This window comes from Tachyglossus aculeatus, chromosome 11 (genome assembly GCF_015852505.1).
Source record: "Tachyglossus aculeatus isolate mTacAcu1 chromosome 11, mTacAcu1.pri, whole genome shotgun sequence".
NCBI classification, from domain to species: domain Eukaryota; kingdom Metazoa; phylum Chordata; class Mammalia; order Monotremata; family Tachyglossidae; genus Tachyglossus; species Tachyglossus aculeatus.
This window is the reverse complement of record NC_052076.1, coordinates 65,660,784-66,814,216: the sequence shown is the minus strand read 5'-3', so window position 1 is coordinate 66,814,216 and position 1,153,433 is coordinate 65,660,784. Positions and strand designations below refer to the sequence as shown.

General features: G+C 43.7%; 9 protein-coding genes, 8 non-coding genes and 1 pseudogene across 24 annotated transcripts; 11 read left to right on the top strand and 7 right to left on the bottom strand.

The window, feature by feature from the left end:
* Positions 1-57,498: 57,498 nt before the first annotated feature.
* Positions 57,499-57,632, bottom strand: LOC119935421. Its single transcript, XR_005453304.1, has one exon. It is a non-coding gene; the product is annotated as a small nucleolar RNA SNORA7 (small nucleolar RNA).
* Positions 57,633-87,076: 29,444 nt separating this feature from the next.
* LOC119935437 lies at positions 87,077-87,214 on the top strand. Its single transcript, XR_005453321.1, has one exon. It is a non-coding gene; the product is annotated as a small nucleolar RNA SNORA7 (small nucleolar RNA).
* Positions 87,215-165,071: 77,857 nt separating this feature from the next.
* On the top strand, positions 165,072-165,209 carry LOC119935396. The gene has a single exon (XR_005453281.1). It is a non-coding gene; the product is annotated as a small nucleolar RNA SNORA7 (small nucleolar RNA).
* Positions 165,210-193,142: 27,933 nt separating this feature from the next.
* Positions 193,143-193,280, bottom strand: LOC119935363. The gene has a single exon (XR_005453248.1). It is a non-coding gene; the product is annotated as a small nucleolar RNA SNORA7 (small nucleolar RNA).
* A 4,345-nt stretch (positions 193,281-197,625) lies between these two features.
* PHKB (phosphorylase kinase regulatory subunit beta) lies at positions 197,626-458,767 on the bottom strand. Of its 3 annotated transcripts, none has more exons than XM_038753617.1 (33): positions 458,690-458,767; positions 451,427-451,521; positions 444,622-444,633; positions 400,096-400,185; positions 397,303-397,441; positions 386,144-386,243; positions 378,119-378,226; positions 376,006-376,086; positions 348,759-348,874; positions 331,362-331,425; positions 315,583-315,678; positions 314,363-314,560; positions 313,095-313,152; positions 309,981-310,058; positions 302,984-303,142; positions 289,078-289,172; positions 259,665-259,720; positions 259,299-259,392; positions 246,915-246,998; positions 246,324-246,428; positions 245,734-245,816; positions 245,562-245,652; positions 237,320-237,381; positions 237,063-237,225; positions 230,572-230,653; positions 228,326-228,383; positions 226,624-226,714; positions 223,710-223,912; positions 211,202-211,336; positions 205,509-205,638; positions 202,144-202,251; positions 198,957-199,097; positions 197,626-198,162 (listed from the first exon to the last, which is right to left on the bottom strand). In XM_038753617.1, the coding sequence occupies exons 2-33, from the start codon at positions 451,479-451,481 to the stop codon at positions 198,025-198,027; spliced, it is 3,273 nt and encodes a 1,090-aa protein (XP_038609545.1). In that variant the 5' UTR covers positions 451,482-451,521; positions 458,690-458,767; the 3' UTR covers positions 197,626-198,024. The 3 variants fall into 3 exon arrangements, with proteins under 3 accessions (XP_038609545.1, XP_038609546.1, XP_038609547.1); XM_038753618.1 differs by having other exon boundaries at positions 451,427-451,516; positions 458,690-458,733; XM_038753619.1 differs by lacking the exon at positions 444,622-444,633.
* On the bottom strand, positions 288,416-288,512 carry LOC119935458 (annotated as a pseudogene).
* Positions 332,784-332,924, bottom strand: LOC119935300. Its single transcript, XR_005453185.1, has one exon. It is a non-coding gene; the product is annotated as a small nucleolar RNA SNORA7 (small nucleolar RNA).
* LOC119935406 lies at positions 339,204-339,338 on the top strand. Its single transcript, XR_005453291.1, has one exon. It is a non-coding gene; the product is annotated as a small nucleolar RNA SNORA7 (small nucleolar RNA).
* Positions 458,768-459,039: 272 nt separating the features above from the next.
* On the top strand, positions 459,040-698,000 carry ITFG1 (integrin alpha FG-GAP repeat containing 1). The gene is made up of 18 exons (XM_038754317.1): positions 459,040-459,232; positions 462,333-462,405; positions 469,723-469,868; positions 470,806-470,863; positions 472,514-472,588; positions 492,615-492,709; positions 527,415-527,476; positions 534,387-534,471; positions 564,809-564,903; positions 569,704-569,876; positions 607,903-608,053; positions 610,220-610,328; positions 629,883-629,926; positions 643,617-643,695; positions 683,714-683,838; positions 687,728-687,810; positions 691,145-691,262; positions 696,699-698,000. The coding sequence occupies exons 1-18, from the start codon at positions 459,055-459,057 to the stop codon at positions 696,756-696,758; spliced, it is 1,809 nt and encodes a 602-aa protein (XP_038610245.1). The 5' UTR covers positions 459,040-459,054; the 3' UTR covers positions 696,759-698,000.
* Positions 475,750-475,887, top strand: LOC119935303. Its single transcript, XR_005453188.1, has one exon. It is a non-coding gene; the product is annotated as a small nucleolar RNA SNORA7 (small nucleolar RNA).
* LOC119935379 lies at positions 603,977-604,114 on the top strand. The gene has a single exon (XR_005453263.1). It is a non-coding gene; the product is annotated as a small nucleolar RNA SNORA7 (small nucleolar RNA).
* Positions 698,001-710,628: 12,628 nt separating the features above from the next.
* On the top strand, positions 710,629-745,288 carry NETO2 (neuropilin and tolloid like 2). Its single transcript, XM_038753470.1, has 9 exons — positions 710,629-710,681; positions 724,767-724,823; positions 725,979-726,119; positions 728,686-728,934; positions 729,395-729,439; positions 729,542-729,669; positions 731,828-732,056; positions 740,865-740,978; positions 742,973-745,288. The coding sequence occupies exons 1-9, from the start codon at positions 710,648-710,650 to the stop codon at positions 743,551-743,553; spliced, it is 1,578 nt and encodes a 525-aa protein (XP_038609398.1). The 5' UTR covers positions 710,629-710,647; the 3' UTR covers positions 743,554-745,288.
* A 95,648-nt stretch (positions 745,289-840,936) lies between these two features.
* On the top strand, positions 840,937-859,987 carry DNAJA2 (DnaJ heat shock protein family (Hsp40) member A2). Its single transcript, XM_038753396.1, has 9 exons — positions 840,937-841,100; positions 847,747-847,806; positions 848,083-848,306; positions 850,511-850,591; positions 850,838-850,971; positions 852,667-852,863; positions 856,708-856,852; positions 857,076-857,203; positions 858,198-859,987. Exons 1-9 carry the CDS (start codon positions 841,023-841,025, stop codon positions 858,384-858,386), a joined length of 1,236 nt encoding a protein of 411 aa, XP_038609324.1. The 5' UTR covers positions 840,937-841,022; the 3' UTR covers positions 858,387-859,987.
* An 18,909-nt stretch (positions 859,988-878,896) lies between these two features.
* Positions 878,897-940,980, bottom strand: GPT2 (glutamic--pyruvic transaminase 2). Its single transcript, XM_038754706.1, has 11 exons — positions 939,280-940,980; positions 915,079-915,168; positions 911,481-911,589; positions 907,633-907,766; positions 903,604-903,847; positions 894,970-895,049; positions 890,110-890,246; positions 886,435-886,609; positions 883,685-883,840; positions 881,684-881,796; positions 878,897-879,375 (listed from the first exon to the last, which is right to left on the bottom strand). Exons 1-11 carry the CDS (start codon positions 939,481-939,483, stop codon positions 879,285-879,287), a joined length of 1,533 nt encoding a protein of 510 aa, XP_038610634.1. The 5' UTR covers positions 939,484-940,980; the 3' UTR covers positions 878,897-879,284.
* A 31,498-nt stretch (positions 940,981-972,478) lies between these two features.
* On the top strand, positions 972,479-990,170 carry C11H16orf87 (chromosome 11 C16orf87 homolog). Its single transcript, XM_038754760.1, has 4 exons — positions 972,479-972,618; positions 981,533-981,629; positions 985,754-985,936; positions 989,113-990,170. Exons 1-4 carry the CDS (start codon positions 972,553-972,555, stop codon positions 989,229-989,231), a joined length of 465 nt encoding a protein of 154 aa, XP_038610688.1. The 5' UTR covers positions 972,479-972,552; the 3' UTR covers positions 989,232-990,170.
* A 29,962-nt stretch (positions 990,171-1,020,132) lies between these two features.
* Positions 1,020,133-1,090,278, top strand: MYLK3 (myosin light chain kinase 3). Of its 6 annotated transcripts, none has more exons than XM_038754600.1 (13): positions 1,020,133-1,020,270; positions 1,055,276-1,055,366; positions 1,058,640-1,059,018; positions 1,067,408-1,067,982; positions 1,071,232-1,071,337; positions 1,071,582-1,071,675; positions 1,074,096-1,074,205; positions 1,076,181-1,076,322; positions 1,077,686-1,077,756; positions 1,083,316-1,083,444; positions 1,086,005-1,086,157; positions 1,088,268-1,088,400; positions 1,089,903-1,090,278. In XM_038754600.1, the coding sequence occupies exons 1-13, from the start codon at positions 1,020,223-1,020,225 to the stop codon at positions 1,089,960-1,089,962; spliced, it is 2,091 nt and encodes a 696-aa protein (XP_038610528.1). In that variant the 5' UTR covers positions 1,020,133-1,020,222; the 3' UTR covers positions 1,089,963-1,090,278. The 6 variants fall into 6 exon arrangements, with proteins under 6 accessions (XP_038610528.1, XP_038610530.1, XP_038610529.1 ...); XM_038754602.1 differs by lacking the exon at positions 1,020,133-1,020,270 and adding an exon at positions 1,020,711-1,020,737; XM_038754601.1 differs by lacking the exon at positions 1,020,133-1,020,270 and adding an exon at positions 1,020,789-1,020,817.
* Positions 1,090,279-1,092,963: 2,685 nt separating this feature from the next.
* On the bottom strand, positions 1,092,964-1,101,861 carry ORC6 (origin recognition complex subunit 6). The gene is made up of 7 exons (XM_038753782.1): positions 1,101,797-1,101,861; positions 1,099,722-1,099,851; positions 1,098,495-1,098,658; positions 1,097,756-1,097,845; positions 1,095,190-1,095,302; positions 1,094,635-1,094,703; positions 1,092,964-1,093,672 (listed from the first exon to the last, which is right to left on the bottom strand). Exons 1-7 carry the CDS (start codon positions 1,101,859-1,101,861, stop codon positions 1,093,545-1,093,547), a joined length of 759 nt encoding a protein of 252 aa, XP_038609710.1. The 3' UTR covers positions 1,092,964-1,093,544.
* Positions 1,101,862-1,102,127: 266 nt separating this feature from the next.
* Positions 1,102,128-1,146,010, top strand: VPS35 (VPS35 retromer complex component). The gene is made up of 17 exons (XM_038753969.1): positions 1,102,128-1,102,183; positions 1,115,544-1,115,642; positions 1,118,667-1,118,763; positions 1,119,303-1,119,426; positions 1,121,296-1,121,478; positions 1,122,804-1,123,017; positions 1,123,798-1,123,881; positions 1,126,135-1,126,244; positions 1,132,006-1,132,102; positions 1,132,224-1,132,372; positions 1,132,957-1,133,164; positions 1,135,772-1,135,927; positions 1,139,782-1,139,904; positions 1,141,178-1,141,357; positions 1,141,963-1,142,202; positions 1,142,910-1,143,053; positions 1,145,049-1,146,010. Exons 1-17 carry the CDS (start codon positions 1,102,181-1,102,183, stop codon positions 1,145,226-1,145,228), a joined length of 2,391 nt encoding a protein of 796 aa, XP_038609897.1. The 5' UTR covers positions 1,102,128-1,102,180; the 3' UTR covers positions 1,145,229-1,146,010.
* The last annotated feature ends 7,423 nt before the right edge of the window (positions 1,146,011-1,153,433 follow it).

The following is a 1,153,433-nucleotide window of genomic DNA, read 5'->3' as shown; positions in this document are numbered from 1 at the left end:
CAGTACTGACATCAGGGACAATCAGGAGCTGCTGCCGCATTTACAAAGCATTCAAAGCAGAGGCAAAAGACATATTCACCTCCTTCCCCCAACTTGATGTGAACTGTGAACAAACACCTGGTAAGGGAATGCAATGGCTCTGAAGTAAAGAGGAAGAAAGGGATAGGGGTTCCACCTAGAGAAACACTCAAGATGTTCATTCATTCAGTCAGTCAGTCTGTCAATTGTATTTACTGAGTGTTTACTGTGTGCAGAGCACTGTACTAAGCGCTTGGGAGAGTACAGTATAACAATAAACAGACACATTCCCTGCTCACAACGAATAAACTCCTCCAAGCTCTTAGTACAGTGCTAGAACCGTGTTCTGTTCACAGTAAGCACTGAGTAAGTATGAGTGGTTAATTGCTTGGTTGATTCAGGGGCTAGAGCTGATTTCTGTATGATGTCACTGAGATAAAATACTCAGGCAGTGAAAGGTAGTGATGTTAGGCAGAACTCTGAACCCACATGGAACATAGCATAATGACATTATTTGGAAGGGGAGGGCCACATGGGACCAGAACAGTGTCTGACTTTTTTTTTGTATAATAATAATAATAACTATGGTATTTGTTAAGCACTTACTATATGCCAGGCACTGTACTAAGTGCTGGGTGGATACAAACAAATCGGATTGTACACAGTCCCTGTCTCACGTAGGGTTCACAGTCTTCATCCCTATTGTACAGATGAGGTAACTGAGGCACAGAGAAATGAAGTGACTTGCCCAAGGTCACACAGCATACAAGTGGTGAAAACTGTCCTTCTGACTTCCGGGCCTGTGCTCTATCTATTAGGCCACACTGCTTCTTGTCTCTAGCAATTGGTACAGGGCATGGTATTTAAATGATATTTAAGTGTTTACCATGTGCCAGACACTGTACTAAGAGCTGGTTGCTTAAGTACCACAATTATTATTACTATTATTACTATTATCATTATGGGGCAGTATACTTCAAGGTGGCCATATGTCCGAAGCCAGCCCTGAATCCAAAATTTGCTCATGGGATGCAGGAAAGAGGTTCAATATATGATTCACAGCTTAACCTCTTGCTCCATCATTTGTCAGAGTCCCAGATTTGGAGGAAGCCTAGTTTCCTCAGGCTTTTGTTGAAAAGGAACTAGGTCAAAAGGCCCAAGGGTTATGATAGGGCTCCCTTCATGCAGTTATGCTTGTGTTTCGCTCTCTTTTCAAGCACCCAAAATTGTCACAAGGAGGTGTTTTTCAGAAATCTAAAAGGAACAGATCAAGTCTTCAGTAGCTTTGTCCCTCTCCCTCAATGCTAAGCAGAGTCAGGAGAGAGAGAACAGATTCAGTGTCAAGCTCAGGAACAAACTCTTCACCCTCCTCTGCAGGTCTGGAGGAAAGCTGTATAGAAAGAGGTGTGATTATTACTTAGGATTATCCTCCCCTCTGCCTTCTTTGGGCATTTCTTAAGGGCTGGGGACTGACCAATCAATCAATCAGGCATATTTATTGAGCACTCAGGGTGTGCAGAGCACTATACTAAGTGCTTAACCATGTCAGAAGTGATGACCATGTATAGTTCCCAGTGCTTAATCCGGTGCAAGCACTAGACTGTAAGTGCATTATGAGCAGGGAATGTGTCTGTTTAGTGTTGCATCGTACTCTCCTAAGCGCTTAGTATGTTTAGCTCTGCACACAGTAAACACTCAATGTGGGCAGGGAACATGTCTGCTAACTCTAGTATACTGCACTTTCCCAAGCACTTAGTACAGTGCTGTACACACAGAGAGCACTAAAAAAGTACAATTGATTGACTGGATGATCATATTATTGTTATCCTGAAAACACATTGTTTCTCTATTCCCTTAGAGTCTCCTCTCTGTCTTGAAGACTTCAAAACACCAAGGCAGAATTCAATTTCAGCCCACGGTGATTGTTTCTGGGATCAATCTGCCCCACACTGCACCACTCCTGAGAGATGTGAGGAGTGGGAAGCTGATCCTATTTCCCATGGAAGACACATCCAGTCGAGGACACCCTGAGGTCTGAAGGGAATGTTTGTAAGAGTAGGAATTAGCACATCAACTGGGGTGATATTAAGTAGGGGCAGGGAGAGATGATACAGATATTTGCTCAGTTTTAATGAGGTTTCCCAGGTCTCTTGTTATGTTACAAAAAAAACCCTGCCTCTTTGAAAGGTCAGAATGGAGCCGAGCTGGTATGAGAGAGAAACTGCCAACTGCAGCATCTTTGGGAACGCCACGTCTGCTGTTTAAATCCTGTGGCTGGCTGTTCAAAATGAATGTTATCTTGAGGCCTAAATTCTGCTGATTCAATTGCTCTTATTTGGATTTTAGAATCATTCCTGACAAGACAATAAGTCTCTTTAAAAACATTAACTCAGATGAAACTCTGCTGGAGGTCTCTGGTTCGATTTAATTTTCCACAGAGTTCCTGTCAAAAGATCTAAAAAGAAATCAAATGAAAGGTTTTAATTGAAATGCACCTAATTCACTAACACAAGGCTCCGGGTTAAAATACAGTTTGGCTAATGGGTATTTTGATGCAGATATTCTCTTTTTGGGCTTAACACTAAAAGTCAGACTCCTGACCTTTCCTCTTCCCACAGCAGTCTATTGAGTGTTGAGCATTAATTACAGGGCTTGACTTTAACTTGTTTCAATGGATAATTGTGATGTACTTCCCAATTTACCCTGGTCCTATTAAGGATGCCAATCAAATCTTCAGCAGTGCCACAAAGGTGCCTATCATATCTTCAGCCCTGTTGGCATACCATGTAGACTTTGACAGAATGTATGGAACTAAGAGGGAAAATGTTTCTGAGAAACCCCATAAGGGTAGAGGATGGAGAAAATACTTTGATCTTTTAAGTCCTCTGACTCCTATTTACCTTTACCATTCCTTCAAGTCACCTAAATGATATTGGATGGGAGTTCTGAAGGAGTAAAGCTTTAGATTCCTGAGGGTAGTGTCTTCTTCTTTGAATTGATTCAAAACATTCTCAAAAGAATAATAATAATAATGATGGCATTTATTAAGTGCTTACTATGTACAAAGCACTGTTCTAAGCGCTGGGGTGGTTACAAGGTGATCAGGTTGTCCCACGGGGGGCTCACAGTCAATCCTCATTTTACAGATGAGGTAACTGAGGCACAGAGAAGTTGAGTGACTTGCCCAAAGTCAGCGAGCTGACAACTGGCGGAGTCAGGATTTGAACCCATGACCATTGGCTCCAAAGCCCAGGCTCTTTCCACTGAGCCACGCTGCTTCTCAATTATGAGACTCATATTTGCTTGAAGGAAATTAGATTTTCCTTTCTGGCTGATGGGACATGATCTCTCCAAATGAGGTGATATGGCTACCTGACAAAACCAGAAGTGTTGGCCAACTACCAAGTTTGGAGCAAGAAGTGGGAATGTTATTGCTTTGCCATTATGTTCCCACTGGCACAAAGGTCTGCTTGAAAAGAGCAAAGAAATTCATGTCCATTTGCTTCCCTCAATAATCATGAGATTAATCTCACTGGTATTTTTTTTTTTTGATGTCTCTTTCTCCCTCTAGACTGTTAAGCTCCTTGTGGGGAGGGATCAGGTCTATTAACTCTGTTGCTTTGTACTCTCCCACATGCGTAGTACAGTGCTCTGCATGCAACACGTGCTCAGTGAAAACGATTGATTGATGGATCAATTGGTCATCTGAAAAATATAGACTAACCTAAACCCTGAAATTAAAGCAAGATTGGAGATCAGAATCAATAAGAGAAAGATGCCAGAAGGTGCAGGGGTAAGCTTGCGTCTATTTACTGAGGAGTCCATACTCTGTCAGCAGAAATGGATGAATCCATAAATAAAGTGTCATTCGGGGAGCATGGAATTAATTGAATCAAGAAGATATCAAGGGAATGGCCCTTGAGGCATGGAAAGCAATTACTTTTTTTGGTAATTTGAATTGCAACGTTTGCTTCTGTCTCTGATCTGCCTGAGTCTTTCAGTGCTGGAAGGACATTGCTTCAGCAACACCTTGGCTTGCTGCTGCCATCTGAAATAAGGCTGCCTAAAAGTCTCCTTGCAAAGATGAAGAAGCTGTTACCTTGCCTCTAAGTCTAGAAAGAGAGAACAAGATTACTGCTGCCTAATCAGCATCCAAAGTTGCAAAATGAGAAGTTTCTATCACTCCTCCATGCAAGACATCAAAATAAAGGGGGTGGTGGGTGGGCAAGAATACAGGGATATCCCACTTTACCGCGGTTTGCTTAGAGTGGACCCCAGAATAGACCAGGCCTTTCCAGCATCAACCCCAGTTTTTGTTTCAACGTTCAGATCCCGGGATGGTCAGTCAGTGGCATTTATTGAACACCTACTGGATGCAGAGCACAGTTTGCACATAGTAAGTGTTTTTATTAAGTATAAGTAGTATTTATTACTCTATTTATTTTACTTGTACATATCTATTCTATTGATTTTATTTTGTTAATATGTTTGGTTTTGTTCTCTGTCTCCCCCTTCTAGACTGTGAGCCTACTGTTGGGTAGGGACTGTCTCTATATGTTGCCAACTTGTACTTCCCAAGCGCTTAGTACAGTGCTCTGCACACAGTAAGCGCTCAATAAATACGATTGATTGATTGATTGTACTAAGTGCTTGGGAAAGTACGATATAATCCAGCTGATAGACGCCATCCCTGTCCACAGGGTGCTGACAGCCGAGAAAGGGAGATTGACATGAAAATAAGTTACACATAGGGAAAAATAGAGTACAAGGATATTTCCATGGGAGAAGCAGCATGCCCTAAGGAGAAATGCTTAGTGCAGTGCTCTGCATACAGCAAGAGCTCAATAAATACCACTGAATGACTGAATGAGAAGCAGTGTAGCCTAGTGGAAAGAGCCCAGGCCTGTAAATCAGAGGTCATGTATTCTAATCCCGACTCTGCCGCCTATCAGCTGTGTGACTTTGGGTAAGTCACGTCACTTCTCTGGGACTCAGTTACCTCAACTGTAAAATGGGGATTAAATCCTCCTCCCTTCTACTTCGACTGTGAGCCCCATGTGGGACAGGGACTGTGTTCTACCTAATGAATTTGTATCTGCCTCAGTACTTAGAACAGTGCTTGGCACATAGTAAGCACTTAAGAAGTACCGTTATTATTACTATTATCATTATTATTATCACTATTATTATCATTATTATTATTGTTACATAAGTGCTGTGGGCTCACAGTGGCCATGCTGGACTGCCAACTTCAGGGAATGTTTTCCACCTTGGGACTCTCCTGGGTTTGGAAATCTTGAGGATCTTGCTGCAGATGAATTTACCGATCTTGAGGAAGAGTGGCCATTTGTCTGGTTTCTGAATGGACAATCCAGTGCTCAGCTGATCTGTCCCTTGTCTCGAATCTATACGGTCCTGGGTGTTGCTTGCTGCCCGTTAATTTACCTTAGTGACTGTGTCCCCATTAAATTGCAAGATTCTTGAGGTGAGGGATCATTTTTATTTCCATTTTACTTGTTCCTAGTAATCTCCACCGAGTAAGAGCTCAAAAATTGATTTTATTGCTTATACTGTCTGTTTCCATTGTATCTCCCCCAGGATTTAGCACAATCCTTGACACATTAGTAACCATTTAACAAATATCACAATTTAATGTTCTTTTTAAAATGTTTCACCAAGATTGTAAATTTTTGAAGGGCAGTGCCTGAATCAATTTTTTTAAAGGAAGCCCTTACAGTCTATACTCTGAAGTCAAAATGATGGTGACCAAGAAAAATAAAAGATTAAAACACACACACAAAAAAACAAAAACAAAAACGAAAACAAAAAAACACTACCACTTCAACCCAGTGGAATATCTCCCCTGACACCACAGCATGCCAATTCCTAGAGGCTGTCTCTACGGTTTTTCTACCTAACACCTAAGATCAGCAGAGAAGCGTCATAACAACATGCCAGGAACACTGGTCTTGTAGCTTAACAAATTTTGAAAGAGAACTGAGGGCTAGATTCAGGGTTCAGGCATCTTTGTTAGATGGGACTCTGTGGGGAAAAGGAAGATATAACAGAGGACATTTAAACACAAGGAAAGAGGAGCCATGGGGGTCAAAAAGAATACAGACTTCAAATACACCATTCTAGGAAATTAAGAAAAAAATGGATACAATCCTCTGGGCATTTTTATAGACCATCTGATGGAAATAAGGAACTGCAGGAGTTACAGCTTCACAACAAAGTCAGTCTCAGAAGTGCTTTGCTTCATATGGAGCTTCCCAGGACTAGATTCCCATTTTTCACCCCAATCCTGAGAAAACCAGATTTCCCCCTTTACCCAGGTGGCATTTTACTTTCAACAATTCATTTCTTCATGCTTAAATCACTTGACACCAAAACAGCCAACAAACCATCTGATCTGTCCTGCTGTTTCTTTTTCCTCTCAATTGTTCCAGCCAGACATTATTGGTGAAAATCATATGCTGCTTGTCCCTCACTTATTTTAATGTATATTAACAGCTCCCTGCTATCACATCAGCTCAGCTGTCTGTTTACTCCGAAACATTCACCTCTTTACTCTCAAAGGCCCAACGACCTACATTCATTTCAGCTGTTAATCAATGGAATTACAAATTGTTATTAATGATACAGACAACCTCTTTCATAACCCTTAAACATCTGTGATTTCACCATAGCCCCTCAATCCCCTTCCTCTAATCAGCCCATTCCTATCCTTCTTTCCTATCACCACTCCTCATTCCCCTCCATCAAACCAAACCCTCCCCAACTCTCAAGTTTACCCCTCCCCTAATCCCACTGCATTCTTGTCCTTCTTTTCTAGCACAGTCCCTCATCCCCCTCCCTATCCATGCCAAACCTCTGCCCCCTATAAGCTCACTTCCATCCATTCATCTCAACCCTTCCATCATCCCTTCCTATTGCTCAGCTCTCCCCTTCCAATCTCACCTCACTGTTCTCCTACTACAACCCAGCCTGCCACTTTTCCCCTCTAATTCCAACCTATTCATTTTGCTAAATACGTAAATTCATTCAATCAAATTTATTGAGGGCTTACTGTGTGCAGAGTACTGTACTAAGCACTTGGGAAAGAACAGTATAAGAATAAACAGACACACTCCCTGCCCACAGTGAGCTTACCATCTAGAGGGGGAAGACAGACATCAATACAAATACATAAATTATGGATCTGTACATAAGTGGTGTGGGGCTGGGAGGGAGGAATGACAAAGGGAGCAACACAGAAGGGAGTGGGAGATGAGGAAAAGTGGGGCTTAGTCTGGGGAGGCCTCTTGGAGTAGATGTGATTGATAATAGCTGGGTTCTAATTTTGTGTTTGTGAATGCAGACTCAAAGTTTTAATCATCTCAGTATCTTGAGATTTATGTGCATTAAAAATATGTAGCAGTTGGAAAATGGATCTTGAAAAAGCCTCATTGCCCAGGATTTGACTATCTTAACTAATACAGCATTAGTAGTGATTAAAAGTCATCCCCTTCTGATCCTTTTGGGAAAGGGTACTAAGAAACTTTTATTTCCAGGATTACAAGACATTTCTGGGTTACTATCAAAAACCAAAGAGATGGATGACCCTCTAGTTTTTATATATGTCTGGATTTTTCCCCACTGTGGATGAGCTCTGGTGTCTGCTTATTTAATATTTAGGGAAGGAGATCCTGGACTGTTTACAGACCAAGAAAATCTGTCACCAAATCCTGTCAGTTTTGACTTCACAACATTGCTAAAATCTGCCATTTCCTCTCCATCCAAACTACCACCAAGCTGATCCAAGCACTTATCTTATCCCAGCTTGACCACTGCATCTGCCTCCTCACTGGCCCCCCTGCCTCCTGTCTCGCCCTACTCCAGCCAAACTTTCATTTATTCATTCATTCAAACGCATTTATTGAGCGCTTACTGTGTGCAGAGCACTACACTAAGCACTTGGGAGAGTACAATACAACAATAAGCAGGCACATTATCTGCCCACAATGGGCTTACTATCTAGAGGGGAAGACAGACATTAATATAAATAAATAAATTACAGATATGAAAATAAGTGCTGTCAGGCTGGGAGGAGGGATGAATAAAGGGAGCAAGTCAGGGTGATGCAGAAGGAAGTGGGAGAAGAGGAAAGGAGGGCTTAGATGGGGAAGGCCTCTTGGAGGAGTTTTTCCTTCAGTAAGCTTTGAAGGAGGGGAGAGTGTCGGATTTGAGGAGGGAAGGTGTTCCAGGCCAGAGGGATGTGGACAAGATGCAGGAACGGTGAGAACATTAGCATTAGAGGAGCCAAATATGTATGCTGGGTTGCAGTAAGAGAGTAGCAAGGTGAGATAGGAGGGGGCAAGGTAATTGAGTGCTTTGAAGTCAATGGTGAGGAGTTTTTGTTTGATGTGGAGGTGGATGGGCATCCACTGGAGTTTCTTGAGGCATAGGGAAATTTGTTCTCAATGATTTTGTACAAAAATGATCTGGGCAGCAGAGTGAAGTATGAACTGGAGTGGGGAGAGACAGAAGGCTGGGAGGTCAATGAGGAGGCTGTTACAGTCATCAAAGCAGAATAGGTTAAGTGATTGTATTAACGTGGTAGCAGTTTGGATGGAGTGGAAAGCAAGGATTTTAGCATTGTTATGAAATTGGAACCTACAGGATTTAGTGATAGATGTACTCTCCCTAGTGCTTCGTATAGTGCTTTACTGAGCGCTCAATAAATACTATCGAATGTGTGAATATGTCACCTTGCTGGCTAGATCATTTTTAAATGACATATTCAGTCCACATCTCTCCACTCCTCAAGAACCTCTAATGGTTGCCTGACCACCTCCACATCAAATAGAAACTCCTTACTGTTGGCTTCAAAGCAGTCCATCACCTTGCTCTCTTCTGTCTTACCCCACTACTACTGCCCAGCCTGCACGCTTTGCTCCTTTAGCACAAACTTGCTCACTTTCCCCTGGTCTTGTCTATTTCATCACTGACCCTTTTCCCACATCCTCCTTCTGGCCTGGAACTTCCCTCCCCATTCATAGATGCCAGACCACTACCCTCTCCACCTTCAAAGCCTAATTAAAATCACAACTCCAAGAGGCCTCCCCTAGCTAAGCCCTCATTTCCCCTACTCCCTCTCCCTTCTGCTTTGCTTATGATTTGGACATTTGGCATTCACCCGACCTTCAGCCCCACATCACTTATATGCAAATCTGAAAATTATTGATTCATATTAATGTCTGCCTCCCCCACTCTAGACAGTAAGCTCATTGTGGGCAGGGAATGTATCTGCCAACTATGTTGTATTGCACTGTCCCAAGTTCTTGGTACAGTGCTCTGCCTACAGTAAGTGCTCAATAAATACCATTGATTGATTGACCAAAGTTTCAGCAATTATTAGGAGCTCTGTTGCCTGAGTCCCATCTCTTTACATTGTCATCTGACCTCATACCCCTCCCACAGAATAGGGATGCTTAGACTAGTCAAAGGAGCCAAAGGAATGGATCTGTGATTTTCTGAAGTTTCTTGGTTCCAGTTAACATTTTAGCTACTTCACCTGAGAGCTTGTCCACTCCAGCCCCTGCCTTGTTGGGTTCTGCTTCTGGGCCCCTGGACTGTAAACTCACTGTGGGCAGTGACTGTGACTGTTTATTGTACTCTCCCAAGTGCTTAGTACAGTGCTGTGCACACAGTAAGTGCTCAACTGTGGTAAGAGTGAATCCATCTTGTGGCAGAGAAGCCACTTTTTTAAGGGACTGTTCTTTGACCCTGTGAACAACATCAAAGAAGGAATCTGAGGAGGAATTGAATTGTCTTGCTATCGGGCAGAATAAAGACCATCAGAGGTGTGGGCTACATAGGCTATCTTGCACAAACACCCTGAGGGATCGGTCCAGAGGGAAGGGTAGCCCCCTTGACCTTACCTGGCTTGAGATGGCAGGTAATCAGAGCAGTGAATCAGAACCCGCTGCGGCCCCCCCAAAGCAAAATTGCCCTGAGTGGATAAAAAGTGGGGAAAGAACCAGACTCTGTGTGGTGGAGGTGGCTGTGGACAACCTAGGAAACATGCTGAGATGCCTAGGTTATGGCTGCCAGGAACTAGCTAAGATTTGAACCAGGATGGCATGCTGTGGGCAGCTGGACTCTGTGAAGCCCTCCAACATGAAACTACTTGTATGAACTTGGTGCGGGCAGTAGGTGTGTTGTGCATGTGCATTTTTCCCCTTCAATTAGACTAAGAATTGAATCAAACTTGCTGCTGTCTAAAGTGGTGGTTTGGTTCCACTTTGAACTTGTCTTTGAGTGCCTGACAAGAAGCAGGAGTGAGTTCCCAGTGACAGGCTCACAGACTGAGCCCCTGACAAAGTTCAGCTCCATGGTGGAGGCCCAAGCAGGAGGGTAATACTCAGAGTCAGATTCACTGAGTGCCTGATGGTAAGGGGAGGTAAATCTTTAGCAGCCTGGGGGAGGCTAGGATAGGCAAGGACCTCAGAGACAGGTTCATTACACTCAATAAATACAACTGAATGAATGAATGAATGAAAGAAGTGCCTTATCTTACATCATACCATCCATGTGTTTGGGGATATGGTGATATGGGGAGGGGTGAGAGGAGGTAAGATCTCCCCATTCAAGCAAACCATCCAACATTTATTTTCTATTGATTTTTTTTAACCTTTTTGGGTAAGAGACAAAATAATATTTTTCAGTTTTCGGTAGCTATGTTGAAAATCAGTTACCATACAGGGCTGGTTATAAAACTGAAAAACTACCTTTCTTTGTCTAGATTTGCTCTGGAGTTAAATCAGAGCACAGTTCCATGAGAATGAGGAATTAAGAATGGGATCTGAGCAGGAGAGCACAATAATCTGTACTCAGGGAGAAATGCATGGTAGTAAAGTGGAGCAGTCTTACATCCTAATGGGCATTTGATCTAAGTCAAAAGCTGGAGAGAAAAATTAGAAATACTGCATTTATTTCTATCTAGTGAGGCATTACCAAATTCTAATACCACCTTGAATTATTTAAAGGCAAGACAACCTGGTCTCGGATAGGCATGGTAGTGATTGTGTTAAACTTTCACTTCAGGTAAAAGTTCATCTGGGGGACAGAAAGTCCTAAAACTAGCTGTTTTCTTTCCATTAGTATTAATGCACAACAGGCTGGAAGTTTGAACCTAGAAATGATGGCACACTAGCAAAAACAATGCCAATTTTGATCAGGTTGTCCAGCCTACTGATTACTAATAGTGGCAATCCACCATTACCCAAATTCATTTTCTAAGTGCTCAGAGAATAATACAGGCCAGAGGGAATGTGCTGCTTGGACATGGGGGTCATACATTTCCTTTCCCTGACTATACCGTGGCCAGTGCATCACTCAATAAAGCTGAAGGACCTTTTCTTGGAGTAAATAAATAAATGAACAAATGACTATCCCTATGTGTGAAGATTCAGCACTTTGGAGAGGGAGATCAGAGGGCCGTTTGGATCCACGGTCAAGCTTACAGAAATCAGCACAGATAAGCTAACCCAAGAGCATGAGACTGGAAGAGAAGGACATTGGGATTCTAGTCCTGGCTCCACCACCCACCTGCTGCGCCGCCTTAGGAAAGTCACTTAACCTTTCTGGGCCTCAGTTTCTTTGTCGGTATAATGAGAATAAAATACCTGCTCCCCTCTCACTGTGACACCTATATGGGACACGGATTTTGTTCGATCTGATCATCTTGAACCTACCCCAACTCTCAGCATACTGCTTGACACATCGTGAGTGCTTAATAAATATCTTTATCACTATCAATCGGGGATCTGGGGATATGGGGAGGGGTGAGAGGAGAATAGTGGAGGAAGGAAAGGGAGATAAAGAGCAGGAGAGAGAGTTTGGATAGTCAGTCTCAAATCGCTGAGGTAATTGACAGCATGGAGGGTTTGCCTCGGTGATCTTGGAGGTGTGGGATTTGGGGTTATTCCTGAGAGCTGGCAACAATGCCAAGAATCAGGACTTCTAGAGAAGCAGCGTGGCTCAGTGGAAAGAGCACAGGCTTTGGAGTCAGAGGTCATGGGTTCAAATCTCAGCTCCACTAATTGTCAGCTGTGTGACTTTGGGCAAGTCACTTAACTTCTCTGTGCCTCAGTTACCTCATCTGTAAAATGGGGATTAAGACTGTGAGCCCCCCGTGGGACAACCTGATCACTTTGTAACCTCCCCAGCACTTAGAACAGTGCTTTGCATGTAGTAAGCACTTAATAAATACCATCATTAATTAATTAATTAGGATCCACTTGTCTCAAAGCCAAGGGGAGTGATGCACAACATGGCCTCTGTTTGAAAAGGACTAAATCCCTGGAGGCTCTTGGCACTATTTCACCTCTGTCTTAGCCTGCACTGACTAAAGGCAATAGAAAACTAGAAAGAAAAAAATACCGATCCCTTTTCTCTAATAGGGCACTTCATTCTGAAGATCTCAAATGCCTTCCAAAGAAGGTTATCAGTAATATTGGTATAATACATCTTCACCTAATCAACCATAGCCTCCCAGAGTTCAAATTAATTATGGATAATGAGTGAGGGACTCATGAAGGAGGGGATATCTCTGTATTATATAGTTCTTCACTGCTACAGTATTCTAAATGATATTGTAGCAGCCAGGGAGAGATCATGCAACAGCCTTGGAGGTTAACATGTCCTGGGAGAATCAATTTGTATGGATTCCTTTCTTCTGAAGAGTCAAAGAGCTTTCACATAGATTACCTCATTCATCTTTAAAACTTCCGTGATAAGCAGACACTTTGATCATTATCCCCATTTTGGAGAATTTTAGGTTCAGAAAAATTAAGCCACTTGCCTGAGGTCACACAGGGTGTCCTGGATGGAGTCAGAACAAGAATTCAAGTTCTCTCATCCCTAATCTAAGGCTCTTTCTACTTGGAGATACACGTCTTTACCCAGCCACTAAATGCCACACTACTGGAAGTCCATTTCCTTTTGCATTTGAGGGAAAGAATGAAATATTCTCCAACCATATCTCCAAAGGCCAAGCAAAATGAAGCTTTAATACAATAATTCCTAAGGCGAAAAAAAAAATCTGTTCTTCTTGAAGGCTTCACGTAACCTAAAAAAAAATCCAGGAAAAGGAATAAAAGACCTTACAAATAGCCTCCTCCAAAATGTGGATTATTAGAAAGTGGCAAAAAGCAAATGAAAAATCACAGTTTGGTTACTGTATAAGAGGTAAATTAGGGATTCTAAAAATATCTCCCTAATCAAGTAGTTAAATGTCTCCAGTCTCTTCTTCCTCCTTCTCACCCCTGACCTGCTTCTTAGCAGCTCTATCCCTGTCCTCCCAAAAGTGACCCAAAATCTGCTCATCTTAATCCAATAGTTCTTTAGTCCAGTGTAGGCAACAGAATACTGGACTGGATGCATTGGTCTGACCTCTCCGGTTCTGATCTCTCCCCTTATCTGCAGTCTCGCGTTTCCTCCTGCCTTAAGGAGGCTGTTTATTATTGTATTGTACTTTTCCAAGCACTTAGTACAGTGCTCTGCACACAGTAAGCGCTCAGTAAGTACGAATGAACAAATGAATGAATGAACCTATGAAGCCCTTGATATTCACCCTACCCTCAGCTGCATGTCTCCCCCTTTTAGACTGTGAGCCCACTGTTGGGTAGGGACTGTCTCTATATGTTGCCAATTTGTACTTCCCAAGCACTTAGTACAGTGGTCTGCACATAGTAAGCGCTCAATAAATACGATTGATGATGATGATGAAATACGATTGATGATGATGTCTGTCTGTCTGTTTTCCCCTCAAGAAGGCTAATTCTTTATTGGCAAGAAATATGTCTAGCAACTCTGTTATACTGCACTCTTCCAAGTACTTAGTAGGGTATTCTGCACACTGTAAGGCTTCAATAAATTGAATTTCAATTTCAATTTCAGAGAAGCGGCATGGCTCAGTGGAAAGAGCATGGACTTTGGAGTCAGAGGTCATGGGTTCAAATCCCGGCTCTGCCACTTGTCAGCTGTGTGACTTTGGGCAAGTCACTTAACGTCTCTGGGCCTCATCTGTTCCCTCATCTGTAAAATGGAGATTAAGACTGTGAGCCCCCTATGGGACAACCTCATCACCTTGTAACCTCCCCAGCACTTAAAACAGTGCTTTGTACATAGTAAGTGCTTAATAAATGCTATTATTATTATTATTACTACTATTAATAATAATAATAATAAATACCAGCAATTGATTGATTGATTCATTCATTCATTTAATTGTATTTATTGAGCCATTACTATGTGCAAAGCACTGTACTAAGTCCTTGGAAAGTACAATTCAGCAACAGAGAGACAATCCCTACCCACAATGGGCTCCTGACCCAATAAAACACTGCTGATGGTCTTGGGTAATCAATCAATCAATCATATTTATTGAGCGCTTACTGTGTGCAGAGCACTGGACTAAGCACTTGGGAAGTACAAGTTGGCAACATATAGTGACAGTCCCTACCCAACAGTGGGCTCACAGTCTAAAAGGGGGAGACAGAGAACAAAACCAAACATACTAACAAAATAAAATAAATAGAATAGATATGTACAAGTAAATAATGTAATATATTCCTTGGCTCTAACTCAATGGATTTTTCCAAGAAAAAACAGTAGAGTTTTTTTGGTCTGAAATATCAAATTACTGAGGCTGACATGCACTTAGGGAGGGACCCTGAAAAATCTTCAGGTATTTTGTCTTTACGGAAGCTTGGACAGCAGCTTAATCAGGAAGTAGTTACAATATTATAGTAATGAAATCTTAAACTTTCGATGTGCTAAGTGCTGTGGTAGTTATATGATAATCTCATTGGACGTCGCCTCTGTGCCACATGGAACTCACTATCTAAGAGGTAGCGGTTTCTCAATATCATTTTACGGATGAGGAAACCAAGGCCTAAAGAGGTTAATGATCTTCCCAAAGTTACCCAGCAGATCAGGGACAGAGCTAAGATTAGGACCCAGGGCTCCTGATTCCCAGTCCAGTGCTATTTCCTCTACGTCAGGCTTCCTCTAGTTGTGATTCATGTTGGACCATTCGTTAGACAAGACTGGTGAGCGGGTTGGGCACCAGATGTAGTAGCTGACTAGCCTCATTTTAACTAGTGTTTTACTTGCCACTGAATCAGATTATTTCCCCCAATCCCAAGGCACTCCTCTAATATCAGACTTCTGACACATCAGAGGCCTCTGCTCCTATGTATTCTGAACACCAGGTTTATCTATATAGTTCATAGGCAAGCTGAGTTTGTATTTGGTGCTATTCTGCTCACAGAAATGATTTCCAGGGCCTTCCCCGACCACATCATAACTGGATAGCCATGCATACAAATCCAAACTCCAACTACAGCAACAAGGTCGGTGCAAGGGTCTTCAGCATATGCCTCCCCAAACCAGTCCCCACTTCCTGCCCACCCGAAAGGTGACGTGGGAAGAAACGTTTCTCATTACGACTTGAATGTCTTTTGAAATCATATCAAAGACAGAGAGGGGGCTTCGACTGAAGCTGGGGTGGAAGTTGGTGAGAAGGGGAGACCCATTAACATGCAACTCACAATGGGAACCATTATCTTAGCAACAGAAAGCACAAGAGTGCTTCCAGGATGAGGGGGAGGGTTACCACAGCAACAGATAAGTGCAAGCAGCATTTCCATAGCAACAGAGGGGAGGTGGGCACTCTTTTAGTTGGGATGGATAGGTGAAACTATTTCCAACAGTCTCATCAAATCATGAGACGTGTCACTGAGGAGAGAGTTGGAATCATGTCCTTTTCCAAAGTACTTTCTTTTGGTATGACAGGCCTATAATGAGGATTTCTTCAAAGGAAAATTCACAGGGGCATGCTAAACAGATCACTAATCTAGCTGACCTTAAACAAAACATCTGTTTAGGAGCTCAAGTAGCTTAAATGTTAATTCTGAGAAGACAGAATAATGGACGCTAAACCTTCACTAAATTAGTTATCTGGCTAGCATCTTCAGTGTTAATATAGCTTTAGACAAGTTAAAATGCACATTCTAATGGATTTATGGTCCTCTGTGATTATAATCTACTTTAGGGCAGGAGTAACAAACATTCTTTAAAGTTCTCTCTATCCCTAGCAAAGGGAGGTGCACTACTGGAAAGTGTCCAATCTGATTATCTCCTATCGACCCTAGCATTCAGCACAGTGCTTGGAATACAGTAAACATTTAACAAATTCCACAATTACTATGCTCCATAAATATTCTGGTACTACTAACCTTATGGGAGAGATGTTCAAGGGTCTCTATTGAACTGAACAAACCTTGCACAAAAAGGAAAGTTTAGTGAAGCATGACTGCATTTTCTTCTGATTTCACTTCTTCGCCAAATTGAGTTTCATAGTTTTGTTTTTTTTGTTAAGCACTTATTATGTTCCAAGAACTGTACTAAACATGGAAGCAAGATGCAGGATAATCAGGTCAGATACAGTCCCTGTCACTCGTGGGACTCACAGTCTAAGTAAGGGGGAGATCAACAAATGAATAGCTCCAAGTTCATGGTAAAATTGGTGAAAATTCTAGGTTTCTTTAGAAAACATTGCTGATCTCACCCAGAATCTGCATCAAAAGGGTCACGATCTCTGAGGACTATTTGTGCCATCAATGGTGTGAGGTATCTGGTCACATTGTGGACAAATGATGTGTCTGTTTATTGGTTTTTTGTTGTTGTTGTTTTTTAATGGTATCTGTAAAGCGCTTACTATGTGCTAGGCACTGTACTAAGTGCTGGAGTGGATACAAGCAAATCAGGTTGGACACAGTCTCTGACCTGCATAGGGCTCACAGTCTTAAGCCCCATTTTACAGATGAGGTAACCGAGGCATGAAGAAGTGAAGTGACTTGCCCGAGGCCACACAGCAGACAAGTGGCAGAGCCAGGATTAGAACCCATGACCTTCTGACTCCCAGACTTGTGGTGTATCCACTATGCCATGCTGCTTATTGTTGTATTGTAGTCTCCTGAGCTCTTTATACAGTGCTCTGCACACAGTAAAAGCTCATTAAATACAACTGACTGACTGCCTCACTCATAGCTAAATAAAGAGGTGCTGTTGGTTCTGACCCCACTCTATTCTGAGGTCCCCTACCCACATTCTTAACATTTGAGGGGGACGGCAGAATGTCAGGGGAACCACTTGCAGAATGTAGGGAGAACCACTCTCAGTATATTTATAGTAAAAAGCAAAAGCCAGGGATAACTCTTCCATCTAGCCCTCCAGTGAAACTTGGGCAGCTGTGATATGCTCTGATCTCCTCTGATTCAAATGTTAAATAGTGCGGACTCATGGGTATTAAATGCATGGTAGGTAAACTATGCTAGGTAGCATATCCCTAAACAATAACAATAACAATAATAACAATAATAACAATAATGGATGACAAGGAGGGCAGCCACACTGTTCCTCAAAGTATCTCCTTGCCATTATCACAAGGCTGAACACTAGTTTGGATGGACCACTGGTCATTCATTGCTTATGGGTTCTTATACCAAGCGGCAATTAAAGCAAATACGAGTCCAATTCAACATTCCACTCAAGAAAGAGAGAGGGGGTAGTGAAGATTTTCATTTCATTGATGATTCTTGCTCCAAGAATCTGGACTTCGGGGGAGTAATTAAATCAGGCTGGAATCACACTTCTTTTCATCTAAATCTAGCCATCCCAAACCAATGTGATGTGAATAACTAATGACAAGTCCATCTGTTATGAGATTATCTGTGGAAAGATCCTCCTGGGCTTAGACTAACCTGTAACAAGACTCTTTTATCACCGTGAGGTTGTAATAAAGGCTGGGGGTCAGGAGTGGAGAGGGGAGCTTATTCTTGTTTCTGATAGTAAAGTCGCATAGAAGAGCCGTGAATCCAAATTCAAAAACTTCATAAAATAGATATTTCTGAACAAAGGTTGATATCTTGTCCTGTCCCCACCTGGACTCAATGTTTAGGAGGACAGGTGTCATGAAAAGTAATTAAAATGGGCTTTAAAGAAGGGCAAAAATCTAAATGAATGTAGCTTCACAGCTTCAAATAGAACATTACTATCAAGAATTGAGAACTGGAATAGCAGGTGGATTTCTGAATTGATGATCAAATATGTCATTCTTAATTAATTAAGGCTATTGAAGGAGGATTTCCAGTCTTGGGAGTAAATAGAAAGCCTCATAAGGGGTGGGTGGTTGCCAGAGAACAACTGCCCACTTTGGGATGCTGACGTCTCTCTAGACTGTAAGCTCCTAGTGGGAATTTGTCTATCAACACTGCTGCATTGTAATCTCCCAAACTCTGCACAAAGTGAGCACTCAATAAATATCACTGATGACTGATGGATTGATTGGCTGGCCTCAAGTTTAGCTCTTTATGAGCAGGGAACATGTCTACCAGCTCGGTTATTCATTCATTCATTCAATCATATTTATTGAGCACTTACTGTGTGCGGAACACTGTACTAGGCGCTTGGGAAGTACAATTTGGCAACATATAGAGACGGTCCCTACCCAACAGTGGGCTCACAGTCTAGAAGGTTATATTATTACAGTCAGGCAGTCAGGCAGTCAATCGTATTTACTGAGCGCTTACTATGTGCACAACTCTTAAGCTCTCAGGAGAGTACAGTATAGCAGATACATTCCCTTCCCACAATGAGCTTACAGTCTAGAGGGGGAGTCAGACATTAATTTAAATAAATAAATTACAGATATGTGCGTAAGTGCTGTGGCCCTAGGAGGGAGGATGAATAAAGGGAGCAATACATAAAGGGCATGGGAGTTGAGGAAAGATATTATATTACGTACTTCCTCAAGCATTTAGTACAGTTTTCTGCACACTGTAAGTGTTCAGTAAGCTTGATTGATTGATCAATTGATGGATTGATATTTTGCACTAATTTGGGACCATGCTGCTCTGATTTTCTTAGCAAGAGGATTAAAGGTCAAAGGAGAGTCACCCCATGAAGTTGTACTTTGTGGTTTTCATCCTTGGTCCCTATGGGGCCATCGGGGTATGAGTGGCATCAGTGATGAAAACATACTAACACATTCGAGACAGAGCCTCAGTCACAAAATTGGGGAATTAGGTTACTTGCCCCTAAAATAATTTTTGTAGTTAAGGGAGAAGTAAGTTGCATTCAAAGGCTAGAAGAAAAATAGAACAATTGGCAAAAGAGAAGCCTAGGTTAAAAAGGCTTAATTAATGGAATCAGTCATTTCCTGTCTGCCTCTTCTTTTACCACTGACAAAATCTCCCCATCCCAATTCCTAGGGCATAAATTCCTAGGGAAGAGAAGGGAAAGGGATAGTGATACAGAGTGGTAAAAGGAGAAAAATGGGAAAGGGAGAGGGAAAGGGAGAGAATAATTGAGGGGCATAAATTATGTCAGAAAGACAAAAAGGTAGGTGGTGATTTAGGGGAAAGCCTTGTCAGAAAGAAGGAGCATTTTAACTAGAGGAAGACAAGATCTCCCAAATGAGAAATACAAATGAATATGGAGAATATGAAATTGAACCAAAATGAGCAGGGAATTGAGAAACTAAAGTGAAAGATACAGTGAAGAGGGGAAATTATAGTCTCTGTGGGCAGAATAGGACATTTCAAAATGTAAGAAATGTAAAATAGAAGTATTATAATGTCACACCAACAACACTGTGCATAGGGAAAGAAAGAATGACTTGGAGGAGGGAAAAACAGTGGGGTAAGAGAAATTACATTTTTCTTTTCATTTGAGAGTAATTATTCTGCCAAATGCTATTTGGCAATGAGTAATTCATTTAGCAAAAACAATCATTAGTGATGTGTTGAGTAACATACACCCAGTTCGTGAATCTTCTTAATAAATTTGCCTCTGGGCTGGGTCAGGGGATGTGCTCCAACCTGTTCTTTCAGGGGGATCAAAATGATGATAAAGCAGCTTTTCCACTCTGATTGCAAACACACTGAAAAAGTTCCATCCTCAGGAAATGATGGAGATATTGAGTTCCCTGCCGAAAGGGGATTGAAAGGAGAAACGGCTTTCTCTTAGCCTAGAAATAAGAATGGTTTCCCAGAGAAGGGAATGTAAGTCTCTGAAGTACAGTAGAGCATCCTCTTCTCCCACTCCCTTCTTCATTGCCCTCACACTTGGATTTGAACCCTTTATTCACTTCGCCCTCAGCCCCACACCACTTATATACGTTTATTTATTTATTTATATTAATGTCTATCTCCCTTTCAAGACCGCAAATTCCTTGTGGTCAGGGAAAGTGTCGACTAACTCTGTTATACTGTACTATTCCAAAGCCTTAATACAATACTCTGCACATAGTAAACTCTCAATAAATACGATTGATTGGTTGATTAAGTAGAATCCATCAGATTGAAAACTCCTTGAGGGCAGGGAACATATGTCTTTCTTTTATTCATTCATTCATTCAGTTGTATTTATTGATTGCTTAGTGTGTGTAGAGGATTGCACTAAGCTCTTGGGAGAGTACAATATAACAGTAAACAGACACATTCCCTGATACTGATTATACTCTCCCTAGCACTTGGTTTATGGCTTTACACTGAGTCAGGTCTCAGTAAATACCACTGAGTTAATCTCTAATACTATGTTTGTTGTCTGCCTGAAAGACCAATAAACTTGGGAGGGTAAAAATCTACACAACTACATTTAAAGTACTGAATCCCTGCCTAGGGAGGTCCTATTCCCATCTGATTTTACAGTTCACCCAGTTTTTTACAGTAAAAGTGGGGAAAAAGGAGAGCATTGACATGTCACAGAGATAGGAACAGATGGTTTAGATCTTTCTTCCTTCATCCTACATCTGAGTGGAAGCCATAATAATAATAGCAGTAATTATGGTACTTATTAAGTTCTTACTATGGGCCATGTGCTGTACTAAGTTCCAGGACAGATGTAAAATAATCAGATTGGCCACAGACCCTGTTCCACATGGGGCTCACAGTCTTAGGAGGCAGAAGTAGGACTGAATTCCCATTTTAAGGATAAGAAAACTGAGGCACAGAGCAGTGAAGTGATTTGCCCAAGGTTACATGGCAGACAAGTGGTGGAGCCGGGATTAGAACCTAAGACCGCTGGCTCTCAGGCCCATGCTCTTTCCACTAGGCCTTGCTGTTTCTGCTGAATCCAGGAAAGTAAACCCTTCTCTTTCAATAACTTTCTTCCCACTAAGCTGATTAATCACACTCATTTAGGCACTGTTTACATGCCTTGCTCTCTGGCAGTGGGATTTTAGCTTCTCGATATTAAGAAGGGAGCCAGAGCAAGAGGGAGGAAAAGTTATGCTGTGGGATTCACCCAGCCACTCTGGTTCTTTCTCTCTAAGAATAAATAAGCATAGAATATAATAGAATAGAGAATAGAGAAGCAGCGTGGCTCAGTGGAAAGAGCACAGGCTTGAGAGTCAGAGGTCATGGGTTCTAATTCCAACTCTGCCGCTTGTCTGCTGTGTGACTTTGGGCAAGTCACTTCACTTCTCTGGGCCTCAGCTACTCATTTGTAAAATGGGGATTAAGACTGTGAGACTCATGTGGGACAACTTGGCTACCTTATATCCTTCCCAGCAATTAGAACAGTGCTTGGCACATAGTAAAGGCTTAACAAATCATTATTATTATTATTATTAAATAGTCCAGGCTCTCCTTGTGCTCTTTGTGGTGCTGGTGTGAGCCAGAAAAAGTGACCAGATTTAAGCAAAGCCTCACGCTTAAGTATGTATGCCTTTTCCTTACAGTTGAGTGGCTGAAGGCCCAGTGTGAGCACAGGGTTTGCTTCCAACAGTGACTGCCACGGGGCAAAGCGGTGGTGGGAAAAGTGGGATGGTGCCCCGGTGGGAGTAGCAGCACAGTACGATGGGGGAAGTAGCCTAAGTGTCAGGTTGGAGGGGGCAGGATCAGGGCCGGCAGCGTGACCCCTCAAAAGGTGGCAGAGGCAAAGACTAGGTATCTTCCGGCCGTTTTCTAAGATGGCAGCAGCAGTGTTGTTGGAAGTGACGTGCTCATGGGGCAGAAATCAGTGTTGCAGAGCCAAACGGTCGGGGGAGGTCGGTTGAGGGGAAACAGTTGGATGGGGGTATGACAAAGGGACTACCCTCTTCTGATGAACATAAAACCTTGTGTCTGATCTCTTGGCCAGGGAGGGGGGAGAGCTGGCAAATTTCTCCTCGCTTCAGGGTGCTCAAATATGAGAAGCCTGTCCTGGCTAGATGTAAAGCTTGTGAATAGGCATTTACAGCAGGGCAGGAGGGGTGGTTCCTCTTAATTGGTGGAGCCAAAGCATTCTAAAATTCTGGGTGGTTAATTGTCCTCCCACAAAGGGTATTTCACCTGAGTTGCTTAGTGCAGGTTCCTGCTTTTTTTTTTCCAAGGGTGAAAGGCAGAAGTGAAGAGATTAGATTCATCCTCCAGAAACTCAACTGGGATGGGGATACTCAATAAGTATCACTGATTGAGTCATTGATTGCATGGGTTTGGAGGCACCCTATGGAAGGTAAGGTCTTTTTTAAAATTAATTTAACAAATTCAATTTCAAAGGAATGCAAGTGACACTTACCCCGCCACATTAGAGAAGCAGTGTGGCCTAGTAGAAAGAGCACAGGCTAGGGAGTCAGAAGGTCATGGGTCCTTATCCCTGATCCACCACTTGCCTGCTATGTGACCTTGGGCAAGTCTCTTAACTTCTCTGTGCCTCAGTTACCTCATCTGTAAAATGGGGTTTTAGGGACACGTGGGGCAAGGGACTGTGTCCAGCCTGATTTGTCTGATTCCATCCCAGTATTTAGTATAGTGCCTGGCACATAGTAAGTGCTTTAACATATACCATAATTATTATTATCATTATTATTATTATTATTGCTATTATTATCTTTAGCAGCATAGAGATTTATCTAATAAGCAATATAGTGGTCTAGTGGAAAGAGCATGGCATGGGAGTCAGGGGACCTGGGTTCTAATCCAGGCTCTCCCACTTGACGGCTCTGTGATCTTAGTCCAGTTACTTAACTACTCAGTGCCTGCTTCCTCATCTGTAAATTTGGGAATTCAATATCTGTTCTCCCTCATATGGAGACCGTGAGCCCATGTGGGACAGGGACTGTGTCTGACCTGATGGAGTTAGAGTGGAGGGATAAGGAACTCCAGCATTTCCTCTTTCCCACTTTAGAAACAGAAGAGGACAAATACAGATTTTCTCCAACTGTGTCACAGGCCTGTGAGTCGGAGGGCTTGCGTTCTAATCCCAGCTCCGCCACTTGTCTGCTATGTGACCCTGGGCAGATCACTTTACTTCTCTGTGCCTCAGTTACTCATCTGTAAAATGGGGACTAAGGCTGTGAGCCTTATGTGGGTCATGGACTATGACCAACCTGATTAGATTGGAGAAGCAGCGTGGCTCAGTGGAAAGAGCCCGGGCTTTGGAGTCAGAGGTCATGGGTTCAAATCCCGGCTCCGCCACTTGTCAGCTGGGTGACTCTGGGCAAGTCACTTACCTTCTCTGTGCCTCAGTTATCTCATCTGTAAAATGGGGATGAAGACTGTGAGTCCCACAAGGGACAACCCAATTACCTTGTATCTACCCCAGCGCTTAGAACAGTGCTTGGCGCATAGTAAGCGCTTAATAAATGCCATTATTATTATTATTATCTACTCCAGCACTGAGTATAGTGCCTGGCATATAGCAAGCACTTAATAAATACCATAAAAGAAGCAGACAAGTAGAGATCAGGGTCACTCCTGGAGAGTTTCCAGTACTCTACCAGTCTTGACTATGGGAGGGAGAGTCAAGCAGTGGCTTACCCATTCCATTCCTAGGTTGGGCAGTGGCTAGTGTGTGGAAGGCAATCTGCTACAAGTCAAAACTCCCCTGTGCTGGGCAGTGGTGGCATGGGAGAGAGTCGAGGGTGGAGACTCAAGTTACCACACAGACGGAGGCAATGATAAACCACTTCCAGATTTTACCAAGAAAACTCTAAGGGTACACTACCAGAAAGATTGCACATGGAGGTGGGGCATTCTGTTGCTGACTTGTACTTCCCAAGCGCTTAGTACAGTGCTCTGCACACAGTAAGCGCTCAATAAATACAATTGATTGATTGATTCTGGGGTAGGCGTGTCTGTGGTGTCGCTATGGGTTGGAGACGACTGGACAGCGTAAGACAAGAGATCATAGGAGGTGGCAGTAGTAAACTAAGCACTCAATCAGAGAGACACACAAACACACAATCGAAACACTGACGCTGAATCCCAGGGAGACCCCACCACAAACTCACATAAATTCACATATCGGAAGGTTCATAAGGATAGAGGAACACGCAGGACCACAAAGCTCAAAGCAAGAAAAACACTCCAATAGGGAAGACTCAAGCACATAAACCCAGACATAGAAGGAATTGAAGAATAATGATATTTTATTTCAAGCAGGTACTGTTCTTAACTGCTTGTCAAATTGCTACCATTGAAAAGACATAATAAACTTGAGACTGCAAAACCTCACTCCCCATTGATTTGGTGACTCTTATAACACCAAGGCCAAAATCGAACGCATATCAGAAGGCCAAGTAGAGTCCATCCATGGACCAAGAACAGAAAACTGCTTTCTATGCAAATGATTTTCATCGTGCGGAGAGTTTAATGGACTGTCTCTTCTGATCATCCAACTCTACCTTTATGTTTTTTCTTCTGTTTCAGAGGCAGAGTTTTCCTGTTGCTCTTTTATGTCTCCTAATAGCAACAAGGCCCAGAAGGCTGAAATGTTTTCTGGGCGTCCAGACGTGGGAACTGTTGATATGTTTCTGATTGCTATTTAAAAAGAAGCAGCAGCCTCTGTCTCAGAAATGTGCTAGCAGGAAAGTCAGGAAATGCAGAGGCCCATTGATTTCCTCTCCTTCTCCTTGCTGACCAGAGTTACCCTGTCAGCCTTCAGACTTTAGCCCAGAGCCAGAACGCAATGTGCAAACACTTTAAAAATAAGTTTTTTTCCTATCAAAGAACATTTCTGACTTTCTTATGTCCAAAGATAGCTCCCCAGAAAGCTCCACAAGAGATCAGAAAACTCAGTAAATCCTTTGCTAGCACCTGCAACAAAACAGCAGGAAAGAAACACTTTTCTGTGCCGGAGATCTGGTCTGAAACTCCCACGACCCTTAAAAATTCACCCCAGCCCAAGCCATCTTTAATCAATTAATCAATGGCAATTTTTGGAAGCTTACTGAATGAAGACACTATACTAAGCAGTTTCTAGACTGTAAGCTCATTGTAGGCAGGAAATGTGTCTATTTATTGCTATATTGTACTCTCCCAAGCGCTTAGTACAGTGCTCTGCACACAGTGAGAGCACAATAAATATGACTGAATTGAATGGAATTGATGGCATACAATGGAAACCAAGCAGATGTTCCCTGCCCTACTGGAGTTTTCAATCTAATGGGGGAGACAGATAAAAAATCTTATTTACAAACAGTAGGGAGGAGGAGGAGGAAGAGCCAGTATATAGTAGATTGGAGTATAACTATACCAGGATGAAATCTTGCAATTATTTATCACACTCTAATTAAGAGCATTAACTTAGGAGACAGATTGAATCCCAAAATCTTCCTAAATAAACCCCACCCTTTAGCTGATACATGAGAAACATCAAGAGGGAACCATTCTTACACACCTTCTATAGGAGCTGACAACTTTCGGGGCTCATGTGAATTCCCCTAAGTGCCTTGACAAGGCTGAATATTTCAGTAAAACAATGAACTGTTGGAAAGGGATTCTGGGCAAAAACAATTCTCTGGCCATTGGTATCATGAGTTCTGACAGTAATATGCTCTGCAATGAAAACAGTCATGATTTCCCACCAAACAGAATCTTCTTAAGCTTTGTAAATGAGAAATGATTCATGCATGAAAAGAGGCACTCGATGGGGATATTATTAAAATGCTGATCTCTTTGCTATTTGGAAAGCAATAAACACTGAAGAGAATGAAGGCATGTCTCCTCATCCAGAGATTCATAATGCATCCAAGAATGACCTTTCTTTGATTTATAAAACATTTCCCTTTTCACACAGAACGAGCTATAATAAGTAGATGGCTAGCAAGCTATATACACGTACGTATAGGCAGTGTAATCTTGGAAAGTGAATTTTCCCTGCTGTAGTTTCCTAACTGGTCAAAGTAGAGAATTATCCATCTCCCAGAATTGCTGAATTAGGGCTCCTGAAAGCACGAAGAGGTTAGCCCAAAGAGCCGTGAGTCATGAATCTCGCAGAACAAGCCCGTTGTGGGGTGTCAGGAGACCTGAGTTCTAATTCCCATTCAAACAGTGATTCACTGTACTATCTCAGACAATCATTTACATGATCTATGACTCAGTTTCCTCCCACATATTCAGGTGAATGAGCTTAATGCCTCAGATTTATTGAGTTAGAGCTGTACCACTTGATAGTGCTAGTTCCAGAGCACTTATACACATTTTCATACATTTTCATAATTCATTTTGGTGCCTGTCTCCTCCTCCAGCTTGTGAACTCCTTGTGGGCCAGGAATATGTCTGTTTATTGTTCTACTGTACTCTCCCAAGCGCTTAGTACAGTGCTCTGCACACAGTAAGCGCTTAATAAATACGAACGAATGAATGAATGAATGAACTTGTCTACCAAGTCTGCATGTTATGCTCCCCCAAGTGCTTGGAACAATGCTGCGCAGATAGTAAGTGCTCAATAAATATGATTGATTAATTGATTTATAGAGTTTCGGTTTATTCGATCAGTCTCCTTTCCATTATATCAGCCTCCTCCCTGGTCTCCCTTCCTCCATACTAAAGGGCAGGGATTGTCTCTCTTTGTTGCTGAATTTTACTTTCCAACCACTTAGTACAGTGTTGTGCACACAGTAAGCACTCAATAAACACGACTGAATGAATGAACTAAACTAGACACTGCTGCATCTTGAAATGTCACTCAATTCAGATTTCTCCTATGCTCAAAACCCTCCAGGGGTTTCCCATTTCCCTCCTGATAACCTTTTTTTTAATGGCAATTGTTAAGCACTTACGAAGTGTCAGGCACTGTTCTAAGCACTGGGGTAGATACAAGATAATCGGGTTGGACATGGTTCCTGTCCCACACGGGGATCACAATCTTAATCCCCATTTTTACAGATGAGGGAACTAAGGCACAGAGAAGTGAAATGACTTGCTCAAGGTCACGGAGCACACAAGTGGTGGAGCCAGGATTAGAACCCAGGTCCTTCTGGCTCCCAGGACCATGCTCTATCCACTAGGCCATGCTGCTTCTGGCTTTCTACCAACTTTCCCTATATTTCATATCAGCCCTATAAAACACAACCTTCCAGGTTTTTTTGTTCCTCCTGACCACATTCGATCTCACCTCTCCCACCCCTGGCCCCTCGTTCACACACTTCCACTAGTGTGGAACTCTCCCTATCCTTACCAGACAGACCACAGCTTTCCCCACCCACATATCCAACAACAAAAAAATCCCACTTACTCCAACAAGCCTTTTCTGATTAACTTCCAAACCCCAAGTCCTATAAACCCATCCATCACCTCTAGCACGTACATATTCGTTTATTCATCCCTTCCCTCAGCACTGATCTGTACATGTATAATCAACTGGATGGTAAATCCATTTATTCCAATTTCCCATTTTTATCCCATTAGTTTGTAAAATCCTGTGGGCAAGGAACACGTCCCATACTTCTCTGGACTTCCCCATTGCACTTACAATAATGCACTGCACTCAATAAACATTTTTACCTCAAAGAAGAAAGGTGCTAAATCACTCAAATATAGCATTACTTTAACAAAAAAAAAATCCATCAGAGTTATTTATTGAGTGTCTACTTTGTAGAGAGCATTCTACGAAGGGCTTAGGATATTACAGCAGAAACAAGACATGTATCCTCTGCCCTTTAGGAGTTACAGTTCTAATGGGAGTGAAAGATAGACATTATTTATAAATTGCAGGAGAGTATATAAGGAAGTAATTCAACTGTATTAGGGCGAAAGAGGGAGGAAAAGGAGGAAGGGAGAAAAGGGAAGGGGAAAAGGAGGGAAGAAGGAAAGGAATCCTTTGATTTTCCAAGGAAAAAGTTATCTGTTCCATTACGGCTTCATTCTGAAACTATTTCTCAACCAAGAAACAGTGTGACAGTGGAAAGAGCACGGGTTTGGGAGTCAGAGGTCGTGGGTTCGAATTCTGACTCTGCCACTTGTTGGCTGTGTGACTCTGGGCAACTCACTTAACTTCTCTGGGCCTCAGTTACCTCATCTGTAAAACTGGGATTAAGACTGTGAGCCCCACACGGGACAACCTGATAATCCTGTATCTACCTCAGTGCTTAGAACAGTGCTTGGTACATAGTAAGCGCTTAACAAATACCATCATTATTTATTATTATTCCCTCATGTTTCCCTTCTGTAGGACTTTTTCAGATCATCAGAATTGCAAAGAAGAAGGCTCTCCCATGAATATAACTAAAATTGTAGCAAAGATTTATACAAGATAAGCCTTAGAAAGGTAGGAATTTAAAACATAGAGAAATATGAAGACTTTTTTTTAAATTTGAAACACAGAGAGTACCAAGGTTTATTCGAATGATATGAGCCAATTTATAGACGCTGATATGTTGGATGCTGTAAAAGAAACAGCTTTAAAGAGATATGGTCCTCTCCTCATTTCTAGGAATTTCTGTGGAATTGATTAACCACTTACCACAGTGTAAGCCCTGAGGTAGACACAAAGTTAAGGCACAGACTGAAATTCTGCAGGCGGATCTGGGACTATCACTACCACTGTTCCCCACTTCACAGATGTGGAAACTGAGGCCCAGAGGGCTTAAGTGACTTCCCCAGAGCTGGGACTAGAAGTGAGATCTCCTGACTCCCAGATTTATGTTCTTTCCTCTAGGCCACTTGCCAAACTTATCATCTGAAATGTGTGCAGATCTTGCTTTATATGAGGAAAGCCAAACAGGACCAGTGTGATGTACCATCAAAAAAAAAATTGTCAGTGTCGATTTCCACGGTTTCCCCATGAATGCCTCCAACACAAATGGGCCCTAAATACAGACGTCTAAACCCATCACCCTGGGGAGCAGCTGAAGCCAGAGGGTGATTACAGATAGAAATGACCAACCAGGATTTGCAACGAAAAGCTCCACAGTGTGCGGAGGGAGGGAGAGGAGGAGGAGAAAAAAAAATCAAGGTTTACCCTCCATCTCTGAGTATTTTGGCAGATGATGGGGGGTGCTGGGGGCTGAGGACAGTTTGGAATTTGCAAGGCCCTGCCATGCTTTGCCAAGGAAGATGACCCTACCATGGTAAATTATGCCACCACCACAGGGAAGTGGGCATCAGAGGTCTGAAATGGAAAGCAGAGTGGCCTACTGAAAAGGGCCTGGGCATGGAAGTAAGAAAAAGCATTTCAACTGCAATAATAATTATGGTATTTTTTAAGTACTCACTATGTGCCTGGAACTATGATAAGCTCTGGGGTGGATACAAGTAAATCGGGTTGGACAGTCCCTGCCCCGCATGGAGCTCACAGTCCTAATCCCCAATTTACAGGTGAGGAAACTGAGGCTCAGAGGAGTGAAGCGACTTGCCCGTGGTCACACAGCAGAATAAGAGGTGGAGCTGGGATTAGAACTCATTACTGCCAGGCCTGTGCTCTACCCACTACACCAAGACAGGAACAGTGACTAAAATTTAAAAAAACAGAGACCTGCAGTCTCTACTGTCTTTCTCTGCTGAACCAAGATCATCTGGAATCTGAAATATTCCCCTGCTTACAATCAATCAATCGTATTTATTGAGCGCTTACTGTGTGCAGAGCACTGTACTAAGCGCTTGGGAAGTACAAGTTGGCAACCTGACATTTATTTTAATGTCTGCTTTCCCTGCTAGATTGTAAATTCCTTAAGGGCAGGGATCGTGCCTTCTAACTGCACTGCACTCTCTCAAGGCACTTCGTAGAGTCTTCTGCACAAAGTAATTGATTGACTGATGGATTAACTGATTGATCTCCCCTTCTACTGTTATACTGTAACTGCAATTGGGATTAAATTTGGGGTGGTGGGGAGACTCTAGCCTTAGAACTAATCTAGATGCAGTTTTCTCTATACAGTAAGTGTCTTATCACTAGCAGACATAGCTTGACTAACTAGCCCTGAACTCAGTTTAACACCACAGACATGTCATTGGGCTGACAATAAATTATTTTTTATCTCTGGTGTTTCTGCTATTCTGTTGCTATTAACATGATGCTAATGAAACATAATAAACCGTGGCTGGGAAATGGAGTTCTTTATGCATTGGAACTGCCATTAATATGATTAAGATATAGCTGGTTACTATCCTTTTTTACACAATAAACTTGCATTTGATGCTCATTCTGTGTTTTATGGATTATAACTGCATATATAATGCAGCCAAGTAAAGTTAAGCTGTCCAATTAACATTTGAGTCTCGTTCAGAATGCAAGAACTCAGAAAAATTGGGGATGCTTGTAAACACCCTGGGATTTACTGTCTCTCTTCATTTGCCCAACATGTCTTTCACCTCAGCAAGTCAGGAACTTTGGGGCAGCAAACAGAGATTTCTATGACTTCTATCTCCTGATCTTTCTACCGAACATCTATCTGAGTAATCAGAATAAACAATGACTTCCTCTTCTGCCCTTCAATGGGACCCATGACCTCTCAACCCCAAAGGGGTCTACACTCTTCAACCCAAGGAAGACACATGGTGCCACCCCAGGAAGCTAGCCTGAGAGAGAGTTAGTGTGACAATTGAGGTGATGTTCAAAATTGCCCAAAACTGTCCTCTTGGGAACCAGCCTCAGACCTGTTAGAGTCATCTTGGAAGGAAGAAGGCACTGGCGTCCTTCGTCATAAACTCAAACTGGAATGACCAAAGGGATGAACAAGGCCCCTGCTCAAGGCTGACTCACAAATTCTTGAAGAATTCCGTACTTTAAATTCCTCCACTCCAGGTCTGGTCATCCCAACATCCACCTTGGCGATTATGTGCCTACAGCCATCCTTAGAACATGCAGCTATATTGGTTTATTTATTCTACTCATGTATTCACTTAATTACTCCCCTATCCCTATTTCCCAACATTTGCTCTTCAGGCTGTACCTCTTTATCCTTCCTCATGCCCCCAATAATTGTCAAATAATTTTTGCTCACTTATGGGCAAGAACTGTGTCTGTTTATTCAATCAATCAATCAATCGTATTTATTGAGTGCTTACTGTGTGCAGAGCACTGTACTAAGCGCTTGGGAAGTACAAGTTGGCAACATATAGAGACAGTCCCCACCCAACAGTGGGCTCACAGTCTAGTTTATTGTTATACTGTACTCTCCCAAGCACTAAGTACAGTGCTCTGCACAAGTGCTCAATAAATGCATTAAACCACATTTAGTGAGTGCTTACTGTGTACAAAGCATTGTACTAAGTACTTGGGACAATAAATGTAACTGATTGACCGACTGATGTCTTCCATGTTGGACTATAAACCCCCTGAATGCTGGCACTGCTACTTTTCTTGCCCAAGAGCTTAGTACAGTGCTCAACACATTGTGATGGAGATGACGATGATGATGGAGCATCCCATCAAGAATGACAAAAGCCTCGGCCCACAATTTTTGAACAGGAACCTAAGGGAAGGAATTGATTATAGTAATAATAATGATGGCATTTATTAAGCACTTACTACGTGTAAAGCACTGTCCAAAGTGCTGGGGAGGTTACAGGGTGATCAGGTTGTCCCACGGGGGGCTGACAGTCTTAATCTCTGTTTTACAGATGAGGTAACTGAGGCACAGAGAAGTTAAGTGACTTGCCCAAAGTCACACGGCTGACAAGTGGTGGAGCCGGAATTTGAACCCATGACCTCCGACTCCAAAGCCCGTGCTCTTTGCACTGAGCCGTGCTGCTTCTCTGTAATAGTAATGGTGGCTAGGGTAATGCCACTCGCATTCTCTTGTAGGTGTTCAATAGATAGTATTAACTAGATTTCTTTTTTTAATGATATGTATTGAGTTCCTCTTGAGTGTTACGCATTCTACCACGTGTTTGGGAGGGTACAACAGAAGTAAGGTACAGACATCCTCCTCTCAAGGAGCTTACGGTTCAATGGGGAAGACAATCAAAACTCCCATACAAATAGTGAAAGCAGGAAGAATAAGGATATAGCAGGAAGCAGGACACAGGACCATTCAATTTCCCTGGCACCAGCAGAAGCAGCAGATGTCAGGGAAATTTAAATCATACTAATTCTCCACCTGCTGCCCATTTCCCTGGGCCTTTCCAGGAGATGGTGTTCCAAGGAATCTTGTAGATCTGGACTCACTTTTATTCTCAAGATTCCCTGCAGAGGAACAAGGGAAGTGCACATGTAGGGGAAATAATAATAATAATTGTATTTGTTAAGTGCTTACTATGTGCCAGAACTATACTAAGCTTTGGGATAGATACAAGATAATTGGGTTTGACACAGTTCTCATCCCATGTAGCACTCACGGTCTTAATGTCCATTTTACAGATGAGGTAACTGAGGCACAGAAAACTCAAGTGTCTTGCCCAAGGTCACCCAGCAGACAAGTGACAGAGCCAGGTTTAGACCCCAGGTCCTCTATTTACTCTCTCTATCCACTAAACTGCAAGTAGACAAAGGAGTCAGAAACCTTTGAAAATGGCAGAAATCAATTAGGAAAATAAGAATTATTCACCATGGAGTCATTACTGGGTTAATGTGTGGGACAACCATATAGGCCAACTAACTGATGGGTATTATCAGGTATAAAACTAAAGACATAGTTTGGCCTCAATTATAATCATAATACATTGCAAACAGTAAGTATGACAACATAAGGTACAACATTTTTGCGTGTACAATGCATACAATCATCCTTGGAACTCAAATGTTTGTGTGGCTAATACAAGATCCACAGTCCCGGCCTCACTGTACACACAAGAATGGTGTACCTTATGGTGTCATGCTTAATGTTCACAATGTATAATGTTATTTTCTTTTATGCCACCTTATCTTTCATTCCTTTCAAAGGAAGGAGAAGAGTGACTTTCTGAACAGAGCAAAAGCCTGGGAGACAAAGGACCTGGATTCTAATTCTGGCTTCACTACTTGCCTTCCCTATGAACTTGGGCAAGCCCCTGAATTTCTCTGTGCCTCAGTTACCTCCACTGGAAAATGGGGATTAAGACTGTGAGCCCTCTGTGGGACAGGGATTAGGTCCAACCTGATTATCTTCGATCTATAGTGCTTAACAAATACCACAAATATATCTACCTTCTATCTATAGTGCTTAACAAATACCACAAATATATATGGTTTATATATATGTACACACACACATATATGTTTGTACATATTTGTTACTCTATTTATTTTACTTGTACATATCTATTCTATTTATTTTATTTTGTTAGTATGTTTGGTTTTCTTCTCTGTCTCCCCCTTTTAGACTGTGAGCCCACTGTTGGGTAGGGACTGTCTCTATATGTTGCTAATTTGTACTTCCCAAGAGCTTAGTACAGTGCTCTGCACACAGTAAGCTCTCAAATACGATTGATGATGATGATGATGACACATACATATATATATAGATATAGATATAGATATAGATATCATGTTGTCACCAGGAAGAACCTAATACTTGGCCAGTTGGAATAGCAGCCTGACCCAATAATTATCAAGTTCTAGTAAGAGAAGAAGTCCAGTTCATGAGGGCATTTTCTGGTTCTGTAGGGAGGACGGTGGTAAAAATCAACAGAATTGGAGGCAGGGGAAGAAAAGGGGAGCCCTGGGTTGATGGTACCTGAGGTGGTATTTCAGGGGGCAGAGTGCCAACACAGTAGCAAGTCAGGGCAAAGAAATACCGCAGGATGTGAGAGCACGGGGCTACGGAGGGAAAACCTAACCACGGTCTCGGGAGGTTTGATGTGCAAAGATGCATGGACATTCCAGCTGACCAAATCCGCTCTGCCCGACCCGCTGCCAAGTCAGCCCTTCCCAAGCCAGTCATTCCTCTCTGCATGGGCGCTCATAAATCATCAACTGACAGAAGGCAGGTCTCTCTCCAGCCAGGACCTCGTGCAGGAGAAACAGATGGCCGAGCAAGTCAGAAGGTGGATTTTAAATTGCTAAGGGAAAGAGGTGTATGTGTGTGTGTGTGTGTGTATGCAGGCAAGCACACGCATGGGTCTGTTGGTATGTTGATGTCCTCGTGTGGGTTGTTTGAGCCTGCCTTTGGGGGTGTGTAGGGGGATGCATGAATCAGTGTTTGAAGGAGTTTGCGCAGCTGTTCACATGTAGTAATGTCTGGGGATGGGGGTGGTAATCGTGTATGTATTAATCAAGTTGACTAATTACATGCTGCCATCACTGGGTCAGGTCCCACAGTGAAATTCCACTTTGCCATTTTTTTTTTTTTTTAATGGCATTTATTAAGCGCTTACTATGTGCAGAGCACTGTTCTAAGCGCTGGGGAATTTACAAGGTGATCAGGTTGTCCCCCTTGGGGCTCACAGTGTTAATCCCCATTTTACAGATGAGGTAACTGAGGCCCAGAGAAGTTAAGTGACTTGCCCAAAGTCACACAGCTGACGAGTGGTGGAGCTGGGATTTGAACCCATGACCTCTGACTCCAAAGCCCAGGCTCTTTCCACTGAGCCACTCTGAGATTCTATTAAGCCCCCACTGCAACTTCATCTTGAAGCCCCCGGACCCTTTTCTCCCCAAACTGAATACTATATTATACTGCAAAAATGTCAGAGACCAGAAATAGCTGCCCAGTTCAACCCAAATGTCTGACTCATGGAATATGACAATGATTCACCTCGGTCTTTTCTTTGTCTAGGTTTATTTATCTGCTTGACATCTAAATTCAGAGGATGTGCCATCAAAATGCTGGAATTCAAGCTCAGCCGCAGGAGAATGATAGCAGCAGAGGCGTGCGATCTGTATTTCAAGGAACGTTGCTATTTCACAGGAGAGAGAGTCTAGCTATAGCCACACAGCCAAACCACCTCCTGGGAAAATCATCAGGGATTGTGTCATTAATGGGAACTGGTAATAACTCCCCTCCCTACTCCCACCGAAAAAAGGCTGGGAATTCATTCAATTTGGGAGGGATAATAACCACCTTAATCACCAGTGAGATAGCAGAGGAAACAATCGGTTAATCGATGAGCACTTACTATGTGCAGAACACTGTACTACGCACTTGGGAGAGTACAATACAACTAGCAGACACGTTCCCTGCCCGTAATGAACAGCATGGACTAGTGGAAAGAGCATGGGCCTGGGTGACCGAGGACATGGGCTCTGATCCCGGCTCTGCCGCTTGTCGGCTGTGTGACCTTGGGCAATTCACTTAACTTCTCCCTTGTCTGCAAAATGGGGATGCATTATGGTGCTCTCTCCTACTTAGAAAGTGAGCTCTAAATGCGATCTGATTACCTTTTATCCATCCCAGTGCTTAGCACGGTGCTTGCAGAGAACATCTACCAACTTTGTCATATTATACTCTCCCAAGTGCTTAGTAAAACGCCCTGCTCACAATAAGCACTCAATAAGTCTGACTGATTAATTGATTGACACAGAGTAGACTAAGCTTGCTATGGGCAGGGAACGTATCTGCTGATTTTGTTGTATTGACTCTTCCAAGCGCTTACAATCAATCAATCAATCAATCGCATTTATTGAGCACTTACTGTGTGCAGAGCACTGTACTAAGCGCTTGGGAAGTACAAGTTGGCAACATATAGAGACAGTCCCTACCCAACAGTGGGCTCACAGTCTAAAAGGGGGAGACAGAGAACAAACCATATTAACAAAATAAAATAAATAGAATAAATATGTACAAGTAAAATAAATATTCATTCATTCATTCAATCGTATTTACTGAGTGCTTACTATGTGCAGAGCACTGTATTAAGCGCTATGTGCCAGGTACTGTACTAGGCACTGGGGTGGACAGAAGCAAATCAGATTTGACACAGTCCCTGTCCCATGTGGAGCTCACCATCTCAATCCCATTTTATAGATGAGGTAACAGAAGCACAGAGAAGTGAAGTGACTTGCCTAAGGTCACACAGCAGACAAGTGGCGGAGCCGGGATTAGAAACCATGACCCGCTGACTCCCAGCCCCGTGGTCTATCCACTATATCATGATCTGGTGGGCCATTGTGGTCTTCTCCTTCTGGGAAAGATGTCACTGGGAGGTAAGAACAGCCCTGGACTGATGCCAAGCAATCTTCCCTGGACATGTCTGGCTGATGGTGAACTGGATTTGGACTTCACCTGCTCCCCCATCCTTATCTGGGGTGTGATCGCAGTTCATACCAGTCGGCTTCCCGTGTCTCTAAGGAGACAACGTTGTGATTCCCTAGCCTCCATCTCTGTTTGGCTGAAAGGCAAATAAATCAGTTTGCTCCCTCACAAGTAGTGCAAGGGTGGAGCAAGAAGATCAATTACCTTGGGGGCAGTTGAGAAAGGGGTGCAAGAGAAGTGCCCCCTCCTCACACCCAGCCGGCATTCCCACAGGACCTGGTTGTCCCCACTCTAAGCTTCCCACTCCAGGCTCAGCGGAAAGAGCCCGGGCTTGGGAGCCAGAGGTCATGGGTTCTCATCCCGCTCCGCTGCTTGTCAGCTGTGTGACTTTGGGCAAGTCGCTTCACTTCTCTGTGCCTCAGTTACCTCACCTGGAAAATGGGGATGAAGACTGTGAGCCCCATGTGGGACAACCTGATCACCTTGTATCCTCCCCAGCACTTAGAACAGCGCTTTGCACATAGTAAGTGCTTCACAAATACCATTATTATTCTTTCCCCCATCCTTGGGCCTGGCGGAGGGACACAACCCTCAGGCTCTGGATCACCCAGCCAGATTGATAATTCTCCAGCTCCATCCCACACCGCACCCAATCCCCAACCCACCAAGCCACTGCCACCTTGGCTATCGGGATCACTGTGATTTAGACCTACTGCAGTAGCTGTGGCCACACCGATTAAAAATCTCAATAAAGAACCGAGGCCTAGGACTGCCCTGGCTAAACTCTTCCCAGGCCACTGCTGGGCTGCGGATCTGCCCCCAGATGTCTGGAGACTTGTGTTGTTTTGTTGTCTGTCTCCCCCTTCTAGACTGTGAGCCCGTTGTTGCGTAGGGACCGTCTTTATATGTTGCCGATTTGTACTTCCCAAGCACCTAGTATAGTGCTCTGCACACAGTAAGTGCCCCATAAATACGACAATGAATGATTGAATGGAGACCATCCTGCTTTGAGGCACCCTGAGTGCAGCCAAACCTCCTTTCAGGGGGCATTCATTCATTCATTGATTCATTCATGTTTATTGAGTGCTTACTTTGTGCAGAGCACTGTCCTAAGCTCTTGGAAATCAATCAATCAATAAATCAATCATATTTATTGAGTGCTTACTGTGTGCAGAGCACTGTACTAAGCGCTTGGGAAGTACAAGTTGGCAACTTATAGAGACAGTCCCTACCCAACAGTGGGCTCACAGTCTAAAAGGGGGAGACAGAGGACAAAACCAAACATACTAACAAAGTAAAATAAATAGAATAGATATGTACAAGTAAAATAAATAAATAAATAGAGTAACAAATATGTACAAACATATATACAGGTGCTGTGGGGAAGGGAAGGAGGTAAGATGGGGGGATGGAGAGTGGGACGAGGGAAAGTACAATTCGGCAACAGATAGAGACAATCCCTACCCAACAACGGGCTCACAGTCTACAAGAGGGAGACAGACAACAAAACAAAACCAGGCATCAGTAGCACCTGGATAAAGCAGTTTGCAAGAGTAGTCCAGGAGGCTCATTCCCAGAAGACATTCAGTTAATAATAGTAATAATTATAGTATTTGTTAAACGCTTACTATGTGTCACGCACTGTTCTAAGTGCTGGGGTAGACACAAGGTAAGCAGGTTGTCCCACTTGAGGCTCACAGTCTTAATCCCCATTTTACAGATGAGGCAACTGAGGCACGGAGAAGTTAAGTGACTTGTCCAAAGTCACAGAGCAGACAAGTGGGATTCAATCAATCAGATTTGTTGAACACTTGCTACGTACAGGGCACTGTACTTTACCCACTCAATCACATTTATTGAGCACTTACTGTGTGCAAAGCACTGTACTTAGAGCTTGGGAGAGTACAATATAACAAGAAACAGACACATTCCCTCCCCACAGTGAGCTTGCAAGCAGCATGGCATAGTGGATAAAGCATGGGCCTGAGAGTCAGGTCATGAGTTCTAATCCCGGCTCCACCATTTCTCTGCTGTGTGACCTTGGGCAAGTCACATCACTTCTCTGGGCCTCAGTTTCCTCATCTGTAAAATGGGGATTGAGACTGTGAGCCCCACTAGGGACAGGGACTGTGCCCAACCAAATTTACTTGTACCCACCCCAGCACTTAGTACAGTGCCTGGCACATAGTAAGCGCTTAATAGAGAGCTGCTTAATAGAGAAACAGCGTGGCTCAGTGGAAAGAGCCTGGGCTTTGGAGTCAGAGGTCATGGGTTCAAATCCCGGCTCTGCCAATTGTCAGCTGTGTGACTTTGGGCAAGTCACTCAACTTCTCTGTGCCTCAGTTCCCTCATCTGTAAAATGGGGATGAAGACTGTGAGCCCCCCGTGGGACAACCTGATCACCTTGTAACCTCCCCAGTGCTTAGAACAGTGCTTTGCACATAGTAAGCACTTAATAAATGCCATTATTATTAATACCATTATTATTATTATTATTATTATTATTATTATCATTATTACAATCTACAGTACTTAGGGGAGCATAAGAAAATTAGCAGACATGTTCCCTGGCCATAACAAGCTTACAGTCTAGATGAGGAGACAGACATCAACATGAATAAATGTCATTTATATATAAATTAAAGATATGTACCTAAGTGCTGTGGGGTTGGGGGTGAGGAGAATAACAAGTGTCCAAAGGTCACAGATCGAGGTGCGTGGATGACACAGAAGTGAGAATGATCTGGGGGAAAGAGGGCTTAATTGGGGAAGGCCTCTTGGAGGAAATGTGACCTTAGGAATGTTTTGGAAACAGAGAGATGGGGACAGGGAGTGAGACGTGTCAGCTGAGTGAAGTGATGTCAGCCTGTGCCTTGAGTTCTTGGTAAAAAAAATCTCTAAAGTACAAGCTCACATTTTACAAAAGGATACAGAACTATTATCCTGGCCAGAATCCCTTGTAGCTCACTCACCTTACTGAGAGGTCAACAATTCACGGTCCAACTCATATAATCAAATGGACAGCATTCAAAGTCTTTTTCCAGACAGATGGCACAAGTACGGAAATATTTCACAATGAGCCCATTGAGTATTTTCAAGTAAAAAGGACACAGGGGACTAAAATTCAAGTCAACCTGTCATTTTTCATTAACATACCAGGGAGACCGTAACAGTCTGTTGCGTCCAATTCGTCTTTTGTTCTTTGGCATACATTTCGTTAAGCGTCTTAAATTCCTCCGGTAAATATGAGATATTATGGGTTCTTTATTAAAACCTGAAAGCAACTAAGCATAAAATCAAACCAGTCCAGTTTTCCAACAGCAAAGAATATCTCTTCATGGAAATGTTGCCCCCAAATAGGACACATTGGTAGATTGCTGGGTTATATTCTTATACTACATCTGTGTGATTTGGGGGAAAACCTCTATCAGAAACCATACTATAAAACAAGAAGAATGCAGCCGGGCAGCCCAGACTGCACACAGTGCTGTCTCCTACCTGAAGTAGTCCACTAATCCCCATCTTTCTTCTCATGTCATCCTATGAGCCTCTCTTACCCATCATGTCTACTGCTGCTGATTTTCTATCAATCAGTAATATTTATTGAACATCTTCTGTATGCAGAGTACCGTGCTAAGCTCTTGGGAGCTTCTATTGGAGGTAAAAAGACTTTCCTTGCCCTCGAGAAGCTCACGCTATAACTGGGGAGATGGGCAGCCCTAATAATAATGATGATGATGATAATAATCAAAATGACATTTGTTAAGTGCTTACTATGTCTCAAGCGCTGCGCTAAGCAATGGAGTAGATGTGGCAATAATCAGATAAGAGGCAGTATGGCATAATGGATAGAGCACGGATTTGGGAGTCAAGGTCATGGGGTCTTATCCTGACTGTGCCACTTATCTGCTGTGTGACCTTGGGCTAGTCACTTTAATAATAATAATAATAATAATAATAATAATGATGGCATTTGTGAAGCGCTTACTATGTGCAAAGCACTGTTCTAAGCGCTGGGGAGGATACAAGGTGATCAGGTTGTCCCACGTGGGGCTCACAGTCTTAATCCCCATTATAATAATAATAATAATAATGATGGCATTTATTAAGCACTTACTATGTGCAAAGCACTGTTCTAAGTGCTGGGGAAGTTATAAGGTGATCAGTTTGTCCCACCAGGGGCTCACAGTCTTAATCCCCATTTTACAGATCAGGGAACTGAGGCACAGAGAAGTGAAGTGACTTGCCCAAAGTCACACAGCTGACAATTGGCGGAGGCAAGATTTGAACCTATGACCTCTGACTCCAAAGCCTGTGCTCTTTATATTAAGCCGCGCTGCAGATGAGGTAACTGAGGCACAGAGAAGTTACGTGACTTGCCCAAAGTCACACAGCTGACAATTGGAGGAGGCAGGATTAGAACCCATGACCTCTGACTCCCAAGCCCGGGCTTTTTCCACTGAGCCACGCTTTACTTATCACTTTAGTAAAGTAAATACTAAAGTAAATACTAAATTAAATACTATTTAATTAAATGAATTAAATAAGTAAATACTAAAGTAAAGTAAGATACTAAAGTAAAGTATCGCTTTACTTTACTCATCACTTTACTTATCTCGTGACTTGACTTATCTGTGCCTCAGTTACCACATCTATAAAATGGGGATTGTGACTTTTGAGCTCCAGGTGGGACAGGGACTGTGTCCCACCCAATTTGCTTGTATCTACCGCAGCACTTAGTATGGTGCCTTGCACAGAGTAAGCACTTAACAAATATCATTATTATTATTATTATTATTGGACATAATTCCTGTCCCACATGGGGCTCACAGTCTAAAGAAATGGAAAATCAATCAATCAATTGTATTTACTGAGCGCTTACTGTGTGCAGAGCTCTGTACTAAGCGCTTGGGAAGTACAAGTTGGCAACATATGGAGACAGTCCCTACCCAACAGTGGGCTCACAGTCTAAAAGGGGGAGAACAAATACTTTACTCCTATTTTTCAGATGAGGGCATAGAGACATTAAGTGACCTCCCCTAGGTCACATGGCAGGCAAGGGGTAGAATTGGGATTAGAACCCTGGTCTCCTGACACCCGGGACCTTTCCACTACAGTCCCTTTCCTCTTGGCTCCCTTTCCATTAGGCTGTGCCACTTAATCTTTATTCCTTCTCCGTGTCAAAAGCATTTACAGCAAGGAGCCTATGCAGAGATGCAACTGATAACAAGAGAGATAACAGAGAAGCAGTGTGGCTCGGTGGAAAGAGCCCAGGCTTTGGAGTCAGAGGTCATGGATTCAAATCCCGGCTCCGCCACTTGTCCACTGTGTGACTTTGGACTTAACTTCTCTGTGCCTCAGTTCCCTCATCTGTAAAATGGGGATGAAGGCTGTGAGCCCCACGTGATACAATCTGATCACCTCGCAACCTCCCCAGCATTTAGAACAGTGCTTTGCACATAGTAAGGGCTTAATAAATGCCATCATTATTATTATTAAGAGAAAGGAAAGATGGATAAGGGAAAATAAGTGCATAAAGAGTAGAATGTATAAATCAATATGTATACAAGGGCTTTAGATGGCTTTATTAAGCATTGAGGTGGCTTCTTTAATTGCCCATTTTTGTATTTATCTTCTGATTCCCTACTCCTATCCTTTAACTTACAGCATGCTAGCAATTTATATCTGCTCATCTCCACCATTACATTATCTGCTCAGTGTACAGGGGCCATGCCTTTTACTTCTTTTGAGTGTTCCCAAGAGCTTAGTACTGAACAGTACTGCCTGGACACTCAAAAAACACTGCTGCCATTGCTGAGAAATACAAATCAATATATTTAATTAGAGCTGAGAATCCCTGCATATAAACCTCAACCTGGATATGGGGGATGGAAATCTTTCAATAAGCTCCTAACTCCTCCTCAAACTCCCTTCTATGGAGCAGCCTCTCCCATTCCTCCTGAAGATAAGGACCTCTGCAAAGACTGGAGTGTAAGCTCATTGTGGGCAGGGAATGTGTCTACCCACTCTGTTCGAAAGTCATATTGTACAGTGCTCTACTCACAGTAAGTGCTGTAGCAATACAATTGATAGGAGAGGGGATTGGGCCGAGTCTCTGACTTCTTATGCACGTCATCTCCGTTGCCTTCCTAGAAGGCAATAGATCTGCCATTCACGCCAGTTCATTTCATTTTACAGGTCAGAAAACTGAGGGATGGAGACCAAATGAAGTATCTCGCCCAATGTCACTCACATTCAGAGAAGCAACATGAGGCCAGAGATAGCCAGTTCCATTCTGCTTTGTCTCTGGAGGTACCAGTCTCATTGTCCGTCGTAAATCAGAAAACATGCCTGGATGTAATGTTAGATGAATTTTGAATTTTATTGACAGACATTTTAAATAAAATTTAGGTTTCTTTCCTAACTCAGCACTGCGTAACCAGGGAGGGATCAAATCCACTGGACAATGAGGGGAGGTGGGGCAAAGAGTATAATCTGGGCCTCAGAGGGGACTGCAGGGTTAATGAAACTGTCATGGTTGTGCAAATTAAGTGGAACATCTGAAAGTTCACAGGAGGGAAGGAAAAAATCTGTAAACAACACTTGCAGGTTTATTAAACAGGGATTAAGCTAAGTATTCTGCACCTTGACAATCAAAATTGACATCTGCACAATGGAATGTCACTCTTTTCAGTAGATCCATTGTTTCTTCCCTAATAAATGCTGTCATCACCTGGCAGTCACTTTTAGTTTAACCTCTGCCGCATAATCACACACTAACCACCGGGAGAAACTTAGACCTCATCGACGCTCTTTTACTGGTAGATTAATAAACTCATTCGGAAGCCATGTGTCTCTCTTCCCCGCTGAGGGCTGTAACTCAGGCTCTAAATTCTGCAGACAGGCAGGCCTGATAATATTTTCCCGCATCAACTTTTTGTGCCTCTTGATGAGTCTGCCTGAGCCTTGTTATGCCTGAATATCCCACATCCCTGCTCCCAAGTGCCCTGAGGAGTAGAGGGTGGAGAACCACTGCACTATCAAATTGCAATTCTCATTCTCAATTCTCACTCAGAGGAGTGGCTGGGATCTCCCCCTCCAGGTGTTCCTCAAAGCTCAAGGTTTACGAGCCTCAGGTTGAACTGGGCATCTCCTCTGGCTGCCATTTTCTACCCTCATCAACCTGGATGGTCCAAATCAAGGGTGACCTCATTTGGCACACGGCAAGCACTTAAAAAACACCTCTATTATTATCCCTCTTAGTATTATTATTATCACCTCATCAGCTCCTTGTGCAGTGTGCCTCAGTAACGAGAAGATCCAGCTTGAGGGAAGTCAGGCCTTTGAGGATGCTTGGGGAGCTGGTTTAGAATAATAAATTCACAGTTCTTTACTGTCAAGAACTGAGACCGATCTGCTTGCCACACACTGTGCTGAAGACTCTCCTAATAATAATACTTTTTATATTATTATTTAGAATTTTATATTATTATTGTTACGGTATTTATTAATTGTTCACTATGGTATAAATACTGGGGAAGATACAAGGTTTTAAGTTTGGATACAGCTCCTGTCCCACATGAGGCTCACAATTTATCTTTTTATTTTATTTTATGGCATTTGATAAGCACTTATTATGTGCCAGGCACGGTGCTAAACACTGGGGTAGACAGAAGGCATCAGGATGACCACAGTCTATGTCCCACATAGGGTTCATAGTCATAATCCCCATTTTTCAAATGCGGAAACTGAGGCCCAGAGAAGTGAAGAGTCTTGCCCAAGGTCACACAGCAGACAGTGGTGGAGCCGGGACTAGGTCCCAGAGGTCCTTCTGACTCACAGGCCTGTACTCTACCCATTAGGCCACGCTTCTCATTTTCTAGATGAGGAAACTGAAAAAGGGGGCTTGCCCAAGGTCATAGAGTAGACCAAAGTGGGAGCTGAGACTCACATCCAGGTCTCATGAACTGGATCCAGAGCAGAAAACTGAATTTCTCTGGGACTTTTCTGCCCTACTGAGGCATCACTTTAAAGCTGGTTGTAAATAATTTTTATTTGATGGGCAAGCACTGGAGGTTTTTTAGGAGCTGTGGATATGCCCAGTCCTGCTTCCATTTCCAGGAAACTATCTCCTTACTGTAGTGGAAAGAGCATGGGTTTAGAGTCTAAACACCATGCCAACCTCGTTCACTTCAAGTTTATCCTTTCCTGCCTTAACTCAGCCCTCTCTTCTGCCAGACAAAACTATTTCTCCTCCCTTATTGACACCCATGCCCATCACCCCCGCCAGCTCTTCCGTACATTCAACTCCCTTCTCAGGCCCCCGGTTCCTCCCCCTCCTCCTTCCCTCACCCCCAACGATCTGGCCTCCTACTTCATTAACAAAATTAAATCCATCAGGTCCAACCTCCCCAAAGTCTCTTCCCCCCTTTCTCCAACCCCCCGGCTCTCAACACTCTCTGCTACTCTCCCATCCTTCCCAGCGGTATCCTCAGAGGAACTCTCCTCCCTCCTCTCAAGTGCTACTCTGGCCACCTGTGCTTCTGACCCCATTCCCTCTCATCTTATGAAATCTCTCGCTCCATCCCTTCTCCCCTCCTTAACTTCCATCTTCAACCGCTCACTCTCCACTGGTTCCTTCTCCTCTGCCTTCAAACATGCCCATGTCTCTCCCATCCTAAAAAAACCCTCTCTCGACCCCACCTCACCTTCTAGTTATCGTCCCATATCCCTCCTACCATTCCTTTCCAAACTCCTTGAACGAGTTGTCTACACGCGCTGCCTAGAATTCCTCAACAACAACTCTCTCCTCGACCCCCTACAGTCTGGCTTCCATCCCCTTCATTCCACGGAAACTGCGCTCTCAAAGGTCACCAATGACCTCCTGCTTGCCAAATCCAACGGCTCATACTCTGTCCTAATCCTCCTCGACCTCTCAGCTGCCTTTGACACTGTGGACCACCCCCTTCTCCTCCACACGTTATCTGACCTTGGCTTCACAGACTCCGTCCTCTCCTGGTTCTCCTCTTATCTCTCCGGTCGTTCTTTCTCAGTCTCTTTTGCAGGCTCCTCCTCCCCCTCCCATCCTCTTACTGTGGGGGTTCCCCAAGGTTCAGTGCTTGGTCCCCTTCTGTTCTCAATCTACACTCACTCCTTTGGTGACCTCATTCGCTCCCACGGCTTCAACTATCATCTCTACGCTGATGACACCCAAATCTACATCTCTGCCCCTGCTCTCTCCCCCTCCCTCCAGGCTCGCATCTCCTCCTGCCTTCAGGACATCTCCATCTGGATGTCTGCCCACCACCTAAAGCTCAACATGTCGAAGACTGAGCTCCTTGTCTTCCCTCCCAAACCTTGTCCTCTCCCTGACTTTCCCATCTCTGTTGATGGCACTACCATCCTTCCCGTCTCACAAGCCCGCAACCTTGGTGTCATCCTCGACTCCGCTCTCTCATTCACCCCTCACATCCAAGCCGTCACCAAAACCTGCCGGTCTCAGCTCCGCAACATTGCCAAGATCCGCCCTTTCCTCTCCATCCCAACCGCTACCCTGCTCATTCAAGCTCTCATCCTATCCCGTCTGGACTACTGCACCAGCCTTCTCTCTGATCTCCCATCCTCGTGTCTCTCGCCACTTCAATCCATACTTCATGCTGCTGCCCGGATTATCTTTGTCCAGAAACGCTCTGGACATATTACTCCCCTCCTCAAAAACCTCCAATGGCTACCGATCAATCTGCGCATCAAGCAGAAACTCCTCACCCTGGGCTTCAAGGTTCTCCATCACCTCGCCCCCTCCTACCTCACCTCCCTTCTCTCCTTCTACTGCCCAGCCCGCACCCTCCGCTCCTCCACCACTAATCTCCTCACTGTACCTCGCTCTCGCCTGTCCCGCCGTCGACCCCCGGCCCACGTCATCCCCCGGGCCTGGAATGCCCTCCCTCTGCCCATCCGCCAAGCTAGCTCTCTTCCTCCCTTCAAGGCCCTGCTGAGAGCTCACCTCCTCCAGGAGGCCTTCCCAGACTGAGCCCCTTCTTTCCTCTCCCCCTCGTCCCCCTCTCCATCCCCCCATCTTACCTCCTTCCCTTCCCCACAGCACCTGTATATATATGTATATATGGTTGTACATATTTATTACTCTATTTATTTATTTATTTATTTATTTTACTTGTACATTTCTATCCTACTTATTTTATTTTGTTGGTATGTTTGGTTCTGTTCTCTGTCTCCCCCTTTTAGACTGTGAGCCCACTGTTGGGTAGGGACTGTCTCTATGTGATGCCAATTTGTACTTCCCAAGCGCTTAGTACAGTGCTCTGCACATAGTAAGCGCTCAATAAATACGATTGATTGATTGATTGATTGATTGACTTGGGTTCTAATCCCAGCTCCATCACTTGTGTCGCTTTGGGCAAGTCACTTAACTTCTCTGTGCTTCAGTTACCTCATCTCTAAAGTGGGAATTAAGACTGGGAGCCCCACGTGGGACAACCCGATTACCTTGTATCTACCCCACTGCTTAGAACAGTGCTAGGCACATAGTAAGTGCTTAACAAATGCCATAACTATTCCTCTTATTATTGTACTCACCCAAATGCTAGCACAGTGCTCTGCACACGATCAGTGGTCAATAACTACCACTGATTGATTGATGGACAGCAGGAGAGCCCTATGCATGGCAGGGACTATGGCCCACTTAATTAACTTATACCTACCCCAGCCCTTATAACAGTGTTTGACACACCCTAAGTGCCTAACAAATACCATTAAAAAAAAAATTCCATGAAATGCCTTCCATACCCATCTGGAATCTTGGGATTTCCACACGTAGAAAAAAAGTGTTCCACCCCTCATCCTGTTCATTTCTCACTATAATGCAGTGATCTTTTGGAAAGTAGAAGCATCAATCTCCCTAGCTCTGCTTTCTCCCCAGTTCTCAGTGAGATATTTCACCCATCTTGCAAAAAGAACTGAGTTGGGCCTCTGTGCTATGGCTGTCCTGGAAAATATTAAGGAAAAATGTACTCCGTGAATTCATAGAAGCCCCTATTCACTTACCTATTCCTATTTATTAAGACTCATCTCCTCTCCCCAGCTGCCAAGTTCCTTGAGCCTGAGATTGGGTCATGGGCGGAGTTGCTGGCGTGTTCCTCCGGAAATTTATTCGTTCATTCAATTGTATTTATTGAGCGCTTACTGTGTGCACAGCACTGTACTAAGCACTTGGAAAGTACAATTCGGCAAAAGATAGAGACAGTCCTTGCCCAACAACGGGCTCACAGTCTAGAAGCGGGAGACAGACCACAAAACAAAATAAGTAGACAGGTGTCAATACCATCAGCCCTGGCAAATTAGACATGATATTAAAGCCGAAACCTTGGGCAGGGAGTGGGTGAGGAGGGAGGTTTCAACCATGCCAAGCTGGACACAGTCAGAGAACGGAGAGAGAGCTTGAATCACCTCCAGATTTTCAATGAGCTGCAAGTGCTTCTCTGACAAGGAGCCAGAGGCTTCTCTCTTTCTAGCCATGGAATTTCTCCAATTTCCCCCTCCTTAATGCGGCCATCAGCATCCATTTCCCAATAAAGAAAAATAATTAAAAGAAACTAGATTCTCTTTCCCTAAACCTGCCTTGGGGACATTTTACCAGTCTTTTCTCCCCCATTTCCAAAAAAAAGTTCAGTCTCCCGCTATGCAACAATCAAGAAACTGAGTCTTGGGAGATTTAATAATAATAATGATGATGATAATGGCATTTATTAAGCGCTTACTATGTGCAAAGCACTGTTCTAAGTGCTGGGGAGGTTACAAGGTGATCAGGTTGTCCCACGGCTCACAGTCTTAACCCCCATTTTACAGATGAGGTAACTGAGGCCCAGAGAAGTGAAGTGACTTGCCCAAAGTCACACAGCTGACAATTGGCAGAGCCGGAATTTGAACCCATGACCTCTGACTCCAAAGCCCGGGCTCTTTCCACTGAGCCACGTTAAATTGGGGTGACCTCCCTTCCCACCCAGTTGCCTTTGCCTATTTTGCCTATTTCCTCATTCCACGTTGGAGCAACATGAACTTTCTGAAGCAGAGAAGTTTGACGGTTCCCACTGCTACCTGTTAATTGGAGATGCTCGTGAACCAGCACTGTCTTAGGCTGATCAGGTCAGCACGCACTGGGTGGAAATACATTTCAAGAAGAAAATTCATTATGTTTATGAAAAATCTTGAATTTTTTTAGATAAAAAGCAGATGGAGAGAATGCATAATCTTCTTACATTTCAGCACGGTACGATTTATTTGGAAAGAATGCAACATAACTTATTATGCATTATTTTCTTCCATCTGATTTCTCACAGGCCTTCCCAGACTGAGCCCCCTCCTTCCTCTCCCCTCCTCCCCCCTCCATCCCCCCCGGCCTTACCTCCTTCCCCTCCCCACAGCACCTGTATATATGTTTGTATGTATTTATTACTCTATTTATTTGTACAAATTTATTCTATTTATTTTATTTTGTTAATATGTTTTGTTCTCTGTCTCCCCCTTCTAGACTGTGAGCCCACTGTTGGGTAGGGACCGTCTCTATATGTTGTCAACTTGTACTTTCCAAGCACTTAGTACAGTGCTCTGCACACAGTAAGTGCTCAATAAATATGACTGAATAGACGAATGAATAAATTCAGGGTCATTACTAATGTAATTAATTCACTTTGCATCTCTTCACTTTTCCATTAGCCTGCAGTCCCATAACTTTTTCAATCCAGGTGATGAATTTCCCCAGTCCTCCTACAACTGGGATGATCACCACTCCTATGGCTAACTTTACCTGTGTGAATTGTCCTAATCAAATTACAAACTTGACTGATCATTAAGAGATTTTCTAGACCCTCCTGATCCCTGAAAGGGCACTTGTATAGTATCAGACTCCCAGGGCAGATTTTTCAATCATACTTGCATATCATGACCCATAGTTGGAAGGCAACAAGGTCAAATCAGTGAGTTTTCTTGCTTCTGATGGCATCAGTGTCTACCTAACTTCACCTGTCAATGTCATCCACTCAAAACAAAGTTCGTCGAGTAGTAAGGCTGGAAAGTAAAACTTAAGTGCTAACTCAAAGGTGGAATTTTGATTTTAGCCCAGTAAGCAGAAACTTACATTTAAACCTACAGGAAACCATTTGAGTGGGGCACGATGGAGCAAGGCAAACTCCCCTTGCTGGACCAGAAACAATATTCCCAATTCAATGCAGGCAGATTAGATTATAAAGATTATCTACTCTCATCCTTTCTCTCATCTTTGCTAAATGTGTTTGAGTGTCTACTTAGTTATAAGCATTAAACTAAGGTCTTTCATTCATTCAATCATATTTATTGAGTGCTTACTGAGTGCAAAGCACTGTACTAAGCCCTTGGGAGAGTATACTACAACAACAGACACATTCCCTGTCCACAGTGAGCTCACAGTCTAGAGGGGGAGGTAAACAGTAATAAACATAAATACAGCATGGCTCAGTGGAAAGAGCACGGGCTTGGGAATCAGAGGTCCTAGGTTCTAATCCTGTCTCCACCACTTATCAGCTGTGTGACTTTGGGCAAGTCACTTAACTTCTCTGTGTCTCAGTTACCTCATCTGTAAAATGGGAATTAAGACTGTGAGCCCCACGTGGGAAAACCTGATCACCTTGCATCCCCCCAGTGCTTAGAACAGTGCTTTGCACATAGTAAGTACTTAACAAATACCATTATTATTATTATTATAAATTAGTTAATAATTATAATGGTATTTTTAAGCGCTTACTATGTGCCAGACACTGTACTAAGCACTGGGGACTTAGAACAGTGCTTTACACATAGTAAGTGCTTAATAAATGCCATCATTATATACAAGCAAATCTTGTTGGGCACAGCCCCTGTCCCAAATGGGTTTTACAGTCTCAAATCCCCTTTTTCCAGATGAGGTAACTGAGGCATAGAGAAATGAAGTGACTTGCCCAAGGTCACACAGCAGACGAGTGTCGGAGCCGGGATTAGAAGCCATGACCTTCTGACTCCCAAATCCATGTTCTATCCACTATGCTATGCTGCTTCTCAAATTACAAATATATGTGCTGTGGGGATTGGGGGGGAAGATGAATGAAGGGAGCAAGTCAGGGTGATGCAGAAGGGAGTAAGAGGAGAGTTTAGTTAGGGAAGGCTTCCTGGAGGAGATGTGCCTTCGATAAGGCTTTGAAATGGGGAAGAACAATTATCTGTCTGATATGACAGATATCAGTTGTTGCCAACTTGTACTTCCCAAGAGCTTAGTACAGTGCTCTGCACACAGTAAGCACTCAATAAATATGATTGATTGATTGATTGATTGATATGAGGAGGGAGGCCATTCCAGGCCAGAGGTGGGGAGAGGTTGGTGACAAGATAGGTGAGTCCAAGGTATAGTGAGAAACTAACACATTAAGATGGGTGAAGTATGCAGGCTGGGTTGTAGTAGGAGAGTAGCAAGGTGAGGAAGGAGGAGGCAAGGTGATTGAGTACTTTAAAGCCAATGGTGAGGAGGTTGGGTTTTTTTGTTGTAAAGTTGGTTGGGCAATCACTGGAGTTTCTTGAGAAGCGGGGAGACATGGTCTGACTGTTTTTGAAGGAAAATGATCTGGTCAGCAGAGTGGAGTATGGATTGGAGTGGAGAGAGACAGGAGGCAGCGAGGTCAGCAAGGAGGCTGATACAATAATTAAGGTGGATGGAGAGGAAGAGGTGGATTTTAGCCATATTGTGAAGGTAGAACTTACAGGATTTAGTGATGGTTTGAATATGTGGTTTGAATGAGAGAGAAGAGTCATGGATAATGCCAAGGTTACGAGCTTGTGAGACAGGAAGGATAATGGTGCCATTGACAGTGATGGGAAAGTGAGTAGGAGAATGGGGTTTGGGTGGGAAGATAAGAAGTTCAGTTTTAACCATACTAAGTTTGAGGTGATGGGAGGACATCCAAGTAGAGATGTCTTGAAGGCAGGAAGAAATGCAAGACTACAGAAAGGGAGAGAGATCAGGGCTGGAGATGTAGATTTGGGTGTCGTCTGCATAGGGGTGGTAATTGAAGCCGCGTGAGCAAATGAGTTCTCCAAGGGAGTGGTTGTAGATGGAGAGAAGAAGGGGACCCAGAACTGAACTTTGAAGGACACCCACAGTTAGGGGATTGGAGGCAGAAGAGTAGCCTGTGAAGGAAGCTGAAAATGAGCAGCCAGAGAGATTGGAAGAGAACCAGAAGAGGACAGTGTCAGTGAGGCTGAGGTTGGATATGTTTCCAGATGTGGGTGATTGACAGTGTCAAAGGCAGCTGAGAGGTCAAGGAGGATTCGGGTGGAGTAGAGGCCATTGGATTTGGTGTTTGAGGGCAGTTTCTGTGGAGTGAAGGGGATGGAAGCCAGATTGGAAGGTGTCAAGGAGAGAATTGGAGAAGAGGGACTTGAGACAGTGGGTGCAGACAGCTTGTTCAAAGAGTTTGGAGAGGAATAGTAGCAGGGAGTTGGGGCAATAACTGGAGGGAGCTGTGGGGTAAAGGGAGGGTTTTTTTAGGATAAGGGAGAAATGGGCACGTTTGAAAGGAGTGGGGAAGAAGCCACTGGAGTGTGAACGATCGAAGATGGCATTTAGGAAGATAAGAAGGCTGGCATGTGTTTGGGGTTAAACAACTAAGTATACATCACAATCCCTTCCCCCAAGGAGCCCACAGTCTAATGTAGAAGGCAAGGAGAATAATTCCAGATAAAATATAAGTAATAAACACAAGAGGATAGATAAATAACAAATAAGTATTCAAATAAGAATTCTGTTTGTATGGTATTCTCCCAAGCACTTAGTACAGAGCTCTGTTCACAGTAAGTCTCAAAAATACCACTGATTAAGAACGTGGACATGTTAAAGTGATGAAAAAAATGATGTGATCAGAAAGTAGGATTCATCAAGGAATGCTTTTTAGGAGATCTTTGAAGTTGGGTGGGGTCAGGGCATTGTTTGGTGAAGCTGGTAGGCGAGGCTGAGCTAGACTTCTAGTAATATTTTCTACAAAGGGCGCAAAAAATCCAAATATTAGAAAAGACTACCTTGGGAGACCTCTGGAAGCTGCACCCAGTAACCCTGGATGAACATGTGCCAGACTTGGTCCAACAAGGAAGACTTATACCAGTGCTTTGTTCGTGGGGAGGCTCAGTGAATATTTCTGAAAGGCAGGCTGTTTTCCAGATCCGGCTGGAGACAGTAAACAAGATAATCAGCCTCCTCGGAGTGTGATGTAGCAGGGGAAGTGGTGCAACAAGCGCTTAGTACAGTGCTCTGCACATAGTAAGCGCTCAATAAATACGATTGATGAATGCTTTGGAAAGATGGCGGTGGTGGAGCCCCTCACAAGACAGCGGCAGTGTGGCGGCATGGTCCCTCATACAAATGGTGGAGGGAAGGGCTCTGGCTTCCTCAGTCCCTCTTCAAGATGGGGGCAGCAGGGTTGTGTGGAAGTCAAAATCTCAGATCTTAGCTGTCTGGTGCATGTGGTTGAGGGGTGGCTGTGGAAACACAAGGGCCACAAGGGCCACAGTGAGAAGAAGTGAACAGCAGCACCAGTGGGGGAAGGTTCTTAGGACCAACTTCCTCAAATTGTTGTCAGTGATGTCATATAGAATGGGGGGGGGGGGGGGGGGTTGGCGAGTTTTCCTCTGCCCCAGGATGGACAAAAACTTGAATCCAGCTCTGCGGATATCCTGCTGATTACAGAGCTTAAAGGAGCAACTAGTCCATAAGAGTATATTCTCAACAGTTGAATTTAGGGATTCTGCCAAATGGATCCATTTTCTATGAATTCAGGAATCTTCATCCTGGGGTGAATGAAAGCAACAGGAGGGAAGAAATGCCAGCAGAGTAGCCTAATCTAAGACAAATCACTGACACTCCTTATTCAAAGCCTCGGCTTCCCGGAAAAATTCCTTTTTCGGATAATTGGGGCAATGAAAATCAATGGTATGCGACTCACCAAGATTCTTGAGACTAAGAAACTATCTCTGGGAATCTCTTTACCATCAAGGTACTAAGCTAGTTCTGCTCATTTTAAAGCATTACGAAGAACAAGAAATTTTCCTTTGATGTAGCACCTGAGTGAAAAACCTCAATTATTATTTAAAATGCTAATTCATGAGGTGAACATATTGACGAAAATGAAAAAAATAGTCCCTTAGAAATATTAATTTGCTGAGTTACATAAGGACTGGTGTTCAAGGGGAAATAACTAACGGGAAACAGATAACCATTCACGATATCAGTTATTTGGAGGCCAATTCACAAAATATCAGCAAAGAAGTATTTTCTGCTCTTAAATGCCCAGAGAACCATCTGCCCCAAATGATAATTATTGAAGTTGACAGACAATACCATTAAGCATAATCTTCACATTGAGGCTTTGAAGAAAGGCTCTCAGGAACAGGGTCTGTTGAAGATTTATTATGCTATTTCTGTACAATTATGCCCAACTGGGTGAGTGTAAATTATTTTCATAAAAATTACTTTAAATGAGTGTGAACGTTTAAGTTTTTTAATTGCATGCATTTATTAAAGAGCTCATAACAACATCCCATCATATTTTGCAAGCAGCTTGAATTTGAAAATGCCAATTCTATTTGGAGACTTCTATTCCCTCTACAGTTCACTACATATCCGACTACTTAATAAAATGAAAAACAATATCAAAAGAATATCAATCCACCAAACAAGAAAAGGCTGCCCGTACCATTTTTATAAAGGATAGTTTTGGCGGATAGCGTTGCAAAGTAGTAGTAATAATAGTAATAATAATAATTGTGGTATTTGTTAAGCACTTATTATGTGCCAGGCACCGTACTAAGTGCTGGGGTGGGCACAAGCAAATTGAGTTGGACACAGTCCCTGTCTCACGTGGGGCTCCCAGTCTCAACTCATCATCATCATCATCAATCGTATTTATTGAGCGCTTACTAAATACGATTGATGATGATGATGATGATGAGTTGAGACTGGGAGCCCCATGTGAGACAGGGACTGTGTCCAACTCAATTTGCTTGTGCCCATTTTGCAGATGAGGTAACAGGCACAGAGAGGTAAAACGACTTGCCCAAGGTCATACAGCAGACAAGTGATGGAGCCAGTATTTGAACCCATGACCTTCTGACTCCCATCCCCGTGCTCTATCTACTATGCCATGTAGTAGTAGCAGTAGTAGTAGCATTTACTGAGAGCTTACTGTGCACAAAGCACAGTGTTAAGCCCTGGGAAACAATACAAAGGTGGGAATTGAACATGGTCTCTGTTGCCTCAGGGGGCTCACAATTTAAAGAGCAACATGGATTTTAAATGAGTAAAATTGTTACTGGTGCATATCACATCACAGACAATGCCTCTCCACCCCTGCTTTTGACTTGCATCCCTTGCAAGCTTTCATAATGTTTACCCCGGACCAGCTCTGGGAGCCGATATGGTGTCAGGAAGTTTTCCGGCTTTTGTTTATTTCATTCTACTCTGTTCAACCTAGTGGATCCAACTCGATTTCCCACATTCTCAAGGGCATCACCCATCCTTGGATCCAGGAGGTTTCAGCTCCTTGAAGATAGGGAACTTTTTTTTTTAACCAACTCTTATAGTGCACTCTCCAAAGCACTTAGTACAATGCTCTGTGCACAATAGGCCCTCAATAAATATGACTGACTGACTGATCACACACTCTTTTTGTTCCTTCAACCAGTTATTCATTTTGATCAGGGTACAAATCCAGGTTAATTAATCCCCAATCATGATGGTAATGGTATTTATTAAGTGTTTATGATGTACTGAGGACTGTACTAGAGAAGCCGCTTGGCCTAATGGATAGAGCGTCCCCCTTTCCATCCCACCCATCTTACCTCCTTCCTTTCCCCACAGCACCTGTATATATGTATATGTTTGTACATATTTATTACTCTATTTATTTATTTATTTATTTATTTTACTTGTACATATCTATTCTATTTATTTTATTTTGTTAGTATGTTTGGTTTTGTTCTCTCTCTCTCCCTTTTAGACTGTGAGCCCACTGTTGGGTAGGGACTGTCTCTATATGTTGCCAATTTGTACTTCCCAAGCGCTTAGTACAGTGCTCTGCACACAGTAAGCGCTCAGTAAATACGATTGATGATAGAGCATAGGCCTGAGAGTCAGAAGGACCTGGGTTCTAATCCCAGCTGCATGACCTTGGGCAAGTCACTTCACTTCTCTGGGCCTCAGTGTCCTCATCTGTAAAATGGGGATTGAGACTGTGTGCCCAATGTGGGACGGGGCTGTGTCCAACCAGATTAGCTTGTATCCACCTCACCACCTTAGAACAGTGCCTGGCACATAGTAAGTGCCTAACAAATGCTACAATCATTATTATTATTATTACTAAGCATGGGATAGTTACAAGACAATCAGGTTGGACACAGTCCCTGTCCCATAATGGTAGTTGCAGTCTAAGTATGAGGGAGTAGGTCTTAATCCCCATTTTACAGATGAGGTAACAGACACAGAGAAGTGAAGTGGTTTGCCTGAGGTCACTCAGCAGGAAAATGGCAAAGCTGTCAGTAGAACCCAAGTCCTCTGACTCTCAGGCTTGTGCTCTTTCCTCTAAGCAATGCTGCTTCCTTTTCACCCTTCCTATTGTGAGCCAACATAGTGACTCACTTTGCTCCCTAACATATTAGCTGCATTATTCATTATTAAGTGACTTTTAATAACCAGAATCTCCTGGAGCCTCTACTCCTCCCTGGTTGCAAGTTGGACACCCAGCTAGAAACTGCCTTCATTTTAGAGCCCACTAGGCTACTCTTTAGTTAATTGCTGCTGTGATGTATAAATCAGATTATTTCCATCAAGTTAGGGGGCTTTCTATGGTGGGCCTTCAGTGTTTGGCAGAATCACAAACAGTGAGGTCCAAAAAAGACACCATTCCCCCTACCCCGGAGCAATACTTGTCACATCTCGCCTTTGCCGGGTGGGATGCATGAAGAGAATAGATGACAGCAGGCTGCATGAACAGCTGCTGTGTGGTGAGCTGGAATGAGGAAACTGTAAACAAGGGAGGGCGAGGAACGGTTTCGAGACTTAACAAGCAAAACCTCAGATGGTGTGGCATGCCATGCACAGTTGGGAGACAGCCACTGCACACAGATCAGCCTGGTGTGCAGTGATTAGGAGTGGGCAGCCGTGAGGAAACATCCCCGCAAGAGACGGGAGACAAAACCATGCTGGGAATTGCAACTAGCAAATGCAGCAGCACAGTAAAGATCCTGCAACTCTGGTAAGTGGTCTTATGTACCTCCCTTAAAATAATGCCAGTAGTGTCTTCTTTCAAACCCTGAAGGTCAGCTATATGCATGTGCTTTTGTCAAGTCTGATGATGCAAGCATCATCATCACCATCATCATCAATCGCATTTATTGAGCGCTTACTATGTGCAGAGCACTGTACTAAGCGCTTGGGAAGTACAAATTGGCAACATATAGAGACAGTCCCTACCCAACAGTGGGCTCACAGTCCAAAAGGGGGTCCAAAAGGGTCTAAAAGGGGGGAAGCAGCAAGCAGCATGGCCTAGTGGATAGAGCATGGGCCTTGGAGTCAAAAGGTCACAACTTCATGTCTACTGTGTGACCGGGGACAAGTCACTTCACTTCTCTGTGCCTCAGTTGCCTCCTCTGTAAAATGGAGATTAAAACTGTGATCCCTAGTGGGACAGGGACTGTGTCCAACCCGATTATCTTGTACCTATCCTAGTTCTTACAACAGTGCCTGGTACATGGTAAATGCTTAACAAATACCATAATAATTATTGTTATGTTTAACCATCTAACCAAAAGCTTCAAATCTGTAAATTTATTTCTTGCTGTTGTTGTTGTCTTATGCTGTCGAGTCATATCCGACCCATAGTGACACCCATAGACATTTATCTCCCAGAACGCCCCACCTCCTTCTGCAATAGAGTTTTCTTGGTAAAAACACGGAAGCGATTAACCATTGCCTCCTTCTGGGCAGTTAACCTGAGTCTCCACCCTCGACTCTCTCCCATGATGCTGCTGCCGAGCACAGGTGAGTTTTGACTTGTAGCAGATTGCCTTCCACTCGCTAGCCACTGCCCAAGCCAGGACTGGAATGGGTAGGCCTCTGCTTGACTCTCCTGTAGTCGAGACTGGTAGAGTACTGGAAACTCTCCAGGTGTGACTCCGAGAAGTAAGTTTGCTTCTTCCCTCTTAATGATAATTGTAATAATAATTGTGGTATTGTTAAGCACTTATTTGTTAATGATGGGACACTAAAGATGAATGAATAAGAGAAGACCATCAGGAGCAGAATTTTTGTGTCTCAAAATCAAAATGCCTCCCTCAGTTGATGCTACAAATCTTGTTAGTGCAACCTTCACAACATTGCTAAAATCCACCATTTCCTCTCCACCTAAACTGCTACCACATTGATCTATGTATCCCACCTTGGTTACTATATCTGCCTCCTTGCTGACTTCCCTGACTCCTGTCTCTCCCCACTCCAGTCCATATTTTACTCTGCTGTCCAGATCATTTTACTAAAAACAGAGTTCAGACTGTGCTTCCCCACTCCTCAAGAACCTGCAGTGGTTACCCATCCACCTCTGTATCAAACAGAAACTCCTTACCATTGGCTTTAAAGAACTCAATCACCTTGTCCCCTCCTATTTTACCTCTCTGATTTCCTTCTAAAACCAGCATGCTCACTTAGCTCCTCTAATGCCAACCTACTCCCTGTTCTTCCATCTTGTTGATTTTACCCCGGACCCCTCATCTCCAGCTTGCCCCTGGCCTGGGACTCCTTCCCCCTTCACACCTGAAAGACCCTCACTCTCCTCACCTTCAAAGCCTTAATAAAATCACATCTTCTCCAAGATGCCTTCCCCAACTAAGCCTTCATTTCCCTTATTTCCTCTAACCTTTTGCATCACCCTTGTACTTGTGTTTGTATCCTTTAATCATTCCACCCTCACACCCACATCACTTATGTACATATCCATAATTTATTTTAATATCTGTCTCTCCCCCTAGATGGTAAGCCCTTTTGGGGCAGGAGGGGATAGCACACTCTCCCAAGTTCTTAATATAGTGCTCCGCACACAATATGCACTCAAGAAATACCACTGATTGATTCTAGAAGAGGTAAAACCACCTACAGAACAGACAGGTACATTCTGATAGAGGGCTGGCTAATGGGTGGAAAGGAATGGAGATGTTGAGTCTTGTTTTCATTCCAAACAACATTGAAAAATGTTTTTATTATTGCTTCAGTTCTTACCACATTTGGTATGTTTAATTACATTTTCTTCCTAAACAGTTTCAAGCTCTCTTTCTCGCATGCATACACGCCCGCACACACAAACGCACACACGCACACATCATCTAAACTATGAAACTGGGTAATCAGCTTGCAATTTAGCCCAAGAGTCTTTTGGAAATTATATCCATTAAGATTTAGCTGAGTTCTGAGATTACTCTTAATAGCCATGCACAGCATTTATATCATAACGAATGCCATGTGGTACAAACAAGTATTGTTGGTAGTACATCTCTTGGTTTATGAATCCACAAAGCAAACCATGTTATTTCCTTTATTGTGTTAATATTCATTCATCAGTTCCCCTGAAGCCAGCTGGAACAGAAAACACCTAAAGATGTGAGATCTGAAGTTGGAGCTGCTACTCAACGAAAGAGACAATTACTTCCCCCAAATTCAAAACGTTGCTGAAGGCACCTCTCCTCCAAGAAACTTTCCCTAAGCCCTCCTTTCCTCTTCTGCCACTCCCTCCTGCATCACCCTGACTAGATTCTCCCTTTATTCATCCCCCCTCCCAGCCTTATGTATGTATCTGTAATTTATTTATTTATAATAACGTTTGTCTCCCCCTCTAGACCGTAAGCTCACTGTGGGCAGGGAATATGTCTGATCATTGTTGTTTTGTACACTCTAAGTATTTAGTACAGGGCTCTGCACACAGTAAGTGCTCAATAAATACGATTGAATGAATGAATAAAGGTGCCCTCCTTCTAATGAAAGAACAGCCTGATATAGTTCAGTACAAATCTCTAACAATGAATGAATATCATTTCACTTGGGGGTAAATTCTACTAGTCTGTACTAAATATTAGGAAAATATGTCTCACATAAACATGATGACAGAGCTGTTGGGGGGATGTCCACTTTCCTGCTGCACAAAGTTGGAGTGTTGGAGTGTGAAGAGTATTTTCCTTCCCACTCAAATAAACACTGAAGAGTTCTGTGTGACTTTTGTGGCTGAGAATGTCTGCTGTGTGACAGCAAAATTTGTTTCTATCACACAAGCTCTTTTCATTTCAAAGAGCTTTTACTAATTGCTGTTTCCTGAGAAAGCATCACTGATCTACCATCTACTGCAGTTGAATAGATATAATAAGGAAGGAAGGAGGGGGGAAGAAGCCTGTTTGGGAAGACAAGAGAAGCAGCATGGCATAGAGGAAAGAGCATGGGCCCGGGAGTTAGAGGATCTGGGTTCTTATTCCAGCTCTGCCACCTTTCTGCTATGTGACCTTGGGCAAGTCACTCACCTTCTCTGTGCCTCAATTACCTCATATGAAAAATGGGGATTAAAGCTCTGAGCCCCATGTGGGACATGGACTGTGTCCAATCTGATGACCTTGTATCTATGCTAACACTTAGGTACAATGTCTGGCATATGGTAAGCACTTTAAAAATGTCATGGAAATAATGAAAACATCTCTTTTGGTGCTAGTGCAGTAGGTGTTCAAAGATTTTGTCCCTTCATTTTATAGTCCAGGTAAATTTTACTTCGTTACTGATCTCATTATGACCCCCTTGCCCCCATATTTTCTGGGTTTGTAGAAAAAAGAAACAAAGCAATAGCCCAAAGAAAGAGGTAGACTATTATTTAGTCTTGTAAAGAGTAAGAGAACAGATGTTTCACTCCAGTAACAATTGATGACAATTATTCACAGGACAGAGGTAGCACACTGCTTGATTGTCCAGAAGGGCTTACACAATAACCAATATCTGGATTAATTGGCCCGCATTAAGGTAAACTCATTATCCTAGATCTTTGGCTCTGGACGCAAAATGACTGTTGGACACTACTCAAAAAGATTCCAGGTTTGATTGTTTTTGTTTTTTTTTAATGGCTTTTGTAAAGTGTTTACTATGTGCCAGGCACTGTACTAAGTGCTGGAGTAGATACAAGCTAATCAGGTTGGACGCAGTCCATGTCCTTCATGGGGCTCACAGTCTTAAATCCCCATTTTACAGATGAAGTAACTGAGACACAGAGAAGTAAAGTGTCTTGTTCAAGGTCACACAGCAGACAAGTACAGGAATCAGGATTAGAACCTAGGCCTTCGGACTCTATTCAGTGTGCCACTCTCATTCTCTGTTATCCTCAGTACTTTGCTAATGTATCTAAGTGTGGACCTGGTGTGGGGTTGATAGGTCCTTCGGATCCAGGTGGAGGAGTAAATTCAATGGAAACTCTTGTGAGACGAAACCTTTGTCCTAGACTATAACCTCTTTGTGGGCAGGGAATGTATCTACCGACTCAGTTGTACTGTACTCTCCCATGTGCTTAGTACAGTGGTCTGCAAATAGTAAGGGTTCAATAAATACCACTGATTGATTGAACCCCTTTTCTTACAGTTGTGGCACCCAGGCTAATGAATTAATGCTATTTATTGAACACCTACTGAATACCAAGCACTCTACTAAGCACATGGTAGAATTCACCAGAAACAAACACATTCCCTGTCTTCAGCATATAAAATATAATGGGGTAGAGAAACCAGGCATAAATGATTTACAAACAGTAGAACCAGGAGGAAGAAAAAGGTAATAAGCAGTCATATGGATGTTGAGATGAAAGAGCAGAATAAATAATTGAATTGCGAACTGAATATATGCATATATATATATATGTATATGCACTGTGTGTGTATATATATATATATATATATATGTATGTATGTATATATGCACTGAGAATGGCAGGTGACTGTTGGGTTGATGTGACTTGGGGTGTTGGGAATTAATCAGGGAAGGCTTCTTGGAAAAGGAGCAAGAAAAGAAGGAAAGGGTTAGGTAGGAAGGAAGAAGAGGAGAAGAAAATGGAATCAATCAGTGGTATTTATTGTGTGGTTACTGTGCACACAGCACTATACTAAGTGCTTGGGAGAGTTCAATATTTGAGTTGGTAGGTGTGTTCCCTGCCCACACAGAGCTTACAGTTTAAAAGTCTTGAAGAGAAGGTAGAGTTGTTGAGGAGGAGGAGGAAGAAGAGAAAGAGGTGGGAAAAGGGAGAAGTGAAAGGGAGGAAAAAAAGGAAGAAGAGGAGAAGAGAGAGAAGGGAGAGAAGGGGGAGAGGGAGGAAGGATTTGATGGGGAGCTGTAAAGATGGGGAGAGTTGTGATTTGAAGAGGAGGGAGTTTCAGGCAGAGGGAACAGCATGAATAAAGGATGGGGCAGGAGAGTCAAGATCAAATACAGGTACATTTGTTGAAGTAATGTAAATGCTGTGACTCAGATTTAGATCTTAGTTTGAATCCACTGTACTTTGAAGGTCAGCCAAAAAAGGCTGATATGATATCATCAGCTGATGTGTTTGCCTTTAGCGAGACCCTCTGTGATTAAACAAGTGAATGGTCTCTCTGACAGAATCTGAAATCCCCTAAAGCTCCCAATGAGTATAAAAGCTGCTCCTCTGGAGATGGAAGGAGTGGCAGTGTGCTGTGAAGCGGGAAGGGAAGGAAATTTGAAAAATTGGAAAAAAAAATCTGAAAAAAAGATCAATAATACATCTTCCGATAAGCAATGAATTCAAGAGATGCTTACAGAAATGAGACCGATTTTCACGTTTCTCAGCTCAAAATATTTGAAACAAGGAGATTTCATCCTTCTCTCTACACTATTGGCTCTGTCACTGAGGTATTATACTGGCTTCCTTCTCCTTACAAACTGCACTTCAGAGACACATGCATGGGCAAGGAAATCCAGCACAAAACCCATCAGTGAGGTGTTTGAGCTGAAGAGTAATAAATAGAGCTGGAAAAGAATCCTCCCATCAAGCTCGTAATGACCTTGCCATCTATTTCACCAAAACACTGAAACCATCAAGTTCAACCCCTCAAAGAAATCTTCCCAACACTTCGTCAGTCCTACCCTTCTACCCGCTCTTTGGCTTGCCCATCCTTCCCAGCAGAATCTATGACAAGAGATATACCAAGTCCTCTTAAAATCATCTCCCTCTAATCCCATCCATTCGCTCATTCTTTTTTTCATGATACTGGTTAAGTGCTTACTATGTGCCTGGCACTGTACTAAGCGCTAGGGTAGATACAAGCTGATCAGACTGGATACAGTACGAGTCTAACATGGGGCTCACAGTCTTAATCCCTACTTTATAGATCACGTTAGTGAGTCACAGAGAAGGTAAGTGATTCGCCCAAGGTCACATAACAGACAAGTGGTGGAGCCGTGATTAGAACCCAGGTCCTCTCACTTCCAAGCCTATGCCCATTCCACTAGGCCATGCTGCTTCCCTATTCAAACACTTGCCCCTCCCTGACCACGGCTTTTAATCACTTTCTTTCCAATGGCTCCTTTCCCAATGTTTTTAAACATACTACTACTACTACTACTACTAATAATAATAATAATAATTGTGGTATTTGTGAAATGCTTACTATATGCCAAGAACTGTACTAAAAGCTGGGTTAGATATGATATAATCAATGCCCACATGGGCCTCACAGTCTAAGTAGGAGGGAGAACAGGTACTGAAACCCCATTTTGGGGATGGGGGAACCGAGGCAAAGAGTAGTGACAAAGACAGAATTAGAACCCAGGTCTTCTGATTCCCAGGCCAATGCTCTTTCCCCTAGGCCATGCTGCTCCGTGTATCCCTTATCCTATAAAAAAACCCTCCCTTGACCCATGGAACCCCTTTTTTGCCCAAACTCCCTCCTAACTTCCTTTCCAAACTCCTTTAGCAAGTTATTTACAGCTCCTGTTTCCCCTTCCTCTCCTCTAATTTTCTCCATGACTCCCTCCAATCAAGCTTCTGCCTACTCTACTCCATAGAAACTGCCCTCTCTAAGGCCACTAATGACCTTCTTCTATCCAAATCCATTGGTCTCTACTCCATCCTAGCCTTCCTCGACCCCTCAGCTGCCTTCAATACTGTGGACCACCCCCTTCTCCTGGAAACCCTATCTAACTTTGGCTTCAAGGACACTGTCCTCTCCTGCTTCTCCTATCTTTCTGGTGGCTCCTTCTCAGTATCTTCCTTTAGTTCGTCCTCTGCCTTCCACCCTCTAACTGTGGGAATCTCTCAAGGCTCATTTCTGGGTCCCCTTCTATTCTCCATCTACACCCACTTCCTTGGAGAACTCATTCACTCCCATTCCCCTTCTAAGCTGTGAGCCCGTTGTTGGGTAGGGACTGTCTCTAAATGTTGCCAAATTGTACTTTCCAAGCACTTAGTACAGTGCTCTGCACACAGTAAACAGTCAATACGATTGAATGAATGAATGAATTCACTCCCTTGACTTCAACTACTATTTCTATGCAGATGATTCCCTAATCTACCTCTCCAGACCTTACCTCTCTCCTTCCCTGCAGTCTCACATTTCCTCCTGCCTTCAGGACATCTCTTTTTCGATGCCCCACCAATACCTCAAACTCAACATGACTTAACAGAACTCATCTTCTCAAACCCTGCTCTCCCCCAGACTTTCCCATAACTAGAAACACCTCTGTCCTCCCAGTCTCACAGTCCTGTAAATTTGGCATTATCCTCAACTCAACTCAAATTCAACCCACATATTCAATCTGTCACCAAATCCGGTCAGTTCTTCCTTCACAGCATCTCTGGAATCTGCTCCTTCCTCCTCACCCAAAACACTACCATGCTGATCCAAAGCACTTATTTCCCACCTTGACTACTGCATCTGCCTCGTCGCTGACTTCTCTGCCTCCTGTCTCTATCGTCTCCAGCTCATGCTTCACTCTGCTGCTCAGCTCATTTTTTTCTAAAGAAATTCAGCTCACATCACTCCACTCCTCAAAAATCTTCAATGATTGTCCATCCACCTCTGTATCAAACAGAAGCTCCTGTCCATCAGCTTTAAGGCACTTAATCAGCACTCCCCATCCTACCTCACCCTGCTGATCTTCTACTATATCCCAACTTGTATACTCCACTCCTCTAACATCAATCTACTCACTGTACATCAATCTCACCTTTCTTACTGCTGACGCTTTGCTCACCTCCTCCCTCTGGCCTGGGACTTCCTCCCTATTTCCATCCAAAACTCCACTCTCCCCAAATTCAAAGCCCTGCTAAAATCACTTCTCCTCCAAGAGGTCTTCCCTGATTAAGCCCTCACTTTCTCCAATTGCCCTTTTTACTGAGTCACTTTCCCAAAGTACCCTCCCTTCTGTGTCACCAATGAAGTTGGGTGGGTAACCCATAAGCACTTTGCATTTCACCCCACCCCCACAGCACTTAAGTATACATTGATCTGTAATTTTTTTTAACACCTGTCTCTAAATTAGACAACTTAAAGATGTCTCCAGCGCTTAGTACAGTGCTTTGCACATAGTAAGCGCTTAATAAATGCCATCATTATTATTATGTCTCATCTCCTTGTGGCAGGGATTGTGTCTACCTACTCCATTACATTGTACTTTCCCAAGTGCAGTGCTCTGCACACAGTAAGTGCTCAGTAAATATCAATGATCGATTGAATGATTGACAGTCACTTTGTGCTGTTTTAGGATTTTATTGTTTCATCCCTCCTTATGTGTCTATCACCAGTGGCCTCTTCCCCTTTTATTTTCATATTGTGAACCCCTTTGATGTTCAGGGTCCTTAGAGGAAAGAGCGCGGGTTTGGGAGTCAGAGGACATGGGTTCTAATCGCTGCTCTGCCACTTGTCAGCTGTGTGACCTTGGGCAAGCCACTTAACTTCTCTGTGTCTCAGTTACCTCATCTGTAAAATGGGGATTAAGACTGTGAGTCCCACGTGGGACAACGTAATTACCTTGTATCGACCCCAGAGCTTAGAACAGTGCTTGGCACATAATAAACACTTAAGTGCCATAATAAATGATAATTGTCTAATTCCCATCTCTGTATACTTTCCCAGTGCTTAGTATAGTGCTCTGTACACAGTAAGTGTTTAATAAATACTATTCTGCTATTACTCCTGGTGTCACCCTGGGCAATTTGGCACGAGTTCTACAACACAGCCCATCTGCTAGAACAGTGATGTAAGATCCTTGCACTGTTGAAAAGTACATGAGTCATACAAATGAATCCCATGGCAGCTGTTGGAAATGGAGGCTTTATTTCTTTTGATCTGCTTAGGTGATGACTATTCTCTTAAATGGATTGCCGCTATCTAATGGGACCAAACTCCCGGAAGGAATGAATCAGGCTCACAGTTCAGAGAACACTAGAGATGATTCAGACCCTGTGACTCACAAACATTTATCAATCAGTCAGCAGTATTTATTTGAGCTCCTAATAACAATAATAACAAAAATAATAATAATTATGGCAATAGTTAAGCACTTAGTAAGTGCCAAGCACTGTTCTAAGCACTGGGGTAGATACAAGTTAATCAGGGTTGGACACAGCCCCTGTCCCACATGGGGCTCATATGCTTAATCCCCATTTTACGGATAACTGAGGCCCAGAGAAGTTAAGTGGTTTCTCCAAGGTCACACAGCAGACATGTGGTAGATCCAGGATTAGAAACCAGGTCCTTTTGACTCCAGGGCCCATGTAAGCCACACTGCTTAAATTAAAGGACTTTACTAAGCACTTGGGAGAATACAACAGAGTTGGTAGACACATTCCCTGCCCACAATGAGTTCACCGTCTAAAGGGAGGAGACAATCTAAAGAAGTAAATTACAGTTTTGTACTTAAGTTCTGTGGCGCTGAGAGAAGGGTGAATAAAGAAAGCGGATCAGAACAACACAGAAGGTAGTGGGAAAAGAAGAAATGAGGCCTTAGTCAGGGAAGGCCTCATGGAGGAGATGTGCCTTCAATTAGGCTTCGAAGGTGGGGAGAGTCATTGTCTGTCGGATATGAAGAGGGAGGGTGCTTCATGCCAGAAGCAGGAAATGGTAGAGAGGTCAATGGTGAGACAGACGAGATCAAGGAACAGTGAGTGGGTTGGCATTAGAGGAGTGAAGTGTGCCAGCTGGGTTGTAATAGGAAAACAGCGAGGTAAGATAGGAGGGGGTAAGTTGATTGAATGCTTTAAAGTCAATGATAAGGAGTTTCTGTTTGATGTAGAGGTGGATGGGCAATCACTGGAGGTTCTTGAGGAGTGGGGAAACATGGACCGAACATTTTTATAGAAAAATGATCTGGCAGCAGAGTGAAGTATGGACTAGAGTTGGGAGAGACAGGAGGCAGGGAGGTCAGCAAGGAGGCTGATACATTAATCAAGGAAGGATAGGATAAATTCTTAGATTACCGTGGTATCAGTTTGGATGGAGAGAAAAGAGCAGATTTTAGCAATGTTGTGAAGGTAGAATCAAAAGGATTTAAATATCAAAGGCATGGCACTGAGGTAATTAAAAAGGATTGCTAAGGAAAGCTCCAAGTGAAAGTCAAGGATCTGGTTAGAGGCTGGAATTTTCCTTATGTTGAATTTCCAAAACATTTTGCCATCATGAAGAAGGCAGTCCTCCAATTTCCCACTGTTGCAGGAAACCACCAACTCAATTGATCAATATTTCTCTGATGGCATAGTAGTAAGCATGAATGCTCAAGTCACTTCAGAATGCACTGGTTAAAGGTGGGAGGAATTAAAGTGAGTAAACCCTGGAAAAGGCCAACTTTGGTGTTGAAAGCTGGTATCCTTTGTGGGATCTCATCAGAACACACTGGTAATGTCATCAGCAAAGGAAACTATCTAGGCAAAATTAACTGATGCGTGACTACTAAATGACCATAAAAGATTTCCAGAAATGAAGGAAAATAAGCTCCTTTAGAAGCACCAACTTAGGTTGGTACAAAGTGTTGCCTGAATTCTATACTAAGGACAACACATTTCCTCTGTTGACTGCTACTAGCAACCACATTTCTCGATTACTTGTCTTCTTGACATGACACAGATAGCCCAAGAAATCTATAATCTAACTGATATCCTATCAACAGGAGAGAAAAATAAAGTCATCCCCAAGTGAATTGTTTCTCATGTAAGAGAATCGATGGTGACAGGGAAGATTGAGAGTGCTCCTATAATTATATATGTTTCCACCACTTCAGCTTTTTCATAATACTCCTGGAGGAAAAGCTGATATAAATGACCTAACAAATCAGTACAGCAAATATAAACCACAGCAAAATCCTGGATTTAGAATGTAAAATCAGTTCACTTCTGATAAATATTGGAAGGGTTACTGGCACTAAATATATTCCCCATTTACCCATCCACTATGCTTTATAATTGGCTCTGGACAAACCACTAGTGCTATAATCCATTCCTTCATGCTGATTCTCAGTCCAGAAGTCTGAATACCTGGACTGTGGCCCATTTGTTGTTTATGACAAGAAACTCCATCACCTTTTATTGGCTTCCCTAAACAGTAAGACACCATAAGAATGAGGGACAGTTCCATAGATAGTGAGCTCAGAAGTGATATACCACTTAACAGTGACTGAGAAAAATATATCTATGTACCTATATATACTACTATATACACATGTATGTCAAAGTTTGTGGACATGTAGTATATTTAGTAGTAGTATATAAATAGTAGTGATGATGATAGCATTTGTTAAGGGCTTATTATGTGCAAAGCACTGTTCTAAGTGCTGGGGGATACAAGGTGATCAGGTTGTCCCTCATGGGGCTCACAGTCATCATCCCCATTTTACAGATGAGGTAACTGAGGCTCTGAGAAGTTAAGTGACTTGCCCAAGGTCATACAGCAGACATGTGGCGGAGTCGGTATTCGAACCCATGACCTCTGATTTCAAAGCCCGTGCTCTTTCCACTGAGCCATGCTGCTTCTCTATAGTAGTGTGTGACTATAGTATAGTATATATATAGAAACACACACAGTATATAAACTACTACTATATATATCTGTCCACAAACTTTGAAGATGGACTAAATTGAGCCTTGTGACATTTCCAATATTACTATACAGTTCCGGAAAGAAAAAATTCACAGGACATGTCAAAGCGAGTTTTGTATTAGCTCCAAATGATTCTCTGTTGGTGTTCTATCAAAATCATTTTTCTCATTAATAGGGGAAACTAGGGAAATGTGTAGCCAAGATGAAGTTGGAGAGTATGGGTTTGTGGCTTTTCTTTCATTTTCAACTCTTCCTGCTGAGTAGACGCCAGAATATTCCCAAAGAAAAGCAGAGATGAAAGTAAACTGGAACAGGCTCAGTTCTGATAAAAGAAAAACACCCACAACAGCCATATCGGTATGAAAAGTTTTTTTGTTCATTTGTTTTATAGCAGAAGCATTGCCTCTTTCCCTCTCCTCCCACCTCCACCAAATGGGTCTGGGCTGGGAAGGAGATGGGATGGCTGGCCCTTCTCCCAGCTCCAGGCCCTGCTGTCTCATGTTCACCAGGCTCTGCTGCCCCACCTCTCCCATTCTGATTCCACTTCAAGGCCCTCGGCTGAGTACCTGGTAAACTTTTGAAAGCAGAAAGGGCTGGAGTTGGAAATAATAATAATAGTGGTGTTTGTTAAGCGCTTACTAGGTGTCAGGTACTGTACTAAGCGCTGGGGTGGATATAAGCAAATCAGGTTGGACGCAGTCCCTGTCCTATGTGGGGCTCACAGTCTCAATCCCCGTTTTACAGATGAGGTAACTGAGGCACTGAGAAGTGAAATGACTTACCCAAGGTCACACAGCAGACAAGAGGTGGAGGCGGAATTACAATCCTTGACCTTCTGATTCCCGGTTCTGTGCTCTATCCACTAAGTCAGGCTGCTTCTCTAGTCAAGGTTATGGAGTCAAGGTGATGGTTCCCCTCCATCAATCAATCAGTGGCATTTTTGAGCACTAATTGTGTGTGGAATCCTGTACTAAATGCTTGGGAAAGTACTCCTTGCCTTCTGCAGGTGTGACGTGGCTCCCACCCAGCCCAGGAACCTGGAGGGGTGATCCAGGCCTTTCATCCCTTCTCAATTGTCTCACTTGAATCAGTTGTATTTATTGAGCACTTACTATGTGCAGAGGACTGTACTAAGTGCTTGGGAGAGTACGGTCTAAAGGAATTAGCAGCCATGTTCCCTGCCCATAACAAGCTTACAGTCTAGAGTCTCTTTCTCTCTCTCACACACCCACACACTCCTCCTACACTATGTCTTCTTCATGCGGCTTTTCATGGCCACCACTGCCACTGTCACAATTGATGGCAGCATGCCAGATAGAAAACGTTATGAGGATGCACAATTAGCACTTTGAATTCATTCATTCATTCAACGGTATTTATTAAGCGCTTACTGTGTGCAGAGCACTGTACTAAGCGCTTGGGAAGTACAAGTTGGCAGCATAAAGAGACGGTCCTTACCCAACAACAGGCTCACAGTCTAGAAGGGGGAGATAGAAAAACAAAACAAAACATGTGGACAAGTGTCAAGTCATCAGAACAAATAGAAATAAAGCTAGATGCACATCATTAACAAAATAAATAGAATAGTAAATATGTACAGGTAAAATAGGGTAATAAATCTGTACAAACATATATGCAGGTGCTGTGGGGAGGGGAAGGAGGTAGGGCGGGGGGGATGGGGAGGAGGAGAGGAAAAAGGGGGCTTAGTCTGGGAAGGCCTCCTGGAGGAGGTGAGCTCTCAGTGGGGTTTTGAAGGGAGGAAGAGAGCTAGCTTGGTGGTTGTGCGGAGGGAGGGCATTCCAGGACCAGGGGGAGGACGTGGGCCGGGGGTCGACGGTGGGACAGGCAAGAATGAGGCAGAGTGAGGAGGTTAGTGGCAGAGGAGTGGAGGGTGCGGGCTGGGCTGTAGAAGGAGAGAAGTGAGGTGAGGTAGGAGGGGGCGAGGTGATGGACAGCCTTGAAGCCGAGAGTGAGGAGTGTTTGCTTGATGCGTAGGTTCACTGGCAGCCACTGGAGATTTTTGAGGAGGAAAGTAACATGCCCAGAGCGTTTCTGCACAAAGATGATCCAGGCATCTCACCCCATCTCCATCTCCACCACACTTACATACATCTTGTACTCTGTTACATTGCCTTCACGCAGTTTATGTTAATATCTGCCTCCCCCACTCAATTGTAGGCTCTCTAGTGGCAGGGATCATGCCTCACAAGTCTACTGTAATCTCTCAGGTGCTCAGTACTGGGCTGAGCACACAATAAATGCTCTACAAATCACATTGATTGATTGATTTTAATTTTGCCCCTGCAGAAAAGTCACTACTTTGACGTAGAACCTCTATCATAAATATTTATTTTCCATCCAGAAGTTATCTGCACTGGGAATTTTGGAGATGTATATGCTCAATCTTGTGAAAGTCAAATGCAGGTTAACTTTCGCAGGGAATTAATTTCAGGGGATTCCTCCCCCTGAGTGACTGAAAGAGTCTCCTCAAGGCCATGTAGTTTTTCTCCTTTATGAGTTGGTACTCTGTAACTGTTGGGAGTTCAGTGCAGGACTCAGTCCTGCCTTTGTTAACCTGCAAGTGTTCACTTGTACTGCTCATTGTCTGACTAATCGATGAGAAGACACAGAAAGGAGGGAGCATTTCTCCGATGGACTGAAACATGGGGGAATCAAGCGAGTCCCCTGCATGCTTCTTGTGGTCTAAAGGTATTGTGGCCCTTCAAAGAGAAATGGTGCCTATACAGCTAGATTTAGCAACAAAAAAGGGAAGATTATTCAGGGAAAAAAGCAGTGTCACTTTTCCCAGATGACTCTCTCCCAACACCACATGGAAAGAATATGCAGCTAAGAAAGTCATTAAAGCTTAAAAAAAAAAGCTCTGCAAATGCTTCACCACATCAGTGGCCAAAAAGCATCCCTCAAACAAAATGATTCCCTTGTTCAACAAAATCTAATTCTTTATTTTCTCCTCTTACCATAATATAAACCTTCCCCAACCCTGCTGAAACATCTGCAAGAAAGCGTCACCTAAATACTTGTCACACTTTTTTTGGCAAATTATTAGGGTTCCCTGAAATATTTTCCTAAAACATACCTAAGACTGGAAACCAAGCTCTTCAAAAATAAAACAGGACATGTGTGTTGGCTCAAGGATCTATACAGCCAAACACCTTCCCTTCTCTTTTTTTCAATAAATTTCCTCCTGGAAGAGTAATGAACCATATTTTTTTCAGATGCTGACTGAAATGACTGTTGATGTCATTTCAAACTGATGGTCTCCTGCAGCAGCTGTGGTTGGCCTTATTTACTCTGCTCTTGATAGCCGCATTGTTTTCCTCTAGTCCTTATTCATTATCAGGACAGGACTCTCTGTTGTTACAGGAGCTTTCAGTCAATTAAATGCTCTCCAGTGTTGCAGACCTAGGATTTTGCCAGCATGAAATTGCAGGTTTGTCTGTGAGAAAGGAGACCCTGAGGGTGGTAGAGAAAGAATGTCTCCAGGGTTAGAACCGCCCTGCCAAAATTGGACCTCGTGTGAATTGGATGGGGACGTGGAGAGGACAGCACAGCCAAAATGCGCTCTCGTTTAATTTCCATTATTATTTTTATTCTTTCAGTCAGTAGTCTGGTGGTCTTTGTTGCACATTTTCATCCTCCCTTCTGTTTCTATTCCTATTGTCTCTCTTATTCATAGCCATCTCTTTTTTTTTTCACTCTCTGTCTCTCTCGACCCCTGGTCTCTGTCTCTATTTTTGTCATATGTTTTGTATAAGTTCATTCCATTTAACTGACACTTTTTTATAGTGCAGTGTTTTGTTTGCTCAAGCTGTTGTGTTTCTAAAAGAGAAAAATACCTACTTTTTGCCATGTTCTCCTGTGTGTGACCAATAAAAACAGAAGAGTTGTGAGCAGGACATTGGTATTCTTAGAAAGTTTAAATGAAGCCCGTTTTTAATATAACAATCCCACTTGCAAATGTTCTTGCTGCAAAAACATACAAAGCTAAAGCAAAGTACCATTATTTGAATTACAGACTTCTGGAGAAGCCATGCTGCTAAGGATCCTTCTCTTCATCCCACTTTAGAACCTTTATCATTTAGATAACGAAGCAGTGTGGCCTAGTAGTAAAAGCACCAGCCTGGGAGTCAAAGGACCCGAGTTTTAATCCCAGCTCTGCCAGTTGCTTCCTGTGTGACTATGGGCAAGTCACTTCACTTCTCTGTGCTTCAGTTAACTCATATGTAAAATGGGAATTAAATCTTTCTCCCTTCTACTTAGATTGTGAGCCCTTTGTGGGACAGGTATGGTGTCCAATCTGATTATCTTTTATCTACCCCAATGCTTAGAACAGTGCTGGACACATAGTAAGTGCCTAACAAATATCGTTAAGAACACAACAACAACAAAACCTAAAAGTAGAGCCTGAAGTCACTGGGAATTCCTTCCTAAAGGCCCAGATTTGTGAGCTGAGTAGAGAGAGAGAGAGAGAGAGAGAGAGAGAGAGAGAGAGAGAGAGAGAGAGAGAGATTTCTCTTACTCATGGAACGCTTTCACATGGAAAAATGCCCAAATACTAACCTCCTCTGGTCACAGGAAAGCATAATATAGGGTGTCTTTGATTTTACTAATCTTTCTCCTGCTTCTAAGTGTTGCTTTATCACATCTACCTATCTTCCTAAATCACAACAAATGGAAGAGTGAAAAAAACAGTCTGCTTCATGTGGGCCATTCTTAGGCAATTCTGCCTTCCCACATTCCCAGGTGAGGGGTCTGGAGAGGGAATGGCATTCAGGAAAATAATGAACTCTACCATTTCAATACATATCCATCTTCCATTCTCGTCTCCTGTTTCTGCCTAAATTATTTTGTGTCTGTCTCCTCTGCTAGATTACGAGCTTCTGGAGGGCAAGGGATGGTTTCTTCTATTTATGTTGTGCTCTCCTAATAACAATAGTACAGTTATCTGCAAACAGTTGGCTTTCAAAAAATACAAGGATTGACTGATTGATTGATTGATTGGTGTTCAGAGAGAGCATAGGGTTTGTTACTGGGGTTCTCCTGCTTTGTTCCCGAGATGCAATTTAGAGAAGAAAACATGCAGTCATGAGGGGAAAGCTCATTATACTAAAATTCTACTTGGGGTATTAAGATTGTGGAACAAGATGAACTGTATGACCGTGGCACTCCCCAAGATAGTAATAATCTTCCAAAATCTGGGCTTTCAAGAGGCTTTTTTTAATCTTTACTATTTATTATTTTGAATCCATTAATGTGCATAATTAAAAAGTCTCTCATACAATTGCACGCTATGTTGAAAATTAGAGACAACTGAAAGACATTTAGAGGGATATAGAAAAAAAGTTTTGTGGTTTTGAAGGGTTTAAGAGATTTTAATGAACCTGAAAATTGCCTTGAAAGAGTGACTAAGGATAAGAAAATTGGGGACCAGGATAGCTATTTGATATGAATCAATAGCATTATTTGGCAGAAACATGAAACAAGCTTTGGGGCCTCTAAAATAAATAGGGATTATTGGAAATCGGAAAGAATACCAAACTAACCCTTCAGCCATAAAATATTTCCATTGTCTACTCTAAATAGAGTCAAAGGGGTACCAAAATAAGGCATTGTAATTAATGGTCCTTTTCAGTTTTATCATCAATGGTTCTATTGTTTGGGAAAATGTATGTTTATAATGAATCTGCTCCTTCCCCTATCTATAATTTATTTTGTCTGCCTACCCAACTAAATTGTTAGCTCCCTGAGGGATCATTTCTACCAATTCAGTTATACTGTAAGCTCACTGTGGGCAGGGAATGTGTCTATTTATTGTTATAGGATACTCTCCCAAGTGCTTAATACAGTGCTCTGCACAAAGTAAACACTCAATAAATATGATTATCTGCCCAAGTGCTTAGTACAGTGTTCTGTACACAGTAAGTGCTTAATAAATACCAATAATTGATTGAAAGCTAAAGTACTGCATTCTTTCCTCCAAACAAAGGTAGGATACTTAAACAGTTCACATTCAAACCGTCTGAGACAACAGAAGAATTCTGCTAATCTTTCAAGAGGAATATGGGATCAAAGTTTCAGGTTCAATCCTACCTTCTGATTCATACTCTACATCATTTTTAGAAACCGCCATTCGCAGACACACCTAGGTTGAGGAATAATTCACACCATGTGAATAAACAAATCATTGAGAAGCAAACGCTTAAAGGTTAGCTGTTTTCAAATCAATCACAATGTTTATTTGTCAACAGTTCAATCATCAACAAAACCCGACTCTAACCTCAAAGAGATTTCCCTGTGATTGAGGCTGTCAATCAAATCATTTGCTTCTTGGAACACGACTGAATTTTCAATGAGTGAGTGAATTTAGCCAATGTGACATTTTCCTGCAGGAGGTTGCAGGTATCACTCATTTCAGCTTAGAGGATGGGGGCAGGGGGGATTTAAATTAAAATTACTCACAAGGCTGGATAAGTTGCTAGTACTGAAGAAATCTTGCTCTCTTCCTCTTTTCTGTGGGCTTCTCCTTCTTTATTAGAAGACATGAGTATCCACCCAGTTCCTAAAATGCATTTTAGAAAAGAGAATATGCAGTTGTAAGGGGGAAGCTAAAGTCTTTCCTATAAACAAAGGCAGGATACTTTACCTGTTCACATTCAGCTCTTTGAAATTACTGAAGAACTCTCCTAATTTGCCATTAGATTTTAAGAATCTTGAGAGCAGGGATCATGTCTAACAACTCTATTGCATTGTATTCTCCCAAGGCATAGTACAGTATTTTTTTCTCACTTTCATTCCTCTCAGATTCCCGCCAAATGACCTGTTTTTCAGAACCAGAGGACAAAGCTTCAATGGCCCTGCTTTTCAGGCCCAAAATGTAGGTCTCTGTAGTCCTTTCACCAACTTATGAATGGTACTTGGTTGTTTGTTTTTGTTTAAAGTTGTATTTGTTGTGCACTTACTAGGTATCAAACACTCTTCTAAGTACTGGTGTAGATACAAGATAATCAGGTTGGACACTGGTACTTTTCCCACGTAGGGCTAACAGTCCAAGTAGGAGGGTGGAGGATTTAATTCCCATTTTACAGATGAGGCAACCAAAGCTCAGAGAAGTTAAGTGAGTTGCCAGAGGTCACATAGCAGACAAATGATAAAGCTGGGATTAGAATTCAAGTCCTCCGACTCCCAAACCTGTGCTCTTTTCCACTAGGCCATGCTGCTTCTGTTTTCTATGACAAGTCAGGTCCCCATACTTGAAGGCACAGCAGCCTCAACATGAGCCAGGCCGTTCCCTCTTTCCATCTTTTGCTCCTGCCCAAGGTGTTTCAGCAGGAAGCATCAAGAAAAGAGTCTCCAGGAACAAAGCTTAGATCCTTGAGTGGGCCCTCCTCGGGATTTATAGCAATTTTGCAAATCAAGCTTGAATACCTCCTAGTATGCAAAGCAACAAGCCATATTGGAGGCCTGGAGGGGGTCCAGCAATTTTTCTTACAGAAAACAGCCATGTTAATGAGTTTCTAATGTAAATTAGGGGCGAAGTGGTGAAGTAAAATGGTCTCTTCGGCAATAACAAAGACAAAATGCATTTTCTGTGTTTATATATGATGATCATTCACCCATGAAACTGAAAAAAGCAAAGCAAGTCCAAGAGGAGATTCTTTATTAAATAACTTTCTTTGGGTTGGGGCTTTTGAATCATACCTATAACACTTGTGTAGATAATTCTTGGCAGGGAGAAAATTGATTCCTCCACTACCTTCCTCGGCACTAACAGGGGATTCCTGATCAACAAATTGGAGATCAACACATCTACACTCCAGACATAATGCAATGTTGCTTAGGAACCTGTAGCAAGAGAGATGGCATTCCATTTCATATGAAAATGGTTTACTCCAATTGAACCAGTAAGGGAAAGTTGGCTCGTTTCAAGGTTTCATCAGGTACATGGCCTTAGTTTCAAGTGTAAGCCCCTTGATGACAGAGAACATGTCATTTCTTTATTCTGTTCTGCCCAAGCACCTAATACAGTCCACTCCACCAACTGGGCACTTAACAAATGCTACTACTACTACTACCACCACTTGGATCTGTGACCTTCTGGACGTTTAAGATTTGCCTCACCCCCTGCCCCACAGCATGTGTGTATAGGTCTTTAAGTTATATAATATAAATTATTTATATTAATGTCTGTCTCCTCTACTGGACTGTAAGCTTGTTGCTGGAAGGGAATGTGCCACTAATTCTGTTGCACTGTACTTTCTCAAGTTCTTAGCACAGGGCTCTATGCAAAGTGCTCAATAAATATCAATTATTGATGGATTACTGCTATTATTCCTCTGCAATGCACTCTCATTGGCTCCGTCTGATCCTCTGGTCTCTGAGGATCTATTCATTCAATTGTATTTATTGAGCACTTACAGTGTGCAGAGAACTGTACTAAGCTCTTGGGAGAGTACAATATAACAACACATTCCCTGCCCTCAACGAGTTTACAGTCTAGAGAGTCCTTCAAGGATGGAAGGAAAGGCAGGACTGTCATAGCCTCTGACCAGAAGTTGAGCAGGTGCTGGAACCCAGCTGAAAGCTTTCTTTGGCCACGGGTGAAATAGGTCCAAGGAAAAATTTCTGATAGTGACCCTCTGGGCCCCAAATCCTAGAAAGGTAGGTGTCCCATTTTTGGGAGAGAAAGCATCTTCATTGCATTTATTCCAAGGCAGCTGGAAAGAAAACCCGCCTGCTGTGCTTTAGATTTCTAAGGAGGAAGCCTTCAATCCAACAAAGAATTTTAAATTCAAGACCTTCCCCCGCACAGCCCGTGAAGCGTGCCTGAGCTGAAGATAATGAAACCAGTGTGTTGTTGAAAAATTCAATTTAAAGTAATTAGTCAATGGAAGTACAATAGGGTTTCAAATTGGAGGTCTCACAGATATCTGCATCAGCTATTCCTGCGGGTGTCTAAGCTGGGAGGAAGCTACAATTATTTGTCAGGGGTGACAAAGGGTCCAGGAAACTCGCATTCTTCTTTTTGCCTTAATAAGCTTTCAAAATATTTACAGAAAACTGCTCACTTGTGACCATGAAATTTTCAGAGTCCATACCAAAGGGAGTTTTTAAATACCTAATGGTCATCAGATGAGTGAAAAATGCATGCTCCAATTATTTGCAGCCCCAAACTCAACTAAGGTAGATGGGGGGAGCCATCTACAAAATGAAACATGGGACAATCACTGCCGAGATGATGTCTATGAAAAGTTGAGGTCAATCGACCTCCTGTATTCAGTGAAATGCTGAGCACCTTTTCTCGCAACCCAGCTGTTTCTCTTTCCATTTGATGATCTTAAGAGTGTGAACAATGTTACTTCACACTATGGGTACTTTTCACCCCCACCGACGAGCACGGGTAAAATTCTCCACCTTCAAATATTCATTCAATCATATTTGAGTGCTTACTGTGTGCAGAGCACTGTACTAAGCACTTGGAAAGTACAATTCAGCAACATAGACAATCCCTACCCAACAATGGGCTCACAGTCTAGAAGCGGGGGGTGGACAGGTAACAAAACAAGTAAACAGGCATCAGTAGCATCAATATAAATAAATAGAATTATAGATATATACACATCATTAATAAAATAAATAGAATTATAAATATGTGCATATATAAACAAGTGCTGTGGGGCAGGGAGGGGGGTAGAGCAGATGGAGGTGTTGACTTGATGGGAGGAGCCTGCTCCTCCCCTGTTCTCTGTCTGGGGCAGTAGCAGGATTTTAACACTCATGTGGGAGTGTCAGTGGTAGTGGTGGCTCTCCCACACCTGGGCGGGAGAAGCCATATTAAGTAATTAATCAATCAATCATATTTATTGAGTGCTTACTGCAGCGTGGCTCAGTGGAAAGAGCACGGGCTTTGGAGTGAGAGGTCATCGGTTCAAATCCCAGCTCCGCCACTTGTCAGCTGTGTGACTTTGGGCAAGTCACTTAACTTCTCTGTGCCTCAGTTACCTCATCTGTAAAATGGGGATTAAGACTGTGAGCCCCATGTGGGGCAACCTGATCACCTTGTAAACTCCCCAGCGCTTAGAACAGTGCTTTGCACATAGTAAGCGCTTAATAAATGTCATTATTATTATTATTACTAAAGTGTTTGGGGGAGAATACAACAGAGTTGGTAGACATTCCCTTCTCATAACAAGCTCACAGTCCGTAGGGGGAAAGAGACATTAATATAAATGATAAATATAAATGTAAATAAGTGCTATGGGGCTGATGGAGAGAGGAATATAGGGAAGGAATCAGGGAAATGCAGAAGGGAATGGTAGAAGAGGAAAGGGGAGCTTAGTCAGGGAAGGCGTCTTGGAGTAGTTGTGCCTTCAGTAATGTTTTGAAGTGGGAAAAATAATTGTCTGTCAATAAGAAGAGGGAGGACTTTCCAGGCCAGAGGCAGGACATGGGCAAGAGTTCAGCTGTAAGACAGGCAAGATTGAGGTACAGTGAGTAGACAGACATTAGAAGAGCAATGTGGAATGGCTGGGTTGTAGTAGGAGAGCAGCGAGGTGAGGTAAGAGAGGGAGGAGGGAGCAAGGTGATTAAATGCTTTAAAGCTGATGGAAAGGATTTTCTGTTTGATGTGGAGGTGGATGGACAACCACTGGAGGTTCTCGAGAAGTGAGGAAACATGGAATAAACGTTTTGGTAGAAAAAGGATCCAGGATTGATTGTTTGATTGATTTATATGAGTGTGGTAGACCAACAGGGCTGGGGATAGGGAAGGACACACACAGCTCCAAGCAAGAGATTCTGATTTTTCACAAACATTCTCTCTGCCTCTCTCCTAGTCTATATTAATTCTAGTCTCCTAGTGTATTACCATCTTGATGTGAATGACTTCCAAATCCCTAACTCTGTCCTCTCTCTTTCTCTGCAATCTTGCATATCTTCATGCCTCCAAGACAGCTCTCTGTAGAAGTCCCTATCGCACATAAAACTCAGTATATCCCAAACCACATCTTTCCTCCCAAATCCTCTCCTCCATTTAACTGTCCCACCAAAATTGACAACTCCACCATTCTCCCCACTTCTCAAGCCTATAAATCTGGTATTATCCTTTACTCCTCCTTCTTTCAACCCCCATATTCAGTCTATCACCAAATTCCGTCAGCTCTTCCTCCAAAACATTTGCAGAATCTGCCACTTCTTCTTCATTCAAATGGCTTCCACACTGGTACAGTCTATAGTCTTAGCTCACGCTAACTAGAACATTAGCTGGCTCATTGATCTCCCTGCCTCCAATCTGTCCCCTCTCCAGTCCAGACTTCACCCTGTTGCCTGGATCGGTTTTTAAAAATCATCATTCTTTACATGTACCCCACTCCTAAAAACCTCCAGTGTTTATCCATTTGTCTCTCCCTCAAGCAAAACTTCTACCATTCAGCTTTAAGACATTCAATCTCAGTTCTCTCTGTTGTATTTATCCAACCCATTCTCCCACTGCATCCCATCTCCTCCCAAGCTAATAATAATAATAATGGCATTTATTAAGCGCTTACTATGTGCAAAGCACTGTTCTAAGCGCTGGGGAGGTTACAAGGTGATTAGGTTGTCCCACGGGGGGTTCACAGTCTTAATCACCATTTTACAGATGAGGTAACTGAGTCACAGAGAAGTGACGTGACTTGCCCAAAGTCACACAGCTGACAATTGGCAGAGCCGGGATTTGATCCATGACCACTGAGCCACTAATCTACTCACTCTGCCTTGATTTCAATTCTCCCACCCTCAACTCCTTTCTCCTTCCCTCCCCCTTAGCATCTGACAGATGATAGACCATTGCTCTCTCCAGCTTCAAAATCCTTCTGAAATCACATCTCTTCAATGAGGCCTGTCTGGATTCATTTCTAATTTTTTTATGGCATTTATTCATCATCATCATCAATCGTATTTATTGAGCGCTTACTATGTGCAGAGCAGTGTACTAAGCGCTTGGGAAGTACAAATTGGCAACATATAGAGATAGTCCCTACCCAACAGTGGGCTCACAGTCTAAAAGGGGGAGACAGAGAACAAAACCAAACATACTAACAAAATAAAATAAATAGAATAGATATGTACAAAGTATAAGTGCTTACTAAGTGTTTACTTCCCCACTATTGGCAGAGGAGTTACCCTCTTCCCATAAAGTTCCAAAAGATTCTGCAGGGGATTGTGAGCCCACTGTTGGGTAGGGACTGTCTCTATATGTTGCCAACTTGTACTTCCCAAGCGCTTAGTACAGTGCTCCGCACACAGTAAGTGCTCAATAAATACAATTGATTGATTGATTGATTGATTGATTGGCCTTCTGCCAGGCCTATGACCTTTCTAATACAGGACATCTATTAATTCCATTGCAAGCTCATTGTGAACAGGGAACCCATCTACCAACTCTGTTATATTGTACTCTTCCAAACACTTAGGACAGCACTCTGGACACGGTATACACTCAATAACTACAAACTACAAATCAGTCTTAATCCCCATTTTACAGATGAGGTAACTGAGGCACAGAGGAGTGAAGTGACTTGCCCAAGGTCACACAACAGACATGTGGCGGAGGCAGGATTAAAACCCACGTCCTTCTGACTCCCAGCCTCATACTCCATCCACTAGGCCATGCTATTTCTCCCTTATTACCTGACTGGCAATAAGGGACTGGATTGGACAAGACATTCCCTGCTGAGAAATGGCCAGTTATGCCATCATGAAGTAGTCTTAGAATCTTAACGAACATTATGGAGTAGCCAGATTTGCCAACTAATACCCAGAATCCATATCTAGTAATGGTATGAAATGCTTTCATAGGTTATTTGAAATAGAAATAGCTGTTTTGGAGCAGTTCCATGCAATTTTCCTGTATCTGATGTGCTGAAAATATGACTACTGGGCCACACTGTGATTTGAAGTCTCACTGTGATTTCAAGAACATTTCTTCAGTGATATTTTTAGTTGCTGTTTTAGATTGTAAGCTTCAGAGGCTGTTTCATTTCCTTTATATGGAGTCCAGCCCAGAGTCACACATGGACGCATACAGAACCGCTCTCACAGTACTTGGGAAACTTTCAATTCTTACTTTCTTTCAGCATTCTTCCAGAAGGTTTGGTTTTATTAACAACAACAATAAAAATGATGGAGATAATAAAAGCACCACTCCATATGCCTATAAAGTACCTTTGCTTGGAGAAGCCCAGAGTTCTTTGCACTTTATGCCACATTAATCTTCTCAAACTCCCTTTGAAGAATTATTTTTCTCACTTTACCAGTGGGGAGAAATCAGAGCAACCAGACCACCGGTGGAAACAGCTTGCCAAGACTACAGTAGAACCAGAAGGGAACCTAAGTGTTAGGATTCCCAGTTCTGGATTTGAGCCTTTGCCTAGAATTACTCTTGTTTGACAATTTGAAAGCCTCCCATAAATTTGCTCTTGACACTTTCCTGGAAATGAAAGCAGCACACACCCCTCTGTCCTCTCCTGGTTCTCCTCTTATCTCTCTGGCGGTTCATTCTCTGCCTCCTTCACGGACTCCTCCTCAGCCTCACACCCTCAAACTGTGGGGGTCCCTCAAGGTTCAGTTTTGGGTCCCCTTCTATTCTCCATCTACACCCACTCCCTTGGAGAACTCATTCTCTCCCATGGTTTCAACTACCTCTATGCCGATGATAACCAAATCTACATCTCCAACCCTGATCTCTCTCCCTTTATGCAGTCTCGCATTGCCTCCTGCCTTCAAGACAGCTCTACTTGGATGTCCTCCCATCACCTCAAGCTTAACATGCCTAAAAAAGAACTCCTTGTCTTCCCACCCAAACCCTGTCCTCCCCGACTTTCCCATCACTGTAAATAGCACCACTACCCTTCCTACCTCACGAGCCAGTAACCTTAGCTTTATTGTACTTCCCAAGTGCTTAGTACAGTGCTCTGCACACAGTAAGCGCTCAATAAATACAATTGAATGAATGAATGAATCCTTGACTCGTCTCTCTCATTCATATTCAATCCATCACTTCCTTCCTTCTCTCTTCCTCCCTTCAAGGCCCTACTGAGAGCTCACCTCCTCCAAGAGGACTTCCCAGACTGAGCCCCTTCCTTCCCCTCCCCCTCGGCCCACTCTCCATCCCCCCATCTTACCTCCTTCCCTTCCCCACAGCACCTGTATATATGTATATATGTTTACACATACTTACTACTCTATTTATTTATCTTACTTGTACATATCTATTCTATTTATTTTATTTTGTTAGTATGTTTGGTTTTGTTCTCTGTCTCCCCCTTCTAGACTGTGAGCCCGCTGTTGGGTAGGGACTGTCTCTATGTGTTGCCGACTTGTACTTCCCAAGCGCTTAGTACAGTGCTCTGCACACAGTAAGTGCTCAATAAATACTACTGATTGATTGATTGATCACTAAATCCTGTCGGTCCCACCTTCACAATATTGCTAAACTCTGCCCTTTCCTCTTCATCCAAACTGCTACCACATTAATACAATCACTCCTCCCATCCCGCCTGGATTACTGCATCAGGCTCCTTGCTGACCTCCAGCCTCCTGTCCCTCTCCACTCCAGTCCATACTTCATCCTTCTACCTGGATCATTTTTTTACAAAAATGTTCAGGACATGTCACGCTTTTCCTTGAAAAACTCCAGTGGTTGCCCAACTGGATAACTGGTCACTGGATAAAATGCACTATACTGAGCCCAAGAGAAAGTATAGCACAAAAAAGTGAAGCATTCCTGCTCACTAGGAGTTCATTCTCTACTGAAACAGACATTGAAATATTTACTGGTGGAATATTCAAAATGAGTAATCAAATATTCAACTGAATGAACATATTTACACATGCTAAGAATGGGCATAAAATAAATGTTTAAGTGCTGAAAATGGCTGGTGGTTTTGTACATCTTTGGGTATTAGGGAATCAATGGGGAAAGTCTGCTAGAGGACATGGGAGTTTAGCAGGATTTTGAATCCAAGCTGGGTTGTCAGCTGACAGATTTAGGGAAGGAGGACATTCCACACAGGGCAACAGTAAGAGCAAGAGGATGGAAGAGGGAGACTCAGGAATAAAGTATAGCTAGGCATTTGTCTATACAAACATGCCAAATAAGCAGCGCTGTCATAGAGCAGAGTACCGACTCAATTTTTTTTTTTACCAATTTTAGGGTGTATTAAGTACTTATTATGTACTAGGCATAGTACTAAGCACTCGGGTAGATACAACTGATTCAGGTTGTTCACAGTTTATATACCAAGTGGGGCTCAGAGTTTTAAGCCCCATTTTATGGATAAGGGAACAAAGGCACAGAGAAGTTAAGTGACTTGCCCAAGGTACCCAGCAGACAAGTGGTGGAACGAGATTAGAATCAAGGTCCTCAGTTTCTCAGGCCCATGCTCTTTCCATTAAGCCATGCTGCTTCTGTCCCTGATGCAGCAACCAAGGATGTTTGAAGAGGTACAGATGTTGAATTCTTCACCAACACTCCAAAATGGTCTGACATAATAATAATAATAATAATAATAATAATAATAATAATGGCATTTGTATAGTGCTGTGCACACAGTAAGCATTCAATAAATACGATTGAATGAATTTGTTACGCACTTACTATGTGCAAAGCACTGTACTAAGCGCTGGGGAGGATAAAAGGTGATCAGGTTGTCCCATGTGGGGTTCACAGTCTTAATCCCCATTTTACAGATGAGATAACTGAGGCCCAGAGAAGTGACTTGCCCAAAGTCACACAGCTGAAAATTGGCAGAGCCACGATTCGAACCCATGACCTCTGACTCCCAAGCCCGGGCTCTTTCCACTGAGCCATGCTGCTTCTCTGAGATCTTTCTGAAATGCGATCATATTGACAGGGGGTTGTTCAGGGACACAAACTTTTAAAAACACTTCCCTGTTTTGGGGTGGTCATAAAAAAATCTGTGCCCCGTTTGATGAGATTACCTTTCTTTTTTCTCAGAGGATAAGATTACGGCAATAGTGTTAAAATAATAAATATATTTTTCCTGTTTCAAGGCTCTGCCTTTTTTGAACTTTGTATTTGTGGAATCTTTCCAGTGATAAGGACAAATGCAATTTTCACCATCAGTGGATCTGAACAGACAATTACATTAAAGCAAATTGGACTGAGTGAAGGCAGCGATGAAAATCATATTGTTCTTCTCTAATGTGAAAACAAACCACACACAAAAAAAATAGAAAACTCATCAAAAACATGTGACTTTTTTCACATCTACATCACTATCATATTTAGTTTAAATATGCTAATGGCTCACTTCAGAGGGAGCTGAGATCACGTTTGAAGTGGTCTTTTAAAATAATAAGAATAATCAATCAATCAATCGTATTTATTGAGCGCTTACTGTGTGCAGAGCACTGTACTAAGCGCTTGGGAAGTACAAGTTGGCAACATATAGAGACGGTCCCTACCCAACAGTGGGCTCACAGTCTAGAAGGGGGAGACAGAGAACAAAACCAAACATATTAACAAAATAAAATAAATAGAATAGATATGTACAAGTAAAATAGAGTAATAAATAGATAATAGAATAAATAGATAGATAGAATAATAGATAATAGAGGTATTTGTCACATGCTTACTATGTACCAGACACTGTACTAAGTGGGAAAACAAGCCAATAGGCTTCATTCATTCAATGGTATTTATTCAGCACTTACCGTGTGCAGAGCACTGTACTAAGCCCTTGGGAGAGTACAATACAACAGTAGACAGACACATTCCCTGGGTTGGACACTCCCTGTCCCATGTTGGGCTCCCAGTCTTAATCCCCATTTTACAGATGAGGTAACTGAGGCACAGAGAAGTGAAGTGACTTGTCCAAGGTCACACAACAGGCAAGTGGCATCATGGCTCAGTGGAAAGAGCCCGGGCTTTGGAGTCAGAGGTCATCGGTTCAAATCCCGCCTCCGCCACTTGTCAGCTGTGTGACTTTGGGCATGTCACTTCACTTCTCTGGGCCTCAGTTCCCTCACCTGTAAAATGGGGATTAAGACTGTGAGCCCCCCATGGGACAACCTGATCACTTTGTAAACTCCCCAGCGCTTAGAACAGTGCTCTGCACACAGTAAGCGGTTAATAAATGCCATTATTATAAAGTGGCCGAGTGAGGATTAGATCCCATGACCTTCTTGACTTCAGGCCCTTGCTCTATCCACGAGGTCATGCTACTTCTCAAGGCTGCTGAAATGTGGTTGGGGAGTTATAGTTGGCTTTTCGGTGCGTGAGGACAGGTGTTTAATGAGAGTAAGGCATCTCCCAACCCTTCAGGGGCAGGGAACCTGAGGGATTTGAGGAAATGGATAGGAGTGAGGGGGTCGCATCCCTTTCCGTTCCCCTTACCTTACCACAAGACTCAAGTGCCTTCCCTGGCTCCGGCCACCCTGGGTTGCTTCTAGCTGATCCTGCTTTAATCTAATGTTGTCATGGGTTCATCTGGCCCTATCATCATCATCATCATCATCAATCGTATTTATTGAGCACTTACTATGTGCAGAGCACTGTACTAAGCGCTTGGGAAGTACAAATTGGCAACGTATAGAGACAGTCCCTACCCAACAGTGGGCTCACAGTCTAAAAGGGGCCCTATCACTGCATATGGTGCCCAGGGGTTTCCCTGGAAGTGGCCGTGGAAGGGGAAAAGGAAAAAAAGCCCTGCTAGTCAGGGTCGTGTGAAGCTGGGTGCCCCTGCCCGCAGCTGACCTGAAGATAGCTGCTTTCCACCTGCCACCCTGAAGGTCCTAGCCTGCTTGACTAGGTAGTGGGCTAAAATTGCCCCTTTCATTCCCTCCCTGCTTACATCTTAATAAAATAACTGTGGCATTTGTAAAGTGTTCTTAAAAATAGTATTTGTTAGGAGATTACCATGTACACAGGCACTCTACTAAGTGTTAGGGTAGATTCAATTCAATAGCTATTCTATTTATTTTATTTTGTTAGTATGTTTGGTTTTGTTCTCTGTCTCCCCCTTTTAGACTGTGAGCCCACTGTTGGGTAGGGACTGTCTCTGTATGTTGCCAATTTGTACTTCCCAAGCACTTAGTACAGTGCTCTGCACATAGTAAGCGCTCAATAAATACGATTGATGATGATGATGATTCAAGATAATAAGGTTGGGTATAGGGAGGAGGACTTAGTCCCCATTTTAGAGATGAGAGGACTGAGGCAAGGAAAAGTTAAGTGCTCTTTCACTGTTGGCGGCGGCAGCGGTGAGGAACCTCCAGTCAAGAAAACCTTACAGGATGAACAGATGTTGAAAAAAAAATGTGCTAGAAAAGTAGAAACAGAATAGGGGATACAGCAGGACCATGGAGATGAGGAGTGAATTTGGGATACAGGGAATGGGAACGGGAAAGCTATGGGCTGGGAGAGGGTAGGAGGGGTCTGAATGTTACTTCCTGGCTGCTTGGCAAAAGCAGGTAATTCTGTTTGGGTATGAAACCGGCCTCTTAGGGTCCCACCTGGAGAGTTTCCAATACTCTACTAGTCTTGACTATGGGAGGGAGAGTCAAGCAAAGGCATATCCATTAAATTCCTAGCTTGGGCAGTGGCTAGCGAATGGAAGGCAATTTGCTACAAGCCAAAACTTACCTGTGCTGGGCAGCAGCAGCCTGGGAGAGATTCAAGGGTGGAGACTCAAGTTTACTGCACGGAAGGAGGCAATGGTAAATTGCTGCCGTATTTTTACCAAGAAAACTCTATGGACACACTACCAGAACAATTGCAGGTGGAGGTAGGGCATTCTGAGAAAGATCATCATCATCATCAATCGTATTTATTGAGCGCTTACTGTGTGCAGAGCACTGTACTAAGCGCTTGGGAAGTACAAGTTGGCAACATATAGAGACAGTCCCTATGGCATCACTATGGGTCAGACACGACTCAACAGCATAAGACAACAACAACAATATGAAACCACTCCCAACCTATCTGAGATAGGGGAATAAAATCACAGAAGAGATCCTGGACCAGGGATCTGACCCTTGTTCATCCATCATTCATTCGATCATATTTATTGAGTGCCTACTGCATGCAAAGCAATGACCTAAGCGCTTGGGAGGGTACAATGCTACAACAAACAGACACATTCTCTGCCCACAATGAGTTCACAGTCTTATGGCTGCCCAAGGAACTCAAACCCCCTTTCCACCCCCTCACTGTTCTCACCCACAGTCCAAGGAACCTCCTCTTCCTTTAAGGGAGAGGAAACCTGTTTTCCAGCCCCAGTGGTTAACAGAATCCTTGGGAACAGGATCCCGTTTATAAGATACTGTCTTCCCAGCCTTCCACTAGCTGAGATTCCCTCCTTCCTTGTCCCCACTATGGGCAACTGAAGAGCGGATACTGCGCCCGCTCGATTTTTGCTAGTGAGTCACTCCTCTTCAGTTACACTTCCCCCTGCAAGGTCAGCTTGTCTCTCATTCTCAGTCTCTTTCCCAGGCTCTTCCTCTGCCTCCCACCCCCCAACTGTGAGTGTCCCTCAAGGCTCAGTTCTGGGTCCCTTTGCGGGGCTCAGTGGAAAGAGCCCGGGCTTGGGAGTCAGAGGTCATGGATTCTAATCCTGCCTCCGCCATTTGTCAGCTGTGTGACTTTGGGCAAGTCACAACTTCTCTATGCCTCAGTTCCCTCATTTGTAAAATGGGGATTAAGACTGTGAGCCCCACGTGGGACAAACTGATCACCTTGCATCCTCCCCAGCGCTTAGAACAGTGCTTTGCACATAGTAAGCACTTAACAAATGCCATCATTGCACAGTGCTTAGAACAGTGCTTTGCACAAAGTAAGCGCTTAACAAATACCATCATTATTATTATTATTATTATCATCTACAGCCACTCCCTTGGAGAACTCATTTTCTCCCATGGCTCCAAGTATCACCTCTATGTGGATGATTCCCAAATCTACATGTTCAGCCCTGATCTCTCTCCCTCTCTGCAGTCTCTCGTTTCCTCCGGCCTTCAAGACATCTCTACTTGGATGTCCTGCCATACAATTGATTGATTGATTGACTGTCCAGTCAGGATTCTGCACTGCCTGAAACACCCCGACCACTGGACAAAATTTAATGATCAACCATAATGTGAAGAAGCACTCCCCCTAAAATGAACCTGCTACCCTGTGGGAGCCGACAACTAAGTGGACAAAATGGAGCTATTGGTGTCAGCTGGAAAACAAATGGGAGAAAAGCTGTAAGAGCTCTGCAGTCCCACAGAGAGTTGGCCTTTAATGTTGCTGAGAGAAATGCCTCTCAGTTCATTAAAGAAACAGAAAACATGTGGAAACTAGCAGATATTGTGAAGAGCAAATCATGTCAGAGAAATATTCGCCGTCTATGATGCAATGACAGGCCAAATTGCCAAGGGAGAAGCAATAGATTTTATCTACCTAGAAATCAGTAAAACTCTTCATTTCATCCCTCATGACAGCCTCAGTGACAAATTAGGAAAGGAAGATTGTGACCAAACTTCAGTTAGGTAAGGATATAGGGGTTATACCCACAAGTTAGTCGTTTCTGGTTGGTTTGTTTTTTGTTTTGTTTTTAATGGTATTTGTTAAGCATTTACTATGTGCCAGTCTTTGGACTAAGAGCTGGGGTAGATAAAACTAATCAGGTTGGAAACAGTCCCTGTCCCACATGAGGCTCACAGTCAATCCCCATTTGGGAGATGAGGTAACTGAATAACTGAGAAGTTAAGTGACTTGACCGAAGCCAAACAGCAGATATTGGGATCTGTTATCCCGGGAGAACAGATTGGGCTGGTCATGGATCAGATCTGGAAATGGTTCCTGTTAAATATTTGTGTTTTTCTAACCGTTCTGGGACACTCCAGTCTGGCCTGGTACAAGAGGACTGAACTGAGCTGGAAAGGAAGCAAGTCAACCTCAAACTGAAATGATTCATTTCCAGTGACACTTAGGCACTCGCTCACTTATTCCTAGGGCTGGGGAGATGTAGTTGGTTAGGCTATGTGTTCAGCATTGAGCTAAGTGCTGTCTATCCCTCCTGTGACTCATAACCTAAGAGGTAGGGAAAGCAGGTATCATCCCCATTTTACAGATGTGGAAACCAAGATGCAAAGACTTACCTAAAGTTCCACAGCAGGTCAGTAACTGAGCCAGGACTAGAATATAAACCTTTCAACTCCCAGTATTTTGATCTTTCCATTAGGTCATCATGCTGTCCCCCCATAATTCCAGCAGCCCAGAAGCAAGTGTTCATATGTGAAACTTCCATCCATGTGCCCAGTGGAAAAAGCATGGCCCTAAGAGTCAGAGGACCTTGGTTCTAATACGGACTCTGCAGCTTGCCTACTGTGTGACCTTGGGCAAGTCATTCAATCAATCAATGAATCATATTTATTGAGCGCTTACTGTGTGCAGAGCATTCAACTTGTTTGTGCCTCAGATTCCTTATCTGTAAAGTGGAGATAAGATACCTGTTCTCCCTCTACTTAGACAATGAGCCCAAGGTGGGACAGGTACTGTGCCTGACCTTGATTATCTTGTGTCTACCCCAACACTTAGTACAGTGTTTGGCATATCAACTATCAGTGGTATTTATTGAGCGCTTACTATGTGCAAGAGCAGTCAATCATATTTACTGAGCTCTGACTGTGCGCAGAGCACTGTACTAAGCACTTGAGAGAGTACAATACAGCACAATTAGATATTCCCTGCCCACAATGAGCTTACAATCTAGAGGGGAAGTCTTAAATTATTATTATTACAACCCCTCAGGTGCAATACTCTGAATAAAAATTCTCAAAAAAGAGAAAAAAGCTATAGGAGAATTGGAAGCTGTCCAAATCTGCCCAAACTCAACTAATCTGAGTTCAGTGCTTGCTCCACCCAGCAGTACAAGCTCATGACCTATGGGACCCATAAGCAGAGCCTGGCTTGGGTTGAACTCTATTTTACAATAGCTCAGGTTCAGTTGCCCTGAACAGGAAGAAGACGACTCCCCTCATATCTCAAAACCACATATGCATGAATCTCCATTTCCCAGGGAAGTGCGGAAGAAATTATATTGAAATTTGTTCTAGTGGCAATGCACATTTTTACTGATTTTAGCGATCTGGGACGTACAAACTGTGCTCTCAGAGGCAGTTTTGCCTTTTCCACATTTGATTTGGAGGACTGCAAACAATTTCTTCAAACCAGTTTTTTTTTTTTTTTTTTTGCAGAGGGAAAAGAAGGAAATGAGCCTCTAAAAAGCTCCTCCTGAGATCCAGACAGAAGTCCATTAATATTAAAGCTCACTACCTCTACCCTTGGATGCTTTTGGAAGAGATTTGTATGCTGGCTCTTAGAGACCCTGGTGTGCCATGGTTTTCTTTGAGTATTAGGAATAAAATCCACAACCTCTAGGTTGGGGGGAGAAAAAAAAGGTCCACTCTCTTTTGTGCATATGTATTCAGAGGAACTTGCCCCAGGCGCAGAAAAGCCATGAGGATTCTTTACAGTAGGATATTCCTTAGCCAATAAAGATCCTGATTTAAGATGCTTGCAAGTGAAGGATGAATAGAGGGCAGTGAAAAGAAATTCCAACTAATCTTGGAAAACTATTTTCTCATTGGCTAATCACTACTACTGATATTGTTTTGATTATATTATATTACTTGTACCCAAAGTACCAGAAAGCAGGCCTCTGGGGTTCACATGAGAGAGAATAAAAAGATCTGAGGAGAGTTAAGAATAGTAGCTAAAGAAGTTCCCTTGGAGACAGTTTATTGAGCTCTGGAGATTCAATCCAGGTCTCTCTGAACCTCAAGGATTCCTGGCCCTCCTAAGACAGAGAGCGCGAAGCTGGAGAAGCAGTAGGGCCCAGAGGATAGAGCATGGGCCTGAGACTCAGAGGATCTGGGTTCTAATCCTGGCCCCACTGTGTGACCTTGGACAAGGCCCTTACTTCTCTGTGCCTCAGTTCCCTTATCTGTAAAATGGTGACTGACACTGTGTGCTCCACGTGGGACATGGACTGTGCCCAACCTGATTAGCTTGTATCTTCTCCAGTGCTTAGTACACTGCCTGGCACACAGTAAATGCTTAACAAATGCCATTAAAAAAGATAGAATGGATTGAACATTGTTCTAGTTTGATTCTGGAATGCTTAGACTGGGTTCAGAAAGGGCACTCTCTCCAGGGGCCAACTAAGTCATGCCAGGCTACTTTTCCATTTATGAACATTTCCTAAATAAGAAGTTTTCTTTGGCAGTGTCTCAACAGCAAAAACATTCCCTTCCAAGAGAAAATGTTTATTTCAGCAGCAAATGTTTCCAGAAGGGAAATGAATGTGTCAGTTGTTGCAGTTGAAACAAAACCTTTCTTTGGGGTCGTGAACAGAGGCAACCGTTTTCAAAGCTCTAACCAAACTTTTCCACCTGGAAGTTTAAAAGGAGGGGGAGTGTCCACTCAGAGAAAGGTTTGCAAACATCTGGCCAACATTTTGGATATTGAGGTGGTGAATTTAGATATAGTTGTCTTCCAGATTTGAAAAAGATACCATTGATGGTGAGGTTCACCTGGGCGGACCTGTGTCCTGTGTGGGACCCATTCATTCAATAGTATTTATTGAGCACTTACTGCATGCAGAGAACTCTACTAAGTGCTTGGGAGAGTACAATGCAACAATAAACAGTCACATTCCCTGACCCCTGCTCTCTGCCCCTGCTCTCTCCCCCTCCTTCCAGGCTCGTATCTCCTCCTGCCTTCAGGACACCTCCATCTGGATGGAGATCTCAAACTCAACATGTCCAAGACTGAACTCCTTGTCTTCCCTCCCAAACTCTGCCCTCTCCCTGACTTTCCCATCACTGTTGATGGCACTACCATCCTTCCCGTCTCACAAGCCCACAAACTTGGTGTCATCCTCGACTCCGCTCTCTTGTTCACCCCTCACATCCAAGCCGTCACCAAAACCTGCAGGTCTCAGCTCCGCAACATTGCCAAGATCCGCCCTTTCCTCTCCATCCAAACTGCTACCCTGCTCGTTCAAGTTCTCATCCTATCCCGTCTGGACTACTGTAACAGCCTCCTCTCTGATCTCCCATCCTCTTGTCTCTCCCCACTTCAATCTATACTTCACGCCGCTGCCCGGATTGTCTTTGTCCAGAAATGCTCTGGGCATGCTACTCCCCTCCTCAAAAATCTCCAGTGGCTACTAATCAATCTGCGCATCAGGCAGAAACTCCTCACCCTGGGCTTCAATGCTGTCCATCCCCTCGCCCCCTCCTACCTCACCTCCCTTCTCTCCTTCTCCAGCCCAGCCTGCACCCTCCGCTCCTCTGCCGCTAATCTCCTCACCGTACCTCGCTCTCGCCTGTCCCGCCATCGACCCCCGGCCCACGTCATCCCCTTGGCCTGGAATGCCCTCCCTCTGCCCATTCGCCAAGCTAGCTCTCTTCCTCCCTTCAAAGCCCTACTGAGAGCTCACCTCCTCCAGGAGGCCTTCCCAGACTGAGCCCCCTCCTTCCTCTCCCCCTCCTCCCCCCTCTATCCCCCTGCCTTACCTCCTTCCCTTCCCCACAGCACCTGTATATATGTATATATGTTTGTATGTATTTATTACTCTATTTATTTATTTATTTTACTTGTACATATCTATTCTATTTATTTTATTTTGTTAATGTGTTTTGTTTTGTTCTCTGTCTCCCCCTTCTAGACTGTGAGCCCACTGTTGGGTAGGGACCGTCTCTACATGTTGCCAACTTGTACTTCCCAAGCTCTTAGTACAGTGCTCTGCACACAGTAAGCACTCAATACGACTGATTGATTGATTGACGACAACAAGCTTACAGTCTAGAGTTAGGGTGGGCTCCACAGTCCCAGCCACAGAGGGCATAGCAAAAGGTGATTCATTCATTCATTTCATTCAATCGTATTTACTGAGTACTTACTTTGTGCAGAGCACTGTACTAAGCGCTTGGGAAATACAAGTTGGCAACATATAGAGACGGTCCCTACCCAATAACGGGCTCACAGTCTAGGAGGGGGAGACAGACAACAAAACAAAACATGTGGACAGGTGTCAAGTCATCCGAATAAATAGAAATAAAGCTAGATGCACATCATTAACAAAATAAAGAGAATAGTAAATATGTACAAGTAAAATAGAGTAATAAATCTGTGCAAACATATATACAGGTGCTGTGGGGAGGGGAAGGAAGTAGGGCTGGGGGGATGGGGAGGAGGAGAGGAAAAAGGGGGCTCAGTCTGAGAAGGCCTCCTGGAGGAGATGAGCTCTCAGTAGGGCTTTGAAGGGGGGAAGAGAGCCAGCTTGGCGGATGTGTGGATCCCTTGTTGTGCTGTACATAATGTTTGCAATTCCTCCTTTTCTCTCTTTCCATATGGAACTTTAACTCAAAGAGAACTACTTCCTCCTTGAGGGCAAAGCACCATACAGGTCTATCCCCAGCAACTGACTTCCAGTTTTCAGTTGAATGTAACCCTCCATCGTCTAAGCCTTTGTTTAACTGCATCCTTAAAATGCTTCCTCTGCCCTCCTTTTTTTAAATGGTATTTGTTAAGTGCTTACTTTGTGCCAGGCACTGCACCTAGCAGTGGGGTAGATACAAGCTAATCAGGCTGGACGTAGTTCATTTCCTACATGGGGTTCACAGTCTTAATCACCATATTACAGATGAGGGAACTGAGGCACAAAGAAGTGAAGTGACTTGCCCACGGTCACAACACAGACAAGTGACAGATCTGGGATTAGAACCCAGGTCCTTCTGACTCCAAGGCCATGCTGCATCCATTAGGCCAATGCTTCTCAAACTTTGCTTACAAATCTTGCTTAAACAGAAGCCTTGCTTTTGGTTTCCTGATTTCAGTTCTCCGTAGAGCAGCTGTTCAGATATCCTGTGGCCGCTCACTCTCCTCCTATGTCCCACCAGAGCAGCTGTATAAGATGAAGGATGGGATTTAAGACCCATTTTGCAAAGGCTGGTAACCGAGGTACAAAGTGAAGTGACTTGTGGACATGAGGCCTGCAATTCTCACCCTGTATATATGTCCTGTATATATGTTTGTATGTATTTATTACTCTATTTTATTTGTACATATTCATTCTATTTATTTTATTTTGTTAATATGTTTTGTTTTGTTCTCTGTCTCCCCCTTCTAGACTGTGAGCCTGACAGCGGGCTCACAGTCTCCTTCCCCTCCCCACAGCACCTGTAGATATGTATAGATGTTTGTATGTATTTATTACTCCATTTAATTTAATTGTACATATTTATTCTATTTATTTTATTTTGCTAATATGTTTTGTTTTGTTCTCTGTCTCCCCCTTCTAGACTGTGAGCCCGACAGCAGGCTCACAGTCTCCTTCCCCTCCCCACAGCACCTGTAGATATGTATAGATGTTTGTACATATTTATTACTCTATTTTATTTGTACATATTTATTCTATTTATTTTATTTCATTAATACGTTTTGTTTTGTTCTCTGTCTCCCCCTTCTAGACTGTGAGCCTGACAGCGGGCTCACAGTCTCCTTCCCCTCCCCACAGCACCTGTAGATATGCATAGATGTTTGTACGTATTTATTACTCTATTCATTTTATTTGTACATATTTATTCTATTTATTTTATTTTGTTAATATGCTTTGTTTTGTTGTCTGTCTCCCCCTTCTAGACTGTGAGCCCGCTGTTGGGTAGGGACCGTCTCTATATGTTGCCGACTTGGACTTTCCAAGTGTTTAGTACAGTGCTCTGCACACAGTAAGCACTCAATAAATATGCTTGAATGAATGAATGAATGAACCACAGCTCTGTAGACTTGTAGTTTGGTGTGGAGCCTGATACCAAGCTGCCACCATACTCTGTTAGTCTATCAACTGATTCTGCTTTCTATTCCCCTGTTATTCATTGCATCTTTGGTCGGCCTGCTGTCTAAGTAGCAGAATTCTGCCATAGCTTTTAGCTCTGCATTGCCAATGAAAAAATTGTATATGGTTTCTCTGGGGTAGGCTGTTATATCATTTCATCAGAAATTATTCTGAAATCATAAGACACAAAATAAAGTAGTATAATAATGGTATTTGTTAAGTGCTTACTATATGCCAAGCATTGTCCTAAGTGCTAGAGCAGATACAAGGTGATCAGGTTGTCCCACGTGGGGATCACAGACAATCCCCATTTTACAGGAGAGGGAACCGAGGCACAGAGAAGTTAAGTGACTTGCCCAAAGTCACACAGCTGACAATTGGCGGAGCTGGGATTTGAACCCATGACCTCTGACACCAAAGCCTGTGCTCTTTCCACTAAACCACTCTACTTCCCATATTTCTATAAAGTACAGTCAAGTGTCTATACCTTGGGTTTCGATGATTGAAAAGAATACCAAACACATTTAAATTTTACAACAGTTTTCCTGACAACTTCAGTGGGTGGAGGGCAGAAATCAAGATACCTGACCTGGGGTAATTCCTCCATGAAAAGATAAGTTGTGATCTATGTAATTAAGATCTTAAATATTGTGATATATTGTAAATATTCTAAAGAAAAAGTTTTTATAGACGAGATACTGCAACCACCGGACAGAGTTTCAGGGCTCTACCCTGTCTCTTTCCAGACCAACTTAGATGAGGGAAGAAAAAAGAAGTAAGGAAAGTGACTTTCAGATGCTGCAGTGAACATCTGCTCTTAATTTGATTTAACATGCTCTTGATTATGGTTAGGAGATAATCTTTAATAAAATGCCTTCGATGTGCTGCAATTCTTCATATATATAGGCGAGTAATTTTTTTCCTGGCAGATGGAAAGAATGCTATTTGTCAGCGATGTAATTTACACTAATTTAATGATGGTGTTATTTGTTAAGCGATTACTATGTATCAGTCAATGGTATTTATTGAATGCTTACTGTGTGTGGAGTGCTAGAACAGTGCTTTGCACATAGTAAGCACTTAATAAATGCCATCATTATTATTATTATTATTATTACTGTACTAAGCACTTGGGAGAGTACAGTACAACAGAATTAGCAGACACATTCCCAGCCCATAATGAGCTCACGGAACTGTATTAAGCACTGGGATAGATATAAATTAATTCCATTGGGCACAGTCCTTGTCCCATATGGGGATCAAAGTCTTAATCCCCATTTTACAGTTGGGAAAACTGAAGCAGAGAAGTTAAGTGACTTGCCTAAAGTTCCACGGCAGGCAAGTGGAAGAGCTGGGATTAGAGCCCAGGAAGCAGCATAGCAGATAGAGCACGGGTTTGGGAGTCAGAAGGTCATGGGTTCTACTCCCAGCTCCGCCACTTGTTTGCTGAGTGGCCTTGGACAAGTCACTTCACTTCTCTGTGCCTCAGTTAGCACATCTGTAAAATGTGGATTGAGACTGTGAGCCCCAAGTGGGACAGTGAGCCCCTTTTAGACTGTGAGCCCACTGTTGGGTAGGGACTGTTTCTATATGTTGCCAATTTGTACTTTCCAAGCGCTTAGTCCAGTGCTCTGCACACAGTAAGTGCTCAATAAATACGATTGATGATGATGATGATGACAGGAATGTGTCCAACCCAACTGGTTGTATAATAATAGTGATAGCATTTGTTGAGTGCTTACTATGTGTGCAGCACTGTTCTAAGCGCTGGGGGGGATACAAGGTGATCAGTTTGTCCCACGTGGGGCTCACAGTCTTAATCCCCATTTTACAGAGGAGGTAACAAAGGCACAGAGAAGTGACTTGCCCAAAGTCACACAGCTGACAAGTGGTGGAGCTGGGATTAGAATCCATGACCTCTGGCTTCCAAGCCCGTGCTCTTTCCACTGAGCCACGCTGCTTCTCTACCCCAGCACTTAGTACAGTGCCTGGTACATAGTACACACTTCACAAATACTGCAATTATTATTAATTATTATTATTAGGACCTCTGAATCCCATGCCCATGCTCTTTCCACTAGGCCACGCTGCTCTCCAGGTTTCAGAACTTGTGCGCTGCAATGTTAATGTTCACAGCCCTGCTGGTGGACGTGGCCAGAGACATACAATATTGCGAAGAGGGAGCACACATCCTTGAGAAACAGCATGGCTCAATGGAAAGAGCACGGGGTTGGGAGTCGGAGGTCATGGATTCAAATCCCGGCTCTGCCAACTGTCAGCTGTGTGACCTTGGGCAAGTCACTTAACTTCTCTGTGCCTCAGTTACCTCACCTGTAAAATGGGGATTAAGATTGTGAGCCCCACATGGGACAACCTGGTCACCTTGTAACTTCCCAGCGCTTAGAACAGTGCTTTGCACATAGTAAGTGCTTAACAAACATCATTATTATTATTATCCTTTTATGAACTTCCTTTTTAAAAGACCAATCAATCAATCACATTTACTGAGCCCTTAACATTTGCAAAACCCTGCACTAAGCTCTCGGGAGAGTACAATATTCCTTGCCCACAGTGAGCTTCTCCAGAGTTCTGATTCCTGCCCCAGGAGAGGCAGGAGAGTCATAGATGGGGCACAGGGCAAAGGTGAACATGGGAGGAATGGAGAGTGAAAGCTGGTATGAAAGAAGAGAGTGTGAATAAATAAGAGCTGACAGGGTCGCACATGGAGAGTTTCCAGTACTCTACCAGTCTCAGCTATGGGAGGGAGAGTCAAGCAGAGGCCTGCTCATTCCATTCCTAGCTTGTGCAGTGGCAATCTGCTACAGGTCAAAACTCACCCATGCTGGGCAGCAGCAGCATGGAAGAGAGTTGAGGGCGGACACTCGAGTTTACTACGTGAAAGGCGGCAATGGTAAACCACTTCCATATTTTTACCAAGAAAACTCTATGGATACACTACCAGAGTGATTGCAGATGGAGAGCGGGGCGTTCCGCTAGAGATGTGTCTGGGGTGTCTCTATGGGACAGAAAAGACTCGATGGCTTAAGACAAGACAAGACAGAGTGTCTTAAAGCCAATAATCAAGGGGTTTATGCTGATGTGAAGATGAATGAGTACCACTGTGGGCAAGGGAACGTGTCTACCAACTCTGTTGTACTGTACTCTCCCGAGCGCTTAGTACAGTGTTCTGCACACAGTAAGCACTCAAACAGTGCTTTGCACATAGTAAGCGCTTAACAAATGCCAATTATTATTATTATTATTAAATACAATAGATTTTTGAGGAGTGGAGTCAAATAATTCCGCCCCTTCCTCTTCATTCACACTGCCACCACACTGCTCTAAGCACTCGCTCTGTTCCGTCTTGATTACAGTATCAGATATTGTACTAAGCATTGAGACAGATGCAAGTTAGGCATAATCCTTCTCTCACATGGGGCTCACCATCTGAATCACCATTTTACAGATGAGGTAAATGAGGCCCAGAGAAGGGAAGTGACTAGCCCAAAGTCATACAGCAGACAGGTGGCGGAGCCGGGATTAGAACCCAGGTCCTTCTGATTCCCAAGCCCAGGCTCTATCCAATGGATCACGCTGCTCCTCCAAGTGACTTGCTGAAGGGCACACAGGAGGCATGTGGAAGGGCGGGGAATAGAAGCCAGGTCCTCTGGCTCATAGGCCCAGGCTCTCTCCACTAGGCCACGCTACTCCAATGTGCCATCAACTTTGTTCACACCCTCCTTCCTGCCTGGAACATACGAAGGGTAATGGGTGGGGACGAGCAGGGCACCTCTAGCCAGCTGAGAACCCCCAGGAGGGCCTCATGGAGAGTCAAACTTTACGGGAGTAGCCAGGGGGTAGGGCGGACAAGTGAGAAAAGCTTGTGTCGGGGGCTGACTTTAAGTAGATAGCAGAAAGGGAGATGCTCTGCTACATAATAATAATGATGGCATTTGTTATGTGCTTACTATATGCAGAACACTTTTCTAAGCGTGTCAGCTGTGTGACTTTGGGCAAGTCATTTAACTTCTCTGTGCCTCAGTTACCTCATCCGTAAAATGAGGATTAAGACTGTGAGCCCCCCGTGGGACAACCTGATCACCTTGTAACCTCCCCAGAGCTTAGAACTGTGCTTTGCATATAGTAAGCGCTTAATAAATGCCATCATTATTATAAGAAACTCCAACCCAGAAGCACCTGGGAGAGAAAAATGTAGCAGAGTTGGTAAACATGTCCCCTGCCCATAGAGAGCTTACAGTCTACAATAATACACTGACCGGGAATGATGATGGTATTTGTTAAGTGTTTACTATGTGCAAGGTAAGCTTGTGCCCAAATTGGTATGAGATGAGGTGGAGTGGAGTAGGAGGTCTGCCCAGCTGGAAGGTGAGAGGAAGCCAAGAATGGGAGGTCATTGGGAGCAGCCCCTGAAGTACCTGAGGATCAGGGGAGGGGAGAAGTTAAAAAAAGAAAGGGCAAAAGGCGACAAAGTTGCTCAGGAAAGCAAAGAGTCGGTGGTAGATGACTGTGACTTGTAGTTATAGCAGATGGAAGAGGCTTTTGATGTGGGGGAACCAAAGTAGGGGAAGGTGAGGTTCAGGGTGGAGTACAGGAGAAGAGTGGGTGAGTTCCTCAAGAGAGTAAGTGGAGGGTGAAAATAAGACCCAGCACAAAACATTAGAGAACACCTACACTAAGGGGAGGAGATGAGAGGCTGAGGAGTCAAGGAACAAAACAGAAGGAAAGGTCAGAGAGGAAAAGAAAACCCATTAGCACTCGATCATCAAAACCGAGGCCAGCTAGTGTTTTAAAGAAGAAGGAGTAGGCCCTAAGGGCAAAGGCAACTGAGAGGACAAGGTCAAACTCATCTCAGAACAATATGGCTCATCGGATTTGATCGCACTCCAACCCAGGCCCAGAGGAGGGGTGAGAAAGCCTGATGAACCCGGAGAGAGGTGAAAGAATGTCAGCCTGTTAGAAAGTTCGAAAAGATTTCCAAATTCAGCTCAAAGTTTGTGCGAAGATTTGAACTGAGCCTTGTTGTATTTCACCTTGAATGGAAAGTTTGGCAAAAGACCTGATTCTAAAGCCGAGTAAAGAGCCCCAATAATATTAATAATAATGGCATTTATTAAGCACTTACTATCAATAAATTGTATTTATTGAGGTGCTTACTGTGTGCAGAGCACTGTACTAATCAATCAAGCAATCGTATTTATTGAGCGCTTACTGTGTGCAGAGCACTGTACTAAGTGCTTGGGAAGTACAAGTTGGCAACATGTAGAGACAGTCCCTACCCAACAGTGGGCTCACAGTCTAGAAGGGGGAGACAGAGAACAAAACCAAACATATTAACAAAATAAAATAAATAGAATAGATATGTACAAGTAAAATAAATAGAGTAATAAATACTACTTATACTTACTTAATGAAAACACTTACTATGTGCAAAGCACTGTTCTAAGTGCTGGTGAGGTTACAAGGTGATCAGGTTGTCCCACGGGGGGTTCACAGTCTTAACCCCATTTTACAGATGAGGGAACTGAGTCACAGAGAAGTTAAGTGACTTGCCCAAAGTCACACAGCTGACAATTGGCAGAGTCGGGATACGAACCCATGACCTCTGACTCCAAAGCCCGGGCTCTTTCCACTGAGCCACACTGCTTCTCTAAAAGACCAGGTCATGGGGGTCAAGCAACATTAGGAGTTGGACAAAGCCCAAACATGCCAGATATTTGCTAATTCATCACTTCATCATAGTTTGGTGGGCTCAGCAGGGGGCTAACTCCAAGCACAACCCTGGCACCCATGGAACAGTTTGGTGAAATCCAACATGGCTGTTGGGCATAAATTCCGCTTTCCCATTCACCTAACTTAGGCTAGGATTGTGGGTAGGGAAGAGGGGGAAAGGAAGGAATGGCTAGGTCATCTGCTGCTCCTCAAACCCTGATCATCATCATCATCATCATCAGTCGTATTTATTGAGCGCTTACTGTGTGCAGAGCACTGTGCTAAGCGCTTGGGAAGTACAATTTGGCAACATATAGGGGTGCCTGATCAAGGCACCCCACCTCCAAATCCACCTAAAGGTGCCCCAGGGCAGGACAATCTATTTTCCCCTTCAAGTTACGTTCCATTTTTCCAACCCTCCTCTTCTATGAGAAGCAGCGTGGCTCAGTGTAAAGAGCCTGGGCTTTGGAGTGAGAGGTCGTGGGTTCAAATTCCAGCCCCGCCAACTGTCAGCTAGCTCTCTTCCTCCCTTCAAGACCCTACTGAGAGCTCCCCTCCTCCAGGACGCCTTCCCAGACTGAGCTCCTTCCTTCCTCTCCCCCTCGTCCCCCTCTCCATCCCCCCATCTTACCTCCTTCCCTTTCCCACAGCACCTGTATATATGTATATATGTTTGTACATATTTATTACTCTATTTATTTTACTTGTACATATCTATTCTATTTATTGTATTTTGTTAGTATGTTTGGTTTTGTTCTCTGTCTCCCCCTTTTAGACTGTGAGCCCACTGTTGGGTAGGGATTGTCTCTATATGTTGCCAACTTGTACTTCCCAAGTGCTTAGTACAGTGCTCTGCACAAAGTAAGCACTCAATAAATATGATTGATTGTCAGTTGTGTGACTTTGGGCAAGTCACAACTTCTCTGGGCCTCAGTTACCTCATCTGTAAAATGGGGATAAAAGCTGTGAGCCCCCCTTGGGACAACCCGATCACCCTGTAACCTCCCCAGCACTTAGAACAGTGCTTTGCACATAGTAACCGCTTAACAAATACCATTATTATTATTAAAAGGGAGATCCTCTGTATATCAAACAATTCCTTGACAACTCTAGACAACCCCTCTAGATTGCAAGTTCATTGTGGGCAGGGAATGTGTCCGTTTATTGTTGCACTGTACTCTCCCAAGTGCTTAGTACAGTGCTCCGCAAACAGTAAGCACTCAGTAAATACAGTAGCATGAATTGAATACATGAAGTTGACATTTAATTTTCTCTGCTCCACTTATCCTGTGGACCCCTCCCCTCACTCAACTTCCTCCTCCACCAGTACCTTCACTGACCAAAACTTTGATTTCTCCCTTAAAGATTCTTTCTCTGAATTCCCAGATCCATGCGTGCTTCTGCGGAATGCCAAGCTTGCTATTTATTGACTACCCAAATTGGCTTTTAGAGCCATGTAACTCTGACTCTGGAAAGGTCAAAGCATTACATCAAACACGGACTCTCAGCAACTTTATACAAGCTCCCATCGAGTCATTAACATTTAACGTGCATTTTTGCCCCCCGAGTCCCAATTCTCTTCCTGTAACAGATTTTTTTCAGACCTGCCTGAGCAGTTCCAGGAGACCGGAGCTCATTTCAGCTCAGGCTGCCGTTGTGCGCAATGAATCAGGAAGGCCGGAGGGAACAGTGAAGGGGAAAAAGTCAAAAGCACCTTGTGTTAGTCAGTGTGACTAAACCTGACCACTCCTGTTTGGGGTCCACAGATTTAGTATTTGGTGTCAGACTCTGAACTTCAATGATTGCTCCTTGCTTGTTTATTAGTGAGCAGAAGCGGTAAAGAAAAACATAATTCTCTACCCACACCTGAAACTTCCGATTGACATTTTTTATGACTCTGGATGATGCTGCTGTTTTCTGTCACGGTTGGTTCTGAGGCAACTTTGGTGAAAAACACAGCTTTTTGTCTCCAAGAGGGACTGTAACCAGCAATCTTGGAAGTAAATTCTCTCCAAAGTCAAGCACTTTCCCAGCCCCCTGCTCTGCTGTCCTTTCACTGATTCTCACAGTGGAATCCCTCTGTAAGAACTAAACTGGGCTCCTTGAGGAAATATCACTTCCCATCTCCCTGTGATCAACTGCATAAATGGGTGCGGCTGATTGACACAAATTCATAGATTATGAGCCCCTTGAGGAACAGGGTCAATGCCCAATTCCCACTGGCATCTTTTCTCACTGCTTAGTACAGTGTGCTGCAAATAGTAAGCACTTAATAAAAATTACTACTATTACTGCTATTTGTTTTGTTGTCTGTCTCCTCCCTTCTGGAGTGTGAGCCCGTGGTTGGGTAGAGATTGTCTCTATTTGTTCCAGATTGTACTTTCCAAGCGCTTAATATAGTGCTCTGCACACGGTAAGCACTCAATAAATACAGTTGCATGAATGAATGAATACTTCTATTACAGCATGGTGTAGTGGATAGAGCACGAGCTGGGCAGTCAGAAGGTCATGGATTCTAATCCCAGCTCTGCCCCTTGTCTGCTGTGTGACGTTGGGCAAGTCACAATTTCCCTGTGCTTCAGTTACCTCATCTGTAAAAGGGGGAATAAAACTGTGAGCCCCATGTGGGTCAGGGATTATGTCTAACCTGATTACCTTGTATCTACCCCAGGGCTTCCCCTCTCAGGGTCAAACCTGGAGAGTTTCCAGTCCTCTACCAGTCTCAACTACAGGAGTGGGGTCAGGAAGAGGCATACCCATTCCATTCCTACCTTGGGCAATGGCTAATGAGTGGAAGGCAATCTGCTACAAGTCAAAACTCACCTGTGCTGGGCAGCAGTGGCATGGGAGAGAATCAAGGGGGAAGACTCAAGTTTACTGCACGGAAGGAGGCAATGGAAAACCACTTCTATATTTTTACCAGGGAAACTCTACGGATCCACTACCAGAATGATTGCAGATGGAGGTGGGGCGTTCTGGGAGAGATGTGTCCATAGCATCACTATGGATCAAAGATCACTCAATTGCATAAGACAAGACCTCATTGCTTAGAACAGTGCTTGGCACACAATAAGCACTGAACAAATGCCATTATTACTAGTAGTAGTGCTTGAGTGTGTAGAGCATCCAGATATTATTTAGAGGCACCTTACTTCTCTCTCTCTCTCCCCCCCCCCAACCCCTCTGCCCAAGTCAAAGCTCTGGGGTGGCACCAACTCCCAGCTGAACATGTTGTGCTCACCCCTGTCTCAGGCATATCATTTTGAGGGCAACTACAAAGACTTCTCCAGCTGCGACCAATCCAGGACTCGATGTTGTTGAGCTGCTATAAAATTTCCAATAATAAAAATACTAGTATTTGTTAAGCACTTACTATATGTCAAGCACTGTTCTAAGCACTGGGGTAGATACAAGTTAATCAGATCAGACATAGACCTTGTCCTACATGGGGCTCGCAGTCTAAAGAGGAGGGAAAAAGGCATCAAATCCCATTTTACAGATGAGATACCTGGGCCCAGAGAAGTTAAGTGATTTGCTTAAAGTCACACAGCGGGCAAGTAATGGAGCCACAGTTAAAACCCAGGCTTCTGACTCCCAGCCAATGCTCCTTCCTTTAGGCCATGCAGATTCCCTAATCCAAGGCCATCTCAGGGCCCAGCCACTTCCAAAGTGAAACTTGGAACCATTAATCATCAATCTCCAGGCTATGGGAAACTTTCCCTCCTACTGGTTTCCTGTTGCATATTTTAATGGGGATAAAGATATGGAGACAAAATCCTCAATCTGCCTCTCTCTCTTCTAGTCATTCTTTAATGCTCCTCAAATATAAAATCCTCCACCTTAACCTTCTACTGGGATAACATATCATGTTTGGAGGATGGAGACTGACAGAATTTTGTCCACCTACTTGCTGGTCTCTCTCATTTCCCCTAAGAGACACTTTAGGTTTGCCAGAGATTATTCCCGGGAGATCTGACTCTGAGCACTGTTCCAATCAGCACATCCTCCCTCTCCTCACTCCTGTAACTCCCACCTGCACAAGCCAATATAGGTGGAACCACCTGTATCTGAACCTGCAGGGGGTCATTGCCTAGGAAAAGCAAGGGACACGACTGCTGGAAGGGACAAAAGAGCCAGTCTCTGGAAAAGTGGACACCTGGGGGCTGAGCGCAGTTTGGATGTGACCCGCTTTACTGCTCTGGAAAGTAGCAGTTCTTAGTGAAAAGAGCATGGACCTAGAATTCAAAGGACCTGGGTTCTAATCCCAGCTCCACCACTTGTCTGCTGTGTGACTTTGGGCAAGTCACTTAACTTCTCTATGCCTCAGTTCCCTCATCTGTAAAAGGGGAATTAAGTCTATGAACCCTCTGGGGGACAGCGGCTGTGCCCAACCTGATTATCTTATATCTACCCCAGCACTTTGAACAGAGCCTGGCACATAGTAAGTGCTTAATAAATACCATAATTATTATTAATTCTCATTTACAACCTTGCCAATAATTATGGTTTTACTCTATCAGATATTGTAAAGTCACAAAAACATACAGCAACATGAAGTCCTATATGGAACAGCACAGCAAGGTTGAGGCAGAACTGTGGAAGTGAACCACTACACTCTTCGACTAGCTGCACAAACAAATTCTTTTCTTCCTAGTCTGAATCTACTTGCACCAATTTGTGGATCACGTTATACCAAAACAGACTCAAGGTTAGGAAAGAACATTCCCTTATATTTCCAGCATGTTATAGCCAAATCATGTAATGAAAACATGTGCTAAGAAGGACTTGGTGTCTAGGGTCGACTAGAGACAAAACATTCTGTTGGACTGAAATATTTTTTCTCAGGCCTAAAGACAACAAAGCTGACCTCAATAAACAGTGTGAAAACAAATTCTCTCACATTCCCTGAAATGGGATAAGTCAGTCACTTGAGGTCAAGGGATACAGAAGGATACAGACCATATAGATTGTAGGCAATAATGACTGCAGTTTTAATTCTGGGGCACATATAAATGCTTCCAGAGGCTATTAAGAAATGAAAACCTACGAGTAAATAAAAGAACAAATTTCATAGTTGCAATTATCTTATGTTGGCATTCTCCTTCTTTACCACCTAGTAATAACAGATTAATTCAAACATGATTAATGCAGAGAGTGAATATAAGAAGTAAAAAAAACAAAAATCACAGCAGCATACAAGTGCATTGTTACAGGTGGGGCCATAAGAAATCTCATTTGGGAATTGGACCACTTCCATCTAGCCCAGAATTATTCTACACTGAGAAAGTCATCCCTTTCCAAGGAGCAGTTTCTCCCAGGGGAAAGAACACAGACCTGGGAATCAGAGCACCTGAATTCCAAACCTGGCCCTGCCACTTGCCTGCTGTGCGACCGATTTAAAAAAAAAAAAGTTGAATTTTGCATGTGGCTCTTGGGACATGAGGATGTTGGAAGAAATGAAAAACACTTCAGGTTCACAGATGGATTTGGATCCTCATGTCCCCATTCTCTTTCAAGTTTCCTAAAGGACAGGGGTTGTGGTATCCCACTTTCTCTGCATGCTCCCTCGGGGCTAATTCAATGCTCTGCATACAGTAAGGTCTAAATTATTAACTAAATTGTGATGTGATGTCAACAACCGCAATCAGGAAGAAACAGCATGGCCTAGTAGACCTGGGAGTCAGAAAAAGCTGGGGTCTAATCCCAGTTCTGCCACTTCATTCATTCAATCATATTTATTGAGCACTTACTTGTCTGCTGGGTGACCTTGGGCAAGTCACTTTACTTCTCTGTGCCACAGTTCTCTCATCTGTAAAATGGGGATTAAGACTCTGAGCCCCATGTGGGACAGTGACTGTGTCCAACCTGCTCTGTTTGTCTCCACCTCAATACTTAAAACAGTGCCTGGCATAGAGTAAGCGCTTAACAAATACCACAATTATTATTATTATCAAATCAATCTGCCAGTCAAGCCGACAGAAATTAGAGGTGAAAAACTGAGCACGAGAGAGGGTGCTATCTGTACAGGCAAGAGGCCTTCTTGGGGCATTTGTCTGCATATTTTCTGAAAGATACCCTGTTGTCAGCACAACCCTCCATTTCTTTGGGGGAATTCAGCAGATTTATTTTCATCTTACAGCTTCCAGGTCACACCCTTGCACGTACATTGGAGAGGGTCAGCACCACTGAATTCTGAAAGGGGGCATGACGGGTGTCATCTGACAGGGTAGCTAAGCCGGGAAAGTAAGAAAAATGCAAAAGTGAAAACCTGTCATCTCCAGAATCATAAGGAGGAGGCAACCAGGATTGGAGGAAAACACTGTTACTAGCACAGTAGGGCTCTCCTTATCGTGGTGGTAACCTCCCTAAGCACTTAATATTCATACCAACTGCGACTCCACAGCACTTATGTATCTTTGCTACACTCCCATTTCCCCTGTCTGTATTTATTTTAATGTCTCTCTCCTCCTCTAGACTGTAAGATCTTTGTGGCCAGGGATCGTGTGTTCCAAGTCTATTGTATTGTACAATTCCAAATGCTTAGTACAGGGCTTGGCACACAGTTAACACTTCATAAATGCTACTGATTTATTGACTAGGCAACTCATCCTGAAATCCTCTCCATCCTCCAGTCCTGGCTCAGGACGGCAAATCCATGGGTAGTTGTGGCCAACGAGATTCATTCAATCATATTTGAGTGCTTACTGTGTGCAAAGGACTGTACTAAGCACTTGGGAGAGTACAAGATAACAATAAGCAGACCCATTCCCTGCGCATAACGAGCTTACAGTCTAGAGGAGTCAAGGAAGGGCACAGGGATTGGTAATTCTCTCAGGGTTTTGTGTCTGGTAACCTCAGACACAATGGTAAGATCCCATTTTATCTGGCTTGCTAAGATTCTGAACAGAACCAAGCCTCAGATGAGAAGCCTCTTGGATTGCTGACACTGCATAAGCAGGATTAATAAAGTGCAGAACACTGTTCTAGAACTTGGGAGCATACAATAAAAGAGGAAGACAGGGTCCTAGCCCTTGAGTAGCTTGCAATCTAATGGGGGACACAGGTAAACATGGCTAGAGTATAAATTCAATAGGAACAAGAGTAAAAACAGTTGCAGCTGATAAAAACCAAAGCAAAAACGGAATAAATTGCTGAATAAATGGAATCAATAAAGAGACATTACACACCTTGAGAAGCAGGGTGGCCTATGGATAGAACATGGGCCTGGGAGTTGGAGGACCTGAGTTCAAATCCTGTCTCTGACACTTGACTGCTGTGTGACCTTGGTCAAATTACTGACAATTTCCTCATCGGCAGAATAGGGATTCAATCCTCCCTTCTAATTAGATTGTGAGCCTCATGTTTGAGAGGGACTGTGTCTGACCTGATTAACCCATATCTGTTTTAGCTTAGAACAGTGCTTGACTCATAGTGGGCCCTTTACAAATACCATTAAAAAAAGGACAGAGGAAATGATTTAGAGAGACAATAAAGTCCAACCTCCAATAAGGTGGCATAGATAGGGTCTGCCGGGAAGGAACACCAGTCATAAATGGGAGGTGGAGGGAAGAGTTCTCTTTGGCAAAGGCTTTTGATATCCTGAGTGAAAGAGGTAGACTCAAAAATAGTGCCCAGGGAGGTTTGGTGTGACTGCATCCACAAATCAAATATGATATTTATGGGGACCAAGCGTGGAAAAGAACCACTAGGTGATGATAGATTTATTCAGGGACACACATTCACATTGCCACAGGCAGATTTGTATGTGTCTCTGATTCCCCATCAGTGATGTCATCCCCAGATCTGAAGGATGTCTGATACATAAATCACTCCTCCTTTATTTGTTCCTGTTTCCAGCTCTGTAGTATGGAGATGACTACAGTATCTTACTCCACTAGCTATGTAACAGAGGAAGCAATTTATGTCCAGGCTGAAGGTCCCAGGGAAAGGAGGTGATAATAATAATAATAACCATGGCATTTGTTACACACTTTCTACATGCTAGGCACTGTACTAAGTGCCGGGGTAGATATCAGCAAAGCAGATTGGACAAGTCCTTGTCCCAGGTAGGGCTCAGTCTCAATCCCCATTTAACAGACACAGAGAAGTAAAGTCATTTGCCCAAGGCCCTACAGAAGAGAAGTGGTAGAAGTGGGATTAGAACCCATGTCCTCCTGAATTGCAGGCCCATGCTCTATCCACTACACCACTATCACTATTCAGGAGGTGTGCTGAAGGTAGGGGAAGAATGTGGTCGATGTACAGTGCTCTGCACACAGTAAGCACTCAATAAATACGATTGAATGAATGAATGAATGTAAGGACCAAGCTTTGTACTGGCCTGTCCTTTGTCAAGCAGCTTTTACCTCCATATGTTCTTTGCCAAGGCCCCTTTTCTCCCTGCTTGTAAAATCAGCACAAACCAATACTCCCTACAGAGATATGCTCTAACTGGACAATTCCTGCTAGACAGCCAATACGGTTAATTCAGTCATATTTATTGATTGCTTACTGTGTGCAGAGCACTGTACTAAGCACTTGGAAAGTACAATTTGGCAACAAAGACAATCCCTACCTAACAATGGACTCACAGTCTAGAAGTTCAATAGTTTCACCTGACTGAACGCATTTGTGATCTACAAAATTCTGCCTTAACCCAGAACATCACAACCTTGCAGTAAAACAGGCCCATCAATAACTCGTTACCTAGTGGAGGGAACACGGGCTTGGAAGACAGAAGGACCTGAGTTCTAATCCTGCCTCTACCACTTACCCTCTCTGTGACCCTGGGCAAATCCCTTCCCTCCTCTGTGCCTCAGTGACCTCGTCTGTAAATTGGGGATTTAGACTGTGAGCCCCATATGGACTGTGTCCAACCTGATTAACTTGTATCTACCCCAGTGCTTAGTACAGTGCCTGGAACATAGTAAGTGCTTAATACCATAACAAATTCTATAACAAAATACCTGGACAAAGAGCTTAATCAAACAACAAATTTCCATTTGCCCAGGTTATGTCACCCCAACAGTGCCCACCAGAACTCGTATGTAGACTGAAGCTCTTCATTTATGTACTCATTAACTCATTTCTCCTTATTCTTGTTGTTGCCATTATAACTAGAATTTTTCCCACCTATTCCCATTGAAAGTATCAGATTCCCCCCTAAGATCCTTGAAGGCTTGGATGGAGTCTACCAACTCCTCTGTTTTCTCCCAAGTGCTTAGTACCATAATCTGCACATGGCAAGGACTTAGTACAATCTGTGGATTGAGAATGGGGCCACTTCTTTTTCATGCTATTTGTTAAGTGCTTACTATAAGCCAGACACAGTACTAAACTCTGGGGTAGAAACAAGCTAATCAGGTTGGACACAGTCCATGTCCCTTAAGGGACTCATATTCTCAATCCCCATTTTACAAATTAGGTAACTGAGGCAGAGAGAAGTTAAGTAACTTGCCCAAGGTCACACATCAGCAGCATGGGAAGCAGCATGGGCTTGGAAGTGAGACGTCATGGGTTCTAATCCCAGCTCTGCCTCTTGTCTGTGTGTGACCTTGGTAGAGTCACTTCACTTCTCTGTGCCTCAATTCCCTCATCTGTAAAATGGGGATTAAGAGTGCGAGCCTCATGCGGAACAGGGACTGTGCCCAACCTACTTAGAACAGTGCTTGGTACATAGTAAGCGCTTAACAAATACCATAATTATTATTATTATTAAGTGGTGGAGCAGGGATTAGGACCTATGACCGTCTGACTCATAGGCCTGTGCTCTATCTAGTAGGCCATACAGCTTCCCAACTAGGCCATGCTGCTTCTCATTCTTTACTTTTGATAAACCTTCCCAAGTGCCCAGCATACTCAGTTTTAGCATCATGTGGGTTTTCACAACTCATTTTGAAATTAGTTATAATTGGAGGATTAGGGAATCTTCTTCCAATAGGCTCAGTTTACCACGTTATTGAAAAAAGCTGTCTGAGCACAGGCGTATACCATGGGAATGGGTGAGAAGCTGTATGGCTAGGAGAAGCAGTGTGGCCTAGTGGATAGAACATGGGCCCAGAAGTCAGAAGGACCTGGGTTCTAATCCTGGCTCCACCACTTGTCTGCTGTATGACCTTGGGCAAATCACTTCACTTCTCTATGCCTCAGTTACCTCATCTGTAAAATTGGGATTTAGTCTGTGAGCCCCATGTTGAAACAGGGACTTTGTCCAACCCAATTAGCTTGTATTCATCCCAGTGCTTAGCACAGTTCCTGCACATAGTGAGTGCTTAACCAATCAATGTATTTATTGAGGGTTTACTATATGCAGAGCACTGTTCTAAGCACTTGGGAGAGTACACTAGAAGAGAAATTGGCAGACACACTCCCTGTTCATAATTAGCTTACAGTCTAGATGGGGCTATGCTACAATTACTACCACAGCATGAGTTTTCTTGAACACCAGATTTTGCAGGAACACAAGCCACACATTATAGAAAAACTGGGTCTACAAGAACTATGGGCACTCAATAAATACTACTGATAAATAACAACTTATTCTTGGGAGGGGTTCAACATGTTCCCCACCCTTTACCTTAGTATTATATGTGCTAACATTTCAAGCATTTGAAATACTGAAGTTTTCTCCCTCTCTAGACAGTGGACTCTCCATTCACAAGATGGTGTCAATCCAGTGTGAGGTGGCTAAATCTGCTAATAAATTATCCTTCCAACAGCCTGATGGGAAAGTATAGGAGGATGTATTTTTGCACACAAATACAACAAAGTTCAATCTCTATGATGACACAGCTGACTACCTAAGCAGCAGGTCAGATTGACAAAACTGCCGAGTCCTCAAAAGCAGTAAAATGCTTTATTAAAACTTTATTAGAACTCAAGCAATCCCCATTAATATAGATTTCCTGACATGTGGGTTGTTAAATACCAGACAGGATTTTATAAATAGGCTGTAGAATCTAGTTTTCTGGAGATATTTTAACACAGGACAGATAGGATCTCTTACGGCCAAATCCAATGGCCTCTATTCCTTTGTAGTCCTCCTTGACCTCTCGGCTGCCTTCACTGTGCAAAACTCCCTTCTCCTGGAAACATTACCAACCTTGGCTTCACTGACACTCTCTTCTCCTGGTTCTCCTCCAATTTCTTTGACTGCTCCTTTTCAGTCTCTTTCACAAGCTGCTCCTCTGACACCCACCCTCTAACAGTGGGAGCCCCTCTGGGGTAAGTTCTAGGTCCCTTTCTATTCTCCATCTACACTCACTCCCTTGGAAAACCCAGTCACTCCCACAACTTCAACTACCATCTCTATGTGGCTGATTCTCAAATTTAGCTCTCCAACCCTGACCGCTCTTCTCTGCAGTATCACATTTCCTCCTGCCTTCAGGATACCTCTACCTGGTTGTCCCGACAACACCTCAAACTAAACATGTCTAAACAGAATTCATTTTCCTACCGAAACCCTGTCCTCCCCTTCTTTCTGATCACCTTTAAAAGCATCACTATCCTCCCCATCTCACAAGCTCGTGACTTTGCTTTTATCTTCAACTCATCTCTCTCATTCAACCCACATATGCAGTCTATTACCAAATCTTGTCATCCTACCTTCACAACATTGCTAAAATCTTTCCTCTCCTCTCCATCCAAACTGCTACTATGTTGATCAAAGCACTTATCCTGCCCTGCCTTGACTACCGCATCAGCCTCCTGGCTGACCTCCCGCTTCTGTCTCTCCCGACTTCATTCAGCTTCCCGGTTCATTTTTTTTTTTTTAAGCTGTTCAGGTCAAACCTCCAAGCTCCTCAAGAACCTCCAGTAGTTGTTCACCCACCTATGCATTAGACAGAAACTCCTTACTATTGGCTTTGAAGCATTCAATAAGTTCATCTCCTCACCTTGCCCCCTCCTTCCACACCTTGCTACTCTCCTACTACAACGCAGCCTGCACACTTCGTTCCTCTAATGCTAACCTTCTCACTGAATCTCAATCTCGTCTATCTCACCACCGATCTCTCGCCCATATCCTACCCCTGGCCTGGAATGCCCTCTCTCCTCATAGCAGACAATTTCTCTTCCACACTTCAAAGCCTTATGGAAGGCACATCTTCTTCAAGCAGCCTTCCCTGACTAAGCCGCAAGTAGGATACACACAACAGACCACTAAGAAAATATCTGGTGGTATTATACTCTCTTAGGTGCTTAGCATAGTGCTCTGTCCACAGTAAGCTCTCAGTAAATACCATAAGTTTATTGATATGTTGGCAACTTGTACTTCCCAAGTGCTTAGTACAGTGCTCTGCACACAGTAAGCGCTCAATACGATTGATTGATTGATAGTTTGTTTATGTGTCATAAACATTGATCAACCTACAATAGAAATAACACGTCTTTTCATTACAAAGATAAAAGTCTTCTTTTGCCTTCTTACTCAGTGTGAAGGGGTAAAAGACAAGTCCATAATAATAATAATAATAATGGCATTTATTAAGCATTTACTATGTGCAAAGCACTGTTCTAAGCTCTGGGGGGTACAAGGTAATCAGGTTGTCCCATGGGGGGCTCACAGGGTTCATCCCCATTTTACATATGAGGGAACTGAAGCCCGGAGAGGTAAAGTGACTTGCCCAAAGTCACACAGCTGACAACTGGCGGAGCCAGGATTTGAACCCATGACCTCTGACTCCAAAGCCCGGACTCCTTCCATTGAGCCACACTGCTTCACCTGCTGGTAGCACTGCAGTTTTGATTTGGGCTCACTTCGAACTTTTCTTGGGTCTCAAGTCAATGCATTTTTCAGATTCTTCCATTTAGTGCTTAGCTTCAGAAATCTCAGTCTTTTTTCATGAGCAGCTGCTACAGCTGTTCTATGCTTGCAAGATCTTAGAGCACAAGGTCACCTATGAAATAGGATAAACAGGAAAACTGTAATATAGCATCTTATGAGATCAAACTATTCATGACTCTGGGGCTGTGTCTGTGGTTGAGTCAACTTATTCCAGACCACAGTACTAAAGCAACAAAGGAACTCTCTAAATTCCATTTATGGAAATTTCACCCGAAAATCTGTTGAGTTAAAGTATGCAGTCTAGATTTCCCTCTCCCTTCCCTTCCCCTTGATATTCGCTCCTGAAATATTATGTAAGGGAGAGGAAGATAATTTTCTCCTTTTTTTTTCTTTTTTAGTTTTAGAACATCTGAAAACTTACACTTTCCTTCTAAGTGCAGCTTCTAAATTGCCGCATTGCCTGCTTCGGCAAGTTCTCTAACCTCTGATCATTAGGATGGCGGTGGAACCAGGGGTACTTTAGAATATACTTCAATTTCCCATACAGAGACATGCCAAATGCCAAAGATTATCCCTTCACTACAAATAACCATATGATTAAGGAGCTTGACGTAGATTAAAACCACTCTGCAGCACTCTATTACACAATCTATTTGCTACTAAAAATCTTTATCTTACATTTAGAGTGCCAGCCCTTCAGGGGCAGGTATTGTGTCTGCCTTCTGTTGTATTTTCCTAACACTCGGCACCATGCATTCCACACAATGGGCACTCAATAAATGCCATCACTATTATTAGCCTTACCAGATTAATCCTATCACTTCCCTGTCTGTGGCTGTCACTTTGGCTGCCTCCCTATTTAGGTATATCTTTGAAAGTGTATGTATGGATTTCTGTAATTTATGACAGTCTCTGTGTATTTATGTTATCTGTTATGTATGATGGTGCCTATATCCCTAGTTAAATTGTAGCCTCCTTAAAGGCAGGGATGGTGTCTTACTCTTTGTAATTCTCAGTACTCAGTATACTGATTTGCGCAAAATAGATCCTCAGTAAAATATTACTGATGGTGAGGAAATATGATTAATGAAAAATGGCAAGTGAAAAAGTAGCTCCTGAAAGTGGGGAAAGATATGCTGCAAGTGAAAAACCTGCAGTATAGATTTTGCCGGGAATGATGCAATTATTGGCCTGCTGAAGTGTTTTATTGCTAAAGCTAACTCTGGCATGCCAAGCACCTTAAAAGTGTAGGGGTGTGAGGGGGTGATTAGGCTGAGGGAAAAGAAATTTTAAAATCTGGGAGAGAAACACATTTTGTGTGTCTGTGCATGGTGGAAGGACTCTCCCATCAGGAATGATGCCTGAACCTCAAACCTGAAATCTTAGAACTTTGTGAGTGACCTATGAGAATATCTTGGTGCAAATTAGAAATGTCACAGATCAATCACTCAATACTCTTGGTTGTATGCAGAGCACTGTGCTAAGCACTTGGGGAAGCTGAGTAGAATTAGTAAACACACTCCCTGGCCTCAAGGAGGAATAGTGGGGAAGGTTGAATCTAGAAATGTAACAATTAGTGTATAGAATCACCTCAGTAAGTAAGATGTGAATAAAATTTTGCTACTCACTGATTTTGAAATGTGACTTTCAACCCTAATTTTAATGGATGTTTGTTGGGTAGGGACCGTCTCTGTATGTTGCCAACTTGTACCTCTCAAGTGCTTAGTACAGTGCTCTGCACACAATAAGCACTCAATAAATACAATTGAATGAATGAAATAAGCATTACTAATAATTAATTCTTTGGGAGTATCCACTAGCTCTATAAGAATTTTAGTTATTAGTTACCACTGATAAGCAATCCCATGCTTTAGCAAAGTGTCTTTGAAAAAAGAAATGTGACTGGGATTTTAGCAACTTCAATCATATTTTTTGCCTTTGTCATTATGCGGTAATTCAACACATGTTAAAATGATACGTCCTGTGGTCTTCTAACATTCTCAGAATCCAACCTCCTGATAATCATCATCATCAATTGTATTTATTGAGCGCTTACTGCATGCAGAGCACTGTACTAAGCGCTTGGGAAGTACAAGTTGGCAACATATAGAGACAGTCCCTACCCAACAGTGGGCTCACAGTCTAAAAGGGGGAGACAGAGAACAAAACCAAACATACTAACAAAATAAAATAAATAGAATAGATATGTACAAGTAAAATAAATAAATAAATAATTATTTATCCAGGTGGGAAACATTTTCTCACCCTCTTCTCCCTAGAAACATCTTTGACTGAACATTTCATTGAGTAGAATAGTTTACAAGGTAGTTTAAGAAATATTTTGTCCCATAAAATCAATTACAACATTGAGTTTCCCCTATCATGTCACCAAGGCCATAACGATTACCATCATGTGACAAAAAAACAGCAGAGTGGCCACTTGTTTAGATCCCATTCGCAACAGGTCTATCGCCTGACCAGTACTGTGTTGGGGACAGGGGAATGGAGGGAGAAGTGCCTCCAAAAGTGCCGTCAATAAACTGAAAAGATACCATGGCAAGCAAAAGCGTGGCTTAATGGAAAGAGCAGGGGTTTGGGAATCAGAGGAACTGGGTTCCAATCCTGGCTCCACACTTGCCTGCTGTGTGACCTTGGGCAAGTTATTAAACTTCTCTAAGTTTCAGTTTCCTCAGCTGTAAAATGGGGATTATCCCATTTTATCCCCTTCCAGCCTCACAATGAGGCTGTACATGAAATGAAATGTACATGAAATGAAATGTACATATTCATAATGTATGTTAATATCTAGACTGTAAGCTTGTTATGGTTAGGGCTTGCATCTGTTTTATTGTTATAATGTACTCTCCCAAGCACTTAGTACAGTGCTCTGCACACAGTAAGCACTAAATAAATACAGTGACAGATGGGATTCAATCAACTAAATTTATTGAGCATTTACTGAGTGCAGAGCACTGTACTAAGCACTTAGGAAACAATATAACAGAATTAATTGACATGTTCCCTGCCCACAATGAGCTCACAGTCTAGATTCAATATTTGTTCTCCCTCCTCCTTAGACTGTGAGCCCAATGACTGTCTGACCTGATTATCCTGTATCTACCCCAGTGTTAAGTAGTGCTTAGAACAGTGCTCCAGTGCTTAGAACAGTGCTTTGCACATAGTAGGCGCTTAATAAATGCCATCATTATTATTACAGTTCTTGCTACATAGAAAGCTCTTAACAAATGCCACAGTCATCATTTCTTCTGGAGTAATGTGATCCAGACTACATTCTGGTGGAGGGGAGAGGGAGATAGAGAGAAGCAGCATGGCTTAGTGGATAGAGCACAGGCCTGGGAATCAGACGGACCTGGGTTCTAATACCGGCTCCTCCACATTTTTGCTGTTTGACCTTGGACAAGTCACTTAAATTCTCTGTGACTGTTACCTCATCTGTAAAATGGGGATTAAAACTGTGAGCCCCATGTGGGACAGGGACTATGTCCAACCGGATTAGCTTGTATCTACCCTAGAGTTTAGTACAGTGCCTGGCACATAGTAAGCGCTTAAATACCATAAAAAAGGTGAAGCCTATTTCCACTGTCTCTAATAATAATAGACAGTGATGATAACAATAATAATAATAATAGTGTTTGTTAAACACTTATTATGTGCCAAGCACAATACTAAGCATTGTGTTGGACACAAGATAATCAGGTCACAATCCCTGTCCCACATGGGGCTCACAGTCTAAGTAGGAGGAAGAAGAGGTACTGATCCTCAGGTGAGGAAACTGAGATAGACGTTAAGTGACTTATCCAAGCAGGCAACGTGCAGGACTGGGATTAGAACTCACGTCCTCTGACTCTCAGTCCCATGCTTTTTCTACTAGACCACACAGCTTTGAATTCTGCTCTCCCAATTCCTTCCCTCTCCCTGAAACCAGGGCATCACATTGCACTTCTGGGGCTTCTCTAGACAGCCAACATCTCACTCAGAGGTTCAGTAGATTTGGAGAGGGCATGATTTTGGAATGGCCCATTAAATCCTGGAGGCCCCTTGCAACCCAGCCTCATGGTAGACAATTATATCAGCACCAATTCCTTAGTAGCATCCTTTGTTACTCTTCATTTCTTACTTTTTCCAAAGATAAAGGGGAAAGGAAGAAAAGAGGGAGAAGAGAGATGGCACTGCAAATTCCCAACTCAGCCCTCCCATGCCTCCTGACCAAGATCCTGCTGATGATAGTAGTAATAGACTGCAAGCCCAATGTGGGCACATATTGTCTCTCTTTATTGCTGAATTGTAGTTTCCAAGCACTTAGTAAAGTGCTCTGCACACAGTAAGCACTCAATAAATGTGACTGAATGAATAGTAGTAGCAATGAACCGGGGTCCTTCTTAGCTCACTATGACTGTTGGCACCTGTGAGGAATGAGCCTTAAGTGGAGAATTGATCATTCTTGGAAAGAAGCCAGAAGCAGGAGCAGGTGTCAGATTTCCCAGAGTTGACTCAAAAGCATAATGCTTCCTTAGCTTCCATGGATCTCTGACTCAGAACTCCCTGTCAGTTATCTGCCAATATTTCAGGAGGTTCAAAACTCCAGGGTGCTGTTTCCTTTTAAATATCGTGACCTTTGTAAACCCAATAAGAGTCATCCTTCTCTGCCATTTCTGGCTAAAAACCCCCCACAAAAATATAGCCTTCAAATTCAAGCAACCTGTCCTCTACCTTGATCAATAAAAGATCTCCTTAATAACTAGAGTGTCTGGCCTCTCCTCAGATAGCAAACTGTGGAGAGGGGTTCGGAGCCCCATTAACCCATTTTAGGAGGTGGACTGGATTTTAATTTTTGGGTTGGTCTTGGAGACACCCCTGATGTACTAGACTGTGAGCCCACTGTTGGGTAGGGACTGTCTCTCTATGTTGCCAACTTGTACTTCCCAAGTGCTTAGTACAGTGCTCTGCACACAGTAAGCGCTCAATAAATACGATTGAATGAATGAATGAATGTACTGGAAAGAGTGTCCTCAAAGGAATGGCAAAAGCACAGTCTGTTTTCCTTAAACCCAGGGACTTGCATTCACATGCAAACTCCTATGAGGGAAAAAAGGCACTGTAGTCCTCCCATCTTGCCCAATGCTCTCCTCAGGCACACAAGCATTTCTTCCAATACTGCTTTGTGTTCTATCTGGACAGACGGACACTTCTGGAATAATGTTCCCTAATTCTTCAATCATCTTCTCAATAAAATGAGGAGTGACAGCATGTGTTTTCACAGAACTGACTGGAAGACACTTTAGGGTCAACAATCAGGTGGTCAATGGTATTTGTTGAGCACGGCAGGCATTCCACATTAGGTACTGTGGGATTTAATCATAAATTCCTCAGAACTATCACTCAATCAATCATATTTAGTGAGCACTTACTGGAAGCAGAACTAGCTTGTCTCCTGGAGCATATTCAGGGTCTCAGGACTTGGAAACATAATTTGTGCCCAACACCCTATAGCCTCCAGAGAATAGGTTGGCTTGGATATGGCCTGGCATAGCCTGGACCACTCTGTAGGGACGAAGACAGCAAGGTGGACTCAACTGACAGTGCTACTTTGAAAACTGAAAAAAATCTCTGAGTTATCCTGGTTCCTTCAACTTCTGAGTGGCCCAGTGTCCCCATCCTTCCTGCCCTGAGTTGGAAGAGATCATAAAGCACAGACCCCTGCCTTCAAGCAGAACGATAGTCCCTGGAAATATGGAGGAAGGAGATGGGATCCTTTGGCCCTGCTCTTGAGGAATTTACTGTCCAGTAAGGGTAATAAGGCAGTAGAAATAGTAGTAGTAGCAGTAGTAAAAATAGTTTTTATTAAGCATGTACTGTGTGCAGAGCACTGCACTAAGCACTGAGAAGGATTACTCAGTTTGGGAATTAAACCAGTGGTATTTATTGAGCATTTACTATGTGCCTGTTTACTTGTTTTGATGTCTGTCTCCCCCCTTCTAGACTGTGAGCCCATTGTGGTCAGGGATTGTCTCTGTTGCTGAATTGTACTTTCCAAGCTCTTAGTAAGGTGCTCTGCATACAGTAAGTGCTCAAAAAATACGACTGAATGAATGAATCTGGCAGAGCACTATACTAAGCAGTGGCAGAGCACAACACATCAGAATTAGCCGATACGTTCCCTGCCCATAATGAGCTTACAGTCTTGGGTGGGGGGGGGAGGGGGGGGGAGGCATAAACTAGAAATGACAGAACCATAGATGGAAAATAGAGAGAACAGCATAGATGCTAAAGAGTTACTGGAGTAATTTCGTCAGTTGGTTCCTTTGGCATAAGAATGTATAATAGACCCTGATCACCAAACACAGACTTTCCAAATGACAATAGAGTTGGCTTCAGATTTCTCCTCTTTCCCACCTTCAGGCTGTCTGCTTTCTCATCCTGTTCCTAATCCTGTAAGGCTTTTTATCCTCTGTTCCCATACCAACCAACAGCATCCTCAGTGAAAGTTGAATGGACACTTTTGTGTAGACTAATCTTTATGGTTTTGTTGCTGCATTTTTTGTTGCTGGGGCTTCTGGTGTAGTGGATAGAGCCCAGGCCTGGGAGTAAGAAGGACCGGGGTTCTAATTCCTGCTTCTCCAACTTGTCTGCTCTGTGACACTGGGCAAATCACTTCACTTCTCTGTGTCTCAGTTACCTCATCTGTAAAATGGGGATTGAGATTGTGAACTCCATGTGACACATGGGCTGTGTCCAATCTGATTTGATTATATCCACCCCAGTGCTTAGTACAGTGCCTGGCACATAGTAAGCACTTAAATATCTTTTTTTTTTTTTTAAGTCTCTATGATTCCACTCTAACCTGGGTTTTTGCTGCTGGGGCGTCTGGATTAGCTCACTGGGGGCAGGGAATGTGTTTGTTTATTAATAATATAATAATTATTATTCTGGTATTTGTTAAGGTCTTACTATGTGCCAGGCTCTGTACTAAGCACTGGGGCAAATACGAGTAAATAGGGTTGGACACAGTCCCTGTCCATGTAGGGCTCACAGTCTCAATCCCCATTTTACAGAGGTAACTGAGGCACAGAAAAGTGAAGTGATTTGCCCAAGATCACACAGCAGACAAGTGGTGGAGCTGGGATAAGTACCCATGACCTAACTCCCAGGTTCATGCTGTATCCACTGTGCCATGCAACTTACTGTTATGTCTACTCTCTCAAGAGTTTCGTATAGTGCTCTGCACTCAGTAAGCACTTGATAATAATAATAATAATAATAATAACATTTATTAAGCACTTACTATGTGCAACGCACTGTTCTAAGCACTGGGGAGGTTACAAGGTGATCAGGTTGTCCCACGTGGGCCTCACAGTCTTAATCCCCATTTTCCAGATGAGGGAACTGAGGCACAGAGAAGTTCAGTGACTTGCCCAAAATTACACAGCTTAGAAGTTGCAAAGCCCGGGCTCTTTCCACTGAACCACACTGCTTCTCGTGCTTGATAAATACAATTGTCTGACTAGTTTCTATGTTTCCACTCTAACTTGGGATTTTGTTTCTGAAGTTTCTGTCTAGTCTCTATTGTTCTACTCTAACCTGGGTTTTTGTTACTGGAGCTTCCTATCACAGGGCCAAGGCCCTTTCCCATTCCACCAGCCAAAGTCCCCAACTAATTAAATGTGCCTCCAGCAAACACAGAACCCTCTCTGGAACTGAGATAGGATTGCTGAGGGGAGAGATTTGGGAGGAATGTATAAAGCACACCCAGACATTTGAATAGAAACACAGCTTCCCAAATTGGGAGAGATCCATTGTTCTGGGTTTCTATTTTCCCTGGGAGGGGAAATGATATGCTGTGTAAGTTACCCTGACTGCAGGGCAGGATTCAGTGGCACCAGCTGGGTAACAGTTCCCTACTGCCCTGAGGGAATGGGATAAAATTTAAGGACTCAGAGCATACGCATTGTCAGAGAGAAACAGAGCAAACCAAATGAACCATTTAGCAGTCAGATGGGCAGTCTGTTAGTACAGGCAGGACCAGGCCCATGTGCCCTTCTCACCAAACACGGCCTGAAACATCATTACCAGTCCTCACAGAGCCATTACTGTGGGCAGAGCACGGCACTAGGTGCTTGGGAGACAAGGAGAGAAGCGTTTGACACCATCCCTTCAGGCCCTCGATCGGTTCACGATGTAAAGGGGATGCTGAGCAGACATAACTTGATGAAGCAGAAGCTGAGGGAGAGCAAGAGTAGGCAGAAACAATAAACAGACCGGGCTGTCGATCTCACTCAGGAATTGGAAATGGACAAGCAGAGGCCCCTAATTGTAGTCCGTGGAATTAAACGGGTGGAATTGATTTAATCTACAAAAAGTGAGATGTAGCAACAGGAACGCTGCCCAAGGGCCACTTGACAGCAGGGGTAATTGGCATATTAAAGGAAAGTAAAATGAGGATGGAAAGTAGAGCTCTTCCAGTCATTTGGGCTAGCTGGAGAAAATGGGACCCTGGAGATGAGGAACTGGAGGGGTCGGGAAGCATGGGTAAGGAACCTGGGACATTTGAGAATTGCTGTCTTTTTGAAATTGATAATAATAATATCATTATTATAGTAATAATAGTAATTATTATTATTATTAATAATAATAATAATAATAGTATAGTAATAATAGTAATTAGAATAGTAATAATAATGGCATTTATTAAGCACTTACTATGTGCAAAGCACTGTTCTAAGCGCTGGGGAGGTTACAAGGTGATCAGGTTGTCCCACAGGGGGCTCACAGTCTTAATCCCCATTTTACAGATGAGGCAACTGAGGCCCAGAGAAGTGAAGTGACTTGCCCAAAGTCACACAGCTGGCAATTGGCGGAGCCGGGATTTGAACCCATGACCTCTGACTCCGCTGAGCCATGCTGCTTCTCAATAATAATAATAATAGTGATACTTGTTACACACTTACTGTGTGCCAGGCACTGTACTAAGCACTGGGATGGATACAAGCAAATCAGGTTGGACACAATCCCTGTTCTACACGGGACTCAAAGTTTCATTTCCCATTTGATAGATGAGGTAACTGAGGCCCAGAGAAGTGAAGTAACTTGCCCAAGGCCACACAGCAGACCAGTTGGAGAAACTGGAATGAGAACCCAGGTCTTTCTAACTCCAAGGCCTGTGCTCTATCCCTTAGGCCACACTGCTTCAATATCATCCTCTCCCTCATTCTCATGATGTCCCTTGCAAGGAGAGTCTAAGGAAGAGATTTTGCGTGGCACAGAAAGGGGTGGTGGACCTGTCCCAAGCCTTGTAATAATGAAACTCCAAGATGGCTGGACCATAGTCAGACTTTCCTGAGAGTCAGTAGGGCTCTTCATTGTTTCTCTGGCCCAGTCCGATCAACTGGAGGAGCCTCATAGGGCAAGAACGACCTTGGGCTAGGCTGCCACAGTAGAAAGAAAACACTATTGCTTTTTTTCCCCCAGTGATGACCATCTTTGAGGCATTTGACTGCTGGCTCTTTGTCACTTGATCCCCAGTTATCAAAACAAAATAAATGCTTTTTCCATCCCGCCAACTGGGAGTAGCGTGGCTTAGTGGAAAGAGCACGGGGTCTGGAGTCAGGTGTCATGGGTTCAAATCCCAGCTCCGCCAACTGTCAGCTGTGTGACTTTGGGCAAGTCACTTAACTTCTCTGTGCCTCAGTTACCTCATCTGTAAAATGGGGTGCCTCAGTTACCTCAACTGTAAAATGGGGATTAAAACTGTGAGCCCCCCCGCCCCCGTGGGACAACCTGATCACCTTGTAACCTTCCCAATGCTTAGAACAGCACTTTGCACATAGTAAGCACTTAACAAATACCAAAATTATTATTATTATTATTATTAACTCATCAATGGTGGTAGCCTTTACGAATGTCTTGGCCACCTAAGCCATCCATTAAAGCTGCTCCACAGTAAAAACGAGCTGGTGGGACTGTCCCAGGAAATGGTTTGGTTGGAAAAAAAAAAATCAATCAACCATATTTATTGAGTGCTTACTGTGTGCAGAGCACTATACTAAGCACTTGGGAGAGTACAATACAAGAGAGTTGTAAAATTTAAAGGTGGGATGGGTAGGGAGGCATTGTTGTTAAACAGGCCGAAGAAACTAACAGGCTGAATTTCCAATAACTGTCAACTATGTCAGTGTCTAGAGTCTTTATACCCAATAAAGCTGCTCTGGCCCCTGGGATCGCTTTCATTCATTCATTCATTCATTCAATCAATCGTATTTATTGTGTGCTTACTGTGTGCAGAGCACTGTACTAAGAGCTTGGGAAGTACAAGTTGGCAACAAATAGACACAGTCCCTACCCAACAGCGGGCTCACAGTCTAGACGGGGGAGACAGACAACAAAACAAAACATATTAACAGAATAAAATAAATAGAATAGTAAATATGTAGAAGTAAAATAGAGTAATAAATCTGCACAGAGTTCTGCTTAAGTCAGCAAGGAGGAGGGATGGGCTCCAACTTTATCTTTGCTTTCCTCCTCTCCCCTTCCTCACCCATCCCCAACTAGTAGGGCCCTCCCACTGACCAGAAAAAAAGGCTTTAATACTAAACTGGAAACGTGACTGATGTTACCTGCCATGGCCTTGCAGCTCTAATGCAAACCCATGGGATAGGTAATCTGAGAAGAGTCTTGGAAGCTTTCTGTGCCATGTACTGCTGATATCCCTGCCCAACAGAGCTCAAGACATGTAGTAATAATAATAATAGTAAGGGGATTTCTAAAGCTTACCATGTGTCAAGCACTGTTCTAAGCACTGGGGAAAATACAAGGTAATCAGGTCAGACACCATCTCTGTCCCTACAGTGTACATAAGGAGGAGAACATGTGTGGAATCCCCATTTTACAGATAAGGTAACTGAGGGATGGAAGTGAACGGGTACTGTTTACTTTTCAGTCTGTTCCCTCCCAAGTCCTTCCCAGGATTTACACCCAGACTCAATCATAGAAACATGATTATAACTTCTCACTGGCACTTCAAGCTTTTCCAAGTTAAAAACTTCGAAGGTTGGATATGCCTTAAGACAGCACACATGAATTTTCCCCCCACCACCTTGAATTTGGAAGGTTTATATCTATTTAATTGTGGCCTATGGACACACAGATGATTCCCAAGTTTAGCTCTACAGCCACGGCCTCTTACTTTTACTGCAGTCTCACAGTTCTTCCTACCTCCAACACTTCTCTACCTGGATGTCCTACCAACAACTCAAACTTAACATGTCCAAACAGAACTCCTCATCTTCCCTCCCAAACCCTGTCCTATGTCAGACTTTCCCATTACCACAGACCACACCACTATCTACCCTGTCTCACAAGCCCATAACTTTGGCATTAACTGCAACTCCTCTCTCTCGTTCAACCCACATATTCAGTCTTTCACCAAATCCTGTTAGTTCTACCTTCGCAACATCTCTAGAATCAGCCCCTTCTCCACCCAAACTATTGCTCCATTGATCCAAGCACTTATCCATATCCTGCCTTGCCTATTGCATCAGCCTCCTCACTGACCTCCTTTTCTCCAGTCCATACTTTGCTGTACTGTCTGGATCACTGCTCTCAAAAATCATTCAATCCACAACTACCCACTCCTCAAAAAACCCCAGTGGTTGTCCATCTGTCTCTACATCCAACAGAAACTCCTTTCCACTGGCTTTATGGCACTGAATCAACTCTCCCCCTCCTAACTTGCCTCGCTGATCTTCTACAAACCAGCCCACACACTTCAGTCTTCTAACACTGATCTACTCACTGCACCTTGAGCTCATCTATCTCACCGCCAACACTTGCCCATGACCTCCCTCTGGCTTAGTGCTCCCTCCCACTTCATTATCCAACCACCACTCTCCCCACCTTCAAAGCCCTCCTGAAATCACATCTCCTCCAAGAGACCTTCCCGGACTAAGCCCTCATTTTCCCTATTTCCCTTCCCTCCTGTATCAACTATGTATTTGGGGTTATACCTCTAAAGCACTTGATATTCACCACACCCCCAGCTCCACAGCACTTAAATACATATCTTTATACTCTGCCATTTCCCGTAGTCAATAATTTATTTTAATGTCTGTCTCCCCCACTAGACTGTAAGCTCCTTGTGGTCAGAGATCATGCGCTTTCCCAAGCACTCAGTACAGGGCTCTGCACCCAGTAAGTGCTCAATAAATACCATTGATCAAATTTCAATTTTCAACAGAAAATTCATTTGAATAGCGGGCTCACAAGTGACAGCTTCTCTGGCCAGTAAGGGCATTCCAATTAGGGTAACACCAGAAGAGACAATCAAACCCCATCCCTGTTATGAATCCAATCTCTCCCTCCCCTTAACCAAGCCAAAACAATTGTTACCATTGTGTTGCTGAATGTCTACCCCCCATAGAGAACGAAACACATTTTCTCCCTACAAAGTCCAAAGGACTGGGACCTTCGAAGAACGTTCCTCAGGTTTGTGGCGCTAAAATGTATAAAAAAAAGTCCTAAGACAACTTGGTCACTAGCTGCCATTTCCATGGAAACTGTGATTCAAAATAATTAGTGTTTTAAAGCTCCAGTTACCTTGTTTTGACTGAGCCGATGTTCATTTCCATGGAAACAGGGGTGGTAGCAGCAGATGGGGGCAGAGTGGTTTAGAATTGACTTTGGTGAAAGCAGTCGCAATGGGGGCCTGAGAGCTGGAAGAATCGAGAAGCAGCCCCAGGAATCAGTCTTCAACCAGCTGCCGGCATGGGATTGAAAGACTTAACTTATCTGGAGATTAAACAGAAGGTTTGCCCCCATGGGACTAGTTGGACACCCTGTTTGCCCCATTTGTAACATTATATAAACAGGGAAGTTGCACGGGGAAAGCAAAATAGGGAGGTCAGGACCAATCAGGTGAATAATCTAGAAAATTCAGGGAAAATCTGACTTTTTTCTTCCTTAAATTGGCCAATCCCCACTCCTCAAAAACCTGAAATGGTTGCTCATTCCTCTCCACATTAAGCAGAAACTCCTCACTTTTGAATTAGGCACTTATTCATTCATTCAATTGTATTTATTGAGCGCTTACTGTGTGCAGAGCACTGTACTAAGCGCTTACAGCCCAGCTCCCACTCAGAATAATAGTGGCCACGGATGGGCTGCAAACACAGCAGGGGGCAAGATGGGTCCTGAAAGCCCTAAGCACTGATCACAGGCTCCCAGACTTGCCAGGTCTGGAAACAATTAAGTAGCAGAGGGAGCATAAGGAAACTGCTTCTCATTCTCTCTCTCTTCTCCCCCTGCTCCCCTCAGCAGGGTAGAACAGGTACTACTAATCTTACCAAATTCCTCCACTCCCTCCTCTCTCAGCTCCTCCCACTGGCACTCATGCAGGTGATGAGGAATTTCCAAACTGGCACCAAAAATGCCTTGCAGGTGGAAGCAGGATCAGCAGAGGCCCACAGTTATTACCCACTCCTCTCCTTCCCTCCTAGTTCCAGCAAACTGTGTCCTGCAGCAGGGAAAATGCTGGCACATAACTTTCTCTGCCCTCCCTCCATCCTTTCTTCCCTCCCACTCTCCTTCTTCTCCTCCTCTCAGTCTTACACCCTCATGTCTCTTCTCGCTTCCCAATTTACCCCTCCTGTTTACTACCCTCCCCTTCTCTCTCCCTTTCCTCACTCTAACACTGAGCTCCTTATCTCCCAAACCCCCTCCTCCCTTCAACTTTTCTATCACTGTTGACAAAGCCATAATAATATTAATACCAATAATGATAATAAAAATAATGGCATTTTCTAAGGGCTTCCTGAGTGCCTGACACTGTATTAAGCACTAGATTACATATATGATGCTTCAGTCAGACACAGTCTCTGTCTAACATGTGGCACAAACTCGAAGGGGGAAAACAGATATTTAATCCCCATTGCACAGATAAGGAAACTGAGGCACAGAAAAATTAAGTGATTCGCCCAAGGTCAGACAGCAAACAAGTGGCAGACCTGAGATTAGAATCTGGGTCCTCCGACTCCCAAACCCGTGCTCTTTCCACTACGCCACACTGCTTCTCGCCATTGCCCATTTCACAAGCCTACAACCTTGACTCTGCTCTCTCCTTCAAACCTGCATATTAGGTGCTTCATCAAATCCTGTTGGTATTATCTTGATAACATCTCCAGACTCCATCACTTCCTCTTTACCTTAACTGCCCCCTGACTTGTCCAAGCACTTGTTATTTCCCACTTTGGCTACTGATTCAATCTCCTCACTGACCTCCCTGCCTCCAGACTTGCCCTCTTAGCAATCCATACTTAACTTCATTGGCTAAATTATTTTTCTAAAGCATCGTTCTGCACACGTCTCCCCACTCCTTAAAAACTTCAATCCATCGATTGTCCATTCCTCTCCACAACAAATAGAAACTCCTCACCTTTGACTTTTAAGGCACTCCATCCGCTCTCTCCCTCTACCACCCAGCCCACACATTTCTGTCCTCTAATACCAACCTACTCACTGTACCTCACTCTCATCTGTCTCTCCATCAACCCCTTGCTCATGTCCTCCCTCCCACATCCCTCCTCCCCCTTGACATCTAACAGATAACCACCTTCCCCATCTTCAAAGTTCTCCATCCAAACTGCTACCCTGCTCATTCAAGCTCTCATCCTATCCCGTCTGCACTACTGCACCAGCCTTCTCTCTGATCTCCCATCCTCGTGTCTCTCTCCACTTCAATCCATACTTCATGCTGCTGCCCGGATTATCTTTGTCCAGAAACGCTCTGGGCATATTACTCCCCTCCTCAAAAATCTCCAGTGGCTACCAATCAATCTGCGCATCAGGCAGAAACTCCTCACCCTGGGCTTCAAGGCTCTCCATCCCCTCGCCCCCTCCTACCTCACCTCCCTTCTCTCCTTCTACTGCCCAGTCCGCAACCTCCGCTCCTCCACCGCTAATCTCCTCACTGTACCTCGTTCTCGCCTGTCCCGCCGTCGACCCCCGGCCCACGTCATCCCCCGGGCCTGGAATGCCCTCCCTCTGCCCATCCGCCAAGCTAGCTCTCTTCCTCCCTTCAAGGCCCTGCTGAGAGCTCACCTCCTCCAGGCGGCCTTCCCAGACTGAGCCCCTTCCTTCCTCTCCCCCTCGTCCCCCTCTCCATCCCCCCATCTTACCTCCTTCCCTTCCCCACAGCACCTGTATATATGTATATATGGTTGTACATATTTATTACTCTATTTATTTATTTATTTTACTTGTACATTCCTATCCTATTTATTTTATTTTGTTGGTATGTTTGGTTCTGTTCTCTGTCTCCCCCTTTTAGACTGTGAGCCCACTGTTGGGTAGGGACTGTCTCTATGTGTTGCCAATTTGTACTTCCCAAGCGCTTAGTACAGTGCTCTGCACATAGTAAGCGCTCAATAAATACGATTGATTGATTGATTGATTTTAAAATCACGTCTTCTCCATGACTAATCTCTAATCTCCCCAGCCTATTTTTCCTCCATGGTATTTATTGAGGGCTCATTGTGTGCAGGGCACTGTACTAATCACTTGGGAGAGTACAACCGAGTTGGTAGACATGTTCCCTGCCCACAATGAGCTCCTTATTAAGTCACCTGTTCCAATCAATCGCTGGTATGTATTAGGCACTTACCGTGTAATTAGCACTTTACTAAGTGCTTGGGACAGAACAATACAATAACGATAGTAGATATGATCCCTGCCCACAAAGATCTTACAATCTAGATGATCTAAACACTCAGGTATTCACCTTACTTCCCAGGATCCAGCACATACGTATGCACCTTCATACTTGGTGGCTTCCCTTACTTGTAATTTATTTTATTCTCATTCTCGTTCATTCTCAGTCTCCTTTGCGGGCTCCTCCTCCCACTCCCATCCCCTTAAAAACCTCAAGGGGTTCCTCAAGGGTCAGTTATTGGTTCTACACTCACTCCCTCAGTGAACTTATTCGCTCCCACGGCTTCAGCTATCATCTCTATGCTGATGACACCCAAATCTACATCTAATCTGCCCCTGCTCTCTATCCCTCCCTCCAGACTCATATATCCTCCAGCCTTCAGGACATCTCCATCTGGATGTCTGCCTGCCATCTAAAACTCAATATGTCCAAGACTGAACTCCTTATCTTCCCTCCTAAACCCTGCCCTCTCCCTGACTTTCCCATCACTGTACATGGCACTACCATCCTTCCCGTCTCACAAGCCCGCAACCTTGGTGTCATCCTTGACTTCGCTCTCTCGTTCACCCCACACATCCAATCTGTCACCAAAACCTGCTGGTCTCACCTCCACAACATCGCCAAGATCTGCCTTTTCCTCTCCATCCAAACTGCTACCTTGCTGGTTCAATCTCTCATCCTATCCCAACTGGATTACTGCATCAGCCTCCTCTCTGATCTCCCATCCTCCTGTCTCTCCCCACTTCAGTCTATACTTCACTCTGCTGCCCGGATTATCTTTGTACAGAAACACTCTGGACATATCACTCCCCTCCTCAAAAATCTCCAGTGGCTGCCTGTCAACCTACGAATCAAGCAAAAACTCCTCACTCCTGGCTTCAAGTATCACCATCACCTCACCCCCTCCTACCTCACCTCCCTTCTCTCCTTCTACAGCCCAGCCCGCACCCTCTGCTCTTCTGCCGCTAACCTCCTAACTGTGCCTTGTTCTCACCTGTCCCACTGTTGATCCCCAGACCACGTCCTTCCCCTGGCCTGGAATGCCCTCCCTCCACACATCCGCCAAGCTAGCTCTCTTCCTCCCTTCAAAGCCCTACTGAGAGCTCACCTCCTCCAGGAGGACTTCCCAGACTGAGCCCCCTTTTTCCTCTCCTCCTCCCCATCCCCACCGCCCTACCTTCTTCCCCTCCCCTCAGCACTTGTATATATTTGTACAGATTTATTACTCTATTTATTTTACTTGTACATATTTACTATTCTATTTATTTTGTTAATGATGTGCATATAGCTTTAATTCTATTTGTTCTGATGGTTTTGACACCTGTCTACATATTTTGTTGTCTGTCTTCCCCTTCTAGACTGTGAGCCCGTTGTTGGGTAGGGACCATCTCTATATGTTGCCGGCTTGTACTTCCCAAGTGCTTAGTACAGTGCTTTGCACACAGTAAGCGCTCAATAAATACTATTGAATGAATGAATGAATGAATTTTAGTGTCTGTCTCCTGCACTAGATTGTAAGCACCTCAAAGGCAGAGACTGGGACTATCTACTCTGTTGAACTCTCCCAAGCCCTTAGTTCAGTGCTCTGCAAAGAATAAGCACTCAATAAATACCATTAGTTAATTGATTGATGTCCCATCCCTGCAGACGCCAACAGTACCATCTATTCTATTTATTTTATTTTATTTTATTTTGTTAGTATGTTTGGTTTTGTTCTCTGTCTCCCCCTTTTAGACTGTGAGCCCACTGTTGGGTAGGAACTGTCTCTATATGTTGCCAACTTGTACTTCCCAAGTGCTTAGTACAGTGCTCTGCACACAGTAAGTGCTCAATAAATATGATTGATGATGATGATGATGATGATGATGGAGTAATAATAATAAGAATAATAGTTGTGGTATTTAAGTGCTTATTCTGTGTCAGGCACTATACTAAGCACTGGGGTGGTTACAAGCAAATTGGGTTTGATGCAGTCCCTGTCCTACACGGGGCTCCCAGTCTTAATCCCGATTTTCCAGTTCAGGGAACTGAGGCACAGAGAAGTGAAGTGACTTGCCCAAGGCCACAGAGCAGACAAGTGGTAGAGTAGCCATAAGGTGCCAGGATATCAACACACTGCATTATGGATGATGTTGAAAGTCTCATGGTGGACTTAAATTGTCCTTGTGCACAATGTCACATACCACGAAGGGGGCCCAAAATTGTATGGCTCTTTGTGTGCCATAATGGGTCAGGGCCAGTGCTTAGAACTGTGTTTGACACAAAGTAAGCACTTAACAAATACCATAATAATGTTTCATTTGGTCGGTCAGTCAATCATATTTATTGAGCATTTAACTGTGTGCAGAGCACTGTACTAAACGCTCGGGAGAGTACAATGTAACAATAAACGGACACCTTCCCTGCACCAAATCCTGTAGGTCTCACCTACCCAACATCGCTAATATCCACCCTTTCCTCTCTGCCACATCTCTGCTGTGTGACCTTGGGCCAATCACTTCACTTCTCTGGCACTCAGATTCCTCCTCTGCAAAATGGGGATTAAGATTGTGAGCCCTATTTTGGACAGGTACTGTGTCTAACTTGATACAGGTCCCGATCTGCACACAGTAAGCTCTCAATAAATATGACTGAATGAATGAATCAATCAATCAATCGTATTTATTGAGCGCTTACTGTGTGCAGAGCACTGTACTAAGCGCTTGGGAAGTACAAGTTGGCAACATCTAGAGACAGTCCCTACCCAACAGTGGGCTCACAGTCTAAAAGGGGGAGACAGAGAACAAATCCAAACATACTAACAAAATAAAATAAATAGAATAGATATGTACAAGTAAAATAAATAAATAAATGAATAGAATAATAAATATGTACAAACATATATACATATATACAGGTGCTGTGGGGAAGGGAATTAATTAACTTGTATCTACCCCAGCAGTCAGAACAGTGCATGGCACATTGTAAGTGCTTAATGAGTACCATAATTATTACTTATGATTAATTGATTACTAATTCTAATTATTACTGAATGATTAATTGATTCATTCAGTCACATTTCATACTGACTGAATGGTAGGTGGCTACCACTTCTGGCTGCGGTTAAAGCTTAATAAATACGATTACTAGCTATGAGCCAACCTCTATGCCAAACACTGAGGTAGATTGTGAGCCCACTGTTGGGTAGGGACTGTCTCTATATGTTGCCAATTTGTACTTCCTAAGCACTTAGTACAGTGCTCTGCACACAGTAAGCGCTCAATAAATACGATTGATTGATTAGTTACAAGCTAATCACAAAAAACTCAGGCCCTATCCCAGTCAAGCAGCCAATCAGTGGTATTTCTTGAGCACTTTCTGTGTGCAGAGCACTGTACTAAGCACTTGGAAAAGTGAAATACAATAGCGTTGGTAGAAGCGATCCTTACCCACAGGGACTTGACAGTCTACTGGGGAGATGCGCACATAAAAATAAATTACAAATGGGCCCATACGGGTCTCACAATTTAAAAGACAGGAAGAAGCAGGTCTCTTAGTCACATTTCACAGGTGAGGAAACTGAGGTCATGGGTTCTAATCCCAGCTCCGCCCCATGTCTGCTGTGTAACTTTGAGCAAGTCACTTCTCCGTGCCTCAGTTACCTCATCTGTAAAAAGAGGATTGAGATTGTGAGCCCTATGTGGAATGGGGACTTTGTTCAACCCGATTTGCTTGAATCCACCCAAACACTTAGTACAGTGTTTGGCACATAGTAAACACAAACACCACAATTATTATCATTATTATTATTTTTAGGTACAGAAGGCAATGTGGCAGAGATGGGATTGGAATACAAGTAGTCCCGTGCTCTTTCTATAAAGCCAAATTGGTCGGGAAGCATAAAACACTAAAATATATAATATCATAAGGCACAGAAACCTGGGATTAAATCATTCAGAGAGCTACAAGAGGTAAAGACAATCCAGGCTGATGGCCTTCACACTTCCAAATTCCCTGGTAATGCCCAATGTTCCCCTCCAAGGGAATTCTGGTTAATGACCAGTATAGGGGCATTTTAAGGTCAGGCTTGGAAGCTGTCTCAACATTTACGCCTTTCAGCCTTTTTGTTCATTACCCAATAAACCACTTACAAAACAAAGAACAGTACTTACAAAATAATTGCATTTGCAGGTGTAATCTAACCATGTTGTTCAGTAAATATGTTTTAAAAACAACATCAGAAAGTATGGTTGAAAACTAATTCTTGTACATAGCTACCCAATGTAACATCTGTCCCAACTGGGGCTACATTAATTCGTTCGCTTCAATTACCAGCAATCTTGAATTTAAAGTATTCCCCAGTCCAATCATTTAGTCTTGGGACCATATCAGAAACACATATCCATGATCGTGTTCTACTAAAATGAAAATCACTGAACCTCCCCAAACTCTGAGACTTGTCTCCTATCCCATCAGTCAGTCAGGAATTATTCCATCCTTAATCATGCACTAGGAGCTTGGGACATTGTCAGGAACGGACACAGACCTGACACTTTAGGGAACTTACATTCTAATAAGGGAGACCAGGGAAAACAAATGATCTATTAGTTCTATTGGGACCTGGGTACAAATCCCCTGCCTCTGCCATCTGGTTGGTGTGTGCTCTTGGGCAAGACACTTAACTTCCTTGTTCCTCGGTTTCCTCAATTGCAAAATTCAGATTGAATACCTGTTCTCCCTCCGATCTAGACTGTGAGCCCCACACAGAACAGGGACTGTTTCCAAATGGATCATCCTGAATCTACCCCACTGCTTTTTGAACCTTTGGATCCCTTTCTCATATTCATTCATTCATTCAATCAATCGCATTTATTGAGCACTTACTGTGTGCAGAGCACTGTACTAAGCGCTTGGGAAGTACAAGTTGGTAACATATAGAGACGGTCCCTACCCAACAGTGGGCTCTCATATTCCTTCTCTCTTCCTCCATTCCTACATTGATCATTGCAGACTGAAATATCCATAAAGACATTCCTGATGATCCTTCCACTGCCCACTTTCTGTCACTGCTCAACTCCATTGACATCATACTCCCCCCCCTCCTTGCCCACTCACCAACTTGGATACACACTTGATCTCATCATCTCTAGTCACTGCACCATCTCTATCCTCACCAACTCTGAAATCTCTCCATCCAACCACAACCTCTTCACCTGCCCTCTTTCTCACATACTCCCTCTGTGCAAATCTGCTCTGATTTGCAGAGACCTCCTATCTTTTGACCCCATCCAGTTTTCTCAAGTCATCATGCCCATTTTGTCTCCATAACCAAACTACCTTCCCTTGATGACCAAATTGAGGCCCTCAATACCACCCTCTCTACTGAACTCAGCACATTCGCTCCCCTATCCCTTCGTCAATCTCATACCACTAACCCACAACCCTGGATCGCCTCCACAGTTGGCATCCTTTGTTCCTGTGCACAAGCTGCAGAGTGCTGCTGGTAGAAATCCAGACATAAGTCTGATTCCCGTGGCTCAGTGGAAAGAGCATGGGCTTTGGAGTCGGAGGTCATGGGTTCAAATTCCGGCTCTGCCAATTGTCAGCTGTGTGACTTTGGGCAAGTCACTTAACTTCTCTGTGCCTCAATTACCTCATCTGTAAAATAGGGATTAAGATTGTGAGCCCCCCGTGGGACAATCTTATCACCTTGTAAACTCCCCAGTGCTTAGAACAGTGCTTTGCACATAGTAAGCACTTAATAAATGCTATTATTATTATTATTATTATTATCCATCTCAAGTTCATACTTGCCTGCTTTAACTCAAACCTCTCCTCTACCTGGCAACATTATGTCTCCATCCTTATTGACTCCAATGTCCACTGTCCTTGCCAATTGTTTCAGACATTTAACTCCTTCCTCAAACTTTCTGTCCTTCATCACTTGTCCCTAATGACCTGGCCACCCTCTTTCCTGAGAAAATTGAAACCCACAAGGTGATCACTCTCTCCCCTGCTCCTCTCCAGTCTCTACCTCCTCCTGCCTCTTCTTCAACACTCCCATCTTTTCCAGCAGTACCTCACAGGGAGATTTCCTGCCTTCTCTCAAAATCCAACCCCTCCACCTGGGCCTTTGACCTCATCCTGTCACACCTTATCAAAGCACTTGCCCCATCCCTTCTTCCCTCTCTGACTTCCATCTTCAACCATTCACCCTCCAATGTTTTTTCCCTACTGCTTTCAAACATTCCCTTGTCTTCCTATCCTAAAACAACTCTCCCTTGACCCGTTTTTTCCTACTGCTTTCAAACATTCCCATGTCTTCCTATCCTAAAACAACTCTCCCTTGACCCATTTTTTCCTACTGCTTTCAAACATTCCCATGTCTCTCTTATCCTAACGCAACCCTCCCTTTATCCCATGACTCCCTCCAGTTATCACCCCATTACCCTCCTACCATTCCTCTCCAAAGTCCTTGAGTGAGTTGTCTACAACTGCTGCCTCCACTTTCTCTTCTCCAATTCTCTCCTTCACCCCCTCCAATCTGGCTTCTGCTCCTTTCACTCTGCAGAACCTACCCTCTCAAAGGTCATAAATGATCTCCTTCTTGCCACATCCAACAGCCTCTACTCCATCCTAATCCTCCTCACCTCTCAGCTGTCTTCAACACTGTTGACCACCCCCTGCTTCCAACCTTGACTTCACTGCCACTGTCCTCTCCTGGTTCTCCTCCTATCTCTCTGGTCGCTCATTCACAATCTCCTTTTGTGGGCTCCTCTTCTACCTCTCACCCTCTAACTGGGGGAATCCCTCTAGGTTCAGTTCTGGGTCCCCTTCTATTCTCCATCTACACCCACTCCTTTGGAGCACTCATTTGCTTCCATGGCTTCAATTAAAATCTCTTGGTGTATGATTCCCAAATCTACTCTCCAGTCCTGATCTCTCTCCTTCTCTGCAGTATCACATTTCCTCCTGCCTTCAAGACATCGCCACTTTAAACTTAACATGTTCAAAACAGAACTCCTTATCTTCCCACCCAAACCCTCCCCTTGATTTTCCCATCACTGTAGACAAAAACACCATCCTCCCTGCATTACAAGCCTGTAACCTTGGCATTCTCCTCAACTCATCTGTCTCATTCAACCCACACATTCAATCTGTTACTAAATCCTGTCAGTTAAACCTTCACAACATCGCTAAAATCCACCCTTTCCTCTCCATCCAAACTGCTACCACATTAATCCAAGTACTTATTCTATCCCACCTTGACTGCTGTATCAACCACCTTGCTCAGCTCCCTGCCTCCTGTCTCTCCCCACTCTCCAGTTCATTCTTTACTCTGCTGCCATGATCTTTTTTCTACAAAACTATGTAGTTTATGTTCCCACACTCCTCAAGACCCTCCAGTGGTTGCCCATCCACATTTGCATCAAACAAAAACTCTTTACCATCAGCTTTAAAGCATTTAAATCACCTTGTCCCTGCTACCTTTCCTCACTGCTTTCCTACTACAACCCAGCCCACACACTTCACTCCTCTAATGCAAACCTACTCACTGTACCTCAGTCTCATCTATCTTGCCATTGCCTCTGGCCTGGAATGCCCTCCCTTTTCAAATCTGACAGATGATCACTCTCTCTACCTTCAAAGCTTTATTGAAGGCACATCTCCTTCAAGAAGCCTTCCCCGTAAACCCTCACTTCCTCTTTTTTCACTCCCTTCTGCACTACCCTTGCACTTGGATTTTCACCCTTTATTCACCCCTCCCTCAGCCCCTCAGTACTTATCCATAATTTATGGATATCCGTGGATATCCATATAATATCCATAATTTATTCCTTTATACTAATGTCTGTCACCCCCTCTAGACTCTAAACTTGTTGTGGGCAACTGTTACACTGTACTCTCCCAAGCACTTAGTTCAGTGCGCTGCACACATTAAGTACTCAATAAATAAAACTGATTGATTAGTACAGTGCCTAGTACATAGTAAACACTTACCAAATATGACAATTTTATGAATATTATTATTCTAGTTAATAGTGAATCAAGGGGAGGCCTCTTGCCCGTCAATCTTATCTGTAAAACAGGGAGCAATCCAGGCCCTTCTTACCTCCCAGGAATGATGCAAACATAAATGAAATGACTGTAAATTTGCAGACTATTCTGGGTTTCCTTAACATCCTAAATATCATACATGTTGAGATAAGTGCAAAGGGGATTATAAATATCTGAATATAAAGGGAAAAGGATATTCTGACTTTACTCTGCAGAGACTGCCACAAGAAAAGGAGATCTAGGGCCACAGCTGCTTTGACTCACTCCTCTCCTGTTTCATTTCACCTGCAGAAAATCTAACCGGCTTCACTTGCCAACTTGTACTTCCCAAGCGCTTATTACAGTGCTCTGCACACAGTAAGTGCTCAATAAATATGATTGATTGATTGATTGACTTTGGGGTCATAAAATTTTCTGGAAGAATCTCTAGCCGAACGGCCTTCATGGTGGGTTTGCAGAGACACCAGAATTGTCCAGGGAAAGTAGTTTTTTAATGGTATTTGTTGAGCATTTACTATGTGCCAGGCACTGTAGTGAGCAATGAAGTAGATACACGCTAATCAGGTCAGAAACATTCCGTGTCCCATGTGGGACTCACAGTCTTAATCCCCATTTTACAGATGAGGTAACTGAGGCCTACAGAAGTGCTTGCCCAAGGTCACACAGCAGACAAGCGGTGGAACCGGGATTAGAACCCAGGTCCTTCTGATTCCCAGGTCCACGCTCTTTCCATTAGGCCACACTACTTCTTATTGCACATTCATGTTCAGAAATTTATCAAGGGGCAAGGATTCGACAGGATCCCCTTGGAAAGGCATTTAGTGTCATCTCCTGGTAGTCCCACACGCTAGGGCTTGGTGGCCCCAGCTTGCCCCCATGTGCCTTTCAGAGCCCAGTGGCTGCTACTGCTGAGACATGGAATCATGAGGAATATTGAGCTCGGAGAGTGAACTGTCACAGTGCTCCCACGCCATCCAAATCTCCCATGTCGACGGGCAGAGAGTCACGTTTTCACATTCTGTATGCCGTGGGAATGTTCTCCCTTTTCTTATTATCCCAATATCCATCTCTCCTGTCAACACATCATAAATTGTTTATCATGCATAAGCTCAAAAGCTGTACTGAAATGAGAATAAGGAGATGCTGGTAGACATATTGTCATCCCCTAAGATTGAATTATTAGCTTGTTAACTTGGTAATGGATCTTGAAATGTTACCTCACCTCTCACTTCACAAGGTTTGGGCATATATTACCATTCGGTGGAAAGAGTTGGATGGCCTGGATCTGGGCTTTTTGCACCCAGAGGAGGTCTGGCTTGTGCGTTTGAAATGAGATTAATTACAATTCCATTCCTAAAATCCCATTATTCACAGAACCCAGGGAAATGACTCTTCTCCTAGGTTCAGGGCTAAGGAATCCACAGAATACAGATTCCATGCCCAGAGCCATCCAGAGAATCAGATGAAGTGGCCAAAGTCAAAAACCCTACGTCCTTCCCTCAGCCAATGCTATACAGTCTCAGTGAGGGTAACTGGACATAGCCAGCCCCGTTTCTCTGAGCTATCAATTTCTTCACCTGTGGGGCCTTTCTGTGTCCTCGTGAGGTGGTAATAAGAGAAAAGTCCTTTACCTTCAGCAGATGGGGTCTACAATTCTACTTCTTTTCAACAAGTTCTGTCCTTCCTCCAGAGTCCAGAGGACAGGGCTTTTTCTGTCAATTTTAGGCCCTGCTGTGATGGAGAGAAAAATCAGTCAGTCTATCTAGAGTTAAGGTCAAGCCCGCCCATGAAACCCTTGTAAATGTCTGCTCTCCAAACTTGGCCTGTTAGTTCTCCTCAGCCTGGTCCCACCTCCATTCCAATTAAGGGAGTTTTATGGGTGTCTTGGTCATCATCATCATCAATCGTATTTATTGAGCACTTACTGTGTGCAGAGCACTGTACTAAGTGCTTGGGAAGTATAAGTTGGCAACATATAGAGACAGTCCCTACCCAACAGTGGGCTCACAGTCTAAAAGCGGGAGACAGAGAACAAAACCAAACATACTAACAAAATAAAATAAATAGAATAGATATGGACAAGTAAAATAAATAAATAAAAAGAGTAATAAATATGTACAAACATATATACATATATACAGGTGCTGTGGGGAAGGGAAGGAGGTAAGATGGGGGGACAAGGGCAGAAAGCCACACTCCTAATCCGCACTGCACCATCATTTTTTTGAGCACTTACTTTGTGCAGAGCACTGTACTAAGCGATTGGGGGAGTACAATATAACAGTCAGTAGACACGTTCCCTGCCCGCAATGAGCTCACAGTCTAGAAAGGGAGACAGGTATTAATATAAATAAATTGTGGACATGTACATAAGCGCTGTGGGACTAAGGGAGGGGTGAATAAAGGGTAGAAATCCAAGTGCAAGGGTGACACAGAAGGGAGTGGAAGAAGAGGAAATGAGGGCTTAGTTGAGGGGAGATGGTTATCAATACAAATAAATAAAATTACAGATTTGTAAGCTCATTGTGGGCAGGGAATGTCACTGTTTGCTGTTGTACTTTTCCAAACACTTAGTACAGTGCTCTGCACACAGCAGGAGCTCAATAAACACGATTTAATGAAGGAAAGTCTCCTGGAGATGTGCTTTGAAGGTGGGGAGGAGTAAGGTCTGTCAGATATGGAGAGAGGGGGAGTACCAGGACAGAGGCAGGACGTGAGTGAGGGATAATCAATCAATCAATCAATCAATCAATTGTATTTATTGAGCACTTACTGTGTGCAGAGCACTGTACTAAGCGCTTGGGAAGTACAAGTTGGAAACATATAGAGACAGTCCCTACCCAACAGTAGGCTCACAGTCTAAAAGGGGGAGACAGAGAACAAAACCAAACACACTAACAAAATAAAATAAATAGAATAGATATGTACAAGTAAAATAAATAAATAAATAGAGTAATAAATATGTACAAACATATGGCGAGATACATGGATCAAGGTACAGTAAGTGGGTTGACATTAGAGGAGTGTAGTGTGGGGGCTGGACTGTAGTATGATTCATCTTGCTTGATCGAGAAGCAGTGTGGCTCAGTGCAAAGAGCACGGGCTCGGGAGTCAGAGGTCGTGGGTTCTAATCCCTGCTCCGCTACTTGTCAGCTGTGTGGCTTTGGGCGAGTCACTTAACTTCTCTGTGCCTCAGTTACCTCATCTGTAAAATGGGGATTAAGACTGTGAGCCCCACGTGGGACAACCCGATCACCTTGTATCCCCCTCAGCGCTTAGAACAGTGCTTTGCACATAGTAAGCACTTAACAAATACCATCATTATTACTATTATGAAGCAATGAGGTAAGGTAAGAGATGGCAAGGTGATTGAAGGAGTCCTAGCCAGATGCAGCAGGACAATTGCCTTCCCATTTGGAACAACTGGAAATATTGACATTCCTGGATTATTTTTTCCTCCAATTCTCATTTGCCCATTTCGAGGACTCCTTTCTAAAGGAGAGAACATTCATTTTCCTTTGGATAGCAGCTTTTTACCAGAGGGCTGTAGGATGATAATTTATTTGAATATATTTTAAGGACCCAAAGAGTAGAGTGATTATGTGGCTTGTAATACCTAATTACCTCTAATAATTACATGGGGAATGGCAATGTGGAAAGAGTTACCGGAGTAACACGTTGTTCTGACAAAATGAGAGGGAATTGTAGCCTCAACCCTGGCACGAACATCTGTCTGTCCTGCAGATGTCTTCTTGTCCATTCATCCCTGCCTGTAGTCTGGAAAAGTAAGCAGTGGGTGGTGGAACGGCTGTGCGAGAAAGAGAGAGCGCTGTTTAGATGTGCCTTTATGCTTTCAAAACATTATGTTCAGTGTGACTGTGCCTACTTTTCTGCATCTGTCAGTCATTTCAGCATGAAAATAGGGAAACGGTGCTACAGATGGGGACTCCTGTCAAAGATTTTGGTTTCTTGGGATAAAGAGCTACCTGCGGGGAGGGTTGCCTGGTAGTTACATCAGCAGGATGCTGTCTCCAAGCACCTGCAGAAAGCGATTATGACTGCAGGGACCGACCAGAAGGAACTCAACATTCTGCCAACTTCGTTTCACAGCGAGAAAAATAGCTCAGAATCATTTCAGGGACAGGATGGGCAAATGTCTGGAAAATACTGGCTTGGGGCATCGTAACCGCCTGGCAGTACAGAGAAAAAGCTCAGCATTTGTGCCTCCCTGCTGTAAAATGGGGAGACCCAATCTCTCATGGGCAATACCTAGTTTTCTAGACAGAAGTGTCTTCACGATGGATCCCGGCCTTGTGAAGCGTTTGTTCCTCTCACTAGGGGAAAAAATTTCACAAAGGTGTGCGTTAGTTACCCAACCTCTACCCCTCCTTACCACTGTTCGTGAAGGCAAATCCTACCAATCGATGATCAGTCATATTTGAGCACTTACTGTGGATGGAGCCCTGCACTGAGCTCTTGGAAGAGTACAATATGTAGACACATTCCCTGCCCACAAGGAGCTAACCAATTTCCCCTCCACCCGTGATCAGGGAACTCTGTTACCAGCCTATTGACCAAAGTGACAGAGAGGAACTCATATAGTCCCTCACTCCTCGAATTGCCCAGAGTTTGGCTCAACTGGTGGAGGAGGAGGGAGGCAGAAGGAAAGTCTGCTAGCATCCCAACCATCTGCTGCCTATTATGTTCAGTCTCTCATCATCATCATCAATCGTATTTATTGAGTGCTTACTGTGTGCAGAGCACTGTATTAAGCGCTTGGGAAGTACAATTTGGCAACATATAGAGACAGTCCCTATCCAACTGACAGGACATGGAAGCAGTGCCACAGATAGTGGCTTTATAAATCCAAATGAGTGGTTTTAAGGCGAATCAGCTTTATTGGGGATAAATCATCACCAACACTGATGAGCCAGGGAGAGTGCTGTATTGATGCTTGGGGAACATAAATGGGATAAAAATAATAATAACTGTGGTATTTGGTAAGTGCTTACTATGTGCCAGGCACTGGGATGAATACAAGCAAATCGGGTTGGACACAGTCCCTGTCCCACATAGGGCTCACAGTTTTAATTCCCATTTTACATATGAGATAACTGAGGCACAGAGAAGTGAAGTGACTTGTCCAAGGTCACACAGCAGACAAGTTGCAGAACTGGGATTAGAACCCATGACCTTCTGAACCCCAGGCCCGGACTCTATTCACTAGGATGTGATGCCTGCCCTTGAGGAGCTTATGTTCTAAGAGCTCTCACCACTCACCCACTCCCCATTTGTCCGAAGGAAAACAAGGCTGGAAGTGCTTGGGCTGTTAGTGCTCACTTGTTTTGAATTTTCGTGTGGTTTTCCTGGGAAGGTGTGATGTTAGAGCTTTCCAGAAAAGTCACATAAATATGGGGTGGGAGTATGTTAAAATCTGTTTGGGCCTTCCATTAGACTCACTGCCTGATTTCATTTAGGCCCCAGTCATGAGAATTGGTGGTTGTTTTTCAGGGCTGGTGTGGATGGCCGGGTTCCGCACAAAGAACGGTAAAGCCAGCGTGCTTCCAAGCGAAAGCTGGCAGGCCGAGAGCTGCGTTCGGAGACCGGCTTTCCGATCCGGAAGTTTGGCAGTCACAACGGGAACTGCTCATCAACTCGGCGAGGTGACTGCGGAGTGATTAGGAATTCTGCTGATTCATTAAAACAGTCCCCCATCCCCTGCTAGAGTATCTGTTCCTTCTCCCTTGGATTCCTAACCCACACTTCACAGCAGAACAGGGGAAAGCTGGCAAAACCCCCTTCTACACCTGCCTCCCAAGAACTCAGAATCAGAAAGAAGAGGAGGCTTCTGAGGAAAGCCATCTGTTCAACAACAGCTGCGGCAACCATAAAAATCTCACTTTTGTTCCATTGTCCTTCAGCTCCTGGCTCCAGCTGGTGAACAGTAATAATTATAATAATTACGGTACTTGTTAAGTGCTCACTATGTGCCAAGCACATAGCTTCTCTGTGCCTCCATTACCTCATCTGTGAAATGGGGATTAAAACTGTGAGCCCCCTGTGGGACAACTTGATCACCTTGTAACCTCCCCCAGCACTTAGAACAGTGCTTTGCACATAGTAAGCGCTTAACAAATGCCATCATCATCATCATCACTGTTCTAAACAATGGGGTAGGTACAAGCTACCTTGTACCCACATGGGGCTCACGGCCTTAATCCACATTTTACAGATGAAGTAACTGAGGCACAGAGAAGAGAAGTGACTTGTCCAAGGTCACACAGCAGGCAGGCGGCAGAGTTGGGATGAGAACTTTTTTTTTTATAATCGTCATTGCTAAGCACTTACTATGTGCCAGGCACTGTCTTAAGCACTGGGGTAGGTACAAGCTTATCAGGTTGGACAAAGTCCACGTCATTCATTCATTCAATTGTAATTATTGAGCACTTACTGCGCACAAAGCACCATCTGAGCGCTTGGGAGAGTACAATCCAACAGCAAACAGACACACTCCCTGCCCACAACGAGCTGGGCTCAGAGTCTTAATTCCCATTTTACAGATGAGGTAACTGAGGCACAGAGAAGTGAAGTGACTTGCCCAAGGTCACGCAGCAGGCAAGAGGTGGAGACAGGATTAGAACCCAGGTCCTTCTTACTCCCAGGCCCATGCTCTATCTACTAGACCATGCCGCTTCATTCCTTCCACTGGAATGAAGAAGAATTTCTCAGTTGTAGCTCTGGCCAGCTACTCCTGGAAATTCACACACAAGCAAATCCTTGCGGCAGTTGGGCCTTGACAGCCTCCACCAAAAGGCACCAGATTCCAGATGACTATGGGAAAAGATTTTTGAGCACAGCGTTCTGCGGGGAAAACTTTCCAGGGAACCAAGTGAGTGAGAACTTTCCTACAGAGGTGCAGAATAAATGTGAAACCGCACGAGTTCAGAGTCAGCGGGAAATCCGAACTCTTTCTTCTTTTTCCCTCGATTCCCAGTCAGCAAGCTGCAGTGCCTCCCCCGGCTTTATCGACCACCACTTTTCAGAGCTATTCAAAGCAGCACGAGGAGCTGCAACTTAAGAAATCCAGCCAGGGGAGGGTTTTTTCCCCAACCAATAAATATCTGACACAAACAGACGTTGGTTTTGTTCTCTGTCTCCCCCTTTCAGACTGTGAGCCCAATGTTGGGTAGGGACTGTCTCTATATGTTGCCAATCTGTACTTCCCAAGCGCTTAGTACAGTGCTCTGCACATAGTAAGCGCTCAATAAATACGATTGATGATGATGATGATGATGATGATGACGTTTTCCCAATTCCGAGCCACGCATAAGTCACACCTCAATAACAACTGTGCCCGACACCAACCCAAAATTGACATTTTGTATTTATTCCTTAATCCCGCGTTCAATCTGCCGAGAGTGCCAGGACTTAGGACCAGTTGCGTGTTTTGAACTAATTAACGGTGCATTGGTATTCATATATGATTCTTTAGGGTTTTTGGCAAGATGGCAGTGACGTAGCAAGTGCGAATCGTTTACAACCGATGGTAACGATGCTCATTTGATTTAATGTGTGATGTGCTGTTCGATTGCTCTGGGTTTTTTTTTCTCCTAATAGTCAATCTTGTCCATAATTGCGGTTTCTTTGCCTCTGCCTGTCTGCAGAATAAGCTCATAGATCGGAGAACTCTGAAGGGGAGAGGTTTGAGGTTGGGGCTTGCTGTGCGGTGACAGGAGACAAGACAAGTGGCGGCTGAGCCCACAGCCAGAAAGGCTCGTACACTCGTCCGGCCTCACGTCCTTCGGCCAACACACAGCATCCAGGTTCTCAGTACGCTGCGCCAGAAACCTTTAGCTCCCCAGAGAGTACTTGTGATGATGATGGTGGTCTTTGTTAAGCACTTACTATGTGTCAAGCACTGTCATCATCATCATCAATCGTATTTATTGAGCGCTTACTATTTGCAGAGCACTGTACTAAGCGCTTGGGAAGTACAAATTGACAACATATAGAGACAGTCCCTACCCAACAGTGGGCTCACAGTCTAAAAGGGGGAGACAGAGAACAGAAGCAAACATACTGACAAAATAAAATAAATAGGATAGATATGTACAAGTAAAATAAATAAATAAATAAATAAATAGAGTAATAAATATGTACAAACATATATACATATATACAGGTGCTGTGGGGAAGGGAAGGAGGTAAGATGCGGGAGATGGAGAGGGGGACGAGAGGGAGAGGAAGGAAGGGGCTAAAAAGTGCTTACTATGTGCAAAGCACTGTTCTAAGCGCTGGGGGGGATACAGTGTGATCAAGTTGTCCCACGTGGGGCTCACAGTCTTGACCCCCATTTTTACAGATGAGGTCACTGAGGCTCAGAGAAGTTAAGTGACTTGCCCAAGGTCACACAGCAGACTTGTGGTGGAGCCGGGATTCGAACCCATGACCTCTGACTCCAAAGCCCGGGCTCTTTCCACTGAGCCACGCTGCTTCTCTAAGCACTGTCCTGAGCACTGGGGTAGATAGAAGCTAATCAGGTTGGACACAGTCCCCATCCCAGATAGGGCTCACGGTCTTAGTCCCCATTTCACAGATGAGGGAACTGAGGCACAGAGAAGTGAGGCGTTGTGCCCAAGGTCACGCAGCCAGGACTGGAACCCGGGTCCTCCTCCTCAGTGCTTCGACCTCTTTGGAAGTACTGCTATGGGCAGTGGGGCAAGGGTTGACCCAGGCAGCCAAACAATATATCTGTTGCCAAATTGGACTTTCCAAGTGCTTAGTACAGTGTTCTCCACACAGTAAGTACTCAACAAATACAATTAAATGAATGAATATGATAAAATAGTCCCATCTTTGGGACCTGTCCATTGCTGGGACTTTATGCTAACAGACTGAAGGAAGCATCCTTCAAACTTCAGTCGAGTAGCTTGGCCTCCTGCAAGAGAGACTATTCTAGTTCACTTTAGCATGGGGAGAGAGAGGAAGGATGGGTGACGCGGCATTTGGGCTGAGCCTGTCAAAGAAACCAGGCTAAGCCGGCCAAATTGCCACAGGGTAGTGAGTTGCCCAGGGAGCTCTGAAAATGGGGTCTGCCTGAAACTAAAAATGAAAGCTAGTAGAGTCACTGCCATTTGTCTGCTGCGTGACCTTGGGTAAGTCACTTCACTTCCCTGTGCCTCCGTTATCTCATCCAGAAGCCCCATGTGGGACATGGACTACGTCCAACCTGAATAGCTTGCATCTATCCAAGCTCTTAAAACCATGCCTGACACATAGTACATGTCTAATAATAATAATAATAATAATAATTACTGTATTTGTTAAGCGCTTAAGTGCCCATCCTCCCCATGTACTATGTACATGTGCTATGTACTCCTCCTCCTCATTCATTCAATCATATTTATTGAGCGCTTACTGTGTGCAGAGCACTGTACTAAGCACTTGGGAAGTCCAAGTTGGCAACATATAGAGACGGTCCCTACCGAACAACGGGCTCACAGTCTAGAAGTCCTCCTCATCCCCCAACCCTACCTCCTTCCCCTCCTTACAGCACTTGTAGATATATTTGTACAGATTTATTACTCTATTTTCCTTGTACATATTTACTATTCTATTTATTTTGTTGATGATGTGCATATAGCTTTAATTCCATTTGTTCTGACGATTTTATTATTATTATTATGGCATCTATTAAGCGCTTACTATGTGCAAAGCACTGTTCTAAGCGCTGTGGAGGTTACAAAGTGATCAAGTTGTCCCACATGGGGCTCACAGTCTTAACCCCCATTTTCCAGATGAGGTAACTGAGGCACAGAGAAGTGAAGTGACTTGCCCAAAGTCACACAGCTGACAATTGGCGGAGCCGGGATTTGAACCCATGACCTCTGACTCCAAAGCCCAGGCTCTTTCCACTGAGCCACGCTGCTTCTCCAATAATAATAGCATTTATTAAGTGCTTACTATGTACAATGCACTGTTCTTTGTACAGTGCTTGTACTGTGATTTGGACACCTCTCTACGTTTTGTTTTGTTGTCTGTCTCCCCCTTCTAGACTTGAGCCCGTTGTTGGGTAGGAATCGTCTCTATATGTTGCCGACTTGTACTTCCCAAGTGTTTAGTACAGTGCTCTGCACACAGTAAGCGCTCAATAAATACGACTGAATGAATGTGTCACACACTGTTCTAAGCGCTGGGGTAGATACAAGGTAATTGAGTTGCCCCGGGTAGGATTCACAGTCTTCATCCCCATTTTACAGATGAGGTAACTGAGGCACAGAGAGGTTAAGTGGCTTGCCCAAGGTCACACAGCAGACAAGTGGCAGAACCAGGATTAGAACCCATGTCCTCTGACTCCCTGCCTGTGCTCTTTGCAAATACAATTAAAAACAAAACCAAACAATGACAGGAGGCCAGAACAGATCCTCCAAAGGGGGCAAGCCCACATCGGCTTCAAGGAGCTGTGCTGGGCTTCAAATGGGAAGCTGCACGCCCTAGTGGGTAAAGCACAGACCCGGGAGGCCCGAGGACCAGGGTTCGAATCCCAGTTCTGCCACTTGCCTGCTGTGTCATCTCGAGTAAGTCCCTTCACTTCTCTGTACCTCAGTTACCTCATCTGTAAAATGGGGATGAAGCCTGGGAGCCCCACGTGGGACACAGACAGCGTCTAAGATCTGCCACTGCCCTTCTGTGTGACCTCGCGACCTTGGACAAGTCACTTCACTTCTCTGTGCCTCAGTTACCTCATCTGTAAAATGGGGTATAGGGCTTTGAGTCCCACGTGAGACAACCTGATTACCTTGTATCCATACCAGTGTTTAGAACACTGATTGGTACATAGTAAGCACTTAACAAATACCATTATTATTATTATTTTGTGTGTACGCCAGGGCTTAGTAGAGTGCCTGGTATAAAATAAGTACTTCACAAATCCCACTGGAAAGAAAAGTGTGTTTTCACAGCTCAGCTGTGGTCGGGGAGGAGGAGAAGGAAAAGGGGGATTGTGTCTACTGAGAGCCAAGGGCTGACTTGACTTTTCTGGGATTAAATCAATCAATCAATCAATTGTATTTGTTGAGCGCTTACTGTGTGCAGAGCACTGTACTAAGCACTTGGGAAGTACAAGTTGGCAACATATAGAGACAGTCCCTACCCAACAGCGGGCTCACAGTCTAGAAGGGGGAGACAGAGAACAAAACCAAACATACTAACAAAATAAAATAAATAGAACAGATATGTACAAGTAAAATAAATAGAGTAATAAATCTGTACAAACATATATACATGTGCTGTGGGGAAGGGAAGGAGGTAAGATGTGGGGGATGGAGAGGGGGATGAGGGGGAGAGGAAGGAAGGGGGTCAGAACCTCTCCCTTCTGCTTGCCCTCCCCTCCCTTCAACCTTTCAACCTGAATTAATTGCACCAATGGCTTAGGACATAGGCCCCAAATTAAATGGATCAATTCCCACCGCAAACTTGTCTTCCTCTCTTTTTCATGTCTCTTTATGTCTAAAAGTTTATTTTTAGCGAGCGTGTTTTTCGGAAACCAAAATTAAATGAAAAATCCTTGCAGAACTGGTCGGACTCTTGTAATATTTAACGACACAAAAATTCCCTTGCATTATTTATGCCCTGATATACTGCAGTCGAATTTCACATTCAAATGCTTCGAAAACCTAGTTTCCGTGACTGAAAAAATCTCTGTTCATTGCTGCTTGCTCCTTTCTCAAGTCTTTCATTGAATAATGATAATAATTGCGGCATTTGTTAACCACTTACCATGTGCCAAGCACAGCGCTAAACACTACGGTAGAGTCAATGCCGGTCAGACAGTCCCCGTTCCACATGGCAAGCGCAGTCTAAGTAGGAGGGAGAGCAGGTATCGAATCCCCATTTTGCAGATGAGGAAACTGAGGCCCAGAGAAGTGAAGGAACTTGCCCGAGGTCACACAACAGGCAAATGTCAGAGCCAGGACTAGAATCCAGGTCTCGGGACACCCAGGCCTATGCTCTTTGCACTAGGCCACGCTGCCTCTCTAACACTTGGAACCACAACTCTGCTGGGTTTATTCCCACAGGGGAAAAAAAAAAATCCAACATGGCTTCATGGCTGCTTGAGAAGCAGCGTGGCTCAGTGGAAAGAGACCGGGCTTGGGAGTCAGAGGTCATGGGTTCTAATCCCGGCTCTGCCGCTTGACAGCTGTGTGACCTTGGGCAGGTCACTTAACTTCTCTGTGCCTCAGTTACCTCATCTGTAAAATGGGGATGAAGAGTGTGAGCCCTACATGAGACAACCCGATTACCTTGTAACTACCCAGGCCCTACTGAGAGCTCACCTCCTGGACTGAGCCCCTTCCTTCCTCTCCCCCTCGTCCCCCTCTCCATCCCCCCATCTTACCTCCTTCCCTTCCCCACAGCACCTGTATATATGTATATATGTTTGTACATATTTATTACTCTATTTATTTTACTTGTACATATCTATTCTATTTATTTTATTTTGTTAGTATGTTTGGTTTTGTTCTCCGTCTCCCCCTTTTAGACTGTGAGCCCACTGTTGGGTAGGGACTGTCTCTATGTGTTGCCAACTTGTACTTCCCAAGCGCTTAGTACAGTGCTCTGCACACAGTAAGCGCTCAATAAATACGATTGATGGTGATGATGATTTAGAACAGTGCTTGGCACATAGTAAGCGCTTAACAAATACCAACATCATCATTATTACTATTATTATTCAGTATCACATGGTTGATGGGCAAACACACTGGCAGAACGTCTGGCAGAAAATCTGTGCAGGAAGCAGCTAGTCCAAAACATCCTTCCCTCCTCTAGAGTACCAAAGTCAATAATTTATAAGCAGGCTCCTCCCTCCCTGCTGTGCTTTGGGGAAGAGCTGGGAAAGTGCAATCGTAACGGAGCCTCTTTCACTGCATCCTTCCTCCTGACCTTCCCATCTCGTTCGGGAACACCTCCACCCGCTTTGAGCCAGAAGCCTGCAACCTCCATGCCGTCCTCAACTTTTCCCTCTCTCTGAACTCTCTCGTTCAGTCTACTGACAAATCCTGCTGGTCCTTCCTCTCTGGGTCTGCCACATCCCCCCCAACTGCTAACACTGTGATACAGGCTGTGGTCTTGCCTCGGCTAGGCTACTGCATCAGCCCCCTTGCTGCTCTCTCAACCTCTGGCCTCCCTCTCCGCCCTCCGGGCTACACAGCTGTAGTAATTTACTTATTTATTGTTTATTTATATCAATGTCTGTCTCCTCCTCTAGATTGTGAGCTCACTGTGGGCAAGGAATGTGTCTGTTTATTGTTATACTGTACTCTCCCAAGCACTTAGTATAGTGCTTTGCACACAGTAAGCGCTCCTTAATACGATCAAATGAATGTGATTGTCATCTTCCTGACGTTTCTCTGGATCCACATCTTTCCTTCCCCCTGAAGTCCTTCTCAGGCTGCCTGGGTCTCTTTGCCTCAAACACAAACTCTTCACAATCAGCTTCAAGGCTCACCCCCATTACCTATCTGGCTCCCTTCACCTGCTATTCCCCAGTTCAATGACTTCATGGCACCCAAGCCAACCTTTTAGCTGTACCTCACTCTCAACTCTCCCGGCTCCATCCCCTCGCTCACACTTTCATTCATTCATTCAGTCGCATTTATTGAGCCCTTATTGTTCATTCATTCAATCATATTTATTGAGCACTTACGGTGGATGAAGCACTGTACGAGGTGCTTGGGAGAGTATAATACAATAACAAACTGATGCATCCCCTGCCCATAACCAGCTCTCAGTCTAGAGGGAGAGACAGACATTGACATAAGTAAATAAACAAATAAATAAGATATCTATTTTGCATATGTGTATATATATCTCCCCCTTTTAGACTGTGAGCCCACTGCGGGGTAGGGACTGTCGCTATATGTTACCAACTTGTACTTCCCAAGCGCTTAGTACAGTGCTCTGCACACAGTAAGCACTCAATAAATACGATTGATGATGATGATATATATGTACATGTAAAATATATGCACATATATATATGCTGCAGGGAACTATGTGCACACTGAACCTTGGACTTAGAATTTCTCCCTCTCCCCTCATCGGATAGACTGCAGATCTCCCCACATTCAAAGCCCACCAAAAACATCACCTCCACTTCCAAGCCTTCCCCACTTAATTTTCCAGCCCCTTAGGCCTTATCATTCCATCAGCCAGTCCTAAAATTTATGAGTTTATACCCATCTTCAGGATACACGTATATAAGTTTAGTCATGTAGTTAGTTTGTTCACTCCAGTCGTAAATTTGTTTAATGTTAGAATCTAAGCTTTTGGTGATCAGGGAATGTGGTGACTTGGAGATTCTGTCCTTTCCAGTGCCAAATACAGTGTGCTGAACCCAGTGGGCGCTCAATATGTTGTTGCTTCTGCTGCTACTATAGTAAAAGGGATTGATTAGTCATTCAGAGCTAGTCTGTGGAGGTAGCGAGATCTGGTGGAAAGAGCTTGGGGCTGGGAGTCAGAAATCCTGAGTGCTAGAACCCAGCTCTGACCTTGGTCATACTACTCCACTTCTTTGGGCCTGTTCCCTCATCTCCAAAATGGGGGATAATAGCACCTGCTTCTCCCGATAGCTCGAAGGGACACTGTGAGGATAAAATAAGAACTGACATGAAGGCCCTGCAGAAAAATGAAAAACCCCGTAGAAGGAAGAGGTTAGGGTGATCCCCAAATGGTGGCTGATATATTCACTCGGGCCGGGATGGCCACCTGGAGGGACTCTCTGGATCGAAAGGCTTAAAAGGTCAAGGCTGTATTGGCTGTCATTGCCGGTGTTTACGAACCACTTTGTTGGGTGGGGGAGGGGGGGGTGCATATGTGTGTGTGTGTGTGTGTGTGTGTGTGTGTGTGTGTGTGTGTGTGTGTGTGTGAAAATGACAGCACTGATGGGGCTTTTGGCTGGTGGGTGAGTGGGGGGCAAAACCCAACAGGTGTTTTTGCCACCTTGGGTTCAGACCCAAGCTGGTTCATGTCTGCCGGAGCTTTCGGCAAGCCATGCTGCTTTTCACCTCCTTGCCCCATCTCCTTTTGGACTGTTGCCATCTTTCCTGGAAAGGGGCCCACCCCACCTCTAATCAGAACCCGGCACGCTGGCATGTCTGCGGCATAGCCCATTTTATGCAGTCACGTACGGCGGTTACTCTGTCAGAATTAAGATCAATCTGTCCCTCTAAAGAAGCAGCGGAATGCCCCCGTGGATAAAAACACCAGACTGGGAATCCAGAGATCTGGGTTCTCAGCTCAGCCACTTGCCTGCTGTGTGGCCTTGGGCAAGTCACTCAACTTCTCCGTGCTTCAGTTTCCTCGTCTGGAAAATAAGGATGAAATACCTTTTCTCCTTCCTGTTCCAGTTGTGAGCCATGAGCAAGGGACACATTCCCTACCCACAAGGAGCATGGAGTACAGTGTTGTGCACACAGTAAGGGCTTAACAAATAATATCACTGCTACTTTCAGTCTAATCAGAAGAGATCATGTGCTTTAGTGCAAATTTCCAAATTTCCTTCTTCATTGCTGCAAGTCTCTCTCCCTTCTGGTTCACCGGGCTCTGTTCGATGTTCACTGTTGATCTTTATCCCAGGTCATCCCCATCCTGCCTTTTCAATCAATCAATCAATCAATCGTATTTATTGAGCGCTTACTGTGTGCAGAGCACTGTACTAAGCGCTTGGGAAGTACAAGCTGGCAACATATAGAGACAGTCCCTACTCCAGGTGTTTTTCTGTGGTCAAGGCAGCATCTCGCCTGGGTTCTTACTAGAAATAACATCTTAGGGATGACTATTATAAGCCCACAGATTCTCTTTAAATTGAAGAAAAACACCAACTTCTTCCTTGGTCTGAGTCTAGTAGAAGCTCTAGGAAGAGGGGAACTAGAACAGTCCGACCCGCCCACCCCTAAAGTCAATGATATTTATTGAGCAGTTACTATGCGCAGAACACTTTAAATACATGGGAGAGTACAATACAACAGAATTAGCATCATCATCATCAATCGTATTTATTGAGCGCTTGCTGTGTGCAGAGCACTGTACTAAGCGCTTGGGAAGTACAAGTTGGCAACATATACAGACAGTCCCTACCCAACAGTGGGCTCACAGTCTAAAAGGGGGAGACAGAGAACAAAACCAAACATACTAACAAAATAAAATAAATAGAATAGATATGTACAAGTAGCAGTTATGTTCCCTGCCCATCAATAATAATAAATAGTGGTGTTTATTGTGGGGATTAAGACTGTGAGCTCCATGTGGGACGGAAACTGTGTCCAAACCGATTTGCTTGTATCTACCCCAGAGCTTAGTACAGAGCCGGCACATGGTAAGCGCTTAACAAATACCGCAAATATTATTATATGCTATGTATATGTATCATTATTATTTCCCAAGCTCTATTAAGCGCTATGGTAGATATAAGATCATCAAGTTAGACACAGTCCCTGTCTCATGAGGGATTGTCACAGCCAGTAACAGCCACTATTTGGGCAGAAGAGCTGGCCGTCTTCTCCCCACTGGCCAGAGACGTTGTCTTGAATTAATGGAGTTCCCCCAAACCCCAAGGCTACCTTGGCCAGAGGCCAAGCCAGCATCTCAAACAGAGGCCCTGCTAACTGTTTCCCTTTGACGTGAGGCCACACGGGGAAAGCCCGTTGCTGACAAACCAGAACTATAAAACACTAAATTCAGAGAGAGCAAACAAGCAAGAGTGAGTGATCCACACAGCCAGCACAGAATCTGTTCTCCATCCATCCATCATCCATCAATCGTATTTATTGAGCGCTTACTATGTGCAGAGCACTGTACTAAGCGCTTGGGAAGTACAAATTGGCAACATATAGAGACAGTCCCTACCCAACAGTGGGCTCACAGTCAAAAAGACCTGCCGGTCTCAGCTCCGCAACATTGCCAAGAATCTGTTCTATTTATTTTATTTTGTTAGTATGCTTGGTTTTGTTCTCTGTCTCCCCCTTTTAGACTGTGAGCCCACTGTTGGGTAGGGACTGTCTCTATATGTTGCCAACTTGTACTTCCCAAGCGCTTAGTACAGTGCTCTGCACACAGTAAGCGCTCAATAAATTTGATTGATTGATTGATTGATTAGAACTGAGATGATCAGGGGGAAAATCGCTGTTTATTTCAACCCTCTCTATTGTACTCTCCCAAGCCCTTAGTGCTATGCTCCGCCCCAAGTAGGAGCTCAGTAAATACCACTGATTGTTTAATTAAGCCTGGAATGCATGATCTATTTACCAAGGCAAAACCCTTTGGATCCAGCCAGCCAGTCAGGTGAAAAGATCCTGGGGGCAGAAAAAGAGAAAGGACTTTCCTGTTCTCCTCAGTGTTTCATAACAGCTCATTCTGTTTCTCCTTATTCTTCATCATCATCATCATCAATCGTATTTATTGAGCGCTTACTGTGTGCAGAGCACTGTACTAAGCGCTTGGGAAGTACAAGTTGGCAACATAATTCATATTCTTTCCCACCTCAGCCCATACAGCGGAGTTTACAAGGGGGTAGACTCCCTGTTCCACTCACTCTCCTGCATCCACAGTTAATAATAATACTAATGATTACGGTATTTGTTAAGCACTTACTATGTGCCAAGCATTGTTCTAAGTGCTGGAGTAGATAGAAGGTAGTCAGATTGTCCCACGTGGGGCTCACAGTCTTAATCCCCATTTTACAGATGAGGTAACCGAGGCACAGAGAAGTTAAGTGGCTTGCCCAAGGTCACACAGCAGACAGTGGCGGAGGCAGGATTAGATCCCGAATCTGCAAAGCAGTGTGGCTTGGTGGAAAGTGTATGGGCTTTGGCGTCGGAGGTCATGGGTTCAAATCCCAGCTCCACCACTGTTGGGTAGGGACTGTCTCTATACGTTGCCAATTTGTACTTCCCAAGCGCCTAGTACAGTGCTCTGCACATAGTAAGCGCTCAATAAATACGATTGATGATGATAATGATGATGATGCCAGCTGTGTGACTTTGGGCAAGTCACTTAACTTCTCTGTGCCTCAGTTGTCTCATCTGTAAAATGGGGATTAAGATTGTGAGCCCCCGGTGGGACAACCTGATCACCTTGTAGGCTCCCAGCGCTTAGAACAGTGCTTTGCACATAGTAAGCACTTCGTAAATGCCATTATTATTATTATATCCCATGTCCTCTGACTCCCAAGCCTGTGCTCTTGCCACTAAGCCACACTGACGGCAAGGGAGATTCATTCATTCATTCAATCGTATCTATTGAGCGCTTACTGTGTGCAGAGCACTGTACTAAGCGCTTGGGAAGTACAAGTTGGCAACATATAGAGACAGTCCCTACCCAACAGCGGGCTTACAGTCTAGAAGGGGGAGACTGACAACAAAACAAAACATATTAACAAAATAAATAGAATAAATATGTACAAGTAAAATAAATAGAGTAATAAATATGTACAAACATATATACAGGTGCAGATGCAGGTCCCTAGGTAGTACTTCTCCAAAGCCTCTAAGAAAGGGGGAGAAAGGGGGTGTGGTGGGGTGTGTGTTGTTGTGTGTTTGTGTGTGGTAAGTGAGAGAGAGTCAGAGAGATAGAGACAGAGAGGTGGGCTGAGGGGAGGAGAGAGAGACTCTTGAAGGAAGGGAGATGGAAATGAACAGAAATCATTGAGATAAACACAGCCCAGTAGAAAGAGCATGGACCTGCATGGCAGAGGAGCTGAGTTCTAATCCCAGCTCTGTCACAGCCTGTGTGGGACCTTGGGCAAGTCACTTAACTTCTCCGGGCTTCAGTTACCTCCTCTGTAAAATGGGGGTTCAATACTTGTTCTCCTTCCTAAACAGTGGGCCACGTACTATATAATAATAATGACAAAGCACTGTTCTAAGCGCTGGGGAGGTTACAAGGTGATCAGGTTGTCCCACGTGGGGCTCACAGTCTAAATCCCCATTTTACAGATGAGGTAACTGAGGCACAGAGAAGTTAAGAGAAGTTAGAGAAGCACCATGGCTCAATGGAAAAGAGCCCAGGCTTTGGAGTCGGAGGTCATGGGTTCAAATCCCTTCCCAAGCGCTTAGTACAGTGCTTTGCACACAGTAAGCGCTCAATAAATACGATTGATGATGATGATGATGAAATCCCGCCTCCGCCAATTGTCAGCTGTGTGACTTTGGGCAAGTCATTTAACTTCTCTGTGCCTCAGTTCCCTCATCTGTAAAATGGGGATGAAGATTGTGAGCCCCCCATGGGACAACCTGATCACCTTGTAACCTCCCCAGTGCTTAGAACAGTGCTTTGCACATAGTAAGCGCTTAATAAATGCCATTATTATTATTATTATTATTATTATTATTAAGTGACTTGCCCAAAGTCACACAGCTGACAATTGGTGGAGCCGGGATTCGAACCCATGACCTCTGACTCCAAAGCCCATGCTCTTTCCACTGATCCACGCTGCTTCTCTGTATACAACCTGGTTAACTTGAATCTACCACAGCACTTAATACAGTGCCGGGCACCTAACGAATACTGTAATAATTATTATTATTGATAAGAATCCTTTGAGTCCAAGAACTCTAGAGTCATTTGGAGAGAGGGAGCTAGTTTGTTCCCTCACTGGAGAGCAGATAGTTGGCCTTCCCTGAGCCCCACAGAGGGGGTCACACCTACAATACCCACCTCCTGGCAGACTGAGGGGATTCAGGAAGAGCGAGGAGACAATCAGGCTCCAAGGCTGCCCTGCAGAGTCGGAGAACTTGAGTAAACTGTATCCCCGCCCAGACTGTAAGCTCGCTGTGGACAGGGAAAGTGCCTGTTTGTCGTTGTATTATACTCTCCTGAGCGCCTAGTACATAATCTGCACACAGTAAGTGCTCAATAAATACAACTGAATGAATGAATGGGAGACATCCATTGACCCTTTGAACCCTCGAAGCCCACCCACCCCCGATGCTGTGCGAATGGACCAGCGACTCTTTACTGAGTTCCGCATGCATCCATTCATTCATTCAATCGTATTTATTGAGCACTTACTGTGTGCAGAGCACTGTACTAAGCGCTTGGGAAGTACAAGTTCCCTTCAAGGCCCTACTGAAAGCTCACCTCCTCCAGGAGGCCTTCCCAGACTGAGCCCCTTCCTTCCTCTCCCCCTCGTTCCCCTCTCCATCCCCCCATCTTACCTCCTTCCCTTCCCCACAGCACCTGTATATAAGTATATATGTTTGTACATATTTATTACTCTATTTATTTATTTATTTTACTTGTACATATCTATTCTATTTATCTTATTTTGTTTTGTTTTATTTTGTTAGTATGTTTGGTTTAGTTCTCTGTCTCCCCCTTTTAGACTGTGAGCCCACTGTTGGGTAGGGACTGTGTCTATATGTTGCCAGTTTGTACTTCCCAAGCGATTAGTACAGTGCTCTGCACATAGTAAGCGCTCAATAAATACGATTGATGATGACGATGATACAAGTTGGCAACATATAGAGACGGTCCCTACCCAACAGTGGGCTCACAGTCTAGGCTTCTCTACCTCGACTCCCCCATTTCCCTGCTCCCCCTCCATACCTCCACACCTCACTTCTTGAAGGGCGGGGGTTGAGCACGGAGGTGGCCAGACTCCACTTCCATGCCAGGAAAGATGTGGGCTAATAAGACATGTAAGGCCTCACGAGAGCAATAGCCCATTGAAATCCTCCACCAGAAGCAGCGGATTTACAAGGAGGACACGGGGAGTGTCTGCAGAGGATGTGGGAGCGGCTACAATTAATCATTCAGTTGGCATCAGTGTCAAGCTCCAAATCTGTTCCTTAGGGACAGGGAGCAGCTCTAAATGATAATAATAATAATGGTATTTGGTGAGCGCTTATTGTGTCATGCACTGTACTAAGGACTGGGGTGGATACAAGCAAATCAGGTAGGACAACAGTCCCTGCCTCACTTGGAATTCAGAATCGCAATCCCCGTTTTCCAGATGAGGTAACTTCAGGCCCAGAGAAGCTAGGTAACCTGCTCAAGGTCACGTAACAGACAAGCGGCAGAGACGGAATTAGAACCCATGACTTTCTGACTTCCAGACTGACGCTCTAGCCACTACGTCATGCTGCTTCTGCAAACAGGTGGGATCTGGGAATGCAATGAGAGACCTTGGGCAAGTCACGTCGCTTCTCTGTGCCTCAGTTACCTCTTCTGGAAAATGGGGATTAAGACTGAGAGCCCCGTGTGGGATAAGGACTGTGTCCAAACCTGATGTGCTTGTATCCACTCCAGTGCTTAGTACAGTGCCTAGCACCTAGTAGGCAGTTAGCAAATACCATGATTTTATTTTTTATTTATTCATTTTTTTAAGTGGGGGAGCTGAGATTAGAACTAGGGTCCTTCTGACACCCAGGCCCACGCTCTATTCACTACCATGCTTCTTTCAAATATTATTATTATTACTATTATTATAATTCATATTATGTTTGCCGAAAAGGTTGATGGGACAGTATGACCGGATGGGTGATTGATCAGGGAAAGCCTCTTGGAAAAGAGGTCATTGAGAAGGCTGTCAAATTGGGGAGGGACATGGCTACATAGAGTGGAGAATGGAGGGTATTATATGCCAGGGGAAAGGTGTGAGCAATGGGATAGAGATGGAAGAGTCCCCAGTGAGGAGTAGTTAGAAGCTTAGTAGGAGTGAAGAAGAGGACAAGAGGGAGACAGCTAATGGAGAGTCTTGAAGACAATGTTTAGGAGGGGGGTTTTGATTTATGCAAGAAGCAGTGGGGAAACCAGTGGGGATTTCTGAAGAAGGGCATTACATGTTCTGTTCAGTGACTTAGAATTATGTTACTACAGCTGTACTTGAGAGGGACTGAACAGGGAAAAAGCGTGAAGTGGCAGGGTCAGGAAACAAGTGGTCCAGACTTAGTGATCCAGACTGGCAGAGAAAAAGTGGCAGAACCAGGAAATATTGTGAAAGAAAAACCTGCAAGGCTCTGAGACACTGAGGGTGCAAACTCAAAGAAGCAGAGAGGAGTCAAAGGTGACATCCAGACTGGCAGAGAAAAAGTGGCAGAACCAAGAAATATTGTGAAAGAAAAACCTGCAAGGCTCTGAGACACTGAGGGTGCAAACTCAAAAAAGCAGAGAGGAGTCAAAGGTGACATCCCTATTGCAAGCTTCTGGGACAGGGGTGATGTTGATGTCAGCAGTGATGAAAAAGTTTGGAGGCAGAACCGATTTAGTAGGGGAGAAGAGTAGCCTGTTTTTGGTCTGCCGAGTGTGAGGCCAGTTTTCCTAGTGGAGATGTCACTTATGGTTTTGTATGGCATGGGAGAGGACAGAACTGGAGATTGCTTCGTGGCCTGAGCAGTTCTGGAGTGGGTAGCTCTCACCCGCCCTCCCTCTCTCCTTCTTTCCGCTCTGATGGAGATGATATTCTCTGATGATCAGCCTCAGCAGCAAGCTGTCTCCAAACCAGTTCCTCGGGGACACAGAAAGGCTACTCCATATTCCCTGTAAATGGGTGGGGGCCAGGAATGCCACGAGAAGCAACATGGCCTAATGGAAATCGATCAATCAGTCATATTTATTGAGAGCTTACTGTGTGCACAGCACTGTACTAAGCGCTTGGGAAATACAAGTTGGCAACATATAGAGATGGTCCCTACCCAACAGTGGGCTCACAGTCTAGAAGGGGGAGACAGAGAACAAAACCAAACATATTAAGAAAATAAAATAAATAGAATAGATATGTACAAGTAAAATAAATAAATAGAGTATTAAGTACATACAAACATATATACATATATACAGGTGCTGTGGGGAAGGAAAGGAGGTAAGGCGGAGGGATGGAGAGGCGGAGGAGGGGGAGAGGAAGGAGGGGGATCAGTCTGGGAAGGCCTCCTGGAGGAGGTGAGCTCTCAGTACTGAGAGCCTTGAAGGGAGGACGAGAGCTAGCTTGGCGGATGGGCAGAGGGAGGGCATTCCAGGCCCGGGGGAGGACGTGGGCCGGGGGTTGACGGCGGGACAGGCGAGAACGAGGCACGGTGAGGAGATTAGCCGCAGAGGAGCAGAGGGTGCGGGGTGGGCTGGAGAAGGAGAGAAGGGAGGTGAGGTAGGAGGGGGCGAGGTGATGGACAGCCTTGAAGCCGAGGGTGAGGAGTTTTTGCCTGATGCGTAGGTTGATTGGTAGCCACTGGAGATTTTTGAGGAGGGGAGTAACATGAGCAGAGCGTTTCTGGACAAAGACAATCCGGGCAGCGGCGTGAAGTATGGATTGAAGTGGGGAGAGACAAGAGGATGGGAGATCGGAGAGGAGGCTGATACAGTAGTCCAGACAGGATAGGATGAGAGCTTGAACGAGCAGGGTAGCGGTTTGGATGGAGAGGAAAGGGCGGATCTTGGCAATGTTGCGGAGCCGAGACTGGCAGGTTTTGGTGACGGCTTGGATGTGAGGGGTGAACGAGAGAGCGGAGTCGAGGATGAAACCAAGGTTGCGGGCTTGTGAGACGGGAAGGATGGTAGTGCCGTCAACAGTGATGGGAAAGTCAGGGAGAGGGCAGGGTTTGGGAGGGAGGCACAGGCTTTGGAGTCAGAAGCCCTGGGTTCTAATCCAAGCTCTGCCACTTGTCTGCTATGCTACTTTGGGCAAGTCATGTTACTTCTCTGTGCCTCAGCTACCTCATTTGTAAAATGGGGATTAAAGCTGGGAGCTCCATGTGGGTCATGGACTGTATCCAACCTTATCCTCTAGTATCTCCCCCAGCATTTAGTACAGTGCTTGGCACATAGTAAGTGCTTAACAAATACCACCAAAAAATCCCACTACACTCTGTTAGATTTTTAAATTGGTATTAGCATTTTCAAAATTTTAGGAGATTAACTAGTTCCTACTGCTTTCCACTTGGAATTTTTCTTCTCATTGGAGGGTAGAAGATGGGAATCACCTTACGTGTCAGACAAGGGCAATAAGACTGAACAGACAGAACTATTAGGAAGATGGTGATAGAGCCTAAAGGATAAAGAAAATCCCTATGTTAGAGTAGCAGGCTGGGTGGTGTACAGAATTTGGCTAAAAATGGAAAGCAGGAACAAATTTATTACCAAGGCATCATTTTTTAAGACAGCAAGTGTTTGACTGAACTCTCAGGGCTGTGTGAACTATCGACAGGAGCTTCCTTCCATACTTCAGAACTCAGCAGTTTCCAGAGTCTAATGTTTGAAATTCACAGATTCTCTTGTGAGTGGGGTTTCCGCATCTGGAATTCCCCGATATCATCCACCCACACCAACGTCTCCCAAAGACTGTACAACAGTTTAGTGAGGAACCAGGCAGCCAGAAGTGAATTAAAATGTGAGTTCCTGGACTCCGCTCATCGGAAAAATCAGATTTCTGAACTTTATTCATTGATTTATACTAGTGCCTGCCTGCCTTTACAGGCTGTAAACTCACTGGGGGCAGAGATCATGTCTACCAACTCCATTATACTGCATTATACTGTACTCTCCCAAGTGCTTAGTACAGTGTTCTGCCCGCAGTAAGACCTCAGTAAATACTATTGATTAATAAAAATAATAATAATGATAATAGTACCAATAATAATAATTGTGGCATTTATTAAGCACTTACTATATGCCAAGCACCGTTCTAAGCACAGGGGTAATATTAATAATAATAATAATGTTGGTATTTGTTAAGCACTTACCATGAGCAAAGCACTGTTCTAAGTACTGGGAGAGATACAAGGTAATCAGGTTGTCCCACGTGGGGCTCACAGTCTTAAACCCCATTTTACAGATGAGGTAACTGAGGCCCAGAGATGTTAAATGACTTGCCCAAAGTCACACTGCTGACAAGTGGCGGAGCCAGGTTTAGAACCCACAACCTCTGACTCCCAAGCCCGTGCTCTTTCCACTAAGCCATGCTGTTCCTGCTGCTGTAGATACAAGGTAATAATAATAATTATGGTATATGTTGCTATTGTTCTTATTTTTATTTTTTCCTATTTCCTCTGTTTTGCTCCATGCCAAGCATAATTGTCAGAGTGTGTATTTGTGGGTGGGTGTGTTGCTTCTGCCACTGTGTTGGCCTCTACCTGTGGAAGTGAAATACTGGACTCTCCTGTCATCATCAGTCGTATTTATTGAGCGCTTACTATGTTCAGAGCACTGTACTAAGCGCTTGTCAAATGCAGAGATGATATAAAGCGATCACTACACACATTCAACTCTTCAAAACAATAATAATTGTATTTGTTAGGCGCTTACTACTGGTCAAACAGTGTACAAAGCTCTGGGGTGGATGCAAAATAACCAGGTCCCACAAGGAGCTCACCATCTCAGTAGGAGGGAGAACAGGTACTGAACCCCCATTTTGCAGATGAGACAACAGAGGCACAGAGAAGTGACTTTCCCAAGGTCACACAATAATAATAATAATAATGGCATTTATTAAGCGCTTACTATGTGCAAAGCACTGTTCTAAGCGCTGGGGAGATTCCAAGGTAATCAGGTTGTCCCACAGGGGGCTCACAGTCTTCCCACAGGGAGCTCACAGTCTTAATCCCCATTTTACAGATGAGGGAACTGAGGCACAGAGAAGTGAAGTGACTTGCCCAAAGTCACACAGCTGACAAGTGGCGGAGTTGGGATTCGAACCCATGACTCCATTCGAACCCATTCTGACTCCAAAGCCCATGCTCTTTCCACTGAGCCATGCTGCTTCTCTAATGATGGTATTTGTTAAGCGCTTACTATGTGCAAAACACTGTTCTAAGCGTTGGGGAGGTTACAAGGTGATCAGGTTGTCCCACGGGGGGCTCACAGTTTTAATCCCCATTTTACAGATGGGGAAACTGAAGCACAGGGAAGTTAGGTGACTTGCCCAAAGTCACACAGCTGACAAGTGGTGGAGGCGTAATTCGAACCCATGATCTCTGACTCCAAAGCCCTTGCTCTTTCCACTGAGCCACGCTGCTTCTCTAATGATGGTATTTGTTATGCACTTACTATGTGCAAAGCACTGTTCTAAGCGCTGGGGAGGTTACAAGGTGATCAGGTTGTCCCATGGGGGGCTCACAGTTTTAATCCTCATTTTACAGATGAGGAAACTGAGGCACGGAGAAGTTAAGTGACTTGCCCAAAGTCACACAGCTGACAGTTGGTGGAGCTGGGATTTGAACCCATGACCTCTGACTCCAAAGCCTGGGCTCTTTCCACTGAGCCACACTGCATGACGTAGTGGATAAAGCACAGGCCTGGGACTCAAAAGGTAATGGGTTCTAATCCCACCTCCCCCACTTGTCTGCTGTGTGGCCTTGGGCAGGTCATATGACTTCTCTGTGCCTCTGTTACCTCACGTGTAAAATGGCTATGAAGACTGTGAACTCCATGTGGGACATGAACTGTGTCCAACCTGATTTGCTTATATCCACCTCAGCGCTTAGTACAGTGCCTGGCACATAGTAAGCACTTAACAAATACTATAATTATTATAATAATAATTATTATTATTAATAGACATGTGGTGGAAGTGGAATTAGAACCCAGATGCCCTGACTCCCAAACCAGTGTTCCTTCCACTAGGCCATAGCACTTTTCAGGCCTATTAACTTCTCAATTAGTGCTTCTTCATCTCCAAATATGGTAAATTGTGGCAAGGGTAAGAGAAGCTAAATACCATCTGTACGATTTTGCAGTCTTTCAGTTTTTATATGCATCTTAATATACCGCGGTTCAACAAAGGCAACTTTAAATCAGTAGAAAAAAATAGAAAATCAACTATTCAGAATACTAATTCATGTATCTGGACTGACTTTAGCCCTGTTAACTCCGCCTAATTGAGTTTTGGTAGCAATTATCCACGCCAGATGATATGTAGAGAATGAGATTTTATTAGCTTTAGAGAAGCACCGTGGCTCAGTGGAAAGAGCGCAAGCTTGGGAGTCAGAGGTCATGGGTTCTAATCCCGGCCTGCCTCTTATCAGCTGTGTGACTTTGGGCAAGTCACTTAACTTCTCTGTGCCTCAGTTACCTCATCTAGAAAATGGAGATTAAGACTGTGAGCCCCATGTGGGACAACCTGATTACCTTGTATCTCCCCCAGCGCTTAGAACAGTGCTTGGCACATAGTAAGCGCTTAATACCAAAATTATTATTATTATTATTAGCTGAATATAGCCGGGTGAGAGGGTGAATTGGGAACCATATTAGTTGGTGGATTTTTTTTCAATATTACCAGTTAAATTAGGATTCGTGGAGACTGGCTGACCCAAACCAGAAAGCCTTTATTTGACAGAGTTAGAAGTTCCCCATCCCCTCTCAGGGTCACACCTGGAGAGTTTCCAATACTCTACCAGCCTCAACTATGGGAGGGAGAGTCAAGAGGAGGCCTACCCATTCCATTCCTAACTTGGCCAGTGGCTAGAGAGTGGAAGACAATCTGCTAAAAGTCAAAACTCACCTGTGCTGGGCAGCTGCAGCATGGGAGAAAGTCGAGGGCAGAGACTCAAGTTCACTGCGCAGAAGGAGGCAATGGTAAACCACTTCTGTATTTTTACCAAGAAAGCTCCATGGATACACTACCAGAATGATTTCAGATGGAGGTGGGACACCCTGAGAGAGATGTGTCCACGGTGTTGCTCTCGGTCGGAGATGATTCGACAGCACAAGACAAGACAAGTAGTTCCCCCAGACACAAAGAACTTTCATCTGGAGTTTTCGTCAGCTTGCATTTGGAGAGAGTGCCTCATTTCTCACGTCTTATTCATGACTTCTGTAATTTGCTGCTGTACACACTCCTGACACAAATGGCAGCACTCCGAATGAAGTGGTTAGTGTCAAGTTGCAGGCCTCCAAATGAACTGGAAAACGTAGGGCATGGTGCCTTTCCAGATCTAAGCCCCCCAAATCAAGCTTTTAAAGCCTGTGCAATGGTGAGTGGGAAGACAGGAAGCAGGGAGGTCAGCAAGGAGTCCGACGTGGTAGTGAAGGTGGGACATTATAACTGCTTGGATTGGTGTGGTAGCAACTTGGATGGTGAGGAAAAGCCAGGTGAGGAAACTGAGGCACAGAGAAGTGACTTGCCCAAATTCATTCAGCATCATCATCAATCGTATTTATTGAGCACTTACTATGTGCAGAGCACTGTACTAAGCGCTTGGGAAGTACAAATTGGCAACATATAGAGACAGTCCCTACCCAACAGTGGGCTCACAGTCTAAAAGGGGGAGACAGAGAACAAAACCAAACATACTAGCAGGCAAGTGGCAGAACCAGGACTAGAACCCAAGTCTCCTGATCCTTAGCCCTGCCTTTTTTCCACTAGATTATACTGAGTCTCTCCTCCTGGTAAGAAAAACCTGTGCTTTGCAACTTGGAGATAGGTTTTTGTATGACCAACAGGAAGAAGTAGTGATACCAAGCAGTTTGGCCTAGTGGAAAGAGCATGGTCCTGAGAGTCAGAGGATCTTATTCTAACCCCGGCTCTGCCAGTTGCTTGCTTGCTATGTTTGCTGCTTCAGACAAATCACTTAACTTCTCTGTGCCTCAGTTACCTTATCTGTAAAATGAGGGTTGAGTCTGTGAGCTCCATGTGGGACAAGGACTGTATCCAACCCGACTTGCTTGTCTCAACCCCAGCGATTAGTACAGTGCCTGGCACACAGTAAGTGCTCAACAAATACCACAATTATTATCACTATTCTCATTCTCCTGTTCTTCCTCCTACTTAGACTGTGAGCCCCATGTGAAACAGGGACTGTGTCCAACCTAATTAACTTGCTTCCACCCCAGTGCTTAGAACAGTGTTTGACACACAGTAAGCACTTAACAAATACCATAGAAAAGCACAGCCCATCCAATTCAATCTACTTCCAGCAAGCTTCTGACCATCCTGTCCCACAAGAATGAACACACCACAGTTCTGAGGAAGGAATGACCATGTTTCACTAGCTTAGCACTTCCCGTGAGCCAGGTAAGGCTCACATGAGCCAGGATTCAGGTCCTGAAGAACCACAACATATTTCTTGCTATATAGTCTTTCCCTCTTTCTTCTCCTAATCCAACAGGCAGAGATCATCATCATCAATCGTATTTATTGAGCACTTACTGTGTGCAGAGCACTGTACTAAGCGCTTGGGAAGTACAAATTGGCAACATATAGAGACAGTCCCTACCCAACAGTGGGCTAGGTGGCTTCCCCACACTTCGGCCAGCGCATTTGCCATTGTGAGGTCTGGCCTGATATCCCAGCCGTATAGCTCAATGCAACAAAAAAAAGATTCAAGCACTCCTGCAGCTAGGGGTGAAACCATCCTCATGAAAGACTGAGACCCTAGCTTCAGGGGGGACGTGTAAATAAGCGGTGAAGGCTTCAAACAAAACAAACACACACACGCACCCATCTTGGACCTTTAATGGACAAAAGCCATGATTCCTATGTCCCCACCCCAGGTGTCTATCCTAGGATCATGGTGAAGAGAGCAGAAGGAGAAGATTGCAGAGAGGAGAAAGAAGAGTCATAACAGAAGGTAGACCTAAGCAGGACACCCTTTGGTGACCTGTGCCAGGCCAAGCTGAGCCTGTACCTGCCTTCTTGGGTCCAGAAGCTTCAGCAGTCTAGATGGACAGTTTCTTTTGTGGAAAAAACTCTACTGGCTCTGAGAAATCCTCAGCCTGAAAGCCTGGACAGTGGGCGGGGGCGAGATGCTGAAAGTTGTCAACAATTCCACCCCCTGCCAGCTCATCCCTCGGGGCTTTGAACACAGAGAAGGATTTGACTGCCAACCAGGCCTGTGAGTGACAGCCATTACCACTCCATCTCTATTTATCTCTCACCGCTCCTGGACCTGTCAAGTCATACCTCTGTCGGATCCTTAGACTTTCTCTCCCAGTCAAGAAATCATCCCCTCCATCCAGACTCAAGGAAAGAGTGCTAAGTGAAATTACATCCCAAAGTGAGGTTGAAGTCTACTGGTGGGTTTCAAGGGACAAGGAATAATTAAACATTTACAAAAGCCACTTTCTGCTCGGCGATTCTCTGCCTTGGTGGAATTCTTGAAAATATCTTTGGTCTTGAAGAAATCTCTCTCCCACGTACAGTGTCTGGAACTCCATCTGCCTTCCCCTGCTGAGAAATTGTAATCCCATGTTTATGATCCCTGGCTGTGTTGCCATGGGAATGATTGTGTCAATATAATTTTGGTATTATAAATTCTAGGTAAGGGATAGAAAATGGATTATGGGAGGAGGAACCTCCTATATATGCAAATAACTCTCATAACATGCAACCCCCCCACAAAAGGCTGACTCTTGAATAACAAGATGAAGAGTACATTGACTTGTTCTAAGTAGGGATATCATTTTTCTCCACTGCTACTGTTGTTATTTTCCCCTCTCCCCCTGCCCAGCCTTTATTTTTAGACTGTGAGCCCACTGTTGGGTAGGGACTGTCTCTATGTGTTGCCAATTTGTACTTCCCAAGCACTTAGTACAGTGCTCTGCACATAGTAAGCGCTCAATAAATACAATTGATTGATTGATTGATTGATTGATTTCTTAGTTAATTTTATTTTTAGGTTTTAATTGAAGGAAAATCCCATGTTAGAGTCTATAATGACTTTCCTCCATTATGTCTTACTGCATGTGTACACTTTCCAACTTGGGGAGTGAAGACCTGTATTAAGCTTCTAGACTCTTCTGTGCCACTCGAGTATACGGTGCTACTATTTAGCTCCTTTGCACTATGGAAGCTAGGCTACCAATTTACCTATAGATGAGCAAGCTCTCTCCAGGAAATCAATCGATGGTATTTACTGAGTGCTTCATGGGCACAGAGCACTGTACTAAGCACTTGAGAGGGCATAACAGACTTGGTTGACATGATCACTGCCTGTGAAGCTCGTTTCCTAAGGAAACAGGTGACAGTGACATCCTTGCAGGGCTCTTTCACCCCAGAATGAATCACAGCAGACAGACCAGCCTGGTGCCTGCAGTCTAGAAGTGATGGGGGGAGGATTCATTCATTCATTCAATCGCATTTATTGAGCACTTACTGTGTGCAGAGCACTGTACTAAGCGTTTGGAAAGTACAAGTTGGCAACATATAGAGACGGTCCCTACCCAACGGCGGGCTCCTCCACAAGTAGAAGCTTCCAGTGGATCCAGTGGATAATGAGATCAAGAACCAAAGCTGAAAAGCACGGCACTCGCTGCAAACGGCAAGGACGTAAGCACAGCAGGGGGCCAACTTTGTATGTGCGGGGCTGGGGGTGACTGTCTGCCCTGCTTAGGCCTTTACTAAACACTGGGGAAGATACAGTCAGGTTGGATACGGTTTCTGTTCCACACGGGCCTCATAGTCATAATCCCCATTTTACAAATGAGGTAACAGAGGCACAGAGAAGTTGAATGACTTGCCCTAGGTCACTCAGAAGAAAAGTGGCAGAGCCGGGATTAGAACCTTGGTCCTCTGATTCCCAGGCCCATGCTCTTTCCATGAGGCCAGACTGCTTCATTACTCTTCAGGTGAGTGTCACCAGCAACAGCCTTCTCTTTGAATGCTGAGGACAACTAACTACACTAAATCCTGGGATCAGTACAGATAAACAATAGATAAGGGTCAACCTTGCTCTCAACCCCAGTGTCATGGAGGTTTTATATTTGAAAATAGCTTGTTTTGGTTTTTTTCCCAGTCTCTCTGATCCTTACCCTTTCAAATGAAACTCTCCTGACACCCCAGGGCTGTGGGAAACAGCCTTTCCCTGGGGAAGCCAATGAAATCTGATCTCCAAATTTCTTTGGCAGCATCCTTGAACCACCCCTTGCTCCCTCCCTCTCTGTTATGATGAAAGCTTGCAACTAGCTACAACCCAGTCAGCCCCGATCTTCTCTTGGCTTTGGGAGCTCTTAGAATTTTGCATTCATTTTTTTACTCTTGGCACTAAGGAGAGGCTGTGGTGTCAGCTCTAACCTCCTTCTCTATGAAACATCTGTGGGAGGCCATCTCACTTTATTGACTGTCTATTATGGGTTTTTCTTGGGATTTTTCACTTGCGGTAGAAAGTGATAATCACAGACCTTCCACAGTAACACTTTCCTCTTTCTAAAAATCTCAGCACTTAATGTCTCTTCTGAGGATCTCAGGGCTTATTGTAATATTGCCCAAGATTTCAGGGAGGAGGGGACACCACTCTTCTTCCCTCTTTTTTGGTTGCCAATAACACAGTTAAACAGACTCTAACCTCCCCAATCCCTCCTTTTCCTCCACACCAATCAGTCAGCCTTATTATTTTCTTCCCTCTAGGAAGCACCTGTGCACAGCTCATAATTTGATGTGAGACATTATGGTCAGTGACTAGAACTTCAACCCAAAAAGGGTTTGGATAAATAAATAGAGAAAAGGTTCATAATAAGTAACTGCAGTATTTGTTAAGTATTTATGTGCCGGGCACTGTACTAAGCACTGGAGTGGATACAAGAAAATCGGGTTGGACACAGTCCCTGTTCCTTATGCGGCTCATAGTCTCACCCCCCCATTTTACAGATGAGGGAACTGGGGCCCAGAGAAGTGAAGTGACTTTCCCAAAGTCACACAGCAGACATGTGGCAGAGCCAGGAATAGAACCTTTTGACTCCCAGGCCTGGTCTATCCATTATCCATCTATCCACTACTGCTTCTTAATTGAGGGAAAGTTGGATACATGGCAAGAAAATGTAAGGATGTTAGATGATTCATTCCTAAATGTTAGAATGGATGACAGCCTCTCTCAGCCTCTCTCCACCACACAAAGCAGTTGTGAAATACGCAGAGCAGGGGCAGGAGAATTGGGAAACATGGGAGAAAACAGAATCACCAGGGCTTCCTCCCAGTGGCCATGCCTCCACAGAAAAAAACAGCCACTACAAAGCCTCCGAGCCTTAAACCTGATGCCACTTGTCATTCTTAAACTGCAGTGTATGAAAGAAATAGCTTCTTAAAATACATAAGATGCTCTGGGCCTGAAGAATTTTAACCTCCTGGAAGAGAATGCCACAGGGCTCAGAGAAATAACAGAAATGGAGACAGCACACTCCAAGGGACTAGAATAACCTGAACTGTAAATAATCTTTCTAGCAGACCTTTGCTCCTCCCTCAGGCTAAACTGGAACAGATCTAGCCGGATCTCCCCAGATCTCCCCAAGCTCAGCTAGGATATGGGAACAGATGAGTTTTCAACTGCCTACGTTCACAGACAGTGTAGGGGAATAATTTTCTGATATGAGTTATTACAGCATCGCAATGGCAAGGAAAAGCATCTGGGAGAACCTCATGAAAGCAGGCTGCTGGACTTCTATAGAGAGGGCTTCCATGCCTGGATAATCCCCAAATTCAAGCGGATGGGAGGCTAGGGGGATAGATGTCTCTCTCTTTATGGGGTCTGTTCCACCCCAGGGGGCAAGCCTCCCAACTACCCAACACTTAGTCCTCTATACCTTTTCCACCCACCTCAGTCAATCATTCACTGAGTGCCTACTACATGCAGAGCACTGTACTAAAGCACTTGAAACCTCCTGAAACCTTCTCCTGTACAAACACTGTCCATTTTCCCAGATGTTCACCCCCAATTCTTGCACTTCAGCTCTCCCCTCTTCCTTTCAAGCAGTTTTTATTCCCTTTGATTTTTCTTGTGCCTGACCCTATGGTCTTGAAACTTTCTCCCTATAATTCTGATTTTATTCCAGTCCACCCTGATAAGCATAAAGTGTTACAGCTCTCACCCTCCCTATCAAACTCCACATTTTGGAAGGAGGAAAACGCTATCGGACTCTGATCCCAGCTGAGACATACTGGATTGGTCTCAAAGTCAGGACTCACGGACCTTAATTAGCTAAAGTCCCCGCTCCCTTCTTTCCCAACTGATTGTCTCTGGTCATGAATAAGGTATGAAATAAATCTGGTGAGCAGAGACTCATTCAGTGGCCATGCCTGAGAGAGAACTCCTCCAGGAAAGCTTCATCCCTTCCTTGGAAACAGACTGAAGCATCAGAGAGAGAAATAAAACAAGTTCATTGGTTCTCTGCCCTGATCACCTTTGATTATCTGATGCCAGAAACAATCCTACCTTGAAATCCATGATGGTGTTGGAGTCTCCTGCCAATCGACAGATGATCTGTCTTTTAACTTCTCTGTGCCTTGGTTACCTCATCTGTCAAATGGGGATTAATGCTGCGAGCCCCATGTGGGACATGGATGATGTCCAACCTGGTTAGCTAATACCTACTTCAGCGCTTAGAACAGTATTTGACACATAGTAGGCACTTAACAAATACCATCAGCATCATCATCTCTGGTCCCACAGCAGATACCTGATGATAGCGATGGCTGTTTGCATGTTGTGACCCTTGGTTAGTTGTCTCTCACTCTTCTCAGTTGTGTTCCTGCTGGGGCACAGAGTATATGATCAAGTGTTCAGCAAAGTGCATGTAAGAGTCTTATGTCCTGAACTCAATTATGGCTGGACAGTCTCTAGACTGTAAGCTTGCTGAGGGCAGGAAATATCAATCAATCATATTTACTGAGCACTTACTTTGTGGGGGGCATTGTATTAAGTGCTTGGGAGAGTACAACACAACAACAGACACAATCTCTGCCCACAATGAGCTTCCATGTCTATTAGCTCTTTGGATTGTACTGTCCCAATAGTACAGTGTTCTGAACACACACCCCTCCCCACAGCACTTGTGTATATATGTACATATTTATTATACTATTTATTTTATTAATGATGTGTAGATATCTATAATTCTATTTATTTATATTGATGCTATTGATGCCTGTCTGCTTGCTTTGTTTTGTTGTCTGTCTCTCCTCTTCTAGACTGTGAGCCCGTTGTTGGGTAGGGATCATCTCTATTTGTTGACAAATTGTACTTTCCAAGCACTTAGTAAAGCGTTCTGCACACAGTAACTGCTCAATAAATACAATTGAATGAATGAATGAATGAGCACAGGAAGTGGTCAATAACTCACACTTTAGAGGGGGAGACAGACATTAATATAAATAGATTAAATAAATAAATAAATTACAGATGTATACATAAGTCCTTTGAGGCGAGTGATGGGGTGTGGGATTTGTACAAAAGTGCTTAGGGGGAGGATGTTCATTCTCCTGTGTTTCTTACCAGATGCTCCCATCCATGGAAAGAGACTTATAGATACCATTTCACCAGACTGATTATCCAACCCAATCAAACTAATTCTGCTGGTGACCAAAAGCCAGCGGCACCGTAATCAACCTAATGTGGGTTGTGTCTCTGTTTTCATTCATAGTGTCAATCACCCAGTTACCCTGTGTGGTTTCTCAAGGCACCTTGGTAATAAATCCCCAGGAAGCTGGGGAAAGAAACAAAGGGCAGGAGAGACACAAAGTCCTGGATTGGAGTCGACTTCACACTCCCTCCCCTTGGTCCCTGCCTTGGAGGGAGTAAAGGAGTTGCCTTAGAAGGGGAAACCAAGTCTAGAAAAATCCATTCTGGTTGCATTAGCTGCTGCTGGGGAGACAATTTCCCAGAGGCCACAGATAGAGAAACTTCTCACACCCTGAAATTGAAGAAATTTTTAAGGAAATATCCATAGACTTCTGACCACATAGGATTCTGGAAGGTGACATGAGAACAATAAACCAGTTACCCCAGATACTAAGATACACCAGATTCTTCGTCCACTTCAAGTTCATCCTTGCCTGCTTTAACCTTGCTCTCTCTTCTGCCTGGAAACATTCTTTCTCCATCCATATGCCCATTGCCCTTGCTAGTTGTTCCAGACATTTAACTCCTCCCTCAAACCTCCTGTTCCCCTCATCCCTCCACATTTCTTGCCCCTAATGACCTGACCATGTTCTCTGAGAAAATTGTAACCATCAGGCATAATCTCCCTAAATTCTCCCCTGTACCTCTTCAGTCCCTCCCTCCTCCTGCCCCTTCTTCAACTCTCCCATCTTTCCCAGCAGGATCTCAAGAGGAGAACTTCTGCCTCCTCCCAAAATCCACACTCTCCAGCTGGGCATTCTACCCTTATCAGGGTTTGCCCCCTCCCTTTTTCCCTCCTTGACCACTTCTTCATCTGCTCACTCTCCAGTGGCTTCTTACCCACTGCTTTCAAACATGTTTGTATCTCCCCTATGCTTATTCATTCAATCGTATTTATTGAGGGCTTACTGTGTGCAGAGCACTGTACTAAGTGCTTGGGAAGTACAAGCTGGCAACATATAGAGACGGTCCCTACCCAACAACGGGCTTACAGTCTAGAAGGGAGAAACAGACAACAAAACAAAGCATGTGCTTAAAAAACCCTCCTTTGTCTCTATAGTTAACTCTCGTTATTGTCCCATCTCCCTCCTACCATTCCTCTCCAAACTCCTTGAGTGAGTTGCTTACACCAGCTGTCTCCACTTCCTCTCCTCCAATTCTCTCCTTGACCCCTTCCAATCTGGCTTCTTTTCCCTTCACTACAATTAAACTGTCCTCTCACAAGTCAGTAATGATCTCCTTCTTGCCAAATCCAACGCCCTCCACTCCATCCTATTCCTCCTAGACCTCTCAGCTGCCATCGACACTATCGACCATCCCCTCCTTCTGGAAATATTATCCTACCTTGGCTTCACTGACACTGTTCTCTCCTGTTTCTGTTCCTCTGTCTTTTAATGTTCACTCTCAACCTCTTTCATGGGCTCCTCCACAGCCTCCCACCTCCTAACTGTGGGAATACCTCAAGTCTCATTTCTGAGTTGCCCTTCTATTTTCCATCTTCACCACTCCCTTGGGAGAACTCATTTGCTCCCACAGCTTCAACTATCACCTATGTGGATGATTCCCAAATCTACGTTGCCAGCCCTATTCTCTCTCCTGCTCTTCAGTCTCTCATTTCCACCTGCCTTCAGGCCATCTTTACTTGGATGTCCCTCTGACAACTAAAACTTAATGTGTCCAGAACAGAACTCCTCATCTTCCCACCCAAACTCTGTCCTTCTGCTGGCTTTACTGTAGAAAGCACCATCATCCTCCCTGTCTCACAAGCCCGTGACCTTGGCATTATCCTTGATTCATCTCTCTCATTGAACCCACACATTCAATCTGTCTCCAAATCCTGTCAGTTCAAACTACACACGGCTAAAATCCTCCCTCTCCTCTCCACCCAAACTGTTAATCCAAGCATTTATCATATCCCTCCTTGATAACTGCATCAGCCTCCCTGCTGACCTCCCTGCCTTCTGTCTCTCTGCACCCCAGTCCACACTTCACTCTGCGGCCTGGATCATTTCTCTACAAAACAATTTAGTCCATGTCTCTCCAGTAATTGCCCATCCACCTCTGCATCAAACAGAAACTCCTTACCACTCAATCACCTTGCTCCTTCCTGCTTTACCTCCCTGATTATCTACTGCAACCCAGCCCAAACACTTCGCTTCTCTGAATCCGCATGGCCTAGTGAATAGAGTCAGAAGCAGCGTGGCCTAATGGGTAGAGCATGGGCCTTGGAATCAGAAGGACCAGAGTTCTAATCCTGGCTCCACCACTTGTCTGTTGTGTGACCTTAGGCAAGTCACTTCATTTCTCTGCACCTCAGTTACCTCATCTGTAAAAGGGAGATTAAGATTGTGAGCCTCACGTGAGACAAGGGCTATATCCAACCTCATTACCTAGTATCTAGCCCAGCGCTTAGTACACTGCCTGACACACAATAAGCGCTTAACAAATACTGTTTTATAAAAAAGGATCTGGGTTTTAACCCTGACTTCCTTACTTGTCTGCTGTGTGGTCTTGGTCAAGTCACTTAACCTCTCTGTGCCTTGGTTACATCATCTGTAAAATAGGGATGAAGAATGTGAATCCCATGAGGGACATGGACTGTGTTCAACCTGATTAGCTTGTATCTAACCCAATGCTGAGGACAGTGCCTAGAACCCAGGTCCTTCTGACTCCTAGGACTGTGCGCTATCCACTAGATCATGCTGCTTCTCACTGCTGTGTGATCTTGGGTAAGTCATTTAACCTCTCAGGGTTTTGGCTTCCTCATCTGTAAAATGGGGTTGCCAATAACTGCCTCTACTTACCTCACAGGGATGTTGCTAAATCTGATTATGTTATATTTACACAGTACTTAGTGTAGCACTAGGACCATAATGAGTGCTTAACAAATGTCATTATAGTTTAGACCTGACCTGTTTACCTGGGTAACAACACCCCAACTGCTGAATTAGCCTGATCTTGTATTTGTGGTGGTCATCCTCTATCCGTGACATTGGAAACCTTTATATGGCCCGAACATCTTGCTTTGATAATTTTCAGAGCAAGCCATCTTCTGTGATCAGTGTCCAATGTAACGGAGCAGAAACGAATATGACATCAAGTGTGCAGAGTTGTATTTTAGGTTCTCCAAGAAGGGATGTGGAAAAATCACTGCACACTGCAAAGAGAACAAACTGAAGTAAAGGCAGGACTCAGGAAATTGTACTTTTCCCCCTTCTGGGTTTTCTAACTAAAGAGGGACTTGGGGGATTTAGGCATTTTAGGATTGGAGAATTAGAAAATTAGGCCTGAGATTATTCATTCTGGCAAAGAGAAAACTGAGGGAGAAATGAGTAACTGCCTCAAAATATACGAAGGACTCTCTCCCAGGGATGGCAACCAGCTATTCTACATTTCCTTTGATGGAAAAATGAGAGGAAATAAGCATAAACTGTAGAATAAGAGACTAAGTTAGGCACAAAGAACTTCCTGATCAAGAGGGTTGTTAATGACTGATATTAGTTTGAGTGAATTTACGGCCTCTCATCTGGAGATCTTTAAACACATCCAACTGGGATGATTTATGGGTGATTATTGAGGTGAAGGAGGAACAGGATTGGGTGACCTCCCAAGTAATAATAATAATAATAATGACATTTGTTAAGTGCTTACTATGTGCCAAGCACTTTTCTAAGCACTAGGGGGGATACAAGGTAACCAGGTTGCCCCACATGGGGCTCAGTCTTAATCCCCATTTTACAGATGAGGTAACTGAGGCACAGAGATGTTAAGTGACTTGCCCAAAGTCACACAGCTGACAAGTGGTGCAGCTGGGACTAGAACCTTGGTCTTTCCTGACCTTGGAATTTAATAATAATGATGGCATTTGTTAAGTGCTTGCTATGTGCAAAGCACTATTCTAAGGGCTAGAGTAGATACAATGTAATTAGCTTGTCTCACGTGGGGTTCACAGTCTTAATCCCCTTTTTACAGATGAGGTAACTGAGGCACAGAGAAGTTAAGTGACTTGTCCAAAGTCACACAGCTGACAAGTGGCAGAGGCGGAATTAGAACCCACAACCTCTGACTCCCAAGCCCGTGCTCTTTCCACGAAGTCACACTACTTCGCTAAGACAACTGAAGAGGTAAATCAATCAGTCATGGTATTTACTGAGTGCTTACTATGTGCAGAACACCATATTAAGCACTTGGGGAAGTACTTACAACAGAGTTGACAGATGTAATCCTGAATGAAAATAGGCAAGAGAAACCTCAAACCTCAGTTCTAGGTCCCCTTCTATTCTCCATCTACACCCACTCTCTTGGAAAACTCATTCGCTCCTACAGTTTTAACTACCATCTCTACGCAGATGATTCCCAAATCTACCTCTCCAGCCCTGACTTCTCTCCTCCTCTGCAGCCTCACATTTATTTCCTCCTCCTTCAGGGCATCTCTACTTGGATGTTCCACCAACTCTCCAAAGTAAACATGTCCAAAACAGAACTCCGTATCTTTCCACCCCAACCCTGTTTGGGTGACTTTTCCCATTACTGTGGACCCCACCACCAGCCTCCCTGTCTCACAAGCTCATAACCTTGGCATCATCCTCTACTCATCTCTCTCATTCAACCCAAAAATTCAGTCCGAGACCAAATCCTGCTGGTTCTGCCTATCAAACGTCCATATGAAGAGTTTGGGAAAATACAGTAGAATGAGTAGGCCTAATCTCTGCCCACAAGGAGTTTAGAAGGGGAAACACTAAAATAAATTCTAGATGGGGGGAACGGGAGAAAATAAGGATATGTACATTACTGCTTTGGGACTGAGGGTGGGGTGAATATCAAGTGCTTAAGGGGTACGAAAGTGATGCAGAAGGGAGGGCAAATAAGGGACGATATGTTGCTGTCTTGTACTTCCCAAGCGCTTAGTACAGTACTCGGGACACAGTAAGCGCTCAACAAATACGATTGAATGAATGAGGGCTTAGTCAGGGAAGGCCTCTTGGAAGAGATATGATTTTAGGAGGACTTTGGAGCGAGTGGAGCGAGCAGTGGTCTTGACATGGGGTGACGTTACTTGGGTGAAGTGTGCAGGCTGGGTTGTAATAGGAGATCAGTGAGTGAGGTAGACAAAGAGACATGACTGACAGATTTAAATTTTATCTTAAGCCATTTCTGTTTTGTTGCAGAGTTGGATGGGTAACCAGTGGAGGTTGTTGAGAAAGGGGGAGACCTGAACTAAATGTCTTTTTTTTTAAGCAAAATGATCTGGACAGCAGAGTGAAGAATGGACTCTGGAGTGGAGAGAGACAGGAGAATGGGAGGTCAGCAAGGAGGCTGAGTCAAAAAGGGGTATGTAAAGTCTTTGGATTAGCATGGTAACAGTTTGGATTGAGAGGAAAGGGTGTATTCTAGAGATGATGTGAAGATAGAACTGACAGGGTTTGGTGACAGGCTGATTATGTGGGTTGAATGAATCTTTTACAGATGAGGTAATGCTTCTACAGGCTTTCAAGACAGTGAGGATGCTGCAGTCTACAGTTATGGGAAAGACAGAGGGAGGGGAAGTCATCCAGAAGAGATGATTGAGTCAGCAGCTCCCCAAGCAGGGCTTCCCCAGTCATTAGCTGAGGTTTATCTGTGTGTTTGTGTCTGGTTCAAGGGTCTTCAGTCCATCTTTCCCCTTCCTGGTGAAACCATTGTCAGTGCACATATACTCAACCACTCATACACCCAACCTCCACGGGAACCATCTCTAAGGTCACAACAAATTACCAGTTATTCTTTAAACCTGTGTCTTTTCTAATTCAGACAGCTCATTTCTGTAACCTACACTTTCTCGTTAGTTTCTGGAGGATTCACCTCACATTTCTGGGAAATTAGGGGCTCTCAGTTTATAAAAGCTTCTCAGCTGCTAGCACATTTCCATTGACAATGATTGCTAACCCCACCACATGGCCTTACCTCCAGCCCCATTCAAACCCAGTCTCCCATTTCAATACTCTATCAATCACAAAGACAAAAGCAATTCCACAAACTCCCCAGTCCAGATGTTCACTAATGGACAAAATATTTCACTTGTGTGCTAACTTTGTAGAAAAATAAATCTATTGAGAGGTGAAATGCAAAAGGGACAGATGAGAAAGCTTGAACACCCTGTGCTGGAAGAACTTTCGTCCTTTGGCCTGTTTCCCCTTGCTCTTCTGATAACTTGTATTTTGAAAACACATTCGTTTCTATGGTCAGAAGTGTGATCTATTGCAGAAGGAAAGACGTTGACAATTACTAGTGCTTATTTGTTAAAGTACCCAGGACCTTCTTTCCTTTCTGGATGACAGTGATGTGCTTTGGAAATCTTCCAATCCTTTATCTGCAATAAGCAGGAAAGAGTTTTGATTTAGTTCAACTTTAGCACGTGATGTGGAGTCTGAATGTCAGAGAGACTGCTCATCATTGGTTTTAAAGCCCTCCGTCACTTTGCCCCCTCCTACCTCACCTTGCTTCTCTCCTTCTACAACACAGCACACACAGTTTGTTCCTCTAGTGCTAACCTTTTCAGTGTGTCCCATCTCGCCTGTCTCATTGCCGACGCCTGGAACATGTCCTGCCTCTGGCCTGGAATGCCCTCCTTCCTCAAATCCGGCAATTATTCTCCCCCACTTCAAAGCCTTATTGAAGGCACATCTCCTCCAAGAGGCCTTCCCAGACTAAGACCCACTTTTCCTCATCTCCCACTGTCTTCTGTGTAACCCTGACTTGCTCCCTCTACTCTTCACCCACCCCCACCAGCCCCATAGCACTTATGTATATGTCTGTAATTTCATGTATTTGTATTGATGTCTGTTTCCCCCCCTCTAGCTGGGAACTCTTTGTGGGCAGGAATTGCCACTGTGTATTATTACATTGTACTTTACCAAGCACTTATAGTACGGAGTATAGAGTATAGGCTCTGCACATGGTAAGCGCTTAATAAATACGATTGGATGAATGAATGATAACAATGGGAGTAAACATTCATTCATTCAATTTTATTTATTGAGAGCTAACTGTGTGCACAGCACTGTACTAAGCGCTTGGAAAGTACAATTCAGCAATAGAGACAATTTCTGCCCACACCAGGCTTACAGTGTGGAAGAGGGGAAACAGACAACAAAACAAGGAAACAGGCATCAATATAAATCAATAGAATTATAGGCATATACACACGAAAACAATTAATGGGCATCATCATCATCATCATCATCATCAATCGTATTTATTGAGCACTTACTGTGGGCATCAATATAAATGAATAGAATCATAGCTATGTACATATAAACACAAGTGCTGTGGGATGAGAAGAGGGGGGTAGAGCAAAGGGAACAAGTTGGGGTGATGCGGAGGGGAGGGGGAGCTGAGGAAAAGGGGGCCTTAGTCTGGGAAGGCCTCCTGGAAGAGGTGAGCTCTTTGTAGGGCTTTGAAGGAAGGAAGAGAGCTAGTTTGGCAGATGTGAGGAGGGAGGGCATTCCAGGCCAGAGGTAGGACGTGGGCCAGGGGTCAACAGCCGGATGGGGAGAACGAGGCCCAGTGAGAAGGTTAGCACCAGAGGAGCAGAGCACGCAGGCTGGGATGGAGGAGAGAAGGGAGGTGAGGTAAGAAGGGGCAAGGTGATGGAGAGCCTTGAAGCCAATAGTGAGGAGTTTTTGTTGGAAACAGAGGTTGATAGGCAACCACTGCAGATTTTTGAAGAGGGAGGGTGACACGCCCAGAACGTTTCTGCAGAAATATAATCTGGGTAGCAGAGTGAAGTATAGACTGAAGTGGGGAAAGACAGGAAGTTGGAGGTCAGAAAGGAGGCTGATGCAGCAATCCAGTCGGGATAGAAGTGATTGTACTAACGTGGTAGCAGTTTGGATGGAGAGAAAAGGGCAGACCTTGGTAATGAGACTGGCAGGCTTTGGGGACCGATTGGATATGGGGGTGAATGAGAGAGTGGAGTCAAGGATGATACCAAGCTTGAGGAATTGGGAGATGGCAAGGATGGTTGTGCCGTCCACAGTGACGCACAGTGGCACATAGTAAGTGCCTAACAAATACCACGGTTATGTCACCCCTCACCATCCACAGATGGCTATTCCATTACTGGAGGTAAGGGGAAACAACACCTCTGTTCTTGAGCAAGTATTTGCAGATTTCAGGGAGTTATAGTGTTTTCTGCTGTGGCAGCCAATGACTCCCTTCCTTCAAAAGGAAAAGAAATTGAATTTTATATGCTGTCGCTGAGTCATCTTAATTAAAGCCAAAGCCTCTTCATGAAAAGAAACGGCTCTTGAGCTCTAAAATCTGATACTGCACTCTGGCAGCGATCCTCCACACTGTGGATGGCTGGCTGACATGCGAAATAAACAGGCTTGAAGACTCACATAGGGACTGCTGTTGGGCTGCCTTTCTTAGCAGGGCTCTCAGGATAAAAGTCATGTAGCTGTTTGCATGTCTTTTTGAACATGCATATTCTGAATGCAAAGTTTTATAGAAGCTGAATTATGCATGGGCACATGTGCTTGTTGTGGGCAGAGAATGTATCTACCAACTCTGTTGTACTGAACTCTCCCAAGTGCTAAGAACAGTGTTCTGCACACAATAAGCACTCAATATATACAACTGATGATGATGAAACACACATAAACATGTAAATACATACATACACGCATACAGACCAGCACATCCTTTGAGGCTTCTCCAAGCATTTGCTATGAAATGAGAAGCAGGGTGGTTTAGTGGATAGAACACAGACCTGGGGGTCAGAAAGTCCTGGGTTCTAATCCTGGTCTGCCACTTGTCCGCTGTTTGACCTTGGGCAAGTCACGGAACTACTCTAGGCCTCAGCTTCCTCATCTGTAAAATGGGGATAAAGACTTAGAGCCCCATATGGGACATAGACTGTATCCAACCTGAACACCTTGCATGTACCCCAGTGCTAAGTACAGTGCCTGGCACAAAGTAAGCACTTAACAAATATTAAAAAAAAAATGGGCCATCCACTTTGGAACACAGGAAGCCAGACTTCTGTATAGCCAATATCAGAGAGATCTAGGTTTTGTATTTACACTGCTCTCTCCCTTTAGATTACATCTAAAGAAGCAGCATGGCTCAGTGGAAAGAGCACGGGCTTAGGAGTCAGAAATCATAAATTCTAATCCCAGCTCCGCCACTTAGCTGTGTGACTTTGGCCAAGTCACTTAACTTCTCTGTGCCTGAGTTACCTCATCTGTAAAATGGGGATTAAGACTGAAAGCCCCATGTGGGAAAACCTGATTACCACGTATCTCTCCCCACCCCCCGAGCTCTTAGAACAGTTTTTGGTACATAGTAAGCGCTTAACAAATACCATAATTATTATTACCTCTAAAGGGTGGGACCACACCTAAAATTACCCCGCATTTTTTGAAAGTCTCGCGCTAGGGCGAGAGTGATCGTACAAAACCAGCTTCACTTTCAACCTGGCTAACCATAGGGGCCCCTCCCTCTCTGTTCCCCTCCCATTGCCAACAGGGCAGACATATAAATCATCACTTGGCTGCCCTGCAGTTGTCATTATCGATTACAAACCCTCTTCAGGGATTTCCAAGAGTCCGTGAATCACTCCTCTCCTCTCCCTTCATTACTCTCTTTCCTACCACAGCTACTATGAGAGTAGTAGTGGCATTTATTGAGCCCTCACTTCGTGTGGGGCACTGCGCTGGTGGCTTCGGAAGTATAGAATAATAAAATGATACATTCCCTTCCCACAGGGAGCTTACAAAGGCAAATTGAAAAATATTTCCCACTAGCGTGGTCAAAATAAACTGAGTTGACACATATACATAAGGGATTGTACTCCCCCAAGCACTTAGGACAAGTCTTCTTCAAATGCTGTCAAGTCGCTTCCAACCCATAGCGATTCCATGGCTACCCCCTCTTCAGAATCCCCTGTCTTCTGTCATAAAGTCGTTTTGGTACGTGTATCCGAAGAGCCTTCCTGGTAAAGATACGGAAGTGGTTGACCATTGTCTTCTTCCACACAGTAAAAACTTGATCATCTGCCTTTGACTCTTTCCCATGCCACTGCTGCCCAGCACAGGTGAATTGAAGCCCTTAGTACAGTGCTCTGCACACAATAAGTGCTCAATAAATACAAGAGAATGAATGACGGACTTCGTTTGAATCTTTGGCTTAGACCTTTCCATTATAAGTAGCCCTACATGGGCTCTAAGCTTCATCAGTATACACAAACTCTACTGCCATGATAAGGCAACAATTCACAGGGAGGCTTAACATTTTGCTTTGCACATAATAAGCACCTAGTAAATACCATTGATGACGACGATGAGTGCTAAAGAGTTCATAGTGCCAGAGGTGGCTGAGAGGATGATGTGGTTCAGGAGACTGGGAAATCAATTGGGAGAGGTAGGATTTTAAAAGGGTTTTGAATGTGGGGAGAGCTGTGGTCTGTTTGATCTGGGGAGGGAGGGATGGAATTCCAAATCAGGGGAACAAGGGGCCAGAGGTGAGAGAATTGAGAGTGAAAGGATGGTTTGGGAGAGGAGAACACAGCAAAATCATGATATAAATCATGGAAGCCTCAGTTTTGGAGTTGTGTTATATGTATATATAAGAATTTGGCTTTACCTGAAAATCATTAACACTTGCAGCTCATAATAATGACCTTTGCATGCATAAAGGATCCATCCATATAATGCCCCCAGGTGATTTCTCTGGTTTTTAAAGAAAATATAAAAGCACTGTGTGGGAAGTCCCACTGTAGCAAATTTAAACATGCAGAGATTTTATTTCCCACCCCAGAAGCCATTTCCATCAGCAGTAGGTGTTTTTACCGGGAGATAAACAGCTCTGCAGTGGTGCCATTTATATTTTATGGAAATAAGCCTCAAGGGGCAGCAGCTGGGGAGCTGGGAGGTCTGTAAATAGACATTAATTTGGGGGAAAACTGCAGTGAGCTCCCGCCAGGAGAAGCAGGATGAAGTGGGGAATGCAGTCTATCTCCCTGCTCCACCTTCAGGGGGGCATCCCAAGTACCCCTCCCCTTCTCCTTCCTGTTCTTCCCACTCCTCTATTTTAAAGCGCACTTCCACCCAGAGGAGTAAAACAGTCCCAGAGAGCACATATCTTCTTCCACACTGGCTGCTGGACCACTGACACTACCCAGAGATGACATTAGGTTACCCTAAATTGTACTCTCCCAAGTGCTGAAAACACTGCGTAATAAAAGCACTTAATAAATTTGATTGATTGAGAAGACACCTTTTTAAAGTTCTTGGCAATAGGAAATTCACCCCACTGGGAGCAATTTTTGAAAATGCAGAGAAGCAGCAGTTTTTGAAATTCAGAAAATGGATAGAGCACGGCCCTGGGAGTCAGAAAGACCTGGGTTCTAATCCCAAACTCCACCAACTCACTTAACTTCTCTGTGCCTCAGTTACTTCATCTGTAAAGTGGGGATTAATGTGAGCCCCCTTTGGGACACGGGCTGCGTCCAACCTGATTACCTTGTATCTAGCTTATATGAGGTAGATGGAAAAGTAGAACAGTGCCTGGCATACAGTCAGTATTTAACAAATACCATTTTTTAAAAAAGAGGTAAATGCTTCTTGGGGAGAGTGAAGAGGGGAAATGGGAGGGTCAGATCAAGCGAGCAGCCTCACAGTCGCTCTGGAATTACCCTATTGCTACCGGTGATCGAGTTTCATTTAGAATAACACCGGTCCTTGGTGGGATCTCAGCAGGACTAAGACCCAGCCACGAAGCTGAGGCTTTTAGTATTCATAAGACGTTAAAGTCACAGCATGTACTGGCTCTCCCTCATTTATTTTCCCTGGGAATTTTACTTAATAATCATAGGCGGCAGAGTGGGTTGTGCACAACAGACCATTGTATCTCGCTCCGATTGCCACCCCTGTAGATGGACTGAAGGATTTTCCAACTTGAAAATTCTTTGGACGTTTCCGATGTTTTGATTCAGAGAGATCCATTTGCAGGGGACATAAGGGGAAGGTCTTAAATGGGTTTGGGGGAAGCAAAGAGACTCCGAAGGCAGTAATGAAATGCCGCCCTGCTTCCCTCCTGGGTCACTGTCCTTCATCTCTTGTGGGTCAGGGGCACTTCAAAGCTATTAACATTAGGAATAGACGAAGAGTCTCACACAGAAGAGAGCTGTAGATGGATCTGAACAGAGGCAAAACCCAGCCAAGGACTCCCAGGAGAAGGGAGACAGCTTTGGAGGAGGGAACGGTCTCACTGAGTCTGAAGCTGTATGTAGCGGAGGAGATGGAAAAAGAAATCCAACGAGAAAGGTCAGATCAAAAAACCCAGAGGCTCTGAGAAGGCTTACTGGAGTCACATTTGCTATTCAGTGGTAAGGAGGGGCTTTTGCGAGATAGATACGCACTCCCTCCCACTTTTTTAGGCAGGAGATGTTTAGAATTGACATGACCAGACTTGATCTTTATAGATTGAAATGCAGCAAATAGTTAATGGTTTCTCTGACACTGGTCAGAATGAATGAATGAATGAATGAAAATGAATGGTTTCTACTTGACAGCCCTAACCTTAAATACGGATCTGGCTCTCCTCAGGCAGGGACCCCTCACGAATAGCCACGACTTCAACTTGGAGGGCTGGGTCTTTGAGCACAGAGGGAATGATGGAGCAGTCTGGCTAAAATGGATCTTGATGGAAACTTCTAGAGAGGGAAAAATGACTCCATTTGACACTTGGAGGTATTTGAGGCCCAAAGTGGTCAGGCCAGACCACCAACGCAGCCCCTTCTGTAAGGGTTTTTTTTAAAAAACATACAAAACTCTCCTTCCCAGAAGGTATGTTGCTGCTACCACTCAAATACAATGGCAGGGCAAAGTAAAGGACGCACAGTCTGTGATGATTCAGAACATGTTTCAGAACACTCCAAGTTCACACTGACCTTCTTCATGCCAACCCGACACTGTAGACCACTGACTTTTCATGGAAGCACGATCTAACCACGGCTTTTCCTAATCCTAACTCTCTGGCTGATCCTTCTCAGCATCTTTTGCTGGCTCTTCCCTTACCTCCTCCCAACTCAGGGAATTTCTCACGGCTCCATTCTGGGTGTCTTCTCAATTTACTCTCACTCCCTTGGGGAGGTCATCCGCTCCCATGGCTTCAACTACCACCGCTGTACGAATGATTCTCAATTTTACCTTCCTAGCCCTGACCTATCTTCATTGTTGCATTTTCACATCTCCTTTACTCCAGCACTTTACGCTCCTTATGCGTAAAATTGAGCTCCTCACCCTCCTCTTCTCCACCTGACTTCCCCTTCACAGTTGACGACACCACCATCCTTCCTGCCTCTGAAGTACACAACTGTATCCTCTCTTGCTTTCTTTCAACCCCTGTATTTAATCTTTCTCCAAACCCAGTCAGTTTTTTTAAAAAATATTATTTGTTAGTGTTTTCTATGTGCCAGGCACTGTACTAAATCCTGCGTAGATAGAAGTTACTCAAAACATGGGGCTCACAGTCTTAACACCCATTTTACCAATGTGGTACCTTAGGCACAGAGAAATTAAGTGACTTGCGCAAGGTCACCAAACATTTCCAGGACCTGTCCCTTCCTCACCATTCAAATGGCCACCATCCTGGACCAGGCACTTGCCATACCCTAACTTGACTATTTATTTATTTATTTATTTTATTTGTACATATCTATTCTATTTATTTTATTTTGTTAGTATGTTTGGTTTTGTTCTCTGTCTCCCCCTTTTAGACTGTGAGCCCACTGTTGGGTAGGGACTGTCTCTATATGTTGCCAATTTGTACTTCCCAAGTGCTTAGTACAGTGCTCTGCACATAGTAAGCGCTCAATAAATACGATTGATGATGATGATGATGATGATCAGCCTCCTTGGTGATCACTCTTGCCCCTGGTCTCTCCCCTCTCTAGTTCACACTTCACTCTACTGCCTTTATCATTTTTCTGAAATGTTGCTGGACACGTATCCCCACTCCTGAAGAAACCTCCAACGGTTGCCCATTCCTCTCTGTATCAATTTACAGATTGATTTGAACTTTCCTTCTAGACTGTGAGCCCACTGTTGGGGAGGGACTGTCTCTGTATGTTGCCAACTTGTACTTCCCAAGCGCTTAGTACGGTGCTCTGCACACAGTAAGCGCTCAATAAATACGATTGATTGATTGATCAAGCAGACCTGACTTCCCGCTTTCAGGCACTCAGTCAAAGGATTCTCCAAGTCTTCTCCCAATCTGTCTTCTCCCAGTACACCCCAGTTTACATGGTCCATTCTTCTCAAGATAACTGACTCTGGCTAATGCCCTTCCCTCCTTCATATCTGGCAGACCACTGTTCTTCCCATTTGCCAAGCCCCCCCCTGAAATAACATCTTCTCTTAGAAAGTTTCTTCAATTAATTTCAAATTTCCCCAATTTATATCTTCCAAACTGCCACTTCAACACTTATGACCTTCCGTAGCATTTAACAACATCTTTCATATTCTTTGTAATTTACTATTATATATACCTCTCCCACTGGAATGCAGGATCCTTGAAGGCAGCATATAATAATAATAATAATGATGATGGCATTTATTAAGTACTATGTGCAAAGCACTGTTGGGGAGGATACAAGATGATCAGGTTGTCCCACGTGGGGCTCCCAGTCTTCATCCCCATTTTACAGATGAGGGAACAGAGAAGTCAAGTGACTTGCCCAAAGTCACACAGCCGACAATTGGCAGAGTCGGGATTTGAACCCATGACCTCTGACTCCAAAGCCCGTGCTCTTTCCACCGAGCCACGCTGCTTCTCCACTCTTTTCTATGGATTCTATTATACCGTCCCAAACACTTACTACAGTATGCTGTGCATGGCAGGAGTTTAATAAATAGAAAATGACAAGCTAAATAGCCTTTCATACCAATGTCTGAGGCAGGGTTGGAGATCTCTCTTCCTAGGAGTCATTTTCTGGCAGGTAGTTTCAAGTGGAGTCCCCATTTTCCTGCAGGGGAGAGGTGGATGAGTGAAAATGCTCTCTCAGCAACACCTGGGCAGTTGTAAATCAGGATTAGTGCAAAACCTCCAAGGATGTCGTTCATTATGGTGAGAAAAGACGTCATTTGCTTCTGTTGGACTCTCCCAAGCCCTTAGGAGAGTGCATTGCAATATTACCACAATGCAGTACTCCAAAATCAAGATTCAAGATCTTTAAAAATCTGAGGTTTCATGAGGGAAAAGCTAATGTATCCACACATCTCTCGTCTCTGCACATCACCCTTGATTTCCTTAACAAAAATCAAGGGGGAAAGCAGCATGGCTCAGTGGAAAGAGCACGGGCCTTGGAATCCGAGGTCAGGGGTTCAAATCCCGGCTCCACCAGTTGTCAGCTGTGTGCCTTTGGGCAAGTCACTTAACTTCTCTGTGCCTCAATTCCCTCATCTGTAAAATGGGGATTAAGACTGTGAGCCCCACGTGGGACAACCTGATCACCCTGGAACCTCCCCAGCGCTTAGAACAGCAAATGACCTGTATATATGTATATATGTTTGTACATATTTATTACTCTATTTATTTATTTATTTTACTTGTACATATCTATTCTATTTATTTTATTTTGTTAGTATGTTTGGTTTTGTTCTCTGTCTCCCCCTTTTAGACTGTGAGCCCACTGTTGGGTAGGGACTGTCTCTATATGTTGCCAATTTGTACTTCCCAAGCGCTTAGTACAGTGTTCTGCACATAGTAAGCGCTCAATAAATACGATTGATGATGATGATGATGCTTTGCACATAGTAAGCGCTTAATAAATGCCGTCATCATTATTATTATGTTTCTCCTGTGGAAAACTCACTCACATTCATCCTCACATAGGAGTCCAAACACCCAGTGAAGGGTAAGGAGAGACAGAGGGACAAGTGAGATGCCAGAGCAGAGAAACTCCTTGTACTTGTACAACTTGCCAACTTGCACTTCCCAAGCGCTTAGTACAGTGCTCTGCACACAGTAAGCGCTCAATTAATATGATTGATTGATCCTATGGAGAGATTAGGGGCAGGGAAAAAGAAGAAACATAAGCACCTTTCCCTTCAAGTTATAACCTTCTAACACTGGTTTCAAGGTGGCGAGGGGGCCAGGGTGGGGAAAGGAAGGGAGAAGTGGGAGGAAAGATGAAGTGAAAGGCCTCAGCTGCTCCAGCGTTTGAATGCTATTATTGAGGCTATTTTCAGGTTTTGGTTTTTAGGGCTAAAAATGGCCTGGAATCGCCATTTAGTTTTGGAGAGCTAGTATAATGAATTGGGAAGGGTTTCTCATGAGAAGCACCTACAGAAGCTTATGACATACAATGGACTCAGTTACCTGAAGGGATTAGGCCTTTCTCCTCTGGAGAGACGATTGCTTCTCCCGGAAGGATCCTCTCAGCGCCGCCATAGACGCCCGGGACTCCGTTCCCGAGAGGCCCGTCCGCCATCACACCACGCGGCCTTGCTGCTCCAGGAAGGATCCTCTCCTCAGAGCGCCGCCGTGGAAGCCCGGGACTCCGTTCCCGAGAGGCTCGCCCGCCCGCCCGCCATCACACCGCGTGGCCTTGCTGCTCCGGAAGGATCCTCTCGTCAGGGCACCACCATAGACGCCCAGGACTCCGTTCCTGAGAGGCCCGCCCACCCGCCATCACACCACGTGGCCCCCTCTTCGCCTGGAAGGATCCTCTCCTCAGAGTGCTGCCATTGACGCCCGGGACTCCGTTCCCGAGAGGCCCACCCGCCATCACACCGCGCAGCCTTGCTGCTCCCGGAAGGATCCTCTTCACAGAGCGCCGCCATAGACGCCCGGGACTCCATTCCCGAGATGCCCGCCCGCCCGCCATCACACCGCGCGGCTTTGCTGCTCTGGGAAGGATCCTCTCCTCAGATCGCCGCCATTGACGCTTGGGATTCCATTCCCAAGAAGCCCGCCATCACACCGCGCAGCCTTGCTGCTCCCAGAAGGATCCTCTCCTCAGAACGCCACCATAGACGCCCGGGACTCCGTTCCCGAGAGGCCCGCCCGCCATCACACCACGCGGCCTTGCTGCTCCCAGAAGGATCCTCTCCTCAGAGCGCCGCCATAGACGCCCGGGACTCAGTTCCCGAGAGGCCTGCCCGCCATCACACCGCGTGGCCCTGCTGCTCCCGAAAGGATCCTCTCCTCAGAGCGCCGCCATGGAAGCCCGGGACTCTGTTCCCAAGAGGCCCGCCCGCCCGCCATCACACCACGCGGCCTTGCTGTTCCGGGAAGGATCCTCTCCTCAGTGCGCCACCACTGACGCCCGGAACTCTGTTCCCGAGAGGCCCGCCCGCCCGCCATCACACCACGCAGCCTTGCTGCTCCGGGAAGGATCCTCTCCTCAGAGCACTGCCATAGAGGCCCCCTGCTTCCACCCCTCATCGCTAAAGCGACCATCCTTAAAGATCCCCCCAATCCCCCCCTTCCTGGTCCGGACCTGACTGATTCTCTCCCCTCCCTCGGGCAAAAGGCCCTTGTTATCACCAAGTTACATTAACGACAACCTCCATAAATACGATTGATGATTGGCACCTACTCAGCCCTCCCACGCTATTTGGCTGTTCACTCCTCTCAATCAATCAATCAATCGTATTTATTGAGCGCTTACTGTGTGCAGAGCACTGGACTAAGCGCTTGGGAAGTACAAGTTGGCAACATATAGAGACAGTCCCTACCCAACAGTGGGCTCACAGTCTAGAAGTCCCTCCCCAGGCATCTCCACTCCCTGACCCCCCTTAACAGGTCCACCCTAATCCAGCACATAATAGTTTGTATCTGCTCTCTATGACATCATTATCTGCCTATTTTATTATTGCCATTGCATGTCAATCATTAACTACCCTCTGTGATGCCATCACCCCCTTCTAGACTGTGAGCCCACTGTTGGGTAGGGACTGTCTCTATATGTTGCCAACTTGTACTTCCCAAGCGCTTAGTACAGTGCTCTGCACACAGTAAGCGCTCAATAAATACGATTGATTGATTGATTGATCACCTAGACTGTGAGCTAGACTCTGAGCCCACTGTTGGGTAGGGACTGTCTCTATATGTTGCCAACTTCTACTTCCCAAGCGCTTAGTACAGTGCTCTGCACAAAGTAAGCGCTCAATAAATACGATTGAATGAATGAATCGCCTACTTATATCATTGCTACTGTTTTATCGCTTCTGCTTTTCAATTGCTAACCTCCCGCTGTGCTGTCCTCAGTTACCTCATCTGTAAAATGGGGATTAAGACTGTGAGCCCCCTGTGGGATAACCTGATCACCTTGTAACCTCCTCTAGTGCTTAGAACAGTGCTTTGCACATAGTTAAGCGCTTCATAAATGCCATTATTATTATTATTATTATTATAAAAGTTCTGAGGCTTACAGAATGATAGTTCGAATTCCTGAGGGTTAAAACTGTTGATGCACAGGATGGTGCCTGATTCCCAGAAGTTAATCACCAGTAGTTTGGCCATATGAGCACTTAAGAGTTTTCTTTGTGTTTTTTTTTAATAGCATTTATTAAGCACTTACCATGTGCAAAGCACTGTTCTAAGCGCTGGACAGCTTACAAGATGATCAGGTTGTCCCACGTGGGGCTCACAGTCTTAATCCCCATTTTACAGATGAGAGAACTGAGGCCTAGAGAAGTGAAGTGACTTACCCAAAGTCACCCAGCTGAAAGTTGGCGGAGCTGGGATTTGAACCCATGACCTCTGACTCCAAAGCCCGGGCTCTTTCCACTGAGCCACGCTGTTTCTCCCCAAAGTTTTGATTTGGGGAAGTAGCTGGAAAAGGGTTTGCACCAAAAATGGCTCCAAATTAGTTCATCCTTGTTTCCTTTTTACCCCATACGTAATTTAGACAGAAAGAAATATGTTACCACACAGAACTCCTGGCTAGGTCCCAAGGGAGCAGCCAGGCAATGCGAAACTGAAATGAAACCGTCTCCAAGGTCTTTCAGAGGAAACTGCCCCATCTCCCAGGGCTGGAAAGCTCTTCCACTACTAGCAGAGAAGCAAACCTCCTCATTGTAACATCGCAGTCTCCCAAGCACTTAGTACAGTGCTCAGCACACAGTAAGCACTCAGTAAATACGACTGACTGATTGACTGATTTCCAGAACGTCCCACGTAGCTCTGGAAAGTTGGTGAAACCAATTCCACCGCACTATGGGTTTTGTAGTTTGGGCTTCTTTCCCCACAGTTCTCCAGCCAGGTCTATTTGTAAGGGTTTGAAAGAACACTGCTTGGGCTGTGAACCACTCCCACACGGAGGAGATGCCATTCCTACCTGATTTCCACCATCCTGGTGGGAAAGAGAACAGCACTTGTAGCATGTTGGCCTTATATAACCTTGAGGAATGTCTGCAGTAGCCATTGCTGTGGCAAGTTATACAGTGGGCTTTGAATCATGAGGAGCCTGAAATTCGGGTCCTCTAGACACAGCCCCCTACTGACTTTTGTTTTTATTAATAATAATAATAATAATAATGGCATTTGTTAAGCCCTTACTATGTGCCAAGCACTGTTCTAAGCGCTGGGGAGGATACAAGGTCATCAGGTTGTCCCATGTGAGGCTCACAGTCTCTGTCCCCATTTTACAGATGAGGTAACCGAGGCCCAGAGAAGTGAAGTGACTTGCCCCAAGTCACACAGCTGACAATCGGCAGAGCCGGGATTTGAACCCATGACCTCTGACTCCAAAACCCGGGCTCTTTCCACTGAGCCACGCTGCTTCTCTGTGTATTCTGTGTGCTGTGTATTTGTTCTTGTCCCTTACGCTGCATCAATGTCTTACTGTTTCATCGCTTCTGATAGTCTGTTTCCAGTCCTATTGTCATCTTATGCCGTTGAGATGTCTCCGATCCACAGCGACGCCATGGACACGTCTCTCCCAGAACACCCCACCTCCACCTGCAATAGTTCTGGTAGTGGATCCATAGAGTTTTCCTGGTAAAAATACAGAAGTGGTTTACCATTGTCTCCTTCTGCACCATAAATTTGAGTCTCCACCTCGACTCTCTCCCAAACTGCTGCTGCCCAGCACAGGTGAGTTTTGACATGTAGCAGATTGCCTTCCACCTGCTAGCCACTGCCCAAGCTAGGGATGGAATGGGTATGCCTCTGCTTGACACTTTCTCCAGTAGTCGAGACTGGTAGAGTATTGGAAACTCCCCAGATGTGACCCTGAGAGGGATCCAGTCCTCTTCCCCACCTATATTCTTATATTGTGAGTCCCTTGCTCTGTGTCCAATTCTCACCTGCATATTCTTTCCCAGCGCTCAGAACAGTGCTCTGCACACACTATTTGCTTAATAAATACTACTACTACTATTTTGAAATCAAACTTACCAATTGAAACAGACAACCCTAAATCCAGAAGGGTCCAAAATTAGTTCATTATCAAAAGAAGTGTAAAAATTAAAGAAGGAAAGTGTTCTTTAGTAAGTTCCTGGTGGGAAGGAGTTGCATCTATCAACGTTATCCTATTGTACTTCCCCAAGTGCTTAGTGCTCTGCACACAGTAAGCCCTCAATAAATACCTCTGATTGGTCTTGTCCTATATCAAGGGGCTAATGAACACAAAGCAAGGACGAAAAATTATTTAAATGTTAAGCTGGAATCCTGAAAATGGAGAGCAAGTTAATGATGTCTGCATCTGGAATTTCTCAAAACTGGCTTTACAAATTATACCCCTTCTTCCTGGGAAAAGAGGTGGCTGAAAACCATTTGCCACAGAACATTTCATTTCTGATAGGATTCATCATGTCAGAGAGAGAAAATGTTCTTTTTAGCTTGATGGCTTATAGGTTTTGAAGTTGACTGGGCTGGAAACTTTTGAACAGTCCAATTCTTGGGTCATGAGCTGCACTCCTGAAATCTGCAGTATAAACCTCAAGAGCTGGCTGAAACCAAGGTTCTGGCATGGTTTGCTGCATGAAGGACTTCTGATTACCTCATAGAGCTCTCCCTCTCAGAAAATGAACATTTCTCAAAATGGCCTGAACTCCATTTGAATCCATCATTTTTCCGAGTGGCTCACCAAGTCCTGGAACCAAAATTGTCACTTACATCGGCTGCTGTAGTTTATGATGGTGATCCTGAAAAAGGGCAGCGTTAATGATCTACTTAGACTGCATTACTCTATCAAGCATTAGCAATGCCAGGATGACCACTTGATAGAATGTGGCTGTAACACTAGTGAGTTTCTTCCTTTTCTTTGTTTTGAGTGAAGCCTTTTAAAAACCACCCCCCAAAACCTGGCATACTAATTTCTGATCTCTATTTTCTGATACCTAAACATGCTTTTCGGCTCGACAGAGCCATGATTTGTTGTTCTGTAAGGGTATCCTTCAAGTTAATCTTTTTAAAGGGCAGAAAAAGGAATCAATCTGTGTACTAGATTAAAAATATTTCCCCAACTGCAAATCTCTCATTTTGAAACAATGTGAGCCCGTGGTATTTCTTTTGGTCCCTTGCCCCAGCTTGGAAAAAAATCCCAACTCCTAAAACTAAAATACTATGTATATCTTTTTTCTGTCAATGAGTTCTGGAAATTTACCCCTGCTTTTACTCAGTCCCATTTCCTCTGGGTTTCATCAGTTTGATGTGCTTGTATTGATATTCTCTGTTCACATGGCCAACTCCGGGAGGGTCTGTCTTTTTACCTGATCTGAACAGCACATTGCACTATGTTCATATAGGTTACAACAACTATAGAAAAGCAGTGCAGACTAGTGCAAAGAGCACAGAACTTGGGTTCTAATCTTGACTCTGTCTCTTGACTGCTAGTGACCTTGGGCAAGTCACTTTATGCCTTTATGCCCCAGTTTTCCCATCTGTAAAATGAGGATTCAATACCTGTTCTCCCTCCTACTTAGTCTGTGAGACTCATGTGGGACAGAGACTGTGTACTGACCCCATTACACTGTATCTACCCCAGTGCTTAGTACAGTATACTAGTATACTGCAGTTAATATTATAACTTAGTAAAACACCCTAATAATAATGTATTATTACTATTTATGATGATGCACTGTAAATTTACCAAGGTTTAAAAAAGCAAGATAAAGAGACTTCAAGGAAACCAATTCTGTATCCCTACTTTTTCAATTTCTAAACCAGACAGTGAAAGATACAACTGGAATGGCTGAACATCTGGAAGGATGTTCATTCCTTAAAGTGACGCTTGATACTAAAATTAAAGTTGCTATTCATTCAGTAGTTTTCAACAGACATTGCATATAAAATAAACTTGAATTCAGTGAAGCTGTCATTATGATAGAAGTAGCTTTGAGTTAGCTTTAGATCTTGGCATGCTTGGATAGGCATGCTAATATTCCCCCTATTCTCTAGAGCAGCTGTTAAAATATTTTGACATGGCAGGTCAAATTGGATTTTCTTTCTTACGATGTCTATATTCTTGTCCTTGTTGACTCTTGGCTCTCTAATTAGTAGGCAGAATCCAGTGCTTAGAACAGTGCTTGGCACACAGTAAGCGCTTAACAAATACCAACATTATTATTATTATAAAGGGTCTGCGGTGAGATAGATGAGATCGAGGCACAATGAGAAGGTTAGCATTAGAGGAGCAAAGTGTGCAGGCTGTGTTGGAGTAGGGTTTTAGCAAGGTGAAGTAGGAGGCGGCAAGGTGATTGAGTGCTTTAAAGCCTATGGTGAGGAGTTTTTGTTTGTTGCGGAGGTGGATGGACAACCACTGGAGTTTTCTGAGGAATGGGGTGACGCGTCCTGAATGTTTCTGTAGAAAACTGATCCGGGCAGCAGAGTGAAGTACAGACTGGAGTGGGGAGAGATGGGAGGCTGGGAGGTCAGCAAGGAGGCTGATGAAGTACTCCAGGAGGGATAGGATGAGTGATTTTATTAACCTGGCAGCAGTTAATACAACCCACAGGCCCTCTATTTAAGAGCTATTCCATCCCTGGTAGTCAAACACACCCCTCATTATTTTCACAGAACCTTCTTGGACTCGAGAAATTTAAATTTGGATTGGGAATTCTGTTCCTTGTGATGTGGCCAGTCTTTGATCTTTCAATCGGCTCTTCAAATTGCTCAGAAACACAAAGCAGTGAATGAATGTTCTTGCCCCTGGATATCTTGAATAATAGTTTTTTAATGGTATTGGTTAAAGGCTTACTATATGCCAGGCACTCTACTAAGCCCTGGGGTAGATACAAGATGCTCAGGTTGGACACAGTTCCTGTCCCACATGGGGCTCACAGTCTAAGGGACCTATGACCAAAATAATTGGGTCTGTAAAATCTGGAAAGGAAATTGTATAATTAAAAGAAAATCCAAATATTTAATTGACTTCCTAGTTCCAAAGACTAATGGAGGAGAAAGAGAAATGTGCTTGAAACATTTTGAATCAGTCTGTCTTAAGGCTAAGAAATTTAGTCTTTCAGTGTCCCCTTCTAGACTGCAAGCTCGTTGCAGGCAGGGAATGTGTCTGTTTAATTGTTATATTGTGCTCTTCCAAGCACTTAGTACAGTACTTTGCACATAGTAAGTGCTCAAAAAAATGACTGGATGAATGAAAAGGAGAAGAGAAAAGTAACAGAGTTTCAGCAAATATGTTCATCGTATACTGTAGTCTCTCAGTGAAACCTCCAGATTCAAAATCAATATCAATTAAATCAAAGTGTGCAGTTCTGACATCCAATTACTTCATTAACTTTGGACAGACAGTTGCTGCAACTAAATTTATTATAGTTGGAAAGCAAACTTAAAGAGCTTTGATTCATTTTCAGTTCTAGCACTTCTATAATCAGGTGGGCTGTTAAACAACCCTCAAGAGAAATTCTCAGTATAATTGAAGTTTAAAGGTAATATTTTAGGGAGTATAACTTATTATACTCTATACTAGGAAATCAATTCAATATTTTGATTTTCTTTTAATTATACAATTTCCATTCCAGATTTTATAGCGTGGCTTAGTGGAAAGAGCCCGGGTTTGGGAGTCAGAGGTCATGGGTTCTAATCCCGGCTCAGCCACTTATCGGCTGTGTGACTTTGGGCAAGTCACTTCACTTCTCTGTGCCTCAGTTCCCTCATCTGTAAAATGGGGATTAAGACTGTGAGCCCCACGTGGAACAACCTAATCACCTTGTACCCCCCCAGCACTTAGAACAGTGCTTTGCACATAGTAAGCACTTTAAAAATACCATTATTATTATTATTATTATTATTATTATTATTATTATTTTAGACTGTGAGCCCACTGTTGGGTAGGGACTGTCTCTATATGTTGCCAATTTGTACTTCCCAAGCGCTTAGTACAGTGCTCTGCACATAGTAAGTGCTCAATAAATACGATTGATGATGATTATTTTGTGTTTAATTTTATCCCAATGCCAAAAGCATACAAATATACAATTGTAGTAGCTTTTCCTGGGTGAAAACTTTACAACAGCTTTTGCACACTAAATATGGAATATAGGAGAAAGTCACTGACAATTGCGTTTCCAACATTTACAATGAGATCTCTTCTAACATGATAGTGCAAACAGGAAGACAACTGATCATTCTTGCAACATCTTTTGATCTACACAAAAAACTTTATTGGTGAAGAAATCCTTTGTAGCACAGGACTAAGTATAAACGCCAACCAGGGAATTAGTTCAAAGACCAAACACCTCTTTTTCATGAGCAGTCTCTGTCATGCATCGTGCAGGGTTTAATTTTTATTCGATGCGATTTCTGCCATTGACATCCCTTCTGACTCTCCTCAGTAATGGCAGCTTCAAGAATGTTTTGCTTGATCAATAACTTTTCTTATTGCTAACAATCAACTGCAGCACTAATAAGCGGAGACCAAGATCTCATTGGCAGTCAGGTGCTAATTGCTCAGTGTGAGTTTTCCAAACAATAATTCATCAAAGCTGGAAAATGCAGGGCAACTAAACTACCTTTTCCCTCTCCTTCTAGCTAACCATGCAAGGATCGTCGCTGTTTGGTTTCACTTCTCCTTCCAGCAACAAATTCATCACAACCTTTGTCAGGTAACTGCAAGTTCCTCTCTTTCCCAGTGGGGGGGTGTTGTAGAAAGATGTCATATCATCCTAAGGAAGAGAGAAATGAGAGTTTTGGTAAGACATTAAGAGAAGAAATAATTGGGTTCAACCTAAGGTGAAAAGTAAATTTATAAAAATATTTCTGCAGACAAAAGTGTGTTCCCAACGCTTCTGGCCTCTGTTCCTCTTTACACAGTAGATTAGCCAATCTCTTTGGCTCCTTGCTTACCCCTTATTTTATTTAGATCGTGTTTCTGATGATGAGGTAAAATATATTATACTAAGATAATAATAATAATAATGATGATGATGGGATCTGTTAAGCACTTACTATGTGCTGAGCACTGTTCTAACCAGTGGGGTAGATACAAGGTAAGTAGGTTGTCCCACGCGGGGCTCACAATTCTTAATTCCCATTTTACAGATGAGGAAACTGAGGCTCAGAGAAGTTAAGTGGCTTGCCCAAGGTCACACATCTGATAAGTGGTGGAGCCGGAATTAGCACACATGTCCTCTGACTCCCAAGCCTGTGCACTTTCCACTATGCCACTCAGGGGTTATGAATCTAATGATAACCAAAACATTATACAACTGTAATAGTCCCAATTCCCACCACTACCCAGAAGTGAATTTGTTAGCCCTTAACTTTCTCCAAATCTATGATTATTCCTTTAATAAAAAATTGTAAATGTTTTCCATTAAAAGACACCTTTCCTTATTTTGTTTCTTTCATTCAAAATTACACAGGCCAGCTGACTACTGAATAAATATAAAATAGCATTAATTCACAATTTGGGAGATTTGTTTAATGGAGGAATAAAGAAGTCGTTCATTATACTCACTTGCTTATCGACTTCTTTTAACCCACTCTGGTCTTTTTGAAAGACACGAAATGCTTCTTTCACCAATTTGTCCAAATCCACTTTATCTTGAAATTCTAGCTCCGGATTTCTTTCCAGCACGATGGACACAACCATTAATAACTAGAAAGGGCAGACACGTTAAGCCAGCTTTGGACAGCCCCAAATTTGCCCTCTCTGGATACATTTTCAAGCTTGAGTCAGGCCACTGAAAACTATAAATAAAGTGTGTTCATATATACAAACCCTCCATCGTTTCTGCCTAGTGATCAAATATACAGTGTCACCCGTGGAAAAATGAAATATTTCTAAAGAATAGAAGTGGGCCTATGGTTTTTCAGGATCATTGGAAAAACTGGGTAAATTCGTCGGTGGAACTGCTTGAAACCTTGAAGACTGTTAAGTGCACAACCCCTGAGTCTGCAAGAGTTCATTATATTCTTCAGGGATTGTCTCTGTAGCTGCTTCAAAATAGTTCTCATCCACTTAAAATAAAGGATGGTTTAGAAAGACTAGTTAGTCTGATCCTTCAGTCAGAAAGCTACTCTCTGAGAATAGACAGCTCATTCAATACCAGGCCAACAAATGAACAATTACTGGGCATCTGGGCCCCATCTAATTAGTGCCTGGGAGGAGGGCATTCTATAAATGGTTTCCGAGTGTCTTGAAAGACTGTTTGCTTACCGTTGAATTAAGCCATTTCTACAGCATTTCACATCTTTCAAGGAACATGATGATCCTCCCCTATTGTGAAGGGTGGATAAATTTAGCTCTGTGAGAATGCATGGGTAGATATATTATATACATGTAAATCACCCCCTTGCTAAATGGGGTGACATTTTCGCCTGGCATGTATCCTGAAATCTGATTTCATGCTCTCTCCAATTTAGGGGAGAATCCAACTCAGTGTGATTTACTCTAATTATGAATGTTGCTCCTCATGGTGCCGAGTGAGGTCAAATATCTGTAGTTTTCAGATGAGGAAACAGCCTCAGTGAGAAGAAATGGTTTCCTGGAGGACCGAGTGTGAAAATGAGAAACAGAGATAAGACCTCGAAATTCCTAGTTTTCACTCAATCAATCAATAATACTTATTGAGCTTAGAACAGTGCTTTGCACATAGTAAGCACTTAATAAATGCCATTATTATTATTGAGCATTTACTCTGTACGAAGTACTTAAGAGGATATAGCAGAATAACCAGTGCCATGTCATGAAGGAGCTTACACTCTAGAGGGGAAGACAAGCACTAAAATATATTAGAGGTAGGAGGCATGAAGCAGAGTATAAAGATATGTACCCAGGCGTTCAGATGGAATGGAAAATGCTGAAGTGATAGCAAGGGGGAAACAGGATAGGAAAATAGGGTAGAGGAGATAGATTACTCAGAGAAAGCCTCCCAGATATGTAACTTCAGAATCAATCCAACGATTGGTATTTATTAAGCGATAATATGTGCACAGCACTGTTCTAAGTGCTTGGGAGAGTACAATACAAGAGAATTAAGAGACACGTCCCCTGCCCATAATGAGCTTACAGTCTAAAAGGAAAGATCGACATTAATATGAACAAATAATTTATAATAAATAATTTAAAGAAAAGAGAATCAATCAATGGTATTTACTGGGCACTTGCTCTGTGCAGAGCACCGTACTAAGTGCTTGGGAGAGTACAATATAACAGAGTTGGTGGAGAAAGCCTCCCAGATATGTAACTTCAGAATCAATCAATCGATTGGTATTTATTAAGTGATAATATGTGCAGAGCACTGTTCTAAGTGCTTGAGAGAGTACAATACAAGAGAATTAAGAGACATGTCCCCTGCCCATAATGAGCTTACGGTCTAAAAGGGAAGATCAACATTAATATGAATAAATAATTTATAATAAATAATTTAAAGAAAAGAGAATCAATCAATGGTATTTACTGGGCACTTGCTCTGTGCAGAGCACCGTACTAAGCGTTTGGGAGAGTACAATATAACAGAGTTGGTGGACACAGTCCCTGTCCACAGTGAGTTTAGAGGGGCCTTAAGGATGGAGAGAGCAGTGACTCGCCAGATTTGAACTGGAAGGAGAGTCCAGGGAGAAGGGAGGGCCCTGAGCAAAAAGTCGGCAGTGGGAGAGATGAGGATAAGGCACAGTAGGTGGCCTTTAGAGAAGTGAAGTGTGTGTGAGCTGGGGGGTACTGGGAGGGCAGGGAGGGTATAAAGGGGTGGGGAGAAGATTACCTGCACATCATTCACTCACTGTGCCTAATGAAAACCAATTCCTAGAATCTAAATATCAAAAGCACCAGGAGCAGAGATTGTGAAGGAATGAGCGGGAGTCAATGGGGCAGAAGTTCTAACCCTGAGGTAAAAATAATAACAATACTAATAATAATGATTATGGTATTTGTTCAGCACTTACTATGTGCCAGGCACTGTACTAAGCACTGGTAATAGGCATGACCACTTTTACTGTAAGAGTGAGCCTCACCCTCACCTTCAAAAGTACTTAGTAGTCGTGGGCACACTGTGCTGTTCTAAGTAGTGGAAGTTGGAAGTGCGGGGAAGAGCCAAGACTTGGGATGCTGGGTTCACTTTCACATGCCATGGCCAATCCCCCCAGGGGAAGCAGATGAATCCCACCATCCCCACCATCCAGTGGCTGCCCAACAGTTCAGGCCGAGGGTCTTGGCCCTTATTTGCTTCAGAACTGACCAGATGAATAAACTACAATGTTCCAATGGCAAGACACAGAGTTCACTGTCTTCCAAAACCCCAGTTTATTGTCCTGCCTTTAACTGCATACCCATCTCTCAAAATGATGTTCCCTGAGCTGACACTTTAGTGACATTCGGTGCTAGTTATTCTACTCCTTGGGGAGATTTAGCATACTGTCACTGTATTATGCATTTTCAATTAGATCTTCAGGATGCAAAAATATAACATTGCCTAGCTGTCCTTTACATTTGAAGATGACACAGTTGTCACTACCACTGAAAGACCAGTGAATGGCCAGCAAGTCCTTTCTACCTGCCTAAAATCTGTAAGATGGCTTTCTTTCCTAAAAGCTTTTCTTTTTTTATGCTAACACCCCACCATTCACTCAACTCTCCATCGATCTAGTCTTCCGAAACGGAACAGAAGGCACTTCCTCGGTTTGTTAGGTTTCACAGCACAAACCTCCACAATGATCTGTCTGTATTTAGGCTGGTCAATATTTCCCAACATGTCTTCCACCAAGAGGGAGAAATTCATTTCGTACATAGTCATATCTGACAGTGTTGGTTGCTGAAAAGAGAAGCCAATATTCAGTCAATCAATCTGTATTTATTGAGATCTTACCGTCTGCAGAGCACTGTACTAAGCACTTGAGAGAGTTCAACGTAATAGAGCTATCAGAAAGTTCCCTGCAAAATTGCACACAGTTTACCTGTGGTTCTCATTTAATGACAGAATGTCATTCTCTAGCCATTTTTTTCTGAAATTTCTATGAAACCTAGAGAATATTGCCCTTAACTTTGAAATCCAAATACTGTTTTATATCCATCCAGTGATCAAAGCCAACTTGTTGGTGGCTGTGATTAATCAAAGCTCCTCTTTAAAAAGAGAATTATACCTTTCTTAACGTTTATAGTTGAAAAATGTCTTAAATCTCAGAAAACAATTTCAGCAAGTGAAAGAAATCCTTGGAAATTAAGGAGCCAAGAACTAAATGTGTACTGCTTTCAGAATTAATCATCAGGGTTGAGTATGCTCCCAACGTTTGGTACACGAGTCATTTCCCGAATATACTATACAGAAATACAAGGGCAGAAACATGAGTCTTTGTAGAAGCATCAGACACAGAAAAACAAAATTTAAATACATTTATTTCCCTTACCTATTGCAATATATAATTTTGCTCTATTTGATTTATTAAGAATAAACTAATAGATAATTGATAATAGGAGAGGGGCCTAAGGACAGTCTTCCCTCCTGTTTACAGAAAACAAAATGAACTAAGAAAATACATCCAAACCAAAGCATTCGTTAAGGAGAGGGGCTCTGATTCAACATATAAGACTTAGAGAGCAGACACATCCACAAGGATCGTTATTAGAGATGAGACATTGCATTCACTTGCCCAGGTTTCCAGGGATCATTCACAGTGATTGAAATAGAATCAGGCCCCCTCTGTAATTGGGACACATATTCTGTTAAAACATGACCCATGGAAAAGGCCAAATTCAAATTAAAATGTGGCTGGTTTGCCCAGGCGCCAGCTTCCCAGAGTCTAAATTCTAGACCAACAGTTAATTCCTATATGCAGATATTGAGCTCCATTATTCTCTTCAAGGTGCAATGATGAGTCTGAAGGGGGAGGAACCCCTTCAATAATCTCTGCTTAAACCAGGCTCATGACTGGATCAAGCAGGATTGGTCTGCTGTTCTTTGCACCAGTGGCTCTCATTGTTGCCAGTGACACAACTACCAGATTGTCTTCAGGAGATGGAGAAGGGTAAGACAGGGCTGGCATATGAATTTCTGCGATTTAAATCATCCTTCTTGAACCTTGGAGCCAACAATAACCTCTGTCCAGGAAGGATGGTTTAAGGAGTGGAACTACTACTTCGGCTTTCTAACCTCCCCTATCTCTCGAGCTTGGGGATCAAATGCTTATACAACCAGAGAACCAGGGGATTCAGCCACTTGAGGGGAGATGGTAGGACAGGACTCGAATCCAGCCCCCCAAATAAGAGGCCTTAAGGGCTGTCCGGGCTTGCCACAGCTCTGGGAATAGTCTTCTAGCCCCACCATCAAAAGGCACACAACAAACACCAGCACATTTGTGTGGAGGAAAGCTGCACACATCCTTGGTGTTTGGCAAGGTTAGTTTAGGATGTCTTGTTCTCCAGTTATGGCAAGATAACTAAGCTCATGGCCCCCTAATGTGCATAGGAAAGCATTTTAGCTGCTATAAATTTCCAATAATAATAATAATAATAATGATGGCATTTGTTAAGCGCTTACTATGTGCAGAGCACTGTTCTAAGTACTGGGGGGGGATACAAGGTGATCAAGTTGTCCCACGTGGGGCTCACAGTCTTAATCCCCATTTTACAGATGAGGTAACTGAGGCTCAGAGAAGTTAAGTGACTTGCCCAAGGTCACACAACAGACATGTGGCGGAGTCGGGATTTGAACCCATGACCTCTGACTCCAAAGCCCGGGCTTTTTCCACTGAGCCACGCTGCCTCTCTATAAATAATCCAATGATTATAAATTAAATGTTTAGACCATCCGACTTGTAAAAAGAGGGAAAGCACTCTGTATGCATGTCCCTGATAAAGACATTCCTTTTTTAAATGGTATTTGTTAAGCGCTTACTATGTGTCAGGCGCTGTACTAAGCTCTGGGGTAGGAACAAGATAAGTTGGATACAGTTCATGTCCTATATGGGGCTCACATTCTTAATCCCCGTTTTACAGATGAGGTAACTGAGGCAGAGAGAAGAGAAGTGACTTCCCCAAGGAGACACAACAGACCAGCAGCAGAGCTGGGTTTAGAACCCAGTCTTTCTGACTTTCAGACCCTTGCTCTATCCACTAGGCCACACCGCTTCTCTAAGTCAAATTTCATGTGAATCGCCTGTCTAGTAAAAGTCCACATAAAACTTCAGAGCCAAAGACATGATGACACTGCAGAAAGTCCAAACTCTCAGGAACTCCTGTCACTCAAAAAGGTGCCAGGTATATTAGCTCATTAACTTTTGAATTTAAATGGCTCTTTCTCTGCCCTTTGGGCTCAGGTAGGTAGAGCAGAGACACAGTAAAACAAACAAAACTATCGCATGCTTCACTGGCCAACAGGAAGGAGATTAAGAATGGCTACCTTGATGAGGGTTGCTTAAGTTACTTCAAATTTGTAAATAAATCTTCTGGAAGAATTTTGTTTCAGTTTAGAGACTAGATAGGAATGGTATATCCTGCGTTCCTAATGGAAAATGACTCAATATTGTGGACAGATTTCCAAGATTTGGCTTTAAATAAATTATTTCCCCTTGGGGACAGATCTTCCAGATGAGTAAATCACCTTGGGAGGTACAGAGAGTCACTCTTCCAGGCCAATAGGAATTTACTGCTTCAGCGCATTAGATTTATCCTGGAGACTGGAAAGAGCAAATTCATTCTCAGTTAAAGTCAGGGAAGAGTTTATTCACCCTTAGGATCTGGCTTCTATAGGTTTCTTGTTTTATTTGGCTTTGGTTCATTACTGGGCCTTATTATTTAGACCGAGCAAACTGCCAAGAATTCAAAGAAAGGCTTGGTAGCAGGGAGACGATTATCTTCCTTCAAGTACACTTTCAAAATCAAAATGACCGGGTTGGGAAGGGTCAAATAGCCACAGATAGATTGGACTGGGTTTCCTACTCCTATATAGTCAGTTATTTGGAGCATTCCATGAAGACAGAGCATAGGGTGGAAGGAGAATGAGCATTCTATTGCTGAATTCTCTATTCCCAACTCAAATACTGTTTGAGAGACTATAAAACCCCATACACGTACCTGTGGCAAGTGCTTTTCTGCTACAATGATCCCATTGGGTGTTCGCTCCAGGATCTGCCACACCCTGTCATAGAAACCAGCAGGCGTTCGATTTAGGGAACCATCAATCTGACGCCTGTTCAGCCAACACCTGTGAACAAAAGAAAAATGATGAGGGATCAGAAGGCAAGCTTGTTCTGTTACAAAAGAAAGCTGGCTTTATGGATTAACTGCACCAAATATCCTTCTACAAAACATATCCACTCTCTATTATGTTGGCTGATCGATATTTCACAGGAAAAAACTAGAGCTTGAAGCAAGACAACAAGACCAAAAATTTTAAAGATTTACTAAGTAGAATGTTATCTTTTATTTAGGATTGATTATCCCCGCAGGCTTAAAGATTTTCTTAACATTTAAAGCAGTTAAATACTAAAGCGGAAAAAAGATAACAATTGGAAGGTGTATTTAAGAAACTAACTTGGTAATTTTTTGTTAGTTTTCTGCTCACGGTTTTCAATGTGATCTTGCAGCTTTCTTACCAGCTTTGAGTAATCATGATAGTGAGAGGGAAACTGAATCCCTAGAAACCATTTACTTTAACTTAGCTACCCTGGTTGAAAAAAAGAGACCAAGAGCTAAGAGAAAGAAAAGGCATGAGGAAATGCGGAAGAAAAACTCTGGGCAATTTAATCAAGAGCTGCTTATTGTTACTGGAGAGAGGGATTCAATACATCACAAATTGAAAATTCTCCATCAAGAATTGTCTGTTTAAATAAATTCACCACTTTCATTGTTAGAAACGTGCGCCGCTGGCATCTTTGCATGTACATTTCTAGTCTTTACACAGTCACTTCTGTAAATAGTTCTTTTTAACATTAACAATAGTTCACAGCCACTGAATAATATCTTTTGCGTTACCATTCAAAGGTAGAAAGGGAAAAAAACCTCAAACGCAAAAAATATGGTGCTCTGTCTGCTCTTCTCTTATTAAATTTAAATTAGCACCTCTAGGGGATCCTCTGGGCTGGATCCTGCTGATGATTCTTTTTGCCTTCATGCTGTCTTAGTGTTTTGTTTCACCTCTCCTTATGTATGCGTAGCTAGTCCCCTCTCCCTCTTTTTATTTTTAGACTGTGAGCCTCCTGAGGGATGGGAACCATGTCTAATTCTTCCCCCGTGCTTAAGACAGTGCTCTGCACAAAGTATGTCCTAAATGAATACTATTACTACTACATTTAGAAATATTACATATCATGCCACGCTTCCTCCTTGTAATATAACACATTTCCCTTTGCAATCTCTTGCATAAAGAGCAAACCATGCAGAAGCAGCATGGTTTAGTGAAAAGAGCACTTGCTTGAGAGTAAGAGGTCATAGGTTCTAATCCTGTCTTTGCCACTTGTCAGCTGTGTGACTTTGGGCAAGTCACTTAACTTTGCTGTGCCTCAGTTAATTCATCTGTAAAGTGGGGATTAAGACTGTGAGCTCCACCTGGGACAACCTGATAACTTTGTATCTTCCTCAGTGCTTAGAACAGTGCTTGGCACATAGTAATCACTTAATACCATCATCATCATCATCATCTGTTTTTGATTTGACTGTCTGGTTAAGTAATAACTTTTCCAGTACAGTTTTACTGAATTCCCCAGTGTCTTATCGTGTTGGGGAGAGATGTGAACACCATTCACTGCACCCATATTGCCTGCAAAATCCTAACCAGAGTTCTCTTGGACCGATTACTGAACAAAATCATTAAGCAGCGGCAGCGGTAAGATTTGTCGAGCTCTCATCGTATGCCGAGAACCGAATTAGGTACTTGGAGTATCACGCCCGTTGGGTCTTTCTCCAATCCCATTTCCCCACTAAAACTTTTATATTGTGAGCCCCATGAGGGACAGGGATCATGTTTAATTCCCACCTGTCTCCCAGTGCTTAATACTGTGTTCTGTACCCAGTGAACACTTAATGAACACGATTAAGAGAAGCAGAGTGGCCTAGCGGATACAGCATTGGCCTGAAAGTCAGAAGGACTTGGATTCTAATCCTGGCTCCACCACTTGTCTGCTGTGTGACCTCAGGCAAGTCACTTCACTTCTCTGGGCCTCAGTTACCTCATCTGTAACATGAGGATTAATCAATCAATCAATCAATCAATCGTATTTATTGAGCACTTACTATGTGCAGAGCACTGTACTAAGCGCTTGGGAAGTACAAATTGGCATCACATAGAGACAGTCCCTACCCAACAGTGGGCTCACAGTCTAAAAGGGGGAGACAGAGAACAGAACCAAACATACCAACAAAATAAAATAAGTAGGATAGAAATGTACAAGTAAAATAAATAAATGAATAAATAAATAGAGTAATAAATATGTACAACCATATATACATATATACAGGTGCTGTGGGGAAGGGAAGGAGGTAAGATGGGGGGATGGAGAGGGGGACGAGGGGGAGAGAAAAGAAGGGGCTCAGTCTGGGAAGGCCTCCTGGAGGAGGTGAGCTCTCAGCAGGGCCTTGAAGGGAGGAAGAGAGCTAGCTTGGCGGATGGGCAGAGGGAGGGCATTCCAGGCCCGGGGGATGACGTGGGCCGGGGGTCGATGGCGGGACAGGCGAGAGCGAGGTACAGTGAGGAGATTAGTGGTGGAGGAGCGGAGGGTGCGGGGTGGGCTGGAGAAGGAGAGAAGGGAGGTGAGGTAGGAGGGGGCGAGGTGATGGAGAGCCTTGAAGCCCAGGGTGAGGAGTTTCTGCCTGATGCGCAGATTGATCGGTAGCCATTGGAGGTTTTTGAGGAGGGGAGTAATATGTCCAGAGCGTTTCTGGACAAAGATAATCCGGGCAGCAGCATGAAGTATGGATTGAAGTGGAGAGAGACACGAGGATGGGAGATCAGAGAGAAGGCTAGTGCAGTAGTCCAGACGGGATAGGATGAGAGCTTGAATTAGCAGGGTAGCGGTTTGGATGGAGAGGAAAGGGCGGATCTTGGCAATGTTGCGGAGCTGAGACCGGCAGGTTTTGGTGACGGCTTGGATGTGAGGGGTGAATGAGCGAGCGGAGTCGAGGATGACCCCAAGGTTGCGGGCTTGTGAGACGGGAAGGATGGTAGTGCCGTCAACAGAGATGGGAAAGTCAGGACTTTGAGCCCCATGTGGGACAGGGATTGTGTTGAACCTGATTTGCTTGTGTCCACCCCAGTGCTTAGCACAGAGCCTGGCACATAGTAAGTGCTTAATAAATACTATTATTATTACTACTACTACAATTATTATTATTATTACTACTACTACTACAACGCTCTCTGCCCTTAAGGTGCTTACAATTTATTAAAACATAGTTAACTACGAATTCCCAGAATTGCAATGTGACTTCAGGTGACAAAGAGGCACAACAACAAGACTGTGGCCATCTGAGAGGTAAATGAATAGAAAAATATCAAGAGAAGCAGCCTGGCCTAGTGGAAAGAACAAGGGCCTGAGAGTCAAAGGACCTGGGTTCTAATCCCACCACTGCCAACTGTTTGCTGGGTGACCTTGGACAAGTCACTTAACTTCTCTGTGCCTTAGTTCTCCTGTTCTCCCTCCTATTTAGACTATGAGCCTCATGTGGAACAGGGGCTGTGTCCAACCTAATTAACTAGCATCTACGAAAAGTGACACATCGGCACACAACAAATACCATAAAAAAAGAGTTCTGCATAATGTGCATAACCTTAAAAAATATTTGTCATCATCAATAGATCTGGGCCTCAAACTATTAAAAATTTGGCTACAGGACTCTAAGATACTCCAGGATGATATGGCTGGCTCTGAAAGAATTGTTATTGCCTATTTATTAATTTATACTAATGTCTGTCTTCCCCCCTCCAGACTGTGAGATTATTGTGGGCAGGGAATGTGTCTACCAACTCTCTCCTCTCCCAGGTGCTTAGCACAGGCTTTGCACACAGTAAGCAATAAATACTAATACATATGACTGATTGATTGATTACTGTATTCCTTTCTGCCTCACCAACAAGGTAGAGCTGGATATTTGGTCCATTTCTGTTCAACTCTTTCAGGAATCCATGCCCAAATAAGCAACATGGAATCTGGAGCTGGAGGCAATATTTTAATAACCAGACCGGCAAAACTGCACTTAAAAAAATTAGAAAGGCTGGAATCATTCTTTGGAACTCTCACCAACCAACACGGGCTGTGAATGTACAGTCAATATGTCTTGGGATAACTGAGCAAAAAAAAAAAAAAAAGGAATCAGGATGCGACACTGCAGACACCAAACATTTATCAGCCGCTCAGTGTAGTGGAATCACTTTGCAAAGGGCTGACAGGGAATGTCACACTTTAATTACTTCAAAAAGAACTAGGTCTTTATGCTCTTAAGTTAGTTTTATGGGCTTTTGGGAGGCTCAAGGCCTCTTGGTCTTCTCTAAGGGAATTGGCTCTCTTTGTATGCTTGTTAGTCACTTAATGCCTTTGCGCCCTCTCTAGCCTTCATAATATGGAGTCAAAGCGCCTAAAGAAAGGTTAGTGACTAGAACTGCCAAGAAGGCTGAGGTAAATGCACTTACTGACTTAACTGGGACAGAGTCCCATGAAACCGTAGGTTTAAGGAGAAATATCACACATTTCACTGCAATGTGGGCGATTTCACTTTGGCATCCACCGCTGCACACTACCATATATACGATCAGAATTTTCTAAAGATGGCTGATATTCTGGGTGGGACTTGGCTGTACTGCCCATTTACCCTTTCCCATCTCTTCCAATAAACGGCCACTCATTGTTCCCACAGAAGTTTAATCATCGGAAACAGGCTCGAAGATATTACTGAAGAGCGTCCTATCTTTTCGTATAGAATTCATGCACATAACCAACGCTTGCTTGGGGGCCCGCACATCCAGAATCCCCAAAGATTGTTTTAAGAGAACCCTAAATTGGTGTTCATATACTTTGACAAATATCTTCCAGGGAAGAGGATAGGAAGAATACATTGGTAATATCCTATCTGAGAGTAAAAAACATGCAAGCATAGAACTGGAAGGGACCAGGATGATGACAGATGACTGTGCTTTTTAAAAAGATCACCGTGTTAAGAAACAGCAGAGCTTCTTCGGCAGCCTGTTGAAATATTCTGTTATTACGCTGACAGGGAAGCAATCTTCTCAATCAATCAATGATATTTATTAAGCGCTTACGGTGTGCAGGGCCCTCTACTAAGCACTACAAAACCATTATTTTATTATTACTATTATATTTTAAGCCAATTAGTGTACTTTCACCAATTTATGCCTGTTGTCCATCTCTGATCACATCTTTTACTTTTTTGTATGTCCAAGTATCTCCAACAGTTATCTGCACAATGCAGGAGCTCCATGAATACTGTTGATAAATGATGATGATGATGAAGATAATGATGTTGGTCATGAGATGAAGGAGGCAGGGGAAATGAGAGAATTCCATGCTCTGGAAACCTAAACAGGTTCCAAAAGACCAATCCTAATACCACTCTCATCATCGATAAGGTTTGGCACAAGATGAAAATCATGGCCTACCCAAACCATCAAATAAATAAATGTGCCTGAACGTCTCTGCGTCTTTTAAGCACCTCTGGTGAGAAACTTTCCCTCTGTAAGATACCTGAAGATTATGAATGTGAAACTGATGTAATTTTGAATCCAGAATCTCCTAATTGTGAGAAAAGACTCTCATTACCTCCCATTTTGCTGAGGCTGAAGAATGTCCAACAGAAGCTGCTTAACTTCACTAGGGGAAAGCTGGTATAAGTCCAAGGCCGGCATGTCTCCACTACGAATTTTGAGCTCATACTTCATGGCATGGATAATCCACCTGAAATATACAGAAGGGAATCATTTATTCTTAGAACTAGAAAATATGACTTTATACTCAAACTGTGCTTTAACAGCACAGTCCCATCAAAAGACAAAACAGAAAAGCTGCAAAGGCTGAACTGCTTTCTCTGACAGTTGGTGTAATCAACTCAGCCATTTAATCTGACATCATAACCCAAATAAACAGAGTCAGATCTCACTGAGGTCACCAATAATTAGGAAGAGCAATGGGGTTTTTAACCAATAGAGATTATTCCAATTTTGTACTCTCATTAGATGTAACTGGCACGTACCCGTTCATATCTCAGTTCATATTGGAATCAAAGCAGTGCACAAACAATTCATTTTAGAAAATGATTTGGTAAAGAACATTAATGCTAATGTTCCTTTCAGAGCAAGGACATCCAAGCTCAATATGTCTCCTATTTTCTTAGTAATTTAGGGAAAAGAAATCTAAGTGGGGACAATCAGTTATAACTAAATGCTAAAACACATTTTGCTGGTGGATTCCAAGAGAGACAAAACTCTGTTTTTTAAAAAACTTTTTGGTTTAATATCATTTTAGCCTTTGAAAAGCATTTCAAAGCATTACAGTTTCATCTCATTTCTTTCATTTACTGAATTCTGGAGTAAGAATCGAGGTTAAATCAGTTATAAAAACCAGATAGCACAGGACCTTGGGGAAACGGAACTCTGTACACCATTATTTTCTTATACTCTATCCATTCACTTTATCTTTAAATCCTTTATTGACTAATGAATAGTAAATAGACACAGTACTGTTAGGTCACCTGGAAACAAAGTATCACCTCTGTTCCCTTAATAAGTGTAGCTAAAGCTCACTCAACAGCCAGGGGTAATACCTAGCTCAAGTAAGAAAGAATGGGGCACCAGCTAATTGAATTGCCATATTCCACTTGACAAACTAACTTGAAAGATGGAGCGCAGACTAGGAAATTCAGTTTGAAGAAAGGGAAGATGGTAAACAGGATTATAGCTCTCCGCTTTGCACAGCAGACTCTTCAAAACTGCAGTAGCAGCAGAAGCCTTTTTAGAAAATGACTGCCATGTGCCTTAAAGCACTATATAGCATCACTAATGAGGGATTCTCAGAACTTTAGCAGACCCAAGACTGAAGTGACATCAGCTGGCATTTCACAAGAGGTTCGATTTACAGGTTGACATGACACGGCTCAACAGGGACGTGATACAGGCCGAATAAGAGGCATCGTTTGCTTCTTACATTACCCAGCACACAGTAAATGGATGAAGGACCAATAGAAAGGGTATCTGACAAACGACAGATTGGGGAAAACAGAATGGCTCTGTTCTTCTTAGGAGAAGAAAAGTGAACAAACAATTCCCTGATACTGAAAGAGGTGAAACATTAATATACAGATCAGACTCAACATGAAAACAAATACATTTCTTTGTTCATGGGCTTTAAATGCTGGGTATTTGTTCTTCACATAACGATGGTCTTTTGGCACCTTTAATAGGACATAAAAATAATCAACAATCAAGAGACAAACATTGTGGCTTAGTGGATAGAGCATGGGCCTGGGAATCAGAAGGACCTGGGTTCTACTCCCAGTTCTGCCACTTTTCTGCTGTGTGACCTTGGGCCAGTCACTTAACTTCTCTGTGCCAAAGTTACCTCACCCATTAAGACTGAGAGCCCCTTGTGGAGCATTGACTATGTCCAACCTAAGAAACTTGTATCTACCCCAATATAATAATATAATATATTATAATATATATAATATAACATAGTACAGTGCTCTGCACATAGTAAGCGCTCAATAAATACGATTGATGATATAATGCTGTGAGGTGTTGATGAGATTTTTCTTGCTTTCCAAAAATTGTTTTGCAGCTCTGGGTTGTTTTCACCTAAGCAGTTGTGGTGGTACTGTTTCACTGCATGAACAGATTTGCAGGCTGCTTTTGATAAGAATGGAGTCTCCTGTTGGGAATGATGGATATGTCTTGGTCCTGACACTTCCCCCATGAAGAAGCATCAGTGTGACCTAGTTGAAATCATCATCATCAATCGTATTTATTGAGCGCTAACTATGTGCAGAGCACTGTACTAAGCGCTTGGGAAGTACAAATTGGCAACATATAGAGACAGTCCCTACCCAACAGTGGGCTCACAGTCTAAAAGGCGGAGACAGAGAACAAAACCAAACATACTAACAAAATAAAATAAATAGAATAGATATGTACAAATAAAATGAGTAAATAAATAGAGTAAAAAAAATATGTACAAACATATATACATATATACAGGTGCTGTGGGGAAGGGAAGGAGGTAAGATGGGGGGGATGGAGAGGGGGACGAGGGGGAGAGGAAGGAAGGGGCTCAGTCTGGGAAGGCCTCCTGGAGGAGGTGAGCTCTCAGCAGGGCCTTGAAGGGAGGAAGAGAGCTAGCTTGGCGGATGGGCAGAGGGCAAGAGAACTTGGTCAAGTTCCTTCACTTCTCTGTGCCTCACATTCCTCAACTCTAAAATGGAGATTCAATAACTGTTCCCCTCCTACTTAGACCATGAGCCCCATGTGGCTGCATCTGACCTGATTAACTGGTATTTAACCTAGAGCTTAGAACTGTGCTGGACTCATAGTAGGCACCTAACAAATACCACGATAACAGTGATAATAACAAAGGAATGTATTTTACGGTAAGTGGTTCGCGCGGTGTCACTCGTTCTTTCTCTCCAAGTCCTGTTCCTGGCTGGGGTACAGAGTGTGCATTGAGCAGGTAGGGATGCAGCACCTGGCCAGGAGCATGTGAAGTTGCTTTACTTTCACAACCCCTTTCCGGCCAGAGTGACCGCTGCTTAGTGCCAAAGCGGTCCTGGAAGGCCATGGTAATAAAAATAATAGTAATAATTTTGGTATTTGTTAAGTGCTTACTATGTGCAAAGCACTGTTCTAAGCGCCAGGGAGGATACAAGGTGATCAGGTTGTCCCATGTGGGGCTCACAATCTTAATCCCCATTTTGCAGATGAGGTAACCGAGGCACAGAGAAGTTAAGTGACTTGCCCAACGTCACACAGCTGACAAGCGGCGGAGCCAGGATTAAAACCCATGACCTCTGACTCCCAAGCCCGGGCTCTTTCCACTGAGCCACGCTGTTGCGATCTTGACCACCCAGACTGGCTTGCTATTTTTCAAGATTCCCCATATTTAAAGCCTTAATCAAATATGAAGCAACGTGACGTAGTGGATAGAGCACAGGCCTGAGAGTAAGCTCATGGGCTCTAATCCCGGCTCTGCCACTTGTCTGCTATGTGACCTTGGGCAAGTCACTTCACTTCTCTGGGCCTCAGTTACCTCATCTATAAAAGGGGGATTAAGACTGTGAGCTCCATGTGGGACAGGGACTATGCTGTATCCACCCCAGGGCATAGTACAGTGCCTGGCACATAGTAAACACTTAAATACCATTACTATTATTATTATTATTAAATCACATCTCCTCCAAGAGGCCTTCCTCAACTAAACCCTCATTTCCCCTACTCCCCATTCCTTCTGCATCACCCTTGCACCTTTTTTAAATGGTATTTGTTAACCACTTACTATGTGACAGGTACTGTTCTAAGTGCTGGGATCGACACAAAGTAATCAGGTTGGACACAGTCCAGGTCCCACATGGGGCTTACGGTCTTAACCCCATTTTACAGATGAGGGAATTAAGGCTATTTTATGAGGAACTTACTGTGTGCCAGGCACTGGAGTAGAGTCAAGCTAATCAGGTGGGACACAATACATGGCCCACGTGGGGCTCACCGTCTTAATCTCCATTTTACCCGATGAAGTAACTGAGGCACAGAGAAGTGAAGTGACTTGCACAAGGTCACATGGCTGACAAGTGGCAGGGCCAGGATTAGAACCTAGGTCCTTCTGAATCCCAGGCCCATGCTCGAGCCACTAGGCCATGTTGTAGCTCTTTATTCACCTCACCCTCAGCACCAAAGCATTTACGTACATATCTGTAATTTTCAAGGACTGATGAGTTTCAAGCAAGCCATTACTTGGGGAATATCAACGTGATAATAACAACAACAATGTGATAAAATCAGGCCTTTTATGAAGTTAATCATGTTGCCATTATAGCAAGTTATCACCTGGAAGGAAAATACATGTTCAACGAAGGAGAATCTCTGAACTGAGTCCCCTGGTTTTTACTTCCCAGACTAACCACAGAATTAAAGCTTGGTTTTACTGTCTAATTAGCTTTAGAGCTAATTTACATTTGACATCTCTTAGATACAGTTAAGACATAAAGTATTGCATTTGCGGCTTCACATCCCTAGCTAATTACCAAAATGCCAACATCACAAGAACTTCCAAAAAAAGTCTATTTAACCTGTCTCTTTAATGGGGCATTATTGTTTTAAAAGGCTGACACTTTACCTAAAAAAACCCAAAGAAAAACACCCTAATCCTTCAAGTGTACTAGACTGTAGGCTTGTTACAAGCAGGGAACGTGTCTGCTAAATCTGTTGTCTTGTACTCTCCCAAGTGTTTACTTCAGTGCCCTGCATATAGTAAGTGCTTCATAAATACAATTGATAGATTGATTACTGCAAATCGACTCGATTTCCTCTCCTTTATTTTGGAAAAGCCTCAATACCATGCCATGCAGAGATGGGGTACAAAGTGTGCTGGGCTGTAAGCTTCTTATAGGCAGGGAACATGTCTGCTGATCCTGCTGTATTGTATTCTCCCAAGCCTTTAGTTCAGTGCTCTGCACATAGTAAACACTAAATAAACAGTGTTATTTAGTGTTTAGCTAAATCAATCACAAATTGATTGTTTGATTGATTACTGCAAGTCAACCAGATTTCCTCTTTCTTTTCTTGGAAAAGCCTCAGTACCAGGCACAAAACTTGTGATGCCTCTCGAGTGCTTTTATTATAGATAAAATAAACTCCTGCCCTCAATTTACAAATCCTTACCAATAATAGGCTGAAAATGAGAGTAGTTTTTCGAGATCACAATAAGCTGACACAGGTCTATTTAGAAAAAAATTGGTGCTCCACAAATTCTATTCCCACGAACACAATTGAGTTTAATGCTATTTGCCATAGTAATAAAATGCACACCCTTAAAGATTTCACTTGCATTTACAGATTATTGACTATTTCAGTGCTTTTTAGATATTGTTGAGCTCAGCATTCAGATGTAACATTCAAAATAAAGACTTTCAATACGTCCGACGCTATTGTGTTTTCTAGTGTAGTGTTGAAGCTATACCTTAGAAATCGTTTATGAAAACAGTTTAAGACATCCGGAGAAATGGTGCAGGTGGGATGGGAGGTAGGGGAGGGAGTGAAGATATCCAGATATAGGGGTAACCTAGTTGGTATCCTAGTGTTATGGGATTATACGAGGCTTTGAAGGAGCAGGGAGAAGGAAACATGGAAGACTGATAGGAAAGAAAAATAGGAGTTAAGCTGCCCCAGCCACAATCCTGAGATTCACCACAGAGAAGATGGCTGTTTCTGCTTGTGCCTTATTTTTGAATCCTAACAATGGGGGCCTATAACAATAATAATAATAATAATAATAATAATAATAATAATAATAATAATAATAATAATAATAGCATTTGTTAAGCACTTACTATGTGCCAAGCACTGTTCTAAGCCTAAGCACTGGGGGGGGGGGGGGCAACAACAAGGTGATCACGTTGCCCCACGTGGGGCTCACAGTCTTAGTCCCCATTTTACAGATGAGATAACTGAGGCACAGAGAAGTTAAGTGACTTGCCCAAGATCACACGGGTGACAATTGGCAGAGCCGGGATTTAAACCCATGACCTCTGACTCCCAAGCCCGGGCTCTTTCCATAGGGAAACTGGGGAAAACTCTTGTAGGCTATAATTGCTTTGTGGGCTTTTTTCAGCTATGTGATGTGGCGAGGTACTGTTTTTACTGCATGATTTACTTTAAAATCCACTGCACGCCATGAATAATAGTAAAAGGATTTTACCGTAATTCTGAAATCCACAGACACCAAATGGGCTCAGACAGACATAACCCGATTCTGGTTGTCCAAATTGGTTTCATAAGCTTGAAGAAAGTGAATTACCAGGAAGAGAAAATAAATGTGAACAACAAAAGGTATTTTTATGTTTTCTTGGAGACGCTAGTACAAGGACTTGGCCAGGGCTTTGTTCTAAAAGTCCGGCCATTCATACTATTTGCTGACAAGTTCATATCCCTAGGTCAGACAAGTACAGGGGAAAAAGCCCTGGATGAAGGAAGAAGAAAGGAGAAGTAAAAGACAAGCAGGGCAGACAGAATGCAGGTTATCCTGGGCTCATATCCCCCAGAATCTGGTATGACTTCAGGGTGTAGGCTTTACTTGTCATCAGTAACATGGAAAAATAGCAGGAATAATTCTAGTCATACCAACCTTCAAAGTGTAAAGACTACTTAGATGATTATTGCTACCTAGACTTGGAAGCTTATTTTTATGTGTTGGTTTGTCATAAAAGCAGGCATGTTTCCTCAGTGTTGGAGAAATATGGAAACCTACAGAACCTTGTTACACCACTATATTATGGTATTTATTAAGCACTTACTATGTGCTAGGCATTGTACTAACTGCTGGGGTGGATACAAGCAAATCAGGTCGGACACGTTCCTGTACCATGTGGGGTTCAGTCTCAATCCCCGTTTTATAGATGAGGTAACTGAGGCACAGAGAAGTGAAGTGACTTGCCAAGGTCACACAGCAGACAAGTGGTGGAGCCGGAATTGGAACCCATGACCTTCTCACTCACAGGCCTGTGCTCCATCTACTATGCCACGCTGCTTCCTAAGACACTACCATCAGAGTAGTCAATACTTGCTCTCACAAATTCCAAAAATAAAATAATTCCTTCTTATAGCTATCCATAGGGATAGTAAAAAGAGTGGGCTAGAATTAGGGAACTAGAATTCTGTTTTTGTGCTCTGGCATAGATTTTTTTCTTTTAACTTACTGTGAAAATGGGGTTAAAGAGTTTGCATACTACCCAGTGGTGGAGTGAAGAAAAATAATAATTTGTGTGAAATGTACACATTCTTGGATAAAAAGGTCTTGCGGTACTAGAAAGAATATTTGATTATTCAGATGAGTTAAGAAATTAAATGTAGCACCTGCATATATGTATATATGTTTGTACATATTTATTACTCTATTTTACTTGTACACATCTATTCTATTTTATTTTGTTAGTATGTTTGGTTTTGTTCTCTGTCTCCCCCATTTAGACTGTGAGCCCGCTGTTGGGTAGGGACTGTCTCTATGTGTTGCCGACTTGTACTTCCCAAGCGCTTAGTACAGTGCTCTGCACACAGTAAGCGCTCAATAAATACAATTGATTGATTGACTGATTGATTTGTATGGCAGTGCCTTATTCAAGAATGCAAAATCTATGGATCTGTCCTCAAATGTAGCCCCATTGTGGGCAGAGATTGTCACTTTTTATTGGTGTATTGTACTTTCCAAGTGCTTCATACAGTGCTCATCACTGTACGATTGGATGAATGAATGAGTGAAATGTAAGATCAGGAGAAGTTTTGTGGCCTAATGGATAGAGCCAGATCTGGGTTCTCATTCCGGCTCTGTCACTTGTCTGCTGTGTGACCTTGGGCAAATCACTTCACTTCTCTGTATCTCAGTTACTTCACCTGTAAAATGGGGGTGAAGACTGTGGGCCCCATGTGGATCATGGCTCTTATCTACCCCAGAACTTAGAACAGTGCCTGTCACATAGTAAGCACTTAATAAACACCATAATAAAAAAGTTCAAGAATGGCAGCAAGCCAGAAGTCACAATTGGTTCCCGAAAGGACAGAGATGGGGAGAAAAGGGGCAGACTGAAATTCTCTATAGTTTTTATCTGAAGTTAAAGTTGCTTCTTGGGGATTTTCTGCCTTTATTTTTTTTCCAGGCATGGTTCCACAGGGAAAATCTCAAAGAAACACCTTTACCCAAAAGCAGAAAGCCATGTTTTGCCTTCTCCTGAGTTTGCTGCCATTTATAGATGACGGCATAGTGGATTGTAAGGGACCCACTAAGACTTCCCCATTGATCTGACTGACCAAAAAGTAATTTGCATCATCAGAAGATCTAAGGCCTAGCAAGCTACTATGCTATTTTAGCTGCCCTGAGACATTCATGGCAGAATGGCATTCATGTTGCACGGCAGAAGTGGAAATATTTTAGAGTTTCTTCCCATAAGGATCATAGGGGCTTTTCACCTTTCAAACAACATGCAATGACTTGAAATTTTGATTTAATTTTTGGTTGACTGGAATTTTCAATTCAGCTTTATATTCCCCACTGATTGATGGGTCTCACACTGTTCCTTTTATCTGAAGCTAATGACATACACTTGCCAGCTTGGCTGACAAATAAATAGGAGTGCGCCCGTATCTACTTTACTGAGAGACACAGAACGGGGAAGCTGAGTTGGAAAGAGGGACGCTTTTCTGGCTTCATATGCATTTATACTGAAAAGCTGACAGTTTGATCTGGCAGAGTGAGCTTCGTATAATGGAACTGGAAAAGAGTGACTCATGCATTCCTCTGCCTGATCTGATGATTAAAGATGAGAATTAGGAAATGTCCATCAGTAATGCTAATCTTTCTCACCAAAGGTCAAAAACAAACTTGAAGGAAAGAATGACCTTGCAATTGAGAATCTGGCTATTGAATGTGAGCTCAGAGCTGAAATTACCTTCCTTTTCTTTGCCTGCACAAAGCAGCCTTGTCCCTATAAGGACTAGCCTATACAATCAATCAGTGGTATTTACTGAGCACTTACTGTGTGCAGAACACTGTACTAAGCACTTGGGACAGCACAATACAAAAGAATTAGCAGAAACATTTCCCGCCCATAACGAGCTTCTAGTCTAGAGGGGAAGACAGACAATAGTATACTAGGAATCGGTTCTGTGATCATCAATCGTATTTATTGAGCACTTACTGTGTGCAGAGCACTGTACTAAGTGCTTCTGTGATGCACAAGCACACACTGGGTATCCGACAGCCAACGACTAGCTTGATATTTCTGGCTCCAAATTGCTTATATGAGATCTACTGACAGCATGAAAAGCGGAGATGAAAAATGCCTTATAAAGTAAACCTTCCAAGGTCTCGCTTTACTAAAACCCATCTGACAGAGCTGGGCTAGAAAGCAGCTGATTAGAGGTCTTTAGAGGAAGGGGTCTGTCAGGAACTTGATCTATTTCGACATGAAAGCTGGGGCACAAATCAATAACGAAACAACAATCAAATCATGATCAGTCTGGAATGCTATTCTTGTAGAAGGTTAATTTTGTTCGTCGGCATGGGCGATGATGGTCAAATGAAAGAAACCGAATCTGTGGGATTAAACCTTGGGAAAAGAGACTGAACCCAGGTACACTATTAGGATGGTGAGGGTTGGGAGGCGGGGAGAGAATGCAAACATGAAGACTCCTGAGTATTCTAATAATAATAATAATAATAATAATAATAATAATGGCATTTATTAAGCAGAGAAGCAGCGTGGCTTTGAGAAGCAGCGTGGCTCAGTGGAAAGAGCCTGGCCTTGGGAGTCGGAGGTCATGGGTTCTAATCCCAACTCTGCCAATTGTCAGCTGTGTGACTTTGGGCAAGTCACTTAACTTCTCTGGGCATCAGTTACCTCATCTGTAAAATGGGGATTAAGATTGTGAGCCCCCTGTGGGACAAGCTGATTACCTTGTACTCCCCCCCCCCCAGCGCTTAGAACAGTGCTTTGCACACAGTAAATGCTTAACAAATGCCATTATTATTATTATTATTATTAAGCACTTACTATGTGCAAAGCACTGTTCTAAGCGCTGGGGAGGTTACAAGGTGATCAGGTTGTCCCACTGGGGGCTCACAGTCAATCTTCATTTTACAGAAGAGGGAACTGAGGCACAGAGAAGTGAAGTGACTTGCCCCAAGCCACACAGCTGACAATTGGTGGAGCCAGGATTTGAACCCATGACCTCTGACACCAAAGCCTGTGCTCTTTCCACTGAGCCATGCTGCTTCTCTGCTTCAAACTAGAAATGAAACATAAATATTGGTTCCTATTCTTCCCCTGGAGGTGGGGAAACCGGGTTGGAGGAACATCCCTCCGTAGCTACAACTGAGGTTTGGGAGAACACTTCTCTCTACCATGTTCTGAATCAGAGCTGCTCAAGTCCAAAAAAAATTCATTCATTCAATCGTATTCATTGAGCGCTTACTGTGTGCAGAGCACTGTACTAAGCACTTGGGAAGTACAAGTTGGCAACATATAGAGATGGTCCCTACCCAACAATGACACAAGGGCCCGCTGAAGCTGGGAGTTGGAGTGAGTAGAAGTGAGTAAGTGTAGGAGTAGTAGTGAGTAGGAGAGGCTACTAGACAATCCGCTACTTGTCTGCTGTGTGACTTGGGCAAGCCACTTAACTTCCCTGTGCCTCAATTACCTCATCAGTAAAATGGGGATTAATAATAATAATAATGATAGCATTTATTAAGTGCTTACTATGCACAAAGCACTGTTCTAAGCGCTGGGGAGGTTACAAAATGATCAGGTTGTCCCATGGGGGGCTCAGGGTGCCCATTCCTAAATTTAGAGCCCTCAATAGCTCATGTTCCAATATTATGGACTGAACATGCCACCAGCATGAGCTGAAGATATCCAAGGTAAATGTTCATAAAAATGTAAGGTGACAGGTCACTACCATTAACTCTAATATCGGAAATGTACTGTAGCAATTCATTCTAAAGTGAACCCCAGAAAAATGACAATTTAAGATACATCATTTTTTGCAAGGCTGAGACTCCTATATCAGATACAAATATCCAATCAAATCCTACGAAACTGATATCTTCATCTTTGGGGGCACAAAATTAAAGGGAAAGATTAATATTTCTCAAGAAAGTCAAACTGAGCAGGAGAAAGCAATAATAATAATGGTACTTGAGAAATACCATGTGCCAAGCACTGTTCCAAACACTGGGATAGATACAAGTCAGTCAGGTTGGACACAGTCCCACATGGGGCTCACATTCTTAATCCCATATTACGGATGAGGTAACTGAGGCACAGAGAAGTTAAGTGACTTGCCCAAGGTCACACAGCAGACATGTGGAGGAGCTGAGATTAGAACCCAGTTCCTTCTGACTCCAGGGTCCATGCTGAATCCATTAAGCCATGCTGCTTCTCACATTAAGTAAACATCATGGGAATATTTCTAATGAAGCCTAAGAAAGAACCTTCACATCAGATTAAGTAATTCAAGGGAAGATAGAATGGCAGGTTTTGACATCCACTGTCCCAAAATTTGTACTGGCCATCTTTGTAAAGTTGCTAGAGACTAAAAACAATAACAAAATACTGGAAACAAGTTAAATAAAGTTCTATGATGAAGGTTAAGACTCTGGAGGGATGACTCATCCAATCCGGTTCTCTTAATTACAGCACTCATTACACAATGTGTACTTGTAACAGCAACTCACACTTCACTTCTATACAGCTTCTCTAAGGAGAAATTCTTGACTTCAAAAATAAAGCGCTTTGTAACTGTACTATCCTACACTGTAAGGTCAAGGACATCAAGATATTGGAGTTGAACAGACTGAAGAAAACAGAGCTTGAAAAACACCCAATTTAGATCGGATCCATTGTACTTAAAGATAGTTTTCTAAATCTTCAATGGAATAATTTTAGGGAATTTACATAAAGGTTGTGCTTTCTGTTTTGGGAAGTACTATTGTTTAATTCACCTATAAAAAGAAAAAAGAGACGTGAAACGTAACCATTAATAGCAGAAAAAGTCTTTTTTCATGGCAGTACCGCCTTAGTAAATCTTCAGTTAAGCTTCCCAGGGAAGCATAGACTTGCCCTTGTTTTTACATAAAATTAAGAATGAAAAGTGGCAAGAGCCTTGACAAAGATGATCTGAGAACAACAGATTTTGCTCCGTGACATCAGCATTAGATCCACATCTTTTTGCAGGTGATGCTCTGTGGGAATCCAGATTCGCTGAGCTAGAAGAATCACATCCTTCTCATGAGAACATGAAACTTGAAACACAGAAAAACACAGTGCTGAGTATTTACGTGAATCACGCTTGTTAGATTCTACCGGATGAGTGAACCATTTCCAAATTAGGCATGTCCTGAGATGTGCTGCATCTTTGGGTTATTACTATTCCCTTATTTCTCATCCTAATGCAGTAAGTGGAAACCTTCTGGCTCCGAAGCGTCACTGTATCTCCAAACATCCTCGGACGTAGCTCACTCACCATCTACAATCTGGCCCGCTGATTTGGAACATCAAAAGGAAATGTGTTTAACTCACCCAATTCGTATTTTCAGCATGCCACTAAATAGCTCGGGGTTGTTGGAGATGATCCAGCCAATGTGAATGACAAGTTCTTGCTGAATGACGGCTTCCCTCTCATCGTGGGTACTACACTTGTGATAGATGATGTTCTTAATCACTCGAGGAGACAAGGGATTGGAGATCACCTCTTCCTCATGCCCAAAGGCCCCAAGAGTTACCTAGAAACAGAGCAGAAGATCTCCTTTCGATCCAGTAGCCTCCTGACTGATCAAAGGAGAGGAGAGACAGTTCAAAGGTGTGGGTGTCAGAGGGGCTAAAATTCCGGTTTAGAGGATCCGGGCCATAACTGATTTCACTGCTGATTTTATCACAAGAGGTTCATGCTAGTTAAACTAATAATTGTGACGATTAGTAAAAACAAAAAAAATCAGTGAGAAAAGGGAAGACCTGGCAAAGGAATGTGTCAACCTAGTTGGGGAGGTCAGAGTTAAGCCAGCACTGCTTCACTGAAGGCTGGGTGATAAATTCGGACCAGTAAGTGGGTTGGGGTTAATAGCTAGTGGGGCTCAGATTTATGCCCCATCTGGCTTAGCTGACCTGATATTTAAACACCATGCTGCCAGTATTTTTGTTTTTTGAATGGTACTTGTAAAGTGCTTACTATGTGTCATGCGGAGTGCTCTGCATGCAGTAAGCACTCAATAAATACAACTGAAGGAACAAATTGCACGGCACTAAGTGCTAGGACGGATACAAGGCTGGACCCGGTGCATGTCCTATATGGAGCTCACAATTTTAATCCTCATTTTACAGACGAGGTAACTGAGGTTGCCCAAAGCCACATAACAGGCGAGTGGTGGAGGTGGCATTAGAACTCAGGTCCTCTGACTTCTAGGCCTGTGCTCTTTCTACTACGCCAACCACTTCTCTTTTGCTGTTAGTGCCTCACATATACTGTGACCTGGCTGAATTTATAGCATTAGATGCTGAAATTTTACTAAACATCCATCCATTTGTCGTCTCTTTGTAAGCCAGATCTCTATGGAGAGGGCTGGAATGAGATGATGGTAGTCTGGTCTCGCCCAGATGACATGCTGGTCAATGAGATGACTCAGGTGGGAAGAGGGGGAGGCATCTCTAATACCCTCTTGAAGAAAACTACAGCTACCAGAGCAGAAAATAACCATAAAGGCAAAGGCTGGAATAACATAATAATAATTAATAATCATGGTATTTGTTGAGTGCTTACTATGTGCCAACCACTGCTCTAAGCGCTGGGCTAGATACAAGGTAATCGGATTGTCCCATGTGGGGCTCGCAGTCAATCCCCATTTTACAGATGAAGTCATTGAGGCACAGAGAAGTTACATGGCTTGTCAAGGTCACACAACAGACAAGTGGAACAAGTAGCGGAGCTGGGATTAGAAGCAGCGTGGCTCAGTGGCTCAGGAGCCAGAGGTCATGGGTTCTAATCCTGGCTCCGCCACTTGTGAGCTGTGTGACTTTGGGCAAGTCACTTAACTTCTCTGTCTCAGCTACCTCATCTGTAAAATGGGGATTAAGACTGTAAGCCCCACGTGGGACAACCTGATCACCTTGTTCGCCCCCCCCCCCCCCGCTGAGAACAGTGCTTCGCATATAGTAAGCACTTAAATACCATCATTATTATTATTATTATTATTAGAACCCACATCTTCTGGCTCCCAAGCCCATGCTCTTTCCACTAAGCCACGCTGTTTCTCATCTCCTGGGTTCTTCCAAGTCAGCCATACCTCTATTTTCCTGACAGTCTGGAATCTAAAAAATCCCAGAGTGGGGGTTTATTCTACTGATATGTAGCAGTAGTAGCAGCAGCAACATTCAACAAGAGCCCACTATGTGAAATGCACTAAAGGCTTAGGGACTGATATGGAGTGCTGGCATTTTGCTATATCACAATGCACATGGGGGTCTCAGAAATCTAACAGTTTTTTAAAAAATCAAAAATTCAGTATTTTCCTTTTGTTCCTTGGAAAGGCAGAACAATCCAAGGGAAAAATAAACCCTAAGCTAGGAAACCAGAGACTTGACTTATAGTATAGGACTGACTGTGAGAACTTTCACAAGCAACTTAACTTCCTTGCTTCAGTTTACCCATCTGACAAATGAGAAGAATGTTGACTGCCCTGGTTTGTTGTGAGGACAAACTGAATAATCCAGAGATTCTCTGCAGATCCCCATTTTGAGCAGAGAGGAAGAGGAGATCTTGGGAATGGAGGATATGTCTCTTCCTGGAGCTTGGACAAGAGCCCATAAAAAGTCTTTAACTATGGGGCCCACGTTACTTCTACCACACAGATTCAATGGTTCTTATTGAAATTTTCTTTCAGGAAAGCTCAGCAATGCACACAGTTTCCCAGCGAGGAAATGAAAACAAGCAAATAAATCATCACAATGAAACTGAGATCAAACCAAGTGAGTAAAATGCAGATTAAAAAAGGAAAAAATAAAAAATAAACAGCAGCCCCACTCCATGCTCCAGGCACTGGTTCCTCACAGCATTTAAGTATTTCATGTCTATTTCTTTAATTTGGAGGAAAAATTTCATTTGGATGAAATGACCAAGCTATTTTGGAACCCCAAATTCTCATATCTTATTCTTTTTGAATGATGTAGCTTCTAATTTTGTAAGCACTCAGTGGATGAACAGAATAGCCTGGCCCCGGCCTCATGACGTTGCCCTCTGAGAATGGATGTTACTTCGTAATTCTCCATCTCTAATTTTGTTTGATGATGGAAACCTTTTAGTATTATCTGCTCTGAGAATCACTGAGACCCTGCCCTCTCAGCGATGACAGAGAATCCAGGGGTTTGGAAATGAGACTATCCCGTGTAAAAAAAAAGCTTCTGAATTGGGTAGGTCTGAAAATTCTGAAAAGTGGGGACTTACCTGTTTGCCCTGAACCAAAACATTAGTAATAGATGGTGCAAGGCTGTCCACTACTTTACTTAAAAGGCTTGCAGCAGAGCGCACCACTGACCTGAGGGCAAAGAACAGAGCAATTCCACTGGAAGTCATTTAAATGAATTCAAAGAATGTCTGAATGCTGTCTTGGAATAGCGATAGCTTTCTAACACATTTTAAATCTGACAAGATTTCTCTTTCATGGCATATTGCTTAACCGTGTGGCTGACTTCTTATTCTGTGGAGTAAATGGTTCCTTGCAGAGAGGACACAAGGAGGGTAGAGTTGGGCATCTCAAACTACCCGCTGTGATGGAAAGGACTGGCCGCCCTTATTCCTGTCAACCACGTGAAAAAGAAACTGGCCAGCATAACCATTATTAGTTTTTAATTAGGCCATTATCGTGACCCTTCTGGGGTCAATACCATGACTGACAGTCCGAGTACTTTTCGAGTTTTTCAATAGGTGATTTTGCTTCTGAATTTGGGCAGGACGCCCATTTTTTTTTTTTGAAAAATCATTAAAGATGCTATTCTGAAGAGGAATGAGAATGGCTTTATATAATGTATAAAAACGCTCATTCTTTAGGCTTGGCTAGAAGAGTGGACTAGATATTAAGTTGAAGTACATGCAACACAGCACAAGGGGACTCGTGTATAACGTAGGGACCAGAACCTTAACTGAACAGAAGGGTATTCCGTTAAGTTAGTAAAACAACGAAGTTGACTCCCGTTTTGGAGAAGCTATTCAAGACCAAGCGCCAAAGCGTTTCAAAGTGAACGTTGTTCATATCACCAAAAATGCAGAGTCAGTCACACATTTCGAGCAGTAGCATTTTCAAATGGGATACATTTTACCTGTTTCCCAAGTACCAGTAAAGTAGTAATATGTGGGGCTATAGAGGAAGAAAATTTCTGTGTAAATGCAGCACCATAGCGTAACGCCAACCTAGGTGTGGTACAGGATTACCACAAGAGGGAAAAACAAAGGAAGTAAGACTTCGTGTGTGTGGAGGGGAGGTTAAAATAAATAGAAATATTCAGCATTTCTGCTCCTGTCAATTATGAAACACAATAAAAATGCTTATAGGATGGAAATTAAAAGCTGCGCTGCTAGCTACAACAAGCCACTCCAGCGAAAACAGAAGTGGGATACTCATATGTGGAAAGAGAGCTAAAATAATTCCAGAATATTGCCTTAATGTGTTCGTAACTTTTAAAGGGGAAAGTGCTGTTCTATGACAAAAAGAGCATACCTGTTTAATGTTCTTTTATGCTAAAATAATTAATGAAATAAAAATTCTCTATCCTACCTTCTAAATTCTGCCAGACTTTTCAAGTAAAAATTATTAAGCTTAATAATTTCAAAATGCAATAAGCAAGAAAGAACATTTTAATAGCTGCATCTCTACTTCCTCAAATTAAAGCCAGATGCTCTACTCCCTACGGTTGAGACCACTTTGACTAACTCCAGCTAATTATTTTTCAGACTACTACCATCTTCAGTACACTACAGAACAGGTGAGGTGGGTAAAAAAAATTGCTATTCTTTCCCTTTCCAATGAATTCATTTCTAAGAGCTTTAATACCACTTACCAGGATCAGTTCCTCTTCTCTAAATCAATAACCACAAGCCAAGAAAAATTAAGTTTTAAATTAATTTTTTGAGAAGGATACTGAATACGAACCAAAGTTTTTTACTGCCAGCTCTTCTATAGACTCTTTCAATATGATCAGAAACAGTTCCTGAACAGAGAATAATAGTGTTAACTGGTTATTTATGACCATCAAATTTGCCAAGAATCTGGAAGTTTGTGGTTAATGTACATCTACTTATTTCTACGCTTTTTAGTGAATGCAATTTAACTTTTGAAATTTTATGTGTGTGTTGAAGCTTAGAGATAGATGTTCCTTAAGCCTCTCGCTTATTTTACAAGAAACTCCCTTCTCATGTATAACCAGGAGCCTGCCACTCTTCCCAACTTGGAAGCCCCACTAAATAAATCGTATCTCCTCCAAGAGGTCTTCCCTAATGAAGCCTACGGACTGTAAGCTTCTTGCAGGCAGCGAACATATCTACCAAGTGCGTTACTTTGTACTCTCCCAAGTGCTTAGTATGTGCTCTGCACACAGTTAATGATCACTAAATATGATTGATTGATTGACTGATCGAAGCCTTCAGTTCCCCAACTTGACCGGTCTTCAAAATGGGAAATGTGGAACTTCATATTTCTGAAGAAAATTCCTGAAGCTAAGGATTATTCACATTTAACTATATTAGGCATTATTTTGTGGTTGAAAAACATGTTCTGGGAGTAATGACTTGGTTTATTGGTATCCTCACCCTTCTGACCCAGGATAGTCACAAATGGCCGGGGCTCTTAGCCCAAATTTTAGCACTACCCAGGATTGGACTAATATTGGCCACTTGAATGTCCTTAAAATGCCATCAACCCTTCACTTATGCTTACTCCACTGCCTGGAATCCTCTCCTTTCACATCCACATGAGAAAAAGCATGGAGGAGAGGACAGAGGACTGGCCTTGGAGTCAGAAGGACTTGGGTTCTAATCCTGGCTCCGCCACTTGTCTGGGGTGTGACCTCAGGCAAGTCACTTCACTTCTCTGGGCCTCAGTTACCTCATCTGGAAAATGGGGATTAAGACTGTGAGCCCCATGTGGGACAGGGATTGTGTCCAACCTGATTTGCTTATGTCCACCCCAGTTCTTAGTACAGTGCCTGGCACAGAGTAAGCATCTAACAAATACCATAATAATAATAATAGTAACAATAATAATAATTTATCATTACTATTATTATCCAACTAACCTGCACTCTACCCCTCTTCAAAGCCCTACTAAAACCGTATCTCCTCCAGGAAGCCTACTCTGATTCAACTCTCATCTCCCCATCCTATTTTCCCTCCCAACTGTGTCACCCATGCCCTTGAGTCTGCATCCCTTAAGCACTTAGGTACTCACTACACCCACTGAGCTCCCGGATGTACCTTTAATACTTGGTTGCTTCCCCCACCAGTAATTTATTTTAATGCTTGTCTTCCCCGCTGGACTGTAGGATCCTAGAGGGCAGAGATCATGTCTGCTTATTCAACTGTCCTCTCCCAAGTTCTTAGTAAAGTGCTTTGCATTCAGGAAGTGTTCAATAAATACCACTGACTGATTGCTTAATAGGTGCCTTGACTGCTCTTTCAACAGTGGTGATGAAGGTTCCTTTTTGGCTTTCAAAACAGAAGCATTTCAAGACCACATTGGTTAAAAATGTGTGTGTGCGTGTGTGTGTGTGTGTGTGTGTGTGTGTGTGTGTGTGTGTGTATGCACATAATTACATATCAAAAGTTCAGTAGCCTATAAACACCATCCAGTATATGGCTGGGCATGATTAGAAATGATTTATTTTCATCACCCCATTAATGCATTCTTGGAATACAATTTCATTAATGTTATACTGCCTTCCAGAATCTGTGGCAAAACAAGAGAAGTCTAATTCTTACTGACATCTCCCCTCGATACCGATCTTGAAAAATTAAAGTAAAAAAAAAATAAATAAATAAAAGCCTGTCAATATGTGACTACTGAGCCTTTTGGGGGATAACATGCCCAGGCTTGAAATCATGTGCTGTTCCATTTGAACATGGGAGATTAAATACATTATCACCCAAAAAACACTTGTGCTCAGAATTAAAATCAAGCAACCCTGCATGAAAACAATTTAGGAGTTGATACATTAAACAGCTCATTCCACTCTGTGGGGTATGAATGTGAATTTTCCATTTAAAAGTGAAAACTGCCTTAATGGAGAGGAAAATAGCTAGGCAACTTCTTCCGTGTATCCCCATTATTCATGTTCATTAAGAGTACATGGGAAACTGTTTCTTCTACTACCTAGAAAAAAAAACCCCAAAAGGCAATCATACCTTCCTTTGTGATGAAAGTGGGGCCTTCCCTTTTGAGTAGAATGCCCAACAGTATGGCTTGACTTGCCAGGCAGTTGCAGTCCTGTAAGAAGATAAATCACCATGTGTCACTAGCAAGCAGCGGGCACCAGAATTCCCTCTTGTATCAAAAAAATAAGTTAAATGGTAGAAAGAAGGAAAGTGTCACAACGGGGAAAGGAAAGTGAAATACAGAATAAATGATTAGTACTTGGCTATATTTACATGGCTAAATGACTTTTCACTGGAAAAGACAATTTTTAACAAGCACTCTAGAGTAAAGCACTAATCTATTGGGCTAACCCAATTTGGCAAATGGAATACTTGAAGTTCACCTTCAATTAAACATGTTCAAAACAGAACTCACTATTCACCACCCAAACCTTGTCCTCCCTTTGTCTTTCCCATCACTGTAGACAACATCTCTATCCTCCGTGTCTCACAGGTCTTTCACGATGGGAATGCCCTCCATTCATCTCTCTCATTCAACCCACATATTCAATTTGTTGCCAAATCCTGTAGGTTCTAACATCACAACATCACTAAAATCTGCCCTTTCCTCTCCGAACTGCTCCTTTGCTGATCCAAGCGCAAAGTATATCCTGCCTTGACTACTGCATCAACCTCCTCGCTGACCTCCCTGCCTCCTGTCTCTCCCTATCCCATCCTTACTTTACTTCATTGCCTGGATCATTTTTCTAAAAAAGATACAGTCCATTCTCCTCACTCCTCAAGAACCTTTAGTGGTTACCCATTTGCCTCTGCATCAACCAGAAACAGCTTACCATTGGCTTTAAAGCACTCAATCAGCTCTTCCCCTCCTATCTTACCTTGCCGATTTCCTACAATCCAGCCCACACCTTCTCATTGTACCTAAGTCTCATCTATCTCACTGCCTACCCCTAGTCCACATCTTCCCTCTGGCATGCCTCTTTCTTATATGATACATCACAACTCCCTTCAAAGCCTTATTTAGATCACATCTCCTCCCAGAGGTCTTCCCGAACTAAGCCCCCATTTTCCCTATTCCCTCTCTTCGGCATCACCTATGCACTTGATATTCACCTCATCTTCCGTTCCAGAGCATTTTTGTACATAATATGTAATTTATTTTAATGTCAGTCTGCCCCTCTGAACTTTAAGCTCCTTGTGGGCAGGAAATGTGTCTATTGTACTTTCCCAAGTGCTTAATACAGTGCTCTGCACATAGTAAGCTCTCAATAAATTAATTGATTAAGCCCACCCAGAGAACCCTGACATCAGCACTGCCTCTTGATCAACAGATTGCATTTCAGGCTTTTCACCCCATCCCAAACTAAACATGTCCAAAACAGAACTCCATATCTTCCCACCCAAACCCTGTCCTCCCCATGACTTTCCCATCACTGTAGACAATACCGCTACCCTCCCTATCGCACAAACCTGAAGCCTTGGTGATCTCTTTGAGTCACTTTCTCTCATACAACTCACATATTCAATCTGTCAACAAATCTTATAGTTTCTAACTCAAAACTGCTAAAATACGGTCTGTCCTCCATATCCAAACAGTTACCGCATGGATCCAAGCACTTATCCTATCCCACTTTAACTACTGCATCAGCCTCGTCGCTGATCTGCCCGCCTCCTGTCTCTCCTCAGTCCAGATTGCTGCACGGATTGCTTTTCTTAAATCAGTTCAGTTCATGTCTCTCCACTCCTGAAGACCCTTCACTGGTTGCCCATCGATCTCCGCATTCAACAGAAACTCCTTACCATTGACTTTAAAGCACTCAATCAGCTCGCCCCCTTCTACCTTACTTCACTGATCTCCTACTACAGCTCGACCCATCTACTCTGCTCCTTTAGCTCCAGCTTGCTCACGTGTCCCGATCTCATAGTTTTCATCGCTGAGCCCTTTCCCACATCCTCCCCCAAGCCTGGAACTCCCTCTGCCTTCACAGATGCCAGACCACCACTCTCCCCACCTTCAAAGCCTTATTAAGGTTATATCTCCTCCAAGAGGCCTTCCCTGATTAAGCCGTCTTTTCCCCACCTCCCTCTTCCTTCTGTGTTGTCTATGCACTTGGATCTGTGACCTTTGGGCATTTGGCATTCACCTCATCCTCAGCCCCATAGCACTCATCTACATATCTAATAGTTATTTATATGTATGTATATATTAATGTCTGTCTCCCCCTCTAGACATCAATCAGGCACATAGCTATACATTATTCATTGCTCTTAATTTCTGTCTAGAAAACTGTACGCTCGTTGTGGGAACGTGGCTACCAACTCTTTTGCATTGTTCTCTCCACTCAGTAAACACCCTTGATTGATTAATTCCAAGTCCTGACCCTTTGCTTTGCTAATGTCCTTGGAAGCTCTAAAAAAACAACAATCCTATCAATTATGAATGGCATTAAGAGGAAAAGGAAGGGTCTTTGGCTAATTAGCTTTAAAACATTTGCATACTGAAAGAGAAAAAAAATGGTTCACAAAAAGAAGATACTATCATATAAAAATAATTGGCACATTAGCAAAACTGAAATGATATCTGGTAAGGAAAAATCAGTATTCCTGAGCAACACCCCGAGGTTTGAGGATGCAAACGCAAAGGAAAACTACAGCTGTTGGGACCTCAAATGAATGGAGTTTGGTTCCATCCTATAAATGATCAAGATGCTACCACTGTAAATCCTCTATTATTTGCATTGTAAATTCAACTAAAACATTTCTGTTACTAAGAGCTATGGGATTCGGGGACTTTTTTTGGATCTCCCCCAGCCCCTGCAGATTGACCCAAATCAGGCCATCCTTTTTCTGATAGGGTCCTTAAACTGACCAGACACTATGAACTCAGAGGGACCCATTTAACCCCAGTTTGTCACAAAAACCTTGCTCATTGTCTCCATTCATTCATTCATTCATTCAATCATATTTATTGAGTGCTTACTGTGTGCAGAGCACTGTACTAAGCACTTGGGAAGTACAAGTTGGCAACATATAGAGATGGTCCCTACCCTACAGCGGGCTCACAGTCTAGAAGGGGGAGACAGACAACAAAACAAAACATATTAACAAAATAAAATAAATAGAATATGTACAAATAAAATAGAGTAATAAATATGTACAAACATATATACATATATACAGGTGCTGTGGGGAAGGGAAGGAGGTAAGACCGGGGGGATGGATAGGGGGACGAGGGGGGAGAGGAAGGAGGGGGCTCAGTCTGGGAAGGTCTCCTGGAGGAGGTGAGCTCTCAGTAGGGCCTTGAAGGGAGGAAGAGAGCTAGCTTGGCGGATGGGCAGAGGGAGGGCATTTCAGGCCCGGGGGATGACGTGGGCCGGGGGTCGATGGCGGGACAGGCGAGAATGAGGCACGGTGAGGAGGTTAGCGGCAGAGGAGCGGAGGGTGCGGGCTGGGCTGGAGAAGGAGAGAAGGGAGAGGGAGAGTCTCCCTCCATGACTTAGGTAAGAGGTATGTCAGCATGCAGCCATTCGGATGAGAGAAAGAGACTCAGAGAAAGAGACGCATATCCCCACTGTCCTGAGAAACTGGGGTGCAGGAGATGGATGCTTGCTCCTCCAAATCCAACCCATTGAAGTCAGCAAGTTCTACCTCCCCTTTGTCTGCACAGCTGTCAAATGAGTGGGTGGAGCTAACTGCCTCCTTTCCCCAGCTTCCCTTCCCAGAACAGCTCTGGCCTGCACTTCTGGCTCCCAACTATCCATCCGGTTGGTCTTCTGCTCTCTGTTCACTTACTGAAGGGGAATTAAAGAAAGGACTTGGCACAGAGCAGGTGAGGTGAGAGGGAAAACCCCATCCTCAGAAAGGATGGGGTGGGGGTCATAATCTTGCTTGGGAGTGGGAAGTTATACCAGAGTGCCTTCTAATGTTGCTTTCAACTTAATATATTTCAGACTACATTAGCCAGGAGGCAGTTTAAGCGATACACTGCCAACACAGCCTCAATGAGTTCTACTACTGTTTCTGTAAGTAAAATGTCTTTGAAAGTCATTTACTCTATTGATGCCTCACTTTCCTCGTCTGTAAATGGAAAGAGGGACACCTACGTACCTCACAAGCTCAGACATTCAAGACATCATGACGCTGCCTGACCCAGAGTAAGGTGAGGCAGAGGACCCAAGCACATGGGGAGGTCCAAGCTCACCCAACTCAATCAATCGATATTATTTACTGAGCACTTACTGTGTGCCGAGCATTGGACTAAGTGCTTGGGAAAGTAGACTATGACACAATTGATGGTCTTGATCCCTGCCCAGCATGACCTAGCGGGACTCAGAAGGACCTGGGTTCTAATCCCGGCTCCGCCACTTACCCGCTGTGTGACCTTGAACAAGTCACTTCACTTCTCTGGGCCTCGGTTTCCTCATCTTTAAAATTGGGAGTCAGTTCCTGTTTTCCCTCCTATTTAGACTGTGAGTCCCACATGGACAGGGACTGTGTCCAACTGCATTTACCCCAGAGCTTAAAACAGTGCTTGGCACACAGTAAGTAATTAACAAATACTCCCATTACTACTACTGCTACCGCTATTATTATAATTATTATCATCATTATTATGATCACAGCAGCTCTGACCTGGGCTCAAGGAAGGTAAGTGGCTAGAGTAGGGATCCAGGCCACAGAAGACTGTCAGGGTGGCAGCAGCATGAAGAGGTTTGTAGGGTTAGTTACTCTTGGGTTAGAGAAGACCACCCAACCCACCATTGCCATTAATTTCCCCAGGCCCAGCAACGGCGATGACCCCTATCAGGAATTCTGGCCCAAGGCCCGATGATAATGGCAGTCCACAATCCTGGCTGCACCATCTCGTGAGCTGGCCACCAAGGTGGATTCTGGAAGCCTCTTCAATGGCCGACTCAAAAAATGGCCTCCCTCAGCCTGTTGGGGTCCCTGGACCACTGCTCCTCTCTGATTGTTCTCCTTTCTCTCCCTTTGGTCACTGATACATAGTACAAATAATCAATTTATTTTCCTTTCTGGTTCTTCCATTTAAAATGGCATTGATTTAACTGCTCTGTGCCTCAGTTACCCTATCTGTAAAATGGGGATTAAGACCGTGAGCCCTGAGAGGGACCAGGGACTGTAGCCAACCTGATTTGCTTGTATCCACTCCAACGCTTAGTATAGTGCTTGACACTTCCTCCTTCCTTCCCTTCCCCACAGCACCTGTATATATGTATATATGTCTGTACATATTTATTACTCTATTTATTTATTTATTTATTTTACTTGTACATATCTATTCTATTTATTTTATCTTGTTAGTATGTTTGGTTTTGTTCTCTGTCTCCTTTTAGACTGTGAGCCCACTGTTAGGTAGGGACTGTCTTTGTATGTTGCCAACTTGTACTTCCCAAGCGCTTAGTACAGTGCTCTGCACACAGTAAGCGCTCAATAAATACGATTGATTGATTGATTGATCACTATTATAAATGGTTCAAATTCCTTCCTTTGGTCACTCTGAAGTGGAGCTTTTCAGGGCTACTCAGTGCTAAGGTCAAATGACAGAATATGGAGAGGATGCGGTTTGAGCAGAGAACCAGCGTGCAGGGAGATCCCAATATTAGCCCCAACTCTCCTACACTCCTTTCCTGGCCTAGAGCAAGCTACTTAACCACTGAATCTCAGTTTCCCCATTTGGGAAGTTAGGCTGATAGCACTGTTTGGGCACTTGCCTCAGAAGAGATCTACGGGGATTGCTAATTTGCATCGGGAATGTGTCCTGAAAGTGAAAATCGCTAATCATTACTGATGACACCAGTAACTGCCTGGTGCAGTGAGACAGGACATACCTCAAGGCTGATTACAGTAGTCCCTTGGTATCTGAGGGGAATTGGTTAGAGAAACTCCTGCAAATGAGGGGACACGGTGAATACCACCTGCCCGCAGTGGGGGCTGCACTTACGCACTGGAAAGTTTATTCCACAACTCACAGCTATCCAGGAGTAGGGAAGTCGGGAAGCTGGGAGATGAGGTGTCCTGCCAGTCTGTGAAACAGCACGGCCAAGTGGATGGAGCAGGGGCCTTGGATTCACAAGGTCATGGGTTCTAATCCCAGCTCTGCTGTGTGGCCTCGGGCAAGTCACTTCACTTCTCTGGGTCTCAGTTACCTCATCCGTAAAACGGGGGATTGAGACTGTGAACCCCATATGGGACCGGGATTGTGTCCAACCCGATTTACTTGTATCCATCCTGGTACTTAGTACAGTGCCAGGCACATGGTAAGCACTTAACAAATACAGCAATTATCATTATTATTAGTATTATTACTATTACTGTTATTATTTTCAAAGTGACAGTGGAAAGTATCACCATCCGGAATATGGGTACAGCCAACCACAAACCCAAAATCCACTAATGCCAAGAGACTCCTCATATTGTGTTCTCCCCAGAGGGCAAGCGGCGGGAGAAGTGATCCCCACCCAGACCTTGACAGAGAACACTCTGCCTCACTCGATCCTCACACTTAGTTTTTGAAGAATCTCGTGTGTTGCTCTGTTTTTCCACTCAATTATGTTTATATCGGGTTGCTGTTCCAGTTCAGGAGCGTTTGGAGTACTGGCTTGCCTCTTGACCTTTGAATGTTTCGGCAATTCTAATTCCTCAAAGCTCTTAAACTCTGGAAGCCTGAGAAGTTAAAAAAATTTTTTTCAATTTTACACGTTTACAACATCATCTAAAAAGAGTGAAAGAACACCCCTAGATATCTCAGAGTACTCACTCTTCCGAATCATTGATTCTCAGGAAGTCAAGTTGTTCGACAACAGCTCCTGATATTAGTGTCTGAAATAAGCAAGAAAAGATTCACATTTAAATAATGCTCTGCAAATTGTAAGGCTGGTGTAACTGGATCAAAACCAGAGCAAATATGTAGTCTTCACATACAGGAAAGGGAACATAAGAAGCATGAGAAGCAGCATGGCTTATAATAATAATAATAATAATAATAATGGCATTTATTAAGCGCTTACTATGTGCAAAGCACTGTTCTAAGCACTGGGGAGGTTACACGGTGATCATGTTGTCCCACGGGGGGCTCACAGTCTTAATCCCCATTTTACAGATGAGGGAACTGAGGCCCAGAGAGGTTAAGTGACTTGCCCAAAGTCACACAGCTGACAGTTGGCAGAGCCGGGATTTGAACTCATGACCTCTGACTCCAAAGGCCGTGCTCTTTCCACTGAGCCACACTGCTGAGTGACAAAAGCACGGGCTTGGGAGTCAGAGCTGTGGGTTCTAATCCCGGCTCCACCACTTATCAGCTGTGTGACATTGGGAAAGTCACTTAACTTCTCTGTGCCTCAGTTATCTCATTTGTAAAATGGGGATTAAGATTGTGAGACCCACGTGGATCAACCTCATTACCTTGTAGCTACCCCAGTGCTTAGAACAGTGCTTGGCATATAGTAAGCGCTTAATAAATACATCATTATTATTATTACTACAAGATGACTGCATTTTATTCCAATATTCATGAATTCTCAATGGCAGTCCTGACACTGTAAAACCAAAATAACTTACGGTGGTCTCCTATAAAACATCAAATACAATTATTCACCCTTGATGACACGCAAATTCGTGAAGCGTTCCATATTTTTTCCCTTCTAGACTGTGAGTCCACTGTTGGGTAGGGACCGTCTCTATATGTTGCCAACTTGTACTTCCTAAGCGCTTAGTACAGTGCTCTGCACACAGTAAGCGCTCAATAAATACGATTGAATGAATGAATGAATGAATGACCGAGGAAACAACTGCTTATTCCCATGTATCCATTTCAGGCTCTTTCATTTAACCTTAAAATTGTTCATTTTGGAACAAGGCAATAGGAGACTGATTTTTTGCCGTCACTTCAGAAATGAAAGATTGCTGTGACATTCAAAAGAATAAAGCCATCTCTTAATTATTAAGACTCATCATCTAGTTTGCGTACTACCAAACTTTTGCTACCTCTCCTCTGTCTGGATAATTACCTCTGGGCATTTCACCTCCATCAGAGGAATGGGGAGGGAAATTCAAAAGATATGGAACTCAAACAGCCCGTCTCGTGAATTGTCACAAGTTTAGCTGGTAAGGAGGGTTACTCTTAATGGACAACGTGAGTGCTTTGTGCATGGATTTTACTCATCTGGGCTATTTTGGCCACCACCATTCTATAGATAACAGAAAATTATATGTAAACAGATCTGGTTTTTGTTTTTGTTCTTGTTGCTACTGTTTTGTTTTTACAAAATAGGTCTTCCCTTCAATCTAGACAATATTTTTGAGACACTTTACTCATTCATTCATTCAATCATATTTATTGAGCGCTTACTGTGTGCAGAGCACTGTACTAAGCGCTTGGGAAGTACAAGTCAGCAACATATAGAGGCGGTCCCTTCCCAACAACAGGCTCACAGTCTAGAAGGGTACTGTAGAAACATACTCCCTACGCTTCATGCTTATTGATGAAACTTTGCAGACCCAATAGATGGATGTATGGATTTCAGAGCACCTGTGACTTCTCTACATTCTTTATAGCTGTCCTTCATAAGAAGACACCTGAGGGTGAAATTTGCCTAATAGTGCACATTTGGCTGAAAAGACTAATTACTGTAGTATTTGTTAAGCTCTTACTGTTCTAAGAGCTGGGGTAGATACATGATTATCAGGTTGGACACGGTCCCTGTCCCACAAGGTCTCAAAGTCTTAATCCCCATTTCACAGATGAGGGAACTGAGCCACAGTGAAGTGAACTGCCCAAAGTCATACACAGTCTGACACCGAGGCCTATGCTCTAATACGGAACCCCCAGTCCCAGCAACCCTGGACAACAAAAGAAGACAGTCCCTTGTGCTCTTGTGTTTAATATTTGCCGTGCCTGGCACTGTTTTCTTTTTTGCCTCCTTGTCTCTTTGTTTCTTTTGAAAGTTTTTCCAAAAACAGCCCCTTCCTTATTGAGAGTGGCATGTCATATCAGTGTATCCTCAGAAAATAACTCCGGGTTTTAAGGTGAGATGCAGGATTGTCTAAGGCTTTATTTTACTGTGGCCAAAATGAATCTCTTCCACTCTCCTTGCTCTCATTTTTCCAATTTCAGGTCTCCATATATTAGTAGTGTGGTCATCTTGCTGATTCGTTTATTCAATCATATTTATGGAGCACTTACTGTGTGCAGAGCACTGTACTAAGTGCTTGGAAAGTACAAATCGGCAACATATAGAGACGGTCTCTACCCCACAACGGGCTCACAGTCTAGAATGTTCACTCTCTTCAAGTGTCTCACCCAGTGTAGCCGTGTTCAGATCTGCGAACCAGATTGTCTCTGTTGCTGAATTGTACTTCCCAAGCGCTTAGTACAGTGTTCTGCACAGAGTAAGTGATCAATAAATACAATTGACTGAATGAACGAATGAACCCCACATTCTAGAACTTCACATTTAGAATTTTTGGGACCTAGCATAAAGTGGGTGATCAATAATTACCTGTTGCTAATGGAGAATGCTGTAGTGGAGCCATAGTCAATGTGTGGAAATAATGTGAAAATGGTTGGAATCGCTAGAGTTTTGGTTGATCTTTCAAAATTTGCAACGGCCCCATGTACTGATAGACAAAGCCCAAATATCATACATATATACATATTGTCTACATTTATATAAGCACACATTTGCACCTCTCACCTTTGCTCAAGTCTTTTTCAATGGCGACTACAAGCCAAATAAAGAAGATGAGTTTGATATTCTCTCCCCCCACCACTCCCAATAATTTTCCCTAGATACCGAGGCCAGATTCTAATTGGTCTGACTGTGAGCCCACTGCTGGGTAGGGACTGTCTCTATATGTTGCCAACTTGTACTTCCCAAGCGCTTAGTACAGTGCTCTGCACACAGTAAGCGCTCAATAAATACGATTGATTGATTGATTGACCAAAAATTCCATTTGCTCTCAGACAAATGGGAGAGAGTTCATTTTTGTGAACAGCTCCCTGAATCCATGCTTCCAAGTAGTCTCTGGCTTTGTGGACAAGACAACATTAATGCCAATAACATTAGAATTAATGTTAACAATTTACTAGTCATCACTTATTGCCATAGTTTGGGTTATCATTAAATCATATATTATTAATACAAATTTAATAATAATAATAATAATAATGGCATTTATTAAGTGCTTACTATGTGCCAAGCACTGTTCTAAGTGCTGGGGAGGTTACAAGGTGATCAGGTTGTCCCACGGGGGGCTCACAGTCAATCCTCATTTTACAGATGAGATAACTGAGGCCCAGAGAAGTGAAGTGAGTTGCCCAAAGTCACACAGCTGACAACTGGCGGAGCCGGAATTTGAACCCATGACCTCTGAGTCCAAAGCCCGTGCTCTTTCCACTGAGCCACGCTGCTTCTCTAAATTTGTTATGTGCAGCAGGATATATCCAGAGAAACTGTAGGTAATTGAAAGGGGACTTTAATTCTTAGAATAGCAAATGCATGTGATAATTCTTAGACAATGGCAAAGAGATGAAAGCTGCAAAAATTTTGAATTTATGTATTTTACATTCCATAATACTTAAACTACTAATGTCAGTAAAAATAAACGTCCATTTTTAAATGCTGACCAACCCCCTTCTCTAGTTTGCTTAGTTCCTTAAGGCAGACTACATATAAAAGAAACAACGTATAATGGAAGTGGAAATTAAAAATAGTGTAAGAAGGCACATAGATTATGCTGCAGAAACAGACAACTACAATTCATGTAAACCTCACCATAAAACTCATGCAACACTTCCTTGTATTAAGAACATCTAACATTACTAGATACACGAATAGTTTTGTGTACTTATAGGCAAATTGAACATATCTTCTTTAAGGGTATAAAAACACCATTTTACCCAGGTTTTTTCATAATCCTTTCTCATACAAAATGGAAAGTTTCCAAAATGGCCCTCTATTATTCTAAAAATTCAAATAAAATGATATTGATCTAAAATCCAAGCCACTTAATGATCTGCTTCAAAAACTGCAAATATCAGAGGTTGAAAAAATGAAACAAATGACATTTTGAAGGCAATGTTTCCTTTTACTTATAAGCATAAACCACACCCTTGATAGCTAAAACGTTACTGAGCGGCTGAGTCAGGGTCAAACCTAATAGCATCCTGGAAACAGCTGTCACTTTATAGATGAAACAATTAGAGCTGCTTTTTGTTAAAATTTAGAATATCTAATGTGAAAGTATGGTAAAAAATCCTCAGAATATACACAGTTGTTCAGGCAAACAATTTTGGGTGGAAATGCTAAAACTAGTGTGTGTCTTCTGGGCACAACTTAATTGGATTTACTGGTGTGGAATTATGTGACCTGATTAAATGCCCGTTTGTGTTAAGGATTTGGTATGTGCTTGTGTAGAAGCACATAACCTAATAAAATAAAATACCCTAATATAACCCTTATGTGTGTGTGCTGTGTATCTTTGTGCCAGCAAGCATTTATGTAATAAGAATGCATGCTTTGTAAATCTCACTGACACACACACACAGCGATGGAACAGAATATATAACTTACATATGTTTTATAAATCACACAGACATAGGGACATATATGCTATAGATTCTATATTTGTCATCAATATATATGCGATTTACAAAACATAAATTTGTATTATGTAGACACTTGATAACACATACAATGTTTAGCACATATATTTGTTTTATCTGAGATACATATCTATAAATGGGCCTATCTATCTATAGATATGTATCTCAGATAAAAATGAATTGGAGCCTAGAGATGTATGGCATGGGATTGGCAAAATATACAGTTTTATAACATTGGAAAATTTAGAATTACACTGTCAACTACCCCCTTCTCCTTGAAATATTACCCAACTTTGGTTTTACTGACACTGTTCTCCCATCTCTCTGATGGCTCATTCTCAGTCTCTTTCCGCGGGCTCCTTTCCCGACTCTCACGCTTTAACGATGGGAGTCCCTCAAGGCTCAGTTCTGGGTCTTCTTCTATTCTTCATGTACATCCTCTTGAGAAGCAGCATGGCTTAGTGGAAAGAGTATGGGCTTGGGAGTCACAAGTCATGGGTTCGAATACCAGCTCTGCCACTTCTCAGCTGTGTGACTTTGGGCAAGTCCCTTAACTTCTCTGTGCCTCAGTTAACTCATCTGTAAAATGAGGACTGTGAGCCCCATGTGGGACAACCTGATAACCTTGTATCTACCGCAGCACTTAGAAGACTGCTTGGCACATAGTAAGCACTTAACAAATACCATCATTACTGTCCACTTCCTTAGAGAGTTCATTCATTCCCATGACTTCAACTACCATCTCTATGTGGATGATTCCTAAATTAACCTCTCCATTCCTGCAGTCTTGCATTTCCTCCTGCCTTCAGGACATCTCTTCCTGGGTGTCTCGCCGATACCTCGAACTTACCATGTCCAAACAGAACTCCTCATATTCCCACCCAAGCCATAAACTTTCCCATCACTGTAGACAGCACCACCATCCTCCCTGTCCCACAAGTCCGTAAACTTGGCATTATCCTCCATTCATCGCTCTTATTCAGATCACATATTCAATGTCACCAAATCCTGTCCGTTCAACCTTCACAACATTGCTAAAATCTATCCTTTTCCTGCTACACAAACTGTTACTATTTTGAACCAAGCACTTACTCTAACCCGCCTTGATTACTCTATCACCCTCCTTGCTGGCCTCTTTGCCTCTTGTCTCTCCCCACTCCAGTCCACACTTCACTCCGTTGCCTGGATCATTTTTCTATAAAAATGCTCAGTCCACATTTCCCCACTCCTCAAGAGGCTCTAGTTGTTGCCCCTCCATCTTTGCATCAAAAAGGAACTTACCATTGGCTTTAAAGCACTCCATCACCTTGTCCCCTCCTAACTAACCTTGTTGATTTCCTACAGAGAAGCAGTGTGGCTCAGTGGGAAACAGCCCGGGCTTTGGAGTCAGAGGTTATGGGTTCAAATCCCGGCTCCACCACTTGCCAGCTGTGTGACTTTGGGCAGGTCACTTAACTTCTCTGGGCCTCAGTTCCCTCATCTGTAAAATGGGGATGAAGACTGTGAGCCCCACGTGGGACAACCTCATCACCTTGTATCCCACCCAGCGCTTAGAACAGTGCTTTGCACATAGTAAGCGCTTAATAAATGCCATTATTATTATTATTATTATTATTATTACTTCAACCTAGCTTATGCTTTGCTCCTCTAAAGCCACCTTACTGAAATTTAACCTCATCTATCTCATCGCTGACCCCTTGTCCACATCCTCCCTGTGGCCTAGAACTTCTTCCTTCTCCATACATGACTGGTGACCACTCTCTCCACCTTCAAAGCCTTATTTTTTAAATAGTATTCCCCAAGTGTTTATTATGTGTCAGGAACCGAAAGTACTAAGCACTGGAGTAGATACAAGTTAATCAGTTTGGACACAGTACCTGTCCTGTGTAGGGCTCACAGTCTTAATCCCCATTTTACAGATGAGGTAACTGAGGCACAGATAAAATAAGTGACTTTCCCTAGGTCACAGAGCAGATAGGAGGCAGATAATAGGGCAGAAAATCACCTCCAAGAGGCCTTCCCTGATTAAGCCCTTTTTCCCTCTACTCCTCCTTCCTTTTGTGTCGCCTATGGCTATACTCTGTAAGCACTTGATATTCAACCTAATTTCAGCCCCACAACATTTATACATATATATATCCATAATGTATTTACTTATTCTAATGTCTGTCTCCCCTTCTAATCAATCAATGGTATTTATTGAGCACTTCTTTGTGCAGAACACTGTTCTAAGCACTTGGGAGAGTAGAATACAATAGAATTTTTAAAAATAAGGGTACTTGTTAAGTGCTTACTATGTGCCAAGCACTGTTCTAAGTGCTGGGGCAGATATGAGGTAATCAGGTTGTCCTTCATGGCCCCACAGTCTTAGTCCCCATTTTACAGATGAGGTAACTGAGGCATAGAAAAGTTAAGTGGCTTGCCCAAGGTCTCACAGCAGACAAGTGGCGGAGTTGGGATTAGAACTCACGTCCTCTGACTCCCAAGTCTGTGCTCTTTCCACTAAGCCATGCTGCTTCTCTAATTAGCAGATATGTTCCCTGCCCATAACGAGTTTACAATCTAGAGGACAAACTTACAACCTGGACTGTAAGCTCCTTGTGGGCAGGGAACTTGACTACTAACTCTGTTGTACTCTCCCAAGTGCTTGAAACAGTGCTCTGCACACAGTTAGTGCTCAATAAATACAACTGACTATTAGAAAGTAAGCATAAGTGCTTGCAAATTCTGGAGATGCTGAAATACTGAAATGGTGTAAAAAGCACAGGTCCTTGAGCTCCTGCCTATTTTTTTTGTATTAGATATATCACCAAATATAAATGTGATGAAAAATAGCTCTCCAAATGCCACAAACTTAAGCCAAATCACATTTTCTGGATTGGCAATGGTTTCTGACACAATGAAAGGAGATAAAAACCCAGAGAGCCAAATAGTAATTAATGGCAAGAGCATGGCAGGATTTCCAATCATTAACACTTGGGGAGCAGAAAGACAGTTTAAAACTCATCACAAACCTTCTCCTGAAAGTTAAGAGCACAAACTAAAATCTCAACAGGAAAAAAGAAATTCAAATCCTGTTATTAAACTCTAGTACCGTAGAATAGTGAGTCGTACAAAGTTATTACATTGAACAGAGTAGTAACGCTTTAAAATATTAATTCATTCAATCATATTTATTAAGCGCTTACTGTGTGCAGAGCACTGGACTAAGCACTTGGGAAAGGTCAATACAGCAATAAAGGGTGACAATTCCCGCCCACAACCGGCTCACAGTCTAGAGGGGGGAAGACAGACATCAAACAAATCCAAAATATCTTTGCATAACACATATCACAGAATCAAAATGAAGAGCTAATACCCCTAGAAAATACCCCAAATTTTACTTTAAAAAGCATACCTGGAGTCGATCAACATGAACTTTGACCCCTCCAACCACTCCCTTCTTAAAAGCTGCCAACATATCCAATATGGGATTGAACCGGCTTCCCCTGATAATAAATGACATCAATAGTGAATTTATGTAATAGCACACTGCAAGTGACATTCACACTTGTCTATCAGATCCCTACCTGATATTATCCTCACGAATGAGCACGAGGAATAATGGCCGACCATGCATTCTCCAGTATTGTTTAATAAATTGCAAGGCATTCTAGGAAAAAATAACAGCACAACTAGGCATAAGCACCCGGTACTGAACAAACCGAAGTAATAAATAAAGAGCTAACAATACATTCAGCAAGTTATTTTAAAATGCCAGCTTCTCCTACTGCTCAACTGAAGTTTTTCAAGATGATAGAAACCCATCTTTTGTGAAATCTTCTTTCAATGGCCCAACTTATATTTTCTCATAAGGATGTACAACAATAAAGAGCAGGAGAAGAAATCTTTTCAGCTCAAAAGATGTCCTTTTTTTACGAGATACATTTACGAAAGGATATCAGTGTTTAAAGATGACCACTTAAGTTATCGGGTCTACATCATTTGAGCACAAGGTTCTAAAAAGTTGGCAACCTTTTCATTATTAAACCGGTATTGCTCAATATGTTAACTTGCCCATTCTCTACTGTACTGGGCACCTGCACCATGAACCCCCAGGATCTTATAATGCTGAGAATAATCGCCATATCAGTTTGAGAAAAAGCATGTTTTAAAATACCTTAATGTCATCAATTAGGAGCAAGACATCTTGGGACATGTAAAAGTCACTTAGGTCAAAGATGATAGGGTAACAAACCACAGTTTTTCCTAGGATTCGATAGATCTGCAAAGAATTAATGGACATTACAGTTTTAATGAAGTCTGTAAAAGGCAATTATGAAATGGGTTAATCACATAAAAGGCAAAAATCCAGATTTCAACATGCAGAAATACAACATGGACTACATACAATATATGCAAGGCTGTGTATTAAGAAATCCTTGACTTCACCAGGTATTAATTTACCTTCTTTTTTAATTAGAGTAGGTCACCTCTGACACCTTGAAAACAGTCTGTGTTAGTAAATATTGCTGTAATTAGGTGCTGAGGAAGCCCTGAAATAATTTAACAGTACAATGGTTATGTAGTATTCCTGGAGGGTTTCCATGGTTCAATATAAAAACAAACAGGTAGATTTACTCGCAGAAAATAAGCCTACACATAATTAGTTCAGCCATTTAAAGTAAGGTAACAACAGTTCAAAGATATTTTCGTTTGCGCTGTCTGCAATGCAAGTAACATGATTTTCCAGTGATATTTTTGCAAGCACCTTTGATGTGCCCAGACACCCAATAGGCCTGTCTGGTCTTCCAGACAGTCCTAGTTTTTCATTGATGCCCAGCTGGAAGTAGGCCTGCAAGACACAATTAATGGAAACACAATCATATATGATTCATTCAATCACATTTATTGTGTGCTTGTGCACTGTACTAAGCACTTGGGAAAATGTGATGTAACAATAAACAGACACATTTACTGCCCACAATCAGCTTACAGTCTAAAGCACTTACTATGTGCAGAACCCTGTACTAAACATTTGGGAGAGTACAACATAACAGAGTTGGTGCACACATTCCCTGCCCATAGGGAGCTTATAGTCTAGAGGGGGAGACAGATATTAAAATGAATTATAGATACATATATACGTTCTTGAAGAAGATGGGATTTAAATAAAGTATTGAAGATGGGAAGAATGATGGTCTGTTGGATAGGAAGGGGGAGGGAGTTCCAGCCCAGACACAGAATGTGGGCGGTGAGATGGATGAGACTGAAGAACAGTGAGTAGGATGGCATTAGAGGAGTGAAGTGAGTGTACTGGATTGTGGGGGGAAATCGGGGAGGTAAGATATGAGGGGGCAAGATGATGGAGTGCTTTAAAGCCAACGGTAAGGAGTTTTTGTTTGATGCAGAGGTGGAGAGTCAACCACTACAGGTTCTTGAGGGATGGAAAGACATGGACTGAATAGTTTTATAGAAAAATGATCTGGGGAAGCAGAATAAACTATGGACTGAACTGAGAGAGACAGAAAGCAGGGAGATCAGCGAGGAGGCTTATGCAGTAATCAAAGGCAGGATAGGATAAGTGCTTGGATCACTGGCATAGCAGTTTGAATAGAGAGAAGCAACGTGACCATGAGAAGCAGCATGGCCTAGGGGATAGAGCAGAGGCCTGGGAGTTAGAATAATAATAATGGCATTTGTTAAGAGCTTACTATGTGCCAAGCACTGTTCTAATCAAGGACCTGGGCTCTAATCCCGGCTCTGCGACTTGTCTGCTGTGTGACCTCAGGCAAGCCCCTCAACTTCTCAGTGTCTTAGCTACCTCATCTGTAAAATGGGGATTAAGAATGCGAACCCCATGTGGGACAAGGACTGTGTCCGTTGTGATTACCTTGTATTTACCCTAGTGCTTAGAATGGTGCCTGACACATAGTAAGTGCTTAACAAATACCATAAAAATAGAGAGGAAAGGATTTCTTTTTATCAAAGTTATGAAGGGTGAATCGACAGTATTTGGTGACACATCGAATGTGTGGCTTGAATGAGAGCGACGAGTGGAGGATAAGGTCAAAGTTACGGGCTTGTGAGACAGGGAAGATGGTAGTGCTCTCTACAGTGATGGGAAAATCACAGGGAGGGCAGGTTTTGGGTTTGAAGATGAAGAGTTTTATTTTGGAATTGTTTAGTTTGAGGTGTCACCAGGAGAGCCAAGTAGAGACGTCCTGAAGGCAGGAAGAGATAGGAGAATGCAATGATGGAGAAAGATAGGGTTGGAGATGTAGACTTGGGAATCATCCACATAGAGATGGTAGTTGAAGTCATGGGAGTGAATGAGTTCTCCAAAGATGGAGAATAGAAGGGGACTCAGAGAACTGCACCTTGAGGGACTCGCAGAGGAGCTCCTGAGAATGAGTGGCCTGAGAATAGGAGAACCAGGAGAAGACAGTGTCAGTGAAGCTGAAGTTGGATAACGTTTCCAGGAGAAGGGGCCGGTACACAGTGTCAAAGGCAGCTGAGAGGAGGAGGATTAGGATGGAATAGCGGCTATTGTATTTGGCAAGAGGTAGATCAATGGTGACCTTGGAGAATGTGGTTTCCATGGAGTGAAGGGGGTGGGAGCCAGAATGGAGGGAGTCAAGAAGAGAACTGGAGGAAAGGAAGTGGAGGCAGAGGGAATAGACAACTTACTCAGAGTTTGAAGAGGAATGGTAGGAGGGCAATGTGGCAATAACTGGAGGGAGCCATGGGTCAAGGAGGGGTTTCTTCAGGATAGGGGAAACATGAGCATGTTTGACAGAAGTGGGGAAGAAGTCACTGGAGAGTGAACAATTGAAGATAGTGGTCAGGGAGGGTAGAGAGAGGGGATAAATTCTTTGTTAAGGTGAGAAGGTATGGGATCAGAGGTGTAGATGAAGAGGGTAGATAATAACAATAATAGTATTCATTAAGCACTTACTATGTGTGCCAAGCACTGTTTTAAGCGCTGGGGGAGATACAAGGTAATCAGGCTGTCCCACATGGGGCTCAAAGTCTTAATCCCCATTTTACAGATGAGGGAACTGAGACACAGAGAAATGAAGTGACTTGCCCAAAGTCACACAGCAGATAAATGGCGGAGCGGGGATGAGAACCCACGACTTCTGACTCCCAAGCCGTGCTCTTTCCACTAAGCCATGCTGTTTCTTTGTAGATGAAGATGTTAAGAGGAGGGGGGAGATCTGCTTCTGAGATACTGCTGGGAAAGATGGGCGAGTCAAAGAAGGGGCAGGAGGAATGGGGGCCTGGAGAGCAGAAGGTGAAATTTTAGGGAGATCACGCCACCTGATGATTCCAATTTTATGAGTAAAGCATGTAGCCAGGTCAGTAGGGGCAAGAGATGGGTGGGAGTCAGGGGGACAGAGGGTTTGAGGAGAGAGTTAAATGGCAAGGGCAATGGGAGTCAAGAAGAATGGAAAAATAATGTTGCCATTAATGTTTCAACAATTCTGATACCTGGCACATCTAGGTAGGTTTGGGCAATATATACTTTTTATATCTTTATAAAACAGGATCAATTCTTAATGATTCTTGGGCTGGTCACACAATTGGATTCATATATTATATATTGAAGCTACAGGCTGCATCAAATAACCAGGAGGTTTCTTCCAGCCCTTTTTGCTCACATTCCATGTTCTTTTAAGGGAAAACCTTACAAAACTGATCTTTTTACCCCATAAGAGATGCAAGAAGTCTAATACAGGAACTGGAAACTTCCTGCTGGGGCAAAAATTTCCCAACTTATAAACCTGTTATCAACAAAGGTGTGGAAAGCATGCTCTATATGGGTTGGTCTGGCCAGATCACTCTACCATTCTCCAGCTCACTGTCTGCTTTAAATATTGCTCTTGCAACACTGGTTAGTAGGTAGAATGTGGGGAGGGTGTCTGAAAGGTCAGCTGGCTACAAAAATAGCCTAAAATCAGGACCATGTTCTGCAAAAAAACATTTTTGAAGCTTTCCTGGAAAGTTCTGGAAAGCTAGATAACTCATCATGGAAGATCAGCTGCTTCGTGGGTACTACTACTCCCCAGCCTCCAGAAAACTGAAATAAGGCAAGGATTGCCTTATTTCACACAAAAATAATACTCACACAGAACCATCACACACTGCTTCTCTTCCCAACTTCACAATCGATTGTACATAATTTGGAAGACCCCAGGGTGGCTGTTCAGCTGCTTCATTTTGTCTCACACTGATTTGAAAATGTAAGTTTCCCCGATACAGGTCAATTCTGTGTGACCCTGAAGATCTAGAAAAATGTTCTTTACAAAATATCTGCTCTTTACAAAGTATCCTTCTGTTTTAAACTCTTTGTGATCCTAGTAGGCTAAGGTATGGGAAAATTATTCTTAAACTGTTAACACAGCAACTGTTGCCATACAACTGATTCTTCTGAGTAAAAACATATTACAAATAAGCTTTTAAGCGGCTTAACACAGTACGAATGACAATTTAGAGACATTCTAATACAACACAAGGGGGAGCTCCTTTTCCCTTAAACAGCCTAAATTTTTCCAAAATACAGGAATCCATTGACACTATTTTAAATTAACTTCAAAAAAGCAATCATTAAATTTATTTCTCGCCCTTGTACAAGTAGATAAAACAATGATCTAATCACCTCTTTTCTTGTAATATAGAAAGAGAAAATACCCTAACCCTGATGGCAGTTGAAACATCCTGGATTAGACATTTTACCAGGCGGAAATGAGAGAATTCTTCCTTGACAGGCTCAGACTAAGATGCAAAAATGCAATGCACTTCACTACTATACCATGCATTTTACGGTGGTGATCAGATGGAAGAGGAAACAAAAGCTCACTAACTCATGGCAGGCGTGAAGCGCAAGAAATACATATACCCTCTATCCCAGACGCTTTTGGTTGAAGGAGCTATATTGCTGATGTAGTTTATGGCCACTACCTGCATGACTTTTTGTGTTCACGTGGAGCCTCCCTCTGATTAGCACTTCAGTTGCTATTTTGGGGAACCTGATGTTGTGTGGGTCTGTTTCTTCACCTCACGGACTGCATGTGGCCTTCTTTCAAAATGAACCACCCCCTCTCTGAGGGCAGTCTGCCAGATGAGCTACAGCTGTTACTTCACAGGAGTTCACAATGAAGGTGTGTGGTTTGAGGTTGTGCTTTAGCATTTCTTCTGCATGCTCTCACTGGGCACATATGAACTGGACTGGCATCTCCCACATATGCCAGTCCAGCAGAGCTGAGTTTCCAGGAAACATCACTTCATACTGGAAGGCTTGGCTGAAGTCTAGGCTTTTTTTCTTTTTCTAATGGTATGTGTTAAGCACGTATTATGTGCCAGGCACTGGGGTACATATGAAGCACTCAGGTTGGGCACAGTCCCTGTCGCTCATGGGGCTCACACTATTAATCAATCAATCAATCATATTTATTGAGCGTTTACTGTGTGCAGAGCACTGTACTAAGTGCTTGGGAAGTACAAGTTGGCAACATATAGAGACAGTCCCTACCCAACAGTGGGCTCACAGTCTACACTATTAATTCCCACTTTACAGATGAGGTAACTGACACACAGAGAAGTGACTTACCCAAGGTAACAAAGCAGACTAATGGTGGAACCGGAATTAAAACCCAGATCCTGACTCCCAGATAAATGCTTTAACCACTAGGCCATGCTTCTTCTCTGCTTTCATTAGGAAGTCAGTGTATTTATGGAGCTCCTGCAGAGCGCATAGCACTAGACTAGGCCCCTCCACTTAAAAGCTTTTTTGCTGTTGATCTTCTCTGAATGTCTAATTCTAAGCCTGCCTCATGGATGACCCTGGTGAAAATGCTCCAGAAGCCAAATGGGACTTTGGTAACAGATTCAAGTCTCACCCTCTATGAGAGATTGGGTATTCTACCCAGTGCTTATTTGTGTGGGGGATCACTGGGACTCAGCCCCAGAATTTATAAGATAATCCAGGGTCCTAGACCGGTATCTTGGACTCCTTCCAGAGAGCCTTGGGAGCTACTTGGTGAGCACTGTCAAGGAGAGGTTCATATCCACAAGCTAATAGGTCAGCAGACCGGGGTCAGAAGCTCGGTTGGACTAAAAGCCATGAAGCTGCTGCTTCCCAAACCTCTTATTCTTAAGAGTTCCAGTCAATTGTATCTACAGCTTGGCTCAGTGGAAAGAGCATGGGCTCTGGAGTCAGAGGTCATGGGTTCAAATTCTGGTTCCACCAATTGCCAGCTGTGTGACTTTGGGCAAGTCATTTAACTTCTCTGGGTCTCAGTTACCTCAACTGTAAAATGAGGATTAAGACTGTGAGCCTCCCGTGGGGCAACTTGATCACCTTGTAACCTCCCCAGTGCTTAGAACAGTGCTTTGCACACAGTAAGTGCTTTATAAATGTCATCATTATTATTATTATTATTATTACTGAGCACTTAGTGTGTGCAGAGCACTGTACTAAGCGCTTTGGAGAGTACAATATAACAATAAGTAGACACATTCCTTTCCCACAATGAGTTTACAGTCTAAAGAGGGGAGAGAGGCATTTATCTAAATAAATAAATTTCAGATATGGACATAAGTGAAGTGGGGCTCGGAGCGGGGATGAATAAAGGAGCAAGTCAGGACATCACAGAAGGGAGTGGGAGAGGAGGAAAGGAGGACTTAGTGAGGGAAGGCCTCTTGGAGGAGATGTGCCTTCGATAAGGCTTTGAAGTGGGAGAGAGTAACTCTCTGTAGGATATGAGGAGGTAGGGCGTTCCAGGGCAGAGATGGGACATGGGCCAGAGGTCGGCAGTGAGATAGATGAGATAGAGGTGAAAGTGAGAAGGTTGGCATTAGAGGAGCGAGGTGTGTGAGCTAGTCTGGATGAGCACCGCTCAACTACTCATGCTCGGGCTCTTCTCCCAATTCTAACCTAGCATTGACCAACTTTGACTTTGGTTTAGTCTGAAGCTTGAGGCTATCCTTACTGATTGATTTCATGCTGGCAGCTGCCAGGTGGACTAGTGCATTTCCTCATTCATTCATTCAATCGTATTTATTGAGCACTTACTGTGTGCAGAGTACTGTACTAAGCACTTGGGAAGCACAAATCGGCAACATATAAAGATTGTCCCTACCCAACAATGGGTTCACAGTCTAGAAGTGGGAGATGGACAACAAAACAAAACATGTAGACAAGTGTCAAAATCATCAGAACAAACAGAGTTAAAGCTATAAGCTTTAACAAAGTAAATAGGGTAGTAAATATGTACAAGTAAAACAGAGTAATAAATCTGTACAAACATACACAAGTGCTGTGGGGAGGGGAAGGAGGTAGGGCCGGGGGCATGGGGAGGAGGAGAGGAAAAACGGGGCTCAGTCTGGGAAGGCCTCCTGGAGAAGGTGAGCTCTCAGTAGGGCTTTGAAGGGAGGAAGAGAGCTAGCTTGGCGGATGTGTGCAGGGAGGGCATTCCAGGCCAGGGGAAGGATGTGGGCCAGGCGTCGACTGCGGGACTTGAGAGAACAAGGTATATTGAGGAGGTTAGCGGCAGAGGAGCGGAGGATGCGGGTTGGGCTGTAGAAGGAGAGAAGGGAGGTGAGGTAAGAGTGGGCGAGGTGATGGACAGCCTTGAAGCTGAGAGTGGGGAGTTTTTGCTTGATTCGTAGCTTGACAGGCAGCCACTGGAGATTTTTGAGGAGGGGAGTGACACACCCAGAGTGTTTTTGTACAAAGATAATCCGGGCAGCAGAGTGAAGTATAGACTGAAGTGGGGAGAGACAGGAGGATGGGAGATCGGAGAGGAGGCTGATGCAGTAATCCAGTCGGGATAGGATGAGAGATTGAACCAGCAAGGTAGCACTTTGGATGGAGAGGAAAGGGTGGATCTTGGCGATGTTATGGAGGTGAGACCGGCAGGTTTTGGTGACGAACTGGATGTGTGGGGTGAACGAAGAGCGGAGTCGAGGATGACACCACGGTTGCGGGCTTGTGAGACGGGAAGGATGGTAGTGCCGTCTACAGTGACAGGAAAGTCAGGGAGAGGGCAGGGTTTGGGAGGGGAGATAAGGAGTTCAGTCTTGGACATACTGAGTTTTAGATGGCAGACATCTAGATGGAGATGTCCTGAAAGCAGGAGGAGATACGAGCCTGGAGGGAGGGAGAGAGATCGGGGCAGAGATGCAGATTTGGGTGTCATCAGCATAGAGATGATAGTTGAAGCCGTGGGAGCGAATGAGTTCACCAAGGGAGTGAGTGTAGATAGAGAACAGAAGAGGACCGAGAACTGACTCTTGAGAAACCCCTACAGTAAGGGGATGGGAGGGGGAGGAGGAGGCTGCAAAGGAGACTGAGAATGAATGGCCAGACAAGAGGAGAACCAGGCGAGGACAGAGTCTGTGAAGCCAAGGTTGGATAGCGTGTTGAGGAGAAGGGGGTGATCCAGTGTCGAAGGCAGCTGAGAGGTCGAGGAGGATTAGGATAGAGTGGGAGCCATTGGATTTGGCAAGAAGGAGGTCACTGGTGACCTCTGAGAGGGAAGTTTCAGTGGAGTGTAGGGGACGGAAGCCAGATTGGAGGGGGTCAAGGAGAGAGTTGGCATTGAGGAATTCGAGGCAGTGGGTGTAGACGACTCGTAATAGGAGTTTGGAAAGGAAGGGTAGGAAGGAGATAGGGCGATAACTAGAAGGGGAGGTGGGGTTAAGAGAGGGTTTTTTTAGGATGGGAGAGACGTGGGCATGTTTGAAGGCAGAGGGGAGTGGAACCAGTGGAGAGTGAGCGGTTGAAGATGCAAGTTAAGCTGGGGAGGAGGGAAGGGGAGAGATATTTCATAAGATGAGAGGGAATGGGGTCTGAAGCACAGGTGGATGGAGTAGCACTTGAGAGGAGGGAGGAGATCTCATCTGAGGATGCTGCTGGGAAGGATGGGAGAGTAGCGGAGAGGGTTCGGGGGGGGGGATGGAGAAGGGGGAGGGGTGACTTTGGGGTGACTTTCTTCAGTTTGCTCCTACCCATTTACCACCTGGGATGTCATTTGAGATGTCCAAGCAAGTTAACTGAGTTTTGGTGAATTCTGAAAAACGAGTCACAACGGCTTCCCTGAACTTTGCCACTCCTAGTTATCCTCAGTAGGAAGAATTTCTCTCAGCAAGGGGCAAGTTGTTATTATTACTATTAGCGATATTCAGCACTTTCCACGTGCAAAGCACCATCCTAAGTGCTGAGGGAATTAGGTCACAATGAATGAAAGCAGAGTCACTGGTCTAGAGGTGAGGGCACACATACACAGGGAGCAATGAGAATGGAATTCAATTCACAATGAAAACAGCTAAAATTCAACAGACACATTTTCAAAGGGCAGGAGTCTTTAACTTTTATTGTACTCTCCTAAACGGTTAGCATAGCGCTCTCCCCACAGTAGGTATTTGAAAAATACAACTGACTGACTGCCCAACGATAAAATATTTACGTAAAATACTTCTTGAGGGGGCTTTAATTTGTGACCCTCACAGTTCCAGACTCCACAGCCCTCAGAAAGAAGGTCACAGCCTTCCCAGTGCTTTAAGTTAGGGCAGATAGTTTCTGCCTGTGCTCTGCTTGGGCAGGGATGGTACTTCATTTGCCATGTCAGGGGGAGGTGGGAAAAGGCTGCCACCTTACAGACCAGGGAGCTCTGATAATAATAATAATAATAATGTTGGCATTTGTTAAGCGCTTACTATGTGCAAAGCACTGTTCTAAGCGCTGGGGGTGGATACAAGGTGATCAAGTTGTCCCACATGGGGCTCACAGTCTTAATCCCCATTTTACAGATGAGGGAACTGAGGCTCAGAGAAGTTAAGTGACTTGCCCAAGGTCACACAGCAGACATGTGGCAGAGCCGGGATTCGAACCCATGACCTCTGACTCCAAAGCCCGGGCTCTTTCCACTGAGCCACGCTGCTGATAGCATGAAGGCTCCAGGCCTTATGGGTTCCAGGCTATGTCCATCATCCGCTCCGGTAGCCGAAAGACCTTAATTCCCATGGGATTGGGAGGAAGGCCTCTCCGTCCTTGCTTTCTTCTGCTCTCCCACATGCAGGTTTTTTCCCCTCATTTCTTTCACATTACAAAGAACAGTGCTCTCAAGTACCTTGAACACAAACTGAGAAGGGTCTCTTATCTGGCTTGGAAATCAGTGAAATAAAGCTGAAAGCTTCTGAATTTACACTTGGAAACAACAGTTATCCCCTCTTGTACTAGACAAGTGAGAACACTACCAATTATGAAATCTTTGGAACACTTTTTCCAGGCAGCTCAAATGAAAAGTGCCCTAAAATACACCTTATAAACTGTGAGTGCCATAAACAGATTAGTAACAGCTGCAAAAAACTAACTGAACATAACCATAGCTTCGTAATGAAAGTTTTTTAGTCTGAAAGCCACATCAGGAGGAATTGTTGCTGGGCAAAAATTCTTAGCCATGTTAAAAGGGAAATCTCCCTCTACATTAGAGGGAAAAGGGGGTCCTAGTTTTGCCAGAGTCACCCTCTTCCATGGGCCTGAATAACCTCTCTCAGAGAAGCACATCACCTGGGTACTGTGCCAGGCAAAGGCAGAGAGGGGCATGATCCTCACACATTCCTAAGCTTCAACATAGCCCCCTAGTTCAGAAGAAGAACTGAACCTCAAGCGGCCTCAACAGATTTAAAGGGAATAGAGCAGGGCAAGGCGAGACTTGGCCCTTGCCCACCTGCCAGATATGCCCCCATGAGTGCAGGGTTGTGGCTTATATCCTGAAGAAGAAATGGTTGATTCATTCATAAACTCACTCACTCATTCATTCAATCAATCATATTTATTGAGCGCTTACTACTACTAATAAGAATAATGATGGTATTTATTAAGCACTTACTATGTGCCACACATTCATTCATTCAATCGTATTTATTGAGCGCTTACTGTGTGCAGAGCACTGTACTAAGTGCTTGGGAAGTACAAGTCGGCAACATATAGAGATGGTCCCTACCCAACAGCGGGCTCACAGTCTAGAAGGGGGAGACAAGGAGTTAAGACAGTTAAGTACCAGTTATGACAGGAGCCTTTTCTATGGGGATGGAAACCTGTCAGTTCCAAGGCAACTTTTCTCAAGCAGGGGGTCCAAGAGGATATTCTAAAAAATGCTCAGCTGCCTCCCAACAGCAGATGAGCTAAAATTAGCCCCTCTGCTGCCACAATACTGGGGATGTAGCTCACTGTGGATCCATCTGTGTTCTAGATCCCCGCCTCGCTTGGCTTGGGAGTTTAGGGAAGAACAAGGGTCAGTAAAAAGAAGGCCCTCAGGTTACTGGAGCTTAAGCATGCTTTTCCAAGACCATAATAATTCTCAAGTTCAAGACAGATCAGTTATGACTGTAAATAATTGCTACTTAAAAGTTGCTTGGTAGCCTGTAAGAAATGAGGTATTTGCATCTTATGAGGCTGAAACGCTGTTCTAAGTGCTGGGGTAGGTACAAGTCATTCAGGTTGGGCAGAGTCCCTGTCCCAAACTGGGCTCACACTCTTAATCCCCATTTTTTACCGATGAGGTAATTGAGGACCAGAAAAGTGAAGTGACTTGCCCAAGGTCACACAGCAGACAAGTGGTGAAGCTGGGATTAGAACCCATGACCTTCTGAATCCCAGGCCTGTGCTCTAGCCACTAAACCATGCTGCTTCTTCGTACACTGTACACTGTACTAAGTGCTTGGGAGAGTGCAAGTTACCAATAAACAGACACATTCCCTGCCCATAACAAGTTTACAGTCTAAAAGTGGGGAGACAGGCATTAATGTAAATAAATAAATTACAGATATGTACATATGTTCTGTGGGGCTGGGAGGAGGGATGAATAAAGGGAGTAAGTCAGGGTAATGCAGACGGGAGTGGGAGAAGAGGAAAGCAGGGCTTAGTCAGGGAAGGCCTCTTGGAGGATAAGTGTCTTCAATAAGGCTCTGAAGGAGGGTAGAGTAATTGTAGGATTGGAGGAGGAAGGGCATTCAATCAATCAATCAATCAGTTGTATTTATTGAGCGCTTACTGTGTGCAGAGCACTGTACTAAGAGCTTGGGAAGTACAAGTTGGCAACATATAGAGATGGTCCCTACCCAACAGTGGGCTCACAGTCTAGAAGGGGGAGACAGAGAACAAAACAAAACACATTAACAAAATAAAATAAATAGAATAGATATGTACAAGTAAAATAAATAGAGTAATAAATACGTACAAACATATATACATATATACAGGTACTGTGGGGAAGGCGGGGAGGTAAGGCAGGGGGGATGGAGAGTGGGAGGAGGGGGAGAGGAAAGAGGGAGCTCAGTCTGGGAAAGCCTCCATTCCAGGCCAGAGACAGGATGTGGGTGAGGGGTTGGCGGTGAGATAGATGAGACTGAGGTACAGTGAGAAGGTTAGCATTAAAAGAGCGAAGTGTGCGGGCTGGGTTATATAGAGTAGTGAGGTGAGGTAAGAGAGGGCAAGGTGAATGGGTGCTTTTCATTCATTCATTCAACTGTATTTATTGAGCACTTACTGTGTGCACAGCCCTGTACTAAGCCCTTGGAAAAGTACAATACAAAAAAACAACCAACATATTCCCTAACCACAACAAGCTTACAATCTAGAGGGGGGACATCAATACACCACTGGAGTGTCTTGAGGAAATATGGCCTGAATGTTTTTGTAGGAAAATGATCTGGGCAGCAGAGCGGAGTATGGACTGGAGTGGGGAGAAGTATGGACTGGAGTGGGGAGATATAGGTGGTTTGGAGGTCAGCAAGAAGGCTGATGGCTGCCACCTTACAGAAGAGAGAGCCCTGATGGCATGAAAGCTCCAGGCCTTATGGGTTCCACGGAGGGGAGCTGGGAGGAGAGCTAGAGAAAAAGAGAACAGTGATCAGTAAGAGAGCAGAGAGAGAAATGCAAAAGGAAGAACCCAAATTGCGAACAAACAGGTCAGAGGAAGGAAGTGACAGGCAAAGGAGTGGGAGGAGAGTCTCAAAACAGGACAAAGTTTGTTGTAGATCTGGGCCAAAAACGGAATCTGATAATATTTTTAAAAAATCCTGGGTGGACATGCTATATGGCCAAGAATTTTAATGAAGGAAGAAATTAAAATGCAGGACCACTTACTTTCACAAGTTCTTGTTGAGGCCATATTTGAATAGGTTCCACCTGTTGTGGAGTTTGAGTCTGGATACCATACGTATTCAGAAAAACCTGTAGGCTAGAACACAGAAATAAAACAGGCATTTTAGCACAGCGTCCAAATAAATCAATTCTTAAAACTTGCCTCAACAGACACAGTTTCTGAAAAGTAGAAGAGGTTTTGTGTTGACGATTAAAACTGCCTTCACGTCCCCCCTTTCAGGCTTTCTCGGAAATCTTTAACGAACGGTTTAAGAAAGAAACTCCTGCCACTTCAACTTGTGCTTTCAAGGTTAGAGAAACCTTGACTAAGCGGCAAAAACAAACCCAAAAGAGATGTAGATTACATACCGCTGGCTTTCTGCTATCAGGGCTACATGAACCACCAAATCATTTTCCAGGGGCCCCTAGAAAACATAATGAATGAGGAAACTTTAAAAATTGCTGTTGAGAGCTGAAATGAGAAACAAGGACATTAACTCTCTTTAAGCAGTTCATTAAAATGATCGACATCAACTGGCTGTGTATTGCCGCGACTGCTTCTCTCCCGTTTTCTCCTGCCTACTAATCAATTTGACGGTGTAGACAGGGAAATGGAACACTGAAGGATCGAATGCCATAAATCTTGCCACGACCAGAGGGGCCAGACTGTCAAACTACTCTGAATGATGGCTAATGAGAAAGTGGGGATTCACATTCTTCTGGGGCCATCAGTTAATCTGGGAGGAAATTGAATTAAAAAAATATAAAAAATGCATTGTATTAGTAGAACGGTGATGGGGTAGAAATCTTCATTTAAAATCCAAGCCCAAAGAAAAAAGCTGCTCGACTGCTTTATTGGCCCCGCTCCCTTTGGCACTTTGAAGATCAAAACAGTTATTTTGGTATATGGGCCCTATGGAGCAGAAAGAAACATTTAGCTGACTAGATAATTAACAGTGGGTTCATTCAAAGTTAGCAGATTTAACAGTTTCAATCAAAGATAGTGCTGGATATCTCCTAATATATTTTGTGGATGAAAGGACTCGGTGTAAAAAATACATTCTATATTAGTGCTATAGTTCATATTGGCAAAAGACAACATGAAAGTTCAAACAAATGACAGTTATTTGGGACACAGAAAATAATGGATAAACCCCTGGACATTGCAGAGTAATTAACTTAACGTTCTTCATGCTAGAAAAGTCTATCAGCTTGTTTGCTAGATGCCTGACTTATTACTAGCCAGTCCCTCTCTATAACACTTACCGGGCTGTATGAATATGTGTAAGCATAAAAAAAGACAAAATCTACAATATATATACATATGTATTTTATATATATCACTAATAAACATAGCTCTCCCCATATCTAGAAGATAAAAACGCATCTTCTGATGGATTGATTTAAGAACTGAATATGAATAAACACTGCTGTGAATACCTGGAAACAAATTACACATTGAAAAATGCTGTGAATTTTTCTTATATCTGACAGAACTGTAATTTCACTAATGATAAGATTTGGAAAAGAAGTAGAAAAAATACAATTACATGGGTCCCCATCCTGCCTTCCCAAGAAAGGCAGGATGTATGCTTTTGTGTGTGTGTGTGTGTGTGTGTGTGTGTGTGTGTGAAGTGATTAGTACACTGCTCTGGATATACCAAGTGCTCAATAAATACCACTGATCGATTGTATATTTATACACACAGGATTTACCTCTCTTGAATTTTTTCCCATTTATTCTTACTCAAGGTAGGAGTAACTCTGTACCATGCCTTTATGCACAATATCTTCTCCACAAAAAAAATTCTTGACACTGAAAACATGGCTACATTTTTTTTTTACAGGACATTCATTACGGTGTCTTGATGATAAATTAGAGTTCACTCATCCTATTTGGAAGATTGGTCTCTTCTTTTTGGATCAGTGGTCCTGGTTCTATTTAAACTTTACTTTTTCCATTAGGAAATGGCACTCATATCTCTAATGATGGGCTCAACATAAATCAAACCCAAAGGAGCACCTGGTTAAGAACATGCTTTGAGTTTCAGGAAATTAGCCAGTTGGCAAAACTACAAATTATCAGTATAGCGACTTTTTATATCGCGCATTAGAAAAAGCATAGAATTAAGCTGTATGTATACATTTTTCTGTAATTTGGTATCTAAATTATGCAATAAGGTCAACATAATAAGTTTAGAAGATTTATAGTTGTAAGATATAAATATAACAATACAATATCAGCTTTCATTTAACACTCGGAGAAGTCTTAATGGCCTCAATACAGCTTTCATTACCCCACACCAGTCAATATCATACACTAATCCTGAAACATATCACACGGTAGAATTATCAATGTCATGCTGCAATAAATTTGGTAGTTAAAGGAGGCAAGCAACTTTAATTCTTCAGAATGATTGACAGTGAATAATTAAAGTCACCACTTTAATTTTATTAGGACTGAGATTTTCACTGTTGATTTTTTTGAGAGGAAACTCACATCTAGTAATAATGATAATAATGATGGCACTTGTTAAGTGCTTATTATATGCCAAGCACTGTTCTAAGCACTGGTGTAGATACAAGGTAATCAGGTTGTCCCATTTGGGGCTCACAGTCTTAATCTCCATTTTACAGATGAGGGAACTGAGGCACAGAGAAGTTAGGTGACTTGCCCAAGGTCACACAGCAAAGTGGTGGAGCCGGCATTAGAACCCACGTCCTTATTCCCAAATCCACGCTCTTTCCCCCACTAAGCCATGCTGCTTAGAGATCCAAGAGACTATTTTAAAAAAATAGCCAACTGTCAGTTTCCACTCAAATGAGGAAAATAATATGATTATAAAAGGCAAGCTACTCAAATCTATTTCAATGAGTAATTTTAATTTGTATTTCAATTAATCTTCACTAGATAATTTGCCATTTTGAAACATGATTAATCCCATCTTCCCAGTGATGTCCTCATCCACTTCCGTGTTCTCACGCACGTTTATTTTTTTGTTATTGATCTGTTTACCCACTTGTGCTTATCATTTACACCTACTCATATGCTCTTTAAAATACTGCACATTCATCAATTTTGGCTGAACTATTTCCCATTATACTGTAAACTCCTTGGAGGCAGAGATTATATTTTAAACTTTCGCACATCCTAAAAGGCCCTACTATAATACTGTGCAATTAGCTGACATTTGATAAAAACTACTAATGATGATGATTTAACTGACTGCAAGCTATTACAATAGGCTGTAAAGTCTCATAAAAGCAGCCTGGTCTAGTGGAAAGAGCAAAGGCACTTGAGAGTCAGAGGAAAAAGGAAGAGAGTTGGGATAAGCGCTTAGTACAGTTTGTGAGCCCCACATGGGACAACCTGATTACCTTGTATCTAACCCAGTGCTTAGCACATAGTAAGCGCTTAAGAAATACCATTATTATTATTATTATTATACAGTGCTCTGCACAAAGTATGCGCTCAATATATATGATTGAATGAATGAACTGGGTCTAATGCAGGCTCTGCTGCTTGCCTGCTGTGTGACCTTGGGCAAATCACTTAATTTCCCTTTGCCTCGGTTTCCTCACTGGTAAAATGGGGATTTAATACCTGCTCTGCCTCCCTTTTAGACTGTGGGCCTCATGTGGGTCAGGGTGTCCAAACTGATTACCTTGTACCTGCTCATGTCCATCAATCAACTGTACTTACCGAGCACGTACTGTGCACTGTACTAAGAGCACTGTACTAAGTGCTTGGGAGAGTACAACAATAAACAGACAAATTCCCTGCCCACAATGAGCTTACAGTCTAGAGATGTGGAACTTAGTAAGTGCAAAACAATGCCACAAAAAATGTTCATTTTGTGGATTTCAGAACAAAGTTTAGAAACAGCTCACTTCTGATTCCTGCCAGCTTCCATAAATGCTCCTTTACAAGATGTTTCAAATGTTTAGAGATTAGAAACCCATAATAGTTGCTTATGTATTTGGACATTTGCCATTACTGAAACCAGATATATAGTTTTACTATTTTGCTATGTGAATATTGACTTTACAGATGGAAGAAAAGACATATTTAGAGATTAGAAACCCATAATACTTGCTTATGTATTTGGACATTTGCCATTACTGAAACCAGATATATAGTTTTACTATTTTGCTATGTGAATATTGACTTTACAGATGGAAGAAAAGACATATTCAAAGATGAAGGTACCGGGAGCAGTTTGTCCACATAGAGGAGGTAGTTGAAGCCACGGGAGCGAATGAGATCTCCAAAGGAGTGGGTGTAGATGGAGAATAGAAGGGAATCCAGAACTGAATCAATCAATCAATCAATCAATCGTATTTATTGAGCGCTTACTATGTGCAGAGCACTGTACTAAGCGCTTGGGAAGTACAAATTGGCAACACATAGAGACAGTCCCTACCCAACAGTGGGCTCACAGTCTAAAAGGGGGAGACAGAGAACAAAACCAAACATACCAACAAAATAAAATAAATAGGATAGAAATGTACAAGTAAAATAAATAAACAAATAGAGTAATAAATATGTGCAACCATATATACATATATACAGGTGCTGTGGGGAAGGGAAGGAGGTAAGATGGGGGGATGGAGAGGGGGACGAGGGGGAGAGGAAAGAAGGGGCTCAGTCTGGGAAGGCCTCTTGGAGGAGGTGAGCTCTCAGCAGGGCCTTGAAGGGAGGAAGAGAGCTAGCTTGGCGGAGGGGCAGAGGGAGGGCATTCCAGGCCCGGGGGATGACGTGGGCCGGGGGTCGATGGCGGGACAGGCGAGAGCAAGGTACAGTGAGGAGATTAGTGGTGGAGGAGCGGAGGGTGCGGACTGGGCTGTAGAAGGAGAGAAGGGAGGTGAGGTAGGAGGGGGCGAGGTGATGGACAGCCTTGAAGCCCAGGGTGAGGGGTTTCTGCCTGATGCGCAGATTGATTGGTAGCCATTGGAGGTTTTTGAGGAGGGGAGTAATATGCCCAGAGCGTTTCTGGACAAAGATAATCCGGGGCAGCAGCATGAAGTATGGATTGAAGTGGAGAGAGACACGAGGATGGGAGATCAGAGAGAAGGCTGGTGCAGTAGTCCAGACGGGATAGGATGAGAGCTTGAATGAGCAGGGTAGCGGTTTGGATGGAGAGGAAAGGGCAGATCTTGGCAATGTTGTGGAGCTGAGACCGGCAGGTTTTGGTGACGGCTTGGATGTGAGAGGTGAATGAGAGAGCGGAGTCGAGGATGACACCAAGGTTGCGGGCTTGTGAGACGGGAAGGATGGTAGTGCCGTCAACAGAGATGGGAAAGTCAGGGAGAGGACAAGGTTTGGGAGGGAAGACAAGGAGCTCAGTCTTCGAAATGTTGAGCTTTAGGTGGCAGGCAGACATCCAGATGGAGATGTCCTGAAGGCAGGAGGAGATGCGAGCCTGGATGGAGGGGGAGAGAGCAGGGGCAGAGATGTAGATCTGGGTGTCATCAGCGTAGAGATGATAGTTGAAGCTGTGGGAGCGAATGAGGTCACCAAGGGAGTGAGTGTAGATTGAGAACAGAAGGGGACCAAGCACTGAACCTTGGGGAACCCCCACAGTAAGAGGATGGGAGGGGGAGGAGGAGCCTGCAAAAGGGACTGAGAAAGAACGGCCGGAGAGATAAGAGGAGAACCAGGAGAGGACGGAGTCTGTGAAGCCAAGGTCAGATAGTGTGTTGAGGAGAAGGGGGTGGTCCACAGTGTCAAAGGCAGCTGAGAGGTCGAGGAGGATTAGGACAGAGTATGAGCCGTTGGATTTGGCAAGCAGGAGGTCATTGGTGACCTTTGAGAGGGCAGTTTCCGTGGAATGAAGGGGACGGAAGCCAGACTGGAGGGGGTCGAGGAGAGAGTTGTTGTTGAGGAATTCTAGGCAGCGCGTGTAGACAACTCGTTCAAGGAGTTTGGAAAGGAATGGTAGGAGGGATATGGGACGATAACTAGAAGGCGAGGTGGGGTCAAGAGAGGGTTTTTTTAGGATGGGAGAGACATGGGCATGTTTGAAGGCAGAGGGAAAGGAACCAGTGGACAGTGAGCAGTTGAAGATGGAAGTTAAGGAGGGGAGAAGGGATGGAGCGAGAGATTTAATGAGATGAGAGGGAATGGGGTCAGAAGCACAGGTGGCCGGAGTAGAACTTGAGAGGAGGGAGGAGAGTTCCTCTGAGGATACCGCTGGGAAGGATGGGAGAGTAGCAGAGAGTGTTGAGAGCCGGGGGGTTTAGGGGATGGGAGAGGCAGAGGAGGAGACCATGAGAGAGACTGAGAATGAGCAGCCAGAGGGATAGGAGGAGAACCAGGAGAGGACAGTGTCAGTGAAGTGAGGCTGGATAATGTTTCCAGGAGAAGGGTGTTGGTCAACAGTGTCAAAGGCAGCCGAGAGGTCGAAGAGGATTAGGATGGAGTAGAGGCTGCTGGATTTGGCAAATAGGAGAACACTGCTGATCTTTGAGAGGGCAGTCACTTAACTTCTCTGTTCCTCAGTTTCCTCCTGTGCCAGATGGGGACAAAATATCAGTTAGCCCCCACCCTTACACTGTGAGCCTCTTATTGGACTGGAACTGTGTCCAATCTGATATCTTGTTCCCACTCCAGCACTTAGCACATAGTAGCGCTTATTATTCATTCATTCAATCGTATTTATTGAGCACTTACTGTGTGCAGAGCACTGAACTAATCAATCAATCAATCAATCCTATTTACTGAGTGCTTACTGTGTGCAGAGCACTGTACTAAGCACTTGGGAGGCAACATATAGAGACAGTCCCGACCCAACAGTGGGCTCACAGTCTAGAAGGGGGAGACAGAGAACAAAACAAAACATATTAACAAAATAAGTAGAATCAGTATGTACAAGCAAAATAAATAAATAGAGTAATAAATACGTACAAACATATATACATATATACAGGTGCTGTGGGAAAGGGAAGGAGGTACGGCGGGGGGATGAAGAGGGGGAAGAGGGGGACAGGAAGGAGGGGGCTCAGTCTGGGAACGCCTCCTGGAGGAGGTGAGCTCTCAGTAGGGCCTTGGTTGATATTATCAACATCATCATCATCATCATTATTATTACTGACGGTATAATCCTATCTCTGCCTGGAGGCAAGGCAGAAAACTACCCAGGAAAGACGGACAATTTCATGGACTCTGGAAGCACACATACCTATAGTTCTTTGTCAAGTCGCTGAACATGCTATTGGCAGTGCCAGTCACTGTTTTAGATTCTGCTTCTTGGTATCCCATTCACTCTTCTTAAGGCGTCTAATTTTAAAGGAGAGTTTTTCCTCTCTTGGATTGTTACCACAAGGCTGGCCTATCTGCTACCAGGGCTCCTTAACTGACTACTGTTATACTGCATGACTGAAATCATGCTGGTGTAGTGGCTAGAGCAAGGGCCTAGGAGTCGGAGGGTCATGGGTTCCGATCCTGGCTCCACCACTTGTCTGCTGTGGGACCTTGGGCAAGTCAATTAACTTCTCTGGGCCTCAGTTACCTCATCGGTAAAATGGAGATGGAGACTGTGAGCCCCATGTGGGACAGGGACTGTGTCCAATCTGATTTGCTTATATCCACCCCAGTGCTTAGTACAGTGCCTGCCACATAGTAAGTGCTTAACACCATTATTATTATGCTTTACAGTGCTGCTAAAACTTTTGTTCTGCTCTCCCTCCTTGGGCCTGCCTCAACAACATTAGCTGAACTCACCAATCTAACAAAATGCCATTTTAATTTTCTCTGGCTCCATATTTATATTCATGTTGCTTGGTTTTATATCCCATGTCTTCTCTCTACATTTCAGGTCTCCTATTCCTGAATTTGCTCATTACATATAGGAGGAAGGGACAGCACTAATCTCAATTTTGAACTTCCAGTATCCTTGTGGTCTTCTGTTGATCCTTGGTTATCAGGTCCTCTACATGGCCTATAAATAAAATTGTTCTAGTTAGGTTCTACCATGTTTTAGGGCCTTAGAGTAAGGGATTTTATGTTGGAGTATAACCATGACAAGCATTTCCATGTGTTGATGCAAACTAATCTTTTAGGTAACTACTTTGTAGTCCTTCATTCTTACATAACTGGACAAAACTAAAAATACTTTTAAAAATGAAACCACCTTCATATTTACATAACCAGGAAAAGAACACTGGTATTGGTCCCATGAGACAATTCAGGTTTTAAGAATTTAATGCTTTTGCTTTCTGGGCCTTATGTAACACTCATTAATGCTTATTAGGCTTCATCAGTTCAACCTGCCAACACCGAACATTTTTCATTATGCTCATTTTTCAATAAAATCTCATTAGCAAGAGAAACTGGGCTCATGTTTCCATATCTTAATTCCAGGCCTGAGACCAGGTTTCTACAATATCTCTAAATAGGCACCAGTTCATTATAGGAGTTTTAACTGGAGAAACATCCTCCATTTGGACTTATTTGGTACCTTAGCCTGTCATTTATAATCACCCCAAAGCCCTAATGCAGACCTAATGAATACGTAACAGATGGGGTAAGAAATAGAAATGTTTCAGAAATAATTACATAAAGCATGGTAATTGAATGAAAATTCTGGTTTCCAGTTGGGCTGGCAAGAAAGATGATACTCTCAGATGCTTTAATTTGTAATTTGTAATTTCAGAAGCCTTGAAGTTTAGAGGAAAACAAATGAACAAGAGGAAGTAATACCAAATGCTAGTGAAGTTTTAATATTAAAATGACTAAACTAGGAAAATTCCTTGACAGCAATTCTTTCAATGTTTGCAATAACCAATCAATCAATGGCATTTATTGAGCACTTTCTGTGTGCAGAGCACTGTATTAAGCGTTTGGGAGAGCACAACAGAGTTGGCAGACATATTCCCTGCCCACCATGAGCCTATAGTCTAGAGGATGCTAGAGAACTATGCAAAATGGCTTGACCCGAATAATTCAATTGTTCTTATGCCTTTTCCTCCTCTCATTAACTCTGAAAAATGGACTTTTCTGTACTTTAATTGTATAGAATGACAACATTCTACTACAAACAATTCAAAGAAATATCCCTTAAAAGTTAAGGGCTGGATTCTGCCCTCTGATCTTGCAAATACTTTGGCCAAAAATCAATGGGACAAGCATAAGACTGGAAATCCATGAAAACTCAATAGAAAAAAGAAATAGGGCGGTCATTGTTCCCTCACTTTGTGAGGTGATTAGGACTTTGACTCTCAGTGATTCTCTATCATAATAATGATAGTATTTGTTAACTGCTTATTACGTACCAGGCACCGTACTATGCGCTGGAGTGGATATAAGTAAATAGAGTTGGACCCAATCCATGTCCCACATGGGGTTCAGTCTCAATCCCCATTTACAGATAAGGTAACTGAGGCACAGAGAAGTGAAGTGCCTTGCCAAAGGTCACACAGCAGACAAGAGGCAGAGCTGCCTTGGCAGAATACTTGGCTTTGTTTATAGCCCCATTGAACATAATTATGGGCAGGAATTCTGTCTACTTACACTATTTTACTGTAATCTCCTGAGTCCTTAGTAAAGCGCTCTGCACATAGTAAGTACTCAATGAATACCATTAATTGAAATAAGCTATATGTTTTCACAGTGGGATTAATAAGTATATTTTCACTGTAGGATGAATAAGTACCATGCTAAATGCTTTCTGGTGAATTTTAGGCTAAACTGTCCTTTTTCTAATAATAGTAACCGTGGTCTTTATTAAGTGCTTACTATATGCCGAGCACTGTACTAAGTGCTGGGGAAGATGCAAAATAATCAGGTACTACACTGGGCTCACAGTTTAAATAGGAGGGAGAACAGGTATTAAATTACCATTTGGCAGATAAAGGCACTGGGGCACAGGGAAGGTAAATGACTTGTCCAAGGTCACGCAGCATGTAAGTGGCAGAGCTGGGACTAGAACGCAGGTCCTCTGATTCCCAGGCCCAGGCTCTTTACACTGGTCCACACTGCTTCTAACACAAAACTTTCTGTGCTTAGATAAACATCATAGCCTAGTAGAAAGAGCATGGGTCTGGAAATCAGAGGATCTGGGGTCTAATCCCTGCTCCACTGCTTGTTGTGAGACCTTGGACAAGTCACTTAATTTCTCTTTGCCTCGGTTCCCTCATGTACTAAATGGGGATTCAAAACCTGTTCCCTCTCCTACTAAAACTGGGAGCCCCAAGTGGGACCTGATTACCTTTTATTTACCCCAGATTCTAGTACAGTGTTTGACATATAGTAAGTGCTTAACAAATACTATTATTATTATATTTACAGTTGACAGTGAAATCTTAAGGAAATGTGCATTTCTGAACTCTGGGAAAATGATTATTTCTGTTTTTCTGTGCTCGTGCACTTGCCTCAGTTCCCTCGTGTACTAAATGGGGATTCAAAACCTGTTCCCTCTCCTACTAAAACTGGGAGCCCCAAGTGGGACCTGATTACCTTTTATTTACCCCAGATTCTAGTACAGTGTTTGACATATATTAAGTGCTTAACAAATACTATTATTATTATATTTACACTTGACAGTGAAATCTTAAGGAAATGTGCATTTCTGAACTCTGGGAAAATGATGATTTTTTTTTTCTGTGCTCGTGCACTTGCCATTTATAATGTCTAATGTAGTTTCTCAAAATTCTGCCTTAATCATTAAATCTCAGCAACTATACAATTTGAGCTTGAGTTTTCCTGTGCTGTCAAAACCTTTATCCCACCTTTCCTGCACGTGATTGCTTGCCTAAGTTTTCGTCCAGCTGCTTCGAAATTTTCTTGTCATCCATTCCATTCGCATATGCTGGCTAGCAAAATGAGTTCATGAGCATTGTTTGATGCTGGTAGAATGAATGTGTTACTGGCTCTTTCTTTTGTGATTCTACCTTGCTATCTAATGTTAAATATGCAAAATATGTGGAAATGGAGATGAAACTTCCCAGGAAACCAGGGATAAGGCCAGGGATGACCCAGAAGCAGTGAGGCCGAGTGGAAAGAGCATGGACCTGGAAGTTGGAGGATTTGGGTTTTAAATTCCAGCTCCACCACTCATCTGCTTTGTGACCTAGGGCAAGTCACTTCACTTCTCTGTGCTTCAATTATCTCACCTGTAAATTGGGATTAAGACAGTGAGCCTCAAGTGGGACATGAACTGTGTCCAATCTGATGATCAGATTATTTATTGAATCCCTACTCAATTGTTTTTATGGAGGGCTTACTGTGTATAGAGCACTGTGCTAAGCACTTGGGAGTACCAAATAATTGGTATACATCAATCAATGGTGTTTATTCACAGCTTACTATGTCCTGAGCACTATAGCAAATAATAAATAATAGTAATAATAAATGATAATGGTATTTGTTAAGTGCTTACTATGTGCCAAGCTCTGTACTAAGTGCTGGGGTGGGTACAATAATAATAATAAATAATTATGGCATTTGTTAAGTGCTTATTATGTGCCAAACACTGTTCTAAGCGCTGGGGTAGATACAAGGTAATCAGGTTGTCCCACGTAGGGCTCAAAGTCTTAATTCCCATTTTACAGATGAGGGAACGGAGGCACAGAGGAGTTAAGCGGCTTGCCCAAGGTCACACAGCAGACAAGTGGTGGAGTCTGGATTAGAACCCTCATCCTTTTAGACTGTGAGCCCACTGTTGGGTAGGGACTGTCTCTATATGTTGCCAATTTGTACTTCCCAAGCGCTTAGTACAGTGCTCTGCACACAGTAAGCGCTCAATAAATACGATTGATGATGATGATGATCCTCTGACTCTCAAGCCCGTGCTCTTTCCACTAAACCACACTGCAAGCAAATCAGGTTGACACAGTCCCTGTCCCACATGGGGCACACAGCCTCAATCTCCACTTTACAGATGAGGGACCTGAGGGCCAGAGAAGTGAAGCGACTTACCCAAGGCCACACAGCAGACAAGTGGGCCTTCTGACTGCTAGGCTCGTGCTCTACCTGCTACACCATGCTGCTTCTCAAGCACTTGGGGGAGTACAATCCAATAGGGTTGGTAGACAAGTTCCCTGCCCATGATGAGCTCAGAGTCCAGAGGAGTATACATGACTTTGAAAACCTCAGGTGCAGTGGAGGGTTTTCCTGCCACGGGCTATTATTATACAGCCTTCCTATCTAGAGGCTAGTCTTCAGTTTAGAGGGCTTTGGTGATATTGTGAGGGAGCTCCTGATCAGAGAAGCAGCATGGTCTAGTGGTTAGAGCACGGACTTGGGAGTCAGAGGTCGTGGGTTCTAATCCCGGCTCCACCACTTGTCCGCTGTGTGACCTTGGACAAGTCACTTAGCTTCTCTCCGCCTCAGTTACCTCAACTGTAAAATGGGGATTGAGACTGTGAGCCCCATGTGGGACAACCTGATTACCTTGTAACCTCCCCAGCGCTTAGAACAGTGCTTTGCACATAGTAAGTGCTTAATAAATGCCATCATTATTATTATTATTATTATTACCCCGGTGCTTAGAATAGTGCTTGGCACATAGTAAGTGCTTAACAAATACCATCATTATTATTGTTATTTGATGAAGTGCCCACTGGGTGCAATGTTGTTAGGTTATTCCTTGGGTGATTCTAGAGTAGATCATCATCATCATCATCAATCGTATTTATTGAGCGCTTACTGTGTGCAGAGCACTGTACTAAGCGCTTGGGAAGTACAAGTTGGTAACACATAGAGACGGTCCTTACCCAGCAGTGGGCTCACAGTCTAAAAGGGGGAGACAGAGAACAAAACCAAACATACTAACAAAATAAAATAAATAGAATAGATATGTACAAGTAGAGTAATAAATATGTACAAACATATATCATATATCAAACATATATATATAAACATATATATCAAACATATATGAGTAGATCATCCCTTTATTCACCCCCAGCCCCACAGCACTTCTGCACATATCCGTAATTTATCTATCTATAATAATGTCTGCCTCCCCCTCTAGACTGTAAGCTTGTGTGGACAGGGAATGTGCCTGTTATACTGTTGTGTTGTGCTCGCCCAAGCGCTGAGTACAGTGCTCTGCACACAGTAAGTGCTCAAGAAATACAACTGATTGACTGATTGATTGATCACTAGGGCAGAAGCTAGAGGTGCCAACATTTTATTTTGAGAATAGGGGTGAAGCTCTGAAGTGACTGGAAGAGGAGAGGAGGAAGGAAAAGAGGAGGATCTTGGAGAAAAATAGAAAAGAAGGTGGGGAAGCACGCAGAGGAGGGAAGAGGAGAGGAGGAAGGAAAAGAGGAGGATCTTGGAGAAAAAAGGGGGAAGAGAAAAATAGAAAAGAAGGTGGGGAAGCATGCAGAGAAGGGAAGAGAATTAAAGGAAATGGTGGGAGAGGAGAAAAAGGCATTCACAACGCTTCTTCTCCTCCATTGCCCCTTTTCAGGTTTTCACCCAAGTGAGGTACAATAGGCTTCCTGGACTCTGGAGCTGCCATGGTAGTGGACGGTGCTCCTCTCAAGTCTGCCGAGAAACCACCTGCCATCACCTCTGCTCAAGGTAACTAACCTGGGTGTGTGAGTCGGAGGAGGACAGGGCGAGGGGCAAGTCTGCTGGGGACAAAACAGGGGTGAGCACAACAGGGTCGCTGTGGCACAGGGGCCACATGGGGTTGCCCAAGCTCTCTCTTTCACTTGTGCTACATTTGGTTGGGGTCATTGGCTGTGGGCAATTTCTGCTAAGAAATTGCAGTCTTGGCACCACCCTCCGGAGCTGCTGCACTCTAGAAGAGCCACCCATCCCTAGGCCCATCTTTGCACAAGGAGCCTCGTGTCCCTGGCTCTGGGGAGAAACTGCTGCTGAGTGGCAGTAATGGCCTCTTGGGTGCCACCACCTTGACCAAACTCCTAGGTTCCTCTCTGGCATCACGGTAGGGAAAAACTTAGCTAAGTCTGCCTGCTGTGTCCACGGATTTTCCCACTTTGTGCCTTCCCCAGGTGAGCTCTGGTTACTGTTTCACTCCTGTGGAACAGGAAGACTCCTCCGGAAGCCCAGACTGTAAACTTGTTGTGGGCAGGGAATGTGCCTACCAACTCTCTCAAGCGCTTAATAGAACAGTGCTTTGCACATAGTAAGCGCTTAATAAATACCATTATCATTAATACAGTATTCTGCACCCAGTGAGCACTCAGTAAATACAACTGATTGTTTGAAGTGCATTCTTAAACCAACTCCCAACATCCTCCTTATTTTACTTAGACATTAATGTGTACATTCAGTTAACTGTTCAACTAATTTGTCTGGATGTAGCTGTACTTCCTAATCCTTGTTCTTCCTCCCACTTTCATTATCTGCGGAAAAAAAAAGTATCTGGAATTTAATCCCACTGAGGCCAGGGAATGTGTCTTGCTATTGCCGTAATCGCCAAAGTGCTAAATATAATGCCTAGCACTGAGCAGTCTATTAATAAATACCACTGAATGGGTGATTCTTGTTTTGGGCAGGGAATGTGACATCCAAAGACAAAATATAAAGTGATACCAGGTGCTGTTGGTGGTATTTGCAATGGCTTCAAAAAGGATGCCCTTTAGATATGCCCAGTGCAAACGGGAATGTCACTTGCACTTCAGTCTTTGCTGTCACTCACATATACGAATAGTTTTGCAGCCAGTAGAAACATGTAATACGAAAGAAATACATGTATATTAATTCATTCAATCGTATTTACTGAGTGCAAACTGTGTGCAAGGCATTGTACTAAATGTGTAACCATATAGATTCACACATACACACCCCTGTTACCCTCACTCTCTTTCTCTCTGTGGTTTTATATTTTTGTCTCTATTTTCGTAGATAGTGAGGCATTTAGAAAACCAGCAATTCATTATAAGGTATTTTTGTGGCCTGAAACGATTAATGCTCACACCTAAGGGTCTAATTTACTATGAGAGAGAGAGAGAGAGAGAGAGAGAGAGAGAGAGAGAGAGTGTGTGTGTGTGTGTGTGTGTGTGTGTGTGTGTTTGAAAGACACAGGTACTGGGAAGAATCTGATTCACTAATGCAAAACAGATAAGGAAACAATTACAGCTCTACCACTGTGAGAGTCCTCAAAGCGAAACACACTTTTGACCCTTTGGTATGAGTGCGTTGAATCATTTTTAATCATTACGTGTCTTTGAATTTTGTGATTTCTGCCCTCATTTTTTCTAGGTGATCCAAGCATTTAATATCAGTAAAAGATACACTTAAACTATAAAACAGGGAGATAAATTAAAGATTCTATTCTTACAAATATGAATGTGAAAACTAAGTTTAAAATACATGTAGTCTCATAACATCTATGAAAATAGAATATTAATACAATACACAGGTGATAAAACATGTAGTTTTAGAAGCAAAGGAAGAGATAAGGCCATTTATATGTCCTCTAGATTGTAAGCTCATTATGGGCAGGGGATGTGTCTGCTAATTCTGTTTGGACTCTTCCAAGCACTTAGTACAGTGCTCTTCACAGAGTGTAGAGTACAGAAGCTCTTGAATTTGGAAAGGATATCACTGGTGACCACAGAGAGGGTAAGAGACAGGGCAGTTGGAAGCACAGGAGTGGTTGCATTCCTCAAGAGAGAGGGTGCAAAAAGAGAACAGAAAAGGACCTCAAACTGAGCCTTGAGGGCACGCTCCCACTTTCCCTCAACAGCTCAAGGGTGGAAGGCAGAGGTGGAACCAGCTAAGTGAGAGACCAAGGAGTGGCTTAGAGATGTAGGAGGAAAACCAGGAGAGGAAAGTGTCAGTGAAACCCAGGTTAGATCATCTTTCCAGGAGAACGGGGTGGTCCACAGTGGCGAAGGCAGCTGAGTGTTCCAAAAGGTTTAGGATGGCATCACAGTCCAGTCTGTTGGGCTTGGCAAAGAGATCATTTGGTGACCGGAGAGAGATGTTTTGGTGGAGTAGAAGCTGAATTTGGTGGGGCAGCGGTGGCCAGGAAAGAGCAACTAAGGAGAGGAAGTGGAGGCAAGCGGGTATGAACAACTAGTTGGAAAAAGTTCAAAAAGAATGTAGGAAGGAGGTGGGGTGATATCTGGAGGTTACAGGGACATCCTGGGACAGGGGTTTTAAGATAGAAGACATCTGGGCATGTTTGAACATACCATCCTCAAGCCCCTTCATCTGAATGTGTAGATTTGGTCAAAAAACAATCCATAGTCATGCTGTCCACATTCTTTGTGCCTGACTTCAACTATACCTCTTCAGAGCCTCCATCTTTCCCAACTGAATTTACTCCTTCAGATTAACCTAAGTTTCTCTAGTACCTTGATCCTTTTTTTTATGGTATGTGTTAAGTGCTTACTATGTGCCAGGCACTGTACTAAGTGCCGGGGTAGAGAGCAGCTAATCAGGCTGGACACAGTTGCTGTCTCACCTGGGGCTCAGCTTTAATCCCCATTTTACAGATGAAGTAACTGAGGTACAGAGAAATTAAATGACTTGCCCAAGGTGACACAGCAGACAAGTGGCATTAGGACCCAGGTCCTTCCGGCTCCCAGGCCTGTGCTCTATCCAGTAAGCCATGCTGCTTCTTTGTAGTATTAAGCATTCACTGTGGGCATAGCACTGAGCTACAGGCTGGGAAATAGCATACAAGGGAGAATCAGACAAGGCTCTTGGGGCCAGATCATGGTTTTCTGTAATGACAGAACTATTCCTTTTTATTTTCCTATCCACCACCTACCGTTACCAAGCATTCAGTCGACCTTTAGGATATTGCGGCCCCCAGGACCAATGATTAACAGCTATCTTCTTTTTTATAGCATCCCGGCTTCCAGAAAAGAAAAAAAATCCTTGTCAATGCTTGTGACTGGAGCATGGTACTAACTCCAGTTTCAGGCAGTTCTAATTTTCATTCTTGGAACATACCGTTTTCTAAAGGCTGCAAGGTTTTCTTCCCTCTATTAACGAGTTGGGGCTAATGAGCACATGGAAGTTCTCCCACTCCTCTAAATGGGAGTATTCACTCCATACTACCACCCGTAACTCGTATCCTTGAACTGACTTTTTATTAGTTTCTCCAGACTCTGATTAATGATGTGATTAGAACAGCTATAAGCAATATTCGGTTTTCTGACCACGTCACACTATCACTTTCAATTGATCTTCATGAATCATTTCAGCACTTCAAACGGCTCTCGGCAGGGCCGAACATCAGTAAAAGAGCCCCCAAATGTAGTAGGGAGAAAAAAATGATAAAATGAAATAATCTCAAAAACAAATATGGAAATCCCGAAGTGCAGAATAAAAGACTACATTATCCTCTTGCACTGCAAAGTGTAAAGGTGCATAAAGTATGTTTAATTAAATAGCTAATAGGCTCTTCTTTTATAAACTCAACGTTGAATGGAAATGTGTTATTTACGGTAATTTTGTAAGGTAATTGATAAGCGCTTACTATGCGTCAAGCATTGTTCTAAACACTGAGGGATATCGGATAGGATGTAGCCCATGTCCAACAGGGGGCCCATAGTCTAAGTAAAGGGAGAACATGAATTGGAACCTCCATTTTTACAGATGAAGAAACTGAGGCACAGAAGTGACTTGCCCAAGTTCCCACAGTAATAATAATAATGTTGGTATTTGTTAAGCGCTAACTTTGTGCCAAGAACTGTGCACTGGGGTAGATACAAGGCAATCAGGTTGTCCCACATGGGGCTCACAGTCTTCATCCCTATTTTCCAGATGAGGCAACTGAGGCACAGAGAAGTTACGTGACTTGCCCAAGGTCACACAGCTGGAAAGTGGCAGAGGTGGGATTAGAACCCACAACCTCTGACTCCCAAGCCCCTGATCTTTCCACTGAGCCATGCTGCTTCTCAATGCACAGATTAAAGTGAATAGATGATATTGAAGGGAGAGTGAACCAAGGACTCAGTCAATCAGTGGTATTTACTGAGCACTTACTATGCGCTTAGTACTGTACTAAGTGCTTGGGAGAGTACGATACAAGAGAATAAGCAGACATACTCCCTGCCCAAAATGAGCTTACAGTCCAGGGGGGAGTCAGATAGTAATATGAATAAAAAAGTAAATTATAATAAATAACTTAAAGATATGTATATGAGTGCTGAGGGGCTGGAGGTGGGCAAATATCAAGTGTTCAAAGATTACAGATCTAAGTGTGCAGACGATGCAGAAGGAAGAGCAAGCCAGGGAAAAATATGATTTTATAAATATGATTGAATGAATGAATGAATGAAAAGGGGGCTCAATTGGGGAAGGCCTCTTGGAGGAGATGTGACCTTAGTAATTCTTTGGAGGTGGAGAGAGTGATAGTCTGGCATTTATGGAAGGGGAGGGAGTTCCTAGCTAGGGGGAGGACATGAGAAAGGGGAGATAGATGAGATCGGGGCACACTGAGTAAACTGGAGCTAGAGGAGCCAACTGTGTAGGCTGGCCGTTTTACAATATTAGTGAGGTGATGTAGGATGGGGCAAGCTGAGTGAGAGTTTTAAAGCCAGAGGTAAGGGGTTTCTGTTTGATGTGAAGATGAATGGGCAGCCACTGGAGATTCTTGAGGAGTGGGGAGATGTGGACTGAAGATTTTTGTTGGTAAGTGATCCGTGCAGCAAAGTATGGATTGGAGTGGAGGGAGACAGGAGGCTAGATGGTCAGCGAGGAGGCAGATGCAGTAGTAAAAATGGGATCGGCTAAGTGCTTGGGTAAGCATGGTAGCAATTTGGAGGGAGAGGAAAAGGTGAAGGTAGAAGGTAAAATGGACAGAGAATTTGGTGACAGATTGAATATGTGGTGGTGAGAGAGATGAGTCGAGGACAACACATAGGTTACGGGCTTGTGTGGAAGGGAGGATAGTGGTGTTGTCTACAGTGATGGGAAAGATACGGAGGACAGGGTTTGGATGGGAAGATAAATGATAATAATAATAATAATAATAATAATAATAATAATAATAATAATAATAGGCATTTGTTAAGCGCTTACTATGTGCAAAGCACCGTTCTAAGCGCTGGGGAGGAAACAGGGTGATCAGGTTGTCCCACGTGGGGCTCACAGTCTTAATCCCCATTTTACAGATGAGGTAACTGAGGCCCAGAGAAGTTAGGTGACTTGCCCAAGATCACACAGCAGACATATGGCGGAGTCGGGCTATGGCGGATAAAGACTTCAGCTTTGCACATGTTTGATTTGAGGTGTCGGGAGGACATCCAAGTAGATATGTCTTGAAGGCAGGAGGAAATGCGAGATTGCGGGAAGGAGGGAAGTCAGGGCTAGAGATGTTGATTTGAGAATCATCTTCATCGAGATGGTAATTGAAGCCAAGGGAGCGAATGAGTTCTCCAAGGGAGGGGGTGTAGAGGGAGAATTGAAGGGGACCTAGAACTGAGCCTTGAGGGACCCCCTAATGTCAGAAGTGGGAGGCAGAGGAGGATTCAGCAAAAGAGACTGAGAAGGAGCGGTCAGAGAGGTAGGAGGAGAACCAGGAGAGAACAGTGTTAGGGAGTCCAAGAATGGCTAAAGTTTTGAGGAGCAGGGGGTGGTCTGCAGTGTCAAAAGTGGCTGAGAGATCTAGGACGATTAGGAGTAGAGGTCACCAGACTTGGCAAGAAGAAGATCATTCCATTCTAGTCTACAGTTTGCATAGTACAATTTTGGTGATTTCAGATGTTAAGAAATTCAATTTCCCTAATTATAAAGCTGAATAATAGGCTTTTTAATTTTTACTCTACTTTTACTCTACAAAAGAGTGCTTCTCATTATAAAAATGGAAGCGCACTATCCACTTTAAGAATGCAATAGTATGATTCCCAAGGGCTCAGTGATAAACTTAACACTGTTTAAACATAGCATAATGCTTTCCAAGAACATCACAACATTATCAATTTACTGCATCCTCAAAATCGACCGATTCAATTATTATGAACGGAATACGACATCGAAGCCCCGATTTTCAATTTCGAGAAAAAAACATTTGCCTTGGGTGTTTCTGTCCCCTCCCACATACACTAGCTTTGGGTAACATATCAAAATATAAGATGAAAGGCTCAGGGAGTCATAAAAAGCCAGCAACTTCAATGCTATGCTGCTTTCAGGGCATTATCCAATTGCTCCCACCAAATGGATCCAATCCCCTATCTCCTTGTACTTCATTAATGAAGTTTCTAATATATCTGATTATAACGTTAACTGAGGTCAAGCAGGGTCGGCCAATTCCGTAATTCTGTCCACCTTCTCTTTTCCATGATTAGTACTTTATTTGGCTTCATTCAGTTACGTACCTACAATGCCTAAGGTGTTACATCTCTAAACCTTGATTGTCTGAATGAAGCTAAAGAATGCACTCTCCCAGAAGGAGCATTATCATCATAAGCATTTGTTAAGTTCTTACGCTGCACAATGTACCATATGAAACATTGGGATGATGAACTGAAGCTCCATGAGGAGCTCGAAGGCAGACTCAGAGAACATGGACAAGGGCATAGTACAGTGCTTTGCACATAGTAAGCGCTCAATAAATACTATGGAATAAAGGGCTGTACCCAGTCTGCTTGGTTTGTGTCTACCCCAGCATTCAGCATATTCAATGTATACAAAAGCTACGCCGTCTTTGACCGACTCACTACTTTGATGAAAGCGACCCTGAAAACAGCCTCAACCTCCCCAATATTTGAATGTCATGGAAGGGGAGAAGGGGGATTCTGAGGTGTTAGGCAGAGGGCTGGTGGATGGGTATAGCCACCATGGACTACAGAGTAAAATAAAGAGAAAGTTTCACTGTCAGCTATAGGGTAGACCTGACAATCAAAAGTCTATACTTTCTTAACAAAAGTGCTTTAAATGAGCCTGGTCTTACATTCTGTTAAAAAATTTAATAGTGTGGAAAAAAAAACTCTGAGAAAATTGCAATTTCAGTATCTTTCTAAGCAAACTGCCTCTCTAAGATGTTGGATATACAAGATTCGTACATTCCTGCAGCCCAAATTTTGATCAAAGAAGCCAAAAGAGAGGGAACAAGGTTGGAAAAAGTATTCTTCCTGCCATCAGTCATTATTCCATAGACTGAATGAAAATCTAAATCAATTCAGGTTAAATTGACACATCAGATACCCTGATCTAAGACACATAATAGATGCCAAAGAAAATGACAAATGTGAAGTTCAAATTCTCTTAAGGGAATTTCAATAAGCATGATTTGGTCTGGCATAGTAATTATGCATTATTGTACATTAGTGCCCAAATAATATAAGCATAACTTAATATTTTACTCTGCTTCACAAATAGCAAAATGCATAATACACATAACTCTACAAGGCTACATCGATATGCATTTGACAGGAATCCATTTCTTGAGGGTGCTAAAAATCTAATTCAATCTGCTTGGAGAAATGAAGTGACTGCTAATAGAGATGACTGAATAAATGCGTTATTAGACCATTGAATCACAGGTTTTCCCAGTCAAATTTGGGATTTAGAAATGATTTGTTCTCTCTCCTGGAGGTAAATTGGGGTAATGTAGATTCATTAGATTGCTACTGAACATAATGGTTCTGAAAAACAGGTACAAGGGATTGAAATATCATCCACATCATTATGATCATCGATACTTATTGAGCACTTACTCTGTACAGAGCATTCATTCATTCATTCAACCGTATTTATTGAGCGCTTACTGTGTGCAGAGCACTGTACTAAGTACTTGGGAAGTACAAGTCGGCAGCATATAGAGACAGTTCCTACCCAAAAAATGGGCTCACAGTCTAGAAGGGGGAGACAGGCAACAAAACAAAACATGTAGACAGGTGTCAAAACCGTCAGAATAAATAGAATTATAGCTATATGCACATCATTAACAAAATAAATAGAGTAGTAAATATGTACAAGTAAAATAAATAGAGTAATTAATCTGTACAAATATATACAAGAATCATCTGTAATACTGTCCTCCAATCTCCTGAGTGTGGAGAAACTGAAAGGCAGGGAAATTCCCATTTTAGGAATAGCTTCAAGCTCTTAGTACGGTGCCCAGCACACAGTAAGTGCTTAATAAATATGACTGAATTAATTAATTAATTCTGGACTCAATTATTGATCGACGCATTACAGTTCTTTCTTTTGATTTAAGGAAGAAAATGAGGAAGAAAATGAAACACTATAAAACAAGAAATAAAAATGCATTGGTTCTAAACCTGGCCTCTTTCCAGAAGTCATACATTAAAGACAGGTGAGAGTTATTGCTATTGATGTTCATCTACTGATTCTTCTAAGAACCAGGCCCTGTAGTCATGAAATTCATGAAAAACATGAGCCGTGATCAAATAATTAAGGCTGAGAGAAGGTTGACACAGGAAGATTGTGTTGTAAAACTGTTCAGATACGTCCTAAAACAGGGCTGAAAACTGAAGCCCCCAAACGCTGGGAAGGAAGCAGAGAGATGATAACCAGCTCTTGTGGAATATTTGGAGTCTCAAACAATTAGTCAATAGCAATAAGAGCTTATTAATAAGTTTACTATTATAAATCGATGCCTAATGTGTGCAGAGCACTTTACCAGAAGCCTGGCAAAGTTTAGTGAATATTAGTATACATAATATAGAATTATTGAGAAGCATCATGGTGTAGTAGAAAAAGCACATGCGTGTGATTCAGAGGACCTGGGTTCTAATTCCAGCTCTGTTATTTGTCTGCTGTGTGACCATGGGAGAGGCACTTCACTTCTCTGTGCCTCAGGTTCCTCATCTGTAAAATGGAGATGAAATTCTACTCCCTCCTAACCTACACTGTGAACTCCATGCAGGATGCAGGACAGGGACTGTGTCCTATCGGATAACCTTGTAGCTACAAATGGGGATTAAGACTGTGAGCCCCATGTGGGACAACCTGATCACCTTGTATCTCCCCCAGTGCTTAGAACAGTGCTTTCCACATAGTAAGTGCTTAACAAATGCTATTATGATTATTATTATTATTATCATACTAGCGCTTAGAGCAGTGCTTGGCATATGTAAGTGCTTAGCAAATTCCACTGTTTTCCAACATGATCCCTACTTTCAAGGAGCTCACAAACAAGCACGAAGAAGGCTGGAAAGGAAACTGCAACCCCCTACCATGGCTGTTAGCTCACTCTTGGCAATTCCCACCCAGAGCGGCACTTGTAAAAGCAAAAACTCCGGGAAGCCAATGGCGGCAGAGGCTTTATTTTTCTCCTTACCTCCTTGTTCTTGCTGGGCTTCCAGTCACGTATCACCATCATGGTCACCGTGGCTCAAAGCTGGAGAGAGGGCTAAGGCTGCGGTAGCAGCCTGAGAAATTGGAGAAGGAATGCTAGCAAACTGCCTGTCAATCAATCATATTTATTTATTAATAGCTGTTCGACACTTTCTATGTGCAAGGCGCCGGGGTAGATACAGGTTGGACACAGTCCCGGTTCCACATGGGGTTCATAGTCTTAATTCCCATTTTACAGATGAGGTAACTGAGGCCCAGAGAAGTTAAGTGATATGCCCAAAGTCACACGGCAGACAAGTGGCAGAGCCGAGAACTCAACCCAGGTCCTTCGGTCTTCCGGGCCCATGCTCAATCCACTAGGCCGTGCTGCTTCTCCCTCCCTTCTTTCTTTCTGTCTCTCCTTATCACTCTTCCTCAGCCCCCTCTCCATCTTTCTCTCTTCCAACCTCTCTGGGGTGATCCACGGCTCGCCTTCCGGAGAACAAGCAGCTCCAAAGACAAGTGGGCTGGATGAGCTCCTGGAATTCTTGCCCTGCTACGACCAGCGTTCTTGCAGCCAATCGATCGCTTGCTAGTTGTTCCCAAGTAGCGTTTTTCTGTTGCAAATCACTATTACATTTAGTTTGCTAATATCGAAAAGCGAGATAACGTACTCACTTCCTACGCTTTTTATTCATCAAAAGGTCCTGTCTTATGGACGGTGGGGGACAACGTTGGGAGGGATAAGGAGATGCAGTAGTGGAGAGGGTGGTGAGAATGTTGCAAGAGGAAAAGTGGTTAGCGAAGCATGGCCTAGAGGAGTTTGTGGAAACAGAGGCAAGAAGGCCATTCAAACCCCCAGCCAGAGAGAGCCCAGCTAATCATGCTGATAATGTTGATGATAACAACAGTAATAGTGATAAGATGATAGTTTTAAGTGCTGTACTAAATACTGGGGTGGGCTTAATAAAAGCCGGCTGGATGCAGTCCCTGTCCCACATGGCGCTCCCTGGGTAAGTGGGAGGGAGACCAGATATCTTATTCCCATTTATACTGAAGAGGAAACTGAGGCACAGCATTAGTTGATTTGCCCATGGTCCCACAGGCAACTGGTGGAGCAGAGATTAGAGGTTAGTTCTTCCAACTCTCAGGCCCGCGCTCTTTCCACTAGGCCGTACAGGCTTCCTAGCTCCTAACAAATGGGCCTCTCTCCAATTTGTCTATCACTCCTGCTTGAAGCTACTCTGGCAGCCCTCTTTCTCAGTGCTTTTGCTGAAACTCAGGAGAAGCAACAGAAAGGCTGCTGATAGGTCAGGGACTAATGACAAATGGTCAGGAATTTCTGATAACTCAGCAATGTTCAACCTACATTAATATACTTATGTGACAGAACAGAACCTAATCCCTCAAAATTTTACTTCGAAATGAAAAGAGGGAGCACTTGTAAATTAGACTTGAATGCAAATTGAACCACGTTCACTAACTTCAACCGATCCCACAAACAACTGAAAAGGAATTCTGATCCCCTTCGTACATAACCGTGAAGTTTGCCTATTCTATACTTTATAATACTTTGGAATAAAATATGAAACGAACCCTATCTGGAGCAAATCTTCTGAAATAAACCATATGGCTCTCATAAATAGATGTCCTTGGCAAAGGCAATCCCTCCACACTCACCCCCGCCACTCCCCCAGTGGACAACTGAAAGGCTGAATAAAATGAGTTCCATGAAATTCTACCATGCTTCCTGCTACATGCAATATCGGTCAGAGTCTTAGACCCGCTGGAAGTGTGGATAAGCAGCACAGGCTAGGAACAAACACAATTTCAGGCTACCGTTATCACACATTAAAATAGCAGAGGCACTGCAAGGTGAACCGTGAAAAGTCTTGATAATCAGGGGGTACCCAAGCATTTGAATTACCTAGGCAACAGGAAACGGCAGGCTCCTAGGAGGCTGTAGGAAGCATCTGGAGGAACCCGCGAAACATTTAAATGCCTCAATCGTGAAACCTTCTCATTCCTCTGCAATTTCACCTTGACTTTCAGAGGCAGGAGCTCACATGCTAGAAACCAAATCTCAAGGCACTTAGGTTTTGGACTTAATTACCACTGGAGAGTGAACAATGGATCTCATGATTTTTAAGAGAATTTGCTCTGGGTGCAGACAGAAGGAAAGTCTTTTAAAGCAGGTTCACAATTAACAATTCACAATTTCCCCCTCTCCATCCCCCCATCTTACCTCCTTCCCTTCCCCACAGCACCTGTATATATGTATATATGTTTGTACATATTTATTACTCTATTTATTTATTTATTTATTTTATTCGTACATATCTATTCTATTTATTTTATTTTGTTAGTATGTTTGGTTTTGTTCTCTGTCTCCCCCTTTTAGACTGTGAGCCCACTGTTAGGTAGGGACTGTCTCTATATGTTGCCAATTTGTACTTCCCAAGCGCTTAGTACAGTGCTCTGCACATAGTAAGCGCTCAATAAATACGATTGATGATGATGATGATGAACAATAAAAAACATATTGAAATAAAAACATAAATATTGCTAGCTCCACAGTTGAGTTAATTTTTTAAGTACCTAGTCCAGATATTTGCACATGAATACTGCCGACAATAATGGTCCTGTTGCCACAAGCCTAGAAGCGCTAATTAAAAATATTAGTTAATGGGGAGCCGACACTGATGATAATGATGGTGATAATGAATGCTGGGAAGGCTCTCCAGTTATCAAACAAATGATGTCTAAAATCTTGCGCCCCACAGAAAATTCCTGCATCTGTGAATCTCCTGGTGGCCTGAAAAAGAGAAGCAGGGTTGCCCAGTGGAAAGTGCACGGGTCTGGCTCAGTGGAAAGAGGTCGGGCTTTGGAGTCAGAGGTCATGGGTTCAAATCCCGGCTCCACCAATTGTCAGCTGTGTGACTTTGGGTAAGTCACTTAACTTGTCTGTGCCTCAGTTACCTCATCCATAAAATGGGGATTAAGACTGTGAGCCCCCTGTGGGACAATCTGATCACCTTGTAACCTCCCCAGCACCTAGAACAGTGCACACATAATAAGCGCTTAATAAATGCCATCATTATTATTATTAGTTCTACTCTCTGGTCTGCTACCTGCCTGCTGGATGACCTAGAGCAAGTCAGGTAATTCTTTGTGGCTCAGTTTCTTCATCTGTAAAATGGGGATTAAACACCTGCTTTGCCTCCTACTTCATTCATTCAATCGTATTTATTGAGTGCTTACTGTGTGCAATGCACGGTACTAAGCACTTGCAAAGTACAATTCGGCTAGACTATGAACCTGAAGAGGGACAAGGACTGGGTCCAAACCAGTTATCTTGTATTTACGCCAGGGCTTAGTACAGTGCTTGGCACACAGTAAGCACTTACCAAATACCACCATTATTAGAGAAGCAGCATGGCTTAGTGGATAGAGCACTGCCTGGGAGTCAGAAGGACCAGGGTGTTAATCCCAGCTCTGTCACATGTCTGCTCTGTGACCTTGGGCAAGTCACTTCACTTCTCTGGGCCTCAGTTTCCTCGACTGCAAAATGGGGATAAGAGTGTGAGCCCCATGGGACAGGATTAACTTATATCAACTCCAGCGCTTAGAACAGAGCTTGGCACACAGTAAGCTCTTAACAAGTACCATAATAATAATTATTATTATGAGATCAAATTTCCAGAAAGCCTTCTCCATTTTCTCATGATCACACTGACTTAGAGAGCAATTTTCATTCCATGTTGAATGCAAGGAGCTGCGAGGAGTTTGCAGGGGTCCTACAGCCGCCTCTCTGGTTTGAAGCATCATAAGCCTTCAGCGGGCCCGCCCAGCCACACCAGACACCACCAGAGCCACCACTGTGCCTCACAATGCAGGGTGTCCACACAGCTCGCCACCCTTGAGGCCAGATTCTTGCTTATCAACGGCTTATCCTCTTCACAGTTCCACTGTCTGGAACAAAAGCTTATTGGGAACTTACAAGGGAATTAGATCAAGGCCCAACCTTTTTCAGAGTGTTATTAATAATTATAAGAACAACTGTTATTGCTATTATTACTAGGGTTTTTAATACACATGAACTTTGGGGCACGCACTGTTCTAAAGTGCTGGGGCAGATACAAGGTTATCAAGGTGGGCCTACTCCCTGTCCCTCATGAGGCTCACAGTCCAGGTAGGAGGATGTAGGATTTAATCCCCAATTTACAGATGAGGAAATTGAGGCGTAGCATTTGAGGGGTGCATGCTCTTTAATGCAAAAATACCCCCCAACTGCAACCTTACAGAGTCCTCCTGATTGACAGCTGTTGCCCTTGAGGTACTTCACCGCACGCCCCGGCTTTTGGCTTTTACCCTGCTATCAGCCGGCCTGGACTCAGGGGATCACCCAGCTGCCTTCCTCCTCCTTGTCCAGAAATAATAACATACGAAACAGGGCTGGAGGATGAACATTCCCCACCTACCACAAAAGAGGTCTGCCCATCAAGAAGTCAGCCAGTCAGTTAACTGTATTTACTGAGCGGTTACTGTATGCAGAGCACTGTACTGAGCACTTGGAAGAATACAATACGACAATAAGCAGACCCATTCCCTGCCTCCAACGAGCTTATGGTTTAGAACGGGAGACAGACATTAATATAAATACATAAATTACAGATATGTACATAAGTGCTGTGGGACTGGGATGGGGGATGAATAAAAGGGAGCAAGTCAGGGGGAGGGAGACAGAAGAGGGAGAAGAGGAAAAGAGGGCTTAGTCAAGGGAGGCCTCTTGAAAGAGATACACTTTCAATAATGCTTTGAAGGAGGGGGAGAGGAAGATCAATGGACTTTGGGATTACCAAAAGGGATGTATATGTGGGACTGTGGCTTGAGGCTCCAGAAATGCTAATCCTTTACGCGAGACACATCCCCCACTAATGCCTTGTGTTGCTTTGGGGAGATGGAAAGTTTCCTGCCGACAAATCCTTTCAATGGGCACCTTGCCCACGCTGACTGGAGTAAAAGTCAATGCTTTCTAGCTAACTGCCTCTGCCTCACTCAATTTGAAAACTGATATTTTAAATGCTAAAAGTATTGTGGCCGCTTAAAGAATAAAAAAATACATTTTCACTGAAGGTGAGTGTTCTTTTTCAAAGCTGAGAGGATGACTGCTTTGAATACCAGTCACAGTCAGGTTGTTTCTCTCTCTCTCACACTTGGAGCCATTTTCCAGTTCACAGAGCTTTCATTCTACATGAATTCATTACAACGAATATTTGATACTTGAGGGTTTGCCTAAATCAATATCAATCCTCTTGATTCAGAAGACATTTATTCTGCAGACAATATACTGAACGACTGCAACTGTTAAATATTTTACACTTTTTACTTGCGACTTTTTACTGCCCACCACAGAGTAAATAACAAAAATTGTCATTCTAGATTTTGTCAGGAATGTATCTGTAAAAGCAGATTTGTCCTCTCTGTAACTTACTTTAATGTCTGTCTCAACCTGGAGACTGCAAGCTCCTTCTGGGCAAGGATCTGTGCCTACCAACTCTATTGTACCGCATTTAACCCAAGAGCTCAATACAGTTTTCTGCACGCAGCAGGAGCTCAGTAATTACTATTGGTTTACTGTATGAAAGCAGAGCGCATGCTGATCTTGCTTGTAATAATAATAGTAGCAATCTTGGTATTTGTTGAGTGCTTACTGTATGCCATGCACTGTTTTAAGTGCTGGGGTGGATACAAGGTAATCAGGTTGTCCCACACAGAGCTCACAGTTTTAGTCCCCATTTCACAGATGAAAGAACTGAGGCACAGAGAAGTCAAGTGACTTGCCCAAGGTCACACAGTAGATAAGTGGCGGAGCCAGGATTAGAACCTCTGATTTCTAAGCCCAGGCTCTTTCCAATAAGCCACACTGCGTCTCATGAAAAATCGCTTCACGAGTTTGCGTGTCATCCTTGCACAGGGGCCAGGCTAATCTTCTCTGTACCATTCCAATTTTAGTATATGCGCTGCTGAAGCAACCACGCATCCACTTCAGTGCTTAGAACAGTGCTTGCCACATAGTAAGCGCTTAATACCATCATTATTATTATTATCTTGGATCTGAGCAATTTTCAAGTGTAAGCCTCTTCCCTCCATCAGAGGGACTTTCTGGACACACACCTAAATAACTCAAATTTGAGGACTTTGAATTGGGTGACCTCTATAAAACCCCAAAGAAATAAATCTTGTACCCATATTGCCAGGTGTTTTCAAAAACATCATTTCCTCCTAAAGTGAATTTAACTGCAAGAATTAGATAAAAAAAATTCAGCACCACATTTTTTTTTTGAGACGTTTCAGGTGATGCCAAATTACAAAATAAATAAATAAATAAAAAAGAAGTAGAAAAGTTAACCTTTCCAAATATATATTGAGGCTCCTTCACTTGAAATCTTATTTTTGTTTACGAATCCCTGAAGGACAGGAAATGTGTGTTTTGCTCTGTCTTCTCCTAAGTGCTTAGTATGGTGTTGTTCTCAGTAAACAAGAAAACATAATAAATAAATAATAAATCATAATAAATAAATAAAACGTGTCCTTTACCTGGTTAGAGAACCGCATACTAACATTTCGTTGATCCTGGACAGGGACGTAACGCTGTATTGGATCTATGTCTTTTGGGATTATTAATTCATCAACTGAAAACAAAAAACAAAAACGAGTAAGGTTAAGCTGCCTTTAACTTTCATTTGGTTTTTGCAGTTGGACATTTGGACTTACCGTTTGGTGTACTCTTAACCTATAGTTCACATTACTCCTAATCTATAGTTCACATTTTTATTTTATCCAGTAACATGGAATACCTATTGTGGTCTTGATATTTTCCTTAAGAAGTTGAAATTTTCATTTCTCAACTGCTCTACAATTCATTTCAAAATTGGAGGCTATAAAGAATCCAAGTGGCCTAGAAACTGTCAGCGACCAAGACTACCTGCCACATGTCACATGTCATCCTTTATGAAGCAGATCATCTCTCATGCAGCAAGGGTGAATGAGGAGATTGAGATCTACAATACAGGAGGTCATTTAAACTCAGTGTCTAGTCAAGGGAAGAGACAAAAAGTGTGCATAATAATTGCATTCCAACTCTAAAAAACTGAATAATTATGAAATGTGAGGCTCTTCGAAGGGAAGTCATCTTTAATATCGGTACAGATCTGTAATTACTGCAGAGGTCCTGCCATTAACTTGCTAAATTGCAGCTTTCTACAGCACTGAAAAACTGAATTATTGTTAAAAAGGCATGTCTAAATAATGAGTTTTTGACTAGGTTAAAAACCAGTGTCACTTCCTGGTAAAGCAAAAAGTAGCCATGAACATAAAATGGGGTTCTAAAATCCTATTACAAGTATTTTGAATGCCACTTGGCATTCAGATTTGTGATTTTGCCTTTGAAAATGCTAAGTCTTGTAGCTGTATGTCTGCCACTTGAGGGCAAGGACTACATGCTTTCCAAATTCTATAAAGTGCCAGCTAAAATGCTGAGCACTCAAAAACCACTAATTGACAGCGATGGTGATGACTGACAAATTTCTATGGGCTGCATAAATAATCATTCTCTGGGATAAGAACACTCAGTTGAAAGCTAAAATAATTTTTTGGTTGATGTAGTTGAAATTACATTTCCAAAAATAGTTAATGAGTTTCCAAAATGCAATGATAAATGGGTTGGGCAGTTCATATTAAATTTTCACTTTGACAGAAAAACATATTCACACAGTTTTTTTCAAATTTTTGCATCTCAAGCGAATCCACAATCCGTTAGTAATCATAAATGTTTTCACTTATTATTCTCCACATATAAGACTGGAATACGGAGCAAATTCTCTTTCGGTGCTCTTTAAAAGCAAGCCATATTTTCTGTGAATCCACATGCAATTCTTCATTTGAAAAAAAATATATAACTGTTCCTAGGCAACAATGACTGCTGGAAAAATCAGAGAAAATGATAAAGTGGTGCCCTGTTCAATTGTTATCTCCATTTTTTGAGACTTGGGAGGGCGTTTCTGACACATTTTTTATGTCTGTATGCGTCACCAAGGTGGCATCTGGAGATGGGCCTGGTCTTGGAAGGTCTCTCAGACCTCACTACTTGGCTGGCATTTCAGGCATGGTGGTGACAAACAGAAAGTGCTGAGGGGCAAAAAAGAAGCAGCCACAACTGGAGGGGTCTAGTGTGCACAGAGCACTGTACTAAGTGCTTGGAAAGTACAATTCAGCAATTAAGAGAGTCAATCCCTGCCCACACCGGGCTTACAGTATAGAAGTGGGGAGACAGCCATCAAAACAAGTAAACAGGCAACAATATAAATATGTAGAATTATAGCTATATACACATATGCATAAGTGCTGTGGGGTGGCGATTAGAGCAAAGGGAGTGAGTCGCAGTGACACGGAGGGGAAGGGGAGCTGAGGAAAAGGGGGGCTTAATCTGGGAAGGCGTTCAGTACAGCTTTGAAGTGGCGGGAAGAGTGATTGTTCGCCAACCATCTCTGCTTAGCTTCAGAAGAACAGCCAAGCAGTGTGTCACGGCTTTACTGTGGTTTATCCTCTCCCTCTGCACAAGTGGTAATAGCATCTATAAAATGCTTACTGTGTGCCGAGCACTGTACTAAGCCTTGGGAGAGAGAGTACAAGTGGGAATTTGTCACAGTCTAGACTGGTACTTATTGGACAGGGCCGGTACTGGGCCACATCTGAGCAGGAAACAGGCTAGTCCAGTCTCGGCCAGGCCCTCAATTTATGCGCTGTACAAGCTATGAAACCAAAAATGGTCAGAACGTCCACTCTCCGAGAACTTGCAACTAAACAGTAGCCTCCTGTTGACACTAAAGCCTCGTAGTGTATAAAAGGATTTTACAGCCTTTCAAGAAATTATTATGCCAAGTATAGACACAGGATTTCAATTTATTAATTTCAATTTAGCTCCGGATGCTGGCTTGATTAGTACACCAACATCCTATGTAAGCAGCAAATTATTTTCCCATCTCATTTGTAAAATCATCAAGATGTGAATGGATTTCCACTACCAAAGGGCAATCCAAATAATTACCGCTATGTTGCTGCTCTTCAGAAATGAGATCGTTAATTTATTATTTTGCTGTTAATAAGTACAGACAGATAAACTGAAAAAATTTGTAGCTGTACAAAGTATTCTGGCCAATCCAGTAAGTCTTGAAAAAGGTGTTTTAAGGACCAAACTTCTCTGATTCATCATTGTCTGCTCTAGCTGCTCTTAACCACTTTGGCGTAATTAAAAATGGTTTGGGGGCTCCAACTTAAACAGTAAATAGATAGGATTGAACCATTCACTTTTATTTAACACACATACTTGCCTGAAAAATAGGTTTTGAATGAAAATAACCTACATGTGTCTTTAAATGGCCAGCAAAAGGAATGTTTTAACCTGTCAACTGAATAAAGGGGGGACAAAAGACTATAAAACATAGGTGCCAGCTTATTCCCCAGGGGCAAACGGCCTCCACAGCTGTTTGCACTGGACTCCCAGACTTGTTCACTCCAAGTCTGACGAGACTAGAAAGTTTCCCATCAGGACTGAAAGGACAAAAAATGGTGGCTTTATGGACTGTGAGCTCTTTGAAATTGGTCCTCTCCCAGTCCATCTACCCTCTTTCCTATAACCTCTGTCCTGCAACCGCCATTAAAAATTCACATTTATGCTGGGAAGATTTTGTCACTTACGATTGCCTCTCCCTGGGTATCAACAATCAGGGAGAAGCAGTAAGGCCTAGTGGATAGAGCATAGGCCTGGGAATCAGCAGGACCTGCATGCTAATCCCAATTCGGCTACTTGTCTACTGTGTGACCTTGGGAAGTCACCTCACTTCTCTGTGCCTCAGTTAATGATCTGTTAAAATGGGGATTAAGACTGTGAGTCCCATGTGGGACATGGATTGCATCCAACCTGATTAGCTGGTGTCTACCCCAGCGTTTACAACAGTGCCTAGCACATAGGCAGTGACTAACAAATACCATAAAAAAATGAACAACGAAGAAAAGGATCAAGTTTTTTTATGGCCAGGGTTTTCTGAGCATAAACCTAATATGATACTGTGGAATGCCTTTCATCTCTAAAAATCGTGTTTTAGAGCTACAACAAAAATGGTGAATTAATAAAAACGAAAAATGTTTTAAAAGGAAAAAAATAGGTGTACAGGTCTCTAAAAAAAAATAAACTCAATGTAAATTAAAATAACTGGTTTCAAATACAGAATTCCCTGGCAATAAAGGATGCAGAATATCCAACCCTGGAGATCTTGAACAACTAAATATACTGTATAGGCATTTAAGCGTCTTAAATGGATGTGATGGGTTGGAATGGTTGGTCATTAAGATTCTTCTCCGGTCCTGAAGTGCTAGAACTGGGTTGCTGAGTGCATGTCGGTGCCGTCTGTTTTGGATCAAAACACTTTGAGGGCTGAGACTGTGGCTGTGATGACTATGAGTGCTTTTTTTTTTAGCAAGCTCAATAATATGTCATGTAGCTCCTAGGTAGGACACAAAAGATAACTGCTGCTGCTCTGGCTGTTAGAAACAGTGAAGGGATATTTTCTGTGGGATTTTTTAAAAAAAGATTATTTTAAAAGAAAGCTAGTTCAATGTCAACCAATCTTATTTATTTAGCACTTATTGGGTTTAGAGCACTGTACTTAGTGCTTGGGAGAGTACAGCATGAGAGTTGGTAGACAAGTTTCCTGCCCAACTGAGCTTAAAGTCTAGAGGGGGAGACAGGCATTAATCTGAATAAATTACAAATATATACATAAATGCTGTGGGGCTGGAGGGGTGAATAAAGGGTGCAAATCCAAGTGCAAGGGTGATGCAGCATGGAGTGGGAGATAAGGGTTTAATCAGGCAAAGCCTCTTGGAGGAGATGTGCCTTCAATAAGGCTTTGAAGGTGGGGAGGTAGGAGGGGGAAATGAGACTCAATGCTTTCAAGGAGAGAAATGGAGGAGAGGAACAGGAGACAGTGGGTGTAGAAGGATCGCTCAAGGAGTTTGGAGAGGATTGGTAGGAGGGAGATGGGGTGGTAAGTGGAGGGAACTGTGGCATTGAGGGAGGGTTTTTTTAGGATGGGGAGAGATGATCATGTTTGAAAGTAGTGGGGAAAAAACCATTGGAGTGTGAAGTGTGGATGATGGCAGTTGGGGAGGGAAAAAGGAGGGGGCAAGTGCTTTGATAAGGTGGGAAAGGATGGGGTTGGATGCGCTGGTGGAGGGGGTGGATTTTGAAAGAAGGCAGGTGACCTCCTCTGGAGGTACTGCTGGGAAAGGTGGGAGAGTTGAAGAAGGGACAGAAGGAGGGAGGGACTGGAGAGCAGCAGGGGAGATTTTAGGGAAATCACGCCTGATGCTTTCCATTTCTCAATAAAGTAGGCGGCCAGGTCATTAGGGGCCTGTGATAGGGGAGATGGGGGTCGGGGCTTTGAGGAGAAAGTTAAATGTCTGAAACAACTGGCGAGGACAATGGGCATGGGAGTCAATAAGGATGGATAAATAATGTTGCCGGGCACAGTAAAAGCAGGCAGGGACGAACTTTAGGTGGATGAGGTTGGCCTGATATCTAGATTCCAACCAGCAGTACTCTGCTCCTTGTGCACAGAAGCAAAGGAAGTGGACAGTGTGAGCTGAATTCAGCAGAGAGGGAAGGGTTGAGGGCGTCAGTTTTGTAGTCAAGGGTAGGTAGCTTGGGTATGGAGACTAAATGGGGCACGATGACTTCAATTCTCTCTTGCAACACCACATTATTTGGCACAATATTCATGTGAGCATTATAAACAGAAAACTGAAATCAGAAAAGATGGTGGGATGATGAGACTGAATAAATAAAACTATGGATAGATATGCATCCAAAGCATATCAAAAGCATTATGCAAAGCATTCCATAAGCTTCTTAAAAACTTCAAAAACTACAACATAGGTGATAAAGCAAGGAATGTCTTTAAGGATAATGGACCTCTAACGCCAACTTACTCGCTGTTCCTCAATCTCGTCTATGATGCCATCAAACCATTGTCTAAACCCTCCCTCTGACCTGGAACTTCCTCTCCGTCCATATAATAATAATGATGGCGTTTGTTAAGCGCTTACTATGTGCAAAGCACTGTTCTAAGTGCTGGGGAGGATACAAGGTGATCAGGTTGTGCCACGTGGGGCTCACAGTCTTAATCCCCACTTTACAGATGAGGTAACTGGGGCCCAGAGAAGTTAAGTGACTTGCCCAAAGTCACACAGCTGACAACTGGCGGAGCCGGGATTTGAACCCATGACTTCTGATTCCCAAGCCCGTGCTCTTTCCATTGAGCCACGCTGCTTCTCTGCTGCAGTCATAGATGACTGACCACCCCTCTCCCCACTTTCAAAGCTTTATTAAAATCATATCTCCTTCAAGATACTGCCCCCCATTAATCCCTGTTATACCCTACTTCCTCTTTCTTCTGCTTTTTTTAAAATGGCATTTGTTAAGCACTTACTATGTGCCAGGCACCATACTAAGCACTGGAGTAGATACAAGTTACTCAGGTTGGACGCAGTCCCTGCCCCACAAAAGGCTCACAGTCTTAAGTCCCATTTTACAGATGAGATAACTGAAGCTCCAAGAAATGAAGTGATGCAGACAAGTCACAGAGCTAGGATTAGAACCCAGGTCCTTCGGACTCCCAGGACCATGCTCTAGCCACCAGGCCACACTGCTTCTGTGCTGCCTGGGCATTCGGATCTGTATTCATTCATTCACTCAATCAATCAATTGTATTTATTGAGTGCTTACTGTGTGCAGAGCACTGTACTAAGCGCTTGGAAAGCACAATTTGGCAACAGAGACAATCCCTACCCAACAACGGGCTCACAGTCTAGAAGTGGGGGAGACAGAAGACGGCCTCAGAGTCTCAGTAGGAGGTAGGATAAGTACTGAACCCCCATTTTACAGTTGAGGAGACAGAGGCACAGAGAAGTTAAATGACCTGTCCCAGGTCACACAGTGGACAAGAGCTGGGATTAGAACATAAATCCCCTGACTCCAAGACCTGTGCTCTTTCCACTAGGCCAAGCTGCTTCCCTGCTATTACGATCAGTACTTTCATTTTCTAACCCAAAGAACAGCATTACACACCCGTATTATGCCAAACATGCCCTCTGTGCATAAACACTAAAACTACCTGCAATCTTCAGGTGCCACAAAACAGATCATTAAATGGCTCAGAAACGAAAAGCCTTTTGCTTCAGTACTTGCCCTTTATTTTTATCTTTGATTAATCAGAGAAATATAAACCAAGAAAACAACTTGAGCGGTCATTTGGCTCAGCCCCTTCCCTCTAAGCAAGATGAACGACTAAATCATCCATGATAAAACGGATACCTACTGCCTTAAATCTCTAGGGACAGACATGCCACCTCAATAGTTCCAGCATCATTATCTCTAACAATCAAGAGGTTTTCTTTCTATTCATCCTCTCTCCTTATACAAAACCCTTTTCCTCTTGTTTGGTCCTCAGTGGACGTGGAAAACAATGAATCTGAATCCTCCCCATAAAAATCCTTATGGTCGTGAGGAGGCTCATGAAAAGTGCTTTCTGAGGCAGTATGGTCTAGTGGAGAGGATACAGCTCTGAAAGTCAGCCAACCTGGTTTCTACTCCCAGATTGGGAGAGACAGACATTCGAGATGCTGCCATGTCTTTTAGACTGTGAGCCCACTGTTGGGTGGGGACTGTCTCTATATGTTGCCAATTTGTACTTCCCAAGCGCTTAGTACAGTGCTCTGCACACAGTAAGTGCTCAATAAATACGATTGATGATGATGTCAAACAGTGTGTCCAGCAGTTACAGCACCAGCCTGGAACTCAGAAGGACCTGGGTTCTAAACCCAGCTCTGCCACTTGTCTACTGTGTGACCCTGGGCAAGTCACTTAACTTCTCTGTGCCTCAGTTACCTCATCTCTAAAATGGGGATTAAGACGGTGAGCCCCACCAAGGAAATGGACTGTATCCAATTTGATTATCTTGGATCTACCCAGTGCTTCGCACAGTGCCTGGCATTTAGTACGTGGTTAACCAATACCATAAAAAAAAAAGAAATCCTTTTTGATGACCAAAATTGGACACAATACTCTAACAAAAATTTGGGTGATGTAGAGGATTTCATACTATGGTTAATACACCCAAGGTCCCTGTGGGCTTCTTCAAAAGCAGCAGTACATTACTAACCTACTTAACTTGCAGTCAGCTATGACTCCAAACCTTTTCTGTAGTTCTCCATCCTGTATTTGTCGAACAAGAAGTTCATTTCGTTGTCCTTGCCCCTTCTAGAATTTCACTGCTTTTTTGGGACCACTTTGCAACCCTGCTCAATTTGCTAACAACCGCAAATGCGATGAAGATGATTTCAATTTTATCATCCAGTCATCATAAGCAATCCTGAGGGGCACTACACATGACTCTTCCCCAAGCTGACCTTTGGATCGGCTTGAGCCAGCTGTATAACCACCCAGCTATAGAATAGTCAAGACTGCAATTTCCTAGCAGGTCAGTAAAAACAATAATGATCACACTGCAAGCTTAGCTGACACATATAATAATAATAATAATAATGGTATTTGTTAAGCGCTTACTATGTACCTAGGACTATTCTAAGCACTGGGCTAGATACAAGGTAATCAGGTTGTTCCACATGGCACTCAGAGTCTTCATCCCCATTTTACAGATGAGGTAACTGAGGCACAAGGAAGTGGCTTGCCCAAGGTCACACAGCAGATGAGTGGCAGAGCCGGAATTAGAACCCACGTCCTCTGACTCCCAAGCCCGTGGTCTTTCCACTAAGCCACACTGCTTCTCTGAGCAGATAACAGTCCAAATCAATCGATTGTATTTATTAAATCAATTAATGGTATTTATTGTGTGTTTACTGTGTGCACAGCACTGTACTAAGCACTTGGGAGAGTACACTATAACAGGGTTGGTAGACATATTCCCAACCAACAACAAGTTTACAATCTAGAGGGGGAGTCCCATAGTTATTGAACACTTTCTGTGTGGAAAGCACTGTATGAAGCACTTGGGGGAGTACGGTATAACAGAGTTGGAAAACACGTTCCCTGGCCACAAGGAGCTTACAGTTTAGAGGGGGAATTAATTAATTAAAAATGGCATTTATTAAGCACTTACTATGTGCAAAGCACTGTTCTAAGCGCTGGGGGGGGGATACAAGGTGATCAGGTTGTCCCACAGGGGGCTCACAATCCTAATCCCCATTTTACAGAGGAGGTAACTGAGGCACAGAGAAGCTAAGTGACTTGCCCAAAGTCACACAGCCGATAAGTGGCAGAGCCGGGATTCAAACCCATGACCTCTGACTCCCAAGCCCGTGCTCTTTCCACTGAGCCACGCTGCTTCTGTTTTGGGAATGAAGTTCCCAAAACAAATTAAAAAAACTGTTAGTGCTGCACAGTTGCACATGTACACAATTTGGATCTGAATTAAACATGCCTTAGGTTTCCACCAATCTTGCCTTATTCAACATTTCTACTGACCAAACTATCATACTGGGCGGTAAAACGTAACAGGCCAGTTCTTGCTGGGTGAACCCTTATAGCTCAGGGTGTTTGGCTTCGCTTTTAGTCTCCCCACAGACATCCATGAGTTTGAATCTCCCTTACTATTGATGCTGTACTAGGGAGTAATATTACACTGATTATTTCCGCTCTTGACGGTCAGTTCGTTACGGGCAGGGAATGTGTCTGCTAATTTTGTTGTACTGTACTCTCCCAAGGGCTCAGAACAGTGCTCTGTGCACAGTAAGCACTCAATAAATCTGTCAATGTACCTCCTGGCGTGGCATCTTTAACTCCTTAAGAGGATCACCACCTCAGTAATCAACTGCAACAGCAACTGAAAAATATTTATCAAAGAAATCCTTATTAATTGTAATTAATTCCCAATCCCAGCTTCTGAGTGTGAATTACTTTACTAATTACTTACTTTAATAATATAAATGCACTTGTATTTGATGTTACGATCTTTAACGGAACTACTAAAATTTAAGTGAAAACTAAGACTATGGTCATTACTACTTTTGAGGATTTTGGTAGGAGATTATTAATATATATTGCTCACTCAAAACACAGCTTTATTTTACAAATATATTGAGTCCTAGGTCTCTCTAAAGGGGTGCTGAGTGAGGTGGAAGCGCAATTGTAAGGTGTGCAATTTTGCTGTACTCCCTCCGTGACTTGGTGATCTGAATGCCAAAGAGCGGGCTGCCCTCTTGTACTCTCTCAGCCTTAAATGAGGCTAATGAAGAGCTTTCAGTGTTCCCAGAGCCAAGTTCTCCGGGCCAAGAATTCCTAATATAGCAGGGTTCCAAGACATTTCCCTGGAGCTGCCTCAGGCCTTTTTGACAGTAAGCAAGGTTTTAGGAATCCACCCCGACTCTGTAAAATTGGGGAGTGTCCAGTAATGTGTTCATAACTCTTAGAGGAGAGCTGAAGGGCTCCTGAGACCATCCAAGGCTGCTCCGAACCTTCCAGGTAGGCACCTCGAGTAGCCCACCTGCTCCTAGATTTGGGGACTCCAACTCTAGCTTCTTCAAATAGCCCGCAACTTCCCGTGACTACTGATAGTAAGGCCACGTTCCAGAAAATGGCAGTGTTTTTTGGTTTTTGAAATGGCATTTGTTAAGCGCTTACTATGTGCCAGGTACTGGACTAAGCCCTGGGGTAGATACAAGCTAATTGGGTTGGACATAGTCCCTGTCATCATCATCAATCGTATTTATTGAGCGCTTACTGTGTGCAGAGCACTGTACTAAGCGCTTGGGAAGTACAAGTTTGCAACACATACAGACAGTCCCTACCCAACAGTGGGCTCACAGTCTAAAATAAACTCACATAAGCTCATGAGGTTCAGTGTTAATCCCCATTTTTCAGATGAGGTCACTGAGGCCCAGAGAAGTGACTTACCCAAGGTTACACAGCAGACAAGTGGTGGATCTGGGATTAGAACTCAGGTCCTTCTTACTCGTGGGCCCGTGTCCTATCCACTGGGTCATGCTGCTTCTCAAGCATTTTAAGGATTTTCCCCAAAACATCCAGACATACTGCTGGAGTAGATACTGCCTCCTTTTCCCCAACAGACTACAAACTAAGAGATATCTGAGAGAGTAACATCCTGACTTGAAAGTAACATTTTAAGTTTACACTTGAAAGCACTTTACATTGGAAAGTTACATTTTAAGGCATAACTACTGACACACAGACTTTTCTTTTTGCTCTGCTTTATTTATGACAAAAGAAAACAAAACAGACAAAAGCTAGTATAAAAGCATTTATCCTCAACCTCTCCCAACCCCAGTAAAAAAAAAAATTTCCAAGCCCTTTGATATTAGCATTATGTGAAAATATAACAGGGATGAAGGAAGAAAAAGGCCAAAGAGTGCAACATTAACTCAATTTTTTCAACCCTAGTGGGTTTGAGATAGCTCTTAAACATTATTTCCCACACAGGTATGTAATGCAGAAATGGGAAACATGGGCTGTGAAATATTATTTTTCTAATGGAATGCAAAGAAGAAACTGAAGAGACTATCATTCTTAAACCCCAAACAAATCAAGAACTTATCCTAATATTGGAAAGAACATAGGAGGCAATTATAGTAGTTCATAGGGCAAGTAGTTCCATGGTCCAGCTATTGTATTTACTAAATAGTCTCCTTGCTTCCTAATATCAAATTTTTAACAAAGGCATGTGGCTGCCTAAAATGACAAAATGGTATGCTCTTGTTTCTGATAAAAACATATATAATTATTAGAATTATTTTCATTTGGAGCCAGTCAATACATGCTTTTAAACATGGTATGGGGTACTGGGGGAAGATGAAGTGTGACGCATGAAGTTTTTCAGCCCTTTCCATTTGAGTTCTGATTCACTTCCTCTGATTGTTAAGACCTCGGAAGCGGCAAGGCCTAGTGGATAGGGCATGGGCCCGGGAGTCAGAGGGCCTGGGTTCTAATCCTGGTTTGCCCACTTGTCTGTCGTGTGACCTTGGGCAAGTCACTGTGCCTCAGTTACCTCATCTATAAAATGGGAATTAAGATTGGCAACCCCATGTGGGACACGGACTGCATTCAACCTGATTAGCACGTGTATCTACTCCAGGGCTTAGTACAGTGCCTGGCACATAATATTCACTGAAATACCATCAATCACCCCTCCACTCCCCCCCCCCAAAAAAAAAAACCCTTAAGAACAATTATTTGCAATCATAAATGCTATCCTTACCAATCCTGCAGGTACTAGGAAAATTGCTAAGATGGCATACAGTCAACTCATGGTATAATGAACGACAAGAGACCCCCCCGCAAAATTCACCAGTTATTTTGAAAGTTCTTAGTACTGAAATGGATCCAATTAGTATCCACATCATGCACACAAATCCTCACAATGTCCATGTGGCCTTGATCTATGCCATCATTAAAATGTGGAATGGGCAGAGGAAGAATGTCTCAGTAGCCACCTAGTAGAGCTCTCAATACTTCTTTGCAATCCCTCGCCTGCACAACTTTATTTCCACTCCTCAAAAGTCAGGGTGGGGCCAGCTGGAATCAATCAATAGAATTCATTGATGATGATAATAATAATAATAGTATTTGTTAAGCGCTTACTATGTGCCAAGCACTGTTCTAAACACTCCTTCCCCCACCACAGCACCTGTATATATGTTTGTACATGTTTATTACTCTATTTTACTTGTACATATTTATTCTATTTATTTTATTTTGTTAATATGTTTTGTTTTGTTGTCTGTCTCCCTCTTCTAGACTGTGAGCCCGCTGTTGGGTAAGGACCGTCTCTACATGTTGACAACTTGTACTTCCCAAGCACTCAGTACAGTGCTCTGCACACAGTAAGCGCTCAATAAGTACGACTGAATGAATGACTGGCGTAGATACAAGGAGATCAGGTTGTCCCACGTGGGGCTCACAGTCTTCATCACCATTTTACAGATGAGGTAACTTAGGCACAAAGAAGTTAAGTGACTTGCCCAAGGTCACACAGCAAAAAAGTGGCAGAGTTGGGATTAGAACCCACATCCCATGACGCCCGAGCCCTTGCTCCTTCCACTAAGCCATGCTGCTTCTCTTATTGAGCTCTTATTGTGTGCAGAGCACTGTACTAAGTGCTTGGGAGAGTTCAATACAACAGAGTCGGTAGGCATGATCCCTGTTCACCAGGAGTTTATAATCTTTAGGGGGACACAGACATGAAAATAAATTTTGGATGTGTAGGAAAGTCCTGTGGGGCTGAGGGTGGGATGACTGTCAAGTGCTTTAAGGATGCAGATCCAAAAGGATATATTCCTAAAATACCCCAAGTTCGGTTAGGTTCCAACTGGGACCCGGAATTTTTGCCCATGCCAGGTTCAGGGGATATGAAGTCAGACTGTAATCTCCCTCTAGACTGTAAGATCCTTGAGGGCAGGAAATCATGTCTATTTAGTATATTATTCGCTCCCAAGTGCTCAGCACAGTCTTCTGCACACAGGAAGTGCTGAAATATCTTTGAATGACTGACTGTTCTCATTGCCCCGTCATCAAAACAGAGGACCTCAGGCCAAGGTGGAGATGACAGGGGAATGTATTTGGAATTTTTGGGATAGAGAGCTCCTGTATTAAGTTTTGGCTGCTGAGTGGGGTCCGGTAGCTCCCAGTTTCTTTCTCTCCCCTCCCAACACCATCTGCAGGTCAAAGATTTCCACTTAACAGCATCATCATCAACCACACTTATTGAGTACCGAGTTGGTTCCAAGCAGTGACGATTACAAGTTTCTGAACTTGGAAAGGTGGCAGCTGCCCCAAGAGCCCCATTGGTGTGGAAATGAGAACCATTTTTCTTAAATTTGAAGGGTTCATTATTTTGAAGTCAGTTGTTATAAACAAAAATATACTGCAGAGATAGGATTCCTCTAGAGATTTTGAGAAAAGTTCTTAGAAGTGAATATTGCTAGGAAATGTGTTCGCCCAAATGAGAGTTGGCTAAGTATTAAAAAGTGAATGGTAGACACTCAAAATCCTCTTGGCATTTGGTTTACAAAAGGTACAACCATGCAGAACTTGCATTAAATCAGAAATTCATTTCATTTTACAAAGCTGCAACTTTTAACTATTCCATAAGGTCTTGCTGAAGTCTATTTAAAGTGCTGAAGTTAGTCTACAAAGCTTAAGTGATTACTATTTTCCTCCAAATTGTCTCTCGTGAATTCACTAGAATTGAAATGTTGATACTCCCACATACTAGGAAACTATCCACAGATCACTAAGAACTAGGAAACAGTGCCAGAACCAAGAAACGTGTTGACAGGGAATATGCCTTCTGGTTTCCAACAGTTTAATAACAAGAATAAATGTTTTTCACTTTTCTTCACTCCTTCCACTTACCCAGTAGTTTTGCAATGACGTAAAGGGCTTGTCCCCAAAGAAAAAGCTTTCCATCACGTCCACAGTTGCTAGGAAATCGCTTCTGACTACCAGGGTTTCTCTTCTCTGATTCCACAAAGTCAGCGGGCACATAGTAATACTTGGGAATAACCGGATACCCTGCAGAGTTTTAAAATAAAGGCATTAAAGCAGATGACTCCACTTTCCTCAGATGAAAGCTAAGTAGCTTCACAAGGAGGATGAGAGAGAGGGAGACTGTGGCTGGGGTTTGCGTAGCACAACTGTACAGGAGGGTAAATATACGTCACACAATCCGGCTACTTAGTGGGCCTCAGTATCTAACTAAAAGCTGCTGATTTTTGCTCGAATTTAGCATAATCCCAAAGGGTGAGTGGGTGCAAGAAGGCATTGTTTCCTGGAGACTGCCAACTCCTGCATCCTTTCTGATGGATGCAGGAACTTGCCCATTTGGTGGCTGCTGCCTGTGGGTCTGGTTGGTTCTGGATTCTCCGTCTCCCCGCAGCCTGTCTGGCTCAGGCTTGAAGCTACTCTGAGTCATTCCGAAATGGCAGTAGGATCAGGGAGCAGGACAGGACACCCTGACATCCGGGAAGGGCTCCTAGCAGAGTATCTGGGCAAAACTGGATAGGGGATTAATCCCTCCTAACATTTCCTTGGTGTCTTCTATTAGGTCTGTGCTGCCCTACGCAGCCGCAGATTTGGGACCGATCCAATTGTTTTAGATTAAATTTCATTTCAAAACATAGGCCTGCTTCATGCAGATGTGACCAGTGTCAGATAACATGAATCTAATGAACTTCTACCTGATACCTCAAAAGTACTGAAGACTGTAAATTATGTAGCAGCCCAAAGACACCTAAAAATACTGGACATGGGGATTCACTATGTTTGTAAAATGCCCTTTAGTTTGCGTTTCTGAGCCTATCCACTGTTCTTCGTTCCCATCTTTCCCACCGCCCGCCTCTTTCTCACTCTGTTTCCTCAAACCTATTCTGTCTGAAGCTTCCTTACTCTTCATCTTCTAACAAACCACAGCTCCCCCCACCAGCACCTCTCCTCCAGGAAGCCTTCCCCAATTCATTTTTAATCTCCCAACTCCACATCCCCCAAATGCCTTGCAGCACTTTTGCACCACCCAGATTTGTAAGTTTTCAAAATATCCAACAGCACTTAAGTCCATATCTTCTCTACTCTATTACTTCCTTCCAGTAGACTGTAAGCTGAGGGCAGGGACTGTATCCACCAGTTGTATTGAACTCCCTCAAGGGTTTAGTATGGTGCTTTGCACAAATTAAGTGCTCAATTAATATCACTGATTAATGGTTTCTCTTTGTAATATAATTTAGGATCTGTCCCCACTGTTAGATTATAAATTTCTTGAAGGCAGGGGATGTAACTACTAATTCTACCGGAGTCAGAAGGTCATGGGTTCTAATCCCCGCACTGCCACTTGTCTGCTGTGTGACCTTGGGTAAGTCACTTTACTTCTCCATGCCTCAGTTACCTCATCTATAAAATGAGGATTGAGACTGGGAGCTCCATGTGGGACAGGGACTGTGTCCGACCCGATTTGTTTGTATTCACCCCAGCACATAGTACAGTGCCTGGCACATAGTAAGCGCTTAACAGATACCATTATTATTATCTTCAGACCTGACCTCTCTCCTTCCTTGCAATCTTGCATCTTCTCCTGTCTTCAGAACAACTCTATCTGGGTGACCTGCCAATGCCCCATATTAAAAATGTTCAAAACTGAATTCCTTATGTTCCCACCCAAACCCTGTCCTTCCCCTGTCTTTCCCATCACTTTAGACAACACACCTACTCTCCCTACCACACAAGCCCATGAACTTGGTGTTGTCCTCTACTCACCTCTCTCATTCCACCCACATATTTAATGCCACCAAAACTTCAGATGGTTGGTGAGTGCCTCTCAGGGAAAAATCAACCCACTTCAGGATATTTCTGGTCACAGCTGCTATCTGCCTAGACTGTAAACTCGCTGTGGGCAGGGACGGTGTCAATTTATTGTTGTACTGTACTCTCCCAAGCACTTAGTACAGTGTTCTGCACACAGTAGGCACTCAATAAATATGATTGAATGAATAACAGAACTTCCAGAAAGTTCTACCTCCAGAATGTTCCTAAAATCTGTCCTTTCCTCTCCATTCAAAATGCTACCATGCTGATCCGAGCACTTATCCTAACCCACCTTGATGGCTGCATTAACAAATGCCATCATTATTATTATTATCTTCCTCCTCGCTGACGCCCCGGCCTCCTGTCTCTCCCCACTCCAATCCATATTTCACTCTGCTGCATGGATCATTTATCAACAAAAACACTCAGTCCACATCTCCCCATTCCTCAAGAACCTCCAGTGGCTGCCCATCTTCCTCCACATCAAACAGAAACTCCTGACCACTGGTTTTAAAGCAATCAGCTCGTCCCATCCTACCTCATTTCACTGATTTCCTACTACAGCCCAGCCCGCACACTCCACTCCCCTCCTGCCAGCTTGCTCACTGGTCCCCAGTCTTGTCTATCTTGCCACTGACTCCTTTTCCACATCTTCCCCCTAGCCTAGAACTCCCTCCCCATTCATATACGCCAGACCACTAATCTCTCCACCTTCAAAGCACTCTTAAGGTCACAACTCCTCCAAGAGGTCTTCCCTGATTAAACCCTCTTTTCCTGGGCTTGCTCTCCCTTCTGCCTTGTCTATGCACTCGGGCTTTGGACATTTGATATTTGCCCCACCCCAACCCCACAGCACTTATGTACATATCTTTAAACTATATATTATAAATTACTTATTCATATTAATGCCCATCTCCCCCTCTAGACTGTAATATCATTATAGTCAGGGAATGTGTCTGTTAATTCTCTTGTACTATACTCTCCCAAGCATTTAGTACAATGCTCTGCACAGAGTACATTGATTGATTGATTACTGTGAGAGATCACAGGCCTGGGAATCAGAAGGACCTGTGCTCTAATCCCTGCTCAGCCACTTGCCTGCTTTCTGACCTTGAGCAAGTCACTTCTCTATGCCTCAGTTACCTCATCTGTAAAATGGGGTTTAAAACTGAGTCCCCTGTGGGAAATGGGCTGTATCCCACCTGATTAACTTGCATTTACCTCAGCACGTAATACAGCGCCTGGCATATAGTAAGCACTTAATAAATACCATTAAAAAAAGTGGGCACTTAGAAAGTGCTATTGTTTAATTAAAAAGCATTAGTGACCCAGGCTTTGAACAGTACTCAGCGCTTAGAACAGTGCTCAGTGCTTAGAACAGTGCTTTGCACATAGTAAGCGCTAAATAAATGCCATCATATTATACCTGACCAATCATATATCACTATGCATCCTTTGAAAGGGTGAATATGAAAACAGACTGTACACTCGCTGTTGGAAGGGAACATATCAGAGTTGGTGCCCTACCAACTCTGTTATTCATTCATTCAATCGTATTTATTGAGTGCTTACTGTGTGCAGAGCACTGCACTAAGTGCTTGGGAGAGTACAGTACAATAATAAACAGACACAGGCCCAGCCCACAGCAAGCTTACAGTCTAGACAGATAGCAGCTGGGTCCAGGAATATCCTGAAGTGGGCTGATTTTTCCTTGAGAGGCACTCACCAAAATCCCAGTGACCTCCTCTTAGCAAAGATTATTGGGCCTAACTCTGCCTTGGCCTCTTGGCTGTCTTTGAAAAAACTGCCCACTCCTTGCCCATTTTTTAAAATGTTCTGGTATCTATTAAGTGCTCACTATGTGCCAAGCATTGTACTAAGCACTGGGGTAGATACAAGGTAATATACTGTACTCTCTGAAGTGCTTAGTATACAGTGCTCTCCACACAGCAAGCACTCACAATAAATATGACAGAGTGAATTTAATAATTCCCTCTGTATCCCCGCTTGTATTTGATCATTTATATTCTGCTACACCAAGACGGTGGCAGGGCAGGACAGGGCAGTAGCCACTGTGATCTTCACCTGTGTTAGTCAGCATTTCTGTCTTGTCTTCATTGCAGACTGTCCTAGGTGTCTCTTTGGGCAGAAACCTTCACTATTATGGGCAGAAATCCACTGAGTGTTTCCCAGAGCTCTTTCCAATGGGCCACAATGAAGAATTAAGAATGAAGAATGGAAATTCCCATGAAAACATAGTCATCATCCTCAGTTCAATAGTTGTAAAGACATTTTTCCTTGTGGTTAACTACACCAACACATTCAAGAATATTTTTGAGTATGAAAACTAGTTATTCCTGAAAATGTAGGATCTTTAGCTATCACAAAATGGAAAAGGAAAGCAACATACCCGGATAGTCCTGCAGAGTAATAACTGTAACCCTCACAAACATCGCATTTAATTATCTTAATAACACAAGCACATTTCTGGCATCCCCTAAAATTCTCATGGTTCTCCGGGAATGCAGATATTTATCAATACTGGCATTTTAGTTCTTGCTCTCTAGCATGCAAAGCAATAATCCACAAGGACAGTGCACGATATTTGGTAACTCCCACGTAGATTACTCAGGCTAGTTTGGACCAGCAAAGAAGTCTGACAAGAAGTACTAGGCAGTTCTGCTCCTTAAAATGACTCCCCTCGACTGAACCCGAGGCTCCTCACTTCAAGGAGTCACATACCAGACAATTTTTCATTGACTAGTGGACTCCGGCAACTGACCCTATAACCTACCCCTTAAATCAGCTCTGAGAGTGCATGTGGAAGTTATACTTGTAAGATTAATCATGGGATGTGACCCATTTAATGGGAAATAAATGAACAAATGATTGAAGTACATAGGAAAGGGATAGTTGTGATGGTGATCCCCAGGTTCAAAATGAGGACACTGATGGTTTACTGAGATTACTCAGTAAACGGCTCAGATTACTGAGCCGTTTAAAGTCAGAGGAAATACTGAGTCTTACTTTCAACCCTAATATCATACACAGAATGCATCAAATCATTTCACCTTGCTTCAGTCCTACCTTTTATATATAATTTGATTAGCTGAACACTAAAACCTTGGTTATCCCACTTGGTATCAACCGGAAAGCTGTACTAACCAGCTTTGGTAATATTCCCTCAGAGGGGCAATCTCACAAGCCCTTGGGGAAGAGGTTTCAATCTGTGAGTCTTCCCTGGTGGGAATGCAGGCGAATATCATTATCATCATCATCATCATCATCATCAATCGTATTTATTGAGCACTTACTGTGTGCAGAGCACTGTACTAAGCGCTTGGGAAGTACAAGTTGGCAACATATAGAGACAGTCCCTACCCAACAGTGGGCTCACAGTCTAAAAGGGGGTACCAGATCCCAACTACTATGAGATTCTTCCTCTTCCTGATCTATGGCTTATTGCAAAGAGCATAGGCCTGTGAGTCCGAGACCTGGGCTGTAATATTCCCTCTGCCCACTTGCTTGCTATGTGAACTTAAATAAGTCACTCTAATCCTCTAGGCCTCACTTTCCTCATCTGCAGCATGGGGATAAAATACCTGTTCTCCCCCCGCCCCCGCCCCCGCCCCCCCCCCCCCTCGTTAAACTGTGAGCCCTAAGTGGGACAGGGACTGGATGACCTGATTATCTTCTTTCTGATCCAGTATTTAGTAAAATATTTGGCCCCTAGTAAGCGCTTAAACACTAGTATTATTACTACTATTTTATATTCAGGTAGGACACAGTCCCTGTCCCACATGGGGTTCACAGTCTACAGGGAAATTTTGCAGTTGGAGAAACTGAGGCCCAGAGCAGTTAAGGGACTTGCTCCAAGCAATTGCCAGCAAGCTATTGGCAGAGCCAGGATTAGAACTCAGGTCCTCCAACTCCAAGGCCCATGCTCTTTCCAGTAGACCATGCTACCACAGCTTTATTTTTTCTTTTCTCACTTGAACAACAACAAAAAAAATGAACAAAAATAGTTTACCAGAGTAAAGTCTCATGTGGGATGGGAGGTTGGAAAGCAAATGAGACAGGGGAAAAAATTAGAGGATTCATTCATTCAGTCATATTTATTGAGCATTTACTGTGTGCAGAGCACTGTCCTACACGCTTACAAGAGGATCTACTAAGAGGATCTACAGAGTGCAAAAATTTGTTCCAGCCCAATGAATAGACTGTAAGCTCGTTATTATTTCCAGCTCTGTAATATTATACTGTACTCTCCCAAGCACTTGGTACAGTGCTCTGCAACTGGGTTCTCTCCACCTCTTACAAAAGCAAAATCTTCCTGGGGGCTTGTAGATGCATGATGGAGTGGTATCCAATGTGATGTAGTGGAGAGAACACAGGACTGGGAATCAGGAAACATTTCATTTCTTTGCCTGTTTACTTGTTTTGATGTCTGTCTCCCCCCTTTTAGACTGTGAGCCCATTGTGAGCAGAGATTGTTTCTCTTTGTTACTGAATTGCACTTTCCAAGCACTTAGTACAGTGCTCTGCACACAGTAAGTGCTCAATAAATACGATTGAATGAATGAATGAATATTCCTTAGGCAAAAGAGATCCTGGAAATTCTAGCAGGGTTTGCTCTTCTGCTACTGTACTCAACCTCTTCTAAAACTATACTTACAGGTAATCTCCTAATTTGATTAAAAATTTGAAGAATGTAACACAGCCAGGGGTATTCAATCTTACCTAGATTTGTAGCTATACATTACTTGAGACTCCCAGGTGATTATGCATAGCTTTCAGTAGGCAACCCTGACTCTGAGATAACTGGCATTTTTGATTAATCGAAACCTCTCATTCCCCAAGTGTGCCAGATAACAAAGCTTTTACCATAATTAAAGAAATTAATGGGGAGAGTCATATTTCCCTGGAAGCTTTATTCACATCCAAAAAACAAGTACATCAAAGATTAGTGCTTTTTATATTCAATTACACATTGTTAAAATATATCCCCGAAATGTCGATGATAATAGCATCTTTAAAGAAGAAAGCCTGAATGTACCTTCTGCTGTCTGATGAAGTACCGGAGTCAGAAGATCCTGATAGTCCTTCACTTGCTTAGGATTTCCTCTGAAAACGCCTAAAATATAAAACCAAATCATTTTTGAACACCTAAAAATATCAGATCAGATTTATGCAGTTTTCAGTTTACTAGTCCACTTCATTCATAGTAATTTCGTACAGAGTATAAAAGGAATATTTAACTACGCTGAAACCAAAATCTACTGCAACTAATGGATTTTAAAAATTGCATTTTCGAAACCAAAATTCTTTCTTCACAGTAGATGTTCTCATTAAAATACCTCTCCCCTTCAGGGCTTCAAACTATTTCATTTCAGGTTTATATGTATTCTAATCATTATTCATTTGGCTTATTGCAACAGAATATGATATTGAGCATCCAGAGAGAGTGCCTAGCTGGAGACTGAAGCTCCTCAATGAAGATGATGGGTGTCGTGTAAATTTCTATAATTTTTTGAAGTACTACAATCCATGTGCTATCCTCCGAGTACGATTTTCATATCATCCTAACTCGTTTTGGGAAAAAAAAGAGAGGACCTGCTATTCAGCTCTTTCAAGCTATTCAGCTGTTTCACTTCTTAACACCAGCCTAGCCAAAAAGGGCCCTCCCATCCCTGATGCTCTGCATTTTTTATTGGATAAAAAAAAAAGTAGCTTTTGCCAATGGGGCCTGAAACACTTGACTCTTACTTTCCCAGCTAGGAACTTATTTTCCCTTAATATTTATGCCTCTAGGATTTTTTTTCTTTTTGAACTGTTCTTTTTTATATATATTATGGCAGTCTTGTCCTTTACTTGAAATTTATATCTCTTATTACAGAAATGGAGGAGTGAGAGACTGGCTAAATTAGTTGACGGATAGGAGAACAGGGTCCTGGAGAATAGTAAAAGAGACAAATGCCTTAAAATAGGTTGGGAAGAGGAGCAAAGGGGAAAATAGGAAACTATCATTTCTTCCACAGGGTGTTTTGAGCAAGTGGCCAACAGAATTTGGACATGTGGATGATACTGACTAGGTTACTAACATCTTCACGCCTTCTTCATCCTCAGGTTATCACACATCCACAAATACAGAATAGAAAGTCAATATGCTGGGACATCGGAAAATGCGTGTAATAGATTCATAGATGCGGAAGTAATCCTCAGTAAATCAGTAAGACACTCAATGGGACTTCATCATCATGCAAGAAAATAATGGGAAAAAACCTTGGAAATAGCTCAAGCTGTGTTGATTACTTCACTCTAACAAGAGAGAATATGTGCCTTCAGACCTCCATCTATTACATTTTGGTGCTGCCACTTTCACCATCTTCTGGAAGCAGTTTCTCTTTCCTGGTTACCAGAAGATATTTCTTTTCTTGGCTGCTGCTGCTGATGTCTGTAAAAGTTTCCACCCTCCATCTGGTAGGAGTTTCCACCCACCATACTTGAAATACTTTTCCCAGACTCACGATAGCAGAAAGTTGGGGTACTAGATGGGGAAGAGGGGGGTGGGTGTGGATGTAAAGCAAGGCTTTTATTAACTAATGTTTATTTTCTGTAAATTTGGAAAGCCATTCTGATTCTAACACTGTGTGATTTGGAGAGCTGAACACTAATTAACTTTCTAAAGTCTCAACATGATTTACATACAAAAAGTGATATTTTTTGCTCCCTCCCTTAAAATAAAATTGGAATTATGACACTGGAATGAAATACCAATATGTCCATACAGGCTTGCAAGTAAAACCCAAACCAACTGCATTATTTTTACAAACAGTCTCTTTTTCTTGCCCAGTGAGAAAAGCAGCAGTTGTCTTCCTCCCTCCCTCTGACCTATTCATAAGCAAGCCAGCTTTGATATGTTTTAAATCTGCGGGTTCTTTCCTGAAACCTACTCTGCTTTGCTTGCGTCCCTCCATGTCTCCCCACTTCTCCACCCCCATGTTAACACTACTGGTACTCAGATTGAAAAAAGGAGGTTACCTCTACTACATGAATTAAGATTAACAGCTAATCCCATTTAATACTCCTGTCTAATATGTAAACATGGTGCTTTGCAACAATGACTACAGCTTTCCCAAAAAGATGAGGGATGAGAACATGAATTGACTGGTTTTTTTCCCATTTTCCCCTTTCTCTTTATTATTGTTTCAAAATTGCACCCCCACAGTGAAGTAAGCTAGGTTACTTTAATACTTTTTTTAATATCTGTGACTGACTTTTGAGCACCAATGGCTTAAAAATTCATTTCTGGCACTTCCGCAGGAAAAAATTTGTAGACTTTTATTATCATTACCACTTTATTTATTAAGCACTTAACATATGTTGAGCATCAGTTTAAGCACTGGGGAAGATAGAACTTTTTGTAAATTAGCCCTCTCAATAGTTTTAGAAAAATTTCACCCTTTCCATTCACCCTCAGTGAAGACTGAAAAGGACCTGTTTCAGTTTTGGAAATACTTGAGAACCGTTCTCCAAAAGGCAATCATTTTTTCCCCTCGAGGCTTTCTGTCATCTCCCCTACTTAAAATGTCCTACTTCATGTGAGCTTGTGTTTAGGCTTCCTTTTCAAAAGGAAAGTTCTTGGTGAGCAGAGACCAAGTCTTCAGTGGCTAAAACAGCCATGCACACCTTCATGAGGATGTCTAATAAATAAATTGTTACTTACACACACATAAATCAAGTAGTCGTAATGGATTAAATGGGTGTATATCTTAAATACCATTTGAATAAACGTTATTCACATTCTTAAAACAAACCAATGAGGCTAGCAGGAAAAAAATGAGAGAGGAACGATGACTTTCAGAAAGATCCGAAATAATTTGAAACAGAATTCAAAAGTCTATCTAATCTAGCATCATTAATTTTAATTTATGGAAAAGTTAACATTATCAGATTAAAATCTGTAGTTGATTTTGTTGAAAATTCTAGAATAAAGTTTCATCTATGAAGTATTAGTCCATGATATTACATAAACTTAGTAGAATGTTAGTGTTAGGTTCATATCACTAAGTAGTGTCTACTTTTCTATGCCAAAAGACCTTAAATTCATTCTTTCTCTCTAGGAACCATGTCTGGATGCTATATTGAAGAAAAAAAAAGGCCTACTCACCATCAATCATCATATAGAGGAAAAAAATTGGGAATTCACATTCAATGCCATCAAAGAGCTTTAATAAAAGAGAAATATTTTAAATTTTAATTGAAAGGCAAGCCTCCAAAAATAAACACTTATTCCAATAAACATTTACATAATAAATATGTATTAAATGCATTCAATTTTAAGACTGGACCATTTTAGGCAATACAATTCGGTTATCCTCTTAATTATTTAGACCTCTGACAAGTTACAAGAGGCGTAATGGTTTCTGGAGCAACACCAGCTCTATTTCAAAGACCAAAAAAGAATTTGAAAGAAATGGAAACTATAGGCAAAGTGAAAAGAGAAAACATCAAGTCCAAAAAAGCAAACCATGAACAATGCTTAATGCACTCACCCTGAAATCAACTGTGAAATTAAATACGACAAATAACAATCCTAAGTATGCACCTAAGTGCATACTGAATTTTCCAGTAAAAAGGCATATTTATCACCAAGCAAACCAAATAATGAAAGGCTGACTGAGCACTTTGCCAGAATGAGTCTGCATGGGCTCAGGAGGCTAGAGAATAATAATAATAATGATGGCATTTGTTAAGCGCTTATTATGTGCAAAGCACTGTTCTAAGCGCTGAGCACTGTTCTAAGAGAAGCCCTGGAGAGGCTACAAGAAAAAGCTGGTTGGCCGGGGGGTGGCTGGCTAATCCTCTGAACAACAGTCAACATCTTGTCATCTGAAAGCAATCATTTTCTAGCTCTTCTACAAAGCCCTTGGCAATCTACCATTAAGGACTCCAAATCCTCCCAGTTTCGGTGGGCTACAGTAGGTCTGATGGGGCTTATAGTTAGGAAGAAGTGGCAGGAAGGGCAACAATCAGCCAACAAAGAAGAATGAGTTTGATTTTGGATAAGAGACAGGTGGGAAAGCTAATTGCTATTTTTGCACCTGTTTTAAGCAATGAAAGTGATTTCAAACCTGCACTTCAAAGGCTGGATTTAGAAAGAAATATTCAACATTCTTACAGAAAAAGGGAATTGGGATGTTGGTGTATTTGAGTCACAGAATAATAGGACATGGGGTCTCTAGCAGCACTCAAAATATAACCATCATCTTCCCTATAGACTTATGACCAAATCTAAGTGACTGGAAATCAATCATTTTTTAAAAATCAAACAACTGTACTCATTGAATGCTTCACCATGTTTGGAGTGGAGCACTGTACTAAGCAGTTGGGAGAATACAAAATAACAGAACACTGTTTATATTGCAAGGATCCTACCTTGATTTCTGCTGGTTTATAATACCGTCTATTTTGATCTTCCAAAGATGTTCTGTACCCATCTCTTAAGAAACGTTTGAAACCATACTTTCCTTTCAGCTTCCTCACAACTTTATCAAGTGTTTGACTGAACAGAGCATCATCATCCAGAGCAAAGGCAGGGTAACTAATGCAGGGAAGGAGAGCTGCATCTGTGTTCTGAAGAAATAGAAAAAAAAAAACAACACAAAATTAAACCCAGTTTCCCATTATTGCTAAAATATTCTGTGCATGATGTTCCTAGCAGACTTTGGAAAATAAATCAGAATGCAGACAACCAATTGATTTTCTAAATTTCAGGAAAGAAAAGGAGATAAATATGCATATGGAGTTTGACTGACAGGCCATGGACCTTTGAACAATACTGGAAGGACACTTTAAATATGGACACAATCTGCTTGGGACAAAAACATGGATCTCTTAATTGATAAGTGAGTATCTGGAAATTTTTGTTAATGCTTATGAGTCACATTTTTCAAAATTAATTGTCAGGAAGAAATTCAAATTGGAGATTAGGTTTGTCCTCTGGTGTATCCTTCAAAGAGCAGAAATAGGACACAGAGGGGTGTAACTTCAGTGTTTGATGGCAGGCTGAAAAAGGGCTGGGACAATTAGGAAGGAAAAGACTTGAAGAAATGGCAGAATAAAGGGACAGGTTCAAGTACCTTATCCTCTTAATTCAAAGAAACATGAAGTTTGGCAAAAGTATTCTTAAAATCCCCCAACCCTCATGTTACTCATATTGAGGCAAAATGGCAACTATGTGGCCCTGCAAAGAGATTAAAAATATTGATTTGATGGTCTTCTAGATCCCTGCTGACCTTGGGAAATCTTTTCAAGATTGAATTGTCATATCAAAAAGGAGTTTATGAAGCTGTTCTAAAGGACAAATACTTTATGAAGTCTCTGAGAAAGCTGCAGTCAGCCTATGTGAGAAGGAGAAAGACACCGAAAGAAAGAGAAAACTGGAGTTTTCTTCTTGAATTTTCACAGTTCCACTGAACTAGGAGGATGCAACATTTCAATTTGTTTTCTTAAAATACTGTTTCTACAAGATACTGAAACATACAGATCTAGCTTCTGATGAACCAATTAAAGCTACTAGAATACAAGAAAAAAGAAGTACCATATAGCCTTTTTTCCCCTAAATTAATTCCTCAAATATTTTCCCAGCTACTTACGTGAGACCTGGATTCTCTGGGTAACAGTGAACAAAGAGTTTGTCTATTTCGATTATGAGCATCGAGATCCACAAATATAACAGACCAAGAACATCCCTGAAATAAAAGAAGGATGGTTTGAAGTAAAGACAGAAACCACTATGGCCATTTGAATACAAGATTTGGACAAAGACACCAATTTCTCCTATTTAGGGATAGATGGCAAAGATTCTCTCTATGCCAAACCCTCTCCTTTTTAATATCTTGGGTATATGTGGAACTGGTTCGCTACCATAAGGGTACTCAACTGGCGGTTTTATAGTTGGAGGTAAAGGCAATCAGAATGAGCCTGTGAGTGGGGAGGGCCAGAAGCAGTCCTTCTCTGGTGGTCCTGTTCTACATGGGCTCAGGTTCCCCTTCAAATATCACCTACCTTTGCTAGCCCAGCAAGAGGGACAGAGGCCCCGCTCTTTCATGGGGAAGCTTCCCTTCATCCTTAACCTGTTCCTGACTCAGTCACTCCTCCTCCTCACCATCAATGGAACCTGGCTCTCCCCAAATGACACGGTCTCCCCTGTAGCTCTCTTCAGAGTGGGCCTCATACTCTCACTCCCCCAGATGCACTGAGAAATGAGGAGGTGTTGGCTTCCTTCTCGCACCCCAATGTTGCCTTCGCACCACTCCACCTCCCCTATCCCTTTCTTTCCCTTCTTTAGAAGCCCATATCATCCGCCTCTACCACCCACTCCAGATTCTAATAAATGTCATCTTCCACCTCCTGGGTGCCACTTCCATCTTCTTTAACCATTTTGATCCCTTTCTCTCATTCCTTCTCTCTTTCTCCATGCCTTCAGTGATCCTTCGGGACTTCAATATTCACATACATGTTCCTGATGGTCCTTCTGCCTTCTATGACTCCTCAACTCCTCTGACCTCCTGCTCCACCCCACCTTGCCCACTGACCAACTTGGACACACACTCAATCTCATCATCTCTAAGCATTGCAAAATCTCTTCCCTTACCAACTCTGAAATCCCTCTATCTGACCACAACCTCCTCTCCCACACACCTCCTCCCTGTGAATCTGTACTATTCCCCCATAGAGACCTCTGATCTTTTGACACCATGCAATTTTCTCAAAACATCATGCCCCATTTAGCCTCCATACCCAAACTACCTTTTCTTGAAGATCAAACTGATGCTCTCGACACCACCCTCTCCACTGAACTCAACTCACTCACTCCCCTAGCCCTTCGTTGATCTCGTGCCACTAACACGCAGCCCTGGATCATCTACACAGTCTGCCTCCTACGCTCTTGTGCACGAGCCACAGAATGCTGCTGGCGGAAATCTAAATACAGGCCGACTTTGTACACTTGAGATTTATCCTTGCTTGCCTTAACTCTGAGCACTCTTCTGCCCAGCGAAATTATTTCTCCACCCTTATGGACACCTATGCCCATCGCCTTCATGAGTTGTTCCAGACATTTAACTCCATTCTCAGACCCCCTGTCCCTCACTTCCCCCATCCTTTGCCCCCAATTACCTTGACACTATCAGGTGTGAGCTCCCTAACTTTTCTTCAAAAACATTCAGGACATGTCTCCCCACTCCTCAAAAAACTCCAGTGGTTGCCCATTCACCTCTGCAACAAGCAAATACTCCACACCACTAGCTTCAAAGCACTCAATCACCTTGCCCCCTCCTGCCTCAACTCACTACTCTCCTACTATAACCTAGCCCACACACTTCATTCCTCTAATGCTAACCTTCTCACTGTGCCTCGATCTCACCTGTCTCACTGCTGACACCAGCCCACGTCCTGCCTCTGGCCTGAAACACCCTCCCTCCTCAAATCTGACAGACAATTACTCGCCCACCCTTCAAAGCCTTACTGAAGGCACATCTCCACCAAGAAGCCTTCCCAAAGCCCCCCTTTCCTCTTCTCCCACTCCCTTCTGCATTGCCCTGACTTGCTCCCTTTGTTCTCCCCAGATCCCAGTCTCACGGCACTTATATACATAACTGTAATGTATTTATTTATATTAATGTCTGTCTCCCCAACCCCTGTAGACTGTATGCTTGTGTGGGTAGGGAATATATCTGTTTATTGTTGTATTATACTCTGTGTATGGTTGTATTATTGTATTGTACTGTACCTTAGTACAGTGCTCTGCACACAGTAAGCGCACTGTAAGTACGACTGAAAAAATAAATGAATTCAGGACTCTGGAAGGGAGCTTTTAGAAGAGGAGAGATGCAGCAACCACTAATTTGGAAGGAATGGCAGCTCCTGTAGCTTCCCTTCCCTTCCCATGACTTCCCTCTCCATTTCCCCAAGTCAATCCAAGTCATTCCAAGCTTTGGGCCCTGGAACACTGGGATCCGTTCACCTCTGCCATCCGCTTCTGGCTGATGGAATCTCATCAAGGCACATGGTTTCGGGTGCAATTACACCCAATTGGCTCCCAGTTGCCTTTCACACCAATGAGCAGAAGTTACGGGGAATGGAAATTTCTTTGGTACTCAATAATTCTTTAGGTGCTAAAAGCAACTTTCTTTTTGAATTAGAAAATCAAATCCTGACTCAGGCCATTTTTTCCAAAGGACAAAAGTATTAAATCGTTTTACTATCTCTGCCTATTGACTTTTCAAGCTTTTCAATTATTCTTACCAGAATTTGGGAAATTCGAACAATACTTGATGTAATATAATATGACTAACTCTTGTAAAATGTATAATGTACTCAAAGCCTTTACGGCACTCAACAGGAGGGTAATGGAATACTGCCATGGCATTTCATCAAACTACTCTGTAGGTGCGGATTCCCAGAAACATGACACTTTGTCCCAGAGCCCTCCTCTGGAGGCTGACAGAGCGTCATGTTGCTGGGAATTGGCTCCAAGTTGGGATTCAAGATGGTATTGGGAGTTACACTGTGGAATGGTAGCTCAGGGGAAATCTCCACCTGGCCAGGTATAGTTTCCAGTTTGGAGACCCTCACCATAGTTGGATGAAATCTGGGAAAAGGAAGATCCTGGAGAGGGATCAATCAATCAATCAACCGTATTTATTGAGCGCTTACTGTGTGCAGAGCACTGTACTAAGCGCTTGGGAAGTACAAGTTTGCAACATATAGAGACAGTCCCTACCCAACAGTGGGCTCACAGTCTAAAAGGGATAGATAATAATAATAATAATGATGGCATTTGCTAAGCGCTTACTATGTGCAAAGCACTGTTCTAAGCAGTGGGGAGGATACAGGGTGATCAGGTTGTCCCATGTGGGACTCACAGTCTTCATCCCCATTTTACAAATGAGGTAACTGAGGCACAGAGAAGTTGTGACTTGCCCAAAGTCACACAGCTGACAACGGGCAGAGCTGGGATTCGAACCCATGACCTCTGACCCCCAAGCCCGTGCTCTTTCCATTGAGTCACGCTGCTCAAACCAGAATGATTAAAACATTCTGCTGGAACCACTCCAACAATGTAGAAATCTAGATACTTGACATTTTTGTCCTCTGGAAAGTTGGTCTGAGTCAGGATTTAATTTTCTACTTTGAAAAAAAGTTGCTTTGAGCACCTAACGAATTATTGAATGCCAAAGAAATTTCCATTCCCCGTAACTCCTGTTCATCGGGGCCAAAGGCAAGTGGGGGCCCAGTTAGGGTAATTGCACCTGGGATTCTGCGCCTTGATGAGATTCCATCAGCTAGAAATGGATGGAAGTGTTAAATGGGTCCCAGTGTTCCAGGATCCAAAGCTTGGACTGATAGTTGGGGGCAAATGGGGAGGAGAGTGATGAGATGGGAAGGGAAGCTACAGGAGCTGCCATTCCTTCCAAACTAGAAGTCATCACAGATACCCCGAGTGACCCAGTTTGTCCCTCTTCTCCCTGAAGTTTTGTAAGATCACCAAGCTGGCACAAGTCTCAGAAATCCCAGTAAAGGCGAAAAACAGATATTGGACTTTGGGGAATCAACTTAACTAACGCACGTGTTTCTCGTAAAATCAAAGAAATCAAAAGTCCCATTAACACTCATCATCACTTTTAGTAGAATACAAAATCAAAACCAAACACCAGAATGCATCGTGGTCTACTGGAAAGAGCATGGACGTGGGAGCCGGAGGACCTGGGTTCTAATCCCTCATTCACTCATTGAATTCATTCATTCATTCCACTGTATTTATTAAGCGCTTACTATTTGCAGAGAACTGTACTAAGTGCTTGGGAGAGTACAATACAAAAGAAAGCAGACGCATTCACATTCCCTGCAGACAATGACTTTACAGTCTAGAGTGGGGGGAACAGACATTAATATAAACAAAGATATTACAGATGTGTAATACCCTCATTACTATTAAACTTCATGGTTAAGATAGCTATCTCAGCTATTTCTCAAAGTTAAATTAGCTTCATTGGTATTTATACAGCAAAACTGTAAGGGAGATAGGATTATCACTTCTAAATTGGTGGGAAAAACATTTCAGGAAAGAAGCAGGAAATCTTTTATCCGTTCTGTTAACAGAAACCTTACAAAATCCCAATATTATAAAGAACCGAATTATTTATTAAATTAAAATTCCTCAATAGTGACAGTGTCTGAACTCTCCCATGACTTCTCTATCATTAATGGTTTGCCTCCTTTACTAAATTATCCCCTGGATTATACCAATCTTATTGAGGCTCAGGACCTTAATGTGTGATCCGCACTTGATTTAGAATGCAAATTGAGTCAATTAACAAAGTCATTAAAAAAGTAAATGAATTCAAAATACTTGGATAATTTAATTATAGGTGTTCCTAAGATGGCCATCATTTCAGTTTTCTCCTTAAAAATTTCCATTGAAGGAGACTTCTCCAGCTCCATTTGGGAACCCATTCAAATGCTTTCTCATCCTATTAGCCAAGACACTTATTTAATTCCAGGTATTCAGAAATCAAACCCAGGATACCCACGATATCCCCTGTAAAACATTTCCTTAAATATAGTCTTTGCACAGCTCACCCACAAGGAAAGGAAAATGACAGCACAATTTAAGGAATTCTTGTCTGGACTTCCAAGAAAATTTTATTTGCTTGAACAAAGCTTTCATACTTTTAAGGGGGATTTGATAGAAAAAACTTGGGCTTATCATAAATTCTGAATTCCCAAAGAAGCACCATATCCTAGGAAAAAGAGCACAGGCCTGGGAAGTAGAGGATCTGGGTTCTAATTTGGACTCTGCCACTTGCCTGCTGTGTGACCTTGGTGAGTAACTGAACTTCTCTGTGCTTCAGTATCTTCATCTGTAAAATGGGGACTCATTCATTCATTCAATAATATCTGTTCTCTCGCCTCATTTGGGACAGGGGCTGTGCCTGGCCTGATTATTGCCTGGCCTGATTATTTTGCCCCTCCTCTACTCTTTAGCATAGTGCTTGGCACATAAGAATCACTTAACAAAACTGCAATTATTATTATAATTCAACTCCTAGGACAAGGATAGAGGTTCCAACTAACCTCTTTGACATAAATGGAAATAGAACATAGCTAACGAATATGATCATCTTTTACTTTATTGTGAGTGGATTTTACATTTTGGAGAGAATTCTACCCTGATTTGTCCCCAGATAAGATAGCCACATACACATAACTAAAATTGCTATTAAAAGGCCCTTTAAAGGACACAGGACTACATATCTTCTCTAATGGATGCATCCCATTTCATGATATATCATCAGATTACTTAAGGTCTCGGCTAGCAAATGTGCTAGATAACTGTCAAAATACTACTTCTGAAACTCTTTCATTACCATGACAAACTACATGTCGCCAATTTTCTAATAATTTCAAAGAATCTTTACAACATGAGTCCATGAATCCACTCATTTCATGCCTGAGACATGAATTTCTAAATTAGGTGATGACTGTGAAGTAGGCGAGAGCTCATTCATTCAACTGGGAATGGCTGTTATTCTTTACATCTAGAGCACTTTACATGACATTCAAACAATACAGCTGAACAACAATATCCTTGGTTTCTACTACTTAAAGATCAAGGAGGAACACAAATACATAATTTGTCTATTATACTATGTTATTAAATATTTCCATGAGGAACTGCACCAAGAATATCTTAGAATCAAGTAACATGGGCTTTAAAGTCCATCTGGGGACTATTTCTAATATTCCCAATATATCCCTAAGCAATGCCAGGTTGAACATCACAAAAAACCCCAAATACTAACAAAAGTTGCATCTTTTTGAGAAACCAGCCCCAGCACACTCTTTACCATCCATCCAGATTTTTCCTCTGAATTTTTAAAAGGGAAGTTTACAAAAATACATAAATAATAACAGTAATAATAATGGCATTTTTTAAGCACTTACTACGTGCCAAGCACTGTTCTAAGCACTGGGGGGATACAAGGTAATCAAGGTGGTCCCACTTGGGGCTCACAGTCTTCATCCCCATTTGACAGATGAGGGAACTGAGGCCCAGAGAAGTGAAGTGACTTGCCCAAAGTCACACAGCTGACAAGTGGCGGAGGCAGGATTAGAACCCATGACCTCTGACTCCAAAGCCCGTGCTCTTTCCACTGAGCCACGCTGCTTCTCTAAATGACTGTGCTTCCTTCTCCAACAGTGCTCCTCTCCCTGGTTATGACTCCTGAAATGTGAGGGTGATGGGAGAGAAAAACGTTGCCAAGAGACAGGCATCCAAGGAGATATTTTTTGTCATCAGCTACACCAAACTGCCAGTGCTGCAATCCAATCAGCTACAGAGTTTCACAAAATGACTAAATATAAATTAAACTTCATCGACTTACTGTGCTTTCATTAAAAGAGAAGTGTGGGTAGCTGCGCAGCTTCATTTAATGCTTATCGATCCAAAATGAGGTAATTTAAAACATCTGATTACTGACAGAAAAAAATGCCATTTATTAAAAATGGGGTCTAATTCCCACCCACATATTCTTTCCAAGTATTTAGTGGGATTTACTTTTTGAAAAATATAGAAGTCTTGTCTTCAATGAAGTTTCCATGAACTCAGGAAGTGTGAAATGTTTGATATTTTTGAGACAACCTGTCCTGCATATGAATGTATGTGTGTATGAACATGTGTATCTGTCCCATATATAGCTGGAGGACACTTGGAGAGATAATCTGGTTCGGAACCCTGATTTTGGGCAGATAAATTACAAAAATGCCCAGGACAACTAGTCAGCTATTCTTTCCTTAGAGAATACAAAAGACTTTACATATTTGAAACAGATTGTAAGCTTCTAGTGGCAAGGGGTCATGCCTTTTAAATATTCTATTGAGTGGATTCAAACTGCGAGTTTTCATCACGCTGAGATACTAAACACAAGAAAGCTTGCATAGCTTTTGCCAGTCTACAAAGAGGTGACTTTTTTAGGGTCTTTGTTAAGTGCTTAAGTGCCTACTATGTAAGCATCCAGTGCATTGTATTAAGCACTGCTTAAGGTACACCCTAATCTGGTTGGACACAGTCTCTGTCCCACAGTCTTAATCCCCACTTTACAGATGAGGTAACTGAGGCACAGAAAAATGAAGTGCCTTGCCCAAGGTCACACAGCAGACAAGTGGCAGGGCTAGGATTAGAACCCAGGACCTTCTGACTCCCAAGTCTGTGCTCGATCTACTAGCCCACGCTTCCTCTCCTTTACTTGACAGAAAAAGTAATCTTGAAAATATATCTCCAGGAAAGTGCTTTTAGACTGTGAGCCCACTGTTGGGTAGGGACTGTCTCTATGCGTTGCCAGCTTGTACTTCCCAAGCACTTAGTACAGTGCTCTGCACACAGTAAGCGCTCAATAAATACGATTGATGATGATGAAAGTGTTCCTGCTCTAGTCTTTAGAGGTTTAAATATCCAAAACCAAAGCTTTCCCTTTCTGACTGTTTAAAAGCCATCTCCTACTGAATGGAGTTCGTTGTGTAAATTGAACTGAAAATAAAGCAGAGTATCTTAAAAGAGAGATGTAAATAGGCAGGGGCTATCACTTGGCATTACCATCCTTCTTGGTACTAATCCGGAATTCTTTTGAAACCAAGTTCTCCCGGCAAAGGTCCCGAGGAGGTTCGTGGTACCTAAGTTGGATTCACCAAGCCTTTGTAATGTGTTCTTCCCAGGCACTGATTTTTAATTAGGCTACCACGCTTTCACCCATCTTAGGATAGCACCTGGAGAGTTTCCAGTACTCTACCAGTCTTGTTTACAGGAGGGAGAGTCAAGCAGAGGCCTACCCGTTCTATTCCTGGCTTGGCCAGTGGCTAGCAAGTGGATGGAAAGCCATTTGCTTCGAGCCAAAACTTACCCGTGCTGGGCAGCAGCACCACGGGAGAGAGTCGAGGGAGGAGACTCGAGTTTACTGCGCGGAAGGAGGCAATGGAAAACCACTTCCATATTTCTACCAAGAAAACTCTACGGATCCACTACCAGAACGACTGCAGACGGTGGTGGCGTGTTCTGGGAGAGATGTGTCTATGGAGTCATTATGAGTCGAAGATGACTCAACCATTGTAAGACAATAATAATAATAATGATGGCATTTGTTACATGCTTACTATGTGCCAAGCACTGTTCTAAGTGCTGGGGGGATACAAGGTGATCAGGTTGTCCCACATGGGGCTCACAGTCTTAATCCCCATTTTACAGATGAGGGAATTGAGGCACAGAGAAGTGAAGTGACTTGCCCAAAGCCACACAGCTGACAAGTGGCGGAGCCAGGATTAGAACCCATGACCTCTGACTCTCCAGCTCATGCTCTTCCCACTGAGCCATGCTGCTTCTCAAGACAAGGCTACACTTCCAATAACATAAAGCTACATTACGAAGTGATTCAACACTACAAGAATCATAAGAACTTTTTAATAAACTACAGTTTAGCTGCAACATTTTTAATTTAACTGTTGAAGCTAGAAAAAAATATATTTCCAATTAATTCGGCGCAATTTTCTGCAGCCCAGGAGAATACCTGTTCTGTTAATTTAAAAATGAAGAAGTTGGGGGGGCTTAATTTATAATGGTCAACCTTTGCTTGCCTAAACACAGTGTTAGGCAATAGTTTTATCTGTTTCCATTTCTCCATTCAACAAACTAGTTTTTCTGCTTGACAACCCCTTTGGATGATGATTTTGACACCTGTCTACATGTTTTGTTTTGTTGTCTGTCTCCCCTTTCTAGACTCTGAGCCCGTTATTGGGTAGGGACCATCTCAATATGTTGCTGACTTGTACTTCTCAAGCGCTTAGTACACTGCTCTGCACACAGTAAGTGCTCAATAAATATGACTGAATGAATGAATAGGCAATCGCCATCCTCTATGCGCCGGAAAAATCTGAATCTACATCTGGGGAGGTGAAATGGGAGCTAAATCTCCTCCAATTTGCTCTGTCAATGGTCTTGTTGTGGCATTTTCGTTGAATCACTTAATTCCGCTAGGTTTATTTGGTTGAAACGTCAATTGTTTCAGCTTTTTTAAAGAATGTAATTATGCTTGTAAGATACTGAAAAGGCAACCGGATAAACCAAAGCAATCTATCTATTGATTGAAAAGGTATAAAGGATTTACTCTTTTTTTGAGCCAACAATGCCTTTCCCTGAATCTTCCCTTATCAACAATAAACAAGTTTCTCAGCTAAAGTAACACCAGACCCTCTCCTTCTCCCTGAGCCTCAGTTTTTCCACCTGTCAAGAATCATGTTTGACTTCTGCTTAACCAACGAAGATGTTACCACTTGGAATAAAGAAGCAGTGTTGGCTAATGGATAAAGCACGGGGCTGGGAGTCAGAAGGACTTGGATTCTAACCCTGGCTCTGCCACATGTCTGCTGTGTGATCTTGAGCAAGTCACTTCACTTCTCTGTGCCTCAGTTACCTCATCTGTACAATGGGGATTAAGACTGTGAGTCCCATGTGGGATAGGGACTGTGCCCAACCTGATTAGGTGTACCTACCCCAATACTTAGTGTCCTGGAACATATTAAGTGCTTAACAAATATCATAAAAATAAATACATAAATAGAAAAAAGTCTGCAAGTTGAGGACCTACTTTGAGGACCTACTATGATCCACTGTAAGCTCTTTGTGGACAGGGAATGTGTCTGTTTATTGTTGTATTGTACTCTCCTAAGAGCTTAGTACAGTGCTCTGCACATAGTTAAGTGCACAATAAATACCACAAATTAACAACCCCGAAAGACTTCCAAGTACTAAATATTTAAACCCTCCTGATGTGTGCAGGCCTCATGCAGGTGGAGAAAGAAATGCTTTGCAATGTGTCAGAGCTTTTCAGAGTTCTACCTCATGGGTTCTAATCCTAGCTCTGCCACATGTCTGCTGTGTGACTTTGGGTAAGTCACTTCACTTCGCTGGGCCTCAGTTACCTCATCTGGAAAATGGGAATTAAGAGTGCAAGCCCTATGTGGTACAGGGACTTTGTCCAACCTGACTACCTTGTATCTATCTCGGCACTTAGAACAGGGTTTGGCACATAGTAAGCACTTAAGTACCATAATTTTTATTATTATTATAACAAGATTCCTGAGGGACAGGGACCAGGTTGAATCCCCACCACTAATAATAATAATAATAATAATAATGATGGTATTTGTTAAACGCTTACTATGTGCAAAGCACAGTACATTCTTTCCCAGTGCTCAGCAGGGCTCTGACACAGTAATGAATGCTGTTACTATTGCTACTACTGCAAGTAAACTGGAAAAGATCAGAATAAGGCTCCAATCCAAGAAAAATTCCTGGAAGTGGCTTTTCAGGTTTGAATATGGTTCTGTGGTGGTGGTGGGCCCCTGCCCCTTCCTGCCGTTTCTTGGTGAAGCTTCTTGTGGGCAGGGAACGTATCTACCAATTCTGTCGTACTGCACTCTCCTCAGGTGCTCTGCACGCAGTAAGCGCTCAGTAAATACCACTGATTTAACTGACTAAATAGCAGCTGGAGAAGGAAGCCGGAATGTTGGAGGTGGCCCTCGTGCCTACCAAACTTGAGCCATCTTGTGCCACTAACCCACAGCCCTGGATCGTCTCCACAGTCCACATCTTTCGCTCCTGTGCACGAGATGCAGAGTGCGGCTGGCGGGAATCTAGGTATCAGGCCAACCTCGTCCACGTCAAGTTCTTCCTTGCGTGCTTTAGCTCTACCCTCCAAAATTATTTCTCCACCCTTACTGACACCCATGCCCATTGCCCTTGCTGGTTGTTCCAGACATTTAACTCCCTCTTCAAACTGCCTTTCTTCCCACCTCCTCCATCTCTTGTCCCTAATGCCCTGGCCAACCTACTTGGAGAAAACTGAAATTATCAGGCTTGATGCCCCCCAAACCTCTCCAGTCCCTTCCCCCTCCTGCCTCTTCTTCAACTCTCCCATCTTTCCCAGCAGTACCTCAAGAGATTTCCCGCCTTCTCTCAAAACACTCCTCCCTCCACCTGTGCACTTGACCCCATCCCTTCACACCTTACTCAAGCACTTACGCCCTCTCTTATTCCCACCCTGACTGCCATCTTCAACTGTTCACTCTCCAGTGTTTTATTCCCCACGGCCTATTCTTGAACAGTTTACATTTCTTCCACTCTATGTACAAAATGGCTCTTGATATTCCTGTTTCTGGCCCTGTCCAAGTCATGTGACTTGGGTTTTTGTAACATACTAGAAGAGGGCTGGGAGTTTATTACATGTCAGACTACTCCTGGGGTTGCTCTACCCTTGTCCTGTTCCCTTTTCAGCTGGATTGGCTGTCTTGAGGGCTCCAGGCTATCGCATCTTGATCTTCCTGACACTCCAGCTACCCCTTCTCCTCTTTCCCTCTGCTCTTCCTCCTTCTTTCCTCTTCCTTTCATTCATTCACTCATTTAATCATATTTATTAAGCGCTTACTGTATGCAGAGCACTGTACTAAGCGCTTCGGAACGTACAGTACTACAATAAACAGTGACATTCCCTGCCCACAACGAGCTCACAGTCTACCTGTTCTGGACCTCGCTGTGGCGACACAGCCAATCATCACCAACTAGTGATCCTGAGCCACAGTGCAATGCATAATAATAATAACAATAATGGCATTTGTTAAGTGCTTACTATGTGTAAAGCACTATTCTAAGCGCTGGGGGATACAAGGTGATCAGGTTGTCCCACGTGGGGCTCACAGTCTTAATCCCTATTTTACAGATGAGGGAACTGAGGCACAGAGAAGTTAAGTGACTTGCCCAAACTCACACAGCTGACAATTGGTAGAGCCGGGACGTGAACCCATGACCTCTGACTTCAAAGCCCGGGCTCTTTCCACTGAGCCACGCTGCTTCTCGTCATGCATGAGTCTAGACCAAGATAACCTCTACAATCAGCCAGCCCCAATTCACACAACCCACATAGTCAATCTGTCACCAAATCCTGTCAGTTTTTGTTTCAGTTTTTGCTTCTCCACTCCTCAAGGACCTCCAGTAGTTGCCCATCCTCTTCTGCATTGCATAGAAACTCCTCTCCATTGACTTTAAAGCAATCATCTTGCCCCCTCCTACGTCACCTTGCTGTTCTCTTACTATAACCCAGCCCGCAAACTTCGCTTCTTTAATGCCAACATCGTCACTGAACTGCGATCTTGTCTATCTCACCGCCGACCTCTCACCCTCCCTCCTCTTATCCGACAGAAAATTACTCTCCCCACCTTCAAAGTCTTAATGAAGGCACATCTCCTCCAAGAGAGAAGCAGCGTGGTTTAGTGGAAAGAGCACAGGCTTGGGAGTCAGAGGACTTGGGTCCTAATCCCATCTCTGCCTCTTGTCTGCTGTGTGACCTTGGGCAAGTCACTTAAATTCTCTGTGACTCAGTTACTTCATCTATAAAATTGGGCTTAAAAGTGTGAGCCCCATGTGGGACAACCTGCTTATCCTGTCTCTACCCCAGGGTTTAGAACAGTGCTTGGCACATAGTAAGTGCTTAACAAATACTGTAATTATTATTATTATTACTATTCCCTGACTAAACCCCCATTTCCTCTTCTCCCACTCCATTCTGCACTGCCCTGGTTTATTCCCTTTATTCACCCCTCCCTCTGCCCCATAGCATTTAGGTACGTATCGGTAATTTATTTATTCCTACTGTTGTCTGTCTCCCCCTGTAAGCTTGTGTGGACAGGGAATGTCTCTGTTTATTGTCTTAATGTACTCTCCCAAGCGCTTAGTACGGTGCTCTGCACACAGTAAGCGCTCAATAAAGACGATTGATTGATTGATCCTCCATCCCCTCTCTCCACATTGCTACACACTGGCCTCTCGCCAGACAACAGAATCAGTCCTTTGGTCGATCGTATCTACTGAGCACTTACTGTGCACAGAGCGCCCTGCACTAAGTGCTCGGAAGAGTCCAACGCGACGATATAACAGGCATATTCCCCGCCCCAAACGAGTTTACAGTCTAGACGGGGAGACAGGCATTTACAGGAATAAATTACAGATATGCACATTATGAGAAGCAGCATGGCTCAGTGAAAAGAGCCCGGGCTTTGGAGTCAGAGGTCGTGGGTTCAAATCCCGGGCTCCGTCACTTGTCAACTGTGTGACTTTGGGCAAGTTACTTGACTTCTCTGTGCCTCAGTTCCCTCATCTGTAAAATGGGGATTAAGTCTGTGAGCCCCGCGTGGGACAACCTAATCACTTTGTATCCTCCCCAGTGCTTAGAACAGTGCTTTGCACATAGTAAGCGCTTAATAAATGCCATCATCATTATTATTATTATTATAAGAGAATGGGTACAGACCCCCACCCCCCCATCTCAGAGACCCAGAGGGAGCACGCACTGTCAGAGCAGATGATCAGAAGCAGCACTGCATGGCCCCTCCCCAGACTGATCCAGCCCGGACAGTTTAGCCACTGGCCCTGCCCAGCCTTCTACCCGGGAACCCACTGCTGCTATCCGACCTCCGCTCTGAGCCTGGTTTCTGGGGTGATGATGGTTTCCTTGGATTCTCCCTCCATTCACCCTCCTGCCGCTGCCCTTCGGGGGGGTGTTCTGGGGTGGAGAAGGTCGAACTGGGGAGCAAACTGGCTGGGTCTGGTCCGGCCTTACAATTGCATGAATTGAACCGCAGGCCCAGGCTCCCACCAGAATGTTATATCGTACTCCACCAAGTGCTTAGTACAGTGCTCTGTGCCCAGGAAGTGCTCAATAAATATGACTGATTGATGGTGGGGACATGGGGACATTCCAACTCCGCCACATGTCTGCTGTGTGATCTTGGGCAAGTCACTTAACTTCTCTGGGCCTCAGTTACCTCATCTGTAAAATGGGGAGCCCCACGTGGGACAACCTGATCACCCTGCATCCTCCCCAGCGCTTAGAACAGTGCTTTGCACATAGTAAGCGCTTAATAAATGCCAATTATTATTATTATGGGGGCTGAGGGAAGCAATGTGGCCTGGTGGAAAGGGCACGGACTACGAGTCAGAAGACCTAGGTTCTACTCCCGGCTTCGCCACTTGTCTGCTGGGTGACCTTGGACGAGTCACTTCACTTCTCTGTCTCTCAGTTACCTCATCTTAAATTGGGGATTAAGACTGCAAGCCCTATGTGGGATTAGGACTGTGTCCAACCTGATTACCTTGTACCTACCCCAGTGCTCAGAACAGTGAAGCACTGTTTTTTACCTTAAAAAAAAAAAAGGAAGAAGGGCAACAGCCCCTTTCTGGGGACCCTGAGCAAGCCACTTAACGTCCCCTTTCTGGGGACCTTGGGCAAGCCACTTAACTTCTCTGTACCTCAGTTACCTCATCTGTAAAAGGGGGTTTAAGACTGTGAGCCCCACGTGGGACATCATGATCACTTTGTATCCCCCAGCGCTTAGAACAGTGCTTCGCACATAGTAAGCGCTTAACAAATACCATTATTATTATTATTATTTCTGGCCCCTGTTGAACAAGCCCAGACTCTAGCCTAGGCAGTGACATCCATCACATCATATTGCAGGAGATATCATGGCCAATCCAGGTAGAATTTATTTTGTAATTTCACCTCTGGCGATGTGTTACACCACTAAACTTCCCCTTTCATTTTTTATGTTTTTTATAGGTTCATATTTTCGTTTTTTATATTTGAGATTTAAATTCAATCTCCAGCCACAGACTGTAATAATGAAGACAGGAGGGATAATGTATTTAGTAGAAGTAAAAAAGCAAAGGAAAAGTTTCTAAACTTGAACTCCTAAAAGAGCAAAGGCAAAGAGGGTCATGGTTTCATTTTTTATATTTGAGATTTAAATTCAATCTCCAGCCACAGATTGTAATAATGAACACAGGAGGGATAATGTATTTAGTAGAAATAAAAAAGCAAAAGAAAAGTTTCTAAACTTGAACTCTTAAAAGAGCAAAGGCAAAGAGGGCCATGGTTTCATTTTTTATATTTGAGATTTAAATTCAATCTCCAGCCACAGATTGTAATAACGAAGACAGGAGGGATAATGTATTTAGTAGAAATAAAAAAGCAAAAGAAAAGTTTCTAAACTTGAACTCTTAAAAGAGCAAAGGCAAAGAGGGACGTGGTTTCTGAATAAAGAAAAATGAACCCTTTTATTAGGCAATGATTCTCTGGCCAGGAAACCGGAATTAATTCACCATTTCTTTTATTTTGTACAGTGGGGAAAAAAATTCCTTAAAGATTGAACTGACTTCGCTACATGAATTTTGGACATTCTTTGATCTGCAGTGAAAGCAATTTGTTAAAGAATAACCAGAGTTAATTGAAAAAGTAGAACGAATGAACACTGAAAATGTTTTCACTACCTGGTTGCCAAAGAGGTTGAATCCGTTAATTGCTTCTAAAACTGCTTTTGCTAAGCCGACAGAGCTGGAAGAGGGGGGAGAAAAGGGGGGGGGGGGGGAGAGAAAAGAGAATGTTTGTTACTCCGATTCTCCCGGTATATGAATAAATAATGAAAAACACCCCAGAAGACTCTTTAAATACAATTCTCCTTGGTTAATATCTGCGGCAATCTTAACAGGAAGACTAATGGTGCCAATGGACAATTCTGGCACTTTCCCATTTTACTTGCTCTTTCTCTCAGTTAGTGATCACCTGGGAAAAATATTTCCGTTCTTACCTTGTTTCTAGGCATTGGCTAAGCTACTTAAAGTGGTGGCTTCATTTCAGTATCATTACTGTTCACCAACTCTAAAGAAAGTTCACAAGACAGTGCTGAATGATGAGAAGTGTCTGTAATTACCACGTCACAGATCATTAATTTCAGATCGCTGTAATGGAGCCATCAACTCTACGCGTTAAAAAAAAAAATCATACCCATTTCTGCTTACCATTGTGTGGATGAATGTCTATGTTCAAATACATGTAGATATGTTTGTACATATTTATTACTCTATTTATTTATTTTACTTGTACATATCTATTCTATTTATTTTATTTTGTTAGTATGTTTGGTTTTGTTCTCTTCCCTTTTAGACTGTGAGCCCGCTGTTGGGTAGGGACTGTCTCTATATGTTGCCAATTTGTACTTCCCAAGCGCTTAGTACAGTGCTCTGCACATAGTAAGCACTCAATAAATATGACTGATGATGATGATGATGAATTCAATATAATCTATATATATTTTTTGGCATTAAGTGGATGATGAGCATCCCTTGTGCTATTTCGCCATTTCTTTTGGGGCACCATGTCCATCTTAATAGGCAATAATCATCATCATCATCATCAATCGCATTTATTGAGCGCTTACTATGTGCAGAGCACTGTACTAAGCGCTTGGGAAGTACAAATTGGCAACACATAGAGACAGTCCCTACCCAACAGTGGGCTCACAGTCTAAAAGGGGGAGACAGAGAACAAAACCAAACATACCAACAAAATAAAATAAATAGGATAGATATGTACAAGTAAAATAAATAAATAAATAGAGTAATAAATATGTACAAACATATCTAATAATGCAAATTGTATTTAAAATACCAAAAAGGCTTATATGTTATACTCGTCTGATGCTGTCGAGTCGTCTCTGACTGGTAGCGACTCCATAAATACATCTTTCCCAGAATACCCCACCTCCATCTGCAATTGTTCTGGTAGTGTATCCATACGGTTTTCTTGGTAAATATACAGAAATGGTTTACCACTGCTGCCTCCCACGTGGTAAACTTGAGCCTGCACCCTCGACTCTCTCCCACGCCACTGCTGCACAGCATGGGTCAGTTTTGACTTGTAGCAGATTTCCTTCCACTCGCTAGCCACTACTGCCCAAGCTAGGAATGGAATAGGTAGGCCTCTGCTTGACTCTCCCTCCCATTGCCAAGACTGGTAGAGTACTGGAAATTCTCCAGGTGCAGGCCTAAGAGGGCTAAACTATTGGCTTTAAATCCCTCTAAGCCCAGTTTTTGCCGCAACTCTCCTGCATCGCATAAAGCTTTGTGGTGAATGTTTTCTTCAAAGTAAACACTTCACTGTAATCACTTGGAAAGCAATGCTTTTCTCATCAATTCAGCATTTCTCTAAATCATTCATATCAAAAGGTACTTAAAAGCTACATTTTCCTAGGGAACTGTTCATAGCAAAACATCGATGCAAACTTGTTTTACCTATCTTACCACATGAATTATTAAACTTGGGGTACTGATGGACTGATTTGGTGTGGGTGCTCTATTTTTCTAAAAGTGTCTAGGTAAGGTTTAGCTAAACTGCACAATTTTTTTCACCTGGATTTTCGTTTGATCCCAGATAAAAAGCCTTAACTCAGTGGATGAAACTTTATGAATTTATTTAATAAAAAAATAAAATCAGCTAGTGAATAACTGCAATGTTTTTGCCTCCCTCCCCTCTCCACCACTATGACGAGGTTCCCAGGAACAGCAGAGGGAACACAAAGGTTGAGGGGATTGACTGTGAGCCCCACGTGGGACAGGGACTGTGTCCAACCTTATTTACTTGTATCCACCCCAGGGCTTAGTATAATGCCTGGCACATTGTAAATGCTTACCAAATACCACAATTATTAGCGTGGCTCAGGGGAAAAGAGCACGGGCTTTGGAGTCAGAGGTCATGGGTTCAAATCCCGGCTCTGCCAATTGTCGGCTGTGTGACTTTGGGAAGTCACTTAACTTCTCTGGGCCTCAATTACCTCATCTGTAAAATGGGAATTAAGACTGTGAGTCCTTCGTGGGACAACCTGATCACCTTGTAACCTCCCCAGTGCTGAGAACAGTGCTTTGCACATAGTAAGTGCTTAATGAATGCCATTATTATTATTGTTATTATTATTATTATTATTACAAGCACTCGGGAGAATACAATATAATAAGAAATATTCCCTGCCCACAACAAGCTTACAGTTTAGGGCTGGGGGAGACAGATCTTAATATACATAAATCACAAATATGTACATAAGTGCTGTGGGGCTGGGAGGGGGGAAGAATAAAAGGAGCAAGTCAAGTCATCACAGAGGGGAGTGGGAGAAGAGAAAGGGGGGGCTTAGTCAGGGAAGGCCTCTTGGAGGAGATGTGCCTTCAATAAGGCTTTGAAGCGGGGGAGAGTAATTGTCTTTTGGATATAAGGAGGGAGGGTGTTCAGGCCAGAGGCAGGACATAGGCAAGAGGTCGGCAGTGAGAAAGACAAGATCATAGTACAGTGAGAAGGTTAGCATAAGATGAGCAAAGTGTGAGGGCTGGATTGTAGTAGGAGAGTAGCGAGGTGACTCTGGGCAAGTTCCTTCACTTCACTGTGCCCCGGTTACCTCATCTGTAAAATGGGGATTAATGCTCTGAGCCCTTTGTGGGACAGGGACTGTGTCCAACCAGATTTGCTTATATCCATAACAGCGCTTAGTACAGTACCTGGCTCACCTTAAGCGTGCAACAAATACTACAATTATTATTATTGTTATTATTCTGAACCCTTTGATCCCTTTATCTCACATTCCTTCTCTCTCTCCATCCCCACATTGATCTTCGGGACTTCACTATCCACGTGGATCTTGTTGCCGCCCACTTCCACTCACTCTTCCACTCCGCTGACCTGCTGCTCCACCTCATCTCACAAACTCACCAACTTGGACACATGTTCCATCTCATCATCTCTAACCTCACCAACTCAGGAATTCCACACTCCAAATACAATCTTCTCACCTGCCTTCTCTCCCACATGCCCCTACCGACAAAACTTTTCTGTTCTCCCAGAGACCTAGATCCCTTCCAATTTTCCAAAATCTTCACGCCCCATTTCTTCTAGATACCCAAAATACCTTCTCTTGATCGATCAATTAATCAACAGTATTTATTGAGTGCATACTGTGTGCAGAGCACTGCACTAAGCACTTGGGAGAGTACACAGAGTTGTACAAGTACCCTCATTATTATTATTATTATTACTACACAACCGAGAAGCATGTGACCTAGTGGATAGAGCAGACCTGGGAATCGGAAAGACCTGGGTTTGAATACTAGCTCTGTCACTTGCCTGCTGTGTGACCTTGGGCAAGTCACTTCACCTCTCCGTGCCTCAGCTACCTCATCTGTCATATGTGGATTAAGACTGTGAGCCCCAGGTGGAATATGGACTGCATCCAACCTGATTAGCTTATATCTACCACAGCAATTAGTACAGTATAGTAAGCCTTAAACAAATACCATAAAAACAAACATAAAAACAAAAGCAGAGTTGAAAAACACATTCCCCTGCCCAAAACAAGCTTACAGACTAGAGGGGGGCAGTCAGACACTAAAATAAATATATAAAATATGGATATCCATATCCCTAAGTGCTGTGGGGATTAGGGTATATCAAGTACCCACATGGTCCTGGACCCAAATGCATGGATGACGCAGAAGGGAAAGGAAGTTGGGGAAAGAGGGCTTAATTGGGGATGGCCTTTTGGAGATGTGACCTCAATAAGGCTTTGAAGGGGTTGGGGAGAGCGGTGGCCTGGTGTATGTGGAAGAGGAGGGAATTCCAGGCCAGAGGGAAGATGTGGGAAAGGGCTCGGTGGTGAGATAGACGAGATTGGGGATACAGGACTGAATTGTGCAGGCTGGGCTGTTGCGGGGGTGGGGGGGGGGGGGCGTTTAAAGCCACTGGTAAGGAGTCTCTGTTTGATGCAAAGGCAGATGGGCAACCACTAAAGGCTCTTGAGGAGTGGGGAGATGTAGACTGAATGGTTTTCAAGAAAAATGAACTGGATAGTCGAATGAACTAAGGACGGGAGTGGGGAGAGACAGGAGCAGGAAGATCGGTGAGGAGGCTGAAGCAGTAGTCAAGATGGGAGAGGAAAAATGCTTGTATCAGCATGGTGGCAGTTTGGATAGAGAGGTAGAACTGAAAAGATTTGGTGATAGACTATGTGGATTGAATGAGAGAGCTGAATTGAGGATGATGCCAAAGTCACAGGCTTTGTGAAACAGGGAGGATGGTGGGGTGTACCGTGACGGGAAAGTTAAGGGGAGGACTGGGTTTGGGTGGGAAAATCATGGGTTCTGTTTTGGACATATTAAGTTTAGGTGTCACACAGAAACTCATTAATATCGGTTTTAAAAGACTCACCAACTCTCCCTCTTCCTACCTCACTTTACTACCAAAACCCAACGCCACACTCTTCTTTCCTCTTCTAATGCAATACTACTCATTGGAACTCTCTCTCATCGTTGACACCGCCAGCCTCTGGCCCATATCCTCCCCCTGGCCTGGAATTCCCGCCCGTTCAATATCTGACAGACCATCACTTTCCTCACCTCCAAAGCCATCTTAATATCATAACTCCTCCAAGAGGCCTTCTCTAAGCCCACATTTCCCCTAATCACCTTCCCTTTTATACACCTGGATCTATAACCTTTAAGCACTTGATATTCACCTAATCCCAAGAACCCCTAGGTACTTATCCCTAAACTCCCCCATTTCTCCTATCTGAAATTTATTTTAAAATGTCTCCACCTTTAGGCTGTAGATTCCTTGTAGTTGGGGATTAGGACAACTCTCATTGTACCCTCTCAAATGCTTAGTACAGTGTTCTGTGTACAATAAGCACTCAATAATGTCAACTGATTGACTCACTGATAAAATAAGGCAGTGGGAAGTAGTGTGGTCTAGTGGACAGAGCACGGGCCTGGGTGTCAGAGGAAGTGAATCCTGGCTCTGCTTCTTGTCTGTTATGTGGCCTTGGGTAGGTCACTTCACTTTTATGTCCCTCTGTTACCTCATCTGTAAAATGGGGATTAAGACTGTGAATTCCATGTGGGAAAGGGACTGCATCCTGCCCAATTTGCATGTATCCACCCCAGCACTTAGTAAAACACCTGCATATAAGCACTTAACAAATATCACAATTATTACCATCATTAGTGTTATTATTATTATAAAGTATTGTAAAAACATGCTGTTAAGAAAAGGTCTGAATGTCTAAAGTCTTGGGCTAGTACACCAAACCAAGAAGTTCTGTTGCTGTTGCTTTTTCTTTGGACTAGTTTCGATTTTTCTTCAAGTTTCATTTGCCATATGTTTTTCTCTACTTTCCTGAATGGTTATATTTTTCAACAGATGAGTGTGAGTGTGAGTGTGTGTGTGTATACATGCTGTCTCTCACTTTGTAAATTCCTGGAGGGCTGGGATACTGTCTCCTTTTTTTTTAGATGTCGATGCATTTATCCTCAGCATTTAGAAAAAGTGCTCTCAAACAATAATGGGAGATTTATGGTAATGTTTGACAAAGAACAATGAAACACAAAATGTCTAAGCCTGCAAAGACAAAACGGATATCCTTTTTCAGAAAAAAGAATTGTGAAGTTAGGTTTCCAGTCGAATGAATGGCCTACTGAAAGGAGCATTTTGTCTTAGTACCTGAAAATGAATTAAAGATTTCTCCCCTCTCCCCCAGCCCCCGCCCCGTGGAAGAAGTGTTTCCTTATTCGTGGTTCCTGACTGAGTCAGTCTAACTGATAACCGCCGCCCCCGGGGTTGCTGGTAATGTCAAAAAATCTTCTAGAAAGGTAGGACATTTAAGTTTCACCATTTTACTCTTCCTATTTGCTAAATGTTTGTTAGAATTACAATTCAGAGTGAATAATCAAGTAACTACAGAATCCTTTCTGGGACGAATAAAGTCATACTTATAGTGACAACAGAGAAAGGAAGCAGGCTGGGCAGAAAAGCCCAAAATGCAGCCTGGAAGCTGGGAAGACATGATAATGCCAGGGTTCCCAGGGAAGACTCTGAGGGATTAATGGAATTTAACTCCAAAAACATTCCAATTGATTTCAGGGAGCAATCTCCACAGACGTTTGATCCTGGGCAGTTTGAGGTAAAAACATGATTTTTCAGTGAATAGATCCACTTTAAAAAAATACACTAATCCTCTTGTGACACGGTCAATAGGTTAACTTTTCACTTGCTTTCACATCAGAACAATCCATTTATCAACAGGCAGAGCAATGGACTAGGGCTATTTCTCTCTGGAAGGCAGAGTTGTCTGAAATTTAGAACACTGCATGGTCTTCAGAACTTCTCCCTTGAGTAGCGCATGCTGAGGTGAAATCCAGTTAAAAGGGACATTTATCGATATGTAGACCCAGCAATGCTTCAAAATGTTTCCTTATTTAGATTTCTGGAGATATTTTGTAACCTCTTAAAATGCAAAAAGATAAGTCTACCTTTACTTCCAGGAATCAGACCCTGTATTATCATTGTGTGTGGGAAAGAAATGAATGGCAGTTGTTGCCATAATGAATCAGATCATGAGGATGGTATTTCGCTTCCAGCAGGAGCCAATACTTGATGCTTCCAAAGGTTAAACAAATTCCGCAGTGATTTAGTCAATATTCCTGGGGGTCTTTCCAAGCTTCAAGCTGCAGCCGCTAGCTCATGGATCCAGCACCATTTCAGTGTCACTTTTTTGACAACGGATTCGTGCCCTGACTCTACAAACCTATGCTTACAAAGAGGGCATCTTGGTTATTTTTTAGAGGTTACATGGTCTATATGGAGTCAGGATAGGCTTTCTGAAAGTGTGTTTTGGGTTGGGTGGGGGGGGGGGAGTGTTAAGCCTCTGAGAAACTAGACTCTTGGAAGAGTACAAAATCCAGTTGTCTTTGTGGCCCAGAAATAAGGTCCATGACTTGTGGAGGATGGAACTCAGCACTGCCAAATGAAGACCAAAATAGGGATAGTTCCATTTTGGCCTAAGAATTAAACAATACTGGATTACAACAGACTAGGTCTACTGGCTTTAGGGTCTTCAATCAGCTCGCTCACTATCTCTTTCTCTCCCTCTCTCTTCCCCCTGCTTAATCAATCATATTGATTAATAAATAATAAATAATTTATTTATTGGGGATCGAGACTGTGAGTCCCACGTGGGACATGGATTGTTTACAACCTGATTTGCTTGTATCCAGCCCAGCGGTAAGTACAGTGCCTGGCACATAGTAAGTGCTTAACAAATACCATTATTACCATCATTATTACTATTATATATATCACCCAACCCTCAGGAGAGGGACCCTGGATTATCTAACTGCCCCGAGCTAAAATGCAAGGTGCCAATGTCCAGGTGCTTTGGCTCATGAAGCCAGACATCAGGATACTACTCAGGATCCTAAGCAAGAACAGACTAAGCAAAAATGCTGGTGTAGATGTGGGGTCTCCTCTCAAGGTCACATCTGGAGAGTGTCCAGTACTCTACCATTCTTGACTACAGGAGGGAGAGTCAAGAGACCTTTCCATTCCGTTCCTAGCTTGAGCAGTGGCTAGTGAGTGGAAGGCAATCTGCTACAAGTCAAAAGTCACCTGTGCTGGGCAGCAGCGGCATGGGAGAGAGTCGAGGGTGGAGACTCGTTTACTGGGCGGAAGGAGGCAATGGTAAACCACTTCTGGATTTTTACCAAGACAACTCTACGGATACACTACCAGAATGATTGCAGATGGAGAAGACGCGTTCTGGGAGAGATGTGTCCGTGGTGTCGTTATGGGTAGGACACAACTCGACGGCATAAGACAACAACAAGATGTGGGGTGGGGATGGGGAGGCTTGACTTGTGGTGAACTGAGGGTCTCAGTGCTTGTAAAGCCAGAAGCTTCCTGGAATATGGGTTCTTATTATGCGGCAAATATAACTTATTGAACCCTACCAATGACAACTAGCTCCTCAGCTGGAGTGCTAGGGATCACTACTGGGCTGGCGAGCGCGTTTCAAAATCCTATCAGCCTGAGGGCAACAAAAGGAAAGACCTGAATTTCCAGCAGGAGAGGAAATAACAATCCTAGGTCCTCAGACCAATCAGTGAAAATAAGGAAATGATTCCTTGGAGGGTCAGCACGGCCTAGTGGACAGAGCCCGGGACTGGGAGTCAGAAGGTCATGGGTTCAAATCCTGACTTTGCCACTTTCCTGCTGTGTGACCTTGGGCAAGTCACTTCACTTTTCTGGACTTCAGTTTCCCTCATCTGACTGTGCGCCCTATGAAAGGGATGGGGACTATGTCCAACCCGAATTGCTTGTATCCACCCCAGCACTTAGAAGAGTGCCTGGCACATTGTAAGCACTTAACGTATACCATAATTATTATTATTATGGTTGTTTTTCAGGAGAAGATCAATTTTAAGACTATCAGCTGGCTCCCTACTACTTAATTGGTTCTTTTCTACCTCTGCAACTAAGTCTATGTTTCATCCCTTAGAACTCTATCTGCTACAGAAGATTGTGAGCCACATGTGGGACAGGGACTGTTCTCCAAGCTGATTAACTTGTATCTACCCCAGTGCTTAGAACAGTGTTTGTCACAAAGTAAGCACTTTAACAATTACTATTATTATTATTATTGACTATAAGATCACTGAGGATACTTCATTTCCAAGCCCCTAGAACAGAGCACTGCTTACAGAAGGTATTCAATAAATGCCATTGTTGAGGATGCTTAAGCTTTTTCTTTTTTCTTTTTTTTTTTTGGTGTTTGTTAGGCACTTACTATGAGCCAGGCACTACATTAAGTGCTGGCTTAGATACAAGCTAATCAGGTTGGACCCAATCCATGTCCCACATGGGACTCAAAGTTTCCTTCCCCATTTTCCAGATGAGGCAACTGAGGCAAAGAGAAGTGAAGTGACTTCCCTAAGGTCACACATCAGACAAGTGGCAGGGCTGGGATTAGAACCCAGGTCCTTCTGGCTCTCAGGCCCTTGCTCTATCCATTAGGCCATGCTGCTTCTCATTCATTCATTCATTCAATCGTATTTATTGAGCACTTACTGTGTGCAGAGCACTGTATTAAGCTCCTAGGAAGTACGAATCGGCAACATTATAGAGACGGTCCCTACCCAACAACGGGCTCACAGTCTTAAAGGGGACGACAGATTAAAAACAAACAAACAAGTAGACACGTGTCAATACCAACAGAATAAATAGAATTATGGCTATATACACATCATTAATAAAACAGAGTAATAAATTCATTCATTCATTCAATTGTATTTATTGAGCGCTTACTGTGTGCAGAGCACTGTACTAAGCACTTGGGAAGAACAAGTTGGCAACATATAGAGACGGTCCCTACCCAACAGTGGGCTCACAGTCTAGAAGGGGGAGACAGACAACAAAATATATTAACAAAATAAAATAAATAGAACAAATATGCACAAGTAAAATAAATAGAGTAATAAATAGGTACAAACATATATACAAATATACAGGTGCTGCAGGGAGGGGAAGAAGGTACGGTGGGAGGGATGGGGAGGGGGAGGAGGGGAAGGAAGGAAGGGGCTCAGTCTGGGAAGGCCTCCTGGAGGAGGTGAGCTCTCAGTAGGGCTTTGAAGGGAGGAAGAGAGCTAGCTTGGCGGATGCGCGGAGGGAGGGCATTCCAGGCCAGGGGGAGGACATGGGCCAGGGGTCGACGGTGGGACAGGCAAGAACGAGGCCCAGTGAGGAGGTGAGCGGCAGAGGAGCAGAGGGTGCGGGCTGGGCTGGAGAAGGAAAGAAAGGAGATGAGGTAGGAGGGGGCGAGGTGATGGACAGCCTTGAAGATGAGAGTGAGGAGTTTTTGCCTGATGCGTAAGTTGATTGGTAGCCACTGGAGATTTTTGAGGAGGGGAGAAAAATGCCCAGGGCGTTTCTGCACAAAGACGATCCAGACAGCAGCGTGAAGTATAGATTGAAGTGGGGAGACACAGGAGGATGGGAGATTGGAGAGGAGGCTGACGCAGTAATCCAGTCGGGATAGGATGAGAGATTGAACCAGCAAGGAAGCAGTTTGGATGGAGAGGAAAGGGCTGATCTTCGCAATGTTGCGGAGGTGAGACCAGCAGGTCTTGGTGACGGATTGGATGTTAGTGGTGAATGAGAGAGCAGAGTCAAGGATGAAACCAAGGTTGCGGGCTTGTGAGACAGGAAGGATGGTAGTGCTGTCAACAGTGATGGGAAAGTCAGGGAGAGGGTAGGGTTTGGGAGGGAAGATAAGGAGTTCAGTCTTGTACATATTGAGTTTTAGATGGCAGGCAGACACCCAGATGGAGATGTCTTGAAGGCAGGAGGAGATACAAGCCTGGAGGGAGGGAGAGAGAGCAGGGGCAGAGATGTAGATTTGGGTGTCATCAGCGTAGAGATGATAGTTGAAGCTGTGGGAGTGAATGAGTTCACCAAGGGAGTGACTGTAGACAGAGAACAGAAGGGGACCAAGAACTGACCCTTGAGGAACCCCCACAGTAAGGGGATGGGAGGGGGAGGAGGAGCCTGCAAAGGAGACTGAGAATAGTGCTGGGGGGTGGGGGGAAGGGCAGAGAAAGGGAGGGGAGGCGATGGGGAGAGGAGGAAGAAGAGGAGAGGAAAAATGGCGGGGGGGGGGGGGCTCAGTTTGGGAAGGCCTCCTGGAGGAGGTTAGCTCTCAGTAGGGCTTTGAAGGGAGGAAGAGAGCTAGTTTGGCAGATGTGTGGAGGGAGGGCATTCCAGACCAGGGGAAGGATGTGGGCCAGGGGTCGACGGCGGGACAGGTGAGAATGAGGTACAGTGAGGAGGTTAGTGGCAAAGGAGCAGAGGGTGCGGGCTGGGCTGTAGGAGAGAAGGGAGGTGAGGTAGGAGGGGGTGAGGTGATAGAGGGCTTTGAAGCCAAGAGTGAGGTGGTTTTGCTTGATTTGAAGGTAGACAGGCAACCACTGGAGATTTTTGAGGAGGGGAGTGACAAGCCCAGAGTGTTTCTGTACAAAGATAATCCAGGCAGCAGAGTAAAGTATGGACTGAAGCGAGGAGAGACAGGAGGATGGGAGATCAGAGAGGAGGCTGATGCAGTAATCCAGTTGGGATAGGATGAGAGATTGAACCAGCAAGGATGGATGGAGAGGAATGGGTGGATCTCCTCAAAATCCTCCTCACTTTTGGTTTACTAAACCACCTTCCTTCTATCTTTTAAATCCCATCTAAAAGGTCGCTTCCTATTAGCACCCTAAGAGCTGATTTTTTATTTCATATTTGTTCTTGATTTATCCATCCACCTGCATATTTTGATTCTATCTACCCTACACCGATAACTCTTGTTTTTTTGTCAATTATGCCTCCTCATTTTCCCCATTAGATTATGTGTTCCTGTAAGGCAAAGATCCTGCTTTTCCTTTTCAAAGTCCCCAAGGACGGCGTTCCTCAAACAGAAGACTCTCTATAAATATTATTGGTAATGATTTTGGCCTACAATTTTCTTGTCATATTTAATTGGTTTCAGGATAAATATAAGCCACGTGTTTGCCTGGGCACAAGCTCACAGATAATTTTGTTTAAAAAAAAAAAGCGGATGAGTCAAACACTAAAAAGTGCCGGAACAATGTCTAACACATAAAACATATTATTTAGAGAAAAACTGCAACCTTCAAAATGGTCTGCTGCAATTCAAAATGTTACTGCAAGTAAAAGGTAACTAAAAAGGGAACACTAATGATTTGCCAAACCATAAAGGAAGGTCACTTATGAAGTGGAAAGACTGGCAGCTGTTACAATAGAATAAATCAAGTTCATATTTTTCACTTGGGATACTATGACGCACGAGCTCTGATGGCAACATTTACTGATGGTTCTTTCTGCTTTTAACTACCTCACTCCAAGTACATCGGAGGGAGACAGAAGTCAGAAGCCCAAATATTTTCTAACCAAAGCAATGCGTGAAAATATACCAATTCATACTAAATGGTCTGATGGTATCAGAGTTGAAGAACACGTTCTTCATAAATACTGAAAGAGTAAATTATTTTTTGTCATTTAATCTGACAAACTACTTTTCTCATAGTAATTTGTTTGTCAACTGAATTCGGGAGGTTGACAACTTAATTAGGGTGATGTTCAGAAAATAGAATCACTTCAATTTTTTTTTGTATTTGGCAAAAATTGCTCAATGCCTGAGGATAATTTTCCGAACAATCATTTCTTCTGCAAGCAGAATTTGTTGAGATTGTTAATAAATGTGATTCTCCTCTGGAGGGATCTATCAATTCCTTTATTTTTACCAAAATAAGCTTTCCATTATCTATATGACTTTATTCTACAGAAAGGCAATTAAATGCCTCTTAAATTGTGGTTATCTGTTAAGCGCTTACTATGTGCCGGGCACTGTAATAAGTGCTGGAGTAGATATAAAGGTAATCAGGTTGGAAACAGTGCCCGTTCCACATGGGGCTCACAGCCTCCAACCCCATTTTACAGATGAGGTAACAGAGGCCCAGAGAAATTACATGATTTGTCCAAGGTCACACAGAAGACAAGTGGCAGAGCTGGGATTAGAACCCAGGTCCTTTTGATTCCCAGGCCCCTGCTCTATCCTCTAGGCCACGCGGGTGCTAAAGAAATATTACCTTAAACTTGTTTATAGTTGATAAAATTAGTTTAAATTCAAATATCAATTTTTCAGTACTTTGAGGTGATCTGTCTCCCCTGTAGACTGTGAGCTCCTTGTGGGCTGGGATCCTAACAACTAAATCCACTATACTGTACCTTCCCAAGTAGTATGCTCACAGTAAACAATCAATATATATCACTTATTGACTGATTAATAAATTATTTCTGGGGTCTATATTTCAAACTAGGATGTGCTTTAGCACTTTTACAGAATTAATTGGGCTGGAACAACCATATCATAAAATATACTACATGTCTAAAGGAATTGACTGCTCTTATCAAAGAATCTGTTACCTTGCTTCAAAGCCAATGCCCTAAAATCTCACATTTCCGAGCATTCACCTTCGCCCACATCTGCGGGTGTAGGCATACTACTTTCCTCTTGTCTCTAGTCAATCGGTTGGCCACTTTTTTTTAATGGTATTTGGTAAGTGCTTACTATGTGCCAGGCACTGTAGTAAGTGCTGGGGGTAGATACAAACTAATCAGGTTGGACGCAGTCCATATCCCACTTGGGGCTCACAGTCTTACTTTCCATTTTATAGATGAGAAAACTGAGGTACAGAGAAGTTAAATCAATCAATCAATCAATCGTATTTATTGAGTGCTTGCCCCAAGGTCACACAGTAGACAAGTAATAACAGTAATAATAGTGATGATGGGTTAAGTGCTTACTATGTGCCAAGCACTCTTCTAAGTGCTGGGATAGATACAAGGTTATCAGGTTGTCCCATGTGGGACTCACAGTCTTAATCTCCATTTTACAGAAGAGGTAACTGAGGCACAGAGAAGTTAAGTGACTTGCCCAAAGTCACGCAACTGACAAGTCGCCAGGATTAGACCCCACCACCTCTGATCCTCAAGCCCATGCTCTTTCCACTAAGTCACGCTGCACTCTGCAATAAAGCTCCTCTAGACGTAAAGTGAGCAAAACTAAGTGGAGAAGCAGTGTGGCCTAGTGGAATGAGCATGGGTGTGGGAGTTGGAGGTTCTGGGTTCGAATCCCAACTCCGATTACATTGGCTCCTACTCTCCACTTCTGCCTTACTACTGTCTTCTCACTCTCAAACTAGGACTGAGTCTTATCTGATTCTACTGCCTCTAACCCAGCACTTAATGCAGCGTTTGGCACACAGCAATTAAGTACCACAATTATTCTTTAAAATGATTCCTTCCACTCTGCCTCCAAACATACTCATGTCTCCATATTCTAAAAATAACAAACAAACAAAAATCCCTCTGGATTTCGCATGCCTCTCCATTCACTGGATTTTCATTTGTATGTTCAATTACTTAGCCTGCCACTGCATCCTGAAATAGGTGAAACACCTCCTGTTACACCCTCTAAAGCACACTACACACACATTTTTTTAGCCTCTCTCCCTCTTTAAATTATTACCTCCTTAAAGGCAGGAAATATGTGCCTTGCTTCTGTTTCTCAAGTTCTTAGTACAGTGCTTTGCACTCAGTAGATGTTCAATAAATATCACTAACTGACCAACCAACCTATCTAACCATGATCTGATATTTAATCTCGAGTGTTCTCTTGTCTCAGTGACATCGTCATTTGAAGCACCTCAAACATAAGATCCTTAGAACGGAATTTCTCGTCTTCCCTTCTAAGCCCAATTGTCCTAATTTTCTCATCCTTTCTGATAATACCACCATCTTCCCTGTCCTGGAAGCTCACAATTTTGACATCAACTTAAAACTCCTGACTGTTTTTCAGCTCTCACATTTAATCAACTGCTAAATTCTGCCTGTTCCTTCCTCCACCACATTTCTCAGATCTGCCCTTTCCCCTCCTCTCACACGGCCTGACACCAGATTCAAGTTTGCATGATTCGGTCTCTCCCTAGTTTTTTCCTGCATAAATGCCACTGCCTAGATCACCTCCCTAAAGTGTCATTTTTGGCACATATCTCTCTGACTCCTCAAAAACCTCCATTGGCTGCCCATTTCATTCCACATCAATCGAAGACTACTTAACACAGGCTTTAGGTCCCTCCACTAGCATTCCTCATTCCATCCATCAAATCAATCGAAGATATTTACGGAGTTATGACTTTGTGGAGAGCTGTACTAATCACTTGGGAGAATACAAGAGAGAGCTTGCAATCTAGTGGGGGAGACCGATGCTAAAATAAATATCCGATAGGGGAAGCAAAAGATTTGTACATGAATGAGAAGCAGTGTCGCTTAGAGGAAAGAGCATGGTCTTGGGAGTCAGAGAACTGACTCCGGATCTGGTCCCAGCTCTGTCATTTGTCTGCTGTGTGACCTTGGGCAAACCACTCAACTTCTCGGTGTCTTAGTTACCTCATCTGTAAAATGGGGATTAAGATTGTAAGCCCCACACTGGATAACCTGATTACCCTGTATCTACCCCAGTGCTTAGAACAGTGCTTGGCACATAGTAAGCACTTAACAAATACCATAATAATAATAATAATTATTATTATTATTAGGGATGGGAATGGGATGAGTACCAAAGTGCCAGATGGCTAATGATGCAACTGCATAGGCAATGCAAAAGTTCTAGACTGTGCGCCCGTTGTTGGGTAGGGACCGTCTCTATATGTTGCCAACTTGTACTTCCCAAGCGCTTAGTACAGTTTTCTGCACACAGTAAGCGCTCAATAAATATGACTGATTGAATGAATGAAAAAGGGAGGGGGAATACTGTGGGGAAAAGAGAAGTTATACAGGGAAGGCTTCTTGGAGGAGCTATGGTTTTAGAAGGGGTTTGAAGATGGGGAGAGTGGTGATCTGTATGATAGGATGAAGGAGGGAGTTTCACGTCAGAGGGAGACCGTGAGCAAAGGGAAAATGGCAAGCAGCATCTGTGGAGTCTCTTCAATCGCTGTTCTCCAGTGTGTACTCTTTGTCCCTCCCAACCTCAACTTCTCACTGTACTTTGGTCTCAACTCACTCCGACCTCTTCCTCAGGTTCTTCCCCGGGGCCTGGAGCTCCCCTCAACACAAATCCTGACAAATTCATTCATTCATTCATTCACTCATCACATTTATTGAGTGCTTACTGTGTGCAGAGCACTGTACTAAGTGCTTATCACAGGGCTGGTCTTTTTCAAAGCCCTCTTAAAAATCCCTCCTTCTTCAAAGCCCTCTTAAAAATTTCCCCACATCCAGCAAGGCACAGTGACTAATTCCCAACACCTCAAGTCACGTCAACTTAGCAGGCCCCCTCAGCTCTAATGCATTTAGACCCATTCTCAGCCTATATATTCAATTGCACAATGAATTGATTATTCTGATATTTCATCATTATAGACTCATACTTTAACCAGAATGTCCTCCTGCTCCCACTTTTGGGAAACACTTGTGTGCCCATCTCTCCGAATAGATTGTACGCTCCTCTGGGCAAGAAATAGGTGTTTCGCTTTCTTTGTACTTTCCCAAGAGCTTAATATGGGGCTCTGAAATTAGTAAGCCCATAAATAAATGCAACTCATCAATCGGTTTGTTTCTTAGTGAAACCAAACAAAAACTACCTCTTCCCAATCAGGCTATGTGCTGAAGTCTTCAAAACAGCATTCAATTCTTTGAGGTTAGAATAATAGTATGTTCTGCAATGACAGAAGAAACTACAAATTCCATAAAGTTTGGGAATTTTCCAACCCATTTTGATATCCGTAATAAGGGTGAAGTTCACTTATAATTAAACTTAGAGAGCCAAGCCAAGTTTTGAAATAACTCTTTAATATAATTATGGTATTTGTTAAGAGCTTACTATGTGCCAGGCACTATACTAAGCTCCGGGTAGATACAAGACAATTGGGTTGGACACAGTCCCTGTTCCACGTAGGGCTCAGACTCTTAACCCCCATTTTACAGATGTGTAAACTGAGGCTCAGAGAAGTTAAGTGACTTGCCCAAGGTCATACATCAGTGTCCTTCTGACTCCCAAGCCTGGGTTCTCTCCACAAGGCCATGCTGCTTCTCTTTGGCTTTTCGAGACAGGTAACTCTAAAGAGAAAAAAAAATGACTTTGATGGCTTTGGCAGAAAGGCCAACGGCTTGAATGGACTGTGAAGAATGACGTCCATTTGTTTTGAAGCTGAGGTAAGGGGAGGCTGGGCCAAATTGCTGCTCCCTGGGTGAAGTCAGTCTCAAGACATTGAACTTCAGCTGCCAGAGCCATCAACTTGGCTCTCTAGGTTTAATTATAAGTGAACTTCACCCTTATTATGGATATCAAAATGGGTTGGAAAATTACCATAGAAACCATTATTCTGATCTACTCCTTTGATTTCCTATTCAAATTCAAATTAAGCCCTGCGAAATCAAAAAGCACTTAGAGCTCTGCAAATTACCTGGAATGTAGCTCTGTGCTGCCATTGTTGTATTTGCTTCCTCTTTCCCAGACACCAAAGTCAGGTACCCGGTAGACTCTTTCCACACAAAATACAAGGTTCTGAATGAAGGACACCTAGAATAAAATGAAAAGAAAACCCACAAAGAATGGGCATTTTAACACATCTTATGATTTATTTATTATTAACAGTGCAGTTAGATTTTTCCCTCCAAATGGCTGCTGTGAGTTTTAAAGCTTACTTTTCCTAAACTACATTCTAATAAACACAGCTTACACTCATTCTTACATTGTAAATTTCCTATTATACTGCTAGAGTCACATGACACTCCAAACAATGTTGTTCTTCCCCAAACCTAACCTCTCCAATTCTTTAAATTCTCCTCCTCGGTGATAAGCATCAGTCACTGTGTGAAGCCAGTTGCTCTGTGCTTTCTAGTACCAATCTGGACAACCTCAGGCCCTGTACCCTGGGGGTACCGCCAAACTGACCAGTGGGGTTCTGTGGACCTGTAATAATGATGATGATAATAATAACAATAATAGTAATAGTAGTAATAATAATAATATTTGTTAAGCGCTTACTATGTGCCAAGCACTATACTAAGTGCTGGGGTGGAAATAAGCAAATTGAGTTGGACAAAGCCCTTCTCCCACATGGGGCTCAGTCTCAATTCCCATTTTACAGATCAGGTAACTGAGGCCCAGAGAAGAGAAGTGAATTGCCCAAGGTCACCCAGCAGACAAGTGGCAGAGTCAGGATTAGAACCCATGACCTTCTGACTCCCAGGCTCACAACAAATAAGCAGGTAGTAAGAGGGCTCAGTCACTCAATCACATTTAATGAGTGCCTACTGTGTGCAGAGCACTGAACCAAGTGCTTGGGAGAATACAATATAACAATAAACAGACTTATTCACTGCCCACAATGAGCTTACAGCCTGGGGGAAGGCAGAAATTAATATAAATAAATGAATTACAGATGTATACTTAAGTGCTGTGGGGCAGGGAGGGGAGATGAATAAAGGGAGCAAGTCAGGGCAACACAGAAGGGAGCAGAAGAAGAGAAAAGGAGGGCTTAGACAGGGAAAGCCTCTTGGAGGAGATGTGCCTTCAATAATGCTTTGAATTGGGGGGAGAGTAATTGTCTGCTGGATATGAGGAGAAAGGGCGTTCCAGGCCAAAGGCAGGATCCGGGTGAGAGATTAGAGGTGAGATAGACGAGAACAAGGTACAGGGAGAAGGTTAGTACTAGAGGAGCAAAGTATGCAGGCTGGGTAGGAGAGTGGCGAGGTGAGGCAGGAGGGGGCAAGGTACTGAGTGTTTTAAAGCCCACAGTGAGGCAGCAAGAGGGCTCCTTATGGCAGTTCCCTTTCCCCTGACCTTTCTCCCCCAATGAGTATTCTCTCTGCGCAGATGTACAGAGGACTCCCTTTTGTAGTAGTATTCACTGGGCCTTGGCTGTTGTTCCGTTGTGGCCCAGCTGGCCTGTCCTCCTATAGCCTCTGACTATTTTGAGGTTTCAGGAGCTGGCTGATAGAACTCTGCCTGGGGCCTACCAGCCCAGAATTGGTCCCTGCCACATTGAGCTGGCCCAGAATTAGATGCACTGTTGGCCACTGCCACAGCCAGATGGTTCAGGCTTCCCTTCCAGGGGGTCTGCGGCTAACCAGGTCCAGCTTGAGTCAATCCAACCCAGAGAGTTTCAATCCTATGCAGAGATCTACTGGATGAAGAGGGGCTGAGATGCGGCACTTTTCATTCTAGAGGGGCACTCTGGTGCCTGGGCCACTACGGAACATATCCTGCTGATCCACTGAGAGTTCCACTGCTGGCTGCTGATTTCACAGTTCATTCATTCAATTGTATTTATTGAGCATTTACTATGTGTAGAGCACTGTACTAAGCGCTTGGGAAGTACAAGTCGGCAACATAAAGAGATGGTCCCTACCCAACAACGGGCTCACAGTCTAGAAGGGGAAGACAGACAACAAAACAAAACATGTAGACAGGTGTGAAAATCGTCAGAACAAATAGAATTATAGCTATATGCACATCATTAACAAAATAAATAGAATAGTAAATATGTACACGTAAAATTAATAGAGTAATAAATCTGTACAAATATATACAAGTGCTGTGGGGAGGGGAAGGAGGTAGGGTGGAGGGATGGGGAGGAGAAGGGGAAAAAGGGGGCTCAGTCTGGGAAGGCCACCTGGAAGAGGTGAGCTCTCAGTAGGGCTTTGAAGGGAGGAAGAGAGCTAGCTTGTGGATGTGTGGAGGGAGGGCATTCCAGGCCAGGGGAAGGACGTGGGCCAGGGGTCAATGGCAGGACAGGCGAGAATGAGGCACAGTGAGGTGGTTAGCAGCAGAGGAGCAGAGGGTGCGGGCTGGGCTGTAGAAAGAGAGACGGGAGGTGAGGTAGGAGGGGGCGAGGGGATGGACAGCCTTGAAGCTGAGGGTGAGGAGTTTTTGCTTGATTCGTAGGTTGACAGGCAGCCACTGGAGATTTTTGAGGAGGGGAGTGACATGCCCAGAGCATTTTTGTACAAAGATAATCCAGGCAGCAGAGTGAAGTATAGACTGGAGTGGGGAGAGACAGGAGAATGGGAGATCAGAGAGGAGGCTGATGCAGTAATCCAGTCGGGATAGGATGAAAGACTGAACCAGCAAGGGAGCAGTTTGGAAGGAGAGGAAAGGGCAGATCTTGATGATGTTGCGGAGGTGAGACCGGCAGGTTTTGGTTATGGATTTGGATGTCTGGTGTGAACGAGAGAGCAGAGTCGAGGATGACACCAAGGTTGTGGGCCTGTGAGATGGGGAGGATGCTACTGCCGTCTACAGTGACGGGAAAGTCAGGGAGAGGACAGTTACAGGTACTCTATAAATGAGAGCCAGGAAGTACAGAGCCCAAGGATACAGTGTGGTCTAGTGGAAAGAGCTCGGAGACCGTTGTTGAGTAGGGACCGTCTCTATATGTCACCAACTTGTACTTCCCAAGCGCTTAGTACAGTGCTCTGCACACAGTAAGCGCTCAATAAATACGACTGAATGAATGAATGGGAGTCAGAGGAACTGGGTTCTAATCCTGGCTTGGCCATTTACTCCTGTGGGTGACCTTCACTTCTCTGGGCCTCTGTTCCCTCATCTGCAACATGGGGATTTAATACCTGTTAATAATAATAATAATAATAATGGTATTTGTTAAGCACTTACTATGTGCCAAGCACTGTTCTAAGCACTGGGGTAGATACAAGGTAACCAGGTTGTCCCACTTGGGGCTCACAGTTTTAAGCCCCATTTATAGATGAGGTAACTGAGGCACAGAGAAGTTAAGTGACTTGCTCAAAGTCACACATCTGCCAAGTGGTGGATCTGGGATTCGAACCCATGACCTCTGACTCCCAAGCCCGTGCTCTTTCCACTGAGCCACGCTGCTTCTGTTCTCTCCTGTTCTCTCTCCTACTTAGACTGTGAGTCCCATGTGGGTCCTGATTATCTTGGATCTATCCCAGGGCTTAGTACCTTGCTTTGTAAGCACTTCAATACCATTATTATTATCACTGTTATCACTGGCAAAAACGGACAGAAGTGGACATCAGGGGAAGCAGTGTAACACAAAGGAAAAGACCAGAGGTTTGGGAGTCAGAGGACCTGAGTTCTAATCCCGGCTCTGCCACTTGCCTGCTGTGTGCCCTTGGGTAAGTCACTTGACTTCTTTATATCTCTGTTTCCAGAAGTGAAAAATGAGGACTCGATGCCTGTTCTCCCTTCTACTTGGACTGTGAGCCCGATATGGACCAGGGACTGTGTCCTACTTCTATCTACCCTAGTGTTTAGAACAGCGTTTTACACATAACAACTACCATAATAATCATTCAGTAACCATTGGGGAACAGGACAAAAATCTAGAATTGATTCAGTATCAACCAATAGTATTTATTGAGAGCTTACTGTGTGCAGAGCACTCTAATAAGTACTTGCAAGAGTTCAACATAGTTGATACCACATTAATAGACAGACATTAATATAAATAAATAACAGAGGTACATAAATGCTATGGGGTTGAGGGAAGGGTGAATAAAAGGTACAAATCCAAGTGCGAGGGTGACACAGAAGGGAGTAGGAGAGGAAATGAGGTCTTAGTCAGGGAAGGCCTCTTGGAAGCGATGAGTTTTTATTAAGGCTTTGAAGGTTGGGAGAGTGATAGCCTGCTGGGGAGATAGATGAGACTTAGGGGATTTAATACCTGTTAATAATAATAATAATAATAATAATAATAATGGTATTTGTTAAGCACTTACTATGTGCCAAGCACTGTTCTAAGCACTGGGGTAGATACAAGGTAACCAGGTTGTCCCACTTGGGGCTCACAGTTTTAATCCCCATTTCCATCTGCACATGTCATTTGAGTAGCAATGGAGGTTGGCCTTAGAGGAACAAAGTATGTGGACTGGGTTGTAGTAGGAAATCAGAGATAAGATAGAAGGGGGCAAGGTGATTGAGTGCTTTAAAGTCTATGATAACGAGCCTCTGTTTGATGCTGAGGTGGATGGGCAACAATTGGAGGGTCTTGAGGAATGGGGAAATGTGAACTGAATGTTTTTGAAGAAAAAATTATCTGGGAAGCAGATGAAGTGTGGACTGAAGTGGGGAGAGATAGGAGGCAGGGAGGTCAACAAGGAGGCTAATGCAATAATTAAGGCAGAATAGCGTAATTGCCCAGAATAACGTGGTAGCAGTCTGGAGAATATAGGGCAGATTCAGAGATTCAATACCAAAGGGACCCTAGTTTTCAGATCAGCTGAATGAATGGCTTATTTTTGGGATGTGCATTAACTCCTGCAAACCGGTAAGCTACCATCAGTAGTACATTGGGAAAATTTTTATCTAAAATGATCCTAACTGCCCAAACTTCTAAGTGCAACCCTGAAAATGACACATTTCATGTCTTTTCACAGCCAGAAACAAAGCTCCCAGAATTTTCAAACTATTAAGTCTCACCGACCACTGGCCACATACACTTTTAATAATGCATAAAAACACAATTATAGAATTACATTATGAATAGCATAAGATATTCTTTGGTAAATTGTGTTAGCTGGCATGCACAGGTTCAATAAAAACAACAAGAACTGGGCATGCAGCTCACAGTAACACGGTGTGGCTCGTTGTGGGCAGGAAACGTGCCTATCAACTCTGAGGAGCAGCATAGCCTAACAGAAAGACCATAGGCCTCGGAGTCACAGGACTTGGGTTCTAATCCTGACACTGCCATGTGCCTGCTTTGTGACCTTGGGTGAGTTACTTACCTCTCGACTATAAGCTCATTGTGGGCAGGTTATTGTTGTACCATACTCTACCAAGTGCTTAATAGAAGTGCTCTGCACACAATAAGCTTACTGTGTGCAGAGCACTGTACTAAGTGCTTATTCTCCCTCATATTGTAAGCCTCATGTGGGAAAGGAGCTGTCTGACATTACCTTGTATATTCCCTAGTGCTTAGAAGAATGCTTGCCATGTATTAAGCGCTTAATGTATACCACAATTATTATTAACTCTGTTGCACTGTACTCTCCCAAGTGCTTAGTATAGGGCTCTGCACGTAAGTGCTCAATAAATACCATTGATTGATTTCCCAAAGAGTAAAGACACCCCCTTAACTCTTCAAATATTTGTCATTTGAGTAGCGATGGAAATACCTAAGACGGTATGAAAAACTGTACGCTCCACCAGACTCTTCCCTACCTTAGCCAAATGCAACCAATCTCCACCTGTTGTGGCGGCCCACCCCCTTTTAAAGTCCCTAAAAAATCCACAAGACAATGCCTTCTCCTCTCCTCTCCCTTTCAGCATACTTGCCCCTGCTCTCTGGCTACTCCATCTCCCCTTTCCATCTGGGTGTTGGGAAAAGGATAAAACAGACTCTCAATCTCCATGACTTCCAGCACACCATTTGGGGAACTCTGCAGGAAGTCAGGAGATGAGGTATTCCCTAGGATAGACCTGTAGGATTAAATGAGCTTGGAACTTTGTATTTTCATTCATTCTTTCAATGGTATTTATTGAGCACTTACTGTGTGCAGAGGAGTACAATACAACAATAAACTGACATGTTCCCTGTCCACAATGAGCATACAGTCTAGATGGGGGGGCAGGAGTGGGGACATGACAGACATTAATAAAAATAAATAAATTACAGATTTGTACATGAGTGCTGTGGGACTGGGAGAGGAGAAGAACAGAGGGAGCTAGTAAGGGTGATGCATAAGGGAGTGGGTGAAGAGGAACGGGGAACTTAGTCAGGGAAGGTCTCTTGGAGGAGATGTGCCTTCAATAAGGCTTTGAAACGGGGGAGCGTAGCTCTTGGATTTGAGAAGGGAGGGCATTCTAGTCCAGAGGCAAGACGTGGGCGAGTGGTCGACAGCTAGATAGATGAAATAGAGGAGTGGTGAGAAGGTTAGCATTAGAGAAGTGAAGTGTGTGGGCTGGGTATTAGTACGAGAGTAGCGAGGTGAGGTACGAAGGGGCAAGTGATGGAGTGCTTTAAAGCCAATGGTGAGGAGTTTCTGTTTGATGCGGAGGAGTTTTTTTTTGAGGAGTGGGGTGAAATATTCTGATTGTTTTTGTAGAAAAATGATCCAGGCAGCAAGAGTGAAGTATGGACGGGAGTGAGGAGAGGCAGGAGTCTGGGAAGTCACCCCATTACCACAATCAGTCACATCATACCAACACAGGGCAATGATGGGGCTTCCTTTGTAACTTTAGGAATTAGCTATAACTTGGGAAATCATATGTGGTCTGAGAGATGCGGGTGAGATTTCCTCCTCTGTAACCAATGCCACCTGGGGGTCTACTACAGGCTCCTGCAAAGGTCCTACCATAGGAACTATCAAAGACGGGGTGAAACATGCTTCCTCACCAACCCAGGCTCCAAATAGCGTGCAGGGAGGGAGGATTTTGGCCAGGGAGAGTTCTCCTACAACCGTTCTCTCCCCAGAGCCCAGCAGAAACACCACTGGGTGGCTATTCAAACACTTCCAACAAAGGTGATAATCAAGCACTCTGCTGAAGGCCAACTAGCCTAGTCTGTAATAAACACACTTTCTGAGACAATCACAGAATTTACACCATTTAACAGCACCGACTAGAGAAGCAGCATGGCCTAGTGCATAGAGCACGGCCCTGGGAGTCAAAAGGACCTGGGTTCTAATCCCAGCCCTGCCACAGACTGTCTGCTGAGTGACCTTGGGCAAGTCATTTAATTTCTTTGTGCCTCGGTTACCTCATCTGTAAAATGGGGATGAAGACTGTGAGCCCCATTGGAGGACATGGACTAGGTCCAACCAAACTAGCTTGTAACTACCCCAGGGTTTAGTACAGTGCCTGGCCAATAGTAGGCACTTAAATACCATTAAAAAAATACCATTAGTCAGGCAGTGAGTAAATTAATTTTTTTTCCACTCTGTGCCACACACTTTACAAAGTTACTTCCTACAAAAAGATTGGGCACTCTATATAGCGCAATAATTCTTTCAAGTAACTTGGGATACTTTCTGGAGTACCTGCAGCCATCATTCAATAATGGTTTATTAATGGGTGTGAAAAAACAATTTGCAAACATTAAAATGAGAGTAAAAAAAAAATACCCTGCTGAAAATTACTCTAATAAACACTCCAGTGTTTCCTGTTCCTAGGCAGGAGATGAAGAGCAGAGTCACAAATACGCTGCCCGAAATTTCAGTCAGACCGATTGCTAAAGCACTGCATTCACCTCCCCAACCAGCATGTGGGAGAGAAGTCAAAAGGACTATACTGCTTTTATTTATATACAGCTGCTATTAATCAGGCCCTTTCACTGCTTTTATTGGTGGAAGGTTAAAATTAAGTTAACACGGATCTAGCAGCCTTGATTTAAAATACCCCACCTGTTTAGAGTAATCTCAAACCTGCAAGAAACCCCCAAGGAGGGGTGGGTCATCCAAACTAATTATGGGAGCAGCTTCTCTCCCGTTTCAAGGATGGTTTGTTACTCATCTTCTTTCAGGTCTGTAATAAGTGTAGCCCTGGGTTCTTCAACGCACTTTCACGTCCCACTGAGGTTTTGTATGACTCAGCCAGCCCGGGCAGTTCAGTACAAATTGCATTTTTCCTCCCTGAAGGTTTCATTGAAAAGGTAGAAAAATGAAAGAAGGCCTGGGCCACAATACTGTTAAAATTATAAAATCCTTGGGGACATACCTATTCCTTCTCCTTCAGTCCACCCTTTCATCTGTCTTAAAATGCATGAATAAAACTTGCCATGAAGATTCCTACCGTTACTAACAGGTGATGATATAGACTTCATAAAACACTTCTAACCAGAAGGAGCCCTAGAAGGGATCCAAATGGGCTCGCTGATATTTGCTGGTTCTACATATTCATTTTTAGTTTCTCCAAAACGTTACAAACATTAAAAATCACCTCAATATTTATGCTGTTACTAGAATGCATTAAAACCCTAATAGGAGAGGTCAAACAATCCTCTTGTCACAGTAATTTTCGTACTTTTAAATCTTCATACAACTAGAACCAGGAGTTTAAAAAAAAATGCTTGGGTGCCACAAGAGATTCTGGGTGTGAAAAGATTTCCCTGTGAAATTGGGAATTGAGAACTAGCTAACTGTACAGTTCTGACTCCCCTTACTACAGAAGAAAATTTAAGATTATTTAAAGAACTCCAGGCCCAATGGAAAAAAAAAACAAGTGGTGAACCCTTCATTTAGACAAAAAGTACATTTCTAGGTAAATGTCTGCATTAAAAGTGAAAATCAGTCACTGTGAGCCCTCAGTTTCCCCTCTATCATACAGCCACGCTGCCTCCTGGTAACTTTCCTCAGGTCCATCAAGGGGACTCTATCCCATCCTGTCTTGCACCACCCCGGTGGGAAAAAGAACAGTCCCCCAGCATGAGGTCTCCATAAAATCCCAGGAAGGTTGGGAGCAATAACAGTATATATGCACAGCACCTGTATATATGTATATATGTTTGTACATATTTATTACTCTATTTATTTTACTTGTACATATCTATTCTATTTATTTTATTTTGTTAGTATGTTTGGTTTTTTTTTCTCTGTCTCCCCCTTTTAGACTGTGAGCCCAATGTTGGGTAGGGACTGTCTCTATATGTTGCCAATTTGTACTTCCCAAGCGCTTAGTACAGTGCTCTGCACATAGTAAGCACTCAATAAATATGACTGATTGATTGATTGATTGCTGTGGCTGTAGGTGTGCTTTGGACTATGAGAAGACTGAATTTCTGCTCCTCTAGCCACAGGACTCTCCTGATTGTTTAGTTTTAATTTTGTGTAGTTGCCCTTGGCTCTTATGTTGTTTTGGTGTTTTATCACTTCATTCTTCCTTATAAGCTTGTCCCCAGTCCCTTCTTCCCGAATACTGCTAGATTGTGAATCCCGTGAGGGCCAGAGACAATGTCTACTTTCCATCACTTTTGTTTTTCCCAGTTCATAAGTAAAGAGTTCTGCACACTGTAGGCACTTAGTAAATACTAGCATTACTACCTCTGTAGGCCTGATCTCTTCCCCACAATCCAATCCTCCTCTTGCCTCCAGGATATCTCAACTTGGATGGCAGATGCTTAATGATGATAAGGAAGTGTGGTCCAGAAGAAAGCACCTGAGACTGGTAGTTAGGAGACTCGGATTCTCAGATGATCTCCAGGTCACTTCCACCCAGCGATCCAAACACTTTTAGATCCACAACCATTTTTTCCTTTGTTAGCAAAGAGCAAATTGGATAAATGTTTACTATGTTTAAAGTCCACTACTAAGCACTGGGGTAGATACAAGATAATCGGGTCAGACCATCACTGTCCTACCTAGGACTCACAGATGAGGAAACTGAAGCCCGGAGAAATTAAATGACTTGCCCAAGATCATACAGCAAGAGACAGAGCCACGACTAGAACCCGGGACCTCTGACTCCCAGGCTCTTTCCACTAGTCATCATCATCAATCGTATTTATTGAGCGCTTACTGTGTGCAGAGCACTGTACTAAGCGCTTGGGAAGTACAAATTGGCAACATATAGAGACAGTCCATGCCCAACAGTGGGCTCACAGTCTAAAAGACTAGGCCACAGAGTTTCTGCTACTGTTTGCACAACAGCCTAGTACAGTGCACCATACTATTTGAGCACTCGCAGAATACTACTACCATTACTAAAAATTGCTCCCGATTAAGTTCCAAAATATACTATGGGCTCCCAATTTTCTCTACTGTTAAGTTTTTTGGAACGACGATAACTTTCTATGCCAGGAATCTTGTAATAAGTGGCACCCTACCACATCTCAGAAATTCCATACCTAAAAGAAGGGCCAGGAAACCACAATCTTCCTCTTCTTCTAAGACCCTAATGCAACTTCACTGAAAGAAAGAATCCACCATACTTAACCCATGGTAATATAAAAAGACACCACTGAACCCCATAAAAGATCAAAACAGTTAAAGTGCTCATACAAGCTTTTCTTTTAAAAGTGCTAAATGGGACAATATATGTTAGCTCCCCTCATTCACTCATTCATTCATTCATTCAATTGCATTTATTGAGTGCTTACTGTATGCAGAGCACTGTACTAAGCGCTTGGGAAGTACAAATTGGTAACATATAGAGAATTGGTCCCTATCTGCTCCTTTAAGATGAACAAAGCATGGCAAAAAGAGAATATATCAAAAGAGTAAAGCAACTAATTCCCAAGTGGATTTTTAGCAGAACGGATCATTGAAAGGCTAAATTTAGTGCTCTCTCCAATTATCTGTGATCAGGACCAAGTTCACATTACAGTTGAGAGTCTTGAGTTGATAGGAACATGTTCAAATTGCCTTGGAACTGCTGTAGACACGAGGGTTTAAAAATAGATGACTTGGGTTATGGGTAAACAACCTTTCCTGTCACACTGGTAACTATAAATGTTTCCTTTCTGCATAACACCCCAAGAAATCCACAGCAAGCCTGCTTAAGCATAATTTAAATCAATGACCACTTAAGAGGGAAGGGAAAGAAACTTAGGACTTGTTAGGAATGTCTCAAGAGTCCCCTTTTCTGACCTGATGGATGCTTTTCTAGGTTTGTATGAAAATCCTGCAAATCATCCATTTTTCATCTTACAAATCTTAAATTAATATAACACACTTCATCATAAAAAAGTGCCGTATCTTTTGAACCTCCCAAACGGCTGTAAATTCTATTTTAACTATGGAAAGCATTTTCCTGTCTCATTAGACATTTCTGTGCAACAACACAGTTTCCAAGCAAGAATCCTTCATCCTCTTTAAGGGTTTAGTTACTTAAAATGTTAAAGTGATTGTCATCTCAGTCTCACTGATTAATGGTACAGTCTAAATGCAAATTGAAAATCAAAAACCAAAGTTGGTGCTGGTTTTCTAAATATAGGACTGAGAGTAATATTTTCTCAAAGCAACTGCATTTGCAAATTTCTACCTTGATACAGAAAGCAATTCAAATGCCTAATATATTTAATCTAGGCCTTACATTGTAAGTCATTTTACTATCTAGAAGCCACTTTGTCCTCAGTCCTACTATGTATGCACAACCAGTGCTAAGACCATTTTCTTTCTCACACAGCAGGTCACACGGGAGATGAGTTGGGTAGCTGGGTTTAGAACCCAGGTCATCCGACTCCCAGGCTCCTGCTTTAACTAGGCCATGTTTCTTCCAGAATTTCTTAGGAACATCCCTGCCTGGTTTTGGTTGAAAGCCCTTCACCAACTTGCATTTGAGGGTTACCTACCTCGCACTGTCTTGCGAGAAAATTACTGGATATAGAACGTGCTTCTTCATTTACAAAATGATTTTTTATCAGTATACCACAAAAACTTAAAATGAGCCGGACTCAGACTCTGAAAATATTCCCTAGAAATCCCAGGTCTGTAATGTTTTGCTGCTGTGACAAACTAATACCTTTCATCATGCAAGGTACTAAGTGCTAGGCCCCTTCCCTCAAATGCCCCGCAAATACCCTCCATCTTCCCCACAGCACCTGTATATATGTATATATGTTTGTACATATTTATTACTCTATTTATTTTACTTGTACATATCTATTCTATTTCTTTTATTTTGTTAGTATGTTTGGTTTTGTTCTTTGTCTCTCCCTTTTAGACTGTGAGCCCACTATTGGGTAGGGACCGTCTCTATATGTTGCCAACTTGTACTTCCCAAGCGCTTAGTACAGTGCTCTGCACACAGTAAGTGCTCAATAAATACGATTGATGATGATGGAAAGAATAGAGGTAGATGCAAATTCTTGTCTTGGATGCATGTGTATCTTTGCATGACTCAATCATGCAAAATGGGGATTAAGAATGTGAGCTCTATGTAGGACAGGGGCTGTGTCCAACTCAATTATCTTGTATCTACCCCAGCACTTAGAACAGTGCCTGGCATAGTAAGCGCTTAACAAATGGTATAATTATTCTTTGATCCTCTTAACGTTTGAGAAAAAGGATGCTTGCAGCTGTGTGGGTAGAATAATCCTGAGAAAGGAGAAGTAAGTGAACCCATCAAGGAGATTATTAAAGTAACTAGTCATGGACTATGTTTAATATTAGGGCTGACATCATAAGAGTGGAGAGAAGAGGTGGATATGTGAGATGTGCTGGGGGAAAACTGTCAAGTCCTGAAAAATTGAATGTGGAGGTGGAATGAGAGAATGACTTGAAACATGACTCCAAAGTTAGGAGCAAGAGAAGAAAAAGGACGGTTTTATCACAGACTTGGGAAAACTAAGAGAAACCGAGGCTTTACTGAGCTCACTTTAAAAATAATAATAATAATACTTATGGTATTTGTTAAGCAATAATTTGTTACAAGCAAATTGGGTTGGACACAATCCCTGTCCTGCATAAAGCTCACAGTCTTAATCCCATTATCCAGATGAGGTAACTTTGGCACAGAGAAGTGAAGTGACTTGCCCAAGGTCACAAAGAAGACAAATGGCATTGCTGGGATTAGAACCCATGACCTTCTGACTCCCATGCTGACCCACCATGCTGCTTTAAAATGTCGTCGAGGCGGCAGCTGGAGATCCAGGTGAAGTGTATCGAAATTTCATGTTCCTATTTTAATAACACGTAAAATACGGCCCACTTTAATTGACTCAAGCTGCAAAATCTCAAATTAAAAATATCTCTGGTCTTTGTTAAATGTATAAAATGTGCCATGCACTGTACTAAGCTTTGAGATAGATACCTTATAAGGAATCACACAGTCCCTGTCCCAAATAGGGCTCACAGCCTAAAGGGGAGGGAGAGCCCAAATTTTACAGGAGATGAAACTGAGGCACAGGGAAGTTAAACGACTTGCCCAAAGTCACACAGTGGGAAGATGACAGGCAGGATTAGAACCTGGGTTTCCTGATTCCAAGACCTGTACTCATTCTATTTCATCATGTTGCTTCTTTACTACCATTAATACCATTATTATTATTTCCCCTTCTTGTTTGTGGGCTCTGTTTCCAGGAAACTATGCTCCCTGGTCCCATTAAGCCTTCTATTTTTTATATATTATTTCTTGAATTGATCATAACTTGCAAGTCCGATCCTATCTTTATAGGTGTTGGCAATCCATCTGCTTTAGTACACTTTGCGGTGTTTCTTGGGATGGCAGCCTGGCCGACTGGAAAGAGCCAGGGATGGCATTCGAGGAGACCTAGGTTTGAGTCCCAGCTCTGCCACTGGCCTGCCCTGTGACCTCAGTTAAACCACTTAACTTTCCTGGGCCTCCGTTTCCTTATCGGTAGGAAATGCGAAAGATTGTGGGGCAGAGATGGTATCTGATCGGATAACTTTGTATCTAACCCAGTGCTTAGAACAGAATAAGCATTTAATAAAGGTTGGCGGAAGGGATGCTGACCTAATGTAGATCTGATTATCTTGAGTCTAACCACAGGCTTAGCACAGGACCTGTGACATAGTACGCATTTATGGCATTCTTCTTCTTAGTCTTATTTTAATCACTCAGTAAGCACTCAATAAATATGATTATTAATGATAACTACCACAATTATAATTACTATCAACATCACTTTCATTACAAATTGCCTTATTAAGGGGAGCATCAGTAGAAGAACTGTGGTCTTAAGCCCCTCATTCAAGAACATTTTGGGGTTTTATCTGAATCAGACCACCTCCAACCAATAGGCTGTATACATTTCCATGTATATATGTATATATGTTTGTACATATTTTTTACTCTATTTATTTATTTATTTTATTTGTACATATCTATTCTATTTATTTTATTTTGTTAGTATGTTTGGTTTTGTTCTCTGTCTCCCCCTTTTAGACTGTGAGCCCACTGTTGGGTAGGGACTGTCTCTATATGTTGCCAATTTGTACTTCCCAAGTGCTTAGTACAGTGCTCTGCACATAGTAAGCACTCAATAAATACGATTGATGATGATGATTTCCATGCCAATGGATGAAGCTTCTGAGGAGGGCTTTGGGGGCCCCTCCTGCAATAACACCAGGAAGTAAGGAAGCAGCATGGCCTAGTGGATAGAGCCCGGGCTTGGGAATCAGAGGTCATGGGTTCTAATCCCGACTCCTCCACTTGTCAGTTGTGTGACTTTGGGCAAGTCACGACTTCTCAGAGCCTCAGTTCCCTCATCTGTAAAATGGGGATTAAGACTGGGAGCCCCACGAGGGACAACCTGATCACCTTGTATGCCCCCCAGCGCTTAGAACAGTGCTTTGCAAATAGCTAGCGCTTACCAAATGCCATTATTATTATTAGCTTGTATCTACCCCAGTGCTTAGAACAGTGGTTGGCACATAGTAAACACATAACAAATATTATTATCATTATTGTTGTTATTAAATAGGGACAGAGACTGCTCTTTTCCATCCTCTCATTGGAAAAGCTCCAAATGTAAAGCTTACTCCAGAGGCAGTAGGCAAATGCCAAAATGTTACCAGGGTTTGCATGACCCTGCATAGGGTAACAATGTCACCACTTAAACCAGTGCTCGTTTTTTTCCCCCACAATATTACTGAAAAAATGCAGTGGCAAAATTGCCAGGCCACTAATTCTTGCCAGCTAACATCATTCAATGTTATTTATTGAGCGCTTACTGTGTGCAGAGAACTGTACTAAGCACTTGGGAGAGTAGAGAACATCAGAGTTGGTAGACACTTCCCTGCCCACAATGAGTTTACAGTCTAAAGGATGAGTTTATGGTCTCAAGAACTGTATCTGTACCGAGTATGTTTAGATGCATACAGTTATAAATTTGAAACTTGAAACAAAACCGAGAGAAATGATCTGCTTCCATTCATCAGTTAAATTGGAAAATGCCTTACAGGCAAACAGGGTTGGTGAAATGAAAAACCTATTGTTATACTGCACTTCCCCAAATACTTAGTACAGTGCTCTACACAGAGTAAGTGCTCAATAAATACGAATGGCTGATTACCCGTGTATATTAACATCATGGACTTCGCACATTTAAACATGATTAGTATAAATAATGAAAACTAAGAAAGGGAGAAGAGGGAAAGCTAAACTGTCATCAGATTAATAAAGTTCCACATTGTAAGCACATTCAACTTGAGGGTGGTTTTGTTTCTCCCATGGCAATAACTCTATAATCATTCCCATAATGTTAATAACTAGATAGTCTCTCTTGCACACACAATATGTTGCAAAAGGATGCCAGATACTTATGAAAACCAGTTAGAGTAAGGACTGGGGGACACAAATTTAGAAAAAACTACAAATCCAGTCATTTGGCTGGTAAGAAATAAAGCCAATTTCAAGGTAATAACTAAAATATGAAGCATTTAAAATACCCTTTTCCAAAAGCACTCCTCTGAAATTAAGGCGGAAATAAACTCATTTCCACTAAACAATAAGTATTGACCATATAAATTCCTTCCTGAAAATGTCCTAGAATTAGCTTTAAGGTGCAAGACCAAATGCAGTTTGCACAGAAATCAAGGCCTATAGGATAACAAGTTGAAACCCACGAAGATTTTACAAAAAAACTGAACAGTCTCTTCGCTACCTGTCCATGTGCAACCTTTTCTGTTGTTTTTCATCACCGCCCCTCACCGATGCTGCCCCTCAATTGCCTCCCCTGGTTATTTTAAAGTTCCCCTCAACTCTCTGGGCCTTGTACTGTCTTCCTTGGGCACACTCTAGCTAGGGCTGACTACTTCACATGACCAGTGAGCGGGGAAGACTTCATAAGCCCTCCTCAAAGATGGTTTGTTTTCTTAAAAATGGTCATTTCCAAATCCTTCTCAAAGATGGAGGCCCCTTACACTTCTCGAAGATGGCCACCACATGGCTTCTCTCAGAGATGGCTCCACCAGGGCCTTCCTCCAACATGATGGTGGGATCAAAGGGATTTATTCGTGGAGCATAAATTGGGGGTCTCAGATCTGAGCTGTTCACAGTGCTCAGCTGAATGGTGGCGGGGGCTGGGCCAGGAATGACACGTGGTGGAGAAATGTTGTGGGCAAGGCAACATCACATTATGTTATATATACAGCGTGAGCTGATGTCATCATGCACAACGTGGGGGGGTGACGTATTTGGCTCTGTGTCGGGGCGATTGAATGTCTGAAGCTGGCCCTTCCTGCTACCTTGGACATTCCCTCTCCCAACATTCCCTGCCATTCTAGATCTTTCATTCGATCTCTCACTACAATTCTGATCTCCCTGCTTCGCTGTTTATGTCAGGTATCCTTGAGCTTGCGCTCTGACCTTGGACCTCCCAACACCACCGCCAGAAAGTCAGGGGTGATGCCCTTCTTTCAGTCCCAGCTATGCTCCTCGTAATAACAATGATGGTACTTGTTAAGTGCTTACTATGTGCGAAGCACTGTTCTAAGCACTGGGGGGATACAAGGTGATCAGCTTGTCCCACGTGGGGCTCACAGTCTTAATCCCCATTTTCCAGATGAGGTAACTGAGGCATACAGAAGTTAAGCGGTTTGCCCAAGGTCACACAGCTGACCAGTGGTAGAGCCAGGATTCGAACCCATGACCTCTGACTCCCAAGCCCGTGCTCTTTCCACTGCTTCTCCACACTTCCACTGCTCCAAACATCCTTGGCTGCCCCCGCAGAAGGCAGAACAACATACTGGATTATGTAGACAGAATGCTGAGCCACCGTGATTTTGTTTATGTTCTCTGCTTTGGAATAAGTTAGCTAAATAAGCATTATGGAGTATATTTCAAGTTTCAGTGCAAGAACTACTTTTTAACAAAGTAATGAATCACCACAGTATTGTACTTTAACTATAAAGCTATATTAGTCCAATTGACCCTTTTAACTTAACTGGTAATAGGAATTGGGAAACTTATTTTCTAAGTCCATCTCCATGTGGTATGTTAGCGAACTGTTCATATTTGCTCTGTACAGATATTTTCACCATAGATTTGTCTCCTTGCTGTGGTTATATTTGCAGTTGGCACGTTCGTTAGCAAGTAGTCAGGAAGACCTTCCGGCTTAATGAACAGGGAAACTCCTGGAAGCGCAACCTCCAAAAGCTGATGCATAAAACATGACTTTTTCCACCTCCGTGGATGCCTTCCCTGAATGAAAGGGCTCCTCTGTCACTGTCTCCGAGAGACACTGAGAAAGAACGCAGAGTCAGTGATCCAGAACCTTGTAAAAATTAGGAGTGAAATGATGCAGGCTTCAGCTGTGAGCCAAACTCAGGAGGGAAAGAAAAAAAAAAGTAATAAGATGAAGGGACTAGAAGCCGAATTCTGACAACAAAACTGTAATTTGAATTGGACTCCGGATCAGATATTATCTGACGTTCAATTAGTGCTTGAAAATCTCCCCTACAGCTGCTCAGCATTTGGCACTTACAGGGGATGCTTTTTCCCTTTCAGGTTGGTAAGAAATGAAAGAAAATGCTGATGGCCCTTCCCAGCTTTTCCTCCATTCCCTAGCTATTCTGAGAAAGTGTCTATAGGGGCAACAAAAATCTAGCAATACTTAGTAAATGTATGTGTACAGTTGCCAAGTTTCTTCAATAAAGCAAACTAGAATATGATAAAATGTTCTTTCATTTTCAGAGCCGTGACAGAACTGCAGCTGACGATTTGCAGAGATGGGGTTACATCTCTTTCGTGGGTTGTTTGCTGAAAAAACACCTATTGGTTTGCTTTCATAAGTCATTAAAAAGTGAATATTTAAAATTAAATATTTAGATTTAGAAGTAAATGTGCTGATTTGGTCTTGTGTCTACACCACCTCTCAAATTCACTTCTAGTTTAATCCCAGCTATTCTTGAAGAAAGAAGCTCTACCCACTATAGGCAGAACACTACCTCTCAAATTCACTTCTAATTTAATCCCAGCTATTCTTGAAGAAAGAAGCTCTACCCACTATAGGCAGAACACTACCTCTCAAATTCACTTCTAATTTAATCCCAGCTATTCTTGAAGAAAGAAGTTCTACCCACTATAGGCAGCACACTACCTCTCAAATTCACTTCTAATTTAATCCCAGCTATTCTTGAAGAAAGAAGTTCTACCCACTATAGGCAGAACAAATAAAATATTACTGGAACTCCCTCTTGTATTTTTGCTTGCCTTGTCTCTAGAGAGAAAAAGCTCTGGAAAATTCCTAAATCTGCAAGCTGCAAGCTATTTAATCCAGTTTTTCAGTGAAATTAGAAAAATTATCTAAACAAAGAAAGGAGCCAATTTTCCAACTGTTCAAAAAAAAACCACAAAGTTCTGCTCAAGACTGGGCCAAAGTAGAATAATATAAACACATTCATTTATCGATCATATTTATTGAGCACTTACTGTGTGCATAGCACTGTACTAAGCACTTAACACAGCTAACTATGCAAGTAAAATTAGGACAAAGCAGTTTTATTTTTTAATGAAATGCATAATCCAACATCTGTCAAAAATCCAGTCAAATTTGGAGACCAACTGTACAAAAACCCACAAATATGAAACATTCCCAAAAGGTTTGTTAGGCCAAATATGTAAATTTTTCTATTCCCCTTAGTACTCCATACTGTAAGCTCATTGTGGGCAGGAAATGTGTCTGTTATAGTGTTATGTGGTACTCTCCCAAGTGCTTAGTACAATGCTCTGCATACAGTAAGCACTCCCTAAATATGATTCAATGAATAAAAAAGAGTTCATCTTTGAAGAAAATTAAATGGAAAGGGAGGATCTGGTTCTGAAGGTGGTTAGAGGCGTAATATCACAAGGGTTAGAGAATAACAAACAAAATGGCTGAGCAATTTAAAAGGCCGGACCAAGAGGGTAATTAAAGGAGATTATTGTCACAAGCCTAATGCGTGAAACAGGGCCCTGTAAAAGGCACCATGGTTATAATGAGAATGCCTGTTTCTTAAAAATAAATAATAATAATCGTGATATTTTTTAAGTGCTTACTATGTACCAGGCACTGTTCTAAGCTCTAGTGTAATTGAAGATAGTTGGGTTGGACACAGTCCCTGTCCCACACACCCCCATTTTACAGATAAGGAAACTGAAGCACAGAGAATAATAATAATGGCATTTATTAAGCGCTTACTATGTGCAAAGCAGTGTGCTAAGTGTTGAAGTGAAGCGACTTGCCCAAGGTCACCCAGCAGACAAGTGGCAGGCTCTCAGACCTGTGCTCTTTCCACTAGGCCATGCTGCATCATGATAATAATAATAATAATAGTATTTGTCATGTGTCTATATGTTTGCTATATGCCAGGCACTGTACTAAGTGCTGGAGTGAATACAAGCAAATCAGGTGGGACACAGTCCCTGTTTCACGTGGGGCTCAAAGTTTCAATCTCCTTTTTACACATGAGGTAACTGAGGCCCAGAGAAGAGAAGTGGCTTGCCTAAGGTCACACAGCATTCATTCATTCATTCAATCGTACTTATTGAGCACTTACTGTGTGCAGAGCACTGTACTAAGCGCTTGGTAAGTACAAGTTGGCAACAAATAGGGACGGTCCCTAACCAACAACAGGCTCACAGTCTAGAAGGGGGAGACAGAAAAAAAAACAAAACCTGTAGACAGGTGTCAAAATCGTCAGAACAAACAGAATTAAAGCTATATGCACATCATTAACGAAATAAATAGAATGGTAAATATGTACAAGTAAAATAGAGTAATAAATCTGAACAAATATATATACAAGTGCTGTGGGGAGGGGAAGGAGGTAGGGCAGGGGGGATGGGGAGGAGGAGAGGAAAAAGGGGGCTCAGTCTGGGAAGGCCTCTTGGAGGAGGTGAGCTCTCAGCATGGCTTTGAAGGGAGGAAGAGGAAGAGATCTAGCTTGGTGGATGTGCAGAGGGAGGGCATTCCAGGCCAGGGGAAGGATGTGGGCCACAGGTTGATGGTGGGACAGGTGAGAACGAGGTACAGTGAGGACGTTAGCAGCAGAGGAGTGGAGGGTGTGGGCTGGGCTGGTGAAGGAGAGAAGGGAGGTGAGGTAGGAGGGGGCGAGGGGATGGACAGCCTTGAAGCCCACGGTGAGAAATTTTTACCTGATGCGTAGGTTGACAGGCAGCCACTGGAGATTTTTGAGGAGGGGAGTGACATGCCCAGAGCGTTTCTGTACAGAGATAATCTGGGCAGCAGAGTGAAGTATAGACTGAAGTGGGGAGAGACAGTAGGATGGGAGATCAGAGAGGAAGCTGATGCAGTAATCCAGTTGGGATAGGATGAGAAATTGAACCAGCAAGGTAGCGGTTTGGATGGAGAGGAAAGGGCGGATCTTGGCGATGCTGTGGGGGTGAGACTGGCTGGTTTTGGTGATGGATTGGATGTGTGGGGTGAACAAGGGAGCGGAGTCGAGGACAACAGACAAATGGCAGAGCCAGGATTAGAACCCATGACCTTCTGACTCCCAGCTCCGTGCTCTCTTCACTATGCCACGCTACAGTTCTATCCTCAAGCTTCCTAGCACCCATTCTGACTTATACTACTCATTTTGCATTCATAAAGTGTAACAGAATAGGCTATTTCCTAAGTGTTTTTATAGCCTTATTTAGAAGAATTGTAGTTTATTTTTCTCACAATGCTTAGAAATACTGGATTTTGGAAAGAAAAAAGAAACTGGGCACATAACCTGGCATGCATTTAGTGAATTCAATTGCTGTATGCAGCAATTTGTAACTTTAAGATAATCTCACAATTCAGAGAACAAGATCTATATGGCGAGCTGCAAAAAAAATGGGGGGGGAATGGAGGGGTTGTGGTGTGGGGATTTCTATTATATTACCTTAAACAGGCTTTGTTAAATCAAATAAAGAAAAAGCAAAATTATTCCTCAAACTGATTAATTTATATCTACCTCACTGCTTAGAACAGTGTGGCTTAGTGGAAAGAGCCCAGGCTTGGGAGTCAGAGATCATGGGCTCTAATCCTGACCCTGCCACTTATCAGCTGTGTTACTTTAGGCAAGTCACTTAACTTCTCTGTGCCTCAGTTACCTCATCTATAAAATGGGGGTTAAGACGGTCAGCCCCACGTGGAACAACCTGATTACCTTGTAATCTATCCCAGTGCTTGGCACATAGTAAGCACTTAACAAATACCATCATCAACAGTGCCTTACGCATACTAAATGCTTAACAAATACCATAATTAATGCTTGAAAACACCTAATTTTAAAGATAGCAGGGACAAGGTGACCCAAAATTCTGAAAAAAAAACCAAGGTTACCAAATCACAGTAGGTCTCTTAAACTCCCCTCTCACAGAGATTAACAAAACCACATAATCCCTAAGCAAATTAGTGATTTGCCAAGCCTCCTGTGGTCTCATTTGCCCTGAACAACTGAAGTTGTTCTACAAAGCAAAGTCTCTTTACATTATTACAGGAACAACTAGAGACTGCCTTAAGAAATTTATTCTTTTTTTATTCCATTTTCAGAAATGTCTAGAAAGGATCATATTGAAACTCCCTCAAGGGAAAGCATTCCATTCCATTGTCCTTAGCCAAATGACACCCTCAATCAATGGTATTTACTGAGCACATACTATATTTGGAGCACTGTACTAAACACTTGGGAGAGAACAATACAACAGAGTAGTAATAGATGATCCTGGCCACAAGGAGCCTGTCAAATACATTTAGGAAATACAGAACTAAAAATGGGAAGATTGGTAGATTATTTTTTTATTGACCTGTTACCAAAATAAGGGAGGGGTGAGGAGAAAAAAAAAATCTTTAAAAATGGACTTGTAGAATAAATATCCCTTTATAAAAATAAATCTGCTGGCCTAACACAAGCTGATAAATTTCACCTTTGGGTATTCATTTTCTATTAACTGCCTAAAGGTTTCTATTTTTATAAATAGAAAAGAAAGCCCAAACATAAAAAAAAATAAAAGGGGCCCAAGTCTTGAATTTACTTACTTACTTTTCTTTCTTTCTTTCTCTCTCTCCTCTCTTTCTTTATCTCTCTCTCTCTCTCTCTCTCTCTCTCTCAAACCAGACTTCTGTGGATGCTTCGTTCATTTCACATTCAGACAATTCATTTGGGGAGAACCTAGCTTACAGAGTGCAGTGAAGTAGTTCATTACCACGTCCCCTCCTCGTATGTAAATAACTAAGTTCTATTAGGAGAGGGAAGAACAGAACAGCTAACAATTTAACAACATTATGTGTAAATTTAATGTACAATAACGGGTTTGTTTCCAAACTAAGACAGACAAATTATAAAACTCGGGCAAACAATAGAATGCTTCTCTATAGAACTTGCCTCATTTTCATCATAGCTTTTGCTAGACTGGGCAGCAATGACACAAATTATCAGCTCACACCACGTTCATTAGCTTATTTTACTCACTGTCAGTCAGGAATGAGCTGGACACAATTGGCACTTAAAAACAGAGCTGAAGAGGCCTGGCTTTCAGTGAATAGCCACTATCCATTGGCTTTATAGCCCTCAGTCACCTTGTCCCCCTGACCTCACCTCGCTACTCTCCTGCTACAACCCAAGCCCACACACTTCATTCCTCTAATGCTACTTTTCTTGCTGTACCTCAATCTCGTCGCCGACTTCTCGCCCACATCCTGCCTCTGGCCGGGAACAGGCTCCTCCTCATATCAGATAATTGGTCTCTCCCACTTCAAAAGTCTTTCTGAAGGCACATCTCCGAGAAGTCTTCCCTGACTAAGCCTTCCTCTCCTCTTCTGCCAGTCCTTTCTGAATCACCCTGACTTGCTCCCTTCAATCATTCTCCCTCCCAATCCTGCAGCACATATGTATATATCTGTACTTTATGTATCTATTCATTTGTGTATATTAATATCTGTCTCCCCCTCTAGACCGTGAGCTCATTGGGCAGGAAATGTATCTGTTCATTGCTGTATTGATCTCTCCCAAACGCTTAGTACGCTGCTTTGCACACAGTAAGCGCTCAATAAATACGATTGAATGAATGAAAAATGGTCATTATCACAATCAATGTCATCATCCCCACTGATGACCAGCATTTGAGTATCCTGGGGGTCAGCTTGGCTGTGGTCCAGTAGAATGACTTTTGGCATTGGGAGGCTTGGTCTGCAAACAAGGGAAGGTCTCATGGGGCTGGGCCGTCAATGTTTAGAGCTTCCGATATACCCACCATCTAAGGCACTCTGTAAGGAGGGCAGGTCCAGCAGGAGTCCTTACAATAATAATAATAATGATGTTTCTGTTAAGTGCTTACTATGTGCCGAGCACTGTTCTAAGCGCTGTGGTAGATACAAGGTTAACAGGTTGTCCCACGTGGGGCTCACAATTTTAATCCCCATTTTACAGATGAGAGAAATGAGGCCCAAAGAAGTTAAGTGACATGCCCAGTCACACAGCTGACAAGTGGCAGATTCAGGATTTGAACCCATGACCTCTGCCTTCCAAGCCTGGGCTCTTTCCACCAAGCCACACTGTTTCCCACTAATTGTCCAGCATGGGCAACAAAGCTACTAAGCAACTACTAAGGCTGAGCTATGCTACTTTGGCACAGTACTAACACTATGCTTTGATCAATTTGGTCAGAAATGGGTCCCAAATGTTAAAAAAAAACAAAAATAAGAAAAACTCTCAGCGTGCAATTCGTTATGATGATGATGGTATTTGTTAAGCGCTTACTATGTACCAAGCACTGTTATAAGTGCTGGGGTAGATACAAGGTAAGCAGGTTGTCCCTCGTGGGGCTCACAGTCAATCCCCATTTTACAGAGGAGGTAACTGAGACACAGAGAAGTTAAGTGATTTGCCCAGGGTCCCACAGCTGACAAGTAACAGAGCCGGGATTAGAACCCACAACGTCCTGGACTGCACCCTTGGCTGCTTACCCACTCGTGCGCTCTGCCCTACTGGGAAAGAAGAAAGTCTGAGAGTGATGTTGCACAAGCTGCTATCCTAATAATCAATTTTTTGGCACCGATTCTGGATCTTGAATAATAATAATATTTATGGTATTTTTTAAGTGCTTACTATATGCCAAGCACTGGTCTAAGCACTAGGGTGGATATGAGCAAATCTGATTGAACACAGTTCCCGCCCAACTTGGGACTCACACACTTGTCCCCATTTTACACGTGAGGTAACTGAGGCACTGAGAAGTGAAGTGACTTGCCCAGGGTCACACAACAGACAAGTGGCAGAGCTGGGATTAGAACCCATGACCATCTGACTCCCAAGCTCGGGCTCCCTCAACTACTCCATGAAGGTTCATTTGCTGTTCTTGATGACAGACTCCAATATCATCAGTCAGAGGGTAAGGCATGACAAGAGGCTCACAAAATTTGGGTTAGAAGTGGCTCTTGCCACCAAACTACTTTAGCAAGTCCCTGGCAGGATAGTCCTTGAACCTTGTCATGGCAATTCCGTCCGCTTCGTATCCTAGACGGAACCTAAATCATGACTGAGCCAAAGGCACCTACATCCATTTGGACAATCAACTGAGCAGACCAAAGCTTTGGAGAGGGAGGTGGCATTGAATTATTAAGATAATAACGGTGGTCTTGTTTTGTTTCATGCTGTCGAACCATCTCCGATCCATAGCAACTACAGGGACTTCATCTCTCTCAGAACACCCCACCTCCATCAGCTATCATTCTGGTAGTGCATCCACAGGGTTTTCTTGGTCAAAATATGGAAGTTGTTTAGCGCTGCCTGCTTCTGCGCAGTAAACTTGAGTCTCCGCCCTCATCTCTCTCCCGTGCCACTACTGCCCAGCACAGGTGAGTTTTGACTTGCGACAGATTTCCCTCTGCTCGCTAGCCACTGCCTAAGCTAGGACTGGAATGGGTATGCCACTGCTTTACTCTACCTCCCATAGCCGAGACTCGTAGAGTACCGGAAACTCTACAGGTGTGATCCTGAGAGGGGAATGAGGGCGTAGGGCCCCCAAAACTAACTACCACCTTGAAATTATGTACACAGAGTCAAAAGATAGCCCTAGTTCCTTGGAGAACCATATTTCTTCTCTTTCTTCCTAAAGTGTCTCACTATCAGCAGTCTGCCACCTCCTCTGCTCTATGTTGCCCGTACCGGCCTCTTACAGGGCAGCTAAGCCGAGGCCTGGACTGGGTGAAGCCTAAGGGACAGCGGCTGCAGCGGTAGGAGGATGCTAAACTTCTCTGGTGCTAACCTTCTCACTGTCCCTCAATCCCAATCTTGCCTGTGTTGCCGCCAACCCCTGGCCCATGTCCTAACTCTGGCCTGGAATGCCCTCCCTCCTCAAATCCACCAGACAATTAATCTCCCCTCATTCAAAGCCTTACTTAGAGCACATCTCCTCCAAGAGGCCTTCCCAGACTAAGCCCACTTTTCCTCATCTCCCACTCCCTTCTGCATCTACCTGACTTGCTCCTTTTGCTCTTCCTCCCTCTCCCCGCCCCACAGCACTTATGTATATATCTGTAATTGTATTTATTTACATTGATGTCTGTTTATTTGTATTGATGCCTGTCTCTCCACCTCTAGACTGTGAGCTCCTTGCGGTCAGATGTTGTCACTCTTAGTGGCTATACTGTATGTTCCCGAGCACTTAGAACGGTGCACTGCACAAAGTAAGTGCTCAATAAATACACTTGAATGAATGAATGAAGGATGGCCGCACAGTGCACTCCTCCCACCCTCCCCACTCCCCTCCCATGTCCTGCTTCAGGCCAGCCTGGGGGTCAGAGGACATGCAGGAGACCGCAGGCAGTGCCGGGAGTTGCCAGTAAGTACTTTGGACCAGTGACCTCTTCAGAGAAATCAATCCATACAAAGTAGTTACTTCACGGGTTTGCTTTCCACCCCAGTTCATCTCTAATTTTATGCCTGTCCCCCCCTCTAGTCCGTAAGCACATTGTGGGCAAAGAGTGTGTTTGTTTATTGTTCTATTGCACGCTCCCAGGAGCTAAGTACAGTGTTCAGTCCACAATAAGTGCTCAATAAGTACGACCGAATGAATGGATGAATTAAACGAGCCACATGTTCTTCCCCTTCTTCAATTAGTCTTTCCCTCGAAAAATATCTCACCAGGCCTGTGACCCTCCTCCGAAAACCCCCCCGCTGGGCTTCTGTCCCTCCACATCCCTCCCTCCCTCTGCACTCGTGGGGTTTGACCACCCGGATCTCAATAAGCCTTCCTCTCCAGCAAGTCCTTATGAGACAGTGGTTTCCAGATTACGACAGAGTTCTCAGGAACCCATTGCCTAAGTCCAAGGACTTATAATACCATCAGACAATGAAAAAAACATTATAGACCTAAGACTAGGAACTGGGCATAGTATTATTTTTTTCTAAATGACACAGCGCACTGCTGGGGCTCGAGTCAGTAAAAGTAGCAACTATTTAAATGCCGCAATGAGTTGAAATAATTGTTTTTAGCTTTTAAAGCCTGGACTACGAAAATGATGGAGTTTAAAATAATAGAGAAAGGAAAAACTCCTAAAGACATTACCCTTTTATCACTGCTGATATTTTTTGGCAAATAGTAAATTTTCATTTCCAAGCACATTAAATGCAGCCTTTGTAGCAATAAAATCTTACAACCTGCTACGTATTCGTTTATCTTTAAAGTGCCTGGCTCTAAAAAATAAAGGGCTTTCTGATGTATCTTTTGATGACTGATTACACGAATCATAGAGATAACTCACTTTCATGATGCACACAAAAATAAATAAATTCAAACAATAGGGATATTTCAGATATACTTTATGAGCCAACGAATTCAGGTAATAATACCTCATCTGTGTTGTAGATAATCTGGAGTCCTGAGGAGATCATCTCCACGAGATAAAGGAGGTATAGTGACACAGCATTTATCTAAAGGAAAATGAAAAAAATCAAAAGGTCAACAGAGGCGAAAGGGAATCTTAGTCACTTGAGTCAACAACAAGCTGCAAGTCATTTCTTAAAACAGGGGCTTAGATGGACTGTTTTCTTCCATGCTACTATATAAGCTGATGGTTTGGTTTGGAGAAGAAGGCTAAGTGCCTCTTCCATAAAAGCACTAGAAACATAATGATGGGAGGAGATACTGGAGAAGGAAAACTGCTGCAAGCAGTGTGGCTAACAACTGTTTCTACAACATTTGTTTTCAAAGGCTTGCTCTCAAACTCTGGATTTAAAGCATATTTGCTAGGGAATACAGTTTTAGTCCATAAGCAATTATATTATGTCAAGCCATCTCAAATTTATGTCAGTGATAAAGTTACTGGCAAGTAAGACAATAGAACCATGTCAGTAATAGCATGAACAGTAGGCAGTATATCTTGAAAAAAACAAAACAACAAAAAATCCTCTCTGACTCCCAATGAGGAAAGCATTAATGCAACCACCTACAGGGAAGTATTAATTTTAATCAACAGTTCCGCATATCATTTAAATTATAGTTATGAAAAAAATTATTTGTTTTCAACTTCTGGCTTAATAGGCTATTAGAGATTGTCATCTTCATATGGTGAGCCATAACAAAAGAATCAGAGGCACGGCAATGAAAAAAAATCATTTTTACTGAACAGTTTTATAAGAATGCATAAGGGGGTGGTTGAAGCAAATGACATAAAAAATGTTCAATTTAACATGAAAAATGATTTCCAAAGTGAAGTTTGAAACAAGAAAACACAAGAATACATTTTGGAAATAGTACTTCAAAAGGCCTTTCATTAAATAGCTGATGATTGGAATTTGTGTTTCCTCCATGTTTGACCCTTCTCCCATTTGTCCCTGACGATAGTGCTGAATGCCCTGGATGACACCATGTGGTTACCCACCCGTGACTCCTTGGGCCGGGGGGTGAATGTGATGGGATCTGGCTATTCCTAGAGCCCGGGCTGATCCAAACTGACTTAGGGAGGATCACTGTTCACCTAGAGTCCCCATTTCAGGCATGAAACTCATCTCTGCCAAAGACCAAGTTCCCTGACAGAAGAAATTCTTCACGTGAAGCACAGTGTTCTAGTAACTACGAGAGAGTCATCAGTGCCCTGTCAGTGGCTCCCTGAGGAATCAAAGCAAGTGGCTTCCTCTTTTGGGTTTTCCTTCTAGGAACTACAGAAAATGCCCCTATGCCTTCTTAGGAAGAATATCCAGATATTAATGAAGACTCCCAAGCAACCTGGAGTAGGATTGAAATAGAAGTAGCTATTAGTTTAGGGTGGAGTTTATCTAGTTCTTTTAGTACATACATAGGCTTAATAAAGTCCCCAAATCAGGATGTAGAGGTCATCAGTGCATGATGGCCTCTGGAAGCAATATTATCCCTTCTGCATTACCTATGCCGTTAAGTGCTTAATACAGTGCTCTGCACACAGTGAGTGCTCAAAAAATATGGTTGAATGAATAAAAGTCTGTAATCAATAAATGGCACTTATTGAGTGCTTACTCTCTGCAGGGCACTGTACTGTTTGGGAGAGTACAGTACAACAGAATTAGCAGACACATTCCCCGCCGATAACGAGCTTCCAGTCTAGAGGGAGGTGAGCACAAACATTTTGATTGTCACCCGACCTCCACAGCACTTGTGGACAGATTCTTTTACTCTATCGCTCCCTGACCTGGATATAATAATAATAAAGGCATTTGTTAAGCGCTTACTATATGCAGATATCTGCCTCCCTTGTTAGATTGTACTTGCCCAAGCATTGAGTTCCATGCCTCTGCACCACAGTAAAGACTCGATGCGTACCACTGACTGACTGAGAATCAGAGCACGGCGCAATAAGTTCCTGCAAACATTTTCAGATCTATAAGATCATTAACCGGTAAATCCATCACTGAGATATTGTATGAGCAGAAAAGATGTGAAATGACCAAACAGTACTAGACACAGGATGATTTCCAGCAATTCGTTTACCTGAAGGTGGCCATATTCGTCATAGGAGAAGACTTCATCTCCAGTATGCACGTTGAATATAGAATGGAGGCATGTTGTTGGGCGGGGATCTTGCTTGAACTGCTGAACCTAGAAGCCAAAAATAAACAAGTCATGGATGCCCATAAGCACACAGATCCACACTTTGCAAACGAACCCTCCCTGGGAAGATATTTCCGATTCGCAGGAGGGATGCACCATCTAAACCAAAATACAGAACACAAACAAAATATCATAATAAAGAAAACAAACAAAATAAAGTGAGCACTACAAGACCTAGAGCTCATAATTGATCATTTAAAATGAACAGTAAGCATGCCAGTTGAATATTTAATAGATATTTAGTAAACATAACACTTCTAGAATGGTGCAAGTTAATTCAAACGCAATGGCTTTTCTAAACTTAACTTTATTTCCCTATCATCATCTAATAAGGTTCTCCATGATCACATGAAATCCTCCATGGAATTTCAGCCAATTCTGTCCCCCTGCTTTGCTCTTTGTATTTACAAAATACTCGCTTTGAAAAAGTGCTTCAGGCAATAGTTAGGGTGACGATCCAATACATTGGGTATGCTCAATCTCGCAAAAGTACCATAAATGAAAAATGCTCCACTTGAACAAGTAGATTTTAAACCATACTTGGGTGTCTTTTCTTTAACTGCATCCTCTTTATTACACTTCGTTAATAATAAAGACATACAAGTTCCTGGACAGTAGGAACAGAACTGTTATTTGTGTTAATTAGAACACCGAGTCAGTTAGAGGCACTCAATCTATCAATCCACAGTAATTACTGAGTATCTACTACGTGTCATCAATCCATGGTATTTATTGAGCACTTACTGTGTGCAGAGTAGTGCACTAAGGGCTTGGGAGACAATGCAATAAAGTTGGTAGACACCTTCCCTGCCTACAATGAGTTTACAGTCTAGAGGGGGAAACAGACATTAAAATAATATACAGATATGATTATAAGTGCTTAGAAGCAGTGTGGCCTAGTGGACAGAGCAGGGGCCTGGGTTTCAGAAGGACCTAGGTTCTAATCCTGCTTCCACCACTTGCCTGCTTGTGAATTTGGGCAAGTCACTTAACTTCTCTGTGTCTCAGTTACCTAATCTGTAAAATGGACATTAAGACTCTGAGCCCCATGTGGAACATGGACTGTGTCCAACCTGATTACTTTGTATCACCCCAGCCCATAAAACAGTGACTGGCACACGGAAAGCGCTTAATGAATACCATAAAAAAGTGCTGAAGGCTGAGTGACTATCAAGTGCTTAAAGGGTACAGATCCAAGTGTAAGGGTGACATAGAAGGGAGAGGAAATAAAGGCTTAGTTGAGGAAGGCCCGGTGGAGGAGATGTGATATTAATAACACTTTGAAGGTGGGGAGAGTAGTGATCCGTCAGATATGACGGCCAGGCCAGAGGGAAGATGTGGGCAAGGGGTTGATGGCGAGATAGAAAAAGTTTAAGTACGAGTGAGTAGGCTGGCATTAGAGGAGCAAAGTAAGAAGGATAGGTTGTAGTAAGAAATGATTGAGTTAACATAGGAAGGGAAAAGCTGATTGAGTGCTTAAAAGCCAGTGGGGATAAGAACTTTCTGTATATTACAGAAGAGGAAATAAATTTATGTATTACAAATTATTTACATATATCTATGTTGCCTTCCCCTTCTGACTGCAAGCTCATCTTGGGCGGGGACCATGTCTAGTACTGTTGTATTGTACTCTCCCAAGTGCTTAGTACAGTGCTCTGCAAACAGTCAGTGTTCAATAAATACCATTGGTGGATGGTGGACGGAGGTTTTTGAGGAGAGGGGACTGAACTTTTTTTTAGAAAAATCATCTGGGCAGCAGAGTGAAAGCATTTAGACTGTGAGCCCATTGTTGGGTAGGGACTATCTCTATATGTTGCCAACTTGTACTTTCCAAGAGCTTAGTACAGTGCTCTGCACACAGTAAATGCTCAATAAATATGATTGAATGAATGAATAAATGAATTTAGTACAGATTGGAGTGGGGAGAGACAGGAGGCAGCGAGGGACTGATGCAGTAATCCAGGCAGATTTTTGCGATATTGTGAAGTTAGGACAGGAATTGGTGTTAGATTGAATATGTGTGTTGAGTAGTAAGATGAGTTGAGGAAAATGGCAAGGTTAGATGGGATGACTGTGGTGCACACGGTGACGGGAAAGTCAAGGGGGAAAACAGGGTTTTGGTAGGAAGATAAGGAGTTCTACTTTGGACATGGTGAGGTCAGAGTAGTTTAAGGCCCAAAAGAGAAGTTGTGAACATCAATAACTGCTCCATCAGGTACTTCCATTGATGAACTGCTGAACTGAACGCAGGTCCTTGAGAGTGAAGAAGCTCTACTACTAGGCTAATGACCCTTGGTCTGACCCAGTAAGGTCAATACTTATGTTACATCATGAGCAGAGTACAGTGCGCTACGCAGAGAAAACAAAACACTCAAAAAATATGATTGAGCTGGCCACCTAGGCAATTAAACAATACTTTAACACTTCCTGGCTTTAGCACTCAATCAATCTAGCAGGAAGTCAGGGCTAGTAGGAATGAAAAGAGAGATATGCCAGAATACATATTAAGGTGTCACCCAGCAGGACCTGGACAGATCAAAATTCGAGGCCACGCTGATTGCACCCTGCCAATGTAAGACTTTTTCCTGACCCCTTTAGACCGAACCATGGTTTTGGGTGAGGCAAAGAGTCATAAAGAGTCAAAGATTGTCTTTGACAATCCTTAGTCTAGAGGTCTGCCCAATGGGCAGCCGATGCCTGGGGATAACAGCAGTCAGCCCGACATCAAACTTTTCAATGCCTAACTCTGGTTCCATGGGAACTGGAAATCGGGCAGTTGGGTTCAGTGATTCTGATAATGTACAGAGTCTGCCTGCAAAGAGGAAGAACCATAAAACCCTTTCAGCTACCTTTATCTCAAACCATGGCTGGTTGTCACTAGCAAAGGCTCATTAGTAGACATAGTCCTAAAAACCCAAGGGGAAATTAATAATAATAGTGGTGGTATTTGTTAAGCACTTACCATGTGCCAAGCAATGTTCTAAATGCTGGAGTAGATACAAGGTCATCAGGTTGTCCCACGTGGGGCTCACAATCTTAATCCCCAGTTTACAGATGAGGAAACTGAGGCATAGAGAAGTGAAATGAATTGCCCAAAGTCACACAACTGACAAATGGTGGAGCAGGGATTAGAACCCACGACCTCTGGCTCCCAAGCCCGAGCTATTTCCACTAAACCACGCTGGGAACAATAGCTCAAACCCAGTGCCACTTGGTTTGGAAACAGAGAGTTTTTTCTTTATACTTCCAGAAAGTTCCCAAATATTTGTACTGTCATATTATGAACCATAGTGGACATATCTTGTGCTTTCAGATATCCAGAGAGAAGCTAATTTGTATCCTCCTCTTAGGTTCCTTTAGTTATATTCTCCCAAGGTCTTTCAGGGTACTTCAGATAAAAAAGACTAAATTGCAGCAAAATACCTTATTTCTACCATTTTAGAAAAAGAGTAAAAATCTTATCACATTAATAAAATAATCACCACAGCTGACATTTTGGTACTTTGTCATTTACATCCATCCTCAGAAAATATAAAAATCTAGCATAAGGAGATATATGCAATCACTTTGAAGGGGCCTATCACCTGATAAAAGATTGAAGAATCTTAAAAAGGAAATCACATAACTGTGCTTTGCGTTTTGAAGCTGTTAAAACATAACTAATGTAAAAAAAATCAGAGAAAATAAAACTCCAGTTCTATAAACTCTGAAGCTTAAAGGGGAATGTTTTCTGGGAATATAAACAACTTCATAGCAATATTCACAAATAAGAAGAAACACCTTAGAAGCAATATTCACAAATTAGAGGACTTTATGAGGTTCTGCCATTTTGGGTATCAAACAAAAAGGAAAATCATGATTAGGGTAATCGTATTTTAGTCTATTCACACTTTATTTGCCTTTTGCAGGAAAGCTGGAATTCTAAGGAAACAACCCATCTTTTGAGAAAATGAATGGAATATATTTACATACATTCATAATTCACACACAACTAAAAGAAATTTTTCAGTTACAGTTACACAGAAAGGTTTTCTTTTTTTTCTTTAAATAAAAATGATCCCTTTGCTTCCCAATATACTTTTCAGGGAATCTAATAAATGGCCTGTCATCATTATCAAATCACCACCACAGAGTCTGCATTTTTCAAATAATGAAATATGGTGTCAGGAATTCCCCCCCTCATCCTAAGAAATGCCAGAATGGGTGTATAAATTTAGATTATTAACAAAAAATCTGAAGACTATCTGTAGTTGGCAGATGTTCAGAAGATAGGTGATTCACAGCAATAATTCATGTTAACACAGTAGATGTTGCAAATTTCCACAGCATTGCTATGCATTTTGGAGTATATCATACGGCTTATACATGAATTCTCCAACTACAGAACATCACATGTAATGTTTTAGCCAAAGCAAGTAAGTATGCACAGTTAAAATTATGTTTCAGACACCTCACATTGCTATCAGCTGAATTATTTTGCCTAAAAGTCCCCAGAATCCACTTTTGGAACTAAATCCAACTGCGAGAGTAGGCAGATAAGGGTGAAGGGGGTAAAAAGGAGTGGGGACTGAATTATGATATAAGCACATACAAAAAACAAAGTACACTATGAAAATTGTACATTGCCATGCATAGGCAGCCATCCTGGAAGACATAATAGAAAATAAATGGAGAACTAAGATTCCCAACTCTGTCCTGGTATATCTCTGTGTAGAAAAGGATGTTATGTTTTTGCATCAATTCATCATGCAAAAAACCATAGGGACACTTAGGTATGGGGAAATTAAAGAGCAGGCTGAAAATATTTCACAGAAACCCTGTGTCGTCATGTCATTAGTGAAAAATGATAGGCTGGGGTTGTAGAGATATGGAGGCATTTGACAATGGGTTACATTTTGTAAATACCTTCAGGTCGACCCAAGGGTCCACCCAATTGCTTTGCGATACTAGCAGCCAGCTCTGCACTGATCTTTTTAACTCACTGTCACCTTGCTTGGACCTGTGGATTTCACCCAAATCGCCTATAGGAGTTATGGGGTTCAGATGGTGAGGAACTGGGCTCAAATTAATCAATTAACCAGTTAGTCATATTAACTGAGCACTTACTGTGTGCGGAGCACTGTACTAAGCACTTGGGAGAGTACAATAAACAGAGTTCGTAGACCCATTCCCTGACCACATGGAATGTACAGTCTAGAGGGGTTTTTAGACTGGGCTCATTATCAAGAATTGGGCTAAGTGATAGGTGGGCACCTAATTTTCACTTTGTTTTCAAGGTTTAGGAAAAGAAAATGTTGGCACTGAATTTGGAAATTAGGCTTGCTCTTGTGCAGAACTATATTCCAGATTTTCAGCAAAAAAAAAATCCACTTGCCTGGGTAGGAAGGGCCTGTGTCAAGAGGGAAAAAATGCAGTTCCAGTTTAATTAAGGTCTTAAGACTAAAATGAAGACAAATGTTTGCAAGTTTACCTAGTAATCCAATGGAACTCAATGGCAGTAAGTGGAGAAAAGACAGGGAAAGGTGAAGGAGAAGGGAAAAAAAGAAAGGGAAGAAGAGACAAGGAAACAATAAAAGATGAGAAAATCGAGCAAACACCACATTTTAGAACATTCAAGTGCAGTTCCAGAGAATTGTGTGGTTAAGAAACAACTAGAAATTCTGTTTTGACACTGTTGTCCTTGAGAAATGAGTAAAAAACCTCAGCAGAGATTTATAAAGATTAAGTTAAATGCAGAGAATTAAAACAGTTCATGATATAACCAATTTTTACTTGCTTTAACAAAGTTAATGTCAGACTGTAGTTTCAGATTGAACATAAATTCTCACCAGATAAATGGCTTTAATAACTGTTACTTCAATATGCTCTGGCAGTAAAACTTATATATATTTTTTGGAGTTTTTTTGATTTGTAGTGTCGAGTCTTGCTAGACAAATTATTGCTTTATAATCTCTTCTATCAACTAATGAATAAAATTTATTTTTCCTGTCAGCTAACGTTTTCATGTTGTTTTCTTACAGTGGAATAGTGTATTGAACTATTTTTAAGCTCTTGTCTTTTTTCACAAAGCAAAGAAGGACGGGGCAGACATGTTTTCGGAAAATAGGTTTTATGTGGGAAACTCTGTTTTATCCAAATCTGCATGGGGTAAATGTAATGACAGACTCCAATGTAATTCATTCACTCATTCATTCAATCGTATTTATTGAGCGCTTACTGTGTGCACAGCACTGTTCTAAGCACTTGGGAAGTACAAGTCGGCAACATATAGAGATGGTCCCTACCCAACAACGGGCTCACAGTCTAGAAGGGGGAAACAGACAACAAAACAAAACATGTAGACAGGTGTCAAAATTGTCAGAATATAATTATAGCTATATGCACATCATTAACAAAATAAATAGAATAGTAAATATGTACAAGCAAAATAGAGTAATAAATCAGTACAAATATATACAAGTGCTGAGGGGAGGGGAAGGAGGTAGGCCTGGGGGGATGGCGAGGAGGAGAGGAAAAAGGGGGGCTCAGTCTGGGAATGTAATGTGAGTAGGGAATGCATCATGGCCACAGGAATAATACTCTGGAAGCAGAGCAAATAGCCTTTACAGTCAATATGTAGCTGCTGCCATCTGGAAAGACAAAATCCTCCTGCCTTTCTCAGGCTAATCAAGAAGCACCTAAGAGTGCAAACGTTCAGTGGGCTAGAAGGCATACTTAAGTTGTGTGGTACAGGGGCTGGTGCATTCCTGAATCTTCATCTCCAGCAAGAAATCCTCTGGAGAGAGAAATTCTTTTACAATCACAAATCATACAAAAACCCAGACCCTCATATGCTACCTCCGCTTCTTTTTTTTCTTTTTTTTTTCTTTTTTTTTAATATGGTAAAATCAAAATGACAAATGTGTGCGAAGTAAGGTCACATCCTATAATCCCCCAGTGATTTTTACGAAGGAAGTGCTTTTTTTCACAGACTAGTATGATGCTGAACTGGGACTCTGATACCTTGTATTATCTAAGAAGTGTACTCTTAAGGGCCCATTTCAGCATAGACCCACAAGTTAAAATGCTAGCTGGTACATCTCTAACATTCTAATATGAAGTGGCCATTTAGAAGGTGAGTCCACTTTGAGATACAGACATTTGGATCAGTATACAAGTTCTTGCCTAGCTAGGCTCACTGGTGTTTAAAAGCAGCTTTCAACCTTCACCATTTTCTTTTCCTTGCATGTGCACACCCAAATTTACATTTTCATAATGACTTTTCACCACCACTTTTAAAACCTATGATTTATTTTGAAGTAGACTGGTGAACTTGGCCTTACCTGCTGAACTCTCATTTCAGCACCTTGACATGAATGTTAGAACATTGATGCCGAGTTGGAATTACACTGGTCACTTGTTTCTGGGCTTGAAATGCTCAGTTATTTTATTTATGTTTTTCTTAAATAGTAGTTGTTAAGCACTTACTATGTGCCAGGCATGATGCTAGGAATTGGGGTAGATATTGCTATTCTAATTGGAGACAGTCCATGTCCCACATGGGATTCACAGTCTTAATCCCCAATTTACAGATGTGGTAGCTGAGGGACATATAAGATACGTCTAAATACGATTAAAAAATAAATAAATACGATTGATGAAGATACGTGACTCACCCAAAGTTACAGAGCAGACAGACAAGTGGAGAGCCGGGGTTAGGACCCAGGTCTTTCTGACTCTCAGGCTTATGCTCTATCCACTAGACAGCTCTGCTTCTTCTTTCACAGGGCAAGCTGTGGGTCCATCCAATTGGTTGCACTATAATTTTGCACTACCTTTATACATTTTTAGAAGATGCTTTGGCTTACGGTTAAATTAATCCTTCCAAATTAGTTGAGAGTTTCTGTCCCCACTGCTATGTTTTACCTTATCAGCCTGGCGCATATAGCAGTAGAGAATTCCTCTCATACATTTTATAGCAGAATGCTCCAGCTCATGGGTTCTTCCCTTGTCATCATCAATACGCCTGGGTGAGAGAGATAACATATGAAACAAATTAGAAATGCATTTGAAAAAGCAGCAGTGCTTTTGGTAATTAAGTATTTAACTATACCGTTAATCCCACGTTAAAGCAAAACTTCAGTTTTCTAGCAGGGCAGAGACTTGGTAAGAACAACCCAGGTTGAAACTCTGTAAACAGATTTTTTTTTTCCCCAGACATCAATTGTGTTTAAGGAAATTGGTTTATCTCTTCAACAAGCGTAAGCAAAATTCCTTGTTTGGATTGGTTTGAAGTAAAAAGGTTGTTCCAGTTCCTGGCAATCCAGTAGATTCACTGGGGTGAAAAGAAAAATTTCCTTTGAACATACTGGCAAGTGGGGGTCATGATGGGCCGCCACAATTGCCTGGTCCAGGCCAAGGGCTACATCCTGCTGGCCCAAAGGGTTGGAGAAAGGGGATGGTGCATGACTTGCCCAAGGTCATTCCCCCTACCACTCCTGGCTCCATTCCCCACTGTGGAGAAGTTACGCACTCCACCTGGAGTCGAGCCAGGTCACTGGAGGAGCCAACGGGGCTCCTGATGGAAAATTCTAAAAGCAATAGAACTTTTAAAAATGGAAGATTTAATAGAAAGAAAACAGAATGAAATAGAAAGAAAATTTAATAAAAGCCCCTCTTTTAATAATGATAATGATGGTATTTGTTAAACGCTTACTATGTGCCAAGGACTGCCTTTTCCTCTGCTCCTCCTCCCTTCCCCCTCACCCCGACACCCTCCCTCTGCTCTACCCCCCTCCCCGCCCCACAGAACTTGTGTATATATGTACATATTTATTATTCTATTTATTTTATTAATGACGTGGATAGATCAAGGCCCTACTGAGAGCTCACCTTCTCCAGGAGGCCTTCCCAGGCTGAGCCCCTTCCTTCCTCTCCCCCTTGTCCCCCTCTCCATCCCCCCCATCTTTCCTCCTTCCCTTCCCCACAGCACCTGCATATATGTATATATGTTTGTACATATTTACTACTCTATTTATTTATTTTACTTGTACATATCTATTCCATTTATTTTATTTTGTTAGTATGTTTGGGTTTGTTCTCTGTCTCCCCCTTTTAGACTGTGAGCCCACTGTTGGGTAGCGACTGTCTCTATATGTTGCCAACTTGTACTTCCCAAGCGCTTAGTACAGTGCTCTGCACACAGTAAGCGCTCAATAAATATGATTGATTGATTGATCTATAATTCCACTTATCATCATCATCATCATCACTTATATTGATGCCTGTTTACTTGTTTTGATGTCTGTCTCCCCCCTTCTAGACTGTGAGCCCGTTGTTGGGTAGGGATTGTCTCTATTTGCTGCTGAATTGTACTTTCCAAGCGCTTAGTCCAGTGCTCTGCACACAGTTAAGTGCTCAACAAATACGACCGAATGAATGAATAGCTTGGCCTTATAGGATTGTGAGAAGAAACGTTTGGCAAATATTAACTTGAAACCTAATCCCTACAGCTTTTGGTTTGGGATTTTTACCTTTGAAGAAGTAAAACTATAATGAAATATAAGAGGTACAAATTGGAAGACTCCTTCCTTCCCCTTCAACCTCTCTGCTGCCTTAGACTTTGTGGACCACCCCCTTCTCCGGAAACATTGACACCATCCTCTCCTGGTTCTCCCCCATCTCTCTGGATGTTCATACTCAGTCTCATCTTCTCCAGCTCTCCCTCTCTCTTCTGTGTTGCCTATGTACTTGGACTGCATCGGTAAGCACTTAATATTCACCACCTCTTCAGCCCCACAGCACCTTCGTACATATCAGTCATTTATTTATTTTAATACCTATCTCCCTCTCCAGAATGTGAGCTCCGTGTGGGCAGAGAACATATGGTGCTCTCCCAAGCGCTGAGTATAGTACTTTGCACACAATAAATTCCTTTAATAGATTTACTGATTGACTGTATTTTGCACTTCAGGCTGTACGTAAAAAGTGAGTTTGTTATTCATTTGCCTTTTAGTTCTTGACTAGCCTTTTCAGCAGCTCGAAATGGTTACTAGTGATCTAAAGATGACAGGACTTTCCAGAAGAAAAATATGCTGTTTTTCAGGTTGGGCATTATGCATGCCAGGGTTCCTAAAACCAGTATTTAAATACCACATTCCCTTATTTGTTTCCTCCTCATGGAATGTCATTTTCCTCCCTTCAATTGTTTTTTGTTGTTCTGTTCTGGACCATCAGCAATTCCTCTATAGTTTTATAAAAGTTGAGTGAACAAAATTGAGCCAAATTCTCTAAGAACCAGCAGGGCCTACTTATAGGAACACAGGCCTAGGAGTCAGAGGATCTGGGTTCTAATCCTGACTCTGTCCATTGCTTGCTGTATGACCTTGGGCAAATCACGTAACTGCTGTGTCTCAATTTCCTCATCTGAAAAATGGGGATTAAACACCTGTTCCCCTTCTTATTTAGAATGTGTGCCCAATGTGAGGATAGGGACTGTGTCCAACCTATTTAACTTGTACCTACTTCAGCACTTTGAATAGTCCTTGATGCATAATAAGTGCTTAATATTCATTCATTCAATCATATTTATTGAGCGCTTACTGTGTGCACGGCACTGCTTGGGAAGTACAAATTGGCAACATACAGAGACGGTCCCTACCCAACAATGGGCTCACATTCTAATATGATAATGATAAGCAGAGAATATCATTTAACTTTTTTAGCAACAGCACCATATTGTTGAGAGATTCAGATTATAGTCCACTACACCATCCGGATCCTTTTCTGGTAGGCTTTCCCCACTTTATATTTATTGTGTTGGTTGTTGACTCTCTGTCTATACCACATTCATCTCTTTCAAATTTCATTTTGCTTTAACATACCGCTTTTCTAACTGATCACGGACACTTTCAATTTTAATTCTTTCTTCCAGGGTAGCATCAATTTAAAGGTACCTATAAGCTTCTTGAGTTCACTGATGCCAGATACTGAAAAGTAATAATCTTGGACGAGTGCCACTCCTCTACGTTCCCCTCGATTGATACCGAGCAATGGTAATTACATTCTGGGTGCCGCTCTCAAATAAAGGTATCTAACACCTGTAAGGTGAAGACCATACTTTCCCAATTAGTTGATGAGGATGACATGTGGGTCAAAATCAAAAGCCCTCCTTAAGTGTCAATATATTACCTAAATATTGCTTTCGACTTAAATAAATAGAAATAGATTAGGTTGGCCTGGCACAAAGCCATAACATAAAACCAATTTTTATGATATCTGATGTTATGGTATTTGTTAAGTACTTGCCAGGTGCCAGACATTGTACTAAGCACTGGGATAGATACAAGGTTGGACACAGTCCAGGTCCCACATGGGGCTCGAAGTTGTAATCCCCATTTTACAGATGAGGTCATTGAGGCACAGGAAGTTAAGTGATTTGCCCAGGGTCACCCAGAAGACATGAGGCAAAACCAGGAGTAGAAACCAGGTCCTTTGGACTCCCAACCCTGTGCTCTCTCCACTAGGCCACACTCCTCCTCCACTATCACTTGGTTACTAAACTTCATGTTCAACTAAGTTTTTTGCAAATTGAGAAGGTTTGATTAGGTGTTCTGTTTTGTTTTTTTTTTAATCCAAGGTATGTTCTTTGGAAGTTTAAGCAATTTGCAAATATTTAGGTTATCTTTACATTCCCTTTTTTTTCCAAAGTTGAGCACACTTGCCCTTACCTAAAACTCAGTTGCTTTCTTTGCCCTCCATGAATTCTCAAAAATACGGTCTGACTGATGGTTCCATAGTAAGACCTGCCAATTCCTTAGGGACATTTTTTTTAAGAGCTAAATATGTTCCAGCCACTGAATTAGGCACCGGTGCCGGTACAAGAGAATCAGGTTGGACACGGTCAATGTCCCACATGGGGCTCATAGTCTTAATCCCCATTTTACAGATGAGATAACTGAGGCACAGAGAAGTTAAATGACTTGCTCAAGGTCACACAGCAGAAAGACAAGTGGCAAAGCTGGGGTTAGAACCCAGGTCCTTCTGACTCCCAGGCGGGGCCTAGTGGCAATAGCCCAGGCTTGGAAGTCAGAGGTCGTGGGTTCTAATCCCGGCTCTGCCACTTGTCTGCTGTGTGACCTTGGGCAAGCCACTTAACTTCTCTGTGCCTCAGTTACCTCATCTGTAAAATGGCGATTAAGACTGTGAGCCCCACGTGGGACAACCTGATTACCTTGTATCTCCCCCAGTGGTTAGAACAGTGCTTGGCACATAGTAAGCACTTAAGAAACACCAACATTATTACTATTATCAGTCAATCATATTTATTGAGCCCTTTTGTTTATTCTTTCAATCGTATTTACTGAGTGCTTACTGGGTGCAGAGCTCTGTACTAAGAGCTTGGAAAGTACAATTCAGTAACAAAGAGAAACAATCTCTGCCCACAATGGGCTCACAGTCTAAAAGGGGGGAGACAGAGATCAAAACAAGTAAACAGGCAAACAAGTAAAATATTTCCTGATTCCCAGTCCTGAGTTCTCTCCACTACATCACATTGGATACCACTCCATCATCCAACTACAAGCCCCCAGGAAGGTTTTGCTTTTGCAAGAGGTGAAGAGGAACCCAGTTGCAGAGCACTGTACTAAGTGCTTGGGAGAGTACAACATAAAATTACAGAGCTGGAAATAATAACGAGCTTACAGTCTACTCATTAGGCTGGAAAAAATATTTGCACTCTGCAGATCCTCTTACTAGATCCTCTAGTAAAGGTTTAGTATAGTGCTCTGTACACAGCAAGTGCTCAATAAATATGACAGAATGAATGAATCCTCTAATTTTTTCCCCTGTCTCATCTGCTTTCCAACCTCCCATCCCACATGAGACTTTACTCTGGTAAACTATTTTTGTTCATTTTTTTTTGTTGTTCAAGTGAGAAAAGGAAAAAAAAACCTCTATTAGCATGGCCTACTGGAAAGAGCACGGGCCTTGGAGTCGGAGGACCTGAGTTCTAATCCTGGCTCTGCAAATAGCTTGCTGGCAATTGCTTTGAGTAAGTCCCTTAACTGCTCTGGGCCTTAGTTTCCCCAACTGCAAAATTTCCCCTTAGACTGCGAACCCCATGTGGGACAGGGACTGTGTCCATTCATTCGTATTTATTGAGCGCTTGCTGTGTGGAAAGCACTGTACTAAGAGCTTGGGGATAGTGCATCTACTCTAGTGCTTACAACAGTCCTTGATAAATGCACTACTACTACTACTACTATTACTACTAATAGTAATAAATATGACTGAATGAATGAATCCTCTAATTTTTTTCCCCTGTCTCATTTGCTTTCCAACCTCCCATCCCACATGAGACTTTACTATGGTAAACTATGTTTGTTCATTTTTTTTTACTACTAATAGTAATAATAGTAGTAGTAGTAATAATAATAATAATAAAAGGAAGAATAATATCTTTTCCCCATCATTATCATCACCACCACCAATGGTGTTTGCTGGGTGCCTATTAGGCGTGAAGCACCTATGAGTTTGGGAAAGCACAAAAGAAGCCAGGCAGATCATCACTGCCTTCCAGGACCAAGTATCTGGGAAGGATTTTCCCTACCTGCCCAGTAATAATAATAATAACAATGATAATAATAATAATAACTTGTCAAGCACTTACTATGAGCCAAGCATTGTTCTGAGCACTGGGGTAGGCACAAGGTAATCAGGCTGTCCCACGTGGGGCTCACAGACTTCATCCCCATTTTCCAGATGAGGGAACGGAGGCACAGAGAAGTGAAGAGACTTGCCCAAAGTCACACAGCTGATAAGTGGTGGGGCCGGGATTAGAACCCACGACCTCTGACTCCCAAGCCCAGGCTCCTTCCACTAAGCCATGCTGCTTCTCTAGTAGAGGGGGTGGGCGAATTAACTCCATTTTGCTTTTCCTCTTTTCAGGCCTAACCTGATGGAAAAACGTTTTCACATTTTCACATTATGCTGCCCCCCGCCATCTCTATGCTGGCTTTAGTTTTCCTAATGTTGCGACTAGTTAAGCTATTCTTCATATTGCTCATTAGTGAGATGGCTTAATTTCCTCCTTCTCTACAGTTTTCCATTTTGTTCCTCAAATCTCCTTATAGTGTTGGGGTTAGCTGAGTGGGTCTGTTCTTCCTATGCCCCGATGTGATCTGCTCCTGCACTGACCGACTATGATTACCTTTATGCTTTCTCCCCCTGGGCCTCAATGCTCTCAGCCTCTAAAAATGTGCTTATCTACATGACTTTTCTTCTCACTTTCCTTAGGAAAATAATGGTGAACAATGTGTGACCATTTCTGTCCAGGTTTCCTTTAAGATTTGTCACATTCTTTTCTACTGGAAATCGCATCAGCGTTCTCATCTGTGTTTTCCCAAGCGCCCTGAAAATAAAGGTGCTCCATTAAGGAAACTTCCAGTTGATTCATCTATTTTCTGCACTAAAACGTGTTCCCAGTACAATCTACAATCCTGCTAGACATCGTACGACTTGCCAAACGCTTTCCAGCAAAAAACTGAACACTGACAGCATCCTACTATTACCAGATCCTGGCCCCAAATTACCTTGGTGAGTCGCCCAATGAAGACTATGCATTTTCTTCCTGGTTCTAAGGTCTATAATAAGCTACCATGATGTCATCCTTATTTCTTTCCTCTTCAATTACCCTAGACAGAGACCAACTGGCCTGTTTTTTGGACTTCTAAGCCTCTGAAAATTTCCTTAACCAAGAAGGCAAAAGCACTTCGCTTTCCACGCTGTCTACATTTTCTGAACAACCTTCAAGAAATGACACCAGCCCCAAATCTGGGATTTGCTGATCTTACCACTTTTGGATAGGAAAAGAAAGTATACTGTGAAGAGAAGCTTGGAAATATTTTTCCTTGCTCAAAGTTTTCTATAGTTGTCTATTTTACATCTTTTTCTTTATGAAAATAAAACTTTTGATTTTTATTTGAAAATATTTACTTTTCAGTTTCAATCAAGAACACCCTCATTGTAGAAATAGAGTATAATTTTTTTTAATGCAGAATCCTTTAATGGCCGTCTGATGTTTAGTTTGGAAGATTAATCGATGTACTGCGCAGTAACTACAGAAATCAATACTGGTGCCAAAAGGAAGACAGCCAATATTAAAAGAGGACACATAACTATGCACATGAGCCCCCAAAAAGAGTAATGTGAACTTGTTTACAGGTTGGCAATTAAAAACAACATTCATGGTTAATCACATAGTAAAATTTGTTAAATTATTCAAATCCATTCATTTGAAAACCCCAGAAATGTGCATTCAAATTGATATTTTTAAAGAATGTATCACTATATTAACATCTGTCAGCATGTTAAGGGCAGGGAATGTGTCTGCTAATTCTTCTGTATTGCATGGCGCAGTGTTTACAGAGAAAGTCATGAGTTCTAATCCTGGCCCCATCACTGTCTGCTGTGTGATCTTGGTCAAGTCACCTCACTTCTCTGGGCCTCAGTTCCCTCATCTGTAAAATGGGGATTGAGACTGCGACCCCATTTGGGACGGGGACTGTGTCCAACTTAATTTGCTTGTATCCACTGCAGCACTTGGTACATAGTGAGTGCTTCACAAATATCACAACTATTATCATTATTATTACTCTCCCAAGAGCTTAGTACAGTGCTCTGCACATATTAAGCGCTCAATAAATCCCATTGATTGATTGATCCATTTGTCTTTTTCAAAAAAATAAATATCAAATATGGCTGGAAAAAATTCAACAGAAAGCAGCATAGCCTAGTGAACAGAACACAGCCTGGAAGTCAGAAAGACCTGGGTTCTAATCCTGGCTCCGCCATGTCTGCCCTGTAACCTGGGGCAAGTCACTTCACCTCTCTGGGCCTCAGTTACCTCATCTGTAAAATGGGGATTAATACTGTGAGCCCCTTACGGAACTTGGACTGTGTCCAACATGAATAACGTGTATCTACCCCAGCTCTTAGTACAGTGCCTGGCACATAGTAAGCACTTAACAAATACCCTTAAATAAGCAAAACAAAAAGCAAATGTAATTTCAAGTTCACTGCAAGTGTAAAGTATCTTGTACCACTAACCCGCGACCCTGAGTCATTACCACAGTAAACTTCCTCTGTTCCTGCACAGGAGCTGTGGAGCACTAATGGAAAAAATCCAGACAAATGCTTGATCTCATCCATCTTCAATTCACCCTCACTTACTTTAACTCCACCCTCTCTTCTGTCAAGCAACAATACTTCTCCATCTTTATCTACTCCCCTACCCATTGCCCCCACCGGATGTTTCAGACTTTTAATTCCCACCTCAAATCCAACGTCCTCACATGGGAACAGGCCATGCTGCTTCTCTTGTTGTTCCAATTTTATGTGTTTTCCCTTTTGTTTTCACTGAATTTATACTGTGCAACTCTGTTTCTCATCTGCCCACAGTAGGGGCTCGATAAATATGATTGACTGCTTTTACTTTTATTGCAAACTCCCAAGTGCTTAGTATGATGCTCTGCACACAGGAGGGAAATACGGATGATGATGCTGATGATCAAATTACCCTTCCTGTAATTATACGATCATGGAAAAGCAGAGGCCCCACTCTCGTGTCAAATGTGTCCAATTAAGTTAAGCTTAATTTTCATTTTGGGAGAGGAAACACAGATTCATGACCTTTCCCTCTTGTGAATGACACACAACTTTTCCCTTTCTAGAGGCACAGAAAACCTCTTCGCAATACATGAAAAGCCACATGTCTAGGGAATTGCTGAACAGATGATCTGCCCATTACAGAAAGAACTTAGAGGCTTTTAAGTTTCTAGGAGAGGTCACTGCTGCACTTTTCCATGCTATTTGGCAGTCATACTAATAGGCTTGCAGGAGCTTTGTATTTCCAGGTGTTGAAGAAAACTGTCTTTACACTTAAGTCTAAGAAACCTGGCTCTTTAGGCTGGTAGTGTTGATACATAATTTTCTCCCATTGTTTCAACCAAATAAATTGTTTCAAAAGAAATCAGAGTCAGGTTATGTTCAGAGAGACATAATTTTCAAGGAAGCCTCTGAAAAGCAACTAGTCTCCTCCTCCAAAACCTTTCTCAATATGGCCAGTTTCACACCTCAATGATTTACTTTGTACTGCTAAAGGTCCTCAGATAACAATGATAAATGCTATCATCATTATTATAACAATGGAGCTTTGCGCATGAAAAGTTAGGATTAAAAGAAAATATATACAACGAACCCCAAAGTCTAAACCTTTGTTTGGCCAAGTAGAGGGGAAAGGAAGAAATAAGAAACTGAGAAGAAGCATGGCTCAGTGGAAAGAGCACAGGCTTGGGAGTCAGAGGTTATATGGGTTCTCATCCCGACTCTGCCACTTGTCAGCCATGTAACTTTGGGCAAGTCACTTCACTTCTCTGTGCCTCAGTTACCTCATCTGCAAAATGGGGATTAGGACTGTGAGACCTATGTGGGACAACCTCATCACCTTGTATCCCCCCAGTGCTTAGAACAGTGCTTTGCACGTAGTAAGTGCTTAAATATCATCATCATCACCAAATAACTTTCTCATCTCCCTTTCTCAAGGAACGAAAGCCTCCCTTGGGCTACATCAGGGCACAAAGGGACTGCCTCGTATCTCCACAGTTCCATGGCAATTCCCTCTGCCCAAGGAAACTTCTCTAAGGCCTCCTAGGAGGTTCAAGGGGAATCCCATTTTTATTGATTTCAGACAGTGTGCTGCCCAATTAAGGGTTTATGTTCTTCCTACCACTTTGAGGGAACAAAGAAAGCAGGGTAGGTGAGGGTTATGCAGACCAGAAAGAGAAACTGAGGGAAGCAGTGTGGCCTTGAGGAAAGAGCAAGGGCCTCGGAGTCAGATGACCTAGGTTCTCATCCTGGCTCTGCCCACGTACCCATACTGTGTGGTCCAGTTGCTTAATTTCTCTATATCTCAGTTTGCTCAACTCTAAAATGGAGATTGAATATCTGTTCTCTCTCCTATTCCTAATACATGAGCCCCATGTGGGACAGGGACTCTGTCCGACCTGACTGATTTGTATCTAACCCAGAACTTACCGCAGTGCTTGACACATAGTAAGCGCTTAACAAATGTCATTAAAAAAAAAAAAGAGTAGGAGGCGGATGTGGTGGAAAAGCAGAGAACTTTCAGATGGGCGACTCCAGGATTCTGAGGCTTAACCCTCTTGATTAACTAAGGGAAATTAATTAAAACAGAGGAAAAAGGTCCAGAGAAGGAGGGAGAAGAAGAAGAGTACAAAGGTGAGGCCAAGCAGATCCTGAATGACCTTCTCTCCCATTTCCCTTAGTCTTACCTCTGGAAAATCTGGGAAAATTTGGGAAAAGGTGGATATCAATAAGAGGCAACAAAGCCAAACCAGTAAAGCATGGCCTGGGAATCAGGAACACCTGGGTTTTATCCCTGTCTCTGCCGCTTGTCTGCTGTGTGACCTCGGGCAAGTCACAATTTCCATATGCCTCGGTTACCTCATCTGTAAAATGAGGATTTCCCACCAGGAGCCCCATGTGGGATATAGGGTTAGTCCAGGCCAATTAGCTTGTATCTACCCTAGCGCTTAGTACACTGCCTGGCACATAGAAAGCGCTTAACAAATACCACACACCAAAACAGCAATCAGTCAATCACTGTATGCAGGGAGAGTAGAGTTGAGTTGGTATAGGAATGATTCCTGCCTCTAGAAGCTTACCATCTTGTGGGAAGAGCATCCTAGTGCACTCCAAAAGAGAAGAGAACCTCTTGTTCTAGCACCAGAGGAGAAGACGAGGCAAAGGCAGGAAGCAGGAGTAGGGCATTAAAAATTCTAAGACAGCATGGAAGAGGGGAGTGCGTGCTTATTATCTGCTGTGACTCTTTCTTTCGGGATTTGACAGGTAACGAGTGAGGTTGAAAATGTCTGGAAAAGGTCAGGCCAATTTGGCTGGGTAAGGAATAGAGATTTCCACAACAAATGCAGATTCACGCCCAATGTAATCTACCAAAAGAAAACAGAGATTGGACTCTGTGACAGAAGGAGAACGTAACAGCTTACCTATAAGCAAGTGCTAATGCCCAGGCACTTGCAGCACAGTAAAGGCTATCTTGCACCTTGGCTTTCCCATCATCACCACAGGTTTTGGTGGGAAAGAGACCAGTGGTTGGACTTTGGTACTGTAGAACTGTCGCCTTCACTGCAACAGAAAACCCAATCAATCAGTCAGTCAGTGGTATTTATGTGAGCGCTTACCATGTGTGGAACATTGGACTAGAAGCTTGGGAGAGTCCAATACAACAGAAGTAGCAGATATGTTCCCTGCCCAAAACAAGAATGAAACCCTGTCTCTGTTTAACTCCTTTAGTCAAGAGTGGCTTTATCCTTTTCTTAATCCACCCTGATTTCTTTGGGTATCCAAAGCAATATTCCAAGGGATTTGTCGAGATTTGTTAAGACCTAGCTCTCTGAGAAGTGAAAGACTTAATGCCACTCCAACAATAAGCAATTATTCATCCCAATCTACAAAAATAAGATTGACACTTTTCAACTTTTTATCATTTTAAAGAGATTCTAAGGAATTAGTCACTAGGTGGACAAAACTAGCTTTTTTTTTTTGAGTGATTCCTACAAAGGCCAATATTTTTTTTCCTGGGATCAATGCTCAATAAGAATCCATGAAGGACTACTGGAGCTTTTTGAAAAGGATCCCGGTTTTTCCACTTGCTTGTTGTGTGACCTTGGGCAATGTACTAAACTTCTCTGTACCTCAGTTTCCTCAACTGTGAAATGAGGATTAAATACCTAGTCTCTCTCCTACTTAGATTTTGGGACAGGGACTGTGTCCAACATAACTGACTTGTATCTATCCCCAGGGCTTGACACATAAGTGCTTAACAAATACAATAATGATAACAATAATTATAATAGAAATGAGTGGCAAATAACACATCTAAAGCAAGTCTATCACGAGCACTATTTTGAAACAGAGAAATCATTTTCGAGCCAAAGGGCTTTTAAGATTATGTGGGATAACAGATCACAACTAAATGAGTGAATTCGTTTCAACTTTGCTGGCCCATCCCCTCCTGGAATGCTGAGTTTATACCCCTTTCAAAATATGTGGAAAAACAAGCATAATAATAATAATAATAGTAATAATTATAATAATTATACTAATAGTATTTAAGTGTTTACTATGTGCCAGACACTGTCTAAGCACTGAAGTGGATACAAGCAAATTGAATTGGACAAAGTTCCTGTCCCATGTGGGGCTCACAGTTTCAATCCCCATTTTACAGAGGGAAAACTGAGGCCCATAGAAATTAAGTGACTTGCCCAAGGTCACACAGCAGACAAGTGGCATAGCCGGGATTAGAACCCATGACCTTCTGACTACCAAGGCCCAGGATCTATCCACTTTGCCACTCTGCTCCCTCAACATTAACATTCCAAAAATCAATGGCCCTCACAGTTAAAAATTTAACACGACTATGCTGGCCTTTAAAAATCTTAACTGTGGAATTTGGTAAATGCTTGCTCTGTGTCAAGCACTGTAATAAGTACTGAGGTAGATATAAGATAAACAAGTTGGACACGGTCCTTGCCCCACGTGGAGCTCACAGTCTATGTAGTATGGAGAACAGGCACTGAATCCCCATTTTACAGATGAGGAGACTGAGAGAGAGTGAAGGGCAGCCAAGCTGCAGAGCCAGGATTAGATACCAGGTCCGTGATCCTTCAAATAGGATTCTTAAGCTTCTTAAAACATCCAGGAAAAACAACCTATCTCAAAGCATGCAGTGGAAGATTAGTTCAGTATTACTTTTCCACTAAGGCAACTAATCAGCTTCAATTGAAAATTGTGGGGTAGACAAGTGGCAAATGGTAGCAGAGACTTGCCACTGCCATTGCCAACTACTAAGAGAAAATTGAACTGCCACCTACTCCGTAGGGAAGGCAAAACAAATGAACCAACAAAACCATAAAACACCACCAGATAAAGTAAGGGTCTGGAAATGTGTTCATGTAAGGTGACATACAAACAGGAGCACTGTGTCCCTATTTTGCAGACCAAAATACTGGTTTTGGTATATTATGCAGAACAGGCGCATTATCACATGCTCACACTTAAGCACTGAATCCTATCAGTGTGACTTTCTCCAAAGCATAAATCATTCTGAAGCACTTTTTGCTTTTCAACAAGGAACATTGAAAAAATGGGAGAATAAATATGTTTTAAATAGCTTGTCCCAATTCATCCAGCCTTTTCTTTTATTTTCTTTCCAATGTTTTTCACTGCTTGAAATTGTATCAAACCCAGTTAAACCTAGATTCTTTTATCTAAACAGATTTTGTAGGGTTAGTAGATTCCCTTATGAGATCTCAGCCAAGCAATCTTTTTCTTTCCTTTTTAGATTGAATTGAATTCAACTGGTTAGAAGGAAATAAAGCACCTACCTGTAAGGGAATCATCAAATAAAGTCCAGGGGAGCTAAACTCACATCTGGCAAAGAACGTGGCTTGGCTGAGGCTCCAATTCATCCATAGATAAGGGAGAGAGTGGATTGTGAACTCTTTCAACTGTGCTTGTGACTGGGGAACTTTCCTGAAACTTACAATGTGAGCTTTTTTTGCAGTCCAAACAAACAAACCTGGTATGGGATTTAGCGCTTAAGTGTGAACGCGTGATAATTCTCCTGTTTGGCATAATATACCAAGACCGGTACTTTGGTCTGGAAAATAGGGACACGGCAAACAAAACAGCCAGTTGCCCACATTAATGCCCTGAAATAATATGGAAAAAGAGTTACAGTAAAGTAACTACAAAAACTAATTCTCTAATGTGCTTACCAATTCGGTAGTAATGATCCAGTTTATCCCACAGAGTTTCATCCTCTGGCCTCCGGAGATCAATACTCTTGAGAGGTTCATAAACTGAGCCTAAAGAAAATGTCAAAAGTTATCATCCCAAGTTCAATAATGAAAATACTGGTAAAAGCATTGATGCAAAGCCATTAACACTGATGCAAAGCCATTAAGCACCCTGTGCCCATTTTCTTCTCATCTTTATAAATAAGTCACCAATTTCCAGTATAACTCATCTGCTACCGTAGTCAACCAAAACACTTCCTGTGCAGACACCAGCTAAGAGTCTGCCTAATCAACTTGCATCCTGCTGTTCCCTCTGTGGCTGAAAGGCCAAGGGCCAGAAAGGGAGCCTCTCTGGGAAGCTTTAGCCGGAATATTCAGAGAGACTGGTGAGCGACTTGGTTTTGGGAAGCCAGGGAGAGAACGGCAGAGCTGATTACTCTGCAGCTGGGCCTCTCGCCCCCAAACCCTGTCAGTGACCCCGTCTGAGGACCTGGGTTGCATCAGGGGTCGTGGGGAGCCCTCGGTGACTTCCATTCATTCATTCAAATTCTGCCCTTTCCTCCCTCACCTCTCGAACTGGAGATTTCCTGAGCCAGCCGGGAACTGGACACTGATCTGTCTCCGGGTCTTGCCCTAGGCTTCCCTGGACTAGCTTTCTCTCCAGTCACCACCCCAACCCTGGCTTCCTCTGCCCTTGCCACAGTTTCCCTCTTCCTCCCATCCATCTTGCCCTGGTGCAGGACTCTCTTTGTCAGGAAAGGCGATCGGTTGGGGCTGTAGTGTCCCCGAAATGTCCCCAAATTTCACGCTAGAAAACCTTGTATCAGCTAAATATTTTCTAGATTTCATTTTAGGAAGACATCTCTTTATCTTAAATTCAAACAATGTAGCCCTCCTCTCCACTTGGTTCTGTTCTAGAAAACTAAAGTTGAAAGGGGAAGTTTTAAAAAAACCCAACACAGGAGATGATAAAAATATTCCAAGTTGATATTCTGTGTTGGCATTTGGTCCTTTCACCTAATTTCTTGGATTCCAAGCAAGGATAAAGCCCGCCTCTCTGCTACATGCATTTCTACCAGGAAATGCCTTTGGAGCACTGTTGTTGAAAATTTCAGAATACTCAATAATAATGTTGATTTGCCACAAAATGGAAACAAGATTGTACAAAACTGCTATACTTTTCACTTTCCGTTGACTGCTACGCTTTTCACTCTCCTGTTGAATGGAGAGAATTCATTTAAATGTTCTGTCACAAGTCGAAGTACCATATCACTTCATATTAAAAGCACTCCAAAATACCACAAAAATCTTTGGGTCACAATTCACCTCGAGTTCAAGTAATGGCCTGTCTACAATCTAACATAACATAACCCCAGTGAACCTGCAATTTAAGAAGAAAAATCAATCTTATGTCTAGATGTATAAAAAGCTTCTCTAGCAAAGAAAATAAGGTTTTTCGACTTGCGTACCTAGCCACTGACAGCAAGCAAAGAGCTACACAACTTTACAACTGACCCAACATCTTCTGTTGTATGGCTGGATAATTTGTAGGAAATACCTCTTCCACATTCACCCTCAAATTTTCCCAGTTAAATTCTCTATTGAGGACTATCAGACACTCTGTAATAAAGGTTAGCATGTTATAACTAAAAACTGTAACTCACAATGATGAATAAAAGTATATTTGCTGATGCTATTGTAAAGAGTCCCAACAGTCACTAAAAAAATGATTTCTCAATTCAGTGATATTGCTGAGGTACTAATCAATATTTTCTACACTTAGAATGAAATCCCACAGGGCATTCAGTACTAACTTGCAAGATGAACTTTAATTTACTTTACCGACCATCATGGAATTGTGTCTTTATAAAACTGTTTCTTATAGTTAAACTTAAAGTAAGTCACTCTGATGGTGGTGAATACAGAGATGAAATTTCAGGTAACATAATCAATGAAAATATTTTTTCATGAAAGTAAGATACTTGGTGACAGGAGCGAAAGAAGGCAGTCAGTGGAGAATTAAAATGCCAAAGGGAAACAAAATGAAGAAGAGCTACCAATAATTAAGATTGAAATAAAGTGACTTATATGAAGAACTTAAGAGGAAAAATGATCGATTATTGGAGAATTCATTCATTCATTCAATCATACTTATTGAGTGCTTACTGTGTGCAGAGCACTGTCCTAAGCATTCAGAAAGTACAATTCAGTAATAGAGACAATCCCTGCCCACACAAGGCTTACAGTCTAGATAGGAAAGTGTGGGGCTCGATATTCACACCTATGCCCCTGAGGAACTGAGTGATGATGAGACCTGGAGAGGAAAAAAGGACCATGTCCCAATAAGGTAGAGTCAAAATGTTAATTAGAGTATTAAGTAACTGAAGCTTAATAAACTTTAATATGCTACTGAAAGATGCTGCTTTTAGGTTAACACCACCAATGAGTTCCCCAAGCCTTCTCCCACTCTTTCAACACCCATATTCAGCCCATCACTGAACCCTGTAGGCTCTTCTCCTAAAATATATCTGGAATCCACACCTTCCTTTCCACCCAAAATGGCACCACCCTGGTCCAGGCCACTTGTCATAACACAATTTGACTACTGAATCGGTCTCCTCGTTAACCTCATTGCATTCTCTGGGTCTCTCCTCTTCCTAGCCTACACTTCACTCTTGCGAGATCAGGTTTTAAAAACACTGTTTTCCTTTGCCCTCACAGTGACTTTCTCTTAAGCAGTAAAAAGGCTCTTTGATAGCACACTAAGACAAGAGGGAGCCTGGATGAATGCCACTCCTCAAATTCCTCTCCACATCAAGCAGAAACTCTTCATCACTGGCTCTAAGGTCAGCTTAGAAAGCTGAGAGCCATCAGCTGAAAGCCATCAGCTTTCTCCCTTTTTTTGGGGTATTTGTTAAGTACTTACTATGTGCCAGACACCTCATTAAAGTGCTGGGTAGTTACAAGGTAATCAGATGGACCTAGCTGGGGAACCACTGTGGCTCAGTGGAAAGAGCACAGGCTTGGGAGTGAGAGGTCATGGGTTTGAATCCCAGCTCTGCTACTTGTCAGCTGTGTGACCTTGGGCAAGTCACTTCTCTGGGCCTCAGTTCCCTCATCTGTAAAATGGGGACTAAGACTGTGAGCCCCACGTGGGACAACCTTGATCACCTTGTATTCCCCCCCCAGCGCTTAGAACAGTGCTCGGCACATAGTAAGCGCTTAACAAATATCACCTAGCCCCTGTCCCATATGGAGCTCACGGTTTCAATCCCCATTTTACAGACAGAGTAACTGAGGCACAGAAGTAAAGTGAGTTGCCCAAGGCCGCAGAGCAGATGAGTGGTAGAGCCGGCATTAGAACCCAGGTCCTGCTGACTTCCAGGGCTGCGCCCTATCCACTAGGCCATCCTGCTTATCCTTGCTCCTCTCCCACTTCACCTCAGCTCGCATCATCATCATCATCATCATCATCAATCATATTTATTGAGCGCTTACTATGTGCAGAGCACTGTACTAAGCGCTTGGGAAATACAAATTGGCAACATATAGAGACAGTCCCTACCCAACAGTGGGCTCACAGTCTAAAAGACTGCATGCTTTGCTAGTCTCAAGGCAACCTAGTCACAATGCCCCATTCTCATCTCTCTTGCCCCCAACAAGCAGCTCACATACTCCCTTCTGCCTAGAATGCCCTCCCTTTTCATATCTGACGGACCCTATTTTGAAAGCCCTCCCGATATCATGTCTCCCCCAGGAAGCCTTCCCTGATTAATCTCTTTTATTTCCCCTACCTCTATCACAGACTGACCCGTGTCACCTCAGGGTACTCACACTCCACCATGAGCAATTATCTTTACACCCTAGTGCTTCCCCTCCATCATTTATTTTCGTGCCTGTGTCACCTCCTTGAGGGCGGGGATCATGCCCACCAGGCTCCATCCCTGCAGGAGGAAGAGCTGGGACTGTGATGGTGAGTGGCAGGCAGGTTTGGGAAGGCAGTAGAAAAGATCTGGGGCTGGTGACCAGGTTTTCCTCAAGGTGACTTCCACCGCAGTCCCACTGGTTTAGGAAGAGGGGCTATAATAAAGGGAGAGAATTTCGTTTCATTGGGGTGTGCAAAATTGAGTCAAATAGCTTTGACACTGTGAGGATTTTCACTAATCTTTCACGGCACTTGTGTAAAAATGCCATAATGTGAATTTTTCCAAATGTGGTGCTTAATTGGGTACTATTCATTAATTCACTGATCATTATGAGGGAAAAAATATATAAAATAAAAGCATGTTTACAAACTTTAGATTAATACAATTGGAAAATTGTTTTATAAAAGAATATTGGAGTGATTGTAAATGATGGCAAACCACTGTGGAAAGAGCATGGGCTTGGGAGTCAGAGGTCATGGGTTTGAATCCCAGCTCTGCTACTTGTCAGCTGTGTGACCTTGGGCAAGTCAACTTCTCTCGGCCTCAGTTCCCTCATCTGTAAAATGGGGACTAAGACTGTGAGCCACTAAGACTGTGAGCCCCACGTGGGACAACCTTGATCACCTTGCATTCCCCCACCCCCCAAACCTTTTACCCTTGAAAGCTGTACGTATATTTAAAATTCTCTTAAAGGGTATACTGGGTATTCCAGGAAAAATACACAGCAAATCATGAGGTTGATCCTGTTTTTATAAAACAAAATCAATATGGTGGTGGGTTAGAAGGTATAACAAACCTGTCCTGAGGGAAAGACGAGGAATTTCAAAGTTTAAAAGCTTCAGACAGTCACAAACGTCTATAGCTATCAAGCTACTAGAAAACTTAATAGTAAAAGAGTCATTTACATTTTTAAAAATAAGTTTATTTTAAAAACTACTAGTTCCTTAATCATTATATTATTATTAAAATATTTACTAAGCAATTATTAGGTGTCAATAACTGTTCTAGGTGAAGGAGTAGATGCAAGTTAATCATGTTGGACACAGTCCCTGTCCCACTGGGGGCTCACTGTTTAAGTAGGAAGGAGTAAAGGCATTTTATAGATAAGGAAACTGAGGCCCAGAGAAGTTCCATGCCTTGCCCAAGGTTACAGAGCAAGGATTAGAACCCAGGTTTCCGACTCCCAAGCTCTTGTTCTTCTCTCTAGGCAATGCTGCTTCTTAATACTCTTTAAGAGCCACCTAAGATTGCTTAACTTTTAGCATGGTAAGATTTATCCATTATGAAGGCCCAATATAATATTTTGCATTTAATGTTCCAATAGTTATACTCTTCCCTATTAGACACTTTCATTCTTAGGGATAAGGTATACCATATACTTCTCTCTGAAGTGCTTTAAGTGAGAAATTTTAAAATGAATACAGATCACTAAGGGTAAGAATGCCCAACCACCTCAAATGAAATTAATATGATTGGAAACTTGTTTCATAAAAGAAACTTGGGAGTGAGTGCAAATGATCGTTTGAAAGATATAAGCATATTGAAAATTATTTTAAAGGACGTGCTGGGTATTCCATGAAAAACTACCCAGCAAATCAGTTGATCCAGTTTTTATAAAACAAAACCAATATGGTGTTGGGTTAGAAGGAATAACAAATTTGTTATTGAAGGAAAGATTAGGAATTTCAAAAGCTACCATGCTCTAATGAACTTTAAAAAAAATCTTATTTGAGAAAACTATACACATTACAACTTATAGCACTGTTTGGGTGACGTGGCATTCAGCCCAATTACATCATCTGCTTGTTCTTGGAAACGGGAGGAAAGAATCAAATTGATTTCCAATATGATCAAAGACTATAGGGCATCCACTTATATCTTAAATAATACTCACACTTTTTATGTTGCAATGTTAACAGCATTAAAATCCTTGCCTACGGCTATATTGACTATAAAGATTCACTCTCCCTGATACTTGATGGTGATTGTGTTTCTTTCTTAAAAGTACCAAGCTGAAGTAAACAGTATACTCTATCTTGGAATAATATGACCAAAACTTGTCAATACAGAAGTGTTGCCCAAGTAAAGAATCAATCTGTCCACCATCTGCTTTTTATTAACACTTCAGTAAACTTTGGGATTCAGTGAGACGAGGTTCATCAATTCTAATTATTGTACTACTGGAAACTATGAAGTCAATTAATGCTGAATAACTACTTGTACAGAAAATGATTTAAGTGGACGTGTTAAGCAATTACTATTTTAAAAGTTAGGAACAAAACAGGCTAACAGATTCCGACAAGCACACTGGGGTTCACTGAACACATGCTAATGATGAGCTTCTGAGTTCTTCAACATTTCATCTCAGTGAGCTCCCCATTTCCCCCAGTGCCAAAGCTAAAATGATACAATAATCCACATGGTAATTTTCATATAATTCACAAAGAGACTGCATAGTCCATTTTCAGGCTATTTCAAAATGAAATTTGATCATATCTCCCCTGAAGGATATCATTTTTTTTTTATTTTTCTTGATTCCTCGACTCCTCCCGATAGTAAACGACCTACAGCTTTGATATCAGAAAAGAATAGTTGGGGAGGGGCAGGAGGATGGCAGAGTGTTGAGAATCTCCAGAAGCGTTTGCCAGGGTCAAATGAATCAGCTAGGGCACATGATGGAAAAAGCCAGTCTCAACTGTCCCTCCAACCTCTCCTGTCCAACCCACTCATTCTCTGCAGTCGGGCAAAGTTGCTTATTATCCATATGCTTACTGGCCTGGTTGCCTGCATTTAATAATAATAATAATAATAATAATAATAATAATAATAATAATAATGGCATTTATTAAGCGTTTACTATGTGCAAAGTACTGTTCTAAGCGCTGGGGAGGTTACAAGGTGATCAGGTTGTCCCACGGGGGGCTCACAGTTTTAATCCCCATTTTTACAGATGAGGTAAGTGAGGCCCAGAGAAGTTAAGTGATTTGCCCAAAGTCACACAGCTGACAAGTGGCGGAGCCGGGATTTGAACCCATGACCTTTGACTCCAAAGCCCGGGCTCTTTCCACAGAGCCACCCTGCTTCTCTTATTTCTTATTTCTGAAACAACTCTGCTCTGTCTCTCCAATGGGCTATAATCTCAAAGACTAACTCTTCTGAGAAGCCCATCAGTACTAAAGATGTGTTGGGACTTCGTCTGCTTCCTCCAAATAAGCGTGGTTATTTTAATACCTACTCTGGAAAATAGAAATGGGTCCACCAACTCTGTTGTATTGCACTCTCCCAAGCGTTTTGTACAGTGCACTGCACACAATAACCATTCAGTAAATACCACTGATGATATGAGAAGCAGGCTTAATGGAAAGAGCAAGAACCTGGCAGTCAGAGGACCTGGGTTCTAATCCCAGCTCTGCCAAGTACCTGCTGTGTGACCTTGGGTATGTCATTTAACTTCTCTGTGCCTCAGTTCCCTCATCTGTAAAATGAGGATTCAATACCTGTTTCCCCCTCCTACTAAGACTGTGAACCCCATGCGAGGCCTGATGATCTTGCGAGCTAGACTGTGAGCTCACTGTGGGGAGGGAACATGTCTGTTGTATTGTACTCTCTTGGTGTTTAGTGCAGTGCTTTGCACACAGTAAGTGCTCAATAGATACGACTGAATGAATGAATCTTGTATCTACCCCAGCGCTTAAAACCATGCTCAGCATCTAGTAAGGGCTTAATGAATACCATAATGATAAGACGATAGTACAACAATTCATCTCTGGAAGTGTCTTTAAGGACAACAGTAAAAAAAAAAATGGTTTTATTTTTATTTTTTCTGTTAGTTCCCAGATTGCACATCACTTTCTCAAAAAATAGAAATTAGGAACTAAGCACTAGTTTACATACATTTAAAACAAGACCAGGAAAATGTCAATTTTAACTGTTTGAGGGGGAAGAGGAGGAATAAATCATCTGCCACATGTAATCCACAGTGTCTAAATTCTTCTATGTTACTTCTCGTATCCTCCCCTTCCTCTCCATCCTTAGAGGTACCCCTGGGACAAACCTCATCACCTAGATGGCACATGGCATTGTAACTAGTTTTCCTGATTCCAGGCTCTCCCTTCCTCAATCCATCCTATGCTTTACTGCCAGGATCATTTGCCTAAGACACCACTCAGAACATACCCTTCCACTCCTCTAAAACGTCCAATAGCCACATAACTCTCTTTTCAACCAAACTCCAGAAATTTTGAAGTAATTGTTCCTTGTTCTTTCACTACACCCCAGCTCGTATTCTGGATTTTTCCCACGCTAACCTTTTAATTATAACTTCTACTTGGCTCTCTGGTCTCCAGACCATTGTGTAACTTACTTGGACTTCCTCTCTTTTTGAATTCACCAAAATATACCCTTCTCCACCTACAAAACCCTCTTAAGAAGTCACTCCTCCAAAACCCTTTCTCTGCCTAATCCTTAGTACCCTGGCCATGTCATCCTATCAGTTACCCTAAGCATTTATGCATAGATTTGTTTATTTATTCCACTTATTCATCTTTTGCTTACTTTTAGTGTAACAAATCACATCTATGCCTTTCCTCTTGTTCCCACCGAATGCAATTGGTCTCTCCCTTTTTGAGGGCAGAGACAAGTCTTCTCTTTTTATTACAACCTTCCAAGAATTTTGCAAAGGTCTCTGCACACAGCTATTCAATAAATATGATGAAATGTATGAATTGGATAGATTGGAATATCCACAGCCAACACAACCAAAGTAAAATGGATTATTTTTATTTTACAAAAGTATTCATTTATACTTTTCCTCCTTTGGTGAAGGAAATGAGGTCCAGTTTCAGAAGCAGCATGGTATAGTTGCTAGAGCAGGGGCCTGAAAATCAGAAGGTCATGGGTTCTAATCCTAGCTCTGCCACTTGTCTGCTGTGTGACCTTGGGCAAGTCATTTCACTTCTCTGGGCTTCAGTTATCTCATCTGTAAAATGGGGATTCAGATTGTGAGCCCCATGTGGGACAGGGACTGTGTCCAACCCCATCTGCTTGTATCTACCCCAGTGCTTACTACAGCACCTCGCACATAGTTAAGCGCTTAACAAATACCATTATTATTATTATTATTGTTATTATTATTATTATTGAGACTACTCCAAAAGACGGTGTCATTAAATAAAAAATATAAAATTGCAAGCATGACAATGACAACTCCTCACCAACTAAAGGCTGACTTCCATTCTATCTAACCTGTCTGGATAATGTTTAAAGGCCACAAAACCAATACAGGTTGCATTTTTAATAAAAAGGCATTACTTCTTCCATTGACCTTTATAAAAGAATACGGTCTACAAAATCTACTCATGCTGGCATCTTGTGTGTTGACTTTATGCACTCAACTCCCTTGATTCTTTAGCTCCTTTCTTTACATACCCAAAAGATATCTTTTTGTAATGTTCACAACACATTAATGTGACAATACACTGTAAGAGGCAATTCACAGGTAAATAATCTGCTACAAAATAATACAACCCAAATGATCCTGAATTCATCTCTCATTCAACCAGAACATTCAGTCTGTCACAAACTCCTTCCCAGTTCTACCTTCACAAAAACCACTAAAATCCGCTCGTTCTTCTCCATCCAAATGCGTATTTCCCCCCTTGATAACCGCATCAGTCTCCTCACTGGCCTCCCTGCCTCCTGTTTTTCCCACCTCCAGTCCATACTTCACTTTGCTTGCCCAAATCATTTTCCTGAAAAATCTTTCACTCGCCATTTCTCCCCGCTCCTCAAAAACCTCCAGTGGTTGCCAATCCACCTACGCATCAAACAGAAACTCCCTACCGTTTGGCTTTAAGGCTCTCAGCTCTTTTCCCTCCTATCTTACCCCACTCATTTCCTACTACAACTCAGCAAACTCAGCCAGCAAACTTCACTCATCTGATGCCGATCTGCTCTCTGTACCTCAATCTCGTCTCTCCCACCCCTAACTCCTTATCCATGCCTCTGTCCTGGGACTTCCTCCTGCTTCGTAACTATCCCCATCTTCAAAAAGAACCTAAAAAACGCATCTCCTTCAAAAGGCCATCTCTGACCAAACCCTCATTGCCCCTCCGCTCTGTGTCACCTATGTACCTGGCTGCCTACCAACTCTAGCGTTCTGTACTTTCCCAAGCACTTAGTTCAGTGCACACAGCGCTCAGTAAATACCACGGATACGTACCGTCGATCTCCCTCTTTAAAGAAAGTGTTGTCTATGCAGTACGTATTATAAATTATTTACTTATATTGATGTCTGTCTCCTCCTCAATATCATAAGCTCATTGCGGAAAGGGAATACGTCTATCAACTCTGCTGCACTGTAATCTCCCAAGGGTACAGTGCTCTGCACTCAGTAAGAACCCAATAAATACGATCGATGGTGATGTGGATATTCAAAACTGGGCTTTCTATGATGCAGTTTCATCAGAAACCCTAAGCTAGTCATTCATTCAATCATTTATTGAGTGCTTACTGTGTGCACAGCACTGTACTAAGCGCGTGGAAAGTACAATTTGGCCACATATATAGACAGTCCCTACCCAACAACGGGCTCACAGTCTAGAAGGGGGAGACAGACAGCCAAACAAAACAAGTAGACAGGTGTCAATACCATCAAATAAATAGAATTATAGATATATATACACAGATATGTCACATAATGATCCTATCAGTACCTTTTTAATACTAATTAATTAAATCCATTAGCTTCATTTTGTCAAAAAGCAGCAATATGTTTAATTTGACTATAACATTAATTACTTCTAATTTATAAAGTTTAGAAACACTTGTGCAGGCAATATAAATACAAGTAGAGCCCTGATTGTTAACTGGAAAAATCATATTGAACAGGGGATTATCAAATTAAGCTCATAGTTGGGACAAAATCATTCACCAAGAGAATTGGAAATCATTCTGAAAACTTTACATTAGTCACGTTCTAAAGGCAGAAAAAGTTATCAATAAGATTTGCTCTTTCAATTAATTGCTCAGTTATAACAATTTCCCCGCTTTTTAGGTAAGGATTTTATGTCAGCCTCCCTAGTTTATCAGCATTTTCTCTGGGCTCCCTGCATGCAGCATCTCTCCAACCCCTATCTATACTCCACAGTATTGCATCAATCATTTTTATTATCATTAATGTTATTAATAATAACAATAATAATTGTATTTGTTGAGCATTTACTATGTGCCAGGCACTGTACTAGTAAAGCACTGGGGTAGATACAAGCAAATGGGGTTGGACACAGTTCCTGTCCCATGTGGGGCTCACAGTCTCAATCCCCACTTTACAGAGAGGTAACTGAAGCCCAGAGAAGTGAAGTGACTTGTCCAAGGTCACAAAGCAGACAAGCAGTGGACCCAGGATTAGAACCCATGACCTTCCGACTCCCAGGCTCGTGCTCTAAGCACTACGCCAGGCTGCTTATATTTGCTAAGCACTTACTATGTGTCAGGCACTGCTCTAAACCTTGGGGTAGATACAAGTTAATCAGGTTGGACGCAGTCCTTGTCCCACGTGGGGCTTGCAATCTAAGGAGGATGGGGAATGAGTATTAAATCCTCCAATTACAGGTGAGAAAACTGAGGCACAGAGAAATTAAGTGACTTGCCTAAGCAACTGATGGAGCCGGGAATCGAACCTAGGTCCTCTGATTCCCAGGCTCATGTTCTTTGTGCTAAGCCATGATGTTTCTGAAGTGTTTGAGCCCACCACTGGGAAGGGACCGTCTCTATATGTTGCCAACTTGTACGTCCCAAGCGCTTAGTACAGTGCTCTGCACACAGTAAGTGCTCAATAAATACGATTGATTGATTGATTGCTTAGTACACATCCCTTCACTTCTCAAAATTTTCATCCAGCTTCCTGTCACGTCTCATTCTGCCGCTCTCTTTACGTAACCGCTATTCAGAACTTATCTTTCCACCCAAACCGTTTTCCCCATCACTGTAGACAATACCACTACCCTTCCTATCTCACAAGCCTGTAACCTTGGCATTATCCTCAACTCATCGCTTTCAACCCAAATATTCAATCTGTCACCAGATCCTGCCGGTTCTTCCTTCACAACATTGTTAAAAACACCTTTTCCATCTACTCGCTCTACTTCGATCTCATCTCTCTCACTGGCAGTCCCTTGCCCACATCCGACCTCTGGCCTGAAACTCCCTTTCCTTTCAAATACGACAGGCCACCACTCTGTCCGCCTTCAAAGCCTTATTAGAATAACATCTCCTCCAAGAGGCCTTCCCTGATTAAGCCACTTTTTCTTTTACTCCCTCTTTCTTCCAAGTCGCCTATGCCTGTAATTGATTTATTTCAATAACTTTTCTCCTGTAGACTGTAGGCTTCTTGTGGGCAGGGAGCATGTCTATCAATTCCATTTTATTGTGCTCCCCCAAGTGCTTATTACGGTGTTCCGCACACAGTAAATGATCAATAAATATCATTGATTGATCGACTGAGAGGCACGGCTGCAGATGCTGGCAACCAGACGAAAATGGTGCTAGGGCCGGAGCCGAGTGCTCTGCACGCAGTAAGCACTCAATAAATACAACTGAATGAATTGAATGAATGAGTGCTTTACCTCGCCAGGGCCGGCCTGGGCAGGGATATGACAGCTATCATGACTACACTATTTCCATAGCAGAAAAGCTACTTGCCAAACTTTTTCTTTTACGAGAACCTAGTTCTGACTCATACTGGGCACCTTCTCTCACTGGTTGCCTAAGAATATCAACGAGACCATTACTGGATCAAATCAATTGTCCATTCAGCCTGGTAGTCTGTCTCTGACAGAAGCAATAAAAAGCTTACAGGAATAACCTAACAGTTGCCCTCATTGACCATTCTGGTTCTGGCTGTTGCATTAAACCCCCCTCTAGATCCCTACTTTTAATCAACTTTCCCTTCTAGATCCCTACTTTTCCCTGTAGAATGCAATTAAACATGCCACTTCAGGTGGCTCAATCAAGAATTTTAGGATTCCATCAGTTTCGCAAAGACCCGGGGGCAGAGGCCCCAAATAACTGTGGCATTTGTTACATGTTTACTGTGTCAAGCACTGTTCTTAACGCTGGGGTAGATACAAAGTAATCAGATTGGACACAGTTCCTGTCCCACATGGGGCTCACTGTCTTTATCCCCATTTTACAGATGAGAGAAGTGAGGCACAGAGAAGTTAAGTGATTCGCCCAAGGTTACACAGGAGATACGTGGCAGAGCCGGGATGACAACCCAGGTCCTCTGACCCCCAGGCCTGTGCTCTTTCCCCTTGGTCAAGTTGTTTCCCAAGCCAATAAATCCTGCTTTCAGTAGGGTGCCACACGGGAACCCACCCATCCTGATGGACGCATCCCAGAAGCAGCAGCAGGGATGTGCCCCAGTGCAGTCTAGAGAAAGTAATATGGGCCTGGAAGCCAGAGGACCTGGGTTCTAATCTCTTCTAGACTGTGAGCCCACTTTTGGGTAGGGACCGTCTCTATATGCTGCCAACTTGTACTTCCCAAGCGCTTGGTACACTGCTCTGCACACAGTAAGCGCTCAACAAATACGATTGATTCTAATCACCACTTACTGCTGTGTGACCTTGGGCAAATCGCTTCATTTCTTCGTGCCTTAGTTACGTAATCTGTAAAAATGCAGTCTTCCTCCCTTAGACTATGAGCCCAATCTGCCAGGGAACGTGTCTACTAACTCTGCTGTATTGTACTCTCCCAAGTGCTTAGTACAGTGCTCTGCCCACTGTAAGCGCTCAATAAATACAATTGATTGATTAATATTGTATCTACCCCAGCTCTTAGTTCACACTTGACATTAGTAAGCACTTGAATACATTATTGTTATCATTATTAATTAGCGGAGTGGAATTTCTTCCTTAGCAGAAGCAGTCTCTGCATCCACCCAACTCCTAGAGTTCCTAGTGCAGCCTGGGATTCTCGCAATATTTCTAGAAGATTTGATGGTGCTGGGGACAGCTCAACATCTGTGCTCTGGGAACCCTCACTTCTACCACCTGGAATGCAATCAATCAATCATATTTATTGAGCGCTTACTGTGTGCAGAGCACTGTACTAAGCGCTTGGGAAGTACTAGTTGGCAACATATAGAGACAGTCCCTACCCAACAGTGGGCTCACAGAATGCAGTGGTGGGCAGTGCAAGAATGGAGTTTCTCTTGCCCTAGCAGCAGCTGGAGATGCTCCTTCCCCTCCTTCCCTCCCCACAGCACTTGCAGCACTTGTATATATTTGTACAGATTTATTACCTTATTTTACTTGTACATATTTACTACTCTATTTTGTTAATGATGTGCATATAGTTATAATTCTACTTATCCTGATGGTTTTGACACCTGTCTACATGCTTTGTTTTGTTGTCTGTCTCCCCCTTCTAGACTGTGAGCCTGTTGTTGGGTAGGGACTGTCTCTATATGTTGCCGACTTGTAGTTCCCAAGCGCTTAGTACAGCGCTCTGCACACAGTAAGCGCTCAATAAATACGATTGAATGAATGAATGAATGAATGAAGGCCCCTTCCGCTTTCCCCCTTCATTCACCTCTACCCTTCAACCTCATTCCCTTAGACCCTATGCCCAATGCACCAACGCTGATCATAATTCAGGTCATCTTACTCCAGTTCTCAAAAGTGACACCACTGACAGGGAAAATATGTGGGAATTTATTCAAATGTGCCTTGAATCTGTTAATATTCTCACCCTCTGCCACTACCTGTGGTTACAAAAGCCACAGACGTATTTATCACCTGCTTCATAAAGAACTATTTTTTGTTTGTTTGTTTTAAATCTACCCTACTTAGGCTTCAAAGGGTACCCTTTTGTTCTGTTGCTGTGGGATTTACTAACAACTTCCTCTCAGCCTCTGTCTTTCAAGATGTGTACATGCTAATCTTCTCAGCCTCCCCACCTACACCAAAGCTTCTCCATCCCCTGATAATCTTGCCTGGACTTCTCTCAGTTGCCCTGTACTTTGTGAACCCAATACCTGTTCACCTTGCCCTATGCTTTCTCCAGCTCTACGGCCTTCCGAAGATGAAGTGATCAGAACTACCAAGTTACAAGGCAATCAGGTCGGGCACAGCGCCTGTCCTAAATGGTGATCCCCAATGGGTAATAAATCCCCATGTTACTGATGAGGTAACTGAGGCACGGGGAAGTTACATGATCTGCCCAAGGTCCCAGAGCAGGCAAGTGGCGGAGGCTGGATTAGAATCCAAGTCCTCCAACCCCTAGGCCAGGTTCTTTGGTGTACTGTGGCTTTTTGTTAGAACAAAATTGGGCCTTTTGTTTAGTTTTCCAACCTTCCTCTGATAATATAGCCCAGCTTTTTGCCTGCTGCTGTACACATATCTCAAAATTCTGAAAACCAAAGAAAGAGCACAGTTTGGAGCAAATTGGAGAGCAGAAGAAAGGCTAAGGCTGCTGCCAGGTTTTAGCCTGTGCTACCCATGCCTGAAAGAGGGATTTCTGTTACAAAAAGGATATTTTGTCATGACAATAATTAACTTCATCCTGTCAGAAAAAAGTCATTATCAGAGGAGATGTCATTCAACAATCTGTCATGACTGACCAAAGTTCTTTCAAACAGCTCACATACATACTTTTCTCTGGTTCACAAGGCTAAGCAAACATAAGTAGTCGATCCAGCAGAATCAAATGTTTCATTAAGCAATACAGATCAAATATTAAATCCATACTCATTTCATAATAATGTTATTAAGAGTTCCATAATAATAATAATACTAATGATGATGGCATTTATTAAGCACTCACTATGTGCAAAGCACTGTTCTAAGCACTGGGGAGGTTACAAGGTGATCAGGTTTTCCCACGGGGGGATCACAGTCTTCATCCCCATTTTACAGATGAGGTAACTGAGGCTCAGAGAAGTTAAGTGACTTACCCAAAGTCACACAGCTGACAAGTGGCGGAATAGGGATTTGAACCCATGACCTCTGACTCCAAAGCCCATACTCTTTCCACTGAGCCACGCTGCTTTGATATCTACACCCACTACCTCATTTGCTCCCATGGCTTCAACTATGACCTTTACACCGACGATTCCCAAATTTCCCTCTCCAGCCTTGACCTCTCTCCTCCTCTGCATTTTCTTATTTCCTCCTGCCTTCAGGACATCCCTACCTGGAATGCCAACTTGTTCTTCCTAAGCGCTTAGTCCAGTGCTCCGCACACAGTAAGTGCTCAATAAATATGATTGAATGAATGAATGAATGACCGTCTCTAGATGTTGCCAACTTGTTCTTCCCAAGCGCTTAGTCCAGTGCTCTGCACAGTAGGCGCTCAATACAATTGAATGAATGAATGAATGACCGTCTCTAGATGTTGCCAACTTGTTCTTCCCAAGCGCTTAGTAGAGTGCTCTGCACAGTCAGCGCTCAATAAATATGATTGAATGAATGAATGAATGACCATCTCTAGATGTTGCCAACTTGTTCTTCCCAAGCGCTTAGTACAGTGCTCTGCAAACAGTAAGCGCTCAATAAATATGATTGATGATTCCTCTCCCCCTCCCCATCCTCCCGCCTCACCTCCTTCCCCTCCCCATAGCACCTGTATATATGTATATATGTTTGCACTTATTACTCTATTTATTTATTTTACTTGTACATATTGATTCTATTTATTTTATTTTGTTAATATGTTTTGTCATCTGTCTCCTTTTTTTAACATTTGTTAAGCACTTAGAACAGTGCTTTACACATAGTAAGTGCTTTATAAATGCTATCATTATTGTTATTATTATGATTATTATTTTATAATTATTATTATTATTATTATTATTATTATTTGTTTGCTAAGCACTTACCACGTGCCAGGCACCATTCTAAGAGCTGGGGTGGAAACCAGCAAATTGGGTTGGACCCTCTCCCTATCCCACGTGGGCTCACAGTCTCCATCCCCATTTTGCAGATGAGGGAGCTGAGGCACAGAGGAGTTGAGTGGCTCGCCCAAGGTCATGCGGCAGACAAATGGCAGCAAACCTTGTGACTCCCAGGCCCGTGCCCTGTCCTCATGCAGCAGACAAATGGCAATCAATCAATCAATCGTACTTATTGAGCGCTTACTGTGTGCAGAGCACTGTACTAAGCGCTTAGGAAGTACAAGTTGGCAACATATAGAGACAGTCCCTACCCAACAGTGGGCTCACTCTAAAGACTGGGAGACAGAGAACAAAACCAAAACATACTAACAAGATAAAATAAACAGAATATATATGTACAAGTAAAATAAATAGAGTAATAAATATGTACAAACATATAGACATATATACAGGTGCTGTGGGGAAGGGAAGGAGGTAAGATGAGGGGGATGGAGAGGGGGATGAGGGGGAGAGGAAGGAAGGGGCTCAGGCTGGGAAGGCCTCCTGGAGGAGGTGAGCTCTCAGTAGGGCCTACGGGGTGGGGGTCTGCTGTCCCTATGCAGCAGACAAATGGCAGCAAACCTTGTGACTCCCAGGCCCATGCTCTGTCAATCAATCAACCAATCAATCAATCGTATTTATTGAGCGCTTAATGTGTGCAGAGCACTGTACTAAGCGCTTGGGAAGTACAAGAGGGCAACATATAGAGACAGTCCCTACCCAACAGTGGGCTCACTCTAAAAAGGGGGAGACAGAGAACAAAACCAAAACATACTAACAAAATAAAATAAATAGAATAGATATGTACAAGTAAAATAGAGTAATAAATATGTACAAACGTATAGACATATATACAGGTGCTGTGGGGAAGGGAAGGAAGGTAAGATGGGGGGATGGAGAGGGGGACGAGGGGGAGAGGAAGGGGCTCAGTCTGGGAAGGCCTCCTGGAGGAGGTGAGCTCTCAGTAGGGCCTACGGGGTCGGGGTCTGCTGTCCCTATGCAGCAGACAAATGGCAGCAAACCTTGTGACTCCCAGGCCCGTGCCCTATCCCTATGCAGCAGACAAATGGCAGCAAACCTTGTGACTCCCAGGCCCGGGCTCTGTTAATCAATCAATCAATCAATCAATCAATTGTATTTATTGAATGCTTACTGTGTGCAGAGCACTGTACTAAGCACTTGGGAAGTACAAGTTGGCAACATATAGAGACACTCCCTACCCAACAGTGGGCTCACAGTCTAAAAAGGGGGAGACAGAGAACAAAACCAAAACACACTAACAAAATAAAATAAATAGAATAGATATGCACAAGTAAAATAAATAAATAAATAGAGTAATAAATATGTACAAACGTATAGACATATATACAAGTGCTGTGGGGTAGGGAAGGAGGTAAGATGGGGGGATGGAGAGGAGGACGAGGGGGAGAGGAAGGAAGGGGCTCAGTCTGGGAAGGCCTCCTGGAGGAGGTGAGCTCTCAATAGGGCCTACGGGGTGGGGGTCTGCTGTCCCCATGCAGCAGACAAATGGCAGCAAACCTTGTGACTCCCAGGCCCGTGCTCTGTTAATCAATCAATCAATCAATCAATTGTGTTTATTGAACGCTTACTGTGTGCACAGCACTGTACTAAGTGCTTGGGAAGTACAAGTTGGCAACATGTAGAGACAGTCCCTACCCAACAGTGGGCTCACAGTCTAAAAAGGGGGAGACAGAGAACAAAACCAAAACATACTAACAAAATAAAATGAACAGAATAGATATGTACAAGTAAAATAAATAAATGGAGTAATAAATATGTACAAACATATAGACATATATACAGGTGCTGCGGGGAAGGGAAGGAGGGAAGATGGGGGGGATGGAGAGGGGGACCAGGGGGAGAGGAAGGAAGGGGCTCAGTCTGGGAAGGCCTCCTGGAGGAGGTGAGCTCTCAGTAGGGCCTACGGGGTCGGGGTCTGCTGTCCCTATGCAGCAGACAAATGGGAGCAAACCTTGTGACTCCCAGGCCCATGCTCTGTTAATCAATAAATCAATCAATTAATCAATCGTATTTATCGAACGCTTACTGTGTGCAGAACACTGTACTAAGCGCTTGGGAAGTACAAGTTGGCAACATATGGAGACAGTCCCTACCCAACAGTGGGCTCACAGTCTAAAAAGGGGGAGACAGAGAACAAAACCAAAACATACTAACAAAATAAAATAAATAGAATAGATATGTACAAGTAAAATAAATAGAGTAATAAGTATGTACAAACATATACACACATATACAGGTGCTGTGGGGTAGGGATGGTGGTAAGATGGGGGGATGGAGAGGGGGACGAGGGGGAGAGGAAGGAAGGGGCTCAGTCTGGGAAGGCCTCCTGGAGGAGGTGAGCTCTCAGTAGGGCCTATGGGGTGGGGTCTGCTGTCCCTATGCAGCAGACAAATGGCAGTAAACCTTGTGACTCCCAGGCCCGTGCTCTGTTAATCAATCAATCAATCAATCGCATTTATTGAACGCTTACTGTGTGCAGAGCACTGTACTAAGCGCAAGGGAAGTACAAGTTGGCAACATATGGAGACAGTCCCTACTCAACAGTGGGCTCACTCTAAAAAGGGGGAGACAGAGAACAAAACCAAAACATACTAACAAAATAAAATAAACAGAATAGATATGTACAAGTAAAATAAATAGAGTAATAAATATGTACAAACGTATACACATATATACAGGTGCTGTTGGTAAGGGAAGGAGGTAAGATGGGGGGGATGGAGAGGGGGACGAGGGGGAGAGGAAGGAAGGGGCTCAGTCTGGGAAGGCCTCCTGGAGGAGGTGAGCTCTCAGTAGGGCCTACGGGGTGGGGTCTGCTGTCCCTATGCAGTAGACAAATGGCAGTAAACCTTGTGACTCCCAGGCCCGTGCTCTGTTAATCAATCAATCAATCAATCGCATTTATTGAACGCTTACTGTGTGCAGAGCACTGTACTAAGCGCAAGGGAAGTACAAGTTGGCAACATATGGAGACAGTCCCTACTCAACAGTGGGCTCACTCTAAAAAGGGGGGAGACAGAGAACAAAACCAAAACATACTAACAAAATAAAATAAACAGAATAGATATGTACAAGTAAAATAAATAGAGTAATAAATATGTACAAACGTATACACATATATACAGGTGCTGTTGGTAAGGGAAGGAGGTAAGATGGGGGGGATGGAGAGGGGGACGAGGGGGAGAGGAAGGAAGGGGCTCAGTCTGGGAAGGCCTCCTGGAGGAGGTGAGCTCTCAGTAGGGCCTACGGGGTGGGGTCTGCTGTCCCTATGCAGTAGACAAATGGCAGTAAACCTTGTGACTCCCAGGCCCGTGCTCTGTTAATCAATCAATCAATCAATCGCATTTATTGAACGCTTACTGTGTGCAGAGCACTGTACTAAGCGCTAGGGAAGTACAAGTTGGCAACATATGGAGACAGTCCCTACTCAACAGTGGGCTCACTCTAAAAAGGGGGAGACAGAGAACAAAACCAAAACATACTAACAAAATAAAATAAATAGAATAGATATGTACAAGTAAAATAAATAGAGTAATAAATATGTACAAACATATACACATATATACAGGTGCTGTTGGTAAGGGAAGGAGGTAAGATGGGGGGGATGGAGAGGGGGACGAGGGGGAGAGGAAGGAAGGGGCTCAGTCTGGGAAGGCCTCCTGGAGGAGGTGAGCTCTCAGTAGGGCCTACGGGGTGGGGGTCTGCTGTCCCTATGCAGCAGACAAATGGCAGCAAACCTCGTGACTCCCAGGCCCGTGCCCTATCCCTATGCAGCGGACAAATGGCAGCAAACCTTGTGACTCCCAGGCCCATGCTCTGTTAATCAATCAATCAATCAATCAATTGTATTTATTGAATGCTTACTGTGTGCAGAGCACTGTACTAAGCACTTGGGAAGTACAAGTTGGCAACATACAGAGACAGTCCCTACCCAACAGTGGGCTCACAGTCTAAAAAGGGGGAGACAGAGAACAAAACCAAAACATGCTAACAAAATAAAATTAACAGAATAGATATGTACAAGTAAAATAAATATATAAATAGAGTAATAAATATGTACAAATGTATAGACATATATACAGGTGCTGTGGGGAAGGGAAGGAGGCAAGGGGGGGGATGGAGAGGGGGACGAGAGGGAGAGGAAGGAAGGGGCTCAGTCTGGGAAGGCCTCCTGGAGGAGGTGAGCTCTCAGTAGGGCCTACGGGGCGGGGGTCTGCTGTCCCTAGGCAGCAGACAAATGGCAGCAAACCTTGTGACTCCCAGGCCCGTGCCCTAACCCTATGCAGCAGACAAATGGGAGCAAACCTTGTGACTCCCAGGCCCCTGCTCTGTCAATCAATCAATCAATCAATCAATCAATCAATTGTGTTTATTGAACACACTGTGTGCAGAGCACTGTACTAAGCGCTTGGGAAGTACAAGTTGGCAACATGTAGAAACAGTCCCTACCCAACAGTGGGCTCACAGTCTAAAAAGGGGGAGACAGAGAACAAAACCAAAACATACTAACAAAATAAAATAAATAGAATAGATATGTACAAGTAAAATAAATGAATAAATAGAGTAATAAATATGTACAAACGTATAGACATATATACAGGTGCTGTGGGGAAGGGAAGGAGGCAAGATGGGGGGGATTGAGAGGGGGACGAGGGGGAGAGGAAGGAAGGGGCTCAGTCTGGGAAGGCCTCCTGGAGGAGGTGAGCTCTCAGTAGGGCCTACGGGGTGGGGGTCTGCTGTCCCCATGAAGCAGACAAATGGCAGCAAACCTTGTGACTCCCAAGCCCGTGCTCTGTCAATCAATCAATCAATCAATCGTATTTATTGAGCGCTTACTGTGTGCAGAGCACCGTACTAAGCGCTTGGGAAGTACAAGTTGGCAACACGTAGAGACAGTCCCTACCCAACAGTGGGCTCATAGTCTAAAAAGGGGCAGACAGAGAACAAAACCAAGACATACTAACAAAATGAAATAAACAGAATAGATATGTACAAGCAAAATAAATAAATAAATAGAGTAATAAATATGTACAAACATATAGACATATATACAGGTGCTGTGGGGAAGGGAAGGAGGCAAGATGGGGGGATGGAGAGGGGGACGAGGGGGAGAGGAAGGAAGGGGCTCAGTCTGGGAAGGCCTCCTGGAGGAGGTGAGCTCTCAGTAGGGCCTACGGGGTCGGGGTCTGCTGTTCCTATGCAGCAGACAAATGGCAGCAAACCTTGTGAATCCCAGGCCCGTGCCCTATCCCTATGCAGCAGACAAATGGCAGCAAACCTTGTGACTCCCAGGCCCGTGCTCTGTCAATCAACCAATCAATCAATCAATCGTATTTATTGAACGCTTACTGTGTGCACAGCACTGTACTAAGCACTTGGGAAGTACAAGTTGGCAACACATGGAGACAGTCCCTACCCAACAGTGGGCTCACAGTCTAAAAAGGGGGAGACAGAGAACAAAACCAAAACATACTAACAAAATAAAATAAATAGAATAGATATGTACAAGTAAAATAAATAGAGTAATAAATATGTACAAACGTATAGACATATATACAGGTGCTGTAGGGAAGGAAAGGAGGTAAGATGGGGGGGATGGAGAGGGGGACGAGGGGGAGAGGAAGGAAGGGGCTCAGTCTGGGAAGGCCTCCTGGAGGAGGTGAGCTCTCAGTAGGGCCTACGGGGTGGGGGTCTGCTGTCCCTATGCAGCAGACAAATGGCAGCAAACCTTGTGAATCCCAGGTCCCTGCCATAACCCTATGCAGCAGACAAATGGCAGCAAACCTTGTGACTCCCAGGCCCGTGCTCTGTTAATCAATCAATCAATCAATCGTATTTATTGAATGCTTACTGTGTGCAGAGCACTGTACTAAGCGCTTGGGAAGTACAAGTTGGCAACACATAGAGACAGTCCCTACCCAACAGTGGGCTCACAGTCTAAAAAGGGGGAGACAGAGAACAAAACCAAAACATACTAACGAAATAAAATAAATAGAATAGATATGTACAAGTAAAATAAATAAATAAATAGAGTGATAAATATGTACAAACGTATAGACATATATACAGGTGCTGTGGGGTAGGGAAGGAGGTAAGATGGGGGGATGGAGAGGGGGACGAGGGGGAGATGAAGGAAGGGGCTCAGTCTGGGAAGGCCTCCTGGAGGAGGTGAGCTCTCAGTAGGGCCTACGGGGTGAGGGTGTGCTGTCCCTATGAAGCAGATTAATGGCAGCAAACCTTGTGACTCCCAGGGCCGTGCCCTAACCCTATGCAGCAGACAAATGGCAGCAAACCTTGTGACTCCCAGGCCCGTGCTCTGTTAATCAATCAATCAATCAATCAATCGCATTTATTGAACGCTTACTGTGTGCAGAGCACCGTACTAAGCGCTTGGGAAGTACAAGTTGGCAACATATAGAGACAGTCCCTACCCAACAGTGGGTTCACAGTCTAAAAAGGGGGAGACAGAGAACAAAACCAAAACATACTAACGAAATAAAATAAACAGAATAGATATGTACAAGTAAAATAAATAAATAAATAGAGTAATAAATATGTACAAACGTATAGACATATATACAGGTGCTGTGGGGAAGGGAACGAGGCAAGATGGGGGGGGATGGAGAGGGGGACGAGGGGGAGAGGAAGGAAGGGGCTCAGTCTGGGAAGGCCTCCTGGAGAAGGTGAGCTCTCAGTAGGGCCTACGGGGTGGGGGTCTGCTGTCCCTATGCAGCAGACAAATGGCAGCAAACCTTGTGACTCCCAGGCCCGTGCCCTAACCCTGTGCAGCAGACAAATGGCAGCAAAGCTTGTGACTCCCAGGCCTGTGCTCTGTCAATCAATCAATCAATCAATCGTATTTATTGAGCGCTTACTGTGTGCACAGCACTGTACTAAGCGCTTCGGAAGTACAAGTTGGCAACATATAGAGACAGTCCCTACCCAACAGTGGGCTCACAGTCTAAAAAGGGGGAGACAGAGAACAAAACCAAAACATAGTAACAAAATAAAATAAACAGAATAGATATGTACAAGTAAAATAGATAAATAGAGTAATTAATATGTACAAACGTATAGACATATACACAGGTGCTGTGGGGAAGGGAAGGAGGTAAGATGGGGGGGATGGACAGGGGGACGAGGGGGAGAGGAAGGAAGGGGCTCAGTCTGGGAAGGCCTCCTGGAGGAGGTGAGCTCTCAGTAGGGCCTACGGGGTGGGGGTCTGCTGTCCCTATGCAGCAGACAAATGGCAGCAAACCTTGTGACTCCCAGGCCCGTGCCCTAACCCTATGCAGCAGACAAATGACAGCAAACCTTGTGACTCCCAGGCCCGTGCTCTGTTAATCAATCAATCAATCAATCAATCGCATTTATTGAACGCTTACTGTGTGCAGAGCACCTTACTAAGCGCTTGGGAAGTACAAGTTGGCAACATATAGAGACAGTCCCTACCCAACAGTGGGCTCACAGTCTAAAAAGGGGGAGACAGAGAACAAAACCAAAACATACTAACAAAATAAAATAAACAGAATAGATATGTACAAGTAAAATCAATAGAGTAATAAATATGTACAAACGTATAGACATATATACAGGTGCTGTAGGGAAGGGAAGGAGGTAAGATGGGGGATGGAGAGGGGGACGAGGGGGAGATGAAGGAAGGGGCTCAGTCTGGGAAGGCCTCCTGGAGGAGGTGACCTCTCAGTAGGGCCTACGGGGTGAGGGTGTGCTGTCCCTATGAAGCAGACAAATGGCAGCAAACCTTGTGACTCCCAGGCCCGTGCCCTAACCCTATGCAGCAGAAAAATGGCAGCAAACCTTGTGACTCCCAGGCCCGTGCTCTGTTAATCAATCAATCAATCAATCAATCGCATTTATTGAACGCTTACTGTGTGCAGAGCACCGTACTAAGCGCTTGGGAAGTACAAGTTGGCAACATATAGAGACAGTCCCTACCCAACAGTGGGCTCACAGTCTAAAAAGGGGGAGACAGAGAACAAAACCAAAACATACTAACGAAATAAAATAAACAGAATAGATATGTACAAGTAAAATAAATAAATAAATAGAGTAATAAATATGTACAAATGTATAGACATATATACAGGTGCTGTGGGGAAGGGAAGGAGGCAAGATGGGGGGATGGAGAGGGGGACGAGGGGGAGAGGAAGGAAGGGGCTCAGTCTGGGAAGGCCTCCTGGAGGAGGTGAGCTCTCAGTAGGGCCTACGGGGTGGGGGTCTGCTGTCCCTATGCAGCAGACAAATGGCAGCAAACCTCGTGACTCCCAGGCCCGTGCCCTATCCCTATGCAGCAGACAAATGGCAGCAAACCTTGTGACTCCCAGGCCCGTGCTCTGTTACTCAATCAACCAATCAATCAATCGTATTTATTGAACGCTTACTGTGTGCAGAGCACGGTACTAAGCGCTTGGGAAGTACAAGTTGGCAACACATAGAGACAGTCCCTACCCAACAGTGGGCTCACAGTCTAAAAAGGGGGAGACAGAGAACAAAACCAAAACATACTAACAAAATAAAATAAACAGAATAGATATGTACAAGTAAAATAAATAAATAAATAGAGAAATAAATATGTACAAACGTATAGACATATATACAGGTGCTGTGGGGAAGGGAAGGAGGCAAGATGGGGGGGATGGAGAGGAGGTCGAGTGGGAGAGGAAGGAAGGGGCTCAGTCTGGGAAGGCCTCCTGGAGGAGGTGAGCTCTCAGTAGGGCCTACGGGGTGGGGGTCTGCTGTCCTTATGCAGCAGACAAATGGCAGCAAACCTTGTGACTCCCAGGCCCGTGCTCTGTTAATCAATCAATCAATCAATCAATCAATTGAGTTTATTGAACGCTGACTGTGTGCACAGCACTGTACTAAGCGCTTGGGAAGTACAAGTTGGCAATATGTAGAGACAGTCCCTACCCAACAGTGGGCTCACAATCTAAAAAGGGGGAGACAGAGAACAAAACCAAAACATACTAACAAAATAAAAGAAATAGAAGAGATATGTACAAGTAAAATAGAGTAATAAATATGTACAAACGTATAGACATATATACAGGTGCTGTGGGGAAGGGAAGGAGGTAAGATGGGGGGGATGGACAGGGGGACGAGGGGGAGAGGAAGGAAGGGGCTCAGTCTGGGAAGGCCTCCTGGAGGAGGTGAGCTCTCAGTAGGGCCTACGGGCTGGGGGTCTGCTGTCCCTATGCAGCAGACAAATGGCAGCAAACCTTTTGAATCCCAGGCCCGTGCCCTATCCCTATGCAGCAGACAAATGGCAGCAAACCTTGTGACTCCCAGGCCCATGCTCTGTTAATCAATCAATCAATCAATCAATCAATCGTATTTATTGAGCGCTTACTATGTGCAGAGCACTGTACTAAGCGCTTGGGAAGTACAAATTGGCAACACATAGAGACAGTCCCTACCCAACAGTGGGCTCACAGTCTAAAAGGGGGAGACAAAGAACAGAACCATACATACCAACAAAATAAAATAAATAGGATAGAAATGTACAAGTAAGATAAATAAATAAATAGAGTAATCGTATTTATTGAACGCTTACTGTGTGCAGAGCACTGTACTAAGCACTTGGGAAGTACAAGTTGGCAACACTTAGAGACAGTCCCTACCCAACAGTGGGCTCACAGTCTAAAAAGGGGGAGATAGAGAACAAAACCAAAACATACTAACAAAATAAAATTAATAGAATAGATTTGTACAAGTAAAATAGAGTAATAAATATGTACAAACGTATAGACATATATACAGGTGCTGTGGGGAAGGGAAGGAGGCAAGATGGGGGGGGGATGGAGAGGGGGATGAGGGGGAGAGGAAGGAAGGGGCTCAGTCTGGGAAGGCCTCCTGGAGGAGGTGAGCTCTCAGTAGGGCCTACGGGGTGGGGGTCTGCTGTCCCTATGCAGCAGACAAATGGCAGCAAACCTTGTGACTCCCAGGCCCGTGCCCTAACCCTGTGCAGCAGACAAATGGCAGCAAACCTTGTGACTCCCAGGCCCGTGCTCTTTCAATCAATCAATCAATCAATCGTATTTATTGAGCGCTTACTGTGTGCAGAGCACTGTACTAAGCGCTTGGGAAGTACAAGTTGGCAACATATAGAGACAGTCCCTACCCAACAGTGGGCTCACAGTCTAAAAAGGGGGAGACAGAGAACAAAACCAAAACATACTAACAAAATAAAATAAATAGAATAGATATGTGCAAGTAAAATAAATAGAGTAATAAATATGTACAAACGTATAGACATATATACAGGTGCTGTGGGGTAGGGAAGGAGGTAAGATGGGGGGATGGAGAGGGGGACGAGGGGGAGAGGAAGGAAGGGGCTCAGTCTGGGAAGGCCTCCTGGAGGAGGTGAGCTCTCAGTAGGGCCTACGGGGTCGGGTCTGCTGTCTCTGCAGCAGAGAAATGGCAGCAAACCTTGTGACTCCCAGGCCCGTGCCCTATCCCCATGCCATACTGCTTATCTATTGATGGTTATCGATTGATCTCTGCTATGTACTGAGCGCTCGCTTGCTTTGTGGAGGGCCCCGTACAAAACGCTCTGGCGGGTACACTACAACAGAGTCGGTAGATGTGAACCCTGCCCAAAAGGAGTTTAGAGGAGGAGTTGGGCGTTAAAAACAGATTATTGGATTGGTTTCATCACCCCCCACAGACAAATGTTTTCAGTCAATGCCTGCCAATGACAAAGTAAGAAGTCATCTTTAGGAGGCGTGAAGACGGAGCCATCTAGTCTCGGCTTGCTACCGCTTCAGCAGAACCCTCATGATGGCTTCTGCTTAGTTACTCGGTTTTATGAAGAAAAATTGGATCTCGCCCCTGCAGTATTGGGGAACATCCAGCTCCTCAATTTTCCTCGCTTTTGGCCCGCTACACATCCGCCATACACCCCCTGGCCTGGAATGCCGCCCCTCCCCACATCCGCCAAGGTAGCTCTCTTCCTCCCTTCAAGGCCCTACTGAGAGCTCACCTCCTCCAGGAGGCCTTCCCAGACTGAGCCCCCTCCTTCCTCTCCCCCTCCATCCCTCCCGCCTTACCTCAACATCTAGAGACGGTCATTCATTCATTCAAACGTATTTATTGAGCGCTGACCATGCAGAGCACTGTACTAAGCGCTGGAGAAGAACAAGTTGGCAACATCTAGAGACGGTCATTCATTCATTCAATCGTATTTATTGAGCGCTGACTGCATGCAGAGCACTGTACTAAGCGCTTGGGAAGAACAAGTTGGCAACATCTAGAGACGGTCACTCATTCATTCAGTCAATCGTATTTATTGAGCGCTGACTGTGTGCGGAGCACTGGACTAAGCGCTTGGGAAGAACAAAAGTTGGCAACATGTAGAGACGGTCCCTACCCAACAGTGGGCTCACAGTCTAGAAGGGGCTAACAGAGAAGCAGAGTGGCTCAATGGAAAGGGCACGGGCTCTGCCCTGGCTCTGCCAATTGTCAGCTGTGTGACTTTGGGCAAGTCACTTAACTTCTCTGTGCCTCAGTTATCCCATCTGTAAAATGGGGATTAAGATCGTGAGCCCCCTGTGGGACAACCTGATCACCTTGTAACCTCCCCAGCACTTAGAACAGTGCTTTGCACATAGTAAGCGCTTAATCGATCAATCAATCGTATTTATTGAGCGCATACTGTGTGCAGAGCACTGGACTAAGCGCTTGGGAAGTACAAGTTGGCAACACACAGAGACGGTCCCTACCCAACAGTGGGCTCACAGTCTAGAAGGGGGTGACAGAGAGCAAAACAAAACATATTAACAAAATAAAATAGAATAGATATGTACAAGTAAAATAGAGTAATAGGTGTCTCACCGACACCTCAAACTGAACATGTCCAAAATGGATCTCCTTACCTTCCACCCAAACCCTGTCTTCCCCATGACTTTCCCATCACTGTAGACAATACCACTATCAGTCTTATCTCACAAGCCTGTAATCCTGGTGCTGTCCCTGACTCACCTTTCTCCGACAACCCATACATTCACCGTCACTAAATCCTGTCGGTTCTACCTTCACAACAACGCTAACATCTGCCCCTTCTTCTCCACCCAAACCGCTTCTATGTCGATCCAAGCACTTATTCTATTCCGCCTTAACTACTGCATCTGCCTCCTCACTTACGTCTCTGCCTTCTGCCTCTACTAACTCCAGGGCATACTTCGCTCTGTTCATGGTTCATTTTTCTAAAAAAAAAAGTTCAGCCCATCTCCCCACTCCTCGATAAAACCCAGTGTTTGCCCATCCACTTCCCCATTAAACAGAAACTCCTTACCATCAGCTTTAAAGCATTCCATCAGCTTGCCCCCTCCTACCACACCCCCCTGATTTTCTACTGCAATCCAGACCTCCCACTTCTCTCCTCTATCAACCTACTCACTGTACCTCGATCCTTTTAATCTCACTACCAACCCCTTTCCCACTTCCCCTCTCTGGCCTGGAACACCCTCCATTCACACCAAACCACCACACTCCCCGCCTTCAAAGCCTTATAGAGGTCACAACTCTTCCAAAAAACCATCCCCAATGAAGCCTTCTCTTCGCCAACTGCCCCTCCATGTGTGTCATCTATGCACTTGGATCCATACCTTTTTTCTGGTCTTATGCCTTGGAGTTACCTCTGACCCATAGTGACTCCACACAGTCATTCAATCATATTTACTGAGCGCTGACTGTGGGCAGAGCATTGTACTAAGCGATTGGGAAGTACAAATTGGCAACACATCTCCCCCAGAAAGCCCCACCTCCATGTGCAATCATTCTGGTAGTGGATCCAGAGAGTTTTCTTGGTAAAAATACGGACATGGTTTACTACTGCTTTCTTCTGCGCAGTAAACTTGAGTCTCTGCTCTTGACTCTCTCTCTCATGCTGTCACTGCCCAGTACGGGGGAATTTTCACTCATAGCAGACGGCCTTCCGCTCGCTAGCCACTGCCCAAGCTAGGAATGGAATGGGTATGCCTCTGCTAGACTCTTCCTCCCGCCTGGTAGAGTACTGTAAGAGTACTGGAAACTCTCCAAGTGCGATCCTGAGAGAGTGGTTCTGTACCTTTTAGGCATCTGGTATTCATTTGACACTATATCTGTAAGTTAGGTATTTATATCCATTTATATGTATTTATATCAGCACTTAGACCAGTGCTTTGCGCATAGTAAGTGCTTAATAAATGCCATTATTATTATTATTATTATTATTATATCCATGTTTGTCACCCCCTCTGGACTATAAGCACATTGTGGGCACAGAACGTGAATACCGACTCTATTGTACTCTCCCAAGTGCTTAGTATAGTGCTCTACACATGATGCTTACTATGTGCAAAGCACTGTTCTAAGTGCTGGGGGGGGATACAAGGTGATCAGGTTGTCCCACGTGGGGCTCAGTCTTCATCCCCATTTTACAGATGAGGTAACTGAGGCCCAGGGAAGTTAAAGGTCTTGCCCAAAGTCACACAACTGACAAGTGGCACAGCCGGGATTAGAACCCATGACCTCTGGCTTCCCAAGCCCTTGCTCTTTCCACTGAGCCACGCTGCTTCTCTGAGAAGCACATGAGAAGGACTCAATAAATTCCACTGACATCGTGATCCAAGGCTCATCGCTTTTTCAGCATACATATTTAAAATGACTCTATATTCATTCAATCGTATTTATTGAGCACTTACTGTGTGCAGAGCACTGTACTAAGCGCTTGGGAAGTAAAAGCTGGCAACATATAGAGACGGTCCCTACCCAACAACGGCCTATATCACCACTGTCACTAATTATTATGTACTTCCTGAATTCCAGGCAAACTATTCAAACCTTACAATTGGGCTTAAAAATGCCCTTGGCTATTCTTTCATAAACTGCAATTTAATTTTACCGTTCTTCCTCATGGAGTATTAGTTTTCCATGGTATTCAATGTCTGATAAAGGTGGACTACAGGTGCGCATTAAAGATTATTCAAATTTTTGGTAGTTTTATTTGCATTAGAATGTTATTTCAGTAATTTGATTTTACAAAAATTTGAACTGAAAATTGAAGTCAAGGCAATATACATTTAAGTTATTCAGCCTCCACTAGTGCCCACTCCAAATGAAACTAAACCAATTTTCTCTCAAGCAGCCATAATGAAAACCAGTCTCAAGCTCCCAGAGCTTTGACGTGGATAATTTGAGGATGTCTTGTTGTTTCCTTTCCATTCAAAGGAAATCACATTCTTTCACTTGAAACACCACCTCCCATTCCCATGCTCATTCTGATTTAAATCTGGTCTTACAAGAATGCAAGAGAAAGGCAAAAAACGAAAACAAAAAATCCAAAAAAAACAAACACAGCAGAAGGCCGGCATTTATTTCCATCATATTATTCTGATAGTGAACTGAAGGAGAGCCTGAAAAGATCAGAAAAATCCCACAGGTGCGCGTAGAACTCTTCTAGTAAACCATACTTCAGTTGCTCAAATAAACACGGGGTGAATTTCAATATTACAAACAGCTATCGTTCAGACATATGGACTGTCTCCTACCTAAATACGGCATCTCTGAGAGAGGAGACAGCCACTACGCCACATCACCTAGAATTCTTTAAACAGCTGCACGGTGAAAAGAGGGCCACATCTATGACATATAGGATAGATGAGCAAGACACATGTAACTGTACCTGCTAAGAAGCAGTGTGGCTTAGTGGATAGAGCATGGGAGCCAGAAGGACTTGGGTTCTAATCCTGACTCTGCCATACATCTGCTCCATGACCTTGAGCAAGTCCCTTAACTTCCCTGGGCCTCAGTTACCTCATCTGTAAAAAAGGGTTTAAGAATAATAATAATAATAATAATAATAATAATAATGGTGGTATTTGTTAAGCACTTACTATGTGCCAAGCACTGTTCTAAGCGTGTGAGCCCTATGGGGGACAGGGACTGTGTCCAACTTGACTCTACCTCAGCACTTAGAACAGTGCTTGGCACATAGTAAGTGTGAGCCCACTGTTGGGTAGGGACTGTCTCTATATGGTGCCAACTTGTACTTCCCAAGCACTTAGTACAGTGCTCTGCACACAGTAAGCGCTCAATAAATACGATTGATTGATTAACAACTACCATAATTCATTCATTCATTCATTCACTGGCCATGCACAAGACACTAGAGACCCGCTAGTGCTGAGCTAATAGAAATGCTCAGGATGAGCAAACAAAACAGAACTACCAGGGTTCCCTTGCAATCAATAGATGGCATTTATTAAGCACTAAATTCCCCTACATAGACCATGAGCCCCACGTGGTACTGGGACTGCGTCCGACCTGTTTAACTTGAATCTATGGCATTTAGAACAGTGCTTGGCACATACTAAGCATTTAATAGGTGCCATTATCATTATCATCATCACTGTATGCAGAACAATGGTATTTATTATTAATAATAATAATAACAGTGATGGTATTTGTTAAGCGCTTACTATGTGCCAAGCACTGTTCTAAGACCTGGGGGAGATACAAGGTAATCAGGTTGTCCCACATAGGTCTCACAGTCCTAATCCCCATTTTACAGATGAGGTAACAGGCACAGAGAAGTTAAGTGACTTGCCCAAAGTCACGTGGCTGAAAAGTGGCGGAGCCGGGTTTAGAACCCACAACCTCTGACTTCCAAGCCTGTGCTCTTTCCATTAAGCCGCACTGCTTCTCTACTGAGTGCTTACTGTGTGCCAAGCACTCTACTGAGTGCTTGAGAAAGTACAATACAACGGAGTTGGGAGACATGATACCTGCCCACAAGGAGGTTACAGTCCACAACCTTGCGTCACTTTAACTCTTTTACTCTTCTGACTCCAGTGCTTAGAACGGTTCTTTGCGCATAGTAAGCACTTAATAAATGCCATCATTATTATTTTACTCAGCTCCTTTCTCAGCTCTCTGGAAAAGGACTTCTGCAATGAGCCTTCCCTGATAGATCCTCTCACTCACTCTTCATCCCTCTTCCTTGTTATTTCCCCTTCACATCTTAGCAGAGTCAAAGCACCGCCCTGGAGAGGTGGCAAAGTGGTGGGTGAGCCAAGTTACCATGAGAATATGAGCAGGACCAGAGACTGTAGGAATGAGTGGCCTAGCCTCCCTCTCTGCATGTGCAAGCCCAGCTTCTCAATGGAGCTTACAGTTTTCCTTGGTCACTTTAGTTCACTCCCCTGTCTGCGCTGGAAATGTACTAGGTGCTGGAAGCATGGACAGGGATGGGGGAGGATCCTTGGAATAATAACAATTATAGTATTTGTTAAGCACTTACTACATGCCAAGCACTGTTCTAAGTGCTGCGGTAGACTCAAGTAATCAGCTTGTCCCATGGGGGCTCACAGTCTTAATCCACATTTTACAGATGAGGTAACTGAGGCACAGAGAAGTTGTGTTATAGATGCTTGACCTCTGCAAACTCAATTGAAGCAAGGTAGTTAGTTTTCCAGAAAACCAGTCAGTACACATTGACACCAATATGCCTACATCAAACCATTATAAACTAGAACGACTCCAAAAATTAACCTCGTCACATCATACCCCTACTCGACTACTGCCTCAACTTCCTGCCTCCAACCTCTCCAGTCCATATTACATTCTACTGCCCTGGTTACTTTTCTAAAACATCGTTCAGTGCAGTTAAGCACTTTGCCCACAGTAAGCACTCAATAAATACCACTGAATGAATCAATGCACTCCTCTGAATCCACTCCTCCAGTGGCTGCCCATTCCTCTTGGCATCAAGCAGAAACCTCTGACCACTGGCTTGAAGGCACTCCATCAGTTCTCTCCCCAAAATTATCCTCCCTTCTCCCCTCGGTTCGACTCCAGCTCACATACTTCGCTCCTTTCAAGCCAACCGATGCATTGTGCCTCTTTGCTTGCCTCGCTTGCTGGTGTCTTGCTCATGGCTTCCCTCTCCTCTGCCCTTACATTCGGCAGACTACTTCTCTCCCCATTTTAATCATAATCATAATAATGATAATATTTATTCATTCATTCCGTTAATCATATTTATTGAGCCCATACTGTGTGCAGAGCACTGTACTAAGCACTTGAGAAGTACAAGTTGGCAACATATAGAGACGGTCCCTACCCAACAACGGGCTCACAGTCTAGAAGGGGGAGACAGACAACAAAACAAAACATGTAGACAGGTGTCAAGTCGCCAGAACAAAAAGAATTAAAGCAAAATGCACATCATTAACAAAATAAATAGAATAGTAAATATGTACAAGTAAAATAAATAGAGTAATAAATCTGTACAAACATATATACAGGTGCTGTGGGGAGGGAAGGAGGTAGGGCGGCGGGGATGAGGAGGAGGAGAGGAAAAAGGGGGCTCAGTCTGGAAAGGCCTCTTGGAGGAGGTGAGCTCTCAGTAGGGCTTTGAAGGGAGGAAGAGAGATAGCTTGGCGGATGCGCGGAGGGAGGGCATTCCAGGCCAGGGGGAGGACGTGGGCCGGGGGTCGACGGTGGGACAGGCGAGAACGAGGTACAGTGAGGAGGTGAGCGGCAGAGGAGCAGAAGGTGCGGGCTGGGCTGGAGAAGGAGAGAAGGGAGGTGAGGTAGGAGGGGGCGAGGTGATGGACAGCCTTGAAGCTGAGAGTGAGGAGTTTTTGCTTGATACATAGGTTGACTGGCAGCCAATGGAGATTTCTGAGGAGGGGAGTAGCATGCCCAGAGTATTTCTGCACAAAGATGATCCCGGCAGCAGCCTAAAGTATAGACTGAAGTAGGGAGAGACAAGAGGATGGGAGATCGGAGAGGAGGCTGATGCAGTAATCCAGTCGGGATAGGATGAGAGATTGAATGAGTAGGATAGCAGTTTGGATGGAGAGGAAAGGGCGGATCTTGGCGATGTTGTGGAGGTGAGACTGGCAGGTTTTGGTGACGGATTGGATGTGGGGGTGAATGAAAGAGCGGAGTGGAGGATGACACCAAGGTTGAGGGCTTGTGAGAGGGGAAGGATGGTAGTGCCATCTATAGTGCCTACTATGTGCCAGGCTCTATTCTAAGCACTGGGGTAGATACAAGATAATCGGGTTGGACACAGTACATCTTCAAAACCTTTCTAAAATCACATCTCCCCTAGGAGCCCTTTCCTATTTAATCTCTCCTCTCCCCACCCTATTGCCACTTGAACACACTTCCTCTTATCTAAGCACTTAGGGTAGTAATAATAATAATAATGATGGCATTTATTAAGTGCTTATTATGTGCAAAGCACTGTTCTAAGCGCTGGGGAGGTTACAAGGTGATCAGGTTGTCCCACGGGGGCTCACAATCTTAATACCCATTTTACAGATGAGGTAACTGAGGCCCAGAGAAGTTAAGTGACTTGCCCTAAGTCGCACAGCTGACAACTGGCGGAGCCAGGATTTGAACCCATGACAACTGACTCCACAGCCCGTGCTCTTTCCACTGAGCCGCGCTGCTTCTCTAGTCACCTCCAACCCCTGCCACCTCCCACCTCTCATTAGCACTTATCAATCAATCAACCACACTTCCGTAAATATCCTTGAACTCGGTAGCTTCCCCTTACCTGGAATTTATTCTATACATTTTTTTTTCCTCCCACTAGACTGTAAATTCCTCAGAGGCAGGGATCATGTCTGCCAAATCTATTTTACTCTCCCAAGGGCTTAGTACAGTGCTCTGCTGACTAAGTGCTTAATAAGTACTACTAATTCTGCCTCAACCTCATTGTTCTGTACTCTGTACAGTACTCTGTATTTTTCCTTTGTGATTTTACCACTCTGCAATATTTAAAAGAGTGAAATAATGCAGGACAATGGTGTAAAGCATTCTGCTAGTGGTGGAGATAATAGGAATTTATACCAAAAAGCGTCAGGCATGATGGTACCTTCAAATCATCTACCTTCTCCAAGATGCTAATTCTTCAAGAACATAACCACTCCACCCCTCCCCGCCCCAATACTGGATAACTCCATATTTATTAATTTATTAACAAATCTAGATATATTTAAGTTGTTATGAAAATACACACAAAGTGCATTTGAATCTTCAAAGAATATTGCTAAATGAAAACAAACCAATCAATCGTATTTATTGAGCGCTTACTGTGTGCAGAGCACTGTACTAAGCGCTTGGGAAGTACAAGTTGGCAACATATAGAGACAGTCCCTACCCAACAGTGGGCTCACAGTCTAGAAGGGGGATCAATCACATTCATTGAGCACTTACTGTGTGCAGAGCACCGTACTAAGAGCCTGAAAGAGTATAATACGAACTGAGATTTCTGCCTATTAATCATACTTTTACATTTGGGCAAAACATTGATTTCTCTTTGGATTTGCTCCTCTTCATGAGAACTTTCTTGTTTAGCAGACTATAGAAAACAGAGAGAAGTGAGAGGATGCAGAGCTCGGATAGTCCTGCTGAAAATGTTTTAGCCTCACTGTTGCCTGCAGTCTTTTCAAATGCACCTTGCTGACACAATAATAGTAATAATGATGATGATGGCATTTGTAAGGTACTTACTATGTGCCAAGCATCGTTCTAAGCACTAGGGGAGATACAAGATAATCAGGTTGTCCCATGTGGGGCTCACAGTCTTAATCCCCATTTTACAGATGAGGTATCTGAGGCACAGAGAAGTTAAGTAACTTGCCCAAAGTCACACAGCTGACAAGTGGCAGAGCTGGGATTAGAACCCATGACCTCTGACTCCCAATCCCATGCTCTTTCCACTGAGAAACATTGTGTACATTTAGAAAGAATAGCCACAGAGGAGGCTTCCAAGTCTAAAAATTAAAGACCCTAATCGGGATTTTTTGGAAGTATAAAAGCTTTTATAAAGCTTTATAAAAACATGAAATGCTCACTTTGAACATAAACAGCTAAATTAAACCAGGCTTATTTTTTCGGTTCCCCCAAAAAAGAGAGACTTTGAAGGGGTCCCAAATTCAGCCTCCTGTATTCATCTTGTCTGTCAGCCAATTAACACTAGACTTCAGATGCTACCAATTAACACCAAACATTTCTATGAAGCTGAGAGAGAGATTCTTCAGGAGCGCTCTCTCATATCTGTTTTCTGCAGAAAAGAGAAAGGAAATTTATGACACACTAAAGAGCAGCTTTCATGCAGGAAACTCAAGTTCCTTCAGAGCTGCCTCTACCTAATTCCCTCTGCTATTCACAGATCATCTGTAGTCTGATTTTTTTAATTTTTGTAATTTTGAAAGGGGGCAATTTGGATATAGATTTCCTGATTCTATTTTTAAAAAAATACTCGTGTTACTCTTTATATTTTCTACTAATTAGCTTTTAACTTTACCTTACCTAAGCATGCCGCCTTTTACCATGATTCGTAAGGCTGACAATATAATCAACTCACAATTCTGTGGAATAGGTAATTCCAGATAAAACCAAACCTTGAGACTTCACAGACCTGTTTCAATCTCATTCCCCTACTTGTATTTTAGAGCTCCTATCAAGGAGCTCCCCCTCAGAGTTTCCCGTACTCTACCAGTCTCGGCTACGGGAGGGAGAGTCAAGCAGAGGATCCCCCTCATCTTACCTCCTTCCCTTCCCCACAGCACCTGTATATACGTATATATGTTTGTACATATTTATTACTCTATTTATTTATTTTACTCGTACATATCTGTTCTATTTATTTTATTTTGTCAGTATGTTTGGTTTTGTTCTCTGTCTCCCCCTTCTAGACCGTGAGCCCACTGTTGGGTAGGGACCGTCCCTATATGTTGCCAACTTGTACTTCCCAAGCGCTTAGTACAGTGCTCTGCACACAGTAAGCGCTCAATAAATACAATTGACTGACTGATTGAATACCCAATCCATTGCTAGCTTGGGCAGTAGCTAGCGAGTGGAAGGCAATCTGCTACAAGTCAAGACTCACCCGTGCTGGGCAGAGATGTGTTCGTGGTGTCTTTTAGACTGTGAGCCCACTGTTGGGTACGGACTGTCTCTATATGTTGCCAACTTGTACTTCCCAAGCGCTTAGTACAGTGCTCTGCACACAGTATGCGCTCAATAAATACGATTGATTGATTGATTGATTGGTGTCGCTAAGGGTTGGGAATGCCTCCATGGCATAAGACAAGGTAAGAGGGAGCAACAATGACTACTGAACCTACTTCACCTCTTGTTCTCATCCGCGGAGCTGCTAATGAGCAGTGAAGTGAGTGTCTGGAAAAATCTAGACAAAAGAGAAGCAGCAGCAATGCTAATATATCGATTGGATAATCCGTCCCCGGATAATGAAGAATTGATGGTGTGGGCTAAAATGCCAATCGGGCAAATCCCTGGATAATGAAGAATTGATGGTGTGGGCTAAAATGCCAATCGGGCAAATGATATACTCAGGCAGACCTTGGCCCTCTGCCACAACTTCCTGCCAATGGACCCTTTATCAGATTCCACTTTTCTGCTGTGTGACCTTGGGCAAGTCACTTAACTCTTCTGTGTCTCAGTTACCTCATCTGTAAAATGGGGAGTAAGACTGTGAAGCCCATGTGGGACAACCTGATTACCTTGTACCTACCCTAGCACTTAGAACAGTGCTTGGCATGTAGTAAGCGCTTACCAAATACCATAATAAGTAATATCTCTAGGCACAAAGACATTTGCACACGTAAAAGATCAATCCAGCAATGGTATTTATTGAGCGCTTACTTTTGCAGAGCACTGTACTAAGAGTTGTTTGACATGTTCCCTACCCACAGTGAGCTTACAATCCAGAGGGAGAGACAGACTTTCATCATCAAAGGCATTTATTGCGTGCTCACTGTGCTGCAGGTGGGGAAGCAAAACACAGTTGGTAGGCACGTTTGCTCCCTCCAACGACTTTACAGCCTAGAAGGGGAGACGGACATTAATATAAATAAATCATTTATAATATATAACTTTTAGATATGTGCATGAGGGCAGGGTGGCTGAGAGTGGGGTGAATACCAAATGCACAAAGGTCCAAGTGCATAGACAATACAGAAGGGAGAGGTAGCTAGGGGAAAGAGGGCTTAATCAGGGAAGGCCTCTTGGAGGTCGTGTGACCTTACTAAGATTTTGAAGGTGGGGAGAGTGGTGGTCTGGTGAAGGAGGAGGGAGTTCCAGGCCAGAAGGTGGTCATGGGAAAGGGGTCGGCAGTGAGATAGACGAGATCGGGGAGCAGTGAGAAACTTGGTGCTTAGGAGGGAAGTGTGTGGGCTGGGCTGGAGGACGCGATCCATAAGGTAAGATAGGAGAGGGCAAGCTGAGTGCTTTAAAGCTAGCAGTAAGGAGTTCCTTGGCAATCTAGAAGCTCTTGAGGAGTCGGGAGGAATAGACTGAACTTTTTTTTTTTTTGGAGAAAAGATCTGTGCAGCAGAATGAAGTATGGCCTGGATGGGGGCGAGACAGCAGGCAGGGAAGTCAGTGAGGAGGCAGACGCAATAGTCAAGGTGGGGTAAGCTAAGCGCTTGGACCAGCAGAGTAGCAGTTTGGATGGAGAGAAAAGGATGGATTTTAGTGCTGTGGTGAAGGTAGAACTGACAGGATTTAATGACAGATTAGATGCCTGGGTTGAATGAGAGAGATGAGTCGAGGAAAACGCCAAGGTTATGGGCTTGTGAGGTAGGGAGGATAATAATAATAATGATGGCATTTATTAAGTGCTTACTATGTGCAAAGCACTGTTCTAAGTGCTGGGGAGGTTACAAGGTGATCAGCTTGTCCCACAGGGGGCTCACAGTCTTCATCCCCATTTTACAGATGAGGTAACTGAGGCACAGAGGAGTTAAGTGACTTGCCCAAAGTCACACAGCTGACAATTGGTGGAGCCGGCATTTGAACCCATGACCTCTGACTCCAAAGCCTGGGCTCCTTCCACTGAGCCATGCTGCTTCTCTGCGTGATAGAGATATAGAGATACAGTTATTCAACTCCGCTCTCTTGTTCACGCCTCACATCCAAGCCATCATCAAAACCTGCCGGTCTCAGCTCCACAACATTGCCGAGATCCGCCCTTTCCTCTCCATCCACAGGGCTACCCTTCTCATTCAAGCTCTCATCCTATCCCATCTGGACTACTGCATCAGCCTTCTCTCTGATCTCCCATCCTCCTGTCTCTCCCCACTTCAATCCATACTTCATGCTGCTGCCCAGATCGTCTTTGTGCAGAAACGCTCTGGGCATGTTACTCCCCTCCTCAAAAATCTCCAGTAGCTATCAATCAACCTACACATCAGGTAAAAACTCCTCACCCTCGGCTTCAAGGCTGTCCATCCCCTCGCCCCCTCCTACCTCACCTCCCTTCTCTCCTTCTCCAGCACAGCCCGCACCCTCCGCTCCTCTGCCGCTAACCTCCTCACCGTACCTCGTTCTCGCCTGTCCCACCGTCGACCCCCGACCCACGTCCTCCCCCTGGCCTGGAATGCCCCCCCTCCGCACATCTTCCAAGCTAGCTCTCTTCCTCCCTTCAAAGTCCTACCAAGAGCTCACCTCCTCCAAGAGGCCTTCCCAGACTGAGCCCCCCTTTTCCCTCCCCCTCCTCCCCATCCCCCCCGCCTTGCCTCCTTCCCCTCCCCACAGCACCTGTATATATGTATCTATGTTTGTACATATTTATTACTCTATTTATTTTACTTGTACATATTTATTCCATTTATTTCATTTGGTTTCTATGTCTTGTTTTGTTGTCTGTCTCCCCCTTCTTGTCTGGGAGCCCGCTGTTGGGTAGGCACCGTCTCTATATGTTCCAAACTTGTACTTCCCAAGAGCTTAGTACAGTGCTCTGCACACAGTAAGTGCTCAATAAATACGATTGAATGAATGAATGATAGGAAAGACACGTCTGTTGTGTGATATTGGCCAAGTCACTTAACTTCTCTGTGCCCCAGCTACCTCATCTATAAAATGAGGATTAAATCCTACTCCCTCCTACTTAGACTGTGAGACCCAGTCCAATGTGATTAACTTGTATCTATCCCAATGTTTAGAACAGTGCTTGGCGGTTAGCAAGTGCTTAACAAGTACCATTATTATTAGGGGGAGGACAGATCTTGGATGGGAAGATAAGGAGTTCTGTTCTGGACATAAAAATCAATTCCAAGATTACCTTACTTTTCTTTCTTTCTTAGGGAAAAAGAAAAATTTTGGACTATTTCACAAAATGCAAGGCACAAGCATCTAACTACCCTTATTATCAAGTTTCTACTCAGATTGGATTTTTAAGTTTAGATCTTCAGTGGAAATCATCAGATTGGGAAAGAGAGGAGTTCAGGTGGGCTGATCAATTCAACTAAATCTAGTTTTAGTAAAGAAATGGAAATTGGTGAAAACATTCACATGATAATTAAACTAAGTTTTGGGTTTTGATCAGAAACCAGGAGAGGCATTGATAAAAAAAACATTATTTGCAGTAACTTAGCTATTTAAAAAAATAAATTGATATATAATGATCCGGATTTAAAATTGGTGGAAAATTTGTCAACAATTGACTATTCCACGCAGGGCAGTGGATAACTAATAAAATATCTGGGGAAATACAACAGGTTTGAACTGAAACATTTTATTCTTGGTTGTTGTTATGCAAATAAGTTGTTGAACTGTCAAAATCCTAACATAATCCCCCTTGATACTGTATACGTTTGCCTTTTTCTATTTAAGCAACTTATGTATTCATGACAAGGGTAAAGAGTTTCTCTCTTCTCCACCAGCTGAAGTAAAGCAACAAGGCCCAGACTATTAAATGACACCACGAAAATGCAGAAAAACGAAAACACGTTCTCTCATGTATTTTTCAATGTTGAGGAGATTTTCTTTTTTCCAATACATTTTGAATCACACAAAAGTAGACTTCAATTTTCAGAAATATATTTCAACTCAAGTCTGTTTCTAGAAGATTTTCAATCTATTCCATGTTGTGAATCTTGGAAGCCGAGATTTTCTTTCTGTCCTCTTTAATGTGTAGCCAGTTCTTTCATTCACTCTTACAACCACATTTCAAACAAAATTGCAAGGCCAATTTTGTGAGCCCACTGTTGGGTAGGGACCGTCTCTATATGTTGCCAACTTGTACTTCCCAAGCGCTTAGTACAGTGCTCTGCACACAGTAAGCGCTCAATAAATATGATTGAATGAATGAATGAATTTTAAGGTTCTTGCTATTTTAGGTGAAGTCCACCCTTCATAGACAAAAGTCTTCCCATATACAAAAATACTAAGTATACTGTAGCTCTCGATGACTCCCTTTAGAGCAATAGAGACAATGCCTGCCCACACTGGGCTTACACTCTAGAAGAGGGGAGACAGACATCAAAACAAGTAAACAGGAATCAGTATAAACAGAATTAGAGATATATTCACATCAAAACAAGTAAGCAGGCATCAATATAAATTAATAGAATTAGAGATATACGCACATCAAAACAAGTAAACAGGCATCAATACAAATAAATAGAATTAGAGGTATATACACATCAAAACAAGTAAACAGGCATCAATATAAATAGAATTAGAGACATGTACATAGATACACAAGTGCTGTGGGGTGGGGGGGTACAGCAAAGGGAGCGATTTGAGGTGACGCGGAGGGGAAGGGGAGCTTAGGAAAAGGGAGGCTTAGTCTGGGAAGACCTCTTGGAGGAGGTGAGGGCTTTAAAGTGGGGGAAGAGTGATTGTTCTACAACGATCTCTGTTTCAGAAAAATAGCCAAGCAGGTTGTCAGGGCTTCACTTTGGTTCATCCTCTCCCTCTGCAATAGTAGTAATAGCATTTATAAAATGCATACTGTGTGCTGAGCACTGTACTAAGCTCTGGGAGAGAAATACGAGTAGGAATTTGTCACAGTCCCTGTCCCTTGTGGGGTTCACAATCTAATAGGCACAGGGGTGAGTTTCCTGAAGTAACCGTAGAACTTTGGGGTAAAACCTAAGTCTTAATAATACTTGTCATGCCGTCAAGTCATCTTCGACCCATAGCAAAGCCATGGACACATCCCTCCCAAAACACCCCACCTCCATCTGCAATCGTTCTGGTAGTTTATCCGCAGAGTTTTCTTGGTAAAAATATGGAAGTGGTTTACCATTGTCTTCTTCTACGCAGTCAACTTAATTCTCCACCCTCGACTCTCTCCTATGCCGCTGCTGCCCAGCACAGGTGAGTTTTGACTTGTAGCAGATTGCCTTCCACTCTCTAGCCACTGGCCAAGCTGGGAATGGAATGGATACGCCTCTGCCTGACTCTTTCCTCCCATCGTCGAGACTGATAGAGTACTGGGAACTCTCCAGGTGTTACTACTAATAATGTAATAATAATAATATAATAACAGTGCAATAGTAGTAGTAGTAGTATGGTACTTGCTAAATGCTTACTATGTGACAAGCACTGTTCTAAGTAGTAGAGTAGATACAAGTTAATCAGGTTGGACACATTCCCTTGTCCCACACTGGGCTCACCCTTTTCATCCCCATTTTACAGATGAAGTAACTGAAGCCCAGAAAAGTCTTGTTACTATTGGACAGATCCTCAACAACAGATCCTTTAAGGCAGGACCAATTTGACATGGCTATAAAATGTGGATATAAAGACACCTCCAACTCACTTAACAGTTCTAGACTGTGAGCCCGTTGTTGGGTAGGTACCGTCACTACATGTTGCCAACTTGTACTTCCCAAGCGCTTAGTACGGTACTCTGCACACAGTAAGCGCTTAATAAATACGATTGAATGAATAAATGAACGGTTTCATCAGCACAGCCTGTGAGCCAAATGCATCAGAAAGCAAGAACCACCTCTTCCCACATAGCTAACGAGCCCTAAGGCACATCTCTAAGCCACACAGCTTCACTGAACAGGTGAACAGAATCACACAGAGAGTAGGAAAGTCCCTGGGCAGCTGGGAGACAGTACAGAGAAAGGGCTCACACACAAGCAAAGAAAGCAAAATGGAACACAATCTCCAATGCGATGTTGCAGAGGATTGTTGGGAGAATATTGCAGCAAATGGAACTGGCTGGCTAACAACAATCAAAGGAGAAATCGCTCTCCTTGAGTGCAGGCTTTCCAAAAGTTAGTACGCTGACAGTTTCAGAAGCAGGTATTTCTTGTAGTAAGAGACAAAAACACTGGCACAGCAAGAACATTAAAAAAAAAGGATTCCTCATTTTTCTTTTCAGTGAAAGCTGTATGCCTGGATAGGACTTAACTGCCAACGACCTCATCTTCAGGTTCTTAAATAATGAGCACACGCTTTCTCTCTCACGTCACACGCAGCAGTAGGTTGAGAAAGAATCAAGTGGCAATTTCCAAACAAAAACTGTACTTCATTTGCAGTCCTCTCCAGTAATTCTTAACTTCCCCCACTTTATATGACTTTTTTCATGATTGCAGTTCTCAGGCAGAAGATTATTACTGAGGTTGTGGATTTATTTGTTGTGGGATAGGTAGAACTGATTAGGTGAGTTCTTTGATTTCAGAGAAGTTAGTTAACACATACCCAGAAAAGACTCTTCGCAATGATCAACAAAACTTATACATCTGGAAATGCGTACATTCAGTCTTTCAGCTTATTATAGCAAGTTTCAACTTCAAAGTATATTCTCCCAGAGGCACTTACCAGAAAATTTGCCTTCAGTGGCAAGGGGAAAAAAGACAAACTATTACTGCATTTAAAAAATACAGATCCCATTCCAATAGTTTAGAACAAAGTAATACCTTTAAGAGAGTCATGTTAAAAAAAGATTTGATTAAAAGAAGAAAATGATGGTCAATGTCCAATAACAGTAAATTAGCATAATGATTAATAATTACAAGTTTGGCCCATCAAAAATCTTTCTAAAAACTCATGTCATTTGTAAAGCTCCAAACCTCAGACCTGAGGAGTCTAGCACCTCCTGAAAAATGCACATATTTCTTACACCTTCAAAAATACCTTCTAGATTTCCTTTTTTATATAGTTTCTCTAACCCTGAAACCCTGCTATGGTTTTAATTCCACATTAAAGTACGCTTCACTGGGGATATAACTATGACATCTATTATGAAACCAAGAGAGCAGGCTTGCCCTAAGGGATCACAAAAGCACGAAACTCGGGTTGAGAGGATTTCTTAGTTTCAAAAACAAATAAACTCAAAAATCCCTCAAGTACCCTTAAGCCTCCCACCCTCATTCCCACAGCACTTATGGATATATCTGAAATTTATTTTAATGTCAGTCTCCCCCTCTAGACGGTAAGCTCCTTGTGGGTAGGACATATGTCTACTTACTCTGCTGCACTGCACTCTTCCAAGCACTTAGTATAGGGCTCCTCCATACTGAATGTGCTCAATAAATACTATTGATTAATAAATAACATTGATAGATTGATCCAAGCATTTAGTACAGTGCTTTGTGCACAATAAGCACTCAATAAACACCACTGATTCACTGATGGATTGAAGTGGCATTGCAGAGATTAGAACCCAGGTGCAAGATCCATGCTCTTTCCACTAGTCCATGCTGCTTCTCAATGGATATATTCTTCAAAAGTAGATATACTCTTCACATACTATAGTTAGAAAGGACAACTAAGTCGTAATAATAATGATGATATTTGTTAAGTGCTAACTATATGCCAAACACTGTTCAAAAGCGCTGAGGCAGATACAAGGTCATCAGATTGTCCCACGAGGGACTCACAGTCTTCATCCCCATTTTACAGATGAGGGAACTGAGGCACAGAGAAGTGAAGTGACTTGCCCACAGTCACCCAGCTGACAAGTGGTGGAGCTGAGATTAGAACCCACGACATCTGACTCCCAAGCTCTTGCTCTTTCCACTAAGCCACACTGTTGTGTGGGAGAAACATTCATTCATTCAATCGATCATATTTATTAAGTGCTTCCTGTGTGCAGAGCACTGTACTAAGCGGTTGGGAGACTACAACACAACAATAAACAGACATATTCCCTGCCCACAACGAGTTTGCAATCTAGATGTGGGGAGGGAGATGGACACTACTAGAAATAACGCTGTCCGCCACCGCAACAGGTTTCCTGTAGATTCCTAGTCCAGCTAGGAGGGTGAGGCCTAAACTTTTAAAACTTTTAAAACTCTGACTGCCTCACTTGCCACAATGCCCTATTAAGCCTGTCACACAGGAGTGACCATTTGGTGCGGTAAACTAAACTAGGTGCTTGGGAAGGAAGGGCGGGAGAAATAAGTGATCCACTCCCTGCTCACGATAAGCTTACAGCATAATGGGGGAGACGGACAGAAAAATATAACTGAAAGTACAGTCGAATATACAATAGTGATATTTGATATGTTTGTGGTACATGCTCTGAAGTTCATAGTTTGGTTGAAGGGTTTACATGGCTTAGAGTGCTGGTTAATGGGGGAAAGCTTGTTGGAACATGTGGGATTTTAGGAGGACTTCGAATGGGGGGGGAGAGCTGTGGTCTGTCACACTTGTGGGAGGGAATTCCAGTCCAGGAAACAGTATGGAAGAGGGTACTGAGACTGATGAGTAGAAAAGGAGGAACAGCTAAAAGATTGGTTTGGAATGAATGAGCCCCTTCCTTCCTCTCCCCCTCATCCCCCTCGTCCCCCTCTCCATCCCCCCAATCTTACCTCCTTCCCTTCCCCACAGCACCTGTATATATCTATATATGTATGTACATATTTATTACTCCATTTATTTATTTATTTATTTATTTATTTATTTTACTTGTACATATCTATTCTATTTATTTTATTTTGTTAGTATGTTTGGTTTTGTTCTCTGTCTCCCCCTTTTAGACTGTGAGCCCACTGTTGGGTAGGGACTGTCTCTATATGTTGCCAATTTGTACTTCCCAAGCGCTTAGTACAGTGCTCTGCACATAGTAAGCGCTCAATAAATACGATTGATGATGATGATGATGAATGAAGAGTGAGCCTTTTTGTTTTTTTAATGGTACTTATTAAGCACTTACTACGTGTCAAGCACCATACTAAGCTCTGGGATACATCCAAGATAATCAGGTCATTGCAAATAGTGAGTAAACCCGGAGAGCTCCGGATCTGCTACACATTTGACAAAACAATGAACATGAAACATTTTCTGAGTGCCTTAAAATTTGAACTCGACAGTATATATACACACCCTCTAGACTGCAAGCTCACTGTAGGTAGGGAACATAATAATACTGGTATTTGTCAAGCACTTACTATGTGCCAAGCACTCTTCTAAGCACTGGGGTAGATACAAGGTCCTCAGGTTGTCCCACGTGGGGCTCACAGTCTCAATTCCCACTTTACAGATGAGGTAAGTGAAGCACAGAGAAGTTAAGTGACTTGTTCAAGGTCACACAGCAGACAAGTGACGGAGTCAGGATTAGAACCCATGACCTCTGGCTCCCAAGCCCCTGCTCTTGACACTAGGCCATGCTGCTTTCTCGACCAACTCTTGTATTGCACTCTCCCAAGAGCTGAGCACAGTGCTCCACATACAGTAAGCACTCAATAAATTCCACTGATGATGATGTAAACTGTATCTGCCTCAGTGTTTATACAGTACGTGGTATGTAGTAATCACTGAATAAGTACCATTATTCATTCATTCATTCTTTCACTCAATCGTATTTATTAAGTGCTTACTGATTGCAAAGAACTGTACTAAGCATTCAGGAAAGTACAATGCAACAATAAACGGTGACAATCCCTGCCCACAGTGAGCTCACAGTCTGGCGGGGTGGGGTGTGGGGAAAGGCAGACAAATAAATAAAATTACAGATATACAAATAAGTGCTGTGAGGTGGAGGGGAAGAGGGGGAAGAGCAAAGGGAGCAAGTCAGGGTGACAGAGAAGGGAGTGGGAGATGAGGAAAAGCGGGGTTTAGTCTGGGAAGGCCTCCTGGAGGAGATGTGCCTTCAATAAGGCTGTGAAAGGGGTTACGGAAGCACCACCACTAGAAGTGTAAGAGCAATAAACTTTGTACTCCCAGAAACAAAGTTGATGAACGAAGTTGGTGTGTTACGGTGACTGAACAGCTAAGATGAAAAAAGTAGATGGGTTGGGGGGGTGGGGGTGAAACCATTTTTAGGACAGTAATACGGATCTTCTCGTGAGAGAACAGAGACAGTTTTTTTGCACGATGAAACCTTTCAGCTAGCAACATCTGAACTGAAGCTTCATCTACGCAAAGGATATATATAGAAAGTGTTCTTTAAGGTCAACAAAATTCATGGCAGGATAGTTAGGCTGTATCATATGTCCCCATTTAATGCACCTGCTCGTATTGGGGAGGAGAACTTCCTAAAGGCACATGAAAGCTCCCAACTGGATACAAGTTTAAAAGTGGTTTACAGAAGACCCTAGATTTGGGCAGAGAGAACATGTGAATAGCTAATACGAGGCAAATATATAGAAGCACTGTATGTGAAAATCCCGCTGCGACTCACATGCTTTCAATGGTGGTTTCCATAGAAACGAAAATTAACTCTGCTTTTGAATTTTTTCGTTTGTTTATTGACAATGTAACAGTGGGATATTTGTGAGACATCTACTTGAGGTGAAAATTCCCCTTATTTAATCAAAATATCTTATCTAAGCTTCACTGAGCAAGGGACCCATGTCAGTGGAAAACACGTACGGTCTGGCTGCAACACTTACAAAAGGGAATAATGAGCACATAATCCAGTGGATAATTCGAATTGCTTGATCGTACTTGGTAGGCCAGAGTTGTTAAACAAAGTGAAAGAAGGAAAATTAAAAAAGGATGGGTTTATCTTAACCTTGGGTCATCCTATGGAAGAAGGGCCCAGAGTGCAGAAAACTAAATTTTTGCCAAGGGAAAAGAATGACCCCCACAAAAATGCTGGATTTAACTTTTGATAAAAATGACTTTATGTGACAAAAGTTAAATTACTGATTCTGTTAATTATTCTCTTAATTATCATTATTTTGGTATTTGTTAATAATAATAGCACTTATTAAGCACTTACTATGTGCAAAGCACTGTGTCAAACACTGTTGTCTTAATTATTCTCTTTACTATTATTTACGGTTTTGTTAAGCACTTACTGTGTGTCAAGCACTAAGTGCTAGGGTAGATAAAAGATAATCACTATCCCTGTCCCACATAGGGCTCGCCATTAAGCCACAAAGTTCATAGGCTTACTGTGGAATAAGCCTCAGTGAACAACAGAAAAACAACAGAAAATTCAAATGAATTGTGCACTATGCCTGAGGGGAAAATAATGGTACATTGCAAAAGTTTCACCCAATCTATGTTAACCAAGGCAGTTCCCAATGAGGTAGCATTAGGGTCCATCTGACCAAGGACCATGGCTACTAAAAGATCCTTTCTGTCTCATCAGGAACTGTTTCCACTCCCGAGCAAGGTTACCAGAAGAGCAAAAACTCTGATCCTCTGCTTGTGCCTTCTTTTTCCAGCAAAGGGCCGAAACAGGGCAATTAACGATAATGCATAAGATCAATTAATCAATCAGTGGCATTTATTGAGCACTTACTGTGTGCAGAGTACTAGGCACTTTACTAAGGCACTTGGATTCAGAAGAGTTTTTCATTGTAAAGAGATGTAGGTTCATTTTAAAGGAACTGAAATCGTATCCGGGTTAGGGGGCGGAAACAATTTCATCATGTAGCCTTTTGCTTAAGCGGCATTAATTTTAATGGAATTTTACCTGTGTGAGAGATGCAAGGACCGCTTAGTAAGAAACACTGCAAATACCTCCCAAACAATAAAAGGAAAGAGGACTACAAGATGACAACATTTCTCACCTCACCACAAAATAATGCAATCTCTGAGTTTTGATAACTCACCTCCACTTGCTGCAACTTTAACTGTCTTGCCTAGGAGGTGAAGCAACCTACTTTATGGTATATTGTTTTGCTTTCTGGGTTAGTAAATGAGCTCAGGTCCTGCAATTTCATTATGGGATAAAAGTTTTTCAGTGCTTTTTTTTAATGCTCGAAAGGTGCTCTGGTTTACACTGTTAAAAACCCCCAACAAAAACAGAAAAAACTGGAAACCCAGATACTGAGAAGCAGTAGTGGGCCTGGGAATCAGGAGACTGGGATTTTAATCCCAGCTCCATGCCTGGCCTACTGTACAATTTTGGGCAAGTCATGTGCCTCAGTTAACTCATCTGTAAAATAGGGATTAAATACCTGCTCTTCCCCACCCTGTACTTTCAACCCCATGGGAGACATGGATTATGTCTAACCTGATTATCTTGTATCTAAGCAGTGCTTAGCACACAGTAAGTGCTTAATAAATAACACAATTATTATGATGTTAGAATTAAACATTTTTCACTTAAGAACACATTAAATCCATCAGAAGGAAAAACTCATCAATGGTAATACTTCAAGATCTGACTCTCCAAATCCAATCAAGAAAACGGGTTAAAAAAAACCTTCAAGAACAAACTCAGGCTATAATACATATAATGATCAATTTATAATGATATGGAAGCAGATTTTCGAGATCTATGTTCATTCTGGATGCTCAGAGTCAGGGTGTGACTTCAGGATTTTTCAGCTGAAACTTCATCCTTTCAGCATGACCTCTGTAAAGTGGGATAGACATTAATTCTTTATGTTATTGTTCTTCATTCAAGGATGACCAGACTTATAAAATTTGAGCTAATTGCCTCAGCAAGCTATGCCTTTGTTTTCTCTTGTGATTCTTTCCCTAGGAGTACGAACGACAACCAGGGCTGAGGGGAATGCAGGTGCTCAGAAGCCCCTGGAGAAAGCGGCATTTTTCCTAAGGATTGGGGAAGGAAAAGCGGCCCGCTGACCTGCCGGAACCTCATTCCTTTGGGATGTTCTGCCAGATTCAACCAACCCACAGAAGTCTCCACCTTAAACCCTCCGGTCAGGGGCCTGATATCCTGGGAATATGCCCAGCTGGCTGGACTGAGGCAGCTGACTTTGCCAATATCCTTTCTTTTCCAAATGATTACAGTACTTTTCTTAGTTATACAACAGTGCATTTAAATCCACAAGTGAAGATGCAATTAACATCACTGCAATAATGTTCATAGCATTAAGAAGGAGAAGAAAGCAACCCTCAAAAGTTAGAAAGCCTGAATGGTGTATTAAAAGTAATTTCTCAACTTAAAATACTGAACGATTTGGTATTCCCACTAACTGGAAACACCTACAGTTTTACCAGTTAAAAGACAAGTGACGAAACTACAAAGATAGATCAAATGAGCCTAAGATTTAAAATCCACTCCCCCAAAGCTATTCTTAATCTATTCCCACAAAATAGCTCCATTTATATGATACATATATGTATGGATTTATACATATATGGACAAATATATATACATATATGCGCAAGACACTATTAAAACAGCAATGGAGAAAAGAGAGAAATTTAAAGAATTAAATATATTAAATGAACCCTTCTGGGTCTATACACTTACCAGACCTTAAGAAAGCACGGGAAGAAGTGGCTGCCTCATTGTCCGAACTGGCCATTGCAAAATCTTGTCTCTAACCACATACGTCTCAGGCTAAACTATAACAATTTTCAAAACTGTTTAGTGAAGGTTAGATTTAATTAAGCAAAAATCAAGCAAATGCAAGGTTAGCGGTGTTATTACCTCGATGCAGGACACAATCATTGAGATGATTGGGGTTCATGATAATGTGATTTTTGTGCCTTTTATACTTCTAAAATTGGACTGAACTATTACTATCGACTTAATGAAACTAGGTATACCAAATATCCATTTATTAAAAGTGTAACAAGTAAAACTTTTTGTTGTGCAGCGAAATCCTTGTTTGCCACTATATAACACTGTTATTACTCTAGTTCAATCTACCCGAGATTGAAATTAGCCCAAATGCAAAACATTCACTCAACCTTCTGAACATATTGCTCATACTAAACTTGATGAGTAAGGTGAAACAAGATACAGTTGCATCAGAGGACCTTTAGCCTATAATAGAAAGTTCCACAGGAATCTGAATCTCAAAAGAATTAACGCTTCAGATAATGTCTTGAATTGGTATCTAGTTTAAGAATACCTAATACTGATGCTTGCTGACTCAGGCTGGATATAAAACTACCCGCAAGCACCTGCTGTCTAATTCTGTTGAATAAAAGTTGATCAACTGAATCCATTATTTAAGAAAAAGGCCTAAAATTGTAGGTGCCTGTGAGAACCAGAATTTCCAAAACTACGTTTTAATGTTTTACACATCAATAAAAGGGGAAAAAAACCACCATTGAATATGCAAAAAGAAATACAGAAAATAACCAAAGCCAACTTCAGAATGATGAACATTCTTTAAAGTATAGATAGCTTTGGTTATTTTCTATATCAATATATGCCCCAGGAATATTTCCAAGTTTTATGGGGTTTTTTTTGCAATAGCACTCTAAACATCATTGATACTACACTGCACTTAATGTTTAAGATCAAATATGCAGTTAAAAATTGCACTAGCAACTGATTCTGAAAAAAACAAGAAATTGTTTCTCAGAATCAGACCTGACAAGGCTTCATCAGAAACATTTTGAATATATTTATATATAATTATCTCAATGGGATTAAAATAGTATTTTTCAGTTCTTCCTAGGTGCCAAGCACTGTACTAAGTGCTGGGGTAGAGACAAAACAATAATGCTGAACATGGTCACTGACCCACACGGGGCTCACAGTCTAAATTGGAGGATGGATAGTTATTTAATTCCCATTTTATTCATATTAATATCTGTTTCCCCCTCTAGACCGTAAGGTCCTTATGGGCAGGTAACATATCTGCTAATTCTGTTGTACTGTTCTCTCCCAACTGCGTAGTACAGTGCCCTGCATGTAGTAAGCACTCAATATAGTATTGATCATACAGATGAGTAAACAGACACAGAGAAGTGACTTATCTGCCCAAGGCCACACAGCAGGGAGGTGAGAGCCAGAATCGGAACCCAGGTCCTAAAACGTCCAGGCCCTTGCTCTTTCAACTAAGCCATGCCGTTCCACTACCATGGCTTTTTTCTAATTATTGTTATTTTTAAAAGTACAAAGTTCTGAGTATACAGTCTCTACACAATCCAACTTTTTTTCCATGTATTCTCTCAGAACTAGTATTCAGCTAACTTTAGACAATAGTGCAATTATTTAAAAAAAATGCCTGCAAAAGAGAAATGTACCATTAATCCCCAAATAGGGCTAGTTTATGGGAGACCTATTTACAAGAAGATGGGATGTCCACCCTCTGATTATCTCTCCAAGTCTCACAGCTCAGGGTGGTCAGATGGCAAATTCTTTTTCCATGCCAATTCCCCTCCTGGGGTCTTGGGTTGCCAAACTCATTTCCAGATTGCTTCCAAGTAGGGAGACCAGAGAGCTCAATACATTCCTTTTATGGTTGCATTTGAAACTAGAGCAAGCTTCGGCCTGGAGAAAAGCACCATTAATAACGGTTTAAATCCCGGCTCTCCGAAGAATCTCGCCACCGAGCCTGGGCCACCGGCAGAGCAATTGATCAATCAATCAATCGTATTTATTGAGCACTTACTGTGTGCAGAGCACTGTACTAAGCGCTTGGGAAGTACAAGTCGGCAGCACATAGAGACACAGAGCCCAACAGCGGGCTCACAGTCTAGAATTGATGGCTATCATCAAGTCAAATTTATATTTGCAACTGTGTACCCTCTGGGGCTCTGGAATTTGGGAACCAATTAAGGAACCGGACACTCCTTTTTGAACCCCCAAAGCCTTATAAGAAGACTTTAAGATTAGGAGATGGGAGGAACCCAATTCCTTGAGCGAGCGGGATGGGGGAGGAAGAATCCTTGGGAATGGCTGCCAAAGTGTGGGAAGGGATTCTCGGATCTGTGGCAAAGCAGCAGAGCCAGAAGAAAAAGAGAGGGGAAGAAGAAGGGATTTCACCCTCTGGGGACTTGTGGCGTTCACTTGGGCTCTGGGAAATCCCAGCCTTCTTTTTTTACGATGTTTGTTAAGTGTCTACTATGTGTCAAACACTATTCTAAGCGCTGGGGTAGATACAGGTCAATCAGGGTGGACACAGTCCCTATCCTACATGGTGCTCACAGTCCAAGTAGGAGGGGGAACAGGTACTGAATCCCCATTTTACAGGGGAGGAAACTGGCACAGGGAAGTTAAGTGACTTGCCCAGGGTCACAAAAGCAATCGACTGGATTAGAACCCAGGTCCTCTGATTCCAAGCCCATGCTTTGTCCTCTAAGCAGCACTGCTTCTCATCAATCGTATTTATTGAGCGCTTACTGTGTGCTTCTCCAAGTTTTCTCCTGTTCCCACCCCAGGTCAAAGTGAAAAGGGAGCCGGGGGGAGTCAGGAAGAGGTTTACTGTGACACTGCACTCTCCCAAGCGCTTAGTACAGTGCTTTGTACACCGTAAGCGCTCCGCGAGAATGACTGAATGAATGAGGAGGGGGAGCGGCTGTCTGCAATCAATCAATCATATTTATTGAGCGCTTACTGTGTGCAGAGCACTGTACTAAGCGCTTGGGAAGTACAAGTTGGCAACATATAGAGACAGTCCCTACCCAACAGTGGGCTCACAGTCTAAAAGAAGGGAAAGCAAGGGAAAGCAGAGCAGAGGGTGGATTTCTCTGCTCCCCAGCATTTATTTCTCGAGGAGAAGCAGGTCCTTATTTGTTTTGGGGGGACAGGAAAGCTGCCCGATTTGGGGGATCAGGACCGATCGCCGGGCTTTTTGGAGTTGGAGAAGCAAGGCAGAGTGGTGGCTACAGCCCGGGCCCGGGAGTCAGGAGGTCACGAGTTCGAATACCGACTCCACCGCTTGTCTGCTGTGTGACCTGGGGCAATTCACTTCTCTGATCCTCGGTTCCCGTCTGTAAAATGGGGATGGAGCGTGTGGGCCCCACGTGGGACTGGGACTGAGGCTAATCCGATTTGTTTCTCTGCAACCCAGCGCTTGGTACAGTGCCTGGCACATAGAAGGCACTTAACAAGTGCCATTATTAGAGAAGCAGCGTGGCTCAGTGGCTAGAGCACGGGCTTGGGAGTTAGAGGACATGGGTTCTAATCCCAGCTCCACCACTTGTCTGCTGTGTGACCTTGGGCAAGCCACTTAACTCTTCTGGGCCTCAGTTATCCTGTTTGTAAAATGGGGATTAAGACTGTGAACCCCACGTGGGACCCCCTGATGACCTTTTATATACTCCAGCACTTAGCACACAATAGACGCTTAACAAACACCATTATTATTCTTATTCTTATTCTTCTTATTATTATTATGGGGAATAAACCTGCAAGCCCCACATGAGCCAACCTGATGACCTGGTACCTACTCCAGCGCTTAGCACATAGTAGGCGCTTAACCAATACCATTATTATTATTACTAAAATGGGGATGACAACTATAAGTCCCACGTGGACCAACCTGATGACTGTGGATCTACTCCGGAGCTCAGAACGGTGCTTGGCACACAGTAAGTGCTTAACCAATACCATTATCATTATTAAAATGGGGAATAAGAGTGTGAGCCCCATGTGGGCTAACCTGATGGCCTTGGACCTACTCCAGCGCTTGGCACATGGTAGGCACTTAATCAATACATGATTATTATTATTATTAAAATGGGGGATGACAACTATGAGCCCCACGTGGGACAACCTGAGGACCTTGGACCTACTCCAGAGCTTAGCACATAGTAGGTGCTTAACCAATACCATTATCATTATTATTATTAAAATGGGGAATAAGACTGTGAGTCCCTAGTAGGCCAACCTGATGACCTTGGACCTACTCCAGAGCTTAGCACATAGTAGGCGCTTAACCAATACCATTATCATTATTATTATTAAAATGGGGATGACAACTATAAGCCCCACGTGGGCCAACCTGATGACCTTGGACCCACTCCTGCGCTTAGCACATAGTAGGCACTTAACCAATACCATTATTATCATTATTATCATTAAAATGGGTATGACAACTATGAGCCCCAAGTGGGCCAACCTGATGACCTTGGACCTACTCCAGCGCTTATTTTTTTTGAATGGCATTTATTAAGCGCTTACTATGTGCAAAGCATTGTTCTAAGCGCTGGAGAGGTTACAAGGTGATCAGGTTGGCCCACGTGGGGCTCACAGTCTTCATCCCCATTTTCCAGATGAGGTAACTGAGGCCCAGAGAAGTTAAGTGACTTGCCCAAAGTCACACACCAGGATTTGAACCCGTGACTTCTGACTCCAAAGCCCGTACTCTTTCCACTGAGCCACGCTGCTTCTCTTATAATTATTATTATTATCATTAAAATGGGGGTGACAACTATGAGCCCCACGTGGGCCAACCTGATGACCTTGGACCTACTCCAGCGCTTAACACATAGTAGACGCTTAGCCAATACCATTATTATTATTATTATTATTAAAATGGGGGATGACAACTATGAGCCCCACGTGGGCCAACCTGATGACCTTGGACCTACTGCAGCGCTTAGCACATAGTAGGCGCTTAACCAATATGGGAATGACAACTATGAGCCCCACATGGGCCAACCTGATGACCTTGGACCTACTGCAGCGCTTAGCACATAGTAGGTGCTTAACCAATATGGGGATGACAACTATGAGCCCCACGTGGGCCAATCTGATGACCTTGGACCTACTCCAGCGCTTAGCACATAGCAGGCGCTTAACCAATACCATTATTATTATTAAAATGGGGGATGACAACTAGGAGCCCCACGTGGGCCAACCTGATGACCTTGGACCTACTCCAGCGCTTAGCACATAGTAGGGGCTTAACCAATACCATTATTATTATTATTATGGGGATGACAACTAGGAGCCCCACGTGGGCCAACCTGATGACCTTGGACCTATTCCAGCGCTTAGCACATAGTAGGGGCTTAACCAACACCATTATCATTATTATGGGGATGACAACTAGGAGCCCCACGTGGGCCAACCTGATGACCTCGGACCTACTCCAGCGCTTAGCACATACTAGGCGCTTAACCAATACCATTATTATGATTATTATCATTAAAATAGGGATGACAACTAGGAGGCCCACGTGGGCCAACCTGATGACCTAGGACCTACTCCAGCGCTTAGCACATAGTAGGGGCTTAACCAATACCATTATCATTATTATGGGGATGACAACTAGGAGCCCCACGTGGGCCAACCTGATGACCTCGGACCTACTCCAGCGCTTAGCACATAGTAGGGGCTTAACCAGTACCATTATTATTATTATGGGGATGACAACTAGGAGCCCCACGTGGGCCAACCTGATGACCTCGGACCTACTCCAGCGTTTAGCACATCGTAGGGGCTTAACCAATACCATTATTATTATAATGGGGGATGACAACTAGGAGCCCCACATGGGCCAACCTGATGACCTTGGACCTACTCCAGCGCTTAGCACATAGTAGGGGCTTAACCAATACCATTATTATTATTATGGGGATGACAACTAGGAGCCCCACGTGGGCCAACCTGATGACCTTGGACCTACTCCAGCGCTTAGCACATAGTAGGGGCTTAACCAATACCATTATTATTATTATGGGGATGACAACTAGGAGCCCCACGTGGGCCAACCTCATGACCTTGGACCTACTCCAGCGCTTAGCACATAGTAGGGGCTTAACCAATGCCATTATTATTATTATTATGGGGATGACAACTAGGAGCCCCACGTGGGCCAACCTGATGACCTTGGACCTACTCCAGCGCTTAGCACATACTAGGGGCTTAACCAATACCATTATTATAATTAGGGGGGTGACAACTAGGAGCCCCACGTGGGCCAACCTGATGACCTTGGACCTACTCCAGCGCTTAGCACATAGTAGGGGCTTAACCAATACCATTATCATTATTATGGGGATGACAACTAGGAGCCCCACGTGGGCCAACCTGATGACCTTGGACCTACTCCAGCACTTAGCACATAGTAGGCGCTTAACCAATACCATTATTATTATAATGGGGGGTGACAACTAGGAGCCCCACGTGGGCCAACCTCATGACCTTGGACCTACTCCAGCGCTTAGCACATAGTAGGGGCTTAACCAATACCATTATTATTATAATGGGGGGTGACAACTAGGAGCCCCACGTGGGCCAACCTGATGACCTTGGACCTACTCCAGCGCTTAGCACATAGTAGGGGCTTAACCAATACCATTATTATTATAATGGGGGGTGACAACTAGGAGCCCCACGTGGGCCAACCTGATGACCTCGGACCTACTCCAGCGCTTAGCACATAGTAGGGGCTTAACCAATACCATTATTATTATAATGGGGGGTGACAACTAGGAGCCCCACGTGGGCCAACCTGATGACCTTGGCCTTACTCCAGCGCTTAGCACATAGTAGGCGCTTAACCAATACCATTATTATAATTAGGGGGGTGACAACTAGGAGCCCCACGTGGGCCAACCTGATGACCTCGGACCTACTCCAGCGCTCAGCACATAGTAGGCGCTTAACCAATACCATTATTATGATTATTATCATTAAAATGGGGATGACAACTAGGAGGCCCACGTGGGCCAACCTGATGACCTTGGATCTGCCCCAGCGCCCAGCACGTAGTAGGCGCTTAACCAATAACATCACTACTATTATTAGTAGTGATGATTATGATGATGATGATGATGATGATGATGCTGGAGGCTAAGCGGGTTCCCCCGGGCGGGTCCAGACCTGAGCGCTTGTTGCGGGCCCGTCGCTCCAACAGCCTCCAGCCGGCGTCGGCCATCCGCGCCGCCGCCATGGCCGGCAGAGGGAACGGCCGTCGCCCCGGCAACGCGGCGCCGGCCCCGCCCGCCGCGTCGCGACACTGTCGCAAACCGCGCGGCTCCCGCCGCCGGCAGCCCGGCGGCGCCGCGGGTCCGCCGGGCCGACGGTTCGCACGGGGGGGCGGGGCCCGAGCGGGGCGGGGGCGGGACGGGCGGCGAGCGGGGCGGCGGGGACCTCCGGGCGGCGACTGCCGTCAAGCGCGGCGGCCGTCAAGCGCGGCGGCGGCCGGGAGCCGAGCGGAGCCGAGCGTTTCCGGAAAGAGCCGAAGGATGGACCGGCGGCGGCTGCTGGTGCTGCTGCTGGGCCTGCGGTTGCTAGGCGCGGATCTTGCGCGGGCGCTGCGCAATGTGACCGCCGACCTGTTGGGCCCGGACGCCTGGGGCACCCTGGCCGCCTTCGGAGACTTCAACTCCGACAAGCAAACGGACCTCTTCGTGCTCCGGGAAAGTCAGTGTCGGATAACCGTGGCTTTTGTTAAGCGCTAACTAATAATAATAATAATAATAATAATAATAGCATTTATTAATTGCCTACTATGTGCAGAGCACTACGTGCCAAGCACTGTTCTAAGCGCTGGGGAGGCTCCAAGGTGATCAGGTTGTCCCAAGGGGGCTCACAGTCTTCATCCCCATTTGGCAGATGAGGGGACTGAGGCCCAGAGAAGTGACTTGCCCTACTACTGCTAGTACTACTACTAATAATAGTAATAATAATGGCATTTATTAAGCGCTTACTACGTGCCAAGCACTGTTCTAAGCGCTGGGGAGGTTCCAAGGTGATCAGGTTGATCCACGGGGGGGCTCACAGTCTTCATCCCCATTTGGCAGATGAGGGGACTGAGGCCCAGAGAAGTGACTTGCCCTACTACTGCTACTACTCCTACTAATAATAATAGTAATAATAATGACATTTATTAAGCGCTTACTACGTGCAGAGCACTACGTGCCAAGCACTGTTCTAAGCGCTGGGGAGGTTCCAAGGTGATCAGGTTGATCCACGGGGGGCTCCCGGTCTTCATCCCCATTTGGCAGATGAGGGGACTGAGGCCCAGAGAAGTGACTTGCCCTACTACTACTAATAATAATAGTAATAATAATAATAATGGCATTTATTAAGTGCTTACTACGTGCAGAGCACTACGTGCCAAGCACTGTTCTAAGCGCTGGGGAGGCTCCAAGGTGATCAGGTTGTCCCAAGGGGGCTCCCAGTCTTCATCCCCATTTGGCAGATGAGGGGACTGAGGCCCAGAGAAGTGACTTGCCCTACTACTACTAATAATAATAGTAATAATAATAATAATGGCATTTATTAAGTGCTTACTACGTGCAGAGCACTACGTGCCAAGCACTGTTCTAAGCGCTGGGGAGGCTCCAAGGTGATCATGTTGTCCCAAGGGGGCTCACAGTTTTCATCCCCATTTGGCAGATGAGGGGACTGAGGCCCAGAGGGGACTGAGGCCCAGAGAAGTGACTTGCCCTACTACTACTACTACTACTAATAATAATAATAGTAATAATAATGACATTTATTAAGCGCTTACTACGTGCAGAGCACTACGTGCCAAGCACTGTTCTAAGCGCTGGGGAGGTTCCAAGGTGATCAGGTTGATCCACGGGGGGCTCACAGTCTTCATCCCCATTTGGCAGATGAGGGGACTGAGGCCCAGAGAAGTGACTTGCCCTACCACTACTACTACTACTACTAATAATAATAATAATAGCATTTATTAAGCGCTTACTATGTGCAGAGCACTGCGTGCCAAGCACTGTTCTAAGCGCTGGGGAGGTTCCAAGGTGATCAGGTTGTCCCAAGGGGGCTCCCAGTCTTCATCCCCATTTGGCAGATGAGGGGACTGAGGCCCAGAGAAGTGACTTGCCCTACTACTACTACTACTACTAATAATAATGGCATTTATTAAGCGCTTACTACGTGCCAAGCACTGTTCTAAGCGCTGGGGAGGTTCCAAGGTGATCAGGTTGATCCACGGGGGGCTCCCAGTCTTCATCCCCATTTGGCAGATGAGGGGACTGAGGCCCAGAGAAGTGACTTGCCCAAAGTCACACAGCTGACAAGTGGCGGAGCCGGGATAAATAAAAAAAAAATAAAAAAAAAAGTTTATTAAGAGCTTACTATGTGCAAGGCACTGTTCTAAGCGCTGGGGAGGTTCCAGGGTGATCAGGTTGATCCACGTGGGGCTCACAGTCTTCATCCCCATTTGACAGGCGAGGTCCCTGAGGCCCACAGAAGTTGTCACTTTCATTCATTCATATTTATTGAGCTCTTACTGTGTGCAGAGCACTGGACTAAGCGCTTGGGAAGTCCAGGCTGGCAACATCTAGAGATGGTCCCTCCCCAACAGCGGGCTCACAGTCTAGAAGGGGGAGACAGACCACAGAACAATTTATTGGACTCTTCATTCATTCAATCGTCTTTATTGAGTGCTTACTGTGTGCAGAGCACTGGACTAAGCGCTTGGGAAGTACAAGCTGGCAACATTTAGAGATGGTCCCTACCCAACAGCGGGCTCACAGTCTAGAAGGGGGAGACAGGCCACAGAACAATTTATTGGACTCTTCATTCATTCATTCATTCATTCAATCGTATTTATTGAGCGCTTACTGTGTGCAGAGCACTGGACTAAGCGCTTGGGAAGGACAAGCTGGCAACATCTAGAGACGGTCCCTACCCAACAGCGGGCTCACAGTCTAGAAGGGGGAGACGGACAACAAAACAATTTATTGGACTCTTCATTCATTCAATCGTATTTATTGAGCGCTTACTGTGTGCAGAGCGCCTGACTAAGCGCTTGGGAAGTACAAGTTGGCAACTTATAGAGATGGTCCCTACGCAACAATCAATCAATCGTATTTATTGAGCGCTTACTGTGTGCAGAGCACTGGACTAAGCGCTTGGGAAGTTCAAGTTGGCAACATATAGAGACAGTCCCTACCCAACAGTGGGCTCACAGCCTAAAAGGGGGATGCCACAAATGAAGGGTATCAGTGGCTGCAATCCTTGTGAGGAATTAATGGCCACTCTCAGGCGTTGAGGTCATTTCTCATTTTGGATGGGAGGGAGAAAAAGACGAAAAGCAACTCCACAAGAAATGTACACAGCAATAGGATGAAACAGGAAATCCTCAAACAACACCAACAGTTGGAACAACCTGTCCATATGTGAGCCCACTGTTGGGTAGGGACTGTCTCTATATGTTGCCAATTTGTACTTCCCAAGCGCTTAGTACAGTGCTCTGCACATAGTAAGCGCTCAATAAATACGATTGATGATGATAAACGAGTCTTCCTAGGCAAGCAGAAGGCATCTGCTGGCCTAACCACCCCTGGTAGTGATAATTTTCACTAATGTCAATTTTTCTTGAATGTGCCCTCTCTACATGCTCCTCAAAGCTGCAGGAGTTGTGGGTGCTTCTTCTTGAAAGCTCCACTTTTTGCACTGAACAACTAAGTTACACTTGGAGTCACAAGGGTGTTCTTGTGATATGTTGGCCCCCCATATTTCTCTAATTGCATGCATTTGCCTCTTCTAGGAAATGATTTAATCATCTTTCTGGCAGATCAAAAGGCCCCCTATTTCAAACCCAAAGTGAAGCTATCAATGAAGTAAGTATAACATAAGTTAAAAATACATATTTTTGCAAATACGGTCTTTGGTGGAGTGATGGAATGTGATTTTTGTTTGCTGAATGGATCTTATCCATGGCACATTTAGACTGTGAGCCCACTGTTGGGTAGGGATTGTCTCTATATGTTGCCAATTTGTACTTCCCAAGTGCTTTAGTACAGTGCTCTGCACACAGTAAGCGCTCAATAAATACGATTGATGATGATGGTATCTTTTGGGTAAAATGCTTTAAGGTCAGTGTTCAAATAAATCAAATAATGGCATTTTTTCCCTCTGGGGGAGATTTTGGCATCAATCTCTAGAATTATCTCCGATATTCTAAGATGACACCACCTATGAATTTCATCCTCGGATGCACAGGTGGTTGAATATCTGAGTCCTTTTCGTACCAGACCCATCGAAATCTATCTTTCTGTTGTGCTGACACGTTTGCTGTTTTCACTGCCCGGCACTGTTTTCAGTTCGGCCTCCTCTCAGAGCGGCTGTTCAGAAACTTAAATTTTTGTGATTGCGGCCCATGTTTTTCCTGCCTCAGTTGTCTCCCCCCAGTTCAGCTGGCATATCTTAAGCTCCTTATGGGCAGGGAACATTTTTGCCTGCCTCGGTTGTCTCCCCCCAGTTCAGCTGGCATATCTTAAGCTCCTTATTGCAGGGAACGTTTCTGCTAACTCTGTTGAATTATACTTTTCCAAGCATTTAGTAAAGTATTTTGCATCATAATAATAGTTGTGCTGTTTGTTGTGCACTTCATGGGTGCTAGGCACTGTACTATTAGGTTCACCTCCTCCAGGAGGCCTTCCCAGACTGAGCCCCTTCCTTCCTCTCCCCCTTGTCCCCCTCTCCATCCCCCCCATCTTACCTCCTTCCCTTCCGCACAGCACTTATATATATGTATATATGTTTGTACATATTTATTACTTTATTTACTTATTTTACTTGTACATATCTATTCTATTTATTTTATTTTGTTAGTATGTTTGGTTTTGTTCTCTGTCTCCCCCTTTTAGACTGTGAGCCCACTGTTGGGTAGGGACTGTCTCTATATGTTGCCAACTTGTACTTCCCAAGCGCTTAGTACAGTGCTCTGCACAAAGTAAGTGCTCAATAAATATGATTGATTACTAAGCAGTGGGGTGGAAATCGGGGTGGACACAGTCCCTGTCCCACTTGGGGCTCAGTCTCACTCGCCATTTTACAGATGAGGTAACTGAGGCACTGAGAAGTAAAATGACTTGCCAAAGGTCACACAGCAGACAATTGGCGGAGCTGGGATCAGAACCCATGACCTTTTGATTCCTAGGCCTATGCTTTATCTGCTACGCCGTGCTGCTTCTCACTTAGTAAACGCTCAGTAAATACCATCGATTAGTTGTTTGAACCAGGGCTTTAATGTCTTTCAAGTGTTTTTCTGTCACCGCATTTTAGCTCACTGCAACTGTATCTGCATCTTTGAAGACCTGCTCAAAAAGCTGGATTGAAGCAGGTGTAGAGTGACTTCTCTTCAGGCCCTTTTTTGAGATCCCATCTTGCCATTTGTCTTGAGTGTGGAATATACTGCCTTCTGTGTCACCTACGCTCTTTTTTTTTTAATGGTATTTGTTAAGCGCTTACTATGTGCAAAGCACTGTTCTAAGTGCTGTCTGTACCCTTTAAGCACTTGTTATTCGCCCCACCCTCAACCCCACAGCACTTCCCCCCGCCATCTGTAGTTATTTCAATATCTTTCTCCCCCTCTGGCTCCTTGTCTGCCGACTTGTCTGCCTTCTCCCCCTTTTAGACTGTGAGCCCACTGTTGGGTAGGGACTGTCTCTATATGTTGCCAATTTGTACTTCCCAAGTGCTTAGTACAGTGCTCTGCACATAGTAAGCGCTCAATAAATACGATTGATGATGATGATGATGACTTGATTGCCTAATTCATTCATCCACTCAGTAGTATTTGAGTGCTTTACTGTGCACTGAGCACTTGGGAGAGTGCCCTGCGTCACAGTCCCTCCCCGCAGTGAGCATTGTTCTCTCTCAAGGGCTTAATAAAGGGGTCTGTACACAGTAATCACCCAAAAAATGCCATTGATTGATTAATTGATCTCCCTAGATCGGATAGGGCTGTGGCGAATCAAAGTCTCAGGGACGGTAGAGAAAATTGAACACACTACAGCTCTGTCGCTGTTCAGTTTGGGGTGATCCATGAGGTCTCCCAAAGAATGTTCTGGTGGTGTTCCTAAGATACAGTTTTGGGACAGCATGCAGTTCCGTGGGGTCAGTGAAGATCTTTAGATATATGTTCAATTCCCTGGGGAGTTGGTTTGCATTCTCTTGACTGTCTTCAAGTTGCAGGGTTGACTTGAGTTTGCAAAGAGGTCCGTAATCACCCGGTTGTTATTTTTTGAGGGTGCCTCCGGCCCTTTCACAGGTAGCAATTCCCAGGTCTCCGTGTCTTGTTGATGCTCTCAGCCAGTTTCATGAAGAGTTTCCTGAAGGGGACACCAAAATCAGAATTTGGAGTCTAATAAGTGTTAGGTTCACTTGAGAAACATAGGCAGGTACGTGTGGGCATTTTTGTAGCCTAAGGTGGACCTTATTTGCAATTTGTGCGGAGTTTATTCTTGGAGCCCTAATTTTGTTGCCGGTCACACTGCAGGTACCATTTAAGGTCAGGAAGGTAGTGAAGCAAAATATCCCAACAAAGAGAAGGTTGTGATGTGCTATTTCAGTAGTTAAATGTGTGTGGAGTGTCGGGGAAAAATAAATGGTAGGGCAAATGATATGATCTTCAATAACAGTTTGGGAGTTTTAGAAAGATGTTTCTGGGCCAGGTAGTGAAGGAATTGAAGATGCTCCCGGAGCTATAAATGTCGCAGATATGTGTAAAGAGGGACAAAGAGCAAAATTCCTCACCCCAACTGCCTATACAAAATTTTCAAGAGAATTGTATTGTGAAGAAATGTGTGATGGGAAGCAAACATTTATACGTTGGTCTGCTTTATGTTAGTCTAAAATATAACGTTACGGACAAGATTGTCCCTTTCTAGACTGTGAGTCCACTGGTGGGTAGGGACTGTCTCTATATGTTGCCAACTTGGGTACTTCCCAAGCGCTTAGTACAGTGCTCTGCACACAGTAAGCGCTCAATAAATACGATTGATTGATTGATTGACTGTCTCTATATGTTGCCAACTTGTACTTCCCAAGCGCTTAGTATAGTGCTCTGCACACAGTAAGTGCTCAATAAATACGATTGATTGATTGATTGTCACGTCCTTATTATCACGTGCTTCTTTGTGATTTTAGATTAAGAAAATCCAAAAAAAAGTACTTAAAAGTAAGCAAGTCCCTCCAAAACAATTTACATTGAATCAATTCTTCCTGTTTAAACCTATTTGAGTCTAATTTTGTAAACCATAGTCCAGTTACTTCCAGTACAGTTTAGGTTGTGTAGCTACTAATCAGATCAAATTTTGAAAGTACGCTTTCATTTTAAAATAACCCGTAGGCTTCAGGAAACTGGTAGAAGTTTATTTAAATATCAAAACAGTATGAAGCTGAAGAGAAGTGGCATGGCCCAGTGGCTAGAGCATGAGCCTGGGAATGAGAAAGACCTGGGTTCTAATCCCACCTCTGCTGCTTGTTTATTGTGTGTGACCTTGGGCAAGTCACTTCACATCTCTTTGCCTCAATTACCTCTTCCATAAAATGGGGATTAAGACTTTGAGCCCCATGTGGGACATATGCTATGTCCAACCTGATTAGCTTGTATCTACCCCAGTGCTTAGTACAGTGCCTGGCATATAGTTATCACTTAGCAGATACTGTAAAAAAAAAAAAACCAAAAACCCCACAAACTCTTAAAGCAGATAAACCTTATATTTAGCATCAAAAAAGAACACATCAGTGTTACACGCTGATACTACTTTTTTTAAAAAAGGGATAATCAAAGGTAACTAAGATAATTTATAAGTTGTCTGAGACAATTTTTTTCAGTTTGCACTTTGTACCACCGATCTTTTTCCAAGTCCAGGAATTTTAAAATTCAGTGGTACTTGTTAAGTGCTATGTGCCTTGGCACTGGGGTAGATACATCACAACTCCTCATTTTCCTACCCAAACCCTATCCTCCCTCAGATTTTCCCGTAACTGTAGACAGCGCCATAATCCTCCCCGTCTCACAAACCCATAACCTGGGAGTTATCTTCGACTTTTCTCTCACTCAATCCAAATATTCAATTTGTCACCAAGTCCTGCTGGTTCGACCTTCCCAACATAACCAAAACTGCTACCACATTGATCCAAGCACGTATCCTCTCCCACCTTGATTACTGCATCAGCCTCCTTGCTGGCCTCGCTGCCTCCTGTCTCTCCCCACTCCAGTCCATACTTCACTTTGCTGCCCTGCTCATTTTTCTACAAAACCACTTAGTCCATGTTTCCCCACTCCTCAAGAACCTCCAGCGGTTGCCCATCCTTCTCCACATCAAACAGCAACTCCTTACCGTCAGCTTTAAAGCACTCAATCACCTTGCTCCCTCCCTGAGCGCATTAACCCGGTTTTCTCCCACGTCTGTCTTGTCGTGATCCTAGAGTACCTTAACTTGAATGGTACCCCAGGTTAAGGAAAACGTGGTTTCGGTTAATGTTCTTGTGATTTGTTTCCCCTCCATTTAATACTGGAGTCCCTATTTCAGTTGAGCATATTCCCTTATTTTTGAATGACAATGAAACTGAGAAGTGGGAAGCCTGGTAACTTGGAAACCCGGCTAGATTAAGCTACAGTGTGGCGTATGCAATCTGTACGCCTTCAGCTCTCTCCTGGCCACTTTATATAACATCCCATGGATATCTATTTTGAACAACTTTAAGGCATGCGGAGTGCCATAATCAAGAGCTGCCAAAGTTGGCAAGGGTGACAGCAGGGCTTTCTGCTCCACACAAATCCTTCCCTTCCCTCCCCAGTGCTTATTTCCAGCACCCTGTTGCTTGGTTGGATGGCAGTGTGCTCATATAGAGATGGTTGCCAACCTCCCACCTTCCTCCCCTGCTCCAGGCAAAGCCCCAATTGTACTCCACTTTGAGCGTGACGCTTCTTTCGGGGGCACTAGGTGGGCTGTGGGTCGCCCCGGGGGGTACGTAGTTCTTAATATTGGTTTGTGCCCTGTGATCCTGCTGAGGGTCAAAAAGCAGCATGGTGTAATGGATAGAGCATGGGCCTGGTCATGGGTTCTAATCCCAGCTCCATCGCTTGTCTGCTGTGTGACCTTCGGCAAGTCACTCCACTTCTCTGGGCCTCAGATACCTCATCTGTAAAATGGGGGTTGAGACTGTGAGCCCCCCATGGGACAGGGACTGTATCCAACCTGATTTGCTTGTATCTACCCCAGTGCCTGGCACATAGTAAGCGCTTAACGAATACCATAATAATAATTATTATTATTATTATCACAGCGGATATGTTCACGTGCTCTCTGTTTACCTTAGCGGTGGTTAGAGCACAGGCCTCGGAGTCAGATGACCTGGGTTCTAATGCCGGCTCCACCACATATCTGCTGTTTGACCTTGGTCAAGTTACTCAGCTACTCTGCGCCTCAGTTACCTCATCTGTAAAGTGGGGGTTAATGATGTGAGTCCCACATGGGACATGGACTGTGTCCAACCTGACTAGCTTGTTTCTGCCCCAGTACTTAGTAAAGTGCCTGGAACTCCCCCTCGTCCCCCTCTCCATCCCCCCATCTTACCTCCTTCCCTTCCCCACAGCACCTGTATATATGTATATATGTTTGTACATATTTATTACTCTATTTATTTATTTTGCTTGTACATATCTATTCTATTTATTTTATTTTGTTAGTATGTTTGGTTTTGTTCTCTGTCTCCCCCTTTTAGACTGTGAGCCCACTGTTGGATAGGGACTGTCTCTATATGTTGCCAATTTGTACTTCCCAAGTGCTTAGTACAGTGCCCTGCACACAGTAAGCGCTCAATAAATACGATTGATTGATTGATTGATTGGAACATAGTACTTAACAAGTACCACAGAGAACAGACAAACTGGTGTGTTGAAGATCAAGTGTGTGCATATTGCCATAGCTCCATGAGGAAGCTTGGTTTATGTTGGACTAAATTATGCTCGATTCTCCTAAGTTCCTTGAGTTCCTGGGTTTTGACTTGCAGAAAAGTGCAAGCTTTTAAGTTTCAAGTGTATCATTAATGGTGTTTCAATTTGAATAATGTATAATGATGTTTGCAGATACCTTCAGATAATGTTAGCAGCGTATTTCATCTTATCAGGCGCACTAAAATGTCTTATTGCACGAATTGAGAAGTTAGTCCACTCTAACATCTCATGGACAGGGAACAAAGCTACCAACTCTGTTATATACATATCTGTATAATATATGTTGTAAATTTCTTGATATTAGTATCTGTCTCCCCCACTAGACTGTAAGTAAGCTTGTTATGGGCAGAGAAGGTGTCTACCAACTCCGTTGCATGATCCAAAGTGCTTAGTACTGTGTTCTAAGTACACAGAACACACTCAATAAATACCATTGATGATGATGATTATATTGACCATTCCAAGCGCTCAACAGAATGCTCTGTACACAGTAAGCATTCACTAAATACCATTGATGATGATGATATTGACCATCCCGAGCACTCAGTAGAGTGTTCTGCACACTTATGTACATATTTGTAATGTATGTTAATGTCTGCCTCCCCCTCTGAACTGTGAGCTCCTTGCGAGCAGAAAACATGGCCATTTTCCGTGTATTCTGTTGTATATTCTGCTATATTCTGTTATATTACACTCCCTGAAAGTGCTCAATAAATACCATTGATTGCCCTGTGCCCTGCCCATAGCAAGCTTAAGGAATGAGGACTATCACAAGAAAAAGTTTGGTTTGGTGATCAAGAATAATGAGCACATCTTCGAAGGAAAGTGCTCAATAAATACCATTGATTGATTCCTTCAAAGACATGCTCATTATTCTTGATCACCAAACCAAACTTTTTCTTGTGATATTCCTCATTCCTTAAGCTTGCTAAGGGCAGGGCACAGGCCTGCAAATCCTGTTTTATTGTACTCTCCCAAGCACTCAGTGAGCATCATTGATGGATTGATTGATTCTCAGGGTATCCATCCTTTCTCTTGACCTCTGCTTCCTTCAAAATAGGTCCAATTAGCTGTAGGGCAGTAATTTGAAGTGCAGAGGGGGGCTTTATGGAATAATTATTCACATCATGAAAATATTCTTCCATGACCTTTTTTTAACACATCTTTTTAATTTTTTTTATTTTAGGAATGAGAGTGCTGTGATTACCAGTGTAGTTCCTGGGGATTATGATGGAGATTCACAAATGGATGTCCTGCTGACATACCTTCCCAAAAATCATGTCAATCCTGAATTGTTAGTTGTTATTTTCTGGGGACGAAATCAAACATTAAGTAAGTTTTTGCTACTATTTATTGCCAGATTTTAGACTGTGAGCTCATTGTGGGCAGGGAATGTCACTGTTTATTCTTTTATTGTACTTTCCCAACCATGTAATACAGCGCTCTGCACACAGTAAGCACTTAATAAATACAGTTGAATGAATGAATGGTTGAATGAACTGGTTGTTGAAAGAGTAATAGATGTCATTTCTCATTCAACCCACGGATTGCATTTGTCAGAAGTGCAATTTAATTATAATTAGATATGGGTGTGTTATATAACTGAGAAAAAAGGCAAAAGTAAGGGAAATATGGGAGAATAAGCAATAAGCACACCGTTTTGCAGCTGTATTCATAGATGGATGCTGAGGAGGTGTGAAGTTTTTGAAGTATATGTTTTGTAATTATACAGAAATACTGCTTACGATTCTGAGTCAAAGAGACATAGAGATACACTTAGGGAATGCTCTGTGTATTACTAATAATAATAATTGTATTTGTTAAGCACTTACTATGTGTACAGGATTTACTGTACTAAATTCTGGGGTGGATACAAGCAAATCTGGTTGTTTACAGTCCCTTTCCCTCTTGAGGCTCAGTCTTAATCCCCATTTTACAGATGGGGTAACTGAGACCCAAAGAAGTAAAGTGACTTGCCCAAGGCCACACAGCAGACAAGTGGTGGAGCTGGGATTAGAACTCATGACTTTCTGACTCCCAAGGCCGTGCTCTATCCACTACAGAAATGTCACGATACCTTAATTATTGAACCTCCATTGGCATCCTTTGACCAGGATCCTAAGTAATTGTATTTCCTGGTCATAAATTACCCTGAGGTGTTGAGATGATAATTATAGTCCAACTAAATTAAGGCAAAGCCTTGAAGGAAGCTGGATGTCCAAGTATGACACACAGTATCTTGTCTAATTCCCAATTTTCTTCATTCTAGATCCCAACCATAAGACTGTGCTGAACAGAACATTTTTGGATGAACCACTAATTATGGAGTAAGTATGGACTTTGGCTTTCCTTGAAAAGTTAGTAACTTTTTAAAAGATAAAGTTAATACCCAAATCGATATTTTATATATCTCTAATATGTTTATGTATGTATATTCATGTTTCTCTCCCCCTCTAGGCTGTGAGCTCACTGTGGGCAGCACAGCACAGCACCTGTATATATGTATATATGTTTGTACATATTTATTACTCTATTTATCTTGTACATATCTATTCTATCTATTTTATTTTGTTAGTATGTTTGGTTTTGTTCTCTGTCTCCCCCTTCTAGACTGTGAGCCCGCTGTTGGGTAGGGACTGTCTCTGTGTGCTGCCGACTTGTACTTCCCAAGCACTTACTACAGTGCTCTGCACACAGTAAGCGCTCAATAAATACGATTGATTGATTGTGGGCAGCGAATGTGTCTGTTGTGGTATTTTACTGCCCACAGTGCTTAGTACAGTGCTTTGCACACAGTAAGCACTCAATAAATACGATTGAATGAATGAATGTGCTTAGGCACTGAACCTCCTCTAAAGCAAAAACTGTAGGAGGCTGATGTACTGTTGAATAGAAAGCGTTTCATATTCAATCCTTAATTCCAGCCACTGGATCACCAAAAGGGACAAAACATTGAAAAGCTGGCAGGTTGGGAAATGATGAGGGAAAAAAGAATGGAGCTTTTCTACAGCTGTCAGTGAATCTGGTGGAATGCTGTGTTCATCTTGATGGCACAGATGCTCAAATAAAAAAGAAGCTAAAGAAGATAATAGCAGACGGAAAGAAAAATCTGAGTTTGTTTTGTGTTTTTCCTCCGCCCCAAGAAACAGAAAGGACTAGATTACCAACTGAAGGCAAATCTATTTCCTTGTTCCGAAGTTTTTGCTTTTTGAAGACTATTACTTAATTAGATGATGATAAGGTCTACCTCATTGAATTTTTTTCAGGTGTAGTTGGCAAAGGTGCGGTGGGAAGGAAAAGTTACGGGGCAACGGTAACTGGGTATAGTATGGTTCTGTTGGATAATGCAGTAGACAGAGGAGTATGGAACCATGATCTTATCTCTGGGACCTTCTAGCCTCACATCAAATAATAATAATGACGGTATTTGTTAACCGCTTACTGTGTGCCAGGCACTGTACTAACTGCTGGCTTCAAGCAAATCGGTTCGGACATGGTCCCTGTCTCACGTGGGACTCCTATTCTCAGTCTCCTTTTTACTGATGAGGGAACTGAGGCCCAGAGAAGTGAAGTGACTTGGCCAAGGTCACACAGCCAACCAGCGGCAGAGCCGGGATTAGAACTCATAACCTTCTGACACCCAAGCCCGTGCTCTGTCCACTGCACCGTGCTGCTTCTCTGAAATGTTAATAACAGTGTAACTGGTGGGAGTGAGCGTCAGTTCGCATTTTGGTGGGTTCTCAGATTTCTTTTAGGCCATGCCTTTGGAATCATGCTGAAGACGGCTTTGCTAGCGATATTTTTAGTCAGCCCCTCTGTCTAAAATAGATGCGTTGGAATTCTGAAAGAGTTGAGCCAGTGATTTAAATGCCCGTGAGGAATCAAATAAAGACTTTCTTTTTCAAAAGGTTGAATTGAGGTCTCAATAAAATATCAGTGACCAGCTATTCAATTTGTCTCAATTGTTTTCGTTTCAGCTTCAATGGTGATTTAATTCCTGATGTATTTGGGGTCACCAATGAATCAAGCCAGCCACAGATTCTGTTAGGAGGGTAAGTAAACGCATGTAGTGTGGAAATACTAATTACGTTGTGGCAACATCTGTATTGATGAACGATTCTAGTCCCCTGACAAAACATGATTTTTAGGATTTGTTTCTCAAGGAACTTGATCATCATATGGAATTCCTTGGTCCAAGGCTAACTTGGGTTTTTTTTCAGTCAATCAAATAGTATTTATTGAGGGCTTACTGTGTGCAGAGCACTATATTAAGTGCTTAGGAAAGTACAGTGTAACAGAGTTGGTAGACATGTTCCCTGCCCACAACAAGGTATTGGATTCCCTTTGTAATGAGGAGATGAAATGGGTTATGTTCTTTGGGAATTCAGGGGCACTTTTTGCATACATGATTCCTAGATCTTCTAATGATGGGTTAATTTAGCTATGTAAAATGGGTAGCTTAATCACTAAGTAGGATAATTATCGATAGAGTGTATTTATTGAGTGCATATTATGTGCAGAGCACTGTACTAAGTACTTGGGAAAGTACAGTACAACAGAATTAGCGGATATGTTCCCTGCCCCATAGACTTAAAATCTAGAGAGGGAGACATCAATATGAATAAATAAGTAATTTATATCTGAGAAACCACCACACATTTACTAATTGCAAACATTAATTGGTAATACATCAAAACGCAATTTGCTTAGAGTTGTGAGCAATCGTTTTGGCGTAGAGTTTTCTTGGCAGTGGACCCTCTAACTGGCTACTAATGAAGTATGCATTTCATCATGAGAAGCAGTGTGGCTCAATGGAAAGAGCCTGGGCTTGGAAGTCAGAGGTCATGGGTTCTAATCCCGGCTCTGCCAATTGTCAGCTGTGTGACCTTGGGCAAGTCACTTGACTTGTCTGTGCCACAGTTCCCTAATCTGTAAAATGGGATGAAGACTGGGAGCCCCACGTGGGACAACCTGGTCATCTTGTATCCTCCCCAGCGCTTAGAACGGTGTTTTGCACATAGTAAGAGATTAATAAATGCCATCATTATTATTACCAGTCCAAACACATGATACTCCTGGTAATGAAAATGGCTAGAAACACGATTTCTCAGAGCTCTGAAGTGGCCTTCTCTTCTTCATTCAGTCGTATTTATGGAGCCCTGCCTGTGTGCAGAGCTCTGTACTGAGCACTTGGGAGAGTACCATATAACAATAAAGAGATATATTTCCTGCCCACAGTGAGCTTACAGTCTAGATGGGGGGGACAGACATTAATATAAATAAATAATAGATGTGCTGTGGGGCTGGGAGAGATGAATGAAGGGAGCAAGTCAGGGTGATGCAGAAGGGAGGGGAGAAGAGGAAAGAAGGGCTTAGCCAGGGAAGGCCTCTTGGAGGAGATGTGCCTTCAATAAGATTTTGAAGGGGGAGAGAGTAAGTATCTGTCGGATACAAGGAAGGATGGCGTTCCAGGCCAGAGGTAGGACGTAGGTGAGAGGTCAGCGGCAAGATAGCCGATATCAAGGTGCATTGAGAAGGTTAGCATTAGAGGACAAAGTGTGTCAGCTGGGTTGTAGTAGGAGAATTAAGGTGAGGTAGGAGGGGGCAACGTGATTGACTGCTTTAAAGCCAGTGGTGTGGAGTTTTTGTTTGCTGAGGTGGATGGGCAACCATTGTAATTTCTTGATGAGTGGGGAAACATGGACTGAACAGTTTTATAGAAAAATGATCTGGCAGCAGAGTGAAGTATGGACTGAATCGGGGAGAGACAGGAGGCAGGGAGGGCAGCAAGGAGGCCGATACAGTAATCAAGGCATGGTAAGATAAGTAGATTAATTTGGTAGCAGTTTGGATGGAGAGGAATGGATGGATTACATCAATGTTGTGAAGGTGGAATCGACAGGATTTAGTCATGAATTGAATATGTGGGTTGAATGGGAGCGAGGAGTCAAGGATAATAACATCAAGGTTGCGGGGTCGTGAGACCGGAAGGGTAGTGGTGCCATCTACGGTGATGGGAAAGTCAGGGGGAAGACAGAGTTTGGGTGGGAAGATAAGAAGCTCAGTTTTAGACATATTAAGTTTGAGGTGACCGGAGGGCATCCAAGTAGAGGTGTCTTGAAGGCAGGAGGAAATGAGAGGCTGCAGAGATGGAGAGAGATCATGGCTGGAGATGTAGATTTGGGTATCACCTGCAAAGAGGTGATGGTTGAAGCCATGGGAGGGAATGAGTTCTCCAAGGGAATGGATGTACATGGAAAATAGAAGGGGACCCAGAACTGAACCTTGAGGGACCCCCGCAGTTAGGGGTTCTTCTTTGGTCCAGAATGTTTTTCCCCTAAAAATTCCTTAGGCTGAATTTCCTTCAGAGTTTTTGGATTTTGTACTGTTTGCTGTTTTCTGGTCAGACTCAATCAACCTGTAGACTTTTAATGCCCGGCAAAACTGCTTCTTTCAGTCTCTCCCTCAGGAATCTTGTAACCTGATCCATTTTCCTTCCTGCCTTTTTGTGGGAAAGAAGAAACTCTGTATGATTTATTTTTGAATCAGATTCATAAGCCAAAAGAGGTTTGAAAGTAATGGATGCATTTTCAAACTTAGAGGTTATCGGGGTGGTTTCTTTTTTTGATAAAGAGTGCTTGCTCATAATGGTTTGGTAATAGTATTGTACTTTGATACCTCCGATCACAGGGCTCTTAGAGAAACTAGAGGTGAACGTTGATTGAGGAATCTGGGCAGGATTTCCAATTTTGAAAAGCCCTGCATTTGGCAGTGGCTGGGCATTCATACCTACCTGCTTCAGGATCTGCCACTGGCAGTTGAAGATGCTGTTGCTTCTCCTATGAAAAACTGGTTCTTATGAATGACCTGTTGTGGTTTTTTGCTGTTAAAAACTAAGTCACTGGTTCAGTTACTTCTCATTCCCTACTCAGCTACTGCCTCAGCCTCCTCGCCATCCTCCCATCGTCAAGTCTTTCTCCTCTCTCTCACCTTTGATTCAGCTCACCCTCCCACGCCGTCCAGCTAGGCTGCCTTCTCCAAGCGTCATCCCAGTATCTTCCAAACCGTTCCGAGTCACTGAATCTAATGCTCACCTTCTCACTATATCTCAAGCTCATCTATCTCACCACCGACCTCTCATTCACATCCTACCTCTGGCCTGGAATGCCCTCCCTCCTCATATCAGACAGATAATTGCTCACTTCAAAGTCTTCCCCTCTCAGGGTTGCATCTGGAGAGTTTCCAGTACTCTACCAGTCGTGACTGTGGAAGGGAGAGTCAAGCAGAGGCATACCCATTCCATTCCTGGCTTGGGCAGTGGCTAGCAAGTGGAAGGCAATCTGCTACAAGCCAAAACTCACCCGTGCCGGGCAGCAGCAACGTGGGAGAGAGTCAAGGGTGGAGACTCAAGTTTACTACGTGGGAGGAGGCAATGGTAAAACACTTCCATATTTTTACCAAGGAAACTCTACGGATACACTACCAAAATGATTGCAGATGGAGTTGGGGAGTTATGTGTCTGTGGTGTTGCTATGGGTCGGAGAACGACTTGACAGTGTAAGACGAGACTTCAGAGTCTTATTGAAGGCACATCTCCCTCCAAGAAGCCTTCCCTGATGAATATGAATGAGACCAGCCAGCACCCATTTATGTGGAATTGGAGGAAGTACATCTCCTCCCCTATCCCGCAGGCATGGGCACTTCACCTGGTCCTTGCTGGTCAGAGCCAGCAGGGAGGAGCAAAAGTGTGACCAGAGAGGATCCTAGATTCACAGTCTCCTGGTTATTCCCTCAGCCAGTTCAGTGAGGGCCCTTCCTACTCCTAGGAATTGTATTTATTGTCGAGCCAAAAGCCCAGATTCCCAGAAGGGTTCTCGCTCTCACAAGTCTGGTAACCCCAGGAGAAGGAGGCGATGAAGACTCTTCTTCCTTTCTCAGACCTGGGGAATGTGTGAGTTTCTTGTTGTGGGCAGGAGAATCAAACAGAAGGCATAAAATATAACAAACCATTATGTTCCCTACTTCAGTCTCCCCACACTATTTTGGCAGCTCTGGATCAAGGCCTTAAGTAATAATAATCATCATCATCATCATCATCATCATTATGGCATTTGGTAAGCGCTTACTATGTGCCAAGCACCATTCTAAGCAGGGTAGACACAAGGCAATCAGGGTGTCTCACATGGGGATCACAGTCTTAATCCCCGTTTTACAGATAGGATAACTGAGGCACAGAGAAGTGAAGTGACTTGCCCAAGGTCACACAGCAGACAAGTGGCAGATCTGAGATTAGAACCCACAATCTCTGCCTCCCAAGCCCATGGTCTTGTCACTAGGCCATTAGTATGGAGGTCTTCAAAGAGTAAGCGCTCAGTAAAAACAGTTGATTGATTGGTCAAAGTTAGTTAAATTCTTGGTCATAGTTAAATTCTCCTTGATTTGTTGGGACAGCTTGTAAAACATAACATGGGTGGACTTGGAGAGATTTATTTTCTAGCTGAATAGCCTTTGGTCGTTCCCTTCATTATTTGACATTTGGAACAAAAATATACATAATTTCCCTCTTAACATAGGTTAGGCAATTTATCTGGCAGCTTGAAAATCATGTGGTTTTAGTTAACTCATTTTAGTACACTGTATTTTTAGGGCTAATTTTGGTTTGCTGGCCTAGTGAGGAATAAACTGCATACGTTTTGCATACGAGGATTTGTAACATTACCTATGTAAGATCCTATTTTTAGAAATTTAGAGTAATGTGGAAGTATATGATGTTGTAGTGTCAAGTAAATCCAGATGTAGGTAATCCTCCAGGCAGCTGTTAGACTTTGTATGTAATCAGCACTAGTTCTCATTAGCTTAACAAAAAATGTGTGTTTGAAGTGTTTTATATTTCCCTAAGGATATTTTGGTAGCAATTGTGTCAAAGAGAACCTATTAGAACTTGACGAGTCAATCAGGTTTTTACCATAGAAACCAAATCAGTTTTCTAACATTTTTAGACCCTACTGAAATGTTTAATTCTACCTGAATAATCTATATGTCTCTAAATTGATTTACCATGAAAATGCATCTTTTTTTCCCCCACAATAGCATATGAGGAACTGATGAAAAGTTTAGTTGTTCTAAATCACCTTGCATTCTCATTCAAGGGCAGAGAATTCCTTTTCTGTGCAGTCCAGTGAAAGTTGGATTTTGGGTAGCTGACCAAAACCCATTGCGTGGCTGTGATGATTTATGGTGGTTAAATGTGCACTGGCTTTGTTTTAGATTTTGGTTTGTTTTTGTTAAGCCCGAATGTGAGATGGAAATGTTTGCGCCCCTGTAAAGTGAATGGTTTTGGCTATTAATCTTTACTTGAATTTCATCAAGATGACTTTTATTTAAATCGTATATTTTTTGGAACATAGCCCCCAGTTCCCCAAGGGTGTTCAGGACTGTAACCTTGTATCGATTATACAGAAAGATGATATCACCCTTCTTGTAGAAAAAGCAGGATGAGTGGTTTTTCTAGGCAAGGAAATGTTTAGTGGTAGGTCATAATTTCTTTACAAAGGGAATCATCGATTGTATTTGAAAAGGTGTTAGTAGTCTTTTAACTTTTGCAAGGCAGTAAGTTAAGGTTTGAAATTTGAGGAAGCATCTGTTCACGCTCTAAATATATTACAAACTTAAATACGGTAGAGGCTAACATTTTTACTACTATTCTATGCAACTTTGATTAAGATTGAGGAGCAGCGTAGCTTAGATTGAGAGAGCAGGGCCCGGGAGTCAGGAGGACCTGGGTTCTAATCCTCGCTCTTCCACTTCTCTGCTGTGTGACATTGGGCAAATCACTTAACTTCTCTGTGCCTCAATTACCTCATCTGTAGAATGGGGATTAAGACTGTGAGCCCCCGGAGAGACAGGGACCGGGTCCAGCCTGATTAACTTATATGTTGCCAACTTGTACTTCCCAAGCGCTTAGTACAGTGCTCTGCACACCGTAAGCGTTCAATAAATACGATTGATTGATTGATTGATTTACCCCAGCGCTTAGAACAGTGCATGATACATAGTAAGCACTTAACAATATTATTCTTACTGTTATTATAATCTTGACTCTGCGAGTTACTTTCTGTGTGACCTCGGGCAAGTCACTAAACTACTCTGTGCCTCAGTTTTCTCAACTGTAAAATGGGGCTACCTGTTCTCCCTCCTACTGAGACTGTGAACTCCATACAGGGAAGGGATTGTGTCCAACGTAATCAACTTGTACCTTCCCCAGTGCTTAACTGACACATAGTAAACTCTTAGCAAATACCAAAAAAAAAAAATGTTACTGTCACGAACAAATGTGTTTTACTATTTCAGTAGCTCTTTAAAGCAGCATGGCAGAGTGGATAGAGCATGGGCCTGGGGGTCAGAAGGTCCTGGGTTCTAATCGTGACTCTGCCACTTGTCTGTTGTATGGCATTGGGCAAATCACTTCATCATCATCATCAATCGTATTTATTGAGTGCTTACTATGTGCAGAGCACTGTACTAAGCGCTTGGGAGGTACAAATTGGCAACATATAGAGACAGTCCCTACCCAACAGTGGCTCACAGTCTAAAAGGGGGAAACAGAGAACAAAACCAAACATACCAACAAAATAAAATAGGATAGATATGTACAAGTAAAATAAATAAATAAATAAATAGAGTAATAAATATGTACAACCGTATATACATATATACAGGTGCTGTGGGGAAAGGAAGGAGGTAAGATGGGGGTGATGGAGAGGGGGACGAGGGGGAGAGGAAGGAAGGGACTCAGTCTGGGAAGGCCTCCTGGAGGAGGTGACCTCTCAGCAGCACCTTGAAGGGAGGAAGAGAGCGAGCTTGGCGGATGGGCAGAGGGAGGGCATTCCAGGCCCGCTTCTTCTCTGTGCCTCCATTACCTCATCTGCAAAATAATAATAATGATGGTATGTAAGCGCTTACTATGTGCAAAGCACTGTTCTAAGCGCTGGGGTAGATACAAGGTATCAGGTTGTCCCCTGTGGGGCTCACAGTCTTAATCCCCATTTTACAGATGAGGTAACTGAGGCTCAGAGAAGTGACTTGCCCAAGGTCACACAGCAAACATGTGGTGGAGCAGGGATTCAAACCCATGACCTCTGACTCCCAAGCCTGGGCTCTTTCCATTGAGCCACGCTGTAGGCTGCTCGTGACACAGTAAGTGCTCAATAAATATCACTGATTGATTGCTAGTTGACCTCCTCCACGCCAGTGAAATATTTATTTATAAATTGATATTGGAACTTTAGTTCAAAGATTGCAGGAGATTGTACCAGAGTACACATGGAGGAGCACTTAGAGATCCTGGGAGGGAGGCAATCATAAACATCCTAAAGATAAATATTCTTGTTAACCTCTGTAAAGGTTGCCTACACCTATACCTAGGTTACCTATAGGTGACCTATATCTATGTTACCTATTTTAGGTTATAGGTTACCAACCTCTATATTGGGAGAAGATGTGCTTGGCACATTAGTAAGCGCTTAACAACTACCACAATTATTATTTTTAATATTATTCATATGTAAAATTGGGATTGAGATTGTGGGCCCCACATGGGACAGGACCTATTTACTTGTATCCAGCCCAACACTTAGTACAGTGCCTGGCACATAGTAAGCTTAACAAATGCCACAATTGTTATTATTATAATTATTATTTTCAACAAATTGTTTATCCAGTTGACTGTAATTTGTTTGACAAAAGCAACCTTTGCAAATGAATGATTTGAACTATTTTTTTAAAATGATAATTATGAAGTAATAGTAACCTTTGTAAGAAAGCCAGGGGTCTCCTTGAAAGATGCTTTAAGATTCCTGATAGCTTATGTTTAGGATATGGATTTTTGTGATTTTACCTGATAAGCTAATTTCTATTTACCAAATGATTTGGGAAATGATTTATATCCTTTAATTGATTTGCAAATCCTGCCTAATTCTGGCATGGTCATCTTAAATCCATGCTAGTACATTTGCATAATGATTTGTTAACTCAATCTATATTTTATTCTCTGAAGCAATATGTTACAGTATGAGGAATATATGGATCCTACTCAGAAAATCACATAATCTTGTTTATAGCTTTAACTTTGCAGTCAAGATAAGGTACAGTAATACACTTAGTTCTCCTCTAATAAGAAGTTTCCTATTTGACAAATCCTCCATCAAGGAAAGTTTACTTCATAGTAAGAATGCCTTGATTGCCTCGTGAATGCACGTAACCATTTCTTCCAAAGTCGCATCATATTTCACATCCAGAGAAATGTACAACATCAGAAAGAAGTTAATTTTCTAACAGCATCCTATCCAAAATGTACAGTGAAAACAAGTGCTACAGAGAAGCAGCATGGCTCAGTGGAAAGAGCCTGGGCTTTGGAGTCACATGTCATGGATTCAAATCCCGGCTCCGCCAATTGTCAGCTGTGTGACTTTGGGCAAATCACTTAACTTCTCTGTGCCTCAGTTCCCTCATCTGTAAAATGGGGATTAAGACCCGGAGCCCCACATGGGACAACCTGTTCACCTTGTATCCCACCCAGCTTAGAACAGTGCTTTGCATGTAGTAAGCACTTAACAAATACCATTATTATTATTATTATTATTATTATTACAGAAGAACTGAAAGTACTGGAGGTATTATATATGAAATAGCTTTCTGGATTTGTCAAGGGACCACTGATGGTAATTTCAATAATAATGATGGTATTTGTTAAGTGCTTGCTACGTGCCAGGCACTGTTCTAGCTGGGGTAGATACAAGGTAATCAGATGTCCCACATGGGGCTCACAGTTTTAATCCCCATTTTACAGATGAGGTAACTGAGGTTCTAATACTGGGTTCTAATACTTCATCGTTTGCATTCTTGTCTTGACGTTTGTTTCTGAATATGGACTGTAAATGACGAAGCTTATTATTTATCCAGTTACAAGAAAATGGACTTGCACCAGTGACTGCTTACTCTAATTCACTTTTGAGTTAGTCGAGGCTCTCCTGGACATTCGATTTCATTGTCATTCATTCATTCAATCGTATTTATTGAGTGCTTACTGTGTGCAGAGCACTGTACTAAGTGCTTGGGAAGTACAAGTTGGCAACATATAGAGACGGTGCCTACCCAGCAACGGGCTCACAGTCTAGAGGGGGGGAGACAGGGAACAAAACAAAACATATTAACAAAATAAAATAAATAGAATAGTAAATATAGTAATTCTCTAACAGTTGTGGACAGTCATTTTTGGAGAGGGAAAGGATCTCTTTACCCCTTTTTCCTCTCTCCTTTCTCCTTTAGCCTTCGACCAAATGGAGAGGGTCAAAAGGAGAGAGGAAAAGACAAACGTAGCTGAAGCTAATCCAGCCAGAAGTCCATTCTTTTTATATTTTGTTCATCGAATCATACTTATATTTCAACCTCGTCCAGTTACAGCTGCGGCCTGTGTCTTTGTGAGGCAACTGAAACGAAAGTGCTGATTGCGAGCAAAGGCCTCAAAACCCAGGTTTTATTTCAGCCCACCCTTAGGCTTCTCTACAATGAAAACAGGACCTCCAAGACGCTGGAATTACCTTGTTGGGGGTAAACCAATTCAGCCATTTAAGCAGATGGCACCTAATGAAAATGCTTCACTGCTTCATGACTCCTCAGCCAAATCTGTATTGAGTTAGTGCCGATATTCCCCAACATCCAACCTCCCCCCAGTGTCAGAGTTAATGAGTTTGTGACGGGGTTTCTATCCAGATCCAGGAGCAAGCCAGCTGCAGGGAAAACCCTGTAGCCCCCGGGGGTCAATTCAGGAAATAGTAGGGGACACGATTTGTTCTTTCCTAGTACCTGCTATATTAACTTAAACTTGCCTAGATTAGCAGGAGAGCAGCATGGTCTAGTGGAAAAAATATGGGCCTAGGAATCAGAGAACTCCTCCAAACATTAAGCTCATCGTGGGCAGGGAATATACCTACCAACTCCGTTATATTGTACTCTCCCAAGAGCTTAGCAGAGTGCTCCGCACCCAGTAAACACTCAATAAATACAACTGATTGACTCGGGTTCTAATCCTGGTCCTGCCACTTCCCTGCTGTGTGACCCCAGGCAAGTCACTTAACATCACTGTGCCCCAGTTTCCCCCCTCAGTAAAGTGGGGATTCAGTGTCTGTTCTTCCTCCTTTGTAGACTGAGTCCCATGTGGGACAGGGATTGTATCCAACCCAATTAACTTAGAACAGAACTTGAGACATAATAATCGCTAATCAAATGCCGTAATAATATTAATAATAATGGCCCATTATGCACCATTCTGGAGAGAAATATGTAGCACCATTTCTTGAAGTGGTTGCTTTGGGGCTCTAATATAATTTTGCACTTGCTACAAGGAAACAAAAGATCCCCAGTAATTACCCCAAGATGCTGTTGATTTTGTGTAAATTGGGCACTGAGGAGTGGGTGTGAATTTGGAATCATTTCAGAGTTGCAGTTACCATAGGCAACCAAACATCTGCAGTGGATGTAAATTCACCCTTTGGTAAATGGAAATCTTTATATTAAAGGGCAGAAACATTCACAGAGTGTATCTCGACATTGTCCTATTTCCTTTAGAAGCTGATAATTAAGTTTCTCTTAAAGCAGTGAAAAAATGTCATCAGTCTAACATCCTAGACTGAATCCGTGGTTTAAGTTGTGTGTCCTCTGTTCCTTGTTCTGTGATGGCTGTTTCGTAATATAATTTTCAGGCACTGGATCAGTTTTCAAACACAATTCATAAATGCGTGTACTTTGCTCAGGATAGAAAGATGCAGTAGTTACCCTACTTCTCTCTTTCTCTGCCTCTTTTGAGTTCCTGTCTTTTCAGTCATCCAGCAGTTCAGCTTCCTCACCGTCCCTTTTTCCTCTCTTCTTTCTTCTTTAGCTGTCGACTAAATGGAGAGGGTCAAAAGGAGAGAGGAAAAGACAAACGTAACGGAAGCTAATCCAGCTAATTTTTTCCCTCCATTCATTCAGCCAATCATATTTATGTTTGGTTTTGTTCTCTGTCTTCCCCTTTTAGACTGTGAGCCCACTGTTGGGTAGGGACTGTCTCTATATGTTGCCAATTTGTACTTCCCAAGCGCTTAGTACAGTGCTCTGCACATAGTAAGTAAGCGCTCAATAAATACGATTGATGATGATGATGATGATAATGATTTATTGAGCGTTTACTTTGTGCAGAGCACTGTACTAAGCTCTTGGAAAGTACAATTCGACAACAAATACAGACAATCCCTATCCAGTGGGCTCACAGTCTAGGAGAGGAGAGGCAGATGACAAAACAAAGCAAGTGGACAGGCATTTCCCATTTACTTAGGTGGTTGTCCCTCTTGCCTTCTCAGTTTTTGTTTGCTTTTTCTTCCTATGTCTCTCTCTCTCTGTCTCTTCCCACCTCACTCTCATCTCTTCCTACTTCTTCCCTTCCTCATTGCCTTTCTGTCTGTTTTCTTCCCTCTTTGTTATCCTCTCCAATCTCCCAAAAGTTCTAGAGGCCCTGTAGATGGGCAGGGGAGCAGAGCAGTGGAAAGAGAGGGTGGTGGAGTAGGTGGCACCATCAAAGCTCCAGCCTCTGCGGGCGGGATTTTCTCCCCACGGAATCAGCAGCTGGTGATGGGGGGAAGGAAAGGTTAGGCTGAGTTAGGAAGGCTCTTCTTCCCAAGGGCCAGGGACACGGAGGACGTGGACAGAGCGGAGCATCGATCCAGCCCCCGGTCCTCACCCCCATGGTCCCTCAATCAGTGGTATCGATCGATTGAGAAGCAGCATGGCGCAGTGGCTAGAGCACGGGCCAGGGAGTGAGAAGCACCGTGGCTTAATGGATAGACCCCGGGCTTGGGAGTCGGAGGACGTGGGTTCTGATCCCGGCTCCGTCACTTGTCTGCTGTGTGGCCTTGAGCCAGCCACTTAACTGCTCTGGGCCTCCATTACCTCAACTGGATAATTGAGATAAAAACTGTGATCCCCAAATGGGAAAGCCTGATTACCCTGTATCAACCCCAGTGCTTAGAACTGTGCTTGGCACATAGTAAGCATTTAACAAATACCATAATTATTGTTATTGTTATTATTATTATTATAAGGTCATGGGTTCTAATCCCCGCTCTGCCACTTGTCTGCTGTGTGGCCTTGAGCCAGCCACTTAAAACTGCTCTGGGCCTCCATTACCTCAACTGGATAATTGAGATAAAGACTGTGATCCCCAAGTGGGAAAGCCTGATTACCTTGTATCAAACCCAGTGCTTAGAACTGTGCTTGGCACATAGTAAGCATTTAACAAATACCATAATTATTATTATTGTTATTATTATTATTAGAAGGTCATGGGTTCTAATCCCCGCTCTGCCACTTGTCTGCTGTGTGACCTTGAGCAAATCACTGCACTTCTCTGGGCATCAGTTCCCTCACCTGTAGAATAGGGATTCAGACTGTGAGCCCTGTATGAGAGAGGGCCTGTGCCCAACTGGATTTTCTTGTATCCACCCCAGCGCTTTGTGCAGTGCCTGGCACATAGTAAGTGCTTAACAAATGCCATTATTATTTTTACTACTGTTGAGTGCTTATTATGTGCAGAACACTGTACTGACCTCTTTGGAGAGTTCAGCAGAATTAGCAATTATCACCTTTCCAGTCTTAGGTCACTTTAATTGGATGCATTGTTCACCAAGGCTGACCCAGGGAGAAGACCCTGATTCAGGATTATATACGGAGATGCTCTTCACGCTGGATAAAATTCCAGTTTGTTTGAATTCATCTCACAGCCAAGCCAATCTGAAAACGTTTTGCCAAATCGAAAGTGCAAATTGATCATATTTACAGTAGTGGAGCAATTAGTAGTCAGCTGTAAAATTTAGGACTTAGAATGTATTTCTTTCTGTCCTTCATATATCAATCAATGAGATTCATTCATTCAATCGTATTTATTGAGCGCTTACTGTGTGCAGAGCACTGTACTGGCACTTGGGAAGTACAAGTTGGGAACATATAGACGGTAGACGGTCCATACCCAACAGCGGGCTTACAGTCTAGGAGGGGGAGACAGACAACAAAACAAAACATGTAGACAGGTGTCAATCGTCAGAACAAATAGAATTAAAGCTATATGCACGTCATTAACAAAAGAAATAGAATAGTAAATATAATAATAATAATGATGGCATTTGTTAAGCGCTTACTATGTGTAGAGCACTGTTCTAAGTAAAATAAATAGAGTAATACATCTGTACAAATATATACAAGTGCTGTGGGAAGAGGAAGGAGGTATGGCGGGGGGGATTGATTAGGCACTTAGTAAGTGCTTGGGGGAGAGTACAGTGTAACAGCATTGGTAGGCATGTTCCCTGCTCAAAGCGAGCTTGCAGCCTAGAGGGGGAGATAGACATTAATATAGATGATGAGTAAATTATAAATGTGTATATAAGAGTTGTGGGGCTGAGGGAGGGGTGAATCAAATGTGGAAATACAAGTAAAAGGGTGACGAGGAAGTGGAAGAAGAGGAAATGAGGGCATAGTCAGGGAGGGCCTCTTGGAGGAGATGTGCTTTTATTAGTAAGTTTTTGAAGGTGGGGAGAGTGATCATCTGTGGGTTGTGAAGAGGGAGGGCCTGAGGGAGGACGTGGGTGAGAGGTTGGCGGTGAGATAGAAGAGATCGAGTTATAGCGATCAGGTTGACATTACAGGATTAGAGTGTGCTGGCTGGGTTGTAGTAGGAGAACAGAAGGGTTAGATAGGAGTGGGCTAGGTGATGGAGAGCTTTAAAGCCTATAATAAGGAGTTTTTGTTTGATGCAGAGGTGGATAGGCAACCACTGGAGGTTTTTGAGGAGCCGGGAAAACATGGCCTGAATGTTTCTGTAGGAAAGTGATCCAGGCAGCAGAATTAAGTATGGACTAGAGTGAGGAGAGGCAGGAGACAGGGAGGTCAGCAAGGATGCTGATGCAGTAATCAAGGCAGGATAGGATAAGTGCTTGGATTAACACAGTAGCAGTTTGGATGAAAAGGAAAGGGTAGATTTTAGCGATGTTGTGAAGGTTGAACCGACAGGATTTGGTGACATCGAATATGTGGGTTATGTGTATTAATCATATTTATTGAGCATTTACCATGTGAAAAGCACTTTACTAAGTGCTTGGGAGAGTACAATACAGCAGAATTAGCAGATATGTTCCCTGCCCATAGCAAGCTTACATTCTGTGAATTGGGAGGCAGGGAGGGAAAGAGTGTTTTTTTTTAATCTAACACCCCTCCTCAGAGCTGCTAGTTGGTGATGAGTGGCTGGGAGGGCTGTGTCATGGATGGGCAGAAGCAGGAACCAGAACAGGTAAGAGGAAAGAGAAGCAGCATGGCTCAGGGGAAAGAGCGCGGGCTTTGGAGTCAGAGGTCGTGGGTTCAAATCCTGGCTCTGCCAATTGCCAGCTGTGTGACTTTGGGCATGTCACTTAACTTCTCTGTGCCTCAGTTACATGGGGATTAAGACTGAGCCCTCCATGGGACAGCCTGATCACCTTGTAACCTCCCCAGTGCTTAGAACAGTGCTTTGCACATAGTAAGTGCTTAATAAATTCCATCAGTATTATTATTAAGGGGGAAGAGCAGAGGAGAAGAGGTTGCTGGGCTGTCAGGAATTTCAAGATGGGAGAGCCTGGAGCCCTCAGGACAACTGAGGGAGAAAAGGGCAGCCAATCCAGCTGAAAAGGGGACAGGACAAGGGTAGAGCAATGCAAGGAAGAGCAAGTGTTGTGGCATGTAATAAATTCCAGTTGTACATTTCAACCCTCTTCTAATAAGTGATAAAAAGCCAAGAAACACGAGGGAAGCAGCATGGCATAGTGGATAGAGCACAGGCTTAGGAATCACAAGGTTGTGGGTTCTAATCCCAGCTCTGCCACTTGTGTGTTGTGTGACCTTGGGCAGATCACTTCTCTGGGCCTCAGTTTCCTCATCTGTATAATGGGGGTTGAAAGTGTGAGCCCCATAAGGGACAGGGACTGTGTCCAAACTGATTTTTCTGTATCCACCCCAGCACTTAGTACAGCGCCTGGCACACAGTAAGCGCTTAAATACCAGAATTATTTGGGCCAGGCCAGAAATAGCACTATTAAGAGCCCTTTTTCACATACAGTGGAAGAAATGCAAGCTTTTCAAGAGTAGGGACTATGATTTTTACTTCTGTTTTATGTTACCAAGTACCTCATAATAATAATAATAATAATATTTGTTAAGTGCTTACTGTGTGCCAGGCACTGTTCTAAGCACTTGGGTGCATGCAAGCAAATTGTGGTGGACACAGTCCCTGTCCCACATTGGGCTCACAGTCTCTATCCCCATTTTACAGGTGAGGTAACTGAGGCCCAGAGAAATGAAGTGACTTGCCCAAGGTCGCAAAGCAGACAGGTGGCAGAGCTGGGACTAGAACCCATGATCTTTTCCCAGGCCCGTGCTCTATCCACTACACCATGCTGCTTCCCATACAGTGCTATACACTTAGAAGGCATTTAGACAATCAATTAATAGTATTTATTGAGCACTTACTGTGTGCAGAGCACTTAAGTGTTAGAAAAAGTACAATGCAGCAAAATTGGTAGATGCAGTCCTTCATTACCCACAAGGAGTTTGGCACTAGAAAGAAAATAAACTAAAACTATGAACATCTTTGTTCTCTAAAAGTAAAATCTAAAATGGATGATACAAATATATGAGAAGGGGATACTTGAATTTTTAATATAGCTGCTGAAACGTACAAAATAAATGATTCTCCCTAACGCCAGATTGCTTTTCCTATGTGGAAATAAGCTTTTAGAGCAAGTTATTTTAGGATTAGAGGGCTTCTAGTAGTCCAGTACTATAGTAGAAAATCTGATTTCGTGTGGAATAAGGTTAGTGAGGTACTGATGGACAGTTTTGACACATGTTGAAACTGACTTGTTTCCCCTCTGTCCCCCAAAATGAAAAAAAGTGTGTTCTTCCAGTCATTTCATCCTGATCCCTTAGTTACAAATTTTTAAGGAACTGAAAGGGAATGTTTGAAGTAAGTAATGCTTCCTATATTGTTTATTGGCCAATTTTTCTGAGAATTTAAGTGTGTCATCATTCTGGCAATTCTACCCATGTAATTTACTACAATTTCTAATATGGATTTTACCAAAATGTTTCTAAATAACTTTTCTGGTGGAAGTAGTCTGTTGTAATTTGCAAAGCTGCGTACCTTGACAGAAGCAAGTCAGCAATTATTCCATTGAAATTCTTTTAAAGATTTTCAGTCCTGAGCCGAGGAGCAGAAGAAAAATCAATTCCATCTCTTGGCGTGGATTCTATTTCAACAAACTCCAGAGCACTTCACAATTTCATGAATAATTTCAGTGTATTTGCACTAATGACTTTTTGACTTGATTAAAATGGTATAATAAAGTCAGGCATATTCCACTTCCTTTTGAATTTGACCATTTTTAGTTTTAAAGGATGAATTTATGTAAATTCAAATCACGGGGGACATAGGACAAGTGTGCTGGGGAGCGGTGGGTGTGCGTGCAAACTTCTCTAGGTGTAGGCATTGGTATGCGCAGATATTCCGAGAACACTAAATGCTTTGCATAAGAGTGCAGTGCCTCATATTTTGGGTTTTCTTCCTCATTAAACTACAAATAAATGGGAGAAGACATGGCCTTCTGACAGCAAGGGTAGCCAAACTTAACTGTATGGAAATTGACAAGGCAAGGAACATGATGTTAGTTGCCTGTGACACGAGCAATTGTCAGGAGTGAAATAAGATGAAAAAGGGCAATCTTTCCTGAATTAGGTCAGCTACCTTCCTTAAAGAAGGATGCTCATTAGCAAATGAGGCTGTAGGATGGAGCTTCAGCAGTTGAACTGGGGAAAAAAGGGGTTCAGGACAGGACTGGGCAGGAAGAGGGAAGGGAAAGAGAGAAAGAGGAGAAAAGTAGGTAACAGGAGAGAGGAGGTGGGGAGAGGAGGCTAAGGAGAGAGAGAGGACAAGAGAAGCTCTTGCCTAAAGCTGGATGTCATATCGTTGTTTAAAGTAAACTGAGAAGATGCAATGCAAAACTGATCAATCAATCAATCATATTTATGGAGCGCTTACTGTGTGCAGAGCACTGTACTAAGCGCTTGGGAAGTACAAGTTGGCAACATACAGAGACAGTCCCTACCCAACAGTGGGCTCACAGTCTAGAAAGGGGAGACAGAGAACAAAACCAAACATATTAACAAAATAAAAAAAAATAGGATAGATATGTACAAGTAAAATAAATGAATAAATATGGTAATATGTACAAACATATACATATATACAGGTGCTGTGGGGAAGGGAAGGGAGTAAGACGGGGGATGGAGAGGGGGACGAGGGGGGGAGAGACATCATCAAAACTGATGTCATTGTAACCCAGCTAGCATTGAATCCCTGTAGAACCAAGCTTACAGCTATATTCAGAAACTGCTAGCAGGCTAATAAGTAATGAACGTGGACCATGATGTCTTTCTCTGATGCCTCAGAAAACAAAAACTTACTGGGTGTCCAGCAGGCTGATAATTTTTTGCTCCACATTAGCTGGATGTTGAAAATCAAAGAACTTTCTCTCTTCGTGTTTTGTTTTTTTTTTTTAGAAATGATGAGACCTGAACAAGAAGTCAATCAATTAATCAAATTTATTGAGCATTTACTGTGTGCAGAGCACTGTACCAACATTTTGGGAGAGTACAACAGAAGCAGCATGGCCTAGTGGAAAGAGCATGGGCCTGGGGTCAGAGGGACTGGGTCCTAATCCCGGCTCCGCCACATGTCTGATCTCTCATCAGATCTCTCATCCTCTCATTCTCTCTGATCTCCCATCCTTGTGTCTCTCTCCACTTCAATCCATACTTCATGCTGCTGCCCGGATTATCTTTGTCCAGAAACGCTCTGGGCATATTACTCCCCTCCTCAAAAATCTCCTGTGGCTACCAATCAATCTGTGCATCAGGCAGAAACTCCTCACCCTGGGCTTCAAGGCTGTCCATCCCCTCGCCCCCTCCTACCTCACCTCCCTTCTCTCCTTCTCCAGCCCAGCCCGCACCCTCCGCTCCTCCACCGCTAATCTCCTCACCGTGCCTCGTTCTCGCCTGTCCCGCCATCGACCCCCGGCCCACGTCATCCCCCGGGCCTGGAATGCCCTCCCTCTGCCCATCCGCCAAGCTAGCTCTCTTCCTCCCTTCAAGGCCCTACTGAGAGCTCACCTCCTCCAGGAGGCCTTCCCAGACTGAGCCCCTTCCCTCCTCTCCCCCTCGTCCCCCTCTCCATCCCCCCCATCTTTCCTCCTTCCCTTCCCCACAGCACCTGTATATATGTATATATGTTTGTACATATTTATTACTCTTTATTTCTTTATTTATTTTACTTGTACATATCTTTTTATTTTATTTTGTTAGTATGTTTGGTTTTGTTCTCTGTCTCCCCCCTTTTAGACTGTGAGCCCACTGTTGGGCAGGGACTGTCTCTATATGTTGCCAATTTGTACTTCCCAAGCACTTAGTACAGTGCTCTGCACACAGTAAGCGCTCAATAAATACGATTGATGATGATGATGATGATGTCTGCTGTGTGACCTTGAGCAAGTCACTTATCTTCTCAGTGCCTCAGTTACCCCCTCTGTAAAATGGAGATTAAGATTATCAGCCCGTGGGGTACAGGGACTGTGTCCAACCCAATTATCTTGTATCTACCCCTTAGTTTACAACAACGCTTAGAACGCTGCCGCTTACATGGTCTTTATCATTTCCACCAACACCTATAGGGGGAAGAAAAATCAATCCTACTTAAAACGTTGGTTCAGCTCTGAATTTAAATAACATAATAAGTGCTTAACAAGTACCATAATTAACTTTACAGTATAACGGAGTTGGTAGTCACTGTGCCTGCCCACAGTGAAGTTACAGTCTAGAAGTTCATATTCTCTAGTGAGCCTTTCTAAGGAAGAGAACAAATTGGAGAAGCTAACCGGTCGAGACGTGTAAGTGCTCTGAGCAGTTTTCCCCACCCAGGGACTTGGGCAGCTCATCTCGTCTTATGCCGTCAAGTCGTCTCCGACCCGTAGCGACGCCACGGACGCGTCTCTCCCAGGATGCCCCCCCTCCATCTGGAATATTTCAGGTAGCGGATCCGTAGAGTTTTCTTGGTAAAAATCCAGAAGTGGTCTCCACCCGTAGCTCTTTCCCATGCTGCTGCTGCCAGCGCAAGTGAGTTTGGACGTGCAGCAGATCGCCTTCCACTCGCTAACCACTGCCCAAGTGAGGAATGGAGTGGATATGCCTCCGCTTGACTCTCCATCCCGTAGTCAAGACCGGTAAAGTGCGGGAAACTCTCCAGATGTGAACCTGAGAGAGGTCTTGGGCAGCTCCTCTCGCTATTTAGGGAAAGAGTTGCGCTCCAGCAGCACAGTGGCAATTTTCATCAGCTTCTTTACCACCACCAAGCCGTCTTACTTGGGCCCCGCACTCTCTTGGCAGGTTAATAAAGCCTGCACTTGGCAGACAATTACATCTTTTGGTTCAGCAAATATTTTTTTTAAAGTTTTCCTTGTTATTGGAAAAACAGCACAATTTTAACTGTGGCGTTCATTCAGCTGCTTCTAAGAGCAAGGAAACAAATAATGGGTACTTAGCTGAATCTAGAACACTTAAGGAATTCTTTTACTAGATGGTATAATTAACTCTTTTCACTAGTTTCAGTTGAAAGGTGAAATGGCTATAATTTTTGAAAAAGTTGAGTCATAGATTTCATGTTAGCAAATACTTGACCTATTGTATGTGTAAAACGTGTGCTTCTGTCTCATTAAATTTCCTTGGAGAGCGTGAAACTTGTTTTTACTCGTATGTTTCCAAGTCCTTATTGCAGTGCACAGTAAATGCTGGTGCTTTATTGAAATTTAGAAAACACAATGAAATGGCTTAAAATACTCTGAATTTTGAATTTCACATAAAATTGTTAGACTGATTCACATTTGCATTAAGAGGGTGTTCTCTCTGTTTTTTTCTTAGGAATCTATCATGGCACCATGCACAGCATATTAACAGTAAAATGCGAATACCTCATTCACATGCGTTTATCGATCTGAGTGAAGATTTTACCGCAGGTGAGTGCAAATTACTGTGAAATTTGGGGATTTGCAATTAAAATGATTTCTCAAATGCTGTACGACTATTAAATCAAAACTAAAGTTAACCTCGAAAATACTGAGTTAATTGAAAACATTCTAGAAAAAAGTTCTATTTTTGAAATATTTTTGTGTTAGATATTAATCCTTTTGCCTAGACTTCTGAAGCAGGTTTCTAGTAAGACTAGCCAGTTAACCTAGAGAGCTTCACTATTGGATATTTTTCAAGTCATACTTCAAGGTTATGCATCACCCATAAATTGGACATTTTGCATAATTTTGAGATTCCGCCACTCGAGAGGATATTTAGGTCAGGGGAAGGAAAAAGCAGTAAGCTATTCTGGCAGTATTTTTTTTTTTTCAGTAAACCTGATTTGACACCAGAATAGAAGAAAACAGTGACATTTTGACTGAATCTACAAGGAAAATTCCTTCCAAATTCTGCACAATGTTGCGTGACCAAGTGTTTAGTCTAATGTTAGAGAGCAGTGCCTCTGACATGGTGTTTATAATTCCCACTAACACCTACAGAAGAAACAAAAATAAATCCTACTTACATCCATGGATTAGCTCTGAATTTCATTAAGAGATGAAAACGGGAAAGCTAGCATCTAGTCAGAGTTTGTATTACAATGACATTAGTGTCCCCATGACTTAACTGTGCTCTTGCAGTTGATAGTGATAAACCAACATGAATTGAGTCCGTAATTCCCAATCACCTTCCAGACATTTTAAGATTCAAAAACAATAGACTCTGATTCACTCCCCAGAAATCGATGGATTCATTTTAAGTGTGTGTCGGTAAGATCTGGGACAAAACATCCATGTTACTGACTTAAATTCTGACTAGATGAATATTCCAGCCAAGGCCGTTGAGGAAGAGCTTGAAAATTTGGAAATTATGAATGAAACAGTGGTAGTTTAAAATGAAAAGAAAGTCCATTTTCCGGGCTGAAATGTTGGGGGAAGGTGCCTCCTCTCTACCCCCTTCCCTCTTGACTTTCTCTTCAATCAGATTCTTAACTGTTTTCAATAAAGTTGATTCCCAACCTATTGGCAAGGCCCGTCTATGATAATGTTTAGGATTCCAGTGGAGGTGGACCCTAGATCAAGCGGTTAAAGGAAAGTAGGAAGAGTGCTTGCTTATTGTTACATTGTACTCTCCCAAGTGTTTAGTACAGTGTTCTGCACACAGTAGTGCTCATTAAATATGATTAAATGGGAACTACATTTTCCAGAACAATCTGTAAATGTGAGTCAACTGGGCAAAGCCCTTTAAAAGGAGTAGAGGCTATTCTGGCTCTCTTGGAGTTCTCCCCCTCTAGACGGCAAGCTTGTTATGGGCAGGGAACGTTTCTGCTAATTCTATTGTATTGTAGTCTCCCAAGCGCTTAGTAGAGTGCTCTACACATAGTAAGTACCATTGATTGATATAAGAGATGTCGTTTGAACTTGAAGATGTCCACTAATGGGGAAATTTTGGTATGGTGTGTGTGTGATTGAAAAGGTCAGGGTGAAACCTGCCCTGTGTTCCTTGCTGTATCAAGTATGAATATTTGGCATCTTTTTCCATGTGCTAGTCTGGAGGGTTTTAGGGTGAGCCAGTGTGTAAAATAATCCACATTAAAGTCAACCTATAGAGAAGTAGCATGGCTTATTGGATAGAGCACAGGTCTAGGAGTCAGGTGACCTGGGTTCTAATCCCAGCTCACCGTGTCTGCTGTGTGACCTCGGGCAAATTGCTTCACATCTCTGGGCCTCAGTCACCTCATCCGTACAATGGGGATTTAGAGCGTGAGCCCCATGTGGCACAGAAACTGTGTCCAACCTGATTAACTTGTATCTACCCCAGCGCTTAGAACGGTGTTTGGTACATTGTGAGCCTGTCATTCATTCATCAAGAAGCAGCATGGCTCAGTGAAAAGAGCACGGGCTTTGGAGTCAGAGGTCACGGGTTCAAATCCCGGCTCCGACACCTGTCAGCTGTGTGACTTTGGGCAAGTCACTTAACTTCTCTGTGCCTCAGTTACCTCATCTGTAAAATGGGAATTAAGACTGTGAGCCCCCCGTGGGACAACCTGATCACCTTGTAACCTCCCCAGCGCTTAGAACAGTGCTTTGCACATAGCACCTAATAAATGCCATTATAAAAAAAAATAAATTCAATCAATTGTATTTATTGAGCACTTGCTGTGTGCAAAGCACTGTACTATGCTCTTGGGGAGAGTACAGTATAACAACATACACAGTCTAGACTGTGAGCCCGTTGTTGGGTAGGGATACAGTGTTTAGAACAATGCTTGGCACATAATAAGCACTTAACAAATGCCATTATCATTATCATTGTCTTTATTGGTTGCCAAATGGTACTTTCCAAGCTCTTAGTACAGTGCTCTGCGCACAGTAAGTGCTCAATAAATATGATTGAATGATTGAATGAATTTGTGCCCACAACAAGCTCACAGTCTAGAGATTAAGAAGTACCATAACAATAATTATTATTATTGTCTGTAGAAAGTTACATTAGATCTGTCAGAGAATTGAAGTACCCCAGATTGTTGTTTTGTTGGGGCCCCTGAAAGGATGTGTTACTTTTCATGGATGAGCTCTGTTTTAACACCAAAAGGAAATGAGAAGGTGGATTGTATATTATACTTATGCATTTCTTTCTCATTTTATAACCTTCTTACCTTTCTGGCCTCTCTTTCTCAGTCTCTGTCACCAGATCTTTCTCTTCCTCCTACCCTCTAACAGCAGGTGACCCTCAAAGTCATGGGAAGCAGCATGGTGTAGTGGATAGAGCACGAGCCTGGGAATCAGAAGGTCATGGCTTCTAATTCCAGTTCCACCACTTGTCTGCTTTGTGACCTTGGGCAAGTCACTTCTCTGTGCCTCAGTTACCTCATCTGTAAAATGAGGATTAAGACTGTGAGCTCCATGCTGGACAGGGACTGGGTCCAACCCGCTTTGCTTGTATCCCCCCCAGCACTTAGTACAGTGCCTGGCACATAGTAAGCACTTAACAAATGCCATCATTATAATTATTATATTATATACTATGTATAACGATAGTTATATATTATTATAATGTAATAGTAATGATGGCATTTGTTAAGCTCTTGCTGTGTGCGAAGCACTGTTCTTTTCACTGGGGGGGGATACAAGGTGATCAGGTTGTCCCACATTGGGCTCACAGTCTTAATCCCCTTTTTACAGATGAGGTAACTGAGGCTCAGAGAAGTTAAGTAACTTGCCCAAGGTCACATAGCAGACATGAGGAAGAGCCGGGATTAGAACCTCTGACCTCTGACTCCTAAGCCCGGGTTTTTCCACTGAGCCACACTGCTTCAGAGTAAGTTACGCACTTACTCTGTGCCAACCCCTGTTCTAAGCGCTGGGGTAGATACAAGGTAATCAGGTTGTCCCATGTTCTGTCCTCTTCTCACTTTACACACAGTCCCTTGGGGCACTCTTTGGATAGGCAAAGTTAAACATGGCCTTTAGCTCCTAACTCTTGTTAGTTCTATAACAGTGAAAGTCAATAGTGATTGATTGGGTTAGGTTGGGATTGGCAACCAGAGGTGAGAGGCGGGGTGGGGGAATGGCTACCTGAATGCCTAAACTTTCACGACTCCGGCTTAGTCCCTCTACACTGTAAACTCATCGTGTTATATGGAACTCACCCAAGCCGTGGATTGGAAATGTAGAAGAGAAAGTCGGGTTTTAACACACAGTCCCTTGGGGCACTCTTTTGATAGGCAAAGTTAAACGTGGCCTTTGGCTCCTAACTCTTGTTAGTTCTATAACAGTGAAGATCAATAGTGATTGATTGGGTTAGGTTGGGATTGGCAACCAGGGATGAGATGCGGGGTGGGGGAATGGCTACCTGAATGCCTAAACTTTCACGACTCCGGCTTAGTCCCTCTACACTGTAAACTCATCGTGTTATCTGGAACTCACCCAAGCCGTGGATTGGAAATGTAGAAGAGAAAGTCGGGTTTTAACACACAGTCCCTTGGGGCACTCTTTTGATAGGCAAAGTTAAATGTGGCCTTTGGCTCCTAACTCTTGTTAGTTCTATAACAGTGAAGATCAATAGTGATTGATTGGGTTAGGTTGGGATTGGCAATCAGGGATGAGATGCGGGGTGGGGGAATGGCTACCTGAATGCCTAAACTTTCACGACTCCGGCTTAGTCCCTCTACACTGTAAGCTCATCGTGTTATCTGGAACTCACCCAAGCCGTGGATTGGAAATGTAGAAGAGAGAGTCGGGTTTTAACACACAGTCCCTTGGGGCACTCTTTTGATAGGCAAAGTTAAACGTGGCCTTTAGCTCCTAACTCTTGTTAGTTCTATAACAGTGAAGATCAATAGTGATTGATTGGGTTAGGTTGGGATTGGCAACCAGGGATGAGAGGCGGGGTGGGGGAATGGCTACCTAAATGCCTAAACTTTCACGACTCCGACTTAGTCCCTCTACACTGTAAGCTCATCGTGTTATCTGGAACTCACCCAAGCCGTGGATTGGAAATGTAGAAGAGAAAGTCGGGTTGGGTCACGGGGTCTTTTGGTCTGTGTCCAGACCAGAGTATTTGCATGTCATATTTTGTGTCAAGATAAGCTTTCCCCTTCTAGACTGTGAGCCCCTTGTTGCGTAGAGACTGTCTCTACCTGTTGCCGATTTGTACTTCCCAAGCGCTGTACACAGTAAGTGCTCAATCATCATCATCATCATCAATCGTATTTATTGAGCGCTTACTATGTGCAGAGCACTGTACTAAGCGCTTGGGAAGTACAAATTGGCAACATATAGAGACAGTCCCTACCCAACAGTGGGCTCACAGTCTAAAAGAAATAAGATTGAACGAATGAAATGCATAAGCTATCTTCCACAAATTTACACCCTCCTCAGCCTTCATGTCAGCTTTCGAATTGTTTTGAGATCTCAAATGTTTCTAGGGTTGTCGCAAGCTCCTTGTGGACAGGAGAGATTTTAGACTGTGAGCCCACTGTTGGGTAGGGACTGTCTCTATATGTTGCTAACTTGTACTTCCCAAGCGCTTAGTACAGTGCTCTGCACATAATAAGCACTCAATAAATACGACTGATTGATTGATTGATTGAGAACTTTGAATTCCAGAGTCTTAGAAATCTCACGGTGGGACTATGAAGGGATTCAGTTGCCGTACAGTAGCCTTGAGTAAAGTAGATCAATAATCTAGTGATTGAAAAAGTCAGTGTGTATATGTGTGCAAACAGGTGAAAGGAAACCAAGAAAATTCCTCTTACCTATTAGAGGAACTTGGGTGGTTTGATAATTTTCACCATTCTTCTGTGTTGTGAATGGAAGGGGTGGATGCAGTGAGCTGTATATATTTTTAAAACTTTATACAGAGAAGCAAATTACTGTCTAAACAGAAAAAAAAAAACCTTGAGGTGGAATAAAAATCCCTTCTGGGCCATTAATCTCTGCACACAATTTCAGTTTAAGATTTTGGCAGTTTGAAAATCTGAATTTTCTCCTTGCTCATCTTTCAACTAAAAGTATTTTAAAATGGAAAATTTCCTTTGCCCTACTTGCCTGAGGCATTGAGTTATAATGATCTCATGAAAAAGCATGTTTTAATACAAGCATTAACTGAGGAATATTCTATGAAAGTGTAACTGAATCATAATCTTATCAGTCTCAAGGTTGTTCCAAGCGCAACACAAGTGTCCTGAAACTTGGTAAAATGGAACAGGAAAGGCTCTTAAAATGGGAATTTTCAATAATAGTGCTAAAGCACCCAATCAGGTACTAGGCAGGTGAACAGTGAAAATGTATAGAATGAGAGAGGAATCAAAAACTAAAAGTGGGGAAAAAATGACTAAATTTTAAACTCTCAAAGACATATATGTCATGAGAGGTGAATTTTTCCAAATTATCTTATGGATTCTACCAAATAATAATAATAATGGTGTTTGTTAAGCACTTACTATGTGCCAAGCATTGTTCTAAATACCAGAGTAGATACAAGTTAAGCAGGTTGGACATAGTTTCTGTCTCACATGGGGCTCACACTCTTAATCCCTATTTTACAGATGAGGTAGTTGAGGCCCAGAGAAGTTAAGTAACTTGCCCTAGGTCACTCAGCAGACTTGTTGTTGAAGGCAGGATTTGAACCCAGGTCTTTTGGACTCCCAAACCCGTGCTCTATCCACTAAACCACGCTGCTTCTCAGAATAATACTTTGCCATAGCGCTTTTATTACCAAAGTACTGTCACATTAATTAGTTCATTTCAACCCTCACAACAACCCTGTGAGGGAGGAAGACAAGGCAGGTATTGTTACCCCATTTTACAGATGGGGAAACTGAGGTATAGGGAAGTTAAGTGACTCGTCCATGGTCACACAGCAGACTGGAACCCAGTTCCTCCGGCTGCTAGACCGGTGGTCTGCGGCTTGGCCACACTGCTTCCCCTGTTGTATTGCATTTGTATTTGTTCAGTACAAATCTGATGTATTGTACTCTTCCAAGCGCTTAGTACAGTGTTCTGCACATAGTCGTGCTCAATAAATACCATTGATTAATTGACAGATATATGGGAATCAGTGCTCCGGAGGTCATCTGTAGACTTCTGTGTTTAAGGAATAAATTATGTTTTAAAAGGTCAATGAAATGTAACTCTGCTTCGCTGCACATTTTGGGTAGAATACTGTTACGGAATTAGAGACCATTCTTCTGACATCAAATGGTTTAAAAAGAACATGATGCATGTTGGAAGAAATGGGTATCTCTGCCTTCAAGCCGCCTATATTATGACGCTGGTTTTCCTAAACTTGGGGTTTGTCAAGAATGTTACCCCCGCATTATTGGAAAACTAAGTGAAACCTGGATTTATGCATCACTACAACACTAGTTCTGGAAGTGTAGCTTCGCATCAACTCACAACTCCCCTCTTTAAGAGTTCCACTGATAGGAGTTCTGGCTTTAACAATTGTTGATCTTTATCACTGAAGATGAAAGATGAGCTGTGCAAAAACTTTCCTGATTAAATGATGTTATCATTAAACTCCCCGATAAGGATAAAAATGGGCAGGCAGGTGGAGTAATAGAAAATAAGAATGGAAAATTGTATTTTCTTACAAGAGAGCCAACTTTTATAGACATGCAGATGCTTTTAATCCTGAAAAAATCATTCTAAAAGATTTTTCTTTTTAATTGTTAAGATAATAACTATCTCATCTTGTCACTATTTGCTTCTTATTGGGCTACTAAAATCTACATTAATGCTCAATGAGGAAAAAAATTCGGAGGCATGAAAATGTTAACATGAGGGTCATAGTGATAAAAAGGTTGATTTTATCAGATGCTTTGAAAAATTAATTGGCCTCTCCTGCAATCAACTATTTGTTAATAAGCAATATACCTAACCAGAATTAATGGAAGGAAGGTATCTTCATTCGGTTTCAGTTTGAAAGCATCTGGCAGCATGCCTGTAGCCATTACAGAAATGTTCAGATTGTTCTTCCAGTGATATATAGGCACTCCTGGAGTGTCTTTGCCCCTAATCTATTATTTGTGGAAATACAACAAATAGGAGCTCAGTTACAGAGGGCACCCTAGTAGAAAGGTGATCTAACTTCAAGTGGTAATTCCAGCACTTAGAAGGACTGCCCACTGAAGTTAGTAAATGCCATTTCAGCTAATTCAGTCCTTGAAAGGTGTTTGTTACAGTTGTTCATTCGTTCGTATTCATTGAGCTCTTACTGCGTGCAGAGCACTGTACTAAGCGCTTGGAAAGTACAGTTCAGCAACAAAGAGAGACAGTCCCTGCCCACAACGGGCTCACAGTCTAGAAGGGCAGAGAGAGACATCAGAGCAAGTAAACAGACATCAATAGCATCAATTTAAATCAATAAAATTATAGATAGATATATACACAGCAAAACAACTAAGCAGGCATTATATAAATAGAATTATAGATCATCATCATCAATCGTATTTATTGAGTGCTTACTGTGTGCAGAGCACTGTACTAAGCGCTTGGGAAGTACAAGTTGGCAACATATAGAGACAGTCCCTACCTAACAGTGGGCTCACAGTCTAAAAGATATGACATATTTACAATATGACATATTTACACAAGTGCCGTGGGGTGGGGATGGGAGTAGAGCAAAGGGAGCAAGTTGGGGCAATGGGGAGGGGAAGGGGAGCTGACGAAAAGGGGGGCTTAATCTGGGAAGGCCTCCTGGAGGAGGTGAGCCTTCAGTAGGGCTTTGAAGGGGGGAAGTGTGATTGTTTGGCAGATTTGAGGAGGGAGGGCATTTCAGGCCAGAGGTAGGACGTGGGCCAGGGGTTGATGGCGGGACAGGCGAGAACGAGGCACAGTGAGGAGGTCAGTGGCAGAGGAGAGGAGTGTGCAGGCTGGGCCGTAGAAGGAGAGAAGGGAGGTGAGGTAGGAGGAGGTGAGATGATGGAGAGCTTTGAAACCAACAGTGAGGAGTTTTTGCTTGGTATGGAGGTTGATAGGCAACCACTGAAGATTTTTGAGGAGCGGGGTGACATGCCCAGAACGTTCCTGAGGAAAGATAAACCGGGCAGCAGAGTGAAGTATAGAGTGAAGTGGGAAGAGACAGGAGGTTGGGAGATCAGAAAGCATGCTGATGCGGTAATCCAGTCAGGATAGGATGAGTGTGTTTTAGATGCATTGACATACTTCTGTGTTAAAGACTCGCTTTCCCAGTTTGTTTCTGTCATGTGCAGATGTGCACCTACATGTGTCTGGAAAAAAGGAAAGGAAAAAAATCTCAATTCAGAAAGTTTGAAGCCACAAGAAGGAGAAAGAAAATGTGTAAGGGTAAATCTATTTTGACACAGGTGCATTTATTTAGGATGTTACCGTATATATGATAGACATTAAGATGATCTAACTCTATACTGCTTGCCACCATCACACCTAAGCATTCAGTATCTCCTCCTGCCTTCAGGACATCTCCATCTGGATGTCTGCTTGCCACCTAAAACTCAACATGTCCAAGACTGAACTCCTTGTCTTCCCTCCCAAACCCTGCCCTCTCCCTGACTTTCCCATTGTTGACGGCACTACCATCCTTCCCGTCTCACAAGCCGGCAACCTTGGTGTCATCCTCGACTCCGCTCTCTCATTCACCCCTCACATCCAAGCCGTCACCAAAACCTGCCGGTCTCAGCTCCACAACATTGCCAAGATCCGCCCTTTCCTCTCCATCCAAACCGCTACCCTGCTCGTTCAAGCGCTCATCCTATCCCGTCTGGACTACTGTATCAGCCTTCTCTCTGATCTCCCATCCTCATGTCTCTCCCCACTTCAGTCCGTACTTCATGCTGCTGCCCAGATTGTCTTTGTCCAGAAACGCTCTGGGCATGTTACTCCCCTCCTCAAAAATTTCCAGTGGCTACCAATCAATCTGCGCATCAGGCAGAAACTCCTCACCCTGGGCTTCAAGGCTCTCCATCACCTCGCCCCCTCCTACCTCACCTCCCTCCTCTCCTTCTCCAGCCCACCCCGCACCCTCCGCTCCTCCGCCGCTAATCTCCTCACCGTGCCTCGTTCTCGCCTGTCCCGCCATCGACCCCCGGCCCACATCCTCCCCTGTGCCTGGAATGCCCTCCCTCTGCCCATCCACCAAGCTAGCTCTCTTCCTCCCTTCAAGACCCTACTGAGAGCTCACCTCCTCCAGGAGGCCTTCCCAGACTGAGTCCCTTCCTTCCTCTTCCCCTCATCCCCCTCTCCATCTCCTCCATCTTACCTCCTTCCCTTCCCCACAGCACCTGTATATATGTATATATGTTTGTACATATTTATTACTCTATTTATTTTACTTGTACATATCTATTCTATTTATTTTATTTTGTTAGTATGTTTGGTTTTGTTCTCTGTCTCCCCCTTTTAGACTGTGAGCCCACTGTTGGGTAGGGACTGTCTCTATATGTTGCCAACTTGTACTTCCCAAGCGCTTAGTAGGGTGCTCTGCACACAGTAATCGCTCAATAAATATGATTAATTGATTGATTGATTGATTCAGTACTGATGGTCATGCAGACCTGTCAGAAAAGCCAGCAGACTCCCCTTAATATCCTAGCTTTTGAGTAGTTCCCATATAATAAGCACAGCATCCTGTAGGGTTTGAGAACTTCCCTGTTGTGTTCCGATATAGTGGATTAACAGCATTCATCTATGCAAACAGGCCCATTTCACTCGAAACAGAAGAGTCTTACTGCACATGAGGACTTGTCTGAATATCCCTGTCCACTCCCACAAAAGGAATTTCCTGGACCACTCCTTGGGTGTTGGATGCCTTTCCAACCATAAGAGTCCAAAAGGTGACTGGTAAAGTTGTCACTCATAACTATCCAGCTTCAAAGTAACTGGTGGATGGAAGCTCATGTTAAATATAACTGCTAATCTCCCCCATTCTGAAGTTTGGTTAATACTGTTAACAAGGGTGTTGTAAATACTCTTCAGCTCAGAGAAGGGGTTACATTCCTTTCCAACAGTTGAGTCTATGATTTCAGGCCGCTGTCAGTAAGGTAACAGTGTCTGTCGGGGCAGGTGATTGATCCAACATAGGCATTGTAGCAAGAATGATTTCATGTCATTTCACATTGTGCTTCTACCTAAAAAAAAAAAAAGCCTTAACCTGGTGTTTTCTCAGCTTCCCTTTAGAGCAAAAAATGACACCAGTGTTATGTCATGTCTCTGTCTACAAAAACAAAGCAAAACAAACAAACAAAAAACTAATAGAGCCTAAACTGGCATGTTCTCAGCTTCCCCTTAGAATTAAAAATGAGACACCAGAAGCAATAGCTGGGATCTCTGCTATTTATCGTGGCTCAGTGGAAAGAGTGTGGGCTTTGAAGTCAGAGGCCATGGGATCGAATCCCTGCTCCACCACATGTCAGCTGCGTGACTTTGGGCAAGTCACTTAACTTCTCTGGGCCTCAGTTACCTCACCTGTAAAATGGGGATTAAGACTGTGAGCCCCCTGTGGGACAACCTGATTACCTTGTATTCCCCCCAGCGCTTAGAACTTATATCTATCCGAGCGCTTGCAACGGTGCTTGGCACATAGTAAACACTTAACAAGAACTATTATTATTATTATTATTATTATTATCATTATCTTTCCCAGCACGCCTCTGCCAATACCCCAATAGCACCTGTCCACCCGCCCCTCCCCACCCTTGGCATCAGTAGAGAAGCAGCATGACCTAGGGAATAGAGCACAGGCCCTGGGAGTCCGGAGGACCTGGGTTCTAATCTGGGCTCTGCCACGTGTCTGCTGTGTGACCTTGGGCAAGTCACTTCGATTCTCCGGACCTCAGTCACCTCATCTGTAAATATTTATTCTATTTATTTTATTTTGTTAATATGTTTTGTTTTGTTCTCTGTCTCCCCCTTCTAGACTCTGAGCCCACTGTTGGGTAGGGACCGTCTCTATATGTTGCTGACTTGTACTTCCCAAGTGCTTAGTACAGTGCTCTGCACACAGTAAGCGCTCAATAAATACAATTGAATGAATGAATGAACAGTGCTTGGCACATAGTAAGCGCTTAATAAATGCCATTATTATTATTATTATTATTTATCTAAGGCTGATGGTTATTGCTGTTGACATCCTATTTGCATTCCCTTCTTATCTTTCATTTCCTCCCCCATAATCTCCCAGCAGCTCCACATCTGCCAGGAGGATGTAGAGCACGAAAATTTCCCCACACTTGGGCGTTAACCCGCCTCCTGACCTCGGCCTCCATCTCATCTACACAACATCTGTATAAGCACAAAGCTACCTTAACATAACCTGACTTAAGTTCCATCCCTATCACTTCAATTGCAGACTTCTATTTTTTTTTAACCTTCCACCGTACATGGTGTTTTGCTACTGTGGGAGCAGAAAATTTATAAATGACTTGTGCGTGACCTTATAAAGGGACCTAGCTTTTTATGTGGATAGACTGTAGTGCCTCAGTGGCCTTGTTCAGCGATATGCAGGCAGATGGGAAAAGAAATCGGATCAGGTTCTGCTGTATACTTGAAGAATATTCATGCTGCTCACGAAGTGCCACCCGTACATAAAATAACTGCTGAGTGAAGAGAACCGAGCCAGATTATACAACAGCTGCAAAAGGTGCAAGCCCACAAGAGCCTTCTTGCAGAGGAAAAAGACTTAAATTTGTTGAAGAAATTGTAAATCCAAATGTTTTACGGTGACAGTTCTTAAAAGCCAGGGAAATTCAGGTACGTGCACGAGGCAATCCTGTGGTTCGGTGGTGAGAGTCTGAGCGTAGTTGTTCGCTATCCTGCTGATCTGCACTATTCTCATAATGTGCCAGGAGCAAGTATACATTAGCTCCTCTTCAATTTGACAAACCCGTAATTGCCTTGTGAAAATGGGAAGAGGAAAGTTCGATGATGTCTATTGTTGAAACAAGGAAGGAAGCAAAGTTGTTATGCTAGAAAGATATCTGAAGTAATATCAGCTGTCCAAAGCATTAGACATCCTATCCTCAAGAAGCAGATATTTAAGAGCGGATGATATCGCTTAGTTTTCCTCTTTCATTAACCCTTTCTGAATATAGATGTGTAAGCTGTAGACTCTAAGCTTCTTGTGGGCAGGGAACATTTCCACTCTGTTATATTTGTTATATTTGTACTCTCCCAAGCATTTAGAATAGTGCTCTGCACACAGTAAACTCTCGGTAAACTTGACTGGTTGATTGCTTTCTGGTGATGACATTTAGAAACTGTGGTAGTAGTACTGTACCTTCAGCCACATGAAAATCAGGCCTTCTTTAAGCTGTGAATATGACATGTAGAAAGGGATGACTTCTAAAATTTCCTGAGCTCCAGAGAGTCAACCTCATTTATATTAGACTGTGAGCCCACTGTTAGACTGTGAGCCCACTGTTGGGTAGGGACTGTCTCTGTATGTTGCCAATTTGTACTTCCCAAGCGCTTAGTACAGTGCTCTGCACACAGTAAGCGCTTAATAAATACGATTGTTGATGATGATGATGAGAGCCTCAATATTCAGTGGAGCCAGGATCAGACAACCCTCTTAGAGTTGGCTAGGCAGATTCTCACCATCATATCACTGGGAGGGAGACCTGTGATTGAGATGCTGGAGAATGGGATTTAAGAACAGGGATAAAATAAGCCCTAAATCCAAATACTAGATGTAAAACTTAGAAAAACCTTTGTAGTAGTGTGGTCTAGTGGAGAGCGCATGGGCCTGGAATTCAGAAGGACCTGGGTTCTAATCCCAGCTCTGCCAATCCCTTGTTGTGTGACCTTGGGCAAGTCATTTAACTTCTCTGTGCTTCATTTTCCTCAAGTGTAAAATGGGGATACCTATTCTGCTCCTACTTAGACTGCTTAGACTCACTTTTCTCCTCCTACTTAGACTGCTTAGACTCACTTCTCTCCTCCTACAATCCAGCCCGCACACTTCAGTCCTCTAATGCTAACCTTTTCACTTTTCCTCGATTTCACCTACACCACTGCCAACCCCTTGCCCATGTCATCCTTCTGGCCTGGAAAGCCCTCCCTCCCCAAATCCGACAGACAATTGCTTTCCGCTCCTTCAAAGCCTTATTGAAGGCACATCTCCTCCAAGAGGCCTTTCCTCTTCTCCCACTCCCCTCTGCACCTCCCTGACTTGCTCCCTTTAATCATCCCTCCTCCCAGCCCCACAGCACTTAGGTACATATCTGTAATTTATTTATTTATGTTAATGTCTGTGTCCCTCTAGACTGTAAGCTCCCAGTGGGCAGGGAATGACTCTGTTTATTGTTCTGTTGTTCTCTACCAATTGCTTAGTTCTGTGCTCTGCACACAGTAAGCACTCAGTAAATGTGATTGAACAAATGAATGAACTGTGAGCCCCATGCAAGACAGGGCTTATGTCCAACCTACTTAACTTGTACCTAGCCCAGCTCTGAGAACAGTGTTTAACACGTAGTAAGCACTTCACAAATACCATAAAAAGTAGTCACTTTCCCACACCTCATTTTATTCAATCTCCCCTCCTTCTGTCCTCTCCATGTCTGCCACTTCTCCCACTTTCTCGAATGTAGCTACAACCATCTTCATTGTTATCGTCGTTATCATCATCATCTGTTAGCTAGTAACGATGTCTGTCACTTTCTCCTTTCCATTTTAATAATAATAATGTTGGTATTGGTTAAGCACTTACTGTGTGACAAGCGCTGTTCTAAGCGCTGGGGTAGATACAAGGTGATAAGGTTGTCCCACGTGGGGCTCACAGTCTTAATTCCCATTTTACAGATGAGGTAAGTGAGGCACAGAGAAGTAAAGTGACTTGTCCAAGGTCACACAGCTGACAAGCGGCAGAGCCGGGATTAGAACCCATGACCTCTGACTCCCAAGCCCGTGCTCTTTCCACTAAGCCACGTGCCATTCACACACAATCTCTGGGGTAGATATAAGATAATCAGTTTGCAAACATGTGAATCCACATAAATTTCAATGCCCATTTCTCTCTTCACTCTCCCCGCCTTAATGTGGTATTTGTTAAGGGCTTACTATATGCCAGTCACTGTACTAAGCACTGTTGGGGGAATGCAAGCAAATTGGTTTGGACACAGTCCCTGTCCCACACCAGGCTCAGAGTCTTAATCCCCATTTTACGGTTGAGGTAACTGAGGCCCAGAAAAATTAAATGATTTGCCCATGGTCACAGAGCAGACAAGTGGCGGAGTCAGGATTAGAACCCAGATCCTTCTGACTCCCAGCCCTGTGCTCTATCCACGCTGTTTCCTTGTTGTTTCACTTTCCCTTTTTTTGACGTATCAGTCGATCATATTTATTGAGCACTTACTATGTGCAGAGCACTGTACTAGGCACTTGGGAGAGTACAATATAACAGAATTAGCAGAGTATGCTGCCTCCTTTTTTCTTTTCAATTGTGTTGTAGCATGTGGGTCCTGAGAAGGGCAGATGCTGTCTATCTCATTTCTCTGGAAAGGAAACATAGTCAAAACTGAGTCACTGGACAGCAGTGGTGATCCAGTGGTGATCCAGGACTTGAAATCTAAGTAATTGCAAAACTTAAGGATCTCCGGGGAGGAAGATGTATCAGATATAATCTAATCTCCCGTTGTTGGGTAGGGACCATCTCTATCTGTTGCCAACTTGTACTTCCCAAGTGCTTAGTACAGTGCTCTGCACACAGTAAGCGCTCAATAAATACAATTGAATGAATGAATGAATGAATAATCTGTGCAGCACATCATAGAAGAATAGTGCTAATGCTGGTATCCACTGAGTACTCTATAGTGCAGTCAGTACTTGGGTAAGTGTAACAGAAACAAAACTCTGTCCACAAAGCTAGTGATTTTGGCCCTGAAGTGCTTAGAACCATACTCCAAATACAGCAAGCACTCAATTAATACCAGTGATTGAAATATGTTTGACTTGAAGGCATTGGTGTCATCCTTGACTCCACTCTCTCATTCACCCCTCACATCCAAGCCGTGACCAAAACCTGCCGGTCTCAGCTCCACAACATTGCCAAGATCCGCCCTTTCCTCTCCATCCCAACCGCTACCCTGCTCATTCAAGCTCTCATCCTATCCCGTCTGGACTACTGCACCAGCCTTCTCTCTGATCTCCCATCCTCGTGTCTCTCTCCACTTCAATCCATACTTCATGCTGCTGCCCGGATTATCTTTGTCCAGAAACGCTCTGGGCATATCACTCCCCTCCTCAAAAATCTCCAGTGGCTACCAATCAATCTGCGCATCAGGCAGAAACTCCTCACCCTCGGCTTCAAGGCTGTCCATCACCTCGCCCCCTCCTACCTCACCTCCCTTCTCTCCTTCTCCAGCCCAGTCCGCACCCTCCGCTCCTCCACCGCTGATCTCCTCACCGTACCTCGCTCTCGCCTGTCCCGCCATCGACCCCCGGCCCACGTCGTCCACCGGGCCTGGAATGCCCTCCCTCTGCCCATCCGCCAAGCTAACTCTCTTCCTCCCTTCAAGGCCCTACTGAGAGCTCACCTCCTCCAGGATGCCTTCGCAGACTGAGCCCCTTCCTTCCTCTCCCCCTCGTCCCCCTCTCCATCCCCCCATCTTACCTCCTTCCCTTCCCCACAGCACCTGTATATATGTATATATGTTTGTACATATTTTTTACTCTATTTATTTATTTATTTTATTTGTACATATCTATTCTATTTATTTTATTTTGTTAGTATGTTTGGTTTTGTTCTCTGTCTCCCCCTTTTAGACTGTGAGCCCACTGTTGGGTAGGGACTGTCTCTAGATGTTGCCAATTTGTACTTCCCAAGCGCTTAGTACAGTGCTCTGCACATAGTAAGCGCTCAATAAATACGATTGATGATGATGATGATTACTTGGGAAAGAATCTAAAAATCTAACACATTTACAGAAGTGTTTTTGTATTTTTTTTAATCTTAATTTCTGACATGAATAGTGATGAAAAAGCTTAAATCATTATTCAGGCTGCTTATCTTTTTCGAGAAGCCCATATCGTGAGCAGAATCATAGGCATCCTTATTAATTTATGTAGTCCCTGCTCCTCAGCAATTGCTTTTTCCTTTTAAACATTTTGTGAACAGTGCATATTATTGGCTTTGGCATTGGATCCTGTAGCTGGTTGGGAAGGATTGTGAATGTTTTTGTTGTAAGCTGAAAAAGGGAAACCCATTTTTCTCAACAAATGCAGTTTCATTAGGCTCACCTGCCTAAATTCCATAGGGATCCCTACACCATATATAGCATATAGACATGAAAAATAAAAAGACGGTGACACTTTTATCCCCCAGAAGGATCAGTTTCTCAAATTGTTTAGGTCTTTTTAAAAGCTAGTTCAGATCATGTAAGCGATGGCGGTGGCTATTTTTCATAGTAAGAATTCTATTTTCCTAACTCCAAAAAGCTTCAGAAATATCATTCCTGATGGCTGTAGGTGCATATTATTCTTGATGCTTAGAAACTGTCCAATATATTATCAAGAAGGAAATGTCTGAAGTTTGGAATAGTAAAAAAAAACTTGAAGAACTAGCATACTGTCATATCTTCTACCATGTTAAGTTTATTCTTCCATATCAGTAGTTAATTTAGAATTCTTCTGACCATGGAAATAAGATGTAGTACACATTTTCATTAACAGAAATACAAAATGTAAGTAGCTACTCTTTGATTTGTGTATTACAAAATTAAACTAACTGTTCCTAGTCCTGCCTGCTTATTCAATGTTTTTTATGTCTATAACAATAGCAAGAAGTAATATAGGGACTTCTGTAATAAATGTGTTTCTCTTGGCAACTTCATAGGTTATCAGCCAAAGGAACATAATTAAAAATGTTTGGAAAAGAGGCCTGTTGCTGCTCAGAAAGTAATACTCAAGCCACTCAAGTGGTTTATAAGAGTCTCAAAATTGAATACATATGTCTCTTGAACCCAAATATTTTCTAGTAAATGACACTTGCTTCAAGTTAATAAAATGCAAAAGGAAATCAGTAGGGGAGATTGTGGTTGAATTGTACAGGGATTTGATTTGCTCATTTGGCTTAGGGGTGAGGAGCAGTTTGGAGTATTTAGCATTCTCTGATAATCTGGACTTTGTGCTCTTCTAAGTTTGTGTATGTTATTAGTATGAAAGATTTTGCATCTGAAACCACACAGATTTTTAAATGGAACATAAATTAGAAATTGTAGGTGAACCAGTGAGCTTCATATATTTTAGGACCTATTTCTCCTTTTGGGTCTAACTAATACTTTGGGTTATAAAGCAGATATCATTGAAATATGCTAACCATTATTTTTCCCCATGGATGTGATATTTATGAGCATTATTTTAGTTCTGTCAACTAGTTTAGTTTAGTTTTGGGTAATTTTGCTTTTAGCTAGGTTGGACTTGACTTTTTGCTCCATCCCTCCAAGTGGAATTTATTTTGTTTATTACTATGAAAAACAAAATGCATCAATTGTTTCTCCCAAAAAACACTTAGCCGAATATAAGAATAATGAACTTATAAAGTTTGGTGATGGAGAGTAGGTTTTCTCTCCTTGCTTAGGGCAATAGTTTTTGTTTTCTTTTTTGTTTTTTTATTAAGCACTTACTATGTGCAGAGCACTGTACTAAATGCTTGGGAGAGTACAGTACAACAGGATGAGCAGAAACATTCCCTGCCCATAGCAAGTTTATAGTCCAGAGGGAGAGAAAGACATTAATATCAAATGGGGTTTTCAGTGTGAACATCAGTATGCTTTCATGGTAATCCCAAAGGGTGAATCCTGGTTGATTTGCATAATCAAGAACCTAATTTAGAAAATTAAATTAAAAGCTGTTTAATTTTGATTGTTATTCAACCAACGTTTGAAGCATACCAAAAATATTATATATCCTCAAAAAATAAACTTGCCTGTCAAGCTTATTTCAATTTGTCACGTGATCATGCTTCACTTAAATCTTTAAAATCATTTTTATCCACCCATTTATTAGAATGCAGAGAAGCCCCAAAGCTACCCCTTTGAGCCCTTCTAGATTAGTTTGTTTTTCAAAGCATCTCCTATTCAGTTTTATCTGTGCTCTGTCACAGACTTCATTGACCCATGATGTCGGATGCTAAATGGCTGCTATAAGACTCCCACCCCAAAATTCTGTTTCACTCCAAGGGTCCAGAATGGCCCTAGAATATCAGTTTGAATTGCATCTCCAGGCTTGGTCCTAGTGTCTTTTATCCTGGAATTCAACTCCCCAAATGTTTATGATGTGTCAAAATTAACTGGAATTATTATCATTCCTTGAAGTATATTTCTGCACTTTGAGTTTAAAATGTGTGGTAATTATGCAGACTCATGAAGATATTATCTGGTGTCAACTTTCTCATCTTGTAGTCTCAAAAAATGTAACCTTCAACGAAGTTTCTGAAGATCTAACACGTAGAAGTTTTTATCATCATCATCATCAAAAGCATTTATCAAGCCACCTTGCGCCAAGCAGGACCTGATTAAATTGGGGGCTAACAGGGTTCAAGGTCTCTGGTTTACCCAGAGTTCGAATCCCGACTCCGCCACATGTCTGTTGTGTGACCTTGGGCAAGTCACTTAACTTCTCGGAGCCTCAGTTACCTCATCTGTAAAATGGGGATTAAGACTGTGAACCCCACATGGGACAACCTGATCACTTTGTATCCCCCCCAGCGCTTAGAACAGTGCTTTGCACATAGTAAGCGCTTAACAAATGCCAACATTGTTATTGTTATTGTTAACTCCCTAAAAGCGCATCCCCTCGAAAATGCTGTTATTCCTAAAACGACCATCGACCGCTTGTGCCCGGTGTTGTGTCTTTTCCAGGGGTCACTGCCCTTACTCACTGGTCGATCTTGCCTAGACATCTTGTATGTGTCCTCTCCCTGGCCTGGAACCCTCATCCCCCTCTCCATCCCCCCATCTTACCTCCTTCCCTTCCCCAGCACCTGTATATATGTATATATGTTTGTACATATTTATTACTCTACTTATTTACTTATTTATTTTACTTGTACATATCTATTCTATTTATTTTATTTTGTTAGTATGTTTGGTTTTGTTCTGTCTCCCCCTTTTAGACTGTGAGCCCACTGTTGGGTAGGGACTGTCTCTATATGTTGCCAACTTGTACTTCCCAAGCGCTTAGTACAGTGCTCTGCACACAGTAAGTGCTCAGTAAATACGATTGATTAATTGATTGATTGATTGATGTAGGACAGTCCTCCACTCTTCCCACCTTCAAAGCCTTGCTTGCTAAAAATCACATTATCTCCAAGAGGCCTTCCCCAACTAAACCCTCATTTCCCCTACTCCAGTCCTTTCTGGGTCACCTCCATTTGAATCTGTACCCTTCAACCACTTGAAGTCACCCTTTCCTCAGCCCCGTAGATCTGTAATTCATCTTAATATCTGTATCCCCCCCTAAACTATAAGCCCCTTGTAGGCAGGGAACATGTGCACCAACTCTTAGTGTATACCTCCCAAGCCTTTAGCAGAATTGTCTACACAGAATAAGCACTCAGTAAATATCGTTGATTGATATAAATGGGAAGCAGCATGTCCTAGAGAAGCAGCGGGGCCCAGTGGAAAGAGCACAGGCTTGGGAGTCAGAGGACGCAGGTTCTAATCCCAGCTCTGCCACTTTTTTTTTTTAATGGTAGTTGTTAAGCGATTACTATGTGCAAAGCACTGTTCTAAGCACTTGTCCGCTGTGTGATGTTGGGCAAGCCACTTAACTTCTCTGGGCCTATTACCTCATCTGTAAAATGGGGCTTAAGACTGAACCTCACATGGGGCAACCTGATTACTTTGTGTCTGTCACAGTGCTTAGAACAGTGCTTTGCACATTGTTAAGCACTTAACAAGTACTATAATTAGTGGAAAGAGCACACACCTGGGAGTCAGAAGGTTGTGGTGTCTAATTCCAGCTCTGCCACTTATGTACTGCGTCACCTTGGGCAAGTCACTAAACTTCTTTAGTTCCCTTGTCATCTGCAAAATGGGGATTCAATACCCGTGCTCTTTCCTACTCAGAATATGAACCCCAAGTGGGACCAGACTTTCTTGCATGTATCCTAATGCTTAGTACAGTACTTGACCCATAGTAAGCATTTAAGTACCATAGACTGTGAGCCCACTGTTGGGTAGGGACTGTCTCTATATGTTGCCAATTTGTACTTCCCAAGCGCTTAGTACAGTGCTCTGCACACAGTAAGTGCTCAATAAATATGATTGATGATGATAATTGTCATTACTATTATCATCATCATTAGTAATAATGATAATAATAAATTTCAGGGAATTGGGGCAGCACGAGAAACCGCCTGCATATCCCCAGAAGTTCCAGTATAATCTTTACAGTTTCATCTTGTCTCTATATGTTGCCAACTTGTACTTCCCAAGTGCTTAGTACAGTGCTCTGCACACAGTAAGCGCTCAATAAATACAATTGATAGATTGGTTGATCTTCCTCCCCCTTCTCATCAGGTAGTGATTAACACAAATAGATGCTAATCACCCTTAGCTCTTCATCTCCCGTGCCTCCAGCAGGAACCTTATTGATTTCTTGTTTTGGAGAGGTCATTAAGAAGAAAGTGAATAGAAGAGTTGGGGAAGTGTGGATCTTTTACAGGCAATTGGAGGATTAGGTGGGGACTCCAAAGTCTCAGTAGAGCAGAGGTGCCTCTTGGGCTTGGGGGGGGTGTTTGCTCGCTCATGGGGAGACTTCCCACCTGCTGTGCTGTGGGGTATAACTGGGGTTGGGGGGCAGAAATGGTGACACCCCACCATCCCACCTCCTCCCCTTCACCCCATCTCCCAACAATCTTTGTTTCTGCAAGAGCAGGCCTCAAGGCAAAGTGAGTGATCGTGGAGCAGGGAAATGTCATTCCATTTCACTTGGATCTTTCTGACTCTTGGCTTTCACCTTTCCACCCTCACAACCAGTCAGTGGCATTTATTGAGTGCTTCCTTTGTGTAGAGTACAGTAGGGTAAGTAAACAGATTCCTTGTCCTCAAGGAGTTTACAATCTAGCAGAGTAGATGGGTATTAAAATAAATTACAAGAGGGGAAAGCAACCAAGTATAAAAATATGTGCCTAAGTGCTGTCCAGCAGTAATCTAGGCACTAGGGAGCCTAGAAGTAAATGACACCATGTTAGTCCTCAAGGGGTAGGCTGTGTACTGAATGGGAATGCACTGATGTAAGAAATAATGGGCTTCTGTATATTTCAAAGAAATTGCTACCTTGACGGTAACATGAAGTCTCAACCGCACAGTCATCATCATCATCATCAATCGTATTTACTGAGTGCTTACTATGTGCAGAGCGCTGTACTAAGCGCTTGGGAAGTGCAAATTGGCAACATATAGAGACAGTCCCTACCCAACAGTGGGTTCACAGTCTAAAAGGGGGAGACAGAGAACAAAACCAAACATACTAACAAAATAAAATAAATAGAATAGATATGTGCTAGTAAGATAAATAAATAAATGAATAGAGTAATAAATATGTACAAGCATATATACATATATACAGGTGCTGTGGGGAAGGGAAGGAGGTAAGATGGGGGGATGGAGAGGGGAACGAGGGGGAGAGGAAGGAAGGGGCTCAGTCTGGGAAAGCCTCCTGGAGGAGGTGAGCTCTCAGCAGGGCCTTGAAGGGAGGAAGAGAGCTAGCTTGGCGGCTGGGCAGAGGGAGGGCATTCCAGGCCCGGGGGATGACGTGGGCCGGGGGTCGATGGCGGGACAGGCGAGAACGAGGTACGGTGAGGAACGAGGTACGGTGAGGTAAAGTTTTCAAGGGCATAACATCTGAGTAGAATAAATTGTCTAAGTTTTTCTTGCTGAAGAACCCACAGTATGGGATATTTCCAAACTTTACTGGTAAAAACGTAAACTGCTCTTTTGCCATGAGGCAGAATTGTGCGAGGAATTCTAAACATTGTCATTTTTTCCATGTCCTTTAGCTTCAGAGAAGTTAGGGGTACATTATTCACTCTATTTTAAAAAAAGTCATTTTGGGGTAGAAATCTTAACGTGCCACATTTCAACTGTTGGAGATCCATTCCTGAATATTAATGGCAGCTTGAGGGGCTGCCTCAGATTTAGTGAATTTCATGTATAAATTCTGGCTCGGAGAGACTCGGGGGAAAAGGATAAGAGAGGGTCAGGGCTTTGAAATGAAAGGGGCTTATAGAGGTGGATGGTTCTACATATCCCGTAGGCCAGGTTCCCACGAGCTGACTCTCAGCCATAGGTGAAGCATCTTATCAGATACATTACAGAAGAGTTGCATACCCTACCTGTTCCCTCTGAGTTTAAATTCACGCAAGTGCAGAGTCTGGTATGAAATGGGAAAACCTGGAGGGAAGAGCTGACTAGAGCCTAAGATTTCAAGCTCAGAGGTCTTACCCATCTGTACCAAATACAAGGCACTCCCTGATGGTGAAGTTAATTATTGTTCATAAAGCACTAAAGTCTATAAAAATTCTTCGAATGAAGGCGCCGTAAGAATGAAAGTATTCAAATTCCAACAGATGATTGATTGAAAATGATCCTTTTCGGTTCCATTTACTGCCTAAATACATTAGGTTATTAGGCTCAAAACTGGAATACATGTATGAAGAGTACATAATACATCTAGATTTTAGACACATGTATGCTGAAATTTAAGATAATGTTCAATTTTGCAGGATCATTAACTTGCCATAATTACGGTGGCTACATTTCTCTTCCAGCACTTCAGTAGAAAAATAAGTTGCCTGTGCTAAAAATGCAGTAATTAGAAAACAAACATTCTTCATTGGGAGTAGTCCTCATAAAAATAAAATTATGAATATCTTGGGCATTCCTTTTCAGGGCAATTAACTAACAATCCAGTCATTGTTTGTAGCTAACAACCAATTACTTGGGGTTTATTGCTCCAGGCTAAGATTTTCCATGTTCACACACAAAAATCTAAAAATGATCTAGCTTTCTGCTTGTTGCAGTAATATCTCCCTGTGTAGATGAGGCTTTTGGTTTACTAAAGTTGCTTTCAACTGTCTCTAGGCATCTAGGCTTGATGTGTTGAATTCTTAAGTGCTTTGCATCTTCCAATAAGTGAGAAATGGGTGTTTAGCAATGTTAATGGAATCCATCAGCAAACTATGTTCCTGGCAGAATTTGTTTGCTTGTTGTAGACGTGTATGCTGAAATTTGGTAGCCTTCAATTTTCTAGGACATTTTATATATATATATAATATGTACACATGTTTATTTTGTATATGTAGTTGTGTGTGCATATATATAAACAGTCCCATATGCCTCCCACTTGATCCCACAAACGTTCTTTCCAAGCAGTTTGGTTGTGCTGCTTTGTTTGTAGATTGAAAAATGGGAAAGGAAAACTCAGGTTAGAAACATTAAGTGACATTTAGGGGACTCATACACCCCTTTCTCAGGAATTGAAAGTACAGGGCTGGGAAATGCTGAGCACTGAGAAGCAGCATGACTTAGTGGAAAGAACACGGGCTTGGGGGTCAGAGGCCATGGGTTCTAATCCCACCTCTGCCACTTAGCTGTGGGACTTTGGACAAGTCACTTAACTTCTCTGTGCCTCAGTTACCTCATCTGTAAAATGGGGGTGAAGCCTGTGAGCCCCACGTGGGACAACCTGATTACCTTGTACCTACCCCAGTGCTTAGAACAGTGCTTGGCATAGTAAGCACTTAACAAATGCCATCATTATTATTATTGTTATTATTATGATTATTAAATGCCACCTTTCTTCCACAACTGAATTAAACCAGGGCAAAAAAAAATAGCACCTTTTGGCTGACTTTCCTTACCAGGTCTGGGAAGAAATTGGTTAGGTCTCCTTTAGTTGATAGGTAATTGAGTAATTGTCTGAATTATTTAAGTAAAAACTAGTTGTCCTATGAGTTACCTACCAACTCTTGCACATTCACAGTTCTCCTGTCTCTGACCCCATTGCTCAGGCCTTTCCTCTTGTCTGAAGCTCCCTTCCCGCAGAAATCCTCCAAACCCCATCTCTCTCCAGTTTAGAAGCCTTCCAAAAAAGTCATCATCTCCAAAAAAATATTCCCAGACTAAATCCTACTTTCCTGTCCATGTCACCTCATCACCCTCTTGGCACTTAGGGGAACATCTGATTATTATTTTAATTAGTAAACTCACTTATGTTTTCATCATTGGTATCTTCACTCTTACTCTCTTAGTGTGTTAAGTAATTTGTCACATTGATTGTAGTGTGTTTTTAACTAATACTGTTTTCCCAAACACCTTGTGCAGTGTTCTACTCAAAGGAGGGTTACTTCCCAAGTGCCTAGTACAGTGCTCTGCACACAGTAAGCACTCAATAAATACGATTGAATGAATGAATGATGGCTTTAATAACATTTTGACCTTGTACTCAGCTGGTTTAGACCTGTGGGAAAAGTTTAAAATTAAGGTCCTTTTGTTCATAAAATCTCTTATTAAGTTTTCATGAAAATTGTAATACATTAAAAAAAACCCTGAAGCTAAAATGCAGTAAAATCGCCAGGAAATGATGCCTCTCTAATAAGCTATGAAAACTAAAAAAAAATTACAATCAACAAAAATTCTTAAAAAAACCACCCAATTTCCTCCTATGGAAATTTTGATAATCACACCACTCAAAGAATAGGTTTTTTCCATGGGGAATTTATGACTTGCTGCCGCTCAAGGCTTTTTAAAATTCTCCCTGGGTACTCACTCAAAATCAGAACACTCCCCTTTGGAAAGCTTTTCTATTGGAGTTGTCATTGAGAACTGTAAAGACCTAACTAGAGAAATCCCAGTTTTTGCTTGTAAGTACTCAATGTGATCGTGGATAAATAATATGAGGCATTTAAAAACTGATACATTTGGAAAAGTTGGTCTGAATTCCACCTTCTCTTGTATTTTTACCTAATGATTGGCTTTAATTTGGGCATTTACACAGCAAGAGGTTGATTGTGTTTAAGAAACCTCAGACATGGATTAACAGTCTGACCTGTCACCATCTTGACTCAAGCAGCATTCATTCAATCGTATTTATTGAGTGCTTACTATGCGCAAAACATAATACAGTATTACAAGATAAGGACACAGTTCCTGCCTGCAATGAGCTTACCATCTAGAGCAGCCAGTGAATGGGTCAAGGAGAGGGAACTCTCCGGGGAACTTGGGGAAAGAGTGGAAATCAGGGGCTATGGAGAAACCCAGAGAAGAGGAGCCTCTTCCAGTCTCTCCTATTCCCCTCAGTTTAGGCTCTTCCCACTTCAGCAGAACACAAAGGTTCCCTTGGCCAGGTTTTTGTCTGGCCCTCCTGCCTCAAAAATTGCTATTTTCCTCTCATTCGTTCATTCATTCATTCAATCAATCGTATTTATTGAGTGCCTACTGTGTGCAGAGCACTGTACTAAATGCTTGGGAAGTACAAGTTGACAATATATAGAGACAGTCCCTACCCACAGTCTAGAAAGGGGAGACAGACAACAAAACATATTGAGAGAATAAAATAAATAGAATATGTTAATATGTACAAGTAAAATAAATAGAGTAATAAATCTGTACAAACATATATACAGGTGCTGTGGGGAGGGGAAGGAGGTAGGGCGGGGGGGATGGGAAGGGGGAGAGGAAGGAGGGGGCTCAGTCTGGGAAGACCTCCTGGAGGAGGTGATCTCTCAGTAGGGCTTTGAAGGGAGGAAGAGAGCTAGCTTGGCGGATGTACGGAGGGAGGGCACTCCAGGCCAGGGGGAGGACATGGGCCGAGGGTCGACAACAGAACAAGTGAGAACAAGGCACAGTGAGGACGTTAGCGGCAGAGGAGCGGAGGGTGCGGGCTGGGATGCAGAAGGAGAGAAGGGAGGTGAGGTAGGAGGGGGCGAGGTGATGGACAGCCTTGAAGCCAAGAGTGAGGAGTTTTTGCCTGATACGTAGGTTGACTTGTAGCCACTGGAGATTTTTGAGGAGGGGAGTAACATGCCCAGAGCGTTTCTGCACGAAGATGATCCGGGGAGCAGCATGAAGTATGGATTGAAGTGGGGAGAGACAGGAGGATGGGAGTTCAGAGAGGAGGCTGATGCAGTAATCCAGTCGGGATAGGATGAGAGATTGAACCAGCAGGGTAGCAGTTTGGATGGAGAGGAAAGGGCGGATCTTGGTGATGTTGCGGAGGTGAGACCGGCAGTTTTTGGTGACGTGAGGGGTGAACGAGAGAGCGGAGTCAAGGATGACACCAAGTTTGCAGGCCTGTGAGATGGGAAGGATGGTAGTGCCGTCAAAGGTGATGGGAAAGTCAGGGAGAGGGCAGGGTTTGGGAGGGAAGATAAGGAGTTGAGTCTTGGACATATTGAGTTTTAGATGGCGGGCAGACATCCAGATGGAGATGTCTTGAAGGCAGGAGTAGACATGAGCCTGATGGGAGGGAGAGAGAGCAGGGGCAGAGATGTAGACTTGGGTGTTATCAGCGTAGAGACCACCATTTGATGGTCTGTATTCATTCATTCAGTAGTATTTATTGAGCGCTTACTGTTTGCAGAACATTGTACTAAGTGCCTGGAAAGTACAATTCAGCAACAAATAGAGACAACCCCTGCCCAACAGTGGGCTCACAGTCTAGAATATAACAGTCTATAATAGTGCTGGTTGACACTGTACACAACTTTGCATTTATATATTATGATAGTTTGGGGATATGTGTTTTTTTCAAAAAAGGAACTAACTTTCTTGAAGTGTTTAACCAGCAAGTTGATCATTTGAACCAAGTGCTATACTGCATTTGGCAAAGATTAAAATGTGATAGCTTAATCTTTGCTTGCTATACATAGAGATAATTGAAGCATAAGCCATTACGGTTTTGTGCACACTTATTTGAATATGTGTTTATGGCTTCTGGATAATAAAATCTTCATGACGTCTGAATTTTCACTCAGTTGAGGCAGCAAAATCTAGGACGGGGTCTGCCATATTCAATCATTCAGTCATATTTTTTAAGCTCTTACCGTGTGGAGAGCATTGTACTAAGCACTTGGGAAAGTAAAATGCAGCAAGAAATAGTGGCATTGCCTGCCCACAGGAAGCTCACAGTCTAGAGGGAGAGAGACAGTCATCAATACAAATAAATAAAATTACAGCTACATACATATCTACATATATGAGGTGCTATGGGGTTGGGAAGGGGGAAGAGTAAAAGGAGCAAGTCAGGGTGATGCAGAAGGGAGTGGGGGATGAGGAAAAGTAGGGCTTAATCTGGGAAGGCCTCTTGGAGGAGATGTACCTTCAGTAAGGCTTTGAACAGGGGGAGAGTAACTGTCTGGCGGATTTGAGGAGGGAGGGTGTTCCAAGCCAGAGACAGGCCATGGGCCAGGGGTTGCTGGCCAGATAGGCGAGAACGAGGCACAGTGAGAAGGTTAGCACTAGAGGAGTGAAGTGTGCAGTCTGGGTTGTAGTAGGAGATAAATGAGGTGAGATAAGAGGGGGCAAGGTGATGGACTGCTTTAAAGCCAATGGTGAGGAGTTTTTATTCGATGCGTAAGTGGATGGGCAACCACTGGAGATCTTTGAGGAGGGGAGTGACATGTCCTGAACATTTCTGTAGAAAGATGATCCAGGCAGTGGAGTGAAGTCTGGACTGGAGTGGGGAGAGACAGGAGGCTGGGAGGTCAGCAAGCAGGCTGATGCAGTAACCTAGGCGGGATAGGATGAGTGATGACATTAATGTGGTAGCATTTTGGATGGAGAGGAAAGGATGGATTTTAGCCATGTTATGAAGGTGGGACCGACAGGATTTGGTGACAGATTGAGTATGTGGACTTGGATGAAAGAAAGAAGTCAAGGATAGCGCTAAGTTTACGGGCTTGTGGGACGGGAAGGATGGTCGTGCCGTCTACATTGATGGGAGAGTCAGGGAGAGGACAGGGTTTGGGAGGGAGGATAAGGAGCTCGAAAGGTCAGAGATGACTCCAAGCATTGATGGGCCAGTCCACGCCCGGAGGCCCTGGGCCAACTTCTGTGGCTTATGTTAAGTTTGAGGTGATGCAGGAGCCATATATGGATCTTCATGAAACTAAATTGACTCTTGAGGTGGGGAGAGGGGCATGGGGCATGTAAAATCACCACCCAGGACCTCGGGTTGAGTGGCTTGAGAGGCTGAACACCCTACAACATGCAGGGCTGCCCCTGCTCGTGGCACCAGCCCTGGCCAAAAAGCCACAGAAGTTGGCCCAGGGCCTCCGGGCGTGGACTTGACCCATCAATGCTTGGAGACGTCTCTGACCTTTCGACAATTGATATAATAATACTAACAATTGTTGTATTTTTTAAGCACTTTGTGGCAAGCACTGTACTAAGCGTTGGGGTGGATACCAGCAAATTGGGTTGGACACAGTCCCTCTCCCACATGGGGCTCACCGTCTCAATGCCCATTTTATACATGAGGTAACGAAGGCACAGAAAAGTGAATCAACTTGCCCAAGGCGACACGGCAGACAAGTGGCAGAGCCGGGATTAAAACCCATGACCCCCCCAACCCAAATTCCCCAAATAATGTGCGTAGTAGAAATTCAGTAAATGCTGTTGATGAAAGAAAGAAATTTTATACCGGATCTGGCTTTCACATGGTATTCATCATCCTTGACTAATTTCCATTTAAAAATCATAAAGAGTAATACACTCTTAATATTCCAATGAGTCAGATAATCATTTAAACCCCTTACATATCAACTAAATAAAATTTTCCATAATGGTGCTACTCAATCAGTCAAACGATAGTATTTACTGAGTCCTTACTCTCTGCAGAGCACAGTTTTGAGGTCTTGGGGAGAGTTCAGTAGCTCAGAGAAGCAGTATTTTAGAGCATGGGCCTGGGATTCAGAAGGACCTGGGTTCATTCATTCAGTCGTATTTATTGAGCACTTACTGTGTGCAGAGCACTGTACTAAGTGCTTGGGAAGTACAAGGGTTCTAACTGTTTCTGCCACTCCTCTGCTGTGTGACCTTGGGCAAGTCACTTAACTTCTCTAGGCCTCAATCACCTCATTGGTAAAATGGGGATTAAGACTGTGAGCCCCATGTGCGACAGGAACCGAGTCCAACTTGATTAGTTTGTTTCTACCCAAGCGCTTAGTATAGTGCCTGGCACACAGTAAGCACTTAACAGATATCATTTAAAGAAATAAAACCAATCAGTGGTATGTATTTCACATTTACTATGGGCAGAGCACTATAGTTCTAGAGAGAGTACAGTTGAAGCAGCGTGGCTCAGTGGAAAGAGCACGGGTTTGGGAGTCAGAGGTCAGAGGTTCTAATCCCAGCTCCGCCACATGTCTGCTGTGTGACCTTGGGCAAGTCATTTAACTTCTCTGAGCCTCAGTTACCTCATCTGTAAAATGGGAACTAAGACTGTGAGCCCCACGTGGGACAACCTGATCACCTTGTATCCTCCCAGCGCTTAGAACAGTGCTTTGCACATAGTAAGTGCTTAACAAATGCCATTATTATTATTATTATTATTATTATTATTATTATTACAGTAGAGTAGGCAGACATAATCCCAGCCTTCAAGGAGTTTAGGGTTTAGCGGGGGAGACAAAGATGAAAATAAATTACAGGTAGGAGGAAGGAACAAAGTTTAAAATATGAACATAAGTGCTACCTGAAGGTGTGGGGGCCGGGCAGAATCAAAGAAATTGATTGATGCTGAATTGCTGGTGTTAATAGGGAGAAGTTGTGTGGGGAGATAAGGGATTAATCAGGAAAAGCATCCTGGAAGAAATGTGATAGTTAAGACACCATTCCTGCCCTTAAGGAGCTTGCAATTTAGTAAGGAATATAGATATTAAAATTAATTACGGGTAGGGGGAAGCAATCAAATTTAAGATATGTACATAAGTGCAGTGGCAGATGGGGAATTGTGAGTATCCAAGCACTTAATTTCACTTTCACTTTCAACAATTTCACTTTCAACAATTGTGAAAGTGCTTAAGTGACAGAAATGCGATGAATAAGGTGGAAATATGAGAGATGAGGGAAGTTCTCCTAGTGGAAATCAATCAATCAATCAATCGTATTTATTGAGCGCTTACTATGTGCAGAGCACTGTACTAAGCGCTTGGGAAGTACAAATTGGCATCACATAGAGACAGTCCCTACCCAACAGTGGGCTCACAGTCTAAAATGTTATTTCAGAAGGAACTTGAAGGGTGGAGAGAGGCAGTGGTCTGCCAGATGTGAAGGGAGAAGAGTGCCAGGTAGAAGGGAGGGTGTGAACGAGAGATTGCGGCAAGAGGGAGAAGATTTGGCTTCAGCGGAGCAAAGCTTGGGAGTTGGGATATAGTGGAAAATGAGTGACGATAAGCCAATTGAGCGCCATAAAGCCAATGGCCAGGAATTTCTATCTGAAGCAAAGAGGAATGGATAATGAGGCTAACGTTATTATAGCTAAGCTATTAGACTGACTTTTATATTCACCTGCCCCTGACTTTAATATACTACTTATTGATTTTAACAATTAACTTGCTGTTGTTTTGCAGAGTATTATTTTTAAAGTTCTAATTTTTCCACAAAAAACACACCTCAAATGTAACTGACCGACAGTCTTAAAGGTCACAAAATTTGAAGAGGTCAGTAGTGTCTAAAATATCTTCCATTACATGCGAGCATTTAAAGCTTTTAATATATTGTAAACTCGTGGGCAGAAAACGTGCCAACAATTCTGTTATATTGTGTTCTCCCAAGCACTTAGCACAGTACAATGCACTGCACACAGTAAGCACTCCATGAGTGCAAGTGATTGATTGTAGGCACACTGGTTTGGGAGGAAAAAAAGATTCAGTTACAATAATCATTATCAATCAATAGTATTTACTGAGCTTTCTACTAAGTCATTGTCCGATAGAAGCCACGATCATTGACCAAAACACATTTGTAATCTAGCAGAGGCAACAGACATGATGTTAAAAAGAAAAAGGAAGATTGTAGGATAGGAAGAACAGGGAGATTGGTAAGAGGGAGAGAGCAACTGGTCTTCCATCTGACTCTGAAGATGCATTAATATAATTTAGATTGATTTCAGATAAAGACTGTGGTTGGTAGAAAAAAGAGGTAATGATTTTAAAATTATGAAGTAGACTTCTTGAAGGAATCCGTAGAGTTTACTTACACTACCAATCCAGATGTTCTTTTCAGTCTTTTCTGCTCTAATCCATAGCTCTTTCATTGAAATCTCTGAAATTAATTAAAAAAAATGCAGCTTGGGCTTCAATAATGCCAGACCTCTAAAGCACTTGAGGTCTTGGGGGACTGAACTGAGAAACCAAAGAAGCATCTTGGCCTTGCCGGAAGAGTGCGGGCCTGAAAGTCAGAGAACCTGGGTTCTAATCCTGACCCCTCCACTTGTCTGCCATGCAATCTTGGGCAAGTTACTTAACTTCTCAGTTAAGTACGTCAGTTACCTCATCTGTAAAATGGGGATTAAGACTGTGAGCCCCATTTGGGTCATGGACTGTATCCCACCTGATTTGCTTGTATCTACCCCGGCACTTAGTATAGTCCCAGGCACATAATAGGCACTTAACAAATGCCATTAAAAAATGCCACTTAAAAAAAATGGCCTGACTCCCAAATCAGTGTTCAGTGGACTCTATACTAGCCTTCTTCCCCAGAAAGTGAAACTATCTTGATCATCAACTACTACATATTCAATGGTAGGAATAGAAGTTAAACTCAAGAGTTAGGAAAATTAAAATGGACAAAAAGCAGCCAAGCACATTCACATATGATTCCTTCCAGCTGGGATCACTTTACCCTTTTTAGTAAAGAGCACATTAGCTCCAGGTCTGCCTTCGGGCACTTTCTGAGGCAGCACACTCTGAGAACCCCCCCCCCACCCCCCCAATACACACTTCCTGCCATAAAGGGGGTCTTCCATTGCTGACTCCAGGGCATCTTTTCTCACCCCAAATCTTCCCTCTTAAAATCTCATTCTTGGAAATCATGCCTGCCAAGAAAGGCTCCCGGAGAAATATGATGAAACCGCGGAGAAGCCGAATGTATCTCCTGTACTATTTCTAGGCCTTCCAGCCAAGTGGGAGGATTGACTACCTCAGCTTTGAACCTTTGGCCTCCATCTTCAACCACACACACTCTGGGATGACACCTCTATGTCTTAAAACATGATTCCATCTCCCTTACACTAAAAAAAACCTTCCATGGCTGCCACTACATCCTCCAGCTGGCACCGTTTCTCTCTCCTCCCATTCCTATTCTGAGCTCCTCGAATGAGCTGAATGAACCCATACCTCTCCCTCCCCTCTTCACCTCCCCAATCTGGTTTCTGGCCTCATCGTGGCCTAGTAGATAGAGCACAGACCTTAGAGAAGGTCATGGATTCTAATCCCGGCTCTGCCACTGTCCTGCTGTGTGACCTTGGGCAAGTCACCTCATTTCTCTATGCCTCAATTACCTTATCTGTAAAACGGGGATTAAGACTGTGAGCCCCATGTGGGACAGGTACTGTGTCTGTCCAACCTGATTTTCCTGTATTTCTCCCCCCCGGCCCCCCCACCACTCCCTCCAGTGCTCAGTACAGTGTCTGGCACTTATTAAGCACTTAACAAATGCCAACACATCCCTTCACCACCCTGAGACAGATCCCTCCAGAACCCCCACTGACTTCGCTTGCCAAATCGAACCCATTCAGTTCAGACTTTTCATTGAAAAAGAGAAAAATCGATTTGAGCAAAAAAAAAAAAAAAGACTGCAAGGAGCATCTGGATTAGTAATATCAGTAAATTATATTATTTATAAATAGTCATCTATTCTATTCTTCCTTAACCTGCCAGCTGTCTTTACCACTTCCTTCTCCTTGAAGGTCCTTGAGCTTGTGGACAGTTGTCTGTTAGATTCTCTTCTTATCACTTGTCTTCCACCATCCGTTCTTTCTCTCACCCTCTAATTGGCATCCTTCAAGGTTCTCTTCTGTGACCCTTTTTCTTCTCCATTTACTTTCTCAGGCGGTTTACCACTTCATCAGCCTTCAGTCTCTTGCACCTCCAGCCCCTACTTCATTCTGCTGCATGGATAATTTTTCTATAAAATATCCGTCTACACCTGTCTCTCCACACCTCAAAAACCTTCACCCATTACTCATTCCTTCCTACATCAAGCAAAAATCCCTGACCATTGGTTTCAAGGCACTATATCAGAGATCTCTCTCTCTGCCCACTCACCGTGTCTTATTCTCATCTCTCCTGGCTCTACTCCCTCCTCTTTCAAATCTGCCAGCCCTCAGTTGTCCCCATCTTCAAAGTTGCTTTGAAGCAGCATGGCGTAGTGGATAGAGCACGGGCCTGGGCATCAGGAGGTCATGGGTTCTAATCCCGGTTCCGCCACTTGTCTGCTGTGTGACCCTGGGCAAGGCACTTCACTTCTCTGGGCCTCAGTTCCCTCATCCACGAAATGGAGATTGAAACTGTGAGCCCCACGTGGGAGAGGGACTGTGTCCAACCCGATTTGCTTGTATCCACCTCAGTGCTTAGTAGAGGGCTGGGCACATAGTAAGTGCTTCACAAATACCAAAATTATTATTATATTATTAGAATTATATCATTATTACTATTACTTTTTGACAAACTTAGATTTACAGTGGCCATGTTGATTATGTTGTTTACCTGTGCATTACTAACATGACTTTTTTTTTTTTAACTGTCAAATGTTCATCTTGGGACAATATTACATAGATTTTATGTAGTAGTTTGTATACTAGACCAATATACCGTATATGTAGGCAGGAAACATGTTTTGTACTTCGGTATTTCTTTAAGTACTTAGTACGGTGCATCAGATTCAGTAAATACCATTATACTAAATATTGTACAATCAGAAGTTGATCCACCCAGACCAATATCCTATCAAGAATATATCACAGCTTCATATAACCACGCATATTCAAATTAATTTTCAATAAATTTAAGCAATTCAGGATTTGTGATCAGTAAATGTATAAAGAGATGTGTGTGTGTGTGTGTGTGTATATATATATATATATATATATATATATATATATATATATATATATAGTAGTTGCACTATCAAAGACTTAGAATTTGATCTCTTTTTCCCCCCTACAGATTTGTTTCTTACTACGTTATCAAGTACCAGTGATTTTCAGTTTGAGATTTGGGTGAATAAGGTAAGGTGATGTAAATTAAGCATGTTAAAATCACAGCTTTCTGTCAGTGCTAACCACTGTAAGATATGTTAATAAAGTAATTACCTTAAGATATTGGTTTCAAGAATAAACAGAACTGGCATGAAGAGATTCCAATTGCACTGGTGCATTTCACCTACTGAAGACTCCTGAAGGCAGTGATTCACTCAGCATCAACTCCTCTGCAGGTTTTTAGCTTGCCTGCCAATTAAGCCAATCACTCTGCCCTAATGCACGAGTTAACAGGGCTCCCATGGTGTTGTCAGCTGTTGTAAGAGGTTACCGTCATTTAATTTGTCAGCGTGATGGTTTATGAAGAAAAAGCTTTCTAAAACTTTCTAAAGGACTAAATCTTCCCTGTCACCTCCAGCCCGAGATATTTTTAGTCTGATTTTAAACATGGCTAAAAAGTGGTAAGGGACTGAAGGGCAACAGATTCTTAGAAAAAGGATGAACTCACTGCTAAATTCATTGGGTTTAAGTCATTTCTCCCTATTGATTATGGGTCTAAGCCTTGATCTGGAAGCTTTCTAAATGCTGTCACAACTTGCTAACACAATCAGGAATATTTTTAAGTCCAAGCCAGTCAACAGTCTATAAAACAGGAATAACTTCTTTTACAATAAATACGATTGATTGATTGATTGATTACATCCTTAGTGTTTCAGCCAGTCAAACTCAAAAAATCATTATTCAATTCCAGTTGATCTGGGTTGCTCCTCAACACTGGAGGCTTGTTAGTCCGGAGTGGTACCACTAGGCTCCACCCAATCCAGACTACCAGAATCAATCAATCAATCGTATTTATTGAGTGCTTACTGTGTGCAGAGCACTGTACTAAGCGCTTGGGAAGTACAAGTTAGCAACATATAGAGACAGTCCCTACCCAACAGTGGGCTCACAGTCTAAAAGGGGGAGACAGAGAACAAAACGAAACATGCTAACAAAATAAAATAAATAGAATAAATATGTACAAGTAAAATAAAGAAATAAATAGAGTAATAAATATGTACAAACATATATACATATATACAGGTGCTGTGGGGAAGCGTTTAACAGATACCACAATTATTAATACGATTATTAGTACATCCACACAGACCACCACTCTTCCTACTTCCAAAGCCTTTTTAAAATCACATCCTCAACCAAGAGGTGCTACCCAATTAAGCCTTCATCTTCTCTCCCCCCTCCCTCTCCCTTCTGTGTCATGCACTTTGAACTTTACCCTTAATTGATTTTAATGTCCGTCTCCCCCTCTAGACTGTAAACTCCTGGTGGACAGGGAACATGTCTAGAAGCATGTCTGGGAACATGTCTAGAACATATCAGAAGCCCCTTTTACAGCTCAGCAAGGGAAGGATGAATTAGCAGCACGAAGCCTTTCCCAGTTTTAGAAAGTCGGGACGCCTAGCTTCCCTTAGACACCGAGGGCCAGAAGGCCCTTCTCTGTGTGGCACGAGGTGGGCAAAGATGATGACATGTGACTCAGAGACCCCTAAGAGCCTGGCCTGGGCTGAGACTATCAAATATGCCCAGAACAGCCTCTTGCAATGCCTCAGGACCCCACATGCCAAAAACCCTTCGAATCAATCAGTCAGCCAGTCAGTTGTATTTACAGAGCACTTCCTGATTGCAGAGTACTGAGCTAAGCACTTGTATAAGAGAGTTTGTAGAAACATTTCCTGCCCACAAGAAGCTTACAGTCTAGAAGGGGAGACAGACATTCATATGAATAAACTAAACTACAGATATGTACATAAATGCTACGGGCCTGAGGGAAGGGTGAATAAAAGTTAAAAGGGTGTTGCAGAAGGGAGTGGAAAAAGAAGGCAATGAAGACTTAGTGGGGGAAGTTCTCTTGGAGGAGATGCATTTTTAATAAGGATTTGAAGTTGGGGAGAGTGAAAGATGTGGTTAAGCGTGATCGAGGTACAGTGAGTAGGTGAGCATTAGAGGAGCAAAGTGTGCGGGTTGGGTAGTAGTAGCAGAGTAGTGAGGTAAGGTAGGAGGGGGCAAGGTGATTGAATGTGAGAAGATTTTGTTTGATGTGGAGGTGGATGGGAAGCCGCTGGAGTTTCTTGAGGAGTGGAGAAATAAATGTGCCCTGAATGTTTTTGTGGAAAAATGATCTGGGCAGCAGAGGGAAGTATGGACTAAAGTGGATTAGTTCCCTCATCTGTGAGCCCCATGTGAGACAGAGACTGTATCCATCCCGATTTGCTTGTTGCTTTGCCCAGTGCTCAGTACAGTGTGTGGCACGTAGTAAGTGCTTAACAACCACCATAATTATTGTTATTAATATCATTATTACTATAACTAAGGATTGCTACCTGGACCGGTGGGGTGTCTGAGGACTCCCACCTCCAAAGTCCACCCTTATTCTTGTTATGATGCAGTTGGCTTGGCTTTCTGCCTGGTTATTGTTGCTGGTCTCTGTTACTGCTTGTTGCTACCGTTATCCCTGTCTGACTGTACCCACCTAGACCGTGAACTCCCTTTTGGGCTTGATCTTGGCTTGATCCATTATGTTGGTATCAGTTACACTGTTTTGTTCGTCGTTTTTTGTTTATGGTATTTGTTAAGCACTTTCGATGTGCCAGGAGCTGTTCTAAGCACTGGGGTGGACACAATGTAATCAGGTTGGGCACAGTCCATGTCTCACATGGGGCTCACAGTCTTTATCCCCATTTTGCAGATGAGGGAACTGAAGCGCGGAGAAGTGAAGTGACATGCCCAAGATCACACAGCATGCAAGTGGCAGAGTTGGGATTAGAACTCAGGTCTGTCTGGCTCCCAAGCCCATGCTCTATCCATCAGGCCACGCTGCTTCTCTCAGTACAGCATTTGGCACACAGTATGCACTTAATAAATGCCATAACTAGCTAAATGATCATAGCTATTTCACCTGAAGGATGACATGGAGGTGGGCATTTCTAATAGCCCAATAGTGTCCCTTTGTTGATACAGGAAGTACATGGGGTTGTCAGGACTACAATGATACTGGCTTTGTTCACGAGTCAGATATCTATCTGCCTTTGCCAGTGTGTGCTACTTCACTTGTGTTTATCGATAACGCTGTGCCTCAAACAGCTGTATTTGCTAATTAGACATGAGAATACCATAATTCAAGTCGGTTTTAGTTTTTTACTTTATCGTTGATCAGAAGATTGAATGTGTCTTTCAAGCTCTGATGAGCTCTATTTTGAGTTGACTGCTACACATATTGTGATAAGATTGCGTGGTTGTAGTGTTGCTAGAATGATCATGACACCGTTTATTTTCCCTCCCTTTCTATTGGACATCAGTGCTTCTAAAGCAATTGTAAAATGAATGATTCGACGCTTTGACCACTCCTTGTTTGGAAAAGTAAAATGGGACAGATAAGTGTGAGTATCGATCCACCCACACCATGCTAGGAAATGTGTTTTCCCAGCACAGAGAGGAGGAAGAGCCTCCTCCAACTCATTTTCACCTTCTCCCGTGGTTCCAGATGATTCAACAGCCACTTCGGTCTTCATCTGGCGGGCACAGGTTCAAGTCGTTACAGAGAAAATTGCTGGAGGGGGTCCGTTATGGCTCCTGGTGCCCACCGAGAACGTCGTTTTATGCCTGCTGGCTACCCTCCCTACAGATGTGGTTTTGAGGGTGGTTTGTGTCTAGGTGAAGTTCCATCTCGGAGCAGTTCTCTGCCTAATGATCAGAATGTGAAACCTGCAGGAACCTAGAGAATGCTTCCCACTGCTGCTTTGAAACAGCCTGGTGCCTCTCCAATAAGTGGGAGGCAGGGGGATGTTGAGGCTTATTATGGCCTCTAGGCTCATTGTGGGCAGGGAACCTGTCTGCTAATTTTATTACTATGTATTGTGTTCTTGATTTGTACAAAGTAAATGCTCAGTAAATACCATTGATTGATATATGGTTTAGGAAAAATCAGCCATTCCTCAGGATCTATGTCTATCTTTTTTTTTTAAAAAAAAAAAGGTATTTGTTAAGCGCTTACTGCGTGCCAGGCACTGTACTAAGCCCAGGGGTAGATAAAAGCTAATTAGGTTGGATACAGTCCATGTCCCACTTGGGCTCACAATATTCATCCCATTTTACAGATGAGATAACTGAGGCAGAGAAGCAGTGTAGTGGCTTGCCCAGGGTCCCACTACAGACAGGTGGAGGAGCTGGAATTAGAACCCAGGTCCTTCTGACTTCCCATGGCTGTGCTCAATCCACGAGGCTGATCTAAAGCAGAAGACCCGACGGCGTAAAGTGAAAATAACTGAGGGGGAAGAGTTATTTCTACAGTGAATGGAATTTGGAACTAGTTACCTAATTTGTTTCTTTCTCTCGGTAGGTAGTTAGTGTATCACTTTAGAAGAGTTGGTCCTGGGCCTGCTGGGAGTGAAAGAAAAGTTATTCTGGTAGATACCTGCTCTGAACTGGTAAAAGACAAAAAAACACTTGTATAATTGGAGCCCAAAATGAATGTTCCACCTGGGAATTTATTAAGACCTGATGTTAACAAAGGCTACTATGTAAGCTCCTTGTGGCAAAGAATGTCTTTTATATTATGTTGTAAGCTCCCAAGCACTTAGTACAGTGCTCTGCACACAGTAAGCGCTCAGTAAATATGACTGTCGGACCAACTAGTGGAAAGAGCCCGGACCTGGGAATCATAGGACTTGTGTTCCAGTCCAGGTTCTGCCTCATGTGTGACCTTAGGTGAGTCACTTAAGTTCTCCGGGCCTCAGTTATCTCATCTGTAAAATGGGGATTAAGACTGCAAGCCCCATGTGGGACAGGGACTGTCTGACCTGACTACCTTATATCTACCTCAGCACTTAGAACAGTGCTTGGCACATAATAAGCACTTAAATACCACAATTATCATTATTATTATTATTATTGTGGCTTATCTGTAATTTAAGTGAAAAAATGTTCGTTTTCTATTTCAACATTTATTGATATTATGCAAACCAGAATAGAAGCTAAGTTTAAAGAGAGTTGCCTCATATCACTCTTCAGCCTGATGAATTACAAGGAAATAGATGCATTAATAGCAAACAAATGCAAATTCTCAGATTCGCTAACATGGTTTAATCCTAGAAATGAGTACAAGATAAAGGTTATATTTTTTTTAATATGTGCGCTACAAGTCTACGGCACCTAACAGCTTTGAATGGTAAGATGCGCCAATTAAACTTAGTATAATTTGAGGGCTTCTAGAGGTTTTGTTTACTTTGTACTATATTCAAAAAGATTGTGTTAGCAGGCAGTTGACAGAAATGAAGCAGTTTATTCAACAAGAAATAGACTTGGAAAGTCTGGATTTTCCGAGATCATTTTTATTGGCAAGAGAGGAAGTCCTTTCGGAGTACACTTGAGAAGCGGCTTGGCATAATGGGTAGAGCCCGGGCCTTGAGTCAGAAGGCCATGGGTTCTAATCCCGGCTCCACCACTTTTCTGCTGTGTGACCTTGGGCAAGTCACTTCACTTCTTTGTGCCTCATCTGTAAAATGGGGATTGAGATTGTGAGCCCCACATGGGACAACCTGATTATCTTGTATTTACCCCAGTGCTTAGAACAGACCTTGGCACACAGTAAGTGCTTAACAAATGCTATCATTATTATTATTATTTAAATGAAATGTTTCGCTGCTGAGAAGGCTGCAGAAAAGCCATGTGTGAAAAGTACATCAAGTTCTTCAGATACTGGAAGGGGGAATGTGAGTGAGTTGGTTTCTGCATCTGTATTCAGCCTTGTTTGAGCATTTGGAATAATAATAATAATAATAATTAAGCGCTTACTACGTTCCAGGCACTGTACTAAGCACTAAGGTGGATACAAGCAAAGTGGGTTGGATACAGTACCTGTCCCATGTGGGGCTCACAGTCTAAATCCCTGTTTGACAGATGAGGTAACTGAGGAACAGAGAAGTAAAACGACTTGCCCAAGGTCATACAGTAGACAAGTGGCAGAGTCAGATTAAAACCCACGAATTTCTGACTCCTGGGCCCATACTCTGCCCACTATGCCATGCTGCTTCCCTGATACTCGGTCAAAGCCAAATCCTTACCACTTATTCTTGGTTTGTAAGTTTTGCTTTTCAAGCTGTTGTCTTAATAATATCATGCTGCAAAAGGGTCAGAAATGATTCGGCAAGAAATTGACTTAGAAGCCAGCCACCCTCCGTATAGGGGTGGAGTAGAAAAAAAAAAGATTGAAGTATGTGCTGGATAAGAACTGGAGTGAATAAATTGAGATATCATTGATAATAAAAAGAAACTCAGCAAAAACTTCATTTAGATGGTTCCTTCTGTGTAGAAAAAGGCTAAAGTTGTAGGGCAAAGCCATGATCAAAGGGTCTCTTTAGTGTTCCTGCTTTCAAAGATAACTGCTGCATAGTGTTACTTTGTTTATATAAGAGTGTCTGGAAAGGCAGGTTTAACTTAGTGTCCTTTTCCTGGTGAGTTTGTGTTTAGTATGTATGTTCTCTGCTTAGCAGCTGGCACTACAATCTGTAGCCTCTATATTGCAGTTATTTTACACTACATCAAACAGCTATAAAGTACATCTCCAGGCAGAAGTTAGAGTCTAACTTCCTAGCTTGATGTAAAGGTGTATATTTGAGGTTTGGCAAAACTGCAGAGAGTTCTACTTGCAAGGAAGGGAATAAAACAAGGAAATTAAACGAGAAAAAAGATGTGAAAGATTGGTTTTCTCATATATCATTTAAAAGATAAAGCATTCTAACAAAGTCTCAGTCAAAGTTAAAGTTCTTGGATCCACGTTTTTTCCATTGTTTTACATGGCTGTTTTCTGAATTCAGTTGTTTTTTTCCAATTTTTGTGGACGTTTTATAACATTATAACACAGGTTGTTTTCTAAATTTCACAGGATGGAAATTTCTCCAGTGTCAGTTACACAGCACAGAAGCCTGAAGATGTGGTGGTGGTTGGACAGTCAGCATTTGCAGACTTTGGTGAGATTATCTTGTCATTTCCTTAATTTTTTTTCCTCATACCTTGTCATAAAAGCAACTTTACTATTAGTCCTGCATAGTGAAAGGATAAAGTCTTCAGAATATTCTCATTTTAAAATGAGTGTGCATTTTTAAATCACACGATATTTAGTACTGTGGAGTTGGAAGCAAGGTGGTTTGTACCCATATGTCTTTAAATGTAGAATAGGGAAGGAGAGGCTTTCTGGGTCCCTTTTCTGACTATGAGATGGAGCTAGAGACTCAGGCAGGTGACAAGCTATAATAGTATCTAAATTCCAATAATAATAATATTAATATGGTATTTAAGTGCTTACTCTAAAATCAGAACAGATACAGTCCCTGCCCCACATGGGGCTCAGAGCAGAGCCTAAGTTGGAGGGAGAACATGCATTGAATCCCCATTTTACAAGGGAGGAAACTGAAGCTCAGAGAAATGAAGTGACTCGCCCATGGTCACATAGGAGATAAATGGCAGAGCAGGATTAGAACCCAGGTCCTCGGACTCCCAAGCCCATGCCCTTTCCATTAGGCCATGCTGCTTCTCAGATGAAAGTATGGGGCTCTAGGGTTACAAGGGTTCCCTGAGGTCTCTTTTCTGATAGTTGACCTAACCCCACGATCGTGAAACTGGAAAATGACTCTAGTATTCCAAGGCAGCCCCCTCGTGAGTATTTAAATATGCAGTGCTACCAGTGGTGGCATAGGATAATTTAGTACTGTGGTCAGATACCTTTGAGGAATAAAATGAATTAACTAACTTCCCAGGGAAATAAAAGATTTGTGCTTTTCATTTTCAATTTTTTTTATATCGGCACAGTTGTAATTTTCATGAATTTTAATGGGAATAAGGCATGGTGAACATCAAATTTTTCTTTAGTAAACTCAAGAACTAGACGTGTTGGCTACCGGCCGGAAAATAAATGGTAAAAAAAAAACCTGTTCAAATACACCCCAGATCAATTCCATTTTTTAGGGTTTTTTTTACCGTGCATGTGTACCTTTTTGTGACTCTGAAGTTGAGTGACTTGCCCAAGGTCACACAACAGGCAAGTGGCAGAGCTGGGATTAGAACCCAGATCGTCTGACACCCAGGCTCATGGTCTTTCCATTTAGGCCATATGGTTTCCCATTTTCCTCCTGTGTGACCTTGGGTGAGTCGCTTAACTTGTTACCATGCTTAATTCCCACCTGTGAACTCTCCAGTGCTTGGTAAAGTGCTCTACACACAGTAAGCGCTTAATAAATACTATTCTTACCACTACTCCTACTTCTTTGTGCTTCAGTTTCCTCTCATGTAAAATAGAAATGAAATCCCTGTTCTCCCCATCCTTAAATTGTGAGTCCCACGTGAGGCAGAGCCTGGTTTCGGTAAGATTGTATTTTACCTTCCCCCTTGCTTGGCACATAATAAGCGTTTAACATTTACCACAATTATTATTACTTTACTACGGCTAAAATCTCTAACTTACTGAGTATTCTGCAAGTATTCTGAGTATTCTGAGTATTCTTTGTGTCTTAGTTTCCTCAGCTGTTAAGTGGGAATTCAATCATTCACTAATTCAATAATAATTCAATAATGGTTCCCACTCCTACTCCAACTTCGAACCCTATGTAGGACAGGAAATGTGTCCGACCTGATTCACCTGCATCTACCCCAGGGCTTAGTACAGGGCTTGATACATAGTAAGGGTTTAACAAATACCATATTAAAAACTGTTCTTATAGCTCTTTACTCACTTTACTCTCTCCAGCTCCATTTCCGTCAGGATGATTTTTTCCGTGCATGAGAAACTTCCTTAAATTTCACAAGCCTTTCGACTTTTTCTTCATACCATCAGTCCTATCGTTTTAGTATTGATGTCTTCAAAAAATGAAAGTAATTATGGATTAACAACCTTTTTCTTATTCTTGCATAAAGGTTATTATCGGCAGTTATGTTGTTGTGTCAAATTTTGAAGGTCTTAATTGTTTCAAATTCCCATAAAATTTATAGCCACTGAAAAATTAGTTCCAGCAAAATGAGAATCAAGCTTCCTTTCCCAATCAATCTATGAATTTATGAACAGTCCAGCCAGGTTTAGTTATTTCTTACTATAAAGCTGAGGGAAGACTTAATTCATGGGTGAAGTAATTTTCATTCAGGAGAAATTAGGTAGAATTTAAATTCACATAACTTGGATTTATAAATGTCTCCTCATTTTGCAGATTTTACGTAGGTCATGTGAATAAAAGCAAAGTGACTCAAATCCATTTCGCTGTCATCCCAAACTTTAAATGTGTCCAATCTATAAGGGTGCTTATAAAAATCAAATGCCTCTCTTAGCCACACTGTAGATTGCCCTCCCTTCTGCCTCTGGCATATATCGTCAACCCTTTCTAGCATCCAGCCGCACAATGAAATAGACGGAGTCTCTATTTGTACTTGAAGCGATTTCCCATTTGAAAAAATCAGTAGCAGAGGAGACCAGGCAGGGTCAAAGGCCCTCCGGAGAAAACATCCTCCGAAGCATCCGTTTGACGTTGTTTTGGTGCATGAATGGTAATGCTCAAGGAACATAGAAGGTATTTTTTATTTCCAGGTCGGGTAAGGGGCCATTCTGTGTCTGTGAGGGCCCTTAGTAGTCATCTCACCCAGTCAGAGAATAGCACAGCTTGGGGTACACTTTAGTCCTTTTGTCCTTTATTTAATTAGCCTATTGTCATGGTTGGTGTCCCTCATGTCAAGCGCCAGCCATCATAACTCGTGGGGGGAAAGCTCTTTTCCCAGGGAATGTGTTTGAAGATCTTCATTAATTATCTCACAATGATAATAAATAATTCACATCCAGAGGAGCTAGTATTCCAGAGGGTTGTAGGAAATCATTTCATGCTTGAGAAATATTGGCAATTCAGGGGACACACATTTTGTGCTACTGCCTCAGTTCTGAAGTATGATAAACGGAGCAAGGTGAAAATCCTGTTTTACACAAATGCTGTTTCATTCTGTTTTTATATTGACTTGACCACGTTTAGTCAAGGGTCAGTAGTTCTACTTCCTTGGCACATTCGGTCTTAACGTTTTTGCGTTGTGCCTAAATTTAATCAGTGTCAAGCATTTCACTTTAGGTCTTTGTGTACCAGTTCATGCATAAATTTTGAATTTCTGACATCCCAAAGCCATTCCTTTCCTCTCCATACAAACTGCTACCGTGTTAATCAAAGCTCTTATCCTGTCCCGCCGTGATTACTGCATCAGCCTCCTTGCTGACCTCCCTGCCTCCTGGCTCTCCCCACTCCAGTCCATAAGCCACTCTGCTGCCTGGAGCATTTTCTACTAAATTGTTTTGTCCAGGTTTCCCCATTCCTCAAGAACCTCAGTGGTTGCCTTTCCTTCTCCGCATCTAGCAGAAGCTCTTCACCATTGGCTTGAAAGCAGTCCATCATGTTGCCCTCTCCTACCTCACCTTGCTATTCTCCTACTACAGCCCAGCCTGCACACTTCGTTTCTCTGATGCTAACCCTCTCACTATACCTCAATCTCATCTGTCTCACCACCAACCTCTCGCCCACATTCTGCCTTTGGCCTGGAACTCTCTCCCTCCTCATATCGTATACACAATTACTCTCTCCCCCTTCAAAGCCTTATTGAAGGCACATCTCCTGCAAGAGGCCTTCCCTGACTAAGCCCTCCTTTCCTGTTCTCCCTCTCCCTTCTGTGTCTCCTTGACTTGCTCCCATTAAGCAAGAAGCAGCGTGGCATAGTGGAAAGAGCACGGACTTGGGTGTCAGAGGTCATCAATTCTAATCCCACCACTTGTCTGCTTTGTGAATTTGGGCAAGTCACTTAACTTCTCTGTGCCCCGGTTACCTCATCTGTAAAACAGGGATTAACACTGTGAGCCCTACCTGGGACAACCTGGTAACCTTGTATCCACCCTAGTGCTTAGAACAGTGTTTGGCACTTAGTAAGCGCTTAACAAATACCATCATTATGAGAAGCAGCGTAGCTCAGTGGAAAGAGCACGGGCTTTGGAGTCAGAGGTCATGGGTTCAAATCCCGACTCTACCAATTGTCAGCTCTGTGACTTTGGGCAAGTCACTTAACTTCTCTGTGTCTGTTACCTCACCTTTAAAATGGGGATTAAGACTGTGAGACCCCGTGGGACAGCCTGATCACCTTGTAACCTCCCCAGCACTTAGAACAGTGCTTTGCACATAGTAAGTGCATAATAAATGCCATCATTATTATTATTATTAGTCATCCCCCCTCCCAGCCCCACAGCACTTATGTACATATCTGTAATTTTTATTTATATTACTGTCTGTCTTTCCCTCTAGTCTGTAAATTTGTTTTGGGCAGGGACTATGTCTGTTTATTGTTATAGTGTACTCTCCCAAGCACTTAGTACAGTGCTCTGCACACAGTAAGTGCTTAATAAATATGATTGAATGAATGAATACAAGATAATCAGTCAATGACCCACATGGAGTTCATAGTCTGAGTCCCCATTTTTCCGAAGAGGTAACTGTGGCACGAACAAGTTAAGTGATTTGCCCAGAGCAGACAAGTGGCAGAGCCAGGATTAGAAACCTGGTCTTCTGACTCGCAGCCCCACTCTTTCCACAAGCCCACACTGCTTCTTTGGGGTTTGAAAGACCAGGGTTTTTTGAGAGTGTGACAAGAGTAGAAATGGTCTTTTTCAAATTTTTGATAAACTGGCAAGCTGTGATCAAAAAGCAGTGCCTAACAAAGTTTCATATCTTCCTCCTATATTGATGTAATTTTAGATTAGCATTGTCCCAGTGGTGAATAAAGAGTCGTCAGAAACAAGTCAGCTAATGATTCCAAAAAGCAGATGGCATTGAATAATATCATGAATATTAATAAGCACAAAATACATACTGCCTGCAAACTTATATTTCCTTTAAGAAGTATGTTTTTTTCCACTGAAATGGGAGTAACAAAGGAAAGTGAAAAATATTGCCAGAGGATGCTAAGTGATTTCAAAAACAACTCTTTCAACGGGCATTAAAAATGTCTAAGGAATTGCCAGATCTTCCCTAAGATTTAGAATGAGATGCCCAATTCAGAAAATTAAGGACCTTTTGAACATCCCTGAATTCATCAACATGTTTTTCAGCAGCATGTGTCTTACTGCCACGATTGGAAACTGAAGTTTAAATGTAAGCGTAAGAAGCAAGCTTTGAAAGCTACTAGGTTCCTGTGTTATAAGAACAGACTCCTGAAAGACCTACTTTTGCAGCTCTCAAGGGAGATCTGAATAGGTTTTCAACTCTTACATCTAAAGAATTTTTAAATATGCCAAGGTGCTCCAATTTAATCTCAGGTCATTTTGCTACAGCCAAAGGAATGAAAACCGATTTCAAAAGGGGTGTTTCCAATAGAAAGAAAATAATCAATCATGTTCTATTTAAAACCAAAAGAATAAGGTTCTCAGCATTTCTTTGTTCCAGCCACAAGAGAACTGTGCCAGTGAAGGCAATGTACTATACTCAGGCTTATTAAGAAGAAGAGTGATTTCCAACAGTGTTGAAGAACTCTTGCTACTACTACTTATCCAAAATAAACTTTGTACTTTTTCCAGGTATTTGGCAGCTAAAATCTTACTAAGTGGAGTGTATAGAGGAAGTACTCTAAGGTTTTCACATTCCTAGTTTACCATGTCATACTGTAAGCCCCTTGAAGGCAGGGATCAAGTCTACCAAACTATTACGTTATACTCTCCCAAGCTCTTAGTACAGTGCTCTGCCCACTGTAAACACCAAATAAATACCAATAAATAATTGTTGCTTCCTAAATATTCTCTTTTGTTTCCACCCTCTCTTCTTGCTTTTGTTTCTCTCCCAACCTTTCTGATTTTGATGATACTATATAATAATGATATTTGTTAAGCACTTACTATGGGCCAAGCTCTGTTCTAAGCAGTGGTGTAGATACAAGGTAATCAGGTTGTCCCACGTGGGGCTCACGGTCTTAATCCCCATTTTACAGATAAGGTAACTGAGGCACAGAGAAGTTAAGTGACTTGCCCAAAGTCACACAGCTGACAAGTGGTAGAACCGGGATTAGAACCCACATCCTCTGACTCCCAAACCCGGGCTCTTTCCACTAAGCCACATTGCTTCTCCCAATATCAAGGTTGGTAACCTATAACCTAAAATAGGTACCATAGATATAGGTAACCTATAGGTAACCTAGGTATAGGTGTAGGCAACCTTTACAGAGGTTAACGAGAATATTTATCTTCAGGATGTTTATGATTGCCTCCCTCCCAGGATCTCTAAGTGCTCCTCCATGTGTACTCTGGTACAGTCTCCTGCAATCTTTGAACTAAAGTTCCAATATCAATTTATAAATAAATATTTCACTGGCATGGAGGAGGTCAACTAGCAATCAATCAGTGATATTTATTGAGCACTTACTGTGCGAAGAGCAGTCTACAGCGTGGCTCAATGGAAAGAGTCCAGGTTTGGGAGTCAGAGGTCATGGGTTTGAATCCCTGCTTCACCGCATGTTTGCTGTGTGACCTTTGGACAAGTCACTTAACTTCTCTGAGCCTCAGTTACCTCATCTGTAAAATGGGGATTAAGACTGTGAGCCCCCTGGGGGACAACCTGATACCTTGTATCTACCCCAGCGCTTAGAACAGTGCTTTGCACATAGTAAGTGCTTAACAAATGCCATCATCATCATCATTATTATTATTATTACTAAGTGTTTGGGAAAGTATAGTACAGAAATTAGATAGAAAGGATCCCTGCCCACAAGGAGCTTACCATCTATAAGAACACAAATCAATCAATCAATCAATCGTATTTATTGAGCGCAAATTGCAAATGTATTTGTATTAATGTATTTATGTATATGTTTATGTGTTTATTTGTATTTATTGCAAATGTATGATGGAATCTCCACATCAGGTACAGTGCTGAGCACAGTAAACGCTCAATAAATATGATTGAATTAATGAATGAAAGAATGGATTAGCCTTGGTCCTGAGACTTTAGCAGCTCCAAGCTCACTGTCTCATCCCTTACAGTAATGTTCTACCATTATGTCTACCAACTCTGTTGTATTGTACTCTCCCAAGTGTTTAGTTCAGTGCTCAGCACACAGTAAGTGCTCAGTAAATACCACTGATGCTGATGCTTGGGACACAGAGCACAGTGAGCGAGGTGGTAATAATAATAATTGTGGTATTGTTTTAGCGCTTACTATGTGCCAGGCACTGTATTAAGTGCTGAGAAGGGTACAAGCAAATCAGGTTGGAAACAGTCCCTGTCCCACGTAGGGCTCACAGTCTCAATCCCCATTTGACAGATGAGGGAACCGAGGCATAGAGAATTGAAGTGACATCCTTAGACAAGTCATTTAACTTTGATGTGCCTCAGTTTCCTCATCTGTAAAATTGGGGTCCAATCCCTGTTCTCCCTCACCCTTAGACTGTGAACCCTGTGTGGGACAGGGACTGTGTCTGATCTGATCGTATTATAGCTGCCTGGGCATCTAGTACAAGGATTAGCACTTGGAAAGCACTTAACACAATTTCATACCACATATACCACAATCATGGTCTGTTTCCCACTATCCTCCAGCTCTCTTCTCTCAGTTTCTCCAACTCCCCTCCCCTTCATGTATATCATAAACGCCGTGCCCCTTCTACACAAAACTCGTGTAGCATTCATAGTGATTGAAAGCATTTTTAATGCCACCATATCCACTCTAAAGTTCTTAGAACGTAAGCCACTATTTGGGAGAGGTGAAATTAAGTAATTTCAGGTTCAAATTTCCATCAAGGTACTGGAAAAATATCTCACGAAATGATTTTTGTGAAGCCTCTTTGGTGCTTTGTAAAATGCAGGTGTTAATTCCAGTTCAACTCTGGCAAGAGCAGATTCCTTAATATGAAAGAGCAGTCATATCAATTATATTTTTCCTGGTTTTACAATTAGTGGTGTTCACTAGCAGTCTGGCAGATTGAAGTTGTTTCTTGATTGGAAATAAAAGCAGATGAGCCATATATGAACATTTAAATTTTGCACTTAGCCTGAATGCCAATGATAATTGAATGTTCATTTTCCATCTTAGAAATTGTAAAAAAAAGGCTGTCAAAAGACCGGTGATGATTATTGAATGCTAGAAACAAATGGAAGAGGTCTAGTTGTTATACTTTGTGGACTTAATTTTATCATTCAGGTGAATCAGTTTGGGTTTTTATCATTAAAGTTCGTCAGCAAAATGGAGTTTTTTGCATTTCACAGTTAAAAATTGGCAAGCCTCCTAATAAATGATCCATCTGCTGTCATTATTGGACTCATGGTCAAAATGTCACCTTGAACACAAGCTTCTAGGAGAAGACTGCAGCACACACAAAATCCCACATTTCAAGCAGTGTTATTGGAGCTCTTACTTTGTACGGAGTTGGCAATTTGTCATGCAAACACCGTATGACAGATTTGAGAATTTTAGACTGTGAGCCCACTGTTGGGTAGGGACTGTCTCTATATGTTGCCGACTTGTACTTCCCAAGCGCTTAGTACAGTGCTCTGCACACAGTAAGCGCTCAATAAATGCGATTGATTGAGAAGCAGCTTAGCCTAGTGGATAGAGCACAGGCCTGAAAGTCACCGGCTCCACCACTTGTCTGCTGTGTGACCTTGGGCAGGCCGCTTAACTTCTCTGTGCTTCAGTTACCTCATCTGTAAAATGGGGATTAATAAGAATTATAATTATTATTATTATGGTATTTGTTAAGCGCTTACTATGTGCCAGGCACTCTACTAAGCACTAGGTTGGATACAAGCAAATCGGATTGGACAAAGTCCCTGTCCCACTTAGGGTTTACAGTCTCAATCCCCATTTTACAATGAGGTAACTGAGGCCCAGAGAAGTGATGTGACTTGCCTAAGGTCACACAGCAGACAAATGGCAGAACCAGGATTAGAACCCATGACCTTCTGATTCCCAGTCCCGTGCTCCATTCACACCTCCGTGCTGCCAGTTAAGACTGTGAGCCCCCCGTGGGACAACCTGATTACCTGGTATCTACCCCACCACTTAGAACAGTGCTTAGCACATAGTAAGCACTTAACAAATGCCATCATTGTTATCATTTTGTAGTTCAGAAGCAAATAAGCACAGTCCTTACCAATTCCATCAGTCCTTTGCTATATTACTGGTTTTTCTGTTGATGTAAAACAGGGGGGCTTCCCAAAGTAGATTACCTTGACCCTGTATATTTTATTGTAAAATTGACATCTCTAATGCAACTACAATCACCTGAAGTGCTTTAACTGTTCACTAGAGAATGCTTCTTTTGTCTGCGGTACTTGCAAGTAAATAAATGCTCTTCATTGGTGTTTTCTATTCTGACCATATTACTATGGTGATTGCATTGCAGCAGTTGCCATAGCGAAAATGATTAATCTCCAAATTGCTACTATTTGCTTCCGTAAGACAGCCATGCACTGTCTTCGGATGAGTCATAGATGCCAGATGTGATTCTGATAAATATTTTGAATGCCTTTTGATTGGAAATGGTAATTTGTTATAGGGATGTGTTGTAAGAATGTGACATCAGGGTTTCAGTATTCTACATTTATGTATTTGGAGAAGAGCCTGATGTGCCAGAACCCCTCAATAATAGCAAAGCAGGAGAGGAGCAGTATAGCCTAATGGTAAGAGTACAGACTTAAGAGTCAGAGGATGTGGGTTCTAATCCCAGTCCTGCCACTTATCTGCTGTGTGACCTGGGGCAAATCACTTCACTTCTCTGTGCCAGTTACCTCATCTGTAAAATGGGGATTAAGACTGTGAGCCCCATGTGGGACAACCTGATTGCCTCATAACTACCCCAGTGCCTAGAACAGTGCTTGGCACATAGTAAGCACTTAACAAATACCATCATCATAATTATTATTATTATGTGATCCCTAAGAGAAACAATTTAGGTAAATGCTTAATGGTTCAGATATAAATTCAAGTGCATTTTTCATTTGTAGATATGAATTGGACACTACAGGTGCTTTGATAGTGTCTTTTATGTAGATAAGTCAGACCATCTACAAATGCTTTAAGTGGTTTGAAGAACAGCCACTACTGGTAAATTTGTTAGGTTGACAAGTTAACCAATTTTAATATGAAGTCCAAAGTTCAGTAGGAGGGAAGGCTAGATGTTGCTTCCTTGTGTGGGTATTTCTGAATTTGGCTATGCTGGTGTGGTTGAACTATTCTGATTTAATTGGAACACCTTGATCTGAATCTTGACTGTATTAGGAAAGTGGATCAAGAATAAATAGATGACCCAGAAAGTTGATCTGCAAAGTTCATAACTTTCCTTAAGCTGTCTGGGATGCTGGATTGTATTAGTTGTCCTAAACTATTTTATTGCTCTGTTTGTGCAGTAAAATTGTTTAACTTCTGTGTTAGACATCTCAAGACACTTTAATGCCCCTTTTGCCACATTTTTCTTTCCACTGTTAACTCCTTAGATTGTTATAACCAATTCTGTAGTTCCAGGCCAGTTCTGGGACTAGACCTCTCAATGTTTTATTTGCATTTATGCAGCAGAAATTCCTCTTCATAAATAAATACAAAGAAGCTCTTCTTCCAGTCAATCAATCAGTGATATTTATTGAAATCTTACTGCATGCCGAGCACTGGAGTAAGCACATGCTAGAGTACAGTATCACAGATTTGGCAGACACTTTCCCCACCCACAAGGAGCTTGCAGTCTAGAGGGGAAGATGGACATTAAAAATCAATTATGCATATGCATGCAAGTGCTGTGAATCCACAACTTTGGATTCCCCAAAGCTTATTTTTGTATGGCAGATCTTCATTTTTGCTACCCATTTTGATCTCTTGTTCTAAATTGAACGTAATCGTCAACCACATTTCCCGAGCACCGACGATGCGGAGCAGTGTACGAGGCATTTGGGAACACTTAGGGGTATGATCACTGCTAGTGATGAATTTACAGTGTAGAGTAGATCCTTTCTGAAATTTAGGAAACAGCATTTTTCTAAACAGACATAGCCTTAATGGAAGCAGCATGGTGTTGTGGATAGAGCACGGGCCCGGGAATCAGAAGGTCACAGGTTCTATTCTGACTCTGCCACTTGTCTGCTGTGTGACCTTGGGCAAGTCACCTCACTTCTCTGCGCCTCAGTTCCGTCATCTGTAAATGGGGATTGAGTCTGTGAGCCCCACGTGGGACAAGGACTGTGTCCAACCCGATTTACTTGTATCCACCCCAGAGCTTAGTTCAGTGCCTAGCACATAGTAAGCACTTAACAAATACCACAATTATTATTCAGCGCTTAGAACAGTGCTTGAAACAGTAAGTGCTTAACACATACCATCATTATTATTATTCATTAAAAAGATCGAACATCCATCACCCATGGAATAAATCAGAGGTCACAGAAGCAGACATAATAATAATAATAATAATAATAATGGTATTTGCTAAGCAAGTACTATGTGCCAACCAGTCTTCTAAGCTCTGGTAGATACAAGGTTCTCAAGTTGCCCCACGGGGGCTCACAGACATCCCAAAGTAAATATTATTATTAATCTTCTAGTGTTAGTCTCCAGTTGTTATATTTTAATGGATTGCTGATGGTCGTGAACTAAATTAGGAGGACCTACAAAACTTCACATGTGGAAAGACTGATGAGCCACTGTATTAAAGTAGTCATCATACTTAACACCGTCAATGACATAATAAAGTGATTTACACCAACAGTGCTGACAAAGCCTTGTTGACTGAAATATAAGATGCGGGCACTGGACTAAGCAGAACATGACACAAAGTGAAATCATTTGGATGAGCTTTTAGAAGCCCTGCACTATCAATTTAAAATCCAAAGGTGCCATTGTTAGCCATTCTTCAAAAAGAACGAGAAGGGAGAATTGGTTATCTGGACTTAAATTTTAACATAAAATGCTCATCAGCTGCAACTTTTCATCCAAGACTCCATTCATTCAGTCATATTTATTGAGCGCTTACCATGTGCAAAGCACTGTACTAAGCACTTGGATAAGGTTACAAAATGCGTTCTAACTTTCAGAAGAGAAACATATCCACCTGTTCCTTAGCGCTTTTAACTTATCCCCAGAAGCTGTGAATGAACCAGCATATTGAGACTACTCCGTTCAAGAGAAACATGCATCATCTTCAGTCAATGTAGCAAGCATTTTATTTTCTTAAAAGTATTGGTCATTGTACTGGCATGGCACTGCTAAATGTCGTAGTCATAATTACTAAGACATTTGTGCAACCAAGAAAAGTAGTTTAAAATAGCCTATAAATAACACAGGGAAAGAAGTTGAGAGCTTTTTTCAGGATTCAGTTGTCTAAGCGTAAATCAGTTTTATGTTAATCTAAATGGATGAGTCCCCTTTTCTGGAAGAATGTGACCAGTGACTACTGCAGTGTGCAGCATGCAGAAGCAGCGTGGCTCAGTGGAAAAGAGCCCAGGCTTTGGAGTCAGAGGTCATGGGTTCGAGTCCAGCTCTGCCACATGTCTGCTGTGTGACCTTGGGCAAGTCACTTAACTTCTCTGAGCCTCAGTTCCCTCATCTGTAAAATGGGAATTAAGACTGTGAGCCCCACGTGGGACAACTTGATCACCTTGTATCCACCCCCAGCGCTTAGAACAGTGCTCTGCACATAGTAAGCGCTTAACAAATGCCATTATTATTATTATTATTATTATTATTATTATTATTATCATTATTATTACTGTGACTACCAGTGGTTAACACTCAGGGTTCTACCTCCAGAGAAGCAGTGTGAACCTGTCTAATTTCATGTTGGGCTATTTCATCAGTAGTAACAAAATGGGAATGGGGCCATGTAATAAATTGCTAATACCAAATGTAACACCTGTGTACTCCAGGTGTTGACCAATACGGAGCCAAATTAGCTTTTGCAGTCTGAAAAGATCATAACCCTAGTTAGTGCGGTGACAAGTTGAATTAAATGAATGAAAATAGATGGCAAATTTTGCCTAGCATCTTTCAGGGTGTCTGCTACAGGTTTCCTGCCAATTTGCTCTCACAATTAAATTTTCGTATGGAATGCTGCACAAATTCAATCTTTCTGTGAATGTGAATTCATAAATTCAGTATTTTGAAGCATTCTGAGTGCATGGAGGAAGAGTGTGGCATGGTATTCTACTTAAAACTAACTGGGCTCTTTCATTTTCCAAGAAAGTTGGACTTGTAGCGAACAGTATACTTTTTTTTTCATTGAAAGCACTGGACTTGTAGCGAACAATATATATATTTTTTCCATTGAAAGCACATATATACAGAATAAACAAACCATTTTGCAACTGAATAGGCTTATTGTTTAACAAATCTATTGACAGATCACATTTATTTAGGAGTGTGTTTCATCTACCTCATCCATTGTGTGCAGGGCTGCTTCCTAGCATTTTAAGCCTACATCCTGTTGGAGATACCTCCAAAGTAATAGAAAACTTACTTGGTTTCCGTTTATTCCAGTGCATTGGTTAAATTTGGCCGGTAAACATTGGCTCACCATAGACTTCAAAGCAGCACCTTGTCTGCCCCCCTCCTATCTTACCTCCATGCTCTAATGCTAACCTCCTCACCGTTCCTCGATCTTGTCTGTCTCATCGTTGACCTCGCACGGCCAACGGGAAGGTCTCAGCTGTTTGACTTCCATCGGCTCTGCCTTCCAGAGGACTCCGCTCCGCCCCGAGGAGGGATAAATCTTTCCCACAAATGGCCGAGGAGCCAGGCTCCAGCCCGAGTTTGACCAACTGTTCCGGTCAGTGTATTTGACCTTCTGCCAAACTTGTGACCTTTGATGCCAGGCCACAACGTGATGAAAACATATCTTTGGACTTGTGTGTGGACATCTTCTTCTGAACTAGATGAATTCTTTTCTAGTCTGAAAAATATAGCGAAAGACTACGCCGTATAAAATTATAATCACCAGTTCCTATAGCCATGTGGTCATTTATTTTTCCTTTTTTTTTGTTATGGTATTTAAGTGCTTACTATGTGCCAGACACGTTAATGAGTCCTGGGGTAGACACAAGTTAATCAGGTTAGGCACAGTCCCTGTCCCACGTAGGGCTCACAGTCTTAATTCCCATTTTATGGACGAGGTAACCGGGGCACAGAGAAGTGAAGTGACTTTCCCAGGGTCACACAGTAGTGGAGCCAGGATTAGAACCCACGTCCTTCTGGCTCCCAGTCATGTATTCTAGCCACTAGACCATACCACTTCTCATGAGTGGGTTAATGAATGAATGCTTAGCACAGTGCTGTGCACCCAGTAAGCACTCAATAAATATAATTGAATGAGTGAATGAATGAACTAGACCTCTCTCAACTCCAGCGTGAGGGCCAAAAGAGGATGATTCTTAGTTGCTACATTTCTGAGAGGAAAAAATAACAAACTTGCCACGGCAATTTCTTGCCTGTCAAAGCTGGAATCACAAGACCCCAATGTCACCATTATAATTCCACTGACAGCACTACGCTTATGTAAAGATGGATAATTTGTTTCGACACTGCGACCCAACGCAGCAGTGAATCCCATGAACACAGCGGTCTCTCAGAAACCTCTTGCTCTGTGATGCCTTGTTGTTGTTTCTGAAGGGTGCTATGCTAGACTCAAATGTTTAGGGAACAACAAACGATAATTTCCATAACTATAGCTCGTACTCACCATGTCTTAAAAAGTACTAAACCGTAAACGTATTCCTCCTAGCTTTCCCATGTTGGTCAATCAGTCACATCACCCTCCTCCCTGTCTTCAGACACCTGCAACCTCATCGTCATCTTTGAAAGCTCAGATTCAATCCGGCTGTTCCTTCCAATACAACATTTCCTAGATTTGCCCCTTCCTCTCCTTCCACACCTCCATCTCTGGTACCAGCTCTGGTTGTACTTGTACATATCTATTCTATTTATTTTATTTTGTTAGTATGTTTGGTTTTGTTCTCTGTCTCTCCCTTTTAGACTGTGAGCCCACTGTTGGGTAGGGACTGTCTCTATCTGTTGCCAACTTGGACTTCCCAAGCGCTTAGTACAGTGCTTTGCACACAGTAAGCACTCAATAAATACGATTGATTGATTGATTGATTATAGGGAAGCAGTACAGCCTGGGAGTCAGAAGAACCTGGGTTCTGATCCCAGCTCCGCCATGTGTCAGCTGTGTGACCTTGGGAAGTCACTTAACTTTTCTGGGCCTTAGTTACCTAATCTGTAAAATGGGGATTAAGTCCATGAGCCCATGTGGGACAGGGACTCTGTCCAACCTGATTATCTTGTTTCTGCCCCAGCGCTTAGAACAGTGCTTGACACATAGTAAGTGCTTAACAAATACCACCAAAGCATGATTACTGTATTAGCCTCCTTATCACTCTCCCTGCATCCAGTCTCTCTGCCTTCCAGTCTATTGTAAATTCACCACCCAGATCATCTCCTTGAAGCATCACTCAGCCCACATCTCTCCTCCTCTTCATCAGTGGTATTTATTGAACCCTTACTGTGTACAGAGCACTGTATTAAGCACTTGGGAGGATACGGTATAACAGAGTTGGTTGATACGTTCCCTTCCCAAAACAAGTTTGCAGTCTAGAGGGGAAGACAGTCATTGATGTAAATATATAATTTATAGATAGGTAGATAAGTGTTGTGGAGTTGAGGGTAGGGCGAATATTAAATGCCCTAAAAAACAGATTCTAGTGCATAGATGATGCAGAGGGGAGAGGGAGAGCGAGGAGGAGAAAAGAGGTCTTAATCCAGGAAAGGCTTCGGAGGAGATGTGATTTAAATAAGACTTTGAAGGTGGAAAGAGTGGAGCGGGGAGGGAGTTCCAGGCCAGGGGGAGGATGTGAGAAAGGGGCCGGCAGTGAGGTAGACGAGATCGGAGCACAGTGAGGAAGCTGGTGCTGGAGGAGGGAAGTGTGCAGGCTGGGCTGGAGTAGCAAAATCAGTGAGGTGAGGTAGGAGAGGGTAAGGCATTTGAGTGCTTCAAAGCCGACAGGGGGTTTCTGGCTGATGCGGAGGTGGATGGGCAACCCCCAGGAGGCAGGAGGTCAGCAAGGAGGCAGCTGCAGTAGTCAAGGAGGGGTAGGATGGATAGAGAGGAAAGCGGGATTTTTGCAATGATGTGTATGTAGAACAAACAGGATTTGGTGGCAGATTGACTATGTGGGTGCAATATGTGGGTTTATGTACATACCTTTAAATTCCATTTTATAAATTGCTTATTCATAATAATGCTAATTATGGTATTTGTTAAGTGCTTACTATGTGCAAGGCACTGTACTAAGCACTGGGGAGGATACAAGCCAATTGGGTTGGACACAGTCCCTGTCCCATGTGGGGCTCACAGATTGTGATCCTTTAATGTCTGCCTCCCTCTCTAGACTGTAAACTTGTTATGGGCAGGGACTGTGCTAATTTTGATGTATTGTGCTCTCCCAAGCACTTAGTACACTGCTGTACACATAGTAAGTGCTCAATAAATATGATCGATCGATTGATTTTAGGATTGCCATAAGGTATATTGAACAAAAGTACTCAATCAAACAGTCAAAGGTATTAAGTGTTTTCTGTGTGCAGAGCACTTTACTCAGTACTCGGGTGAGTACCCAATGCAATGCAATTGGTAGTTTATAATCCACTTGAGTGATTGGGGGAGACAGACATTTAAATAAATTGCAAAATTAAGGATATGTACATAAGTGATAGAGAACTGAGGGCGGGGTGAATATCAAAGTACGAAAAGAGTCCAGACCTAAGCGCGGAGACATCCAGTGTGAGGATGAATAGAGCGGAGAAATGAAAGGTTACACCAGGAAGGCTTCTTGGAAAAAATACGATTTTAGTTGGGCTTTGAAGATGGAGAGAGTGGGTTGTTATAATTCCTTTAAAACACTAGGTCCTCTTTATAGTGAGAACTGTAACATTTAGTCGTAACTATCAACAAGTACAAGATATCCGTTAACAGGGCCCCATGTATTGTTATGGAGAGATAATTGAACGTTAAGACATTTTGTAATTTTGGTTGAGTGAATGCAGATTGGATACATTTTTCATAGCTAATTTCAGATGCCAGACAAAAGCTAAGAAATGTAATAATCCATTTATGGGTGATTGGGATTTTTTCTCTATGAAATATATTTTGAATGAACTTGTCATGCTTTGATAGGAATTTTTCTTTACTATACTCATGACTGTTTTCTGAGCTAAGCAAGTCGTAACAGTAAAGATGGAAATCTTGTGATAAATCCAGAGACAGATTTTAATTTTGATAATAGTAATATTTAAGAGAGCTGGAGAATTTGAAATTCATTTGGTGGGGTGAAAATTGAAATGACACTGTAAATTCTCTAGCAGTTTCTATCCACTGGCTATTTTAGTGCCTGTTGTTTCACAGGAATTTAACTCAAGATTGAATGAATAAATGAAGAATAAACAATTGTGTGGTTCGCATCAGTGCTTTCATATAACTAAGAAGGGTGTCTCAAAGCATTCTCTTTGTCATTCTGTTAACCTTCTTAGGTCGTGTAGCATGCATGTCAGGATCTGAGCCATAGTGAGCCCTAACCGAGATCATCATTGTCTCTTGTTTACCCCAGATTAATTCCCTGTATCTAAAGGCTGACTTTTTTGCTATCAATTCATGTTGAGAATTTTAATTTACTATTCCGTTCTCCAAGGCAGAATCCCAGACAGAAGTGTCAACAGGGAGGGGGCAAGAAGGGAAGATATGTTAGTAAGGAAGTGGTGTTAACAGCTTGTGTTAGTGGCTGCAAAAAACAAAAATGTTGTCCTGAGACTTCCGAAGCTTTGACAGAAGAAATTTAGAAAACACTTTTTCCTTAATTTTTCCCTTTCCTGTGTAGGTTTTATGGTCCTCTAGATTTTATAGTCAGAGACATATAGTACTTTGTTCTGATAACTTGCTTATCATCTCTCCCTTTTTTTCCTCTCAAAAAGTTATTAAAAGCTTTTAGGTAGAGCTTAGCAAATGTACTATTAATCACTGACTAGTGAAAATTAAGGTTGACAAGCAGGTAGTCCTATATGTTATTTACAAACGCTGCAACAAAGCAGAAAGTTAAAGAGGTAAAACATAAAACACACAGAAGCAGTCAATTAAGTAAAAGTTACCGCAAGGACAAAAAAACATCTAATGGTGTTATTTTGGAGGGACTGGTAAATTTAGCCAAAATTTGTTGAGCTGTGCTTATAGCATCCGGAAAATTTGAAACATAAACCCTCCATTGTCCAAAGGTATGAGAAACGGGTATAGGAGAAGAATCTGAAAATAGAGTGTACAGAGGAACTTCCATTTTCGAAGAATTATTTGGAAGTATAGATTTAGTAGCACTGGCCAAATGGGTAGCTTAGTGGCAAGAGCCCAGATTTGGGAGTCAGAGGATATGGGTTATATTCCTGGCTCTTCCACTTGTCTGCTGTGTGATCTTGGGCAAGCCACTTCACTTTTCTGGGCCTCAGTTACCTCATCTGTAAAATGGGGATTTAAAACTGTGAGCCCCATGTGGGACAGCCTGATTAGCTTGGATCTACCCCAGCAGATAGAACAGTGCTTGACACATAGTAAGCGCTTAACAAATACCACAATTATTATTATTATTATTATTATTACCATAACTAGAACTACATGTCCCAGAAGCAACATGGTCTAGTGGATTTATCACAGGCCTCGGAGTCAGAATCAGTTGCCGTTTTGGGGAGGTCATAAACATGGAAATTGGGTCTTAGTATACCTGAGATGTACCGTCCGAGAAAAATCATTCTTGTGGAATAACTTCCACCATTTGGGCCTTGATTTTTATAGTTCTGCATAAGATATTATTAAACTTTGAGTTATTTGCATTAAATTAAAGCTTTTTAAAGTGAAGATGGGGTGTTTTTAAATGCATTTCATTTTTCCTGCTTTTTTAGTCTTATTTGTTCTTGTCAAAACATATATTTGAGATGCCCTACTTTTGACTCATGCGTTTTCATGTTTGAATACATTTTGAGCCACTTGAAGTTTAGCATTTATTTCTGATCTAGAATTATATTTATGAAGAAATGAAAAGAGCAGCCTTACATCTCTAAATCCATAAAACAAGTGAATTAGCATGTAAGCTGGAACAGAGATTCTTATTTCTTTGGGATGCATGCAGAATCTGTTCAGCCAGTAATCTGTCAAAGTTGGTTATTTAAGAATGGATATAAAAACCATAATGAAAGCATTTGTCATTCCTTTTAGACACACTGCCCTTAAGTGGTCCCGTATATCATTTGTGTTGAACAGTGAAAACTCAAGTTTAAATAGAGGAAGTGACATTTACTAAGGGCACGATCGCTTGAGCTGTTTTATCGGTGCTTTGGTCTGTAATTTAGTGAGAACCATAAGTTTAAGTGGTGTTCACTGTATAGCACAGTCACTTGAACAGATCACACGGGGAACACGGTTGGAACACCATGTTCCAACTGGAAATTAGGGTTGAGAGCAATGGGATCTACTAGGCAGACCTTTCAACTAGCCTAGTTCAAATACAGGAGAGTATCTTCCACAGAACTAATAATTTGTAGGGCATAACTATTATTTTCACCACTCCAGATGATAATATTTGTTTGATATGGGAAGGCAAGCGTAAAGATCCTGCTAATTCCAGGAGCACTGTGCCTCAACTCCCTCATGGCAAACTGGAGGAGCAAATACCTTAATGCAGATGTCCCTCTTTTCCCAAGGAGTGGAAGTCTGTAGGTGATATAAATTACAGCAGAAAATATACCATAAGTTAGACATCAACTGTCCCTGAATCACAGTAGGGCTTATCAGTATAAATTAGTTAATCAGTGGTATTTATTTAGCGCTCACTGTGTGCAGAGCACTAGACTGAATGCTTGGGGCAGTGCAATATAACGGCGTTGGTAGATGTGTTCCCTGCCCACAGTAAGCGTACAGTTCTTGTTGGAGAGATAGACAGAAATATAAATGGGGAAGCAGCATGGCCTAGTGGATAGAGCACTATCCACTGAAGGACTTGGATTCTAATCCCAGCTCCACCACTTGTCTGCTGTGTGACCTTGGGCAAGTCACTTAACTTTTCTGTGCTTCGGTTACCTCATTTGTAAAACGGAAGTGAAGACTGTGAGCCCTGTGCAGGGCAGGGACTGTATCCAACCTAATTAGCTTGTGTCGAACCCAGTGCTTAGAACAGTGCGTGACACATAGTAAGAACTTAACAGTTACCATTATTACTATCATTTGTGTTGAACGGATAATAGATTATTATGGGTAATAAATGATGGATATGCACAGAAGTGCTGTGGGGTTGAGAGTGGGGTGAATATCAAAGGGTACAGATCCAAGCACATAGATGACGGAAGGGATGGGGCATCAGGGAAAAGAGGGCTTCATCGGGGAAGGCTTCTTGGAGGAGATGTGACCTTAATAAGGCTTTGGAGAAGGGGAGAGTGGTTGTCCGTTCTATATGTAGAGGAGGAGGGAGTTCCAGGCTCGAGGGAGGACATGGGAAAGGGGTCAGCGGGGAAATAAATGAGGTCCGGTTGCAGTGAGAAAGCTGGGGCTAAAGGAGCAAAGTGTGCGGGTTGCGCTGTATTAGATCTGTGAGATTAGATCATCATCATCATCAATCGTATTTATTGAGCGCTTACTGTGTGCAGAGCACTGTACTGAGCGCTTGGGAAGTACAAGTTGGCAACATATAGAGACAGTCCCTACCCAACAGTGGGCTCACAGTCTAAAAGGGGGAGACAGAGAACAAATCCAAACATACTAACAAAATAAAATAAATAGAATAGATATGTACAAGTAAAATAAATAAATAAATAGAGTAATAAGTATGTACAACCATATGTGCATATATATAGGTGCTGTGGGGAAGGGAAGGAGGTAAGATGGGGATGGAGAGGTGGATGAGGGGGAGAGGAAGGAAGGGGCTCAGTCTGGGAAGGCCTCAGATTAGATGGGAAGGGTTGAGCTGATTGAGTGCTTTAAAGCCGATAGGAGTTTCTGTTTGATAAGGAGATAGATGGGCATGACAAGAACTAGCTGCCCGAAGTACCAAAGGTATTAATTCAGCCTTACCAATAGTTAAAAAATATCGGTTAACTTACAACAGTATTTTATCAGCCCAGTATTTTTCCCCATTTTTGTACTTCCCTGGGCTACAGCCGTGATGTATGTTGGCTGGAAGCAGCAACAGCTGCAGAAAGTTTGGTACCATGGTGGTGGTCATTTATAATGTATTTCAAGGTATTCTAAAGAATTATAGTACCATTACTGAAATCATATTTTCCATTTATATTAAAATTGTTATTTGCAATTAATTCCTCGTAGAGTCTTGTCTTTATCTTCTGTTTATGGGTAAGGACGTGTTAATGCCATGGGTTTTTTTGAAAACTTTCAAAAATGATGCATGTACTATTTTAAAACGTACTGCTGAAGTACTAATGGTCTAGAAGAGAGAGAGACCTAGTTATGCGTATACATATTCATAACTCAGTGATTTAAGCCATCAAAAAAATTCACTTCCCCAGAAAGGGCAGTAGGCATAACGTCTGTGTGATAATTTGCCAGTGTATAACACTGATAGTTTAAACTTCACAGAAAAGCACCTGTCTGTCATTTTCCATAAGTTGTGTTCAGGAACTTTAACAGAGCTGAAAAAGAAAGAAGGAAACGTCCTACATATTACCAGGTTGTTAAGGGTTTTTTTCTGTTTTTCCTGTGGAGGTTGTAATTTATCACTTAATAGCTCTGAATTTTGATTTTTTTTTCCAGAAAGATCACTTCCAGTTATTGTGGCATCCTTATTATATATTAGTGCATATGTTTATTTATTTATTTATTTATTCATTTATTTTACTTGTACATATCTATTCTATTTATTTTATTTTGTTAGTATGTTTGGTTTTGTTCTCTGTCTCCCCCTTTTAGACTGTGAGCCCACTGTTGGGTAGGGACTGTCTCTATATGTTGCCAACTTGTACTTCCCAAGTGCTTAGTACAGTGCTCTGCACACAGTAAGCGCTCCATAAATACAATTGATGATGATGGTGATATGGATGTTTGTATGCCATTGGTTTCCTTTATACTAATGGTGTATGCTTGTAGAAAATAAAGAGTGATAGTCTGCCTAATAACACAATACTTCAGTGAAGATGAAAAGTGAAAATTGTTGGGGATTTTTTTTTTAACAAGCCTATATTTCCAGTTTTTCATGATTCCACGAATACGTCCCATAAAGATAGGAGCATATGTTCATTAACTGGCAGATCTCAGATGTGGTGTAGTTTTCAGAAAATATTTTCAGTGTTACTGTTCCCTGAGTTTTTTTTAGGATTAAACACTAACTGACTTGATGCAGCTGGAAACTTTGATAATCAGGCTGGGTCATTAACAAGAGGAAGAAAGCATAATAATAATAATAATAGTATTTGTTAAGTGCTTAATGTGTGCCAACCACTCTTCTAAGCACTGGGGTAGATACAAGGTAAATCAGGTTGTCCCACGTGGGGCTCACGGTCTTAATCCCCATTTTACAAATGAGATAACTGAGCCACAGAGAAGTTAAGTGGCTTCCCCAAGGTCACACAGCAGACAAGTGGCGGAGCCGGAATTAGAACCCACTTCCTCTGACTCCCAAGCCCATGCTCTTTCCACTAAGCCATGCTGCTTCTCATGTAGGAACATGTAGGAGAGACGTTGGCTGAGGAACTTTTAGATTGTGTAGCCTGATGGTCTGCATTTGTTGAGACCATCCTAAACGTCCTTTTGAAGCCTGCCTAAGGGAAGCACAGAGAATCAGTCAATCTGTGGTATTTATCATCATCAATCGTATTTATTGAGCGCTTACTATGTGCAGAGCACTGTACTAAGCGCTTGGGAAGTACAAATTGGCAACATAAAGAGACAGTCCCTACCCAACAGTGGGCTCACAGTCTAAAAGGGGGAGACAGAGAACAAAACCAAAGATACTAACAAAATAAAATAAATAGAATAGATATGTACAAATAAATTAAATAAATAAATAGAGTAAAAAAAATATGTACAAACATATATACATATATACAGGTGCTGTGGGGAAGGGAGGGAGGTAAGATGGGGGGATGGAGAGGGGGACGAGGGGGAGAGGAAGGAAGGGGCTCAGTCTGGGAAGGCCTCCTGGAGGAGGTGAGCTCTCAGCAGGGCCTTGAAGGGAGGAAGAGAGCTAGCTTGGCGGATGGGCAGAGGGAGGGCATTCCAGGCCTGGGGGACGACGTGGGCCGGGGGTCGATGGCGGGACAGGCGAGAGCGAGGTACGGTGAGGAGATCAGCGGTGGAGGAGCGGAGGGTGCGGACTGGGCTGTAGAAGGAGAGAAGGGAGGTGAGGTAGGAGGGGGCGAGGTGATGGAGAGCCTTGAAGCCCAGGGTGAGGAGTTTCTGCCTGATGCGCAGATTGATTGGTAGCCACTGGAGATTTTTGAGGAGGGGAGTGATATGCCCAGAGCATTTCTGGACAAAGATAATCCGGGCAGCAGCACGAAGTATGGATTGAAGTGGAGAGAGACACGAGGATGGGAGATCAGAGAGAAGGCTGATGCAGTAGTCCAGACGGGATAGGATGAGAGCTTGAATGAGCAGGGTAGCGGTTGGGATGGAGAGGAAAGGGCGGATCTTGGCAATGTTGTGGAGCTGAGACCGGCAGGTTTTGGTCACGGCTTGGATGTGAGGGGTGAATGAGAGAGCGGAGTCGAGGATGACACCAAGGTTGCAGGCTTGTGAGACGGGAAGGATGGTAGTGCCATCCTTGAGCGCTCAATTTATTGAGCGCTTACTGTATGCAGAGTGCCGTACTAAGTGGTTGGGAGTGTACTGTGCAACAGAGTTTGTAGATTTGTGCCCTGCCCACAAGGAGCTTACTGTCCTGAGAGGGAAGTAGACATTTTTTGAACGACAGTAAGGGAGGATCCTGTTCTTCATTCATTCAGTCATATCTGTTGAGAGCTTACTGTATGCAAAGCACTGTAGTAAGCGCTTCTGGTTCTGGTCCTCTCTGGCTGATCATTCTGCTCTTTTGCTCGCACTTCCTCTATCACCCTCTCTGTTTTACGTTCCCTTCTTTTCTCAGTGCTCAATCCCTTAGTGAGTTCCTCCATTCCCATGGCTCCAATTACCTCCTTTATGTGGATAATTCCCATATCTTCCTCACTAGTCCCCACCTCTCTCCTTCTTTGTAATCTCCTATTTCCTGCTACCTCCAGACCATCTCCACAGACTCTCATGCCGACATCTCCAGCCCAGCCGTCTAAAACTGAACGTGTCTTCTTCCCTCCCAAATCCTCTCCACATAATTTTCTCAACACAGTTGACAATACCACCATCCTCACACCGCATCACACCACTACAATCCCTTCTTCCCGTCTTTGACTTAGTCCCTCTCTTTCAACTGTCATATTCATTTGGTCACCAAATCTTACTGATTCTTCAGACACCTGTAATAAATACCCTGGCTTGATTATTGCATTAGCTTCATTTCTGAGTTCTCTGCCTGCAGATTCTCTCATCTCCAGTCCATTCCTCACTCTCACACTTGTCTATTGCAGAACTTGCCCGGTTACTTCTTGACAATCTGTAAATTCTCCAGGTGCCCCACAAGTCTTGACTACTTCTGTCTCCTCTCCCTGCTCCCTCCCACCATCAAGCTGCCTGAACTATCTCCCACACTGCTCCATATCCAGGGGCACCCTTGGACTCACCTTTCCATCCCCCCACCCCCAGTCCTGTCGTATCTCACCAGGCTTCCCCCATCCCATACCCATGTTGCTTGGTTTTGTCCCTAAGGGGGCTCCTCTACCTTCCTCTTGCCCCAACTAACTTCCATGCAGTTTTGTGGGATCCTTTTTCTCAATTCCCCAGACCACTTGGGATTCTTTTCTTCTGTTCCAAAGCGCTCTCCACCTCGCTTGATTTTTGAACCATCAGCCGTGCACACCCGTCTATCTGAATGCTGCCTCCCTGAATATTTGGGCTAGGATGCTGTTAGGGAATGTCTGTCAGACTTTGTTTAGAAGAAATTAACAGGGTGACCTCTTGGATAAAGCACAGGCCTTGGAGCGGGAGGACCTGGGTTCTGATCCTGGTTCCACCATTTGCCTGCTGTGTGACCATGGGCAAGTCACTTGACTTCTCTGTGCATCAGTGTCTTCAACTGTAAAAAATGGAGTTTCAATCCCTGGTCTCCCTCCCTCCCTCCTGATCCTATTTAGGACCCACTTGGTCGACCTGTATCTACGCCAGCACTTAGAACAGTACTTGACACATAGTAAGCACTTAACAAATACCACAAAAAAAGAAAGCACTCATTTTAACACAAGCACCATTCTGACTCTGAGAGGGCTAGAACTTGAATTTTCCATTAGGTAGGGTTTTGTGAGAAATCAACCCCCTAGCCTTCTATGAGAAATTACCTCTTGCCCATATCCTGCCTCTGGCCTGGAATGCCCTACCTCCTCAAATCCAACAGACAATTACTCTCCCCCTCTCACAAGTGATCACTTGTGCAAAAGGTTAGATGGAACGAGTGTAGTTTCTGATTTTAGATTAAACAAGCTGGTAGCCTTTGTAGAACACATTTCCTGCCCTCAAGGAGCTTACAGAATAGAGGGGGAGGCAGATTTTAAATGAATTGCGGATATGGACAGTAGTGCCATGGGGTTGAGGATGGGTTGAATATCGAGTGGTTAAAGGCTGAGAATCCAAGTGCGTAGTTGACGAAGAGAGGAATTGAGGAAAAGAGGACTTAATTGGGGGTGGAGATGTGATTTTAATAAGTCTTTGAAGATGGGGAGTTATGTTCTGTTGTATGTGAAGAAAGGGAATTTTAGGACAGAGGGAGGATGTCACATCACTTAGAAATCTCTAAGAGACAATGGGTCAGCAGAGAGCTAGATGAAATTGAGGTACAGTGTGTAGTTTGGTATTTGAGATGTGAAGTGTGCAGACTGTGTTGTAGGAAATAAGCGAAGTAAGATAGGAGGAGGCAAGCTGATCGATTGCGTGCATTAAAGCCAATGATAAGGAGTTTCTGTTTGATGCAGAGATGAATGGGCAACCACTGGAGGTTCTTGAGGAATGGGGAAACATGGGCTGAACTCTTTTTAGAACTATGACCTGGGCCGCAGAGTGAAATATGGACTGGAGTGGGGAGAGACAGGAGGGTGGGAGGTCAGCAAGGAGAGATTACTGGGGTAGACAGGGTGGGATAGCATAAGTCCTTGGATCAGTGTAGTAGCAGTTTGGATAAAGAGAAAAGAGTGGAGTGTAATAATCTGGTTTAGGTAGAACCTTCAGGATTTCATGTTATATTGAATATGTAGGATAATGAGAGAGATGAGTCAAGCAAAATGCCACCATTACAGGATGATGAGATAGAGAAGATAATGTTATTACCTACTGTTATGGGAAAGATGGAGTGAGGACAGGGTTTGGGTGGAAATGTGAGGAGTTCTGTTTTGGATATGTTTAGTTTGAGGTGTCAAGGTGATATACAGTGCTCTGCACACAGTAAGCGCTCAATAAATATGACTGAATGAATGAATATCCAAGTCGAGATGTCCTGAAGGCAGGAGGAAATGCAAGACTGCAGAGAAGGAGAGCTGTCAGGGCTGTAGCATAGATTTGGGAATCATCTGCATAGTGATGGTAGTTGAAGTCACAGGAGTGAATGAATGGGTGTAGATGGAGAATAGGAGGGGACCAGAACTGAACCTTGAGGGGTTTCCATGGATATAGAGTGGGAGGCAGAGAAAGAGCCTGCAAGAGAGACCGAAAATGAGCAGCCAGAGGGCTGGGAGAAGAACCAGGAGAAGACAGTGTGAAAGTTTATGTTATGTGAGTCGTGGTGGCCCATCAAAGTTATAACTTCCTTTTGAAAATGCAGCAAGTTACCAGCTGCATTTTGAGGGAAAGTGCTGTTTTGTGGGCAACTTAAGATAGTTGAAGTGACAAATGAGTGAGATTGAGGTTGCCATGTAATTCTTTATGGAACTATTTCAAAATGACTATCCAAGTTAGTTTTAACCTCTCGCAGAACCAAAGAGCTGATTCTTGGAGAAGAAGGTTACCTTGCTTCATCTCACCGTATTGGAAGATGAATTGGATGGGGTGGGACTAAAGGTGGTCTTTGAATAAGGGTGAATTTAGCAGAAGAAAAATTACAAATAGTTTCAGAGATGTCTAAGTGATGTGACAGAAGGAAGACAGAGAGAAAACAAACCCAGAGGATTTTTATTACAGCACATCAGGGTGGGAAGTGGACAAGGTGACAGAGTGCCTTGAAACCAAATGGAAAAAATTTGAATATGTTGCAGGAGTTCATGACAAGCTAGGGGAGGGACTTGAGTGACTTGTTAGGACATCAGGAAGGATAACATAAATTGAGCACCTCATCATCATCGATAGTATTTCTTGAGCTCTTACTATGTTCAGAGCACTGTACTAAGCACTTGGGAGAGTACAGTCCAACAGAGTTGGTAGGCACGTTCCGTGCCCACAATGAGTTCACAGTCTAAAGGGCTTATTGAGAAAAGGTATTTTATTCTAAGTGGATTAAAGGGAGATTGAAGAAGAGATGGTATATTAATCAAGATTGTTAACCAGATTCTGGATTGTGAATTTGACAGCTGATGAACTGATTGGAATGATGAGAGATTGAAGAGGAGATGGTGTATTAATCATGATTTTAAGGACTGGGAACTTGGAAGATGATGAGGAAAGAAAGGGAAGGAATTTGTAAATCCTGATCCCCTAATAAATTCAGAATTCAGCTGAAAATGTCTTCAGATAAATCTCTGTAGGGTTACCGCTTCTAGTTTTTTAAACTTGGTTTGTCTCCTCCTGCACTTCCATAGTAAGCACTTAGTACAGTGCTTTGCACACAGTAAATCCTCAATAAATGCAATTGAATGAGTGAATCCTCTGCTTAGCTACAAGCATCCTCTTTTTTCTTCTATAATTTTGCCACTGTTGGAGCCTTCTGTGCAGCTTCTTTTACTCAGAAGAGCATTCTTGAACCTCTCCACCACCCAGAATCTCAACACAGTTATACACTCCAGCTATTTACTAGCTGTCCTTTATCAACGTACTACAGTACTCTGCACACAGTAAGCTCTCAATAAATATGATTGAATGAATGAAGGAAAGAATGAATCAGCTTCAGCATGGCTTAGTGGAAAGAGCATGGGCTTGGGAATCAGAGGGTCTAGGTTCTGATCCCAGCTCTGCCACTTGTCTGCTGCGTGACCTTAGGCAAGCCACTTAAATTCTCTGTGCCTCAGTTACCTCATCTGTAAAATGGGGATTAAGACTGTGGGCCCCATGTGGGACACCTGAGTACCTTGTATCTACCCCGGTGCTTGGCACACAGTAAGCGCTTAATCAATCAATCAATCAATCGTATTTATTGAGCGCTTACTATGTGCAGAGCACTGTACTAAGCGCTTGGGAAGTACAAATTGGCATCACATAGAGACAGTCCCTACCCAACAGTGGGCTCACAGTCTAAAAGGGGGAGACAGAGAACAGAACCAAACATACCAACAAAATAAAATAAGTAGGATAGAAATGTACAAGTAAAATAAATAAATAAATAGATAAATAGAGTAATAAATATGTACAACCATATATACATAATACATAATAACAAATACTATGTTAATATTCACTGTCTCTGAATTATTTCCTTTTATGTGGAGTTGACAGTCCGGCTAATTACTATGCTTTCCTTTCTCAGCTTCTCTGAATTTGAATTATTTCCTTTTGTGTGGAGTTGTGGGATAATTTATATTTATTAACTCCATTATGAAAATTACCAGTTAATAAACCATTAAAAGAAATGAATGAAACTATTTTCCTGCTTGGTTGTTCCTTATCCCCTTGCTGACTAAATGGGCCAGTCATGGGTCAATTTCTATTGGTTTTTCTCGCTTCATAATTCAGCTTTCCAGAAACTTTGTTTTCCTTTTAATGAGAGCCAGTGGAATATATAAATTAATGGGGATTACTCTCTGTATGCCTTAGAATCTAAGCCCCGAAGAGAAAGCTTTTCATTTAGCTTACCCTTGTGCACCCTTCTCAAGACACTAGTTCAACATTTTGCCCTTGTGAGTGCACAATACATGTTCACTGATGATGTTTTACACAGTCTTCAAATAAGCACAGGTGTGTGAAAAGCCCATTTCATTGAAATATTACTTGGGCTAACCAAACAAATCAGCCACGAGTTAAAAAGAAAATGCCCTCTGATTTTCACTCTTCTGGAAAAGGGTAGTTTTCAAAGACTTTGCAGCATGTCATGTGTCTTAGTACCCTGGAAATTTACCAAACCAAAGCAGACAGGAAGTAAGGGAGAAAAGGCTATAAAGAAACTGCTTCCGTGGTTTTGTTTATATTTTAATATCTTTGTCAGAATTAAGTCATCTTTCCTTTATTGACACTTCTATGGTACAAGGTATCTGGATGAAAAATAGCTGTGGCTGTAGTTCACCAGAAGAGGGTTGTTTTCTAGTATTTATACTTAGTGAAGAACCCAGCTCATGTCATGGAAAAGATGCAAAAGTGAAATATTTGTAAAGGCAACTGGGGCTTCACATTAGCTTTAAAATAATAGATCAGCTCTTGAGAGCTCCTTTTTCTCCATGGCAGGCCTTGAAAGCCGCGTGAATAGCTTGAAATGCTCATTCGCTTCAAATATATTTTTGTATATTATCACTCGAAATGGAATCTTCTCCAAGTCGAGAGCAAATTTTGCATCTGAACTCAGGCTCGGCAAAGTCCACGTGACAGTGGACCAGGAGAGGGGTTATTTTTCAGAGCCTCATTCTTTCATCACCATGGGGCCTGACTCTTCCATTTTATTCGGGTGATTACAGCCTTGATAAAAAAGATTGGGGCTAAATATAAATATATGTATATATTTATTTGTTAAGCCCATACTATGTACTGAGTACTAAGTACTAAGGTAGACACCAAGTTAATTAGGTTGGACACAGTCCCTGTCCCATGTGGGACTCACATTCTTAATCCCCATTTTACAGATGAGGTAATTGAGGCCCAGAGAAGTTAAGTAACTTGTCCAAGGTTGCACAGAAGATATGTGACAGAACCGGGATTAGAACCCATGACGACCTGACTTCCAGGCTTGTGCTTTATCCACTACACAAATGCTGCTTCCCATGTTTTGGCACCCTGTCTGGTGAATATTAATGGGCTCGTGCGGCTTCTTTTGGCAGATGGAGATGGACGGACTGATCACTTACTTCCAGCCTGCGCAGATATGAATTGCCACAGCAGTGCCATCTACTTAGCCAAACCAGAACTGGAACAGGTAGGTGAGCTGCATCCTGCCAAGGAAATCCCATTGTCATCATCATAATAATAATGATTTATGGTATGCCAAGTACTGAACCTTAAGCACTGGGGTAGATACAGGGTAATCAGGTTGGATACTTGTACATGTCTATTCTATTTATTTTATTTTGTTAATATGTTTGGTTCTGTTCTCTGTCTCCCCCTTCTAGACTGTGAGCCCACTGTTGGGTAGGGACTTTCTCTATATGTTGCCAACTTGTACTTCCCAAGTGCTTAGTACAGTGCTCTGCACACAGTAAGTGCTCAGTAAATATGATTGATTGATTGATTGATTGATTGATACAGTCCCCAACCCGCTTGGGACTCACAGTGGAAGTAGGAAGGATTGGGATGAGGAAACTGAGGCACAGATAAGCAGCGTGGCTCAGTGGAAAGAGCCTGGGCTTGGGAGTCAGAGGTCATGGGTTCAAATCCTGGCTCTGCCAATTGTCAGCTGTGTGACTTTGGGCAAGGCAACTTCTCTGTGCCTCAGTTCCCTCATCTGTAAAATGGGGATTAAGACTGTGAGCCCCCATGGGACAACCTGATCACCTTGTAACCTCCCCAGCGCTTAGAATAGTGCTTTGCACATAGTAAGCGCTTAATAAATGCCATTATTATTATTATTATTATTAAGTGACTTGTCCAAGGTCGTACGGTAAACAAATGGAAGAACCGGGGATTAGAACCCACTCCCATGCTCTTTCCACTAGGCCAGGTTGCCAATCATGCTCTTAAGATGGATAAAGAATAAAAAGGAATCAAAGTTCAAAAACAGATGAAAAGAAAAACTAAAAACAACAGAAATCCAAAACAGTTCCTGATACCTGCATTTTTTAGCTATGGAGGGACATAAAAATGGGTGATGATAGAAAAGGGCTGACATACTCCATACCCTTTTGAGACTGAAATCATTAAATGAACATTTAATGTCCTATTTCCCATGTCCTTGCCGAAGACCCTTGTGTTCCAGGGCAGAGAATGAAAATGAAAAAAAAAAAGCTGGACTCTATTCAAAACCAAGTCTTTGATTTTTCAGGAATGACTTAGCAAGGATTTGGATTTTGTTCATACAATTATTTGGAAATCTTTATTCTGCTTGTTTTTTAAAAATTATTTTAGTGTGCTGAAAGCAACATTGGGTCACACATATCATCACGGTTTTCCCAGCCAGAGGGAGATCTGATAATCGTAGCCTGTCTTGAAATAGCATAATGTGGATGACAGTTTTCAAGCTACATAGCTACGTACCTATGAATAGATAACTGTCACAGGCCCTTGGGAAAATGTTAGGTATCTTGTTAAATCAACATTTTGGTTTTTGTTATTTGGCTTTTGATTTGTATCAACAGCATAACTGGAATGCTTCATTGAAAAAGATTTTACTTAATATTTCAGAATAGTTTAAAGGCAGATTTACTCAGTGTTCAACTATGTTTATCATCTTTAATAAAGTATCTATCAATTCCTTTAAAACTTACAATGAAAACCTAAACTTCTGTAGTGTCTTTGAAGAAACTGTGAAGTTGTAACCATATTTTCTTCCAAATGTCTACGATATGCCTTCTTTATAGTAAGTGTAAAAAACGTTTGCTTCCTTCCTTAAACTATCCCTGTCCCAGCTATAACCCTTCTACACAAAGAAGTATTACAACAACTGCCATTGATACAATATATTTTATTCAGAATAAGAGATATATTGTACAGCTGGAATGAAAATTGTATGAAGAAAACGTTTTTCAAAAATGATCTCTTTAAATTTGTCTTGCTATTGTATGTACATTATTTTCATGGAATATTGTTTGTTCTTTAAATCATGGATTAAGCATTTACAACTCAGGACATAGGCTGCCCCCAACTTAAAACAGGCCTATTTAAAGTAGCATGCCTTTGGGCAATCAAAAAATGCCCCTCTCTATTAGCCACAAGGGCCTCCTACAATTTCAGTCAGGTTTCACCAGATTCTATGCAAACTAACTCTCTTAACTGCCATTATAGACACCACTAGATATTACTAGTACCTTCCTTGAATGTAACGAATGAAGACTTAGAAAATCATAGTGCAGTTCAAAATTTTTTCCTCCAAATCACCCTTTCATTTCTCTTTTATGGTCAAATAGAAAATGAGGAAATTACTTTTTGCTGTTTGGGTGGCCCAGTTGACTCCCTTGAGCATAGATGGGTTACCTGTCCATTGCAGTACTTAGTAAGTTTGGTCATCATATATTAGCGAATACCCTGAGTTGTTCAGTACCAATAGTGGCAGCCGTAGTCTTTATATTAAAAAATAGAGGCAGTAGAGAATACCCTGAGTTGTTCAGGACCAATAGTGGCAGCCGTAGTCTTTATATTAAAAAATAGAGGCAGTAGAGAAAAGGGAGAGAGAAGCGTCATAGTTAATATTTTACTGTTGGTCACAGAAAAAAGCAGAGCACTGTGGAATAATCAAACACTTTTTTTAAAGTTTCAATTCCTTTAAAACTTACAGTGAAAACCTAAACTTCTGTAGTGTCTTTGAAGAAACTGTGAAGTTGTAACCATATTTTCTTCCAAATGTCTACGATATGCCGTCTTTATAGTAAGTGTAAAAAACATGTTTGCTTCCTTCCTTAAACTATCCCTGTCCCAGTTACAACCCTTCTACAAAAAGAAGTATTACAACAACCTATCAATTCCTTGTTTATTTTTTTCACCCAGCAATTTATACTGTTTTCATTCCAGATCCACATTTTTAAGACACAACCTTCTGTCCCCTTTCCATTTTAGTCCCCAGAAAGAGCCCTCGGTGTCGTGGCCTTCCAGATGAGTCCAGGAGAGAACCAGAGGGTCTCATGAGATTAACAAAAGATAAACTATAACAGATGATCTTCTCTGTTGTAAAGGAAAAGAAATGAAATAAGTGGTAGCTCATAATGAGGAGTTAGGAAAATGGTTCTTGATAAGCCTATTAAAGTAAATGGATGTAGAGATAGATAATTTTTTTAAAATTACAGTCATATTTGTTCTTGAATTTGAGCAGTCTGTCTTATGGCCTATAGAATAAGGTGTAGGGAGAGAGGAGAAATTGAGTGCGAAAGGGATCATTAGGCCACAGTTTTCAGGCCTACCTGCTTCTGACAAATGGAATATACTTTCTGCAGGTCTGTTGGGATTTTCTTCGGAGACAGAAGTTTTTGTATCAAAATCGTGTGATTTGTACCATTGTTGAGAAGGGACTGTCTCTATATGTTGCCGAATTGTACTTTCCACGTGCTTAGTGCAGTGCTGTGCACACAGTAAGCGCTCAATAAATACGATTGAATGAATTGAGTGAATGAAGGAAATCCCGTCAATTTTCCTTTGGCTAGTATAGAAATCGCCACAAAGCAAAAGGCATTCAGAAGGCTCAGAGAAGATTCCGTATGAATCTTTTGAGAAATGGCAAAGCTCTGTTGGAACATTTCTGAGAGCGAATTTCCAAACTCAGGAAATAATATTTTACTCAGAAGAATTTATTTGAAAAAGAATAGATCGAAAACATTTGAACTTTAGAACCCAGTACTAGACTGTTGGCTCCCCCTCTCGACTGTAAGCTCGTTATGGGCAAGGAAGGTGAATGATAATTCCGTCATATTGACCCTCCTCAGGGCTTAGTTCTGTGCTCTGCATATAGTAAGTGCTCAATAAATACCATTGATTGATTGGTTGATTACTTTTTTGGCCTAATTTTCCCATTTGGGAAGGCTTCTTACCATTCCCAAGCGCTTAGTACAGTGCTCTGCACACAGTAAGCGCTCAATAAATACGATTGATTGATCTGGTAGGCCTGGTTCTAGGACAGGGACAGAAATCACAAGAACTGCAGCTCTCAGGGTCATGCCCTTGGTTTGTTTCGAACTTGGAGAGCTTGATATCACTTTCATTCATTCATTCATTCAGTCGTATTTATTGAGCGCTTACTGTGTGCAGAGCACTGTACTAAGCGCTTGGGAAGTACAAGTTGGCAACATATAGTGACGGTCCCTACCCAACAACGGGCTCACAGTCTAGAAGGGGGAGACAGACAAAAAAACAAAGCATATTAACAAAATAAAATAAATAGAATAAATATGTACAAGTAAAATAAATAGAGTAATAAATATGTACAAACATATATACAGGAGCTGTGGGGAGGGGAAGGAGGTAGGGCAGGGGAGATGGGGAGGGGGAGGAGAGGAGAGGAAGGAGGGGGCTTAATGTGGGAAGGCCTCCTGGAGGAGGTGAGCTCTCAGTAGGGCTTTGAAGGGACCCACCCCATCCCCATTCTACAGTAAAATGTAGTGAATCAAGCATTTAGAACAGCGGTCCGCAGATAGTAAGCGCTCAAAAAATGCCAGTTGATTGATTGATTCAGCTCCTGGGCCAGTTGGGAAGCTTGTTTCCCCTTTCCCTCTCTGCAGTTCTCTTGTCAGCTTCCAACAGGAGATCTGTTTGGATGCTTTGAAATCACACAGCTCCCACCAAAGATTGATTGCTGTGGCCCATCGCAACACAGTCAAATGAGGAATTTCTTCGGGAACAGAGGCTCTGTTATCAAAATATCTGTAGAATTAGAAATGTGGTAAATATGCCCAAATTCTCAGGTCTGCACTCTACTCCCCCCAGAAAGTACAAGTGTTAAAAAGGTTCTTCATTTGAGATACGTGTTTTATTTAATGGTGTGTGAGACGCTGGTCCTTCTGAAATTGAAAGGTAAAAAAAAAAAAGTGATTTTTGAAAGGTACCTGGAAATAGCGATATTTTCTTTTTTTTTCTTCAGTGGATTCCGGTGTTGCAAGATTTCAACTATAAGGGCTCCCACTGGGGCTTTGTGCCGATTGAAAGTGAGTCAACTCCAACTGAGCTTCAAATTCCAATCACCCTTCACATAGGAGACTACAACATGGATGGCTATCCAGATGCTCTGGCCATACTAAGGAATACAACTGGAAGGTACAGAATTTATTTTACACCGAATTGGGGTAGGACAGTATCATCAGTTGTGTTCTTTTCTTGACGTTCACTAGACCAGCACATATGAGATACTTAGGTACGTGAAATTTCACAAACCTGCATTATTAAAAAGTGGGTCTGGGTGGAGGATTACTTGGTGGATCATATATCTTTTCTTTTTCTTTTAAAAAAAAACAACCACGTGCCTGAAGAAAGGTTAAAACTGTTTGTTTAAAGCCTTTAAAGCATCAGCAGCAACAGCACTTGTATTTATTGAGCACTTACTACGTGTGTTAAGCTTGGGAGACTAAAATTCAACAGATTTAGCAGACAGTATTCACTCCACCCTCAGCCCCATAATGATAATGATGGTATTTGTTAAATGCTTACTTTGTGCTAAGCACTGGGGTAGATACAATGTAGTCAAGTTGTCCCACGTGGGGCTCACAGTCTTAATCCCCATTTTCCAGGTGAGGTAACTTGAGGCTCAGAGAAGTGAAGTGACTTTCCCAAGGTCACACAGCAGACAGGTGGCAGAGCCGGGATTAGAACCCATGACCTTCTGAATCCCAGGCTCTATCCATTAGGCCATGCTGCTACCATAATTTATTTTAATGTTTCTCTTTCTCCCTGCTGTAAGCTCCCAGTGGACAGGGAACATGTTTACCAACTCCACTGTATTATACCATTCCAAGTACTTAGTACAGTGCTCTGCACACAGTAAGCTCTCAAATACCATTGATTGATTAATAGATTCCTTTCACAGCAAAACCATTTTAGTCATGCTTTTAAGTATTTCTGTGCTTTTAACTTTTATAGGAATTTTTTAGAAGGACATTTATTCAGTCGTATTTATTAAGCAACTACTGTGTGCAGAGCACTCTACTAAGCGTTTGGGAAAGTACAATACAACAAAAAACAGTGACATTCCCTGCCAACAGTGAGCTCACAGTCTAGAGGAACTGTGTTTGGGGTGTCAAGCACAATATCCTAGCAAGATCCCCATGTGCTTCGCTGCACTTAAATAAGAAATGTGCAAATTTGGGTTGTTTTCTTCTTGCTGTTCTTGCCCGTATTTGACACTTCTGTATTTTAAACGGAGGTTGTTGTGCAGAAGAGAAATTAGTATCAGGTCCAGAGTGGAAAAGTCTATTTTCCAGACAAATAATACTTTTGGAAAGATCTAAAAATATTTTTAGGCAGATGATGTGCTCCAAACTCCAATTACCTTTTTTCTCTCTTGCTTTGCAATATATTTATGCAATGATGGTGTGTGTCGGGTATCAGAAATTCTTGTACATGTCAGGAATTTGGGACCAATCATATTTGTCCTGTCACTCTTCCTGAGACTTGGTAGGAAATCTAGAAAGAGAACCAGCACTAGGTAGTGTGAGGAAAGCAAGGAAAACCAGAGAGGGGCTTTCTACCACTCCTACTGTGGCCAATGGGGTCTTAAATTCTTGCAGTGAAAAAAGATAAAGCTCGTATTTACAAAGTTTTAATACATTGACCTTTGGCATAAACACTCATTGTTCTTTGAAGTAAATAATTTCAAGCACTTGTTGGGGTATAGTTAGAGTTGTTTGTTCCAGATTTAATTAAATAATAATAATAATTGGAGTATTTGTTAAGCACTTACTGTGCACCAAGCACTGTACTAAGCACTGGGGGGAGGTGGCATAGTGTGCTCTGCACACAGTAAACGCTCAATAAATACGATTGATGATAGTGGATAGAGCACAGGCCTAGGAGTTGGAAGGTGATGGGTTCTAATCCCTACTCCACTACTTGTCTGCTTTGTGACTTGGGCAAGTCACTTCACTTCTCTGAGCCTCAGATGGCTCATCTGTAAAATGGGGATTGCGACTTTGAGCCCCACATGGGACAAGGACTATGTCCAACCTGATTTGCTTGTATCCACCCCAGCGCTTAGTACAGTGCCTGGGCACATAGTAAGTGCTTGACGAATACCATAATTTTTATTCTTATACAAACAAATCAGGTTGGACACAGAATCTTTCCCAGGTGGGGCTCACAGTCTCAATCCCCATTCTACAAATGAGGTAGCTGAGGCACAGAGCAGAGAAGTGACTTGCCCAAGGTCACACAGCAGACAAGTGGCGGAGCAGGGATTAGAACCCATGCCCTTCTGACTCGCAGATCCATGCTCAATCCACTAAGCCATGCTGCTACTCTACGCAACAGAAAATGGAGATTCAGGGAGATAAATTATATCCTAACTATTCCCATTTTTGTGGAATGACTGAGTGACTGAGCTTTATCACTAGGAGACCCCTATGAACAATCCAATTATTGCTGTATGAAATACCATTCTTCCTTGACCTCTAGGCCCCTCACCCTGTTAGATCTCATCTCTCCCTTCCTTCCACATCGCCACAATAGCCGAGTGGCCTGCCTCCTCAAAAATGTTCATTTACTAACTCTTGAAACAAGGGGCATTTCTGCTAGAAGTTCTCTGATGGAGAAAGACAGCTTTCTCCAACTTTGATCTTAGCGCCAAACCTTGCTGAAGCATTTGACTTCCCTTGACACACGACTTGGAAACCAAAGGCACTCAGGTGTTGCAAGAAGGGACATTGTTACTGGAATGCTATAATTTGCAGAAAAATGGGGTCGGGCGGTTGTGTTTTCAACATTTCTATGAAACTTTCATAAGAGTCCTTTTTTGAAATTGCAATTTTAAGATTGATAGTTTCCAGGTGATCTAGGCATATTGTACTTCATTCATTGAGATGTATTATTGAAACAGAATGTAACAATGCACCTGCATGACAGCATACCCTTCTGTATGCCTTTTGATCCAGGTAAAAAAAAAAAAAAAATCTGCAAAAAACAGTCATTATCATTCTTCCGTAGGTGTTCTGGTGTTGTAGTTTTCATTTTCTTCCGTAGGTGTTCTAGTGTTGTAGTTTTCATTTACTTTTTAAACATGGTCCATCGATTTCCTAAAATTAAGAATTCTCTTCTGCTTGACAGAAAGCAAGCTGTGTGTGGAAAGTAATGTAGTGCTTCACCCAACATTAACGCTTTTCTAGAAATAAGAATAAAATTATTTCTCAGATGCATAGAGGTCTCTGTTCACCAGTCTTTGGTAGCAAAGACTATTCGTACTGAATAAAGACGGAAAGGGAAAATACACCGATAAATTATGCCGTTAAAGCTACTCGTTCAACAGTAGAGTTTCGAACTTGGGCTTTGTCCTTGTAAGCTGTTAAATATTTCCTTCAGCTTTTATGTACTGTGACAGAAATGATGGAGTCAACAGTTAACTCTCACGTCAGTGAGCACTTCAGCGTGTGCATAAAGGATATAGAGCACTGCCACTAATAGATTTTCGGGACCATTGATAAAGGATTGCCGTTTATGATATCTAGGGCTTCTCTCTTTAGTGAATCACGGTTTTATTTTTTTTTTCTTCTGAAATACATGGTGGTTGGAGTGCTGTATTTTATCACCTCCCATTACTAAATAGAGCCAGCAGATCAATGAGAGCTCTTCACTCAAAGGAAGGCATATTGCGTGGAGAGCATAGTCCCATATTTTAATAGGTAATGAGGTTGCATAGAAATAAAGGTAAAATTAAATCCCAGAAATTCCATTGTGAGTCCCCTTACCAAATACATTATATTATTTTCTGCTCAGACACCCTTCTGTTATTAAAAGGTAAAGCAGTTCAGTAATTTTATCCAATTTCAAGACTTTTATAATACTAATGCACAGTGGACCGAAACTCTTCTGGATGTTGATATGAACATCTGGGGAACTCCGTCTTTTCATTCCGTAGGTGAAGAGCCTAGTTGATTTAAGGGGAGCCGGTTATGGGTGGAAGGGAACAATCCACACTACGCAGAAAGAAAATGTAAAGGTGTTTCAATTCAACGGCAACAATAATCATAACGGCGGCATTTTTTAAGCACATACTCTGTGTCAAGCGCTATTCTAAGTGCTGGGGATACAGTACCTGTCCCACATGGGGCTTCCATTCTTCATCCCTGGTTTGCATATGAAGTAACTGAGGGACAGAAAAGTTAAATGACTTACCTAAGGTCCCAGGGCAGAAACATGGTGGAACTGGAATTAGAACCCAGGTCCTTCTGACTCCTGGGCCAGAGCTCTGTCCACTAGGCCTTGCTGCTTTTGGTAACATACTTGCAAGTTTATCAGGCCACTAATTCTAAGAGCTTGCTTAATGCCACAGTAGGATCATTTCAACTACTCCTCCCCACACTGATAAACAATTCAGTTTATGGTGCAAGATCAGAATAAATTGCTCAGGTTGATGATCCTGTGACAGACACAGGTATTCTACAGGGTTTAGCTACCATAACTAAGTAGACATGTTCTGGATATATACAATATGAGTGTATGGGTACAAATAAATAGAAAATAGGAGAAAGCACAGGAATGTGTTTCAGGGGACCTGAGTGATAATCCTAGCTCGGCTACGTGACTACTCTGTGACCTTAGGCAAGTCACTTAATAATAATAATAATAACGGCATTTATTAAGCACTTACTCTGTGCAAAGCACTGTTCTAAGCGCTGGGGGGGTTACAAGGTGATCAGGTTGCCCCCCGTGGGGCTCACAGGCATCATCCCCATTTTACAGGTGGAACTGAGGCCCAGAGAAGTGAAGTGACTTGCCCAAGGTCACACAGCTGACAAGCGGTGGAGTCAGGATTTGAACGCCTGACCTCTGACTCCAAAGCCCAGGCTCTTGCCACTGAACCACACTGCTTCTCTATACTATACTGTACCATACTGTAATATACGATATACTAACTTCTCTGTGCCTCAGTTTCCTCATCTGTAAAAGGGAGGTTACATATCTGTTCTCTCCTTCTACGGAGACTGTGAAGAACCCTGTGTGGGACAGGGACTGGGTCCTACCTGATTATCTTTTATCTACCCCAGTGCTTATTACAGTGCTTAGCACACGGCAAGTACCAAACAAATACTATGTTTTGATGGTATTAGTTGGTTGCTTATTATGTTCCAGGAGCTGTACTAACCGCTGGGGTTGATACAAGATAATGAAGTTGGGCACAGTCATGTCCCTCATTGGACTCACAGTCTTAATCCCCATTTTACACATGAGGTAACTGAGGCACAGAGACATTAAGTGTTTTGTCCGAGGTCACACAGAAGACTAGTGGGGGAGCCTAGATTAGAATCCAGATCCTCTGACTCTCTAGCCCATGCTCTTTCCGCTAGGCCACGTTACTATCTGTATTATTATTATTATTATTAATGAAAACCTGCCTTACTCTGTGCTATTAGGTAAAAAGGGATGAAGTAGGGAAGAAAAAAACTCTTTTCTCAATAGGGGCTTGTTACTTTACACATTGTGAATATACTGCCGAAAGGATCAGCAGTTACACATGCCTTTATACAACAGCTTCGGTCACCCTTTCTTTCTTCTAACACTTTTCACTATGGTCAATTTCCACTGCCTGCTGTCACAACCGAAGCATTTTACATCATGTTAGTTGCCTCAACAATCAGGCTATCATCAAGTACGCACTCAATAAATACGATTGAATGAAAGAATGAAAGAAAACCACAAACTTCCCTGTCTCAGGAACACAGAACTTAAGCCAATGATGAAATATTATTCCTCGTGAAAAATAGTTTTTTAAACCCCAGTCCTTAAAATTATATGCAACAACTGAAAGACCAGGGTAGATATGATTTCTTTTCCATCTAGGCTGTAAGCTAGCAGGTAATGTGTCTACCAACTTTATTGCATTGTCCTTTCCCACTTAGTTCAGTGCTGTACACACAGTAAACATTCAATAAACAACACTGATTGATAGATTTGCACTTCAGCCTGGACTTTGTCAGAATAATTATTTAAATTGAATAGACTATGGAGAGGTAACCGGGCAATTCTAGGAACTGTTGCCACTTAAAACCAATGATTTTTTAAAGCTGATAAATTGGTTTGCAATTCCTCTATTTTTAAAACGTAGAGAGTAATAAAGTACTTAATCTGGAAGTAGGATGTTTCTATTTTTTGGTATATTTTTCAGCTTTACATTAACCAGTGTTGGAGAAATGTATTTTAGATTCATATGGAAAGGGTTTTTTTTTTCTAAACTATTCCTAGCCAGCGATTTTCTATCTCATATTCATCCTGAACCAAAATAAAGTTGGCTTCATAGCTCCGTAATGGAAAGCTAACACACCATTTTAACCGCCGTTGTAGAAATTGTGCCACTGTTAAAAAATTCAAGGGCACAAGTTAGATTATAATTTGCAAGATAGGGATGGTGGTTTGTTTATTTTTAACTCCAGACCTATCATCCAGAAATGAGTTTAGATTAGGTTACTGTTGCCATACAAAATAATATAAAGCCAGGAATTACTACCTGAAGATAAATCTAAAGTAAACTGCATCCACTTGAACCAGTAAAGCCATGAATATACCCAAAAGTCTATCTTGGCATCATGTGAGGTAAATGCTACCATAGAATTCTGTTTTGTAGACCACAGTAGCTAATGATGCAAGGATAGTAATAATAACAATGGTATTTGTTAAGTGCTTACTATGTGCCAAGCAGTGTTCTAAACCCTGGGGTAGATACAAGGTAATCAGGTTGTCCCACATGGGGCTCACGGTCTTAATGCCCATTTTACAGATGAGGTACCTGAGGTCCAGGGAAGTTAAGTGAGTTGCCCAAGGTCACACAGCAGTCTTTTGGCAGAGCCAGGATTGGAACCCAGGTCTTCTGACTCCCAAGCCCCTGCTTTTGCCACTAGGCCTTGCTGCTTTCCTTTATAATGATGTAAATAATAATAATAATGTTGGCGTTTATTAAGTGCTTACTATGTGCAAAGCACTGTTCTAAGCACTGGGGAGGTTACAAGATGATCAGGTTGTCCCATGGGGGGCTCACAGTCTTAATCCCCATTTTACAGATGAGGTAACTGAGGCACATAGAATAATAATAATAATAATAATAATAATAATAATGGCATTTGTTAAGCGCTTACTATGTGCAAAGCACTGTTCTAAGTGCTGGGTGGATACAATAGGATCAAGTTGTCCCACGTGGGGCTCACAGTCTTAATCCTCATTTTACAGATGAGGTAACAGGCTCAGAGAAGTTAAGTGCCTTGCCCAAAGTCACACAGCTGACAATTGGTGGAGCCGGGACTTGAACCCATGACCTCTGACTCCAAAGCCCGTGCTCTTTCCACTGAGCCACACCGCTTCTCTATAACAATATAAATTATAACATTATAACAGAGTTGGTAAATACATTCCCTGTCCACGATGAACTTACAGTCTAGAGGGGACTGTGTGCTGGGAGGCTGTCATAATGAAGCCCTCTCCCGATATCGGGCTCCATACTGAAGTAAAATTCTGCCCTTCGATGGCGCTGAGAACTGGACTCCCACAAATACCACACAGTTCATCTAACGGGACTCATGAGCTCTTTTCAACATTGTAATGGCAGGGACAGGATCCCAGAGAATACGGCCCTAGGACTGAATCAGTCAGTTGTATTTATTGAGCACTTACTGTGTGCAGAGCACTGTACTAAGCACTTGGGAGAGTACAGTATAACAATAAACAGAAACATTCCCTGCCCACAATAAGCTTACAGTCACCTCGCATTGAGAAACTGACAGCCAAGAGGGTAGAGGACCATGTTTTAAGGATTCAAGTTAAAACCTCGGAGAGTGCTACAGCTCAGCTTAAAACTGGGATTCAGTTTTAAGGAGCAGCAGAGTTTCCTAAATGGATAGAACACGTCCTTGGGAGTCAAAAGAACCTGCTACATGTCAGTCATGTGGACATATTTATTACTCTATTTTACTTGTACAAATCTATTCTATTTATTTTATTTTGTTAATATGTTTTGTTTTTGTTGTCTGTCTCCCCCTTCTAGACTGTGAGCCCACTGTTGGGGAGGGACCGTCTCTATATGTTGCCAACTTGTACTTCCCAAGCGCTTAGTACAGTGCTCTGCACACAGTAAGCGCTCAATAAGTACGATTGATTGATTGATTGATTGAGCAAATCACTTCACTGTGTGCCTCATTTACTTCATCGGTAAAATGGGGATTAAAACTGTGAGCCCCATGTGGGAAATAGACTGTGTCCACAACTTGATTGCATTGTATCTATGCCAGCGTTTAGTTCAGTGCCTGGCATGGTAAGCATTGAACAGACACCAAAAAAAAAAAAAATTTGCAGTCGATAGCCCAGTGTGGCACACTGCAGTCGAGCAAGGAGCCACCTTTTTTGAATGGAAATTTCATGAAGCCCATGGGGAAAGGAAGCACAAAGGAAAACGGTGTCAGGTAGTTTCATATTTTCCTGTTGCAATGGCAAGTAAAAAGGCTCTTGGCTTTCGTAAATCACTCTGAATTTTCCCAGAGTAATGTTCGCTGGAATTTTTATCTCTTCCTTCTGAGAGTTTATGGAAACTTCATCTAGAGGGCTAGGCATGGTTCAAAGGTATTTTTCTTGTCAATTTCAAGGGGCAATTTCAGGAATTTAATTTTAAAGTAATTGTGTGGGAACATGTGCTGCATTCGTGTATTGTTGGGTTGGACGCAAATCAGGGGATGAAACAGCAGCTTCCATACCCGTGGCCATCCAGGTGACCTTGCACCACTGAAAGATAGTAAAATTCAGAATTAATAGTAGAATTGCCTGTGCGGATGTGGACATTTCCTTCCCCAGACCCTCCAACTAATCCTTTTCATTCTAATTATGGATTGGACCCAAGAGCCACATCGTCGGTTTTATGGAAGAACGTCACACATTATCTCAGCAGAGCAAAGTAGTACTTTGCATTGTAACATAATTAATCTTGGGCTAGTATTCATTTTTTCAGATCAAATGCAATTATTTCTCACATATCCCAAGTGTGAGAAAATGGTGCATGGAAATTAGTCAATGCAAACAAACTATAAAGTACATTCTGCGTAGGGATATTTTTGCTTAGCAAAGCAAAGTTGATCTTCATTGCCTTTCTATTTAAAGCCCCATTTCCAAGAACTCAGTGATAATACTAACCGAAGTGTCAGTATCCCCATTGTGGGTTGCTCTTTGAATGAGTAAAGCCCATGATTTTCTTTGCTTACTTGCTGCATGTGTCTTGCATTAAGAAACAATAGCATCAACTGGAGAAACTGTATGAATATCTAATTTATTGATTCTTAGAGAATATTTAATATATATGAGGCAGTAGTTTTTTTCTTCTTTGATTTGCTACCAAGAATAGAAGCTGCTTTGCCAATAGTCATTTCTCTTGAAAAATAATTATTAAATATGACGATCATATAGCATTTTATGTTTGACTTAATACCATGTATTATTGTCTGCTAAGCATTTTATTTTGAAGCCTGCAGGGATATTCTGAACGTGCTTTTTCATTAACTCTTTACAATATGCATCACGAGGCTTAACCTGACGTTTATTTCCTGAGGCTACTGCTTCTCAGTCTCTCTCACCAGCTTCTCCTCTGCCTCTCCTTCCATAATTGAGAGTGTCCCTTTGGCCCAGTTTTGGGCACTCCCCCCCCTTCTTTTCTCCATCTGCACTCACACTCTTAATGAATTCATCCCCTGCCTTGGCATCAACTTCCTTCTCTACGCGGATGACTCCCAAATCTACCTCTCCAGCCCCGACTGACCTCATCTCTCTAGCTCCGACCAACCTCTCTCTTTTTCATTCATTCAATCGTATTTATTGAGCACTTATTGTGTGCAGGGCATCTCACATTTACTCAGAATACCTCTGTTCAGATGTCTCACTGATACCTCGAGCTCTTTATGTCCAAAACGGAATACATCATCCTTCCTAAGTTAACTCTTCCCTCCGAATTCCCCATCCCCATTGTCAGCACCACCATCCAACCTGTATCCCGAGGCCCCTACCTCGGCTCCTCTCTCTTTCTTGCTTTTTTGATTGCACCAACTGTCTCCAACTCACTCCTCGACACATTGCAATGTGGCATGTACTGTGTAATGGATAGAGCATGGTTCTGAGAGTCAGAAGGACATGGGCTCTAATCCTGACTCCGCCAAGCCCGCAACCTCCGCTCCTCCACCGCTAATCTCCTCACCGTACCTCGTTCTCGCCTGTCCCGCCATCGACCCCCGGCCCACGTCATCCCCCGGGCCTGGAATGCCCTCCCTCTGCCCCTCCGCCAAGCTAGCTCTCTTCCTCCCTTCAAGGCCCTGCTGAGAGCTCACCTCCTCCAGGAGGCCTTCCCACACTCAGCCCCCTCCTTCCTCTCCCCCTCGTCCCCCTCTCCATCCCCCCATCTTACCTCCTTCCCTTCCCCACAGCACCTGTATATATGTATATATGGTTGTACATATTTATTACTCTATTTATTTATTTATTTTACTTGTGCATTTCTATCCTATTTATTTTATTTTGTTGGTATGTTTGGTTCTGTTCTCTGTCTCCCCCTTTTAGACTGTGAGCCCACTGTTGGGTAGGGACTGTCTCTATGTGTTGCCAATTTGTACTTCCCAAGTGCTTAGTACAGTGCTCTGCACATAGTAAGCACTCAGTAAATACGATTGATTGATTGATTCTGTGTGACCTTGGGCAAGTCACTTCACTTCTCTGGGCCTCAGTTACCTCACTGTAAAATGGGGATTGAGACTGTGAGCCCCATGTCGGACAGGGACTGTGTCCAACCTGATTTGCTTGTATCCACCCCAGCACTTAGAACGGTGCCTGGCACACAGTAAGCACTTAACAAATATTACAGTTGTTATTATTACCCCCTCCACTCCACTGGTGCTATTTGGTGCTATTGATGCCTGTCTACTTGTTTTGTTTTGTTGTCTGTCTCCCCCTTCTAGACTGTGAGCCCATTGTTGGGTACGGATTGTCCCTATCTGTTGCCAAATTGTACTTTCCAAGTGCTTAGTACAGTGCTCTGCACACGGTAAGCGCTCAATAAATACAATTGAATGAATGAATCAGCCCTATGGGAACTCTGTGGATGCCACCGGCCAGTGGAGTTGAGCAGTGAGAGGAAGTGGACGTTGGGGACATCCATGTAGATATCGAGGTCCCCAAGGATCACTGTAGGAATGGAGAAAGGGAGAAGGAATGTGAGAGAGGGATGAAAATGGTTCAGAAGATTGGAGGTGGGATCCGAAGGCTGGTGGTTGTCCGTGACTAGTAACCAGAGTGAATGATAGAGGTGGATGAAATGGGCTTGAAAGGGAGGGACGGGGGAGGTGGAATGGTGTGAAAGCGGCAGTGGGACGCGAGAAGGAAGATGACGACTCCTCCACCTTTCCCAGTGAGTCTTGAGGAGTAGGAGAAGATTAGGCCCTCTCTAGAGAGAGCGACAGGGGAGACCATGTCATCTGGGGAGAGCCAGGTTTCAGTGATAGCGAGGAGGAGCAGTGACTGTCAGGAACTGGACAAGGATAAAGGGGAACTTCCCACCGGTGGAGCAGGGTTTCAACAGGCTGCACATGACGGAGACTTGTGGGGAATGCTGGGGAAGGGGTCGACACGAGGGGTAAGAAGGGGTTGGGTGGGAGTGAGCCGACGGGCTGTCACTGGGAGAGAGGGAAGAAGGACCGCGCTGGGAAAGGAGGACAACAAGGAGCGATCAAAATCATTTTTAAAGCCTATTTAATATAGCTCTGTAGCTTGCCTCTGTAAGCATTCAAACGGAAACTACTTTGCAGCTTGCGTGGGGAATACAATCCCTCTTCCAGGGATCTTGCACATAAAAGGTCCCCCCTCCATTCCATAGGTATTGCCGTCTATAAAGGATGCAAGAATTTTTGGAGAGTACTGAGGTGGTTGTAGTGTTTTCTTGTTTTGTTTTATAAAAATCATCCATGTGAAGTCCAGTCTAAAGATACAGCTTCAATGTTTCAACATATGGGAAATTCAAATTTACATCTCAAATGGATTGCTTGTTCTTCAACCCGAAGAAAGAATTTGGATAACAATGGAGTTTGTTGTTATTGATGATAATAATAATTATGGTACTTGTTAAGTGCTTACTATGTGCCAGGCACCGTTCTAAGCACTGGGGTAGATAAAAATTAATCAAGTTGCACACAGTCCCGGTCCCACATGGGGCTCAAAGCCTTAACCCCCATTTTACAGATGAGGTAACTGAGGCACAGAGAAGTTAAGTGACTTGCCCTTGGTCACATGGCAGACATGTGACAGAGCAGGGATTATAACCCAGGTCCTTCTGACTCCAGGTCCCGTGCTCTTAACCACTAAGCCATGCTGCTTCTCGTGCTATGGGCCAAGCACTGAACTAAGCAGGGGGTAGATACAAGATACACGGGTTGGACACAGTTCCTGTCCCACACAGGGCTCACAGTCTTCATCCCGGTTTTACAGATGAGAGAACCGAGGCACAGAGAAGTTAAGTCACTTGCCCAAGGCCACACAGCAGACAGGTGACAAAGCCGGGAGTAGAACCCCTGAACTGTGACTTACACTACGTCATGCTGTTCTCAAGTATACTAAGTAACTCCTAGAATCACTCAATAATAATTTTTATTAACTGCTTTCCTTTTACAGAGCACTATAGCAAGCACTTGGGCAAGTGCAGTAGAGTGACTATAAACTATCCCTGTTCTCAGGGAGCCTTCACTCTAGCAGGGGCGAGAGTCACTAAGCTAAATTAAAGGTGGAGGGAAGCTAGACATTTAAAAATAAATCCATCCAGCACTGCTCAAGGAAAACGGATGAGGGTTAGATTAGTAAAGTCAAGTGGGAAGATTCTGTAAGAATTTCTGCTCTCTTGGGGAGACCTGGTAGAAACAAGAATAACAGTATAGTTTAACTTTCCCTTCTGGCAAGGATTCAGATTTAATTATTTCTTAATCATTGAGGGAAAGCATTTGATATAACAACTTTTAATATCTGCAGTGTTTAGTGTTGAATCTGCACTCAGAGATGGATACAAAAACATGAAGAATTCAGATGGAAAATTTTTTTACTACTCATGATGATGGCATTTATTAAGCGCTTACTATGTGCAAAGCACTGTTCTAAGCGCTGGGGAGGTTACAAGGAGATCAGGTTGTCCCACAGGGGGCTCACAGTCTTAATCCCCATTTTACAGATGAGGGAACTGAGGCCCAGAGAAGTTAAGTGACTTGCCCAAAGCCACACAGCTGACAGTTGGCAGAGCCGGGATTTGAACCCATGACCTCTGACTCCAAAGCCCGAGCTCTTTCCACTGAGCCATGCTGCTTCTACTCATGGTGAAGCATAGTGAGTATTTGTATGAAGAACTTGTCCTGCCTGATAGGAGAAATGAGCCAAAGGAGGTTATTATTAACCATGGCCTTTTTGACAACTAGAATAAAAATATGAATAAATTTAGGCCTCCTTTGAGAGGCAGCATGGCCCAGTGGAAAGAGTGTGGGCCTGGGGGTCAGAGGACCTGGGTTCTAATCCAGTGTTACCTTCTGTGTGACCTTGGGCAAATAATAATAATTATAATTATGGCATTTGTTAAGCACTTACTATGTGCTAGGCACTGTGCTAAGCACTGGTATGGATACAAGTAAATTGGGCTGGACACAGTCCCTGTCCCTCCTAGGGCTCACAGTCTCAATCCCCATTTTACAGATGAGGTAACCGAGGCCCAGAGAAGTGAAGTGACTTGTCCAAGGACCCGCAGCAGATTAAGTGGCGTAATCAGGATTAGAACCCATGACCTTCTGAATCCCAGGCCCGTGCTCTATCCATTATGCCATGCTGCTTCTCTGAACCTCATTTTCCTCATCTGTAGCATGGAGATTCAATACCTGTTCTCCCTTCTATTAACACAGAGCCCCATGCGGGACCTGATTATCTTTTGTGTTGTGGGCAGGGAATGTGTCCATTTATTGTTGTATTGTACTCTCCCAAGCACTTAATACTGTGCTGCGCACACAGTAAGCTATCAATAAGTATGAATGAATGACTACCCCAGCATTTAATACAGTATGAGGCACATAGTAAGCATTTAACAGACACCACAATTATATTAAAGAGCAACCTACTACAAATTGAGCTTTGTTTTGTTTTCTTTTCTTTTCTATGGTAGTTGTTTGCCAGACAGGGAACAAAGTGCTAGGATAAATGCAAGCTAATAAAGTTGGACCCAGCCCATGTCCCACATGGGGCTCACAGTGTTAATCCCCATTTCACAGATGAGGTAACTGGGGCATAGAAAAGTGAAGTGACTGACCCAAGTTCACACAGCAGACATTGGCAGAGCTGGAATTAACCACTAGGCCACACTGTTTTAAATTAGTTTTGAAAATTAATTCGAAAAATGCTTATGTGCCCGTTGGTATAGTAAAGTGGAGCAGCTGTGTTTTAGAACATACTTATCTAATCTAAAGCATTCCTGCTGCCAGAAGGGTGGAAAATGGTTATAGAGAATGGGAAACTTCAGATGACAGGCTTGAATTTGTCAGCAGGTGAGAAAAAACAATTTGAACTGATGCCAAAAGTAAAATCTGTGGCGTGTTTCTGTTCAGTTTATGCCACTAGCAAACAGGAGGTTCAGAGGTTTCCCCATTCTGGAAGTCAGGGGGTGGCCAAATTCCAAATGAAAAGAGAAAAATTTGGTAATAATAATAATTGTGGTATTTGTTAAGTGCTTATTATGTGCCAGGCACTGTACTAAGCACCGGGTTGGCTGCAAGCAGAACGGGTCGGACACAGGCCCTGTCCCAGCTAGGGCTCACAGTCTCAATCCCCATTTTACAGAGGCCCAGAGAAGTGAAGTGACTTGCCCCAGGTCACACAGCAGACAAGGAGCAGAGCAGGGATGAGGCCCGTCCTTCATCCATCAGGCCATGCTGCTTCTCACTGATAGTCGATTTGTGTGTTTTAGAAACAGTAGCATTCATTGAGCATCCACTTGCTGTGCACTGCACAAGATCATCGAAGTACAATTAATCAATCAATGGTATTGTAGAGCACTGTACTAAGCTATTAAGTAGCTACAAAATAATATGTTTGCATCCCACCAGGAGCTTTCACTCAAATGGTGGAGACAAACATGAAAATATAACAATGCCAAAATAAGATAATGGAGCCAAATTAGCGTAGACGTTAATCTGTTCTACCAGTGGGAAAGCTGCTGACAGAGCAATGGCATAAATCCTGTTGCAAAGTCACTTTGGAAAAGAGTATTAAGTGCTCTTTAATCCACTCTTTAAATTCACCATCCAGTATCCAGAGTTAGAAACACCACCAACAGCAATATCTGTAAGTGTGGGTGAACAGCAATAAGGATTGGCAAAATGGAAAAAACTTGGACCTAAAAACCACAAACAATTCATTCATTCATTCAATTGTATTTATTGAGCACCTACTGTGTGCAGAACACTATACTATAGAGCACTATACTAGAGAAGCAGCATGGCTCAGTGGAAAGAACATGGGCTTAGGAATCAGAGGTCATGGGTTCTAATCCTGGCTCCACCACTTGTCAGCTGTGTGACTTGGGGCAAGTCACAACTTCTCTGTGCCTCAGTTACCTCATCTGTAAAATGGGGATTGAGACTGTGAGCCCCATGTGGGACTACCTGATTACCTTGTATCCCCCCATAGCGCTTAGAACAGTGCGTGGCGTATAGTAAGTGCTTAACAAATGCCATAATTATTATTATTATTATATTAAGCACTTGTAAAGTAAAATTCAGCGACAGAGACAATCCCTGCCCACAACAGGTTCACAGTGTAGAGGCGGGGAGACAGACATCAAAACAAGTTAACAGGCATCAGAAGCATCAATATCAGTAAATAGAATTAGAGCTGTGAATACACATCAGAACAATTAAAGCAGGCATTAATATAAATGAACAGAATTATAGACATGTACATATGCACACAAATGCTGTGAGGCAGGGGGTAAAGGGAGCGAGTTGGGGCGAGGTGGTTGTGGGAGGGGGAGCTAAGGAAAAGTGGGGCTTAGTCTGGGAATTCAGACTAATTCAGAATCTTTCTGTCTCCCATGCCAGACGTGAATGCAATTTCCATCGCTTACTATGTGTGTCCAGCTGGCAAAAGGATCAGTTAGAAAAGAAAAATAACTGGTTCTGGATATGGGATTTGGGGAGCTTGCTGGGCAGTTATTTTTCACCACCATCCGTATTTCACCACTTTCCTTTCCTTATTGCCAACTGCCTATTGTCTACTCTCCCAAGCACTTAGTACAGTGCTCTGCCCACAGAAAAATGATTGATTAATGTAGTAGCATTTAATAATAATAATAGTAATAATGATGGTGGCATTTGTTAAGCACTTACTATGTTCCAAGCACTGTTTTAAGCACTGGGGGGATACAAGGTAATCAGGTTGTCCCACTTTGGGCTCACAGTCTTAATCTCCATTTTACAGATGAGCTAACTGAGGCCCAGAAAAGTTAAGTGGATTGCCCAAAGTCACACAGCTGACAGATGGTGGGTCTGGGATTAGAACCCATGACCTCTAACTCCCAAGCCCATGCTCTTTCCACTGAGCCACACTGCTTCTCCACTAGCAGTTTGCCTCTCAGTCTTCTAGACTGAAAGCCCGATGTGGGCAGGGATTGTCTCTATTTGTTGCTGAATTGTACTTTTCTAGCACTTAGTACAGTGCCCTGCACACGGCAAGCGCTCAATAAATATGATTGAATGAATGAATCTAGTGCCGGACCTTATAGTTGATTTTACGGGGTACTAAAAATATAAATAAGAAGCAAGATAGAAAAGGAGTTAAAAGGTTAAACAATAAAAAGTCAGCTTTTAATGTAATTTTGTGTTCCCTGTTACTTTAATGCCCAAGACATCTAGATGTGATTTGATGTCGAGCACAGGGTTTTTAATGAAAACCAGTAGAAACAGCATCTCTATCAAACTGAATTTTGAGAGTGAGTTTTGTAAAAAGAACTTTCGCTAATTGAATTGTCTGGGGGATATGTTTATGACTCACCTACCAAGGTATGGACAAAATTCATTATTTTTCCAACACTTTAATGAAGATGATTTTGTATGGTTGACTGCCTTCTCAGCATCAGACACCCATGAAAAATGAGAATTACTCATCTAAATCGAGAGTTTGAGAAGTCTGGGTTTATTTGCATGGTACAAGCTGTTAATGAAATATGTCCACATTTTGATGGCCCAATTTAAATGAATGCTTACAGATCTTTCCATCGTTTTTTAGAAGTGGACACCAGATTGGTATGAAATTGTATTCTGGCCCGTACCACATAATTGAGAATCGCAGTATGTCTTTCATTCCTATCATACTCTCGTCTAATAATTTTTCAGAGATTTTATCAGCTTTAGCTAAAGAGTAAGGAAAATGTCCAAAGAATCCATCCAAGCAAGAGATGTTGTGAGTTTAAAAGTATGAAAGGGATGTAAGCACTTGGAATCTAATCATAAAGCATTAGTCTTGCAGTTTGTAGTTTAAAATATTGAACACACGATCAGGCTTTGAGTTTTGTGGAATATCTTGCAGCGTATAGTCTTGCAAGTAACCTGCAATGCATGACTGAAAATCTTTTGTGCATTTTCAGTTTATGTGGTACTATACCAAATTTATTGGAGCGCTTCAAATTCAACTCTGTCCGCTAAGCTCAAATAGTTATTTTCTTAAGTGCAATCAGCCCTGCCATTGCTCATGTTTTCATTTTGGTTCGAAAGTTGCCAGGGAATTAGGGAATATTTTTCCAACAGTATAAGCTTGTTTAGATACAGTGCCGTGGTGTTGAAAGAAACAGTTTGTGTGCATGCAGTGGTATTGGAAACACTTTACACTAACAGTGCAACTTTTCCTTAACATGGGATTTGGCAAAAATGAAAATCTGTGTGTATAAGAGAATTTGGAATAAGTTTATCCACCCTATCAGTTGCTCATTTTCCTTTTCTGTGATCTTATTCACTAACCAAGGTGTTTGGTGTTCACATATATAAATGATTAAACGTTCGGGACCTGGGGAATTCTGTTGCATTATTGACCCTTTAGTATAACAAGGTGTCTTTAATATCATCATCAGCGTTGTCTGTGAGCACTTGACCCGGTATTAAGGGCTGGTGTATGTACAACAGGAGCGAGGTACAGAGTTGGTAGACCCGTTCCCTGCCCACAGCGAGCTTACAGTCTCGAGGGGGATATGATCTCCATGTCTCAAAATATCAACTATGGGAAATGTTGTTACCATTTTCTGCATTTTATTAGCAGGGCTTCAGTCAATCAATGATAATAACAGTCAGAAGAAGAATGGTATTAGTTAAGTGCATACTATGTGCCAGGCACTGTACTAAGTGCTGGAGTGGATACGAGCAGATCGATTTGAACATAGTCCCTGTCCCACATGGGGCTCACTGCCTCTATCCCCACTTTTCAGATGAGGGAACTGAGGCCCAGAAAAGTAAAGTGTCTTGCCCAAGGTCACACAGCAAACAAGCGGCGTAGGCTGGATTAGAACCCATGACCTTCTTACTCCCAGGCCCGTGCTCTATCCATTATTAAACACTGTGTTTGGAGAGCCCCGTGCTAAGCTCTCGGTAGAGAGTACAACAATAGAGTAGGAAAACAATGATTTCTATCCTCGAGAGTTTACAGTGTAGTGGGGGAGACCGACATTAAAATGAATTACAGGAAGAAGATATAATTTTAGTAGGGTTTGAAGATGGGAAGAGTGGTGATCTACTGGATATGAAAGGAGAGGGAGTTCCAGGCAAGAGAGAGGGTGTGAGCAAGGGGTTAACCACTAGAGAGGTGAGATTGGGATACAGTAAACCATTTGGAAACAAGAATTACTTCAAGATTGCCATTGTTTTCACAAACACTTTTGTCACGCTCCAACAAATGGCTTGTACAATGACTAAACAATTTAATCAACACTATTTGGATTTGGAAAGCTGTCACCAAGAATTGGAATGAAATGATTTTAATACTCAAGAAAATGCTGTTAGATGAGGAAGAAAAATTCCAGAACAGTGAAAATCCTGCTATTTAAAGGCATATTTGTAGGACAGACGCAAAACACAATGTGGACTGGTAAACACAGTTATCATGCCTTATAACGCCTTAAGAAGTGGAATAAAGCTATGTCAGAAATAGAACATCCATTTGTTTTTTAGCCTCTCCAAATTACACAAATATTTCTGCACTTCAGTGATAATAGCTAGGGACAGAACTAGCCACACTGGCAGCTGATGGCTATTGCTATGAGCAAAGTTTGAAAGAAAAATAATGGAGACAGAAGAGGGGGAAGATGATTTACAGTATGAGAGGGGCAAGAATGTTCATAAAAACAGGAGGGGAAGGGATTTACAGTATAATTCTTACTTATTTTTGGTTAGTGTTATGTTGTACTCTCCCAAGCACTTAGTACAGTGTTCTGCGCGCAGTAAGCACTCGATAAATCCAATTGAATAAATGAATGAACTTATATGGCTCGTCATCATGCCCAGGCCAATTCTGAAATGATATCTAATGTATTGCATGTAAACCTATGGAAAAACTTAACCCACTATATAGCCATTCACGATTCAGTGATATTTTTGAGAACATACCCCAGCTGAACTGCAGTCCATTGTCCTCTGGGGATCAGCATGACATCAGTGCAACAGCAAATAGTAAAAACAAGTCTTAAGTTAATTTTAATTTGCTCAATATTTTGTGACACATCAGTAGATGAAGTGGAAGTATTTTACATGAAGACCAATTCCTGGGCTATTTTGCAGACATTTCAGTGAAATTTCAAAACTTCTACATTCATTGAAGAGGACATTGTCTTTTTATTGTATTAATGATTTCTCTGGAAAAATTTTGTTCTCTGTACACAGCCTGTGTCAGTAATTTCTCTTTATATTTTAGGATTCTCTCAATTCGTTCTTTGTTTGCTGTATAATTATATATTATTTCTGCATTGGAAAAAAAAAGTGAAGTCTTGGCCCACTCCACTTAAAGACCTTCAAAAGAAAAAGCTTCAAAGAATATGAACTTCCCAAACAATTGCTATTTCTCTTTTTGTGATTGTAGGTTACACAAATGTAGGCTCAATTGTCTATTCATTAACGTTTGATTTTTGGTGAATGGTAAGGCCTTTTAAGTAGTACAAGAGCCCTCAGCTGGAAATCGACTGCTTTGACTTTGAAGGAGCAATTGTGCCCGACTGCTTAATTAAAGATAACTGAAGAGTTGTCAATCCATGGAGTTAGCTAGACTACAGATGTGTAATGATTTTTCTAAGGGATTTTTTTTAAAGTAATGTTTTTTAAATGCACTTTAAAGTCTGGTTCTGTAGTACACTTAAAAATCTAAAAGTCCATGGCTCAACTAGCATTCAGAAAGCACCTGAAAAAAACTGAACTAAAGCATTATGGAAATGGCTGACTGTCCTGGCTTCCATAGTCCTGAAATGTTAAATTGAACTTCTTCAGTTATTAAAACTGCCCATTCTGTAGTCCAGATTCATTCTCTAGACTGTGAGCTTGTTGTGGGCTCGGAATGTGTCTGTTGTTGGTTCTTACTTACCCAAGCACTCAGGACAGTGCTTTGCACACATTAAGTGCTCAATAAATACAGTGGAATGAGTGAATGAAAGAATTCATACACATGGGCTAATGAGAGAAGTTTCCATCTCTCCCATCGTCCAAAATTTAAGGTGACTTTTACAGTAAGATTTGGCATTGGTAAATGGGCTGAATAACCAATTCAGCTAAATGTCCCTTAGATTTTCTGCTACAAAGAAAAGAATTCCAATTGTCAGATTGTTATAAGACTTTGACCGGTCAATGCTAATAGTTATGTAGGCGGCAATTTGATACCAGCATCTTTGTCATCCAAGTGGCTCTGAAAAGGACTGGCATGGAAAAAATAGGTAAAAGTTTGAAATTATGGTAGGAGGTACAGGAGCAGTGCTGTTGTAAGCCTATTAGCTTAAAAATCTTGAGTCCTGAGATATGTGTTTATTTAAAATACTTATTTAAAATATTTAATATTTAATTTTTGCATCGAGTGAAATCGGCTTGTATGCTAAGAAATTAATCCCAGATGCCACGTTAGGGATCGATAGGTTAATATTAAGCAAACTGGTGTTATCTTCAAAAACCAAGGACAGTCATGGGGTTTTGGGTGTGTATGTGGAGAGACACAGGGGAGAGATATTCATTGATCTACCCAAGCACTTAGTGTAGTACTTGACACCTAGTAAGCGCTTACCAATTACCACAGTTAGTTGTAGTAGAATTGTAGTAAGAGTAGTATTACAGTAGTATTGTCATATTAATAATAGTAATAATATTAATATTAAGAAGAAATACATAGAGTGAGAAACATGATTGGCCCTTTTCCAATCAAGGCTTTCAGAAGAAATAGGAGATATGGAATCTGACCAGAATCTGAAAGGGGACTTGAGTACTTTGAGAAACTGTAAAACTCTGATTAACCCATGTCTGTTAACAAACGTTAATGAGAAATACAAGTGAAAACAATGCAAGAAAATTGATTCGAACAAAGATTTAAAACCACAAACCAAGATTTGCCCCAGAAATATCTCCAAATAGATCATCAGCCCCCATTTCCCAGGGCTTCTTTCCCCATCAGCTTAATTAAGGAATGTGGGTTTACCCACATGGAACCAGCTCTGGAGCTGCAGGAGAAGAGGCTCCTCCCTCACCCAGCATCAAGAGAGGGGGGAAAAAACAAAAGCAGAAATTCTGACACAATCCTTCCGGGGACCATCCCCTACTCTGGGGCATAGAGATAGTGAGTGAGCACCTTGGCTTCCTTCCACAGGATCTTTTGGAGACCAAAGAGTGATCCTCATACAGCACCAACCACAGTTAAATACCCAAATAGTCTTGAAGAACTTGGATAGCTAGCTAAATTGAGAAAATAAATTTTATGGGTAATATCAAGAAACAATGGAGACTGTAAAAATGTAAGTACTTCATCTAATTCCTGCCATACAGATAATGAATGCCCCACCATTCCAGTAATATATATATATATATATATTATATATATATATTACATATATATATATATATGTATTTTACTTTTCACCCTGGTTGTCCTCAGAAATTCTCCAGAAATGTCATGAAGATCAGAAATGAACCCTTCTACTAGCTTCAGCGTCAGATTGCTGGTCTCTGGTCTTAGTCTCAGCCCTAGCTTCTTTGCAGGAGCAAGAAACAAATCAACTGCCAGGGTTGATGGGCACAAGATGTAGATACGATTATGCTTGAACCTCTATTAAGTAGCTAAATTCTGGAGAAAAGTTCTTTGTGAAATTTTTAAAAATCTGGAAGCTTCACAGTGTAAATTAGGAATTTTTTTTGAATGTTATTTGTTAAGTGCTTACTTTGTATCAAATACTGTTTTAAGCACGGGAGGTAGATACAAGTGAATTAGGTTAGACACGGTCCCTGGCCTGCATACAGCCCACAATCTAAGTAGGAGGGTGAAAAGGAGGACTAAGGCACAGAGAATTCAAGTGACTTGCCGAAAGTCACACAGCAATCTTTTGGCAGAGTTGGGATTAGAACCCAGGACCTCTGGCTCTTAAGCCTGCCCTCTTTCCACCTGGCCGTGCTGCTTCCCATGGGGAAGAGATGTTTAATTATTTTCACTATATCATATTACTTTTCCAGATCTAAGTCTAGAGATTGATAGCATAAGTAAGTGACCAATAAATCAGGCATATTTATTGATCTCTTATGGTGTGCAGAGCACTGTAGTAAGCACTTGGGAGAGTAAAGTATAACAGAATTGGTAGACACGTTCCTGGCCCACAGGCTAGCGGGGGAAACAGACACTAATAATTGTGATATGTGTTAAGCGCCTACTGTGCCAGACACTGTACTAAGCGCTAAGTACGGTGGCTAAGTACTGTGCTAAGTACAGTACAGAGTCCCCGGCAGAGCCAGATACAAGCAAATCAGATTGGACACAATCCCTGTCCCACGTAGGCCTCACAGTCTCAATCCTCATTTTACAGATGAGGAAACTGAGGCCCAGAGAAGTGAAGTGACTTTCTGAAGGTCACACAGCAGACAATCGATGGAGCCGGGGTTAGAACCCATGACCCTCTGACTCCCAGGCGCATGTTCTGTCCACTAAGCCGTGCTCCTTCTCAATAGAAATATAAATATATATTTATGGCCATGCACAGAAGAACTGTGGGGATGAGGGAGGGGGGAATACTAAAGGATGCAAATCCAAGTACAGGGCTGACGCAGGAGTGGAAGAAGAGGAAATGAGGGTTAGGTAGGAGAAGCCCTCCTGGAGGAGATGTCCCTTCAATAAGGTTTTGAAGGTGGGGAGAGTGATCATCTGTTGGATATGAAGATGATAGGGTTGTACATATCAACCATGGTTGAACATATTTATTACTCTATTTATTTATTTATTTATTTATTTATCATATCAACTGTGGTTGTACATATTTATTACTCTATTTATTTATTTATTTTACTTGTACATTTCTATCCTATTTATTTTATTTTGTTGGTATGTTTGGTTCTGTTCTCTGTCTCCCCCTTTTAGACTGTGAGCCCACTGCTGGGTAGGGACTGTCTCTATGTGTTGCCAATTTGTACTTCCCAAGCGCTTAGTACAGTGCTCTGCACATAGTAAGCGCTCAATAAATACGATTGATTGATTGATTGATTGATTGATTGATGAAGAGGTAGGATGTTCCAGGCCAGAGGCAGAATGTGGATAAGAGGTTGGCGGTTATCATCAATCGTATTTAGATAGATTATATTCGTTAGATAGACAAGATTGAAGTACAGCAACTAGGTTGGCATTAGAGAAGTAAGGTGTGTAGATTGGGTTGTAGTAGGAAAGCAGCGAGGTAAGGTAAGAGAGAACAAGGTGATTTAGTGCTTTAAAGCTAATGGTAAGGAGTTTCTGTCTGATGCAGCGGTGGATTGGCAACTAATGGAGGTTCTTGAGTGGGGAAACATGCACTGAACTTTTTGTAGGAATATTATCCGGGTAACAGAGTGAACTATGGACCGGAGTGGGGAGATACAGGAGTCAGGGAGTTCGGTGAGGAGGCTGGTGCAGTAATTAAGGCAGGATAACCAATTTGCCTTCACTGCTTGGATTCACGTAGTAGCAGTTTGGATGAAGAGGAAAGGGCGGAGCTTAGTGATGTGGTGAAGTTTTGAACCGACAGGTTGTAGTGACAGAGTGAATATGTGGGTTGAGTGAGAGAGATGAATTAAGCATAACTCCAAGCGTACAGGCATGTGAGACAGAGAGGATGGTGGTGTCTATAGTGACAGGAAAGTCACAGGGAGGACCTGGTTTTGGAGAGAAGATAAGGGTTTCTGTTTTGGACATGTTACAGGTGATAAAGAGTGTCTTTGTGATTCCTTATCTTCAGTTTGGGTTAAAAATCCAGGAAATCTCCCTTTTAATTTCTATAATGTATAACTTAGTAAAATTAAAGTGATAGGACAGGTTTTCAATTATTTGTAGGGAAGGTACTACATGGTAAATTTTTGTTGGAAGAATAAAAGCTGATTTTAAGTTTGGATCACCATTCCCCAAATATGGATTACACCAGGTTTTGAAAAGGATATTTGTATTTAGTCCAGCAGAGGATCAGATGCTAACCTATACAGAGACCGTTAAAGTTTACTTTAGTTCCTTCACCTTCCAGGAACAAGTATTAAAATGATGAATAGTGTGTATTTGTTTGGAATTACACCGTGGTTTTTCATCTCCTGACACATTCTATTGATTTTGAATAATAAGATGTGGTATAAGAGTAAGATCTATATACAAAATTCGTCGCTCAGTGGAAAGAGCATGGGCTTTGTATTCAGAGTTCATGGGTTCGAATGCTGGCTTCGCCACTTGTCAGCTGTGTGACTTTGGGCAAGTCACTTAACTTCTCTGTGCCTGTTACCTCATCTATAAAATGGGGATTAAAACTGTGAGCCCCCCATGGGACAATCTGATCACCTTGTAACCTCCCCAGTGCTTAAAACAGTGCTTTGCACATAGCACTTAATAAATGCCATTATTATTCCAGTGCTTAGAACAGTGCTTTGCACGTAGTAAGCGCTTAATAAATGCCATCATTATTATTATAACATATAGCTATAGGTGCCCGATGCATATATATTTATCAAGTGGCATAAAAACCTTTTGTCCCCACATGAGTTGAGAGTAAAGTTCTTTTTAAATTCTAAATTATAATCAGAATGTAATAAATAGGAGTTGTCAGTCTTTAGGAATGTGTAATCTTAAGTGGAATGTTTTAATATAATTGTATTCCCTTAATGATCTGTTTATTGGTGTTGAGAATTAATCCTAGTTCATACTGTCGAAATTCATTTTTTATCCAAAACTTCCTTTAATAATTAATGAGCAGTTGTCTCCAAGCGACAGTAGTGTTAATGATAACCAATTGCCCTCAGTGAGCTTTCTCATGCAACAAGCATCCCAGAGAGCCTGAAAATAAATAGATTGAATATATCACAAATTTACCAAAAGAAATGCGAACAAGCAGATTGTTTTAATTTGTAATCTAAGGCAGTCTCGCATTTCCACTCCTGTCTTCAGGACAGTCTTTACATGGACTAATTCAGAAAGGCTTGTCAGTCCCAAATCAATTTTTTTTAACTATCAATCTTTTTACCCACACCTTGGTTGAAATCCAATTACCATCATCATCTTCATCATCTTCAGTTATGTACAATACTGGCATCTCTTGTTATACTACTTTTTTTTCAGAGTTCTTTCCCAATAGTACTATTGAATTTTAATCTAGGGTTTTTTTACAGTGCTCCCACACTGAGATAATGCTATAAAGTGCGTTTGTTCAAACGCTCAAAGCACATTTGCCCTTGGTTCAAATTACCTTTCTTCCTCTCTCCCTTTAAAATATCTTGACTGAATTCAGAAGGGAGGTTAAAGCCCATTACATTTTATCTAGTGCCATCTGTAGGGGCTAGCATTTGCTGAACAGGTTGTAAATTAAAATGGAAAATTAAGTCTTTACATATGTACACATTAAAAAATCTAATTTAAGATAATTTATTGAGCCCCCTTTTAGACTGTGAGCCCACTGTTGGGTAGGGACTGTCTCTATATGTTGCCAATTTGTACTTCCCAAGCGCTTAGTACAGTGCTCTGCACACAGTAAGCGCTCAATAAATACGATTGATGATGGTGATGATTGGTGCATAATGGCATTATATTTGCTTTAATTATATCTTTTTAATGTTTTTAATACATTTTTATCTCTGTGGCCAGTTGTTTTGGATCTTGGGAATATAATAATGTACTTTAATAATAATAATTATGGTATTTGTTAAGCGCTTATTATATGCCAGGCGCTGAAGCAGTATGGCTCAGTGGAAAGAGCACGGACTTGGGAGTCAGAGGACATGGGTTCTAATCCTGCTCCCTCACTTGTCTGCTGTGTGACCTTGGGGAAGCCACTTAACTTCTGTGCCTCAGTTACCTTATCTGTAAAAATGGGAATTAAGACCGTGAGCCCCATGTAGGACAACTTGATTACCTCGTATTGATCCCAGCACTTGTAATAATGTTTGGCACATAGTAAGTGCTTAACAAATACCATAACTATTATTATTATTATTATTATTACTAAGTGCTGAGGTGGATACAAGCAAATCGAGTTGGACATAGTCCCTGTCCCATGTGGGGCTCACAGTCTCAATCTCCATTTCACAGATGAGGTAACTGAGGCACAGAGAAGTGAAATGACTTGCCCAAGGTCATACAACAGACAAGTGGCAGAGCATTGTTCAGTGCATTTTCACTTAACACTGTTTTTATGGACCAATTAAGAGTGCTAACTGGGATAGAGCAGTATTTTCATTGCATATACACGGAGATGTATACACGCACATGTACTCTGTGTGTGTGTGTGTGTGTGCATATAATGTATTATTGAGTCTACAGACACTTGAGTTTTACAAAGCGGTGTTCAGGAAATTTAAGAAATCAAAATGCTTATGAAAGAGACCCATTTTCTTTAGTTATTCTTTGCTTTACTAAAATACATTGGCGCATATATTTTCCTGTAATTGTGTGGTTAAAAAAGACTCCCAAGGACACCAAGGAAAGGCTTGAGCATGAGAAAATGGGAAGCTGAAATTTAATTAAAAGTGTCATTACAGCTAATTAGACTTTTAAGCAAAAAAAACTACACTTTTAGTCAAGTAGGAATTATTGTAACAGATCACAATCCTGTTCAAACAATTATTCTGTTCAAGTTAACACTAGATTTAATTTTCTCATTTTATTTTCATCTTTGGAGCCAATAATTACCTCTTCTAATGCATTGTAACAGTTATGGGGAAAGGCTAAACTCCTAATTTTAAAAATCTCAATTACCCCTGTATGTTGCTACCCAATTAACAACCTGAACATGTGTATTTCATATTAAAATTTCAGAGGCACAGAAGTAGCCCTGAAAGCTTAGAGATAAGATTCTGTCACAAGATAATAAAATTAGCAGGTGGAAGAGCTGCTTTAAACTAGAGATGGATTAAAGTTTCTCCAAGGCTTTGCTAAGCTTTCACTGAGAGTTTTGCTGCTCTTAATCTTCCCCTTGGGCTTGCCCTGCCTCCAACAAGATAAAGCAATCAAAACTATCCCCTCCCATTTACTGCTGCTCCTGCCTCTCTCTGCTAACCAAAATGCAAAGTTTTGGGCAAGATTCCAGTTCCTCACTTTGTCCTAAAAGTTCTTCTTGCCAATTGCCTGTAAATCAGTCAATCAGACAGTCGTATTTACTGAGCACTTACTATATGCAGAGCACTGTTTTAAGCGCTTTGGAGAGTTCAGTATAACCGAATTGATAGACACGTGCCCTCTCCACAAGCAGTTCACAGTCCAGAGACACCATTTGCACCTGTAACTTTTAGGACTTTCCCAACCATGAGCTATATTTTGGGAATAAGTCCCGGCTTCTGTTAAATCACAGTAGCGAAGGCATCTCCCTTCGGCTCAAACAGGCCGGCTAAGGCTTCAGGAAGGAAAAGCAACGAAGACCGGCCTCTCAGTATCCCTCCACCTTTACTACCCCCAGCATACCTGTCCTCACGTTCGCATAACCCCTTCAGATGGTTGTCCCCTTCCTTTTTCCATTCTATCTGGCTTCAGTTGGAAAATTCTAGGCCTTTCCTAGTTTTTTCTTCAATAAACCCATACAGCTCCATGCCAAACTGCGCCACCAGTGTGACTAGGATTTAGAAGTAGAGCTGAGACATGCTGGAAAAGCAGAAGTTGCTGGAGACTCAAATGACTGTAAAGTGGACAAAGAGGCCCTAGGAGCACTCTTGGAGAAAATCAGTTCTGAATGAAATGATCCACCAGCTACTTGCTTGATTGGAAATTAGACAAATTAACACAGAACATTAACAGCTTGAAGCAACATGCAGACTTTGTCCGGCAGTAGCGTATTGCCAAGGAACATAGGCTTTATAGCCTGAGAAGCGAAATTAAAAACTACCTCCAAGGAGTAAGATAGGCGTAGTCAATATAACGGAACACCACTGAAAAAGGTTTAGATATTAGACTATCCAGTGAAGGGATTTATTCTTCCTTTGGAGTACTGGGACAACAGTTGAGGAAAAACACATCAGACTTACTGAAAAATGGACTCCTAGGTGTTATTTAGTGCAGTATTTTGGAAGCCCCTAAATAGTAACAGCTGTGACATCTAACTTCCATATGATTTGTGAGGAGCCATTAATCCCTCCCTTGAGGGATCGTTAGACAAAGGAATAATGAAGAAGAGAAGCAAGTAAATAGGAAGGATAGTAATAAGGGTAAACTGATTTTGCCGAAGTAGCAACCGAGTACAAAAGGTCTCTCCAGATTTAATAATAATTAATACCTGGGGTATTTGTTAAGCTCTTATTATGTGCCAGGCACTGTACTAAGCCCTGGGGTGGATCCAAGCAAATCAAGTTGGACACAGTCCCTGTCCCACGTGGGGCTCACATTCTCAATCCCCATTTTACAGATGAGGGAACTGAAGCCCAGAGAAGTGAAGCGAGCGACTTGCCCAAGGTCACACAGCAAAGTGGTAGAGCTGGGATTAGAACCCATGACCTTGTAACTCCCAGGCCTGTGCTTTCTTCACAGAGCCAAGCAAAATTGAAGACAAATCCTTTTTTTTTTTCCTCTAACTTTGTATTTGACCCAAAAATTGCTGGGTCCCTTGTGTCCAGAGTTAAGAGTTAATGCAGATGGTATGCCCAACTAGCTCAGTTTGTCGTCGCCTTCCTGCTTCTCATATTAATCAGTTTTCATTGAGTGCCTTCTGTGGGCAGAGCACAGTACTAAGCACTTGGGACCATACAATAATTGAGATTATGCCCTCAAGGACCTTACAATATAACGGTAATGATGATATTACAGCTTAATGCAATCCAAGTTTGCGGTCTGTTTTCCTCACTGACTCATCAGAAATAAAATTTAAATTAGGTCTGGGATGAAAGTCTTGTAGTCAGATTGAAAAATGTATTAACTCACAAAACTGACCCTCTCACCCCAGAATGTATTTAAGAAGCTAAATAAACAGGCATGTTCATTCATTCATTCACTCTGTATGTATTGAACGCTTACTGTGTGTAGAGCACTATACTAACCCCCTGGGAGAGTACAGTACAACAATAAACAGACATATCCCCTGCCCACAATGAGCTTAGGGTCTAGAGAGGAGGAGAGTCGATGACAACAGGGTAGCCAAACCACTGTTCTGTGGTGACCTGATATGTGGGACAAGAAGGAGACGAGAAACATGATTTTAAAGCAATAATAAGATGTTTGTGAAATCAGAGTAGCAAATTGACCAGCTTTGTATCACTGATTCTTACCATCAGCTTTAAAGCCCTCAATCAGTTCCCCCCCGACAAACCTTGCATTCCTGATTTCCTACTATAACCCATTTCACACACTTCACTCCTCTAATGCTAACCTCGATCTTATCTATCTTGCCACAGACCCGTTGCTGTCATCTTCCCTCTGGCTTGGAGCTCCCTCCCCCTTCACATCCAACACACCTCCACTCTCCCCACATTGGAAACCTTACTAAAATCACATTTCCTCCACAAGGCCTTCCCCTTCCTCCTCTCCCCTACTCCCTCTCCTTGTGCAAGGACCTATGCGCTTGGATCTATGCTCTCTAAGCACTTGATATCCACCCCCCATCAGCTCGACATCATTTATGCACATATCTGTAATTTATTTTAGTCAATTTCCTGCTCTCGATTGTAAGTTCCTAGTGAATAGAGAACGTGTGTACCAACCCTGTACTCTCCCAAGCACTTAGTATAGTGTTCCGTGCACCGTAATAAATACCACTGATTGATTGACAATTAGAAGCTCAGTGAAAGTATCTTTTAATATTTTACTGTATGAATCATTACTCCTGAATGGCTGGCTGCAAAACTGCATTATGTTGTAAAAGAGTCAGGGAGAGGACAGTGTTTGGTGGGAAGATGAGTTCTGTTTTGGACACAGTAAGGTAGCAGGACTGTCCCACTAAGGACCTCACAAGAGGATTGTGGTTGTGGCTTATTGAAACCCCCTACTAGCCCCACATGCCAGGGTGAACCATCCCAGTATAATCTGGTAGACACACATATTTGCAGCAGTTTTTACAGCCAAAGAAATCCAATCCCTCGTATGCTTCCCAAACTCCTCCCTTTTAGCTCCCAGTCAATCAATCAGTGGTATTATTGAGCACTTACTATGTGCAGAGCACTGTACTAAGAACCTGGGAGAGGACAGTACAACAGAATCAGAGAAGCAGCATGGCCAGTGGCAAGAGCATGGGCTTGGGAATCAGAGGTTATGGGTTCTAATCCCGGCTTGGCCACTTGTCTGTTGTGTAACCTTGGGCAAGTCACTTCATTTCTCTGGGCCTCAGTTCCCTCATCTGTAAAATGGGGGTTAAAACTGTGAGCCCCATGTGGGACAGGGACTGTGTCCAACCTCATCATCATCAATTGTATTTATTGAGCGCTTACTATGTGCAGAGCACTGTACTAAGCGCTTGGGAAGTACAAATTGGCAACATATAGAGACAGTCCCTACCCAACAGTGGGCTCACAGTCTAAAAGGGGGAGACAGAGAACAAAACCAAACATACTAACAAAATAAAATAAATAGAATAGATATGTACAAGTAAAATAAATAAATAAATGGAGTAATAAATATGTACAAACATATATACATATATACAGGTGCTGTGGGGAAGGGAAGGAGGTAAGATGGGGGGGTGGAGAGGGGGACGAGGGGGAGAGGAAGGAAGGGGCTCAGTCTGGGAAGGCCTCCTGGAGGAGGCCAACCTGATTACCTTGTATCTACCCCCGTGCTTAGAATAGTGCTTGGCACATAGCAAGCACTTAACAAATACCATCATCATCATCATCATCATCATCATCATTATTATTATTATTATTATTATTATTATTATTAATCGCGGACACATTCCCTGCCCTTAGCAAGCTGGAAAGGGGCGGGATAGGGCGCTGGGCAGTGCAGAGACCAAAATGTCAGCCACGACGGTGGACCCTGGACCGGATTGGGGTTGGGGTTGGGGCAGAAGGGCTGGGAAGAGGCCCAGCCAGGCCTGGGGGGCAGGGAGAGAAAGTGCCAGAGAAGACAGTGTCCCCTGAGGGCCACATGATGGCCCGGTGGCCCTGGGGAGGGGGCTGCAGAGGGTGGCACTGGGCAGGCCGGAGACTTCTGGTAGGGGTCGGCGGGCGCTAGTGGTGGGAGTTGTTCTCCACGGTGGGCACCGTGACCCTGTCGAGCAGCACCAGCATCCCGACGAGCAGCAGCTGGTTGAGCGGTCCATCAGAGAGTCCTGCATGCTGAACGAGCTCCTCCTTTCTTTAGATGACATTATGCGGAAACACTGTGGCAAAAAATTCCCCTTGCGATGATGGAAACCGTACTGATTCCTCCACCTTTGGAGAGCCCTTTCCTTGAGAGATCCTTGTTTTTGTTTGTTTTTTAATGATATCCGTTTGCCACACACTGTACTGAGCACTGGGGTAGGTACAAGATAATTATGTTGGGCACAGTTCCTGTCCCTCATAATATTAATAATAATGATGGCATTTGTTAAGTGCTTACTATGTGCAAAGCACTGTTCTAAGCGCTGGTGGGGCGATACAGAGTGATCAGGTTGTCCCATGTGGGGCTTACAGTCATCATCCCCATTTTACAGATGAGGGAACTGAGGCTCCGAGAAGTTAAGTGACTTGCCCAAGGTCACACAGCAGACGTACAGCAGAGCCGGGACTCGAACCCATGACCTCTGACTCCAAAGCCCGGGCTCTTTCCACTGAGCCACGCTGCTTCTCTGCTTCTCATGGGGTTTGTTGTCTTCATCCCCCTTTTGCAGATGAGGGAACTGAGGCCAGAGAAGTGAAGTGATTTGCTCATGGTCACACAGCAGACACGTGGCAGAACTGGGATTAGAACCCGTGACGTACAGGGCTCTGCACACAGTAAGCGCTCAATAAATATGACTGAATGAATGACTCCCCTGCTTGTGCTGTTTACACTAGGCCACTATACTTTTTGTTTTGATGCTGGTGTATGTGAATCTTCTCTTTCCAGAGATGACCAGATTGTCTTCCCTGGGCTGATAATAATAATTGTGTTTTTTAAGCGCTTACTATGTATGAGTACTAAGCACCTACTATCACTAAAACTGAACACTGTGGTAGATGCAAGTTTGGACACAGGACCTGTCCGACATAGGGCTCACACGCCTTAATCCCCATTTTACAGATGAGGGAACTAAGGCACAGGGAAGTGAAGTGACTTCTCAAAGTCACACAGCAGACAAGTGGCAGAGGCAGAATTAGAACCCAGGCCCTTCTGACTTCCAGGCTCTATTCACTGGGCCATGCTGCCTCAGAGCGGGTGTCTTGCTGCGATTATTCAGCATTTGGTGGGCCATGTGCCCAAGGTCCCACTGGGCCACTGGTAAGAAGGAGCACGGGATTCATCATTATTATTATTGATATTCATCCATCACCACAAGTGCTGTTATGGCAAGAATGACATAAGGGCTAATGGTCTGGTTGTTCTTCAGGAATTCACGGTTGAAAACTCTATCATGTCATTTATTGTTAAGAATGATTAGTAGGTGGTGTTGAAGAAATGGCTCAAAAAGCTGCATGGGATATAAACATTCTACCGCTTGTCTGCTGCGTGACCTTGGGCAAGACACTTTGCTTCTCTGTGCCTCAATTACTTCATCTGTAAAATGGGAATTAAGGCTGTGAGCCCCATGCAGGGACTGTGTCCAACCCAATTTACTTGTATCTACCCCAGTGCTTAGAACAGTGCTTGGCACATAGTAAGCACTTAACAAGTACCGTTCTCATTATTATTATCATTGTTGTTGTTGTTGTTGTTATTATTATTATTATGCCAGACATGGACTGTGTCCAAACTGATGATTTTTGTATCCAACCCAATACTTAGTATAGCATGACTGAGAAGCAGCGTGGCCTGGTGAAAAGAGCACAGGTCTAGAAGTGAGAAGACCTGGAATCTACTCCTGGCTCTCACACTTGTCTGCTGTGTGACCTTGGGCAAGTCATTTCACTTCACTGTGCCTCAGTTAACTCAAATGTATAATGGGAATTAATTCCCCCTCCCTCCAACTTAGATTGTGAGCCCCATGTGAGACAGGTATTAGAGCCAACCTGATTACCTTGTATCAACCCCAACGCTTAGAACGGTACTTGATATATAGTAAGTGTTTAACAAATATCATCATCATTATTGTTATTATTACTATGATTATGACAGTGCCTGACACACAATAAGCACTTAACAAATACCATTTTTAAAAAAGCAGTGAGTCCAAATCACATTGGTGTCTAGACACTTATGCTGCCCACATGTAGCTGGATTAATTAGGATTTTTTTTTTAAACACTGCATCTTCATGGAAGTGAGCCCATTTTATCGGCTCTTCTGTTTTTCATTTTGAAAATATTTGATGTATCTTTGTAGAGGAGAACTCTTGCAATGCTTGGGGCAGGTGTTATTTTTCCTTTGGGCTCTTCTAGTCCACCCCTGTCAGGTTCACACCTGGAGAGTTTCCAGTACTCTACCAGTCTCGGCTATGGGAGGGAGAGCCAAGCAGAGGCCTAGGCAATCCATTCCTAGCTTGGCCAGTGGCTAGCAAGTGGAAGGCAATCTGCTACAAGTCAAAACTCACCCATGCCAGGCAGCAGCGAGAGAGAGTCGAGGGCAGAGACTCGAATTTACTTCATGGAAGGTGGAAGTGGTAAACCACTTCCAGATTTTTACCCAAGAAAACTCTATGGATACACTACCAGAGCGATTGCAGATGGAGAGCGGGACGTTCTGGGAGAGATGTGTCCGTGGTGTCGCTATGGGTCAGAAACGACTCGACGGCATAAGACAAGACTTTATTCCAGCAAAGCCATAAATGAACCTTCATGGATTCATAGGCTCCTAGACCAGGAGGGATAACTGTCAGCCACCGTTGCCCAGACTTGTGCTTTCTGACAGGTGAATCCTATTGGATCCCGTTGACTACTCTCCATGCTTTGATCAGATATAGCTAAGAAGTTAATGCCATTTGGATGCCTGAGCTGTAACTGAACCGATTCATTCACATTCAGGTAGCTTGAAATCGACTGTGGTAGCGAGAATCTTTCCCCATACAGAAAGGACTTCGATTGGGTCTCAGAAGCTACACACGTGTCAAGTGTTTCTGACCCTCAGCATCTATCCTTCCCCTCTCCCAGAGGAGAAGCAGAAGTTTCAGAAGAAAACCAGCCCGTGGGATCTTTGGAAAGAAACAGCAGTCGGTCAGTCAGCAGCTTATCAACCGTCTTTCCTCCCTGACCAATCAATCAGTCAGTGATATTTATCGGACACTTAGTGTGTGCGGATCATTGTACTGAACACTTGGGCGAACATAGTTGCAACAAAATTGCTAGACATGTTTCCATGAGCGTCCCTACCTACGGCCATCAATACTGTGATCCTCTCTAGTCTCTGCCAGTTCATTCAGTCGATTCATTTAATTGTATTTATTCAGTGCTTACTGTGTGCAGAGCAGTATACTAAGTGCTTGGAAAGTACAATTCAGCAATCAAGAGAGACAATCCCTATCCCTCCACACTTGGCATCTGTTTTGAACCCCAGAATTAGTAATTTGAATTATACTTTTAATCATAGGTTTGTATCCCTTGTCTTCAGAAGCCAAACAGCCTTATTTTACTATTTTGTGTGGTAGTCACTGGAAGCTCGGTTTTTCTTAATTTATCTTCCTCCAGTCAATCTGTAGTTGCAACCTCTGCTAAACCCAAAGCTTCATTTTCTTCAGTCGAATTTATTGAGCACTTACTGTGTGCAGAGCACTGTATTAAGCGCTTGGGAGAGTACAGTACAATTTGGGTTTTTTGTAATATTCAAATTTTGTAAATAAAATTGCTTCCGTGGTGGTAGTAATAATGGTAAGAGCATTTATTGAGCATTCAGGTTCAATGCACTAAGCACTTGGGACGGGCATTCCCTGCCCATAAGAAGCCTACATTCTAATGGGGGAGGTAGATATACAGTATTTACAAATAGAGTCATCAAAATAATTGAATTTATAACTGAATAAACGTAAATAAGTGCCGAGCTTGGCATAAGTTAGTATCTAAATGCTAAAGATGACTGAGCGGTTTAAATTGCTTGGGAATTGCTGGGAATTAATCTGGGAAGGCCGTTTGGAGGAGGTGGGATTTCAGAAGGGCTTTGAATATTTGCAGTAGTCTTATCCTGGGAAGTGGATTTGAATAGCAACACCCAGATTCATGCATACAGTTGATTAACGTTTTATTTTTGCCCATCGTGTATAATATGGGAAAGGTAGCTTTTAGCAGTTCCATTTTGTTATGATAATCTTGTTATAAAAAATAGGACCTACACTTTTACAGAACAATTTAGTGAAATTGCTTTGCTAAAAACTAAAGTGGAGTGTGAAAGTACAGAGAGTACTGGCAGAAAATGGAAAATTAGAACAAAAAATATAAGCACTGCTCTCAAAAGCGGAGAAGAACTTGGCACGAGCGCTATCACACCCATTTGTTGAACTGTATTGTAGTTCCTTAACTTTCTGGCAAGGTCACTTCTGAAAATGTGGAAAGTAAAGGCTCTTCTCCAGTATTTTCATTCTGGGTATTAGAGTGGTTTTGATTATCTTTGTAGTGGAATTTTTCTCTTTCCTGAAAACAAGATTATTGGAAGCCCAGCATTCACTTGTTAAACTTTGAACAATAGACTTACTCACATGTTAGGCCTTAGGAAATGTTCAGCTCCCTGAATTTAAGGCCCTTTTGCTTTTATGATCCAGCTGGATCCAAATCAGTCAATAGTATTTGAGTGCCTAGAGTGTGCAGAACACTGTACTAAGCACATAGGAGAATACAGTAGAGTTAGTAGACATGGTTCCTGCCTTCAAGAAGTTTACATTCTTGCAGGGTGGACAGACACTAAGATATTTTGCAGATAAGAGGAAAAAGAAAAAGGCGATATGTACAAGAGTTAGTGCCTAGGCAATACAATATGTAAGATATGTAAGTAAGAGCTATGGGAGGTTGTGATACGGGAATGAGAACTGAGAAGGATATCTAGAACAGAGCCTTGATGGGGTGGGAGGCAGAGGAAGAGATGGAAAAAGACTGAGGTGAGGTAAAAGGATATTCAGGAGAGAACTATACTTCTTGTAAAAATACAAGGTTATACGGTGTTTCCAGGTGGAAGTGGTGGTAGTGTTGGAAGCAACCAAGAAGTCAGCCTGGCAAGAAGCTGGAAACTGATGACCTTGAAGAGAGCAGTCTCAGTGGAGCGATGTGGATGGAAGCTGGGTTGTAGAGGGGAAGGACCAGAGGATTGTAGGAGTAGAGCCAGTGGGTGTATACAGCCTGTTAAGGGAATTTGATTGGGAATGAGAGGAGGGAGATGGGTTTGGAGAGTGAGCAGCTGAACTAGTTCTATGTTGTACATTGTAGAAAAAAAGAAAAATATGTGTATTTGATTCCTTGAAGATAAGAGAGTGTGTCGCAAATCTTTTAAAAGACTCCTCAGTGGATTGAGATCACACTTAAAAATTTCAACTCCAGGATAAATTTGTTTTTAAGGAGCAGGTGGGTGAGGCTACAAGGAATTGAAACTGAAAGGTATTGACTATGTCTGGCCAGGCAAAGCATATTCTAAATAATTTTAACTGTAGAAAATGTTTCTGGCTTCATTAGTAAAGGGTAAACCTGTTATTAACTCCCCCCCTCCTCAAATAGTATCTAGGACTACACCCTCAAGACAAGTTCAGTGTTTTGCATCCACATGCTACTTTTCCTATCTCTGAGTCTGCTACAAGGTCCCTGCCATCCATAATAATAATAATAATAGTAATAGTAGTTATGGTACTTGTTAAGCACTTACTATGTACCAAGCACTGTTCTAAGTGCTGGGGTAGATACAGGTTAATCAGATTGGACACAGTCCCTGTCCCACATGGGGCTCACAGTCCTTACCCCATTTTACAGATGAGGCAACTGAGGCACAGAGAAGTTAAGTGACGTACCCAAGGTCACACAGCAGACAAGGGGTGAAGCCGGGATTAGAACCAGGCCCTTCTGACTCTCAGGCCCTTGCTCTATCCATTAGGCCACATTGCTTATTGACCAGTTGCACTGGAGGCTTCTCCTGCCCATCCTCTACCAATCAATCATATTTATCGAGCGCTTACTGTGTGCAGAGCACTGTACTAAGCGCTGGACCCTGAGAGGCCACAGAAGATTCCCCAGAATCCCAAGCACGCTGACAGCAGGACCCCAGCGCTTCGGGCAACAGCTGTCAATCATTCATTTTCTCATGTTACTCTAGGAATTATGATCCTATAAGTAGCCTGGGTTCCGGTTGATGGATTATACGACGTCTCTTGATACACCCTAATTGTCTTTCCTTTTATTTGTCAGCAATCAGCAAGCTTTCTTGCTAGAGAACGTCCCCTGCAATATCCCAAGTTGTGAGAGGGCACGGCGTATGTTCAAAGTCTACTGGGAACTATCAGACCTAAATCAAATCAAAGATGCTGTGGTGGCTACCTTCTTTGACATTTATGAAGATGTGAGTTCATTGCTCATCAGTGTGCTTTGTTTTTAATTGCCATCTGCCTATTCTCATTTATGTTGTTACTTTCAACTTCTCAGTATTTGACCAGAAAATGCAGATGAGATAATGAAAGCAAATGAGTTAATTAAAGAAGGGCCTTTAGTGTTGAAGAGTGGGTGAGAAAAATTTATTGATGTCATTGCCCGATTAACACAATGAAAATGCCAAAACTCTCACTTGGATTTATGTTACTTGGTTTTGAGATACATGTTCACGGGCAGGATGATCAACTGTTTGGGGGGGTGTAATCTGAGATGAAAAGAAAAGTCAAAGGTTAAAAAAAGCTATTTAATTCACATGAGGCCCCAGAGGAATTAATTCAAGCTACATTTATGGGTAAACTAAAGATGAAATCAGTAGGCCTGAATTCTTATTGCCAGGTGACCTTACAAAAATCTCTAAAATTATTCTCCCCTTTCTCTAGAGGAAATATAATGTGCCAGCTATCTACCTAACATGATGCTCCAAAGAGGAGCATAACAGAAAATTCAAGTCATTCTCTTTTGATCCTTCTTAGCAGATTTTAAGAAAAGATTAGGTGGGAATTATTATAGGGAAAAGTTAGTTATGTGTACTTTGTCTTTAACCATGAGAATTATGTCAGGGAGAGCAACAACCACACACTTTGTCCAGATGTCCTCTATTGCAATTGTCAAGATCAAATGGACCTTTGGAACGACTCAGAATAAAATTTCCCACACTCTGACCAAAACTAATGAGAAGAACTGAGCCTTAGCTGCAGTACTTTTCTTTTAAAGAACTCATTTAGCTTTAGGTGGGAATTCAAAGGTCTCAAGACTGAGTTGGGCCTTTTTTAGTCTGTTTTTAAGCTTATCTCCACCCAGACTGTTGGGGAACAGGGAAGAGAGGGGATGCCTGAATTCTGTTTTTTAGCATTAGGGTGAGTAAGGAATCAGAGAATCCTCCTAAACCCCAACCAGGTTCAGAAATGGGACCAAAGTTCTGGTCTTCTGGTTGACAGGAGTAGGAGTTATTATTTTTAACTCACTCTCTTGCCCAGAGTCTGCACATCCCACAGTCAGAAATCAGTGTCAGGGGAGTTTGTATAGCTAAAACCATTTGTTCTTTCATCTGCCTGCTCACATTAAAGGTGTTCTGAGGAGATGTATGTGTTATTGCCTCAGACTGGAACTTTAGAAACCAAATTAGCTACCCGAGTAAGAAGATAAGACAAAAAGCACAAAGCCCTTTGTATTTATTTAAAGTGGAATTGGAATTTTATGGAAAATTATCTTTTCCAGTGTCCATTTTCTCATTCTGCCAAAATACTATTGGTAATATTCCTCTTTACTTAGTTAATATAAAAGATTGCTCAATAAATATGATTGATTGATTGATAACAAGGAAAATGTATCCATCAATCCATATGGACAAGCTTATTTTAACTCTGCCGGCTTGTTATAAACTAAATTGTGTGCCCATTTAGCAGTAGAAAATGTAAACTCTTTTTGTTTGTGCTATAGCTTCCATTAATTGATTCTCTGGGCTCATTACATTATAGTAATAACAATTTTCTAAGTATTTGCTAAGTGCTTATTGTGTGCCAGGCACTGAACCAAGTGTTGAGATGGATAGATGCTAATGGGGTTGGACACAGCCCCTGTCCCATGTGTGGCTCACAGTATCGATGCCCATTTTACAGATGAGGTAACTGAAACACAAAGAAGTTACACAACTTGCCCAAGGTCACACAGCAGGCAAGTGGCGGAGCTGGGAATCAGACCCATGATCTTCCGACTCCCAGGCCTGACTCAGCCTCCAACAAACTTCGCTTCACTGTTCCTGGAATTTTAATGTTGACAAATGGTGTCTTCAAGGTGTTAAAAGGGCGTCAATCCCTTTCCTTTTCTCCACTGACTCACAAAGCAGGGAAAATGACCTGGAACCATTAGTAACATCTCTTTCTTGTTGTACCTTAAGAATTTTAGAAATGAAAATTTTTTTTGAAAGTAAAGGGTTTGGAGCAGTAAAGCCCATCAGATGTCGCCAACGCTATCACTGCTCTCTTTTGTATTATGAAGTTATAAGTTAATTCAGTAAAGGTGGTTGTTGATTATCCAGGTGGTTCTAATTTGTCTCATTTGTTATTTGTATTTTTAGGGGATTTTAGACATTATCGTTCTAAGTAGAGGCTACAGAAACAACGAGTTTGCCATCCACACACTAAAAAATAACTTTGAAGCAGATGCTTATTTTGTTAAAGTCATCGGTAAGTATTTTCTCCATATTTATGCTAAATGTCGATTAATTTTAAGAATGCGTCTTAAATTTTCAAATGAGTGTTTTTTCAAGGAAATAAATTTTTGGCAACATCAAATTTATGGTTAAAAATAGCATCTTATTGAAAAGGGACCGTGCTGATATTTTTCCTAGTTCCAAGGTAAGGTACTATGTTCTGTGTCATCTTGATGTAGCCCTTCTTTTAGACTGTTCTGTTTTCTACATTATTTAGTTTGATTCAAAATATGTTACATTATCTGGAAATAGCTAAACTTTATACTTTTCAAGCAGTTATTTGGAGGGTCCCAGGGAAAGCAATGGGTTTTTTTTTAACTCTAGTATTGGCATTCTGTGTTCAAAAATTTTTGTTTTTCTTCATCATGGATTCTGGAGTGCAGAGTACACAATGAATGTTAAAATTTGGGGTAAACAAAATGCCATGTTAATGTCATCTTTCCTATATTAAACATTGATTTGACCAGTTCTCACCTTATTTCAGCAAAAAGCATTTCAGAGTCCTGTAAAATGATTAAATTTCTAATGTATGCTGTATAGAACTGTACAGACTATGACTTTATATCCTGTTTATCCCTCAATAAGCTTTTACGACAGTTACAAATCTGTAAATATAGAGTGTTTGTAATCAATCAATCAATCGTATTTATTGAGCACTTACTATGTGCAGAGCACTGTACTAAGCACTTGGGAAGTACAAATTGGCAACACATAGAGACAGTCCCTACCCAACAGTGGGCTCACAGTCTAAAAGGGGGAGACAAAGAACAGAACCATACATACCAACAAAATAAAATAAATAGGATAGAAATGTACAAGTAAGATAAATAAATAAATAGATAAATAGAGTAATCGTATTTATTGAACGCTTACTGTGTGTAGAGCACTGTACTAAGCACTTGGGAAGTACAAGTTGGCAACACATAGAGACAGTCCCTACCCTACAGTGGGCTCACAGTCTAAAAAGGGGGAGACAGAGAACAAAACCAAAACATACTAACAAAATAAAATTAATAGAATAGATTTGTACAAGTAAAATAGAGTAATAAATATGTACAAACGTATAGACATATATACAGGTGCTGTAGGGAAGGGAAGGAGGTAAGATGGGGGGATGGAGAGGGGGACGAGGGGGAGAGGAAGGAAGGGGCTCAGTCTGGGAAGGCCTCCTGGAGGAGGTGAGCTCTCAGTAGGGCCTACGGGGTGGGGGTCTGCTGTCCCTATGCAGCAGACAAATGGCAGCAAACCTTGTGACTCCCAGGCCCGTGCTCTGTCAATCAATCAATCAATCGTATTTATTGAGCGCTTATTGTGTGCAGAGCACTCTACCAAGCGCTTGGGAAGTACAAGTTGGCAACATATAGAGACAGTCCCTACCCAACAGTGGGCTCACAGTCTAAAAAGGGGGAGACAGAGAACAAAACCAAAACATATTAACGAAATAAAATAAACAGAATAGATATGTACAAGTAAAATAAATAAATAAACAGAGTAATAAATATGTACAAACGTATAGACATATATACAGGTGCTGTGGGGAAGGGAAGGAGGCAAGATGGGGGGGATGGAGAGGGGGATGAGGGGGAGAGGAAGGAAGGAGGGCTCAGTCTGGGAAGGCCTCCTGGAGGAGGTGAGCTCTCAGTAGGGCCTACGGGGTGGGGGTCTGCTGTCCCTATGCAGCAGACAAATGGCAGCAAACCTTGTGACTCCCAGGCCCGTGCTCTGTTAATCAATCAATCAATCAATCAATCGCATTTATTGAATGCTTACTGTGTGCAGAGCACCGTACTAAGCGCTTGGGAAGTACAAGTTGGCAACATATAGAGACAGTCCCTACCCAACAGTGGGCTCACAGTCTAAAAAGGGGGAGACAGAGAACAAAACCAAAACATACTAACGAAATAAAATAAACAGAATAGATATGTACAAGTAAAATAAATAAATAGAGTAATAAATATGTACAAACGTGTAGACATATATACAGGTGCTGTGGGGAGGGGAAGGAGGCAAGATGGGGGGGATGGAGAGGGGGACGAGGGGGAGAGGAAGGAAGGGGCTCAGTCTGGGAAGGCCTCCTGGAGGAGGTGAGCTCTCAGTAGGGCCTACGGGGTGGGGGTCTGCTGTCCCTATGCAGCAGACAAATGGCAGCAAACCTTGTGACTCCCAGGCCCGTGCCCTAACCCTATGCAGCAGACAAATGACAGCAAACCTTGTGACTCCCAGGCCCGTGCTCTGTTAATCAATCAATCAATCAATCAATCGCATTTATTGAACGCTTACTGTGTGCAGAGCACCTTACTAAGCGCTTGGGAAGTACAAGTTGGCAACATATAGAGACAGTCCCTACCCAACAGTGGGCTCACAGTCTAAAAAGGGGGAGACAGAGAACAAAACCAAAACATAGTAACAAAATAAAATAAACAGAATAGATATGTACAAGTAAAATAGATAAATAGAGTAATAAATATGTACAAACGTATAGACATATATACAGGTGCTGTGGGGAAGGGAAGGAGGTAAGATGGAAATATTGATGGACCTACTAGGCATAATTAAATCAAAAACTAGGGAAGAAGCCTAAAATTCTTCTAGAAAGATTAGTACATCTTCTCCTGCTAAAAGGCGATTCCTCATCAGCTTTATAATTCAGCTTTATAATGACTTGAACATGGTTGCAAATCATTGTAGAGATTCCTGCTCTTGATTCCTGTTCATCAGAGAGTTGGGACAGATATTAGGAGCCAAGAACTAACTTGATGGTACAGGAACATGAAGACCAGCACTGTCTACATAATTTGCTCCTATCCTGTAAATTCTGTCCTGTAAAGCTGAATTCACATTCAGTGCCAATGATGTCCATTCACATTGGGTCAGAAGGGCAAGAACCACACTCTGGTTACTAGAGTATTTGCCATACTAAAATGGGAAATATTGATCTCCATCGCCAGAAAACTGAATCATGCCTATAGAATTCATCCTGAAGCTTAAATGAGATTTTTTAAAATTAAAAAGTCATGGGAACACACTAGAGATCGTGTTCAAATTTAGCAAAACAAAGCGAACACAGATTATCATAAAACACTGAAAGAAAGAGTATATTGCTTGAAACCTGAGGGAGTGGTTTTCCTCTTTTCAATTTTAAAAAACAGAAGATTACTTTAAAATTCTGAACTAAACCTTTTTGATTATCCATCTCTCTTCTCCAGAATAGCAATCAGGTGTTTTATCTTGATCGTAGGCACGATTATTTGGAGCGATAGAGCTGGTGCAAACTTCTCCACAGCTACACCTTTCTTCTTACGATCATATAGTATCAGTGAGTTTATGTGGCTGGTATAAAGTCTGTGTAGTGAATGCGATGTTTGCATAGTTGATTAGTTGAGAATTCCATAACAGAAATAATACGTACTAGTGGAATGATGAAATGATCATAAAGGAAACGATTTGAATTGAATCGCATTGAGTTATAAAAAACGTTATCGTGCTTCAGGAGGAAAGTATCCATTTTCCAGCAGCCTGAATGGTGGATTCATTATGCATCCAGTGTACTTTGCAAAGGTCAGTTAGAAAAAAATAGGATTTTACACTACAAGTTTCAAGAGGGTATTTCTCAGAAGAAGTAACTGCGAAAAAGGGACAAAGCCTGCTCAGCAACAATAGGGATAGGTTTCTTCTCCATCCTGTGAGCCATCTTGTTTTGGGATTGATTAAAGTACTGATGAGGCCAATGAAGAAAATAAAAAAGGAGGTCCTAATTTTAGTAGCATTCCATTCAGTGGTTACCAGTGAGATTTAGAAAAGTCATCATTGTTCTTGATGCAGTGTTAGGAATCTATTCAGTGCAGTTTTTATTCAAGGGATTTATTATTATTATTATTATTATCATTATTAATTAAGTTAAGCAGTGGGGTGAATACAAGATATTCTGATCACATCTTGTCCCTGTCCCAGGCAGGGCTCACAATCTAAGAGGCCAGGAGAACTGGCATTATCCCTATTGGACAGATCAGAAAACTGAGGCCCAAAAAGGTTGAGCGACTTTACTATTCATTGATTCATTCATTGAATTAATAAATGAGGCCCAAAAAGGTTGAGCGACAGTCATGAGATCACTCAGCAGCCAGTGGTATGGCTGGAACTAGAATCCAGGACCCACAGAGTCACATGATCTGTGAGACTGCAGCCAACTTCAAGCATACACTGGGCAAGAAGTATACATTCAGTCATTCAGTACTATTTTTTGAGCACTTACTGTGTGCAGAGCACTGTACTGAGCGCTTGGAAAGTACAATTCGGCAACAGAGACAATCCCTACCCAGCAACGGGCTCACAGTCTAGAAGGGGGAGACAGACAACAAAACAGAACAAGTAGACAGGCTTCGATAGCCTCAAAGTAGATAAATAGAATTATAGATATATACACATTATAGACGTATTAACCCTCCTGCACCCAATGAACTCCAAAGGACAGAGGGAAATAAGGAGTCTGACCAGCTTGACAAAAGCTCAGGGAAACACAGCTACAGTAGATTCCTGGACAGAGTGATGGCCATCAATCAATCAATCAATCAATTGTATTTATTGAGCACTTACTGTGTGCAGCACACTGTACTAAGCGCTTGGGAAGTACAAGTTGGCAACATATAGAGTTAGACTGTGAGCCCACTGTTGGGTAGGGACTGTCTCTATATATTGCCAATTTGTACTTCCCAAGCGCTTAGTACAGTGCTCTGCACATAGTAAGCACTCAATAAATATGATTGATGATGATGATATAGAGACAGTCCCTACCCAACAGTGGGCTCACAGACTAAAAGGGGGAGACAGAGAACAAAATCAAACATACTAACAAAATAAAATAAATAGAATAGATATGTACAAGTAAAATAAATAGAGTAATAACTATGTACAAACATATATACATATATACAGGTGCTGTGGGGAAGGGAAGGAGGTAAGATGGGGGGATGGGGAGGGGGACGAGGGGGAGGCATCCAATTGATGGATGGCATCCATCAATTGGAATGGATGTAAAAAATGGATTTGCAACTGTAGATCCAGGCATTAATGAAGAAATACTGAGAGCCACTTACCAAATGCTCAGGCGGTGGCATGCAAAGCACGTATGCACTTCTGCTTTGAGGCTTTTGCTTGGCAAAGGGAAGGAATCACAAATCCAAAAAGTAAGTCTTCCTGTCCCTGGTCTATTTTACCAGAGTTACTCATTTAAGCAGAGAGAGAAAAACTCACCACATGTCAGAGCAAAGCAGAGGCAGATTTCCCTATGGCAGGGAGCCAAGCAGATAGCAGAAGAGAGAGGTTTGTTGGCGACAGCTATAAAAAATGATCCCAATCTGAAGAGGAGTAAACAACTCTGCTGAGGAGCAGCTTGCTATCCTAACTAAAATCAAGCAAATAGACTCTCCACAAGTGAAGGGATATCCTTTTGGCCGTTTTAAATAAACAAGCAAAAAATCCAATCTTTTGAGCATTCTCTTTGATAGTTTTGCAGTTGGTAACTAGTTTATGCTACATCCTTGTTATCAACAACAGTACTTATTGAGCATTTGCTGTGTGCAAAGTACTGTACTAGGTACTTAGGGAAGATACAGAAGGATAAAGCAGGGTCCTACCCTTGAGAAGAGTAGTTTAATTGGGAAGACAATCAAGTATTTCTATTTTTGTATTCTTCTACTGCGCCCTTTAATAGGAGAAGTTTTCAGCTTAGAGTTATTAGATATAGATTTTGTCTTATTCCCTCGACCATGTTCTCTTGACTTCCCTGTAGAATGTAAGCTCATTATAGGCAGGGAATGTGTCTCCTAATTCTGTTTTATTGTACTTTCCCAAGTGCTCAGTACAGTACTGTATACATAATAAAAGTTCAATAAACACCATTGATTGATTGATGGTGACTCCTCCACCACCCACTTCTTCCAGAAACAGACTCTAAAATCACCCTGCGGAAATATTTTCATCTAATCACAGGCACTCTCATCCATGGCAGGCTAATTATAACAGTAATAATAATAATAATGATGGTGTTTGTTAAGCACTTACTGTGTGCCAAACACTGTACTGGGGGCCAGGGTAGGTACAAGATAATCAGATTGGACATAGTCCCTGTCCACATGGGGCTCACAGTCTACGTAGGCGGGAGTAGGATTTAGTCCTCATTTTACAGATGATGATGATGGCATTTGTTAAATGCTTACTATGTGCAAAGCACTGTTCTAAGCGCTGGAGAGGATACAAGGTGATCAGGTTGTCCCACGTGGGGCTCACAGTCTTAATCCCCATTTTACAGATGAGGGAACTGAGGCACAGAGAAGTTAAGTGACTTGCCCAAAGTCACACAGCTGACAAGTGGCGGAGCTGGGATTTGAACCCATGACCTCTGACTCCCAAGCCTGTGCTCTTTCCACTGAGCCACGCTGCAGATGAGGAAACTGGGGCACAGAGCAGTTCAGGGACTTGCTCGAGGTCGCACAGAAGACAAATGGCAGAGCCGAGATTAGAACTCAGGTCCCCTCACTTCCAGGCCCGTGCTGTTTCCACTAGGATGGCTAACTCCTGTACTTATATGTATATATCTGTAATTTATGTATTTATTTATATTAATGCCTGTGTCCCCTCTAAACCGTGAGCTCACCGTGGTCAGGAATATGTCCTATTGTTGTTATATTGTACTCTCCCAAGCAGTTAGTGCTTTGCACACAGTAAGCGCTTAATAAATACGACTGAATATATTGAGTGAATAACTCTTCTTACCTTCCCATTTTAATTTGTCTTGTTAGTAGCAGGTTGAGTTTATCTGAAAGCACTCATATCATTGTGGTAGAAAGTGATGTGACTTTCTATCCTCCAAAAATAGCTTTACGCTACCCGTCATCATGAGCCAATTGGAATCACAGCTCTGACACAGTTTCAGGCATTTTTTTCCTGCCTACAATCACTTAATTTCTCTGCCCTTTCTGAATTTGGTTTATCCTCTCCATCGGTGGTATTGTGAAATAAGGGAAGCTTGGAAGAATGTTTCTCCTCTTGCCCAAACTGGAAAGTTGTTACTTTCTAGGATATAATCACAGTGAGAACAATACAAAACTCAGATTAACGATTATTTTTGAAAACTTGTTTCTTTTTCATTTTCCAAAAAGATATTTATGCTACTCAGATCCACAGATCCACAGTTCGAGATTTTCAGTTTGCTTTAGAATGAAGTTTTCCAGAGACCAATTTTTTTTTTAAAGAAAAACAAATTCAGCACTTGGTAATTTAAGTCTCTCACATGCTTGAATCAGCTTTACACCATGTCAGGCATATAAACTGCTCTCTGGAGCAGGTGCTAGTGTGTATTAGGTTATGTAACTTTTTTTCCCTTGGCCACAAGCAGTTTCTTCAAGCGTAAGGCAATATCTGCACGTAATGCTCTTCATTTTATGCTATTGAAATGATGGACTTTTGGAGTTGCTTGGATTTACTCTATTGTTTTCAGTAGCAAGGTCATCAAATCGTCTTACACTTTTATCAGACAGTTGTATTTATTGAGCACTTACTGTGTGAAAACCACTGTACTTACCGCTTGGGAGAGTACCGAAAATAGAGTTGGTAGAAATGAGCTCTGCTCACAAAGAGTTTACAGTCTAGACAGGGAGAATTTGAAATCAATTGTGCATAGGGGAAATGGCAGAGTAAAGGGATGTACAAAGTGTTGTGGGGACTGTGGATGAGGTGCTTAAAGGAAATGTATACAAGTGCCTAAGTAATGCAGAAGAGAGAGAGTAGGGGAAGTGGGGGCTTAGTCGGGGAAGGCCTCTTGGGGGAGATAGGATTTTAGGGTGGTCTTGAAGTTGGCAAGAGTGGCGGTCTGTTGGATACGAAGGGATATGTCTTTGTGCAGAAACGCTCTGGGCATGTTACTCCCCTCCTCAAAAATCTCCAGTGGCTACCGGTCAACCTACACATCAGGCAAAAACTCCTCACCCTCGGCTTCAAGGCTGTCCATCACCTCGCCCCCTCCTACCTCACCTCCCTTCTCTCCTTCTCCAGCCCAGCCCGCACCCCCCATCCTCTGCCGCTAATCTCCTCACTGTGCCTCGTTCTCGCCTGTCCCGTCGTCGACCCCCGGCCCACGTCATCCCTCTGGCCTGGAATGCCTTCCCTCCGCACATCCGCCAAGCTAGCTCTCTTCCTCCCTTCAAACCCCTACTGAGAGCTCACCTCCTCCAGGAGGCCTTCCCAGACTGAGCCCCCTCTTTCCTCTCCCTCTTCCCATCCCCCCTGCCCTACCTCCTTCCCCTCCCCACAGCACCTGTATATATGTATATATGTTTGTATGTATTTATTACTCTATGTATTTATTTTATTTGTACATATTTATTCTATTTATTTTATTTTGTTAATATGTTTGGTTTTGTTGTCTGTCTCCCCCTTCTAGACTGTGAGCCCGCTGTCGGGTAGGGACCTTCTCTATATGTTGCCAACTTGTACTTCCCAAACACTTAGTACAGTGCTCTGCACACAGTAAGCACTCAATAAATACGATTGAATGAATCAATGAATGAGAGAGAGTTCCAGTCCAGAGGAGGGTCGTGGGCAGGAGTCATCAGCGAGACAGATGAGGTCAGTATTCAGTGAGTAGGTTGGCTTTAGAGGAGTGAAGTGTGTGGGCGGGCTGGGTCATAATAGGTGATCACCAAGATAAGGTTGGAGGGGGAGAGCTGATGGAACACCTTAAAGCCGATGGTAAGGAGTTTCTGTTAGGTGCAGAGGTGGATGGACCACCATTAGAGGTTTTAGAGGAGTGAGGAGCTAAACATTTTTTTTCTTTCTTTTAAAATGATCTGGGATGCAGAATGAGGTATGGACTGGAGTGTGGAGAGACAGAAGACAGGGAGGACAGCCAGGAGGCTAATGCAGTATCAAGGGGGGATTAGGAATGCTTGGATCAGCGGGGTAGCAGGTGGGATGGAGAGGAAAGAGAGTTGTTGTGAAGGTAGAACCTACAGGATTCGGTAACAGACTAAATGTGAGGGTTGAATGACAGATGATTTGAGCATAATGCCAAAGTTACAAGCTTGTCAGACAGGGAGGATGCTGGTACTATCTAAAGCAATAGGAAAACCAAGGAGGACAAGCTTTGGGTGGGAGGATGAGTTCTGTTTTGGACATGTTAAATCTGAGGTATCGGCAGGACACCCAAGAAGCGATGTCCTAAAAGAAGGAGGAAATGTGAGACTGCAGAGAAGGAGAGTGGTCAGGACTGGAGTGGTAAATTTGGAATTCATCCACGTAGAAATGGCAGTTGAAGGCATGGGAGCAAATTAGCTCTCTAAGGGATTCGGTGTGAATAAATGAGAGAATTTGTGATGGACGGAGGAGGCAGAATGACAGTGTAGATACTCGTTCTTCTAACAATACTATTTTATTTGGAACGTGTCGATCTTCATTCGAGGTAAAAACTTAACCTTTTTAAACACTTCCTTCCAAAAGCCATTATACAGCTTTGACATTTATGACTTGCATTTAAACTTAAAAAGCACAAGAATCGGGCATTTGGGGAGCTTTTTTAACGTGAAACATTTATCCACCTATCCTGGGGCGACGTATGCATGAGAAGAGGCAGTTCAAGACAAGCCTAACATTAGACACCAATCTGTCTATTGAGACTGGTTCCACGCAGGCAGGATTAATGTGGCGTGTCAATAGACCCATACCTGGGCAACATTTCTTCCTGACTGACAGGAAACATTTTGGGCAATTTCAGCCCAAAGTCAGTCTGTTGGCCCAGGTGGCCTCAGGTGATCCCCAGAGCTAAAGTAAACTGGAAGCGGAATGAGAGGAGTTAGTCTCAAAGGGCCTTAGCATCAGTCAGCAGCCGAATAATCTCCCCGTTGGGGAAGCAAGAATATTTCCTCCCCACAGGGAAAATAACTTTCTTGCACAGCTATGGCTTAGTGCTCTAAAAAGAGCTCTCCCACCCTGGATCCTGAGCGAAAGAATAAAACCAAGCCATCGAGGCAGATGTGGTTAGGCCAGTAAGTCCCACGTAGATCTCATAAAATCCTTTCCTCCTCCCCCATATAGGCACACACCCTCTTTATTAAGTGGTGCAGTGAGTAGAGAGTATATTGGCTTGATGGTTTTATTTCAGTGCTGATACTCTGAGTTATAAAATAGAGAAAAATAATCCAAATTCTCTTAGCACCGTCTTCACCATTTGCACATTTAATGACTACGAATTTATTTTAACTGCAAAAAAAATGGTATATTATGGATCAAGTGATCCTGGATGTGAAGTGAGAAAAAGAAAAGGCTAGGAACTGCGTATCTCATTAGTCACATTTTTATCAGATGGATTCAGGCATAATCTCAGTTTTACGTAACTCTAAGCCTGTTTTTTGTGCTCGTTAAGTGATTTCTTTTAGTACCTCAAAGTGGTATAGTCTGAGACTAAAGGTTAGAGTCTTGTCTTATCTTATGCCCATCTTACCTCCCTCCCTTCCCCACAGCACCTGTAGATATGTATATATGTTTGTACATATTTATTACTCTATTTATTTATTTATTTATTTTACTTGTACATATCTATTCTATTTATTTTATCTTGTTAGTATGTTTGGTTTTGTTCTCCGTCTCCCCTTTTAGACTTTGAGCCCACTGTTGGGTAGGGACTGTCTCTATATGTTGCCAACTTGTACCTCCCAAGCGCTTAGTACAGTGTTCTGCACACAGTAAGTGCTCAATAAATAAGATTGATTGATTGATTATGCCGTCAAGTATTTCCGACCCATAGCGAAGCCGTGGACACATCTCACCCAGAACACCCCAGCTCCATCTGCAGTCGTTCTAGTAGTGTATCCAGAGAGTTTCCTCGGTACAAATCCAGAAGTGGTTTACCATTGCCTCTTTCCGCACAGTCAATTCAAGTTTCCACCCTCTCAACTCTCTCCCATGCCGCTGCTGCCCGGCACAGGTGAATTTTAACTCATAGCAGATTGTTTTCCACTTGCTAGCCAGAGGCCAAGCTTGGAATGGAATGGGTAGGCCTTTGCTTGACTCTCCCTCCCATAGTCGAGATTGGTAGAGTACTGGAAATTCTCCAGGTGCGACCCTGAGCGGGTAAAGATTAGAGTACCTGCCAAAAAATGTGAGTCCACTGGAGTGTGTGCTTTTTAAGGCCAGCCAATGGCTTTTATTTCTGTTGCAAACACCCAAATATCTAGTATAGTGCTGTGCATAAAGTAGGTGATCAGTAAGTGCTGTTGCTCATTATAAGCAGATTTTCTATACGCCATTACAGCAAACTTCTTTATTATTATGCATTTGAAAACAAACCAGTAAAATGGGTAAAGAGAAAATACTTTCAATAGGTTAAAAAACTGGGGACCTATTTCAAAGTCAACTACTCGGAAAGGGTGTTTGTCGAATTTCCGAGTGATAAGTTTGTATTAAACCGAATCTTTGCCTCATAGTTGGAAAGCTATCATGCGTTTTATGGATCCTCACTGATGTAAGTTTTCAACTTGAGAAGGTTCTGTGAATTCTGTTCCTTGGAGCCTCCACACCAATAACTATTACTTTTCCTGTATCCATATTCTTTAATAGAGAAAATGGAAGTCTGAGAAGGTGTGTAATTTGATCAGGGCCAGTTGAGGAACTGAGGGTAAAAGCTGATGGTTGAAATTGGGAATGGTAAAAAGATAGAACACCTTGCTCTGGCCTGTTCTTGGACAACTAGCTAGATGGTATTTCTCAAAATGTTCACTAAATGATCAGGTTTAGCATATTTTCCTGCTCTGTGTGAAAAATTTACAAACATATAATTTCATCAAGAAAATTCAGACTGCTTCTGAACTGTTACCATGTTACAAGATGGAGCTTTAATATAGTAGTAATAAGTTCAGCTTTGGGGCTTTTAATAGATTATTCCTTTTCTAAGTAAAGCACTATCTGTGCAACAGATATGAAATTCTTATCCGAATATCACTGGGGAAATTACATTTCTACATTTATTTAATAGAATACTGTCAGTTTCTACCTGTTCATATTCTGGATATTGTGGAGTTTTTAAATTGTAATTTAAAGGTGACATTTGAGGAAAAGCTATCAAAACCCAGCCTCCTTTCCTACCTAAGTATGAAAGTGATATTTAAAAAAAAAAAACTAGTCATGCTTCTTCCTTATGTGCCAGGAAAATAGGAAAAAGGATGCAGCAATTGTTAATAATGACAGTATTTGTTCAGCGCTTACTATGTGCCAAGCACTGGGGTGGATACAAGCAGATCAAGTCCCTGTCCCATGTGGGGCTCACAGTCTCAATCCCATTTTACAGATGAGATAACTGAGGCACAGAGAAGTGAAGTGACTTGCCAAAGGTCACACAGCAAGCAAGTGGTAGAGCTGGGTTTAGAACTCATGACCTTCTGATTCCCAGACCCCTGCTCTTTCCACTAGGCCACACTGCTTGCTTACTTAAAGTCTCCCCAAAATTAGTACAATATACTGGAGTACATTCTAATTCATTTCAAACCAAAAACATTATCGAATAGTCTAGAATTGACTATTCTAAACAGTTTTCTGGAGCCAAGATTAGAGTCCAGCTTTGTTGATTCCCGCCATGTCTCCAGTGCTTTCATGCAGTTCTTGGCACTATCTGAACTATATCAAGTCTTTTTAAAAGAACATTGTTTCCAACACTGTTTTTATAAATGAACTAGCATCCTCTGTTCTAAAAGCTGCATGTACCTCGTTGAAAAGGTCAAGTGGTTCTTTAGTGGAGACAATCATTTAGACTGAGCACAGGTTAACCTTTATGATAATAGTCCATTTAAGTGATCTGAATTAATTCATAATTAAAGCAGAATTTTTTTTCAGGCTGGCATATTGAATTGAGGTTCAAAGAATAGTGTATGTGTACCTTCTGGAATTTTTGTTAGCCAGATTCCTGAAAAACAAACCTCAGTGTACCATTTATATTCCGTTTGGACTAATTTTTTTTTCCTTTTACCAGAAAATTATCAGGAAGTAAGTCTTTTACATTGTTTTGTAAGGAAAGTTAAATTGAGGCTACACTATTAGTGTAGCAATCCTCCTGATCTGAAGTTAGACATTCATTTGGACAACCCAAATCAGGTTCAGATTCAGAAATGCTTGTGGAAAGTCAGTTTTCAAATCCCAGTTCTTTCTCCACCTCCAATTCCACCAGACCTCAGGTCTCCCCATCTCTAAAGCCCTCCTAAAAAAGCTTATCGCCTTCCCAGATTACTTCACAGTCCCTCAGTTGTGTCAGACCTACATTCACCCTTAATACCTGGCATTTCAGTCTTTCTTCAGCACTCGTTAATTCATATATTATTCACATATTATATTATATAATTATATATGTCATAATATATATTATTATATTATTTATTGCACATATAATATATATTTGTATAATCTATATATTTCTATTATATTGTGTATTTTATATTGCATATTATTATGATTGATTCATATGTTATTCACATTTATCTATACCTTCAATAATTTGTTCAGCTGTTTCATCCTGATGTATATATGCTACTTGCAGCATTACACTTGTTTTTTCTACTGCTTTCATCATCTGTAAATAATTTTTGTTTATCTTCTCCATTAGATTGTAAATTATTTGAGGGCAGGAATCAATCAATCAATCAATCAATCGTATTTATTGAGCGCTTACTATGTGCAGAGCACTGTACTAAGCGCTTGGGAAGTACAAATTGGCATCACATAGAGACAGTCCCTACCCAACAGTGGGCTCACAGTCTAAAAGGGGGAGACAGAGAACAGAACCAAACATACCAACAAAATAAAATAAGTAGGATAGAAATGTACAAGTAAAATAAATAAATAAATAAATAAATAAATAAATAGAGTAATAAATATGTACAACCATATATACATATATACAGGTGCTGTGGGGAAGGGAAGGAGGTAAGACGGGGGGATGGAGAGGGGGATGAGGGGGAGAGGAAAGAAGGGGCTCAGTCTGGGAAGGCCTCCTGGAGGAGGTGAGCTCTCAGCAGGGCCTTGAAGGGAGGAAGAGAGCTAGCTTGGCGGATGGGCAGAGGGAGGGCATTCCAGGCCCGGGGGAGGACGTGGGCAGGAAGCCAGTGTCTTGCCATTGTTGTATGGTCCCAAGTCCGTATTGTGGTGGCTAGCACTCAGTGGGTGCTTAAAAAAGTATCATCGATCGACTGACTGAAATCAAACGTGTTATATACAGCGTCTCAGCAAATATTCAAGACCCTGATTGTGTCAGCAAAATACCATTGTAATCAAAATGACAGTATTTCTCAAGCCGTTATTCTGTGCCAAATATCTTGTTAAGCACTGGGAAGATGCAAGATCCCCTCTCAGGGTGGCACCTGCAGAGTTTCCAGTACTCTACCAGTCTCGACTATGGGAGGGAGAGTCAAGCAGAAGCCTACCCGTTCCATTCCTCGCTTAGCCAGTGGCTAGAACACTCTATGGATGTACTATCAATCAATCAATCGTATTTATTGAGCGTTTACTATGTGCAGAGCACTGCACTAAGCGCTTGGGAAGTACAAATTGGCAACACATAGAGACAGTCCCTACCCAACAGTGGGCTCACAGTCTAAAAGAGAAGCAGAGAAGCAGCGTAGCTCAGTGGAAAGAGCCCAGGCTTTGGAGTCAAAGGTCATGGGTTCAAATCCCGGCTCCGCCAATTGTCAGCTGTGGGACTTTGGGCAAGTCACTTAACTTCTCTGGGCCTCAGCTACCTCATCTGGAAAATGGGGATTAATGTGAGCCCCCCGTGGGACAACCTGATCACCTTGTTACTTCCCCAGCGCTTAGAACTGTGCTTTGCATATAGTAAGCGCTTAATAAATGCCATTATTATTATTATTATTATTATTATTATTATTATTACCAGAACTATTGCAGATGGAGGCGGGGAATTCTAGGAGAGATGTGTCCATGGCGTCGCTTTGGGTCGGAGTCAATTCAACAGCATAAGACAGTTTGCGATATAATTGGATCAGGCAGTTCATAGCCAACCCTGAGCTCACAGTTCAATTGAGAAGCAGCATAAAAGCATGGGCCTCAGAATCAGAGGATCTGAGTTCTAATTCCGGCTCCACCGCTTGAAGCAATCAGTCAACTGTATTCAATGAGCACTTTCTGTGTGCAGAGCACTATATGAAGTGCTTGGGAAAGAACAGTATAGCAGAGTTGGTAGGCACACACCCTGCCCGCAGTAAATTTAGTCTGGAAGAGGAGACAGATTTTAATATAAATGAATAAATTATGGATATGTGCATACTACTGTGGGGCTGAAGGAGGAGTGCAAATCCAAATGCAAGGGTGCGGCAACATGGCGTAATGAATAGAGAATGGGCCTGGGATTCAGAAGGTCATAGCTTCTAATCCAGTTTCAATAAGACTTTGAAGATGGGGAGAGCGATAGCCTGTCATATATGAAGAGGAAGGGCGTTCCAGGCCAGAGGCAGGACGAAGGCGAGGGGTCGGTGGCAAAATAGGTGAGACTGAGGTACAGGGAGTAGGTTCGCATGAGAGAAGTGAAATGTGTGGGCTGGGTTGTATTAGGAAGTCAGGGAAGTAAGGTAGGAGGGGCGAAGGTGCTTGAGTGTTTTAAAAGAGTTTTAAAGGTAAGGAGTTGCTGTTTGGTGCAGAGGCGGATGGGCAACCAGTGGAGGTTCTTGAGAGTGAGGAAACATGGACTGAACATTTTTGTAGAAAAATGATCTGGGCAGCAGAGTGGCAGGGAGATCAGTAAGGAGGCTGATGCAGCAGTCAAGGCTGGATAGGATAAGTGCTTAAATTAATGTAATAGCAGTTTGGATGGCGAGGAAAGGTCGGGTTTTTATTGATATCGTGAAGGTTGAACAGATAGGATTGATGACAGATTGAATATATAGGCTGAATGAGAGAGATGAGTCAAGGATAATGTCAAGGTTGCAGTCTTGTGGGACAGACTGTATGACCTTGGACAAGTCACTTAAATTATCTGTGCCTCAGTTACCCCATCCGTAAAATAGGGATGAGACTGTGAGCCCGATGTTTGAAATGGACTGTCTCCAAACTGATTATCTTGTATCTTCCCTGGCCAGTGCCTGGCACATAGTAAGTACTTAACAGATGCCATTAAAAGAAAAAAAAAGTAGGCAGAGTAGGTCCTGTGTCTCCATTTTACGGATGAGAAAACTGAGATGTGCCCAAGGTCACATAAGCAGGCCAGTGGCCCTTTCCATGCTTTTTTCCACTAGGTTGCATGTATTCTTAAAAGTCACCGATTCTACGCCTTTTTAAGTGAGAAAAGTTATGAATTGTTAATTCTGTGCTGTTTTCTTTAAATCCTTGAAAGTCTCTTTTGTGAAGTATTTCTAATGTAAGCATTTGTTGTCTTTGTTTTTTCGAGTTCCTAATGTAAAGGAGGTGTTACCATGATTTTAAATGCTGTGTCCAACAGAATATAGATTCTTTGCTTTGCTCTGTACATAACCTGAATCACCTTCGTAAGGCTTTTAGCATTAAAATGCATGTTTTGTTTGTCTGACAATTTGAAGAAGCAAAATAAGATGTTGTCTCTGGCTATATCCAACAAGCAACTAGAATCTACTGAATGCCCACAGAGGGAAAAGCACTGTATTGTTATTGTCACTGTACCATTTAGCAAACAAAGAGTTACAAGTGAGTTGCATCTCCATTTCTAAAAGAAGCTTTCTGTGGTTTGAAGTCTTTGATTAACAAATGATTTCCTTCACAGAAATGGGTGAGGCTGAGACCCTCATGTGTGTTAATTGAGTGAGATGTGTATGTTTGGTTAATCCAAAACACCATGAAATGTGACATTATGATCATAGTTCAAAGAAATGCTCTTATTTCTTGAAATATTAGAAAAAGTGAAAGCACATCTGATCAAAGGACTTTGGTGTCTTCACACTGACTAATGCTAAATAGAGTAATTCTCTTGGAGCTAATATATTTTGATTTTTTTGGTTTTTTTTTAAACTCTTGAGTATGGAACAGTATCAGAGAATAACTGCCAGGTGTCATATATGAGAAACAGGATGGTCTAGATGAGAAGCATTCATTCATTCATTCATTCATTCAATCGTATTTATTGAGCGCTTACTGTATGCAGAGCACTGTACTGAGCACTTGGAAAGTCCAATACGGCAACAAATAGAGACAATCCCTACCCAACACCGGGCTCACATATACTAGTGGCAAGAGAACAGGTTTGGGAGTCAGAGGACATCGGTTCTAATCCAAGCTTCGCCACTTGTCTGCTGACTTGATCTGGCCCTCTGTGCTTGGGATAATTGGCCCTATGTAGAAGGAAAGGAATAAGGCACTAGGGAGGCAGCAGGACTTAGTGGAAAGAACAAGGAATGGGGAGTTGGGAGATCCCAGCTCTAATCCCAGCTGTGGGACTCTGGGCAGGTCAGCTAATCTCTTTGAACCTCAGATTCCTCATCTGTAAAATGGGGATAAAGTGCCCATTCAGTCATACCCTTTGGCTGACAGCTCCCCTTCTGCCACTCTCCCTGTAGTTGCAGACTCCTGGACCCCCTTCGATCTGGCTTCCTCCCCCTCCACTCCACTGAAACCGCCCTCTCAAAGGTCACCAGTGACCCTCCTTCTTGCCAAATCCAACGGATCCAACGCCATCCTAATCCTCCTTGACTTCTCAGCTGCTTTTGGTACTGCAGACCATCCCCTTCTCCTCAGCACGTTATCAAACCCTGTCCTGTCCTGGTTCTCCCCTTATCTCTCTGGCCATTCATTCTCAGTCTCCTTACTAGGCGCCTCTTCCCCCTCCCATCCCCTAACTGTAGTGTTCCCTCAGGGGTCAGTTCTGGGTCTCCTTCTATTCTCCGTCTACCCTCACTCCCTTGGATAACTTTTCCGCTCCCCTTCTGTTCTCCAGCTACACTCACTCCCTTGGAGAACTCTTTCACTTCCAAGGCTTCAACTATCATTTCTATATGGATGATACCCAAATATTTACCTCCTCCCCTGTTCTCTCTCCCTCCCTCCAGGCTAGCATCTCCTACCTTCAGGATATCTCTACTTGGATGTCCTCCCGCCACCTAAAACTCAACATGTCCAAGACAGAGCTCCTTATCTTCCCTCCCAAGCCCCGTCCTCTCCCTGACTTTCCCGTCACTGTGGATGGCACAACCATCCTTCCCGTCTCACAAGCCCACAATCTTAGTGTCACCCTTTACTGCACTCTCTCATTCACCCCACATATTCAATCCGTCACCAAAGGCTGCTGGTCTCACCTTCACAACATCGCCAAGAACCACCCTTTCCTCTCCATCCAAAATGCTATACGTTAGTACCATCACTCATCCTATCCCGACTGGATTACTGCATCAGCCTCCTTTCTGACCTTCCAACATCCTGTGTCTCCCCACTTCAGACCATACTTCACTCTGTTGCACGGATTACCTTTCTACGGAAGTGTTCCGGGCATATTACCCCCCTCCTCAAAAATCTCCGGTGGTTGCCTATTGACCTCCATATCAAACAAAAACTCCTCACTGTTGGCTTCAAAGCTCTCCATCACCTTGCCCCTTCTTACCTCACCTCCCTTTTCTTTTACAGGCCAGCCTGCACACTCCGCTCCTATGATGCTAACCTTCTCACTGTGCCATGTTCTCGCCTGTCCCTCCATCGACCCCTGGCCCGTATCCTACCTCTGGCCTGGAATGCCCTCCTTCCTCAGATCCGCCATACAATCACACTCCCCCCTTCAAAGCCCTACCGAAGGCACCTCCTCCAAGAGGCCTTCCCAGTCCCCCTTTCCCTCTGCTCCCCCTCCCCTCCGCGTTGCCCCGACTCCCTTCCTTTGCTCTACACCCTTCTCCCGGCCCCATAGCACCTGTGTATGTATGTGCATAGCTATAATTCTGTTTTAATACTTGTTTTAATGTCTGTCTCCCCCTTTCTAGACTGTAAGCCTGGTGTGGGCAATGATTGTCCCTCTCTATTGCTGAATTGTACATTCCAAGTGCTTAGTACAGTGCTCTGCCCACAGTAAGCACTCAATAAATATGATTGAATGTATAAATGATGAATGGCAAAACTAAGGTGAGGTAAGGCAAAAACTAAGGCAAAATGTATCTTTGACTATTTTGAAGAATCACTTAAATTAGTTTGCCGTTTTAAACTGTTCCTGGAATTAAACCAGCCAGTTGGAAAGTGAAAAGGCAGCTGATAAAGTAGGACAGAGCTGTGATTAATGTTCTTATCTATAGATTTTGCAAAGTGACATCATTTTGACAGCTCAATAAAGGCTTTTGAAACACTGGTATAAGGTAGACAACCACAATTTAACCTTCCAAATCTATTTTCTTCGAGAGAGAGAGAGAAGCTGAATATGTCTCTGTCGATCAACTTGAATCAATAGAGCACATCAGTGGGTTTTAAAAAGAATAAAATGGCAGAAATACACACTTGCCAGGATAACAGGACTAATAATCCTCTTTTCATTTTTCCACAGTTCTCAGCGGTCTCTGTTCCAATGATTGTCCTCGTAAGATAACAGTAAGTAACCTGACTACTTTACCTCGTCTCCCACTGCGTCTCCCTGACTTGCTCCCTTTGCTCTTCCCTGACTCCCAGCCCCACAACACTTATTTATATTTCGGTCATTTTTTATTTATTTATATTGATGTCTGCCTCCCTCCCTCTAGATTGTGAACTCATTGTGGGCTGGGAATGGCACTGTTTATTGTTGTATTATATTTTCCAAAGTGCTTGATACAGTGCTTTGCACACAGTAAGCACTTAATAAATACGATTGAATGAATAAATGAGTGAATGCAGTTAGTTCGATTAAAACTCTGCTCAGAATGACGTGGTAAGGGTCCAAAATGGCTGTCCAAACAGATATTCAGTCACTGCACTATTTACCACTGAGAGAAGTGTCCTTCGGTGCCTGTTGAAAGCCCTGCCTCATAGAAAGAGGCTGTTGTTGTGATTTTTGACTTGTTTGAAATAGCAAGTAAACTGATATTCAAAAGCACAAGATGTTGAAATACATATCAGGAACAATTAGTATTGATGAAATTTGGTCATTTTACTAATTGTCACACCTCTAAAAAAAACAAGGATGTTTCAGTAACACAGGGCAGATGGCTGCCTGAGTCACATGTCTAGAAAAATCGATATAATTCCCCATATTCCAGATTCTTCCGTAATTATGGTTTTCAGTCTCTTCACTCTGTTGAAGATAGTCCACTGGCAGCTCAATTTTTCAGTGGTCTGTTTATCCAGTCTGTGGATTATCCAGACTCTTTGCTTTTTCCTCCTCCCTATTTTCTGATTTTGGCCATTTCCATGCTCATTAATACCCCATCAGAGGATGAGGAAAGGAAATAAAAAGATCAAATTCAAAGCAAGAAATTCTGCCACCTAGAAGCCACTCTGAGAACGTTTGTAGTAGTAGTATGTAGTATCTCAAAAGTCAGAGGTTTTCTTCTTTCCTCCTTATCTGTTTGCAAATGCAAAACCTTCTAGATTGTACAGAACAACCTCATCATGCACTGAACATGCTTCTCAAACCATTTTGAAAGTTGTATTACTAAGATTCCATTTCCAACTTGTACTTCCCAAGCGCTTAGTACAGTGCTCTGCACACAGTAAGCGCTCAATAAATACGATTGATTGATTGATTGATTTGCAAATTCAGCATCTTAGGTCCCTATGGCTCCCCGGCAGTTGAAATATTAGCCTCCCATTTATCCATTTTGACTCCCTTTGTAGTTCTGAACTACATATAAGGGCTTAGCACACAGTAAGCACTCAATAAATACAATTAATTGATTTAGTAGCGTACCACACTTTTGTCCTGGTGCCCAAAAGTTTTCATATATCACAGCTTTTTAGTGATAACTCTCGAATACAATATGCTGTGAGTGTTTTTCCCCACTGACCTGTCATCATAATAGAAAGTGTTCCTACCTTCTGTACAATTTAGAGTGAGTCTGATAGAATCTTTTTTTCAATACAAACAATAATAATTGTGGTATCTGTTAAGTGTTTCTGTGTGTCGAGCATTGTTTTAAGTGCTGGGGTAGATACAGGATAATCAGGTTGGACAACAGTGTATGTCCCACATGAGGCTCACAGCCGTAATCCTCATTTTACAGATGAGATAATTGAGTCACAGAGAAGTTAAGTGACTTGCCCAAGGTCACACAGCAGATGTGTGGCAGAGCTGGGATTAGAACCCACATCCTCTAACTCCCAGACCTTGGCTTTCTCCTGGGCCACGTTGCTTCTCTGATACAGTCCAGTTAATGGGCAGGTGGTGATCTCAGGGTGGAACAATACCGTAGTGACAATATGGAGAACAAAAACAGTCATCCCCAGAAAACCATATGTCTCTGAACCACATTATGACCCAAAAATAGTGTAAGTCCAAATCCGTGCAGAAATTGAGGCCTCTCTGCTTGTTCCTTGGATGATATTTTTGACTGAAGTGAGGGCAAAAATAACTTCCAAGAGAACAAGGCTCTTGAAGTGCTTAGTAATTTGTAATTTTCGGCCCTCCCATCTCCCCAAAAGTGCACACTGTTCTTGTACATATTTCAGCCTTTGTAAAGCCCAATCTAAATATAAAATAATTCTTCTCAAATCTTCAGTATATTCAGTAGGCTGGCAAATCCTGAGAACTGTCTCTTTTTAGAAATTATTGACATTTTTGAGCCAAATTTTTTGTTCTTTCTCTGTATGGGTCTGGGATCTCTGCCTCTAAAAGGGTTTTCTGGTTACAACCAGTGTATTATGCCTTTTGGCAGTTGTAGTTGTCATGGATACTGAAATCAGCTTCAAAAACTGGGTTTCTCTGTTCAACTCATACCCAGGGCCCTTCTCTCATTCCTGATGATCACACTTAATTGTGCTGATTCACATGCTCACACTGCCATAAAATGCAGTAGGAAACCAATTACTTGAACATATTCAGTTAGTTAATATGCTTCTTATCTCTTTATCTGCCTACTTGATCAAATCAATGTTAAGAAAGAGTTATTTTTAAAACTTGAGTAATAATTTTGAAGGAGTGAGATGCATATTAGCAAGTAAATTAATCAAACTGTAATGAACTAGCTAGAGAAATATGGCAACCACCAAAGATAGAAAAATAATACACAGGGAACTCTAAATCGAAAAAAATGGGGCAGAAAATACCAAAAAGACTTACTCCTGGAAAAAAATGAAAACAATTCATCTGTAGTCCAGGAAAAAGTTAAAAAAAGTCCCTCTCCCCTTAAAATGAAAATATCAAAAATTAAGAGCTCCAATAAATCATATTCACCATTCCCATAGCCATCTTTAACCCTTTCCCGTATCATGTCCTCAGTTTTCATTCCAGGATCATTTATTTTATTGTCACACTAATTGAAGTCTGTATCCATGGGGCTCAAACATCCTTCCAGTCATGTTAACAGTACCCTGGGTGTGAAACTCATAGAAGTGACGCAGTGAGCTGTTGGCTTCAGTTGTAGATGACTCAGTATGTTTAGGGAAATCCCTTGGAAAATGAGGTTATTAAAATAGAAATGTGGACTACCGCTTTTATTCGCCACCATATGGACCAGCAAAAAACAATTAAGAGACAGTTGGTTGATCTCTTAGGAGAGTTTAAAGGAACACTTGATTCAGGGCAGCACTGAATGTGAGTCACAAGCCGGACAATTAAGGGTTTATAAATCAGTCACCATTCAGCAGGTCGATACTCACCAGGAGGAGAATAAAAGATGGTAGGAAATGACATTGATTAATCAGACTCCCTGTAAATCAAGCGGATAGCTCAATGTGGTATAGTATTATATAGGAACAGCATGGTCTGCTGGGAAGAGCAAAGCTCTGTGAATCACCTGGATTCTAATTCCCGCTCTGCCACTTTCCTGTTGTGTGACCTCGGGCAAGTCACTTAGCCACTCTGTGCCTCAGTTTCCTCCTACGTAAAATGGGGATTCGATACCTATCTCCCTCCTACTTAACCTGTGAGTTTGAAGAGGGGTAAGGGGCAATGTCTAGGGCTTAGTACAGTGCTTGGCGCCTTAGTGCTTGCTTAAACAAATGCCATTATTGAGGTGCTTCATTTATCCAGATTGCATTCACTCAAAAAATTGTCTCCTCTCTCCTTTGGAAAATTTGGAAGTTTTAAAGGAGGTGTGGTGCACCTCCCACTCAAAAGAAATCCAAGTTGGTTATAAGACTCAATTCAGTTGTTAATATGGGACCACAAATAGTGTACTCTGTCACAGGATCACAGCATGGCCTAGTGGCAAGAGCAAGGGTTTGGGAGTCAAAGGATGTGGGTTCTAATCCCAGCTCCGCCACATAATAATAATAATGATGGTATTTGTTAAGCGCTTACTATGTGCCAAGCACTGTTCTAAGCACTAGGGTAGATACAAGGTTATCACGTTGTCCCACGTGGGGCTCACAGTCTTCGTCTCCATTTTACAGATGAAGTAACTGAGGTACAGAGAAGTTAAGTGATGTGCCCAAAGTCACACAGCTGATAAGTGGTGGAGCCAGGATTTGAACCCATGACCTTTGACTCCCAAGCCCATGCTCTTTCCACTAAGCCATGCTGTGATCCTGTGACGGAGTACACTACTTGTGGTCCCATAAAATCAATCAATCGTATTTATTGAGCACTTACTGTGTGCAGAGCACTGTACTAAGCGCTTGGGAAGTACAAGTTGGCAACATATAGAGACAGTCCCTACCCAACAGTGGGCTCACAGTCTAGAAGACAGTGGGCTCACAGTCTAGAAGTGTGGTTCTGCCTCCGCCATGTCTGCTGTGTGACCTTGGACAAGTCACTTAACTTCTCTGTGCCTCAGTTACCTCACCTGTAAAATGGGGACTCAGACTGTGAGCCCCATGTGGGACAGGGACTGTGTCCAACCTGATTGCCTTGTATCTACCCTAGCATTTAGAACAGTCCTTGGCACATAGTAAATGCTTAACAAATGCTATTATTATTAGTATTGTCATTGTTATTATTACTACACCCGAAAATATTCCTTGAAGGGATAAACAAGGAAACGTATAATTGGCCTTTTTTTGACTGGTGTAAAACCCCAAGTAAACATTATGTCAGAAAAGCACAATGCATTGCTATGCTCATGAATATTCAATAATATTAAGTTTGGGAAGGTATGTGAACCCTTTCAGGATACTAGGGAGCTGCAATGCTTTTGCTGCTTTTAAAGATTTGCCCCAGGTGGGTGTTGTACGCAGACTCTAGACCGTAAGCTCACTGCGGGCAGGGAATGTATCTGCCAACTCTGTTATATTATCCTCTCCCAAGCACTCTGCATGGATTCAGAGCTCTGCATCCAATAAGCACTAATTCAATACCACTGACTGATTGATGAGGGCATTTTATAACCACTGCTGGAATGATTCAGACTAGGGATTTCCTAGCCTCCCTCCACTTGAGGTTGATGGAGCACAGCAGGAGTGTTTCGACTCCGAATCACCTAGATTGTAATAATACTGATGGACTTTGTTAAGCTCTTACTATATGTTCTAAGCACTGGGGAAGATACAAGCTCATCAGGTTGGACAGAGTCCGTGTCCCACATGGGGCCCCCAGGCTTAATCCCCATTTTACCATTTTGCAGATAAGGTAACCGAGGCCCAGAGAAGTGAAGTGACTTGCCCAAGGTCACACAGCAGACAAATGGCAGGGTCGGAATTAGAACCCAAGTCCTTCTGACTCCCAGGCATGTGCTCTGTCCAGTCTGTTGTGTTAACTGCCTTGGGTCAGACTGCTAAACTAAAGTTTCACCTGAATTATCCCAATACCTCTATTTATTTCCCAGGATATTCCCATAATGTCCGGGTAATTTGCTGCCAACATCCCATGGCTTTAATCAGTCTTGACCCCAAGGGGTGTGTGAAGCTTTTGGGGAATTGCTGGTGGTCCTGCACCCGGGAGATGTAAGAAAGAAAAAGAAAGAAAAAGTGGTGTGTGTGTGTGTGTGTTGAGTGCTTACTTTGTGCCAGGCACTGTTCTAAGTCGCTGGGGTGGATACAAGCAAATCAGGTTGGACACAATCCCAGTCCCACATGTGGCTCATGATCTTAATCCCCATTGTACAGATAAGGTAATTGAGGCCCCGAGAAGCGAAGTCACGTCTGACTCCTAGGGCCCATGTGCTATCCACTAGGCCACTCTGCCTCTCTAGCTGCTGGTTGGGAAAGAAAGCCAATTGCCTAGGCCTCCTCCCCATTAGCTTGATCTCTCCCAAGGTGATGGATTCATAACAGACTTATTTATAGAGAAAGAGAACAAAGCATGGGTGCCGTGCATACAGAAGGAATAAAACCAGATTCTTAAGTCTGGTTTAGCATGGGGTAGGGACACAGAAACACTAGTTAGGCAACAGAAACTCTAAACCAAAATCCTCTGTCTCTGCCCTGCAAATCCTATACGTAGTCACCGAAATGCAACGTAACTAGAAGGGAGGATGTGGGAGAAGTGAGATGACAAACAGAGTGAAGTGATAGAAAACTCTGCAGGAAATGCCCAGGCCCCCAAGTTGTGCTTCTGGACTCAGGCAGTAAGGAGGGAGTGATCAGTAAATCAGAGGCACCTAATATTAGGCTTCATGGAAGGGAGGGAAATTTATAACATTAAATGAGAGCCCGGGAGACCCCTGATAATCAGCTACGTGCCAACTATATCACATCAGTTTGGATTTTCAATTGAGTTTCTTTTTCAAGTTGTTTTTCTGGCTAGCACATAGGTCAGAGGAATAAAGCGTAATAATCAAAGTGCGGGTAACCCAGTAACCTAAATCTGAAACTGAATGCATGTATATGATACGAGAGCATAGTCGCTACCCACAGAAAACGCCTTTCCAGATAAGCTCACGAATCCATCGGCATCTGTTCTACTCCAGTGGATCCCTGAAGGGGAAGGTTCTAAATATTAAGATAAAATGAAGATCAGTCAGTTGGCTGTAAGTTTGTGTGAATCACAATGATGTTTCATGCCCAGAATAACTAGGAAGCGAATTGCTGTGGGATTTGTGTGGGCAGGGATCCTATCTACCGATCGTTACAGCGTACTCTCCCAGCGTACACTCTACACACCGTAAACCCTTGATAAATACGATCGATCGATTGATTGAATTCCTTCTCACCACCTACAAGGTCCTACTGAAGTAATGTAACATAGCCACCGATGATTTGGAAGCAACAGCTACAGCGTAATTAGTTGAAAGCCACATAGCATTCAGAAACAGGGACATTCAACATGGGCAAAATTGTTGCATTGACTGTGAGACTAAATATTGGGATGAGTCAATCATTGGTATTTATTGAGTGCTCACCGTGTGCCGAGTAATAATAATAATGATGATGGCATTTGTTAAGCACCGTGCACTGTTCTAAGCGCTGTCCCACATGGGGCTCACAGTTTTAATCCCCATTTTACAGAGGAGGTAGCTGAGGGATGGAGAAGTTAAGCGGCTTGCCCAAGGTCACACGTCCTCTGACTCTCAAGCCTGTCTCTTTCCACTAAGCCACTGCATTAAGCATTCAGGAGGGTGCAATATAAGAGAGTTGTGAGCCTTGTTATGGATGCATTTGATAGAGTATGACTCTGGTATTCGGGAGCTCTGGGATCCAGTTCTGGCTGCGCAGTTTGGGATGTGCTTGCTAGGGCTACGCTGTCACTGATAAAGCATTCGGACCAAAGAACCACGGAGGGTACTCCACAAGGTGGACAAACCCTCAAGTCACTTCAGCTTCTCTGGGCCTCAGTTTCCTCCTGTGTAAAATGATAAAATACTCAAATACTTGCTTTCCCTCCCTCTTAGACTTTGACCCTCAAGTGAGACAAGGACTACATCTGATCTAATTACCTTGTATTTACCCCAACACTTAGGCCCATAGTAGGCATTTAATAAATATTTTCATTATTGTTATTACGAGAAGCAGCGTTGCCTAGTGGATAGAGCGCAGGCCTGGGAGGTAGAAGGACCTGGTTTCTAATCTGAACTCCACCAGTTGTCCGCTGTGTGATCTTGGGCAAGCCACTTAACTTCTCTGGGCCTCAGTTGCTTCTTCTGTAAAATGGAGATGAAGAGCATGAGCCCCATGTAGGACAGGGACTGTGTCCAACCTGATTTTTAGACTGTGAGCCCACTGTTGGGTAGGGACTGTCTCTATATGTTGCCAACTTGTACTTCCCAAGCGCTTAGTACAGTACTCTGCACACAGTAAGCACTCAATAAATATGATTGATTAATTAGCTTGTTTCTATCCCAGCGCTTAGTGCAGTGCCTGGCACGTAGTAAGCATTTAGCAAATACTATTCAAAAAAATTATAGATGTTCACCCTTTAATAGAGTTAGACACTTACTATGTCTGGGATAGATACAAGATTATCATGTTTTCTAAAGTCCTTTTCCCATAGGAGGATCAAAGTCTGAGAGAGAGAGAAAACAGGTATTGAACCCCCATTTTACAGATAGGGAAGCCGAGGCACACAGCATTTAAGTGGCTTGTCCCAGGTTACGCAGCAGTCAGGTGGCAGAGATGGGCTTAGAACCCAGATCCTCCGACTCACAAGCCCATGTTCTCTAACGGTCAAGTTGTTTTATTACATTTTTAGGAAATAAATAAGGATCAATTTGCTCACCTTGCCAGCTATACTGTAAACACTCCTAGCTCACAGTCTCAAGGTTCAGAGCAGTGGAAGTGGAATGAAGTCGTAGCATCCTGATTATTTACACCCTGTAGCGTCTACAGTTGTGTCAGGCTGCAGTCTGTCCTCTCTTTAATATATGCATTTGCCAATTGAAGAGCATGCCTCCAACCAATAATTCCATTTTCTGCATCACTGACTTAAAGCATTTGAAATGGATGTCAGTGCTTCAGAATGTATTGAATTTAGGGTTCCACGTTACAGTAGAAAAATTGTATCATGTTGACATGTGTGTACAATGTTAGCTTGAATTGGGAGCACTTAAGAATCCTTTGCAGTAAAAGTAAAAGAATCCACTGAGATAATGTAGAAGCAGTGTGGCTTAGTGGAAAGCCTGGGTTCTAACCCCAGCTCCCCCATTGGCCTGCTTTGTGACCTTGGGCATGCCACTTCAGTTCTCTGGGCCTCAGTTCCCTCTTCTGTAAAATGGGGATTAAGACTGTGAGTCCCATGTGGGACAAGAACTGTGTCCAATCTGATTAGCTTGCATCTTGTCTTGTTTTATGCCGTCGAGTCTTTTCTGACCCATAGCGACGCCACGGGCACATCTCTCCCCGAACGCCCCGCTTTCCATCTGCAATCGTTCTGGTAGTGTATTCATAGAGTTCTCTTGGTAAAAATCCGGAAATGATTTACCATTGCTGCCTTCCACGTAGTAAACTCGAGTCTCCGCCCTCGACTCCCTTTTAGACTGTGAGCCCACTGCTGGGTAGGGACTGTCTCTATATGTTGCCAACTTGTACTTCCCAAGCGCTTAGTACAGTGCTCTGCACACAGTAAGCGCTCAATAAATACGATTGATGATGATGATGACTCTCTCCCATGCCGCTGCTGCCCAGCATGAGTGAGTTTTGACTTGTAACAGATTGCCTCCCGCTCGCTAGCCACTGGCCAAGCTAGGACTGGAACGGGTAGGCCTCTGCTTGACTCTCCCTCCCGTAGCCGAGACCGGTAGAGGACTGGAAAATCTCCAAGTGCAACCCTGAGAGGGGAAGCCGGTATCAACCCCAGTGCTTAATACAATGCCTGGCACATAGTAAGCACTTACAAATACCAATTAAAAAAAAAAAAAGGTTTACCTAGTCCTCACAGCCCTAGTGTCTGTTGCCTAGGACAAATTGATACAACTACCGATTTACTAGTGAACAATGAACTTACTGTTCATTTTTCTAGGGATGATGAAAGCTTGTACTTTGCACAAATAAATAAAATTGAAAAATTTAACAAACTATTAAGAAAACCATATTAGTGAATTGATGTGCACTAAAGGAAATGAGTCAGGCTGTTTTAATTGTTACGTACATTTGTCATGTGCAAATTAGCAGCATTTGAAGGGCATTGATGATTACAAGTGTAATTGTGATAAGGGAAATACCTATGACTATACCTATAGCTATGAAATATCCATGACTATATAGAGAAAATATATTGGGGAAGCAGTGTGGCTCATTGGAAAGAGCACGGGCTTTGGAGTTAGAGGTCATGTGTTCGAGTTCCGACTCTGCCACATGTCCGCTGTGTGACCTTGGGCAAGTCACTTAACTTCTCTGAGCCTCAGTTCCCTCATCTGTAAAATGGGGATTAAGACTGTGAGCTCCCCGTGGGACAACCTGATCACCTTGTAACCTCCCCAGCGCTTAGAACAGTGCTTTGCACATAGTAAGCGCTTAATAAATGCCATTATTATTATTATTATTATTATTAAAATGAATTATGCGTGTTTAGGTAAAAATAAATTTTAGGAGAGAGAATTAAGTAGCTTCATTTCTGGGGTCTGTTCTCAGATTTGTCATCAACTCCATAAGGCTCTGGACAGCCGACGTATTGATTGGGTTCTTTAATTTCCCAATCTAAAGTAAAGCTATATGAAGAACTTTGAGGCCCTTCAGTGGAAGATGCTAAATAAGCACTCTGAGTTTTCCTTATTCTCTTTAATTGAAGTCGGCGTCTATGTAAAGTACTAAGATAAGGTGAAATGGAGTCTTCCACTGAGCATGACCAAATGGCCTCTGTCCTTAAGCTCTTTGAAGGAGCTGATTATAGCGATATTGGTTTGAACATGTGGCTGGGATTTTCTCTGCCATGTCAATCATATGCCCACTGGGGCATGGCTTGCACGGAGGAAGCAGGAGAGCACAAAGTAGCATTTTGCAAAGTCCGAGTAAAGAGTTTTAAAGTATTATGATAACGTATTTTTTTTAAAGTTTTAAGGTATCAAGGTAAGAATGATGAGGCCCAGGCCATCTTGTCACATTATTGCAAATGAAGAAAAATAATTCCACCTTGCTCAAAACATTCGAAAGTAATTGGGGAGTTAAGGAATCTGGCTAGGAAAATAATTAGAAGTCTTTCTAGGCCTTCTGGAAGCTACAGAGGTATCTGTGAACATTTCAAGATAATTCCCAGATGCAACAATAATGTATTCAGAGAATATTTACTTAGAGAAGGATAGAAATTCAAAAAGGTTTAATTTAATCCCCCAGCCCAAAAGCAACTGGAAACCCATCTTTTTATAGTCTGTCCCGAAAGCATTAACAAGCAAATCAACTATCAATATATTCGTTAGTCAGTCAGTGGTCTTTTTTGAGCACTGATGTAGTGCAGAGCAGTGTACTAAGTGCTTGTGAGAGTATAGTACAATTGGTAGACATGATCGCTGCCCTTAAAGAGTTTACAATCTGATGGGGGAGACAGAGTCAAAATGAATCATAAGTAAGGGAAGCAACCAGATATAAAGATATGTATATAAGTGTTGTAAGGATGGGGATTGGGGGGTAGTACTTAAGTGCTTAGGGGGAGGGACTGAGTACATGGGAAAGTCAGTGGGGAGGGAAAATAGGGTGGATGGATGAGAGGATAATCAGTTAAGGCTTCCTGGGGGAGATTTTTATTTCAGTAGGGCTTTGAAGATGAGTGCTGGTCTGCTGATTATTGAGTGGAAGGGAGCTCCAGAGAGAACATGAGCAAGGAGTCGACAGAGGATGAGGCAAGAGTGAGGGACAATGAGTATTTTGGTTTTAGAGGAGTGAAGTGTGCAGGCTTGGTTGTATGGGAGAGAGAGAGATGACTAAGTGATTTGAATTCAGTGGTGAGGGTTTTCCGCATGATGCAGTGTTGGGTAGACAACCTTGGAAGGCACTTGAGGAGTGGGGAGGCAAGCGTAAAATTATTTTTTAGAAAAAGGATCCTGGAAACAGAATGAGGTATGGATTGAAGAAGGGAGAGGTTAGAGGCTGGGTGGTCAGCGAGGAGACTGATGCAGTAGTAGAGACCAGATATGACAAATGTTTGAACAAGTGTGGCAGCAGTTTGATTGGAAAGGAAGGAGAGAATTCTGGAGATGGTGAAGAGCTAGATTCAGTAATCAGTGAATCATATTTACTGAATGCTAACTGTGTGCAGAGCACTGAACTAAACACTTGGGAGAGGACAGTGTAACAGAGTTGGTGGTTACATTCCCTATCCACAACAAGCTTACTGTCTAGAGATAAGATTTAGTAACCAACTGAATGTGCATATTGGAAGAAAGAGAAAAGTTGCCATAGTAGTGGGCTTGTGAGACTGGAAGGGTGGTGATGTCCATAGTGATAGGAAAATTGGAGGGAGGAGAGAGTTTGGGAGAATACACGTTGAGTTTCAGATAGCCGCGGATATCCGGATAGGGATGTCCTGAAGGCAGGAGGAAATGCAAGAGTTCAGAGATGGGGGAGGCCGGGATCGGATTTGTAGATATGGAAATCATTGGTACAGAGATGATAGTTGAAGCCAGTGGGGTGTATAATTTCTCCAAGGGAGTTGGTGTAGATGGAGAATAGAATAGGCCCTGGGAATGAACCTTGGAGGACCCCTCTCAGTTAGGAGGTGGGAGGCAGAGGAGGAGCTGTTGAAAGAGACCAGAAGGAGTCGCAAAAGAGGGAGGAGAACTAGGAAAGAACAATGGCAAGTGAAATCTTGCTTTGATAGTGTTTCCAGTTGAAGGTGGTAGTCCACAGTATCAGAGACAGCTGAATGGTCCAAGAGAATTAGGATGGAGTAGGGTCCATTGGATTTATCAAGGAGGAGGTCATTGGTGATTTGGAAAGAGTGCTTTCAGTGGAATTGAGGGGGCAGAAGCCAGGCTACAGCTGATGTAGAGGGGAAATTGGAGGAGGGGAAGTGGAGGCATCAGGAGTAAACAGTTTCTTCAAGGAGTCACATAGCAAGGCCTGTTTCCAGGGCAGAAGCAACAGCACCCAACCAGCATGGAATACACGAAGTAAAAGATGGTTTATAAGCTTGTGCAGCTCCTTTTAAAATCTTACCTCTACCTACTGAGAGCCCGTTGTCGGGCAGGGATTGTCTCTATTTGTTGCTGAACTGTACTTTCCAAGCACTTAGTCCAGTGTTCTGCACACAGTAAGCGCTCAATAAATACGATTGAATGAATAAACCCCACTAATGGCATTAGAGGCAGACTCTTCCCAGAAGGCCCAGGGCATGCTAGGAAATGTAGGAAATCCGTTCGTTTGTCTTTGGAAAAATGTAGTTTTCACCTTCCTTCCCTGCAGTTCCCCTGCCCTATTCCAACACGAGATTTGATTGGCTTTTCTGGAATATAGTGCAGTCTACCATCCGTTTACAGCCAAAGTGATTGCAGCTTAGGGCCAGTGCAATAACGTGGCATCACGAGTCAGCAGGCAGTCGTCGTGGGCACCGCAGTCTTCCCTGCCCATGTTAGCAAGATATTTTTCATGAGCACTGCCGTGTCCATCCACGCCAAGCAATGCCCCAGGTGGTTTTTTGGTCATAATCCTCCACATAGTCCCAGGAGGCAGAACTGGGACTGGAACCCAGATCTCCTAATTTCCAGCGCTACGCTCTTTCCACTGTGCCAACGGTAGGGTTGTGTAACATCGTAACTTGGCCGTAATTCAGGGGGCCAGGAGTGTAATTGTAAAATGTGTCTGAAATGTGTACCTTCATGTAATAAAGCCAAGTCCGGTCCACCCTGGAGGCACAATTAGATCTTGAAATGTCTGCTTTTGTGTGATATTTATTAAACGCTTACCACATGTCAAACACCACACGAAGAGCTGGGGTAGATACAAGCTAGTCAGGTTGGACACAGTCCATGTCCCACATGGGGCTCAAATAATTAATCCTCATTTTATAGATGAGGTAACTTAGACACACAGATGTGAAGTGACTTGCCCTAAGTCACACAGCAGACAGTTGGCAGGGTCAGGATTTGAATCCAGGTCCTTCAGACTCACAGGCCCGTGATGTATCCACTAGGCTATGCTGCTTCTCTAAAGCGATTAAAACTGTTGAAACTAAACTAATATAGAGTTAGTTATTTTACCAATTTCTTGAGTCTCGGGTTACTATTAGTGTAAGACTTTTTCTTTTATCCGACTATTTTTATAATTAAGCTCATCATACTTATTGAATGAACCTAAAGATTCTATTTGAGTTATTATCCTAATTTTGAATGTTCTTTTTCTGTTTCAGCCCTTTGGTGTGAATCAGCCTGGCCCTTATATCATGTACAGCACTGTAGATGCCAATGGATATGAAAAAAATGGTTCAGGTAAGACAAAAAGAAAAATGTGACGCAAAGGACCTGACCTCTGATATTTTATATTAAGTCCTTTTGGCTTGGTAGAGCTGGGCATTCTGGAAGAACCAGCTTCTTTCGTTGTTTTTCACTGTCCAAAGCATAGTCATTCCTGCCGCAGGTTAGTTGTGCATATCTGTTCTGATTTTTCTGAGGAATATCTGACACTATTTTAGATTTGTAAGCAGAACATTGGCATGGTAAGACTGGTTGACGTGGATCATAAAAAAAATTACTGTAATTTCCTCATCCTCCTTAAAAATTTCTTATATTAATAATGCTTCATAATATTTATCACATTGTATTCCATTTTCAGATCTCCAAGAGCTTTAAAGTTCAAAAGAGTTCAGAAACATTTTGTCATCAATCTTCACAACATCCTAAAATGAGAGTTAAGTCTCTCATCACCCATACTTTATAAGTAGAAAAATTGGGGGTTTGTATCTGGTCCAGGATCACACAAAGCTCAAACCAGACTGAATTATATGATAACATATAGCAACAGAAAACTTATGCTATTCAGTTATTAGGTTGTTTGAACCCATTAAAGATGACCGTAGGTGAAGGAAAGCAGTAAATCAGGCTAAAACAAGTAGAACTCAACCTGGGATATTTATTTAGGTTACTTTAAGCCCAGTCATTAACCAGTAATCTAACTACCTGTTCAAAAGAGTGATTTGATTTGGACTAAAAATGATAGATGGGCTGATTATGGAAAGAAGAAGGAAAGATGTGATGGAGTGTATCACCAGGATACATTAGGGATGACCCTGGTAATGAACACTGTTTGGATTATATGAGTGATACACATTATTGTGAATCAACGGAACTGTAGGTCCACTTCTCTGATAATACTAGAAGAACAGGGCCCCAGAAATGCAAACCCTGGCCATCAAGGACAGTGACTTCAGGTCATTTAGTTACTAAAGTTATTTTCTGATAAGTGAGGGGAAAATAGGGGAAAAAAATTACCTGCCGGGTCACCATCATTTTATGATATTCCGATATAAATCAAATATACTGCAACATAACCTTTCCTTGGATTTAATTGCACAGATTTGGGACAGTCACTTCACCCAGGCATGGCTCTCATTCACTCTGCTGCTTCTGAATAGTAATACAGTCAGCACTAACCTGCACTAATAAATCTAATTTTTCAAGCAGTCGCATGCTAGAGTTCATGCATAAATGCATATTCTAGCTGGACCAGCTAAATTCATGTCATTAAAATGAGCTTTAGGGAGCATCATTAAACCCCACCCCAAATTTGGAGTAAAATGTTTAATGGTTTGAAATGCTGGGGTTGAGAAACAATGCACAAACTGCCAAACCTGATAATTTTAACCAAGGCTCAAAACAGGCATGTAGCCAAACCAATTTAAGGGTCAGGGAGGGAAAAAGTCCTTAAATTGGACAAGACTTCAGACCTGCTTTAGCCTTCAGGAAGAGACATTAGCTTTCAAAAGTCAGCTTTGAATGATCCCTTCATTTGAATTTTAAGCCTTGGGTAGGGTTTCTTAGGTGGAGATTTTAGTGGAGGCCAGTTCTGCATACCCAAAATAGTTATAATAATTATGGTTTTTGTTAAACGCTGACTATGTGCCAAGCACTGTACTAAGCACTGGAGTGGATACAAGCAAATTGGGTTGGTCACAGTCTCAGAACCACATGGGGCTCACAGTCTCGATCCCCATTGTACAGATGTGGTAACTGAGAGAGGTATTTTGACTTGCATGACAAACCGGTTTTCTTTATTACATATGCTGTTATACCAGAAGAGTCCTGACTCATTTTCTCTCCAATTGTCTACCAATAGTCTCATTTTAGTATGACTAAATTGTCAATTAATCAAAGGCCTTTTCAGCCATACTCACATAGATTGGATTTCTCTGCCAATAGAGTCATCTTCAAATCTGAAGGACATCTCTCTGTAATCTTTCACTGACCAAAAGATCAATCCAGTAGTAGCATTAATGATATTATGAGGTGCATTGATCACCTTGCAGTCCTCTCCTTTGAAAAGTAATAGCCAAAGGGGAAGTTGTCTTTCCTCAATCAAAGCCAGTCAGGAGCCAACCCAAGCTACAAAAAAAAAAAGTCTGTAGTTTTCCTATCCTCTTGCTTGGTTGAATGAGTTGCATAAAAGAGTAGAGCTTCAGATAGCAATCACAAAGTTTCAAAATTATCCATCTGTCTAGGAAGTTGAAATTCTATCCATTCAGCTGCAAATGTGTTGAATCTAAAACCTTCAGGATGAATCTTCCCTTAAGAAACTGGAAAGGAAGAAAGTAGAACCTGAAGAGCAAATGAAAACAAACATTCACTTCATGAAATTTTATTTGCACAATGGCTTCCATGATAGTATTTACATTTCATAGAGATCCTAGCTCATTGAAGAACTGTTTCATAGCAACTGGAGAAAAACAGTACATTTGGCTTGTTTCTGCCTGGGTAGTCTTTGCTAACAGATGTTTTGCATCCCACAAGTTGTTGTAAATAATTCAACAGCCCTGTCTATTATGCAACATATTTGGTTTAAAAAAAAAAGAGGTTTGATTGGAATCCGTTCATTGCTCTCTATTAATGCTATTGAGGTTTTCTTATGCCTTGCTTTCATTTAAGGTTTCACTATTTCTGACTACATTTTAATTAAGCGTATTTTCCCACAAACTTCAGTCAAAATAGGATTTATGACTCATACCGCTGAAATAGAAAATTTCCATTGTATTTGCTTAAAAGCCAATGCAAAAATGAAATTGCTGGGATGATTCTGTCCTGCTAATGCACCGTAAGGCTAGTTTTTATTCTGCTGTGTTGAAGGATGGCATTGTGAAGTGATCTTTAATTTCAAATTCTAAAATTGGGCCCACTGGATTCCCAAATTGACTGCAAATTTTAGAAGAACGGCTGCTGATAATTCCCAAGTCCGGCTGTTTTTCCTTTTGTATTAGTAATGCTCACTGACTCAGTATAAACATAACCTGGCTTGGAGGTATCTGAATATGCTGACAATGGCTGGAGTTGCCAGCTCTCACTGTGAAAAATAGCTTTTGTTTATTTTCATTTGCCCTTTAGGACAGGTTGAGTCTGCAATCAAAATCCCCATTTTTTTGTTCCCCAAAAGAACGTCTTGGACATAACCACTGTCAGTGTGGAAATTTCCCACAATACTTAGTACGAAACCTGCAAATCAGAGCCTATAAAATATTCCATTTTGGGGGTTTGTTTATAGTTTTTGTAACATACGGTACCAGATCCTGTGCTTTAAATGAAAACAATGATCCATAGCCACCTTTAAAGCTGATAGCTGAATCTCATGTAGAGCAAAACAAAAAATCAACAGAAACTGGATTAAAATTCAGGGTTTTGATTGTGTCTTTAACGCCAATCTCCCTCAGAGCGTACCTAGCTGCAGGGTTTGTTTTTCATATTGTAGCATTTCAAAAACAAAAATAAGTCTTCTTACTGATGAATTCTGAAAAGTCTACAGGAATTATATCGTAAGTGAGTGTTCTTTTCATCTATATATTGTAAAATCTAGATTTTCTACAAAACTGGCATAGTGAATTATACATTCGGGGCCCTGTTCTCCCCTTAGATTGTTCGTCCCCTGTTCCCTAAAAAAGTTAGCCTCTGAGAAGATTGATTCATCCTTTAACACTACTAGAAGTCCTAGTTCAATAAGTTGTACTTATTGAACACCCAAATGCTTAATACAATGCTCTACACACAGTAGGCGCTCAGTAAACAAAGCTGATTGATTGATCTACTAACCAACCAGTAATATTTATTAAGTACTTCAGAGAGCATTGTATAATTAGAAGACATGATCCCTACTCTCCAGTTGCGTACAGTCTAGAGAGGTGGCGGGCAAAGACCCAAAAATAAATCACAGGTAGGGGGAAGCAATGGAGTATAATGCTAGACCATAAACCCATTGTGGACAGGAATTGTTTCTCTATATTGCTGTATTGTACTTTACAAGTGCTTAGTGTAGTGCTCTGCACACAGTAAGTGCTCAATAAATATGATTGAGTGAATGAATATAAAGATATGTACATAAGTGCATCAGGGTTGGGGGAAAGCACGTGCTGAATTGGCAGGAGAAGAGTGGGGATTGATTGGTAACTTAATCTTCTAACACCTTGTGAGCAGATATAATAATAATAATAATAATAATAATAATAATAATAATAATGGTACGTGTAAGTGTTTACTGTGTGTCAAGCACTGTTCTAAGCACTCGAGGGGATACAAGGTGATCAGATTGTCCCACTTGGGGCTCACAGACTTAATCCCCATTTTACAGATGAGGTAACTGAGGCACAGAGAAGTTGTGACTTGCCCAAAGCCACACAGCTGACCAGCGGCGGAGGCCGGGATTAGAACCCATGACCTCTGACTCCCAAGCCCAGGCTCTTTCCACTGAGCCAAGCTGCTTCTCCTGTCCTGTCCACAAGGAGCTTACAGGCTAGAGGGGAACTACAGATGAGTAGGTACATAAAAGAGAAGCATCATTGAGAAGCAGCATGGGCATAGTGAATAGAACCCTGGCCATGGGTTCTAATCCTGTCTCCGCCACATTCATTCGTTCATTCATTCAATCATATGTATTGAGCACTTACTGTGTGCAAAGCACTATACTAAATGCTTGGGAGAGTACGGTATAACAAGAAAAAGACGCATTCCTGCCCTCAACGAGCTGTCCGCTGTGTTACCTTGGGCAAGACACTTCACTTCTCCTTGCCTCTGTTACCTCAGCTGTAAAATGGGGATCGAGACTGTGAGGCCCACGTGGCACTGTGTCCAACCCAATTTGCATGTATCCACTCCAGCGCTTAGTACAGGGCCCCATACATAAGTGCTTAACAAATAACATGGTTCTTATTACAGTTGCTGCGGGAATGGAGTGAAAATCGAAGTGCTTAAGCGTTATAGACCCTGACACGGAAGGAAGGGAACGAGAGAGCTTAGGGAAAGCCTCTTGGAGGAAATCTGATTCAATTAGGACTTTGAAGGTATGGTGGCCTGCTGGATGTGAATAGAGCGGGAGTTCCAGAGGGTAGCTGTGTGCCAGGGGTTGGCAACGAGAAAGAAAAGATCGAAGCACAATGAGAAGGTTGGCATTACAGGAACTAAGTGTGCAGTTGGGTTGCAATAGGAGATTAGTGAAGTACAGAAGGAGAGGGTGAGCTGATTAAGCACTTTAAAACTGTTGGCAAGAGGTGTCTGGTGCAGAGATGGATTGACAACCATTGGTGGGCATTGAGGACAAGAGAAATATAGACAGCATTTTTTTTTCTAAGAAAAGTGATCCGGGCAGCAGAGGGAAGTATGGCTTGGCGAGGGAAGAGACAGAAGGCGGCGGGGATCTGGGAAGAGGCTGGTGCAGTAGTCAATGAAGGATATGATAAGAGCTTGAATCAGTGAGGTAGCAGTTCGGATGGAGAGGACGGGACGGACTGTAGAAGTGTCATGAAGGTAGGGACCATCTCTATTATGTTGCCGACTTGTACTTCCCAAGTGCTTAGTACAGTGCTCTGAACACACTAAGCACTCAATAAATATGATTGAATGAACGAATGAATGAATTGACAGGATTTAGTAACAGACTATGTGAGGTGATTGAAAGGGAGGAGTCATAGATAATGCCAAGGATTCAGGCTTGGGAGATGGCGAGGATTGTGAGGTTGTCTACAGTTATGGGAAAGTCTGGAGGAGGAACAGGGTTTGAGTGGGAAGACGAGGATTCTGTTTTGCACTCGTTAAGTTTGAAGTGTCGGCAGGACATCCAAGTAGAGATGTTGTGAAAGGAGGAAATATGAGACTGCAGAGGAGAAAGATCAGGGCTAGAGATGTAGATTTGGGAATCACCCGTGTAAAGGTGGTAGTTAAAGCTATAGGAGCATACGTTTTCTCCAAGGGAGTGTGTGTAGGTGAAGAATAGAAAGGGACCCAGAACTGAGCCTTGAGGGACTCCCACAGTAAGAGGGTGGGAGACACAGGAGGAGCCCAACAAAGACACTGAGAAGAGATATGAGAGATTAGTCAGGGAAAGCCTCCTGGAAATTGATTTCCAAAGGAACTGATTTCCAAAGGAAATGGATTTCAAAAGATGGGGAGAGCCATGCTCTGCCAGATGTGAAAGGGCAGGGAGTTCAGGGCAAAGAGAGAATGTGAGCAAGGGGTCAGCGGCAAGAATGTCAGGAACAAAGCACACAGTAGGTTGGCTCGCAAAGAGCACAGCATGCAAACTGGGGTGTAGTGGGAGAGGAGGAAGGATAAGCATGGGAAGGGAGAACCAGCTGAGGGCTGGAAAAACCAATGGACAGATGATTTTGCATGATGCACAGTGGAGTGGGATACTGTTGGAGGTTTTTGAGCAGTTGGGAGATGTGAAAAATAATATTGGGAATGCGATGCACTGAGAAACAGTGTGGCTGAGTGGAACAAGCATGGGCATGGGAGTCAATGGAACAGAATTCTAATTCCGGTTTTGGAGTTTACCCACTGTGTGACCTTGTCACTTTACATTTTTTTCCTCAATTTCCTCATCTGTAATGGGAATCCAGTACTCTTTTACCCTCTTACTTAGGCTCCAAGCTCCATGTGGGACAGGAACTGTGTCTGACCTAATTATTTACCCCAGTGCTTAATATAGAGCTTGTAAGCATTGATCAAATACAACAATTATTATTATTATTATTACTACATGATTGAGAATTGAACAGAAACTCAAGACTGGTTCCCTGATGACAAAGCACTTACCTAGAACATTATTGCAACTATGACCAGATGCATTTTTGCAAATGTCCCCTCATGACTTACCATAATTCAGGTGATTTCTTATCAGGGGAATTTAAGCAATGTGGAGAGTTGGTTTCACTAAAGTTTAACATTAAACATTGCCATAGACCTTTTTTATTCGTCTTTCTGAGGTGCTTTATATTGCAGCAACTTCAGCCAAGGTGCCAAGAGAGTGCTGAATAACCCCAGATCTTGCTGGTTTTGCGACCCTGTTTGGTTCTGTAGTAAACTGATAAGAAATATATATTTGAGTTGGAGAAAAGTCTAATTTTTCACCAGGAACATCTCCTGCTCCACTTGTCCAGTAAATGTATTAATCCTCAGGACTGGCAGTTTGAAGACAATTTCTGGTACATTTGCAATACCAGAGGGAATAGTGAGAATATTCTAGGGGTTATGGCTTCAGTCATTTGAGGCCCAGAGGTATAGAAGCATTTTTAAATAACAATAATTTAGGAGAATTAACTGTGAAGTCATTTTCTAGGCCACAGAAATGTGAGGATTTTTCATTGAATATATATATGTATATATATATATATATTATACATACATACCTAGAAAGCACTTGAAAAGTACATTAATGCTAAGTATTCAAAAAAAATGTACTAAAAAATGACTTTCATTCATGACTATATAGTCATTTATAACATGGGATTTGGCTGATTCTCTCAAATAAGTCCCTCCAAAAATAAATCCAGCACTCCTAAATTGAAACAAACTTTGGGAGAGATAATAAAATTATTTTTTCTTTGCAATCAGAGACATACCATTCCTCCGAATAAGACCAACATAACACTAACATTAAGTCTCACTCATTCAGAATGAAGAAATGTTAGGGAAGAGTTCTTTCCAAATGAGTGCAAAGTCTTTCAGAAATATATTTGTAAGAAGCATCGCTCTTCTCCTCCCTCAGAAGGTCAGTAATGTGGGTTTAATAGCAAAATTGAATTCATTCCCTCTTCCTTCATATACCAGCCTCTTCTGTTTTGTCACATCCAGCCTCCCAGTAGTCCCGTTAAGGAGACACCAGACTAGTCAAAATGCCATCCCAATGTGAATCCAAATGAGAAGCAGCAGGGCTTAGTGGAAAAAGCGCGGTCTTGGGAGTCAGAGGTCGTGGGTTCTAATCCCGGCTCCGCCGCTTGCCAGCTGTGTGACTTCGGGCAAGTCACTTAACTTCTCTGTGCCTCAGTTACCTCATCTGTAAAATGGGGTTAAGACTGTGAGCTCCACGTGGGACAACCTGATTACCTTATATCTACCTCAGCGCTTAGAACAGTGTTTGGCACATAGTAAATGCTTAGCAAATACTATTATTATTATTATCCCATTCCCAGTTTCTGGGGTCTTCTATTTCTTCAGGATGTCAGGCATAGACCACTCTGCAGCTTTTCTTCTTGGGCTTTTGCCTCCTTTTTGTCTAGGAATTTAATGGTTATTTATTTTCTTACCTTCATTGTTTAATTTATAGTATAAAAAAACTTGCCTGATGAGCTCCTTCTTGGCCTCAGGGGCTCAGAATTAGAGAAAGGCTGTTGCAGCGATAATTCAGCCTGGCCTCTGAGCCCACATGGCTCGCTTCGGAAGTTGTTCTGCTACTGCTTCATTTTTTTTTCTTAATGGTGTTTGTTAAGCACTTACTATGTGGGTATTACCTGGGTTCTAATCCTGGCTCTGCCGCATGTCTGCTGTGTGACCTTGGGTGAGTCATTTCAGTTCTCTGGCCCTCAGTTCCCTCATCTGTAAAAATGGGGATTAAGAGTGTGAGCCCCAAATGGGACAGGTACTGCATCCAACCTGATTAACTTGTATGTACCCCAGAGCTTAGAACAGTGCTTGGCACTTAGTAAGCACTTAACAAATATTATTTTATTATTATTATTATTTCACTCATTCAGTCAGTCGTATTTATTGAGCGCTTATTGTGTGCAGAGCACTGTACTAAATGCTTGGGAACTACAAGTTGGCAACATTATAGAGACAGTCCCTACCCAACAACGGGCTCACAGTCTGGCACTGTCTTAATCCCCGTTTTACAGGTGAGGTAAAGGAGGTACAGAGAAGTTAAGTGACTGGTTCAAGGTCACACAGCAGACTAATAATAATAATAATGATGGCATTTATTAAGCGCTTACTATGTGCAAAGCACTGTTTTAAGCGCTGGGGAGGTTACAAGGTGATCAGGTTGTCCCATGGGGACATGGGACATGAGAAGCAGCGTGGCTCAGTGGAAAGAGCCCGGGCTTTGGAGTCAGAGGTCATGGGTTCAAGTCCCGGCTCCGCCAACTGTCGGCTGTGTGACTTTGGGCAAGTCACTTCACTTCTCTGGGCCTCAGTTCCCTCATCTGTAAAATGGGGATTAAGACTGTGAGCCCCCCGTGGGACAACCTGATCACCTTGTAACCTTCTCAGCACTTAGAACAGTGCTTTGCACATAGTAAGCGCTTAATAAATGCCATTATTATTATTATTATGGGGGGCTAACAATCTTAATCCCCATTTTACAGATGAGGTAACTGAGGCACAGAGAAGTTAAGTGACTTGCCCAAAGTCACACAGCTGACAATTGGCAGAGGTCAGTTGGTACACTTTGGATTCCAAATTATTCCAAATTCATAAAAGTGATATCTGAATTAATGGCATTTTTCTGTAGAACTAATAATTGTGAAGTGTTTCTATTTTAATGAACTATCTTTCATTTTGATTTCATTGCATCTTTATTTTACTCCCCTTGAAACTTTTCCCATGAGAGTAGAACTACATTTTTTTAAGTTTACCTGGTGTTGTGATCTCTCAAGTGGTTAGTACAGTGCTCTGCATTCAGTAAGTGCCCAGTAAGTATCACTGATTGATTTATTGGTGGATGCCCAGTTCTAACTGATCATTTTTCAGAGCAGCAGTAGTAGTTAAGGATAAACCGTTCTCTTTTATTCAAAAGTTAGAAAAATGTCATTACTTCATGAGCAGAACAAGTGAGAAACAAATAATTAAGATTCCTTTAAACATTTATAGAAAGGCTAATATCCTTTTTTGCCTCATGATGAATGCTATTGCTACTAAACTGACTAAATGTGAAGTACTTGTACACCTTTTTATCAGTAATGATTGTGGAATTTCTGAAAATAATGATGTTTTAAAGTAGGTCTGATTCCCCTGGGGAGAGAGGGGTGTTTGTTTCTTGGAGAATAAGGGTAAGCAGCATATTCTAGTGGATAAAGTACAGGCCTGGGGATTAAAAGGTCATGGGTTCTAATCCCAGTTCAGCTACTTGTCCGCTGTGTGACCTTGGGCAAATCACTTAACTTCTCTTGTCCCTCAGATCTGTCATCTGTAAAATGGGGGTTAAGACTGTGTGGGCATATTTAGCTATAGCAGTTAATAATAATAATAATAATGGCATTTGTTAAGCACTTACTGTGTGGAAAGCACTGTTGTAAGCACTGGGGAGGATACAAGGTGATCACGTTGTTCCACATGGGGCTCTCTAAAGCACGCTGATCTACATTCTGATTTACCTTTTAATCTCATATGCTGTCGTGGTCCAATTTATTACATCAATCAATCAATCAATCAATCAAATCAGTGGTATTTATTGAGCACTTACTATATGCAGAGCAATGTAATAAGCGCTTGGGAGAGTACACTACAGCAGAATTAGCAGACATGTTCCCTGCCCATAATTCATTCAACCGTACGTATTTATTGAGCACTTACTGTGTGCAGAGCACTGTACTAAGCGCTTCTACTAAGCTCACTTGTACTAAGCCTAATGAGTTTGCGGTCTGTGCACATCATCTGGTGCAAAAGTGTCAATAATATAAAGCCCCCCCAACAACTAGCAAATAAGTTTTAAAGGTATACCATCCCATAAAATAGTTGATCCGTAGTTGGTTCAAAAGCCAATTACAATGAATTCATTTAGCATTCTTTTCTGTTCTCCTGGCATACTTATTTTCCTGCTCTGGGCTAGTTGGTGAGAGGCTCTTTGTAAGGCTGCCATAAAGCACATTCATTTGTAGCTCAATGAAGAGATACAATGAGAAGCCACCTAGATTAAAAAAAAATAATAAAGCTTAATGAAGAATGATGGTTCCAAACTCTTTGGTACTCAACAGTTGTTTATTTTTTAAAAATTGTCAGTTACCCTTATTTTGAAGGACATACATACTTTCAGATACATAGCATGGAGAGTGGCAGTAGTTGTTAGAAAGTATAATGTAAGGGTGGTTTGTGTGAGTTTTCAACCCCTCTTTCTAATTTAATCCCTCCAAGCAAAATTAAGCATCCTTCCAAACGGGGGTGAATCAATCTCATTAATTCACTGTGCTTGAAAGTCTGTAGTATTGCTTGGTCCTAATTACAATTTCAGAGTAAAATTGGTTAAATTAGTTTCATTCTCAAATGATTGTTCAGAGCTGCAGGTCTCTCCAATAGTCTGGTCCGTGTGTTTCTTTTTATTTTCCATGTATAAATTGAAAAAAAAAATCCCATTCTCAGCCAGCTGTATATACATTTTAGTATGGATTCATGCCAGTGAGTAATTGTGGAAGAAAGAGCAGACCTAGTGAGGCATTCCTCATAGAAATGCATGTCTGTAGAGTGCATTTTTAAATAAAACTTGAATTTTAAGCCCAGTTGGTATAATGAATCCTTTCAGCAACTTTACCATAAAACAATTGAAGAGAGTCACAAAGCTACTGACTAAAAATAACTTATGACCAAGAAGGTCTCCAAAAGATCCGTTGTAGTTTCTAATGTTGAGAATTCATTAGTCACTAATGCCCTTTATTCTACTTATATGATCTTTTTTCATTGTCATTCAATTGTATTTATTAAGCGCTTACAGTTTGCAGAGCAATATACTAAGCACTTGAGAGAGTAAAGTACAACAGCAAACAGACATATTCCCTGCCCACAATGAGTTTATATTCTGGAAGGGGAGAGACAGACATTAATATAAATAAATTATAGATATGTACAAAAGTGCTGTGGGGCTGGGAAGGGGGAACACAAAGGGAGCAAGTCGGGGCAGTGCCAAAGGGAGTGGGAAAAGAGGAAATGGGGGCTTAGTCAGGGAAAGCCTCTTGGAGGAGATGTGCCTTCAGTAAGGCTTTGAAGATGGGGAGAGTAATTGTCCATTGGATTTGAGGAGGGATGGAGTTCCAGGCCAGAGGCAGGATGTGGGTGAGGAGTCAGTAGGGAGATAGATGAGATTGAGACACAGTGAGAAGATTGGCATCAGAGGAGTGAAGTGGGCAGGCTGGGTTGTAAAAGGAGAGTAGAGAGGTGAGGTAGGAGGGGACAAGGTGATTGAGTGCTTTGAAGACAATGGTTAGGAGTTTTTGTTTGATGCAGAGGTGGATGGGCAACCACTGGAGTTTTTTGAGGAGTGGGGAAACATGTTCTGAACGTTTTTGTAGAAAAATGATCCGGGCAGCAGAATGAAGAATGGACTGGAGTCGGGAGATATGGGAGGCTGGGAAGTCAGCAAGGAGGCTGATGAAAGAATCCAAGAAAGATAGGATGAAACTGTATTAACAAGGCAGCAGTTTGGATGGAGAGGAAGGGGTGGGTTTTAGCGATGCTGAGAAGGTGTGGCCTACAGGGGTTGAATGAGAGAGAAGAGTCAAGAATAATAGCAAGGTTACGGGGTTGTGAGACAGGAAGGGTGGTGGTGCCATCTACAATAATGGGAAAGTCAGGGAGGATGGGGTTTGGGAGAGAAGATAAGCTCTGTTTTGGACATGTTCAGCTGGAGGTAACAGGAGGACATCCAAGTAGAGATGTTTTGAGGGCAGGAGGAAATGCGAGACTACAGAGAAGGAGAGCGATGAGGGCTGGAGATGTAGATTTGGGTATCATCTACATAGAGGTAGTAGTGGAAGCTGTGGGAGCAATTGAGTTCTCGAAGGGAGTGGGTGTAGTTGGAGAACGGAAGGGGACTCAGCTTCAGGGACTCCTACAGTTAGGGGTTGGCAGGCAGAAAACGAGCCTGCAGAGGAGTTAGAGAATGAATGGTTAGAGAGATAAGAAAATAAGAGATAGGTAAGGTAAGGTAAAATCTTATACCTTTTTAAAACTCTTTGTTTAATTTTCTTTTGAGGGATATTATCATAAGCTACTGGATAAACACACACTTAAGGATTCTTCCAAAATGCACACTGCTGCCATTCTTTAAATTGTGGCAGATATTACAAAATTCAGTATGATCTAGTTCAGGTCGAATTCCCAGAAGCAAGAAAACCCAGTCTAGATACAAACTAATGCTACATTTTAATGAAGATACCGATTAGGGGTGGCGGGGGGAGGAATTTAAGCCTGAACACATGCCTCCTAAGATCTTGAGCCTTGATTCTGATTTTTCTAGTGATTTTTTGTTGTTGGGTTTTCTTTTTTGTCAGTAGGAAATGCTTCTAATGATTCAAAGGGATTTTTTGCAGCTGAATAATAGGACTGTATGCAGTAGTGTGTGCTGTCAGTCTATGTATTAAGGGTAAAGTGGAGGAAATGTAAATTGAAACTATTTTCAGTAGGGCTCTTGGACTCTGCCTAGCTAACCAGCTGTAGGAAAGAGAAGGATTATTTTTTATTGATCAAGGGTTTGAATGCTGAGTGATTTTGCTTGTTGCAATGAGGCCATTAGCTTCCAGCCTTGGGTAGAAATCTACAGTGAAAGGACTGTTTAGCTGTAGAAAGCCCATAGGGCTTTGGGATTCGTGCAGCCTGAGAGAACATCTAGATGCCACCATTTGGCAGGCTACATCCCTGGACAGATTTACAGAGAATCAGCACCCACTCAGATCTTTTCACCAGCCAAAACACGATGCAACGGAATTCGTCAAGAAATCCCTGTGTGTTATCTTGCTCTACATAAATGGAATGAACTATTTTGGTGAGGATGATTAGCCATTTTTACGAAGTTACAGCTATCCAAATCACTTCCTTCAGTGCTGAAATCAGATGGTCTGCATGCCTATGGAATGCAATCTGGGGGACGTGGGCATCTTTGCCACAGTGAAATGTAGGAGCCCAGTGCCTTACCTGCCACTCTGACACAGGAGACTAGAGTATTTTACTAAGAAAAGAGATGTTTATAGGTGATTTGATATCAAATGTGTTAACAGTAATAATAATGGTACTTGTTAAGCGCTTAGTATGTGCTGTTCTAAGCACTGGGGTAGATACAAGTTAATCAAGTTGGACACAGCCCCTGTCCCACGTGGGGCTCACACTCTTAATCCCCATTTTACAGATGAGGTGACTGAGGCCCAGAGAACTTAAGGGGCTTGCCCAAGGTCACATAGCAGATATGTCAGGAGCGTGGATTAGAACCCAGGTCCTTTGATTCCTAGGCCCGTGCACTTTGTACTATACCATGCTGCTTCTCAGTTGCATTGTTTCCGATGTATTGCATTTTTAAAGCAAGTCATTATGACACAGTCAGACAATCATGGGTGCTTCCTCCCAACAGTGGATTCAGAGTCAGCAGGGAAGTAACAGGGAAGGAGCACAACCCTGGAAGTCAGGGAACCTGGGTTCTAATCCTGGCTCTGCCAGTTGTCTGCTGTGTGACCTTGGGCAAATCACTCACCTATTCTGGGCCTCTACTTCCTCAACTGTAAAATGAGGATTCAGTACCTGCTCTCCCTCATACTTAGACTGTGAGCCCCAAGTGAGACAGGGATTGTGTCCAACCTGATTAATTTGAATCTACCTCCAGTCTTTAGAACAATGCTTGACACACAGTAAGTGCTTACCAAGTACCATAATAATAATAACGACAGGTTTTGTTTGGTAGCAAATTCATTCATTCAGTCAGTCATATTTATTGAGCACTTACTGTGTGCAGAGCACTGTACTCATCACTTGGAAAGTACAAGTTGGCAGCATATAGAGACGGTCCCTACCCAACAGTGGGCTCACAGTCTAGAAGGGGGAGACAGAGAACAAAACAAAACATATTAACAAAATAGAATAAATATGTACAAGTAAAATAGAGTAATAAATACGTACAAACATATATGCATATATACAGGTGCCGTGTGGAGGGGAAGAAGGTAAGGCGGAGGGGATGGGGAGGGGGAGGAGGGGAAGAGGAAGGAGGGGGCTCAGTCTGGGAAGGCCTCCTGGAGGAGCAAATAACATAGGGTAGAGCATGCATAAGACTACAGTTTCGAAATTTTGTTTTCCCACTCAATGCAGTCTGTACAAGGAAGTATAATAGCATCTGATTTGGAATTAGGCCTCAGAGAACTATATATCAGGTTTATTAGGAGAAGGCAGATTGTTAACACCTGTTATTATGAACTAAATGGAGTAGAGTTGATCATTTTTTACCGATTAACTAAAAATTCCAATATAATAATATCATTATTTAAGCAACAATAGGACTGAAAGCATTTGGAAAATACTTGTGTGAAAAACTTCTCGACAAGGTAAAATAATGTCTCAAAGCGTTTATTTCACTCTTCCAAGATCCCTTTCAGTTTAAGAGCAAGATGACTTAGAAGCAATTCTTCTCCATCCCTCTGCTGCTATGATTACTAAAGCTGTGCTTCGGTAAAGCCAGGGTCAATCCACATCTAGAAGTGTAACATTTGGTTTTTAACAGGCATGCTCTGGCTCTTTGAAACCAGTTCTTAGTCAGTGGCATGTATGTGAGGGGTAAAGCATTTCCTCCACAGAGGTCACTCTATTGTACAAAGGAGTCTTAAGACGCAGCATTTAACAGCATGAAATCCAAAGCAGTAGCGGGAACAGGAAGGGAAAAATAAAGCCGAGGAAGACAAAAGAAAAGGCATATGATTAGGAAGGATGAACACTGGCAGGATGGAACCACAGGCCACTAGAGTGAAGCCTTCAAAGGAGAGATTTTCAGAGGTGGGAAGGTGAAGGGGAGAGAAAAATGACTCAGTGTCATAAGGTTTTCTCTGCAGACTCATCTTGGATGTGCTCTGCCACATTAGGCCACTACTAGCCCCCCCGAACACTGAGAAAAGGGTGCTCACCTTCTCAGGAAAACTGAGTTCATTCATTCAGTCAGTCAGTCAGTCATATTTTCTGAATGCTTACTGTGCGCAAAGCCGCACCGTACTAAGTACAGTAAAACAGTAAACAGACCCATTCCCTGCCCTCACCGAGCTTACAGTATAAGGACTCAGCCTCAAATCCCATTATTCAGGTAGGCAAGTATTCCTATCAAAACCCCAATGTTACCTTCCCAGGTATGACCTTTTGAAATAGTTTTGATGGGAGGAGAGCATGCACAGTATGAAAGCGTTTGCAGTGAAACATTATGTATTATCAAAAAATATCTTTTGGCTTTCCCAGAGTTCTGAAGTGAGTGCTTAGAAGGCTTTCTTGTGGTAAAAGAGACATCGAGCTCATGCAGATCTGTAGAGATGTAATGTAAAGCATCAGGCCCAGTTATCTGGGCCAAGAACTAAGTCCACAAATACTGGGATAATCGTGGTCCTGTCTGACGTCCATTCTGGGCACCATGGGGCACTTGCAAAGCAGAGACTTGAACTTGGAATTGTTTGTGAATGGGAGCATTGTGTCTGAAACATTTCATGCTTCATCTTGCAAATAGTTTGTTCTTCTACAATCTGCTTTCCCGAGTATAATAATATTTTTAATGGTCCCTGTCCCAGTGCACTTGACTACTTCTTGATCTGCTAAAAGGGATTCTCAGGAGCTTAATTTGCTATTTGGCTTCCCTAGAACATAACAATTTTTTTTTGAATAGGGAAGCCATATAAATGTCAAATATCAGATCCATGCAGTCAAGCATTCTTAAGAGGCTGAAGTGAAAATCTACAGCATAAGCTTTCAGAAAACTGTAAAAAGTTTTGCAATGCCATTTGCCCTCCATATTGAGAAGCAGCATGGCATAGTGGGAAGAGCACAGGCTTGGAAGTCAGAAGGGCTGTTGCGTGACCGTGAGCAAGTCCTCTAACTTCTCTGTGCCTTAGTTACCTCATCTGTAAAATGGGAATTAAGACAGTGAACCCAGTGTGGGACAGAGACTGAGTCTAACCTGATTATCTTGTATCAACCCCAGCCCTTAGTACAGTTCCTGGCACATAGTAGGTGTTTAACAAATATCATTAAAAAACAGTAGCACTACTGATGGAGAGAGTTAACATATGTAGCCGTGGTTATACATCCAATTTTCTCAAGTCATCATGCCCCATTTAGCCTCCATATGTAAACCCATAACCATTCCCTTGGTGACCAAACGTGGACTGAACATTTCTGTAGAAAAATGATCCAGGCAGTAGAGAGAAGTGTGAACTAGAGTGGAGAGAGGCAGGAGGCAGAGAGGTCAGCAAGGAGGCTGATGTAGTAGTCAAGGCAAGATTGGATTCGGTTAACATGGAAGCAGTTTGGATGGAGAGGAAAGGGCAGGTTTTAACAGTATTGTGAAGGTTGAACCAACAGGATTTGGTGACAGATTTAATATGTTGGTTGTATGAAAGAGATGAGTTGAAGATAACACCAAGGTTATGGGCTTGTAATAATAATAATAATATTGGTAATTATTAATATTAATTACAATACTCTATAAATGCTTACTATGTGCCAAGCATTGTTCCAAGTACTGGGGTAGATACAAATTAATCAGGTTGGACACAGTCCCTGCCCACATGGGGCTCACACTCTTAATCCCCAATTTACAGATGAGGTAACAGAGGCCTAGAGAAGTTAAGTGACTTGCCCAAGGTCACACCGTGGACGTGGCGGAGCCGGGATTAGAACCCAGGTCATTCTGACTCCCGGGCCCGAGCTCTATCCATTAAGGCACGCTGCTTCCTTGTGAAACAGGGAGGATGGTGGTGTGGCCTGCAGCGATGGGAAAGTCAGGGGGAGGACAGGGTTTTGGTGGGAAAATGAGGAGTTCAGTTTTGAACACATAATTTTGAGATAGCGTCAAATCCAAATAGACATGTCCTGAAGGCATGAGGAAATGCGAGACTGCAGAGAAGGAGAGAAATCAGGGCTGGAGAGGTAGATTTGGGAATGAGTTGAAGCAGTGGGGGTTTTTGAGTTCTCCAAGGGAGGGAGTGTAGATGGGGAATAGAAGGGGACCTAGAACTGAGCTTGGTGCAGTGTTCTGCACACAGTAATTGCTCAGTAAATATGATTGAATGAGTGAACTGAGCCCCGAGGGATTCCCACAGTTTGAGCCTGAGAGACAGAGGAGGAGCCCAAGCTAACCAGTTAACCAGCTAAATCAGATAGTAACTTTTACAATTTACCTGAATCTCCCAGGCATTCTGGTTTTGGACTTCATGATCTCTCTTGATGTTTTGGACAGTTTGCAAAGTTCCTAAACTTGAGGTTCTATAGATAAGGATTATCACCAGGTAAAATGGGTATGTTTGGTTTGTTAATAGTTTTGTGCTTCTTCTTTGGAAAAGCTACTTAAATCAGTGAAGTAGTAATTCATAGTTATGATAGTATTAGAACACCTCAAACTGGGACTGTTTAAAAGCTGTCCTGATAGTCCATTGGGTTGTCCATAGAATGCCTTTATTTCTAAAAACTTAAAAAAGAATTGTACTTCAAGGAATTTCCAGTGCATCATCACATCACAAGTAAAATGAGAATCCTCATGGCGTAGTGGATACAGAACGGGCCTGGGCGTCAGTAGGTCATTGTTTCCAATCCTGGCGTTGCCACTTGTCTGCTGTGTGACATTGGGCCAGACACTTCATTTTCTGTGCCTCACTTATCTCATCTGTAAAATGGGGATTGAGACTGTGAGCCCCATATGGGACACGGACTGGGTAGTGGTTTGGATGGAGAGGAAAGGGCGGATCTTGGCGATGTTGCGGAGGTGAGATCGGCAGGTTTTGGTGACGGCTTGGATGTGAGGGGTGAACGAGAGAGCGGAGTCGAGGATGACACCAAAGTTGCGGGCTTGTGAGATGGGAAGGATGGTAGTGCCGTCAACAGTGATGGGAAAGTCAGGGAGAGGGCAGGGTTTGGGAGGGAAGATAAGGAGTTCAGTCTTGGACATGTTGAGTTTTAGATGGCGGGCAGACATCCAGATGGAGATGTCCTGAAGGCAGAAGGAGATACGAGCCTGGAGGGAGGGAGAGAGAGCAGGGGCAGAGATGTAGATTTGGGTGTCATCAACGTAGAGATGATAGTTGAAGCCGTGGGAGCGAACTTGATTTGCTCAGATCCACCCCGGCACCTAGTATAGTGCCTGGCACAGAGAAAGCATTTAACAAATACCATCATCATTATTATTATTAGCAGCCATTAGGTACACCTACAATAACCTTCGTTTTTGGCGGTGACATACCCATCAGTGTGTTTAGCAATTCATGATTGGGCGGGAGATGCAGAATTGGACCATGTACTTTATGGATATTGTACAAGGGGAAAATGGAAAACATTACTTTTAATTGTAAATTGTGGCACCTTCCACAGCATTGTATTGATTTTAAGTGTGAGGCGTAGCAGGGTAGAGGGATCCTGGAAATAATCACACTGTTTGGGCCTCAGTATCTGGCCTTCAGGGAGTGACCAGCTTCTCTACTGTCCAGAGTCACGCTTGATAGAAGCAGGAAGTTCCTTTTGTACTCTGGCTGTAGAAGAAGATTGAGCACTCAGACTGAACTCAAGCTGAACTGTCACAGGACTCCATCACTTTCATTTCCACCTAGGGTTTTTCTGAAGCACAATTCAGGGAAAAGGAACAAGGGATTGTGTAGGAGGTGCCAAAAAGTTGAAGCCCTTTCTCCCTTGCTGCTTGGAGAATTTCAAGTTGCAGCCCTTTCTCCCTTGCTGCTTGGAAAATCCTAAAATTTGATTTGATTTTTTCCTTAGTGCAGTTTCGTTGGGAGTTTGCTTTACTTTTATTTTCTTGTCCACCTTGGGAATCTCTGTAGAGTGAGATAAGACTAAAAATCTGGCTCTGTTTTCCTGACACATTTGGCACTTCAAAGGTTAAGCAAGCATCTGCAACATGTCCCCAGGGTTCAATCCTCTGCCTCCTCTCTCCTGCTCTGAAACATACGGGTCAGCTGAAGGCCAGAGAGAGCAATCCTGTGATTTTTTTTTTAGGGTGGGTTTGGAGAAAAGGATTTCATTTGCATTGCTAAATTAAGATGCAAAAAGAATAATTTAGCAAGATGTGAAGAGGCTGAGAGAGAGAACATTTGGCTAGATCTCAGGGCAATATTTTGGATGAAGAGGCCATCCTTTTAATTTTCTCAGGGCAATGATTCTGTGCCATTTCTCCAGACATTTAAAACCGATCCACAGAAACTTAAGAAAGTGAGCTGGCCTCTGGGGGTGCACTAGGTGGACCTTAAGACTTTCTTCTAAATCTTCTGACTCTAAACATGCCAGGGGAGTTATAGTCATCATTGACGGGGTGACACTGTTGTTTGGACATGGCTTTCAGACTGTGCATGACTCATCTTTGCAGAGAGAGCTAATAGCTCACCCCGTGGGTGCTTTCCTGCTTTCGGTAACTTCTCTTAATTTGTTTGTCTTGAAATGAGATAGTGAAGTCAAGCAGCAAGAGCACTGGAGGAAGAATACAAAGATTTAGATCTGGGTTCTAGTTCCTACTCTAGAGGCTGAGATTACTTGTCAGGAAACTGTGAAGAATAAGCCTGGGTTTGTCACCAGTGAGATTAGGATAAAGAAGAGAGGTGTGTGGTGTGCCTTTAACTCTAGAAGGATGTGTAAATGAAATGTTTTGAACCTCATAATAAAGAAGAGCTATGTAACCATCTTTTCTTTCCAGTGCTATCTGAAAAGCAGCTAGGTCTTTGTGGAAAGAGTATGGGGTGAGAAGGCAGAGGATCTGGGTTCTAATTCCTGCTCTGCCAGTTGCCTGCTGTGTGACCTGGGGCAAGTCACGCACCTTCTCTGTGCCCCAGTTTCCCCATCTGTAAAGTGGGGATTCAATGCCCCTTCTACCCTAATCAATCAATCAATCGTATTTATTCAGCGCTTACTGTGTGTGGAGCAGTGTACTAAGCGCTTGGGAGAGTACAGTATAACAGAGTTAGTAGACATATCCCTAGCCCACAGCGAGCTTATGCATAATCAATCAATCGTATTTATTGAGCGCTTACTGTGTGCAGAGCACTGTACTAAGCGCTTGGGAAGTACAAGTTGGCAACATATAGAGACAGTCCCTACCGAACAGTGGGCTCACAGTCTAAAAGGGGAAGACAGAGAACAAAACCAAACATACTAACAAAATAAAATAAATAGAATAGATATGTACAAGTAAAATGAGTGCTGTGGGGTTGAGACAAAGCTGAATAAAGGGTCCAAATCCAAGGTCCTTGGGAGTCAGAGGATCGGGGTCCTAATCCCAGCTCTCCCAGCTGCTTGCTGTGTGACCTTGGGCGAGTGCCACCCGTCGTCCGGGGACGGGTTCGTTCAGTGATCGGCGAGGCGAGAGAGAGAGAGGCCGGGGACGGAAAGCCTAAGTTTTACATAAAATTTATTCCGCGAGGTGAATTGAATTTATGTAATTGTTTAGGCGCAATGGATTGAGCTTCCCTTTCGGGAGGAATATAATCAATTAGCAATATTAGAGCTTCCCTACACGGGAGGAACACAATCATCCGTTAATCGCACGTGGGTGAGTTGGTTAACTCTCACCCATGTGCACTTCCCACTCGGGAAGAATCCACTTACTTTCCCACATGGGAAGAATTCATTACATTACCCGCGCACGTGGTGGGCGGCTAGCTCTCACAATGTGCTCTCCCTACATGGGAGGAATCCACTCATAATTCCCATCAGCAGCGGGATACCTGGGTCCCACCCACGAGACACTCACCCATCCCGCAGCCCTTGCCTCAGTGTGTTGGTTCTGGTTGTAGAGTGGGCATCTGGCCTTCTGGGCAGGGAGAGACACGGGGGCTGCTGCTCCTGCGGCTGCGTGTCCTGGTGTTCTGACCCCAAAGGTCAGAGGCGACAGGTATTTATTGCCTATGCCCCTAGGCCATTCCAGCTTCCGGCCTCAGTCTACCCAATCTCTGCCCTCCCCGCCTCCTCCATACCTAATTTGATTGGCACGGGGGCGAGGGACACCTTCTGTATTCCCGGCTTGGGCTGTCAATCTAGCAGATTTGGTCGTGGGGGCGGTATCCCACCCTCACTTCCGAGTTCCGCCTGCTGGCTCAGGTGGTCACGAGATAGCTTTTGACCTTGAGATGGCCGGTACCCGAGGGTCACCTCGGGACAGCAAGTCACGTAACTTCTCTGTGCCTCAGTTCCCTCAACTGTTAAATGGGGATTAAATACCTGTTCTGCCCCCTACTCAGATGGTGAGCCCCATGTGGGACAGCGACTATAACCAACTTGATTGGACTCGTATGAACCCCAGAGCTTATATTAGTGTTTGACACATCGTAAACACTTAACAAATATAATAGTAATAATAATGCCAAACTGTTACTTACTAATGCTTCTCCTGCTTAAAACAAGCTTTTGGTATTAATCCAACAGTTTCTGCATCTAACCACTGAATTATGGCAAATGTGAGTGGATTTATAACCTGACCACTCTGAACTCAAATCCAATTTAACTTTATATACAGTAGAGTGATACTGTTTGTAATTTTATATTGCCCTCTACTAAAGGAGGAAATTCCAAGATAAATTACTTTAATCAAAATCAGATATTATTACAGTACTTAAAGCCAAATGGGGTGGTTAGGTTTTATTTTTTTACCATTTTTCAAATTCCTTTTAAAAAGGAATTTGTGTTACACTGTGTATAACTATGACTATTACTTTGCATTTTATTTCAAGCCAGGTTGGAAACTGAGGAAGTTCTTAGGCTGAATCTGCTACCTAAAGAAATGTAAAGAAGGCTTGGCCCATTGATTTCCGTGGGATCATGCCCAGGGAGCAGTGAACGCTTGATGGTGGAGGCAGGGGCCAATGTTTTCTACAGTCTGTTTGTAAAGTTAAATTCAGACCTTGGGAATTTTCTCCAGAACCCTGGTCCTGAGAATTTAGTACAAAATGTAGGAACAAACTGTTCCATCAATATTGTCTCTATCCGAGAATGGTGGAAAAAGGTTTACCACTCTCCAGGCAACAATTGGTTCGGATCCATGATAGCTCTGCGCTTCATGAAACAGCAATTACTATCCACATCAGACAGAATAATAATAATAATAATAATAATGGTATTTGTTAAGCGCTTACTATGTGCAAAGCACTGTTCTAAGACAGAAACTCCATACCATTGGCTTGAGGGAAATCAGTCAGCTCTCCCTGCTCCTACCTTACCTCACTGATTTCCTATTACAGTCCAGCCCACCCACATCATTCCTCTAGCACCAGCCTTCTCACTGTAGCCCGATCTCATCTATCTCACCTCTGACCCCTTGCCCACGTCCTCCCGCTGGCCTGGAACTCCCTCCTCCGTATCCAAAAAGGCCACCACTCTCCCCATCCTCAAAGCACTCATAAAATCGCATCGCCTACCCACGATCGAATGAACAAATGAATCTCCCCCAAGATTCATTTCCTCATTTCCCCAGTTTGCCCTCACCTCTGTGTCGCTAGCAGTGCCTTCTGATCCGTACCCTTTAAGCAATTGATATTCACCCCATCTTCAGTCCCACAACACTTATGTACATATCCTAATTTATTTTAATGTCTGTCTCCCCCTCTACACCATAAGCTCCATATGGGCAGGTATCCTATCTTCCAACCCTATTGTATTGTACTTTCCCAAGCACTGATTATAATGCTCTACAATCAATCAACCTTATTAATCGAGCACTTAACTGCGCAGAGCACTGTATTAAGAGATTAGGAGAGAATAGTATGATAGATTTGGTAGACATGTTTCTTGCCCACAACGATCACATAATTATCAATAAATGCCATTGATTGGAGGGCCCGATTTGAAACAAGCACTATTTCAAGGCATATCTAAAGGGGACCAAATTTTTGCCCTGAAAATGGCTAAGTGGATGCATTTCGTTTTTCTTTCGCAAACGAGACTGTTGACAATCCCACACGGAGCGAATTTCAAAATGAACTAGAGAACATAGTGAGGTGATGGGATGTTCTGAAATGTTGGGGGAAATCAGCCTGCTGCCTGTAGTTTCCGTAGAGAACCAAGCTTGGGAATCAGAGGAGAGGAAAAACTCTGCTCTAAGGGAAAGAGATATCCTAATAGGCAGGATCTCTTCAAAGGTGATCCTGGGAAAGGTGAGGCTATATCAGCACAACAAGAGAGTACTAGTACAACCCATTTGCACACTTTACTCCTCTAATAGCCTGCTCTCTGTACTTCAGTCTCATCTATTCTGCCACCAGCTCTCTCCCTGGCCTGGAACTCCTTCCCCTTCATATCAGAAACACCACCACTCTCAAAATCCTCCAAAAATCACATCTTCTCCAAGGGGCCTTCTCCAACTAAGCCCTCATTTCCCCAACTAAGCCCTCATTTCCCTTACCTGCCGTTCCCTCACCGTTAACTGTGCACTTGACCACGTACCACTTAAAGACTTGGATACTTTTTTAGACTGTGAGCCCACTGTTGGGTAGGGACTGTCTCTATATGTTGCCAATTTGTACTTCCCATGCGCTTAGTACAGTGCTCTGCACATAGTAAGCGCTCAATAAATACGATTGAAGATGATGATGATGATGATACTCACCCCAGCCCCACAGCATGGATATTCATATTCTTCTGCTCTAGTAGTTCCCCTATCTGTAATTTATTTTAGCATCAGTCTCCTCTGTAAGGTCCTTGTGGGCAGGGATCATGTCTACCAACTCTACTGTATTTTGCTTTCTCAAGTGCTAAGTACAGTGCTCTGCCCACAGTTAAGCGCTAAAATAATAACTGATTGATTGCCCAAGACAAAATAAAATAGAAAGGGAATTGGCCCAAAAGAAAAAGAGAATGTGGAGGAAATTGGAAACAGAAAAATTGTAAATCCTGAAAATGTCAGAGGATGAAGGAACATGACTTTTTTTAATGATATTTGTTTAGCACTTATGCTAAGTATAAGTATAAAGGTCATGGGTTCTAATCCCGGCTCTGTCGCTTGTCAGCTGTGTGACCTTGGGCAAGTCAGTTAACTTCTCTGGGCCTCAGTTGACTCATCTGAAAAATGGGTATGAAGACTGTGAGCCCTACGTGGAACAACCTGATTATCTTGTATCTACCCCAGCACTAAAAACAGGGCTTGGCACATAGTATGTGCTTAAATACCAACATCATTATTATTATTATTATTATTCTCTGCGCTTCAGTTATCTCACCTGTAAAATGGGGATTATGACTGTGAGCCTCATGTGGGATATGGACTGTGTCCAATCTGATTAGTTTGTATCTACCCCAGTGCATAGTACAGTGCCTGGCATATATTAAGCGCTTAACAAGTACCATTAAAAAAAGAAAAAGCAGTGATTAAGAGCATGAATCTGTTTAATTTTTCAGGTTTTTGCATTTTCATTACCTGGCTTTGCAGGGTAGAGAAATCAATAAGTAATCTAATAAATGTATGATTCCTCAGAATTTACAATATTTGAAAAATAAACAAAACAACTCTCAAGAGGGAAACTAAAATTTTACCGTAATGAACATCCATCTCTGCCCTGCCTGGGAACTGGGCAAATTCAAATGACTTGTCACATTCGTGGTTGAATTGTTTAGTTGCAGTTAATTTGCAACTGTGGTTCTTAGCAGAAAATTTTTATAATCTACAGAATAATTGTGATGAGGCACAAGTTTCTCGTATTCCCCATGTAAATGTGACATTTACATTATATAATGGGCTATTATATAGTATATTATATAATGGGCTATTGAAATTTTAATGCTTGGCTCGTGAAACAAATCTCAGCTTTGAACAGCGGCATATTCAGATCTATTTCGGTGATCATTGGAAAGATCAATCAATCAATCATATTTATTGAGCGTTTACTGTTTGCAGAGCACTGTACTAAGCGCTTAAAATAAGGAAATCCCAAATCCCAATCCCAAATCAATTGGGTCATTGGCTTGGTGAACCAGTGGAACAGAGTCACCCTTTACATGGTTCATCTGTGGTGTGCAAATGCCCAAGAACTGGTGTAGATTCTGAGGCGTGTACTCCTTTCCTTGCCCAAAGAGGATAATGTCAGGAGTAGGGCTTGCTGTCCAGACTAAGTCCTCCGCCTTACCTACTCTTTTGACTGCCAGAGCCCACTTGAAATCCCCCACCTGCCTCCCCAAGAAGTGCCTGGAAAAGGTAACCCAGTGGTTTGGACTTGCCTTCTTCTCCACATCTGCTGCCACAGCAATTCCAGCCCCCCTTCCTTTGGGAAGGGGGTGGGATCATTTGCAATGCCAGTTTCTCCTTACTTTTTACCACTCTGGTTTGGACATTGGCTCCAGGGAGCATTTGTTCACATATATCTGAGCCCGTTGTTGGGTAGGGACTGTCTATATGTTGCCGATTTGTACTTCCCAAGCACTTAGTACAGTGCTCTGCACACCGTAAGTGCTCAATAAATATGATTGAATGAATGAATTAATTAAATGTGGGCATGTGGATGGCTGAGTGATCATACATATGGATGACTTAGTGAAGATGAGTGTGTGTGTGTGTGTGTGTGAGAGAGAGAGAGAGAGAGAGAGGAAATATGAAGGAGGAAGGGAGAATGAGAGACAGACACACAAATGTGAACCTAGGCAGCCCAATCAAGTCAAGAACTCTTCAGGTAAGGGAAAAAGGAACTCTCCCACCCCCATTTAACTCCTGGATTACAATAATGTACATTAAGTATCCTTTCAAAACAGTTGTGGCAAGCGGATCTCAGAGGAACAGATCAGCAGGTCCAGCAAACACAGAAATCTCCCAAACCGACTGCTTCCTCTGAGCTTCTACCTCAGGAGAGCTCAATCCCATGCCCAACAGCTTCCCCATTATTGGAGGAGGAGCCAGTCTTCTTCCATTATGTTCCAATATTATTCTGGAAGTGTAGAAAACACCAGCCCCTTTGCCGCATGGGTATTGTATTTCTTTGTGTCTCCTCCCTTCCTCACAGTCTTCAAACTGGAACCATTTTTTAAGGATATTTAAAAATGACCCAATGCAAAGGAGTGGCAGAAAAAAGTACAGATTGAACAAAAGTAAACCCAGTGACCAATACAAAACCCAAAAGAATCCCAAATGTAATACACCCAATAGACATGCAAAATGGACCAAAGGGGGAAGCAAATTCAAGTTGTGGATCAGGTAATCAACTAGTGTATTTATTGAGCACTTACTGTGGGCAGAGCATGTCCTGCCAAGCGGATGACCAACAAATCCACTTTGGGGCAAATACAATGGGAGAGGGATTCAGGAGAGCCAGGCCAAAGAAGCAGAAGTGTGTTTAAGTAGTGACTTCAGACTAACCTTGTCCAGTTAATCTCCATAGTTCAGATCAAGGGACAGTCTCTTTGCTGCGAGTGGCCATGGGATATTTTGGGCTCACGAGTGTCTACAGAAGTTGCCCTACAGGTCCTTTTCAGGGAGGCACTTGAAATCACTTCAGAGGGAAATGCACACACACAGCCTAGCTGGTGTAACTGCTCCAACACTCTTCTGTGCAGAACACATTTCATTTCATTAGACCTATGGAATGAGAGTAAAAAGTGATGGGACCTTGTTCAGACTGGGCCCCCAAAGAGCTGTTCCATCTTAGGCAAGTCATGGAGCCTCTTTTCCCAGGGGAAAATCTTCACCTATCACCAAGAAATATTGTAAGAATGAATAAAATATTGGCTATAAAGTGCTCATAACCCTCCTCAAGAAAAACACTAAATTGTAGATGTAAAGAGCTTATAGCCCTCCTCAAGAAAATATAATTTAGTGAATGTATAATACTAAATAATAATGTTTTGTTGTTGCTTCAGGGATTCTCATAGTATTTTTAATATTTTAGGAACATTCTAGCTATAAGCTCTGTATTTTCATGGTCACAGTGACCAGGTATCTAGAATGTAGCCACCCTGTTGCGGTTCAGATCAAGAAGAATATTTTCCTTTGTTGGGCAGGGCCTCAGAATAGCACCCAGCAAACCCATGGCACCTGTTATTAAATATTTGATCTCCAAATCATCTCATTCTAACCTGTCTGCTGGTCTGACATGCCTCAGTCTCCCAAATGACAAGTTTGAAAATTGAACCAAACTCAGGGAGAACAGGAGAGTTATTATAAGTAGTCCACCTCTAGAGGAAAATCTTGCATTAGTACAACTTAATCTAGACAAGTAGTATCAGCATTAACAATCTGTTTAAAGATGTGTAATAACTAAATTGAATAAAATGGATGAAGTTGAGCAGTGCTGCACAATATAAGCCAGTAACTGTGGTGTGATATGATGGAGAGCAACAGATAAAATGTGCCAATTAGCTGTATTTAGTGAGCACTGTACTAAGTGCTTAGGAGAGTACAATATAACTGAGTTTGTAGACACATTTCCTACCTTCAGTGAACTTTCAGTCCAGAGAAGGATACAGACATTAATATAAATGAGTAAATCAGGGATATGTGCATAAGTGTTGTCGGGCTGAGGGAGGGGGGAATAAGAGTGCAAATCCAAGTGCAGGGTGACTCAGAAGGGAGTGGGAAAAGAGGAAATGAGCGCTTAGTTGGAGAAAGTCTCCTGGAGATGTGCTTTTTATAAGGCTCTGAAGGTGGGGAAAGTGATCCGTCTGTCATATGTGAACAGGGAGGCCTGTTCCAGGCCAGAGGCAGGATGTGGCTAGAGATGAGTAGTGAGATAGACAAAATGAAGGTACAGTAGGTTGGCATTAAAGGAGTAAAATGTGTGGGGTGGGTTTTAGCAGCGAGGTAAGGTAGGACGGTAGGTAGGAGGTAGGAGTGCTTTAAAACATGTTAGGGAGTTTCTGTTGATGCAGAGGAGGATGGGCAACCCCTGGAGGATCTTGAGGAGTAGGGAAACATAGACTGAACACTTCTGTAGAAAAATGATCTGGGCAGCAGAGTAATGTGTGGACTGGAGTGGAGAGAGACAGGAGGCAGGGAGGTCAGCAAGGAGGCTGATGCAGTAATCAAGGCGGAATAGGGTAAGAACTTGGATTAACATGGTAACAGTTTTGGATGGAGAGGAACGGGTGAATTTTAGCAGTGTTGTGATGGCTGAACTGGCAGGATTGGTGACAGACTGAATATGTGGGTTGAATGAGAGATGAGTTGGAGATAACGCCAACATTATGGGCATGTGAGACAGGGAGGATAGTGGTGCCGTGAACAGGGATGGGAGGACAGGGATTGGGTGGGAAGATAAGTTCTGTTTTGAATGCATTAAGTTTGAGGTATCAGCGGGACATCCAAGTGGAGATGTCCAGAAGGCAGAAGGAAATGTGAGACTGCGGAGAAGGAGAGAGATCAGGTCTGGAGATGTAGATTTGGGAATCATCCGCATAGAGATAAGAGTCGAAGCCATGGGAGTTTGAGTTCTCCGAGGGAGTGGGTTTAGATAGAGAAGAGAAAGGGACCCAGAACTGAGTCTTTAGGGCCTTCCACAGTTAGGACGTGAGAGGCAGAGGAGGAACCCACGAAAGAAACTGAGTAGGAGTAGCAAGAGAGATAGGAAAAGAACCAGGAGTGGACAGTGTCAGTGAAGGTTGGATAATGCCAGCTCAGTACCGTGCCAGCATTCAAAATCTTAATTAGCAACAGAAGTTACGGTACAAATTTTGTGATGGCCATTCCTAACTCAAATCATGTGCAATATCTAGTGAAAGCATTTCAACAAATTCCAAACGTATATGGACTTAGAGCGAATTAGGCATGATTTTTCATTCTTAGATAATATCTGAACTAAGGCAGCCTTGCCATTGCTCCACTTGGTATTATTTAACATTTATTGAGTTTCCAAAAATGCCCTCAAGGGTATAAAAAATCAGAAGGCCTGTAATCCACGTAAACAAGCCTATCAGGGGGAGAGGGAGTTAGCCTGCCCCCTTGGAAAAAGCGCTGGAATGGGAGTCAGGACATCCAGGTTTTGGTTCCGGCTTTGATTCTGGCCTGCGGTGTGACCTTGGGCAAGTCACAACCTAACTGGGCCTCTGTTTCCTCGGCTGAAAATTGGAAGAAAATACCCACCCTCCCTTCCTCTTTGATTATGAGCTCCATTTGGGGCAGGGATCGGGTCTGGTCTGATTAACTTATATCTACACCAGTATTTAGAACATTGCAAGGCACATAATAAGTGCTTAATAAATACTATTTTAAAACCGAGGAAGCCTATTCAGGAATGGTTCTAACTCTCCCAAGGAAACAGTGACATCATAGAGAAGCCAGAGAGTGTTTTGATCATCTGTTACCTTCATTCATTCACTCATTCAGTCATATTTATTGAGTGCTCACTGTGTGCAGAGCACTGTACTAAGGACTTGGAAAGTACAATTTGGCAACAGATAGAGACAATCCCTACCCAACAACGGGCTCACAGTCTAGAAGGGGGAGAAAGACAACAAAACAAAACAAGTTCATCATTGGTGGTTTCAAGAAGTCTTCTCAAAATAAACTAGTAATTAGAGAAATTAGAAAGAATGGTAGTCACCTGGCCACTGAGCTGTGAGAGTATTCTAGACATAGCGGCAACTTGAAATATTCTTGCACTTGGATTTTCACCTTTGCATCAAACAAAAACCCCTCACCATTGGCTTTAAAACAGGCCATCACCTTTCCCCCTCCTACCTCACCTTGCTACTCTCCTGCTACAACCCAACCTGCACACCTCAGTCCTCTAATGCTGACCTTCTCACTGTGCCCCAGTGTTGCCTGTCTCGCTGCCGACCCCTCACCCTCATCCTGTCTCTGGCCTGTAACGCTCTCCCTCCTCAAATCCTACAGACTGTTACTCTCCCTCACTTCACAGCCTCATTGAAGGCACATCTACTCCAGGAGGCCTTCCCTGACTACGCCCCTGCTTTCCTCTTCTCCCACTCCCTTCTGTGTCGCCCGGATTTGTTCCCTCTCTTCTTCCTCCTGCCCAGCCCAACAGCACTTATGTACATATCCGTATTTTTTTAAATATTAATGTCTGCCTCTCCCCCTCCCCAATCTATAATCTCACTGTGGGCAGGGAATATGTCTGTTTATTGTTGTATTGTTCTCTCTCAAGCTCTTAGTTCAGTGCTCTGCACACAGTAAGTGCTCAATAAATACGATTGAATGAATGCACCCTTTATTTCCCCCCTCCCTCAATCCCACAAACCCTATGTACTTATCCATAATTTATTTTTATTAATGTCTGCCTCCCCCTCTAGATTCTAAGCCCATTGTGGGCAGGGAATATGTCTGCCAACTCTGTTGTATTGTACTCTTCCATCGTTCAGTGCTCTGCACACAGTAAGTGTTCAATAAATACCATTGATTGAAAAGATTAGCAGGCCAGATTGGCAAAAGATTTGTGTGGCCAGTGAGGGTAGGAAATGAGGGAGATACGTGAAGCAGTGAGAAGCAGAATGGCCCTAGTAGGTAGAGTATAAGCCTGGAAGCAGGAAGCCTGGGTTCTAATCCCACCTATGTGACCTTGGGCAAGTCACCGAACTTTTCTGTGCCTCAGTTTCCTCATCTGTAAAAAGGGGATTAAATAGCCACTCTCCCTCTCCCTTAGACTGTGAGCTCTTTATGGGACAAAGACTGTGCCTATTCTGATTATCCTGTACTTTCTACCGCACTTAGCACAGTGCTTGGCACATAGTAAGCCCTTAACAAGCAGCACAACTAGTAAATGTGGGAGATATAGCAAGTGAACATTGGAGAGAAGCAAAATTCAGGGAATGGAATTAAAAAGAGATCTCTGGCTATTAAACTTCATTGTGTCCCTGCCTAGTGAAGAGGGGTTAGATAAGTTGCTAGTGAAAAACATGGGCGATATTTTGGGGTTTGAGGTTTTTAATCTTCTGAAAGTCAGGTGATCCTGCCTAGGAGTGACTAAGTTAGGGAACATGAGGCATGTGACATCTACCAGGATGATGAACAGTCCCAAAATCGCACTCCAGTAAAAATAATCTTACCCCGCTCCAGCTTCTGAGCTGCTCCCAACTTGGTTTTTCGAGCCAACATGTGTCTGTCTTCCAGCCCCTTTAAACCATTTTGTTCTCCAGACTTCTCCCTGAGGAAGTTTGTACTGTGAATCCCAATTCTGGGCTGTAGGTCAGGAAGGCCCAGCAAGATAAGACCACCTCTTGGGGATTCTCTCAGAAGCATGGGTATTGGGAATGAAAACCCAAGTGGAGTGAGGCATAAATTTAGGCCTTCAACTTTGCCCTCACACCATATTTCCTGTCCGAGGAAATGGTGTGTGCCCATTAACCCAGAATGGGACTATAAATGGGGACCTCTCGGGTCACTTCTGAACAGCTTTCCTCACTAATACAAATCTGTAAAGGAATCTAGCTTTTAAATTGGAATCAGTAGACAAGTACATGTGCACAATTTATTATCAATCAGTGGTATTTACTGAACACTTACTATGTTCAGAGCACTGTACTAAGCACTTGAGAGAGCACACTACAACAGAATTAGCCGTCACGTTCCCTGCTCACAACGAATTGCCGGAAGTCTTTTACAAAACAGATGCACGACTTTTGTCCTCTAAGCTCAAGAAACTCACCTTTAAGAGAGCTGCAGATTTCTTTTTATGTACTTGCATAGTTGTTGTTGAAGATTGGTACTACTTGTTCATTTTTTCTCCACTAGACAGTTGTGTGCATCAAGCAGCATCCCTGACACAGAGAAACAAGGGTGTCAGACAGATTCTGAGTTCATCCCCTCTCAGGTTTACCAGAGAGGAGCAGATGGGTGGGTTTGGCTCATCTCGGGTTTTCAAGCTTCACAGGCATATTCTAAACGAAAGTGTTTGACGTTTTCCCTCATAAACTCCCTCCAACTGGTCTGTCATCTTCTGCTTCTCTTTCATTTGTGCTCTTTGCTGCTGCCAAAGGAAACGTGTACCGCAACACTGGCTACACTATGCACTCGAGCTCTCTCAGAATTTTCTATCTTTCTTTCACCTATGTATCCGTTCTTTGAAGTCTTAAATTTCAAGGTCCTGGCATTAAACCTTTTTCTTAAATTTTTTTGTTGATCCTTTCTCCTCCATCCCTTTAAGTTTCCCTAGGGTAGGGCTATGTATGCCTTTAATAATTTCCCCAACTGTAGAATCCCCCAAAGTGTCTGGTACAATAATAATTAGTAATAAATACGGTACTTGTTAAGTGCTTACTCTGTGTCAAGCACTGTTCTAAGCGCTGGGGTAGATAAAAATTAATCAGGTTGGACACTGTCCCTGGCCAACATTGGGCTCACACTCTTAGTCTCCATTTTTGACAGATGAGATAACTGAGGCGTAGAGAAATTAAGCAACTTGCCCAAGGTCACACAGCAGACATGTGGCAGAGCCGGGATTAGAACCCATGACCTTCTGATTCCCAGTTGCGTGCTCTACCTACTATGCCATGCTGCTTCCCTAATTTTTTTTATATATTTTACATGAAATGCAGATTCAAAAAATATGACTGATGGTGATGTGTATTGTTTCAATGCAAGTTGTCCCATTTTCTGTCATCGAAGTACTGAGAGAAAACCTAGGAGAGAAACACTGTAGAAACTGTAGGCTGTGGACACCGAGGAGAAGGTTATTGTAAAGGGACCTCAGGTACATCCTGAGCTCTAAAATTACTCTTCTAGAAGTGAGGGATCTTGGTTTCCACTTACGTGGGTCTGTAGGCCCAAGTCAAATAACAGATTGGTTATCAAAAGGCGATACCTTTTTTTGAATCGTGGTAAAGACCTCAACAGTGATTACTGCCATGGTACACTGAAAGATCTTTTCAAAGAATACTGAAATCTGAAGCTTTTATTTACAACTAAGCACATGTCCTTTCCTCCTAAGCCCTCATTTCCTTTTTTCCCCCCTCCCCTCTCCGTCACCCCAGTGTACTCCCTGTATTCACCGCCCCATCTCTCAGCCCCAGAGCACTTCTGTACGTATCCACAGTTTATATCAATGTTAGTCTACCCCTCTAGACTGTAAGCATGTTGTGGATTGGGAATGTGTCTGTTATATTGTTGTATTGTACTCTCCCAAGTGCTTAGTACAGTGCTCTGCACACACTAAGTGCTCAATAAATAGGATTGAATGACTGACTACAACAGAGTAAGTAGACACGATCCTTAGTTTCTAGTTGTCTGCAGGAAATCAATAAGCTTTGAGCAGCCAGCCCTCTAAACATCATCCACAGCAGTGTAAGTTCATTGTGGGCAGGGGACGTTTCTGCCGACTCTGTTCTGTTGTACTCCCAAGCACTAAATCCAGAGCTCTGCACATAGCACTCAATAAATGCCATCAAATGATTGATTGATTGATTGATTGGAGGAAGGTAAAACGGCAACCCAGCTGCTTGGCCTTTGAGCACATCTGGGAGAGGGACCGAATGGGCCTCAGTTAACCTATTCTGTAAAATGGAGGTTGAGACTGTGAGCCCCACATGGGGCAGGGACTGTATCCAACCCAATTTGCTTGTATCCACCCCGGCGCTTAGTACAGTGCCTGGCACACAGTAAGCGTTCAACACATACCACAGTTATTATTACTATTAGTATGTGGGCAAAGTGGTGGAAGGTGAGTGGGAACAGGATAATAAGGCGCTCCTCAGCCTCCCTCTTGGTTGGGTGCCTGTCAGCTTTTGACACTGCCCACAGGCAACAAGGTGTCATATCCTCTTCCCATCTTATTAGCATTTAGACTGCTCTTTATGCAGCGATGAAAAAGAAATATAGGAAAACAGCTAAACACTTCAGTAATAGATTCCAATGATAAAGCCATCATTTTTGTAATGCATTATCACTTTCTGTCCCATGCTGCTTTTCTAGCAGAGCTGAGAGAAAAAAAATAATATAGGTCACTGTTTAGAAACACTCCTAATTAAAACTATTGTTATTATAAGTTATTTTGGTTTCTATTAATATTCATCGAGAATTTACTGTGATCCGATAATAAGACCAAGGCTCCTCTCTGTTCCTGGATCGACTGGTCTACACTATCTCCCGTAAAAAGACTTATTAAGTGGCTTTAGCTGTGCAGGGAAAAGCCAGTAATTTTTCCATCCTGAGTGACAGACTAAAATTGAAAAGGAGTTCTGTACCAAAAGTTACTTTAAAAGAATGTGCTTCCTTCTTAAACGCTGGTTTTTCAGTCAATTTCTGCAACCTGTATTTATGCTCTTTATGCAGAGCCAAATATTTTCCATTATTGTACCTCTTTTTAGGTTCCCCCTATACTTTAGTCTTCCTATTAATAGGCTACAGTGAATGAATGAATAACAGACACATTCCCTGCCCACAACAAGCTCACAGTTTAGAGGGGTAGACAGACATTAATATAAATAAATATTCATTCATTCATTCGTATTTATTGAGTGCTTACTGTGTGCAGAGCACTGTACTAAGCGCCTTGGAGAGTGCAGTATAGCAATAAACAGACACATTCCCTGCCCATAATAAGCTTACAGTCTAGAGGGAGCTTATAGATAAGTACATAGGTGCTATGGGAAAAGAAGAAATAAGGGCTTAGACAGGGAAGGCCTCATGGAGGAGTTGTGGCTTCAGTAGGCTTTGAAGGTAGGGAGAGTAATTGTCTGCCAGATATGAAGAAGGAGGGCATTCCAGGCCAGAAGCAGGACGTGGGCAAGAGGTCAGCGGCGAGATAGATGAGATTGAGGTACAGTGAGTTGGTTGTCATTAGAGGAGCAAAGTGTGTTGGCTGAGTTGTAGTAGGAGAGTAGCCTGGTGAGGTAGGAGGAGGCAAGGGGATTGAGTGCTTTAAAGCTAATGGCCAGGCTTTAAATAATTGATGGTGCTCAGTACTCCCAGATTCTATAGGCACAACCAACACAGACAGAATAATATTGGTGGTCAGAAAGCCCCCAGTGTAAAGCTAGCTCTCTTCCTCTCTTCAAGGCCCTACTGAGAGCTCACCTCCTCCAGGAGGCCTTCCCAGACTGAGCCCCTTCCTTCCTCTCCCCCTCGTCCCCCTCTCCATCCCCCCCATCTTACCTCCTTCCCTTCCCCACAGCACCTGTATATATGTTTGGACATATTTATTACTCTATTTATTTATTTATTTATTTATTTTGCTTGTACATATCTATTCTATTCATTTTATTTTGTTAGCATGTTTGGTTTTGTCTCCCCCTTTTAGACTGTGAGCCCACTGTTGGGTAGGGACTGTCTCTATGTGTTGCCAATTTGTACTTCCCATGCACTTAGTACAGTGCTCTGCACACAGTAAGCGCTCAATAAATACGATTGATGATGATGATGATGATAAAGCAGCCAGGTAGGTCTCTTTCTAAGGGTGTAGATAGGGGAGCATTCTATTCACTCTGCTCTCAGGTCCCATTGTTGGCCTTACCGTTCGTTTTAATTGGGATCTCCATCAGGCTCCTATGGGGCTGCCCCAACCTAAGTAGAAACCACCTCTCTGAAGCCCAGCTAATTCTCCTCAATACTATTTTCCTTTCCGAAGGCAGCCTCTGAAGCAAAGCAAAACTTTGGTTATCCAAACGTCTCCCCCTGACTTCTGCTTCAGAGGGAGGCCGGTTCTTTTACAGCCTGGGCAGAGCCAAGGATTAGCAGACACACCCATTGTAAATGAAAGTCAAAATGAAAGCTCCTTGTGGCTCTAGTCCCTACAGGGAGGCTGAAGCCCATTGTGCTTCAGCTCTGTGAAAATTGTGGGAAAATTGGAAACATGAAAGAGAAAATATCAAAGTTTTTTTTTCTTTCAGGTATTTGGTGTTCCCCCTTCCCCCCTCCCACCTCCTGTGGAGGCACGAATATATTTTTCTCTTTATTTTTGTTTAAAAGAAATTGCAGAGCCTGAATTATGGCATAATAACTCATGCCTAGTTGCACAGACAGAACTCAGCCTCCGGCCACTTGCTGGACACAGAAGGTGGGATTTATTGTAGTGTAATTCACACCCTGTCCGGCAGCATTGCCTAATTTGGGATTTTGGTTTACAGCACGGTCTATTAGAGCAGGGCATGAACTAGTCTGTGGTGCTGCTCAATACAGCATTCTCCTGGAGATCACGATAAGGTCACCTTTCAAAGCAGAGCAAAGAAGTTAGGCAAATAATGTAATGTGTACGCTTACTACTCCAGAATGGCCAACGTTTGTCATGTGAACTTCACTGGGCAAATAAGGGGGCAAGGCAGGCAATTGGTACTGTCTCCTTGATAAATTAATTCATCCAAAATAAATTAGAAAATATTATTCAGTGTGAATGCTGTAAACAAAACTCCCAAGAAGACAAGCAATTAGAAATGGCTAATTATAATGAATATATAATTGTAATTATTGCTAATTATAATAATTGTGGTATTTTTTTTAAGCACTTACTATGTGCCAGGCACTGTACTGAGCGCTAGGGTGGATACAAGTAAATTGGGTTGCGCACAGTCCCTGTCCCACTTGGGGCTCACAGTCTCAATCCTCATTATACAGATGAGGTAACTGAGGCCCAGAGAAGTGAAATGACCTGCCCATGGTCACTCAGCAGACAAATGGCAGAGCCAGGATTAGAATCCATGACCCTCTGATTCCCAGACTCGGGCTCTATCCACAACGCCACGTTGCTTCAGATAGTTCTGTGATGGCCAGAGCTTAAGCAGGATTCATTTGTACAGGATTTCAGATCAAAGCACAGACACTGTCACACACTCACTCTTACACAGAACTGTTTTGTTTTTCTCAAGTCTGGTAGTGTTTTTGGAGGGTGTGAAGAATGTCTAATTGGTGGTAATGGGGATTTCTTTTTTGTTTGTTTGTTTGTTTTGGTAAAGGTCTCTCTCTGCACTATTACTATCTGTTGCTAACTCTGTTAGAGACAGTAAAGATTCCTTAAAGGGTTTGAACATCTTAAAGTGGTAGCAATCTGTGGTCCTTGTAAGATGTACAGGTAAAAATGTTGTAAAAGCCCAAGATTATAAAAATGAATTGTAGTCAGATTTCCCTGGAAATCATGCAAGACAATGGAGATATCATCAGAATGAATTGGATGCTTACTTTGTGCAGCACATTGCATTAGGTGTTTAGGAAAATTACAAAAGAAAAAGACCCTCTTGCCCTACAGAGCTTATCATATACTAAGGGAGACAGACAAACAGAAAGACCCATTTACAATTAGATACACATGCAAGAATATAAAATTATAGATTTTATAAATATTGATTAGAAAAATATCTATAAACTGGGGCAAATGAGGGTAGAGGAGTTAATCTAGGAATGCTGTAGCCTGTAAGGTCCCTCCAGTCTACCAACTCTGTTTTATTGTACTCTCCCAAGTGCTCGGTACAATGCTTTGCACAGAGTAAGCACTTAATAAATACTGTTGATTGATTGATTAATTGACTACTTCATGCAGGAGATAGGTTCTAGTAATTCCTTGAAGGAAAGGAAGAATCTGATTTGTTGAAGCAAATGAGGTAGGCTATTTCATATGGGAGGAAGCAAGAAAGTTGTATCCTCTCTCTGATCTGTACTTCACTCTGCTGCCTGGAATACTTTTCAAAAACATCGTATTGTGCATATCTTCGCACTCCTCAAAATCCTCCAGTGTCAAGCAGAAACTCTTGACCTTTGGTTTTGAGGCACTCAGCTGTCTTGCCCCACCCGATTCCCTTATGACCTTCCTTCTCCTTCACATCTAGCACTCCTGCTCTCCCCACCTTTAAAACCCCTATAAAATTACAACTCCAGGAGACCTTCCCTGACTGATCTCTCATCTCCTCACCCTATTTCTTAGCTATATAACACTCCAGCACTTCAGTGTCATCTAAACCCATGTGTCTCTCCCATATCCCTTGTCCTTAAAGCTGTCACTTACCCCCCTTGAATGCTGGGATTGTGTCTGTTAATTCCATTGGATTCTCCCAAGTGCTTAATGCAATGCTCTCCGCAGAGTAAACACTCGGTAAATACTGTTGACTGATTGCATGGGGGTTGGTGAGGAAATGTGCCTGCACTAAGCAGAGTGCCTTAGCTGTAGTATAGAGTGAGGGGAGAGTGAGTTGGTGTGAGGGAGCATGTGGATGGGTGGGCCTTGAAGCCCCTTGGTCAAAGACCGATAAAAAACTTTACGATATGGTGGCTTTGTTATAAAGGAGTTAGTATCAGAGATTCTGTTGTGGTAGCAGTTGGTTTTAGTTGTACTCTCCTTTCGCCCATGCCCTCCCTCTGTCCTGGAACACCCTACCTCCTCAAATCCAACAGACAGGCAGTTACTCCCCCCTTTCCCCGACACCTTATTGAAGGCACATTTCCTCCAAGAAGCCTTCCCTGACTAAGCTTCTCTTTCTTCTTCTCCTACTGTGTCCCCCTGACTCGCTCCCTTTATTCATCCCCCTTCCCAGCCCCAAAGCACTTATGTACATATCTGTCATTTATATATATTAACATCTGTCTCCCCCTCTAGACTGTAAGCTTGTTGTGGGCAACGACTGTGTCTGTTTATCGTACTCTCCCAAGCGCTTAGTACAGTGCTCTGCACACAGTAAGCGCTCAATAAATACGATTGAATGAATGAATGAGTGAACTGACAATTGGTGAACATCCTCATTTAGCCTCTTTTCATTTGGAATCCACCGAAGACTATTTTGGTGCAGGGTTGCTTCCTGGTTCTGGCACGGTTTTCACTGGTCACAGATGTGGAAGTACTTCCAGAACGCTGTGTCTGTTCCTTGTTCCCTGAATAAGAAAGAGGCAGCTAACCTGGCCATGTGTGAATAAACCCCTTGAAGGCCAATTACCAAAAACACAGTCCAGTGGGTTCACATTGTTATGGAACTTATTGTAGAAAGTGATGATTAGCATAATCTCTTGGAGAGGCAGTGGGCCCTGTCACCTCTGTTCATCACGACACCTAAGACAGTAGCTGCCCCAATGTGTATGCCCTATAAATACTAATTCATAATAATGATGACTTCAGAGATTTCGTTTCATTCTTCATATTAAATGTCAGACTGTGTTTTGACCTGGAAAGTCAATTACGGTACTTAGTTTAATCGTGTTTTTTCTTGTCGCTCTTTTTTTACCCTTTTCATTGTATGAGATAGGGTGTGCAAAGTGACCTCTTTCTTTTCCTTCCAGCTGGTCAACTCAGCCAGTCAGCACACTTAGCCCTCCAGCTGCCGTACAACGTTCTGGGTTTGGGCCGCAGTGCAAATTTTCTCGATCACCTGTTAGTTGGCATTCCCCGTCCGTTAGGAGAGAAGGTAAGCCAGAGGGTATTTGTGTAGCGCTACTCAGGCAGCATTTTGTTTCTAAAGTATTCTGATTTTTTTCTTTAGGAAATCTGTTTTGGAGGAGGAGGAGGGTAATATAATTGGTTGGAAATCTACGGTGTAGTAATCCTAACCAGAACACATAGTCAAGTCAGACAGTAAGTTGATAAGAAATTAATCAGTCAGTCAATCAGCAGTATTTATTGAGCACCTACTGTATGCAGAGCACTGCATTAAGCACTTTGGAGAGGAAACCAAAGGACTGTGAGCTGTGAGCCCACTGTTGGGTAGGGACCGGCTCTATATGTTGCCAACTTGTACTTCCCAAGCGCTTAGTACAGTGCTCTGCACACAGTAAGCGCTCAATAAATACGATTGATTGATTGATTGAAATAGCACTGGTTTTGAAACACTCAATTAGCTCTTTGCCCCCCTCTCCCCAACACCCAATTCTTATCCTCATTCCTCTCCCAGTACCCTCTTCCCTACCCTCAAATTTACAGTTTAATAGAAGAGACAGGCAGACAGAATGCATTTGCAAATAGAGAGAGCAGGAGGAAGCACAGTGGCAGAAACAAAAGTGTGAAGTTAAGTTAGGTGAATAGATAAATGAATATAAGTAGCATGTGTGGAAATACCATTAATTGATTAATAAGTATCTCAGACCTGTTGCAATGTATATGGAAATGCTAAGGATGAGTATAAATGCGGGAATGCTAATTGTGTCTGGTGGATAGAGCATGGGCCTGGGAGTAAGAAGGACCTAGGTTCAAATCCCGGCTCCACCACTTGTCTGCTGCGTGACCTTGGGCAAGTCACTTAACTTCTCTGGCCCTCAGTTACCTCATCTGTAAAATGGGGATTGAAGACTGTGAGCCCCATGTGGGACATAGACTGGGTCCAACCTGATTATCTTGTATCTACCCTAATGCTTAGGACCTGGCAAGTAAGGGCATAACAAATACCATTTTAAGAAAAAGGGGAGGGGAGGGGACTGGCTCAAATTGGGGTAGGAGACATTCTGTCTTTACTCTCCTTTTCTGGCAAGATCCTAGCCAGGGTACTCCTGAATCGGCTATTAAAGAATATCAATCGACCAAACACTCCCAGAATCCCAGTGTGGCTTCTCCATAGCATGGCACAGCACACGTGATCTTTGTGGCCCAGGATTTCAGGAAAAGCGCAAGCAGCACTAAAACCTCCAAATGGTTTTCATAGATCTTACAACAACATTTGCTGCCATCAAAAGATCTGAGTTCTGGAACTTACACAGCAGATCTGAGTGAGTGCCTTCTCTGAGTGTGAGGGACAGTATTATAAGGTACTCACTGGCAAATTTCACCTTCAGTGACACCTTCTCTGAGTGTGTAGGACAAAGTTGTAATTTCTAGTCCTCTTAAATCTCAGGAGCCCTGGGTGCCCGTTGGTTAAAACCAAAGCATCCAGACCAGGGCTAGCGACCTGTCATTGAGTTTTATAGAGACCTGAAAGTGGAAGGAATCTCCTGACATCATTTGATCCATCCCCCAGCCTTTAGCCCAGAGAATAATTAAACTAGCCAGGGCAGGTGGGTGCTGTGCTTTCCTTAAAGAGCTCCGGCAATGAGCAGTCCACAGCCCCTCTTGATTGCTCATCCCAGGGTGTTGTCAGTCCGACAGTCATTATGTTGCCAACTTGTACTTCCCAAGCGCTTAGTACAGTGCTCGGCACACAGTAAGCGCTCAATAAATATGATTGATGATGATGATGATGATGAGGCTTTTCCTTATGTCTAACCCAGGTCTCTGCTACTCTAGATTCATTCTGTGTGGTTCTCAGTGGACATGGAGAAAAATCGGCTGTCATTCTTCGCATACAAATGGTCTCTAAAACGCGGAGGATGCAAGCTCACGAAAGCCCGCATTAAGGAAAACGCATGCTGTAGTTTTCACTGTGTCTGACACCACACAGAAGGCATTTCTTCTGACACTGCAGCGTGCTGTATCCAAACAGGCTCACATTGTCAGTTGAATGTTTCCCTCTTTTTTTTCTTTTCTTATGGTATTTGTCAAGCACTTACTGGCAATCAATCAGTCAATCGTATTTATTGAGCGCTTACTGTGTGCAGAGCACTGTACTAAGCGCTTGGGAAGTACAAGTTGGTTAGGTGCCAGGCACTGTACAAAGCACTGGGGTAGATACAAGCTCATCAGGTTGAACACTATCCATATCACACATGGGGCTCACAGTATTAATCCCCATTTTACAGACGAGGGAACTGCGGCACAGAAAAGTTAAATGACTTGGCCCAGGTCACCCAGCAGGCAAGTGTCAGAGCCAGGATTAGAACTCAGGTCCTCCCCTAACAGCATTCTAGCTAAAACATACCGTTTCACTTCTCTGTGCCTCTGTTTCCTCATCTGTAAAATGTTCTTCCTCCCCCTTAGACTTGTGTGCCCCATGTGGGGCAGGGACTGTGTCCGATCTAAGTATCTTGTATCTACCCTAGCACTCAGTACTTAGCACATAGTTAGCTCTTAATAAATATCAGAATTATTGTTATTATCACATAGTAAAAACATGTGTTGTAACAGAACGGGGTATAATTTAAGGAAGTTATTTAATAGCTCTTTAAACTTCTCTTCTAGAATAAAAAATGTCAATTGTTTTACAGGCTTTCCTCCTAGACCTATTTTCCATCCCTTCAGTCATTTCATTAGCTCTCCTCTGGTCCCTCTACCATTTTCCTCCAGTCATTTTTAAATATGATCCACAGTTCTCTGGAAGAATCTACCAGTGCAGAGTATTACAGGAGGGTTATTTCCTGGATCTTGCGTATCACACTCCTGCCAATACATCCAAAGTGCCACACTGCATTTCTGCATTGCTAACTCGTTGTCCACCTCTGGTACGCTAAGAATCCCACACCTTTTCCACATTCCGGCTGCACCGTTGGTTCCAGAACATTTCAGGTGGCGCTGAGAGTTACCTGGGCCTGCTTTCCAGTCCTTTGGGATCAGGGGCACCCCAAGAATGAGTACAGAAGCCTCTGGGCAACCCTCACTAGTTAGAATCCCCCTGGGTCTGGGCTCCTGGCTTGGACTTTTCACTGGGCCAACCCTCAAGTGGGAAAACCAAAGAGAAAGATGGTCTAAGGTGGTCACAGAGTTTCCATCTTGGATTTTGCTTTTACCTCAAAAGTATGGTGGAGAAACAAAATGTCAGGACGAGGGAATTTCGCTGGGAGCTTTCTGCCACACTTCTGTGAAGCTGGTGTACCAGACCAAATCACTGCCTGCCCTTTCTTGGCTTCCCAGGCCTCAGAAGGCAAATCCTCGGAGCCCAGGCCTGTTCTGAAGACCTGAAATGTGCCTCTGATATCACCAAGAGGCTGAAGTGACCAATGCCTCATTAAAGCAAGCAGTCAACCCCAGTACACAACCCAACTTTGTCAGGTGTCCCCTGCCCTTATCGGGGTGCTGATACTCCTGCCTCATCTTTGGGAAGGTGAGAAGAGGGAAGGCCCACATCTGCGGATCCAGATCTTCTAGTCCATTAAGTTCACGCTGAACAAAAACCGCACATAGCTTCAAAACCTGCCACGCAGAGTCCAGGTGGCATAGCGCACAGGAGCAGCAAGGTATACAGAGCCGTGTGCCACAAAACACCTGAGAGAAAACCCATTAGGAAACTCCTCAGGCAGTTGGCCTACAAATGTCTGGCCCTGTTTATGGCGTGTTACAGATTTTTATATTATCTTAATAAAAATGTCATTTGCCATAATCCAATAATGACTGATAACCTGATTTTGATAATAGGCTTTTTTTTCCCCTTTCTATTTTTGGCTTCCGTTGTTGCTACTCACAGAAAAATTCACGTGCCTTGAATTCTTCTTTTTCAGACCGCCCGAAAACAGGAGTGGACGGCCATCATTCCGAACTCCCAACTCATCGTCATCCCATACCCTCACAACGTTCCCCACAGGTAATGTCAGGGCCTGAACTACATTGAGTCAAACGGTACTGTGAACCACGAGAGTCAGAGATGCATCCCAGAGAAAACCTCATTCCTGCTGTGCCCTAGTATGAAAGCCGTCATTTCATTTTCTTACAGTAAACCTCAGAAGACAAAGCAGGCCTAGAAAGAACCACTGCCCCCCTGACACATTTCATGAGGAGCCAGTTAAATCCTATTAGAGGAACAGCAGGTTAACAAATTTTAAAATGTCTTCATTTTCTAGGTAAACTGGCCTTCAGTGCACCAGTTACACATTCTAGGATAACAGGCACATTGTAATATTAATAGACGCAAATCTGTTAAGTAGATAGTTGAAATAGTTGAGCAATGAGAGCCTCACTTTCCCGGGTTAGCATTTATCATTAAAGGATATATAGTTTACCTTTGCATTTCTCTTTAATTTATCATCAAGTACAAAAATGGAAGATACTTAAACTACAGTGTACTTGTATACTTCGAGAAGCAGCATGGCTCAGTGGATAGAGCACGGGCCTAGAAGTCTGAAGGTCATGGGTTCTAATCCTGGCTCCCCTGCTGCGTGACTTTGGGCAAGTCACTTCACTTCTCTGGGCCTCAGTTATCTCATCTGCTAAATGAGGATTGAGACTGTGAACGACCTGATTAATTTGTATCTACCCCAGTGCTTGGCACATAGTAAGCGCTTAACAAGTACCATAATTATTATTTCCTTTTTCATGTCATTGGGAAAAATGTAATTGGTACTTTTGCCAAGTCTCATTGAGTGGCATGGGGAAAATCCCAGGGCCCAAGCCCTGCAATAAGGGTGGAGTTGGAGCCAAAATAAGCCCAAGTGCGTTACCTGGTTGTTTTGACAGTTGTGCATCTTGCATGTAGTCCAGTTGTATCTCAGTAAAAACCACTGTGATATCCACATCTGTAGGTTCAGCAGCAGGTTCTAGGTTTTGAAACTGAGGTAGTGGCTCGAGGGGCAGCTCTCAAACTTGCATTCCAACTTCACAGAGAATGAAATTGAGAATTAAAGAACAAAGGGCGGAATAGATCTGAGAGTGGCTGAATAGTGTTGGCTGTCCGCCCGTACCTTGAAGTATGCAGTTCTGTTGGGAACAGTAGGTCCTGAGACTCGGGGGCCGAGAAACCGCGAGGAGGAATTGATTGTAGTGCTAGTGGTTTTTGCAGTACCGCTTATGTCTCTTCCTTGCCAGCTCCCACTGGGACTCAGAGTGCACTTAGCAAAACGGCGGACAGGGGTGCAACACTTTGTGCAGTGAAAGTTTTGATCCAGAGGACCTATTTACAGCAACTAGTGCGGCTACCGGGCTGTAGCACCATGACCTCGCAGTGGGTTCCTCGGGTAGCCACTGTGATCTTCACTCCCCACACTATCCATTCTATTTTGGGGGGTTCCTGCTAGATCTGACTACACAAAGCAAAAATCTTCACCACTGATGGCCTAGCCAGGCTGAATCAGGTCTAGAAGCCAAGTCTACTGATTCTCAATTTAGTACACTTTCCACAGCTCAGCTTTCCAGTCTTCCTGGGCTTGCAGAGGAGCCCAGAGAAAAAAAACACCTTAACTCAAATAAAAAATTAGGCCTAGAAGAATTCATCCCTAGGAGATGAGGTTTCTCTGGTTTTTTTTTAAAAAAAAGATAGTGGGAGTGTTAATTTTCTTTTTTGAATTATAGGCCTCATGATCTTACTGCCCAACACTTTTTGGAAAATCCGTATATCATTCTGCTATAAACTCTTCAATGTTTTTATCTTCGTATTGTTTCAGAAGAAATGATTTCTCCCAATTTACTAGTGTAATAAAATGCTCATTGATTTCAGTTTTTAGTAGTTTTCAATATGTACTGACTCCAGAGTCTAACCTCATGTCAGTAATTCTTAATTATGTTCCTGAAAGAAGTCAATATCTAGTTGTACTTTGTCAGTATCATCTTAACTTCAATAAACGTAAAATAAAGATAGAAGTCTGTGTGAAGCAGGAGAGAACACGTTCTCTGGATAACTACTTATAACATTGATTGTAAAGTTCCTAGAATTTGCGTGTTGTTGTTTTTAAATATTTTAAGAACGTAAAATATAGAACTCTGTGTGAAGCAGGAGAGAACACGTTCTCTGGGTAACTAGTTATAACATTGATTGTACAGTTCCTAGAATTTGCATGTTGTTTTTTTAAAAAATTTAAGAACAGTTCTGGCATTTGGTAAATGACATTGGTGATGATATGGGTGAAATGACAGCTGAATCCGATTGTGCTCGGGAATTTAGGATTTGGAAAATGAACTTTACACTCCTCTTTTCGGTGATAAAAATCCTTTATGTGATGGGATTTCACTTGACCCTCAGGCACTTTCAGATCTCATCAAAATCAAAGTCAGTAGGAAATCATGTTTGCCCTGAAGTCAGAGCTAGGTGGCATTTGATTAAATTCAATGGGATTTTTAGAAAGTGACCTTAGGCAAGTCATTTCACTTCTCTATGCCTCAGTTACCTCATTCTGTAAAATCGGGATTAAGTTGGTGAGTCCTATGTGGGACAGGAACTGTGTCCGACCTGATTAGCTTGTATGTACCCCAGCACTTAGATCAATGTCTGGCACAATGTAAGTGCTGAACAAATACCATTTTTCTACAAAGTGTTTAACAAATCCCACGCTGATTATTATTATTATTTGTACAAAATGTCTCGGAGAGGTTTTTGATACTTTTGAAAAATTATATTGAACGGAGAAGCAGTTTGACAGTTTAAACATGGGTTTCTGGAGTCTGAACTCAAAGAAACAAATGTAAAAATTGCCCTTCAGATTGGACATCCAAACAAGCCAATATTACTATTAAGGAAGTTGGTATCTGAGTAGACCCAAAGTTCTCCAGAACTATTATTCATGGGACCACGCTTCAAGCAGCCTGGCTCGGTGGAAGGAGCACGGGCTTTGGAGTCAGAGGTCATGGGTTCAAATCCCAGCTCCGCCAATTGTCAGCTGTGTGACTTTGGACAAGTCACTTCACTTCTCTGTGCCTCAGTTACCTCATCTGTAAAGTGGGGATTAAGACTGTGAGTCCCACATGGGACAACCTGATCACCTTGTAACCTCCCCAGCACTTAGAACAGAGCTTTGCACATCGTAAGTGCTTAATAAATGCCATTATTATTATTGTAATTTGAATTCCTTCAGTAATACATGAACTCTGGCAAAGAAGAAGTATCACATCAAGTCGGGCTATCTTGGGTTCCGTAAATTAAAGTAATCTTTTGAGAGCTTTTGTGGTTTTCAGGTGTGGATTGGTAATTTTCTTTGCTCTGTCTTGTATAGTTGGAGTGCCAAATTGTACCTGACCCCAAGTAACATTGTACTGCTGACGGCTATAGCCCTGATTGGTGTCTGTGTTTTCATCTTGGCAATAATCGGCGTATTGCATTGGCAGGAAAAGGTAGGTTTAATTAAATGACAATCTTGACTTTGGATAGCCCGGTGACTTTTAACTGATATATAAAACGCAGTAGATATTACATTGATAAGTACTGATTTAAATTTTATCAAGTGACTATTGGTTTTTTTGGTTGTTGGGTTTTTTTTCTTCTTCCCTTCCTGATGAGAATATTATTTTCCTTATTTCCATACCATTAGTTAAGCCTTCTTGGAAATTAGCATTTTTCCCGCAGCAGAAGCCCATGGTATTTATAGAGATAAGCATCTGAACACAATTTACAAGCTTTGGACCTAATCCTACTAGTAAGGAAGAAATCAGTTGTTCACTTCCAAGAGAAGAATTTACACATTCAGCTCGTCAGCATTTAGAAAACCAGAAGGGCTCAGTGCCACCTGGGGAAGTGAATGTTTACTCTTTTCTCCACCAGCCCCATTTAGTAGGCGAAGATACTGAGACACGTGCTAGTATTAGGCCAGGCTTGCTGTAGGGACTCCACAAATCCTCAAAAATAATCTTGTTGTGGATCTCGTCTATCCCACTGCCAGCACCTTGACCATATCCTCCCTTGGGCCTGAAACTCTCTCCTTCTTCATATCTGACAGACCACCAATATTGCCATCTTCAATACCCTCCTATAATCACATCCCCTCCAAGAGGCCTTCCCTGACTAAGCCCTCATTTCCCCTATCCACCTTCCCCTCTGCATCAACTCTGCACTCAACTGTGTACCCCTTAGGCACTTTGATACTGTCCTCTCTTGGTTCTCCTTCTTTTTCCCCAGCCACTCCTTCTCAGAGTGAGAAGACTTCCCAGACTGAGCCCCTTCCTTCCTCTCCCCCTCGTCCCCCTCTCCATCCCTCTCATCTTACCTCCTTCCCTTCCCCACAGCACCTGTGTATATGTATATATGTTTGTACATATTTATTACTCTATTTATTTTACTTGTACATATCTATTCTATTTATTTTATTTTGTTAGTATGTTTGGTTTTGTTCTCTGTCTCCCCTTTTAGACTGTGAGCCCACTGTTGGGTAGGTACTGTCTCTATATGCTGCCAACTTGTACTTCCCAAGCGCTTAGTACAGTGCTCTGCACACAGTAAGCGCTCAATAAATATGATTGATTGATTGATTAATTGATTGATTCTCAGTCTCTTTAGCAGACTCCTCCTCAGCGAGGCTGTGGGTGTCCCTCAAGGCTTTGGTTCCCCATCTATTCTTCATCTACACCCACTCCCTTGGAGATCTCGTTCTCTCCCCATGGCTTCAGCTAATTCCCCTAGACCTCTCAGCCACTTTGGGCACTGTAGACTACTCCCTTCTCCTTGAAACTGTATCCAACCATGGATTCGCTGACAGCGTCCTCTCGATTTTCCTCCTCTCTCTCTGACCGTTCCTTCTCAGTCTCTTTTGCTGGTTCCTCCTCTGCCTCCCACCGTCTAACAGTAGGCATCCCTTAAGGTTCCGTTCTTGGTCCCCTTCTACTCTCCCTCTACAACCCACTCCCTTAGAGAACTCATTCGCTCCCTGACTTCAATTACCATCTCTCTACAGATGATTCCCAAATCTACATCTCCAGCCCTGACCTCCGTCCTTCCCTAAAAGTCTTGCATTTCCTCCAGCTGTCAAGACATATCTACCTGGATGTCCTGCTGACCCCTCAGATTAAGCATATCCAAAACTGAACTCCATTTCTTCACACCCAAACCCTGCGCTCCCCAGCACTGTAGACAACACCACTAACCACCCTATCTCACAAGCCCATAACCTCAACGTTGTCCTTGACTCATCTCTCTCATTCCGCCCACATATTCAGTCTGTCACCACATCCTGTGGGTTCTATCTTCACAACATTGCTAAAATCCACCCTTTCCTCTCCATCCTAACTGCTACCCTGCTGATCCAAGCCCTTATCCTATCCCACCATGAGTACTGCATCTGCTTCCTTGCTGACCTCTCTGCCTCCTGTCTCTCCCCACTCCAATCCATCCCTTACTCTGCCGCGTGCATCATTTATCCACAAAAACATTCAGTCCATGTCCCCCACTCCTCAGGAACCCCCAGTGGCTGCCCATCCACCTCCACATCATAGAGAAACTCCTTACCACTGGCTTTAAAGCACTCAGTCAGCTTGCCCCATCCCATCTAACCGTCTTAATTTTCTAATACAGCCCAGCCGGCACACTCGCTCCTCTAGCGCTACCTTACACACTGTGCCGACCCCTTTCCCAACTCCTCCCCCTAGCCTGGAACACCTTCCCCCTCCATATATACCAGACCACCACTCTCTCCAACTTCAAAGCATCACTGAGGTCACATTTCCTCCAAGAAGCCTTCCCCTACTAAGCCCTCATTTCCCCCACCCACTCTCCCTTCTACCTCATCTATGCACTTGGATCTGTGACCTTTGGACATTTAATGTTCATCCTACCCCCAACTCCATAGCACTTGTGTACATATATCTTTAAATCATATATAATAAATTACTTATTCGTATCATTGTCCGTCTCCCCCTCTAGACTGTAAACTCCTCTCGGGCAGAGAACGTGTCCACTAATTCTGTTGTATTGTACTGTGCCAAACACTTTGTACAGTGCTCTGCACGTAGTAGTATTGTATTCTGCCAAACACTTTGTACAGTGCTCTGCACATAGTAGGCTCTCAGTAAATACCATTGATTAACTGACTGATGCCATCTCTAGGCCGGTGATTCCCAAATCTACATCTCCAGCCCCGATCTCTCTCCCCTCTGCAGTCTTGCATTTCCTCCTGCCTTCAGGACGTCTCTACTTGGATGTCCCACGGACACCTCAAACTTAACATGTCCAAACGAGAACTCCTTATCTTCCGATCCAAAACCTGCCCTCCCCAGCTTTCCCATCACTGTAGACGGCACCACTATCCTCCATTTCAAAAGCCCATATTCTTGACATTATCCTCGACTCACCTCTCTCATTTCAACCTTCATATTCAGTCTGTCACCAGATCCTTTCAGTTCAAACTGCTAAATCGCTAAAATCGACCCTTTCCTCTTGATCCAAACTGCTACCTCGTAAATCCAGGCATTTGACCTATCCTGCCTGGATGACTGCATCAGCCTCCTTGCAGGCCTCCCTGCCTCCTGTCTCTCCTCACTCCAGTCCATACTTCCCTCTGATGCCCAGATCATTTTTCTACAAAAACGTTCACTCCATCTTTCCCCACTCCTCAGAAACCTCCAGTGGTTGCCCATCCGCCTCCACATCAAACAGAAACTCCTTACCATCAACTTTTAAAACAGTCACCTCGCCCCCTCCCACCTTACCATCCCCAATTTTGTACTATGACCCACTCTGCACACATGTGCTTTTTCTAATGCCGACCTACCCTCTGTACCTCGATCTCATGTATCTCGCTGCCAATCTCTCCCATATCTTGCCTCTGGCCTGGAGTGCCCTTTGTCATCATATCCGACAGACGATTACTTTCTCCACCTTCAAAGACATATTCCCAGCACATCTTTTCCAAGAGGCCTTCCCCAGTAAGCCCCCATTTCCTCTTGTCCCTCTCCCTTCCGTGACACCGTTACACTTGGATTTGCAGCCTTTATTTACTTCTCTGTCAGCCCCACAGCACTTAACCATAATTTAGTTATATTAATGTCTGTACCCCCCTCTAGAATCTAAGCTCGTTGTGGACAAGGAATGTGTTTACCAACTCTGTTATGTTGTATTCTCCCTAGCACTTTGTACAGTGCACTGCACCCAGGAAGCGCTCAGTAAATATGATTGATAGATTGCTTGACTGATACCCCAGCTTCACTACACTTTCCTACAAATCCTTATACTGTATTTCCCCTATCTGTAATTTCAATGTGTATCTCCCCATGTAGACTATAAATTTCTGTGGGCAGGGATCACGTCCTCCAAATCTATCATATTGTACTCTCCCAAGCACTTAGTCCAGTGCTCCGCCCACAGTAAGTGCTCAATAAATGCCACTGATTGATGATGAAAGGGTGATTTTGCTCGAGGACACCCAAATGGATGGCAGAGCTGAGAGCCAGAATGCAGGTTTCTTTTCCATCTATCCCACGTTATTTTCTGTGCTTCTGAAGTGTTCTGTTGTATAACATTTAAAACAATGATCCTTTTATTCCCTTTCAAAGGCAGGAAAAGTATAATGTCAGCAAGGCATTTTTAATAGCAATAATTTTATAATTGCCACAAGTTCATTGTAAGGTGAGGATACTTCTGACTGGGTTTGAATACGTGCACAGCACATAGTCATTCACTCATTCATTCATTCAGTCGTATTTATCGAGCGCTTACGGTGTTGTACCTAGTGCTTGGGAGAGTACAGTACAACAACAAAAAGACACATTCCCTGCCCACAGCGAGCTTGCAGTTTATCAAGTGGCTTCTTCACAAGAAAAAATATTTTCATTTTTCCGTTTCCCTTCTATTCACTGTCATAGCCAGTTGGCAAGGTACCCAATGAGAACTGCTACCTTGTCGAAGCACAATCATTTCTGTTAACTAAAATGACCGTTTTCAACTCAGTGTAACCGTTCTTGTGGAATGAGAATGTTATCTATTTCACTAGACTTGGGATATTCTAAAGTCATCATTTCTTAGAGTATTTTCTAATCAGCCTCCTAAACGATAACACGAACAACCGTAGTCAGAGGAACATTAAGTAGAATTTCACCTCAAAAAGGCAAGATTCAGGCTGACTCTGTATCTATAGTTGGCCCACTGCATTCAAGTATCAGCCCCATTTGGGCTGGGAAGTTATATTCTATGTTTCTGCACCATCAAAAAGGAACACAGAATAAGTGAATTTCTCAAGGGATCAATTCCGATTCCACACAAAGGCATAACACGGACAAAGGAGGTACCAGCTGCTCTAGCAGAGAATTGCATCCTCCTTCTAAAGGTGCTGTAAAAACCATGCTTATTGCCTTATGATTTGACCAAGGAACAATGACTACCGAGTCATTTTATGTTGTGCTTTTTGGACATCTATTTATTTTTCTCTTAGCAGCAATATTAAGGGTGGAAAAAAAAATTTTGCGCACATCTCCTGGATTGATACAGCAAATCATAAAGCTCATTGAGATTCTTTTTAGTGCATCACAGTTTAAAAAGGAGAATATGCAAACAATGAGAAATCATTTCATAGTAATTGAATAACACTCCTTGAGAAAGCAGTCCGTAAAGCAATCTGAAAATATTGTCATTAATGTTAAAACAACCAGTTACAGACTGCTGCAGACAGTTAGAGTAAATGACACCCATTTTCCAGGACTTCTCAAGGTTTAGAGCAAGCTTTTTTCTTGTCCCAGAAACCAGACATGAAAAAAAATTCCTCACATTTGATAACGGTCTGTTAGGTTGTAAAATGTAGTCTAAAAACATCTAAATGCTCGTATTGTGTTTTTTTTTTTATTTTTCAGAAAGCAGATGATCGAGAGAAACGCCAGGAAGCCCATCGGTTTCATTTTGATGCTATGTGACCTGCCTTAACTACTATATAATTGAGCTGCTACTCATTTGCTTAATCAAAATACTAAATGCTGGCATATAGGAAATTGAAAGGGGTTATTTTGAATGTGCTATTTATAAATGTTGCACTTCTTGGTATTTATTTGGCAAGTATTAAAATGAGGTCTGAATGTGTCGCGAGGTCTTTCAGTTAAGCACTTTCTATATGATCCTTTTTAGTCTTTATTTATCAAAGCTGTACATTTTCATTCTTGGCGGGGTATTGCATGTATTCTGGGGTTTACATACAGATAATCTTCCCAAAATGACAGTGGTAGAAAAGGGGGTCACGTATAAATTAAAAGGAGTGTTTAAATGAGCAAAATCATTGGAGTCACTTGAATTCATCTTGCCACTTTTATCTCTGTAATGTAAAATGTATTTCTCAGGATGAGGTGTCAGGGATTCACATGTTAATTATGGTAATTGTGATGTAGGAGGGGGAGGTGTGACCTGAAGTACTTTGGTATTTTTTTGGTTTTGTTTTAATCCACCCATGCCATGAGAATGGATTCGTGTTGTGCAAAAGTAACAGGAATCACCAAGCATGTATCATCTGATATTATATAACTTCCTGACGTGACAAAAACAGATCCTTTTAAAGCCTGGACTCTGGGTGGTCGATGCTTGATATTAATCAGCGATCTTAAGTCGATGCTTGATGTTAATCAATGATCTTTATTGGGCACTTACTGCACGCAGGCGTATACCCTCCCATAGTGGGCCTCTCTAAAGACATTAATTTGAAATTGTCTTGTAACTCTGTAGAGACAAAATTATGGAAAAAAGTCTTTAAGACTATTTAATTTTTCTGATCGGGGATGAAAGGAATTTGGGACATTAATAAAGGCAAAGATCTGGGCCTGGTTCCCCAATGAATTCTGCTGTTCTCTAAACCTTGAAGTCGTATCAAGGTCTTTAAACAAAGATCGTATTTTTACTTTTTATCCCTAAAAAATTACTTTTCAAAAATTCAGTTATGAAACTGGAGTGAAAAGCATATGATGTAGATTTAATAACTCTGATCTTGTTTCACCATCGAAATGGAACTTTTCCATAGCTCAGATTCTCTGAAAGCAACTTTTCTTGTTTTGTGTGATAAAATTATTACTTTCTATTTTCATAATGATTGTGCATTCATTGTATTTGGTTTACCTCGTATCTCCATGTATTCCATGGTGTCTTCTTAATAAATGTTCTTTATTAAAACTAAAGACCTTGATGGGTTTTAAACGCAAAGAATTGGGCTTATTGTTAACGGTAGTAATACTAATGATTATGGCATTTGTTAAACGCTCGCTATGTGCAGGGCACTGTACTAAGCGCTGGGGTGGATACAAGCAAATTGGGCTGGACACAGTCCCTGTCCCACGAGGGGCTCACAGTCTCAATCCCCATTTTACAGATGAGGGAACTGAGGCCCGGAGAAGTGAAGTGACTTGCCCTTGGGCTAAGCAGCTGGGATTAGAATCCATGACCATGATTCCCAGGCACGTGCTCGATCCGCTACGCCATGCTGCTTATATCTTTATACTTGGTAGCTTCCCCTACCTGTAATTTATTTTTGTAAATACGATTGAATGAATGAATGAATGAATGAATGTCCCCAGCTTGATTACAAGGAACACTGAGGGCAGGGAATCATGTCTACTAACTCTATTGTACCCTCCCTAGCGCTTAGTACAGTCTTCCGCACAGAGCCATTGCTCAATATGTACTACTCATCGACTGCATTTGTAACAACTCCCTTCACCTGGAAATCACTTTGAAGGTTTAACACGGAGAATCTCAAACAGATTTCTACTTTTACAAACTAAATGGAATATAAAACATCAAAATGGTTTCAGAGGTTTACTGCAAAATCTCTATGCGTATGGCACCGCTCAAAAAAACAAATTTTATGTGTCCTTAATATAAACACCCCTCAGTATCTGGCCTGCTCTTGTAGCACGAGAGGTTGATGATTAAAGTAAGGATGTCATTCACTCATTCAGTTGTATTTATTGAGCGCTTACTGTGTGCAAAGCACTAGACTAAGCTCTTGGGATAGTACAAAATAACAACAAATGGACACATTCCTGCCCTCAGTGAGCTCACAGTCTGGGAGGGTGGGAGAATAAATAGATAGATAGATAGATAGATAGATAGATAGATAGATAGATAGATAGATGATAGATAGATATAGATTGATAGATAGATAGATGATAGATAGATATAGATAGATGATAGATAGATAGATAGATAGACAGATAGATAGATAGATGCATATGTGCTGTGGGGATGGGAGGGAGGAAAAATGAAGGAGCAAGTAAGAGCGGCTTAGGCAGGAGTGGGAGAAGAGGAGAGGAGGGCTTATTCAGGGAAGGCTTCTTGGAGGAGATGTGCCTTCAGGTAAAGTTTTGAAGTGGGGGAGAGCAGTTATCTATTTGATATGAGGAGGGAGGGTGTTCCAGGCCAGAGTGCTTTGCACATAGTAAGCGCTTAATAAATGCCATCGTATTATTATTATTAAGTGTGCGGGCTGGGTTGTAGCAGGAGAGTAGCCGGGTGAGGTAGGAGGGGGCAAGTTGATGGGGGGCTTTAAAGCCAATGATAAGGTGCCATTAAAAAAGTTTGTAAAAATTTCTCTTCCAGCATCCTAGAAACTGCAGTCTACTTCTGGGGCAAACTATCAATCAATCACGACTAACACGGGAAGCTTTTTAGCACCCTGCAAGCCATCAACATCACTTTCCGTCACTCTTGCATCTGTTTCCAAGGATGTCTTCTCTCCAAGATTTTCTCTACAACAAGCTTTTCCAGATTTCACTTGAGCCAAGTGGGTCCATATGGGTATGCATATGTAGTTTCTTTTTATTTTTAATTACCACGTGAACAACATCGTTTGGAGGAGCATACTGTCTTTGTGTTGTTCCAACTGTGAATGACAATTCCGGCCAAGTTTTGGAGCCGTGCCAATGATTTGTAATAACGGTTAGTGAGTAACCTATTAAAGATATATGAGGCAAAAGGGTTAAAGCCCATCTTCAGCCTAGGCGTGGAAAGTCAGCCTCAATATTGGGTGGGGGGAGGAGGGAGAGGGGTGAACCACCTAAGTAAGCTTAAAGTTATCAATTAGCAAGGTTTACTAGAAGGCTAATCGAATGTGGACATTTTTAAACTTAAAGTTAAAAGACAATGTACCGTAATAATAATTATTACAGTATTTATTAAGCGCTTACTATGTACCAGGCATCATAAGAACCGAAAATGTTTCCACAACGTAAATAGGACGTTCCACTGACTCATCATGCGCTTAATTGAATGACCGAACCTGGGAAAATTAATCTTAATGCCGTTACCTTTCGTATGCTGTGCAAAACTGAATCCTGCAGATGTACTTTTTCCTAGCTACCAGCACTTGGGAGACCCATCGCAAATTAGCAGCAGCCCGGTAGGCTAGGTCATCAGTTCAGCTCTTAATTGTTTCTCCATGTTTCCACTTCTGGTATAACATACAGAGGGGGTCAGGGGATCATTACAAACCCGAGTTTCAGAGATTTATGATTTAAACAGGAGCTCACCCAATTCGAGATGCTATATTAATGACTTTAGAATCAAAATACAGTCTCACACCTCTTAAGGATACTGTGAGGATGGAGGTAATGGAGATCGAGTAATTTCAGTAATTTGGAAGGTAAGCTTTGGAGAACAGTTATACAAGGTAGTAACTACGCTTATGCGGAATATCGTGGTCTTTTTAACCCAACGATTATACGTATACTTATTCCCAGTTTATGCAAAGTATCTATTTGATTTAAACATTAAATCAAGGATCAATAATGAATGAAATAATCTATTAGTAATACACAGTATGAAGTTTATCTTCATACATTTGTCACTTGGTGCATGAGTGTTGGAAAGAGCCCGGCTTGGGAGTCAGAGGTCATGGGTTCAAATCCCAACTCCGCCACAGAGAAGCAGCATGGCTAAGTGGATAGAGCACGGGCCCAGGAGTCAAAAGGCCCCGGGTTCTAATCCTGGATCCGCCCCGTGTCTGCCGTGTGACCTTGTGCAAGTCACTTTTTTTTTTTAATGACATTTATTAAGCGCTTACTACGTGCAAAGCACTGTTCTGAGCGCTGGGGAGGATACAGAGTGATCAGGTTGTCCCACGGGGGGCTCACAGTCTTCATCCCCATTTTACAGATGAGGGAACTGAGGCACAGAGAAGTCAAGTAACTTGCCCAAAGTCACACAGCTGACAAGTGGCGGAGCTGGGATTTGAACCCACGACTCTGACTTCACTTCTCTGGGCCGCAGTTACCACATCTCCAAAAGGGGGATTAAGAGGGTCAGTCCCATGTGGGAGAGGGACTGCGTCCAACCTGATGAAATTCTATCTACCCCAACGCTTAGAACAATGCTTGGCACATAGTAAGCACTTAAGTACCAACCAATTTTAAGCTCAGGTGCATCACTTTAATTATAGAAGCAGCATGGCCTAGTGGATAGAGCGTGAGCCTGGAAGGAACTGGGTTCTAATCCTGCCCCATTACTTTTCTGTGTGTTGGGCAAGTCACTTAATTTCTCCAGGCCTCAGCCACGTCATCTGTAACACGGGGATTAAGACTGTGAACTCCATGTGGAACATGACCTATGTCCAACCTGATTATCTTATATAGTAAGATAAGTAAGCGTTTACCAAATACCTCTAAAAAAAAAAATCAGGAACCTTGTTTTCAGATTACTAACTAGCAATTAGATGCTAAATGATTTTTCTGAAAATATACTGTGAAGGAACTCATACATGGGGCCCCGTTGGGCAGAATGCAGAGTTTCTTTGCTGTGGAATCTAGACCAGCCAGACATTCTGGAAAAAAACAAGGTAAGACGGTATTGTTGAAATAATCAGTTTCTGTCATTCTCATCTCCCAAGAAGTTTTTCCTTCATTTCATCATTGCTACACCAGGAATTGTGCCCCCCGACCCAAGTGAAGTAAGTGGAATTTTGTCTTTTTACAGTCTGCAGCTGTGTTTTCTACAGCTTAATCCTGCTCTGGTGGAATCTGTAGCATTTTCCTAAAACAATTTCATTATTGCTGCAGGCATCATTTGGACGTAAGCAATAAAAAACCATTTTCCATTCCCGTGCCACTTCACTGGAGTGGACTTATCGTACCTCAAAGTTCATTTGTACGAATTTTACTTCATCTCCCAGTGAATGTTTTTGAACGACTACCTGAAATTTTGCAGTGGCCCACAAGAGAAGACATCCTCCCCGCCCGCCCTACCTCCTTCCCCTCCCCACAGCACTTGTATATATTTGTACAGATTTATTAGTCTATTTTCCTTGTACATATTTACTATTCTATTTTGTTAATGATGTGCATATAGGTATAATTCCATTTGTTCTGACGATTTTGACACCTGTCTACATGTTTTGTTGTCTGTCTCCCCGTTCTAGACTGTGAGCCCGTTGTTGGGTGGGGACCGTCTCAATATGTTGCCGACTTGTACATCCCAAGTACAAGTTTTTAGACTGTGAGCCCACTGTTGGGTAGGGACTGTCTGTATATGTTGCCAATTTGTACTTCCCAAGCGCTTAGTACGGTGCTCTGCACATAGTAAGCGCTCAATAAATACGATTGATTGATTGATTGATCCCAAGTGCTTAGTACGGTGCTGTGCATATAGTAAGCACTCGGTAAATATGAACGAATGAACGACATCTCGAATGGACCGTCCGCTAAAGAAGCGTTAGGCCGCAACCAAAGAAAATCTAGAAGGGAAAAAAAAACCCGTTATCAAAATCGTTGATAGTGTAAATATAACAATCTACGAACTGGGTAGCTTCACTTTATTATCTCTAGGAATTCCATTTTAAATATTTACTCACTGACAAATGAAATGCAGGGTACGTCTGCGGAGGGGGCGAGATGGTTTTTTCTCGGATTTACATGGGTTGAGGGAGAACAGCGTGGCTCAGTGGAAAGAGCCCGGGCTTTGGAGTCAGAGGTCATGGGTTCAAACCCCGACTCCGCCACTTGTCAGCTGTGTGACTCTGGGCGAGTCACTTCACTTCTCTGGGCCTCAGTTCCCTCATCTGTAAAATGGGATTAAAACTGTGAGCCCCGCGTAGGACAACCTGATCACCTTGTAACCTTCCCAGGGCTTAGAACAGTGCTTTGCACATAGTAAGCGCTTAATAAATGCTATTATTATTATTATTATTATTACTGTGGGGTCTCCCCAACCTAAACTGCTTTTTAATCTCTTTCTCCGGGTTAAAATGAGAGGGGTGGGTCAGTGGTGGACTCGAGGTGGCTTTGAGGAATCCGTTGCCCTACAAAGTCAGTTGGCAGCCCCGGGCAGGATGGATCTGGACGAGGTAGACGGACCCACCGGGCATGGGTTTCCAAGGGGCATCATTCATTCTTTCAATCATATTTATTGAGCGCTTACTGTGTGCAGAGCACTGTCCTAAGCGCTGAGCATCGATGGGCACGATGCTGAGCGCTGAGGTGGGTGAGGTCTGGAGGACTTCAGTGTTGGCTCAGTGGAAAGAGCCCGGGTTTGGGAGTCAGAGGTCATGGGTTCAAATCCCAACTCCGCCACGGAGAAGCAGCGTGGCTCAGTGGAAAGAGCCCGGGCTTTGGAGTCAGAGATCATGGGTTCAAATCCCAACTCCGCCACAGAGAAGCAGCGTGGTTCAATGGAAAGAGCACGGGCTTTGGAGTCAGAGGTCTTGGGTTCAATCCTGACTCCGCCACAGAGAAGCAGCGTGGCTCAGTGGAAAGAACACAGGCTTTATATGTATATATGTTCGTACGTATTTATTACTCTATTTTATTTGTAGATATTCTATTTATTTTATTTTGTTAATGTTTTGTTTTGTTCTCTGTCTCCCCCTTCTAGACTGTGAGCCCACTGTTGGGTAGGGGCCGTCTCTATATGTTGCCAACTTGTACTCCCCAGGCGCTTAGTACAGTGCTCTGCACGCAGTAAGCGCTCAATAAATACGATTGAATGAATGAAAGCACTGTTCTAAGCGCTGGAGAGGTTACAAGGGGGGCTCACAGTCTTCATCCCCATTTTACAGACGAGGGAACTGAGGCCCAGTGAAGTCAATCGCTCAAAGTCACACAGCTGACAAGTGGCAGAGTTGGGATTCGAACCCATGACCTGTGACTCCAAAGCCCGGGCTCTTTCAACTGAGCCACGCTGCTTCTTGTGCTCCGCGGACTCGTGATGGTGATGGCATGTATTAGGCGCTTACTATGTGCAAAACACTGTTCTAAGCACTGGGGAGGTGACAAGGTGATCAGGTTGTTCCACGGGGGGCTCACAGTCTTCATCCCCATTTTCCAGATGAGGGAACTGAGGCCCAGAGAAGTGAAGTGACTCGCTCAAAGTCACACAGATGACAAGCGGCGGAGCCGGGATTCGAACCCATGACCGCTGACTCCAGAGCCCGGGCTCTTTCCACTGGTTCTCTAAGCAGCGGGCTGGGGGCTCGTGGTGATGATGATGACGACGATGGCATTTATGAGGCGCTTACTATGTGCCAAGCACTGTTCTAAGCGTTGGGGAGGTTACAAGGTGATCAGGTTGTCCCACGGGGGGGCTCACAGTCATTCATTCATTCAGTCGTATTTATTGAGCGCTTACTGTGTGCAGAGCACTGTACTAAGCGCTTGGGAAGTCCAAGCTGGCAACATCTAGAGCCGGTCCCTACCCAACAGCGGGCTCCCAGGCTAGAAGAGGGAGACGGAAAACAAAACAATTTATTGGGCTCTTCATTCATTCATTCAATCGTATTTATTGAGCGCTTACTGTGTGCAGAGCACTGTACTAAGCGCTTGGGAAGTCCAAGTCGGCAACATCTAGAGACGGTCCCTTCCCAACAGCGGGCTCACTGTCTAGAAGGGGGAGGCGGGCAACAAAGCAATTTATTGAGCGCTTACAGAGCACTGCACAAAGCGCTTGGGAAGTGCAAGCTGGCAACAGATAGAGATCATCCCCATTTTCCAGATGAGGTAACTGAGGTCCAAAGAATGAAGTGACTCGCCCAAAGTCACACAGATGACAAGCGGCGGAGGTGGGATTCGAACCCATGGCCTCTGACGCCAGAGCCCGGGCTCTTTCCACTGGTTCTCTAAGCAGCGGGCGGGGGGCTCGTGGTGATGATGACGACGATGGCGGCATTTATTAGGTGCTTACTATGTGCCAAGCACCGTTCTGAGCGCTGGGGAATCAATCAATCGTATTTATTGAGCGCTTACTATGTGCAGAGCACTGTACTAAGCGCTTGGGAAGTGACAAGGTGGTCAGGTTGTCCCACGGGGCGCTCCCAGTCTTCATCCCCATTTTCCAGATGAGGGAACTGAGGCCCAGAGAAGTGAAGGGACTCTCCCAAAGTCACACAGCCGACAGGCGGCGGAGGCGGTATTCGAACCCATGACCGCTGACTCCCAAGCCTCGTGCTCCGCGGGGGGCACGTGGATGGGCGGGCGGCCTGGGGTTTGTGATGACGACGATGGCATTTATTAGGTGCTCACTATGTGCAAAGCACTATCCTGAGCGCTGGGGAGGTGACAAGGGGATCAGGCTGTCCCACGGGGGGCTCCCAGTCTTCATCCCCATTTCCCAGATGAGGTCACCGAGGCCCAGAGAAGTGAAGTGACTTGTTCTGAGCGCTGGGGAGGTGACAAGGTGATCAGGTTGTCCCACGGGGTGCTCACAGTCTTCGTCCCCATTTTCCAGATGAGGTCACCGAGGCCCAGAGAAGTGAAGTGACTCGCTCAAAGTCACACAGTTGACAAGCGGCGGAGTTGACAAGCGGCGGAGGCGGGATTCGAACCCATGACCGCTGACTCCGAAGCCCGGGCTCTTCCCACTGAGCCACAATGCTTCTCTAAGGATGATGACGACGGTGGCATTTGTGAAGCGCTTACTACGTGCCAAGCACCGTTCTAAGCGCTGGGGAGGTGGTTACAAGGGGATCAGGTTGTCCCACGGTGGGCTCCCAGTCTTCATCCCCATTTCCCAGATGAGGGAACTGAGGCCCAGGCCAGTGAAGTGACGCGCTCAAACTCACACAGCTGACAAGCGGCGGAGTGGGGATTCGAACCCACGACCGCTGACTCCAATGCCCGGGCTCTTTCCACTGGTTCTCTAAGCATTGGGCTGGGGGCTCGGGCTGATGATGACGACGATGGCGGCATTTATTAGGCGCTTACTATGTGCCAAGCACCGTCCTGAGCGCCGGGGAGGTGACAAGGGGATCAGGCTGTCCCACGGGGCGCCCCCAGTCTTCATCCCCATTTTCCAGATGAGGGAACTGAGGCCCAGAGAAGTGAAGGGACTCTCCCAAAGTCACACAGCCGACAGGCGGTGGAGGCGGGAATCGAACCCACGACCGCTGACTCCCAAGCCTCGTGCTCCGCGGGGGGCACGTGGACGGGCGGGCGGCCTGGGGTTCGTGCTGATGACGACGACGACGATGGCATTTATTAGGCGCTTACTAGGTGCAAAAAGAGCGCCGGGGAGGTGACAAGGGGATCAGGTTGTCCCACGGGGCGCTCCCAGTCTTCGTCCCCATTTTCCAGATGAGGGAACCGAGGCCCAGAGAAGTGAAGTGACTCGCCCAAAGTCACACAGATGACAAGCGGCGGAGTCGGGATTCGAACCCACGACCGCTGACTCCAAAGCCCGGGCTCTTTCCACTGAGCCACGCTGCTTCTCTAAGCAGCTTCGCGGGCTGGAGCTCTTGACGACGATGATGGCATTTATGAAGCGCTTACTATGTGCAAAGCACCACCCGTATATATATGATGTATATATGTTTGTACATATTTATTACTCTATTCATTTATTTATCTTACTTGTACATATCTATTCTATTTATTTTATTTTGTTAGTAGGTTTGGTTTTGTTCTCTGTCTCCCCCTTCTAGACTGTGAGCCCGCTGTTGGGTAGGGACCGTCTCTATGTGTTGCCGACTTGGACTTCCCAAGCGCTTAGTACAGTGCTCTGCACACAGTGAGCGCTCAATAAATACGATTGATTGATTGATTGGGGAGGTTCCAAGGGGATCAGGCTGTCCCACGGGGGGCTCCCAGTCTTCATCCCCATTTTCCAGCTGAGGTCACCGAGGCCCAGAGAAGTGAAGGGACTCGCCCAAAGTCACACAGCCGACAGGCGGCGGAGGCGGGATTCGAACCCACGACCGCCGACTCCCAAGCCTCGTGCTCCGCGGGGGGCACGTGGACGGGCGGGCGGCCTGGGGTTCGTGATGATGAAGACGACGACGATGGCATTTATTAGGCGCTTACTACGTGCAAAAAGCCCTGTTCTGAGCGCCGGGGAGGTGACAAGGGGATCAGGCTGTCCCACGGGGGGGGCTCCCAGTCTTCATCCCCATTTCCCAGATGAGGGAACCGAGGCCCAGAGAAGTGAAGTGACTCGCTCAGTCACACAGTTGACAAGCGGCGGAGGCGGGATTCGAACCCATGACCCCACTGAGCCACAATGCTTCTCTAATGATGATGACGACGGTGACATTTATGAAGCGCTCACTACTATGTGCCAAGCACCGTTCTGAGCGCCAGGGAGGTTGCAAGGCGATCAGGTTGTCCCACGGGGGGCTCCCAGTCTTCATCCCCATTTTCCAGATGAGGGAACTGAGGCCCAGAGAAGCGAAGTGACTCGCTCAAAGTCACACAGATGACAAACGGTGGAGGCGGGATTCGAACCCATGACCTGTGACTCCAAAGCCCGGGCTCTTTCCACTGGTTCTCTAAGCAGCGGGCTGGGGGGGCTCGGGCTGATGATGACGACGATGGCGGCATTTATTAGGCGCTTACTATGTGCCAAGCACCGTTCTGAGCGCCGGGGAGGTGACAAGGGGATCAGGCTGTCCCACGTGGGGCTCCCAGTCTTCATCCCCATTTTCCAGATGCGGGAACTGAGGCCCAGAGAAGTGAAGGGACTCTCCCAAAGTCACACAGCCGACAGGCGGCGGAGGCGGGATTCGAACCCACGACCGCCGACTCCCAAGCCTCGTGCTCCGCCGGGGGCACGTGGATGGGCGGGCGGCCTGGGGTTCGTGATGACGACGATGGCATTTATTAGGTGCTCACTATGTGCAAAGCACTATCCTGAGCGCTGGGGAGGTGACAAGGGGATCAGGCTGTCCCACGGGGGGCTCCCAGTCTTCATCCCCATTTCCCAGATGAGGGAACCGAGGCCCAGAGAAGTGAAGTGACTTGTTCTGAGCGCCGGGGAGGTGACAAGGGGATCAGGTTGTCCCACGGGGGGCTCACAGTCCTCATCCCCATTTTACAGATGAGGCAACTGGGGCCCAGAGAAGTGAAGTGACTCGCTCAGAGTCACACAGTTGACAAGCGGCGGAGTTGACAAGCGGCGGAGGCGGGATTCGAACCCATGACCGCTGACTCCAAAGCCCGGGCTCTTCCCACTGAGCCACAATGCTTCTCTAATGATGATGACGACGGTGGCATTTATTAGGCGCTTACTACGTGCCAAGCACCGTTCTAAGCGCTGGGGAGGTGGTTACAAGGGGATCAGGTTGTCCCACGGGGGGGCTTACACTCTTCATCCCCATTTCCCAGATGAGGTCACCGAGGCCCAGAGAAGTGAAGTGACTCGCCCAAACTCACACAGCTGACAAGCGGCGGAGGCGGGATTCGAACCCATGACCTGTGACTCCAAAGCCCGGGCTCTTTCCACGGGCTCTCTCAGCAGCGGGCTGGGGGGGGGGGGGCTCGGGCTCCGCGGGGGGGCGCGCGGACGGGCGGGCGGCCTGGGGCTCGTGCTGAGGATGACGACGACGACATTTATTTATTTTCATTTATTTATTTATTCATTCATTTGGCGCTTACTATGTGCCAAGCGCCGTCCTGAGCGCTGGGGCTCGTGCGCGGGCTCCGCGCGGGGGCGCGCGGCGCGCGGCCGAGCGGGCTGGGGCGCGGGCTCGGGCTCCGCGGGGGGCATGTGCTCCGCGCGGGGGCGCGCGGCCGGGCGCGGGGCGGGGGCTCGTGCTGACGATGACGACGACGACATTTATTTATTTTCATTTATTTATTTATTCATTCATTTGGCGCTTACTATGTGCCAAGCGCCGTCCTGAGCGCTGGGGCTCGTGCGCGGGCTCCGCGCGGGGGCGCGTGCTCCGCGCGGCCGAGCGGGCTGGGGCTCGTGCTCGTGCTCCGCGGGGGGCGCGTGCTCCGCGCGGGGGCGCGCGCGGCCGGGCGCGGGGCGGGGGGCTCGTGCTGATGATGACGACGACGACATTTATTTTTATTTATTTATTTATTTATTTATTTATTTATTTATTTATTTATTTATTTATTTATTTTGGCGCTTACTATGTGCCAAGCGCCGTCCTGAGCGCTCGGGCTCCGCGCGGGGGCGCGCGGCGCGCGGCCGAGCGGGCTGGGGCTCGTGCTCGTGCTCCGCGGGGGGCATGTGCTCCGCGCGGGGGCGCGCGCGGCCGGGCGCCGGGCGGGGGCTCGTGCTGATGATGACGACGACGACATTTATTTATTTTTATTTATTTATTTATTTTATTTTTGGCGCTTACTATGTGCCAAGCGCCGTCCTGAGCGCTGGGGCTCGTGCTCGGGCTCCGCGCGGGGGCGCGCGGCGCGCGGCCGAGCGGGCTCGTGCTCGTGCTCCGCGGGGGCGCGTGCTCCGCGCGGGGGCGCGCGGCCGGGCGCGGGGCGGGGGTTGGTGCTGCTGATGACGACGACGACATTTATTTATTTTCATTTATTGATTTATTTATTTATTCATTTATTTTTGGCGCTTACTATGTGCCAAGCGCCGTCCTGAGCGCTGGGGCTCTTTCCACTGCTTTTCTCTGAGCAGCGGGCTGGGGGCTCGGGCTCGGGCTCCGCGCGGGGACGCGCGGCGCGCGGCCGAGCGGGCTGGGGCGCGTGCTCAGGCTCCGCGGGGGGCGCGTGCTCGGGCGCGGGGCTGGGGCTCGTGCTCGTGCTCCGCGGGGGGCGCGTGCTGCGCGCGGGGGCGCGCGCGGCCGGGCGCGGGGAGGGGGGCTCGTGCTCCGCGGGGCGGGGGCGCGCGGCCGGGCGCGGGGCGGGGGTTGGTGCTGCTGATGACGACGACGACATTTATTTATTTTTTTTTATTCATTTATTTATTTATTCATTTATTTTTGGCGCTTACTATGTGCCAAGCGCCGTCCTGAGCGCTGGGGCTCTTTCCACCGCTTTTCTCCGAGCAGCGGGCTGGGGGCTCGGGCTCGGGCTCCGCGCGGGGGCGCGTGCTCCGCGCGGGGGCGCGCGGCCGGGCGCGGGGCGGGGGTTCGTGCTGCTGATGACGACGACGTTTATTTATTTTCATTTATTTATTTATTTATTTATTTTTGGCGCTTACTATGTGCCAAGCGCCGTCCTGAGCGCTGGGGCTCTTTCCACTGCCTTTCTCCGAGCAGCGGGCTGGGGGCTCGTGCTCGGGCTCCGCGCGGGGGCGCGCGGCGCGCGGCCGAGCGGGCTGGGGCGCGTGCTCCGCGCGGGGGCGCGCGCGGCCGGGCTCGGGGCTGGGGGCTCGTGCTCCGCGGGGCGGGCCGTGGGCGTGGCCGGGCGGGCGCGCCCCTCCCCTCCGGTCCCCGCCCCTCCTTTAAATGAGGCTGTTCCCGGCGCGCGGCGGCTCCCGCCGCACTCGGTGCGGATCCCGGCCGGGTCCCCGGCCTCCCCCCTCGGCCCATGGGGGGCCTGAGGGCGGCGTTGGCGGTGCCCGGGCCCCCGGAGCCCCAGCCGGCCCCGCACCCCGGGCCCTGAGCCCCCCCCCTCGTCCTCCTCCTCCCCCTTCCCCCCGCCGCCCCGCGGCCCCCGGGACCATGGCCCTGGAGAAGCTGTGCCCCGTGCTCAAAGGTACGTGCTCCGGGGCCGGGGAACGCTCAGCAACTACCGCCGGCCGACAGACAGACCGACCGACCGGCGGGCTGAGGCTGGGCGGGCGGCGGCGCCCCCTGCGGGCCGGGGCCGCGCCCTCGCTCCACGGGACCGCCCGCCCTCCGTCCCTCCCTCCCTCCCTCCGCCGCCCGTAGTGAGCGCTTCCTGAGCGCCGAGCGCTGGACTGAGCGCTTGGGAGAGTGGGAATGGGAGCCGTCCGGCGGCCCCCGTCCGTGCGGGGCCCCGCCCCGGGGGTCGGGGCCGGCCCGGCCCCTCTCCTCCCCTCCCCTCCCCTCCCCTCCCCGTCCCGTCCCCTGCCCGGGCGGCCCCCACGGGGTCTCTCCGCTGGCTCCCGGCCCTGCCGGACGGACGGACGGCCGCCTGTCTGTCTGTCTGTCTGTCTGTCTGTCTGTCTGTCCGGACCTCTGACCCACTGTCCCTCTGCCCCTCTCTCTACCCCTCTGTCTGCCCCTCTGTCTGTCCCTCTGCCCGTCCGGCCCTGTGCCCTGTGCCCCCTTTGCCTGTCCGCCCTTCTGCCTGTCCATTCCACTGCCCCTCTCTCTGTTCCTCTGCCCCTCTGCCCCACTGTCCCTCTGCCCCTCTGTCCGTCCGGTCCTCTGTCCGTCCCTCTGCCCCTCTGTCCGTCCGGTCCTCTGTCCGTCCCTCTGCCCCCTCTGTCTGTCTATCCCTCTGCCCCTCTGTCTGTCCGGCCCTCCGTCTGTCCCTCTGCCCCTCTGTCCGTCCCTCTGCCCCCTCTGTCTGTCCGTCCCTCTGCCCCTCTCTGTCCGGCCCTCTGCCCCTCTCTGTCCGGCTCCTCCCCTCTGTCTGTCCGGCCCTCTGTCTGTCCCTCTGCCCCTCTGTCTGTCCGGCCCTCTGTCTGCCCCTCTGTCCGTCCCTCTGCCCGTCCCTGTGCCCCTCTGTCCGTCCCTCTGCTCCTCTGTCCGTCCCTGTGCCCCTCTGTCTGTCCGGCCCTCTGTCAGTCCCCCTGCCCCTCTATCAGTCCCCCTGCCCCTCTGTCTGTCCCTCGGTCTGTCTGCCCCTCTGTCTGTCCCCCTGCCCCTCTGTCTGTCCGGCCCTCTGTCTGTCCCTCTGTCTGTCCCTCTGCCCCTCTGCCCGTCCCTGTGCCCCTCTGCCCGTCCCTGTGCCCCTCTGTCTGTCCGGCCCTCTGTCAGTCCCCCTGCCCCTCTATCAGTCCCCCTGCCCCTCTGTCTGTCCCCCTGCCCCTCGGTCTGTCTGCCCCTCTGTCTGTCCCCCTGCCCCTCTGTCTGTCCGGCCCTCTGTCTGTCCCTCTGTCTGTCCCTCTGCCCCTCTGCCCGTCCCTGTGCCCCTCTGTCAGACCCCCTGCCCCTCTGTCTGTCCCTCGGTCTGTCTGCCCCTCTGTCTGTCCCTCGGTCTGTCTGCCCCTCTGTCTGTCCGGACTTCAGTCCGTCCCTCCGTCCTGCCCCGCCCCGCGGTCCCCATCGCCTCCGGCCGGTCCTCCTCCTCCTCCTCTTCCTCCTCCTCCCTCCTCCCTCCTCCTCCTCCTCCCCCCTCTCCACCCGCCCTCCCGCCGGCCGCCTCCTCCTCCACGCGCCTGTCGCCGTCGCCCCAGCGCTTACCCCAGTGCCCCGCACTGGGGCCGACAGCGCTCCCTAGATGATGATAGGCTGGAGGGCGAAGGGCCGGGGGCGGCGGGCCGGGGGGAAACTGAGGACTCGGGGGGACTCGGGTCTTGTTGGTGGTGGTAGTGGTATTTGGTTTTCCCCCTGTCCACGACCATCGCCCGAAACAAGCCCGCGTGCGATTCCCTTTTGGGTGGCTTTGCGGCCCTCACCGGTTCTCCTTGGGTGGCGGCGCCCAGAAAATGCCCCGGAAAACCCCCGATGTGCCATTCACCCTAGTTCTCGGTGTATTTCAGGTGACTTTCTCCGTGCGGTAGAAACCCCAAATGATTCCGGGTTGCCCTGGGCAGATAGTTCTGAAGTTGACCGTTCAAGTTGTGCCATCTCCGTACCGCCGAGGCGTTTCACTTAGTCCACGAATTGGCCGGAGTGAAATCTAGAAACATAATTCGGAGCTGTTTTCCTCCCCCCCCCCCCCCCAAAAAAAAAACCCATCTTAAATGGCAGAGCTTTATTTTTCTATCCTGATAAGCCCTGAAAGCAAACTGGGACGAACTTCGAGAGTCTAGCATTGATAGGCCCATTTCTGCTGTCATTCAGACCCCCGTAAGGTATTCTTGCATTCCTGCCAGACGGGAGGAAAATGCCCCAAGGTAGGGTCCTTAAGATGTTCCATTTCAACTGTTAGTGAGTTGATGAAAGACACTGCCTTCCAGACTGTGTTTTAAAAGACCTGTTTGGGAAAAAAGTCACAGGTGCTTTAGGGAAAAGACGTATCCTGTAAGTCCTAGGGATTCTTCTTGTGCCGGTGTGACGGTCCTCTTCACCCTGTTGCCCCTCGACCCCCTGTTCCCCCTTTGCCCCAGAAAATACTCGCGTTTGGTGGTGGTGGTGGAGCCGGTGGTAGTAGCGGTGAGGGGAGGAGGAGAGTTGGAGGGATGCGACATGACTGCAGGCTTTCCCGAAGTGATGCTCGGCCGATGCTGACCCATTTCCCTGTGATCTACGGCGTGTCCATGGAGGGTGGCTTCTTTCACAGCCTTTTGCAGTTGGGCTTTTCCATAGAAGCTGTCCCGGTGTGACAAAGTAACCCTTTTCCCTCTAATCTCAAAGGGATCTTTAGATATCCTTGGGCAAGTGACTTAACTTCTCTGTGCCTCAGTTACCTCATCTGTAAAATGGGGATTAAGACTGTGAGCCCCATGTGGGAAAACCTGATCACCTTGTAACCTCCCCAGCGCTTAGAGCGGTGCTTTGCACATAGTAAGCGCTTCATAAATGCCATTATTATTATTATTATATCCTACTGTTGATTCTTTGCTAATAGGTGCCTGAGAATTGAAGCACAGCCTGCTTTCCGGGTGCCGTCAGCTAACAGAACATGATAGCCCTTTTGCATTTCTCGTGGGGACTCTTTATAATGAGATTCAAGCCTCAAAATTGTTTGCAAATCTTTAACTGAGTGAATCTTTCTTTAATCCTCTGCACGTCAATGGAAGTTTGGACTCGGCGAGATAAAGAATTTGCCCCTTTCTTTTCCAGGCTCAAGTCACAAACCAGTTGCGATGATTTTATCTTGTAATTTGTACTGAGCCTGCCCCTGAAAGAGTGTACCATCTACGGAGAGAAAAATATAGATAAATTACACGACAGAGCGTAAGGATGGGGTAGGACTTCGGTGTTAAGGACTCAAGTGCGCAGGTGCCTCGGAAAGGAGGGAAAATAGGGTGGGAAGATGAGAGATTAGTCAGAGAAAGCTTCTTGGAGGAGATGTGATTTTTTTAGTAGTGCTTTGGAGATGGGGAGAGCGGTGGTCTGCCGCATGTGAACGGATTTCTGGACGTGAGGGAAGGCGTTAGCGAGGGGGAGATGATGAGAAATGACAGTAAGCTGGCATTAGTGGAGTGAAGTGTGTGACCCGGGTTGTAGTGGGAGAGGCGCAAAGCTGGTTTTGCGTGATGTACCGATAGGTATTAGTAGTTAAGGCTACTGTTGAAGTGAAAGCTGTACTGAGATTCCTCTTTCTCTTCCAGATTCAGGTACCAAACCGGTTTGCGTGATTTTTATCTCATAATTTGTACTAAGCCCTGCCCTAAAAGAATGTACAATCTACCCAGGGAGAGAGGCATTAATATAAATTACAGGTAGGGGAGGCAACAGAATATAAGGATGGGAGGGTAGTACTTCAGTGTTACGGACTCAAGTGCAAAGGTGACTTCCATTTGTAATAATTCTTAAGAAGTGGGAGAATAGTTTTCATCTCCAACCCATGAAAATGAATTCACAGAACCCCTTTTGACGGTAATATTAGAAGCACATTTTGGTCCTGGACCCTTTCATAGATTCAAATCTTTCAAACTTCCTTAAGAGATGCGTGTGAATTGGGATTCGACCGACTCCAAATATTTCCTTCCGTCATTCGATCGTATTTATTGAGCGCTTACTGGGTGCAGAGCACTGTACTGCATTGGGAGAGTGCAGTATAACAGTAAACGGTCACATTCCATGCCCACAAGGAGCATGTACTAATCCCTGCTCTGCAATTCAATTTTATGAATTTTGGAAAGCAGGTGAATTTTTATACGTGGCTATTCAGTTCGTTCGGTTTGGGGTAAGCAATGACAGATGACTTTGTGGAGCCCAGGAGTCCACAAAGAGAAAACACAAGTTTCAGCTTCTTGCTGCAGAAGATCTGGAGGTTGTTTGGCGGATTCAACAGTGGATTTGATACTGGTGCGTTTTTCTGATCAGCAGCACTGGTGAACTTCCCAAGCGCTTAGTACAGTGCTCTGCACACAGTAAGCGCTCAATAAATACGATCGATGATAAAGAAAGGCTCTGGTTTTTAAACTGGAAGGCTCAGGATCAGGAAGGCTGGAGGTTGGGAAGCAGAGAGGGTCTGGTGGGGTTAAGAACTCTCTTCGTAAGTAGCCAGTTGAAAATTCAAGTTTTAACTCTTTGTCAGAGAAAGGAATAATAATAATAATAATAATGGCATTTATTAAGCGCTTACTATGTGCAAAGCACTGTTCTTTGCTTTGTATTCACTGTATTCAGTGAATACACCACTGCTTAGCCCTCTAGGTAAATAGGTTTGGAGTGTGAAGCTAAATTGCAGCCGGGGTGGTGTGGGGGTGGGGGGACGGGTTCTGGCCTACTGTTGGAACTAAGAAAGCTCCACTTTTACCTTGAAGGCTGTGGAGCAAAAAAAAAAAAATCATCTGAGGGCCTTGACTGAGCCTTAACCTTTCACTGCTTGATGATCTGGTCCTGTTTTATAGCTCTTGAATCCGCAGGTGAGGGGCTCTGGGTCTTGGATGCTCCCTGGGAGGGAGAAATTAGAAGCTCTCTAGATAAAAGTGTGGGAGGAAAGAGGGAGTGTTCAAGGTAATTTTCATGGGTCAGAGGACATTAAGAGAATACGCTTGGAGGCTACGTCATTCCATTTACATCGGTGTTTTGTTGGGTTTTTTTTTTTCAGCGGGAGATGAATAATCATCATAAAGGCTATTATCTTGTAATGTTAAACGTTGTGTAGCCCATGATATTGGACATTCCTAGAGTTTGTTTTAATAATTCAGTTGGAATACAGCTGAACCTGATTTCAATCAGTGGGTGTCTATTGAGCGCTTACTAAGGGAGAGCATTGCACTAAGCGCTTGGGAGAGGACAGAATGACAGAATTGGCGGACCCATTCCCTGCCCATAATGAGCTATTCTGCTGTAGTCAAAGACACCATTACATTTCTAGAACAAAATCAGGAGTTTATCTGCCCCACCGGGGAAGAACAGAATCATTTCTAGCCGTAGGTGTATGACACGCTGAACTGATCTCTGTTTACAAAGCATCTTCAAGTGGCTCTGGTCAGTTGTGGTGTAGGTGGTGACGATGTCAGCTACCCCACTTTGCTTATGAACCAACCACAACCAGTACTTTTTGTGATCGCTGTACATAGCCTTCTTTGGCTCCAGTTCCTAGTTCTGTGAAAGCTTGCACGTGCTTTTCAGTCCTCTTTGCCTGATTGCACAGATATTTACCTCCCTCCTACATATCATCAGTTCAGAAACTATTTAATATAAGGGCATGACTCCAACTCTGTCCGCTTGCCGTCGGACATACCGGAGAGGCCTTCCTGGGCTGAAATTTGGCCACTCTTGTGGCATCTTTTAGACTGTGAGCCCACTGTTGGGTAGGGACTGTCTCTATATGTTGCCAATTTGTACTTCCCAAGCGCTTAGTACAGTGCTCTGCACACAGTAAGCGCTCAATAAATACGATCGATGATGATGATGATCCACATAAAGGTGAAAATCTGGGGTCCAGAGGCGTCCAAAACGTCGATATTGACCAATATGGAGATGTAGGATGGCATAGACCAGAAATCTTGGGGTCAGCCCCATTCCAACCCACCCGCCCGGATCCTTTCAGTACCCGGCCCAATTATAAATCCAGCCTGTGCCAGTCCCCCCCAAGCTTATACTACAACAGGCAGCAGAGAAAGAGACAAATCTAAAGTGTCCCAGTGCGTTGTGAGTCACTAGCGATCAGTAGCACCAACAGTTCTCAATTTGAAACGGGGTGTGGACGGACCATCACCCCAAGGGCTCGGATCTCCATGGGTCGGTGGGGCCTAGTGGATAGAGCACGGGCCTGGGAGCTGTGAGGAACTGAGTTCTAATCCCAGCTCTGCCCCTGGTCTGCCGTGTGACCTTGGGCAACGCACTTGGCTTCTCTGTGCCTCGGTTACCTCAGCTGCAAAATGGGGCTTAACGCCGTGAGTACCATGTGAGGACAGGGGCTGTGTCCACCCTGATTTTGCTTGTAGTACGGTGCCTGGCACATAGTAAGCACTTAACAAATGCCACAATTAAATAATAATCTATCAGGGTATTTATGGAGCCCTTATGGTGTGTAGAACACTGTAAAAATAAAAAAAGATGGCATTTTTTAGCCGCTTAATATGTGCAAAGCACTGTTCTAAGTGCTGGGAAGGAGACAAGGTGATCAGGTTGTCCCACATGGGGCTCACAGTCTTTATCCCCATTTTACAGAGGAGGTAACTGAGGCACAGAGAGGTTAAGTGACTTGCCCAAAATCACACAGCTGACAATTAGTAGATCGGGATTTGCACCCATGACCTCTGGCTCTGAAGCCTGGGCTCTTTCCACTGAGCCATGCTGCTTCTCTAAGTACTGTACTAAGCAGCCATTCCCTGCTCTCCAGTCAGGGAGTCAAAAGGACCTGGGTTTTAATCCTACCTCTGCTACTTGTCTGTTGGGTGACCTTGGGCAAGTCACTTCTCTGTGCTTATTATCTGTAAAATGGGGATTAAGACTGTGAACCCCATGTGGGACATAGACTGCGTCCAACCTGATGACCTTGTGTCTATGCCAGCGCTTAGAACAGTGCCTGGCACATAGGAAGCCCTTACCAAGTACCTTTAATAAAAATTTTAAAAAATCATCATCATCATCATCATCAATCGTATTTATTGAGCGCTTACTGTGTATAGAGCACTGTACTAAGCACTTGGGAAGTAGAAGTTGGCAACATATAGAGACAGTCCCTACCCAACAGTGGGCTCACAGTCTAAAAGGGGAAAGTCTAAAAGGAAAATCATCTCCGCTAATACCTGTTTTTTTTTCCTTGCCAGTCTCCCATTGTAAATCTGCCTGTCTTGTAAGAAGTGCTTTGCTGTTCCCAAATGCTAAATGTTTTTCATCTTTTTTTTATGGTACTTGTTAAGCGCTTACTTTGTTCCAGGCACTGTGCTAAGTGCTGGGGAAGGGACAAGACAGTCAGGTTGGACACAGTCCTGGTCCCCCGTGGGGCTGTCAGTTTAAATTGGAGGGAGGAGAATTTAATCCTCATTTTCAGATGAGGTAACTGAGGCATAGAGAAGTTTAGGTGACTTTCCTGAGGTCTCACAACAGACAAGTGGCTGAGCCAAGATTCTTTGACTCCCAGGCCTGTCCACCCGCCCTCAGATGTAGTGGTAGAAGAGACCGGCTGCAATGAGAAGTTGAAGAGCTTTCCTTGTGATGGATAAACACTTGATTTTTAAAAAAGGGAATAAAGACCAGGAAAGAATAAAAGAATCTAGTAGGGGAGAAAAGATTAAATGACATGAACTGCAAGAGTCAGGGGGAGAAAGTAGAGAAGAAATGATATAACAGGACTTAGCAACATGTGGCACAGGCTAGTACAGAGGAGGCACTTAAATATTATTAATTGACTGATTGTCTAGCAAAGGCTTGGCACATAGCGCCTTATAAATGTCATCGTAATTACCTCTTGCCTGGCATGTCATTAGCATGATAATAATAACTGTGGCATTTGTTAAGTGTTTACTCTGTGCCAGGCACTGTATTGAGCTCTGGGCTAGATCCAAGATCAGCGGGCGGGACAGTCTTAATTCCCATTTCACAGACGAGGAAACCGAGACCCAGAGAAATGAAGCGACTCACCCAGGTTCACACAGTAGACAAGCGGCAGAGCCAGGATTAGAACCCAGGTCCTTCTGACTCCGAGGCCCATACTCTATCCAACAGGCCTTGCTGCTTGACCTTAGAAATGAACCTCGATCTCTGCAGACCGTGTTGCTGCACGATCCCCCGCATTCCTCCGTCTTGGACTGTAAGATCCATTTGGGACAAGGATTGGGTCTGACCTGGATATCTCGGATCTTCTACCTACCCCGGTGCTCCCAAACTTTCTCCACTCCCTCCCTACCTCGGTCCTCTCCTACTACAACCCAGCCCTCGCACTTCGCTGCTGTAAAGCTAACCTACTTATTCTGCCTCGACCTCGTCTCAATCTCTGCTTTGCTTTATTGCTTTCTCCTCCTTGGAATGCCCTCCCTCTTCATATCTGCCAGGCTACCACTCTCCTCATCTTTAATGCCCTACTAAAATCACACCTCCTTCAAGAAGCTTTCCCTGACTACTCTCCTCTCCCCACCCTATTCACCATCTTTCATTCATTCACTCAATTGTATTTATTGAGCGCATACTGTGTGTACAGCACTGTACTAAGCGCTTGGGAAGTACAAATCGGCAACATATAGAGATGGTCCCTACCAACAACTGGCTCACCTTTCTGCCTCACCTATGCACATAGGTCTGTAGCCACTAACCATGTTGATACCCACCCCCATGGCACTTTTGGACTTATCCTTATACTCTGCTGCTTTCCTTATCTGTAGTTTATAAAATGTGTCTCCCCCATCAGACTGTAAGATCCTTGAAGGCAAGGGATCCTGCGTACCAACTCTGTTGTATTGTACTCTCCCAAACGCTTAGTACGGTATTCTTCATATAGTAGGCATTCAGTAAATACTGTTAAATGACAGAGTGATTGCTTAGCGCAAGCTTGGCACATTATGATTATCATCAAGTGCCGTCGAGTCGTTTCCGATTCAAAACGACTACGGGTATATTTTCTCCCGAACACCCTGTCTGCTGCCGTAATCCGTAACCTTGCTAACGGTCCTTCTGTTATCGTTGTTAGGTTTCTATCCATCCAGCTGCTGGGCTGCCTCTTCCACATTTTCCCTGGACTTTTCCTTGCATTAATCTTCTCCAGAGAATTAGTCCTCCTGATTTTGTGTCCAAAATATGCTAATCTAAGTCATTTGGCCCTGACACATGGCAAGCGCCTAATAAATGCTGTGTTATCATTATCATCACCTCTCCCTGTTTGCAATCTTCCCTATCCATTCCTTTCCTTCCGCTCTTTGTTCCCTTTGTTTTTTTTTTTTGTCTTCTGAAGAGTGCCAGGGTTGAGAATACAGCCCCACCCTGCTCCTATCTATTCTTCTCCCTTCCTTCTTCCTAATCAAGGCTACCTTGCGTTTAGAGAATCAGAGCTTTCATAGAGCCTGAGAGAAATGAAGGGAGATGGAGAGATCTTTTGGGGAGTTATCACAGGAAAAGGGAAAAAGAAGCAGGGATGAGCTAGAGGAGAGGGGGCAAGGAGATATGTTGGAAAGGGCTGGGATATGCCGGGGCGTACGTGAACGTGAGAGTTCTGCCTGATAGCAGATTTCAACCTTTCCTGCCCACTCCCACCACCCTTTTTGCACTATTTAAGCTCTTACTAAGTACCGGCCACTGAACAAAGTGCTGGGTAGATACCAGCTAATCACGTTGGACATAGTCTGGTCCCACACAGGGCTCAAAGCATTATTCCCTACTTTAAAGATGAGGAAACTGAGGGACAGAGAAGTGAAGTGACTTGCCCCAGGTGACACAGCAGGCAAGTGGCAGAGCTGGGATTAGAATCCAGATCCTTCGGACTCTAGGCCCCTGCTCGATTCATTAGGCCACGCTGCTTGTCCCCCTCTTTGTTATGCAGACCTGCCTCCTTGAGGTACCTCGGTCAGAGTTGGACATAGTCCTTCAGTGGATGCATATGTGTAATATGTATTGGACACTTATAGGGACTGGGACATAGGAGACCCAACTTCTGGTCTGCCCCGACTCATCCATTTTCCAGCCGGGTAGCCTTGGGCAAGTCACATAACTTCTCTTTGCCTCAGATTCTTCATTTGCCCAAAAAGGGAATAATATACCTGTTCCTCCTCCCTCCTAGACTGTGAACACTTTGTGAGATGGGGACTGTGTTTGATCTGATTATCTTGTATCTAGCCCAATCCTTAGTCGAGTGCCTGGCATGGAGAAGCAGCATGGGCCTGGGAGTGTGAAGATCATGGGGTCTCATCCCGGCTCCTCCACTTGTCTGCCGTGTGACCCTGGGTGAGTCATCACATTTCTCTGGGCCTCAGTTCCCTCATCTGTAAAATGGGGATTGAGACTGGGAGCCCCACATGGGACCAGGACTGTGTCCAGCCCGATTTGCTTGTGTCCACCCCAGCGCTTAGTTCAGCGCTTGGCACATAGAAAGCGCTTAACAAATACCATTATTACTATCATTATTATAGTCAGCACTTAAACACACGCCATCATTATGATTAGGGTTCAGAAACGATGCTGGCAACAGAAAGAGTTCATCTTCTTGAGTTTGTGGCAGCAAAGACAGACCAGGCCACACCGATCCCTTAACTAATCAAGATGAGCAGGTCACCTTCCCAGGGCCCATTGGGCTTCCCCAGGAGCCTGGGTAGTGCTGGAATCCAAAACCTAAACCACCGTGTGTCCTGAGAGAAGAAACATACACTGGGATTTATCTCCACCTATGCGCTCTGCCCCGAAACTAGAGTAGGGATAGCAGTTTAGGGATAAAAAAGGAAGTGTGATAAACCTTTGCAGGAGAAGCAATTCAGAGTCCTTTCCCAATGGGGCAAGAGAATGAAAGCAAGGATAGAAAAAAGAAGTGAGAAAAAAGCAGAGCCCCACACTCCGGAGACACTCCAAAGGGAAAGAGATAAGAACAGAGAGTACTCTCAGGAGCAAGAGAAAGGATAAAGCAAGAGAACCTCCTAACCAGCGAGGTTAGGATTCTCCCAGGGGAGTGAGGAACTGCTTCTGTCTTAACTGAATGATTCTAAAATTTTTGAGACAGTTAAAATAGCATGATCATAGAGAAGGAGCATGGCCTAGTGGAAAGATCATGTCCTTGCCATCAGAGGACCTGGGCTTTAACCCTGCCTTGGGCAAGTGTGACCTTGGGCAAGTAACTTCATTTGTCTGGGCCCCAGTTCCCTCATCTGCAAAAAGGGAACTTCAGTCCTGGTTCTCCCTCCTACTAAGATGCTGAGCCCCATTTGGGACCTGATTATCTTTTATCTTCTCCAATGCATAGTTAAGTGCTTAAAAATGCAACAATTATTATTACTAATCAAAATCAGCAATTCGAGGTCTACAGTATGTCTAAATCAAAATACTGTAACTTAAATGCGTAATAGTGCCTCATCTTCTTGTTCTCCCTCCTACTTAGACCATGAGCCCCATGTGGGACCTGATGGTGTAGTGGATTAGAGCACAGGCCTAGGAGTCGGAAGGTCATGGGTTCTAATCCTGGCTCTGCCGCTTGACCTTGGGCAAGCCACTTCACTCCTCTGTGCCTCAGTAACCTCACCTGTAAAATGGGGATTGAGACTGTGAGCACCATGTGGGACAGGGACTGTGTCCAACCCGATTTGCTTGTATCCACCCCCAGCGCATAGTACAGTGCCTGGCACATAGTCGGTACTTAACGAAGTATCCTAATTATTATTATTATCTTGTGTCTGTCCTAGCACTTAGTACAGCGCCTGGTGCATAGCAAGTGGTTAAATACCACAATTATTATTAATAGTAGCAGTATTGTTGTTATTGTCATTACTGTTATTAAAAACATTAAATTAGCTATTTGAAAGTTTGAGCCAGCCTGGAGAGAATTGTATGGATTGGTGAAGAATGGGAATCGTAGCCTGTGCTGTTGAAGTATGGAAAAGTTGTCGTCTTTCCCCAGTTTCCATGGCCCCGCTCTGGCACATCTTACAAGTATGCATCTTGAAACTTTTTGACTTTTCACCTTAAAACATTGCCTAGCCCCACTACTGGAGGGTGAAGACGCAGAGGAGTGAATGGAAGACGGGGGGAAATTCAGGGAGAAGAGATACACTTAGCGATTTCACTACGACTTCTGGTTAGAACATTTTCCAACGATTAGGGGACTCTCACCTGACAACACGAACCTGTTTGGATGAGCACACCGTGTTGTCGGAAGAAACGGTTTCTTTGCACGTGCAACACACAGCATCATTCTATAACACGACTTTTCCGTAATGAGGGGTTTTGCAAGAAAGCCACCCCAACCTTATGGAACTGGGTGTATTAGTATTCATTCCTCAATTAATTGTATCTCTTACCCAAGAAACCCTCCCAAGTAATTGCTAGCTTTAGGTAGTCTCCTGGTATTTTGCAGAATCTGAAAGAAAATGTTATGGTTTCTTCTGTTCAAGCCTCCAGCTAATTATAAGATCAGCATCGGCTTTAGAGGAAACCTGACTTCCATAAATCTTTCAAGAGGTTTGTTTCTAAACCTGCATCTTTTAAAATTGAATTTGCACTTACCTTCTCTGAATAGATTTTCAAAACTTCCTCTTTACATCTTTGCATAACTATGAGTTTCTCCCCCCACCCCCACCCGGGGAAGTATTTAAATTGATACTGTAAAACACCATTTCAAAAACACAAAACAAACTATCATTAAAAAAGCGTCGCCAACAGCAACAAAATGTGAACATGATGTGGCCTTGATTTGAGTTTTAGAAACGTAGACTTCCACGTCATGGAAAGTTTATCCAAGACATCATTCTCTTGTACATTACTTGTACATATTTATTCTGTTTATTCTATTTTGTTAATATGTTTTGTTTGGTCGTCTGTCTCCCCCTTCTAGACTGTGAGCCCGCTGTTGGGTAGGGACCATCTCTAGATGTTGCCAACTTGGACTTCCCAAGCACTTAGTACAGTACTCTGCACACAGTAAGCGCTCAATAAATACGATTGAATGAATGAATTCTCTTAAGTATGTCTATTTTTTTTTAATAATGAGAGCCTTTATAAGGACATAAATCTTCTTGGATTCATTACATGAAGACTGCTGCCCCCTTTGGCTTTTTAGAATATAGTAGTCCAGATATTAGGGAATAGGATATTAAACTTTCACTGGGATTATATAGGTGATTTGTGACTTATTTACGTGGAAATGTGAATTTGCAATCTAAAGTTTAAATTAACCTTAGATAAGGTAGTTGTAAAGATCATTTGAGACCTAATAGACCCAATTCAGCATCAGTTGAAAGTGTCAGTAAGGGTCACTGGGAACATTTAACAAAATCATATTTTTTGTTTTCCCTCATTTAAGGACAGTGACCTATTTCTGAGTTTAATGAATACAATCCCTACCGTATTTGAACTGTTTTCTTAAACCTATCCTGTCCTTCTGTACATAATGGATATTTAAATGAATAAGTGTACATATGGAAAACTGCAATTTGAGGTGGAATAGCTAGTCTAAAGTGCCCCTAAATCCAAACGTAGTCCGAAAGCATAATAACGCTTCTTCATCTTTCAGCATAAACTATGGTTAGGTAAAACCCTTAAATTAGATATTTGAAAGATTCAGGCTCCCAGGCAGCTACCACAGTCTCTAATTTGTTACAGGTAAGTGGAGGGAAGGAAAGACTGGAGAGGCTGAGAGGAGTCCCTACTGGGAGAATGCATTAGGGGGGTTCAAGGCAGCAAAAAGACCTGGTTGCGGGAAAATGAAGGAAAGGAGAAGGGGAAAGAGGGGCCAAGAACTGCCCAGGAGAAAATGTCATCAGGGAAAATGTCAGCAAGGAAAGTGTCGGTTATTTTGAATATTGAAATTTTATTGTTCTGAAGCCTTGGGAATAACAAAACAATCAAGAAAGATGTGGTTTTAGTTCATTTTTTTAGACACAACTGTCTTCAAGTTTTGCTATTCTAACTACAGTTTTCTCTTTTTGATTTCTGTCTCCCCCCCGCCCAGTGTTGTTAATAACAGTACTTGTGGTGGAAGGGATTGCTGTGGCCCAGAAGACCCAAGGTATAGTACTTGTGAGGTGACGTTTCGTGGAGCATCTGTAGGACACCAGGGTAGGGCATTAAGAAAAACGTCAGTTGTTGAAATTTCTCTACAATACCTCTCTTGGGGGGTGGTCCGGTTATGAGGGCAATTTGGTGTAAATAGCTACCTCAAAAGATTTGTTTTTGGAAGGTATGGAACTAATTTTCCTCCCTATCTTGCTGTAAACTAAAGTAAGTGCAGGAAGGGGTTGTTGTATCTCTCCTGGTCGATTTAGGGGTCTGTCAGTGTTGGGGGCCCTAGCATATTATAGGGTTGGGTGCAGAATCGAATTAGATTTGACACCCTTTCCCGTTCTTCAGAGAACAGGAATCTCTTTCAATAGGTATGCCAGCATTGGCAGAGTCCACAATTGCTACCCCAAGACCAGTTGTCCTTCCATCAGGGAGCCCTGTCTGTGGAAACCGGACTTCTGTGCCTCAGTTTTATTATTTTGTATTCATTCATTCAGTCGTATTTATTGAGCACTCACTGTGTGCAGAGCACTGTACTAAGCGCTTGGGAAGTACAAATCGTCAACTTATACCGCTGAGATATTTTGGGATGGAAAAGTGAAAAGCATTAGAGTGTTGGCCTGTCAAAACTGAAATGCAGCAGTGTACCAGATACACCTTTGGGTCATATGTCGGGGCAGTGGAGAGGAGAGGCATGTAGGAAGGAAGAAGGTCTGAGGGCTAAATTAGTGGTGGTTGTCTGGGTGACGGATTCTCTTTAAAGCCTTCTATAAGCGTGATACCTTGTGGTCCTCCAGATCACTTTTCAAGGGCTGGGCCTCCATTTTGGGCCTCTAAAATGGGCAAGGTGTTGTGGAGCCTAGTAACTCATCAAACTTGTGTAAAAACTGAAGGGAACACACAGAAATTTCTGTACACGGATCGGGTCTATAAATCGCAGCAGCTTCCAAAGACAATGCTTAAAAAGAAACCAGGTCCTAGCCTCTCCTCCCCTTTTCCTTCCGCCCTTGCCATATTATTGTTGTGCCTCCGTCTTCAACAAGGAAGTGTTGTAATGGGTCAAGATCACAGGGGGCTGTGCTCTTACATATGCTGACGTTCTCTAGGGTTGTAATGATTCTTGTGTTGTAAGTCTTAGCTGTAAAATTATGTTTTCCTCAAGATGGGCAAAATATTGGCGTTAAACACATTCCACCTTCTCAGTGTGGCATTTGGGTTCGAACTAGCAACGGGGGCCATTTTGCTTCTCCAAGTTATCCTGAGTCGTACCCACCAAACAAGGATTGTATCTACATTTTGGAAGGTATGGAGATCATTTTATTCCCTATCTTGATGATTTTTGTTATTGAATGTGAAGTAGATATTGCATCTGATGTGCTCATTTGGTTTTAATTAAGTCAGTTCAACACCCTTAAAGAAATATTGTTTGAACGAACAGTTACAAATCCCTCTCAACTTTAAAATAGTTCTAAAATACCCTAAAATGGTAGCTTTATGCCAAAAATGATATCCGTATCAAAACAAAACAGTAAAGGATGGGGAAAGGCCAGGTAGGAGCGAGACAGTCAAGAAAAAACATTGATGAATATGCAGTGTAGAAGAATGATTAAACCATGATAGTCAAGACCTAGAAATTACTATTTCTACCACATTCTTCTCAATTTCCCTTAACGTCCCCTGTCTAGGTTTGGTTACCTGTTTTTACGGAGGAATTGGAACAACTTCAGAGGAATGATTAAATAGAGAGAAAGATAGGTCCTGGGGTGAAAGGTTAAAAGAATTGGACTTGTTTAGCCTGGAGGAGAGGAGGCTAATGGGAGACTTAATACCTGATCTCAAATCTATGAAGTATTTTCATGAGAACCAATTGTTCTCCTTATCCACAGAGAATCAAGTAAAAGGAAGCTGGTTTAAATGACCACAGACTTGTTTAGACTGTAAGGATGACTGCTGAAACAGGATGCCAAGAGAGACTGTGACTTTCCATCCTTGGAAATCTTTTCTAATAACATAGACAATTCCTTTCCTTTTCTTTTTTCTTTTTGGCACTGGCCATAGCAAGCAATGCAACTAGCTCTTGCAACCTCTGCCCAGAAATTGCAATTATTATTGATATACTGGGTTGTGCACAATTGGCCCGAGGCGTTTTGGCACCCGCGAGCTAATGTTTTTAAATCTCCCCTGTCCAATTAGCAGCTGCTTGCTTGTGGCCCGCAGTGCTGTGTATGAATGACCTCAACTTTGTGGCACCCCGGGTTATTTTCTGGTTTGCAGAGCTTGAGCGCATAGGAAAAAATACAATTTATGTCGGGGTTTCAGACAGAATTCAGGCTTGATCCTGTCCCCCGAAGACTGAAGGACCCACAGATCAGCTGCCTGGCCCCCAAATTTGCTATGGTGCTGCTTTCCGTTTTTTCATCATCATCATCAATCGTATTTATTGAGCGCTTACTATGTGCTGAGCACTGTACTAAGCGCTTGGGAAGTACAAATTTTTCAGGGATAGAAAAGGACCTAGACATCATCCCACTGCCCCCAGCTCCCTCCTTATCAATCAGTAGATTTTCTTGAGTACTTACTGTTTGCAGAGCACTGTACTAACTGCTTGGGAAGGTACAGTAAAGTAGACATGATCCCTGCCCTCAGAGCTTACAGTCTAGTAGGGGGAGAGACAGACATTAAAATAAGTTAACAGGTAGGAGATTTTTTTTTATATTCTCGAGTTAGGGACAGTGGAAGAGTAGCAGGCTTAATTACATCCCGGGGTTATTCTAGAAACAAACCAGTATTGGTACCAAGGTAGCATCAGTTATTGCATTAGTCCTGCCTTATATCAATCAATTGTATTTACTGAGAACTTACTGTGTGCAGAACACTGTACTAAGCGCTTGGGAGAGTACACTATAACAATATAACAGACACATTCCCTGCCCTCAGTGTGTTTACAAGTAACATAGAGGCTGTGTTGCGGGGGGGAGGATGTTTGGATTGTGCCAACATTACCATTCTGGTTTGTGGTTGGAGGCTCCCCAGAGCCTCCAGAAAGTAAGTAGGATGCAACCTTGTCTCTACAAGGTGACTATTAATATATGCTATTTGGCTTTGGGAAAAACATTTCAGCACGGCCTGAAGGTCAGAAGGTTGTGGGTTCTAATCCCAGCTCTGCCACTTGTCTGCTGTGTGACCTTGGGCAAGTCACTTTGCTGCTCTGTGCCTGTTACATCACCTGTAAAATGGGGATTGAAACTGTGAGCCCCACATGGGACAGGGACTGTGCCCAACACGATTTGGTTGTATCTACTTAAGTGCTTAATACAGTGCCTGGTACATGGAGCTTAAGAAATGCCATAATTATCATTATACATTTTTGTCTGAAAAAAAATAGATACTTGCCAATCCTTTGCAAAACCTATCTTGAAATTTTACTTTTATCCTTTAAGGATTAAAAAAAATACCCCTTTCATAATAGTATGGTCATAAGGAGCAGACTAAAGCCTGGGTGTGGCAGTCGGAAGGACCTGGGTTCTAGTCCTGGCTTTACCACATATCTGCTGTGTGAGCTTGGGCAAGTCACCTAACTTCTCTGTGCCTGTTACCTCATCGGGAAAATGGGGATCAAGACTGTGCCCCATGTGGGATAGGGACTGTGTCCAACTTGATTAGCGTGAATCTGCCCCAGCAATTATTAGTACAGCTCCCGGCACTTAGTAAACCCTTAACAGATACCATTAAAAAAGTGGTAGATTTTAGTAGATTTTTATCTTTAAGTGATTCAGCAGTTTCCTTAAACTTCCATCTCTTTATCTACAGCGCTTGTGCTTTCCATAATTTTATGTTAATACTGTCCTGATTTACTTTCTGTGTTTTAGCGGCTCCTCGTCAAAGAATAGAACTGACCTTTGATGAAGCTTATTACATAGAGCCTTCATTTGAATGTCGGTTTGATCACTTGGAAGTTCGAGACGGGCCATTTGGTTTCTCCCCTCTTATAGACCGTTACTGTGGCGTGAAAAGCCCTCCGTTAATTAGATCAACAGGTAGATTCATGTGGATAAAATTTAGTTCTGATGAAGAATTAGAAGGCTTGGGATTTCGAGCAAAATACTCATTTATTCCAGGTAAATTTTTTGTTGTGGTTGGTTTAAGTATCTTTGAGCCTTAAATCATAAATGTGAAAGGAAAGCTATGTATTCCAGGTGTACGGATTGGCAAAAACTCAAGTTCTGAGTATGAAGAACTATAAATCTACTTTTCATAAGTCTTCAATAGTTTGGCTTTAGACAGCTTAGTGGGGGCCGTCTCATACATCACAAATAAAGGGAAGCAGCTTTTCTTTCACCTTTCTTTAACCTTTTCTTCAAGTTCAACCACATTTTGTGATTTAATTCGAGTTCAACCACATTTTGTGATTTAAAAGAAAAAGCAACAGAAATCAAACTTGAATTTCTAAAAATTTATTTTTTGTGCAAGCATTTGATATTTGATACTTTGCCTTTTTCATTAGAAATAGATTGTTAAAATCTTGAAATAAAAGTAAAATTTGGTTAGCATCAGTAATACCTTCTTTTTCTGTTACAGATCCAGATTTTACTTACCTAGGAGGTATTTTAAATCCCATCCCAGGTTAGTACAAATATATACAGATGTATTTATACCCATGTTTTCTTCATTTTAGTTTTAGTCCATTTATCTTCTCTCTGACGCCAATTTATACATTTTCTCTAGATTGTCAATTTGAGCTCTCAGGGGCCGATGGGATAGTACGTTCCAGTCAAGTAGAGCAAGAAGAAAAGACAAAACCTGGACAAGCAGTTGACTGTATATGGACAGTTAAAGCCACTCCAAAAGCCAAGGTAAGTCCATTTGTGCAATTTGTATGATTTCACAATAGGCTTGGTTCTCCCTTATTCTGAACCATTTTAAAGGCAAAGCATGCGCGTTAATTTTACATTTATAGCCACAGAGTTCGTATTTCCTATTCCGCCGAAGTGTATCGGTCCGTGAGGTTGGCACTGGTGCCTTCTTTTGGATTTGTAGGGCATCATGCCATCCTGATGACAGCACAACTGAATTCCAAGTAATTGGGCAGTGAGTTAAATACGCCTTTATTCAAAGAAAAGCATTAGTTGGTACTTCCACAGATGTTTGAGTTGTACAATGACGGACATAGGTATGAGCGAGTAATAATAATTAGAAGTAGCCTGAACTGGCTAGCTTCAGCAAGGGAAAAAACCTGTGCTGGTATACTTCACCCAATTATCCCAGGTAATAGCTTACTGTGGCCTGCACTTGAATGCCCATGGAGCTGAAACCTTCTACACTGCATGTGGAAAATCCAGCATTAGTTAAATGACTTCTATTTTCCTGATCTGATTGATATCCATCTTCATTTTTTTTTCCATTCATGTACGGGAACGAGTCATTCGTTCAGACTATTTCAGCCATCCCCATTACACGTTTACACATCTGGCACATTTTCACACAGAGCCTCTTTAGAAGATTACCATTTGAACCGAGTCATTGAAACCTAGCACGGTGATTCCTGCAGCCACGTGGTGGCTGACGCTTGTCCCAGAAACTTTCACTTCTAAAAGATGCTCCCTTCTGTTTTTACCTTCTTCTGAAGGCAACTGTAGCTTTTCTCTAGTGCTCTGTTATCCTCTAGTCCCTTCCCTGAGCACAAACACACCCACTGTGGCCCTTGTGACTTTTTAGAATGATTTCTTACACACACTTCTAGTGTGGTGAAGTGGCTGGGACCAACTTCCACTTTCTGAAAGTGGTTCTTGAGCTCGTTTACTCCTCCAAGGTGATTCTCAGACTGAAAACTTTTGAGAACTATTCTAGAGGAAATATATTATGACATTCAGAGCAATATTGACCCCATTCGCAGCCAATATTTGTGATGCTGTATTATGAAAATCTTAATACTACTGTGCTTTGAATTTAAATCATTCCATTCCCTGTAGAGCTTAAAGTGCTTTCTCGTATTTCATTTTTCCTGTATAGTAGGTTGGAATACTGATGGCAATGACCTAGAATAGGAATTGTCACCCCTTTTTACTTATGTAGAAAGTGAGACAGATAAATTGTTGTCCAAGTTCACCGAGTTAATGAGTAGAACCAAAATCAGAACTTGGGTCTCTCAATTTCAAGTTCAGGACTACTACATTCTCATTGAATCCTTGTCCTCTCATTCAGAATCTGAGAACAATAAAAGTGACAACATTTCCAAAACAGAAAATGTAGTAATGCCCTTACAAAGTTTTAATAATGCCCTCTGTAGGCCCTTCCAAAGCAGATGACAAGACTTATCATCAAACAATAATTAGCAAGAGTATACCACTAGTAATAGTAATGATGCTGTTTATTAGGTACTTAATCAGCCATATTAATTCGAGCACCTGTGTGGAGAACACTGTACTAAGCATTTTTGAAAGTACAATGTGACAGTTGGTAGACTCGTTCCCTGCCCACAACAAGTTTACAGACTACTTGGTGCAAAGCCCTGCACGAAACACTAGGTAAGAATACAAGGGCACCGATTAAGACATAATTTAGTAGTAGGGGGAAGGAAAGATAGGGTCCAACAACAATAAGAATAGCAGTACCGTTGAAGACATAGCCCTCAGGCTGTAAACTGTCATCGGTCCAAAGAGTCACTGTTTTCTTCCCAATTTTCTGTCTTCCACCTTCTCAAGCAGGGCTATGGGTGGAATTAGTCACATCACTATTAATCAGCAGTACAACGACAGCAGACTCTTTTTTAAAAGGAAAAGAAACCTGAAAAAATAGAGCACAATAAGTGGGTAAGGAGGCACTACCGGCACACTGTTAAGGATTTTGAATCTGCATTCAGATTTCTCTCTCCCATTCAGAAACCTTCAGATTGGGAGCCAAAACAAGTAATGTGCAATTCAGAGGCAAATGGGGACTGTTAGTACAGATTGTTCAACTAAAGATCTTTAGAGTCAACATTTGTTTTCACAAGCAATGTAATTTCTTTTTCAGATTTATTTGAGATTCTTAGACTACCAAATGGAACACTCGAATGAATGCAAGAGGAACTTTGTTGCTGTCTATGATGGAAGCAGTTCCATTGAAAATCTGAAGGCAAAATTTTGCAGCACGGTAGCCAACGATGTGATGCTACAGACAGGGATTGGAGTGATACGAATGTGGGCCGACGAAGGTAGCCGGCTTAGCAGGTTCAGAATGCTGTTTACTTCCTTTGTTGATCGTAAGTAGATAGAACTTTTCTTAGAATGGTGCTTACTAGCAAGCTGCATTAGGATGGTAAAATCTCCCCATGATAAACAGTGTTCAAAATAGTAAATTCATGTGCACAGCATTGTTTCAAATCATTGAGTAATTTATCTTCTCTAACTAATGATTTGTAATTGTTATGTATTCATCCATGAAAACAGTCAATAATTCTGAAGAAGTTTACATAACTAGAATAAATCCACGTGACAGAGTCACTTCACGCCTACCCAGTGCAGGTTGCAGATGTGGTTAAAATAGGATAACTCAACTAAAGGAATCGATATAGAATAGTAATCCATGTACTTGTCTTCTCACCAGTTTCAGAATACTAATATCTCCTTACTACTAGAACAGGTATGATACTAAAATAATTAGAATAACCATAAAAGGAGTAGAAGATATGTTCATGAATGTATACCAATCTTAATGCGTTTCCTTTTGTGGCACACTTCCTGGGGGCTCCCTGCATAGCGAGCGTTGAGACAGAGCTGTTATGTCAGCAGTGATTCCATTTCTTGATTGACTGGCTGATTTTCATAAGCAATGTGGATAGAGAAGTTTCCAGCATCTTCCTCACCCGTCGAGGTTTTGGGTGAGCTGAAAGACAAGGCTTCTGAATCAGTGAGGAGACGGAAGTACTGTAGAGTTGTCATAATGCAATTTCTGGACTTCTTCCTCATTAATAATTCCTTAACTGTACATATTTTATTTTCCAGTGCACTTTTGCATCATTATACAGTTTTTTCAATAGTATTTATGTGCTTACTATATAGCAGTGTACTAAGCATTCATTCATTCAATCATACTTATTGAGTGCTTACTGTGTGCAGAGCACTGTACTAAGCGCTTGGGAAGTACAAGTTGGCGACATATAGAGACAGTCCCTACCCAACAGCGGGCTCACAGTCTAGAAGGGGGAGATTGAAGTGGGGAGAGACAGGAGGATGGGAGATCAGAGAGGAGGCTGATGCAGTAATCCAGTCGGGTGAGGATGAGAGATTGAACTGGTTTAGGTGGAGAGGAAAGGGCGGATCTTGGCGATGTTGCGGAGGTGAGACCGGCAGTTTTTGGTGACAGCTTGGATGTGAGGGGTGAACGAGAGAGCGGAGTCGAGGATGACACCAAGGTTGCGGGCTTGTGAGACGGGAAGGATGGTAGTGCCGTCAACAGTGATGGGAGAGTCAGGGAGAGGGCAGGGTTTGGGAGGGAAGACAAGGAGTTCAGTTTTGGACATATCGAGCACTGAGATAGATAACTGGGTTGGACACAGTCCGTGACCCACAAGGGGCTCACAGTCTTAATCCCCATTTTACAGATGAGGTAACAGTCACAGAGAAGTTAAGTGACTTTCCAGGGGTCACACAGCAGACAAGTGGTGGAGCCGGAATTAGAACCCAGGTCCTTCTGAGTTCCGGGCCCATGATCCATCCACGAGGTCACCCTGCTTCTCTTTTGGCTTTGCAATTTCAAGTAGCAGTATGACTGGTGCTAGATTGCGCAGCAGATCTAAGCAGAGTCTGTGAGCCCGTTGTTGGGTAGGGATTGTCTCTATCTGTTGCTGAATTGTACTTTCCAAGTGCCTAGTACAGTTCTTTGCGCACAGTAAGCGCTCAGTAAATATGATTGAATGACTGGAACAAGAATCCAGGTCCCCTGACCCCTCCTGACCCCCTTCCCAATAGGCCTCACTGTTTGGCTTAATAGAGCAACGACAGATCTTTTGACCACGGGTTTCCACTTATACTGCTGAATTTATAGGTAGGTCATCCTAAGGGATGTATAAGTATCACCACCATCATTATTTTGAGGTGATAGATAGTTTGTACCCATTACAGAAACAAATGCCTTTGGGTTTTTTTTGTTTTGTTTGTTTAATAGTATTGCTAAGTGCTTATTACGTGGCAGGCACTATACTAAACACTGAAGTAGATAAGTTAATCAGGTTGGACACAGTCCGTGTCTCACAAGGGACTCACGGTCTTGTCCATTTTACAGATGAGGTAACTGAGGCACCGAGAAGTAGTCACAGCTGGTAAGTGGTAGAGCCAAGATTAGAACTCAGGTCCTTCTGACTCCCAGACCCAACAGTGCTCCAGCACTTAGAACAGTGCTCTGCACATAGTAAGCGCTTAACAAATGCCATCATTATTATTATTATTATTGACTAGGTCATGCTGTTCCTCAAAACATTATTAAAATAATAATAATAATGGCATTTGTTAAGCACTTACTATGTGCAAAGCACTGTTCTAAGCGCTGGGGGCAGATACAAGGTGATCAAGCTGTCCCACGTGGGGCTCACAGTCTTAACCCCCATTTTACAGATGAGGTAACAGGTTCAGAGAAGTTAAGCGACTTGCCCAAGGTCACACAGCAGATATGTGGCCGTGCCAGGACTCGAACCCATGACCTCTGACTTCAAAGCCCGTGCTCTTTCCACTGAGCCCCGCTGCTTCTCATAAAATCTAAATCAGTAGCTGGTTCAGGGCCAGAGAACTGAAGTGAATTGAAGTGTGTTCAGGCCCCAGACCCTTTTTATTTGTTTTTTTTTTTCAACCAAATAAGCCTCGCACTGGTTGAAAAAAACGGCAGTTACCTCAGAGCAGCACTGTGATAATCACCTCCACAAACGGTTTCACTTTAAGTGAGGTTGCCAAATAGCTAAGAGAAAAACCCGGGGAAGCGGCAGTATGGAAGTTTCCCTTTGCCCTAGGGCAGGATGCGTCACCACCAACATTTCTCTACAGTCAGCAGCAGTGTTAACCTTGGAGAAGCTGCGTGGCTTAATGGGAAGAGCCCAGGCTTGGGAGTCAGAGGTCATGGGTTCTAATCCCAGCTCCGCCGCTTATCAGCTGTGTGACTTTGGGCAAGTCACTTAACTTTGCTGGGCCTCATCTGTAAAATGGGGATTAAGACTGCGAGCCCCACGTGGGACAACCTGATTTACCTTGTCTCTACCCCAGCGCTTAGAACAGCGCTTGGCCCGTAGTAATCAATCAGTCGTATTTATTGAGCGCTTACTGTGTGCAGAGCACTGTACTAAGTGCTTGGGAAGAACAAGTTGGCAACATATACAATCATCATCATCATCAATCATATTTATTGAGCGCTTACTGTGTGCAGAGCACTGTACTAAGGGCTTGGGAAGTACAAGTTGGCAACATATACAGACAGTCCCTACCCAACAGTGGGCTCACAGTCTAAAAGAATAATATTGGCATTTATTAAGCGCTTACTATGTGCAAAGCACTGTTCTAAGCGCTGGGGAGGTTACAAGGGGATCAGGTTGTCCCACGGGCTCGCAGTCTTAATCCCCATTTTACAGATGAGGTAACTGAGGCACAGAGAAGTTAAGTGACTCGCCCAAGGTCACACAGCTGACAATTGGGGGAGCTGGGAGTTGAACCCATGACCTCTGACTCCAAAGTCTGTGCTCTTTCCATTGAGAACAAGTACCATTGTCATTATTATTGTCATTATCCAGGGAAGGCTCAACACCACTACCATTTCCGCCACCTGTTCCACCCAGGGCCAGGGTTCCTACCAGAAAGCAGTGCCACTCTGAGCCCGCTACAAACCCTTAGGCCAGGACTTCTGCCTAAAACCATACTTCTCTGCTTGGTTCCCTCGCCATGAGGCAGCTTTACCTTTGCCAGGAATCCCAAGCTTGAACTGCAGTCAGTCAATCGAATTTATTGAGTGATTACTGTTTGCTCAGCACTGTACTAAGTACTTCTCTTCACATGCCATCAAGTTGTCTCTGACCCATAGCGACTCTGTGGACACACCCTCTTCAGAAAGTCCCATCTTCTGTCAAAGTCATTCTGGTATGGGTATTAGCCTTGACTCCTCTCTCTCTCATTCAACCCTCGTAATCAAGCCATCACTAAATCCTCCATCACTATATCCTGACAATTCCACCTTTTCGACATCACTAAAATCCGCCCTTTCCCCTCCCATCCAAACTGCTACCACGTGAATCCAAGCGCTTATCCTGTGCTGCCTTGATTACTATTTCAGCCTCCTGTCTCTCCCCACTCCATTCCATATTTCACTCTGCTGCCAGGATCAGTTATCTGCAAAAACATTCAGAACATTTCCTCACTCCTTAAGAAACTCCAGTGGTTGTCCATCCCCCTCCAAATCAAACAAAAGGTCCTCACCATTGGGTTTAAATCACTCAATCACCTTACCCCCTCCTACCTCACATCACCTGCTATAACTCTCGTACTATAACCCAGCCTACACACTTCGCTCCTCTAATGCTGACTTTTTCACTGTACCTCAGCCGCATCTTTCTCACTGCCAAACTCACCCACATCCGGCCTCTGGCCTGGAATTCCTTTCCTCCTCAAATGCGACAATTGCTCTTTCCCCCTTCAAAGCCTTATTGAAGGCACATCTTCCCCAAGAGGCCTTCTCTGACTAAGCCCGTCTTTCCTCTTCTCCCTCTTTCTTCTGCGTCGCCCTGACTTGCTCCTTTCATTCATCCTCCCTCCCAGCCCCACAGTACTTACATATATATCTTTAATTTATTTATTTATATTAATGTCTGTCCCCCCCTCTGGACTGTAAGCTCACTGTGGGCAGGGAATGTATATGTTTACTGTTATATTGTACTCTCCCAAACGCTTATTGTAGTACTCTGCACCCAGTAAGCACTCAATATATGCAATTAAATGAATCTTCCAAAAGCCTCTGTTCTAAAAGAGGTGCCTGACTTGTAATTGCTGAGCATCAAGCGTGTTTGGTGCTGCTGTCTCTCATCTGTTCACAGCTCCGCCACATCTGACTTTAAAATGATTCTTTAATTTCTTTTCCCCGTTCCTTCCCCACTTCAAGCCATCATTCAGCAGCTCTTTGGAAATGAATACACATTCCTGTGAGCTCATTGTGCACAGGGATTGTCTCTCTTTATTGCTGGATACTACTTTCCCAAATGATTAGCACAGTGCTCTGCACACAGGAAGCGCTCACTATATACGACTGAAGGAATGAATATATAGACAGTCCTCTGATTTACAACCCAATTGATTTCTGAAAATTTGCCTTCATAAATTGAAATGTAAGTCAGAATAAATTTTCTCAAAAGATCAATATTATAAGCAGGGGATTGGTGCCCAAACTTAGGTTGGGTATCCTTTTTACCAAATTTTTATCAAAATTACCCAAAATTGTATACTGAGCCAATTGTAGGAGAGTATAGTAGCTATTGATGTGTTTACTGTGAGTCACAGAAATTCCACAATAGAAGAGCCAACTTTTAGTTCGTCGGAAGTAAAATGGACTTCATGTCCTCCCTGTTAACTCCCCCTGGCAATCAGGTAACTTCCCCTCTCCCTACCCCACATTCCAAACTTTTTCCCCATTTCCCTCTCCTCCCTGCCATGGCCGGCTGCTTTAAAGTTGTTCATCCTATCTCCATAGCTCCCATGAGCCCCGTTTCACCAATGATGCCTCTGGAGGCTAGTCTTGTGAAATTGAAGCTAATAGATTGTAAATCTGAAGCAAGGGTATACATTTAGAAATGTAAGTGCCATTTGTCCCCACTTGAATAATATCTTTCTAAAACTAGCTAAGTGTTATCTAAAATTTAAAATGACCTTTTCATTGTTCAAGTATATGGCTCTTTTAGTTAATGTGAATTGTGTAATCACTCTGGAAGCATTCTTGTATTCCTATACACTAACATGCTTCCTGACCTCTTTAACTATTTGGATTTGAGTTTTAATGTAAGAGCAATAAGAAGTGAATTTTATTGGCCAAATGTATTTGTCAGAGGGTTTTACTGAATAAATCACGCTAGATGATTAGAGACCAGTTAAAGCATGAAATAGCTTCCATTTTCTCAAGCTCTGGTATAGAATAGTTAGCACTACATCGCTACTATAACTGATTCTTTGTTATAAAGAAGGCAGATAAGGAGATAAAGGAACAAATAGGATGGAACACTTGCCTTAGGGGAATAAATCAATCTAATAAAATTTCAACCTTTGAATAAATCCTCAAAGTGATCAGGCAGAAAAAAGTACTGAAAAGGCTTAGGTTTCAACAAGTTCTGCACTAGTGACTTATTTAATTCTCCTTGCCGGAGAAACATTTAGTTCTATCCAAAAACAGTTCTGCCTTTTGGGTCCTCCCAGGAGATATATCTTGCCTGTGTGATTGCTCAGTCTCTTAGGAGGAGCCAAAGTGACTACCTCAGTATTCTCTTGGGATGCCGTTTAACTTTATATCTCAAGGAAGGGAAATCTGGTTAGGAAAAAGACTGCATATTACAATTGTAAATAATTAATATTTCCTTCTGTCTTCCAATTTTTCTTTTGTCTCTAACTGGAATGTTAAACAGTCTTATTTGAGTGCTTACTGTGTGCAGAGCAGTGTACTTAGCACTTGGGAGAGTACAATATAACCGAGTTGGTTAGGGAGACACGTTCCCTAACCACAACGAACTTACAGTCTAGGAGGATATATAGGTTCCAACATGGAACTTAACATCCTAATTTTCTTAAAGGGTTAGGTGCTTTTTAAACACAGACTTGATTGATGTGACTCTTAAATTTGAAACTTGGACAGTGGTTTTCTTACCCCAGAAATATTTCTACCTACATTCTCCTGGAATCAAGGAAATTTGAGTCTGGAATATCAGATTTTTGATTTTGATTTCGATTTGATTCCCTGGTATTTTCAATTGTGGTTGCTTGAACGTGGCCTTTCTCTTCCAATCCTGTTTGTGCTTTAGAGCATCCAGCTCTCAAAATAGTTTATACAGTAGCAACAAGGTTCATAGCAACCCCAACTTATTTGGTAAATCCTGGCAACCCCGGTCTTTGGAACCCCCCACTTTATTAGGTAAAACTAAGCAAATTCACAAAAGCAATGTTGAATCAATCTCTCCTTTTGGATTATTTCCTGGAAATAAAGTAGTATCCATTGAGAACTGAATTAGGACATAATAGTATTCAGTAATATCATCAGAATTAACTGTGTACTTATTGTGTTGGATGCATAGAACGAAAGTAGAAGACACAGTTCCAGTGTCTTAGAAGCAGTGTGGCTTAGTGGAAAGAGCACAGGCTTGGGAATCAGAGGCCGTGGGTTCTAATTCCAGCTCCTCCACTTATCAGCTGTGTGACTTTGGACAACTCACCTAACTTCTCTGTGCCTCAGTTATCTCATCTTTAAAATGGGGGTTGACTGAGAGCCCCATGTGGGACAACCTCTTAACCTTGTATCTACCCAGATACAGTTCTATCTAGAACAGTGCTTGGCACAAAGTAAGTGCTTAACAAATACCATCATTATTATTATTATGTTATTATTATTATTATTCCTGTCCTTGTGGGGCTTGCAATCTAAGGAAGAAGATAGGCAGATATAGACTGGGTGCATATAATGGGAATAAAAGAGAAAGGCATAGATTTCTTGGTAGCAAAGTAAGCAGAAAATGAATGACTGAGTATAATAATAAACATCAGTGTTGTGTGTGGCCAAAGGAATTAATCTTCAAGGAGGTGGGGATTAGTCAAGGAATGCCTCTGTAAGAAGGTGTCCTTTAGAAGGGCTTTGAAGGTGGGGGAGGATGTGTGACAATTAAAAGGAAGAATACGGGCATGGTAATAACAGTAATAATTATTATAATATTTGTTAAGTGCTTACTATGTGCCAAGCACTGTTCTGTTAATCAGGTTGTCTCACGTGGGGCTCACAGTCTTAATCCCCATTTTACAGATGAGGTAACTGAGGCCTAGAGAAGTTAAGTGACTTGCTCAAGGTCAAATAGCAGAGCTAGGATTCAAACCCATGTCCTCTGACGCCCAAGCCCGTGCTCCTGCCACATGATTCTTCTCTCGACTTGTCCTGGAGGAGTTTGTGATCTGAAGGAGAGTCAGGCAAACGATCATGCAATTTGAGGAAAAAGTTCTAGCATCTAATGAGAGAAATTTATACCAAACTACCCTATTAACCTCACAAGTTAATGCAATTTTCAACCATACCTTGCTAACTATGGGTGTATTGCACAGATTGGGAAGATCTGTCTCCACATATCCCAAGGGATTGGCCCCTTCTAGTTTCAATTCTGATGCTTGGTTTTCCAAATCTATTCTTTTTACATAGGACATCTTTGAACAAATATATTGCCTGTTGTTTTTTACAAAAAAAATACAAATTCTTTTTAGAGTTTAGTCCTGGCTTTAGTGAATCGTGAAGCTAATTAAGCAAATTATGTTGTCCCATTTGGTGTAATATAGCTTGGATTAGTTTAGTGCCAACATCCCTTTAAGAATTTAGAAAGCATTCATGTAACAGAGCATTCAGGTGCTCTTGGGGAATCATGGGTATAGCGACCATTATAGTGACATTATGTAAAAATAGCCCCATGGTTCAAGCCATTATAGTTTATGATGGGCCAGTAATAAGAGGAGTGATTTTACTAATCCTGTGAAACTGAGGGGAAGCAGGATTCATGAAAAACATTTGTGCATTATAAACTTTTAGTACTTACCTGTTAAACAGACACGTCTGCCTTATGCTATTTTACACCAAAATGATCAGTGCAACCCTTTAATCTCCGAAACAACCATATAGCAGCAAAAGCAAAAATGTTCCCAAATTAATAAAATGTTTTCTAGTACTTTAGTGCCTTCTACCTTTCTTGCAGTAGAAGCCTTTTAGTATAATAACCACAGGAACTGCCCTTGTTTTATGTAGTAATGGGTTACTAATCGGAATGCTCTGTTGATTTTCTTGGCAACTCAAATCATTTTCTGTTTCCCTGCAGCTCCCTGTTCAAGCAGCACTTTCTTTTGCCATAGCAACATGTGCATCAATAATTCTTTAGTCTGCAATGGTGTTCAAAACTGTGCATACCCTTGGGATGAAAATCACTGTAAAGGTGAATATACTGTGAAGTTGAACCTTATTTATGAGATTGCTTCTTGCCTTCCATGAAGCGAGTCATAATTTTGTTTCTAACTGCATTTGAATACAGCTACTGTGCAAGTCAGAAAAGTGGGTTCAAATTTCAATTTAAAATGAAAAAAAAAATCATATCTACGTTACATGGGGTGGCACAAATGAGGGTTACTGTCTTGTAGGTAAAACAATCTAATTCTAATGACATTTAGAAATTAGGAGACTCCACTTAGTGTCACCATCTACTATAATAATAATAATAATATGGTATTTAAGTGCTATGTGCCAAGCACTGTTCTAATTGCAGAGTAATTATAAAAGCAGTTATCACTAACAATTTCATCTTTGTAAATCATACAGAAACGATACTGGGGTTCAGTCACCATCAAATAATAGTTACTGATGGATAGAATATTGCAGAATTTTTTTAAAAAATCTATTGAAGACTACTTTTTCCATTTAATAAGTTTTATCACCAGAGATTTTTGCTCAGGCATTCCCTTCATTGGCAAGTGCTTTCGGGAACATACCTGACTTACAACACTTTAACCTGCCACCCCACAGCAAGATCAAGCCTATGCAGGCCAATATTAGTGTAAAAATAATTTTCTCACGACTACAATTTTTCACATTTTTCTCTATGAATAAGTACTTTACATATGAAAATGTGCCATATTCTACTGCCATCTTGTGTAGTTGATATGAAGTGCTAGCATATCATTTCCAAACATTTAATTCTCATTATGTCACTTGAGATTCAGCCTGCGTGTAGCAAGTGGACCGAACCTGGCCCTCTGTACAAAACCTTACCAAGATTGAAAACTGTGGGCAGATTTTAAAAAGTCAGCGACTTTTCCAGCAAAACACCAATCTTTTCTTCCTATAGCAATTCTCAGGAAAAATTCAGCCAATGGTAGAAGTAGTAGTATTTATTAAGTGTTCTGTTATCTTAAATGGTATTTGAGTGCTTACTGTACGCAGAGCACTACTCTGTTGGTAGATACGTCCCGGCCCACATTCATTCATTCATTCATTCAATCGTATTTACTGAGCGCTTACTGTGTGCAGAGCACTGTTTAAATAACTCATTAAGTTAAGTATTGGTAAGAGGCAGGAGGACACTTGGATAAAACAAAACACATCATGCCGGATTAAATGTGCCACAGATGACATAATTTCCTAATCAGGTTTTTAAATCAAGGTACCTACAAGGTATGTGGAGCATTTTTAACACCATTAAACAAAATGAGCTAGGTACAGAATAAAGGATCCCTATTCTGAAGGAATTAAAGGAAGGAGAACTAAATAACACAACACAGTGTGTTATGTGCTTTGACCTTGCAACTTAAGCTTGATATACGCTCCCGAACCTTAAGTTTCTTACACTTTAAAGGGGGAGAAAAAGAAAATAGTTCTATCATCTATCATCATGTTGTGAGTGTTCAAAAAACAAGCAGCATACAAAATGAGTCCCAGGAGAACAAATACTTCAGACCAGCAAAGATAAATAGCGAAGGGTTTTCTTTTTTAAGAGCTACTCAGCTCCAACCACCAATAAAGCTAGTAGAGGCATCATCTCCGGTCACTAATTCCTAAACTATGGAATTTTATATTCAAGACATTGGCTCTTGGGTAGAAAAAAGACTGACCAAAGCAAAAACTCTAGACTCATTCAGTCATTTAAATTCTACAATTTACAAGTTCACAGAAATTCCTTCAGAATGGGGATCCTTTATTCTGTATGTAACTCATTTTGTTTAATAGTGCTAAAAATGTTCCATATACTTCATAGGTACCTTGATTTTTTAAACCTGATTAGGAAATTGTCATCTGGGGCGTATTTAATCCAGCGTGATGTGTTTAGTTTTATCCAAGCGTTCTCCTGCCTCTTAGCAATACGTAACTAAATTACCCAATCTTTGGGACAAGGTTTGCATGAATGGAACCTGACACGATCAATATCTTTCTTTCCAGAAAAGAAAAAGGCGGGGCTATTTGAACAGATCACCAAAACCCATGGAACAATCATTGGCGTCACATCTGGGATTGTTTTGGTCCTTCTCATAATTTCTATCCTAGTGCAAATCAAGCAGCCCCGCAAAAAAGTCATGGCTTGCAAAACTGCCTTTAACAAAACTGGCTTCCAAGAAGTGTTCGATCCCCCTCACTATGAACTGTTTTCACTGAGGGACAAAGAGATTTCCGCAGATCTGGCCGATCTGTCGGAGGAACTGGAGAACTACCAGAAGATGCGCCGTGCTTCTACTGCTTCTCGATGTATTCACGACCACCACTGTGGCTCCCAAGCCTCCAGTGTCAAACAAAGCAGGACCAACCTCAGTTCCATGGAACTTCCTTTCCGTAATGATTTTGCACAACCTCAGCCAATGAAAACGTTTAATAGCACCTTCAAAAAGAGTAGCTACACTTTCAAACAATCACACGAATGCTCTGAGCCGGCCATAGAAGACCGAGTGATGGAAGAGATCCCCTGTGAAATTTACGTGAGGGGGCGAGACGATTCTGCACAAGGATCCATGTCCATTGACTTCTAATCTTCTACCAGAGGTGAAATTCAGGCATGTGCACGTAAATGCACAGCACACACGGGCCAAATACTGCCTCCTTTTTTCCTTTTGGCTTCATTCCACTTCTTTTACCCCCTCAGAAATACGAGGTACTAGTAACTCTTGTAACGGTGAAGTTTTTGCTCTCAGGTGGCCTGGCTAGTTTGAACAACAAACTGAAGGTTTCTCATGGATGCCTAAAGATGGATAATATTACTTTAGTAGCCATATCAGTAAGTTCTAGTCTTGCATTCGCTCTCAGCTTTTCAGAGCCTTCCTTCATCTTTTCTCTAAATGCCATCTTGTTTTCAAGCTAGTCATTTTAATAGTTCAAATGCTTAACTATGTAAAAGCAATTCATGCACTTACACATCTTTTGATAAGGACTGTCGGTACAGAATTTGTCAAATTACAGCTTGAGTTATTATGGTAAGTGCCAATTAAGACCCAAGAATTACGTTGGATCCATCTGTTTTCTTCTTGACTGATTTCTATACTGCTGCCATTTAATTCCTTAGCCTGTGATTTCTGTGAGAAGTAAAATGGTTTATTGCATTTTGATGGTATTTATCAGTTATACTATAGCTAAATACTTTAGAACCTTGAGATACATAAGCCTTTACATTACCTTAGTTGGAAATTCAGAAACCAAAATGAAGTGGTTCACCTGCTTTACAATTTCAAACACTGGCTTGTTCCCAGCGCTTGACCCCACCTATGCTAGTGGTGGATTTTAACTTCCTCTGTTGTATAGATAGTGTTAACATTTTTTTAGAAGATCTATACGTTCCCCCAATCTATGTTCTTTTTTTTTTTTAAAAAAAAAGCCCTTATTCCACATATTTATTTTTCTTCTGGTATGTAATAACCAAGTTTTCTGAGGAAGGAACAGGGAGGTATTGTAACTATACCTGTCACATTTTCTTTTAACATTGATTTTGACCTTTCTATGGTAGATGGAAATAATTTATAAACATGCCATAAAAACTCCCATTGTATTTTTAAGGTTTTTTGATATAGTTTGTTACTGTACATACTGTTCATTAAATCAGGACTTGAGATTTGAGGCAAGTTTGTTTCAAGGTTCCCATTAACAGCTTTGTGTGCTAACATGCTGTGACAGCTGTGTATTGTAATCAGTTGTAAAGAACTTGAAGATTGTACATTAGATTTTTTTAATTCCTTTTTAATATTGTTTAGCTTGTGGGAGCTAATTACTTTTTTTACTAAGTGTGACATTTATAGTTCCAAGTTACTGCACGTATCTGGTATTAAAGATGTATGTAAAAAGTTGATTCCCAAATCACGTTCTGTGTAGCACTGCTTGGGGCCTGGATCTTGAGGTACTTTCCTGCAGAAAAGTTTTATTTTTCAGAACTATAAAATTCCAGGCCTGTCATACTTTTAAACTGTAGAAGAGACTATTAGGTTCTATTGTTAATGCCCATTAAAGTTACATGAAATGGGATTTAAAATAACACTCTTTATCAAGCAGCTTTCCAGTAATTTCCATTACATTTTTGTTTTTCTTTCCTTTGAGGCTGGGGTCGATTCTACTATTAAGGGTACTTGTATATAAGAAATACATTTAAAGGTAATTTGTGACACCAATAAGCTGATTTTGAAAGTCAAATTTTAGCTAGTACCCAGAAACTATTCCCATCCATGCACTATACCCATTCATTCATTCATATTTATTGAGCGCACGCTTACTGTGTGCAAAGCACTGTACTAAGTGCTTGGGAAGTACAAGTTGGCAACATATAGAGACGGTCCCTACCCAACAACGGGCTCCATGATGAAGGCTGATACAATTATCTCTATTTCTGAACTCCAAATAATCAAAAGGACTTGCCCAAGTAAACCAAAATAAGCAGATGGGATTAGATAGCAGGCCCTTGCAAATAAAGATTTGTATAAACAGATTTTGGAATATTATAGTAAAGTTATAACCTAGGCAAAACAGCTGTGATATTTCATAAAGCTGAAAGTAGATACAGAAAATAATAACAGCATCTTCTAGGTATAGGATAATGTTCTCATCCTCAAGAGTAACTTTTAATTGAATTTTTCCTTCTGTAGGCTTTAGGAGAAACTTGCAGCATCATTTCCTCAGCCATAGTCAGTGGTAGCTACTTGATCTAACACAGATAATGCATATTTAGCTAGTTGTGGTAATTGTTAAGGGTTTACTACTTGCCAAGCCCTGCTCTAAGTAAGTGCTGGGGTAGATATAAGATGATCAGACGAGACATTGCTGTCTTGGGGTAACCAAGAGTTAAATAAATCCCATGGTCAGTGAGTGAAACTGGGCAGTCCAAAATCCATACTAGGGAGAAATCTTTCGTAGCAAACTATTGGGGAAATATCTACACATTTCCACTCTTTAATCATCATCATCATCATCAATTGTATTTATTGAGCGCTTACTGTGTGCAGAGCACTGTACTAAGCGCTTGGGAAGTACAAGTTGGCAACATATAGAGACAGTCCCAACCCAATAGTGGGCTCACAGTCTAAAAATATCATTAATATCATTACTGCCTTCCAAGTGTCACATCGTTAAGCAAAGTTGGAATAAACATCAATTCTCCAATGCTGCCGAATTTAATTAGAGTGCCCATTAAAAGCATGATATTCTTTTGTGCAAAGAATATAAGAATCTGATCCTTTCAGGGAATGAAGGGATTTCCTGCACATGTCATAAAGTAGATGATAAAAAGCCTCTTCACACTGATTGCTTAAGACCCTTTTAGCAGCTTTTATTTCTGCGGTATCATATTGCATATAATTGTCAGACATTGAAAGAATCTCTTAATCTCCTAAATGTCTATCTTTGAACATTCCCTTGTTTCTCGTACCACCAATGAGAAATACGTTTCTTTGTGTCAAGAGCCATCTGAATTGCTGTCTACTGACACAAAGTAGGGAAAAGACTATTTGTTTTTCAGAGTAGTAATTTTGAATCCCAGCAGAGTTGAATCTCTAGGCTGATGCTTTAAATCAGTGTGCACTAATATATTTGCTCACTTTTTAATTTTACTTTTGAATGCTAACTTGAGCTCTCTTCTAGGCCACGACCACTCTCTACATCGCTTGGTGCTTAGCCTTATTAAAAGCACATCTCCTCCAAGGGGCCTTCCCTGACTAAGCCCTCATTTCCTCTTCTCCCACTCCCTTCTGCGTCATCCTTCCACTTGAATTTGCTCCCCTTATTCACCCCACCCTCAGCCCCACAGCACTTATGTACAGATCTGCAGTTTATTTATTTGTATTAATCCCCGTCTTCCCCTCTAGACTGCAAGCTCTTTGTGGGTAGGGAATGTGTACCAGCTCTGTTATATTTACTCTCCCAAGTGCTTAGTACAGTGCTCTGCACGCAGTAAGCACTCAAATATGATTGTTTGAGGGTTGAGCAGGAGTTTCTAAATATCTGAAGAATTCCATGTACACTTGAATCAATTAATCAGGTTGTATTCTTTAACTGCTCACGTGTTGATACAGGGTTTTTTTTTATTTGTATTTTACATTTTTCAGACTGTATATTGTATCTAAAATCAGGTCATCATAATAGATTTGCTTCAATTTCTGCATTAATGACTGATCAGTAATTTATCAGCATGGTAAAAGTGGATTAGATGGTTTTGTTCTTGTGATTATTTTTGAAATAAACCATAGGAAATGAACAGAAAATGTGAACATACTGGAGAATTAAGTGCTGGGATGACCCGTTCTCCCTAGATTTCAGAGGCTTTTCTGAGCACTTTGGATCAGGCTGCTTTTATGTTTCTTTTTCTGTAAAAATTTGCCTAAATAAATCCATTTTCCTATCCATTTTGCATATCACCAGCATTCGGAACTTGTTTCCCTTTGTCAGGATCATTGATAATCCAGGATGCAGCTGTTATAAAAAGCTTAATTTTTATTTCTATTGAGTTAAAAATATAAAACCCAATCCACTAAGAAGCTGCAGGTTAGGATGCGTTTCTGTAACAACTTATCTCTTTTTAAGCGGTGGTTTTGGATCAGAGGAAGGATCCAGATAATGTGTGAGAATCCTTATCAGCACTTAGGGTTTTGCACTGGCAATTCTTGAGTAAAAGCTTAGGAAGCTTGCTTGCTGGGTGGAGAGTTACAGAGCCCTTGACTGACTTCCAAAGCATTTGTGTTAGCTGGAGAGTTTGGGCACAATTTCAGTTTTCCTTCAATCACTAAACACCAAAATAAATTTAAATAATGTTAGATGTTAACACTTTAGCATACAGGATATCTTTTTTTATATAAGTTACTGTATGGGGTATTCCTTTTGAAAAATACCTTAATCATCCAAAAAGCAAGACACCAAAGCCATCTTACATCAACAGGGAATACAACTTCCTTCACTGAAGCGGAACTAGGGCCCAGATAATGGAAGCTGTATTTGCTTCTGTGGCACAATATAATTGCAAAGCTACTCACTCCTGTCATACTCCAGGTTCCATATTTAAAAGGGAATATGTTAAGTACTACACCAACACAGCTCTGCCTTCACAATTTTGCCATAAAAATGAGAGAAATGAGCTGAAGTTGAAGATTAAAAAGGAGCCAAGAGCTTTCGATGAGAAGATCTACAAGTATCAAAAAGACCTAGCCCAGATAAAAAGGGAAGAAAGACAGTGGTCAGGGACCATGGGAATAAACAGATATAAGGCAGTTTTCTTTTTTCAGAATTCCCCTAGGAACGACGGACGTTTTAACCTCAAACTCTTACAGTCCGAGCCACCACTATGCCCTCAGAAACATCTACTATTGCCAGACTGAAGATACAAAAAAAAAAAAAATTATCAGGTAATGCTTGTCTGAATGGAATTTGAATTTTTGGCTAATCAATCTGATCTGCATTAGACTGCATTTTGAAATCTGTTATCTATAAAGCCACTTTTCCCTAGGTGACATCATGTTTGGAGAGAGATGTTCACTAATCCCAAATCAAGAAGTAAGTCAGATTTTGCCTCCAGGGCTTTCTAAGGTGGAGAAGCCGTGTGGCTCAGAGGAAAGAACCCGGGCTTGGGAGTCAGAGGTCATGGGTTCTAATCTCAGCTCCGCCACTTGTCAGCTGTGTGACTTTGGGCCAGTCACTTCATTTCTCTGTGCCTCAGTTCCCTCATCTGGAAAATGGGGATTAAGACTGCGAGCCCCATGTGGGACAACCTGATTACCTTGTATCCCCCCAGTGCTTGGAACAGTGCATGGCATATAGTAAATGCTTAACAAATGCCATTATTATTATAGCGATAGTCATTCAGCCAGTGGTTGTATGGGACTTACCTACAAGAGAATATAGTTCTGTGTTACACATAAAAGAGGGCAGCATTTTGACTCAGTTAATTACTTCCTGCTAATCAAACATACAGCTCAAGGCAGTCAAAAATCCCTAGTCATTAGGACTCCTGACAAGAAGATTTGCTATAAGATCCAAAAGGAAATAAAATTCACAGGGCGACAAGGCAGATTTTTGGAAATGATCTCCATAATAAATTTCTTTTGATGACCCAAATCTTCACGAAGGAAATCGAACTTTTAGAGCCAATTAATCAGTAGTATTCATTTAGCACTTTGAGCAGAGCACTGTACTAAGCGTTTTGGAGAGTACAGTACACCAGAGTTGGTAGACACGTCCACAGATTGCTAATTAAGATCAGCCTTTCAAAAATCAAACTCAAGAATAGCTGCTCTTTTGGGGAGATTTCAACTTTCCTTTCAACTACCTTTTCTCCTAAGGGCCAAGAATGATTAAAACAGGTAATATTATTATGGTGATGGTGTTAAGTGCTTCCTGGGTATCAAGCACTGTTCTAAGTGCGGGGGTATATCAGTTAATCGGGTTGGACCCAGTCCTTGTCCCATATGAGGTTCACAATCTAAGTATGAGGCTGAACGGATGTTGAATCCCCATTTTACGGTTGAGGAAACTGAGGTGCAGAGAAGGGAAGTGACTTGACCAAGGTCACACAGCAGACAAGTGGCAGAGCTGGAATTAGAATCCAGGTCCTCTGCTTCCCAGTGCTCTTTCCATTAGGCCATCCTGCTCCTCAAAAACAGTTTTAGAACTTATTAAAAACCTATTTGATCAGACGAAAAGTACACATTACTCCCGTAACATTATCCCCACAAAACTCAAGTGTTTGGATCCATTTACCGTCAGATCCACCACAGGGACAACTGAAGTCTGTGCGTTTGCCTGTCTTCCATAGTATTTCAGAGTTTCTCAGCCTCATTTCGTATTTATTTAGCATTTACCTTGGGCAGAGCACTGTACTAAACACTTAGAGTACAATATAACAGAGTTAGTAGACATTTTCCCTGCCCACAACAAGCTTACAGTCTAAAGGGGGAGACAGACATTAATAGAAACAACAGGTCTATACGTAAGTGCTTTTGGGGTTGAGGGAGGGGCGAATAAAGGATGCCAATCCAAGTTCAAGGGTGACACAGAAGGGAATGGGAGAAGAGGAAATGAGGACCTAGTCAGGGAAGGCCTCTCAATCCTATCCCGCTAATTCTGGCACCGTTCTGAGAAACTGGATAAACAGGCCCCAGTACCCAGGATTGAGGTGAGCAGTACACAAGTGTCCCATGCTCTCTCCTCAGCCTCAGTGTCCAACCAGGACGCCCAAAGGAGAACAGAATCTCACAGCCAAAAAATTCTGCCAGGCCAAAAGGCCTAAGCAACTGGCTCTCAAGTGATCCTGAAATATGACAAAATCGACTACGAAGAATAAAAACGGAAACAATTGTAACATTAAACGCGGGCTCATGGATATTTTAGAAATGAAGAGTGCCATTGCCTCAGGCAGATTCAGTCTATGTTCAGAGGGAAATAATCTAGCACTATTTATCAGCACGAACTCGATTCAACAACAGGAGTACAGAGATTTATAGCAGAAGAAAATGTTTTCCCTAAAGTACTATCTTTCACAAGCTGCTATTGGAGAGATTTGCTCCAACTTCTAATAGCACTATATAGTGTGTTAACACTGCTGGTGAAGCCCAAACACAAATAAGATTAATTCCCCTTCTAAGGCGAGCAAAAAAACTTTGAAACTTACTTGTGCTCTATTTGAATGGAAACAGATTACTATTCAATTCTAACCATTGAAAACTGTCTTTTTGGAGGCACTAGCCTGTTTGAAGCAAATGCAATGATCTGAAAGGTAATAAAGCAATAAAGTATTTGGACAGTACCTAAAGTTTCCTCAGTTCATATTTCTAGTCCCACAAAGCCTGAACCCAGATATGGCAGTGAGAAGCAGCGTGGCTCAGTGGAAAGAGCCCGGGCTTTGGATTCAGAGGTCACGGGTTCAAATCCCGGCTCCACCACTTGTCAGCTGTGTGATTTTGGGCAAGTCACTTCACTTCTCTGGGCCTCAGTTCCCTCATCTGTAAAATGGAGATGAAGACTGTGAGCCCCCCGTGGGACAACCTGATCACCTTGTAACCTCCCCAGTGCATAGAACAGTGCTTTGCACACAGTAAGTGCTTAATAAATGCCATTATTATTAATTACAGCCCTACTGATACATGAAAAGATGAACCTCCATAAATCTCAATGGGGAAATGTCTGGAAAAGAAAACATATTAGGCAGGGGACACTCTGAGAAATCAAGTCTGTAAACCCCTGGACCCCAAGTCTAGTCTGTCTCTGAGAAAGAAAAAGAGGGGCAGAAGTAACAATAGCTACAGCTGCCAGCTCCCTGACGTCCTTCCCTTGAGGACTGCAGAGCCAAAGGTGAAGGAAAATCGTTTATGGTTTTTTGTTGTTGTTGTTTTGTTTTGATGCCAGAGAGAAGAGGCTGCTTTCTTTGCTTTGACAAGAAAAATCACAGGTTGGTCTTTGTTTTCCAAACTGTTTTCCTAGCAACACTCAGTGGTTGGACGGTTGCCACAGCTACCCACTGCGAGGGCAAAAATCAATCTTTCATGAACTCTATTATTTGTTGTCATAGGTAGTCCTTTGTATTTAAAGATAACTTTACCTTTGGTGTCACTAGATCCCCAGAAGCAGACTCTTGCAAAACGGGATGCGTGATCCACAGTTCCTTCTACACTGGGGTCTCCCTATGAGCCGGCTGTCGTTAGCTATTTTTCGAGGGGTGTGTTTGGCCTCTTTGTCTCCCTGGCTGAGCAGTGCCTTAGCTCAGATTAAACCTCCGTTTCTGTTATGTGCCAGGTTGTTCTATCTGCTATTGCTTCCCAGCAGTCGGCTCTGAATGCCGTCCTGTTTGAAGCTGCTTGACAGTGAGTCTTTAGGGTGTTCCTTGGGCTCGCCCTGCCTGAGGCCACCCCATTTTAGCTCCGCAGCCAGGAGCAACTTGGGTATTGTCATCCTTCTTTAATTAAATATAACATACCCAGAAGACTCCACAGAGGCATTTTTGTTTCCTTATTCTTCTTTGAGCAAGCAGCATGGCGTAGTGGATAGAGCACAGGCCTGGGAGTGAGAAACTTGTGGTTTTTAATTCCCGCTCTGCCATTTGTCTGCTTTGTGACCTTGACCAAGTCCCTTCACTTCTCTTAGAGAAGCAGCGTGGCTCAGTGGAAAGAGCCCGGGCTTGGGAGTCAGAGGTCATGGGTTCGAATCACAACTCCGCCACTTGTCAGCTGTGTGACTTTGGGCAAGTCACAACTTCTCTGAGTCTCAGTTACCTCATCTGTAAAATGGGGATTAAGACTGTGAGCCCCACGTGGGACAACCTGATCACCTTGTATCCCCCCAGCGCTTAGAACAGCGCTTTGCACGTAGTAAGCGCTTAACAAATGCCATCATTATTATTTTCTGTGCCTCAGGTACCTCATCTGTAAAATGGGGATTAAGACAGAGCCCTTCGTGGGACAGGGACTGTGTCCAAACCGATTTGTTTGTATCCACCCCAGGGCTTAGTTCACTGCCTGGCATATAGTCAATTATTCTTGTTCATCCTGTTATGGGTAGAAAATGCTTTAAGTAAGACTGAGGTAACGATTCCCTTTTGGGCGGCTGAAAAAAAGGTAGATGTTTCCCAGGCTTAACAGTGAGGCCTTAATGAAGGGGATTGGAAATCAGCAGTGACCAAACTGAGGAGTTCTTTAGAGAAATCACTTGTATCCAATGAGCACTACATGTTGCTGTTGGAAATTGTAACAAAAAGGGCGGTTTAAGAATGTGTAAGAACTGCCTGGACAGTTAACATTGGAATGCCTTTTCTCACTGTAATCTCAAGTAGAAAGGTAAAGCCGTTACTAAAAACAAATAGCATTTCTTTTACCCTCATCAAATAGTTGAAGAATGGAATTTTGCATTGTTTAGAATTATGAGCGCACATAAGCACCCAACTTTGGACTACTGATTTCCAGTAAATCGATTGCTGTATTCTGCCCTTCTTAATGCAGTAGCCTGCATTTAGGCAGAGTGCCAGATGTGTAACATCAGGATTTAATGACAACATTTCAGCAGCAGCCTCAGAATTTAGTGCAGTACCATTATTGAATACTAATGCAGTGGAGCAAGGAAAACATGAGCACAGAAACTCCGTGTCGTTTTCAGTAACCTTTTGTGTTCCCTTGAAGATGAAGCTAAAAGCAATTAACTCTTCAAAGGAGATGCTGTCATAAAAAAAAGCCAAAGTCTCTTTCCTTGCCCCCTTAGTGGAAAGTAAACCAATTTTTACTGAGATCTGAAAAATGAGTACTATTGTGCATTTTGGTGATTGCTGTGTTTTGTTTTTTTCCCCTCAAGAATCACAAAGCCCCTTTCAGTTTCAGGAAATAATTATGTGCTTACGATGGATATGAGCTAAGCAACTACATGCTGTCACCATTTTTGTCTCCATTTACAAAGCCAAGGGCAAATTGTTATTTTTTTCCTCCCATAGGGATGGAAAAATTTAATTCATAAATTTTCAGATTTTTCTGTGAGAAAAAACACTGAATCAAGACAGAGAGCCTTTAATGTCTGTGACTCTGTAAGCAAGCGGGAGTACCCATCAGCCTCCAAAGATGCTGCCCTGAGGATGGAGGTTGATTCGGGCACAGCAGTGCCAACTGATGTGAGAAATAGTCCCTTCAACAGCTTTGCTAATGGCTTTGTAAATTCTCAGCCTAAGGGGCTTTACCACTTTGACTGACCATTTGTGGGGGCCCAATATCCTCGGGGAGATTTCCCCAAGAGCAGCAGCTTTTGTGTCTCCAATTTAGCTGCATCCTAAATTTCCCAGTTTGCTTGTGGAGATTCTGAAATCTCAACCATTTTGCCTCCGCGGGCTCTTAGGGGTGAGTTGCTCTCTGATGCTCAATACCTTCCAAAAGAAGGTGCTTTTTTAGGGGAGCCATGCTTGTGGGATTTGGGGAGCTCCTTTCTGTATCTTTGGAAGAGCACTATTACAGGCAGGGACATGACTCTCATCAAAATAATTTTAAATGCTGTGATGAGCAGTGGCTCTTGTGATTTTGTTTTTCAGGCTGCACCATCATCAATTGCATGTGAGTCATATCATTTCCCAGAAAAGGAGCGTGTCCAGTTGTTTGGAACATTTATAAAAATTACCTCCATGAAGCATAACATCCTGAAGAAATTAGGAGGCAGCCAGGACTATTCAATAGATTTGTGGCAAGTACTTGCCAAAGAACACTGATAAATAGCATAGAAAGCAAGTCTCTTCAGTAATTTTTTTCTATCATGTGGGTTGTTTGATGAATTTCACTCTAATTAGTCCAGTTTGAGTGTGATTGGTTTCACTCAGTTTTCAGGATCTGGGTAGCAGCAGCGGATATCTAAATCCAGGCCAACGTCTTGACGATGTTGGTGTTTGTTGGACTTCCCTTTTTATAAGTGTGAAGCATTCTGTTCAATAAAATAAAATGGCCCAGTGTTCGCCTCCATTACCTATTTACTATTAGAGAGGCAGGTGTGAGGTTCTAGCTGATGAGCAAGGAGTCACATTACTGAAGAACTTGGGGATTTTGCTAGTTACTTGAAAAGACGAGTGAGAACAGTGTTCTAGCTGATGATGGTCTAAAACAAGAAGGAGACATCTTCATGTTTTGTGTAATAATAATAACGATAATAATAATATCTGCCAAGCACTGTTCTAAGCGCTGTACAGCTGCATTCCAGCTAGGCAAGCCTCCTCCTTCAAGAAACCACAGAGAACAGTGATTATCTCGATGATGGATAGGAAAGCTAGAAATACATAGGGGTTTTGCAGCAGGAGATACTGGAATGCAGGCAGGAACACTGAGCTTGGAGCGGGATGAAATCACCAACTGGATGGAAAAAAACCCCAGGCAAGAAAATCGTTTCTTATTCATCCTTCAAAATTCTTCTTTTTGTCCTACCTATCCAACCACCAAACCCACTTCCCTTAATGAAGAAACTTTACTCCTGCTTCTGCTGTACTGTGAATTAAAGATTAAAGTAGCATAATCATCAGCTGGATTTTGTTGCACATCCACAGAGAGAATAAAAAAAATCCAGCTCATCCACCTGGTGGAGAAGCAGTGTGGCCTAGTGGATAGAGCACGGACCTGGGAGCCAGAAGGAGGTGGGTTTCAATCCGGACTCCACCGCTTGTCTGCTGTGACCTTGGGCAAGTCATTTCATTTCTCTGGCCCTCAGTCACCTCATCTGTAAAACGGGGATTAAGGCTGTGAGCCCCGTGTGGGACAGGGACTGTGTCCCATCTGATCAGCTTGTTTCCACCCCAAGGTTTAGTACAGTGCCTGGACACACAGTAAGCACTTAAATACCAGAATTATTATTATCTACCCCTGTGTTTAGTATAGTGCTGGACACATAGTAAGAGCTTAAATATCGTTCCAAAAAAAATCCTCATTCCAAGTCACCACCTACAGTTTTCTTCTCCTTTAGAGACAGAGGGAAAAGCCAGTGATTTCCCTACACTGTAAGCTTGTTGTGGGCAGAGAATGTGCCTTACCAATTCTTTTTTAGTGTACTCTCCCAAGTGCTCTGCACACAATAGGCACTCACTAAGTATGACTGATTGATTAATTGTAGCACTGCATGGTTCAGAGTCTAACTTCCTTCCTTCACTCGCTTTCTACCTTGCTTACTTTTTTTTGGAGAGCAGATGTCAAGGGGACCCTTTGGTAGCTGTTGGGTGTTGCTTCCTGGGCTGAGAGTGAAGTAATCAAACAGCAAGAAGGCGCTGACGCTATTGCCGTTTGAAACCAAATGTAAATAAAATAAATAAAGCCGCCTCCTCCCACAAGGACACAGTCAGGTTTACCTGGGTTTGAGGACCATCCTCTGTGACTTCGTTCACCAAGTCCCCTGTTTCTGTTTTTCCCTCTGAAGAATGGAAGTTACCAGACAACCTTAGATGTGTGAGGTAGGTCCATCAGTTCACGCACGTAAAGCCCCTTTGTAGATGAAGAGGGCTAAGTGTTAAATATTATTAAGGCCTATTACTTGAGATATGCTAAAATTCTTGCCCTTCATGTCATGACATTTTTTTTCTATTAGTGTGAGCACAGAGATGAAAGCAAATAGAACAAGGGCCAAAGGAAGGAGATGAAAAGATATTTTCTTCCAATGATTCTGAAGGCTTATGACACCAAAATTGTGTTTGACAGAGACTGTTTGAGAAATCTGTCATCTACCACAAAAAGCCCTACAGATTATGCCAGCGATCAATATGAGAAAGAGCAGGAAAGCGAGAAAAATGCAACTCCACAGGTAGCCCCACATTCATTCATTCATTCAATCGTATTTATTGAGCACTTACTGTGTGCAGAGCACTGTACTAATGAAGTTGACAGCTAAGACCATAAAAGGCCCCCAGTGGCACTCAGTTTTGCAATCTATTTCACCAGGGACCTAAAAAAGACCCCTCCCTCATTTTCCAGTCCCCTTCCCAAATTCATTAAAAGGAGATGATCTGAGAACCTGTATTATTCATGGAGTGCTGTTGGCATTATTAGCTTGCATTCATTCAGCATCTTTCATACAAAGAACCTGAAGTGTTTTCACAAATATATCTCTCCTTAAAGAGGAAGGGGGATTATCCAATCCCACTTTATAGATGGCAAAACAGGCATTAAGTGATTTTCCTTGACATCTTCAAAGCCTTCCTGAAAACTCATCTCAACTGGTATTTCCTGATTAAATCAATCTTTCCAAGTTGGGTGCAGCTGCTTGTACCCCTTATGCATATTTCTGACCTATTCACATTTATTTATCTACACTTCTGTTATCAACAGCTATAGCACTATCTTTCTCCTCTCACCATTTGGTATGATGGCTCTCTTTTTCAGCTTCCTCCATTAGGTTGTAAGCTCCTTGAGGTCAGAGACTGTTTCTTACTCAACTGTATTCTCCGACATGCTTAGTGCATGCCCTGCTCTTAGCAGTTGTTCAATAGTTACTACATCGATTGAAAATCAGTTGTGTAGATCAATAGACTTTAAGCTCGTTGTGGGTAGGGAATGTGTTTATTGTTATGTTGCACTCTCCTAAGCGCTCAGTGCAGTGCTCCGCATACAGTGCTCAATAAATTCAATTAAATAATACAGAGATAATCAATCAAGGAGCACTCAACTAAGTAAACGGGATAATACCATTAGTGGACACATTCCCTGCTCTAATTTCCTACAGTCATACTATAAGACCAGAACTGAATTAGAGCCCAATTACCCCAACTATATCCACTAACCTGTATGGCCTGTTTATCAATTCTCGCTCATTCACGAAGTTAATGCACTACGTCTCCCCCAATAGCAGCCTCACCTACCATGGCGTTATCGCAAAAAAAATAAATTCAAGTCTGGCAACAAAAACACACTTTAGGGCGGAGAATCAAAGCCTCTTTTCCACCCTTCCCGGATCCCAGACCCGGGTCCTGGATGCGAATCTGACTTTGTCTGTCCCAGGCTTCTTGACCAGTGCCTTATTGGAGTGACAGTATGGCTTAAGGGACAGAGGACCTGGGTTCCAAACACAGCTCCGCGACTTGCCTGCTGTGTGACCTTTGGCAAGTCACAACGTCTCCTTGCCTCGAGTTCCTTGTCTGTAAAATGCCTGTTCTCCCTCCTACTTATTTTGTGAGCCCCACGTGGGGCAGGGATGGGTTCAATCTGATTATCCTGCACCTACCCCAGAACTAAGTACAGTACTTGTCACATAACAAAGACCACAATTACTATTACTGAGATTGGCTTCCCTGCTCCATTGGCTTCCAATTAATCAATCAATGGTATTTATTGAGCAAAGTAGGCCAGAGAACTTTCTAAGTGCTTGGGAAAGTACGATACAACAGAGTTGGTAAACATATTTCTTTCCCATAAGGAGCTTACAGTCTAGTTTACACTCTTTATTGGCTCCTCAATACCCCAGTGCCCCAGTAACACTTTCACACCATTCCACCTCCCCATCTCTTTCTTTCCTTTCATTTAAAGCTCATATTATCCACCTCTACCCCCCACTCCAGATTCTAGTAACGGTCATCTACCATCACCCCCAGGGCCCACCTCCAACTTTTTATCCATTTTGATCCCTTTCTCGTATTCCTTCTCTCTTTCTCCATTGCTATTACTGATCCTTGGAGACTTCAATATCCACAAAGATGACAACCCTTCTGCTGCTCATTTCCTATTACTCCTCAGCTCCACTGGCCTTCTGCTCCACCCCAGCTTGCCTGCTCACCAACTTGAACGCACACTCGATCTCATCATCCCTAGCCAATGCACAATCTCTACCCTCACCATCTCTGAAATCCCTCTATCTGATCACAGCCTCCTCACCTGCCTTCTCTTCCATACACTTCCTCCTGGCAAATCTGTGCTGTTCCTCCACAGAGTCATCCAATATTTTGACCCCATCCAATTTTCTCAACTCATCATGCCTCATTTAGCCTTCATACCCAATCTATCTTCCCTTGATGACCAAATAGACCCTTCTCAACTGAACTGAACTCACTCGTTCCCCTGTGATGATGCTGGTATTTGTTAAGTGCTTAGTAGGTGTCAAGCACTAGTCTAGGCACTGGGGTAGATACAAGCTAATCAGGTTGGACACAGCCCCTGTCCCACGTGGGGCTCACAGTCTTAATCTGCATTTCACAGATCAATCAATCAATCGTATTTATTGAGCGCTTACTGTGTGCAGAGCACTGTACTAAGCGCTTGGGAAGTACAAGTTGGCAACATATAGAGACAGTCCCTACCCAACAGTGGGCTCACAGTCTAAAAGGGGGAGACAGAGAACAAAACCAAACATATTAACAAAATAAAATAGAATAGACAGATGAGATAACAGGCACAGAGAAGTTAAGTGACTTGCCTGAGGTCACAGAGCAGACAAGTGGCAGAGCCAGGATTAGAATCCAGGTCCTTCTGACTCCCAGGCCTGTGGACTATTCACTAGGCCATGCTGTTTCCCATAATAACTGTGATATTTGTTAAACGCTTCCTATGTGCCAGGCACCGTACTAAGTGGTAGGATGGATACAAACAAATTGGGTTGGACACAGTCCATATCTCACGAGGCTCATAGTCTCTCCCTTTTACAGATGCAGTAACTATCCCTTCATTAATCCCGTACCACTAACCCACAATTCACCTCCTTGGCTCTTGTGCACGAGCTGCAGAGAGCTGCTGGCAGAAATCCAGACATCAGGCCAACCTTGTTCACTTCAAGTTTACCCTTACACGCTTTACCTCTGCCCAGAAACATTATTTCTCCATCCTTATTGACACTTATGCCCACTGTCCTTGCTGGTTACTGTAGACATTTAACTCTCTCCTCAAAACCCCTGTCCCCCTGCCTCCCCCATTCCTTGCTCCAAATGACCTGGCCACCTACTTTGAGTAAATTCAAACCATAAGGTGTGATCTCCCTAAAATCTCCCCTACCCCACCCCAGTCTCTCCCCAATCCTGTCCCTTCAACTCGCCATCTTTCCCAGCAGGATCTCTAGAGGAGATCTCCTGCCTTTTCTCAAAATCCACCTCCTCCACCAATGCATTTGACCCCATCTCTTCACACCTTATCAAAACACTTGCCCCTCCCTTCCTCCTTCCCTGCCATCTTTAGACTGTGAGCCCACTGTTGGGTAGGGACTGTCTCTATGTGTTGCCAATTTGTACTTCCCAAGCGCTTAGTACAGTGCTCTGCACATAGTAAGCGCTCAATAAATACGATTGATTGATTGATTGATCTTCAACTGTTCTCTCCCTCCAAATGCTTTTTCCCCACTGCTTTCAAACATGTCCATGTCTCCCGTAGCCAAAAAAAAAGACCGCTCTATGCATAAAACTCCCAAATATCCGTTGGCACAAAAATGAGAGGGCAAAGCAGACTAGGAGACGGCTTTTCCAGTCAAACAACAATGGCGACAAAACCCCAGGAACCTTCATTTGAACATGGTTCAGCCCAGTCCTATTTTCCACAAACATTCGGGGCCTGAACACTCAGGGCCTTTGGGTTTTGGTGAATCCAGGAAGTGGGCTTGAGGCTGGAAACGGGCTACATTTAGCATTGCTAAATCCAACTGCCCAGTTTGGCAGGGATTGTCTCTCTTTATTGCTGAATTGTACTTTCCAAGTGCTTAGTACAGGGCTCTGCACATAGTAAGCACTCAGTAAATACGAGTGAATGAATGAATCTTCTCCATCAAATGCTCTCAAGGAAGGTCAGGTCAGATTTACCCACATACACACTTCCATGCCAGATTTATTGATCCCAAGCCAGGGTGATGTCAAGGATGTGGTAACTGTAGCAGCTGACTTGGATAATATTAATAATAGTTGTGGTATTCGGTAGTGCTTACTGTGTTCCAGGCACTGGACTAAGTGCTGGGGTGGGCACCAGCAAATCGGTTTGGACACAGTCCCTGCCCCACATGGGGCTCACAGTCTTAATCCCGATTTTATAGATGAGGTCACTGAGGCCCAAGGAAGTGAAGCGACTTACCCAAGGTCACACAGAGGACAAGTGGTGGAGCCAGGATAAGAACCCAGGTCCTTCTGATTCCCAGACCCGTGCTCCACCCGCTTGGCCACGCACTCAGTCTCCACACTGCAACCACAGGGGAAATGAAAACTAGTGAGGGGAGCCAGGGAGAAGGGGCCTAAACTGGAACTTTCACAAGCTCAGCTGAGAGTAGAGCAGTGGATAGGGCTTGTGTTCGGGAGGGGCCCCAGTTCTGCCATGACTCATGTTGCCAGAAGGTTTCCATATGGTGCTGCATATACTAAAACATAACCACAAGCCTGGCATTTTATGACTTTACTGGCCCTCCCACTCCCCCCACCCCTCATAGAGTGTCGTCCTTTTAAACTGTGTCCTGGCCATTTGGGGACAGCGGTCTTTGAGGCCTACTTCATCCTCTCCACCCTGCCGCAGCCAAGCCCTTTTGCCTAGCATTTTGCCCAGTCGAGATCAGGTCTCCACAAGCACTGCTGTTTTCCTGATCCCCAGGCAGAGCTGTCCCAGGGGGAGACCATCCATGAACTCCCTAAGGGAGCTGGGCCTTGGGCTAGTGAAACCAGTGACACCGCTGTTGTTCCCCTCACTGTCTGCCTGGTAACCCCCGGTCCACCAGAAAGACTTCTGTGGGACATTGAAAGAGTAATCTCTTAGTGGTGTTGAAAACCCTCTCTTGTGTTGAGATGCAGGATAAAAGAGGGAAGAGGTTAAATTACCGAAATATCTGAACAGATAGCTACACAGCGACACTATAAAGGGGTGAAAAATTCAGTTGTAGATATAACCCAAGGCAATTCTCGAATGTCTTACTAGGACCGATACGGAACTGAAAATTGGAAATACCACGCTGCTCCAACCACAGCTCAAATCATTTCAGTGTCATTGAAGCCTCATATGGTGCAACTGCAGGTTTTGCCTCATTTATTAGCGACGGAGTTGATCACCCAACTAATGATCTCATTTTCTTTTCCCGATGCTACAATGCCGTTTGATTCCGTAACGGAAAATTGAAGGATTGGCACCGCTTGGGACTGGGACCCGGCATGGCGGCCGAGGGAGAAACCACAGAATCCCTTTGTTTTGGTGGATGTTTCCATCGTGATTGGCTTCAGATGGGTATCCTGCGCCCGGAGGGGTTCTGGATTTTAATTGGGCTCCAAATATTGTCTCCCATCATTCTGCCTTCACGGACCATTTGCATATGGTTTATTACAAAAGGCTCCCTCCCGGGTGACAGCGAAGAGGAGCTCAGCGCAAAGCCATGGACCCACAATCTTTCCAGGCCAGATTTGGCAGGATTCCCTTAAAGGAAAACTCGTGGCCAGGACCACTGAAGCATAACTTACTGTCCATATGGTGGGAGGTGGTTTCTGGCCAAGCCACAGGGCCCGGTAGGAACAAGGAAATGCAAAAACAATGGAAATGCTGCTTTGTTATGAGAAGCAGCTTGGCACAGTGGATACAGATCGGGCCTGGGCGTCAGAATGTCACGAGTTCTAATCCTGACTCCGCTACTTGTCTGCAGTGTGACCTTGGGCAAGGCACTTCACTTCTCTCAGCTTCAGTTATCTCATCTGTAAAATGGGGATTGAGACTGGGAGCCCCATGTGAGACAGGGACTGCAAACAACCCCATTTTCTTGCATCCACCCCAGCGCTTAGTACAGTGCCTGGCACATAGTAAATGCTTAAATGCCACAATCATCATCATTATTAACTCTGAACCTTCAGAGCCCAAGAAGAGCTGGATGCATTATTCTTTCTATTCTGCAGCTCAGGGATTAGGGCTCGACAAGATCGGGATACTAAAACCTACTGTCTGAACTAATCCCAGGGAGGCGAATTCCTCTGAAAAGCAGACCATCAGCAAACAATGGGGAACTGGGCATGATAGAGGTCTTCAGACAATAAGTAGAGATCAGGAAAGAAAACTTCATGAAGGAAGAGATTATGAAAAGCCTCTCAGAAATGGAAGCTTTTGATGGAAAATGAGCAGAAAATTGAAGAAAATGGAAGGTAAAATCCTAGTCTCCCCCCTTGGCCTTGGCTGATGATGAAAATGAGCTGAAAAGTTGCAAGCAACATTGTCACTCCTCCTGACAGTACCTTTCATCAGTGAAAGCGAGACAATGAGAGGGGAAAATTGGAGGTTCTCAGGCATCAAAGGCCTAATGGATAGAGCACAGGGCTGGGTATCAAAGGGACACGGGTTCTAATCCTGACTCTGTCACATCTGCTGACCTTGGGCAAATCATTCAAATTCTCTGAGCCTTAATTACTTCATCTGCAAAATGGGGATAACCTCTGTGTCCAACCTGATTAGCTTGTATCTACCCCAGCACTTACTACAGTGCCTGGCACATAGTAAACACTTAAATACCAGAATTATTATTGTTATTATTAAAAATCCAACAGATCTGTAGTCTGCAATCCTTCTGACGAAGCCTAGACTCCAATGCTGAGTCATAGATCAGGAAATGACAGAATTTCAAACCACTTTGGCCAAGTTCACTCCCCTGAAGGTGTAGGTCAGAGAAGGCTGCTTGCCCCACATTTAGTAAATTCCTCAGTCGGGCACTTCCGCACATACCAAACTGGCTGAAAACTCTGGAAGAAGTGGTGCCCTGTTGTGGATGGAGTTTAATCCTTGCTTTTCTCCAGGAAAGGGTTGGTGTATTCTCCCGTCAGACATTTTTCTGGGAAGAGCAAGACGGCAAGCAACAGGGCTCCTCTTTTCCCACTCTTATATATTTGGGAAAAAGTCACCCTGGGGGGGATCATCCTTAAATATAAAGGGTGGGTGCAAATGGAGAGACCAAGAGGCCAAAACCTGATGGCTCTCACTCCTTAGCTAAATCTTTTTCTACGAAGAAGAACCATCAAAAGAGCGCGGGCCTGGGAGCCTGCAATCCCTGCTCTGCCAACTGTTTGCTGGATGACCTTGAGCGAGTCGCTTAATCTACCTGTGCCTCAGTTTCCTCGACTGTAAAAGGAGGATTAAATCCCTGTTCTCTCTCCTATCTAGACTGCGAGCCCCATGACGGACAGAGACTGTGTCCAACCTAATTCACTTGTACCTTCCTCCATGGTAAGAGCAGTATTTGATGCATATTAACAATGGTGTTTAACAAATACCATTTCAAAAAGAAGGAAACATAAAAGGGAAACAGTCCAAGACTGAAAGAATGTTATGCGGCTTTTATTTATAGGCCCAATTGACATTATGAAGGAAATTGGGAACTGTCAGTATCCCATTGGTCAAACCCCTGGGAATTGAGTTATACTAAGAGTTGAGCCCACGGTGTCAGTGTTGTAATTGAGACCCTACCATGGAACTCAGAGCTATGAGAGATTAAAGGGGAACCGGGCTGTGAGAAAGACTATGGTTTGGATTAATAGTTGTTCCTCACCTCACAGCCTCATCTGACTCACATGAGCAAGAAGTTCTGTCAGTCAGAGGAGGGATAAAAGAGAGGGAATCAAGCCGCAGAGAGGAGAACGAACATAAGGAAACCCCTTTGAGCCTGTTGTTAGCCGTTTCCCACAGTCAGGGATTCTGGAAAACAACCTCTGTGAGTCCATAGAACCTTATTCTCCCCACCTCCTACCCCAGACAGGTGAGAGAGACAAAAAACAGCCTGACACTACAAAGCAAATATTTTGTATTGGTTATTTTGTCTCCACGGCAAACTACTTAGTGACCACCTCCCCTAATCATCTCTGTGCTGTCAATGGAAGTCTTTGGTTATGCAGGGGCTTTGCTGGGTGCCGGAGGGGACAACCTCAGTCTTCTGGAGTCTAATGGTCAGTCCCTGATGCCTTAGGAGTCTAATGGTCAGTCCCTGATGCCTTACTGACTCCAAAAAGCAGTCCTGATCACCCGTACATCTCTTTCCATATGTGCATGTGTGTTTCTAGAACAGACATCAGCAAATTGGCTATTTTAAGGATCTCTCTCTCTCTCTCTCTCACTCACACACACACACACACACACACACACACACACACACACAAAGTAAGCCTAGGTTACTGAGGGAATTAATACTTTTTTTTTTCTTCTTCTTCTGCTTGGAATTGATCAAGTGTTTATTTCTTTGCTCCTTTTTTTTCATCCCAACTCAAATTTCCACCCCTGGTCATAAATTGCTGCCTGCATTATGTTGGTCAGACTAATCATTATATTCATGCTGGTAAATCTCTTAGCTGCTGAAAAGCCCTGTCCCAGTGCTAAGGATCATTGTTGATGCTGCTATTATCTCCCTGAATAATCACAGCTAACTTGAACAAAGCTTCTTCTGTAAAAGGCCCATGCTGGGTTATCAATTGGTTCCTCTTCTCCTGTCTTCCCCTCTGCCCCTCCTCCTCAGCAGCCCATCATGGATACAACCTGCAAATCCAGGATTATCCCATCCTCTAGGCTTTAGGAAGGTATCATTTCCAATGTCCCCATATCCAGTGGGCAAGAGTGGAGCCCAGGATTTTGGAAAACCTCAGGATAAGCCCCTCAGATAAGCTCCCTGGTTGTCATTTCTGAAGAGTCATTCTGCCACCCCTAAAGATCCCTTGTAGGGATAGCCTAATACCTGAGTGCTTGGTATTTTGTCTGGGGAACACCTGTCTCGACCTCTCTCTGTGCCTCAGTTTCCTGAGCTATAAAATGGGGGTAATCTCACCATCAACCTTCTCTGCGGGCCTTCCAAGTGGCTCCAATTTATGTGAAATATTTTTATGACAAAAGTGAAGAGGCCAATTTGGCAACACTTGAGTATAGTCAAGGTCTTTGTACAGAGTATTTCAAAAAAATGAATGACAGTAAATGAAATAGCAGATCGCCAGAACAAATGGAAACCTTTGTTGTGTGGTTGTAGTGGTGGAGGTAGTAGTAGTAATATTTATTGAGCTCTCACTGGGTGCGGCATACTGAACTAAGCACTTGGGAAATACCATACCAAAAAAAATGACATTCTCCATCCACAAACAGAATATATTCTCTTAATTTATTGTTTATTAAATATTTTAATTTATTTGTATTGATTCCTCTCTTCCATTTTCTAAACTGTAAGCTCACTTTGAGCAGGGAATGCCACTGTTTATTGAATTGTACTCTCGCAAGTTCTTACAGTGCTCTGCACACAGTAAGTGCTCAATAAATATGATTGAATGAATGAATGCTCTCCCCAGGGCCTAATACAATACCCTGCTCACAGCAAGCATTCAATAAATACCATCGATTGATTGATCGAGTGATATCTGTTCTTCCTCCAGGCTGTGAGCCTGATGAGGGACAGGTTCTGCTTCCAAATTGATTATCTTGGTGCAGATTTTAGTGCAGTGCTTGAAAAATAAAAAGTGCTTAAACAGATATTATTATTTTATTGCCCAGGTGGAGTAAAAATATATGGTAGTCAAGAAGGCAAGATACAACTGAGAGTCATTTTACTATCAATTTACTACCCACAGCACCTGTATATATGTATATATGTTTGTACATATTTATTACTCTACTTATTTATTTTACTTGTACATATCTATTCTATTTATTTTATTTTGTTAGTAGGTTTGGTTTTGTTCTCTGTCTCCCCCTTTTAGACTGTGAGCCCAATGTTGGGTAGGAACTGTCTCTATATGTTGCCAATCTGTACTTCCCAAGTGCTTAGTACAGTGCTCTGCACATAGTAAGCGCTCAATAAATACGATTGATGATGATGATGATGAACAGAGAAATTGTGAGTCTCCTCAAGGACATGCCCAATTCAGCTGCTTCCCCGCTCAGAGTCCTCAACCGAGCTGGGCTGGAAGGGGCCCTACTGACTGTTCGTAAATTGTCGAGGGCCACATACGTAAATTATATGGGGTTCACGATACCGATCGATGAGAGCGTTATGGTGTTCATTTTCATTTCCGGACAAATTTCCTGGGCTCATAAGTAGGGTAATTCCCTTGACATGGGCATTCTCATGGGTGGTGAAGCAGCGTGGCTCAGTGTAAAGAGCCCGGGCTTTGGATTCAGAGATCATGGGTTCGAATCCTGGCTCCGCCAATTGCCAGCTGTGTGACTTTGGGCGAGTCACTTAACTTCTCTGTGCCTCAGTTACCTCATCTGTAAAATGGGGATGAAGACTGTGAGCCCCCCGAGGGACAACCTGATCACCTTGTAACCTCCCCAGCGCTTAGAACAGTGCTTTGCACATAGTAAGCGCTTAATAAATGCCATTATTATTATTATTATATACTAGAGTGGACATGTTGGTGAGCCAATCAGAATCAATCGTGGGCCGACTGTCGATCCCGGCACATTAAGCACTGACAGGTTTCAAGAACACACTTCTCTTCCTCTGCCCCTCCCTGAAAAAGTGCTCAAGTTCTCAATGGTTTCTGATGTTTTTCAGTTGGAACCAAGAAGTTCCTCTCCCTTAGATCCAATTATAGAACTTCTCTTAGTAGAGGAAATAACTCCGGTTGTCCAGGTATTTCTGTTGTACCTTTTAACCCCACTCACGATCAGTGGTATTTTATTGAGTGCTTACCATGTTCAGAGCACTGTACTAAGTGCTTGGGAGAGTATGATAACAGAACAGTGGATGTGTTCCTTTCCTATAGTTTGCAGTCTTGAGGTAGATAACCTTTTCTTCCCCTCTGTAAAGTGGATTTCAGAAAAGGTAAAGAACAATCTTTCTGGAAAGAAAGGTGGTGGCTCAGAAAGGTAGCCCACCTTCTCAGAAATTACTTCAATCAATCAATTGTATTTATTGAGTGCTTACTGTGTGCACAGCAATGTACTAAGCACTTGGGAAGTACAAATCAGCAACATATAGAGATGGTTACTACCCAACAATGGGCTCACAGTCTAGAAGGGGGACCTTCTGATTCCCAGGCCCGTGCTCTATCCACTGTGTCACGTTGCTTCCTGCTTCCCACATGTCACCCCTACCCAGGACAAGGCCACTCCGGGGGGTGGGGGCCCTGGGGAGCTCAGCTACAAGCTGAGGTAGATATACAGGGCTCACAGTCTTAAACCTCATTTTATAGATGAGTTAACAGGCACAGGTAACAGAGAAGTGAAGTGAACCATCTCTATATGTTGCCGACTTGTACTTCCCATGCGCTTAGTACACTGCTCTGCACACAGTAAGCGCTCAATAAATACGATTGACTGAGTGAAGAAAAGTGAATGGCCTAAGGTCACACTGCAGACAAGCGGTGGAGCCAGAATGAGAACTCAGGTCCTTTTGACACCCACACCTATGCTACCGAAATGTCTACTAACTCTGTTACGTTGTACTCTCCCAAGCACTTAGTACAGTGTTCTGCACCCAGTCAGCACTCAGTAAGTATGATTGATTGATTGGTTGCTCTGTCCACTAGGCCATGTTGCTTCTCATCATGAGAAGAATGTGCCCCTATTTTGGTATCCTTCCAAGTAAACTTTCTAGAAGAGCAGACATCCTTATTTATAGGAGGGCCATTAATAAACTAATTTAGCCAAGTCAGCTCTTAGAATTAAGAATTCAAAATCCAAAACTCAGAGGGCAGGGCTCAGAATTCCACATTCAGAAACTGAGATGGCACTTAACTGAGGTTAGGTTTTGACTGTCCAGCTCTCCATCCCCCTCATCTTACCTCCTTCCCTTCCCCACAGCACCTGTATATATGTTTGTACATATTTATTACTCTATTTTACTTGTACATATCTATTCTATTTATTTTATTTTGTTAGTATGTTTGGTTTTGTTCTCTGTCTCCCCCTTTTAGACTGTGAGCCCACTGTTGAGTAGGGACTGTCTCTATATGTTGCCAACTTGTACTTCCCAAGCGCTTAGTACAGTGCTCTGCACACAGTAAGTGCTCAATAATTGATTGATTGGCTTCATTCCCAATTAGTCAGACTCTTCAGGGAGAGGAGGAGAGTGGGCAAGTCACTTTCACTTCTCTGGGCCTCAGTTACCTCATCTGCAAAATGGGGATTAAGACGGTGAGCGCCACATGGGACAGCCTGACTACCTTGTATTTACCCCAGTGCTTGGCACATAGTAAGCACTTAAATACCATAACTATTATTTCTAAACCGTAAGCCCGGGGTGGGTGGGATTGTCTCTCTTTATTGCTGAATTGTACTTTCCAAGCACTTAGAACAGTGCTCTGCACACAAGTGCTCAATAAATACTATTGAATGAATGAATGAGAGTGAGACCCCCAAGGGATGAACCTGGTTGTCAACCTGATTCAAAGATGTATATGGAGGCATTATTATCCAGATGAGCTTCAAATCAATTATCAAGGAATTTGAAATTTAAGAATCCTAAACAGCCAACAAGTTTTCTTTCCCTCTTCCAGCTTCATTATGATTTAGGAAAAAATGATGTCCACCTCTTGCTTTATTGATCAAAGCACATCCTTTCCTAATTCATTCAATTGTATTTATTGAGCACTTACTGTGTGCAGAGCACTAATGTCAACTCAACTGCCAGATGACAGAAGTACCTTGTCGTACTAATACCGTGCATTGAGCTTTCAGGATGGATCACGCCCAGTTTTGATCTGGCAGCTCGACACACTCCATCTCAATTCTCATACAGGCCTGAAGATCTGAAAACTTTTGACGGAAATCAGACCTTCGAGAAACTGCCCCCTGTGTATCATCCACGGGCTTATTAACCTGACAGAACAACTGCAACATTTTTTCTAGAAAAACTTAATTCCCGGACTAGCTCTGCCTCTTCTTTCCTTTTTATCCCTCATGTTCATCTATTGATTTCTAACTGCTGACGGGGTCAAGATTGCCAACTAGACATGACACTGAGCCACAGATTGGCTGCTGGAGGCAGAGACCAAGGGTTTCCTTAGAATGCCCCAGCCCTTAAAACCACCCATTCTCACTTCTTCTCCCATAAAGCCTCATGTCTTTAGATTTTGTCCCAAAGAGAACGGTGTCAGAAGCAACTGCAACCTTGGAGCTTTCTCTGCGCATTCCGGGTTTATTTATTCAGCGCATGAATTGCTAGAAGATATTACAGTGGATGCATTTTTATCAACCCGAGAGAGTAAATCAAATTGGATATCCTGGGCTCCCCCTACATCCCCTATTCCTTTTTCTCTTTAAGTTTATTACCATTTCTTGCATCCATCCCTCCTTTCCTGTTTTGTCATTCTTTTTTTTATGGGCATAAACCCTGCATGATCGAAGAGAAGTAGGCATGCTCGTGCCCAGTTAGAAGTCCATTCAGCTGCTATAACCCGTCCCTCACTCCAGACTGCTCTAAGGCAGCATGTTTCTTTCTCCCAAGGAATTACTGAATAATAATAATAATAGCATTTATTAAGTGCTTACTATGTGCAAAGCACTGTTCTGGGGAGGTTAACAAGGTGAAGCCACATAACTTCTTGGAGGGGCGACATGGGTATTTCCATTTATATTAAAAGTCCTTTTTTATCCAAATCAATCATCAGCCTACATTTGCAATCAATTACAGGAAAACAGAGGGCCCAGCAAGCCCAGGGTGTTTCTAGATCCCGGAAGAAGAAAGACTACAACTCAGGAGGGCCACGTCTCAACGAGGACCCACATTCTTGGCTGGCCTCACCAACAGCACAGCCTGGAAGGAGTAAATTGGTGAGTTCTGGCACAGTTCCAACCCTGAGCAGGAATTGAGCCCTGCATAGGAGACACAGAGATAATAAAAACCAGTACAGTTTAGTGGATAGACCATGGGCCCGGGACTGAGAAAGTCATGTGTTCTAATCCCAGCTCCGCCACTTGTCTACTGTGTGACCTGAAGCAAGTCACTTCACTTCTCTGGGCCTCAGCTCCCTTGTCTGTAAAATAGGGATTGAGACTGTGCGCGCCCTTGGGATGGGGACTGAGTCCAACCTGATTTGCTTGAATCCACCCCAGTGATTAGTACAGTGACTGGCATATATAAGCGCTTAGTACAGTGCTTTACACATAGTAAGTGTTCAATAAATACGATTGAATGAATGAACGCTTAACGTATCGTACAGCGCTTAGTGCAGTTCCCGGCACATGGCAAGCACTTAAAAAAACCATAAGTATTATTATTAAATACCACAATTATTACTATTCAACTGTCTTCTTTCTCATTTCTGGGATGGAGTTTGGCTCAATTCACAGTTTTTGGTCTTTTATAATTGGAGTTTTCACCTTTTTGTAGCACCTCCCTCTCTCCTGCCCTTTTATTCTTCCCCTCTGGTTTTCTCCAACTTCCTTTAGTCCTCTTATCTTAGATTTTGAGCGTCCCAAAGAACAGATACTGTGTCTAATTCCTACTTGGACAGTCTTTCCCAAGGCTTAGTACAGTGCATCACACACTTATTGTTTATTATAGCTTAATAAACACTATTCTTATGACAACTACTCTTTTTACTCTCAGGGCAGGTCTCCTTCCTTGTTTGCACAATCCCAACCCAATTTGAATCTCCTATGCCGGGGGAGGCTATTAGCCAGGGGAGATCAAGCCTACAGTTGCAAAATTGCTTAGTTCCTAGGGTGGGGAGCGAAAGAAGGTGGAAAAATGACAGGAACCTATTATTTCCTGGTTCCTGTCCAGAGTCAGTTGGCTGTCTAGCAAACCAAGGCTAGAGATCATCTCTGAAAATCCACCCTGGAGTCTCCAGAGCTTTCCACGAGGAAACTGATGCAAGAGTAAAGAATAAGCCAATCTGCTAGTTTCTACATAATCAATATTTTTCCAATGCCATGGTCAGGACACTAATGGTTCTGATACCTAGAATCACCTCAAAAGATTTTAGTAATAATAATAATAATGGCATTTATTAAGCACCTACTACGTGCAAAGCGCGGGGAGGATCTTCAGCTGGGTCAAGAGGCAGCCCACCTTCCCCTTTCATTGCCAAAAATGGAAGAAGTCCAGACAATTTTGTTTTTGCCCCCACCACTGGATAAGGCTCAGCTTGTTCCACTGGTGACAATGTACTTGGCTCAGGCATTAGACTCTTAATTTGTTTACTGCTACTGTCATTTGATGTAGCCTAATTCACAATTCCACTCACACTGGTTTCCCTCCTGATTTATGTGGGTTTATTAATGTGGATAAATTGGGTGGTAGGGTTTCTTTTTTTTTAAGCACTGGGAAAAAAAATACCCTGAAGAAATCTCTTCATTGTTCATGGATTGGAACTGTGCCCATCAGCCACCTGTCAATCAGGTAGGACACATATGCATACGGTAGCAAGAGCTATTTATACCATGCTCCAACTCATACAATATTTCACTGAATCTTCCAGCAGAAAGTTTTTGACAGACTTTCTCCAAAAGCAAAAAGTCATCTTCCATGCCAAAGACAAAGCTTCCTGCATTTCTCAAAGCACTTAGGGGACATAGTCTGTCCCCTAATCAATCAATAGTATTTAGTGACTGCTTTCTGGGAGCCAAGGACTGTACTAAGCACTTGTACAATAAAACAGAGTACTTTCATGGGCTCCTCCTCTGCCTTCCACCCTCTAACTGTGGGGGGTCCCTCAAGGTTCAGTTCTGGGTCCCCTTCTCTTCTCCATCTACACCCACTCCCTTGGAAGATTCATTTGCTCCCATGGCTTCAACTATATCCTCTCTCTCTCTATATATATACTATATATATCCTCTATGAGGATGATTCCCAAATCTCCATAGATCTCCAGTCCTGATCTCTCTCCCTCTCTGCAGTCTTGTACTTCCTCCTGCCTTCAAGACATCTCTACTCAGATGTCACCTCGAACTTAACATGTTTAAAATAAAACTCCTTATCCTCCCATCCAAACCCTGTCCTTCCCTTGACTTTCTTTGAGTATTAAGTACCATCTGCTGGATGGAAGTCTCTAGTGGCTTCAGAGTGACACCCTAATAGTAATAATGATAATTGTGGAATTTATTAAGCACTCATTACGTAACAAGACTGTGTACTAAAAGAGCAGGGGTACAAGATAATCAGGTTGGACACAACTCCCTGTCCCAAATGGGGCTCATGGTCAGAGAGTCAGAGGAAGAACACGTATTGAATCTCCATTATACAGATGAGGAAACTGAGGCACTGAGAAGTGAATCACTTACCCAAAGTCACATAACAGGTAAGGGGCAAAGCTGGGATCAGAATTCAGGTCCTCTGCGTCCCGGGCCCAGGCTCTAAGCCACATTGCTTCTCTCATTAGATACTGTACTCTGTAACCCAGTCGACTGGAAATTAACTCTGATTACAGCATAGAGATCCCTTTTATTCATCCTCAGGCATAAGAGCAGGGTAGGTTAAACCGGACAGAACCTCCCAAGCAGCCCTGCTCTAATATGCCGTTGAAGAACAAAAGCTCAAAAGGGGACTTTCAACTCTGACGGCTGAACATCTCACCGTGGACTAGCCAAAGGACCTTGTTGAACTCGGTGACTAAAGCTGCTCAGCAGTTGCAGTAGCCCCGATCTGTCGATGGTACCAAATGCTTTTATATGATCTGCAGAAGCAGTATAGAAATGTTGGTGTTTTTCCTGTATCTGTTGCACTGCAAAGATCAGATCTGCCGGACCGCGTTTGGGTCGGAATCCACATTGGGATTCAGGTGGCCCAAGGTTAACCCTAGTCTTCAGGAGTGTCTAGAAGGTTGGTCACTAGAATCTTGCTGGACGTTTCAGTACAACTACCATAATCAATAGTTAGCAGAGATTTTTTCATGGTTCATAGGGAGGAGAGGCCATGGACATACATGCTCATGTCTCCCCTAGCCTAAAAAAACCCTCCTTTGACCCCACTGCTCCCTCCAGTTATCACCCCATCTCCCTCCTACCATCCCTCTCCAAACTCCTTGAGCTAAATGTTTATATGCACTGTCTCAAGTTCCTCTCCTCAGCACCCTCCAATCTGGCTTCTGTCCCCTTCACTCCCCAGAAACTGCAGTCTCAAAGGTCACAATGATCTCTATATGTTGCCAACTTGTACTACCCAAGTGCTTAGTACAGTGCTCTGCTCACAGTAAGCGCTCAATAAATACGATTGAATGAATGAATGAATCTCCTTCTAGCCAACGGCCTCTATTCCATCCTAGTCCTCTTCTACTTCTCAGCTGCCTTCAACACTCTCCTGGAAACATCATCCAACCTTAGCTTCACTGACACTGTCCTCTCCTGGTTCTCATCCTATCTCTCTGGCTGCTCCACCTCAATTTCCCGTGGGGGCTCCTCCTCTGCCTCCCACCCCCTAAATGTGGGAATTCCTCAAGGCTCAGTTCCGGGTCCCCTTCTATTCTCCATCTTCACCCATTCCATCGGATAACTGATTCACTCCCATGGCTTCAACTAACACCTCCACGGGGATGATTCCCAAATCTATACCTCCAGCCTTGATCTTTCTCCTCCTCTACAATCTCGCATTTCTTCCTGCCTTCAGAACATCTCTACTTGGATATCCTGCTGACACCTCAAACTTAAGACACCCAAAACAGAACTCCTTATCTTCCCACCCAAACCCTGCCCTCCCCCTGACTTTGCCATCCCTGTAGACAGCACTACCAGCCTCTCTCACACAAGCCCTTAACTGTGGTGTTATCTTGACTCATCCCTCTCATTCAACCCACATATTCAATCTGTTACTAAATCCTGTCAGTTCAACATTCACAAAATCATTAAAATCCACACTTTCTTCTCCATCCAAACTGCTATCACACTGATCCAAGCGCTTATCCTATCCCACCTTGATTACCCGCATCAGCCTTCTCACCTACCTCTCTGCCTTCTGTCTCTCCTCACTCCAGTCCATGCTTCACTCTGCTGCCTGGATAATTTTTCTACAGAAATGTTCAGTCCATGTTTCCCCATTCCTCAAGAACCTCCAGTGGTTGTCCATCCAACTCCAAACGGAAACCAAGGGCTCTAAAGCAGTCAATCACTTTGCCCCCACTCACCCTACCTCACTGCTTTCTTACTACAATCCAGCCCTCACACTTCGCTCCTCTAATGCAAACCTATCCACTGTACCTCAATCTCATCCATCTTGCTGTTAACCTCCTGCCCACATCCTTCCTCTGGCTTGGAACACCCTCCCTTTTCATATCTGACAGATGATCACCCTCCCCACCTTCAAAACCTTATTAAAAGCATATCATCTCCAAGAGATCTTCCCTAAGCTCTCATTCCCTCTTCTCCCACTCCCTCCTATGTCCCTCTTGAACTTGGATTTGTACTCTTTATCCACCCCTCCTTCAGCCCCAAAGCACTCGTGTCCAAATCTATAATTTATTAATTTGAATAAGTCTCCCCCTCTAGACTGAAAGTTCATTGTGGGCAGGGAATGTGTCTACCAACTCTATGTTGAACTCTCCTAAGTGCTTAGTTCAGGGCTTTGCCTATGGTAAGCACTCAATAAGTATGATTGATTGAAATGCCCTCAATTATATTAATCTTAAAGGAGACCACCCTAATGCCCCTAAGTAGCTACCATAGCCAGCAACAACCGTCCAGGCTTAATTTGCAAAAAGAAAAGACTACCGGTAAGCCTCCTAATATAGTCAGGATTGATCTCTCTTTGTGACTTCTCCTCAGAGTCCAGCTGATGCTCCCTGCTGTAAGGTACACTGTGAACTTGTACTTCCCAAGCGCTTAGTCCAGTGCTCTGCGCACAGTAAGCGCTCAGTAAATATGATTGAATGAATGAATGGATATTTATGACACTATTTTACTTGTGCATATTTATTTTATGATGTTAATATGTTTTGTTTTGTTGTCTGTCTCCCCCTTTTAGACTGTGAGCCCGCTGTTGGGTAGGGGCCGTCTCTAGATGTTGCCAACTTGAACTTCCCAAGCGCTTAGTACAGTGCTCTGCACACAGTAAGCGCTCAATAAATACGATTGAATGAATATTTATTACACTATTTTGCTTGTACATATTTATTCTATTTATTTTATTTTGTTAATATGTGTTGTTTTGTTGTCTCTCTCCCCCTTCTAGACTGTGAGCCCGCTGTTGGGTAGGGACTGTCTCTCTATGTTGCCAGCTTGTACTTCTCAAGGGCTTAGTACAGTGCTCTGCACACAGTAAGCGCTCAATAAATACGACTGAATGAATGAATATTTATTACACTATTTTACTTGTGCATATTTATTCTATTTTGTTAATCTGTTTTGTTTTGTTGTCTGTCTCCCCCTTCTAGACTGTGAGCCCGCTGTTGGGTAGGAACCGTCTCTATGTGTTGCCAACTTGTACTTCTCAAGCGCTTAGTACAGTGCTCTGCACACAGTAAGCGCTTAATACAATTGAATGAATGAATGAATGAACCAGCCATAGATCGTAGTTGAGCCAGTATCCAAAGCAGCATATGAGGGTGAAATGGGGCGGCCGAGAGCTAAGAGGATGCAGCTGGCCTCGCTTCAAAATTCACCTCGCAGTTGATGCTGACATATGGGTAGCGTGAGTGATTATTACTCTCCCGCTGCTCGACGTCAGGGCCGCCTCTCTGAACCAAGCACCAAGACAAAGCAGAGACAGTTGGGTTGGACTTCGAGCTGCTTATGCTTTGGCAAGCGCCTCTTATTCCTCTTGGTGTCATTTCGGAAATCACCACATGACCGAAATATTATCTGTGCCTGCCCAGTGATCTTGCTGTTCTCCATCTGTCGAGGAAGCTGGTCCCATTTTACAGGTGGAACAATAGTACAGTCCCTTTATGGCAGCCTCTTGGATGATGCCTAATTCCACTTCCCTGCTGTAAAGGAAAGTCATGATAAAGGAAAGAACCAATTTTCAATCCTGAAGAAACTAAGGTAAAAAGTGGTGACCTGGACTTGTCCAAAGAAGAAACTTGTAAAGACAATTAAGTCTTCCCAGTCCTCTTTTCCCCAACTGTGTTTCGTCTCCCCCTCCCCACAGCAACTGTATATATGTATATATGTTTATACGTATTTATTACTCTATTTTATTTGTATATATTTATTCTATTTATTTTATTTTGTTATGTTTGGTTTTGTTCTGTCTCCCCCTTCTAGACTGTGAGCCCACTGTTGGGTAGGGACCGTCTCTAGATGTTGCCAACTTGTACTTCCCAAGCGCTTAGTACAGTGCTCTGCACACAGTAAGTGCTCAATAAATACGATTGAATGAATGAATGAATCTCACCGAAGTGCTGATCATTAGCCTCAGGGCCCTGCAGATTCAATCACTTAATGGCATTTATTGAGCACTTTGTGTGTGCAGTGCACTGGACTGAACTTTTGGGAGACTCCAATGCAACAGAGTTGGTAGACGCGTTCCCTGTCCACAGCGAGCATACAGTGTAGGAGGGAGACAGACATTAATATAAATGATTTATAGATGTATTGTCCCTAAGCCTTCTCTTCCCCTATTTAATGATCCTGACTGTTATGCTGGAGATGAATAGGCAATATCTATCTATTCCTAATGAGTTGCACCTTGCAACATAAGCCAAGAGGAGGAATAGGGAAGAAATAATAATAATAATAATAATATTTATTAAGTGCTTACTATGTGCAAAGCACTGTTCTAACCGCTGGGAAGGTTACAAGGTGATCAAGTTGTCCCACAGTAGGCTCAGTCTTACTCCCCATTTTACAGATGAGGTAACTGAGGTATAGAGAAGTTAAGTGACTTGCCCAAAGTCCCCAGCTGACAAGTGGCAGAGCTGGGATTTGAACCCATGACCTCTGACTCCAAAGCCCATGCTCTTTTCACTGAGCCACGCTGCTTTGATGGTATTTTTTAATCACTTACCATGTGCCAAGAACGGTTCTAAGCGCTGGGGAGATACAAGGTAATTAGGCTGTCCCACGTGGGGCTCTCAGTCTTAATCCCCATTTTACAGATGAGGTAACTGAGGCACAGAGAAGTTAAGTGACTTGCCCAAAGTCACACAGCTGACAAGTGGCAGAGCCGGGATTAGAACCCACAACCTCTGACTCCCAAGCCCCATCCCATCAACCCTCACATTATGGAGACAATAGAGGCAGCACCTCCCCGCTCCACACACAAATAACGATGATAAGAATAATAGTACTTGTTATGCACTAAGTATGTGCCAAAGGCCGGGGTATCAGGTGAGATTATTATAGTCCCCATTCCACACAGGGCTCAACTCTAAATATGAGGGAGTGAGAGTTACTCCTCATTTTACAGATGAGGAAACTGAGGCACAGAGCCATTAAGTGGCTTTGCCAAGGTCACACAGCAGACTGTGGCAGAGCTGGGATTAGAACCCAGGTCCTCAGACTCCTAGGCCCCTGGTCTTTCAACTAGGCCACTCGGCTTCTCTCAAATTTTAAATCACAAATACATCTTTACAATCCACGGAGCTCGGGGAAGACCTTCAAGTCCCCTCCGGCAACACCCCCTGCCACGTGGTTTTCTTGCCACACCTATTTCGATTCTCTGCTCAGAACGCCAGGAAAAAAGAGTCATATTTATTCAGGACCCCGCTTCCTAATTTTCCTTTAATGAACCTGGGTTGGGAAAACAATTTGTTTCCCTGAGATCTGCAAGGCATTTATAGCTCATGGAAGTATCGCATGCTGACAGAGCTTGCCTAATGCCAAGCGAGTCAGTATGAACCTTTCCCTCTAACTCTGCCAAAACATTTCATCCCTGACTCCCGCTGCTCCAGTTATTTCTGGATCCTCTGCCACTCATGTACAGAGTCTTCACCGGGCTCTAAGTGATTACAGACCATTGACAAACTCCACGGAGCTGTCACAACTGTATTCTATCCCCTGAGGCCTGCCCAGTTGAACCACTGACTGAACCACCAGTCAATTGTCAATTATACTTATTGAGCACTTACAGTGCACTGTGCTAAACACTTGGGAGAGTACAATATAGCAGTAAACAGACACATTCCCTGCCCACACCGAGCTTGCAGTCTTGAAACTAAACACGTGGGAGAGTACAATATAACAGGCTTAGAATTTAAGCTTAGTGAGGGCAGGGATTGTGAATGCTAACTCCATTATATTGTACTCTCCCAAACCCCTAGCACAGAGCTTTGCACTTGGTGTTTAATAAATACCACTGATTGACTGATTTTGTTCACAGGGATGTCCTTCCCCCCGTCCCTTCCCCATTACCCTCTCCCAGTCTGAAATCCTGTCTACATTTGCTAATTAGATATGGCTGCTGTGTGACCTTGGGTAAGTCACTTCACTTCTCTGTGCCTCAGTTCCCTCATCTGTAAAATGGGGATTGTGAGCCCCCCGTGGGACAGCCTGATCACCTTGTATCCCCTCAGCACTTAGAACAGTGCTTTACACATAGTAAGCGCTTAATAAATGCCATCATTATTATTACCTGTAAAATACAGATTGAGACTGTGAGCCCCACATGGGACGGGGACTGTGTCCAACCCCATTTCCTTGTATCCACCCCAGTGCTTAGTTGTGTCTGGCACATAGTAAGCACTTTACAAAAACCAAAATTAGTATTATTATGAGTAGTTAGGAAAAGTGTGAAGCAGGAGGCAAGCTCTCAAGAGACATACTGAAAGCAAAGATCCTTCCCTGGGGAGAATGGCTGAGGCTGACTCTAGAAGCTTGTTTTTTGTTTCTTTCATATGGTATGTTAAGCATTTACTACGTGGCAGCCACTGTACTAAGTGCTGGAGTAAATACAAGTTAATCAGGTTGGACATAGTTCATGTCCCACATGAGGCTCCCGGTCTTAATCCCCCTTTTACAGATGAGTAACTGAGGCACAGAGAAGATAAGTGTCTTGCCCAAGGTCACCCAACAGGCAAGTGGCAGAGTCCTTGCTTGTTGCAGACAGGGAAGATGCCTACTAACTCTGTTATACTGAACTCTCCCAAGGGGCTAAATAACGTGTTTAGTACAGTGCTCTGCACACAGTAAGCGCTCAATAAATACAACTGAATGAATAAGTGCCCAATAAACATGTTTGATTGACTGATTGATTGGCTAACTTTCTAATCCTGGTCTGGTAGCCAGGACAGAGGAGGGAATTAGTGGAGGAGGGGAAATGAGGGCTTAGTAGGGGAAACAAATGGCCTTTTCAGAAATATATATGGCAAGAGATCCACCAGAGCCTGCATCTGTATCTTCCTCCAGCCAAATTAGCTTTCAAGTCACTTGGAAAGGGTCAATAAATACCATTGATAGAATGCACCCATCTACATCTTCTCTCTCCTACTCTTTCATTGTTTACCTAGAATCCCTTCTCTTTACACCTACCCCCATCTGTTTTTCTACTTCTCCCACTTATCCATTATCTTCCTCATCCCCCAAATTCTCCCTGACATCTTTCTGTTCCCTCCCGTTCCTTGCTCCTCCAGTAGCTAAGACAAACAAGTCTAAGCTAAAGGAAAAAAAAGAAATCATCACCTTTTCTCCCCCTCTAGACTGAAAACGCATTGTGGGCAGGGCAAGGTTCTACCAACTCTGTTATATTGTACTCTCCCAAGTGCCTAGTACAATGCTCTGCACACAGTAAGCAATCGATAAATTCCATTGATTGGCTGATGTTCCTATTTTCCTTAAGCAGCAGTTTTTCTGTTGCTCTTTGGCCTTATTTGGCATGGGATCATTCATTTTTTGTACTAGCAATTGCCCTCTATCCCAGTTGGATGAGAACTCTCATCGCAGCAAATCTTTGCAGTTCTGGTATTGGTCGAAGGAAAACTTTCTCTGCTAAGAGTAGCACACGGCGTTCAGGAATTACCACAACTATGATTATATTAGGCCAGATTTGCTTGACTTAAACCCACCCAAATCAGATTTACATTTTCCAAATATCAGACACAAGTATGTTTAGAAGACCCTGCATGAAGGACAGCTTGGGATGGCAAGTCACCTAATCTCTCTGCATTTCAGCTTCTCGGTCTGTAAAATGAGGATATTAGCACCTCACAGTGATGGTTGGAGGATAAAGGAGACAAGGAACAGGATAGTGCTTGAGGCCTTTAGAGAAAAGCTTGACGTCCCTGTCAAGTACTAGCTGAGCTTGCTGCCTCTGACCTTTGTCAGAGTCTGACTTGGTGATAAAATGAAGGAATGAAAGAAAGGGTACAAATGCCAAGCAAAGGAAACTTTCAGCATGTCACATTGTCTCTGATGGGAATGAGTTGCCAATCAATCAGTGGTATTTACCACTGCCTTACTGTGTGCAGAGTACTGTACTAAGCACTTGGAAGAATACAACAGAGTCGGTAGTCACATTCCCTGTCCACAACGAGCTTATAATCAACCAACGGTGTTTATTCAGCAATTACTACTAATAATAATAACTATTATTATGATACTTGTTAAGCACTACTATTTGTCAAGCACTGTTCTAAGCCCTGGGGTAGATACAAGTTAATCAGGTTGGATCCAGTCCCTGTCCCACATGGGGCTCACATTCTTAATCCCTATTTTACAGAAAAATCCCCATTTTTCATTATTATTATTATTACAGATGAGGTAACTGAGGCCCAGCTAAGTGAAGTGACTTGCCCAAGGTTACCCAGCAGACATGTGGTGGAGCTGGGATTAGAACCTGGGTCTTTCTGATTCCCAGGCCCGTGCTCTATCCACTAAGCCACGCTGCTTCTCTTTTAGCAGAGCACTCTACTAAGAGCTTGAGAGAGTACAATTCAACAAAGTTGGTTGACATGTTCCCTGCCCACAAGGTACTTGCAGTCTAGAGGGTGAGAGAGAGGTATCAAAATAAATGAAAACATTACAGGTATGTCAAACACTGTGGAGCTAAGGGTGAGGTGAATATCAAGTGCTTAAAGGGTACAGATCCAACTGTCTAGGTGATGCAGAAGGGTAAGGGAGTAGGGGAAATGAGGGTTGGAGTTGGAGGAGATGTCACTGTAATGTGGCTTTAAAGGTGGAGAGAGCGTTGGTCTATTCAGATATGAAGAGGGAGGGAATTCCAGGCTAGAATAAGGACAAGGACAAGGGGTTGGCAGTGAGATAAATGAGACTGCGATACAGTGAATAGGTTGTTTGTTGGAGAAACAAGCATGGAGATTGGGTTGTAGGAAATCAGCAAGGTAAGGTAGGAGGGGTGAGCTCTAAAGCTGATGGTAAGGAGTTTCTGTTTGATGAGGAGGTGGATGGGCAACCACTGGAAGTTCTTAAGGAGTGGGGACTTGTGGGCTGAATGATTTTTTTAGTCGCCACTACTAGGGATAGAATACAGGGCTAGGTTGGCCAAGATTTTAGGACAAATGTCCTCTCCTTTATTTCCTCTAAGTCTTACAGATAGGAGAATTAGTGCTCACCTTCCTGATCCTAGAGAATATGTAGACTCTAAGTGGCACATGAATGAGTTTTCCCTGAATTCTCACCAAGAATGGCCTCCTTTAATGTTGGAACATTGGTGCTTCCCCTTCTTTCAGCGTGGCCTAGTGGAAAGAGCATGGGCTTGGGAGTAAGAGGTTGTGGGTTCTAATCCCAGCTCCACCACTTATCAGCTGTGTGACTTTGCACAAGTCACTTAACTTCTCTGTGCCTCAGTTACCTCTGCTGTAAAATGGGGATTAAGACTGTGAGCCCAATGTGGGACAACCTGATTATCTTGTATCTACCCCAGCGCTTGGCACATAGTAAATGCTAAATACCATCGTTAGCACGGAATCAGGGAATTGGCAACTTCCCAGGGGAAACACTAGAAAGGGATGTATAATTTCAGTTCTCAGCCATTTGATTTGGGAATTGGGAAAAGAAGCCCCGGAGGAACATTAAAGGAAGAGAAATGAATGTGTCTGAACTGATTATCTTGTATCTACCCCAGCACTAGGTTCAGAGATTGGCATATAGTAAGTGCTTAAACAATACCACTACTGTTATCATCATTGTATATTATTATAAAATTATTATAATATAGTACATGTAATGTATTATACACAGAATATAATATGCACAATAATCCCTCAGTGATATTTATTGACTGCTTTCTGAGTAACCAGGCACTGAAAACAAAACTACCTGAAAAGGTGGTCAGATAATGGAACGAAATTGGATGAGCACTGGTACGAGATTGTCAAACACAATTTTGCTCAGTTATTCAAATGTTCCATTATCTTCAGTCCCAATCACAGGAGCCAGATAATTGGCTTCCCGTAGTTTAAATCTAGCGGAAAGATCAGATGCAAATGGGGGAAAAGATGGAATTGCCATCAGGGGAGGTGTCAGGATGGAGTGGATTGCACCCACCGTTACAATTTCAGAAGTGTCCAGGAAAAGCCTCCTGAGAGGCCCGTGGCCAGAGGAGGGATTTGCTGAAGTGAAGGAGAAGGGTTTAGGGTCCCAGACTCAGAAGGGGCAGGCTGAAATTTAAATCAAGATTTCTGGGGCAGGATACATTCCAACGTTTCTAATGGGATGACTTCAGAAAAACAGCATGGCATAGTGGATACAGCCCGGGCCTGGAAGTTAGAAGGCCATGGGTTGTAATCGCAGCTCCGCCACTTGTCTGCTGTGTGACTTTGGGGGAGTCATTTTACTTTTCTGGGCCTCAGTTACCTCATCTATAAAATGGGGATTGAGACTGTGAGGCCCACATAGGACAGGGACTGTGTCGAACCTGATTTACTTGTATCTACTGCTTAGTACAGTGCCTGGCACATAGTAAGCCCTTAACAAATACCACTATTATTATTATTCAGAAAAATGTGAATTTTTCCCTTTTTAAAATCTGAGTCGAGCACTTATTCTCTCCCCAGTAACCTGCCCAAGGAGCTATTTTGATAGAACTGCAAAAAGCACCATACTAACCACTGCAGTAGATACAAGATAAGCACGTCAGACCCAATCCCTTTCCCTCAAGCAGGTCACGGTCTAAGTAGGAGGGAGAACAGGTAGTTAAATCCCATTTTATAGATGAGAAAACTGAAGCACAGAGAAGTTCAATCACCTGACTGTGTGCCCAAGGTCACATAGCCAGCAAGTGGAAGTGCCAGAATTTAGAATCCAGGTTCTTTGGCCCCCAGGCCCATGCTTTTTCCACTAGGCCAAGCGACCTCTTTAGGTAGACACCCTCTTCCCACGATCTTACCGGCTCGAGGGGGAGACGGACATTAAAATAAAATACAGATGGATTTATACTTAAGTGCTGTGGTGCTGGGGTAAAAATCAAAGTGCTTAAGTGTTACAGATCCAAGTGCGCAGGTAAAACAGGAAGGAGGGCGCAGAATTAGGTACAGTGTGGTTATAGCCCATACTTCAGGAAAAGCAGCTGGGTAAGGGTGTAAGCCCATTGGTGATTCTAGACCTTTTTGTTAAGATACTTGCTGGGTTCCAAAAAGCTACAGAGTTAATTGCTGAGAAGCCACATAGAGTTATAAGTAGACATTTCCCTGGGGTTTCTTCTAAGGACCATTATAATGGGATAAATTTGGCAGACAATGTGTTAATGTCTGTTTCTAAAATACACAAAGCCAATTCGGCTAACGAATTTCCTTGATATTGTTTTTCCAGGCCAGTTTGTTTCAAAGCTGTATCTCCAATCAGAAGATAAAGGAAAGGGGTCCAGTTAAGACCCCTGAACTGGAGATCACTTTGTCAAAGAGAGATACTGAGCTGGTTGGGGAAGGCGAAGCAGAACGGATAAATGGTTCTTCAATGATTCGAGCTATGAAATTTTTCCAAGCAATTTGACTATTCTGGGCTCGAGGCATCTCGGTGTTTGTCTCTCTCACCTGCCTTCATATGGTTCTACTCTTTCCAAGGGGTAGAATTTTCTGCTCACGGCCACTCCCACTCAACTGACACTGATCCTATACACTTTCCTCACTTTTACACCCGCACGCAGCTGGTGATCAACAACTATCGTTGGCAATTTCCTGCCGGCAGCTTCTTCTGAGGCCTGACTGTTGTTCCTTGAGCAACTTTAATAATTTCTTTCCCCTCGACGGAGTGAGAGAGGAAGGAGAGTTTTGCTAATTCAGGCCAGAAAGAGGAGAGCACGTTATCTGTGACTCTTGCGGCTTCCTGACTTCTAAATGACTTTAGAGGCTCCACTGGCAGGCACCAGCTGGTCCAGTTGGCCGGGGCTCTAGCCCGCTCCCTCCTGTGGGAATCCTCCAGGTCAAAAGCGAAAGTGAGTCTTCTGGGATCGGCACCGTTCCCAGAGGCTGACGGATCTTATCGTGAAAACTGGCAGCGACTCTGGAAAACACAGCCTGGCAGCCGGGAAGGGAGCCTTCCCTCGTCCAGAAGCCCCTCTCTTTCCACCATTCCATCATGCCAAGGTGCCCAAGCATCCTTCCTTCTTTGCCAGAATCACCCAACACCCAACCTCTGATTCACTCAGTTGTTTTTGCCTTCTTTCTTGGCTTTCCCAGCACATCTCAGACCCCTGATAAAATGAGTCATCGCTCTTGTTGGATTAGATTAGACGGGTCAGGTTGAATTTGTCTTGATTGCCAGCCCTGCCTGTTGTTGCGTTACCTCACTTAGAGGCTCTGGTTCAGTTAGGACTGGTAACTGACTTGGTGTGAAGAAATGGCTGGTGTATACCCCTAACTAGTGGTGGGAGGTGGGTGAAGAAAGACAAGGGAAAGAGAACCCTAGGCATTTCTGGAATATTTCAGCCTCTGACAGGAATTACAGCCCTTAGACAACAATTACTCTTTAATTTTGAACGATTCCTTCAAGTCAGGCTGACTGCTGCCTTGCCATGTCCCGGTGACCCTTGATCATCATCAGATGGTATTTATTGAGCACATAATAACAATAATAATAATAATGTGTATTTGTTAAGCACTTACTGTGTACCAAGCGCTGTTCTAAGCACACACTGATCTATATCAAAGGTAGAACAAGGTAATCAGGTCGGGAGCAGTCCCTGTCCCACATGGTGCTCACAGTCTTAATCCCCATTTTACAGATGAGGTAACAGGCACAGAGAAGTTAAGTGACTCACCCAAGGTCACACAGCAGACATGTGGCGGAGCGGGGATTAGAACCCATGTCCTCTGATTTCCAGGTCCGTGCTCTTTCCACATGGCCATGCTGCACCGCTAGGCCACGCTGCTTATTGTGTGCTGAGAACCGTAGTAAGCACTTGGGAAAGTACAACAGAATTGGTAGATCCATTCCCCGCCCAGAACAGAGTGCTTGTCATCATATATTAAACATGTTCACATACGAGTATTCCATCATACATCTGCCTGCCCGCAGTGCCTGACAAAGATGCAGTCATCCCTTACCCTTTCTGGACGGATGCCATCACAGATCCAAAGGCGGGCGGCAACTTCAGATGGAGAGCTTGCAGCTCCTCTTGCCCCAGGGCAGCTCAGGCTGGACTAAAGTTGAAGGGCATCCGAACTTGTCGTTATTCATATCCCCATCTGCAGGCGACACAACGACAATTATGAGGACTCACCTCTGCCGAGTATCTTATGCAGTTGAAATTACCAATGTGCTCCATAAACACCAGCTGCTCAGGTCACTGATAATGTTCCAGACCATCACCATTTCTCTCATCTATGGGGCTAAGCAAACTGTGACAGCGATGCCGTTTCTGCCTAAAGCAAAGGGTATCGGAAAACTCAAATTTAACCAGAAGGATAGGGGCAAGGTTGGACGGGAATCTCAGGGTAGTTAGTAGAGGCTTCGGGGGTACTGTTTAGACATTGTGATTCTTTCTCTTGATGTTATTTCTCTTGGAAGTTTTTCCTAAGAGATGAAGCTTTCAAAATATTATCCCTGCATAGGTTGTCAGACCTCACCATTAATTCCATTATGAAAAGGTCCCATCACAACTTCCCAGTCCAAAATTTTCATTCCAGTTGACTTTAATAATAATGATAATAATAATAATAATTGTGGTATTTGCTAAGTGCTTACTACATGCCAGGTACAGTACTAAGCACTGGGATAGATACAAGGTAATTGGGTTGGACACAGCCCCCTGTCCCACACAGGGCTCACAGTCTCATTCCACATTTTACAGATGACATAATTGTGGCACAGAAAAGCGATTTGCCCAAGTTCACATAGCAGACAAGTGGAAGAGCCAGGATTAGAACCCATGTCCTTTTGATTCCCAGACCCGTGCTCTATCCACTAGACCACATTGCTTCTCTTGTGCTGCACTACCCAATATCAGTCCATTATTGAAGGGGAGTGTCATCAGCTTCCTCCCTTCCCTGCAGGAAAGAGATACTTCTATGGAACCATTCTCTTCCAGCAGGGTCTGAAATCCACTTTGGATTTCCCCTCTGCAATGGAATTCCACCAGAAGATCCTTTTGGTCAGCAACCAAAATTACAGAACAACTGAACCCTGACTCGTAAGCATCATATTGAATCTAGATCCTTGGGTTAGCGTAAGTGCTCACAAATCTAGAAAAGTCCAGTCACGTTTTGTTTCCCCCTGTAATATAAAACAGAGAGGATTCCTTTAAGCAACTGCTTCGGGGATTTCCCAGTCAAGGTCCAAGTTCAGAAACAACCTCTCCCCTTTGACAACATCTCGACTGCTAGATGACTGTGACGGTGTTTAAGAAAAACCTTTATTTCCCCAGAATAAAAACTGTCAATGGAACATAGCAACCAGCATTCATTATACCTTTAACCTACTAAAACTGGCCCTGGACCTTTTTTGGATTCCCCGAAAATTAAGTTGCGATATCCTAGGATGACTCTTTAGGGAATAAAATCTCCTGAATTGAAACCTCACGAGAAACAAACGCTTCTTCCAACGTGTCTTTCTGTAGATCACCGTAGGGTTGGGATTGTACCCAGAATAGCTTGTTTTGAGAACAAGGTTGGAATGTTGCTGAATTCTTCCATTTCCCCAAACTACAAATTCCGAAAGCTCTGTGGAAAACATTACCCAGGCAAACATACGCAGACACAATTCCCAATTAATGATGATGTAGACTCCCCTGGTTCTCAGGCCTGAGAGTCTGGGGCCAAGAATCTGCATGAAGGAATTTATTGTAGTGGTTTTGAGCAGTGTCACTCACTCTCTTGTCCCTGCTGGGGACACAGAAAGCCATAAGCACGTAGCAGTTTCGGCTCAAGTGTCAGCAGTTCACTGGAGATTCTGTGCCATGATGATGATAATGGTATTTGTGAAGGGCTTACTAGGTGTCAAGCACCATTCTAAGTGCTGGGGTGGAGACAACGTGGGGCTGTCCCTGTCCCACGTGGGGCTCACAATCTTTATCCCCATTTTACAGATGGGGTAACTGAGCCCAGAGAAGTGAAGTGACTTGCCCAAAGTCACACAGCAGACAAGTGGCGGAGCCAGGACTAGAACCCAGGTCCTTCCACCAGGCCAGACTGCAGCATGACCCAATAAGAAGTTGCCTCTATGCAACTTCTGCTGCAGCCTTCATTACCCACGTCAGCCAGCTGGATCATGTCGCGGAGCATTCTAAGTGATTTCTTCGGTTGGAAAACATAGCCCCGACACCATGAGGAGAACAACTGAACCTGTCACATATGCCAAATTCCGAACAATGTGGTATCACAGTGGACTGTTAATAATTATGGCACTTGTTAATCGCTTACTCCGCCAAGCACAGTTTTAAGCGCTGGGGTAGATGCAAGTTGGACACAGTCCCCGTCCCACATGGGGCTCCCCATTTTACCAATGAGGCCCAGAGAAGTGAAGTGACTTGCCCAAGATCACCCAGCAGACATGAGGTGGAGCTGGGATTAGAACCCAAGTCCTTTGGACTCCCGGGCCCTGCTGTATTCACTCAACCACACTGCCTGTCGGGTGGGCGACAGCCAAAGAAGACAAGTCAGCTAGGCACGCAACGCTCAGAGAAGGGATGACTATCTTAGAAAAGAGGCTTTGTGAAGATTGGGACATCAAGAGGGGGACGTGAAAGCAGCCATAGGCATTGACAGTAATGAATGCACTAGTGCAACAAAAGGCAATATTCACACGCACACAACATAGGAAGGATTGTTGGCCACATCTTGGTCTTATCAGCTATTCCTGCCCATATTAATAATAATAATAATAATGGCATTTGTTAAGCACTATGTGCAAAGCACTGTTCTAAGCGCTGGGGGGGATACAAGGTGAGCAGTTTGTCCCACATAGGGCTCACAGTCTTCATCCCCATTTGACAGATGAGGGAACTGAGGCTCAGAGAAGTTAGGTGACTTGCCCAAGGTCACACAGCAGACATGTGGCAGAGCCGGGATTCGAACCCATGACCTTTGACTCCAAAGCCTGGGCTCTTTCCAGTGAGCCACACTGCTTAGAGCCAGACCATATATATTAGATGTGACATGTGTATATCGTATATATCTATTAAATAAATGAATATTTATGTGAGAGTGTGTGTGTGTGTGTGTGTGTGTGTGTGTGTGTGTGTGCGTGTGTGTGTGTGTGTGAATACAAACACATATTTCAGGATGGGGCCTCTGTAGAAGGAATCAAACAGCATTTGAATTCATCCCATACTTTCCAAGTTTTCCTGTTGGGAGAAAAATTATAGCCATTTTGTTCCCCGTACAGTTTTCCCCGCCCCCAACAACCTCAAATATTAAGTTCCCTCAATAATATTTCACAGAATGCATAAAACTAAAATTCTAATATAAGATCACCAAATTGGCATAGTCTGCAGCAAAATTTATAAATTGTTCAATTCATCAACTCAGGACAGAAGCCAGGAATATTTCGTATTCCTCTCAAAATTCAGCTTGACTTCAGAACAATTGAGTTTTTTCTCCTTTGCAGCTGGGCTTATTTTTATTTCTAAACAGGCCAGTAGACAATAAACTGCAGTGTTCAGGACAAAATACAATTTTCTGGGTTCTAAATTCAGCCTCAGTCAGACTTTTCCACATGAAGTGCACTTTTTTAACAGCTACTTCCCCCCAAAGCCTAGCCTGTTTCTAAACAAAAAAAACACTTAGACTTTCTGAAATAGGATTTGCTAATCATTTGGAGGGAGAGGCTACCATTCATTCTCAGCTGCCTTCAAATGACGAACCTACTTCCCCTTGATCATTATTCTAACATAATATCTGACCACTCCCAGAATTGCCCATGTGCATATCCTACATCAACGCAGTAAAATTTCCTTTTACCTGTCGACGTCATAAGCTATCATGCTCGCTTTCAATCAATCAATCGTATTTATTGAGCACTTACTGTGTGCAGAGCACTGTACTAGGCGCTTGGAAAGTACAAGTTGGCAACATATAGAGACAGTCCCTACCCAACAGTGGGCTCACAGTCTAAAAGGGGGAGACAGAGAACAAAACCAAACATACTAACAAAAAAAAAATAAATAGAATAGATATGTACAAGTAAAATAGAGTAATAAATATGTACAAACATATATACATATATACAGGTGCTGTGGGGAAGGGAAGGAGCTAAGATGGTGGGGATGGAGAAGGGGATGAGGAGGAGAGGAAGGACAACATCCTTCTCTGCCCCTGCCTCTTCCCTGTGGTGAAGTCTTGTGTGAACAGGAAAGAGATTTTACTCTGTATCTACTCCAGTGCTTAGAACAATGCTCTGCACATAGTAAGCGCTTAACAAATACCAGAATAATAATAATAATTTTAGGGAAGTGACCTTCTGTTCGGGTTTAAAGTGGCTTCCCCATGGAGTTCAGACCTTGGGCTCGTCAAGCAGCCCGCTACATCCACAGCTTCATTGTGTCAATCACTGGTATTTATTGAGCACTTACTATGTGCAGAGCCCTCAACTAAGTCCAAAAAATAGAGTTAGTAGACACGATCCCTGTCCAAAAGGTGCTTACAGTCTAGCGGGGATTCATTCAATTGTATTTATTGAGCGCTTACTGTGTGCAGAGCACTGCACTAAGCCCTTGAGAAGCAGCGTGGCTCAGTGGAAAGAGCACGGGCTTCGGAGTCAGAGGTCATGGGTTCGAATCCCAGCTCCGCCACTTGTCAGCTGGGTGACTTTGGGCGAGTCACTTAACTTCTCTGGGCCTCAGTTCCCTCGTCTGGGAAATGAGGATTAAGACTGTTAGCCCCCTGTGGGACAACCTGATCACCTTGTAATCTCCCCAGCGCTTAGAACAGTGCTTTGCACATAGTAAGCGCTTAATAAATACCATCATTATTATTATTACAACAATAAACTGAGACATTCTTAGCTTAATACGGATAGTCTTGGTCTTCTGTCCCTCCCTAATGATAATCCATTCATTCAATTGTATTTATTGAGCGCTTACTGTGTGCAGAGCACTGTACTAAGCGCTTGGGAAGTACAAGTCGGCAATATATAGAGACGGTCCCTACCCAACAATGAGCTTAATGATTTGTGGGATTCCAATCATGGGAAAGCTTTTCTTCATGCCAGACCTTTTCCTGACCCAGTTTCTGCTCCCTTTCATCGTCACTGAAACCTGGCTCTCCCCAGACAACCCCATTACCCCTGCCCCTCTCTCCAGGGAGGGGCTTCAGAGTTTCAGATTGGCCATAGTCCCTGTCCTACAAAGGACTCACAGCCTTGGAAGGAGAACAGGCATTTTAACCCCATTTTACAGATGAGAAAACAGAGGCACAGAGAATTTAAATCAATAACCCGAGGTCACAAAGCAGGCAAATTTTAGAGTCTGGATTAGAACCCAGAACTCCAATCTCCCAGCTCTGCGCTCTAACCACTGGATCACTCAGCTGCTTCTCAACTGCACCTACATCAACAGCAGGGAAGGAGAAAAAAGGAAAAAAGGGAAGCATCTGGGATGGACAAAGCACGTGGCCCTGTGAAAGCTGTCAAAGCTAGGATGTGGGGTGGCTCTGTGGGAACTAGCGTGGCATAGTGGATAGAGTACAGGCCTGCTCTGCACACAGTAAGCGCTCAATAAATACAACTGAATGAATCTTAAGGAGCCAGGGGGCTTTACAACTCCTCTATATTCTTAACATGCTGCTGCTGTTGCTCTTCTGCTAAAGGGCTGACATACCCAATCAATCACTCAATAATCAATAATACTTCTTGAGAGCTTACTTGATGCAGAGCAGGGTGCTAAGGGTTTAGGAGAGTGTAACAGAATTTAAAAGCACAATCCCTGCCCAAAGTATTGAATGGCATCCACAATCCAATTCCTCCACTCCTGTGCTTGGGTCACAGAGTGCAGCTGGCAGAAATCCAGACATCAGACCAACCTCATAACACCACAACTTCATCCTCACTTGTTAAACTCTGCCCTTCCCTCTGCCCAGCAGTCATATTTCTCCTCCTGACTTCCACGCCCATTGCCATGCCAAATATTTCTGACTTAACTCCCTCCTCAAACCCTCAGTCTACCCACCAACCCATCGCTTGCCTCGAATGGCCTCGTCATCTATTTCATCGACAAAATTGAAACCATCAGGCATAAATTCCCCTAAATCTCTCTTGCACCTCACATTCAACATGTCCAAAATTGAACTCATCTTTCCACCCAAACACTCTCCTCCCTCAGACGTTCCCATCACGGTTAACAACGCCGCCATCCTCCCTGACTCACAGCCCACAATCTTGACATTTTTCTTGACTCTCTCCTTCCACCCACATGTTAAGACAACCACCAAATCCTGCCAAGTCTATCTTCACAACATCTCTAAAATCTACCCTTCCCTCTCCATCCAAAACTGTTACCACCTTGGTCCTAGAATTTGTCACATCCCATCTTGACTTCTGCAATCAGCCTTCTCGCTAACCTCCCTGCCTCCTGTCTCTCCCCTCTTTATTCCATATTTGACTCTGCTGTCTGTATCATTTTTCTAAAAAAAAAAAAACAAAAATTTCCTACTCCTCAAAAGCCTCCAGTTGTTGCCCATCCATCTTCACATCAAACAAATTCCTATCAGCTTTAAGGCACTCAACAAGCTTTCCCTCCTATCAAACTCCTTACCATAGGCTTTAAAACACTCAATCATTTTGCCCCTGGTATTTTACCTCCCTGATTTCCTACTACAATCCAGCCTGCACACTTCCCTCCTCTAATGCCAACCTACACAATGTACCTTGATCTCATCTCGCTCATCACTGACCCCTCACCCACAACCACCCTCCTGCCTTGACCTCTCTCTCCCTTCAGATCAGAGAAACCACCCGCTCCCATCTTCAAAGTCCTACTAAAATCTTGTCTCCTCCAGAAAGTCTTCCCTGATTAATCTCATCTCTCCAACCTATTCTCCTGCCTCTCTGCATTTCTTCTGCAATTGGGCCCATATCTCCTAAATTCCTCTATCCTCCCCCCACCCTAACCCCCCTTGCACTTTTATACCTATTCTTTCATTGCTTTCCTTACCTGTAATGTATTTTCACGTCCCTCTCCCTGACAAGGGGTCCATGGCGGGATAGGCAAGATCGAAGCCCAGAGAGCAGGTTAGTGGTAGAGGTGCAGAGTTAATCTGTGTCAGAGAGTTGCTGTGTTACTCTGAACACAGTAAGTGCTCCATAAATATCACTGATTGCTTGAGAAGCCAAAAAACCTAACTATTTTCCACTCCTTAAAATCATGGTGCCCCTACACCTGGAATATTGCAGCTTTGTGAAATTTTGGTCTCCACATCACGGGAAAAATAGAAAACAGAGTTGGAGACAGAAAAGAGAAGGACAAGAAAGGTGGGGACTGCAGCATTTCTGTGTGTGGATAGATCAGGGCTCTTCAGGCTGGTTTACATGAAGGCTGAGATGACACACAATTGCAAACTACAAAATCATGAAGGCTGTGGGGCTGTTGTTCATCAAATCCCAAGCATTACACCTTGGACTCTCTTGGAAGCCTGAAGATGGTCGATTGAAAACAAACAAATCAAAAAAAGCACTCACACAGCAGCTGGTAAAGCATATGGAATTCCTTATGTTAGGAAGTTGGGTAGGACAAAAATAGCAGTGGGTTCAAGAATGGTTTGTTGAGATTTGTAGACAAGCCGCCCGAAGTGGGTTACTAGAGGGAAGGTCAAGATATAGAGAAGCAGCATGGCCTAGTGGAAAGAGGATGGCCCTGGGAGCCAGAGGATCTGGGTTCTAATCCCAGCTCTGCCACAAGTCTGCTGTGTGATCTTGGGTAAGTCACCTAACTTCTCTGTGCCTCAGTTTCCTCAACTATAAAATGGGGATTAAATACCTGTTCTTCCCCCTACTTAGGCTTTGAGCCCCAACAGGGACAGGGACTGTATCCAACCTGATTGATTCGTATTTAGAGAAGCAGCGTGGCTCAGTGGAAAAGAGCGCGGGCTTTGGAATCAGAGGTCATGGGTTCAAATCCCGGCTCCGCCAGTTGTCAGCTGTGTGACTTTGGGCAAGTCATTTCACTTCTGTGTGCCTCAGTTACCTCATCTGTACAGTGGGGATGAAGACTGTGAGCCCCAAGTGGGACAACCTGATCACCTTGTAACCTCCCCAGTGCTTAGAACAGTGCTTTGCACATAGTAAATGCTTAATAAATGCCATTATTATTATTATTTACCCCAGCACTTAAAACCATGTTTGTCAAATAAGTGCTTAACAAATGCTATAATAATAATATAGAGGGGAAAAATGCTAGAGACATGTTTTTTCCCATGGTATTTGTTAAATGGGACATTCGTTGCCAGTAGGATGGATGTCAAGGTGGACAGTCATCACATAGTTCCTCCAAGAGACATATGGCATTCATTCATCATCAATCGTATTTATTGAGCACTTACTGTGTGCAGAGCACTGTACTAAGCACTTGGGAAGTACAAACTGGCAACATATAGAGACAGTCCCTACCCAACAGTGGGCTCACAGTCTAAAATAAATATTCATTCATATTTATTGAGCGCTTAATGTGTGCAAAGCACCATATTAATTGCTTGGGAGAGTACAATATAACAATAGACAGACACATTCCCTGCACAACTTTTACTTCTGCCCAAAGCAAAATTTGCCATCCCCTCCCATTCCCAAGTGGTGATCAGGTAAGTCTTGATCTTACCCTACTCCCTCCCTTCTGCTCTTTAAAACAGCAGTCCTCCCCACTCCCACCCAACTCTTTAAAACCTCCCCTTGGTCCCAGCCATCCTCCTCCTCCTTCCTGCTGGGATGAACCCACCAATCCACCTGGTGATATCTTTATTTTCTTTTTAAAAACAAAACAAAACCTCTGCTTGACTCCCATGGTCCCCTCCCCCAGCTCGCAACCCTGGCAACCATGACCAGCAAAGCTTCAGGGACCAGGGTCAGTCTGGGATGCTCTCCGCCCTCACTCCATTCTGCTTCATTCATTCATTTATTGAGCACTTACTGTGTGCAGAGCACTGTACTAAGCTCTTGGGACGTACTGGGCATATCAGAAAAGGGTGGCACGATCTCTAGACTGTAAACTCGTTCTCTAGAGTGACAGCTCTTTATGGGCAGGGAATGTGCCTGGCACACAGTAAGCACTTAAATACCAAAATTATTATTATTGAGCACTTATGGTGCTGTACTAAGTGCTGGGGTGGATACAAACAAATCAGGTTGGGTACAATCCATGTCCCACACGGGACTCACAGTCTAAATCCCCATTTTACAAATGAGGTAACTGAGGCACAGAGAAGTCAATATGACTGACTGACACACTTTACGCAGAACTCAAAAAATTCCCATACTGACATGGAACCCCCACCAAGCATCCTGTTGCCACCGACAGACAGACTTCTGTTTTACCCAACAATAGATTTACTTAGGTTTTGATTATCTAAAGTGGAGCAATTAAGAATGACCTCCTCCTTCCTCATGGAGTGAGAGAGAAGCAACGTGGCTCAGTGGAAAGAGCCCAGGCTTTGGAGTCAGAGATCATGGGTTCAAATCCCAACTCCTCCACTTGTCAGCTGTGTGACTTTCGGCAAGTCACTTCACTTCTCTGTGTCTCAGTGACCTCATCTGTAAAATGGGGATGAAGACTGTGAGCCCCACGTGGGACAACCTGATCACCTTGTAACCTCCCCAGCGCTTAGAACAGTGCTTTGCACATAGTAAGCGCTTAACAAATGCCATCATTATTATTATTATTATGGCCAAACTTAGAAAGGAATTGCCTTATGAGTGTTAGAGGAGAAGTCACTCCCGGCTAGAATAATTCTCTTTCCTCAGGGCTCTCCAAACTTTTCCCCTGTCATAGCAGCTCCCCTGGATGCAAGCAACATTGTTCTATTCATTCATTCATATTTATTGAGCGCTTACTGTGTGCAGAGAAATGTACTAAGCGCTTGGGAAGTACAAGTCGGCAACATATAGAGACGGTCCCTTCCCAACAACGGGCTCACAGTCTAGAAGGGGGAGACAGGCAACAAAACATGTAGACAGGTGTCAAAATCGTCAGAACAAATAGGATTATAGCTATATGCACATCATTAACAAAATAAATAGAATAGTAAATATGCACAAGTAAAATAAATAGAGTAATAAATCTGTACAATGGGGAGGGGGAGAGGAAAAAGGGGGCTCAGTGTGGGAAGGCCTCCTGGAGGAGGTGAGCTCTCAGTAGGGTTTTGCAGGGAGGAATCAATCAATCAATTGAATTTATTGAGCACTTACTGTGTGCAGAGCACTGTACTAAGCGCTTAAAAGAGAGGTAGCTGGTTTTGTGGTACTTGAGGGGCGCCTGGCAGGGTACAGAGTGCTGCCCTAAGTGCTGGGGAGAGGGTACCGTGAAGCTGGTGAGCCCAATGCCAGCCCAGGGGGGGCCTGCACCTCAGGGTGGCAGGGGGCTATCTAGGGAGGTGGGTAGAAAGTTGGGCAAAAACTCCCTCCATGCCTAAAAGGAGAAAATAATAATAACGATGGTATTTGTTAAGTACTTACTATGTGTCAGGCACTGTACTAAGCGCTGGAAAAGAACACTCTGTCTAGGGGGTACTTTGGTAAGGGCTTGGAAGAAATGCTCCAAATAGAAGGCAATCACCATTATTATTATTTTATGGTATTTGTTAATCACTATGTGCCAGGCACTACTCTAAGCACGGAGGTAGATAGAAGGTCACCAGGTTGGACACAGCCCAGGTCTCCCATGGAGCTCACAGTCAATCTCCATTTCACAGATGAGGTAACTGAGGCACAGGGAGGGTAAATGACTTGTCCAAAGTCACACAGCAGACACGTGAAGGTGTCCGAATCAGAACCCAGGTCCTCCTTAATCCCCGGACCCGTGCTCTATCCACTAAACCATGCTGCTTCTCTATAATAATAATTAAAAACCCCATGATTTTCTGCATGTTCATACTCAGCTTTTGCGGGGATGGTGTTCTCCCGTTTTCAAGGAAAACAGCAGCCACGTGCTTTTCCCCCTACACCGCGTGAAAGAAATCATTTAATAAACCAAAGCTCCCTCTGGTGACAAGAGCTAGAGGAAGAGAAAAATAACATTTCTCCTGAAACGGAACAACAGGACTCAAAATGGCACAATTACCAGGAACTGGTCAGATCCATACTTGTCACTTCCTCGGGATTGTGGGGAGGAGAATTTCAGATGAAATCCACAGTTTTCTCATTATGGCTCCTCTGCGAGGAGCACGGTTTCTGGTTGTTTCCCAGAGACATGGAGTTCACCTCGCATCCCAAATCTCTTTGGCATCCTTGTGGAGGAAAAATAAGTGTTTCTAGACTTTATTCCTCTCTTGCTCGCTCTGACTGACCTTCTGTGGCCTACTAGGGCTACCGGAATTTCAACACTTTCCTTCCTCCTCACCTGTAAAATGGGGGATAAAATGGATTGTGAGCCCAGGTGAAACAGGAACCGTCTCTCACCTGGCAGCCTTGTATTTATCCCAGCACCTGCACATAGTAAGCACTTAATACATTTTCTAATTTTTATGGTGACTGACCTTCTGTGGCCTACTGGGGCTACCGGAGTTTCAACACTTTCCTTCCTCCTCACCTGTAAAGTGGGGGATAAAATTGATTGTGAGCCCAGGTGAAACAGGAACCGTCTCTCACCTGGCAGCCTTGTATTTATCCCAGCACCTGCACATAGTAAGCACTTAATACATTTTCTAATTTTTATGGAAGACATCATTTTTCACTGATGTTACTGTCAGATATCCAAGGTGAGAAATTTAGAAGGGTTTAGAATGGAATTAAACAAAGATTCTGAAGGTTTAATATAAGAAAGCAGATGGCAGTTGCAATCAGGATTCCTGGTGTTTTCATATCAAAAACATTCTTCATTCACTTACTCCATTAGAGGCTGATTAAGACAATGCAGAATATTCTCAAATTAGCCAGATCATCATCATCATCAATCGTATTTATTGAGCGCTTACTGTGTGCAAAGCACTGTACTAAGTGCTTGGGAAGTACAAGTTGGCAACATATAGAGACAGTCCGTACCCAACAGTGGGCTCACAGTCTAAAAGATATTTCCTTCACAACTGAATTGAGAGATGGTATGCATTTATCTCGCATCAAACAGAAACTCCTTACCATTGGTGCCCAACGCTCAGAAATGGTGACCCTTCTGAATTCTTGAATCAATCAATCATATTTATTGAGCACTTAATGTGTGCAGAGCACTGTACTAAGCGCTTGGGAAGTACACATTGGCAACATATAGAGACAGTCCCTACCCAACAGTGGACTCACAGTCTAGAAGGGGGAGACAGAGAACAAAACCAAACATATTAATCAAATAAATAGAATAGATATGTACAAGTAAAATAAATAAATGGAGAGGATGAAAGATCGACCTCTTGGAAATAATGTAAAGACTGAAAGGAAAAATCAGAGCTTCCGTGATAAAAAGCAAGGTGAAGCCTTTGAGGAATAAATAGTCTGTGTTTTCAAACCAGCAGGTGATGGCAAAACCATTATTTTTTGCCCTAGTGTGATTTGGCAATGATTCGTTCTAATTTTTAAGTTTCAAAACAAGAAAAATCACCATACCTCATGTATGGCAGCTAGGACCCGGCTTCAGATTAGTAAGTGGCAGGTTAAAAATTGGCCCCAGAAGAGAAAAGCTGAGTGGAGGCAGGTGAGATGCAGCTACTTTATAATTATTAGATGGTGCAGCTGTGTTTTGCTGCCACTTCTAATGAGGACCCTCACTTTCGTGAAAGTGGAAATAATGATGGAGCCTTCATCTGGCCGATATCCCCACCTTGGTGGCTTAGTGAATAGAGTATGGGCCTAAGGAGTCGGAAGGACCTGGGTTCTACTCCCCGATCCACCACGTAGGGCAGAGGAGCATGGTGTAGTCAATAAAACCTGTGTTTTTAATTCTGGAAGCCACCTGGAAGCCACTCTGCCACTTGTCTGCTGTGTGGCCTTGGGAAAGTCACTTAACTTCTCTGTGCCTCAGTTTCATTCATTCATTCGATCGTATTTGAGCACTTACTGTGTGCAGAGCACTGTGCTAAGTGCAATTCCGTAATAAAGACAATCCCTGCTCACAACAGGTTTACAGTCTAGAAGAGGGGAGACAGACATCGAAACAAGTAAACAGGCATCAATATAAATAGAATTATAGATAATCATCATCATCATCAATCGTATTTATTGAGCGCTTACTATGTGCAGAGCACTGTACTAAGCGCTTGGGAACTACAAATTGGCAACATAATAATGGCATTTATTAAGCGCTTACTATGTGCAAAGCGCTGTTCTAAGCGCTGGGGAGGTTACAAGGGGATCGGGTTGTCCCACGGGGGGCTCACAGTCTTAATCCCCATTTTACAGATGAGGTAACTGAGGCCCAGAGAAGTTAAAAGTGATTTGCCCAAAGTCACACAGCTGACAAGTGATGGAGCAGGGATTTGAACCCATGATTTCTGACTCCAAAGCCTGTGCTCTTTCCACTGAACCATCAAAACAAGTTAACAGGAATTAATATAAATAGAATTACAGATATGTACATATATTCACAAGTGCTGTGGGGAAGGGAGGCGGGGTAGAGCAAAACGAGCGAGTCTGGGTGATGGGGTGGAGAGGGGGAGCTGAGGAAAAGGGGGTCTTATTCTGGGACACAATTTCCTCATCTGTGTCCAACTCAGTCTGCTTGTATACACCCCCAGCGCTTAGTATAGCAGTAATGATGGCATCTGTTAAGCGCTTACTATGTGCCAAGCAGTGTTCTAAACACTGGGGGAGATACAAGATTATTAGATTGTCCCACATGGGGCTCAGTCTTAATCCCCATTTTACAGATAAGTGAGGCACAGAGAAGTTAAGTGACCTGCCCAAAGTCACATAGCTGACAAGTGGCGGAGCCGGCATTCGAACCCATGACCTCTGACTCCATAGCCCGTGCTCTTTCCACTAAGCCACGCTGTGTCTCTGCTATGTGCCTGGCACACAGAACAGATACCACAATTATTATGTCTGCTGTGTGACATTGGGCAAGTCACATAACTTCTCTGGGCCTCAGTTACCTCATCTGTAAAATGGGGATTAAGACTGTGGACCCATGAGGGACAAGGACTGTGCCCAAGATGATTAACTCGTATCTACCTGAGCACTTAGGACAGGACTTGGTACATATTAAGCACTTAATGAAGTGCTTAGTACACTGCTTAGCACACAGTAAGTGCTCAATAAATATGATTGAATAAACAAATACCATAATTACCATTATTCCGGCCGGGTTTTTAACCCATGACTGACCCATTCACAGTGGGGCCAACAAAGCCAAACTCCTTCAGGCAACCTCATGAACCGCCCAGAAATACAATGCCGATCATTTAGTAATAGTAGTAATTATTGAGCAACGCCTTGCTAGGTACACCGAACTGCTCGGGAGAGACAGAATAAAGATGACACATTTCCTGCCCACAAGGAATTTACACTCCAAAGGGGGAGAAAAAATATATAAAAATAAGTAGTCAGGTACTCACACATACCAGAGTGTTAAGGATGAATTTAAGGGTTTGAGAAACAAGCATGGAATAGTGGAAAGACTACAGACTTGGGAGTCATAGAACCTGTGTCTAATCCCAGCCCTGCCACTTGTCTGCTTTGGGACCTTGGGCATGTCACTTAAGTTCCCTCTGCCTCAGTTACCTCATCTGTAAAATGGGGATGGAGATGGTGAGTTCCGTGTGACTGTGTCCAACCTGATCAGCATGACCTACCCCAGCTTTTAGTACACTGCCTGGCACATAGTGAGCACTTAATAAATACCGGAGAAAAATGGATTCATAAATGCTAGAGTTGGCCAGGAGAATTATGTAGTTCAGGGTGCTGGGAGATTAACTGGGGATGTTAAGAGGGGTTTGTGCATTTGGCTTTAATTCTATTTGTTCTGACGACTTGACACCTGTCCACATGATTTGTTTTGTTGTCTGTCTCCCCCTTCTAGACTGTGAGCCCGCTGTTGGGTAGGGACCGTCTCTATTTGTTGCCAACTTGTACTTCCCAAGCGCTGAGTACAGTGCTCTGCACACAGTAAGCGCTCAATAAATACGATTGAATGAAAGAATGGAGGAGAGAGGTCTGAACTGTCAGAGGAAAGGAGGAAGGGAGTTCCAAGGTTGGGAAAACAGTGTGGCCAAGGGAATGGAGGCAGGAGTGAGGAGACCGAATTGGAAGGATGGCTCGGGATGGACAAAAAGAGCAAGTCGAGGTGAAGAGGGCAGAGAGGAAACGTGGGGTCGGGTAAGGGAAAGCCTTGGAAGCTGATTGTGAGATACAGAGAGCCATGGGAAGCAAGCCCATTAGGGTTTTGAGGAGGGGAGAGAGAAGGTCATGGGTCTAATCCCAGCTCCACCCCTTGTCTGCTGTGTGACCTTGGGTAAGTCACTTGACATCTCTATGCCTCAGGTACCTCATCTGTAAAATGGGGATTGAGACACTGAGCTCCACATGGGACAGGGACTGTGTCCAACTCGATTTGCTCGTATCCACCCGGTACTTAGTAAAGTGCCTGGCATGTAAGCGTTTAACAAATACCATCACTATTACTATTCTTATGTGGGCCAAGAGTCACTTCGGGAAAATAATCCATAAAACAGCGTGTAGTGTAGATCGGAACAGAGACAGATTGGAGGCTGGGAGTCCAGTGAGGGGGTTCATTCATTCATTCAATCGTATTTATTGAGCGCTTACTGTGTGCAGAGCGCTGTACTGAGCGCTTGGGAAGTACAAGTTGGCAACATATAGAGACGGTCCCCTACCCAACAGTGGGCTCACAGTCTAGAAGGGGGAGACAGAGAACAAAACACATTAACAAAATAAAATAAATAGAATATGTACAAGTAAAATCAATAAATGGAGTAATAAATACATACAAACATATATACAGGTGCTGTGGGGAAGGGAATAAGACCAGAACAACCAGGATGGTAGTTTATATGGAGAGGGAGGGTAGATCTCGGAGATGTTATGTAGGAACATCATCCTTGTAGACTATTAAACTCTTTGTAGGCTGGGAATGTGCCCATCAACTCTTGTTGTTTTGTATTCTCCCAAGCCCTTAGTACAGTGCTCTGCACACAGTAAATGTCCAATACAATTGATTGGTTGATTAATTAGGAAGAACCAGAAGGATGTGGAAGTAGGCAATGGGAGAGTTGAAAGATAAAGAATCAAGGGTGACACAGAGGGTGGGACTCTGGGACAGGATGGATGGTGGAGTTATCGATTGAGACGGGAACATTAGGAGTGGGTTTAGTGGGAAAGATGAGGAGTTCTGTTTTTAATGCATGCTCTGCTTCCTCCCACCTCTACTTGAAATACGATTGAGAAGCTAGGAGGGCCAGTCTCCATATGGATTCGGGCTTGGTATTTGTTAAGCCCTTACTATATGCCAGGCACTGTGCTCCATATGGATTCGGGCTTGGTATTTGTTAAGCACTTACTATATGTCAGGCACTGTGCTCCATATGGATTCGGCTTGGTATTTGTTAAGCACTTACTATATGCCAGGCACTGTGCTCCATATGGATTCGGGCTTGGTATTTGTTAAGCCCTTACTATATGCCAGGCACTGTGCTCCATATGGATTCGGGCTTGGTGTTTGTTAAGCACTTACTATATGCCAGGCACTGTGGTCCATATGGATTCAGGCTTGGTGTTTGTTAAGCACTTACTATATGCCAGGCACTGTCCTAAACACTGGGGTAGGTACAACGTTGTCAGGTTGGACACAATCCTTTTCCCACATGGGGCTCAAAGTCCTATTCTCCATTTTGCAGATGACAAAACTGAGGCATGGAGAAGCAAAGAAGCAACTTGTCCAAGGTCACACAGCCAAGTGGTGGAGATGGGATTAGACCCCAGGTCCTTCCAACTCCCAGGCCCGTGCTCTGCCTGCTAGGTAAAGCTGCTCAGGCTTCTTCTGATCCCTGCCAGCTCCAGGATCTCAAGTCAATCAATCAATCGTATTTATTGAGCGCTTACTGTGTGCAGAGCACTGTACTAAGCGCTTGGGAAGTACAAGTTGGCAACATATAGAGACAGTCCCTACCCAACAGTGGGCTCACAGTCTAAAAAGGGGAGACAGAGAACAAAACCAAACATACTAACAAAATAAAATAAATAGAATAGATATGTACAGGTAAAATAAATAAATAAATAAGTACAAACATCTACACATATATACAGGTGCTGTGGGGAAGGGAAGGAGGTAAGATGGGGGGATGGAGAGGGGGACGAAGGGGAGAGGAAGGAAGGGGCTCAGTCTGGGGAGTCCTACCAATTTTTCCAAGCTTATGCTGGTCTTCTTTGGGGGAGTGTGAGTTGTGAGTGAGTAGAAGAGGGTGAGGGTGGATGATGATAGAAAAAAAAAAAAAAGAGCTTCTGTCTCTGCATATCCCTGCCAGGGGGAGACTAGAGGAAATATGAATAGTGATTTAGAGTGACTGAAAAGTGTGGGGGATGATACTGGCAAGAGAAGACAGGTTAGAAAATTCTTGGCAGGCATCGAAAGGCATACACATATGCTAGATGTTCCGTGTTGAAGTTGAAATCCTAAGAAGCGATTACAGCACTAAAAAAACTTCTCACCGAAATGATATTTAAACAGCTGATTTAAAAAAACACAAAGGGTTGAGGAGATGCAGAAAAAATGCTAAGCAATATGCAACTTGAGTGGAAAATTCCCGGCAAAGAAAACAAAACACCGAGTGTACATTATTTTGAAAGCAGCAAAATGGTGAATGGAACTGAGCCTGTTTGAGTGACAATAATAATAATAATAATAATAATAATAATAATAGTGGCATTTATTAAGTGCCTACTATGTGCAAAGCACTGTTCTAAGCACTGGGGGGATACAAGGTAATCAGGTAATCAGGGCTCACAGGCTTCATCCCCATTTTACAGATGAGGGGACTGAGGCCCGGAGAAGTGAAGTCACTTGCCCAAAGTCACACAGCTGACAAGTGGCCGAGCTGGGATTTGAACCCATGACCGCTGACTCCAAAGCCCGGGCTCTTTCCACTGAGCCACGCTGCTTCTCCTAAGAACTAAGACTAAGGACTGCTTTAAGACCTTAGGCCTCAGTTTCACCATCTCTAAAACAACAATAATACCTGCCGAGATGCACTCGAGAAAGACATTTTTGCAGCATTTTGAATTTCCTAGAATAAAGGGTTTTGGTTTTTTTTGGCAGGAGGGTCAAACAAAATGAAACAGTCGACCCATTGGGGCGCAAAGGGCCAGTCCAACTTATGTCAAAGAGACGAGGAAAAAGGAGGGGAGAGGGAGAAAATAAACCAACATAATCCTGGGTCTTTTCACTTGAGGAGGGGAGAGGGTGGATGACTGCCTTCCATTAGTCATATTCATTGAGCCATTTACTATGTGCAGAGCACTGTACTAAGCACCTGGGAGAAGCCAGTACAGAGTTAGCAGTTGCATTTCCTGCCCATAATGAGCTTGCATGCCTTGTCATGCATTCCTCTTCTCATCCTCCTGCACTCTTTTGCCACCGCCACCTCTCCTAGGGCAAATAAGGGATGAACATATTCATGAGAAGCACCATGGCTCCGTGGAAAGAGCCCGGGCTTTGGAGTCAGAGGTCATGGGTTCAAATCCCGGCTCTGCCACTTCAATCAATCGTATTTATCGAGCACTTACTGTGTGCAGAGCACTGTACTAAGCGCTTGGGAAGTACAAGTTGGCAACATATAGAGACAGTCCCTACCCAACTTGTCAGCTGTGTGACTTTGGGCAAGTCACTTAACTTCTCTGGGCCTCAGTTACCTCATCTGTAAAATGGAGATTAAGACTGTGACCCCCCCGTGGGACAGCCTGATCACCTTGTAACCTCCCCAGCACTTAGAACAGTGCTTTGCACATAGTAAGTGCTTAATAAATGCCATTATTATTATTATTCAATCGTATTTATTGAGCACTTACTGTGTGCAGAGCACTGTACTAAGCGCTTGGGAAGTACAAGTTGGCAACATATAGAGACAGTCCCTACCCAACTTGTCAGCTGTGTGACTTTGGGCAAGTCACTTAACTTCTCTGGGCCTCAGTTACCTCATCTGTAAAATGGAGATTAAGACTGTGACCCCCCCGTGGGACAACCTGATCACCTTGTAACCTCCCCAGCACTTAGAACAGTGCTTTGCACACAGTAAGTGCTTAATAAATGCCATTATTATTATTATTCAATCGTATTTATTGAGCACTTACTGTGTGCAGAGCACTGTACTAAGCGCTTGGGAAGTACAAGTTGGCAACATATAGGGACGGTCCCGACCCAACAACAGGCTCACAGTCTAGAAGTGAGGCACAGAGAAGCAGTGTGGCTCAGTGGAAAGAGCACGGGCTTTGGAGTCAGAGGTCAAGGGTTCGAGTCCCGGCTCCCCCACATGCCTGCTGTGTGACCTTGGGCAAGTCACTTAACTTCTCGGCGCCTCAGTTACTTCATCTGTAAAATGGAGGTGATGACTGTGAGCCCCACGTGGGACAACCTGATCACCTTGTATCCCCCCCAGCGCTTAGAACAGTGCTTTGCACATAGTAAGCGCTTAACCAATGCCATTTAAAAAAAAAAAAGTGACTTGCCCCAAGTCACACAGCTGACAAGCGGCGGAGCCGGGGTTTGAACCCATGGCCTCTGGCTCCCAAGCCCTTGCTCTTTCCACTGAGCCACGCTGCTTCCCTATCCCTCCAACTTCCACGGTGTCTCATCCCCTCTAGACTCTAAGCTCGTTGTGGGCAGGGAATGTGTCTTTTGACGGTTGTACTGTCCTCTTCCGAGCACTTACCACAGTGCTCTGTTTGCAGAAAGTGCTCAATAAATACGATTGACTGCCTGGTGGGGCCCTTGGGAACTGGCTAAGCTTGGCACTGCGGCAGCTGGTGGCATGGGCGCTTGGCTAGAGTAGCTCCTTCTCTCCCTTCTCTCCAGTGAGCGGGAGAGGAACACCACTGGTCTCCGGGTCGGGCCGTGTCCTGTCAACTGAGGACAAAGAGTGGAGGCGGCTACCTTGGCTCTCCCCCGCATCCTCTACAGATCCGATTCTCTCATCTCTCAGCACGGTGCTTGCCATATTGTAAGTACTTAAATACCATTCATTCATTCCATCGTATTTACTGAGCACTTAAAGCGCTGTACAGTACTTAAATACCATTCAAATACCATTAAGCGCTTAGTACAGTGCTCTGCACATAGTAAGCGCTCAATAAACACGACTGATTGATTCAATCGTATTTATTGAGCACTTAAAGCGCTGTCCTAAATGCTTGGGGGACTACAATGTAACAATAAACATGCATTCATTCAGTCGTATTTATTGAGTACTCACTGTGCGCAGAGCACTGTACTAAGCGCTGGAGAGAGTACAATATAACAGATTCGGTAGGCACCGTTCAGAGAAGCGGCGTGGCTCAGTGGAAAGAGCACGGGGCTTTGGAGTCAGAGGTCATGGGTTCGAATCCCGGCTCCACCACAAGTCTGCTGTGTGACCTTGGGCAAGTCACTTAACTTCTCTGAGCCTCAGTTCCCTCATCTGTAAAAATGGGGATTAAGACTGTGAGCCCCGCGTGGGACAAGTTGATCACATTGTATCCCCCCCAGCGCTTAGAACAGTGCTTTGCACATAGTAAGCGCATAACAAATGCCATTATTATTATTATTATTGCCCACAACAAGTGCCCTCTGAGAGGACCCCTGTGAGAGCCACACAAAAGTAACACCACAGGGCCAGCCTTTATTGAGAAGCAGTGTGGCCTAGTGGACAGATCACAGGCCTGGGACTCAGAAGGACCTGGGTTCTAATCCCTCTCTGCCACGTCTGCTCTGTGGCCTTGGGCAAATCACTTCACTTCTCTGTTCCTCAGTTCCCTCATCTGTAAAATGGGGATTAAGACTGTGAACCCGTGTGGGACAGGGATCATGTGCAACCTGATTAACTTTCTATACTGTGAGCCCGCTGTTGGGTAGGGACCGTCTCTATATGTTGCCAACTTGGACTTCCCAAGTGCTTAGTACAGTGCTCTGCACACAGTGAGCGCTCAATAAATATGATGGAATGAATGAATGAATGAACTTGTGTCCACCCCAGTGCTTAGAACAGTGTTTGACCCATAGCAAGCACTTAACAAGTACCATAATTATTACGGTTACCATCATTATGACGAAAGACAGGTTTTCCTAAATCCTGAACCTTAATACCTTTGTTTTGGCACAAATTAGGCTGTGAAGGAGCTTTTGCCTGTATTGCAGTGGATTGAAAAGTTTCATCTCCAACCGAATCACAGGAAAAGGTCAGAATACTGCTTACAGAGAGTATCCATCATTAAAGTGGTGATCAGTTCTGAAGCTCTCCCCTACTGTGATATGCATCTCCATCGACACTTCCCATTCGGGTGCAATTAATCATTATTATGGCATTTGTTAAGCGCTTACTATGTGCCAGGCACTGAGCTAAGCACTGGGGTATACAAATAAATCGGGTTGAACACAGTCCCTGTCTTGGGTGGGGCTCACAGTATCAATCCCCAATATACAGAAGTAGTAACTGGGGCACCGAGAAGTAAAGTGACTTGCCCAAGGTCACACAGCAGACAAGTGGCAGAGGTGGGATTAGAATCGATGTTCTTCTGACTCCCAGTTCTGGGCTCTACCCACTCCACCATGCTGCTTCTGCTTCTCAATTCTAGTCTGAGTGTCTTTTTTTTTGCACCCAATGATGCATAGGCTATCCATTAAACACCTTTAAAAATTTTCTCTGTACAAGTTGGTTTTTGTCATATAATATGTTGTTATAATAATCTCTGGCATTAAGTCAATAAATCTTACTCTCGCCTTCTCATGTGAACAGCACAATGTATCTGCATCCACCAATATTAGAACAGATTTATCATAATTTGCAGTAATTACCCTGGACGGGCATTGATGATCATTAAGGCTTTTTTTATTTTGTAAGAAAGTGATTGAAGCACTAAACCATATTGGGCAGTCCCAGACAAAACGTCGCTGTGTTTGAAGCAAATTTGAAGTGTCATTTTTAATATAACACGTTGTTTATCTTCCGATTCAGACCCTTCAGTGAGTCCTTGGTGTCTGCATTCACACATTTTTGGTGTCACAGTGATAAAGAGCAGCATGGATGTTCCTTATGGGGAAAAAAACCCCTGCAGACATAGTGTAAAACCACTTGGTATCCCTGCAGAGCCAATAAAAATATAAGACCCAAGTTCCCTCAGATTTGCTATTTGTTCCGGTGTTTAAGAGAAAGTCTCTTGAATAGCCCTGTCATGCTATTGCTCAGGGGATCAGATATTCAGAAACTCTATTCCATTAAAAAAAAAATGGAAGAGATTAAAAACAAAGCACTGCCTTGATTTCCTGCTGATGTTGGAACTTTTTTTTTTAAATGGTATTTGGTAAGTACTTACTATGTGCCAGGCACTGCACTAAGCACAGGGGTAAATATAAGCTAATCAGGTTGGACACAGTCCCTGACCTGCATAGGGCTCACAGTCCCAATCCCCATTTTAGAGAGGAAGTAACTAAGGCACAGTGATGTTAAATGACCCGCCCAAGGTCGCACAGCAAGTAAGTGGTGGAGGCAGAATTAGAACCCAGGTCCCTCTGATTCCCAGGCCCTGGCTCTAACCACTATGGTGGAACTCGACTACCTGGAAATCACAGTACTTCCTAACATCTGTCTCTTTTTCCATCAAAGCCAGACTGTTGGATAACACTGGTAATTTTTCCCTTGGCAAATTATAATGATATAATGATGATGATAACAATAATAATAACTGTGTTTTGTTAAGTGCTTAATATGTGCCAAGCACTGTACTAACAGTAAAAATAATAATTATAGTATTTGTTAAGCCGCTTACTATGTGCCACGCACTGTAGTAAATGCTGGGGTGAATATAAGCAAATTGGGTTGGACACAGTCCCCGTCCCACGAGAGGTTCACAGTCTCAATTCCCATTTTACTGGTGAGATAACTGAGGCACAGAAGTTAAGTGACTTGCCCAAGGTCACACAGCAGACAGGTGGTGGAGGCAGGATTAGAACCCGGGACCTATGCTCTCTTCACTACACCAAACTGCTTGCTCTAAATTAGGACCGGGGTACATATTAGATAACCAGGCCCCACATGGGATTCACAGTCTAAGTAGGAGAAAGAACAGACATTGAACCTCCATATCGTAAATGAGGGAACTGAGGCACAGGGAAGCAAAGCAACTTGCCCTAGGTTACACAGCAGACAAGTGACAGAGCGAGGATTAGAACCCAAGTCCTCTGATTCCCAGGCCTGTGCTCTTTCCACTTGGCCATGTTGCTTCTCAATAGCTTTCAAACATGCTAATTCTTTTTTTAAAAATAAGTAGAAGTTAATTTGGATTGGGAAAAATATGCAACATATATTTCTCTGACTATCTTTGATCCCACTCTTGCCTGAAAGTACTCTTCCTACTAGCCAAACTGAATAATATTGGGTTAGTTGAAAAAGTTCACCTTAGCTGCTCTCCCACCCCACCCAATTATCAGCCTTCTGTAAAAAAAAAAAAAAGAAAGTTTATTCCAAGTCTATTTAGCCTACCTAGTTCATAAGGAACGAGCCTTCCCTAAGAAACTTCTCTTAGTTATTAGCTAAGAGCAAGGAAAAAAAAGAAAGGCCCATAAAAATGTCAGGAGATTCACTCTCACAGTCTCTTGACACCCCTGGAATATAACAATCAAATTTACTGAGCATTTACTGTGTGCAGAGCACTGAACTAAGTGCTTGGGAGAGTACAATATATCAGACTTGGTAAACTTGTTCCCTGCCCACAACAACCTTACAGTCTAGAGGGTAGATAGGCTAATTTGTCCCTATTTCAGCTCCATCAGTAGTCTAGCAACTTGTCCATTCTCCCAATTTTGACATTTGTTTTTACCATACATGAGAAATGAAACAAATGAATTCTGCACTTGTTTCATTTTCTTATGAAAAAGCAACGAGGAAGCAATTACCAGGGCCAGTAGAGTTTACAGTCCAGCTCCTAACCCCAGAGATTCAATTCATTTAGGCTCATGTTAGACTTTGAACTCCAGTTCACTTTCTTGAAAGAAAAGGAGTTGATTTCTAAGAGAAGTGTTTAGTAATTGAGCCTTTTAATTGTCTCTGTAGGTGTGTGTGGGCATACACGTTTTGGTTCAAGCACGTAATAAGTCCTGTTATTCTGGAAGCTATGGCCAGTGCTACTCCTGGAGACTTCATAATTACAGGGGAAAGCATTTCCCAAATTAACTGGGACTGGGGCTAGTTCAGAAAACTGGAAAAATTGGGTTTGACTAGCTCAGGTACCCCATTTTGTTCAGTTACACAAATTATTTTTTCTACTCTCTTAGCCCTGAATCAGAAAATTGGTCATTTGAATAACTGAGATTCAGATCATTTGTTTTCTCCCGGATAATCATCTAAGATGGCTGCCAATCTACCCTAGAGTTGCCAGGTTTCTGTTTTGAAATTACACGGCAGCAGCTGTAATCTGTCTTATCTTACTCCATTTCTGCAGAGAGGCAGGAATCCTTTCATCCCCATGTAAAAATTATGCAATTTCTCTTCATGGACCTTTTTGGGAAAATGTGACAAACCGATGAAATGAGGGGTCAACCCTGTGTATTCAGGATCTCACCAATTTCAAATCAACTTCTCCATTTGGAAAAAAAAACCAAACTTCATTCTAATTTCCACTTGGAAAATTTGGGACTCTATTCATGCAGAGAAAATAAAGAAAACCAAGAGAAAGAGGGGACCCTCAAATTTTTTGTAAAGTTCATACTGCAAATGGTATTTAAGTGGTTGTTATAAATACGATAAAATAAATACGTCAATAAATACGATCGATTGATTGTTATATGCCAGGCACTGTACTAAGCACTTGGGTAGATAATAATAATAGAATTTAAGTGCTTACTATTTTCCAGGAACTATACTAAGCACTGGGGTAGATAGAAGCAAATTAGGTTGAACATAGTCCCTATCCCAAATGGGGCTCACAGTCTTAATCCTCGCTTTACAAATGAGGTAACTGAGGCACAGAGAAGTTAAGTGACTTGCCCAGGTAATACAGCAGACAGGTGAAAGAGTCAGGATTAGAACGCAGGTCCGCCGATTCCCAGGACCATGTTCTTTCCATTAGGCCACACTACTCCTCAATAAGACAGTCAGGTTGGGCACAGTCCATAACCCACATGAGGTTCACAATCTAAGATTAAATCTAGGATTAAATCTAATCTAATTAATCTAATTTAAATCTAAGATTTAATCTAAGATTAAATCCCCATTTTACAGATGAGATAACTGAGGCACAGAGAAGTGATTTGCCCAAGAAACATGCCAAACTTGAGAACTGGGAAAGGATTCCAGACTCACATAAGAGTGTCTGACATGGAGAAGATTATTTCCCCCCACATATTGACAATCCACTTTCAATTTCCACTTGGGACTGTCAAGAGAGGTAAGAGAGAAACTTAAATTTTGCCTTTCCAGCATTTCTCATTGACCACAGAGTCACCAAGAGAGGAACTTGTGGGTTTCTGCTGGAGCTCTGAGGCAACTTTCCTGAGGTGGAAGGGGTGGATAAGGAGTCAGGGGGAACAGGCTGGCAAATCCCTGGCATATTCTCCTGGATGTGCCAGGGGTATTTATTGGAAGTGGTTCAGTAGGCATCTTAGTTAATCAATCACAAATAGTTGATTGTTTTGCCCTCTCTGACAGCCAGCAATATGCACCTCATGCCAAGATACGATTGAAGTCACTCAAGCCTTTTAGCGCCTACAAAGAACAGACAAGGCACTTTCCCTGTCATTCTCCATTTTCACGGCAAACATTTTCATTCATAGAGTCACACGCTTCACACCAGCAAGAAAGGATTAGACCAGATTGTCACACTGAAGACACGGCTCTCTACCCCTTCGCGCATAAACATACCAGAGTTGCATTGGAGTTTTCCAGAGCAGAACTGTCTAGGATTTGAGGGAGCGTTTCTCAACCAATTCCAATCCAGAATTATTGGGCCCGAAAGGGACAATCACTACGTTCATAAATGGAGTCTTTATAAACCTCTTCCGTGGCTCACTGAGGCTTCTGATTTTAGCCCAAAAGCTCCACTTTAACTTTAACAAATCTACCTCGTGATTGGAAAAAGGTGCTGGAAATGAGAGCCTCATTTAATAAATTCTGAAGTCTTTTCTAAGCAGCAGTTTATTTCCCAGAGACTATGTTTCTCTGGCTCCCTGTTTAGGAATTGGAGCTTCTTGTGGCTCCACTTCCCAAGCACTTGAAGTCACTGAGAGAGATAACCCAACTTAATCATGAAGACTAAAAATCCCACAGAAAAGAAAAAAAAGTCACTGAGAATTTGCCTTAACACTTGAAAAGCTGCTTTACTCAACTCTGTCTTCGGCATTCACAAAAAAACCTTGAAAAACGATCACAGAATCAAAGGAAGTACAGAGAGATGCCTTCCTAAAAAGTTCCTTGGTATTTTATCATCATCATCAATCGTATTTATTGAGCGCTTACTGTGTGCAGAGCACTGTACTAAGTGCTTGGGAAGTACAAATTGGCAACATATAGAGACAGTCCCTGCCCAACAGTGGGCTCACAGTCTAAAAGGGGGAGACAGAGAACAAAACCAAACGTATATTTTATGCCATCAATCTGGCTACCCAAATTCATTTACTCCCCTTCTTCTTAGAAATTTTAAACCATAGCCTACGTTTTCCCTTCCTCACTTTGATATTTCCTCTAGCTGCTTCATCAGAGGTCTATAATCCAAATAATCAGTACTGTAGTGCTGCAAAAGACTCTCCTTTGCAAGCAATTGCTAACCTGCCAACTGCTGTTCAAATAGTATGAGTACACTGATACCATGACATCTCTTGTTCATCACTAAGGAAGTTAAACCAATTTATTTCTGGTGCTCTTTCCCTTCAAACTTTTAGTCATTTGTGCCCTCTTCCCAAATTCCCTCCAGATCGTTTACAACTTTTAGAAGACCCTCAGACACAAAATGCTTTCCACCAAGGGGCATAGAAATCACCAGCTTACCCCTTGCAAATCCTTTTGTGCTATTTTGCTGGTGTATCAAAGTACCACGGCCTTGGGAGATGAAGATCCAATATCTGCTCTTCATCCCCCTCAAGACTGTGAGCTCCAAATAGGACAGGAACTGTGCCAAACCTGCTTCTCTAGAATCTACCCTAATACTTAGTGCAGCACAACACATAACGATTGTTGTTTGGAGGTGGAAACTAAGAACCAATGAACCACTGACTAATCTGCTCCCACCCAAACCAGGTGAGTACAGTTGGAGCTAATGCAGCTAAGATTGCCTTGGGGATTTGGCTCCCATTAACAGAATCAGCTGCAGCATCTATTTCAACTTCAGCAGGGGGTTGGACCTGGTGATGCTATTTGGTTCTAGGCCCATCAAAGTCTGGGTGGCCTAAAAAATGTCCAGAACTGGAACTCCAGAGAGGAACTTGGAATATCACCAATCTTCCCAGAATACTCGGGATCAAGGGGTTACTGGCACCAGTAATAATAAAAATAATGATAAACAGGTCCGGCACAGTCACTGATGCACACTGGGCTCACAGTCTAAGTAGGAGGGGGAGCAGCTAGTGAATCCCCATTTTACAGATGAGGAAACTGAGAGTCAGAGAAGTTAAGTGATTTTGTTAAAGTCTAACAGGCTAGGGGTGGAGCTGGGATTAGATTCCCAGGCCTGTGCTCTTTCCACTAGACCGTACTGCTTCTCCAGTTCATTCATTCATAGTCCAGACAGGACCAGTTCTGATCACAGCAAAGGGTTCAGAAGCTATCAGACCTTTTTCAGTCTTCTGAGGAAAACTGGCACAAAATGTCAGCAGGCATTTTTGGATTCTAGATCGTGAGCCCCTTGTTGGGTAGGGACAAGCGCTTAGTACAGTGCTCTGCACACAGTAAGCGCTTAATAAATATGATTGAATGAATGAATGATTGTCTCTGTTGCCGATTGTACTTTCCAAGTGCTTAGTACACAGTAAGTGCTCAATACTTACGACTGACTGAATGAATGAATGATTGTCTCTGTTGCCAAATTGTACTTTCCAAGTGCTTAGTACACAGTAAGTGCTCAATACATACGACTGAATGAATGAATGTCTCTGTTGCTGAATTGTACTTTTCAAGTGCTTAGGACACAGTAAGCACTCAATAAATATGACTGAATGAATGAATGATTTATTAAGTGCTATGAGTCAAGCACGGTGCTGACTGTACCTTCTAAATGGAAAATAGTGGGATAGGCATTGGGTTGCTCTTCAATACATCTTGGAAGTTTCCCAAGCTGGATAATTGGAGAGGGATGGAGGGATGCAATAAATGTTCAGATATGCAATATCTGAAAGTGAATCATCAACAAATTCCAAAGATCTATTTTCAAAAAAAGCAATCCAACCTAACAACCTCTTGAACAGTCAGGAGAGCTGATCTTCCTCCCCATCCTGAGTAGATCCAGGTGGGGGTTCTGGGTTAGGGTGGAGGGGAAGTGGGCAAGAAAAGTTTAAGCAACCTCACGGGCCAAAGTTCACCTCTTTTGCCCTCCCGGACACAAACATGCCATTACTTTCACTTTCACAGTCCACCTTCCTGACATTTAGCTGTCCTTTGGGTTCAAAGATGACAGTGAGAGTTTATCACTCTATATAAGAGGGTGGCTGATAACACCCATGCAAGACGGACAAAGAACTTTCCGAGTGGATGAGTATAGATCAATGACGCCTCAAATTGAAGCAATGTCCAAAAATTATCTCAATCCCCCTTCTTTGCCTTTTCCATTTCTTAATCAAAGATGAAAGGAAGGGTCAGTCTTAGCCCTGGGCCCTGTGAGCCAAGCAGTTTCTGTTCTTGATACTTTGTCGTATATCACTGTCATCTGCTCATGGCTTCTCAGCCATTCCCTTACTCCAAATTAAATACAAGGAGTTTTACAAAAAGCTTTTAGAGATTCATCTGTCAAAACATCTGCTCAAGTTGAATACGGAAGGCCTACTTCCTTCCCTTGGTTGGCTAATAGACTTAACTAGGTTGGGGTTAGATGGGGCCATTTCCTTTTCCCAGCCTGGAGGGGAAAAAGAATGGGACACAAGGCTTCACAAACCCGGTTGTTTTTGCTTTAGTTATAGAAGTGCAGGAACCATTTGTGAAATTTGCCCCAGGAGAAAAAACATTGAGTCATACCACTGCCAATGAATGCATAGTTTTCCTGAGGAGTGCCAGCAGGCTCATCTGGCAAGGTTTTTGCTTTAAATGCTGTCAGATCCCATTAAAAAACTACAACTTCTCTCATGGTATTTGTCAAGCGCTTACTATGTGTCAAGTACAGTTCTAAGTGCTGGGCTGAGAAACGTGACAGTAAGTTAGCGCAAGCAATCATACCTCTGTGCCCCTTGCCTACATTCAGTTCAGAGGTTGAGGCTCACTTCGGATAATAATGATAATAATAAGGCATTTGTTAAGTGCTTACTATGTGCAAAGCACTGTTCTAAGTGCTGGGGAGGCTACAAAGTGATCAGGTTGTCCCACATGGGGCTCACAGTCTTAATCCCCATTTTACAGATGAGGTAACTGAGGCTCAGAGAAGTTAAGTGACTTGCCCAAAGTCACACAGCTGACAAGTGGCAGAGCCGGGATTTGAACCCACAACCTCTGACTCCCAAGCCCGGGCTTTTTCCACTGAGCCACGCTGCTTCTCCTTTCTTTGCTAGATGTAACACAAAGAGGGCAGCTTATTGGAAGTAGTCCTTTCCAAACCTTGCAAAAAAGAATCATCTAGGTCACCTGAGATAGTACTATTAATTATAAGAACGAGTCTGTTTCTCATTTCTGTCCCATTTTTTTTTCAACTTGGTGCCAAAGGAAATGCATTGCATCTCCCCTCTCTTCCCTGTGGTTCTAACAGATGTCATTGATTCTGATTCCAGCTTTCTAAATCCAGCTGGGTGTCCACTCCATCCTGAAAAGATTTTTCTGTTGAATTAACTCCTACACTCCAGGCTGGTCTTTGGATGGGGTGGCGAATGCTCTATCATTTGTGGTCATCAGTTTAACAGCTCGTACCTCTGCCCCCATTTTGCTTTTTTCATTCATTCTACAAATAAACGGCAGATGTTTAGCAAATAATTATAAGGAACAAGAGCCAAACTACTCTCTTTCAACAGGAAAACAGTCTCAAGTAGATTGTAGGCCAAGATTTCTGTTAGAGAACCACCTTATCATTTTACATGTTTGCCAATATTGACGGTAACACTCCTCCAAATTAAAAACTCCACCTCACTGGCATGAATGAAAGAGGAATTCATACGTGAACAGTCTTTTCATCCCAGCCTACCACTTCCAATTTCCTGGGCACATGTCCAAAGCATGAAATTCAAAACAAACGTACCATAAGTAGAACTTCACCTACAAAGCTTGTCCTCCAAAGGGCTCACCACTCAAACTTCCCAGGGAAGCAGGTAACAAATAGCATGGCCCACCTTGGACAAGTGAGGCAATCAATCAATGGTATTTTTGAGCACTTATTCTGTGCAGAGCACTGTACTAAGTGCTCAGGAGAGTACAACAGAGCTGGCAGGCTTGTTCTCTGCCCACAAGAAGCTTACAGTCTAGAGATCCCCATTTGCTCCCACGGCTTCAACTATCATCTCTACGGTGATGACACCCAAATCTACATCTCTGCCCCTGCTCTCTCTCCCTCCCTTCAGGCTCGTGTCTCCTCCTGCCTTCAAGACATCTCCATCTGGATGTCTGCCCGCCATCTAAAACTCAGTATGTCCAAGACTGAACTCCTTATCTTCCCTCCCAAACCCTGCCCTCCCCCTGACTTTCCCATCACTGTTGACGGCACTACCAGCTTTCCCATCTCACAAGCCCACAACCTTGGTGTCATCCTCAACTCTGCTTTCTCGTTCACCCCTCACATCCAATCCGTCACCAAAAAATGCCGCTCTCACCTCTGCAACATTGCCAAGATCTGCCCTTTCCTCTCCATCCAAACTGCTACCCTGCTGGTTCAAAATCTCATCCTATCCCGACTGGATTACTGCATCAGCCTTCTCTCTGCTCTCCCATCCTTCTGTCTCTCCCCACTTCAATCTATACTTCACGCTGCTGCCTGGATCATGTTTATGCAGAAACGCTCTGGACATGTTACTCCCCTCCTCAAAAATATCGAGTGGCTACCAATCAACCTATGCATCAGGCAAAAACTCCTCACTCTTGGCTTCAAGGCTGTCCATCACCTCACCCTCTCCTACCTCACCTCCCTTCTTTTCTTCTGCAGCCCAGCCCGCACCCTCCGCTCCTCTACAGCTAACCTCCTCACTGGGCCTCATTCTCGCCTGTCCCGCCGTCGACCCCCGGCCCACATCATCCCCCGGCCTGGAATGCCCTCCCTCCGCACATCCGCCAAGCTAGCTCTCTTCCTCCCTTCAAAGCCCTACTGAGAGCTCACCTCCTCCAGGAGGCCTTCCCAGACTGAGCTCCCTCCTTCCTCTCCCCCTCCCCATCTCCCAAGCCCTACCTCCCCACAGCACCTGTATATTTGAAAAGATTTATTACTCTATTTTACTTGTACATATTTACTGTTCTATTTATTTTATTACTATGTTTTGTTTTGTTGTCTGTCTCCTCCTTCTAGACTGTGAGCCTGCTGTTGGGTAGGGACCGTCTCTATATGTTGCCAACTTGTACTTCCCAAGTGCTCTGCACACAGTAGTACAGTGCTCTGCACACAGTAAGCGCTCAATACGATTGAATGAATGAATCCCCAAGAGCCACAGTGCTTGAAGGAAATGGCTGGGAGTGGCATTCAACTCTTTTGACTACCTACATGTACAGCTCAACTACTAACCCTGAATCTTGAAAATTCAAGAACTCTGTGAAGAACATGAGATGTGGAATCCCAAGAAGCAGTATCTGGATTGAGAATCAAGGCAGGAAGAGCAATGGCTAAGAAAAATGGAAGTATTTAAAGTAATGATGGGGAAGTAGATAAAGGGCCCAGGTTCTGGCTGGGAATTTGGAATGCGTTGACTCCCATGGACGATACAAAGTGACAGAACAAGAAGACCAATCAGAGCCGGGCTCTGTACTAAGCGCTGGGGTGGAGACAAGGTTGTCGGGTTGGGCATAGTCCTTGTCCTGCGTTGCCCTTGCTCTATCCACTAGGCCATGTTGCTTACTGCTAAATTAAACACTGAGATTGGCTAAGGAAGGGGTTATCAACATGTTTTCAATCAATCAATTGTAATTATTGAGTGCTTACTGGGAAGTACAAGTTGGCAACATATAGAGACAGTCCCTACCCAACAGTGGGCCCTTTTTCCTGTCATTAGTAGCCAGGTGGCAGCCTGCAAAAAGTCTTTCTTTAACCAAGCCCCATCGTTACCTTTCAGTCATGTGCAAGCTTTAGTAAAGCCCTTAGCGTCAGGGGAAAGGAAGAAGGAAGATAAGAACTGAGCTTCTGAGCTCCTTTAGTACTTGTTACCACCCTCCCCCTGCTGACAGCTGAAACTGCTCTCTCAGTTTGGGCTCAGGTGACTCCAGGGAGCAGGGGAAATAAGAGCACAGGCTCCAGGCCGTGGCCCAGTTGCTCAGTGAGAGTCAAAGCCAGAAGAACAGAAGCAGAGGGAGATCAGAAACAAAGTCCAAACTGTTTCAAGTTATACTGAAACTCCAGCTCTGTATCAGACCAAAATTAAGATCATCCATTTTAATATTCATCTAAGAGGAAAAGGAGATTTTACCCAAGATACAGTACTCTTATCAATTAACTTATAGGGGGGGAAATTAGGTAGAGGAAAATGGCACCTGGAGTAGACAAAGCTCAAACCACTAAAGAAATGGAGAAGCTAAGGCAGAAACAGAGTTGACATCCTAAAAGAATGAGATAATATATTTGTAAAAAAAGAAATAGATCCTTCAGTAAGTCAGTCATTGGTATTTGAGGGCTTTTATTGGGTACAAAACACTGAACTAAGCGCTTGGGAGACAGATACTTATAAACAGACACAAATTTCAGGGAATGAGTCTACCCAACTCTATTATACTGTACTCTCCCAAGTGCTTAATAATGACAATGGTATTTATTAAGTGCTTACTATAAACACTGTTCTAAGCACTGGTGGGGGGGATACAAGGTAATCAGGTTGGTTGTTTCACACAGGGCTCACAGTCTTCATCCCCATTTTACACATGAGGGAACTGAGGCACAGAGAAGTGAAGTGACTTGCCCAAAGTCACACAGCTGACAAGTGGCGGAGCCGGAATTAGAACCCATGACCTCTGACTTCCAAGCCCGTACTCCTTCTACTAAGCCACGCCGCTTCTCTTCACTGCTTAGTACAGTGCTCTGCACACAGTAAGCACTCAATACGATTGATTTGCTCTTGGGAAAATACAGTGCTTAGAGTGCTCTGCACACAGTAAGCACTTGATAATTGTCATTGATTTATCAGTTGGTAGAGTCCATGGAACAACTCAAAAACTAAGGAGAGATATGAACACCAATGGTAAGACATCTAAAAGGAAGAAAAGACATGAAGCTAGCAAGGGAAGATAGAATACTACTATGAAAAAATGAAAAGAGAGTAGTTAAGACGTAGCTAAATGAATAGTGAGGAAAAGCCCAAGAGCTTGCTAAAAAAATGGAAAAGAAAAATAGAATCCACTGATCCAGAACTAAACAGCAATTTCTAGGAACAAATGAAAAGCCGCAAAGAAAAATTAAGCTCCAATTGTAAATATAATTCCACTACCAATGCTGAGAATAGAACCAATAGTTTAGAAACACAATCTAAAAAACAAATATGAAGTGCCAGAAGGAAATCCTGTAATGCTAATAGAATGTACAAAGGAAATATTTGTACATGGGAATGAGAAATATGAATTTTCATGCATTAGGCTATATAGCAGTCATCTCTTTTTTAAAAAAAAGACAGCACAGACACTTGGAAAATAAAAAGTACAACTTGGCTTTCAAATAGACTCCTTCACTAACGTATGAAGATGATCCTGGCATGAATATGGGACTTCTAGAGTGTAAGGCTTGTTGTGGGCAGGCACTGTGTCTGTTTATTGTTGTATTGTACTCTCTCCCAAGCACTTAGTAAGTACACAGTAAGTGCTCAATAAATATAACTGACCTATGAATGGTGGATACCATTGCTACAGGGTAAGTTAATATAAAGGAGAATCATAAAGCATGTATTGTTCGAAAGAGAGGGTCAATTTACCTCAAATACATGACCTTCCTGAGGCCCAAAAAAGATTTCCTAGTTATAGCAATAATAATAATGGCACTTGTTACATGCCTACTATGTGCCAAACACTGTGATTACGCTGAGGTGGAAACAATACGATCAGATCATGCACAGTCCCTATCCCACATGGGGCTCACAACCTAAGGGGGAGGGAAATCAGGTATGCAATTCCCATTTTACAGATGAGGTAACTGAGGAACAGAGAAGTGATGTGACTTGCAAGTGGCAAAGCCGGGACTAGAACCCAGGTCCTTCTGTCTTCCAGGCCTGTGTTCTATCTACCAGCCCACGCTGCTTCTCAAGGGCAGGGTCGTAATTTGGTAGAATCCTTGATTTAAATGTCCGGCCAGAAACCACCCTTTCTATAAATATTCTTCTTGGGGGAATTCTGGAGACCAAGTTAGCCTGAGATGTAATCGAAATTCAAATTTTAGACTAAATAGACTTCTCAGTTTACAGGACATGCTACATCAATACAATCTTTACATTAAAGACTTTAATATGGTTCTAGAGAGAAAGGCTAATGGATAATTTGAAGTCATTAAACATGCAGATAAAACCCCTTTGGGAGTGATGAGTATAATTTAACTGCTTCCAGTACAGATGTGGTATCAGTACTGATTGTCAGGCAAGAATTTAACATACCATCTAGGTGTAGCTATATAAAAAAAGAAAAGCAGCGTAGTCTAGCAGTTAAAGTGGAAGGACCTGGATTCTACTCCTGACTCCTCCACTTGTCTGCTGTGTGACCTTGAGCAAGTCACTTAACTTCACCGTGCCTCAGTTATCTCATTTGTAAAATGGGGATGAAGACTGTGAGCCCCGTGTTGGGACACAGACTATGTCATAGACAGTGTCCCACCTCCTGATTAGCTCTTATCTACCCTAGTACTTAGTGAAGTGCCTGGTACATAGTAAGAGCTTAACAAATGCAATATTTTAAAAAAGATAGTTCTTATGACCCAAAGGCATCAGGCATGTGGTAGTCAAGGTGGCCAGTATCCTTTCATTTTCTGCGAAGAAGAACATGGACATTGCTTCTAACTCCCAAAATATTTACTTGGGCCTGCATTACTCATTATAAAGATAAATATATTATCACTAGACTCCTAGGCATGATTCCCAAAACTTTCTTTCCAACCCTGACTGCTCTCCTTCTCTTCAGGCTCGCATTTCCTCAACTTCATGACATCTCTACTTGGATGCCCCGTTGACACCACAAACTTAGACAAATCTGAAACAGAACTCCTCATCTTCCCACCCAAACCCTGAACTACTCCAGACTTTCCCATAATTGTAGACAATACCACTATCCACCTATCTCACAAACCCCTAACCTTGGCAGTGTCCTCGACTTATCTCCCTCTCATACAACCCCCATATTAGTCTATCACCAAATACTGTCGGTGATACTGTCTCTACTTGGACGCCCCGTTGACATCACAAACTTAGACACGTCTGAAACAGAACTCCTCATCTTCCCACCCAAACCCTGAACTACTCCAGACTTTCCCATAATTGTAGACAATACCACTATCCACCTATCTCACAAACCCCTAACCTTGGCAGTGTCCTCGACATCTCCCTCTCATACAACCCCCATATTAATCTATCACCAAATACTGTCGGTTCTACCTTCACAACATTACTATAATCTATTCCTCTCCATCTAAACTGCTACTACGCTGGCTGACCCAAGCATCTATCCTATCCCACCTTGACTAATGCATCTGCCCCCTCCCTGACTTCCCTGCCTGTTTTCTGTCCCCACTCCCTTACATCACTATGAATCATTTTTCTAGAAAAAAGTTCAGTCCACATCCCCTCACTCCTCAAGAACCTCCAGTGTGGCTGCCCATCCACCTCTGCATCAGACAGAGGCTCCTTAACATCAGCTTTAAAGCATCAATCCCTTTCCCCCTTCCTGCCTCACCTCACTGCCCAGCACACTCCTTCCACTTCTCTGGAGCCAGTTTGTTCGCTGGGCTTCGATCCTGTCTATTCATTCATTCAATTGTATTTATTGAGTGCTTACTATGTGCGGAGCACTGTACTAAGTGCTTGGGAAGTACAAGTTGGCAACATATAGAGACGGTCCCTACCCAACAACGGGCTCACAGTCTAGAATTTAAAGCACTGTTCTAAGTGCTGGGGGATACAAGGTGATGAGGTTGTCCCACGTGGGGCTCAGAGTCTTAATCCCCATTTTACAGATGAGGTAACTGAGGCACAGAGAAGGTAAGTGGCTTGCCCAAGGTCACACCACGGATCCCTTTCCCACATCCAGCCTCTGGCCTGGAACTCTCTCTCCCTCCATATACTCCAGACCATCATTCTCCCCGCCTTTAAAGCCTTATTAAGGTCATCTCTCCTCCAAGAGGCCTTTCCCAACTAAGCCCTCATTTCCCCTACTCCCTCTTCTTTTTGGCACTTAGCTCCGTACCCTTTAAACACTCCACTCTCAGCCCCACAACACTTACATACTTATCTGCAATTAGTGACTGTCTCCCCCTCTAGATCTTATGATCCCTGGGGGCCGGGAACATGCCTACCAAATGTGGTATATTGTACTCGCCCAAGCACTTATTATAATGCTCTGCATGCAGAAAGTGCTCAAAAAATACCCCTGATTGACTGGTTGACTGATTGATTCCTCTGAGCGACTTGGCATGTCTCCTCACATCCTATACTGTAGCCTGGAGCACCTCTTTTTCCTTTTTATAACTTTGGAGTAGTAGTAATAGTATTTATTAGGTGCTTACTGTGTGTAGAGTGCTGTACTATGAGAAGCAGCATGGCATACTGGATAGAGCACGGGCCTGGGGGTTGGAGGACATGAGTTCTAATCCTGACTCCACCCCTTGTCTGCTGCGTGACATTGGGCAAGCTGCATAACTTCTCTGCACCTCAGTTACCTCATCTGTAAAATGGGGATTAAAACTGTGAACCCCAGAGGACAATCTACCCCAGTGCTTAGAACAGTGCTCGGCATATTGTAAGCGCTTAACAAATACCATAATTATTATTATTATTAATAAAATAATTTTAATATTTGGATAGAAGAGGAAGATACTCCAGGCCCATCCCCCTCAACAGAACCCCGTCCACCCCGACTATCAGGGCTGCCCCCCATGCCCATCCCAAGAGCGCCCTATCCCGACGACGGCACCCTATCCTCCGCTATTCTCACCTCAGTCAGAACAACTAAAGGACTTCATATAAAGGATCTGTCAGTATGGCAGCAGGAGGGAAGGAAGTCTATATCCAGAGGCACTTTCATGCTTCAAGAAAATGAAATGGGGTGAATTTAGATCTGGGGGACCCACCGGCCTAAATCTGTTCCTGTTGGGGAGGGCAGGGGGCTTGGATAAAAAATAGTGGGTCTGGAAAATCTCTTTTGTTGTTTGAATCATTTGGTCGGCACCAGTTCCCTTTCTCACTTTTTATTCTTAGATAGTCAGAACCCCAAAGGACAGGGGCTATGTCCGATACCCACATGTGCATTCTTTCCCAGCACTCAGGACAGTGTTTAATAAATACTATTTCTACTATTACTACTCCAAAAATGACGTGGATTTTTGGCTTAACTTCCTTTGGGTCCTTCATTGTATAAGTTACATGAAATTTCTGTCAGTGTAGCCAAAGACCATCAGTAAAAGATCACATTTAATATGTCACAGCTCCCTTGGCATCCCTATCCTCAATACCATCAAAACCCATCATTTGACAGGTTTCTTTAACCTAGTTTAATATAAAAAGAAATATACACACTATGATTATAATTACTTAAAAATGAAGGTTGCACACATTTCCCTTTTCAAGACAATTGGAAATATCACAGAACCAAAGCATGCAGCCACAGTCACCCTCACTAAAGAACAATTTTACTGGATAGATTAAATGAGATGTTTAATAAGCCTATCTAAATTGCACACTCTGTTATGTTAATGGCACACAAGTGAAGTCCTTCAAAGACTGCAGCTGTGTATATGTGGTATCCCCGGAATACCTTTTAATTTGTGCATTTATAATCAGCACATAATACTTTCAACCCACTGATAGAGGCACCAGTTAAATTTAATGTCCTTGTTAAATGCATTAAAAGTTTTAGTGCCCATTCTGTCCAATTAGAAGGTGAAGTGAAAGTAAAAAAATCCCAATCCCCTTTAGTTAAACAGAAGATGGTAGAGAGCTAATCTAAACTTGTACGATTGGTAACTGCAATCCGGGAAGAAAAGCATTGAAATTGTAACACTTTTTCTTTAAAGGTAGGCTTCAGGAATGATGGTTCTGATCGAATGCAAAGGGTCAGTCTTTTAATACACAGAACAATAGTTGCTTTGAAAAATAATTAAGCATGAACTCACCACCCACTTTCCCAGTGCCATGATTCCAAAGGGGAAACAGATCCCATTTACATATTTCATGGACGCTTAGGTAGCAGGAACTCACTCACCTTTTCCCATCATGGGTAATATCATGGGGGAAACAGATTAACATTTACATATGCAAATAAAAGTAGTCACTTATTTCATGGGCACTTAAGTAGGTGGCTATCCATTTTGCATTTACAAATACAGCTTAGTTAAGTCCCATGTGGTTTGGGGAGTTCACCTTCGGTACCTTCCTTGTTAATCTGGCCTGTTGTGATTTCAGGTGAAGAGTTGGCACAGGAATTATAACAGCTGTGGCTTTTTTAAAGAAACCTGTCTTGAAGGATTGCAGACTTTTATGTTGTAGTGTTCAGAGGGTGAACCGCTCTGCTTTGACCCTCCCTCTCCACAACCATACTGGGTTTCCATTCCTAAGCATGATGCAGTAGTAACAATACAGCTGTCATGTTGGATTCAGATGGGAAAAGGAATGAATGGGTTGTGTAGTGGAAATCACTGGGTTCTTTACCCCATCCCTCACCTCTCAACTAGGAGATGATAATAATAGTAATGATCATTCATTCATTCAATTGTATTTATCGAGTGCTTACTGTGTGCAGAGCACTGTACTAAGCGCTTTGGAAGTACAAGTTGGCAACATATAGAGACGGTCCCTACCCAACAGCGGGCTCACAGTCTAGAAAGGGAAGACAATAATAAAAAAGGTTAAGTTTTTATTGTGTGCCAAGCACTATGCTAAGGGCTAGGGTACATATATATAGTATAGGAACCTTTCGCCTTTCAGTTATGGTCCCATCTTCGTTCTAAAATTCCTTCCCAAACTCCTTGAGTGAGTTGTTTTCATCCACTGCCTCCATTTTCTCGCCTCCAATTCTTTCTTCGATACTCTACAATCAGGCTTTGTCCCCTTCACTTCAGGGAAACTGCGGTCTCCAAGGGCAGCGATGACTTCCTTTTTGTCAAGAAGAATGGACTCTATCAATCAATCAATGGTAATAATAATAATAATAATAATAATAATGGCATTTATTAAGCACTTACTATGTGCAAAGCACTGTTCTAAGCGCTGGGGAGGTTACAAGGTGATCAGGTTGTCCCACGGGGGGCTCACAGTCTTAATCCCCATTTTACAGATAGATAGATAGATAGACAATGGTCTATCCTAATCCTCCTAGACACTCCAGCTGCCTTCAGCATTGTGAACCACCCCCTTTTCCTGGAAATGCTATCTAACCTTGGATTCACTGACACTGTCCTCGCCTGGTTCTCCTCTTATCTCTCTGGTCACTCCTCAGTCTCTTTCACCAGCTCCTCTTCTAACCTCCTTCTCCTTAACTATGGGAGCCCCTCAGTGTTCAATCTGGGTCGCCTTCTATTCTCTATCTATATCCACTCCCTTGGGGAACTCATTCGCTCCCTTGGCTTCAATTATCATCTCTACATGGTTGACTCCCAAACCTACCTCTTCAGCCCCAACTTCTTCTCTGCAGTTTCATATTTCCTCCTATATTAGGACATCTTTGTTTGGATGTCCTGCTGACACCTCAAACTTAACATGTCCAAAACAGAACTCCTTGTCTTCCCATCCAAACCCTTCTCTCCCCTCAACTTTCCTATCACTGTAAACACCACCACCACCATCCTCTCTGTCTCATAAGCCTATATCCTTGGCATTATCCTAGACTCATCTCTCTCATTCAACCTGACTATGGAGTCTGTTACCAAATCCTGTCAAGTCTACCATCCCACTATCTCTAGAATTTGCCCCTTCCTCTCTATCCAAACTGCAACCATGCCGATCCAAGCACTTATTTCCCAGTTTGACTACTGCATCGGCCTCCTCGTTGACCTCCCCACCTCCAGTCTCTCCCCACTCCAGTTCATACTTCACTCTGAAAGCCCTGATCACTTTGTTAAGAAAATTAAAAAAAATCACTCCGTGAACCCCACTCCACAAGAACCTCCAATGGTCGGCTCATCCATCTCCGCATCAAGAAGAAAATCCTCAACACTGGCTTTGAAGCCCTCTATCATCTCCCCTCCTCTTACCTAACCTCGCTTCTGTCCCCCACTAGCCCTTTAAGAAGGCTCTGCTTTTAATTAAGGGAGAAAATTGCTGAGGCCACTGTGAAAAATGAGAATAAAATTGATACGGAAAGATGATCAAAACCATCGTACGGTCAGAATTATCAATATGAGGAGAGACTTCAACTTGACTACTCTGCAGTTCAGAGAAATTTAGCAGTTTGACGTTTTCACACCAGTGGATGTGAAGTATAAGATTCAGTGTGCATTCACAGGCACAGATGATAATCATAATCCAGGCTTCAAACAGTATGCATTTGTGGGTACTTTTGTTGACCTTGAATATGACACACTGACGTTTTATACAAGGAATGAATAATTCAATTAGTTGCGCATTATGAATAATCATCGAGCATTATTACATAACAGACCTGGATCAAACTAGCAACTCAATAAAGATGCAGAATTTCCTTCTCCCTTTCTGAATCTTGGGTAGGGACCATCTCTACATGTTGCCAACTTGTACTTCCCAAGCGCTTAGTACAGTGCTCTGCACACAGTAAGCACTCAATAAATATGAATGAATGAATGAATCTTCTTAAAAGTCTCAGTTGAAAACCAGTACCTACAGTAATTTTTTTTTTTTTTGGTATTTGTAAAGTGCTTACTATGTTTCAAGCACTGTTCTAAGCACTGGGGTAGGCATAAGTTATTCAGGACGGGCAGGTTCCTACCCGACATGGGGCTCATAGTCTAAGTAGGAGGGAGAAGGTGTATTGAATCCCCATTTTGCAGCCGAGCAAACTGAGGCACAGAGAAGATTAGCAACTTGTCCAAGGACAAGGCAAGTGGAGGGCTAGAATTAGAACCCAGGACTTCTGGCTCCCATTTCTATGCTTTATTGTTCCTAAGCAAATTCCTATCATTCCCTTCACTGTCTTGTAAAGAATCTATCAATAGTATTTACTGATCACTTGTTTTACGCAGAACACCAAACTAGGTGCCTACAAATCCTCACATCTGCCCCTCACCCAAAATCACTATCCAGGAGACTATATCGATAAGCAAGTACAAGGCCTCTCAATAATGAAAGTGTACCCCGTCCCCATATTATTAATCCTTACCGTGTATATTTCCAAACACACAAAGAGTTAGCTGACTTTCATTTTCAAAAACAGGCAGGTAAGAGTGTCCTTCTGTTGTCATTTTAGAAGCAGAGGGTAAATCCCAAAGAATCCAAATTGGGGTTTTTAGAATGCTTCAGCTAGTGGTCTGATGACTTAAGGTGGGTTATAAGTGTGTTCTGAGAGCCAACTGTTTACAGAGCAGTGAACATAGCAATACCACCAATCAATTGAAAAAATACAAGAAAAATAAAAGATATGATCCTGCCCTTGAGGACCTATTGATCTAATGGAAAATCTGCAATCTTCTGATTCCCTCACCTCAAGGTTAATCAGTTTACTGAGATGCCAGGTGAGAAAAGGCTCAGATTAACCACCTCGACCTCATATGACCTGGTGTGTTAACATGCAATGTGCCACGTGATGTCATTGTGCTAAAAAGAGAGCGGTCCCTGGGCCCCCAGTCAATTAATCAATCAATGTTATTTATTGAGTGCCTACCGTGTGCAGAGCACTGTACTAAGCAATTGGGAGAATACTACATAACAGAGTTGGTAGACACATTCCCTAACCTCAAGGAGTTTACAGTCTATAGTGGGAGACAGTCATTAATATAAATAAATTACGGATAGGTACATACGAGCTATGGGGCTATGGGTGGGGTGAACATCAAGTGCCTAAAGAGTAGAGATTTAAGTGCATAGGTGATGCAGATGGGAGAGGAAATAGGGGAAAAGAGGGCTTAATTGGGGAAGGCTTCTTGGAAAAGATGTGCTTTTTAATAAGATTTTGAAGGTAGGGCGAGTGGTGATTCATTCATTCAATCGTATTTATTGAGCGCTTACTGTGTGCAGAGCACTGTACTAAGCACTGGGGAAGTACAAATTGGCAACATATAGAGACGGTCCCTCCCCAACAATGGGCTCACAGTCTAGAAGGGGGAGACAGACAACAAAACAAGTAGACAGATTTCAATACCATCAGAATAAATAGAATTATAGCTACATACACTTCATTAATAAAATAGAGTAATAAATAAGGTGGTTTATTGTATATGTCATATTCCTCACCTGAAAAATGCCAGGGGAGGAAAGAGTCAGAGCCCTACAAAGGTGTGATGTTTGGAGCTCTATGAAGAGATAACCATCTTCCAATGCAAATTTCAGAGTGGGGATAGGACCAAGAATATTTACTTCCCCAGGAGAAAAAACAGCCTTTCCATGGATTTGGAGACATGTTATTAATGATTATGATGATGATAATAATAATAGTAAAGATACCATTTGCTATGCACTTACTATGTGCTAAGCCCGCAGTACAAGCAAGATATCAAGTTCCACATGGGGGTCACAGTCTAAGTTAAGAGGGAGTTACAGGTATTGAATCCTCATTTTGCCGATGAGGGAACTGAGGCACAGAGAAGTTAAGTGACTTACCCAGGGTCACACAGCAGACAAGCCAGAAGATCCTCTGTCTCCCAGTCCAGTGCTCTTTCCATTAGGCCACACTGCTTCCCTTGCAATGCAATAATTTCATGTATACTTCCTGATACTTGGGTACAATCTTCCTTTGGGCAATGAATCATTTGCATACCTGAGGGTATTGATTTACCTGTTAAATTTAGAGGGAAACGTGATGCGGTGAGGAATCTAAACTTCGTCATGGTCCACCATCTCTTTCGAAGTCAGGAATCTTCCCGATAACTCCTCTGAATTTCCAGTCAAACTTTCTTTCCCAGGGAAATTTGCCAGCTGAGATCTGTGCTAAACCTCGTCAAAGTCACCTATTCATTACTTCGACCTAGAAACTATAATTCAGAGCTACTATTCTTACAATTTCAAGGTATCTGTCTCTGGATCAGAGGGAGAGGCTAATAACCTGAATCTCAGGATGCCACTGGTGGCTCTTAGTTGAGGATAGGTTTCTGTGACCTTTCTCCCTGACAGGTCCAGAATGATTCCGTAATGAATTCTGGTTTATTCTCCAGAAAGCACAGAACTCGGTCGAGATAGCATCCAACTCCTTTGAAATTAAGCCTTTAAAAATCAATTTGAAACTTCAGTCACAATGACGGAATGCTCCAGGAGCGTGGGCAACACCAACTAAAGTTGGGGGCAGAATCCACCCCACTCACACACAAACTTCCCTTCAAGCAACCAAGGGGCTAGACAACATCAGCAGGAACCAGGAAAGGGGGAGATAAGGAGAGGGGAACATGGATCAGAAGGCAGGGAAATATCCAGCCGGGAAGGCAAGGATGGCTTCAGGCACCTGGCCACCCTCCGCAAGAATCCAATTAACTGTTTCACCCTCATGTGACCTGATGACATCATGTAGTTTGCCATATGGCATCATCACATAGGAATGTTACTGGACATGCCTGGGCATGTTACTGTGTGCAGAGCACTGTACTAAGCGCTTGGGAAGTACTAGTTGGCTTCTACCGTCACAGCGCTCTGTGAGCCCACTGTTGGGTAGGGACCGTCTCTATACGTTGCCAACTTGTACTTCCCAAGCGCTTAGTACGGTGCTGTGCACACAGTAAGCGCTCAATAAATACGACTGAATGAATGAATGAATGAAAGGACACCAGCTAGACTTCGGCTAGAAAATGGGAGAGGCAAAATTATACTGATATAAAAGTGAAAAAAAATTTAACAATCAAATTTACTTTTCATCCTATGACAAATCAAATGAGTCTTTGAACCCATCTACCCAAGGCAATATATTTTTGGCTGAGAAACAGCCCTCTGAAAATATCATTTAGGTCCCACATGCACAGGGAAAGTATAACAGTAGGCAGCAACCTAGCCATAGCGGTTGGCAAGTTCTATAAACTACATCACAGTAAGCAGAGCCATGAACTGAGCACTTAGTATAGTGCGTTGCACACAGTAAGTGCTCAATAAATATGAATGAATGAATGAATAAACTGATTCCTCCTCCAGGAACTGCCTTGATGCTTCCTTTTAGAGGTGAGTTGGTGTCCACAGGTGCCTCCTGCACAGGAGAAGCTCACCATAATGTGAAGTCCTGTGAAGACTTTTAGAAGGGAACCTATTTGGGAGAGGGCAGGCTAAATAATTATCTGGGGCTCCAACAGAGCAGTATGGTACAGGGGATAGGGAAAGAGCAGCAATGTCTCCTTTCCCTCTCACTCCGAAAGTAGCAGCCTCTCCTTCCCCCATCTAACTTGGACTTTTTTTAAAATGGAATTTATTAAGCACTTATTTTATGTCAGGCACTGTATTAAGTCCTGGGGTAGATACAAACTAATCAGGTTGGATACAGTCCTTGTCTCATATGGGGCTCACAGTCTTAATTCCATTTTACAGATAAGTGAGGCACAAAGAAGTGACTTGCTCAAGGTCGCACAGTGTACCAGAATGATTCCGTAATGAATTCTGGTTTATTCTCCAGAAAGCACAGAACTCGGTCGAGATAGCATCCAACTCCTTTGAAATTAAGCCTTTAAAAATCAATTTTTAAATTGATTAAAAATCAATTTAAAAATTGATTAAATTGATTAAATTAAATTGGTGGAGTCAGGGCTAGAAGCCAGGTCCTTCTGATTCCCAGGCCTGAGCCCTAACCATTAGGCACCCCACCCTACCCTTCTCCTCTGGACCAATCCTCCTCGATGATTCAGCACATGTATGATTTGCCAGTTTTTTCAGGCTTTATCCTTAAACTCAGTTATTTTTCCTACCTGCAATCTACTTCAATAACTGTCTCCCTGTTATGGTAAACACCTTGAGAGCAGGGAGTATATTTACCAAGTGTAATGTATGCCCTCCCCAGTGCTTAATACAATGTTCTGCACAAAGTAAGGGCTTAATAAAAACCAGTGATCAATTGAACAAGTTTTTTGAGTCAAGTGGTTAGGCACAGCTACAGATCAATGCTTTTCACATAGTAAGCGCTTATCAAATGCCATCATCATCATCATTCATTCATTCATTCAATCGTATTTATGAGCGCTTACTGTGTGCAGAGCACTGTACTAAGCGCTTGGGAAGTACAAGTTGGCAACATATAGAGACAGTCCCTACCCAACAGCGGGCTCACAGTCTAGAAGACTCACAGTTGTTGTTGTTGTTGTTATTATTATTATTATTATTCAAGGGATATAGCCAAGGAAATAGATTCAGTAGTCATTTCATTGGCAGCAAGGTCTCTGTCTATAGGAGTTCAGTCTACCCTTACCAAGTTTTTAACTGCTCACTGAAACAATTACATATAGAGAAGCAGCATGGCTCAGTGGAAAGAGCCCGGGCTTTGGAGTCCGAGGTCATGGGTTCGAATCCCGGCTCTGCCACATGTCTGCTGTGTGACCTTGGGCAAATCACTTAACTTCTCTGAGCCTCAGTTCCCTCATCTGTAAAATGGGGATTAAGACTGTGGGCCCCACGTGGGACAACTTGATCACCTTGTATCCCCCCCAGTGCTTAGAACAGTGCCCTGCACATAGTAAGCGCTTAACAAATGCCATCATTATCATATTGAGCACTTACTCTGAGCAGAGCTTTGGACTAAGCCCGTGGGAAGGTACAAGATAACAGCACTGTTAGATACATTCCCGGCCCACCATGACCTTACAGCCTTGAGGGCTATGCGATCTAGAGCTTACAGCCTAAACAAAAGGCAGGAGCTACAAAGCTGTGTTGCTAAGTTGAAAATGAGGCTAACATTTCCTTCTTAACAACCTTGAGGGGTGCAATAACTTTATTTTCATTTTCTCAAACTGCTACTGAATCTACCTCTCCCTCATGTGGACTATATTCCTCATGTTTCTCCATTTGGATTCAAAACTTGCCTAGTCAGTTTCAGTGGTTTCCAGTTTCACCGTCTTCCCCGCCTTGCTCTAGCACTGTCAGGTTTAGATTTGCAGCTGCATCAGATTGACGTGGATTCCTGTCCTATACTCCAGGGAATTTTTTTTAATCTGCAGCATTTGTGAGGCAAATAACCTAAGAGAACCAGTTATATTAAAACCCCAGATAAAGAGAAAGGCTCCCTAAGAGAAAATTCCCAACATGTCCTGAAACTACTACTATCGCAGCCACTAGAGGTAAGAGAAGGATCGGCAAAAATACTGTACAGACCAGCACTGGAAATATGAGTTTTACCCGTTTAGTCTGTTAAAATGATTTAGGGATCTTGCTTAAAGACATTGAAACAAAACTGTCAGTGGAAGCTGCTAGGAACCAGAGATGGTTTGTGTACACTAAAGCTTTTAGTGCTTGAAAAAACTGAAAGGTGAGATCTGGCCTTTAAAACCATTGTGACCCACAGAGTCCCCAAATAAAAGGAGACAATAACAAAAAGCCAGAGAAAAATGTGTGGGATTCCAGGTAAAGACTTTCAACAACACTTAAAAAGTGCCAAAGACCTCAGCTGCACTGTGACAGCATTTGGCAATCCCAGCAATTTGCCAAAGGGTGATAAACTCAGTCAGTTGGGCAGACAAGCTATATTTAGAGTTAAAGGGGAATGAGGTACCTCCCTACACAAGGTAAATAGTTGAAAGGTTAGAGTGGTGAGCACCTAAACAGGTTTGTCAGAATTATAGTGGCAACAGCAACACTGGCCTGACAAGCAGAAATGAGTGATTGGCCTGAATTTCAATTAGGGAAACCATGGAATGTTGATCTTGGTCTCCTAGCTGAAATGAAGAGAAAGTTTGCACCCTGAAAATAGTGTGTAATAATGCAAAAAACAATTAAGCATTCAGAAAACGAGAAAAAAAATACAGCCTCTGTGCCCGAGAGATGATTATATACATTCTTAAGTGTCCAGAAAGGGAAAGTTTAGAGTTGGGGAGGTATTTAATGGTTCTTTTTGCAAATGCTAAGCTTGAGACACTCTACAGAGGGATTTTTCAAAAAGTTAATGAACCAACGCAAGCGCATATTCAACTCTTCGTGGTCAGAAAGAAAAGCAGATTAAATTAAAACAGAACCAATGCAAGCGCATATTCAACTCTTCATGGTCAGAAAGAAAAGCAGATTAAATTAAAACAGGCCTCTGAAGGGAGAATGAACTTTGGCAGGTTTCGATGAGGACATAATCCTGGCACTGATTCTTCAGGCAAGGTGCTAAGGAAAGAGAACAAGGTCCTAAAGAGAACAAACAAGAAGAGTAGTAGGGGGAGGGAGGAAGAAAACATGTAAGGGGAAAACCCAGACAAGTAAATTAGATACTAATAGGGGATTTCTAAAGCAGTGGTAGAGAGCTGATGGTCTTGGGCAAACCCCCTGGGTAGCCCGTGGCTGCTTTTCAGTTCATTAAGGGTAGAGGTGGCAGCTTTTTCATTCTGAGCATGGGAACAAGGATTTTTCTAGGATAAAGAGTGGGAGGTGACAGGTTTAGAAGTCAGAACTCCAAGAGCCACCATTTTGGAAACTCTCAGGTCTTTTTAGAGACCTGGAATGAACAAGTCTGGGAGTCTAGTGTGAAAATCTTGGGGGGCCATTGCCCCCATCATTCCCTTGGAGTGGGCATCAATGAAATAGGGAGTGTAGGGTTTTAAAGAGCATTGCCAAGGGAGGTCCTCCTCTTTTTTCTCCTCCTTACACCAAATCGTGGTGACACTGATCTCCAGAGCCCAATGCAGATTGGTTTGTCCATAACCCAGTTGCTCTATCCCTCAAGTGGGGAAAGGAGGGGCCTCAAAACATGTGGTCTCTTTAAATTAATCTCCAGAGGCAAGCCTACCAATTCACCCTCTCCTAAAACTGGCTCTGAGGATTTCTAATAGCAAGGCGGGAAAAGGGACTAAATAGGATAATTTACCTTCCCGTGTGGTCGAAGACCTAACAAGCAAATGGTGGTTATAGAAGTGGGAAGGTGTTTGTTTATGCTTAAATCAGAGACTCCGGAAAGCAGGTGCAGATAATAATAATAATAGTGGTATTTGTTAAGCACTTACTGTGTGCCAGGTACTCTTCTAAGCTCTGGAGTAGATACAAGGTAATTGGGTGGACACAGTCCCTGTCCCACATAGGGCTCACAGTCTTAATCCCCATTTTACAGATGAGGGAACTGAGACCCAGAGAAGTTAAGTGACTTGCACAAGGTCACACAGCAGACAAGCGGTGGAGCCAGGATTAGAACCCAGGTCCTCTGACGGTCCCAAGCCCGTGCTCTATCCACCAGACCACTGCAGAGGTGGGTTGTTATGATTAGCAATAGAAATAATTGGAAAAAATAGGACAGATTACCTTTAATACTTATAGAATCTGTGTCTGTTGCCTCAGCTGTCAATTTCCCTTCAAATGGCTTTCATCTTCAGGTGGCAGGGCAGCGTTGCCAAGAGGAATTTATGGAGTTACTCATTTTTTAGGTTTTTGGGGTTTTTTACAATGGATCCAGAAAGTCAATGTCTCCCTCTTCTGTAAGCAAAAGGGAGGATTACAGACAGTTGTAGAAAATTGTAACTATTTTTGGTAAAATGCTTAAATCAATCAGTGAATCAGTGGCATTTATTGTGTACCTAACTCTGCACAGAGCACTGTACTAAGCACTCAGAAGAAAATACCAGAAACACAAGACTTGGGCCCTGACCTCGTGGGATTTATAGTCTAATGTGGTGATGGGCAGACATAAATTATTTACAAATACAGGGAACAGGAGGAAGAATGAGGATACAACAAGGAGTAATAGCATGAGTATGTCAGGATAAAATACCTAAATGAATAATTGAATATCTAATTGGATATGATATATATGTATGTAGCCATACATACACACATAGGCATTCAGGAAGATGTAAGTACATAAATACTAAGGGTGGCAGTTAGGTTGATGTAAATTGGGATATTGGCAATTTAATCATGGAAGGTTTTGTGAAGGAGGCAAGAATTTAGGAGGGCTTTGAAGATGGAGAGAGCTGTGGTCTGACATGTGAAGTGGGAGGGAGCTCCAGGTGGGCAAAAAGACTTCTGTAAGCCTCAATCTTTTTTTTTTTCATTCATAATTCAAGAAAGGAAAGTAGGTCAGGAAAGTTGCAGTATTTTCTACTGGGCAGGGATCATGCCTAGCATTTCTATTACACTCTGCTAAGTCCTTAGTAATAATAATAATAATGGCATCTATTAAGCACTTACTCTGTGCAAAGCACTGTTTTAAACGCTGGGGAGGTCACAAGGTGATCAGGTTGTCCCACGGGGGGCTCACAGTCTTAATCCCCATTTTACAGATGAGGTAATAGGCACAGAGAAGTTAAGTGACTTGCCTAGAGTCACACAGCTAATTGGCAGTCAGGATTTGAACCCATGATCTCTGACTCCAAAGCCCATGTCCTTTCCACTGAGCCATGCTGCTTCTCAAAATAATAGTATTTGTTAAGTGCTTACTATGTGCCAAGCACTGCTCTAGGCGCCAGAGTGGATACAAGCAAATCGGATTGGACACAGTCCCTGTCTCACAAAGGACTCACGGTCTTAATCCCCATTTCACAGATGAGGGAACTGAGGCACTGAGAAGTGAAGTGACTTTCCCATGGTCAAACAGCAGACAAGTGGCAGAGCTGGGATTAGAACCCGTGCCCTTGTGACTCCCAGCCCTGTGCTTTATCCACTAGGCCATGCTGCTGTCTATAGTAGTGTGTTCTGCACATAGAAGGTGCTCAGGAAGTACAATTAATTCTATATGTTAGCTTTCCTCGTTGCCAGAAATGTAGAAGATGATTTTAACGTATTATGTTCGTCTTAATTCTTCTGTTAAAAATACTTCCCAAACTGGCAACTACTATGAGGGAAGTAAGATTCATTATCCAGTGGCATTGGTCCCTGAAGGGGTCCTAAACACTTGGGTGGTGGTGGAAATCAATCAATCAGTCATAATAATGATGGCGTTTGTTAAGCACTTACTATGTGCAAAACACTGTTCTAAGCGCTGGGGAGGATACAAGGTGATCAGGTTGTCCCACGGGGGGCTCACAGTCTTCATCCCCATTTTACAGATGAGGGAACTGAGGCTCAGAGAAGTGAAGTGACTTGCCCAAGGTCACACAGCAGACATGTGGTGGAGCCAGGATTCGAACCCATGACCTCTGACTCCAAAGCCCGGGCTCTTTCTACTGAGCCACGCTGCTTTTGAGTACTGATTATGTGCAGAACACTTTGATTCTCGCCCCACTCACACAGCACTTATGTACAGATCCTTATACTCTGCTGTTTCTAACTGTAATTTATTTTAATTTCTGTCCGTCTCCCCCACTAGACTGTACAGTGCTTGGCACATAGTAAGCGCTTAACAAATACCGCAATTATTAGGCCGGAAACTCCTTGAGGGCAGGGATTGTATTTACCAACTCTACTGTATTCTCCCAAGCACTTTGTGAAGTGTTCTATGCAGATTGTGTTCAGTTATAATTGATTGATTGAGATAGAAAATACAATCCCTGTTCATTCATTCATTCAATTGTTCTCAAGGGGTTTCCAATCTAATGAGGGTGGAAAACTCAAAATAATTTACATGTAAGGATTACATGATAATGATTGAGTGCTTACCTTGGGCAGAGTACTCTGCTGAGCATCACAGTTGATAAAACACAATCGCACCCTCAAGGAGTTTACAATCTAGTGGGGAAAACAGACATGAAAATAAATTACAGATAGGGGAAGCAGAAGAGTTTACGAGGGTGGGGTGGATATCAAAGTGCTTAGAGGGTACAGGCCCAAGCGCAGAGTCAATACAGAAGATGAGAACAGGCCTGGGAGATGAGAGGTTAATCAAGAAAGGCTTCCTGGTGGACACGTGGTTTTAGTAGTGCTTTCAAGATGGGGAAAGTGCCTGTCTATCAGATATGAATCTTGTTGTGATCAGGGAACCTGTCTACCAATTCTGTTCATTTGGCTTTAACTACCACCTCTATGCAGGCGATACCCAATATACATTTTCAGCTCTGGTCTCTCTCCCTCTCTGCAGTCTCACATTTCCTCCTGCCTTCAAGACATCTCCACTTTGATGCCCTCCCGTCACCTCAAATTTAACATGATTCAAACAGAACTTCCTATGTTCCCACCCAAACCCTGCCCTCCCCCTGACTTTCCCATCACTGTACTTCCTGGGCACTTAGTACAGTGCTCTGCACACAGTAAGCGCTCAATAAATACGACAATGAATGAATGAATGAACATGGATGGCACCACCATTCTTCCTACCTCACAAACCCAAAACCTTGGCTTCATCCTTGACTCCTCTCTCTCACTCAACCCACAATATTTAATCCATAACTAAATCCTGGCCATTCGACCTTTACAACACCACTAACATCAACCCTACTGTGTGCCTTTCCCTTTCACCAAAGGGCCAGAAAGGAGGGAAAACCACGTGAGCTCACTTTACTTCTCGGTGCCTCAGTTCCCTCACCTGTAAAATGGGGATGAAGACTTGTGAGCCCCATGTGGGACAACCTGATGACTTTGTGTCTACCCCAGCGCTACAGTAATTATTATTATTGTTTATTGTTTTACTTGACGTAGCAAGGGGTTTAGTTCCTACTGTGTGCCTTTCCCTTTCACCAAAGGGCCGGAAGGGAGGAAAAACCCCGAGAGCTCACTTCACTTCTCGGTGCCTCAGTTCCCTCATCTGTAAAATGGGGATGAAGACTGTGAACCCCATGTGGGACAACCTGATGACTTTGTGTCTACCCCACCGCTACAGTAATTTTTATTATTATTGATTGTTTTACTCGACGTAGCAAGGGGTTTAGTTCCTACTGTGTGCCTTTCCCTTTCACCAAAGGGCCGGAAGGGAGGGAAAACCCCGAGAGCTCACTTCACTTCTCGGTGCCTCAGTTCCCTCATCTGTAAAATGGGGATGAAGACTTGTGAGCCCCATGTGGGACAACCTGATGACTCTGTGTCTACCCCAGCGCTACAGTAATTATTATTATTATTGATTGTTTTACTCGACGTAGCAAGGGGTTTAGTTCCTACTGTGCGCCTTTCCCTTTCACCAAAGGGCCGGAAGGGAGGGAAAATCCTCAGTGTTCACTTCACTTCTCGGTGCCTCAGTTCCCTCATTATTATTATTATTGATTGTTTTACTCAACGTGGCAAGGGGTTTAGTTCCTACTGTGCGCCTTTCCCTTTCACCAAAGGGCCAGAAGGGAGGGAAAACCCCGAGAGCTCACTTCACTTCTTGGTGCCTCAGTTCCCTCATCTGTAAAATGGGGATGAAGACTGTGAGCCCCATGTGGGACAACCTGGTGACTTTGTGTCTACCCCAGCGCTACAGTAATTATTATTATTATTATTGATTGTTTTACTCGACGTAGCAAGGGGTTTAGTTCCTACTGTGTGCCTTTCCCTTTCACCAAAGGGCCAGAAAGGAGGGAAAACCACGAGAGCTCACTTCACTTCTCGGTGCCTCAGTTCCCTCATCTGTAAAATGGGAATGAAGACTGTGAGCCCCATGTGGGACAACCTGATGACTTTGTGTCTACCCCGGCGCTACAGTAATTATTATTATTATTTATTGTTTTACTCGACGTAGCAAGGGGTTTAGTTCCTACTGTGTGCCTTTCCCTTTCACCAAAGGGCCAGAAAGGAGGGAAAACCACGAGAGCTCACTTCACTTCTCGGTGCCTCAGTTCCCTCATCTGTAAAATGGGAATGAAGACTGTGAGCCCCATGTGGGACAACCTGATGACTTTGTGTCTACCCCAGCGCTACACTAATTATTATTATTATTGATTGTTTTACTCGACGTAGCAAGGGGTTTAGTTCCTACTGTGCGCCTTTCCCTTTCACCAAAGGGCCGGAAGGGAGGGAAAACCCCGAGAGCCTTCACTCTCAAACGTGGTTTCAAAAACCAACAGAAACTGAGGGGAATAGTTGGCCTCCAAAGCATGTGACCCCCACGTAAAAACCGCCTCGGAACCCTTTCCGTTGCCCTCTTTAATCGAAGGCTGGGATGCCCGAGGGAGGGGACAACTGTGGTAAAAGGGCCTCCTTCTCTTGGGCCCAAACTGGTAAAGCGCCATATTGGAGATGAGATGACCCCCATCTTACCTCCTTCCCTTCCCCACAGCACCTGTATATATGTATATATGTTTGTACATATTTATTACTCTATTTATTTATTTTACCTGTACATATCTACTCTATTTTATTTTGTTAGTATGTTTGGTTTTGTTCTCCATCTCCCCCTTTTAGACTGTGAGCCCACTGTTGGGTAGGGACTGTCTCTATATGTTGCCAACTTGGACTTCCCAAGCACTTAGTACAGTGCTCTGCACACAGTAAGCGCTCAATAAATACGATTGATTGATTGATTCTCTGTCTCCCCCGTTTAGACTGTGAGCCCGCTGTTGGGTAGGGACTGTCTCTATGTGTTGCCAACTTGTACTTCCCAAGCGCTTAGTCCAGTGCTCTGCACACAGTAAGTGCTCAATAAATACGATTGATTGATTGATTGATTCTCTGTCTCCCCCTTTTAGACTGTGAGCCCGCTGTTGGGTAGGGACGGTCTCCACTGACTGTCTCTATATGTTGCCAACTTGTACTGCCCAAGCGCTTAGTACGGTGCACTGCACACAGTAAGCGCTCAATAAATACGATTAATTGATTGATTGATTGATTGATTGATTGATTGGAGGGTGACATGCGCAGACACTGCCTAGCACGAGGTGGGGGGGGGGGCAGGCGGTCGCGCTGAGGGGGCGCGCTGAGGGAGTGCGCACGCGCGCGCGGGGACGGGGGGATCGCACTGAGGGAACGCGCAGGCGCGGGACGGGAGGGGGCCGCGCTGAAGGAGTGCGCACGCGCGCGGGGGCCGCTCTGAGGGAGCGCGCACGCCCCGGTGGGGGCGCGCTGAGGGAGTGCGCACGCGCGCGTGGGGGGCCGCACTGAGGGAGCGCGCTGGCTGGGGGTTGGGAGGGGGCGTGCTGAGGGAGTGCGCACGCGCGCGGGGGGGGCCGCACTGAGGGAGCGCGCTCGCCCTGGGAGGGGGGGGCGCTGAGGGAGTGCGCACGCACGCGCTGGGGGCCGCACTGAGGGAGCGCGCAGGCGCGGAGCGGGGAGGGGGCGTGCTGAGGGAGTGCGCACGCGCGCGCGGGGGGCCGCATTGAGGGAGCGCGCTCGCCCTGGGAGGGGGGGCGCTGAGGGAGTGCGCACGCGCGCGCGCGGGGGGCCGCACTGAGGGAGCGCGCAGGCGCGGGGCGGGGAGGGGGCCGCCGCGCTGAGGCAGTGCGCACGCGCCGACGGCACGCGACCGCGCGGAGGTGGGCGGGGCCGGGCGGCCGGCGTCTCCTGCGCCTGCGCGGGGTCAGAGGTCACCGCTCCCTCCCGGCCCGTCGTCGTCGCCGTCGCCGCCTGAGGCCGGTCGTCCTCCCCCCCGGTCCCCGCCATGGCGAACGTGGCCGACACCAAGCTCTACGACATCCTGGGGGTCCCGCCGGGCGCCAGCGAGAACGAGCTGAAGAAGGTAAGGGAAGGCCCGGAGGGCTCCCCGGGGGGGGCGGCCCCGGCCGGGTGGGTTGGGGGGGACCGGAAGTCATCCGTCCCCTCACGGCCTCGGCCCGCTGACCTTGGTCGAAATGCGGCCCCTTGCCCACCCTAACACGCACACTCCGCCGCCCTTCTCTCCCCCTCGTCGAAAAACACAAATAAAAATAAAAATAAAATAAAAGTTGGGGTTCCGCAGCCTCGAAAATCGATCGCCTCCCCTCCCCCCCAACAAGGGCCCCACATCCGGTCCTCCCCATCCTCCTCCATCATGGCGTTGCCGCCAACCGCACTCGAGGTCACCACCTTATAATAATATTATTAGCCCCCCACTATCGTCGTCGTCAATCGGGTTTATCGAGCGTTTACTGAGTACATTTTATTTGTACCTATCTATTTTATTGATTTTATTCTGTCAGCATGTCTGGTTTTGTTCCCTGTCCCCCCCTTTTAGACCGTGAGCCCACTGTTGGGTCGGGCCTGTCTCTAGATGTTGCCAGTTTGTACTTCCCGAGCGCTTAGTCCAGTGCCCTGCACATAGTAAGCGCTCAATAAATACGATTGATGACGATGATTTATTTATTTTACTTGTACATATCTATTCTATTTATTTTATTTTGTTAGTATGTTTGGTTATGTTCCCTGTCTCCCCGTTTTAGACCGTGAGCCCACTGTTTGGGTAGGGCCTGTCTCTAGATGTTGCCAGTTTGTACTTCCCAAGCGCTTAGTCCAGTGCCCTGCACGTAGTAAGCGCTCAATAAATACGATTGATGACGATGATTTATTTATTTTACGTGTACATATCTATTCTATTTATTTTATTTTGCTAGTATGTTTGGTTTTGTTCTCTGTCTCCCTCCCCCTTTTAGACTGTGAGCCCACTGTTGGGTAGGGCCTGTCTCTAGATGTTGCCAATTTGTACTTCCCGAGCGCTTAGTCCAGTGCTCTGCACGTAGTAAGCGCTCAATAAATACGATTGATGATGATGATTTATTTGTTTATTTTACTCGTACATATCTATTCTATTGATTTTATTTTGTCAGCATGTCTGGTTTTGTTCCCTGTCTCCCCCTTTTAGACCGTGAGCCCACTGTTGGGTCGGGCCTGTCTCTAGATGTTGCCAATTTGTACTTCCCAAGCGCTTAGTCCAGTGCCCTGCACATAGTAAGCGCTCAATAAATACGATTGATGATGATGATTTATTTGTTTATTTTACTTGTGCATATCTATTCTATTTATTTTATTTTGTCGGTATGTCTGGTTTTGTTCCCTGTCTCCCCCTTTTAGACCGTGAGCCCACTGTTGGGTAGGGACCGTCTCTCTATGTTGCCAATTTGTACTTCCCAAGCGCTTAGTCCAGTGCTCTGCACATAGTAAGCGCTCAATAAATACGATTGATGATGATGATTTATTTATTTATTTAATTGTACATATCTATTCTATTTATTTTACTTTGTTAGTATGTTTGGTTTTGTTCTCTGTCTCCCCCTTTTAGACTGTGAGCCCACTGTTGGGTAGGGGCCGTCTCTAGATGTTGCCAGTTTGTACTTCCCAAGCGCTTAGTACAGTGCTCTGCACATAGTAAGCGCTCAATAAATACGATTGATGATGCAGAGCACTGTACTAAGCGCTTGGGAAGTACAAGCTGGCAACGTATAGAGACGGTCCCTACCCAACGGTGGACTCACAGTCTAAAAAGGGGGAGACAGAGAACAAAACCAAACATACTAACAAAATAAAATAAATACTACTACTACTAGTAGTAACGGTGGCATGTGTTAAGCGCTTACTGTGTTCCAAGCGCTGCGGTGGCCACAAGGTTGACCCACATTTTTAATCCCCATTTTAATTCAGTCAATCAATCAGTCGTATTTATCAAGCGCTTACTGTGTGCGGAGCACTGTACTAAGCGCTTGGGAAGTACAAGTTGGCAACATACAGAGGCAGTCCCTACCCGACAGTGGGTACTGCTAGTAGTAATGGTGGCATTTGTTAAGCGCTTACTGTGGGCCAAGCACTATGCCAAGCGCTGCGGTGGCCACAAGGTTGACCCACATTTTTAATCCCCATTTTAATTCAGTCAATCAATCAACCAATCGTATTTATTGAGCGCCTACTGTGTGTGGAGCACTGTACTAAGCGCTTGGGAAGAACAAGTTGGCAACATATAAAGACAGTCCCTACCCGACAGTGGGTACTACTAGTAGTAATGGTGGCATTTGTTAAGCGCTTACTATGGGCCAAGCACTGTTCCAAGCGCTGCGGTGGCCACAAGGTTGACCCACATTTTTAATCCCCATTTTAATTCAGTCAATCGTATTTATTGAGCGCCTGCTGTGTGCGGAGCACTGTACTAAGCGCTTGGGAAGTACAAGTTGGCAACATAGAGACAGTCCCTACCCAACAGTGGGTAATAATGGTGGCGTTTGTTAAGCGCTTACTATGGGCCAAGCGCTGTTCCAATCAATCAGTCAGTCGTATTTATTGAGCGCTTACTGTGTGCAGAGCACTGTACTAAGTGCTTGGGAAGTTCAAGTTGGCAACATATAGAGACTGTCCCTACCCAACAGTGGGTACTGCTAGTAATAATGGTGGCATTTGTTAAGCGCCTACTGTGGGCCAAGTCCTGTTCCAAGCGCTGCGGTGGCCACAAGGTTGACCCACGTGGGACCCACATTTTTAATCCCCATTTTAACTCATTCATTCATTCACTCATTCAGTCGTATTTATTGAGCGCTTACTGTGCGCGGAGCACTGTACTAAGCACTTGGGAAGTTCAAGTTGGCAACATATAGAGGCAGTCCCTACCCGACAGTGGGTACTACTAGTAGTAATGGTGGCATTTGTTAAGCGCGTACTATGGGCCAAGCACTGTTCCAAGCGCTGCGGTGGCCACAAGGTTGACCCACATTTTTAATCTCCATTTTAATTTAGTCAATCAATTGTATTTATTGAGCGCTTACTTTGTGCGGAGCACTGTACTGAGCGCTTGGGAAGTACAAGTTGGCAACATATAGAGATGGTCCCTACCCGACAGTGGGTACTACTAGTAGTACCTGTACATATCTATTCTATTTATTTTATTTTGTCAGTATGTTTGGTTTTGTTCTCTGTCTCCCCCTTTTAGACTGTGAGCCCACTGTTGGGTAGGGACTGTCTCTATATGTTGCCAACTTGTACTTCCCAAGCGCTTAGTACAGTGCTCTGCACACAGTAAACGCTCAATAAATACGATTGATTGATTGATAGTAAGGGTGGCATCTGTTAAGCGCTTACTATGGGCCAAGCACTGTTTCAAGTGCTGCGGTGGCCACAAGGTTGACCCACGTGGGACCCACATTTTTAATCCCCATTTTAATTCAGTCAATCAATCAATTGTATTGAGCGCTTACTGTGTGCAGAGCACTGTACTAAGCGCTTGGGAAGTACAAGTTGGCAACATATAGAGACAGTCCCTACCCAACAGCGGGCTCACGGTCTAGAAGGGGGAGGCAGAGAACAAAACCAAACATATTAACAAAATAAAATAAGTAGAATGGATATGTACAGGTAAAATAAATAAATAAATAGAGTAATAAATACGTACAAACATATATACAGGTGCTGTGGGGAAGGGAAGGAGGTAAGACGGGGGATGGTATTATTCAATCGTATTGAACGCTTACTGTGTGCAGAGCACTGTACTAAGCGCTTGGGAAGTACACGTTGGCAACATCGTGGCCCAGTGGAAAGAGCATGGGCTTTGGAGTCAGAAGGCCGTGGGTTCAAATCCCGGCTCCGCCACTTTTCAGCTGTTTTGATTTTGGGCAAGTCACTTCACTTCTCTGGGCCTCAGTTCCCTCAACTGTAAAATGGGGGTGAAGACTGTGAGCCCCTCGTGGGACAACCTGATTACCTTGTATCTACCCCAACGCTTAAAACAGTGCTTTGCACATAGTAAGCGCTTAACAAATACCAACATTATTATCATTATTAACATATAGAGACGGTCCCTACCCAACAGCGGGCTCACAGTCTAGAAGGGGGAGGCAGACAACATTATTATGCTAATAATAATGGTATTTTGTTAAGCCCTTACTATGTTCTAAGCGCTGGGGTAGAAACAAGGTCATCAGGTTGACCCACGTGGGACTCACCGTCTTCATCCCCATTTTAATAATGATAATAATAGTGGTAATTTAAGTGCTTTAGTGTGTTTCAGGCGTTGGGACTCACCGTCTTCATCTTCATTTTAATAATGATATTAATAATGGTAATTGGTTAAGCGCTTTACTGGGTTCCAAGCGCTGGGGTAGACACAAGGTCGTAAGGTTGACCCACGTGGGGCTCACCGTCTTCATCCCCATTTTAATAATAATGGTGGTATTTTGTTATGCGCTCACTGTGTTCCAAGCGCTAGGGTAGACACAAGGTCATCAGGTTGCCCCACATGGGGCTCTCAGTCTTCATCCCCATTTTAATAATAGTAATAATAGTATTTTGTTAAGCGCTTACTATGTGCCAAGCACTGTTCCAAGTGCGGGGGTAGATTCAAGGTCATCAGGTTGCCCCATTTGGGGCTCACAGTCTTAATCCCCATTTTAATAATAATAATGGTATTTTGCTAAGTGCTTACTACGTGCCAAACACTGTTCCAAGCGCTGGGGTAGACGCAAGGTTGTCAGGTTGTCCCACGTGGGGCTCACAGTCTTAATCCCCATTTTACAGATGAGGGAACTGCGGCCCAGAAAAGTGAAGTCACTTGCCCAAAGTCACAGAGCTGGCAAGTGGCAGAGCCGAACGCATCCCTTGATCTCCTTCCTACTCCTCTAGACTGTAAGCCCGTTGTGGGCAGGGATGGCCTCTCTTTATTGCCATATTGTGCTTTGATAGCGCTCGGTACAGGCCTCTGCACACAGTAAGCACTCAATAAATACCATCGAGTGAATGAGTGTATACCTCACCGAAGCATCCCATCTTGCTTTACCTCCTTCCTACCCCGCCCGAAGGAAAAAATGAAAGGCCCTGGGGAGGTTCAGCCTGTTGAAGTGAGGGAGGGGTGGAGAAAAAAGATCTGGCCACTGTCGTGAGCCAGCCAACATCTCACTTTTGTCATCACACAAAGCCCACGCTAGGAACTAATAATTGGCCAGTGGCTTTCAAATGGAGGAGAGCCGAACTTCCATATTGTGTTGGATGCTAAATGGTCCTCCCCCAAGTGCGTAATTTGCACACAGTAAGCACTCAGTAAAGACGATTCCAACAGCTTACCCCAACTCTTGCCTCAAAGCTCTCCTCCCTCCCTCCCTCCCTCCCTCCAATTCTCTACCGAAGCAGTTGTGATTGGGGTGAGCTGCTTTCAGCAAGACTATTCCCCTTTTGAACTGGGACCTGAAACGCATCTAGAGCCACTGTTAGGAAGCCAGGTAATATACATCGTGCAGAAGTAGGAAGCTCCTTCGTTGGGCTGAGGCGAGCGGTATAATGTCATCATCAGTCATCATCAATCGTATTTATTGAGCGCTTACTGTGTGCAGAGCACTGTACAAAGCGCTTGGGAAGTACAAGTTGGCAACATATAGAGACAGTCCCTACCCAAAAGTGGGCTCACAGTCTAAAAGGGGGAGACAGAACAAAACCAAACATACTAACAAAATAAAATAGAATAGATATGTACAAGTAAAATGAATAAATAAATAGAGTAACAAATATGTACAAGCATATATACATATATACAGGTGCTGTGGGGAAGGGAAGGAGGTAAGATGGGGGGGATGGAGAGGGGGACGAGGGGGAGAGGAAGGAAGGAGCTCAGTCTGGGAAGGCCTCCTGGAGTAGGTGAGCTCTCAGTAGGGCCTTGAAGGGAAAGGCTAAGATATTTAAAGATATTTAAAGTCTTACAGCGTTCTTGTGGAGTAGTAGCAATCCAATTTTATGCAGAGAACAAACTGGAATTACCCGGGGCAGTGACAAGCTTGGAACAAAACCCGAAAGGCTGGACATCCTGTCACCTTACCGGAAATACTAGCCTGTATTATGTAACCCAACTGAGTGAAGAGTTTACTACAGAAGAGTTACTGACTAGGGAAATCCAGCTTCAGATCTGTTGGTGAGCTGCCAACTCTCCTTTAAGTGTATCTAAAATAATAGTGAGTGAAACGATATTCCGCTCTTATATTTGGCCTCTCCACTATTATTTGCCTCGAGTTTTGATCACTCTCTTATTACGTGCGATGGCAGAATATGCTTGGGCATATCCCCAAAGAATTTAAAAATGGCAGATGTTGGGATTCTCTTGAATAAGAAATTCATTTTTAAGGATGACCCGCATTAATTAAAATGTACCAGTGAGGCGCTTCCTTCTCTCCTCTCCGTCCCTCGGCCCCTCTCCCAGAAGCACACACCCTCTGAATCACCCTCCTGGTATGACAAGTTGGGACGGTTGGACCAAGGGGGTGTGGTGGATTGTCCCAAAGTTTTCTGGCCCAAGTGCAGCTGTTAGGTGGCCTTTTTGGAGGCCCCTTGACTTGATTTCCCTGGGCATGCCGTTGGCTGGTCCGGTTTTTAGGAAGAAATAGAAGTTGGGTTTGGAAAGAACAGTTTTTCAAGGAGCACCTTTGTAACTTATTTTGTCTGTTCTCGATCAGGCGTACAGAAAGTTGGCCAAGGAATACCATCCTGATAAGAACCCAAATGCGGGGGACAAAGTAAGATTTTTTTTTTCTTTTGAAATCTTTCAAGTTACATCAGTTCTCCTCCTTTGAAAGAAATGATGGACAAAGGAGTTGAGCCGGTATACTCAGATTTGTTCTCAAAGTTCTAAATTTCACTGCTGTGAAAAAGCACGAGGCGCAGCGTACACGCTTGTTTAAAGAGGGGGAAGTGATCGGGAGGTAAATGAAAGTACTCGAGCTTTATAAACCTCTTGAATTAAGTATGACTCATAAATTCTATTTGAAAATCTTTTTTTTTTCCCCCTGTAGTTCAAAGAGATAAGTTTTGCATACGAAGTTCTCTCAAATCCCGAGAAACGTGAGCTCTATGATCGATATGGAGAGCAAGGCCTGCGGGAAGGTAGCGGTGGCAGTGGTGGCATGGACGATATTTTCTCTCATATTTTTGGTGGGGGGTTGTTCAGCTTCATGGGTAGTCAGAATAGAAGTCGCAATGGCCGAAGAAGAGGCGAAGACATGATGCATCCACTCAAGTGAGTATTTTTACTTAGTCATCGTATGAAATTGTCCTTGAACATCATCTCTGACCGTCGTTAAGGCCGGGGCGGGGAGGGGGGTATTTTTTTGCAGGTGTTTGGTATCTTGAATTTTTTATTCTGTGGGTCGTTATTTTGTTCTGAAGTAGATCGGTGTTATTTGTCTGAGTGTTGCTTTAGTTTGAAACATATCAAGAGCTTGAAGATGTTTCCTGATTACATTTTGTTTGCAAGCTAAAGCAATGCTTTGATTCTAAACAAACTTCCAAATTGGTTTCTATGGGTCATGTTGGCTTCCAGCCTAGCACCAACCTGCCACCATGTGATCGGTGTCTGACCACGATCACAGACTGGGACCTAGAAGCTTCATATATTTAAAAATGACCGTCAGAGTTTATGGAACATGCAGAGTGGGCTGTTTGAGTTTCAGGAAGTTGGCCACTCTGATTATTAAAAACATACGTTGGGATCAAAAACAGGAAGAACGGTGTGTGAGCTGTGACTGATTTGAAGGCCCTGCCCATTTCCTTCTGTTTAAGTTTCATGTACCTTTGGGACCCAGTATCAACCTGACATTCGCTACAGAATGTGGATGGAGATCTTTGAAAGTCATCGAAACATTATCACAGAAGAAACATTTTCTATGTTGCTTTAGAATGAGTTCATTTCAAAATGTTTGAATTTTGGTTAAAAACTGTATATTCCTGTGGAACGAAGGATATATCCAAATGTAAGGCCTTGCCAGAAAGTATGGCTGAGTGTGTTTTGATTCCTGTGGGTGTTGGCTATTCTAAAGATGCTAATTTTTACTTACTACCAGCCAGTTTGGATGAGTTTGAGTGAGGAATGTTACATTTGTGAGCCCATTGTTGGGTAGGGACCGTCTCTATATGTTGCCGACTTGTACTTCCCAAACGTTTAATACAGTGCCCTGTACACAGTAAGTGCTCGATAAATACAATTGAATGAATTAATGTTTTCTCTTTCCATCCTTCCCTAGAGTATAGTATGAGTGGCCTAATAATTGTGCTAGAAAACTATTCAGTAAGGAAGAAGTAGGGTTTCAGCTTCTCATTTATTATAAATGGAAGTTTACTTTTACTGAGTGCTTCCCCACCAGTTCATTAATTTTCATTATATATGACTATAGCTTTGCAATAACACTGAAATATTGGTATGACAGCTGTTTATTAAGGAGGTGACCTATAACTTTTAGGCATGCTTTATTTTCTGATATTGAGGCTGCCTTGAGGATAGTTTTCTGGGTTTTTTTTGTTGTTTTTTTTGTTTTTGTTTTTGTTCTATTTTGGTAGTCACAAAGTTGCCGAGTGAACAAGATTTTCATTTTTTCCAGTAACAGCAGCTCTGTTAGCCTTCATAGGTCCTCCTCACTTGATCCTGTCTCTGTAGGTAAAGAGGCTCTCCCATCTTCAAATCTGCTGTACTGTAAGAGAATCTGACACTGGAATATGAGCACTAACTGTGCACAGAACACTAAGAAGTAGTTGGGAGAGGACAGTCTGTTGGTAGACATGATCCCTAGCTACAAGGAGCTCACTGTCTAAAGGGGGAGTTAAACATTAAAATAGGTTAGGGATAGGGGGAATAGGAAACTGAGAGAAAATGGAAAGACGTTTATGTCAACATTCCCTATTGCCTTTTGGAAAAGAGGCAAATTGGGTCCTTTTAGCCCTGCTAGAAAAGGCTGCGGAGGATCTTGGATTCATGAAAGCTTCATTCAGTTGTAGTACTGTGTGCCAAGCACTGTACTAAGCACTTTTTATAATCAGAACAGACAGAAACTAATAGTCTTATACTTAGGGGCCGCTCTCCTCCTCCATCTAGAGCCTACAGATCAGTCAGTGTTCAGTTAAATTCCCTCAATCATAAAATCCCAACCAACTGCATATTTAAAAGAGGAAACACTGAATTGCAAAAAAAAGCATTCAATCAGTGGTTTTTACTGAGTGCTTACCATGTGCAGAAAAGTATTCAATTAGTGGTTTTTACTGAGTGCTTACCATGTGCAGAGCAGTGTACTGAGTGCTTGGGAAGAGTTAGCAGAATTAGTGGCACGTTCCCAGCTCAACTTCAGCTTGCAGTGTACGTAGTAGGTATGAAAAGCCATCATTTACAGCACTCACGAACATGCCTAGAGGCGCAACTTGATTTTTTTTCTCTTCCCCCCTCTGCCTTTCTAGAGTGTCTTTAGAAGATTTATATAACGGCAAGACAACAAAACTACAACTTAGCAAGAATGTTCTGTGTAGTGCATGCAATGGGTAAGTTTTTACTTTCTTTCAGAATCTTCATTCCTTTGATAAACTTGAAGTCCTTCATTAGGTACATTTTTCTCAAATAAAACTGTAAACTTAATATAGGAGTAGGCTGTGATGTGAAAATCAGTTTGACTGAAATGTGCATTATGTCTGTGTTTGGGTAGCAGTGCATAGCAAGCTTATGTTTGACGTAACATTATTCTGCCTGCCTTCACACAGTCAAGACTAATCGGCTCCTTCCGTTTTTAGGCAAGGCGGTAAGTCCGGAGCCGTGCAGAAGTGTAGTGCTTGTCGGGGCCGAGGTGTGCGCATCATGATCAGACAGCTGGCTCCCGGGATGGTCCAGCAGATGCAATCTGTATGTTCTGATTGCAATGGAGAAGGTATGCCAACGGATGCTCTTTGCTCTTACGTTGATCAGAGAGGTTAGGAAACACGAGACGTGGACAGGAACGACGGTTTGTTGGGTTCCCCCCCCCCCCCCCCCCCAACACCCCCTCTCCCCAAGCAGCGCTCATCTGTTTGCCATTGAGGATCTCAGAGCCACCATTTACTTGCATCTGTTCGATTGTTGGTGGTAGCGTATTTCTCGAAACTGATTCATAAGAAATGAGGAGCAGCGTGGCCTAGTGAAGAGAGCTCAGGGCTGGGAGTCAGAGGACCTGGGTCCTAATCCTGGCTCAACAAGTTGCCAGCTATGTGCCCTTGGGCAAGTCTCTTCACTTTTCTGTGCCTCAGTTTCCTCATCTGTAAACTGGGAATTCAATGCCTTTTCTCCTACTGTGAGCCCCATTTAAGAAAGGGATTGTGTGCCAACCTGATAACTTCGAATGTTTGTAAGCACTTAGCAAAAGTAATAATAATATGCAAATAAACTTTTCTAGGGAGTGAATTCCTAGTGCTGTGAGAGGTCACCATGTTCATACCCGTTCCTGTGGAATTTCACCTGTAGTTTGCTTCTTGGTTATTGCTTTTTTTTTTCTTCCTTTCCCACCCGTTTAATAAGCTGTGACTAGGTGAAGATCGGTAAAAAAAATTTTCTTTACATTTTGTCCTTACATGTTCTCCTGAATGTGTCAACAATTGCATGGCCGGTTTTCATTATTATTGGGAGGGATGGGCAGCTGGGATCTCCCATTTACCAGCTTGAATTTTCTGCTCCTGTTATGGATTTCAATTGGCAGAGTTTTTGAAGTAGAGCCCCATCAGTGATATTTAATAAGCACTTAAGGCAGTACAGTAAAGTACACACACTCTGCCCTCAAAGAGCTTCAGAAACAAACAAAGCCCAAAGTTAACCCCTAAGGCTATGCAGTAATTTTTGACTCAATTCTCAAAATTTAAAAAAATATTCCCAGCATTGCTGCTTTTGTGTGATACCTGGCTCTGCCCCTTACCTCCCATGTGACCTTGGACAAGCAAATTGACTTCTGGGCCTCAATTTCCTCATCTGTAAAGTGAAGATTAAATACCTGTTCTCCCTCCCCCTTAGCCTGTGAGCCCCATGTGGAACAGGAACTGTATCCACTCTGCTCTGAATGTTTCGTGTCCACCCCAGCATTTAACACATTAGTAAGTGTTAATGCCGCACTTATTATTATATGGGAACAGGTGACTTCCTTTCCTCCTCCCCGTCCTTCTGGGAACTCAAGGATTTAGGGCTCATTGCATTTCCTTTAGGTCCCATGCCCTGCCTGCCAAGCCAAGTAGCTGAAACCTATCTGTAAATTATTTGAGTGTATGTATCTTCCCCACCGTAGACTGTAAACTCCTTTTGGGCAGGGTTTATGTCTACTGGCCCTATTGTGTTATACTCTCCTAGGCACTTAATGTAGTGCTCTGCACACAGTAAGTACTCAATAAGGACCATTAATTGATTGCTTGACCTGCTTGATTGCAAGCAGCTAAGTGGGTATGCACTCTGGATGGTGCATAGTGGGTTTCCTTCTTGGCATGCCTGATTCAACAACTTCAGGTTTTGAAATGAGACCAGTGATAAGCGTCAATCCAAACTAAATTTAATCACTGAGTTTCTGAAGGTCTTTCCCCAAATATCTGACTTCCATTTCTCTTTTTAGGGGAGGTAATCAATGAAAAGGATCGTTGTAAAAAATGTGAAGGGAAGAAAGTGATAAAGGAAGTAAAGATTCTTGAAGTTCACGTCGATAAAGGCATGAAACATGGGCAGAGGATTACATTTACTGGTGAAGCAGACCAGGCCCCAGGAGTGGAACCAGGAGATATCGTGCTTCTATTACAAGAAAAGGAGCATGAGGTAACTTTTTTTTTCATTTCTGTTCATTGAAACCGAGCTGTTATATTGGAAATGTTTTCATGTAACAAGAAGAAAAGAAAAATGTAGTAGAATTGATTACCGTGTGAAAGAAATTCGTGTTTCCTGAGTTAACAGAGCTTTAGTTAAAACTGCTTATGCACGTTAAATTCACTGTCTACCACTAGAGTGTGACCTCGAAAAAACTAGTTTGTGCTATTAGGTTTACTCTTTTAAGACAGTAGGCTGCTAAAATTAGAGAGGCTTCCAGAATTACCCTTTAAATGCCAGGATATTTTATGAGGTTTGCATTTAATTTTTTTTTTTTTAACAGTGTCCCCTATGCTTACTTCTTTAGCCTCTCTCCCCTCTATGTCCTGTTCATCTGTCTCTGGTGTTGCAATATAGTAAATCCGAAAGGGCTAATCCTGTATTGCCTTTTGTTAGAAAGAAGGCACTGTGCTAAATTACCCAGGATGGAAGCATTAATAACTCTTCTCCAGACCAGGCATTTAATCAAAAGGAGTAATAGATGTGGAATTTGGCCAGATTTCAAAAGAGGACTTTACCTGGGTACTTGGAAGAACTATAAACCTCTGATTACGCATGTCAGCTAACAAATGATATTTTAATCAGCTTCAATTTGAAAGAATGTAAGAAAGTAATTCAGAGAGATTTAAAACCACAAACTAAGATTTTTCTCCAGAGAAACTTCAAAATAGATCATCAACGCTGTGGCCTACCTTTCCATCAGCTTCATTAGGATATATGGGGCTTCGTTTGTCCAGTGGACAGGTAAAGTGCTTTCTCATTCGTTGTGCGTCATAAGATAGAGCAGAAATCTCTCTCCACCCTACCAAGATAACTCAGGGGTTTTGGCTTCTCCCAGTACCACTCTTCACTGGTACAAAAAAGTCAAAAAACCCACTCTCACCAAAGACTGACCATAATACAGACAATAGGCAGGTGATATAGTGGGCGTCCCTGATAGCCTCATGCTATTACTATTACACCCAATCATTCCGTAACATTTTTAATTGCATACTTGGGCTAGAATGTTGTTAGGGCATTAGAGAGTGTTCATCTAACAACAGAAGCCTCTGTGGATTCAGTGTGCTGAGGTACCAGAAGAAATAGTTTGTGCACCTGCTTTCAAAGAGTCAAAATGGGTGAGTGCTAGAGCACCAGTGTTTCTTAACGTGAGGTTTTGCAAGGCTCAGCCACCAACATGAAGAGCTGGTTGTACTTAATTTGTCCAATATGCAATAGGGTCTCCTAGGCAAACCTTTCCAAATTAGGGGTTGGGAGTTCCAAACAGTCATTTAGTTGGGGTGTGGGTGAATTTAAGGGTTTTGTGAATGGCATGAGCCTGGCCTATCATCTCACCTTCTAGGGCTCTCGTACCCAGAGGAAAAGTGAATTTTTTCATGGGAACATTGAAGGAGAACTTTGAGGAATAAAGGGGGTCTTGAGAGGCGGGAGATAGGAACGCTCTTCTGGAGCTTTCTCCTCTTAACTAGGCTTCTGAAGTTGAAACCTTAAAGATGGTATTTGATCCATTAATGTTTGGGGAGAATATGACAAAATGAAAGTGCTTTTGTTGCATTAAGTAATGTCTGTTAAGAAATAAGTTTTTGGTTCGTTAGTCATTTTCCTGTCAAATTATAGCCGATAAAAGTGAACTAAGTAAATTGGCTAATTATCCCATTATTAAAAATGGGGAAATTGCCTTGTTTTGAAAAAACAATAATTCAATAAGCTGCACTCTTTTGGAAAGGATTATTTATTACTCCTGGAAAGTTCGAGGGCTTTTTTGATCCGATTTTTGCATTGACTCCAGTTTTACTGAAGGCTTGAGGATTTAAGAGTTGGGCAGGGAGCCTGGGCACCTGGACCACCCTCATGAAACAGACAAACTTCAGAATTTATCCAGTTTTCTGGCTGTATTTTAAATGTGAGCATTTATCTTGGAAGAAAATGGTATAAAAATAATTTTTCTGCTTAATAATAGGGTGGACAAACAAAAATGCAGTTGTGGAAATGGGCCAAAATGATTCTAGCAAAAAGTATAACTCACAAGCACATTTACCTTTAGGTAGAACACTGTCCTCTGAGGAAAAACAAATCATTAAAGTAAGTTTATTGTAGACAAAATGCCCAGAAATGCCTTGTGCTGTTTTTATTTCCAAATAATGTTGTTCGTCACCTGAAATGCCCAGCATTCTTCAGAAGATGGGCCAGAACTGGAAGAAATCCATTAATGGGAGTGTCTTTTTATGAACTGCTAGAATTTACTGTTAGCATGCGTGAGCTACTTTCAAAACTAGGATTAAATTTTTTGGTCCATCTTCCTTCTGCCAGACTGCAGGATCCTTTTACGGGCTTCTGAAGACAGAGGATTGGGCAGAGTTGGAGTCTCTGAATTTGGGAACCTAAACCATATTTTTCAAATAACCGTATATGAGTGCTGAGGTGATTGGTGGGGATAACTTACCTGAGAAGGTGGTAGGGAATTAGGGACTACCACTTCGGGAATGTGTTTACCATTATGACCTTGAGTCCAAATGTCAGTCTAGTGGCAGAATCATCAGCCAAGTCCAATCAGTGGTATTTTGGGTGCTCTGTACTAGGCGCCGGGGAGAGTACAGTACAGCAGAGTTAGACCCGTTTTCTGACCACCCAAAACTTAAGATTCTAGAGGGAGAGACACACGAAAATAAATTAGGAATCCATGCATAAGTACTATGGGGCTGTTGTCCTTGTCCACCCTGCTTATTGCCTAGATCTGGATAGGTTACGGGGGCAACATGTTGAAAGTGATCATGATGTAAAAGACTTACTACCAGCTACAGTGTTGTGGCAGAGATTTTACAGTGCTAGTGCACAATGTGCTATTCATTGCTGACAAAGGCTGCTGTGGGAGGTAACTTTATATTCTATATGGCTTTCATTCGAATGATATTTCACGAGAAATGAGGTATTGTTTTCATGTGGACCTGTGCCTGTATAGTTACGACTGAAAGCTAGCCGTTTAGATTCTCAGAGGAACTAAATTATGTTGCGTGCTGAGGAAATGTAAAGGTAGACGTGGTGCATGTAGAAAAGGGCTATCATCCTTCCCTCCCCTCCACTCACCCTAAGAATTCAGCTTCCCCCCTTTGAGGAAGTGAAAGATACAGAGTTTTGCGGGGAGGGAGAAGCATGTGCCAAAAGGTTCCTACCCCGTGAGTGGGAGGATCTTTGAAAAATGCTATCCTATTGCTGTTGACATTGCAAATGGGGGAAATCCTCCATGCTCTAAGAAAAATCACAGTGGATTAAACAGAGCTCTGTTATAAACTGATCATTATTGATGGAGCATTAAGCCAACTGTTGGACTTTACAACCCATAGGAGGACTGCAGCCTAGAGGCTCTACAACCTTCCCAAGCCAGCCAGTTTTGCCATTTAAAAAACTCCGTATGAACTGCTTTTTTTGTCCCTCGTCTGCTATGCCATAAATCAGTGCTTTGGAGAAGGCTTCCTATTTTGTGTCACTTTATGCATACAAACACCATCAATTCCTAAGTTTGCTTGCCAGCATCACCCCTGGTTCATGCACCTCCTCAAGTTTAGCTGTCCTCTCACACACACACAAAGTTTCCCACACCAAGGAAATGGGGGCTTTCTGAAGACCGACCGTGCACAAAATAATTCATCTTGCCCGTACCGCAGAATTTGACTAGCGTAAGTAAACCTACCAAATCTCTATAGAGAAAGGAATTTGCGGAATGGATAGGACAGTGTGTCTGGGTCTGATCCTGCACAATTTATAGAAGCTTACTGGTTCCTTTTTTGCTTTCATCCAGTCATTCCAGAGAGATGGGAACGATTTGCATATGACACACAAGGTAGGACTTGTTGAAGCTCTCTGTGGATTCCAGTTCACGTTCAAGCACCTCGATGCCCGTCAGATTGTCGTGAAATATCCTCCTGGCAAAGTCATCGAACCAGGTAAATCTTGATTTTTTTTTTTTAATATGAGAACTCGATTCATTTTGATTGATTTTTTTACCCCTATTTTGTAGTTTTTGATTATTTTAGTAGCGAGAAATACCCTGTTACCTGATTGCCTTGAATCTAGCCCAGTGCTTGGCGAAGAGGAAATGTAGCTTAACGAATGCTCGTGCGGACCGTCATGGTGGTTTTTCTTTTATTTCTTCTCCCAAATTCACAGGCTGTGTCCGGGTTGTTCGAGGTGAAGGAATGCCGCAGTATCGTAATCCTTTTGAAAAAGGTGATCTTTATATCAAGTTTGATGTGCAGTTTCCTGATAACAACTGGATTAGCCCAGAGAAGCTATCTGTAAGTATTGCCCAATTTAAAATATTTACGTCCATTCATCATCTGTAGATCTTTAGACTGTGAGCCCACTGTTGGGTAGGGACTGTCTCTAAGTGTTGCCAATTTGTACTTCCCAAGCGCTTAGTACAGTGCTCTGCACACAGTAAGCGCTCAATAAATACGATTGATGGTGATGATCCGTAGCAATACTTGGGGACACAGGAGAAGCGGCGTGGCCTAATGGAAAGAGCTCGGGCCTCGGCGTCAGAGGACGTGGGTTCTAATCCCGGCTCCGCCTAACAAATGCCATTATTATTATTGTCTGCTGTGTGACTCTGGGCAAGTCGCTTCACTTTTCTGAGCCTGTTACGTCATCTGTAAAGTGGGGATTAAGACTGAGCCCTCTGTGGACTGGGTCTGTGTCCAACCTGATTATCTTGTATCTACCCTAGAGCTTACTTAGTACAGTGCCTGGCACCTAGCTCTTAAGAAATAGCACCATTATTATTGTTACTGCCGTATGTTAATTATGATAATCAGTGGATATTAGATTAAATACAAATATTTTTGGTGTTCTCAAGTGTTTAGATCCTAACAGGCCTTCCCTCGGGTCTTTTCCCATACCCACCTGGCAATAGCTCTTTTCAAGCAACAGTGACCCAAAGCCACTATTTGTATTATTCTGGGTCTTCTCCCCACGTCCAGCCAGCTGGGACTGTGCTACATGAGGATCAGGGCTTATCAAAGAGAGGCCTGAATGTGTGTGTCTGTGTGGACAAGAGAAACTGGAGTCGGGGAAGGGAGCGATCACATTATTTCCTAGTAAAGAGGATTTTGGAGGGAACTGAGTCTCTTTAGGGGTTGGTTGGGCTTTCACAGTAGATCAGATTGAACTTTCCCAAGAAACAGAGGAGCCGGGAGAGACGTCCTACCTTAAACAGTTCACTCCCATCTGTCAGAGGGAGATTTCTTCCGATACCTTGCGGAGTTCAACAGTTTTCCCTTTTCTCTGAAGGAACTTGAAGATCTTCTGCCTGCTAGACCAGAAGTTCCCAGTGTGATCGGTGAAACAGAAGAGGTAGATCTCCAGGAGTTCGATAGCACTCGTGGTTCAGCAGGTGGTCAGAGACGCGAGGCTTATAACGACAGCTCTGATGAGGAGAGCAGCCACCATGGACCCGGAGTACAGTGTGCCCATCAGTAAATGTAAGGAAAAAAAGTTGCACAGAAGGATTTCCTTTCCAGTTTTGCCTGATTTGTTGTCAGCAATCCAGCTGGATTGTTAAGCAATCCAGATGAACTGATGGACATCTGTTGCTGTATGTGTAACTTTTAAAATTGGTCATAATATCTACGGAGTGTATAATTTAAACTAACCACAAAGCTTTACATCTTCATTTTGACCGTTCTGTAGCAGAATAAAAGCACTTGAAAGGAAAACCAGACAACTCCCTTTCACATGGATTCTAAGTTTCAGTCCTCGGTATCTGTGCTTGATTTTTTACCAGTTTTGTGTAGATTTTACGTTTCCTCTTTTAAATCCTAATTGTAAAGTTTGTGTACAATTCATCCTGAAGCTTTGTATTTGGCTGCACTCGCATAAGCTGCTACAAATAGAATAAAGAATTTCATAGCCTGTATCTATCATTTAGATGCATGGTAAATGGGCTTTGCACACAATGGGTTTGGAGCTGACTGGGAACAATGGAAGACTAAGTTAGAAGTGGTTGTAAAGTGGTTTTTTTTTTTTGGTTTTGTTTTGGGTTTTTTTTTTTTTACCATCTTGTGAAAGGTTTCTGAAACGCGATAATAAAAGCAGTTGATGTATAAATATTCCCGGTGTCACATTTTTAAAAGTATGTACAAGTTTTCAACAGTTCTTCTAAAACCCATTGGAGTGAGGTTTCATGCTTCAAGCCCTTACCAAGTTTTTTTTTAAAAGAAAGCCGGATGGTGGTAGAAACAGGCTTTGTTGGTATAAAATTGACATTTTGTATGTAGTGTCAGCCAAAGGTAACATATTTAATGAATAGTAATGCTTACAGCATTGCTAGCCAGGCTAATGTACACCTCTCCCTCCCTCCCCCCCCCCTTTGTAGGGATTAATTGAGATTATGCGGGGGGGCCCTCTAGATACTACTAATCTCAACTGGGCAACAGTAATCATGACATCATAGCACTTGTGCTGTGTCTTTGTGTGTAATAAATAACTTGGTCATCTATCTTCTGCTCTAGTTGAAATCTGAAGTGGAAATAATTTTAAAAGTTAGGCTGATGCAACAAGAAATATCTATCAGGTAAAGTTAAATGCAATTTGAAATTGTAACACTTTTATGCAATTGAATGTAATGTGTTTCCTCCCAAACTCTGGGTTAAAACTGTCGAGAAACATTGAAGGGAAAAAGTAGACGTCAGATGGATTTTCAAGGATGCTACTAAGTCTGTGTAGGGACAGGAGGGAGACAATAAAAATCAAATCCGAAAGTTTGAATTTGAATATTTTGCCATCCATTCTTTAGCCTGGACAATCACGAGTTTGTTTATAAGCAGGAGGATGAGAAGAGGGATGAGAAAGTTCCCAGGAAGAACCTGCTCTCAAACAGTAGCCAAGGAAAGAGTGCTTTATGCGTTCAGGTTTAGTCAGCAGAAGGACTTCTGAAGACAACCTTGGCTAAAATTGACACAGTTGGAGAGTTGTTGTATCCAAGGCTACATCCCCGCAAACATTAAACTCTGAAGTAAGAAATGCAACTTCTTTATCAACTTGTGAACTTAAAATAAAGGTTTATGCAACATTAAATAGTTGATTATTAGTCTAGTGTTTTTTGTTTTGGTCCTCACCGTAGGCTGTTTAGGTAAATCAGTGGCATTTACATGTGTACAGTGCATTATTCTGGGGTGCTTGGGAGAGTTAAGCAGAAGCAAAGCAAGAGTTTTTGCTCTAATGGGGGTGGCCACCATGCAAAATATTTACAGACATTTTACAGTATTTAAATATTTAAATATTTTTAAACTTTTTAAATTTTTTAAATATGTTTAAACATTTAAATATTTCTGGTGGGGACAAGAGGAAACCCCAGGATACAGCAGGTAGTTCAAAGGATATTAGGATGAAATATCTGGAGTAATTACAAATGTAAATACTCGGGCCAAGATTGAAACATGCTAAAAATATTTATGTGCCTAGAATGTTGTGAATGAGGAAGTCTTTGTTTGAATTGGTCTATATTAACATCCTTGTAATCCATATTCCCTCAACTAGATATGCAGTCCTGGAGGTTACTTACCCTAGAAGATAATTAATGAAAGAGTATCTGGGTTGGTAGTTCCTGTAGTCTGAGGGTCTTAAATTGCATTTCATTTTTTTCCATGTCTGATACCTTAATCTTTCCTCCCCAGGACTTCCCTCTCTCCGTGATTCCCCTCTCATGATATGTCAAACCCCTGAGCATCAGTTCTAACAAGAAGGTTTTCCACAAAACCCAACATGTAGATTGTCTCTCTCACCCCTGGGCTCATCAGGATTGGTAATTCCAGACCAGGCAAGAGTTCAATCCGGGTATACCTAGAACCCATGTCAACAATTCTTTCTCCTCATGTTTAGCAGTGGAAGGGTAACCGGGCCTGACAGACTTGTTGAAGAATGAAACTCAGAGGAGCCGGCTTCTTCTCTAAAGTCGAAGTTGACACTGCCAAGTGAACAGCCAGCCATCTGCTTTGGTGGTGATGATTCCATAAATTATTCAGGGTGAGTGAATTAAACCGGGAGGTCTGGCTTCACGGATCACAATTCTCACCCACTTCGGACATCGCTTCTGATAGGCCTGCTCCCCTCACTGAAATGGCATACCTGTCCCAGACTACTAAGGCTTCCCTCACCTATATTAAGGAGGTTTTGTGTTGCGGGCGGGAGGGGTCTCAGAGGTGCTGCCCTGAGAAACCAAACGGAATTATTCCTTTTTATTTTTTTTTTAAGATGGTTTTTACGTGCAATGTGCCAGGCACTTTACTAAGCTCAGGGGTAGATATAAGATAATCAGGCTGGGTACAATCAGTGTCCCATACGGGGCCCACAGTCTTAATCCTCATTTTACAGATGAGGTAAGTGAAGCATGAAAAGTTAAGTGACATGCCCAAGGTCACACAGCAGACAAGTAGGAGAGTTGGCCTTAGAATCCAGGTCCTGAGTCCCAGGCCTGTGCTCTATCCATTAGATCATGATGATTCTAACCCAACTCTTCCCTCAGCAGCCGATAAGGAGCTGTGTGGACAAAAAACCGATTTACCCAGGTTAGTGGAGACATGCTAGTTTTAATTCTCAACTGTCAGCTGAGCTGGTAATCTGATTAGCTACTCTTTATTTATTGCTTTGCACATAGTAAGCGCTTAATAAATGCCATCATTATTATTATTCCAAACTTACCCTCCCTCCTGACTTCCCCATCTACAGCTATCCAAATTAAATAATTACGGCTTAGAGCATCAGCTCTCATATACCAGGATTTAAAAGTGAACCTGCTTGGCTTACAGGTGACTGAGACCGGGACTTAAATGAAAAGGACATTCATCATCATCATCATCATCATCAATCGTATTTATTGAGCGCTTACTATGTGCAGAGCACTGTACTAAGCGCTTGGGAAGTACAAATTGGCAACATACAGAGACAGTCCCTACCCAACAGTGGGTTCACAGCATTTGTTCCTCAAACCCTTGAGCAGGATGTTTTTTATGCCCTGCTCCCTCTTTCTGGAAGTACCCCACTCTTAACTCAGTTCTGCCCACATAGGTCACGGGCTAACAGGTGAAGAGGGTCACTTCCTCCTAGTAGCTCTGCTATTAACAGATCGCTCAATCAAGTGCTTAGTACAGGGCTCTGCACATAGTAAGCGCTCAATAAATACGATTGATGATGATTTATTGAGCGCTTACTGTGTGCAGAGCACTGTACTAAGCGCTTGGGAAGTACAAGTCGGCAACACATAGAGACAGTCCCCACGCAACAGCGGGCTCACAGTCTAGAAGGGGGAGACAGAACAAAACCAAACATACTAACAAAATAAAATAAATAGAATAGATATGTACAAGTAAGATAAATAAATAGAGTAATAAGTATGTACATACATATATACAGGTGCTGTCAACACCTGCCACCCGAGGAGGGGCTGAGTCACAGGAAAATCAATTTCAAAAGATCTGTAGTGGTAAAGGAGAGCTAGAGAGATCTAGACAAGCAGCATGGCCTAGTGGCAGCAGCACAGGCTTGGGAGTCAGAGGTCCTGGGTTCTAATCCTGGCTCCTCCACTTGTCTGCTGTGTGACCTTGGGCAAGTCACTTAACTTGGGTGCCTCAGTTCCCTCTCCTGTAAAGTGGGGATTGAGACCGAGCCCCATGTGGGACAGGGACTGTCCAACCTGATTACCTCATGTCTACCCCAGTGCTTGGCATATAGTAATTGCTTAACAAAGACCATAATTATTATTATTATAACAGATGAGTGTTGAATGGGCAGCAGAGCCAATTCTGTTAATGAAAAGGAAGTATATGTACCATCTAAAAGTGTCCCGTAGGCAACCCAGGACTGCCTTACTAAACTCAGTAAATCTATGGCCTAGGTGTAATAATAATAATTGTGGTATTTGTTAAGTGCTTACTTAGAGAAGCAGCGTGGCTCAGTGGAAAGAGCACAGGCTTTGGGGTCGGAGGTCGTGGGTTCGACTCCTGGCTCCACCACAAGTCTGCTCTGTGACCTTGGGCAAGTCACTTAACTTCTCTGAGCCTCAGTTCCCTCATCTGTAAAAATGTGAGCCCCCCACGAGGGACAACTTGATCCCATCGTATCCCCCCCAGTGCTTTGCACATAGTAAGCGCTTAACAAATGCCATCATTATTACTATGTGCCAAGCAATATACTAAGCACTGGGGTAGATACAAGCTAATCAGGTTGGACGCTGTCCCTGTCTCACATGGGGTTCGCAGTCTTAATCCCCGTTTTACAGACGAGGGAACTCAATCAATCAATCAATCGTATTTATTGAGCGCTTACTATGTGCAGAACACTGTACTAAGCGCTTGGGAAGTACAAATTGGCAACACATAGAGACAGTCCCTACCCAACAGTGGGCTCACAGTCTAACTCAAGCACAGAGAAGTGAAACGACGTGCCCCAAGGTCACACAGCAGACAGGTGGCGGAGCCAGGACTGGAACCCGGGTCCTTCTGACACGCCAGGCCCGTGCTCTACCCACTAGGCCACGCTGCTTCTTGGCATGTAGTACAGTGCTCCGGGATTTTAAGTTCCTCCCGGCGGCTCAGGGTCTGCAGTCACGGTGACTGCCGCGGCAACGGCCTTCCTGCGGCTTTGTGGAGGCGGCACCAGGCTGCCGCCGATCTTCTCTGTCCCGCCGGAGCGGTGGGAGGCGAGTCGGGTTGGAGGTTCCTCGGTGACGCAGAGGAGAGCAGGTCGGGATTCGGGGGAGGCAGCATTGGCCGTCAGACGACGCCGAGGGCCCCGGGAGCCACGGGGTTTGGAGGTGCAGGTACCTGAAGCTGTCATGGCCACCCATGGGGTGTGATTAACGGTGGGTTCGTTCATTCGATCGTATTTATTCATCATCAATTGTATTTATTGAGCGCTTACTATCATCATCATCATCAATCGTATTTATTGAGCGCTTACTATGTGCAGAGCACTGTACTGAGCGCTTGGGAAGTACAAATTGGCAACATCTAGAAACAGTCCCTACCCAACAGTGGGCTCACAGTCTAAAAGGGGGAGACAGAGAACAAAACCAAACATACTAACAAAATAAATAGAATAGATATGTACAAATAAAATAGAGTAATAAATATGTACAAACATACATACATATATACAGGGTGATATATATTATTGGGCGCTTAGTGCATGCAAAACACCTTCCTGACCTCTTGGGAGAGTACAACATAATATACAGATTCCCTGCCCATAGTGAGCTTGCAGTCTAGAGGGGAACGAGCTAAATCCACGCAGGTGGTGCCCAGGACATGCTGGGAGCAAAACCCCGAGAGCTGCGGCATAGTGCTTGGCGTAGAGTAAGCACTCGATCGATGCCATTGATTGATTGATGGCAGCGGAGAAGCGACAAGCACCAGGGTGGGTGCTTGTGGTGAAGTCACTCCGATCTTCTTGGTCTTAAGCCCCAAACCAAAAAACGGTCAGTGATGGGATTCAGAGCAGAACCGGGCCGTCATCATCAATCGTATTTATTGAGCGCTTACTGTGTGCAGAGCACTGTACTAAGCGCTTGGGAAGTACAAGTTGGCAACATATAGAGACAGTCCCTACCCAACAGTGGGCTCACAGTCTAAAAGAGGCCGTCCTTATGGTAGGGGGTGGCTAGTGGACCCTAAGCTTTCTGTTTCATATAAACTCCAATTGCACCCTAGGGTCCCAACACAGGACCCAGCCCCACTTACAGCGTAAGGCGGAGGAAGATGAAAATTTCATCTTCAAATTTTGGGTGACGGTCTGGGTGAACAAGTTGGGTTTCTGACTGGTTAATGAATGAATCAGTGGTATTTTTTGAACTCATTCAAACGTATTAAGCGCTTACTGTGTGCAAAGCATTGTACTAAGTGCTTGGGAGAGTATGATGTATATATGTTTGTACGTATTTATTACTCTATTTTACTTGTACATATTTATTCTATTTTATTCTGTTAATATGTTTTGTTCTCTGTCTCCCCCTTCTAGACTGTGAGCCCACTGTTGGGTAGGGACCGTCTCTATATGTTGCCAAATTGTACTTCCCAAGCGCTTAGTACAGTGCTCGGCACACAGTAAGCGCTCAATAAATACGATTGAATGAATGAATATAACAATGAACAGACACATTCCCTGCCCACCACGAGCTTACAGTCTAGAGAAGCAGCGTGGCTCAGTGGAAAGAACCTGGGCTTGGGAGTCAGAGGTCATGGGTTTAAATCCCGGCTCCACTGCTTGTCAACTAGGACTTTGGGCAAGTCACTTAACTTCTCTGTGCCTCAGTTACCTCATCTGTAAAACGGGGATTAAGATTGTGAGCCCCACGTGGGACAATCTGATCACCTTGTATCTTCCCCAGCGCTTAGAACAGTGCTTTGCGCATAGTAAGCACTTGAGTACCAAAATGATTATTAGAGATGTTTATGGTGTGCAGAAGACCGTACTAAGCATTTGGGAGAGTACAATATAACAGATTTCATTCATTCAACTGTATTTCTTCACTGAAATGGCATACCTGTCCCAGACTACTGATTAAGGAGGCTTTGTGTTGCAGGCGGGAGGGGTCTCAGAAGTGCTGCCATGAGAAACCAAACGGAATTATTCTTTTTTCTTTTTAAGATGGTTTTTACGTGCAGTGTGCCAGGCCCTTTACTAAGCTCTGGGGTAGATATAAAGATAATCAGGTTGGGTATAATCTTTGTCCCATATGGGGCTCACAGTCTTAATCCCCATTTTACAGATGAGTGAAGTGAGGCATGAGAAGTTGTGACATGCCCAAGGACAGCAGACAAGTAGGAGAGCTTCTTGAGCGCTTACTGTGTGCAGATCACTGTAGAAAGTACAATTTGGCAACAGATACAAACAGTCCCTGCCCGACAACAGGAGATTTGGTAGACACACTCCCTGCCCCAAAAGAGCATATAGTTCATCTACACCCACTCCCTTGGAGAACTCATTCTCTCCCATGGTTTCAACTACCATATCTGTGCTGAGGATTTCCAAATCTAAATTTCCAGCCTTGACCTCTACTCTGCAGCCTTACATTTGCTCCTGCCTCCAGGACATCTCTACCTGGATGCCCGGCAACACCTCAAACTTAACATATCCTAACCAGAACTCCTTATCTGCCCACCCAAACCCTGGCCCTCTCTCTGACTTTCCCATCACTGTAGACAGCACCACCATCCTTCCTGTCTCACAAGCCCGTAACCTTGGCATTCTCCTCTACTCATTGCTCTCATTCACCCCACATATTCCTGTTTGTTCACTCTTCACAACTTGGCTGAAATCCGCCCTTTCTATCCATACGGCTACCTCGTTAACCCAAGCACGGATCCTATCCCGCCTTGATTATTGTATCAGCCCCCTTGCTGATCTCCCCGCCTCCTGTCTCCAGGCCATACTTCACTCCGCTGCCTGGATTATTTTTCTACAAAGACATTCAGTCCGTGTTTCCCCACTCCTCAAGATCCTCCAGTGGTTGCCTCTCCACCTCTGCATCAAACAGAAACTCCATCTGCTTTAAAGCACTGGACCACTTTGCCCCCCTCCTCTCTTACCTTGCTGCTCTCCTCCTACAACCAGGCCCACACACCTCAATCCTCTAATGCCAACCTACTTTCGTCTAATCTCGCTGCCAAACTCTTGCCCATGACCTGCCTCTGGCCTGGAAAGCCCTTCCTCTTCATATCCGACAGACAATTATTCCTCTCACTTCAAAGACTTATTGAAGGCACATCTCCTCCAAGAGGCCTTCCCTGACTAAACCCTCCTTTCCTCTTTTCCCACACCCTTCTGTGTCAACCTGATTTGCTCCCTTTATTCATCCCTCCCTCAGCCCCACAACCCTCATGTACATGTCCATAATTTATTTGTATTAATGTGTGTCTCCCCCTTTAGACTTTTTTACTCATTGTGGGCAGGGAATGTGTCTACCAACTCTTACATTGAACTCTCCCAAGAGCTTAGTACAGAGCTCTGCGCACAATAAGCACACAATAACTATGACTAATTGATTGATTACAGATATATTCATTCAATCGTATTTATTGAGCGCTTACTGTGTGCAGAGCACTTTACTAAGTGCTTAGGAAGTACAAGTTGGCAACATATTACTCTATTTTACTTGTACATAGTTACTATACTTATTTTGTTAATAAGTTTTGTTTTGTTGTCTGTCTCCCCCTTCTAGACTGTGAGCCCGCTGTTGGGTAGGGGCCGTCTCTCTTTCGGCAACTTGTACTTCCCAAGCGCTTAGTACAGTGCTCTGCACACAGTAAGCGCTCAATAAATACGATTGAATGAATGAATATAGAGACGGTCCCTACTCAACAACGGGCTCACATTACAGATATATACATAAATGCACACAGTAAGCGCTCAATAAATACGATTGAATGAATGAATATAGAGACGGTCCCTACTCAACAACGGGCTCACATTACAGATATATACATAAATGCCGTGGGGTTGGAGGTTGTTAAAAAGAAATCTCAAAGCAGAGACTGCTTAAGACTCCCAAAAGGGAAATGACTTTTGGGATGTTGGGGGGGAAATGTCACCATGCTGGCTGGGGCAGCATTCTTTACATCATGTTTGGGCTGGAAGGGTTTGAACAGACACAATCAATCAGTCAATTGTATTTATTGAACGCTTACTGCGTGTCGAGCACTGACACGAGAACCTTGACTGTTTCATCAACTGGATGGCCCGGGAATCTCCCTGACTGGTTCACCGTGTCCGTTTGGAGGTGGCCCTTTAAAAGCGCTAAATTCAAGTCAACATCATTCTGGAGATGGGCTGGCCGTAGCTGAACTAGGCTGAGACCAGAATAGAGCACTAAAATGTTGAGTTTCCAGCCCCTGACCTGACTGAAATGGAGATACCCATTCTGGCAAAAGAGGATGTGGAGTGAAAAAGTACCGGACTAGTTCAGTGCAGGGAGGAGAAGGAGAGCACCTCAGACCTTTTTCCCCTAGAAGGAATGCCTAGAAACAGATGGCTTTATTAACAGGGAAAGCGATATAACACACACACGTTATTCAGTCAGTAATAATAACGATGGTATTTGTTACGTGCTTACTATGTGCAAAGCACTGTTCTAAGCACTGGGGGATACAGGGCGATCAGGTTGTCCCACGGGGGGCTCACAGACTTAATCCCCATTTTACAGATGAGGGAACTGAGGCACAGAGAAGTTAGCCCAAGGTCACACAGCTGACAAGTGTTGGGAGTAAGGATTCAAACCCGTGACCTCTGACTCCCAAGCCTGGGCTCTTTCCACTGAGCCAGTCAATAGTTAAGAGAGGGGCACTAGAGCAAGTCACTTCTCTGTGCCTCAGTTCCCTCATCTGTAAAGTGGGGATTGATATTTGTGAGCCCCATGTGGGACAGGGACTATACCCAACCCGATTTGCTTGTATCCACGGCAGTGCTTAGTTCAATGTCTGGCACATAATAAGCACTTAACAAATACTACGATTATTATTAGGAAGAGAGAAATCGAAGGAAGATGGCTTTGTGTTATATATGTTTCATTAAAGGATGATCCTACACTGTCGCCACCAAACTGCTTTCAACGGTATCAAGGAATGGTGCTCATAGGACCTCAGCCAAATAGTCAATAATTCTGAGGCCTTTTCTTGCAGGGAACCCACAATAATCCAGGGCCAACTGAAGGCTAGGTTAAATTTTTTTTTTACACATTTTTAAGGATGTGTTATATGTTATCTGATTTGGGGATTAGTCAGAGAATATAAGGCCTTGAGGAAAGAAGACAGGATTGGGAGTCAGGAATCTAATTCCTGGCTCCACCATTTGCTGACCAGAATGAACAAACTTCTCTGTGCCTCAGTTTCTGTTTTCTCTGTCCCCTTTAGAATGTGAACCCCATACAATAATCATGGCATTTGTTAAACGCTATGTGCAAAGCACTGTTCCAAGTGCTGGGGTTGACACAAGGTGATCAGGTTGTCCCACGCGGGGCTCTTAATCCCCATTTTACAGATGAGGTAACTGAGGCACAGAGAAGTTAAGTGACTTGGCCAAAGTCACACAGCCGACAAGCGGCGGAGCTGGGATTAGAACCCATGACACGTGCTCCCAAGACCCATAGAACAGTGCTCTGCACATAGTAAGCGCTTAATAAATGCCATTATTATTATCATTATGACTCCCAAGCCTGTGCTCTTTCCACTGAGCCACGCTTCTTCTCTTATGGGAAGCAGCGTCCCATATGGGACACTGTCCCTGTCCCATATGGGACACTGTCCTTGTCCCATATGGGACACTGTCCTTGTCCCATATGGGACAGGGACTTTGTCTGCCTGACTTGATTACCCTATATCTACCCCAGCCCTTAATACAATGACTTGTCTTATGCTTTTGCGTCCTCTCCGCCCCTTAGCGACTCCATGGACACATCTCTCTCTGTAATAAAGTAATAATAAAAAAGTGATAGTAAGCACTTAAATACCATCATTTTTACAAATTTAAAATTGGTCTTAATTAGTAAAAGCAATTTAGTTTGCTTCAGCCTTAGGTCGCATTTGCAATACCAATTACCTGGAAAAATCCAGACTCCAGAAGTACATTCCAGCTTCAAACACCTAGCTGGATAAGGCTGGAAATAGCTGGCTAGGAGAGCCAAAGTGTATTTTAAAATCGACATTCCTAGATCATCATCATCATCAATCGTATTTATTGAGCGCTTACTATGTGCAGAGCACTGTACTAAGCGCTTGGGAAGTACAAATCGGCAACATATAGAGACGGTCCCTACCCAACAGTGGGCTCACAGTCTAAAAGGGGGAGACAGAGAACAAAACCAAACATACTAATAAAATAAATAGAATAGATATGTACAAGTAAAATAGAGTAATAAATATGTACAAACATATATACATATATACAGGATATAGATATTTGCTTACGTTGACCCTAGGCCCTGCTTCCCAGTGCCATCCGGGGCTGAGACAAAATTTCCTTCAACTGAGATCCACGTAGATTCGGCCGGCATTAGCCCAAGGGTTATTTTATCCCTTTTCCCGATGCTGCTGCTTTTAACCACCTGGGGAATCGGAAAGTCATCCTCAGAGCATTTATTCTAGAGAAGGGATGCAAACGAAGCTCAGGGATTTAATTAAGCTAGCTAAGCCTTGACTTCCCTGGAATGGAAAGATGATCCGATCTTCTATCCTGGGAGGCTGCAGGACAGCGGAACGCCGCAAGCTCCTTGAGGACAGGGATCGTGATCTCCCCAACTCCGGACTCTGCCCAAAGTAAGTACTCAGTAAATATCCCGACCCTGCGTGTTTACAGGGGGTGGGATTGGGATCCAGCTCTGGACCGTGGGCTCGTTTTGGCCAGGGAACATGTCTACCAACTTTGTTGTACTGGACTCTCTCAAGTGCTTAGTACAGTGCTCTGCAAACCGCACTCCGGAAGGGGTTTCCAGTTGGATAGGGGAAGCACGCTGCACCTATGACCCTAACCCTTTTTTCTCTTGCCTCTTCCCCCCAAATTACTACTATTACGGTATTTGTCGTTCGCTTACTATGTGCCAAGCATGTTCTAAGCACTAGGATTAATGCAAGAAAAGCAGCATGGCCTACTACATAGATCGAGCTCTGCCACTGTCCGCCTTGTGACCTTGGGCAGTTCATTTACTTTTAGACTGTGAGCCCACTGTTGGGTAGGGACTGTATATGTTACCCACTTGTACTTCCCGAGCGCTTAGTACAGTGCTCTGCACACAGTAAGCGCTCAATAAATACGATTGATGATGCTGACGATTTACTTTCTCTGTGCCTGTTACTTTCTCTGAAAAATGGGGTTGAGACTGTGAACTCCATGTGGGACACGGGCTGGGGCCAACCTGATCGACCTGTGTCTGCCACAGCACTTAGTACAGTGTTAGGCACAGAGTAAGTACTTAACAAATGCGTTAGAAAAAAAGAAGTTGATCAGGCTGGACCCAATCCCTGCTCCATATGGGGCTCAGTCTAAGGTTAAATTATTCGGGGGCCTGGCTCCCTTTCTAGTTTGTAAGCTATTTGAGAGAAGGCATTGTCTACTTACTTATATCTTCCCAAGTGCTCTGCACATAGTAGGTGCTCAGATACCATTGATTAACCACCCCAGTCCGATAGCACTTAGGTACATGTCTGTAATTTATTTATTTATATTAATGTCAGTCTCCCCCTCTAGGCTGTAAGCTCATTGTGGGCAGGGAATGTGGCTGTTTATTGTTATATAATAATAATAATAATGGCATTTATTAAGCACTTACTATGTGCAAAGCACTGTTCTAAGCACTGGGGAGGTTACAAGGTGATCACGTTGTCCCACGGGGGACTCGGTCTTAATCCCCATTTTACAGATGAGATAACTGAGGCCCAGAGAAGTGAAGTGACTTGCCCAAAGTCCCACAGCTGACAAGTGGTGGAGCCGGGATTTGAACCCATGACCTCTCTCATACTCCCCCAAGGGCTTAGTATAGTGCTCTGCACATAAACACTCAATACATATGATTGAATGCATACTTCGACTTGTATTTATTGAGCGCTTACTGTGTGCAGCACACCGTACTAGGGTCTTGGGAGAGTACAGTATAACAATAAACAGACATATTCCCTGCCCAAAACGAGCTTACATCTTAATAATAATAATAATAATGGCATTTGTTAAGCGCTTACTATGTGCAAAGCACTGTTCTTAAGCACTGGGGAGGGGAAACAAGGTAATGAGGTTGTCCCATGTGGGGCTCACAGTCTCAATCCCCGTTTTACAGATGAGGTAACTGAGGCTCGGAGAAGTTAAGTGACTCACCCAAGGTCCCACAGCTGACAAGTGGTGGAGCCGGGATTTGAACCCATGACCTCTCTCATACTCCCCCAAGGGCTTAGTATAGTGCTCTGCACATAAACACTCAATAAATATGATTGAATGCATACTTGGACTTTTCATTAGTGATCAGTCAGTTGTGTTTATTGAGCGCTTACTGTGTGCAGCACACTGTACTAAGGGCTTGGGAGAGTACAGTATAACAATAAACAGACATATTCCCTGCCCAAAACGAGCTTACATCTTAATAAGCTTACATCTTTTAGACTGTAAGCCCACTGTTGGGTAGGGACTGTCTCTACATGTTGCCAACTTGTACTTCCCAAGCGCTTAGTACAGTGCTCTGCACACAGTAAGCGTTCAATAAATACGATTGATTGATTAATAATAATAATGGCATTTGTTAAGCGCTTACTATGTGCAAAGCCCTGTTCTAAGCGCTGGGGAGGGGAAACAAGGTGATGAGGTTGTCCCATGTGGGGCTCACAGTCTCAATCCCCGTTTTACAGATGAGGTAACTGAGGCTCGGAGAAGTTAAGTGACTTACCCAAGGTCACACAGCAGACATGTGGCGGAGCCGGGATTCGAACCTGTGACCTCTGACTCCAAAGCCTGTGCTCTTTCCACTGAGTCCCGCTGCTTCTCATCCCATCTTAACCCACTGCCTGTTAGCATTTACTGTGTGCCCGGCACTCTGCTCAAGGGTGGAGCAGACACAAGCTAATCAGGTTAGACACAGTCCGTGTTCCACGTCTTAACCCCATTTTACAGATGAGGGAAGTGCGGCACAAGGAAGTGAAGCAACTTGCCCAAGATCACGCAACAGACAAGTGGGAGAGCCGGGATAAGAACCCAGCTCCTTCAGGCTCCCAGGCCTGTGCTCTCCCCACTGCTCAGGATAACCTACTGCTGAGGTTACCCTAGGATATTGTACTCTCCCAAGCGCTTAGTACAGTGCTTTGCACACAGTAAGTGCTCAATAAATATGATTGAATGAATTTCTTTAAGGAGTAGGCGAGGATGGCTAAGTCACTCCGGTAATAATAATAATAATGATGGCATTTATTAAGCGCTTACTACGTGCAAAGCACTGTTTTAAGCGCTGGCACTGTTCCGGTTGTCATTTATTCATTCAATCAATCGATCGTATTTATTGAGCGCTTACTGTGTGCAGACCACTGTACTAAGCGCTTGGGAAGTACAAGTCGGCAACACATAGAGACAGTCAATCAATCAATCAATCGTATTAATTGAGCGCTTACTGTGTGCAGAGCACTGTACTAAGCGCTTGGGAAGTACAAGTCGGCAACACATAGACAGTCAATCAATCAATCAATCGTATTGAGCGCTTACTGTGTGCAGAGCACTGTACTAAGCGCTTGGGAAGTACAAGTCGGCAACACATAGAGACAGTCCCTAACCAACAGCGGGCTCACAGTCTAGAAGGCGGGCTCACAGTCAATCATATTTATTGAGCGCTTACTGTGTGCAGAACACTGTACTAAGCGCTTGAGAAGTACAAGTTGGCAACATATAGAGATGGCTCTATATATATGTATATAATAATAATAATGATGGTATTTGTTAAGCGTTTACTATGTGCAAAGCACTGTTCTAAGCGCTGGGGAGGTTACAAGGTGATCAGGTTGCCCCACGGGGGGCTCACGGTTTTAATCCCCATTTTACAGGTGAGGTAACTGAGGCACAGAGAAGTTAAGTGACTTGTCCAAAGTCACACAGTTGGCGGAGGCGGGATTTGAACCCACGACCTCTGACTCCAAAGCCTGTGCTCTTTCCACTATATATACGTATATATATAAATAGTCCTATTTAATGCCTGTGTCCATCGGACCACAAGCCAGTCCAGACCTGAGCGAGCACTTTGGACAGTGCTGAGGATGGCTGTGCTGTGGCACCACCCCTCCGTGTTAAAATAAATTATAGATTATAATAATTGTGATATTTGTTAAGCCCTTACTACATGCCAAGCACTATTAAGCACTGGGTTAGAGACAAGGTAATCGGATCCTACATGGGGCTCAGTCTCAGTAGGAGGGAGAACAGGTGTTGAATCCCCATTTTTCAGTCGAGGAAACTGAAACCCAGCCAAAGTCGCGCAGTAGGCAAGTGGCAGAGGCAGAATTAGAACCCAGGTCCTAGGACTCCCAGGTTCTTTCCACTAGAACACGCAGCTTGTCTGTACTTCCCAAAAAGAGGTAGCCTGAATGATGGGATGACCTTTAGCAAAAACTTCCCACCCTCAGGAGAGTCTTCCTTTTAAAAAAAAACTTTCGACCCCCCCTTTTACAAAAAAGAAAGTCCTGTTTACAGAGCCCCCTAAATACCCGCCTGTCTTCACCCTTCAGGTTCAACTCCACTTGCTGGTTGGTCCCTAATTACGATGGTATTTGTTAAGCGCTAACTATGTGCAAAGCACTGTTCTAAGTGCTGGGGAGGTTACAAGGCGATCAGGTTGTCCCATGGGGGGCTCACAGTTTTAATCCCCATTTTACAGATGAGGAACAAAGATGAGAATGTTTGTATATATTTATTACTCTATCAATTTATTTATTTTACTTGTACATATCTATTCTATTTATTTTATTTTGTTAGTATGTGGTTTTGTTCTCTGTCTCCCCCTTTTAGACTGTGAGCCCAATGTTGGGTAGGGACTATCTCTAGATGTTGCCAATTTGTACTTCCCAAGCGCTTAGTACAGTGCCCTGCACATAGTAAGCGCTCAATAAATATGATTGATTGATGAGAACCGTGCTTTGCACATAGTAAGCCCTTAACAAATGCCATTATTATTATTATTATTATTAATAATAATAGCAGAGGGGAGATGACACAGGGACCCTGCCCCAACTTGACAAAGAATTGTTCTTTGGGCTGTTGGAACCACCCCATCCCAGGAAACAACAGGAAATGAAAGCTGAGTCAGCTCCGGCTAGAGTCTGATCTTGGACGAAAATAATTCCACAAAAGTGAAAAAACACATCTCCTCCAAGAGGTCTTCCCCGACTAAGCCCTCATTTCTTCTCCCACTCCCTTCTGCATCACTCTTGCATGAGGATTTGTGTGCCCTTGATTCACCCTTCCCTCACCACACAGAACTTGTGCACATAGTCGTCATTTATATTAATGTCTGTCTCCCCATCTAGACCGTAAACTCATTTTGGGCAGGGAATGTGTATACCAACTCTTTTGTACGTAAGTACAGTGCGCTGCACACAGTAAGCACTCAATAAATATGATTGATCGATCAATCGACTGATGATACCACAATTGAACACAATCACACCACAATTATTTGTGGTGTTTGTTAAATACTTTATCCTGATTCCTTCTCCCTTCTGCATCATCTATGATCTTGGAGCTGTCCTCTTTGAGCACTCGATATTCACCCCACAGCACTTACAAACATATCTGAACATAATTAAGTCAGAGAAGGACTGTGCTCTACACATAGTAAGCACTCAATAAATACGATTGATTGATTGATTGATTGACTGTGTCCTAGCAGAAAGAGCACAGGCCTGAGAATCACAGGACCTGGGTTCTAATTCCTCCACTGCCATTTGTCTGCTGTGTGACCTTGGGCTGGGGCTCAGTTCCCTCTTCTGCAAAATGGGGATTCAATATCTGTGCTCCCTCCTACTTAGACTGTGAGCCCCATGTGGGATCTGATTGTCGTGTCTCTACCCCAGTGCTTACTACAACGCTTGGCACATAGCAAGTGTTTAACAAATACTAGAATTATTATTCGTAATTTACTTACGTTAACATTTGTCTCCCCCTCTTTGTTGGGGGGAGCGTATCAACCAACTCTGTTGTATTATATTCTCCCAAGTGCTTAGTACAGTGCTAAATAAATACCCTTGATTGGCTAATTAATTATTACCTGCTGAAACCATATGAATTAGGCAACCAAGGGAACTGGATTTTTCCTTTATGACACCAAGCCAAATATAGTCATCATCATCATCAATCATATTTATTGAGCGCTTACTGTGTGCAGAGCACTGTACTAAGTGCTTGGGAAGTACAAGTTGGCAACATACAGAGACAGTCCCTACCCAGCAGTGGGCTCACAGTCTAAAAGGGGGAAACATCTTTGAGTACAATGTCAGGAGATAGGAGGTAGAAATCAAACCAGAAACACGCATAATCAAGTCCAAATTGGCTTGTTGCCCACAAACGGAATGATGGAATTCTAATTGATCCTGCTCTGACAAGCGGGAAGATCTTTCAAGTGGACGCCCCCAAAGTCAGAGTCTATCCAGAGGGAGCCCAAAGGAGGTTTCTCCCTTTCCTTCCTGACTTCAGAACTTATTTCAGAGCAAGAGACGCTGCCTGGATTGTCATGCTGGGCAGAGGCATGATAAGTAGCGCTAGTGGAGCGTTGAGGCTTCTGCAAAGCTTTGGAAGCTGCCTGCAAATCACCTTAGCAAAGACCGGCCTTCACTGCCTGGCCAGGGTACATTCAATGGCCATTAAAGTGATTTTAATGGATTGGATGTGACCCATGTACTTCCAGTCGGACCACACTGGCCCCCGGGTGCTTAATTCTGACAGGAATCCTGCCTGCTCGGGACACATGAAGAGGATGGATAAATAGCGGGAAACGTCCACTCCAGGTAGACGACGTATGCCATCCAAACAGTAAACCCTTCCTTTCCCTTTAGTGCCACAAACGAAAAATTGTTAGTAGAATGCCTAGAAAACACAACCCAAGGGAGAAAGTTTTGGTGAGAGTCAGCCTCTTGAAACAACTAACCATTTCATTTTTGGAGCAAATTCCTGTACAGGATCTTTAAAAAAAATCATGTAAACTTGGCAAAATTTGACGGGGTTATAAAAACAATTGTCTGAAGATTACAAACGCTTATCTCCCCACCCCCCCCGACCCTTGAAAAAGGCAATTGTTACAAAAATATATAAAATATGCTGGCTTCCAGTTTAACTTCTTACTTCGAACATGGCAGAATCAAGTCAGAGGCTCCTCTCCATCCCAGACACCCAAAGTCACACACCACTGCTGGGCAGCAAACACGTGAGCAATTCCTTTTATTAAAATCACACCCTTTACCTCTTTAAGATTTTTCTTCATTCTTCCAGTTGAAATGAGTTTTTATTATGAGCAGCGACAGACTGAAATCCCCTAATCTCTGCCCAGGCACAAGGAGAAGATTGCTGTACTTAAAAATTCCTTTCCCGGCTCTGATTCCACAACAACCACGGTTTTGAGGAGGGATGGGAGAAATGGGAATTCAGAGCCTGGAGTTCATTCCATTCTTAGCATCTATGCATTGGATTGTCCACATTGTTAAGGCGTCTCTACTCCTAGGAGGGTGGGAGGAGGAGTAGGGAAGAGAGAGAAGCGGGGCGGGGGAGAAGAGATGGGAGAAAGGGGATAGAGGAGAGAGAACCGAAACACCTGAGGCCTGAACCAGATGAAGTCATAAGGTCTCTTCCATTTCTAGGATTCAGAAGTAAGGGGAAAGACAAAGGGATGTGGAGGTTTCGTGATTGGCAACAGAAATTGGCTGGGACTTACTTAGGCCCTCTGTGGGAGGCAAATGTTTTGGGCCTTGTCAACAGCCTCTTGGAGTCTGATGTAGGTTGGCCTCTTAAGACACCCTTCCATTCTCCCCTCTGAATCAAAGATCCAGTCTTTCCTTGTTCACCCTTTAAATTCTGTCCCCAGGCCACCCTTCTGCCTGAGCGGGTTTAGACGCAACAACCGTGACAGTAATGGCTTCTGAGTTGAGGCAAAGAAGCTAAGGAATGATGGCTGTGGTGTCATTTCCTTAAAAAAACAACCACTATAAATTGCATTTTGTAGCAAAAAGCTCCAGGCACTCAGTTCAGTGACAGCAGAGCTTTACTTCAGAGGCTAAAGAGCAGGAACAGCGGGAGGGGGCTGTTCACAGCTTCCGCTCCTCCCGTCTCTTCCCCAGGGTTGCTGTTCTGCCAACCGGGTATAGCCCGGAATCCCTTTCACCCACCACCCAACCCCAAATCCCCACTCTCCTCCAGGATGGTTGTCAGGGGCCACAGGACCAAAAGACCTTTTTTCAGCAGTGGTTCCTCCGGACTCCACTTATGGCCCTCAAACAGCATCCAAAGCAGCTTGGCCTACTAGAAAGAGCAAGGGCTTGGGAGTCTGCGGGCCTAGACTCTATTCCCGGCTCTGCCAACTGCTTGCTGTGTGACCTTGGGCAATAATAATAATAATAATATGTTGGCATTTGTTAAGCGCTTACTATGTGCAAAGCACTGTTCTAAGAGCTGGGGGGGATACAAAGTGATCAGGTTGTCCCATGTGGGGCTCACAGTCTTAATCCTCATTTTACAGACGAGGTAACTGAGGTTCAGAGAAGTTAAGTGACTTGCCCAAGGTCACACAGCAGACATGTGGCAGAGCCGGGATTTGAACCCATGACCTCTGACTCCAAAGCCTGTGCTCTTTCCACTGAGCCACACTGCTTCTCTAGGCAAGTCGTTTAACTTCTCTATACCTCAACTGTAAGATGGTGACTAAATCCTACTCCCTCCTACTTAGGCTGTGAATCCCATATGGGACAGGGACTGTGTAAATTTTTATCTGTCCCAGCGCTTGGAACAGTGCTTGACACATATAAATATATGTGTATAAATATATATAAATATAATATTATATTCATATATATACATATAAAGTGCTTAAAAAATATAAAACTGGAGTACAGTTGGCTTGAAGGAATAAACTGCACAAACGTGTGGAATAACATAACTGTTCTTTATGTCTTCTAAGTAGAATTATGATTATCTCAGTGAGGGCTTCTGTGATAGAACACGTGGGCAAGTTATTTGCCCACTGTCACTAATGCTCTTATTTTACCCCACCTGAAACTTTGTCCGACTGGGTTATCTCAACAGTAAGCTCCCTTAAGACAGCCTCCTGACCTCAAAAAACAGCTTGTAAGCTTCCATTTGCCCCTCTAAGTGATCTTCGGCCTCCTTTTTTCCAGAGGACGCGAAAGCTGAGCTAACGCCACTCAACTACCTACTTCATTGAGTCCCGCATCACATTCTCTAACCCCTGCGCGTTGCTTGGCTCAGAATCCTCACTCGAGAAGTAGTTGCTTTTTAACATTTATTTAAATTTCAAAAGCGAAGCCAGAGACCATCGGTCCCCTTTCGGTCGGCAGGTTCACACTCTACGGCATCAGAACAGTCCGCTGTAAACCAACGGAAAAACGGGTGGCGGCGGCAACCGTATCTGATCGGGAACGGAGGTCAAGAACAGAAGTCTTCTTCCTCGTCAAGGCACAAGAACGTCTTCTAGAGCAAAACTAAAAACGAACAGGACCCCCGTCTGTCGCTCCGCCCACCGCCCCGAGGAACGGTGCGGGGAGGACAGGTCCGTTGTACCGATGGCCGGGGAGGTGGTCGTCCAGGGTCCCGACATTGGAGATACCTGTTTCCCGGGAAACCATGATCCCATTGGTCGTCCCTACCCTCTCCTCAGGCGTACTTTTCCAGGAATTTTATGTGAAAGACCTTCACCTTCTCCAAGACGATCTTCAGCTTCTCCACGGGAGGGAGGATCGTCATTCTGGACAGAGAGCAAAGAGATTTGATGGACAGAAAGCAAACTGACCAGAGTTGGCCTACCAGGGCTAGCCAACTTCAGGGTAGTCAATGGATTGACGGTATTTATTTACAAATTTTAATGTCTGTCTCCCCCTCAAGACTGTAAGCTCACTGTGGGCAGGGAATGTGTTTTCATTTTAATGTCCATCTCCCTCTCAAGACTGTAAGCTCACTGTGGGCAGGGAATGTGTCTACTTGCTTTACTGTATTCTTGCAAGCGCATAGTATAGTGCCCTGCACACAGTAAGCACTCAATAAATATGACTAAATGAAGGAAAGTATTTATTGAGTGCTTTTTATGGTATTTGTTCAGTGCTCAATAAATATGACAATGAATGAAAGTATTTATTGAGCAATTTTTTTTTAATGATATTTGTTAAGTCCTTACTATGTGCTAGGCATTGTACTAAGCACTGGAACTCCTACTGTGTGCAGAGCAGTGTACTAAGTGTTTGGGGGAGTATACTACAATAGAGTTGGACCATGTGATCCTTGCCCTCAAGGAGACTCATTCATTCAATCGTATTTATTGAGCGTTTACCGTGTGCAGAGCACTGTACTAAGCGCTGATCAGAGTCAAGTGCAGGGAGATATTAAATAAAGTACAGATACGCCAAATGAGTATAAGGGTATGTACATAAGTGGGGTGGGGTGAATATCAAAGTGCTTAAGGGTTAGTTAAGGAGATTTTAGTACGGTTTTTAAAATGGGGAGAGGGTCCCCTCCTTCACGATCAAACCCCTAAGAATTATAAAATTCGGCGAAGCTTAACTTTCTAATACCGTGAAGCCCTCAGACAGCAGTGAAATTTTTTTTACTGAATTCTCTGTCGAGGGAGGATTTACTAGGACTAAATATTTTAGTGTCCGAAGAACCTAGCTAACAAGCATTAGAGAGTCATAGTTTGTCGAGAAATACCTGAGATTTGTTGGTGCCTTACTGACGGAACAGAACATAGTCTCAAAATATCTAATTTTCCCTATTTCTTCACCAGTAAACATTTTGGGAGGCAAAAGCCTCTTCTTCCTTAAAATGATTGATCTGAGCAAATGCTTCCTGCTCCAACCCAGGGCCACTTGGACACCCGCTCTGCCTATCTCTGCTGATCCTCAATTCCTTCCCTCGCCTCAACTGCTTCACATTTTCCATCTCCTTCATCCTCTCTTGGTTCCTGTTGGATCGAGACAGAGGGAATTTGGGGGTGGAGGTGGTAGGGGGGATCATTATTCCCACTTTAGAGGTGGGAACACTGAGGTGCAGAGTGGAAAGAGCACGGGCTTGGGAGTCTAATCCTGGCTCTGCCACATATCTGCTGTGTGACCCTGGGCAAGTCACTTAACTCTCTGAGCCTCAGTTCCCTCATCTGTAAAATGGGGATTAAGACTGTGAGCCCCACGTGGGACAACCTGATCACTACGTATCCCCCCCAGCGCTTATAACACTGCTTTACACATAGTAAGTGCTTCACAAATGCCATCACTATTATTATTATTATTAAGTAGCAGTTATCCAAAGCCAGAATAATAACAATAATAACGATGCTGATGGTACTGTTAAGCGCTTATTATGTGCCAGGCATTGTACTAAGCGCTGGGGTGGATATAAGCAAATTAATTCATTCAATGGTATCTATTGAGCGCTTACCGTATGCAGAGCACTGTACTAAGCACTTGGAAAGTACAATTCAGCAACAAATAGAGCAAATCAGGTTGGACAACAGTCTCTGTCCTTTGCGGGGCTCACGGTCTCAACCCTCATTTTACAGATGAGATAACTGAGGTTCAGAGCAGTAAAGTGACTTGCCCAGGGGCACACAGAGCAGACAAGTGGTGGAGCGGAATTAGAACCCAATGCCCCTCTGATCAGCCCTCAGACACCAACTCTGGGCCTAATTCCCATCCCTTGGAGGGAACAATCCGATCAATCTTGTGGCTTTGATGGGGAACCACCAGAAGCACGCTACCCAAGCAGCGAAGGGCAGGTGTAAACCAAACTGCCCACCAGAACTGCCGAGGGCACATTCCCAAACTCCCAGGCCGGAGAGTGCCACTTGTACACAAGCAGGAAGGAAGATTTCCCGAAGGAACACAGTCCTAGAAAAGGAACAGCTGGGAGTCTTTCTTCTGGAGATCCCCCCTCCCCACACTCTTGTCTGAAATCTCAGCATAACTTTCTGTTGCCCATGCAGCATTACACAAATTTGGCTGAAATTCAGGCTTCCCCACCCGGCCTCAGCCTCTGCCCTGCTTGGCACCGGGAAGATACTTCACCTGAAGTGATAAGTGCCTTCGCGCTGGCCAAATCCACTGCCAGGAACAACACAGATTCCAGTTTCTTCCAGTAGCTTCATGCAGTAGAACATGTCCGGGGCCATTTTATGAGCCTGAGGGAATGGATCAGAGTTCAGGATTCATTATTTGATCCCCAACCCGCAGGTAATAAAAATACAAAAATAACCCCCCAAAGCCCACAAAGGTCTCTCCCTCTGGGGCCCCCATATGATGTGATGACGTCACATCATTCGTGGCCTCTTCCTTTTCTCGGAAACTTGCTCTCTGACCTTCCTTTACTTCTGCCTTTTCCCTGATTCTAAAGTCTTGACTCCTTGAAACCGGGAGCCAGAGTTAGCTTGGGCACACGTGGCCCGTGACCAGCAGCTTGTGTTATGCCGTACTCTCAACTTTTAAAACTCCCCTTCTTTGTTTCTATTGAATAATCACCTCTGTTTGTCTGAGCAGGAATTTGCCCCACGGGAAAAAAGCTCAGGTAAATACAGAAAATTAACCTACCCACAAAATCGTGTTCCACATCCTGCCTCTTCCATATTATCTGTACCGACAAGTAACATAGGAAGTGCAGGCAACTCTCAACTCTCCAGGAAAATGGGGAAGGGGGATAGCAGAGGTAGCAAAAATAATCCAAATTTCTCCTGAAATTCCTCAGCCCCTGATATGTTTTCCCCAATTAATTTCCAGCCTTTTACATCAAACAATTCTTGCCCTCTCTGGGCCTCAGTCCCTTCATCTGCAAAAGGGAGATATGATATCTGCTCTCTCTCCCCACCGCTTAGACTTTCCACCTCGGATGGGACAGGGGTTTTAGCCTACCTAATAATAATAATAATAATTGTGGTATTTATTAGACACTTACTATGTGTCAAGCACTGTTCTAAGTGTTGCAGTAGGTACAAGGTAATCAGATCAATCAATCAATCAATTGTATTTATTGAGCACTTACTGTGTGCTAATCAGATCAGACACAATCCCTATCCTACACAGAGGCTCACAATCAAAGTAGGAAGGAGACTATGTATTCAATCTCCATTTTACAGATGAGGTAACTGAGGCCCAGAGAAGTTAAGTGACTTGCCCAAGGCCACGCAGAAGGCTGGGATTAGAACCCAGGTCTTTTGATTCCCAGGCCTGTGCTCTCTCCACTAGGCCATCACTGCTTCTCTTATTATTTTGTATCTATGCCGGCACTGAGCACAGTGCTCTAGACCTGTACATATGTATATATATTTGTACATATTTATTACTCTATTTATTTATTTATTTTACTTGTACATATCTATTCTATTTATTTTATTTTGTTAGTATGTTTGGTTTTGTTCTCTGTCTCCCCCTTTTAGACTGTGAGCCCACTGTTGGGTAGGGACTGTCTCTATATGTTGCCAACTTGTACTTCCCAAGCGCTTAGTACAGTGCTCTGCACACAGTAAGCGCTCAATAAATACGATTGATTGATTGATTAGACCGTAAGCTCACTGTGGGCAGGGAATGTGCCAGTTATATTGTTATACTGTACTCTCCTAAGTGCTTAGTACAGTGCTCTGCACACAGTAAGTGCTCGATAAATATGACTGGCTTGGTTTTGTTCTCTGTCTCCCCCTTTTCGACCGTGAGCCCACTGTTGGGTAGGGACTGTCTCTATATGTTGCCAATTTGTACTTCCCAAGCGCTCAGTACAGTGCTCCGCACATAGTAAGCGCTCAATAAATACGATTGATGATGATGACTGACTGACTGCTCTGACATCAGGACAGTCTCTAGATGTTGCCAACTTGTACTTCCCAAGCGCTCAGTACAGTGCTCCGCACACAGTAAGCGCTCAATAAATACGATTGAATGAATGAATGAATTAAGCACAAACTCTGTTCAGTAGTAGCCAAGGATGCAAAGTGAGGCCCCAGAACCCCATATGAAGATGGGCACAGTCAAAAGTCCTGCTCCAGAGGGGGCCCGGGCGGTTTCCAGGTGGCAGGGCCCCACCTTGGCGGTTTCGACGGCTTTGGCGGGAAGGAAGATCCGGGGGAAGGCATACATGGCTCCTTGCAGAGGGTTGCAGTGAATTCCAGGCACCTGGTTGAATAGGTCCTCCGTCAGCTTGGCCTTCTTGGCTAGGTTGCTCAAGACAAACTGCTTCTCCTAATGAGGAAGGGAGGGAGAGACGGACAAGAAGAGAGGTTAATTAAATTAGGTTCAGGATGCGCAGGTCAGCTGGGTAAACCCTCGGGGGTGGCGAATGAATGAAGCAGCGTGGCTCAGTGGAAAGAGCCCGGGCTTCGGAGTCGGAGGTCAATCAATCAATCGTATTTATTGAGCGCCTACTGTGTGCAGAGCACTGTACCAAGCGCTTGGGAAGTACCAGTTGGCAACATATACAGTCCCTACCCAACGGCGGGCTCACAGTCTAAAAGGGGGAGACGGAGAACAAAACCAAACATACTAACAAAATAAAATAAATAGAATAGATATGTACAAGTAAAATAAATAAATAACTAGAGTAATAAATACGTACAAACATATGTACATATAAACAGATGCTGTGGGGAAGGGAAGGAGGTAAGATGGGGGGGATGGAGAGGGGGACGAGGGGGAGAGCTCTGCCACTCTGCCACTTGTCAGCTGTGTGACTTTGGGGAAGTCACTTCGCTTCTCTGAGTCTCAGTTACCTCATCTGGAAAATGGGGATTACGACCGTAAACCCCCCGTGGGACAACCTGATCACCTTGTAAGCTCCCCAGCGCTTAGAACAGTGCTTTGCACATAGTAAGGGCTTAATAAACGCCATTATTACTATTATTATTATGACACAGAACAGACTTGAAGTAGAATCAGCTTGAGGGAACACTTGAGTAAATGGGAAGAGCTCAGACACCCACTGCAAAGCAGCATAATAATACTATTTGCTAAGCATTTGTTATTTACTGTATGTCAGGCACTGTACTGAGGTAGACACAGGACAGTCAAGTCCCACACGGGACTCACATGATAATAATTACGGTATTTGTTAAGTGCTTATTATGTGCCAAGCACTGTTCTAAGCAGTGGGGTAGATACGAGATAATCAGGTTGGCCACAGTCCCTGTTCCACATGAAGCTCTTAATGGAGAAGCAGTGTGGCTTGGTGGAAAGAGCCCGGGCTTAGGAGTCAGAGGTCGTGGGTTCGAATCCCGGCTCCGCCACTTATCAGCTGTGTGACTTTGGGCAAGTCACTTCTCTGTGCCTCAGTTACCTCATCTGTAAAATGGGGGTTAAGACCGAGAGCCCCGCGTGGGCTCTCAACCTTGTACCTACCCCGGTGCTTGGCACAAAGTAAGTGCTTAACAAATACCATAATTATTATTATTAATCCCCATTTTACAGAAGAGGTAACTGCGGCACAGAGAAGTTAAGTGACTTGCTCAAGGTCACACAGCAGACAAGTGGCGGAGCCGGAATTAGAACCCATAACCTCTGACTCCCAAGCCCTTGCTCTCGCCGTTAGGTAAGTAGGAGGGATGATAGGTACTGAATCTCCTTTTTGCTGATGAAGGAACTAAGGCACGCGGAAGGTTTTTTTTTTTTTTAAGGTATTTGTTAGCGCTTACTATGTGCCTCTATACTGTAAGATCATCTCTAGCCTGCAGGCTCATTGTGGACAGGGATTGTGTCTGTTTATTGTTGCATTGTACTCTCCCCCAAGCACTTAGTACAAGGTTCTGCATGAATGAATGAATGCCAGGCACTGGACTACACGCTAATCAGATTGGATGCAGTCCCTGTCCCACATGGGGTTCACAGTCTTAATCCCCCTTTTACAGATGAGGTAACTGAGGCCCAGAGAAGTGAAGTGACTTGTCCAAGGTCACAGAGCAGCCAAGCGGTTGAGCCGGGATTAGAACCCGTGCTCTATCCACTAGAACACGCATCTTCCCATGAATTGGTCATGTGTTTTTCCCACTTCTGCCCCTCCCCAGAGCCCCACGGACTGGATGGCGGGCGGGAATATCATATCAGGTGGCGATGGGGATGGTGAACAGCCCACCCGGAGCAGTTCTGGCTGTTCTACCGTGCAGTCTAGAGATCCACGGCCTGGCAGTATCAGGGAGGACCCTGAAAAGGCAGCGGAACCGATCCCACCCTGTTCCCCTAGCCTTCCCAGATCCCAAAGGGAGGGACTCCGGGAGCACAGTCCTTCCCCCACCCCCGACCCAAACCCCCTTAAATGTGCAGCAAGGCGAGGACTTGCACAATGCGATGCACAATGCCGTTGTGCCAACCCCCGCCTCCCCCCACCAACCCACAGAACGTCAGACCCTGCTCTCAAAACTACCGGCTTCAACCTCAGGCGTTCGGGCTTGTTCCTTTTAATCCTCGGAATAATTTCTTCCAGGCCTCAGTCCTGTGGGCTAACGCGCCTGACCGCTGTCACGGGCCACCCCTCAGTCACAGGATATCAGCCCAAGGACCGGATTTAAAGGGCACCGCGGATCTTCGGTTGCCCAAGGGAGACCTGGAAAAAATGCTGGTGACCCACTGTGTACCTGGGCAGATTGGGCCCTTTCGGGGGTGGGCATGTCTCCCTTGGGAGTACCCGATGAGGAGATGGAGCTGCTCACGAGAAACGAGGTAGGTTGAAGGGAATGCCCGGCCTCAGAAAGGCCGTCACAAACGAGGCGATCGATCGAGACCCGTCGATCTCTCCCAGAGGGACGGGAGGAACGACACGCCGGGGAAAGACTCCGGTTTCCACTCACCCTGTTGAACTGTTCGAAAGATTCTTCCCCGGGGACGGGGGGGTTCACGACAACGTCCATGGCTAACTGCCCCGAAACGGGGGGGCAGAGGCGAACCGACAGCAGCTTAACCAGCTGACCTTTGATCTCCGGGTGCAGGTTGACCACCTCCATGTAGCCTCCTCGGTAGCCACACCTGGGAGCGGACGGAAGAAACAAACAGAATGGACCTCCCGACCCAGACATCACAGTGACCGACAAAGGTCAAGGTACACCCGTGCTCCCTCCTACTTAGACTGTGAACCCCACGGGATCTACCCCCAGCGCTTAGTACAATGCCTGGCACAAAGTAAGTGCTAAACAAATCTCCCAATTATTACTCAGGAGTTCTCTTGCTCCTAGATGAGGTGTTGGACCTTCTAAAAATCAAACTATGGTCTGTGGACTACAACAGAGTGCCAGAGTTGAGAGAGATCCCAAGAGGCCATGTGGTCCAAGCCCATTTCCAAGCAACTGGTTGGACCACCAAGGGCAGATGGTTTAAGGTCACCAGGAAAGGAGGTTTGGCCATTTCCCTCATGTCTGCTCCGGCATTTGTCGGAACGCCGTCCTTAGGTCTAATCAAACGAGAAGCAGCGAGGCCTAGTGGAAAGAGCAGGGGAGTCGGGAGGACCTGGGTTCTAATTCTGGCCCCGCCACTTGTCTGCTGTGTGAGCTTAGGCAACTCGCTTAATTTCTCTGTGCCTCTGTAAAATGGGGATTAAGACTGCGAGCCCCACAAGGGACATGGACTGCCTGATTAGCTTTGATCAACCCCAGCAGGAGCAGCATGGCCTAGTGGATGGAGCACAGGCCTGGGAGACAGAAGGACCTGGGTTCTAATCCCGCTCTGTTATGTGACCTTGGGCAAGTCACTTCCCTTCTCTGTGCCTGTTTCCTCATCTGTAAAATAGGGATTAAGACTGTGAGTCCCATGTGGGACGGGGACTGTGTCCAACCCGATTTGCTTGTATCCATCCCAGCGCTAAGTACAGCGGCTGACATGTAGTAAGGCTTAACAAATACAACAACTTTCTTTTATTTTACAGCGTTAAGTAAGCACTTAACAAATACCATAAAAAAAAATCCACACAAAAACGCACCTGCTCTCTCATGTCTCGGAGACATCAGAAAACAGTCGGTCAGCATAAAAATGCTTCAGAATTTTTTTTACGGCATTTGTTAAGCACTTATGTGTCAGACACTGTACTAAGCACTGGGGTAGATACAAGCAATCAAGTTGGACACAGTCCATGTCCTACATTGGGCTCATAGTCTCCAAACCCATTTTACAGATGAGGTAACAGGCGCAGAGAAATGAAGCGACTTGCCCAAGGTCACACAACAGACAGGTGGTGGAGCCGGGATTAGAACTCAGGACCTTCTGACACCCAGGCCCCTGCTCTAGCTACTAGGCCATGCTGCCTTCCTTCGCCCTCAAAGGGGCTTTCCATTTCACTCATCAGGGTGCTACCTGAGAAGCAGCGTGGCTCAGTGGAAAGAGCACGGGCTTTGGAGTCAGAGGTCACGGATTCAAATCCCAGCTCCGCCACATGTCTGCTGTGTGACCTTGGGCAAGTCACTTTTAACTTCTCTGAGCCTCAGTCCCCTCATCTGTAAAATGAGGATTAAGACTGTGAGCCCCACAAGGGACAACTTGATCCCATTGTATCCCCCCAGCGCTTAGAACAGTGCTTTGAACATAGTAAGCGCTTAACAAATGCCATTATTATTATTATTATTATTACCCTCACGCTGGGAGATTCTCAGAAAGGCTAACCATCATTCTAACCGCCGCCTTGGGTTCCCTCTGGCTCCTGTGAAACCCATCTCTAACATGGCCTTGGAGTCCGTGTTTGGAAATCATTTACTTGCCCCACCCCAACCCACCAGCTGGCCGCCCGAAAACCTGACATATTAATATGACCCCCATGTGGAACCTATTTTATATCAACTCCAGTGCTCAGCACAGTGCTTAGTACTGTGCTTGGCACATAGCGCTTAAACACCACAATTACTAAGTAGTGCCGGCTGGGTATTGTCAGTCTCGTCTCCTTTTTGCATTGATAAGCTCCTTGGGAGCAGTGACCGTGTCTTTTTTTTATGGTATTTGTTAAGCACTTACTATGCGCCAGACGCTGAATTAAGTGCTGGGGGTAGATACAAGCTAAGCAGGTTGGACACGGTCCCTGTCCCACTTGGGGCTCACAGAGAAGGGAAGTGACTTGTCCAGGGTCTCATATTAGGTGGCAGAGCTGGGATTAGAACCTGGGTCCTTCGGACACCCAGACTGTGCTCTGTCCTCGAGGCCACACCGTTTCTACAGAAGCAAGTTAATCCAAGGGTGGTGTAAATTCGTTTTGGGCAGGGAATGTGCCTACTAAATCTGTTATATTGTATTCTCCCAAGCATGGCATCACCTGTATATATGTTTGTACATATTTATTACTCTATTTATTTATTTACTTGTACATATCTATCCTATTTATTTGATTTTGTCAGTATGTTTGGTTTTGTTCTCTGTCTCCCCCTTCTAGACTGTGAGCCCACTGTTGGGTAGGGACTGTCTCTATGTGTTACCAATTTGTACTTCCCAAGCGCTTAGTACAGTGCTCTGCACATAGTAAGCGCTCAATAAATGCGACTGATGATGATGATAAAATAAATAGAAGAGATATGTACAAGTAAACTAAATGAATAGAGTAATAAATATGTACAAACATATATCATCATCAATCGTATTTATTGAGTGCTTACTGTGTGCTCTGCACATAGTGGGCGCTCAATAAATACGATTGATGATGATGATGATATTTATTACTCTGTTTATTTATTTATTTTACTTGTACATATCTATTCTATTTATTTTATTCTGTCAGTATGTTTGGTTTTGTTCTCCGTCTCCCCCTTTTAGACTGTGAGCCCACTGTTGGGTAGGGACTTTCTCTCTATGTCGCCAATTTGTACTTCCCAAGCGCTTAGTACAGTGCTCTGCACATAGTAAGTGCTCAATAAATACGATTGATGATGATGATGATGATGATTTAGTAGTGCTCTGCACACAATAAGCGTTCAATAAATGCCATTGATTGGGAGAAACCAGACCTAATGCCATACCAGACTTCTAATCCCCCTGTGTTTGTATAGAAATGGAAACTATTTCTGAACCTCTGCAGACTTTCTTTGCCAGTCATCCAATATCCTTTGAAAGCCCACCTGGCCCTTGACTACACGGCTGAGAGTCTATGTAGAGAAAATACTGAGAAGCAGCGTGGCCTAATGGATAAGAGCACGGGGGCTCAGAAGGACCTGGGTTCTAATCCCAGTTCCGCCACTTGTCTGTTCGGTGACCTTGGGCAAGTCACTTTATTTCTCCAAGCCTCGGTTACCTCATCTGTCAAATGGGGATTAAGACTACGAGCTCCAGGTGGGCCATGACTGGCCCTCCTGATTAGCTTCTATCTACCCCAGCGCTTAGTACAGTGCCTGACACGTACAAATACCATTTAAAAAAAAAAGAAAGAAAGAAAGGAGACCGTTCCCTTAGACAATGTTCAGACCAGCCCTCCAGGAGTGTGAGGCGAGAGGGGCCGCAGCATCCTCAGGAAAAGAGATAAGGAGGAGGCAAGATTCCCAGGGGGACGCAGGTAGACGTACTCGCCCATGTATCCTTTGGAGGTTGAGTGGAAAGAAGCCAGCTCCACATTGCTGTAGTACTCGGGCCCCATTTCGTACAGCACCTTTTTGAAGGAATAAAACTGGCAGTCCTCTGAGTACACGTTATCTTGGTACACCTAAGCGGACCGGCAAAAGAGAGAAAGGGGGTGAGGCGGGCGGAGGCGGGAAGGGCACGACTCAATCTTGGCTCTGGCGAGACCGAGGCCTTCTCAAGTGCCCAGTTGTGCCGCTCCTTCGGGACTCCGTGCTCTCTCGTTTCCTCAGCCGGGGGAGACCGATCCAAGGAGAGTGGGTGAGACTGAGGTGAGGTGAGGGTCCGCCCCTCCCCATCCTGTGCTCTAGCCCCCAGGCACAAAGAGGGAGGGGAGAGGATGGGAGAGGTAATTGCACGCACCACAGCTCCTGTCCCAGCCTGTCCTGCTCCGTTCAGCTGGAGCAGGGAGAAAGTGTGCTCGCAGTTGCAGGAGGTTTTCAATGCGGGGAGGAGTGTCTACCTCACCCACATCCTACCTCTGCCTGGAACACCCTCCCTCCTCCAATCCTCCAGACAAGGACTCTCCCCTCCTTCAAACCCTTTTCTGAAGGCCCGTCTCCTCCAAGAGGTCTTCCCCGACTAAGCCCCCCTCTCCTCTTCTCCCACTCCCTTCTGCGTAGCCCTGACTTGCTCCCTTTGTTCATCACCCCCTCCCAGCCCCACAGCACTTACGTACATATCTGCACTTTATTTATATTCATGTCTGGTTTCCCCACTGCTAGACTATAAGCTCCTTGTGGGAAGGGGATGTGTCTGCTTATTGTTGTATTTGTAGTCTCCCGAGCGCTTAGTACAGAGGTCTGCACACAGTAAGCATTCAATAAATACGACTGAATGAACTCCCATCCTCCTTAATTCCTGTATATATGTATATGTTTGCACATATTTATTACTCTATTTATTTTACTTGTACATATCTATTCTATTTATTTTATTTTGTTAGTATGTTTGGTTTTGTTCTCTGTCTCCCCCTTTTAGACTGTGAGCCCACTGTTGGGTAGGGACTGTCTCTATGTGTTGCCAATTTGTACTTCCCAAGCGCTTAGTACAGTGCTCTGCACATAGTAAGTGCTCAATAAATACGATTGATGATGATGATGATGAATTCCGGGGCTCCCGACTATGGCACATATGGTCCCTGTGTTCATTCCACCCACCTCACCCTTCCTGCTTGGTCCTTACTCTGGGAATAGCTTCAGGGAAGGCAGAGGATGGGGTTGGGAATCCAGAGGCCTTCTGGACTGTAAGCTCATTGTGGGCAGGAAATGTGTCTACCAATTCTGTTCTACTCTCCCAACTGCTTAGTACAGTGCTCTAGACTGTAAGCTCATTGTGGGCAGGGAACGGATATACCAACTCATATTATACTCTTCCCAAGTACTTAATACAGTGCTCTAAGCTGAAAGCTCATCATGGGCAGGGAATGTGCCGTTTATTGCTGTACTGTCCTGAGCACTTACTACAGCACTCTGCACACAATAAGCGCTCAATAAATGACTGAATGAATGCTCTGCACAGGGTAAGTGCACAATAAATACCACTGATTGACTGAAGAGACCCGAGTTTAGTTGCCATTCTGCTGTTGACCTACTCTGTGCCCTCTCTGTGCCTCAGTTTCCGTCTGTGAAATGGGGACAAAATTCCTGCTCTCCCTCCCTCTTAGATTGTGGGTCAGATTACTTTGTACCTATCCCAGCGCTTGGCATTAGGGTTCAAGAAATCACTGTGGGCAGTGAAAAATGCATGTTTATTGTTGTATTGTACTCTTCCAAGCGCTTAGTACAGTGATCCACACACAGTCGGTGCTCGATAGACATGACTGAGTGAATAAATGCCATAATTATCACCAACAGTATTGACTCAACCTGCGCCCCTAACACACACCTCTGCCCAGGCCTCACCCCCAGGGTGCCACTTGTCTATTGTGTGATCTTGGGCAAGTCACTTTACTTCTCTGGGCCTCGGTTACCTCATCTGTAAAATGGGGATTGAGACTGTGACAGTGACTGTGTCCAACCTGATTTGCTTGTATCTACGCCAGCACCTAATACAGTGCCTGGCACATAGTAAGCACTTAACACCATAATTACTGTTATTATGTGGGGGTCAGAATCGATTTTACCCAGAATTCCCCCAAAAAACATAATCTGGTGGCCTTCTCATTTTCATTCCAGCATTCAGGTGAAAAAAACCCTCAAATTTATTTTCTTTAAAAAAAAATCAATCGATCGTATATTTTGAGAACTTACTGTGTGGCAGGCACTGTACTAAGCGCTTGGGAGAGCACAACAGAGTTGGTAGACATGTTCTAGTCCCACAAGGATCCTGGAATTTCTGGTAAAAGTGAATTTGAGGGGAAAAGAAATCGTCTTTTGTGTAGCCTTGCAATAAGTCATTATTTAGTTACTGACTCTGAAGGATAGTCCAGGAAGCAATGAGAGGCTATTTTCGGGATTCACATGAAGAACCTCAAACGTAGAGCGTTTTTGTTATGCAGAACATACTTAAGCTGGTGATGGTGATTCATGTTTTTTTCCTTTTTAATCCCTAAAAGGCTGATGGCTTGTTACTTTATTTAACATACGTGCCCTCTCTGAGTTCTCTTCATCCTCTAGAACATGTCCACTAATTCTGTTGCACTATACTCTCCCAAGCGTTTAGTACAGCACTCTGCACAGTCAGTGCTCGATACACACAACTGATTGATTGATCTGTGCACGCTGAGCCTTTATTTTTCCCATCTGGCAAATGGAGAAATGGGCCAGATGCCAAGATCGATAATCATCTGGGAGTTTAATCCCTTCTAAAGAGCTCAGAGCCCTTCCCAAGTATTCTCCTCCTTTGCACTATAGCACTGTTCAAGCTTGGAAGGGAGTAAGGGATTCTGTTCTAGAGTTGCTGCAGGGGCCAAATTGCAAAGGTTGGAAAGGTCTGGCGTTGTCTGGCGTGACTGGGCATGGCTTGGCACAGTTTAATAATAATAATAATAATAATAATAATAGTACTTGTTAAGCACTTATATACACCAAACACTGTTCTAAGCGCTGGGGTAGATACAAGGTAATCAGGTTGGACACAGTCCCTGTACCACACACGGCTTACAGCTTTAATCCCCATTTTCTAGATAAGGTAACCTGAGGCCCAGAGAAGGGATTAGAACCCACATCCTCTGACTCCCAAGCCTGTGCGTGGACAGATGAAGAGGTGCTAACTGCCGGAGGGAGGGTAAATCTGGAAGAGGGAGACAAGTGACGATCTACAGATGATCTATAAATTAGAATTACTAAACTCTTAGTACAGTGCTCTGCGCTCAATAAATACGATTGATTGAATTACTGGAAAGAACATGGGCCTGGAAATCAGAAGGATCTGAGCCTGAACAGATCCTGTCTCTGTCATGTGACCTTGGGCAAGTCCCTTAACTTCCCTTAACTTCTCTGTGACCCGGTTACCTCATCTGTAAAATGGGGATTATGGGTCTGTGTCCAACCTGATTAACTTGTATTAACTCTCTCTGTCTCTGTCTCTCTCTGTCTCTGTTTCTCTGTCTCTGTTTCCCTATTTGTCTCTGTTTCTCTTTCTGTCTCTGCCTGTTTGTCTCTCTCTCTGTCTGTCTGTCTGCTTCTCTGCCCTCTCTCTCTCTCTCTCCATTTCTCTATTTCTTCCTCTCTTTCCCTGCCTCTGACTGTTTCTCTGCCCCCTCTCTGTTTTTCTCTCTCTCCATTTCTCTGTTTCTTCCTCTCCTTCTTTGTCTCTCTGTTTCTCTGAGCCCTCTCTGTTTCTCTCTCTCCATTTCTATTTCTTTTATTTTCTTAATATGTTTGGTTTTGTTCTCTGTCTCCCCCTTCTAGACTGTGAGCCCACTGTTGGGTAGGGACCGTCTCTATATGTTGCCAACTTGTACTTCCCAAGCGCTTAGTACAGTGCTCTGCACACAGTAAGCGCTCATTAAATACGATTAGTTGATTGATTGATTGATTGTGCTCTTGCAACTAGCCCAGGCTGCTCTCACAGACCCCCGATCAGGCCGGGTGAGGGGGCCGCGCATGGGTGGGACCCCAGGGAGCCCACCAGAACTTGCACGACTCATTCACGAACGTCCGGTAGCTGAGCCACCCCATCTCGGAACTGCTGTTCCCTGGCCTGGAGGAGACATTAAAAGGACCCTAAAACCACCTTTCTCATCCCCACTTGACTGAATCCCAAGGAGGCTCCCCCTTATTCAGTGAATGAATGGTTGAGAGGGGCTGGGACGAGAACCCCCAGTCTCCTGGCCTCCCTGGCTCCAGTACCCCCAATCAATCATCATCAATCGTATTTATCGAGCGCTTGCTATGTGCAGAGCACTGTACTAAGCGCTTGGGGAGTACAAATTGGCAACATATAGAGACAGTCCCTACCCAACAGTGGGCTCACAGTCTAAAAGGGGGAGACAGAGAACAAAACCAAACATACTAACAAAATAAAATAAATAGAATAGATATGTACAAACAAATTAGAGTAAAAAAAATATGTACAAACACATATACAGGTGCTGTGGGGAAGGGAAGGAGGTAAGGTGGGGAGGATGAGGAAGGAGGGGGATTCAGCTCTCTTCTCCCTCCTACTTAGACTGTGAACCCCACGAGGGACCTGATTACCTTGTATCTACATCAATCAATCAATCAATCAATCGTATTTATTGAGCGTTTACTGTGTGCAGAGCACCCCCACACCCGCAGCCGTCTGCCGGCACGGCAAAAACCAGACCCCGGGGCAGCCTCCCCCGGGACCCCCTCCCCGCTCACCACAAGGGTCTTTCCTACCTCATCGGCCAGAAGGAAAAGTTTCTCTTCCCAGGCAAAGTGGATCACGTCTTCAATGCACTTCCTGCTTTGCACCTGACCTGCAAAAGTCCCCAAAACAAGCAGAACCGATAATCACAGCTACACGGATTAATTGGCCCAAGAGCCAGTTTGCGCTGGTAATCGGTGAGGCTTATCACCTTCCCCAAACCCAGAGATACAGCCTGCTGTTGCGTAGGGACCGTCTCTATATGTTGCCAACTTGTACTTCCCAAGCGCTTGGTACGGTGCTCTGCACCCAGTAAGCGTTCAATAAATACGACTGAATGAATGAATGTTCGGCACATAGTAACCGCTTAATACACGCCATTCTTATTACTATAAATACCATTGATTAATTGATTGATTTTGGGCAACTATTGCTCTGAAAAAAGGAAAGCCCCCATGCTTAGATACCTAGCATACGCACATCCAGAAAACTGGGTTACCATTCATTCATTCATTCAGTCGTCTTTATTGGGCGCTTACTGTGTGCAGAGCACTGTACTAGGCGCTTGGGAGGTTCAAGTTGGCAACATATAGAGACGGTCCCTACCCAACAGTGGGCTCACAGTCTACCAAACTTTTGGTTGTGATAACCATTTAGAGGGGTGTGCTATCGATATTCAAATCACCATGTATATATGTTTGTACATATTTATGACTCATTTATTTATTTTACTTGCATGTATTCTATTTATTTTATTTTGTGAATATGTTTTGTTTTGTTGTCCGTCTCCCCCTTCTAGACAGTGAGCCCGCTGTTGGGTAGGGACCGTCTCTATATGTTGCCAACTTGGACTTCCCAAGCGCTTAGTACAGTGCTCTGCACACAGTAAGCGCTCAATAAATATGACTGAATCAAAGTGCGAGCCTGAAAGGTAGACAGGAAATTCTTATCGGAACAGCAATTTTTTTTATGGTATCTGTCTTCCTATACACTAGGCACTGTACTATGCGCTATGGTAGATACAAATTAATCATGTAGGACACAGTCCCTATCCCACATGGGACTCCTAGTCTTAACCCCCACTTTTAAGATGAGGTAACTAAGGCACCAGGAAGTGAAGTGACTTGCCTAAGGTCACACAGCAGGCTGGTGGCACAGATGAGAAACCAGATTTGCTTGGCACAGAGTAAGTGCTGAACAAATACCATAATTATTACAGCGTGGCTCAGTGGAAAGAGCACGGGCTTTGGAGTCAGAGGTCAGGGGTTCAAACCCCGGCTCCGCCAATTGTCAGCTGTGTGACTTTGGGCAAGTCACTTAACTTCTCTGTGCCTCAGTTACCCTATCTGTAAAATGGGGATTAAGGCTGTGAGCCTCACGTGGGACAACCTGATCAACTTGTATCTAGAACAGTGCTTTGCACATAGTAAGTGCTTAACAAATACCAACATTATTATTATTATTATTTTAATCATTGAGAGCTTTTTGGTTTTCCCTGACAGGGCAGTGGCCGCCCCGGATTGCGGGGCTATTTCTAGAGGGAGGAGCCCTGTGCCTTCTAGGAGCTGAGGAGTCTATAGATGGTGGCCTGAATGAGTGGCAGAGTGTGGACTCGGGACTGGAAGTCAAGGCTCCGGTGACCCCCCCAGTCAACGTTCAGCGGGGAGAAGAAAAACAGCTGTAAACTCTACCACAATCCCCTGAACAGGAACAAGGAACAGGCAGAGTTCACCTCTGAGAACTGCAGTCGGGCAGGTAAAGATAACAGGGGTGACAGATAATCTTAAAGAGATACTGGCAAGCTGAGGAGGGCTTTCCCAAAGCCTTAGTGTCAAACAAAAACCCAGCTGTAGACATGGATTGCAAAACCCAGAGAAGACCAGAGACAAATTTTCATTTATATATATATTCATATTCTCTCTCTCTTTTTCTCTCTTACTAAGCATCAAGCACTGTTCCAAGCACTGGGGTAGGTAACTAGTTAATTGGGTCAGACACAATCCCTGCCCCACATGGGGCTCACAGCCTAAGTAATAATAATAATAATTATTGTTATGGTATTTGTTAAGCACTTACTATGTGCCAGGTACTGTACTCAGCGCTGGGGTGGATACAAGCAAATCGGGTTGGACACAGTCCCCATTAATTAATTAATAATGGCATTTGTTAAGTGCTTACTGTGTGCAAAGCACTGTTCTAAGCGCTGGGGGGGGATACAAGTTGATCAGGTTGTCTCACGGGGGGCTCAAAGTCTTCATCCCCATTTTACAGATAGGGTCACTGAGGCTCAGAGAAGTTAAGTGACTTACCCAAGGTCACACAGCAGACATGTGGCGGAGCCGGGATTCGAACCCATGACCTCCGACTCCAAAGCCTGGGCTCTTTCCACTGAGCCACGCTGCTTCATCTCATGTGGGGCTCACAGTCTCCATCCCCATTTTATAGATAAGGTAACTGAGGTCCAGAGAAGCAAAGTGACTTGCCCAAGGTCACAAAGCAGATGTGAGGTGGAGCCAGAATTAGAACCCATGACCTTCTGACTCGCAGGTCCATCTTCTATCCACTATGCTATGCTGCGTCCCATAGGAGCAGTGTGGCTCAGTAGATAGAGCACGGGCTTTGGAGTCATAGGTCATGGGTTCAAATCCCGGCTTGGCCAACTGTCAGCTATGTGACTTTGGGCAAGTTACTTAACTTCTCTGTGCCTCAGTTACCTCATCGGTAAAATGGGGATTAAGACTGTGAGCTCCCCGAGGGACAACCTGATCACCTTGTAACTTCCCCAGCGCTTAGAACATTGCTTTAGGTCATGGATTCAAATCCCGGCTTGGCCAACTGTCAGCTGTGTGACTTTGGGCAAGTTACTTAACTTCTCTGTGCCTCAGTTACCTCATCGGTAAAATGTGGATTAAGACTGTGAGCCCCGCAAGGGACAACCTGATCACTTTGTCGCTTAGAACAGTGCTTTGCACATAGTAAGCGCTTAACAAATACCATCATTACTATAGGAGGGGGAACGGGGATCCCCATTTTACAGTTGAGGAAACTGGGGCACAGAGAAGTTAAGTGACTTGCCCAAGGTCACAAAGCAAGCAATTGGCAGAGTCAGGATTAGAACTCAGGTCCTTTCGACTCCCAGGCCCAAGCTCTTGCCACTAAGCCATGCTGTTCTCTCTCTCTCTCCCCTGCCATCCCCAATATGGGCCACCCTAATCAAAAAGATTTCAGGCAGTAGTTTCTCTCCGCTTTGAAAGCCGTGGGAAACACGGTCCAAGATTTTACGGTGGGAGGCTGCTTTAAAAAAAGAAAAACTCAGGAAAAGGACTAATTAACAAAAGCTTCTGCTTTGGCAACGCATTCGGTCAACCGCTGATCTGGTTACGGAAATTATCAATTCCTTCCCCGATGTTGCCACCAGAGCCAAAAATTCTCCCAGCTCTCTGGGTTCGGACCCTCGCTCTGAAGCAAGGGAGTTTAAAATTTGTGATTCTGGCAGGAAAGCAGCATGGCCTGGTGGATACAGTCCGGGCGTGGGAGTCAGAAAGAACTGGGTTCTAATCCCGGCTCCACCACGTACCTGCCGTGTGACTTTGGGCAAGTCGATTACCTTTTCTGTGCCTCAGTTCCTTCATCTGTTAAATGGGGACGAAGACCGTGAGCCCCATGTGGGACACGGACTATGTCCGATTTGACTGGCTTGTCTCTCCAGTGTCTGGCACACAGTAAACGCTTATCCAACCCCGTAAACTTTGAGGATTATTCCCGAACCTTGATATCTCCCTCCTATAGCTGAAGGGACCAATCAATCAATCGTATTTATTGAGCGCTTACTGTGTGCAGAGCACTGTACTAAGCGCTTGGGAAGAACAAGTTGGCAACACACAGAGACGGTCCCTACCCAACAGTGGGCTCACGGTCTAGAAGGGGGAGACAGAGAACAAAACATATTGACAAAATAAAATAAATAGAATATATAGACCACCAAGACATTCCCTTCCAAAGCTGTTCCTCTTCCTAACTTCCCCCTCAAAGTTTCAGTGTGGCATTTTGTACAGGTTTCCATTATCTGCACTTTCGATGCTTGTGATTTATTTCTCTTTTTTATGTATCTGTCCTCCTCCACGCAGGTTGTGGGCCCCGTGTAGGACAGGGACTACGTCCAATCTGATTAGCGTGTGTCTACCCCAGGATTAAGCACATAGTAAGCATTTTTAAAATGCCATAACTAACTCATGCACTCCTACCTGCTCCTTATTTTAGGGCCTTTTTGTGGCTTGTTAGCACCCCCATCCAAGGGTGGGCAGGGGAACCATACGGAGATGAAACCCAACCAGTCATTTCTGCTCCCAGCGGGGTTTCTGGAGGAGGATATTGATTTTACTATCAGAGAGGAGGGCTTTTGTTACCTTCAGAATTCCCGTCCTCTTGGAGAATCACGAATTGACTGACTAAACTCGGTCCACAGAGAACGAACACAACTTCCGTTCCCTCTCCCTTGGAGAGTTACATTTTGTGGCACATGTTACAGGGGCCTCCAAGCCATCGATCCGAATCCAACTAACTTTTAGACTGCGAGCCCACTGTTGGGTAGGGACTGTCTCTATATGTTGCCAACTTGTACTTCCCAAGCGCTTAGTACAGTGCTCTGCACACAGTAAGTGCTCAATAAATACGATTGATAACAACTAACCTTCAGGCTGGCCTTTCCCCTCTCCCCCGCACCAGTATTCCTTAATTCTCCGCCCCTCCCACCCCTGGAGCAGCATTAATAATAATAATAATTACGGCATTTATTAAGCGCTTACTATGTGCAATGCACTGTTCTAAGCACTGATCCCGGGACACATGGAGTGTGTTTTAACATACATGAGCACCTAGAACCCAGGGCCCAGGCAGCAAAACACAGCCCTGGGAGAAACCCAGGAGCCAGCTGGGCACCCTTCCCTTCCCAAATGCCTCGTCTGCTGTGTGACCTTCAGCATCTCACTCGACTTCTCTGTGCCTCAGTTACCTCATCTGTAAAATGGGGATGAAGATTGTGAGCTCCATGTGAGACAAGTGTTATGTCCAACCTGTTTAGCCTGTATTCATTCATTCAATCATATTTATTGAGAGCTTACTGTGTGCAGAGCACCGTACTAAGCGCTTGGAAAGTACAATTTAGCAACAAAAGAGAGACAATCCCTGCCTACAACGGGCTCACAGTCTAGAAGCAGCGTGGCTCAGTGGAAAGAGCCCGGGCTTTGGAGTCAGAGGTCATGGGTTCGAATCCCGACTCCACCACATGTCTGCTGTGTGATCTTGGGCAAGTCACTTAACTTCTCTGGGCCTCAGTTACCTCATCTGTAAAATGGGGATGAAGACTGTGAGAGCCCCACATGGGACAACCTGATCACCCTGTATCCTCCCCAGCGCTTAGAACAGTGCTTTGCACATAGTAAGCGCTTAACAAATGCCAATTATTACTATTATTATTATTATAGGATGGGAGGGTCAGACATCAAAACAAGTAAACAGGCATCAACAGCATCAAAGTAAATAAATGGAATTATCGATATATACACATCATTAGTAAGTACCCCACCGCTTCGTACAGCGCCTGGCATAAGTGCTTAAACATCATCAACCCCCTTTCACCCCCACCAAAAAACAACCACAAAAAAAAACCCAGCTCCAGATGTCCCTAGGTCAGGTCAGAGAAGGTCCAGCTTGCAGAGCTATAGAGAATTCTAACCATCTACCTTGACCCAATGGTGAAATAGTGAAAGCAACAATAAGACAATACACACAGTCCCATTTTTACCATTTTTGCTTTCCCACAGGCTTTGCTAGACAGTGGAAAAGATCCCAAACTCTCATTAAGCTGAGAATCATACCCTCAGGGAGGGCTTCCCACCTTGGGGTGCCTGCTGCTGTTCAGTTTGAAGGCTACTGAAAGCTGGATGTGCATGGCATTCTCTCGGCGACACTCTCGCTTACAAATACAGTCTCCCCGTCAGCAGCAGCATCGTTTTCGAACCGAAGAACAGCTCTTCGACATATTCAGGTAACTGCTGTCTGCTGGGCCTGGGTGACTGCTCTGTTCTGAGACCACCATACCTGTTCCCCTCACTGGCTGCCTCGAAATGTGTGCAGTTGGGCCAAGAGGACTGGGTGAGAGTGCCACCACCACTATGGCATAAACAACTCAATTATATGTGTCTCACTGGTGGTGGGGCAAGTTTGTCCCCGCCTAACTACGATGCTCATCCCAACAGCAAGGCGCTAAGGCATTCTCTCGGGCTTATAAATACAGTCTCCCCTTCAGCAGCATCATCTTTGAACTGAAGAACGCCTCTTCAACATAATCAGGTAACTGTTCCTTGCTGGGCTTGTGCGGCTGGCACCCATGACCGAACATAACAGGCATCCCTGGTTCTGAGGGGTTGCGCCTAATGGTTTCAAAAACCACTTTTTCTAAGGCATCAAAGCCCAAATACCTCCCTCTCCCCCCCCCCCCCACCCCCGCCTTTCTCTCCTGGAGCGACGAACAGAACGATTATTAAAGTAATCAGAGAGTGGAAAACCAGCTGCATCAAATTTCCACCATCAGAAATTCAAAAGGCGGCTTTCTGGTGATTGAAGCTGCACCCCGTTCTACCGAGGAACAGATTCCACAATCAAAGAGGAAGCTCTTTTGGCAGTACACTCATTTTGGCGCAACAAAGGAAGAGGGAGAGCAGCCCTTGTTCTGCTGATTTTCAAGCGGAATAAAGTAAACGCAGAGTCAGCAGGCTGGAAATACTCAAAATAGGCAATTGGGAAAAAAAAAAAGTTTTGTGCAAAATCGGTGGGGCATTTTCAACTGCCGGAAAGCTGAATTTCTCAAGTGACGCTTCTCGTTATGGTAAGTGGTCTTAGAGCCCATCCTATGCAGTGTCTCTATCTCACTGCTGACCCCTCACCACATTCTGCCTCGGGCCTGGAACGCCCTCCCTCCTCAGATCCGACAGATAATTACTCTCCCCCAAACCCTTCAAAGTCTTACATCTCCTCCAAGATGCCTTCCCTGACTAAGCCCCCCTTTCCTCCTCTCCCATTCCCTTCTGCATCACCCTGACTTGTTCCCTTTGTTCTTCCTCCCTTCCAACCCCACGGCACTTAGGCGCACATCTGTAATTTCATTTTATATTAATGTGTCTCCCCCATTCTACACTGTAAACTCATTGTGGGCAAGGAATGTCTCTGCTTATTGTTGTGCTGTACTCTCCCAAGCGCTTAGTATACTGCTCTGCGCACGGTAAATGCTCAATAAACACGACCGAATGAATGGAAAACACACATCCCTGCAAGTCCAAATCCCTACATATTCACGTCCAAAAGCACAAGTCCAAGTTCTCACATACACAATCGCAGAGAAGCAGCGTGGCTCAGTGGAAAGAGCCCGGGCTTTGGAGTCAGAAGTCATGGGTTCGAATCCCGGCTCCGCCACATGTCTGCTGTGTGACCTCGGGCAAGTCACTTAACTTCTCGGAGCCTCAGTTACCTCATCTGTAAAATGGGGATGATGACTGTGAGCCCCACGCGGGACAACCTGATCACCTTGTATCCCCCCAGCGCTTAGAACAGTGCTTTGCACATAGTAAGCGCTTAACAAATGCCATCATTATTATTATTATTATTATTATGATTATTATTATACAAGCACATGTATACACACACAAGCACAGGAAAGCTGGCTCAGAAAAACAGCAGGATATAACAGACATAGACAAAGGGGGTATAACAGAGGCAATACATTCTAATTGCTCTGAGGACTGACACTCTCTATTCAAATTTGTCAAATCAATCAATGGTATTTATTGAGGGCCTGAGTGCAGAACACTGTGCTTGGGAAGTACACCCGAAACCCATATTTCAGACCCTCAAAGAACTTACAAACTAATGGAAAGAGAAGAAAAATCAAAATCAGTCTTACATGTCACAATCTGGCATCACTAAATGCCCAGCCTCGAGTTTTCTCATCCTTTAACATGTTCAACCTGTATAATCTTTGACGGCTTCATATCAACTAATTTTGCCTTGCAGATGGTGACGTCTCCCCAGTGCTTAGCACAGTGTGTAGCCCTCAACAGGGGCGCAATAAATACCACAGACTCACTGACTGATTCAAATTTAAAAAACGTACTGGACGGCCCATGGGCCTTGGAGTCGGAAGGACCTGGGTTCTAATCCCTGCTCTGCCACTTGCCTGCTGTATGACTTTGGGCGAGTCACTTCGCTTCTCCGTGCCTCAGTTACCTCACCTGAAAAATGGGGATCGAGCCTACGAGCCACAAGTGGGACACGGACTGTGTCCGACTTGATGAGCCTGCATCTTGATGTACACGGGCCTGGGAGTTGGAAGGTCACGGGTTCTAATCCAGGCTCCGCCACTTGTCTGCTGGTGACCTTGGGCAAGTCCCTTTACTTTTCAGTGCCTTGGTTACCTCATCTGTCAAATGGGGATTGAGACTGGGAGTCCCAAGGAGGGCAGGGACTGTGCCCCACCCGACTTGCTTGTATCCACTCCAGCGCTTAGCACAGCGCCGGGCACACTGTCAGCAAATATAAGAAGAGAGAAGGGGGTAAAGAATTCCTGACCGACTTCAAATAAGGAAACGGGAGGTTATAAGGGGAGCACAGACCTGTGGGATTTCCCGGGTTGATAATGCAAAGGACCTTCGGGTTGCAATATTCCTTGGCTTCGTTCACGGCTCGCCGGAGTTCGTTCACATCCAGGGCCCAACAGTTCTCTTCGTCCAGGTAATAGTTCACCTGGACGGCATCCAGCTCCGAGATGACGGCCGAGTACAGGGGGTACTGGGGGATGGGAATCATCACTCCAGTCCGGGATTTCCCCCCACCCGAGACGAGGATCTTGAGGATGGTCTGCCAAAACAAGAGGGCAATCAGATACCACAGAGAATCCCTTGCCATCCCTTTTTTTATTTTAATGGTACTTGTTAAGTGCTTACTATATGCCAGGCACTGTACTAGGCACTGGGTAGATATAAGATCATCAGGATGAACATAGTCCGTGTCACACATGGGGCTCACAGTCGTCCTCCCAATTTTACAGGTGAGGTAACTGGCACAGGGAAGTTAAGAGACTTGCCCAAGGTCAAACAGCAGACAAGGGTGGAGTCGGGATTAGAATCCAGGTCTTTCTGATTGCCAGGCAAATGCTCTATCCAGTAGGCCAAACTGATTCCTTACCCCTTTTGCTGGGAGATGAACATGACAAATCCCACTGTTGGGTAGGGACTGTCTCTATATGTTGCCAATTTGTACTTCCCAAGCGCTTAGTACAGTGCTCTGCACATAGTAAGCGCTCAATAAATACGATTGATGATGACGATGACAAATAAAACCCAAACCTTGGTCAATCGACAGGTATTCACCCGGCATCTCCTAATAACAACTGCGGCATTTATTAAGTGCTTACTATGTGCCACGGACTGTACTAAATGCTGGGGTAGATACAAGATAATCAGTTCAGACACAGTCCTTGGCCCTCCCACATGGGGCTTAGAGTTAATGGAGGAGGGAGAATGGGTGTTTCGTCCTCATTTTACAGATGAAGTAGCTGAGGCAAAAAGAAGTTAATTGACTTGCCCAAGGTCACACAGCAGACAAACGGCAGAGCCGGGATTAGAACCCACGGTCTCAAACTCTCAGGCTCATGGTCTTTCCACTAGATTATGTTCCTTCTAGGGCTCAATCAGTAACATAAATCACCATCTTTTGTATTCCAAAGCAATACCAATTCCCACATCTGACAGGAATCCAGAGAAACAAGATCCTCTCCTGTCACACACTCCAAAGGGAAAGAGGAGTCTTTTTCCATTTATTCTTTCCTCTTCAGGAACAGAAGAGCAGAGACCAAGTTGACGTCTAATCCCGCCACTGCCTCTTATCTGCTGAGAGACCTTGGGCGATTCCTGTAACTTCTCGGTGCCTCAGTTACCTCACCTGCAAAATGGGGAGTAATACCGTGAGCCCTAGATGGGACAGGGACTGCGTCCAACCTCATTAACGTGAATCGACCCCAAATCTTAGTTCAGTGCCTGACACGTAGTAAGCGTCGCCTGTCCAGATGTTGACCCCTGGCCCACATCTAACCTCTGGCCTGGAATGCCCTCCTTCCTCACATCCACCAAACTATCACACTTCCCCCCCTTCAAAGCCCTACTGAAAGCTCACCTCCTCCAGGAGGCCTTCCCAGACTGGGCCCCCCTTTTCCTCTGCTCCTCCTCCCCATCACCCCGACTCCTTCCCTCTGCTCTACCCCCCTCCCCGCCCCACAGCACTTGTGTATAAATGTACATTTTTGTTATTCTATTTACTTTATTAATGATGCGATATATATCTATAATTCTATTTATTTATATCGATGCTACTGATGCCTGTCTCCTTGTTTTGTTGACTGTCTCCCCCCCTTCTAGACTGCGAGCCCGTTGCTGGGTAGGGATTGTCTCTGTTACCGAATTGTACTTTCCAAGCGCTTAGTACAGTGCTCTGCACACGGTAAGTACTCATTAAATACGATTGAATGAATGAAATATTTAAGAAAACAAAAAAGGAAAGAACTGCAACAAATTCATACCTAAATTCATGTTCCACCAGAGGGCAAACTAGTAAACGCATTATCCAACTGGTAGAGGCAGAGGCAGCCGGGAAAATTTGGATACTGGGCACGTTGATGGGATGCCATCGCCTCCAGCATCGAAGCAAAGGGATAGACGAGTTGACCCCCTGATAAAATCCGAGGGCTGGAAGGCCAAACAGGCAGCGAGGTGTATTGGACAGAGCAATAGCCTAGGATCAATCAATCAATCAATCGTATTTATTGAGCGCTTACTGTGTGCAGAGCACTGTACTAAGCGCTTGGGAAGTACAAGTTGGCAACATATAGAGACGGTCCCTACCCAACAGTGGGCTCACAGTCTCACAGAGTCAGAAGGTCACGGTTTCTAATCCCACTCCACCACGTGCCTGCTGAGTGACCTTGGGCAAATCACTTCACTTCTCTGGACTTCGGTTACCTCATCTAGAAAATGGGGATTGAAACTGTGAGCCCTTTGTGGGACAGGGACTGCGTCCAACCTGATTTGCCTGTATCCACCCCAGCGCTTAGTATAGTGCCTGGAACATAGTAAGCACTTGACAAATACCATTATCGTTATTATAATAATAATAATAACGATAATTATTATTAATCAATAGCAAACTGAAGGACAGTGGGTGGCTTCCAGAGGGAAGTGATCCATTCTTTAGATCCCAAATTCTCCTGCGGGTGCATATTTTGGAAACAAACCCAGGCAAGAAGCTCATATACTGAGGATATCTTTTCACCCCCCTTGTCTCACCTCAGAGGTGATGGCTGGTACTGGAGGAGAAAGTAGTTTGAGCCTCGGGGGCATAGGGTCAAGGCAGTCAGAGTCTTGGGGAAGGGGCACAGGTTGAAATTCTGGGGTCAAGTGGGTGGGTGGGGGGGGGGGGTCACTCTCCCACCCTAAACGCATCTTTGAATTGGCCAGACCTGACCACTTCTGAGACATGGCAGAAGACTTCCACGACTGGATTTGCCAAGCGATAAGTTTAAGAAGGCCAAGTGGTCAGACATGCGAGGGCTGCTGCGAATTGCAGTTCACATCAGAGGGGCTTCTGAGCGTGGGTGAGCCCTTAGAGGCTCCTCAGAGGGCCCATCCCAGCTAGGACCAAGCCAAGCCCTCGTCAAACTCTCGTGTCCAGAAGGTGGCTTTGGCCGGGGCAACCTGGGGAGTCCAGAACGTGGCCCAGTCAGGGGACAGTGTGAGGATCTCAGCATTGGAGGAGGTTGACCAGCTCCCTGGTGGAAGGTTTAAACATGCCCCATTTAGACACTATTTTAGCACAGACCCTGGCTAGATTCCCACCAGCAAAGAGATAATCCACCACACGCCAGCCTGTTCCAGCATATGCCCCGGCTGGAGGGGAGACACGACTAACGCTTTCGCTCCCCAAAATCACCAACGCATGAAGAATAAAGAGAAGCAGCATGGCCTAGTGGATAGAGCAGGGGCCTAGGAGTCGGAAGGACCTGGGTTCTAATCCTGCCTCTGCCATTTGTCTGGGTGACCCTGGGGAAGTCACTTCACTTCTCTGTGCCTCACTGGTAAAACGGGGATTAAGAATGTGAGCTCATAAGGGACAGGAATTGTGTCCAACCTCATTACCTTGTATCTACTCCAGCACTTAGAACGGTGCCTGGCACATAGTAAGCATTTAGCAAATTCCATTAAAAAAAAAAAAGCACAGTGTAGCCTAGCAGAAAGAGCACATGCCTGGGAGTCCGAGGACATGGCTTCTAAGCCTGGCTCCGCCAGTTTTCTGCCGCATGACCCTGGGCAAATCACTTAACTTCTCCGTGCCGGTAAAATGGGGATTAATCAATCAATCAATCGTATTTATTGAGCGCTTACTGTGTGCAGAGCACTGTACTAAGTCCAAGTTGGCAACATATAGAGACAGTCCCTACCCAACAGTGGGCTCACAGTCTAAAAGACTGTGAGCCCTACATGGGACAGAGACTGTGCCCAACTTGATTATCTTGCATCTACCCCAGTGCTTAAAACAGTGCCTGGAACAAATTAAGTGCTACAGCAGATACCACATGAATAAAAAGCACCTACAGCGATGCCGTCGCTAGCTCCAGTGGTCAGGTAAATGTTGTCTGGGTCAGCGGGAACCCCCCCATCTCTCCTCTCGATGTAAGAAGCGACATCTTCGCGGATGCAGTGGACACCCTGGCTTGCGCTGTAAGAACCTGAAAGACAAAACGGGCACCTGGGGGCTCACATCACATGATGAGTGCCGGCAGCTACCCTACTTCTCTTACTGGCAAGGCAGGCAGTTGATCACAGCGATTAATTAAGCCATCATTAGTGGGGAAGTGGAGGCTATTCTTAGCATCTGGCCGATGACCTGATTTTATCACAAAGAACTCCCTATGTGAGATGTTCATAATTATTAGTTGGAGGATCTGTGCAACAACAGGAGGGAGACGAAGAAATCAGAAAGAGCAGGACCAGGGAAGCCTAGGAAGGAGATGTGGGATAGAAACCGTCAGTCGTTTGTGCTTATTGAGCACTTACTGTGTGCAGAGCACTGTACTAAGCACATGGGAGAGTACAATTCAACAATAAATGGACACATTCCCTATTCTACAACGAGCTTACAGTCTGGGGGGGAACGGGGGAGACAGACATTAATATAAATGAATTACAGATATATACATCAGTGCTGTGGGGCTGGGAGGAGGGGATAAATAAAGGGAGCAAGTCAGGGTGACACAGTAGGGAGTTGGGGAAGATAAAAGGAGGGTTTAGGGTGAGAGAGCTGAATGTGGGGAGAAAAAGTCTCGCACCGTAAGCCCACCGCAGAACCATAGAAAAGCACAAATACAAAGAGCTGATTATGGGAGGGTGGGGAGGAACCCCGCTGGTTTCTCCCCCACCCCCTGACTGCATCTCTCCCTAGGTGTTGCAGGTGGAGAGACGGAACACATCATACTGATCACACATTTCCTTAACCAACCGACATATCTGCACGTTACTTAAACAGTAGACAAAATAATCCTGTTAATTTTTAGGAATTGATGTCATTAACTATACTTTTTTAAATGGTGTTTTGTTATGTGTTATGTGCCAAGTGCGTGCTGGGGGTGATACAAGCTAATCAGGTCAGACACAGTTCAAATCCCACATGGGACTAGAGCAATAGTCTGGGAGAAACAGTCATGGGTCCTAAATTCTGGCTGCGTCACTTGTCTGCTCTGTGACCTTGGGCAAGTCCCTTAACTGCTCTAGACCTCAGTTACCTCAGCTGTAAAATGAGGAGACTGGGCGTCCCATGTGGGACAGGGACTGTGTCCAACCTGATTACCTTGTATTCATTCAATCGTATTTATTAAGCACTTACTGTGTGCAGAGCACTGTACTAAACCCTTGAATCTTGTATCTACTTCAGAACTTTGTATAGTGCCTGGCACACAGTAAGCACTTAACAGAAGCAGGCTTAACCGTGTGGACGTCCCCCCCAGGATGGACAACCAGAGGAGGAGACATGGCACATTGAATAAGAGCACCAAACCAGGGGAAGAGGTCAAGCCAAAACAGTAAGAGAGTGAGAGCACTAAACCAAAAAGCTCGCCTCAGCTTGCCACCCGGATCCTGGCTCTGCGACATACTTGCTGTGTGACCTTGGGAAAGTCACTTCACTTCTCTGCGCCTCAATTCCCTCATCTGCAAAATGGGGATTCAATGTTTGTTCTCCCTCCTTGTGGGACTTGAACATGGCTTAGTGGATAAAACATGGTCCTGGGAGTCAAAAGACCCTGAATTCTAATCCCAGTTCTGCCACGTGCCTGCTAGGTGACCTTGGGTACGTCACTTAACTTCTCTGTGCCTCAGTTACCTCATCTGTAAAATGGGGATTAAGAGTATAAACTCCGTGTGGGACAGGGACTGTGTCCAACTTGATTAATTTGCATTTACCCCAGCACTAAGAGCGGTGCTTGGGACATCGTAAGAGTTTAACAAGTACCACAATTATTATTGTTATCTTGCATCTACCCCAGGGCTTAATACAGTGCATGGCACATGGTAAGCACATGGTAAGCACAGTTCTTGTTATTATTAGCTGCGTGGCGTAGTGGTTAGAGCACCTGTCTGGGAGACAGAGGACCTGGGTTCTAATCCTAGCTCCACCACTTGTCTGCAGTGACCTCGGGCAAGTCACTTCCTTCTCTGTCTCAATTACTTCATCTGGAAAATGGGGATTGAGACTGTGATCCCCATGTAGGAAAGAGACCCAATTACCTTGCATCTACCCCAGCACTTAGTACAGTGCTTGGCACACAGTAAATGCTTAACAAGTATCACAGTTAATTATTATTATTATTGTACCCACTGACTTTGATATGCACACACCCTTTGTAACTGCCCATCTGCAATTTCAGGTCTTTGTTCCGCAGGTAAGGGCTCAGTGGCTTCCTGTGTTAGCACTGCAAAGCCCCTAATCTACATTCCAGTTTTACAATCAATCGTATTTCTTGAGCGCTTACTTTGTGCAGAGCACTGTACTAAGCGCTTGGGAAGTACAAGTTGGCAACAATCTCTCTCTCCACTTTTGGGCTTTCACTCGGGCCGGAGTTTACGGGGAAGAGTTCTGTGCTTCCAGAAGAAATTTCTTCAGCCACCAGCTCCCTGTCCAGTCCGCAGGGGTTGGGGGTGGGACTCCACCCAGCATTCAGGGTGGTCTGTGAAGCTCTGGTCAAGTGTTTGCAAGGGTTTTTTGGGGTGTTTGTGTCCGGTATGGGGTCTCCGCAGGGTACCTCTTAAGTCCACCTCACCCCTTCCTGACAAGGCCATAGGCAGTCCCTGTATCCTCAACCTTCGGAGAGACAGCCTACACCCTGCAAGGCTCAGAATGCAAGGAGCTCAGGCAAAGGGCATAAGCAGCGTTATCTTCAAGCTCTCAGGTAACTGAGTCTTCCCAAAACAGAGAAGCAGGGTGGCCTAGTGGATAGAGCACAGGTCTGGGATTCAGAAGGCTCTAATCTCAGCTCCACACTTGTCGGTTGTGCAACCTGGGGCGAGTTACTTCTCTTCTCTGTGCCTCAGTTCCCTCATCTGTAAAATGAAGGTAAAGACACTGTGTGTGTGTGTCTGTATGCATTCTGGTGGCTGGAAATCGTCCGCGATCACAAGACCCCTTCAAAGACCCTGTGAGTCTGATATATAAGCGTTCCCTATGTTGCTGTTGTAATCATATTTATTGAGCGCTTACTGCGTGCAAAGCACTGTACCAAGCGCTTGGGAGAAGGCAATATAACAACCAACCCAATACGGAAGTTTGGATCTCCTCATTCATTCATTCCATCGTATTTATTGAGCGCTTACTGTGTGCAGAGCACTGTACTTGTAGAGAAGCAGCGTGGCTCAGTGGAAAGAGCATGGGCTTTGGAGGCAGAGGTCATGGGTTCGAATCCCTGCTCTGCCACTTGTCTGCTGTGTGACCTTGGGCGAGTCACTTAACTTCTCTGAGCCTCAGTTCCCTCATCTGTAAAATGGGGATTAAGACTGTGAGCCCCCCGTGGGACAACCTGATCACCTTGTTTCCCCCACTGCGCTCTGAACAGTGCTTTGCACATAGTAAGCGCTTAACAAATACCATTATTATTATTATTATTATTACTAAGCGCTTGGGAAGTACAAGTTGGCAACACATAACAGCCGCTCCCTACCCAACAGTGGGCTCACAGTCTGTTTGGAAGCCACTGGCCAATTATTAGCTCCTGGCGTGGGCATTTTGTGACGACAAAAGTGAGGAGATGTGTTTGTGATGGGTGGTTGGAGATATTCAGGACACCATAGCCTGCAGTCTCTCTTCCTCCTAGGGCCGGGGTTGCCCAGGACCCAGCTTGCACCCACAATCGCCAAGTGGCCCCCAATCAGGCCGAGCCGCGCGGGCACCTTACCCAAGCTGTTCCCGCCACAGCCCTGCAAGATCCGCCGGGCTCGATTTTTGGTGTCTTCGGGGAAGTTCGGGCTGTCCAGCAGGTTTGGGTACGTGCAGAGAGCCACCACCTAGATTCCGGAGGGAAGAGACACCTGTGGCTCTGGGCCCAAAGCCACCCTTGCCCATTCTGAGCTCGGTGTCACAAAGCCTCAACTAGTCACTTCGGGGAAGAGAGCGGGCAAAAGGGCAATTGCTGGGCATAGGTTCTGCCCAGTCACCCCTGAGGCAGGGGCTCGGTTGGGTAAAGGACCGAGGGGGTGGACGCTGGGAATGGAAATAAATTCCAGGAGGGATGTTCTCCCACCTGTCCTCTCCACTGCCAGCCTTACATGGCTCACCCCAGCCCCAAGCCACGCCTGCATTCCAACCCGATTTGCTTGTACCCACCCCAGCGCTTAGTACAGTGCACGGCACACAGTAAGCGCTTAATACCACAGTTATTATTATTCTCCTTCCTCCACATGCCCCGCACCATTAGCCAGAAGAGGAAACAGCTCAGGTGAGTAACATTGGCAAAGATCTGCCTGATGCAAAGAAAGCCCAGGCAGCTTTTCGTCTCTGCCCTGTATTCTCCCCTGCTGCCATCATCATCAATCGGATTTATTGAGCGCTTACTGTGTGCAGAGCACTGTACTAAGCGCTTAGCACTGTACTAAGCTGCCAATGTGCAGGTTCAGAGGAGGGTGCTCCAGGAGGGGAGCAAGGGTGAAGCCGTTTACATAATCTCTGAAGTTATTATTTTCAGTCCTACTGGACCCAGAAACGAAGGGCTTCTGACTTTTCCCCACCCCCTACTTTTTTCCCCTCCAGGCAAAGAATCTTGGTTTCTCTAGATAAATCCTTCTGCAGTGATAATAATAATAACGACGATGGTATTTGTTAAGCGCTTACTATGTGCCAAGCACTGTTCTGCCACACCCTGAACTACGGGGAGCTTTGATGGACTGATCTAGCAATCCTGGCTGGGACTCGCTCTTTCCCAGAAAGGGCTTTTTAAAGGGAAACAACATGGCCTAGTGAAAAAAGCATGGGCCTGTGAGCCAAAAGACTGGCTCCTAATCCCACTTCTGCCAAATGCTCGCTGTGTGACCTTGGGCAAGTCACTTAACTTCTTTGTGCCTTGGTTCTCCTGTTTTTCCCTCAGACTGTGAGACCCATGCAGGACAGGAATTGGGTCCAACCTAATTCACTTGTGTGTATCTCAGCGCTTAGAACAGTGTTTGACAGATCATAAGCACACAAATTTTTTAAAAAAACAGGAAAAAAGTGCATTCAGGTGCTCTCGTTTGGCCCAGCCCCTGGGGAGTGGGGTAGTTTCTGGACCACCCAAATAGTGGTGATCCCACGTCATCCCCCCGGCCTGGAATGCCCTCCCTCCCCACAACCACCAAGTTAGCTCTCTTCCTCCCTTCAAGGCCCTACTGAGAGCTCACCTCCTCCAGGAGGTCTTCCCAGACTGAGCCCCCTCCTTCCTCTCCCCCTCCTCCTCCTCTCCATTCCCCCCACCTTACCTCCTTCCCTTCCCCACAGCTCCTGCATATATGTATATATGTTTGTACATATTACTCTATTTTACTTGTACATATCTATTCTATTTATTTTATTTTGTTAATATGTTTTGTTTTGTTCTCTGTCTCCCCCTTCTAGACTGTAAGCCCACTGTTGGGTAGGGACCATCTTTATGTGTTGCCAACTTGTACTTCCCAAGCACTTAGTACAGTGCTCTGCACACAGTAAGCGCTCAATAAATACAATTAATTGATTGATTAAGTGCTGAGAACCCACAGACCCTTTGAACCCCATCCTGCTCCTCTCCCTCCAACCCAGCCTTCCATTCCTGCCCTGCTCTTTTTCCCCTGAGTATCTAGACTCTCCCCTTCTTCCACCCAGCCAATCTCTCCCTCAGAATCCACCCCTCTCCTCTGTTTCTTTTTTCAGTATTTTTTAAGGGCTTACTACGTGCCAGGCACTGTATCAAATGCTGGAGTAGATACGTTGTCAGGTTGAATGCAGTCCACAGCCCACATGGGGCTCACAGGCTTAATCCTCATTTTGCAGATGAGGGAACTGAGGCACAGAGAAGTCAAGTGACTTGCCCAAGGTCACACAGCAGACAAGGGGCAGAGCCGGGATTAGAACCCAGGTCCTCTGACTTGCAGGCCCACCAGACACCGCTGCCTGCTCATCTGATGCCTCTTCTGATCTTTTCTATCTTAGTCTCCTTTGCGCTTTAAAATTTCCAAGTCTCCTTGGTTGTTTATCTTTTCTTCTATTTTCTCCAAACTAACCCACCTGTCCAATCTTATTCTGGTTCTACTCCCTTGCCTCACTCCCACCTGTCATATTCCTTTTCTGCCTTTCATTCTGATCTTTTCCCTTCCCATCCTTTTTCTTCCTTCCTTATTCCCCAAGCCTCTACCTTCCCCTACTCCATTGCCCCAGAGAAATGGCATCCCTGCTCTGCTCTGTGTATTATCTGGGTATTACGGCAACTTGAAAAACAGGCATGTGCTCCCTTGCTCCCCTCATGAGCTGTTTTGCTGGGACTCCTCCACAGGTAGAAATACCGTCAGTCTTGGTTCCTCAGGACCAAGGGCATGGTCTGACACCCCGGGGTCCAGCGTCAGAATCTGCCGCTCCCCTACTCGTCCAGGGTGAATGTCAACTTATGTCAGGTGAGTCAAAAATTTCAGGATGGCTATTTTCATTCATTATATCCCCAATGTTCCCCATGGAGGATTACAGGCTGCTTATGGTGAAATAAACATGTGGAGGATTGCTAGATCCTTGGTATTTGCTTACAAGAGAAATAATTAGGACAGTTTTTACTGCTCTTGGCCCGGACACATTCCACTGGTTGCAATGACTGTGATTCACTACCTTGACTTATCTCTGGGTTGCTAACAATATTTACCTCAGTAACTTTCACATCCTGCTGTTGTGGGGTGCACAAGCAGAATGTGAGGAAAACCCCATGTAGAAATCCCTCCATTCATGACAACTGTACAAAAGTCATTCTTATAGTGCCATCTCCCTGCCGTTTCTCCTCCATTTCAAACTTTCACAGTACTTTTCCGATCTGTTCGCCAGCTCTCACTGGACAATCTTACTGCTGCAGGCCCCATCTCGCTACCCTTTGGCCACCAGCTTCCCCTGCGGTCTTCACTGTCCCCACTTTCACCACTAGCCCCCTCTCTGCTTTTCCCTCCGCAGCAGCTGGGCTCGGTCCAGGCCTTATCGCCACTGAAAATTCACCTGCAGTTTCTGGGGAAGTCTTCCACTCCGAAATCCATCAGAAAAAAAAAAATATCCGTTCTGTTATAAACATAATAAAGTTTTAGAAAGTTTCTGTTCAAGTAGAGCAAACAGGTAGAGCTAACGAGGGGAAGTGGTGTGGGGAGAAGCCCACTGCTCACTGAGGTGGGAGCCTGCTGTAAGAGATGGCAAGAGGAGTTTAAAGCAGAAGATAAAGGTCCTCCTGAGGTTTTAGCAGGCCAACTCTTCCCTCCCCACAGACCTTTCTGTCCGACAGAAACATCCCATCCCTGAACCCTTACCTGACGGAGGAAGGTGATTGGCTGTTGTCCCATGGCGTGTGCATCCCCGATGTTGGCTTTGATGACTTCCGTGAAAGGCTTTTTAATGCCCTGAGGAGAGAGGACACAAATGGGGGTGGTGGTTATATATGAACTGCTAAGTGCCCTAGTTTAAGACAAGCAGGCTAAATGATCTGGTTCAGCAGAGACCAGTCCCTAGAAGAGCTTTCTCTCAAACAGAACATAATGACCTCAAATGGTATTCAATGACTTCGTAGAGAGATCGGAAGCACCCAGAAGAATTCATTTTTAAAGTTCAAAAGAGCTTTCATTCCTCTCCAGCTTGCTATTTTTGCTCCATAAACCTTCTGCAAAGGACAATATGGGGGCAGCCAGGTGACTAAGAAGCCAAGAACAAAGCTGTGCCCATGAACTGTTCACCTCAATAAAAAGGAAGTAAGGAGGAAAGGAAGAAGAACTATGGACTTCCTATAACGCTCAACCTACAGAGTTTGGGGAAAAGTCACGCTTGGGCAATATTCACTTCAGCCAAGTTCCCTGTTCACATTTTACCTCTTAGGACTGAACAGCTGGGAAATCTCAGCCAGTCTTCTTTTCTAAGAGGGTAACTACTCTAACAGCAGAGTATACACAGAGTACTACCAGAAATCTGAGCTTCTCCTTCCAAAGCCAAAGAAAAACAGTGCACGCTGATTGTAAGTTAAAAAAAAATTGGGATGAAAAGGCCTACTAAGAGGCTAAATCTAGAATATTACTATTATTATTATGGTATTTTGTTAAGCACTTACTATGTGTCAAGCACTGTTCTAAGCTCTGTAGTAGATACAAATTAATCAGGTCGGACACAGTCCCTGTCCCAAGTGGGGTTCACATAAATAGCTCGCCGAAATCAAAGGGAGGGAAACAAGGTCACAGTTTAACACTGAGCAGCAAGATCAAGTATGTTCTTCCTGAGGAACCACTAGCTGAGGAGAAGTTCTGCCGACATTCGCCACGTACTCATTCAAGCGTATTTATTGAGTGCTTACTTTGTGCACAGAACCGTACTAAGCGCTTAGGAGAGCACACGGTAGGGTCAGCATGACTCAGAGGAGGTTCAGCGGTTGTTGGCGGGAGCGGGGCGCATTAGGCCCAGACGATGAAACCCTCAGAAGGCCGAGGAAGGGAACTAAATTGCCGGTGAAATTTTTCAAGTTGATCATCAGCTGCCATCCTGCAGGGAGGGCTACGTTGCTCAAATAAAGGCGCTTCTGGCTCTCCAGTTCAATGTTTCTCAGGGAGCCGTTTCTGGGAACGTTTCTTAGCTCCCCGCCCGAGTGAAAGGGTACTCTAAACCACAGTAGGATTGAGCAGACCACATTTGGCCGCTGTGTCTCTCTCCAACCGGGGCCCTGCTCTCAGGAGCTACTCATAAGAGGGACCACCAACTTAGGAGTACCTGAGCAGTGAACCCCCACCCAAAAACATGGTCCCCTGAGCAGCATATCTGAGGAAGCAGCAGGGGAGTGATGGGTGCAAAGTTACCTTTCTGCCATGAGAATCCTACTCAGGGTCTCCTCAGCCCAAGCCAGGGGAACGTGTCTAGAGACACACACCAGACCAGAAGTGGGGAGTTTCCAACAGGGCAGAGGGCCAATTGGGAAAGGGACACCACGCTCCTCTGCTCCGTGTTTCTCGCTGCTCACAGCAGAGAGGGGCCTTTTTCACTCCTGATTCCCTTGACTCTTTCCAGCACCCGTAAAATCTCCCAGAACAGTCGACTACATTTCAGGCCCAAGGCAGATCCCAGAATCCTGGAGTTGGACAGGATCTCAAGAGTCCAGACCCCTGCTTTCAATCAGATATTTGCCTAAACTATCATGACTGACAAGCGCCCATTCTCTTCTTAAATATCTCCTCCACCACCACCACCACCACCCAGGAGCCTGGCACAATATTTAACGCCCCCCTGCCGGGGCAGAAGTTCTTCCCATTTCTAATTAACTCTTGCTGCCATTAAAGCTCATTAGATTGTAATCTCCTTGTGAGTAGGGAACACGTCTGTTACCTCTGCTGCACTTCCCCCAGTGCTTAGTGCTTAGTAGGCACTCAATATTTTTATTTTATTATATATCATATAGTACCAATAATGATGATAAAACCCCTTCCATCACTCAATTTTTGGCTAACTGGGTGACCTGAAAGTACCCGTTCCTTGGTTCTTCAGGTGCCAGGCCGGCCCATCCATAGGTGCTCAAGAGAAGAGGGGCACAGCGTAACTTCGTGGATAGAGCACAGCATGGAAGTCGGAGGTCCTGAAATCTAATCCTAGCTCTGCCATTTGTTTTCTGTGTGACCTTGGACAAATCACTTAGCTTCTCTTTGTCTCAGTTTCCTCAACTGCAAAATGGAGAAAACGATATCTGAGAAAACAGGTACCTGTTTTCTCTCCTACTTAGACTGTGACCCCATGTGGGACAGGGACTGCATCTGGCCTGATTAACTTGTAACTTGCACAGAACTGTACTAAGCGCTTAGGAGAGCACAAGGTAGGGTCAGTATGACTCAGAGGAGGTTCAGCGGTTGTTGGCGGGAGCGGGGCGCATTAGGTCCAGACGATGAAACCCTGAGAAGGCCGAGGAAGGGAACTAAATTGCCGGTGAAATTTTTCAAGTTGATCATCAGCTGCCATCCTGCAGGGAGGGCTACGTTGCTCAAATAAAGGCGCTTCCGGCTCTCCAGTTCAATGTTTCTCAGGGAGCCGTTTCTGGGAACGTTTCTTAGCTCCCCGCCCGAGTGAAAGGGTACTCTAAACCACAGTAGGATTGAGCAGACCACATTTGGCTGCTGTGTCTCTCTCCAACCGGGGCCCTGCTCTCAGGAGCTACACATAAGAGGGACCACCAACTTAGGAGTACCTGAGCAGTGAACCCCCACCCAAAAACATGGTCCCCTGAGCAGCATATCTGAGGAAGCAGCAGGGGAGTGATGGGTGCAAAGTTACCTTTCTGCCATGAGAATCCTACTCAGGGTCTCCTCAGCCCAAGCCAGGGGAACGTGTCTAGAGACACACACCAGACCAGAAGTGGGGAGTTTCCAACAGGGCAGAGGGCCAATTGGGAAAGGGACACCACGCTCCTCTGCTCCGTGTTTCTCGCTGCTCACAGCAGAGAGGGGCCTTTTTCACTCCTGATTCCCTTGACTCTTTCCAGCACCCGTAAAATCTCCCAGAACAGTCGACTACATTTCAGGCCCAAGGCAGATCCCAGAATCCTGGAGTTGGACAGGATCTCAAGAGTCCAGACCCCTGCTTTCAATCAGATATTTGCCTAAACTATCATGACTGACAAGCGCCTGTTCTCTTCTTAAATATCTCCACCACCACCACCCAGGAGCCTGGCACAATATTTAACGCCCCCCTGCCGGGGCAGAAGTTCTTCCCATTTCTAATTAACTCTTGCTGCCATTAAAGCTCATTAGACTGTAAGCTCCTTGTGAGTAGGGAACAGGTCTGTTACCTCTGCTGCACTTCCCCCAGTGCTTAGTGCTCAGTAGGCACTCAATATATTTATTTTATTATATATTATATAGTACCAATAATGATGATAAAACCCCTTCCATCACTCAATTTTTGGCTAACTGGGTGACCTGAAAGTACCCGTTCCTTGGTTCTTCAGGTGCCAGGCCGGCCCATCCATAGGTGCTCAAGAGAAGAGGGGCACAGCGTAACTTCGTGGATAGAGCACAGCATGGAAGTCGGAGGTCCTGAAATCTAATCCTAGCTCTGCCATTTGTTTTCTGTGTGACCTTGGACAAATCACTTAGCTTCTCTTTGTCTCAGTTTCCTCAACTGCAAAATGGAGAAAACGATATCTGAGAAAACAGGTACCTGTTTTCTCTCCTACTTAGACTGTGACCCCATGTGGGACAGGGACTGCATCTGGCCTGATTAACTTGTATCTACCCCAGTGCTTAAAATAGTGCTTGACACATAGTAAGGGCTTAAATACTATTTTAAAAACCCCACAAAAACCAACATCACAAAAATTCCCTGTGAAGACAGAGCCACTTAGCACACCTAAAGTAGGAGAGTGGGTCATTCTTGTGGGGACGTTTGGCAGGAGACAAACCAGCAGGTCAGAAGAAAGCTATCAGCTCAGGGCTCTTGCATGCACAACAACTCAAAGCACTCCTGAACATATCGATGTACAGACCCGCTCAAGCACTTGGGTACTAAGCACTTAATCCTTCACATATTCATCTTTCCAATCTCTTCTTCCTCCTATAATTTGTGTATCTGCTCCCTCTGCGAGATTGTAAACTTTTTGAGGACTGTGCCATAATTCTATTGCACTCGCCCAAGGACCTTTTTTAAATATTTATGGCATTTGTTAACCCCTTGCTCTGTGCCAGACACTGTACTAAGCACTGGGGTAGTTACAAGCGAAACAGGTTAGATGTAGTACATGTCCCACATGGGACTTCTGGTCTTAATCCCCATTTTACAGATGAGGCAACTGAGGCACAGAGAAGTTAAACGACTAGCCCAAGGTCACACAGCAGATGAGTGGTGGAGACAGGATTAGAACGCCGGCCCTTGCTCTATCCATTGGGCCACACTTTTTTTTCAATCCTCAGTATGGGCTCAATAAATATTATCCCTCTGCACCGACTACACCCTTGGCTGTGTACCCCTTAAGCACTCGGATACTCGCCCTGGTTCCTCATATGTATCCACATTTTTATACTCTACTATTTCCCCTATTCCTAATCAACTTTAATGTCTGTCTGCCCCTTCAGACTGTAAGCTTCTTGTGGGAAGGGGCTGCATCTACCAACTGTATTGTACTGCACTTTCCCAAATGTTTAGTACAGTGCTCTGCACCCCGTAAGCCCTCAATAAATACCACCAATTGATTGAAACAGTAAGGGGTCAAGAAGTATTATCGATTGATTGAAGGGGAAAAGTCTACCTTAAAAAACCCCTCCCTTGACTCCATGGCTCCCTCAAGCTATTGCCCCATCTCCCTCCTACCATTCTCTCCAAATTCCTTGAACAAGCTATCTGCACCCCTCCAATTCTCTCCTTGACCCCCTCCAATCTGGCTTCTGTCCTCTTCAATCCAAAGAAGCCCCCTCTCAAAGTCACCGATGATCTCCTAGTCAAATCCATCGGCTTCTACTACATCCTAATCCTCCTCTACCTCTCAGCTGCCTTTGACACTGTCAACCACTCCCTTCTCCTGGAAACATTATCCAACCTCGGCTTCACTGACACTGTCCTCTCCTGGTTCTCCTCCTATCTCTCTGGCCGCTCTTTCTCAGCCTCTTTTGTGGGCTTCTCCTCTGCCTCCCATCACTTAACCCTGGGTGTCCCTCAAGGTTCAGCTCTGGGCCCCCTTCTTTCCTCCATCTACACCCACTTCCTTGGAAAACTCATTCACTCACACAGATTCAACTACCACCTCTATGTTGATGACACCCAAATCTACATCTCCAGCCCCCATCTCTCTCCCACTCTGCAGTCTTGCATTTCCTCCTGCCTTCAAGACATCCTATTTGGATGCTTTCCTGTAACCTCAAACTTAATATGGCTAAAACTGAACTTATCTTCCCACCCAAACCCTATTCCTCCTGCTCACTTTCCCATCACTGTTGATGGCACCACCATCCTTCCTATCTTACTTGCCCATCACCTTGGCATTACCCTTCACTCCTCTCTCTCTTTCCACCCACATATTCAAGCCATCGCTTAATCTTATCAGTTCTACTTCACATTACCAAAATTGCCCCTTCTTCCATCCAAACTACTTACCACGTTAATGCAATCACTTATCCTATTCCCCCTTGATTACTGTATCAGCCTCCTTGCCTCCTGCCTCTCCCCACTCCAGCCCATACTTCATTCTGCTGCCCAAATCATTTTCCTTCAAAAACGTTCAGACCATGTTTCCCAAGAAACTCCAGGGGTTGCCCATCCATCTCCTCATCAAAAACACACTCCTCGCCGTTGGCTTTAAAGCATTTGCCCCATCCTACCTCACCCCACTATTTTCCCACTACAACCCAGCCTGCACACTTCGTTCCTCTCACTGTACCTCGATCTCTTCTATCTCACCGCAGACCTCTCGCCCACATCCTACCTCTGGCCTGGAAAAACCTCCCTCCTCATATCAGATAATTGCTTTCCCCCTCTTAAAACCTAATCGAAGGGACTTCTCCTCCAAGAAGCCTTCCCTGACCAAACTCTCCTCTCCTCTTCTCCCACTCCCTTCTGAGCCGCTCTTACTTGCTCCTTTATTCATCTTCCCTCCCACCCCCACAGCACATATGTATATGTCTGTATATCTCTGTCATTAATCTATCTATGTATTTATTTACATTAATGCCTGTCTCCCCCTCTAGACTGTGAGCTCGTTCTGGACAGGAATTTGTCTGTTCGTTGTTACACTGTACTCTCCCAAGCAATTAGTACAGTGCTTTGCACACAGTAAGCGCTCAATAACTATGACAATGAATGAATGAAATGTTCCAAGCAACACCATCAGGATCCAAAGGCCATCGTGCAGGAAGAGGTTAACAGGGATGGAGCCATCCACCCCAAGGAACCTAGGAAATGTGCCCAGAGGCCTGGCATAAAGGGCCCACTGTCAGCCTCACAGACTCATTGAGACTCCCAGAACCCCCAACTGAAGCCGACGGCTGAGGCTCAAACTCCATCTATTCCCTGGAAAGAAACAAACCGGTCACTACAGTGACAGCAAGGAGCCAAAGCACAGCTGTGGGACGTCACTGCAAGCCTATTATTCGGGGAAGAATAACACTTGGACCCAAGCCCCGATTTCTTTCCTTCCTTTTTCTGTAGTTCATTTACCATGCTACGCTGCTCCTGAAACTCAAAAGGCCGGCTTTGTTGGGAGCTTGGGAATTTCAGGTTTTTCTGTATCTGGTCTCCGGAGCTCCTCGAGACATTCTGACTCCTGGTCATCAACTGGGCCAGAAGCACCACTGACCCCCCAGGGGATAAGCCAGGAAACTCCCCCTCCAGCGGCCCCAGCTCTGTTTGGGAAAGGGGTGGTGCAAGATGCACAGAGGCTGTCTTTCCTAAATACAGTCCGTGTTGCTGTCGCATGGGTTTTTCCCTCCCCGATTTGACTAGAACACGTTAGGGAATTAGAGAAGGTCCCTCTGACTTGGCAAGTCTGCCTGGGGCCTCAGGGTTCGTCTGTTCTTTTAGAAATAGTATTTGTTAAGCCCTTACTATTGCCAGGCACTGTACTAAGCGCTGGGGTATATACAAGATAATCGGGGATCAGAAGAAACGGCTGTGGGCACTACGACACAAGTTTTCCTCAACGCGGGATTCTGCAGGAAGGCAATTCCCACATCATGGGAGAACTGTGTGTAGCAGACTTGCTTTTTGACAGAGGGAGAAGGAGAGGAGAAAGGAAAGAATATTCCATCCCAAAACTTGCCCCCAAACGCGAAGATGTCACCTTTGTAAATTAAAGGAACCCAGGATCGAAGCCGGTTGGATTTCCTGGCCTGGGCTAATTATATTCAATGATGCTCTTTCCTTCCTTCCATGTCCAGCTCAAAGATGACTCCAAAATTGCATCTACAGCAGACTAACTCACACAAGATCAGCAGGGTTGCCTTCCAGAGAAATAATGACCTGTTCAAAAGACTCCGGGCCACATACATCACATTCTTCTTTGGCTATTTCCACTCGGTCTGTATTTCCTACCCTACTTACCTAATTTTGTTCTGCTTTCTCCAGGGCGGGCCTTGCGCAGGCAAGGAGAGAGCAAGCAGCCAAGCCAGAATAATAATAACTGTGAAATTTGTTAAGTGCTTACTATGTGCCAGGCACTGTACTAAATGTTGGGGTGGATACAAGCAAATCAGGTTGGACACAGTTCCTGTTCCATGTGGAGCTCGCGTTCTCAATCCCCATTTCACAGAAAGTGAAGTGATTTGTCCATGGTCACACAGCAGACAAGTGGCACAGCAGGATTAGAACCCAGGACCTTCTGACTCCCAGGCTATGCCCTATTCACTAGGCCATGCTGCTTCTCTGATTGACAAAAATGCTGACAGTAGGCTTGTTGTGAGCAGGGAATATGACTAATGTACTCTTCCATACGCTTAGCACCATGCTTTGCACACAGTAAGTGCTCGATACATATGTTGAATGAATGAATAAATGCTGGGTGATGGGGCACAGGCTTAAAAGGACCCATGGATAACTGGGCAGCTGACCTAGGGGTGGAGGGAGAGAAAACCCCACACAGAATTCGCCAGGGCAGATGTCTCAACGACGAGGGGTTAAAGAGCGCAGGCTCAGACCAGTGGAAAGAAAAAGGTCCAGATTGTTTTAAGACCCTCTCGAGGGTACAACAGGAAGGGAAGTGTTTGGGGAGGAGTCGAGGGCGAGGATCCCTCCCAGGACCTGACTGCAGAAGGCCGAGGAAATGACTCCTTTCAGTCTCACAAACCCGTCCAGAGGGGACCCCTCTTCGGCTATTTCACCAACATGCTCTCCTCCTGTCCCTCGAGTGTTTCTGTTTCAACTCCCCTGTTTCTGGCCCAAAGACCCATATGCCTAGAAATCCGGACGTGTGGAGGAGAGGCAGAAAGCAAATCAAAGAAGAGGCAAGAACTGTGGTTATATAAACCCTCTCCAGGACAGAATGCCAGCCATAGGCCGTTTGGGTGATTAGCAGGAAATTACAGGCCTGGGCATTGAGGGGCTAATGGGCACTGAGTACCTCAAACTGGGATCGCTCTCTCCGGGAAATCGAGCTGCACCAGAAAGCAAAAGGGCCACTGAGGCGAGGCCTAGTTGAGCATCATCCACAGCGTGCAGTGCCCGCGGGGCGGCCTGCCACGCTCACTATGCCCATTTCCACTTCCAGCTTGGCCACGCTGCACCTCCTTCAACTTTGGCCTCCAGAGAAGGTGGGGCAGGAAGCCGAAGGTCAGCGAAGGGCAACCCTGGCATGTGCCTCTAATTTGGAAGGGGCCAGCAGCCTGGGAGACGGAGCAACTGCTGCTTCAGCAACTTCCCAAAAGGCTCGGGAGCCTAGACCACTTTGCGTCAGACACACGGGGAGGGAAAATCAAGAGAAGTTACTCTCAATTCTAACGAAGGTTTCATCTTGGCTCTTGAGGGGTGTTACCTCTCAGATCCATGAAGTAGGGTAACCTCTGGCTGAGACTGAAAAAAAGGACACAGGCCAAGCTTGCTTCCTTAGTCATGTGCAGCCCAGCCTAGACCACACAGAAAGATTTTGTGTCTCCACTGAATTCAAGTTTCAGAAAGAAAAAAAAAATACCATCAAATCGCTACCACAGTCTATGGCTGACATATGCAAGTGTCTGTCTCACCCAGCCTGTTGGCTGTCACATGTAATAAGCCCCCAAAATGATACCATTCAGAGAAGGGCCACACTGTAAGATCTTTGGGAGCTTCTCCTTAACAATGACAATAATAGCAATAATTATCATTACTGTTAACAGGAGAAGCTCCTAAAACAAATAATCATTACCCTAATGAGACACTCCTAAAAATAAAATTATTATTACAGTACTTAAGTGCTGACTATATGCCCAGTACTGTACTACTTTTTGGGGTAGATACAAGATAGGTGGGATATAGTTAGAATTCCACATGGGGCTCAATGTCTGAAGGGGAAGGAGAATGGGTATTTAATCCCCGTTTTACAGATGAAGACACTGAGGCCTGGAGAAGTTAAGTGACTCTCCCAAGGCCCACAGCAGGGAGGGAGTACAGATGAGATTAGAAGCCAGTTTCCCGGTAGGCCACAAGTTACCAAGAACTACTGTTCGCCCAGTTCCTAGGGCAACTCTGGCTAAAACTTGGAGAAGTTCCTTTCTGTAATCAGGGGAAAACAAGGATTCATTGTGGGGATTACATAAAACTTGTGTGGGGAAGAAAGAAAGGAGGCAGGGAGAAGCCAGAGCTCATCTTGCTCCTCCCATTCAGATCCACTTCCTCACGACTCCCCAGGAGGCCCACGCTCTGCTTCTCCCCACACATGAGAAGTGGCATGGCTCAGTGGAAAAAGCCCGGGCTTTGGAGTCAGAGGTCATGGGTTCAAATCCCAGCTCTGCCACCTGTCAGCTGTGTGACTTTGGGCAAGTCACTTAACTTCTCTGGGCCTGTTACCTCATCTGTAAAATGGGGACTAAGACTGTGAGCCCCCCGCGGGACAACCTGATCGCCTTGTAACCTCCCCAGCGCTTAGAACAGGGCTTTGCACATAGCAAGGGCTTAATAAACGCCATCATCATCATCTTGAAAAGCAGCGTGGCCTAGTGGAAAGAGCACAGGCCTGGGAGTTAGAGGACCTGGGTTCTAATCCCGGCTCTGTCAAGTGCCTGCTCTGTGACCTGGGCAAGTCACTTCACTTTTCCCTGTGCCTCAGTTACCTCATCTCTAAAATGGGGATTCAGTCCTACTCCCTCCTGCCTGGACTGTGCCCAACCTGATTAACTTGCATCTATCCCAGTGCTTAAACAATATTTGGCACGAAGCAGGAGCTTAAGCACCATAATAATAGTTATTATTCATGGGCAGCAGCAGCAAGGACAATACCTGCAGGAGGCTTGGCTACCTGCCCCTTTCCAAGAAGGGTGAGTTTGCCCCTCTAAAAATGATCAGCATATTTCTGGCAGTGGGCAAAGAACACTGAATATCTGGAGGACGGGGCAGTTTCCTGGAGGTCTTTAGCCCCTGGGGCTGGGGATGCCCCGCCCCACCCCACCTCTGAGGTTGTTTCCCCAGGGGATTGATAAAAATCAGCAATTGCTTGGCTTATTAGGGAGATTGGGCCATGCCAAATTTCCAAAGAAGGAGGAGGAGAAGGAAAAGGAGGAGGAGGAGGGAGAAAATGGTTTCTTTGTGCTAGTCCAGAAGAACATAAAAATAGTTGCAATTCACAAAAACACCGTCTTCTCTTTGCTAAACTTAAACCTGCAGTCCTGGGAGTCTAGAAATGTTTACTCAGTTGATCCAAGTGTGAAGAAGGGAATCTCTTCCAAGTGTTCTTCCACCCTCCCCACAGTGTTTCAGAATCCTCACAGCTTCCCCAGGCTTCTCTTCTGGGGTCATCTTATCTCAACAAGACTTTCTCTACCAGTAAAATTTACTCTGGATGCCCGATCTCCTTGTACATTGCTTGGCACATAGTAAGTGCTTAATAAATATCACGATTATTATTATCCTCACCCCACCCCTACAGCACTTAAGTACATATCCTTATACTCTGCTACTGCCCCTGTTTGTGATTTAATGTTTGTACGCTTTCTGAGGGCAGGGATCATGTTTACCAATTCTATGGCACTGTACTCTCCCAAGAGCTTAGTACAGGGCTCTGCTCACAGTAAGAGCTCAATAAATACAATCGATTGATTGACGGCTAGGGCGCTTTAAGCAACCCTGTCTCAACCTCCTATCTCTTTCTGAACAGCCCGTGGTCTTGAAGCCTGTGAAAATGCAAACTGCTGTCTCTTAGGTTGTCCCTAGCATTAATTTACCTTTACTTTGGGACTGGCTCCAGTCCGGGGAACTCTTCCAACAGCAATCAGTGGTATTTACTGAGCCTTTACTGTGTGAAGAGCACTGAACTAAATGCATGGGAAAACCTAACAGAGTTGGCAGACACGTTCCCTGCCCACAAGCAGCTTACATCATTTGAGTGGGGTGGGAGGAAAACACAAAACCCAATCTCACAATACATTTGAAAATCCATTTGTTCTCAACAGAGTTCCTGAATTTTGAAAGAAGAGGTCTGGCCTGAACAGCAGACTCATCCCTACACAGCCCCACCAATTCCAGGATCCAATCTTCCCTGAAGCCCACAGGTAAAAACAGGGGAATCCATTATCACCATCAAGGTCATGTACTGAGTACCCACTGTGTGCAGGGCACTGTACTGGACGCATGGGAACATGCAACAGGGTATAAGACAAGGTTTCCTATCTTTGAGAAGCTTACAACCTAGACCTCCCAAGGAACAATTTGACTTCACCGTGGATATTTCCTTCACTCGAAGAGTGTAACTTCCTGAAACTTCTGGAATCACCATCTCACTAGCCCTAGGAGGAGGGGAGTTATGAATCACTGATTTACAGCCTTATTAAAATCACATCTCCAAGAAGCTTTCTCCTACTAAGCCCTCATTTCCTCAACTCCCTCCTGCATCACCCTTGCAATTGTACCCGTAATTCAACCCACGCTCAACCCCTCAGCATTTCTGTAATTTATTTCAATGTCCGTCCCCCCACCCATTTAGACTCCTTGTGTGCAGGGAATGTCTACAATCTCTGTTACATTGTACTCGAATGTCTACAATCTCTGTTATATTGTACTCCCAAGTGTTTAGTACAGCGCTCTGCACGCTGTAAATGCTCAGTCAATACCACTGACTGATTACAGGATGTCCAGCCTCTGTCTTTATCATCCCAAGGAGCAATATGGGATACTTTTCTCTGGGGACTGGGTGTACGGGAAAGTTAAGAATCAAAGGATGGGAGGGAATAGGAAAAGTTGGGAGGGGAGAACTATTGAAACAGGAGGGAGAGAGGCTATATACTCCCTCCAGACAGTAAGCGCATTGTAAGCGGGGAATGTGTCTGTTTATTGTTATAGTGTTCTCTCCCAAATGCTTCATACAGTGCTTTGCACACAGTAAGCGCTCAATAAATATAACTGAATCCACTCCTACCGACCCCAGTTTCTAGGAGCAAGAAAACATAATGGGAGGCCGTACACCCTATTCCTATCAGCCCCCGTTCCCGGAAGAAAGAAACTCTAAAATGGGAATCCTTTTACTGCGGATCGTTCTGGGCTGGCGGGACTGTTGGAGCCGTACCGGATGGTTCAGGACTAGCCAACTTTTTGAGCTGATAGTCCCGCTGCCCTGGAGAAAAGAAACTCAGGCAGACATTCCCACAGGTTGCATGCCAGAACCCCTGAACAGCCAACCAACCAACCAGAAAAAAAGGTGGGATTGGGATAATAGGGGGTAAAGGGAGACACAAGCTGGAAGCTAAATTGATCCTGCCTGAAGATCCTGCTTGCTTACTTGTTTTGATGTCTGTCTCCCCTCTTCTAGACTGTAAGCCCGCTGTGAGCAGGGACTGTCTCTCTTTCTTGCTGTATTGTACTTTCCAAGGGCTTAATAAAAAGAAAAGCAGCACGGCTTAGTGGCAAGAGCACAGCTTGGGAGTCAGAGGTTGTGGGTTCTAATCCCACTCCGCCACTTACCAGCTGTGTGACTGGGCAAGTCACTTAACTTCTCTGTCTCTTAGTTCCCTCATCTGTAAAATGGGGATTAAGACTGTGAGCCCCAAGTGGGACAACCTGATTACTTTATATCTACCCCAGCGCTTAAAACAGTGCTCTGCACATAGTAAATGCTTACCAAATACCATCACCATCATCATTATTATTAATACAGTGTTCTGCACTCAGTAGGCGCTCACTAAACGCGACTGAACGAATGAGAGGATGGAAAGGTGGGATCAGGATAAAATGGGGCAAAGGGAGCTACTGACTTTGGGCAAGTCACAACTTCTCTGTGCCTCAGTTCCCTCATCTGTAAGATGGGGATTAAGACTGTGTGCCCCACGTGGGACAACCTGATTACCTTATAATTACCCCAGAGCTTAGAACAGTGCTTGGCACAGTGTAAGTGCTTAACCAATACCATCATTATTATTAATACAGCGCTCTGCACTCAGTAAGCACTCACTAAACACAACTGAATTTTGGTGCTATTGATGCCTGTCTCCTTGTTTTGTTGTCTGTCTCCCCCTTCGAGACTGTGGGCCCGTTTCTGGGAAGGGATTGTCTCTATCTGTTGCCAAATTGTACTTTCCAAGCGCTTAGCCCAGTGCTCTGCACACAGTAAGCGCTCAATAAAGACGACTGAATGAATGGATGAGAGGGTGGAAAGGTGGGATCAGGATAAAATGGGGCAAAGGGAGCTGGAAACTAGGAGTGCTTCGGACAGTGCTGGGCACATAGTAAGTGCTTAACAGATACCATCATCATCATCATCCTCCCCCAAGGAGGACTGCCGAATAGTACTATCCAAGCGCTTAGTACAGTGTTCTGCACACAGTAAGGGTTCAATAAATATGACTGAAGGAAGTGATGGAGGAATACCATATATACCATACCATATATATATATATATATGGTATTCCTCCATCACTTCCTTCCTTCAGTCATATATGTATATGTATATATATATGATTGATATATATGTATATATGTTTGTACATATTTGTACATTGTACATATATGTGTTTGTACATATTTATTGCTCTATTTATTTATTTATTTTACTTGTACATATCTATTCTATTTATTTTATTTTGTTAGTATGTTTGGTTTTGTTCTCTGTCTCCCCCTTTTAGACTGTGAGCCCATTATTGGGTAGGGACTGTCTCTATATGTTGCCAACTTGTACTTCCCAAGTTGGGTATGTTGGGTATATATATGTTGGGTATACATATATATATATGTATATATATGTTGGGTATACCATATGGTATATTCTATATGTTGCCAACTTGTACTTCCCAAGTTGGGTATGTTGGGTATATATATGTTGGGTATACATACATATATACATATACACACACACACACACACACACATATGTGTATATATATATATGTATATATGTATGTATATATATGTTGGGTATACCATATGGTATACCATACCATATATATATGGTATTCCTCCATCACTTCCTTCCTTCAGTCATATATATATGTATATATATGATTGATGTATATGTATATATGTTTGTACATATTTGTACATTGTACATATGTGTTTGTACATATTTATTACTCTATTTATTTATTTTACTTGTACATATCTATTCTATTTATTTTATTTTGTTAGTATGTTTGGTTTTGTTCTCCATCTCCCCCTTTTAGACTGTGAGCCCACTATTGGGTAGGGACTGTCTCTACATGTTGCCAACTTGTACTTCCCAAGCGCTTAGTCCAGTGCTCTGCACACAGTAAGCGCTCAATAAATACGATTGATGAGGAGGAGGAGGAGGAAAAAGCAGCTTCTCCAGGGTCCATCCTGAGGAGGGCTCTGGGGATCGACTGCTCATTATTATTACTATGGTATTTGTTAAGCGCTTACTAGTCATTCATTCATTCAATCAATCGTATTTATTGAGCGCTTACTGTGTGCAGAGCACTGGACTAAGCACTTGGAAAGTACAATTAGGCAACGGAGACAGTCCCTACCCAACAACAAGTCTCCCCGATCGAGACTGTGAGCCCGTTGTTGGGCAGGGACCGTCACTCTATGTTGCCGACCTGTACTTCCTAAGCGCTTAGTCCAGTGCTTTGCATACAGTGAGTGCTCAATAAATACAACTGAATGAATGAATCATCATCATCAATCGTATTGAGCGCTTACTGTGTGCAGAGCACTGGACTAAGCGCTTGGGAAGTACAAGTTGGCAACACATAGAGACAGTCCCTACCCAACAGTGGGCTCACAGTCTAAAAGGGGGAGACGGAGAACAAAACCAAACAGACTAACAAAATAAAATAAATAGAATAGATAGGTACAAGTAAAATAAATAGAGTAATAAATATGTACAAACATATGAATGAATGAATGAACGGACTCACAGTCTAGCCAGACTCTAAATGTATGTTTGGTTCTGTTCTCTGTCTCCCCCTTTTAGAGTGTGAGCCCACTGTTGGGTAGGGACTGTCTCTATGTGTTGCCAATTTGTACTTCCCAAGCGCTTAGTACAGTGCTCTGCACATAGTAAGCGCTCAATAAATACGATTGATTGATTGATTAAACGCTGACTCCAGCGAGCACCGAGTCCATATGGGCAGGGACTGCACTGTGCTAAGCGCTGAGTCCATAGGGGCACGGACTGCACTGTGCTAAGCGCTGACTCCATGCATGGACGGCACTGTGCTAAGCGCCGGGGGAGCATGCAACGTGTTGCTTCCTAGCTGTGGCTCAGTGAAAAGAGCCCGGGCTTGGGAGTCAGAGGTCGTGGGTTCTAATCCCGGCTCCGCCACCTCTCTGCTGTGTGACCTTGGGGAAATCGCTTCACTGTGCCTCAGTTCCTTCATCTGTAAAATGGGGACTCATTCATTCATTCATTCATTCATTCAATCGTCTTTATTGACCGCAAACCCCCCCGTGGGACAACCTGATGACCTTGTATCCCCCCCAGTGCTTAGAACAGTGCTTGGCACCTAGTCAGCGCTTAACAAATGTCATCATTATTATTATTAAGACTGTGAGCCCCCCCCCCCCGCCCCCGTGGGACAACCTGATTACCTTGTATCCCCCACAGCGCTTAGCACAGTGCTTGGCACCTAGTCAGCGCTTAACAAATGCCATCATTATTATCAAGACTGTGAGCCTCACGTGGGACAACCTGATCACCTTGTATCCCACCCCAGCGCCTAGAACAGTGCTTGGCACCTAGTCAGCGCTTAACACACGCCATCATTATTATTAACTTCCCTGAGCCTCAGTTCCTTCATCTGTAAGATGGGGATGAAGACTGCGAGCCCCAAGTGGGACAACCTGATCACCTTGCATCCCCCCCAGCGCTTAGAACAGTGTTTGGCACCTAATCAGCGCTTAACAAATGCCTTCATTATTACTATTATTGTTAAGACTGTGAGCCCCCAGTGGGACAACCTGATTACCTTGTAACCCCCTCCTCCGCCCCCGGCGCTTAGAACAGTGCTTGGCACTTAGCGCTTAACAAATGCCATTATTAATATTAACTTCTCTGTGACAGTTCCTTCAACTGTAAGATGATAATAATAATAATGGTAATAATAATAATAATAATAATGTGGCTCAGTGGAAAGAGTCTTTGGAGAAAGAAAAAGAAAGAAAGAAAAGAAAGAAAAGAAAGGAAGGAAGGAAGGAAGGAAGGAAGGAAGGAAGAAAGAAAGAAAGAAAGAAAGAAAGAAAGAAAGAAAGAAAGAAAGAAAGGAAGGAAGGAAGAAAGGAAGGAAGAAAGGAAGGAAGGAAGGAAGGAAGGAAGGAAGGAAGGAAGGCAGGCAGGCTTTGGCATTGGAGGTCATGGGTTCAAATCCCGGCTCCGCCAACTGTCAACTGTGTGACTTTGAACAAGTCACTTAACTTCTCTGGGCCTCAGTTACCTCATCTGTAAAATGGAGATTAAAACTGAGCCCCCCGTGGGACAACCTGATCACCTTGTAACCTCCCCAGCGCTTAGAACAGTGCTTGGCACCTAGTAAGTGCTTAACAGATACCATCATTATTATTATTAAGCGTTTACTAGGTGCCAAGTAGTTCTAAGCGCTGATAATGGGGATGAAGACCGCAAGCACCCCGTGGGGCAACCGGATCAATTTGTAACCTCCCCAGAGCTTAGAACAATGCTTTGCACATAGTAAGCGTTTAATAAATGCCATCATTAGTATTACTATTATTATTAAGCGCTTACTAGGTGCCAAGCACTGTTCTAAGCGCTGATCATGGGGATGAAGACCCGCGAGCCCCCCGTGGGGCAACCTGCTGACCTTGCATCCCCCCCAACGCTTAGTACAGTGCTCTGCACACAGTAAGCGCTCAATAAATACGATTGAATGAATGAATATACACAACTCCCCCTCCCCATCCCCCCGGCCTTACCTCCTTCGCCTCCCCACAGCACCTGTATATATGTTTGTACAGATTTATTACTCTATTTTACTTGTACATAATTATTCTATTTGGTTTATATGTTTTGTTGTCTGTCTCCCCTTTCTAGACTGTGAACCCGCTGTTGGGTAGGGACCGGATCCAGATGTTGCCAACTTGTACTTCCCAAGCGCTTAGTCCAGTGCTCTGCACACAGTAAGCGCTCAATAAATACGATTGAATGAATGAATGAATGGAACAGCAATTGGTACTTCCCAAGCGCTTAGTCTGGTGCTCTGCACACAGTAAGCGCTCAATAAATACGATTGAATGAATGAATGGAACAGCGCTTGGTACTTCCCAAGCGCTTAGTCCAATGCTCTGCACACAGTAAGCGCTCAATAAATACGATTGAATGAATGAATATACACTACAACTCCCCCTCCCCACAGCACCTGTATATATGTTTGTACAGATTTATTACTCTATTTTACTTGTACATATTTATTCTATTTGGTTTATATGTTTTGTTTTGTTGTCCGTCTCCTCTTTCTAGACTGTGAGCCCGCTGTTGGGTAGGGACCGGCTCTAGATGTTGCCAACTTGGACTTCCCAAGCGCTTAGTCCAGTGCTCTGCACACAGTAAGCACTCAATAAATACGATTGAATGAATGAATGAATGAATGGAACAGCGCTTGGTACTTCCCAAGCGCTTAGTCCAATGCTCTGCACACAGTAAGCGCTCAATAAATACGATTGAATGAATGAATGAAACAATGCTTGGTACTTCCTTCATTCATTCAATCGTATTTATTGAGCGCTTACTGGGTGCAGAGCACTGTACTAAGTGCTTGGGAAGTACAAGTTGGCAACATATGGAGACGGTCCCTACCCAACAGTGGGCTCAAGCGCTTAGTCCAGTGCTCTGCACACAGTAAGCGCCCAATAAATACGATTGAATGAATGGAACAGCAATTGGTACTTCCCAAGCGCTTAGTCTTGTGCTCTGGTCATAGTAAGCGCTCAATAATACGATTGAATGAATGGAACAGAGATTGGTACTTCCCAAGCGCTTAGTCCAGTGCTCTGCACAAAGTAAGCGCTCAGTAAATACAACTGAATGAATGAATGAATGGAACAGCGATCGGTACTTCCCAAGCGCTTAGTCCAATGCTCTGCACAGAGTAAGAGCCCAATAAATACGAATGAATGAATGGAACAGAGATTGGTACTTCCCAAACGCTTAGTCCAATGCTCTGCACAGAGTAAGCGTCCAATAAATACGAATGAATGAGTGGAACAGCGATTGGCACTTCCCAAGCGCTTAGTCCAGTGCTCTGTACACAGTAAGCGCCCAATAAATACGAATGAATGAATGAATGGAACAGCGATTGGTACTCCCAAGCGCTTAGTCCTGTGCTCTGTACACAGTAAGCACCCAATAAATACGAATGAATGAATGGAACAGAGATTGGTACTTCCCAAGCGCTTAGTCCGGTGCTCTGCACAGAGTAAGCGCTCAATAAATACGAATGAATGAATGGAACAGATAGGTACTTCCCAAGAGCTTAGTGCGGTGCTCTGCACACAGTAAGTGCTCAATAAATACGATTGAATGAATGAATGAATGGAACGGTGATTGGGACTTCCCAAGCGCTTAATCCAGTGCTCTGCACACAGTAAGCGCCCAATAAATACGAATGAATGAATGGAGCAGAGATTGGTACTTCCCAAGCGCTTAGTCCAGTGCTCTGCACACAGTAAGTGCTCAATAAATACGACAATGAGTGGAACAGCGATTGGTACTTCCCAAGCGCTTAGTCTAGTGCTCTGCACACAGTAAGCGCCCAAAAAATATGAATGAATGAATGGAGCAGAGATTGGTACTTCCCAAGTGCTTAGTCCAGTGCTCTGCTCATAGTAAGCGCCCAATAAATACGATTCAATGAATGAATGAATGAATGGAACAGAGATTGGTACTTCCCAAGCGCTTAGTCCTGTGCTCTGCTCACAGTAAGGGCCCAATAAATACGATTGAATGAATGAATGGAACAGAGATTGGTACTTCCCAAGCGCTTAGTCCCGTGCTCTACACACAGTAGGCGCCCAATAAATACGAATGAATGAATGGAGCAGAGACTGGTTCTTCCCAAGCGCTCATCATCCTCCTCATCATCAATCGTATTTATTGAGCGCTTACTATGTGCAGAGCACTGTACTAAGCGCTTGGGAAGTACAAATTGGCAACATATAGAGACAGTCCCTACCCAACAGCGGGCTCACAGTCTAAAAGGGGGAGACAGACAACAAAACCAATCATACTAACAAAATAAAATAAACAGAATAGATATGTACAAGTAAAATAAATAAATAGAGTAATAAATATGTACAAACATATATACATATATAAGCGCTTGGGAAGTGCTCAATAATGCGACTGAATGAATGGAACAGATTGGTACTTCCCAAGCGCTTAGTCCTGTGCTCTGCTCACAGTAAGGGCCCAATAAATACGACTGAATGAATGGAACAGAGATTGGTACTTCCCAAGCGCTTAGTCCCATGCTCTGCACACAGTAGGCGCCCAATAAATACGAATGAAGATTGGTACTTCCCAAGAGCTTAGTCCACTGCTCTGCACACAGTAAGCGCCCAATAAATACGAATGAATGAATGGAGCTGAGAGATTGGTACTTCCCAAGCGCTCAGTCCAGTGCTCTGCACACAGTAAGCGCCCAATAAATACGAATGAAGATTGGCACTTCCCAAGCGCTCAGTCCAATGCTCTGCACACAGTAAGCGCCCAATAAATACGAATGAAGATTGGTACTTCCCAAGCGCTTAATCCTGTGCTCTGCTCACAGTAAGGGCCCAATAAATACGATTGAATGAATGAATGAATGAATGAACAGAGATTGGTACTTCCCAAGCGCTTAGTCCAGTGCTCTGCACACAGTAGGCGCCCAATATGAATGAATGAATGGAGCAGAGATTGGCACTTCCCAAGCGCTTAGTCCAATGCTCTGCACACAGTAAGCGCCCAATAAATACGAATGAAGATTGGCACTTCCCAAGAGCTTAGTCCAGTGCTCTGCACACAGTAAGCGCCCAATAAATACGAATGAATGAATGGAGCAGAGATTGGTCCTTCCCAAGCGCCCAATAAATACGAATGAATGCACGGGGCAGAGATTGGTACCTCCCAAGCGCTTAGTCCAGCGCTCTGCACAGAGTGAGCGCCCAATAAATACGACTGAATGAACGGAGCAGCGCTTAGGCCCAGTGTGGGCGCTGAACACTTGCCATCAGCACCTCCTTCCCTTCCCCACAGCAGCTGTATATATGTATATATGTTTGTACATATTTATTACTCTATTTTACCTGTACATATCTATTCTCTTAATTTTATTTTGTTAGTATGTTTGGTTTTGTTCTCTGTCTCCCCCTTTTAGACTGTGAGCCCGCTGTTGGGTAGGGACCGTCTCTATATGTTGCCAACTTGGACTTCCCAAGCGCTTAGTCCAGTGCTCTGCACCCAGTAAGCGCTCAATAAATACGATTGATTGATTGATTGATTGATAGAACGGTGCTTGGCACATAGTAAGCGGTTAATAAATGTCATTATTGTTATTCGATATATTGCCAACTTGGACTTCCCAAGCGCTTAGTCCAGTGCTCTGGACCCAGTAAGCGCTCAATAAATACGATTGATTGATTGATTGATTGAACGGTGCTTGGCACATAGTAAGCGGTTAATAAATGACATTGTTATTATTATTCGATATGTTGCCAACTTGGACTTCCCAAGCGCTTAGTCCAGTGCTCTGCATCATCATCATCATCATCAATCGTATTTATTGAGCGCTTACTATGTGCAGAGCACTGGACTAAGCGCTTGGGAAGTACAAATTGGCAACATATCATCATCAATCGTATTTATTGAGCGCTTACTATGTGCAGAGCACTGGACTAAGCGCTTGGGAAGTACAAATTGGCAACATATAGATACAGTCCCTACCCAACAGTGGGCTCACAGTCTAAAAGGGGGAGACAGAGAACAAAACCAAACATCCTAACCAAATAAAACACTTACTGCACACAGTAAGCGCTCAATAAATACGATTGATTGATTGATCGACTGATTGATAGAACGGTGCTTTGCAGATAGTAAGCGCTTAATAAATGCTCTTATTGTTATTATTACTTATTATGATGATTTCCCTACCCAACTGTGGGCTCACAGTCTAAAAGGGGGAGACAGAGAACAAAACCAAACACCCTAACAAAATAAAATACTTACTGCACACAGTAAGCGCTCAATAAATGCGATTGATTGATTGATAGAACGGTGCTTTGCAGATAGTAAGCGCTTTAATAAATGCTCTTATTGTCATTATTACTTATTATGATGATTTCCCTCCCCAACAGTGGGCTCACAGTCTAAAAGGGGGAGACGGAGAACAAAACCAAACATCCTAACCAAATAAAATGCTTACTGCACACAGTAAGCGCTCAATAAATACGATTGATTGATTGATAGAACGGTGCTTTGCAGATAGTAAGCGCTTAATAAATGCTCTTATTGTCATTATTACTTATTATGATGATTTCCCTCCCCAACCGTGGGCTCATAGTCTAAAAGGGGGAGACAGAGAACAAAACCAAACATCCTAACCAAATAAAATGCTTACTGCACACAGTAAGCGCTCAATAAATACGACTGATTGATTGATAGAACGGTGCTTTGCAGATAGTAAGCGCTTAATAAATGCTCTTATTGTCATTATTACTTATTATGATGATTTCCCTCCCCAACAGTGGGCTCACAGTCTAAAAGGGGGAGACAGGGAACAAAACCAAACATCCTAACCAAATAAAATGCTTACTGCACACAGTAAGCACTCAATAAATACGATTGACTGATTGATTGACTGATTGATAGAACGGTGCTTTGCAGATAGTAAGCGCTTAATAAATGCTCTTATTGTTACTATTACTTATTATGAGGATTTCCCTCCCCAACAGTGGGCTCACAGTCTGAAAGGGGGAGACAGAGAACAAAACCAAACATCCTAACCAAATAAAATACTTACTGCACACAGTAAGCGCTCAATAAATACGACTGATTGATTGATAGAACGGTGCTTTGCAGATAGTAAGCGCTTTAATAAATGCTCTTATTGTCATTATTACTTATTATGATGATTTCCCTCCCCAACAGTGGGCTCACAGTCTAAAAGGGGGAGACAGGGAACAAAACCAAACATCCTAACCAAATAAAATGCTTACTGCACACAGTAAGCGCTCAATAAATACGATTGATTGATTGATAGAACGGTGCTTTGCAGATAGTAAGCGCTTAATAAATGCTCTTATTGTCATTATTACTTATTATGATGATTTCCTTACCCAACAGTGGGCTCACAGTCTAAAAGGGGGAGACAGAGAACAAAACCAATCAATCAATCAATCGTATTTATTGAGCGCTTACTATGTGCAGAGCACTGTACTAAGCGCTTGATTAGTACAAGGGGGAGACAGAGAACAAAACCAAACATCCTAACCAAATAAAATACTTACTGCACACAGTAAGCGCTCAATAAATACGACTGATTGATTGATAGAACGGTGCTTTGCAGATAGTAAGCGCTTAATAAATGCTCTTATTCTCATTATTACTTATTATGATGATTTCCCTCCCCAACAGTGGGCTCACAGTCTAAAAGGGGGAGACAGGGAACAAAACCAAACATCCTAACCAAATAAAATGCTTACTGCACACAGTAAGCGCTCAATAAATACGATTGATGGATTGATTGACTGATGGATAGAACGGTGCTTTGCAGATAGTAAGCGCTTAATAAATGCTCTTATTGTCATTATTACTTATTATGATGATTTCCCTCCCCAACAGTGGGCTCACAGTCTAAAAGGGGGAGACAGAGAACAAAACCAACCATCCTAACCAAATAAAATGCTTACTGCACACAGTAAGCGCTCAATAAATACGATTGATGGATTGATTGACTGATTGATAGAACGGTGCTTTGCAGATAGTAAGCGCTTAATAAATGCTCTTATTGTTACTATTACTTATTATGATGATTTCCCTACCCAACAGTGGGCTCACAGTCTAAAAGGGGGAGACGGAGAACAAAACCAAACATCCTAACCAAATAAAATACTTACTGCACACAGTAAGCGCTCAATAAATACGACTGATTGATTGATAGAACGGTGCTTTGCAGATAGTAAGCGCTTTAATAAATGCTCTTATTGTTATTATTACTTACTATGATGATTTCCCTCCCCAACAGTGGGCTCATAGTCTAAAAGGGGGAGACAGGGAACAAGACCAAACATCCTAACCAAATAAAATGCTTACTGCACACAGTAGGCGCTCAATAAATACGATTGATTGATTGCTAAAACGGTGCTCTGCAGATAGTAAGCGCTTAATAAATGCTATTATCGTTATGATGATGCTGATTATGATTATGAGGGGTAGTTCCCCAGCTCACCCGCTGCAGCTCCAGCTCGATTTCTCCGGCCTTGAGGAGGATGGGCCCGCGGACTGCGTATTCCACCGCCTTCACCTGCGGGTTCATGGACTCTGGGGTGAGGATGCGCTCCCGCCCGGACCCCTCGGGCCTCAACTCCGCCGCCGAGGCCATCCGGCCCCGGGACAAGGCCCGGCACACCCGCCCGGACAGCGCCCGTTGCATGCTTCCTCCAAAAAACAATTGCAAAAACAGCAAGAAAAAAATCAAATGCAAAAACCAAAAATCCCCCCCCTCCAAAAAGCAAATGCAATGCAAGCCAGGAGGAGGGGTCTCTCTTCTGCAAGCAATCAAAGGCAATGCAAAGCCCTTTCCGAATGCTTGCTCCAAAAAACAAATGCAAAAACCAAAAAAAAATCAAATGCAAAAACTAACCCCCCCCCCAAAATCAAATGCAATGCAAGCCAGTTGGAGGGGTCTCTTTTCTGCAAGCAATCCAATGCAATGCAAAGCCCTTTCCGAAGGCTTGCTCCAAAAAACAAAAAAAAAATCAAATGCAAAAACTAACCCCCCCCCAAAATCAAATGCAATGCAAGCCAGTTGGAGGGGTCTCTTTTCTGCAAGCAATCCAATGCAATGCAAAGCCCTTTCCGAATGTTTGCTCCAAAAAACAAAAAAAATCAAATGCAAAAACTAACCCACCCCCCCCAAACCATCAAATGCAATGCAAGCCAGGAGGAGGGGTCTCTTTTCTGCAAGCAATCAAATGCAATACAAGGCCCTTCCCGAATGCTTCCTCCAAAAAATCAAATGCAAACCCCCCCCCCAAAAAAAATCAAATGCAATGCAAGCCAGGAGGGGGTGTCTCTTTTCTGCAAGCAATCCAATGCAAAGCCCTTTCCGAATGCTTGCTCCAAAAAACAAATGCAAAAACAACAAAAAAATCAAATGCAAAAACTAACCCCCCCCCAATCAAATGCAATGCAAGCCAGGAGGAGGGGTCTCTTTTCTGCAAGCAATCCAATGCAATGCAAAGCCCTTTCCGAATGCTTGCTCCAAAAAACAAATGCAAAAACAAACAAAATCAAATGGAAAAATTAACCCCCCCCCAAAAAAAACTATCAAATCCAAGCCAGGAGGAGGGGTCTCTTTTCTGCAAGCAATCAAACGCAATGCAAACCCCTTTCCGAAAAAACTAACAGATGCAAAGAAAAAACCAAAATTGAATGCAATGCCAGCCAGGAGGAGGTGTCCCTTTACTGCAAGCAATCAATCGCAATGCAAAGCCCTTTCCCAAAAACACTAACAGATACCAAAAAACCCCAAATCGAATGCAATGCCAGTCAGGAGGAGGTGTCTCTTTTCTGCAAGCAATCAAACGCAATCCTTTCCGAAAAAACTAACAGATGCAAAAAAAAAACCCAAAATCGAATGCAATGCAAGCCGGGAGGAGGTGTCTCTTTTCTGCAAGCAACCAAACGCAATCCTTTCCGAAAAAACTAACAGATGCAAAAAAAAACCCCCAAAATCGAATGCAATGCCAGCCAGGAGGAGGTGTCTCCTTTCGGCAAGCAATCAAATGCAATGCAAAGTCCTTTCCCCAAAAAACTAACAGATGCCAAAAACCCCCAAATCGAATGCAATGCAAGCCAGGAGGAGGTGTCTCTTTTCTGCAAGCATCTCCGGGCCGCCGTTCAACCGGACCCTCATCTCTGCGGCGACTACGGGGCAAAGCGCTTAGCACAGAGCATCCTCCCGTCGCCAGCGGCAACTGCAGCCTCGCGCGCACGCGCGCGTGGCCGCCTGGGACTTGTAGTTCCTCCCCCCGCGCCGGCGCGGGGACGAGGGGCGGGGAGAACTACAACTCCCGTCATGCCACGCGGAGCCGCCGAGCGCGCTGGGCGGGACCATCATCCGGGGAGCGGGGGGAGGCCTGCCGGTTGCCGGGCAACGGAGGACTGGGGAGAGTCTCCGTCCTTCCCCCCCCCCCCGACTGAGTTGGGAGCGGCCCGCACCCCTGTTTGTACCTATTGTACCTATTTATTACTCTATTTATTCATTTATTTATTTTACTTGTGCCTATTTATTACTCTATTTATTCATTTATTTATTTTACTTGTGCCTATTTATTACTCTATTTATTCATTTATTTATTTTACTTGTGCCTATTTATTACTCTATTTATTCATTTATTTGTTTTACTTGTACCTATTTATTACTCTATTTATTCATTTATTTATTTTACTTGTACCTATTTATTACTCTATTTATTCATTTATTTATTTTACTTGTACCTATTTATTACTCTATTTATTCATTTATTTGTTTTACTTGTACCTATTTATTACTCTATTTATTCATTTATTTATTTTACTTGTACCTATTTATTACTCTATTTATTCATTTATTTATTTTACTTGTACCTATTTATTACTCTATTTATTCATTTATTTATTTTACTTGTACCTATTTATTACTCTATTTATTCATTTATTTGTTTTACTTGTACCTATTTATTACTCTATTTATTCATTTATTTATTTTACTTGTACCTATTTATTACTCTATTTATTCATTTATTTATTTTACTTGTACCTATTTATTACTCTATTTATTCATTTATTTATTTTACTTGTACCTATTTATTACTCTATTCATTTATTTATTTATTTTACTTGTACCTATTTATTACTCTATTTATTCATTGATTTATTTTACTTGTACATATTTATTACTCTATTTATTCATTTATTTAATTTAATTGTACCTATTTATTACTCTATTTATTCATTTATTTATTTTACTTGTACCTATTTATTACTCTATTTATTCATTTATTTATTTTACTTGTACCTATTTATTACTCTATTTATTCATTTATTTATTTTACTTGTACCTATTTATTACTCTATTTATTCATTTATTTATTTTACTTGTACCTATTCATTACTCTATTTATTCATTTATTTATTTTACTTGTACCTATTCATTACTCTATTTATTCATTTATTTATTTTACTTGTACCTATTTATTACTCTATTCATTTATTTATTTTACTTGTACCTATTTATTACTCTATTCATTTATTTATTTTACTTGTAACTATTTATTACTCTATTTATTCATTTATTTATTTTACTTGTACCTATTTATTACTCTATTTATTCATTTATTTGTTTTACTTGTACCTATTTATTACTCTATTTATTCATTTATTTATTTTACTTGTACCTATTTATTACTCTATTTATTCATTTATTTGTTTTACTTGTACACATTTATTACCCTATTTATTTATTTTACTTGTACATATTTATTACTCTATTCATTTATTTATTTTACTTGTACCTATTTATTACTCCATTTATTTATTTTACTTGTGCATGCTTATTACTCTATTTATTCATTTATTTATTTTACTTGTACCTACCTATCCTATTTATTTTATTTTGTTAGTATGTTTGGTTTTAATAATAATAATGACATTTATTAAGCACTTACTATGCGCAAAGCACTGTTCTAAGCGCTGGGGAGGTTACAAGGTGACCAGGTTGTCCCACGGGGCTCACAGTCTTCATCCCCATTTTACAGACGAGGTAACTGAGGCCCAGAGAAGTCAAGTGATTTGCCCAAAGTCACCCAGCTGACAAGTGGCGGAGGCGGGATTTGAACCCATGACCTCCGACTCCAAAACCGGGGATCTTTTCCACTGAGCCACGCTGCTCCTCTGTCTCCCCCTTCTAGACTGTGAGCCCACTGTTGGGTAGGGACCGTCTCTATATGTTACCAGCTTGTACTTCCCAAGCGCTTAGTACAGTGCTCTGCACACAGTAAGCGCTCAATAAATATGATTGATGATTGATTGATTGATTCTCGGCCCTTTTGCAGGGATGCACAGCGCTTTGGCCAGCGTGTTGCTGCAGGTGGGCCGGTGCAGGCTGGTGCAAACTCCGCTGCCCGTTTCATCATCAATCAATCAATCAATCGTATTTATTGAGCGCTTACTGTGTGCAGAGCATTCAATCGTATTTACTGAGCGCTTACTGTGTGCAGAGCACTGGACTAAACCAAACATACGTTTGAACAAAACCAAACATATTAACAGAATAAAATAAATAGAATAGATATGCACAAGTAAAATAAATAAATAGAGCAATAAATTTGGCAACATATAGAGACGGTCCCTACCCAACAGTGGGCTCACAGTCTAGAAGGGGGAGACAGAGAACAAAACCAAACATACTAACAAAATAAAATAAATAGAATAGATATGGACAAGTAAAATAAATAAATAGAGTAATAAATTTGGCAACATAAAGAGACAGTCCCTACCCAACAGTGGGCTCACAGTCTAGAAGGGGGAGACAGGGAACAAAACCAAACATATTAACAAATTAAAATAAATAGAATAGATATGTACAAGTAAAATAAATAAATAGAGTAATAAATTTGGCAACATAAAGAGACAGTCCCTACCCAACAGTGGGCTCACAGTCTAGAAGGGGGAGACAGAGAACAAAACCAAACATATTAACAAAATAAAATAATGCAATAGATATGTACAAGTAAAATAAATAGAGTAATAAATTTGGCAACATATAGAGACAGTCCCTACCCAACAGTGGGCTTACAGTCTAGAAGTGGGAGACAGAGAAGAAAACCAAACATATTCACAAAATAAAATAAATAGAATAGATATGTACAAGTAAAATAAATAAATAGAGTAATAAATTTGGCAACATAAAGAGACAGTCCCTACCCAACCGTGGGCTCACAGTCTAGAAGGGGGAGACAGAGAACAAAACCAAACATATTAACAAAATAAAATAAATAGAATAGATATGCACAAGTAAAATAAATAAATAGAGTAATAAATTTGGCAACATATAGAGACAGTCCCTACCCAACAGTGGGCTCACAGTCTAGAAGGGGGAGACAGAGAACAAAACCAAACATATTAACAAAATAAAATAAATAGAATAGATATGCACAAGTAAAATAAATAAATAAATAGAGTAATAAATATGTACAAACATATATACAGTTTTGCAGTTTGCGGTTTGGTACCTCTTCTGCAGCTGGCCCAGAAGAACAATTTGTACAAGGTAAGTGATGAAAACGAAGCCGCTTTCATTAGTACACTGCTTGTGTAAAGCCCCCGGCGCGGGGAGGGTGTTGAAAGAAAAATTTAGTAAGGTAAAGTGTTTGTGTATATATGTATATATGTTTGTACATATTTATTACTTTATTTATTTATTTATTTTACTTGTACCTATCTATTTATTTTATTTTGTTAGTATGTTTGGTTTTGTTCTGTCTCCCCCTTCTAGACTGTGAGCCCGCTGTTGGGTAGGGACTGTCTCTATATGTTGTCAGCTTGTACTTCCCAAGCGCTTAGTACAGTGCTCTGCACACAGTAAGTGCTCAATAAATACGATTGAGTGATTGATTGATTGATTGATTGTGGTGTTTTTGTTTTGAGGGTTCACCTCTGGCTGGGGAAGAATTAGTCATGCAGAAAGGCCAAGAGGCTTCCTCACCATCCTGAACCCACGCTGTCTTTCTGCAGAGCCCACTGTTGGGTAGGGACCGTCTCTATATGTTGCCAACTTGTACTTCCCAAGCGCTTAGTACAGTGCTCTGCACACAGTAAAGCGCTCAATAAATACGATTGATTGATTGATTGCAGAGCAGAGTTTCATAATGAGCCCAGGCCTGGGAGCCAGAGGACCTGGGTTCTAATCCCAGCTCCTCCGCCGCTTGCCTGCTGTGTGACACTGAGCACGTCCCTTAACTCCTCTGTGCCTCAATTATGTCATCTGTAAAATGGGGATTAAAACTGGGATTGACACACGGTCCCTGGGGCCCACCCGATTATCTTGTATTGATTCATTCAGTCTTGTTGACTATCTAACCCCTGCGCTTAGTACAGTGCCTGGCGCGTATTGAGCGCTTGATAAATACCATTTTAAGAAAAAGACAGTTACTTCTTGAATTAGAAATTTTTCCTTCCCCAGTCTTAGGCTTTAGGAAGAATTTAACTCGGGTGTGTAGTTTGAAGGACATAGCCCCTCCTTGGGAAGTTTTTCAGCTATGTACGTACAGCTGTGTACGAGTCTTTAAATTATAGATTATCAAGGCCCTACTGAGAGCTCACCTCCTCCAGGAGCCCTTCCCAGACTGAGCCCCTTCCTTCCTCTCCATCCCCGCATCTTACCTCCTTCCCTTCCCCACAGCACCTGTATATATGTATATATGTTTGTACATATTTATTACTCCATTTATTTATGTATTTATATATTTTACCTGTACATATGTATTCTATTTATTTCATTTTGTTAGTATGTTTGGTCTTGTTCTCTGTCTCCCCCTTTTAGACTGTGAGCCCACTGTTGGGTAGGGACTGTCTCTATATGTTGCCAACTTGTACTTCCCAAGCGCTTAGTACAGTGCTCTGCACACAGTAAGCGCTCAATAAATACGATTGATTGATTGATTGATCGGTTGATTGATTGATTGATTGATTGAAGGACATAGCCCCTCCTTGGGAAGTTTTTCAGCTATGTACGTACAGCCGTGTACAAGTCTTTAAATTATAGATTACAAATGATTTACATTAACATCTGTCTCCCCCCTTTAGATTGTGAGCTCATTGTGGGTAGGGAACACGTTTGCCAACTTCGTTGTACTGTACTCTCCCACGGCTTAGTACAGTGCTCTGCATACAGTAAGCGCTCAATAAATACGATTGACTGAATAAAGCGCTCAGCAAATACCACTGATTGACTTTTCCCACACAGAGACAGGGGAATGGATTAGATAGCCTTTCAAGGTTCCTTCCAGACCTCAGAGTCTTCGAAGCCCCTATTGCAGTTGGGTGTGTCTGCCCTTCTTCCATGACCTAATCATCATCATCATCAATCATATGTATTGAGCGCTTACTGTGTGCAGAGCACTGTACTAAGCGCTTGGGAAGTACAAGTTTGCAACATATAGAGACAGTCCCTACCCAACAGTGGGCTCACAGTCCTATGAAGAGACAGCTTTGTAATTTGGTCATTATCCCAAGCACTTCCAAGACCCAACTTCCCTACTCGGCCTCCCACTCCTTCCATGAGGGGAGAAGAACTTTTGAACTCCATGAGGAAGCAGGAACCTAGCCTTTTTGACTTCTTTTATGCTCTCAAATCCCTACTCCAGTACTCTGTGTACAAAATAGGCCCTCAATAAATTCTGAAACTGGTGATGATTATTACCTATCACAGCTCCTTGCCTTTTCTCTCACTCCCTTTGGCCTTTCCCTCTTTCCCTCACAGGCCTCCCTCCCATCCCCTTTGAGCCCCCCCCAAACATCACCTTACTGCACATATTGCCCACGCTTGAAGCAAGCACCGCAGGGGAAGTTAAGGCAGGGAAGCCCATGTTTCATTTTGTGAGTAGGGGTAAACGCGGGGCACATTTTAGCAGCGGTGATTCTGGGATCGTGGAATCCGCACCTTCAGGGCCAAGTCCTTGGAGGCAATGGTTCCCCATGGAGCTGAAGAATCTAGGACTTTCATCATATTTATTGAGTGCCTACTGTCATCAATCGTATTTATCGTATTTATTTATTTTATTTATTTATTTACTGTATTTATTTACTGTGTGCCAAGCACTGTTCTAAGCACTTTTCAAAGGCAAGGGCCTAGCACCCCTGAAGGCTGCAGTAGAGCCCCCCCACCCTCCTATTGCCAATGCAAATGCCCCATTACCTAGTGCAGTTTCTCGCCCGCCACCGGCCTGACAATCCTCTTGAGAAACTGTCGGCCTTTTAGTGAGACGAGGCAGTCCCCAAGAGCATCTGGCTGTTTCCCCCTCCCTTGGAGCTGCTCTGCTCCAGCTCAATGTTTCTTTTATGATCAATATTAGTCTTGGGTAAACTTTCCTTTACTTGTGTTCTGTTTGCTCTGCGCATTCCTGAAGGGCTTCTGTAGTCGACAGGAAGACAGAAACAGAAAGATCGCCTTTTCCCAGACAGTCTGAACCAACTGGAGTGGGGGGGAGGGAAAATGTCCGCCCCATTTTCCCACTACCCCGTCCGCACCTAGGAAAAGAAGACTGGAACAGCAGTGGGAGAACATCCCAAATGGCCAGAATGCAGACTGTGGACTTTCCTCTGTGTGTGGCTTTTTTTCCCCATGGTACTTGTTAAGTGCCTACTTTGTGCCAAGCACTGTACTGAGCGCTGGGGTAGCTAATCAGTTTGGACGCAGTCCTGTCCTGCATGGGGCTCACAGTCTAAGTAGGAGGGAGTGCGATTTAATCCCCATTTTATGGGGAAGTCACTTCATCCCTGTCCCGCACACAGGACTCACACTCTTAATCCCCATTTTACAGATGAGGTAACTGAGGCCCAGAGAAGTTAAGCGGCTTGCCCAAGGTCACACAGCAGACAAGCGGTGGAGCCGGAATTAGTACCCACGTTCTCTGACTCCCAAGCCACGCTGCTTCTCTTGAAAAGCTGTATCAAGGCCCTATTGAGAGCTCATCTCCCCCAGGAGGCCTTCCCAGACTGAGCCCCTTCCTTCCTCTCCCCTTCGCCCCCCTCCATCCCCCCTTCTTACCTCCTTCCCTTCTCCGCAGCACCTGTATATACGTATATATGTTTGTACATATTTATTACTCTATTTATTTATTTTACTTGTACATATCTATTCTATTTATTTTATTTTGTTAGTATGTTTGGTTTTGTTCTCCGTCTCCCGCTTTTAGACTGTGAGCCCACTGTTGGGTAGGGACTGTCTCTATATGTTGCCAATTTGTACTTCCCAAGCGCTTAGTACAGTGCTCTGCACATAGTAAGCGCTCAATAAATCCCGCCTCCGCCAATTGTCAGCTGTGTGACTTTGGGCAAGCCACTTAACTTCTCTGGGCCTCAGTTACCTCATCTGTAAAATGGGGATTAAGACTGTGAGCCCCAAGTGGGACAACCTGATCACCTTGTATCCTCCCCAGTGCTTAGAACAGTGCTTTGCACATAGTAAGCGCTTAACAAATAAAATAAAAAAAATAAATAAATACGATTGATGATGATGATGATGATGATAGTACTGAGCACACAGTAAGCGCTCCGTAAATACCACTATTGATTAACCTCAGTCTAGACTCCGTCTCCCTCTCATTCCCAAGGAGAGGATAAGGTTCATACAGACGACTCGGTGGGAAGTCCAAAATTAGAATTTGGCCCAGCACCTGTCTCGGACCTCTAGACCCACGCCCATAAGCTTACGAGGAGAGGGGCACGTAAATTCTGCGGTAAGTAGCAAAACATGGCCTGCTTCCTCTCTTTCCCTTTCCTGGGTTTGAGGTTAGCCTCTTCGTTAGCTCGGAGTCAAGCAGAATGACTCAGAGAATTGTCCTCCTCCACCTCCAAAGCAAACTGCGGTCGGAGGGACCAAATCCTAAGGAAAGCAAAAAAAAAAATCAGCCCCCTGTGAAAACCCTGTGATACTCATAGGCTCCGCAGTTCGGCCGAGTGATGAATGGGGAATGCAGAATGCTGATGACAGCGGATTTGTGCCCAGCCGGGGGGAAAAAATCTTAGCTCCAAAAGGCTGCCTTTAAGCAGCTAAAAGCACATCTTTGTCCTTGGGTAGCCATAATCCGAAAAATGCCCCCTGCCTACTCATTAATAATAATAACGGCATTTATTAAGCGCTTACTATGTGCAAAGCACTGTTCTAAAATAATAATAATGATGATATTTGTTAAGCACTTAAATACCATCATTATTATTATTATTAGAAGCACTGGGGGGATACAAGGTGATCAGGTTGTCCCACCTGGGGCTCACAATCTTAACCCCCATTTTCCAGATGAGGTAACTGAGGCCCAGAGAAGTGAAGCGACTTGCCCAAAGTCACACAGCTTTGGCAGAGCGGGGATTTGAACCCGTGACCTCTGACTCCAAAGCCCCGGCTGGTTCCACTGAGCCATGCTACTCATTCATTTGCGCTCATAGCTGTGGCAGAATAGTTCATTCATTCATTCATTCATTCAATCGTATTTATTGAGCGCTTACTATGTGCAGAGCACTGTACTAAGCGCTTGGGAAGTACAAGTCGGCAACATTCATTCATTCAGCTGTATTTTTTGAACACTTAATGTGTGTAAAGCACTGTACTAAGCGCTTGGGAGAGAACAATATAACAAGAAACAGACCCATTCCGGCCCACAACTACCTCACAGTCTAGAGGGGGAGACAGACGTTAATATAAATAAATAACTAGATAAATAAATTACAGATATATGTGTTTGTGCTGTGGGGGGGGGGAGGAGGGAAGATCAATGAAGGAGCAAGTAAGAGCGGCGCAAAAGGGAGGAGAAGAGGAGCAGAAGGCTTAGTCAGGGAAGGCTTCTTGGAGGAGGTGTGCCTTCAATAAGGATCTGAAGTTGGGGAAGTCTAGGATCCAAACGAGTTTGGCAGCAAATTCAGTGGTTTTTCTGTGGTTCTATTTCTCTTCTTAAACCTCTCCTCAGAGGTATCTTTACTCGGTAGTTGAGCTTGGGTTTGGAAGGGGACACGGCTAATGACAAGCCATGAGGGTTGAGTGAGAATCTCTCATGCACTTGTACACTTTACCCATAAACGTTCACCTTTTTCTAGTCCTTGGCCTTATGGGTGAGCCTCTCTCGTAGCCATCCTTACTAGGTCGTGGGTTCTAGACCCCGCTCCGCCCCTTGTCAGCTGGGTGACTTTGGGCAAGTCACTTCACTTCTCTGTGCCTCAGTTACCTCATCTGTAAAATGGGGATGAAGAGGTGAGCCCCAAGTGGGACAACCTGATCGCCTTTTATAATAATAATAATGGCATTTATTAAGCACTTACTATTTGCGAAGCACTGTTCTAAGCGCTAGTGGGGGGGGGGGGTGCAAGGTGATCAGGTTGTGTCCCGTGGGGCTCACAGTCTTAATCCCCATTTACAGATGAGGTAACTGAGGCCCAGAGAAGTCAAGTGACTTGCCCAAGGTCACACAGCAGACGTCGCTCTCTTCCTCCCTTCAAGGCCCTACTGAGAACTCACCTCCTCCAGGAGGCCTTCCCAGACCGAGCCCCTTCCCTCCTCTCCCCCTCGTCCCCCTCTCCATCCCCCCATCTTACCTCCTTCCCTTCCCCACAGCACCTGTATATATGTATATATGTTTGTACATATGTATTACTCTATTTATTTATTTATTTTACTTGTACATACCTATTCTATTTATTTTATTTTGTTAGTACGTCTGGTTTTGTTCTCTGTCTCCCCCTTTTAGACTGTGAGCCCACTATTAGGTAGGGACCGTCTCTATATGTTGCCAACTTGTACTTCCCAAGCGCTTAGTACAGTGCTCTGCACACAGTAAGCGCTCAATAAATACGATTGATGATGATGATGTGGTGGTGCCGGGATTAGACCCCATGACCTCTGACTCTCAAGCCCGTGCTCTTTCCGCTGAACCACACTGCTTCTCTGTTCTACCCCAGCGCCTAGAACAGTGCTTGCCACATAGTCCCAGTGCTTAGAAGAGTATTTGGCACCTAATAAGCCCTTAACAAATACCGTTATTATTGTTGTTATTCCCCTGGTTGGAGTTTCAGCATGACTAAGCCTACTCTTCTGTCTCCACGTAAGCTGTAGCCAAATAAGCAACTCTGGACTTTTCTGGCTCTGATATCATCTGAAAGCATCATCTCTTTAAAAAGGATTACTTTTCTCAGTTTGAGTTCTCACCCTACCTGATTTATGTGCTCTCTTCACTCCCTGTTCCCCAGCTCTTTCTCTCTTCACCCCGCCCAAGCCAACTTTCTAGCTGTATCTCACGCTCAGTTCTTCTGCTCTATCCCTTCATTCCTGTTGTTCCCCAAATCAGAAATACTGCTGCCCCCTCCCTATTAAAAGCTCTTCTAAAATTCTCCCTCCTCCAACCACCCTTCCCCAATTAATTTCTCAATATCCTAATAATCCCCCCTTTTAGACACCCCCCTTTTAGACTGTGAGCCCACTGTTGGGTAGGGACTGTCTCTATATGTTGCCAATTTGTACTTCCCAAGCGCTTAGTACAGTGCTCTGCACATAGTAAGCGCTCAATAAATACGATCGATGATGATGATGATAATAATAATGGCATTTATTAAGCGCTTACTATGTGCAAAGCACTGTTCTAAGCGCTGGGAAGGTTACAGGGTGATCAGGTTGTCCCACGAGGGGCTCACAGTCAATCACCATTTTACAGATGAGTGAACTGAGGCACAGAGAAGTTAAATGACTTGCCCAAAGTCACCCAGCTGACAGGCGGTGGAGCCGGGATTTGAACACATGACCTCTGACTCCAAAGCCCAGGCTCTGAGCCACGCTGCTTCTCTAATAATAATATGTAATGTCCTAATATATAAATCCATCAGCCCACTCTAGCACTTAACTAATTTATGTGTACATTCTCAGCATTTTTCTATTTGGGACTCTGTCCGATTTGCTCATATGAATTCTCTTTCAGTGAAGGGCTCTATGAGCTCGTTGTGGGCAAGAATGGGTCTGTTTGTTGTTCATTCATTCAGTCAGTCATATTTATCGAGCGCTTACTGTGTGCAGAGCACTGTACTAAGCTCTTGGAAAGTACAATTTGGCAACAGAGACAATTCCTACCCAACAACGGGCTCACAGTCTAGAAGGGGGAGACAGACAACGGGTCTGTTTGTTGTTCATTCATTCAGTCATATTTATCGAGCGCTTACTGTGTGCAGAGCCCTGTACTAAGCTCTTGGAAAGTACAATTTGGCAACAGCGACAATTCCTACCCAACAACGGGCTCACAGTCTAGAAGGGGGAGACAGACAACAATACAAAACAAGCAGACAGGCATCAATAGCATCAAATTATGTTGTACTCTCCCAAGCGCTAAGTATAGTGCTTTGCACACAGTAAGCACTCAATAAATATGATTGAATGATCGATAAGCACTCAATTACCCTGCCTCTTTCTACCTAACCTCGCCGATTTACGACTATAATCCAGCACAGTCACTTCTGTGCTTAGAACAGTGCTTGGCACATAGTAAGCGCTTAACAAATACCATCATTATTACTGGTAGTATTTGTTCCTGTAACATCAGTTTACTCACTGTACCTGTGCCTGTGACCTGCCTTTGGCCAGGAATTCCCTCTCCCTTTATATCCGACGGACCCCCTCACCCCCGCATTCAAAGCCTTATTGAAATCACATCTCCTCCAAGAGGCCTTCCGTAATGAAGCCCGCGCTTAGTACAGTGCTCTGCACATAGTAAGCGCTCAATAAATACGATTGATTGATTGATTGATTGATTTCCCCTTCTCCCTCTCCCTTCTGCATCACCCCGACACTTGGATTTGTACGCTTTACTCACTCCACGTCAGCCCCACAGAACTTATGTACTTATTCATTCAATTGTATTTGAGCGCTTACTGTGTGCGGAGCACTAAGCGCTTGGGAGAGTACAATAGAATAATAAGCAGACACATACCCTGCCCAAAGAGAGCTTACGGTCTAGAGGTGGGGAGACGGATATCAATACGAATAAATTCCAGATTTGTACATAAGTGCTGTGGGGCTGGGAACGGGGAAGGGCAAAGGGAGCAAGTCAGGGTGAGGCAGAAGGGAGTGGGAGATCAATCAATCATATTTATTGAGCACTTACTGTGTGCAGAGCACTGTACTAAGCGCTTGGGAAGTACAAGCCGGCAACACAAATGATGAGATGAGGAAAATGGGGGGCTTAGTCTGGGAAGGTATTACTTATCCCTAATTTATTAATGTTAATGCCTGTTGCCCCGTCTAGACTCTAAGCTCCTGGTGGGCAGGAAACATGTCTACTGACTCTGTTATAGTCCAACTCTCCCAAGTGCTTAGACCTAGGAGGGACTCCTTTTTTCACAGATGCGCCAACTGAGGCCCAGAGAAGTTCAGTCACTTGCCCAAGATGACACAGCAGGCAAGTGGTGAGCTGGACTGAGAAGCAGCGTGGCATAGCGGATAGAGCAAAGGCCCGTGAGTCAGAAGGTCATGGGTTCTAATCCCGGCTCTGTCACTTGACTGTTGTGTGACCTTGGGAAAGTCACTTCACTTCTCTGAGCCTCAGTGACCTCATCTGGAAAATGGGGATTGAGACTGTGAGCCCCACGTGGGACAGGGACTAAGTCTAACCCAATTTGCTTGCTTCCACCCCGGTGCTTAGTACAGTGCCTGACACATAGTAAGTACTTAACAAATACCATCATTATTATTAAACTAGACCTTCCCAGGCCCAGGCACTTTCCCCTAGGCCATGCCATTTAAACTATTGAGCTATTCTGTTGTGACTGTTTGACCTCAGGCCTCCCTGTTTACCACAGCCTCTCCTATCCTCTTGCAAAAAAAAACAAAAAACAATACCCGGATAGTTCCAGATCTGCAGGTCCATGAGATCCTGATATCACTTTTCCTCAGATTCCTTTTCTTGATGGTTGCACTGTTAATGTGGAGAAAACCAGCCAGGACACTTACACTATAAAATCCCAAGTGCGCTGTCCTCTACCACCCTCTCCCAATTGCTATTCTCCCCTAGTCTTAGAACAGCAGCTGCTTTTTTTCCATTTCCGATATAATACATTAATTTGCAGAAGCTTTTATAGTTCTTACCTCTGCCTAACAGAACTGCTGCCCAAATGACTCAGGCTCCAAGGGAAAATTGAAGATGATAATTGATCTTCCCCTACAGTGATTCCTCACTAGTCTCACACCCCATATGCAGACACCCCATATGCGGTTCTGTTAGGAATACTCTGAAAAATGAAACAGGATTGTTTCAAATTGATCCCCCTTTTCTCCTCTGCTTAGATTCCACTGTCAAAACTAAATGGCTCTAATCCCCCAAGAGTTTTGCATGGTTTAGAATTATATAATCATTCTTTCGGTTTTATCTTTATAGTCAAACTATTTATTTTAGCCGAAGATTCCCATGAAAAATCATCCTAAAGAGTACATATCTTGATGTACATTTTCTCCCACCAAGCAGTAAATTCCAGTGAATGTTTGAACCATTTTTGATTTATTGAAGTATTGCCCATTGGATCTTCTGCTCTTAATGGAAGGCGATTGGATTCATAGTGGATTTCTTCAGCCATCTCTGCGAGTCTTTGCGCTACCAGCAAATGAAAGGTCTTCAAATAATAATCAGGAAAATCCTTTCTGAACGTTCTAAATATCCCTTGGTCCTTATTTTCCAGCTCCCGGCCTTTTCCCCTTAAAGATATTGGCCTAGATAAAGGATTCTGTTCCTAAATCATGTACCCGTCTCCTCAAGAGGGAACTCTCTGGACCAAGTTAATTTTGGGAGCATCTTGCTATACAGGCGCTGATAAATGTTGAAAACCGGAGTTCATCATTAACATCGTCATCAAGTACTGCTTAAGGTCGCTAGCCTTATGCAGTGCAGGAAGGGTTGTCTTGATAAAATCTGCTTTTGTGAGTTATTTATTGGATGTCCACCGGGATGAAGTATATGACAAATCATCTTTCTACAAAAATGTTCGGGACATGTCACCCCCCCTCCTCAAAAATCTCCAGTGGTGGGCTGTTCACCTCCCTATCAAACAGAAACTCCTCCCCATTGGCTTTAAAGCACTTGATCACCTCTCCTACTCTCCTTCTACAACCCAGCCCACATACTTCACTCATCTGGTGCTAACTTTCTCACTGTGCCTCGATCAGACTTCTCTCCCCGCTGACTTCTGGCCCACGTCTGGAATGCCCTGCCTCCTCAAATCCGACAGAAATTACTCTTCCCACCTCCGAAGCCTTATTGTAGGCACATCTCCTCCGAGAGGCCTTCCCAAACTAAGCTCCACTTTTCCTCATTGCTCCCTTTGCTTTTCCCCATCCCCACAGCTCTTAATTATATAGCTATAATTTTATTTATTTGTTTTGATGTCTATCTTCCTCCACTGTAGACTCTGAGCTTGTTGTGCGCAGGGAATGTCACTGTTTATTGTTGTTTTGTACTTTCCCAAGCACTTAGTATAGTGCTCTGCGCACAGTAAGCGCTCAATAAATACGATTGAATGAACGAATGAATGACTGTTTTGCATACTATAAGTGCTTAATAAATACAACTGAATGAATGAAAGAATGAAATCCTACAAAATACCCATTTGGAACCCGGGAAGGAAATTCTCATTGACTCTCCCGCAGTTGTCTGCAAAATGAATTAATGGTATTTACCGAGTGCTTACTCAGTGTAGGTCTGTACTAAGCACTTGAAAGTTGCAGCATTCCCCCCTTCTAGACTGTGAGCCCGTTGTTGGATAGGGGCCGTCTCTATATGTTGCCGACTTGTACTTCCCAAGCGCTTAGTACAGTGCCCTGCACACAGTAAGCGCTCAATAAATACGACTGAATGAGTGAATTCAGAGGGGCAGCTGCAAGGCTCTGTTGAGGTTAGGGGGAGCTGGGTGAATTAAATAAACAGGCTCCCCTGGAATGTTTTCTCAACGAAAAGTGAACAGCGTGATTGTAAGGAAAGTCATTCCAAATAAAACGATCAAAAAAGAAAAATAATCCAGCTGGGACTATTGTGAGAGAGGGAATAAGGAGAAGCAGTATGGCCAAGTGGAAAGAGCACGGGCCCATAAATCAAAGGTCCTACGTTCTAATCCCGGCTCCACTACTCTGCTGTGTGACCCTGGGCAAGGCACTTCACTTCTCGGTGCCTCACTTACTTATCTGTAAAATAGGAATTAAGACTGCGAACCCCATGTGGGATATGGACTGTGTCCGACCTGATTAACTCGTATCTTCCCTGGTGCGTAATGCAGCGTCCGGCACGTAATAAGCACTTAACAAATGCCATTAAAAAACAGGGAGACTCAGAAACACTTCTCTCACTGAGTCTGCTCTGTCTCCTTATCTCTTGCTCAGTTCTCATGCTGGAAACGATTTTCCAACCCCACTCCTGTATTAGCCCTCAAGACCAATATCCCGTGATTCTGAACGCATTTCTGAAGCATCTTTGCTTTCTGCTGCCTATATCTTAGACACCAGTGTGCCCTGTGTAGGACTTTTTTTGGGTACCAATGTCCGTGTCTTCTAGAGAATACAACTGTGGTTCTGTCAGTGTAGTGGCCCCACTATAGTGGCTTGTTAAGGGCAGGGAATGTGTCTGTTTATTGTTATATTGTACTCTCCCAAGCGCTTAGTACAGTGCTGTGCACTCAGTAAATGCTCAGTAAATGCGATCGGCTGACTGGTGAAACGGCAAACTCCAGAGCTTTGAGGGGTCAGCGGTAGGGCAGTCAACCAGTGGTATTTATTGAGCACTTGCTTTGTGCAGAGCACTTTACTGAGTGCTTGGAAAAGTACAATATTACAGAGTTGGTACATACGTTCCCTGTCCAAGAGGAGCATACCATCTAGCAGGGGAAACAGATGTTAAAATAAATTTTGGGTATGTACATAAGCGCTTTGTAAAGTGCTCTGCACACAGAAGCCCTCAAAAAATACGACTGAATGAATGAATAAGTGTGGTGGGGTTGAGGGTGGGGTGAATATTAAGTGCTTAAAGAGTACAGATCCAAATTCCTAGGTGATGCAAAATGGAGAGGGAGTAGGGGAAATGAGGACTTAGTTGGGGAAGGCCTTTTGGAGGAGGTGTGATTTAGTCAATCAGTGGTACTTACTGAGCGCTTCCTAGCTACAGAGCACTGTATTAAGCCCTTAGGATAGCACAATACAACATAATTAGTGGACTTGTTCCCTGCCCATAACAAACTTACAGTCTGGAGGGAGGATACAGACGTTAATATAAAAAAAATTGTACTATACAAAGAAGCCAAAGATGATAAACACAGCTGGAAGTGCATTTTTATATATATATATGTATATATGTTTGTACATATTTATTTCTCTGTTTATTTATTTATTTATTTTACTTGTACAGATCATCATCAATCGTATTTATTGAGCGCTTACTATGTGCAGAGCACTGTACTAAGCGCTTAGGAAGTACAAATTGGCAACATATACAGTCCCTACCCAACAGTGGGCTCACAGTCTAAAAGGGGGAGACAGAGAACAAAACCAAACATACTAACAAAATAAAATAAATAGAATAGATAAGTACAAGTAAAAGAAATAAATAAATAAATAGAGTAATAAATATGTACAAACATATATACATATATACAGGTGCTGTGGGGAAGGGAAGGAGGTAAGATGGGGGGAAGGAGAGGGGGACGAGGGGGAGAGGAAGGAAGGGGCTCAGTCTGGGAAGGCCTCCTGGAGGAGGTGAGCTCTCAGCAGGGCCTTGAAGGGAGGAAGAGATATCTATTCTATTTATTTTATTTTCTTGGTATGTTTGGTTTTGCTCTCTGTCTCCCCGTTTTAGACTGTGAGCCCACTATTGGGTAGGGACCGTCTCTATATGTTGCCAACTTGTACTTCCCAAGCGCTTAGTCCAGTGCTCTGCACACAGTAAGCGCTCAATAAATACGACTGATGATGATGATGATTTTTTTAAAAATTGCTTCTGTCATTTTGGCTCTGCCCTGAAGGGAGGCAGGTTGTCCCAGGCTCCCTGTGGGCCCCGGGGGGGGGCGGGGGTGATGGATTTGGGAGGGTGGAAAATAATGAGCTTGGCAGGATCCGACGCAAATAGCCAGTGCCCTGTTATTATGATGAAGAAACCACTCCAGAGTAGCTCGGACCGGACCCGTGGTTCGAGGGTGTCCCCTGTTGCTAGCTGCTAAATTCTGCAGATGGCTTTCAAACCTCACGTCTTGTCTTGTCTGATGCTGTCAGTTGTGGCACAGTTCTAGATTGTGCCTACTGGGCTTTGGACTCCTGGGCAACTTAGGTGGAGCAATTGGAAAATTAGTATTAAAAAATGTGTGCGTGTGTGCGCCTCGGGGAGAGGCATTTTCCATAAGCATTTCATCTTCTATTTGGTTTTACAAGAGCACGGTATTATTCCCAAAATGATGATGATAACGATGGTATCTGTTAAGCGCCTACTGTAATGCAGGGGAGGTGCAGATTAAGGAGAAAGAGATCTCGCTTACTTCTGTCACTGATTAAGAATCACAAGATTACGTGGAAATGTGTTGGATTAATCCAAGTGCACTTGGATTCGCATCCTTTATTCACCCCTCCCTCAACACTACGGCAGTTTGGCGTAACGGATAGAGCACGGGCCGGGGAATTAGAAGGTCGCGGGTTCTAATCCTGATTCAACCACTTGCCTGCTGATGATCTTAGCCACGTCACTTTGCTTCTCTGTGCCTCAGTTACCTCATCTGTAAAAGGAGGATTGAGACTGTGAGCCCCATGTGGGACAGGGACTATGTCCAACCCAACTTGCTTGTAGCCACCCCAGGGCTTAGTACAGTGCCTGGCACATAGTGTGTGCTTTAAAAATACCATCATAATTATTATTATTACGCACATATCCATAATGCATTTATTTATATTAATGTCTGTGCCCCCCTAGAGTGCAAGCTCCTTATGGGCAGGGAATGTACCTTCCAACTCTATTATAATGTACTCTCCCAAGCGCTTAGTACAGTGCTCTGCACACAGTAAGTGCCCAATAAATGAGATTGATTAGCTGATTCAATGATCGATCCTCAGAACTCCTTGCCCTTGGGGGTCATTTGATGTAATTTCCCCTTCTTGGAAAGAGACCTACTCTTATTGAGTTTGTTCGTCACCCCCTGAGACTTTGGCTAGAATCCTGCTGGATTTCCTGGAAAAGTTTCTTGCTTCCAGGTTCATTCACCTCTGATGCATGAGCAGAAGCAGCAGCAGTATCTAAGTGCTTACTGTGTACAAACACTGGACTAAACGCTGGAAATAAATACACAGCTGAGAATTAGACACCACCCTTGGCCTTCCAGGGACTTGCAAACTAAAAATAAGGCAGGGAAGAGTTTGGCGACAGACATAGTGAGAAAGATGAAATAATACAAATGCGGAAGCAGCTTATAAGGCAAGGGTCGGAGTTGAATAATTCTGGCAGTGAAAGAGGACCTGTTGGGGCCTCAGAGTCATCCAGGTCAATGAGAGTCCAGTCACAATTTAAGCACTACAGTTCTAAAGTTCGTAAAGGCTTCATGCTGCTACTTCTTAAATTCTCCTTCAGTCCCACAATCTTAGGGCATATTGGGAGCAGAGGCCCTGAGGGTAGCCGTGGGAACGTGGTTGTGTGGTATCTGATTTGTCGGTACATGATATCACATCTCAGATGCAGCGTGGCCGTCAGATTCAATCACTCATATTTCATTTAGTCGTATTTATTGAGCGCTTTCAGGTGCTTGGGAGAGTACAATACAGTGATAAGCAGACACATTCCCTGCCCACAGTGAGCTTACGGCTCACGTTAGCCTTGAACTAGAGTAGATTGTTTTGGTACTCTCTCCAGCCCCACCACTGGCTTTCTGGCTTCCTCCAGGTGGGACTGGATTAATCCTTTTCCTTCCCTCTGGACCCTGCTGCCTTGTTCTCCCCCCAACCAGTGGAATCGGGAGGCCCGAGTTTTAGTTCCAGATGGCTATCATGGACAAAGATCGTACCTATCAATCAATTGTATTTATTGAGCACTTACTGTGTGCAAAGCACTGTAGTAAGCACTTGGGAGAGTGCAATATACCAGCAGGCACATTCCTACCCACAACGAGCTCACAGTCTAGAGGGGGAGACAGGCATGAATATAAATAAATAAATAGATTAAATACATAAGTTACAGGTATATACGTATGTGCTGTGGGGGTGGGAGGGAAGATGAGTGAGTGAAGAAGCAAGTAAGAGCGGGGCAGAAGGGAGTGGGAGAAGAGGAAAGGAGGGCTTAGTCAGGGAAGGCTTCTTGGAGGAGACGTGCTATGCAGTCTGCAAATACTGCATTTTTCCCTGTCTACTACGGGAAGCAGCATGGCACAGTGGATAGAGCACAGGCCTGGGACTCAGAAGGTCACGGTTTCTAATCCTGACTCCGCCACTTGTCTGCTGTGTGTGGCCTTGGGCAAGCCACTTAACTTCTCTGTGCCTCAGTTACCTCATATCTGTAAACTGGGGCTGTGAGCCTCACGTGGGACAGCCTGATTATCTGGTATGTACCCCAGCGCTTAGAACGGTGCTTGGCACATAGTAAGCGCTTAACAAATACCATTATTACTCACTCCCTCACTGAACTTGGCACATAGTAAGCGCTTAACAAACGCCATTATTACTCACTGAACTCTGTCTCCTCTAAGAAACTTTATGGGCGAGGATAAGAGAGTGTGGATAGCGCTATACCAGGTCAATCAGTCGCATTTATTGAGTGTTTACTCCGTGCCAGGCACTCTACTGAGTGCTTGGGAGAATATGAGAGAGTTAGTAGGTCCAATCCCTGCCCTTGAGGAGATTACAGTCGGTGCAGGTACTCCGTCCTGAAATTTCAGGATCGAGACTTATCCTCATTTCCCTTACTCCCTCTCCCTTCTGTATTGATTTTGCACTTAGACCTCTCCCCTATAAGCATCTGATAAGTGCTTACTTAGAGAAAGCAGCAGGGTCTGATGGCTAGAGCACAGGCCTGAGAGTCAGAAGGTCATGGGTTCTAATCCTGCCTCTGCCACCTGTCTGCTGCGTGGCCTTGGGTAGGTCACTACACTTCTCTGGGCCTCAGTTACCTCACCTGTCATATGGGGATTGGGACTGTGAGCCCCACCTGGGACAGGGACTGTATCCAGCCTGATTTGCTTGTGTCCGCCCAGTGCTTAGTACAGTGCCTGGCACACAGTAAGTACTTAACAAATACCACTATTATTATTATAATTATTAACAAATACCGCAGTTATTAATAAACACGGGGGCCCCCGGGGAGCAAGCAAAGCTACTGCAATCCCGCTGAAATGATCGTCTTCTCCAAGCCTGCCTGTTTAAAAAGGGAGCGGAGAGAGCCTTGAAAATGAAGCTCACCCACCAAGGAACTATTTGGCTCAGAGGAAAGAGCCCGGGCTTTGGAGTCAGAGGTCATGGGTTCGAATTCTGGCTCCTCCACATCAATCAATTGTATTTATTGAGCACTTACTGTGTGCAGAGCACTGTACTAAGCGCTTGGGAAGTACAAGATGGCAACATGTACGGCCACATGTTTGCTGGGTGACCTTGGGCAAGGTGTCTGAGCCTCAGTTCCCTCATCTGTAAAATGGGGATTAAGACTGTTGAGCCCCACATGGGACAACCTGATCACTTTGTATCCCCCCCCAGCGCTTAGAACAGTGCTTTGCACATAGTAAGCGCTTAACAAATGCCAACATTATTATTATTATTGTTAGTGAGAAGATCCCAGGACTGGAAGTCAGGAGACCTGGCTTGCGGTACCAGCTCTGCTACTCTCATTCAGTTCATTCAGTCGTAGTTATTGAGCGCTTACCAATCAATCAATCAATCAATCGTATTTATTGAGTGCTTACTGTGTGCAGAGCACTGTACTAAGCGCTTGGGAAGTACAAGTTGGCAACATCTAGAGACAGTCCCTACCCAACAGTGGGCTCACAGTCTAAAAGGGGGAGACAGTGAACAAAACCAAACATACTAACAAAATAAAATAAATAGAATAGATATGTACAAGTAAAATAAATAAATAAATAGAGTAATAGAGTAATAATAACTTCGGCAAGTTACTTAGCTTTGCTGGGCCACAGTTTCCTCCTCTGAAAACTAGGCACAGAATCCCTGACCTTCACCCGTCTTAGACTGTGAGCCCTGTGAGATTATCTTTACCTCCCTGGTAGCGCAAAGTAAGTGCTTAATAAATATTATTATTCAGTATTTTACATTTAGGAAAATACTATCTTAATGGGAGTAAGATAACAATGATGATGATGATAATTGTGATATTTGTTAAGCGCTTACTATATGCTAGGCATTGCATTAAGCACTGAGGTGGATACAAGTAAATCAGGTTGGACACAGTCCCTGTCCCGCATGGGGCTCACAGTCTTAATCCCCATTTTAGAGATGAAGGGACTGAGGCCCAGAGAATAACAATAATAATAATAATAATGATGGCATTTGTTCAGTGCTTAGTGCTGAGCACTGTTCTAAGCAGTGGGGCAGATATAAAGAAATCAGGCTGTCCCACGTGGGGCTCACAGTCTTAATCCCCATTTTGCAGATGAGGTAACTGAGGCACAGAGAAGTTAAGTGACTTGCCTAAGGTCTCACAGCAGACAAGTGAAGTTCTACCCAAGGAACCCCCTAATATAGGCCTCGTGAAGTGGAAGGGTCCCTTCCCTACATCGGCTCTCAGCTCTCCTACTTGCTTGCTTAAGCAAGTCAAATAAGTTCTCTGTGCCTCAGTTCCCTCATCTGTACAATGGGGATTCAATACCAGTTCTCCCCCTTACTTAGACTGGGAGCCCCATGTGGAACGGGGTCTGTGTCTAGCCTGATTTTCTTGTATAATAATAATAATTTTGGTATTTGTTAAGCGCTCACTATGTGCAAGGCACTGTTCTATGCGCTGGGGAGGATACATCATCATCATCATCATCATCAATCGTATTTATTGAGCGCTTACTGTGTGCAGAGCACTGTACTAAGCGCTTGGGAAGTACAAGTCGGCAACATATAGAGACAGTCCCTACCCAGCAGTGGGCTCACAGTCTAAAAGGGGGAGAGGTGATCAGGTTGTCCCATGTGGGGCTCACAATCTTCATCCCCATTTTACAGATGAGGGAACTGAGGCACAGAGAAGTGAAGTGACTTGCCCAAAGACCCACAGCTGACAATTGGCGGAGCCGGGAATTGAACCCATGACCTCTGACTCCCAAGCGCGGGCTCTTTCCACTGAGCCACGCTGCTTCTTTAATCTAATTCGGGGCATAGTACAGTGCTTGGCACACAGGAAGAGTTTAAGAAATACCGTAATTATTATTTTGTAAGCCCGTTGTGGGCAGGGAATGTGGCTTTTATTGTTGCATTGTATTCTCCCAAGCACTTAGCACAGTGCTCTGCACACAGTAAGCGCTCGATAAATACGATTGAACGGGTTCAAATCCCGGCTCCGCCACTTGTCAGCTGTGGGACTTTGGGCAAGTCACTTCACTTCTCCGGGCCTCAGTTCCCTCATCTGTAAGATGGGGATGAAGACTGTGAGCCCCACGAGGGACAACCTGATCACCTTGGAACCTCCCCAGCGCTTGGAACGGTGCTTTATGTTGCCCACTTGTACTTCCCAAGCGCTTAGTACAGTGCTCTGCACACAGTAAGCGCTCAATAAATACGATTGATGATGATGAGGATGCTTTGCACCTAGTAAGCGCTTAATAAATGCCATTATTATTATTATAATTATTATTATCATCATCATCATCATCATCATCATCATTATTATTATTATTATTATTATTATTATTATTATTATTATTATCATATCCCCTCTGTCCCTTGGAGTCGTTGCAGCCCAAGCCAGGAGCATTGTTTCGGACCAGAAGGAGGAAGGGCATGCGGACACAATCCTCAACATTTTCCTTTCCTGTCCCGGCCTATTAAGACCCCCTTCTTAGAACTTAATTGGGGGCTCGGGTTTGAAACCCAAAGCCCTGCCAACTCCTCTGCCTACTAAGGGATCGTCAAGAACTGAAAAATTAACATTATTGCTGTAAAGATCTTCTGCAAGTTACCTCGGTGTTTTTAAGAGAGGGAAGCAGAGGGTTATTAATAATAATAATAATGGCATTTATTAAGCGCTTACTACATGCAAAGCACCGTTCTAAGCGCTGGGGAGGTTACAAGGTGATCAGGTTGTCCCACGGGAGGCTCACAGTCTCCATCCCCATTTTACAGATGAGGGAACTGAGGCCCAGAGAAGCGATTTATTTATTTATTTATCTATCTATCTATCTATTTATTTATTTATTTTGCTTGTACATTTCTATCCTATTTGTTTTATTTTGTTGGTATGTTTGGTTCTGTTCTCTGTCTCCCGCTTTTAGACTGTGAGCCCGCTGTTGGGTAGGGACTGTCTCTATGTGTTGCCAGTTTGTACTTCCCAAGCGCTTAGTACAGTGCTCTGCACATAGTAAGCACTCAATAAATACGATTGATTGATTGATTGATTGATTGAAGTGACTCGCCCAAAGTCACCGCGCTGACAATTGGCGGCGCCGGGATTTGAACCCATGACCTCTGACTCCAAAGCCCGGGCTCTTTTCCACTGATGCTGCTTCTCAGAGGGTTAAAGTAGGGTCTTCCGCTTACGCTCACTAAATTATTTCCTCTAATTCTCCCCGAGATATTTAACTCTGGATAGCACACGTCCTAATTAGGAGAGAGCAAAATGCTTTAAATAGCCTCTCTGGGCGATGGAGTTCGTAATCCCTATTATTAAAAAGACTCTAACTAGAGTAATTATATACTTTCCTCGGAGGCCAGGACAGTCAATCCTATAACCATTATTGGAAGAGTTTAAAGAAAAGTCAGAAAGTAATTCAATCCTATAACCATTATTGAAAGAGTTTAAAGAAAAGTCAGAAAGTAATTCAATCCTATAACCATTATTGAAAGAGTTTAAAGAAAAGTCGGAAAGTAATTTTGAGTAAAGTCTTTTCGGAGTAAAAGACATAGTCGATGGGTAGCGCTTAGTTTATTTTCCCCCTCCGTGGATTTGTAGAATAGATATTGAGAAGCATGGATTTGTAGAATAGATATTGAGAAGCGGCGTGGCATAGTGGTTAGAGCGTGGGCCTGGAAAACAGAAGGTCATGGGTTCTAATCCTGCCACTTGATGATGATGATGATGTTGGTATTTGACAAGCGCTTCCTATGTGCAAAGCGCTGTTCTAAGCGCTGCGGGGGGGGGGAACACAAGGAGATGAGGTTGTCCCACGGGGGGCTCACAGTCTTAATCCCCATTTTCCAGATGAGGGAACCGAGGCACAGAGAAGCGAAGCGACTTGCCCAAGGTCACACAGCACGCATGTGGGGGAGGCGGGATTCGAACCCATGGCCTCTGACTCCCAAGCCCGCGCTCTTTCCACTGAGCCACGCTGCTTCTCTTCGCTTCACGGCTCTGGACCTCAGTTGCCTCGTCTGGAAAATGGGGATTGAGACTTGGGGCCGCACGTGGGACAGGGACTGTCCAACCCGATTTGCTTGTACCCATCGTAGCGCTTGGTACAGTGCCTGGCACATAGTAAGCGCTTAATAAATACCATATTATTTTATTAGAGAGCACGGGCCTGGGAATCAGAAGGGCATGGGTAATAAACCCGGCTCCGCCGTTTGTCTGCTGTGTAACCTTGGGCAAATCACTTCACGTCTCTGGGCCTCAGTTACCTCATCTATAAAATGATATAGTGTAGCAGCAGCATGGCTCAGTGGACAGAGCCCGGGCTTTGGAGGCGGGGGTCGTGGGTTCGAATTCCGGATCTGCCACTTGCCAGCTGTGTGACTTTGGGCGAGTCACTTCACTTCTCTGGGCCTCAGTTACCTCAGCTGGAAAATGGGGATTAAGACCGTGAGCCCCCCCATGGGACAACCTGATCTCCTTGTAACCTCCCCAGCGCTTAGAACAGTGCTTTGCACATAGTAAGCGCTTCATAAATGCCACTGTTATTATTATTATATATTTTATAGATAGATAAAATGATAAATGATAAAATGATAGGGATTGAGACATGAGATGGGGACTGGCCTTCCCAGACTGAGCCCCGTCCTTCCTCTCCCTCTCCATCCCTCCCGCCTTACCTCCTTCCCCTCCCTACAGCACCTGTATATATGTATATATGTATTTATTACAATATTTATTTTATTTGTACATATTTATTCTATTTATTTTACTTTGTTAATATGTTTTGTTTTGTTCTCTAGACTGTGTTGGGTAGGGACCGTCTCTATATGTTGCCAACTTGTACTTCCCAAGCGCTTAGCCCAGTGCTCTGCACACAGTAAGCGCTCAATAAGTCATCATCATCATCATCAATCGTATTTATTGAGCGCTTACTATGTGCAGAGCACTGTACTAAGCGCTTGGGAAGTACAAATTGGCAACATATAGAGACGGTCCCTACCCAACAGTGGGCTTACAGTCTAAAAGGGGGATTGAATGAATGAATTTGCACTGGGCCTCATCCTCCTTCTCCACCCGCCCCTCCTCCTCCTTCATAATAATGGGGTTTGTTAAGTGCTTACTATGTGCAAGGCACTGTACTAAGTACCGGGGCGGATACAAGCAAATCGGGTTGGACGCGGTCTCTGCCCCATATGGGGCTCACAGTCTTGATCCCCCATTTTACAGATGAGGTAACTGAGGCCCAGAGAAGTGACTTATCCAGGGTCACCTGACAGGCAAGCGGTGGAGCCGGGATTAGAACACCATGACTTTCTGATTCCCAGGCCCGTGCTCTAACCACTAGACCGTGCTGCTTCTTAGAAATCAGTAGGGTGAAAAACAAGCAGCAAAAACTTTTTGACCTTCTTCTAATTTGTCCTTTTTTCCTTTCCTTTCCTTTAAAAAAAAAGGCTGGGGTGGGGGCATGGGGGATTTCCCCTTCTCCCCCAACTGGATTATCCTGTCCAGGGGTTATTTTGTTGCTTTTATGTAACAACCTTAACGCTGGTGGTCATGAGGGCTGAGCTGCCAACCATCCGTGAATCTATAAACAGTCTGTAAAATCTAGCAAAAAATCAGCTGCGAGAACGGTAAAAACGCTAAAATTGTGAGCCGGATGTGGAACAGGGACCGTGTCCAACCCGATTTGTTTGTACAGTGTCCCGCAGTGCTTAGGACAGTGCGTGGCACATAGTAAGCGCTTAACAAATACCACCGTTATTATTATTATTTTGATGTCCCTAAATGCAGGTGGCTGCCACACCAGGGCAGTGGCCGGAAGAGCCCTGGGGGTGTCACCGCCGCAGCCCCCTCCTCATTTATATTGCCAGCTTGTACTTCCCAAGCGCTTAGTACAGTGCTCTGCACACAGTAAGAGCTCAATAAATACGATTGATTGATTGATTGATGTCAAAGTGGAGGGGGCGCGGCCACCCCATGTCAATCCCCCTGCTCCTCCTCCCCATCCCCCTGCTCCCCATCTCCACCTTCTTCCCCTCCTCACAGCACCTGTATATATGTATATATGTTTGTACGTATTTATTACTCTATTTTATTTGTACATATTTATTCTATTTATTTTATTTTGTTAATATGTTTCTCTGTCTCCCCCTTCTAGACTGTGAGCCCGCTGTTGGGTAGGGACTGTCTCTATATGTTGCCAACTTGTCCTTCCCAAGTGCTTAGTCCAGTGCTCTGCACACAGTAAGCGCTCAATAAATACGATTGAATAGATGAATGAATTTTATTTTGTTAATATGTTTTGTTCTTTGTCTCCCCCTTCTAGACTGTGCGCCCACTGTTGGGTAGGGACCGTCTCTAGATGTTGCCAACTTGTACTTCCCAAGTGCTTAGTCCAGTGCTCTGCACACAGTAAGCGCTCAATACAGAGAAGCAGCGTGGCTCAGTGGAAAGAGCCCGGGCTTTGGAGTCACAGGTCATGGGTTCAAATCCCGCCTCTGCCACTTGTCAGCTGTGTGACTTTGGGCAAGTCACTTCACTTCTCTGTGCCTCAGTTCCCTCATCTGTAAAATGGGGATGAAGACTGTGAGCCCCACGTGGGACAACCTGATCACCCTGTATCCCCCCAGCACTTAGAACAGTGCTTTGCACATAGTAAGCACTTAACAAATACCATCATTATTATTATTAAGTACGATTGAATGATTGTGTTTGTATGTTTGTACATATTTATTACTCTATTTATTTATTTTACTTGTACATATCTATTCTATTTATTTTATTTTGTTAATATGTTTGGTTTTGCTCTCTGTCTCCCCCTTCTAGACTGTGAGCCGGCTGTTGGGTAGGGACCGTCTCTGTATGTTGCCAACTTGTACTTCCCAAGCGCTTAGTCCAGTGCTCTGCACACAGTAAGCGCTCAATAAATACGATTGAATGAATGAATGAATTTTATTTTGTTAATATGCTTTGTTGTCTGTCTCCCCCTTCTAGACTGTGAGCCCGCTGTTGGGTAGGGACCGTCTCTAGATGTTGCCAAGTTGTACTTCCCAAGCGCTTAGTCCAGTGCTCTGCACACAGTAAGCGCTCAATAAATACGATTGAATGAATGAATGAATTTTATTTTGTTAATATGTTTTGTTGTCTGTCTCCCCCTTCTAGACTGTGAGCCCGCTGTTGGGTAGGGACCGTCTCTATACGTTGCCAACTTGTACTTCCCAAGTGCTTAGTCCAGTGCTCTGCACACAGTAAGCGCTCAATAAATACGATGGATTGGACCGTCTCTATATGTTGCCAACTTGGACTTCCCAAGCGCTTAGTACAGTGCTCTGCACATAGTAAGCGCTCAGTAAATACGATTGATGGTGAGGAATCACAGCGGAGGGGGCGTGGCCTATCCTGGCAATCACAGCGGAGGGGCGTGGCCTATCGTGCCAATCAAAGAGGAGGGGCGTGGCCTATCGCGCCAACCAAATAAGAAGGGGGCGTGGCCTCTCGGGTCAATCAGAGCGGAGGGGCGTGGCCTCTCGTATCAATCAAAGCGGAGGGGGCGTGGCCTCCCGCGGGCCGGCGCCCCCACCGCTCCCTCACCCCGCCCCCAGCGGCACGCGCGGGTCCGTTAGCGTGCGCGCGCACGCTCGTCCTCTAGGGCCCCGGCGGTCGAACGTGGGAGGAGGGGGGCGCGCGTCCGCGCGACGTGAACGCCCGCCCCTGTCTTCACTCCCCCTCCTTCCCTTCACCACAGCACCTGTATATATGATAATAATAATAATAATAATAATAATAGTAATAATAATAATGATGGCAACCTGATTACCTTGTATCCACCCCAGTGCTTAGAACAGTGCTTGGCACATAGTAAGCGTTTAACAAATGCCATCATTATTATTCCCTGGGAATACTATAAGCCGGGAGAGAGTCTGGCCCCCGGTGATTAATTTTTTTATGATATTTGATAATAGTAATAATACTAATGATGGTATTTATTAAGCGCTTACTATGTGCAAAGCCCCGTTCTAAGCGCCGGGAAGGTTACAAAGTGATCAGGTTGTCCCACAGGGGGCGCACAGTCTTCATCCCCATTTTACAGATGAGGGAACTGAGGCCCAGAGAAGTTAAGTGACTTGTCCAAAGTCACACAGCTGACAACTGGCAGAGCCGAGGTTTGAACCCACGACCTCTGACTCCAAAGCCCGGGCTCTTTCCACTGAGCCACACTGCTTCTCGAGCCACGCTGCTTCTCATCATCATCAATCGTATTTATTGAGCGCTTACTGTGTGCAGAGCACACATATAAATGCATATATATATATCATCATCATCATCATCAATCGTATTTATTGAGCGCTTACTATGTGCAGAGCACTGTACTAAGCGCTTGGGAAGTACAAATTGGCAACATATAGAGACAGTCCCTACCCAACAGTGGGCTCACAGTCTAAAAGGGGGAGACAGAGAACAAAACCAAACATACTAACAAAATAAAATAAATAGAATAGATATGTACAGGTAAAATAAATAGAGTAATAAATATGTATAAACATATATACATATATACAGGTGCTGTGGGGAAGGGAAGGAGGTAAGATGGGGGGGATGGAGAGGGAGATGAGGGGGAGAGGAAGGAAGGGGCTCACTCTGGGAAGGCCTCCTGGAGGAGGTGAGCTCTCAGCAGTGCCTTGAAGGGAGGAAGAGAGCGAGCTTGGCGGATGGGCAGAGGGAGGGCATTCCAGGCCCGTATATATATACATATATAAATGTATATGTATGTATATAAATGTATATATGTATATAAATGTATATATGCTTGTATGTATTTATTACTCTATTTCACTTGTGCATATCTATTCTATTTATTTTTTGTTAATATGTTCGGTTTTGTTCTCTGCCTCCCCCTTCTAGACTGTGAGCCCACTGTTGGGTAGGGACTGTCTCCAGATGTTGCCAACTTGTACTTCCCAAGCGCTTAGTACAGTGCTCTGCACACAGTAAGCGCTCAATAAATACGATTGATTGATTCACGCTAAGCCCCGCCCGAGGGCGGTGCGCGCGCGGGCTGTCAGTCAGTCGGGCGCGCATGCGCGCGCTCGTCCTCTTGGGCCCCGGCAGTTGAACGTGGGCGGGGGGGCGCGTCCCCGCGACGTGAAGCCCCGCCCTAGGGCGGCGCGCGCCCGGGGTCTGAGACAGGCCGGCGCGCATGCGCGCGCGTTACTCCACTTGGGCCTCGTTGGTCGAACGTGGTTGGGGGGTGGAGGGGCGCGTCCCCGCGACGTGAGCGCCCTTCCCTGTCTTCACGCTAAGCCCCGCCCGAGGGCGGTGCGCGCGCGGGCTGTCAGGCAGGCGCATGCGCGCTCTTTCTCGTCCTCTTGGGCCTCGCTGGTCGAACGTGGTTGCGGGGTGGAGGGGCGCGTCCACGCGATGTGAACACCCTCCCCTGTCTTCACGCTAAGCCCCGTCCGAGGGCGGTGCGCGCGCGGGGGCTGTCGGTCAGGCGGGCGCGCATGCGCGTGCGCGCTCGCCCTCTTGGGCCCCGGCGGTCGAACGTGGTGGTGGGGGCGCGCGTCCCCGCGACGTGAACGCCCGCCCCTGTCTTCACGCTAAGCCCGCCCGAGGGCGGTGCGCGCGCGGGCTGTCAGTCAAGCTGGTGCGCATGCGCGCGCTCGCCCTCTTGGGCCCCGGCGGTCGAACGTGGTTGGGGGGTGGAGGGGCGCGTCCACGCGACGCGAGCGCCCGCCCCTGTCTTCGCGCTAAGCCCCTCCCGAGGGCGGGGCGCGCGCGAGCTGTCAGTCAGGCGGGCGCGCATGCGCTCGCGTCCTCTTGGGCCCCGGCGGTTGAACGGGGGGGGGGGGGCGCGCGACCCCGCGACGTGAGCGCCCGCCCCTGTCTTCGCGCTAAGCCCCGCCCGAGGGTGTCGCGCGCGCGCGCGCGCGGGCTGTCAGTCAGGCGGGCGCGCATGCGCGCGCTCTCCTCCTCTTGGACCTCGTTGGTCGAACGTGGTTGGGGGGTGGAGGGGCGCGTCCACACGACGTGAGCGCCCGCCCCGTCTTCATGCTAAGCCCCGCCCGATTGCGGGGCGCATGCGCGCACGCGCGCTCCTCCTCTTGGACCTCGTTGGTCGAACGTGGTTGGGGGGGTGGAGGGGCGCGTCTATGCGACGTGAGCGCCCGCCCCTGTCTTCGCGCTAAGCCCCGTCCGAGGGCGGCGCGCGCGCGGGTTGTCAGGCGGGCGCGCGCGTCCTCTTGGGCCTCGTTGGTCGAACGTGGTTGGGGGGTGGAGGGGCGCGTCCACGCGATGTGAACGTCCGCCCCTGTCTTCACGCTAAGCCCCGTCCGAGGGCGGTGCGCGCGCGCGGGCTGTCAGTCAGGCGGGCGCGCATGCGCGCGCGCGCTCGCCCTCGGGCCCCGGCGGTCGAACGTGGGCGAGGGGTGGAGGGGCGCGTCCACGCGATGTGAACGCCCGCCCCTGTCTTCACGCTAAGCCCCGTCCGAGGGCGAAGCGCGCGCGGGCTATCAGGCGGGCGCGCATGCGCGCGCGCGCTCGCTCTCTTGGGCCCCGGCGGTCGAAGGTGGGCGAGGGGTGGAGGGGCGCGTCCCAGCGACGTGAACGCCCTTCCCTGTCTTCACGCTAAGCCCCGCCCGAGGGCGGCGCGCGCGCGCCGGCTGTCAGTCAGGCGGGAAAGCATGCGCGCGCGCGTTCGCCCTCTTGGGCCCTGGCGGTTGAACGGGGGGGGGGGGGGGGCGCGTCCCCGCGACGTGAACGCCCGCCCCTGTGTTCACGCTAAGCCCCGCCCGAGGGCGGTGCGCGCGCAGGCTGTCAGTCAGGTGGGCGCATGCGCTCGTCCTCTTGGGACTCGGTCGAATGTGGTTGGGGGGTGGAGGGGCGCGTCCACGCGACGTGAACGCCCGCCCCTGTCTTCGCGCTAAGCCCCGCTCGAGGGCGGTGCGCATGCGCGCGCGCGCTCGCCTTCTTGGGCCCCGGCGGTCGAACGGCGGGGGGGCGCGTCCCCGCGACGCGAGCGCCCGCCCCTGTCTTCGCGCTAAGCCCCGCCCGAGGGCGGTGCGCGCGCGCGCGCGGGCTGTCAATCAGGCGGGCGCGCATGCGCGCGGGCCGGGGCCGGGGCCGGGCGGCCGCCGCCGCCGCTGAGGGGATGAGGTGAGGGAGGAGAAGGAGGAGGAGGAGCCGGAGGAGCCGCCGCCGCCGCCCGGGGGGAGAGCATGTCCGCAACTCGAGCCAAGAAAGTGAAGATGGCCACCAAATCCTGCCCGGACTGCGATCAGCAGGTGAGCGCTCTGCCTCCCTGCAAAGCCCTCTCACCTCCTCGCCCGTCCCACGTCCTCCCTCCTCACAGCCCACAAACTCGCCCCCTTCCTCCCTTCAGAGCCCTCCTGAGAGCTCACCTCCTCCAGGAAGCCTTCCCACTCTCAGCCCCCTCCTCATCCCCCCCCCCCCCCGCCCTACCTCCTTCCCCTCCCCACAGCACCTGCATATATAATAATAATAATAATAGTGGCATTTATTAAGCGCTTACTATGTGCAAAGCACTGTTCTAAGCGCTGGGGAGGTTACAAGGCGATCAGGTTGTCCCACGTGGGGCTCACAATCCCCATTTTACAGATGAGGTAACTGAGGCCCAGTGAAGCGACTCGCCCAAAGTCACCCGGCTGACAATTGGCGGAGCCGGGGTTTGAACCCATCATCATCATCAGTTGTATTTATTGAGCGCTTACTATGTGCAGGGCACTGTACTAAGCGCTTGGGAAGTACAAGTTGGCAACATATAGAGATAGTCCCTACCCGACCGTGGGCTCACAGTCTAAAAGGGGGAGACAGAGAACAAAACCAAACATACTGGCAAAATAAAATAAGTAGAATAGATATGTACAAGTAAAATAAATAAATCATCATCATCAGTCGTATTTATTGGGCGCTTACTGTGTGCAGAGCACTGGACTAAGCGCTTGGGAAGTACAAGTTGGCAACATGTAGAGACAGTCCCTACCCAACCGTGGGCTCACAGTCTAAAAGGGGGAGACAGAGAACAAAACCAAACATACTAACAAAATAAAGTGAATAGAATAGATATGTACAAGTAAAATAAATAAATAAATCATCATCATCAATCGTATTTATTGAGCGCTTACTATGTGCAGGGCACTGGACTAAGCGCTTGGGAAGTACAAGTTGGCAACATATAGAGACAGTCCCTACCCAACCGTGGGCTCACAGTCTAAAAGGGGGAGACAGAGAACAAAACCAAACATAGTGGCAAAATAAAATAAATAGAATAGGTATGTACAAGTAAAATAAATAAATAAATCATCATCATCATCAGTCGTACTGAGCGCTTACTATGTGCAGAGCACTGGACTAAGCGCTTGGGAAGTACAAGTTGGCAACATATAGAGACAGTCCCTACCCAACAGTGGGCTCACAGTCTAAAAGGGGGAGACAGAGAACAAAACCAAACATACTGGCAAAATAAAATAAATAGAATAGGTATGTACAAGTAAAATAAATAAATAAATCATCATCATCAATCGTATTTATTGAGCGCTTACTGTGTGCAGAGCACTGGACTAAGCGCTTGGGAAGTACAAATTGGCAACGTATAGAGACAGTCCCTACCCGACCGTGGGCTCACAGTCTAAAAGGGGGAGACAGAGAACAAAACCAAACATACTGGCAAAATAAAATAAATAGAATAGATATGTACAAGTAAAATAAATAAATAAATAGAGTAATAAATATGTACAAACATATATACATATATACAGGTGCTGTGGGGAAGGGAAGGAGGTAAGATGGGGGGGATGGAGAGGGGGACGAGGGGGAGAGGAAGGAAGGGGCTCCACCTCTAACTCCAAAGCCCGTGCTCTTCTCCACTGAGCCACGCTACTTCTCTATATATGTTGGTACAGATTTATTACCCTATTTTACTTGCATATATTTATTCTATTTAATTCATTTGGTTAATATGTTTTGTTTTGTTGTCTGTCTCCCCCTTCTAGACTGTGAGCCCGCTGTTGGGTAGGGACCGTCTCTAGATGTTGCCAACTTGGACTTCCCAAGCGCTTAGTACAGTGCTCTGCACGCCTGCCTCCTTCCCCTCCCCACAGCGCCTGTATATATGTTGGTGCAGATTTATTACTCTACTCGTACATACTTATTCTATTTATTTTATTGTGTTAATACGTTTTGTTGTCTGTCTCCCCCTCCTAGACTGTGAGCCCGCTGTTGGGTAGGGACCGTCTCTATATGTTGCCAACTTGTACTTTCCAAGCGCCTAGTGCAGTGCTCTGCACACAGTGAGCGCTTAATAAATGCGATTGAATGAATGAATGAACCTCCTCCGGGAGGCCTCCCCACACTCAGCCCCCTCCTTCCTCTCCCCCTCCCAGAGCACCTGTATATATGTTTGTACAGATTTATTACTCTATTTTACTTGTACATATTTATTCTATTTAATTCATTTTGTTAATATGTTTAGTTTTGCTGTCTGTCTCCCCCTTCTAGACTGTGAGTCTGCTGTTGGGTAGGGACCGTCTCTATATGTTGCCAACTTGTACTTCCCAAGCGCTTAGTACAGTGCTCTGCACACAGTGAGCGCTTAATAAATACGATTGAATGAATGAATGAACCTCCTCCAGGAGGCCTCCCCACACTCAGCCCCCTCCTTCCTCTCCCCCTCCTCATCCCCCGCCCCCCCCCCCCCCCCCCCCCCCGCCCTACCTCCTTCCCCTCCCCACAGCACCTGTATATATGTTGGTACAGATTTATTACTCTATTTTACTTGTACATATTTATTCTATTTATTTTATTTTGTTAATATGTTTTGTTTTGTTGTGTGTCTCCCCCGTCTAGACTGTGATCCCGCTGTTGGGTAGGGACCCTCTCTATATGTTGCCAACTTGTCCTTCCCAAGCGCTTAGTACAGTGCTCTGCACGCCTCCCCCTCCCCCCCCGCCTTACCTCCTTCCCCTCCCCACAGCACCTGTATATATGTATATATGTTTGTGCATACTTTTTACCCTATTTTACCTGTACATATTCTGTCTATTTTATTGTGTTAATATGTTTTGTTTTCTGTCTCCCCCTCCTAGACTGTGAGCCCGCTGTTGGGTAGGGACCGTCTCTGTATGTTGCCAACTTGTACTTCCCAAGCGCTTAGTCCAGTGCTCTGCACACAGTAAGCGCTCAATAAATAGGATTGAATGAATGAATGAACGAACCTCCTCCAGGAGGCCTCCCCACACTCAGCCCCCTGTTTCCTCTCCTCCCCCCCGCGCCCTTCCTCCTTCCCCTCCCCACAGCAATTGTATATATTTGTAAAGACTTATTACTCTAGTTTACTTGTACTTATTTACTATTCTATTTATTTTGTTAATGAGGTGCACATAGCCATAATTCTATTTATTCTTATGGTATTGATACCCGTCTATTTGCTTTGGTTTGTTGTCTGTCTCCCCCCGCCTTCTTTTTTTTTTTTTTGGTATTAAGCACTTACTATGTGCAAAGCACTGTTGTTGGGTAGGGACCGCTCTCTCTGTTGCCGACTTGTACTTCCCAAGCACTTAGTACAGTACTCTGCACCCAGTAAACGCTCAGTAAATACAATTGAATGAATGAATGAATCGCCCCCCCCGCCCTGCCTCCTTCCCCTCCCCACAGCACTTTCCTATATTTGTACAGATTTATTACTCTATTTCATTTGTATATAGTTTATTTTATTAATGATGTGCATACGTATTGTACTTCCCAAGTGCATAGTCCAGTACTCTACACCCAGTAAATGCTCAGTAAATACGAATGAATGAATGAATCGCCCCCCCCGCCCTACCCTCTTCCCCTCCCCACAGCACTTGTCTATATTTGTACAGATTTATTACTCTATTTCATTTGTGCATACTTTATTTTATTAATGATGTGCATATATATTGTACTTCCCAAGCGCTTAGTCCAGTGCTCTGCACACAGTAAGCGCTCAGTAAATACAATTGAATGAATGAATCGCCCCCTCATCCCCTTCCCCTCCCCACAGCACTTGTCTATATTTGTACAGATTTGTTACTCTATTTCATTTGTACATACTTACTCTATTTTATTAATGATGGGTATATATATATTGTATTTCCCAAGCACTTAGTCCAGTGCTCCGCATACAGTAAGCACTCAATGAATACGATTGAATGAATAGCTATCATTCTATTTATTCTGATGGTATTGACCCCCGTCTCCTTGTTTGGTTTCGTTGTCTGCCTCCCCCCTTCTAGACCGTGAGCCAGTTGTTGGGTAGGGACCGTCGCCATATGTTGCCGGTTTGTACTGTCCCAAGCGCTTAGTACAGTGCTCTGCACGCAGTAAGCGATCAATCAATACGGTTGAGTGAAGGAATGCCGAATTGTACTTTCCAAGCGCTTAGTACAGTGCTCTGCACCCAGGAAGCGAGCCTTCTGGACTGTGAGCCCGTTATGGGGTTGGGACCGTCTCTAGATGTTGCCGATTTGTACTCTCCCAAGCGCTTAGTACAGTGCTCTGCACACAGTAAGTGCTCAATAAATACCATTGAATGAATGAATGAATGAATGAATGGCATTTGTTTGATCTATCCGCCCGCAGCCTTGGGGTGGCTCAGTCAATCCACCGCATTCACCCCCAGCGCTTAGTACGGTGCCCGGCACGTAGTAAGCGCCTAACAACTACCATCATGATGATTATTTTTCAGTGGGCACTGAGCCAAATGCCTGGGAGACTACAGCAGGGCAGAGGTGGAAGGAAACCTCTCCTTTCCTAATAATAATCATTATTATGGTATTTGTTAAGCGCTTACTATGTACTAAGCGCCCGGGTGGATGCAGGCAAATCGGGTCGGACGCGGTCCCTGCCCCACCTGGGGCTCCCAGTCTTCATCCCCATTTTACAGAGGAGGAAACTGAGGTCCAGAGAAGTCAAGTGACTTGCCCAAGGTCACACAGCAGATAAGCGGCGGAGCCGGGATTGCACCCGAAGCAGCGTGGCGCAGTGGAAAGAGCCCGGACTTGGGAGTCAGGTGTCATGGGTTCTAATCCTGGCTCCGCCACTGGTCTGCTGTGTGACCTTGGGCAAGTCACTTAACTTCTCTGTGCCTCAGTTCCCTCATCTGTGCAACGGGGATTAAGACTGTGAGCCCCACGTGGGACAACCTGATGACCTTGTATCCACCCCAGCGCTTGGCACGTAGTAAGCGCTTAACAGAGCGCTTTTTATCAGGCCTGCTTTTGACTTTGGGCATCTTTGAAGTGACTTGCGTGACCTTTGAACCGGCGGTCAGGCCGGCTCCCGCTCCCTTCCCCCTCCACCTGCTTCCCTTCTCCTCATGTGAAAAGAGAGGGCAGGAAAATCATTTTCCCCGCCGGGCACGTAGGGTAGGGAGCAGATGAGGTTTGGCCCAGAAAGGTGCCCTGGAAGGAGAATTACAATGCCACTCTGATCCGTATGTTGGCTCCTTTCGTTGCCTAGTCGTTAGTCCTGGTTTCCTTATCTGTTGAGCCCAGAGAGGTCAGAAGGTCACTTGGCTGCCTTGCTCTAAAAGACAGTTGGGGTTAAGCCTGGCGGCCTGTTTTGTTCCCTTTGCGGGTCTTTTCTAGGTGGGCATCCACCTTCTTCGGCCTGCTGCCAAATCTCTTCCTTGAATCCGCTTGCCACCCCCAAACCCTCCCTTTGGATATAACTCTGTTGCTTTTGAAATGTCTTGGCCTTGGCAAGGACATCATAGGATTTCACTTAATTCCGAGACGAGAAGTGGTGCTTTGAGGTAGAAGAAATTTTCAGTCTCCTCTTTAGACGGAATCCAGAGCATCGCACCCTGATCTTTGTCTGGAATTGAAATTCAGTGTTTAATACTTCTGTCGGAAACCATTGTGCTGTCGAGTCATCTCCGACCCGTAGCGACGCCGCGGACACATCTCCCCCAGAACACCCCACCTCCATCTGCAGTCGTGTATCCGTAGGGTTAAACCCTGCTGACTTTTAAATCGATTTCTTAGCTAGGAAGAATATATGATTTGGTTTGCATGCAAGGAGTAGAAAACAACTTCAAAACTGAAACGATCTGTTTATGATAAAATGCATTTCTGTGTCCAGGAAAACTGAAATAGGTGTCGTGTGTAATGGGATTTATTCAAAACAGCTTTCCTCCTTTTGCGCTTCAGTACTGTCTTCACAGCATTTTGAAAGAAGGGAGATTTTTCTGAAATAAACTACCTTTAGGGTGAAATTTTGTGAGGTGATGAACTTCTCAAATTGTAAGGTTGTTGGTTTTGTGTTTTTTTTTGAAGATGAATTGTTTTTAACAAAGGGGTAAATTGGAGACCTGGTCATACTAGTGTTGAAATCATTAATTAAAATGATTAAGCAATAACAGTCAAGTTTTCAGTTCTGCCACTTATGGAAAAAAGTGGGAAAATGAATACCATTATGACTCATTTGGTTTATGTGGCTAGATTCCTCTTGCAGTAGATTATTTAAAGCATTTCTGCTTGCCCATGGTAATGGTGTGGTATGCATTATGCTTTCCTAAGATTTGTGTGGTATGCATTATGATTTCCCACTTATGTAGGGCACAAGTCATTGCAAACGCTGACATGTTTTACTTGGCATAAAGTGATAGTTTAGAAGTAGCATACCTGGTTTTAATATCCTGGCTGAAGAAGGGAAAAGAATATTTCCAAAGAGGACTTTGCAGAAGTCCCTACAAGCAATCAAAATAGTGGTGGTGGGATTTTATTTCAGCAGATCAGAGAAGGAAATTAAATACGGTACTCCTGTTTCAAAATCATAAAGTAACACCCCACATTTGTCTTAGCCTTTACCTAATGTAAATACTTAAAGAGGATTTATCTACTCGAGGATCCAAACAGCTTCTTAAAAGCTATTGTATCAATAAGTACCAATCTCAGGGTTGAGGCAAGATATGTCAGATTCATTTAAAAATTAGTTTAGGTTTTATCAAAGGAAACTTCATTTTTTAGTTAAGGAATTGAAAAACTAAGATTAAGCCTGATTGCTTGTAATATGGTTTCACATAAAGAGGCTAAACATAATAATAATCCCCAAGAATAATTTCAGTTTCAGTTTTAAACAGAGTACAGCCTGGTGGGTTTAGGTAATCTTCATCAAACAGTTGATAGATTTAGCTCCAGTTTTCAGTATAGGAGTCTTCACACATTTTGTTGCATTCTTCAGTGTTCAAAAAGCTTTAACAGAATGTGTGTGTGTTTGTGTGTGTGTATACCTACGTATTATACGTGTATAATATGTGTATATATAAATCAACAGTCCATGAGCCCAGTAAACAGGAAAGAGTCGTACATTTTCAGTTGCTTTGCAATATCTCCTTTGCAAACCTGTGTTGAAATGAAAAATGAGAAATTTGAATTGTTCAAGCAATGTTCAAGCAAAAATTCCTCATTTCACATCTCTCACTCCCATTAATAACGGCAGTTTTGCATCGATTCCCATCTTTTTTGTGTATAGGCCTTTTATTTTTTCCTTTTGTGGGTTGGTGAGTCTTTTCATAGATGTCTGTTCGGTATCTTTAAGTGGTGTGTCACTGGATGTATAGCAAACATTATGTATCTCTGATAGAAGAGGGTGGAACTCAGCACTGAAATTTTTCAATGAAGTTCTTTGTAATGTGGTTATTTTAGAGCCTTGACTTTTTTTAATCTAGGAAGCAAATTAAGATCTTGGTCTTTTTCCCCTGTAAAGTTTGTTTACCAATTGTTTTTGGAGAGGCATAGAAACAACCTAAACAGGCAGCTGTGTAACAAATGGCTAGAAACAGTAACCCTGTAGTACCCCTGGCTTTGGGAACAGTAAATAAATTCTAGCCATTTTTTACGTTGTTGTTGGGGTTTTTTTTGTGTGTGTCTTGCTTAACATTCGGAAAATATAGTACTATAACTCCTTTCAGCACTTGGAAGACCATCTCAGCTTCAGGGCAATCTATTATGTCCTACGTGATAGGCCAAATTCCCCAGTTAATAATATTGTTGTCTGTGTAGGTGAACTTTTCTGCCTAAGACCATTTCTCCTACCAGAGGTCAAAACTGAAACTATCTGATGGCTGAGGAAATGTCTCCCTCCCTCTCCCCCGACCTCCAAGATTTTAATACACAAAAGTTCCTCTTTTCAGTGGCTCAGTTCAGAAACAGGATGCTGTTTAACTATGGAATTCTCTTTCATTAAGAACTGAAGAAAAAACCTGGTGGTGGTGGTGGTTGGAAAAAAAAAATTGGAAAGAATTAACTCAGCCAGTATTTGTGAATTCTGGGTCCATGAGCCAAGTTTTTGGCTCCCTTATCTGGAATTGCAGCAGCCTGGGCTATTTCTGAATCTGGGTTGGTATGTGTTCCTTGTGTTCAAGAATGAAGTCTATTAACTTAGAATTTATTGAACTAGAATGAGTGCAAGGAAGTGCACACCCAAAAAAGAAGGGATAAACTGAAAGCATAGCTTATTTTTTTAGCCTCCCGAAGAGCATTTTTTAAAAAAAGTTTTAAAACACATTTTGTGTGAAAGTACTTAATAGCGTGTCTAAGTATAAAGGAAATGAGTCAACACCTGCCAAATTGATTCAGAAGGATATGTGAGTTGAATGCAAAAATGACTAACTCATTTTTGGTAGATATTTTTTTCCCTCTATTTTTAAAACCCCACTGTATGAATGAGACATTATATATATATATATGGTCAAATGAGTTGCTAACAGGGAAGCTATTGCTTTAAATTCAGTTCTTAAATTTGACGTTTTTTTTAAAGCACACGTGATAGTTTTAAGCTACTTTAATCAAAGCCCAGAAAAAAATACAATACCAAAAATTTAATTAGCTTAATTAAATTAAGGGTTTGCATACCACAGTAGAAGGCATCCTATAAATACTGGAATAATAAAAGTAACATTAAACCTGATAAAGAACGGGAGGAGAATGGTTTGCTTTCGGTGGAAATGGCAAATTTTTTTTGTTCATAATTGTCTTGCTCATAGTGGTTTAAGATGATTTTCTGCTGCACCTCTGGTAAAACAAATCTTTGAGCTGCCCTTGGTTGTAAGGTCATGAAAGGAGTGTCTACTAGTGGAAAGATTGTGTTTTTACTTAAACCATAGTATATATGTAGAAAATGTTTTTCTTTAAATGCTTTTTCTATTTATTTCAGGTTCCTGTTGCATGTAAATCATGTCCTTGTGGTTATATATTTATTAGTAGAAAACTCTTAAATGCAAAGCATGCAGAGAAATCACCACCTTCTGCAGGTAAAATGGGATTCCTTTGTTACATATTTATAGTTCGGGGAAACAAAATGGTGAATTGTAGATTAACTTCTATAAATTCATTGCTAATATTCTAGCCTCTGGTGAAATTGTAGAAGGACAACAGTTTGAAAAAAATCGGAAGTGCTGTTTTTTGGGGGTTTGCTTTTTTTTTTTCATTTCCTCAGTAAGAATGTGTAGCCTTTAAACGTTAGCTTCATCAAAATTCAGATGCCGATAGGTATTTTATAAATTACAACTTGAAAAAGGGTAACTTGGAAAGAATAAAATATTGAAGGGTTTTCAGTTATTGGTTTTCATTTTAGAAGTGCAGATCATCCTTCTGAATATATTACTGTATTTAGAACTTCCAATGTATCAGCAAGAAATAACTTATTTTCATAAAGGGAAGCTATAGGTAATCAGTGTTTTTTTAGGGGAAAAGCACATTAAAGAGGTGGTAATGTCATTTTAAATGGCTGTTTGAATTTTTTTTATTGCTCATCGGTAGGCCAGAACAAATCATGTACTTCTGGGCCTCCTAATACAAATCAGTGAATGCAAATTTCTATATATTTATGAAAGCAAAGATTCTGAAAAATGGTTGATTCCACCATTCCTAAAGTCCAGAAAGACAGTAAGGTCCAACCAAAGGAACAGCAGCTTCCTGGACTAATTAGGTGGCTACTTAAACCTCTAATCTTTGTTTCTCACTAATTTCTGTCTGAAGTAATGGGGATGTGAGAATTTGCTTCTTGCCAAAGGACCTGACCTACAAGAGAGGGAAGAGGACTGTGAATTGCTCACTCGATAAGTGAACCATTTGCAGTTTTCTAGGCCACTGGGAGTGTAATTTGAGTGACAGAAAGGTGATTTGCCAGTTTTGCATATATGTATATGTGAAGTTTATATATTGTATTAAATCGTAGTATGTGTGTGTACACACGCACACATAGATAGCTGCTCTTGCTTGAAGACGACACTGTTGACAGTGAGATTCCATCCCTTTGTGAATGACATTGAGAACAGTCTCATCCACGATGTGCCTGTTGTAGGGCAGACACCATTTCTACCCTCTGTCCATTCAGAGTCCTTTTACATCCCGAAGTAGGTCTGCTTTGACTCGAAGGATACTTTCAAATGGCACAGCTATAAAAATACATATGTACGTCCATTCCAAATTAAGTAAAATGCTTACTTCCTAAATAGAGCTGCTTGGACACCACTTGACGCTTTCTGCATTTCAATTTTACTCAGTACTCATCTTTATCGAAATACCTAAAAATGAAAATAAAAGTCTAACAGTTTTTTTTTTAATGTCAAAATGTGAGTCATAGTTCTGCATTCCATTCCGGGTGGGTGATAGAAGTGCATATTTCTTGTTCAGTGAAGGAAACCCATCTGGGTTTTTTTAATGATTTGGGGGGTTTTTTTGGTATCTGTTAAGTGCTTACTATGTGCCAGGCACTGCACTGTGTGCTGGGGTGGATACAAGATAATCAGTGGATACAGTCCACGTCCCACATGGAGCTCACAATCTGAGTAGGAGGGAGTAGTATTTAATTCCTATTTTACAGATGAGGTAAGTGAGGCACAGAGAAGTGAAGTGGGTTGCCCAAGGTCACTTAGCAGGTAAGTGGCAGTGCCAGGATTAGAACCCAGGTCCTCTGGGCCTGTGCTCTTTCCACTTGGCCATGCTGCTTATACGTACGGCAATCAGTCAATGGTACTAATTCATGCAATCATATTTGTTGAGCAATTACTGTGTGCAAAGCACTGTACTATCAATCAATCAATCGTATTTATCATCATCATCATCAGTCGTATTTATTGAGCGCTTACTGTGTGCTGAGCACTGTACTAAGCGCTTGGGAAGTACAAGTTGGCAACATGTAGAGACAGTCCCTACACAACAGTGGGCTCACAGTCTAGAAGGGGGAGACAGAGAACAAAACCAAACATATTAACAAAATGAAAGAGTACCGTATCACAACATAGAAACATTCCTGCCCACAACTGGCTCACAGTCTAGAGGGCGAGACAGACATTAATATAAATAAATAAATAAATAAACAAATGATAAGTAGATAAATTACAGGTATGTGCCGTGGGGATGGGAGGGAGGATGAATGAAGGAGCAAGTAAGAGTGGCGCAGAAGGGAGTGGGAGAAGAGAGAGCTTAGTCAGGGAAGGCTTCTTGAAGGAGATGTGCCTTCAGTAAGGTTTTGAAGCAGGAGAGGGTAATTATCTGTCTGATAGGAGGTAGGATGTGGGTGAGAGGTCAGTGGTGAGGCAAACGAGATGGAGGTACAGTGAAAAGGTTAGCATTAGAGCAACGAAGTGGGCGGACTGAGTTGTAGCAGGAGAGTGAGGCGAGGTAGGAGGGGACAAGGTGATTAAGTGCTTTAAAGCCAATGGTGAGGAGTTTTTGTTTGCGGAGGTGGATGGGCAACCACTGGAGTACCTTGAGGAGTGGGGAAACATGGTCTGAACGGTTTTGAAGGAAAACGATTTGGGCAGCAAATAGAGTACATACTGGACTGGGGAGATACGGAAAGCTGGGAGGTCAGTGAGGAGGCTGATATAATAATCAGTGGTATTTGAACACTTACTGTTTGCAGAGCACTCAGGAGAAATTTCTTGCCCACAAGGAGCCTATGGTCTAGAGGAGGAGGCAGACATTAATATAAACCAATTACAGCTATGCACACAAGCGCTATGGGGCTGAGGGTGGGGTGAATATGAAGTGCTCAAAGGGTATCTTATCGTTTTATTCATTTTGGTATTGTGTGGAAGCGAGGGGTTGAACTAAAATGGTTCAGGACCTTGCTTAAATCATGTAAATTTGTGTAATGAGCATAATCCCAAACTTTGCCTACTTAACAGCTTTCTAGATCTTAATACAGATTTTTTTTTGGCCCCCACGTTTGAGAATTAGATGAACTTGGTTCCCTCCAAACATTTCTTGTTTCTCCATTCCGTTCTCTTTTCTGGTTTTGAACATTTACTGTAGGCCTGGAAAAAATTCCGCTTTCCTAATTTGGTATAAATAATGATTTAAAAAGACCCATGTTGCAATTTAGTATTTTGCCCGTTGGGTAGGGACTGTCTGTATATGTTGCTGACGTGTACTTCCCAAGCGCTTAGTACAGTGCCCTGCACACAGTAAGTGCTCAATAAATACGATTGAATGAATGAATGATATATTTTTTCATATAAAAGGTTTTAACAGAGCCTGTAGTCTTTCCCTTTTCATTTCTTGGAACCGAGGATCACATTATTGTATTGTGTACAAGCTATATAATAGAATGCCTTTCCTTAAATGATATCACAAAGCATAGCAGTAATGGTTGCCAACTTGTACTTCCCGAGCGCTTAGTACAGTGCTCTGCACACAGTAAGCACTCAATAAATATGATTGATTGATTGATTATGGTTGTACTTAGTTAACTCAGTTCCACAAAAATTCTGAGAGAGGCAATGGCAAAATAGGTCTAGTGCGAAACTTGGAGATAATTTTCCCCTTCTCTTTTCTAGGATATAGTCAGGGTAGGAGTGGAACCTGGGGTGGCCTCTAATGATTTTAGTAACTTTAGGACATGTAGTTGTCAATTTTGTACATCTAAATTAGTAATGGGGTGTTTTGACATTTTACTTGGTGTGTATGTTTTGCCTTTGAAAAAAGCTATTCTAAATCGTCGTCGCCTGCCATTTCAGTTAGGGAGTGGCAGGCAATCTAGTTTTTTGAGCATATGATCTGGCTTCAATAAAATCAGTTGCTCACCTGCTCTTAACAGGAAAAGGTTTATTTCTCATCCATCTTGTACCTTTGGATCCCACTTTTTGAAGCACACTATGTAAAACACAATGCACTTTGAGTCATCCCATTGTTACCCTAAGAAAGGAGCCTCTGAGCCCGTATTTTCAAGGCTTTAGATCTCAGGATTCTTGAATGCTTTCTAGCAAGCCAAAAAACGGGGCTGTTAACAAGTGCTTTGAGTTGTGTGAGAAGCCTAGGAAGGCAATAAACTTGCTTGTTCCTAGCACTGTCTGATAAGGAAGAGAAATGAGACGGCAAAAATTTATAGCATAGGCGTAAAATGTGTCGCTTTTATTCATCCATACAGACAACAAGCATGAGGCCAAGAGGAGACGAACAGAGAGAGTTAGGCGGGAGAAGATTAATTCTACTGTTAATAAAGATTTAGAGAACAGAAAGAGATCGCGAAGTAACAGCCATTCAGATCATATCAGACGAGGAAGAGGAAGACCTAAGAGTGCATCTGCAAAAAAACACGAGGAAGAAAGAGGTATGGACATTTAGTTAACCTGCCATTATTAGAGGATTTTTGTACAAAAAGTATAAGCCCTGAGATTTTAATTGGCAAGCCCTGGCTACACAATTCATAAAGCCGCTTGTCATTGGATTTAAATTCCTGACGTGGTTTGGGAATAACATAATGTGCTTCGCGGTGGATGCTTAATTTTTTGTAAGAACTTACATTTCAAATTTGACACAAGGCCATAAATACTGTATTCCTCGTACAAAATGATTTGGTATTTTGATTCCTAAGTGGAACTCGAAGACTTTTTGAGGTTCGTTATGTAGGAGGAGCTGATTACATTGGAGTTAGATTACAAGGAAGAGTTCATGAGTAAACACTCATATCCGCCTCCTTTGACTGTAATTTCTGGAGTATTGCTATATGTAGATGATCTGTAGAGAAAGCCTCCGAAATTAAGCATAGCAATACAATGAACCTATCGAATTTTAAAGGACAGTTTTGAGTTCTGATGAGCTCTATTTTTAGTGGTATCACTGGTTATTTTATTCACTATTGAGTAGCTCTGGTTCTTTTCCCTGATTTCGGAAATGCTAATGACGCCGCGTTTTTGAGAATGAAATCATTCGTTCATTCAGTCGTATTTATTAAGCACTTACTGTGTGCAGAGCACTGTACTAAGGGATTAGGAAATTACAATGCAACAATAAACAGTGACTTTCGCGGCCCAAAGCGAGCCCACAGTCTAGGTCGGGAGAAACAGGGGAAAACCAGAAAACTAAAACTGATTTTTAGGATCCCACTCCGCCAAATGATTACTAAAAGGGATGGTCTGTTGAGGTGATGAATGTAGTGCAACTTTAAGAAGTTATTTTTAAATGACTTTCATACCACTTTTGGTAGCGTTGTATTCAGGCTTTCAGTGTTTGCCCAGGAGAGTATGGACATGTATTTTTACTGTCTGTTGGAGTTATATTTTTTTTCGTTTTCTTAACCCTCATCCCAGCAAGATGTATTTCTTTTCTGTTTGTGTAACTTTTGGGCACAACTAATCCTATCAGTCAGTCAGGGGTATTGTGTACAGAGCAGGATACTAAGGGCTTGGATTCATTTTTGTATTAGTCTAACTTTAGCATACATTTTAGCAAAATTCACACTTCCAGTAGAGGGTATTTCCTTGAACATACGAGGCTTATGTATCCTTTTTGTATTGTTTTCAAAGTGTTTTGTTGATTTATTGCTATTTGTTTGGGCTTCACCCTCATAGACAGTTAAATGTAAAATGTACAGTGTGAATAAAAGCGGTTAAGTGATGCCACCGGGTATTGGAAAATGGGAAGTAGAAAGAGAAGAATTAGCAAAAAAAAGAAGACAGAAAGATGATGTCTGACCCAGAAAAATAAATTATTTTCAGCTAAAGAAATAATACTGTAGACCTTTTCTTTTCTCTCTTCCCTCCCTCAGAAATAAAAGGGGGACCAGGAAAGAGGGTGGGGTATTGGAGGAGAAAGCATGGATAACCTTTAAATCTGAAATGAACAGCTGCATGATGGACAAAGTGATGTAATCTCTCTGGGCTTGAGCTATTTTTTATGATAATTTGGACAAAAGAGCCTTTGCTTGGCAATGACAAATTTTCAGATGTTTTCAATTTCCATAAAAATGCATTTCTAAGGCCAGTTTCTCATTTCAAGAGTGAATTAAGTATTTTTTCAGCATGTTTATCTGCAAAGATGTCAAATACTAATAATGAAGTAAATCAGTCATTTCAGATGGCATATTGAACCAGATGTATGTAGGAAAGGTCATCTCCTTGTGAAATGTGTGCACTTAGGGCAGAACAGAGTGGAAATGATGGCAGAGGCAGTTTGTACATTCTTTATTCATCAGTAGCGATTTTTTTTAGCTGTTTTAGTCTTCATTTTATGGTCCATCTGGATATTTCTGGACTCAGAGGACCCACCTGAAAAGTGTTTTGGATCAAGCTTTAATTATAAACAAATGATGCCAGTTATCTTTCAAAAAGGGCTTTCAGTTGCCCGGATAAGTAGCATCTTTATTTTAGCTGCATAGTAATGCCAGGAAGACCATAAAGTTGTCTTAAAAATCACCTGAGGTAACAGATATTCCTGACAAAACTATAGTGGACAATTGAACTTTTATTTTCTTTTCAATTCTTCAGCCTAATAGGTAGCTTTCCCCAATTAAGTATAAAAAAAATTAAGAATATGTGAATGGCATACAATATGTTAGGCTTTCTTTGAATTTGTCAGCAGAGTTGACCCCGATGAATTATGCACTTTTTCTTTTTTAAAAAAATTCTCATTTCTAGAATCTCAGTTGCTCATTAAATAAGCAGCTGCTCGGTGAAAATGTACGGTTTCAATGAAGCCTTTGAGTGAAACCTGAAGGTATTACAGAAAACAGGAAATGCTTCTAAACAAAGAATCCCAATGTTTCCTAAACCATAAAAAGAGTGGGAAAAAAAATTCCCAACTATATTCAATTTGTTAGGGTAGTGCTGCACCATCCCTCTTTTAGGTCAGATGTCCATTGAACATGAACCAATAAGAAATGTCCAGCTGAAATCTATATTGTGATTAATTTCATTGATATGTAGTTAAGAATGTTAAGCCTGAGTCTTTGACCAACTAAACTTATGAGTGATTATTCTAAGTACAGTGTATGCATAATCTGCTTCTGCAATTTATCTGCCACCCCAGATCTGTTTATGCGAATAATACTCTCTGCTGCACAATCTCTGGAAAAAAATTGCCATTCATTCTCCACAGCATAGATAAATAGATCTAGCTTTCTGAAACCAGGGCGACATGTGGTAACAATGAAGAGACTCTGCAAAAAGTAGATAAAATTCACCTCGTCCAAAAAAGAATAAAGAGGTTCTCGTTTCGGGGAAGAGAAGGTTGATTATTTGGCTTGAAATTCTTTGGAAGTAGGTTGGACCTCCCCCCAAAATACTGGGGACTTTGAGGCTGTTTAGACTAAGATGATTCAAATAATTGAAATTTAGTCATTTTTGAGTTAAATTCCTTCATGTCTTAGTGGGAATGGCTTCTTTAATAATAGTGCATGGCCCATACTGTAGAACAGAATTTTTTATATATGAGAAATCGGTTACATTAAAAAAAAATTGCATTCACTACCCCGTTTAATTGTGCCCTAACTCTATTTTCCTTTGACAGAGAAACAGGAAAAGGAAATTGACATCTATGCTAACCTTTCTGATGAAAAGGCTTTCGTGTTTTCTGTCGCCTTGGCAGAAATAAATAGAAAAATTATCAATCAAAGACTTATACTCTGACAATTTGCAAAATCTGATGCAACTGTCTTCAGGATGACACCAGAAGATTCTCAAGCTGTTATGGACTCTCGGGAGCATTCTGTCTGCATCAACAAGGGCCATTGATTCTTTTCTCCCTCTTTTAATCCATCGCATCATTTAGCCTGTGCCACTCTTTTGGAGCAGAGATGTAGGCTTGGGTGTGTGCGTGTGTATGCGTGTGTGTGTGTGTGTGTGTGTGTTTTCTTGTGCGTCTGTTGTTCCCCCAAGAAGTAGTGTCAGTGTTTCGTGTTTGGAATATAAGGAAGTAAATGCATTTGGTCTCTTGAAAAAAAAAAAAAAATGCCTGATGGATGCAGAGGGAGGGGGAAGACCAGGGAAAGGAAATGCACTAGAGTATTTTCTTCAGTTTGCCATCAGAGATGCAATATTTTAAATATTTGGAAAGAGAACGATCTTGCTTTTAAAAAAATAAATATTTCAGATTTTTCAGCTATAACAGTTTACATATGTACAGGTCACCTAACATTTAATAAACTTGTAATTGATATTTTATTGAGCTGGGAATTAAAAATGTTCATAATGTAATTTTTTTTTCTTAAATTAAGGATTCTTCTTAGCCCGTTTTTTTTTTATGATTGAAGGCCTAGCGTCTGGTGTCTATCCTGGCGATGCTTTGAGACTGCGAGTTGGGTGGGGGAATACTTGATAATACCAAGGACCCTTCGCACGGTGCAGACATCCACCATGTTCTATTGAATGTGATTTATTTCTAGGCTGAACAAAAGCTTTTCTGCTCTCAAGTTGATGCCTGTTAACCTGAACATAAACTGTATTTATTATAGGCAAAATGTTTCTTGAGTATTCATTTTTAAAAGGTAATGTTTCTGTCTGAATGGTTTAAAAGTGTAACTTCAGTTTCTGGAAATAATAAAATTTAAAATTAAAAGTAAGGAAATAGCTTTGTTATTGGTCAGCTCTCTGTTCTAGTGAAAGGTGTTAAATGCAGTTTATTTTCAAGGTTGTTTGCAGCATGAAATGTTGCTTATCTAATTTACATTAATTCCATTTAAACTCTTTACCCAGAAGCTAACTTATTCCAAAATTTAATTGAGGCAAAAATCATTGTTCCTCATTTTTCCGTTGGTCCGTTCCAAGTTAGTAAGCTTTTGAGGTAAGTATGGAATCAGGATCCTAAATAGACCAATTTTCCCACTTAAAAGAATCTTCTGCTCCCTCTCAACAACAGCATAGTGAGTTCTAAAAATAAACTCTTAATGAGGCCTACTTGTTTTGTGCTTGGTTGAAGAGGGAGAGCAGGTTATCCTCCAAAACAGATTTCCCAAAATAGTGCTGGGATGCCTAAGTCTCTCTATGCCAGCACTCAAATAAGAAAATTGTCAAAAGTAAAATGTTCTTACTGCCTTCTTTTCCCTACTACAGATTAAATTTAGAATTGGAAGGAGCTTATTAGATGGAAAAAAATGTTTTAAATTGCCATCTTTTATCAAACTAGTAGAACCTAGGAAAAAAAAATCACAATGTTAAAATGTGTAGGCCAGAGTAGGTAGACAAAATTTTTACCTAATTAAATTTTAATTCAGTTATTCTTCCGTTTCCTTAAAAGTTAGTTGAAATTTTATTAAGGGCACCGTTTAAACTTTTCTAGACATGCTGTATTATTGAGCCACAGGGAATTGTATTTACTGAGCCCCTAATGTCTACAGAACACCATAGTACATGCTTGGGGGAATACGTTAAAGTTAGTAGACATGGACCTGCCCTCAAGTAGTTTATGGTATAGTGGGGGAGATGGACACAAAGTAATTTACAAATATAAGAAGAGAAAGGTAAAATGGTTGTGTAGGTGAGGAAAGTGCTTAAACAGAATTTGTACAGAAGTGTGAGGCAACTGGGGCAGTATGTTCTATGGAGAAGAAATAGTATTCGAGGAAGACCTCCTGGAGGAGGTGGGATTTCAGAAGGGCTTTGAGGATGGGGAGAACTCTGATCTGCTGGATTTGAAGGAGGAAGGAGTTTTTCAGGAGGAAGGGATCAGCACTGGGATAGTCAAGAATGAGGCACAGTGAGTGGATTAGCTTGAAAGAAGTGAAGAACATGAATTTGGGGAAGAATGGGCAAGCAAGAAGTTGAGAGTGCCAACAGTACTTTAAAAAGCCGGTGGTCAGGAGTCTCTGCCTGATGCACAGAAGAATGGGATAACCATTGAAGGTTTGTGAGGAGTGGGGAGTATTGGGCGGAGTGTTTTAAAAAATGATTCAGACAGCAGAGTGAAGTATGGACTGGAGGCAGGGAGGCAAGCGAAGAACCGGATAAAATAGTCAAGCCAAGATATGACAGGCCAGGCTGGAGGGCGTTTAGAAGGAGAAGTGGATCCAGGAAATGTGTTGGAGGAAAAAACGATAGAATACAGCAACAGACTGAATATGAGAGTTGACAGGGAGAAATAAGGACACTGATATTGTTCCAGACTTCAGAGATGAGGAGGTTGGTGGTGGTGTCAAATATGATGGGAACGGGAGATGGGGGAGAGGATTTGGAAGGAAATCTTAGGGGCTCAATGTTAGACAGCGCTGGTTGCATTTCCAGGTAGGAGGAAATGTGACATTTCAGTAGTAGTGTCAGGGCTAATGAGGTAGATTTGGAAATTATTCTCATGGAGGTGGTAGTTTCAGCCATGGGAATGGGAGAGCTCCCCAAGTGATGATAGAAAGAGAAGGGGACCCCGAACGGTGTTGAGGGACACTCAAAAATTAGGAGGCGAGAGACTTAGGAAGAGCCAGTGAAAGCCTGAGAAGGATTGGCCAAAAGAGGAAAGAGGAGAAGCGGCATGCCCTAGCAGATAGAGCACAGGCCTGGGGGTCAGAAGGACCTGAGTTCTAGTCCTAACTCTGCCACTTGTCTGCTGGGTGACCTTAGGCAAGTCACTTCGCTTCTCTGTGCCTCAGTTACCTCATCTGTAAAATGGGGATTAAGACTGTGAGCACCATGTGGGGCACCTCACGCACTGGCTTGAAAGCAGTCAATCACCTTGCCCCCTCTTCCCTCACCTTGCTACTCTCCTATTACAACCCAGCCTGCACACTTCGCTCCTCTAATGCCAGCCTTCTCATTGTGCCTTGATCTCATCTATCTCCCCGCAGACCCCTTGCCCACATCCTGCCTCTGGCCTGGAAGCCCCCTCCCTCCTCAAATCCTCCAGACAATTGCTCTTTCTCCCTTCAAAGCCTTATTGAGGACACATCCCTTCCAAAGTAGCCTTCCCTGACTAGGCCCCCCTTTTCCTCTTCTCCCGCTCCCTTCTGTATCACCCTGACTTGCTCCCTTTGTTCATCCCTCTTCCCAGCACCACAGCATTTATGAAGTAATAATAATAATGATGATGATGGTATTTAACCGCTTACTATGTGCCAGGCACTACTAAGTGCTAGACCTGTATTTGTAGGTGCTGCTTTTTACTACCAAAGCGCCTTACATTATTTATTTACTCCTCACAACAACCCTGCGAGGTAGGGTTCAGGTATTATTACCCCCAACTTCATCATCAATTGTATTTATTGAGCACTTACTGTGTGCAGAGCACTGTACTAAGCGCTTGGGAATTACAAGTTGGCAACTTGCCACTGGGGAAACAGAGGCATGGGGAGGTTAAGTGACTTGCTCAAAGCAACACAGGGAATGGGTGTCAGAGCAAGGACTCGAACACAGGACCTCCGGCTTTCAGGCCCGCAGCTCTTCCGTTGCGCCATATCTGTAAATTTATTTATACTAACATCCGTCCCCCCCCCTAGACTCTAAGTTCGTTGTGAGCGAGGAATGTGTCCGTTTATTGCATTGTACACTCCCAAGTGCTTAATACAGTGCTCTGCTCAATAATTGTGACTGAGTGAACATGGACTGTGTCCAACTTGAGTACCTTGTTCCTAGCCCAGTGCTTAGAACAGTGTCTAGCACATAGTAAATGCTTAACAAATACCATAAGAAAAGAGAATCAGAAGAGAAGGGCGCTGATCGCATTTCTAGAAAAAGGGAGTGATCTATAATGTCAAAGGCAGGTGAGTGGTTGAGGTGGTTTATAATAGTGTGTTAGATCTGGCAAGGAGGAGGGCACAGTTCTCAGTGGAGTGAAAGTGTCAGAAACCAGATTGCAGAGTGTCAGGAATGGAGGTGGATGAGGGGAAGTGGAGACAGCAGGCGTATGCAACCCGGTTGAAGAGTTTGATCCGAAATGGAAGCAGGAAGGTAGTGTGATAGCTGGAAGGTGAAGTGGGATCTAGAGAAGGTTTCTCTAACGGGAGATGTGAGCGTGTTTGAAAGCAGAGGGTAAGGAGCCTGCAGAATAAATGCCTGAAAATGACCAGTAAGGCAAGAAAAGTGGGCGCAAAGTTTAAAAGATGAGAAGAGAGGCACAAGTAGAGGAAAAGATCTTTATTATTATTTTGTCAGCAGGCAAGAGATCTCTTGAGACAATGTAGGGAATGTGAGAAATTGGGAGGTGTGGAGCAGACTTTAGGGAGCTTACATTTGACAGGTTTCAATTTTTGTCAACAAAGTGTACATAGTGTTATCATGGACAAGAATGGGTTACATAGGGGCACTGGGGGCTTCAGGAGGGAATTCAAGGTCTGGAATAATTGGTGGAGGCAATCAATCAATCGTATTTATTGAGCGCTTACTGTGTGCAGAGCACTGTACTAAGCGCTTGGGAAGTAGAAGTTGGCAACATATAGAGACAGTCCCTACCCAACAGTGGGCTCACAGTCTAAGTGGGCATGGTCACTGAGGGAGGAGAATTTATGTTGCTAAATAATAATAGCAATAATAGTGGTATTTGTTAAGTGCTTACTATGTGCCAAGCACTGTTCTGAAGAGGGCAGTGTTAAAGCAAATAAGGATAAATTTAAAACGGCTGAAGTTGGCCTGGTGATTGGATTTCCGCCAACAACGCTCCGTAGTGTGATTACCGGGGTAGAGGACGTAGACTTGGAAGCGATCTAGAGCTTAGTGGTACAAGACTGATGGAGGAATGAGGGGTGGGGAGAGAGTTGTTAAATGGAGGAGGCAGTGTTGAGAACATGGGTTTATACATCAGGAGAGGGGAGGTTTCGAAGGCAGTCCAGACGGGCATGATGGCTTGACATAGGTGGAGGGGATTTAAGGATTAGAGAGGCCTCAGAGGTGGCGGTGAAGGGGAGAGCGTGTGGTGAGATGGCAGGTTTAGAAAGCCATTGTTGGAGAAGGGTCATTCAGAGGAAGCGTGGTCATAAATGATACAAAGGTTTTAATAATTATGGTATTTTTCAAGCGCTTACTATGTACCAAGCACTATTCTAAGCGCTGGGGTTGATACAAGGTAATCAGCTTGGACAGAGTCCCCGTCCCAGATAGGGCTCACAGTCTTATCCCCATTTTACATATGAGGGAACTGAAGCGCAGGGAAGTTAGGTGACTTGCCCAAGTTCACTCAGTACACCAGCGGCGAAGCTGGGATTAGAACCCGCATCCTCTGAATCCCAAACCTGTGCTTTTGCCACTAGACCATGCTGGGATCCAGGAAATTGGTGTGTGGGTAAAGTGGGGTACATGGGGGTTTTGGGGGACATCCTCTGGTGTCCTGTATATATGTTTGTACATATTTATTACTCTATTTATTTTACTTGTACTTGTCTATTCTATTTTATTTTGTTAGTATGTTTGGTTTTGTTCTCTGTCTCCCCCTTTTAGACTGTGAGCCCACTGTTGGGTAGGGTCTGTCTCTATATGTTGCCAACTTGTACTTCCCAAGCACTTAGTACAGTGCTCTGCACACAGTAAGTGCTCAATAAATACGATTGATTGACTGATTGGTGGGGATACTGACGTCCCTGAGGATCAGCGTAGGCGAAAAGAAAGGAGGGAAAGGTATCAGTTGCTGAGTTTCAAGTTTTTTCTTCAGTCTTAGTACAAACCTTGACAAAATTGACTGTCTCGAAGAAACATTTTGTAAACAAAATACGAATATTCCTGTAATTGCAGGAGTCTAAATTAGGGGTCATTAAAATGAACGTAATGTCCTGAACTGTTTCCATAGGTAGATCGGTTCATTCGGAGCAGAATGGCCTAGTGGAAAGGACATGGGATTGGGAGTCAGAGGACGTGGATTCCAATCCCAGCTCCGCCACATGTCTGCTGTGTGACCTTGGTCCAGTCACTTTACTTTTTTATAATGGCATTTATTAAGCACTTACTATGTGCAAAGCACTGTTCTGAGCACTGGACTTATCTGTGCCTCGGTTACCTCATCTGTAAAATGGGGATTAAGGCTGTGAACCCCATGTGGGACGGGGACTGTGTGCAACCTGATTATCTTGTATCTACAGCAGCACTGAGAACAGTGCTTGGCACATAGTAAGCACTTAGATACCATTATTATTATTATTATGTGAACGAAATCCTCATGAAAATCTTTTAATGAAATTCTCACATCTTTATCTTGAAACTTTATCTTGAACATTTTATATTGTGAGCACGAGAGCTGGTGATTTGAACTTTGGGTGCACACTTCCTGCTTTGTGATGTATGACGGACCCTTCTTAGGTTATCTATAAAATTAGGCTCTTGAAAGAGCAAGGAAATGAGTTAGTTATAAATTAATGTCTTTGAGGAGTCAAACTGAAGGGGATTTCTCTTAAATATTTTTTCTTAGCTCTTATGAGGGAAATACTGAAGTAATATTTCAATCCCAAATTAATTATTTTGGCAGTGCCGGAGTGCATCATTCCAATTTTGCCTCTTGGAAACATTTTGAAGGGGTGGGGCTGGTACAGAATGGCTGCTGAGGATCAGTAATAGAAATGGTTACGTTTCACTAGTAATAATTGTGGCATTTAAGTGCCTAGGTTCCAAGCACTGAACTGCTACTAATAATTGTGGCATTTAAGTGCCTAGGTTCCAAGCACTGAACTACGCTCTGGGGAAGAGTCAGTATGAACAGATTGGACATGGTCCCTGTTCTACGTGGCCCTCGCGGTCTAAGGGAAAGGAAGAACAGTCATCTAATCTCCATTTTTACAGATGAGAAAACGGAGGCACGGAGCAGTTGTGACTTGCCCAAAGACATCCAGCAGGTAAGTGGCGGAGCCTGGATTAGGAATCCAGTTCTCCTGACTCCCAACCCCGTGCTCCTTCTCCTTAGACCGTGCTGCTTCTCAAATGCAATCTGGAGTATTTTTGGATGTTAGGGCTCCTTTAGGAATTGCGAAATAACATGACCCTAAAGCAGGTCTATTAAATGTTTATGTGATTCAAGAATTCTAGAGGCAATACTAAAAACCATAGTGAACTGATTTGTGACTCTTACAGCTGGAAAGGACTTGTGGTCATTTAGCCCGTCCCCTCCAACTTCACCCTGGACCACAGACAGACTCATCTCAGCAGGTAATGTTACAAGGGAAAGCCAATGATCTAAACTGAGGTGCCCAATCTTGCCTAGTTGATTTGACTTTTAAGTGCCTCAAAAGAGCCCAGCCCAATCCTGCTTGGTTATATGAACTTTTGTGGCCAGGAAATGTATCTATTTATTGCTATAGTGTACTGTCCCAAGTACTTAGCACAGTTTTTTGCACACAGTAAGTGCTCTATAAATACCAGGGAATGAATGAATGAACTACTCAGGGGCCTAATTAGTGAGGATAATTTGTTCTCTACAATATATTCGATTTTTAGCTTCCTTAAGCAAAATTTCGCAGCCTCCTTGTCTTATTTCCCAGGCTGTTGGTCGTCTCCCAGCTGTTGGGTGTTCTCTGATCACAGCGCTGTTTTATTGCAGAAACTGAGAGAGATCAACTTGCCTGCATCAGATAGAGTATCATAACTTTTCATGCTATTCAGTAGGTCAGTGTAAGACACCCATCTATTGCTATTGATCCACTGCTACAAATGCTACAAATTAGCCTCCTGCGTTGTCGATTTTGATGGTGAAAATGAATGTACAAATCAGTGTCGATTTTTAAAAATTATTTTGTAATTAGAACTTAGAGGGTGTTGGTGCTAATTAATAATAATAATGGCATTTATTAAGCGCTTACTATGTGCAAAGCACTGTTCCAAGCGCTGGGGAGGTTACAAGGTGATCAGGTTGCCCCACGGGGGGCTCACAGTCTTAATCCCCATTTTACAGATGAGGTAACTGAGGCACAGAGAAGTTAAGTGACTTGCCCAAGGTCACACAGCTGACAGTTGGCGGAGCCGAGGTTTGAACCCATGATCTCTGACTCCAAAGCCCGGGCTCTTTCCATTGAGCCACGCTGCTTCTGCAATGTTGATGGGCCACTCCAAATCCCTGTGAATGACCAGTTGGCCAGAACTGTATTTGGGAGTTAATTCTGCTGATAAATGATCTAGAGCAGTTTAGTAAAAGGCACAGAAATGGAACTTCCTTTTCAGTCTTCTGTAATAGAGTTGAATTTATTTCTGCGTCCACAACCCTCTTCACATGATTACACCATCCCCAGGGATTTGACCAGCATTAATCAACTTGCCAAACGGTCAGCTCAATTTAGTTCAATTTAGTCTGTGTCCCCCTTGGTAAATGTGAAGACCACCCAAAAGCCATTGGCAGAACTGACAGTAGAGACCAGTGATCTCGGAATCACAAGCTAAACATTCTTTTTTTATTTTCCAGACCTGCTCAGCAGCTGCCTTACACGGTTTATTTTTTTTCCCCCCTAGGTCTAGAAAGGCAATGTGATATGGGGCGGTTAAAGTAAAATAATTTACCAAATCAGTTCAACAAATACCTCAAAATCAACTCTAAGAAAAATGAGAGTTTTCGGTTTGGGCTGTTAAGTAGGAATCCTTGATAAGACCCTGCTAACAGAAAGTAGTTGCGGAGTAAACCTCTCGCAAGAAGTGTTAACTATATGTAGTATTCGTACAGACGACTGAATTCCAGCTCAAAGATTTTCTGTAGGAGGTAACTAAGTATGTGTATGAACTTGAAACATTTTTAAAGGTTTTATCTGCTGCCCGAAACTTGTTCCAACTTGGATCTGCCACTTGTCTGCTGTTTGATCTTGGGCAAGCCCACTGCACTTCTCTGGGCCTCAGTTACCTCATCTATAAAATGGGGATTCCGACTGTGAGTCTTAATGTGGCACAATGGACTGTGTGCAACTTGATTAGCCTGTGTCTACCCCAGTGCTTAGTACAGTATCTGGAACATAATAAGTGCTTGCCCAGTGCTTAGAACAGTGCCCAGCGCTTAGAACAGTGCTTTGCATATAGGAAGCGCTTAATAAATGCCATCATTATTATTATTATTATTATTATTAACAAATACCATTAAAATAAAGAAAAAAACCCCAACAACCAAAAAAAAAAAAACTTGGATGTGATAATAAAATTAGATGGCTGTGATAATTTGTCAATGAATAACGCAAATATTTAGGTTTTAACTAGAAACAAATACCATAATAATAGTAATCATTATTATTATTATTACGACAGTGGGACTAAATTATAGAAGGCATGCAGGAAACTTGGGTAGGGACCGTCTCTATATGTTTCCCACTTGCACTTCCCAATCGCTCAGTACAGTGCTCTGCACACAGTAAGCACTCAATAAATACAATTGAATGAATGAATGAATGAAACTTGTGTTCTAGTTTCCAACTCTACTACTCGTCAGCTGAGAAAATGATGGTATTTCTTTAAACACATGCTTTATGTCAAGCACTGTACGAAGCACAGTCAGATCGGGCACAGTCCCTGTCCCTCATGGGGCTCACAGTCTAATTTTAAAGATGAGGTAAAAGGCACAGAGAAGTTAAATGACTTGACCGGGGTCACACAGCAGACAAGTGGCAGAACTGAAATTAGAACCCAGGGCCTCTGACCCTTAGGCTATTTCTACTAGGTCGCAGATCTCCTCAGTAAATGCAGTCTGGAGCACTTTTCGAAACTGCAACACATGACCCTAAAATAGATGTATTAAATGTTTATGTGCTTCACAATTTCCAGAGGCCAATAAAAAACTGAAAAAAAGAAACTGATCAGAGACTTTTTAGCCAAATCAATCAATCAATCGTATTTATTGAGCACTTACTTTGTGCAGAGCACTGTACTAAGCGCTTGGGAAGTACAAGTTGGCATCATATAGAGGTCCCTACCCAACAGTGGGCTCACAGTCTAAAAGACTAAAAGTCCAAATCCCCTCCAAAGTCACAGTGGACCACCCAGACAGAAATACTACCCATGTGACTATATGGGCAAGCCACTTAACCATTTTGTACCTCAGTTTCCTCACCTGACAGCATGATGGGAGAGACCAATTCTACACATACAATGGAAACAGGGGAAAAAATAAGGATAAAATCGGTAGCAGCAAAAATACGGAAAGTTTACCTTGAGAGGACAGATATTTCACCCTAGTTCCTGCCAATCAACTGGACAGGGCTCAAATAAGTTAAATGGTGATTATAAAAGGAAAGTCACTTAACTGACGTGAAAGCCTGCTCGTAATTTTGGTGCAAAAAAGCCGCAGCAAGGTAAAATGTAAACATCGAGGAAATGACTAGATTTGTGGAAATTTGATCATAGGCTCTGGAGTTGAAAGGACAGTGAGGATGTCTGAGAAATTGCTCTCTAACAGCTGGGGAGCCTGGTTTTTGTGTTCCTGCCCTCATACTTTCCTCCCTTCAACTTGTTATGTCAAGATGCACATTTTAGGATTGGCTGAGGCAGCTCTGTATTTTCTCGGAGAACTTTCTCAGGTCAAGAAACAACTGGATTTTCGGGGCCCAACCTGGTCTGAGGTGAACCCACAATCCTGGGATTTGGGAGGTTGGCTCACCCTCCTGAACCCCAGCTCGGTCTGGCCGTCTTGTTTAGGGATGGTGGTTCCTTTGAGAGGCTGCTGGGCATCTCTTCTTGCTTGTGCACTGCACTGTATTCCTCTCTAGGCTCCAGCTGATCAATCAATCAATCAATCAATCATATTTATTGAGCGCTTACTGTGTGCAGAGCACTGTACTAAGTGCTTGGGAAGTACAAGTTGGCAACATCTAGAGACAGTCCCTACCCAACAGTGGGCTCACAGTCTAAAAGGGGGAGACAGAGAACAAAACCAAACATACTAACAAAATAAAATAAATAGAATAGATATGTACAAGTAAAATAGAGTAATATGTACAAACATATATACATATATACAGCTGATGTGACAGCACCAGTCACAGCAGCAGCTATTTGTTCTTGTTTCTACTTTTCTCTCTGCTGTGAGACAGGTGAAATAAAGAAAAATTGCAATTTACATTTCGTCTATCCGCTTAGGCTATCAGTGGACAAGTGGAGGGAGGAGAGGAAGGTGGCTCTAGCCTGCTGAACCTGAATCTGTTTGACACTTGTGTTGACTCAACCTTTTTTTTTTATGGTATTTAAGTGCTTACTACGTACCAGACACTGCTTTGAGCACCGGGGGAGATACAAGATAGTCGGGTTGGACACAGTCCCTGTCTCACATGGGACTCCCAGTCTCATCCCCATTCAACAGATGAGGTAACTGAGATCCAGATAAGTGAAGTGACTTATCCAAGGTCACACAGCAGACAAGTGGCGGAACCAGGATTATAACCCAGGTTCTTCTGACTCCCACTATCCACTAGGTCACACTGCTTCTCTACCTTGCCCCATTGGCCCTGGCTTCGTGAAATTTTAAGACTGGATGTGACCCGCCCAGGGCTTTAAGGCTGCATCTCTGGAGGCTTTTACAAAGTGGACTATCCATTTCAGTGTTGCCCCAATTGATCAATAGTATTTATTGAGTATTTGCTGTGTACAGAGCACTGTGCCAAGTGTTGAGGAGGAGATGTAATTTTAGGAGGGCTTTGACTGTGGGGAGAGTGACAGACTGTTGAATAAAACGGGGGAGGGAAATCGAGGCCCGAGGGATGATGTGGGCGAGGGGTCGGTGGTGGGCTAAAGGATATCGAGGTACAGAGAGTAGGTTGGCATTAGAGGAGCAGGGAATGTGGATTGGGCTGTAGTTGGACATCAGGCTGTTTCTGCCCCAGGATAATGGATCATTGCTAGTGCGTGTTGTGCACTGAAGTACTAAATGGTCTTCGGTGATTACAAGAGATAATAGCATAAATAGCCCCAGAAATGGCTTTTAAATAGTGGCCCCAACCTGACTTTAATGAGGCTAATGGCACCGGCTGTCAAGTAGCGTATTCCAGACTACTTTGTCCTACCGTGAGTGGTTCTCCGATCGGGCATGGAATACTTCGGTTTCCCTGGCCCTACTGCCGCAGAATCTCCAGGGTAGCTATTTTCAGGTCTCGAAACGCAGCCTAAATCTTGATGGAGAGGTTTTCTTACCTTGACAAACAGGAGCAAAGGGAGTTGGGTGGAAAAAATTTCTATTGTGCCTCACTACCCGCTTCTGCCTTCCCCACCCGGCTAATCAGTCCTCCTGGGCAGATTTAAAGTACTGATTCATGCCAAGGCCCTGACATGCCTGCAAGAAGGGCTAGGCTCATTTTGATAGGATCCATTATCAGAAAAGTGAGTTTCAGGGCTCTTTTCTTCCATTGTGCCATCAGCGGGTCATATTTCTTTGCTGAACCGTTGCCCAGTTGTAGTTAAGTTATTAAGAATTTTAAAGCTCCTTGTGTGACGCATAGTGCTTTGGAATAATTCGGTTAGTGTGATGTGGGCTGGGAGGTGTGTTTTAGGAAATTGATCCCTGGAATAAATACTTTGTTGCGTGTACCAGGAGCAGAGTGCTGGTTTACGAGGCAGTGTGACCAAGTGGATAGAGCGTGGGCCTGGGCGTCAGAAGGACCTGAGTTCTAATTCCAGCTTTGCCGCTTGTCTGCTGTGTGACCTGGGGCCAGTCATTTCACTTCTCTGTGCCTCAGTTCCCTCATCTGTAAAAATGGAGATTGAGACTGGGAACCCCACGTGGGATAGGGACTGGGTCCAACCTGACTTGTCCGTGTCCATCCAAGCACTTAGAACAGTGCCTGGTGCATAGTAAGCACTTAACAAATACTACTATTGTTATTATTATTATTATTCCTTGCCATCAGCCTGCCTGATCTCTGAGCTATCACCGGGCGCTGGGGAAGGGGTAACATTAATTGGGTTTTTGCGTGTGCACAGTCACAGCGCGGAAGCTAGAAGACATTTCTTAGTGGAACGCCTGTGATGTCACACACGTTTTCTGGTCAGGCAGCATAACGCGATGACCTCTTGGGCAGAGCTGGAGGCTGGGTGTTCCTGCTTCCAGCCTCTACTTGTGGAATACAGGACAGAAGTCCCCAGAAATGGGCCATTATCCTTCTCCCGTCTTTCCCCCTACACCTGTGGCTCTCCCCACAGCCTGATGGGCGCACAGGCTCACTTCCAGTCGTGTGAGAGCCGTAAGGCTGGACCGGTGGCCCTTCCATCTTGAGCTTGAGGTCTGTTTCCTCCTTAAAATGCCCAAGTGGTAGAAGTGGTGGTTGTGGCCATAGTGGGGATGGTGGTGGCAGTAGGGGAGGATTGAGGGGGCTACCATCGGGCCTGAGGTGGAGGTCGGGGACTAGCAGTGGGGGGACCTTGGTGGACTGTGAGGGGCCATGCTGGCTGGATTGGGCCATGCTGGGGGGCACTGTGAATTGTGCGTTTCTTCTGGCCACCTCCCCAAGTGATGCTTGCCCTCTAAGGGTCTCTGAACCCGCATCCCCCTAGATCTCATCCCCCGTGACGCGCAACCCCAGGCCCACAAACAGAGTCCGGTTTCCTCCTGGTGACCGGCCAGACTGAACAACTCCTCTCTGGCCTGGGGGCCGGCCCCATGGTCCAAAAAGAGCCACTACGGCCACCGAACGATTTTCATAACCAAGACGGTGGTTCTGAGATTTCTGTTTATACTGGACTTGAATTCCAGCCTTTTTTTATATAGTGTGCGTCAGGCACCGTATTGAGTGCTGGGGTAGATGCAAGCTAATCAGGCTGGACACAGTCCATGACTCACACGGGGCTCACAGTCTGAATCCCCATTTTTGCAGATGAGGTAACTGAGTCACAGAAAAGTTAAGTTGACTTGCCAAAGGTCACACAGCAGACGAGTGGCCGAGCTGGGATTAAAAGCCAGGTCCTTCCGACTCCACCTTATTCCAGCACCGACAAGATGGTAGTTCGGTTTCCAGCAGCAATGAGTAGGGAAGTTAAACTCTCCTCTCTGACCCTCTCCCTTCCCTCTCCCACCTCTGGAATTGCCAGGAAGTCAACACCAAAGACCCCCTGCCTTCTGTGGGAGCTGCCCTGAAGTGTTAGGGTAAGGCGACTAGAAGTCCTGCATTAGGTGGGCTAATCAACTTCGCTCAACAGAGAAGTGGCATGGCCTAGTGGAAAGAACACGGGCTTGGGTGTCAGAGGTTGTGGGTTCTAATCCTGGCTCCGCCACGTGTCCACTGTGTGAATTTAGGCAAGTCACTTCTCTGTTCCTCAGTTACCTCATCTATAAAATGGGGATTAAGACTGCGAGCCTCACGTGGGACAACCTGATTACCTTTCATCAACCCCCTGTGCTTAGAACAGTGCTTGGCACATAGTAAGTGCTTAATAAATACCATTATTATTATTATTGTTCCCTGTGCCTCAGTTCCCTCTTTGGTAAAATGGGGATTGACTGTGAGTCCCATGTGGGACAACCTGATTACCTTGTATCTATCCCAGCGCTTAGAACAGTGCTTTGCACATAGTAAGCACTTAACAGTTACCATGATAATAATTGCTATTATTTGGGGTTCTGTCTACAGTCCTAAGGCTGGCTCCAGTTCACTTTTGACCAGTTTGGGTGGGAGTGAAGGGACAGGACAGAACTCCTTGGCAATGGAGGATATGGCAGCAACTGCTGTCACTATTGCTGAGAAAGAGGGGAGATTCTAATTTCCACCTCTGTGCTCTTTCCCAGCACTTAGTGCAGCGTGCTTTGCCACAGCACATAATAAATTCCATTATTTATTAATAATAAATTAATATTGATTACTTCCTCTTTAGTACTATCATTATTATTACCATTACAGTACTTGTTAACTACTATGTGCCAAGCACTGCACTGAGCACTGGGTGCTAAATACCAGATAATCAGATTGGACACACCCCCGTTCCACACAGGGCTCAGTCTAAGTAGGAGGGAGGAGGATTTAATCCTCATTTTACAGATGAGGTTAACTGAGGCGGAGAGTAGTCAAGGGGCTGGCATAAGGTCACACAGCAGACTAGTGGTGGAGCCAGGATTAGAACCCAGGTCCTCTGACACACACTCACTCTCTCTCTCTCTCTCTCTTTCTTTCTGTCCCTGCTTCCTTCAAGCTTCACTTAGGGACCCCAGTATCTCAGTCACTTTGCATTAAGGTAAGGATGTCAGAGCCAGGATCTCTAACATGGTTTGCCTGTCAGGTTTATGAGCTGATGGCAGGATCACTAAACTAATCCCTCTCAACTCTAAGGTCCTTGTGGACAGGGATCTCATTTACCCTCATTTATTGTGGGCAGTCGGGGCCGAGTGGTTAAGGCGATGGACTAGAAATCCATTGGGGTTTCCCCGCGCGGGTTGTGCTTCTCTCTTCTAGACTGTGAATCCGCTGTTGGGTAGGGACTGCCTCTATTTGTTGCCAAATTGTACTTCCTAAGCGCTTAGTACACACACTTGCTGCACACAGTAAGTGCCCAATAAATATGATTGAAAGAATGAATGAATGAATTTACTCTGTTATACTCTCATAAGCACTTAATACAGTGCTCTGCACACAGTAGCCGCTCTGTAATATTGAATGATTGACAGGCTGAGGCGGTTCTGGAGACCCAAAAGTATTGTCTCTGCAGCCCTCACTAATGTTAGTTTGGGGCCCAGAGTTAGGTTTGCCTCATGCAGATCTGGGCAAAAAAAATTGCATTTTCAACAGGGAAATTCCTTACAAAGAATGTGCTTTCCCTGTCCAGACACACCTATATTTTTAGGTCTCCAAGAGAGCTAGGGGTCGAGTTTATTTACAAAACGAACTGACTAGATCATTCTTTAGGGGCGTGGGGAAGGGTGAGATGGGGCGAGGGAAAGGGAAGCAGGGAGAGGAAGAGTTTCTGAAATAATTTCCTCTTCTGTTGCTAGGGGGCAATAAATTTCCAGAAAAGACAGAGATAAACCAGGCAGATGCCTTGAGGTTTGGTAGGTTTTTTGATTATGGAGCCTTCAGGGCACATTCACTTGCATTGGAAAAGGCACGCACCCATTTCCGCTTCATTTGAGGTTGAAGAAACTATTAACAGCATGCTCGCTGACTTTCTGAGCCGAAATCAGAAGGAACATTCTGTTTTGTTCACCAGCCTTGTCATGTCATAATAGTCCAGATCTCCTCATTACTGCCAGTCAAACCTGCAAATGAAAAGAAAGGAGACTAATTTTCACATATCCAGGAAAAAGAGCCCCAAACACACCAAGCCAGTAGCTTCAAGAACTCTTTTTAAGGTTGTGGAACTTTAACAACTCCTAAGCCATCCTTCACTGACTTGCAGCATTTCTAAAAACAGCTGAACGGACACACATACTGATCCTGTTAATGGGGAAGAATCATCCCCCAGGCTTAGGTTGCCTGATCTGGCAAGGAAGTGTTTGCTCAGAGAAAGGGGTCTTGTGTGCAGTTTGGTTGGAAAAAGAAAACGGAGTTGTGAGAAGTCAAGACAGCTCTTGCTAAGTCGGCTTCCATAATAAGATTACAGTCCTATATGTCTATCTAAATATTTTCAAAATTTTCAAAATATTTTCTAGCGTAAAGATCAATGTACTGAAAACCCAAGTGGTGGATTTGAACTTTTTGGCTGAATGCGGTTTCTCTCAAATCTCATTTTCATCATCAATAGTATTTATGAAGCGCTTACCGTATGCAGAGCATTCATTCATTCAATCGTATTTGTTGAGTGCTTACTGTATGCAGAGCATTCATTCATTCATTCAATCGTATTTATTGAGCGCTTACTGTGTGCAGAGCACTGTACTAAGCATTTGGGAAGTACAAGTTGACAACATATAGAGACGGTCCCTACCCAACAACGGGCTCACAGTCTAGAAAGGAGAGACAGACAACAAAACAAAACATGTGGACAGGTATCAAGTCGTCAGAACAAATAGAAATAGAAATAAAGAAATAAGAGCACTGTACTAATCGCTCGGGGGAGTACAGTGCAACAGAGTTGGTAGACATTCCTAGCCCACCACAAGCTTACAACCTAGAAGAGGAGACAGACATTAATATAACTAATTTATAATATATAATTTATAGATAGGTACATAAGTGCCATGGGGGTGATAGTGGTGTGAATATTAAGTGCCCAAAGTTTGCAGATCCAAGTGCATAGATGACAAAGAAGGGAAAGGGAGAGGGAAAAGAGGGCTAAATTGGGAAAGGCCTCTTGGAGATGTGACCTTAATAATGCTCTGAAAGTGGGGAGAGTGGTGATCTGGTGTTCATTCATTCGTTTAATCATATTTATTGAGCACTTACTGTGTGCAGAGCACTGTACTAAGCATTTGAGGGAGGCGGAGGGAGCTCCACGTTAGTGGGAGGTTGTGGGAAAGTAGGCAGCAGCGAGATAGACTTGATCGAGGTATAGTGAGTTATATGGGGCTTGAGGAGTAAAGTTTTCGAGCTGGGCTACAGTCGGAGATCAGTGAGGTGAGGAAGGAAGAGGAAAGCTGATTTAGTGCTTTAAAGCTAATAATAATAATATTTTTAAGCGCTTACTATGTGCTGAGCACTGTTCTAAGCATTGGGGTAGATACATGGTAATCCACATGTGGCTCACGGTTTAAATCCCCATTTTACAGATGAGGTAACTGGGCACAGAGAAGTTAAGCGGCTTGCCCAAGGTCACGCAGCAGACAAGTGGGGGAATTGGGATTAGAACCCATGTCCTCTGACTCCCAAGCCCGTGCCCTTTCCACTAAGCTACGTCTGTTTGATGTGGAGGTTGAAGGGCAACCACTGGAGGTTTTTGAGGACTGAGGAGACATGGCCTGAACATTTTTTTAAGGAGAATAATCCATGCAGCAGAGTGAAGTAAGGACCGGAGTGGGAGGGACAGGCGGCAGGGAAGTCAGGAAAGAGGCAGATGCAGTACCTAAGATGGGATAAGATAAGTTCTTGGATCTGGTGGCAGTTTGATGGAGAGGAAAGGGCCGATTTTAATAATGTTGTGAAGGTGGAACTGATAGGATTTTGTGAAAGACTGAATATTTGGATGGAATGAAAGAGATAAGCTGAGGACAAGGCTAAGGTTATGGGCTTGCGGGAATGGGAGGATAATGGTATTGTCTACAGTGATAGGGAAGGCAGGGTTTGAGTGGGAAGATAAGGCATTCTGTTTTGGACATGTTCAGTTTGAGGTGTTGGTGGGACATCCAGTTAGAGCTGTCCTGAGGCCAGGAGGAAATGTGCGACCGCAGAGAAGGAGAGAGGAAAGGGCTGGAGATGTAGATTTGGAGATCATCCACATATGGGGTGATAGTGGAAGCCATGGGAGCAAATGAGTTATCCAAGGAAGTAGAGGGAGAATAGAAGGCGAACCAGAACTGAGCCTTAGGGACCCTCAGTGTCAGAGGGAGGGAGGCAGAGGAGGAACGATCAGGGACATAGCGGGAGAACCAAGAGAAGTAGCTCGGCCTAGTAGATAGAGTACGAGCCTGGGGGTCGGGGGACCTGAGTTCTAATCCTGTCTCCCACTTGTCTGCCGTGTGACCCCGGGCAAGTCACTTAACTTCTCTGTGCCTCCGTTACCTCGTCTGTAAAATGGGTAAGCGCTCAATAAATACGATCGAATGACTGAATGACAGGAGCAGAGGAAGCACACTGGTGGAGGTCATCCAGGGTTGCAGGTTAGTGGTACAGGCTGGTGGAGGGACAGGGGAACAAGGGAGTTCAGTGGAGAGGGTGGTGCTGAGAGCGTCGATTTGTGTGTCAAAGTACGTAGTTTGGGTACGGAGACCAAACAGGGCGAGATGGCTTTATTATATTGGAGGGGTCAAAAGATCAGAGGTCTCTGTGGGGGAACATCACAGATTTTCCCCCCTTTTCCTCTGCTCCTCCCTTCACCATTGCCCCTACTCCCTCCCTCTGCTCTACCCCCCTCCCCGCCCCACAGCACCTGCGTATATATGTACATATTTATTATTCTATTTATTTTATTAATTATGTGTATATAGCTATAATTCTATTTATTTATATTGATGCTATTGATGCCCGTCTCCTTGTTTGGTTGTCTGTCTCCCCCCTTCTAGACTGTGAGCCCGTTGTTGGGTAGGGATTGTCTCTATTTGTTACCGAATTGTACTTTCCAAGCGCTTAGTACAGTGCTCTGCACACAGTAAGTGCTCAATAAATACGATTGAATGAATGAATGAATTTGCCGGAGGTGGATGTGTGGGAAAGAGAGTAGGTGAAGAGATTGTGGTCTGAAAAAGGAAATGTTGACTCCAGGCTCCAGTTATCTGGGGCCTGAATCACAGCAGACTTCTCACCTCCTCCTCCAAAAGTCATCTTCCTGGTCATCAGCATGGCATAGGGGATCGAGCCCGGGCCTGGGTTCTAATCCCGGGTCTGCCACGTGTCTGTTGTGTGACCTCGGCCAAGTCACTTCACTTCTCTGTGCCTCAGTTGCCTTATCCGAAAAATGGGGATTGAGTCAGTGAGCCCCATGGTGGGACGGGGACTTCGTCCAACCTCATTTGCTTATATCCACCCCAGTGCTTAGTATAGTGTCTGGCACAGAGTAAGCACTTAAATACCATTATTATTATCATCAAATCCTCCAGTTGCTCCCCAGGCAGTCAGTCGATCGTATTTATTGAGCACGTACTGTGTGCAGAGCACTGTACTGAGTGCTTGGGAGAGTACACTATAACAATAAACAGACATGTTCCCTGCCCACGAGCTTACGGTCTCGAGTGCTGGCTTCAGACTCAGCCTTCTCATTTTGAGTTTCTGCCCACCCATCTCTGTCCGTCTGTCCTCCTTGCCCCGAACTCTCTGCAGCCCAGGGCCAGAGAAGTGGCTGAGGGGAGGTGAGCAGGACAACCACACCGCGCCCCTCCACCAAATGAGCCCCCGGCGGGCTGGCGAGACGGGGATGGCTCACGGCCTCCCCTTCTCTAGAGCAGAGATGTCCCTCTCCTCCCTTTCCTCACTACCTCTGGAGACCAGTCTGACTGTGAGCCCACTGTTGAGTAGGGACCGTCTCTATATGTTGCCAACTTGTACTTCCCAAGCGCTTAGTACAGTGCTCTGCACATAGTAAGCGCTCAATAAATACGATTGATGATGATGATGATGATGACTGTGGCCTGAGGTTTCCAGCAGCAGACAGTGCTCGTCCCCTCGTCCCCCTCTCCATCCCCCCCATCTTACCTCCTTCCCTTCCCCACAGCACCTGTGTATATGTATATATGGTTGTACATATTTATTACCCTATTTATTTATTTATTTATTACTTGTACATTTCTATCCTATCTATTTTATTTTGTTGGTATGTTTGGTTCTGTTCTCTGTCTCCCCCTTTTAGACTGTGAGCCCACTGTTGGGTAGGGACTGTCTCTATGTGTTGCCAATTTGTACTTCCCAAGCGCTTAGTACAGTGCTCTGCACATAGTAAGCGCTCAATAAATACGATTGATTGATTGATTGATTGATTGCTGCTGTGGTGACCAGGAAGCGGCAGCAGCAACAGGGGAGGCCTCAACCTGGGCCCCGGGGGACTCTGCCGTCCACTGCAGCCTGAAACGCCCACTCCGAAAACTGACCGCACCACTCCTTAATGCGGCGTACGCGATGCCGGCTTGTTGTGACCTCATGAATTCAGCAGGCCGTCGATCCAGGCCCCTCACCATCCTTTAACCCAGCCCGCGCTCTTTTTTTCCTCTAATGCCAACCTACTCACTGTAGCTCAATCTCATCTATCTCACCACTGCTCTCTCCCCCACGTCCTGCCTTTTTACATCCACCAGGCAATCACTCTCTCCACCTTCAAAGACGTGTGGAAGGCACATCTCCTCCAAGAGGCCTTCCCTGACTAAGCCTTCATTCTCCTCCTACTCCCTTCAGCATCACCCTGAGTTGCTTTCTTTATTCCCCACCCTGCTTCCAGTCCCACAGATACATATGCTCTTCATCACCTCGCCCCCTCCTACCTCACCTCCCTTCTCTCCTTCTACAGCCCAGTCCGCACCCTCCGCTCCTCCACCACTGATCTCCTCACCGTACCTCGCTCTCGCCTGTCCCGCCATCGACCCCCGGCCCACGTCATCCTCCGGGCCTGGAATGCCCTCCCTCTGCCCATCCGCCAAGCTAGCTCTCTTCCTCCCTTCAAGGCCCTGCTGAGAGCTCACCTCCTCCAGGAGGCTTTCCCAGACTGAGCCCCTTCCTTCCTCTCCCCCTCGTCCCCCTCTCCATCCCCCCCATCTTACCTCCTTCCCTTCCCCACAGCACCTGTATATATGTGTATATGTTTGTACATATTTTTGACTCTATTTTATTTGTACATATCTATTCTATTTATTTTATTTTGTTAGTATGTTTGGTTTTGTTCTCTGTCTCCCCCTTTTAGACTGTGAGCCCACTGTTGGGTAGGGACTGTCTCTATATGTTGCCAATTTGTACTTCCCAAGCGCTTAGTACAGTGCTCTGCACATAGTAAGCGCTCAATAAATATGATTGATGATGATGATGATATGTACATATCCAGAGCATAATATTTATTTATGTAAATGTCTGTCTCCCCCTCTAGACTGTGAGCTTGTTGTGGGCAGGGAAAATGTCTGTTACATTGTTGTGTTGGATTCTCCCAAATGCTTAGTACAGTGCCCTGCACACAGTAAGCGCTCAGTAAGTACTATTGATTCAGCTAGCCCTGCTCATCCCTCTCAACAGACAAACATTCTTCTCCCTCTTCTTGTCTTACTCTTCAGACCCCGGGAATATTCTTCTCCCACACTATTGCATACATTGAGAGCCATCTCTCACTTCGGCCAATTAATCAATCAATCAATCAATCGTATTTATTGAGCGCTTACTATGTGCAGAGCACTGTACTAAGCGCTTGGGAAGTACAAATTGGCATCACATAGAGACAGTCCCTACCCAACAGTGGGCTCACAGTCTAAAGGGGGACTGATTTACTGTCGTTCCCCCCACCCCGCATCCCACCCCAGATAAGCAGTGAGGCTGAGTGGAAAGAGCATGGGCTTGCAAGTCAGAGGTTGTGGGTTCTAATCCTGCCTTCACCACTTATCAGCCGTGTGACTTTGGACAAGTCACTTAACTTCTCTGTGCCTTAGTTACTTCACCTGTCAAATGGCGATTAAGACTGTGAGCCCCGTGTAAAACAACCTGATTACCTTGTTTCTACTCTAGTGCTTAGAACAGTGCTTGGCACATAGTAAGCGCTTAACAAATACCATCATCATCATTATTATTACTGTGGACAGAATATAATAATAATAATAATAATAATGGCATTTGTTAAGCGCTTACTATGTGCAAAGCACTGTTCTCTCCTGGATGCCCCAGGGTGTTACAGAAGACAAGCAAGAAGCAGCATGGCTTGGCAGAAAGAGCACGGGCCTGGGGAGTCAGAAGACCGGGGTTCTAATTTGGCCTCTGCCATTGGCCTGTTGTGTGACCTTGGGCAAGTCACTTCACTTCTCGGTGCCTTAGTTTCTTCATCTGAAAAATGGGGATTAAATACCTGTTCTCCCTCCTACTTAGACTGTGAGTCCCATGTGGGACAGGGACCGTGTCTGACCTGATATTCTTGTTTCTACCCAAGTGCTTAGGACAGTGTGTGGGCCATCATAAACACTTAGCAGCTACCTCCATTGTTATTATCATTATCAAGACACCGACCCCTGCCCTTGAGAAGCTTTTTATATTATTATTTTTAATAATAATAACAATATTAATAAAAATAATAAAGGTGGTTGTCATATTTAAGCACTTATGAGGTGCAAATCAACGTGCTGAGGCCTGGGGTAGATACAGGATAATCAGAGCACAGGCTGTATCTTCCTGCATGGTCTAAGAGGACCAGGAGCACTCAGTCCAGTGATGAGGCCGAGTACACAAACATCCAGGAAGACATAAAGCTCTTGTGACAGAGATACACTCCCATTCCTTATAATCACCGCAAAAATTAATCTTGGGTCACCCCAGTTTGCTCCTCTCACTTGAACTCTTCCAATCCCAGATTGCCAGATTTGACTCTTGGCATGTATATAGGAATTACCCTTCGTCTTAGTATCCACTTCAAAATGACCAGACTTGAGGAGCAGTGTCGTCTAGTGGAAAGAACACTGGCCTGAGAATCAATGGACCTGGGTTCTAATCCTGGCTCTGCCACGTCCTCTGTGTTACCTTGGGGCAGGTCACTTCCTTCTCCGTACCTCACTTGACCTCATCTGTAAAATGGGGATTAAGACTGTGAGCCTCATGTGGGACTTGGACTGTGCCCAACCTGATTGTCTTATATCTACCCCAGCACCTAGTACAGTGCCTGGCACATAGTGGTTGACAAGTACCATAAAATGAACAAACTAGAAAAATTGGAAAGTAAAAATGAAAGCAAAAACAAGCGCAGAGAAGGAAACCATAAAAACAATTGCTAAAGTGCAGGAAGTGTCCACCCTTGCGGCCACCAACTGCCCGCAGCCTCTTTCTCCCTCCCCACCCGCAACCTCTCTCTCGCTTTCTGTGACTCTGGAGCTGATACGATCTGGGGAGCAAGCAAAGAATTGCAGCGTGGCTCAGTGGAAAGATCACGGGCTTTGGAGTCGGAGGTCATGGGTTCGAATCCCGGCTCCACCACGTCTGCTGTGTGACCTTGGGCAAGTCACTTAACTTCTCGGAGCCTCAGTTACCTCATCTGTAAAATGGGGATGATGACTGTGAGCCCCACATGGAGCAACCTGATCACCTTGTATCCCCCCAGCGCTTAGAACAGTGCTTTGCACATAGTAAGCGCTTAATACATGCCATTATTATTATTATTATTATTAAGACCAACTTCTTCCCTGAAACAGGGTTCAGAGTGTAAATGGCTGAGCTCATTTGGGCTGACCGGGAAGCGGCGTGGCCTACTGGGAAAAGCATGAGCCTGGGGAAGGACCTAGGTTATAATCCCAGCTCTGCCATTTGTCTGCCGTGTGACCTTGGGGCAAGTCACTTCGCTTTTCCGTGCCTTACATTCAGTTCCCTCACCTGTAAAATGGGGATTAAGACTGGGAGCCCCATGTGGGACAGGGACTGTGTCCAAACCAATTATATTGCATTTACCCCACTGCTTAGAACAGTGCTTGGCACATAGTAAGCGCTTAACAAATACCACAATTATTATTATCATTATTAACCCAAGGCGCACATGCACAATTAAGAGTCCAAAGTCAAAAGGCTCTGTCACTTCTTTGTCTGTTCTCTGTGTGTGAGTTGCTGCGGTTCCCCCTCACGCCTACCCCTTCAACTCCCTCGTGTCCTGCCTCTGTCCTTTAACAGAATGAATATCCTTAATCCTGCTCTGGTTTCACTCTCTTGAGCCGGAGGGTACATTGATGTCATGCTTTTTCCATAGCCTTGGAAAGCCACAACCGGACAGCAGCCAGGAGTATACTGCAAGCAACGCAGAGATGTGAGAAGCTGCCCACCGGGATACTTTTTTATTCCCTCTCAGAGAATCACCACCACTACCTCAGCTTTGATCCCCAGGATCCAAGATGGTTAAAACAGGGGGCCTGGAGGGTGTGCGAGAGGTCTGATTATTTATCAGCCGTTCTCCAAGTGGCCTGATTTTCCAAGGTATCAGGGGTCCAACTCCCTAAAAGCTTTGGCTGAAGGAGAATGTGAGTTGTGTATGTTTGTGAAATCCGATTTAAAGATCTCCACCTGACAAACTCGAAAGCCTCTGGAACTCTCAGGTCAGGGATTTGTGTTTAGTACAGTGCTCTGTACACAGTAAGCACTCAATAAATATCGTTGATTGATTGACAGATTGGTGATTGAAGGTGGGCACATCTCCAGGGTTCTCTGAATCCATCTCAGGTGGTTAGGTGTTTTAAAAGATGATTTTTATTCAGTCGTATTTATCGAGCCTTACTGTGTGCAAAGCACTGTACTAAACGCTTGAGAAAGTACAGTGTCACAATAAACAGTCACGTTCCCTGCCCACAAGGATCTCACAGTCTTGCATGTTAGAATGTTAAACTCCATATCCAACCTCACCACCACTTTACATATTCTGGTCTCAGGAGGTAGACAGTGAGACCATCTTAGTTTTAGGTATTTCCCTTTTTAGACAAAAATACCTACCCCCAGCATGACCTAATGGAAAGAGCACAGGGCTGAGAACCAGGAGACCTGAGTTCTAATTCCACAGCTGCCACTTGCCTGCTGTGTGACCCCGGGCAAGTCACTTTATTTCTCTGTGCTTCGGTTTCCTCATTTGTAAAAATGGGAATAAGATCCCCTCCCCTTTAGATTGGGTTCCCATATGGAGGGGCAGAGACCGTGTCTGATCTGCTTATAGTGCCTCTATCCCAGTGATGATGATGATGGTATTTATTAATCGCTTACTATGTGCAAAGCACTGTTCTAAGCACTGGGGAGGTTACAAGGTGATCAGGTTGTCCCACAGAGGGCTCAAAGTCTTCATCCCCATTTTACAGATGAAGTCACTGAGGCCCAGAGAAGTGAAGTGGCTTGCCCAAAGTCACACAGCTGACAGTTGGCGGAGCAGGGATTTGAACCCATGACCTCTGACTCCAAAGCCGTGCTCTTTCCACTGAGCCACGCTGCTTCTCCCTGATACATAGTAAGGGCTTACAAATGTCACATTTACTATTGTTATCCACTAATTAAAGCAATTTCCTTTGAATCTTAAGCAAATATTAGACCCGAAATACCTACCACTTCCTGAGTCAATCAATGGTATTTATTGAGCGTTTACTTTGCATGGAGTCTGTACCAAGCGCTTGAGAGAGGACAATACAGTTGGGAGTGACAATCCCTGCCCTCAGTCTCTCTTTATGCCCAGTGTTGACAGAACTCCCTTATGAATGGTAAATATCAATTACCCCTCAAAGTTACAGTTAATGCAGTCATCTGGTTTCATGAACTTTTAAGTTTGCAGGAGATTTATTTTGAGATCTTAAAAACCTTTTTTATACAGCCATTGAAATGTGTTTTTACAATTTCCTACTTCAGTAACAGTAGATGTTAGATACAAAGTGGTTTAAAAGTTGTTCCTATTTAAAATCATCTTCAATTATACACCCCGATGTTTGGAATATAAAAAAAAAGGATGGGCACAGCCTTGCCATTTACTGTACAGAACACATGATTCTTTTCTTTAGAACAGGCTTGGGGTAAGTTCTCTTTGTAATCAAAATGAATGAGCAGAGAGGAAACTACCGAAGGAAAAGACAGCTGTTTATTGTACAATGATTAGAATCAGCTGAGCTTCTCATTAAAATTACCCGGGGCATGTGGCTGCCTTTCCTAGAGGAGTGAAACTTGAAACTCAGTACTCTGTTTTTTAAAAATCTGGTAAACGCCTTGGCAGTTTAGAAAAACGAACAGCTTGCCTGGAAAACAGTGTAAATTTTGGTATTTTTCTCCCGCGTTCTCAGTTATATGTGTCTGGGAAAGGATTCTTAGCCACCCAAGAGGAAAGCGAGAAACACGCGCTGTGACAAAAATGAGAAAGAAAAGTAATGGGAAGATGGGTGGCTTCTGTAATCCCACGCAGTAGTAGTAGTTGCGGTCGCAGCAGGAATGGTGTTTACCGAGTGCCTATTGAGTGTAAAGCACTGTGCTTAGGAAAGCACCACAGAAGCCCATACTACATTCCCTGCCCGCAAGGAGTTTGTACTCTAATGGGGAAGAAAGGCAAAACAATATTTACAAATATTGGGAGCAGTAGGAAGGATTGGATTGGGAGTAGGATGGATAGGCCGGGGTGAAATATCGGAATAAATAATCGAATGTACCATTGAACATATATACATAGGCAAGTGCTGAGGATGGTATGAATACATAACTGCTAGGGATGTTACTAAGCATACTTTACCCTAAAAGGAAACCGTCGCAGCAGAGTGATCTAGGGGGAAGAGCACAGGCCTGCGTGTCAGAAGATCTGCATTTTAATCCCAGCTCTATCACTCGACTGCTATGGGTGACCTTGGTTAAGTCACTTAACTTCTCTGTGCCTCCGTTTCTTCATCTGTAAACTGGGGATTCAATGCCTGTTCTTCTGCCTATTTAATAATAATAATGATGGTATTTAAGTGCTTACTATGCGCCAGGCACTGTACTAAGCGCTGGGGTGGACACAAGGAAATCGAATGAATGAACCCCATGTGGAGTGGGGACTGTGTCTCAACTGATGTCCACCCCGGAGTTTAATGTTTGGCACGTAGTAAAAACTTAAATACAATAATAATAATCACAATTATTACAAATTACAGGTGAGGGGATGTGAATTTGATCGGGAGTCCTGAGGAAAACTGTGAATGGGTTAACAAAATTGTTGGATTGGAAATGATCAGTTAACCGACACTTGTCAAGGGAGAATTCCTGGCCTTTATCCTATCTCATTTTGACCTGGCACCGTCTTTCATTTTTTTTTTTTTTTAATGGTATTTGTTAAACACTTCCTATGTGCCAGGTCTTGTACTAAGTGTTGGGGTGGATACAAGATACAAGGTAGATACAAGGTTGGACACCATTCACGTCCCACGTGCGGCTCACAGTCTTAATCACCATTTTGCAGATGAGGTAACTGAGGCACGGAGAAACTAAGTTATTTGCCCAGTGTCACACAGCAGACATGTGGCAGTCTTATTGAAGACACATCTCCTCCAAGAGACCTTCCCTAAGCCCCCCTTTCCTCTTCTCCCACTCCCTTCTGCGTCGCCCTGACTTGCTCCCTATATTCATCCCCCTTCCCGCCCCATGGCACTTATGTACAAATCTATATTTATATTAATGTCTGTCTCCCCTTCTAGACTTTAAGCTCATTGTGGGCAAGGAATGTGTCTGTTTATTGTTTTATTGTATTTCCTCAAGCGCTTAGTACAGTGCGCTGCACACAGTAAATGCTCAATAAAAACGATTGAATGGATGAATGAACAATGGTCTGCCATTTCAAAGTGAGAGATTCACATTAGAAACAAGGAAAATCTCATATATTTTAGACTGGAATGACTGGCATAAGATAGCAGAAATCGAGCCATCATTTTGAAGATCCCCCTTCTAGGCTGTGAGCCCACTGTTGGGTAGGGACTGTCTCTATATGTTGCCAACTTGTACTTCCCTAGCGCTTAGTACAGTGCTCTGCACACAGTAAGCGCTCAATAAATACGATTGATGATGATGATGATGATCTTCGTGATATCTGTCTGGAATGGTTAGGTGGAGCCTGCTTAGAGGCAGAGGATGGATTTAATGACCTCTGTCGTTCACTCATTCTTTCTGTTCCTTAGAAAACCTAGGCATTCATGCAAGCCACCTTTGATCGGAAATTCATTCAATTGTATTTATTGAGCGCTTATTGTATGCAGAGCACTGTACTAAGCGCTTGGAAAGTACAATTCAACAATAAAAAGAGACATGAAACAGAGTTGTGTCCCAGGACCAAATTCGAGTGAGATGTGGGTGATTAGGGTTGATTGGACAAGTGCCATAGTGGAAAAGTTTAACATCCCTCAAAACCTGGGGTGTGGCCAAGGGTCTGCTTTGGAAGAAGTCAGATGCATTTTAGGAACAACTCAACCTGAAAGGAGGAAGAAACCTCCTGTGCCATAGCTTATTCATTCATTCAGTTGTATTTATTGAGCACTTACTGTCTGCAGAGCACTGTACTAAGCGCTTGGAAAGTACAGTTCTGCAACAGAGACAATCCCACCCCAACAACGGGCTCTTAAATGCTTATTATGTGTCAAGTACTGTTCTGAGCACTAAGGGAGATCCAAGGTAATCAAGTTGGACATGGTCCCCGTCCTACATGAGGCTCACAGTCTTAATCCCCATTTTACAGATGAGATAACTGAGGGACACAAAAATTAGGTGACTTACCCAAGGTCACCCAGCAGGCAAGTGGCAGAGGCAGGATTAGAACTCAGGTCCTTCTGATTGCCAGGCCCATGCTCTACCCACGAGGTCATGCTGCTTCCCAATAATCGTGGTATTTGTTAAGTGCTTACTATGTGCCAGGCACTGTACTAAGCACTGGGGTAGATACAAGGTAATCAGGTTGTCCCACATTGGGCTCACGGTCTTAATCCCCATTTTATAGATGAGCCAACTGAAGTGCAGGGAAGTAAAGTGACTTGCCCAAGGTCACACAGCAGACAAGTAGGGGAGCCAGAATTAGAACCCAGGTCCTTCTGTCTCCCCGATCCACTAGGCCATGCTGCCATCTATTGAGCACTTACTATGGCTGACCACTGTACTAAGCGCTTCGGAGAGTACAGTGCAACAATATTAACAGACACCTTCTCTGCCCAGAATGAGTGTAGATGGGGAGATAGACATTCCTATAAATAAATAAAAATTACAGATATTTACATAAGTGCTGTGGGGCTGGTGGGGTGGGGGGGGATGAATAAAGGGAGCAAGTCAGGGTGACATAGAAGGGAGTTGGACAAAGAGAAAAGAGGCCTTAGTCAGGGAAGGCCTTTTGGAGGAGATGTCCCTTCAAATAAGATTTTGAAGGAGTGGAGAGTAATTGTCTGTCAGATATGAAGAGGCAGGGCATTCCAGACCAGAGGCAGGACTTGGGCAAGAGGTTGGCGGGGAGATAAGACGAGATCAACTTCAGGACAAATGCCAGTTGGCCTTTCGGCATTTCTGCTCCCTCATCTGGAGAATGGGGGGGGGGGAAATAGTACCGATTGGACCCTTTCTATTTATTTTATTTTGTTAGTATGTTTGGTTTTGTTCTCTGTCTCCCCCTTCTAGACTGTGAGCCCGCTGTTGGGTAGGGACTGTCTCTATGTGTTGCCGACTTGTACTTCCCGAGCGCTTCGTACAGTGCTCTGCACACAGTAAGTGCTCAATAAATACGATTGATTGATTGACATGTGCTTGTGGACTGCACTTGGAAAATGAAGAGATCCTTCTTACCAGTGCTGGTATCTGTTCTCCCTCTGCTGGTCCTGCTTAATAGCCAGGCAGTTCTTCGAATTCTGCCGACCTCGTGCTTAAGGCTGGGCCTGCTCTCTGTTTGTAGGTGTAGTGTACCCAAATATTTATTCCAACAGGTGCCATCTCATAACTCCTTTTGACCCTCACCCAAACCCATGCTAATTTTAAGTCTCACCTCAATCCAAGCCACATGTGTAGCCTCCGCTGACAATAGCGGAGAAAGCGGGGTGGTAATCTCGAGTTTCACCATTGGCCCCGGGGAGCAGTCAGAGGACCTGGGTTCTAATCCTGACTCCTCCACTTGTCTGCTGTGTGACCTTGGGCAAGTCACTTCACTTCTCTGGGCCTCAGTTACCTCATCTATAAAATGGGGGTGAAGACAGTGCGCTCTCTGTGGGACAGGAACTGTATCCAACCCAATTATCTTGTATCTACCCCAGTGTTGGGCATATAGCGAGCACTAAAATACCATTTAAAAAAAGTTGCGGGTGGGGGGGGGTTGCCTGAACCACTTAAGGATAAAGCTAGAACACTGGCATCTCTCCCCATGAACCCTCAGCAACTGGATTTCCTGGAACAGGCTGAGAATGGCTATTTCTGGCAGTGCTAATTCACCAAACATTTATTTTTGCACCACCACCTCTGCTAGGTCCTCCGCTGGGCTGTGGAGCGCAGCTGAAAGCGATGAAGGGGGAATCCGAAAAGGAGGCGGGTGCCTAGAGGGAATCAACCCCAAGAACACTTCACTATGTTCTCCTACAGAAACCCTTCTGGTCTGACCGGTTATGGAAGAGAAGGGGTATTCGGGGGCCGGGAGTTATCCCCGAAGTCAGGTGAGTCACCCGAGGGTTTGTCTCCGTGCTGTCCCCTCTTGTTTCCCAAAAGTTTGGAAGGCGTCGGGGCCAAGCCTTTATCTGAAATGTCTCAGTGTAAGTCTAATTGTGAAGTTGGCAGCTCATTAAGAAGCAGCTTTCAACATTGACTGGGCTATCTCCAAACTAGACACATGCTCCTTGTGTTACCAAGTAACAGAGCCTTCCCAGCTCACGCACTGCTGATGCATTTTGCTGCTAAATGTGGTTCAAGAGAAAAGACTCAGGGACCCGATCCAGGCTCCCAAGCAGAAAATAATATGTAACATCTATCGTTAGGGCAACAGTGGTCTGTGTTCCTGATTTAAACTGGGGCTAGGAAATAAGATTCCCCGGGACGGTCCCGGCAAGGAGCGATTGTTTTGGGAGGTTCTGAGGGTGACAGTCTTCGTAACCTCTGCCTCGGTTGGTCTGAGTGGACAATGGAGGTAACGATGTTTCCCCCCCCCGGAGCATTCCCCAAGCTAATATCTCAGGCATTTTGTGAAGCATGGCTGGAAAGTGGCATGTAAGTGCATGTGTTACTTATTATTTTCCACAGTTTGGGTAGAAACTTTAGGAAATGAGGGAGGAAGATTGAGATGAGGCTGTGCAACCAAAGCCAGATGGTCTCTCCCTCTCCCTTCCTCACCTCCTCTTCAAACTCTGGGCTTCGGCTGGCATTGTGTTTTGGGCTTGTTTGGGGGAATCACACACTAGGCGATGCCCAAGGCTACTCTTGGATAGTCATCCTGGAGTTGCTAATTCCCCAGTGATTGCAAATCACTGGAAATGGATTGATTGGAGGCTGCTTTTTCTCAGGTGCTTGCCAAGGTGGTGTGTATTAACAAAAATAGGCTGAGCTATGTGGCCATGCAGTTAGAAAAGCTCATGTAATTCTAAGACGACATGTTTTCAAGCTCTCCGTGGACAGGGAACGTGTCTGTTTATTGTTATATTGTAGTACAGTGCTCTGCACACAGTAAGTGCTCTGTAAATATGATTGAATGAATTAGGACTAGCACTCCTCAAGAGTTTTCAATTCACTGGAGTCTAAAGGAAAGCAGAGCCATTTGCAGAGCTTCACGGGGGCGGCTCTCACTACAAATCTGCTAAGGGATTCCCTCAGAGCGGCTCTTGGTCGTGTGTCGATCTTTGCCGATGGACTTGAATCTGCTGCCAGAAAAATGTGATGTGCCTTTTACGGCTGCAAAATTGGGTCAGGGGGTGTCCTGCTAGCCTTTTCCTCTGTCTTGTTAGTTGTGTCTCTTTGGTGCATCAGCCTGGGGTTGCTCTTTGGAACCAGGTGGGTCACGGTCCATTACCATCTTCAGAACTGCAGAAGAGCCTGCCCCTTGTTTTATTCTCTGGGCAGCATATGTGAAAGGAAAGAGCACGGGGTGGGCAGTCAGGAAGTTGGGGTTCTAGTCCAGACCCACCACTCACCTGCTGTGTGTCCTTGGGTAAGTCACTTGGATTCTCTATGCCTCAGTTTCCTCATCTGTAAGAAGGGAATTGATTACACGTTCTCCCTCTTGGACCATAAGTCCCAGGTTGGGCTGGAATTGTGAGCTCGTTGTGGGCAAAGAACGGGTCTGTCGACTCTGTCGTACTCTCCTGAGCACTTAGTACAGTGCTCTGAACACAGTAAGTGTTCGATAAATATGATTGACTGTAACCAGTTTGATTATCTTGCTCCTGTCCCAGCATGAGCGACTACCCATTGAGTGCTTTCGTCATCCTAGGTATTTGTGCCCCTACTGTGTAGTAGCTTTGAGTTCTATCAGTCAGTCAAATAATGGAATTTATTGAGCACTTACTGTGTGCAGAGCACTGAACTAAGCGCTTGGGAAAGTACAACACAACAATATAACAGACACATTCCCTGCCCACGAAGAGCGTACCATCTGGAGGGGGAGACGGACATTAATATAAATATATAAATTACGAATGTGTACGTAAGTGCTCTGAAGGAAGAGTAGGGGGGTGATGCAGAATCAGGGCGGTGCAGAAGAGAGTGGAAAAAGAGGAAATGAGGGCTTAGGGAAGGCCTGTTGGAAGAGATGTGCCTTCAGTAAGTCTCTGAAGGTGGGCAGAGTAATTGTCTATTGAATATGAAAAGGGAGAGCGTTCCAGGAGAGAGGTAGGATGTGGGTGAGAGAGGTCAGCGATGAGACAGATGAGATCGAGGTACAGTAAATAGGTTGTCATTAGAGGAGCAAAGTGTGCGGGCTGAATTGTAGAAGGAGAGTAGCGAGGTTAGGTCGAAGGGGACTTTGAAGCCGACGGTATGGAGTTTATGTTTGATACAGAGGTGAATGGGCCACCCCTGGAGGTTCTTGAGAAGTGGGGAAACATGGACAGAACGTTTTTGTAGAAGAATGATCTGGGCAGCAGTGTGAATCATGGACTGGAGTGGGGAGAGACAGGAGGCAGGGAGATCAGCAAGGAGGCTGATGCAGAAATCAAGGCAGGATAGGATAAGTGCTTGGATTAACATGGTAGCAGTTTGGATGGAGAGGAAAGGACAGATTTTAGTGATGTAGTGAAATTTAAACACACAGGATTTAGTGATAGATTCAATGTGTGGGTTGAAAGAGAGGAGTCGAGGATAACACCAAGGTTACGGGCTTGTGAGATGGGAAGGATGGTGGTGCCGTCTACAGTGATGGGAAAGAGGGAGGGCAGGGTTTGGGTGGGAAGATAAGGAGCTCTGTTTTGGACATGTTAAGTTTGAGTTGACAGCAGGACATCATCATCATCAATCATATTTATTGAGCACTTACTGTGTGCAGAGCACTGTACTAAGCGCTTGGGAAGTACAAATTGGCAACATATACAGTCTCTACCCAACAGTGGGCTCACAGTCTAAAGGGCATGCAAGTAGAGATGTCCTGAAGGAAATACAAGGAAATACAAGACTGGAGAGAGATTAGGGCTGGTGATCTTTATTCCTGCCCCAGAAATGCCCCACCCTGCCAGTGCACTTAGTGTTCTGCTCTCATTCGTGCTAGAGACTGCCCTGGCAATAGGAACTGTTAAGCCGGTGCCAAAATCAGTTGAGAGTAGCTGTCAGGCTTTAGTTCAAAGTCCCCATCTCTTGCAGGTCATTTTCTTAATTCAAGACGCTTCTCCCCAGTGAAGAAATGCAGGGGAGGGAGGAAAATAGGACTGGGAAATCTTCCCACCCCACCAGTAGGCAAATGACTTTGCAGCGGGCAGAGGCTGGAACATTCATGTGGCCACCATCCTTGGAGAAGGAATTTGCATTTCCCTCACCGCTCCTCGCCCACCTTCTTCTCTGAGGTGCCAATGGTAATTACAGGTTTGATTTCCAAGCCCATTTCCCGGTTTCGCCTGGCGGGACGTCGACTATGGTTTCGTTAGCTCCCCGGGCGGTCGGTCGTGACTAGATGATGGAATTTTCTTGTAAGTTAACGAGCCAACCTCTCTCTCCGCTTGACTTTCCCACGACCCTCCCACGACTTCCCTCTCCTCAGATGGCTCTCAGGAAGGAATGCTAGGCAGCATTCCTCCTACCCCACCAGAAAAATCATTTTCAGGGTTTCCCCATCGTTGCAGAACCAGGTGAATAGCTGATTTAAGCCCTCCAAAGAGAAATAGATTCCTGGTCCAGAGACCGGTGCCCATATCACGGCTAACCTTCTCACTGTACCTCAATCTTGTCCATCTCGCTGCCAACCCCTCACCCACATCCTCCCTCTGGCCTGGAAAGCCCTCCCTTCTCACATCTGACAATTACTCTTCCCTGCTTTAAAACCTTATTGAAAGCACATCTCCTTCAAGAGGCCTTCCCTGACTGAGCCCACCTTGCCTCTTTTCCCACTCCCTTCTGCGTCGCCCTGACTTGCTCCCTTTATTCATCCCCCCATCCCAGCCCCACAGCACTTGTCTCTGTATTTTATCTGTTGTTTATATGATTTACCTGTAATTTATTTCTTTACATTTATTTTCTCTCCCTCTAGACGGTAAGGTCATTGCGGGCAAGGAATGTGTCTGTTTATTGTTATATTGTACTCTCCAAATTGCTTAGTAAGACTGAATGAATGAATGAATCAGGCTGCAACTCAACTCTAGGAAAAGAAAAAGTCCCAGAACAGTTGTTTGGTATGAAAATTGTATCGCTTAGTTGGTGGAGATCAATCAATCGTATTTATCATCAGAAATGGCATCTCTGTCCACGTGGGCCTGTGCTAGGGAGGGGTTATGGTGCCCGGCCGTGCCCCGACAGCCCTTACCATCTCTTGATCACCAACAGCTGGTGAAGCAGTGTGGTCTAGTGGATAGAGTATGGCCCTGGGAGTCAGAAGGACCTGGGTTCTAATCCTGGCTCCAGCACTTGTCTGCTGGGTGACCTTGGTCAAGTCACCTGACTTCTCTGGGCCTCAGTTCCCTCATCTGTAAAATGGGAATTAAGACTTTGAGCCCCATGTGGAACATGGACTGTGTCCAACCTGATTAGTTTCTATCTACCCCAGAGCTTAGAACAGTGCTTGACACATTTTAAGCGCTTAACGAATACCATTATTATTATTATTATCATCTTGATCACTAACAACTGGTGAAGCAGCTTGGCCTAGTGGATAGAGCATGAGGCTGAAAGTCAGAAGGACCTGGCTTCTAATCCCAGTTCCTCCACTTGTCTGCTTTGTGAACTTGGGGAAGTCGCTTCACTTGTCTATGCCTTAGTTACCTCATCTGTAAAATGGGGATTAAGACTGTGAGCCCCCCCCCCACTTTTTAATGGCATTTATTAAGCACTTACTATGTGCCAAGCACTGTTTTAAGCACTGGGGAGGTTACAAAGTGATCAGGTTGTCCCACGGGGGGCTCACAGTCCTAATCCCCATTCTACAGATGAGGTCACTGAGGCACAGAGAAGTTAAGTGACTTGCCCCAAGCCACACAGCTGACAGTTGGCAGAGCCGGGATTTGAACCCATGACCTCTGACTCCAAAGCCCGTGCTCTTTCCACTGAGCCATGCTGCTGCTCGTTGTGGGACAGGGGCTGTGTCCAACCTGATTAGCTTGTATATACCCCAGTGCTTAGTATAGTGCCTGGCACATAATAAGTGCTTAATAAATAACATAAAAAAATGCTGGAAGCTGGAAATTTGCAGTAGTACATGGCCACCTCCCAGCCCAGAAAGCTGTAAAGGAGATTTGGACCCTTTCCTGGGGGTTGGCTAGCCCTGTGCACATCTTCCCTCCCCAGCTGCAGCATCCTCTCACTGCCGAGCCCGCTGTTGGGTAGGGACCGCCTCTATATGTTGCCAACTTGTACTTCCCCAGCGCTTAGTACAGTGCTCCGCACACAGTAAGCGCTCAATAAATATGATTGAATGAAATGAATGCCACCATGGCCACGAGCAACAGCACTCCAGTAAGAACACTGTTAACTTTCTGCCAACAACCATCCTGGGTGACAAAAGGAAAGGAGTTTCTCCCAGGTCAGGTTTCCTCATTAGTGCTGTTGGATGTCTCAACTACTAGTGTCTGTGTCTGGAATTTATTATTAATAATAACAATAATAATAATTGTGGTATTTGCCAAGTGCTTACTATGTGCCAGGCAGGGTGCTAAGCTCTGGGGTGGACGCAAGCAAATCGGGTTGGACACAGTCCCTGTTCCCTCATAGAGTTCCCAGTATCAATCCCTGTTTTACAGATGAGGTAAAACTGAGGGCCAGAGATGTGAAGCGACTTGCCCAAGGTCACAGAGCAGACAAGTTATTATTATTATTATTACTATTACTATTATTATTATTATTATGTGGTGGAGCGGGGATTAGAACCCATGACCTTCCGACTCCCATGCCCATGCTCTATCCAATGTGCCATGCCGCTTTTCCTAATTTGAAGGGTTCCATGGGCAGGCTGGCCTGAGCAGGTATTGAGTCCTGGCTCCAAATTCTGGAGGGGCAGAGGTATTTGGGGGTAGGAGGGATTCCTGTGGTGAAAATCACGAACAGAAAACCATGTCTCAGACCAACGTCTGAGCCCCAATGGGCTCAGTGTTGCCTCCACTCAGCCTGCAGCACAGGTGGGGCCCTCAAGCCTGGTTATTAGGAAGGAGAGGACAGTATAAGTGGGTGGAAACTGGAAGAATGCACATTTCTTGGACTCCAATCTTCTTTTATCTACTGTTATCTGGGTGGCTCTGATTTTTGACCTGCAGTGTGCTTATATATAAATATTAATATATATATATATATGCATATTAAGCTATTTGTTAAGCATTTACCACGTGCCAGGCTCTGTACTAAGCACTGGGTTATATACAAGTTTTAATCCCCATTTTACAGATAAGGGAACCGAGACACAGAAAAGTCAAGTAATTCTTCCAAGGTCACACAGCAGTCATGTGGCAAAGCCAGGGTTAGGGCCCAGGTCCTCTGATCACTAGACTTTGCTGCTTCTGCCTTCATTCTTCAAGGTGATTGGAACTCCTGTTTTTCTGTCTTTGTGGGGTTTTTGCGGCTCTTTTGTCCGACAAGACACTGCCCTGCTTCCTCCCCCTACCTGCCTCCTCTTCCTTAGCCATGCCAAAATGGAGTCTTAGGAGACTTGTGAAGAAGAATAAATATTTTGTAAAGCTGATTCCAAAATAGTCGATCGTGGGGAAAGTGCCATGCATGAGGATCTCTGTCTGTCCCTCTGGACTGTAAACTCATTGTGGGTAGGGAATGTATCTGTTCTATTGTTGTGTTGTACTCTCCCACATGCTTAGTACAGTGCCCTGCATATAGTAAGCGCTTAATTCAACTGATTGAATGATAAAATCAGATTAGTTTCAGAGTCCCTCCGAGAACTCTGAGGGGCCTTTCTGGATAGATTCCAAAAGAGGCTGAATTTTTGCTCCCAGCTGTTGTCTGATTCCCACTCATTGAGTGGGTAAAAGGAGAATGAAAAAGCATGAATTTGTTGGCCTTTGCTGACTTGATGGATCGATTTGACCCTGGTTGGAGGGCATTTTAGGTGCTTGAGCCCAGAGTAGAATCATTTTGTGCAGAAATGGATCGATAAGCCGATTGATCGAGTCAGTGGATTGAATCGACTCAGAGATACTGAACTGACTCCAGGGAATGGTGGTGGCCATCCGCTTCACTACTAGTTTGCAGGCTGGGATTCATTCAAGTGTGTAAGGGGAAACTGAAACCTTCTGAGCCAAATTCTTGGTCACGGTTCAGTGTTTCCCCGGCCCTTCCCGTTCTCCCAGGACTTTAAGATCGGTGGGACCAAACAGAAGGTCAGTTCAGTCTGTCAAACATATTTATTGAGTGCTTATTCTGTGCAGAGCACTGTACTGAGCACTTGGGAAAGTACACTATTACAGAATTGACAGATATATACCCCGCCCATGAGGAACTTACAACGTAGAGGGGGATGCAAACTTTGAAGCAAATAACTGGTATGTACAGAGTGCTTTGGATCTTGCAGGGGCTCGCAGTCTTAATCCCCATTTTAAAGATGAGGGAACTGAGGCACAGAGAAGTGAAGTAGGTTGCCCAAGGCCACACACCAGACAAGTGGTGGAGTCAGGATTAGAACCCAGGTCCTTCTGACTACTACTAGACTTAGTACAGTGCTCTGCACACAGTAAGCGCTCAATAAATACGATTGATGATGATGATGCTTCTCATTTTTATCTGGGGCTCTCCAGCACATCCAGTGAAGGAAAACATGATGGATGAAAAGGATTGGGGTTTGGGAGGTGGAGTTCAGCTCTGAAAACTTGGACTTCATCTTATTTAAGAGATGGAGGTCGGCCCAGATCTGCACCGAGGCTTTTGCTCAAGTGAATTCAGAAACTACACAGTGGATCGTCTAGCATATTGCTTTATCTCTGTCACTCTCTATTCTTTTACCCTCTAAATATACCGTAGAAAGGGGTCTGGTCCGACTCTGAACATTGCAGATTGACATTTGAGGTAACAGAGGGGTGTTGGTTTTTTTTTAACTTTCCCTGGCAACAAATGCCATCTGAAAATCTACATTCCAGAAAGAGATTAATTCTGCGATCATATTTACTGATTTCAGAAAATACATTCAATGGAGTATCAGGGTGCAGAGGTGAATTGGCGGGGAGGGGAAGAGGGGGTGACTTGGTTTTCCTCTTGTTGTGGTAAGGAAACATGTCTGCCAACTCTACTCTCCCAAGTGCTAAGTTGCTCAGCACATAGTAAGCGTTTGACAAATACTGCTGATGTTGAATAATTTATCCCAAATGACAAAGTATGATTTAAGGGTAGTGATGACAGCCAGGTATATATACATGTGAAACTGTTGTAACCAGAGTTGCTAGGCCTCTGACTATCTCATCCTAAAGATAACTGTCAGATGTATAAGGTGCTTGCTATGTGCTAAGTGCTGGGGTAGGTACAAGATAATCAGGTTGGACACAGTCTCTATCCCACATGAGGCTCATAGTCTGAGTAGGAGGGAGAACAAGTATTGAATCTCCAGTTTCCAGATGATGGAAGTGAGACACAGAGAAGTCAAGTGGATTGCCCACCAGGCAAATGGGATTGAAACCCAGGTAGGTGCTCTGACCCCCCTCAGCCAGTGCTTTTTCCAGTCAGGATTAGAACTTTCATTCATTCAATTAATCAAATTTATTGAGTACTTACCGAGTGTAAGGAACTATACTAAGCGCTTGGGAGAGTACAGTATAAAAATGTATGGACATTCCCTGCCCACAACAAGCTTAAAGCCTAGAGGGGGAGACGGTCATTTATTCATTCATACATACCCTGCCCACAACAAGCGTAAAGCCTAGAGGGGGAGACAGCCTAGAGGGGGAGAATGACAATTCATTCATTCAATCATATGTATTGAGCACTTACTGTGTGCGGAGCACCGTACTAAGTGCTTGGAAGGTACAATTCGGCAACACTATGTATGTTAAGTGCTGTGGGGATGGGATGGGGGATGAATAAAGGGAGCAAGTTAGGGCGACTCAGGAGGGAGTGGGAAAAGAGTAAAGGAAGATTTAATCAGGGAAGGCGTCTTGGAGGAGAGGTGCCTTCAATTAGGCTTTGAAGTTGGGGAGAGTCATTGTCTCTTGGATATGAGAAGGGACGGCGTTCCAGGCCAGAGGCAGGACGTAGGCAAGGGGCTGGCGGAGAGAAGCAAGAAGCAAGATCTCCTCAAAAATCTCCAGTGGCTACCAATCAATCTGCGCATCAGGCAGAAACTCCTCACCCTGGGCTTCAAGGCTGTCCATCCCCTCGCCCCCTCCTACCTCACCTCCCTTCTCTCCTTCTCCAGCCCAGCCCACACCCTCCGCTCCTCCGCCGCTAATCTCCTCACCGTACCTCGTTCTCGCCTGTCCCGCCATCGACCCCCGGCCCACGTCATCCCCCGGGCCTGGAATGCGCTCCCTCTGCCCATCCGCCAAGCTAGCTCTCTTCCTCCCTTCAAGGCCCTATTGAGAGCTCACCTCCTCCAGGAGGCCTTCCCAGACTGAGCCCCTTCCTTCCTCTCCCCCTCGTCCCCCTCTCCATCCCCCCTTCTTACCTCCTTCCCTTCCCCACAGCACCTGTATATATGTATATATGTTTGTACATATTTATTACTCTATTTATTTTACTTGTACGTATCTATTCTATTTATTTTATTTTGTTAGTATGTTTGGTTTTGTTCTCTGTCTCCCCCTTTTAGACTGTGAGCCCACTGTTGGGTAGGGACTGTCTCTATATGTTGCCAATTTGTACTTCCCAAGCGCTTCGTACAGTGCTCTGCACATAGTAAGCGCTCAATAAATGCAATTGATGATGATGATCCTCTGCCCATGCCAGACTGTGCTCCTTCCACTAGGCCACACTGCTCCTCTTTATCTCATTCGCTGGCTGTTGGAGGTTTTTTCAGACCAGGCTGGTGCCCTGGGAAGAAAGAGTTGTTTCCCCAGAGGGGCATCATGGGCCAACGGCCCCCAAAGGGGCTGCTTGGAGTGGGGGTGGAACCTGGCTGTCAGGCAGGATGGACCTCCATCCTGTGACTCGGTGGCATCATGCCCCACATGGTCACAGGATTTGCTCTGGAGGCTCTTTGGAAGTTTCCGGGCTCGGGCCTCGGTCCTCCGCGGTGTAACCGGAGCTGCGCTGTTGAGTCTGGACGTCACTGCCACTGCCACCATCGGGGAAAGGGGAGCGTCAGTGAGGGTCACTTTACCGACACATCTGTATTTAGCTTTCTTCCCCCTGCAGGGCTGGGGGCTGAGGGGGCTGGGTGCCTGGTCCCAGGCTCCGGGCCAAATTTCTTACAGCCAGGTCCAGTGAGATCAACTGTGGTTAAATAGGCAGCATGGCCTAGTGGATAGAGCACGGGCCTGGATGTTAGAAGGATCTGGGTTTTAATCCTAGCTCCACCACTTAATAATAATAATAATGATGGTATTTGTTAAGCGCTTACTGTGTGCAAAGCACTGTTCTGAGCACTGGGGAGGTTACAAAGTGATCAGGTTGTCCCACGTAGGGCTCACAGTTTTAATCCCCATTTTACAGGTGAGGTAACCGAGGCACAGAGAAGTTAAGTGACTTGCCCAAAGTCCCACAGCTGACAGTTGGCGGAACAGGGATTTGAACCCATGACCTCTGACTCCAAAGCCCGGGCTCTTTCTGCTGAGCCATGCTACTTCTCCACTGTGTGACTTTGGTCAAGTAACTTCACTTCTCTGGGCCCCAGCTTCCTCATCTGTAAAATGGGGATTGAGGCTGAGAGCCCCACATGGACTGTGTCCAACCCGATTAGCTGGTATCTACACCAGCGCTTAGTAGTGCCTGCCACATAGTAAGCGCTTAATAAATACTATAAAAAATAAAGACAAACAGACCCGTGGAGGATTGTCTTCTGTTTCAATGCGAGGGCTTGAAAAATTTCTGCAGATGGTTGGGCTTGACACCAAAGTAGTCCAAGGGTGGCTCGCTTCAGCTTTCCTGGGCTTGTGAAGTACTGTACACAGGCAACTTGGTGGCTAGTTCTCTGCCCCTCTGAAGGAAGAAGAAGTAGGCCCAAGGAAGAGGAAAATTGATTTAATGAAGATTGAGAGAGATCCTGAGGATCTCACTTTCTCTCTCTCTCCCCCTCCTTCTCTCTCAGTGTCTCTCAGAGTAATGCATCTGGTTCTTATCTGTTTTTGTTTCTCATGCATTGCCCCAGTAATTTCTCTCTGAAATTTGGGTTGAGTGGCAAGGGTGGCCCCTTAAGAGTAAACGGCAGATTGTAGCCTTCTAATGTCATCACCAGGGACAACAGGGACCTGAATACCAATTCTAGAGAGAAAGAGGAAGTGCTGCCAAATAGAAGACCAAGGACAAAGTTTGAGCAGCCAAACAGAGCCAGACACAGGATCATTTGTTCAGCAAATAATTTAATCCTTAAGCAGCGTGGCTCAGTGGAAAGAGCACGGGCTTGGGAGTCAGAGGTCGTGGATTCTAATCCTGGCTCCATCACTTGTCAGCTGTGTGACTTTGGGCAAGTCACTTAACTTCTCTGGGCCTCAGTTACCTCATCTGGAAAACGGGGAATAAGATTATGAGCCCCACATGGGACATCCCCCCACCACCGCTTAGAACAGTGCTTTGCACGTAGTATGCACTTAACAAATATCATTATTATTGTTATTAATGAGTTGTGCTCGTCATTAAACCTGCGTGGATTGATTTGCTTATCCGAAGCATCACGCCACTCCATTTCCCCAACTACAAAAGAGAAGCAGTGGAAGGACCTGGGTTCTTCTTCTGTTCCCGTCACTTGCTGCTATGTGATCTTAGGCAAGTACTTCACTTCCCTGTGCCTCAGTTACCTCATCTGTGAAACAGGGATTTAGACAGTGAGCCTCATGGGGGCCATGGACTGTGTCCAACCTGATTAGATTTTGTAACGATAATAATTCTAGTACTTAAGCATTTACCAGGTGCCAGGCACCGTATTAAGTGCTGTATCTACTCCAGCGCTTAGTACAGTACCTGGCACATAGAGCTTAATAAAGAGCATAGAAAAAAAATTCAAAGACAGTCGTGTGATTAAATCTAGACCAATCAACGGCGGGTTAGGGCTATTGTGAATGGGTCTCGGGATGTAGGGGGTGGGGAGACCTCGCTAGAACTTTGTGTCTTCTGCCGAGGCTGTTTGACAAGCAGACTCCTTGACAGCAACTCCTATCAGCAGCGCAGGAAGTAGGCTACAGGGAAACAGATAACACCCAACTCCACCGATTAAAAAAAAAAGTGCAACACTCGGAATGCCTAGCGTGGGGCTCGATAAGAGGCTTATCTCTCTGGCTGAATTCTCCTGCGCAACCCAACCGGGCTCTGCTGCCTCATTCCAAAAACTCCAGGTTCTCCGGGCGGTGGCGGTCATCGGGGCAAAATAAATATCCCACATCACCGCGGCAGGAATGAGAACTTTGTACCGGACATCGGCCATGCACCTGAGCCCAGGGAGACCCCCGGGATCTGATTACGCACAGAGGTTCACGGTAAGGGCAGCTTTTCCCCCCCTCCCCCAGTCTGGTCGAAAGACTCTGCGTGAGGGAAAGCCAATCTAAATCACTGCCCTCTGAAACTTGGCTGCCCGTCTTCTCTCCGCTCCCTCCCTGGGCCATCCTGTTAGGGCAAGGGAGAGCCAGGAGAATGACCTCTGACCTTGCTTTAGAGCATCATCTCGGGCATCTCGCTGGGTTCTGCTTGGAGTTCCTAAAGTAGTCGGGACGGGCGAGCGGCGTGGAGCCAGATTTGCTGAGGGGAGTGTATCGGAGGGGGAGGCGAGGGGTGGTGAGCATGAGCGGGAGGAGAGAGTGAGGTCCTCTGCAGGTTCTCCTGTCTCTACAGGCTGAACTCCCTGGGTGCTGTGGGATATTGGCTAATGAGGCTCCCACTCGTCTGCTTGGGGGACTTTGGAATTCCAGGTGTGCAGCTCAGAGGAGCGAGCCCTTGAATGCACATCGGTATCAGTCAATCATATTTATTGAACACTCTCTGTGTGCAGAACACTGTATTAGGCACTTGGGAGAGTGCGATATAACAATAGACACATTCCCTTCCCACAATGAGCTTGTAGTCAAGACAGACATTAATATAAATAAAATACAGGTATGTACGTAAGTTCTGTGGGGCTGGGTGGAGGGAGATGAATAAAGGGAGCAAGTCAGGGTGACACAGAAGGGAGCGGGAGAAGAGGAAAGGAGGGCTTAGAGAAGGCCTCTTGGAGGAAATGTTTCTTCAGTAAGACTTCGAAGAGGGGGACAGTAATTGTCTGTTGGATGTGAGGAGGGAGAGCTTTCCAGGCCAGAGGTAGGACATGGGGGAGAGGTTGGTGGTGAGACAGATGAGATAGAGTGAGGTTAGCATTAGGGGAGTGAAGTGTGAGGGCTGAGTTTTCTCGGTTCAGGTAATGATAATTGTGGCATTTAAGCGCTTGCCATATGTGCTGAACACTGAACTAAACGGTGGGGTAGAAAGATAACCACCCCTGGTCCAGCCCCTAGTCCACATAAGGGTCATAGTCTAAGTAGGAGAGAGAACAGGTATTGAATCAAGCGCTTAGTACAGTGCTCTGCACACAGTAAGCGCTCAATAAATGCGATTGAATGAGTCCCCATTGTACAGATGGCGAAGCGGAGGCACAAAGAAGTTGTGACTTGGTCAATAATAATAATAATGATGATGGCATTATTATATGCAAAGCACTGGGTAGGATACAAGGTGATCAGTTTGTTCCACATGGGGCTCACAGTCTTAATCCCCACTTTACAGATGAGGTAACTGAGGCACAGAGAAGTGAAGTGACTTGCCCGAGGTCACACAGCTGACAGTTGGCGGAGCCGGGATTTGAACCCATGACCTCTGACTCCCAAGCCTGGGCTCTTTCCATTGAGCCACGCTGCTTCTCTGCTACAGAGCAGGTGAGGCAGAACAGTAGAGCCACGATTAGAACCTGAAGCAGCGTGGCCATGTAGGTAGGGCCTGGCAGTCCAAAGAACCTGTGTTCCAATTCCGCTCCACCACTTGTCTGCTGTGTGACCTTGGGCAAGTCACCTCAATTCTCTGTGCTTCTGTTACCACATCTAGAAAATGGGGATTAAGACTGAGACTGCTATGTAATAAAAATAATGGTATTTGTTAAGCGCTTACTATGTGCCGAGCTCTGTTCTAAGTGCTATGTGTGACAGGGACTGTGAGCAACCATATTAACTTGCATCTACACCAACACTAAATACCGTAGAAAAAAAAAATCAGGTCTTCTGACTCCCAAGCCTGTACTTTTTCCATTAGGGCGAGCAGCCTGTCGACAAATCTCTGGGGTACAGCTTGGAGGTTGGAGGTGGTGAAGTGGTCTGGATTCATTTACTTTCCCAAAGCAGAACAAGAACCAGGCTTGGTTTATAGAAGAGATGGTTGGTGCTGGTTTTCAGGGCAGGCGGGCAAATGTCAACCTTGTTGCTAGGCAATTTTTCATGATTTATTTCTTGTCAAGTGAACGAGCTCTGGAAATCTCTCCCATATGATAATGATATTTATTAACGCTGGCTGTGTGTGAAAGTGCTGGGGTAGATAGAAGTTAATCAGAGCAGACACGGTCCCCGTGTGAGTGCTCACCGTCTAAGAGGTAGGACGAGGGACTATCTTAACCCCATTGTGCAGGTGAGGAAACTGAGGCCCAGAGAGATGAAGTGAGTTGCCAGAGGTCACGCAGCAGGGGGGTGGCTGGGACCAAAACTTGGGTCTTCTGACCTACATCTTCTCCACTGGGCCACTGGCTCACATAAGAACTACAGCCCAATAGCTAAGCATATCGAAGTATCTGCGTTCATAAAGCTGTCTCTTGTATTTAAAGTTGATGCTGTTCACAGTAGAAGGCTTTCCATCAGTCAGTCAATCATTTGTATTTATTGAGCGCTCACTGTATGCAGAGCACTATACTAAGCGCTTGGGAGAGTACCATATAACACAGTTGGTAGACACGTTCCCTAGCCACAAAGAGCTTAAAGTCTAGAGGGGAAGACGGACTTGGACGTAAATTAATGAATTATGGATATGTACGTATGTGCTGTGGGACTGAGGGACAGGTGAATGAAGGGAGCAAATCAGAGAGATGCAGAAGGGAGTGGGAAAAGAAGAAATGATGGCTTAGTCAGAGAAGGCCTCCTGGAAGAGATGTGCCTTCAGTAAGGCTTTGAAGCAGGGGAGAGTAATTGTCGGACAGATATGAAGGAGGGAGGGCATTCCAGGCCAGAGGCAGGATGTGAGTGAAAGGTTGACAGTGAGATAGTCAGGTAGGTTGGCATTAAAGAAGAAAAGTTAGTGGGCTGGGTTGTAATAACAAAATGTTTTTTGTTTTTTTGGCTTCTGTCTTTGGAGAAGGATCTGCAGATGAGTTGGCACAGGGAGCGTGGAGTGAAACTGTGCTGAGTGCTTTGTTAATTGTACCGCTACAGAACAGGTGCTCTGAGTGCAAATATCCGCACTTCTGACCTGATCGTCCACATCTAACTCATCTTGGTCTGCATCTCTGGATGAGAGGCACATCTTTTTTTCCATAGAAAAATATCGACATGTATGTTCAGTTTCATAAAACTGAAAACATAAAAGTCTCCCCCTTTTAGACTGTGAGCCCACTGTTGGGTAGGGACTGTCTCTATATGTTGCCAACTTGTACTTCCCAAGCGCTTAGTGCAGTGCTCTGCACACAGTAAGCGCTCAATAAATGCGATTGATTGATTGATTGATTAATAGGAGAGCAACAAGGTAAGGTAGGAGGGGGCAAGGTGATTGAGTGAAGGGGTGGCTTAGAAGATTGATGCCTGACTGTCAGACCCTTCTGCGCCACGTGACCATGGTGACTGTCCTTTGGCCTCTGGTTGCAACCATCATTTTCAGGGTCTGGTCTTGTTTCGGAATCTGCTCCTTCAATTCCCGCTAGTTTGAAGCTTCTTCTGAAAAGAGACCACTACCGGCATGTGTGCAGTCCCAGGGTGGAGGTTGGGGGAGGAGAGGGGTATCCTCCGGGTCAGGAGCAAGGAATGGTCAACTCCCTTCTTCTCCCTGATAGACCTCAGGCCCTCAACATCAGTGACTACTGCTGAATCAGCCTCTCCTCTCTCCAGTTTATAAGTCACTCTGTTGCCCAGATGATTTTTCTAAAAAAAAATATTCTGCACACATCTCTCTCCTCCTCCAAAACCTCTGACTGTGGTCTATCCGTCTCTGTATCAAACTGAAACTCCTCATTTTCGGCTTTAAAATACTCAATCAGCTCATCCTACCCCTCGCTCCTCTCCCTCTACAACCCAACCCACACCCTACGCTCCTTTCACACCAACCTACTCACTGTACCTCTATCTCATCTCTCTCACTTTTGACCCCTTGCTCATATCCCCACTCCCACTTGGAATTCCCTCTCCCATCCTATCGACAGACCAGCTTTCTCCCCGTTTTCAAAATCTTACTAAAATCACGTCTCCTCCATGAAGCCTTCCCTGACTAACCTCTCATCTCACCTCCCTTTTCTCCCTCCTTTCTGCATCACCCCTGCACTTAAGACCATATTCCCAAGCACTTCGGTGCTCACCCCACCCCAGCCCCATAGCACTTATGTTCATATCCTTAAACTCTGCTGCTTCCCTAGTCTGTAATTTATTTTACTCCCGTCTTTTTCGATGGTACTTGTTGAGCGCTTACTGTGTGTCAGATGCTGCACTAAACTCTGGAGTGGATACAAGCAAATTGAATTGGACCCAATCCCTGTCCCATGTGGGGTTGACAGTCTCAATCCCCATTTCACGGGGGAAGTAGCTGAGGCACAGAGAAGTGAAGTGACTTGCCCAAGGTCACACAGCAGACAAGTGGTGGAACTGGGATTAGAAGTCAGGTCCTTCTGACTCTCGGGCCCACGATCTATCCACTCCATCATGCTGCTTCTAGAGAAACCCTGTTGGCGATGGAAGTCTGGGAATGCCGCTCTGCTTCTGGGGAACAATAATTGATCAATCGGCATTTATTGGGTGCTTATTATGTGCAGAGCACTGTACTAAGCACTTGGGAGAGTACAATACAACAGAATTAGCAGAAACGCTCCCTGCCCATAATGAGCTTACAGTCTAGAGGGGGAGAGAGACGCTAAAACGAATAAATAATTTATTTATTTTATATTTTATTAAATTTATTTACACAGCCACATACCGAGAGAGAAATGTCCGCCTTATTCCACTCGAGGGAAAGATCGGGTCCTGACAAAGGTGGCTTCCTGACTCCCAGTGATCTCTATTTGCCACTCAAATAGCCCTGCCAAGGGTTTGACTGATCTCGATGTCTTTAACGAACACCATCCGGTCAGTCACAACTGCTGGGACATGAGGGTCCTATTACTACAGGTGAATGTGTGTATTGAGGTGCATAAACTCATAGTGGCCAGGCAACGGGTCTACTAATTCAGTTGTGTTCATTTATTCGTGTTTGTTTAGTGCTTACAGTGTGCAAAACACTGTACCTAGCGCTTGGAAGAGTACAATAGAACATTCCCTGCCCACAATGAGCTTACAGTCTAGAGGGGGAGACAGATGTTAATATAAATAAATTACAGCTATTACTCTCAAGTGCTTAGTATAGTTTTCTAGACTGTAAGCGTATTATGGGCAGAGACTGTGTCTGTTCTATTGTACTCTCCCAAGCACTTAGTACAGTGCTGTGCACACAGCGCTCAATAAATACGATTAAATGAATGAAAGTAGATGCTCAATATACACCTTGGACAGCAAAGCAAACAGTCCTTGGGGATAGTGCTTAGTATAGTTTTCTAGACTGTAAGATTACTATGGGCAGAGACTGTGTCTGCTCTATTGTACTCTCCCAAGCACTTAGTACAGTGCTGTGCACACAGCGCTCAATAAATACGATTAAATGAATGAAAGTAGATGCTCAATATATACCTTGGACAGCAAAGCAAACAGTCCTTGGGGATATCAGCATGCTAGCCAGGGAAGGGCATTTATTTGGCTAGTTTTATAATGGACGGTCCATTTTTCAGCCGGTATGCCCATGGTCCTCCTGCTCTGACTGCGGCCACCGACTTCTGCGGCAAAGAAACAGTGCTTGCGTTCGGGAAGGCCTGGGCTCTGGAGCAAGCGGCAACTCTGTTCATTTGTTCATTCATTTATTTAATCATACTTATCGAGCACTAACTGTGTGCTGAGAACTGTACTAAGCACTTGGGAGAGAACAATATAACAATAAGCAGACACATTCCTTCCCCATAACGAACTTACAGTCTAGAGGAGGAGACAGACAATAATGTAAATGAATAAATTACAGCCATGTGCATAAATTACAAGTTTGATGAACTCAGGTGAACTTCCACAGAATGTTGTGCATGACATTGTTCTATGTTGCCTGCCCAGTGTGTCATATAGGATGTCACATGTGTCTTGAGTTCTGCTATCCATAAGAGGTACTTGGATGTTCCTCCGACACCTTAAAACCTAACATGTCCAAAACAGAACTCATGCATTCAATCGTATTTATTGAGCGCTTACTGTGTGCAGTGCACTGTACTAAGCACTTAATTCCTCATCTTCCCACCCAAACCCTGTCCTCCCCTTGACTTTCCTGTCACTGATCAGCACCGCCCTCCTTCCTGCCTCCCAAGCCAATAGCCTTAGCATTATTCTCCACTCATCCCTCTCATTCAACCCAAATATTCATTCTGTCACTAAATCCTGTCAGTTCAACTTTCACAGCCTCGCTAAAATCCACCCTTTCCTCTCCAACCAAACTGCTACCATGTTAATCCAAGCACTTATCCTATCCCACTCTGAGTACTGCATCAGCCTCCTTGCTGACCTCCCTGCCTCCTGTCTCTCCCCACTCCTTTTTTTTATGATAATGTTCAGTCCATGTTTTCCCACTCAAGAACCTCCAGTTCTTGGCTGCCCATCCACCTCCGCATCAAACAGAACCTCATCGGCTTTAAAGGACTCAGTCACTTTTGCCCCCTCTTACCTTTACTCGCTACTCTCCCACTACAATCCGCCTAGCACACTTTGCTCCTCTAATGCTAACCTCCTCACTGTACCTCGATCTTGTCTGTCTCATCGCCGACCTCTCGCCCACGTCCTGCCACTGGCCTGGAACGCCCTCCCTCTTCATATCCGGTAGACAACCGCTCTCCCTACCTTGAAAACTTTGTTGAAGATGCATCTCCGTCAAGAGGCCTCATTTCCTTTTCTCCCACTCCCTTCTGTGTCACCCTTGCATTTGGATTTGCTCCCTTTATTCACTGCCCCACGGCACTTATATACATATCCATAATATATTTATTTATATGAATGTTTGTCTCTCCCTCTAGACATGGAACATGCCTACCAACTCTATTATATTGTACTCTCCAACATGCTTAGTACAATGCTCAGCACACAGGAAACACTCGTTCAATATGATTGATTGATTGGACATCCATGGCCACTCCATTGCTATTCCAAGCACCACTGCTTCTCCCTCCCCCCCTCTGGATTATTTAAGAGAAGGTGAGGGGATGAGTCATTTTTTTTAATGGTATTTATTAAGTGCTTACTATGTGCCAGACACTGTACTAGGCACTGAGGTTGGACAGAGTCCCACATGGGACTCACAGTCTTAATCCCCATTTTCCAGATGAGGGAACTAAGGCACAGAAAAGTTGTGCTCCAGCGCAGTGCTTTGCACATAGTAAGCACTTAATAAATACCATTATTATTATTATTATTATTATTATTATTATTATTATTATTATGACTTGCCCAAAGTCACACAGCAAATGGCAGAGCTGGGATTGGAACCTAGGTCCTCCTGACTCCCAACCCTGTGCTCTATCCACTAGGCCACACTGCTTCTCCATTGAGAGATGTGGCCTCCAGTGTTCCATTAAACACCTCCATGAATGCACGGAGCACACATTCCCTCAAATTTGCAGCCTTCAACTTGGGCAGAAATCAGCCATTAGCATCAAACCCAATTTCTTGGCAATCTAGAAGTAGGTTGAAGGCCACAAAAGGTTCTGGGTTTTTACCAAGTTGCCTCCACCTGAGCAAATCAATCCATCAGTGCTAATGATTGAGCTGTTACTGTGTGCGGAGCACTGTATGAAGCACTTGAGAGAGTGCGACGCAACAGAGTTGGGAGATGCATTCCCTGTCCACAAGGAGCTTACAGTTTAGGAGGGGAGAGACAGATATTAAAATAAATTATGGATAAGTACGTAAGTGCTGTGAGGCTGAGGGTGGGGTGAATATCAAGTGCTTAGAGGGTGATGCAGAAGGGAGAGCGAGTAGCGAGTTATTGACTTTCAGGAGGGATCATTTCATCCATCACTTGCCTTCAGGCAGCCCAGAAGTGTTCCGTCCTGGATAAATGGGAATGTAGATTCCATGATAGACCTAGGAATTACCCACTCCAGTGTTAATACCCTGTTAGGGAGTTCTTCATTATGACTAACTAAATCTCCATTTCCTCTCAGCCTGTTCCCAATGGAGACAGTACACTATACTTCTGTGCCTCAGTGGAAAGAGCATGGGTTTTGGAGTCAGAGGACTCCAAATCCCACTCCGCCAATTGTCATTCATTCATTCAATCATATTTATTGAGTGCTTACTGTGTGCAGAGCACTGTACTAAGCGCTTGGGAAGTACAAGTCGGCAACATGTAGAGACGGTCCCTGCCCAACGGTGGGCTCACAGTCTTGAAAAACAAGTAGACAAGCACTAGCAGGATAGAGAAGCAGCGTGGCTCAGTGGAAAGAGGCCGGGCTTTGGAGTCAGAGGTCATGGGTTCAAATCCCGGCTCCGCCAATTGTCGGCTGTGTGACTTTGGGCAAGTCACTTTACTTCTCCGGGCCTCAGTTACCTCATCTGTAAAATGGGGATTAAGACTGTGAGCCCCCCGTGGGACAACCTGATCACCTTGTAACCTCCCCAGTGCTTAGAACAGTGCTTTGCACATAGTAAGTGCTTAATAAATGCCATCATTATTATTAGTATTATTAATCCTCTTGTACTTGAATACCATTAAATTGCCTTTATCCTTTTTCTTCTTGAGGCTAAGTAATACCCGTTCTTTGGAATATTCCTCCTTGGCCTTAGGTTCCAGCCTAATAATCTTCTCTGAAGCTCTCCCAAGTGTTCCATGGTCGTCTTAAGTTCTGGAGGCCAGGTCTGGATGGGATCATCCCTGTTCCCACATGTGGAACTCTTAGGGATCCTGCAACTGTTTGTTTTTAAAAACAGCGGTGTTCAGTTACTTTCTCACTCTGTTCATTTACCCAGCCTGAGAAAAGTAGACTTTCTTCCTGCTCATCTGTTCTGTTGTTATTGATAAGAGTAAGATCATACTCTTTATATCCAGTAACTATTTATTCACGACCCTCTCTAAGGGGCTTTACAGGATAATAATAATAATAATTGTGGTGTTTAAGTGCTTCCTATGTGCCAAGCTCTGCACTAAGCACTGTGGTAGATACAAGGTAATCAGGTCCCACATGGGGCTCACAGTCTAAGTAGGAGGTAAAGCAGGTATTGAATCCCCATTTTGCAGACGAGGGAACCGAGGCACAGAGAAATACAGGGTTCTGCACATAGTAAGTGCTCAGTAAATATGATTGAATGAATGAATGAGCGCAGTGATTGGCCCAAGCTTGCACAGCAGACACGTGGCAGAGCCAGGATTAGAACTCAGGTTTTCTGACTCCCAGACTTGTGATTTTTCCATTAGGCTACACTGTTTCTTGGTCCTAGCCTTGAAGGCACTGGTATACAAACAAGCTCCAGATTCCTAAGGCCGGAAGATGAACAAAATGGGAAATACAGAGGAAATTTCTTGAGTTAAATCTACCGAGTTAGTCAATCTTATTTATTGAGCACTTACTATGTGCAGAACACTGTACTAAATGCTTGGGAGAGTACACTATAACAATAAACAGACACATTCCCTGCCCACAACCAGCTTTCAGTCTAGAGCACAGCATTGGTAAGTGCCTATTATTGTATTTATTTTGTTAATGATGTGCATATAGCTTTAATTCTATTTGTTCTGACAACTTCGACACCTGTCCACATGTTTTGTTTTGCTGTCTGTCTCCCCCTTCTAAACTGTGAGCCCGTTGATGGGTAGGGACCGTCTCTATGTGTTGCCAACTTGTACTTCCCAAGTGCTTAGTACAGTGCTCTACACTCAGTAAGCGCTCAATAAATACAATTGAATGAATGCCTCCCTGAAAAGCTACCAGAAAAGTCTGCATTTTCTCCAAGGAATAGTTTTCATTGATTCAATCGTATTTATTGAGTACTTAATGTGTGCAGAGCACTGTACTAAGCAGAACTTAGGAGAGTATACAACAATAAACAGACACATTCCCTGCCCACAATGAGCCCACAGTCTAGAGGGAGGAGATAGATGCCAATATGAATAAATAAATTGCAGGTAGTACCACCGTCCCTCCTCGTTCTCAATTCTCTTATTCTGGGAAATGCAAACCATGAGGTCTGGGGGTTTGCTCTCTGGTCTTGGATGTGAGCCCACTGTTGGGTAGGGACTGTCTCTATATGTTGCCAGCTTGTACTTCCCAAGCGCTTAGTACAGTGCTCCGCACACGGTAAGCACTCAATAAATACGATTGATTGATTGGAATGTTTAGCCTGTCATCTTCTCATGTGCTCTGTGTGTCTTTGTGTGTGCCTGTGTCTGTCTACAGCTGGATCTTTGGGTTTGTAGATTACTATAGAACATATAAGATAATCGTTGTGGTGTTTATTAAGCATGTACTATGTGCCATAAACCATACTAAGCTCTGCGGTAGGTACAAGATCATCAGGTTGGACCCAGTCTCTGTCCTACATGGTGCTTACAGGCTACAGGGGAGGGAGAACAGGTATTTAGCATCCATTCTATAGGTGAGGAAACTGAGGCAGAGCTTAGTTAAATGACTTGCCCAAGGTGACAGAAGCAGGCAGGCGGCAGAGTTGTGATTAGTCCTTTAACTCCCAGGCCTGTAATCTTTCCACTAGACCATGTTGCCCCCTGCCATTTCACGCATAGGCTGAAGACATTCCAAGAAGTCATCTAGACCATCCCCTTGACCTCTGGGTGAGAAAGACCCTAAACAGTCTTGGGCTGGACTTTTTACTACTTGCAATTTCTGGCAGCTTGGGACTTTGGGACGCTGGAGTGGCAGGCGTGTTTGGGAATCTGGAAGAAATTGTTTAGATTGGTCAAAGGACAAAGTAGGACAAGAATCAATGCAAGCTGGTTTCTGTGCCAGGGTTCGCTTGATGGTAATCTCTCAATAAATAGGATTGATTGATTGGGCTGAAATCTTAACAAAATGCCATTGCTGAGGTGCCTGGGTAAGAAGCTGGCCAGAGACTGCCACTTGTCTGCTGTGGGACCTCGGGCAAGTCATTTCACTTCTCCATGCCTTAGTTCCCTCATCTGTAAAATGGGGATTAAGATTGTGAGCCCTATGAGGGACAGGGGCTGTGTCCAACCTGATTACCTTGAATTTACCCCTGCGCTTGACACATAGCAAGCGCTAGATTAATACCATCATTATTATTGTAATAAGTATTGCCATAAGAGAGATCAGGAACGGACTCTGTTTCCTCTGTTGGCGGTGACAGCCATGATCCAGGCCTGGAGGAGAGGAATGAGATTGCCCTGGATCACATTTCTGCAAAATATCATCATCATCAATCGTATTTATTGAGCGCTTACTATGTGCAGAGCACTGTACTAAGCACTTGGGAAGTACAAATTGGCAACATATAGAGACAGTCCCTACCCAACAGTGGGCTCACAGTCTAAAAGGGGGAGACAGAGAACAAAACCAAACATACTAACAAAATAAAATAAATAGAATAGTGCGAGCCTCATGTGGACTAGGGACTGTGTGCAACCTGATTAACATGTTAATTAACTTGGAGAGCAGTGGCCTAGTGGATAGAGCAAGGGCTTGGGAGTCGGAAGGATCTGGGTTCCAATTTCGGCTCCACCTCTTGTCTGCAATGTGACCTTGGGCAAGTCAATGAACTTCTCTGTACCTCAGTTACCTCATCTGTAAATTGGGGATTAAGACTGTGAGCCCCACATGGGACAGGGACTGTGTCCAACTGGAGTTGCTTAGTACAGTGCCTGGCACATAGTAAGAGCTTAACAAAATGTGTGCAAATTGATTAGCTGGAATCTACTTCAGTGCTGAGAACAGTGTTTGACACATAGTAAGCACTTAACAAATACCATTAAAAAAAAACAACTTGTATCTATCCCAGCTCTTAGAACAGTGCTTGACACATACCAAAGTAATAATAATAATATTTGCTTAACCAGTACCAAAATAATAAATAACAAATAATAACAATAAATAATAAAATGTGTTCAAATTGATTAGCTGGAATCTACTTCGGTGCTTAGAATGGTGTTTGACACATAGTAAGCATGTAACAAATACCATTAAAAAAAAACTTGCATCTATCCCAGCTCTTAGAACAGTGCTTGACACATACCAAAGTAATAATAATAATATTTGCTTAACCAATACCAAAATAATAAATAACAAATAATAACAATAAATAATAAAATGTGTTCAAATTGATTAGCTGGAATCTACTTCAGTGCTTAGAATGGTGTTTGACACATAGTAAGCACGTAACAAATACCATTAAAAAAAAACTTGCATCTATCCCAGCTCTTAGAACAGTGCTTGACACATACCAAAGTAATAATAATATTTGCTTAACAAATACCAAAATAATAAATAACAAATAATAACAATAAATAATAAAATGTGTTCAAATTGATTAGCTGGAATCTACCTCAGTGCTTAGAACAGTGTTTGACACATAGTAAGCACTTAACAAATACCATTAAAAAAAAAAACTTGTATCTATCCCAGCTCTTAGAACAGTGCTTGACACATACCAAAGTAATAATAATAATATTTGCTTAACAAATACCAAAATAATAAATAACAAATAATAACAATAAATAACAAAATGTGTTCAAATTGATTAGCTGGAATCTACCTCAGTGCTTAGAACAGTGTTTGACACATAGCACTTAACAAATACCATTAAAAAAACCCAACTTGTATCTATCCCAGCTCTTAGAACAGTGCTTGACACATACCAAAGTAATAATCATAATATTTGCTTAACAAATACCAAAATAATAAATAACAAATAATAACAATAAACAATAAAATGTGTTCAAATTGATTAGCTGGAATCTACCTCAGTGCTTAGAACAGTGTTTGACACATAGTATGCACTTAACAAATACCATTAAAAAAAAAAAGTATCTATCCCAGCTCTTAGAACAGTGCTTGACACATACCAAAGTAATAATAATAATAATATTTGCTTAACAAATGCCAAAATAATTAATAACAAATAATAACAATAAATAATAAATAACAAAATGTGTTCAAATTGATTAGCTGGAATCTACCTCAGTACTTAGAACAGTGTTTGACATATAGTAAGCACTTAACAAATACCATTTAAAAAAACAACTTGTATCTATCCCAGCTCTTAGAACAGTGCTTGACACATACCAAAGTAATAATAATAATAATATTTGCTTAACAAAAGCCAAAATAATTAATAACAAATAATAACAATAAATAATAAATAACAAAATGTGTTCAAATTGATTAGCTGGAATCTACCTCAGTGCTTAGAACAGTGTTTGACACATAGTAAGCACTTAACAAATACCATTTAAAAAAAAAACTTGTATCTATCCCAGCTCTTAGAACAGTGCTTGACACATACCAAAGTAATAATAATAATATTTGCTTAACAAATACCAAAATAATAAATAGCAAATAATAACAATAAATAATAAATAACAAAATATGTTCAAATTGATTAGTTGGAATCTACCTCAGTGCTTAGAACAGTGTTTGACATATAGTAAGCACTTAACAAATACCATTTAAAAAAAAAAACTTGTATCTATCCCAGCTCTTAGAACAGTGCTTGACACATACCAAAGTAATAATAATAATAATATTTGCTTAACAAATACCAAAATAATAAATAAATGCTCTTGCACTTGGATTTGCACCCTTTATTCACCCCTCCCTCAGCCCCACACAGCACTTATGTTCATATCCATAATTTATTTATACGATTGTTTATCTCCCCCTCTAAACTGTAAGCTCAATGTGGGCAGGGAACATGCCTACCGTCTCTGTTATATTGCACTCTCCCAAGCGCTTAGAACAGTGCTCTGCACACAGGAAGCACTCAATAAATAAGATTGATTGATTGAAATAAATAATTATGGTACTTAAGTGCTTAATATGTGCCAAACACTGTCCTGGGCCCTGGGGTAGATACCAGATCATTAGGTCCCACATGGAACTCACGATCTAAGTAAGAGGGAGAGAGCCAATATTGAATTCCCCATTTTACAGATGAAGTAAGAGGCCCGGAGACGTGAAATGACTTGCCCAAGATGATGCAGCAGAAATGTGGCAAAATGGAGATTAGAAGCCAGGTTCTTCTGGCTCCCAAACCCACGCTCTCTCTACTAAGTCACTTTAATTGAATGTCACTATCACCTGGACTTGGCAGGGTTATACTCAGGAGGCTCTGTGAATTTAACATTACCATTGCTGTTGGGAACCGGGTTGGACTTCGTGCTTTCTCCTCGCCCGATCTCTTTGGGGGTGGGAAATCGTAGGGGATGGAGGGGCGGAGGGTGTAGAGAGGGGTGGAGACACATGTAATGGGCCCAGATATTGGAAACTTAGCCTGTGAGCTTGGACAATCCAGAACCATAGGGTTGATATATTTGTATTAATGTCTGTCTCTTCCTCTAGACAGAAAGCTCTTTGTGGGCAGGGAATATGTCATTATATTGTACTCTCCCAAGTGCTGAGTACAGTGGTCTGTGCACAGTAAGTGCTTAATAAATACGATTGACCGCCTGACTGACCTGAAATCATCCCTGCAAGACGATTGCTTTCAGCACCTCCCTTCAGCATCCTAGGGAAGCAGCCGCTGTATCCCCCTTGTGGGGAAACTGAGGCTGGGACCCAGGACCCAGAAGTGTGCAGCAGATCATTGGCCACACTGCACTTCGCTGACAAGAGGGAAGGCCAGAACGCCTGGTCGACCCTGAGCTGACCCTGAATATCCCATAAGAGAACAGGCCTGGGGGAGGACGGGAGCTGAGGCATTTGCTGGCCAAAGGATGGAGGCAGTTGGCGGCTGGGCCTGAGGGGACGGAGGCGGGGGGCCTGGACTGCCCTCAGGATGGAATGCGGTTGTGAGGTGTTGTGGTTTGTGTGCAGGTCTCTGGCCCAGAAAGGGATTTGAAGCCATTGTCATTGGACTCTATTTTTACCTTCAACTGACAAGCAGGGAGAGAGCAGAGGCAGATTCTGGACTAAGCCACAGACCTGGCTTGGGGAGGAGGGGGGCCTGTGGGAGCCGGGCGGGGGGGAGGCACCATCTCGGAGCTGCCGCTTTCTGTGCCCAACGGGGACCGAATGGGGTGTTGTCGCCCCTCTGCCCGGAGAGGGGAAATTGAGGGGAAAAAAGGTTTTCTCGCTTTTACCGAGAGGATGGAGGGGGAGGTTTGTGCATGGGGTGACCTCCCCGCCCCCCGGGCGGATGGCTGCGAGCCCTGTGGATTTGTGAGATGTTTGCCCATCAACAGCCTCTCGAGAAGGAATTTTAAATGTTGCCCTGACGTCAGAGGGCCCCCAAGAAAAGCCTACCCAGGCCAAGGGCCGCCCGCCACTTGCAAACTCCACGACGCAGGCGGAGATAACTAACCCAGGGTCCCCCCCCCGACACAACCTGGGGCACAATGTCCTGGGCTGCGAAAGGAGGTTTCGTTCTCTAGGCGCCCAGCTGTCCGAGGAATGCATTCCGACTCCCAGGGGAGGTGATCAGGACGATGATCCTCCAGTGATCCACCGCTGCCTGAGCCTCTCTCCCAGAACCCCAAGCTCATCCGATCCCCTTCCCACCTTCGCCCCCCAATCACGATGTCTGCAGCCACCCAGGAGCCTACAGGGCTGCCGCGGGGGTCACCGGTGGTCGGGGGAACCCCCCTGAACACCATGGACACCAAACTGAACCTCCTGAACGAGAAGGTGGACAAACTCTTGACTTTTCAAGAAGACGTCACAGAGAAACTGGAGAGCGTGTACCGAGGCATCGGCGACTTAGAGAGAGGGATTTACAAGCTGACCGTGTCCCAGGCGGCCCTTGACCAGCGAGGCCTACGGGCCGACGCTTCGACCGGGTGCCCTGAGATCCTGGAGCTGGTGAAATCAGTGCGCCAGGATTCCCTGGAACACGGAACCAAGTTGGACGGGCTGGCCAGGATGGTCACCGCTGTGGACAGAGCCATCGCCTTAGTGGCGGCCACCTTCCAGAACTCGAAAATAGTGGATTTCATCGTCCACGGCCTCGTGCCCTGGAGGAAGGGCGGTCTGATGGACGGCCCTGAGGAGGTTGGTTTGGTTTCCACTTCTCCCCGATCCCCTTCTTCCTCGGAATAATGCTTTCGGAGGGAGGAAACGAGTTTCCGATGAGGGGGTGGGGGCTGGGATGGAACTAGACTGTAAGCTCCTTGTGGGCAGGGAATGTGTCCATTTATTGTTATAGTGTACTCTCCCAAGCGCTTAGTACAGTGCTCTGCACACAGTAAGCGTTCAGAAATACAGTTAACTGGCTGACTGATGGAGCTTTCTCCCAGAAACAACTTTTGGAGTAGCCTTGCATCTCAAAGATGAGGTTGAATCATCTTGGCGGGGGGTCCCTTGGGTAGCAGTAGTCCGGAGGTGCGTAAGAAGTTAAGAAGGGTTGGTAGTGTGGGGATTGTGGGCAGGGAACGCGTCTACCAACTCTGTTGCATTGTACTCTCCCAAGTGCTCTGCACACAGTAGGCATTCAATAAATAGCATTGATTGACTGATTAGGGGTGCAGAGGCGGGGGCCACCATCTATTGAAGGATTCACCACTGATATCAGATCTGTGGCAGGGGAATTCCTGCCCTTCTTCACCGTGGATGGTTTTGTACTTGCAATGGGTTTTATTGAGCACCCTGTTGAGTGCAAGGAGCTGTACTAAGCGCTTGGAAAAATAAGATAGAAGCACATGTTCCCTGCCCTCTAGGAGCTAACAGTCAAAGGGTTGTCAGGGGGTGTGGGTGGGTGCCTAGGGACCAGGAGAGAAGAGTAATCAGTCCGTGATTGGAGGAAAACACATCCCTTCACCACGTGAATTCATGCTATTTTCAACCCAGCAAGGTCACCTAAAGGACGGTCAGGCTGGACGGGTTTTCTGGGGTCAGTGGTGGACACCAAGCTGACAAGTCTTCCCTTAGCGGTCTGCTCAGAGGTCCCTGAGTTCTGCTTATAACCAAGAATATCCCCCTCCATCCCGAGTCCCGCTCCCCTGCCCCCGTCCCGGTTCTGTCCTTCCGCTCTGCCCCCGGTCTGGGGAGTCTCAGCTGCTTGGAGATATCAGAGGGCATTCCCAAAATGGCCAGGTGTCAGGGTTAACACTGCCCAGAAAGCCAGGCACGCTGCTCTGTTGTGTTCAAGGGTTGTGCAATTGAAAACACTTGTTAGCCAAAGGGCCCCAGTTAGGTGGGGAGAGGGAGAAAGGGACTTTGCCACTTCTCTTGGGACCAGCTAAGCGGTCTAATCGCCCACTTAAAAACACCCAGACTCTCTGGAGCCACAGGTTCAAATCCCTGCAGAGATACCTTCTCCCATAGCAACGGATAAGTTGGCTCCAAGCCGGGCTGTGGAAGGATTCTTTATGGAAGCCTTTCAGACCACCCAGGAGACACGGAAGGATTTTTTCCCAGGGTTTGGCTCATTTCCCTTCTCTTTTGCCATCCCTCTCACGGGAGCTAATTGTTTTTGCAGCTTCTGCTGCTCCACCCCAGAGAAAGATGCCTGAACTTGGAATGGCCCTATCTGCGTGTTAGTTGATAGAGCTGTTGAGGCAAGGTGTTACCCTGGACCTGTCGGTCCAGGAATTTAATGCTGCATTCTTTTGGAAGAAGGAAGTGTAAGATGAATCAATGACCTGCTGGCCAGTCCACCTCTGGTTTTAAATTTCTCCTTACCTTTCAGTTGGGCTTTTCTCTTCCATCCACCCACCACAATGTAGCTTTTCTCCCCTTGGGTGCCACAATCGTGGTCATTTCCCCACCACAAATTCCCCTCTAAATCAAGTGGCCCAAGTGCCTGTGTCTCGTGGTTACAGAAACGAATCTTTGGGAGAGAAGCCTGCCAGAAGCCTGGGGAAAGAATCCCACTCCGGGGTACCTCTGCCCGGAGGACGGGGTTATTTCAACCCCCCCGTCCCGAGCTCCCTCTTGGCTAGAATATTTGGGTCTCATGGTCTTCAGCTGCTCTGCCTTCTGGCAGGAGGGTCCCGTGGCCTTTGAACGAGGCAGGAGATGTGGGTTTAGATGTCGGAAACAAACTAAGACCATTCTCTGCCTGGGTGTGTGGAGAGGTGATTGATACAGCCGAGTGTCCTTGCAGGAGAAAAGTTCCGGAGAGTTGTGAGATAGCTCCGAATCGGCCGTTTCCCTCCGTGCAGTGCTGCCTTTGGTAGCCCAGAGTTAATGAGGTGACTGTAAATCAGTCAGCCAGTCGATCAATCAATCATATTTATTGAGCACTTCCTGAGTACAGAGCTCTGCACTAAGCGCTTGGGAGAGTACAATATAACAGACACATCCCTTGCCCACAATGAGCTGACAGTCTCGCAGCGGGGGACAGACATCAATATAAATAAATAAATTACAGATATATACATTAGTGCTATGTAAGCTCCTCCTCCAGAATGTAACCTTTTAGACTGTGAGCCCACTGTTGGGTAGGGACTGTCTCTATATGTTGCCAATTTGTACTTCCCAAGCGCTTAGTACAGTGCTCTGCACATAGTAAGCGCTCAATAAATACGATTGATTGATTGATTGTGGACAAGGAACGTGGCTATCAATTCTGCTGTGTTGTGTTCTCCCAACTGCTTACCACATAGCTCTGCACACGGATAGCGCTCAGTACATACCACCGGTCGATTGATTGGCTCCTGGTGTACGCTGTCATCAGCCAGTCAAGGCCGCTCTGAGCCAGCACAGAGAAAGGATCTGCCTTTATTCTCCCACCCAGCCCCTAGCACATTGTCGACACTCATTCAGTCAATCGTATTTATTGAGCGCTTACTGTGTGCAGGGCACTAAGTGGTTGGAAAGTACAATTCGGTAACAAACAGAGACTCAGTAAATACCGACTATCTCAGGCCCTGGATTCTGAAGTACAACAGGAGAAATGAGCGGGGAAAAAAGTTCAGGAATTCAGGAGGATGAGATTTCACTCTATCTCCCTTCTCCTAAAAGATCAGTTGCTCTTAAAGTTCTGCCACATGGAAAATTGTCACTTTGAAAAAAATTCATGCCAAAGGCTCAATTTTCCCTCGGTCTACTTTCGGGTGACATTTAGATGGCATCTCTCTCTCTCTTTCTCTCTCTCTCTCTCTCTCTCTCCCTCGTTTCTTTGGCTCACGTAGCTTAAGAAGGCGTTTTCCGTTTGGTTTCTGGGACAAGAAGCTGAAATGTGGAATCCTCTGAATGGAAGCGGTGCGAGTGAGCATGTGGTGGAGTGTGTGTGTGTGTGTGTGCAGGCGTGCGTGCACGCACCCGTGTGCCTCTGAGTGTTAATGACATTTTCAACCCAACAATGTCTGCCAAAGAACAGCCAGCAGCAGGAGCTCACGTAATTCTGGCCCGTGGGTGGAGAGGGTTGGGAGCCGATGGTAACTCCTGTTCCTAGGGGGCTGAGCGCAGGATAGGGAGGATTTTAGCCGGGTTAAGGCAGAGGGAGGGGGGTAGAGTAAGCAGGGGCACCACTCAGGCCACGAAGGCTTGGTGAAGCGCGGGTCGGCAATGGAGCGAATCTCCTGTGGGGCTTTCCGGGTTTGTGGAGGCCGTTTTGGGAGGCATTAGGGCTGTGCTACCTCTGGAAGAGGGGCAGGAGAGCAGTGAAGTGGGGTTCCCCCCACCCGCCAGGCCTTGGGGATCTTGGGAGAGCCTAGACGGTCAGCCTTTGAGGCCGTGTTTGCCGGTCGGGCAAGGCAAGACCAGCGGGAATATTTAGGAGAGAGGACCCGGGAGGGAAGATCTATGCGGATTTGGCACCGTGTAATTCTAATCGCATGCAGATTGGCAGCGGTGATTTTTATGAGGGGGCTGTGGCCAAAGAAGTGGGTGGGAGGTGAAATAACCTCGTCGCCCCCAACTTTGAGAGTGGGAGGTTGGAGAGAGGGAAAGCTTGCTCTCCCCCCGACCCCTCCAGCTGGCACCCGCTCTGGGGTGGAGGCCTCCGGGGTCTGCCATGTCTTCCCCATCTTACCCCAGCCCTGCCCAGGACCCTGTTGTAGCATACTCTCCCAAGGGTTTAGTACAGTGCTCTGCACACAGTAAGTGCTCAAAAAATACCATCGATTGATTTTCTCTGTCCTTTCCATGGAAGTGACCCTCCCTAGCTCACTCTGACTCTCCCAAGGGTTTAGTACAGTGCTCTGCACACAGTAAGTGCTCAAAAAATACCATCGATTGATTTTCTCTGTCCTTTCCATGGAAGTGACCCTCCCTAGCTCACTCTGACCGTGTCTCTCCCGTGAGACTATGTCTGCAACCAGGGAGATTGGCAACTCACAAAGAGCTGGAGAGACAAAAGCCTCCAGCCGTGAGGGGAAGAGAGTTTGGGATTGGAAGATGTCCTTTGCCTAGAGAAGCAGCGTGGCCTAGTAGCAAAAGCACATGTCCGGGAGGCAGAGACTCTGATTCATTTATTCAATCATATTTATTGAGCACTTACTATGTGCAGAATACTGTACTAAGCACTTGGAAAGTACAATTCAGCAACAAGTAGAGACAATCCCTGCCCACAATGGGCTCACAGTCTAGAAGGGGGGGAGTCAGGCATCAAAACAAGTTAACAGGCATCAATAGCATCAATATCAATAAATAGAATTATAGATATGTACACACCGTTACTATAAATTAATAGAATTATAACTATGTAAATATATACACTCAAGTGCTGTGGCCGGGGAAGGAAAAGGAGCGGAGGAAAAGGGGGGCTTAGTCTGGGAAGGCCTCTTGGAGGAGGTGAGCCTTCAGTAGGGCTTTGAAGGAGGGAAGTGTGATTGTTTGGCAGATTTGAGGAGGGAGGGCGTTCCAGGCCAGAGGTAGGACGTGGGCCAGGGGTTGACGGCGGGGCAGGTGAGAACGAGGCACGGCGAAGAGGTTAGCAGCAGAGGAGCGGAGGGTGCGGGCTGGGCTGTAGAAGAAGAGAAGGGAGGTAAGGTAGGAGGGGGCAAGGTATTGGAGAAGTTTGAGGCCAATAGTGAAGAGTTTTTTGCTTGATACGAAGGTCGATAGGCAACTACTGGAGATTTTTGAGGGGTGGGAGAGTCCTAATCCTGGCTCTGCCTCTTGTCTGCTTCTTCTATGTACCTCATCTGTAAAAGGGGGATTAGAGATTGTGAGCCCTATGGGGGACAGGGACCGTGGCTAACCTGATTAGCTTGTATCTACCCCTGACGCTTAGTACAGTGCCTGGCACATAGTAAACACTTCACAAGTACCGCGTGGAAAAAAAATTGGATTCTCTCTCTTCCGGTCGAATCTGAGAATTTAGCAGCAGGAGGGAGAAATCATGATTCATCTGGCCTTCCCAGTACACTTGGCCCCTGAGCTGAACAAACCCGGTGATCCAATCATCCTCTATCTACCTCTGAGTTTAACACGGTGCTTGGCACGATTAAGAGTTTAATAAATTCCCTCGTTTCATGAGGTGAAGGAGCACAGACAACCTCTGCTGGCCTGCTCCTCCCAAGTGAAAACAACCAGGAAAGGGGATTTAAAAACATCAGATTGTCCAAAGTTTCCTGGGCTTGCCTGTCCCCATTGTCATTCATTTATTCAGTTGTTTTTCTTGAGCACTTACTGTGTACAAAGCAACATTGCCAGGCCCTACTGATAATCCCCACTGCTCAATCTTGCTCAACCCATGACCTCCCTCATACCTGACCCTCCCCACCCCCCAGCCCGTTTTCCTATGGAGAACACCTTCCTCAACCATCTCTAACTCTCATGAGTTAAAAGAGCAGCGTGGCTCGGTGGAAAGAGCGTGGGCTTGGGAGTCAGACGTTGTGTGTTCTAATCCCAGCTCCGTCATTTGTCAGCTTTGTGACTTTGGGCAAGTCATTTAACTTCTCTGGGCCTCAGTCCCCTCATCTGTAAAATGGGGATTAAGCCTGTGAGCCCCACGTGGAACAACCTGATTACCTAGGCCTTCCCAGACTGAGCCCCTTCCTTCCTCTCCCCCTTGTCCCCCTCTCCATCCCCCCATCTTACCTCCTTTCCTTCCCCACAGCACCTGTATATATGTATATATGTTTGTACATATTTATTACTCTATTTTACTTGTACATATCTATTCTATTTATTTTGTTAGTATGTTTGCTTTTGTCCTCTGTCTCCCCCTTTTAGACTGTGAGCCCACTGTTGGGTAGGGACTGTCTCTATATGTTGCCAACTTGTACTTCCCCAGCACTTAATACAGTGCTCTGCACACAGTAAGCACTCAATAAATACGATTGATTGGTTGATTGATTACCTTGTATCTCTCCCAGTGCTTAGAACAGTGCTTGGCACATAATAAGCACTTAACAAGTACCATCATTATTATTATGAGTCTTCTCACCCTCTCACATCTCCCTTTCTCCCTATCCCCACTTTCGCTTTTCCCCCCACTCTTTCTCTCTCCCTCTTCCTACTCTCTTTTCCCCTACTCTTTCTCTCTCTCCCCCATTCCTTTTTTTCTCTCTTTCTCCCTCTCTCTCCCCCACTCCCAATTTCTCCACTCCTCCACTCTTTTTTTTTTTTAGACCAAGGATAAAGCGGAAGAGAAGGAGGGAAAGGCCAAACACGCCCTCAGCACACGGGGTGTGCAAGCAGAGATCAGAAGGTCACCAGAAGGTAAGCGAGAGGGTCTGCAGATTGCAGGGGGCAGCTCTGACCCAGTGACATCTCGGGGGGCTGGCATGAGGTCACTAGACCCCTCAAGGATCACTAGATAACCCACCTGTCAATCTCAGGGCTCCTTAGCCAGTGTAGAGTTACCCCAAACGTTGAAACTCACAGAGCACTCAGCTACCGGGAAGCAGCACGGCATAGCGAATAGAGCACAGCCTGGGAGTCAGAAGGTCACGGGTTCTAATCCCACTGCTCCACTTGTCTGTTGTGTGATGTGGGTCAAGTCACTTCACTTCTCTGTGCCTCAGTTACGTCATCTGTAAATGAGGATTGAAACTATGAGCCCCATCTGCGACGGGGACCGTGTCCAAACTGATAAACTTGTCTTAGTCCAGTGCCTGGAACATAGTAAGTGCTTAACAAATACCACAATTATAATTATTACTGGCAGGCAGAAAACTTTTTCTTTAATAATGTCTGCCTCCCTCTCTAGACTGTAACCTCATTGTGGGCTGGGGATGTGTCTGCTAATTCTGTTGTGCTTTCCCAAGCTCGTAGTAATGCTCTGCACGTAAGCCCTCAATACATGTGACTGATTGATTTGCACCCATATGACCAGAAGAGAGAGGGAGAAAACGTGAGGCATAGTGTCGCTGCTGCTGCTGCTCTTCTCCATCACTTAGTGCCGTAGCCGAAAGCAGGATCTTTGTGGGTCTTGCTAGTCCCCCCAAGGTGACTTCTGTACAGTGGTGGAGGCCTGGAGGGGAAAATCTAACAGCTCCCACCTCCTAGGGTCATTTTGCAGCAATCTAACCCCTCCAGGAAACCCCTCCCAGCCAATCACTTTGGGGGAGTTAACTCCAAGCCAATTCTGTGACCCAAGTGAAGCCTTCTTTTTAATACATATAAGTGTATAATGTATGTATATTCTCATAAACACATATGAGAAGCAGCGTGGCTTAGTGGCTAGAGCACAGGCCTGGGTGTCAAAAGGACCTGGATTCTAGTCCCAGTTCCACCACTTGCCTGCTGCATGATGTTGGGCAAATCACTTAACCTCTCTGTGCCTCGGTTACCTCACCTGTAAAATGAAAATGAAGATTGTGAGCCCACTGTTGGGTACGGACTGTCTCTATATGTTGCCAACTTGTACTTCCCAAGCGCTTAGTACAGTGCTCTGCACACAGTAAGCGCTAAATAAATACGATTGATTGATTGATTGTGAGCCCCATTCATTCAATCATATTTATTGAGCACTTACAGTATGCAGAGCACTGTACTAAGCGCTTGGAAAGTACAAGTCGGTAACATATAAAGATGGTCCCTACCCAACAGTGGACTCATAGTCTAGTCATGGGGCTAGTCACAGCCCCATGAGGGACATGGACTTATATCTACCCCAGCACTTAGTACAGTGCCGAAATATAGTAAGCACTGAGCAAACACCATAAAAAAGTGGCCTCAGAAGTGTTGTGTTGGATTCTCCCTGTATTAATTCTGGAGGCAGCCTGGCCTATCATCATGATGGCATGTATTAAGCGCTTACTATGTGCAAAGCACTGTGCTAAGCGCTGGGGAGGTTACAAGGTGTTCGGGTTGTCCCACGGGGGGCTCACAGTCTTAATCCCCATTTTACAGATGAGGGAACTGAGGCACAGAGAAGTGAAGTGACTTGCCCAAAGTCACACAGCTGACAATTGGTGGAGAAGGGATTTGAACCCATGACCTCTGACTCCAAAGCCCGGGCTCTTCCCACTGAGCCACGCTGCTTCTCAGGGCCTAGTAGCTAAAGCATGAGCCTGGGATTCAGAAGGACCTGGGTTCTAATCCCAACGCCACTTGTCTGCAGTGTGACCTTAGACAAGCCACTTCACTGCTCTGTGCCTCAATTACCTCATCTGCGAAATGGGGATTAATACTGGGACAGGGACCGGGTCCAACCTGGTAAGCTTGTATCTCCTCCCCAGGGCTTAGAACAGTGCTTGACACATAGTGCTTAACAACGGTGCTCGGCACATAGTAAGCGCTTAGCAAATACCATTATGAATTAATTAAATACTATCATAATTCTATAATTATTCCACTGCAAGGGGACTCTTTAGTGGGTGATTATTATACCCCAGCATCCCCTGGTTTCCAAAACGCGTTAACGCAGCTTACAAAGGCTTCACAACTATCCCCATCTCACTGTCAAAACTGTTTAGACTGTTTTCAGTTTTCTGTGCTGAAGGAGGGGGAGGAGTGACTTCTCGAGAGGTGTTTTGGGCCCACGGGGAGGGAGGTCGGCTGAAAATCGGTGCTGCCATCTGGAAATGCCGCAGTGAGAGTGCTCATTGGTGAGGAGTGCCCAAATCGGCCCCGATAAATCCGTTCTGGATGGTGGCAGAAAGACCTGTGTCGTCTCACGCGGGGGCTGTCCTACTTTACAGTACTTTTTCTGGCTCAAAAAGGGATCAGGCAAACAGAGGTGAAAATTCCGTGGGTTCCCGGAGGGTAACACTAGTAGTAATAGTATTTATTAAGCACTTTATCGAGCACTTACGTGGGTAAACTGACCACTCTAGGGCTCACGGGCACCGTCTGATTCAGAGGGAAAGAGGGTGGAGCGGCTGGATAATAATAATGAGAATAATTACGGTATTTGTTAAGCACTTACTACGTGCCAAGCACTATTCTAAGCACTGGGGTAGATACAGGTCAATCAGGTTGGACGCAGTCCCTTGACCCACGTGAGGCTCGCACTCTTAATAATAATAATAATAATAATAATATGGCATTTATTAAGCGCTTACTATGTGCAAAGCACTGTTCTAAGCGCTAGGGAGTTTACAAGGTGATCAGGTTGTCCCACGGGGGCTCACAGTCTTAATCCCCATTTTACAGATGAGGTAACTGAGGCACAGAGAAGTTAAGTGACTTACCCCAAATCACACAGCTGACAATTGGTGGGGCCAGGATTTGAACCCGCGACCGCTGACTCCAAAGCCCGTGCTCCTAATCTTAGACAAGCAGCGCGGCTCAGTGGAAAGAGCGTGGGTTTGGGAGTCAGAGGTCATAGGTTCAAATCCTACCGCTGCCACTTAGCTGTGTGACTTTGGGCAAGTCCCTTCGCTTCTCTGGGCCTCAGTTCCCTCATCTGGAAAATGGGGGTGAAGACTGTGAACCCCCTGTGGGACAACCTGATCACCTTGCAACCTCCCCAACGCTTGTGCTTTGCACATAGTAAGCGCTTAATAAATGCCATTATTATTGTTATTGTGAATCCCCGTTTTATAGGTGATAAAGGGGAGCACCCGCCCCCGGACCCCGGTGCGGCGGATGGAGAAGGGACCTCTCAGGAAGAGACCAGGGAAACACCCACCGCTCCCGCCCGGGCTCCTAACTGCCCCCAGCTCCCAGCGGAGGAGGCCGACAGCGAAGATGAGAGGGAGCCCAGCCAGCGCCCTGTTCCTCAGCCTGGCGTGGCAGGGGAGCCTGACGATGACCCTGATGGCCGGGACGCGGGAGATGAAGCAGACCCCGGCCGGGCGGCCCCTGAGCGGACCACGTCGTCGGACAAGGAAGCAGCCCAGCTGGAGCCCGGCCCCAATCCCAGGCCAACCCCATCCAGCCTCCCCCCGGGGACTGGAGCAGGCCGCGGAGGGGCCCTGCCCAGGTAAGAACCCCTCTGCACCCTCGGTGGTGGGAAGATAATAATAATAATAATAATAATAATAATAATAATAATGGCATTTGTTAAGCGCTTACTATGTGTAAAGCACTGTTCTAAGCGCTGAGGGGATACAAGGTGATCAGGTTGCCCTGCATGGGGCTCCCAGTCATCATCCCCATTTTACAGATGAGGTAACTGAGGCTCCGAGAAGTCAATAAATACGATTGATTGATTAAGTGACTTGCCCAAGGTCACACAGCAGACATGTGGCGGAGTCAGGATTCGAACCCACGACCTCTGACTCCAAAGCCCAGGCTCTTTCCACTTAGCCACGCTGCTTCTCTAGCCACGCTGAGTAGATACAAGGTAATCAGGTTGTCCCACCTGGGGCTCACAGTCTTCATCCCCATTTTACACATGAGGGAACTGAGGCCCAAAGAAGTTAAGTAACTTGTCCAAGGTCACCGGAAAAGGTGAAGGAAGTCGGCCTACTCAACTTTGGGGTCACTCAGCAGCTCCTCAAATCCACACTGGGCCTTAGGTGACGGCGGGGTGGGGTGGGGGGGGCCAAAACAGACCCCTTTCCTCTCCTGTCCTGGACCTCAATCCGGCCCCCCATGATCCAACCCCCAATAGTGGAGAGAGCTTGGTCCTGGGAGTCAGAAGGACCTGGATTCTAATCCTGAATCCGCCACTTCTGTGTGACTCGGGACGAGTCACTTCTCTGGGTCTCCGAAAAATGGGGATTCAATGTCTGTTCTTCCTCCTGCTTTGACCGTGAGCCCCACGTTCATTCGTTCATTCAGTCGTATTTATTGAGTGCTTACTGTGTGCAGAGCACTGTACTAAATGCTTGGGAAGTACAAGTCGGCAACATATAGAGACGGTCCCTACCTAACAACGGGCTCACAGTCTAGAAGGGGGAGACATGCAGCCTGATTATGTTGTATCTACCCCAGTGCCTAGTTCGGTGCTTGGCACATAGTGAGCATTTAACAAATACCATATAAAAGCAAAATTCCAACAAAATCTACAAAGCGACAGACAGATTTTCTCCCGCTCCTTCAATGAGTCAACCCTCAATCCGACCCACAGGAAGCAGCGCCTGGGCGTCGGAGGATCTGGGTTCTAATCCAGTTTCTGCCAATTGCTTGTGTGACCTGGGCAAGTCACTTAACTTCTCTTTGCCCAAGTTTCCTCAACTGTAAAATGGGGATTCGATTCCTGTTCTCCCTCCTGTTTATAGACTGTGAGACCCTGGGGGGACAGGGACTGTATCCAACCTAACCTGTACCTATCCCAGTGCTTAGAATAGTGTTTGACACATAGTAAGCGCCGAAGTTTCCTCAACTGTAAAATGGGGATTCGATTCCTGTTCTCCCTCCTTTTTAGACTGTGAGACCCTGGGGGGACAGGGACTGTATCCAACCTAACCTGTACCTATCCCAGTGCTTAGAATAGTGTTTGACACATAGTAAGTGCCGAAGTTTCCTCAACTGTAAGATGGGGATTCAATTCCTGTTCTCCCTCCTGTTTAGACTGTGAGACCCTGGGGGGACAGGGACTGTATCCAACCTAACCTGTACCTATCCCAGTGCTTAGAATAGTGTTTGACACATAGGAAGTGCCGAAGTTTCCTCAACTGTAAAATGGGGATTCGATTCCTGTTCTCCCTCCTGTTTAGACTGTGAGACCCTGGGGGGACAGGGACTGTATCCAACCTAACCTGTACCTATCCCAGTGCTTAGAATAGTGTTTGACACATAGTAAGCGCCGAAGTTTCCTCAACTGTAAAATGGGGATTCGATTCCTGTTCTCCCTCCTGTTTAGACTGTGAGACCCTGGGGGGACAGGGACTGTTATCCAACATAACCTGTACCTATCCCAGTGCTTAGAATAGTGTTTGACACATAGTAAGCGCCGAAGTTTCCTCAACTGTAAAATGGGGATTCGATTCCTGTTCTCCCTCCTGTTTAGACTGTGAGACCCTGGGGGGACAGGGACTGTATCCAACCTAACCTGTACCTATCCCAGTGCTTAGAATAGTGTTTGACACATAGTAAGCGCTTAACAAATACCATAAAAACCCCAAATTCCTGTAGTCCAGCCCCCCTGCCACCTTTCCAGGGTCCAGGACCTGTCCCAGGGCAGCAGGGAGGGGCCACAGCTCTTTCCTGGGCCTGGCCTGACCTCTCCCTTTCCAGTGGCCAAGGTGGTCCTCACAATTTTCTCCAATTTGATGGAGTTTGGGGTCTGACCTAGCCCTGAGCTCGGGCTCAGGTGTCTCCGTTGGCTGTCTTTCGGGCCGGAGGGAAGCGTGGGGCCCCTGGCAGAGCAGCGAGTGAACCCAACCCGGCCTGGCTGTGGACACACAGTGCTGCTCTGTGGGCCCTGGACCCCAAGAGTCCTGCTTTGGTTACCCCACAAACGGCCGAGAGCTTAGGAAGGCGGGAGAGGAGCCGGGGCCTTCTCAGGAATCTCACCCAATCAATCAATCAATCAATCAATCAATCGTATTTATTGAGCGCTTACTATGTGCAGAGCACTGTACTAAGCGCTTGGGAAGTACAAATTGGCAACACATAGAGACAGTCCCTACCCAACAGTGGGCTCACAGTCTAAAAGGGGGAGACAGAGAACAGAACCAAACATACCAACAAAATAAAATAAATAGGATAGACATGTACAAGTAAAATAAATAAATAAATAAATAAATAGAGTAATAAATATGTACAACCATAACCACCCCCTTCCTGAAGACCTGGAAGGGGCAGGTAGTTGAATCACCTAATAATAATAATGATGATGATGATAATAATGATGATGATGGTATTTAAGTGCTTACTCTGTGCCAAGCACTGTTCTAAGCACTGGGGTAGATAATAATAATAATAATGGCATTTGTTAAGCCTTTACTATGTGCAAGCACTGTTCTAAGCGCTGGGGAGGATACAAGGTGATCGGGTTGTCCCACGTGGGGCTCACAGTCTTACTCCCCGTTTTACAGATGAGATAACAGGCACAGAGAAGTATGTAACGAATGATTGTACAGACTTACTACTCTATTTTGCGTGAACATATTTACTGTTCTATTTATTTTATTTTGTTATATTTTGTTTTGTTGTCTGTCTCCCCCTTCTAGACTGTGAGCCCGTTGTTGGGTAGGGACCGTCTCTATATGCTGCCAGCTTGTACTTCCCAAGTGCTTAGTGCAGTGCTCTGCACACAGTAAGCGCTCAATAAATCATCATCATCATCATCAATCGTATTTATTGAATACGATTGAATGAATGAATGAATGAAGTGACTTGCCCAAGGTCACCAGCGGACAAGTGGTGGAGCTGGGATTAAAACTCACGTCCTCTGTCTCCGCAGCCAGTGCTTTTCCCACTAAACCACGCTTCTTCAGTGGCATTCCCTCTTCCCCATGTTGTCTGGGCTTGGATAGACTGAGCGAGGCTCTCCGCAGCAGCCTTGGGGGAAGCCTCCGTTGGCTTCCCCAAAAACACAGCCTTTGGGGAACTCTAGGATGAATCATCATCATCAATCGTATTTATTGAGCGCTTACTGTGTGCAGAGCACTGTACTAAGCGTTTGGGAAGTACAAATTGGCAACATATAGAGACAGTCCCTACCCAACATTGGGCTCACAGTCTTAAAGGGGGAGACAGAGAAAAAAAAAAAACAACCAAACATACTAACAAAATAAATAGAATAGATATGTACAAGTAAAATAAATAAATAAATAGAGTAATAAATATGTACAAACATATATACATATATACAGGTGCTGTGGGGAAGGGAAAGAGGTAAGATGGGGGGATGGGGAGGGGGGCGAGGGGGAGAGGAAGGAAGGGGAAGGATGAATCATCATCATCAATCGTATTTATTGAGCGCTTACTGTGTGCAGAGCACTGTACTAAGCGCTTGGGAAGTACAAATTGGCAACATATAGAGACAGTCCCTACCCGACATTGGGTTCACAGTCTAAAAGGGGGAGACAGAGACAAAAAAACCCCCAAAAAACCAAACATACTAACAAAATAAAATAAATAGAATAGATATGTACAAGTAAAATAAATAAATAGAGTAATAAATATGTACAAACGTATAGACATATATACAGGTGCTGTGGGGAAGGGAAAGAGGTAAGATGGGGGGATGGGGAGGGGGACGAGGGGGAGAGGAAGGAAGGGGAAGGATGAATCATCATCATCAATCGTATTTATTGAGCGCTTACTGTGTGCAGAGCACTGTACTAAGCGCTTGGGAAGTACAAATTGGCAACGTATAGAGACAGTCCCTACCCAACATTGGGTTCACAGTCTAAAAGGGGGAGACAGAGACAAAAAAACCCCCAAAAAACCAAACATACTAACAAAATAAAATAGAATAGATATGTACAAGTAAAATAAATAAATAGAGTAATAAATATGTACAAACGTATAGACATATATACAGGTGCTGTGGGGAAGGGAAAGAGGTAAGATGGGGGGATGGGGAGGGGGACGAGGGGGAGAGGAAGGAAGGGGAAGGATGAATCATCATCATCAATCGTATTTATTGAGCGCTTACTGTGTGCAGAGCACTGTACTAAGCGCTTGGGAAGTCCAAATTGGCAACGTATAGAGACAGTCCCTACCCAACAGTGGGCTCCCAGTCTAAAAGATGAATGTCAGAGTGGCCTCTGAATCCCCTAGCATGGAGTTTTCCCCTGGGTCAAAATCCAGGACAAGCCAAGGCAGGCATTCAGCAATGGACGACGCTTGTCTCGAAGTGGGAAATCCCTAGGGATACACATACCAGAACGACTTTAGGACAGAAAATGGGACATTCCGAAGAAGGTGTGTCCCTGGAGTCGCTAAGAGCTGGAAACGACTTGGCAGCATTTGAAGAAGGAAAAGAGTGCTATGCCAGGCCCACTCTCCAGGACCCCAGAGGTCCTCGGACAGTAATAATGATTACAATAATAATAATCATCATCAATCGTATTTATTGAGCGCTTACTGTGTGCAGAGCACTGTACTAAGCGCTTGGGAAGTACAAGTTGGCAACATATAGAGACGGTCCCTACCCAACCGTGGGTTCACAGTCTAAAATCATGGTATTTAAGTGCTTTCTTTGTGCCAGGCACTGTACTGAGCGCTTGGGTAGATACAAACAAATCGAGTTGGACACCATCCCTGTCCCACCTAGGACTCACAGTCTCAATCCCCATTTTACCGGTGAGGTCACTGAGGTACCTTGAAGTAAAATAATAATAATAATAATAGAGGCATTTATTAAGCACTTACTATGTGCCAAGCACTGTTCTAAGCGCTGCGGGGAATACAAGGTGATCAGGTTGTCCCACGTGGGGCTCACAGTCTAAATCCCCATTTTACAGATGAGGTAACTGAGGCACAGAGAAGGTAAGCGCCTTGCCCAAGGTCACCCAGCAGACAAGTGGGCCGGGATTAGAACCCATGCCCTTCTGCCTCTCATTCATTCATTCGATGGTATTTATTGAGCGCTTACTGTGTGCAGAGCACTGTACTAAGCGCTTGGGAGGTACAAGTTGGCAACATATAGAGACGGTCCCTACCCAACAGCGAGCTCTCAGGCCTGGGCTCTATCCACTACGCCATGATGCATCCCAGGGAAAGAGATTTCCCTCACTGTAGTCTCCCGAGCGCTTAGCACAGTGCTTTGCACACAGCGCTCAAAAATTATGATTGAGGGGATGAATGAACAAATTCTGCCGCTGAACATAAGGGTTCTTTGGCCGAGGAGGTTTAGGAGCAGGCCCGCGGCTCGACCAGGACCAGTAATGCATTGCAGGAATCCATCATCATCATCAATCATATTTATTGAGCGCTTACTATGTGCAGAGCACTGTACTAAGCGCTTGGGACGTACTAATTGGCAACATATAGAGACAGTCCCTACCCAACAGTGGGCTCACAGTCTAAAAGGGGGGAGACAGAGAACAAAACCGAACATACTAACAAAATAAGGTAAATAGAATAAATAGAGTAATAAATCTGTACAAACATATATACATATATACAGGTGCTGTGGGGAAGGGAAGGAGGTAAGAAGGGGGGAATCATCATCATCAATCGTATTTATTGAGCGCTTACTGTGTGCAGAGCACTGTACTAAGCGCTTGGGAAGTACAAATTGGCAACATATAGAGACAGTCCCTACCCAACAGTGGGCTCACAGTCTAAAAGGGGGGAGACAGAGAACAAAACCGAACGTACTAACAAAATAAAATAAATAGAATAGCTATGTACAAGTAAAATAAATAGAGTAATAAATATGTACAAGCATATATACATATATACAGGTGCTGTGGGAAAGGGAAGGAGGTAAGAAGGGGGGATCATCGTCATCATCAATCATATTTATTGAGCGCTTACTATGTGCAGAGCACTGTACTAAGCGCTTGGGGAAGTACAAATTGGCAACATATAGAGACGGTCCCTACCCAACAGTGGGCTCACAGTCTAAAAGGGGGGAGACAGAGAACAAAACCGAACATACTAACAAGATAAAATAAATAGAATAGCTAGGAATGCTAGGCTTTTATTAAGCGCTTATTGTGTGCAGAATGCTGTTCTAAGCGCTCGGGAGAGTAATAATAATAGCATTTGTTAAGCGGTTACTATGTGCCAAGCACTGTACAATCCAACAGATTTGGAAGACACAGTTTGTGGTTAAAGCTGAGAAGCAGCGTGGCTCAGTGGAAAGAGCCTGTGCTTGGGAGTCAGAGGTCATGGGTTCGAATTCCGGCTCTGCCACATGCCTGCTGTGTGACCTTGGGCAAGTCGCTTCTCTGAGCCTCAGGTACCGCATCTGTAAAATGGGGATTAAGACTGGGAGCCCCACAGGGGACAACCCGAGACCTTGTATCGACCCCAGCGCTTAGAACAGTGCTTGGCACATAGTAAGCACTTAACAAATGTCATCATCATCATGATCACGGGCCTGCGGGGGTCAGACTAAGTTCTAATCCTAGCTCCGCCGGTTGTCTGCTGTGTGATCTTGGGCAAGTCACTTCACATCTCTGTGCCCCAGTTACCTCATCCGTAAACTGGGGATTAAGGCTGTGAACCCCCGTGGCTCAGTGGCAAGAGCCCGGGTTTAGGAGTCGGAAGTCGTGGGTTCTAATTCCGGCCCCGCCACCTGTCGGCTTTCTGACTTTGGGCAAGTCACTTCACTTCTCTGGGCCTCAGTTCCCTCATCGGTAAAATGGAGATTGACTGTGAGCCCCCCGTGGGACAACCTGATCACCTTGTAACCTCCCCAGCGCTTAGAACAGTGCATGGCACAGAGTAAGCGCCATCATTATTGTTATTATTACAATCAAACAGAGTTGGAAGATGCAAACAGTTTGGCCTGGTGGTTAGAGCACAGGCCTGCGGGGGTCAGACAGATCTAGGTTCTAATCCTAGCTCTGCCAGTTGTCTGCTGTGTGATCTTGGGCAAGTCACTTAACTTCTCTGTGCCTGTTACCTCATCCATAAAATGGGGATTAAGGCTGTAAATCCCATATGGGTCACGGATTGGGTCCAACCTATTTTGCTTGTTCTGCCCCAGTGCTTAGAACAATGTTTGACATGCTTAACAAATACCATGTTTTTAAAAAAGGGGGACTGACAACCTAATCTAGGGCAATCCCCTGTTCTCTCTAGCCCTTCCCCCTTACTCAATCCCTGGGCAGTTTCCTTTGCCTGATAGAAAGGCTTTAAAATATTGCTAGGGCCCTTTGCCTGCCTAGACTGAAAACTCCTTGAGGGAAGGGATCGTGTCTGTTGTTCATTTATTCATTCAGTTGTATTTATTAAGCGCTTACTGTTGTATTGCAGTCTCCCAAGTGCTTAGTACAGTGCTTTGCACAGAGTAAGCACTCAATAGATACAACTGAATGAACGAATGAATGTCTACCACCTCTACGGAATGGTCCTCCCCCAAACGCTTAGTACACGGGCTCCGCACGCAGGAAGAGCTCAATAGATACTATGGATTGATGGATTTAGGTGTGTGTGTTCCCACTGGATGGCAGGCTGAGGCTGCCATAGGGGTGATGGTAATAAAGATGACAGAGTCGGGTACAAGTGAAAAGCAGCGTGGCTCAGCGGAAAGAGCACGGGCTTTGGAGTCAGAGGTCAGGAGTTCAAATCCCGGCTCCACCAATTGTCAGCTGTGTGACTTTGGGCAAGTCACTTAACTTCTCTGGGCCTCAGTTCCCTCACCTGTAAAATTGGGATTGACTGTGAGCCCCCTCACCTTGTAACCTCCCCAGCACTTAGAATAGTGCTTTGCACATAGTAAGCGCTTTATAAATGCCATCGTTATTGTTACGGATCACCCCTCAGCAGGCTCTCTCTCTGCCTTCGTCCCGCAGGATTTCCATCTGCGTCCAAGAGACGGCGACTCCTGGAGAGATGCTGGTGACCAGAGGGGAAAACCGGGGCCCTTCTGCTGGACAAATCCTTCCTCCCCGACTCCCCTCCCCGCCGGTCTTGGCAGGGGAAAGCGTTAGGCATCGGCAGGGGCTGACACCCCATAGGCCTTGCCTCCCGCTCCCCAGGACTGCTCAAGCAGTAGCCAACGGGAAGCGGGGGACCTCCCTGATGGAGCAGGCCCCCCTGGGTGGCCCTGGGTCTCCTCCGCTGGAGAAGAAGCTCCCACCAGCATGCACGCAAACCGGGGAGACACCAGGGTCTGAGGCGGACCCCAGCCCGGCAGGGAAAGGAGGGGAGAGGGGGGCTTCCTGGGGCCCGGTGAAGAGGGGGGAAGAGCCGGGAACTGCGGCTTCGGAGCCAGGGAAGGATCGCCAAGCCGGGAGCGCCACGTCGCGAGCAGGGCCGGCCGGAGAGACGGAAACAGAGCCCAGCCGGACCCCTGGAAGAACCCAGGAGAGCATGGCTGCGGCTGGAGGCGACCCAGCCGCCGGGAGTGGGAGCAGCGTGGTCGTGGGTAAGTCGGACCCCCGGCTGGGTTCATGTACGCACGCCGCCTGGATCATTAGAGAAGCAGTGTGGCTCCGTGGAAAGCACCCGGGCTTTGGAGTCAGAGGTCATGGGTTCAAACCCCGACCCTGCCAATTGTCAGCTGTGTGACTTTGGGCAAGTCACTTCACTTCTCTGAGCCTCAGTTACCTCATCTGTAAAATGGGGTTTAAGACTGTGAGCCCCCCGTGGGACAACCTGATCACCTTGCCACCTCCCCAGTGCTGAGAACAGTGCTTTGCACATAGTAAGCGCTTAACAAATGCCAGTTATTATTATTGTTATCATTCAGACCCCCAAAATGGGCCGCTACAGCAGGGCCATCGGCCTCTGGGGCTCAAAATGTCCAGACACTGAATTCAAAGTGCAATTTGTCAGCTCTCAGTGGCCAGGGTCACCCACCCTCTCCCTTCCCATAACCTCGTGGAGACCACCTGGGCCACGTCCCCTCGGCTCCTGAAGACCCCCAAGGCCCCGCAGCTTTGTCTGCTGCCAGTGACTGAGCCTGCTGCTCACTGGCCCTCTTTTGGCCTCGCCCTGGTGGCAAAAAGGATGGGCCGGGGTTGGTGGAGCGATTGATTAATAATGATAATAATAATGGTATTTGTTAAGCTCTTATGTTAAGCTTCAAGGCCCTACTGAGAGCTCACCTCATCCAGGAGGCCTTCCCAGACTGAGCCCCTTCCTTCCTCTCGCCCTCGCCCCCCTCTCCATCCCCCTCATCTTACCTCCTTCCCTTCCCCACAGCACCTGTATATATGTATATATGTTTGTACATATTTATTACTCTATTTATTTATTTTACTTGTACATATCTAATCTATTTATTTTATTTTATTAGTATGTTTGGTTTTGTTCTCTGTCTCCCCCTTTTAGACTGTGAGCCCACTGTTGGGTAGGGACTGTCTCTATATGTTGCCAACTCATACTTCCCAAGCACTTAGTACGGTGCTCTGCACACAGTAAGCGCTCAATAAATATGATTGATTGATTGATGTGCCAAGCACCGTACTAAGCGCTGGGGTAGATTCAAGCAAATTGGGTTGGACACAGTCCCTGTCCCACGTGGGGCTCACAGTCTCAATCCCTATTTTACAGATGAGGTAGCTGAGGCCCAGAGAAATGAAGTGACTTGCCTAAGGTCACACCGCAGACAAGTGGTGGAGCTGAGATTTTTAGAACCCACGTCCTCTGGCTCCCAAGCCCGTGCTCTTGCCACTAGGCCCTGCTGCTTCTCAGCCCCAAGATTTGCGGGGTTGTGGTAACCTCACTTCCATAGATGAAGGCTCCCAGAGAAGGACGGGTGCCCAAAGAGCAGGTTCAGGCAGGCCCAGGCAGGCCCAGGCCTCTCGCCTTCCCTGGCGGCTCTGGCTCACCCTTCCCCTCCTCAGATCTGTGGACGGCGCGATTGGCTCTGCATGTCGCCCGGAATTTTCCCTGGTGGTTTTCCCAGCGACTCTAACTGTCCCCTTTCCTCAGCCGATTGAGGGGTTCAGTTGGAGGGAAGGTGATCTGATCTACTACAACCCGGCCCCCATATTTTGCTCCTCTAATGCTAACCTGTACCTCACTGTATCTCCATCTGGTCCACCTCGTCGCCAACTCCTCGCCCACGTCCTCCCTCTGGCCTGGAAAGCCCTCCCTTCTCACATCTGACAGACAATTACTCTTCCTCCCTTCAAAGTCTTATTGAAGGCACAACTCCTCCGAGAAGCCTTCCCTGACTGAGCCCACCTTTTCTGTTTCCGCCTCCCTTCTGCACTGCCCTGCTTTTTTCCTTTATTCATCCCCCCTCCCAGCCCCACAGCACTTAGTTACATACCTTTAATTGATCTATTTATATTAATGTCTGACTCCCCCTCTAGACTGTAAACTCATTTATCGGCAGTGAATGTGTCTGTTGTATTATATTGTCCTCTCCCAAGCGCTTAGTACAGTGCTCAATAAATATGATTGACTAACTGACCTTCCAAAACCCTCAGACAGCACAGTGGTTGGGGCGAGGTAGGGGGAACGAGGTGAGTCAAGTGGTTGCTTATTTTTTCCATTGTTTCACAGAGACCCTGGTGACAGAGAACTCCGAAGCTCAGGGGTTAGAACACTGGTCTTGTAAATCAGGGGTTGTGAGTTCAAATCTCCTCTGGACTAAGCTTGCTGTGGGCAGGGAACATGTCTGTTATATTGTTGTTAATAATAACTATGGTATTTGTTAAGTGCTTTCTATTTGTCAGGCACTGTTCTAAGTTCTGGGGTAGATACAGGATAGTTGGGTTGGACACAGTCCCTATCATTCATTCGTTCATATTTATTGAGTGCTTACTGTGTGCAGAGCACTGTACTAAGAGCTTGGAAAGTACACTTCAGCAACAAAGAAAGACAATCCCTGCCCACAACGGGCTCACGGTATAGAAGAGGGGAGACAGACATCAAAACAAGTAAACAGGCGTCGATAGCATCGATATAAAAAAATAGAATTATAGATCTATGCACATCAATCAATCAATCAATCGTATTTATTGAGCACTTACTGTGTGCAGAACACTGTACTAAGCACTTGGGAAGTACAAGTTGGCAACATATAGAGACAGTCCCTACCCAACAACGGGCTCACAGTCAGTAATATAAATGAATAGAATAATAAATATGTACATATACACAAGTGCTTGTGGGGTGGGAAGGGGAGTAGAGCAAAGGGAGCAAGTCGGGGTAATGGGGAGAGGAGGGGGAGCAGAGGAAAAGGGGGCTTAGTCTGGGAAGGCCTCCTGGAGAAAGTGAGTCTTCAGTAGGGCTGTCCCACATAGGGCTCGCAGTCTTAATCCCCATTTTACAGATGAGGCAACTGAGGCCCAGAGAAGTGAAGCAACTCGCCCAAGGTCACACAGCAGCCGAGTGGTGGAGCCGGGATTAGAACCCATGACCTTATGACTCCCAGACACGTGCTCTCTATCCACTGGGCCCTGGCCGTAGTATGGTGTTGTGCACACAGTAAGCGCTCAATAAATACAATTGATCGATTGATCGATTGACTGCAGGGCCCAGCTCTGGGTCCCAAATGATCCTCGGGATTCTGCCATCCTCGAAGGCGGAACTGCGGTCTAAGGAGACCTTCCCACCTGGGCCGCAGTCCAGGGAAGCGCTCTGAGGGGCTGCCTAACCGATGTGCTGCCCGGGGGGGAGAGCCGGTTGGCGCAGAATGGCCTCTCTCTCCCTCCTTCAGACGACAGCCCCCCGCCTCCTGCTCCTTTCAAACATCGGATCGTCAGCGTCAAGGAAGCGGCCATCACGGTGGGCTACTCGGTGTGCCAACACGAAGTCCTGGGAGGGTATGTGCCGTGGACCTTCTTGGCGGTGAGACGGGATGGACGGAGATCGGAGGGACGGGCCCGGGCCGGTGTGGGGCATCCACAGCGGGCAGGGAGGGGGGTACAGTGCTCTGCCCACAGTAAGCGCTCGATAAATAAGATTGAATTGAATGAATGACTTTAGTGGGTGGGCAGGGTGGGGTGGGGGTGTGGAAAGTGGGCTGCCATGGGGGCTCATTTTGCTGTGTTTGGTTTCTGCTTTCAGGGGACGCTTTGGCCAAGTCCATAAATGCACGGAGAAGTCCAGTGGTCTTACGTTGGCAGCCAAGATCATCAAAGTGAAGACAGCCAAGGACCGGGTATAAAGCCCCGAAGGGGTGTCGCTTGTCTTGCTCACCGCCACAAACCTCCCCTCCCCTGGGCAGTGGATCGAGCCTGGGCCTGGGATTCAGAAGGTCATGAGTTCTAATCCCAGCTCTGCCACTTGTCTGCCGTGGGAGCACTTGACAAATACCACAATTATTATTATTACAAATCTTGGCCCCATATTTGTTCCCTTCTCTACCCCAAACCAATCCCTCCACTGGACTGTTAATCCCCAGAGGGGACTTTGGACTGTGTCCAACCTGATTAGCTTGTATCTACCTCAGCGCTCAGTACAGTGCCTGGCACGTGGTAGAGAAGCAGCATGGTGTAGCAGATAAAGCCCCCCGCTCTATCTTTCTGGGAGTCAGAAATTCATGGGTTTTTTTTTGGTATTTGTTAAGCGCTGACTGTGTGCAAAGCACTGTTCTAAGCGCTGGGGAGGTTACATGGTGATCAGGTTGTCCCACGGGGGGCTCACAGTCTTCATCCCCATTTTACAGATGAGGTAACTGAGGCCCAGAGAAGTTGTGACTTGCCCAAATAATAATAATAATAATAATTGGCATTTGTTAAGCGCTTACTACGTGCAAAGCACTGTTCTAAGCGCTGGGGAGGATACAGGGTGATCAGGTTGTCCCACGTGGGGCTCACAGCCTTAATCCCCATTTTACAGATGAGGGAACTGAGGCCCAGAGAAGTGAAGTGGCTTGCCCAAAGTCGCACAGCTGACAGTTGCCGGAGCCGCGATTTGAACCCATGACCTCTGACTCCAAAACCGGGGCTCCTTCCACTGAGCCACGCTGCTTCTCTGGGTTCTAATCCCAGCTCTGCCACTTGTCTGCTGGGTGACCTTGGCAAGTCGCTTCACTTCTCTGTGCCTCGGTTACCTCATCTGCAAAATGGGGATTGAGACTGGGAGCCCTTTGTGGGACAGGCACTGATTATCTTGTAGCTACCCCAGCACTTAATACAGTGCCTGGCACATGGTAAACGCTTAACAAATACCACAATTATTATTAAATACCGTAGTAAAAGAGCCCTGTCGTCCACAAAGCCTTCCCCGGTTAACTCTCCCTGACTCCACTCACCCTCCAGTTCTACTCAGCGCTTCCTCGAAAGCGCAGTCCATCTCTCTAAATCACACACCCATTTTGGTTGGTTGGTCTCTGAGGATGCTTTATGGCTCTGTGTCTTCTGGCCACTTGGATTTTTGTGCGTTTGGAGACTGTTCTGCCTTCCCTGACTAGACAGTCCACTCCTCTAGAGCAAGAGCTTCGTCCGGGGCTTCCTCCGTTACAAAAGCTTCTCCAAAACCAGCTCTGTTCACAAGAGATTCTCAACAGAGGTGGCTGAAGGTTGGCTGGAATTGGCCTAGGTGAAAGCAAGCAGTTCCTGTCACCCAATTCTCTCCGCGTTCATCAGGAAACTTGGAGGGGAATTGCCAGTCGAGGATTTTTGCCATCCTAAGCAGATAGAAAAAGGCTCCTTTTCAGGAGAACAGACCATTCGTTCAATCATATTTATTGAGCGTTTACTGTGGGCAGACCATTCAGAAGGTCTCCACGGATGAGTCAGGCATATTTAAAGGTCTCTGAGTTTTCTTAGAATTTTTTTTATGGCATTTAAGTGCTGACTATGTGAAGATACAAGATAATCAGGTTGGACACAGCCCAGTTCCCACATGGCCTCACGGGCTTAATCCCCATCTTACAACTGTGGTAACTGAGACACAGAAAAGTTGCGGCTCACGCGGTGTCATACAGCAGACAAGGAGCAGAGCCAGGATTAGAATCCAGGTCCTTCTGACTCCCATTCATGGGCGCTATCCACAAGGCCACAAGGGAATCAGAAGGGCCTGGGTTCTAATCTTGGCTCCAGGACTTCTAGAATATCCATCAGTCATATTTATTGAGCTCTTACTGTGTGCAGAGTCCTGTACTTAGTGCTTGGGAGAATACAGTTAAGTGCGGGGAAGCAGCGTGGCTCAGTGGAAAGAGCCCGGGCTTTGGAGTCAGAGGTCATGGGTTCAAATCCCCGCTCCGCCACTTGTCAGCTGGGTGACTTTGGGCAAGTCGCTTCACTTGTCTGGGCCTCAGTTCCCTCATCTGCAAAATGGGGATTAAGACTGTGAGCCCCCCGGGGGACAACCTGATCACCTTGCAACCTCCCCAGCGCTTAGAACAGTGCTTTGCACATAGTAAGCGCTTAATAAATGCCATCATTATTATTATTATTATTACAGTATAACAGAGTTGGTTATACTCAGTGCCCACAGTGGGCAACCAGGATGGAGGGGATAAAGGGAGCCCAGGGAGAAAACAGAAAGCTCCCCCTTCCTCCAGTGATGTCAGTGTGAGGAGCTCCTGCTTGGGCACTGTCTGATGCCGACTCTGGAAATTTGCCCTCTCCCCAGGAGGAAGTGAAGAATGAAATCAACATCATGAACCAGTTGAGCCACGTGAACCTGATCCAACTGTACGATGCCTTTGAGAGCAAGAACAGCTTCACCTTGGTCATGGAATAGTGAGTGTCCTAGAGGACGGGAGGGTCGGGGGGAGGAAAAGACTGCGGAGGTGGACAGAAGGTATCAGAACGCCCTGGCTATCCTGGAACTCAGGACTTGTAGCTAAAACAGTGCTTGGCATATAGCAAGCGCCTAACAAATACCGCAATAATAATAATAATTTTTATTCCAGCACTTTGTCATATTGCATATGGTGCCCTCGGGTGATAATCAATCAATCAATCATATTTATTGAGCGCTTACTGTGTGCAGAGCACTGTACTAAGCGCTTGGGAAGTACAGGTTGGCAACATATAGAGACAGTCCCTACCCAACAGTGGGCTCACAGTCTAGAAGGTGAACTATCACCAAAGCCCTCCCTGCAAGTAGCAAATGAAGGTCTGAGTCTTCTCCTCTTGTGACCTTGACCTACCCCAAGGTGATGGTGCCCGCCATCAGCAAAACGCACGGCTGTTGGTGGCGACTCATCCGGTTTTATACCCATAGTCTGAGTTTCAGCTACTCTGTTCCCTATCCTGTATCGATGTGGCCGTGAACACCTTCATAGTAATAATTATGGTCCTTGTTAAGCGCTTACTATGTGCCAAGCACTGTTCTAAGCATTGGGATAGATACAAGTTAATCAGGTTGGACACAGTCCCTCCCCACAAGGGGCTTATGAGGCGACTGAGGCACAGAGAAGTTAAGTGACTTGCTCAAGATCACACAGCAGACATATGACTGTCTCTCTATGTTGCCAACTTGTACTTCCCAAGCGCTTAGTACAGTGCTCTGCACACAGTAAGTGCTCAATAAATACGATTGATCATGATATGACAGGGTCAGGATTAGAACCCAGGTCCTTCTGACTCTATCCACTAAGCCACGCCTCTTCTCCGTTATCTGGTAATTTGAATTTTCAGTGTCCAGCGCCCCGCTCCGCCTCAGCTCCTTACCTTGTGAAATGCATGGCCGATGGATGGGCAATTAGCATGTCAAAATGAGAAGCAGCCTGTTGTAATGGATAGAGCACAGGCCTGGGAGTAAGAAGGTCATGGGTTCTAATCCTGCTTTGCCATTTGTCTGCTGTGTGACCTTAGGCAAGTCACTTAATTTCTCTGGGCCTCAGTGGCCTCACCTGTAAAATGGGAATTGAGATTGTGAGCCCCACATGGGACAGGGACTGTGTCCAACCCAATTTGCCTGTATCCACCCCAGCGTTCAGTACAGTGCATGGCACGTAGTAAGTGCTTTACAAATACCACAATTATTGTTGTTATTATATGAACAGTACGAGTTTCATCTGGTCTGTCCCCGGTCCCATACAGATACGGCCCCTTGACACCTTTATATCCGATATTTGAATTTTCAGCATCCAGCCCCACTCTGCCTCAGCTCCTGTCACTGAGTTCTCCAGCTCAGAAATGGAGTCCGGGCTCACAGGAATTCAGGAAGGGAGTGCATTGACTCTGGAGCCAGAAATGGGGAGGGGAGTCGGGGGTCTCCCCGAGAAACGCTCCAGCTTCTGGGGGACTCGGACGAACTTCTGCAAAAAGCTTTGAGGGCATTATCCGATGGGCCAGAAGCACGGCGTGTGTCCGGGGGTTCGAGATTATTACACGCAGTTGGCATCACTGCCTATCCATTTCCTGAAACTATTGCAGACCACCACCAGCAAAAATAGCATAGGCCCCTTGGAGATAAGTCGGGAATAATCCAGCGTTGAAGAATCCAAGCATTTGTGAATGGCAAAAGAAACCAAAAACAAATGTGGAGTCTTGCTACCTCACTGGATATTTCCCGCTGAGTGTCTTCCAGAGGAATTCTGATTCAGAAGAGCCATGGGGTCATCAGCCGGGCCAGGGGCCGAGAAACGAGGTTGCCCCAGCCTGAGGGGCTGTAGATTTCTTGGCGTTGGGGGAACAAAGGGTAGCCTCTCTCCCCTCCCCGACCAGGGCTCACCGCTTTGCCCGTCTCCCCCTTCTGATATCGTAGCGTCGACGGTGGGGAATTGTTTGACCGCATCACGGATGAGAAATACCATCTCACGGAGCTGGATGTCATCCTGTTCACGAGGCAGATCTGTGAGGGCATCCACTATCTCCACCAGCAGTACATCCTGCACCTGGACCTGAAGGTTGGTCTTGGGAAACGGGGGGCCCCTGAGGCTGAGGGGAGGCCGGCTGGGACACTTTTCCTCTCCGACAAATAATGATGATAATAATTGTGTTATTTGTTAAGTGCTGACTATGTGCCAAGAACTGCACTTAGCGTTTGGTAGATAATCAAGTTGGACCCAAACCCCAACTCATCTGGGGCTCACGGACTGAGAAGGAGGGATGTTGCCAATTTGTACTTCCCAAGTGCTTAGTACTGTGATCTGCACACAGTAAGCACTCAATAAATGAGAGAATGAAAAAGGCATTGAATCCCCATTTTACAGTTAAAGAAACTGTTTCCGAAGTCATATAGCAGACAGATTCATTGTTGTATTTATTGAGTGCTTACTGTGTGCAGAGCACTGTACTAAGCGCTTGGGAAGTACAAGTTGGCATCATATACAGATGGTCCCTACCCAACAACAGGCTCACAGTCTAGAAGGGGGAGACAGACAACAAAACAAATGACAGAGCTGGGATTAGAACTCATGTCCTCTTTCTCCCAGGCCTGGGCTTTTTCCTCTAGGCCAAACAGAAGGAGTTGAAATTGAAAGTGAAAATGTAATGGCCACTGTTCCCTGGCTTAAAGGGGTATTTTCAGCCCTGCCTTCTGAGCCCTCACCCAAAAGGAGAAAGAATGAAAGCTTGTGAGCTCCTGCCCAAGTCCATGCCCAGTGGCCCATTTGAAATTGTTTTTCTAGAGTCCATTTTCCCTTCTCCCTGACTGATGTCTGGTAAGGAGAGCCGGGGGCTCAGGTTGAAAATCCAGTGGGAGCCTCTCGGTTTCCCCGCAGTTGCCAATTCCCAGTTGAAGGTAGCCAACCAGTGAGGCACCTGCTGCGGCCTTCCCCGACTGAGCCCTCATTTCCTCTTCTTCCGCTCCCTTCTGCGCCACTCTGGCATTTGGATTTGCTCTCTTTCTTCACCCCTCCCTCAGCCCAACAGCACTTACGTACACCTCCGTAAGTGATTTATTTATATTAACATCTGTCCCCCCCTGTAGACGATAAGCTCGTTGTGGGCAGGAAATGTATCTTCCAATTGTGGTGTTGCTCTTTTCCGAGTGTCCAGTACAGCTCTCGGCACACAGTAAGCCCTCGAATAATACCATTTATTAATGATTGATTGAGGAGTAGGTGGCTCCGGCAGGGAGCAGAGAGTGGTCTGTACTGAGGGAATGGCTTGCGGGGAGAGCAGATGGGGACCTTCCAGGCTCCTGGTGGGAGGCAGGGAGCTTCGCTGGGAAGCAGAAATAGCCACTCCTGATTCTCCGGAAATCCGATCCCTCCCCCGGCCACCGGCCGGATGGCCAATCCACCGTCCCTCTCTTTCTTCTTCTAGCCTGAGAACATCCTGTGTGTAAATCGGACTGGAAACCAAATTAAAATAATCGACTTTGGGCTGGCCAGAAGGTAAGACCCTTTAACACACTGCGCTTTTTCCAAAGCGGCTGCCTCACTTGGGTTTACAGATGATCGGAGTTCGCTCCGGGAGGATTTGGAAGCGCACACGTGTGCCAAGCTCCTTGCCTAGGCACAGATGTCACGTTACATGTGCAAATCAGGACTGGGCCTACGACGTGGCATTCTGAGAGGACAGTTTTGCAATGATGAGTTGCGTTACCGTGCTCCTTGCCAATAGGATTTACCGCACTTCCAACTCACCCCACACAAGCAAGCGGGGGAGAAATGAGATAATTAGGCAGGGCAGCTGTGGAACTCATAACTCTTTTTCTGTCCTTTCCTGCTCCTCTCCCTTTCCAGACCCTAGCTGGTAATGATGATGATGCTGATATTTATTAAGTGCTTACTATATGTCAAGCACTGTTCGAAACTCTGGAGTAGATAATAATAATAATGGCATTTATTAAGCACCTACTATGCGCAAAGCACTGTTCTAAGTGCTGGGGAGGTTACAAGGTGATCAGGTTGTCCCACGGTGGGCTCACAGATGCAAGGTAATCGGATTGGACCCAATCCCTGTCCCACATGGGGCTCACAGTCTTAATCCCCATTTTACAGGTGAGGAAACGGAGGCACAGAGAAGTTAAGTGACTTGCCCAAGGTCACGTAGCAGACAAGTGGCAGAGGTGGGATTAGAACCCAGGTCCTTCTGATTCCCAGGCCTGTGCTCTATTCAGTAGCCACGCTGCTTCTCAAAGTGAGCTTGGAGGCAGGGGCTTAGACCAAATAATCTTTGGTGGTTCCTCCCTTGTCTGGGATTCACTTCTCTGGGCCTCAGTTACTTCATCTGTAAAATGGGGATAGAGACCGTGAGCCCCGTGTGGGACAGAGACTGTGTCCAACCCGATTTACTTGCATCTACCCTAGTGCTTTAGTCCGGTGCCTGGCACATAGTGTTTAACGGATACCACAATTATTATTATTATTATTACTCTTTGGAGCTGCAGAGATCAGAGCTGATTAGTAGATTGGATGAGAAACACCTGAAGCGCTCTCTCTTAATAATAATAATAATAATAATGGCATTTGTTAAGCACTTACTATGTGCAAAGCACTGTTCTAAGCACTGGGGAGGTTACAAGGTGATCAGGTTGTCCCACGTGGGGCTCACAGCCTTAATCCCCATTTTACAGATGAGGTAACTGAGGCCCAGAGAAGTTGTGACTTAATAATAACAATAATGATGGCATTTATTAAGCACTTAATAATAACAATAATGGTGGCATTTATTAAGCACTTACTATGTGCAAAGCACTGTTCTAAGCGCTGGGGCGGTTACAAGGTGATCAGGTTGTCCCATGTGGGGTTCACAGTCTTAATCCCCGTTTTACAGATGGGCACAGAGAAGTTAAGTGACTTGCCCAGAGTCACACAGCTGGCAATTGGTGGAGCCGGGGTTCGAACCCATGACCTCTGACTCCAAAGCCCGGACTCTTTCCATTGAGCCACACTGCTTCTCCGGCAGAGAGATTCCTCTGGCTGGGGGCTTCTCTCCCCGCGGTGGGACTGGAAAAGAGGATCAGAGCAGCCAGATTCCTTCTTCCGAGGATCGTCCCCTTGCTAGAGCCCGGTGGTCCTCAGCCCAGGGCTGTTCTTCAACCTAACCCCATCTAGGGCTGGGTGGCCCTTGAGAAGTCATCTAATCATCATCATCATCATCAATCGTATTTATTGAGCGCTTACTATGTGCAGAGCACTGTACTAAGCGCTTGGGAAGTACACCATCCCCCTGCCTTCACATGGGGCCACAACCGAAGCCATCTCAGGCAGGTGAACGCGGATCTCTTTTGAAATATGTTCCAAGAGCATCCAGAGGACCCACAGACTGGTCACCCCTTCCAATTTAATAATAATAATAATAATTGTGGTATTTGTTAAGCGCTTATTATGTGCCAGGCACTGTGCTAAATGCTGGGGTGGATACAAGCAAAATGAGTTGGACACAGTCCCTGCCCCATATGGGGCTCACAGTCTCAATCTCCATTGAGGTAACTGAGGCACAGAGAAGTGAAGCGACTTGCCCAAGGCCGCACAGCAGGCAAGTGGCAGAGTCAGGATTAGAACCCATGACTTTCTGACTCTCAGGCTCATGCTGTATCCACTACGCCATGGTGCTTCTTTGTGTCCAAGAAGTTTATCCTTCAATCTAATCCGTCTTCAGTCTAACTTCAGTCTATCCATTAAAGAAGCAGAGAATTAGAGAAGCAGCACGGCACAGTGGAAAGAGCCCGGGCTTTGGAGTCAGAGGTCATGGGTTCAAGTCCCGGCTCTGCCAATTGTCAGCTATGTGACTTTGGGCAAGTCACTTAACTTCTCTGTGCCTCAGTTACCTCATCTGTAAAATGGGAATTAAGACTGTGAACCCCGCGTGGGACAACCTGATCACCTTGTAACCTCCCCAGCGCTTAGAACAGTGCTTTGCACATAGTAAGTGCTTAATAAATGCCATCATTATTGTTATTATTAAGTGCTTAATAAATGCCATCATTATCGTTATTATTAAGTCACTTAACTTCTCTGGGCCTCAGTTACCTCATCTGTAAAATGGGGATTAAGACTGTGAGCCCCATGTGGGACAACCTGATCACCTTGTAACCTTGCCAGCGCTTAGAACAGTGCTTTGCACATAGTAAGTGCTTAACAAATGCCACTATTATTATTATTATTATTATTATCAGAGAGAGCGCTTCAGGTGTTTCTCATCCAATCTACTAGTCAGCTCTGATCTCTGCAGCTCCAAAGAGTAATAATAATAATAATAATTGTGGTACCTGTTAAACACTATGTGCCAGGCACCAGACTAAAGCACTAGGGTAGATGCAAGTAAATCGGGCTGGACACAGTCTCTGTCCCACACGGGGCTCACAGTCTCTATCCCCATTTTATAGATGAAGTAACTGAGGTAAATAATTAATAATATTATTATTATTAATAAAGCCTTCCTATCCCGGACTTCTGGGCTGGAGGGGGTCCCGGAACTGGTCAGGCAGTTGGAAGGGATAGTGAGGGGATCAGGACTCTCCTGGGGCCCGGCCGGGCTGACTGGAGAAGTGGGTTTCGGAGCTCCCTCCCTCCCACTCTCTCGCAGTCCCTGCTCCCCCGAGCAGATTTCTGTACAGCTCCTGCTAAGGGGACAATCAATCAATCAATCAATCAATCAATCGTATTTATTGAGCGCTTACTGTGTGCAGAGCACTGTACTAAGCACTTGGGAAGTACAAGTCGGCAACACATAGAGACAGTCCCTACCCAACAGCGGGCTCACAGTCTAGAAGGGGGAGACAGAGAACAAAACCAAACATACTAACAAAATAAAATAAATAGAATAGATAGGTACAAGTAAGATAAATAAATAGAGTAATACAGCGTGTTCTGAGGAAACGCTTCCTCAGCTGATGTGGGCAGAGCTGTCGAGGGGTGGTAACCTAGGCAACGGTGGAGGGTGGGCTCAGCTCTGTGACCGCACTGCCCACAAGGTACAGAGGAGAGCTAGGATGATTGTAATTCGGTGCTGCTTACTGCACAACCCTCCCCTGCTTATTTTTTTTTTTTTAGTGGTATCCATTGAGCACGTACTATGTGCCGGGCACTGTACTAAACACTGGGGTGGTTACAAGGAAATAGGGCTGGACACAGCCACCTGGGGCTCACCGTCTTAAACTCCATTTTACAGATGAGGTAACTGAGGCACAAAGAAGTGAAGTGATTTGCCCAAGGCTACACACAGCAGACATGAGAACTGGGATTAGAACCCATGACCTTCTGATTCCTAGGCCCATGCTCTATCCACTAGGCCATGCTGCTTCCCTGGCCATCCCCAAACCTTGTTATCGACCCCCGGCCCACGTCATCCCCCGGGCCTGGAATGCCCTCCCTCTGCCCATCCGCCAAGCTAGCTCTTTTCCTCCCTTCAAGGCCCTACTGAGAGCTCACCTCCTCCAGGAGGCCTTCCCAGACTGAGCCCCTTCCTTCCTCTCCCCCTCGTCCCCCTCTCCATCCCCCCATCTTACCTCCTTCCCTTCCCCACAGCACCTGTATATATGTATATATGTTTGTACATATTTATTACTCATTTATTTATCTTACATGTACATATCTATTTATTTTATTTTGTTAGTATGTTTGGTTTTGTTCTCTGTCTTCCCCTTCTAGACTGTGAGCCCATTGTTGGGTAGGGACTGTCTCTATATGTTGCCGACTTGTACTTCCCAAGCGCTTAGTACAGTGCTCTGCACACAGTAAGCGCTCAATAAATACGATTGATTGATTGATTGATTATAGCCTGCAGCTACCCTCCCGTCTCCTACTGGGAAGCCACCTGGTCTAGCAGAAAGAGCAAGGGCTTGGGAGTCAGAGGAGATGATTTCTAATCCCAGTTCTGCCACTTATCCGCTGTGTGACTTTGGGCAAGTCGCTTCACTTCTTTGTGCCTCAGTTTTGTCATCTGTAAAATCATCATCAATCGTATTTATTGAGCGCTTACTGTGTGCAGAGCACTGTACTAAGCGCATGGGAAGTACAAATTGGCAACATATAGAGACAGTCCCTACCCAACAGTGGGCTCACAGTCTAAAAGTCTGTAAAATGGGGATTAAGACCGGGAGCCCCATGTGGGACAGGGACCGTGTTCAACCCGATAACCTTGTATCTACCCCAGGGTTTAGAACAGCGCTTGGCACATAGTAAGTGCTTAATAAACACTATCGATCACCTGGTAACTCGAACAGTGCTTTGCGCATAGTAAGCACTTAATAAAATGAAATCATTATTATTACTATCATTAAAATAGACCAATGTAAAATTTCTTATCCTTTATTGTCCCAGCCCTCCTTTGTCCTGTCTTATGCCGTTAAGTCGTTTCCGACCCATAGCGACACCAAAGAACGCCCCGCTCTCCACCTACAATCGTTCTGGCAGGGCATCCATAGAGTGAGCCCACTGTGTTTTAGACTGTGAACCCACTGTTGGGTAGGGACTGTCTCTATATCAATCAATCAATTGTATTTATTGAGCGCTTACTGTGTGCAGAGCACTGTACTAAGCGCTTGGGAAGTCCAAGTTGGCAACATATAGAGACAGTCCCTACCCAACAGTGGGCTCGCAGTCTAGAAGGGGGAGACAGAGAACAAAACCAAACGTATTAACAAAAGAAAATAGAATAGATATGTACAAGTAAAATCAATCAATCAATCGAGTAATGCATATGTACAAACATATATACATGTTGTATATATGTTGCCAACTTGTACTTCCCAAGCACTTAGTACAGTGCTCCGCACACAGTAAGCGCTCAATAAATACGATTGATGATTGATGATAGAGTGTCCTTGGTAAAAATGCAGAAGTGGTTTACCACGGCTGCCCTCTGTGCGGTAAACTCGAGTCCCCGCCTTCGAGTCTCTCCCACAGAGGATAATTAGCCCTTGAGCAACAGCCGAAGCCCGAGTTCGACGGGCTTTGGATGAGCCTTCTCACGAGCCCCCGTGGTCTTCTGTTTGCCGGCCCTAGGTACAAGCCTCGGGAGAAGCTGAAGGTGAACTTCGGCACGCCGGAATTCTTGGCCCCTGAAGTGGTGAATTATGATTTTGTCTCTTTCCCCACGGACATGTGGAGCGTGGGAGTCATCACGTACATGCTGTGAGTCAACGGGTGGGTTGGTTTCGAGTCATGGAAGGAAAATGTCCCAGGTGGGGGCTAGCCATGCCAATAGCTTGGGGTCTTCCCTCCCCTGTTTAATATTCTCATCATAATAATATTTGACATTTGACTGAGCCCCCTCCTTCCTCTCCCCCTCGTCCCCCTCTCCATCCCCCCCCATCTTACCTGCTTCCCTTCCCCACAGCACCTGTATATATGTATATATGTTTGTACATATTTATTACTCTATTTTACTTGTACATATCTATTCTATTTATTTTATTTTGTTAGTATGTTTGGTTTTGTTCTCTGTCTCCCCCTTTTAGACTGTGAGCCCACTGTTGGGTAGGGACTGTCTCTATATGTTGCCAATTTGTACTTCCCAAGCGCTTAGTACAGTGCTCTGCACATAGTAAGCGCTCAATAAATAAGATTGATGATGATGATGATGATTTGTTAAGCGCTTACTATGTGCAAAGCACTGTTGTAAGTGCTGGGGTGGATACGAGGTGATCAGGGTCTCCCATGTGGGGCTCACAGTCTTAATCCCCATCTTACAGATGAGGTAACTGACACGAAGAAGCAGCGTGGCTCAGTGGAAAGAGCACAGGCTTTGGAGTCAGAGGTCATGGGTTCAAATCCTCCCTCCGCCAATTGTCAGCTGTATGACTTTGGGCAAGTCACTTAACTTCTCTGGGCCTCAGTTACCTCATCTGTAAAATGGGGATTAAGACTGTGAGCCCCCCATGGGACAACCTGATCACCTTGTCACCTCCCCAGCGCTTAGAACAGTGCTTTGCACATAGTAAGAGCTTAATAAATGCCATTATTATTATTGTTATTATGTGACTTGCCCAAAGTCACACAGCTGACAAGCGGTGCAGCCCGGGGGTTTGAACCCATGACCTCCGACTCCCAAGCCCGGGCTCTTTCCACTGAGCCACGCTGCTTTTCTCGTGTGAGCAGGATGGACATCTGTCTCTCCCTCTAGACTGCAAGCTCGTTTTGGGCAGAGAATGTGCTAATTCTCTTGTGTCGTACTCTCCCAAGCGATTAGTACAGTGGTCTGCACCTAGTAAGCGCTCAATAAATGCCTTTGATTGATTGAGCTGTCCCCCTGGCTTGCACTAGATGAAGAGGCGGCATGGTGGGACATTTGGGCTATATATGAATTCAATCGATCGTATTTATTTTATTTTTTATTTTTTTTATGGCATTTATTAAGTGCTTACTATGTGCAAAGCACTGTTCTAAGCGCTGGGGAGGTTACAAGGTGAAGGGGTTGTCCCACGTGGGGCTCACAGTCTTAATCCCCATTTTCCAGATGAGGGAACTGAGGCCCAGAGAAGTGAAGTGACCGGCCCAAAGTCACCCAGCTGACAAGTGGCAGAGCCGGGATTTGAACCGATGACCTCTGACTCCAAAGCCCGGGCTCTTTCCACTGAGCCACGCTGCTTCTCGAGCACTTTATTGAGCACTTACTGTCTGCTGAACACTGTACTAAGCGCTTGGGAGAGTACAGTGTAACAATATAACAGATACCTTCCCTCTGGACTCTGAGCTCGTTGTGGCAGGAATGTGTCCATTTGTTGTTATATGGTACTCTCCCAAGTGCTTAGTACAGTGCTTTGCATACAAAGTGCTCAAGAAATACGATTGAATGAATGAATGAATGAATGAATGAACATTCTCTGCCCACAACGAGTTTTACAGTCTAGAGGGAACTCCAAATTCCTAACCTAATCATGGGTACTGCGCCGTGGTCTTTCCACACTCTCCTGTTGCCTCCCAGGACAAACTGGGGAAGTAGTTCTCACTTGTCTGCTGTGTGACTTTGGGCAAGTCACTTCACTTCTCTGTGCCTCAGTTACCTCATCTGTAAAATGGGGATTAAGACTGTGAACCCCATGTAGGGCAGGGACTATGTCCAACCTGATCAGCTTACATCTACCCCAGTGCTCAGTTGAGTGCCCGGCACATAGTAAGCGCTTAACAAATACCATTAAAAAAGGAAACAGAGAGCCTATCACCTGCCGAAAAGGCAGAAGTCCTTTTGGTCACCCTGAGCATCACTCCCACCAACGCTGAAATGAGTGGCCCGTTTTACTTTGGAGATTGTGTGCGGGCGGGGGCTGCTTTATATCTAGCTGGTTGCTTCCCAGGAGTCACAAAAGTTTTCACTGAAACACGTCAGTCAATCATATTTATTGAGCCCTTACACTGTGCAGAGCACTGTTCTAAGCGCTTGGGAGAGCGTAGTACGCCAGAGTTGGTAGACACGTTCCCTGCCCACGATGAGCTCACATCACAACTAAGACAAGCTGGTGCTTGAAAATTAATTGCTTCTCAAGTTCCCGCGATTATTATTTGCACTCCCGGGAACCATGAACTCTTTCCAAATCCCATTCCGCCCACCTCCACTTTTTTCCCAGTTTTCTCTGAGAGCCTCACTTCTCAGCCTTTCGTTATTGGCCTATTGATTTCTCCTCTCCTGGCAGGCTGATGAGGGTTCAATCCCATCTTCCCATCAAAGCCAATGGACCCTTCTCTCCCCTTCCAGGCTCAGTGGCTTGTCCCCATTCCTGGGGGAAACAGATGCCGAGACGATGAACTTCATCGTCAACTGCAGCTGGGATTTTGATGGAGAAGCCTTTGAAGGGCTGTCGGAAGAGGCCAAGGACTTTGTCTCCAGGCTCCTGGTGAAGGAAAAGAGGTATTAATCCCCCGGGGCATTGGTCGACTCACCAAGGGGCGGGTTATGGCAGTAGTCCTCAGGAGGCTTCCGGGAGTTATACTACACTAGCTGAGGCAAAGATATATCCTTCCTCTAGAGCTTTGTCTTATTAAATCAACCAATCAATCAATCAATCGTATTTATTGAGCGCTTACTGTGTGCAGAGCACTGGACTAAGCGCTTGGGAAGTACAAGTTGGCAACCTATAGAGACAGTCCCTACCCGACAGTGGGCTCACAGTCTAAAAGAATCCTCTTCCTCGGGTCCTTTGGACCACTGAGCACTGGGAACAGGGAAATGGAGGAAAAAATTCAAAACAAAGGGACGGAGGAAAATAGTCGAGAGAACAGCCGTAGAGTGAAATAAGCCACGGGTCAGCAGCCTGATTCGTAAGGAGCACTGTAATGGATAGATCATGGGCCCGAATCAGAAAGTCATGGGTTCTAATCCTGGCTCCGCCGCTTGCCTGCTGTGTTGACTTGGGGAAATCACTTCTCTGTGCCTCAGTTACCTCATCTGGAAAATGGGGATTGAGACTGTGAGCTCCTCAATGGACAGGGACTATCCAACCCATTTTGCTTATATCCATCCTAGGGCTTAGCACATAGCTTAAAAAATTCCATTATTGTCATTATTATTATAGCTCCGTGCATTTGAATAGGCAAGGCGGGAACACTTACATTGCCATGGCTGGTCCTCGGGTGACCCAGATTATGAATTGTAATGTTTGATTGGGTCCCAGTTTCCGCTACCACAGGGGCAGGCGTTCAGGAGATGCTGTCAAATTTCAAGGCAGCATTTCACAGGCACAATCACTTACCGCCTTTTGGGGAAAAATTGGAACGGTTACTCAGTACCGCTGAGGGTGAGGGTAATTTTGCTAAAGCCCCCACTAGCTTCTTGGCCGTAGACCAGCCGTAGAGAGACCAGTCTAGTCTCTCTATCATCAATCGTATTTATTGAGCGCTTACTATGTGCAGAGCACTGTACTGAGCGCTTGGGAAGTACAAATTGGCAACATATAGAGACAGTCCCTACCCAACAGTGGGCTCACGGTCTAAAAGAGTGGGCTCACAGTCTGAAAGTGAATGAATTAAAGAGGGAAGCTAAAGTAGCCATGAAGACTTCAAGGAGAAAATTAACCAGGAATCTTGGCATGAAGCCAAAATCTCTCCTTTTCCCTTAAGTATTCAGTGTTTCTTTTTTCTTCTTCCGGGCCATAAAGACATAAGGTAGAGCACCTACAGGTTTCAGGGCATTAGTTTGGGAATAAAAGAGTCTTCTTTTGTCCATCTCTTGCCCAACCATCACCAACTTGATTCAGTTATATTCTTCATCCATTCATTCAATCAATCATATTTATTGAGCGCTTACTAGACTGTGAGTTCATTGTTGGCAGGGAATATGTCTGTCTGTTGTTGTATTGTATGCTCCCAAGTGCTTAGTACAGTGCTTTGCACACAGTAAGCACTCAATAAATAGGATTGAATGAATGAATTTCAAACGGAACTTTTTCAGGTTGGGAAGGATCAGGAGGATGGGTGGGGAAGACTCTCAAGGGCAAGTGTAGGAGACCCTTTGGACCATAGTAATCAAATCAATCGTATTTATTGAACGCTTACTGTGTGCAGAGCACTGTACTGCTTGGGAGAGTACAATACAACAATAAACAGACACATTCCAGGCCCACAAGGAGCTTATAATCTAGAGGGGGGAGACAGATATGAATATAAATAAATTAATTAGAGATATATACATAAGTGCTGTGGGGCTGGGGGTGGGAATGAGTAAAGGGAGCAAGTCAGGGCGATGCGGAAGGGAGTGGGAGAAGAGGAAAGGAGGGCTTAATCGGGGAAGGATTTTTCGGATATTTGGATTTTCCCCTACAGCTTTCTCCATTTTTGAAGCCCTAAAGTTGTCTCGGGCTGATCAGTTGGGAGGGAAATTACAGTGCCCTGCACACAGTAAGCGCTCAATAAATACGATTGAATGAAATTAGCCTTTGATTATTTCTAGCCAGAAATACAGGCTCTGAGTAACCAGAGACGTCAATCCCAGGTAACCTCTCATCTGCTGATTAACTTCACAGTTGTAGAACTAGTGCTACACAGTGCCTGAAACACGACTGGTTGAATAATCTGACCTCCAAAGCCACGAAATCCAAAATTCGCCTCAAGTCTCAGCTCCTGCTACAGAAGTACCTGGCTCAGAGAAAATGGAAGGTAAGCCTTTGCCTCGGTAAGTTGGAGAATTCATAGCCTTGCAGAGATAAAAATAATAATACTTATGGTATTTGTCAAGCACATACTATTTGCCAACACTATTCTAGCACTGGGACTAGGTACAAGGTATTCAGTTTGGACACAGTCCCTGGCCTAGATGGGGCTCACAGTCTTAATCTCCATTTTTCAGATGAGGTAACTGAGGCACAGTGAAGTGATTTGCCCAAGAGATGACCTCGATGCCACCGCTTCCAAATAATGGTGTCCTTTAGAAAGTGGCTTGACTGAATCTGAATTGAATAACTCTTTGAGAGCTGGTAGCTGTAGTAATTCTCGGTATTCCCACTTAAGAAAAACTTGAATCAGAAATGTCCCTGTGAGCCAGAAACTCTAGATACTAAAAATATTAATGGCATGGAAAACAATGGTTGTTATTTACCCAGGTTTATACAATTTAAAAATACCAACATCAGTTTTGAGCATTAGGGACATCCCATTCTGAAGAAGGCACGGCCTAATTGCTTGTGAAGTCTTTCCTCAAAAATTTGGGAGGAAAAAATATGGCTTCCCCACCCTGGTTTAGCAAATACAGCTAGGACCTTTGCTCCCAAGTACTGTATACGGGAGTACTCTATCATCCCAATTAAAAATAATAATAATGATAACAGTGGTATTTAAGCACTTACTATGTGCTAGGCACTCAGCGTGGCTCAGTGGAAAGAGCACGGGCTTTGGAGTCAGAGGTCATGGGTTCAAATCCCGGCTCCAATTGTCAGGTGGGTGACTTTGGGCAAGTCACTTAAGTGCTCTGTGCCTCGGTTACCTCATCTGTAAAATGGGGATTAAGACTGTGAGCCCCCTGTGGAACAACCTGATCACCTTGTAACCTCCCCAGTGCTTAGAACAGTGCTTTGCAAATAGTAAGCGCTTAATAAATGCCATTATTATTATTATTATCATTATTAAGCGCTGGGGTAGGCACAAGCGAATTGGGTTAGATACAGTCCCCGCTGCAGATGGGGCTCACGGTCTCAAACCCCATTCTATAGATGAGGTAACTGAGGCCCAGAGAAGTTAAGTGACTTGCCCAGGGTCACACAGCAGACAAGTGGCAGAGCTGGGATTAGGACCCATGGCCTTCTGATTCCCAGGCCTGTGCTTTATCCGCTACGCCACGCTGCTTTTCTAATTAGAAACCATTCTTTAAACAGCACAGCTCCAAGTCTTCAAAAATGCCCCAGAAAATACTGAATATGGAAGATACTAAAAGCTCCTGAGACCAAGGTCTAAGGCTCACATTTTCTCACCTGCCACAAATCAGCAGGTTTAATTACAACGTAAGACAGTGAGCAATTTCTAAACTCGGAATCAACAGTTGTTTGGATTTAACCGTCTGGAATAAGCCCCCATCTGATGGTTTTGCTCTTTCCTCTTAAAAGTAAAAAGGTTGACCTAAAATGCAATGCGAACTTTCTTTCATTCCACTTTCCTGTCCTCCCAAGAAACATTTCTACGTGGTAGCTGCTGCCAACAGGCTGAAGAAGTTTCCAACCTCTCCCTAAACCTTAGCCTTGCTGCCGTGGACATCTGTAATAGCTACAAGCTAGAGATGAAGTGGAGACCAAGGCGTGAGCGATCCGGCCCTTTGTGGGGAGTTCCCTTTCCTCCCGTGAAATGTGTAAGTAGTTTTGGTCGTGGCAGTCTCGCTTGACATCTAGCACACGTACGGAAAGGAACCGGCAGAAAAAAAGAGAGGCCTGTGCTTTCCTCTACCATAGAAACCAAGGCTTAAAAAAAAATTATACTTATTTTTCAAAGTATCTACTATTTGGTGATAATGCTAGGCAGGCTTTAAGGAAATAAAATTGGTGTAACGTTCCTGCTCTAGGTGTGACAATTTATGCTTCTACTAAAAACAAGGTCAGGTTGCGTCTGGGAACACTGTTCAATATCGTATCTTCCCACAGGGAGTAGTGGGGGATTTCAAACTATTTTGGTTGATTCGCGTGTTAACCACCGATTTGCTATAATCACCTTTTACTGGGGAACAGTAACGTTGGAATAAATAGGAGATTGGTACCTCAAAGGTAGTATGTGTGGAGGGGAAGAGGTGTGTGTATGTGTGCACAAGCGGTGTGTTTTATATTTGCTTCCCAAGGGACGGCTGACAATGCTATCGCCACGTACACAAATACATAACTAGAGATGAGCTTATATTGACCTACTACAAATAAATGCTACTCTCAGGGGTCTGTTTTGAACTGAAATGTAACTCCCACAAAATGCGATTTAACTGGACAGCTTAAAATGAATACGGTTTCTAAAATACTAGTGACCAATCCTTATTTCTAGGAATAAAGGATGGCCATCCTCTTAACTAGAGTGACTCCTTTCCAGCTTCTCAGGACCTCGCGCTGGCCATAAAGTTAGGCAATTTGGAAGCAGAATGAGCTCTTTCAGGTCACTGGAGGAAAGGGACCTTAGGGCACTGTAGAAATGTATATTTACTTTGCAGGATACACTACACTGCCCGGTAATCCTGGTATTTATTAAGCCCTTTAATAAATGCCAGGTTCTGTGCTAAACACCGGGGTAAATCCAAGGAAATCAGCATGGAGGTGGGCCCTGATCCACACAGGGTCCACAATTGAAGAGGGAGTGGTTTGAAAGAGTTTAAAACTTCTACCAAAGTGCCTAATATTATTTATTATTTGGGAGTGACTCAGTCCTGGGAAAATTTGTTTCGCTCCTATTTAGTGAGGCACCTGCAATGTGAGCACTGTCAGCAGTTGATTTGTTTGCACACCGCAAAAAGTTGAATTTCCTCAAACACAAACTTTTAAAAGATTTTCACCTTCTTCCTCACACTGCACCTACAGTTCGTTAAAGACTCTGAATCACTTGCACCGTCAGTTTTAAATCATTTTCTTTTTTGAAACATGGCCACAACTAGCCCTTATTCCTACATCAAACGCAAAAACCATTTAAAGTAAATGAAGAAAATTATTTTCATAATTGAAAAATCTAAAGGTTTGCATAATTTAGGAAAAAGTACACAGCTATGAATTTGAGAATATAATTGGGATATTTAATGTTTTTTTTTATACTCTTCACATCTGAGAATATAGCTGAGTTTGAGGAAGTTGGTCTCAACTCTTCCCAACTATTTATGTACTTCATTTTTTCAGGGTTTTACTAGTCCTCGTTAAAAAAAAAAAATCGAATGAGTCTGGCGAATGAAATTTTTCATTGTATGTGCAAAGCTGTTATTCTGGATTGTGAAATTTAGAATCTTTCTTACTCAAGAGGTAGGAAATTGCACCTCTTCTCAACAGGAACAGGCTTTCAGTGGGGTTATGTAAAAGGCCAATTTTGCAGATTCTAAAGTTCATATAAACTCAGCTGACCTACCTTTGTCAATTGTTCAGCTTTGGTCCGTCTTGTTTTAATAGTAATAATAATAACGATGGCATTTATTAAACGCTTACTACGTGCAAAGCACTGTTCTAAGCGCTGGGGAGGTAACAAGGTTTTCTTCCCTGCATTTGCATATTTCCTCCAAAAGAGGAAAAAAACCAAAAAATTAGACTAAGCGCATTATGGGCAGGAAGGCTGTCTACCAACTCTGTTATACTGCATTCTCCAAAGCGCTCAATACAATGTCAGGGCTCAATAAATGCCATTAATTGATTGAATTTACTGATGATTGTATGGAGTTGACACGCATTCGTATTCAATATTCGATATTTCATCGTATTTACTGAGCACTTACTGTATGCAGAACACTTACTAAGTGCTTGGGAAGTACAAGTTGGCAACATATAGAGACGGTCCCTACCCAACAACAGGCTCACACACATCTAGAATCTTATAGCAAATCTACTATAGGCAAACAAAATTAAGTGAATTTTTTTTTAAATGGAGGTCACTATTTTATTTGATTCTACTCTCACAATCCCTTACTTGAAGGACAACTATAATAGCAATGTAGAATTCAAGATTATCCCTAGTCCAGAGCCCCTAAGCAATTTCTCACCTTCTATGAAGGCCAAACTCCCTAAGGATTTTCTTAAAATGAGTGTGCTTAAATACCATCATATGTCATTATGTATATTTTTGAAGCTTAAATAAAGTATTGTCATTTCGTTATCTTAGAAGGGCTATATTTATTTGTATTTTAACAACTCTTAATTCTCCAGTTCTCCATATGGTAGCTAGAACTTTTAATTCTAGGCTAAGAGCTCCCTCGAGACTGTCAGCTCATTGTGGGGAGGGAATGCGTCTGTTATATTGTACTCTCCCGAGAGCTCAGTAATTTTCATCCATTCATTCAACCGTATTTATTGAGCGCTTACTGTGTGCAGAGCGCTGTAATGGTCCTGCAACAAAGTACGCACAATAAATACTATTAACAGAGAAATATCAACTCTGCTGTGGTAATTGTCACGGGAAATGTTTGTTATTATTAGGGCTTTTTTGGGGGGTGGAGGGGGGTGGGTTTAAGAGGAAATCTTCCACCCATAGCAGCCAGAGCTATACTGAACAAAGAATTCAAGCCTGGGGGAACCATAAACAAAATTAATTTATTTCAGTATCATCTCAGTCCAATCAGAGGTTTGTGCAATAAAAAGACATCAGCTTTCACTCCTCTTCATTCACTATGTAGTATTTTAAGCACAAGAAGAGGGAGATTGACTCCCACGCGCCTGCTACTTCAGAAATGGGTAACAAACATGGCCAAGATAATTAAATTATAAAACGGAGTGCTAAGTTCTCAAAAGGCGGAGATTCCGCTTTGTACAGTGCTATAAAGGCACTGGAGCCAAAAGGTATCTGTGGGGGCTCAGAAAACCACTATGGGCAATTTTAACCAAACCTGCTTTTATTATCTCAGAACTTCGGACTTTGTCCCTCTTGTAAAGCAGGCTGTCTTCTTAAAATGGCACCGATCAGTTTTCAAATGCTTGGAAAGGAAGGTATCTGCCAAACGCAACTTTTTTCCTTGAGTGGAGGGGCCCAGACTCGTCTAAAAAAACCCGACCACAATACCTTTGCTACAGCCATCCAAACAAAATGCTGAATTTTCTTCAACCCCCTGTAGCTAAGAAACGATTGAGAACTGCACTTCAGTTTGGAAGACCAAGTCACTCGGTTTTCATCTTTTGTGCTTTAGTGGCATTCTCCAAAATTTTCCTTTTCCATTCTTCATAGTCCTGATTCAATTCTTCACTTTTCTGTTGCTTGCGTGGAAACACTGCTTCCTTCTGCAGGTCTACAAGAAAAGAGTCTCAAATAAGGGAGGGAACTCAACTATTTCTTGTAAAAGTGCGACAGTCAAGATGACACAAAAAAATGAATTCTGAATTTCCCATTATTTCAATCCCTCAAAAGGTTAATCCAAAATCCTGTAACAATCACTCTCTTGTTATAACCACGAGTAAATGGTACAGGCTATTGAGTGTTGGTCTCTCCCACCTAAACACTCCAGTTTACCAAGTGCTTGGCAACATATAGAGACGGTCCCTACCCAACAACAGGCTCACACACATCTAGAATCTTATAGCAAATCTACTATAGGCAAACAAAATTAAGTGGATTTTTTTTTAAATGGAGGTCACTATTTTATTTGATTCTACTCTCACAATCCAAGCAGTTTTTTAGCTGCTTAAAACTTTTTTAGGACAAAAAATAGTAGTAGTACTAATAATAATAATAGCGGAATCTAAGTGTTTACTACGTGCTGGGATATGTTATGTACAAGCTAATAAGATCCCTCATCGGGATCACAGTCTTAGTAAGAGGAAGAACAGGTAATGAATCCCCATTTTACAGATGAGGGAACTCATGCATGAAGAAGTGAAGTAACTTGACCAAGGCCACCCAGCAGTCAAGTGGCAGAGCCGGGATTGGAACCCAGGTCCTCTGATTCTCAGGCCTTTGCTCTTTCCGCTAAGCCACACTGCTTCTACAAAGCGAAAAAACAAACAAAATGCCCACACTTTCTAAAGTTTCCCTAGAGTGTTCTGTTCAAAACAGGTAGTGGAAAAACACACGCTGTGGGAGAACTGAGCATACTTGTGAAATGGTTCCAGCAAGTACGTTTGTCACCCTTGCTGCCAGCTAACCACCGCAGAATCCAAGAATCTTTAACTCTTCTGCAGCTGCTCTGTTCTGTCAGCACAGAACCAGCTCCACCGCCCAAACCCACTTCAAAATGGCCACATGCCCTCTTACCTTTCTCGGGATGTTCCGCCAGGGTCTTCTGTCTCTTGGGAGGTGGAGGGTCTGAAGGGGTATGGTCAACTTGGAGAAATAAAAGAGAAATAAGAATATTCCATCTCAGTCTAGCATCTTCTGAACCCAAGACAATATAAGACATTTAACCCCTCAGCCACTTTTCAGAACGCCCTTCTGTGACAGGAACGGGGCACTGGAAAGGACTGCAGGGTCACTCTTTACTTTGATTTCTCTCGCGAGGCAATAGAGCATATAGCGTTTCTAGTTAAGCTCCTCAAAGGCAAGGACGTTTTGCTTGTATTCTCCCAAGTAGTCAGTATAGTTTTTGATACCCAACAAATTAGTATTGTCAATTCCAACAAATCCCAACGAATTCCTCAACGTCTGAGGAACCCAAGCTTTTAACCTGCAAAGGAGTAAAAAGATGAGTGGACTGCAGTTCCCGCCACTCGGCCCAGATCCGCAGAACAACAATAACAATAATGGCATTTGTTAAGCGCTTACTATGTGCAAAGCACTGAACAACACACACTTGCAACGCAGTACACTCACTAGTGAGTTGCTGCCCGATTTTCTCTAGCTGGGTACAGAGCCGATCAAATACGGTTTTCTTCACACCGGCTGTGGCTGCCAGCTTTTTCTTATCCACTCTGAGCTTCAGAATCCTACGAAAGAATTCAAATCCAGTTTCTTTAGCTAGTCAAGTCCATCAGGTTGGATCCCCAATCAATCAATCGTATTTATTGAGCGCTTATTAGACACAGTTCTTCCTTCCCACTAATAACAAACATGGTTCATTCTGAGGGAAGGCTAGAACATATTCTGATTACCATGTATCTCCACTCAGCCTCACAGCACTTTTTTTTTTAAAAGCATTTATTAAGTGCTTACTATGTGCCAGGCACTGTTCTAAGCACTTAACCTACACGTTTATTTATATTAATATCTGCCCTATTCTATAGACCTTCAGCTCACTGAGCAGGGAACACGTCTACCAACTCTGTTGTACTCTCCCAAGCACTTAGTACAGTGTTCTTGCACACAATATGCACAATAGGTACCATTGATTAAGCACTTAGAACAGTGCTTGATATACAGCAAGCGCTTAATAATGTTACTATTACGTGGACAGGTTCGCACAAGCCTACACTCAACCCTTTTAAAAATGGAGGGCTATGGAATAAGATTACTGGGCCACTGGAAATTCACATATTTAACTCAGCCTGTTGGATTGATCATTACCATGTAGAGGGCTTATTTTTTTTAAGGTATTTGTTAAGCGCTTATGACATGCCAGGCACCGTTCTAAGCACTGGGGTCGACACAAGGTAATCAGGTTGGACACAGTCCACATCCCGGATGGGGCTCGGTCATAATCCACATTTTACAGATGAGGTAAATGAGGCACAGAGAAGGTGCCCAAGGTCACACAGCGGACGACTGGCAGAGCCGGGACTAGAACCCAGATCCTTCTGACTCCCGAGCCCGTGCTCTATCTACCTACTAGGCCATGCTGCTTCTCATGGCAGGACCTCAGAAAGGCACAAAATACTTTCTATTGAGCCAAAACATTTTACAACTATTTAGTGTTTAAAACATTATATAAGTTATCCAAAATTTACCGATTTACAGAAAACTCATAAGGGTGATTTTCAGGGACCTCAAACCACTTCTTCCCAATCTAAATGACGTAGATCAGAGACGCACATTCACATTCATTCATTCAATCATATTTATTGAGCGCTGACTGTGTGCAGAGCACTGTACTAAGTGCTTGCGAAGTAGAGTAACGCTTACTCAATCTTGCACAGCAAGGCAGGATCTACCAAGGAGAGTTGGAATAGATTTAATCCCACCCTCTCCTGCTGTGGGGATATGATGCTCGTTGACAGTTATTTCTCAAAAATGTCCTTTCAAGTCCTTTGAATTACTGTTAACGAATGACTACGTTCATTTGCTAAGGAGGGTCTCACAGCTCAACCAACAGAAGAAAAAATGTCATCACTTGTCACCATCCCTTCATATTTACCAGATAGCTTTGGCTACACACTACTAGATACGCTGCAAAATATCGGGAAGTGGTCTTTTAAGGCACTTCCAATCGAAAGCACTTAGGAGGATTTTTTCTAATGACTGCCGCTCTATCTGGAAAAGACTGAGAACAAGAGGTCCGTGCAAAGGAATTGATTATGGTGATTTTCTCAGTACCACTCCTACTGCTGCCCCAGCGGCACTCCTAATGGAGCACAGAGTTCATTGAGAGAGTAGGCAAACAAGAAGATATTTTCTCTACGCGAGAACCCATCGATGGCCAAAACGACCAGAGCCTAGAGCTGGTGCTGCCCCGTAGAGCCGTGAACCGGAAGGTTTGGTAGCCACTGTGGTCTACGACAGCCGAGTCAGCCGTTTCGGGGGATTTCCGAGGGATCTAGTTTGTACTTTTTCCAATAAGAAGCCTTCATCACTGAAGGCATTACCCTCTTCCCCAGGCAGAGCCAAGACTGGAACCAAAGTCGCATGATTCCCAGAGCTATTTGGTTTCTTCTACTGGACCATGAGCAGGAATAGCCAGAGATCAGGTCAATGCGTTCACACCCCAGGGGCACAAAAGGATGGAACAAAAGAGGGACTTTCAAGATGATTAGCCTGGGGGGAAAAGAACGATTAGGTCTCCATCTTCCTGATGAGATGGAACCTGGGAACCCAATCCTACTCCTCTTCCTTTCTTCCCACCCTCCACACCGGGCCACCGACACAGTATATTCCCGTCGCAGCCACAACAGTGGGGCAAGAGACTGCGTAACAAACCTCACCGTTAGCAGGAGATGAGCACGGTGAGATTCTGCCCCTTGTCTGCTCCCACCGTTTTTTTGTTAGAAAAAAGCACTCGACTGACACCAGTGTGTGAACTAAACTGTTGGAAATTCACCCACAGGTGCAGAGCATCCCCACCCTCTTCCTCGAGTACGGCTGGTTAGCAAATATGAATGTTTTTAAGGGACCCGGGATTAATCCATAGCTTAGTGAGGTGAACTCCATCCAAGTCAAGATTCAGGTGACTATCCCACCCAAGCTGAGGGCCTAGTTTAATTCATGAATGTTAAAAAGGCACCGTTACCTGCAAGCCGAATAAAGAGCTGCTGTTGTGAACAGGGGCCTGGATAGATCAAGATCCACTTGCTGTGTCTGGGGAAGGCTGGATTCATACCTAGGAAAAAAATAAGGTTTGTATTATCATCGGTTCAAAAGAGTTCCAAATCTGTGACATGCAGATATGCTATATATTCACATATGAATATGTTCTATGTGATATGATATGGTAGGGCAGACTCAGCAGGAGGGTAGCCTTGGAGTCTATAATTTTTTACATATAGAAGAGTTATTTGCATTCACAAATTTCCAGAAAGCGTCAATACCAAAGATGGTTCTCCCCTTGGCAATAGGTTTTGCGAAAATTCAAAGTTTACATCAATGAGATCAAATGACAATCACATTTATAACACAGAAAATGTGGGATATTGATCTATGTGCCAAGCACTGTTCTAACCGCTGGGATAGATACAAGGTAATCAGGTTGTCTCACGTGGGACTCACAGTCTTAATGCCCATTTTACAGATGAGGGAACTGAGGCACAGAGATGTTAAGTGGCTTGCCCAAGGTCACACAGCAGACAAGTGGCGGAGCCGGGATTGGAACCCACATCCTCTGACTCCCAAGCCCGTGCTCTTTCCACTAAGCCACGCTGCTTCTTTTTATTAGACCAATAATTTAATATCCCACATTTCCTCAGAGGTATCCATATTTTAGCCTCTGTAATGGATTTTAAGCAAACGTGTTCTTCATACTTCACACGTACCTCTGTAGTATCTTAGAAGCTATGTTCACCGCCTCTGTGCAGCTGAATTGTACAGCAAGGTCTCTTAGTCCAAGATTTGAGTTCAGGCCCAGCAGACACTCAAAAGACTTCAGACAACTCTGATACGACTTGTTGTTTAAACCTGAGAGCTTAACTAAGTACGTCTTCCAAAAAGAAAACAAAGAATAAGTCAAAATACAATAGTCCCTCCTAACACTCGATTTAGCACTTTATCCTTAGCGGTGGGGGCGGGTGGAGGGGCCTCATGAAGGTCATATATTTGTGAATTTAAACAATGTACCAAAAGCGGCTACAGAATTGAGTGGGAAAAAAGAAACCTACCTCACCATTTTGCATTAAAGTTAAGTCAGCCCATTTCCAAATACAGGCATAAAAGGTTTGACACATGTGACCCTTTCACTTTGTTTTATTCCCCCCGTCCCCCTCTCCATCCCCCCATCTTACCTCCTTCCCTTCCCCACAGCACCTGTATATATGTATATACGTTTGTACAGATTTATTACTCTATTTATTTTACTTGTACATATCTATTCTATTTATTTTATTTTGTTAGTATGTTTGGTTTTGTTCTCCATCTCCCCCTTTTAGACTGTGAGCCCACTGTTGGGTAGGGACCGTCTCTATATGTTGCCAACTTGTACTTCCCAAGCGCCTAGTACAGTGCTCTGCACACAGTAAGCGCTCAATAAATACGATTGATGATATGTTGCCAGCTTGTACTTCCCAAGCGCCTAGTACAGTGCTCTGCACACAGTAGGCGCTCAATAAATACGATTGATTGATTTTATTCTACTAGATTGTAAATTCCCGGTGGGCAGGGATCTCATCATCGTATCAACGGTATTTATGGAGCACTTATGCGCACAGCACTGTACTGAGCGCTTGGGAGAGTTGCCAGGGACATTCCCTGCCCATAACGAGCTTACAGTCTAGACACCAAGAGCAATGCAAGATTTCACGCATCCTTTAAGCACTTCCTTTTAGGCTTCCCTAACTACCCAAACTGGGGTTGGGTGGACTCTTCATTCTCATGCACAAATTTACAATTCTGAATTACGAATCTTTAATAACAACTTGACGAGTCGCCCCAAAGCTAAGCTCAGCGCTGTGCACGCACGAGGTGTCCAATATATACCACTGGCCGACTGACTGATTATTCTCGGGGGGAAGGGGAGAGGAAAGGCCCCACTTCTGCCAGTCACTTACTCGGTCCAGCGGGCACTTCATGCAAGTAGCCGCGAGGTCCAAACACATCACGGCGTTGCTCGTGGCTGTAGTGTGCGCCGACAGTCCAACGCACTTCACCTGCGACAGCCGCAGATACTCTTCGGCTTTCCTGAAAAAGAAGAAGAAGAAGAAGAAGAAGAAGAAGAAGAAGGAAACTGCCACACTATTGGGTGAGTTTGGCTCGATGAAGGACCAAGGCCGGAGCGCTAACCCTTCAAGGCCGCCCAATCCATTCATTCAATCGTATTTATTGAGCGCTTACTGTGTGCAGAGCACTGGACTAAGCGCTTGGGAAGTCCAAGTTATCATCATCATCATCAATCGTATTTATTGAGCGCTTACTATGTGCAGAGCACTGGACTAAGCGCTTGGGAAGTACAAATTGGCAACATATAGAGACGGCCCCTACCCAGCAGTGGGCTCACAGTCTAAAAGGGGGAGACAGAGAACAAAACCGAACATACTAACAAAATAAAATAAATAGAATAGATATGTACAAGTAAAATAAATATAGAGTAATACATATGTACAAACATATATACATATATACAGGTGCTGTGGGGAAGGGAAGGAGGTAAGAAGGGGGGGATCATCATCATCAATCGTATTTATTGAGTGCTTACTATGTGCAGAGCACTGTACTAAGCGCTTGGGAAGTACAAATTGGCAACATGTAGAGACGGTCCCTACCCAACAGTGGGCTCACAGTCTAAAAGGGGGAGACAGAGAACAAAACCAAACGTACTAACAAAATAAAATAAATAGAATAGACATGTACAAGTAAAATAAATATAGAGTAATAAATATGTACAAACATATATACAGGTGCTGTGGGGAAGGGAAGGAGGTAAGAAGGGGGGGATCATCATCATCAATCGTATTTATTGAGCGCTTACTATGTGCAGAGCACCGTACTAAGCGCTTGGGAAGTACAAATTGGCAACACATAGAGACAGTCCCTACCCAACAGTGGGCTCACAGTCTAAAAGGGGGAGACGGAGAACAGAACCGAACATACTAGCAAAATAAAATAAATAGAATAGATATGTACAAGTAAAATAAGTAAATAAATAGAGTAATAAATCTGTACAAACATATATACATATATACAGGTGCTGTGGGGAAGGGAAGGAGGTAAGAAGGGGGGGGATCATCATCATCAATCGTATTTATTGAGCGCTTACTATGTGCAGAGCACTGTACTAAGCGCTTGGGAGGTACAAGTTGGCAACATCTAGAGACAGTCCCTACCCAGCAGTGGGCTCACAGTCTAAAAGGGGGGAGACAGAGAACAAAACCGAACGTATTAACAAAATAAAATAAATAGAATAGCTATGTACAAGATAAATAGAGTAATAAATCTGTACAAACATATATACATATATACAGGTGCTGTGGGGAAGGGAAGGAGGTAAGAAGGGGGGGATCATCATCATCAATCGTATTTATTGAGCGCTTACTATGTGCAGGGCACTGTACTAAGCGCTTGAAGTACAAATTGGCAACACATAGAGACAGTCCCTACCCAACAGTGGGCTCACAGTCTAAAAGGGGGGAGACAGAGAACAAAACCGAACGTATTAACAAAATAAAATAAATAGAATAGCTATGTACAAGTAAAATAAATAGAGTAATAAATATGTACAAACATATCATCATCAATCGTATTTATTGAGCGCTTACTATGTGCAGAGCACCGTACTAAGCGCTTGGGAAGTACAAATTGGCAACATACAGAGACAGTCCCTACCCAACAGTGGGCCCACAGTCTAAAAGGGGGAGACAAAACCAAACATACTAACAAAATAAAATAAATAGAATAGATATGTACAAGTAAAATAAATAAATAGAGTAATAAATCTGTACAAACATATATACATATATACAGGTGCTGTGGGGAAGGGAAGGAGGTAAGAAGGGGGGGATCACCTTGTAACCTCCCCAGCGCTTAGAACAGTGCTTTGCACATAGTAAGCGATTAATAAATTCTATTATTATTATTATTATTATTATTATTTTTATGAAGACGGCGATGAGGGCAGGGGCCTCCTCACCTCAGCAGCGCAGGCTCGACTAGGCCCAGGCGCGTCGCGAGGCGCGCCATCAGCTCGCCCTCCATGGCGCGCGCGCCCCCTCGCGCCCTCCCGCCGCCGACCAATAGGAGGCCGGCCCCGCCCACCGGGCCCGCCCCCATTGGCTCCCCCGCGGCGCCTGCGCACGGCGGCGGCCTCGTCCCCCTCCGCCCCCCGCCCGGCGCGCGGGGCTCGGCCGCCGATTGGCCGCGGGCGACGTCCGTCAGCCCCCGGGCGCGCGGAGGGGGCCAATGGGAGGGGCGGAGGGGCGGAGGGGCGGGGCGCGCGCGCGCGGGGGGGTCACGTGAGGCGGGCGCGCGCGAGCGCGGGGCGGGGGACGGTTGCCGCAGGCTGAGGGGAGTCGCCATGGTGAGTGCGCTGAGGGGGCCCGGGGGGTGGGCGACTGGGGCCATCTTGTACTCCCCAAGCGCTTAGCACAGTGCTCTGCACACCGTAAGCGATCAATAAATACGATTGATCGATTGATTGATTGATTGGTGGCCACCCTCGGGGACGTCTGGGCCCCGCCCCCCCCCGACTAGGCCTCAGTGTGTGTGTGGGGGGGGAGCCTCGAAACCGCCCCTCAGGGGACCCCCCCCCATTTTCATTCATTCATTCATTCAGTCGTATTGAGTGAGCGCCTACGAGGTGCGCGGCGCTGTACTGAGCGCCTGGGAGAGGACAGTTCAGCCACACGATTCCTGCCCACAACGGGCTCACAGTCTAGGGGGGGACAGGCGTCAGTAGCATCGACATAAATAGAATTAGAGCTATTCATCATCATCATCAATCGTATTTATTGAGCGCTTACTATGTGCAGAGCACTGTACTAAGCGCTTGGGAAGTACAAATTGGCAACATATAGAGACAGTCCCTACCCAACAGTGGGCTCCCAGTCTAAAGCTATTCATTCATTCAGTCGGATTGACTGAGCGCCCGCGGGGTGCAGGGCACTGTACTGAGCGCCTGGGAGAGGACAGTTCGGCCACACGATTCCTCCCCACAGCGGGCTCACAGTCTAGGAGGGTATAGGCGTCGGTAGCATCGAAATAAATAGAATTAGAGCTATTCATTCAGTCGGGTTGATTGAGCGCCTGCGGGTTGCACGGCACTGTACTGAGCACCTGGGAGAGGACAGTTCAGCCACACGATTCCTGCCCACAACGGGCTCCAAGTCTAGGAGGGGACAGGCGTCGGTAGCATCGAAATAAATAGAATTAGAGCTATTCATTCAGTCGGGTTGATTGAGCGCCCGCGGGGTCCAGGGCACTCTACTGAGCGCCTGGGAGAGGACAGTTCGGCCACACGATTCCTCCCCACAACGGGCCCACAGTCTAGGAGGGGACAGGCGTCAGTAGCATCGAAATAAATAGAATTAGAGCTATTCATTCATTCAGTCGTGTTGATTGAGCACCCACGGGGTGCAGAGCACTGTACTGAGCGCCTGGGAGATGACAGTTCGGCCACACGATTCCTCCCCACAACGGGCTCACAGTCTAGAAGGAGGGAGGCGTCAGTAGCATCAAAATAAATACAATTATAGATTCGTTAATTCAGTCGGGTTGATTGAGGGCCTGCGGGGCGCAGGGCACTGTGCTAAGCGCTTCGGAGAGGACAGTTCGGCCACAGGTAAAGACGGTTCCTACCCACAGCGGGCTCACAGTCTAGAAGGAGGGAGGCGTCAATAGCATCAAAATAAATAGAATTATAGCTCGTCCCCCTCTCCGTCCCCCCATCTTACCTCCTTCCCTTCCCCACAGCACCTGTATATATGTATATATGTTTGTACATATTTATTACTCTATTTATTTTACTTGTACATATCCTATTTATTTTATTTTGTTCGTATGTTTGGTTTTGTTCTCTGTCTCCCCCTTTTAGACTGTGAGCCCACTGTTGGGTAGGGACCGTCTCTGTATGTTGCCAACTTGGACTTGCACACAGTAAGCGCTCAATAAATACGATTGACTGACTGACTATTAATTCATGTAACTGTATTGATTGAGTGCCTACGGGGTGCAGAGCACTGTACTAAGCGCTTGGGAGAGGACAGTTCGGTCACAGGTAAAAACGTTTCCTATCTACAGCGGGCTCACAGTCTAGAAGGAGGGAGGCACGACAAAACAAGGAGACAGGCGTCAATAGCATCAAAATAAATAGAATTATAGCTATTAATTCATGTAACTGTATTGATTGAGTGCTTACGGGGTGCAGAGCACTGTACTAAGCGCTTGGGAGAGGACAGTTCGGCCGTAGATAAAAACGGTTCCTATCTACAGCGGGCTCACAGTCTAGAAGGGGGGAGGCACAACAAAACAAGGAGACAGGCGTCAATAGCATCAAAATAAATAGAATTATAGCTATTAATTCATGTAACCGTATTGATTGAGTGCCTACGGGATGCAGAGCACTGTACTAAGCGCTTGGGAGAGGACAGTTTGGCCACAGATGAAGATGGTTTCTATCTACAGCGGGCTCACAGTCTAGAACGGGGGAGGCACAACAAAACAAGGAGACAGGCGTCAATAGCATCAAAATAAATAGAATTATAGCTATTAATTCATGTAACTGTATTGATTGAGTGCCTACGAGGTGCAGAGCACTGTACTAAGCGCTTGGGAGAGGACAGTTCGGCCACAGGTAAAAGCGTTTCCTATCTACAGCGGGCTCACAGTCTAGAAGGGGGGAGGCACAACAAAACAAGGAGACAGGCGTCAATAGCATCAAAATAAATAGAATTATAGCTATTAATTCATGTAACTGTATTGATTGAGTGCCTACGAGGTGCAGAGCACTGTACTAAGCGCTTGGGAGAGGACAGTTCGGCCACAGGTAAAAGCGTTTCCTATCTACAGCGGGCTCACAGTCTAGAAGGGGGGAGGCACAACAAAACAAGGAGACAGGCGTCAATAGCATCAAAATAAATAGAATTATAGCTATTAATTCATGTAACCGTATTGATTGAGTGCCTACGGGATGCAGAGCACTGTACTAAGCGCTTGGGAGAGGACAGTTTGGCCACAGATGAAGATGGTTTCTATCTACAGCGGGCTCACAGTCTAGAACGGGGGAGGCACAACAAAACAAGGAGACAGGCGTCAGTAGCATCAAAGTAAATAGAATTATAGCTATTAATTCATGTAACTATTGATTGAGTGCCCACGGGGTGCAGAGCACTGTACTAAGCGCTTGGGAGAGGACAGTTGGGCCGTAGATAAAAACGGTTCCTATCCACAGCGGGCTCACAGTCTAGAAGCGGGGAGGCACAACAAAACAAGGAAACAGGCGTCAGTACAATTATAGATTCATTCAGTCCTATTGATTGAGCGCTTATGAGGTGCAGGGCACTGTACTAAGCACTTGGGAGAGGACAGTTCCGCCACAGATAAAAATGTTTCCTATCTATAGCAGGCTCACAGTCTAGAAGAGGGGAGGCACAACAAAACAAGGAGACAGGCGTCAATAGCATCAAAATAAATAGCATTATAGCTATTAATTCATGTAACTATTGATTGAGTGCCTACGGGGTGCAGAGCACTGTACTAAGCGCTTGGGAGAGGACAGTTCAGCCATAGATAAAAACGGTTCCTATCCACAGCGGGCTCACAGTCTAGAAGGGGGGAGACACAACAAAACAAGGAGACAGGCGTCAATACAATTATAGATTCATTCAGTCCTATTGATTGAGCAATTACGAGGTGCAGAGCACTGTACTAAGCGCTTGGGAGAGGACAATTCGGCCACAAAGACGGTTCCTACCCACAACAGGCTCACAGTCTTGAAGGGGGGAGACACAACGAAACAAGGGGACAGGCGTCAGTAGCATCAAAATAAAAACAATTATAGATTCATTCATTCAGTCGGATTGATTGAGCACCTGCGGGGTGCAGGGCACTGTGCTAAGCGCTTGGGAAAGGACAGTTCGGCCACAGGTAAAGACAGTTCCTACCCACAGCGGGCTCACAGTCTAGAAGCGGGGAGACACAACAAAACAATTATAGATTCATTCAGTCCTATTGATTGAGCGCTTACAAGGTGCAGGGCACTGTACTAAGCGCTTGGGAGAGGACAGTTCGGCCACAGATAAAGACGGTTCCTACCCACGGCAGGCTCACAGTCTAGAAGGGGGGAGGCACAACAAAACAAGGAGACAGGCGTCAATAGCATCAAAATAAATAGAATTATAGATTCATTCATTCAGTCGTATTGATTGAGCTCTGACTGTGTGCAGAGCACTATGCTAAGCGCTAGGGAGAGGACAATTCGGCCACAGATAAAGACGGTTCCTGCCTACAACGGGCTCACAGTCTAGAAGGCGGGCGACAGACAACAAAACAAGGTGACAGGCTTCAGTAGCATCAAAATAAATGCAATTATGGATTCATTCAATCGTATTGATTGGGCGCTTATGGGGTGCAGTGCACTGCGCTAAGCGCTTGGGAGAGGACAATTGGGCCACAGAGAGAGACAGTCCCTGCCCACAGCGGCAACAGAGACGGTTCCTACCCACAATGGGCTCACAGTCTAGGAGGGGGGAGACAGACAACAAAACAAGGGGACAGGCGTCAATAGCATCAAAATAAATAGAATTATAGCTATTCATTCATTCAATATAGCTATTCATTCAATCGCATTGATTGAGCGCCTACAGGGTGCAGAGCACTGCGCTAAGCGCTTGGGAGATGACAATTCGGCCACAGATAAAAACGATTCCCACCCGCAACGGGCTCACAGTCGAGAAGTGGGGAGACAAGACAGTAAAACAAGGAGACTGGCGTCAGTAGCATAAAAATAAATAGAATTAGAGATTCATTCAGTCGTATTGATTGAGCGCTTACAGGGTGCAGAGCACTGCGCTAAGTGCTTGGGAGAGGACAAATCAGCAACAGAGACAGTCCCTACCCAACAACGGGCTCACAGTCTAGAAGGGGGGGAGACAGACAACAAAACAAGGAGACAGGTGTCAATAGCATCAAAATAAATAGAATTATAGATTTATTCATTCATTCAGTCGTATTGATTGAGTGCTCACTGTGTACAGGGCACTGTACTAAGCGCTTTCGAAGTACAGGTCGGCAACAGAGACGGTCCGTACCCAACAACGGGCTCACAGTCTAGAAGGGGGGAGACAGACAACAAAACAAGGAGAAAGGCGTCAATAGCATCGAAATAAATAGAATTATAGCTATTCATTCATTCAGTCGTATTGACTGAGCGCTTACAGGGTGCAGAGCACTGCGCTAAGCACTTTGGAGAGGACAATTTGGCCACAGAAAGAGATGGTCCCTGCCCACAACCGGCTCACAGTCTAGAAGGGGGGGAGACAGACAACAAAACCAGGAGACAGGCGTCAATAGCATCAAAATAAATAGAATTATAGATTCATTCATTGAATCGTATTGATTGAGCACTGACTGTGTGCAGAGCACTGTACTAAGCGCTTCATTAATACATTCAATCGTATTGATTGAGCGCTGACTGTGTGCAGAGCACTGTACTAAGCGCTTGGGAAGTACAATTCGGCAACATATAGAGACGGTCCCTACCCAACAGCGGGCTCACAGTCAAGGGGGAGACAGACAAAACAAGGAGACAGGCGTTAGTACCATCAAAATAAAAAGAATTATAGATTCATTCATTCATTCAGTCGTATTGATTGAGCGGTTACTGGGTGCAGAGCACTGTGCTAAGCGCCTGAAAAGGACAATTCAGCCACAGAGAGAGACAATCCCTGCCTACGATGGGCTCACAGTCTAGAAGGGGGGAGACAGACAACAAAACCAAACAAGGAGACAGGCGTCAGTACCATCAAAATAAACAGAAATATAGATTTATTTATTCATTCAGTCGCATTGATTGAGCGCTTACGGGGTGCAGAGCACTGTGCTAAGCGCTTGGGAGGGACAGTTCGGCCACAGAGAGAGACAGTCCCTGCCCACAACGGGCTCACAGTCTAGAAGGGGGGAGGCAGACAACAAAACAAAACCAGTCGACAGGTGTCAATACCATCAGAATGGATAAATAGAATTATAGGTAAATACACATCATTAATAAGAGTAATAAATATGTATAAATACATATTTGTATTTGCTGTGGGGAGTGGGGGTGATGTGCCAAGGCCCTCTCCATCCCCCCCGCCCCCGTGTCTTACCTCCTTCCCCACAGCATCTGTATATATGTTTGTACGTATTTATTACTCTATTTATTTATTTATTTTACTTTATGTTTGTACATATTTGCCACTCTATTTTACTTGTACATATCTATTCTATTCATTTTATTTTGTTAGCATGTTTGGTTTTGTTGTCTGTCTCCCCCTTCTAGACTGTGAGCCCACTGTTGGGTAGGGACCGTCTCTAGATGTTGCCGACTTGTACTCCCCAAGCGCTTAGTACAGTGCTCTGCACACAGTAAGCGCTCAATAAATACGATTGATTGATTGATCGACGGGGAGGAGGAGGAGAGGAAAAAGGGGGGCCGTCCCCTCAATCGTCAAATTGTCCTTTCCAAGCGCTTAGTACAGTGCTCCGCACCCAGTAAGCACTCAATAAATACTGACCCCCCCGCCTTATCCTCTGCTCCTCCTCCCCTCCCTATTGCCCCCATCCCTCCCTCTGCTCTACCCCCTTCCTCTCCCCACACTTGTACACATTTTTTACTTTATTTATTTTATTAATGTTGTGTATATAGCTATAATTCTATTTATTTTGATGGGGTTGACACCTGTCTCCTTGTTTTGTTTTGCCGTCTGTCTCCCCCCTTCTAGACTGTGAGCCCGTTGTTGGGTAGGGGCCGTCTCTATATGTTGCCGATTTGTCCTTTCCAAGCGCTTAGTACAGTGCTCTGCACCCAGGAAGCGCTCAATAAATACGATTGAATGCATGACTGAATGAATGAATCGTCCCCGGCCGAAAGGACCAATCAATCAATCGATCGTATTTATTGAGCGCTTACTGTGTGGAGAGCACTGTACTAGGCGCTGGGGAAGTACCAGCCCTGCGGCCGAAGCCGGGGAAGGCCTGTCACACCCCACCTGCTTGGCTGTTGAAAAATAATGTGGGGGGCAAAAAAACCCCACGCCCCCCCAAAAACCCTTTTGTGTTCCTATTCAAAAGAACAAGGGACTCAAAGATAGAGACAATCAGAAGGGATTGTCTCTAACTGTTGCCAAATTGTACTGTACAAGCGCTTAGTACAGTGCTCTGCACACAGTAAGCGCTCAATAAATGCGAATGAATGAATGAACAACAAAAAAAAGCGAGTTTAATCGGAAGGGGTCCCCGTAGCAATACCCCAAACTTGCCTTTGATGTAAGAGGCCTTGAATACTGTTTGTTTGGATTTCTATAATTCTGCTTATTTATTTCGATGCTTGCTTTGATGTCTGTTTCTACCCCCCCAGGCTGTAAGCCCGTTTATTCATTTAATCGTATTTATTGAGTGCTTACTGTGTGCAGAGCACTGTACTAAGCACTTGGAAAGTACCATTCAGCATTGTTTGGATTGCTATAATTCTACTTATTTATGTCGATGCCTATTAACTTGTTTTGATGTCCTTTTCCCCAGACTGTAGGCCCATTCATTCATTCAATCGTGTTTAGTGAGCGCTTACTGTGTGCAGAGCACTGTACTAAGCTCTTGGAAAATACTATTCAGCATTGTTTGGATTTCTATAATACTTATATTGATGCCTGTTTGCTTGTTTTGATATCTTTGCACCCCCAACACACACACCCCAGATTTTAAACCCGTTCATTCAGTCGTATTTATGGAGAACTTGCTGTGTGCAGAGCACTGTACCAAGCACTTGGAAAGTACAATTCAGCAATAGAGAAAATCCCTGCCCACACCGGGCTTACAGTCTTGAAGGGGGGAGACAGGCATCAAAACAGGTATCAATATAAATAAATAGAATTACAGATATATACACAGCCATTGTGGGCAGGGATTATCTCTCTTTTTTGCTGTGCTGTACTTACCTAGCACTTAGTACAGTAGGCTGCACACAGTAAGTGCTCAATAAATAGGATTGAATGAATGAATGTGAAAGAGGGGGAGTGTTGGTGTGTGAAAATCAAACACCTACTGTCAAGGTGTTTATGGAGTGCCTGCCGTTGAGGAGCACCTTGCTAAGTGCTTGAAAGAGTCCAGTGTAATTAGTAATCTTGCTGCTTGCCTGACTGCAATCTAACAGGGAAGACAGTTATTAAAGGGAATTGAGGGCAGGAGAAATCAATAAAGTATGCAAGAGATGTTTGTGGCACAGGGGTGGTGAGTATTTATTTAGGTGACAGGAAAGTGCTGCCTTAGAAGAAGGGGAGTGTGCGTGGAGGAGATTAGAAATTAATTGGGGCAGGTCTCTCGGAGGAGGTGTGATTGTAAAAGGACTTTGAAAATGGGGAAAATTCGGGTGTATCGGTTAAGTGGCATGGGCCTAGATGTCAGGAGATCATGGGTTCATTTACTCATTCATTCACTCATTCAATCATATTTATTGAGCGCTTACTGTGTGCAGAGCACTGTACTAAGCGCTTGGGAAGTACAAATTGGCAACACATAGAGACGGTCCCTACGCAACAACGGGCTCACAGTCTAGAAGGGGGAGATAGACAACAAAACAAAACATGTGGACAGGTGTCAATTCATTCAACTGTGTTTATTGAGCGCTTACTGTGTGCAGGGCACTGCACTAAGCGCTTGGGAAGTACGATTTAGCAACAGAGACCATCCCTGCCCATAACGGGCTCACAGTCCAGAAGCGGGGAGACAGGCATCAATAGAAAAATTCAGAACGCTTCGCAAATTTGCGTGCCATTCTAATTCTGGCTCTGCCACTTGCCTGCAGTGTGACCTTGGGCAAGTCCACTTCTCTGGGCCTCAGTTCCCCCATCTATAAAATGGGGATTAAGACTGTGAGCCCCACGTGGGACCGAAACTGTGTCCAACCTGAGTGCCTTGTATCTACCCCAGCGCTTAGGATAGTGCTCGGCCCATAGAAAGCGCGTAACAAATATTGCAGTTATATAAGGGGGAGGGAGTTCGGACAGGGGCAAGTGGTTGTCAGTGAGAAAGAGGAGAAGGAGGCACAGCGAGGAAGTTCGACCAAACTTGTGATGTGAGGAAAAGAGCGGCTAAATAAAAGGGAGAAAGCTGATCGAGTTCCTTAAAACCAGTTGTTAGGAGCTTCTGCCTGATGTAGAGAGGAATGGGCAAACTTTGGCTCTTTTTGAGTAAGATTTGTGCTGAAGAGTGTTTTAGAAAAATGACCAGGGCAGCAGAATGAAGTGTGGATGGGGACAGAGGAGAAGCTGGAGGCGGGGCGATTTGAGAGGAGGCTGGGGCAGTAGTTTGGAGTCAGAGGTCATGGATTCAAATCCCGGCTCCGCCAATTGTCAGCTGGGTGACTCTGGGCAAGTCACTTAACTTCTCTGTGCCTCAGTTACCTCATCTGTAAAATGGAGATGAAGACTGTGAGCCCCGCCCCCGTGGGACAACCTGATCGCCTTGTAACCTCCCCAGTGCTTAGAACAGTGCTTTGCACATAGTAAGCGCTTAATAAATGCCAGGATTATTATTATTAGTCAACTGGGATATGACAGGGCTGTTTGAATCGAGAGGAAAGGATGGGTCATGGGTAAAGAGCGTGGGCCTGGTAGTGAGAGCACCTGCGTTTTAATCCCAGCTCCACCACATACCTGCTGTGACCTTGGGCTAGTCAATTAATTTTTCTGAGCCGCAGTTCTCTCATCTGCAGAATGGGCATTCAGTGCCTGTTCTCCCTCCTCTTTAGACTGTGAGTCCCCCGTGGGTCCTGATTGTCTCGTTTCTTCCCCAGTGCTAAGTACAGTGCTTGTCACATGGTAAACGCTTAAATGCCACTAGTATTGTTATTGATAATAATATCAAAGGTTGTTATGTTGCCAATTTGTACTTCCCAAGCGCTTAGTACAGTGCTCTGCACACAGTAAGCGCTCAATAAATGTGATTGATGATGATGGTGATTTGACCAACACTTGTTTCTCAGTAGTGCAGACACGAGAGAGATCATTAGGAAGGGAATTTCTGCCCATAATTAACCTACCCTCCCAAATCGAACCATTCTATAGTGAGTCAGGTTTTGTCCCTATTTGGTTCAAATGACTTATAAGCATAATTGATTGAACATCATCAGCAACTCAGTTCTGTGTTTCGTGTAGGCATGTATCCATGACCCTTTACCTAGAAGTAAATTCCACTCTGAGTTGTTAGTGCTGTCATTTTATTTTAATATTCTTTAATGGTTTTTGACATTGTAATGTCTTTTTCTTATATGTCGCAATGTCCATTGATAAACATGCTTCTGAAGGAACATAACCCATAGTGATCGAGATGAAAAGGCTTTACAGTTTTGACTTTCTCGTACTGTTGGTCATTGATGTATTAATATTCGACACAACTCCCGGCTGGCATAGAGTATTTACACTAGAACAATTGTCTTTGGACTTTGAGATTAAAGATCACTTAATTATGATATTTAAATGCTCACTTTGGGCCAGGCACTTTATTAAGTGCTGGGATAGATACAAGATAATCATGTCCCGCATGGGGCTCACAGTCCAAGTAGGAGGAAGAACAGAGATTGAATCACAGTTATGCAGATGAGGTAACTGAGGCCTAGAGGAGTTAATGACTTTCCCAAGGTCACACAGCAAGTAAGTGGAGGAGTCAGGATTAGAACTCAGGTCCTCGGCCTGTGCTCTTTCCATTAGGCCTAGCCGCTTCTGCAAGTTCACTTGTGAGAACAATTTGAAGAATTAGAGGTCTCTTTATTAATCTCAACTGAACAGTGGATTAGAATATTAATTTATCTTACTATTTCAGGGTGCGTGTTATCTCCTAATTTAGTATAGTTAGAGGAAAATCCAGGATGCTCCTCACTCCTTGAGAGGGGTAGAAGTTAGTGGCCATCTTACATTTTTAGTGAATGAAGTGTTTAGATGTTGGTATTCTCTGAAATGCTCTGATGACAAGCGCTTCAGCAATACCTAGACAGAAGCTTCCCAGCCAGATGGGCTGCGATGGTGCTGATGGAGCGATTATAGGATATGCAAGCAGCTGTTCCAGGGGGGAGCCTAAGGACGACTTTCTCAGGCAGTCAGCTCTTCATCACCCTGCTTTCATGTGAACATAAAACTTCCAGACCTCAGGAAACTGTCAGCATCTCCAAAAATGAGATGATATTTTATTTATTGAAATTATTGAGCACTTAGTGTAGGCAAAGTAGTGTGCTAAGTGCGGGGAAAAAATACACAGCTAGGAATTAGTCCCCTATCCCTGGCCTTCAAGGGGCTCCCAGTGTAAGACTGTAAGGGGGAAGAGTGATTTGGAGACAGGCAAATAATAAAGACAAAAATCAGTAATAATAATAATTTTGGTATTTGTTAAGCATTTACTCTGTGACCAGGTACTGTACTAAGCGCTGGGGTGGATACAAGCCAATCGAGTCGGACAGAGTCCCTGCCCCACATGGAGCTGATGCTCTCAATCATCATCATCAATCGTATTTATTGAGCGCTTACTAGGTGCAGAGTACTGTACTAAGCACTTGGGAAGTACAAATTGGCAACATATAGAGACAGTCCCTACCCAACAGTGGGCTCACAGTCTAAAAAGTGGGCTCCCAGTCTAAAATCCCCATTTTGCAGGTGAAGTAACTGAAGCACGGACAATTAAGTGACTTTCCCAAGGTCACATAGCAGACAAGTGGAGGAGCTGTGATTAGAACTCAGGTCCTCCCGATTCCCAGGCCCACGCTCCACCCACTACGCCATGCTGCCGTGGCTAGAGGAGCGACAATTCAGACTCCTTGGGGCTCAGGGACCAAAGCACACCTATGGATACAGTGGTTTCCAGCCTTCCCGAGGTTTTGTGGCGGCTTCGTGCCACGGGTGCCGCAGATGGGAGGTGGCAGTTCCCGGTTGGTTCACTTGGCCACGGTGGACAAGGGCTCGGGATGCTCAATAGCAGTTTATGTCCCTGCAAATGTGTATCATAAGCCCAGTGGCCTGGTTGTATTCAGTCGATCTATCAATTGCACTTATTGAATGCTTAATAATGGTGTTTATTAAGCACTTATTATATGCCCAGGCACTGAACTAAGCACTGGGGAGGATACAAGTAAATCGGGTTGGACAGTCCCTGTCCCACACGGGGCTCGCAGTCCATTTTACAGATGAGGGAACTGAAGCACAGCGAAGTTGACTGGCCCAGGTTCACACAGTAGACAAGTGGCGGAGCTTGGATTATAGCCTTCTGACTTTCAGGCCCAATCTCTATCCACTACCCCAAAATAATAATAATTGTGGTATTTGTTAAGCGCTTACTATGTACCACTGGGTTACGGTGCTTACTGTATGCAGAGTGCTGTACTAAAAGCTTGGGAGAGAACGATAGAACCGAGTTGGCAGACACATTTTCTGACCACCAGGAGCTTTCAGTGTAGAAAGTTGTATTGGTGAAATTCAATAGAATTCAATAGAATTCATTGTCTTTTAACAGTTATGGGATGTGGGTTATGTAGGAACAATAATCAAGCACTTACTAGGTGCAAGGCACTGAGAAAGTACAATATGTAGACATGATCAAGGAGTTTAAAGTGGATATTAAACTGATTTGGAATTTCAGGGACAATGTGCTAGCTTTTTTTTTTGAAGAAGGCATTTTGAGAAGGGAATAAAGAGCAGAACGTGTAATTGTTTAAATGTTTTTATCGATTTCATATTGGTAGCAATGATATGGATCCCAAGTCTATAGTCTCTTGTCAGTATGACCTGTGTGACTCCTCTTCCTCCATTTCATTCCTTTTCAGAACTTTCTCTTTAGGTTTGAGTAGCAAAATTTAGAAAAAGGTAGCTAGACTCGTGGATTCGAACTCTGTCACGGAATTTCCGGAATATCAAAGGTCGCACAATAATTTTCTCTAAGGCAAACCAGTGTGGGGTAGCATGGGTCTTGCTGTTACTGGGACAATGGAATGGCATTCAGAAAATAAAGAAAGCCACCTGGTTGAGTACACTAGAAACTTATCCCCTTCTCCCCAGAATCTGGCTTTCCATGTGACCGGAGTTTATACTTCCGAACTAGCTGGGCATATAAAAGAAGTGTATTTCTGGAATTTGCCATGGAAATGCTCAAGAAGCAGCTGTGTTGCCCTGCCCAGTTTGGCCCAGAAGTTAGTCGGGTGGGAATTTTTCTCCTTTCAAAATGTACCACGTATTAAATTGGATCTCGAATGATCCATGCCTTTTAACCCTACAGAGTGACCTGTTTTTTTAGGGGGTCTGGATGAAGAAGATTGTTTCCAAATGATCAATTTGTGTTAAGAATGAATCGAGCTGACAGGCTGGCCTTATTCTTATTATAGCAAATAGCAGACATGAACAGTACCACAGCCTGCTTCGGGGGCGGGTCTGCTGCAAGAATGCCAATTCAGTATCTGAGAGAAATGCATCAACCTGTGGCTATTACGATTCTTCCTGAGCCATCTTAGTGCGGGTTTAAATCCAGGGAAAGTTGGCATACCTTTGTGTCCAGGAGTTATTGGCAAAACGACAACGCACAGTGGGGATTACTCAGAGCATCGTGGCTGAGAATATCCAGATGAAGTGCTCAGGTTAGGAGATAAATCTATCTTGGACAAGAATCGAGTGATAAAGAAGATTTTTAATCTAGAAGCTCTCTGCTTTTTTCAGCCTACAACACAGCAGTCGCCTCAGGATGAGCAGGAGAAGCTCCTGGATGAAGCCATTCAGGCTGTGAAGGTCCAGTCATTCCAGATGAAACGATGCTTGGTAAGCTGTTCGGTGGAATAATATTTTTCGCGGCTCTGATGTACCTGAGTTTAATACGACTGTCAGTTTATCTAATGTTGCTGCTTCTGGTGCATCCGCTCGACTGTAAAGGTGGGATTTTTCAGACTCTCCTGCTTTCCTCTGGGTTGGAAAGGCAGGATTCTAGCCAATAAAGTTTTGTCAAATTGCTTTATTTACTTTTTTGCTGGATAAATCCCAAAGTATTTTCTCTATTACAGTTTGGGATCTTGCAGATATTTTCATGAAAAAGAATATCACTCCCCTCTTCAAAAATCTCCAGTGGTTGCCTGTCAGCCTCCGTATCAAACAAAAACTCCTCACTTTTGGCTTCGAAGCTGTCCGTCACCTGGCCTCATCTTACCTCACCTCCCTCCTCTCCTTCTGCATCCCAGTCCGCACACTCCACTTCTCTGGTGCTAACCTCCTCACTGGGCCTTCATCTCACCTGCCCCACAACCTACTTCCTCAAATCCGCCAAACAACCACTCTTCCTCCCATTCAAAGCCCTATTGAAGGTACACCTCCTCCAGGAGGCCTTCCCAGACTAAACCCCTTTTTCCTCATCTCCCCTTCCCTTCCAGGTCACCTTGACTCGCTCCCATTGCACTCCCCAATCCCTCCCAGCCAGCACTTATGTGTATATATATATATATATATATAATTCTATTTATTTATATTTATGCCTGTTTACTTGTTTTGTTGCCTGTCTCCCCCCCTCTAAACTGTAAGCCCGGTGTGGGGAAGGATTGTCTCTTTATTGCTGAATTGTACTTTCCAAGCGCTTACTATAGTGCTCTGCACACAGTAAGCGCTCAATAAATGCGATTGAATGAATGAATGTGTGTGTGTGTGTGTGTGTGTGTGTGTGTGAGAGAGATCTAGGATAATAATAATAATGATTGTATATTTAAGCGCCTACTATGTACCAAGCAATGCATTGAGAACTGGAGTTGATACAGGTCAATCAGATCTCCACATGGGGTTCACAGTCTAAATAGAAGGGAGAACGGGTATTAAATTCCCCATTTTGGAGATGTAAGAACTGAGGCAGAGGGAAGTTAAGTGAGTCATGCAGCAGGGAAGCTGGGGGTGGGGGGTGGGATTAGAACTCAAGTCCTGTGACTCTGAGGCCCATGCCTGTGCTCCTTCAACTGGCCAAGCTACTTCTCATGCATCCTTCAATCAGTCATTTATTGAGCACTTACTGTGTGCAGAGCGTTGCACCAAGTGCTTGGGAAAGTACAGTGTGACAGTAAAACGATTTGGTCGACACAGTCCATGCCCACAACAAATTTACAGTCTAGAGGGAGTGAAAGCTGTAAATTTGCTGACGGCTGAGAGCTGTGAAGGTGATTTTCTAGATCTCCAGTGAGAGAATCTTGTACTTTTTGACTTCTTATCATTTCTGCGTATTTGAATAAGCCTTAATTCCTACTTGTACAGTACTCCGTAGAATTTAATAAAGGTATTTTAGTGATACACGGCCCACTCCCGCTACCGCAAGTCATGGCCACTGCATTGCTGAATCTCTTACATTTCAAGGGTACACCTAATCATAAAAAAAACAAATTGGTAGGAGTGTATTTCTTTTGGTGGTACTTCCTCTCCCCTTTATTTCTGTATAGGAACTGATAGAACTAGTTTTTTTAACCTCTCCAATGCTATGATACTGCTCATAAGGTTTGAGGCGTGGAACTGAGATTAGCAGTTTCCTCTGATAGACTGGAATCTGCTTTAGGGCAACAGTGTTCTGTTTATCCTATCCCAAGTAAATTCACAAAGCATCTTATTAATACTCCGTTCTTGAAAATGTAAAGTATTGATGATTAGTCAATGGTATTTATTGAGCGTGTAGTGTGTGCAGAGCACTGTATTGAGCGCTTGGGAGAGTACCATGCAGCAGAATTGACAGACGTGTTTGTTTCCTGCCCACCAAACGGTTTAATGTTCTTAGATCTACAGTTCTTAAATGCTTCCGGAGAAGCTAGTTCATGGAGAGGGGAGGAAAAAAAAAAGAATGGTAACATTCTATAAAATCTTTACCTTTTTCAAGTGAGTGACTTCCCCTCTCATAAATTTGCTTAAATGGTTTGTATCTGCAGCCAGTGCTTGTAGGAATGTATTTCCCTGGATTGTAACGTACAGTTCACTCATTCATTCATTCATTCATTCATTCATTCATTCAATCGTATTTATTGAGCGCTTACTATGTGCAGAACACTGTACTAAGCGCTTATTGAAAAGCATATAGCTGTTTTCTGATGCTGAGAGGGTGATTTTCTTGATCTCCAGTGAGAAAGAATCCTACATTTTGACAGGCAGTTCGGAGGCATCACTTCAGAATAATTGATTTGTCAACTCTCTTGAGTGGAGGTAAAATGTGAATTGGAGCGGCCCTAGGGCTTAGGGAGGTGAGGGTTTGAACAGGAAACCTGGGAGTCTTGGGTGTATTTAAGAAGGCCTCTTAAGCTCTATAGCCCTCATCAGGAATTTTGCGTAAATTATCCTGAATAGAGATGGAGGAGGTGATGATGGTTATTTTTTGTTAAGGGCTTACTATGTGCAAAGCACTGTTCTAAGCGCTGGGGAGGATACAGGTGATCCGATTGTCCCACGTGGGGTTCACAGTCTTCATCCCCATTTTACAGATGAGGTAACTGAGGCACAGAGAAGTGAAGTGACTTGCCCAAGGTCACAAAGCTGACAAGTGGCGGAGCTGGGATTAGAACCCATGACCTCTGACTCCCAAACCCAGGCTCTTTCCACCGAGCCCTGCTGCTTCTCTAGATGGAGCAAGATTTATACCACCAGCAGGGGAAGAAGGCAAAAATCATTTAAAATTAATTTAAACGAATTAAGAAAATGAGTCTTATTAAGTTGTGTCAACGGTCCTCCTTTCAAGTAGCACATAAAATGTAATTTCATAAATTCACACTTTGGAAGTGTAATTAAACTCACGTCAGTCCTCACTATTGATTATTCTCTTTTTTCCCCACTATTTAGGACAAGAATAAACTCATGGATGCTCTAAAACATGCCTCTAATATGCTTGGTGAACTCCGGACTTCCATGTTGTCTCCAAAGAGCTATTATGAACTTTGTATCTTTTGAAAAGCTAATGGATGAGTGATTGGGACCATAATTCCCATTTGACAAGACATCTCCCTGGCATCTCTACTCATTCACTTTCCCGAGAGTTAGGTTGATGGCCGATTTCTTATTCAAAAGGAAATTAGATATGTTAAATGGGCAAGAAGTCACTAGTGGATTAGTGTCACTTCTAATTTCCAGACTTACCATATAAGTCCAAAATGTTTGTGGTTTTTTCAAGGTCTTAAAGCTGCTATGTTCAATTTGGGAAATTCTTCCTTAGTTAGGTTTTTAGTCCATATTTATTAAGACATAAAGTTTCTTTAGAAATTGTGCAGAGAGCTTTGAACCCTACAGAACTACTCTAACTGGCTTTTATTTCTTAAGCGTATAATTACATTGAGGATCCTGTAATTTGATTTAAAGTGGGGAAAACCTAATCAAGGTAGCTCCGTTAAGTCACGTTCTATCTAATGTCATCGAAACAGCTCCTGCCTCATGCTGGTATTGAGTTCTCTTTCTTTGTAATCCTTAATTATATGGTAAAAGATATGGCTATTTCTGATGAACTGCACTACCTAGAGGTCTATTTGACAGATGAGTTTGCCAAAGGACGGAAAGTGGCGGACCTCTATGAGCTCGTTCAGTACGCTGGAAATATTATCCCAAGACTGTAAGTAAATAAGAGTTGTAGAAGCTACTTTCAGAAAATGGCTTGCATCAGTTTCAGGTGTCACTTTGACCGTCTAGAGCACTTGTTGATAATAGTAATAATTGCAGCTATGGTATTTGTTAAGCAGTTACTGGGTGTCCAACACTGTTCTAAGCGCTGGGTTAGGTACGAGATAGGTCCATCACAGTCCTTGTACCACATGGAGCTTATAGTCTAAGTAGGATGGAGAACAGTTATTAACCCCCCCCCCCCCCATTTTACTGTTGAGGAAACTGAGGCATAGAGAAGTTAAGTAGCTTGGCCAGGGTCACACTTGAGGAGCATGGCAGAGCTCGGATTAGAACCCAAGTCCTCTGACTCCCGGACTCGTGGTTTTTCCACCAGGCTATGCTGCTCCTCAGAAAGAAGGTCTCTCCTCATTGCTTTTAGCCAAGTAAAGTTCTGTCAGTCCAATTAGTTTTGAGGATTTCAGCATTATTGCTTTCCTAAGTTTTTGAAGATCCACTGAGCATAATGATCTAATTATTGTTATTTTATACTCTTTAGTTATTCTTGAGAGGTGTTAACTTACCAAACGTATGTTCTGGAAATCAATCGATCAATCAATCGTATTTATTGAGCGCTTACTGTGTGCAGAGCACTGTACTAAGCGCTTGGGAAGTACAAGTTGGCAACACATAGAGACGGTCCCTACCCAACAACGGGCTCACAGTCCAGAGGACCGTCAGGGCGGGACTCTTCTGAACGTTTAGCACAGCACCCTCTGCCCACCGGGACTGTCTCATTTTCCCCTTCCAGCTAAAGTAACCGGAAGACTGGAAGCCTGCTGTGCTCAGGGAATGTGTCTGTTACACTGTTCTCTCCCACGCGCTTAGTACAGTGCTCTGCACGCAGGAAGCACTCAATAAGTAAGCACTCCCGGCTTTACATCTCCTCCAGGAGGCCTTTCCCAATTCAGTTCTCTCGCCGCCCTGCCCTGGCTTTTTTCTTTTTTAAATAGTGTTTCTTAAGTGGCAGGCACTGTACCAAGTGCTGGGGTAGAAACAAGTTCCCATTGATAATGATAGTAATAGGCTTTTAATGCCATGAAAATTGCTTCTTCGGCAGAATAGTTAAAACTATGGCCCGCTGAATATTTCCTGGGGTTAAAGTAAAACCAAGACCCACAGTCTTTTATACCCAATATTGTAAGAAAGCTAAACTTGACCCTCTTAGTTGCTTTATGGTTACCTCTCTAAAAGGTCGTTGCCCTCAGGTTTTCTCTTCCTTGAGTTTTGCATGCTATTTGGTGATTTGCCAAGGATCTGTGACAGTGACTTTGTCCATTAGAATATTTGACAGCTAGTTTCTAAATGTTGAATAATTATACGTATTTATTAAAAAAACATGAAATTGGGAAGGGAAACCTTTTCTCGAAGCTTGGGTTCAATTTGTATTATTTAAAAGGAACATTTTAAAATTAGATATATATCATTGCTGACAGGTATCTGGGAATACCAGATGGAAATGAATTAAAATATGTGATAGAAATGAATTGCACTCCAGGATGCATAATACTATGATTTGATTAATGGCTACTTAGCCGAATACATGTCCGAAGCCTCCTTTTTTTGTAATGTAGTGCTGTATTCTTTCATTGAGTTAACTTAGCATTCCATTTCTTTTTCATGACATAGTTTCCTTTTCCTGTTGGGTTGAAAAAATAAACTGCGGCACTAAATCCCCAAAACAGTGGTGGCAGATTTGTTTTCAGTCCTGTTTACCACTCCAGTCTGATGAGGTTCTCCTGAGGATGCTAATCGGTAAAAAGGCTGAGATTTTTAAATTCTTAATGTTCGTTTTTAATCTTATCCATGTATTTTTTCCTAGCTATCTGCTGATAACAGTAGGCGTTGTTTACGTCAAGTCATTTCCTCAGTCCAGGAAAGATATTTTGAAAGACTTGGTGGAAATGTGCCGTGGTGTACAGCATCCTTTAAGGGGTCTGTTTCTCCGAAACTACCTTCTTCAGTGTACCCGAAACATCTTGCCAGATGAAGGAGAACCTACCGAGTAAGAGAAACAAGTGTTTTTCTTGGAACTGTGTGTTTTCATTGCAATATAGGGCCCACATTCTGGAGAAGCTTTCCGTTTGTCTTGCTGTCAACCTGATGGGATAATCCACCTAGAATAAACTGAGACTATTAATAAAGATTTCTGTTCTCTCAGGGATTGAGATATGGACTCCCCAGGAGAGGTGGAGAAGAGCGTCTGTCTAGCCTTGCTGTGCTTTTTGCCTAGTTTCAACTTTATGCCTCGCTATCAGGAGATCCCTAAGATTTGTGGCAGCCTAATCCTAAATCGGCCATCCTGCTAGAGAGCAGTGCACTCTCTGGGCTGGAAATGTCCATCAGTCAGTCAATCAGCGGCATTCTTCGAGCTCTTGCTCTGTGCAGAGCACTGTACTAAGCACTTGGAAGAGTACAATACAAGATAATTTGTGGTCACGTTCCCAGCCCAAAATGAGCAGGAGCTAATCCCACGTTCCTTAGCCCTTTGCCAAGTGTGGTCCAGCGTGACACTGGGGCACAGGTGAAGAGGGCGCATACAGCGATCTCCTTTCATCATCATCATCAATCGTATTTATTGAGCGCTTAGTATGTGCACAGCACTGTACTTAAGCGCTTGGGAAGTACAAATTGGCAACATATAGAGACAGTCCCTATCTACATTGGGAGAGTGAACTCAAATGCCTATCTTTTTCCCACGTTCATCCTGCTTTGACTAAGGTGTGCCATCATTTGTATGCTACTCAAGGGCGGGGAGCATACGTGCTGCTTCTGCTGAACTCTCCCAAGTGCTTAGTTCCATGCTCAACTAATATCATAAATTGATGGATTAAGAAACTCCCCAAAAGGCTGAAACTGCGAAACCAAGAAGTGGTTGATCCCTAACTTTTTTTGGGGGGGGGAGGAGGGGCGGTGATGGCGGTGTCAGCAATTACAACAGTGGGAAGGCTGTCCTGTTATAATAGAGCTTAGCTTTGAAACTACTGAACATTTAATTCAGCACTTCAGATTTTTCTCCTTAAAGGATAGTAAAATTGAAGGTATAGAAAAAGACCTTGGCCATCCCTCAAGTGCCTGCTGAATTGTCTGTTTATTCCAAGAACTGGGTGCTCTTTTGGATTACTAGCCCGTTTGAGTCTCTGGTCACTTCTCCCAAAAAATTCTGTAGCGACTCAAAGTAATTTGAAAACTACATTAACTGGGACGGGGGCTGGGAGAAGATGGTGAGAGAGAGAGAGAGAGAGAAAGAAAGAAAAGCAAGGGGAGGGATTTTAAAAGTGTACTGCTAATATCATTCAACTGTAAAACTTTTTTACTATTTAATTTCAGTGAAGAGACCACCGGAGACATCAGTGATTCCATGGACTTTGTTCTGCTAAACTTTGCAGAAATGAATAAACTCTGGGTGCGAATGCAACACCAAGGACATAGTCGGGATAGAGAAAAGAGAGAGCGGGAAAGACAGGAGCTGAGAATTTTAGTGGGAACAAATTTGGTCCGCCTCAGCCAATTGGAAGGTGTAAATGTGGAGAGATATAAACAGGTTACTTTTCTTTTTGTTTTTCTACCTCTAAAATTGTATTTTGTGTAGGATGAAGTGTAAAATGCAGTCCCATCTTTTCCGTGAAAAGCGCCTACATTGCAAATCATGACAATTTATTTTTCTGTAAATTTGAGGTAGTTTGGTCTGTTATCATTGTCTAGAAGGGGTGGGAACTTGTTCTAGCTAGCGGGCCTGTGAAGTCTTACTTGCAAACTCCTCCTGGCTCACTCAGTAAAGCATATGGGTGAGTTTTAAGAGCCAGGAATGGCTTCAGTTCTGCCTGAAGCAGTTGCTCTGAATTCCAGATTCGTTCATTCATTCATTGTCATATTTATTTGAGTGCTTACTGTACGCAGAGGACTGTACTAAGCGCTGATAAAGTACATTTCAACAATAGAGACAATCCCTGCCCGCAACAAGTGTGTACAGACTAGAAGCGGGGAGACAGACATCAAAACAAATAAACAGGCATTAATAGCATTCAGTTCTGGGGCCCACAGTGGTTAGGAATTCCAGATGCATCCACAGCCCGCTTAGAGCTGGTTAGGGGCCACTGGCTGAGCACTTCTGCCATTGGCTGGAGTGAATCCTTTGGAGGATTGGGTCAGATCCCGGCCATATACTTTCCCTGGGCTTAAAGAGAGCGGGGAAAAGCATCTAAGCATTTCAGTGTTCATTTTTCATAAGAGAGTTTGTGAGTTCTTGTTGTCAGATTGCAGAGCTCCTAAGGATTTTGAAAGAAATGCCATAACGTCTTCTGTACCCTTCTCAACATGTTAGATCGTCTTGACCGGCATTTTGGAGCAAGTTGTGAACTGCCGGGATGCTTTGGCTCAAGAATATCTCATGGAATGCATTATCCAGGTGAGACATAGGAAGGTTGGAAGCTTGAAATCATCCCGTCAACACCCTTCAGTAGTGACCATGATTTTATAGAAGAGATACTCTTTTCTTGCGGCTTCCCTAGTCTGGCCACTCCTCTTTAGTCTCTCTCACTGGTTTTTCTTCCCAGGTTACGCCTATCCCAGGGTATCCAAGCCTATGTTCTGGGACATCTGTTTGCCGATGTCTCTCAGACCTCTCTTGCTAGCCTGGACCTCTTACCTCCTCTGCAGTCACACATTTCTTCCTGCCTTCAGAAAACATCTCCACACACATTTCCCTGTCTCCCCAAGCTTACTGTATCCGACACTGAAACACTCGTCTTCCCTCACAGTTCCTCCCAACTTTCTTATGACAGTCAACGCCATCATCTTTACTGTCAAAGAAGGCCACAGGCATATTAACTGTGACTCCTCGCTCTCTGAAAGGACTCTCCTCCCGCACTGATGTTCCCCAACACTCCGACTTGGAAGGCAGTTAGAGATGGGTTAGACAGATTTATTGGCCAGATATTGGGACGTAGGGTTAAATGGAAGAAGCAGGCCAACCACATAAACTGCCCCGTCTGTTGGACCTCCTGCCAGCCAGCCAGTCAGCAGGATAGAAGAGCAGGCGCAACCTCCCACCTTTGAACCACCCCCCACAACCCCCTGTCTTTGATATGCATGCAGCACTTCACCTTCACACCTTGTCACTGAGCCCATCCTCATCTCAGGTCTTCCTTCTGCACTAGGGTCTTAATGATTTCAGGCATTAAGGCCTCATTGTCCCCCTGTTGATTCCTTAAGGACTCTGCCCTGCTGTCTTTCGCACCTTGTATCTCTACTTGTGGAGATGACTAGGTGTGAGCCTTCTCTAAAAACCCGCAGGAGAGATGACTGAGTGATCAGCTCCCTGATGACTCTCAGCTCTTAGCTAGGGCTGGTCGCCTCCCAGCATTTTGGACTGCCTTGTGCTGGCTTCCTCAGGTATTAGCAGGGACTTTTCTGGGTGTTCAGTTCCACCTTTTAGGTCTTCAAGATCTTTTCTGGTGAAAATGTGGGCAGCGCCCATACACACAACCACTCACACACCCGTTCTCCTTGGGGATGGACTACACTGTCTTTCAGTTCTCACGCTGAGTCTGCTGCTAAATCCTCTCTCTTTTTCCTCCATAACATTTCAGGGTCCTCCTCCTCATTCAGATAGCGACCACCTGGTTCAGGCACTTGTCGTATTCTAGCCTCCTCACCGATCTCCCTATTTTCAAACTCTGCCCCTTTTCAGTCCTTACTTCATTGCGCTGCATGTCATTCAACTTTTATTATTAACATACGCTTATGTATTTTTCTAGTTATATTTACCTAGTGCCTGCTCTTAACAATTATAGCGATCAATCATTGGGATTTATTGAGTGCTTACTATGTGCAGAGCATTGTACTAAGCACTTGGGAGGGTGCAATACAGTGTTTCATTCTCCTGATTCATTCGGTCATTTCATTCATTCAATTGTATTTCATTCGTTCAGTCATATTTCATTTATTCAGTTGTATTTATTGAGCACTTACTGTGTGCAAAGCACTGTACTAAGCGCTTGGGAAGGGTTTGTGTTAGGCTTTCATGTTAGACTGTAAACTCCTTGAGGGGAAAGGTGGTTACTCTTACTCAACCGTAGCCTTCTAAGTGCTTAGTATTAATAACAGTTGTGGTATTTGTTAAGCGCTTAACTCTGTCAAGCACTGTTCTAAGCGCTGGGATCGATACAAGTTCATCAGGTTGGGCACAGTCCCTATTCTTCACGGGGCTTACGGTCTAGGTGGCAGAATGGGTATCAAACCCCTATTTTACAGGTGAGGAAGCCGAGGCACAGAGGAATTGAAGAAATTTGCCCGAGGTCCCACAGCAAGCAAGTGGCAGAGCGGGGATTAGAACCCAGGACCTCTGACTCCCAGATCTGTGCTTTTTCCACTAGGCCATGCTGAATTATGTACATTATTACCCTGAAATGGATGTTGGTTGGTTCTGAACACTTTTTTGGAGATGAGTGAAGGTTAGGCTGGAGAAAGCAGGGGAAAGCCCAATGGTCAGAGTCGTCCCCATCCCCTTCCCTTTCCTCTCCCAAGTTCTCCCGTGCTCCCTGTGGGCCACCAGAAACCATTTGCCTCGTCGATTCAGTAATCTTTTTGAGCCCTAATAAGTCCTACAAGGGGTTCATCTCATTTAGAGCGGCTTAGTAACGAATGGTCTGACTTGCAGGTTTTCCCTGACGAATTTCATCTCCAGACCCTGAACCCTTTCCTGCGGGCCTGTGCCGAGTTGCACCAAAATGTAAACGTGAAAAACATCATCATTGCTTTAATTGATCGGTGAGTATGGCGGCGATTCCAGTCACCTTTTTTCTAAATTGGGTAACGAGCTTCCTTGGATTTAGAACAGTGTCAGCACTGCACTCCACCCGTTCGATTGTGTTCTAAGTCCGGAAGGTAGAAAATGAATCAGTCCAAAGCAAATTTGGTTTTCATTTCCCTTTGAACCATTAAACATAATGACAATAATAATAGTAATTGTGGTATGTAAGTGCTTACTATATGCCAGGCACATAAGCACTGGGGTAGATGCCAGATAATTGAGTCGGACATAGTCCCTGCCCACATAGGGCTCCCAGTCTTAACTGAGATACAGAGAAGTGAAGTGACTTGCCCAAGGTCATACAGTAGACAGGTGGCGGAGCTGAGATTAGAACCCAGGTCCTTCTGACTCCCAGGCCTGTGGTCTATCCACTAAGCCATGGGTTCGAATCCCCGCTCCACCACACGTCTGCTGTGTGACCTTGGGCAAGCCACTTAACTTCTCTGAGCCTCAGTTACCTCATCTGTAAAATGGGGATTATGACTGTGAGCCCCACGTGGGACAACCTGATCACCTTGTATCCCCCCCAGCGCTTAGAACAGTGCTGTGCACATAGTAGGCGCTTAACAAATGCCATTAAAAAAAAAAAAAAAGCCATGCTGCATCTCTTTTGGCTAATCATAAAGTTCAGTCAGTCAGCTGTATTTATTGAGCACTTAACGTGTGCAGAGCACTGGACTAAGTGCTTGGGAGAATACAATATAACAATATAGCACACACATTCCCTGCCCACCTCAAGCTTTCAGTCTAGAGGGGAGATGGACATTAATTTAAACAGTGGTTGGGGGTGAAGGTAGAGTATTTTAATTCCTGTGATAGAGGACGATATCACCAGTGGAAAAAAAGAAGAGTCATATCACTAAAAATATAAATGAAGTTGGAAAAAATCGTGCAGGAGCCGCTCAAGGCTGTACTGTGGTCTAAGCCTCCTGAAGCGTGAACTGGATTCAGCCTGAGTTGCCCAAACTTTCTGCTGAGCAGTCTGTAAGCTCATTAATAATAATAATAATAATAATGATGTATTCATTAAGCACTATGTTCCAAGCACTCTTCTAAGCACTGGGATAAATACAAGGTGATCGGGTTGGACATAGTCCCATTCCCACCTGGGGCTCACAGTCTTAATCCCCATTTTACAGATGAAGTAACTAAGGCTAAGAGAAGTGTACTGACTTGTCCAAGGCCACACAGCAGACAGCTGGCAGAGCTGGAATTAGAACCCCCAGGCCTGTGGTCCAGCCACCACACCATCCTGCTTCTCATTGTGGGCCGGGAATGTGTCTGTTTATTGTTATATTGTACTCTCCCAAGCATCTCTTACAGTGCTCTGTATACAGTGAGCACTTAGTAAATGTGATTGACTAGGTGCTTGTTTTGTGCTGCTGTCTAAACAGAATAAAGTGCCCCCCATGCCAACCAACCCTGGAAAAATGGATACAGTTGTGTCCCCCATGCCAACCAACCCTGGAAAAATGGGTACAGCTGAACTCCCATGAACTGAAAATCTTTGGAAGTTCTAAATAAATGCCCTACATTTGAATTGGAGCAGGAAAGACCTTTTTAAAAGAAAAGAGACCTATAAAGACACAGGTTGTCCACTCTCGTAATCTTATTTAAATGATTGCACAGCACATTAAAATTTTTAGGCTGAAAGTAAGGGCTCTTAATTGTTTCAGTTACACAAATTGCAGAAAGAGGGGGACTGTTTCACATGTTCATCTGTGTAAATTTGTGTCCGAGCCGTTTCTAAAGAGCCATTTATGTTCTGCTAAATTTTTAAAATATGAAAATAATTGTTTTTAAGTGGGGTACTCTCTGTGCCTAGCACTGAATTAAGCATTGGGGTGGATACAAGATAAGTAGGTCTGACACAGTCCCTACTCAGCATGAGGATCACAGTCTAAGGAGGAGGCAAAACAGTAGGTCTAGTGGATAGAGCATGGGCCTGGGGGAGAGAAGGCCCTGGGTGTTAATCCCGACTGCCCCACTTGCCTGCTGTATGACCTTGGACAAGTCACATAATTTATCTGTGTTTACCTCATCTGTGAGCCCCTTGTGGGACAGGGACTGTGTCCAATCTGATTTGCTTTTATCCAGCCCAGTGCTTAGAACAGTGCCTGGCACATAGTAAGTACAGATAATGCATATTATTATTATCATTATTATTATGTATTGAATCCCCTTTTTACAAATGAGGAAACTGCAGCACCAAGATGTTAAGTAACGTGATCAGGGTCACACAGCAGAGCTAGGCGTAGAACCCAGGTCGTCTGACCTGTGCTGTTTCCACTAGGACACGCGGCTTCTCAGTTGGAAAAAAGTAATAAAGTTTCTTGCCGTTCATAGGTGGAATTGGTAGAGCCTTTCTACGGTAAGGTGAATTGGGGTCGGTGTTTCAGGCCTGTACCCTAGGCAACACACCCCACCCTCCCAACAAGTAGTAGAGAGAGTAGCTGCTAGCACAAGACCAATCTGAAAATAAATAATAATAATAATGATGATGGCATTTATTAAGCACTTACTATGTGCAAAGCACTGTTCTAAGCGCTGGGGAGGTTACAGGGTGATCAGGTTGTCCCACAGGGGGCTCACAGTCTTAATTCCCATTTTATGAGGGAACTGAGGCCCAGAGAAGTGAAGTGACTTGCCCAAAGTCACACAGCTGACAATTGGCAGAGCTGGGATTTGAACCCATGACCTCTGACTCCAAAGCCCGTGCTCTTGCCCCTGAGCCACTGCTGCTTCTCCAGTATTACTGTGTGCCAAGCACTGTTCTAACTGCTGGGTAGATACAAGGTAATCAGGTTGTCCCACGTGGGGCTCACAGTCTTAATCCCCATTTTACAGATGACATAGCAGAGGCACAGAGAAGTTAAATGACTTGCCCAAAGTCACACAGCTGATAAGTGGCGGAGCAGGGATTAGAACCCAGGACCTCTGACTCCCAAGCCTGTGCTCTTTCCACTAAGCCACGCTGCTTGTCATTCATTCACTCATTCATTCATTCAATCAATCGTATTTATTAAGCACTTACTGTGTGCAGAGTACCGTACTAAGTGCTTGGGAGAGGACAAGATAACAGGAAGCAAACGCATTCCCTGCCCACATTCATTCTTCATTCAATCGTATTTACTGAGCGCTTACCGTGTGCAGAGCACTGTAGTAAGCGCTTGGAAAGTACAGTTCAGCAACAAAGCGACAATCCCTACCCAACAACGGGCTCACAGTCTAGACAGAGGACAAAACGAAGCAAGTAAAGAGGCATCAGCCATGCTGCTTCTCGTGCTTCACACTGCTGCTTCCAGCGCTTAGGACAGTGCTTTGCACATAGTAAGCGCTTAACAAGTGCCATTATTATTATTATTACCAACTTCCCCCACGCTCCCAGATTCAGTGACCAAAATTGGGCCAAGATTTGGGTAAGAGGAGGGGAAGCAGTTTGAGCGGAACTAATGCATCATAAACCCCCTACCCCCTCCTTAACCAATTTGTCTCAAGCCTCAAATGAGGCCCCGGAAGAAAGTGCTTTGTTTGGACTGTGACTTTCACCAAGAAAATATTAGAAAGAATTAATTCCAGTGCTAAGGAAGAAGAGTTAAGAAAGCTGTGATGTAATTACTGTTCTACTGTATGCGCAGCGCTAATCAGAAAAAGTAGATTTAAAATGTCAAGCCAGTTTAATGGGCCATTTTGGAAGGCATCTTTAATTATATGCTCAGTTTCTGATTTAGAGGTTGGTGAAAACGATGAAACTTGCCCAGGCCTGCTCCAGTTGTGAGCTCAGAAATCAAAACTGTCTTAGAACAGAACCCTTCAAAAGCTGTGTTTTTCCTTTAAAGACACACCCATCCATGCCTGTTTTTTCCCTTTTCAGGTTTTGTTTTGGGTTTTGTTTTTTTTTTTTGTAGTATTTAAGTGCCTACTGTGACACACCCAGACGGTGTCTATGGTTTAAAGACACACCCATCCATGCCCTTTTTTTCCCCTTTTGAGGTTTTGGTTTTGTTTTTTGTAGTATTTAAGTGCTGACTATGTGGCAGGCACTAAGTGCTAGGGTAGATAACAAGGTAATCAGGTTGGACACAACGCCTGTCCCATGTGCAGCTCACGGTTTTAATCCCCATTTTACAGATGAGGTAACTGAGGCACAGAGAAGTGAAGTGACTTGCCCAAGGTCACACAGACAAGTGGTGCCGCCAGGACTCGAACCCAGGTCCTTCTGACTCTGTGCTCTATCCACTAGGACACTTGTATTTGTAGTTACCATGCCAGAAGTTAGCAGGATAACCCTTCTATTGCAGTAACAGCCGTGTTCTTTACCAGTATAAATTCACAAATCAAGAAATAATTTGTTCTGAAAATAGTTGGAGAGACATTTAAGAAGTCAAGCGGACATGGTGCACTTTCTCTTACATTGAAATTGGATTTTAATCAGCTAGCCCAAACTACAAACATAGCCCTTGATCTTATAGGAAATCTGTAAATTAATGGGGTTTATCTTTAGCTGGATTTAGCGTGACTGATGATTATTGCAGCTTTTTTAAAGTAGAATTGACACCTGGTTGGTAGAGCTCATTAGAAGACTTAGGTGTTGGAGCAGAGAGGTAGTATAACCTAATCAAGATGTAGGGCGTTGAGCAAAGTAACATGGAAAGAGCAGACACTCAGAGCTGATTATTCTAGAGGTGTGCCAATCGCAGCATTTCTTTTCCTTTTGGTACGACGTTTCTTGACCTCCTTGAGATTTAAAATAGTTTAAAAAACTATAGAGGATAGAAACCCTTCATTTTCACCTGTTAAAAATTGCTTTTTAAATTGCTTATAGACGTTCGAGTGGACTGCTGTTCCTTTGATTTGGCTTGTTTCCCTGACACTATCTTTGATTTTTTTTTAATGGCATTTGTTTGATATTTGATATTCGCTCCAACCCCAGAACACTTTAATACATATATTTAAATTATATATTATAAACTGTTTATTTGTTCACATAAATGTCCACCTCCCACTTTCGACTAAATTCATTACGGGCAGTGAGCGTGTCTGCTAATTCTGTTGTGTTGTACTCTCCCAAGTGCTTAGGACAGTGCTCTGCACATTGTAAGCACTCAGTAATTACTATTGATTGATTTTTGCCAAGCGCTTACTTTGTGCCAGGCACTGTACTAAGTGCTGGAGTAGATAAAGCCAACCAGGTTGGACACAGTCCATGTCCCACATGTGGTTCACCGTCTTAGTCCCCATTTTGCAGAGCAGGTAACTGAGGCACAGAGAAGTTAAGTGACTTGCCCAAGGTCACACAGCAGACAAGTGGCAGAGGCAGGATTAGATTTAGCTTGTTTCCCTTTTCAACCCGGGACCCTTAATATAATAATAATAATAGTAATAATAATTGCAGTAGGAAATGCCACTGTTCATTATTGTATTGTACTTTCCCAAGCACTTAGTACAGTGGTCTGCACACAGTAAGCATTTAATAAATACGATTGATTGAATGAATGAATAGTATTTAAGCACTTACTATGTGCCAAGTACTGTCCTAAACACTAAGGCAGGTACAAGATAATCAGGTCCCACATGATTGTTTTGCCTGTTAGACTTCTAAAAGCTGCAAGAAAGCAATGCCTTTGTCTAGCGATGGAAGCATTTCCTGTTTCTTTTTTAAAAATTTTTTCCTCCGGGTCCAAAGCTTTATAAAATTCTTCCCCCTCCTCTTTACAGATTAGCTTTATTTGCTCATCGTGAAGATGGACCTGGAATTCCAGCTGACATTAAACTTTTTGACATATTTTCTCAGCAAGTGGCTACTGTAATTCAGGTATGTGCAATTATTTCTTTTAAGCTCTTAAAACATCCCTTTGGCCCTGTCATTTTTCTAGTAGATGTTTATGGTCCTGCTTATATTCAGAATAACTTTTATGGTGTTCTAAAAATTCCAGTCCAGACAAGATATGCCTTCAGAGGATGTGGTGTCTTTGCAAGTGTCTCTCATTAACCTGGCCATGAAGTGCTATCCAGATCGAGTGGATTATGTTGATAAAGTGCTTGAAACAACTGTGGAAATATTTAATAAACTCAATCTAGAACAGTAAGTGGAAATGTACATTTTTTTCTAGCAAACTCCATAAGCACTTCTGATTCCAAGAGTCTATCTCTTAGGCTGATGTGTTCAGCATCTTCTTAGTCTCTGATTAAAAAAGCAGGTTTGAGTCACAGACCTTGGTACAGTGCATGAGACAGATAATTGCATGAAATGGTAGTTTGTGATTCAACTGCAGTGTGACTGCATTTTTCTTCCAGATCTCTCCTTTCATAGACTAGTAAAGAAAATGTTTGCACTGTTCCCGGTTTTATATTGGATGAGGTTGTTTTTTATGTCATCTAGCAGATCTTGAACTTTTTTTTCCTGGCTTTTTAAACCAAAGTAACTCATATTATTAGATTTTGGGTAAATATAAACATTTATGTTGTAACTTTACATCCAGATTGAACTACTTATGTATTTGAAAACTTTTGTGGGGGCAAATTTGTTGAATCTGTTTTTGGAAATAATATTGATCCTTCAGTAATGATCCCTAATCCTAAACTATTCAGAAGAGTTCTATGAAAAGCACCTTCGTACTATTTACTTCGTTTATCTAATTTAATTTTTTATCATGTATTGCATTTTAGTATTGCTACAAGCAGTGCTGTTTCAAAGGAGCTAACAAGACTGTTAAAGATACCTGTAGACACCTACAACAACATCTTAACAGTTCTGAAATTAAAGCATTTCCATCCACTCTTCGAATACTTCGACTATGAGTCCAGAAAAAGTATGAGCTGTTATGTCCTTAGTAATGTGCTGGATTATAACACTGAAATTGTCTCTCAAGACCAGGTGAGAAATTACGAGCTTAAAAATGTGTATTTGCCTGGATTTCTGGCCATTTTAAAATTAGAAACTTGAAAAGAAGTGACTTGGCTAACAATTTTGCAGAGGAATATGAATCTTTTGATCTGTGGGAAGTTTTCCAGAGGGTTCTTGGGACCAGGGTATTGGAGTTGGGGTGTGCGGAACAGTCAATCTGTCGTATGCAGGGCACTGAGTTAGGCTCGTGGGAGGCCACCGTAGAATTAGTAGGCAAGATAACCCCTCTCCAACCATAACCTCCTATTCTACCTCCTTTCCATGCAAAACTGCCCTCAACATCCCAGAGACCTCTGACCTCTAGGGTCCCTCCACTTATCCCAGGTCGTTATGCCACAATGCGACTCATTCAGTCAGTCATACTCCTTACCCAACCTCCCCTGTCAATGCACAAATGCACGCCCTCAACTTCTCCTTCATGCACCAAACTCAGCTTCCTCACCCCCTGTCCGTTTGTCAGTCTTTCGTCACTAACCCCGAGCCCTGAATCACCTCCACAGGACATTTCCTCCTCTCCTGCGCTTGTGCTGTTGGTGGAAATTCAGGCGCTAGATTGACTTCAGTCACTTAAAATTCATCCTTACCCTCTCTTCTGCTCAGCAACACTTCTCCCCCAGTGACTTCTATGCCCATTGTCTTCAGCAATTATTTCAGACCTTAAACTCTCCCTTACCATTCCCCTCTTCTACCACCCCCCCCCACTTTTTGACATAAATGAAAACTATCAGGCCCGAGTACCCCCTAAATCTCCCACCCACTTCCATATCTACTCATTCTTCCATGCTGTTTCTACCGAGAGGATCTCCTGCCTGCTGTCATAATCGACCCCTTCTGTCTGCAGTCCTTCTCACTTTCTAAAACCACTTTTCTTCCCACTGTTACTGCGATTTTTCAACCACTCACTCTCTGACATTTCCTTCCCCTCCATCTATAAACCTGCCCATGCTTCCCCTGTTCTAAAAAAAAAAATAGACCCCCATGACACTTTCCAGCCATCTGTGATTCATTCTTGTCCATATTTTGTGAATGTGTTATTTACACACCTTACCTCCAGTTCTTCTCCTCCAGCTCCCTCTCCTTGACTCTCTGGCTCTCACCCTCTTCGTTCTTCTGAGGCTACACTCTCCAAAATCACTGGTTATCTTCTTCTTACCAAATATATACTATACTGTACAATACTTTTTTTTAAATGGTATTCATTAAGCACTTACTATGCGCCAGGCACTGTACTAAGCACCGGCGTAGGTACAAGTTAAACAGGTTGGACATAATCCCTGTTGCACGGAGGGCTCACAGTCTTAATCCCCATTTTACAGATGAGGTATCTGAAGCCCAGAGAAGTTTAGTGACTTGCTTAAGCTCAAACAGCAGACCAGTGGGGGAACCGGAATTAGAACCCAAGTCCTCTGATTCCTACGCCGATGCTCTTTCCACTAGGCCACACATCCTAGTGCCTTCTGCTGCCTCCTAAAATCCTCCTAATTCTCTCAGCTGCCTTTGGCACTTTAGACCATCCCTTCTCCTGGAAATTCTAACCTTGGTCTTGCTGACACAGTTCTCTTTTGGTTCTCTTCCTACCTATCTGGTCCTTCTCAGTCTCCTTCGTTGGTTGTTCTTTTTCTCTAATTCCCAACTGTGGTGTCTGCTCTGGACCTTCTTCTCTTCTCAATTTACATTCCCTTCCTTGGGGAGCTCATCCACTTCATGGCTTCGACTACCGCCTCTAAGCAGATGACTCCCAAGTCTATTTTGCTAGCCCTGATCACTCCCCTTCTTTGCTGTCTCACATATTCTCCTGCCTCCTGGCCATCTCTACATGGATGTCCTGCTGGCAGAACAAGCACACGATTATCCAAAAGTAGTAGTAATGATGTTAAGCGCTTACTGTGTGCAGAGCACTGTATTAAGGACTAGGGAAAAACAACAAAGGTGGACATTAAATATGGTCCCTGTCCTTCGGGGGCTCACTGAATACCTCATCTTGCTCCCAAACCTCCTACACCTAACGTTTTCATCCCAACACCAGCACGCTGCCTGTATCTCAAGCCCATAACCATGACACTATCTGACTCTTCACTTTCCTTCAAGCCTCTCCTCCAGGCCATGTCCAATTAATTTTTAAATACCCCTAACTACAGCTTTCATGGCCCCTGAGGATTTAAGTGCTCACAACTCCCTGCAGCACTTTTAAACAGATCTTCTGCTCTCTTACCTGTGTCTGTTTCCTAATCAATCAGCTAGCTGTAGTCATTGAGTGCTTTCTGTGGGCAGTCCTGTACTAAGTGCTTGGGGGAGTACAGTACAACAGAGTTGGTAGACACGTTCCCTGCCCACGACAGGTTTAGGTTGTATGCTCCTTCAGGGCAGGGACCATATCTGCTAATTCTCACATACTCTCCCAAATGCTGAGTTCGGGTCCTCGGTGAATGTTAGTGATTGATTCCCCAACTTCATGGAGCTTACAGTTATTTTTTGTTCCAGTGATTCAACTATATAGACATTTTTGGGGTAGCTCCTCTAGGGCTAGTGGTTCTAATTGTTACAGTTTTGGGTTTTTTGGACCCTGTTTCCTCACAGGTCGATGCGATCATGAATTTGGTATCCACGCTGATTCAGGACCAGCCAGATCAACCCGCAGAAGATCCTGATCCTGAGGACTTTGCTGATGAACAAAGCCTTGTTGGAAGGTTCATTCATCTCCTGCGGTCAGATGACCCCGATCAGCAGTACTTGGTATGATTTAAAGCATAGGAAACACATTCTGTGACCTTTAGAGCTGTTTTGGGCCGAGGAATTCATTAAACTGAATTTGAAGTAGTTCATGAGTAGGGCAAGCATTCCATTGTTGTTAACAGTTTTAATGGAGACCCCCGGGGCAACCAAGAGTTATTTAGGTTCTAATTTAGAAGTGCAATTTATACGTGGATGTCTACTGCCATTCCCAACTCGGAAACATTTAGATTCCCATCAGTAGGAAGGACTGAGTGACATGGGTTATGATCGTCATGGTAAACTGTTGCATCAGGGCACTAGATTTACCTTGGTGACCTAAAAAAATTAAGGCAACTTCAAAAGGTAAGCAGGAAAATGGCTCCTTAAAGTAAAAACAAAAACAAAACGGTAACCAAAAAGCGAATTATCAGGACATTGGTAGCGAGGGCGCTTGTAGACAAGTTCTTGGCCAGTTATTCTCCGTGTTCACCGAGGATGAGGAAGTATTCTTCAAGCAGGAGAGCTTTTGATTGCGGTAAAGAAGAACTTGGCTCTCAGAGTAACAAACCCTTTGAATGAGCTACCCATGGAGGATGTGAGGCCCCCATCTCCCGAGATCTTTTAAGGAAAGAATTATGGTAGCATTATGGTGGTATTTATTGAACGCCTAGTCCGGGCAGAGCACTGTACTAAGCACTTGGGAGAGTGCAGTATAACAGAGTAGGTAGACACATTCCTTGTCCGCAATGAACTTACAGTCTGTGTCCTGGTGGTGAGAAGGGAGCGGGATTAGATCTCTAAGGTGCCAGGTCTAAGAGTCTGTTTTTCCTCATTCTAGCTCGTATTTCTACACCTGTCCTGAGTTGTCCGAGGAGTCACTAAGATTTCACTTACTGGTAGTTTATAATCCATTAATTGTTACCAAAAACTGGCGCTTATTCCTTTGCTTTAATGTGAATGTTTTTATCATTTTCCAGATCCTTTAAAAAAAAATTAATTGTATTCATTAAGTGCTTAATATGTGCCAGACTCTCTACTAGGTGTTGGGTTACAGTCCCTGTCCCACATAAGACTCACAGTCTTAATCCTCATTTTATAGGTGAGGTAACTGAGCCAGAGAGAAGTTAAATAACTTGCCCAGGGTCACATAGCAGAGAAGTGGAATACCTGGGATTACAATCTAGGTCCTCTGAATCCCAGACTTTGCTCTTTCCACTAAGCCACACTACTTCTTCTCTAAGTGATAATGAAAAAAATGAAATTTTCGTTTCCCTTACTTGATGTTCAGTAATAAGGCCCATGAGTCATCTTGATAAATTCACTTCATGTTGCTTTTTTATGTGGCAGAAATTTCTGGGTCTAATAGAGAAGTTGCATTAAGAAGAATTGAATTTGAAATGGCTGATGTCAATCTAGATAGTGTTATACCTATTTGTGTATAATGATAATTCTTCCTTTCCTGCTTCAGAGGCATGAAGTTAGGAAATTGAAGAGCTGCCCTCTTTTTCTAATTTCGAGTTTTGAAGGAGAAGTTATAAGAATTTGCCTTTGAAGGATCAACTGAAGAGCTCGTTGTGGGCAGGGATTGTTTCTCTTTACTGCTGTACTGTACTTTCCCAAGCACTCAGTACAGTACTCTGCATACAGTAAGCGCTCAAGCGCTCAATAAATGAGATTAAATGAATGAACAATTAGCTCCTGGACTTTAGAACATTGCTTGCTTTGTCTGTAATCACTTGAAATCAGTAGACCAGTGATATTTGAGCACTTACTGTACTAAGTGCTTTGTGAGAGTACATTCCCTGCCCCCAAGGAGCTTACTGTCTAGAGCAGGGACCTTGGCCATAAAAATTCTCTTCTTGAAACTTGGGTTATCAGTTTTTATTCTGTTTTTGGAGATTGGCCAGTTCAGCAGCCTTGCCTTTGTCAGCCCAAATTTTCCACTGAGGGGAAACTGTAGGGATGGGTATTCTGCTTGATAGCAGACTTGAAGTCTCTATGAACAGGAATATCAAGCAGGGCAATTTGAAAATGCCCTGCTAGAGGTTTTTTTTTTTAAAAAAAGGACCTAACATTTTGTAAAAAACTAATCCTCAATCTTGTTTTCTGTCTTCGATAATTGTAGTTGGTGAGCATGTAGCAGGATAGGTAGCCCTATTTGACCAACCTTTTTTAAAAAAATCACTAGGGGTGGGAGGCCTGTCCACTGTGTCTTTTTCTCGCATTTCCAAAAACATCAATTTAGGGCACACCTGCACCTCCATTCTGAGTGTTATTTTTGATAGTTGTCAGAGGAAAAGCAAAGGTGAAATTATTTAAAGCACAAGGAAAGACATTCTTTTTTCACTTTGAAAGATGCAGTCGAAAAAAAAACTTGCTTGTTCTGTCTCTCCTAGTAGAAATTGTGGTACTTGGAGCATTTAGCACTGCCTAATTGTTTTGACTCATTCAAAGGGTGTTTCAGACTACAAGCTGCCCATTTACTTCAATTGCTGTCTCTATATGGACTTTTAAGTCTGAGGCATATTCTCAAGTATTTTTGGTAGGACACAACCTATCTGCCAAATATCCTTTGTTGATTATTTTCGTACGTATCCGTATTAATTTCACATTGGATTTATGAAAGATTTTTATTGTGTCCTTACTAGTCTGGTGTGGAGGAAGCAGAGTCTGAGTTCTTATTTGCTGTCAGTGTTAATGAGAGCTGAGTTATCTGGAACACAAACAATAATAATAATAATAATAATGGTGTTTGTTAAGTGCTTACTATGTGCCAAGCACTGTTCTAAATGCTGGGGTAGATACAGGGTAATCAGGTTGTACTACATTGGGCTCATAGTCTTAATCCCAATTTTGCAGATGAGGTAACTGAGGCACAGAGAAGTTAAGTGACTTGCCCCAAGTCACACAGCTGATAAGTGGCAGAGCTGGGATTAGAACCCACGACCTCAGCCCAATCCTGTACTCTTTCCACTAAGCCACGCTGCTTTTCAATCTGTATTTGAACTTTGCAGCTGAGCGCTCATAGTATCCATGTAGCAACTGTCCAGTGAAATAAGGATGGGAGGAATCCTGCATCTTGAGAGCCAGAAAGCTACTATCAAGCTTCATTGTAGTTTAGCTATTGGTTTCCCCACAGTCTTTCACCCATTGTACTGTTCATTCATTCATTCATTGTCATATTTATTGAGCACTCTCTGTGTACAGAGCACTGTACTAAGGACCTGTATATATGTATATATGTTTGTACATATTTCTTACTCTATTTATTTTACTTGTACATATCTATTCTATTTATTTTGGTTTTGTTCTCTGTCTCCCCCTTCTAGACTGTGAGCCCACTGTTGGGTAGGGACCGTCTCTATATGTTGCCAACTTGTACTTCCCAAGCGCTTAGTACAGTGCTCTGCACACAGTAAGCACTCAATAAATACGATTGATTGATTGGAAAGTATAATTCAGCAACAGAGACGGTCCTTACCCAACAACGGGCTCAGAGTCTAGAAGTGGGGAGACAGACAATAAAAACAAAACACTTTTTCTTGTTTTCCAGTTTAAGTGGAGCAGTGCTATCTTATAGCTCTCTAGGGTGAGCTGGATCATCTGAAAAACTACTGGTCAGGTGTCTAACAGTCATGTAATGTCAATCAGCGGTATTTATCGAGCACTTATTGTGGGCAGAGCACTGTAGCAAGTGCTTGGGGGGGACGGCAATGCAACAGAGTTGGTAGACATGCTCCCTGCCCACAAAAAGCGTACAGTCGAGAGGGAGAAATCATCTGCCTTCTGTGCCCCTTAATGAGGAAAAGATTGACGTGCCTCACTAGGACATAAAGCGTAACTCTCTTACGGAATTTTCACTTGTCTCACTTCAGATTTTAAACACAGCACGGAAACATTTCGGAGCAGGTGGGAACCAACGCATTCGCTTCACACTGCCACCTCTAGTATTTGCAGCATATCAACTGGCTTTTCGCTACAAGGAGAATTCCAAAGTGGTGGGTTTTCAAAAAAAATTTCCCTCTGGGCTTCTTAATGCCTTTCCAGAAAATGGGAGAGGTTGGTTTCTCGATGTAATTAGTACATATTGCCAGAAATATTAAATGCAGACAAGAAGAAATGTAATACTAGGTCTCTGTAAATCATGATTCTCTTTTGACAGCTTTTCATATTTTGCTTTCAAAAACTGGGTAACTTTCGGGGACATAACTATCCACGCTTTTTTTGTAAATCTGGGTTGTTTTTTTCTTTGCGCTAATTATGTAGTAATGCAGAAACTGTTTGAAAGCATTCTTTAGGTCCTGAAGCAGAACATTTGAAGCCAAAGTATTTTTAGGTCCAAGTTATCGAGAAAATGTGCTAGCATGTGCAACACTAGTTGGATTTAGTTCAAGTAATTTAGTGGTTAGTGAGTGGAAGGCAGTCTGCTACAAGTCAAAACACACCCATGCTGGGCAGCAGCGACATGGGAGAGAGTGGAGGGTGGAGACTCGAGTTTACTGCTTGGAAGGTGGCAATGGTAAACTACTTTCATATTTTTACCAAGAAAACTGTATGGATGCACTGCCAGAACGATTGCGGATGGAGAGCGGGGCATTCTGTGGCGTCGCAATGGGTCAGAAACGACTTGGTGGCATAAGACAAGCCAAGACAATTAAGTTCTTAATAGACATTTGACATGAGTGGAGAAAACTTAAGATTTAAGATTTTAGGTTCCCCACACTGGGCCGTCAAGATGAATTTGAAAACCAATTTTAAAAACACTACACTAAAGCCAGACCAGATGGCAATTAGTTGCACCTTTGTCTTAAGTTTATTGTTTTGCTATATGTGGCGGACTTGTAAGGTTTCTCCGTCAAGGCTCCCATATTTAAGCAGAGCTTCTTATCATGATGAGCAGATTTTTTTTCTAAACAAATGGAACCAGTGTTACTGAAGTGTATGATTGTTAGAGAATATTTGCCAAGAATGATCAGACAACCTGCAAATATGAACAGGGTGGTTTGGGTGAAAATAAGGCTAATCAGTGGTATTTATTGAACACTTAGTATATGTGGAGCATTGTACTATTAACACTTGGGAGAGTACAGTTGACTTGGCTAGTGTTTAGAAGAGGCCTTTAGAATTAAGTCTCTGGGTTGAAATTTCCTTTAAGGTACTTGGTAATTGAAATGTTGGCTTTTACTTTGGCAAAACGATGTTGTTCATAACTGATTAGGTTGCTTAGTCCCGATCTGAGACTTAACTGGAGAAATTGTACTATTTTTATAGGATGACAAATGGGAAAAGAAATGCCAGAAGATCTTCTCCTTTGCTCATCAGACCATCAGCGCATTGATCAAAGCCGAGCTGGCCGAGTTGCCGCTACGTCTTTTTCTTCAAGGAGCTCTGGCCGCTGGGGAAATTGGCTTTGAAAACCACGAAACGGTGGCGTATGAGTTCATGTCCCAGGTATCAGAATCATTGCTCGTCTTTTTAGGATGGAAAAAAAAAATCAACTACTACCAGTTCAATTTTTCTGGAATAAGTTTGCATCTGATTTGTCTTAGGGGAGCATTTTATCTCTTCCACCACTAAATTGGACCTCCCTTCTTTTATCCTGGTATGAGGATTGGGGAATTTTTTGATACTGTATTAATTTGTTGAGAAAGGAAGAAAAGGATGTATTAATTTTCTTCCCTGTAGAGTCATATGACCAGTTCCCTAGCACTTGGGTGGGATTTGAGGCCTGGGTTTCTTGTTTCACTGTATAGACTTTGGAGCTTATCAAGAACTTTGGGTTGTGAGGGGCAACGAGGAATCATTTTCTGCTGAAATCCACTCATCTAATTATTTTTAACCATTCTATCTGAAAGCGGATTGTCAGTTCCTCGAAGATGAAAAAGTAAAAACCCCTTTTATATGTCTTCATTTCTGATGTAGATGTTAATGGTTTCCACTAATAGCAAGCAGAGTCTGAGCAATTTATAAAAATGCAGATAGCATTGGAAAGAAGCCATGTCTGTGAGAAGGCTAAAATTGTAAAGGGTTTTTTTTTTTTCAATTTCCTCATTTAGGCTTTTTCTCTGTATGAAGATGAAATCAGTGATTCCAAAGCCCAGCTGGCTGCCATCACCTTGATCATCGGGACATTCGAGAGGATGAAGTGCTTCAGCGAAGAGAACCACGAGCCTTTGAGGACTCAGTGCGCATTGGCAGCCTCCAAACTTCTTAAGAAACCCGATCAGGGCCGGGCAGTAAGCACCTGCGCGCATCTGTTCTGGTCGGGGCGAAACACGGACACGAATGGAGAGGAGGTGAGAGTCAGGGCTCATGTTGCCGCCCTTGTTAGTGGTGAACTTATTTTGAAACGGTGCCTTGATCTCCTGCCCTTGATCCTCCTCCCTGGAGAGCAAGTAGTGGAAAAAAGGTTGGCATGGGTTAGTCTTGCGGAGAGGAACTAGAAGAGGAGAGAAGCGCAGCAGTGGCCCATCCAATTACTCTAAGGGTGGCCCCCTTTGAGAGAACTTTGACTTTGGAAACCATTGCAATGCAACCATCATATTACACATAATAATTACGGTATTTGTTAAGTGCCCACTGTGTACCAAGTGCTGTTCTAAGTGCACAAGGTAATCAGGTTGGACACAGTCCCTGTCCCACGTGGGGCTCCCGGTCTTCATCCCCATTTTACAGATGAGGTAACTGAGGCCCAGAGGCGTTAAGCGACTTGCCCAAGCAGACCGGTTGCAGAGCCGGGATTAGAACCCACGACCTCTGACTCCCAAGACTGAGCTCTTGCCGCAGACCGATGGCCAATCATTAGATTTTGTCAGTTTTGTAGAAATCGAAAACAGTTACATACATGACATGCGACTAGAATGCTGTCCTTCTCCGAGGTGGAACTAGTTCCCTGGCTCCCCTGGAAAATTCAGGAAGTGGATTTTTCTTCTATTTACTTTTGTGTAGCTGTCTGCCCAGCCCACGACTGACTCTGTTTGGCTTCCCCTGCTTTTCCTTGTAGCTCCACGGAGGCAAGAGGGTAATGGAGTGCCTGAAGAAAGCTCTAAAGATAGCCAACCAGTGCATGGATCCCTCACTGCAAGTTCAGCTTTTTATAGAGATTCTGAACAGATATATCTATTTTTATGAAAAGGAAAACGATGCGGTAAGTGAACTAGCGAAGAGGGAGAATTGTGATCCAGTAGAGTAGGCCCCCGTCTTATGCAGAGCGGGTACACTATTGACCCCTGATGTGGAAATGCCGTGGCAGAGGGGATGGGAAATACTTCGTTCAAGTGCCTTCGTCCCCCTCCCTCCAACTAGATGAAATAGGTGGGGAAAAGTGTTTTGCGGTGAGAATGAAGCTGGCAATGTGGTGAATTCAAAAGCTGGATTCTCCCAATCTGTCAAATTACAAGCTCTTAAGGAGGCAGTGCCATGTGTTTTGCTTCTGGAGTACCCTCCCTAGGACTCAGTAGAAAGCTCTGCACACAGCAGGCACTCAAATACCATCGATTTGGATTTACAGGGAACCAGTGTAATCACCAGTCCCCGCACACATCAGCTCAAGAGCTTCTAAATTGCTGTTTTTTTTTTTTTTTTTTTTTTAAGAAACTAAATGTCACTTCTGGTCCACTAGCAAGTTAAAATATTTGTTTTTGTTTCCACTGTTAGGCCACTTGAGTGACTACCTAAGTCTTTTCAAGGGCATCTATCAGACAGAAGAACAGAAGGTGGAAAACAAAAGCCCTCCTATTCAGATAATCACGATGGGACATTTGAAAAATATAAAATCCTTTGTAAATAGTCACTGCTGTAGTAGTCTTACCATCCTTCTTTCTCAAATATATGCTCTCAGAGAGCAATTTCCAAGTGCGGTATCCCAGAGTCCAAACTTGTAGGCTACCTGAATTTCTCAAGTCCTCAGATGTGCAGGTTATCAAAGCCTTGTGTGTCTCATTAAAAACTGGATTTGGTTTTTCAGAGTAAGGTCAAAATAAGTCTTGAAATTTTCTGGAATGTCTACTGGGTAATGTGCATGTATAGGTCATCAATATACAGATAAGGTTATCCTGAACTGCAAAATAATAATAATAATTATGGTACTTGTTAACTGCTTACTCCACTGTTCTAATCACCAGAATAAATACAAGTTAATCAGGTTGGACACAGTCCCCTGTCCCACATGGGGCTTGCAGTCTTAATCCCCATTTTCCAGATGAGAAAACTGAGGTCCAGGGAAGAGAAGTGATTTATACAAGGTCCCACAGCAGACAAGTGACGGAGCCGGGATTAGAACTCGGGTCCTTCTGACTTCCCAGGCCTGTGCTCTATCCACTAAGCCACATTGCTTCTCCCTGGAGAGAAGTATTGGCAACTGAGGAAACCTGTGCTTCATGGAGAAGTTGTAGCTTAATAACTTCTATGCTATCTGCCTTCATGAACCACTTTGTTTTCCTGAAATGGAAGAGCTTCTCCTCTCTATTTCAACCTCACAAAGGTGCCTAAGCCTCCCGAGTCGCCTTATAAATATTTCAGGAATTTCCTTTATTTACGATAAACTCCTGTTCATAAACAGGGGCTTATTTTGAAACACCCTCTTGATTACATTAAACATTTCTGGTTGCCTGGTCCAGGTTGGAGTCAAAACTCTGAACTCATCCCAGGTTCCGTCATCGTTGGGTTCATATTCTCTCGAAGTAGCCTGTAGGATGACGATTCTCTATTTTATTTTGTTAGTATGTTTGGTTTTGTTCTCTGTCTCCCCCTTTTAGACTGTGAGCCCACTGGTGGGTAGGGACTGTCTCTATGTGTTGCCAATTTGTACTTCCCAAGCGCTTAGTACAGTGCTCTGCACATAGTAAGCGCTCAATAAATGCGATTGATGATGATGATGATGATGATGATTCGTTGATTAGTTTCCTATTTATCAGAATCACTAGCTGATTCAGCCCAGCCCACGGTCAAATGGAGGATTGAGAAACATTCACTTGACTTGGCACCATTGGACAACTAAGCCCTCAGGCTACATTTTCAGATAGGGCAGTGGGAAAACAGCAATCTGTCGAGCAAAGCCGCTAGATAATTTCTCGCTGCTCCCCTGCCACGTGGTGCCGGATGGATTGCGTACTGGTCACGCAGTTCCTCTCTCTCCTTGCAGGTGACAATTCAGGTTTTGAATCAGCTCATCCAGAAGATACGAGAAGACCTTCCAAACCTTGAGTCCAGTGAAGAAACAGAACAGATAAACAAACATTTTCATAATACGCTGGAACATTTGCGTTTGAGGAGGGAATCACCAGAATCTGAGGGGCCAATTTATGAAGGTCTTGTCCTTTAAAGATGAAAACACATACCCTGTATTTACCCCTTTCCATTTACATTCGGTATGTCTTTTTGTTTATCATACTAGATTTTTTTTTTCCCCATAGATTGTGCCTTTCAGAAATGCCAAGTTATGTTTCCTTCTTTATTTGTGATGTGATTTGCCCAGTACCTCCAGACACTCACCTTTATAAACTAATTCACTTAGATGGTTCAGGTTTGCCCAGCACCTGCCAAAAGCAGCGCTGAAAGTAGCATGATCGATCTGTTTCTTTTAAATTCCTCAGACCTGTAAGGCTCTTCTTTCTTTTGTTTCTTTTCTCCTCCATTGTTGTGGCTTCTGTAATTTTCTTTGGCCCCAAGGAGTACTAACCAGGAAAATTATAGTGCTTATCCGTCTGTAGTCTATCTTGATTTTTTTTTTGTTTAACAGGATATTTGATTTTGGGGGACACTGTTGTTCGTTGAACTCTGCTTGAGCTTTTTCTTTAAGTGCAGGACAAGGCATTGTAATATTTTCCCTAAAACTAGAATATATTAATGCATGTTTGAGAGTTTTAAAGCACCATGGTCAGAAACAGAAGTTTATATTTTGCATATTTGGGCTCTAAAATTCATTGAGGGCCTGTTCTGTCCACAGGACATATTTATCAAGATAGTTTTGTTTCAAATAGTATAAAATAGATAATTTGTGACATAGTTTATGTATTACCTTCATTATTGTAAATTTAGGGGGAAAATGCATTACACGAGTATGATTTTGCACCAGTGAAACAATAAAGTTGCTATTAACAATTACTTTTATTTTCCCTTTTTATTCTCTTGTGCTTTTCTGTTAAAAAAACAAAACTATTAGGGAATTTAATCACTCTGGGATGGAGATGGAGAGATCAGATCATGTCTTGGGCACATCAAACAGTAATCAATCAGTGGTATTTATTGAGTGTTTACTGAGTGCAGAGCACTTAAAATGCTTGGGAGAGGACAGTACATCAGATTTGGTAGAAATGTTCCCTGTCCCCAAGGGGCTTACGATTTAAAGGGGAGGCGTACTAACCAGTCAGTCATTGGTATTTATTGAGCACTTACTGGGTGCAGAGCGTCATCATCATCATCATCAATCGTATTTATTGAGCGCTTACTATGTGCAGAGCACTGTACTAAGCGCTTGGGAAGTACAAATTGGCAACATACAGAGACAGTCCCTACCCAGCAGTGGGCTCACAGTCTAAAAGGGGGAGACAGAGAACAAAACCAAACATACTAACAAAGTAAAATAAATAGAATAGATATGCACAAATAAATAGAGTAAAAAATATGTACAAACATATATACAAATATACAGGTGCTGTGGGGAAGGGAAGGAGGTAAGATGGGGGGATGGAGAGGGGGACGAGGAGGAGACTGTACTAAGTGCTTGGGAGAGTACAAATCAACAGAGTTGGTAGACACGTTCCCTACCCACAAGGCACTTATAGTCCAGAGGGGAAGACAGACAATAAAATAGAAATAAATAACAGATTTTCATTCATTCAGTTGTATTTATTGAGTGCTTACTCCGTGCAGAGCACTGTACTAAGCACTTGGGAAAGTACAATACAGTTAGAGACAATCCCTGCGCATAATGAGCTCACAATCCCGGGGGAGGGGGAAGAAACACATCAGTACAAGTAAACAGACATAAATAAAATTACAGATCTCTACATAAGTGCAGTGGGGCGGGGAGAGAGGGGAAGAGCAAAGGTAGCGAGTCAGGGTGACCTGGAAAGGAGTGGGAGATGGGGAAAAGTGGGGCTTATTCTGGGAAGGCCTCTTGGTGAAGATGTACTTTTTGTAAGGCTTTGAAGAGGGGGAGAGTAATTATCTGGTGCATTTGAGGAGGGAGGGCGTTCCAGGCCAGAAGTAGGATGTGGGCCAGGGGTTGGTGGTAACACAGGTGAGATCGAGGCACCGTTAGGTTAGCACCAGAAGAGCGAAGTGTGCGGTTTGTGTTGTAGAAGGAGAGAATGGAAGTGAGTTAGGAGGGGACAAGGTAATGGAGAGCTTTAATGCCAATGGTGGGGAGTTTTTGTTTGATATGGAGATAGATAGGCAGGTACATAAGTACAGTGAGGCTGGGCGTGAGGTGAACTTCAAGCCTACAAATTCAAGTGCATAGGCGATGCAGAAGGGAGAAGAAGTAGGGGTAACGGGGGCCTAGTCAGGGAAGCCCTCTTGGAGATATGAGTTTAATAAGACTGAAGGTGGGGAGTGTAAGTGGCCTTTTGTATGTTAAGGGGGAGAGAGTTCTGGGCCAGAGGGAGGCCAGATACATGAGATGGAGGTACAGTGAGTAGGTTGGCGTTGGGGGAGTGAAATGTGTGGGCTGGTTTGTAGTGGGAAATCATCATCAATCGTATTTATTGAGCGCTTACTGTGTGCAGAGCACTTGGGAAGTACAAGTTGGCAACATATAGAGACAGTCCCTACCCAACAGTGGGCTCACAGTCCAATCAGCGAGGTGATATAGGAAGGGGCAAGCTGAGTGTTGTTAAAGGATTTTCTCTTTGATGTGGAGAGGGGTGGGCAACCACCGGAGGTTTTTGAGGAGTGGGGAGGTGTAAACTGAAATTCTTTTTGGAAAAAATGATCCGGAAAGTAGAGTGAAGTATGGACTGGTGTGGGGAGAGACAGGAGGCAGGGAGGTCAGTGAGGAGGCTGATGCAGTAGTCCGGGTGGGGTAGGGTAAGTGCTTGGATCATCATCATCATCATCATCAATCGTATTTATTGAGCGCTTACTATGTGCAGAGCACTGTACTAAGCGCTTGGGAAGTGCAAATTGGCAACATATAGAGACAGTCCCTACCCAACAGTGGGCTCACAGTCTAAAAGGGGGAGACAGAGACCAAACATACTAACAAAATAAAATAAATAGAATAGATATGTACAAATAAATTAAATAAATAAATAGAGTAAAAAAATATGTACAAACACATATACATGTATACATCGGCATAGTGGCAGTTTGTATGGAGAGGAAAGAGTGGATTTTAGCAGTGTGAAGGTAAAACTGACTGGATTAGGTTGGCCGATTGACTATGTGGGTTGAATGAGAGATAAATTGAGGAAAATAAGGTTACGGGCATGTGAGATGGGGAGAATAGTAGTATTGCCTATAGTGATGGGGAAAATAGGGAGGACAGGATTTGGGTGGTAAGATGAGCTCTGTTTTGGACATTGAGGTGTCGTTCGGGCATCCAAGTAGAGATGTTTTGAAGGCAGGAGGAATTGCGAGAATTTGGAGGAGGAAGATCAGGGCTGGAGATGTAGTTCTGGGGGTCATCTGCATCGATATGGTAGTTGAAGCCGTGGGAGCAAATGAGTTCTCCAAGGGAGTGTGCGTAAATGGAGAGTAGAAGGAGAACCAGAACTGAGCTTTGAGGAAAACCAAGAATGGATGCATAATGTGGTTGGGCAGATAACTTTTTGCGGGCAGGGAATGTGTCCACCAACTCTGTTCTATTGTACTCTCCCAAAAAGTACAGTGCTCTGCACACAGTAAGTGCTCAGTAGATATGATTGATAACTGCAGCCTGAATTTCTTCATAGGACTTTGTCTCTTCTCTGGCATCATTTCGGCTTAGCAGGTTAATGCTTTCTACCAACAACCTTCATCCAGGCAGTGGAGGCTCAGTGGTAATCTCTCACAGATAGCCCAGATTCTCAAGAATTTATGCTAAAGTAGAATCAGAGAGACACATCTGGAGAGTGATATGATCAGATGAGGTTTCTCACTCTCAAATAGGGGACAGTTAGCCCCGTGCAAAATAGTTGGGTTGCATTTTTTGAGGTTGCAAATAATTTGTGGCGTCCTTATTTTGCTGCTTCATCAGAAAAAACGTTCCCCAGAATAATAATAATAATGGAGACGGTATTCGTTAAGCGCTGTCTACATGCCAGGCACTGTACTAAGCGCTGGGGTGGATACAAGCAAATCGAGTCTCACAGTCTCAATGTCTCATTTTGCAGATGAGTTACCTGAGGCCAAGAGTAGCGAAGTGACTTACCCAAGGTCATGCAGCAGACAACTGGCGGAGCCGGGATTAGAAGGATTAGAACCCATGACCTATTGTGAAACTTCTCCGGTGTTGCCCTTCCTCATATAGGCCTACAAAAACAACAATTAATTAGGATAATTAATTATTCTAGAAATTTTTATCCACTTGAGGCATTGTAATCCATTAGCCTTTTTCATACTAGCTTTAAGTGCTTCTTCAAAAGGACAGCGCCTTGTCTGTTAAGAGCCGTGGTTCGACGAATGAACCCTGCTAAAAGCGAGGGAGAGAGGGGTGGGAGGTTAACCTAATAGTCTGATTTTGACAGTCAAATCCCAACAGTATACAATGGTTTGAAAGGGGTTGGGGCATAAAATACACAATGCTCCGCAATTAGTCTTTCATCTGAAGGCCTGGAAGCATATGACAAACATAATTATGCTTAATATATGCCTGAAAGACCAAAGAACAAAGTAAATCCAGTCTGTAATGGCTGTCATCTGGGATGTGGAGAGGCGAGGATTGGTTTAGGGAAAATCTCAGCAATTTGGACCGCCCTTCCCTTAGCCCGCAAATAACTACTTGCCCTGGTTCAGAGGGTGTAATTGGCCATGGTTTGAGAACAAGGGATTTGGGCTAGAGGCATACATCGCTCATAATTAAATCCCTATTGGAATGGTCTCTGAATTCTGTGGAAAATGAGGTTTTAACGTTTGTTCTTGTTTGCAGTTTGGTTATTATTTCCTGTGTTAAGGTGAAAGCAGAGTATGGTAAACTCTTTTGTCCTGTGGTAAGGAAACATGCTACGTTCCATTCTTTGCTTGAAAAACTAGTCACATATGATTACTGTGTGCTGTAATTCAGAGGAAATTATTTCTGTATATTTTGTATTCAAAGAACATCGGTGACTTGCCCAAGGTCGCAAAGCAGACAGTTGACAGAGCTGGGATAAGAACCGCAGTCTTTCCGACCGCCAGGCCTGAGCTCTATCCATTAGATGCTTTGACCTAAAGGGTCCACCCCTCTATCTTCAGGCAGGACTGAACCCAAGCCATCCTGTACAGTGTTAAGCGCTTAGTACAGTGCTCTGCACATAGTAAGCGCTCAATAAATACGATTGATGATGGTTGATGATGGACAGATGACAGACTGTAGACTTTCAATCCGCCGTTTCCTACTAAATCACTGTCTTCTCCTACTGCACCCCTGCTTGCCCACATCGTTCCTCTCAGTTCTCACTTCTCCAGATGACAACCTTTTAACACGTGCCCTCCCCTTCTGCCTGGACTCCGTCCCGCTTCACATAATAATAATAATAGTAATATTTGTTAATCGCTTACTATATACCAAGCTCTGTTCCAAGTGCTGGGGTAGATACAAGGTAATCAGGTTGTCCCACTTGGGGCTCACCATCTTAATCCCAGCTCCGCCGATTGTCAGCTGTGTGACTTTGGGCAAGTCACTTAACTTCTCTGTGCCTCAGTTACCTCATCTGGAAAATGAGGATTAAGACTGTGAGCCCCCCGTGGGACAACCCGATCACCTTGTAACCTCCCCAGTGCTTATAGAACAGTGCTTTGTACATAGTAAGCGCTTAATAAATGCCATTATTATTATTATTATTCACCCCCATTTTACAGCTGAAGTAACTGAGGCCCAAAGAAATTAAGTGACTTGCCCAGAGTCACACAGCTGACAAGTGGCGGAGTCGGGATTAGGACCCACATCTTCTGACTCCCAAGCTCTTTCCACTGTCTCTGTGAAGCTTCTCAATTTCCATATCAATCCGTGTTTTTCTCTAGGTCATTAGGAGAGAAAGAGGGAGAGAGAGGGAGTGTGTGTGTGTGTGTGTGTGTGTGTGTGTCTCTGATTGGAAGAAGAGAGTCTGACAGAATCAAAGCACAATCGTCCGATTTTTCTGTTCAGCTCAGATGTGAGCAGCCGTTATCTTTGGCTGGGGTTGACTGGTTTTGCCAGCTGCTCAAACTTTACATCCTGCCACCGCGGATGACAATTAGCCTCTTGTTGCCCGCATAGCACGGCTTCCTCGGGCCAGGTTTGAGCAGCCTCAAGTTGGTTTAATTCCGTTTTAAATAAACAGCGGGCGGGATGTACTGGCTGTGTTTCCAGGTTTGGAGTTCTGGAAGAATCAGTGGATCAGAGAGAGACGCCAGTTCTGGTTGCAGCTGCTGTCTCTGGGCCGCGGGGCAGCCCCCCCAATCTCTCCTCAGGGACTTCCACGGCTTTCTCTGCCAAGCTTTGTCGTCATCATCATCATCATCATCATCATCATCAATCGTATTTATTGAGTGCTTACTATGTGCAGAGCACTGTACTAAACGCTTGGGAAGTACAAATTGGCAACATATAGAGACCCAACAGTGGGCTCACAGTCTAAAAGGGGGAGACAGAGAACAAAACCAAACATACTAACAAAATAAAATAAATAGAATAGATCTGTACAAGTAAAATAAATAAATAGAGTAATAAATATGTACAAACATATATACATATATACAGGTATATATGGCAAGAGTGAGTGCTAGACAGCTGAAGAGCAAAGCTCTGTCCTTCCACTTGGATTTGTACCCTTTATTCACCTCACTTCAGCCCCTCAGCACTTGTGCACCTATCTAATTTATTTAAATGCCCGTCTCCTCCTTTAGAATGTAATTAATCCCCATTTTACAGATAAGGTCACTGACACAGAGAAGTTAAGTGACTTGGAAGACCAGAGCTTCATCCTTGTACTTGGATTTGTACCCTTTATTCATCCCACCTCATCTCCACAGCACTTCAGTATCTATCGGTAATTTATTTAAATGTCTGTCTCCCTCTGTAGAAAGTAAGTTCTTTTTTTTTTTAATGGTATTTGTTAAGCATGTGACAGCAAGGAGCCTGATGCACCCTGGATAGAGAGGAATGGGTGGATTAAGTGATGTTGTAACCATTGGATCAACAGAATTTGGTGGCGGATTAAGTATGTGAGTTAAATGAGAGTGATGAATTGAGGATAATGCCAAGGTTACAGGTTTGTGAAGAAGGGAGGTTGGTGATGCCGTCTACAGTGATGAGAAAGTCAGGGAGAATGGGTGGGAATATGAGGAATTCCGTTTTGGACACATTAAGTTTGAGACTGCAGAGTAGGAAAGAGATCAGGGCTGGAGATGTAGATTTGGGAATCATCCACATAGACGTAGTAGCTGAAGCCGTGGAGCGAATGAGTTCTCCAAAGAAGTTGGGGGTAGAAGGAGAATAGAAGGGGACTCAGACCTGAGTCTTGAGGGACAGCCAAGGTTAAGAGGGTGGGAGGCAGAGGAGGAGCCAGAGAGATAGGAGGAGGACCAGGAGAGGACAGTGGCAGTGAAGCCAAGGTTGGATAATGTTTCCAGGAGAAGGGGATGGTCGACAGTCTCAAAGGCAGCTGAGTGGTTGAGGCAGATTAGGATGGAGTAGAGGCCTCTGGATTTGGCAAGCAAGAGATCATTGGTTATTTTTGAGACGGTAGTTTCTGTGTAGTAAAGGGGAGAGAACCCAGATTGGAAGGGATCAAGGAGAAAATTGGAGGAGGGGTAGCAGAGGCAATAGGTGTAGAAAACTTGCTCAAGGAATTTGGAGAGCAGTGGTAGAAGGGAAATGGGGCTATTAACTGGAAAGAGCCATGAGATCGAGAGAGGATTTTTTTTTAAGGATGGGGAGACGTGAGCATGTTTGAAAGCAGTGGGGAAGGATTCATTGGAGAGTAAACAGTTGAAGATGGCCATCAGGTAGGGAAGAAGAGAGGAGGCAAGCGTTTTGATAAGGTGAAGGGATGGGGTTGGAGGTGCAGGGGTGAGGGGTGAATTTTTGAGAGATCAGAGATCTCCTCTAGAGATACTGCTGGGAAAGATGGGAGAGCTGAAGAGGGGCAGGAGGAGGGAGGACTGGAGAAGAACACGGGTGATTTTAGGGAGATCACGCCTGATGGTTTCAATTTTCTCGATATAGTACACGGCCAGGTCAGTAGGAGTTTGCAGCCCGGGGAGGCAGAAGCAGCTCCAGCCTATGGATTCAGGATGAGACCTGTCTTCACTTTAGCTAAGGGGATTCCAAGGATTCAGGCCCCCAGATCTGAGGGTTCCAGGAAGATGACCAGGTTTGCCTCCCCACTCTTCTCATTCTCCTCCAGCCCCTGGGGAATCTGTA

Bases quoted from the DNA above. Each gene is read 5' to 3' on its own strand.
- VPS35 (XM_038753969.1), top strand. The intron at 1,123,018-1,123,797 runs GTTACTTTTCTT...TCAACATGTTAG, and splicing joins ATGTGGAGAGATATAAACAG to ATCGTCTTGACCGGCATTTT. The intron at 1,123,882-1,126,134 runs GTGAGACATAGG...TCTGACTTGCAG, and splicing joins TCATGGAATGCATTATCCAG to GTTTTCCCTGACGAATTTCA.
- NETO2 (XM_038753470.1), top strand. From the start codon at position 710,648: ATGGCCCTGGAGAAGCTGTGCCCCGTGCTCAAAG. The intron at 710,682-724,766 runs GTACGTGCTCCG...CCCCCCGCCCAG, and splicing joins GCTGTGCCCCGTGCTCAAAG to TGTTGTTAATAACAGTACTT. The intron at 740,979-742,972 runs GTGAATATACTG...CTTTCTTTCCAG, and splicing joins GGATGAAAATCACTGTAAAG to AAAAGAAAAAGGCGGGGCTA.
- C11H16orf87 (XM_038754760.1), top strand. From the start codon at position 972,553: ATGTCCGCAACTCGAGCCAAGAAAGTGAAGATGGCCACCAAATCCTGC. The intron at 972,619-981,532 runs GTGAGCGCTCTG...TATTTATTTCAG, and splicing joins GCCCGGACTGCGATCAGCAG to GTTCCTGTTGCATGTAAATC. The intron at 981,630-985,753 runs GTAAAATGGGAT...TCATCCATACAG, and splicing joins GAAATCACCACCTTCTGCAG to ACAACAAGCATGAGGCCAAG.
- ORC6 (XM_038753782.1), bottom strand. From the start codon at position 1,101,861: ATGGAGGGCGAGCTGATGGCGCGCCTCGCGACGCGCCTGGGCCTAGTC. The intron at 1,097,846-1,098,494 runs GTACGTGTGAAG...TTTTTTTCCTAG, and splicing joins GCTTCTAAGATACTACAGAG to GTATGAATCCAGCCTTCCCC. The intron at 1,093,673-1,094,634 runs GTAAGAGGGCAT...CTTTTCTTGTAG, and splicing joins GGCGGAACATCCCGAGAAAG to ACCTGCAGAAGGAAGCAGTG.
- ITFG1 (XM_038754317.1), top strand. From the start codon at position 459,055: ATGGACCGGCGGCGGCTGCTGGTGCTGCTGCTGGGCCTGCGGTTGCTA. The intron at 492,710-527,414 runs GTGAGTGCAAAT...TCCCCCCTACAG, and splicing joins GAGTGAAGATTTTACCGCAG to ATTTGTTTCTTACTACGTTA. The intron at 643,696-683,713 runs GTAAGACAAAAA...TTTTCCTTCCAG, and splicing joins ATATGAAAAAAATGGTTCAG to CTGGTCAACTCAGCCAGTCA.
- GPT2 (XM_038754706.1), bottom strand. From the start codon at position 939,483: ATGCAACGGGCGCTGTCCGGGCGGGTGTGCCGGGCCTTGTCCCGGGGC. The intron at 890,247-894,969 runs GTAGGAAAGACC...CGGTCCGCTTAG, and splicing joins TTTTCCTTCTGGCCGATGAG to GTGTACCAAGATAACGTGTA. The intron at 886,610-890,109 runs GTACGTCTACCT...GTCCGCTCCCAG, and splicing joins TCCAAAGGATACATGGGCGA to GTGTGGCTACCGAGGAGGCT.
- MYLK3 (XM_038754597.1), top strand. From the start codon at position 1,048,335: ATGTCTGCAGCCACCCAGGAGCCTACAGGGCTGCCGCGGGGGTCACCG. The intron at 1,055,367-1,058,639 runs GTAAGCGAGAGG...CCCGTTTTATAG, and splicing joins GATCAGAAGGTCACCAGAAG to GTGATAAAGGGGAGCACCCG. The intron at 1,077,757-1,083,315 runs GTAAGACCCTTT...TGCCGGCCCTAG, and splicing joins GACTTTGGGCTGGCCAGAAG to GTACAAGCCTCGGGAGAAGC.
- PHKB (XM_038753617.1), bottom strand. From the start codon at position 451,481: ATGGCCAGTTCGGACAATGAGGCAGCCACTTCTTCCCGTGCTTTCTTA. The intron at 376,087-378,118 runs GTAAACGAATTG...ATTTTCCTTTAG, and splicing joins ACGAATATGGCCACCTTCAG to ATAAATGCTGTGTCACTATA. The intron at 315,679-331,361 runs GTAGTGAAAACA...CTTTTATTTCAG, and splicing joins TCAACCTCTTTGGCAACCAG to GGATGTTCTTGGTCTGTTAT.
- DNAJA2 (XM_038753396.1), top strand. From the start codon at position 841,023: ATGGCGAACGTGGCCGACACCAAGCTCTACGACATCCTGGGGGTCCCG. The intron at 850,592-850,837 runs GTAAGTTTTTAC...TTCCGTTTTTAG, and splicing joins CTGTGTAGTGCATGCAATGG to GCAAGGCGGTAAGTCCGGAG. The intron at 850,972-852,666 runs GTATGCCAACGG...TTCTCTTTTTAG, and splicing joins TTCTGATTGCAATGGAGAAG to GGGAGGTAATCAATGAAAAG.